At 46.1% G+C, this 1,071,674-nt stretch overlaps 1 protein-coding gene across 1 annotated transcript; it reads right to left on the bottom strand.

Moving 5' to 3' along the window:
• Positions 1-400,952: 400,952 nt before the first annotated feature.
• FCER1G (Fc epsilon receptor Ig) lies at positions 400,953-928,561 on the bottom strand. Its single transcript, XM_069607181.1, has 6 exons — positions 928,278-928,561; positions 683,765-683,856; positions 652,611-652,670; positions 539,128-539,205; positions 462,348-462,368; positions 400,953-405,834 (listed from the first exon to the last, which is right to left on the bottom strand). The coding sequence occupies exons 1-6, from the start codon at positions 928,330-928,332 to the stop codon at positions 405,772-405,774; spliced, it is 369 nt and encodes a 122-aa protein (XP_069463282.1). The 5' UTR covers positions 928,333-928,561; the 3' UTR covers positions 400,953-405,771.
• Positions 928,562-1,071,674: the final 143,113 nt, after the last annotated feature.

Raw genomic sequence — 1,071,674 nt, 5'->3', positions numbered from 1 at the left:
TTTGGCTTGGGCAGTGTTTGTTCGGTGAGACATTGACATGAGGTACGTTTTCCAGTTGCCTGACTGTATGGCTGCGGCCGTATGTTTTAAGACGGTGTCCTCCACTGTTTCTTGTACCACTTCCTGCAGTGTCAAGGCTCGTGCTCGGGCGCATGCTATCACGTGACAGACGTGTTCGTCCGTTTCTGTTGCGTGGCGCTGTTCTTTGTCGGTGGCTGGCCGCGGTTGGCGGGACAGGTAGTCCGCCGGATTATCCGAACCTGGGCAGTATTCTACTTCAATGTTGTAGGGTTGAAGCTGCAACATCCACTTCTCAATGCGGGCGGGCGGATGTGGGGCGGAGCCTCGGAATATCGGGACAAGGGGCTTGTGGTCGGTGAAAACTTTCGCCTGTTTTCCTAACAGGTAGACCTTAAAGTGGCGACATCCCCACGGAATGGCTAGGGCTTCCTTCTCGATGTGGGCATAATTTAGTTCAGGTTTGGTGAGGGCTCTGCTGGCAAACGCGATTGGAAATATCTCGTGCCATCTTTATCTGTTTGGGTCAGCACGGCTCCTAGGCCAACTGGGCTGGCGTCAACAAGAAGTTCGGTCTGTCGGTCTACGTTGAAAAACGCCATGGTGGTGGAGGCGGACAGGGAGTCTTTTATTTGTTGAAAAGCCTGTTGGTGAACCTCCGTCCACTCCCACTTTTGATCTTTCTTGGTTAGCTCCCTGAGTGGGCTGGCGATGCTTGCAAGATCAGGGATAAATCGGGCACAGTATGTGGCCATTCCCATAAAGCTTCTCACCTCTGAGGCTGATTGTGGTGGTTCGAATTCTTTTATGTCCTGTACCTTTGATGGGTCTGGGGACACTCCTGCCGCACTGAAGATGTATCCGAAGAAACAGAGTTCCTTTTTGTTGACTTCACATTTGTCTGCGTTGAGGGTCAGACCGGCCTCTTCGAGTCTCTTTAGGACTGCTGCTAAGCGTTGGTGGTGGTCGTCTTTGTTTGACGCATATACAAGGATGTCGTCACTGATGTTGGTTGCTCCCTCGAGGCCTGTGATGACTTTCCGGATCTCATGCTGGAATACTTCCGCCGCCGAAGATATCCCGAAGTTGAGTCTCTTGTATCGCATCAGGCCAAGATGGGACGAAAATGTTGTGATGTATCTGGACTCTTTTGATAGTTTTAGCTGATGATAGCCGGACCGGAGGTCGAGCTTGCTGAAGACCGTCGCCCCCGTGAGATCTACAATGAGCTCGTCGATGGTGGGAGTGACATGGCGCTCACGACCGATAGCTATGTTGGGGAGCCGCATGTCGATGCAAATCCTCACTGCACCTGGTTGTTTTGGTTTCTGGGCCACTACCATCGGCGAAACCCACGGGGTTGGTCCAGACGTCTTCTCAATGATCCCTGCGTTTTCAAGCTTGAGTAGTTCCTTTTCCACGGCTTCTCTCAGGTGGAATGGGATTCGCCTGTGCCGTACGGCTTTGGGTTCGATGGTGGGATCTATGTGCAGCTTGACCGTTCTCCCTTTTAGGCGTCCGATGCCTCGGAACAGCTTTTTATGTCGCCCTAGGAGGTCGTGTAGTTCATCGTGTTGCGCACTGAAGGCGAAGTGTATCAGCTCCAGCTTTTCGGCTGTTTTACAGCTTAGGAGGGTTTCGCACCCGGCGTCCACCACGTAGATTCGGGCTCGGCAGCTGGCGTTACTGTGAGCGAAATTGGATTTGAATGATCCTCGCACAGGTAGGGGTTTCTTTGATCCATAGGCGTATAGCCTGACTTTCCTCTTCAAGAGTTCTGGTCTGGGGTTGAGACTGTTGAATGCAGTCACGGGCATGACATTTACTGTGGCACCGGTGTCAATGATAACTTTCAGTGGGTCTCCATTGGAGAGGATGGTGCATGTTGGTCTCCTCTTCTGTCGTGATTTCCGTGGGTCCACTGCCGATATTAGGTGCACTCGGTGTATTCGCCTCTTCCCTTTCTTTCTCCTTTCTTTGTCTTGCCTTTCGGGGGATGAGTCGCTGTTAATTTCGTCGCTTTCGCTCGTGGTTTGGGATCTGTGTGATTCGTCGACTGCCCTAGCTTTCCCTCTCCGCGTTGGTTGGCGGGGCTCTTTGGGCGCGAATCTCCTGCGTGGTTCTTGTGGTGGCCGCGAGTCTGCGTCCCGTTCGTTCTTGTTCGGTGGATTTAGGCAGACTGCGGCGTAATGGTTCAGGCGGTTGCATTTTCTGCATGTTGACCCCCACGCTGGGCAGGAATCCCCTTTATGCCATGGGCCTCCGCACCACTTGCACGATTGGTCGCGCCTTTGCGGTGGTTGCATTCTTGTGTTTTGTTTCGGGCGGGTGCCCTGGTGTCGGGAGATGGCCGCTACATCTTCTGTTGGTCCAGGGTTGTCAAGCGGTAGCCTCTGAATGGCCGCTTCCATTACTGCTACTTGGTCCTCTGTTTGCTCGCGGAGTCTTGCCATCTCGAGGATGCGTGATAGCCTTACATTCTTCTCTGATAGTATCGCCCTCCTCAGCTTCTCGGACGAGATGCCGTTGATAATCTGGAGGCGGATGGCGAATTCCTCGTTTGGAAATTCGCAGCCTACAGCCATTTCGCGAAGGCGAGCGTGAAACTTGTCCACTGTCTCTTTTTCCCGTTGCCTCGCCATGCAGAAGTGAAACCTCTCGTAGTCGGGGTTGAGGTCTGGTTTGAACATGTTGGAGAGGGCAGCTTTGGCTGCAGCGTAGTTGGCATCAGTACCTCTGTTTGGTGTGGCGTTGAATAGGCGCAGGGCGGCAGATCCTATGTTGAGGAGGAGAAAAGCGCATCTTTTTGGGCGTAGTGATATCTCTGGCGTCGAGGTGCATCTCGAACTGTTGTAACCATATTTCCCATCTGATGGCTGCTCCATTGGTAAACGGGTCGAAAGGCGGCATGAACGTGGTTAGCGAGGGGTCAGTGCGTTCCTCGGTGAGGCTCCTTCTCGACGTGGACCTGGCGCTGGTCTCTGATGGGCTGGACGTCGGGTCGGACATGGTGTGTTGTGCGGCGTTACGGCGCTGTGTTGCAGCTTACCGTGTGTTGGCAGTTGGGCCTGGTGAGCGTGCAGCGTGTGGTCCCACGTGCGGCGTCCTGGCAGGGTAGGCCGTGGGTTATCCTGCGTTGATTGCCTTTTCCACTTATCGAGGGGTAGTGGTTTCTGTTGGATGCAGCTGCCAGGGCTGGGGGCTGCTGCCTGGGGTGTTACCAGAAATGCTGATTTTTTTTTTTTTTTTTTTTTTTTTTTTTTTTTTTCCTCTCTTGTTGGGGCCCTGGGGCACTGGGCCTACTCTCCGCCGCCACTGGAAGTTGAACGTGATGGTGGGCGGGGCCGGCGTTGAAGTCTTGCCGGCTCCGCGATCGTACAAACGCGGGTCCGTGGGTGCGATGGCCTCCGTTGTTGTCGGGGCTCGCAACCCACTCACCACCTTCGTCGCCAGTGTGATGATAGGCCTGCAGGCTCAGCAGGCGTGACTGACACGGAGCGGGGCTCTCGCTCCGTGGCCGTAAGGCTGTCGCGGGGCGCGGGAGCTGCGCAGCAATAAACACACGGGATCACAGATATCGATGCCTAAACCCGGACTGGCGTTAAGCCGCCAGTTCCGGTGATGCCTTTATTACTGCATCCGCCCGTAGTGTCACGTGACCCTGCTATTCCGGGACACGTGACACCACAGGTGGTGGCGTTTAACTAATCAAAGGGGGCTAAATAGGGGAATTAATTTTGACGAGTATGTTTGGGATGGGTGGTTTTAGAGGGGGTCGCCTGGGGCTATTGGTGCGTGGTCCGGGAGAGACACATGGACATCTTAGTGTGGGTCTGTAAGGGGGATGAGGCGTTGTGGTATTCGTCTAGAGGGCTGCAGTAGGTATCTTGGTAGGGTTTGAATGGTTCGAAATATGCACGCTGGTGTGGGTCTGGGGGGGTTTGGGCCACGCTGTGGGGGGGAGGGGTTGGGCCTTGCTGTTGTGGGTCGGGGGGTTGGGCCTTGCTGGGGGTTAAGGGGGGATTAGCATTATGGTACTGGTCTAGAGGGGGAATGGGGCATCTTGGTGGAGTCTGAATGGTTGGATCGGGGCATTCTGGTGAGGGTTGGGGAGGGATGGGGGCACACTGATGTGGGTCTGGGAGAGGGATGCGGCATGCACACAGGTGTGTGATGGATGGGGCTTGTGCACAGGTGTGGGTCTGGAGGGAGAGATGCTTCATCTAGGAGTGAGTCTTTAACCCTAATCATGCCACTTTTCTGTCAGTCTCCTGCTGCACCCTTACCACAGGCATCTCCCAACCCCCTATCCAGCCGTAGTACTTTTCAATAAGTGTCTCAATTTGACTGCGTACCAGTTTCATGTCTTTGGTCTGTTGTGTTTTTTGGCCTGTTCGGAAAAGAGATGGCGACACAGAAGCCAGGACGGCAGCCCCAAGGAGACGGCTACCTGGTGATACCGGACCAACTTCCCACAACACTGACTGGGGAAGCAGAATATTCTTGCCAGACGATGGAGGTGGAGGCTCCGGGGGATAGTATCAGGAATCCAACTGAAGCAGCAGCAGCCATGAACAAATAAGGATGTGGAATGGAACTAGTACCAACAGGAAGAAGGGAATGTTCCAGGACAAAGAAGGGGCAAGGGTGGCAGGAGATGAGGGAATAGGAGACCACGGGGTGGGAATAGATGAAAAAGGGAGACTGGTCAAGGCAAAGGACAAAGTATGGCTGGAATTCACAAAGGAGAAGTCGGAGCACTTCAAGCAGGGAGCTGGCTTAGTGCATTGATGTGCTCAGCAGAGGGATTGAGGGTTTAAATATCCCATCCTCCCTGAAAACTAGACCGGCATCCCCGTGGTTGGCCTGCACGGAAGCTGGACCACCGTGCATGTGCAGTGAAATGGTCATGGCAATGTCTTGCCAGGAGAGATCTGTCAGTGGGCAGCCAACTTCCTGGGCCTTGCTGAGTGCAGATGCCTGTGAGGTAAAGACGTTTGGGTGGGTGCTAAATTAAGGTCTGTGGAAGGTATGTGTGCATGCACGTCTGTGAGAGCTGGATTGAAAGTGGATACATGCGTGCTAGTATGCATTAGATCTGAGTGGAAATGTGAGACGGTACTGACCTTTAGCTGCCTCCCTACATCACATAGTAATCTCATACAGAGCTTCAGGACCCGGTGGCCACCTTGCAGCGCATTGACTCAACCACCATTCCTGGTAACTTGTCAGTCGAGTCACTACGTATTTGTGAATCAGGTCCTATGACTTTTATTGGATCAAATAACAAATATTTAGCATGGTGCATCCTTTCTATTAAGTTTTGATTTGATCTGTGTTTGTTCGCAAATGGCTCCATTGTCAATTAGTAAATGTGGCGTGGCAGCCCGCCACAAATAACCACTCCAACGCTGACTCAGTCCAATGGTCTTCTATCTGCCCCCCTCCAGCTAATGCAGAATAGGGATGCAAGACTTATCCTTGGCATTAAGCCCAAGGACCTTAACTCTCCAGACCTAAAATCTCTCCACTGGCTCCTGGTTACTGCCATAAGGCTGTCTGGGGCTGGAACAATGCTATCTGCCACTCGCTCTCTCCAAATGCTCTCCTTCCAGATTCCTATGGCATAAACTCTCTAAGTGTCACAATGTCTCCTCCCCCCAATGTTTCAATCCCTCTGGTCTCTCATTCAACCTTCAACCTTTTTCAGCTTCTGTTCTTATTCCTGTTATTTTGAGCTTATCTCAAATTTCCCCTCTGTCTACCTCTGCTATCATCTTTACCTGCCTTCACCTCACTCTACTTCTTTGCCTCTTGCTATTCTTCTGTTACAATCTCTGCTCCTACCACCACTTTTATTCTCCTACACCCCATTGCTCTTACTATTCTCCCTCCTCTATTATTTCTTATCCATTATTTACAGTAGCACTTTACTACCAGTCCTCCCTCTAGTCTTATTCTTCACAGCTGTTAAAGCTACTACTATCTCCACTCCCAAGTAATACTAATTCCCACATGCCCATATCTTTTACTCTAGAACTATTCCACACACGCTGTACTCTGTGGTGGGCCAGAAGGACGCAGGCATTTATTGACCTTTGCAGAAGGTTTTATTAAACTTTTAAGAATAATGCTAAGGTACTCGTCTGCCGTGGTGACTCTCGAAACTAAAAAATGGTCTGCTGGCCAAAACAGAATTCTCAGACCCTACCACTATTCTAACCAAAGGAAAGAAAGTCAGGAGAATGACTCCCTTCTTCTGACTGTCTCTTCTCAAAGACTTTCTTCTTCACAGCAAAGTTTGTTTAATAGAATATTTTTAGCTCGTCACCTTCTGTACCCAGTCATGTAACTCCTTCAGTAGAGTTTTTGATGTACTCTTTTTCCCTGGTCAGTGTTCAAATGATCTTATTCTCTTGCGTCCTTTGATCAAGGCCTCTATGCCTTTTGGACTCCTGTGACACTTACTTTCGTAAGTTGGATAGTTTATTGGTAATTAGCATTCTTCCTCTCCTGAAGTAGCACTCGTATATGCTCTAGTGGCCTTCACTTTGCATGCTTATGTTTCCCTTTCTGATTTGTTCCTCACTGCACTTGTCTTAGAGGATATTTTACCCTCTTCCCAGGTTATTTGTACACAATGCTTGTTTGTCTCTTAGAGGGTTATTCTGGATTCTCTTTCTCGCATTGATACAGTTCCATTTTATCACCTTTCTATTCCCAGTCCGTTTCACTAGGACAAGTTTTTCCTGATGTATAATGACTCCCCGGTGGCTTCCCTGTTCTCTCGTCCTCGGTTGCCTCTGGGTCGGTAGGGGAACGTCCTCGAGTCCAGCGCTCGCTCGGGTTCTTCTCCTTGTCTCCGGTTGCTCCCTCTTGAACACAGCTGGCTCTCAGTCTTCTCGCCGACATGGTTTAGCGGCGTGCCACTGGATACTTTGCTGTTTCTCCAACTCTGATGGTCACGCCGCCACAGGATTTGGCTGCCTGTCTCCTCTGTTCTCCCGTGCATGTCAAAACTGGGCCTCCATTTTTTTCATTTTCTCGTTTGGAATGCTTCTGAAAGCAGCAGGCTCTTTGGCACAGCCTCTCAGCTGTGACGCTGTCAGGGGGCTTCCCCTGTGTACTGTTTCGCCCCTCGTCGGCACGTTCCTCCCATCCAGTGTACTCGTCTCAGTTAAATGAAGTTTTCCCCTTAAAGAGGCAGATCCTCTTTCTTGCTCGTAGTGCCATATTATGGGTTTGTCTTTACCAAGTCTTTTGATTCCATAATGTTCTTTATACCCGACAGTACCATATATGCCATTAATGGGAATGGCCTAAGGAGCCCTCCACACTCCTTTCACTCTCGCCTTCCATGGTCTGACGTTCTCTTCCGCCTCCTTTTTCTCACTCCACTTACCCACAGTAAACCATTCACATACCACCGTAAATACCCCACCCTCTCCCATGACTGGTTACTTCCCCTGGCGAATCACCTACCTTGCTCCAGAGGGTGTGTTGGGGGAATTGCTTGGTAAGTACTGATGAGGGCTTAACGCTGCGTCCCCTTCCTCTGGGCAGCCTTGCATCATTTCAACCTGCACTATGTACTGGTCCTTGGGAACCCCTGTTCCCTCCCCCACCGCCCCAAATATCCCTGCTGGCATAGTGGGTCATCGTTGCCTGTATGGAGGCGTTCATTTATAATTAATGTAGATGCCCATGTGGGATACTGGAGATTTCCATGAGGCCCTTAAAAGGCATTTATTTGTAAATCCCTGTTGGTCTAGTGCGAGGGACATCGTGTCACGCAGGGCCTTCCTCTGTTTCTGGGATTCTTTGCGGTCTCCACACAGGTCTTCTCTGGCAGGGATGTAGTCACCGAGCTCACACTTGATGCTGCTGGGGTGGTCCTCAGCCTGGCAGTGCTCCTCTTAGGCAGTGGCGGGTGGTCCGGCTTCTCGTTGTGGTAGGGGGGCCATTATCTGTTTAGGTAAGCAGGGGCAGGGAGGGCCTGCCCACACCCAGACACCGTGAATGTTTTGAAGAATAGCCGTTATTGCGTTTAGTAGATGATGCACAATTTTTTTGTACCGGGCCAAAATCTCATTGTTTCAATTCATACCAGCAATTAATTGTTTCACACTTTGCTTTCCACATTGAAATAACAGATAAAAGGGTCTACTATTGGGTGATACATTTCTCTAATCTTTGAATGTTGCCTTTTTGTCCTCTGTAGTGTACTTCCTATCTTGACCAGACATCCTTGCAGTTAATGCTTAGAAACTAAACCCAACTATTGTGTGTACGCTCCACTGAGAATACTGTGCTGTTGCATACCACTACATTTTTTTTTCTCCACTTTCAAAGAGTCAGGGCTACTGTATTGGCTAAGTAATGCGTGTCCTCCATTCAAAGAATGCCCTGCTTCTCCTGATCACTAAACCCCTTTTCTCCCCTTTGAGGGAAAGGGGAGTACTGCAGTGGCCAAAGGATCAACACAATATGCAAAACTGGGTTTTCTGATGTACTTGTATGTTTATTTCTATCACCACAGAAAAGGACGGTGGACGCAACTAAAGAAACCTTGGTAAGAGTTTAGGAGTAAAATAAAAATAGTGATGTTTCATGTGGTTTCTCTATTATTGGCCCCAGTCTAGCTCGGATCCGGTCTGTCGCCCTGCGTGGGTTAAACAGTCACAGATCCCGTGATGGTTGAACTGTTTCTAGTCACTTCTTTTATTTACTTTTAGCCACTGAGATCTTTCTTTGGCAGGATGCCGCTGTGATCCTTATTGGCATAGTACCACCACCCAAGTGGCTTAGGTTGTCTTGACCAGGCTCTGGCATCAGACTCTTAAATGTAGATGTAAACTCTGAGGGTAGTATTTTGTTCAACACCTGACTGGGCTGAAGGGTGGTACCCAAATTGACCTTTTACAATTGACCTTTTTATTATTTTATATATGTGCTGGGTTGGTTTTGGATTATAAATAATATAAGGGGATTGTTTTCTTTTTTTGTTGGATTGGGTGGGGGGGGGGGTTGCAGGGCGTTACCCAGCCCCCCCTCCCCCCCCCCCGGCAAAAAATGGACCTTTTTAAATTGGGTCAATTGTGGAAAGATCAATTAGTATACACCCCCCCCCCGAAGTGCCTTAGTGTGGCTTTTGTCCGTCCGTTACTTAACACTGCTTTGAACGGATTGCATCCTTCCCTCGCTTTTCCTCTATTTTCCTCTTATGTTCTTTTCCCACCTGCTCTTTCTCTTTTACCACTCCATGTGTTCCACCCACCTGACCTGCTCCTCTTCTCCCTCCAGGAAGTTTCTTGCAGCCTCTCTTCACTTTCTTCCTTACACCCCCTCCATGTATTTTCTTGTCTTTTTCCCTACTCCATCCTTCCTCCTTTTTCTCACTCACACTCCCGTCCTCATTTAAGTGATGTTCTCCCTCGTCTACTTTCTCGCTCCCTCTGTTCTTTCACTCTTCTATCTCTCACCAGGTGTTCACCTTTCTCTTCTCCCTCTTCCCTCTGTTTACGTTTCCCTTCTAATTTCACCTCCCTTCATTTCTCCTCTGCATGTTCTCCCTCCTCTCCCTCATTCACCCTGCTCTGTCCCCCATCCCCCTTGCACTATTGCCAACCTACTCTTAACTCGCACACCGTTTTTTGTAACTACACTGTTCTACTCCTCCCTGGGTTGTAAATGGGACATAGACTGCCAAATTGGAAGCGCCAGAGTTGGCAAAGGGATTGGGACTACAATTCCTTCATTTCTGTTTGCAATTGGCGCGGAACCGCATTTCCAAGCACCAAGGGGTCCCTGGTGTATCACGTCCAGGGCAACCATCGCTAGCTACCATGGACCCATGACCTGGCCTCCTGTCACCATAGTTTCCTGTAAGGGGTCAAGAGACTCTGATAGTGGCATCTTAGGCATTGGTTATGAACTTATATTCAACAAAATAAGGTTGGGGGAATCCTAGCTAGCCCTAAACTATGAGGAGTTTCCCTGCCTCGACAAAACTAAGGAACGTCTGCGTCGAGATATTAAACAAATGTCCTGTCCAAACCCTAAAGTGACCAATACACTATAATGTGCACAATGGATTTCTGTGAGCTATATGCTTATAGCTTTTCCTCAGAATTACGAAAACAAAGATTTAAGGTGTAGAAAAGAAAGGAATGAAGTTCCAGCAGGAAAGGGGTCTCCCTTCCCCTGGATTTCTTCTGATAATTGAAAGGTCGATTTATCACAGTTAACGATTGTTTCACAGGGCATGAACCTTGCCTTGAGCCTTCTTTAAACACTATTTTCTTCAATGTTCAGATTCTCATCCTCTATATGTCATTGACTTTAAAAGGGCATGGTTCTCCCCTTTTCCCTTGTTGTTCTTATACCCCTGGTATTCTCTCCTGCTAGGGTATTTGCCACTTTCTCAACAATCCTCAAAGAAGGGGATTGATTCTTCCCCATAATTTTTCTCTATTTCACACTCCTTGTTTACTCTCTCGCCAGGATGTCCCACCACCATTCGACATAGTCAAGTTTGTTTCTCTTCCCACTCCCGGTTTACTCTCCTGCCATGGTATCACATAGCAAGTCTCTTTATTTCTTTCTTGAATGTGAGGCCCAGACTCGCGGCTTGCCTGGTTCACTAACATGCCAGGCCTTTTTCATTCTTTAATCACGTTTCTTATCGATGATTTGTCCAATACTGGGTCAATGACCCTTGCTTAGCACAGTCTTTCAATATTCACTTTTTCTTTCAAACATTGGCTCTCTGCCCCTTTTCATCGACCGCTTGTTATCGTTCACAAACCAGGCATAAATTAGTTTTCAAAAATTGATTAGCATAGTTTGCTCATTAAAATGTTCTTGATTAATGAACAACCCCATTTGATTAGCAATTTTGTACTAATATTTGAAATGCCACCAGACAATGCTTGTAACCTAGATATAAAATCTCAACAATGCAGCCGTTTTGTGTACTGCGGAAGTAAGACTTTAGTGAGATAATTAAGACTTTTAAAGAATTTGCAAGTTCCACGCAACCTGCACGGTGAGTAACTTGGTTTACTCACTCCGCCAAAGAGAAATGCTCCGTGGCAACGGATGACGCATTTAAATGCGCTTTCTGTGACATGGCGCATGTTACCACAAACCCACTGTCGTTTTTTGCACTGCTGCCATCCAGAGGCCAGCCATGCACACTTTTATTTGACATTTACTGAAAACAAGTAAAACTTAAATACGTTTCAAACGTCCCCTGCAAATGGTACTGGCCCTTCTTAAAATCTACACTACGCGAGTGGGTGAAAATACTTGCATTACTGGGCACAAATAGATGAGATAAAAATGCTCTAAAAACAGTTTGGCCAGCTTTTTACTGTAGGTGCTAATATATATTGCAATCATAATCATAGAGAAAAGCGAGGTCTGGAGGCTAACTACAGTATATGATAGTGCAGTAGATAGATTTACAGACTGGATGGAGCGATTGATCACTACTATGCGTACACATCTAGTTATCTTTGTCTATTCATTATGTAAGAGTAAGAAAGAGACTAAGCAGAGTGGATGGCCTAGCTGGCAGAGAACTGGGTAAACTAGGTGGAATATTGTAGTTTGCGGCCATCTCGCTTTCGGCGTAGCTGGTATAAGCAACAGGATGATGAGATAAATGTCAAGGAGTGGGATCAGCTCACGGGTTGAGCTCCAGTTCCATAGACGAATGCAACTGGCCAGTCACAGAACAATGTTTGCCATCAAAAGCATTTGACCGTGTGATCATGTACACTTTGAAGTGCCCCCCTCGTCAATATGATGCATCTTCCGCAACAAAATGAAATCCAGGCATAAATTAGTTTTCAAAAATTGATTAGCAGAATTTGCTAATACAAATATTTTTGATTAGCAATTGTGTACTCCTATTTTAAATGTCACCAGAAGTTAGTTTTACCCCAAGACATACAATTAGCAACAATACAGCATTTCTATGTACCTCTGAAGTAATATATTGGTGCAATGAGTGTCTGTAAAATGTAGGTTCACTGCATGAATGGACCACATAAAATGTAGATCTGATTAAAAAATAAACTCAGATTTTTCAGTTCAAGTTGCAGCTGGGTCATGCAGCAGTCAATGATGCATAGTGCAGTGTCCATCAAATTATCAACAAGACATCAATAAAGACGCAATTGTGCGTGTGTCATTTTTATTTTATTATCAAGTTTCATTTTGCTAGGTGTTTGGCATAAAACAGTTACAAGCAACTGCCCAAGATGAAGACAGCCACAAAAGGGGTTTGTGTCAAATTGGGGACATTAGTTATCTTGTTTTGCATATCCAAATGTCCAGATGCCAGTCGCTTAGTCTGCCCAAGTCAGTGAGGCCCTGATGCAGCACTTACCAGTTACAAGTCTAATCTGCGAGACAAATCGGCCCAGCAAGTTAACATGTAATCATCAATTTGTGGTCTGGTTTATTGCAAGTCAGCCAAAACTGAGATGATTTTAAAGATCAAAATAAAGGATCTAAAGAAGAATTGCTATCCCAGACACCTAAAAGCTAACAAAAAATCAGGGTGCCCAAGACGTCGGAAATCACTTCTCTAAACCTAGGCAGTAGGACTAACTCTTGAAAGTGGCTGTCAAGGCACTACACTTCAGTAGTGTTTGGAGGAGAAGGCGGTTTAAGTGTTATTGTTTAAAGAACAGCTGGGCCCACATTAGCCATCCCCGACAACTACAACATCATCAGAGCAGACAGAAAAAACGGAGTTGGTGGGGGAGTGGCGCTCATTGCCAAATCCAACCTCAACTTCAGAGAAATATCTAACGCCACATTCCCTTCAGCCGAACTCCTTTCTATCAAACTTACGCTATCCAACACCCAAACCATTCTTATATATACACACACACCTCCCAGAGCCCATTCAACCTTCGAAGAGGATATCTCTCTCCTGCTCACCACTAACACCAAATCAAAAATCATCATGGGGGACTTCAATCTGGCACTTAATGACCCAATTGACAGCCATGCCACCTCTCTCAATGATACCATCACTCACATAGGCCTAACCCTGATCAACTCCTCCTTCAAGAACTCAGTTGCTCCAAAAATTCTCAAAGAAGCCTGGGTCATGCACCTTCTAAAAAACCCAATCTAGACCCTAATGCCCCCACTAATTACAGACCCATCACGACAGTACCTTTCTTTCTCAAAATTCTAGATAGTGGCCTACCTCCAAATACAACAACACTTGGAAGACAACAACCTCCTAGGCCTGCAACAATCCGGCTTTAGACCCAGACATGGGACCGAAACAGCCCTCCTGGATCTAAAAATCCAAATGGACGAAGACGGGGGCAATCTGGATCTATCCGCTGCCTTTGACCTGGTTGACCACCAGTTCCTCACACAACACCTCTGCTCGGCTGCCACATTCTCCCAGAATGCCACAAAATGGATTCAGTCATTCTTGTCTGATAGGTCGACTAGGGTCTTCGCCCCCTCAGCTGCTGCTGACCCTGTCCCAATCCATTGTGTAGTCCCCCAAGGTTCTTGCATTTCTCCCACACTTTACAACATCTTCTCTAAGCTTCTCTTTGACCGTCTTGACGATCTGGGTGTCAGCTACACTCATTACGCAGACGACACCCAGGTCCTCATCACACTCACTGGGCGCTATGATGTAGACGTTGCTAAACTTAAAGGAGAGTTCCGGGAGTTTTTTTTTATTGTCCCTACGGTTCGGCCATGTGTTTTTAAGCATAACTCGGTAGATCGTAGAAAACTTTCCTATGGACCTTACCCGACTTTTCGTCCATTAACGCACTCCATTTCTGATAATCCTATCATTTCCCCCCATCGCCCTGGCTCACCTGCTTTTGCGGCACTAAATCAAATCCCCCGCCCCTGAGCCTGACATCAGCAGACGCGTACCGCCCATTTCCCAACGCCAAAGCACGTTTCGTGTCAACAATCGCTGCGCCTCAGCTAATGACGTGTCGCCATGGAAATGGCAGGACGCCTCTTTCCTCAATAAGTATAAACACACCGTTTCACAACACACAGCAGCAGATTTTCGATTCCATTACTCTCTCTGTGTTACTTTGAGTATTCTGTGACTCGTTTCTGTGCTCTGGTCAGCTACCTTCATTGATTGTAGCCCGTGTGAACAGATACCAGTACCACCGCTATAAATTATTTTACTTTCTTTACCACACAATGGCTACAATAATGCCGTATATGTACGAGCCCGAGTACACCGAGGAAGAACTACTGGAAAGGCAAGCACGCGAAAACGATGGGGATTCGGACGGCAGTTGGGAGGACCAGTCAACGGATGAAGAGCCTGGACCATGTCGCATGGACGGCGTCTCCACCTGGTGCACGTGCAATCGGTGCGAGCTAATGCCAACTGAGGAGGAGAACTGCTGCTGCCGTGAAAATTCTGGGTGCTTGGCCTACATTTCGGAAGGCGAGCCAAGTCCGCAATGCATCACCGAGCTGCCAGAGTTCAGGGAAGCCTGCCTCTCACGGACCGTGTTGAGGATGATGATGGTGCTTATGCACGAACTTTGCGGCACTGTTCGTCCGCGTAATCCGAGTAACGATACTCTGGTTGTGATGTCAGTGATGCCACTACTATTTCATGGTCGTCTCATCATTCGAATGCATGTAAATTGGTTCCATGTTGTGCATTTTCTAGATAGAATTTTTTTCAAAGCAGAATGACATTTTTTACCTGAATCGACAGTGATAAGAAAGTTGTCATTTTAATACAGTTTGCATCTTTCATTTTCACAGGTGGTACAGGCTGGTGGCCTATCGTTGCTTCACTTGGTGGCTTCACGGGAGGCTCGGACACCGCGTTCGGAGAGTAATACCTGCCTGTGCGGTACTTGCCATTAGACAACATTTCCCCAGCGACAGTGGACAATACCGCGGATTTTCCCTGGATGTGCTGCAACTGCAACTTTACAATGTGTAATGTTTATTATTTATGTTCAATTGAAATTAAGATCTAAAATAAAACCCAACATATATTTTAACAATGGTTGTTTTGATTTTTTAAATGAATCTAGTGTGTCTCCATTGAATAGTCTTCCTGTGCCTTGTCTTGTCACACCACATGTCTCCGGCCAGCATCCTCCCTCACGCTGGCCGCCCACCTTCAATCCACATAACCGTTGAACCCATATGCAGCAGACATACATATGTTATTTTGCGGGTTGGCATCAAGCCTCCCGGCCTTGCCTCCGACCCCAAAAATACTTACCACACCACTTTGTTCAAGCGTTGGCAATAAAAGGAAGGCCGTTGGATTTTATTGATACAAAACATGGTTATAGGTAAATAATCAATATGGTTGATCATAATAAATCATCCTTTTGGGCACCGGGTACAGAGATGACCCCCTCTGGCCCGTGCCGCCTTGCCACCACAGGCCAGCCTGCTGCTGACTAACTGCCTAGGCATCCAGGGTCTCCAGGGTGAACTGCACCCATATATTCTCCTGGGAGGGTGAGGTATTTATAAACTCACCCCCCTGCCTTCCATGTACTAGATCCTGCAGCCTGCCTCTTACATGCAGTTAGATGGCCTCTCCTTGGTGAGGCCCTGCGGCAAACGAGTCTTGTCTGCACGACCACCGCCCCAATCCACCCCCCGCCCTATCAAAGGCAGTTCGCACCGGGGTACTTGTGCTGGCAAGTGGAGCTGTCAGGGAGCGATAAAGGCCAAGAGGTGCCAAAGACCATGTACACTTCAAAGTGGTCTATAGAGCATGGGTTGTTGTTCCCATGTCTACCGCCAGACCCCGTGTCTCCTGCCAAGCATCCCCCCTCACGCTGGACGGCCCCCTGCAATCCACATAAGTGTGTCTCCATTCACGAGTCTTCCTGTGTCTTGTCTGCACGACCACCGCCCCAATCCACCCCCCGCCCTATCAAAGGCAGTTCGCACCGGGGTACTTGTGCTGGCAAGTGGAGCTGTCAGGGAGCGATAAAGGCCAAGAGGTGCCAAAGACCATGTACACTTCAAAGTGGTCTATAGAGCATGGGTTGTTGTTCCCATGTCTACCGCCAGACCCCGTGTCTCCTGCCAAGCATCCCCCCTCACGCTGGACGGCCCCCTGCAAACCGCATAATGCCATGACATATACACGTCATTCATTCACAAACACACCCCTGTTTCGAATTCTTTATAACCCACTTCATATTTCTAATGAGAACTTCTTTGCGCTTTGCTAGTCAACCCGTGAAGGTGCTGGTTATCTGCTCTTCGTCTCTGTGAACTTCCGTGACCACTTCGAGGAAACTCGTCAGTTTGCAACCTGTGAACTGCTCCCTGTTCTACGACAAGAAACTACTCTGATCCCTGCATCTAACTGTTTGCTCGTCAAGGTAAGGCCATGTACCATACTCATTTTGCGTCCAATTTCTTTTCGTTCAAGACAGTACATGCAAGGAACTAGTCACATGTTCTGAGTTTAGTCAAATTATTTTTCTATTTTTTTAAAGTTATTCAAATACTTATCCGCATGTGAATAACGTGTATAGTTCCAAGAACCAAAACATACCTTGCATTGAACCTTTTATGTGTCATTTAATTTTTTAACACATTGATATTCATAGAGAATTGTTGATCTTTACTTTTCAGAACTTTCCACAATGCCTGCTTGTTCCATTGGCGGTTGCCCTTCGAAGACCCATAATAAATCTGAAGGTACTATAATGCATGTTTTCCCTAAGACAATAGATCAGATAAGAGAATGGGTCCGATATTGCGGATATCCACCGTCTGAGCTTGAAAGTAGAGTCCTAGAAGTCTTTGCGGACAAGAGGGGTGATCGATACCGCATCTGCAGCAGGCACTTTAGCTCAGACATGTACTCCACATCATTGCTAATAAAGAAGAACACACCGCGAGCGAGGCGAAAATTGCTCTCAACCGCTATTCCCACTCTATTCGTCCACATCCCTCCACTGGTGAGTCAAGTTTACGTATTTATCTCTCGGCCTTGCAGTAGTGTGTAGCATTAGCTAACAATAATTTCCCCATTTATGTACCCACTCAATATGAAGGCGGAAGATTCTCCATCCGTGTCGTTATTGCAGTCATCAGCCACTTCAAGCGCCTATCGGGTAATCTTACTTGGCTATTCTGCCACTGACTTGTTTTAGGCATGTAAATCAATAGTTTTAATTTATCGTGTAATTATTTTACCTAATGGTACACCCTTGTACTCGTCCTCTAGTCTTTGTTTTCAGTTATAATTATTGTTATCCAAAATAATTCAAGTACTGTCTTTCAGGGAGATGCTGAGGAGTCCAACGTATTGACGACTACCGTTGATGTCACTCAGATGCTCGAGGTACGTTTCAGGACAGTTCCATCGATGGAGATCATCAGATCTTGCATTCTTGTAGCGTGATTGTTACACACAATGTTTCTTTCGTTTTTAGCCATTGATATGTCCTTCTGTCGTCGCCCTCCTATGTGTCTTCTTTTTTCAATATTGTGTTCATTACTAATGAAAGTCCTATGTTTCAGGGAGTCGATGGAGCATTAGTCCAAGAAGAAGGGGGAGCGTGCAGTTACGGGTCGGCGCAACAGCTTGCAGAAGTGTGCACCGCAGTTACATCGTCCCTTGATGTTCTTATGCATTTCGAGGTATGGATACTGACAGTTCAATCAAGCGAAATCATATGAGGTGATTACATCCGCTATACTTCCTTCTTTATTAACGCAAGTACTATGTTTCAGGGAGATGACGGAGCTTCTTCTACAAGAACATCACCCCTAGTAGTTGATGCAGATCTCTGGGTGGTGACACTTCCAACGATCGAGCAAATCGAATCATATTTACATATCCATTATTTATTTTAGACAACTGATCATTTGTGCAGGTCTATTTAGATGAGCCGTTCACGCCTGCACAAAGTTTCTGTTCTTTTTATCAAAATAGAAAACCATACTAATGCAATTACTGTGTTTCAGGGAGTCACTGAAGCATCATCTTCAATAATATCATCAATGGAAGTCTATGAGGAGCCCGAGGTATGGATCTTGACAGTTCCATCTAACTAGATCAACAATGCGTGAATAATTGTCATTTGAATGTTCTACACAAAGCGTTCATTCGTGTTTTGCTATTGAGATGTACGTGGGTATTGGTCCCCAAGTACATTTTGTGTTTTCGATATTATTATACATACTAATGAAAGTTCTATGTTTCAGGGAGTCGATGGAGCGTCAGTGCGTGATGGATGTGCTTATCAGGAAAACATAGTCGTTGCAGCGCAAGAGGAAGTGGAGACATGCACACACGAGTCGGAGCAACAGCGTCCTGATGTTGAAGTTCGAGGCAAGAAAGTTTCAAAGAAAAGAAAGCAAAAGAAGGTTAGTGTCCTGGTCACTATATTATGTTGTTTTTCACTGTTAATAGTTCAATACTGTAAGTTGTGTTTAAACTGAACATCCCTTTTCCAATCTGTCCTCTAGTTGCGAGTGGGTGTACGAACTAGATCTACACAGACAGTGAAGCGAACGAGAGATGTTGCTTGTCAAACCTTTTGGCAGGGACTTGAGACTGGAGATGCATCGTGCCAATGGGAAGAATATGAAGTGATTGACAACGGAGCTATACCACCACCAGCCATTGATAGTGAATGTCCTCCTGGTAGTTCGGATGCAGTCGGAGATCAATTCACAGAATCCACACCCGCAAAAACTAAGACCGCGAGAAAGTTGAAGAAATTGTTTTATTCACCCATCGCCGGAGAAGGAACAGATGTTGCAATGGAAGAGAATGAAGTGGACGACAATGAAACACCATCAATATCACTGAACATAGCGGAAGACGATATCAGAGATTCTACCTTTCATGCGAGTGACATGTCCTCAACGTTACAGGCCGAACCAGCTGGGATGCAGAGTGACAGTATAAGGAAAGAGGCCAAATTCATTGTATTCGATAGTTGTTTGATTGATCTTATTATTCGGATGAAATGTGGGCATTCGGTTGGTGGGGAAGTATGTGGGGAGCCATTGATTAATGTGACTCGTGCAATTCGAGGCACTAACCTTAAAATACATGCCACCTGTACAAAATATCATCCTTTCACATGGTCTGCACAACCTATGCTGGGACAACTGCCAGCAGGCAATCTACTTTGTGCAGCGGCTGCACTTTTTAGTGGTTCAAGTTTTAAAAAATTAGTCTTTCTTTCAGTTTGTGGGAATCCATTTCATTGCGAAAACTCAGTTCTACAAATACCAAACCGATTATCTATTTCCAGCCATTAGCGAAGCTTGGAGAATGGAAAAAATGTCTATTGATAGTACATTCGCGGGCAAACGGTTCAGGTTAGCCGGTGATGGACAGTGCGACAGCCCAGGATTTTCAGCCAAGTACTGCACCTACCACTTTCAGGACATGGAAAGTAAGAAAATTGTGAGTTCGGTGGTCGTGCAGGTGTCACAAAGTACATCCTCAGTGGCCATGGAGAAAGTTGGCTTTGTAGCATCATTGCAAGAACTACAATCGCGGGGAATGGTGATCGACCTGATAGCCACGGACAGACACGTTTCAATTGCCAAGACAATGAGAGAACAGTACAAAAATATAAATCACCAATTTGACGTTTGGCATCTTGCAAAATCAATCAATAAAAAATTGTCGGCTGCAGGTAAAAAAAAAGAATTGCAAGGTATTTCACAGTGGTCCAAGTCAATCAGCAACCATCTTTGGTGGAGCTCAAAAACATGTGGAGGGTCGTTGGAAATTCTACTGGAAAAATGGCGGTCAGTAATGCCACACTGTACAAACGTTCACCGATGGAACACGAACCAACATTTCCACAATTGTGAACATGGCCATTTGTCCACAGAGGAGGCACGGAAGAAGAAGTGGTTGATTCCTTCATCACCCACTCACAAAGCCATTGAAAAGATTGTATTTGATAAAACTATAACAAAAGCTTTGAGGGGACTCACGGAATTCTGCCACCACACAGGAGATTTGGAGGTGTTCCACAATATGTGCCTAAAGTACAGGCCAAAAGATTGCATTTTGGCATGGAGGGCATGATAAATCGGACTCTTTTAGCGGTCTTGGCACATAACCATAATGTTGGCCGTCAACAAAGTAGGACGACCGGAACTTTAGGGACGCTTCGCTACAATAAGGCCTTCACTAAAAGAAGTAAACAATGGGTGATCAAACCAGTGTTTGAGGATATGCAATATGAGTTTATTGAGAAACTTATTGTTGACGTCCTAGATAGGCACATAAATGGAGTTGTGAACGAACCTGTGCAGGGGACAACTGCATTGCCACCCAACATTGCCTCTGTTCCATGTCCACCTAAAGAAGAACTCATTGAAAAATACACATCACGGTTTAAATGATTGTAATTTGATTGTCTGTTCTCTCGAGTCTCCTCATGTCGCAGGCCCATTGAATATGTGTAGCTATGTATTGTGTAAATAAAAGTGATTGCTCAGTGTACATGCAATGTGTCTCTCCACCCTTGCCCCTCCCTTCACCGTGCAGTAGTGCGAACCACCCGGGTGTCACCTGTGACTTTGCTCTGGAGTCTCCTCATGTCGCAGGCCCATTGAATATGTGTAGCTATGTATTGTGTAAATAAAAGTGATTGCTCAGTGTACATGCAATGTGTCTCTCCACTTGCGCATTAAATTAAACCAAACAGTAATATAAATCATTTTTCAAAAAATATAGAATGTCTCCGTATTTATGGTTCTGTGGGGCTGCAAAGCACGCAGACAAAATGCAAAGATGGAGTGTAAATTTCAAGTAAATTTCAAGTCCTGTGAGACGGCCTTACACTGAATGTAGCTAACTAGGAATGTGTGCTCGTTCAAAGTGAAGGTCAGCTGCTTTGATTTTTTTCTAGGGTGCCAGAATGGCCCACGACTCAGTATAAGGTTCTATTGTTATTTGACCTTGACAGGCCGGGACCACGTAAGAAACGATAATGAATATAATTTCAGAAACGAAAGCCATTTCATGTTCGTTCATTAGAAGAAATAACGTCTGCATAGAAGGAGTGGTATTTCGGGGCTGCCCTACGCACAGACACAATGGAAAATGCAAATATAATGTAAGTAACTCTTTAGATGAGTTTATACCGCAATTTAATTACTATACAGTAGCTTTAAAGACGGGTTAAGTTGGACTTGTTCGTTCTATGTGGCATATTGTTTTGTACCGCGCACTATCTTGGGGAGAACCGTCTCCTTTTACGGAAGCACTTCAAAACCTTCCTCTTTCCTTCTGCTTTCTCTCTCCTTCTCCCCTGCTACAACTGGTCCACTGTCTGCGATCTCGGTCCTGGGCCCTTCCACTCTCCACCTGCACTCCCTGTCAACCCCTGCACTGGGGGACTGTCTCAGTATCCTACAGCCCCCCCTTGACGTTTAAAACCCAGTTGCACTGTCCTAGCTATGAAATAATTTACCGACCGAATGTATAAAATGAATAATTTTAATAAAGATCTGATGGTGAGACTAATTTCATTTTTTATGTTTTTCAAACAGGTACTTCACCCATTATTGTCTGTGTCACGAGTACCAGACACCGGCGGATGGCTTTTATAACCGCCAGTTGCTTCTCCGCGTGAACAACGTTACCACCCTGACCATTTTATGGGACGATCGCCAAGTACAAGTATGCCCTTACGCGGTACTAACGGCTAGATGCAACATACAGACCGTTGTGGTGGCCTAGTGCCTCGTTGTTGGAACAGCCATGCGATTATCAGTGCGACCGAAGAGCTTATTTTATCGTAAACCAACACCCTGTGTACTGCACACGAACATCGCTTGCCTCAAGACGAACTATTTTGGATCGAGAGCAAAGAAAAATGAAAATCGCTGAATATTCTCTAAACATTTGATGTCCAATAAATGTACTTTGCCAAATGTACAATCTTGCAGTTTGCTTTTAAACCACAGTTTCATATTCCGAATTGTGGCGCTGTATTGTGAGATGATCTAAGACCCTGTGTACAGCAAAGGAACATCGCGTGCCTCAAAACGAACTTTTTGGAACGTGAGCAAATAAAAATGAAAATCGCTGAATATTCTCTAAACATTTGATGTCAAATAAATGTACTTTACCAAATTTACAATCTTGCGGTTTGATTTAAAAGTACAGTTTCATATTGCGAATTGTGGCGCGCTGTGTTGTGAGCTGATCTGTGTTGGTTTCCGGGTTCTGTGTGGAGTCGCGTAGAAGACGCCTGGGCGCGTTTGCCTACGCAGCACAGTCACGTCACGGATAGAGGCGGGGAATATGAATGTTTTGATAAAGTCTGTTTCAGGGGCGGGGGATTTGATTTAGTGCCGCAAAAGCAGGTGAGCCAGGGCGATGGGGGGAAATGATAGGATTATCAGAAAATGGCGGCTGATTTCGAGTGCGTTAATGGACGAAAAGTCGGGTAAGGTCCATAGGAAAGTTTTCTACGATCTACCGAGTTATGCTTAAAAACACATGGCCGAACCGTAGGGACAATAAAAAAAAAGTCCCGGAACTCTCCTTTAATGAAATTTACTTAGAAATTCAAGGTTGGATGGCTACACATAGCCTCTGTCTTAACAATGACAAGACAGAACTGCTCATCGTAGGCTCGCAAGCACGCCTCAACAAATTGGACACCAGATACCAATTCATCATTGATGGCAACATCATCTCTAAAGAGGTCAAAACACTAGGTGTGTCCCTAAATTACACCCTATCACTGAAAAGACAAATGCCACCATCTCATCTACCACCTACACCAACAAACTTATTAATGCCTGTAGGCCATTCCTATCCTCCACAAGCTGTCTAACCTTATCCAGAGCATTAATTTTATCCACGTTAGACTATTGCAACACACTCTACCTTGGCACCACCTCCAAAAACCCGAACAGACTCCAGATCTTGCAAAATAATGCCCTTAGATGCGCTCTCAACCTCCCACGCAAAGCTCACATCTCCACGGCCAGTAAGGAAGCCCACTGGCTCCCTATCCGAGACAGAATCAAACTAAGATCCCTTGTAATGACAGACAAATGCCTGTCTCTGACTGTCCCTCGATACCTATCTGACAAATTCGCCAGACATATTTCATCCAGACCTACCAGAACACCATACCCGCACCAACTGCAGATTCCCAAATTCAACCTAAAAATGGCTGGAGGTTCTAGCTTCCCAGTTCTAGCCGCCCAATGTTGGAACACTCTCCCTCCGTCTATCAGAGCGGAAACCTCCTTCTGGCCCTTCAGAGCCATGGTGAAATCATGGCTCTCTGTCTAATTCACTTCTAACCTCCTGCTTGCTGATCTGATCTATGCAGATCCCCACAGCACATACTAGACTATAAATGATCCGGACCACCTTGTAACATGGTCCTATACTGCCTATTGCACGCGTATCACTTTTATTCTATGTACCTTTGAATTGTATGCACCTTTGTCGTGAAACGATATGTAACTATGTTGTCCACAAGTTGTTTGCTCCAAGCTACCTGAGGGTTCGGCCGCGCACTACAAATAATCAACTAAACTTGTAAAATGCAGCATTTCTTCTGTGCGAGATTGTGCATTCCTTCTTGCCAGCTAAGACTTACTACAAAAAAACGGGACCACTGCAGTTTCCAATGGGAATATAATCTTGAGAATGGGCACCAAATACCGAGACAGTTCTGGCAAAATCGGGACGTCTTGTCACACTAGGCCACCAACATAGCCTGCTTTCAGAAGGCATTTTAAATATTCTTTCAGTCTCATGATTAAAGCGCTCATCCTTACCTTGAATTGAAGCCGGGTCTGTGAGTGTTATTATGGCAGGGCCTGGGTGCTTAGAAAGCGGCAGTAAATAATATTTCTCCCCCGACCAGATGGCCGGGAGAAATATTATTTACTGCCGCTTTCTAAAGCACCCAGGCCTGCGGTAATAGCCTGCTTCCAGAGGGCATTTTAAATATTCTTTCAGTCTTGTGATTAAAGCGCTTGTGGCACCTTTTTAATCATGAGAGTAAAAGAACATGTAAAGGGCCTTCTGTAGCAGGCTGTTATTAATGCAGGTCATGGGTGCTTAGAAAGTGGCAGTAAATATTTCCAGCCACTTTCTAAGCACCCAGGTCTGCAGTAATAACACAGCCTGCTTGCAGAGGGTATTTTAAATATTCCTTCCTTCCTCGCAAATCACGAGAAGGAAAGAAATATTTGAAGGACGAAATGCCAACATGCCATATGGGGCTGGGTACTAGCAAATGGCCGGAACTCATATTTCTCCCACCCGAAGGGGCAGGAGAAATATTTCCTCCTAGCCGGCGGCCACTTGCTAACACCCAGCTGCGCAGACAAGGGGCTTGCAGAAGGCCTGCACACCTCCCACCCTCTCCTAAAGCACCCCAGCATGACTCCTTACCTGTTAGGAAAACCCCTAGAAGTCTTTGGAAACACTGGAAGATTCACCATCCTCGGTGCACCCAGTGGAATTCAAGATGGCGCCTGTTGGATCACGTTTCCACTACCTAACAGTGCAGGTCTAGTTCTCGCACTCAGTTTTCCGCGTGATCACTCCTACTTATACACTGAATCACTAACACACTCTGCGTTGCTACTCGTTCCCGTGTATGCATTGCTCCCTTGGTTCTGTGCTCTCCAGCAGTCCTTTCACTCACATTCCATTTCCCTTTCTTCAGTTCGGCTTCTGCCGCCCCTGGCCTTGCAGCTCTTTTCCCCGCTCGGCTTTTGCCGTGCTAGCTGCTCGCAGCACTTTCCTCCGCTCGGCTTTTGCCGTGCTAGCTGCTCGCAGCGCCTCTCCTCCGCTCGGCGTCTGCCAAACTCTGGCCGTTTGCTGCTTCTCTTTCCACACGGCTTGCCGTGTTAGCTGCTCCTAGCCCCTCTCGGTATCTTTTTCTCCGCTCCGGCGTCTGCCACTCCTGTGCTCACAGCTTCTGTTTTACATTCCTCTCTCTGCTCCTTTCCTCCTTCCGCCGTCGGCTTCTCACCCTCGGCTCCTCTCCTCCTGCTGTCACTTTGTTTCTTTCTCCTCTTCTTCGTCTAGAGTCTCGTCTCTCGAGTGTCAGTTCACTTCTCCCGGTATTGTTGGGTTCCTCCTCAGCAACTTACCTTGGATTACTCGTATTCCGTATCCAGTCTTCAATTGAACAGCAAGCTTACTATTCTACTTCTTCATTGAATCCTGTGGACTACCATTCTACACAATCGGAACCTGTCTGATTCTGGGTTTTCTTCCCCACAAGGGTTTCCCAGCGGGTGGCCCCCTGGGTGCACAGAGTACTACTCACGGTCTCTCTCCTCTACAAACATCCTGATAAAACCTGAAGATTCGTGAGTACCATTCCTGGCATAAGAAAAGGTGTGGTGTTGAAAGAGACTGTAAGATTACCTTGGATTGAAGCTGGGTCTGTGAGTGGAGCTGGGGTTCTCCTGCAGCAGGCTCGCAGTCTCTTCAAGTGACTTCAATGCCACACCCGGGCTGGGTGCACACATTGTTACAATGTATTTAGCCCAGCCCGGGAGATGATGGCTGCACACTCGGTGTACCGAGCGCAGAGCTTAAATAAAAAGGCACAGTAATCTGTGTGCCTTTTTAAGCTCTGCGCTCGGTGCCATAAATCATATCGCAGTTGCTGCGACATGTTCACTAAATTAAAAGGCAAACCAGCGGTATCGTATTGCGATGCAATGGCTTGAGTTGACACTGTGATTTAGGTACACTAACCTACACTTTACTGTAAAGCATGGACAGTTCAGTGTTTTACAGTAGCAATACTGTGATAATGCATTATGTAACAAATTATATCTTTTGGAATGGTATGACGTTAACAAAAACTGATCTTTGGCAGACAGGATACAGTTAGCTTATTTTAATATTCTCCCCCAACTACTTCTGGTTTGCAAATATTTGAAAAAGAAAACAAAATCTTTCCTAGCACTCCCATGCACGTTTTTGGCCCATACGATTGGAGGAGATGACTAATGCTGTGCTATTTCTCTCTCCATTAGCCCCTTTGAACTGGCAGTGAACAAAGCGAAGAGGATGGAGACAGCGAAGAAGACAAGGGAGTAATGCAGGGCAAGCTGTGCTTTCATTGAACAGAGTATCTCAGCTAGCTTTGTGACACACGTGCCGATTTTATTAGCCAACCTATGGAATTGCATAGCAAACTGCTATGCGATACGGCTTATTTTATGCTGTGCACAAATGTATCAATTTCTTCAAAGGCTTCACTTTATCTCTCTTGCTGTTTCTGTGACACAGCATACACTTTCAGGTGCCCCGATAACCTATCTGCTTTCCCTGAGCTTACTGGGCAGCTTTAGTGTTTCTTGCTTCTGTCCTCTTCGGTTTTATATCGTCAACCGGGTACAGCCATGGGAGCTATATTCGCACCATCATGCGCCAATTTCTACATCGGTCACTACGAGATAGAGCATGCATGGCAAAATCCTGCATTTACATCAGGCAACAATATAATATACTGGGGACGGTACATCGGTGATATACTGATCATCTGGAATGGCAGCCAACAAATACCTCAATGAAAATGAATACAATTTAATATTGACTCTACAGGAAAGTACTACAGCAATAGACTTTTTGGATCTTCACTTGTACATTGCAAACCATACCATTCACACAACACTTTTTGTAAAACCTACTGCTCTAAATATTCCCCATGATACAAGTAACCATCCGAACCATGTGATTTCAACTATCCCATATGGAGAATTCTTAAGAGTCAAGAGAAATTGTACCCCCAACTCTGAGTTTGAGAAACATGTGAAAAACTATCAAAAACATCTTACCAAATCTATCACAAAACCAAGCAACCTTCAAGAGAGGATCTATTAATAAACCGAAATTCAATGTATCAGCAGTACCAAATAGTCAGGTTCATAGCTACCTATAGTACAAATATGCAAACTATTAGAAACATTTTGTCAAATTTGAACATTTTACAATTGGATGCAGACCTAATGACTTAATTTGGACAGCACAACCTGTTTCCGTAAAAACCCAAAATTTGAAAGAAATGTTGAGCCAGTTACACTTCTCAGCTAAAAACCAAGATACAGGTCTTCCACAAATGTGGTCACATCAACCACTACAAGGAAATTGCAAGTGTGGCAACATCCAAGTATGTGTAACGCTCACCTGATTCCCACGGAGGCGCTGGTCTAGGCAGGAAGGAGTCTGTGACTCGAAAAGTGATGTGCAGGACTCGATTGGCTTCTGGGGCTGAGCCTCTTCGCACTGTGTGTCGAACTCGAAGGGTGAGATTTCTGCAGATGAAAGAATATATGGGGTTAAAGATCTGGGTAATTGAGTGTCCTTCTCTCTCTCGTCTAAGCTTCTCCGTAGAGCCCCCAGGCCAACGTGCTCACCTTAGATAGGTGAATGCTGGGCTCTCCATCTGCGTCTGGTGCAGGGTGCCGTTGCCAGTTCCTTCACTGGGTGAAACGTAGGCCTCTTAACATCAGAGGATCGCAACCGCCGTTAACAGCACGAGCGGTGAGTTTCCGGACACCTTTTAGTCCATATAGTCTGTAGGTGCGTGGACACGTAGTATTGAACAGGGCTCGGAATAATTCTTTGTTCTATTTGTTTTGCAGGGCTCTAGCGTTAGAAGATGGAATGAAGAGAGCCAAAGCTGGAGCCAGAGCCTTGGAAAGGAGCGCTTGGAAATGCGTGAGTAAATGCAAGCGCTTTAACTGTCTCTTTCCTTCACAGCTGTGAGTTCGTGCTGAAGAGGTGATGGAAAACGCCGGAGTAGTTGCAGGCGCTCTATTGTGGAGAGCGCGATGTGCGTAAGTAAATACCTGTCTAATGTCTCTTCTTTTGTCTTTCAGATGCTGGGTTGCAGTGTTGAAAACATCCGGAATTCGCGGATTGCCGGTAAGTAATAACTCTGCTTTTGTCTCCACAGGCGGAGGTGCAGCGTGAAGAAATGATCGCTGCCGATGGACCAGGTAAGGAATGCGTTGCATGTGAAGTCGTCGTGCTAACCTGTTGTTTCTTGTCTTTTACAGGCGCTGCTGAAGACTGGATACTGGAATGGTAAGTATTGTTCTTGCAGGTACAGGATCGGAAGAAGAAAAGCTGGAACAGACTCGGTGAGCGTTCTGCTGCAGATGCAGAATAACGCGAAGCACGCTTCATCAATCGGGTGTGGTTTAAATAGCCTAGGAGTGATGAGGCGTCTTCCTCCACGGCCCCGCCTAGGGAAGAAAAGAGTTCCTGTTCCAGAAGAGTTCCAGTGTTGTATCCAGGGCGTGGAGCTTGCCCCACCCAGGTAAGAAAATAGTTCCGGCTTACAGAGGATTCCTATGTAGCTGGTAAGTAAGCAGCATGGTCTGCTGCAGGTAAGTCCACCCAAGCATCTTCACACATATTATGAGCCCGGCGCTTCCAGTGCCGGGACCGATGGCTTTGATGAGCCTGGTGCCACCGGCGCCAGGACAAGGTCCAAAAGGTCCCAGTAGGGACCGGCTGGTGCCTAGGCTTAGGGGCCTGCTTCCAAGGACGTTGGGCTGGTCCTGGCTCCTTGGAAGCAGTGATCATGACAGTATGCCCGTTCTGGAAAGATCAACATTTAGATGACAAATGGCACAACCAGAACATTAAACACTTCATACATTTCAATACCAAATATGAAATACAGGATCCAATGTATTTGCAATAAAAAGTACATTGGCAGCACAATTCGGCTTTTAAAGATCAGAATAGGTGAACATTTGAGATCATTCAAAAATGAGGACCTTTGATCTCCCTTGCCTTTTCACTTTCAAGAACACCATAAAGTGGAAATAATGCACAACAAAAGATTCTTTGGACTAGAGAAAATGTACATGCCCCCCAGAGTAGGAAACCAAGAGATTCTTAGCAGAGAAGCATCGTGGATTTGCACGATGGATACTTGTCACACAGGTTTAAACGCAGATATGGAGATGCACCATGATTTCTTTTAGAAACATTAATATCGGTCCGTTTTCTAACTTAATAACAACGTTGTTGTTTGTTTCATTTTTTTCTTTAGTTCACCATGTTAAGCCTTTTACCTCTTCTCTTTCTAAGTCCTTTTTGGGTAGGCATGTTTCATAGATTTAGCCAAACTACGTCAAAAGAGTAAGTAAATCATAAAGCTTATTTCAGCTTAGGCAGTTTAATACACAAGATGCACAATACATGTTTTAGGTTTTAACGCCTAAAAGTGCTATTGGTTTAGAACGCACATGATATGTAACAAAGTGAGCTTTCGGATCACATTCTGAGGCAGAATAATACTAATTCATATCCCAATGTGTAATGCAGTACATGCAATCAAGTTTGTTTATAGGATAGATCTATTGAGTATCCCAATGCAAAATGGAGGATAAGCAATGATGCAGCCACGCACAACATAAATGGCTGCATCATCATGTCAATATTTAACACGCCCATTTTGAATTTTCCGCTGCACCAAACCGCAAGGAAACAAGTGTATTTTCGGGAAACCGCTCACTACGAATATAAGGTGAATTGCAAATCGCATGAGATTAACTCCAAAAACTTTTCCTTTTAGAATATTTCTAGCCTCTTTTACAATATAAAGCTCCCATTTGTCATAGAAAATCAAATTTAACAAATTTGTATATTACAGGAGGAAACTTGTATCTACTACAAAGCTAAGTGCTCAGAAAGAGAGGGATCAGTGCTTGATAAAATCTATCAAGATTGTAAGAATTTCACAGTGAGTAAAAAACAAGTTAACCCTGAAGCCACATGGATCTAAATTTACACACAGATTTTGGTATTTGTTTTGTTCTAGGACATTTTAACTCTGACCCAATTTTGAACCCTCCTGATGAACTGTCTGATTATAAAGCTGGAGAAGCATGTGTTGAGGGGATTTAACAAGAATCACTAGAGGAATTATTAATTAGCAGCATTGAGAAATTTTCATCTATGACTGCAATAAATTTGTTGATTTTGGCTCAACAAAAATGATCCTTCATTCTTTGTCTTCAAACAGTATATTGGGTACTGGACATCGTCAGCACCATTAGGATCTGACATTACTGTCGAACTTGAAAGCTAATACACAAACCTCTTAAGAATTTCAACAATTCATAATTATGAGTGTCACCACAGCTGTCTCAGGCTAAGTATATCAACCATCTTCGGTTTGCTGACTCTGCGTGCGTCCCATTAGCTGGTTAGCCCTCGCTTTGCCTTCCTCTGCTGTGCACGGCTCCCACTGCTTCCATCTCAAGAAGGGAGATTCATTCATTCTGGCTTCTCTGCACACCGTTCGGGGTAGCCTCAATGCAGCTTCTTAGGGTTTGCTAGTTGCGTTCTGACCAGAGTCAGACAAGTTACCAAACAACTCTGTCTCCGCCTCTCTCTCAATTGTCTGTTGGCTGTGGCAGTCTTAATCTTCCCGGCATTGCTGAGCAATTTCTATAGACTAGACTGCAGTACTAATGGGGTGGATGGAGCGGGCAAATACAGCGATTGACTGGGAATACCTGTATGTTCTTCATTTACATTACAATAAACTATAAAGGGGGCGCTATTGCGCACAGAGGAACATGCCAGCCTTTCTGTGAGCTTTGTGGAGATCTGGGATGTCTGGTGCAAAATCAGTGTGAATTCGACCCGATTTATCACCAAGTCAGGATAGCGTCATGAACTAGTGGTGCACACACTGGCAAAAAATCTAGTGCACTACTCCTCTAGAGCCGGAGGAACAAAACACAATATGTCTGTCCCTGGGTTGCACACTGCACTGACTCTGAGTGGGCCAGGCCACGAGAAGGAAGCGACGGCAGAGTTCCGGGACCTACAGTGGCCACGTACTGAGAAAGCAGATGCAAGCCCAGCAGGCACAACACTCACGTACACCTAGGTAAGCCCCCCCCCCCCCGGACCTACCCCCATGTATGCGTCTGGGGGAGGCAAGCTCCCTGTACTGAGGACGCGATCGGAACAGTGAGAACGAGCTGCCTACCCAGAATCTGCATTTTTCGCCCTTGCACACCACATGTAATATGGGGACCCCGCCCCCTGTGAGGACATTTAAAGACACAGACTGGTGCCGAACAAACAATCTGACACACCAGCACAGCGATCCAGAAGGTGCAAGGCACATGTCGTCCAACATATGCACACATCGGTAAGGAGGGGAAATACCTTGGCTGCTCCCTGGGCCTGGGCGACTGCAGCGTCCCGTTCCCCACCCGCCCAGGATGCTGGTTCGGACAGACTGGCACAAAAGATACTAGTCTTGGCCCATAGACTGGGTGGGGACCTCCCTGTGGAGCGCAAGGTCGTGGCGGTCAGGAAAGAAGCGGCCGCAAAAAAGCACGCTGTGCACAGTCCTGTGAAGCATCCCAGGCCACAATACACATGCTGGTGTTAGCTGCAACAGAGCCATAAATAAAGGAGAAACGGCACAAAAAAACGCCCTCTGAACTGTACGCCTACAACATGGGCCACTGGCACTGCACAGCGAATGCACACGCTGCAGTGCTGAGACACAGCTGAGAACTGGTGGCTGCCTGCGCTATATCAGCCTGAAGGGACAGTTAGTTACACTTCTGGGTCAGGACACATGCAATAAATCCCCCACACGCCCTATCTCGCGTGGAAGCAGGGCAGCGAACCTACTTGGACCAGCAACGGCATATACAACTCATCAGTGCCCCTTCTCCATTGCCTGCTAACAAACTGACAGGGGTAAAGAGCCAAAGACCCACAAAATCAAGATGGACATAACGGCTCTAAGACAGGGAAGATAAGTCAGCAAGCATGCGTCCTCGTAATACAGGAGAAACCCACTGGTACAATCTGTGTTAGAACACCGTCCGAGAGCTCACCACTGCCGAAACCGGCCTGTGAACAGTGGATCACCTGCGTGCTGCAGGGTAATGCCAAAGGGTGCGCCCTCAAAGAGGAGAGGCACACTAGACAAATTCACGACACCCAGACAAACCAGTCAACGGCAGAGACGCCAGCAAATGAGATGGCGGCGGCTGCACCTCCCACTGATCTAAAAGGCATCACTGTCATGCAGCAGGGATTCGCAGCAATGAATGACAGGCTTGATGGCATAAATATCAACATCACCACAATGCGGGCACAAATGGAAAAAGCAACATCACTAAAGCTGAAACGCCGATCAGTACAGTGGAAGACACTGTCATAGCACTCCAGAACACAGTGACTACCTAGGTACCATTAAACTGAAATGCGACTATTTAGAAGCGAGATCAAGAAGGAACAACATACACATTGGATGCCCAGAGGATGCATCGAAGGGCCCTATGGAGCAGGCAGTGTAGGAGTTCTTGAAGGATACACTCTGAGAGCCAGGGTGGTCACCAATGTTTGTGGTTGAGTGGGCGCATGATCGCTCGTGGCGAAACCTAAGCCAGGCGCATACCCTCGACCTATCATAGCTTGCTTAATGAACTACAGAGACAGAGACTTGGTACTAAAACTGGCCAGTGAGAAACGGGAGCTCCGACTGGAATCTGACATAATACAAATATTTAGTGATTATATGCTGGCAGTCCAGCAAGGGCGGCGAACGTTCCTAGGGGTGAAGAAACTGCTGATGGAACGCCAGATCCCTTACACCATGCTGTGCCTGGCAAGATTGCAGATGCAATTCAACAATAAGACCTATTTCTTTACTTTTCCGGAGGAAGCAGCCTCGTTTGTGAAAACCAACATCCCCCTGCCAAGAACCCGACTTACCGCAACAGCGCAGTGAAGGCAAGACACTAACATGATCCAGAGCCGTCCCACAGCTCTGAATAGACTGTACAGTGAGTGAATCTAGTGAACGCATTACTAGTGACTGAATAGCGACCTGCGACCAGGTCATTAAGCAAGTAGGGGGTTATGGAAGACAATATACTGTGATTTGGTAAAGTATCAATGTATGGACTCTCTAACTCGTAACACCCAGGATATTCAAAATGTGTTTTTGAAAATGCAGCATAATTCAAGTAAGGTGACAAACATGGACAGTTATGTTTGTGGGGTAAGTAGCTGGAACTCCCGGACACCACGGAACAGGAGTCCCCAATGCGTGTGCATAGCTTGGTTAACTTTGTTGGGGGGGTCGTAGGGTGGAGCGAATGGGGGGGGTATGCATAGTCAAAGGTTGGGGGAAGGGAGAAAGTTGGGGTGAAAATGTTAAAACATTGCACAGACACGATGGGACAGGTAACGACCATGGCGCGCATAGGTACACACTGAAGGAATCTGATAGCCGATGCAAGGAAGATAATGGCTGACGCCAAGAACCCCAGAATAAAATTGAGCTGGAATGTTAGGGGACTAGGCCTCCCTATAAAAGCACGTAAGATGTTGGTGTATGCGAACCGACAGGGTGCCCAGATACTATATCTACAGGAAACAGACTTCCAGGGTCATCGGGCATGCACATTTGCCCCGGGGTTGGGTGGTGGGGGGGGTGCTGTTCCTATACCACATACTCCACAGAAGCCAGAGGGGGTGGGGAGAATCATGTTCCTGATATATAAATTGCTTCCATTCCGTTTACATCCATTCCATTTACACATTACGTAACCGACATCGACGACCATGGCATGTATGTGCTGGTACATTGGAGGTGGGGCCATCAGAAGTGTTGCTGATGAATATATATGGAGCCAGTATTGATGACCCCGAATTCTACGAACTAGTTTTTCCAGAAATGCGCTAAATACCCCACACCGCAACTACTCTGCGGGGGAATTTAACACCATACTTAATACTGACCTAGACCGCACGTCCACTGTCACCAGATCCCTAACAAACACGGCCCACACAATCCACACACATTAACGACTTGGACCTGAGGGATGCCTGGCGCTCGCTGCACGGGGAGCAGGGGTCCTTTACCTTTTACTCCACGGTGCATGACATGCACTCCCGCATAGACCTATGGCTAGTCTCCAGCATTGTGCTGAGTGGGGTATCTGAAGCCCGGATTCTCCCCAGGACAGTCGGACCACTCCCCCATTACAATAACAATAAGCGCACCTGAAGGCAAGCCCAGCAGGGTGCAGTGGCGCTTTTAACCCACGGCGCTAAGGGATCTAGTTTTCAGAAACAATGCAACACAGCATATCTCAGATTTATTTTTAAACAAAGGATCAGTACCCGAGCAAGCAATTCTATGGCAAGCATTTCAAGTTTACATGCGGGGAATAGCATGTCTACTGAATTTGGAGTACTACAGGACATCAGGCGAGAACTGAGAAGGCAGGAGGAATCAATCCCTTGCTCGGTTGCAGGCAGAATACTCTATCAACCCAACCCCACAAATTATAGCAGATATTAAAGAACAACTAGACAACTTCCATGATGCGGCGGACAGAGAACTCTGCTACTTTGACAGACCAATGGCAGCTCGCAGATATGATGAGCAGGAAAGGCCGGGAAGGCTTCTGGTACGCACAGTAAGGGGAAGCACATCCATCCCATGTATCGGCAGGCAAGATGGGGTAGTGGTTGGGGAAGTGTTCTACAACTTCTACTGCAAACTATATTTGCCTTAGAATGAGGCAAATGGGGAGATCGACGACTGCCTAGCCACTATACCGACAACGCTATTATCTAGAGATACGAGTACCTCCATGGAAGCCCCAATCATACTGAGATGAAAGCAGCAATAAAGGATCTTCCTGGCAGGAAAGTGCCTGGGTCTGACAGCCTGGGAGCCAAATTCTATAAAAAATTTGCTGACATGCTAGCACGCCGCCTTATGTCGTTATGGACCGTGAGGCCCTAGGCACCGGTACCCTACCAGGGTCGCTGCGGGAGGTGGTCATAACACTACTACTGAAACCTGGAAAGCCCCCTGAGGATTGCGGGTTGTACCATCCGCTATCACTCATTGACACAGATGCGAACATCTTTGCCAGGATACTTGCCACCCGGCTCAACCCGGTGATGCCCTACATGGTCCCCGAGGACCAGGTGGGATTCGTGATGGGGAGGTCGACTGCATCCAACATCCGTAGATTCTATAATATCCTCATGGGCATCCCTAAAGATTATAAGTGGGTTGCCATATCACTAGACATGCACAAGGCCTCTGACACTTTATTGGCCCTTCCTGTTCAGAGTACTGCACAATTATAGGTTTGGCCTGAATTTCATCAAGTGGGTACGACTATTCTACACACACCTGTATGCCAGAGTCCTGGTGAAGGGGGCCCTGTCTGCGGTGCTGGAACTGGAGGGAGGGACAAGGCAGGGATGCCCACTCTCCTTGTTACTCTTTGCACTCCTAATCGAACCCCTAGCTGACTTGGAGGATGCGATACGCAAGGGTGGGTATCCCTATAGCTAGGAGTATTGACTTGATTATGCTGTGTTCAGACAATATTATGTTGTTCGTGAGGCACTCAGAAAAATATCTCTGCAAGTATTTAATGCAGTCCAAAAGTTTGGAAGACTATCAGGCCTCCGTCTAAACATAAATAAATCTGAGATATTTCCTTTGATAGAGGGCATGGTACTGCCAAGTGATCTATATGGGCTGCCCTGGGCTCTGCTGAGGTTGCGTTACCTGGGGGTGGAAATGGCGCGCACCGCTGGTTCGGTTGACGCTCTCAACTATGACACGTTAGCCATGGCGTTTATGCACCAAACTGGACCACTGGAACCACCTGCCAATTTCTCTCATGGGAAGGTTTGCGCCGGTCAAGATGATCATATTGCCAAAATTGTTATATATTTTTGCCACAGTACCACTCTGGCCTGGCAGACCCTTCTTTGAGAGAATGACCGGTGCTTGTTCTGCCTTTCTGTGGAAGCGGGATGTGCGGGGCAGCTGGCGCTGCCTCATGCAACCATATGACCGGGGCAGACTAGCGGCAGCAGGCTTTGAAGTGTACTACTTGTCGGCCGAGGCACACTATGCCATGAATTGGGTTTCAGATGCATCACACACCTCATATGTGGATCTAGAGAGACAGGAGAAATCGTGGGCCACATTACTCCGCGCACGGTATATCGTAACCATTTGAACCCTGTACTAGCCACACAGCAAGCATGACCGAGACTGACAAAGTGGCCCAGCGGTACAGTGATGTATACACCTCACATGCCACTCTAGGATGCACCAACCTGGCCCCATTGAAGGATTACAACCCTGTCCGCACACTGGCAGGAGGTGGGAATCACACAGATTGGAGACATATACCCCGAAGCTCAGAATAGATCCTGGGAGGATATTAAATCACAGATAGGTGACACCCCGCTCCAGAAACTGCAATATTTTAGACTTCGATCGGCAATAGCAGCTACATGGGACAGATGTCGACAAGAACCGGAGTAGCATCCATGTCTCAATTATATAGCCTCCTCAGGGGCAAGCAAGAAAACGGCCTCACCACTGTACAAATTGGCACTAGCAACAAGGAAAGCGCAGGTACTAGATGTCGGAGTGGCATGGGAAAAGGATTTTGGGGTGGTGGTTACTCGCACTGTCACAACTGCGTGCTCTCACATAACCGGTAACGATGAACACCAGATTCAGACTGATCCACTTTAAAATACTGAACAGAGTACATCACACCCCTGTCCGATTACAGAGAATGTATGCAACGGCCACAGGGGAATGTCCTAGGTGGGGAAGCTGATTAGATAACTATGTTGTGGTACTGCAGGCAGCTTACTGAATTTTGGAACAGGGTTTGTGTGGCACTTGAGGTAATGGTGGAGCAGCCAGTGGAATGGGAACAATCCATGTGTATGTTGGGGTATGAACTTAAAATGAACGCAGTGAAACGCAAACTCATACATACTACTTGCTAAGTGTACCATATTAATGAGGTGGAAGAGAACGGCACCCCCCGCGACAGAGGAATTGGTGAACGTCATGGTGTGGGCGAACGACCTGGAAGAGTATACACTGGTCTGCTCCCTCACGCCAACAGACCTAGAGACATTTGGGGAGGTTTCCGTAATTACTTGACCAATAAAAGGGACTTGGACAGTGGTGCAAGCGGGGGGAGAGAGTGTAAATGCTCACTGATGTACTTGTATACTGTTTGTATGTTTACACAGGTAGTAGTATTCAATGTGGTTTTAATGCTTTATGGTGTCACTATGCAACATAAATAAAGGTTAAAAAAAAAAAAAACATGTAGGTATGTGAAAGCAAGCGTCCCCAAACAGCACGATCCTCCCCGCAATGAGAGACAATGAAGGACTCTCCCAAAATGGGAATAAGGCCAAGACAGAGTGCGGGTGAGCGTAAATGGGAGTTTATCAATCAGAATTGGGCATGCAAAGAACTCTGCAAACTCCGAGAGCGCTCTGTCTGACAATCGCAAAGACAGGCGTATATATTTACAAAAAACGTCATCAAAACCTACATACTATAGGGGGCACAAGTTCATTGGGATTGGGTGGCAACGACTAACTATAGGTGCTGCTGCGGCGTGGTTGGTCTTGGCTGGAGGACGTCACTGGTCACCCTCGTGGGTTGGGCTGGGCCTGGCAGGTCGGCTTGAGTTCATCCGGGCGGTGTTGGTGTGCCAAGGCGGCTTGTGGCAGAGACGAATGCCTTTCCTGACTTACTTGCCCTCAGCCATGCACACCGCAGTCATTCAGTCATTTACAGTGTTATTCTCTTTAGTAAATCTTCCAATAGGTTATTTTATAGGTTAATGCAACACAGGAGGAATGCACCTTGTGAGGGGTCTGGAGGTAATACATCGAGGCCTGGTTACCCGTGTCCTGTTGACCGGGGCCATAGGTCGAGGGGCTAAGCTTCGGGGCCTGGGACGGGTGGTACAGGTCTTTCTGTCTTGTTAGAAGTTGTTATGGATGTTCCGCTGTGTGTTGTCAAAGTGTTGGGTGTCCTGATTGCACAGGGCCATAAGTCTAAGACGGTCCGGTGGGTTGTGGGGTTTACGAGGGGGCGCGTGAGTTTAGACAAGGGTTTACTGCTGTGCTGTAAATAATGCAGGTGGCTGGTCGCGGCCTTGAGTGCTGCAGTGGGGCTACAAATCTTTGAAGCGGCTCCAGTCCGGTCGGGGGAGGTGGGATAGCGCAGAGCGGGCCTCTGTTCTCATGTCTTGGCAGCCTTCGCAGGGTGGGAGGGGGGAAATGGCCTTGTACGCATTCACAAAGGTATCTCCCTCGTGTGTTGCTGAATGTAGGTAAAGACATCACAAACATTTGAACACTTTCTATAATACTTATTCAAAATCGCTTCAAAACATGCATTTAAACTTTGCTGGATGTGTCTCGATTATACCCGGTACGGGCACCATATTTGCACATTATATTCTAGCAGCTACAGTGTTTTAGTTGCATGCATATACATTCGCAGTAAATGAGGTAGTAGTTAGGTCGGTGGAGTACATAGAAAACGACCCGCCACTGTACGTGACGGTGGTGGCACATAAGGGGCTTAGACATACCCACATGATAAGTGCATTCTCGCGCATCCTTTACATGAGTTCATAGTATAAATGCATTTGCTTTCTCGTGTACTCTAGCAACATTAGCTTAGTTTATGGCACAAAACCATAGGAGGTAGGCTGCCCAGTGATACACGCAACAAACAGATCCCTGAAGCGTTCCTTTATTATTAGCGTCCACCTGTAATGGTGTGAGCCCGCCATTGCTTATATCATGGGAGCATGCTCTCTCATTTTAATACATTCTACAGGCGTTTGTAATATAAGAGATTTTGTGGAAGAAGCATACTTTGCAAGTGGTCTTGACATTACTATATACATATATATTAAGACAGTCTGCCATCAGATGACCATTTTACCGTTCTTCTCATTGTTCAGGCCTGCTGGCCGGGTCATGCTGATAGCGCTAGTACACTGCGGGAGGTGAACTGTTACAATGTTAGCGTATTGCGCTACCTCATGTCCGTCTTGCTCGTGGGAACGTGCTCGCAGCGGATCTGCCAGGGGTGCTGCGGCAACAGGGATGAGACTCTCCAAGGGTGGGGGCCGCGCTACAGTGCGCTGAGCTCGCACCATTTTTACCAGACAGAAAATGATTTCTGGGCCTAGCTAAATTTGTATGGGCAATTTGATACGTGTGGGCAATGTCTCCAGCGGGTGAGCCCTCCACCACCTGGGCCCGGGTGGCACGAGGGAACGCCCAATGAGCCATAGCCCTCACCTGGGGAGAAAACGCAGGCGAGAAGGGTCTCCTGGACCAGTCCTCCCCTACATTTCCCCCCTTTCGTTACTTAAGTAACGAATTCTTTAGCTCTTCTATCCTCCTACATTCTGCTTCGTCCATAACCGCCTCATCCCATGCAGGAGTTCCTTTGATAGGCATCCATGCTCTGCACACCCCCCTTAAGCTCTCACCTCTCCTGGCGTATTCATCTGGAGTACACGTGAGATATATACACCCACCATCTCCCTCCAAATCTACCCAAACTTCCTCGTACCATTCTAGTATGCGGGGCTCTTTGATGGTGGTGTGCCACAGCTTATCTACAATATCCTTGTCGTGATACATGGGCACCAATTGGTACCTGGGTGTGTTATCTATCCCTGTTTGTATTTGTGCTTCTTGCATTGTTTTTATTGTACCGTGTGAGTTGCCCATTGTCACCATCATCATTGCACCATTTGGTACTGCGCTAGAAGACCCACCTGGCACAGGCAGAAAATCAAAAGGAGGAACACCACAGCTGGCATCAAAAATTTCACAGTTGTTCCAAGCCATGAGGGGACCCAGGAGAAGATGTTATCGAACCATGTACTATCTTCTGCTCCGCCTTCCATCTTCATTTTTTCTCCTAGGTTGTGGACTGCTTCGATCACATGGGACAGGGAGCCGTTCTCTGCGTCTTCAGAAGGTACGAAAGTGCAGCAGGCACTTCCTATTTTTCGGCAAACACCGCCGTCCATCGCCGTCAACAGGTCCAGGACATACCTGTTTTGCATGGTCATCAGTCGCAGAGCTCTTAGTTCGACCTTTATTATGTTAAATCCTTCTTCAGTGTCGTTTGCCAGCTGAATCAATTCCCAACGGGTTATCTGGAGCCATTTTGCGTTTGCCCTTGCTTGGACACTTGATACGAGTGAGGCAAAAAATGTTTCTGCTGAGCTGAATAATCGATATTTGTCTGGGATCTGAGCCAATAGTTCTGATGATGCCTGTGAGATGTAATTTGATGCTCGTCTGTGACGGGTTAGCACCTCTCCCTTGTTTCCAGAAGACAGGACATACATTTGTGATTCTGCAGTTGGTTGGGCCACACTCTGTTGTGTGCGTTCCTGTGTCCTTTTGCTTCCACCAATGTGGCTTTCTGGTATCACCATTAGAGCTGAGTGCAGAGTGGCCATTGAGCAGCTGCCACTCCATGACGGGGGGAGGTGTAGGTATGCCTGGTTGCCACATACCCAGTACGTGTCCATGAGGGCCGCAGTCCCTTTTCTTAGATCTTGGATGGTGAGGGTTTTGTTGCACTTCTTGTTCGTCCCCATGGACGTTCTCCCCTCTCCTTCGAAACATAGTTCATAGTCTATTTCACTCTGCAGCTTGAAAGGCTTTTCGATGGGCGTAACCCAGGTTAGTTTTGAAATGTGTTCCTTCCATACGGGTGTGCACGTTTCTTCTATCCATTGCAACTTCACCGGCGCCACACCCCTCAGTGCTTCAGCTTTACACATTACTTCTTCGTCCTTCCACTTGTTGTCAGAAAAAAGTGTCCCTCCAATTACAAAAAATGGTTCCTTCAGACATACCACCCCTGCCGGTTTTGGGTAGCACGTTTTCTCGTTCTGTAGCATCTGAAAAGTCACTTCATGTGCCTGGAAGGTGTTCTTAATTCTGCATAACGTAAGATGAAGGAGACATTGGGCATCTATAACTGGCAACTCTTTGGGTAACAGTACTTTGGGTGTACCTGATGCGTGAGGAATAAGGGAGCAGACATAACAGCTCTCGTTTGTTGTTTGTTTAGCTGTGGCACTCATATCTGCATACCACTTATTTGTTTGGTGGGGGTGTCGTGGGTCTTCCATTTTATCTAGACCTAGCCCATAGTACTCATCATACTTCCTCCTCCCTGTTTCCCTCTTCCGTCTGTTATTCTTGTTCCTTTGGCGCTTCCCAACCTCCTGAACGAAGGGCAAGACAGACCCCCCTTTCTCGTTCCCACCCCCCTTCACCCAGTCATCATATAATGTTTCATGTGTTGCTTTCATTCTTTGATTGTCTATGGCCATGGGGGCAGGTTGGCTGGTGGGGGTATTATACAACCAGGATATGGCAGAGGGGTTTCGGTCGTTTAAGCTGTGAGCATTGTAATTAGACATCTCAGGTGGGGACAGTGTGTTATTTTGCCTTTCACCCTTTGGCCCTCCATCTTGTGAGATGACAACATTGGATGGCGTAGTATAGTAGCCCCACACATGTTTAGTTCCGTCCCATACCAAAAAATCACCTTCCCTTGTATTGGCATTGACACTTGCAGTTGTATTGGTCCCAGTAGTTGTGTTGTTCCCTCCCCCCTCGTTCATCTCGATAGAGATGAACGCTATGAACCAGTATGTAACCAGACCAAACCTCAATGAAAAAAACAATACAATGCACGCAGATAGTCCACATTCATACGAATATATGCATTTCTTAGTTAACCACTCTCTAATTCTAGTGAATCTATCCGTTGCAGGCTGCCCGTTAGATGCCATGGAAGCTCCTGTTTAAGATATAAAAGTGCATTGAGTGCATACATGTAAACATTTTGCTAGCACCATTAGTGCCAATATACATGTGACGGGGAATGGAGGTGGGGGGGATACGGGGAGGGGTATTCACAGACAAGGGTGTATACACACTTATAATTTTGCATTCCATTATATATATATATATATACACTCAACAAGATAAAAGTTAAAAACTGTTCCTTTTTTTTTTTTTTTATCCGTTGTGCATTTATTCAAGTTTGGTACCATCACATACACACAAGTTCATATTCAGTCATTCTGCTCAGTTGCAGCGTTTGCTGTTGTCTGTGCCTCCTCATCTACCTCCTCTTGTACGTTGCTATATGCCTTTCGTACATCGGTCAAGTGCACCCAGTACCTCAACCCTTTGACCTTTACTGCCGTGGGCGTGCAAAATATTACTTCGTATGGGCCATGGAATCGTGGTGCATTCCACCGACGCACAAAGCTTCTGACATAAATCCAGTCGCCTGGCATTAGCTGTAGCTGTTGCCCTGGCTCCGTGACAGCGCCTGTTAAATTTCCCTCTTCCCTAGTGAAGGGTGGGGACAGTTGCTTTGATATCACGCGCGCTGCCCTTGTCAATTTCTTTAAATAGTCTGTGAACTCTTCTCCCAATATCGCGGCGCTTCTGTGAGCGTCTGAGTGTTCGCGCAGTGGTGAATGTGCTGTGTTCATCCGTCTCCCAGTCACGATCTCGTGTGGGGACAAATGGTGGTCTTTGCTTGGCTGGTTTCTTAATTCAAATAGCGCAAGGGGTAGGCAGTAAATCCAATTCTTCTTTAATGAGAAGCATAGTTTTGATAACCTGCCCTTCAACAGTCCGTTCATCTTTTCCACTACGCCATTATTTTGAGGATGATAAATTGAACATAATTTATGTTTTATTCCCAATAATGTAGTCACTTCCTTGAAAAGCTCATTCACAAAATGAGTGCCATTGTCCGAGCGAATCACGTTGCAAATCCCCCAGCGCGGGAATACTTCCCTTACTAGGAACTTGGCGGCGCTCTTGGCATCGGGTCGTGCGCAGGGTCCTGCTTCCACCCACCTTGAAAATGGACACACAACCACAATCATCACCGTGCGCCATTACACCTTTCCCCCATGTCTGCGTAATCTATATGTAGTTCCTTGAATGGGCCAATGGGTTTAGGAATTGTTCCCCGGAGAGTACGTAATGTCATTCCTGAATTGTATATTTGGCATGTTGTACATTCCATTGCCAATCGAGACACATGCTCCTGGAGACAGGGCACGAACCATTCTTCCTGTATTTCTGCTGCGATGTGCTGTTTGGTGTTGTGTGCAGGGAAGTGTAGCTGTTGAAATGCAATCTCTAATAGCTGGATTGGCATTACCACTTTCCCCGAGTTATTTTGCCGCCACAGCAGGTCTGTTCCTGACTTGCTGCACCCTCGTTTTGTCCACATTAATTTTTCCTCTGCACTGGCTCCTTCTTGTAATTCTATTATTTGTGGTATGGGCATCATATTATATCCTTCTGGGGGCTCTTCGTTTCTCTTGTTTTTAAGCATGTACTCACCTGTGTCATTTTTCTGAAAATAGGAAGCCTCTTTGGCGGCAGCGTCCGCTGCCGCGTTCCCTAAAGACACAACATCTGTGTTGGATGTATGTGCTTGGCACTTTACTATTGCTACTGCAGTGGGGTTTTGCAGGGCCTCAATTAACTCTTTCAACAATTCTGCATGCTGTACAGGTGTTCCGTCTGCCCGCCTAAAGCCCCTACGCCCCCATCTTGCTAGGCCTCCATGTACTGTCGTTGTCATGTAAGCTGAGTCTGTGTATATTGTCACTGCACAACCCTTTGCTGCATGTAGTGCTTCTATGAGCGCAATCAGTTCTGCTGCCTGTGCGGAGTAATGTGATGGGAGGCGGTACTGTACCAATGTTTCATACTCACCGTCTTCTAACCTCACTACTGCCATGCCAACGTGTTTTTCTCCCGTGTCCACGTCAATTGATGCAGACCCATCCACAAAGTACACTTCCCCCTCGCTTAGAGCGTTCTCACAAACCACTGTGCCCTCCCCTCTTTCTCCTGTGTAGGTTGCACAATCGTGGTTCTGCATGTCCTCTAGTGTACACGCTTCTGTAATGAATGTGGCGGGGTTCACTGTCTTGCATCTCACTATATGGATGTTGGCGCTGGACAATATAATCTCGTAGGCTGTCGCCCGCTGTGTGGTCAGTGTGCTTTTTGATCTTTCTAATATTGCGAATAGTGAATGTTCCACAAACAATGTCACCGGGCAACCCATTACTATGGTGGCACTTTTCTCAATCGCGAACGCGGCTGCAGCGAGTGATTGCTCGCACGCGAAATGGCCCTGCATCACGGCATCTAAAGTACCACTATAGTAAGCCAATGGCTTGTGTCCTAGGGACGTTTTTTGTGTCAGGACTGCTGTCATCAGTGTTTCTTTGCAGTGTGAGAATAGGTAAAACTCGCGTCCATAATCGGGGTTTGCGAGTACTGGAGCGCTTGAAATCAAATCTTTTAATGTTCGGAAAGAGGCGCTCATCTCTTCCGTCCATTCCATCTTCCTGTTCTCCTGTTGGGCCACCTTTAATGCTTGTAATAGGGGCCTGGTGTATGCCGCATAATCTAATATCCATGCTCGGCAGTAATTGCACATTCCCAGGAATTTCTGCATGTCTTTTACAGTTGTGGGTTTACCTACCGATCTTATGGCTTCTACTCTGTCTGGTATTATTCTTTTCCCATCTTTTGAAATTAACTGTCCTAGGTACAGGACCTCTGTCAGACAGTACTGTAGCTTTCCCTTGTCCACTTTGTACCCCTTGTTGGCCAGCAAAGTCAGTAATGTTATGGAATCTGTTCTGCATTTCTCTTCGTTTTGTGCGCAAACTAGTAAATCGTCTACGTACTGAATAATGGTGCTGTCAACTGATAGGTTTCCTAGGTCTTCATGTAATACGCGATTGAAGATGCTCGGGCTCTCACAGTAACCCTGTGGTAATCTGCAATGTTCATATCTTTTACCCCCCAGTGTGAAGGCGGTAAGGTATCTACTCTCTTCAGCCAGGGGTATGGAGAAAAATGCGTTTTTCAAATCTACTACTGTGAAATGTGATGCCTCTTTCGGGATGCTGCATAGTATTGATGCCGGGTTAGGGACTAGAGGGAACTCCTTCTGAATTACATCATTGAGGGGGCGTAAGTCCTGTATCATCCTCCAAGACCCCCCTTTTGCTTTTTTGATTGGATAAATACAAGTGTTACATGGGGAGTTTGAAGGCACTATTATCCCTTGTGCTAGTAGGGCATTTATTGTCTCTTTTATCCCTTCTTCAGCTTCACGAGACAAAGGATACTGTTTAACTCGCGGTAAAATTGCTCCTGGCTTTAGTTTTATTACCACAGGTTGTACGCCGTGCAACAGTCCCACATCATGGGGGCCTGTTGTCCATAAGTTGTCTGGTACGAGCCTCATGTCGTCATCAAAAAATGACGGTGGTGCTCCTACCACTGTCATCAATTGGACGGGGGTCTCCCTTGCTTGTATTAAAATATCACAGGGCATCGCTATTTCCATTACTATCTCACCATCCCCTTCTGAGTCTGAGAAGAGATCCTCATCTGTTACCTCTCGTAGGGCGATGTTGGCGTTTGTGCACAGCACTGTGCGCCACTCGCACCCTTCCTCGTCTACTCCAATCACAGCGATCCTTTTTGCTGACACTTGTACAGCGTGCAAGTCTAATGATACCACGGATCCTGGTGCTGTGTTGGGACACACTATGGGGCGGAAGAGGAACTCTGCCGGAATCCTCCAGTCTATGCTTCTTAGCTCGGGAATTATGAGGGCCAGAGTCTTCAGCCCTTTGATAAACATTTCCTCATTTTGTGGCAGCCCTCGTATTTCCTGCGTGGTTGTGTAGGCTTGCACTACCAACATCGCACGCAAGGGGCATATCCCGGGTGTAGAACACACTATCCCTCTCTCAGTAAATGATATGGTCATGTTGAGTTTACTCAGGAGATCCCTCCCTAGCAAGTTAATTGGGGAATGTTCGTAATACAATAAGGGTGCCTTCACAGTCTTACCCCCCACTGTTACATCCAAAGCTTCTGTGTCAGGAACTTCAACTACAGCCCCAGAGAACCTCTGCGTCTCTAACTTCCTGTTAGATAACGGGAATCGGCCCTCTCTGATACATGATTTCTCCGCTCCCGAATCAACCATGAATATAAACTGCTTGTCTCCTATCTGCGCCCCTACCAATGGTTCCTCTGCTGCATTGTAGGTGGTGGATAGAACTGGACACGCAAGTGTTCTCTGTGGGCTGTCCTATGCGGGGTATCTCGTCACCCCTCCCTCACTAAAGACATTCCCTGAAACCACTGACATGCCGCTGTAAGGTGCTGGCGCGGGGGCCCCGTTTGCTGTTGTCGCGAAAGGGTTACCTGGCGTGTATTGCATACTGTCATTGTTTTGGGGGTGGTTCTGTGTCCTATACTGGTGTCCCTGTTGCTGGCCCGTGGTACCCTGGCCGGGGTTTCTTAGTTGCTGCTGTCCCATTGGGAGACCATATGGGCTCCCTGGGTGTGGATGACCATAAGTCTCCTCCTCCTGGAACCCATTGTGTTGTCTACTTCTGCACTCCCTGGAGTAATGTCCCCATCGTCCACAGTTCCAGCAACTCCCCTGGGGGCCCCTGGGACCCTGCCATCCGTTTCCTCCCATTCCCCTGTACCCCTGTCCGCCTCCTCTCCGGCCCCTGTACCCACCTCGTCCCCCTCGAGGGGTCCACTCTTGCCACTGCGGACTTCCACCTTGCTCCTGCTCAGTCCACTGCCGTTGTGCTGTTCCCGCCCAATTAGTTGCCACCCTTCCTTGGAGTGCTATTAGCCCCTCCTCCTCATCATCTCCCTCTCTACTGTGTGGGAGCGCGGCTACTGCTGCTGCAACCTTCACTAACTTTGACTGTACTAACTTCGCCTCGTCTGCCAATCTTTTCTGCGCCACCTCCTTCTCCCTCTCCTTGATTCGTTTACAATGGTGTACTATTATGCTCTGAATTTCTGGCCATCCCTTTGCTTCAATACCTGCTATCTTGTCAAGCGCCTTCTGCACTTCCTTTGGGAGCCCTCTCTTTATAATAAAATAAAATAAAGATGTCGATTGATACCAGGGCGTGCCCGTTTCTGCTCTCCACATCTCTTGGACCCGAAAAATGTAATCCATAGCCTCTTCCCCGTCATTCATTGTACACTGCATCACTGACTGTAAGTCCGGTGTATCTGGGAATGCGTCGCGTAAGGCATCCCACACCCTAGCACGCACTGTGTTAAAGGAGGCCCCATCATGGCGGTCACAGTCTAACGTTACTCCCGGGAAACCGGCCTTAACCCATACCCTTTCAGCCTGATCGCCCACTGCTGATACGAGTAGACTTTTTACATCTCCTATGGCTAGGGGTACCCCAGCAGTATGTTTCTCAAAGGCATATATCCACTTACTTGCCCCTCCTGACAACGGGGGCAATAGCTTTAATAAATTGGCTTTATCCATCTGCGCCCATGGGATATAATTAGGCCTCCCTCCTCCCCTGTGTATCAACGGGAGCTGTAGCCTTCCTTTTGTCGTTCCGTCCGGACCCGTTTTGGCTGCTGATGTTCCCAGTGATGCCATTTTTCCCACTCTGTTCCTTAGTCGCCCCGTCCACTCATCATCCAGGGTTCTCAGTGAACACGTACCTTCCTCCCCCTCGCTTCCCCCTCCCATCGCCATACTCAACCTGTCGCTTTCTTCTACTTCGTCCCTTATATCACACAGCAATTCCTCTCTAATTCCCCCAAGCCTTTCTTCGCTTACAACATCTCCCTCTCTAGGCCCTACTTCTATTATTCGCGTTGGTTCTTCCTCAATTCTGAACAGAATCTCGCCCTTTTCCACCCCTCCTCGGGCTTTCTATTTTCACCTGGCGCTCTGGACGTACGCCCTGATCTAGTTGCATCTAGTGCTGTTCGTTCGCATATGTCTTTTATCCTCGAGAGCTTATCCTTTGCTATCGTCAGTCTTGATTCTAAATCATCTGTGAGCTTCTCTATATCTACCCTTTGTGCGCCTGCCTGGGCTCGCTCCCTCGTGCTTTCATATGGCGGAGGTGCCGTGGGACGGTGGGGTGTAGTATCTTTCGGGGGAGGTATGTAAGTGGGGTCACTGTACCCCTCTGCGGGCACAGGCTTCTTTATTATCGGGTACAAACTTATTACCTCTACTGGTGGCGCAACACTTGACCCTTCTTTGACATCTCTTTGTATTAGTAGTGGATTGTCTGTGGTGGACGGGAGATCAGGATTTAATGCTGGTGTCTTAGGCGGTGGTATCTCTTCAAATAACCTCCAAAGATCTAATATTTCCCTCCTATTTTGCAGCTGCTTTCCTTTGTATTTTAGAAAAATGCATGTGGCCACCGTATCCAGAACACTTTTATCAAATGACCCTCCTTCGGGCCAAATCTGAGGTAACCCCTCCCCCTTTAGCTCGGTCACCCATTGGTCGTGATATTTTTTAATCCGCTCCAAGTATCCCGGGAGATTCTTACAAATATGTGATAAGGGTGTTTCAGCCCCCATCTCTGTGCCCTCCTAGTGCTGGTGTGTCTCAGTGTGTTTGCAACTACAATGTAAATGTAGTATCAATATTAATTGTATATTTTACTTCACATTCAATGTTGGGTCCCTTTGGGCTCTTCCCCTCCCTGACTGCACAATACTAAACTGGCCGTACACAATGTCTATTCTGTTCTCTTTGAGGGGCACATACAAGAGCAACCCATCCTTTATTTTGACAATGTCAACCTGGAAATCAAAAAGGTACTCACTCACTTCACTATATTGACGTTATCTGAAGAGGGAAAAAAGTTTTATCCGGCCACACTTATCATGACCATTTAACTATTATGCATTTATAACCGCTCACACATTCACAACATCAAAATCTCTTCTAGCACATACGAGGTGCACACACCTCTTGGCACCATTCACCATTCAAGCTGCCCTCCCTTTCCTCCCTAGCCGGCTGTCCCTGTTCGTCTTATTTGAATATCTAGATGCGCATATATATAGATATTAACCTGTTTTCCCCCTTCTAATAGGACTCTTTTTCTCTTACTGTCTCCCTAAGTTTGTGCTAATCACAGTTCTATGTTCTCCCCCCTACCCTTAAGAAAAGAAAGGAAAAATGTAATAGCGATCACTAATGTACTCTCAGTGTCCCCTTTTGCTGAACACTTTTATTTTATACTCCACTTCTTCATATATTCCCAGTACTAGTCAAGATAGCACTATGCGGCGCCGCCTTCCACCCCCTTTCGGAGCTAGGTTCCCGTCACTTTTATCTCTTATTCACCTCTTAATCCTAATGGCCATATGCAAAGAAAAAGCAAGGAAAATTTAAGATGATCCTTAGTAGATCTGCGTACCCCCTCTTCGTTTCCTGTCCTACACTTCACTCCCCGCTCCCTTTAAGATCGCTCGCACTCAGTACTCACGTGCCCGTCTTGAACCGATAGTCTCCGAAACTGGGTCCGTCCAGGCAGTGTCGCCGTCAGCTCAACAGTCAGCCCCGGCTCCGGCGAGCGGTACTCAAAGGGGATTTTTCAACCGGGATCCCGTACCCCCTCTCTATTGAGTGCGCACTTCTTAGTGTACTGGTCGCCGTTGGCGGGCAGCCTCCCGGAGCCGGCTCACCGTGCGTATCCCTTTTCGACCGGAGATTCTCGTGCCAGAAGGGGACGGTTATAAGGAGTTAGGAAGGAATAAAAATCACGCTATCGGGGTCACCACTGAAAGCAAGCGTCCCCAAACAGCACGATCCTCCCCGCAATGAGAGACAATGAAGGACTCTCCCAAAATGGGAATAAGGCCAAGACAGAGTGCGGGTGAGCGTAAATGGGAGTTTATCAATCAGAATTGGGCATGCAAAGAACTCTGCAAACTCCGAGAGCGCTCTGTCTGACAATCGCAAAGACAGGCGTATATATTTACAAAAAACGTCATCAAAACCTACATACTATAGGGGGCACAAGTTCATTGGGATTGGGTGGCGACGACTAACTATAGGTGCTGCTGCGGCGTGGTTGGTCTTGGCTGGAGGACGTCACTGGTCACCCTCGTGGGTTGGGCTGGGCCTGGCAGGTCGGCTTGAGTTCATCCGGGCGGTGTTGGTGTGCCAAGGCGGCTTGTGGCAGAGACGAATGCCTTTCCTGACTTACTTGCCCTCAGCCATGCACACCGCAGTCATTCAGTCATTTACAGTGTTATTCTCTTTAGTAAATCTTCCAATAGGTTATTTTATAGGTTAATGCAACACAGGAGGAATGCACCTTGTGAGGGGTCTGGAGGTAATACATCGAGGCCTGGTTACCCGTGTCCTGTTGACCGGGGCCATAGGTCGAGGGGCTAAGCTTCGGGGCCTGGGACGGGTGGTACAGGTCTTTCTGTCTTGTTAGAAGTTGTTATGGATGTTCCGCTGTGTGTTGTCAAAGTGTTGGGTGTCCTGATTGCACAGGGCCATAAGTCTAAGACGGTCCGGTGGGTTGTGGGGTTTACGAGGGGGCGCGTGAGTTTAGACAAGGGTTTACTGCTGTGCTGTAAATAATGCAGGTGGCTGGTCGCGGCCTTGAGTGCTGCAGTGGGGCTACAAATCTTTGAAGCGGCTCCAGTCCGGTCGGGGGAGGTGGGATAGCGCAGAGCGGGCCTCTGTTCTCATGTCTTGGCAGCCTTCGCAGGGTGGGAGGGGGGAAATGGCCTTGTACGCATTCACAAAGGTATCTCCCTCGTGTGTTGCTGAATGTAGGTAAAGACATCACAAACATTTGAACACTTTCTATAATACTTATTCAAAATCGCTTCAAAACATGCATTTAAACTTTGCTGGATGTGTCTCGATTATACCCGGTACGAGCACCATATTTGCACATTATATTCTAGCAGCTACAGTGTTTTAGTTGCATGCATATACATTCGCAGTAAATGAGGTAGTAGTTGGGTCGGTGGAGTACATAGAAAACGACCCACCACTGTACGTGACGGTGGTGGCACATAAGGGGCTTAGACATACCCACATGATAAGTGCATTCTCGCGCATCCTTTACATGAGTTCATAGTATAAATGCATTCGCTTTCTCGTGTACTCTAGCAACATTAGCTTAGTTTATGGCACAAAACCATAGGAGGTAGGCTGCCCAGTGATACACGCAACAAACAGATCCCTGAAGCGTTCCTTTATTATTAGCGTCCACCTGTAATGGTGTGAGCCCGCCATTGCTTATATCATGGGAGCATGCTCTCTCATTTTAATACATTCTACAGGCGTTTGTAATATAAGAGATTTTGTGGAAGAAGCATACTTTGCAAGTGGTCTTGACATTACTATATACATATATATTAAGACTGTCTGCCATCAGATGACCATTTTACCGTTCTTCTCATTGTTCAGGCCTGCTGGCCGGGTCATGCTGATAGCGCTAGTACACTGCGGGAGGTGAACTGTTACAATGTTAGCGTATTGCGCTACCTCATGTCCGTCTTGCTCGTGGGAACGTGCTCGCAGCGGATCTGCCAGGGGTGCTGCGGCAACAGGGATGAGACTCTCCAAGGGTGGGGGCCGCGCTACAGTGCGCTGAGCTCGCACCATTTTTACCAGACAGAAAATGATTTCTGGGCCTAGCTAAATTTGTATGGGCAATTTGATACGTGTGGGCAATGTCTCCAGCGGGTGAGCCCTCCACCACCTGGGCCCGGGTGGCACGAGGGAACGCCCAATGAGCCATAGCCCTCACCTGGGGAGAAAACGCAGGCGAGAAGGGTCTCCTGGACCAGTCCTCCCCTACATTTGTCGTAAGGGTACCTGGATGTCATTAGAAATGGCTGCAAGATTATTTCGGTCCAGTATTTTCTTATCTCTGTAGTTAGTCTTCTCTCCCCCTCCGCACCCCCAACAGGCCGCCACCCCTAGGGTCAGTCGGTTAGCCTCTGCCTTTCCCTTACAATGTAAGGGAAGCCCCTCAACAGAGAAACAGTGACGATGTTGCTAGATTCTTCACACTCCCTTGTGACATGTTTTGGCGAGGTACTTAGTCATATGACTTTTTTTTTTTTAAATGCTTCCTTTTTTTAAAAATGCTTCCTGTTTCTGTGGCTTTTAGTATCATAGTCATGTAATGGCTTTAAAATCTGACTTTGAGAACAGCAATTGATTAGCTTATGTTTTTGGTGCCTGAACCTATGTTTTTGTGATTGGAAGACAAAGATTAGAGGGTACCTGGAGCTCTTCCAAAGTCTGCCACAGTAACTTTCTTGGGACAGTGCCAAAAATCAGTCTGAACATCTTCCATCGCACAAACGTCTGCAGAATTAGATATCAGAAAGGATGTTCTATTGTAGAGGCCCCTTTGTGAAATCCTGCCTAGGATATTCAGAGTATATTAAGTCTGTCCATTCTTCAAGTCGATGCAACAGAATTTTACAATACATTTTAGCCTAAAAATCAATTGGAAAAATCTATTTAGTTTGAAGGGAGTTCCCGGTCACCCTTTTTGTATATCGGTATTGTAGTCGCGCCCCCTCCAACTATGCAGGGTTGGAGCCACATTTCCACATGGCTCTTTAAAAGGTCAGAGGGGATCAAATTGGGCCTGGGGGCTTTGCCAGAATGTTGTGAGCAGATTACCCTCTCAACTTCAGAAGTAGAGCAAACCAGGTGTGATGTTGGAAATGCATTGGAGGGACAGGGCCTCCATATACTTGTCGTTTATGCCTTATGTGTATGCTCTCTCGTTTTCCGTGCAGGAGTTCATGTGGGACTCCTGGGGATGCGGCTCTTCCTCTTTTTTGTTTAGTGAACAGACCCTTGGGATACCCTTATGGCACCTATCAACCCTGTACTCGTAGAGTATGTTTTGTGCACCTGTGTGTGGCCCCCAGAGCAGGGTATGGGTTGGTGTCAGCTCCATGCTGAACTGGCAAGTGCTCTGAGTATCCTCCATTTTGGGGCTACCCAGGCCCTGCCATTGGAATCAGTTGATTCCTGATGGGGAAACAAGATGACCCTGTGGCCTTTTGCTTTCTATTGCCTGTTACCTTGTATTCCCGAAGACCCGGGAAGCCATGGCTCTGACCCTTTCCCCCGACTGGCTTTTGGGTGGAAGTTCCATATATGGTAGTGTGGGGGAAGTCCATGCCATACTGGCTGGAGCCTTCCCAATGACTGTATGTTGTGGGTATGCCCGTGGGGTGGGACCTGGGTGAATAGAGTGTGTGATGAATACACATTTCATGTTATGGGTGTCTAGTATCTGGCGGTTGACACAATGACTGAGACCGCTCTGCCCGAAACTGGTATGAATGCAGTGTGGAGTGCTGAATGGCTGGGTGCTTGTCCGAATCCACATTCAGTCTTGCGAGTGTCTGGATGGAGAAGAATGGCCTGAATGCACTGTGAGTGTGATTGGCTGCCTGAATGCCCTTCTGAATGATTGGTTGAATGAGTGTGACCCAGCAGAGTGAATGGGAAATCAACAGTTTATCTGGGGGCCTATCACTGGAAATCGTTCAGAAGCTGATACTTGATGCTTAACCTTGAAGCCCACTGGAAGGAGGATTGCTGCTGCTGTCCTTCGCTAATCTGAAAGCTGTGTGACTGTCAAGGAACTGATCCAAGAGAGGACCTGGCTATGAGACCTCTTCCCGAGCTACAAGGGACCATCGTGCAGCAGATGATCTTTGCCAAAGCTCCTGGTGGTCTGGGTATTTCGTACACTAGATGCACGTGGCCTACGAACACATATCTGATAAATATTTGCTTTGCACTCACTATAATACCATATATGGAAACGAAGGCTTTGCTGTACTGACCTTTATTTCAACTGCAAATAACAGCTCCTATTTGTGTAATCCATGTGTAAACAGAAAACTGCCAATGTCATCACAAAGATGGGGAGGAAAGTGAGTAATGAGACATTGGCACGAAGGTTGCTGCGATAACAGGAAACCAGCTACTTAGAATAGCAAAACTGGGGAAAACCGGCTAGAACTGGTTTTAGTGTACGTGCCAAACGCAATGTACATAGGATACAATGAACCCAAAACTGTATATAAGGAAGGCTGTAAAAGAGGAAGCTGCTGCTCATTCTCTTGCTTGCTACTTGTGAACAAGACGAAATCAGCCCATTCGCGAATGATACGAATAAACTCTGTATGCTTATCTATGCTTCTGTTGTTTCCTAATACAGGGTCACTTTACCAGTTGGGTGAGAAAAGGTGCATCACCAATTTGGCGACCACGAAGGGACCCCAAGGGTGGTAGCCCATCACTGGGTGCGGCCTCCTAAAGAGGAACCGGAGGGGTAACGATTGCGGGGCCCCACTGAAGATTGAGAAGCACCATTGACTGCAAACCGACGCGTCATCCTTCCCCCGCCGGTTCCCCCAGACGAAGGACAGCAGGCTGCCGCCCTTCGGGTCTAACGAACTTCGGGTGAAGACCCTGCAGGTAAAGGAATAAATGCCGTGATGATGTATGATTGACGGTTGGTAAGTCCGTCGGGATAGTATCGATATACTGGTACGTAAGTTTAACGGATCTGTTATGAAGATCACAGGATGTAGAAGAGATGTAAATGTTCATGATTTATACTGATACGGAAAAGTAATTTAAGGACGTAACTGGATCCAGGTTTTGAACAAAATGGGTAACGGACCTTCCCGCAAAGGGGCTATAGGGAAAAAGCACTATGCCCCCCTTGAGGGAACACCTGCTTTTGATATGTTGATAAAACATGGTTTAAACTCTACGTTGTTTTTGAATGAATGGGCTGACTACACGAAAGATTCAATTGAGCACAAGTGGCCAACCAGTGGCTCCTTTGACTTGGATTTAATTGCAAAAGTGGAAATAGAGTTAGTCAAGAGGAAAGTGCGCCCCGCACAGTTTGAGGCCATCAGGTTTTGGAGGGTGGAGGCTATTAGAAGACGAAATGCCCATAGCAAACAGGAAAGGAAAAGACAGAAACGGACCACATTACAGAAGTTGCAGGAATTAGACGTTAAGGAGGCCAACGAAAAGTTTGAACAGATGGACAGACGTATGTTGATAAAAGAGAGTGGAGGTATGTACCCTGCCTTGCCTGCCCCGCGTTATGAGGAGATAGAACGGAGGGAAGCAGAATTGTTAACATCCGAATTGTTGTTTCCAGGGGCAACGGCCCCTGCACTTGAAATAAAGGCAGTGGAGAGAGATGATTACCCAATGAAATATGGGGACTCGACAAAGGGAATAGACCGAACTAGGTTATCCAGTATAGGCACAGAAAGATGTAACCAGTTGAAGGATATCATGTGGAAATTATATGCAGAAGAGTTGGGGGACGAAGGAAAGGAATTGTTGGGAAAACTTCGTCCGGTTGAATTTAAACAAGTGGGAGTATATCTGATCGATCAATATGATACCCAAAGAAAGCAAGAAGGGCAGACTAAACCAGAACTCTCCCCACAGTATTTAGAAGCAGGGAACAATATTGGAACTGCTCAAACTAATGCTCAGCTATGGGGATACATGACATGTATTATAAGCGAAATAAGGACAGGCATAAAAGAATGGGAGGCACAAGCAGCGCATTATAGAACGGTAGTGCTAGAAAGAGGAAAACAAATAGATGAAGCGGAAGGAAGGGGCCTTACCAAGTTCTGCTGACTTCCCACACCGCAGTAAAGGTAGACGGGAAACCACATTGGTACCACGCTAACCACGTCAAACGCGCCGAACCTCTCCTTCAGCCAATTCCACCACCGAAAACTGCGACTCCTTTGCTACATTCCAGCATTGAACCAAATCCCACGGAAGTACATCGATACACGTTAAGATCACGAGAAGTATATGTGCCAGGCAACGTGTAAGGACTACATTTTGAACTTTGACCATTAAGGAGATAGGGCAAAAGACTCCTTTGTTGGTTTTAGCAGAGTGTTGCCTTACTGAAGACAGCGGGCCGATAGCCTGAAGGGCCTCCGGCGTTCCCCTCCTGGGACAGGCACAACGAGACGTGGGACAGCGCGGTGATTGGGTCGCCAGTGAGACCCGTATATTTAGGGTACAAAGACACTGGAGCTTTAACTAGAAAGGTGCATTAGACGCTAGGACGCATAGTTGTTTGTATACAGTATTATCATGGAATCAGTAGAAGATAATGGTCACGTATATATCAATCTCCTACCCGCGAAGGGAACCAAAGGAAAATGTGGCTCTGCTAAATTGCGTGTTATAATATGCATCGTAATACTAATTATTTTAATTAGATTAGGTTTATTTTTCTGGTATATAGAACATGCAACTGATTATAAATTTAAAAATATGTTTCCACAAGGCGATCATGGAAATACTACAAAGGGGTATGTTAACAGCAAGGATCGCCATCCACATGATCATGTCGAAGAAGACGAATACATGAAAAATACATACATTAAGTTAATGGATGTCACCCAAAGGGCACTAAACATATCCAATTGTTGGATATGCACTCATATGCCTCGACACGGAGCAGAAGGGCTACCTGTGTATGCGGTACCTGTCCCTGAACAAGAAGGGTGTCTCATATTACATATGAGAATGTGGTTCGCAAAAAGATATATGCCTATAGGAAACCCTTGTTATGAAATTAACAGAACACAACTCGCATTAGGAATACATGGATTAAAGGGCATGATCAACACAAAGGGTGTGTCGTTGGCACCTACCATGGTTCAAATTGTTAAAGAGCCTCCTCCCCCTATCATGGTCACTAGGGAGTTACCTCGAAAAGGAGCTTGCTTCTCCAGGAACACACCAGAAAAGCCCAATACAAAGGGATGTACGTACATGTTAGATTTCAACAATTACACAAAAGGTCTCCTCCAAGTGGAGGGACATGCTTACATTTGTGATAAACGAGCATACTTGTGGTTAGCTGGAAACTTTTCTGGCAGTTGCTATGTCGCCCAGATTATTCCTGCAACTATGATACACAGTTCAGAATACCTTTATAATCAAGGAAATAATAGGAATAAAAGAGATACACAACCACAATTTCCCCAGTATAAATCCACTGACTTGGAGAATTTCATCGACGTCTTAAAGGGTCTTATTCCTCCTATAGGCTCCTTCTTTAACAGTCAGGAAATCAGGCAGCTTAGCAAAGCTGTAGAATATATGATTGAAGAAACAGCAGATATTTTAACAAATATTACATATGAAATTAAAGCAATCAGGTTAATGACCCTTCAGAACAGATATGTACTTGACATTTTGACTGCTGAAAGGGGCGGGGTCTGTTCTTTGGTGGGAAGCCAATGTTGTTTATTTATTCCCGATGAAAGCGAAGGTATCCTAAAAGGCATTTCTAAATTACATGGAATTGCACGCTCCATCCATTACGAAGAAGGAACTGGAGACAGTTGGTGGGTCAAATTACTGAAAGAAATTGGATGGCAGCTGCTTACCCCTATACTTAATTTAGGTGCTATAATACTAGGCATCTGTGTATGTATTCAGTGCTTTCCTGCTCTTATGTCTTGCATAATGTCTTGCTGCATTACCTGTTGTTCTAATATGTTTTCATCACCGAAACTACACAACCAACCTATCCGCACTACCTCAACTGTTATGTTTACTCGTGAAATTGATCGATTGAATACTATTCAACCCATTCATGTCCAACCGTAATGATATGTGTGCTCGGCCACGAGCAAGGGGTGGAATTGGTGGTCTGGGTATTTCGTACACTAGATGCACGTGGCCTACGAACACATATCTGATAAATATTTGCTTTGCACTCACTATAATACCATATATGGAAACGAAGGCTTTGCTGTACTGACCTTTATTTCAACTGCAAATAACAGCTCCTATTTGTGTAATCCATGTGTAAACGGAAAACTGCCAATGTCATCACAAAGATGGGGAGGAAAGTGAGTAATGAGACATTGGCACGAAGGTTGCTGCGATAACAGGAAACCAGCTACTTAGAATAGCAAAACTGGGGAAAACCGGCTAGAACTGGTTTTAGTGTACGTGCCAAACGCAATGTACATAGGATACAATGAACCCAAAACTGTATATAAGGAAGGCTGTAAAAGAGGAAGCTGCTGCTCATTCTCTTGCTTGCTACTTGTGAACAAGACGAAATCAGCCCATTCGCGAATGATACGAATAAACTCTGTATGCTTATCTATGCTTCTGTTGTTTCCTAATACAGGGTCACTTTACCAGTTGGGTGAGAAAAGGTGCATCACCACTCCCTTTAATGTTAGACCCATGAAAGGTTGCCGACTGGAGACGGGTACCACCGCAGAATCACGAAGCACCCGGACCTTGAAGTCCATCACTGTCGACAACTGGAGCCGCAGTGCTGCTTTGCCTAAGACATTTGATTCAAGGACTCCCTTGCGCATCACCATCAACCTCTTTTCTCCTGCCGGAGAAAGTCAAGGCTGCCGACGACCGAGAAGAATCCGCCAGTGGTTTCCCACCACCTGAAGACCAGAGACGCCGACGACCTGACATCCTTGCTGGGCCAAACTCTGCAACGAACACTCGTTGTCGAGATGCACAGCACGCCTCAACTTGCAGGACGTTTTCGACTGATCATCGACTAGCACCGCAAGAACCGAAGCTGCTGCAACAACTACAGTGTTCACCCTTTTTCTTCACTGACTCTCGACAACCCGTGGCTCCTTCCTTGAAGGGAGTGCACTCAAGAAGGGCCCGTTGAAGACTCAACAAAGAACTCTACGACACCAGGTACCTTGGGGGTCGTAGAACTTTCAGAAAAATATAGTGAGCATAATTGGACTGGGCTGGTCAAATGCACTTTATTTACAGGTTGCCTAGGTGGGGGGGGGGGTCTGCACACAGAACTGTCTAGTTGGTATGGACCCAGTATTCTGCCATTGCTTGATTTAACTTGCTTTCTTTCTGCGATCTATCGTTGATTCATCTTATAATCTGATTCGTATGCCATATGAACTGTTAGCAGTTGATGCATTTCAGAGGAATCGATAGTTAAGAGTGGTACCACGTAGATCTGTATATATTGCCATTATAGTATTGCCAGAGTACTAAGTGTGTTATTGTGATTGTGTATATAATGTGAACCTTATTTATATAAAGACTGTGTTTTCACTAACCTAGTGTGTGGACATTCCTTTGTGAGTGCTTAGGGACTACACTGTACTAAAGATCCAGCCTGCATCACCCCCTGAGAGCTTAAGCCTTGCTTGCTTGACCACAATACCAATATAGAGAATCTTGGCTGGGGTGCTCTGTCCCTCTCCTCTGCACATAGAGAGCAGGAGTACAGTTACCCCCCTCCGGTGCTTTACACCAAGCTATCGTTTGTGCCAGATAATTAAATACCTCTGCGTCTCTGGCTATGGTTCTTGAGGGCTTCCCGTTGAGACGTGGAGGTGAATTCCTCTGTATAATGCAAAGACTCAGACGTGGGAATATTGTTGGTTATACAATCACTCTCTGGTCTCACTCCGGACCATACAATATGGCAAACTTCTTTGCTGTTGTGTATTCGCTGCATCTGAAGGGGAGAGCTTAGTTAAACTTTGCTTTCTTACTAGCTATTAAAGTCTTGTTTTTTATATATATATATATATATATATATATATATATATATATATATATATATATATATATATATATATATATATATATATATACTAAAAATAACTTTAACGGGACGTTATGGTTCGCAGTAAAATCGAAAAAACCCCTGAAATTCGCCAGTTATGGTAAGCTAAGCAACCATAACTCGCACCACCACCGTGCACTGCTAAGACTAACACCCAGGACATCAAAGATGACATCACAAATGTCATTGATGACATCACATGTGCATTTAGTTTTCATAGACCGCCTCCAGAAGGGATTGTCATTATAATATTGGCAGAAAAGTGTATGCCAAATAGTTCAATAAGCAATGCATTGCTAGAAATAATAGCAGTGAACATGGGTGAATCTAGTGATGGTCTATAAACGGCAGAATCAGCACTCTACAGAAGTAAGAAAAAAAATGATAGTACCTCAGTTACAATGGCAAATTATTGTTGTGGTAATAAAAAATTAAAACTTGCTCCAGTGTAGTCAAAAATAAACGTACACAATATTTACCATCTCCATTGTCTTCGTTAAACCCAGACAGCAATGTACTTCCACCAAAGATTCTTTGAGAACTGATATTACATGAGTCTTACAAACGTTTTAAAAAAGTAACCTTATCAAATGGTGTTTTTTCCAAACTTTCACTCCCTGCATTCTTACATAATTTTCCCTCTGGCTCAAGGTCAGAAAACAATTGACCCTTATGGTTTCAGGGGCATGCGTGGGCCTACTGAGCTCGCAACCAAAAAAGCAAACCAAGTGACCTTCAGTCAGAATGAAAATACATTCTGATTTTGCAACGACATATCTGAATGCATGCATGAGAACTTGTACTCCCATACACTTGCAGACTCGCTATTTCCATGAAACAGTGCAGGTGGCTGCCTCAGATTTCAAACTGTAGGATGCCACTCTGTCTGCAATATTATTTCAAATACATTGTAACACAAACGCAGTAATCCTTCGCCTGTACTTAGTGGACACTATATTCAGCAGCAACTTCCAATTTGCCATATGAGTTTGCTGACAATAAACCCCAATTTTTGACTTCCTGCTGCCACATCCCATCCTCATTAATCCTCACCTTCTGAAACAGCATTTCATAAGGTTAACAAGTGCAATGGTGTGTTGTTTTATGTGTTACCAGCGATGTCCGCGTACACAAAGACTCGAATGAAAAATGGCGGGTGTAACAAAAGAATCGGACGCACTTCACGCCGTTCAACATCCAATCAGTGAAGGCGCCACATGTCCGCGGACATGACGCTACGGATTAGCCAATCTGTATCTTGTCCGCGGAACGAACAGGGAACTGTGTGTAGATATCACTAATTTTTTAAGACGCACTTTCTGGTTGTTTTAAAGAAAACTACTGCACGGATTGGCACCAAATTTACAAAAGCATGCTTTCGGGACCAAGCAGCTGCTACTGCCGCAAATGTGGTGAAAATCCGATAGGCGTGTGCAAAGATTTTTTTCCCCCATTCAGTCTATGGGGAAAAAAGACGTTTTGGGACCCCTCCTATAACCTCCGCCCCACTTAGACCAAACCTCACCAAACTTTGCAAAAAAAAATTCAGAGTGGCCCATATACCTTTTTTTTACAGTTTGGTGAGGATTCGTCCAGGGGAAGCGTAGTTATAAGCCACCCGAAAAGTGCTCTTTCTATGGAAACAGCAAGTTAACCATAACTACAAGGCCACGGTAGTGGCCGACCGTGGCCGTGTAATATATATTTTTTGGTCTCTTTTTGGGTTTCTTCATTCGGTTGGGTTCAGTGCTTGTAAGAGGGCCAATGTTGCTCGTCCGTTCTGCATTGTGTGTATTTAAATTGTACTCCTCCTTAGTTTGAAGCACATACCCCCTTAGGTGAATACACCTTTGTAAGTCACCTATCTTGTGTATATAAATATTTGTTTTGTCCCTGGTATGGTATGTGTCCCACTATTGCTACACCCTCCTACACTGGCTCACCACTTGTTCTCATCTTTATTCTGAAATGCAGGCACCCTTCGTGGGAATTCCTCTGCCATCTGTTAGCATGTTATTGTAAGTCTTTTCGGATCGAAGTTGACATCCCTGTTTTTCAAATAAATACAAATGTAAAGGGACATGGTTGGTGGTATTTTAAGTTTGGTGTTTTGCTTTTTCTGATCTGCGTTTGCTGGCATCCTCACACGTTTTTTCATTCCATAGGTGTAGTGGCCCACGCATTGACATTATACTTCTAAGATCATTCTTCACTTTATTTTGTTAGGTCTTGACTAAAGTGATTTGCCTAGGCTGGGATTTGCAGCCTGCAGCTCTTCTGTTTTTGATTCCAACTCCCATGCTCTGTCCCCTTTCCTTCACTCTCTTCGGACGTCCACGTAACGGGGGTGGGGCCAGAGCCTGTTTCTGTGCAGCCCATACTGAGAATTTTCTGTTAACACCAGCATGGCACGCCCTGACTATGCCTCTGCGCACAGCACCCTTCCATCAGTCCCTTTCTCTATATCGGACGAGATGGAAGCAACCCCTAAAACAGCACATACTTTTCTTTTTATTCCTGTGTCACTTGCCCAGTGGGTGCACGCGCTGTGGGTTGTCCATTGAGCTTTTCATCTACTGACCCGCTCATTTAGAATGGTCACATGCCTGCCACTCCTGTGATGTGTGTGGTGCACTCTCGGGACGCGCACTCATTCAGAGGCTTTCACGGTTGGAGGAGTTCCTTGTGTGGGGGACACTGGGGATTCACCCGCATTGGGAGGGTTTGTATATTGCCTATGGCCCTGGCACCACTATCGGTGTTTCTAGAACTGCTCATCCCCGAAGCCCTGCCTTAGACCACAGGTTTGGCTTGGGTCCTCACAAAAAGGCCAGGAGATCCCTCAATAGCCAGACATTCTTGCTGAGACAAAGAAAAAATGTTCACGTTTCCAATATTCACAGTACACAGACTAGCAGCACAAGGTCCCGTAATTCAGCCTAAATTCCACACCAAGGATGGTTACATAGGTGACGGATTCTGTGATCTACCAACTGCTATGCCAGGGGATCCATGTTTACTTAGAAAATTGGCTAATTTGTGCATCCACTACTTCTGTAGTGAAAACTGTCAATCTTGTCATCAAGCTGCTTTTTGCTCTGTGCCTGACCATAAACTTGGAAAGTCTACCTTCATGCCCACTCAGAGGTTCCGGTATACTGGCCACATTACGGGATTGCGTTTACAGGATGGTTTAACCTTTTGACGTAAGGGATATTGACACTACAGGTGTTGTGCAGAGTTTTTGAGCAGTTCACACTTTGCAGCAGTGAAATGTCAGCACTTCTTGGGCTTGATGGCCTGCTGCACATGACATTACAAAGAAAACCAAAGGCATGCTAAAATCAAGCCCGTCTTTGCCTGGATCACGTGTTATTTCGCCATGGGAAACCTCTGCCAATGTTGTTACTCTTATTTAGTCATATGTCCTGCTTTTGATACTTGCCCCATCTTCCACTAATTTTCCACTGGGTTTCTCTCCTGCTAGTGGGGATGTCTCTTTTTCACCCCCCGTCCCCCTTCTGATTCTTTGAAAGGTTTTCTTCTCAATGCCCGCTCACTCGTTGCACATACCAACCATTGCCACAATATACTACGTAACCATCTTCCTGATTTTGTGTGTCACTGAGATGTGGTTCAGTGAGTCTTCTGAACCTGCCATTGTCCAGCTCTTGCCCACCAATGTTGGCATTCTCCATGTGGACCCTAGTTCACCCAGCCCTGGTGATGGAGTAGCTGTTCTTTTTAATTCGCATTTTACTGGGACTTTATTGACTCTTATGAATAATATTCAAACGGAGGCACTGTTTGCCCACTTTTATTTCCTCATCCCTGTCCATTGTTTTTATCATCCTGTAGGGCTAGTCTCTACCTTGTGTGACTCGTGTCTAGAATTAGCGGCCGATTTACAACTTCAGCATGCCCACCTCTTGTTTGGGGGTGATTTTAATCTTAAAGTTTATGATCCTGCTGACATTAAGTCTGTCGGATGTATTTCTACCATGAATGAACTGGCATTTTCATAGCTGGGTAGTGGCACTACTCTGTCAATTGGGTAACACACTGGATCTTTTATTTGCTTCTAAATCTGAATTGTTTACTCTGCACTCCTATCCCCTGGTCAGACCACTCCAGTTTCCCATTCTCTTGGAAACGGGTCCCTCCTAAGCCTCCCCTTACCCCTTGCTGGAATTGGAGCCTTCTATCTTGTGATATCTCTACTCAGCTGGAAGCTTGTTTCTCTCGTTCTGATTTGAATACCATTGCTCTAGCACAGACTGTGACCGCTGACCTTCTTGCCCCTCACACACAGACCTGAAACTCTGGTTTAGGAGCCCTGGTTTACTGATTACCTTTGTGCACTTTGCCTCCAACGCAGACAAGTCGAACTCAAATTACACTGCTCCTGTCGTGTGGATTAACTAGCTTAAAGACCTTTTTAAAATTGGTCATTCTCTATGGTTCATCTCAGAATATTCACTTTTCCATCTCTGACTCTTTCCTTTTATTTCACTGAGAAGATAATCAAAATTCGAGAAAACAGCTGTTCCTCAGGACTCTGTTCTATGGCCTGTCTGGTGGTTTCCACTATCCCTACTTCAGGTAATTTCTGGTCTGTTTATTTTGGCTATGCATACATTGAAATCTGCATTCACCTTAGATCCTATGACTCTTCCCTATCTTGAAGGACTGTCGTCCCCCGATTGGTCCGCTGCCCACACATGCTGTTAATACTTTCTCACAGGTCGGATCCCAACTTCTCTCAAACACGCATTGGTTGTTCCACTTTTGAAAAAGCCTTTTTTAGACCCTCTTGTCCTGGCTAATTTTCATCCCCTTTTGCTTCTTCAATTTCTTATGAAGCTTCTTGAAAACGTAACATGTCTCTCCAGGATTCCTTTCTTGAATAATATTTCTTTTGCCACGCTTTGCAATCCGGTTTCCTTCCAGAATGCTGCACCAAGGGGTTGCTGGTCTTCGTTGACTATCTGGCTCGGCTGCACGGTTCAGGCAGCGTTGGTGCTTTGTTACTTGACTTATCTGCTGCCGCTTTGTTACTGGACTTATCTGCTGGCTTTGCGACCATCAACCATGCTGTCTCGCTCGACAGGGCCGGCCTTTCTATGCTGTTCTTTCTTGGTTTTCTTAGTTGCTCTATCATATACGTCCTTTTCCCCTCCCTCTTTTTCACTCTGTGCCCACTGCCTTAACATGTCGAGTACCTCGGGGTTTCTCCATCTTCCTGGTTTTGTTTAACATATGCATGCAACCACTTGCCAAGCTTACCTGCTCTCATGGCTTCCAATGTTACTCTTAACAGATGAGACGGATTCTGTTCTGTTTAGATCTCTTGTCGAGACAGCGACCAGATTCAGAACCTGCTTCGAAGCCATGGGCATGGATGTGTAATAACTGGCTCAAGTTGAATTAGGAAAAAACATTGGTCTTGGGCCCTTTTCCTTCTCCTGTTCCGCTAGTGAAGGATTTGTGGGTAAAGATGTCCACCTCTGTTAATATCAGATCAGTGCAGTATGCTAAAGGGGCCATCGTCAACTGAAAACCTGTAGTAAGGTTCTTCCTTTTCTACTTTCTCAGTGCCTCTCTGGTGTCCACTTTTTATGTGCTCCTTGGACTACTGCAATGCTGCATCTCTGGCACAACCTGTCTACCTCTTATGGCACCTTCAAGTCCTGCAGAACTCTGTAGCCAGAGTAGCCACTTCCATACCTAGTTGTGCTCACATTACTTTGGTTCTGCACCATCTTTATAGGCTACCCATGGCCAAGCACATTCAGTTCAAGGCCTTGTGTCTAGTTCATCATGCCTTTTTATGCAACTGGAGCAGAATATCTACGGGCCAAATTCTGTCTGTAAACTTGCTCATACCCAACTCGCACATTACGCTTTCCAATTCCTCCCGATTCTTTATTTTGTGCTTTTTCTGCATATTGCAACCTTTGTCCCATTCTATCGCACTCTCTCTGCAGCTCACTGCCTCTTTCTGGCCAACTGCTTCCTCTCAGATGTGTGGCCCACTGCTCTTGTGCACTGCTTCCTCCTCTGCCCCGTGTCTCTCCCTCTGCTTTTTGCCTATAACTTCACATATCAGGAGGGGCCGTAGCCTAAGCACAGGCGGTAGAGACACAACTGCCCAGTGCTCCCACTATGATCCTGTTGTAATGCTGCAAGCGGTGGTTGATGCAACTTGAAACCACAACTCCAACACATTTCTGTGTGTTGGAAGCCAGCCTGTGTCCAACCACACTGAATCCGACACAAATTGAAGCTGGCCAGAGGGCAAAACTTATACCGGTGCCACCTGCTGACATCCAAGATGGCGACCGCCTTGATGCTGGTGACCCGCTGTTTGTGTGTTGGGCCTGATTCATGCACGGTCTGGGGACTGCAGGATTGTTCGGATTGGGGCGCTGTAGTGGAACACATACCCGGAAAGGACACACTGGAACTGGGCACCCACAGACAGAGCTCATCTGAGGTGACTTTGTACTGGGCTGCCCCCCATTACGCTCACCGAACTGCGAGCCAAGCTAATGCCCACACAGAGACCCATCTACAACTGAAGACTCGAGGTATGCACACTGCCCTTGGGTACCCCTACTAACACGGATGACATAACCTCCGTCCCTGCCACATATATGGACAGATGGCCGAGCCTGTGGCATGCACGGCTCACTGACTTTACAGATAGATGATCAAAGCTGTTCCCAGATCTGTTAGTACGACCATACCCACATGGGGCATTTTTTAAGTGCTACCATTGCCCTGACTTCCATTACGATATATTTTATTTGTATTGCTCTCGTACACAAGTGTTTCAGAGCGTGGCAATGCAAGGGAGAGGAGCAAGGGAGAACAAAATGACAATCTTACTAGGCCCAGTGGCATTGAGAATGCAATGCATGGAAGGGGGGGGGGGGTAGAATTGGAAAGTGCAGAGCAAAGAAAAACCAGATAATAAAAAAATAAATATAAAAGGCAACAAACGGTGGTAGTACAGCCAGCAAGTGGCAAGTGCTGGGTTTAAGGCAGACCGAGGGAAGGCCAGGTGCACGGTGCTGAGAGAGCGATCAGCACGGGAGAGGAGGGGCGAAGGCAGAAGCACAGAGGAAGGTCATGAGGTGCTTCCAGAACCGGAGATGGTTCTCCTCAAGTATCAGAGTGGCAGGGAGGCTGTTCCAGAGGGAAGCCCCAGCCGAAGACCGATATCTACCACCATCTAATTTCTTTGAAAAATGACTGACCCTGAGAGGGTTGGAGTTAGAGGAGCAAGGAGCTCGAGAGGGGAGGTATTTACAGAGGGATAGCTGAAGGTATTTTGGACCCAGGCCCCAGAAAGCCTTGTGGACAATGCAGAGGGTTTTGAATTTGATCCTTGCATCCACTGGGAGCCAGTGGAGAGATTTCAGGGCTGGACAGATACGGTCCCATGGCTTGAGACAAAGGACAAGTCTTGCAGTCCTGTTCTGGATGAGTTGCAAAGGGCGGAGAGTAGAGGCAGGTAGATTTAGAAAGAGGCTGTTAGAATAGTCCAACCTAGAGAGAAGTGGGGCTCGGGAGACAGTGAGCTTCTGGGGGAAGGAGAGGAAAGGCAGAGTACCTCTGAGGAGGTACAATAGGAAGTTAGACTTTTTAGAGAGTCAGAGAAGGAAAGCGTGGAATCAAAGATGACCCCAAGGTTCTTCGCCTCGCAAGTGCGGTTAGGAGGAGGGCCAAGGGAGGCCGGCCAAGGGAGGCCGGCCAGAGGGTGTCTCTATCTTGCTGGCATTCAGGCAGAGATCGTTGGTGGCACACCAACCCTGAATGGCAGTTAAGCAGTCAGAGATGAGAGAAGGAGAGGGGGTGGCCGAGGGAAGCCTGAAAAGACTGTAGTCAGCATAGCACTGGAAATGGGAGCATAAAAGATAATGCAGTGGGCAAGAGTTGCCAGGTATTGGTTGAACCACCAGGGCGAGAGGTTAGACCCCTGGGGAACACCACAGATAGAAAGGGACATAGATGAAAGGAAAGACCCAAGTTGGACCTGGGAGGGTCGATCAGAGAGGAAAGAGGTCAGCCGTGCCAGAGACTGATCCCCGATACCCAGGTTGTCAAGGAGACGGTTGATCAGGAAGGATGGTATGGTTGACCGTGTTGAAGACAGAAAAGAGAGCAAGTAGGATGAGGACAGAGGGAATGTTGAGTCAAGAACTTGACGGATGTTCAGGAGAGCAGTTTCTGTGCTTCTGGCAGCTCTAAAGCCAGACTGACGGTCGTCGAGACAGCCAACAGAATCCGAATGGAGGTTAAGCTGAGAGATGGCCAGCTTTTCCAGGAGTTTGCCCAGAAAAGGAGTAATAGATCATCTGTTGGTTTTCTTGAGAAGAGGATGCACAAGAGAATGCTTAAGATGGGAGGGAAAGGCTCCTGAGGCAAAGGAGTGATTGCAGAAATCGGCAAGGGCCGGAGCGAGGGTATCCATGTGGTCCTTGATGGTTTTAGTGGAACAGGGATGAACTTGTTTTTACGAGGCTTTCATAGATCGGACTTGTCTAGTGACCTTGTCAGGGGTGGAAAGGATGAGAAAGAGGGTGGGTAGGCGAGGAGAGGGTTTCACAGGATGTCCTGAGTTTTTCTTAGATGAAGTGAGAGGCAAGGGCATTACAAAGAGCCTACAAGGCGATATGAGGGGTAGAGACTGCAGTAGGGTTGGCCAGCTCATTGCAGATTTTAAAGAGTTAGGCCGAGTTATTAGATGCCGCAGAGAAACAGGCTTGGATGTGGGCTCTCTTCTTGGTGTAGACCGAGTCGGTATTGCTTTTGAGCAGGTGGCAAGCCAGTTTGACAACAAAAAAAGAAGCCCTCCATTTCCTCTCGGCCGCCCTACACTTAAGTTTAAGTGTAGCTAGGTCAGAGTCATACCAAGAATTGCATTAAACCTTGGACTTCAAACGGATTCTCATGATGGGGGCAAGAGCATTAGAAATGGAAGAATAGAGCAGAGACAGGGCTGTGTCAGGATGCGAGTCAGCCAGCGGTGGCAGGGGCGGGCTAGGGGCGGGGGGAAGAGAAGGTGTCAGCGAAAGCCTCCAATGATGCATGCTCCATGGGCCAGATGTCCGAGAAGGTAGGTGGCAGTGTTGGGGTAGACCTGGCCTGTGGGGAATGGAGGTAGAGATGAGGAGGGGAGGGAGTGATCGCTGCAGGAGAGAGGGGTGGTCAGAGGGACGGAGAGGGGGAGGTCAGAGGAAATCATGAAGTGTGTGCCCTGCAGAGTTGGGCCAGAGGGGAGGTTAGAAAGGGAGAGGGAGTCGCAGAGGTCACGGAAGAGTACAGAGGATGAACAAGGAGAGTCTAGATGGATATGGAGGTCACCAAGGAGGAGTTGGTGCGTGGCTCCAGCTGCACCGGGAGAGTGCCCAAAACAGTGATCTAACCTAGACTGCCTGGACCAGGTGTGCGCCAATGGTGGGTCCCACCCGCAGGGGCAGAGGATAGCACGCCTGCAGCACGCGGCTTCCTTCTGATTTAGTAAGCCAGGCCTTCTCCGCTTGTGCCAAGGGTGCTCCAACTACAGGTCGCACACCGGAGGGTCGGGGAGAACAGCACATTTGCAGCGATTATCGAGCCAGGTGGCCCGACAACGCAACTGGGGGCCAAATTACTCTGACTGCCCTTCACTGATGTCTCCCACGAAACCCAAAGGGAAAGCGAACACCATGGAGTTGTTTGTTAGCCGAAACAAACGCAATGAAACACACTGGGAGGCAGGCACACCCCCGACCAACACTCCAGCCCCCCCAGGACAACCAGATACTGGCAGCCATTGCATCCCTGCGTACATCATTTGAAAATAGTATAGACAAAATAAAAGTGGACATGCAATTACTCTGACAGGATGTCGGGCAGCTGTCTGAATGGGTCTCGAAAGTGGAAACCACGTTAACTGCCACATTGGCCGCTACTAAGGACCTGGAGGTGAGAATCAAAGATATGAAGAGAACGAATGCTGCATTGTAGGTGCGAGCCGAGGAAGCAGACGGCCGATCACACAGGAATAACATACATGTGCTGGCGGTGCCAGAAGGGACTGAAGGCTTAGACCCAACCTCTTATGTGGAGACCCTTCTTCTACTGGAGGTGGGCCCTGGAAAATTGTCACAAGGCTTTACAATTGAGAGAGCCCACCGATCACTCAAAAAGAGACCACCCCCGGGCTCCCACCCCAGGCCTCTGATCACCAAGGTTCTCAATTTACACGACAGGGAGGTGATCCTGCGATTCTCCCGGGAGGGAGGAGAAATACTGTGTGACAACTCCGAAATCGCCATCTACCCAGACTACACGCCCAACGTACAGAGAGCCAGAAACACATTTGTACCTATAAAGGCGAGGCTCGGACAACTGGGCCTCAAATATATGCTTATCTATTCTGCTAGGCTGAAGATTCTCCACAATGGCAGATCACACTTGGGCAGCCCATAGGCTGCAAATATGTGGCTAGAACACAACAATATTGCCGACAAGAGACCCTGATCCATGACCATATGCTTGACTTGCAGGGTAGCACCACATCACCTACCACCTCGCTACAACTGGAACCCTAACCACCTGCACATCGGGTGGAGAACAAGCTGATCACAACATGGTAACCCTGGCTGCCATAAAGTCTATCTACTTTCTCCCTTAACCTGCTGACCTCCTTTGTGTGTTGCTATTGGACCACGCACCGTTACAAATGCCCTTTCGATTAGTGGGGGCAAGGATCAGTTGCCCACTGCTGGTCTTGGTTACCCGCCCACAAGTTGACACTAGACATGCCTGTAAAATACCAGCATGCCCCAACGACACTCGTTGGGCAATCTTATAAAGTTGTGCTGTTGGAGTTCTATTTTCGTTTAGTCCATACAATACCACTCACTGGGACACATGTTGAAATCGTTAGACAGATTATCCCGGGGCAACTCATCACCACTGGGGATACAGCCTCCTATACTAGGGTCCGATCCTACAGCGTACACATTGTGCTGTGGTTGGAACAGAACCCGGATAACCTCAAACCTGACTAGAGTTTGCTTGATCCTGTTGGACCTTTTCCTCACAGAACAACGCCATGACCACATCTAGAATATTGACCTGGAACGTTAGGGGCCTGGGCTCCCATATCTGTAGAAACTGGGTGAAATCCAATCTACAGCGCAAGAAGGTTTCCATTGCCCTACCAAGAAAGTCGCTGGCTAAGGAACAAGAGGCACTACTGAGCTGATGGGGCGGAATTGTCTACGAGCCACATACTGTTTGTATGGGGGGTTCTGACTTGGATTAGTGACTCGCTTCCCTTCCGGCTCATGGAAGTGGAAAGAGATGGAGAGGGGAAAGGGATACCTAAGTCATAGAGACATGTGTATCGTCAACTCCTACTTCCCAAATCACACAATTCCTCCCCATGTGCATGAACTGTGTACATTAATAGCGCCCAGGCAGGAGGGCTTTATTTTGTGGGAGAGGAGTGAATTAAATTGTATAAGAAATGTAATACTTGTTCTATTACCCCCCACCCCCAAAAACCCTGCTATCTAGCTCCCCCAGCAACCACTCCCCTAAATACGACCCTGGTGTATCTGTACCTGATCGACGTCTGGGGGAACATAACCCTGCAACTATGGATACTCCCTCCCCCCCCCACACACATACACTACACACTAGAATAGATTACCTTTTCACTGGGTCGGGACACTTTACTGAATTTCATAACACGGAATACCTAGGCCGCACAATATCGGACCTCTCGCCCCTCTTGGCGTGTCAGTCCAGAAAAAGTAGATACCCCTCAATAATGGAGGCAATCTATTTTGTTGGCCGAAGACCCACCGCCTCATGTGTTTGGTATTAGAAATACAGATCCATAAGCTTGACTAACGTGCGGCCATTTTGATGTGCTTGAAATCGCCATTTTGTTTTTAACTTTCGCCTCTTGCCTTCTGTTGAAACTGCTTTGCTGAAAGCTTATTCTGTTTCACTATTACATTATTGTTCATACATAGAGCAAGGCCACGAGATACTTGTTGAAACATAACGCTGGCGACCCAGGCAGCAATGCCCGGTCTCCTCCCTCACAAGTCCTTGGAAGTAAGCAACAAGGCATTTAATCATTACACAGGTGCCAGCTAGTCTCGCTCATGCGGTAGAAATGGTAGAAACAAACAATTAATGGATTGAATTATGTTCTTCTTTGCGGCCCCCCTTCCCCGAGCCCTGTAGAGCGAGTTGACCCCTAGTACACGAATAGAAACTAGAAGATGACGAGGGCTAGAATGTGTCTCTCCCCTGCACGCAGCTTGCTTGCAAGAACAGGAGCAATGTGTTCTCTAAAACAAAGAATTGTCTGCAGACTCGCGAAATTGCAAACTGTTGCTAAATAAATGTCTGAAGGTGTCATACTTGTCACAATTGTCAATCATCAAACCCAATTCAAAGGAAATAGATTAATGGGCGGTATTGAATATGTCACCACTGATTGTAAGATGCCCATTTTGTAAATATGTAACTATTGTACAATGCTTGCTCTCTTGCGTCCCTCGGGGTCTGGAGACGCACGTCGTGGGGCGTAAGACCCAGTTGGCCAACTGAGACTATTTGCTTTGCAATAAACCCTAGCTTTTGGGAATACAACCTCGTGTCTGGCGTATCAGTCTGTGTGTGGTGATTGTGCCTTGTTTCCATACGTGAGGGTCCCTAGGGGCCACATCAGGCAGAGTGGAGCTTTGCCACCCCCGACCCCAGGTCTCGACATGGCGCTTACTCACAGGCGTGTTGTCTGACAAACCTTTTAGGGAAGAACTCCTCTAAGGTCCCCATCTTATTTTCTCGACTGCAACATCGGAAGTGTAGGCAGCTGGGGTACTATCTGGGAAACGATGAAAGTGGTGGTGAGAGGGGAGGTAATTGAAAAGGTGGGGGGCATCTCTTAGAACCTATGGGAGGGTCTGGAAGCTGCTGAGAATGAGATTGAACTGTTCTAGATCCTAGGCCCACATAGTCCAGCGACTGAAGACACACTAGTGTAAATCCGCACTAGTTGTCACGAGGCATGGGGGAGGCTGGCTAAATCGACTGCCACAAAGACAGCCAGAGCCCATATCAAGGGCGATACGCCTGGTAGATTATTGGCGTGGCTCTGTAAAAGGGAACATCTTAGACCCCAGGCAACATTGGTATTAGACAAATACGGGATACCATGGCGGTCCCAAATGACAATTAACAATGTTTTAACTACTTTCTACATGCAACTATATAGCCATGACCACCCAGTCCCCCGGGAATATATAACAGAGACCCTCTCGCTCATCCGTCTCCCACGACTTACGGCCGACCAAGAGACACCCTAGATAGACCAATCAGTATGGGAGAAATGGGGGAGACACTTGCCTCACTGGCTACCTGCAGGACACGGGCGGTGACATTCCCCTGAGATTTACAAGGCATATAGCCCCACCCTAGCCCAGATACTCCTAAAGGTCTTTGAAGGCGCCTATAGTAAAGGCATACTACCGGCCAGTATGAGGGTTACCTTCTGTGTAACTTTAACATTACTTGACCTCCAACCATTCTCTCTAGTCCCTAGTAAGGTGGCTAGCCCTAGACAACGCTGGTGAGCCGCTTATCTCACAACCGTTCTGGCAGTCTGCCTCCGGGCACACATCTCATCCCTAATTCACTTGGACCAAACCGGCTTTGTGCCTGGCTGCAACACCACACTGAGTCTCAGCAGGCTACAACATATCATAGACCAGACAAATGCCCGTGAGGAAGCCAACATAGTGGTTTCCCTGGACGCTACTAAGGTGTTTGTGTGTATTGGGAATGGTTGCTGGCTTCACTACGGAACTTCGGCCTGGGTGCCAACTTCATCCTGTGGGTGGAGCTGTTATATACCTTGCCAACAGCAAGGGTGAAATTGGGCTGCCAAATCGGAGGTATGGAAAAAATGCTGTGGCACCCGTCAGAGCTGCCCACTCTCATTGATGTCGTATATTATGGCATTGGAACCGATGGCAGCTTTTCTGCGTCGGGAATATCTAGATAAGGGTATATATTGATGGGTCAAAACACCTGGTCTCACTTTATGCAGACGATGCACTCCTCTATCTGTGTGAACCAAAACACAACCGACCTATGATCCTGGAAAGGTTTGCAGACTTATCTGGAATCTTTCAATAGGCGGAAATCATTCATCTTCCCATTGTGTTGTCTCGGAGGGGTGAATGAAATTGCCCTTCCTGACCCGGGCCTTCCTTGGGAGACACTATCATTCAAATACCTGGGCGTTCAGATCACATACCCCAGAAGAGACACACAACCCTAACACGCTTAAGGTAGTTGAGTGTCATGAAATCCATGTCTTTCTGGGCACGGTTGCCACTCTCGATCACGGGTAGAATTGCCATTGTTAAAATGATTGTCCTCCCCAGAGTCCTTTTATAAACGTCCAATGCTATATCAAGGCAGCCTTGTTCCAACTTTTGGAAACATTAGTAAGAGACTTATGGCAGGCTGCCATAAACGTACTATTGCCGTGTTGTATCTGCCCTATAAGGCCGGAGGAGTACAACTGCCCAGACTAGAGTTGTATTGCTTGGCCTCCCTGAGTTTTGTGGCAAAATGGCTGACCGATGATCCTATCCTAGAATCAAGATGCTATGATAGTTAGTGGCACCTGCCAAGCTTAAAGAAATATTGTGGATTCCGGACGAATGCATGTACTCAACACCCCTCCTCATCAAATTAAGCAGACAGATTTGGGCCAGGACCTTAAAGGTGCTTGAGACCCCAAGCCCCTAATCTCCCAAAAGTTGCTGCCCCAAGCGCGACCAGGGAAGATTTGAGTGCCTCCTGACGCTGGGAAACCTTTGGCATATACACTTGGAGACCTATTTGACAATGGTACATTCAAAGAACTCCCAGTGCTTGCCCAACAGACCGGCCTACCCAATTTCTCTGGTACATGAAAGTGAAAGAGGTGATGAGACGCAGGTGGAGGGAGTGGCCTGAAGAACAAGAGGAGTCGGCCTTGATGTACATGTTGGAAGATAGCTTGAGACCGGTATCAAGATTGTACAGTCTTATGCTTCAGAATACCAGCACTAGAAATCCTGGCCTGAAAATGAAATGGAGGGGTGGGGGGGAGACCTAGGTAACGCCATTAGTGATGAACAGTGAAAAAGGGCGCTTGTTTTCCCCCAAGTATCCCGTAATGCCAGATTTAGGCGCTTACAGATTAACGTCCTCCAACGTACGCATATGACCCCTAGTAGAGTTGGTAGATTTAACATAACCACACAGCCCACTTGTCCCGGGTGCCATAGAGACGATGCAGACTTGATCCATATGTTTTGGAAGTGCACTAAAACCCCGTCCTTTTTGCATCGAACAGACTTGTAGATCAGCAGGGGTCACCTGAAGCGGCTGGTCCCCGACTGAATGCCTGCTGGGAATATACCCTAGGCATAGCACGTAACCAAACTCCTAGATCTAGCATGTATCCTTGCGAAAAGGATTGCCATGTCCTAGAAATCCCCAAAAGGTCCCCAATTCAAACTCTGGTTGCATGAATTTGCATCCTGGTGTGAGGCCGAGACAAGAGCATGGGCCACATCACTTCACACACATGACGACAACTCCAGGACGCCCTTTGAAGCCTCGAAATCCCCAGTCTATCGTATTTCACCCCTCAGATGACAAACCACCATGAAATATCTAGCCACGATTCTGAGCTTCTTACACGCTTGGAAAACCCACGCTGACTCCCTGTTTTTTTTAAACAACTTTATTTATTAATCGAAGGCATACGACATCAAAACAGCGAAACAAATACATTACCCCTTGTTGTCTTTATAGTCTGGTAGACTAATGCATGCCACCTGTTGTATACTCTTCGGGGTGACATTTGTCTATTAGCCTCAAGTGTTTTCCATTTTCTTCCCCTCCCCCCCTTTATACCCTCTTAAACCTGTAACATTTGAACACCAACTTTTGGGTTGTAGAGAACACACCGGGAGGTTTTCCTGGTGAGTAAATGAGTCTTGGGTATAACACAGTAAAGAGTAAAATAACGTGTGTTCCTGAGTAGGCGTGGCTTGAAGTAATGGGCTTCTCTGTCTTTCACTAGGTTGTGGAACGGTGACCATATTGTTAGGAACCTTGGTATTTTCCGGCATTGAGGGCGCATATCTTCTCCATAACCATTACATTCCAGATCTTAACCCACCACCATGCAGTCTGTGGGCCTGACTCGTCCTTCCAATTCTGTGCTAGGGACATTCTCGCCGCTGATGATAGATGGGTTATCAGAGTGGCTCTGGGCCCTGTCATTGCGTATATTCCCTCTATAGGCACTCCCAGCAGTATCGTTTCGGGGGGACATCGGCAACTCACACCCCTGTAATGTCTTTAATATGGCCCAATATTTCTTTCCAAAAGACATTTGCTTTGGGGCATGTCCACCACATGTGGTACAGCGTCGCCTTTCGCACCGCATTTCCTCCAACAGTTGGGTGAATAGGACCTGTTAATTTTGTGGATGCGGTGGGTGGGTCAGGTACCATCTAAGGCATCATTTATATGCCGATTCCTTGATTGTGGTGCATCTGGAGGTGCTGTGTGCTCGTGCCCAGATTTGGCTCCATTCTTGCTCTGTTAAGGGCACCTCTAAGTCTTTGTCCCAACGTTCTTGGTACGGGGGCACCTCCTCCGCCTGGGCCTTAGAGAGTAGTCTGTAAAGTCTAGTCACTCCTTTCGTTGTCTGCCCTTCCAGTAAGGTCAGTTCCAGGACTGTTGGTGTCCTTGTGCCCGCCTGTTTCACTGTTGGGTGAGTTATCCAATGTCTGACCTGTGTGTATCTGAATCGTTCATTTTAATCTAGGCCAAATTTCTGCTGGCATTCCGTGAAGCACACTGGGGTGCCGTTAATGTATAAATCGTGTAAGGTCAATTCTTCAGCTCCTGTCCACCCGTCCCAGAACCTCTTCTGGAGGCCCGGTGAGAAATCCGGGTTGTGCAGAGTTAAGACCTAGCCCTCGTCGGATTCCCTTCCTTTTCCGGGCAGTGTCCCAATTAAGCAGGGACCACCTCGTCGCTTCCAGGAGAAGGCCCCCTTTCTCTCTGTCCCTTGTTTTCAGGAATATTAGGGCTTTTAGAGGTGTTGCTGTGGCCGCTTGCTCCATTTGACACCAGCCTTTGATTTTCAGGGTTAGCCCACCGTAACATTGGGCTAGCTGAGCTGCCAATATGTAGCCTTTCACGTCCAGCACTCCTAGGCCTCCGAGCCGCGGTGGGCGCTACATTATGTGTTTCTGGACCCTAGGTTTCTTCCCCTGCCATATGAATTTGGATCTCGCGTTTTGCATTTCTTTGATTTCGGCCCGAGGAATGGTCATTGGCATGGCTCCCACCACGTAGAGAAGACGGGGGAGGATAGTCATTTTTACTGCCGTGATTCGGGCGAACCACGACAGTTCCTGGTTTTCCCACCTGAGCATATCGTCCTGCATCTATTTCCATAGGGGGGTATGTTCGTTTTGTGTAGTTTATGCGGATCGCTCGTTAGACGAATCCCCAGATACTCCAGTGAGTCTTTCATCCACGGCACCGGGAAGGCCTTCTTTAGGTGCTCAATCACCTCTCTGTTCTCCGTAATGTTAATTGCTTTGGATTTCGAGAGATTAATGGCGAATCCAGAAACCTCCCGAAATTCCTGCAGTTGTGACATTGCTCGGGGCATCGTTACTTCTGGATCTTTCATAAAAAGCATAATGTCATCGCCGTATAGCGCAATTTTGTGAGTTGTCTTACCAAATTTCAGGCCCCTGATTTCGGCATCCTATCTAACCCGTGTGGCAAATGGCTCCATTGCCATCGCAAATATCAACGGGGATAGTGGACACCCTTGTTGCGTGCCTCTGCGAATTTTGATGTATTTTGTGCTTTGTCCGTTGATCATGAAGCTAGTTGCCAGAATTTGGTAGTTAGCTACCATATTTATGAATTTCGGTCCACATCCGAAGGCCTCCATCACCATTTCCTGGTAGCTCCAATCCATAATGTCGCATGCTCGTTTTGCATCCAGGGCGGCCACCTCAATTGCTTGTTGCGTTCTTCTCCCTATATCTATTACACCTATTGCCCTTCTTACATTGTCCTGTGTGAGTCTGCCTGCGATGAAACCTGCCTGATCTTCGTGGATCATGTTCGGAAGGATCCTCATCAGTCTAGTTGCCAAGATTTTGGTGTATATTTTCGCATCGGTATTTAGCAATGCGAATGGCCGATAGCTGGAGCACTCACAGGGGTCTCTCCCTGGCTTTAATAGCAGTATGGTTGTGGATCGCCCCATGTCTGGCGTCATTCGACCCTCTTCCCTGATCGTGTTGTAGAGCTTGGTCAATGGGGCCAGAAGTTGCGAGCGAAATGTTTTGTAGAAGCCATTGCTGAAGCCATCCAGGCCAGGAGCTTTCCTCGTCGGAAGTGCTGTAATTGCATCTACATCGCACTGATCTCCTGTGTTGTGATCGGGCTTCCCAGGTCCCTCCTTTCTTTCTCCGTGATTCGTGGCCGGATAGTTGAGTGAATGTAGGAGTATTGTTTCGCCCTGTCAAGGTTCTCTCTACACAGGAGGTCTCCATGGAATTTCAATATTTCCATCTTTTTGGCTTCCGCTGTGTGGGGGGTGCCGTGCTTATCGTACAGTTGCGTAATGTAGTTTTGGGCCTTCCTTTTCCTCAATTTAGCGGCCAAGAATCTGTTTGCCTTGCCCCGATGTGTATAATAGGACTGTTCCGCATTTAATAGTGTCTGGGCCACGCGCTCTGCCATGTGTTTATCGAGCTGGGCTCGGATTTTCCTGAGTTCGCTCAGGGACTTCTTGTTTGCCGGGCCTTGTGTTGTACTTCAGCATTCTTCACCTCTCTCTCTAGTTGTTGTGTTATGAGGGACCTGTTCCTATAGTACGTTGCCGCCTGAGATATGAACTCCCCTCTAATCACTGCCTTCCCCGCATCCCAAATTCCCCCCCAGCTCACTTCCCCGTTGTCATTTTCTTTAAAGTAATTATTGATGGTGCTTTCTATATGGGCCGTAGCACTATATCCTTCAGGAGTAGTTCGTTTAGTTTCCAAGGTGGCTTTTGTTTCCGCGCTCCCTCTCCCCAGTCCACCCCCACCATGACAGGAGCATGATCCGAACACTATTCCACCCCTATTTCTACTGACGTTATTTGGGGGATTAGCGTAGCCGATACTAGGATCATATCAATCCTGGAATAACCCAAGTGAACTGCCGAATAGTGGTTGTACTCCCTGGTTTCCTCATGAAAGAATCGACACGTCTCAATGACCCCCCTAGTTCTCTAAAGACACGTCCCAGTACCTGCCTATTCTTTTGGTCCGCCGCTGTGTGGGGGGGGGGGGGGGTTATCTAGCGCCGGGTCCATGACACAGTTAAAGTCCCCGCCTATTATCAGCTGGCCTTCACACCAGCTGCCCAACTGGTTTAGTAAGTTCAAGAGGAATTCGACCTGCCGTACATTGGAGGCATAAACAGCTAGGATTGTATACAAACAGCCCTTTATTCTCCCCTTGACCCCAAGATATCTTCCCCCCACTATCCTTTCGGAGTTGTAGCTTTTTGAACTCTTAAGTCCCGTCCTATCAGGATAGCCACTCCGCTCTTCTTTTCCCCGCTGGAGGTGTAAAACTGCTGTGGGAAAACTCGGTGGGACATCCTCCTCATCTTTCGGGAGGAGGTGGGTCTCCTGCAGGATCCCAATAGACGCCCTCATAGCCCTCAACCTTTCCAGTATGGCTCTCCTCTTTGTCGGAGAGTTTAGCCCCTGTGCGGTCAGAGAAACTACATTAGATTCTGCCATCCTTCCTCTATGGGGGGGTCACCTCTCTCTGTGGCCCACTCTCAATTCACTTCAATCATGCCCGTCCCTGCTCTTTGCATTTTTATTCTATTCTATTTCATACTGCCGCTATTTGCACTGTTTTGTTTCTCTACTCCCCCCAACTGCCCCCCTATACCCCCCCCAATGTGGCCCTTGTGACTGGGATTTCCCATAATCCCCCCCCCTTCTGAAAAAACTGGGGCTTGGGGCCACTATATATAGGGCTTTACTCCCGAGCGGTCTCAGAGATCCCTGTCTCGGTTTGGATTCCAAGGTTCGGTATCTCCCCGCTCCGCCCTTGCAGGCCTGTAAATACGTGTGTTTTATTTTAGGTTGTTGCTGTAAGCGTCTTTGGCCGCAGACCCCGGGGCTTCCCGGGTTATTAACCTTAAGCTTCCTGACGTGGCGAGGTGTTAGTTGGGCCTCTAAGGTGCGGTTCTCTCCTAGGTCTGCTCCTGTGAGGTCTAGACCATTCCCATGCGTCTGCTGTTTGTTTTGAATCCGAACACCCTCCTCTCTGTTTTGGTTCTCTTCCACTCCCAGCAACTCGAGGCCTTCATCACAGGTGCTGATTTTCTGTCTACCCTCCCAACTGAATGTAAGGCGAAACGGGTGCGACACTCCATAGGGGATTTGTTTATCCCGCAGAATTCTCGTCACTGGGCGCATCAGGCGCTGCTTATGTAAGGTAGAGAGTGCCAGATCCTGGAACAGCCGCATCGAACTCCCATTGTCAGATCTGTGGTGGCTCTGGCTGATTTCAGGATAGTTTCTTTTATGGCGTAGGATGTTAGTGCCACCAGCACGTCTCTGGGGTGAGCTCCTGGTTCCATTCTGCTGGGCCCAACTCGGTGGATCCTATCAAACTCTATTGATTCCAGCTTAATGTCTAGTAGCAGGCTACCGAAAGCCTGCTGCAATGTGTCACTCCGATCTCCGTCTGGAACCGATTCTGGTAGGCCCTTAACTCGAATGTTGGATCGGCGTGATCTGTTTTCCAGATCCTCCACTTGTAGCTCGAGGTTGTTCGTAGCTACCGCTATCTGGTCCAGCAACTGGCCGGCTTGTTTAGCTTCTTCTGATAGGTTGGAGAGGCCATTCTCCGTTGTGTCCACTCTCTCTCCCAGCTCGTTGATCTCCTTACAGTAGTGAAGTTCTAAGGTCGACCCGTAATTGCCCTATTTGAGTCTGGAATGCACTTGACCAGATGGTTATCCTGGATTTGGGGGGGACCTTTTCGTCTTTGGGGGTGCACTTTTCGTCCTGGCGCCATGCTTTTAGGCTAATCACAGATATCTCTACTCTTTTGTGCCCTCCGCCAATGCGTTGCTGCTGCTGAGGCGGGTCTTGGCTGGCCGTGCGTCCCAGCTACTGGGATTGTGTATTATTTGGGGTTGCTGCATTATCCCCCGAGGGGGATTGTCCTTTAAGTCCCCTTTAACTTCCTGGAGTCCAGCCGGCCCCGAAGGAGCGTCCGCTAGGCCTCCGCCCCGCTCCTCCTCGCCCCCGTCGGGCCAGTTCCGGACCAGTGCCTGCTGTTGGGCCTCCCTCCCTGGTTGTGTGTTAAGGGACGCGAGCCTCCTACCTTGCTCTGACGGCTGCCACTGATGCCGATCCCATTTGCTCCGCTTGGGCCAAGGTTTATTAAGTCCTCTGTAGGCCCTCTGTTCCCTTTCTTGTATTGCGGCGGGGCTTGACGTGCCCCCAATGGGGTGCGTCTGCTGACAGTTTGTGTTCACCTTTCCCTGACCGGCCCCGAAGGGGTACGTCTGCTGTCAGATGGTGTTCACCCTTCCCCGTTTGGCAATGCGCTAAGTTTCTCCAGTATCTACTATGGCCCAGAAACCGCTTCTGGTAACCCGGCCACGTAGCCTGCGTTGCTCTATTTAATGGTGAAATAAGGTTGTGTAATGTAATGTCCCTTCGGTCCTTCCCCAGCTGCCGTTGTCACCTCGCCCCCGCCTTCGCTGCTGCTGCTGTTCCCTCTGCGTCTGATCCTGCCGCCCGGGCCGACTCCCTCCAAGGTCCGGGCAGCTCCCCGGGGCTCACCGCTTGTTTCCCGCCCCTTCTCCCACCTCCACACGGCCGCGCCTGGGCCGCTCTGACGGGGAGCTGCTTCTCTGCTCCCGATCCTCCCACCGATGCTGGCGGACGGCCTTCTTGTGCTTTCTTCTCCGTGGGCCGGAGGCGGGGGAGGGGCCGCGGATCACTCCCAGGCGGTACGGGCCGCGGATCACTCCCAGGCGGTACGGGCCGCGGATCACTCCCAGGCGGTACGGGCCGTGGCTCTCTCTCTCGGCGGGGCCTCCACCATCTCTCCCACGCATGACATTGCACCAGCCCCCCGGCAATAACCGCCACCAGAACACTCGGCAGGGGGGGCTATTCGTGCCCCAGATTGGGCTCGCTCTCACTTCTCCCGGGGGCTCCGACAGCGGGGCACTTCACTCGGCCATCCCCCTCCAGGCCTCTCTCCTCAAGGATCCCGCCCGACTCGGACCGTTGGGGCACCGCTGTCCGTCGGGGCACCTTCTCCTCTGCGCTGAGGGAGCCTGCCCCGGTCCGCAGTCAGACGTTATTAGTGCCTGTATCCCGTGCGCTTTCTGTGCCTTTTCTTTTTAGCTCTTGCTTTCTGCTTTATACACCTTTTGAATCCTGCAGGCGCGTAGCTCAGAGACGTGCGTCTTCACCTACGGGCGGCCATCTTGGAATCCGTTTTAACCCAACCAAATAAACGCACCCCACTCGTACTATGTACTACAGTGCCCAAAAGTAAAGCCTTTAATGTTCATGCACGCAGAATCTACTTTGTGCCCACTACAGGTATATGCATGGAAGTTTGTGTTTCACCCCCCCCTCGCCTTTTTATTTTGTTTCATCCTCCCGGTTTATGCATTTTATAATAACCTTCAAACTATAAAGTGAAAACTGTTGTACTTGTGAAGATATTTGCACCAATGTTGTTATATCGCACTTTCTGCTCAGACATTTAAAATGAGTCACTTCACATCTCGCCCATCACTCCCCTTTCCCTCTCATAGTGTGACATTTTTTTTTTTTTAAATGTAGATTTTGACCCAGTTCCTCAAACAATGGGGCATTTAAAAATAGAGCTGAGGATCTGCTATTTTTAAGATCACCCATTTTTGGAAATTAACAGGTGACCTTATTCTCAAAGGTGACCTGCGCATTTCCACGGGACTGAGCTGTAGCGCAAATTGTGCACTGGCCAGCACCTTGAATAGCAGCGTTTTCTCGACAACGTTCTGCAGGCTCCCAGTGCGTTTCACTGTGACAGGCCCTTAAGGGGCCTGCCACTGTAAAATGCAACCCAAAAAATAAATTAATTTCTATCCTGTTTTGAGGAACAGAAATGTGTTACAGCAGCAGTTCATAAAAAAAGAAATTAATGACAGGGTCAGGAAAGATGCTGTTATGCATTGGAACCCCCTACATTCCCCTCATGCACGTGGGGTTGCCTTCAATTTCTGCACGTTTAAAAGTGCATCTTGCTTGGAAATTTGGGATGCGCTTTTTAAATTGGCAGAAACACCCCCTGATTTGTGCAAGGAGGTGAAGAAGGCCATCTGAAAGGGCGCGCAATGTGTCCATTCAGGTGTGGATTGGGATGCTCTTTTTGTGGCGCAAGTGATGAGATGTGTTTGCGCATTTCATTTCTTGTGTCGGAACCTGTCCCCCTGAGTTTTCTTTTTTCTTTTTTTGGTTTTCTTTTTTTGGTTTTGTTTTTTAACTCTTTTTGCAAAAAAAGCATTTCGCGGTATCGCAAAATCGCTATAATCTGGAGGATCTGAACGGAGAACTATCTCTGGTACTAAAATGCATCTTTTGTAGCTCTTTCCATCCTCATTCCACTAGTTAGCACTAATATGCCTTTTGGTGTACGCTGCAGTTTACAAGTATCAGGAACCTAACCTAACACATGAAGGATGTACAATTAAACCTTCACAGGCTCATAGCGAATGGGTCATCAGGAATTGCAGGGTCGGAATCAACCAGACTTTTAATGCATTTTACCCTTCCCTGAGCAGGATCCTTGTGACAGACTCAAGTCTTTCAGGTTGGGGAACCTAATGGGCAATGGGAGGTTCATTTTATATCTTGGAGGAACAGGCACACCAGATAAATTGACTAGCACTCCAAGCAATATGACATTGAAGGTGTTTTGCACCGTCTGGAAGGTCACCACCACGTGTTGATCTACACTGACAACACAACAACCCAGTTTTATGTCGGCAGCAGGTCTGAAACTCTCTGCTTGTTCACACTCAGGTTGTGAGGCTGGTGCCTGCAACGTTTTCCCAATCGCGTCCCATGTGGCAAAAGAGGAGAATGCTTGGGTGGATGTTATGGGTTGAAAGTCTTACAACCCCCATGAATGGGACTATCATGTGAAAACATTACTGCCAATCTTCTGAACTTGGGGAATGCCAATTCTCAACCTCTTTGCAACTTGGAAGAAAAAAGTGTACTCTGTATGCATTTTGGAAGGGGAAGAACTCTCATGGCGATGCCTTTCTCCTCATTTGAGATGGCCAGCCTCTTTCCACCTGCCCCTCTAGTGCCCTGCACACATTGAAGCACACCAGCAACTGCCATCTAACCCAAAGTGATAGCCACAGCAGGCAGAAACACACGTGGTTGTGTTGGAAAACGCTGCGGTTTTTCTTTCCAAGTTTCTCAGGCTCCTCCAGCCCGGAAAACTTAGAAAAAAAAACGCAGCTAGTGCTTATTTTTAAAAAATAAATAAATAGCACTTACCGAGATTCAGCTGCAGCTTTCCTGCTCTGGTCTCCGGTCCCCGTCCTCCGCCTACAGCACTAATGAAGGGAAAGCCACCCAGCGGTAGCTTTTGTTTACTACAGCTGGCTGGCTTTTCCTTCATTAGTGCCGCAAAAGCCAGCACAGGAGGGCCTCCATTTTACAAAATGGATGCGCCCATGTGCTTGCTTTTGCGAATTTTGAGCTTGAATAGCTCAAAATTTTACATAGGAAGTTTTAAAACGGAGAATGCTAGTATTTTTTTTTTATGTTGCCTATCTATTTTTTAAATAAAATTTTTTACTAGACCATCCTTTTAAATATACTTCAGCATTAAATCCTTCATCAACCTGTTTAATTCCTTCCATTGGTTTGGTGCTCTCTTTACTTGAACACTGTCTCAACTTGGCCCCATTCGGATGAGGGAGAGGCTCCTCGAGTCTTTCTCAACTACTCAATACCACAGTCTTATGGAACTGACCCGGGTATTGCTTCACAAAATGGTTTACTCCTTTTGTCTCTGTTTCCAGTTCATAAGTTGCCCCGAGCCCCTCCCGAGCTGATCACTGTTCCGGTTACCTCCTTTCAGGGAATTCCTCACTGGTTTTGCTAGGGGTCATAGGTTTTAACTTCTACTTTCTTCCACTCTCCTTCGACCAGCTAAACTTTGTGGCCTACTCTCGCTTCCTCTGTCTGCTTAACTTTGTGGTACGCCACTCTCTTGTATTACTCTTCTTCGGCCCACTTGACATTGTGGCCTCTTATGAATGGTGGTCTGGGTGCAAGTTTTGGACCAAGCAGTCCACCCATTACAGGTCTCGCAACCACCATAGTGTCTCATACTTTCCATGCGTCTGTGTCGCCGGCTAGTTATAATGGTCAGGGCATCGTTCTTGGATCGCATGATTCACCCACTACCGGCGTGCCACCATTGTACTGACTTAAGACTTCAGGCTTGCTGGCTCTCCACTGATAGATGAGACGTTTCCCTTGCATCCCTTGGTTCAACTCCAGCACTTCAGACGGCTGTCTTGCTACAGCCTCAGAACGCTCTGCTTCAATTCCAAGGCTTTTTGGCAGTGTCCTCACTTGTTGGACTCTCCTCCCGGAGGAAGCTCTCTCTGGAGGTGTTTCTCCTAGTTCTTTACAGTTTGTCTTAACTAGCTGGGACTACCCTAGCGTAACGTCAGACCGATTGAGAGCAGCTGCTTTAATACTTCATGTTTGACTGTAGCGTTGTTGGTTTCTTCTTCGTCCCAGTCCTTATCACAGGGAGACTGACCACATTACAGTAATACAATGTGTCTGATTTTATCATGTATAAGGAAGAGTTGGGTGTTATTTCCCCTTGTAATGGAGTTAAATGCACTGTATCCCAAACGTATCCCCAGACAGGGAGTTCCTCCCTAAGAAGTCCTCCCACATGGTACCACCCCTAGCGGGACTATCTATTAGCGGCCTCACCTCCCTAAACTCCAAGAAAGAGTCTCCCCATGGGGAGAAGTGGCACCATCTGAAGGATTGTTACAGGACCTAGGTTACAGTCAACTGGGGCCCCCTCAATAGAACATGGGGAGCATTAGAAAGGATTCCAACAGGTCACAGTACGCAAGTACATGGAGGTGTTTTTGCCACTGGTGATAAGAGTGACACCAACCCACTGCAGGTAAGCCTGGGTGATGGCTCCATCACACAATTAATGGAAAGTGGTGTGTCTGTGATCTCGTATATAATCTATTTGGCAGCAATATGGGCATATTAGAACAGTTAACTGCGGACGCTGTCATTGGCAAATAATATAATTTCGAGACATGCTAACAGCCTACATAGATTACCTGCCAATGAGAATACTGCACAACCAGTGGGACCTCAATGTGGTTCTGTCGGCACTCATGTGAAAACTGAACCGTCAATTGTCGATGCTTGTTGTGAAAGGTGGTCTTTTTGATTGCTGTCACCCAGGCCTGCTGGATAAGTGAGCTTCAAATGCTCCATGCAGAACAACCTTCTATTATCTTCTGCAGGGAAAAGGTGTTTCTCAGAACGCACCCAAACTTATGACCAAAGGTACTTTCTGCCTTCCACATCATAAAGAAATGGCATTACCAATTTCTGCAAAATCTCTGCTGCAAAGCAACAAAGCTCAATACATGAAGAACCTTATGGGTACAGTCTCACTAATTGACTAGCTTTATTGGAATCGGCAATAAATGTTGCTAAACAATCTATTGATATACTAAGTAATTTTCCTCAATACTTCAGACACAGTGTGTAGCTTAAATAAGTGAATTGTTTGTGAACAAAAAGGAACACATAGCGTAATGCATATAATGGATGTAATGCTATCAAAATATATGCAGGTGCAAGATAATGTAGAAATGCCTACCACTCATTTTACCCTGTTATGACGGATTGAAAAAGTGGCAGGTGCCCTTCAGAAAAGTGCCACATGTTTAAAAAGGTGTTAAGGGCCATTCAAAAAAGTGAGTGCTAGCTAGCTAAAACCATATTAAATCTTGTAGTGTTCACTCTTGACTACATTCCCTTTCTATGCATCATAGAGACAATGGACTGTCTAAGTTTGATGAAGAGCACAGAGACTCGTCTTCCTCAGGACAGAATATAGATTGTTTTATGGAAAATATTAACTTATTGCCAATTACGCTCTCTATTAAGTGGTGTATGTTAGGCAAGATTGTATGTAGTAACACTGTGGGAGACTACAGCAGCCTTGTCCTCTTGGCAATTGGCAGCCCAACCTTTAGTATAGGTTTGTACTACACAATTTGCTAGAGTCACTGAGCAGCCAGTCTTATCTCAAGAAGGGTCAATGTGAGCTGTAGAGGTGCAATATAGAGATTCACAGTGACAGGTATTCAAATAGCACTTATACTCGAGGTTTCTTATTAAATAATTATTTATTGAACAGTTTTCAAATGAGCCTTCTTTAGAAAGGGCAATTAGCAACAATAAAATACACTTCATAAATACACTCCTTCAGTTTCAGTTAAGTAGATACTCCTTTGGGATGTGTCACACACACTTCCTACACGCAGGTGAGGTGACGTCAATAGCTAGGACACTGACATTCATATATCACTTTAACACTTAAATGCAATACTGGAGTTATGGAAAAGGTTAGGGAAGGAAACAATTGTTAACAAGTTTCTCAAACAGGTAAGCCCTTTAGAATCCCCCAATGAAATATAGGTTAACCCTTTCCTGGTTATAAAAGTAACGTATGTATGACTTTTGGAGGGACAGAGGTAAACACAAAGTCAGAGGGTAAGAAGAGTCTGCAGGGAGCCAGGACAGCCAATGTCTGCGCAAAGTCTAGGGGAGCTGAGGCACTTGTTTAAGATAGCACAAAAGTCTTGCACAGTGTTGAGGTTTGTTGTAAAACGAATCCCTGTCGGGCCTCAAGCTGGGAGACGTGTGAAGAGCAAAGATGCAAGCAACTCTGCAAAGGGCAGCCAATGGAAGTCTACAGCGTGAGCAAGCAAGCTACACACAAGAGGTAAGTACCCCTAGTGAAACGGGCCCCTAGGGGTCCCTCGCGTTATGGAAACAAGGCAAGTCACCACACACGATAGGTACGCCAGACACGAGGTTGTATTCTCAAAGCTAGGGTTTATTGCAAAGCAAATAGTCGCAGTTGGCCAACTCGGTCTCACGCCCCGCGACGTGTATCTCTAGACCTCGAGGGACGCAAGAGAGTGAATTACGCACATCAGTTACATATATACAAAATGCATATCATACAATCAGCTTTGACATGTTTAACACCCCCCTTTATTGGGTTTCTTTGAACTCGGTTTGATGATGGACAATTTCAACGAATATGACACCTTCAAATATCTATTCTAGCAACAGTATGCAACCTTGCAAGTGTGGAGACATCTTTTCTTTGTTGAACAGAACACAGTGCTTCTGTTCTTGTAAACGAGCTACATACGGGGGAAGAGTCACATTCCAGACCTTGCTATCTATGAGGTGCTATTTGTGTCCTGGGAGCAGACACGCTCTACAGGGCTCGGAAAAGGGGGGCCGTATGAAGAGCATAATTCAAGCCTTTAGCTGCTTTATTCTAACATATTCTACCATATAACGAGACTGGCTGGCAGCTGTGAAATGATTAAATGCCCTGTGGCTCTGCTTCAAGGCTACATTTGGGAGGGAGCCGGGCATTCCTCTCCGGAGCTGCCTACGTTGTGTTTCAACGAACTCTTACTAGCCTTGCGGGCTTGTCCTTTCACGTTCAGACAACAATGTTAACAGTCGAGCAGTGTAAGCAGAAATGTGCTGCGAAGCAATTTAAACAGAAAGCAGTCGTTAGAAAACAAAATGGTGATCCTTGTTACATCAAAATGGCCGTTCATTGGTCAAACTCGGAAACCTGTATTTCTATCGTTCGTTACATACATGAGACGGTTGGCCTTCGGCCACCAAAATGCGTTTGCCGTCCATCGTGAGAGGTGTCCATTTTCCCTAGACCGACACTAGTTACACAGTACCTTGAGTCTTTAGAAAAGGTTCCGGCTGGCTTCTTTTCCTGTTGTAGTCCTGCAGATCATGTTGTTCCTGATCCCAGTCGTGGGGACAAGAGGGAGGATGTCTGGGGACTCAGTTTGAAGGTCGACTGCAGCAAAGGGCACACTTCAGATCAGCAGCATTTCGCGGTTTCAGCTACTCTCAAATAGCACCACTGCGGTTCTTGAACACCTTATGGGCCCCCCTCACTTCTGGGGTTCAGCACTGTTGAGGTAGCTCAGGCTTGGGTAGTCCTGCTTCGAGGGAGTCTGGAGGATCTTCCTGGAGCTCGGGTCTGGCTTAAAAACGATTCACTAGATTCTGGTGTTCCTGTCCCCTGGCTCTCGGTTCCAGCAGCAGCGAAGTAGTACAGCCAGCAGGGAGAGGAGTTCAGTCAAGTTCATCTTGGGGTCAGTTGATCTCACCAACCCAAGGGAAGAAGTCATCCTTTCCGGGCCTCTCTAGTCTATTCGGAATTTGGAGCTTCAGCACTGCAGCAGGGCTTCACCGAGCAAACCAGTGGTCCATGAGGGTGCAGCAAGCTTCTCTTTCAGTTTCTTCTTCGGTTCCTTCATCCAGTGGTCAACTCTGCCTGCCTTGCAAAGACCTCTCCTTCTATGGAAGTTCTCCCATGCAGCCTAGCTGTCACTCACACAGCAGCCAGCCAATCACCTTGGGGTCCATTCCTGTAACCAAGGAGACTAATCGCAGGGAGTTTCGAGAGTCTCCTTCGTTTCCTGCCCTGCCAGACATGCTGGAGCCAGAGGCGGGCTTCACAAGTGAATCCTGCTAAAGACGAAACAAACAAAGGGGCCAAACCTGGTAAATCTCAAGAAGGACCTTTACAAAAAAGAAATGGCAAAAAAAGACTGGGCCTTTTTGACAAAATGGATACCCATGGGTGCAGTACTGCAGCTGAGGATTCAGCCTGTGGTAAAAAAAAAACGCACAATAGTAGGAAATTACACCACTGCCACCAACCATTAATTGTAGTTAGGATAACATAAAAATGTTGCATGAGAAGGTAGACAAAGAGGATACGTAGTAACCCCTCCAGCACTCCATGTAAGATGGTGTGCACTGGGTCTACAAGGAGAAAAAGGTAAGTACAGTCAATTTCACTTTGCTACTCTTGGAAACCGTAGTTTATACAATAGAAGGTATTTTAACCTTAAGTGGCATGCCAAAGAACTTCTCAGTGACACTGCACCGACAGTGCTGTGTGTCACAATGCAAAAAGGGGATGCCTATGGAGTTTGTCAGACTCCAAAACCAAAGAAAACAGAGTCCAAATTGGATAAAAACCCATTAGAGATTGGGTAAAAGGTCTCACCTTCTCCAGGATAAAAATGTAAAGTCCTAAAGTGCAGCAAAAGAGCTGGAGGTCTCGAAGGTAGAAGGGGCATTAACACAGACATGAGACTTCTCCCTAACAGTGTTTGGGACTGAACATGGCAACAGGCTCTGATCCCGGTCCGTGGAACATCCCAAGATTATGGAGGAAAGGGTCTTTGGAATAAGAGTGAAGGTGTTGCTACAGTGAAAAACCTTATACCTCACCATTCACTATGCTGGTTAGGTCTGATGGGATGTGTAGTCCTAAACATCTGAAGTGGTAAAAGATTAAGGTTTTGTTTCTGAGATCCTTTCCCTTTATTCACATTTTTAATTATAGACAGTGTGAGTTGCTTTTCATGTTATTTTAACTCTCTGTCCTATAAATCGATATTTTGAGTGAATTTTTAATTTGGAAATTTTCTTTCTGAGATCTTTAATGATAGTTTACCCATACTTATTCACGCTACAGCACCAGTAGTCAGAGCAGATCATTTATAGATCGATAATTGCCACAAACTTCAGGCACTGTGTATCAGCGTGCCCCTGCTGAAGGTGTGAAGTTGTGATATCTGTTGATCCCTTAAAGGAAATATTGTGACAAAAGATTGTGAACATTTTCAATAATAAAGTTTACTTTTTGCAGCTTTTTATGAGATGCGAACCGTTTTTTCCGCAACTCTTGGGCTTCTTTTTCTTCCAATACCCTGAGGTAAAGCAGGTGCACTCCATATGGCTCCGCCAATTCGATTTTTGGTTTTAAAAGGGCGATTGCAAAATGTACTGTGTAATGTATAGTATGTATCTAGTATACATAAGTACTTTGTGACTTGACAGTTTTTGTGACCGTGCATGCACACGACTGTTTGTTATACATTTTTAAAGTTGTGTAGATTCGAAGAATATTAATGAATATAACACCAGTTAACAGTATAATTATGGGTTTATATATTTTGGTGTCCCCCCCGCCTCCCCCTAACTGGTTGAAATCCCCTAGTCCCATCTTAATTTTAATTTGTTATACCACCAAAAGGTAGATGGTGGGTTGGAGTCAGGTAAGATTGGTTTGCGGAGGAGGGTGGGTGGTGGAGGGGCGCTCTACCCCACATTCTGACATTTCAAAAAAATAGGTACAAAACATTTGGGGAAAAATGCAACTAGCTCGGGTTCAATTAGAACACATAGATCAGCGGTGCACAACTGATTTTGACAGAGGGCCCAAAGTACCTTACATGAGGGCTATAGTGGGCCGAAAAGTAAATGTGGGTGGGGCGGTAGGCGGGGCATGGCAGGAGGCTTTTTCAACCCCCAATTTGTATAAACGCATAGAAAAAGAAGGTTTTTGAAGGGTAACGATTTTTATTTGCATTTCAAACTCACATTTTGTACTACACATTTTCCATTGTTATAATTTATTTCTATTTAGTTATTGTATATCGTCTGTTTAATTAAATTATATCAATTTTATTGACCCTTGATTGGACATTCCGTTATTTTGGACTGCTATAGTTTGCTGTTTGAGTTGCCCAAGAGGAGTATGGCCTTCGTTGATCAGGTTTCCTCAAAAAGCAAAGGATGTACATCTCCTAACTGTGCCTGTTTTAACTTTATTATTGGGTTCACTCTTGAGTGCAACACTATGCCCCATGGCTCCCACCCCCAACCAAACACTATACCCCATGGCCCCCTCACCTCAACCAAACACTATGCCTCATGGCCCCCTCACCCCCAACCAAACACTATGCCTCATAGCCCCCTCACCCACAACCAAACACTATGCCCCATGGCCCCTTCACCCCCAACCAAACACTATGCCCCATGGCCCAACATCTCTAATCAGGCACGAACTCGAACCCCCCCAACTCAGCACACACACTCTCTGAAGCATGCACCCATACAGACCCGAACCCCCCACACTCCCAACTCATCACACACTCTCAAGCATGCACCCATACAGACCCAAACCCACACCCCACAACTCGGCACACTCTCAAGCATGCACCCATACATACCCAAACCCCCCACCCCCCAACTCAGCACATAAACTCTGAAGCATGCACCCATACAGACTCAAACCCTCCCACCCCCCAGCTCAGCACATAAACTCTGAAGCATGCACCCATACAGACTCAAACCCTCCCACCCCCCAGCTCAGCACACAAACGCTCAAGCATGCACCCATACAGACTCAAACCCTCCCACCCCCCAGCTCGGCACACAAACTCTGAAGCATGCACCCATACAGACCCGAACCCTCCCCCACCCCCAACTCAGCACACACACACTCTCAAGCATGCACACATACAGACCCTGCATCTCAACATACTGCATATACACTCCAAAACAAACATTCATGCACACCCGACCATCCCACCCCTGCATCTCAACATACACAAAACATTCAAAAACAAACATTCATGCACACCCAACACCCCCCTCCCCCACACCCGCATCTCAGCATACACAACACAAACAAACATTCATGCACATCCGACACCGCCTCCACCCCGTCTCAACATACACAACACAAACATACAGTCGAACAGACCCGACACACAAACAGACCACTTACTGGACGTGCTGGAAGGCAGGCTAGCTGGAACGCTGGCGAAGTAAGTGGAGTGGTACTACGGCTGGTGTGGCAAGCAAGGCTGAAATGCCTTCCGGCATCAAGCCTTTCTGGCCACGCCAGGCGTAGTGCTGGCCCTCCATTGGTGCAGCACACACGCACTACGTGGCTGATAGGAGCGATGTGGTGAGTGTGTGCTGAGCCAATGACGGCCAGTGTTTTGTCTGGCCCGAAGACAACAAAGACTTTTCTAATGGAGGGCGACTGATGCTGCTTGTGGGCCGCCCTCAATTAGGAAAGTCTTTGTGCCTCGCGGGCTGGACAAAATAGCATGGCGGGCTACAACTGGCCCGCGGGCTGTGTGTTGTGCACCCATGACACAGATCCATAAATATGTCAATGGATAAGATGGCTTACACTTTGGTTCAATTAAATGGTTATAATCTTGAATATGATAAATATCTAAGAACCATGAACTGATAACGCAAGTAATATGATAAATGAAAATAGGTTCTACTTTAACAATATAAATACTTTCTTGAAATATAAATGACTGAAAATATGAAACCGTCAATTAAAAGAATTACCTATTGAGTACAACAATGAACTGAGCATTGTGACAATGTTTCTAGGTTGTCACATGGGACTGGAGCTACGAGACCCGGAGGGGAGGGCCGGGGAATGTTCCTTCATAGCCAGTATATAAGGTATTCCCAAGTCATCTACCCTATGCACTTTCTCCTTTGCCAGGTATTAGTCTGTAATTCAAGACCTGGTAGAGTTTTGAAAAATTAACAACTCTGCATTAGAAGGCTAAAAGGTCTGTGGGTATCGTCTTTGATCCAACTAAAAGTACATTTTGGCTGCGGTCTGCAGGCTGTAGTGTGAAAAGACATACGTGAGCTTGAGGGGTATGCAATGAAGTTGGCAGATGAGGGGGTTCAAGGTTGGCAGTTATTGTGGGTTCAGGCAGCTACCATGACAGCTCTGCTTGACTTCATGTTGGCAGCTGACAATTTATAACTGATACAAACCTCTATATCTGAAGGTGATGAGTTACTTAGAAGAGCCAATCCCTTTGTCATGTCCACACAAGGACTTTGGTACATGAATTCACACCCTTCCCAGTTTCAAATGGGGCAGGACTATAAAGGGAGACTTGGGTTGAAGGGCTAGTGGGGGATTTTCAAAACGTGTTGCAGTAAAGAGCGGAGTAAAAGATGAAGTGGAAGGAAAGTAAGACTTAGCGAGTTGGATGCTAGAAAGGTGATGGGAGAGGAAGGTGAAGGGTGGAAGGGGGGGAGCAGTGTGAAGAGGCGGAAAAAACTACAAGAGGAGAGATGGAAGGTGAGACACAAAAGAAAGGACAGGACAACAGTTTGAAAGGTTGAAGGCCAACGATGGGGGAACATTTTGAGAGGTATTGAGAAAGAAAAGGGAGGTTGAGGAAGGAAGAAGTGCAGAAGGTGGACCCTGAAAATTAGGTTAATACTGCGGAAGAAGGCATGTGTCAGTTAAGTATGCTAGCTGGTGCCTGGTTGTACATATAATAACCAGCCTATATGAGAAGTCAAAAGTAGAGAGTGGTAGTGGAAAGGCGAGGAGTGGTGCAGTAAACCAACTTGACCATGGTTTGACTCAACACCAATGTGAGTGGTGCCTCTCTTCCGTTTCTGGCTTGCCGATGCATCACATCAGTTTCTGGTCCCTGAAAGGGCCTATCTTTGTCTCCAAGCCCAGGAGTGCCAGCGCGTCTTAAAGCCCAAGACTGACAAATGGTCTTTCTGTCGAGGAGAGCAAACAAATATTCATGCCTAGTAGAGCCAATGCATCAATCCTAGGTGGGCCAACCCATGCTTATATAGAAGAGTGCCAAGAGGAGCCCAAAAAGGGTCCTGGAGCCCCAAGGTGGGAGTAACTGAACCATTTACACTGGGCAATACAACCTGAGTCGAGTGTTATTAGAATATGGAAAGTGGACACAGGAATAAAGTCCTCTTCTCACAAGTGTTATGAATGTCAGCAGAGGGAATATTATGGGTGTGGAATGAGTACACTAGAAGAGAATGCAAGACAAGTAGTGCAGTGTTTGGTGCGAGGGATGAGGACAGAGGGTCGTTACCGTGTAAAGATGAGTTAAAAGCAAATCAAGAAGTCACACATACTGGCAGTGTCCCATTTCACTTCCTTAAGAACTGGTGATGCGTTTCCGCAATGGCAAAGAGCCTGCACTTGCCATTGACTGTGCCCGCCAAGGAAGAGACGTTGCCGTGGCTGAGCAGGTACAGGGGTAGTTGTTGGGTCAAATGGTGGCTCATTGGGACTCGCCAGGCCCGTATTGGGCAGTATCTGCGCTGTGCATGAGCCTATGAGGACCAGGAAGCCCTCTAGCAGCATAGCCGTGCATGCACACGACAAAATGCGTGATCCAAGGCAGTTGTTACTTGGCAATTTTAGACACGATAAGGAGTGGACATGTCTGTTGCTTAGCTACATAACAAGCAGAAGGCCTTCACTGTGAGCACTGCGCTCTGTTGTGTGCCCCTCCCACATGCAGTGTTGCGACCAAAAGGGGGAGACACTCATAAAGAAGGGAGCATGCTGTAGCACAATTGGCTGTTACTCTGAGGATTTTTTTCATTGGACCTTAAAAGCGAGATTACTGACATTAGTCCCTGTGAACAAGACGACCAATATCAAGGGCACGTACATAGGGAAGCAACATAAACTAATTCAAATATTATGGCAAACACACAGGCACTGGGTTATTCCTAGGTTATTAAATGGAAAGAAAAATTCCTGAAGTGTGTTGGCAGTACATGGTCCTAATTATTCGAGCAAAAAAAGAGGCACTGTTAGGGCTGGACAAGAATTTCTTAAAACTACCTGACTGCACAAGATGGGCAACTGACTCAATTTGACATATGCATAGCCAATATGGACAAGCATTACGAGGGGAAGCGAAGGGGAATAACATTTTGGCTTATCACTTTGCCATCGGACAACAGAAATATTGTGAGACCATTGATGAGTTTGTTACAGCACTGAGAGGGATGGCTATGTTTTTTGAACATTGCCAGAAAGAATACATTTGTGACAAGTTGATGATCAACAGGAGAGCAAGGGGTCCCCTCGTCGAATGGGAACTAGCCTATTCACAAGGCAGCATCTATTTCCCATTAGAGAAACGGACCTCCAACCTGAAGAAACAGAAAGGTCCTGTCGCCTACTGGCAACTAGACGATTCACAATGAAGCATCTTTTTTTCCATTAGAGAAACTGACCCCTAATCCCAGAAGACGCAAAGGTCTTCTCGTCTAATGGGGAATAGCCTATTCACAATGAAGCATCTTTTTTCCTTTTTCCATTAGGGAAACTGACCCCAGAAGACGCAAAGGTCTTCTCGTCTAATGGGAACTAGCATATTCACAATGAAGCATCTATTTCCCATTGGAGGAACGGACCTTCAACCTGGACAAGCAGAAAGGTCCTCTCATCTAATGGGAACTGGTGTTATCAGTGAGAATAGTCTAAACCCCATTATTATGCACGACCCGACCACTAGGGAGCAAAATGGGCCCTTTCTCTTATGGGAAATTGTGTTCTCAGTGAGAATAATCTAAAACCCATTATTTTGCAGGACCTGACCAGTAGGGGAGTACAATGGGCCCTTTCTCTAATGGGACTAGCATTCTCAGTGAGAATCTCTAAAACCCATTATTATGCAGGACTGGACCACTAGGGGGCAAAAAGTACCAATTCTCTAATGGAAACTAGCCTACTCGCATTGAAGGAGCGATTTCCCATCTGAGAAATGGCCCTAGCAAGGTCAGTTTCTCAGATGGGCACTAGTATCAACGGAAGGAAGACTCCATGCTGTGCGCGGGCAGGTATTTGTATATTTATTAAGTGCTTATACATCTTTGAAGTGTTTCAAAGCGCCAGGTATATTTAGGTGGCAGTGGGTTTGTTTTTCCTTTGTTGATTTCAGTTGCAGCAACAGCGGGTCTTTGTGTGCGTTCTTGGATGGTAAGTAGTATCCCCATCTCTGGCTCCCCCTCAAAGTGCTTTATGGCCATTCCACGCAAGAGGGAATTTCAGGGGAGATGTTTTTTTGCAAATTCGGCAGTCAGCGAGCTGGATTTATTGCTTGTGTAAGTGTGCTTGCATGTTTTTCACCTCCAAATGGCAGTGGGTTTTTGCTGTATTCGCAGGCTTTCTATGTGCCATCTTTCTTCACCCGTATCTGCGTGACACAGCTTTCACTGTTGATACAGTAATGAACTCCGCCAGTTGGAAATTAAAGGTGAAGTTCGCTCAAAAAGTTATTGTCCTGATCGTTCAGGCATGTCATTTTAAGCATACTGTAATCAATATTTTAAAAAAATCCTATGCATTTTACCTTGGTTTTCCTCACTTTTACACATGCGAAAAGAACGGGTTGGGCGCGGCCATCTTGTGCTAATCTTATCCGCTGATGCATCATCCTAAATTCAAGTGCCCTCACGGGCATAAATTATGTCACCCACCCATGAATCTGACATCACTAGTCCAAGTGATATGCTCCACCTATTTTCATGATGTTTGTGGCCAGCGTAGCCAAACGTGCCCCCTGATAACCAACGCCATAACGTTACTTAACGCAAAACCAGGAAGATAAACACACATCCTCCCACAGAGCATCACTTTTCTTTCTTGTCCCAAATAGGAGAGCAAAACTTTATTTTAAGAAAACATTGATAGTCTGCAATGTAACAAGTGCTTTTATATATCAATGAACACTCAGAAGAGAATATTAAGTCCACGAAATGAACGATTGTTTTTTTGCCATACAAGTCATAGCTACATTGCATGCTTCGAATGTTGTTCATAACCTCCTCATGGTACGCTGATTGCGATCAACGATCAATCCCTGTACTCCAATTCTTGTGTGTCCTTATGTTACACTAGCAAAACTTTGTAATGACACCCTTGGTGTTGCGTTGGTGAGAAGATATGGATTCTTTGCACTTTCAAGCGCAACGCTTTTGCTTCAGCGCGTTGTTGCATCGTGAACGCTGATAGGTTCTCCTTATTGCTGGTACTGCCAAAGGACAGATTGGTCTCTGACGGTCGTCCCACATAACGCTTATACAATAAGCACCGTTTATGGTTATCCGCCAATGTTGATTGAAGAATCCATCCGACGGTAGCTGGAAACTATGGCATGCGCAGAATGGTGCAATATATCTGTGTAGATAACAGAATAAAATAATTTATTTTAGTAGCTGTTCTGTAATTGAATACAAGTAGTTACCATATAACTCAGAAACCGGATGAAACCTAATCATAAACACAAACCACACTGAATGAACACACACATGACAACATGGGGCAGTATTTCAGACCATGACGTTCATGAAAGGTTAGCAATGTGAAGTAGGTATAGCTCCCAATGGGATGGAGAACAAGATGCACCCGCTTAACATGATGGGCCCCACCAGAAAATAAGGACAGAGATAGTAACATTTTATGTTGAACCACAGGCAGATGACATTATAACAGAACTTGTAAGATTAGTGATCGAAAAGATAGCCAAGTGCCCACTGAAAAGGTTCACCCCCAACCCCCACTTTATGGTGCACAACGATGCAGCAGTGACAGCATACTAGGATATTCCACGGTACGAAGCAGATTTAGATATCCAAAGCCTGCATAGAGGGTGTGGGTCTTCGATGAATAATTGTCCCAATATGCTAACAACCCATAACAAGGCCAGTAAGCAATACGTCCCAAAAAAATCAAACCTCTGTTCACTCTTTAAACTATACACAAATAACAATAATTACTAGACCGATAAACAAAGTGTGAGTTACGCACTTAGTTTTTTATAGTGCGCAATATAAATTTCATTCAACATGACGTACTATCAATTCCTCGGACCAAATCGCACATTCGCATGTCGCCGAATTAGTTGTCATGCGTACAGCACACATGCCGTTTTTAATCGCACAAACAAAATGTATATATTGAGCTTACATAATTTCAGGAAGTTCCATTCACTCGGTGTCACGCTGAGTAACCGCTCTGAACAACGGATCGCAGAAATAGAAACAAAATTTTCATATTTCCACTTTCAATATAGTAACATTTATCGTTTTTTGTGGGTATTCGACACATTGTGTCCTGAAAACAGTTGCTGACTTTCTCTCAAGGCCAAATAACAATAGCAGCCTGTTTTTACCGATTTGAAGCCAGAAACGGGTAGGTAGGAACAATCAACACCGGTATGTATTGCTGCTACCTCTGGGATATATCATCTTTGTAAGAAAATTCAGCACTGTTTCATGGCAGAATGTGTGAGTCAGTGCGACTGTAATTCTTCTTCCCTTCCCCCTGGCACCAGCCTGCGAGCCTCCCAGGTGCGTTGCATAGTGATGTAGTAGTAGGCTTAGCATATTATCTTACTTTTCACAATGTAACTTCTGAAAGACCTGACCTTCACTCCATGGAGAGATGGCTGAGAAACAAACCAATTGTAGCCTGGCATCCCTATGGCGCAGGATCATGTATACTGTCTTACCAATGAACTGTGCTGGTTCAGACCCTATATGTGATGTCATTACTGACACTGTGGCTTCTCTCAAAAGGCAACAACATTCATTCTGAAGTCCGAATGTTCTCAAGTAGCAGATTCCTTGCTGATATTTTCTGTACAATTAAACCTTGTTATCCCTGCAAGCTATCTCTTGGCTTCTTTCCCTATAGGGTTGTATTCATTCTGGTGTGAGCGTAACAGGGGACTGCCATCAATTGCACAGCGCTTACTGTAATTCATGCATGTCCATTCATACTTCCTTAAGCACCCGAGGCAGCCCTCTCTACCATTATGCGAGACAGGTGACATTGCATGCCCATACTAAATATTTTACAGTCATGGTCAGACTAGGCCTTGTGCCATCGGCAGTGCTAGTGCATAGGGGATGGAAGGAGGAGCCTGTGGGTATACAAGTGCTGGAGGAGGGTGCTAAGATCTTACCTGATGGGCCTAAGTTTAGGAGGCCACCCTTGGTTTAGTGAAACGGGGGAACTTTCTAGACAAGCCAGACCCATCTAGGTAGCTTGGCAGGCGGTCAAGACTAAGTCTCCCGAAGGGTCATAGCGATCGGAAGCCCACAATGAGCACACACAGCAACAAACCACAAATTACTTTTAGACTAAGTGTATATGAAAGATATATCTATACATGTATTTTCGACTGGACCAATCGATACAAGTAACCTTTAGTTATGTGAAAGCAGCTACCACACACCATACCCTACTGTACAACATGTATACAATACGTTTCTTAATGTGACAAATTAGGAAAACACAGCCACAATCTGTGAAGAGAATGGTTGGTTAACACACTAGGAGGATTAGACAATTTCTTTTCGGGAGTCATTCCCTAACTTTCTAGTCCAGCCCTAAGAAGTGGGTAGCCTTGGGCTCAACAGTGCAGTAGTGTGTCAAAGTGCACGATTGTGCTGGTGAAGCAAAAAGTTGGTCTTTGGAAGGCTGTAGAAAGTCAGGAAGGGGCCTGAGGCGATGAAGAATTGGTTTCCACTATTTGAGTAGGATGTGCCCTTGGCGGCAGAACAGTTTTCAAAAGGTGAGCATAGCTGGGGAGCGCAGGCTAACCCAGCCAACATCGAATACCTTTATGGGATATTTGTGTGTAAATCGGTTGTACGAGTGGGAAACCATCAAGTGATGCAAGGGCTTGATCCACGTAGCCAACTGGAGCCATGCAATAGATTTTATGTCTGCAATTACATCCTTTTCACCCTTTTTCATTGCCCTTTCATCAAACTTATTGTCGATGGGACGCACATCCACTTCATCCCTATAAAAAACGTATACCTTATTGCGTCTGCTAAAGGGATGCTGTTAAGACCGTTTTTCTGAAGTACAAATAAGGGCTTAGTAAAACCATTCAACTGAGGCAGTCCAAGACTCCACTCTTAGTATAAGGCTGTACAACCTGAGTTCATGTTAGCGTTGACAGAGCAGCCAGGCTTATTTTAGGAGGGAGAGGGGGCTGTAGAATCAAAAGAAATGAAATTGTAATACAAACTGTCCAAAGAAACACAAGCACTATGTATTGTAAAAACAAATGGTATATTTAAATACGACTAGGCCTGGATAAACTTTGGGGGGAATGAGTACTATCACATTATATATGACCACGTTTATAAAAACACAACACTGTGCTTGAAGGTACTCTGACCAAAGCATATAAATGTATTTGGAACACCAAACAGGAGCTCTTGGGACGTCAAAACCAATAGTTACTTTTAGATTACTTTCAGTAATACCATGTTAGCGGACCCTATCAGTTGTGCTGTGACACTCAGCAAGAAATCAGTCATTTCAACTGGACAATATACTTTTCTGATCTAGTGAAATACAGATAGCAGGCACAGTATACACCTATAATTCTGATTCAGGATAAGTAATTCTAGGGGAGTTGGCCCTTGGGGTGTAATATTTAATTAGTTGCTTTTCAGTTCACAGACTAAGGGAAGCAATAACTAACTTATTTTAGGACAACACAGTTACACTCAAGGTAAGTAAAACCTATACACTTTTTACAGGAGCTGTACCCAACTTAAAGGCAGGTGTTTTTGCGTTGGTCTAAAACAGACCAGGGAAAGCAAAACCCAGTGTTACACTTTATGAATGACCCAAAAATATTCTAGGTAGGAAAAATATAGGGCAGACTTTTCTGGACAGGCTAACAGCAAGTCTGGGGAAGCAAAACCCAGTTGGGGGACGCTTATACAATTATCCTAGCAGGAATAATGAAGTTAAACCAACAGCATTACTTGTGTGGAAGCGGCACAACCAATTCACAGGTGAGTAAAATAACCTTATGCCTACTTTCCGGACTGGCAGAACATTTCTAAGGTAAGTAAAATAACCTTTTATGTATTTTGCAGAAAGGTTAGAACATAATTTTGTATAATAGGAAGACAGTTTGAATCCTGTAAGTCTAGGTAAGCCTTTCACATCAGCAAAAGTGTTCAACAAATTACTGCCACCAGTCATTAATGGTAAACTTGTCCTTGTAACATAAATGTTACTTTTATTTAAAATGAGAAAGGGGATACTCCGTATCTCCCCAGCACTCCACATAATGTGGGGGTCAGGGGGTAGGGGGCTGGTCTCCATAAAATGTAAAAGGGATCCGAAGATCCTTCCTACCATTGGGGAACTGTAGTTCTCTCTAGGTTAGCCACAGAAAGTTGAAAGTGGAGCCCCTAGGGCAACCCAGCAACAACCGGCACTTGTTCTTAAAGAGGATACATTTTAAAAGACACTATGAACAGCCCAAAAAATCGCATCCATAAGAGTAAAATATTCTGCGAGTATGGAAAAAGGATCCCACTCAGAGGTATATGAAAAAGCAATCCACCAGTAAAGCTAAAAGTTCTGGGGTTGACACAGGTCAGGAAGATTTATCATTACAATGAAAATCTTACCTAACAGGCCATCAGCGCAAGTGCCATGAATTGCATGGGGTTTGGGTCTAGCAGAGGGTTTGACAGACACCAAGCCTCAGTGTACCTTTACAGATGGGAAATACCCATGTGCATGTCAGTGTTTCCCCCACCTTAATGAGCAGTCCAGCATCGAAGTGCTAGGGCAATTCTCTTCTGCACAATAGTACCAATAGCAACCCAAGGCATGTGTCTTCTAGACAGAGGATAAGCAATATAAATGAAGGAAAGGTAAAATATATTAGCAAAAAGTAACAAACTCCTTAGTCATCTCCCGCCGACCTTTAACAAAGTAAAATCTCCAATTAAGTACTGCAAAAGTTTCCCGGACAAAAGAAAAAGAAATCTGCTCCTGAAAGCGAGACTAAACCTATTAGCAACCCAAGAAATACTTACGATCAGATCCGCTTCAAACATGAAAAACTGCTGTCTATGCAAAAATCCAGCAACGACAAACAATAAAGCACTTAATACTTAACTGTGAAAACAACAAACAAAACAGAACAACCTACCTACTACCACTGGCCGAAAATCCATGGATGTTTGAAGAAAATGAGCTATGGAATAGACTGATAGCAGGGGAATCCACTAGATGGTCAATGGCTATGGTAAATATAATTGAGGCAACCTTTAAACAGTTGGGAAACAGCTCCCCCTTTCCCATTGTGGAACCTAACGATGCACAGGCGACAGCGACAGCTGGGGAGCCGGGACGGACTTACCCCTCACGGGTCTTCAAATCTTGACGGCTCCCTCCATATGGGAGGCAAGAAGTTTCAGCAGAACGCAGAAGGAACGTCTGTAAGAAAGTGAAGAAGGCTGGAAACTTTTGATACATTTTTTTTTTCAGGTCCACCTGAACAAAATAAATCGAAATAAAAAAAATAAAAATATATACACTAGTGCATCATAAACCTGATTATCGGTGTAAACAAATACTTTGTAATACATTATCTAGCATTAGATTTTTTCTGTACAATCTCAAAACTTTGGGCAATATATCTAAAATGTTATTGTGAGCAGATTTTGAAAACCGCTATAACCTTTCAACAAGTTCTGGTTTTGGAGGACTAGGCTTGTTTGCAATGTTTTGTGGCATTGTATGTGTCCTAGGAACAAAATCAGGATCCATTCCCCGAGTATGCATGGCCAATACAGTCAATGACAGATCTTTCACAAATTCAAATTCCATTTCCTGGTATATTGGCTTGGCCAGCCATTGTTTGTCTGTAAAGGCCATGAGGTAACGAGGCATCCCGAATGCTCCTGCAGTTTTTGCTTGTTCCCTCCCAACGTTCTTTTTGTGCGCAATTACGGCTAGTCTTGTTCTGGCCTGCATACCGTCTATGCAAAAATGTAACCTTTTGGGCCTGTACTGTAGGCACATTTTATGGAACCCCTCGAAATCTCCAGTATGACAGAATTCTTGAGTCCCTTCAGGGCCCTTGAAAGCTTTTTATCGTACACAATCTTCTCAAGTGCTTTGTGTGGAGGGGAACATGGCACCAACCACTTGCTTTCCCGCTCCTTCGACTCCTTCGATAGCACATTCGTGGAAATGTTGGTTTTCTGTCCATGAGTGTATGTTGGAACATTGGTGCATCAATGAATGCCATTTTTCAAGTAGAATTTCTAAAGATCCATCACAGTTTTGGAGCTCCACAAAAGATGGTTGCTGATGGACTGATGCCACTTGAAAAGGTTTTCCAAACCCTTTTCTTTTTAACCAGCAGCTGTCATTTTTATGATTGATTTGGCAATGTGCCACACATCAAATTGATGCTGAATGTGTGGAAACTGCTCTTGCATGGCCTTGCCTATTGAAACGTGCCAGTCAGTGGCTATCGGATCTATTTGTATTCCCCTGGATTCCAGCTGGTTGATGGATTTAATGAAACATGTTTCTCCATGGCCACAGACGATGTACATTCAGACACCTGCACAATGACCAAATTCACATTTTTCTTTTTTTTTTACTTTCCATTTCTTGAAAGTGGTATGTGCAGTACTTGGTGTAAAATCCTGGACTGTCACACTGTCCGTCGCCAGCAAGCCTCACATGTTTGCCAGAGAATGTACTGTCCATTGGCATCTGTTTGTTTCCTGGCATGACTAATAGCGGGGAATAAGAATTCCCTCTGAAATTTGTAGTACTGTGTTTTAGCACGAAACTCAAGTGCCACAAATTGACAAACTGAACAGTAAAGCTGCTGAACAAAGTACATTTCCAGCAGGTACTTTGCGGAGCATCGGTTGAGCAGACCATGAGAATATGTTATGGAGGTGGACACAGCTGGCCTGTATTTTCAGGCTGGTGCCTTGTAATGCACGAGACATTCATCAATGGCTCCCCGCATATGTTCCCTCTTATTTTATGATAACATTTTAGCATGTGTACAATCTGTAGCAGGCAGCTGTTGAATACAATATATTTTTGCTCCTTTAATAGCCAATTGTCCTGCAGTACTGTGTTTTTCCACTCAACGGTGGTGGACAATTCCCTCAAACTAGTCAAGCTGAAGTAGAGATCTTGAGCAAATTAATTGCGTTGATGGTTCAGCCTCAGTTAGTTCAGGCTGTGATCTTTCCACATGAATTGGAGAAACAGGTAACATTGAATATATGTTGGTTGGACATTTTTTATAGAGGGTGTAGATTGTGTCACAGGGTCTGTGAGCAATTGGAATGCATCTTCATTGTTTTCAGTTTCATCTGGGCGAGTTTTCACAAAGTAGCATTGGTCCATAGTAACTTTGTACGGTCGCAGGTGAGATTCCATTCCTTTTTCTGGCTACTGGACATATGCATCACAAGTCTGAATATTGTCTGGACCACGCTGTGCTTCAAATATTTGCTCCATTGTGAAATCCGTTTGGCAAGCGACATCTTTGGTTTCAGTTGTTGTCGGTCTTCTCCTCTTCCTTCTGGGCCTCTAATAGATTTATAGAAATACATGCTCATTATAGAAATACATACTCAATGTATAGCACACATACAGACGATATGAATTTCCAACTAAAAACATAATGTGACTAAAACCTCTGCTTAAAAACGTCTACAAAACAAACTAGCTAGTTCTTTACCCTTGTTTTCTTAATTCGCTTAGAAACCGTGGCCTTCTCTTTGCCGTCCGCAACATCAAGCTGGAAAAAAGTGCCTTTTATATGGTTTAAATGAAGCAAATTTCATTTCCACTCAAACATATGTACATATTTACAAACAGAACCAACTTGACAGACTTAAAAATTTTACAACATTATCAAAATGTATTTCTTATGCAATGTGATGCCCAATTGTATTTCATATTAGGTTAGGTATACCTCTGGCCCATGTGCCTCTTCCAATTCCACATCTTGAGTGCATTCCTTGAATAGAATAATCCTTAAAGAAAAGTCAATCTCACTGAAAATGTAAATCTTTCATCACACAGAGCTCTTCTGCACAAAGTAGTTTAGAATGATAACATATACTATAGGGTCTGTTGTCGCAACACAAATTGAACATTCATATGAACTTACCCTCAAACATACATGATTTGGTCATAATCTATTTCAGATTTCACCTGATAACATTCCGAGATGACACATGGACTTTATCTGCGATCACCCTGTAAAACATAGTGATTATAAGTAGTTTGCTTTGTAATGTTTCCTTTGTGATCTATTCTGCATTAGAGAGGAAGTGTAACGTTCAAACCAAAATCAGAAAACTTAGATAGAGTGCAAGGTTACATGCATTTCAGTCTCAAAGTATATCCTTTGTTGGAATTACTTTCATTCTAGCTAGGCAACTGTAAGTACGCCTACCTCATACTCTGGACCTGTTGCAAAGGAGGAAGTGATTTTAGTCGAAGTTCCAGCATCCACCTATAACATAGTACTTGTTTTAATACGGAAGAAAAAGCTAAATGAAACTGAAAAGTGAGATGCAATTGTACATACAGAGAGACACCCATACATGCCACTTTGTGTAAATAACCAATACTATACATAATAATTTCCAATATTTTGAAATTCCAAGCATAACACATGCACGTAATTCATTTGCATATAAAGGACTAGTAAAATATAATTACTTGATAGGGGATTGAGGTTGATGTTGACTCCGGAAAAGTAGTTGATGCAGAATCTTGCACCTTCATTTTCAGTACGTCAGAAAATAGTACAATGGAAAAGGTAAATTAGTATTAGAAATGTGGCCATATCCAATGCTCTAAAATATCACTTTGTGCAAGTCGGTAGGGCTCACCCTTGGGATACTAGACGTGTCTTTGGTTTCGTTACTTCTGAGGGTCGGTGCTTCCATCAGTGTGCTCTGCGTAAAGGAGGACATGTCAACCAACACATTTTGAAAACATTATGTTACTTTTAAAGGGCACTATGGAAGTTTTTACTGAAGGTCACATTTTTCTGATTTATTAGTGGCTCCCGAAAGCGGGGATAGATGAAGTATACTAAAGTGAAACATTTTAAAATTCTGTAAACACTGAAAACGTTCATGAAGTTACCTTTTCAATACGCTACTTTAAATAAATTGTGAGATCATAGAGAATATTTATTTATACAGACCATCATCCTACATACCAACAAAAATAACAAATTCATCATCCACTACTCACCTGAGCCAGCATGTGCCGAAATTGAGTCAGAATTGCATTTGGAAGCAATTTAAGAAGAGTTCTGTGTCAACCCTTTTTTGTGTACTTTGTTCATACTTATTGTCGGTAAAGTGCAGGCTGCAGAGGCAGAATCGATTGCCCCTCACGTCTCGCAATACACACCCTGGGCTATACTTTCAATCTCGTCCACTGGAAAACAGCCATTTGTAATCCACCTTCTTATCAAATCTAATCTCCTTTGGGAATGTATGCAGGACTGTGCCCTGATTTTTTGTCCTGGCTCACAGAAGTGCAACTGATAATGATACATGAAGGTATTCTTGAAAAGTCTGTAAAATCTGTATAAAAAAAGATAATTATTTTTTTAAAAAAATGTTTTTTTTAATTGTTTTAATCAAATTTAGATTTTTACAATATTTTCCTGTTTCATTATGTCTCTTAATTGTCTCTCGGACATCAGTTCAAGTCAGCTGTGGTTTGTTTACTGTGTTGGACTCGGACTCTGTGGAGGATTCCTTGTCTTGTAATAGAACAGTCACGATGTATTCAAGCATTTTGGCTGTTATTATTTGCCAGCTGGTTTTCTCGCCACCAATGAGTCGACACCACCTTGTCGGTTCTTCCATCAATTGCTCCTTTATTGCTATATGCATGAAAAACTTCTGTCTCAAAGCACCCGTCGCGTGACAGGTCGTTAACAAGTGACAAATTGTTTCATGTGGCGGTGGCTCTGTGTCGTGGCAAAAACGGCAGTTTGCGGTTGGGGAAAGTCATCTTATGTGTAGGATTTCATATGTGCGAAAAAGATTCAGATGTGCTCTTAATCAGGTTCCAAGCCCATTTATTTGGGAAGATCTTTATGTAGTTTTGTAGTTCGTTTAATTTTCTTGTATTACCAGGAAGGTGTGCGCCAAGCCTTTGAGCTGAGGCTTGTTCCGTTGTCTTAGCCCAATCTGCTTCCTTAAGTTTTCGTAATATTCTACATGGATTGTGGATCAGTTCGTCTTCATCTGATGCAATAGAGTCCAGAAGACAGATGTTCTCTTTTTGCCAAGTTGATAGCATTTCGGATTTGCCTGAATCTATCTCACGCTTGATCAGGCTGTAGACCCCGTTGCCATCGTTCATTCTGCATTTTCTGTAGAGCATAAGTGTGTTGCAGGACACTGTGCATTGCATAGACTGCAGGCTCAGCTCGTGTCTTATCGCGACCCCAGAGGTCGAGGTCGGTAACTTGAGCACTGATTTCCAAAATGTGGCTTCGAGCTTGAGCCAGATGTTTTGTGGAATGGTTGGCATGGCTTCTGCTCCATATGTTGTTGCAGGCACAACCTTCATTTTGTAAAAATTGATTGTAGGCTTTAATGAAAATTTCCCAAATTTGCGGTCTGTTACCTTAGCTTGAGCTGCTAGCTTTTTGATCTTGTTAAACATGACAGTTTGCATAGTTATTTCCGCCTTGGTGCTGTCAAGCTGCACTCCTAGGTACTTGAAGTCTTGGACAATTTCAATTTTAGTGTCTTCGAGAGACCACTTATAATTGCTGATTTTCTTCCTTGTGTTCTGTAGAATCATTGCCTTAGTTTTTCCTTTGTTAATTTCTAAAAAAAATTTCCTTGCATATTCTTGTAGGCCGTTAAGCTGGCGTTGTAGGCCTACCGGGGTCGGATCAAATAATGTGAGATCGTCTGCGTATAGGAGCCGTTCTATCGAAGAATTTCCCATTTTCGACGGAAATGCCCGTGTGCTGCTTGTTTGGATCTGGAGATCGCCTATGTAGGCTAAGAATAAGGCTGATGCTAAAGGGCAGCCTTGTTTCACTCCACGGGAAGTTGGAATTTCGTCAGATAGCTCTCCCTCGCGACTCAGACGCACTCTCAATGAGGTGTTGTGATGCAAGGCTTGTATTGGGGCCAGTATGTTGTCCGGGCATTGCCATTCTCTTAGTTTTGTCCAGAGACGATGTTGTTCGATGCGATCGGACGCTTGTGTAAAGTCGATGAATACCACGAATAGTGACTGACCAGACTGTAGGGCTCTACTTATCAGTATGCTGAAAATTAGAATGTTACCTGCTGTTCCTGCATTTTTTTTGAAGCCGGATTGTAGATGGTCATTACACTTTGCTATTTAGTAATAGTGACCCGAAGACCTTACCGATGCAATCTAGTAAGGCTATCGGCCGAAAGTTTGCGGGATCTTTTGTCTCCTTTTTTGTATATAGGAATTATTGTTGCTGAAGTCCATGATTTTGGTACCGAGCTTGATTCTGCACAGCGTCGAAAGACTTTGCTGATGAAGATGACCCATTCTTCAGCATGTGCTTTTAATTCAAAGTTGGTGATTCCATCGGGTCCAGGCGCTCGTGAATTTTTAAGATTCCTGATGATCTCCCGAATGTCGTCTTGGTCTTCTAGGTTTATCCACTGTACTTCTTGATTTTGGTGTTGCACATTGTTTTTGGATGTGACTGATTTAAACACTTCGGCGAAGTGTGTTTCCCATGTGAGTTGTGAAATGTTGTTGGTTATATAGTTCTCCTCTGACTGTTCTGTTGATCTTAGTAGGGACCAAAAGTCTCTTGCGTTGTTTGTTGTTAGCGCTTTTGTTCTCTTCGGCATCTTGCTGATACAGTTTGCCTCGATGCACTCGTATCCAGGCTCTGTATTCTGATTTTAACGCTTTTTGGGCGTTCTTCACATGCTCAATTGGCGTAAGTCTAATTGCATTTTTCATAGCTCTTCTATGCTCACGTCGTCTTGTCACTAAATGACTGTTGTAAGTATGTTTTTTGATACCAGCTACGATTTTTGAACTTGTTTTCTTTTGTTGGTATGCTACTAACAGCGGTTGGTAATAGACTACGTTAGGCTCGTCTGGGTGTGCTGCGTCTTTATATCTTTGCGTAAGGTTTTTAATTGCGACTGAGCTCAGTTTGAGTCTGGTTCCTCTTGTGTTAGTTTCGATGTCCATATTTGTGCCCTTGTTTTTTGCACTGTTTATTGTCCAACTGGTTTCCAAGAGGTTATGGTCACTGGCTGCTGTTCGACGCACATTAAAAGACGTGATAGCACTTAGCAGTGATTTGGAGACATATATGTAGTCTATTGTCTCGCTTGTTTCAGCGCGTTCCCATGTCGGTATGCGATTTTGTTGTGGAAAGGCGAGATCGAGATTATGCAGGTCTCTTGAACGAGTCAGATCAAGCCAGGTTTTGCCTCGCTGTTCTGCGGCTGTTAGATGTTTTTTTTGTTTGTGAGCTCTTCTTGGTATTACATACGGCATTTAGATCACCGCATATCAGTAACAAGGACACTGACAGCTTGGAGATAGCTTCATCTATTACTTGTTCACACATGGTGATGAAGTTTTCATCATTAATTGCTGCTGGATTCCAGTATGCATTGATGACAATTATGGTGCTTTCTGGTTCTTCTGTGTTATTTTCTTGTTTCCATGTAACACTTACTGCCAGGAGGGACAGGTTTGCGGTTACGGTTGGGCCAATAGAGAGTCCACTTCCGGTGCGGCATGCGATCAAAAGCCCAGACATTGGTCTCCCTAAATGTCCCTTGGCTGCTGGGGCCATTTTTATCTCGAACCCCCCTAGGGTTGGTGCACTTGTTAGCCATGTCTCCTGGAGACATATGATGTCGTATTGCCCTAGGTTGACGTCTCCTGGGACAGTTAAGTGTGAATGCCCTCTGGCGTTCCACGAACAGAGTCTCACTTTGCGATGACGATTTTCAAGTTGAAGTGTTGCTGGTGGATTACGCTCTCTGTCGATGGATTGCTATTTATGTCGGTGCATGGTAAGCGCTTTAGGTAGCCAGGCCCAAACTCCTTGTTTATCGGCCTGTGTGGGCGTGACTTGAGATGTCATTGTTGTATGTGGTTTGTAAGAAGGTTCTTTTTGCTTTGTAGGATTTTACCTGTGCCTGGCGATCTCTATCTGAGATTTCGTCATTTGCGTGAGTTGATTTCCTTGAGGTTTCTGGGTTTTCTCTTACTTGTGTGCTCTTTCTTTGATCTTCTTTGCTGCGAGGTTGATTTGAAGGATTTCGCTTACTTTGTGATAAGTAATGTCTATTTTGACTTTGTTCACGATAGTTCTGGTTGACTCTATCGTACGTTTTTGTCTGTGCAATGTAACTGACGTTTTTCTTGTGTTTTCCATCCACTTTGTTCCTTGGTTTTTCTTCTTCTATGCTCGTATCTACGTAGAAGCCAAGATTGTGGATGTCAGATTTGCTTTTATGTATCTGCTTGTAACCGGTATAAGATCTTGTGTACAAGCGAGTTGCTGCTTTACTCCTTTCATGCCATGGTTCAACTATGAGTAAATCATCTGAATTTATGTCTTTGAGATTTGGTACCTGGTGCAGTATTGCCATGACTGTTCTTCTGTTCAGCGTGAGCTCATCTTTATTACTAGATCGTTGCACCATTTGCACAGTCCATTTTGATTTGAGGTATTCTTCATGGCGACTTGTAGTGGTATCTGTTCTTGATCTGTAGCTGACTATTTTCTTGTTCAAATCAGTTTTGTCTCTCGGCATTGTTTGAACATTGTAATCGTCTTTTCGTGTCGCCTGTTTGTTTTCATCGGCGAACCTTCTGTTTCAGAAGCGAAACGTGTTGCTTGTGAAACTTTCACTAGTCTTGCAGTCAAAGACTTGGTTCTTTTCTGATCAGTTGGTTTGTTTTTGTCATTTAGTGGAGATCTACGTGATACTTTCTGTACACTAGATTTATCACGGGAAGAGGCTTCCACTCTCTTGGGTTTTATTTGGCCGAAGACCGGAGCTAAACGGTTACGCCTTTCTTCCATAGTTTTGAAGTCTCGTTCCACGTGTGTCGTCATGTCTTTTCCTTTAGATGTTGATGGCATTTCACTGTCAGATGCTGATAAGGTCCTGTTATTCTTTGGATTGGGAGCGTACACTGTGTGTGGTTCGTCGTCTTCATCTGAGTAAACACTGATGTTCATTAGAATATCATCTTTTAGGAGTTCCCCTATAGATTTCGGTGATTCAGCTTTCGATTGAGTCGTGTTGTCGTGAGTAGAAAGACTGTGAGTGGTTTGCAGCACGATACTAGGATCAGCAGTACTGGCCAGGCAATTTTGTGCCTGCTTGATGTTTTGCTTTAATGGCTTGGCTGATTTCTCTTTTGGCAGGGGAATCTTGCCTGACGGAGTTTTCTTGCACCTTGCCTGTGCTTTGTCAAAGATTAGATAGGCCGTTTCTGTAGTTCCACTGATGGTGTTAGGTGCTTTTTTTTGTCTAGAACTAGGAACACCTCAGGTGTATTTCCGTTGTCCGTTATCGTGTTAGTTGATTCGCTTTCAGCACTTGATTTATCAGCATGTTGTTTTATACTGCTTTTTGTCTCAATGTTTTCCGTTGAGTCGATTATAGGTGCTGTTTGAGCACCTGCCTCTTTGGTTCCTGCAGTGTCGTTTCGTTTGTTGGCCTGGATGTCTTTTTTTTCTGTTTTTGCTGTTATTTTTTCTATTAACTGGATCGCCAATTTGTCTATTTTGTTTTCATAGCTGTTGTTCTCTTCTTTAGCTGCAATGAAGGCCTCCAGATAAGTGACTTTCGTCAAGATTATGGCGATCATTGCCTGTTGATCCTTTGTGGTCTCATTGAGCGTTTCATATAATTTGCAGAATGGATTTAAAGCTATTGAGATGGTCGACATGATGCTCAATAGGTCAGCTTTCTTTGATGGTGTTTCAGGCATCGGGGGGCCTGGTTTCGTGGCATTGACCTTGCCTGCTATGTGCAAATGTTCGCTGAATCTGCGCCTTGGCGTTTGGCACCCATTGCTAAGACTGAGTGGTTTGTTTGCAGCGCTGTGTCTGTCACATTCTATGACGGCTCTCCTCTTCTCAACGCTTTTGTCTTGTTCTTTTTCAGCTTCCTCATTCAGATTGTTGTGCAGTGTTTTATCGACAAAGGGGGTAGTGTTTACAGTCGTCTCTCCTTCACATGGTTGAGGTGGATGTGTCAAGCTGCTATGCGTGTCTTCATTGGCACTGGCTCCCTCGTTGTAATTCTTGTCATGTTGCTGCACGGGACTCACAGGCTGAGGAGGATTGATGTCTTTGTTTTCTGACGTTGGTCTAATCTTCTCTATGACTGGGTCCAAGTCGATGGTGTCTTCTGATTGATCCGGCCACCCTTGAAAGCGATTTTCCTTGCTGCAGTGTGTATCCGCAGGCCCTTTTCTCACCGTTGCTGCCTGAGACTGTTGTTGCGGCGAGCCCATGTGAGAAGCTTCGCTGAATTTGTTGACGTCTGTACAAAACGAGTGGGACCCTGGCTGATTTTCCCCCAAGGCCCTACTCGGTAACTCCGAGTGAGATTTAAGTGGCACTGTTATTTGCAATGGCTTCACAATTTTCCCATCATCGAGTTTCACGTTTTTGAGGCGTGGGAAGTTTTCTTTGACGGCATCCAACATTTCTGCGTCAGAAAGTTATTTGTAGTCTTTGTTTTTTTGTTGACAATTTTGCTTTAAAAAAGTCTGTCAGTATTTGCATTGTGGTTTGTTTTTTTGTCGTTCCAAGTCTGGGTGTACTATTGTCTTTATTTTTCATTTTTTTTATTTTACGCCATTGATTTCTTTCTGGCTAGAACCATTTCTTTTTTTGTTCGTTCTTGCACTTTCTAAGTGCCCACTATGCTCTCTGGCTCTCTTTTTGATGTTGGGCATCTGAGAGTCTTTCTTGCAAGATGTCTCGATGGTGATTGAGTCAGATGTTGCCGTATTGTTTGTTTCAGGCGGGTCTTCGGGCTGCGTATGAACCTGTGCGGCCGTGCTCTGCACGGAGGATGACTCCGCCTCTTTCCTCGCCGAGGCCGCTACTGCATTGGGAGCCGCCTCGTCTGACGCCATGTGTGAACTCGCGGGTGGCTGCTCTCCGCCTGCTCGGCCCCAGTAACGAGTCTCTCCCTCGGATTTGACGACTGGCTTGCCACATGCCGCTCGCAGCCCGGTACTGTGTCAGTGGCATCGCCACGCTCCGCCCTCCCTCCGGAAAGCAGCAGCGGGGTAGAACCCGGACCAACGGGCTGAGGCGGCTGAAGCCTTGCAATAGGCTCCCGACTCCGCAGCGACGCGTCCACTCTACCCGCATCCAGCTCCTCCTGGGATTCGAGGCCTCCGGGTGAGCTGTATGCATGTATGGAAGGGCGGAAATTGCTGTTTTGTTGTTCACCAAGCAGCAGTGATTTGTTCGTACTGCTCAACTGATTGTTATGACACTCGATTTTGGTGGTGACCTGGGGGGCGGGCTTGGGTTTGATGTGAATATGCTCTTTCCATACTGTGGTAGGCAGAGGGTTTTACCTCCCTCAGGTTTGGATCGAGAGCTTTGGAGACAGCACCCGTCCTCTTCCTCACACTCCTGAGTTTCCTGTGAAGTTCTCAATGACTTGGACGTCATTTTTTTTTGTGGCGAGGGTAAGCAGATGGTTTACTGCGGGACTGGACGCTGCAATGCCGCTGTTGTGACTCGAATCACCCACTTTCAAACATCCCCTCGCCCCTCAGCACTTACCATGGGCACTTATCGATGCTTGTCAGTCGATGGCTGAACCATATCGTGCACTCACGTCAGTTGTGCGAGGGGTAATCTCAATCTTCCGTCACCCGACGGACCACGACAGACCACTTTTCGCCCACTTCTCTGCGCGTGCTCCGCGCTACAATGAGTTCAAATGGTCTCTGTAGGACTCTCCAGACCAGAGTCTCCGCCTCCTCTCAGGAATAGAAGTGGTAAACAGACTGCCGCGACCACGACAGACCACTTTTCGCCCACTTCTCCGCCACCTTTTATTTTACTATGGCAGAGACCTCCAGAGGCCTTACTCCTTTGTTTCTGCTGTATCCCAAATAAAATGCCCACCTTAAAGATAATTATTACAAATCCTGTATGAATGTGAATAAAGGAATTACAACACAGCTATGTCTGTAAAGTTTGTTTTTAAATAAAGAAAACTTATGTAACCCAGTCCAGTGAACATGTTGATGACTTTCTTACAGAATTGATTGGTATACTGCAAATCGTAATGTGTTACTCGTCCATTGAATGAACTTTCAAGCATCAAAAGAAAACATGCTTGCAGACATGCACCACGAAACTTACCATTCAATTACAAAGCACAGTGATGCAATGTGCCATTTACCAAGATCAAAATACATCAAACATTCGATAATGGTGAAGTCTTTGAGATAAAAGAACCTGGGAATACTGGGTAAATTAGGTGGAAATCGATAGAAACTTTCAGAGCAGCGACCGATGAACATAGAGAAGCAAATTGGTGACCCACCCTTGTACAAACAAATGAGGCGTTTCAGCAAGCAGGGTAACAAGTAGCCGTGGAACCGGTAACTCGATGACTATATACCTTGTAGATCTCAGAGATGTTCTCCTAGTAAATGTCAGTGTTTATAAAGGCATAGAAAAGTGGGTGTGAATGTGTGACATGTTCGTTGACACCCACTCAGCCTCAATGCCAATGTTTCACATCTGACATACCCAGCCCCCTTGCACGGGCATAGGCCTTCTTGTACTGCATATAGGGCAATGGGGCCAGGGTTGAACCACAAACGCAAAATGCTTGTGTGGGTAATATTTTTTATGAAAGTGGCTAACATTTTTCGGCCATGTAGTGGACACTGTTGCTGAATAATTATTCTTTTAAATGAACAATTTGCATCACCTTTTCATGAAAATACTCACCTTTTGGGTAATTTTCAAACAGTGTCTGAAAAGGAATGAATAGCGACTTCGAACTGTGTGCCACGTTTTCAGTGGTGCCCGAGACAAACTTATGGTCCAATATGACCCTGTTCATAGGTGCCAACTGCCAGATACTAGGTAGGAGCATGGATGGGGTTGAGGTACTATTTAAAAACACAATCGCATCCTGGTGGGAGCAGTCTATTCTGACCAAGAGCGTTTTCATAAAACTGGAACACCCCTATCCGTAAATGGGATGGAATTATTCCATACAGGGATTTTATACATTCTAGCAACAATGGTGTGCGATTTGAGCTTTAGAAGAGCAAGGATCTTTTGGGTGAACCAGAGTGGCCATGGACCCACTCGGGTGTAGCGGAATTGGCCTGGAAGGAAGCTGCCAGCAAGCACAAGAGTGCTCACCAGACAAGATGTAGGTCCCTAACACACGGACCTGAAAGGCCACAATGGGGGCAGTTGGTGAGCCAAGGAGTGCCAGTTCCTGTTTCACGGTCCAAGTGCCCAAAAAGTTCAGAACCATGATAACGCTGCACACCTGTTAATTTGTGACATAAACAGAGTAATCTTGTTCAGTTTATTATGTTTAACAAAAGCCACATACTTTTATTGTCAACGCAAAAACAAAGTCTGCATAATTTTATATGACGCGTAATGTATATTTTAAATGCTACACAGTGGATAGCGATTCCTCAGCTTGTGTCACCTTGAGCATCCACACCCACCCAGCTGCCTTGCGAGCGCATGGTCTTAGGTGCGAACTGCCATTGATACTGGGGAGGGAGGGGGATGGATGGTCTTGAAGAGGGGAGTCTGGAGATACTGGCTCTGGGGTGGCCATGTGAACAATGGTCACTACGCGGATGATCCATTTTGAGGTGTACATGGTGTTTGGCACATTGACCGTACCCACCCACTGCTGGAGGGGGATGGATGGGGACGAGGCAAGCGCAAAAGGGCACCAACCATTCTTAACTGACCCTCAAAGATGATTGAGCGTGTTGTTGACTCACTGAAAAATTCAAAGAACTATTCGTATATGCTCATTTTGTATTTTATTTAGTTTGGTGATGTTGACGGCACAAACACGTGTGTGTGTGTATGTATGTATGTATGTATGTATGTATGTATGTATGTATGTAAGTAAATCCCCTGTACTGTCTGGAGTCACTGGGGAATTTGGCACAAATGTCTCAAATGACACAGGCAGGTATTAACTGTCAAACACAGAATCCAAACCTCCCATAAAGCCACCATGTAAATGAATGGTAGGCCACCAGCCTGTACCACCCGTGAAAGGGAAACATAAACATTTTAATTGAATGAACCAGATTAGTGTACCACCTTAGTTGAAAATGCATCCTAAAATCTATGGCGTAGTTGCCCTTAGAAAAGTAACTTTCTGGAAATATTTACTTGGGCTTCAAAGTATAAAAGTGAACACCCATTCAAGCAAAAACTGTTTGGGCCATAGAGAAATATTGGTTTTTAGTAGAAAGTGAAAGACACGTAAGCAATGAACACTGTAATTTGCAATACGCAAGAGAAATGAATTCCATTTACATCCTAAATTCATTCGTCAGTGATTGATCAAAGTTACGACAATGTAGGAGAACATGAAATGTTAGCCATCTCAGTGGTCAAAATTACATCACATCTAGAGTATACTTACTTGGATTGCGAGGGCGAAATGTTGCATGAAGTTCGTGCATAAGCACCATCATAATCCTCAACACGGACCTTGTGAGGCAGGCTGCCCTGAAGTCTTGCAGCTCGGTAACGCATATCGGTGGTGTCTTCTTTGGCTATGTATGCCAAGCATCCTGAGTTTTCTTGGCAGCAGCAGTTCTCCACCTCGGTTGACATGACCTTGCAACGATTGCAGGTACACCAGGTGGAAACGTATTCCATGCAACTAGGTTCAGACTCGTGCTCTGGTGATTCATCTTCCCTACTATCATGCGATTCCCCATAGTTTCCACTTCTTTCTTTCTCTTTCCATTAGTTCCTCTTCAGAATACTCAGGATTGTACTCATAGGGCTTTTTTGTTGCCATTATATGACAAATATTTAAATAAAACGAAAGTACCTCAGTTCTGCTAGTGTAAGTACCTGTTTGTGGGGCTTCGTACCAGGACAACAGAGCAGAAACGAGTCATAGACGATCGACACTAAATATAGTAACGATTGAAAAAGCAATGTCTGCTCAGTAAGGGGCTGTGTATACTTGTTGAGGAAAGAAGCATCCTGGCATTTCCATGGAGACACGTCTATATCTTGCGCACAGAGAATGATGACACGAGATGTGCATTGGCATTGTGAAAAGTGGCGTAAGCGTCTAGTGATGTCAGCTTCAGGGGCGAGTGATATGATTTAGTGCCGCAAGCGCACTTGAATTTAGGGCAATGCATCAACAGATAAGATTAGTACAAGATGGCTGTGCCCAACCTGTTCTTTTCGCATGTGTGAAAGTGAGGAAAACTAAGGTAAGATGCATAGGAAAACATTTTAAGATTGATTACAGTATGCTTAAAAATACATGCCCGAACGATCGGGACAATCACATTTTTTAGCAAACTTCCTCTTTAAGCCCCATGTCGATCCCATTTTTGTCACATGCTTGCTTCTTTTTCTGCACTGCTGCACAGGCTCATGCAAGCTTCCGAGCCCTCCTGCACTGGGGTGATATATATGCCACCACTGGAGCGGGTGACGAGTGCAGCGGCAGCCTATGGCACTGGATGAAGAGCAGTGATGATGGGGCGGGAGGGGGGTGCCACGGCTTAAACTTCCTTTGCCATGATTTCTGTAACATACTGCCTTTACGAGGTGACTGGTTCTAATTTGAACATTGCAGGGAGATGAGACTAACTTTACAGCTCTGTGCTGCCAGGCAGTGCATTGAGTTGTACCAGCCAGAGTCTGTACGACAAGATGTCTTTCTTTATTCTCTTAACCTCCCGGACAGCAAGAACCGAGATTTCCTTTTTTTTACGCACTTAACTGAGCATGTGCATGTCAAACCACTGGCACCCATGCACATGCTCAGTCAGTGTGATGTCATGAGGGCGTGGCCATGAAATCGGAAATAAAAGCAGCCTGGACGCAATCTTTCCTGTTTTAGGGTTGAACGTTCAGCCTGCATTGTTGCTTCCTGCTGCTGCTGCCAGTGTCTTCTTTCCTGGTAAGTGATGCCGCTTCTCAGCTCACCACACCACAGGTGGAGAGGGTGCTGAGAAGTGAGCGTTTCAGGCCTTTCCCAGTTCACCTGCTCCTCTCTCCTCCTGTGAACCTACAAAGGTGGCTGCGTGGGGTGAGTAGGCGAGCAGGGGGGGCAGATCACTGCAATGCGGTTTCCCCTGCGCACCTCTGTGCTCCCACCTTGAGGGGCACGGGGGAGAGGAGATGAGCGGAGACCAAAGCACAGATTCCGTTGTTGTATGATATCTGTCTCCTCCACAGCAGATTTCTGGGCTCCTGCAATCTGCCGTGGGGGAGCCAGATATCATACAAAACCGTTCCCCCTGCTTTGGCTGCCCCTCTGCGTCGTCACTGCTCTGGTCCATGGGCCGGGTCTTGCCGGGACTGAGATCCAGCATCCGATGTCTGGCCGGATCTAGGGACCCGGCCTGCTTCAGCCCTGGCCAGGCTAGCCCAAAGCTTTGCCAAGGCCAGCAGGGGGTTTGGTGCCCTAATCTTTGCTGTGCTCCTTTCCTCAGCCTTCACTTGTGCATTTCCTGTTCTTGTTTGCTCATTTCATTTGTTTTCTTCTGTCCTGAAAGGGACACCACTGGAATCAATGGGCTATGAACATCACTGGAATGGGGAGGCTGAGGAGGGGGGGGGTCACTTTTGAAAGCATGCATTCTACATGCTGAGCACATTGTTGTCCAAATGTGCATTTTACACGTTCATAGGAAAGTAATTGCCAAACTAAAGGCTTCTGAAACACATTCACTAGTTCACTTAGATATGGGTATACATTTTTTGTTTTGTTGTGGGACCAAAACACCAAATACTCTGTAATGTGTGTGCCCACTTGCTTTGTGTTTATCACAGGTTATATTTATAAAGATGTTATGTTTGTCAAACTAGTTAATTACAAATAAATGTTTCCGTTGTGCTGACAGCAGTTATTAGAAAATTAAACTGTGGGTTCATGCGTGCCAACTTTTGATTTTCGCTACATGGGCAGAGGCAGACATGCCCCCCACATCCTGCACATGTTGCTGTCTGCAAGCTGGGACTCTCTAAGCTTGATATTTACATTAAAGAAACTGAAACAGGTGCTTGTCTTTTAAAAAACACACAAAATGGCTTTGCAACATGTTGGGTACCAAGAGCTCTGCAACGTATTTCCTTTCCAGAGCACCTTATTAGCGAGCAGATGGAACTATTTGAAACCAGAATAGGTGAAAGTCTTGGGGGAAGTTTCCAAGAGACACTTCACTCACAAATAGGGACACCTACGGCAGGAACATCCATAGCAGGCCCACTATAAAGTCATGGTTTTGGGTACGGACAAGTTTCATAAATGTGCCTTTCAAAGGGATTGTGTCCTCCGACGTATTCCTCATCTTAGATATCTCCTTCCAGCTCTGCTGGCCTCGGAAAAATTTTTCTCTCTAGAGGGCGCTGCGCGTCGACGTCCTCCGAGTCGATGTCCCTCGACAGCCGCCGTATCGACGTCAACGTCATCCTGCCTATAAAGGCCGCGCGCAGCGTCCGTTGCTCAGTTCCGTTTTTCCGCGCTTACTCAGTGCCTCGGAATACCGTTGCTCAGTTCTTGTCAGATTAATCCTATTTACCTCCAGTCATTCGATCCGTACTCGATGGCTTCCTCGTCGGAACCGACAACTCCTCGATCCGGCTTCAAAAAATGCTGAGATTGTGGGAAAAAGATGTCGCTGACTGACCCTCACAGAGTTTGTCTGTGGTGTTTGGGAGCTGAACACCATTGTTCGGAATGCGAGGACTGTATGTCCATGACAGCTAAGGGCCTGAAGGAGCGTAGGGGGAAGCTGGAGAAAGGTAAGACTTTTAAAGCTTCTTCTTCGTCGACGAAGTCGAGACACTCGTCTCCTCGTCACCATTCGCGCTCCAGGTCTCGGAGTGGGTCTCATCACTCCTCGAGATCGAAGCACTCGAAGAGGAGACGTCGAAGATCCCCTTCTCCGTCTTCCTCTGTTTCGCCAAAAAGAATCCCTTGCCCCACGAAACATAGTTCCCGGGCTGAATGGGAGGAATTCCGCAAAAATATGATGAGCGTCTTCGAGAAAGCGGCCTCGACCCCCTCGAAGACTCCCGAGAGCGATGCTCTGGTCGAAAGACCCAAAGGTCAAAAACGCAGCGAGTCGCAGTACCCGGCGAAGGAAACCTCTCGAGCGCGTCTCGAACCCTCGAGTAGGACTATGACCTCCAAACCTTCCTCGAAGGTTCCGTCGACGCCGATGTCAATGTCTTCGACGCCGTTGTCGAAGGGACCTTCGACACACGGGTCTGTCGACTCGACGCCTGCGTCGACGCCAAGAAAAGTCACGGTTACGACACACCCAGTGACTATACCCAGGTCATCGACGTCGATGGCTTCGAGATTGTCGAGTAGAATTCCAATTCTGTCGAGGTCTTTGAGGCCTCCGCCTTTGTTTTCGACGCCACGCTCGAAGCCTTCGACGTCGACGACATCGACGTTTTCGAGGCCGATAATGACAAGTTCGGCACCCTCTGCCTTGGAAATGGGATTTACTCCCTTTATGAGTTCAGAACAATTGAGAACTATGTCCTCAATTTTGGAAGAGGGCGAATTGTCTGAAAAGGAAGACACATTTGAGTTGCAGGGACCTTTAACCCCAATTAGAGAGGAATTTTCCTCTGAAGAACGCAGGTTAAAGGATCTTCATGATTCCTTACATGAGGCAAGTGGGTTAGACACTTCCCCTGAGGTGGAGTTTGCTAGGCCAGACCCGGGGGAGCATGCTGAAACCCCCTATAGAGCCTTAATGGCCAGGATCACAGAGTTCATGGGGTGGTCTGCACCTTCACAATCTTTCCAACAAGATGACCTCACGGATATTCTTGACAAAGGCCCACAGGAGGATCCTGTGGTGCCTTTTCATAAGCTCTTCAGAGGAAGATCATGACAAACTGGGAAACCCCAGATGTCGTACCAGCAGTAAATAAAAAACTGTCTACAAAGTACAGGGTATCTTCTACAGACCCGGAGTTTTTGTCTAAACACCCATCCCCAGAAAGTCTGGTGGTACAGGCAGCATCCTCTACCGATGTCAAGACGGCTTATCCTACCGTCTTCACAGGACAGGGACGATAAAAAATATGATGCTATGGCAAAGAAAGTCTTTTCAGCATGTAGCATGGCGTTACAATCTGTTAATGCTACTTGCACCCTTGCTAGGTTCAGCCATACACTTTGGGAGTGTGCTTCTACAGCGGCTGACTGCATCCCGGAGGGAGAAGAAAGGGATGCGTTCCTGAATATTATACAGGACGGTAAAGACGCTATGTGCGAATCCCTCCAGATGGGCATTGATTTGGCTGACAGTATCAGCAGAGCAATGGCGGCAAGAACATCAACCAGGAGATTCGCTTGGTTGAGAAAGTCTGGTTTTGCCCCAGATGTGCAAGCCAGGCTCTTGAACATGCCATTCGATGGCTCTTCTTTGTTCGGGAAAAAGGCGGATGACAGTTTAGAGAAACTGCAAACTTCAAAAGCAGCAGCAAAATCCCTAGGAGCTGCAATCCGTCAGACTCCCTTTCGTCCCACAGGAACCTCTGCGAGGGGCAAGTCCTTTCGCTTCTACTCCGCATTCGGAAGAGGTAGAGGACGACCGGCTCAAAGGGGACAAAGAAGAACTACCCGAGGTGGACGGGGTAGATATTCAAAAGCCGTAGCAACAGCAGGTGCCTCTTTACCATCGGCATCTGCATCAGCCGCCCCAAAACCACTCTGAGGACTTCCCTCACAGGACACCTGTAGGAGGCAGGTTGACTCAACATCTGGCGGTATGGCAGGCTATCACGTCAGATGCTTGGGCATTGGAAACAGTTGCCCAAGGTTACTGCCTGCCTTTCCTACGTATACCTCAGAGTCATCCACCGGGGATCAGCTCTCAGAAAGCTCCAGATCCGCTCCTCTTGCAGGAAATTTTGGACCTGCTAGAGAAAGGTGCCATAGAACCGGTACCTGTAGCGGAGAGGAACAAGGGCTGGTACTCCCCTTACTTTCTCATTCCAAAGAAAGACGGAGGACTGAGACCCATCTTGGACTTGCGAGAATTGAACAAATTCCTCAGAAAAGACAAATTCAAGATGGTCACTCTTTCTCAGATCCTCCAGGCCCTTCAGTTCCAGGACTGGTTGGTATCTCTGGACCTTCAGGACGCTTATTTCCATGTGCCTATTCATCTCAAACACAGGAAATACCTGAGGTTCGCAATTGGCAACTCTCACTATCAGTTTCGAGTGCTGCCATTTGGGCTGACCTCCGCCCCGAGGGTCTTCACCAAGTTAATGTCGGTAGTGGCTGCAAGTCTAAGGAGGGAAGGGATTCACGTCTACCCCTACCTGGACGATTGGTTGATCAGGGCTGTTTCTGCGGAACAAGCTCAGATCCAGCTAAATCACGTGTGCCACTTCCTTTACAGACTGGGCTTCTCCCTCAATTTAAAGAAGTCACAAATGATACCATCGCAGAGACTCCAGTTCATAGGAGCGATCCTGGACACTTCCCTGGGAAAAGCCTCGCCACCAGAGGTGAGGGCTCAAGATATTCTACAGATGGTTACCAAGTTCCAACATGCCCAACGTCTCCCAGCCTTCGACTTTTTGAGGTTGCTAGGCCTCATGGCATCCTGCATTTTCCTAGTGCCAGAGGCTCGCCTGAGAATGAGATCCCTCCAGTGGGCACTGAGGACTCAGTGGTCACAATTCTCAGGGAGAATGACAGATCTTCTTCAGGTTCCCGGCAGGGTGGCTCGAGACCTTCAGTGGTGGGCATGTCAGGAGAACATTCTGAAAGGAGAACAGTTTTGGCAACCCTGGCCGGAGATAACAGTAGTCACGGATGCCTCACTCACGGGGTGGGAAGCCCACGCCAACGACTTGACCATCAGCAGTCGTTGGTCTCCATCGGAGTCCAGACTACATATCAACCTGTTAGAGCTGAGAGCCATCAGACTTGCGCTGAAGGCGTTCCTGCCAGCTGTACAAGGGAAGAACATCCTGATAATGACGGACAACACAGTGGCCATGCATTACCTCAACAAAAGAGGAGGCGTAGGATCACTACCCCTGTGCAGAGAGGCGATGCAGCTCTGGTTTTGTGCAATCCAAGAAGGAATCTCTCTATCGGCAGTTCACCTAGCCGGAGAGAAGAACTTGACAGCGGACGCTCTGAGCAGGCAGAACAGTCTCCCACGAGTGGGAGCTAGCTCAGGAAGTCCTTCAAGAGATCTTTGCCCTTTGGGGAACCCCTCAGGTAGATCTGTTCGCCACCAGCCTAAACAGGAAATGCGACCTGTTCTGCTCAAGGGAATTTCCCCCGAGAGGAGCTCTGGGAGACGCGTTCATAGTGGACTGGGAGTTTCCGCTTCTGTACGCGTTCCCACCGGTCCCTGTCATTCCTCAAATGATCAGGAGGTTGAGAAGATTCCGGCGAACCATGATCCCAATTGCCCCGGATTGGGCCAGGAGAACGTGGTACCCGGACCTTCTAGACTTGTCCATCTGCCCTCCAATTCGACTTCCACTCAGAGAGAACCTACTCTCACAGAAGGGAGGTCAGGTTTTCCATCCAGACATCAAAACCCTCAACCTTCACGCTTGGCTTCTGAAAGGCTGAGGTACAAGGATTGGGACCTCCCTGATGATGATATGGAGGTGTTGCTTTCGGCAAGGAGGCCAGCAACAAAGTCTTTATACCGCTGCCGTTGGAACAGATTTTACAGCTGGTGTAGAGAACAGAATATCGACCCTTTTTCATGTGGTACACCAATGGTTTTGTCCTTCCTACTATATTTGGCAAATTCAGGCCTTCAAGTTGGCACCATTAAGGGTTATCTCGCAGCGCTATCCATCTTTAAGCGTACTGCGGAAGAACCATCCTATTTCAAATTACCCTTGGTAATACAGTTTCTAAAGGGGTTAACCAATGTTTATCCCCCAAGACCATTCCAAGTTCCCCTATGGGATTTAAACTTAGTACTAACTTTCCTGATGGGCACACCTTTCGAACCTCTCCATTCTTGTTCGTTAAGATTCCTTACCCTTAAAACTGTTTTATTAATGGAACTTACTTCTGCTAGAAGGGTGAGCGAATTACAAGCTCTTTTTTGTAAACCCCCCTCACACAATATTTCACAAAGACAAAGTTGTCCTGCAAGTGAAGCCTAATTTCCTCCCAAAGGTGGTTTCTGAATTCCATATCACTCAGAAGATTACCCTACCATCTTTCTATCCTCCTCCTCACCCGGGGAAAGAGGAAGAGAGGTTACACAGGCTAGACCCTAGGAGGGCTTTAAGTTTTTACATCAGTAGACTAGCCAGGATAAGACAGGCAGACCAGCTGTTTGTAGGTTACGCAGGTCACAAGCTGGGGTTACCAATAACTAAGCAGACCATTTCCAGATGGATCATTCTAGCCATTCTGGAATGTTATAAACTGGCAGGGAAAGAGCCCCCTCAAAACCTTAGGGCTCATTCGACCAGAGGTATTGCAGCTTCATCGGCCCTCAAAAGAGGCGTGCCGGTTAAAGACATCTGTGCGGCCGCTACATGGTCGTCTGTCCATACCTTTACACATTTTTACAATTTGGATTCCTCCTCCAGTCAAGAGACTAGGTTTGGAAGGGCTGTACTGCAGTCTATTCATCAATAGAAGACAGCGTGAAGTCAGTACTCCCTCCTCCGATAATAGAATACTGCTATGGGAGCCTATCTAAAATGAGGAATACATCGGAGGACAGAATCCCTTCGAAGAACAAGTTACTTCTTACCTTGTAACGTTCTTTCGACGGGATGTTCCTCCGACGTATTCCTCATCGACCCTCCCATCCATCCCCGCAGTTCTACTTCCCTTGTTGTTGCAGCTTACGCTCCTTCTGGGTGATTAGTTTAGTCCAGAAAGTATTATTGTGGGCTACAAAACGGAACTGAGCAACGGACGCTGCGCGCGGCCTTTATAGGCAGGATGACGTCGACACGGCGGCTGTCGAGGGACATCGACTCGGAGGACGTCGATGCGCAGCGCCCTCTAGAGAGAAAAAATTTTCCGAGGCCAGCAGAGCTGGAAGGAGATATCTAAGATGAGGAATACGTCGGAGGAACATCCCGTCGAAAGAACGTTACAAGGTAAGAAGTAACTTGTTCTTCTGTGATTCTGACAATTCTCTGTATTTGAAAGGATGGGGAATTTGAGCTATAAGCAATTCCTAATTCTCTGTGTATTTGAAAGGATGGGGACCTTTAGCCATTGGCAATTCCTGGTGAAGTTAATTGTAAATAGCTAATAGAGGGTCTTGATGAAAGTAGACAAGAAATACATGAAGAATAGGCTTTCAAAGCAGTAGTGCTGTATGTTAACAGGTAAGCAATGTCATTTCTTTTGTCCTTCTATTTGATGTTTGAGGTAGAAGGGTACATCTGCCATCCCTACGTGGAGGCATTCCCTTTTTGCCACACATAGATGAGTGCTGCACAAGGCCCACCACTCTTTTGCAACATCTCTATATCCTCTAGAGTAACACTCTAAAGTATAGATGGCCTACATGATTTCTCTTATGTTATTGGGTATGCGTAGAGTGCCTTTTACCATTGGTATGTTCTCAAATCCCTATGGGTCGAACGCCTTCGGGGGACCTTGGTCCAGGTTTGAGTATGTGTGCAGCTAGACAGAGTTGTGGGTAGCTGCATGGGGAGGGAGGAACAGCGCCAAGGAGCGCAAGAATAAATAAAACTGAAGCCAAAGGGATGGATGGTATCGCAATTAAGGGGAGTCACTTACCCCAGTGTGCAGCTCAAGCAGAAAGTCTGTTGTATTGATAGACACATTTTGAAGTTTTAACTTGCCTTTTTCATACCCACAGCCAAGAAACAGTGTATTAAGACACAGAAAACATTTGAAGAAATAATTAAAACCTGTTGTGGTGATGCAGAGGGACTAATTCTGGCTTTAAAAAGAAAGGCAAAGGAGGAAAAGCAGCTACTGGTGATATCTGGCAATCGGGGAAGCACTGGAAAACGAAAGTGTTGCCTGAGCTACAAGAAAAGATGCAGTGGAAAAAACAAAAGAAAACCGAAAATGTATATTGTAAAAGCTGATGGGTGGAAACGGACTATTCCTAAACTTAGTAATGGCTGTCCACAGTTAGGGTCCCAAAAGCTGAATACCACTAAATCGGCGAACTTAGATAACAATTGAGTGATCTATCCTAGAAGGCAAAGATGGAAAGTGACGACTGAAAATTCCCTTGAGGTTTTCAGTACACTATCCATAAGTCTAACTAGACTCACCCTATAGTAAATACCACCTGTCCTACACATACGACATACATCCTGGGGAATCAAAACCCTTTTCCTAAATCTTTTGGACTCCTGGAGTTGTCTGCAATCATTCACAATTCCAAACCTGTCATAAAGTTGTCATGGAACCAACCTGTAGTAATGCCCACCCATCCTGAAGTTGTCATGGGGTCATCCTGGAGTAATACAAGATCACTGGAAGTAATAAGAACTCATCCTGTGTCATTTCTGTGATAACTCTAGAGTCCTCATTTAAATATTTCTCCCCATACACACACCTCAGGACGGTTACGGATTATCTCCCTGAACTAGCCATGGATGACTCTAGGATGGAGTCACTAGATGACTCCAGAAAGATCTTCCTTTTTGACTTGTGGGAAGGCACAGTTTTCTTTTTTAAAAGATGCAGAATCCAAAACGTCAAACCAAAATTAGAATGGCTCTCATTCCTTGTGAAAGAATATATTTTTACTAGTGTAGGTGGGGGAATTAAACTGCACCAGATGGCATTTGCAGTATTATAGAGAAAAACATAAGAATAGTAGCAAAATCAGTTAACTCTCAGAAATAAAGACATGCAACCTCACCAGAAGTCCTACGTAAACTGCTCAGATCTATGGCAACACTATGTTCTATTTTTTGCAGCTCTAAATCCTCCTCATACACTTCACTATTCCTTAACCCCTTAAGGGCCAGCCTATTAAGCAAGTCTATGCACTTGGCACTTAAGGGGTAAATAAGATGCAAATTCTATTTCAAAACCGTAGGCGAGCATTATTCTTACTCTTCTTTATTCCTACCCTTCAGATTTAAATCTTTATGCTTTCTTTTAGTAAAACATAGAAAACAATTTTATTGAATGAAAACATATCCAGACTTCATTTTCCCATGAACCGCAGTGTCTCTCGTAGTCCATATGTTGGTACGGAGTCCCCTGCTAAGGTCCCTTCCCCTTCTTTTTCACCTCTTCTCAGAGATAAGTAGCCTATTTGTGTGTGTCTAGCTAAAGAATGTTGTGGCATGTTTTACAGTTTACACAGGATGTTTGTGTGTGTGCGTATATACATGTGTGTGTATATATATATATATATATATATATATATATATATATATAATGACAGCGGATGCACTGTGTAATGTTTGCATGGCATATGTTTATTCTCTTCACAGCCACCACACTCTGTTTTATCGTGAGCTAGCAGTTTTAAGGAGCCGGGTCGGCGCGCCGCGAACAAGTAACATTAATCAAAGGCCGAGCCCGCAAATGTCATACTCGTGCCCGGGGCTGTGGCTCAGATGGGATTACGTTAAAATAGTATTTTCAAAAGCCCAGAGTCCTTGAATAGCTTGCACAGGCTTACGCGCATGACCCACGGTGCAGAGGCTGCCCCTATAATTTTCGCAAGCGAGCAACGGGAAGTGTGTTTTTAACGATTGCTTGCCAGAAAGGAGTATAATCCTCATAATACTTAGCAGCAGTGCAGGGACAACGCTGTCACAGTACTGGGCAGCAGCTTTAATCTGCACTATCAGGAGTGGAACTCTAGCATTGAACGTGCAAAATAAGTAATACATGGCTGTGCAGGCTCCATATCCTAAGCATATTGCGAGCCCAGCTAGACAGGCTCCTTAACATTCAGTCATAGAGCCTCAGAGCCACATACCTCATCAAGCCACACCCATCCCCTGCAGGAGGACGTGCCATTCAGCCTGTATCATCCAAGCACTCAATAGCATGGATTCAGAGGAGGGGGGAGTGTCGGAAGCCAAAGAGCATGTGCTCTCAGAAGAAGAAGTCAGATCTAACTCTTAGTTTTAAGGGTTTTAGGGGACTCCTTGAATGATGCAGGACACAAGCGGTACGCCCACTCCAGGAGAGACTAGACTCCATTTGGGATGGCCTTAAGAAAACATGCTCTAAAGAAATTGCTAGCACGTCCTCTGAACAGCCCTCTAGCAGGGCGACAAATGAGGGGAGAAAACAGACCCGTAAACGTAAAGCCTCCTACTCGCCAGGGTCATGATAAGGAAGGCTGTCGACGCTTTCCGAAAGCTGAAAGATGCATTTATTATTTTCTTTTTTTTACTGAAGTCGACCGTACTGAGCCTCTTACCCCCTTCACCAGTGGTGCAAAACTCAGGGGATGAGGACTCCTCATCAGAATCCAGAAATTCGGATTCGGATTCTAAAGCTTCCCATAGGTCCAGCTCTGGCAAAAGTGAGCGCAAAGAGAAGCACTTAGAGGAACACAACTAGGAAGTATTGGATCTGTTTGGCCCTGAATCAATAATACACCCTAGATCGAACAGCTGGCGCCCATCACCCAGAGTGACTGCCAACATGGCAAAAAGATTGTGCAAGCCTATTGAGAAGGAGCAGAGGCTGCAAATGTGCTCAGAATGTCCTGGGCCTAGTTGCCAGGTAAAGTGGTGGAGAGCCCAGAACTGGACCCAAAGATGACCATATTCATCTTGAAGGCAGCCAGAGATCTAAGAAAAGGGATGGATTGAGCCTGGAGAGGCTGCCAGGAGAAGGTCCTGGATTTGTCCAGACGCAAAGCTAAGATCATGAACTTAGCAGAGAGAGAACTAGAGACACCGGAATGCCAGTAGATCCGGAGGTCCTTGCCAACTGGGCTCAAAGAGCAGTGTGCCTCCTTGGAAATGCAAACTGTTCTCTATCCTCAGAGCGAAGTCGTCTTCGGCCAGGGTTGGATTGGCCCCTCTGCCTTTCAGCCTGTGACTGGGCCGAAATCGTCCCTGGGGATTGGGGCCCGGTTTCTGGCCATGCCTGGGCCAGTTTGGAAAAAAGAAATTGAAGAAAAATATTTTTTTTTCAAAAAGCCTTTCATCGTTTTTAGGTCAATAAATGAGTACCAACACAGGTTGGGTGATATTGTATGCATATTTGTTCCATAAAAGAGGGCTTAAGTGTAAGAGCTATACAATAACATATTATCATATGGCCTTGGACATCTGCTTGGATTCACAGTCATTTAGTGTAATTAGGAACAATGCTATTTGATGCCACTTCCTGTTTGTCAAGTGGTAAAAGGTCCTGTTTCATCGCTTCCCGGGATTTCACTTAGGGGTGGTATCGAATGGCATCACTTCTGGTGATGTCATCAGAGGTCAAGGGTCGTGAGGCAAGGAGTGGGCCACTTTTTTTGGGTGACCGGGTCTATTTCTTGTCCCTGTCCGACCCTGTCTTCTGCTAAAGGTAGATCCCAAACTGTGAAATCTGGCATCCTACGAAGCGGCAGAAGCCGCCCAAGGACTACGTTTTTGGCAAAGCCTTTGTTGAAGGAGATGGGGAGATTTGTGGGACTGTACACAGCTCTCAAGAAAGCCCAAGCATCTATCAAAAAGATTTTTCCCACAAGAGTTTTTGGTGGGACTGGGCACAATGGAGGTTGTTCATCCGGTCGCTTCCACTCAAAAAGAAGACCTAAAAACTCCAGAGCGCGTTACTGGAAATCCCGGCAACAAGGCGCCTTCTTCCCACCTAGACAACATCCTAATACTAGTAGAGAACAAGCAAGTTCGAATGGAGCAGGCCCAATGGATGTCCATGCTCCTTCTTTCTCTAGGTTTCCTGATAAACCAGGAGAAATCAGAGCTCTTCCCCAAGCAACGTCTGGAGTTTCTAGGGTTCATGGTAAACATCACGAGGGGGACACTAGAACTTCCAGGACCCAAGATCAGAGCGACACTGACAAAAGACAGAATAGCAGCCCGAACGCTAGAGAGAATTGTCGGGCTGCTTGCAGCTTCCATACAAGCCATCTTTCCGGAGCCCCTGCTCTACAGAGCTCTGCAAAGGCTAAAGATCCGACATCTACAAGGATGACATCTACCATGAGCTGGTACCTCTAGACCCGGAATGGAAGTCAGAGCTAGAATGGTGGCTCCAGAACATGGAAGCCTGGAATGGGCGTGCCATATTTGGAGACATCCCAGAGCCGATAATAGAATCAGACGCCAGCAGAGTGGGATGGTGAGCAAGGTGCGGCCACCTAGAAATAGGAGTAACATGGTCTCAGAAAGAGCTGGACCTTCACATCAATTGCCTGGGACTACTTGCAGGCTCGTTCGCAGTAAAAGCTTTCGCCAAGGACAAGGTGAAGTGTTGCATCCTACTCAGAATGGACAACATTTCCTCTGTCCAATATATCAATCACCTAGGGGGAACACAGTCGCAGATGCTAGTATAGCTAACAAAAGACTTCTGGCACTATTGCCTCAATCACAGAATCTCTGTGACATTGGAGTACCTCCCGATTGCCCAAAACATGATAGCAGATTGGAATTCTCGATATTGGCATGACTCCAATGACTGGAAGTTGCACAAGGAAGGTTTTACGCAGATAGCAGCCTTCTGCGGGCCACTGAACACAGACCTTTTTGCTTCCACATTGAACAATCAATTACTGAAAAATTTCAGCCAGAGGTTAGACCCATAAGATGGATGTTTTTCTGCAGATGTGGTCGGGTGCGGTGTACTACACCCCCTCCCCCTTCATAATGCTAGCAAGAGTACTAGCAAAGATCAGGAGGGAGAAAGTGTAAGTGGTAGTGATGCCCGAACTGGAAATCGCAAGTATGGTTTCCAGTTCTGATGGAACAGTCTACGGATTTCCCACAAGTCCTCCTCAGAGAGGATCTCCTAGAGGATCCATTGGAGAACTACCATCCTCAGACGAAGACTGACCAACTACCGCTCACCGGGTACAGACAATCGGGCACATATGAAGTTTGCCAGGCATTTCGTGCACAGCTGTACAATTCATCAAGCAATCCTGGGCACCCTCTACACTCAAAAGCTAGGAGACGACTTGGAGGAGGTGGAGCCTTTGGTGCGACGAGTGCAACATTCATCTCGTTTTTGCCCCTTTAGATCAAGTGTTCAATTTTCTAGCTTCCTTTAACCAAAGAAGGGAAAGCTTTCCAGACTATAGGGGTTTAGAGATCAGCCATCTCAGCGGGAAATGATCCTCTCAGTGAAGCGCCTATAGGAGAACACCCTGCAGTGGTGAGACTGTTGTGTGTAGTGAAGCTAGAACACCTCACTTTCTGAAATATGCCCAGTTATGGGATGTGTCAGTAGTGTTACAGCTGCTCCTAGACTGGCCATGCAATAAGGACTTATCTGACAAGCATTTATCAGGGAAACTAGCTATGCTGCTGTATCTAGTGTCATGTAAGAGAGACAGACATGAAAGCACGAGAGTCCGCAAATCCTTCAATCCAGACGGGGGGACCTTCTCCATAGCAAAGAGGACCAAAAGTCACACTTCAGCTATCACATACCCCTACTTCCGAGACCGACCCAAGCTATGTATAGCAGAGTGTATCAAAGAATTAGGAGCTAAGGACAGCAGACAGACATCCAGCAGGCGTATCACAGCTACTCCTCATGCACAGGAAGCCATTTGGAGCAGCAGCGACCATAGCACGCTTGGTACGAGAGATAATGGCTCTAGCAGGCATAGATGTATCTAAGTTTGGGGCGCACTCAGTAAAGGGAGCCATGGCTTACAAAGCATTCAAAGTCGGTGCGCATTTTCAAGACATATTAAAAGTGGCAGACTGGTCCAAAGATGCCATATTTAGGCCCTTTTACTTTAAGCCTATAGCAAGAGCTGCAGGAGAGATAGTTCATAGCTTTGAACAAGCATAATGCTTGCCTGTCATCTTGACATAGAATAATGATTACCCCTGCCTTGGTGGAGAGAGTATTAATTCTCTTAAAGACACAGAGGCGAGCATTATCCCGCTCAGCGACACAAGAAGAATGCCTATACTGTTAGAGACATGTATTACATTACTGTGATCATATTGCATCACGTAGCCCTCCCTAACATATATCTTCTCTGACAGGAGATGACAGAAGAAGACCTGAAAATAACAGACGGAGTGGGAGCAGTCTATAGTCCAAGTTGCCAATGTTGGCCGGGAGAGGACTTCATGCACGAGTGGACCGAACTAAGGGACAATTGGACATCAGGTCAAGTTTCCGTTAGGAATTGTTGAAGTTAACGCAATGTCAGTTCGAAGGCATCAAAAGAAGTGGAACAGACCTAAGCAGGAAGTGCCTCATGGGACTCTGTACCAAAATATGGGCTACCGTAGACACCAGGATTCATTGGAAATTAAGTCTGGATATGTTTTCGGTTTAAGTATGTTTTTCTAAAAGAAAGTATAAGGTTTAAATCTCCTGAAAGGTATAAGTATGCATAATGCTCGCCACCGTGTCTTTAGTAGAATTAAGACTGCCTGCGCCAAGGCTGGGGTAATCTTTATTAGTTCCATGTATCTTTATCTTTACTACAGGCATATTGTTCCAATTCTTGTGTGTAGGGAGAAAGACCCATGCTCTGCTATATTCACTGGTTACACCTTTGGCTTTCACAGTAACACATGCTCTAAAGTAAACCTAAGTAACTAAAATGAAAAATTGAGTGGGGGATACATCCCCCAAACGGGAAGGTCCAAAATATAGGGGCAGACCTTTTATGCTGTTTCTGTATATGAATAGCCTGTTAGAGACACTGTCAACAGTGAGGGCGTATGAAGTCCTTGTTCCTATGAAAGGTCTACCCGGAGCCACTACTAAGGCTTCAGCATGGTCTACTTCAGCATTCGGGTGCGGCCTGTGACAGGACTTACACCCTCAGTGTTTCCTTCTATGTCTTGCATTTCCCCTGCCTTTGGGATTCAGTGTTGGATGTATGACACCCTAGTGTCGAGGCAAATCCTTGTCCAGTGCAGAGGCAGCACGAACTCCTACCTCCCCTTGGGTGTCTCGGTGCCTGGAAATGTATGCACACAGGCCTCCGTGACCCCCATGGGGAAAGAGGGTGGGGTTTCATGGATTGGATAGGTAGAGGGTTGTAGGTAAACCAGAAAAAGGGTTTAGGGATAGGTTATAGCTGGGTAAGGGGGATGTAGGGAAAGCATGCTGCTTAGCTCTTGTCTTGTGAGCCTGTTCCAGCTGACGTGCTGGTGCGCTGTGCTGCTGAGTTTTGTTAGCTCCTTCTTCACTCATATATTCACACTCATTCATACACCCCTAACTGGAGGTCTTACCACTCAGTTTTGTCTCATCACTGAGTTTCCCCCCAAGGTGCACCTTGACTTACTTTCATTCACCACACAAGATGCTTGCTTCAGTCCCTTGACACTGATTCAGGAACTTTAGCACCTTAACTCTGCGCCCCAATGTGAGGCACCTTGCTGAGCACCTAATAGTAGTGCAACCTACTCCCGAACATGAGGAAAAACATGATGCATGAATGCCATATACACACTGCTGGTCTACCAGCTTTAACATTGCTTGCTGTGATTCACAGTGACCTTTTGCACATTGGTTAATTGTTAAATAACTTATTTTACATGACTTTCACGTGTTCTGTGGCTTGTCCCTGTGATTTGCGGTCTCCTGAAGACCTGTGAGCCACGTCTATGGACTCGCAAATAAGGAACAGTTAGTGTGCGCTCCGTATCACTGAGCGTTAGGATTTTTCTGATGATCAGTAATCGCATTCATCCCAAGCAGTGTCCTAGAGCACTCGGCATGCAGTTAATGCTTCCGGTATTGACTCTGTATTAGCCGGGGCTGCCCCGTGCCCGTACCAACAATGGCATCCAGTCAGTATTTCAAGCAGTTAAAAGCATGCTCCCTTTCACTGGGTTAATGTGCTCGCTCCGTGCCACTTATCTTTAAGGGCCGCGGGGCCTGAAGGATCTGCTTCAGGCGAGGGCGTGGCCCTGTAATGTGCTTCGCCAGCCAGGTGCTTCTCCTGATGCACGGAGGAAAAGTCTAGCACGAACAAGCGTTCATTGGTCGCGCATGCGCGCAAGTCAGGGCGTTGGTCTGGGCGTTGCCCAGCCGGTTTACAGGCTCTGTGTGCCTGATTTCCAATGTGTGAGGGGCGCCAAGGCTACTGGGACTTGTAGTTCTTTGTCCCCAGCCGCTGGAACTTGTAGTTTTTTCCCTCCATTTGCCTAGCTTTAGGTTTCTTGTTTTTATTGCTAGCCTGCAACACCTGGTACTCCTACAGGAAGAACAAAGGTGGCACCTGCTAAGTATCTGGCCCCCCAAAGTGCTTGCTACTTGATGTCTCTTGTGTCTCTTGTTTTGCTTTAGGACAGTACATCCCTTCCCTGCAGAAGGGCCTGGTTTATTTGGGAAATTGCGATGAAACAAGCGTAAGAGCCGAGGAGCATGTATGTTGGTGGCAGGTTCCCAAGAACGGTCTTCGGGGCCGAAACCCACCCCGTCAATAAAATAATACAGTTGGCCCTCTCTTACATGTGAATTTAAAATGGCTTGTACCTTGTATTCTGGATATCTTATTGAACACAGTACATCACTGCCTAAAACCACCATTGGGCTACCCACAAAGTAGCCTGAAACCACTTGGAAATAGCAATGCTGATTGAAAAAGAAACACAGCTGTTTGAAAATCTGTTTTCTTGATTGTCAAAAATTGCTAGAATCATGGCTCACAAATCACCTAAAAAATCCAACTTTTTTATTAGGTGTTCAACATCATTCTTCAGCAAGAATCTACATGAATATAAGGTCCATAGAAGTGTATGTATATCTGAACAAAGTATATATTGAGGATTGCTTGCTGGAAGAAATTTGTCAAGAATGGGTGTAATACCGTTGCTCACTGTTAGGAAAGATTTCGTAATTGTAGGTAATTTTCCTTCCATGTGGCAACCCCTAAACTTTTTGCTGTTGTTTTTCACCTTGTTCTCGACTTTGCCAGAGAAGTGCAGCCTTCTGCCGCACTCCTCTGGGCTTTCGCTCCTTTCTTACGGGGAAACTGACATGCCCTTAAGACAGTCAGTACCGGGAAACGCTGTTTTCCGTAGTTTCTTTTATCATGTTGCGGCTTTCGTGCAACATGACACAAGAGGGCACTGTAAGCTAAGTTACTGCTCTCTTGGGTCTCTAGCCTTCTACAGGCCCTAGATACTCGTTTAGGATTGTAACTGATCGGTGCAAGTGGTTCACAGACGGGAATGGTGGCAGCGATCGTTTCTTGTGTTTTGAGCTCCTTTTGGCGTTCTAAGCGCGTTTCTCGCGCTTAACTCAAAATGGTGGCCTGGCTCCCAAAATGGCCAGACCACGAGGCTCCTTTGTCCTGTCCGCTGACCGTCTTGCGCCCTTCACCTTCCCCAGGTCGAGCCGAGCCGGGGCCTTCCTTATTTGGGCATGTACTTTCCCGCGAAACACGGATGCTTTCGCGGGCTTCTACATGCCTGGTGTGTGCCTCCAGGATGTGGGCTGGGATGTCTGGTCCCAATACACATCCTGGGTGCCAGAGAGTCTGGGGTGATGTGAATGCCTGGGACCACCGTGGTCCGTGATAGGTCCACGTATGGTGTGAGTGTTGATGAGCGGATCTCCCATTGGGTCCCCTCCGTTTTGGCGCGAAGGGAACCATGGATAAGAGGGGGCTGGAAACACCACTACGATGTCGATCTCCTGAGTTCTCACGAATGAAGGAATACAGGAGCCAAGTATCCTGCAACCAAGAGGCTGAATCGAGGAATCGCTGGTGACCCGCTGAAGGACTGCTCCTCTGCACTGCTGTCGCCTTGTGAAACCCTTTTTACCTTTGATCGAAACAGAAGGCCTGTACTGGTACTTCGACCCTTGGAATAGCGGGAACAGCTATTCTCGGCATCTTCACCATCTCCTGCTCGTAAGCCTTCGGAAGCGTCTCTGGGCCATCCAGCAGACTGACCAGCTTACACCGGAGTCTTGCTCTGTAACCGCCGCCAGGTTGTGTAGTATTTCGAGTCCTTGTCACTCTCACACGATTCATACACTTGGCGTTCCCAGGTCTGAAGTGAGTAGTGTACATTTGGCTCAGATACACACGGCCGCTCGGTTGCCCTGCTGTGGTAACAAACTGTGCGGGTTCCTTCGTTTGGGACGTCTTTTACTCAACTCTGCTGCTGCAGACTCAACACGACGACGAGACGTCCCCTGCTCTTCTGAACCTGCCAGCGACTGAAACTGACGCGGAGAAGCCTGGGTCTGCTTGCATCGGGGACCGGTGAGTAGCATAGCTAGGAACTGGTCGCCCTCCTGCAGGAGCCCATAGCTTTTCCCCGCTGTGTCAAAACAGCACCCTTTTCCGTACTCGCACTCTGCTTCTGCCCACAGTGGAGGCTGCGCTTGAGTCGCGGAACTTGTTCTTCATTTGTGCACTAAACTGAACTGCCTGATTTCCCTTGAAGAGACTCCCCTTTTGCCCGTTGGCACCAGCGTGTGCAGGTACTTTTGAGCACAAGGCTCCACTCTTCGTAGGGCTCTGACTTCCTTTTAGTTAGGTGCCTCTGCTGGCGGACTGGGTCTAAGCATTATTTCGCACTGCCTGTTTTCCTTCCCTTTTAGGTGAACTACACATTTCGTGCATCTAACGCTTGAGACTGGTTGTATTTGTATATATATTGTATTGGTATGGTATGTGTTGGTTTACTAGAGTTGTATTGTGATTTCTCGCTACGGTCATTGTTTTAAAGGCCTTGGAATAAATGTGTATATATTTTTAATATAACACCTGTTTGGAGTAGTTTGTAAGTGTCCTTGCTTTGTGTGCTCATTGCGGGCTTTCAGTCACCCTCACCCCTCTTGAGACCTAGTCTTGACCGCCGCGATTGCTACCTTGATTGGTCTGGCTCGTCCAGAGGTTACCCTGTTCCAAGTAATTAGGTTGGCCTTCTGAACTTCTGCGCCACCAGGACAGAGTTCAGAAATCCGTCTTAACACTCCCCTCCACCAGAAAGCCGGCGTTTTAAAACCATTTGTGTAAAGTTGAACAATTGAACCCAAACTATGCCAAAAGAAGAGAATTCCATCAAAATGCCATATAGAGTGCTACACAGTGATTTCATGCTGAAAAAGACTTCATTTAAAGATATGTTGCCTATTTTAAGTTTATAAATGTTATTTTTTTTCACAAGGAACTATGTTACAATTGATCAGAAAGTAACCTGATGCAGTTAAAACTCCAAGACTTGCTTCCCCTGAGAACCCTGCACACCTTTTCCCTGGACAAAGGAAGCATCCCCTGCCCTTGGCCAAGAGATTGACAGGCTGGTGTGAACAGGAACTAGCAGAGGCACCATGGCCTGTTGCTCTCAGTTAAGACAATGGATTCTTTGGGATGAATAGGAATATGCTAAATTTGGGTGTAACTGTCAACAAAGTGTTGGCAGGAAACAAGACATGTGACCCTCTGCGTCAGCCCAGCTCTAGGAGGCGGACCAGACTGAGATGTGAATTGAATTGAAAGCAAATGTATGTTTTATAAAAATGCTTATAACAAATTGTACCAAGCTGACAAAAATGGGAAACTTTGAGGTTCTTAAAATGAAAAGTTCCCTCACGATTTAAGACTAAGCTGGACGCCGTGTGATGTTCTGAGACCAAACCCCGGAAATATTCACATTATAGCTACTGTATTTATGCCAAGAACCGGAAAAATTATAGAAATGTACCCAGGTGGGAGGTGAATGTATGTCTAAAATTTGGTGCAGAAATAATATTGGGAAACCCACCAAAAGCGCAAAAAGTGGTCATTTCTGAACCAAAGCTCTTAGGAAGATAAGAGCTGGACAGAAATGTACCTTAGGCAATCTGTCATGCAATTTAGGTAGCATTAACACGTCATGTATATTGTAAATATGTGTTTTATGGAAAATAAGATATGCTGTACAGACACAAAGAGGAGTGTTTTCACCTAAGCCATAAACATGACACCGGGTGACACGCTGATCCTTTCTCCAGTCAGGGGACAGGAAATCCTTTGACCAATCCAATCCTTAGAGGGCTGGGCATAGAGAATCAGCCTCCCACCCACTTTGGAAATACATAAATAAGGACTGCTGGGACATATAGGACACACACACCTTTCCACTACTCACCGATTTCTTGGCGAAGCACCCTGCAGGAAGACTCCAGACTCCAGATAGATCCAGAGACCAGACTCTAGAACCAAACTCTAGAACTTTGAAGCAGAGAAGCCTAACTCACAAGCTGAACCCTTCTCGGCAGGCCTGCAGAATATAGCAACCTGATTTAACCCCTAAACTCCCCAGGGGCTCTCATATTCAACAGCCAGGCTGTGTCGCTTTGCTATTCTAGCCAAGAACCCTGTGCTAGAACCAAGGTCCAGACCCAGAAAGCAGAGCTGTATCCAGAACCCGTCAGATCCAGTGCAAGAGGCCGTGCAGACCGCAATGCAGTGCTGAGAGTAGAACCCAAAGTGCCTGAGACCTGTCCGGTGGCGAGTGAAGCCAAACCCTTGACCAGATCTTTGACGAGGCCCACTCCATTCTCAAGTCTAGGAGTGAGTATTTAGTCTAGAACTGTGCACAGTCATCTCTTAGTTTAAAGTAATCTTATTCCATCCATTTCCACTTACCCAGAACTGCATTATAGAATCCTGTGTCCATCCTGAATCCTGCACATAATTCTTGATAATTGTAGCAAAAATCATCTTTGGGCTGATATTTTCTGAAGAAGGACAAGTGTTTTGATGGACAGAGATCAGAACGGTGGCGCCGCTGTTCTGGTGGCTACCCTTGAGTGTCTTGCTTCTTTATAGCCCCTTAGTCTAAGTCCATATTGTTTCCGAATCTTTAAAGCGCATCTGTCATTTCTTATTATCATTATAGTTTTTCCATAATTGCGTTTCACGCACGCGGAAAAATTGCCGCGAATTGCCTTTTAGCTCCATTTCAACACATGTCAGAATAGCTGTTTCTTGTTTGCAACTGCTGAATTTCGTTTTGAATCTGATAATCATTCATGAATCATTGCTAGTGTTGATCTGTACCAATCCAAAGTTATTCTCGCTGGTGCTGAATATCCTTTAGTGAATTAAAATAATTTTAGCATATTTTCCCTTTCATGACAATCACATTCAAAAGTGTTTTTTGCCTGTTTTAAAATCAGACCTGTTCTCTCTAAGCTTGCTGCGGGAACTGGGATTGAACTGCATTATTGATTGTATTTCTGAAACCTGTGTGCCCTCATTTCCATCTCTTCATACCGCATAGTGGGGGAGTGAGTAGTCACAGGGGAAAAAGTGATCATATTATCTTTTGATTTAAATCATATCAAGTTTATTTCTGTGTTGCATTCTTTCCCATCCTTGCATTTCCTTGAACCATAAAAGTATTCTTTGCTACCTTATTCTCCTATTCCTACTCCTTACTGATTAAAGAGATTGTTGAGATTGTAATATTACCCATTCCTGATCATTATCATATTCATAAGTGTGCTATTCAGAGATTATTTTATTCATAAAAGTGTGATATATATTGTTCAATTCTTCAAATAAACCTTTTAATTTGCAAAACAAACCTACTTCTTGGCTCAGTGAGGTCGGGGAGATTCAAAGAGGGGCGTTATATAAGGGTTTGTCATCCAGATTTAAAGAACTTTGACATAAAAATATATAAATAAGGCATCCATTGGGCATCCCAGACTAGGCATTGACTTAGTTGGAGTGCTGGATTGAAGTCATTTACAGATTGGGGGCTTGGTAGCCGGGACTGCTGGTTTAGATCTACCACTTGTGCAGCTTAATACAGTGTGCTAGGATACATAAATCCTGTTGGGCTACCACGCTGTGTTACGCTGTAAAAGCACCCCTCAAAAGGGACCGCTCTCAGGAAACGGTCTGTTTTGCAAAATAAAATAATAAACTTCTGTAAATCAGGAAGGAAATCAATTTCCAGAATGCCGACATTGGTAGATATCAAGATAGCTAGAGAGCACCTTTTACATAAGCTATTTGTGTGAAGTGAGGCGACTGAGCAGGACCAGAATGCGTGATTGCAGGCGATCACGCAACAGGTCAGTGCAACTGGGTTAGAGATCTGGAGAGATCAGGGTCCCTTACATGTGGCCCTGAGTGAACTATATATGGCCCCTAAGGCCAAGGATGAGCACAGCAAGATTGCCAGTGTAGCAGCATATTTGTATGTATCTATGGGAGCCATACAAGACAAATGTGCTGAAGGCCAAGATCTGGCAAGTAGGCAACTGATGGCATTAGAGAATGCCAAATCTGATCTGGACTCTTCTGAGCACAGGCTGCAGAGGAGCCAGGAGTCAGAAAAGAAAGTAGGCAGTATCCAATTAAAATAAGAGGACATGGGTATCCTGCAACAGGAAAGGGCAGACCAGGATACCAGAATTCTGGCCTTGCAGAAGGAGTACCAAGAAGGTTTGGACTCCCTACTGCAGAGCCAGAAAAAGCTGGAGCAACGACTGGATTTCAATAGGGTATGCGCAGAGCAGGTAGTCACCCTGCAAAGCCACCTGGATAGAGAGAAGGCAGAGTGCAACAAATTATTTCTGAAAGACCTGGACACCCAGGCAGAATTTGAGGAAGAGCGCCAGAAAGCTGGTGCCATTCAAAGGTAAAGGGACGACCTGGCGCACAGAGGCAGGCTCTTACTCAGGGAAGGGATACCTTAGGCCAGGAAGTCTGCCACTTAAAAGGGAAGCTGGAAGAAAATCACCTGTCCCTCCAGGGACTGGGTGACCTCCAAAAAGAGCATCAAAACTTGTTAGAGCACACCAGAAGGGTGGAAGATGCTCTGGCAAGAAAGGAGCAGGCCAGTAGGGACGGTACTCAGGACGTAACCCTCCTGCAGCAAAGACTGGCCCAGTACTCCAGGACCAACCAGGAAGCACAGAGGGAAAATAAGGCTCTCTGTCAGCACAATGATAGCCTCCAGCGACAGGTAGCCATGCAAGAAAGACTGATAGAGTCTAGTAAGGCTTTGATTGAGGAACTGAAAGCTCAGGCTCTTGCATGGCAACAGGGAGCAGGGGCTGATAGAGATGATGTTCGCTGGGAAAGGGAAACACCTGAGCATAACCTCAGGAGCACTGGTACCAGAGGCCTCCATCTCTCCCAGTCCCTGGACTCTGCCACCCCCATGTCCCCTGGCGCACATGAGCCCTGGGCCACGGGAATGGCAGATTACTATCCAGTCAGAAGTATGGGGCTCATAGGCCAGTACCTCCCAGGAATGGATGGGCGGGCATCCAGGTATGGCAACCAAGTACAGTGCAATTTAGTGGGGAACCCCAGGAGAGTAGGCCCACTAAGGGCATCTGGAAAACCTCTGCCCAGTTAGGTCAGTGGGGGGGGGGTACCCATCAAATCCTGGGAGCAAGGAGGAATCAGAAGACTCCTCTGAGCGTCCCAGGACATTCCCAGGCTCGCAGAATCCGGGAAAACCTGGAAGATCAAACGGGCACCTCTGGGAGCAGTGCCTCTGAGTCAGAGGATGAATGGACCAGGTTTTCCCGAACCAAGAAGGCCAATAAGGCAAAAAGGGCCTTGCTTAAGGACCCCTTAAAACAGATTAAGGCAATAAGGAGTGTCGTTATGCCTTATCACAAAAACGCCAAGTATTCTGTGTGGGAACGCTTAGAGCTCTTTGAGCAAATGATGGAGACTTTCCATTTGAAAGACAGCAGTAGCTGCATTCAGTAAATCAAATGGACATTCTCCCCAGAATACTCCAGTTTCTTTGCGGGGCTGGAGGACCAAAATCATTCAAGATGGTCCACATATAGGACAGCCATCTTAAAGCACTTTTCTGTTCATAGAAATCCCCAAGAGGCTCTCAAGGCAGCCTACAATTTACAATGTGGGGAGGATCAGGCCCCACAAGAATTTGTTCAGGAGTTGAAGCGTGCCTTTGCGCAGACTACCAGAAGGGTGCGCACGGACAGTAAAGAATTTGTTAATACGTTTTTCCATGCCTTACCCAAATACATCATGACCCAGCTAGTGAGAGATTTTCATGAGAAAAGGTCACTAGACTGGGTCATTGAACAGGCCACCCGAATCTATGAGGTGCAGAAGCCCATAGAAAATAAAAAATAATGCTCAGAAAATCCCCAAACCGACCAGCACCCCTGCTGCTGCCAAGGTGGCAGAGGTAAAGGTTGCCCCCATTTTAGATTTGGAGATGGGGGGGCCTAAAAACTTGCCTGCACAGAATAATTCCAAACCCAGAAGGCCCTCGGGCCAGTCACAGACAGGGAGTCAAGGAGGTAGTCCCACAAATGGGGTCCCTCAATCCCCTGACTATGTAAGACCCCGCTACAAGGGAAACCAACCCATCCTGGGTTATGTGTGGACTCCTCCAGCCCAAGGGGGGGATCCAACCAAGCACCTAACCCAGGGAACTTCCCTCCTAACTTCCCCCAGGAGGGCAGAAATTCATCAAATCCTGGGCAGAACTTTTTCCCCAGGCATCCACCAAATTTCCAACCCCAAAATCATCCATCCTTCTTTCCCCACTTCCCTGAGCCCAGACCACCTAATCCAGGAGAGGAGAGGGGAGGCCAAGGGTGGAGGGGTACCCAAATCTTCCCAACCTGGGGTACTACCAGAGAAGGGATAGCTACCCTTCTGGGATCAGCCCAGGGGAGAAAACAGAACCCCGTATCAGCCTGACCGGGTTTCACAACTTGAGCGCCAGGTCCAAAATATGGCACACTATCTGGGTCGCATGCTGAGGGCTCAGCAGAACCCTCAGATGAGCATGCCGGCACAGAATGCCCCAAACTCTGGACCTGGTGCTCCAGAACAATGACGGGGCAGCACCCCGATAACTCACTAGTTCCCAGGGAGCAGGCACAAGGGGAAGGGGGTGTAAAGCCTTGGAGGAAGCGTCTTTCCCCACATTTAAACAGTCCCTGGAAACCCAGGAACTGGAAACAAAATCTCCTGCCCCTGAAAGTCTGCCACCCAAGGAGGGTAGGAGAAAGAAAGGACCCAAACAGACCCATTTTGAGGAGGAGGTACAGATCTTCCAATTGGAAGGATAGATGTCCTCGGAGGATCCTGGGAAAAGGATCTTCTCCTTCAGAGATGGGGGAACTCCTCCCAAAGAAAAATGGGTCCCAAGGGATTCACATCCAGACTGGGTAGACGTGGGGTGTAAGTGAATCCAATCAAGCAATCCCACTAAGTCAGTGCCTTGTCTGAGATGCCCAAGGGAAGCCCAAATTTATATATTTTTATGGCAAGTTATAATCTGGATGATGAACCCTTGTATAACACCCCTCTCTTAGAATCCCCCTGACCCCATTGAGCCAAGAAGTAGATTTGTTTTGCAAATTTAAAAGGTTTATTTGAAAAATTAAACAATATATATGTATATATCACACTTCTATAAATAAATTGATAATGGCTAGCATGCTTGTGAATATGAGCAGTAATCAGCAATAGGTAATCCTACAGTAGCACAGTTCTTGGTTACTTATGAATAGGAAAAGAAAAATAAGGTGGTAGAGAATGCCTTTATGGCTTCAAGGACAATGCAATGATGAATGAAATGCAGTACAGAAAATAACTGGGTATGGCTTCAACAAAAGACAATGTAATCACTTTTCTTTGACAATTCACTCCCCCCCTTTATGCAATATAAGGAGATGGAAAGAAGAGCACACAGTTCTCAGGAATGCAATCAAATACAATACGAAATTCAGTCCCCCCCTAGCAAGCTTAGAGAAAAACAGGTATGATTTTAAAACACAGGCCCAAAATGCTTTGAATGTGGTGGCAATGAAGTGAAATGATGCTAAAATTGATTTTAATTCCCTGTAGAGGTTCAGGGTGAGTGATAGCTAGGTGGTATTAGTTCAGGCTCACTTTAGCAATGCTCTTTGAGTAATTAGCAGGTTAAAAACGAATTTCAAGGATGAAAGCAAAGGCAAATATTTTCACACGTGGCTGGAATGATTGCAAATGTAAAATCGCGGCAAATTAGTCGCGCGCGTCGAGCGTAATTACAGAGGCACTATAAGGAGTAGGAAGTCGGTTCTAGGTTCGTTGTAAAGCTTAGATTCTAAGCTTTAAAATGACAGTTAAATTTCGTTCCTAGAGATACAGAAGATTTTGTGAAGGTAGTTTTTCGGATTTGAAATTTAAATGGCAGATGACAGTTTTCAGCTTTAAAAAGGACAGAATGACGCACACGATTCCTATGAGGTAGTTCTCAATAGGTTAAAATAGTTTTAATTAGATTATTTTACACTAAGAGATTGGTTTTGGCACAGTGCTAGCTGGGTACTCACACTAGATTTTGGACAGGAATGGGCCTTGTCACGGATCTGGTCAACAGGTTGAACGGGAGTTCTGGCGGTTCTGCTCACAGCGTCTGGTCTCTGGTTCTCTCTGGTTCCGGATACAGCACTGCTTTCTGGATACTGCTTAAGGTTCTTGCAAATGTTCTTGGCAAACAATTCAAACAGCTCGCCCGGCTGTTGAATAGTTTGGTTGGTTTTGAGGCCTGCTGAAGAGGATTCAGCTTGTGGATTCAGGCCTCTGTGCTACAAATTCTGGAGTTAATTTCTGGTCTCTCGAGATTGATGGATTTGAAGTCTGGATCGCTGGATGTGAAGTCTGAAGTCTTCCGGCAAAGCGTCCCGCAAGAAAGTGGAAAGTGAATGTCTCTACCTGGGTTTCAATGTTCCTTTTATGTGTTTTGAAAATTGGTGTGTGCCTGGGCCTAGCTAAGCCTGTCCCTCTCACTTATCATTGGCCAAGCTTTCCTCTCTCCCTTGATTGGGGGGAAGAAATGGAGTGTCGGAGTGATGGTGTAGGTTTTATGGTGAGAGGAACCTCCCCTTGTCAAATTGCACACATCTATTTCTGACCCAAATACATATTTCCTAGATACACAATTTGTTGAAATTACATGTACATATTACAGATTCCTTATGGTCCATGCTTGTCGTACTCTGATCTTCCTGGGGGCTTGCATTAAAAAATGACAACTTAATTTCGTTTTTAATTGGTTTACCAATGTTAAATCTGTATCAAAAATTACACCAATGTACACCCTCCTTCTACACACATTCCAGCTATTTACTAGGTTTCTAGCATAAACCAGGTGTCTTTAATATCAATAAATAGCGGGGTTTGGTCCTAGAACACCGTAGAAATTGGAGTTTGGACTCAAATCGTGAGGGCATTTTTCATACTAAGAATCTCAAAGTTGTACATTCCTGTCATTTGGTTACAATAAGTTATCAATGTTTCTATAAAATATGTATTTGCTGCAATAGGAATCCACACTCAAGTCTGGCCCGCCCCTTGAAGCTGGGTGGGTCAGGGATCACATGTCTCTGCTCACAGGCAGCTCTCTGTTTACAGTCCACACTCAAAATTAATATACCCCATTCAACCACAATGGGCTATTGTCTCTCTCCTCCAGGCTGAAGGGGAAACTCCCTCCCTCTAACTCAGAAGGGCCATGTGATATCCTGCCTCCTGGGGTGGGCCTCTGGGGTGTTAAGGTTTCCCAGCCTCTTGGCCTCTGGGAACAGCAGGTGTCTAAGATTTTTAATTAACCAACAGGCTTTGAAGTCCCTGCCCCTCTTGCAACTCCTAAATACAGTTTCCCTGTCAGAGTTTAGACCGCTAGCGCCGGTTTGTGGACAAAGCTGGTACTGCACCCATTTTTGGGATCTGTCTTGAATTACTGCATTTCAATAGTGGTCTTTTGCTTGATAGTATAGGACCATTGCTTAACATTGTTTTGATGGCATCCTTACAGTAGAGTGGTGATGTGGAACCCCCCACAAGAAGGTTGTATCTTTAGAGTGGTCTTGTGCCCATGATTTTAGCAACTTTTTGACATTACAAAAAAACGGATTTTGAACAGAACCACCTTTCTTTGCACTGGTGGGTGGCAGATTAGGTGACCATTTTGGTGTGCGCAAACTGCACAGTTCTCCTGGATTCTGGGATGAATGTGGGCAGCGACGGCTCATCCCCACATCCACCCAGTCTATTGATTTAGTTTGTTCTGGGATAGAATAATGGGCGGCGACAGCTCATCCCCACATCTACCCAGTCTATTGATTCAACATGGGTCAAAACCCTTGACAAGCCCCCCCCCAACCCACTGCACTTTGATTTCTAGTCGAGGGGGAGTCGGGTGCAAAGGATGTTTTGATCCACGCGCTGGTATGTCCGCATCATCTTCTTCCAATTCCGTAGGTGGCACAGTTCAGCATCTTTTCCTCCATCTGGTTTGATCGATCGGTTCTCCTCGCCTGTCCTGATGGGAATATTGGGCGGTACCCCGGGCCCCTCGGGTCTCTGCTCCCGGTCCCCGGTCGTCCTCCTTGGTCAGTCTCCATGGTTTCCTGTCTCCTAGGATGATAAAGCAAAAGCGGCAATACCTATTCATAGACATTTTTCCACCACTATTGATCTAGTTGGGCGGCATGTACATTTTATAACTCAAGAGACATAGCATTCTTATTTTGAAAAACAAGATATAATATAACACTTTTTTTTTTCAAATCATAATATTTTAGAGACTATATGTGGGATATTTTAGGATGGGAACTGAATTAATCTGGAGCGGTCCCCTCTGGTATTGCAGAGGACTCCTCCAGTTGTTGCAGAGTGTGCCTGGGATGGCAACACTTTAGCTGATTAATATGGACCCACTTGTCTTCCCCTTCCGCCAGACTACCTTTGGGGATGCGGATCTTATAGGCTACAGGGGAGATTTTGTCTATAATTTCAAACGGTCCCTTCCACGTAGGCAAACATTTTCGCTGTTTGGCCTGGTTTCTTTGGAAATTGTATAGATAGACCCGGTCCCCCACCTCGTATACTTTCCTGGTGGTTTTCAGGTCGTAGTGGGTCTTCATGCTATCAGCTGATCTTTCTAGATTCCGCTGAGCATAGGCAAAAGCATGTTGGAGGTGTTTCCTTAAATTCTCCACATACTCATGAGTTGTGGAGGCATTTATCAACGTTTGCTCTTGGGTTCTGTAGAGCAAATGCTGGGGAAGCACCATCTTGCATCCAGTCATCAACTCAAATGGTGACATTTTAGTTGCAGATGAAGGGGTAGATCTGATGGCCATTAGGACCAGAGGTAGTCGGATATCCCAACTTGGCCCAGAATCTGCCACAAACTTTTAATATGCTCACAATGGTTCGGTTGTATCTCTCCACTGCTCCAGAAGAAGCTGGCCTGTAAGCAACGTGTAGCTTCCTTTTAACCCCTAATATCTCCCACATCTTTGTCATTACTTCACTGGTAAAGTGGCTACCTCTGTCTGACTCAATCCTTTGAGGTAGACCAAAACGGGAAAAGATGTGGTTAATCATCAGGGCAGCTGCTGTTTCTGCCTTGCAGTTTGGGGCCGGGAGACATGCTGTCAAGATTGGAGGCCTTTTCCCGTCCCTCCTCACCTCAATCTTTTGTGGCAGATTCCTTCGGATTCAACTCCGTCTTCTTACGGTCCTTCCTCCTTACAGGAGTCTTGTTCCTTGATGTCTTGGCTTTCTTTTCGTGCAAATAGGGTCTAGCCCCTCCGGAGGCCACCGCGGCAGTGATAGAACCCTGTCCGCAGGGAACCCCAGGGGGCCAGACCTAAATCAGGGAAAAAGCACGAAGGCAGAAAAAACCCTGTTTCCAGATGGGTTCTAATAAGGAGTGGAGAATTCCGTTCACAAGTAATTGAAGTCTGGCTGCTGCTGATAGCTGAAGTAGTTGACCTCCAACTCCGGTGGAGAGAGCCAGTTAAGCCCTGCGGTGACAGTAGGGCGAAGCACACAGAGAAAAGATACAGGAACTCAAATAAACCAATAAATAAATCTTAAAGGAAGACAGAACAGATAGAAATGCCCGTAAATAACAGTGCTAAATAAGGAAATGTGTGTAGGTAACCATAAGCAGAAAGTGGAAATATGCCTGCAGAGTGCAGTAAGTCTGCAAATGAAAAATTAGAGTGTAGAGAAGACGAAAGGCAGAAAACGCCGAATCAAATAAACTGAAATGATTCGGCGGAGGTGTAGTACAGAAGCACAAGCGAGGCGGAGCTATAGAACAGATGAGGAGAGAGACGCTCGCAGAAGTAGCAAGAACCAAGAGACAGGTAACAAGGGAAGAAATTATGTAAAGCACAAAAGGTAGGCACAAGGAAGGCAAAAGGTAGCTGCAAGGATGGTCGGCAAGGAGGAAATATCCAACAACGAAGTTCCACACGAACCGGAGCGATGTGTACAGATACAACGCATCGGTTTGGGGGAGGAGTCAGAATTTAAAGGTACGGCCACCATCTTGAATGAGGACTAGAGCGCTCGCAAGTCAATGTTTCCAGCGCTTCCAAACCTTCCATACTCCGTTCCTGACAGTATACCCCCGTCTTCTCGGGGGACCCCCTGGTTTGCCCGGATGAAGGCGATGGAACTTCTGCACAAGGCTTTTGGCATGTATATGGCTCACAGGTTCCCATGTCCTCTCTTCCACTGGATAACCCTTCCAATGAACCAAATAGTGCAACCATCCCTTGTGGTATCTGGAATCGACAAGACGAGACACCTCATATTCTTCTGGCGTAGAGCTCACCTGAGCACGCGTCTTGAACACAGGTCTCTTAAAAGGGTCATCCTTATGTTCCTTGAGAAGGGAGACATGGAAGATGGGATGTACCCTTCTGAGGTATTCAGGTAGCTTGATCTTATATGCAACAGGGTTGATCTGTTGCAGAATGGGAAATGGCCCAAGGAAACGAGAGGAGAACTTCCCCTTATAAACCCATCTGGGTAGAAATCTGGTGGACAACCAGACAAGCTGCCCTATCTTCCAGCTCGGGTTGGCAGTACGTCCTTTGTCTGCCCATTTCTTGTGTGTAAGTTGACTCGCTTGGTGTGCTTCCTTAGCGAGTCTGTGTACCTCCTGTAGGTCCTGTAGCACCCCATCCAACGCCGGAATCTTGGTAGAAGGAGGATTAAGCCAGGGTAAATGTTGAGGATGATATCCGTTAGTACAATAGAAAGGACTCATCTGGATCGAGGTATGGAGAGAGTTATTGTAGGCGAATTCTGCCTGTGGGAGGAAACGATACCATTCTTCTTGTTGCGGACTGCAAAAACACCTGAGGTACTGTTCTAGGCTGGCATTTAATCTTTCCGTTTGGCCATTGCTCTGTGGGTGGTATCCAGAAGAGAGTGCCTTGTGAATCCCTAGAACTTGGCAGAGAGAAGCCCAGAACTTGGAGGTGAATTGGGGTCCTCTGTCCGACACTATGGTCCTGGGCAAACCATGTAGACGGACTATATCCTGAAGGAAGGTTGCGGCCATTTCGGAGGCTGAAGGAACCTGTTTAAAGGCCGAAAAATGGGCGAGTTTGCTAAATGAGTCAACTGTCACCATAATCGTAGTCATGCCATATGACGGAGGGAGGTCTACAATAAAATCAGTAGAGATGTGTTCCCAAGGATTGTCCGGTAAGGGTTTTTGCTGAAGTAGCCCCAGAGGTCTTCCCGTTCGGTGTTTGTTAGATGCACAGACCGAACAAGTGGAAACGTACAGGCTTACGTCTCTTCTTAAGGTCGGCCACCAGAAACCCCTCCGTATCAGATCCAACGTCTTCCTGATTCCGGGATGTCCAGATAAAGGAGTGTCATGACACCAGGAAAGAATCTGATCTTGTAGCTTCTTAGTGGGAACATAGAGAGCTCCTTCATGATAATACAATCCGTCCTTATCTGGAATGACAGTTGACGGAAGCTCGGTACCCATCTGATACTGTGGAATGAGGTCTTGAAGAAATGAAACAGTTGAAGCCAATACCTTGAGATTAGGGAGAACCAATTCGTGTCCCGTGTAGGAGCCAGAGGTATCCCCAAGGCTTCTTGACAAGGCATCAGCCTTCATGTTCTCGGTACCAGGTAAGTATGTAATTACAAAATCATATTGTAAAAAGAAATATGCCCATCTGGCATGCCTGGCATTGGAACATTCCAACTGTTGTAAAACCCGAAGGTTACGATGGTCTGTTCTAATAGTAAACGGATGAGTAGCTCCCTGTAAAAGATGTCTCCACTCTTGACAGGCCAGTTTGATAGCCAATAGCTCCTTTTCAATCACAGAGTAGTTGCGTTCACTACAGGTAAGTGTCTTGGAGTAATAAGCTATCGGATGTTCATAGTCGTCATCTGACCTTTGAAGCAGAACTGCTCCCACCGCCCCTGTAGAAGCGTCTGTTTCCAGAATGTAAGGTCGATGCTGATCTGGTTGGACCAGAATGGGGGCTGTGGAAAAACATTCTTTTAAAAAACAGAAGGCTTTTTGGGGCCCTTCATTGAATACAAACTTGACTCCTTTCTTCAATAGAGAGGTCAGTGGAAGTACCTTGTTAGAAAAGTTGGGAATGAACCTTCGATAAAAATTGGCCAATCCTAGGAAGCTTTGGAGTTCTTTGATATTGCCAGGATTTCTCCATTCTCTGATAGCCTTTACCTTACTGGGGTCCATCTCGATACCTTCTTTGGATAAGATATATCCTAGATAGGACACGGACGTAGTTTCAAATGAGCATTTCTCCGGCTTTACCAGTAGTTGATGGAATTGCAGACGCTGTAAGACTAGTCTGACCAGTGACCTGTGCTCTGATAGAGTCTTGGAAAAAATGAGGATATCGTCCAGGTACACTACCACCGATACAAACAGCATATCTGTGAATATCTTGTCCATATACCTTTGGAAAATAGCCGGTGAATTCACAAGACCAAATGGCATCACTCGGTATTCGAAGAGTCCAAAAGGGGTACGGAACGCGGTCTTCCACTCGTCCCCTTTCTTGATCCTCAAAAGGTGGTAAGCCCCTCTTAAGTCAAGCTTGGTAAAGAACACTGCCCCATGTACGGCCTCCAAGATGTCCCGGATCAAAGGCATAGGATACCTATCTCGAATGGTAACCTGGTTGAGCCCCCTGTAGTCTATACAAGGGCGTAGCTCTGCTGAGTCCTTCTTAGGAATGAAGAACAAGGAAGCCCCGCAGGAGGATCTGGACTCTTGGATGAGTCCGTTTTGAAGATTTGCGTCGAGATATTCTCTCAGAGCCTTCCTCTCTGGTAGAGACAACGGGTACATCCTCCCAAAGGGCACCACCGCCTCAGGTATTAAGTCTATACCACAATCCTCTGTTCTATGAGGCGGGAGTTGACGGGGAACTGCATCCAGGAACACCTCTGAGAATTCTTGATAATGGATGGGCACTGATGCCACTGTGATTGGAACTGGAGTACTGTTTCGGTCATATGCTAAAGTGTTGGACGTTGAGGACAAGCTCATGCAGTGTGATTTACAAAATGTAGAATTGAAGACTACCTTGTTAGCCATCCAATCAATTAGAGGGTTGTGCCTCCTTAACCAAGGAATGCCAATGACCAATGGAAAATGAGCTGCCCTGATCTGATCGAATACCAGGAACTCCTCGTGATGGCCTAACCTCATTCTCAACGGAGTGGTCTCCTTGGTAATAGGTCCCGAAGATAAGGGTCTTCCGTCCACCCCTTCCACCGGAATGGGAGCGGCTTTAGATCTTGTTGGAACAAAATGTTCTGCTGCCCACTTGGAGTCGATAAAATTCCCTGCTGCTCCACAGTCAAGCATGGCGAGTACCTCTGTGGGACCTGCATCAGACAGCCATAAGTCAACTCGAAACACCATTAGACTGTTGTCATCCGGAGTGGTTACTGCTCTTGTGTAGTTGCAAGGGTGCTTGTTACTCCCCCCGAAACCTCCCTTGCTGTAGATCGGGGGTTGAAGTTTCCCTGTCGTCGAGGTGGCACCTCAGGACAGTCTCTCAAAAAGTGCTTCGAGGAGCCACAATACATACATAGTCCAGCCTCTCTTCTTCTTCTCTTTTCTTCTTGAGTTAGAGGTCCCCGGGCCGCCCCTATCTGCATAGGTTCTTCAGGAGGATGGGTAGCTCTGGTGGGAGGGACAGGAGAGGGGAGGCCAGTTGGTTGCGGAACGCCTCGGGTTCGTCTCTCTTGTAGACGAAACTCAATTTGAAGAGATAAAGTAACCAGATCTTGAAAGGATGCAGGTCTCGCCACTCGGGCCAGCTCATCCTTGATTTCAGACGTGGCGTCTGTAGATGGTTTGCTGAGCGGAATCAGGCCAATCTGCCTTAGCTGCCAACCTCTGGAAACGAGTCAGATAGGTTTGTGCGTCAGTGTTTCCCTGGCTGACATCTAGGATAGCTTCTAGAGAGGAATAGAAGACTTCTGGTCGGTCGAAACGTTCTTTAAACACCTCTGTAAAATGATCATAGTCTCCCAAAATCGGGTCGTTTCCGGTGACAAACGGTGTAGCCCAGGAAAGCGCATTACCCATTAGGTTTGCAATTATAAACCCGACCTTAGATCTAGCAGTCTCATAAGCATGAGGTCGAAAGGCAAAATACACCTTACATGCGTTAATAAAGTCCTTCAGTCCTCCCGGGTGACCATCATATTTGCCAAAGGAGAGTGGCATTGTAGGCAGCTCTCCCCTGTCATCACGATGCAACACAACCTGTTGTCGGAGGGCTATGTTCTCTGTTCTCAAAGCCTGGACCTCCATGGTAAGGTTCTGCATCGCTGCTACCAATTCTTGATATTGTTCTAACGATGCCATGGTAGATATTGGGCGTTGTATGCTGTCAAGATTGGAGGCCTTATCCCGTCCCCCCTCACCTGAATCTTTTGTGGCAGATTCCTTCGGATTCAACTCCGTCTTCTTACGGTCCTTCCTCCTTACAGGATTCTTGTTCCTTGATGTCTTGGCTTTCTTTTCATGCAAATAGGGTCTAGCCCCTCCAGAGGCCACCGCGGCAGAGATAGAACCCTGTCCGCAGGGAACCCCAGGGGGCCAGACCTAAATCAGGGAAAAAGCACGAAGGCAGAAAAAACCCTGTTTCCAGATGGGTTCTAATAAGGAGTGGAGAATTCCGTTCACAAGTAATTGAAGTCTGGCTGCTGCTGATAGCTGAAGTAGTTGACCTCCAACTCCGGTGGAGAGAGCCAGTTAAGCCCTGCGGTTACAGTAGGGCGAAGCACACAGAGAAAAGATACAGGAACTCAAATACACCAATAAATAAATCTTAAAGGAAGACAGAACAGAGAGAAATGCCCGTAAATAACAGTGCTAAATAAGGAAATGTGTGTAGGTAACCATAAGCAGAAAGTGGAAATATGCCTGCAGAGTGCAGTAAGTCTGCAAATGAAAAATTAGAGTGTAGAGAAGACGAAAGGCAGAAAACGCCGAATCAAATAAACTGAAATGATTCGGCGGAGGTGTAGTACAGAAGCACAAGCGAGGCGGAGCTATAGAACAGATGAGGAGAGAGACGCTCGCAGAAGTAGCAAGAACCAAGAGACAGGTAACAAGGGAAGAAATTATGTAAAGCACAAAAGGTAGGCACAAGGAAGGCAAAAGGTAGCTGCAAGGATGGTCGGCAAGGAGGAAATATCCAACAACGAAGTTCCACACGAACCGGAGCGATGTGTACAGATACAACGCATCGGTTTGGGGGAGGAGTCAGAATTTAAAGGTACGGCCACCATCTTGAATGAGGACTAGAGCGCTCGCAAGTCAATGTTTCCAGCGCTTCCAAACCTTCCATACTCCGTTCCTGACACATTCCACCCACTTGGTAAACAAGCATGTGACGGTCAACATGTACTTGTTTCCTCTAGACGAGCGAATTACAGGGCCTACGAAGTCGATTTGCAAATCTGACCATGGCAGTGTCATCCCCCTCTTTTGGAGAGGTGCACAGTGCGTGAGGGATGATGGCTGAAATTGTGCACACACAAGACACCCCTTCAAGTATTGGTCGAGGTCCTGCCCCATGTGTGGCCAATATGCAACCTCTCAAGATTTCCAGTGTTGTGTGAAACCCCCTATGACCGGCGGTGGCCGCATCATGGGCGTGAATTAACATCAGGCTTCGGAATGAGGTAGGAACCACCCACTGATCATGGCCAGTTTGGGATTTCCTTACCAACAAACCGTCTTGGATTCAGAACCTTTTTGGACATTTCAATAACACTCTTAGGTCCTCCTTCCCAATGTAATCGGTATCCGACAGCGGAAAGTTCTCAGGGTCCTAAATGTGTTGGTAAAACTTACCAATTATTGGATCCCCCTTCTGAGCTGTAATCAAATCAGCATCAGGGGTCTCCTTACTCCATTGTGCAGTTGAAAGATCATTGTGAGCATTTGTCTGGGACCTAGTGATAGCAGTGACCTGGATTTCCCCCAACAGGGACTCTATTTCTATTAGATCCCCTTGGATGGCCCCGGTTTTGGCCAGCTGATCAGCTAAGTAATTTCCAGTTTTGTCTGGTCCCTCTACTTTGGAATGACCCTTGATCTTTTTCCAGTAGATGGTCATCCCATTCGATGTGACCAGATCATCAATATTTTGGATTAACTTCCCATGTTTCAGGGGTTTGTTATTAGCACATAACATGCCTCTGGTTTTCCAATTAACCAGGTGCTCCACGAACCCCTTCCGTACATAATCCGAATCTGTGATTATGACCAGTTCGTGGAGTTGATGTTGGACAGCAGTGAGGATGGCCTGATGCACAGCCATCAACTCTGCCACCTGACTACTTCGGGGACCAATTTTGTATCCAGCGGAGGGTTCTGGAAACTCCTTCACCTATGCATTCCCTACGCCGGCCACCAGTTCTTTCTCCCCGTTGTTGTCAACATAGTACGAGCATCCATCCACATAGACAGTGGGCATTCCCTCACACTTGTCTTCTTCAAAGACTTTGTGTGGGGAATTAAGGTATGCTTCCATGTTGTCCTTGATTTTTAGACTTTCGTCCTCGAGACAGTTTTCTCTGGCACAATCATGCAAGTCAGCCAGACCTTGCGCGAGGGGACTCTTCTTGTTTTGGCCATATCTGACCTCCACAGGAAAGCCTTGCATTGACAGAATCCAGGAAGTAATTCGGGAATCACTCACATTTCCGGCCCGGATTCTGTCACTTTGGAGATATTGCAGAGGCTGGTGTGGAGTCTCCACTATGATGTGTTCCCCCCTGGATAAACGGGCGGTAATTCTTCAATGCCCACACCGTTGCCAGGAGTGCCTTCTCACAATCGTTGAATTTTTCCTCCACAGACGATAAAGTTTTGCTCGCATAGGAGATTACTTTATTAACCTTGTCATGCTTTTGGTATAATACTGCCGTCAAGCACGTATTAGAGAACCCTGTCTCCAGGAAGAACTCCTTGTTTCTGACAGGGTAAGCTAGGCGAGGCGCTTGTGAGAGGCTTCTCTTGAGTTGTCTTACTGCCTCGGATTGTTCTGGACCCCATTCCCACTTGACCCCCCCTTCAGGAGAGGAATCAGGGGTCTAGTGATCTCTGCGTAGCCCTCAATGAACTTTCTGCTGTAATTAGTCAGTCCAAGGAGGCTCCTTAGTTCCCGCAGAGTTGTGGGATCCTTCAGTTTCTGGAGTGCTTCCACTTTCTTTTCTTGGGGACAGAGACCCTGAAGAGTAATCTCATGCCCCAAGAAATTAACATGGGTTCTACACCACTGTGCTTTCTGAAAGGAATGTTTTGCTCCGGCAGCCCTCAACTGTGTCAGAACATAACAGATCTCCGCTATGTGTACCTCCAAGGATGAACTTTTGATGAGGACATCATCTACATAAGCCAGGTTACCCCTCGCACCCAGGTCGGGCATGGACTTATGTAGGAAAATGTTGAATTCATTGCCGGAGTTGAGGTATCCAAAGGGAGTCCGGGTCCATGTGTACTGCTGGCCCCCAAAGGTAAAAGCCAGTTTGTATTGGTCCTCCCTACTGACAGGCACGGTCCAGTATCCATTGGTCAAGTCTATTGCAGTGAATACCTGTGACCCCTGGATCTGGGCCAGCCCTTGGTCAATGTAGGGCAGAGGCCATCGGGAAGTATGGACCCGTTTGTTGAGCTCCCTAAGGTCGGCGCAGAGTCTCCACTGGCCGTTTTGGCTTCAATATTCCCAGCACCGGATTATTGAAGGTGCTGTGTACTGGATGGATTATTCCCCGGGACTCAAGGTTCTTAATTATTTCAGTAAGGGACTCCATGGATGCGAGAGGCAAACGATATTGCTTCACAAACACTGGAGTCATTCCAGGGTCCGTGGGAATTGTTGTGGTGTGGATGTCGGTGCGACCACAGTCATATGAGTCAACCGCAAAGAGATCTTGGAAATCCAAGAAAACTTGTTTCAACTTTTGCTTCTGTTCTAGAGTCACACAAGCATCAGCTAGGTTGACTCTCTCTTCCACCATCTGCCTGAAGCCTGGAAAGACTTCTGGTTTGGCTATCTCAGCGGCCTCCTCCAGCTGGGTGGAGAAGTCCCTGGTCAGAGTGTTGATTTGGACTGGAGGCTTCAGGTGGGAAAGGCAGCCCTCAAGGACCTGGAAAATCACCTCATCCCTTCTGAAGTCACAAGTCACATCTTCCTTGCCATAAGGGCAAGAAGTGTACACCAGGAAGTTCCCCCCCATGTCGGGTAAAGATCCTGTATGGTGTTGTATTGTCATCACTGTCACTGTCAAAACAGTCCTTGGGGATTGGTCCTAACAGTTAATTTCCTAAATCAATGGAGAAATGTCGGTCATCAACCGCCATTCCAATAATGGTGCCTGCGGATAGAGTAAAAGTCGCTGTTATCCACCTCTATTGGAATGGTGTCATGTTCTATGTTGACTAGTGGTGTTGGGTTTACCCCTAACCCTTGCTGTTGGAGAGAAGCATTTAGATGAATATAAGCATCAGGGTTTTTCAATTTTTGTCCTCTTTTAACTTTCACTTCCAGGGAGAATTGTCGGGTCCTTTCTGGGATGGTGACTTCCTCTTTAAGCTGAATTTCAACTGCATAAGGTAGCAATGAGCTGACCTAAATGCTTTTTCTTGATCATCAAAGCCCATGGGATTATCCGCTAATCGGGACTAAGCTTTGAAGTTTATTAGGTCCAAACTAATGGCGAAGCGATTGAGAAAGTCACTGCCTAAGTAAAAGGCAGCAGTGACGTCTCGCACGACCCAACAATTATGGACTATGCTCTTGTTGCCAATGGAGATTTTGAGCATACACCTGCTTGGCAGGAGATGTTTGGAATTGGGTGTTTCCAGATCCATTTCCCATTTGTCTATCAGTTGGAATGTGGGAATGGCTGGATCTTTTGGGAGTTGGCGGAACATGGCTTTGCTGATGAAGCTCTTACCGTTGTTCACACACACTCGAGCGAGAACAGAGTCCTTCCCATCATTTAACTGAACAGGGATGAACAACTGCTCTCCAATTTGCTGAATATCAGCCAGGCTCTGAGCTGATTTCACATCTTTCTGGACTATAGGAGTGGGAGTGTCTGATTGTGGATTGGTACAGAATTTCAGAGTATTTCCTTCCAGTGTGGAATACCACCTTAAACTGGAAGGAAGGTTGATTTTCAGAAATAGAGAGGACCCCCCATCACCAGTCTGTTGTCCTACTGCTATTACTGTCACGTCTGGAATGTGGTTGTTCTGGAAGTGAAATTCTACTTGGTCAGATTTTTGTTCAACCATGTGGCAGGTGCTGTTTAAACTAACATGGTTGACACTCTGTTTTAATTTTATTGGTCGGCTAGTCTGGGTCCAGAGGACCTTGTTTACGCAATCTATTAGGGGTGACAACCTTCTCAAGAGGTCATTCCCTAGTAAACAAAGGGTGCCCTCTGGAGTCACTACTATGACCGGGTGTTTCACCACGTGTCGCCCAATTTTGATGTCCAAATCTGCAGTCTCCTCGACAGGAATTTCCTTCCCGTCAAAGTTCTGCAGTTGTCCAGGAAGAGAGGTGAGAGGAATACGGTAATTCTCCCCCTTCCTGAATTTAGTTCATCAAAGGCCCTTTTGGACAGAAGGGTAGCTTGGGATCCAGTGTCCACCAGTGCCAAAATTGTACCCTGCCCCTGTACTTGTACCGGGGCATAGTATCTTCCCTCCTTCTCCTCAAGGGGGCACAGATAATGCACATTTTTGGACAACTGGTGGGCTAATTTTCTAGTTTTGGACATTGCTAGCGCAGAGATTTGGGCAGAATTCTGTGAAGAGCCTGGGGAATCTGAAAGAAAAAGTTGGCAACTGGAAATGGTTTCGGGTTCTGGGCCGCCCCCCCTTTTTGGAGGCAGTCATCAGGATGGGTTTGACCCATGGGATTTTGGTATTGTTGGTTCTGGGATAGAATGATGGGCGGCGACAGCTCATCCCTACATCTACCCAGTCTGTTGATTCGGTTTTAGGTTCCCCTGGTTCCGGTTCTGGGCCACCCCTGCCTTTTTGGAGGCAGTCACCAGGATGGGTTTGAACCAGGGTTTTTTGGTTTTGTTGGTTCTGGGATAGGATGATGGGCGGCGACAGCTCAATCCCCACATCTACCCAGTCTGGGTTGAAATCCCTTGGGACCCATTTTTCCTTGGCAGGAGTTCTCCCATCTCTGAAGGAGAAGATCCTTTCCCCAGGATCTTCTGAGGATCCCTCTCCCTCAAATTGGAAGACCTGTACCTCCTCCACAAAGTGGGTCTGTTTGGGTCCTTTGTTTCTCCTACCCCCCTCTGCTCCTTGGGAGGCAGGCTTTCAGGGGCAGGAGATTTTGTTTCTGGTTCCTGGTTTTCCAGGGGCGGTTTACAAGTTGGGAAGGAAGCTTCTTCCAAGGCTTTACACCCCCCTTCCCCTTGTGCCTCCTCCCTGGGAACCAGTGGGTTATTGGGTTGCTGCCCCCGTCATTGTTCTGGAGCACCAGGCCCAGCGTTTGGGGCATTCTGCGGTGGCATGCTCATCTGAGGGTTCTGTTGAGCCCTCAGTATGTGACCCAGATCTCGTGCCATATTTTGGACCTGGCGCTCAAGTTGTGAAACCCGCTCAGGCTGATACGGGGCTCTATTTTCTCCCCTGGGCTGATCCTGGGAAGGGTAGCTATCCCTTCTCTGGTAATACCCCGGATTGGGAAGATTTGGATAACCCTCCACCCTTGGCCTCCCCTCTCCCGGATTAGGTTGTCTGGGCTCAGGGAATTGGGGAAAGAAGGATGGATGGTTTTGGGGTTGGAAATTGGGTGGATACCTGGGGAAAAAGTTCTGCCCAGGATTTGGTGAATTTCTGCCCTCCTGGGGGAAGTTAGGAGGCAAGTTCCCCGGTTTAGGCGCTTGGCTGGATTCCCCCCCTTGGGCTGGAGGAGTCCACACATAACCCAGGATTGGTCGGTTTCCCTTGTAGCGGGGACTTACATAGTCAGGGGAGCGGGGGACCCCATTTGTGGGACTACCTCCTCGACTCCCTGTCTGTGACTGGCCCGAGGGCCTTCTGGGCTGTCAATTATTTGGTGCAGGCAGGTTTTTAGGCCCCCCCATCTCCAAATCTAAAACGGGGCAACCTTTACCTCTGCCACCTTGGCAGCAGCAGGGGGGCTGTTGGTTTTGGGTTTTTTCTGCGCATTACTTTTATTTTCTATGGGCTTCTGCACCTCATAGATCCGGGTGGCTCAATGACCCAGTCTAAAGATCTTTTCTCGTGAAAATCTCTCACGAGCTGGGTCATTATGTACTTGGGAAGAGCATGGAAAAATGTGTTGATGAATTCTCTGCTGTCCGTGCGCACCCTTCTGGTGGTCTGCGCAAAGGGACGCTTCAATTCTTGCACGAATTCTTGTGGGGCCTGATCCTCCCCACATTGCAAATTGTAGGCTGCCTTGCGAGCCTCTTGGGGATTTTTATGTACAGAAAAATGTTTCAACATGGCCGCCCTATATGTGGACCATCTTGAATGGTTTTGGTCCTCCAGCCCCGCAAAGAAACTGGAGTATTCAGGGGAGAATGTCCATTTGACGTACTGGATGCAGCTACTGCTGTCCTTCAAATGGAAAGTCTCCATCATTTGCTCATAGAGCTCCAAGTGTTCCCAAACAGAATACTTGGCGTTCTTATGATAAGGCGTGATGACACTCCTGATTGCCTTAATCTGTTTTAAGGGGTCCTTAAGCAAGGCCCTTTTCACCTTATTGGCCTTTTTGGTTTGGGTAACCTTGGTCCATTCATCCTCTGATTCAGAAGCACTGCTCCCAGAGTTGCCCGTCTGATCTTCCAGGTTTTCCCGGATTCTGCGAGCCTGGGAATAGCTGGCAGAATGTGGGGACCTGGTCTCTTGTGTCCTGTGACGCTCAGAGGAGTCTTCAGATCCCTCCTTGCTACCAGGATTTGATGGGTACCCCCCCCACTGACCTAACTGGGCAGAGGTTTTCAGGATGCCCTTAGTGGGCCTACTCTTCTGGGGTTCCCCACTAAATTGCACTGTACTTAGGTGCCCATACTCGGATGCCCGCCCATCCATTCCTGGGTGGTACTGGCCTATGAGCCCCATCCTTTTGGCTGGATAGTAATCTGCCATCCCTGTGGCCCTGTGCTCATGTGCGCCAGGGGACATGGGGGTGGCAGAGTCCAGGGACTGGTAGGGATGAAGGCCTCTGGTACTAGGGCTCCTGAGGTTATGCTCAGGCGTTTCCCTTTCCCAGCGAACCTCATCTCTATCAGCCCCTGCTCCCTGTTGCAATGCAAGAGCCCGCGCTTTCAGTTCCTCAGTTAAGGCCTTACTAGACTCTATCAGTCTCTCCTGCATGGCTACCTGTTGCTGGAGCCTATCATTGTGCTGGCAGAGAGCCTCATTCTCTCTCTGTGCCTCCTGATTGGTCCTGGAGTACTGGGCCAGTCTTTGCTGCAGGAGGGTTACCTCCTGAGTCCCATCCCTACTGGCCTGCTCCTTTCTTGCCAGAGCCTCCTCCACCCTCCTGGTGTGATCTAGCAAGCACTGATGCTCTTTTTGGAGGTCATCCAGCCCCTGGAGGACCAAGTGATTTTCTTCAATTTTTCTTTTTAAATGGCAGTCTTCCTGGCCTAAGGTATCCCTTTCCTGACCAAGAGCCTGCATTTGTGACGCCAGGTCGTCCCTCTGCCTTTGAAAGGCAACAGCTTTCTGGCGTTCTTCATCAAACTCTGCCTGGGTATCCAGGTCTTTCAAAATCAATGTATTGCTTTCCTCTTTCTCTCTGTCTAGTTGGATTTGCAGGGTGGCTACCTGCTCTGTGCATGCCCTGTTGAAATTGATCCGTTGCTCCAGCTTTTTCTGGCTCTGCAGTAAGGAGTCCAAACTGTCTTGGTGCTCCTTCTGCAAAGCCAGAATTCTGGTATCCTGGTCTGTCTTTTCCTGTTGCAGTATATCCATGACCTCTTTTATTTTTATGATATACTGCCTACTATCATTTTCTGACTCCTGGCTCCTCTGCTCAGAAGAGACCAAGTCAGATTGGGCCTTCTCTAATGCCAACAGTTGCCTACTTGCCAGATCTTGGCCTTCAGCATATTTGTCCTGCATGGCTCCCATATATAGATACAAATATGCCGCTATCCTAACCATCTTGTCGTGTTCATCTTTAGCTTTAGGAACCATGTATAATTCGCTCAGGGCCACATGTAAGGGACCCTAATCTCTCCAGATATCTAACCCAGTTGCCGTGACCTGTTGTGATTGCCTGCAACCACGCATCCTGGCCCTGCTCAGTCCATTCACCTGTCACAAATAGCTTATGTAAGAAGTGCTCTCTGGCTATTCTGATGTCTACCAGTGTCATCATTCTGGAATTTAAGTTCCTTCCTGACTTACAGAAGTTTGTATTTTATTTTGCAAAACAGACCGTTTCCTTAGAGCGTTCCTTTGAGGAGTGCTTTCACAGTGTAAAACAGCGTGGTGATCTAACCGAATATGTGTATCCGGTCAGTTGGCACAAGTTGGCACACTGTATTAAGCTGCACAAATGGTAAATCTAATCCAGAATCCCGGACGAGCCCCCACTCTGTAAGTGACTCCAATCAAGCAATCCCACTAAGTCAGTGCCTTGTCTGGGATGCCCAAGGGAAGCCCTTATTTATATATTTTTATGGCAAGTTATAATCTGGATGATGAACCCTTGTATAACACCCCTCTCTTAGAATGCCCCTGACCCAAGAAGTAGATTTGTTATGCAAATTTAAAAGGTTCATTTGAAAAATTCAACAATATATGTATATATATATCACACTTCTATAAATAAATTGATAATGTATAGCATACTTGTGAATATGAGCAGTAATCAGCAATAGGTAATCCTACAGTAGCACAGTTCTTGGTTACTTATGAATAGGAAAAGAAAAATAAGGTGGTAGAGAATGCCTTTATGGCTTCAAGGACAATGCAATGATGAATGAAATGCAGTACAGAAAATAACTGGATATGGCTTCAACAAAAGACAATGTAATCACTTTTCCTTGACAATTCACTCCCCCCCCCCTTTATGCAATATAAGGAGATGGAAAGAAGAGCACACAGTTCTCAGGAATGCAATCAAATACAATACGAAATTCAGTCCCCCCCTAGCAAGCCTAGAGAAAAACAGGTATGATTTTAAAACACAGGCCCAAAATGCTTTGAATGTGGTGGCAATGAAGTGAAATGATGCTAAAATTGATTTTAATTCCCTGTAGAGGTTCAGGGTGAGTGATAGCTAGTTGGTATTAGTTCGGGCTCACTTTAGCAATGCTCTATGAGTAATTAGCAGGTTAAAAAACGAATTTCAAGGATGAAAGCAAAGGCAAATATTTTCACACGTGGCTGGAATGATTGCAAATGTCAAATCGCGGCAAATTAGTCGCGCGCGTCGAGCGTAATTACGGAGGCACTATCAGGAGTAGGAAGTCGGTTCTAGGTTCGTTGGAAAGCTTAGATTCTAAGCTAAATTTCATTCCTAGAGATACGGACGATTTTGTGAAGGTAGTTTTTCGGATTTGAAATTTAAAAGTTCAAAATGGCAGATGACAGTTTTCAGCTTTAAAAAGGACAGAATGACACACGATTCCTATGAGGTAGTTCTAAATAGGTAAAACATAGTTTTAATTAGATTATTCTACACTAAGAGATTGGTTTTGGCACAGTGCTTGCTGGGTACTCACACTAGATTTTGGACAGGAATGGGCCTTGTCACGGATCTGGTCAACAGGTTGAACGGGACTTCTGGCGGTTCTGCTCATAGCGTCTGGTCTCTGGTTCTCTCTGGCTCCGGATACAGCACTGCTTTCTAGATACTGCTACAGGTTCTTGCAAAAGTTCTTGGCAAAGAATTCAAACAGCTTGCCCGGCTGTAGAATAGTTTGGTTGGTTTTGAGGCCTGCTGAAGAGGATTCAGCTTGTGGATTCAGGCCTCTGTGCTACAAATTCTGGAGTTAATTTCTGGTCTCTGGAGATTGATGGATTTGAAGTCTGGATCTCTGGATGTGAAGTCTGAAGTCTCCCGGCAAAGCGTCCCGCAATAAAGTGGAAAGTAAATGTCTCTACCTGGGTTTCAATGTTCCTTTTATGTGTTTTGAAAATGGGTGTGTGCCTGGGCCTAGCTAAGCCTGCCCCCTCACCTATCACTGGCCAAGCTTTCCTCTCTCCCTTGATTGGGGTGAAGAAATGGAGTGTCAGAGTGATGCTGTAGGTTTTATGGTCAGAGGAACCTCCCCTTTTCAAATTGCACACAAATCTATTTCTGACCCAAATACATATTTCCTAGATACACAATTTGTTGAAATTACATGTACATATTACAGATTCCTTATGGTCCATGCTTGTCCGACTATGATCTTCCTGTGGGCTTGCATTACAAAATGATAACTTAATTTAGTTTTTAATTGGTTTACCAATGTTAAATCTGTATCAAATATTACACCAATGTACACCCTCCTTCTACACACATTCCAGCTATTTACTAGGTTTTTAGCATAAACCCGGTGTCTGTAATATCAATAAATAGCGGGGTTTGGTCCTAGAACACCGTAGAAATTGGAGTTTGGACTCAAATCATGAGGGCATTTTTCATACTAAGAATCTCAAAATTGTACATTCCTGTCATTTGGTTACAATAAGTTATCAATGTTTCTATAAAATATATATTTGCTGCAATAGGAATCCACACTCAAGTCTGGCCCGCCCCTTTAAGCTGGGTGAGTCAGGGATCACATGTCTCTACTCACAGGCAGCTCTCTGTTTACTCTGTTTGGCTGGATTCCCCCCCTTGGGCTGGAGGAGTCCACACATAACCCAGGATTGGTCGGTTTCCCTTGTAGCGGGGACTTACATAGTCAGGGGAGCGGGGGACCCCGTTTGTGGGACTACCTCCTCGACTCCCTGTCTGTGACTGGCCCGAGGGCCTTCTGGGCTGTCAATTATTTGGTGCAGGCAGGTTTTTAGGCCCCCCCATCTCCAAATCTAAAACGGGGCAACCTTTACCTCTGCCACCTTGGCAGCAGCAGGGGGGCTGTTGGTTTTGGGTTTTTTCTGCGCATTACTTTTATTTTCTATGGGCTTCTGCACCTCATAGATCCGGGTGGCTCAATGACCCAGTCTAAAGATCTTTTCTCGTGAAAATCTCTCACGAGCTGGGTCATTATGTACTTGGGAAGAGCATGGAAAAATGTGTTGATGAATTCTCTGCTGTCCGTGCACACCCTTCTGGTGGTCTGCGCAAAGGGACGCTTCAATTCTTGCACGAATTCTTGTGGGGCCTGATCCTCCCCACATTGCAAATTGTAGGCTGCCTTGCGAGCCTCTTGGGGATTTTTATGTACAGAAAAATGTTTCAACATGGCCGCCCTATATGTGGACCATCTTGAATGGTTTTGGTCCTCCAGCCCCGCAAAGAAACTGGAGTATTCAGGGGAGAATGTCCATTTGACGTACTGGATGCAGCTACTGCTGTCCTTCAAATGGAAAGTCTCCATCATTTGCTCATAGAGCTCCAAGTGTTCCCAAACAGAATACTTGGCGTTCTTATGATAAGGCGTGATGACACTCCTGATTGCCTTAATCTGTTTTAAGGGGTCCTTAAGCAAGGCCCTTTTCACCTTATTGGCCTTTTTGGTTTGGGTAACCTTGGTCCATTCATCCTCTGATTCAGAAGCACTGCTCCCAGAGTTGCCCGTCTGATCTTCCAGGTTTTCCCGGATTCTGCGAGCCTGGGAATAGCTGGCAGAATGTGGGGACCTGGTCTCTTGTGTCCTGTGACGCTCAGAGGAGTCTTCAGATCCCTCCTTGCTACCAGGATTTGATGGGTACCCCCCCCACTGACCTAACTGGGCAGAGGTTTTCAGGATGCCCTTAGTGGGCCTACTCTTCTGGGGTTCCCCACTAAATTGCACTGTACTTAGGTGCCCATACTCGGATGCCCGCCCATCCATTCCTGGGTGGTACTGGCCTATGAGCCCCATCCTTTTGGCTGGATAGTAATCTGCCATCCCTGTGGCCCTGTGCTCATGTGCGCCAGGGGACATGGGGGTGGCAGAGTCCAGGGACTGGTAGGGATGAAGGCCTCTGGTACTAGGGCTCCTGAGGTTATGCTCAGGCGTTTCCCTTTCCCAGCGAACCTCATCTCTATCAGCCCCTGCTCCCTGTTGCAATGCAAGAGCCCGCGCTTTCAGTTCCTCAGTTAAGGCCTTACTAGACTCTATCAGTCTCTCCTGCATGGCTACCTGTTGCTGGAGCCTATCATTGTGCTGGCAGAGAGCCTCATTCTCTCTCTGTGCCTCCTGATTGGTCCTGGAGTACTGGGCCAGTCTTTGCTGCAGGAGGGTTACCTCCTGAGTCCCATCCCTACTGGCCTGCTCCTTTCTTGCCAGAGCCTCCTCCACCCTCCTGGTGTGATCTAGCAAGCACTGATGCTCTTTTTGGAGGTCATCCAGCCCCTGGAGGACCAAGTGATTTTCTTCAATTTTTCTTTTTAAATGGCAGTCTTCCTGGCCTAAGGTATCCCTTTCCTGACCAAGAGCCTGCATTTGTGACGCCAGGTCGTCCCTCTGCCTTTGAAAGGCAACAGCTTTCTGGCGTTCTTCATCAAACTCTGCCTGGGTATCCAGGTCTTTCAAAATCAATGTATTGCTTTCCTCTTTCTCTCTGTCTAGTTGGATTTGCAGGGTGGCTACCTGCTCTGTGCATGCCCTGTTGAAATTGATCCGTTGCTCCAGCTTTTTCTGGCTCTGCAGTAAGGAGTCCAAACTGTCTTGGTGCTCCTTCTGCAAAGCCAGAATTCTGGTATCCTGGTCTGTCTTTTCCTGTTGCAGTATATCCATGACCTCTTTTATTTTTATGATATACTGCCTACTATCATTTTCTGACTCCTGGCTCCTCTGCTCAGAAGAGACCAAGTCAGATTGGGCCTTCTCTAATGCCAACAGTTGCCTACTTGCCAGATCTTGGCCTTCAGCATATTTGTCCTGCATGGCTCCCATATATAGATACAAATATGCCGCTATCCTAACCATCTTGTCGTGTTCATCTTTAGCTTTAGGAACCATGTATAATTCGCTCAGGGCCACATGTAAGGGACCCTAATCTCTCCAGATATCTAACCCAGTTGCCGTGACCTGTTGTGATTGCCTGCAACCACGCATCCTGGCCCTGCTCAGTCCATTCACCTGTCACAAATAGCTTATGTAAGAAGTGCTCTCTGGCTATTCTGATGTCTACCAGTGTCATCATTCTGGAATTTAAGTTCCTTCCTGACTTACAGAAGTTTGTATTTTATTTTGCAAAACAGACCGTTTCCTTAGAGCGTTCCTTTGAGGAGTGCTTTCACAGTGTAAAACAGCGTGGTGATCTAACCGAATATGTGTATCCGGTCAGTTGGCACAAGTTGGCACACTGTATTAAGCTGCACAAATGGTAAATCTAATCCAGAATCCCGGACGAGCCCCCACTCTGTAAGTGACTCCAATCAAGCAATCCCACTAAGTCAGTGCCTTGTCTGGGATGCCCAAGGGAAGCCCTTATTTATATATTTTTATGGCAAGTTATAATCTGGATGATGAACCCTTGTATAACACCCCTCTCTTAGAATGCCCCTGACCCAAGAAGTAGATTTGTTATGCAAATTTAAAAGGTTTATTTGAAAAATTCAACAATATATGTATATATATATCACACTTCTATAAATAAATTGATAATGTATAGCATACTTGTGAATATGAGCAGTAATCAGCAATAGGTAATCCTACAGTAGCACAGTTCTTGGTTACTTATGAATAGGAAAAGAAAAATAAGGTGGTAGAGAATGCCTTTATGGCTTCAAGGACAATGCAATGATGAATGAAATGCAGTACAGAAAATAACTGGATATGGCTTCAACAAAAGACAATGTAATCACTTTTCCTTGACAATTCACTCCCCCCCCCCTTTATGCAATATAAGGAGATGGAAAGAAGAGCACACAGTTCTCAGGAATGCAATCAAATACAATACGAAATTCAGTCCCCCCCTAGCAAGCCTAGAGAAAAACAGGTATGATTTTAAAACACAGGCCCAAAATGCTTTGAATGTGGTGGCAATGAAGTGAAATGATGCTAAAATTGATTTTAATTCCCTGTAGAGGTTCAGGGTGAGTGATAGCTAGTTGGTATTAGTTCAGGCTCACTTTAGCAATGCTCTATGAGTAATTAGCAGGTTAAAAAACGAATTTCAAGGATGAAAGCAAAGGCAAATATTTTCACACGTGGCTGGAATGATTGCAAATGTCAAATCGCGGCAAATTAGTCGCGCACGTCGAGCGTAATTACGGAGGCACTATAAGGAGTAGGAAGTCGGTTCTAGGTTCGTTGGAAAGCTTAGATTCTAAGCTAAATTTCATTCCTAGAGATACGGACGATTTTGTGAAGGTAGTTTTTCGGATTTGAAATTTAAAAGTTCAAAATGGCAGATGACAGTTTTCAGCTTTAAAAAGGACAGAATGACACACGATTCCTATGAGGTAGTTCTAAATAGGTAAAACATAGTTTTAATTAGATTATTTTACACTAAGAGATTGGTTTTGGCACAGTGCTTGCTGGGTACTCACACTAGATTTTGGACAGGAATGGGCCTTGTCACGGATCTGGTCAACAGGTTGAACGGGACTTCTGGCGGTTCTGCTCATAGCGTCTGGTCTCTGGTTCTCTCTGGCTCCGGATACAGCACTGCTTTCTAGATACTGCTACAGGTTCTTGCAAAAGTTCTTGGCAAAGAATTCAAACAGCTTGCCCGGCTGTAGAATAGTTTGGTTGGTTTTGAGGCCTGCTGAAGAGGATTCAGCTTGTGGATTCAGGCCTCTGTGCTACAAATTCTGGAGTTAATTTCTGGTCTCTGGAGATTGATGGATTTGAAGTCTGGATCTCTGGATGTGAAGTCTGAAGTCTCCCGGCAAAGCGTCCCGCAAGAAAGTGGAAAGTAAATGCCTCTACCTGGGTTTCAATGTTCCTTTTATGTGTTTTGAAAATGGGTGTGTGCCTGGGCCTAGCTAAGCCTGCCCCCTCACCTATCACTGGCCAAGCTTTCCTCTCTCCCTTGATTGGGGTGAAGAAATGGAGTGTCAGAGTGATGCTGTAGGTTTTATGGTCAGAGGAACCTCCCCTTTTCAAATTGCACACAAATCTATTTCTGACCCAAATACATATTTCCTAGATACACAATTTGTTGAAATTACATGTACATATTACAGATTCCTTATGGTCCATGCTTGTCCGACTATGATCTTCCTGTGGGCTTGCATTACAAAATGATAACTTAATTTAGTTTTTAATTGGTTTACCAATGTTAAATCTGTATCAAATATTACACCAATGTACACCCTCCTTCTACACACATTCCAGCTATTTACTAGGTTTTTAGCATAAACCCGGTGTCTGTAATATCAATAAATAGCGGGGTTTGGTCCTAGAACACCGTAGAAATTGGAGTTTGGACTCAAATCATGAGGGCATTTTTCATACTAAGAATCTCAAAATTGTACATTCCTGTCATTTGGTTACAATAAGTTATCAATGTTTCTATAAAATATATATTTGCTGCAATAGGAATCCACACTCAAGTCTGGCCCGCCCCTTGAAGCTGGGTGAGTCAGGGATCACATGTCTCTACTCACAGGCAGCTCTCTGTTTACAGTCCACACTCAAAATTAACATACCCCATTCAACCACAAGGGGCTATTGTCTCTCTCCTCCAGGCTGAAGGGGAAACCCCCTCCCTCTCACTCAGAAGGGCCATGTGATATCCTGCCTCCTGGGCTGGGCCTCTGGGGTGTTAAGGTTTCCCAGCCTCTTGGCCTCTGGGAACAGCAGGTGTCTAAGATTTTTAATTAACCAACAGGCTTTGAAGTCCCTGCCCCTCTTGCAACTCCTAAATACAGTTTCCCTCTCAGAGTTTAGACCGCTAGCGCCGGTTTGTGGACAAAACTGGTACTGTACCCATTTTTGGGATCTGTCTTGAATTACTGCATTTCAATAGAGTGGTCTTTTGCTTGATAGTATAGGACCATTGCTTAACATTGTTTTGATGGCATCCTTGCAGTAGAGTGGTGATGTGGAACCCCCCACAAGAAGGTTGTATCTTTAGAGTGGTCTTGTGCCCATGATTTTAGCAACTTTTTGACATAAAAAAACGGATTTTGAACAGAACCACCTTTCTTTGCACTGGTGGGTGGCAGATTAGGTGACCATTTTGGTGTGCGCAAACTGCGCAGTTCTCCTGGATTCTGGCGTGAATGTGGGCGGCGACAGCTCATCCCCACATCCACCCAGTCTATTGATTTAGTTTGTTCTGGGATAGAATAATGGGCGGCGACAGTTCATCCCCACATCTACCCAGTCTATTGATTCAACATGGGTCAAAACCCTTGACAGGGGTCTGAGCTAGCGCCACCCATTATCCCATCCCAGAACCAACAACATCAAAATCCCCTGGTCCAAACCCATCCTGGTGACTGCCTCCAAAAGGGGGGGGTGGCCCAGAACCGGAACCAGGGGAACTCAAAACTTCTATCTCCAGCTGGCAACATTTTCTTTCAGATTCCCAAGACTCCCCACAGAATTCTGCCCAAATCACTTCTCTCTCCATGGCCAAAACTAAAAAAATAGCCTACCAGTTGTCCAAAAATGTGCATTATCTGTGCCCCCTTGCGGAGAAGGAGGGAAGATACTATGCCCCGGTTCAAGTACAGGGGCAGGATACAATTTTGGCACTGGTGGACACTGGATCCAAAGCTACCCTTCTGTCCAAAAAGGCTTTTGATGAACTAAATTCAGGAAGGGGGGAGAATTACCAAATTCCTCTCACCTCTCTTCCTGGACAACTTCAGAACTTTGACGGGAAGGAAATTCCTGTCGAGGGGACTGCGGATTTGGACATTAAAATTGGGTGACACAAGGTGAAACTCCCGGTCATTGTAGTGACTCCAGATGGCACCCCTTGTTTACTAGGGAATGACCTCCTGAGAAGGTTGTCACCCCTAATAGACTATGTAAACAAGGTCCTCTGGACCCAGACTAGCCGACCAATAAAGTTAAAACAGATTGTCAACCATGTTAGTTTAAACGGCACATGCCACATGGTTGAACAAAAATCTGACAGGTAGAATTTCACTTCCAGAACAACCAAATTCCAGATGTGACAGTAATAGCAGTGAGGATATTTCCCAGCTTGCGTCTGCCACCGGAGCAGCAGGTAAGCCGTTTCTCAGTTGCACCATGAGATGTAACACCATGGCCAAATTTGGCCAGTATTTAATACTATCCTAAATTAATTAAATCACCCCTTTTTGAAGATCCTCACTGCCTCTCTTAAACCCACAGAATCAACGGACAGCACCACCAATGGTGCCTTTCCTGACGAAGGCCAGCATATAGACCGGCTTCAATCAAGCCATGTTTTGGCTGAAACACACCTGTGTCGATCCCCGTGACACAACTGTATCTTCCCCCTTGTGTATGTTGTGTAAATATCTGTTGTGTACACCTTGTGTGAACTAACCCTGGGGCCATTTTCAAGCCTCAGGTATACTTTCCCTGCTTGATAGTTCTTTCTCTATCACATCTATACAGGGAATGTACTTCAGTGTGGAGTTTTAACCTCAATACATCAGAGGTTGACACTTAACCCGTGTTACCACCGTTCACAATCACTTTTGTCCGTTTGATGCCAAAAAACTTTCGTGCTTATCGAAAGACCTGTAAAATAAATTGTTGAATGAACTAAAAAAGGACTGTGTCAATGTAAAATAAACATACATGCACGGCACAACTGGCTTACTTGTAGGATCTTCTTCATCCTGATTATTCCTTTTTTTCTACATATACCCACCTGGGTAATTCAGGACTCCGCCAGGCGCCCTATATTTTCTACCATATTTAGCACAACCCACGGTTGTAGGGCTATCTCACAAATAGGAGCAGACAATAGAACCTAGTCTTTTCTCCTACTACCCACCGACATGGACAAAGTAAATATTGTGTCCTACACGGACGAATATTTTCAGAAACTGATGGGTACGATGTCCACTTTAGGATCAGAAGGTGGACCTATCGCGCAAGGCGCAAATAAAGACGAACTGGACACCATTCTCCAAAAAAGGAAGAAACTGATACGCACAGAGATGCACGGAACCTTCATGCTGGAATACCTTAAGGCCGGCATTATTCCCGAAGGATTACAAGTGAAAAATATTCCCCGGGTGTTCACCGACAACCCCAAGTTCAAAACTAACTTCAGCGGCGTCGGCAATAAATGCAGCCGTGACTGGATCATTCTTATTATAGACACGGCACAGGAGGAATGTAAAAAACAGGGAGAAGATCTAACGACTCTGGAGAAAAAATTCGCCGAAGACAAAACCATCAATGACGCCAAGAAGAAATTGGAGAAAATGGAGGAAGAAGTAGTGAAATTTAACCAACTAACGGTGGAACGCAAGGTGCAGAAGCTCAGGAAAGACCTCACTAACTACGCTGAGGAAAAAACATATCCCTACCTCAAAGAGACGTTCTACAGTGACTTACAACAGCAACAAAAAACTCATTACGATAGACGCAACCGCATGGTGCAATTTTCTGGGAGCTCAGGTTCCTCAAGCGGAAGCACATCTAGTCCACCTGGAGGGAGCAAGAGCACCGGACCACCACCCCAACATCCTTTTTTTCAGAGAGGGGGCCAACGGGGCCGACCGAGGAGACGACCACAACAAATGGGCCAATACATGAGAACGCGCCAGTGGTACTCGAACCAGCCTTAGCCACCATCCCTATCTTCAATCTTTCTTGTAGAACCCTAGTCAAAGCAGAACAAACTCTACTGGAGAGAGGTCTATCTTTTGTCCCAGCCACCAAGGCGGACCCTTTTAACACAGAAGTTGAACTCAGGAAATTCTTCCGCACTCTAAGACTAAAATACTTTTTTGAGGTGTACCTACCTGAGAAACAAAACTCCGAAACCATCGCCACCGGAGGACCAGAGAGACCAGTAGATAACATGACAGGCTTCAAACCCAAATCAACCTTCACTCCGCCTCCGCACACCATCCCGAGCGAATTCGACACGTTCGAAAAAATCGTGATGAAGACCATCACCAGCGGCCTCATGACAAAAAACTTCTATCAAGACAACCTCAACAGAGACGAGAGAAAGTCTCTAATGGACCTCAACCAAGACACTACCATCACCATAAAACCAGCCGACAAGGGTGGAGGTATTGTGATCATGAACACCGGAGATTACAACAAAGAGTGCCAACGTCTACTCAGTGACACGACCGCATATAAGAAATTGAACACAGACCCGACATTTCGCCTAAAAGAGGAAATCGGCAACCTAACGAAACACGCCGAAGACGAAGGATGGATTTGTCAGGCTGAACGGGCGTTCTTAAACAAAACGCACCCCAGGATCCCAGCATTCTATATACTACCCAAAATCCATAAGCATGCAACAAAACCCCCAGGAAGACCTATTGTCTCTGCTTGTGACTCTCTTCTAGAACCCCTTTCGTTGTACACAGATTTTTTTATGAAACCTTTTATCGGAAAAATGGCTTCCTACATAAAAGACAGCACTGAGACCATTAAGATCCTGGACGCCATACATCTCACCACTGATTCCATCCTTGTCACCATGGACGTAGAGGCACTATACACCTCCATCCCACAACTGGAAGGACTACAAGCACTGGCGACCTGCCTTGAAAGAAGAACCGACACCACCACCATACCCACCAACTTCCTTATAGAATGTATCCGAATAGCCATGGGAGAAAACATTTTTTCTATTCGGCCAACAAATGTACCAACAGATCAAAGGCGTTAGTATGGGGGCCACCTTTGCACCAGACGTCGCAAACCTCTACATGGCCCAGTATGAGGAAGATAACATTTATAACAACAACCCTCACAGATCACACATCAAAATTTGGCGCCGCTACATTGACGATGTGCTCTTGATCTGGGAAGGCAATCGAGAATCACTACTGGCTTTTCATCAATGGCTAAACACACAGAATACCCACATAAAGTTCACCATCGAGTGGGATTACCAAGCAATCAACTTTCTCGATCTACATATTTATCGATCTGGAGGTTGAAAACAGAACTTTTCAGAAAGCCCACCGACAGAAACACCTTGCTACATTTCACGAGTTACCACCCAGAAGGGTTAAAGTACAACCTCCCATACGGCCAGTTTCTTCGCATCCGTCGAAATTGCACCGACAGAGAGAAATTCTTCCATCATGCAAAACAACTTCAAATACGCCTAGGACAGAGAGGCTATCCGAAAAAATCCATCAGGACTGCCAAGAAGAGAGCAGAGAACACCGACCGCTCGATTTGCTTGACAGCAAAAGAAAAAAATCCCACCAACAGGACTGTCTGTGTAACTACCTTCAACCCGGTCAGCAATCTCATAAAGAGCACCATCAACAGAAACTGGCATTTGATTAAGAACGAGGGCAGCCTAGCGAAGAAACCACTGTTCGCTTTCAAGAAAAACAGGAACCTGAGGGATACCCTTGTACACACATTTTTGGAACCCACAAAAACGACTGCAACTCTATGGAGTATCCCTCCAGTTACTGGTCACTTCAGTTGTGGACACTGTGTCGCCTGTAAATACACCACCAACAGTAAGACCTTCACACACAAGGACTTCACATGGAAGATGAACAACCACACCAACTGCGAGAGCAGATGTGTTTTCTACGCCATCAAATGTCCCTGCGACATGGTCTACATTGGCAAAACAATAAGGCCCGTAAAACAAAGGATTAATGAACACAGGTCCTGCATAAAGAATTCAGTCCAAGACAAACCACTCGTTGAACACTACACCAAAAAGGGCCATACTCATGAACAATTTTCATGGACCGTGCTGCAACAGCTCCAACCACAACGTCGTGGGGGGGGATATCAATTTGATTCTGACAAAACTGGAACAGAAATGGGTTCACAAATTGGACACCGTACGTCACGGTTTAAATATAACCGTTGAATGGAAACATTTCTAAAAACAAAAACCCCCTCACCCTCTTTTATCATTTCGGGACACCAGGGGCAACCTATATAGATATCTCAGCTTGCATACATTAACAACTGTATTACTGTCACCAATTGTTTTAATCTCTGGCAATCAGAACCTATATAACACCGAGTGTACACATGTATTCACATGGACTGTGGTTGTTTCACCAATTGTTTTGACATCTGGCAATCAGTACTTATGCATCTCCCGTTAACACCAAGTGTACACATGTATTAATTACCACCACGGGTGACATGTGATATGACATGCATATATGTCCAATGCTAATTAACCTTTTATTTTATGGACCCGTACAATGAATGGATGCGTATGCACTCAACAGCATGTATAGTGGACCTCTCTACCTGTATTATGCCAGCACTCACAATAGGCAGTTTGGACAGATCATGCACCGGTATATACAACGCACTTCCCGCTGGTAATAATTAATAAACAATAGGTGTCTCTATGGAGCCATTATGAAATGCTACCAGACTCAGAGCCAACCGGTTTGCCCGTTTCCACACACCCTTTTCCACACTTTGCATTCAGTGCATCCCATTCAGCATTGCTTTAGCCTGCAAGCACCGTTTCTGGGACCACACCTCCCATGATGCTCCACCATTCGAGCAGTTCAATTTTGCTCCACCTTCTTGACAACACGCGATTGGTTCAAACTCCTTCCTGTACCGATTGGGTACTTCCAATGCGCGTTTTTGATTGGCTGCCGCCTAGCTTGTAAAATGTATATTTACAACGCACTTCCCGCTGGTAATAATTAATAAACAATAGGGAGCTATTATGAAATGCTACCAGACTCAGAGCCAACCGGTTTCCCTTTTCTACACACCCTTTTCCACATTTTGCATTCAGTGCATCCCATTCAGCATTGCTTTAGCCTGCAAGCACCGTTTCTGGGACCACACCTCCCATGATGCTCCACCATTCGAGTAGTTCAATTATGCTCCACCTTCTTGACAACACGCGATTGGTTCAAACTCCTTCCTGTACCCATTGGGTACTTCCAATGCGCGTTTTTGATTGGCTGCCGCCTAGCCTGTAAAATGTATATTTACACAGCAGCCAGCATTCTCCTCACAGTTTCATTTCGAGCTGAGGACCCCGTATACAGAGGTACGCCAGACATACTGCGGTAAGCTAGCCAGGGAACAGCACCTTAGCTTTTTAATTGTTGACCAGAGCGCGCCCCTTTTTTACTTGGCTTCCCAGTCTGCACTTACTATACCCTGCTGCCGGGCTCCACTCTTAACTAAAAGTAGGCATTTCAGGTGTCCACACCGCCACATACAGGCACCTAATTACCCGAATTTTCGCACCTCCCACGTGCCTTTTCTCACTCCCCAGATCCCAACACGATCTCACTGCATTGAATATAGTGCTCCCTACTACACCTCAGCGCCACTTCATGCGCGCACCTTCAGCCACTCTAAGTCCTCCACACCCCTCGTGCCGTTTTTCCCAACTCGGTCTCACTGCATCGATTTCAGTCTTTTCACCGGTCATTTTCCTGCCTAGACCTCAGCGCTACTCGATGCGCGCTCTCGCACTCCCGATAGCCACACAGGATTTCGACATGCGGCTAGTTCCACCCCCATGGACCACCGCTGCACCGGAACGACTCTACCCCCGTGGGAGCCACCCTGCTCACCGAGATGTACTCATCACAGACCACCTGAACCACTGGTCAGACGTCTACACCTCATAGGCACGTACTCGCCCACCACCATGCTCTTCGAGGGCAGTCTACCCCGAGTAGGATTCTCTCACCATCATCAAATCCACTCCTCTGAATCCTTATCCAGGATCATGCATTCTGATCCTATATTCTCTTTCTCTCAGATCTGGGACCCACTGTGGCCCTTCACAGTCAGCGGGAACCCAAGAGATGTCGGCCTGAAGCACTCTCAGGCATATTCCTAAGTGCAATCACGCACACACTATCCTTCAACCACGTGAGGATATTTCCCAGCTTGCCACTGCCACCGGAGCAGCAGGTAAGCCGTTTCTCAGTTGCACCATGAGATGTAACACCATGGCCAAATTTGGCCAGTATTTAATACTATCCTAAATTAATTAAATCACCCCTTTTTGAAGATCCTCACTGCCTCTCTTAAACCCACAGAATCAACGGACAGCACCACCAATGGTGCCTTTCCTGACGAAGGCCAGCATATAGACCGGCTTCAATCAAGCCATGTTTTGGCCGAAACACACCTGTGTCGATCCCCGTGACACACCTGTATCCTCCCCCTTGTGTATGTTGTGTAAATATCTGTTGTGTACACCTTGTGTGAACTAACCCTGGGGCCACTTTCAAGCCTCAGGTATACTTTCCCTGCTTGATAGTTCTTTCTCTATCACATCTATACAGGGAATGTACTTCAGTGTGGAGTTTTAACCTCAATACATCAGAGGTTGACACTTATCCCGTGTTACCACCGTTCACAATCACTTTTGTCCGTTTGATGCCAAAAAACTTTCGTGCTTATCGAAAGACCTGTAAAATAAATTGTTGAATGAACTAAAAAAGGACTGTGTCAATGTAAAATAAACATACATGCACGGCACAACTGGCTTACTTGTAGGATCTTCTTCATCCTGATTATTCCTTTTTTTGTACATATACCCACCTGGGTAAATCAGGACTCCGCCAGGCGCCCTATATTTTCTACCACAGTAATAGCAGTAGGACAACAGACTGGTGATGGAGGGTCCTCTTTATTTTTGAAAATCAACCTTCCTTCCAGTTTCAGGTGGTATTCCACACTGGAAGGAAACACTCTGAAATTCTTTACCAATCCACAATCAGAGATTCCCACTCCAATAGTCCAGAAAGATGTGAAATCAGCTCAGAGCCTGGCTGATATTCAGCAAATTGGAGAGCAGTTGTTCATCCCTGTTCAGTTAAATGAAGGGAAGGACTCTGTTCTCGCCCGACTGTGTGTGACCAATGGTAACAGCTTCATCAGCAAAGCCATGTTCCGCCAACTCCCAAAATATCCAGCTATTCCCACATTTAGACTCATAGACAAATGGGAAATGGATCTGGAAGCACCCAATTCCAAACATCTCCTGCCAAGCAGGTGTATGCTCAAAATCTCCATAGGCAACAAGAGCATAGTCCATAATTGTTGGGTTGTGCGAGACGTCACTGCCGCCTTTTACATAGGCAGTGACATTCTCAATCACTTTGCCATTAGTTTGGACCTAATAAACTTCAAAGCTTGGTCCCGATTAGTGGATAATCCCATGGGCTTTGGTGATCGAGAGAAGGCATTAAGGTCAGCTCAATTGCTACCTTATGCAGTTGAAATTCAGATCGGAGAGGAAGTCACCATCCCAGAAAGGACCTGACAATTCTCCCTGGAAGTGAAAATTAAACGAGGACAGAAATTGAAAAACCCTGATGCCTATGTTCATCTAAATGCTTCTCTCCAACAGCAAGGGTTAGGGGTAAACCCAACACCACTAGTCAATGTAGAACATGACACCATTCCAATAGAGGTGGATAACAGTGAGTTAAATAGTATCACTCTAGCCGCAGGCACCATTATTGGAATGGCGGTTGATGACCAACATTTTTCCATTGATCTAGGTAATTAACTGTTAGGACCAATCCCCAAGGACTGTTTTGACAGTGACAGTGATGACAACACAACACCAGACAGGATCTTTACCCAGCATGGGGGGAACTTCCTGGTGTACACTTCCTGCCCTTATGGCAAGGAAGATGTGACTTGTGACTTCAGAAGGGATGAGGTGATTTTCCAGGTCCATGAGGGCTGCCTTTCCCACCTGAAGCCACCTGTCCAAATCAGCACTCTGACCAGGGACTTCTCCACCCAGCTGGAGGAGGCCGCTGAGATAGCAAACCCAGAAGTCTTTCTAGGCTTCAGGCCGATGGTTGAAGAGAGAGTCAACCTAGCTGATGCCTGTGTGACTCTGGAGCGGAAGCAAAAGTTGAAACAAGTTTTCTGGGATTTTCAAGATCTCTTTGCGGTTGACTCATATGACTGTGGTCGCACTGACATTCACACAACAACAATTCCCACGGACCCTGGTATGACTCCAGTGTTTGTGAAGCAATATCGCTTGCCTCTCGCATCAATGGAGTCCCTTACTGAAATAATTAAGAACCTTGAGTCCCATGGGATAATCCGTCCAGTCCACAGCATCTTCAATAATCCGGTGCTGGGGATATTGAAGCCAACCGGCCAGTGGAGTCTCTGCGCCGACCTTAGGGAGCTCAATAAACGGGTCCATACTTCCCGATGGCTTCTTCCCTACATTGACCAAGGGCTGGCCCAGATCCAGGGATCACAGGTATTCACTGCAAAAACCTGACCAATGGATACTGGACTGTTCCTGTCAGTAGGGAGGACCAATACAAGCTGGCTTTTACCTTTGGGGGCCAGCAGTACATGTGGATACAGACTCCCTTCGGATACCTCAACTCCGGCAATGAATTCAACATTTTCCTATATAAGGCCATGCCGACCTGGGTGAAAGGGGTAACCTGGCTTATGTAGATGATGTCCTCATAAAAAGCTCAACTATGGAGGAACACATAGCAGAGATCCGTTATGTTCTGACACAGTTGAGGACCGCCGGAGCAAAACTTTCCTTTCAGAAAGCACAGTAGTGTAGAATTCGTGTTCATTTCTTGGGGCATGAGATTACCCCTCAGGGTCTCTGTCCCCAGGAAAAGAAAGTGGAAGCACTCCAGAAATTGAAGGACCCCACAACTCTGCGGGAACTAAGGAGCCTCCTTGGACTGACTAATTACAGTAGAAAGTTCATTGAGGGCTACGCAGAGATCACCAGACCCCTGATTCATCTTTTGAAGGGGGGGTCAAGTGGGAATGGGGTCCAGAACAATCCGTGGCAGTGAGACAACTCAAAAGAAGCCTCTCACAAGCGCCTTGCCTAGCTTACCCTGTCAGAAACAAGGAGTTCTTCTTGGCGACAGGGTTCTCTAATGCATGCTTGACTGCAGTATTATACCAAAAACATGACAAGGTCAATAAAGTAATCTCCTATGTGAATAAACCTTTATCCTCTGTGGAGGAAAAATTCAACGATTTTGAGAAGGCACTCCTGGCAACGGTGTGGGCATTGAAGAATTACCGCCCGTTTATCCCAGGGGGAACACATCATAGTGGAGACTCCACACCAGCCTCTGCAATATCTCCAAAGTGACAGAATCCATTCCCTCCAGGTTGCTAAGGACGAGATAGCTCGTCCTTTTAGGCATTTTGTTTTGTGTGATACCTGCAGGGATCACACAAAAATGTAAACCAATCCATGGGCTATGTGAGGGGGAGGTGTGCGTAATGCATGCTGACATGAAACAAAGTATTTTCACGGCGGCAGCTATTTTCGGCTGCCTCAGTGAAGACAGAAGGTAAGCGCCTTTCTCCCTCTCCCTCGATCTCCGGCTGTTTTTAAAGCCGGAGATCGAGGGAGGTGTTGTTGGAAAGGGGAGATTCACCTTTTGTGAAAGCATTGCTGGTTGCGGATCGGGCGCAGAGCAATGCCACTAGACCACCAGGATCTGTTTGTGATGCAGGGGGAGGAGGGCTGCTTTCTAGGTCAGCGCCAACCCCCCCCCCCCCGAGACCCCAAAGGAGTTGATGTCCCCGGCCTTGGACATCTGTTTACCGTTTGGGTGTACCGTCGCCAAGCACAGCGGCAGCTCCAAAGAGCCTTTGCAGGGGCCACTTCCCTCCCTCAAGGGAAATTCTGTATTGCAGCCCCGCCCGCGCTCCAGTATGGTTGGGGCTGAAGTCCCTGGCCTTGGGCGGCTGTCTCCCATGTGGTTTCACCGTCCCAAAGGCCTGCAACGGTTTCAGGGAACTCTGGCTGGGTCAATGACCTTTCCCAGAGGTAGAAGGTTTTACGCAGGCCAGCCAGAGCTCTAGGGTGTTAGGGGGTGATATTCCTGGCCTTGGGCGGTTGACTACCATTTGGGTTGAATGTCTCCATGCCCAGCATTAGTTCCAGGGAGGGCCGGGACATTGCCCGTCCTTTCCCGGAGGGAGAAGCTGTAACGCAGGCCAGCCAGAGCTCCAGCAAAGTCGGCGGTAATGTCCCTGGCCTTGGGCACCCGTCTCCCATGTGGGTTTTTGGCAGAGCTTGTGGGTAATAAAATCTGGGCCGATTTGCACAAGTCAGACCTCTGTGGATTCCCACGGGTGTCCTCTTTTCATAAATGCATGGGGTTTCCTGCTTTCCTTGGTGGCTTGGACACCCTAGGCCCAAATCTGTAGGTTGTCTCCCCAAACCCTATGGGGGTTACCAGTGGTTTAGCCTTTTCACTTTGGGCCCAGGTAGGTACACCCACACATGGGAGGTACCGTTTTCATCGGGACATGTGTGGGGACGCGGGAATGTAGGCCATGTGTTGTTGATGGCGTGTTTTGGTGAATGGCCACAGCGAAATGTCTGACAATTGTGTTTATTTCCAGCAAATTTCAGAGACATTTCCCTCTGGCCACCCACCGAAACACGTTGTCAACAACAAATGTCATACCTTCCTGCATTCCCACAGGTGTCCCGACGAAAACAGTACCTCACATGTGTGGGTGCACCTACCTGGGCGCAAAGGGAAAAGGCTAACCCACTGGTAACCCCAAGCCTTTTGGCACAGCACATTTTGTCCATGTGGGCAACCTACAGATTTAGGCCTAGGGTGTCTAAGCCAGTAAGGAAAACAGGGAACCCCATGCATTTCCCAAAAGAGGACACCCGTGGGAATCCACAGAGGTATGACTTGCGCAACTCGGCCCAGATTTTATTACCCACAAGCCCCGGCAAAGTCCAAATTTGGGGAAAATAAACATAATTTCTGCACATTTCACTCTGGTCACCCACCGAAACATGCCGCCAACAACTCATAGCCTACCGTCCCGCGTTCCCACAGGTGTACTGATGAAAACGGTACCTCATGTGTGGGTGTACCAACCTTAGCGCAAAGGGAAAAGCTGTAAACACGGGTAACCCCAAGTCTTTTGGCACAGCAGAATTTCAGGAATTGGGTTCATGTGCACACCATATAGATTTGGGCCTAAGGTGTCCAAGCCACCAAGGAAAACTGGGAACCCCGTGCATTTCTGAAAAGCGGACACCCGTGGGAGTCCACAGAGGTCTGACTTGCACGAAGCGGGCCAGAATGTATTACCCAGAACCCCCGACAAAGTGAAAATTGGGTTTTTTCCCACCAAATATCAAACTTGTCAGGGATTGGGTAATACATTCTGGGGCAATTCCCTCTGTGGATTCCCACGGGTGTCCTCTTTTCAGAAATGCATGGGGTTCCCAGTTTTCCTTGGTGGCTTGAACACCCTATGGCCAAATATTTGTGGTGTGCGCTTTAGCAAAATTCCTGAAATTCTGCTGTGCCAAAAGACTTGGGGTTACACACGTTTTCGGCTTTTCCCTTTGTGCACAGGTAGTTGCACCCACACATCTGAGGTACCGTTTTCATCGGGACAACTGTGGGAACGCGGGAAGGTAGGCCATATGTTGTTGGCAGCGTGTTTCGGTGGGTGAGCCGAGTCAAATGTGTGAAAATTGTGGGTTTTTTTGCCCCATTTTGGACTTTGCCGGGTGTTCTGAGTAATACATTCTGGGCCGATTAGCTCAAGTCAGACCTCTGTGGATTCCCGCAGGTATCCTCTTTTCAGAAATGCATGGGGTTCCCAGTTTTCCTTGGTGGCTTGGACACCCTGGGCCCAAATCTGTATGGTGTGCGCTTGAGCAAAATTCCTGAAATTCTGCTGTGCCAAAAGAATTGGGATTTTCGGCTTTCCCCTTTGCGCCCAGGTAGTTGCACCCACACATTTGAGGTACCGTTTTTGTTGTGACACCTGTGGGAACGCGGAAAGGTATGACATTTGTTGTGTTTGTGTGGTTTTCATAAGGTTTCGACCCATTTGCTGCTGCTCTTTGTCACACAACCCTTTCATTTCCCAAATGTGACCTACAGTTAGTCGCTGCTTTAGGCCCTATACACTTTTGTAACCTGCACAAGTCACCTACCCTTCAAAAGGTCTGCCTGTGCCCTTTCATGTATGCTTGCCCTTCCTCACAGCATTTGTTTTCCTTATTTACACATGCTAAGTACGTCTGATCAGGCCGTAAGCATAACACTCCTGTGTACCATGGCTCTGTTTCTTGTCTTGTGGTATTGCTTGTTTTGTGAAACATTACAAAAATGTGTGATTTCCTAACTGCAAGAGTCAGCGGAATGTATCAGAGCAATGTTTTTCTCAAAAATTCATAGAAGCCATTGCCGTACTAGGCCAACCATGTCCACTACATATCTTTTTTTCTGTCATTTTCCTGCTTTTTCCGCAAACTATGGAATTATTCCCTATATAGTTGTTGCCTGACCTGCGCAAATCACCCCTTCCTAAACCTGTAATTTTGTCTACTTTTCAGAAATGTATGCCTTTCCGTCCTCCCATTCAGCTTTCCTACCCTTTTCGTCCATTCTGTTCTCGCATGTCCTATTGGAAAAGAAGGCCAAAATCACCAACCTCTCACAAAACGGTTGATAACCATATCAAAAAATGTTTTCGTTTCCACTCAACCTGTTCTTGAAAGCCAGGAAAATGGGCAATTCAGCACAGCAAACCATTTGTTCCTAGCTCTTACAAGGAAAAAAAATACAGGCTTCTTTGTACATCATTTTATTGACATTTTTTGAAAAAACCCAAAATTGCCGTTACGACCTCCTACATGTGGGGAAAAAAAGGGGCCAAATTTGACCGAGATATCTCATGTGACAAAAAAGTTACAAGGATTTGAATGGCAACATACCAAAGTCACCAAAAAAGGCTTTGGCACTGGGAGGGGGGGGGCATGGCAGTTAAGGGGTTAAATTACTTCTTTCAAATGACATTGTAACATAAAGAAAACCAGCACTTAGCTTGCGCTGTTTTCGCGTGTTCTGTGGGTTGTCCCTGTGATCTGCGGTCTCCCGAAGACCTGCAAGCCGTGTCTATGGACTCGCAAATAAGAAACCGTTAGTGTGTGCTCCGTATCACTGAGCGTTATGTTTTTTCTGATGATCACATTCATCCCAAGCAGTGTCCTAGAGCACTCAGCATGCGGTTAATGCTTCCGGTATTGCCTCTGTATTAGCCGGGTGACCCCCCCCCCCATGTGCCCATCCCAACAACGGCATGTAGTCAGTATTTCAAGCAGTTAAAAGCATGCTCCCTTTCACTGCGTTAATGCGGTCGCTCCGTGCCACTTATCCTTAAGGCCCGTGGGCCCTGAAGGGTCTGCTGAGGGCATGGCCCCGCAATGTGCTTTGCCAACCAGGAGCTTCTCCTGATGCGTCCGCTGGGAGAAAAAGTGGAGCGCGAACAAGCGTTCGGTGCTCGCGCATGCATGCAAGTCAGGGTGTTTGTCTGGGCGTTGTAACAGCAGGTTTACAGGCTCTGTGTGACTTATTTCCAATGCATGAGGAGTGCAGAGGCTGCTGGGACTTGCAATTCTTTGTCCCCAGCCTCTGGGACTTGTCGTTTTTTCCCTCCAGTTGCCTGGCATTAGGTTTTTTGCTAGCAGATGCTAGCCTGCAACACCTGGTGAACTTACAGGAAGGACAAAGGTGGCTCTTGTTTTGTTTTACGACACCTAGACTATTCCGGTCTAAATGATGCCAAAGCCCTTCCCACTTGGATGTCAGTCTCTCTCCTCTCTGTGTCCTTTCCGTTTATGGACTCGTGGCCTTACACTACGTCTCCTAGTTCAAGACAGCACCGCCATTTTGAATCTCCACCTATGTTGGTGCTGGAAGGTGTTGAGGGTCGGTCAGCACCCCCATGCGTGCCCGTGAGCCCCTCAACCCACAGTCTTCACTCGGCACACGTCTGTGCAGTTCGGGCTCCCCGGTCGCTCTGCGGCGGCCGGGAACACCCCGTTTATTTAAGCCGCACGCGGCGATGTGCAACGTCACGCTGCCGCGTGCGCAGGCCCTCACGGGGCAACGCCACACTCCACCTTTTTCGGGAGGAACAACAATAACACACACTTCTAAATATTGCACTGCACACAAAACAACAACTGACAACTCAGAGCCCATGCCCCTTTAATAGCAGCCACCCGGGTCCCCTCACTCCGGAATGCACACAATCGGTCCTAGCACATAGTCCCCGAGGTAGGCAGGTTTCCCTCGCCCAGCCCTCTGGGGGTACCTCCCACCTACCTCCACCGTAGGGCTTCCCATCGTTTCAGTCCCTCGATCTGGCGACACCGGGATTACACCCCGGGGTGTGCCTTCATCCGGGAGGTCCACCTCATCCGGGTCCGGCGGGAGCTCAGCTCGAGAGTCACCCAGCTTCTTAAAGAAACTCACATTCCGAGTGACGGCCGATTTCCCATCCGAGGCCGTCACCATAGACCCTTTTACGGCTACCACGTCCAGTGGCTCCGGTTCGTACTGGAGCGAGAGCTTGCCGTGAGGATGTCGATTCCGGATCAGTACCTCGTCACCCGGCTCTAGCCGCTGCGGGCGGAGACCCCGCCGCAGATTCTCCTGATTTGTCCGTGTCTGTCGCTCAGCCTCCACCCGTTGATCATCGATCACGCCTGGCTCCTTTTCTTGTACCTCCGGCAGGAGGCCTCGGGGGCATCGTCGGAATATGACTTCAGCTGGGGCAACCCCAGTCGAGGCGTGTGGAGTGGTGCGGTATACCCTCAGGAATTGATATAGTGCCCGCTGGAGGGGCTGGCCCTGCCCTTGGGCTATCCGGAATGTTTTATTCAGTGTCCTCATCAGCCGTTCCGCGTCCCCGTTCGCACCTGGCCACAGCGGGGAGACCTTCCTGTGTATCACTCCGCAGCTCTCCAGGAACTCAGAGAACCGTGCACTCTGGAAGGGGGACCCATTGTCCGAGCATAGAGTCGCTGGAAAACCATGGGTGGCAAAGATCTTCTCCACTGCTCCCACCAGGTGCTCAAATGCCACTGACTCAACGAACTGTACTTCGGGGTACCGGGAGTACTCGTCCACTATGGCCAGGAAGTGGGTGCCCACTGCTGTGGATCCAAAATCCGCATGTACGATCTCCCACGGCCGGGTCCCTCGTGGCATCACCTCGATCTCAGGTTCACGCTGCACCGGGGAGGCCGCCTGGCACCACACGCAGGCCGCCACGAAGTCGTCCACCTTCCGCTCTAGCTCGGGGAACCACACCTTCAGCCTCAGCCTCGCCTTCGTCTTGGCGGCTCCTTGGTGTCCCTGGTGTGCCAGATTGATTACTTCATTGACTTTGGAACCCGGCACCACCAGGCGATCGCCCCGCAGCAGAAGGCCTGACTCCGAGAAGGACAGCTCGTCCTTCACTTTCCAGAGTTGCTCTAGGGTCACTTTGGCCTCTTGAGTGCGCCCCGCCAGCAACTCCAGCACGGACTTCCAGGATCCCGACCGCATCGAGCTCCTCAATATTCGGAAGCACTCGTCGTCGGTCGCAGCCGCCTCAAGTTCTGGCAGCGGCATCGCGTTGGGAGTGGCACCCTCTACCACCATCCTGATGTGGTCATCGGCTTCTTCGGCGCAGGTGTCTTGCAATTGACCTCCACTCCCTCCCGGGTGTCGGGACAGGTAGTCAGCCGCGTTGTTGGCACCCGGCCGGTTATCAGGGTGACGCTATATTCCAAAAGGGCAAGCATCCACCTCTCGATTCTGGCCGGCAGCTTCGATGATGATCCAGCCATGATCGGGAGCAGCGGCTTATGGTCAGTCACCACCGTTACAGGTCTTCCCAGCACGTACAGATGAAAATGCCTACAGCCCCAGAGGACAGCCAGGGCTTCGCGTTCTATCTGGGAATACCTCTGTTCTGTTTCGGAGAGGGCTTTGCTGGCGTAGGCCACTGGTCTGATCCTTCCATCTCGGCCCATCTGAGTGAGCACAGCTCCCAGACCGAATGGGCTTGCGTCCACAACAATTTCCGACTCAAGAGCCGGGTCGAAGAAAGCCATGGTGTCCTCTGCCGTCAGGGCACCCTTGATGTCCTCAAATGCCGACTGCTCCAACGGACCCCACTGCCAAGCTGTTTCCTTCTTTGTCAGGGCCCTGAGTGGCTCCGACCTCGAGGCCAGGTTCTGGATGAAGCGGCCGCAGTATGTCACCATACCCAGGAAGCTTTGCACGTCCGATGCCGATTCAGGCGGTTGTGCCGTCTTGATGTCACGGACTTTTCTCGGGTCCGGTGACACACCGCCCTCCTTGAACACGAACCCAAAAAACTCAATGGTCGGGCGCAGGAACTCGCATTTGTCCTTGTGGAGGGTGAGTCCCAGCGACTGTAGCCTCTCGAGGGTCTTGGCAAGGCGTTTTAGATGTTCCAGCTCAGTCTTAGCAAAGACCAGGATATCGTCACTAATATTGAGGACACCCTCCAGATCTGCGAGGGCGCCTCGAATTATGTTCTGAAACACTTCGGCTGCTGATGATCCTCCGAAGCTCAGCCGCTTGTACCGATAGAGTCCCCGGTGAGTGGTGAAGGTCATGATATAGCGGGACTCCGGGTGGAGGACAACTTGATGGTATCCTGCTCGTATGTCCAATTTGGAGAAGAACCTTGCCCCCTGAACTTCTGCAATTATGTCATCGATGGTCGGGGTCAGGTGCCGTTCCCTCCTGATGGCCTTGTTGGGCAGCCTCATGTCCACACAGATCCGGACAGAATCTGGCTGTTTCGGTTTCCTCGCAACCACGATGGGGGACACCCAGGGTGTTGGGCCCTCCACCTTCTCGATTATGTCCAGGTTCACCAGGTTGTCTAATTCCTTGTCAACCTGGTCCCTCAGGTGGAAAGGGATCCTCCTGTGCTTCAGAGCCACCGGCTGCACTGACTCATCAATATGGAGCCTCACCGGGTCGCCATTCATCCTTCCAATGCCCTTAAAGATGGAAGCATACAGGTCGTTTATGTCTTCTAAGTAAACTGAGTATGCGAAACTCACGATGCCAAGAGCCTCCGCCGCCGCACAACTCAACATGGTGTTGCTGCTCACTGGAGTCAACTAGAAACGGGCCTTGATCATGGACCCGTCATGCTCTACCTTTGCAACGAATGCACCGTCCAGCGGTAAGGGCTCCCGCCCACCAAATGCAAAGATGCGGGCCCTCAGCGTCGCCAGACTCGGTGGTGGTTTAAGCGCGGCATAGTGTCCTCTCGCCATTACGTTGACTGATGCCCCAGTGTCGACCAGCACCGGGACAGGCGAGCAGTTCACTTCCACGACGCATCTCGGTTGTCTCCTGCTCTTCCCTTTTAGGACTTCCATGCTGGAGACGAAGAAGATGTTTTCCTCGTCCTCCTCCCCAGCGTCCTCCGCCGGAGCATCCTCTTCCGCTTGCTCCACTTGAGCCACATTGGGCGGCCGATTCTGGGGAGGAGTCCAAGGCCGGGGTTGTCCTCTCGGAGTCAGTACCGGTAGGGCCGCCCGACATACCCTCGAGAAATGGTCGGGTAACCGGCCACAGATCTTCCCCATTGCCATGCATTCAGATGAGTGGGGGAGGTCATAGCCGCACTTTTGGCATGACTCCACGGGTCTTCCCGCTCTGTCTCTGGCTGTTCCACCGGGCCTTCGCACCCCTCTACCGCCCTGCCAGACGGCGCACACCTCTTCAGGCCGCGCGGCGCGGGATCCGGCTTCCATTTTGTTGGCTCGGGCCTCGGCTACCTCATGACACCGCCCCAGCTCAAGAATGCGGGGTAGAGTGAGTCCGGGCTCTCTCAGGACCTGTCGCCTCAACTTGCCAGATGAGCAAGCCTGGATTAGCATGGTCCGCATCATGTCCTCAGCATCCCCCCACGCACACCCTTGGGAGAGGCGGCGCAGGCGACCATAAAAGGTGTCCAGAGTTTCATCATCCTTTTGCCTGGCCGACAGCATGACAAATCTCTCATAGTCCACGTTGGCAAGTGGAAGGAAGTGTGCGAGGAGAGCGGCTTTGGCTTGGTCGTAGGAGTTGTCCACCGGAGTCAACGATTCAAATATCTCCTGGACAGAGGCTCCCGCTGAGTATAACATAGTGGCTGTCATACTGTCATTGTCCGTCACTTGGGCGGCCCTGAAATACATGTCCAGGCGTCCGATCCATCTTCTCCACCGGGGGCCCAGGCTGGACGGGGGACCCGTGGTGTCAAATTCTGGAATGGGCTGCAGGGCTGCCTGCGCCCTGGCTTGGGCCATGGCCAGAGGAGTTGGTTGAGCGCCCTGCAAAACCCCAGGTCCTGGCTGATTCGGGGGAGCGGTGGCACCTACCGCGGGTCTCGGCAGTCCAGATGTCGCAGGTAGTGGTGGCTGCTGGGGATTCTGCCGAAATAGATCCGCCAAGCCTTCGTCCTGTGAATCCTCTGAGGTCGTGGCCGACGCACCCTCCAGGGCGCCGATGTCACTCATAGGACCGAGCGCACAGGCACCCTCCTTCCAGTTCTGAGGGCCGCAACTCAGTCCCCTCCCCACACTAAGAAAAGTCAGCAGACCGTGCCACGTGGACCCACCAGATCCTTTACTGCCACCACCCTCGTGATGATGAAGGGGTTGAAGAAAAATGCGACAGACAAAAACCGCCGCAGACCTCCTTGATAAGGATGTTCCAAAAATTAAGCTCGAAAAGTTGGAGTGGGCTGAGAAGGCCCAGCCACCTCAGCCCTTCTCCCAGCTATCACACGACGTCAGAGATCCACAACTGGTCAAAACGTCAAAACCCAGGCATGGGCCTGCAGGTTAAGCTGCCCGCAGTCAGCATGTCCAAAAATTGGGCTCGGATCACCTTCCGACTCCAAACCGGAGCTCTTGGAAGTTCTGCAACCCCGTGTGCAAAATGGCCGCCAGCCGCGTGTATGGTCCGCGGCCACGGCGTGAGACGAAACATCTGCGGATGTTCCGACGTATGAAGAAAAATTCCGGGATGGCTCTCACCGCCGGGCCCGGGCATCCAGTACCACTCGTCGCCACTGTTGAGGGTCGGTCAGCACCCCCATGCATGCCCGTGAGCCCCTCAACCCACAGACTTCACTCGGCACACGTCTGTGCAGTTCGGGCTCCCCAGTCGCTCTGCGGCGGCCGGGAACGCCCCGTTTATTTAAGCCGCACGCGGCGACGTGCAACGTCACGCCGCCGCGTGCGCAGGCCCTCACGGGGCAACGCCACAGAAGGAAGGGTGCAGGGGAAGCAGTAACATCTGGCACACACTAAGGCACTAGGGCGGGTGCAGAAAATACGTTTGGAGCTCAGTGTAGAGTTTTCGCAGTGCAAGGTTCACTGGGTTGCCATCTTTGTACAGGAAAAGACAGGTAGAAAATAGAAAACAAAAGATGGCTGCAACTCTGTTAGGTGAACTGGTGTTTAAGTGTGAATAAGTTTAATTAGCAAGGCTTCTATAGGCAAACACGCCCCTTCACTTTCTATTAAGAACACATGCAAAAGGGTGGTTTCCTGGCCACGATAGTATGAAATAAGGTTTGCAGAGCCTTTTCTGGCTGTAGCTGGTGGTGTTTTGTATGAGAAAATGTAATGAATAATTTGAAATATTTAGTGATTTCAATCACGTATTATTGTAAATACTGATTTTCCACACTAACGTTATAGAAAGTCAAGGTTCTATTAAAGACACAGAAGCAAAGGATTATGCTTTCTTCCTTTAATTCAAACTCAAGCAGCATTATAACCATTACAATATATGAAAAAATGATACAATAAAAAAATACATTTCCCAAGAAATAGACTTTTTTGTAGTCAATTTTTTGATTTGTTAACTTGAAACTTGTGACGTCCTTAATAACCAAACCTTTTCGAAGGGAATGTGTCCTCCGACCTATTCCTTATCTTGATAGGTCATCTCCAGCTTGCTGGCCTCAGAATTTTTTTTTTAGTAGAGGTCGCTGCGCGTCGATGTCCCTCGAGCCGATGTCCCTCGACAGCCTCCGTATCAGCGCCGACATCATCATGCGTATAAATAGACTCGCGCAGCATCCGTTGCTCAGTTCTGTTTTTCCACGCTTCGTGGGCCTCGGAATCGCGTTGCTCAATTCGTTAGTCAGAGAATATATTCTTCATTATTCCTCGAGAATACCAACTCTTACTCGATGGCTTCCTCATCCGAACCGACAACTCCACGGTCTGGCTTCAAAAAATGTCGAGACTGTGGAAAGAAAATGTCGTTGACAGATCCTCACAGGATCTGTTTGTGGTGCCTGGGATCGGAGCACCAATGTTCGGAGTGCAAGGACTGCATGTCCATGACGGCGAAAGCCTTGAAGGAGCGTAAGGGGAAGCTTGAGAGAGGTAAGACAGTTAAAACTCCTTCAAAAGTTTCCTCGGCAGAGTCGAGACATTCGTCTCCTCGCCGACACAGGAAACATTCTCGGTCTAGGTCTCGAAGCAGTTCCCACCACTCTTCGAGATCCAAGCATTCAAGTAAGAGATGTCAGATGTCGAATATCCCCTTACTCTTCTTCTTCTGTTTCTCCGGAAAGAGTCACCTGCCCCACAAAACATAGCTCTCAAGCTGAGTGGGAGGAATTCCGTAAAAGAATGCTTAGCGTCTTCGAGAAAGCAGCCTCGACCCCTTCGAAGACAGCTGAGGGTGATACCCTGGGTGAAAGACCCAAAAAATCTAAACGCCGCGAGTTGTTGCACCCGGCGAAAGAAACTACTCGAGAGTGTCACGAACCCTCGAGCAAAGGCACTGTTCCATCGACGCCATCGTCAAAGGTCCCTTCGACGCATAAATCTGCGTCATCAACGCCATTATCGAAGGACTCATCGACGCATAGGTTGATCGAATCGACGCCGTCTTCGGCGACGCCAAAAAAGAGCAAACCACAGCCGTCACTTCCTCACAGCCAGTGGTCATACCCAGAGCCTCTAACATGACTTCGAGGTCATCGACAACCTCGAGTAGGATCCCGATCCTCTCGAGTTCTTCGAGGCGACTTCCAATCTTCTTGACGCCTTTTTCTGTGTTTTCGAAGCCTTTAAAGTCCGTGTCGACATTTTCCCAACCAATTATGACAAATTTAGCCCCTTCTGCTCTGGAAATGGAATTTAAGCCATTTCCAAGGTCTAATCATTTCAGACCTTTGTCTTCAATTCATGAGGAAGGGGAGGATTCGGATCAAGAAAGACCCTTTGTGTTGCCGAGATCTACAACACCAGAACCAGAGGAATTTACCTCTGAGGAAAATAGGTTGAAGGACCTTCGAGAATCCTTACATGAGGCAAGTGGGTTAGATACTTCCCCAGAATTATAATTTACCAAACCAGACCCAGGGGAACATGCTGAGACCCCTTGCAGAATTTTAATGGCAAGAATTATAGAATTCATGGGTTGGTCTACACCTTCACCTGCATTCCAACAGGATGACCTTACAGACATTCTAGTTAAAGGCCCACAGGATGATCCTGTGGTTCCATTTCACGCTGCATTACAAAGAAAAATATTGGTTAACTGGGAAACTCCTGAGGTTATCCCGGCGGTTAACAAAAAGTTATCAGCCAAATATAGGGTATCTACTACTGACCCTGAATTTTTGTCTAAACATCCAACTCCAGAGAGTCTGGTTGTTCAAGCAGCAACTGTATCAGACAGTAGATCGGCATACCCTACTGTTCCACAGCCAGGGTTGACAAAAGATACTACTCTATGGCTAAGAAAGTCTTTTCTGCATGTAGCATGGCGTTGAAATCTATTAACGCTACTTGTATGCTCGCAAGGTTCAGCCATACACTTTGGGAGTGTGCTTAATCAGCGGCTGACTGCCTCCCAGAGGGAGAAGAAAGAGAAGCGTTTATAAACATCATTAAGGATGGTAAAGACGCAATGTGCGAATCCCTTCAAACTGGCATTGATTCTGCTGACAGCATCAGTAGGGCCATGGCGGCACGTACTACAACCCGCAGATTTGCGTGGTTGCGAAAGTCTGGGTTTGCCCCAGATGTACAAGCCAGACTTTTAAATATGCCCTTTGACGGCTCTTCTTTGTTTGGTAAGAAGGCGGATGACAGCCTAGAAAAGTTAGACATCCAAAGCAGCAGCAAAATCCCTGGGTGCTGCAATCCGTCAAACGCCATATCGCCCCTCAGGAACCTCTTGGAGAGGTAAGTCCTTTCGCTTTTATTCCGCATTCGGAAAAAGCAGAGGACAGTCGGTTCAAAGAGGTCAAAAAAGATTCACCCTAGGTGGACGGGGTAAAAATACAAAAGCTGCAGCAGCAGGTACCTCTTTACCCTCGGCACCTGCATCAGCTGCCTCTAAATCACTCTGAGGACTCTCTTCACAAGACACCAGTAGGGGGCAGGCTAACTCAACATCTGACGGAATGGCAGGCTAGTACGTCAGATGCTTGGGCATTGGAGATAGTTGCCCAAGGTTACTGCCTGCCTTTTCTACGCATTCCTCAGAGTCATCCACAGGGGAACAGCTCTCGGAAAGGTTCCAGATCCGCTCCTCTTGCAGGAAATTGTAGACCTGCTGGAGAAAGGTGCCATAGAACCTGTACCTATAGCGGAGAGGAACAAGGGCTGGTACTCCCCCCTACTTCCTAATACTGAAGAAGGACGGAGGACTGAGACCTATCTTGGACTTACGAGAATTGAACAAGTTCCTCAGGAAGGACAAGTTCAAGATGGTAACTCTTTCTCAGATCCTTCAGGCCCTCCAGCTCCAGGACTGGCTGGTATCTCTGGACCTTCAGGATGCTTATTTCCATGTGCCAATCCATCTCAAACACAGGAAATACCTGAGGTTCGCAATTGGCGGCTCTCATTATCAATTTCGAGTTCTGCCATTTGGGCTGACCTCTGCCCGAGGGTCTTCACCAAGCTAATGTCGGTAGTGGCTGCAAGTCTAAGGAGGGAAGGGATTCACGTCTACCCCTACCTGGACGATTGGCTGATCAGAGCTGTATCTCCGGAACAAGCTCAGATCCAGCTAGATTATGTCTGTCACTTCCTTCACAAATTGGGCTTCTCCCTCAATTTAAAGAAGTCACAGATGATACCATCACAGAGACTCCAGTTCATTTGAGCGGTCCTGGACACTTCCCTGGGAAAAGCCTCGCCACCAGAGGTTGAGGGCTCAAGATATTCTGCAGATGGTCACCAAGTTTCAAAATGCCTAACGTCTCCCAAGCTTCGACTTTTTGAGGTTGCTAGGCCTCATGGCATCCTGCATCTTCCTTGTGGCAGAGGCTCGCCTGAGAATGAGATCTCTTCAGTGGGCACTAAGAACTCAGTGGTCGCAATTCTCATTGAGAATGACAGGCCTCTTTCAGGTTCCGGACAAGGTGGCTCGAGACCTTCAGTGGTGGGCCTGCCAGGAGAACATCTTGAAAGGAGAACTGTTTTGGCAACCATGGCCGGAGATAACAGTAGTCACAGATGCCTCACTCATGGGGTGGGGAGCCCATACCAACGACTTGACCATCAATGAATTGATACAATGAATTGACTTGAGCATGTTTTGATGCATGTGTTGCTCACAAATTTGACACTGTCGGGATGCAAATAATGGTTACATGTCTTTATATCGAAAACCGCATATTGAAAGTATGTTTTACCGAAAAATATATACCGAAAACACATTTATCTAATTCTCATTAACAAAATGAAAACGGTTTATATACTGAAACATGTTTAACAAAAAAACTATATCGATAATGCATTGAGAACAGTAAACTGCCCATTAGATAAATTAACATGATTATGAAAATCAATTTTGCTTAGTAAAACGTACTTTCCAAACATTTTGTGTGACATGATGAGCCAGACTGTGGAATATATAATATCCAAGAAAGGAAAAAAACGAGTTTTAAAAGGATTCACACTAAACAAAGAGAGGCAAAACAACAATATTTACTGCAAATGTGCTGAATACCACATCAAGAAATGCAAGCGAAGAGCAGTAACTCATGAGGAGAATACAGTGCATGAAGTTACACACAACCACCTACCGAACAGCACAAAAGTGCTAATTAAAAAGAAAGTTACGGAAATGAAGGTTCTTGTGGAGTGAAATGAAGATGAGCCAAGTGGGTGGATGTATGCGAAGATCTGCCATTTCATTTGGCGGGACAAATGCCAAATGTAAAACTTTTACAACGACAATTGTGTAAACACAAGCAAATCAACACATTTTCCAATTGCACCTGAACGCTTTCAAGATATAAAAATACCACCGGAAATGTTGACAGCCAAAAGTGAAAACTTTTTACTGTTGGGTACAGAAAATAAAGATCAAAGAATGCTAATATTCGGAACATCAAAAAATATAGAGTATTTGAAAACAGCAAAGCAATGGCATGTTGACGCAACATTTAAAGTGTGCCCAAAAACCCTTTGCCCAGTTTTCTACAGTACACAGAATTTTAGAAGACACATTAGTACCTTTATCTTTGCGCTTATGGCATCAAAATCTGAGGAACAATGTAAGCAAATCTGTCGATGTATATGTGATAGAATTGCCCCCAATGCACCAGCAGAGTCTAATACTGATAAGCTAGTGTTGTCGTACACTCTTCAAAATTCAACTGCATGTATGCATTGGTCAATTTAGTTGCACCTTAAATTCAAGCATATAAATGGGACAAACCTTAGCATTAGAACCCACGGATGCGTCGTCGCACCAAGCACAATGATCGTTCACAAAATGTCAGACACGGATAAATTGAAAAGGGCCATTTAATTTATAATGCATGAATAACTTTGAGCCAATGACAGGGCCACTCATAATCATGCAAGATTGACTTGATTAGAGAGATATTAAAATGTAATTGTCAACACATTGGGCTTCATTGCGACTTTGGCGGTAGCCAGGGCGCTATTGGCGCCATGTCTGCCTCCAAAATCGGGTCCGGGGTCCCTGAATTGGGAATTACCGGGCCATTTCGAGTTTGGAGGGCCCGGTAAATCCTCCTTCAGGGAACCCGGGCCCGGTCCTTCCCTATTCCCATTTGAGCCCCCATAGGGCTCAATGGGGAATGGGTGCGGGAGCAAACAATGGGCCGATTACGACCGGCCTGTTGTTAGCTCCCTGGTCCCCTCGCGGGACCCGCTCTGGACGTCTGGATTAACCAGACGTCCAGAGCGGGTCCCGCGAGGGGACCTCGTAATAGTGCGTAGTGGGTTTAACGGTGCCAGCACCATTACTGGCGCCGTTAAACCCATTTACGCACATCTTGTAATGAGGCCCATTGTCCGTATGAAATAATGTAAAGTGCCCAAAAACGGCGGAAATTGGCGCACAGCACAATCATGATGGACTAAATAGAAATGAAATTAACTCCAATCCCATAGTTACACATTGCTTACGTTGAAATGTTTGTTGTCACAAAAAGATGTGAGTGGCATAGGTTGGGCTACGGAGGGATTGTCCAAGTATCTGGATGAGGCACTTCAACCATTTGTACTAAAAATGAGGTCACATATTAAAGACAGCACTCAAGTTCTGCAGTTTCTGAAATCATTGAAGTGGGAGGAAGATTATATTCTGGCAAACCCTAGATGTTATCGCTTTATACACTTGCATAGATCATGATTTGGCAATTTGAACTATTGATTACACCTTCTGCAATTCAACAGCATCTTATTTGAAGCACACAGAGATGTTAAAAAACTTTTTAGAATTCACTCTAATGAACAATGTATGTCTCTTCAACAACAAGTATTACGTGCAAGTTAAAGGAGTTACCATGGGCGCTAAATTCACACCGACTCTGGCAAACTTATTTATGACACAATATGAAGACATGCATATCTATAATCAGAGGACTTATAATAATATTCTCATTGCATGGAAAAGATTCATCGACGACATCCTTATAGTATGGAAAGGGACACAGGAATCTTTCAACAATTTTGTGACACATGCAAACAATAATACCTTTGGCATTCAATTGTCTGGAAACTAAAGCCCAACTCATATAGATTTTTTGGAATTGAGTATTTTTATTGCAGATGGTGTACTCCAAACTAAAACAATTCGTAAACCCACTGAGGTGAATTCTGCTCTATATGCACAAAGTAGTCATCGTAGTACAATTAATAACATACCGAATGGAGAGTTCTATAGAGCCAGAAGAAACTGTAGTCTAAATGAGGACTTTTTGAAGGAATGCAGCTTTTTGAAATCCAGATTCAGGAAAAGAGGTTATCCAGAATCCATATGTGATAAGGCTTTAAATAAGTATGCCAACATTGAGCAACACGATTTGCTTGAAGATAATTACAATGTGCCGAACCACTCACAACATGTTGCTATTGTGACTCAGTATTGTCAGGAACCTTAGTGATTCGTCTACTCTTCCGTCACGTTTTCCCAGGCGTATGTCTAAAAATGCTTCTAAAGTGTTCAAACAATCCCAAGTATTGCCTTTTGCTATTCGGGGAAAGCGTTATGCTCCAAGATGCGGCGCTCATCTCCAAGGATTCACTGCATTAAAGAAACGTGCGCCGTTTGCAGCCCGATGGTGGTTGCCGTGGAAACTAGGGTATAAACAATTAGGCGTACGTCATCACGCGCACGTTCTGTCATGTGACTTCATGACTATTTAAACTCCTCATTTACATTGAATCAGTGCTTCTGATTTTGGCTGAAGTACGCTACATTTTGTGAGATTAACTACGTTTTGTCTATTTGTTTCCTGATCTTTGGTTTTGTCCTTGGACTTCGTTTCTGAATTGCCAGTACCTGCTCTACGTGACTCCTAGCCTTGTTGCCCTGTTTCATTGGAGCCTTTTTCTTACTTTGACCTGCTGTTTCCCTGTTCACCCACGTTGCCGACCCGGATTGCTCAACAGACTTCTGCTTCCTTTCAATTTTGGATTGTCACTGCTTTCCACGTTGCCGACCCAGACTGCTCAACAGACTTCTGTCTCCTTTCGATTTTGGATTGTTATTGCTTCCACGTTATTGACCCGGATTGTTCAACGGATTGCTTTCGCCTTCCGACTCTAAATTTGACCTGCTCATCATTGCCGAACCGGATTGCCACTGAATTGCAGTTAGAATTGGATTCTTACCTGTGATCACTCCCTGGTAGTCCAGAAACTCTTCACTCCCTTTCATTCTGGTATGGACTAGAGACTTCCTGGTACCTGGAGGGTCTTTTGGGAGCGTCCGTGTTCCGTCAGGTACTTCAAGGAACTTCCTGGCCTCTAGGCATTCAGTTTTCTGCGGGAATAGTCCTGTCACATGGTGTTGCTCCCGGATTTACCTAAATAGTGATCCTACATCCATTCTGCACGTCAGAAGCTGATTCCCAACAGGAACACAGTAAGGGCCCCATCCAATCCCTTTCCTGGTCTTTCTCCTTTGACCTATTATACCAATTCTTATTTTTGCATGTTTCTTCTTGTTACTCTCCAGATTTTGCACACCTCATTACTACCCGGTTGATTCCATCCCATCCGACCAGCCAGGGTTGTGTTAGTCTTTACTAGTGACAGCCCAGTTAAGGTTAGTTCCGTTTGGATACACTGGGCCTCATCACACGGTAGGCAGTGAACCATGGCGCACTTAGCGCCATGGTTCATGCCGGTAAAATACTGGCACCGCCTTGGTGGAAAGGGGAATTACCGCCCCATTCCAAGGTTGGAGGGGCGGTAATTCCCCCTTCCACCATTGCCCTTCCCCATTCCCATTTTTGCCCCATAGGGCATAATGGGAATGGGGAAGGCGTTAATTACGGCACCGCAAATTGCGGTACCGTAATTAGCTCCCTGGGTCCCTTTGTGGGTTGGTATTTAATGCCTGCAAAAAGCAGGCGTTAAAATCCCCAACCCGCAAAGGGACCTCGTAGTAAGGCGGTAAGGATTTACCGGTACCGGTAAATCCTTACCGCCTACCGTGTAATGAGGTCCACTGTTACTTGTTTATTAAAGAAAAAGGCTGTTGTTAATGTGCCTTTTCCTTTCCGGCTCTAGGTCTGCTGTTCGTGTTTGGGTCAATTTTTCCAAATAATTGATCCCTTTGTATGGTGTCTTGAATCCATACACAGGGTTACATTGTTGGGTAGAATTCTTCGTCTACACGCCGTGGGCAAGTCACCAGGCTACCCTGACATAATCAGAAGCCTTACCCATCGACCCAAACGAACCTTTGGCCCAAATCTTGCAAATGGTTACTAAGTTACGTGCAGATATGACTGCTGCCCATGCCTCTACCCAGCAGCATTACAAGCTGGTATGCAACCAACTGGACCCCCGGTCCCTGAATTGGCACAACCTTCGGGTTCTGGCTTAGCCCCTCCTAGGCAGGATTCTGGACCTGTGTACATGACGGCTCAGTTTCCTCTGGCCCAGCCTGAAAGGTTCAGTGGGGATCCTAGGACATACCGTACCTTTCTGAACCAATGTCGATTTCATTTTCTCTGTAGACCGTCCTCCTTTCCCGATTCTGTGACCAAGGCTGCCTTCCTGTTGTCACATTTAGGGGGTACAGCAGCATCACGGGCAAACCCATTGTTGGAACAGGGTAGTCCATTACTCTTCCACTGTGACGCCCTTATCGAAGCTATGGGTAGAGTATTTGATACTCGGTATAAAACTCAAGCAACGGATCTTGAACTCTTAGGGTTACATCAAGGTGACTCTTCCTTGTTAGCATATCTGGCTAAATTTAATCAACTCTTAGCTGAGACAGGTTGGCCTGAAGATAAGAAGGCTTCAATGTTTTATAAGGGATTATCTGAATCCTTAAAAGACACTTTGGCAACCGTACCCATAGTGCCTACCACGTTCTCTGAACTTTGGATATGGTACTTCAAATTGCTGCCAGGAGGGCAGAGAGGAAAGGAGAAAAGAGACCCTTAGTACCTTTGGCCATGACTACCCCGGCTCCAGTTCCTGTAGGTCCTGAACCCATGCAGATGGGTGCAGTGCGGGTCCCTTGACCTCAAAGGAAAGGGAGGCAAGGAAAAATAATAACCTATGTTTCTACTGCTGTTCCTCAGAACATTTACTGAAGGCCTGTAATAAGAAGCCAAAGCGGCAGGGAAATGCCTAAGCTTGACAGTAGAAGGGGTCGAACTGTCGAGCTCAGCACCTCTTGACTCCCTGGTCTCAAACCTTTTGATATTTCCGTTTGTTGCTCTTGTCCACCTACTCATGAATGGTTCATAGATGCAGTCTTGATTCCGGAGCTACTGGCAACTATATTGATGATGCTTTCACACGGAAACTAGGCATCCCGGTGGTAACTAAGTCACATCTGGAATTGGTTAATGCCGTGGATGGCACTACCTTACTTTCTGGTTTAGTTACGGAATAAACTGTTGACTTGACCATGATGACTAGTAGTGGTCATACAGAATCCCTCAGCTTTGATCTCATTGCCGCCCCACAATATCGGTTGATCCTGGGGTTATCATGGCTGAAACATCACAACTCGATAATTGATTGGAGATCCGGTGAAGTGGATTTTGTTTCCTTTCATTCTGAAGCCATGTGTTTTTCTTCTAACACAAACCCAAGCTCACCTTGTGGGCCACTGTTAAAGGTCTCCTCTTCCATAGGGGCCATCACAACCGTTACCTTGTCAAAGGAATACATTACCTATGCTGATGTGTTCGATGCTAAGGGTGCTGAAACTCTTCCTCCACACCGACCGTACGACTGCCCTATTGATTTATTACCTGGAGCCAGGATACCGGCAGGTCTTATATACTCTCTCACACAAAAGGAGAATCTCATTCTCAAAGAATATATTGACAAATCTTTGCAATCTGGTTTCATCCGTCCCTCTGTTTCTCCAGCAGCTTCCCCGTTGTTTTTTGTGCCCAAGAAGGAAGGGGATTTACAGCCTTGCATCGACTATCATGCATTGAATGCCGTTACTATCTGTACCCAATACCCTATTCCCTTGATCTCGGTACTTCTTGATCAGCTCGGGTCATCAACGACATTTCCTAAATTAGATTTAATCTGGGAAGGATCAGAAGCTTCCTTCTGCGAATTTACCAACAGACTTAATCTGAATCCCTTTGAAATTGAATTTACTGGTGAACAGAACTGTAATCTAATCAATTTCTTGGACCTCACCATACATATAAAGAATGATCATTTAGAAACCTGGACATTTCGTAAACCGACAGAAGTTAATTCAATATTGCATGCACAGAGCTGTCACCAACGTTCTACAATTCACAATATTCAGATATTCCGATATCCGAGCAAGGAGAAATTGTCAAGATGATTCTAAATTCCAACAAGAGTGCCAATTTCTGAGGCATAGATTTAAGAAAAGAGGATATCCAAATAAATGTGTACAGAAAGTGTTTGAAAAAACGAGAACTCTTCGGCAAACTGACACGCTAATTGCTAAGAACACATCAAAGGCCAAGCACATGAAGCTCACGTTTATTACACAGTTCAATAAAGATCACCAACTGATCAGGAAGACCTTACAGAAATATTGACATTTACTGCATTTAGATGAACACCTAAAGGAATTTTTAGATGAGAGACCAACGATCATCTTCAAGAAGGTTGTCATGACGCGCGATCCATGGAAGCTATGGAGCCAATGGAAGGGCTGATTCCATGCCTCCACCAGCAGTCTAGTCTCCCACGCACTGCACGTTACCGTCATGACGCATATAAATAGGCGTCACTCGCGGTAGTCGATGCGTTGCAACCTTGCTTTCCTCGCCAGGTTCGTACGCTAGTGCTCCTCTCTGTCTCCTCTTGTGTATTCCGCTTGCTCCCTCTGGTCAGTCCTCAGTGATTGCCCGCTCAGCTCCTAGCCCTTGTTCTCTCAGGGGGCTTCTTCACCTCCTGTTTTCCTCCCGCTTTTGTAGCCCTTGGACCTTCTTCCGCTCAATTGCCTTCCTCTTCCGTGTTGTGCATACCTCTTAGTGGTATGCTCTTTCCCACCTCAGTCTTCTGCAGTCCTCTTCCTCATTCCTCGGGAATCCATTCAAACAGCGCTCAGATACGCACGCTAACCAGACTCCCGCAGTGTCTTCTGGGAATCGAAGTCCTCATCTACTTCGACGGAAAGCCTTCAGCCTTGACATCCGTAGTGCTAACTACATCCAAGCACACCAGGGTTTTTCAGCCACGCTTTTCCCTGGTATTGGGGGCGGACTCCCGGAGGGCCCCTCTGCCTTGCTGTCTGCCAGCAGGCAGGGTGGCTTCCAGTGGAGCTCGTTCCAAAATCAACAGGAAAGGACTGGACCTCTGGAGAGAAAGGAGAGCCATAAACACAGACAGTTCCTCAGAAGAACTCAGTACAGGTGAGGAGGAGGGAACCAAGGAGGGTATTTGTCAAGCAACCAATACTTCATCGCATGACAGTTTGCAACGCCAAAGGATGGCTAGCTTAGAGCAGTACCAAGAACTGGTTAATGCCATACAGGGGATAACTGCTGAGCTCCAAACCATGAAGGTAGAAAATACCGCCCTTAAGGCTGACAATGCCGCTCTGAGACAACAAATGATTCTGAGAGAAGAAGTTCGGGGAGATCTCCCGCCTATGCCCTTACCTTGTGGAAAGTATGAAGGGAACCCCAAGAAAATTAAGGAATTCCTTGACACCTGTAGGGTATACTTCACTTTTCGCCCAAAGATGTATGAACTCGACAAGACCAAGGTTGGCTTCCTCGTTTCGAACCTTGGGGGTAACGCTCTAGCATGGGCCACCCCGTTGGTTACAGAAACTGATCCTGTGTTGAATGATTACAATGCATTTGTACTACGATTCAGAGAACGCTTTGAAAGGACCGAGACTTTGTACACGTCTTATGAAAACATAGTAGACCTCAAACAGGGTCTTTTTGATGTACAAACCTATGCCTCGAACTTCCAGAGGATAGCTTGGGAGACAGGATGGCCTGGCTCAGCTAAGCAGACTCTCTTTCGGAGAGGGCTACATGAAGATTTGAAGGACGAACTCTCTCGAGTAGCAAGACCCTCCTCCTTCCAAGAACTGGTCGCTCTGGCCCTCCAGATGGAATTTCGAATTTCCGAGAGACGAGCAGAAAGAAGGAAGACCAGACCCAATCCGCCTTCTACACCATCCTCCTACTCGCCAGCCGCTCCAGACAGATCTCTTCCCCAGACCGAAGAGCCCATGCAAATAGGTGCAGCGAGGGGTCCCCTTACCGCAGCAGAAAGAAAGAGACGAAAAGACCGGAGCTTGTGCATGTATTGCGGTTCTGAGAAGCACCTTCTAAGAGACTGTCCGGAAGTACCTCCCCGAAGATCGGGAAACGAAAGACCCCGACCCTGAGCAGGGAGACGGAAGGGGCTTCTATTGCTGATCCCTGTTTTACAAGTCCACCTACACCATGTACCCACTCAAACCAACTTATGGTCCTAAAGATCGTCCTGGAATGGACCTCAACCCAAGCTGTTGAGTGTCTAGCAATGCTTGACTGTGGTGCAGCTGGGAACTTTATGGACGACCAATGGGCCAGTAGATACGCCATTCCTAGGAGAGAAAAACCTCAACCCATACCTGTAGAAGGAGTGGATGGTACCCCCTTGTCTTCCGGTCTTATCCGACAAGAAACCACAGAAGTCATGGTTAAGATGAAGACTCACCATGAAACAGTGATATTTGATCTGATAAAGGCTGCCCACTTTCCAGTGATTCTCGGGATACCCTGGTTAAGAAAGCACAATCCGGGAATTGACTGGGTAACTAACATTATAGAGTTCAGATCAGACCTTTGTATGCAGTCCTGTTTGAAGGAGGAAGGACAACATTCACATCAGGGTGACACAGTGCCAGCGAGGAGTATTAACTCCATACCTGTTACCTATCAAGAATTCACTGACATCTTTGCAGACACTCTTCCCAGACCTCTTCCTCCACATCGAGCCGAGGATTGTAAGATCGATCTCATACCTAATGCTGTGGTTCCATTTGGGAGAATGTATCCCTTATCCCTTCCAGAGAAGGAAGCATTAAGAGACTACCTAGCCAGCAATTTACAGAACGGCTTGATACAAGAATCAACTTCCTCGGCTGGAGCTTCTCTGTTCTTTATACCAAAAAGGGGAACCAAGGAACTCAGACCTTGTATTGACTTCAGGGGCCTAAATAGCCAAACCATACGAGATCGATACCCGATGCCTCTGATAAAGGAGATCATGGAAGCAGTACAAGGGGCAAAATGGTTTACAAAACTAGACCTCAGAGGGGCCTATCATCTCCTACGAATCAAACAAGGGGACGAATGGAAGACCGCCTTTCGTACTCCATTAGGTCATTTTGAGTACAAAGTAATGCCCTTTGGGTTAGTTAACGCGCCAGCCCAGTTCCAAAGATTTATGGACAAAGTCTTCAGTGATCTTCTGTTTAAATCCGCTGTAGTTTACTTGGATGACATCTTGGTTTACTCTCACACTTTAGAACAACACCGCCTACATGTAAGAGAAGTGCTCAAGAGACTCCGAGACCACCACCTATTAGTCAAGCCAGAGAAATGTTTTTTTGAGGTTTCTACAGTTTCGTATCTGGGCTTTATTCTGTCAGAAAACCGCATTGAGATGGACCCTAACAAGACTACATCTATTAGCAATTGGCCTGTTCCCAGCTCAGTCATGGACATCCAGAGGTTTTTGGGGCTGACAAATTTCTATCGGAAATTTATCACAGGCTTCTCCAACACAGTCCTACCTATCACAGCTTTACTAAAGAAAGGGGTGAAGTTCCATTGGACGCCAGAAGCAGATTCCGCCTTTCATCAGCTTAAACAAGCATTCACCTCTGCACCTATCCTCAGGCAGCCTGATCAGTCTCAACCCTTTATCGTAGAAGCTGACGCCTCACAAGGGGCTATTGGAGCAGCTCTACTACAAAGGAAAGAGGATCAACTCGAACATCCCATTGCCTATTATTCCAGAACACTTACCTCCAGTGAAAGAAACTATTCTGTGATTGAAAAAGAACTATTAGCAATTAAACAGGCGTGTGAGGAGTGGCGCCATTTGTTGCAAGGAGCGAAATACCCGTTTCAAGTACGCACAGACCACAGGAACCTAAGTATTCTCCAGCAGATGGAATGCAGGAACTCTCGTCATGCTCGTTGGGCTTATTATTTCTCCCAATTTGATTTCATACTCATATACCTACCGGGCAAAGACAATTACCTAGCCGATGCACTCTCCAGCAGCCACCAAGAAGAATCAGGGAATCCCCCCGAACAGGAATGGCTGCTCAATGGGAAGAGATTTATAGGAACAGTAAACAAATATTTACAACAGGTTCTGGAAGCCCAAAAAACCACCTCTCTTCCAAGAGACCCTTCTCTAACCTACAAAGGAGAATACCTGTTTAAAGATGACTTGCTTTACCTACCCACCCAAGATCTCCAGAACCGAGCCCTTTCATGGTGCCATGATCTGCCTATGGCTGGTCACAAGGGCCGTGCTGCTACACTGGAACTAGTGAAGAGGAATTTCTGGTGGCCGAAGATGAATAAGGACGTTGTGGAGTACATCTCTTCCTGTCCCATATGCGCTCAAAGCAAACACAGTTCGGCTAAACCATTGGGGCTTCTACAACAAGATGAACCACCTGCCGGACCTTGGCAACATATATCTATGGATTTTATCGTGGAGTTACCCAAATCGGGAGGAAGTTCTGCTATCATGGTCGTCGTCGACTCCTTCAGTAAGCTGGCTCATTTCATTCCTCTTAGGGGCACTCCTTCTGCCACTACCACAGCAAACGTGTTCTTAAAGGAAGTAGTCCGTCTCCATGGTCTACCTTCCTCAATTGTGTCTGATAGAGGAACACAGTTCACCTCCAAGTTTTGGACAACCTTGTGTAAACAATTGCAGATTCAGAGAGCGTTGTCTTCTGGCTTTCACCCAGAAACAAACGGACAGACCGAACGCCTCAACGCTACACTTGAACAATTTCTGAGATGTTACTGCAACCAGACTCAGGATAACTGGTATCATCTCTTATCGGTTGCAGAATTTTTGTATAACAACACCAAGCATACAGCAATTGGAATGAGTACTTTCAAATGTACATATGGGTACGAACCCAAACAAATCCCATTTTCTACGGTTCAACCCACTAATGTCCCTACCATAGACCTGCTACTGGACACTCTGAAACAGACTCATAAGTCTGCTCAAGAAACCCTGTTAGCCAGTCGCCAGACTTACAAGAGATGGGCTGACAAAAACAGAAGACCTAATCCTGATTGGAAGGAAGGAAGCAAGGTATGGTTGTCCACTAAATACCTTCCCCGGAGAGTCCACCCAGGTAAATTCGCTCCGAGATATATCGGACCGTTTTCCATAAAGCAACGGATCAATCCTGTGGCCTTTCGGCTAAACCTCCCGCACTCTCTTCGAAGAATACATCCAGTATTCCATACCTCGCTTCTTAAAGATTACAAACCTGATCCTTTTTTGAGAACCTCAAGAAGAAAGATACCCTGTGTGGAGGATGACGCCCAAGAGTATGAGGTTTCACGCATCTTGGACTCTCGTTACAAACACGGAGTCCTACAATACCTCATACTGTGGAAAGGGTACCCTTGGACGGAAAGATCTTGGGAACCATCCAAAAATCTACATGCCACCAGACTCCTACGCATATTCCACAGACACCATCCAGGCAAGCCTGGAGGAAGGTCTTGGCGAAGGGGTTATACTGTCATGACGCGCGATCCATGGAAGCTATGGAGCCAATGGAAGGGCTGATTCCGTGCCTCCACCAGCAGTCTAGTCTCCCACGCACTGCACGTTACCGTCATGACGCATATAAATAGGCGTCACTCGCGGTAGTCGATGCGTTGCAACCTTGCTTTCCTCGCCAGGTTCGTACGCTAGTGCTCCTCTCTGTCTCCTCTTGTGTATTCCGCTTGCTCCCTCTGGTCAGTCCTCAGTGATTGCCCGCTCAGCTCCTAGCCCTTGTTCTCTCAGGGGGCTTCTTCCCCTCCTGTTTTCCTCCCGCTTTTGTAGCCCTTGGACCTTCTTCCGCTCAATTGCCTTCCTCTTCCGTGTTGTGCATACCTCTTAGTGGTATGCTCTTTCCCACCTCAGTCTTCTGCAGTCCTCTTCCTCATTCCTCGGGAATCCATTCAAACAGCGCTCAGATACGCACGCTAACCAGACTCCCGCAGTGTCTTCTGGGAATCGAAGTCCTCTCATCTACTTCGACGGAAAGCCTTCAGCCTTGACATCCGTAGTGCTAACTACATCCAAGCACACCAGGATTTTTCAGCCACGCTTTTCCCTGGTATTGGGGGCGGACTCCCGGAGGGCCCCTCTGCCTTGCTGTCTGCCAGCAGGCAGGGTGGCTTCCAGTGGAGCTCGTTCCAAAATCAACAGGAAAGGACTGGACCTCAGGAGAGAAAGGAGAGCCATAAACACAGACAGTTCCTCAGAAGAACTCAGTACAGGTGAGGAGGAGGGAACCAAGGAGGGTATTTGTCAAGCAACCAATACTTCATCGCATGACAAAGGTTAATACGCTGAAAACCATTATTTGTCCATCATTATTACCAGATGTACAGAAGGAAAATACACATACCTGGCTTACTGAGAATGTACCTTGTTTTCGCAAATGTGGTTATTGTACCATGTGTCCGTAGGCAGGGGACAAAACTAAAGAACTCATGGGTCCGACTACCCCTGTCGGTTCACTGGCAGAAAAACCATCAATTTGATGATAAATCATCAATCAAATTTGTAGGGCTGCAACAGGTTCAAATGAATAAACGAGGTGGGGATAGAGTATTAGCGCTTCGCCAGGCAGAGGCGAGACTCATTTGTTACTTTAATACAACTATGTTGGGTTTGAATTTTGATACAGAAATGGCATCATTCTTATAAGATATTTATGAGCAAGTATGTGTACCTTAATGTTTGACCTGACTGGTATATTTTAGAATGCTAATAATATGCATGTGTACATATATTATTGTTATTGAAAGGTATCAAGATCTTTAATCAGAGTGGAGATTGTGGGACTACCCATGTGTGTTTTCTCATGTGCAATGTGACTAGTAGAAAATATTACACTAATTGCAAGTTGAAATATTTTGTTGAAAATTTGTATCCATCATGATACAGTGAATAATTTATCAGTTTAATATAATACACGCTTACATCTGATTCCAACTGTGTGGGAGGTTACCTTGGTAACGACCAGAACAGGTTTTTAACCTTTTTTGGCAGTTATTATTGTGTCACCGAATTTACAGTATGCGGCTTACATGATTTACCACTTCCTTCAAGCCTAGATACTTTTCTCATGATCATTTATCACATAATATTGGAGTAGGAATGTACAACCTTGAATACCCTGGTGCAAATTTCGTTGCTACTTGCAACTGCTGAGTTTTGTTGCCTAGCAACGGTATGCCGCGGGCGGACCGATTCACGCGTCACCTTGGGAACTAGTTAACAAATAGTCCCAAAATGGCGCCCGCCCGCGTTACTCTTACTCGTCTAGCCAACGCGAATGATTTGGTAAGTGTGTTACGCTTGTCTTTTTTCGGCTTTCTAGCATTGTGCTGCATCATGTTAGCGGCGCATTAGATTTGCTTCGGCACGGTAGCGTTTCACCAGATGAAGTCTTAATACTACGAAGTTCGTGTGAGTCACTGGCAAATGATGTAAATATAGTTGAATCGTAGTTAAGTTTTCGGTGTCATTAATCTAGTATGTTTGTTATGTTAGGATTTCACGACATGTGGTCTATACAATAGAGAGGTTATGTTGTCAGCTGATATGTGATCGCATAATTATATAAACAAGATAATAACGTAAGGATTTGCTGAGCACGTTTCAACGGGGCATGCATAATTACATTATTTGATGACAATTGAGGGATGTTCAATCTTTTACCGTATACACCGGCACTTAACATTTAAACTATTTTTCTGTACATGGTTTTGGGAAATAATTATGACTAAGGGTTATCCTAACTTAATTATTACTATAACAGCTCCTTAATCTATGGGATTAAACCCAGGAACATTTTCTGATGAATAGCATAACTCCCAAAGAGGGTAAGCCTGAGATTGTTTTGAATTAATGATACTAATAGGACTTATCTTTTTTGTCTTGTGTTTTTCGTGTGTGTGTTCTCTCTCCCCTTCCCCTCTCCTTGAATCGTGGTTTGTATTGTATATAATTTACATTTATTGTTTCATTCATGTATTTATGTTTGGGACACACCCAATATTTGGTTTCTCACTGATTCCTTTGTATCCTCCCCATTGCCAATCCTTTTTCTCTGTCTGTGTCATGATGCCCGCTCCCGGGGAGCCGGTTCAAGCCCTGCGTCCCCGAAAGCGGACATCCAGTCCCCAAGGAAGAACCCAGCAACCCCATATAGGGGCCCTTTGGACAGTGTCCTGGCGCCTATGGCGCCAGGCTCATAAAAGACATCAGTCCTGGCGCCATAGGCGCCAGGCTCATTATGGATGTGCTTGGGTGCACTTACCTGATGCAGACCATGCTGCAGGATCCCGGCCTCCTTGAGGCCTGAAAGGAACTACTTTACCTGTGGGACTAATTTACCATCCGGGCGTGGTCGGGGAAGGATACATACCTGATTGGAGGAAGGATACATACCTGGAACTTCTTCCAAGGCTATTTAAACCCCACCCGAACAGCCACACGTGCTTCATGTTGTTCTGCATCTAGCAGCTGGACGCTCACCATGTCTGCTCCTCCATCCTGACTTCTGCCACGCCTGCCAGCATCCTGGATCACCTGCAAAGGAAGAGAAGAAGAGAACAGAAGAAGGAAAAGTCCTTACCTGCTAAAATCCGCATCCCGGAGACATCTCGCCGACAATCCTGAAAAGGAAGACTTTTATTTAAAAGCTCATCGCGTCGATCGCTGCAGCGCCGCATTCCACTCACCTTTACTGGGCGCCTCCATGTTCAGCAGCGATCATCCGGATTCGCAGTCACGCCCCAGCGCCTAGGGAGAAAAAGACCAGAACAAAAGGTGAGAGAGAGAAGGGAATAAGGAAAGCTAAATCTCCATGTTAAGACTTACCTGTTGATTCATTCCCTCTTCATTTCGAGTCCGCGCCGCATCCTGGCATTTCCAGACCCCGGCCCCTAAGGGGAAAAAGAGACATCAGCGTTAATGAGCGAATGAAAAGACATTACCAAAAAATGCTCATTAAAGATTTACCTGATTTCTACAAGGATTTCACCTCTCATCTCGGGTCGGTGCCTGTTCCCCGGCATTCCGTACCCCGGCCCCTATGGGGAAAAAGACACTAGCATTAGTACATTAATGCATGGACCCAAGGGGAACCTCTTATCCAAAAACTTACCTGGAAGCCAAGCAAGTTTGGTTCTCACCAATCCGAAAATCCAGTGAAGTAACTGGATACCAACGCACCCCTGCATCAGAAGCAGGATGGAGAGCTCATCCTTCCAGACCCTAAGGTGAGACGCTACGAGGAATCACAGAAGGGTTTTGAGGAGGGTGAGAAGGGAAAGTGGGAGGCTGATTGCATTACCCTGCAGACAGTTAATCCCCTATTTTCGCCTACAGACGGATACTTCTGAGAGCCAGACAAGCCAGATTTGGGGGCCCGGTCCAGTCCGTCTTCCGAACCCTGCGCATCACCTTAGAAGAGGTCACAGCAGCGCGAACCAGACCAGCGCCTCCGTGGGAGTCAGGTGAGCGTTACAGAACGCGAAGCCTTCCTACAAATTCCCACCCAGGCGCTATGGAAAGTTCTGAGACTGATCAGTTGGCCCAATTACTGGGGGAATTACGGGCCGAAGTACATGCCGCTCGTCAAGAGACTAATGCCCTCAGGAGGGAATTAATAATATCAAAGGAAAGAACTGATGACCTGGCCAGACAGCTTTTGCAAGGTCAAGCTGGGCAAACTCCTCTACCCGGTTCCGGAGGGAACCCCGCTCCTGTGGTTTCTATTAACCCTGTGCAGATTAATCTACCTGGAAACATGCCGCTGGCCCCACCCGAACGCTTTGCTGCACTTCCTATGCAGACCTGGGGCCTTCCCTAAAGATCAGACCAAGGTAGCCATTGTATTGTCATATCTCAGCGGCTGCGCTGCCTATTGGTCAGTTCCACTGGTTACTCAAGATGACCCGATTCTCCGTGATTTTCAAAGGTTTCAAGCAAGCATGGAAAGGTTATTTGCTCGGCACTCTCAGGGGCAGGCTCTGGATGACGAACTTCTATCCCTGCGACAGGGCAATCAGGACCTCCTATCCTATATTGCAACCTTTAATAGACTAATTGTGGAAACGGGATGGCCAGAGGATAAAAGAGTCACGTTGTTTTATCGAGGCCTACGCGGAGAACTTAAAGATGTCTTGGCCCAAGTTGTAAATCCGCTCCAAGAATGCACAGAGTATATAGACTTAGTGGTCCAATTGGATCTCCCTCTCACTGTGCTTAGAGAGGCATCAGCTTCACCTCACTGATGATCCCCAACAAGGGTGAAACACGTGTATGGGGTTGCTGGTGGTACTCTCGTTCAGATTGGAATTGCCATTGTATTTCGGTGCTGGACTGCCTCTGGGCAGGACAAAGACTGATATGCAAATGGATATTACCCATCTGTGAAAGGCACAGTGAGTAAAAGCAGTGGCTGCGAACTCTCAAGTGGTTAATAACCACTGAACAGGTTATCATGTCTGTTCTTGCAAGAGAGGGGCGCCCGCTACCTTTGTAAAACAATTGGATCACAGACTTCAAAACAGAAAAGCAGATCGGTCCAGGTTTGAGACCCGGGTGTTGGTCAAGACCCATGCTAATCCCAAGGGAGTTGATGTCTCTGAGCCTATGCAAATTGGAGGGGTTAAAGGACCCTTAACTCAAAAGGAACGTGAAAGGAGGCGGCAGTTAAAATTATGTCTTTATTGTGGGAATTCTGGACACTTTCTACGAGATTGCCCTGCAAAAACACCCCGAAAGGCGGTAGGAGCCGCTGATAAAAACCATGAAGACTCTGTTTCAGGAAACGACTCCGCCCGACAAGTGTAGGGGTCCGCTTGCCGAGCTTGAAAACTAACTCTCAGACCTCGCATTTCATTGTGCCAATGGTTCTCGTAGATCCAGAACAGCCTAAGCGGTTGCATGCAATAAAGGCATACATCGATAGTGGGGCTATTGGAAAATATGTGGATCGTGAATTGGTCTCTAGGATTAACCTCCCTCTCCGTCCTAAAACCAGCAAAGATGTCATCACCACAGTCGATGGAACTGAAATTGCCTCTGGACCGGTAACACATTCCACTACTGAGGTGACTCTTATTGGTCCCGACGGCCATCGGGAAGGTGTTGTGTTTGATGTAATCAAGGCTCCACAGTTTCAGGTTATTCTTAGTATCCCTTGGTTAGAGACACATAATCCTCGAATTGATTGGCGAGCTAAGAGAATAACCTTCCCGGATTGTACACAAACCTGCTACCCAGAAAACCTGAAGATTAATCTAGCATCTGTAACCTCTGCCTCCATGCAACTACCTCCGGAATACCAAGATTTTCAGGACGTCTTTCAAAAGGAACAGGCCAACACGTTACCTCCTCACAGATCGTACGATTGCCAAATCGATCTGGTGCCCGGTGCACAACCCCCTTGTAGCAGGATTTATGCCCTTACCGAACCTGAGAATCTGCATTTGAGACAATATTTGGATCAATACCTAGCTAATGGTTTTATTCGCCCGTCAAAGTCCCCGGAATCCTCGGCTTTGTTCTTCGTGCCCAAAAAAGAAGGCGACCTTAGAACTTGTTTTGATTACCGCGCATTGAACCAGATAACGGTTAAAAACCGTTATCCTCTGCCTCTGATCCCTGAACTACTTGACCAGGTGAAGGACGCTTGCATATACACCAAGTTAGATCTCCGGGGGGCTTATCATCTGGTACGAGTTAAAGAAGGCGACGAATGGAAAACTGCCTTCCGTACTAAATACGGATTATTCGAGTACCAGGTGATGCCTTTCGGATTGTGTAACGCACCAGCTGCCTTCCAATACTTCATGAATGATGTCCTTCGGGAACTCATCGATGTTTGTGTTGTCGTATATATCGATGACATTCTGGTGTACTCCTCTTCGGAATCTGATCACAGAAAACACGTCAGGGCAGTACTTGAAAAACTGCGCCAACACAAACTATTTGCTAAATTGGAGAAATGTGTTTTCCATACCACAGAAGTCGAGTTTCTAGGTTTCATCCTGACACCCAAAGGAGTCCGAATGGACTCAAGAAAAGTGGATGCCATCCTCAAATGGCCATCACCTAGCTCTGTAAAAGGGGTTCAAAGCATGCTTGGCTTTGCCAATTTCTATCGCAGGTTTATCCCGGAATTTTCACGCGTGGTACAATCCATTACTGCACTCTTGAGGAAAAATAAACGTTTTGAATGGTTGGAAGAAGCCGAGCAGGCCTTTCAGGATTTAAAAGCTAAGTTTACCTCCGCACCTATATTGAAACACCCGTGTCCAGATCTCCCTTATGTCGTCGAGACTGACGCATCCAGCCTAGCCATGGGAGCTGTCCTGTCCCAAAGAGATCCCGAAACCAACCAACTGCATCCCGTAGCATTTTGGTCCAGAAAATTCTCGGCACCCGAGGTTAATTATGCAATCACGGACAAAGAACTGTTAGCCATTAAGTCCGCTTTTAAAGCCTGGTGGCATTATCTGCTTGGCGCTCGACATACCATCACAGTGATCACTGATCACCGGAATTTACAGTATTTGAAAACCTCCAAGGCTCAGTCATCACGGCAGCTCCGATGGGCTTTGTTTTTCGCTGAATTTGATTTCGTGATTACCTATCGACCTGGCTGCAAGAATGGAAAAGCAGACGCTTTATCCCGAATTGGAATGGGAGAATCTGATACAAACTCAGAACCAGTACCAATAATTCCCGAACAGAGGATTCTAGGCATGACTTCGTTACAGACGCTTGAAGACATTCAAGCCAGAGTGAAACAACTCCTGGACCCTACAACCTTACAGGATTGGATACAAAAGGGATCAGACTTTACCATAGATAATGGTTTACCTTATTTCCAAGGACGCTTATTCCTGCCACATAAGGAATTACACGAAGTAGTTATTTCCGGTTATCATGATGCATTAAAAGAGGGTCACCCCGGTATTGCCAAAACAGAGGAAAAGGTGAAACGACAATTTTGGTGGCCCTCTTGGCGAAAAGATGTTAAATCTTTTGTGATGTCCTGTGGTGTTTGCACCCAAAATAAAAGTCAAAAGAAAAGACCAGCCGGTCTCCTTCAACCTCTAGACATACCGCCAGCACCCTGGCACACCCTATCAATGGATTTTATTACGGACCTGCCTCCTTGTTCAGGGTACAATACTATTCTGGTAATTGTGGATTTGTTTTCCAAAATGGCCCACTTTATTCCTTTGAAAGGTTTACCTTCAGCTTCTGTCCTAGCCAAAGAATTTCTCGAAAATATTGTTCGGCTACATGGATTCCCATCTATACTAATCTCTGACCGGGGAAGCCAATTCATTTCCCACTTCTGGCGCAAATGTTGTCAAATGGCGCAGATCGACGTAAGATTATCGACCAGTCACCACCCTCAGACCGATGGTCAGACTGAGAGGACAAATCAGACCCTTGAGCAATACTTACGGTGCATGTTACAGCAATCTGAAAGCAACTGGAAAGACATTCTTTGGATAGCCGAATACGCATATAATAATTCAGTACACTCTGGAACTGGCCACAGTCCTTTTTATACTTTGTTTGGGCATCACCCTCGAACCTCAAACCTTGACTCTCCTCAGAACCTCGGAATGCCTGCAGTAGAACATCTGCATTCTACAATTACCCAAGCCTTCAAAGAGGCAACTACGCATTTACAACCAGCCAAGAGAAAATACAAGGAGAATGCTGATCTACATCGGAGTGAAGCACCTCCGTATCAGATTGGGGATCACGTGTGGTTAGCTACCAGACATTTACCACTCAAAGGGCCTCGAACTTTTAACCCAAAATATCTAGGACCTTATTCTATTACGGCAATAATTAACCCAGTGGCTGTTAAACTTGATTTACCAGCTAGTATGCGAATTCACCCTGTTTTTCATGTGTCACTTCTGAAACCAGTGGTACCGGGAACCCGACTACTCAAACCTCCAGAACCTATTCTAATAGATGGGGAGCCAGAATTCGAAGTGAAGAACATTTTAGACTAAAAAATGTTTAGGTCAAAACTGTTCTACCTAATTGATTGGAAGGGGTACGGACCTCAGGAGAGGTCGTGGGAACCCAGCGACCATGTGCATGCACCTCGATTAGTCAGGAAATTCCACCGACTCTTCCCAGACAAACCAAAACCCCCGGAGGGAACAACCTTGGGAGGGGCCTTGGGGGGGGGGGGGGTACAGTGCTGTCATGATGCCCGCTCCCGGGGAGCCGGTTCAAGCCCTGCATCCCCGAAAGCGGACATCCAGTCCCCAAGGAAGGACCCAGCAACCCCATATAGGGGCCCTTTGGACAGTGTCCTGGCGCCTATGGCGCCAGGCTCATAAAATACATCAGTCCTGGCGCCATAAGCGCCAGGCTCATTATGGATGTGCTTGGGTGCACTTACCTGATGCAGACCATGCTGCAGGATCCCGGCCTCCTTGAGGCCTGAAAGGAACTACTTTACCTGTGGGACTAATTTACCATCCGGGCGTGGTCGGGGAAGGATACATACCTGATTGGAGGAAGGATACATACCTGGAACTTCTTCCAAGGCTATTTAAACCCCACCCGAACAGCCACACGTGCTTCGCGTTGTTCTGCATCTAGCAGCTGGACGCTCACCGTGTCTGCTCCTGCATCCTGACTTCTGCCACGCCTGCCAGCATCCTGGATCACCTGCAAAGGAAGAGAAGAAGAGAACAGAAGAAGGAAAAGTCCTTACCTGCTAAATCCGCATCCCGGAGACATCTCGCCGACAATCCTGAAAAGGAAGACTTTAATTAAAAGCTCATCGCGTCGATCGCTGCAGCGCCGCATTCCACTCACCTTTACTGGGTGCCTCCATGTTCAGCAGCGATCATCCGGATTCGCAGTCACGTCCGAGCGCCTAGGGAGAAAAAGACCAGAACAAAAGGTGAGAGAGAGAAGGGAATAAGGAAAGCTAAATCTCCATGTTAAGACTTACCTGTTGATTCATTCCCTCTTCATTTCGGGTCCGTGCCACATCCTGGCATTTCCGGACCCCGGCCCCTAAGGGGAAAAAGAGACATCAGCGTTAATGAGCGAATGAAAAGACATTACCAAAAAACGCTCATTAAAGACTTACCTGATTTCTACAAGGATTTCACCTCTCATCTCGGGTCGGTGCCTGTTCCCCGGCATTCTGTACCCCGGCCCCTATGGGGAAAAAGACACTAGCATTAGTACATTAATGCATGGACACAAGGGGAACCTCTTATCAAAAAACTTACCTGGAAGCCAAGCAAGTTTGGTTCTCACCAATCCGGAAATCCAGTGAAGTAACTGGATACCAACGCGCCCCTGCATCAGAAGCAGGATGGAGAGCTCGTCCTTCCAGACCCTAAGGTGAGACGCTACGAGGAATCACAGAAGGGTTTCGAGGAGGGTGAGAGGGGAAAGTGGGAGGCTGATTGCATTACCCCGCAGACAGTTAATCCCCTATTTTCGCCTACAGAAGGATACTTCTGCGAGCCAGACAAGCCAGATTTGGGGGCCCGGTCCAGTCCGTCTTCCGAACCCTGCGCATCACCTTAGAAGAGGTCACAGCAGCGCGAACCAGACCAGCGCCTCCGTGGGAGTCAGGTGAGCGTTAGTCTGGTGCACATTACAAATGGGTTTTTGAATTTATGAACATACAACTTTTATAATGGTTTTTGTTACTGACATCATGTGATTTGCACTCATGTATTGGTTGGCATGTCACTGGATACTCATTTCATTTCCATTATTATGCGTTATATGAATTTTTGTATATATATACGTAATGTTTGTTATACATTTTTTATGATTTTGTAAGGAATGAATTTATCCCTGTTTTGAGGAAGGCCGTCTAGGCCGAAACACGTGTCACTAAGGGCCAATAGTTTAAGAAATAATTAAAAAAACCTTTTGCACCTGATTTGGCGCTCCGTCCTGGATTTTTTCTCATTCTGTTTGATAGATTTACAAGGAGTTTAAAATCTGGTGAGGATTAGAGAGGGGGATGAGTGGAAGACGGCATTCAAGACTAAATATGGTCTCTGAGTACTGCGTGATGCCATTCACCCTATGTAATGCTCCTGCAAATTTTCAACACTTTGTTAATGATGTTTTCAGGGACATTATGGATAGGTTTCTCATCATTTATTTAGATGATGGGCCTCATTACACAGATAGCGGTAGGGATTTACCGGTACCGGTAAAATACCGGTACCAGTAAATCCCTACCGCCTTACTACGAGGTCCCTTTGCGGGTTGGGGGATTTAACGCCTGCTTTTTGCAGGCGTTAAAATCCAACCCGCTAAGGGACCTCGGAGCTAATTACGGCACCGCAAAATTGCGGTGCCGTAATTAGCGCCTTCCCCATTCGCATAGAGCCCTATGCGGCAGAAATGGGAATGGGGAAGGGCAATGGTGGAAGGGGGATTTACTGCCCCTCCAACATTGGAATGGGGCGGTAAATCCCCTTTCCGCCAAGGCGGTGCCGGTATTTTACCGGCATGAGCCATGGCGCTAATAGCGCCATGGCTCACCACCTACTGTGTAATGAGGCCCAATATCTTGATTTATTCAGATTCTTGCGAACACCAAGTACAACATATGCATCTAGTATTGCAACGTCTACGGGAACATGCCTTATATGCAAAGATGGAGAAATGTATTTTTCATGTTACTTCTGTGGAGTTTCTTGGTTATGAGATCACTGACCAAGGAATACATATGAGCTCTACAAAAGTCTGTGCGGTATGGATTGGCCAGCTCCTAAGGACCTAAAATCTTTGCAATCATTCCTTGGTTTCGCAAATCTTTATAGACGCTTTGTGAGGTCATTTTCTGAAATCACGGTGCCCCTTACAGCCCTCACTAGTAGCAAGAAGGAATTTGTCTGGGATTCCACTGCTAACAAGGCTTTCGAGACATTAAAACTTGCCTTTACCTCGGCTCCAGTATTACAACACCCAGATCCATCCCAGCCGTTTGTGGTCGAGGCTGATGCATCAGATGTGGCTTTGGGGGCTTTCTTGTCACAGCATTGCCAGGACTCGCAAGAACTTCACCCTGTGGCTTATCACTCCAGAAAGCTCAATCTCCATGAGTGTAACTGCACCATTACTGAAAGGGAGTTGTTAGCCGTTAGGGATGCCTTTGTTGTCTGGCAACATCATTTACTTGGCACCTCGAGTCCAGTCCAGGTATTTACTGACCATCGCAACTTAGTGGCTTTACAGTCCGTGAAATGTACAACGGCTAGTCTTGCACGCTGGCATGAGTTCTTCTCGGCATTCAATCTCATGATTACTTATCGCCCTGGGTCTAGACACACTAAGGCGGATGCATTGTCTCGCATTCCTGGGGATGAAATTCAGCGGGCTAGTCAGGATTAGCTTTTGCTCCCACATCAAGTTATATGCGGCTGTACTATGAACACATCTTTGAGATCTCTTGAGCTTACTTGGGTTGAACAAAACCCACAGGTCATCAAGAAGGATGACATCACTATAATTAATTCTCTGACTTATGTTCAAGATAGGGTTTTCTTGCCTACTATGGCAACTCGTAAATTGGCCTTACAGTGGTGTCATGACTCCAAATTCTCGGCACATCCAGGTTCTCGAAAGACCCTAGAATTATTACGCAGATGGTGCTGGTGGCCAAAAATGTCTGGTGATGTAAATTGTTACATATCTTCCTGCGCAGTATGTGCCCAGGGTAATGTTTTGCATACTAAACCCATGGCATTGCTACATCCATTACCTGTCCACAAGGTACCATGGACCATGATATCTATGGATTTCATTGTTGAATTGCCTTCAATCCGTGGTTATGATACCATTTGGGTCTTAGTAGATTATTTAACGAAGTCTGCTTTGTTTGTGCCATGTCGGGGTTTACCTTCAGCCGCCGTGCTGGCCGACTTATTCATCACCCAGGTTTTCAGGAGATTTGGTCTGCCGAGTATCATTATCATGGATCATGGTTCACAATTCACGTCTCGTTTTTGGAGGGCTGCAACATCTACTTTGGGTGTTGAAGACAGATATTCAAGTGCCTATCATCTGCAGACTGACGGACAGACAGAGCGGGTGAACGCTACTCTGGAGCAGTTTCTGAGATGTTTTTTGTTGCATCATCAGGGGTCTTGGTTATCGCTCTTGCCTATGGCTGAGTTTGCCTATAATAACTCATTACATACAGCCACAGGTGCTACACCGTTTTTTGCTTTATATGGACATCATCCGCGCACCCTGCCATTGCCACTGGTAACTTCCTCGAGTAACCCTGCAGCTCAATCCTGTGTCAAATCCTTGGCCAAACTGCAGGCTGATGTCAGGCAACATCTGCTGAATGCCCAGCGCTGCCCTAAAGGTTTTGCTGACCTACATCGGTTAAAATTGCCCTCATACGACAAGGGTATGAAGGTCTGGTTGTCCACCAAACATCTTCATTTACCGGGTAGGAAGGCATTGTTGCCACGTTTTACGGGTCCTTTTGTGATCACGGAAGTGATCAACCCAGTGGCATTTTGCCTGAAACTCCCTGATTCTTGGAAAACACATTCTGTCTTTCATGTTTCACTTCTCAAGCCTTCAGGGAGATACCAGGTTTATAGCCCGTAACCATCCTCTTCCCGTGTTGGGCTCGGATGAATATGAAGTGCAACAGATCCTCGATACCAAAGTGTTGCATGAGGTTGATTCTGGTGGACTGGAAAGGCTACGGGCCGGAGGATCGGACCTGGGAATCTCTTTCTCATATTCATGCCCCTGCTTTGTTGTGCGATTTCTGGTCCTTGTGCCGGGGGAGGTGTTCTTTGAGGTGGGGTACTGTCAGGAACCTTAGTGACTCATCTACTCTTCCGTCACGTTTTCCCTGGAGTATGTCTAAAAATGCTTCTAAAGTGTTCAAACAATCCCAAGTATTGCCTTTTGCTATTCGGGGAAAGCGTTATGCTCCAAGATGCGGCGCTCATCTCCAAGGATTCACTGCATTAAAGAAACGTGTGCCGTTTGCAGCCCAATGGCGGTTGCCGTGAAAACTAGCGTATAAACAATGAGGCGTACGTCATCACGCACATGTTCTGTCATGTGACTTCATGACTATTTAAACTCCTCATTGACATTGAATCAGTGCTTCTGATTTTGGCTGAAGTACGCTGCGTTTTGTGAGATTAGCTACTTTTTGTCTATTTGTTTCCTGATCTTTGGTTTTGTCCTTGGACTTCGTTTCTGAATTGCGAGTACCTGCTCTGCGTGACTCCTACCCTTTTTGCCCTGTTTGCTATGAGCCTTTTTCTTACTTTGATCTGCTGTCTCCCTGTTCACCCATGTTGCCGACCCAGACTGCTCAACGGACTTCTGTTTCCTTTCGATTTTGAATTGTCACTGCCTTCCACGTTGCCGACTCGGACTGCTCAACAGACTTCTGTCTCCTTTCGATTTTGGATTGTTATTGCTTCCACGTTATCGACCCGGATTGTTCAACAGATTGCTTTCGCCTTCCGACTCTAAATCCTGCTCATCATTGCCGAACCGGATTGCCACCGAACTGCAGTTTGAATTGGATCCTTACCTGTGATCATTCCCTGGTAGTCCGGAAACTCGTGACTCCCTTTCATTCTGGTACGGACCAGAGACTTCCTGGTACCTGGAGGGTGTTTTGGGACCGTCAGCGTTCCGTCGGGTTCTTCAAGGAACTTCCTGGCCTCTAGGCGTTCCATTTTCTGCGGGAATAGTCCTATCACATGGTGTTGCTTCCGCAATTACCTAAATAGTGATCCTACATCCATTCTGCACGTCAGAAGCTGATTCCCAACAGGAACACGGTAAGGGCCCCATCCAATCCCTTTCCTGGTCTTTCTCCTTTGACCTATTATACCAATTCTTATTTTTGCTTGTTTCTTCTTGTTACTCTCCAGATTTTGCACATCTCATTACTACCCGGTTGATTCCATCCCATTCGACCAGCCAGGGTTGTGTTAGTCTTTACTAGTGACAAGCCCAATTAAGGTTAGTTCCGTTTGGATACACTGTTACTTGTTTATTAAAGAAAAAGGCTGTTGTTAATATGCCTTTTCCTTTCTGGCTCTAGGTCTGCTGTTCGTGTTTTTGGGTCTATTCTTCCAAATAATAGATCCCTTTGTATGGTGTCTTGAATCCATAAACAGGGTTACATTGTTGGGTAGAATTCCTCGTCTACACACCATGGGCAAGTCACCAGGCTACCCTGACAAGTATTCACAGGATACATCGTTTTTGTATCATGTAGCCTTGAAACATTGGCATCTCCTTAAACTTGACAAAGATCTGTTACCGTACATTGCAGACAAGCCGAAATTCACATTTACTAAAGCATTTACCATCAAACAGCAAATCAGTCCATCATTTCTCAAATGTACCGAACCAAGTGCAACCTGTTGGCTCAACAGTCCGAGAGGTGTTTTCAAATGTGGTAATTGCAATTTTTGCAGGTTTTCATATGATAATTGTCAAGCATTTACAGATATGCATGGTGTAAGTGTCAAAATATTGGCTTTCATCAATTGCAGAATTGTCCATGCCATAATTTGTGTGTGTGGGAAACTGAATGTGGGTAGCACAATCGGGGAATTGAGAGTAAGAATTAGGGAGCACTTGGTGAGCCTCAAGCATCCCGATCCCAAAACGCCTCTTGCCACACATTGGCAAGAGGAACACCAGTTAGCCAATAAGGATGATTTAAGATTCATTGGACTCATGAGAATTAAAGGGGGTAAGAGAGGGGGGGGACACTAGTCTTAAATTAAGACAGGCAGAATCCAAACTTATCTGTTTTCTGAGAAGTACTATCAAGGGTCTCAATAGTGACCATGAAATGAATGTGTTTCTGTGAATCAAACATCCGTTGATACTGTTGATTCCCATATATGTTGCCATTATGATGCTATTGAATCAAAGTTTGTCATGCCATGGAAATGTGTTTAATGAAGACTGCTTCATTCCGGATCCCTTGTTTAAGATCCACCAACAGGATGCCATTATGGCTATCTATAGTAATATTAATACATGTTTAGGCTGCACCATAAAATCAATATGGTTCAATGATTGCTTCTATAATGAGTGTAGCAAGGTATCATCATTAATTGAGGAATTCCCCTTTTTTCTAACTATAATAGCTATTTGACTTATAGATCGTTTCATCCATTGGGAATCTATGTATATTTACCTACATTTTCATATTTAACCTTCATTTTGCCTTCATCACGCACTGTATACTTTTTTCAACTATTTGTCAATCACTAAGAGGAACTCACGTTGGTTAATTATTAGGGCAACTTGACTCTTAAACCGTTTCATCCATCAGGAATATATTTACTCTCATCCATATTTTGGTTTCTTCATGAATTGTATACTTCTTCTTAGGTTTTTGCTGATTACAATGACAATATTGAAACCGGTCATCTCAACGTCCAATCGCCATCTAAATTGTGTATGCATTGCAGTTTACTTAACGAACGAAGGGACATCATGCTAATGACATCCATCTGCTCATTATTATTGTTTACCCATGACGTCACGCGTTGAGGCACGCGCAACGTCATCACGTTGCACGTCATTGGACGTGATGGAGCGGTTTCTCGCTGTTCCATATCTTCGGCGTTCTATTAGCGGTCGCATTCTACTACGATATGGAGGGGATTTAAACCCGGGACTCTGCACGCCAAAACAACCACATTGGTAAGGGATTTGAATATCATTATATTCCAGTAGTTTCTAACACATTTTTCTACGGATCATGATATTGTTAATCTCAGGTAAAGGGGAATCAGTTAATCATGTACAATTCCAATTCACATCTTTTTGTGACAACAAACATTTCAACATTAGCATTGTGTAACTATGGGATTGGAGTTAATTTAATTTCTATTTAGTCCATCATGATTGTGATGTGCGCCCTATGAAGTAATTTAAAGTGCCCAAAAATTCCCGCTGTTTTTGGGCACTTTAAATTACTTCATACGGACAATGTGCTGACAATAAAATTTTAATATCTCTCTAATCAAGTCAATCTTGCATGATTATGAGTGGCCCTGTCAATGGCTCAAAATTATTCATGCATTATAAGTTACATGGTACCTGTGATCTAGGACCTTAAATGGCCCTTTTCAAGTTATCCGTGTCTGACATCTTGAGAACGATCATTGTGCTTGGTGTGATGACGCATCCGTGGATTCTAATGCTAAGGATTGTCCCATTTATATGCTTGAATTTCAGTAGCAAATAAATTGACCAATGCATACATGCAGTTGAATTTTGAAGAGTGTACGACAACACCAGCTTATCAGTATTAGACTCTGCTTTTGTCAAATATACTGCATCTTTATCTTTTAAAGGTAGGACCTACTTTCTTTAGTATATATCAATCTCATGTACCATACAATTACAAATTTTATATTCTTATGACAATTTTGCAAATATTGCAGTTAAAAGAGTATCACAGCAGGAATCACCCGTGTGAGCAACGTATTATTCTATTATACATCTTTTCTACTACACCTATTAAGGTATGACTTTTAGTATATAATAATATAATTCTCGGAATAGGGTAAGCCCATACAATAGGTGTTTACGTAACCGATGATACTATATTTTTTATCACTTGGCACAGTCCATACATGTTTCTCAACTTAATCACACCAGTGACCATCGCACCAAGCACTTTGTCTTTGTATTTATCATACAACTCTTGAACTGCACTACAAGATTCATTAACCACAGATGGTTTTATGGGTTCCACATCTCGATGCCATGGCTTTCTATTCACCAGGTGTGTCTCTAATTGTTTTGACATACCAGTGGGATGTTTACAATTTACAATTTTCTTTTGGATCACCTTATTGAATCAACCATCCGCTTCCATCCTGAAATGTGGTATGTTTGATATTTCTTTTAACATTTACTTCCATTTGCTTTTGTTTATGTACAACACTCATTTGTTACAATGCCATTATATAATCTTGGCACTATAGAAAAAACATTTATGTATTTTGTTGTACTGTTAAATTTGTATGTACCATACACAGCCTTGAAAACGACCATATAAAGGTCGAAACACGTGTCGGCTGTACCATTTAATTGACGTGTGGAATAAACCACTGTACTGCACAACAGAACTTTGTTATTCTACATATTTCCTAATATTCTTGGATTATTCATCTGAGCGCAAATTGCCTGACCGATTGTTAATTCCTATATGCACAAACGCATCATAATCTTGCTCCAGGACCTCTAACCCTATTGACTTTGGACCTCTGACAGCCTTCCCACCAACAGCGGAAATAAACTATACTAATGGTAATATTGGCCGTATACAAATGACAAGTATAATACCATCAGCCCATCCTCTCCTTCAGTGACTAGGAAATTACCTATAGAAACCAATAATCTGGTAGGGGTTAGGGATTTTCTAAAGGAAGCCAGGGTAAAAAACCACAGACAAGATATAGGAACAGTGGCAAGAGCAGTCCTGGACCCCTCCCCCCACATTTGACTTTTGCCTCTTCTGCCAATGTCCACCCAGAAAAGTGATGGGTAGAATGTTTTGAATAAATCTGAAACAGTGGCACTGCTCAGGACAACCTTCTACACCACCATTTCTTAGCCGTCTGCACCATTAAAAAAGGGGGTCCAGCCACCAATGGGAGCAACCCAGCCCGAACTGCTAGACCAGGTCCCCTCTGCAGGGAAGCACAAGCAACCTCAGACATGATTCAGCCTTATTTGGCCTCATCAGCGAGGTGCAGCTTGGTTACCTATGGACCTCCATCTGGGCATACCCTCTCTCACACAGGGAGACAAACTACATCTTCCAATGTTTCAATCTGTTTTATATCAATTGGCAAGTCTCAGGGTGGCCATACCGTTTGTTTGATTGTGGGTCAGTCACAGCAACCCAGAGAAGTCATACAATAACATTAAACTGGGATTTGTAAACATAACTTTAATCAGAACCATGTCTATTCTGCTGAGTGCTTTGTCCAGTACTGCAAGTTCCTGCTGCAATTCCACAGCATATGCAAAAGTGCAACTGTTTTCTGGTTGCAACCCCTAAAATGGGTGCTATCCAAAAGCTAAATAAAGTTTCACTGTATTCTATAACATGGGGGCTACCTTTCCTCAGTGTTCTTACCTTCCTTTGCGATAAGATCATATTTTCAAATTCAATTCTCTCTGCAATCTTCCATCCGAATGGAATTTTCATTAGAGAAACAGCTACAAAATCATCCTGTAATAACGACCACCACACAGAAAACAAGGGTAAGTGAGCCGCAGTTTATTTTTCACTGCCATATTTATACATAAAAGCAGCAGAAGGAAGGTACATGTTTACACAAGACATGCAACGTTCCTTTCCACCAGAGTCCATCGCATGATGACCTAGTCAAAGGACATAATCTGAAGGGTGTATACAAGTCACCCGGACTGTAATGTCTAGCTTTACGATGAACTGTGCTGTTTCAGAGAAAATGTACGAGTCATCCTGATTTATGCCATTTTTATGTAACGGAAAGATGTCCTGCCTCAGGCTAAACTATGCTTAAGGGAGATACCTCTGCTATATCATATGCTGGCAGCTAAACTCTTCAGTGGCCCTGGGTCTTGTTCAGCCTGGTGTCACAACACACTTCTGAAAGTGCAAGCGTTGTTCAGGTTTAAGTGAGCTGCTATATAAGATGGCAGAATGTAGGAAGACAAAAATGTCCACCTAACAGTCCCCCGTTTTAGAGTATACTACTCTAAACCCGCATGCTACAATATTAGTATGCCTAAGGTACTCTTCTTGAGTTCGTTTGTGATCAGTTTCTCCCGTGCCTGTTTCAGAGAATGTGTTTAAAGCTGTTGTAGTAATGAAGTTCATACCACTGGTGCATCATGCAGTGATCTAGCCAATGTTCCTAATGTGTGCTACATGATTGTGTATATCTTGTTGGTTATCAGTTACGAATACACAGCAATTGTCTTTTATTAAGGCCCACCTCCTTGTGCTGCTAGCATCCTGTCTAGTGCCATCTTATTTTGCAGGACCATTGTCCTTATTTACCCTGGTTCCTTAGCAAGGGCATTTAGCATGTAACTGGTTTCATCGGCCACTAGCTCAAGCACTGTCTGGAGTCTCAAAAGGGCAGTTCCTGTCCATGTAACAGTATATGTACAACCTCCCAGTCCCCCAAGGATGCACCCTATTGTTCCCTCATAACCTCCCCTGCTGTCAATGGGTGGTTGTCTGCAATCAGCTGTCATCTTAGGTGTCATCTTAAGTGCTACTCATGTGTAGGGAGCACGTGTTTCTGAATTATCCCTGTTGGGAGATCTTTGGGGAGGGGGAGGACTTTGTACACTTTGGTACAGCACAGCCAAAACATTCCTTGTGCAAGAAGAAGGCTGGTATTGCTGAGGGTACATGGATTGGAATACAAAGTTGTGCTGCCTATAACACAGCAGTGTTGCCACACCAACCTAGTCAGGGGAACATTGCCCTTAGTGCCAATAAAAGGGATTTCTTTAATGACTCTTGAGGCCTGCGCATTCCTGTACCAGTGTTGGCTTTTTAATCGCGTAATATAGGATCAGTAGTATTTGTCCACTTATCCCTAAGCCTATATTCCCTCTCCTTCCCTGTCAACAGAGCGGTGCCATCTGCAAGCAATTCAACTGTGAAATTACATTCCATGGTGATCCCCATCCTTCTCCCCTCCCTTCTCTTATTTTCACCCATAGAGGGAAGCATTGTAAGGGATGTACTAGAAGCGTTTGTGATAGTTTGTTTTCGTCCTTACAGATAATCATGTTTGTGAGCCTTGGTCGTAAATCTGATTCGTTACATAATAGAAACCGCAAGAAGGGAATACTTGTCTTTTGAATGGTGTGGCAGATGACTACATACCCAACAGTCACTGACATTCAGTTCCGAGGCAATTTCCCTCTAATGAAGGTGATAACTTAGTGCCATCCAAATGAACAAAGAGGAGGCAGTTAACCCCTACCGATGTAACCCAAGTAACACCTATGCTCCCGTGTGGAACCTCTCGCTCCCACTACAGGTTCACTGCCCAGACGATGACACAGATCCTTACTTCACTCGGGTTTACCAGGGGAGCATGCAGGTAACCTAGAAGTGCAGTTGTGGCAGGGCTTGCAACATCAGTGAAAGAGTATTTATTCCTCGTATAGTAATGCCGGAAGGATGGCCAATAATGGATTGGATCGTATGCCTCGACTGTGGGTAAGGTATTTTGGCGTAAACCAAGTGTTGTCCCCCTGAAAGACTTACCCATCCAGCCGGGCCGGCTGTGCAATTTGGTATCATGCAGTTGTGTTGGACAAGGACCTTGCTGATATGGCAATGATGGTAGATTTCACCTCAATAGTGTTTAAAATTGTCTGGCAGAGGAAATTCCCATGTAGTGTATCCAGTTATTGCTGTGAACTTTTGCCTGTGTGTGTTGCGAGTTTTGCCATGTCTTCTGAAGGTGTTTGTGTGCCTACAGCTCTCCTCTCTGTCTCTGCCCGCAGCCCCCTTCCTTCAATTAGGCAGAAATTCCCAGAAAGGGAAATCCCTAGCTACTGCTAGAATCTGTAATGTTCTGGTGCATGCACTAAGGCATTTGTCACAATCCCAATAACAATTATGTACTGACCATCTCTCTAATACATGCATATGTTGGTAAGTTATGGATAATACATCATGTGGGAATGACCCAATATAGTTTGCATCTATAATGTCTGTGAGGAAAGTTCACAACAACCTCATCACTTACATTGATATCTACTTCTCCCTGTTGGTGTGCGCAGGTACAGGTGGTTCTTTCACACCAATGTGCTGCTAACAGTTCCCTTATATGATTTTTCTACATTGTCCCAATAGGTCTCCTGGGGGGCTGCTTGTCTTCACTGTCCATTTACTTTTCTGTTCCTAAGGTTATAATGAAAAGGTCTTGATACGTTTTTATTCCTCCAGCGCTGTGGGACTGTTGGTAAGGGTGTGACTGGTGGTGATGCGAGCTCTGGGACCTCCTTCTGCTTCTTCACATGTGTTTGTTTGTTTGTTTTGTTTGTTTGTTTATTTATTTGTAGGGCACACCAAACCCGTAGGTAACTGGGCGCAACATGGTACAAGAAAACTTAAAACTTGGATAACAGACAGACATATTTACATGGCAAGGAGAGGCAATATAAAGAAATAAAACAGCAAGATACATACGTAAAAGATAAAACAGATACGTACATGGACGTTGTGTCCAGAATGGATCATATGTCATTAGAGCACAGCCAGCTCAAGGTGTTGCGCCTGAAGCTGAGGTAGGATTGGCCAGCTCTGAGTGCTGGCGTAAGTGCGTTCCAGGACTGGGCAGCTTTCACTGGAAAGCTACTTCCTCCAGCTTTCTTTAACTTAAATCTGGGTATCTCCAGACAGCCGGCGTTGGCAATTCTGGCGGGACGGGTGGATGTTCTCCTGACCATTCTCTCCATAAGGTATGGGGGTGCTGTGTTATTCAGGCATTTGTTGGTCAAGGAGACTGTTTTAAGTAGGATTCGATTGTTGGTCTTTAGCCAGTGATGTTCCCTTCTAATTTTGGAAATATGTTCTCTGTTAGGGATGTCCAGTGCTGTTCTGAGGGCATTATTTTGTAGGATTTGGATTTTGTCCAGGATATATTCGTTGGCCCCCAGGTATAGGGTGTTGCAGTTATCTAGTTTTGACAATATTAGAGCATTAGCAAGGATAATGCAACTAGCTTTGGATAAAAAGGGTCTGCAGGCTCTGATGAGTTTGCAAGTGTAGGCAGTAGATGATACCATAGAATTTACCTGTTTACTTAGGGTTAGGGTGGAGTTGAGGTAAAAACCTAGCATTTTTACTTCCTTAGAGACCTTAATGATGATTCCATCTATGTTAAAGGCAGAGTAGTTGGAATCCAATTTTTTTAAGCTAGTTGCCGACCCTAGGATCAAAATTTCTGTTTTGTCGTTATTCAGGCAGAGGCCATGGGATACCATCCATGCCTGAATGAGGAGGTATATTTTATTTACCAAGTCTGTATCTTTTCCAAAATTGCCTGAAAGAGGGATAAGGATCTGGGTGTCATCTGCGTAATTCGTGTAGGTGACACCCAGTCTGTCCAATTTGCCAAATAGGGGCTTGGTAAATATGTTATACATGGTTGGCAACACACAAGAGTCTTAAGGAACGCCACATGTTGTCTGGATAGGGTCGGCCACTGATGAAGGGGAGAAAACTTGCATTGTTCTATTGTCAAGGAAGGACTGAACCCATGCTATTGCGTCCATCGAGAAGTGAGCTGCCGTGGCTAGGTGTTTACACAGGACTTCATGGTCCACCAAGTCAAAGGCTGCCGACAAGTCTAGGACGATTAGCATGGCTGTTTTCCCTTGGTCCCTAAATTCGTCAATTTGTGTTTTTAAGTCGATTAGTGCTGTTTCCGTGCCATGTTGTGGAGTGAAAACGGATTGGCGAGAACCTAGAAGGTGGTTAGTTTCTAGGTAATTCTGAATTTCCAGATACGCTACTCTGTCAATGATTTTGAGAAGGAAAGGCCCTGTTTAGCAATATAGTTTGCATCTATAATGTCTGTGAGGAAAGTTCACAAAAACCTCATCACTTACATCGATATCTACTTCTACCTGTTCGTGTGCGCAGGTACAGGTGGTTCTTTCGCACCAATGTGCTGCTAACAGTACCCTAATATGATTTTTCTACATTGTCCCAATAAGTCTGCTGGGGAGGCTGCTTGTCTTCACTGTCCATTTACTTTTCTGTTCCTAAGGTTATAATGAAAAGTTCTTCAATGGGAGAGAGCTCAAAGGTACCATAAAAAGTTGTCCCGAAATGCGAGACTCCAACAGATCCAGTTGTATGTCACCCATAGGGCTTATCTGAACCCTGGGAAAATAGCCAGGTTTGGAGGCTTGGCCACACAGAAATGTCCAAGGTGCGGCCAGGTGGATGCGGGGTTGCTACACATGTTCTGGGCCTGTCCCGATGCGCACAGATTCTGGGACGAAATAAAGACTAAGATGGCCGGTGGGGGAGTTGTGCTGGATGTGGGGTCGGCTTGGGCATGCATGCTCGGGATTTTTCGCAGGCCACGCAATCTAAAGCACATAAGCAAGATGAAGGACCTGGATTACATCCTGGCCAAGCGTAGGATTGCAATGGGCTGGAAGGCGGCCCACAGACCCAGGGTGGAGACATGGTGGGCGGACCTCCTGAGATGGGCGGAAGCAGAATCAGTAGTATGGTTTGAAGCCGTTACCAGGGGGGGGTGAGGAGGAAGTGGGCCCCCTGATAGCCTGGCGACAATTAGTGACCTCTATGGTAAACCCCCACCAGGTTAACCATGAAATAGAAGACTCAGATGAGTCTACAAGCACTGTGATTCCCGAAAACGCTCCCGTAGATGACACGGATGAGCCGGCTCAAGTTTATGGGGTGGGTGGGGAGAGGATGGAGAATAACACTGTATAATGTGACGGTTTGATATTGATTATGTACGTCCCGAAAAGCTGTATTGTTTGTTGGTTTTGTTTGTTTAAAATAATAAAAATAAATTAAAAAAAAATAAAAAATAAAAAATAATTAAAAGTTCTTGATACGTCTTTATTCCTCCAGCGCTGTGGGACTGTTCATAAGGGTGTGACTGGTGGTGATGCGAGCGCGGGGACCTCCTTCTGCTTCTTCACATGTGTTGCATGGATCCACGCCGGTAAGCCATCACACTTCACAGGAGGACTGCATATGGTCCTTTCCATCGTAGTTCCAGTGCAGATTCCTGGGTGTGGGCTCTCAGGAACATCATATCCCCAAGCTGGATACTGTGCAGCTGCTGGCTCTTTTGCTCCTGCAAGGTTGCTGGGACTTGCGAATGGGGAGACTGGAAGGAATGAAAAAGCTCCTGCTACTGCAAGTAAATGCATATGGCATTCAGTAACAATTTCATGAGGGTAGTGGTTCTGTTAATGGAGCCCCGCATGTACATTAACGCAATGGGCAGAGATTGGAACCAATTTTGCTCTGTGTCCGTGCAGATCTTTGCAAATTTGCACTTAATGATCTGCATTACATCTTTCCACACGGGCACTCGCTTGTGGCCGGTAGGGGGTGTGCAACTTGTGTTCAATTGATGAGGCTTGCAAATTAGAGACACTGAATATTATCTATAGAGACCAGGACACCCCATCTCGGTATGAAATCTTGCAACAAGCGCTTAGCTACTGTCTTGAGCATCATCTCTTCTGCAGGGATACGATTCGACCCTGTAAAAGGATGAGGCAGACAGCCGCTGTATTAAAGGAACTTAAATAGCCTTTATTCAGGATCAACAAAAAAAAAAAAATGATGACTCAGCGTTCTGAAATAGCCTTCTTCCTCCTTCTGTGATATGGATGAACAGTGATAAGGTGACGCCTAGTCTTCGTATGCCCAGAGCGTCTCAGGTGCAGTTCTCTCTCTCTCCTCCGGGGTTCTACAAGAGATTCGGAAAGACGCACACAGTCCTTCGTTAGTTTCACCCTTATATGGGCTGGAGTTGTTTTGACCAATCAGAGTTGCTTTGTGCTGGTTTTCTATAAATATTCCCATAAGCCCCGCCCCCTTTCTCTTTGAACCAGGTATGCCATTCAGCCTCTCCCGCCAAAGCCGGTAACTCGCGGGGTACCTCTGCCTCCACGCAAGCCAATGCAACTAAACCTTCCGGAGCGTTGTTTCCAAACAAGGAAGGTGAGTGACACGTTTGAAATGGGGACCGGGAAATGTTCAGTGCCCTGACAGCGTTTGTTGTTCTTTTCTGTTTGTGAAGGAAGGAAGCCGCGTGGTATACAACTGACTGGGACACGGGAGCGTGGAAAGTACTGAATTTGCGGTTTCATGCGACGCTTCTCCGTCAGTCGCGTTTGTATTCAGGTCGGGGAAGGAACACATGTGAACCAGGGGAGCGGGAACTGCCAGGTCATTGCCGTTTGTCTCTCCCAATAGTTCGGCTCCATGCAACGCTCTATCAACCGCGGTTGTGTTCAGCCCAGGAAGGGAGCGTTGATTTTCCCCCTCTCGGTGGCTTTCAGGCTGTCTCCCTTCATTACTGCGGTGCTCCAAAGGCATTTGTTCCCCTTGTCTTTTCCTCATTCCTCCCCGTTCACAGACCCAACCGCTGAATATGTCAACCAGCACAAAGAGGTAGGTACCTTAGTTAACAGATGGTGACATGTGGGTAAAATCAGTTTGCAAGGCCCGAAATGGAACCGCTTTGGGTGGAGCCATCCCTAAAGGGACCTTTTGGCCTCCACGCCCCAGATTGACCTGGTAGCATTTAGAACACTGATGAACAATCTCACGTACTACAATTGGGACACCTGGAGCCCACCATGCCGATTACACCTGTGACACCATGGCGTGTTTAGTCACATGTGCTAATACATGTGCACTTCTAGCTAACTGATTACGTGCCTTTTGAGGCATTACATCTTCCTTTCCTGCCTCCAAATCCCATCCGTATCCTTCACTGCTCCCTTCTTTTTCCATCTGGCCTTTTTGTTTTTTGTGGCCAGTGTTTGCAACTTGCTGAAACTGTCTACACGTACACTTCAGGGTGTCCAGTCAAAAGGTCCAATACATTGTTTTGAACTGCAATAGTTTCGAATCAAAAGGACCGAAAATAAAATATTAGAATGCCAGTTTTTAAATGTATTTTTTTTTTTGCCTTCGTATAGGAAAAAATACTTGTTTTTCCCCAAAAAACAGGGGTTTTGTGGGGGATCCCCCCCCCAAAAAAGTGCATTGAATTGTTTTTTTAGATCCTTTTGATTCGAAAGTATTGCATTCGATCCTTTTGTATTCAAACCTTTCACTATAAACCACACTTAGAGTTTCATTCACATATATTCCAGCCATGGTTTCAGGGGTGCATAGAGTGTTAGGTGTTGGTGGGATAATCCCCAGGGCCACTCCCTGTGCTGCATTGTCAGCTGCTTGTTCCCTCTGGACACCACACTCTACCCCATTGTATGTGCAGAGCATTTGACAATTGCAATGCTTTTGGGTAATAAAATAGCATGAAGGAGGGCCACGATATGTGGGCCATTAAGAATGGGTATTCCTGCTGCGGCGAGAAACTCCTCCTCTTTCCGCATTTGACCAAAATCATGGCCTAAGCCTCAAGCATATCTACTGTCTGTATAGATGGTTGAAGAGTCAGCGGATGCAAGATGACATGCAGATGATACGCAATGAGATCAGTTACCGCGCTGAAGTGGGAGCATGTGTCATTCGGGTCAACAAAACAATTCATGTAAACATTCAACAGCAGCCTATGCAGATATAGTGCTCCCAAACAGTGGAGGTGCAGGGATGATCCATCCATGAAAATGGTGCACCCTCCCTCTAAGGAACCCTCTCATATTCCAGGCCTGACAATAGTACATTGGGAAACCACAGTAACCCAATCATGTAAATCTCCTCAGCCAGCACAGGTGCTGGCAACAGTGAGGTGACATTAAGAGTGCCCACACTCTCTAATGTGATGGAAGGATTGTTGAGTGTTTCCTCATAGTGCTGCTTTAAGTGTTGAGTCTTTCATTCCAATAACATTGCTGTCAATATCCTATGATCCTCAAAAATGATCTTAATTCAGCTTTTGTGTGTGGTGGGGGCATGGTCAGTATTACATTTACTCTGGAGGATCTAATGCCAGTGACCAGGTGTCAAGATGTGGCCTAAGTATTTTGCTTCAGATTGACACATCTGCATTTTGGATAGAGCCAGTTTATGGCTTGACTTCGCCAGGTTACTGAACAAATAATGAACATCTTTTTGTACTGCCACTTGATCAGGTGAGCAAAGTAGTAGATTGTCAATGTACTGAATGAGCGCGTAGTCTTCCGGCAAAGAAAGAGATGCCGTCTCGATCTGTCCAGCATGCTTGGAGTGTGTAGAAGGTATGTGTGGATGTCTGTTACTCATACTTAATAGGGAAGAGAATGGCAAAAATCTCCCCAGAGACAAAAGAGGTAACTATTAAAATACTCCTCCTGTTTAGCCCAGGCATTCCCTTCATACAGTGTGTTGTCTAAATAAAGAGATAGCAGGGTTACAAAATAAAAAGGCATGCACGCTGGCAGCAGGGCAGCCAGCAGATATGAGACTAGGCCGGCTGGAGTACACCCTTCCTGCTTCCCCCAAAAGCAACATGGCTTGTTCTGTGTTATCTGAGACACAGGCACCACTGTCAAGTTTCATTCTCCCTGCAATCTTCCGTTTGAAGGGAATTTTCTTCTTTAGAGATATGTCTACAGACTTATTCTGTCATAACCAATACCACCACACACAGATAACAAGGGTAGGTAAGCTCCATTTTATTTCACTGCCATATTCATACAAAAAGCAGCAGCAGAAGGAAGGTCCTTTCCACCAGCGCCCATCACATGATGACCTATTCAAAGGAGATAAGCTGAAGGGCTTACCACCAGTCACCCTGGCTGTCATTTTCTATCTAAGAAACAGCCTGACTTAAGCTGAACTGTGCTGTTTCAGAGAAAACCTATAAGTAACTCTGACTTAAGAAATGTTTTATATAACAGGAAGATTGTATTGTATTGTATTTTATTTATATAGCGCACTGAGCCCTGAGGCAACTGGGCACATTTCTTGGGTACATATGAGGATAAATTATTTACAGTTACAGGCATATTCAATCAGTAGATTATAAAATTATGCACATAGATTATAAAGTTTACACACATGGTGTTTGCATGGTTTCTATGTGATACAGGATATTTACATAGTAGGATCAGAAGTAATTTACATAGTAGGATTAGATGTAGGAGAGAGTAATCAGTGGAGAATGGGCAAAGTCCAAGGAGCAGCCAGACCTAGTTTTCATTCACGGTGAGCCAGGTTATAGCATTGTTCCTGGATTTACGGAATTAAGGTTCTAGTCTGATGTTGGGTGGTAGGGAATTCCAGGTTTTAGCTGCGAGGACTGGGAAGCTTTTCCCTCCTGCTATTAGCAATTTGAACCTAGGAATGATAAGGTAGTTGGATAGCGAGGATCTAGTTTGTCTAGCTGAGCTGTAGAGGTTGAATTTAACGCAGAGGTATTTAGGTGCTTGGTTGTGTATACATTTGTATGTGATGGAAAGAGTCTTGAGCTTGATTCTTTGGTTGATTGAGAGCCAGCGAACGCTGCACATCATTTCTTAGATGTGCACTTTCCTGGGGAAGTTAGTTGCTGCTGTGAGTGCATTGTTTTGATAAGTCTGAAGTTTGCGTAGATTATGCTGACTGGTGCCTAGGTATAATGCATTGCAGTAATCTAGTCTGGTTAGTACAAGAGCCCTGGCCAGGATGATACAGTTGGCAGGTGTTAGGAAGGGTCTACAAGCGTTAATGAGCTTGCATGTGTGGGCCGTAGTGGATGCTGTGGCATTGATTTGTCTTCCCAGTTTAAGAGTGGAGTCGATGTACATACCTAGCGTTTTGACATCTTTAGAGACTTTGATGTTATTGCCATCAATGCTGAAGGTGTTAAATTTGTCTTCAAGTTTGTTGATTCTAGCTTGGGTGCCTACCAGGAGAAGCTCAGTCGTGTAGTCGTTAAGGCAGAAACTGTGTTGTGCCATTCATGCTTGAATGATGAGATAAATATCATTGAGTCATTCAGAGTCTATGTCATGGTTTGCATGTGAAGTGAATGAGGATTTGTGTGTCGTCAGCGTAATTAGTGTAAGAAATGCCTAGGTGGTCAAGTTTGTCGAATAGGGGTTTTGTGAATATATTGTAAAGTGTAGGGGAGACACAAGATCCTTGTGGTACTCCGCAGGTGACAGTCGATGGGGATGCAGAAGTTCTGTTGTTTAGAAATGATTGTATCCAGGCAATGGCGTTGTTAGAGAAATGTGCTGCTGAGGACAGATGGCTACAGAGGGTTTTGTGGTCGACGAGGTCAAATGCCACTGAAAGATCTAGTAGGAGCAGGAATGCGAGGCTGCCTGAATCTTTAATGTATTCAATTTGGGTTACTAGGTCTATCAGGGCGGTTTCAGTACTATGTCTTGGTCAGAATCCGGATTGTCTTAGCCCTAGCAAATTGTTATTTTCCAAGTGGTGCTGGATCTGCAAGTAGGCTGCTCTGTCGATGATTTTCAGGAGGAACGGTACTGTAGTGATTGGTCTATAATTCGAATGGTTATTGAGAAGTGGCATGACCCATGCGTCTTTAAGGTTAGCGGGAATTGTGTTGGTCTTTGAAAGTAGCATTGTTTAGAGAGGAGATAAATGGGGCAATCTCCTTTGCTGTCTCTTTTATGATGGGTGCAGGGCAGCTATCGCCCATGCATCTGGAAGGTTTTAGGCTTAGGATAATGTCTTCAACTTCTTTGTCACTAAGTGGGGTGAATTTGAGTAATTTAAAATGGTCAGGAGGTGGAATGAGTTCAGTAGGTGCAGGAGGGGTTATAGGTAGGTTAGCCTTTTTGGACTAAATTTTTCTTTGTAGGAGCTCAATTGTGTCTGATAACGCTTTTTTGATGTTCTGACACCAGATAGAGTCCTTGGTGCAGGTTGGAGGGGAAGTTGGAGACTCTAGCTCTCCAAGTATAGTAAATCATTCCTTTGTGTTGGATTTGGTGTTGATGATACGGTCATTATATGAATCGGATTTGGCTAGGAAGATGGCAGATTTGTATGTGGCTGAAGCTGCTTGGAAGTTTTCCTTCTTAAAATCTGATGGGAGAGTTCGCCAACTCGATTCGCTGCTCTTTTAGTTTTTCTCAGTGATCTCAAATGTGGGGTAAACCAAGTATTTAAGTGGGCATGTGGTTTGGTTTTTCAAAGCTTTTGCGGTGCTATTTTGTCAATAGCATTAAGGATGGTGGTATTGTATAGGTAAACCAGCTCTGTGGGGTCCTGATTGTTGGTTGTGTTCACCTGTAGGAGTGGCTGCAGAAGTGGAAGTAGCTTAAGGGCTGTTATATTCTTCGTATTTCTAGTTAATCTGGGTGGGGCTATTGTTTTCTCTTGACTGGGGGTACTACTCGGAAGGGAGAAGTGGATGGCATGATGGTCGGTCCAGGCGAGTGAGTGGTTAGCAGTGATGGTGGTGTTACAATTGCAGTCGGCTATCCAATCTAATTGTCCCCCTTTAGAATGCGTAGGTTGTGAAAGTCATTCAGTGAGGCCTAGTCGGCGATGCTGTTGCTAATTGTTAGTGCATTTATATCGTTGGTATCGTGTAGGCGAAGGTTAAAGCCTCCGAGGAGGAGAGTTTGTGAGCTTGGTTTAACATTGTTGGTTAGTAGTAGTGTGATGTCATCTTCAAAGGTGGGCCCAGGGGTCTGTAGATCAGATGGGTTGTGATGGTTGCGACGGTGATTGTGGCAGTTTAAATGTTAGGTGTTCTGTGGAAGGGAGTGTTTGGCTAGGAACTTGTTTGAGGCCCAAGGAGGTTTTGGCGATAATGTCAACGCCGCCACCTTTAGAGGAGGTTCTGTCTTGTCTGATAATCGTGTACTGGTCTGGGATAGCTAGTAATAAGAGGGGGCCAGAGGCTGTGTGGAGCCTAGTCTCCGTGAAAGCTAGGAAGTCTAGGTCGTTGGAAGATATGAGGTCATTGATGTCGAGTGCGTGGGCTCTTAATAACCTGTCATTAATGAGCCCTCCTTTCAAGGTCGCTGTTTTGTTGGTTAGTGGTGGTGTAACGCTCACCTGATTCTCGCAGAGGCGCCGGTCTTGACTGGGCGACTACCGTATTTTCAAAGGTGATGAGTAGCACCCGGTTGGCTCTTTGGGCTGGACCTCTGTGCACTGTATGCCTGACTTCAAGAGTAAGATGTCTGCAGATAGAAAATATGGGATTAATGAACTGGGGTTATTGGGGTGTCCCTATCTCTTTCCTTTTCTGCTCTCCAGTAGACCCCCAAAGGTTAACGCTCTCACCTTAGGTAAGTGAATGCCGAGCTCTCCATCTGCCTCGGGGCAGGGTGCTGTAACCAGTTTCTTCACTCGATAGGTATCGCAGGCCTCTTGACTTCAGAGGACTGCTGTCCGTCGTTTACTGCACGAACGGTAAGTTTTCAAGTAATTCTATTGTCTTTAAAGTCTTTAGTAATGATGTCTCTTGTTTTGCAGCGTTCCGGCGATGGCGGATGACGGGCTGAAGTGAGTTGAAGATGGAGGCCGTGTGATGAATAGAAGCGCCTGGAAGCACGTAAGTAAGCGCTTGTTGCCTGCTTCACGATGCGCTCTAAAGGTCTTTTATTTTGCAGGTACGAGTTCGGAGCGGCTGCAGGGTGCCGGAATACCCACTGGGTTAGATGTGGAAAGGAGTAATGGCACGTGAGTATTAAAGTTCCCCAATGTCTTTAAACGCACCTTGTTTTGTCTTTCAGATGCAGGATGCAGCGCCGAAGGCCTCCGGAGCGTGCGAAGAGTTGGTAAGCTTTTGTCTTTCAGATGCCGGAATGCAGTGTGAAGACCTCCGGAGCGCACGAAGAGTAGGTAAGCCTTTGTCTTTCAGATGCCGGAATGCAGTGTGAAGACCTCCGGAGCGCACGAAGAGTAGGTAAGCCTTTGTCTTTCAGATGCCGGAATGCTAACCTGTTCTTTCTTGTCTTTATAGGTGTTGCTGAAGACTGGATTCAGGATGGTAAGCCTTTTTCCTTAGGCCCAGGATCCGATGCAGAAGACACGATGAGCGTTCTGCTGCAGAGGATGCAGAATAACGCAAAGCAAGATTCATCCACCGGGTGTGGTTTAAATAGCTTCCAGTAGTGCTTAGGTGTCTCCTTCCACAGCCACGCCTAGGTAAGAAAAGAGTTCCTGCTTTCCAGAAGAGTTCCAGTGTTCTGAATCTAGGGAGTGGCTCCTGCCCCACCCAACAGGAAAAGTAGTTCCAAACAGAAGAGGATCAGAGGCTCAACTGGCAGGCAAGTAAGCAGCATGGTCTGCTGCAGGTAAGCCCACCCAAGCATTATGAGCCCGGCGCTTCCAGCGCTGGGACTGGGCATATCTATGAGCCTGGTGCCACTGGCGCCAGGACTGGGTCCAAAAGGTCCCAATTGGGACTGGTTGGCCCTCGGAACCTGGGTTATGGATCTGCTTCCAAGGGAGTTGGGAACACCCTAACCTTTTGGAAGCAGAGATCATGACAGTACCCCCCCTCAAGGCCCCTCCCAAACCGGGCTTCTCCGGGGGTTTTGGCTTGTCAGGAAATGTTCGGTGAAATCTTTTGATTAGGCGAGGAGCGTGGACATATTCAGCAGGTTCCCAGGATCTCTCTTGGGGGCCGTAGCCTTTCCAGTCAATTAGGTAAAATAGTTTAGATTTGGAGATCTTGGAGTCCAGAATGCTTTTGACTTCAAACTCGAGTTCTCCATCAACTAGGATGGGTTTTGGAGATTTAGTTAGTCGGGTTTGAGGTTGCACGGGTTTTACTAGAGAGACGTGGAAGACCGGATGTATCTTCATGTGCGGGGGCAAGTCCAACTTGACCGCTACTGGGTTTACTATGGTAGTGATGGAATAGGGACCAAGGTATCTTGGGTTGAATGTGCGTGGCCCTTTTAGAGGTAGATATTTGGTGGATAACCAGACTTGGTCCCCTACTTGATATAGAGGGGCTTCCTTCCGATGTTGATCTGCTCCTTTCTTGTATTGTTCTTTAGCCCTTTGAAGGTGAGAAACAGCTTCCTTAAAGGCTTGGGTGATTGTAGAATGCAGGTAGTCTACTGCTGGTGTTTCAAGATCTTGGAGGGGATCCAACTCCGAGGTTCGAGGGTGACTGCCGTACAAAAGAAAAAACGGTGTTTTCCCAGTTCCCGAATGGACAGAGTTATTGTAGGCATATTCGGCTATCCAAAGGATGTCTTTCCAAGTTTTTTCAGTTTGTTGCAGCATGCAGCGTAAATACTGTTCCAGAGTTTGATTGGTCCTCTCGGTTTGTCCGTCGGTCTGAGGGTGGTGACTGGTCGATAGTCTCACATCAATTTGAGCCGACCGACAGCAACTTCGCCAAAAATGAGAAATAAATTGACTACCTCGATCCGAAATTAGAACCGAAGGAAAACCGTGTAGCCGGACGATGTTTTCGAGAAATCCTCGGGCCAGAGTTGCTGCTGTTGGCAAGCCTTTGAGAGGAATGAAATGCGCCATCTTGGAGAATAAGTCCACGATTACTAGAATCGTATTGTATCCGGAGCATGGAGGTAGATCGGTGATGAAGTCCATAGAAAGCGTATGCCAAGGGCGAGGTGGGATGTCAATAGGGCGTAAGAGGCCTGCTGGTCTTTCCTTTTGACTCTTGTTTTGGGCGCATACTCCACAGGACATTATAAAGTCTCTGATATCTTTTTTCCAAGACGGCCACCAGAAGTAGCGCTTGATCTTTTCTGAGGTCTTGGCCATACCGGGATGACCTTCCATTAAAGAATCGTGATAACAGGAGATTACTTTTTTCTGTAAATCTGTGCTGGGTAGGTATAATCGTTCTTGGAAATACAATAAGTTGTCCTTTACTGCAAAGTCCTTTCCCTGCAGATGCCAATTCTGTATGTCTGCTGGAGTTACAAGTTGCCTGGCTTTATCCTTAACTTCCTCTATGGATTCTGTGGCGATTACACCCAGAATTCTTTGTTCGGGAATGATTGGTACAGGTTTAGGGTTGATCAAGTGTTCTTCCACTCCCATCCGAGAAAGGGCATCAGCTTTACCGTTCTTTGTACCAGGTCGATAGGTAATTATGAAGTCAAACTCGGCAAAGAATAATGCCCAACGGAGTTGTCTAGAGGATTGGGCTTTTGCGGTTTTCAAATATTGCAGGTTTCGGTGATCAGTAATAACAGTAACGGTGTGTCGGGCCCCCAGCAGATAATGCCGCCAAGCCTTAAAGGCAGACTTGATAGCCAGAAGTTCCTTGTCGGTAATCGTGTAATTGATTTCAGGAGGCGAGAATTTGCGGGACCAAAATGCCACGGGATGCAACTGATTGGTTACTGGGTCCTTTTGTGATAGAACCGCCCCCATGGCAAGGCTTGAAGCATCAGTTTCCACGATGTAGGGGAGTTCGGGGCGAGGGTGTTTTAAGATTGGTGCAGAGATAAATTTAGTCTTCAAATCCTGGAAAGCTCGTTCCGCCTCGGCAGTCCATTCAAAACGTTTATTTTTCTTTAACAAGGCAGTGATGGGCTGGACTATTCGAGAGAATTCGGGGATAAACCTGCGGTAAAAGTTAGCGAAGCCTAACATGCTTTGCACACCTTTTACGGAGGGTGGTGATGGCCATTTGAGAACTGCATCGACCTTCTTTGAATCCATACGTACTCCGCCAGGTGATAATATGAATCCCAAGAATTCAACTTCAGTCACGTTGAAAACACATTTTTCCAACTTAGCGAAAAGTTTGTGTTGACGCAATCTTTCGAGGACCATTTTCACGTGTTTCCGATGTTCAGATTCCGATGAAGAATAAACGAGGATGTCGTCAATGTAAACAACAACACACACATCTATGAGCTCTCTGAGGACATCGTTCATAAAATATTGAAAGGCGGCCGGGGCATTGCAAAGTCCGAAGGGCATTACCTGATATTCAAATAGCCCATACTTGGTGCGGAAGGCCGTCTTCCATTCATCGCCCTCTTTTACTCGTACCAAGTGGTAAGCTCCTCTAAGATCCAGCTTTGTATATATGCATGCTTTTCTGACTTGGTCCAGGAGTTCAGGGATCAAAGGTAACGGATATCTATTCTTAACGGTGATCTGGTTCAGGGAGCGATAATCGATACAAGTTCTATGGTCTCCTTCCTTTTTTGGAACGAAGAACAAAGCTGAAGAAGCAGGGGACTTGGAAGGACGAATAAACCCATTCGCCAGGTATTGATCCAGGTATTGTCGGAGGTGAAGGTTCTCAGGCTCGGTGAGGGCATAAATTCTACTACAAGGAGGAGTAAATCCAGGTATCAGGTCTATCTGGCAGTCATAAGACCTATGAGGAGGTAGAGTGTTAGCCTGATCCTTCCGGAAAACATCTTGGTATTCGGGAGGTAACTGGGGAGTCTCTGAAGAAATTGCTGCCAGTGCAACACCAGGTGGAGGGTGACAAGTAGAGACGCATTCTGGAAACTGGACCGTTCTTGCTCGCCAATCGATCAGAGGATTGTGTTTCTCTAACCAAGGTATTCCTAGAATAATCTGAAACTGAGGGGCCTTGATCACATCGAACACAATCTTCTCATGGTGTCCATCTTGACTTACTAGCGTCACCTCTTGAGTGGTATGCGTTACTGGCCCGGAGGCTATCTCCGTACCATCCACTGTAGTAATGACGTCCTTTACAGCCTTGGGACAAAGAGTTAGATTCATCCTCAAAACCATTTCATGATCCACATAATTGCCGATGGCACCGCTGTCGACGTAAGCTTCAATTGCATGTAATCGATCCGGATTATCAGGGCTATTGAGGACCATAGGTATCACGAAATGCGAGGTCACGGAACTGGTTTTCACGCTCGGCAAGAGAACCTCTATTCTTGTCGGGCGAGGTCGTTTCCCTGCTCAGAGTTTGTAACTTTGGTAACTGCAGCTCCTACTGCCTTCTTGGCAGGTTTCACCGGACAGTCTCGAAGAAAGTGCCCTGAGTTTCCGCAATATAGGCATAATTGCAACTGTTTTCTCCTTTCCCGCTCCTTTTGTGTTAGAGGACCTTTCAGACCCCCTATTTGCATGGGTTCCCCGGAGTCTACTCCTTTGGAAGGAGTTGGCGGTTTGGAAAATACTCGAGCATCAAACCTGGAACGGTCGGCCTTCCTGTTCTGCAGTCTATGATCTATTTGAACGACCAAGTCTATATAATCCGAACAGTCTTGTGGGGGATTCACTACTTGGGCTAAAACGTCTTTGAGCTCTCCACGTAGACCTCTATAAAACAGCGTAATCCTTTTGTCCTCAGGCCATTGAGTTTCCACTATTAGTCTATTGAAAGATGCAATATAAGCCAAAAGGTCTTGATTACCCTGTCGCAACGAAAGAAGCTCATTGTCCAAGGCCTGCCCCTGTGAATGTCTTGCAAACAGTTTTTCCATACTAAGCTGAAAGGCTTGAAAATCATGGAGAACCGGATCATCTTGATTAACTAGAGGGATCGACCAGTCTGCCGCATTGCCACTAAGGTACGAAAGTACAAAAGCTACTTTAGCTTGATCAGTTGGAAAGGCTGCTGGCCGGCATAAGAAGTGCAACCGGCACTGATTGATAAATACTGCAAACCTCTTTGGGTCACCAGAAAATCGTTTGGGCGGAGCCAGAGGTACATTCCCAGGTAGGTTGATCTGCACTGGATTCATAGAGGATGTTGAAGGAAGATTTGCCCCTGATGCGGGTAACGGGGTTTGTCCGGCTTGTGACTGTAGCAATTGTCTAGCAAGACCGTCTGTTCTCTCCTTGGAAACAATTAGTTCCCTTCTTAGAGCATTCGTTTCCTGACGAGCTGCATGCACTTCTGCCCTTAGTTCCCCTAGTAACCGGGCTAGGTGGTCAGTATCCGAGGTTTCCATAGCGCCTGGGCGAGAGTTTTGCGGTAGGCTTTGCGTTCTGTAACGCTCACCTGATTCTCGCAGAGGCGCCGGTCTTGACTGGGCGACTACCGTATTTTCAAAGGTGATGTGTAGCACCCGGTTGGCTCTTTGGGCTGGACCTCTGTGCACTGTATGCCTGACTTCAAGAGTAAGATGTCTGCAGATAGAAAATATGGGATTAATGAACTGGGGTTATTGGGGTGTCCCTATCTCTTTCCTTTTTTGCTCTCCAGTAGACCCCCAAAGGTTAACGCTCTCACCTTAGGTAAGTGAATGCCGAGCTCTCCATCTGCCTCGGGGCAGGGTGCTGTAACCAGTTTCTTCACTGGATAGGTAGCGCAGGCCTCTTGACTTCAGAGGACTGCTGTCCGTCGTTTACTGCACGAACGGTAAGTTTTCGAGTAATTCTATTGTCTTTAAAGTCTTTAGTAATGATGTCTCTTGTTTTGCAGGGTTCCGGCGATGGCGGATGACGGGCTGAAGTGAGTTGAAGATGGAGGCCGTGTGATGAATAGAAGCGCCTGGAAGCACGTAAGTAAGCGCTTGTTGCCTGCTTCACGATGCGCTCTAACTGTCTTTTATTTTGCAGGTACGATTTCGGAGCGGCTGCAGGGTGCCGGAATACCCACTGGGTTAGATGTGGAAAGGAGTAATGGCACGTGAGTATTAAAGTTCCCCAATGTCTTTAAACGCACCTTGTTTTGTCTTTCAGATGCAGGATGCAGCGCCGAAGGTCTCCGGAGCGTGCGAAGAGTTTGTAAGCTTTTGTCTTTCAGATGCCGGAATGCAGTGTGAAGACCTCCGGAGCGCACGAAGAGTAGGTAAGCCTTTGTCTTTCAGATGCCGGAATGCAGTGTGAAGACCTCCGGAGCGCACGAAGAGTAGGTAAGCCTTTGTCTTTCAGATGCCGGAATGCTAACCTGTTCTTTCTTGTCTTTATAGGTGTTGCTGAAGACTGGATTCAGGATGGTAAGCCTTTTTCCTTAGGCCCAGGATCCGATGCAGAAGACACGATGAGCGTTCTGCTGCAGAGGATGCAGAATAACGCAAAGCAAGATTCAGCCACCGGGTGTGGTTTAAATAGCTTCCAGTAGTGCTTAGGTGTCTCCTTCCACAGCCACGCCTAGGTAAGAAAAGAGTTCCTGCTTTCCAGAAGAGTTCCAGTGTTCTGAATCTAGGGAGTGGCTCCTGCCCCACCCAACAGGAAAAGTAGTTCCAAACAGAAGAGGATCAGAGGCTCAACTGGCAGGCAAGTAAGCAGCATGGTCTGCTGCAGGTAAGTCCACCCAAGCATTATGAGCCCGGCGCTTCCAGCGCTGGGACTGGGCATATCTATGAGCCTGGTGCCACTGGCGCCAGGACTGGGTCCAAAAGGTCCCAATTGGGACTGGTTGGCCCTCGGAACCTGGGTTATGGATCTGCTTCCAAGGGAGTTGGGAAAACCCTAACCTTTTGGAAGCAGAGATCATGACAGGTGGTTGGTGGCTAGTGTTTTTAGGTGGAATACTGGGTGATGTGTGTAGGTTGCTTGAGATGTGCGCTATTTTCTGGTCTGCGTTGTAGGGCTGTATCTCGACGTGGTTGGGAGGAGCCTTAAGATGTCTTTTAGGGAATCTGTGACCTAGTCTTGTATTCCTAATTGTGGTGGAACAAGGTATGTAAGGTGTAGGTTTCCGGGCAAAGAGGTTAATCCATTGTTCTGGTGTTTTAGTGTTGGTGGAGGGTATTGGAAGTAGGTTTTACACTGGTTTGCTCGAGGATTGGTAGGAAGGTGGTAGGTTTGATGTTGGCTGAACAAGGTAGTGTGGTGGCCATAGACAGGGTTTGGTAGCAAACTGTCTTCCTAGATGGGCAAATTATTTTGGTTTGATTCCTTAGTGGGCTGTTGTGGGTTTGTTAATCCATACCATTTAGTGTATATTTACAAGTGCTTAGGTAGGATGATAGAATGAACGTTAGTAGGATTGTCAGGCCTGGTAGTGTCCTGGCTAATTTAGTAGGCAGTGGGGCCATGGGTATGTTGTCGATGACATCTGAGGCAACGTAAAGGTGATGCTGTATTGGGCAGTGGCTGTGATCAATGTGAAAGTTTAGTGTCAAGGTGGTTTGCTGCAAGTGTGTGCTGTATTTATTTATTTAATTTGGATTTGTAGAGCGCACTACAGCCCACAGGCATCGAGGTGCTATGAGAAGACGTAAGAAAGCTTGATCAAGGGTTACATACATGCGGCCCAAGAGAGTATTGTATGTAATAGTAGTTGAGGTAGCGCTTACATAGGTATGTCAACTGGTGACTGAGTGGGCTTGAGGACTATTAAGGCAATAGGGAAGTGATTGTTTCCAATGTTCTAGTAGTTCTTGCACAGTTAATACAGGTTTAAGGCATACATTCTGGAAACTGGCAAGTTGCTAAGCACTTACTAAAAATGCGAGTGTGGGCATATCGGCAGTCAAAGTATGTCAGAGGTGGTATTTGGCTATGCACAAAAGCGTTATTGAGCGTGGCTAGTTGGTCAAGGTATGGTTATACATAAACATAGCTACCGTTTAGACGGTATTGGCTATGCATAGAACGTTATCATGACATGGCTAGTTAGTTAGTACATGGTCATTAATAAACAGCAATACTGTACTGATGTAAAGGGTGCCGAACTCGGCTGCCTTGAATCGGTATGCCGTGGTACGTTATGCGATCACTAGGCAGTGGTGAAGACTATGCAAAGATAGCAGGCTTAATTGGAGATTTGGCGAGTAGGTGTCTAACAAAGGCAAAGAGTCTTTGTGCTTATTGCACTATTCGATACCTGTTCAAGCTTGTTGCCGGTTACGGTATTGATTGTGTCCTCAGGCTGCTTGTGGTTTGCGAATGTTTGAGATGTTTTGCCTTAGGCTAAACACTGCTTAGGGGAGACACCCCTGCTTTATCATTTCCCACATCCAAGCCCGCATCCCCGCGGCATCTAACAACTCAGCCGAACTTCAAATCTGCAAGGGGCTGGCCAATCCTGCTGCAGTCTCTACCTCTCCTGTCCCTTCCCAGGCCCTCTGCGCGGCCTTGGCTTCTCATTCATTTCTAAACTTCAGGACATCCTGTCCTCTCTCTTTTACTCTCCCAGTCCTGCCTCTACTCCCAGCTCTTCCTCTGGTCCTTCTTTGGCCACTTCTCCTCCCTCCTTCTCTGCTTTTCCCTGTTCTCCTCAGACAAGGTTTCTAGACAAGTCCGATCTATGAAAGTCTCGTCAAAACAGGTTCACCCCTGTGCCTCCAAAACCATCAAAGATGACATTGACACCCTGGCTCCTGCTCTGGCTGATTTCTGCAACCACTCCTTCACCACTGGAGTCTTCCCCTCCCCCTGAAGCACTCCCTTGTGCACCCTCTTCTTAAGAAACCCTCTGCCGACCCTTCATGCCCTGCTAACTATCACTCAATCTCCATCACTCCCTTCCTAGGCAAACTCCTGGAAAGGCTGGCAATCTCCCAGCTTAATCTTCACTCTGAATCTGTTGGTTGTCTCCATGACCATCAGTCAGGCTTCAGAGATGCCAGAAGCATGGAAACTGCTCTCCTGAACATCTGTGATGACCTACTCTCCACCATTGACTCCAACACTCTCTGTGTCCTCATCTTACTTGATCTCTCTTCTGCCTTTGACACGGTCAACCATGCCATCCTGCTCAACCGTCTCCGTGATAACCTGGGTATCACCGATCAGGCCTTGGCTTGGCTGACCTCCTTCCTCTCTGATCGACCCTCGCAGGTCCAACTTGGGTCCTTCCTCTTCTCTATCGCTACTTGTGGTGTTCTCCAGGGGTGTAACCTCTCTCGCTCGCTGTTCAACCAATACCTGGCCCTTCTTGCCCATTGCATTGCCGCACTCTGCCCCAATTTTCAGTGCTATGCGGATGACACTCAACTCATTTTCAGGCTCCCTTCTGCCACCTCTTCTCCTTCTCTCATCTCTGACTGCCTTTCCGCCATCCAGGAGTGGTGTGCCGTCAATGATCGCTGCCTTAATGCCAGTAAGACCAAGATTCTCCTCATTGGCACACCTGCCCCCTCCTTTCCTGTCACTCTCTGGCCGGCCTCTCTTGGCCCTCTTCCTGCTCCCACCTGTAAGGCTAAAAACCTCAGGGTCATCTTCGACTCCACCCTTTCCTTCTCTCCTCATATCTCTGACGTCTATAAGAAGTCACACTACCAGCTGCACCTTCTCAGAGGTTTTCTTCCTTTCCTTTCCTTCTCCTAGAAGCTCACTGTCTCCAGAGCTCTGGTTCTACCCAGGTTGGACTACTGCAACAGCCTCTTTCTAAATCTGCCTGCCTCTACTCTCCGCCCTCTGCAACTCATCCAAAACAGGACTGCAACACTTGTCCTTGGCCTCAAGCCCAGGGATTGCATCTTTCCAGGACTGAAATCTCTGCACTGCATCTCAGTGGCGGCGAGGATTAAGTTCAAAACCCTCTGCATTGTCCACAAGGCCTTCCGGGGCCTGGGGCCTCAATACCTTCCACTCTCTCTTTCTAAATATCTTCATTCTCAAGCTCTTCGCTCATCCGCCTCCAACTCCCTCAGGGTTAGTCGCTTCTCTAAGCAGCAAGTTGGTGGTAGATCCCTTTTTTCTACTGGGTCCTCCCTCTGGAACAGCTGCCCTGCCTCACTAAAACTTGAGAAGAACCATCTCTGGTTCCGGAAGCACCTCAAGACCTTCCTCTTTTTTTTATTCTGCTTTCTCTCTTCCTCCTCCCTTCTGATCTCCTGGCTGAGACTGAACTGGTTACCTGGCTACCCACTGATTGCTTGCCCAGGTCCCCTCCCCTCCAGTTGCACACCTGCACTGCCCCCCTGGCAACCCTTAAACTCTGGGACTGTTCTGTATCCGTACAGTCCCTATCAGCACCTGATGTCTGCACTTACCCCTGCACTTGCCACCAGCTGGCCACACTTTTATCTATTATTGTCATATTTTTTACTGTTATCCTATGTACTGCACTGCCCCTCCCCTTTCCCCCTGCACTTTTCCCTTTTCCCCCTCCCCTGCACTTGCGCGATCTCCATGTCACCTGGCCTAGTAGGATCGTTATCTCTGTCTTCCCTGTTTCCCCTCCCTTGCCTCGTTGTGCCTTGAAACACTTTTGTATAGGCGCGTTATAAATGCCATATCATATCATATGCTGCTAGCTAAACTCCTCAGTGAAACGGGGTCTTGTTCAGCCTGTGGTCACAAACCCGCTTCTAAAAACAACTTTTCAAAGTGCCTGCATTGTTCAGGTTTATGTGAGCGATATTAGATGGCAAAATTGTCAACCTAATAATATAAGACATTTAGGTTCCCCATACCGATCTCTATGGCTACCCAATTCGCTACTTTCTCCAAGCTATTTCTCAGCAAAAAATGTGCAACTTCAAATCGAACACTTGGTGGTATTTCTAGAACTCTGAGAACCCAAAGGTGCTGTTATGCACATCTTTCATCAGTATGTGTCTCGGAATTCTCTGCTCCGTCCCATCACCCCGAAGAAAGGACCTAGGTTCCTGATCCATTTTTTCAATTCTTCCTCAGAGATTGGTGCCAATACATTGGCCCTCATTAGGACTCCGGCGGAAAACCATGGTGCTATTAGCACCATGGTCGATGCCGGAGTCCGCCATGGCGGAATGGGGAATCACCACCCCATTCCAAGGTTGGCGGGGCGGTAATTCCCCATGCCACCATGCCCCTTCCCCATTCCCATTTTTGCCCCATAGGTCATAATGGGAATAGGGAAGGCGGTAAGTACGGTACCACAAATTACGGTACCGTACTTACCTCGAGAGTCCCTTTGCGGGCCCCTACTTTAACGGCTAGTCTAGACCAGCCGTTAAGGTCGGGTCCCGCAAAGGGATCACGTAGTAAGGCGTTAAGGGTTTAATGGCGCCGCAGCCTTTTACGGCGTCGTTAACCCCTTAACACCTGGGTCCTAATGAGGCCCCTTGTGTAGAAAAAATTGTATTTTGGGTAAGACACTAATTTCTATTACATTGACCCTCCCCCACATGCTAAGCCCCAGTCTCTCCCACCTTCTACAATGCAATCTGAAGCTATTTAGTGATTCTTCAATATTTCTCTGAACCACCTTTTTCAGTCAGTCAAATCTATTTCAGATTTAACAAAATCCAAAAAGCAATACCATGCAAGTCCCAGGTCATACAGTAACATATCATGTAATTGATATTACAGCGTAAACCATTTTAAGCATTGGAATCACATATATATTGAAATCAATTATACAATAAAACACAAGTAATGTAACATGGAAAAATAAACTCCTATAAGGACTGATGTCCTCCATTTCCATGCAATTTGTAAATAACAAGCAAGTTCAAAATCACTCTTGTCATCTGTTAGGGGCAGTAACAACATAAAAGCAGGTTTCCATTGTCTTTTTACAGAATCTCTGAAGAGGCCTGAGACAGTGTCTCTGTTTATCTTTGTACAGGAGGCGTAACAAAACAAAACGTGCCAGAGTTTAATTTGCACCACTAGAACCGTGTATATCGTCTGTGTGCCAGGCACCAGTCCATTTACCAGTTTTAGCCTTTACCGGAAAGGACATTTAACCTAGCCTTAGTCAAAAGTGATCATGATAGGGATTTATGACCATGGTAAGGTACCTTGCTGCTTCCGTAACTGGGAGGGAGAGGCAGATAATGACTGAAAGGCGGTTTCAGAGAACTCCTATCCTCCCTGTGATAGTGTGGGGCGATGGCAGGCCCCACCTGCAGGCACACACGCAGCGCTCACGCTAAGAGACACACCGGAGACGTGTTGCTGCTCTGGTCTCCGGCGCAAACTGCCGGCCGGGACCCTCTTTATTGAAAACGCGCATGCGCGAGCCTCGTTATGAGCCGCGCATGCTTTGAACCGCGTATTACTACTCAACATCCCTCCTTTTTCCCCAAACAACGAACAATGATCAACAGTATAACTCAACAACATATTCTTCAACCATAAATGTTCCAACACGGCCTAGATGCCTAGGCAGGGTCCATAATAAAGTCTTGGAACCTCTGTGGCGGCTTGCACCCTGCCCGGCTCGGGTACCTGCGTGCCTCGGCCAGAGGCATCTCTTGTGTCCCTTGAGTCTCGGCCAGTCCATCAGGTCTCGGTGGCGGTTCATCGCTCGGGTCAGGTGCCGGAGGGTCGACTTCATCTGTTTCGGCAGACCCCACCCGCTTGAAAAACGAGACATTCCTGGTGACAGTCCCACGTGCGTTGGCCGCTGTCGAGCCCTTCACATGTGTCACCCCCAGGGGCTGGGTTTCGTAGGTTAACGATAACTTTCCTTCTGCTCTTCTGTTTCTCACCAATACGGTATCCCCCACCGCAATCGGCCTCTCCGAGAGCTTCCTCCTGATCGTCTCCTTTTCATTCCTCACTGCCCTCTCCGTTCGCACGTGATCCTTTTCAATCTCCCCCGGCTGGCGGCCTTCCATTTCGGGCAGGAGCCCTCTCGGTACACGCTTAAAGAGCGCTTTGGCAGGGGCGACCCGGTTGACTGGTGGGGGGTCGAGCGGTACTCTCGAAGGAAGTCCACTAAATTGCGTCAGAGGTCTGCGCCTCCATCTGCTGATATACGGAACACTTTGTTTAGCGTTCGCATGAAGCGCTCTACCTCCCCATTTGCCCTCGGTCAGAGCGGTGTGTGTCCTCCGAACGCGTATATCCGTGCTGTGGACTCTGCTAGGCCTGGTGGACCAGGGAGTGCGTTGTAGTGTTCCGTCGCCAGCACACAGACGGACGCCCCAGTGTCTATCAAGACCGGTGTGGGTGTTTCCCCAATGTTAAATGTGCCCTTGGGTTGTCGTCTCCTGCCTGGGCCTTCGGCCATGCTCGAGATGAAGAAGATTTCTGCCTCCTCCTCGGCGATGTTCAGGTCCTGTACGTCTTGTTCAATGGATGATACACCCCTCACTCTCCGAGTGCCGCCTCTGGCAACCCTTTCGGGCCCTCTTGACGCAGCGACAGGTGCTGATGTCCTGCACACCCTAGCATAATGTTCCGGGGTGTTACACCGGCCACAGGTCCTCGATTTGGCTGGACAGTCACCCACATGTGGCAAGTCGTACCCGCAATATTGGCACGAGGGAGCGTTGCTCTGCCCCCCCGGGTTATCACCTCCTCTTGGCGTCCACCTTGACTTTCCTGGGTTGGTGCGGCCAATTGCAAAAGCCTCGCCTTCGTTCCTCCCAAGCGTGGCTGCATCCATTTTCGCACCCCTCGCGTCAGCCAGCTCATAGGCCCTTCCTGTGTCCAGAATCTGTTGTAGGGTCAAACCAGGTTCCCTCAATACCTGCCTCCTCAGTTTACCAGAGCTGCAGCCCTGCAACAACTGGTTCTGAACCATCTCCTCTTCATTTCCCCATCTACAGGAGCTTGCTAGAACTCTGAGTCGTGCACAGAATTGATCCAGTGACTCTTCCTCTCGCTGTCTTTCCTCCGCACTCATGACGAATCTATCAAAGTTCTACATTCGCCATTGGCAGAAAATTATCTCGGAGCGCCAGCTTCACTGCAGCATACGTCGCAACCGGAATGTTCAGAGAGTCATATATCTTGTGCACCTCGGCCCCTGCCGAGTACACCATGATCGCAATTCGTTCTTCGTCCTCCTTGATCCCCAAGGCTGTGAAGAACATCTCCAACCTCTTCACCCACAGGAGCCATTTAGGCCCCAACTTAGAAGGTGGGCCCGTGGTATCAAATTCGGGCATGGGGGCCAGTGTACTGTTCACCCTGCGAGGGATGGGGGCAGGAGCACCATCCTGTTCATCTTCCTCTCCCATTTCCTTGCGTGGTACTTACAGGAGTACGTTGAACTGCTTTGAAGACAGGGCCCCGGAACACCCTTGGCGCAATATCTTCTCCGGTGCCACTCTTTTCTTCTTTTTCCTGTTGTCTTGACAGAATGCCACAACCTTGCGGCTGCACAGGCTGTGGAGGGTCCAAAAATTCACTATACTCGGTGTAAATTGCAGGTGGCGCACGAGCACCCTCACGGGCCGCAACCACTGCGATCTGCGCTCGATCCAAAATGGCCGCCGGCCACACGTGTGAGCCTGTGCCGACACGGAGCAGCGTTCTCCGCTCTGGACGCTACCGGAGCGGAGGACTGCTCCCGCGCCGTCCTCGTCGCCAGTGTGATAGTGTGGGGCGATGGTAGGCCCCACCTGCAGGCACACACGCACACACACACAGCGCTCGCGCTAAGAGACACGCCGGAGACGTGTTGCTGCTCTGGTCTCCGGCGCGAACTGCCGGCCGGGACCGTCTTTATTGAAAACGCACATGCGCGAGCCTCGTTATGGGCCGCGCATGGGATGAACCGCGTATTACTACGCAACACTCCCTATTACTTCCCCATTAGGTCATAAACTTCAAGTTTAAGGCCTCTCTTGACACTCTAGAAATATTACGGGGATTCTCAACCTTTGTCTAATCTCTTAGAAGATGCATTTATACATATTAATTAAATTCTATTTTTGGCCAGCTTCATACCCACATTCTGGAAGTGCTCCTCAAAGCGGGTATGTGTGAGGTGAAACGCCTCCTACGTACTCCAAGCAAATTTAAGAATTCACAGAATTTTACTATTGTATCTGTCAATGCTGCTGGTGAGTCTTCAGGGGTTTCAACAAAATAACCATGCCATCTGCATAGAGCAACATTTCTGCCCTCTTCCTATGACAACTCCCCTTATTGTATTCTCCCAATGTACCCATATTTCCCAGTGGTTCAAACGAAGGTACTTCGATCCTTGTCATTGCAGCCTGCAGACACTCTGCTCACGCCTGTTAAATTGGTTAGTACTTCTAAGACTATCAAATGACTACTTGAAGAAGTTAAAAACTAATTTCTCCAGCTCTGTCAGAGCTTGGAAAATTAGGCGGTAAGGCAGGTTGAGACAGGAGAATGATTCCATTCAAAGATCTCTATCTTTATTTGACAACTCTTCACCACAAAGAACGCCACAAGTAGAGGACACCACAAAAGAGGGGCCTCGCCTCAAGATAAGAGAATCCTTTCATTCTCCACATAACTCGCTACCGTCTGGCCAAAATCTCGTCCAGGTTTTGCATTCTGACCTTGATGCCACTGGGCAGCACTCTATCATTGCACTTAATAAAGTGCTTCAATCACTGGTCAGATCATATGATGTAATTAGCAGGAAAATGAAAGTTCATTCTTGCATTTTATTTGACATTCTAAAGAGTGTTGATGCTGGCTTTCCAGGAAAGCCAAAAACTATATTGCAAGCACAGATCTCTAATTTGATAAATGAAGTATGTCCCACTTATCTCTTTGAACAATTCTCCTGCATCAGACCACTCTGATGTTAATTTCCACAATTGGGTCAGTGGAAATCAGAGAGATAATCATATGGAATCGAATACCACACAGGGCCTATTGGTAGATTCTCCCATTTTAGTCCAGTCCAAAAGCACTTAGAATAATCCACAAACCAAGAAGCAAAACAAGAAATCTACCCTGTTATGTGCCCGCAAAAGGAGACATTTCAGGAAACTCATTCGATCTCTAAATCTCTCTGATGGTTCTCCCGGGCGAGACAAATGTAGACCTTCAAGGTCCTCTAAAGGTAATGCTCAACCAAAATTTGAAAAAAGCAGTACGTTTTGAGCGAAAAAGGGGAAAACAAAATTTGAGGATGGAGGTTGTACTGCACAACCATCTATACCAGTGGTCTTCAAACCTTTTTGGCCGGGGCCCCCCTGAGCAAAATATGGGCAGGCCGGGACCACCCAGAAATGGCAAATGGACAGTATGTATTTCGCACCGTCACCTGCTCCCATCACAGTCCCTGGGCTCCCTCATCCCACTCCTACCCAGTCCCTGGTCTCTCCCCACCCCATCACACACCCTGGGCTCTCCGCACTCTGCTCCCACCTCTATTCCATGGTTCCCGGCCATTGTGCTCCCACCATAGTTCCTGGGTTCCCCCCATCCCGTTCCCAACACAGTCTGAGGGCCAGTGGTGGCTGGTGATTTATTTAAGTGGAGGGGCATAACTATTTCCCCCAAAAATGCCATAGCGACCGAGCATAGTGAGGGAGCCCGAACCAATAAAGGGGAGCTTGGGGGGGGGGGGGGTTCCCCCGTGAATTCTTTTTAAATAATCGGTTAAAATGTTGCTTTGTAGAGCATACTTTTAACAAAAAAATGGGTAAATAGCCAAACAGTTTGCAATTGGTGCTGGGGGGCACGGCCCCAACTGGGCCTAACACAATCAACATGAGTGTATGCAAGGCGCTGCACATTCATACAGCAATCACTATCATTCACATGAGCATCCATCACCATACACTCACTCATAACATAAGCATACACGCATCCATACACATGTTTAAATAAAAATAATTAACATAAACGTACCTTCTACATTGGCCTGCGTGTGGGTGCTGAAATGCCCTGCTCCAAGATGCTCTGTCCGTATGTGCGAGGAGGCGCAGGAGCTCCCTTTCGGACATACAGACATGCAGTGTCCCAGCCAACATTTCCAATGAGCTATGTAGTGCTGGCAAAACAAAACGCCCCAGACTTCCATGGCTCAGTGAGCATGTGCGGCTGGGCAACTGAACTGAACAGTCAAAGTCCCTTTGACCGTTCAGCCAGCCCAGGAGCACTCCCTCAGCTGAAAAAATTCAGCTAAGGGAGTGCTCACTGTTTTCACTGGGCTGGCTCCGTAGCTCCTCCGTAATGGGTGAGGGGCCACTGGGTGGGCGCACCCTCGCCATCATGGATGAGCCACCAGGCTCGGACTGGCCTATAGGGCAATGCCTGTACCAAAAATGTAAAATGCTAGTGTGGGCCAGTTTGATGAGTTATTTCACTATGCAGTTAGTAATTTTCACCATTGTTGCTGAATATATCACAATGTACTTACATTTTAACACAAAGCACCCCCTTGGGTACTATTGAAACAGTGGGCCTCATTACAACCCTGGCGGTAGCTGTGCCGGAAAAACCGGCACGGCTGCCGCCGGAGTTGCATATGGGTCCGGCACCCGCGAATGGGCAATTACTGGGTCATGCCGAGTTAGGTGGACCTGGTAATTGCCCTTTCACGGATGCCGGTACTGGTAGATCCCCATTCGAGCCCCATATGGCTCAATGGGGAGCTCGGATGCACCAGCACCGTTAACAACGGTGTCGGTGCATCCGACGAGCTGTGCTGGCGGGTGCCACAGCCTGCCAGGTCAGACCTGGCAGGCTGTCAGGTACCCAAGAGCACAACTCGTACTATGGCTGTACGGTAGCAACGGTGCCGGTAGCTTACTGGTACCGTTGTTACCGTACCGCCATAGTTGTAATGAGGCCCAGTCTGTGACTAAAGGAATGAATATCCATTTACAACTGTGGCCCACTTTTCCATTGTTGCCTGAGACAGTTTCATGCTTCAGCCTGACCATATGAGCCACCCCAGCCCATTTCTTCCAATCTAAAAAAAAAAAAAAAAAATCTTGGGGGGCAGTCCCCCAAAGTTTGAATACCTCAGAACTATACAGATCCATCCTTACTTATCACATCAAAGGTGCACTTAAAGACTAAATGTAAAGCACCGGAGGGGGGTATCTGTACTCCTGCTCTCTACATGGCAGAGGAGAGGCAGAGAGCTCCCCAGCCAAGGTTCTCTATATTGGTATCGTGGTCGAGCAACCAAGGCTTAGCTCTCAGGAGGTGATGCAGGCTGGTTCTTAAGTATAGTGTAGTCCCCAAGCACCCACAAAGGAATGTCCACACACTATGTTAGTGAAAACACAGTCTTTATATAAATAAGGTTCACGTTATATTCACAATCACAATAACACACTTTGTACTCTGGCAATACTATAATGGCAAATATATAAAGGTCTACGTGGTACCACTCTTAACTGGTTCAAAATGGCATACAAGTCAGATAATAAGATGAATCAGCGATAGACACAGAAAGAAAGCAAGTTAAATCAAGCAATGGCAGAACAGTCCCCCGTCTACCTTGAGACAGTTCTGTGTGAGGGACCCAGGCAACTTGTAAATAAAGCGTATTGACAAGCCCAGTCCAATTATGCTTAATATAGTCTCGATTTCCTTTTAAAGGTTCTATGACCCCAAAGTACCTGGTTTTGTAGAGTTCTTCAGTGAGTCGTCGATGGGCCCTTCTTGAGTGCACTCCCTTTAAGACAGGAGCCACGGGTTGTCGAGAGTCGGTGAAGAAAAAGGGTGAACACTGTTGTTGCGGCAGAAGCTTTGGTTCTTGCGGTGCTGGTCGATGATTGGTCGAAAACTTCCTGCAAGCGGAGGCGTGTGGTGCACCTCGATGACGAGCATTCGTTGCCGCAGAGAGTTAATGAAGAATTTGGCCCAGCAAGGGCGTTGAGTCGTCAGCGTCTCTGTGGTATTCGGGTGGTGGGAAACCCACCGGCGGATTCTCCTTGGTCGTCAGCGGCTTTGACTTTCTCCGGCAGGACGAAAGCGGTCGACGGTGATGAGCAAGGGAGTCCTTGGATCAAATGTCTTCGGCAAAGGAGCACTGCGGCTATGGTCAGCGACAGTGGTCGTCGACGATGATGTACTTCAATGTCTGGGCGCTTTGCTTCGTGATTCCGTGGCATGTCCCCATCTCCGGTCGGCAGCCTTTCGAGGGCCTGACATCCAGGGATCTTTGGAAAAGATCCGCTGGTGCATGATGGTCCCTCATAGCTGAGAATGAGGTCTCCATGCCAGGTCCCTCTCTTGGATTAGTTCCTTGACAGTCACGCAGCTTTCAGATTAGCGAAGGACAGCAGCAGCAATTCTTCTTCTTCTTCCAGCAGGCTTCAAGGTTAAGCATCAAGTATCAACTTCAGCTTCTGAATGATTTGCATTAGTGAGAGGCCCCCAGATATAATGTTGATCTCCCATTCAATATGCTGGGTCATTCAGGCAGGCAGGCAGCCAATCAGGCTCACAGTGCATTCGGGCCATTCTTCTCCATCCAGACACTCAGAACACGGAATGTGGATTCGGACAAGCACTCTGCCATTCAGCACTCCACACTGCATTCATGCGAGTTTCGGGCAGGGCTGTCTCAGTCATTGTGTCAACCACCAGATACTAGACACCCATAACATAAAATGCGTATTCGTCCCACACTGCATTCACCCAGGTCCCACCTCACGGGCGTACCCACAACATAGACATTGGGAAGGTTCCAGCCAGTCTGGCCTGAACTTCCCCACAATACCATATATGGAACTTCTACCCAACAGCCAGTCAGGGGAAAGGGACAGAGTCAGGGCTTCCCGGGACTTCGGGAAAATAAGGTAACAGGCGATAGAAAGCAAGAGACCACAGGGGCCATCTGGTTTCCTATCAGGAATCAACTGATTCCAATGGCAGGGCCTGGGTATCCCCAAAAGTGAGGATGCTCGGAGCACCTGTCAAATTCAGCCTAGAGCTGCCACCAGCCCATATCCTGCTCTGTGGACCACACACAGGTGCCCAAAAACATACACTAGAAGTACAGAGTCGTACTCCCACCCATGGGTGCCATAATGGTATCCCAAGTGTCTGTTCACCAAACCAAAAAGAGGAAGAGCCGCACCACCAGGAGTCCCACATGAACTCCTGCACAGAAAACAAGATGGAACATACATGATTAAGCAATAAAGGACAATGATATGGAGGCCCTGTCCCTCCAATGCATTTCCAGCATCACACTAACACACCTAACTCGGGCAGAATTTGGCAGTGTTGCAGAAGAGTAGGACCCCTCAATAAGTGTCAACTCCGGCACATCTTTGTTAGGCCAGGAGGTGGTGGCTAGATCTACTATTCTTGTCCATTCCAGCTTGCCAGTAATTAGCTGTATAAAATGGGCCAATCTAAATGAGCAAGAGTCATTTTTAGTGAGCCATTCCTTCAGTGATTTCTCCTTCCGCAAACCTTTGGAGCACTATTCTTCTAAGAAGAAGCATCTTCCAGCCTTCCGCTTATACCAGATTGGGTTTGAATGCATATTCAGAGATTCAGAAGAACTTGTGCTCCATAGAGTAACTTTATTCTCTCTTTTGCTTTAATTCAAACTTTCCATCTACTTAATTCAATAGATTTTCATCATGTGGAATTTAAAGAAGATCATTGTGCAGATATCGTTGTGGTTCATGTTAAATTTAAATGAATATACAACTTGATACTAAATTGAATGGAAGCATTTTTTGGCTTAGGTCGGATTTCCTTATGCTAATCGGCCTGTTGTAGCGATTTAGCAGACCTCAAAGTATCACCTGAGAAGTCAACTAATTTCAAAATTACTAAGACTTCTGTAGGGTTAAATAGATCAAATCAAGTGCATTGTAGCTATGGAAAGGATCCAGGAAAGTTCTTCCAAGTCATAATGTTACAAAGGGTAATGATGTTGATGATTGGTCATGGTTGTCTGCTTTATTAACAAGTAAGAACAAAAGTGCAGTGCCAAAAATCAATCTTGAGCCCTGTCTAGATTCATTTTGTGGAATACAAGAAGCCATGGCAGATTTTTAAACCTTTATATTGATTTGCCGGACTTGTGAACATTTCAATTTTTCTTTTTACAAAAAGTTTGGTTCTTAGAAGCATCAATGTTAGATGGCTATATAATCTTTTGGAAACATAAAAGGAAAGGGCACATTTAATAGTGAGATGGAGTGATCATTGAGCTTGCTCCCTATTTGGGTTAGCGGTAATATGAGCCAGATACATTGTTCCTGACAGTGTTTCTTAATCAATGCAGTTTCTTAATTAATCAGTGCACATGGTATCATTGTCAATTACTGGAAGTAAACCAAGTAAAATTCAGCAGACAAACCATCAAGATGGAGAGTCTCCCCAAATTCATGTCCCCCTATTGTTTCCACTAACCCCCTTATCTCTAAGAAATACTCCAGCTTCTCTGATGCCACATCATCCAATGTAACGAGGTTTACATTCGTAAGAAGGCATCCAGATTCCCCATTGTATTCTTTACATTCTCACAATAGAGGTTCCTGTAAAAGTCAAAGAAGCAGTAATTAATATGTTTTTTAAGTCACAGGGCTTCCACGATTAGCAATCACCAATACAATAATTTCTTGTCCACAACATTCCTGAGTGTCCATACTAGAAGTTTGCCTGCTTTATCCCCCTGCGCCCAGAAGGATTGCCTACCACACAATACCTCTTTCTACTTTCCTCTTAAGCAATAGGCTTAACATTTGCTTACACTACCAGAGAGCATGCTTAAGTTACTCTGTGCAGAATGAACCAAAGTGCTACCTTGCATCCTTGACTCTTGCTTCTAGGAGAACTTCCTTTCTTTCCTTATTCCCAAAGGATGTTATACCATGAAGAGTCCACCCAGGTTGCCTTGAACACATCCCACACTACTCACTGGATGCTGTCCCTATATTGTTCCAGAAATAAATCCTCTAAATCTTTCCCTATGAAAGCTTTAGTCTTTGGAATTTGGAACAAGGAGGTCTTGAGCGCTCATCTAAAACGAGCCCTCACTTTTCTCTTTCAACAATACAACTAGAGTGACAGGGGCATGATCCAGATCACCATTTCCTCTAAAATATTAACATCCTATTAATTGCCTGGGAGAAGGGTTGGAAAAGGTCATATACGTTAATTGTTAACTCCTTTTCTTTTAAATAGTACCATTCACCATGTACTGACCATGCCAGTAAAAGCAAGGGGAATAAATATCCCTGTTAGAAATTGGTATGATAACAATTGTTGCTTAGCTAAATCAGCACTACTGTCTGCATTGAAGCACATGTTCCCCTCTCAAACCTGAATTACAGCTGCACGGTCGCAGTACAAGCTTGCAATATCATTAGCTAAAATCTCTGCTAAAAACGAAGCATCAGCCCAATTTCACCAGGCCTTCACAGCCAAAGGTTCTCAACCGTTCTGGCAATGAGTGAATTTCACCAGGCCTGCACAGCCAAAGGTTCTGATCCGTTCTGGCAATGAGTGGCCTCTGGATTATCATCCGACTCCTCCACAGTCACTGTAGAGGATAATCTGCATACCTCAACTTGGTTTAATCACTTTTCAATTCTATAGATTTTACAGTGCATCTTGTGGTGCTGGAAATGCCCTGGAGGGACAGTGCTTCCTCATCCCACCAGCTCCTTAGACTTTGTTTTCTGCTTTATTTCTGCACAGGAGTCGAGTTTGAATCTTGGCAGTGCAGCTCTTAATTTCTGTTCTTGGTGAACAATGACCCATGGGATACTCTTATGGCACCCGTGGGTAGTGTGAGACAGGCATGGTATCAAGAACACAGAAAAGAGATTTCAAGTTTCAACATGGCTATTTGTTTTATTTATTGTGCATTTGTAAGGCGCTTATACATCAAGTAAATTTGGGCAACAGGGAGGGGACATAAGAATGAAGAAACAATACAGCAATGAAAGATAGGGGCGGACCTACTAGGCCTTGTGAGTATTCAGAAGTGCAAGTGCAGAGAGAAGAGGAGGGATGAGGGGGTGGGGCAAGTGCTAGGAGTATCAAGGGCTAGGGAGTGAGCAGCTGTAAGTGCCTAGATGGAGTGGTCAGCCGCCAATAAATAAGTGCAAAGCCGGTGGTAACATAGCCCAGTGGGTATATTTTGTGGTATAGTTGTGAGCCCTAAATACAGAATTGCCTTATATTTTTTATACCGGAATCATGAACGTTAAGCCAAGACTGGACCTGGTGTGCCCTAAGTCTCAATTTCATCATCGTGCGGTACTTTACAAAACCACGCTATGCCCTTTTGGGGGTACCTCACGGTAATACTTACCAGGACACCTGAAAATCATTATTCATGTAACCAGCCCTGTATGGTGTGAACCACTCCATAGTGACCTATTTTACCTTGCATTTTACCACGTGTGGTAAAATGAAAAATACAACCTGCAGTAGGATGCAATCACCACCTGCCTCGTATGTCTGTGTGTTATCACAAGAAACCAGAATATATAATAAGTAGTCTGAGGCTGATTTACCTCTCGCTTTTAGTTTTTTTTAATAAAGGATTGGGATTATGCAAAGTATAAAAAACAAGACATGCAATGCACAATGTTCTCACATGACATTTTGTATGATTCAAAAAATGGAATATCCACAAATACAACCCATTTTCAGTTGCTTTCCCCGCAATAAATGAGCTTTAACCACACATTTTCATGTTGCAGTTCAAAGCACGGTTATTTAACAACCTTGGAAAATAGCATTCGCTTTTTGCAGCTTAACAAAAGCTCCTGCTGTATTTGACCCTTTTCACATAGAATGAGTAACGCAAGAAAAACACTGCATTTATAGCTGTGAGCATACATTTCCTCACCCAGAGCCCTTGCATAACATCCACATTTGTTAATTTTATGACAACATTCTACAAACTACACGCTCCTCAATTAACTGGAACTCTCTCAAGAATGCACTTGGTTCTGTGTGCCCCGGAAATGCAAAACGGTATTCCCACCCAGCTGCCTGGACAGGAGGAACTCTTTACTGATTTATTTCCCTCTCGTCCAAGAAGGATTTTAGCCCAGTCTTCTGCGCTAGCCTGTCTACCTGCGGGTGCAGCACACTTCTCCCCAGGGACGGCGAGTGCTCAAGGTGCCGTGCACCAGCCAGAGAGAGCCTTCTGAGAGACAGCTCTTTCTAAAGCCTCTGTCTGAGACCTCCTATGAATGCATGTTTGCCTATGTTTTATGTAAGAAAATACCACCCTAAAAGTGATGTCATGTATCCATCAAAACCACCTCCCTTTAACAATCAGCGAACCCTCTCGAAAGTTCTGGTGACACGTGTCTATCCTGCACCGTTAGAATACAGCAACGGAAGCAAAGTGTTACATTTCTCCTGCGTTGCATTCCTGTTCTGAATGAACAATGGGCCTATTTTGAGCCACATTTTCTCACCCCAAAATGAATCTATTTCTTCACGTTTATTTTCTTGCTCTTCCAGTTAACCTTGCACAGCTTGCATTTAGCTTACCAAATTGCACCAAAAAGCCATTGACAGTGCTTCATTGAATATTAGTAATGGGTGGGGCATGTTAGTGGGTTTAAGGTATCAGTATTATTAATACATGTACGTTTATTTTCCATTGCACTCAGTCCATAATTGTAGTGTGGTGCAAAAGTATATCAGCTGTTCTATAATTTCAAATTCAAAACCTTCCTTTTTGCTGGTATGTGTTCAATGCATTCACAATACTGACATATACTATATTCGACCCAGAGCCTCACACCTTTATAGGCAAATGGGATACATTTTCATCTTTGTTGAAATGCTGACTGGACAAAAATTCAAAGCCTCCTTTCTTCCTACAGTCCACCCATCACAGGTCACGCAACCAGTTGCCCTTAGGATTGAAATCTTTTTGCCCAAGCTTATATTTCTCATGTACTTACTTTCTTTCACTTTATCTTCTTAGCTTCTACCTTTTTACTTCCACTGCCTTTTACGGGGTTCCCAGATTTAGGATTTCCCTTCTGCTTACACTTCACTGCTCCCCCTTTCTGGTTCATACTGTTTTCATATTTATTCAATGTTTCAATTTGGTTACAATCATTGGATACCTTTTCATTCATTTCCCATTGTGCAAAGGCTTTCGAAAGCATGCACTTCTCCGGCACTTGCCCTCTCTGATACAAAGTTTCTTAGCCTTTCCACTTTCGGTAACACACGCTTGTCCAGTTACACTGTAGCCTGCACTTGCATACTGTGTTTCCCACTTGGGAAACTCACTGGTTGCGTTGTCTGGATTTGTATTTCTTCCTTCTCACCGCATCCAACAGATGATGTCAGGGTTTCAATCGCTGCCTCTCGGACACTCCTCGGCTGGCTCTTCTGCCCTGGGGAATGAGCATTGTACAGCCAACTGAAAGGGGCTCATACACTACAAAGCACTCCCTTCCCAATCTCACTGGCTCCTTGGCGGCATGGCTCCCGCGCAACACTTCCGCAAAGTCCCCGGCTCGGCACTTCAACAGTGTTTCTGTATCTCGCTCTCTTCCGGCTCACTATGGTCTGCTCTGGCCTCCTGGTTGTTCTCTCTGCTGACCTCCCTCCAGCTCTCTCTCCCTGCTCAATCGTGTGGATGAGGAAGGATAGCTCAGGGGCAACACATTTGTCTTCGGAGCAAGCCAACGCTGCGAAACACAGGTTAAAATCCTCATCAGGAACTTAGAAACCCCTCTCTGGTATTAAGCATATCATAAAAGAACAATTATTATAATTGTGCTCCACCTTTTATGCAGCTGTGTTTTAGTAACAGGTTTCAGGTGTGAGTTCTGGATTTGTCTTGACTGGCTCTAATTAAGCCAATCAGTGGGATATGCCTGACCTGCCAATCTGTAGTCAGTCTGGCCCCTCTTCTTTGTCCCAGTGCTATAGTGAAGCTTTCTAAGTGTAGTCAGCACTACTTTGTGTCTTTTTCTTCACAGTACTTTGTGGGATTTTAGAGGAATCAATAGGGCATGATTGAAAATACCTCATGAAGGCTGATGGTGGGTAAGGTAGATCTGTGTTGGAAAAGGGGGGGATACCATGTCTTGCCTTCTGATCTGAAACCCAAGGACCCTTCTCTCAGGTTATCCTCCCTCGCTGGTCCGCCCCCCAGGGTCAGGATCCAAAAGCGATGGCTCGTCCCTGGCCACCTGAACAGAAGATCCCTGGGGAATAGTAGTGAGAGTGCCTTCAGGCACACTCTTGTACCCCTAGTGTGTGTTTTTGTGCACATGTGTATTGCCCAGAGAGCAGGGTATGGGCTGGTCTGGTGGCAGCTACATGCTGACTTAGCAGTAGGTCTGGGTGTCCTCCATTTTTGGGACACCCAGGCCCTGTCATATGAATCAATGGATTTGTAGACAAAAGCAAGATGGCCACTGTTGGCCTCTTGGTTTCCTTTGACTTTCCCCCTTGTTTTTCAAAGTCCCGAGAAACCCTGTCTCTGCCCCCTTCCCCTGACTGGATGTTGGGAGAAAGGTTCATATGTGGAACTGGGGCTGCGCCTGCTAGACTAGCCGGAGCCTTCCCAGGGATTGCTGTTTTGTGTAGACCCCAGGGGTGGGACCTGACTGAATGTTGAGAGGAGTGAAATCACCTTGTGTTGTGGGTGTCTGGGTTTGGTTGTGTGCCACAATGCCCGTGGTCCTGCCTGAACCCGCCCCAATCCACATCCTTTGTTATGGGTGTCTGGTTGTGGGTGAATGACCTGAATGCCTGTGAGAATGATTGGTAGCTGTAAGAATGCACTTTGTGTGACTGGCTGACTGAGCCTGGCTCAGCTTGATTGAATGGTGAACATTTGTATATAGCTAGGGACCTCTCATTTACCTCCTGAAAGTTGAAATCGAAGTAGAAGCTGAAGTCTAAAGAAGCTTGTATCCTGAATCTGGCTGGAGAAAGAAGCCTGCTACTCTTCATCAAATCCAAAAGCTGCTTTGATGATTTGAGGACTGAACAAGACAGGACCTGGATAGGCGACCTCTTCCCGTACCTACAAGGGGCCATCGTGCAACTGCTGCTCTTCATCTGAAGCTAGTCCTGTGTGCCTGCAATACTGAAGTGCTTTCATAGAGGCGCTGGCCATTTGATACGTAGCACATTGTGCTACGTTCCATGCATCAGATTCTTTAAGAACCGAGGATCGGACCATTGCTGCAAAGCCTGCTAGGCTAAGTGTGCAGTGTTGTGCTACTCAGGACTGCAGAAGATGCTGGCCGTTTGATACGTAGCACATTGCTCTGCGTTCCACGCATCAGATCCTTTAAGAACTGAGGATCAGACCCTCCGCAGCAAAGCCTGCACAGACTAAGGGTGCAGTGTTGTGCAATGCAGGGGTTTGGCGATGAAGGGGCTGCAGCCCACAGTGCGAGTACGCTTCGCAGCTGTCAACCATCAGCGACCGTACAGTAAGAAATGTGCCGGCAGGAGAGCAGCCATTACTTCTCTACTAAACTGCACTGCCCTCGTGCGTACTTCCACTTAAACGCTTGTGTCAACGTACACTGTCACAGCGCACTCATTAGGCTTCCTTTCTCATGGTTGTCTCATTTTGTGTTCCATGCTGTTTCTTTTGCGTTTCTCCCTCTGTGTGTGTTGTTCCTGTGCCGTTACTTTCACTCTGCTTCAGTTGTGCCCTCTAGGACTTTTTCCCTCTCTAGGTTCCTCCCCCTGTGTTTACTGCTGGTTTATTGTTGGTTGTTCTTTTCATTCCGCTTGTGTTGTGCTCCCTAGGTCTTTTTCCCTCTCTAGGGTCCACCTCTGTGTTTACTGTTGGTTAGTGTTGATGCCCACTAGGTCTTCTCCCCTTTCTAGGTGCCTGCTCTTCTGTGCGTCCACTTGGACTACTGTTGGTTGTTCACTTGCCCTGTTCCCTAATCCCGCTGCTCCCAGTTGTCTGCCTCCTCTGCGCTTTCCCCTGTGTGTTTGTTCCCACTGTTGAGTCTACGTGCTTGTGCTTCTGTTGCATTCCTTACTGTGCCTCCCTTTGTGCGCCACCCCCACCCTGCTATGTCCCCACCTGGTGTCTCCTGTGTCGTGTAGTTCTGTGCTGTGCTTCCTCTCCTCTCTTGTACCTACACCCCTCTATGGTGCTCTCGGTCTCACCCATCTTCTTTAACTGCTTTTCTATAACCTAACCTATCCTATCCTTCTCACAAAGTCTGGAAGGAAGAAGTTCAAGAAGGACATCATGGTCTCCAATCCAGGCCTTCCCATTGCCGACACCTACATCAGTGCCTCCTCCAAACACTCTCACCAGCATCCTCTTTGTTGTTTCCTCTCCAGACCTATTCACCCTACATATGGTTGCTGTTCTCTCTCCTTTATCTTCATCTCCCATTAATGGTGGCACAAAATGGGAGGTCATCTTAGCCTCCTTCCTGTCCTCCAAAACCTTCATTAATGTCTAGCTAGATGGGGCTGTCATGGTCCAGGGCAGAAATCCCAACCTCCTCCTCCTGGATAGATGCCTCCCACCTCCTTCTCCACTTCCTCCCTTCTCCTGCTACTCGATCTACCATCTCTCTGGCCCCTCAGCCACCTTCTACCTCAACCTCTCTGGCTCCTCTGACACTCCCTTCCACCTCTGCTGCCTCCTCTGTGGCTCTCCCCTCTGCCTCCTCTCTGGGCCCTTTGCCACCTAGCACTACCTCTACCACCTCTCCAGCTCCTCAGCCACTCTCCTCCTCCGCTGCCTCCTCTCTGGCACCCTCCTCTTTGTCCTCTCTGTGCCATTGGACCCCCCCTTCTACCTCTGCCCTCTCTTGGGCCCCACTGCCTCTTCCACTGGGCGTACTTCTCTCCTGTAACCACCCCGGAAGTCTTTCAAAAGTGGCAACCTGGACCACATAGCTACTCTCAACGCTCGTTTTGCTGTCAAACACTCCTCTGACATCTGCCTTCTCCTCGAAGACCTTGATCTGGATGTTCTCGCTCTCACTGAGACTTGTTCACAGCCAGCACTGTCACAAGTTTTGACACTCCTCCCTGAGGGCGACCAGATCGTCTCCGAACCTAGGACCAATCGGGCCTGAGTTGAAGTGGCCCTGATCTTTCCTGAGTGCGTCCATGCCTCTATCATTCCTACCCAGGCTTACTCCTCCTTTAAATATCTGGTCTGCAGGCTCTCTATCTCTCCTGGCCTCTCTCTGACTCTGGCCACCATCTACAGGCCACCTGGTTCGGTCACCCTCTTCCCTCTGAATTGGCTGATGATCTCCCCTCTCTCCTTGCCTCTACCTCAAAGTAGTAGTGTCTGTCCCCCTGGCAAAACCTACCCCAGCACTGCCATCTTCTTTCGTGGTCATTTGACCTATGAGGTGCGTGTCAGTTTCTGCTTTTGCCTCTACTTTCTCTCCTCCTCCTAGCCCTGCGGTTGACTCCCACTCTGACACAGCCCTCTCCAACCTTCATCTCTCAATCGCCAATGCTCTTGATATCCTTCCACCTGTCATGAGGAATCCGTCTTAAGCCTGCCTCTAAGTGCAATTCTTGGTATGACTCTGACATGGTTGCTCTGAAATGCAAGTGCAGAGCGGCCGGGCGGAAGTGGAGGGCTTTGGGCACATCCTCTGACAAACTGGCCTGCCGCCTGCTCCAAAGGCAATACAGACTCTCTGTCCTCTCCAAGAAGTGGGTCGACATTGAAGTCCGCATCTTTGTTGCCTCTAACAGCATGGCAGAAGTTTTATAAATCTGCAAGAAGCTGGCGAATCTCACTGCAGTTTCTACCTCTCCTGTTCCTTCCCAGGCCCTCTGTACGGCCCTGGCTTCTTAATCCACCACTAAAACTCAGAACATCCTGTCCACGCTATCCTCCTCTGCTCATCTCTCTCTTTCTACCTCTCTCAGGCCTCCTCCGACCATCCTTCCCTCTCTTCTCTTTCTCTCTCTTTCTCTCTCTCTCTCTCTTTCTCTCTCTCTCTCTCTCTCTCTGTCTCTCTCTCTCTCTCTCTCTCTCTGTCTCTCTCTCTGTCTCTCTCTCTCTCTCCTATAACTCTGGATGATGTTTCTAGACAAGTCCTGTTTATGAAAGTTTCATCCAAAGCTCCCCTGCTCCTCCAGAACAATTAAGGACATCATTGTTTCCCTCCCTCCAGCCATGGCCAATTTCTGCAATCATTCCTTTGCCTCTGGATTTTTCCCCTCTCATCTCAAGAACTCCCTTGTGCACCCCTCTCTGAGTTGTCCTTATCCTCCTTGACCTCTCCTCTGCCTTTCACACAGTCAGTCACACTACCTTGATCAACCATCTCAGTGTGAACCTTGGCATCATTGGTCAGGCTCTGGCGTGGCTGACCTTCCTCTTCGACCGACCCTCCCTGGTCCATCTAGGGTCCTTTCTCTTCACCACCTCTCTTCCACATGTCGTGTTCCCCAGGGCTTTATGCTCTCACATGGCTCTTCAATGTATATCTGACCCGCTTGATCTCTACTTTCTCCTCTAACTTTCAGTGTTATGCGGATGATGCACGGCTCTTTCAGGCTGCCCTCAGCCTCCTAGCTCATTCCCGACTGCCTATCCACTTTTCAGGGATGGTGCACCTCTAACAACCTCTGCCTTAATGCCAGTAAGACAGAGATTCTTCTCATTGGGACCCCTTGTCCTGCTTTTCCTTGTTCCCTCTGCACGCCCTCCTTGGGCCCCCTCCCCTCACCCTCCTGTGCGGCAAACAACCTTGGCGGCATCTTCAAATTCCCTCTGTTCTTCTCCCCACACATCACAGACCTTGCCAAGAAGGTCCACTTCCAGCTGTACCTTCTCAGAGGTATCCTACCTTTTCTCAGCTTTCCCAGAAGCTCTCTGTCTCCAGAGCTCTGGTTCTCTCCAGGCTGGACTACTGCAACCGCCTTTTTCAACCTTCCTAACTCTACTCATTGCCGCCTTCAACTAATCCAGAACAGGACTGCAAGACTTATCTTTGGCCTCAAGCCCAGTGACTGCATCTCTCCAGCTCTGAAATATCTCCACTTGCTCCCGATGGCCAACAGGATCAAGTTTCAAGCCCTCTGCATCATCCACAAGGCTTTCTGGGGCTGTGGTCCTCTATATCCAAAACTCTTCCCAAATACCTTCCTTCTAGAGCCCTACGCTCAGCTACGTCAAATCCTATCATATCATGGGTCAAGAAAGAGTAGTGCCTGGACATCTTAAGACCAAGAAGTCCATCTGTGTCGTCCAGGGTCCGGAGGAGTGTTTTTGACTGTTGTGTATTGCTCAAAAGAGGGGGTACACCAGCATAGTTCTGCTCGAAGGCCGGAGCCCCCAAAGTTCCAAGTAATGCAAGAGATATTCAAGTGGCACTGCAGCCATGACATATGTCCACTTTTCCACGCTGGAGAAGATCCGAGTTGCTGCCAGCAGGGGAGTGCCAACCGGTGGGTTTCCAGCCACCAAACACCAAAGAAGGAATCCCAAAGGTCCAGACTTGGTGAGGGTCTGCAGTGTTATCCAGTGCTCAAGTGCAAGCCACCAGAATTCGTCCTCTGTGCTGCGGCTGCAGCACTGAAGAACCAAAAGGTGGCCAACTGTAATTTTATCTTCGTGGTACATCCATAACCAGCGTAGCAACCCGACAACAGAGATCCCTGAGACAGACCTGCATTGCAGCCTTTCCAACACGGCTGGGCTTCCTTCTCCTGCTCGGCACCAACGTCCCAGCGACTCCTTCTTCCAAAGGGGGTCCATCCTCGAGGGGCAACGTCGAGTAAAGCAGAGAAACTCTGCCACTTCGCCTTCCAAGGCACCCAAGGTACTTTGACGAGGAAGAGCATCTTCCATGCTCTGGATTCATCCAGGGGTCCCAGATTCATCTTGGATCATGTTCTCCTGTGGCTTCCCAGGTGCTTTGGAGGTAGTGGGATCTGTATAAACGGAAGCAGACTATTTATGAACATATTTGCACTGGGCTGTAATATTCAACTTAAAGTACACCTTCACTTTTCCTAACAGGTTGCCCAGGTGGGGGTATCCTCACACAGTATTAATGTTCGACACTAAAGAAAGCATTCTGCTTATGTTCTAACTATTGCCTGCCTTTCCACAGTAATGAGTATGAGGTTTAACCTTGCCTAATAATTTAAATGCATTTTAATAACTGTCGCAGTTGGTGCATTATAACTGAATTTAAAGGTAACAGTGTTACCACATAGAAGTGTCTATATTAAGTTAACTGATTAGATTTCATTTTTTTAAACTGTATTAATGGGTTCACATCACATCCAAAACCCAAAAACAAATACAACCATAGGAGAGGGCAAGTCATAATCTCGCAACCAGCGAAATTCCAGGTGATGATTGGGCATCCGCAGGACGCTCCCCTCCCTCCAGTAGCAAGCCAATAATAGCAACCACAGGGCTGACCCACAAGATAGAGAACACATTCCCCACATCTAAAACACATTGCCCTCACAATGAAAAAGTCCAAATAGTCAATATGGTCCCCGATCATTATTTAGCTGCAGCTCCACAGGACCCCCCGGACCTCTTGCCTCACCCACATCAACTTCATTAGCAGATTCTCTTTCACTTAAAAACACTCACACCGGGTCCCACGCATCTCTCGGCCTAGCCTGCCCAGGCAAACATTTGACAATAATCCTGTTCCACATAACACCACCATACCAGATCCCGCAGCCATTTCCCCACCGTTGGCACCACAGGGCTAGACCATGGCAACAACATACAGCGTTTAGCTAAGATCATACAAATAGACAGTAGTTTCCTCTCGCCCTTAGAGATTCCTAGAAGCCACCCAAATAAGCAACTCAGAATATCAACAAGTACTTCATGACTAATCATACGCCCCGCCAGGTCAGCTACTTGCCGCCAGAAAAGATCAAACGGGGGCACTCCCAGAGGCAATCTATGAAAATAGCATTATGTCCTTTGCTTCTGGGGCATTTGGCATCGTTAGTGTCATCGCATTTCTTCTGAACCATCGGGGACATACACGCATGAAGGAGAACCTTATATTGTATAAGCTTAAACCTAGCGCATATGGCTACTCTCTTGGTATATGAGCACATATATTGCAACCTCCCATCCTCCAAATCGCTCCCAATGTCACCCTCCCACTGCAACCTACACGCTGGCAGCCCCCTCACCCCCTGGCTCAGAATCAGTAGCATACAATAAATAGTGGATGCCAACCTATTAGCATTGGCTGTGCTGACAAGGTACTTTAGAACTGGAGACACCTGAGAACTCTGGGGACCAGGCCCGAAAAGCCTTGCGATCCTGAAATACTGGACCGCCAACCCAAAGTTCCCACCTTACGTAGCCTCAGCCTGCTCCCAGGAAGCAAAGGTCCCATCCACATAGAAGTTAAACATATTCCGGATCCCCAGTCCTGACCAATCTCTCTTAAAACACCATCACACTGAGTATCCCAAACTGCCAGCTCCGGGGTGCATGGATGTGGTCCCTTCATCCGGCAAACAATCCACAGAAAGAACTCTTCATATCATCAGAGATAAAAAAAAAACTCTTCCTGCAAGAACTCCATCCAGCCACAAGCACTTTCTGACATCATCAACCACCTGGGATCAAAAATAGATACAATCCAGGAGACCATCAATATAGCCCGTGAAAATACAACTACAACTGCCGGACCACAGACAGATGGCGAAATGCAGAATTCAGCAAAACTCACCTGCCTAGAACCACAATCGCAAAATAAATCTTCGCCACACTGATCAAGGACACCAACGCTGCAAGATCCCCAAGGGGCCCCTGCCACCCTGACATCTTCAAAGGAATCCTCAACCACAGAACCCCGATGACACACTTCTGGAACCTAATGAATGTATCACTCAAAAGAGGAATAGTACTGTCTGCCTTCCAATCTGCATTCATTAAACTACTGATAAAAAAAGGAATCCGAAAGCACAGAAGACCCGAGCAGCTACAGTCCGATATCCAACTTGCCCTACCCAGCAACGATCCTGGAGAACCATGTGTGTAAGATCCTATTTAAATACGTCAAAACAAACAGAATACTCAACCGGTCGGAAGTTGGCTTCAGACCAATGAGGGGAACCGAATCAGCACTCCTATCGATATGGGACGACCTGAAAATAAATGCAGACGACGCCCAATCGGCCCTCATACTACTGGACATATCAGCAGCATTTGACACAATCAGCCATGCAACACTAATAAAAAGATTGATGGAATGTGACATACAGGAATCCGCACTAAAGTGGCTTACCTCATTCCTAACAAACTGAAAGAACCTACCTACCACCGTTCACCTCAAACACCAAACATATACCCTGCAGAGTCCCACAGGGATCCGGCCCCTCTCCTCTTCTTTTCAACATCTACATGTGCCCACTGATGAAAATCATTCGAACCCACGGAATTACTGCCTACATTTACACAGATGACACACAACTGATTGTGAGAACTAACAGAACCCAGGAACAAAAGGACAGCCTCTACAACGAAGAACCTTAAACTGAACCTGGCAAAAAAAGAAATAATGCTCTCACTGCCAGGATTTGATAGAGGGAACCCACAACTGAACTGGTCGGCCGGCATTGGGAATGCAACGGGAGACTACTGATGTAGTAAATAACCTAGGAATACTAATGGCAACGGACTATCCCTGGAACCGCAAGTCAACACATTCAGCTAAAAAATGCTTCTTCCTCCTAAGACTACTCAGGATTACTCCCCTACCTCTCCTTCCCTCACAATCATATCTCTGATACTCAAAAGAATTTACTACGCAAACAGCCTCTACCTAGGAATGCCGGAAAGACTAACCAAGAAACTACAGAGTGTGCAAAATGCAGGAGCCAGGATCCTAGTAAGACTAAACAGAAGAGCCCACATCATTCCAGCACTCAAAAGCCTCCACTGGTTACCAGTAAAAAAAAACACATCAAATTCAAAACACTCTGCATCGGCCACAAAGCCTTGCACAGACAAGGAGCTGAATTCCTCCAAGACAAGATTAGCCGGTACCGCCAAAGAAGGGACCTTATATCCAGCAACGACCTACAAATAGAGCCAAAACATTATGAAAACAGTAAATTTGTCGAAACAGTGGTCTCGTGTCTAATTGCCAATCTCTGGAACACCATGCCCAAAGAAATTAGAACCACAGAAGACCACAAATGACTTAAAACTAGGCTATCCAACGGACAATGACAACCGCAAGGGGACACTGCAGCAATAACATCACAAACAACTATAGAGGAGGTGAGATGGGCTGACAAACCACACCCAAGAACCTGGCTAGATACCATCAAGCGGCAACCCGCGTCATACCAGAGCTCCAACAAACCTACAGACTTACTAACCCACTCCCCCTTCCTGCTCCTCCAACATAACCACTGCCACTACCCCAGACCTTGGGCTAGCCACACTACACATAAACAAACCAAGAATCAATTCTATGTTCACACCCATCGTCTGAGATGCTGGAAGCACACCTAGAGTGAACCACTCCAAAAAACCATCAACAACGCAAGTACACACCAAGACACCAGATAGTCTTACATCTACGGCCACCCCCGACTCTGGATCCCTTATGGACACTATAACCAGTGCGCATAACCACAACAACACACTAACACCAACGCACACTATCACACACGAGGGACTGAATCTTACCCAAATGGTTACAATGCACTGGACCTCATCCTCTCATCATTACCCTCCCTACCTCCTCTCTTGAAGATCCACACAAGTGCCTGGAGACTGCCCCTGGGTGGTAGCGGTGCACATTATAAATCAACATAACTTTCTCAAGTACAACTGCTGTCATGCGTGGACAGTACACGAAATCGGGTGAAAGGGATACTTATCAGAGATCTTCATAGATACCAGAGTGCCCTGCAAAGAATAGGGATAAGCCTCTATCCGCACTTGCAGGAAAGGTTGTTAACCCGGCATCCAATACGAAGCAAATGAGACCTGAGCCGCCAAAAAATAAAGCTCCATGTCGGGCACGTTCAGACCACCCTGCTCCCACGTACCAGGAAGCATCTCCCATCGAATGCTGGCTGGTTTAGGGCTCCAAACAATCTTAATCAGCAGCAATCACAATTTCTTAAACTGAGAACCAGGCCAAACTGGAATGTTAATGAACAAATATAACAATTTAGGGAGGATCACCATCTGGATGGTAGCTACCCTGCCCATCAGGGAAATAGGACGCGTGACACACTGTTCTATCTTCCCTTGCAATACTTCCATGTAGGGCCAATGATTTTCTTCAGTAGCTGTGGTCCATTTCTGCTAACCACCACCCCAAATACCTTGTAATTGACTGCTCCCAGGAAAATTCATCTGTACCTGGTGGCCGCCAAGTAGGCTCATTCAAATGAAATAAGATAGATTTGGACCAATTCACTTTCAACCTGGATATTTCACCAAACTCCTCAATCTCCTCTGAGATCGATTGCATATTCCTTTGAGGGTCTTTTATATATGAAAATGATGTCATGCGCATAAAGAGAAATTAGCTCCCTGATCCCCCCAACGCCAACCCGCTGCCTATGCAATGATCTCAATCGAACCGTGAGAGGCTCCATAGCTATTGCAAACAAGACAGGGGACATTGAACACCCCTGTTGCATCCCACTTCTTAAGTCAAAGGATGCAGAGTGCATACCAAAGAGTCCAATCCATACGGTTACTGACAAATACAAGAACCTGACCTAAATAATAGGGCGACAACCTGACTTTTCGCAGGACAACAAATAAATAATCCCACGCGACAGTCGAACACCTTTTCCATATCAAGAAGTGCTCCAACAGCTTGCACGGATGGATCGACCTGGGCCAACACAGCAAACATCCTTTGCAAATTAATTGCCTTGCAACGGCCCAGGATAAACCCAGATTGATCCAAGTGCACCATTGAGGAGAGGAAAGGAGGCAGCCTATCCACCAGAATTTTGGAAATATTTTTGTGTCTAGATTGATCAGCGATATCTGCCTAAAAGAGGCACATTCAAACAGGTTCTTACCTTTTAAAATTAAGGATATCACGCCCTTGCGCAGGGTTGGATGCAATACCCCTGCCCGTAATGCTTTCTGCCATACTTGAATAAGGTAGTCCACCACCAGAAAACCAAATTCCTTATAGAACTCTGATGTAATACCATCTGAACCCAGGGCCTTACCAGTTGGTAACAATTTAATCGCCTTCAGGACCTCGTCAACCACAAGGGCCACCCTCCCTCCCACCAAAAGCTCCATAGTGGACTCTTCAAGACCCGCCAACCGAGCATCCCCAACAAAACACTGTAAAATGGCAGGATCAGCCAGCCACAGGCCGAAAACAGCCTGTCATAGACCCCCCTGAATTACTCAAGGATGGCCTCTGGCTCAGACACAAATGTTCCATCCTTCCACCTAAGTACCGGAACATCAGTTTGGCCCCTTCTCACCGCTCACTAGTCTAGCCAATTGCCTCCCGGGACAACCCTCCCCACCATACCTCTACTCCAAGTGCCGAGCTACAAGAAATCACACTTCCCTATCTGCCTCATCCCTGAAATGGTCAAGCATTTCCCTCATTGCAGACAAGTCCTTGCTAGATGACCCATCCGGTCCCCTGGACTGTAGCACTGTCAATTCTCTAGGCTTGTCAACCTCCTCCAGATAGCTTTAAGTAACCCATTTTCTAGGGAGACGCAGCACGCCCGCAGGTCCACCTTAAAAACTTCCCAGAGAGTCCTAACTGAGGCCATCGACCCCCTCATTGGCAGCGAAAAAGGAGGTGATAACCTTATGAACCTCACTCCGGTACACAGCATCCCGCAGGGCCTGACTCTTGAAGCACCTGTGCGGTCTACTAACCACCAGATCTGACATCCTAAAACACCACTGAATCAGGGAGTGATCCAAAAGCCTTCCCTGCAGCATTATACAACTGCTAGCATTATGAACCCAATCCTGTCCAACCATAATGTAGTCGAAACACAACCTCATGTCGTCGTTGGAGGAATAAAAGGAGAATTCCCTATTTCTAGGGTGTAAGGTCCTCCACAGTTCGAGTAAGCCAAAATCCTCCATCCCCTCAGATATTGCCCTTGCAGCCAGTGACAGCACCCCCCTACCTCAGGAGCCGATCTATCCAACTCGGGGTGCAGTATCGTATTGTAATCCCCAGCCACAACCAGCTGAGTATGCAGAAAATCTGGTATTTAATCCAGAGGGGGTCGTAAAACCTAGGGTCATCAATATTATGGTCTCGGGAGGATAGCTCAGGGGCAAGACGACACGGTGCACCACAGGTTCGATCCCCTGGTCTGCGCTTAGAAACTTCTGGGTATTAAGCGTGTTATAAATAACCTATCATATCATATCATATCATATGGCCATACACATTAACAAATGTGACCAATCATCGCGCTAGTGTCCCTGAAACAATTACATGCCTCCCAGCCGGATAACATTCAGAGTATATCGTCCGAAAGCCCAATGACGTATGAAAAATTGTTAGAATCCCCTGAGAATGCGTAGAGTAGGAAGAATAAAATCGTGTCACCCCAGGATTGAGCAAATACCTCATTCATCTTCCCCACTTAATGGGTTTCTTGAAGCACAAGGATCTTAGCCCCATTTTGCTCCCCATAAACCACAGTCCTGCGCATCTTAGCATGGTTATTAAGACCACGCACACTCCAGCTAACGAGGGTACACAACGGAGACTTCAGCAATCTACTTGCCATTCTTGCAATACCCATGACAAATAACATATCATGACTAGAAATCAAAATCCAGCATGCCCAACAGAGCACAGAGCAATGTGAACCCTTTTGAACGAACAACCCCACCCTAAACCCCCCACCATCTCTCATTTCCCCATGTCACAGTCTACCCCGAACACCCCCAGCCTGCCCTTCACCAACTTGCAGTGAACCCCCCAGTCCCGCCAGCCCCAAACCCCTTTGAACTAACAACTTGGGCACCCGCCCAGTGATGTCGGACTCAACGACTTTGTCAGCCCATCCTACAAGAACAACCCTCCTGAGGAGGAGGCTGTAAAATATACAGGATCTGAAGCAACTAACCCACACCGTTACATTGAATTTTAAATAACTAACACACTGGTGGCCAATTTTAACCAGGGACCCAGAGCCCAGTGCACACAGGGCACCCTCAATACTGTTTGTCATGAATAATTAAGTAGCACCAAAACACATAAAGTGGGCAGAGCGACACTCCCCGCTGACCTCCACCCCCACATCAACCCTTAGGAGTGGATTCCAAAAATACAAATACATCAGCCGGATGTGAAAAGAAATGTCTTGTTATGATGAATGACTCTCAGCTTGGAAGGATACAACATGGCATACTCCAATCCGTGCTCCCTAAGCAAACTTTTAGCAGCAAAAAAGGACAGTATGGCCCTTTGAACCATTGGTGTAAAGTCCAGATAGATGAAACTCTGGTCCCTTTATACTGTAAATCCCCCATGTTGCATGTTTTACGCAAAATAGTGTCTTTGTCCGGATAATTAGGAAGCCGTGCAATCACCGGCTGCGGGTTTTGCCCATGCCAGGCTTCTGTACTGACACACAATGGGCTCTCTCAATCAGGAACTGGGAGGAAAGCTGGGGTTCACCAGGATCTCTTGAATGAAAGTTTCCATGTGCTGCGTCGGAATGGATTCCGGGATACTGACCACCCTAATGTTGTTACGGCGGGACCTCGCCTCCAAATCTTCGTTCTTCTCACCGATATCCTTTACCTCCCTCTTTAAAGTGCGGATTGCTTGGCTCACCTCACTTCTAGTGTCCTCCAGCACTACCACTCTGCCTTCCGGAGTCTGCCACTCTCCTAAATGCACTCCTGCACCCGATCCATTTTATATGTCATACCGTCCAACTTGGTATTGATTGAGGCGAAACTGCTCTGCTTCTCCGCCAGCACCATGCTTAGCTCCACAGGTGCACCTGGGGCACGCGCCGATACCACTGCTTCCTCTAGCAACACAAGGCCAGATGTTGCCATGGTACCCTTACACAATGCCAGTCCTTCCTTCTGGGTAAACTGCAGGTGGCCCTGCTTTTTATTCCCTTAAGCCATCCAACCTCCGCACCAGGCATGGGCACTCAGCACCTTGAATTGTTGAAAGAGAGAGAGCTCAGTCACCGCCCACTATCAGAAGACTAGCCAGCTCACTCCAGCAAGACTCAGTGACATGCAGCCAGCCCAAAGCAGCAGTCCAGCAGCTGTAATCCTGTGCCCGGTCTCAGCCATTAAAAGCTCTCCCAAGGAGTCCACACCACTCAGACACAACCCTCAGCACTTAACTCCACATCCAGGGATGCACTGGGGGGTTCTGGCTCTGAAGTACTGAGGCAGCACTGCAGACCTGCTCTAGCTTCCAGATAGGACCAAAAGCGCCAAGTATGCAGTTCACATATGGCACTCCAGTGGCAACATAAAACAGAGCTTGTCCACTCTTATAGCTCTCAGCCAGGGCCGCAGTCCCACTCCCCCACCCCGCCAGGCACCACACCATAGCTTTGCTTCCTGCTCACCCCAGGGATCCCCGCTTATCGCTGCCAAGCCGAGACCTGCACACAGGGCTGCTCCTGAAGCTCTGCCCTGGCAGCAACCACAACAGAGCTGTCAGTGGTGTAGCGCACTCTGCCTCACCTTCACCGCTCGTTGGGGTCCCGCAGTGGCCTGATTGATGTTGCTGCCTCCACATGGCGCACCCAGCACCCGACGTGATAGGGCGTCGTCCAGCAATCCGCAGTGGGGCACCCAAGCAGGCTCAAACAATTGATCGAGAATGCTCTGGGTCCCGCTGCCCGGAATACCACAGTCAGTACACCGGCTAACCAGGGATTAGGTTTATGCGTCCTCCTCACAGCGCTCGCCATTGGAGCTCAGCAGGCAGTGGGCATCTTGGTCACGAGCTCGCAAGGTCCCCCCCAGCTGATTAGATTTCTAGTACAAAGTGAGTCTTATTTATTTGTATATATCTACCTGACCTTTTATCCTTTAACCCCTTAAGTGCCAAGGGCGAGGTGTCTCGTCCTTGGGATTACCTTCCTGTTGCCAAGGACGAGATACCTCATCCTTGGCACTTAAGGGGTTAATCAAAGGACTGTTATTACATTGCATAGTGTGTGGACATTCCATTGTGGGGAGCTTGGGGATTCACTATACCTAAGAACTAGCCTGCATCACCTCCCTTGGGTCTCAGCCATGATTGCTCGTCCATAGCTACAATTAGAGAACCTTGGCTGGGGTGCTCTGTGCCTCTACCCCAAACACATAGTGGGCAGAAGTACAGATGCCCCCCTCCAGTCTTGTATTTACACTGGTGGTAAAGTGTTGTGATCACTGGTTTTAGGACTGTGTTAAACCTTGCTACCTACAAACAAATCTACACTTTTCTAGAGTTTAAAAGGTTAGTGGTATATACCAAAGACATCACTACAAACAATAGAACCTATTGCAAATGGTAAATTGACAAGAATGAGTTTAGATAATCTACAGAGTGCTTGTAAAGCGAGAGAATTCAACAATGAGGATGAGTCTAGGGCTGAGCTTATAGTTGCTCTTGTGGACTACCAGACCAACTGTGATATTCCTGGGGAGGGGGCGATTCCAATGGGGACCTTTCCCCTAGGGATATTACTGAATCTACCAGTGGGACTGCCACCTCTCCTGCCATTTCAACTCCAAAACCCAGCACTATTCTTCAGGGTAATATCCTGAGACTTGAACTATTGAAGTTGGAGCTACAAAGAGAGAAGTTAGCCTTTCAGTACTAGAATTTGGAAACAGAAGCTGAGTTGAAAAAGGAGAAATTGTCACAAGTAATACTCAAAGACGGAGAAAGACTGAAAACTAAATAATCCAGCTGGTAAATGCTAAGGTAGAGACTAAAGCAGAGACTAAAGCTAGACCCGTTGGGGTGTCCGGTCTTCTGCTACCAAATTAATGAAAGATTTGGTTGGTGTGTATGGGGAGGGGTCTGATATTCTCCAATGGATAGAATCATTTGAAATAGCTTGTGAGATTGGGCTAAGTGTTTGTTGAGTAGAGTATCTCAGACTGGCTATAATTGTATTCTGAAGCTGAGTGTGGAAGAGAGAGGCCAGTATGAGTGTATGAAAGCTGATTTGATTGGCAAGTTTGGCAAGACACCTACCCAGTACCTTAAGAGGTCCAGGAACTATATGAAGAGAGAGTGTGTGTCTTGGGTTGACTGGGTGAGGCCTGCCCATATGAACATCATGGGGTGAATTGATGGATACAAGGTTAAAACTGTTGTTGAATTGTTGCACCTTGTTTTTTAAATCATTTTCTGAAGATTGTTTGTCAGAGCTGTGTCAGTACATTCCTGACCAAAACATTTTAGACCTCTAAATTTGTCAAGCTGGCTGACTAGGAGGTCTCCCACAGGGTGTCCCCTAATGATCTCATTTGGAAGGACGGGGAATAGGAAAATGGGACGTCTCAGAAACCTAAGGCATCCAAAAAGCATCAGTCGAATAAACACAAACCTCCTAAGGTCCAAGCATCAAATCGGGATAAGTCCTATGGGGGTGGGAGTAAGAGTGGTGCTCCTCCTGCTGTAAAGCAGATTCCCAGTGGTCCTAGTCCTGTAACTCGCACCCCTGGTACTTGGTGGGAGTGTGGGGCCCAGGACCACAGGAAGTCTGACCCCAAGTATAAAGGTAAGGCACTAGGTGTCCGGGCTGTCAGCCTGGCCTACCCTTGCTCTATACCAGAGGTGGAGGCCACTGTCCTCACCTCCTCTCCAGTAATCCCCTTTGGTGCTCCTGCCGAGATCGCCTTAGTTTCCCTTGAGGCCTGGGATCAGTAGCCTGAAGTGCTTAATACTATCCCACTGAATATCCAGAGATTTTTCAGAATTGCCCTTATAAATGGCCCGCTGCCCACTGGTTTGAGAGACAGCTGTGAACAGGACCCTGATTAGGCCAGAGAACTATATAGGTGCTCCTGTGAGAACCACTTGGTTAGTTAGTGGGCCACCCAGACTTGCCCATGTAGCCTTAGTCACCATCCAGGTGGATAACGATGCAGCCAAAATGACAGTGATTGTACATGATCATGTGCCTGCCCAGGTGCTGCTGGGAAATGACCTAGCTGAGCTGGAGTTGGTTTCCAATGGGCCACCCCTGACTGCTGCTGCAGTCACTAGGTCTCAGGCCATACATGGCATGACTGATGGTCAGTTACCCAAGCCAAAGGGGAAACCCAAAATCAAAAAGGAAGAGTAAGAAGGCCACCTCTGTAAAGGGGGCCCCCTTTCTACGTACTGCATCTGCAGTGCCTACTGTGGACTAAGCTCCTAAGCGACTGGGACCAGTGGTGACCCGAGACTCAACTCCTGAAGGAGAAGAGCCGGAGGCCCTTCCTCGGGGAGAGGTACACATCCCAGAGTTACACCCTGACCGTCAGTGCTTTTTTGCTGAAGAGGGTCTAAGAACAACGACCCAGGCACAAGGTGAAGGGCCTAGGTCCTTCAAGATTTACTGGGAGGGTCATATCCTTTATAGTGAGCCAGTACCTGGTACAGTTAAAAGGTTGGTTGTACCTAAGGTCTACAGGCCCTTCCTTCGCAAGTTGGCACATGAGGTGTCCTTGGCTGGTCATCTTGGCACTAAGAAGACCAGGCAAAGGCTTTCAGCCCACTTTTATTAGCTCAGAATGGGGGTAGAAGTAGAAGTCTTCTGCAAGACTTGCCCCACTTGCCAATTGTCTGGTAAGACTGGTATTGACATTGCCCCACTACAGCCTTTGTCAGCGGTGGGCACACCCTTTTAGAGGGTAGGCATTGGCATTGTTGGTCCCTTAGACCCTCCCACATCAGGTGGACACAGGTTCATCCTGGTTCTGGTAGATCATGCCACCAGGTATCCTGAGGTTATACCCCTTTGGACCATCACTGCACAAGGCTCTCCTGGCCATCTTCACCAGAGTTCTATTTATTTATTGCATTTGTTACACGGCCAAGCCCAGGGTTATCACAGCATAGGTTGCTTAAGACATCACTTGTTACAAACTTAGGATACTAGATACATACATGCAATGTCAGTTACAACATGTTAAGGCCATTGACGGTGTTAGTTAGGGCCTTAGTCAAATTTGTCAAAGAGCTAGGTTTTGATCATTGACTTAAAACGCTGGTGGGATTGCTCCTTTCTAATGAGTGCCGGGAGTGTGTTGTAAATCTTTGGTGTGGCTACTGGGAAGCTAGAGCTACCCGCCCTTGTGTTCTTGTAGCGGAATGTTCAGGTGCGTGCTGGGTCATGATCTTAGGGATCGGGTTGAGACCTTTTGGGTTATGCTGTTGTTCAAAAAATAGGAAGAGGTGTCATTAAGGATACATTTGTGTGCAGTGATCAAGGTCTTGAAAAGGATTCTAGTTTTGACTGGGAGCTAGTGGACTTCTCTTCTAATATGAGATATGTGATCATTCCATTTTAATCAAAAGGTGGCACGTAGGGCTTTATTTTGGAGTAGATGCAGTTTGGCAAGATTTGTTGTTGTGGTACCCAGTAACAAGATGTTGCAATAATCTAGTTTTAAGAGTATGAGGGCTCGAGCTAGTGTAAGGCAGTTCTGCGGTGTGAGGAATGGTCTGCTGAGTGAGAAGTTTTGTAGTGTAGGCGGTGGAGGATTACCAGGCATTGATGTGTTTGGTCATGGCAAGATTAGCATCTAGGTAGACGCCTAGTGTTTTTACTTGTTTCAGGACTGGGATGGAAGTAGCTATCATCTAGAGATTTTAGGCAGGTGGGGGAGCCTATGATGAGAATCTGTTTTCTCATCGCTCAGACATAGGCTATTGGTGGCCACCCAATTTTGGATGATTGCGTAAATCTTATTGATAGTGGTGGTGTCTCATTTATGGTTCCCAGTAATAGGAATCAGTATCTGGGTGTCATCTGCAAAATTTGTGTAGATGACTCCCATGGCATCAAGTGCTGCAAATAGAAGTTTAGTGTTTGTATTGTAAAATGTAGGTGAGCGGCAGGCGCCTTGAGGAACACCTAGTGGTACTGTGAAGGGGTCAGCAGCCTCATCTCCGATAAAGACTCTAGAGGTGCGTTCCGACAGGAATTACTTGATCCATAGGGTAGCTTCTGGGGACAAAATTAGAGGTTTCGGACTGTGCAAGGCATAGTTTGTTGTGATCTACCAGGTCGAATGCCGCTGATAGGTCGAGTAGGATACCAATGTTACCTGAGTCTCAGATGCTGTCCGTTTGTAATTTTTAAATCCAGTAATGCTGTTTCGGTGCTATGCTTGGGGCGGTGGTGGTTACTTTCCAAGTAGTGTTGGATTTGTGTGTAGGCTACTCGGTCGATTATCTTCAGTAGGAATGGGACAGTTGTGATGGGACGATAGGTGGTGGGGGTAGTAGGGTCAAGGGAGGGTTTCTTGAGTAGTGGGGTAACCCAAGCTGATTTGATGCTGGACGGGACTGAGTTGGAGGTGAATGAGGTATTAATGAAGTTCGTAATAACGGGCACTAATGCTGGTGCACAGAGTTTGTCTAACCAGGCGGGGAAGCTATCGCCTTTGCAATTGGATGGTTTAAGGGTGGTTATAGTGGCCAAGACCTGTTCTTGGGATACCTTGCTGAATTTGAATTGGGAAGCAGTGGTAACAGGGCTAGTGCTAGGTAGGTATGAGGGCATACTCTGCTGGCTAGTACTTTTCTCAGTCTTTATTTTCTCTTGTAAGGTGGCGATTTTAAATGCCAGAGCGTTTTGAATATTAGTACACCAAGCTTTGTCTGTGTGGGCAAGCGATACTGTGGGGAAGGGTGATTCTAGTTCCCTCAGTATGGAGAATAGTTCTTTAGTGCTTGACAATGCATTAAGCATACGGGTATTGAGAGAGTTTGCTTTGTGTCTACCACAGGCGATTTGTAGTTTTCTTTTGTTGCTAAGACCAACGCATTGGTTGTATTGGTGGAGGGTTCTATTTGTAAAGGTGGTCTAATGCTTTTTTGTTGTGGAGTAGAAGTAGGAGTTCTTCATCCAACCAGAAGTTTGCTCACTTTGGTTTGTATGGAATTTTGGAAGTGAGTGGGGCTACTATGTCAAGTGTGGCTTTCAGACAAGTATGGTTGGGGGTAGATATACTGGCAGGGTTGGTATCCACGTGGGAGTGAGTCTTTAGCGCACTTGCTAGTAAAGGGATGATGTTTTCTGCAGCAAGTTTTTGGGTGTTTCTGATGGAGATAGGGCTGTGACTGGTGGATGTTGGGGCGTGCTCCTTAGTGGCGAGGAGGTCAAACAGTATAAGGAATTGGTCAATCCAGGTAACTTCCGAGATGGATTCTAGGTTTATAGTTACGTTGGACGTAAGGATCCAATCCAGGATTCTTCCTTTATTGTGTGTGGGAGAATTGACAATTTGAGTAAAGTGCATGTCGTGGAGGGCCGAGGTGAGAGCCAAGGCTTTACGGTCTAATATTTAGTCAAATCCCAGGTTGATATCTCCTATGATAATTAATTTGGTAAGTGGTTTCAAAAGCGGGGTGATGAGCAAAGGGATGTCAAGGTTGGGATTGTTAGTGTTTTAGGTTGTCTATAAATGAGGAGGAAGTTGAAGGTAGTTTTAGGGTCAGTGGTAAGCCTTCAAGAGCAGGAGTTCATATGCTGGGATCGGGTCTGAGGCATGATCTAAATTGCATGGTAGTTTTGGCAAGAACTACTACACCTCCTGTGGTATCCTGGTGGTCTGTCCTGAAGCTAGTGAATTCAGGAGGAATCGCTAGTGCGAGGGATGGGCCTGACGCTGGGTGTAACCATGATTCCGTGATAGCGAAGAGGTCATGTTGTTTATCAAGTAGTAGGTCATGGATGTCTGGCATGAGCTCCTATAGAGCGAGTGTTGATCAGGGCACATTTAAGTCTATTGTTAAGGGCTGCTGTGTGAGGCAGGGTGTCTGTGACAGGTGAGGTAGGTGCAGCTGGAGTATGCTCCTTGTGTGGCATGGGGGGTTCACAGTGAGCTATAATGGCAGGAATACTCACTCAAGTGGTGTTAATATTATGTCGAAGGGGGCCCGTTAAGTGGGTGTGGTAGTGGTTCTGGCAAGCACGTGATGAGTCTAGCTTGTCTGGCTAACCCTAGTGCAGGTATGGTAGTAGGCTGAAGGTCTAGTGGTGTTCTGGAGCTGAGCGGAGCAAAGCGAGCTGTACCTTTGCAAGGAGCTACAGTGAGCCCCAACTGAACTTTTGTAGCAGGGGATGATATGTGAGGGTGTTGGGAGCAGATAACTGGATTGAGAGTCTGTTTAGGACGTGAAGGTTTTTTAGGAGTGGTTTTGGAATTGTGCTCAGTAGGTATTTTAGTGAATTTGGATGAAGGTTGCCGGAGCTGTGCAAGGGTAGGTGGTTTTATGGTTTGGGTGGGCATTGGAAGGACAGGAATAATGCTTGTGGCTTGTGTGTCAGAATCGTGACTAGTGGGGAGTTTGGTGGCTGTTAAGAGGCTGGGATTGAAGACTGCTGTATGAACCTCAGATGGTGGTGTGTACAGCAGAGCAAATGGGGATACTTTAGGGCTCAAGGGTGTCGGGTTAAGACTAAGGAGGTGGCGAGGGCAATAAATGTGAGCAGGACCACTTCCGACCTGTACATGGGCACCCGCAGTACAGTGTAGCACGCTCGGATTGCCATGGTGAGTGTTGTCCCTGCGGGCAGTGGATTCCGCTGGCACACATGTGCTGGATATAGGCCAAACTTGGTACTGGGAGCAGGAAGCCCCAGCACCTGGTTTGGCGGTAGAAGTGGTGGTGGCTACCTTAGGTTCTGGGTTGGCAGAAGTTTCCAATGGGGAGGTGCCTCCTCCCAGTTGGCTTGGGTGAATTGAGGCACACAAGTGCATGAGATGTAGATTGTTAGCATGAGTCATCCAGTGGAAGGCAGTGAAAATGTGAAAATTTAACAACGTTAAGGCACATTACAGAGCCGTGTACTAACACATCAGCAATGGCTGGTAGGTTAGTGTGCATTAGGCAACATACGCATACATCCATTGCAAAATCATTGGCAGCGAGATACTAATTACTGGCCTAGATACGGGGGATAAAAAGCTCAGGTACAATAGGCATTGTGTACAAATACATCAAGTAGCAGGTTCTGTCAAACAAAGTTCAGGGTAGGTCCGACTCCCTTATCAACGTGCAGACACTGCTGGTACCAGTTAGTGGCCATGGTGCTGCAAAGGTGATAACTTGTAGGTGTAGAGATGTCAGAGGGATAGTAATGGATGCTCCTTGGCCAGGCAGCTGTAGCGGTAGGGCAAGGTGTGGGCCGAGGATACTGTTGCCCCCAGAACACTTGGCTTAGTTCACGACAAACTCTACATAACCCAGGAGAGCTCAGAGTGGGTTGGACGGATAAGACAAGTATGAGATGTGGATCAGGACAGGCAAAGTGCTGGATAGGAGGGGAAAGGGTCATACCACGTGTGTTCCAGTGGCTGGCACTGGCAGTCTCTCCGGTCACGGACAGGCACAGACAGGGCCTTGAAGAACGGATCTTAGAGAGTAGGGTCGGCTTCCGCCTGCCAGTGAAATTGATTGGCAGTGTAAGAAGTCCTAATGGCCAATCAACATGGGCAGATTACGTCATAGTCGGCTATTTTGAATGGCGAATAGTCAGTTGTTAATGCGGCAAGAAACAAGTCACCATTTTAGAATGTGCATTTACACAGGAGATCAATTCTATCGTGCAGTTGCATCTGGATAGGGAGGCCAGCAGGGAATACACAATGCTATGCAGCGTGGTATTCCAGATAAGCAGATGTTCTGGTAGAGCAATAAAAATTGTGCAGCATGCTCCGGTACAGCCCCCTTGCCTTACCTTGTGCGCCAGAGTGAAGAGGCACACTGCTCCTGCAGCGGCGAGAAGAGGGACAGGCACAAGAGGAGTTGGTTTCCCTAGAGAGATGGTCTCAGACAGAGGAACCAAGTTTATGTCTCGATATACACAGGCAATGTGGAAGGAGTGTGATGTAACTTACATGTTCTCTCATCCTACCACTCCAAGACCAATGGTCTGGTTGAGAGATTTAACAAAACTCTCAAAGGCATGCTGGGTGCTTTGGAAGATTCCCTGTGGAGGAAATGGGACCTCCTACTACCATGCCTGCTGTTCGACTACAGTGTCAGGAGGGTGTTGGTTTTAGCCCCTTCAAGCTCCTCTTTGGACATCCAGTGTGGGGGCCCCTTGCCGTAGTTAGGGAAGACTTGGAAGCCAAACCCACAAGTCCTGCCAAGCACTTGGGGGTCTATGTGTTAGGCCTCAGAGGAGGATGGCACAGATGATGGGCCAGGCATCAGCAAACCTCAAGGCCAGCCAAGAGCTAAATAAGTACTGCCATGACCTTAAAGCCTCACAGGTGCACTGGACTCATGGGCAGGAGATCCTTGTGATAGAGCCAACCAAACCTAGGGCTTTTTCAGGCAAGTGGACTGGACCCTTCAGGATAATCTCTAAGATGGGCAACGTTAACTATCCGGTAGACATGGGTACCCCCATGTTAATAGGCTCAGACCCTATCACCAAAAAGAGGAAGTCCCATGTCTCTTGCTAGCTTCAGGACAAGAGGAGTATGAGTGAGCCCCTTCATGACTTGCTGCATAGCAATCCTCAGGATGGCTCCATGGATGGAGTGCATCTCTCTCCAGCGACATCAGAGCAGTAAAGGGCCTGCCGAGCTTTGCTCCAGCAGTATGCCCCTCTGTTTTTGTTGACACTGTTCCTCACCCCATGATGCAGACATGAAATTGCCACTGGTGACAATGTACCTGTCAATAGCCGATTCTACAGGATGCCAAATGCTGTAAAGAACCACATCCAGGCAGAGGTCGCCAAGATGTTGAATTTGGGTATCATGGAACCCTCAACCAGTCCATGGTCCAGCCCTGTGGTCCTTGTTCCCAAGGCAAGTTCCTAGGCAGGTACCAATGATCGGAGGTTCTGTGTGCACTACAGAGGAGTCAAGGCAGTCACCAAGACTGATGATTACCCATTGCCCAGGGCTGATGAGCTCTGGACACCATATGTGCTGCCAAGTTTGTAAGCACCTTTGACCCCACAGACTATTGGCAAAAAGCTCTAACTGGCCAGGCCAAGGAGAACATGGCTTTCTTTCTCAAACCCTGAGGGGCACTACCAGTTTAGAGTCATACCTTTTGGGTAGAAGAAGGCCCCTGCCACCTTCCAAAGGGTAGTCAATCATGCCCTCAGTGGACTAGAGGCCCTCTGTGTGACCTATCTAGATGACTTTGTTGTCTACAGTTACACTTGGGAAGAGCATTTGACTCATTTGGATAAGGAGTTGCAGAACATGAAAAGGGCCTATCTCACTATCAAGGCCGCCAAGTGCCAGATAGCTCAGGGGAAGGTTGCTTACCTTTGTCATGAGGTAGGAGGGGATCAAATCCAACCTCTCCAGCAAGGTACAAGTTGCACAGGACTGGGAAACTCCTACCACTCAAACCCAGGTGAGATCTTTCTCCGGCCTCACTCGGTACTATAGAACCTTAATGGCAGACTATCGCACCATAGATGCCACTCTGACAGCTCTCGCATCACCCAAGCGGCATAGGAAGGTTCATTTGACTGAAGACTGTCAGGGGGCATTTGATGGCTTGGAGGAAAGTCTGTGCAGGGTACCTGTGATGTGTGCTCCTGACTACGGCAGACTCTCTATTGTACAAACTGATGCCAATGGCATGTGAAATGGAGCTGTGTGTGTTCTTGGACACGTGTGTTGCCCACAGAGCAGGGTATGGGCTGGTGCCAGCTAAATGCTGACTTAACAGTGGCTCCGGGTGTCCTCTTTTTTTGGGACATGCCCCTGCCATAGGAATTAATGGATTCCTAGACAAAGGGAAGAAGGCCAATGGTGGCCTTTGGTTTCCTTTGCCTTTTCCCATTGTTTCTCAAAGGCCTGAGAAACCCTGTCTTTGTCCCCTTGCCCTGACTGCATGTTGGGAGGAAGGCCCATATATGAAACTGGGGCTGCCCCTGCTATACTGACCAGAGCCTTTTCAGGGATTGGTATTGTGGGTACACCTCAGGGGTGGAACCTGCCTAAAAGGAGAGAGGAGTGCAATCACATTCTGTTTTGTGGGTGTCTGGTTTTGATTGTGTCACAATGCCTATGGTCTTGCCTGAGCCCACCCTAACTAAAACTCAGTGAATGCAGTGAATTCCCTCTGAAAGGCTGAGAGGTGCCTCCCATCCACATCCTGTGTTATGGGTGCCTGGTTTTGGGTGAATGGTCTGAATGCCTGTGAGCATCATAGGTAGCTGCAAGAATGCAGTTTGTGTGATTGGCTGGCTGAACCTGGCTCAGCCTTAGTGAATGGTGAACATTTGTGTATAACTAAGGACCCCTTACCTCCTTGTCAGAAGTTGAAAGTTGAAACGGAAGCAGAAGCTGAAGTCTCAAGAAGCCAGTAACCTAAATCTGGCTGGAGTAAGAAGTCTGCGAATGCAACTCTTCATCAAATCCAAAAGCTGCTTTGCTGATTTTAGGACTGAACCAGAGAGGACCTGGATAGGCAATGTGAACAACTCATGGTGACACAGGTAAGACAGACACTAGTGATCACAGTTCATGGGTGTTTATTGAACAATTACAATGATGTCTCGGTTCGAAAAAACACCTTTTCTAAACCTATATTTAAGATGGGGAAAGGTGTTGACCATCAAATGAAAAAATAAGGCAGTCCTGGTGGCGACATCTCAAAATAAATGGGCCTATACTAAAAATAAAACTGTTACCAAACCTTACAACCATTACAGAAAAGTGTGTGGGACAGTTCTCAAGAAAAGAAAGAAGTGTGCTCAAATAATAAGTCAGGATGAAGTGGTTTGGGTCTCACTTTCCCACATTTTAGCACAGGGTAGGAGTCCAAACTGGCTTAGAGGTTTTGACAAACAAGATATGTGAGGCAAGCCTCACATGGAACTGCCAGTACCCTAACCCTATGCGTCTTTCAGTGTCAACAGCCTGTTTGGAAAGGTAGCTAAGTGGGTCAATAACCCTGCTGCAGAGATCATTGTGTAACCTGTTCAAATCCTGTTGATAGGTGAGTAAATGCATCTGCATCAGAGGTATCTATTTAAGATGCAGGGAATGTCCAATTGTAACAGACCTGACCTGGCTTTCGATTTATCAAAAGGACTACTAAATGTTCTGTGATTCAGAACACATACATTTCATTGGGGATGCTTTACTAGTAATGGCTCAGAACACACACATCTCATCAGAGCTGCTATATCTGCATTGGCTCAGAACCCACACCTCATCAGGGTTGCTATACATGCATTGGGTCAGAGAACACACCTCTTATCTGCGCTGCTATACAATAATTCCCAGCCTAATCGCCAAAAAAAGGTTTCCACACATCTAAAAGTGGCACCCAATAGTAAAGCTGCACTAGATTTGTAAATAGAAAAGGCATTTTTAGCATTTTGGATATATATTGGTGCTATGTCAAAAGACAAACAGAAAAACAGGAGAGGAACAGCAATTCTGAGTCCAAGCAATACAGGAGAACAAAGCTGGGGTGGGGTGAGAATCAGAAAACATACTAGACAATCCAATACAAGAATATGAGCAACAGAAAGAGAGCCCAATGAGCTTAATCAGAGGGCAACAAAGAACGTGAGAAGGGAAACAAAGGTAAATAATAGGACACACAATAGCAGTGAGGGAAAGAAGCAGTGCAAAAGAGACATTTAGAGACAGTAAAATAAGAAAACACAGATCAACAGCAGGTGGGGAAAGCTGAAAATAGAAAATCAAGACTAGAGAAAGGCAGGCCAATAACAAAAGAGGCAGTGCAAGAAAGATAACCAAAAGGAGTAGCAACCGTAACAGAGAGAATGAAAAAAAACGATATAGCTAGAGTAATGACATGAGAGAGGAAGAGGAGTTATATCAACCAATACAGCAATAATAGAATGCAGAGATGGGAAAGACAGAGTGACAGAGCAACAGACTGCAAAACGTGGCATAGCAGCACTTAAGGGTGAGAGGCATCAGAAAGTGAGAGACTGGGGACTGGGGAAAACCAAGAAGAAAAGGGAAGAAGAGACAGAGCAAAAACATGGAGTGGCTGTTGTGCAGGTAGTAAATTAACCAGGTACCAACAGCAACCCCAGACACATGTTTAGGTCTTGTTGGACCTCATCAGTAGGGTGGAGCTGTGCCTCTCTAAGTATAGTGAGCAAGGGGTCCACGTCTGGATTCCCCTAGTAACTTAGGGTGAGACCCAGAGTTACTTAAATTAAGCTCCACCCTACTGATGAGGTCCAACCAGGCCGAAACACGTGTCTGGGGTTGGTGTTGGTACTCTTGTTTAGAGAAGAATTGCCTAGCATTGCGGTGCTGAACTGCCCCAAGGCAGGACAAATACTGATATGTTTGTGATATTTCTTCTCTCTGAAAGATAGTGAGCTAAAGACTCTGGGTAAGTCTATCGTAACCAGGACTAATGTCTGGCAGAGGGACTCCTAGGACCTCCCTTGTTAATTTGCATATTTAAGTAAGTTTGGGTCTCACCCTAAATTACTAGGGCAGGGTAGGACAAAGACTGATATGTTTTGGATATTTCTCCTCTGTGAAAGATAGTGATCTAAAGAATCTGGGTAAGGCTCTTGTAACCAGGACTAATGTCTGGCAGAGAGACTCCCAGGACCCCCCCTTGTTAATTTGTTGTGCAGGTAGTGCCAGGTTTCAACAGTATGCCATAGGGACAGAGAAATGATGCTGGTAAAGTGAGGGACCTAATTTATGATGCAACTAGCTGGCATCTGTAGTAGTTCATAACAGAGTTTTGGTGTCCAAGTATAATGAAGACGAAGCTGAGTAAGAACGCACCTACAAGTTCTTTGTCACTAATGTTTTCTAAGACAGTTTTAATTTTACACGCAAATTGGATGGTTGTCAGACACTTTTTACTCTCTTGCGAATGAGGAATCTCATTTTTACTCTCTTGAAATTGGATTTACTCTGTAATGCTTAAAATTGGGGTAAAATACTCTCACGCCAAAATCTGGAGCACTGAGTGCGAGCCCCATTTACAAGATCTGGCTGGGCCAACTAACTTAGTGGAATGTAGGGTAGGCTTGCATTTCATAAAGCAATGCAAGACATGGAATGTTGGTCAGCATGGAACCTGGTGTTTCCTCAGGGATATGGGCGCTACAGTGGGACTGCAGGATGGGATATGATGGTAGAAAGATGCCTATACTTTGACCCTCCCAATTACTTCTGGCCTATACCCTGTAACCATAATAAATGACCCACCTATTGTACTTTCCAGCTCCTGCATCTTCACTGTGTCCTGCCTCTCATTCATGGACCCTAAACACTACAAATGTTGGTGACGAGGATGGGATTGAAGCGAGCCCAGGGATGCCAAAGTGAAGAAAAGTGAAGCAAGAGTAAAGGAAATTTAAGTGAGATGCCTGTGAATGGCTTTTGCAGCAATGCGATCCATGAGAGATGTGGAGCGGAGGCTTGGAGTACTGTATTCTAAACGTGTCTGTGATATATGAAGGTCCAGGAGATGCTGCATCCTGGAGTTATTAATGGCTGGACAGTGTGTTGCCCATGCAGCAGAGCAGAAGAATGTGTGCACAGGCAGAAATGTGTACAGTGACCACCACTGTCAGCTGCCGTTCAGAGCGATGTTGCAATGAGGAGCAATCCAGCATTGTGTGACATGCAAACGATGGATGGGTCGCCTCAAGGTACAAAAAAAAATATAATGGAGCAGACAAGTTTGAGGGCCATTGTTAGGTTCACTGGAAGCCGTGGGGCAGAGTGCGCCCACAGAGTCCTTGCATTCCAGCCATGCTGTTGAGCTGGAATGCATACATAAAGGCCCGGTGCCATGTTGAGGGAGAAATTGTCAAAGGAAAGGCTGTATACACGTGCACCAATGTGATGACGCACACGGAAGGGATTGACTTTGCTCTGAACCGGGAATGTGAAACACTTACATACCATGCCGGCCATGTCCCTGTTACGCTCACCTGGTATCCACAGGGACGCCACCCAGCCGGGTTACTCGCTGGTATGCTCCTTAGCTTTGCCCTGATGTGGTCTGCGGGGAAGGTTCTGCCTGAAAATACAGGAGGACTGTGTTCAAGACTGACCGACTGTGGTAAGTATCCCCCCTCCACCCCCGTATTATTTCAGTCCCTCTGGCACCATCTCCTCACCTTGTGGTAGAATTAGGCATGCTCTCCTTCCTGCCTTCTTTACAGGGGCACGTTGTCTTTCTTGGGTGAGTGCGGTCCAGTTACTTCACTGACACTGGCCCGTTTGATATAATTCAGGTAGGTCTTATTGCTGTTCTTTAGTTTTGTTGCTATCCTGCATTCCTTTCTTTGTTTAAAAATTTCTCTTTTTTCTCCCTTAGGTATGCTGAGCTAAAGCGTGGCGAACTGGCTAGCTTGAGCCCCGCTGGTAAATGAGCGCATTAAGAGTGCTATGATGCGGTAAGTAAGCGCTATGCGCAGCGCTGCAAAGTCTTGCCTTTGCTAACCTTTGTTTTCCTTCCTTGTAGGTCGCGGTGTTCTTCAGCGCAAGTGGAATGTCCGGAGTGGTGCCAGCCGAGAGGCGACCAGCCAGGTAAGCCTTTTGAGCAGTTCGTAATTTGTAAATGTCTCTACTGCTTTTTTAATGTTGCCTCTATTTTCCTCTTTCCGCTCGTTCTGTCCGGGAGGCGTGCAGATTCGAGGAAGCTGTACTCAGTAGCTGCGAGTGTTTAAAGATGAAGACTGCAGGTAAGATGCTGCTGCTAGTGATGTTCCTTTTGTCTCCTTGCAGGTTCTGCTTCTCTCAGGTTCGAGGGAATAGCTGGACACGGTGAGCGTCACGTTGCAAGCTGCAAAGTAACGCGAAACGTGTTGTCTTGCTTGGGTGTGGTTTAAATAGCCCCAACAAAATAGTCCAGATAAAGTAGTCCCTAGGCTACCACACCCAAAACACTAGACCGCATAGCTTGGTTCTTAGGTACCAAGCTATGTGGATGCCTCCATGTTGGCTGACAATACAATAAAGTAGTTCCCAAGCACATTGTCTTTCATGGTGGAGGAGCTTGGCGCCATAGGCGCCAAGACTGGCCCCATGAGGGCTTTTGAAGAGGATGCCAGGCACTAGAGCCCCGAGTCCTGACTCCACCTGGCCAATGGGTTTGCCAGAGGGGGTTTTGGGCGAGGGTCGTGACAGTCCCGCTATGGATAGAAAGTGTATTTGTCGGAGGAGCCACCAGAGGGCATCGAGATGATATGATGCTTCTTGGCCAGTCTACTCCTCGCGGGCTGTATATGGGAAATGAGCCCCCCCTGGCCCTCCAGGAGTGAACACCCGACCCCCCCAGGAGCACCCTGAAACTGTGGAGCAACAGAGGGGAAAAAACCCCAGAGTGTCTATGTGCCTCACAGTCCGAGATCCGGGCCTGCATTGAAGGGGCGCAGTTCCCGCGCTCCAGTGCCCCTACTCAACCTCCAGAACAAACAGCCAGGCCCGCGTCATTGGTGAGGCCTGAGGGCCGGGAGCAGTGATCTACCCCCAGGAAGCCCCAGTCTCACCCACCCCCCCCCCCCACCGGCCAGACGAGCCCCTGGGGGAATGCACACAGGTGACAGGGGACCGCAACGGAGAAAGTTGAAGCATCTGCTCACTGGGTGAGATCCTCGCTGCTCCACCTCACCCCCCCAGGGTCCCTGAACCCAACCACAACAGAAAGAGACCTCCGAGCCGGAGTAGGCGATGGGCCGCCACCCCCAGTCCTGCGGACAGCTACGACCCCCAGCTGGACATCGCTCACCTTGAGGTACGGTGGGAGGGTGGAGGCCCATGTGTTGGGGCACACTTTGCCCAAGCAACAGACGGGCTGTCTCACGGCCTGCAGACTCCAAAAGTGAAGTCTCTGCTTTGAGGAAACTGGGGTACCCATAGAGACCATGGGCCTATACGATCTCCAAACTTTCACTGGGGGAGCTGTTTGGGCACATCCCCAGCAAATAGTGGATGGGTCCCCTTGTTGCATCCAACCCCTGCACCGGATACACACCCCTGCCCCCTGGGAAGCTAGCATAGCCCCTCAACCATGATGGATCAACAGCCACCAGCTCACCCTCCCAACAGAGACCCGGAGCTTCCACCGAATTTCAGCCCAGCTGGCTAACTCAATTTCCCCGAGCCACGCTCAGGGCCACGCATCTCCTTTTAGCGGACTCAGCACCTCACCAGCCGGTCCATCAAGGTGTACATGGTGGGAGATTGGGCCTGGTCACTATCTCGCTGCGCTGGAGCCTGAGGCTTAGCATCTTCAACAGGAAACAACGCCCCTCACCGAACAAGTCTGTTTCTACCCACTGCTAATATTCATCCCAGGCCGGAACTACACTGTGTCCTTGGGTGAGAAAATGATTGCAAAGGGATCCCGAACCAGTCCAGGGACACTGGTATGCGGGGAGCGAAGGACTTTACTCGCTCCTCACAGGTGCTGGGAACTGGGGGAACAGGCTTGAATCCATCCGGATCCGACACATTTGCTAACCCCAGCACTGCACAGACTCGCACAACCACCATAGAGCCGCTCTGGCTCCGATGCCTATTCTGCCCCACCTTTCCCCTTGTGCGTCCTTGAGGCATGCCCACAATGGTTTTGAACTGATTTGGTTGGAAGAGGTGTCGACTGGGCACCCCTCTGGGTCTATAAAGTGCATGCCTCCGTCTGCGACCACGCCGGCGGTCTGACTCAGGAAGCTATCCTCCCTGCCAGAAGATTACGTTTGTGGATATCAGCCAGCAACATCTTAGACACCTGAGTAAAGCTCTCCCTGGGTGCCCGAGGAGGGCGGGACCCCTCTGTGCTCGATCCTATCCCGCTTTCCAGAGGGAGGGGAGCCCCCCCCAGTAGCACCTATCCTCTGCACTGAGCCATCTCTGTAATTACTAATTCGCCACAGATCCTCAGAGGATCAACAGCGGCTGTGCCTCTACAGCCCCAACACCGGAGTCTAGATAGTTGGCAGACCCGCATCGCCCTGGGCGGTCTGGAACCTGACTCTTGATTTTTTGAGCAAGTTGGGGGCGCCTCTCTCTGGCCCAAATAGAAAGGGAGTTATCCGGACAAACCTCCGGCCACCTATCAATCGATCTACCTATAGGTGCCACGAAAACTCTTGTCAAAACGAATCTCCTGGGTTGCTGGCTACACTCTGGGATCCCTATGGTTGGTGGAACCCCCTGTTGATGTTCCCAGCACTCTACCCTGGTCCCCTGTGAGGGTTTCCCCAGGCCCCCACGGGTTGGGAGCCCCAACTTCTCTGGAAAGGCCATCTCTTAGGGTACTGGCTGATGGACTGGGCCCAATCACTACAAATGTTTCGCCATTCCCCAACCTCTCCATTGGATGTAGTCGACATGCTGGCCACCGTGCAACCAGAAGTAATGGACACCCAGGTGATGAATAAGGGCATGACAGCCCTTCTGGAGGAAATTTGTGTCTTTAGGGCAGACATCAGCAAATGACCAGAATACCTTGATAAAAAGGTGGACTCTGTGGACGATCGTGCCCGAGCCCTTGAAGCAAATCAGACTTCAGTCGACCTCCTGGAGACCCAAATAGAAATGCACCTATCAGAACTGGAAAGGGGGGGAAGAGAAATGTACTTGGAGAACAGGGAACGCCGTAACAACATGAGGTTCTTGGGGATCCCGGAACGGGAAGGTGAAACACAGGCGGACATTGTAAGGATCGTCAACGGGGTGATTAGCAAATTGTTCGACAAAAGCAACACAAGCGTGCCAACCATTGACAGGGCACATAAAGCGGGAGCCTCAACCAGCTTCCCCAGGTCGATTCTTGTGCGATTTCACTATTACTCGGAAAAGAGTAAGATCCTGAAGCTGGCACTGAAGAAGGGGCCGATCAACTGGGAAGATGTGAAGTTCACGATCAGGGGTGTTGCTAGGTCTGGAAAAGATCAGGGGTTAAGCTAATGTTGTGGCTGCTGGGGCTTGGGGCTAGCTAGCATTTTGGTTGTAGCACCTGAGCTTCTATCCGGGGTTCCAACCAAAAGACCCAGGGCTATAGCCCCCTAACCCCCCCTGCTAGCAACGCCTCTGCAATCTACCAGGATCTCTCGGCTCTCACCCTGGCACGAAGACGACTATGTCGCCCACTGATGAAATGACTCAGCCCAATGGTGTTAGGTACAGATGGGGACACCCATTCTCCCTCGCCTACTCCGAATACGATGGCTACAAATACTCCCTGATTACGGAGGATGACATATAAAGGGTGACCCGGGAATTCTTAGGTGAACCCACCCTAGGGAGTAGCCAAGATAACAGAGGAAAAGAAGTGGCCGAAACACAAAGAAACCAACGGATTCTCTTAAAGACGCTGTGTCTGGGGCAATAGAAAATTTAGGAGGGCGGCACCAGCCTCCCCCAAGCCTGTGAGTGATTGATCACAACCCCTTCATGCTCCTCATCAGAACAACGAGCAGGGAGGTTTGGCTCCTTTCATCTGCCTCAGGAAGGTCGGGCAGACCCTGGTCTCTTGACCCGGGACGGACCGGATGGCAGAGAGCTACATCTCATCCGGTGTTTGCTCCTGGGGGTGGGGGAGTGCTGAATTATGCTTTGAGGGAAGAGGATCAGAGAATTGGTGTTTTATTTTGCTCATTGACCCGAAGGAGGTAGGCGCTGGTTGCCTGGTCAGACGGCATCTCCTATGTCGCAGGCAGTCTAGGCGCTCGAGGGTGGGTAAGATGGGGGGGGGGTGTGGTTTGGGTTGGTGTTGGGCGATTTGTTTTCATTGTTTTGGGGTTTCTATTTGTTGATGCACTTCACTCATTGACGATGGGTTTGCTAAATGATCGGAGACTGAATTCCCCTCATAAGAGATCCTTGGTGGTGAAAGAATTTAATAGGCTGAAACTTGACTTTTTATTTCTCCAAGAAACTCACTGGGCAAGGGGTAGGGAAATGTCACTCAGGGCCAAGTCCATACAGGAAGTTTTGCATGCATCATATCCGGCTAAGAAAAGGGGAGTAGCAATAGTTGTGTCTCCTAAAGCACACTTTGTACCAAGGTCCCAACGTAAAGACCCAGAAGGTCACTTCATAATGGTCAAAGGGGAAATCAGGGGTAGCAAGGTGACACTGGTATTGATCTATGCCCCGAACGAGGCCCAGGACTGCTTCTGGGTGGAGGGGAAACCTAAGATCATGGCATTCACAGAGGGGGTCCTACTGGTGGGCAGGGATTTTAAATGGTCCTCCGACCGGAGTGTGACAGGAAGTCCGAGCGCCCCTATACACACACGCAAATGCAGAGGAGGATGGCTTCTCTTTTCAGAATACTAACGATGAACTGGGGCTTTCAGACTCTCACTCAACACGTCGGGGATGGGACCCTTTATTTACATTCTTCTCTAGCTCCCACTCCACATTTTCTAGACTCGATCACATTCTAGTTGACAACTCACTGTGTGAGAGAATAACCGACTTTAGTGTCGAGCATGTCCCGTGGTTTGGCCAAGACCTAGTTAGGGTCCAAATGGGGTTGCCCCCTGAGAGCTCAAGGTGGTCGTGCAATGACCTCTTGTTGAAGGACAAAGAACTGTCCCAGTCCCTGCTTGCAGCCATAAAAGAATACTTTGCAATCAACGACAACGGTCAAGTGGGGGAGGCGGGAGTCTGGGAGGCCTTCAAAGCCACAATCAGGGGTGTTCTTATTGGTATGGGGGCCAGAAGAAAGCAGGAGAGGGGGAGGGAAGAGAGAATCCTTAGAGATAAAATAGAGACTATGCAACCAGGGCACAAACTCTGGTCCCAGATGTTCCCTGGTAAATGGGCAGAGCTCCAACAGCTTAAGGTGAAACTAGTGGCCCTTTTGGTTGGGCAAACCGAGAGAAAGTTGTCCTTTCTAAAGCAAAGGTATATGTAAAAGGGGGAGAAGTCCGATAGGATCCTAGCTGGGAGGCTGCGTGAACTCAGAAACAGTAGAAGGGTCGATTTGTTGCAACTACCTCGGGGGGATAAATGTCTAGACGACATAGGGATAGTGGAACAATTCTGCTTGTATTATGAACGCCTCTATAAATCGGAGTATGCAGGGGACAGGTCCGAGGTTGACAACTTCTTGGAATCTCTTCCAATCCCTTGCCTTCCCCATGAGAGAGCGGCCCCCTTGGAAAGGCCCATCACACCCCAAGAGGTAGTGGACACCATCGGCACCATGAAAGGGGGCACCACCTCAGGCGACAATGGCTTCACTGTTCTCTTTTATAAGTTGTTTCGCTCCACTCTTGCCCCGTTCTTGTCGAAGTTGTTCAACACGGCCCTCGACTCGGGTGCTGTTCCCCAGTCCATGTTATCGACCCGCATCATGGTGATCCCAAAAGAGGGGAAGGACCCAACGAACTGTCAATCCTACCATCCCATTTCCTTATTATACACAGACCGAAGATCTTAGCTAAATTACTTGCTAATAGGCTGACCCAACATCTCCCTACTTGGTCCATGGGGACCAAGTTGGATTCATTCCGGGTAGACAGGGGTCCGATAACATCGGAAAGACCTTGGACCTGATGCATGAATCCTCCAGTAAGAGCATAGAATCCCATCTCCTTTCACTGGACTCTAAAAAGGCCTTCGACCGGGTCGAATGGCCATACATGGGCAAGGTCTTGAAAAAATTGGGTCTGGGTGAAAGATTCTGTAGGTGGATTGTTCGCTGTACAATGGGCCCTACGCTAGTGTGGCGGTTAACGGTACGGTTTCTGCTCCGTTCCCCCTCTCCAGAGGGACTCGTATGTGTTGCCCTATATCTCCCCTCGTATATGCTCTCGCAGTGGAGCCTCTAGCCATAGCTATAAGACAGCACCAGGGGATTACAGGGGTTCAGTGTGGAGATCTTGATTTTAAACTCTCTCTTTTTGTGGATGATATCCTTGCCTATCTAACCAATCTAGAGGGCTCTCTCCGAACCTCCTGGACCTAATACACTCCTTTGGGGTCTTTTCAGGATTGATAATAAACCCATTGAAATCGTGTTTAATGCCAATGGGTAGGGGCGATAGGATCATCGAGGGGAGGGAAACAGTAAGGGGTATCAGAATTGAATGCAAATCCACTCCATACCTGGGAGTCCTCCTCCCGAGAGCCTTGGAAACCCTCTTTGAATTGAACTCCCCCCCCATCCTCTCCATGGTAAAAGCAGACCTTCTACGATGGGCTCCCTTAACCCTTTCATGGTTCGGGCATATGGTAACTATTAAAATGAACATTCTTCTCTGACTTCTCTATCTCTTTACCTCCCTCCCGATTACTATACCAGAGGCATACTTCAAGTCCCTACACTCCATGGTCCAACAATTTACTTGAAAGGGTAAGAAATCAAGGGTCAAACACGTGACCTTGACTCTGCCGAGTTCTTTCGGGGGGTTCGGTTTCCCGGATTTCCGCTAATACCACAAAGCGGCCCAACTCACGGTAATGATGGAACATATGAGGGATGAGATGCAAACCTATTGGACCTACATAGAAGATACACACACTCACGCCAGGAAATTTAGAGACCTCTTATTGGCCCAGAATAAAGACCTCCCTGAGTCTGTTAGAAACCACCCAACTCTGTTGGTCCTATGGGCTGTATGGAAACGTGACAAAGTGAACACAACCCTTTCCTCCTGGCCCTCCCCCTTGTCATCCCTGTGGGGTGCCCCCCTGGACTTGGGTAAGAAGGGCCTGCGAGATACGCAAGCATGGTCGGAAATGGGCTTAGAACAGAATGCCTTTATTGATTATGACAAATTAGCAGAAGCCATGGGGGAAAACCCGATGTCTATCTTTGAATACCTCAGAGTTAAATGGATCCTGACCAGCCCCCAGCGGGGCGAAACCCTTGACTGCCTCCCTTTATGCCTCTTGTGATGGTAATTGTAGAATCTTCCTCGAGGAGGGGATCTCTGTCTAGGATTTATAAGGTCCTGATCACAGTGCAACTGGAAGGTAGACAGGTATTAAAGCATTTTTGGGACGATAAGCTGGGGATGGTGTTGGATGAAGTGACTTGGGCTAAGCTCTTTGGGGCCCTTTTCTCGGGATCCCTGTATACTTCGGCCATGGAATACAACTTTAAAATCCTCTATGCATGGCACATCTCCCCGGATAGGTTGCCTAAAATGTTTACTGGGACATCCCTGTTCTTTCCTAGGGAGTGCGGCCAGTGGGGAACGTGGTATCACTTGTGGTGGGAATGCCCTTCTGTCCAGATCTATTGGTCTGAGCTCTTGAGTTGGATCAAAGATATTGTGGGCATCTCACTGGTCTTACACCCCCTTGAACTTCTTTTTGGTATCCGCTCTCCAGACTCGGACGCGAGTAACTTCCCTAAGGTGGTCCAGGCCATGTTGAGAGCTGGGAGGCTAGCCTTGGCTCAGAAATTGACAAATAACTTGGCACCATCCAAATCAGAGTGGCTCACTAAATTGTGGGTGATCTTTACTTACGAGAAGTTATCATTATTGACCCATGACACAATTAAATCCTTTTTATTAGACCAGACAGTGGTACTCCTGCATGTGGACTGTGGTGCATTGAGACTATGATGATTCCCGCACTATAATGCCCCAGCCTTCTACTGGTTCATACAACAATCTCCACCATTCACTTTCTCTGTTCTGATTGAACCCCCCTTGACATCCTACGAACAAAATATGATCCCAGATATGTGTTTCTGTAAGTCCCAAACGCTCGGTTGTTTACATGCAGGGGGCAGCATAAGGAAGGGGGGGGGGGGCAGAGTTACCTCTAATGTTGTCATTTATGATTTTTTGATTGATCCATCTTATGAAAAATGTTCAATAAGAACTATGTTGAAAAAAAGAAAGTGGGCCTCATTACGAGTCTGGCGGTAACCTGCCGGTTTTTCTGGCTCGGTTACCGCCAGACTCGTATTACCATTCTGCCTCCGTGATTCCCGGAATTACCGGGGCATTACAACCCCAGTGACCCGGGAATTCCGGAGGCGGAATTTGGTAAATCCCCATTCCCATTGAGTCCAATAGGACTCAATGGGAATGGGGACCATGGAAACACCAGCACCATCTCGTGATGGTGCCAGTGTTTCCATGTCTGCCTGCAGGCGGGCGGTGTTAAACCCGCCAGGTCAGACCTGGCGGGAATGACACCTCCACCTGCCGGACTCGAGATCACCCGGTATGGAAACAACGGTGGCGGCGGGTTTACCGCCACCGTTATTTCCATACTTGGTGACTAATAATGAAGCCCAGTGTATTTGTCTCATGCAAGTTTCTTTCAACTCGCATTCAAACCGATGCATGGATTACGATGCGGACACAGTTTTAGGTGGATTACGGAGGATCATATTATAATGCAGTGAACACTGTGGGCGGCTATGTGGGAAGCTGTTCATGAAGGAGTTCAGCCCTCAGAGGTACTGCTTCTTCTTTTCTGAACATGACGTTCCTTTTAATGGCTGATTTGCATGGACAGCCTTTTGAAGTGAGGATGTTGCCTTCACATGGTGCGGAGCAGCGTTGCCTGTTTCGCAGATTTGGCAAGGTACAGTATCTATTAAATGGTTCTGCAATTTCTAAGATAGAAGCTAATGTGTATCTGCAGAACATCGCTGATGTGTGATGCAGAATTATACGGCATACGTTCCTGGAAGTGAATTGGTTACTCTATTTTCTGTTTGAAGCAATGTTACAGTAGGCAGTGTGTCCACACATTAGAAGACTCAGGCAGGTCTATTGTATCTGGGGTATTTTGTTTTAGAGTTTATTATTCTGTTTTAGGTTCACCCTCTTCTTGAGGTTTTTTCTGGGGGGTTCTGTGTTTTTTAAAACTGCTTTATAGATGAGAAAAACATTTTTATTCCATTTCTCTATCCACAGGATTTAAAAAAAAATTATTTTGTGTTTTTAACCAACAAAAGATCCCTTGAAGGTTTTGCTTTTTTGGGTAGACCTATGTACTGTGTTTTTGTTTCTCAGAACGCAGTGTTGGATAATGCCATAGGGCCTCATTACACGGAAGGCGGTAATGGTTAACGGCCACCGTTAATGGTAACTGTGACCGTTAACCATTACCGCCTTACTACGAGGTCCCTTAGCGGGTTGGTGCTTTAACGCCTGCTTTTCGCAGGCATTAAAAACCAACCCGCTAAGGGGCCTTGGTGCTAATTACGGCACCGCAAAATTGCGGTGCCGTAATTAGCTCCTTCCCCATTCCCATTATGCCCTATGGGGCAAAAATGGGAATGGGGAAGGGCAATGGTGGAAGGGGGAATTACTGCCCCGCCAACCTTGGAATAGGGCGGTAATTCCCCTTTCCATCAAGGTGGTGCCGGTAATTTACCGGCATGGTCCAGGGTGCTAATAGCACCCTGGATTACTGCCTTCCGTATAATGAGGCCCATAGTATTTTATTCAGCCCTCCTGTATACTATGAACCAGTCTTCCTGGTTTGCTTTAAGGGACTAAGTTCAGAGTGGAGTTGTCCTCATGTTGTCTTCTTCAGGAGGATCATTATCCAAACTTCCACCGAGTTTCGAAAATAGTCACTCGTCTGGTAAGTTTGGAAAAGGAAGGGGGGAGGTGCCCAGCTAGCCATGCAGTAGGACGTGTCCCATGGAGCTGCTCCTATGGATCCGAGATCGATTCGCTGACACACACGCTCAAAATGACTCACGGCGTCTATGAATAGAAGCAGGGACGTCGGAATGTGTGCTCTACACTAACTGAACATTGCAAATGAATCGGAGGCTTAATTGACATAAAAAGAAGTATTATTCGGATGCGGCCGCACCGCAAGACTGGGGCACAAGATGGCGGCAAACAAAGGACTCTAGCCTAATGACCCGAGCGGTGGACTGTGAAGACTGGAGTCAAGGATCGTGGAATGTGAGGCCGGCTGTGGGAAGAAACATGCTCGCATTGCAGAGCCTGTTGCTGCAGTGGTGATGAAAGTGCATGGCACTGTGGACACCGCGTTCGCGGTGCGGAGGGGGCTGAGAGCAGCGGCGGCGGGCATCGGAAGGAAAACGAAGTGTTCCAGGCGGCTACAATTGTAGCAGTGAGAGAGCCGTCCAGGGCTACGTGAGGCTTAGGCGAACCCAGCGCAGATTGCGGGAAGCGCCTCTGCAGTGTACGAACAGTGGCCGGCGAAGGGGATACTTTGTTTCAAGCACAAGGGACTTGTTTTGTGTTGGAGCCAATGTGGTCTCACTGCTCCCAGCTGATAGACATTGCCGGGCTGGAGCAGATGTAGCGAAAACATTGTTGCACCCCTAAACGCAAGTTTTGGGAGGTGATACCGTTGCCCACATGAACAAAGGGCAGAGAATAGGTGCTGAAGGCGAGCTGGGCATAAATAAAAGATGTTGATGAATCGCACGGAATAAATAATAACAAACGCCCTTGGTGTGCATTGGAACTTAAAGCGTTAACTTGCATGCAGCCCTATTGCAATGATAGTTCGGTGCTGTGTCCCTATGGGAAGCTGAGACACTTTAGCACCTGGAGTGCACCGGACGCCTGCCCTTCACTGTAAGGTGGCCTGGGTACCATATCACCACAAAGGGCAGGGAGAGCACCCATAACCTGCATGAGGAGACGGGTAGTGCACCCAAGCACTGCCAGGTAAAGCGGATATAAGGGTGCGCTGCCATTACTGTAGCAAGAGCAGTCCATGTGCTGGCACCTCCTGGATATTTGCCGGATGCTATGATAGGTAGAGGACAGGTGGCAGGCATTGAAGCGCACAGACAGCATTGAACATATCTACTGGCACGCGGAAGGAGGAGCACCCAGTGATCCAAGAAACAAGCAAAGGGGGGCCGAATACAGCAGCCAGAGGAGATACGTGGGAGGACGCGACCCACTCAAGGGTTTTGGAGAAGTAGCCAAGCCTGCATGACACAGGGGGGACCGCAATAGGAAAAAGCAGTGGCGTGAAAAACATGAGGAGCCCAAGAGATGGGTGGTCATGCTGGTAGTACAAAATAGTCTCCAGGAAGCAGTAAGTTAATTAGAAACGTGGGAGGACACAGCCCACCCGAAGATACAGCGTCACAAATAACCTCAGATACATAACGGAGATTGCAAGATGGCGGGCGAGGAACCGTTAGCAAAAGCAAAAACAAACAATCCATGATGGAAGCATTTGCCAAGATGCAGCAGTCTCCTGCGGTGACAACGCACAGCGGCGCGACAGCACCGGCGGAGAGCACCTCAGCGGCTGAGAACCACCAGATACTAGCGGCTATAACAGAGCTGAGAGACTCGTGGGGGATAGCGATGGCGTACCTGCGAACTTCCTTGGAGGCTAAAATAGACGCAGTAGGCATAGAGGTCACCCTACTGCGACAAGATGTTAGAATACTGGCAGAGAGAACGAGCTGCCTGGAAAGTGTGGTGAAAACCAACACAGACACTAGCACTAGCAACACAAAATAGGTGCATATACCGAAGCAACAGGTGGCCAACCTGGAGAACCGAGCCGAGGAGGCGGAAGGAAGGGCACAAAGGAACAATATCCACGTAGTCGGACTGCTGGAGGGGGAGGAAGGCTAAGACCCTACAGACTATATGGAGCACTAGATCTTGCAAGAAATTGGAGCTGACAAACTCTCGCAGGGATTCACGGTGGAGCGAGCACATAGAGCCCTTATGAGGAAACCGAAGCCTGGGGCTCCTCCTCATGCGATAATTGCCAAGATACTGAACTATAAAGATTGCGAGAAGATCTTGGAGTATTTTCGCAAAGGGGGAACAATCGAAAGGGCCTCGAGTACCATCACGGCGTATCCTGACTGCACAATGTTGGTCCAGAGGCAACAGTACAGCTATGTGGCAATCAAGAGGATTGCAAGGCCGGAATCAAGTATATGCTCTTTTACCCTGCAAACTGAAAGTGTTTTTGACACCCCAGAGGAAGCAGCGGCATTGCTGGATCTACAGGGTTGCCCGGAACGAGATGCGGAGAAGGCCCATGAGGAACATGATAAGTGATTGGGATATTATATGCATATTGAAATGATGTAGAGCGGGTACCCCAGTAGAGACTATAATAGTGATAAGATAAAGGGGTGCGATCGAGTAATGCTGACATTTGGCAGGATGTCTGTGATTTTGTTGAACTTAAAGGACTGGAATATAGAAGACGGAATATATAAGTGAATTAAGCAGCAATGTGTGGTTGAATTAAAGCGAAACAGGAGCGGCAGGACAATGGCACCCTACCCCCTGGTAGTAGTAGTAGTAGTCGCAGGATAGCCATTAGGGCGACTTCACCCTGCTGAGCTTCGAGTAAAGGCTATCGCCAGAAAGAGCTAGATGCGGGGGTGCCTGAGATCCAGGGATGGAGCTGGGCAACAGTTGGGGGGGTGATGTTGGGGATGGGAAGGGAGGTGGGAGGGGGGGACTGGGGATTTTGGTGTGTTTTTGGTTAAGGGAAGTACGAGACTATACAGACTGAGATGGAAGTGGGATCTGGACTGCACCGATGGGAGGGGAGGGGGAACTCTAATGGGCCATGGGGGACCTTAAAATAATTACGTGGAATGTCAGCGGACTTAATAGTTATCTAAAGAGGAACAAGGTTATGTTGTACCTGCGCAGACAAAAGATAGACATTGCACTGCTGCAGGAGACTCACCTGACGCGGGAAAAGATGGAGATGGTTGTGAAGAAATAGAAAGAGGTTGCGGGGGGCTCGACATATTCTGCTTATGCTAGAGGAGTGCTCATCTGGGTGGCGCTGCATGTCACGTTTCAACTGTTGCAGGAAAAGGCGGAAACGGATGGGAGGATGGTCATACTGAGGGGGTTGGTGGAGAATAGGGAGATTACCATTGTAAATACATACGCCCCCAATCAGAATACGGCAGCATATTTCAGAACTCTGTGTACTAACCTTAGCATGTGTATGGGGAGTGCGGTGATCTAGGGTGGGGATTTTAACTGTGTATTAAACCCCAGGGTGGATAGATCAGATGGAAAGATTGATAGACCTGCCCCAGCGGCTAAAGCGTTGCAGACACTACTAGATGACTTTGGTCTGGCAGATGTGTGGAGAACGATACACCACCAAGAAAGGCAGTACTCACACTATTCCGCCCCGCAGCAGTTGCATACGAGGCTGGACTATGTCTTTGCTACGTCAGAGGTAATAACAGAGATTACTCAGGCAGAATATAAAGCGAGGGTCCTCTCGGACCACTCGCCCCTGGTTCTCGGATGGCAATATTGCCCCCCGAGAGCAAAGATTCCGACATGGTGCCTCCGGGCATAGGCACTTAAGGATCCCTGCTTCAGAGAAGATATAAGGGAAGAGATTATAAACTACTTTGAGATGAACACGGGTAGCGTGGACTCGGCGAGCACATTATGGGAAGCCTTCAAGGTGGTGATGCGAAGTGTAGCCATAGCAAAATCTAAAGACCTGCTAGGTGGGATCTTGGCTGACCTGCAAGAAACAAAAAGGGAACTGGAAAAGGCACTGAAGGGAGGTGGGGAAATGAAGAGAGATATGGAGTTGATACTTAAACTGCAGCAGAAATGTACAGAGCAATGGGGAAGACTGTGCAACCTCAACTATAAAAAATATATATAGAGACAGCATGCGGAAGGGGATAAGACAGAAAGCTTTTGGCATGGTTATACAAGAGTGAAACCCCCAGACCCACGATCAGAACGATAACGAGAGAAGATGGTAGTGTAGCTGACACTTAGGAGGGAGTTAATCATGAGTTCGCAGATTATTATAAGTTACTATATGGGGATGAGGAGGGAAGTAGTGATGGGGAGATAACCGAAACACTGGAGGACATAAGACTGCCCACAATAAGTGCAGAGGAAAGAGAGGAGCTGGATGCACCTATTACTTTGGAGGAGTTAGAAGAAGTGGTGAGGCAGCTGCCTAGTAGTAAGACTCTGGGGGCGGACAGATTCCCAAGTGAATTTTATAAAGTATATAGGGAGGAAGTGCCCCCCCCCAAGGTTAGAAATGTTAAATGAAGCGTTTGAGGTGGGACGGCTGCCAGAGTCACTTAGAGAAGCGATCATAATACCGCTTCCCAAACCCAATAAGCCTGGGCATAGCTGTGGCTCCTACAGACCTTTGTCGATGTTGAACCAGGACAGCAAGATATTGACGGCTGTCTTGGCAAACAGACTGCGGAGAGTTATTGGCAAACTAATACACCCCGACCAGACGGGCTATGTCCCGAATAGAAATATAACTCATAATCATAGACGACTCCAACGGGTTGTTGAATGGAGGAGTAAGAACGAGGGCGAAATTGCAATTGTGTCCTTGGACGCAGTAAAAGCTTTTGATTCGGTCAAGTGGCCATGGCTGCTGGCGGCCCTGGCGGGCTATGGAATGGGGCCTGGATACATAAGGTGGGCAAAGATGCTATATAGTGAACCGCTGGCCAGGATCAGAATGGGATCAGTGATATCCGAGAGATGGCAACTGAGTAGAGGCACCAGACAGGGGTGCCCATGGCCCCCAATGCTCTATACACTAGCCCTGGAGCCCCTAGCAATATACCTTAGACAACAATACGATACTATAGGTATCGAGGTTGGGGGGGAACGAAACTTGATCTCCTTATATGCGGATGACTTGCTGCTGTACTTGAGGCACCCGGAGGAAAATCTCCAGTACATCCGGGAAGTGATGGAGAGATACGCTGGGCTGTCTGGTACAGCGGTGAATCCTCAAAAATCTAGTATTTTCCCATTAGGCAGTTATAAGGGAATCCCTGTGGGACAGTAACCGGTGTTACATATACCATGGGCGGTTAGTACTTTCCGGTATCTCGGGATAGACATGTACCACACGGTGGAAGAAGAGCACAGGCACAATACCGAGGTAGCCATTGAGAAAATCAAGAAGTGTATGAAATTCTGGGTGAAGTTGCCCATAGCAATGATGGGACGAGGAGCAATGCTTAAGATGGTGGTCCTACCTAGGCTCCTGCATTATTTTGGGAATATTCCATACCTGATATCCAAGAAGTTTTTCACTAAACTGAACAGTATGTGTAGGGATTTCCTGTGGCATGGTACCCGGAATAGGGTGGCACTATGGGAGCTGCAGAACATGTATGACCAAGGAGGGATAAAACTGCCTAATTATGAGGTCTATTACGTAGCAAGTCAACTGCAATACATTGCCAAATGGCTGTCAGATGAAGTGATCCCCGAATCCAGGTTGTTTGGACATGATTGTGCCCAATTTTATTTAAGAGAGATGATCTGGCTGCCCAAGACAGAAATGGAAGAGCGCCCTAAGATGATGATGCTTGGGTGGAAGATGTGGCGCCGGGCATGCCGGATGATGGAGAACCCATTCCCATGCTCCCCACAGGTACCACTAGTTGCACTGGCAGGGGGAGACAAGCAGCTGAGGATGATAATCAGAAACCACTGAGAACCGGTGGGATTAGTAACGATGGGAGATGTCTGGCGAGAGGGGATAATAACCCTCTCCCCCCACTGCACAATTACTGTGCACACTGTATACCGCCCACCAGGCCCACCAGGAGACTTTCAAGCTTCTCTCATCCACCTCCTCTCTGACAACCTCAAAAAACAGTCTAAAGCCATTCTCCTTGGGGATGTCAACCTAGGGCTCCGGGATAGTAAGGACGCAGCAGCAAAATTCCTTGACTCTGCCCTCAACGCTCTAGGTTACAAGAACAGCATACTTAGCCCAACTCACACCCAGGGCAGAACGCCGCTTGACTGGATAGCACAGCACAACTGTCCACTCATCATCACAGGAAACACTCCGACCCCATGGTCTGACCACCACATCATCACCTTTAGCATCCTCACCACTAGCTCCCCAGCTACCACTTCTCCCCAACCACTCCCTCCCTGCCTCTCTAGAAGCTCCCGCCAACTCACTAAGGAGAGACTACTGCCCTTCCTCCAAGGCCCAGCCTTCAGACCTCCTTTCTCTTCAGACCCTGAAACTCTCGCATCAACCTATGATACTGCCATCAAAGCAGCTATCAACGCCATTGCCCCACTCAAACCTCGCAAATCCAAACCCACTACCCATTCCAACTCTTGGTTCACACCTGACCTCCTCTCACTCCGCAACGAGAAAAAAGCTGCACTCACACAGTGGCAAACGTCCCACCCCGAAAAAGATAAGATGATCTTTAAAGCCCTCTCCACCAAATACAAAAAGGAAAACACCCAAGCCAAGGCCAAATCCTTTGAATCCAGAATCTCGGAAGCCCAATCTAGCACTAAAGAAATCTTCGCCATTTTCAGAGAGCTCGAGACACCCACTCCCGCCCCCCAGAATTTCACCAAAGACAAAGACTGGTGTGACGAAATACAAAAGGCCATGCAAACCAAACTAAGCCTCCTCAAAAACAAAATATTAGCCACTAAACAAGCCCTACCGAACAAGCACATCCCAGTCCCACCGCCTGCCCCTGATCCCCCCCTACCCTTCTCCTTCAAACCCATTCAGGAAAAAGACATCATCAACATAATGAGGAACATCAAACCCTCTAACTGCAAAGGTGATGCATGCCCAGCCTCCATTATCAAAGACTGCACCGAAACGCTAGCTCCCTTCCTAACAGCCTTTGTAAATGCCTCCTTTACCACAGGGAAAGCCCCTGCCTCCCTCAAGGAAGCTTGGGTCCGCCCTCTTCTAAAAAAGCCAACGCTCGATCCCACCTCCCCCAACAACTACAGACCCATCACCACTGTCCCTTTCCTCCTCAAAATACTGGACAAAGCAGCCTACCTGCAGGTCCAACACTTCATTGAAGAGAACAAACTCCTTGGACTCCGCCAATCCGGCTTCCGCCCCAGAAACGGAACCGAAACAGCCCTACTTGACCTAAAAAACCAGATGGACAATGCGAGAGACTTGGGTAAACCAGCACTTCTCCTACTCCTTGACCTCTCAGCGGCCTTCGACCTTGTGGATCATGGCATCCTATGCCACCACCTCTGCACCACTGCCAAATTCTCCCCAGAAGCCACAGCGTGGATCACCTCCTTCTTACAAGACAGAACCATGCAAGTATTCTCTGACCTAGCCGCCGCATCACCAACCATTATACTCTGTGGGGTGCCCCAAGGTTCCTGCCTCTCCCCCACGCTATACAACATCTTTACACGCCCCCTCTTCCTCATCCTCGACGCCATGGGCATCTCCTACACCAATTACGCCGACGACACACAGATCCTCCTCACTCTCACAGGTGACTACAAAAGTGACTCCCTGACCCTCAACAACCTCTACAACACCATCCAAGCCTGGATGGCAGACAACGGACTATGCCTCAACTCTGACAAGACGGAACTCCTCCTGGTAGGTTCTACCGACACCCTACAAAATCTAGATGCCCAATTCAGCCACTTCACCATTGATTCCATCAAAATTCCAGTTTCCGACTCTGTCAAAACTCTGGGAGTTTATCTGGATTCCAGCCTATCCATGGACAGACAAATCAATGCAATAGCCTTTGCAGCTGCATATCATGCCAAACTTATCAATGCGGTCAGACCTTTTCTCTCCAAAGAGAACTGCACCAACATAGCCAAAGCCATCACCGGCTCTAGGCTACACTATTGTAACGTACTCTTTCTAGGAACCTCCAATAAAAACTTAGAGAGATTACAAGTAATACAGAACAATGCGCTCTGGGCAGCCCAAGGCATTGCCAAAAGAGAACACATCTCTGAGGCCAGAAAACTAGCCCACTGGCTCCCAATAAAAGAAAGGATCTTATTCAAAGCCCTGACACTGACCCACAAATGCATCCACCTCACTGCTCCTGCATACCTCTCACAAAGGATACACCCCGTTTCCACTACCAGGCCAACTAGATCACCGTACACCAACATGCTCTCGGTGCCACTAGTAAAAAAAGTAAAAGCGGGCGGATCCAGCTTCCTTTATCTCGCGCCCTCTCACTGGAATGCCTTACCACCCACTATCCGTGGCGAGGCCTCCCTCACCCCCTTCCGCAAAACGCTGAAGACTACCCTCTTCACATAAGGCCAGACACGCCAGCACAAATACTTTTCATGTATACTGTATTATATGACCAAAAGCAATATCTGTAACAACAGTATGTTTTCCTGTAACATTCACAATGTGTTAACAACCGCTATCATGCCTGTACCATGTAACTAAGTTATTGCAAGTAACAGCGCCTCAATGCCCCTGGGCTGCTTGTGCGCTATATAAATGTAAATAAATAAATAAATAGATTTTGAAGTGCTGGGTGAGGAATCGGGGTTACACACAGGCCAGTATATCACATATCACAGAATGGTGCAACGAATTAGGAGTACATGGCCTGAAACGGTACTGGAAGAAGAACCAGATGCTACTATAGAGATAATATATGATATAACGGAGGGGGGCATGAGATCTCTAGACAGTATGAGATGATGATGTCTAAGGTCGGGAAGGAATTAACACAATTAAGACTAGACTGGGAAGCGGAAGTAGGAGCCCCGATAGAGGATGGGATGTGGAACGTGCCCTGGGGTACCACAAGAAGGTATGAAGGAATGCGAGACTAAAACAGATACAACTATATATTACGCACAGGGCATATATGACATCCCAGAGGATATCTAGGTTTGAAAATGCTGGAGGACAAGCATGTCCCAAATGCGTTGAAGATAACGTTGGAATGGTACACATGCTTTGGTCATGCCCAGTAATTGAGCGTTTCTGGGGTGAAGTGGCACAGAAAGTAGTGGAAAAGGGGGTCACGATTATCATAGAAACAGCCTGGGCCTGCTTGCTGGGGGGGTTCCCCAGATCGCAGAAACTTAAGCATGTTCTAAATTGAAAGATCTAGCATATGTGCTCGCAAAAAGAAGGATTGTCATGGGATGGAAGCCATGTCACAAGCCACGGGTGGAGGTGTGGTGGAAAGAGTTGCAGAAATGGGCAGAGGCAGAAACCATGGTATGGCAAGAGGCGAGCAATGTAGGGGGAGAGGAGGAGGCTGGAACCTTGATGGCATGGAAATCATTGATAGCGGAATTATTTGGAACAATACAAGATCTGACAAAATCCACGGAAAGTGAGACCCCACCATGCGAGGCAGAAACAGAGTGAGTGGAATAAATAGGCTCGTAAGGAGGGGTCGGATAAGGGGAGCAGTGACCGAAAGTATGCAATGAACAATTGAGCTGTTGATATATGCACTGCGTGTTTGGTTTGTATTGTTTTTTGTTTGAATAAACCAATAAAAAAAATGTTTTAAAAAATGTTTGGAAAAGGAAAAAGCCTAGGAGGCAGTGTGCCAGTTTTATTCAATACAGTGCAAGGATTATTCGATATTGCTTAAATGTTGCTCAGCGTTGTTAATGACAAAAGCATTTACTGATTTATTGCATTTTTATAACCTTGTACGTTTGTGGGAGTATGGGTGGTCTCTGTGTATTGATGTAAGCTTATTTAAAGTAATTTGAAAGTGATGGCTGATACCATTTTATTTCAGATGGATATTGATTGTCAATTGCTAGTGTGAGATACATTTCGTAATTGAGAAGCACATGGATGTATATGTATATATATATATTTAAATGCGGAAACGTCCATTTAATAGGTGTGGCACTCAAAACAAATGCTATTTTACAGAAATGAGGCACAGTGTACTGGTCTGGTGTTATGTCAATTCTATGCATTTGAAATGTAAGTGAAATATAACTGAAATGGGGCAGAGTGACGTTGTGCAATATATTGAATTATAATAGGCGCTGTGAAGTTGTATTAAGAGTGGGTTATGTCCATCTCAATGCAGGCTGTAGCTAGTCATTGCTTGCCTTTTCTGTCAGTGGTGCCTGATCACCACCACTGGCAGGAAAGTGTAGTAGAGTGCACAGCACCACACACACATATTAATGCACCGGACTTTAAATCAAATTGTTTCACCACATTGTTTATTTATTGATGTGGTTATGAAAATTACATGTCCATTGATGATGATATACTAGGTTGGTGTGACCCGTTTGAGAATGGGTATCACATGTGTGCTACCACATTTGCTGGTCATGCAATGACTTCAAAATAATATGTATTCATACTTGACTCATTAGTGATGAGTATGTTAGTATCTTCTGATGGGAGGAATAAATGTGTATAGTGAAAGGCCATGGGACAAATTAATAAGTATGTGAGAACGCTATAGTTTTGTGCACGGAAAAAGAACCAAACAACTTACCGGTAATTTGCATGCAAATGCTTTATTTTAGTTTGTGTGCGTTTCTGTAATTAACCTGTGTGTGTGTTCTTTCATGCTCTGTTTCTTCAACACGTCATCTGTTTCTATGTGCTCTTTGTTGCGTTTGTCGCTTTTCTATCCTTTCTCATCTTTTCTGTGTGCTCTTTGGGAAAGGCATGTGGTGGTGTGTTTGGTTTGGCAGTTTCTATTTCCATCTGGTTGGTAACAGGATCCTATGTGGGCGTTCAGTTTGGTGTGTTTGGTTTGGCTGTATGAGGTTCTGAATGTTTCAGTTTTTGAGTATGGCATGTGATATTGTGTGTGATGCAAGTGTGTCTCGCAAATATGCTCGGGTGTGATAGACCTGAGACACTGTGTGGCAGGCGGAGTACGAGGAGAATATGCTGTGATGGTTCTGAATGTGATATGGATTGTGCTCAAAGGTGGCAGCTTTGAGATCTGGGAGTGGCAGTCCTGGATAAATGGCGGCGTGTTTATGTTTGGCTTGGAATGTTAGTTACGTGATTGTGGTATACGCCCTGAAGGTTGCGAGATTGGTTTGCTATGAGGTGGTTGTTGTTGGGTGTGCGTGTTGAAGGATTCTGACCGGTATGATGTAAGTTTGTGTTTTGACCCTTTTTTTTTATAAGGAAGGGGGATGTGTAGTGTAGGCTTGGTTTACATAAAGCAATGCAAGCCATGGAATGTTGGTCAGCCTGGAACCTGGTGTTCCCTCAGGGTTCCGGGCGCTACAGTTGGGACTTCAGGATTGGATAGGATGCTGGATAGATGCCTATACTTTGACTCTCCCCAATTCTTCTGGTCTATACCCTGTAACCATAATAAAGTACTCACCTTTTGCAATTTCCGGCTCCTGCGTCTTCACTGCGTCCTGCCTGTCATTCATGCACCCTAAACACTACATGCAAGGAGCCATTTCACAAGAATGTTTTGGGACTGTGAAAATGGAGTTGCCGAAGGTGTACAGAGAATTTGCTGAGGTGTTTGACATTGGAAAGACTGAGACATTACCCCCATATAGGGTATATGATTGTTTTATTGACCTCAAACCACAGGCAAAACTACCTTGTAGCCAAATGTATGCCTTGTCTGAGCAAGAAAATCAACATTTGCGGTAGTATCTGGATGACATGTTGGCATGTGGGTTCATCCGGCACTCCAAATCTCCTAATTCTTCTCCTTTGTTTTTTTTGTACCGAAGAAGGAAGGAACATTGCGCCCATGTATTGATTACAGAGCATTAAATAATGTTACTATTAAGAATCGGTTTCTACTTCCACTAATCTCAGCCCTACTGGATCAGGTAAAAAAGTAGTAATCTAATTAAATTGGATTTAAGGGGAGCCTACCATTTAATCTGACTTAAGGAAGGGGATTAGTGGAAGACGGTGTTCTGAAACAAGTTCGGGTTATTTGAATATCTGGTGATGCCATTCGACCTAGGCAGTGCACCAGCCGCCTTCCAACACTTCATGCAGGAGGTCCTGAGAGAATATTTAGACCAGTTTGTCATAGTATACATTCTTATATACTCAGAGATGGAAGAAAAACAAATACAGCATGTTATGGTAGTCTTGATGCATGTCCAAGATAGAAAAATGCCCGGCCAGTGCAAGGGCGGCTGTTAGCTGTCGTGGCTGTTTGCTGCAAGGGGCTGAAGCAACTTGTCTATTCTTACATTGTACTGCGGCCCAAGGCCTCGTCAGCTGACTATCACCACGCTCCTGTATCAAAAGCCGCTGCAAGAACCTTAGTTGCAGCATATCCTTTTGTGCCCTGCGAAGGAGCTTCAGGGATGTGAGCCTGGATAGTGTGGATCATTCAGAAAGAACACTGGAAAATATCAGAGAACATTGGAAAAGCAGCGAGCATGCTCCTCAAGCTACGGTAGGATTTCCATAGCTGACTTGTTACTTGCACCATGTGTAACTTCAAAAGCCTAATACATTTTAAAACAGTGTAAACACCTGAGCTAATACCCAGTGGCTACGGTTTGACATTTAAGGCTGGTGCTCTGGGGATAATTTCGTGGAGCAGATTGATAGGGGACTGGCTGCAGGAGTGAGGAGGGGGAGACGGGCTAAGGCGCCCTTTTAGCCATTAGGCTTGCCTCACTCTGCTCCGCTCTTCAAGCTGGCGCTGTGCCGATTCTGTCAACTGACATTTCTACAAAGTATTCCTGTGTTAACATCTTTGTGAGACTACCACCATTTTGCTCTGGAAACACTATTGTTTTAGTTGTTCGAATTGTGTTGAGTTGTTTTAAAAATGTCGAAGAGGAAGGCTTCCTCTGAAATATCCCCAGGAGGCTCCAGGAGACTTTTTAAAATATTTAAACCACTACAGGACGTGAATGTATTCATTACTGAAATAGAGGACCTGTTGTACGATATTGAGGGTGGGCCTGTTCTTAGGAAGGTTGAATCAAACTGTGTGATTGGAGAGCAAGATAATGGCATTCTAGAGATTGTCCCCGATTGCCCTACCTCAGTGAGCAAATCATCAGTAGTAGGAGTGTGCACCAGGAAGGTGCCACCACTACAGGGAGAATCTATTGACGGGTTTGTTGTAGAAAAGAGAGCCAGGCAGCAGGAGGGCACATATAGATTAACGGCAGGGAAGCCATACATTAAAGGAAGAACAGACCCCCTGTGTAATCGAGCTAGCATCCACACCCTCATATGTCCTGGTAGTCACTGATGAAATAGATCTAGCCCTCCCACTTGCAGAAGCACCCATCAAGGAGAAAAGATAAAAGAGGGGCACAGGGGAGGGAGCAATGAGTCCAAAGAGGAGCTGTGGAAGTATGTCCATCGATAGCCCCTTCCAATAGATTCTCCCCTTTGGCAGACCAGGATACAGTAGTAAGAAACTGCCCTATTAAGAGAGCAGGGTGCCAGTGTGAAGAAGGAGCAGCCTAAGGAAACATCATTGCCATTGCAGGAGAGGCCAGATGGCCCTATGCAGGGACATGGCAGGGCGCCAGTTGGGCAAGGCCATTATTAGATGTCATACAAACTCAAGTTAACAAGGGGCATCGGATGGCTGGCGATAATCTTCGCCATTCAAAACCTATACAAAAAACAAGTGTTTCAAAGCACTCAAGCAGGGAGGGAACAAGGGGAGAAAACTACAGTCATTCAGATGCCTTGAATTTCTGAACGATACATGTCTGCACAGGCAGAGTACATATAATACAATTAAAGGAGAGTTCCGGGACTTTTTTTTTATTGTCCCTACGGTTCGGCCATGTGTTTTTAAGCATAACTCGGTAGATCGTAGAAAACTTTCCTATGGACCTTACCCGACTTTTCGTCCATTAACGCACTCGAAATCAGCCGCCATTTTCTGATAATCCTATCATTTCCCCCCATCGCCCTGGCTCACCTGCTTTTGCGGCACTAAATCAAATCCCCCGCCCCTGAAACAGACTTTATCAAAACATTCATATTCCCCGCCTCTATCCGTGACGTGACTGTGCTGCGTAGGCAAACGCGCCCAGGCGTCTTCTACGCGACTCCACACAGAACCCGGAAACCAACACAGATCAGCTCACAACACAGCGCGCCACAATTCGCAATATGAAACTGTACTTTTAAATCAAACCGCAAGATTGTAAATTTGGTAAAGTACATTTATTTGACATCAAATGTTTAGAGAATATTCAGCGATTTTCATTTTTATTTGCTCACGTTCCAAAAAGTTCGTTTTGAGGCACGCGATGTTCCTTTGCTGTACACAGGGTCTTAGATCATCTCACAATACAGCGCCACAATTCGGAATATGAAACTGTGGTTTAAAAGCAAACTGCAAGATTGTACATTTGGCAAAGTACATTTATTGGACATCAAATGTTTAGAGAATATTCAGCGATTTTCATTTTTCTTTGCTCTCGATCCAAAATAGTTCGTCTTGAGGCAAGCGATGTTCGTGTGCAGTACACAGGGTGTTGGTTTACGATAAAATAAGCTCTTCGGTCGCACTGATAATCGCATGGCTGTTCCAACAACGAGGCACTAGGCCACCACAACGGTCTGTATGTTGCATCTAGCCGTTAGTACCGCGTAAGGGCATACTTGTACTTGGCGATCGTCCCATAAAATGGTCAGGGTGGTAACGTTGTTCACGCGGAGAAGCAACTGGCGGTTATAAAAGCCATCCGCCGGTGTCTGGTACTCGTGACACAGACAATAATGGGTGAAGTACCTGTTTGAAAAACATAAAAAATGAAATTAGTCTCACCATCAGATCTTTATTAAAATTATTCATTTTATACATTCGGTCGGTAAATTATTTCATAGCTAGGACAGTGCAACTGGGTTTTAAACGTCAAGGGGGGGCTGTAGGATACTGAGACAGTCCCCCAGTGCAGGGGTTGACAGGGAGTGCAGGTGGAGAGTGGAAGGGCCCAGGACCGAAATCGCAGACAGTGGACCAGTTGTAGCAGGGGAGAAGGAGAGAGAAAGCAGAAGCAAAGAGGAAGGTTTTGAAGTGCTTCCGTAAAAGGAGACGGTTCTCCCCAAGATAGTGCGCGGTACAAAACAATATGCCACATAGAACGAACAAGTCCAACTTAACCCGTCTTTAAAGCTACTGTATAGTAATTAAATTGCGGTATAAACTCATCTAAAGAGTTACTTACATTATATTTGCATTTTCCATTGTGTCTGTGCGTAGGGCAGCCCCGAAATACCACTCCTTCTATGCAGACGTTATTTCTTCTAATGAACGAACATGAAATGGCTTTCGTTTCTGAAATTATATTCATTATCGTTTCTTACGTGGTCCCGGCCTGTCAAGGTCAAATAACAATAGAACCTTATACTGAGTCGTGGGCCATTCTGGCACCCTAGAAAAAAATCAAAGCAGCTGACCTTCACTTTGAACGAGCACACATTCCTAGTTAGCTACATTCAGTGTAAGGCCGTCTCACAGGACTTGAAATTTACTTGAAATTTACACTCCATCTTTGCATTTTGTCTGCGTGCTTTGCAGCCCCACAGAACCATAAATACGGAGACATTCTATATTTTTTGAAAAATGATTTATATTACTGTTTGGTTTAATTTAATGCGCAAGTGGAGAGACACATTGCATGTACACTGAGCAATCACTTTTATTTACACAATACATAGCTACACATATTCAATGGGCCTGCGACATGAGGAGACTCCAGAGCAAAGTCACAGGTGACACCCGGGTGGTTCGCACTACTGCACGGTGAAGGGAGGGGCAAGGGTGGAGAGACACATTGCATGTACACTGAGCAATCACTTTTATTTGCACAATACATAGCTACACATATTCAATGGGCCTGCGACATGAGGAGACTCGAGAGAACAGACAATCAAATTACAATCATTTAAACCGTGATGTGTATTTTTCAATGAGTTCTTCTTTAGGTGGACATGGAACAGAGGCAATGTTGGGTGGCAATGCAGTTGTCCCCTGCACAGGTTCGTTCACAACTCCATTTATGTGCCTATCTAGGACGTCAACAATAAGTTTCTCAATAAACTCATATTGCATATCCTCAAACACTGGTTTGATCACCCATTGTTTACTTCTTTTAGTGAAGGCCTTATTGTAGCGAAGCGTCCCTAAAGTTCCGGTCGTCCTACTTTGTTGACGGCCAACATTATGGTTATGTGCCAAGACCGCTAAAAGAGTCCGATTTATCATGCCCTCCATGCCAAAATGCAATCGTTTTGGCCTGTACTTTAGGCACATATTGTGGAACACCTCCAAATCTCCTGTGTGGCAGAATTCCGTGAGTCCCCTCAAAGCTTTTGTTATAGTTTTATCAAATACAATCTTTTCAATGGATTTGTGAGTGGGTGATGAAGGAATCAACCACTTCTTCTTCCGTGCCTCCTCTGTGGACAAATGGCCATGTTCACAATTGTGGAAATGTTGGTTCGTGTTCCATCGGTGAACGTTTGTACAGTGTGGCATTACTGACCGCCATTTTTCCAGTAGAATTTCCAACGACCCTCCACATGTTTTTGAGCTCCACCAAAGATGGTTGCTGATTGACTTGGACCACTGTGAAATACCTTGCAATTCTTTTTTTTTACCTGCAGCCGACAATTTTTTATTGATTGATTTTGCAAGATGCCAAACGTCAAATTGGTGATTTATATTTTTGTACTGTTCTCTCATTGTCTTGGCAATTGAAACGTGTCTGTCCGTGGCTATCAGGTCGATCACCATTCCCCGCGATTGTAGTTCTTGCAATGATGCTACAAAGCCAACTTTCTCCATGGCCACTGAGGATGTACTTTGTGACACCTGCACGACCACCGAACTCACAATTTTCTTACTTTCCATGTCCTGAAAGTGGTAGGTGCAGTACTTGGCTGAAAATCCTGGGCTGTCGCACTGTCCATCACCGGCTAGCCTGAACCGTTTGCCCGCGAATGTACTATCAATAGACATTTTTTCCATTCTCCAAGCTTCGCTAATGGCTGGAAATAGATAATCGGTTTGGTATTTGTAGAACTGAGTTTTCGCAATGAAATGGATTCCCACAAACTGAAAGAAAGACTCTAATTTTTTAAAACTTGAACCACTAAAAAGTGCAGCCGCTGCACAAAGTAGATTGCCTGCTGGCAGTTGTCCCAGCATAGGTTGTGCAGACCATGTGAAAGGATGATATTTTGTACAGGTGGCATGTATTTTAAGGTTAGTGCCTCGAATTGCACGAGTCACATTAATCAATGGCTCCCCACATACTTCCCCACCAACCGAATGCCCACATTTCATCCGAATAATAAGATCAATCAAACAACTATCGAATACAATGAATTTGGCCTCTTTCCTTATACTGTCACTCTGCATCCCAGCTGGTTCGGCCTGTAACGTTGAGGACATGTCACTCGCATGAAAGGTAGAATCTCTGATATCGTCTTCCGCTATGTTCAGTGATATTGATGGTGTTTCATTGTCGTCCACTTCATTCTCTTCCATTGCAACATCTGTTCCTTCTCCGGCGATGGGTGAATAAAACAATTTCTTCAACTTTCTCGCGGTCTTAGTTTTTGCGGGTGTGGATTCTGTGAATTGATCTCCGACTGCATCCGAACTACCAGGAGGACATTCACTATCAATGGCTGGTGGTGGTATAGCTCCGTTGTCAATCACTTCATATTCTTCCCATTGGCACGATGCATCTCCAGTCTCAAGTCCCTGCCAAAAGGTTTGACAAGCAACATCTCTCGTTCGCTTCACTGTCTGTGTAGATCTAGTTCGTACACCCACTCGCAACTAGAGGACAGATTGGAAAAGGGATGTTCAGTTTAAACACAACTTACAGTATTGAACTATTAACAGTGAAAAACAACATAATATAGTGACCAGGACACTAACCTTCTTTTGCTTTCTTTTCTTTGAAACTTTCTTGCCTCGAACTTCAACATCAGGACGCTGTTGCTCCGACTCGTGTGTGCATGTCTCCACTTCCTCTTGCGCTGCAACGACTATGTTTTCCTGATAAGCACATCCATCACGCACTGACGCTCCATCGACTCCCTGAAACATAGAACTTTCATTAGTATGTATAATAATATCGAAAACACAAAATGTACTTGGGGACCAATACCCACGTACATCTCAATAGCAAAACACGAATGAACGCTTTGTGTAGAACATTCAAACGACAATTATTCACGCATTGTTGATCTAGTTAGATGGAACTGTCAAGATCCATACCTCGGGCTCCTCATAGACTTCCATTGATGATATTATTGAAGATGATGCTTCAGTGACTCCCTGAAACACAGTAATTGCATTAGTATGGTTTTCTATTTTGATAAAAAGAACAGAAACTTTGTGCAGGCGTGAACGGCTCATCTAAATAGACCTGCACAAATGATCAGTTGTCTAAAATAAATAATGGATATGTAAATATGATTCGATTTGCTCGATCGTTGGAAGTGTCACCACCCAGAGATCTGCATCAACTACTAGGGGTGATGTTCTTGTAGAAGAAGCTCCGTCATCTCCCTGAAACATAGTACTTGCGTTAATAAAGAAGGAAGTATAGCGGATGTAATCACCTCATATGATTTCGCTTGATTGAACTGTCGGTATCCATACCTCGAAATGCATAAGAACATCAAGGGACGATGTAACTGCGGTGCACACTTCTGCAAGCTGTTGCGCCGACCCGTAACTGCACGCTCCCCCTTCTTCTTGGACTAATGCTCCATCGACTCCCTGAAACATAGGACTTTCATTAGTAATGAACACAATATTGAAAAAAGAAGACACATAGGAGGGCGACGACAGAAGGACATATCAATGGCTAAAAACGAAAGAAACATTGTGTGTAACAATCACGCTACAAGAATGCAAGATCTGATGATCTCCATCGATGGAACTGTCCTGAAACGTACCTCGAGCATCTGAGTGACATCAACGGTAGTCGTCAATACGTTGGACTCCTCAGCATCTCCCTGAAAGACAGTACTTGAATTATTTTGGATAACAATAATTATAACTGAAAACAAAGACTAGAGGACGAGTACAAGGGTGTACCATTAGGTAAAATAATTACACGATAAATTAAAACTATTGATTTACATGCCTAAAACAAGTCAGTGGCAGAATAGCCAAGTAAGATTACCCGATAGGCGCTTGAAGTGGCTGATGACTGCAATAACGACACGGATGGAGAATCTTCCGCCTTCATATTGAGTGGATACATAAATGGGGAAATTATTGTTAGCTAATGCTACACACTACCGCAAGGCCGAGAGATAAATACGTAAACTTGACTCACCAGTGGAGGGATGTGGACGAATAGAGTGGGAATAGCGGTTGAGAGCAATTTTCGCCTCGCTCGCGGTGTGTTCTTCTTTATTAGCAATGATGTGGAGTACATGTCTGAGCTAAAGTGCCTGCTGCAGATGCGGTATCGATCACCCCTCTTGTCCGCAAAGACTTCTAGGACTCTACTTTCAAGCTCAGACGGTGGATATCCGCAATATCGGACCCATTCTCTTATCTGATCTATTGTCTTAGGGAAAACATGCATTATAGTACCTTCAGATTTATTATGGGTCTTCGAAGGGCAACCGCCAATGGAACAAGCAGGCATTGTGGAAAGTTCTGAAAAGTAAAGATCAACAATTCTCTATAAATATCAATGTGTTAAAAAATTAAATGACACATAAAAGGTTCAATGCAAGGTATGTTTTGGTTCTTGGAACTATACACGTTATTCACATGCGGATAAGTATTTGAATAACTTTAAAAAAATAGAAAAATAATTTGACTAAACTCAGAACATGTGACTAGTTCCTTGCATGTACTGTCTTGAACGAAAAGAAATTGGACGCAAAATGAGTATGGTACATGGCCTTACCTTGACGAGCAAACAGTTAGATGCAGGGATCAGAGTAGTTTCTTGTCGTAGAACAGGGAGCAGTTCACAGGTTGCAAACTGACGAGTTTCCTCGAAGTGGTCACGGAAGTTCACAGAGACGAAGAGCAGATAACCAGCACCTTCACGGGTTGACTAGCAAAGCGCAAAGAAGTTCTCATTAGAAATATGAAGTGGGTTATAAAGAATTCGAAACAGGGGTGTGTTTGTGAATGAATGACGTGTATATGTCGTGGCATTATGCGGTTTGCAGGGGGCCGTCCAGCGTGAGGGGGGATGCTTGGCAGGAGACACGGGGTCTGGCGGTAGACATGGGAACAACAACCCATGCTCTATAGACCACTTTGAAGTGTACATGGTCTTTGGCACCTCTTGGCCTTTATCGCCCCCTGACAGCTCCACTTGCCAGCACAAGTACCCCGGTGCGAACTGCCTTTGATAGGGCGGGGGGTGGATTGGGGCGGTGGTCGTGCAGACAAGACACAGGAAGACTCGTGAATGGAGACACACTTATGTGGATTGCAGGGGGCCGTCCAGCGTGAGGGGGGATGCTTGGCAGGAGACACGGGGTCTGGCGGTAGACATGGGAACAACAACCCATGCTCTATAGACCACTTTGAAGTGTACATGGTCTTTGGCACCTCTTGGCCTTTATCGCTCCCTGACAGCTCCACTTGCCAGCACAAGTACCCCGGTGCGAACTGCCTTTGATAGGGCGGGGGGTGGATTGGGGCGGTGGTCGTGCAGACAAGACACAGGAAGACTCGTGAATGGAGACACACTTATGTGGATTGCAGGGGGCCGTCCAGCGTGAGGGGGGATGCTTGGCAGGAGACACGGGGTCTGGCGGTAGACATGGGAACAACAACCCATGCTCTATAGACCACTTTGAAGTGTACATGGTCTTTGGCACCTCTTGGCCTTTATCGCTCCCTGACAGCTCCACTTGCCAGCACAAGTACCCCGGTGCGAACTGCCTTTGATAGGGCGGGGGGTGGATTGGGGCGGTGGTCGTGCAGACAAGACTCGTTTGCCGCAGGGCCTCACCAAGGAGAGGCCATCTAACTGCATGTAAGAGGCAGGCTGCAGGATCTAGTACATGGAAGGCAGGGGGGTGAGTTTATAAATACCTCACCCTCCCAGGAGAATATATGGGTGCAGTTCACCCTGGAGACCCTGGATGCCTAGGCAGTTAGTCAGCAGCAGGCTGGCCTGTGGTGGCAAGGCGGCACGGGCCAGAGGGGGTCATCTCTGTACCCGGTGCCCAAAAGGATGATTTATTATGATCAACCATATTGATTATTTACCTATAACCATGTTTTGTATCAATAAAATCCAACGGCCTTCCTTTTATTGCCAACGCTTGAACAAAGTGGTGTGGTAAGTATTTTTGGGGTCGGAGGCAAGGCCGGGAGGCTTGATGCCAACCCGCAAAATAACATATGTATGTCTGCTGCATATGGGTTCAACGGTTATGTGGATTGAAGGTGGGCGGCCAGCGTGAGGGAGGATGCTGGCCGGAGACATGTGGTGTGACAAGACAAGGCACAGGAAGACTATTCAATGGAGACACACTAGATTCATTTAAAAAATCAAAACAACCATTGTTAAAATATATGTTGGGTTTTATTTTAGATCTTAATTTCAATTGAACATAAATAATAAACATTACACATTGTAAAGTTGCGGTTGCAGCACATCCAGGGAAAATCCGCGGTATTGTCCACTGTCGCTGGGGAAATGTTGTCTAATGGCAAGTACCGCACAGGCAGGTATTACTCTCCGAACGCGGTGTCCGAGCCTCCCGTGAAGCCACCAAGTGAAGCAACGATAGGCCACCAGCCTGTACCACCTGTGAAAATGAAAGATGCAAACTGTATTAAAATGACAACTTTCTTATCACTGTCGATTCAGGTAAAAAATGTCATTCTGCTTTGAAAAAAATTCTATCTAGAAAATGCACAACATGGAACCAATTTACATGCATTCGAATGATGAGACGACCATGAAATAGTAGTGGCATCACTGACATCACAACCAGAGTATACTTACTCGTTACTCGGATTACGCGGACGAACAGTGCCGCAAAGTTCGTGCATAAGCACCATCATCATCCTCAACACGGTCCGTGAGAGGCAGGCTTCCCTGAACTCTGGCAGCTCGGTGATGCATTGCGGACTTGGCTCGCCTTCCGAAATGTAGGCCAAGCACCCGGAATTTTCACGGCAGCAGCAGTTCTCCTCCTCAGTTGGCATTAGCTCGCACCGATTGCACGTGCACCAGGTGGAGACGCCGTCCATGCGACATGGTCCAGGCTCTTCATCCGTTGACTGGTCCTCCCAACTGCCGTCCGAATCCCCATCGTTTTCGCGTGCTTGCCTTTCCAGTAGTTCTTCCTCGGTGTACTCGGGCTCGTACATATACGGCATTATTGTAGCCATTGTGTGGTAAAGAAAGTAAAATAATTTATAGCGGTGGTACTGGTATCTGTTCACACGGGCTACAATCAATGAAGGTAGCTGACCAGAGCACAGAAACGAGTCACAGAATACTCAAAGTAACACAGAGAGAGTAATGGAATCGAAAATCTGCTGCTGTGTGTTGTGAAACGGTGTGTTTATACTTATTGAGGAAAGAGGCGTCCTGCCATTTCCATGGCGACACGTCATTAGCTGAGGCGCAGCGATTGTTGACACGAAACGTGCTTTGGCGTTGGGAAATGGGCGGTACGCGTCTGCTGATGTCAGGCTCAGGGGCGGGGGATTTGATTTAGTGCCGCAAAAGCAGGTGAGCCAGGGCGATGGGGGGAAATGATAGGATTATCAGAAAATGGCGGCTGATTTCGAGTGCGTTAATGGACGAAAAGTCGGGTAAGGTCCATAGGAAAGTTTTCTACGATCTACCGAGTTATGCTTAAAAACACATGGCCGAACCGTAGGGACAATAAAAAAAAAGTCCCGGAACTCTCCTTTAACAGTGTAGATAACAGCAAATAGGTCTGACAACGATTCTGAAGTTTTTCCAAGTGCATTGACGTGGACCATCCAAGGATGGGAAACAGATAGACGATCTTCTAGGCATGGCACATTCAGATTGTGCAAGTGCACAGACAGGTACAAGAGCAGGGGGTGAGTTGGTGGGGGGGACCAAGTGCGCCCAGTCAGTCAGAAGCTGGGGTAAGTGCTGAGAGATGCCACTCTCATGGGTCATTGACCGAGTGCAGAATGCGGATGCAAGTGCAAGGCAGGAGGCAAGTGCAGGAGACTGGCGAGTATGCCTGGGACCAATGTGACTCTGAGGTACACCAGGAAGCCAGTCAGCAAGCTGAAGAAGAAGGGAAGAGAGAGGGAGAGAGGATAGAGCAGAGAGAATGGTTAGCAGTGTAGAGGGAGAGAGAAGGAGGAGGCGGAGGAGGAGAAGAGGAATGTTTTAAGGAGTTTCCGGAACTTAAGGAGATCAGGCACAAGACGGAGTGCAGCAGCAAGGCTATCCCAGAGGGAGGCCCCTGCAGAGGACAAAGATCTCCCTCCAAATCTCTGTTTGGAGAACCAGCTCACTCGCAGAAGGTTGGAGGTAGATGAGAGGAGGGCTCGGGAAGAACACTATTTAGGTAGACATTGTTGCAGATAGGTAGGTCCCAGGCCCCAGAAAGCCTTGTGGACAATGCAGAGTACTGTGTACAAGGACAATGTACTTGATTCTTGCACCAACGAGGAGCCAGTGGAGGCAATCCAGCGCCGGAGAGATGCAGTCTCTGGGCTTGAGGCCAAGGTAAGTCTTGTGGTTCTGTTCTGGATGAGTTGCAGAGGGCTCAGAGCAGAGGCAGGGAGGTTGAGAAAGAGGCTATTGCAGTAGTCCAGCCTTGAGAGAACCAGGGCTCTGGAGACAGTGAGCTGCTGGGGGAAAGTGAGAAAAGGAAGAGTACCTCTGGGGAGGTGCAGCTGGTAGTTAGACTTTTTAGAGATGTCTGAGATGTGAGAGGAGAAGGGAGAGAGTGGAGTCGAAGATGACCTCAAGGTTTTTTGCCTTGCAGGTGGGTGCGGGTGCAGTGCCAAGAGAGGCTGGCCAGAATTAGAGTGGGAAAGCGGGAGCGGAGTCTCAATGCGAACAATCTCAGTCTTACTGGCGTTAAGGCAGAGGTAGTTTGCAGCATACTATGACTGAATTGCGGACAGTCAGATATGAGCGAGGTAGGAGGTGGCTCAGGGTAGCCTGAAGGATAGTTGCATGTCAACCGCATAACACTAGACGTTAGAGATGAAAGTGGCAATCATACATGCCAGGGCAGCCATGTAGACATTGAAGAACTAGGGGATAGGTCAGAACCCTGGGGAATGCCACAGGTTAAAAGAGTGGTAGTAGAGAAAAAGGACCCAAGTTCGACCTGGGATGGGTGGGTGGAAAGGAAGGAGGTTGATCACACCAGAGCCTGACGTGTGATTCCCAGGGGGTCACAGAGACGTGCGATCAGGATGTTGTGGTTTATTGTGTCAAAGGCAGAGGAGAGGTTAAGAAGAATGAGGACAGAGGGAGTGTTTGTGTAAAGATTTGAGAGCAGGTCTTCACGGGTGTTCAGAAGAGCAGTTTCCGTGCCTCTTGATGCTCTAAAGCCAGACTAATGATTGTGGAAGCAACCAGCAGATCCAGAGTGGAGGGTGAGCTGAGAGATGGCCAGCTTCTCCAGGAGTTTGCCCAGGTAAAGGATGATATTGATAGGGCAGTAGTTTGCCAGAATGGAGGGGTCAGCAGACGGTTTCTTGAGCAGAGGGTGCACAAGGGAGTTCTTAAGAGAAGTTGGGAACACTCCAGTGGCATAAGAGAAATTGCAGAGATCAGCCAAGGCTGGAGCGAAAGAGTCCATGTTGTCCTTAATGGTTTTGGAGGTGCAGGGGTCCACCTGTTTGGATGAAGCCTTCATTGACCAGACTTTTCTGGTGACCTCATTAGGTGTGAAGGGAGTGAGAGAAAAGAGAAGTGGTGGAGGGCCCAAGGGAGGCTCCAGGGGTGTTGGTGTATGATGTGGGGTGGAGGAAAGAGAGGAAAGGATGTCATGGGTTTTTGCAGTGAGGTGTGCGCACAGGGCTGAGCAAAGGTCCTGGGTAGGTGTAACAGAAGAGGAGGCTGCTGCAGGATTGGCAGTTCCTTACAGACTTTGAAAAGTTTGGTTGTGTTGCTTGATGCCGCGGAGATGCAGGCTTGAATAAAGACTCATTTCTTGGTGTGGATGCAGAGTCGATATTGCCTTTGAAGGAGGCGGCAGGCCAGTTTGGTATAGAGTCCGCCCGACGAATTCCATTTCCGGTCAGCTGCCCTACACTTGCGTTTGAGGGCAGCCAGATCTGAGTAACACCAAGAATTGCACTTTTTGAAAGGCTTCAGTGGACCCTCATGACAGGGGCAAGAGTATCAAGGGTGTTAGAGATAGAGAGATTGAAGTTAGCAAGGGCTGTGTAAGAGTGGGAGTCAGCCGCAGGAGTAGGAGGCGGAGAGTAGGTGGAGACAAAAGCAGATGCTGTCACTCATGGGTCTGGTGACTTTGAAACAGCTAACAAAGACTCAATAAATTAAATATAGAGCAATCTTGCAATTTAAGCCAAAAATACATTCCTCCTGCCTCATGCACGACCACTCAAGCAGGCCTCATTTAGATGACCCAAAACACTTTATTTTAAAGTAATCTGTGCCTAAATTAGTGGAAGAGAGCTTCGAAAACCACAAAACGCTAGTTAATCAAGTCATTCACTGGGTGCGCTCTAAGAGAGGTCGCACCTCAGTGATTCGCAAGGACATTGTGCATTTCAAAAGAATTAGCCAATTTAGAGAAGGAATGTACTGCATCCAGGTTTTTCTGAGAGAAGAATGGATTGCACTGGGGTTACTTGAGATTGAAACCCGAACATATCCACCAGAGGGTTGCAATACCTCTATTAAAGCTACAATCCCTGGGGTAGTATCTAGAAACACGTATGGTAGGCCTTAGCTCTGGTAGAGATACATCATGGAGCGCACAGGTCTTGTCTTGGGTCCCCTCGGGGCCCGCTTGCTAGGAACCTGGGGGGCGGTACATCGGATAGGGCTCCAAACCTAGAAGAGTTTGATTGACTGACGCATGAGCCTGTTTTGCCAAAGACTCCACGCCTGCATTCATTAATAATACTGTCGTGGAATATAGCAGGCCTTGGCCAACATCTTAAGGATACTGAGTGTGTCACATCTTTGCAGCCCTACAACATAGTTCTCTTCCAAGAGACATGGGCAGTAGAGGAAGTGGTGATCCAGGGATATGAGATTTTTTTAAATTAAGCCAGAAAAGATCCCAAGAGGGAGGCCATCCGTGTGCTTGGATCTAGCGACAGTGAGGCATGTGTGTATCCTGGCTGGGGATGGTGAAAGCGGCAGCAACGTGCTACACGCGCCGTCAGTGAGAGCATTCCTGCTGGGCTTCGGGTCCCAGTAGGAGCGTATCAAAGACCAGGAACGACTCGGGAGGCAGGGAGTTGCCAAGGACACGCAACCATGCTGAGAATTCCCTGCTAGTTATCATCTGCTTGGGGTGCCCTTGGCACCCCGACCCAAGATAAGTACTCTCAATGACTTTTATGTTGATTATGAAAACATGTATTATTTCCTGAGAAAGTAACCACCTGTGAAGCAACAGGAAATGGGGGGCATTTATGTGTGTGCAAGCACATTAAAGAAAACATGTGCATGCATCTGGAAAGCATGAAGTTGAGGCTCAGGTGGAAGTCAGGCTTGGCAAGGATTCCTCATTTCAGGAAATGTTTTAAGTTTGGAACAAGTCTATTGTGTTTGTTTGGCTCACGCTGCTTACTGTAGGTGGCTGGTCTCCACCATTCATGCTCTCGTTTCAATGTGCAAATGTATGTCTGTCCTGTCTTGTGGCATGAGTGTGTGAACATATTAGGTAGCAGAACCTACACAGGCAAGTTAGGTAAAAGGCTGGCACAGATGAGTAAGGAGAATTAAGACCAAAGATGGTCCAGGACGTATATGTATGTTGTATGTGCTTTTTCCACATTCCTCTCTTCCTATCCAATTACGTACCCTAACCCTCTTTCAGGCTTTCCTAACCTCCCAATACCCATCCACAACTCCTCCAAAACCCTCTCCCCCATTGGCTGCAGTGTGGTGTCCTGTTAGTATCCCATCAGGCACCTGTGCCAACCACGGTGGGAGGGTCGTACTCCATTCGTCTTCCGTGGTTAGGGAGGAGTTGTCTGACCTCCCTCGAGCTTGACAATAGCCTGTGGTAGAGTTGATACATTGGAGAAATAAAATGAACGAGTAGAGTGAATAAGACATGGTTATATTGAAAGCAACAACACCACAAAAATATATTGTACAGTAAGTGACCTTTCAGTCCTTTACTTCCAGCCCAGAGCCCGACAAACATTGTTAAATTCCACCTATGCTGGCTTTGATGCTGTGATCACACAACAGGTTTTTCTTTAGCTGCCAGTCCTCCTATTATCTTGAACATATGTTATGTTAAGTTAATTTATACCATGCACCACTGCCATTTTCATGGTCTCCAGGTGCCCAAGTGGCTCTGTAAGGAAAATTGGGATGGTGGTTAGTGAGGGAGCGAGGGGGTAAATAGATATTGTGTCCATCTGTTGATGCGTGTGGAACCAGGAGGAGCTGGCATCTGTTTGTGTGTGTAAGGTTTCTGGGTGCTTTTTGTACACTGGGCTTGTTGTGGCCAGGAGTGTGGTGCCCTGTCTTTGAGTTGTTTGTTGTCTGAGTTTATTTGGTTTGTAGCTTGGTTAGAGAGTGATGTGTGGTTTGAATGTTTTAGTGGGTTGATTCACTAGCCCACTGGGCGTGTGTTGGTTGTGTGGGACAGAGAAGAGATTAGTGGGTGATCTCTGGGTATTTGTACCTATGTTATTATTTTTCATTCTGTATTTGTTCCTTCTTTCTTGATTGGATGGTCCACTCATGAGGGTGATTGTTGTTTAGTTGGTCTGTTTATCTTGGCGAGTTGAATAGCAAAGGTTTTAGTAATTTCCTGATGGTTAGGTCATCTTCATGCCTAAAGTGAATGACAGAAAGAGAGAATAGCCAGGTTTTTAGTCTTTCCCTGAATGTTAGGTGGTCACATGCCTAAAGTGGAGGACAGAAAGAGGGAATGGAGCGCATTTGAACCTGCAACCGGAGTGGACTTGACTGCCGGAGTTTGGTCCAGAGTGGACCGGGGCTTGGTGAGTACTTGGAACCCTTACTGGTGGCCCCTAGCGTATCCATCCATTTTTATGCAAGATTGTCCCCTGAGGGCCACTCTCCTTTCCTCAGATAGCCTGAGCTATCAAACTACTCCCAACTCCCGGAACCTGTTCTGCCCTCTTGGGGAGACCCTCCATGAATAGTGGGAAGTTATTCTGCATCACCTCACCCACCTTCCTGAGCTGCTACAGACCCTAGAAGAGACCCTGTTTTCGCCCATCTGCACTACCGCGTGCGCCATCATTGCAAGTATATTGGAGTAATAGGCTCTACTCTTCTTAGGGCCTGGACTGCCTTTCAGTTAGGATTGTGATTACTACAGAACTGCTTAGAGATGATTTGCACTGCCCGTTTCCTTCCCTTGGCCTTGTATATACGTATTCTAGTAGGATTGTGTTGGTTTAAAAGTATTAATGTTGATTATTACTGTGTGTTGAACTTCAAAGGCCTTGAATAAATGTACTTATATTTGTAATATAGGTACACCTGTCTGGGAGTGATTTGTAAGTGTCCTTTACTCTGTGTGTTCATTGAGGTCTTTCAGTCATCCTCACCCCTCCTGAGACCTAGTCTTGACCGCTGCTAATGCTACCCTGATTGGTCTGGCTTGTCCAGAAGGTTACCCTGTTCCAAGAAACTAGGCTGGCCTTCTGAACCTCTGCCCAACAGGTCAGAGTTCAGAAATCTATCTTAACAACTCGGCACAGTGTCTATACCTTTATTATCGACTTTAATGTCAGCCTTAGTGACTGGTACCATGTTTTTGTCCTCCCAGGGGTCCAGGATATTGGGGCCATTAAATGAGCCAAGAAACCGATGAATCTCACTCATCAGGGTATAGGCCTCCCCCAAAAGTCTTGCAGGGATTTATTTTGAGTTCAGTTTTGGCGGCACACAATAGAAGAGAAGGGGGGGGGGTGGTGCTGGTGGAATTTTCCTTTTTACAGTCATCAATTTTCTTTTGCATACAGGTAAAGGTGCAGGTGTTACAAATTCCGCAAGAGATTACATGGTGGGCATGCATGCAGGCAAGCTGTCTGGGGAATAGATAGATGCTTTTTGGAATTTTAGCAGTTGGCGGAACAAGTTCAAAATAAAGGCATATCTGCAGTATTTAATGTTATGAAGACGTGCTGGGTCCCCCATGCCTTAGTTCACACCTTCTCACCTATGCACTCATGGTGGTCCCTGGCAGGTTCCTTCAGCTGTATGGCTATGTAGCTATGTAGCTCCTCAGATTCTTCAGTCAGCCGTCTCTGGATTGGTGCTTCTTTCCCCCTGTGGTTGAGTGGTCGCGGCTGTGTGCTTTTCACCCTGTGGGTGCTGAACACCATGGGGAGCAGAACACCTGTGCCCTTAACCCCTGGCCAGCTTCACCCTGGCAGGCCCAGTTCGCAGGGATATATGCGGGGGCGTGGCCAAATGAGGTGGCGGCAGTTCCTGTATGGGAGGCCCCCTGGGCCAAAAAGCAATGCGGGACACCTGTGCCCTTAACCCACAGTAGGCTTGAAACATGGCAAACAATGTAGAGAGAACTGGTTTCCCTCACTTAACTTTTCCTCATCAGCCATCATATTACATTGTTCTGTGCAATTTTTGATAAACAAAATATGATTATTCTAATTCTCTATTTTCTTAATTAAAAAAACTGCCAGGCTCATACAAAAAGACATTAGTGGAGATGCTCTCATGACTGCTTTTCCTTCAAAGAATCTTGTTGCATCCACATGCCAACCACACTGAAGAGGGAGTCACGAGACCACCCCTCTGCGCCGCCAAGTTCTTGTCAGGATGAAGAGCTAGAAACGCTTGCTGCCATTCATATGTTGGACGAATCCTGAGCGCACCAATGATTGACAAGTACACTGCAAGATATCCTCTCAGCCAGCCATACAGACTGAAGACAATGCAAGTCTTCCTGTGTGTGGGAGAAGAGCCAGTGATCGTGGATAGAGACACCTATATGGATAGCCTCGACTGACATCATCACTGACACCACGAGATAACAGCATTAGACATGAAGCACATGTGCTGTCCCAACGGCACCACATAAACACACATGCGTATAGATGAAGAACATGAGCGCACAGTTCTATAGCTAGAGGACAGATACACATACATACTGTCGGTGCTTTTATTATTTTGTCATTAGCCAAATGCAGTAATGCAGAACCGCAAAGCACAAAAGATCCTGAGCAAACTTGCTGATGCTTACAGCCAATAGTTGTGTGGACATACAGGAATATATATGGAATGGAACCTGATCGAACCACGTATAGCTAACCCGTAGGGAACGTTGTATAACATGGACAATGTAGAAAATGCATTATAAGGATTAAGAAAATAACAGCAGGCCCCAAGTCACTGAGCAAGATACGAGCAGAGCAGAGCTGACTGAGGGCTGCACAGAAAGCCAGACGCGTGAGACAGGCCCACAGCCAAGGTCAGAGATGGGAAGACACATTCCAATCCCCAGACGACAAAGGGACCAGCTGCAGAGAAACAGAATAAATCCTCATAATTGTGAGCTTCAGAGCTCAAATTTGTGGTCTCTAAACACGTGATGCCTCCAAGCAAGACAATGGACCCATGTTGAGGAAGAGGAGCCATTCTCAGCAAACAAGACGCAGATCGCAACACGTGTTGCTACCGTAAGGAGAATAGTCTCATAGGCAAAGGTGGTGTGCACAAGTTACAATACAGACACATAATTGTTCACATCACCTTGAAGAGGTGCACACCGAGCTGAGAACTCGATCGAGTCCCAGGCCTGAGAGCATCAGTTCGAACCAATCACAGTTTAGTATTCCCGGGGTGGATGGCAAAGGGCATGAAAGCCCACTACTCTGCAATAATGTAATAGTTTGTTCTTGGGGATGGAACAGGCCAGCCACCTGACATGCAAGGACCAGTAAAATAACACCTATAGGATCCACTATAGGTGGTAGGAACTCTCAGTGGCCAATCACCAATGGTGATAGGTTTTTAGGGTAAGGGCCCGAGTGATGATGTAACAATGCTAAAAAACCTGCCTGCGCGCCGTGGAACCTTGAACTGTACCTGAATTCTTCTGCATTCGTGTACTGAACCCTGTTGGTTTTATTTGCAATAAACCCGCAGTTTGTACTTGCTGTCTCACTGAGTCCTCTGTTTATTCTGGTGAGGGTGTTAGGCCCTCCGAGTCTGCGTCCCGCCACACCGCTCTGGCATACCTGGGAGACCTACCTAACAACACGCATGCAAGTGAAGCCTGTAAAAGTGTAGATGCACATTGACACACCCCCACGTATCACAATTCCCCTGCTTCCGGTAAAATCTTCTGACTAGTGCCACACCATGGCGAGAGTGGAGAGGCGCAGTTGCTTTCTCTTTAGGCATATAGGTGATGCAGAAAAATAAATCAAGCATAGGCCACAGATTGAGACAATGGGCCTCATTACAGGTTTGGTATTATCCCGCTGGTAAATCTGGCAGGAGACCACCAAACGGTAATACCGTTACCTCCACTTGGCCTGCCGGAATTACCAGCAGATTACAAGTGGTGGTAAGTGCTGGAATTCCCCATTTCATGCAGTCCCGTAGGACTCCATGGGGGGCGGAGAGGGAAATTGCCAGTATTACCAGTACCTGTATTACCAGTGATGTTAATACTGACATTTTTTGGCGGTGGGGTGCCGGAACTACCGGCAGCTCCAAGCTGCAGGTAAATCCAGCTACCTCACCACCAAACTGGAGTGTGACGGTGGTGCAGTAACATGTTGGTATGCAGTTAATACCGGCACATTATTACCGCACAGGCACACTCATAATGAAGCCAAATGGGTCTTGCATTACTGTAAAGGTGGCATAGTGTGTGGCCAAAAGAGGACAGGTACTTTACATGTCTCGCATTGTGCGTGTACATGAAAAACAGATTTCGTCGATTTTTTTCTGCAGCCCAGCCTAACCCTAGGGAATTCTGACGTTCTGGCATAAGGGATTGGTGTCCATTCCTGAGGTTACAGAGTTGGGTTAGGAGGGGGAAAAATTGAAACACCTTTGAAAAGCAGATGCAATATCCGTGTTTGAATAATTAAAAACACACTTGCATTAGGAATCTCTTTCATCACATTGTTCATAGGGGGAAGGCTGTCAGCCTGTCTGCATTTTTAAGCTTTTGTGTGATGTTGCAAATGGCTCCTTGTGCAGTTATGGTAAGCATGATATATTAATTTTATTGTTAAGGTCTATACATGATGAATTAGTTACATCTGTGTGCTTCTTACCTAGTTTTTAGTGACGCTTGGTCATTTTAGGATATTCTGGACCTGAGGCATGGCTTTTAATTCTCATGAAGGGCTACCCATTTTTTCCTTTGCAAATGCAAGTGTAATTCTATAATCCACCCATTATGGATTCAGCAATCTTCAGAAATGCCCAGTTTCAATCCACATTGGAAATCCTGATTACTCATCATTTCCTTCTTAGGGTCAACAAAGAATGAATGTGAAGAACAGCACGTTAATTCTCTTTACTCGTAGTATTATATAATGTAGCAAGTGTATGGTCCACATTGACACAGGCCAAATGTAACAGCCTCATCATGTTTTCATTTTACAAATCTATTCTGACATCCTTTGAGCGACACCTCACAAAACTGCACAATGACAAATAACTTCATGAGACCGTAATTGTGAAACCGCTGAACAGTTACATTTTCCATCTTTTTTGCAAACTGAAAAGCTTGACACTGCCTGTTTTACAAAAAGAATATCCATGACATTTGAATGGCTCATCAAAGTAATTAGACTATACCAATAAAGAACAGTGAGATAATTCTCTATTAAGATATTAAGAATCTCTAAGGGCCAGGTTTGATTGTTATTGCCTCAGGTGTTTGTACTTCCCAGCACACCAGGCCAGCAGAGTCAATATAATGGGCCTCATTCCGAGTAGGGCGGTAAGGGATACCGGCACCGTTAAGGAGACCGGTGCCGGTAATCCCTTACCGCCCTACTACGAGGTCCCTTAGAGGGTCCCTCCTTTAACGCCTGGTCTGACCAGGCGTTATGGACGGGACCCGCTAAGGGACTTCAAAGCTAATAACGGTACCGAAATTGCGGTAACGTTATTAGCTAGTTCCCCATTCCCATTGAGCCCTATTGGGGCTCAAATGGGAATGGGGAAATGATTTTTCAATGGGGACTTACCGGTCCCGCAAAGGTCGGACTACACCGGTAAGTCCCCATTGAACCAGGTCGGAGTCGGTACCGGTATGGGAGGTAGTCATGGGGCAAATAGCGCCATGAATACCACCATACTCGGAATGAGGCCCAATGTGTATGTGCTTATTAATTAAATCCTATCTCCACTTGCTTTCATATGTATTCATGAATATTTTCTTTTCTTTTTTATGAATACATGTATTTGCTTTTCCTGACATAATATAATTTACACAAACCGAGAATATTGGGTCACAGTGTGTTCTTATTTTAACTTCCGATGCAAGCACTAAACCCAATGAGATGCATTTCAGATAAAATGGAAAGCTAGGATTCAATTGCTTAAGCAGAACTTGCAAGCAAATCTATGCCCTTCTTCACCCATTCATTTTCTCAAAAATATATCATATATTAATTTCAAAATAAAGACTCCACTATCTGTTGATGATATCATTAATTCCTTGAAATGTATTCATCCAGTTAAATCTTTACACTGAAATGAGCAGTGCTTTTATTTGGAAAACAATTATTCTAGGGCAAACATACATGTTATTCATATTTAACATTTTACTTGCACTTTAACCTGTTGTTCTTAATGGGTGCAATTGTTCTGTGGGATTTTCAATGGATAAAGGAGCAAATGTGAGAAGTTATGGAGTTAGGATCTCAGGTTTCGGGTTTTGGCTGACAAAGTCTGGGATGTCCTCACTTAAATTCTATGTCAAGACTCGGAGGCGAAGGATTATGCTCAGTTCTACTCTTTACTTCTGTCACGTATCGTCTCAGCCTTCCCCAACTCCTCCTCACCTTTCTTCTCCGGTACTTCTTCCGTCCTTACTACAGCCTTCTTCTTCTTCTCCCTTTCTCCTTCGGTGGGTTTCTTCTCCTTTTTCTTTTGTCGAAGGTAAGGACGCGCTCCCTCGGTAGCCTCCGTGATCTGGCTGATAACAGACCAAGGGAATACCCGAGGAGCACGCCCTAAAGAATGGGGAAAAAGCCTCCTGGCAAAAAACCCCGATCAGTATTCAGGTGTCCGTGGAATACTGATGTCCGGCAATTACATGGAGATCTTGATTCCGGTAGTCGCAGAGCTCCGGACACGTAGTGTAAATGTCCACACCTTGCTCAACTGTAGTATCGGCTGAGTTGTGATAGGAGGGAGGTCTCGGCCCGTCGGAACACCGAAGAGGCGTTACGAACGGAAGAAAGGAGGAAGGAAAGGAAGGGGTAAGGAAAAGGACAGGAAAGTATGGTCAGTCGAAAACGCTAACAGCGAAGATACAAACGCTGAAGCGCTGGCCGAATGAAAAAGTCAGGAAAAATACTTACATGGAAAACGCGGGGTAGAGTGCGTTGTGCAAGAAAGGATAGAAGAAAAAGTCCCTAATCACCTTACCTGAAAACCTGAAATAACCTCCTGTGTAGGGAAAGGAAAGGTAGGTAAAGTAAAGACTTTGAACGCAAGGCACTGTTGAAAAAGCTAGACGCTGAGAGCGACTTGCTGGGCACGTAACGGAAACGATACAACGCGCAGAGCGTTGCTACGGGCCGCTAGTTATAGAAGATGTCGGCCATGTTGGAATAAACTAGACCGATAGAATGGAACAGGCCGCCATTTTAGTAGTATCTCCAACGACTAGCGATTCTCCAGGGCTGGTGCATGACAGTATGCCCCCTTCGATACCTGCCTCCTCCAGGTTTTCCTGGGTACAGCCTATGGAATCGCTGTACAAGTCTGGGAGCGTGCATATGGGATCTTGGTTCCCAAGATCTTTCGGCCATGGGAAATCCCTTCCAATGGACTAAATATTGAAGGGTTCCTTTCCTGTAGCGGGAATCTACAATTCTGGCCACCTCATATTCCTCAGGTTCTTCGGGCGGAGTGATCACCGTCCTTCTCAAAGGTCTCTTGTACAGATCTCTTTGATAAGTCTTGAGTAAAGAGGAGTGAAAGACCGGATGTACCCTCCGCAGAGAGTGAGGTAATCCTAGCTTGAAGGCTACAGGATTGATCTGGGCCAGGATTGGGTAGGGCCCTATGTATCGTGCTGTGAATTTTCCCTTATGCGTCCAGCGAGGTAGATATCGTGTAGATAACCAAACCAAATCTCCTGTTTTCCAAAGTGGAACCGGATTACGTTTGGCGTCCGCATAGGTCTTATACCTCTTGCGGCTTTCCTCTAAGGTTTGTAGGGCTTCCTTATGTGTACGCTTGAGATCCATCAGCATCTTCTCCAAGGCGGGAGTTGTGGTCTGGCTGCTGAAAGATAAGGTTCCTAGATGATGCGGGTCATAACCATAGGTGCACCTGAAAGGACTCATCTTAATTGCCGTATGAAAGGTGTTATTGTAAGCGAACTCTGCCATTGGTAACAGAGCAGCCCAGTTGTCTTGTTCCCTATTACAATAACAGCGAAGGTATTGTTCTAAACCAGCGTTCAGTCTTTCGGTCTGTCCATTGGACTGGGGATGATATCCCGAGGATAACGCTTTCTGTATAGCCAACTGGTTACATAGCGAGTTCCAAAATTTAGAAGTAAATTGCGTTCCTCTGTCCGAAATTATGGACCGTGGTAAACCGTGTAACCTTACTATCTCGCGAAGGAAGACTGTAGCGGTCTCTGAGGCTGAAGGAATTCCTGCGAGAGCTACGAAATGAGCTAACTTGGTGAAAGAATCAATCGTCACTAGAATCACCTTCTTTTCCTGGGAAACTGGAAGTTCTACTATGAAGTCCAATGAGAGGTCCTCCCAGGGGCGTGTGGGAGCCTTGGCTTGATGTAGGAGTCCGAGTGGTCTGTGACGAGGGGTCTTATTGATGGCACAGATGGGACAAGTCGACACATAAGAGGTGATGTCTCTTCGCATCGACGGCCACCAGAAACTCCGGGACACCAACTCGAATGTTGCCTTCTCCCCCTTATGTCCAGCCAAGGGTAGATCGTGGCAGAAGCTGATGGCCTGTCTGCGAAGATCAGTGGTGGGTAAGAACAATGCTGAATGATGAAACCACAATCCTTCGCGTTCCTGCAATTTGTATGACTGTTTCTCTTCCTGATCATAATCCTTGAGGTCACCTTGAACTTTCTCAAGGAATAGGTTAGCAATGGTATGAAAGTGGTTCTCAAGCAGAATCTTCTCCTTTTTAACCTCCGATAGATCTTCCTCTAACCAACTTCGGGATAACGCGTCTGCCACACTGTTCTGGGATCCTGGTATGTAGGTGATCAGGAAATCAAAGCTTGAAAAATAATAGGCCCAACGGGCATGCCTGGAATTCCTGCATTCCATTTGTTGGAGAACCTTGAGATTCCTATGATCAGTACGAATCACAAATTGGTGAGAGGCTCCCTGGAGCAAATGTCTCCATTCCTGACAGGCTGCCCGCATTGCTAATAATTCTCTCTCCAGAACTGAGTAGTTTCTTTCGCTTCCAGTTAGGGTGCGAGAGTAATAGGCGACAGGGTGTTCTTCTCCATTGCTTCCTTCTTGTAACAAGACTGCCCCTAAAGCACCTCCAGAGGCATCGGTCTCCAAAATAAATGGTTTATTCTGCTCGGGCTGAACTAAAACCGGGGCAGTGATGAATCGTCTCTTTAGTGTCTTGAATGCTGCTTGAGCCACCAAACCCCACTGGAATACTATACCCTTTTTGAGAAGTGCTGTAATGGGTAATACCAGATCAGAGAAGTTGGGTATAAACCGGCGGTAAAAGTTTGCCAGACCTAGGAAACGTTGAATCTCCTTGACAGACGAGGGCTCTGGCCATCTGTCTATGGCCAACACCTTCTTGGGGTCCATGCGGATACCCTTCTCCGATAATATGAATCCCAGGTAAGGTACTTCTGTGGTCTCAAAGAGGCACTTCTCTGGCTTGGCGAAAAGTTGGTTTTCCAATAACCTACGAAGTACTTCGCACACATGTAGCCGGTGTTGCTCCAAGGACGGAGAGAAAATAAGAATGTCATCCAGATATACGACTACCGATATGTATAACATATCGGCAAAGATCTTATCTACAAATCTCTGAAATACCGCTGGGGCGTTTACCAGTCCGAATGGCATAACACAGTACTCAAACAACCCCAGCGGCGTCCTGAAAGCGGTCTTCCACTCGTCTCCTTTCTTTATTCTTAGCAGATGATATGCACCACGGAGATCTAGCTTGGTGAATACTTTTGAATCTCTGACCGCTTCCAGTATGTCTCTGATAAGAGGCATTGGGTACCTGTCTCGGATGGTAATGCTGTTCAAGCCCCTGTAATCGATACAGGGGCGTAATTCTTTGGAGTCCTTCTTTGATATGAAGAACAATGATGCCCCTCCTGAGGACTTTGATGATCGGATAAGTCCATTCATTAAGTTGGAGTTGAGGTACTCCTTCAATGCTTCCTTTTCAGATAAGGATAGTGGATACATTCGACCGAAGGGTAAGGAGGTCTCTTCCTTTAGATCTATGTTGCAGTCCTCGTGGCGGTGAGGTGGGAGGAGTCTGGGATTAATGTCTTCAAACACTCTAGCGAAAGCCAGATACTGTCTAGGTATAGCGGATATTGAGAGATTGCACTGAGTTGTAGGGAGACTGGAATGTATCTCCTTCTGGGATTCCATAGCATTCATGCAGTGTTCCCGGCAGTATTCGGAGTCGAAGCTTAACTTGTTATTAGTCCAGTCAATCTTGGGGTTGTGTCTTCTTAACCATGAAACACCTAATATCAACGGAAAATGAGCTGCTCTGATGACATCAAATGTGAGGGTTTCGACATGATGATCCATCCTTACTGTTATAGGTTCCGTCTCCATGGTAATGAGTCCAGATAAAAGTGGACGGCCATCTACTCCCTCGACCGGTATCGGTCTGTCCTTCCTCCTCAGTGGAATCTGATTTTCCTGAGCCCATGTTACGTCTATAAAGTTTCCTGCTGCTCCGCAGTCAAGCATTGCCAAGACCGATAGGTTCTGTTTCAGACTGTAGAAAATGGACAGCTGGAAAACCATCAGACGATTGTCCTCTATTCCTTCATTAATGGGTCTTGTGAGGTTGCAAGGGTTTGTACTGTGGTCCCCATGGCTTCCCTTGCAAAAACCCGGGGTCTGGCGTTTCCCTGTCTCTTAGAGGGGGTATCTGGACAATCCTTAAGCATGTGAGTGGATGAACCACAGTACATGCAAAGGTTGAGCTCCTGCCTTCTTCTCCTTTCAGCCTTGGTTAGCGGTCCCCTGGTTGCCCCTATTTGCATAGGTTCTTCTGATATAGGTCTTTCCCTCCTTCGTGAAGGCGGGCTGTAACGTGGCACTGATCTTCTTCCTCTACTCTTCTCTGCCCGTCTTTCCTGTAGACGGTAGTCGATTTGTAGTACTAGCGTAACCAGCTCTTGAAAGGTGTTGGGACGTACTGCTCTAGCCAGTTCGTCCTTCAGTTCCTCATTTAGCCCTCTCCGGAAAATAGTTTGTTGTGCCGTATCCGGCCATCCAGCTGATACCGCCAGTGTTTGGAATTGTGCAACATAACCCTGTAAATCTTGGTTTCCTTGTCTGACATCCAGATAAGCATCATATTTGGAATACTGTACTTCGGAACGCTCAAACCGGTTCTTGAAACCTTGTATAAACTGGGCATAATCGTTAATCAAAGGGTCTTGGTTGGTTACCAAAGGGGTAGCCCATGCTAGGGCGCTTCCTGTCAAGTTGGCTATGAGGAACCCAACTCTGGCCCTTCCAGACTCGAATGCCCGAAGTCGGAAGGAAAAATAGACTGTACAAGCATCGAGGAATTCTTTGATATACCTAGGGTTTCCATCGTATTTACCAAATGTAAATGGCATCGGAGGTAAATCATCTCTACCAGCTTCCCTAGTGTCTGCTTGTTGTCGTAAAAGAAGGTTCTCCGCGTGCAGTGATTGCATATCGACTCTGAGGTTCTGAATGGCATTACACATATCTTGAATTTGTTCTGGTGACGCCATTGTGTCTTCTAGGCGTTGTATACTGTCACGTATCGTCTCAGCCTTCCCCAACTCCTCCTCACCTTTCTTCTCCGGTACTTCTTCCGTCCTTACTACAGCCTTCTTCTTCTTCTCCCTTTCTCCTTCGGTGGGTTTCTTCTCCTTTTTCTTTTGTCGAAGGTAAGGACGCGCTCCCTCGGTAGCCTCCGTGATCTGGCTGATAACAGACCAAGGGAATACCCGAGGAGCACGCCCTAAAGAATGGGGAAAAAGCCTCCTGGCAAAAAACCCCGATCAGTATTCAGGTGTCCGTGGAATACTGATGTCCGGCAATTACATGGAGATCTTGATTCCGGTAGTCGCAGAGCTCCGGACACGTAGTGTAAATGTCCACACCTTGCTCAACTGTAGTATCGGCTGAGTTGTGATAGGAGGGAGGTCTCGGCCCGTCGGAACACCGAAGAGGCGTTACGAACGGAAGAAAGGAGGAAGGAAAGGAAGGGGTAAGGAAAAGGACAGGAAAGTATGGTCAGTCGAAAACGCTAACAGCGAAGATACAAACGCTGAAGCGCTGGCTGAATGAAAAAGTCAGGAAAAATACTTACATGGAAAACGCGGGGTAGAGTGCGTTGTGCAAGAAAGGATAGAAGAAAAAGTCCCTAATCACCTTACCTGAAAACCTGAAATAACCTCCTGTGTAGGGAAAGGAAAGGTAGGTAAAGTAAAGACTTTGAACGCAAGGCACTGTTGAAAAAGCTAGACGCTGAGAGCGACTTGCTGGGCACGTAACGGAAACGATACAACGCGCAGAGCGTTGCTACGGGCCGCTAGTTATAGAAGATGTCGGCCATGTTGGAATAAACTAGACCGATAGAATGGAACAGGCCGCCATTTTAGTAGTATCTCCAACGACTAGCGATTCTCCAGGGCTGGTGCATGACAACTTCTAGAGCAGCCAACAATAAAACTTGATGAACAACAAACTGATAATGAACTACATAAACCATGATAACATGAGTGAATTTGTAGTTTGTGTTTCATAGGTTTATTTCTTCACGTGATCCCTCTAGTCCAATCACGTTCCACAGTCCACAATGAACACTGACATCTTCCCTAATTCCTCCTCTTTCTTTGCTGCTCGAGCAGCTGAGGTAAGTGACATTTACAGTTCTTTATTGATGCGTGATTGTAACTATTGTATGATATTAGTGACTGAAAATTATTAGGAAGCGCAGTGCGATGTCGGGCGCGCAGCGCATATACGGTTTGGCAGAGTTTATCTGCATTGTAGAACGCGACGGGGCGAAAGCTCTGATGTTCGGAACCTGTGTAGGAGGCAGTGCTGCATGAAGGTTTGCGCCGGGCGCGACAGGACTTCAGAGGTTCCGGCGCCATTGCCAACTTCCGTGAGCATAGGGTAAAGAGGAAATAATACGCACTGAGGAACGCGGAGGGACATTTTATAAATTGAACGAGTGTAGAGCTCGTGTAGCAATTATACGTTCACGGATCACAGAGGAATGAATTTCACAGCACGCAACCTAGTGGCTTCAAGAGCACACTGCAGCATCAAATGCAACAAGGTGCAAGAGAGAGACAGACGGGCAAAGTCCTAAGAAAAACTGTAAAACAGTAAACAAATAATGACCCCAAAGGAAGAGGTGAGGCTATATATATATATATATATATATATATATATATATATATATATATATATATATATATATATATATATATATATATATATTATATAATATTCTGACGGGCACAGTCCCAAGCAATACAGTTAAAGCTGATATTAGACCTGCCTAGCTACAAAGAAGAAGGGTATCGACGTCGGGCATGTATAAGGACACGGCACACGGCATGGCCTCTAAAATTAGTAGATACTCAGATGAAGACTCGGAAAGCCCACACAAGAGTGGCATGAGAATGAGTTGGGCAGTGCAAAAAGTACTGAGTGCCAGCAGGGGCACCATGAGAGAAGAAAGGGGCATTATGGAAGACCTGGTGGCTTTCTCTTAGGGCATGGCAGAACTGAGGAAAGCGTGCAGGGACAAAGGGGGAAGAAAAAAGAAAAACCATAGGGTTCGTAGCGCCCATTCCCCCCCCCCCTCCCTGGGTTTGCCACGGAAGAACAAAGGTGGAAAATGAAAGGCAAGATCAAGATCCAGATATGACAATGATAGTTCAGAGGGTCACTCTGAGAACGACAGCATGAGCAGCAAAGAGACGGACGAGCACAGCTCGCCAGAATTACAATCCTCCTCCTTGAGTGAAGGTGAAGAGCGAGAGCCCAGGGACAAGAGAGGCAAACCTGCGAATGAGGAGACTTGGGGTGATGAGTTGGACCCAGATGCCTTGGTACATCCCTGGTCATCGAAATGGGACTCCCCAGAAAACATTACGGCTTACTTGAAAAAGCGACTAAGAGCCCCGTTGAGTAAAGAGGCCTCGGGCAAGATTAGGGCGGAATGCCCCAGGCTGAGAGTGCCAGACGGGTTGGCAGAGACACCCAAAATTGACGAGAGGATGTTGACTTTTATGGGAAAGGTATGGCAGGGATGTCAAGAAAAGCATAGACAGTTCATGGAGGTCGTGACAGGACAAATCACTGGACCTGGCCGGCCCGATCACGAGAATATGGCAGCTGGAAGAGGAGGCTAAGCAAAAGAAGGAGGCTATCGATCCAGAGATACTATCCGGCTGGGCCCAGAGGGCAATATGTCTTCTGGGAAATGCAAATAGCTTGATGCCCACAGAGGAGAAGATCTATTTTAATGAAAATAGACTCAAAGCTGGGAGAAATGGCACCATCAGAAACGGCGACAGTGACCAAATGCAAATTATTCGGGGAGACATTCATAAAAGACATTGCAAAGTTTGCCAGCACTTATGCCTCTATGGACAAGGCACAGGCCTCCCTCAAGAAGATTTTTGGGAGAACGTTTTTCGATATGGTTTATCAGAGGCAAGGGCCACTCGGCCAGCCGGTACCCATATCACAGGTCCTCTGGTTATAGAACACACTGGAGAGAGCAGGAAGACTGACGGGCCAACACTTTCTTCCCTTCCAGGGGAAGAGGTAGAGGCAGAGGCTGGAGTGGCAGCAGCAGACAGCAGCAGCAAAATGGTGCAGGTGAGAAGAAAGGGTATGCTAGCAGAAGCGTTGGAAGTGAGGATACCTCCGGTGGGAGGGAGAGTAGTGCTGCTCAAGCAAAGCTGGTTAGAAATATCCTCAGATGCATGGGTTCTGCAAACTGCTCAGGGTTTTTGCTTGGAATTCTGGCAAGAACCAATACAAGAATTCCCGCCCAACCAGATAAGGTTCAACAGAGAAGACAAAGTACTTCTGGACAGAGGGATAGAGCAGCTGAAAACAAAAAAGGCGATCAGTCCGGCCAGAGGAAATCAAAAGGGATTTGTAAGCAACTTGTTCCTAGTGCAAGGTCAGGCCAGTGATCAACCTCAGAGCACTGAATTCATTCTTGGTATACAGACACTTCAAGATGGAACAAGATGGAAGGCATCCACCTACTGAGGGACATTCTACAGAAAGGAGACTGGCTAGTGAGGATAGATGTTAGGGATGCTTACCTGACGATACCGATCCATCTGAGTCAGAGGAGGCTATTGCAGTTCCTCTGGAAGGGTCAGAAATGGGAATTTACAAGCTTACCCTTTGGACTAGCTTCAGCCCCTTGGTGCTTCACCAAGCTGATGAAGCAGGTGGTGGGACACCTCGGGGAACAAGGAATCAGATTAATTATATACCTGGACGATATATGCATAATATGCCAGGACAGGGAAATGACAGTGGAACAGGTCAAGATAGCGACAAAATTGTTGCAGCGGCTTGGATTTCTGATCAACTAGGAGAAATCGGAATTAGCTCCGGCCCAGTCAACGGAATTCTTGGGGTTCATTCTGTAAACAGTGCAGAGCACCTCCGTCTACCCCTAGACAAGGTGAACTCTATCAAAGGAGAGATAAAGAACATGATGACAAGGGAAATGATTTCCCTGAGAAAGATAGCCAGACTGGTACGCCGACTGTCATCCTCAATTCAAGCCATTTTGCCAGGCACTTTACATTACAGGGCGTTGCAACGGTTGACGATAGAGCATATCAGGAAGGGATTATCCTACGAACAGAGGGTACCAATTTCTCAGGAAGGCGAGAACAGAGCTAGAGTGGTGGTATCACCACATGGAGTCTTGGAATGGTAGGGCGATATTTGGCCCCTCCCCGGATCTGTTGATAGAGTTGGACGCCAGCCGCTGGTGCTGGGGAGCCAAGTGCAGCGACCAGTCATCCGGGGGGAGATGGTCAAACGAGGAAGTAGCCCTCCTGCTAAACTCAAGTAAATTGGGGTAGTAGAACATTTTAGCAGCAAACAAGACTATCTTAAACATATATGGACTGGGCTTGTTGATAGACTTTATTTACAAGTTGCTCACACAGAACTGTGTCTTGGGTAGGGACAAAGTATTCTGCCATTTCTTTAACTCAACTTGTCTTCCTTCCTATGTCTATGGTTGATTCACATTGGGGTTGTAGTACCACCTCTCCTGCTGCCTCTATTACAAAACCCAGCAGTGTTTCCTCAGGGAATTTCTTGGAACTTGAATTATTGAGGATGAAATTGGCCTTTAATTATAAAAAAGCTGGAAACTGAAGCTGAACTTAAGGAGGAGTTGGCACAGCAAGTGATACTCAGAAATAGGGATCTTGAACTCAAAGACAGGGATCTTGAACTTAAAAACAAGGACACTGAATGTCAGAGAATCCAGCTAGAGAAAACAAGAGTGGAGTCTTCAGCCAAACCAGTTGAGAGTGTCAGGTCCCCTGCCACCAAGTTTATGAAAGATTTGGTTGGTGTGTATGTGGAGGGTTCTGATATCCTCCAATGGATTTAAGTGTTTGAAATGACCTGTGGAATCCATGATGTTGATAAAAGAGATTGGGCTAAGTGTTTATTAAGTAGAGTGCCTCAGACTGGTTATGACTGTATTCTGAAACTGAGCGTGGAAGAAAGGGCCGAGTATGAGTGCATGAAAGCTGCTTTGATTGCCAAGTTTGCTAAGACACCTACCCAATACCTTAAAAGGTTCAGGAAATACAAGAAATGAGAGAATGTGTTGTGGGTTGACTGGGTGAGTGCTGCACATATGAACATGATGGGGTGGATTGGATACAAGGTGAACACTTTTGTTGAATTGTCCTACCTTTTTGTTTTTGAGCATTTTTCTGCAGCCTGTTCACCCGAGCTGCGTCAGTATGTTGTTGACTAGAACATTTTGGATCCCTGCCAGCTGGCCAGGCTGGCTGACGAGTGGGTCTGCCACCGGGTGTCCCCTAAGGAACCCAGTGGGAAGGACAAGGAATAAGAAAAGGGGGCCTCTCAGAAGACTGAGGAGTCCCAAAAGCAATCACAGTCAAGTAAATCTAAACCTTCCTCTCCTAAGACCCAATAATCTAGTGGGCATAAGTTTTATGGGGTGGTAGTAAGAGTAGTGGTCCTCCTGCTGCAAAGCTGGCTCCCAGTGGCGCCAGTACCATACCCTGCATTGCCGTCACTTGTTGAGACTGTTGGGCTCTGGACCACAAGAAGTGTGACCCCAAGTGTAAATGTAAGGCACTTGGAGGCCAGGCTGTCAGCCTGACCTACCCTTACTTCATGCCTGAGGTGGAGGCCACTGTCCTCCCCTCCTGTACAGGAATCACATTTGGTGCTCCTGCAGAGATTTCCCTAGTGTCCCTTGGGGCCTGGGACCAGTACGCAGAAGTACTGGCTACTATCCCACAAAACACCTGTAGATTTTTGAGAAGTGTCCTCCTGAATGATCAGCCTTCTACTGGTTTGAGAGACACTGGGGCAAGTATGACAATGGTGGACAGGACCGTGCTCATGCCAGAGGACTATGTGGGTGCTCCTCTGAGAACTACCAGGTTAGCTGGTGGGCCTCCCAAATGATCTACTGTAGCCCTAGTCTCATCACGATTGCGAACAAGACAGCAAAGCTTCCGTTCCTGGTTCAGGACAACATACCTGCTACCATTTTGTTGGGTAATGATCTATTGGAGTTGGGGTTGATCTCTGATGGTCTACCCCTGACTGCTGCCGCAGTCACTAGATCACAAGACGCAACAGGTCTGATTTCGAGTCAGGTCCCCAAGCCGAAGGGGAAATTCAAGGCAAGACGGAAGAGCAAGAGGGCCACCTCTGTGATGGGGGCTCCTTCTCTTCCTGCTGCATCAGCAGCACCCACTGGGATTCAGGCTCCGGACGGGTTGGGTCCAGTGGTAACCCGAGACTCAACTCCGGAGGGAGAAGAGCCAGAAGACCTTCCTGTGGGAGAGGTGCTCAACCCGTAGGATCACCTTTACCTTCAATGCCTGCTAGCTCAAGAGGGGCCCTCTAGGGGTGACTTCTGTAAGGTCAGAGAGAGTGCCACTCTCTCGAGGGTCTAAGAAAAAAGGCACAAGGTCAGGTGCCTAGGTCTTTCAAAATGTATTGGGAGGGTGAGTTCCTTTGTAGTGAGCCCACTATGCCTGAACCTGGTGCCCTCAAGAGGTTGGTGGTACCCCTGGTCTACAGGCCCTTCCTGTTGCAGTTGGCACATTATGTGCCCTTAACTGGTCATCTTGGGACTAAGAAGACTAAGCAGAGTCTCTCTGCACATTTCTACTGGCCCCAGATGCCAGACCTGTCCCACTTGTCAGTTGTCTGGCAAGACTGGAGGCAGTGTCATTGCCCCACGACAGCCTTTGCCAGTGGTTGGCACTCTGTTTGAGAGGGTTGGCATCGACATTGTCAGTCCCCTTGACCCTCCCACTTTTATTTAAAAAAGTGTATTGTATTTGGTTTACAACAAACCTTTACAAAACAGTATATTTACATACGTTTTTAAAAAGAGTAATACATATAAAATCCTAACACCAAAATGTATATGTCAGAATAGAACAATGAAACCATTTGAACTAAAAAACAGATAAATAAAATTGATGTATCAAAATATAATATTAAATTAGATACAAATTAAAACAAGCAAGTAAAACAATACAATCTCACAATAGATGTCTCCAATAATCACATTTGACAGTCTGAGATCATTACAAAATGCACAACTAATTAACATATGTGATATATTGCATTTTTTGTGAGAAGATTGTCATTTATAAAAATCCAGAATCACTGTAAGTTTGAGAATCAAAGTTTGGCTATTGCCCCACATACACCTCCTCCAAGTAGATTCTCTTGAAAGCTCTGATCCTGATACAAGATATGTGTCAAATGTCCCAATCCTAATGACCTCAAAACACTTGCAGTACATAACAAGATGTTTAAGTGTTTCTTTCTCTAAAAATCTAGTACAAAACCGGCATAAGGCTGTGGAGCCATTGATAGTTTTTTGTCCCAGGATTGGAGCTTTTCGTTAGTAGGGAATACATTAGTAGCGCATATACGTTTTACTTACTTTATTACATGGAAATTTAAGAATATAGATTGCTCTCTATCACCCCATTTTCGGGAAATTTGCGATATTCTCTAAAAGACTTATAACCACATACTTTATCTGTCAGAATACACCATTGGTATTTTTGAAATGTATGTTTACAAGCAGGAAATCTTGCTCAAAGATCTTCTTTTGATACCAAAATAGCCTCAAGAATTAAGTTGACTTTTTGTGTAATTTTTATGATAGAAGGAGATTTAGCCTCCATGTACATAAGGTCCAAATTCTCATACATAGAGTTTCTCGGCAGCTGTATAATTTTGGCATGGTTATTCATTACGCGCCAGTTCCATTTAGCAGAGAGAGGAAGAAGTCCAAACTCATAGCATATAATGACATTTGGAATTGAGGAAGGCAATCCCAATACCAATTTCCATAGCCTACCTTGCAACATATCTAGGTAAGTATCCATATCACATAGGCAGATAACAAGCCCATAAAGTATAATAGGTTCGACTTTTAACAAATAGAACTGTACAAGGGGTAGCAGCGAGAACTTACAATAGCTGTGAAAAATAATTTTCATTTGGGAGGTAAGAGGTTTGATTTTATTATTTAAGATGGTCTTCCACATTTCTGCAGAATAATTATCTGTTAACGCATAACCCAAGCATCGTATTGGAAGTGCCTAGATGATTGGTGTTTCTTCCAATTTCCAGACAAACCTTGAGGTTTTACGCTTCCAATCTGAAAAAACTGATATAAAACATATAGACGGATTAGCTTGAAGATTATGCTGTTGTTCGAAACATGTAAACAGCGTTAACTTGTTTTGGAGCCCAAATGGCGTCCTGTCCAAAAACAACAAGTCATCTAAAAAGCCAATCCAGTTTAAAAGAAGAGGACCCAATTTTGCAGGGTACATGGCAAGATCTTTCCATGAATAGTCAAGGTCTGATATATAAAGATTGAAAAATACCGCTGCCAGATTGCAGCCTTGTTTAACTCCAATATATGTGGAGATGGGATCCGTAATCGCCCCTTCCCGATTTATTATAATCCTGTAGGATGTGTTACTGTGTAATAGGGCGATAATAGAAACAAGATGTGATGGAAAACCCAATTTGAGCATTTTCAATTAGTACTTCTCTTATGACTGTATCAAAAGCAGCGGTTAAATCTAAGGCTTCCATATAAATTGGACCGGTTTTCGAATGTTTTGTTTGATACTGCAATGGCTGTATTGATATTGCAATGGCTGCATTGAGAGGGCACCCCATGGATTTGCGAAATCCCACCTGATTTCGGTGCAAGATATTGTTTTGGGTAATAAACAATTGCACTGAATCTAGTAGAAGTATAGAAAAATGTTTAGAGGATGAGTCCATTAGTGCTATGAGTCTAAAATTTCAAGGGTCACTTGCAGCGCCTTTTTTATAAACAGAAATTATTTTAGCAGAACACCATGATGAAGGCAGCACCCCTGATTGATAGATGCCATAAAATTTCATGTTTAATATCTCGGCCTAAAAGACAGGATATGATTTCAACAGGCAAGGGGGGATACCATCGGGACCCCCAGTTTTGGAGTTTTTGGTCCTATTTATCACATCTTCAATATCCTCCTGAGACCAGGGCGAGTGTCCAGCGATAAATGATTTATTGTTTACCCAGTTAGTTGAACAAAAGCTCGGGGGTAAGTGATATTTCTGGGAACTATAGGTTGACCATACTTCTGCAGATATCGAGGGCTCTGTATAAATTGACGCATCAGTGGTGAGTGTACGTAATGTAGCCCATATCTGCCTATTATCATGTTTTAATATTTTAAACATTTGTTGATTATCCACAGTATGCAAAGTATACTTTAAGTACTTTATTTTATTTGTGAAGTTATGTCTAATGCGCTTGAGTTGTTTAAGAAATTCTGTCTGAGAGATATTAGATCTATGTAACTGGGCCTCATTACGACCCTGGCGTTGGACCATGGTGCTATTAGCACCATGGTCCATGCCGGATTCCGCCATGGTGGATGGCGTAATTACCGCCCCATTACAAGGTTGGTGGGGCGGTAATTCCCCATTCACCATGGCCCCTTCCCCATTCCCATTTTTGGGCCATAGGGCACAATGGGAATGGGGAAAGCGCTAATTACGGCACCGTAAATTACGGTGCCGTAATTAGCACCAAGGTCCCTTAGTGGGTTGGACTTTAATGCCTGCAAAAAGCAGGCGTTAAAGTGTGAATCGGGCGTTAAGGGTTTAACGGCGCCGCAGCCTTTTACGGCGCCGTTAACCCCTTAACGCCAGGGTTGTAATGAGGCCCACTGTCTTACATGTCGGTTTTTATCTTTTTTTAAATCAGCAATAGTCACATTGTACTGATGTTGATGCTTAACAAATGGCAAATAATGCCTAGTTTCAGAAGCTATGCTGACAACATGATAGTGAATTCGCTCGTGATTCAGCTGCTCAAGCTCTGCCAGGTTACAATATTGAGTGGGTGCACTGAGCTTGATAGCTGGATCAGCTTGAATTTGCTCAAGTAATAACCCACAGAGTTTAGGATTCCATCTGACTGAGAGCATATCCTGATCTGGTTCTAATACTGCAAAGCCTGCTCTGCTAGAATATTGAGTAAGGGAAATAGGCAGCCTATTTCCTCTCTGATTGACCTTCCCAGGTCCAACTTGGGTCCTTCTTATCATCTATCTTCCCCTCTACCTGTGGTGTTCCCCAGGGGTCTAACCTTTCGCCCTGGCTTTTCAACCAATACCTGGCAACTCTCGGCCACTGCATTGCCATTTTCTGCTCAAATTTCCATTGCTACGCCGACGACACTCAACTCAATTTCAGACTGCCCTCGGCCACCTCCTCTCCCTCTCTCATCTCTGATTGTCTAAATGCCATTCAAGATTGGTGTGCCGCCAATGATCTTTGTCTGAAGGCCAGCAAGATGGAGATCCTTCTCATCGGCACTCCTTCACCATCCTTTCCCCTCACTCTCTGGCCAGCCTCCCTTGGCCCTCCTCCTACACCCACCTGCAAGGCTAAGAACCTTGGGGTCATCTTTGACTCCACACTTTCCTTCTCCGCCCACATCTCTGAGGTCTCTAAAAAGTCAAACTTCCTACCTTACCTCCTCAGAGGTACTCTTCCTTTCCTCTCCTTCCCCCAGAAGTTCATGGTCTCACAAGCTCTGGTTCTCTCTAGGTTGGACTATTTTAACAGCCTCTTTCTAAATCTACCTGCCTCTACTCTCCGCCCTCTGCAACTAATCCAGAACAGGACTGCAAGACTTGTCCTTGGCCTCAAGCCCTGGGATCGTATCTCTCCAGCTCTGAAATCTGGATGCAAGGATTACATTAAAAACCCTCTGCATTGTCCACAAGCCTTTCTGGGGCCTGGGTCCAAAGTACCACAGCTATCCTGCCGCAAATACCTCCACTCTCGAGCTCTTCGCTCCTCTACCTCTAACAACCCTCAGCATCAGTTGTTTTTCAAATAAATGAGCTGGGGGTAGATCTCTGTCTTTGGCTGGGGCCTCCTTCTGGAACAGCCTCCCTGCCACTCTAAAACTTGAGGAGAACCATCTCTGGTTCCAGAAGCACCTCAAGACCTTCCTCTTTGCTTCTGCCTTCTCTCCCCCTCTCCCCTGCTGATCTGTTCTCTCTTGGCACTGTGCACCTGGCCACCCTCTGTCCTCCTGGCCTAGGTACCTGATCACCCTGCCACCCTCCAGCCCTGCCTCTGGGCCACCCCTTGCACTGGGGTCTGTATCTGTACCCATACAGTCCCTACCTTATTCCTCCTGCACTTATTCAGACCTACCATTTCTGCTGCCTTAAACCCAGCACTAGCCAATTCCTGGCGGCACTACCATTGTTTGTTGCCTTTATTATTTATTTATTTATTGTTATTTATCTGTTTCTCCCTTGCTCGGCACTTTCCACCTCTCCCCCCTTCCATGCACTTTTCCCCTCCCCTCTCCCAAGCACATGCGTGTTCTCAATGTCACTGGGCCTAGTAAGATCGTTATTTTTTGTTCTCCCCTGTTCCTCTCCCTTGCATTGTCGCGCTCTGAAACACTTGTGTACAAGCGCGATAGAAATAGAATATCAAAATCAATAGCCCCAACTGAATTATCATATGGTCGCCACATACAGGATTTAATATAAGGATTTGTTCTGACAAAACATATAAAGCGGAAGATACAAAAAAATTATCAATAAGAGATCGATAGTTGGCTCGTGCCCAAGTGTAATTATATTTTGTAGTATCATGCTGGACCATTTGGCGATCCCATTCTAAGATGAAATCTACCCAACTCTGGCCATTTAGTAATGATAGCGACAAATAATTACCACAAAAGCTGCCATTGTCGATAGGAGGGGAAGCACATGTAGAATTAAAGTCGTCCCCTATCGCAATTCCAATACGTGGATTGAGGCTGAGTGCTTGTTCTAAAATGGAATTTAGATGATCTGCTATATTATCAAACTGTTTGAGCATTTTATTCCAGGAAATACATACAACTAAAGTGGACTCTGTAATCCTTGTCAGAATTTAGCTGTACAGCCAAAATTGCATCATCATTGTATATGACACCGGAAGAAATTTTATAGGCATTGTTGATTAATATCGCCAAGCCTCTATAAGGTCTACCCATAAAGCCTTTTATTGCCACTTGAGTATAGGAAGTGTATCCTTCAACATAAATAGGGGAGGTATGCATTTTCTTCTGCAATAACATAAGCGCCGGTTTCCTTTCATAATACGCACATACATTCCAACAGCAAATTACCAATGTTTCATGGCTACCATTGCAGGGGCAGCTCTTTCATTCTTGATGGTTTATTCATAATTGACTCTAGCCAAGGGATGTCTTTAAGGGCAGATGCAAGCGCCGTAAATCCGGCACTCCACTGATTGAGGCCCCCATCGCTGTCTCTAAAGTTTGCATGGGAGTTTCTAAGAAGATAATCGCCTCTTCTAACGAATTAAACACATGGGGAGTCAAACCTAAGTATGAAAAATCATCACGTTGGTCCCATATTAGTTTCAAAATAATATGGGAATAAAAATTGCATATCATTCTGTTATGATTATTTGAATTGAGCTTTATTCAGTCGATGTCATCTGATCTGAGTGTTCTGAGCGAGGGTATTCTCTGAAATGTTTTCAGCATATCAGATCAATTAAGGCAGATTTTACCTTCTGAAGCCGTATTGATCTCCCACCCCATTATAGTTGGTATATCGGGTGAATACAGTGAAGTTAAATAGTCAGATTTATTTGCAGGTGTTGCATCTTCACCCAAGTTCACAAAATCTTTTTGAGGGATGGAATTCTTTATCACACCCTCCTCTTTTTTTGCATCCTTTTGAATTGGAGTGGGGGTTGGGATAGTCATCCTCTGCTCCATCAACAGGGGTATTATGGGTTGATTGTTAGGGGTAGCCTTCTGAGCGGCTTCTGTAGGCTTCTTTCCTAGCCCAGTTCCCTTATCAGAGCCCAAGATTACATTTGTAGTTCTTTTGAGCCCAATTGTTGGAAAAAATGAAGATAAATCGGGTTGTTTAAAGTTGATTACCAGGGAGAGGGGCAGAGCTGCTGTCACAACTTTTACCAGAGCTTTGGTAGCAATGCTGTGCACATTACTGGCAGCTGGTGGGATGGGATCTTCCTGTGTTTTATTTTTTTGTGCAGGCATTGTCAGTTTCGAAATTCAATAATACTTTCGACTCCTCATTTAATTGATGAAGATCAATAGCGTTGTGATTTGGCATGTTAAATGCGTGAGCGGGCTCAAAGGCATGGTCCACATTTTTTTTAAATTAGTTTTTTCAGTTTTTCTTCCGCATTTGCTCGCACTTTTTGGGAATGGATTCCTTTTCTGAGCACCCCTAGCGATTATTTTTTTGTTTGTTTACATGTGGTGCCTCAACCTGCGGTACATCAATATAGGAGTCATTGAGATCATCCTGTATTTGATTTTGCGGCAGTTGGTGATCTTCAAGAGCAATTAGATCTGTAAGGGCAGATGGACTATCAGGGCTCTCATTTTGTAATGCCGACCCACAGCTCTCAATAACATCTTCTGCAGTTTAGATATCCAAAATCTGTTTTTTAATCAATGTAAGTTCTTCAATTTCATTACCAAGTTTGGCTATCTGGGCGTTGTTAATAGCAATATGTTTAAATATAGCGTCCTTCGCGCTAGCTCCAAATAAGCTTTGCGTGAGACTAATAGAGGCAGGAACCTCGACATTTAATTTGCAAACCTACTCCAGGGGATAAGGCCATTCAGATGTTTGTGTGGCTATCGACACACCACTGACAACATTTTGCGGGTTGGCAGCGAGTACGGCTATTGCGTCGCATGTAAATAAGAGCCCCTCAATTTTACTTAACTTGCCAATGATCTCAGTCAGAGTTCCTCATGACCCTAATCTCCCAGTGCGTTTCCTCGTGGCCCCTATCAAGCAAGTTAAGTATACGGGTCATAACTGGGAAATTTGTGTCAATGGGGGAGTCTTCATGAGCGGGAGAAATAGCTATGGACTCTGAGCCCGAACCGCCTATTTCTACCTTAGGTAATTGATGTTCTATTTCCATTTCCATGAGCTTAATTTGTTCAAATGATTTAGAGGTCAATAGGTCAATTACAGGTGTGCTCGCCCTTTGAGGGAAACTATCTCCTAGAGAAATCTGCTCAGGTTGTGATGTATTAATTGCTTCTACTTGGATAGATAGTTGAGCTTCCCCTACTTGGGGCTGTACTGGATTGGATGGTTAAATAGAAAGACATTTTCTATACCAGATCTACGTTGAGTAACGGGTTTAGATGGACCCAAAGATAACCTCATATGTCTTTCTAACTCAGCCTGGATTGCTTGAGCAAGCATGGAAAAATCGGCAATATGGCTGCCTCAATAACGGGTTTCGCTCCATTATTGACTGCCGAATCTGCAAGGTCGGCAGAGTCCATGCTTTTGTAATGCACATCATTTACCTCATGTAATGTGAAAGTGGTTGGATTATTAGGTAGACTACAAGGGCTAGGCCCATTCATATATGGGGCATGGATACATAGCACCTGTTGAGCATTTGCAGACACAAGCGATGATGGAGGATCCAGAGGATTTAATTTTGCTTTGTGCAAACCCCCTTCCTCCATTACATCATCGTCAGAAAAAATAAGTGAGCCGAGTCTTCCAATTCCACTTTAGAACTAACAGTAGTTGTGAGGTTAGATGGTGCAAAATCCCTGTTAAATTTACGACCACCTCTTAAACCGTCAGCCATGTTTAGCCAATATTAAGCTATAACACCAAGCGTGTGTATCTAAACGGCAGAGATACAATAGTACCTCGACCTAATCGTTTCCCGGATGGGCCACTTTATGTCACTGCTCCGTCAATCATTCAGGTAATTTGTTGCTAAATACCATACCCTAAACAATTCTCAAAAGCAAAGCAGCAATCAAAACAACGTCAATAAAGTAAACAGGGTAGAAGGATTTGCTAACACTACCGGTCTTTAAAAGGGAATGCACATTTTTTGATTTTCTTTATTTATAAATGTATGGACATAGTGCAATATATTCAATATTTGCCAGTCCTATCAATTCAATACCCCACCATACCTTGATTAGTAGTTATGCGCCTAGCCACCAACAACCCACACCCTAACAGCACAACAGCAGGCTCACTTAGAACTCACTTTGAATGCGCGCGCAAAATGCGCGTGCACCTGATGTTTTGAAGGGATTCTGGGAGGTCGGGGGCGTCGCACAACATGCAAGGATTCTGGAAGGGAAAAGCACAACGTGAGTAATGCGCACTGCGTTCACAGTGATGATAGTCTCTTAGCCCAGCCCAACCGCAAGCCGCTCCCCACCCAGCCCAATCCACCAGCTCCACGCACAGTTCAAAGAGCTTGCTCAATGATATTTACTTTGGATGTTGCAGTCTTGTTGCTAAGAGCGTTTCGCCTCCGTATAGCAGAGTATGCTTCCTCTTGTCCTTACAATGGGGGTCATTCCGAGATTGGAGGTAGCCATGGTGCTATTAGCTATTAGCACCATGGCTGCCTCCAATACCGGGTCCGGGTCCGGTCTGGCTGAATGGGGACTTTCCGGGTCATTTCGACCCTGGAGGACCCGGTAAGTCCCCATTCAGTAAACCATTCCCCATTCCCATTTGAGCCCACATAGGGCTCAATGGGAATGGGGAAGGCGCTAAGTACGGGCCAGCAAATAGCGGGCCCGTGATTAGCACCCTGGTCCCTTAACGGGACAAGCTAAGGACATGTGGTCTGACCACACGTCCTTTGAGGGACCCACTAAGGGACCCGGAATTGGGCGGTAAGGGTTTTCTGGCACCGGCATCATTACCGGTGACCATTAACCCTTACCGGCCAAGTCAGAATGAGGCCCAATTTCTTCAGAAAACGCAGGGTAAAGATGCAAAGTGTTCAGCCACAATCCAACAGTGAATCCCAGCACAACAGCAGGCTCACTTAGAACTTACTTCAAATGGGCGCACGAAATGCATGTGCACCCAATGTTTTGAAGGGATTCTGGGAGGTTGGGGGGCGGAGCCACAACACGCAAGGACTTTTGGATGTTGCAGTCTTGTTGGTAAGAGCGTTTTGCCTCTGTATAGTAGAGCATGCTTCCTTTTGTCCTTACAATGTCCTTAGAAAATTCAGGGTAAAGTTGCAAAGTGTTCAGCCACAATCTGACAGTGATTCCCAGCACAACAGCAGGCTCACTTAGGACTCACTTCGAATTCACTTCGACCCTCCCGCTTCAGGTGGACATTGGTTCATCCTTGTCGGTCATGCCCTCAGGTACTCTGAGACTATAGCCCTTCGGACCATTACAGCCAAGGTGGTTGCCAGGGCTCTTCTGTGCATTTTTACCAGAGTTGGATTCTCTAAAGAGGTGGTTTCTGATAGAGGATACAATTTCATGTCTAGTTACATGCAAGCGATGTGGAAGGAATGCGGAGTACCATACATTCTCAATGGTCTGGTTGAGAGATTTAATAAAATTCTCAAGTGCATGCTGGGTGCTTTGGAAGAGCCCCTAAGGAGGAAATGGGATCCCCCATGCTGGTTTTTCGCCTATAGATAAGTGCCTCAAGAGGGTGTTGGTTTCATCCCCTTTGAGCTTCTCTTTCGACATCCCGTGAGGTGCCCCCTTGCCTTGATCAGAGAAGGTTTTGGAAGCCAACCCTCCAGGTCCTGCCAAGCAAGCTGGGGACTATGTGTTAGGCCTCAGATGGAGCATGACACAGATGATGGGCCAGGTGACAGCGAACCTTAAGCCAAGCCAGGGATTGAACAAATACTGGCATGACCTTAAAGGATCACAAGTGGATTGGACTCCAGGACAGGAGATCCTTGTGATGGAGGCTACCAAGCATCGAGCTTTGGCAGATAAGTGGACTGGACCCTTCAGGAAAATATCCAAGATGGGCGAGGTCAATTATCTGGTTGACATGGGTGTCCCTGGGGTAGCCCCTCAGGTATTCCACGTCAATGTCAACAGGCTCAAGCCTTTCCGTAGGCAAGAAGAAGTCTCATGTCTTCTGCTAGCTTCCGAGCAAGAGGAGGATGAGAGTGAGCCCCTTCCTGATTTGCTGCATATCAACCCTCAGGATGGCTCAGTGGAGGGAGTGCATCTCTCTCCAGATCTGACACCATAGCAGCAGAGGGCCTGCAGGGCTTTGCTCCAGCAATATGCCCCTCTGTTCTCACGGTCACCAGGCCTTACCCTGTGGTGCAGGCACGAAATTGACACGGGTATCAGTGTACCTGTCAAAAGCAGGTGCTATCGAATGTCAGATACAGGGAAGAACCACATCCAGGCTGAGGTTGCCAAGATGTTGGATCTGGGTGTAATGGAACCCTCAACCAGTTCAGTGGTCCTTGTCGCCAAGGCAAGTTCCCAGGCAGGTACCAAGAATTGACAGTTCTTTGTAGATTTTAATAGAATCATGACTTTCTAATGTGTTGAACATCTGTATTTGACTGCCCTTGCTTCTGGCCCAGGAGGGCTCTGTACCTAGAGAGACTGCTTGCGCACGCCCCCTCTCGCATTCAAAACCCCAAGCCCTGACCCGCAAGGTGAAGCATTTCAGTTCTTCTGATCACTGGCAAAGAGACCTCTTGTACAATAAATTCATCTTCTTAACTTGTGATTTCCAGTCTCATGGAGTGGATGTAGTACCTAAGCAGAATAATATGCAAATCGTTTGGTACAATACATTTTTTTTTATTACCAAGTAGAGTACAAAGGCAGTCCTGAGGTGATTCAACTGGAATTTCATTGTGTGATCATCTACATGTGAGCAGGTGAACGCATCATCTTGTGATTTTTGGAACATATTACTTCTCTGGCATCTTATTGTAAAATTAGTATATTTCTACACAATGTGTTTTTTATGTTATGTTAAGTTACATATGAAAAATAAATCGACATTATGCCTCATAGAATGCAATTGTCATTTGCAACTTGTGTTCTGTTCCCTAGCCAGAGGTAAAGAGCAGCTTAAACTGTTTCAAAGTCACACATTCCGTAGCGAAGTAATTCCATGAAAACGTCTGCGTTGTGATGGGGACGATTCTCACTGTCCTAGAATTACTATTGTAATATGGAGATATTTCTGTAAACTGGAGCCTGACATTCTCTCATCTTTAAAATCAACGCAGCATTATTTCTAGCACTACACACCATGAGCAGTTTTCATTTTTCAGCATCTGCGTCAACATAGGTCTGTGTTTAGTTCCTATATCCCCACATGGGTCCATGCTCCATTGAGGGCAATGTTCTTTTTACAATTCCCATAAGCACATTTCTGAAAAGTAACACTCTCAGAACTAGGCTCCAGTCCCTCTGATTGGAACGGTGCAGTACAAGTAACTGGATGCTTCGAGTTTCGATTTTGCATGTGCAATATACGTCATCATTACAACCTTTATGTGCTTGCGGATTATGATAGGAAGCATTTTAATGAACAGTGATATTGCATTCATTTCAAAATTGGTAATTTGTGAATTTCGCAAAAGTGCATTATTCTTGTCACTTTAAACTCAGCATTAGTTTTTGCAAAAATACACGTTTCGCATATATTGTATATGCCATTTCGTTAACATTTTGGTTCTGATGATATCACACTCAAATGAATGTAAGTGAAGTGGATTATGCTCCAGGTTTGTACTGATCTTTCAAGCTTTTGCTTTGGTAGCAGATTTTGCATCTACCCATCGATTATGTCTATGGGAAGTTCACCTATTGTGCTAAATCCTGGTGCGAGCTGGCGACTTTTAAATTCATGGGGAATTAATATTCAGCACAGTGTACTATTGCTGCAACAACTGAAATAAAATCAGGTGATGTTCAACTTGGTTTTCAGCGCTGTGACAGAAATCTGTCCCAAGCCTTGCTGACAGACAGTGGGGTGGTTCAAAGGGGCGGGCTACCACAAGCTAGTGGATGCTGTAACTGTAGGAGGTATACATGGGATTCTCAGGCCTCCAACAGCAGGTCCTACAGGGGGCAGTCTCAGGAGCACTCCCACACCCACAACAACAATGGCAACCAGGGCAAAGGGGTCAGTTACAAACATCTTAAACGTACCTCTAGTCATAATACTGATACTCCAAGAGAGTCAGTCCAAAACGTAGCCAGACCCAAACACCCAGGACAGGCAAGAATGGCTTTCCCTTTATGGAAACGGAGTTCCAGCATTCTGAATTCACTGAAGAGTATTTAAATACACTTCTTTTCTCAGCACAGCTGCCAAAGTAGACATTCACGAGAATGAGTTAGACTAGTGGAGTATGTGGAAGTCCTGCAGATACAAGTTTGTGCTTGACATATAAAAAATGAAATTATCCGATGTGAGAAACCAAGGGTTGTCCCACCTGCTAGTCCCCAGGGGGATCTCTCTCAGGTGGCCAGGGTACGGCCATTGCCTTTGGATCCAGACCCTGGGGGTGGACCAGGTCGGGAGGATCACCTGGGTGAGGGGTTTTCAGGGAGTGGGGGTGAGACAGCCTTTGGTGAAACATGCTATTCCCCCCCTTTCTCATACACTTATCCCATCCTATTTCATAGGATTCCCTGATGTCCCAACCCCCCCCCCCCACCTTGCAACAAAAACACTGGGCTGGGGAAGAGGGCGATTAAGAGTAACAATGCTAACTCTTATACATTGCATTGGACATGTCCTGCTAATTGGGTCAGGCAAAGTCAGGCACTTGACTCGAAGTGCATACATCTGATACCAATTAGCTCTCTTCACACGATAAAAGGCGGAACATAGAGACACACTCTGAGCAAGGTGGAACACGAGTAAAAGCAGATCTTTCAGGGAGAAGGCAAACCTACTGGAGCAGTGCAACAGGCCGAGGGACGAGAGCCACAAGTAGAGAACACCACAAGTTTGATGGAAAATTGAAGGCTGCATGCGTGTGGCTGAGACGTGAAGAAGGGCAGACCTGCGAATGAACTTTGAAGTAACAATAGCTGGAAAGTCAGTGATGCTGATTAACAGTGGTCCGGCAAAAGGAAGTAGCGCATTCAAAAGTCCCCAGTAAAAGGTAAAAAAGGGTGTATCGATAAAGTGAATGAACCGTAAAAGCAAGGTGATCAAAGTTAATCGAGAGAGAAAGGGAACGTGAAAACTGAATGTTGAACATTGTTACAGAAAGCACTGGGATAAATAACAAAGGAGTGTGAGTTTAAAGCTGGAAAGTCGAAGTGGTCCTGCGGAGGTCTGTCGCAAAAGCCACACGCATTCGAAAGTCTTCGATGTCAGGAAACGGTCCGAGCCCGACTAAGGGAGACCGGAAGTATAACAAGTTAGTGGAAGGGAACCTCTCAAGGATATGAATTAAGCTTGGGGAAGGGAACCCCTGCAAGTGTTGTGAGCTTTTTGCTGTGAAAGGTCTGAGCCCGACAAAGGAGGACCAACGTGAACCTTTGCTGTAAGAGGTCTGAGCACAACAGAGGGGGACCGCTGTGAACTTTTTGTTAAACTGCATTTGTGGAAATTGGAAAGCAAGACGTTAATGTGGAAGGCCAGACGGGCCTCGATCTATGTTTTGAACTGCCTTGTGTTAAGAGCCTGAGCCAGAGTGTGTCGTCTTGTCTACAGGTACCATCTTATCCCATACTGTCCAATTTGGGGAGGAGAGCTAACTCAGCCACATTTATTATTTTGAACACTGACTTTCCTTTACATACATATATTCCTTTTTCACACTTTTTCTACTAGATATAGGGCAGGCATTAGGATTTTGTTAGTATAGGCCATTTTGATTTGACAGACGCAACTAGGACTGTTTTGTTTATGATTTGATGGTCGAGGCTACTCCCATCCTAGCTATAGGGCAAAGTAGGAGTTTCTAAAACCCCACTGAAACTTTAATAAAGGTTTTACAAATTGTACCTTTTGTGTCAGTGCTGTACTTGTGATACCATGCCTCCATTACATATGGTGTCAGTGATGGGATATGACTCAATTGAGACAAATTGGGGACCCTAAAATTCCAGAAACTTAGTCACAGAGCCTCAGACCCCTCTTCGCCACAAAAGAATCCATAGGCTTTGATATTTGTTGCAGCAGAGAAGCCACTTTCCCTCCCGGGAAAAGAGGTATGATTCCCACAGACTTTGTCCTAATACCCCCTGTGGGTTGTTATGTAAGGTTGGCCCCAAAATCTGGCTTGGCCTGGAAGTTTGGTCTAGATGTCCTAGCAGGCATTATAGAGCCAGAAATTCAGGGAGACATAAAGGTTCTCCTACAGAACCATGGTGAAACAACATTTGAATTACGGCCTTGGGCCAAAATTGCACAGGGAATTCGCGAGTAGTCTCTATTTCCCTCTTATGAGGGAGAAAGTGAACCAGAGGAAATTGAAAGAGGTAGCTTAGGCTTTGGACAGGCAGATGAGACACGTATCACTGAGGCAAAAGGTAAGAGGAACCTACCATCCTTTCGATCTAGCTTTCGGCCAGCAAAATGATCCAATACTTGCCGAGGCCTTCTTATAAGTGATCCCTGTGGGAGAAGGACAAGAGAAGGGCAGCCCCTTTTTCTTTTGTAACAGGGATTACTATGTAGAAGGGAAACCTCCAGGGAAGTCCTAAATAAAAATTAATTAGTAATACCCAAACCCCATTGCAAAATCGGGCACACTCTCATTTAACAGGGGGCCACCTGGAACAATCTAAAACCCAAGCTCACATCAGTGGCAAATTCTATTGGCCGGGTATCCATGCCGACATGAAGAACTTAATTCAGACATGTGAGATATGCCAAAATACCAGCTCACACATTCCCTAACCTGCCCCTCTAAACCCATTACCGATAATAGAAGTCCCCTTCTCCCGAATAGGGATGGATATCATTGTGCCGTTGGAAACATCTAGACTGGGTAATAAATATGACCTAGTAATCGTTGATTACGCTACCCAGTACCCAGAAGCCTTCCCCATGTGGAACAACACAACCCAGCAAATTTTAAAACACCTTCTGCCATTCTTTTCTAGGGTTGGTTTCCCTAAGGAAATAATAACGGATCAGGGATCTGAATTTCATGAGTAAGATTATGGGTGAAGTCAAGGAATTACCACACATTACCACCTTAAGAACCTCAGTTTGCTACCCCCAAATGGACGGATTGGTATAAAGATTCAACAAAACCCTCAAAATGATTTTGAAAAAATTGGTAGAAGATTGGAAGGACTGGGCTCGTATGAGCCCTATTTGCAGTGAGAAAGACCCCTGAGGCATCCACCAGATTCTCCCCTTTTGAGTTACTCTATGGTAGAGATCCAAGAGATGTCTTAGACATGCTACGGGAGACCTGGGAAGAAAGAGAAGAGGCACCTATTCCCCTCTCACAGACAGCTACCCAATTGCGGGAGCACATGAAACTCACCCGGAGTCTAGTTCACACTTTCATGGAGAAAGCTCAATGTCATGCGATACCCCACCTGGCACATAATTGATTGTTGGTGTGCCCACTGCCATTGATTTTCCCATCACGTTCTGCTGCAGCGCCGCTCGGGCGGTCTAGTCTTTCTCAAGATGGCCACCGCCGGGAGGTACTTCCTTCCAGTCCTCCTGGCGGTCGGCACGTTTCAACCCATGAGTTACGTTTTGCTTTGGGTCCACATGCATAGTTCTTTCCCTTGGCTCCGCTGAGCCCAGTTACTTATCTCACCTAGCTGCGTTGTTACGGCTCTGTCTCTCTCTCTCCCGCTGCTGTGCTCTCTTTTCCCGTGCTTCTGCGGGGCTCTCCCTCTCTTTTCTCCCCGACGCCTGGCACACTGCCAGTCCCTCTCCTCTCTCTGACTCTTCCGCCTCTCCTTCTGTTCCCCCCTGGTTTTCTCCCGTTGGCTGGCTCTCTCAATGGGGTTCGCACACTCGAGCTGGTTCGACTTACTTCCGACTGGCCTCCCAGTCTACTGCTCCTCACTCCACTACCGGATCAGTAGTCCATTCTCATCCGCTGATATTCACGTTGTGAAAGACGCTCTCTGGAACCACTGGTACTCGCCTATTGGATCTAATGTGGAACATTTCCCCTGGGATTTCCAGTGACTTTCTGTTGCCTTCCCCCTGCCTTCTCCATAAACAACTCCTCACTACAGTCTCAAGGCCTTTTTTGTGCCTTATCAGACTTTTTCCCCAACCTGGTTATCTCAGGAGTGGGGTCACAGGCCTGCTTGTCTTTCAAGCAACCATGGTGGTGTCTTCCAGAGGTAGGTCATACCTCCATAAAAAAAAGACTACAGAAGGAAGAAGACACCAGCAATCAGCTCCAGCAGCTTAGGTGAGTGCTCAGAGCCAGACAGTGAGTTTAACATTCAAGCCCAACAAAAATCCACCTATGACAAGAAGGTAAATTTAAGATCATTTTCAGGGGACAGAATATATATATATATATATATATATATATATATATATATATATTTTTTTATTATTAATATATTCTAGTCAAACTCTTAATTCCCATTTGCTACATAAATAAGTATATCAACGTAACATATACAGTAAAAGAAGAAAACTCTTAACAGCATAAAAAAAAATTAAAAAATTGGCTAAGCACTGCTTCCAACCTATCCTCAGGGAAATTCTTTATACAGATCTAACAATTTCAACGTTTTGATAGGTTCCAAAGATAAAGGTGTCTCATTCCATGAGTCTGTGCCAGAAAGCCACTGTCTGCAGTCACCCCAAGGCATTTACAAAGCGATCAAAGGCAGAATTAATTATATTTCTCGTACCATGACATTTAATTAAAACATGAAACAACGAGGAGCTAATTTCATTCAAACAGAGAGGGCACCATTCCTTGATAGGGCTTATGCTAGATCTACAAGCCAAGAATTCTCCCGTGTGGTGAACATTAAACCGAAACCTTAAGAAAACCCACCTACCTTGTCTATATGGAAATGTAATCAGGTGCTTCGGCAGGGCCCCACTTGATTTATCCAACCAAGAAAAACTGCAGTGCAGTTTTGATGATCGCATTTCATCAATGGTCCTGATCCAGTCTTTTTTGTTTAAAATCCTTTTAGTTTGAATCGGCTCTTGGACCAGGTCCTCCACTTTTCTTGGGATGTCTGCCAAGATATATTTCTACTTTTCGAGTCAGCACTCTCAAGAAAAGTTTGGTTTGTCTCTCCTCTTCTATTAGAATGTCCACATAGAGGGACTCGGCCGTTGGAATTTTTATCATCCTATACAGCTGCAAAAGTCTCCCCTCCATGCTAGCCCTGAGAGAGTAGAGACCTAACTCGTACTGAAGGGCTGCTATGGGAAGAGAAGAAGGAAGTCCCAGAATTTTTTTCCTGATCCTGCCCTCTAGACGGTCCCAATCCACCTCCCAAGCCTGGGATTCCACATCCATGCCATATACCAGGGTTGGGATTAATTTACCCTTATAAAACTTCAGCAATGGGATTATCGATAATCTGCAGAGACTACTCTTTATTTTTTTCATCTGGGTGGCCAACTGATCGATCTTAATTATAAGGGTGTCCTCTACCCATTTCTAATTAGGGAAAACTGTTAATCTAAAATCCAAATAAGTGGATTCCTCCACTGGATCAATGTTCTGGGACTCCAATGTCCATCTCATCCCTACCCCCTTTTATATTCTTGTCCCAAACCTTAACGGTTTGGGACAAGAATAATCCCTTAAACCCGAACCTGATGCTTTTAAAATTAGTTTAGCTACTATGTCTAAAGACACGCATTTTGCCCAGGGCGCCTCTAACCCTGCATTTGGCACTTCATTGGTATTTCTACCAAAAAGCGATCTATAATGTTTTGTCCACAGGTCTTCCGACACACAATTACTCAGGACACTTTTGGAGCTCTATTTCTATTCACTAAGGACCAGAAATTACGATGCACTTTTAGAGATCAGTGTTTCCAGCATCAATTCACTTTCTCTTTGCAATTTCAGGGCTCTATTTGCCTTATTCCAAATTCCAATTTTGTTATACAGCGAGCCTTCCTTTCCTTCTAGAAGGTGGTCATATCAAGGTTATTTTTCTCAAGGCTCTCACATTCTTTCTTAGATCTTTTTTACAGAGCCAAGTTGCTTCATCAAAGAGTTATTCATGGCTAGGCTTTGCTTTTGCTTCTTCTGTGAGAGGTTTATCTACGTCACACAAGAGGGAAGGGAAACGTTCAGGGAGACAGATCTCTGCTAGCTGTTCATTGGGGGTACAAACCGCTAGTGCTTTTGTTAATGAAACTTCTAAAACCCCTTGTTTTCCAACTCAGCACATTCAAATCATGATTTACTTAAGCAATGCATGACTGTCATTCAGTTATTGAAAGACTTCAGTCAGGATACTTGGTAGCAGGGACCACACCATGCTTTTAGGATCTCATGCTTCGATAATTCCCTTAGTCCAGAACTTCCCACATCTGAAACCAGCATTTTTCTTGTCATCCCCCACCCCCAACCTTTCCCAGATTTAAAGCAGTTCTTTCCATTGGTTTTACCGTAGACAGTCTACATCCGTTTTCCCTAAATGTCCCTTCTACTGACAGCAAAGTATTCACGCCCAGACGTGATTGCAAGCTAATTTCCACTTCATCCGTTAGCTCATCACGGGAGAAATGAATATAGTCTATGTCATGCGTGGAGAAAAGGCACAGTTCCGGAACATCCTTCAACAGTTTCAAAATGAATTGTCTATTAAGAGTGACTCTCTCTCCTATCGATGTCTGTTCCAGCCAAAGGTGTGGGCGTGCAAAGAAAGATTCAGAGAATTCACCACTAGCCCTCGAAGTTTCACTCAACTTCACTACTTATAGCTCCTCTCCGAGAGACGAAGTGGCCAATAGCTGATTTTGTTCTGATAGGGATGTCTTAGGAGAGGGCTGGAGTACTACAGGGCTTTGTTGATTTTGCATGGGAGCCTCCTCTGGAGCTGTGGCTGACAGTCTGTCCCTCTACATCTTTCCTTGTTACTGGTTTATTTTTCCCTCTAAGAAAGATCAGTGCTATTTTTGTCGCTGGATGGTTCACCACCATTATGCCATTCTGCAGTTGCAGATCTGAAGTTTAATTCAGCTGGTTCCAATCAACCTGTGTTCCTGCATTCATGCAGGGCTTTACCTTCTGATACACAGGTAGTGAACACTTGTCCTGCTGTACTTTCTCATTTGCTCCCCGCCGTCCTTTCTTTCCTTTCTCCTTACTCGTATTGACAATGCACTTTCTCTTCACCCTTACCAGGCTTTGTATTAATGTATCTGAATGCATAGATGTTGCACCAGCAGACCTCTCCTCTTAATTGCCTTAGTCCTGTGACTGTACCTTCTGTCTCTTTGAGTCCCTTTCTCCAGAGGCTGAGCCTCCTCATCCAGCCCTCGGTGTTCCACAATATTGGGATCATCATATAGGTCTAGGAATCTCATGTATTGTTTTGACCCTCTCATGTGTTTCCCCTTGTTATTGGATTTGGACCTATTCTTTCTCTTCCCAGCATTTCTTTCCCCCCTCCCCATCTGCTCAGCGTGAAGCAATGTGGCCCTGGATGCAGCTAGTTCTCCTCCCTCGGATTTGGCCTGTGCCAGCACAAAATCTGACCACTTGTTGGAGGTTCACTGTTAAATGGGGTGATTCCACTGTCAATCTCACCCCACCTACTTTCGAGCCTGGATCCATCCCATGCACTTTCTCTCTATCCATTGAATTATTTTCATCCCAGGGGTTCATCTTTGTCTGAAACGTACTCCTCCCTCATTCCAGTCTTAGTTTTATCCGAAATCAGTTGATCCAGAATCACACCATGTTGAGTTTCCATCATGTTTGTTAGATGTTCCCAGTGGTCGAAGTGAGCGGGAGCGGTCAGGAGCAGCGCTCCTCTACTTTTTTAAATTAAGTTTTACTGTTCCTATACTTTTAATTTAAAAAGAAACCGTTCTGGAATGGTTTTGTTTTAAAACAAAAGCGCAGGAAGAAGTTGAAACTTGCACTTTCAGTGCACTGCACAGGACGTTCCCTTAAACAGCAGGTGCTTGTGTTTGGGGGTTTATATTGTGTGTGGAGTGGGCCTGGTGATGGGGTTTGTGGGGAGTGGGTGCAGGCCACCAGGGAACATAGTTCCACTACTTCTTTTCGTACACCTCGACCACTGTGTTCCACTTTACCGCTCAGAGCTTCTAATAAGTTTGAGAAGTTAGACTGAGTAGCTACAATCTTATTTGACTGTTTGCCTGACATAACCTCCAGAGAATTTATCATGGCTCTTCAATTCGCTTGCCTGTAAAACGTTTGTGGAAGCTATGTCTTTTATATTCTTATACAGGCTAACAAAGGAACTTAGGACAAGCTTCAATGCTGAGATGGATGGAGCTGTTAGTTTCACTCAATCGTCCATTTCTTTTAGGGTTTCATGTAGTCCTTCATGTTCTGGGTTCCCCGGTATGTCGGCCAAATCAACTGAGTTAAAGGATAGATGTTCAGTCAGAAAGGAGGCTGGATCTCCTAGCAAGTCCAAACCACCACCCTCTGAAGATTTAATTTCTCTGATGTCAAATCACTGGTGGGGTTTGGAACTTGTGAGAGTCCAGATCCCTCTCCACACTAGGCAGAGCTTCTAAGAAGCTTTGATCTGACACTCCCATCACAGGGTCCGGGATATCTTTGTTCTCATATTTCTTTATTGGCACTGATTTTGTGCCCAACCGTAGAAAGAAATGTTTCATGTTTTCCTGAGATATTAGAGCTATGATATTGAGGCCCCAGGGCTTGTGCTGATTGAGAATGTACCAGTGCCTTGATTTGAATGTTGCCTTTTTCCCTTAGGTCCATGGACACCAAAAGGTTCTCCCCTTGCAGCCCTCGCTCACTCAGAGGTGACATCAGTGTTTTCTGCCACTCCAAGCACACTCTAACCAGTCCCCTTGTGACCTCATTCTTCCACTAGGATTATTATGTCCAAGCGGGTCAGGTCTGCCCTCCGGTCAAGAATACTTCCCCACATTTAGAGCCATCTCACAGTCCCTATAGGCAGTTACTGGGGCAGTAAAAGGTACAGAAGCGGCCAACTGAGGAGCTCCCAAACCTGCAATCTGAATTTCCCAGGCGGCCTCAGGGGGACCTTCCTCTGCAGCATATGCGTCTCATACTGACGGAGGCGCTTTAGGCTGAGGTTCTAAGACAGCAGCCACAAAATCTGACCTAATTTCCTTATCGGACTGTGTCTCCTGTATATTGTTCAGTTTTTGCATATCGCCAGGTAGACCACCTGCTCTTAGTACTCAATTGGACATAGACCAGCACTCAGGACTGGTTTATAGTGATTGCATCGAATGCCAAAGCATTGAATGCCTTAGCAGCTAAAGAAAAGCAATGAAAAAAAGCATCAAATGCATTTTTTTAATGGGGCTGGGGGTCCCCCAACCCCTGCTTCCCCTGTTTTTTAACCCCTTAAAACCCATTATAATTAAAATAAAACCTTTACGTTTGAAAAAAATGCATTGAATGCTTTTTTTCGATGCATTTTTTTAGATGCTTTGGCATTCCATGCTTTGTATTCAATGCAATGACTGCATACCCTCAGGACTAGCCTCTCTGGGCCAGTCAATCACTCTGTGCACGCTGTACACAGTTTATGCTGGTAATTATTGAGGCCCCCCAAAATGTTGGTGTTTCCCGTTAAATCTCATTTGATAGCACGGGAGGAACCAAGGGCTCAATGGTATTACACCCAGAGTCACCATTGGGCAGGCAGAACCCCTCTTCCTATCATATCTGGCTCGCCCTGTATCATACACAGTACTCACGGGGGTCCCTCCACAAAGCCAAGTCAGTGCGAGGCAGAGCGTGGGGTGATAGAAATAGCAAACTAAATAGAAGCCGACTGGCGTTCACTGTGGCCCGACAGCAGGACTGGTCCTGCGACTGTTTTTTCTCAGGCGCAGCTGTTCCTGAACCAGAATAAAAGGAATATATCTCTGGCTCGCTATTCCATTTTAGTGCATGAAAACCACCTGAAAACCTTGTTTACCCAGCTCTCAGAGGGGTGGGGGAGGAAGTTCCAGCGAGATGTAGCAACCCTGCACCAGACTGTGCCCACGCAGGAAAATGAAAAACACCTGCTCTCCTGCTGCTCTCTTGCTCTCCTGCTGCTGCTCTCCTCTGGAAAAAAAGGAAAGAACCTTGCAACGTAATGCTCCGCATGACTCGTACCGTGTCAAGCCGCACTTCGTGACTTTCACTCTCCAAAACCACAGAATGAGGCCGCTTCTGACAGAGGACAGAAAATATTAGTCCTCTTACATACCTCTGAAAATAAACTTGACTCAAAGTGGCATGGGCCCTATGAAGTGCTAGAGCAAACGGGAACCTGGACCTATAAAATAGCCCAACCTAATAGAAGGCAAAAGACCCACCTCTACCACGTAAATATCCTAAAAGAGTGGAAAGAATCCTTCCGCTACTACCTCCTCTATATTGTCCTGTTTGGTACCCAAGGAGATAGACAACTCTGAACGTGTTCCCCAAGAACTATCTAAACAGAAACAAGAAGATTGGAACAACCGTATTATGGCATTTCCCGATGTATCCTGTGAGAAACCAGGGAGAGAACATGATACTTATGATTATATCAGAACTCCAAAGGGAAAAGTGGTCCATTTGAAATGGTATAGACTCTGAAAAGCCTAAAAGCAGATAGTAATTGATGAAGTTAAAAAAATGCTGGCGGCGTACATTATCGAGCCCTCTTCGGGTTCATGGTCCTCCCCTATTGTGTTGGTGACTAAACCCGATCATGCTTGGAAATTTTGCATAGACTTCAGTCAGGTCAACGCCATCTCCACCTTTGATGCCTATCCTATGCCACGCATTGAGGAGTTGATAGATAAACTCGGAATTGCCACATTCCTGTCAACACTAGATTTAACCAAGGGATATTGGCTGGTTCCTGTATATGGACCTGATAAGGAAAAGACAGCTTTCTCGACCCCAATGGGGCTATTCTAATTCAATGTCCTCCCTTTTGGACTGCATGGGGCCTCAGCCACTTTCCAATGACTTATGGACAGGATATTACGGCCGTACTCTGATTTTTGTGGGGCCTATATTGACGACATAGTCTTTTATAGGAAAACTTGGGAAGACCATCTTTTTCATCTCTCTACTATTATGAGAACACTCAGAGAGGCCAGTTTACCCTCCAATCCATCAAAATGTAAGCTGGCTCAATCGGCCATGAAATACTTAGGCTTCTTTGTAGGGAATGGCAGTGTCCAGCCCCAAAAAGAAAAAGATGAAGCCTTCCTAGATGCCCCCACACCCAAGACCAAGAGAGACCTCAGGGTATTCCTCAGATTAATTGATTATTATCGTAGCTGTATCCCAAATTATTCAGATAGAACAGCCAGACTTACAGACAAACTAAGAAACAAGGAGCCCCAGCAAATGTGTTGGTCTGATGAGGACGATGCATGTTATAATAACCTGAAACAAACCTTGTGCCAAAATCCAATACTAAAAGTGGTTGACTTCTCAAAGAAATTTGTATTACATACTGATGCCTGCCTCACAGGATTAGGAGTGAAGGCAAACCTACTGGAGCATAGCAACAGACCAAGGGACCGAGGGACAAGAGCCAAGGGTAGAGAACCCCAGGAGTTTGATGCAAAATTGAAGGCTGCATGGATGTGGAAGAGACGCGAAGAAGTGCAGACCAGCAAATGAACTTTGAAGTAACAATAGCTGGAAAATCAACGATACTGAGTAACGGAATGGTCCGGCAAATGGAAGTAGCCCACTCGCAAAGTCTCTATGAAAGGTAAAAAGTGTGTATAAATAAAGTGAATGGCCTGTAAAAGCAAGGTGATTGAAGTTAACCCTGAGAGAAGGGGAACATGAAAAGCTGTACGTTGAACTTTGGTACATAATACAGTGAACTGCCTAAACCAGAAAGCACTGAGGTAAATAAAGTAGAGTGAGTTGAAAGCTGGAAAGTCAAAGTGGTCCTGAAGAGGTCTGTCGCAAAAGCCATGCACATTCAAAAGTCTTTGACGCCAGGAAATAGTCTGACCCCGACTGAGGGGGATCAGAAGTATAATAAGTTTGGGGAAGGGAACCGCTCAAGGATATGAGTTAAGCTTGGGCAAGGGAACCCCTGCAAATGTTGTGAACATTTTGCTGTGAAAGGTCTGAACCTGACAGAAGGGGACCGACGTGAACTTTTGTTGTAAGAGGTCTGAGCCTGACAGAGGGGGACCGCTGTGAACCTTTTGTTAAACTACATTTGTGGAAATTGTAAAGTAAGGCTTTAATTAGAAGTCCAAATGGGCTCTCAATCTGTTTTGAACTGCCTTGTGTTAAGAGCCTGAGCCAGAGTGTGTCGTCTTGTCTACAGGGACCACCTTACCGCATAATGTCCAACGTGGGGAGGAGAGCTGACTCAGCCACACGTATTTTTTTGAACACTGACTTTCCTTTACATACATATATTCCTTTCCCACGCTTTCTTAACTAGATATAGGGCAGGCATTAAGTTTTTGTTAGTTTAGGTCATTTGATTTGACGGACACAACTCGGACTGTTTTGTTTATGATTTGATGGTCAAGACTACTCCCATCCTAGCTATAGGGCAAAGTAGGAGTTTCTCCAACCACATTGAAACTTTAATAAAGGTTTTACAAATTGTATGTTTTGTGTCAGTGTCATACTTGTGACACCATGCCTCCCTTACACTGAGCACGGGACAAAGAAATACTTTTCTCAGGCTGCAACTAGTGTTGCAGAGATTACAAAGTTGAAAGAAAAAGAGTCGGCACCACTTGTTTATTAATGTAGTAAAATATAACTTTTTCGTAGATTTTCAATGGGATATGTGGTCCTGTAGCCAAGAGACCTAACATGCACCATGAGGCATCGAAATACTAGTAGGATAATCGATCCAAGGTAGGAAAGCCTTGAAAGTTGGAAGGACCCTGTGTGTGTATTAATACATTACATTTCTGTTAATTATACACATTTAAAAAAAGGGTTCATTGCAATAATTCATGGTCTTTTCTTTTATGAATTTCTCTTGACTACAATGTAAAATTCAAAGAAAGGTGTTTATTTCAAAGACACAAGCAGTTCACTGTTGCCCAATGCATTTTGCTGACTTTTGATTTATTTACTGGGGAAACAGAGAGGCAGACAGTGTCTAGGGCCTCAAAGACGATGGAGGGTGGTCTCACACATGTCCAGGGCAGTTTTACAATTCAATATGGCAGCAGGCTTTGATATAAGCTCAGACCAACCACCATTCAGGCCACATGATCACAGGCACATGGCCTAATCGCAGGACAGACCAACCTATACTACACAGGTGCAATCTGTGCCCCTAAGCACGACCCAAGAGGAGAAACCAGCCTATAAAAGCCAGCTTGCTCTGTCAGAGGGTGTGGGGTGTTCAAGAAGGAGCTGGTGGAAGGTGTTTGGAGGAATTTGGCAACAGAGTGATCTTTTGACAGGAACGCTGGGAGGAGATTAAGGAAGTTGGAAGTTATATTGGTGGTCAAGGGTTACCATCTGAAGAGTCATATTGAGGAGGTTAAAAGGATTCATTTAGGAGGAGGTTTACCACCAAGGGGAGTATTATTGAGGAGGCTAGAGGGCGACAGTTACATGGAGAGGATGGCTGGAGGAGTTTGGAGAGAGAGAGAAGAATTACCATCTTGGGAGCAGTATGAAGAAGAATATGAGGAAGAGATATAGTTATAAGACCTGAGGAGGATGGAGTTCAATGGGTGCTCGTACTATCCATCGAGACCAGGGAGGTTTCAGCAGCCCAAAATGGGCCAGTGCAAACTTCGGAGTTACGGTAAAGTAGACGATGATGCAACCTCACAGAGGTTGTGGTCGGAAACTGAAAGCTTATTGGAACATTTGGCTCAATATATAGACAAAGCAATTCAACCATTGATACAGACTAGTGGTACATATGTAAAGGATACCAGACATGTTGAGATTACAGAACATTAATATTAACTGGGTGGAAGATATTCTATTCACTATGGACATTTTCAGTCTATATACCAATATATCACATGAAGATGGATTTGAAGCAATGGAATGGCTATGGCTATGCAATGATCAATGTCAAGCTAATAGGATTTTCATACTGAGTTTATTGAAGATTGTTTTGTTAAAAAACTTTTTTTGTTATGAGGATCAATTCTATGTGCAAACATCAGAAACATCAATAGGTCAGCAGTGGCACCGGTATATGCAAACACTTTCATGCTATGTTTAGAAATTATGAATATTTTGTAGATTGAACAATGGAATAGTCATTTGAAAGAATACTTGAGATACATAGATTACATTTTTGGAATATGAAGGGAACAACACAATTCCTGGATTTCTTTTTGCTTTCGAGTATTCGATTTACATTCTGTTACAGAAAAGAAAGAATTCAGTTTCTGGATGTTGAGGTTTACAATTGGGAAAACAAATTGGAGACAAACATGTATTCTAAAATGACAGACAGAAATAGTTTACTGTTGGCAAATAGCTTTCACCCGAGAAGAACAATTGCAAGTATTCCGTGTAGTCAATTGTTACGCTACAGAGCATTATTTCCAAAGAAGAGGAATACAGACAGAAAAGTGAGATATTGAAGAAGACATTTTGGCATGAAATTACACCAATGAACAACTTGAGATCCCAATACAGGCGGTACATCAGATTAATAGAGATATATTATTGAATTTGAAGAAAAAAAAAGGAACCAGTTTTGAGTTATGCAACAATTTATTAATTGTAAAGTAATACAATTAAACAAATCATCAAGAAGAAGTGGTAGGGTTTAAAGTCAGATGTCTGGGTAAGCCTCTTGTAACCAGGACTAATGCCTGGCAGAGGGACTCCCAGGACCCCCCTAGTTAATTCAATATTTAAGTAACTTTGGGTCTCACCCTAAGTTACTAGGGGAATCCAGACGTGGACCCCTTGCTCACTATTTTTAGAGAGGCACAGCTCCACCCTACTGATGAGGTCCAACCAGACCGAAACATGTGTCTGGGGGTTGCTGTTGGTACTCTAGTTCAGAGGAGACTTGCCTAGCATTTCTGTGCTGGACTGCCCTAGGGCAGGACAAAGACTGATATGTTTGGGATATTTCTTCTCTGTGAAAGATAGTGAGCTAAAAACTCTGGGTAAGGCTCTCGTAACCAGGACTAATGTCTGGCAGAGGGACTCCCAGGACCCCCCTAGTTAATTTGAATATTTAAGTAACTTTGGGTCTCACCCTAAGTTACTAGGGGAATCCAGACGTGGACCCCTTACTCACTATTCTTAGAGAGGCACAGCTCCACCCTACTGATGAGGTCCAACCAGACCGAAACACGTCCCTGGGGTTACTGTTGGTGCTCTTGTTCACAGGAGAATTGCCTAGCATTTTGGTGCTGGACTGCCTCAGGGCAGGACAAAGACTGATATGTTTAGGATATTTCTTTTCAGTGAAAGATGGTGAGCTAAAGACTCTGGGTAAGTCTCTTGTAACCAGGACTAATGTCTGGCAGAGGGACTCCAGGGACCCCCTAGCTAATTTGAATATTTAAGTAACTTTGGGTCTCACCCTAAGTTACTAGGGGAATCCAGACGTGGACCCCTTACTCACTATTCTTAGAGAAGCACAGCTCCACCCTACTGATGAGGTCCAACCAGACCGAAACACGTCCCTGGGGTTGCTGTTGGTGCTCTTGTTCAGAGGAGAATTGCCTAGCATTTCGGTGCTGGACTGCCCCAGGGCAGGACAAAGACTGATATGTTTGGGATATTTCTCCTCTATGAAAGATAGTGAGCTAAAAACTCTGGGTAAGGCTCTTGTAACCAGGACTCATATCTGGCAGAGAGTCTCCCAGGACCCCCTTGTTGTTGTCACATGCCTAATGTCATATTACTCAAAGCGTTGAGATATTTTAACATCTACATAATCGTGGCAAACACTAAAGTGATATATGACGCATCACATGTTGTGAGGCATTGATACCCCATTTTATTTCTATATGAATGCAGGAATAGTAGAGTGTAGGTTCATGTCATTGGACTGGGGAATCACTTGGAGGAAGGACAGACTTGTCTATGAGGTAAGGATATAAGGGAGGGGGGACAATGTTAAAAACAACAAGAACGTTCCTACCTAGGTCTTGAAACATTTGGAAAGTGCAAGTGCCATAACAGGAAAGCGGCGAAGGGAAGGAAGAGGGGAGGTGAAGGTGGGGGGGAACAGGGCAGGAGACAAACAGTAACAATCCTATTAGGTTGTGAGACAATTCGGACCATGCAAGCGCATTAACAGAAAAGAGGCAGTGTAGGAGGGGAAAAATAGGATGGGATGAGAAGGGAAGGGAAGGGAAGGGAAGAAGACAAACAAAACATTTCTAGTCGGTTGCGAGATGATTCGGAGCGTGCAAGTACAATAACAGAAAAATAGGGGTGGAGTGGGGGAAAGTAGGATGGGATGAGCAGGGAAGAAGACAAACAAAACATTCCTAGTTGGTTGTGAGGCTATTTGGACCATGCAAGTGCATTAACAGAAAAAAGAGGGGGTAAGAGAGGAAGGGTAGAGTGGGATGAGAAGGGGAGAAGACAAACAGAAATGTTCTTACTACTCCATGCAACAATTCGGAGCATGCAAGTGCAGTAAAAGAAATGAGGGGAGAGGAGGAGGAGAAGTGCAGGATGGGTAAGGCGGGAGTGAAGCAAGTACGAACCTTTGGGGTTTACCTGGATGCAAATCTCTCGATAAGCAAACACATCAGCAGCCTCTCATCATCCACCGCAAATACTGCCAAACTAATTACCCTTAACCGACAATTCCTCTCCCCCACCAACTGCATTACCCTGGCCAGAGCCCTGATTCTTTCAAGACTCGACTATTGCAATGTATTGCTACTAGGTACATCCATCACCAATCTAAAAAAACTCCAATTGATACAAAATAAAGCCCTACAGGCTGCACTAGGAATTAAAAAATCTGACCATATCTCCAAGACCAGAAGAGATCACCACTGGCTGCCTATCGCAGCCAGAGTTATATTCAAAACCCTATGTATCACCTTTAAATGTCACCAGGAAAAAGCACCCACCTACCTAAATAAGGTACTAGCAAAAAGAGAATCCACCAAATCTCTAAGATCCAACAACCTCCTACTTCTTACCATGCCTCGGTACAAAAACTCAAGAGCGGGGGACAGCAGCTTCCAATACCTAGCACCCAAACATTGGAATTCCCTCCCACTCAGCATTAAAAAAGAGGAATCCTTTATGTGCTTGAAAAAGGCTCTCAAAACTTGGTTATTTAACAAATACGAATAATGCCTACCACCATTGTAATTGTATATATGCTGCACCGTTTATTTCTTTACTCGTCTTATGTATATATTGTTATGATTGTTGACTGTGACTTTGCTACAATTTTTCACAAGCTGTCTGTAACCCCAGCGTGATACCCAAGGGTTTGGGCGTGTAACAAATGTAATAAATAAATAAAATAAATAAATAAAGTGCAAGTAACAGGTTCATTTGCACTATTGAGGAGAGGGTGCACAAGGAGAGGAGAGGAGGGAAGGAGAACAGTGGAAGGAGTGATCACAGAGTCTGCCAAGGGTGGAGCAATGGAGGCATAGTTGCCCTTGAAGTTCAGGAGGTGGAGGGAAGCACCTGTTGGATGAGAGTCTCACATAGCAGGGCCATCCATTGATCTTGCCGGTTGATGTCGGAGAGAAGAGGGGAGAAGGAGGGAAGGGGAGACATGGGCCAAGGGAGGCCTGACAGCAGATGAGGGAGAAGCACGAGAAGCTTCAACACAATAGCAATGTAATGTGTCCAGACTAAAGGGAAAGCCTAGGTTTCAGACATAAAGCAGAAAAAGTAAAACACCTAGATAAACATTTCATGGAAAGGGGGAATGGCCTAACTTGCAACATACAGCAGAAAAAGCAAAACACCTAGATGCAAATTATCTATAAGGGCCTGACTTGACTGCCCGTGAAGACAACATACAATTGGGGGTGACGTACAGCAGAGTAAAGCATTGGTAAAAGGAAAAATAAGAGAGGTTGGGCAGTTTAAAAGGGAGCAGTAATGGCTGTTCTCCCTGCACGCACCATCCTTACCCAGTCATTTGCTGCTGGTTGATGGCTGCGCTGCATGCTCCACTGCCAAACACAGTCTGGAGCTGCAACTGATGGAGCTGCTCTTTGCCTCGGGGCTCTTTGCCAGAGGGCTGCATGGGTAGTGGTGCTGCCCTGGGCACTGTCCTAATCAGGAGAACAGCAGCCAATGGAGGGAGAGGAAAGGGAAAAGGGGAGGGCAGTCTAGCACAAACACAGGCAGTAGCAGAAGGGGGAGAAATCGCAAGGAGCGCGAAAGACAAACATGGAGAAAACTAATGAAAAGGACAACAGAGCACTAATAAGGTGTCAGGGGGGTCACAGGCAGACAAGGGGTAATGGGGTAACCCTCACCTGCACAATGCATCAAAATAGAGTGCAGGTGGGGCTGCGGGCAGGTCACACTTGCCATGGCAGAACTGCAGCCGGGGGAGGGAGGAAGGCAAAGGAGAGGGCAGCAGAGGCCAAACACAGGCGGAGCAGGAGGGGGAGAAAGCGCAAGGAGCGTGAAGACAAACATGGAGAAAACAAACAAAGAAGGACAAGATTACACTACGAAGAAGTCAGGGGCCACATGGGGACAAGGGAGGGGGCAGCAGAGCACAAACACAGGCGGGAGCAGAAAGGAGAGAAGGCGCAAGGAGCGCGAAAGACAAACATGGAGAAAACAAATGTAAAAAGGACAAGAGAGCACTAAGAAAGGGTGGGGGACAAAGGGGAAAGGGGTCACACTCACCTGTACACCGTATCGGTGCACACCAATGCACATTTTTGTTTTCTCATCCTAAAGCATGAGGGTCGCTTAGCTCCCCCCTCTTCCTACCCAATAAAGCAGGGTGCCAGAATACTGAATGGTTTGGAGCGCCATTCTGTGAAGGTAGGCCCACTTGGGCGTTGGTTTGCATTGCGGCGTGCCACCTCATTGTTAATTGACTAAAGCAGCAGTAGTCCTCCATTATCAATTGTGCTGCATTTATTCTTGCTTTTTTGCTGCAACACACGTGCGGGCAGCACCAACTCCGTTGCTTTTAAAAAACGTAATTATGGCCGCCCTATTCCTCGGCACCGGAGTGTCTCAGATGGTTGCCTTCGAAACTGAGTTGCGCTGCTCTTGATTGGCTCACCCTTGTGCTAGTTGGCCTACTGGGAGCTGGCAGGCGAGAGAGCCAGTCCCCAGCACAAAGGCCCACACTAGGCCTTGGTGCTCCTCCCACGCAATCAAGCAGCATGCCGGAAATACTGGACAGCTTGGAGTGCCATTCTGTGAATGGAGGCCCACATGTGCGTGGGTTTGCATTGCGGCGTGCCGCCTCATTGTTAATTGACTAAAGCAGCAGCAGTCCTCCAATATAAATCGAGCTGCATTTATTCCTGCTTTTTTCCTCCAACACACATGCACGCAGCACCAACTCTGTTGCTTTTATAACCTTACTTATGGCTGCCCTCTTCCTCAGTACTAGAGTGCCTCAGCGGGTTGCCTTGGAAACTGATTCACGTTGCTCCCAATTGGCTCACCCTTGTGCTAATTGGCCTAACAGGAGCTGGCAGGCGAGAGAGCTGGCCCTCAGCACCAAGGCCCACACAAGGTCCCCTGTCTGAGCCTGTCTGGAGCTGGAAGGAGCACCTCTCCCTGCAACTACTTTTTTGACATCACTCCTAAAGGATTTTTACGGGCTTGGTCCCCTGCACGCTCTGACCACGAACATTGTATTCTTGATTCCAATTGCCCTGCTAAGCAACTATGGAGCGCATTGCTCCACCCACCTTCCTTGACACTATAATTGCTCAAACTGCTGCCTGCTCCTTTCCCTACCTGCCTATCAGTAACCTCTAATCCCAGCACCAACAGTTTTATCCTTCATGATGTGCCTCGTAAATGATTGCTCCTCTACTGCTCTCTAAACTCCCTGCTCCAAAAGAAAAAGAAAATCAATAATGTACCTCTTTCTATTCTTTCTGCTTCCAACTGTGCACCCATCATTTTTGTGCTGCTTTTCAATGCTTTCTGCTCAATTCAAATTTAGGTGCGTTTACAAACTTGTTAATGATCTGTAAATTTGGGCATTTTCTGCTTACCCTCTGATTTCTATCTGCTTTGCTGCCTGGTGTGATTCTATTGTTGCATAGTGCCTCTGGCCCTCACCCCTGTTATCCTCTGACACCCGCCCCGCTTGTCCCTGCCCCCATGGTGCTCTCCATTTCTCCTTTCTTTTCTAACTGCGTCTCCATCTCCTGTCCTTCCTCTCTCACAAAGTCTGCAAGGAAGAAACTAAAATGCACTCCTGAGATCCAATCCTGGTCTGCCCATAGCAGACACCTACATCATTGTTTCCTCCAGACAGACTATTACTGACATTCTTTTCGCTGTCCCCTGGTCTAACCTATTGACCCCACATATGGTCTCTGTCCTCTCCCCTTTCTCCTCTGCACCCATTACCGGCAGCACCAGATGGAAAGTGCTGTTGGATCACTTTGCATTTTCCAAATGCACCATTAATGTTTATCATAATGGCACTGTCATTGCCCAGGCCTCTCAGCCCAACCTCCTCCTTCTTGACAGGTGCATTCCTTCTCTCCAACTTCCAACCCCTCCTCCCCTCTAGTGGTGGCACCCCACCCCTGCACCCTTCCCTCTGGACCAACCCACTCTTCCGGGCACACCATGGATACTCTCATCTCAACAGACATCCCTCTCTATAGCCCTCTCACTACCCCTCTCTCCTGGTCTGTCCACTCGCTCCTCTCTTCCCTCCTTGACCTCCCCGGTCCCCAGACTCCTCCCGGCACACTGCCAGTATCCTTCTCTAGCATTCGATCGATGAATCGTGTGTCAGTTGCTGCTTTTGCTTCCTCCTTCTTCCCTCCTCCTCCCCCTTCTTTGGACTCCTTCTGAATCTGTTCTAACTAAACTGCATCTCTCTATCTCTAACACCCTGGACATCCTTGCCCCTGTCATGAAAATCCTCATGAAGCCTGCCTTCAAATGCAACTCTTGGTATGACTCCGACTTAGCCGCCTTGAAACGAAAGTGTAAAGCGGCAGAGCAAAAATGGTAGACATCTAGCTCATCACCCGACAAACTGGCCTGCCGCCTACTCAAAAGGCAATGACGTCTTTCCATCTGGTCCAAGAAGAGGGTTCATACCCAAGCCTGCATCTCTGGAGCCACCAATAACATGGCTGAACTCTTTAAAATCTGCAAGGAACTTGCCAATCCTATTGCAGTCTCCTCTTCTCCTCCTCCCTCCCAGGCCCTATGCTCTGCACTGGCTGACCACTTTTTTCCTCCAAAACTATTGACACCACGTCCTCAGTCATCTGCTGCCACCTCACCCCCACCTTCTCTCGACTCATTTGGCTCCTCTCTACCCCCATACTCTCGCTCTCTCATTGCACTAGATGAGATCCCTAGAGTTGTCCGCTCTATGAAAGTCTCCTCTAAACAGGTGTTCCCTGCTGATCCAGAACCATCAAAGATAACATTGCCACCCTCGCCCCCTGCCTTGGCTGGCCTCTGCGACAACTGTTTTGCCACAGGCTCCTTCCTTCCGCCCCTTAAGCGCTCTCTTGTGAACTCTCTACTAAAAAAAAAGTCTGCTGACCCTTCTTTCCCCGGCTAACTATCGCCCTATCTCTATCACCCCTTTTTTGGGCAAACTCATGAAGAAGCTGGTCATCCCCCAACTGACCCTCCACACTGAAATGGCTGGCTGCCTCCATGACCACCAGTCCAGTTTCAGTGCAGCCAGAGGCACGAAAACAGCTCTCCTGAACACCTGTGAAGACCTACTCTCTAGATTGGACTCTAACATTCCCTCTGTTCTGATCCTCCTTGATCTTTCTTCTGCTTTTGACAAATTCAAGCACTCCATCCTCATAAGCGGTCTCCATGATACCCATGGCATCACGGACAGGGCACTGGCGTGGCTGACCTCCTTCCTCTCTAACAGACCCTCCCTCGTGTAAATGGGCCCTTTTATCTCCTTCACCTCACTCTCTGCACATGGCATCCCTCAGGCCTCTTGTCATGATCACTGCTTCCACTGCTTCCAAGGAGCCAGGACCAGCCCAACGTCCTTGGAAGCAGGCCCCTAACCCTAATCCTAAGCACCAGCCGGTCCCCACTGGGACCTTTTGGACCTTGTCCTGGCGCCGGTGGCACCAGGCTCATCAAAACCATTGGTCCCGGCACTGGAAGCGCCGGGCTCATAATAGGTGTGAAGATGCTTGGGTGGACTTACCTGCAGCAGACCATGCTGCTTACTTACCAGCCACTTAGAAGCCATCTGAGAACAGGAACTACTTTCTTACCTGGGTGGGGCAGCTCCACTCCCTGGATACAGCACTGGAACTCTTCTGGAAACTGGAACTCTTTTCTTACCTAGGCGGGGCTGTGGAAGAAGACGCCTCATCACTCCAAGGCTATTTAAACCACACCCGATAGATGAAGCGTGCTTCGCGTTATTCTGCATTTGCAGCAGAACGCTCACCGAGTCTGCTCCAGCCTTTCTTCTTCCGATCCTGGACCTGCAAGAATCCTACTTACCATTTCAGTATCCAGACATCATCAGCCCCTGCAAAGAACAGAAACAACAGGTTAGCAAGGCGAACTTTACACGCAGTGCTTTCTTACCTGATCCATCGGCAGCGGCCGTTTCTTCACACCACATCTCCACCTGCAAGAACAAAAGCATTGCCATACTTACCGGCACGCTGTGAATTCCGGATTTCTTCGTTCTGCATCGCCGCCTGTGAAGACAAAGTATCGTTAACAACTTACTGGCATTCCGCGGACTCCGGCCCTACAACCCAACATCTGAAAGGCAAAAGAAAAGACATTGAGCAGGTATTTACTTACGTCCATCACGCTCGTCGCAATAAAACGCCTGCGAATACTCCGGCGTCTCTTTAACACAAACTAAGCTGCAAGGAAAGAGACAGTTAGAGAGCGCTTGCCATACTTACGAACTTCCAGGTGCTTCACTTCATCTTTCATCTCAAGAGCTCTGCAATACATAAGGGAAAGGCATTATACAGAGTCTGCATAAACGTGCCACGCATGTAAAGACTATAAAGCCAAAAGGTGTCCAGAAACTCACCGCTCGTGCAGATAACGACGGTAACCATCCTCTGAATTCAAGAGGCCTGTGTTTCACCAGTGAAGGAACTGGCAACGGCACCCTGCACCAGACGCAGATGGAGAGCCCAGCATTCACCTATATAAGGTGAGCACGTTGACCTGGGGGCTCTACGAAAAAGCTGGGAAAAGAGAGAGAGAGAGAGAGGGACATTCAACAACCCAGACCATTAACCCCCATATTCTTTCACCTGCAGAAACCTCAGTCTTCGAGTCCGACACACAGTGCGAAGCGGTTCGACCCCAGAAGCCAATCGAGTCCTGCACATCACTTTTCGAGTCACAGACAGCTTCCTGCCAAGACCCGCGCCTCCGTGGGAATCAGGTGAGCGTTACAGAACGCGAAGCCCACCACAAAACTCCTACCCAGGCGCAATGGAAACCTCAGACACTGATCAACTAGCCCAGTTGCTCGGGGAATTAAGAGCAGAAGTACATGCAGCTCGTCAGGAAACAAACTCTCTAAGAAGAGAACTGATACTTTCCAAGGAGCGAACAGAGGACCTTGCTAGGCAGTTGTTACAAACGCAGGCAGGACAGACACCTTTGCCTGTTCCAGGAGGAAGTTATCCTTCTGCATCATCTTCAAATCCAGTGCAAATCAATCTGCCCGGTAATGTTCCCTTGGCTCCGCCCGACCGCTTTTCTGGTGATCCAAAGAAATTCGCAGTGTTCATCAATCAGTGCCGCCTACACTTCTTATGTCGACCAGCTGCATTCCCAACAGACCAGACCAAGGTGGCTTTCGTGCTTTCTTATCTCAGTGGCAGCGCTGCAGATTGGTCGATCCCTTTAGTCACCCAGGATGATCCGGTTTTACATGACTTTCAGGCCTTCCAGTCCAGCATGGAGAAACTGTTCACAAGACATGCACAAGGGCAGGCCTTGGACAATGAGCTTCTCTCATTACGACAGGGTAATCAAGACCTCTTGACTTATATAGCCTCCTTCAATAGACTCATAGTGGAAACACAATGGCCCGAGGACAAGAGAATAACGCTTTTCTATAGAGGCCTGCGTGGAGAGCTCAAAGATGTGTTAGCGCAAGTTGTGAATCCTCCACAAGAATGTTCTGACTATATTGACTTAGTTGTCCAATTGGACCATAGACTACAGAACAGGAAGGCAGATCGTTCCAGATTTGATACCCGAGTGTTTTCTAAACCACAGACCTCGAATAAGGGAGCTGACACTGTGGAACCCATGCAAATAGGGGGCATGAAAGGACCTTTAACCCAGAAAGAGCGGGAAAGAAGAAGGCAGCTGCAATTATGCCTCTATTGCGGAAACTCAGGACACTTTCTTCGGGACTGTCCAGTGAAACCAGCTAAGAAGACTGTAGGAGCCGCGGATACCTGTACCACAAATTCTGAGCAGGGAAACGACCGCGCCCGCCAAGAGTAGAGGTCCTCTTGCCGAGCGTTAAGATCTGTCCCGTGACCTCGCACTTCGTGATACCCATGGTCCTCATTAGTCCTGAACGTCCGGATCGTTTGCATGCAATTGAAGCTTACATTGACAGCGGAGCAATCGGTAACTATGTGGACCGTGAAATGGTATCAAGGATGAATCTACCCCGTGTCCCTAAGGCAGTGAAAGACGTCATCACTACTGTGGATGGCACGGAGATAGCCTCCGGACCAGTAACGCATGCCACCCAAGAAGTGACGCTAGTGAGTCAAGATGGACACCGGGAGAGAATCGTGTTCGATGTAATCAAGGCCCCTCAGTTCCAGATCATTCTGGGAATCCCTTGGTTAGAGAAGCACAATCCTCAGATCGATTGGCGAGCAAAGACGGTTCAGTTTCCAGAGTGTTTTACCACTTGTTACCCTCGGCCTGATGTTTCACTGGCGGCAATCTCTTCTGAGGAGGTGCCCAAATTACCTCCCGAATACCAGGAATTCCAAGACGTCTTCCGGAAGGATCAAGCCAACACCCTGCCTCCTCATAGGTCTTACGACTGTCAAATAGATCTGATACCTGGAACAACTCCTCCTTGCAGCAGGATTTATGCCCTCACCGAGCCAGAGAACCTTCACCTCAGACAATACCTAGACCAATACCTAGCTAACGGGTTTATCCGTCCTTCAAAATCTCCAGCTTCATCGTCTTTGTTCTTCGTTCCGTAAAAGGAAGGAGACCTTAGGACTTGCATAGATTACCGCGCCCTGAATCAGATCACCGTTAAAAACAGATACCCGTTACCTTTGATCCCCGAACTCCTGGATCAAGTCAAAGATGCATGTATATACACAAAGTTGGATCTCAGAGGAGCCTACCACTTGGTACGGATAAAAGAGGGCGATGAATGGAAAACGGCCTTCCGCACCAAGTACGGGCTATTCGAACATCAAGTGATGCCCTTTGGACTGTGTAATGCTCCTGCTGCTTTCCAGTATTTTATGAACGATGTCCTTAGAGAACTCATAGACGTGTGTGTTGTTGTCTACATTGATGACATCCTCGTCTATTCATCATCTGAAGAGGAACATCAGAGACACGTTAAAAAGGTTCTCGAGAGATTGCGTCAACATAATCTTTTTGCTAAGCTTGAGAAATGCGTTTTCAACGTAACGGAAGTCGAGTTCCTGGGATTCATATTGTCACCTAACGGAGTCCATATGGATTCAAAGAAAGTTCATGCAATCATCAAGTGGCCATCACCAACCTCTGTAAAAGGAGTTCAAAGCATGTTAGGGTTCGCTAACTTTTAGCGCAGATTCATTCCTGAATTTTCTCGGATAGTCCAGCCCATCACCGCTCTGTTGAAAAAGAACAAACGTTTTGAGTGGTCTTCTGAAGCAGAACAAGCTTTTCAGGACTTAAAAGCTAAATTCATTTCTGCACCTGTTTTAAAACATCCTCGCCCAGAACTCCCCTACATCGTGGAAACGGATGCTTCTAGTCTTGCTATGGGGGCAGTTTTATCACAAAGAGATCCGGTCACGCACCAACTACATCCTGTTGCCTTTTGGTCCCGCAAGTTTTCGCCTCCCGAGATCAACTATTCAATTACAGACAAGGAACTTTTGGCCATCAGATCGGCCTTTAAAGCCTGGCGGCATTATCTTCTAGGAGCCAGACACACAGTCACCGTAATGACTGATCACCGCAACTTACAATATCTAAAGACAGCCAAAGCTCAGTCTTCCAGACAGCTTCGCTGGGCTCTGTTTCTAGCAGAATTTGACTTTATAATTACTTATCGACCAGGCAGTAAGAACGGAAAAGCAGATGCTCTCTCCCGGATGGGAGTAGATGAACATTTGACCAATCCAGAACCAATACCCATAATCCCAGAACAAAGAATTTTGGGTTTGGTCAGCGCTAAATCTTTTGAAGACATCAAGACCATGGTTAAATCACTCCTAACTCCGGGCGATTTGCAAGATTGGCAATTAAAGGGGAAAGAATTCTCAGTGGATCAAGACCTACCATATTTCCGAGGACGATTGCATTTACCCTGTGAGAAAATACAAAAACAAGTAATCTCCTGTTATCACGACTCTCTAATGGAGGGTCACCCTGGCATTACCAAAACCATGGAAAAGATTAAAAGACATTTCTGGTGGCCGTCATGGAAAAAGGATATTAGAGACTTTGTAATCTCCTGTGGTGTGTGTGCCCAGAATAAAAGTCAGAAGGAGAAACCAGCCGGCCTATTACAGCCACTAGACATCCCTCCCTATCCATGGCATACCCTGTCCATGGATTTCATAACGGACTTACCTCCATGCTCGGGGTATACTACCATTTTAGTAGTCGTGGATCTATTCTCCAAGATGGCTCACTTCATTCCCCTGAAGGGTCTACCATCAGCCTCAGTATTGGCCCGAGAATTCTTAGAAAATATCGTTCGGCTACACGGTTTTCCCTCGGTTTTAGTCTCCGATAGGGGAAGTCAATTCATCTCTCACTTCTGGCGCAGTTGCTGTCGTCTAGCCCAAATTGATGTAAGACTTTCAACTAGTCACCATCCCCAAACTGACGGAAAAACCGAAAGGACAAATCAAACTCTAGAGCAATATCTACGTTGCATGCTCCAACAAACTGAAAACCCCTGGAAGGATATTCTTTGGATCGCTGAATACGCTTACAATAATTTGTTTCATTCTGGAACAGGGAAGACTCCCTTCTTCCTACTATACGGGCACCATCCTAGAACCTCTAACCTGGATCCTCCCCAAGAATTCGAAGCACCTGCTGTGGATCACTTGCACTCGGAGATCACCCGTGCTTTTAAGGAAGCCTCGGCCCATCTGCAAAGAGCTAAAGCTCAATTCAAAAGAGGAGCAGATCGACACCGTAAAGAGGCTCCTCACTACGCTGTAGGAGGTCAGGTCTGGCTATCCACTAAGCACCTGCCTCTAAAGGGACCCCGCACCTTCATCCCGAGATACCTTGGACCCTATCTCATATCTGCCATAATTAATCCGGTGGCTGTCAAATTGGAGTTACCTACGCATATGAAAATACACCCAGTATTCCATGTCTCCTTATTAAAACCAGTACAACCAGAAACCCGATTGACTGAATTCCCAGAACCGGTTTTAGTAGATGGAGAACTTGAATTCGAAGTTAAGAACATCCTAGACTCCAAGATCTCCAAATCTAAGTTATATTATCTGGTTGATTGGAAAGGTTACGGCCCCCAGGAAAGGTCTTGGGAACCTTCAGAATATGTCCACGCACCTCGTCTGGTCAAGAAATTCCATCTGAATCACCCCGACAAGCCAAAACCCCCGGAGAAGACACGCTTAGGAGGGGCCTTGAGGGGGGGTACTGTCATGCTCACTGCTTTCACTGCTTCCAAGGAGCCAGGACCAGCCCAACGTCCTTGGAAGCAGGCCCCTAACCCTAATCCTAAGCACCAGCCGGTCCCCACTGGGACCTTTTGGACCTTGTCCTGGCGCCGGTGGCACCAGGCTCATCAAAACCATTGGTCCCGGCACTGGAAGCGCCGGGCTCATAATAGGTGTGAAGATGCTTGGGTGGACTTACCTGCAGCAGACCATGCTGCTTACTTACCAGCCACTTAGAAGCCATCTGAGAACAGGAACTACTTTCTTACCTGGGTGGGGCAGCTCCACTCCCTGGATACAGCACTGGAACTCTTCTGGAAACTGGAACTCTTTTCTTACCTAGGCGGGGCCGTGGAAGAAGACGCCTCATCACTCCAAGGCTATTTAAACCACACCCGATAGATGAAGCGTGCTTCGCGTTATTCTGCATCTGCAGCAGAACGCTCACCGAGTCTGCTCCGGCCTTTCTTCTTCCGATCCTGGACCTGCAAGAATCCTACTTACCATTTCAGTATCCAGACATTATCAGCACCTGCAAAGAACAGAAACAACAGGTTAGCAAGGCGAACTTTACACGCAGTGCTTTCTTACCTGATCCATCGGCGGCGGCCGTTTCTTCACGCCGCATCGCCACCTGCAAGAACTAAAGCATTGCCATACTTACCGGCACGCTGTGAATTCCGGATTTCTTCGTTCTGCATCGCCGCCTGTGAAGACAAAGTATCGTTAACAACTTACTGGCATTCTGCGGACTCCGGCCCTACAACCCAACATCTGAAAGGCAAAAGAAAAGACATTGAGCAGGTATTTACTTACGTCCATCACGCTCGTCGCAATAAAACGCCTGCGAATACTCCGGCGTCTCTTTAACACGAACTAAGCTGCAAGGAAAGAGACAGTTAGAGCGCTTGCCATACTTACGAACTTCCAGGCGCTTCACTTCATCTTTCATCTCAAGAGCCCTGCAATACATAAGGGAAAGGCATTATACAGAGTCTGCATAAACGTGCCACGCATGTAAAGACTATAAAGACAAAAGGTGTCCAGAAACTCACCGCTCGTGCAGATAACGACGGTAACCATCCTCTGAATTCAAGAGGCCTGTGTTTCACCAGTGAAGGAACTGGCAACGGCACCCTGCACCAGACGCAGATGGAGAGCCCAGCATTCACCTATATAAGGTGAGCACGCTGACCTGGGGGCTCTACGAAAAAGCTGGGAAAAGAGAGAGAGAGAGGGACATTCAACAACCCAGACCATTAACCCCCATATTCTTTCACCTGCAGAAACCTCACTCTTCGAGTCTGACACACAGTGCGAAGAGGTTCGACCCCAGAAGCCAATCGAGTCCTGCACATCACTTTTCGAGTCACAGACAGCTTCCTGCCAAGACCCGCGCCTCCGTGGGAATCAGGTGAGCGTTACACCTCTATCGACATGGCTCTTCAACAACTACCTGGCTCCTGATCTCCATTTTCACCCCTCATTTCCTGTGTTACACAGACAACACACAGCTCTCTTTCAGGCTGTCTTCCCCTACCTCCACCATCTCCTCTTCCTCCATCATACCCGACTGCCTGACTGCTGTTCAGACACGGTACTCTGCCAATGATCTCTGCCTTAATCCCAGTAAGACAGAGATCCTTCTCATCGGGACGCCTGCTTGTTGTTTCCCCCCACTCTCTGGCCAGACTCGTTGGGCCCCACCTCACCCACTTGTGAGGCAAAAAACCTTGGGATCATCTTTGACTCCTCTCTCGCTTTCTCTCCACACATCACAGACCTTGCCAAGAAGTCCAACTTTCAGCTCCATCTCCTCAGGGGCATTCTACCTTTGTTCAACTTCCTCCAGTAGCTTAATGTCTGTAGAGCCCTGGTTCTCTCTAAGCTTGACTACTGCAATAGCCTCTTTCTCAACCTGCCTCTTTCCTCCCTTCGCCCCCTCACACTAATCCAGAATAGGACTGCAAGACTTATCCTTGGCCGCATGCCCAGGGACCGCATCTCTCAAGCCCTAAACTCTCTCCACTGGCTCCCGGTGACTGCAAGGATCAAATTCAAGACCCTTTGCATCATCCACAAGGCTGCTGGGGCCTGGGACCTCTACATCCAGCTTTCTCTCCAAAATACTTCCCGGCCAGAGTCCTTTGGTCTTCTGGCTTCAAATCTCTGCAGGTCAATCGTTTCTCCAAGCAGAAAGTCGAGGGTAGATCCCTTTCCTCGGCTGGCACCTCCCTCTGGAACAGCCTCCACCCCCCCAGACTTGCACCGGATCTTCTTAAGTTCCGGAAACTTCTCAAGACCTTCCTTTTCTACTTTTCCTTCCCCTTCAATCTCCCATGCAAAACTCTCCATCTGCCACTGCGACTGGGACTTGGTCCCTTCAGAGTCATAGAGGGGCCAGACCACCCCCTGGAAGCCCCCCTAGTATCCTTTGCCAGCCCTTGCCCTCTGGTTCCCTTTCCCGGACTATCCCAACTTAGTCCTCCCTGTCCAATGCACTCATCCTTCCCTCCCCCCTCTTTCCACTGGCACTTGCCGCCTTGGCCTGACCAGCCCTTGCCCTCCCCACCTGTGGGGGTACCCCACTCCCGCATTCTCCCTCTACTCCCCATCCTCCATGCACTTATCACCTTGTCATTCACTTGCATGGCACGATTGTCACAAGGCCCATATAACCGTTCTTTGTTGTATTTTTATGATTTCCCATGTCCCCCTCACCCTCCATCTTGTCTTGTGGCGTCTGGAAACACCTGTGTATAGGCGCCATGCAAATGTCCAAGAAATAAATAGATGGAGTGCAGGTGGGGCTGCGGGCAGGACACATTCGCTGTGGTGAGGACAGCAGCCAAAGAAGGGAGGTGGGAGGGCAAAGGGGAGTGCAGCAGAACACAAACACAAGCGGGAGCACTAGGAGGAGAAATCACAAAGAGAGCCAAAGACAAAGATGGAGAAAACAAGCAAAGAAGGACAAGATCACACTACGAAGGGGTTGGGGGCTTCAGGGGGACAAAGTGGAGGGCATCAAAGCACAAATACAGGCGGGAGCAGAAGGGGGAGAAAGTGCAAGGGGCGCGAAAGACAAAAATGGAGAAAACAAATGTAAAAGGACAAGAGAACACTACGAAGGGGTCAGGGGCCAGAAGCTGAAGTCTCTATAACGTTTTCAGACCAGTGGTAATCAAAGGGAGTATTGATAAAGAGCATAGTGGAAGAAGTGAAATACATTTGGCGGCTGATGAATAAGGTAAGACCCCATCTACTAGTAATGGCAACTGAGTTGATTTACTTTTCAAAAATAATAACAAATATCATTTGCAGAACTGGTGTTATAACTGATGAAAGTGATACCAAATGGTCAGGAATATATAAGTTCAGTATAATTAATAGCTTAAGTGAACTAGTAATGATTGAGACAGTAGTTTATGATGGAGACAGAAAATAATTCCTTTTTATTTAAATTGTTTGACAGGAAGAGAGGACAGGCACTTCTGAAGATGGGTCATGGACCCTGAAACACGTAGAGAAGATTAGCTATGGAAAGAGAATTTTATAAGTAAGTCTTAGAATCTGTCGACTTTAAAAAATACCTTTACAAGAATTAGGCATTTTATGTATTTAAATTATTAGATTGATGTTGAGCATTTTATGTATCTAAATTGTTAGATTGATGTTGAAAAGGTGGATTTTACACAGAAGAAATAAGGGTACATAAGAAATTTGAAGTTGATAAATTCATGCTCACAATGAAGGTATCATTAGGGCAGTTGTTGAAAATAAAATTGATAACCATGAAAACGCAATTTTTAATAAGATAAGAGAAAGATTGAAAGACACATTAATAATAGTTGGAAAGTTTAGTGCCCGTTAGGAGTGCAATTGGGATTCACTTTTTCTTTGAAGGGGAGTAGGTTAAGATAGTAGTTTTAAGTATCAATTGGGCTTTTTTGATACTTCCTGTTAAGTGTTTCGCCAAGGCGCGCATGCGCAAGCCTCGTTCTGGGCCGCGCATGCGCCCATGTAATAAATCCAGTCTTTGCGGCAGTTGCCGCCGGGACCCTGGAACGTACAGATGTGTGTATCATTGTATCCACGAATGTATGCATGTGTGTGCTAGTATGGGACGGCCCGAGGCACGGGCTGGCCCATCACATTGGCGACGAGGACGGATTGTGGAGAGGAAGGCATTTTGACACGCGCGAGCGTGTTCAGAGCAGTTTTCTTCTCCAACACATTACGGACCCGGCGAGAGTGATGGCGGCCATTTGCATTTTCACGCGTGAGGCAGTAGCGACCTGAGAGGGTGCTCGTGCGCTGCCCATGTGCTGAAGAAGACAACAAGCTTCAATTTTTGGAACTCCTCTGGTTCTCCAGTCCGGAGGACCACAGAATTGACTGGCCAAGAAGTTTTTCCATGGCAGAGTGCTGGAGAGCCTTTTCAAGCCAGAAGACAGAGCCAGTGACAGGTACCAAGGCAGATGCACTACTGGACGTTGCAGCACACGCTACAAGGTATGTGTGTGCTTGTGTGAAGTCAGGTTTGCGGCCTCCAGGATAGAGGGAGGTGCCTGTGCGACCTGTGAAAATGACAGACAGTGACGGAGAGGCAACCGCGCCCGCAAGAGTGCCACGTCGGCAACAGGGCTCGCTGCAGCCAATGCAAGAATTTGACACCTCAGGCCCACCTTCAAAATTGGGCCCGAAATGACTCCTGTGGATCAAGAAATTGGAAATGTTTTTCACAGCAGCAGGAGAGACCGACGATGAGGCAAAGAGGGCCACGCTGCTCTATTCTGCGGGCACTGACGTTCTTCGCATATGTGAATCCCTGAACCTGCAGGTTGTGACATACGCAACTGTCAAGACGACGCTCCATAATCATTTTATTCCGTTATCCAACGTGGACTATGATAGATTCCTCATGTGCGGGGAGAAGCAGCACAAGGATGAATCTCTCGGCCAGTTCTGCGCACGTCTGAGGCAGATGGCAAGTACCTGCAGGTGGGACAATACAGAAGATATGATTCGCAATCAAGTGATCCAAGGTTGCAGTTCCAGCAAGCTACGTAGACAGATTCTGCGCGAGCCAGGTATGTCCCTAACACAGATACTAGACAGCGGCAGGGTGTTCGAGCTTGCCGAGGCGAGAGGTGCGAAGATGGATGCCGCAGTGCGCCTGGGCAAATTTGAAGAAGCGTTTGCGGTGGGGAGGCAGGCCACGTCAAAGTCACGTTGGAGCCAGAAGAGACAGGAGGCGGCACCTGCTCAGGGGACTTCGACTATATGCCAATACTGTGGGTATGATCTGCCCCACTCTGAGGACTGTCTGGCCAAGGCCAGAGTCTGCGGGAGGTGCAACACTCCCGGTCACTATGCCAGGATGTGTCGTGCAGCTGCTACGGTAACCACGCACCGGGGGCCGGCGAGGGCAAGCAGTGGTGGCTTCAGGAGACAGCGGAGCATCGCAACGCTGGAGCAGGACACTCAAAGGCTCAACATCGTGGAGGAAGAGGAGGAGGAGGAGGAAGAAATCTTCTTCATTTCCAATTTGGCGACCGGGACAAAGAAAAGACGACAACCGACATGCGTTGTGGACATTCAGGGTGCCCCCACGAAGGTACTGATTGACACAGGGGCCTCCGTGTGTGTACTTGCCACCGAGCACTATAAATCCATCCCTGGCCCGGCTCCGCTAGACGTATCGAAAGCCAAGATATTCACTTTTGGGGGTGACATACCGTTGCCCTTTGAAGGGGTGTTTGTGGCGCCCGTAACTTTGGGGGACCAGAACTATCAAAGTAAGATTCTTTGTCACCGACGTCAGCCCGCACTTACTGCTAAGCTGTGCTGCGTCGGAGGCGCTGGACATTGTGCACTTTGCCCTTGAAGTGTACCAGGTGGATGTGGATCAACTCCTAGACAAATTCTCCAGCATCTTTCAGGGAGTGGGCAAACTGAAGGCTCTCCTGGTGCGCCTACACATCGACAACACCATTCGGCCCATGGCACTAAAACATTGCCGCATCCCCTTTCTCCTCCGGGAGCAGATGGAGAAGGAACTACAACTACTCGTCGAGATGGACATCATTGAGAGGGTTGAAGGGCCGATGCCTTGCGTCTCGCCTATCGTGGTGGCGCTGAAACCTAAACAGCCAGGTGCCGTCCGCATCTGCGTGGCCATGCGTCTCCCGAATGCTGCTATCAAAAGGGAAAGGCACATAACACCTATGCTGAAGGGGGCCAAGGTGTTCTCCAAGTTGGATCTGAGGTCGGGGTAACACCAGCTAGAGCTCCACTCAGATTCGAGATACATTACGACCTTTACAACTCATGAGGGCCTCTATCAGTTTAAACGCCTCAGTTTTGGTATCTCTTCCGCGGTGGAAGTCTTCCAAAATGCCATTAGGGGAGCGCTAGCTGGTCTCAAAGGGGTACTCAATATGAGTGATGACATTCTGGTTTTTGCTGAGTCCCAGGCCGAGCATATGAAGAGATTGGAGTCAACCTTGCACAGGTTGAGAGAACTGGGCCTCACCCTACATCGAGGGAAGTGTGAGTTCTTCAAGGACCGCATTGGGTTCTTTGGGTTCATCTTCGATGCCAACGGTGTATCGCTAGATCCCGAGAAAATCAAAGACATCCGAGAGGCAGCGGCGCCCCAGTCCCCCACGGAGGTGCGCTGTTTTTTGGGGATGGTTAATTACTGCGGATGCTTCATCAAAGGCCTGGCGCCCCTGTCCGAACGTCTCCGTGCTTTGACCAAAAATGACGCCACATGGGTATGGGACAAGAGAAAACAGGAAGCTTTCCTGGAGATCAAGAGGGCTCTCTCCGATCGCAACACAATGGCGTATTTTGACCCCACCGCCGAATCGGAAATCGCTGTAGATGCCAGCCCAGTGGGACTGGGCGCCGTTATGCAATCAGACGCAAGAGGAGATATGCGCCCCATTGCCTACGTGAGCAAGGCTCTCACGAATACCGAAAGACGCTACTCGCAGATCAAGAGGGAGGCGTTGGCAATCCTGTGGAACTGCCGGCATTTTAGCCCGTACATCCTTGGAAAACCGGTAACAGTTGTGACTGACCACAAGCCACTCCTGCCCATCCTAGCAGGCGTATCGTCAAAGCCTCCACCGCGGATCGAGCGCTGGATGCTTGCGCTCATAGAGTATGGCGTCAAGCTAGTGTACAGGCCTGGGACTAACAATCCGGCGGATTACCTGTCCCGCCACCCGAACTATGAGAGAGGTCAGGGGCCCAGTGAGCTTGTGGAGTGCCAGGAGTTTGTTCACAACATTGTGGAGAGCGTGATGCCAGTGGCACTGTCGAGGGAAACAGTGGCCGAAGAATCATTAACAGAGGAAGTGTTCAAAATCATACAGACCGCGATCCCGAGTGGAGATTGGAAAGAAGTGCTCCAGAACAACACCAGGAGAGATGTCAGGACTCAGAGAGACCTCCAAGCCCTCTGGAGAGTAAAGGATGAGCTTTCAATCTCAGACGATGGCTGCTGCTGTGTGGGCGACAGATTGTCATTCTCTCTGAGGGCCCGCGTACTGGATCTGGCCCACACAGGTCATCAGGGGGTCACGAAGACGAAGGTGCGGCTGAGACCCAAAGTGTGGTTCCCGAATCTAGAAAGTCTCGTGGAGATGCACGTGAGGAGGTGCCTGCCATGCCAAGCAGTTAGCCCCCTAGAGAGAGCTCCACCTATCAGCTCCATGGAAAGAAGTGAGAGACCGTGGGGCACTGCCCGTGCTGACTTTGGGTCTACCGGGAGGGGCATGTACTTTTTGGCCGTAGTCGACCAGTGGTCGAGATATCCGGAAGTGGAGGTAGTGGAGTCAACAGCAAGCGACCACACCATTATGGCCCTTGACAAGATGTTCGCGACTCATGGCTTCCCAGAGATACTGTGCTCGGACAATGGGTCACCGTTCACGGGGAGCCTGTTTGCGCAGTACTTGAGGGAGAAAGGGATCCAGCACCGAAAGGTGTCACCACTCTGGCCTCGTGCAAATGGGGAAGCCGAAAGACTAATGAGGACTCTTAACAAGGTATTCAGAATATCGGCCAATGGAGGTGATGACTTGAAGAAGAAACTGGTTGAGTTCCTTCCTGAATACCGCACCACACCAGTCGACTGGAGTTGCCCAGGCCGAAGCATTGTTTGGGCGCTGCCCGATAGGCCTAATACCGGAGGTGGAGGGCCGTGAGCCCGGGGTCATTGACAATGACAAGGTCCGAGAGGAGAGAGCCGCACGCAACGAGAGAGAGAGCGCAAGGAGAGGTCTGCAAGAAAAGGAGGTTGCCGTAGGAGATTCAGTGCTTGTGCAGACCCGAAGGCAAACTGTCGCTCCCCTATGAGCCCCCACCGTAGACAGTTACGCACGTCAAGGGAACAATGGTAACAGTGGCCAGCGAAAGGGGGACCGTCACACGCAACAGATCTTTCTTCAAGAAAGTGGACGTCCAACGCCAGGAGGAAGAGCCGGAAGGCGTTAACCCACCAGAGGCAACGGCCGAGAACCCAGTGGTGGACATGCCCATGGACTTGCCGCCACGGTCAGATACACCGATGCCGACCCCACGGAGTAGCAGCCGGTATCTTGTGCGACATGGTCGCAAACTGCCTGTTCACCTCAAGGACTATGTCCTGGACTCAGGAGACTGAGCTGATGCCCGAGTCAGATCAGCGGCCCACCTTGGGTCTGTTTACAGTTGTTATGTTCAGGTTCTGTACAAGTTGTTTTTCTGTTTAAAGAAAAGGAGGGATGCTACGTCTTTCGCCAAGGTGCGCATGCGCGATCCTGGTTCCGGGCCACGCATGCGCCCGTGTAATTAAGACGGTCCGTGCGGCAGTTGCCGCCGGGACCCTGGAATGTACAGACGTGTATCGCCCATCATACTTCCCATACGCACCTGAAGGTTTCTAAAAAATGTGTTATAATCTATTCGCCCGTGAAGTGCACCCCCAACCAGTTCTTGTTGTTCCATTAGGCAACCTCAACAGAGTGCCATGGTGCTTACATCAGAGGTATCCATAAGGGAATGCTGCAGGGGTATGGACCATATAACAGGTAGGGTAAGAGGGGGCAGAGCTCCTGGCTTCCCCTTAGCCCATCCCAAAAACCATCGGAAAGTGGACAGGTGCTGGAAAAAGATTGATCTTTGGAAGAGAACTATGACTTTGCTACGCCCCTGCCATGTTGGTTTCACAGGGCCCTCACTACTGCCGTGGCATAAGTGAAGTCAGGAACCCTAAAAACCCACAACCTCAAGGCAAAAATCACGGAGATCTCCTGACATTGGACTGAGGACAGAGTGAGCCGAGGTCAAGAACTTTTCAACAGACTTTCTTTTGCTTTGCTCACAAATCCAATATTTTGGGGGTTCGCCTTTTATTTTGGTTTCTTTGAAACTATTGTGCGAGACCTTACTTTGCCAAGCCTTTTTGAGCTTCATCAAATCAGGATTAGACTGTTGTATCTGTCCGCAAATGATCCTGTGAACCCATGAGAGACTATTTATTGACTGCAGAATTTAAGGACACTTTTAGTTAACTCGTTTTTATCGCTATCGGCAGCAGTTCTTTTGTGATCCCCACTTACCGAAATCACCTTTTTCTTTGTGTACATCTGGGATAATTCAACCAAAATTGTCTCGTCTTGTATCCACACTCTGTAGACTCTGTGACACAGCATACATGCGCACCTGTGTCGGGGAAGCTGTGCCCTATTGCTACAACGACCAGCAGATTATATTGGCAAAGAACATGGACTGTATTCACATATCACTCGGAGGCAAACGATCCAAGACAGCAAAGAGGAATGTTGACCAGTGCAGCAGTACTGCTTTACATGCCTTCGCTGGCATATGTCTAATGGTTTGCTGTTCCCTTCTAGCAGTTTCCATCCTGCGCCTTTTGCTAGCTTCAGAATCACCATCAAAATAATGTCATTTTTAAGAATAAGCCCGCACTTGCGATTGTTGTCAAGAATATTTTATTTGGAAAAGAGCGTTTAAAAAATGGCATACACTTCCAGTTAGCATGTTTGCGTTAAATCTGGATTAGCACAGACACATAGTACACGCATATGGATAAGTAACTACAGTTTACTTATAAGTGTCCTGATACATCTATGATAACAGTCCTTAAGCTTGCAGTCCGAAAGACACGTTTTGCACCCTGCAAAGCATTCGGTTAAATGCCTGTCTTTATTTTCAGCCTTTAAAATGACAGCATTAAAAAGTTGACTAAACTGGAGGATCATATAAAGCAGTCTGCTCCTCAAAGTACAACATTCACCGATTTCTGCCGTTAAATGTTTAGATTTAACATACTTTACATTTTTATAATCCTGTACATGCAGATAACAATATATCTATTACAGCATAAATAGGTGAGGCTCACACATCAGTTCTTTACCAAATACATTTGATAGTTGGAAGTTGTTGTATTCATCAAATACCCCCAGCATTTCTATGACCAACTTTTCACACCATCTATAGTTAGGCCGTTCGTCCATTGAAGAGGGGGACCAGACATATGAAAATCACTATTGTTAGTGCCACCCATGGGAGCCATTCAACTCGATCTGCTAGGCCATGCCGCCTCTGCATGGAAGCGCAAAGAACCCAGACACGGTTCGGCTTTGGGGTGGGACCAAGCCCGATTTATACATGGTCTTTACCCTTCTGTGTTGGCATAGAAGACTGAAAAACAATGGTCTGGAGGATTTCTGGTGCAATGCCAGTGGTTATGATTAATTCAAAACATTCCAGCCATCACCTTCAGTTTTGCCCCATATCAATTCCACAATGCAATTGGCTGATGGCATGCAAAATAACACGCTAAGCCATTTGAAACCATTATTCACCTCATCAATGCTTTATGATATGATGTGGCATTTATAACACGCCTGTACACAAGTGTTTCTAGGCGTGACAAGACATGGATGGGGAAACAAAGGGAGGACAAAAATGATCTTACTAGACCTTGTGTCATTCAGATCGAGCAAGTGCAGGGAAGAGGGAAGGTGAGAAGTGCCAGGGAAGGGGGATGTGCACTTAACTCACAAGTGCAGCCAGCGGGTGGCTCATAAGTGCAGAGAGAAGGGACTGTAGGGTTGCAGATACAGACCCTTAAGTGCTGGGGAGCCCGTAGGCAGTGCGAGGGCAACTGGACATGCAGGAGCCTGCGCCCGAGTTCAGAGGGTGACCAATACACAGAGCAGTCAGGTGCATCAGCAGGGAAAGGAAGAGAAAGCGGAAGCGAAAAGGAAGGTCTTGAGTCGCTTCCAGAACCAGAGGTGGTTCTACTCAAGCTTGAGAGAGGCAGGGAGGCTGTTCCAGAGGGTGGCACCAGCAGAGGAGAGAGATCTCCTCGGCTGGGGTATGCTGTAGTATCTTGGTTGCCAAATGTCATTGAATAAGTCCTATAAAAGGGACACTAGAATTACTTTAAAATGGGAATGTGGTTGTGGGTCATACAGAAGATTGAATTGTATTGACCTTCCTTTCTCAGTTTACCCCTGTATCATGTCCTTTCCAGAAAGATCTTAGAAAGACAACTGATTGGTATCTAGAGCTAAGACATCTCTGATAGATGACAAAAGGGAGAGTAAACACGTCTACATTCAGTGACTTTGGTACACCCAAAACCTTCTTTGATAAAGATGTAATTAGAATCAATTCAGGTCAGAGTTGTGTGGCCATGAGTCAATTTGCTATTATATATAGTTCCTTGAAGAGTATGCCCACCCAGTCTGAGCTGCCTTGGAATCATTCATTTTCAGAATTTGGCAGATTTTTCATTGTTCTCTTCTCTGGACAAATAACCCTGTGATTTGATCAAAATGTATTGCATCTCTTCGAAAATTGAATTGTCTTGGATACCTTGAAACAGGAGAATCAAAACATGTAACTTTCTCAATTAAATATTGATCGTAAACAGATGCAATTCATTTTATTCTACTGAATTTACTAGGAGGAGCTTGACAAAAAACAACTTCCACTTTTCCAGAAAACCGAGGAGAAAAGAAAATTCCCACGGTCTTAAAGTGGAAGGGTAAAAACGTCACATACGTCTTTTTGCCACAATTTGAATGCTTGAAGGAAATGAAATTAGCAAACACATAAGAAGCAAGGAGCCAGTATAAATGAGTAGCCTGAATAGAAAGGATAGAAAAGAGAAGGCAAAGGGGAATATTATGGATGGATGGTAATGGTTTAATATTGAAGCACTTTGGAAAGCAGGGAAATAGATCTTATGCGGGTAAAATAACCTAAAAGAGACCCAAAAGCAAGAAAGAGAATTGTACAGTCACCTTACAATAAGTTTTCTTGTTGCATGGAACACATCCGGGGATTATGTGTCATATGTACTGTATGCCGTGTTTTTAACTAGGACACTTTCCTCGTTTGCTCATTGCTTTTCTCTCCCGTGGGAATTTTTGTCTTTTTAATTTTTTTAAAGTGTGTTTGGGGGTAGGAGATTGGGGCGTGGCTGGCAGGGTGGTCAGGAGGGGTGGGTTAGATGGAGCTTGGGGGGCATCCCCCCCATTAAAAAAAATGATGAAAACGACCATGGGGAAAAATTGAAAAGTAATGTGCAAAAGAGGAAAATGACTTAGTTAAAAACATATCCAATATATATGTGCTAGGAAAGGTCTCTTTTCAGGCAGTGCCTATTCCTTGCTAAATGGTTTTGTAAGAAGGGAGTACAAATGATCTTCGACCTCCTGATTCTTACTATTCCTAAACTGTTCAGAGAAGGTGGACGCAATGTTCACAGTGAATAGAGTGACAAAGAGCATGTCCTACTTTAAACATGATTCTGCACTTGACTGGCTCATGGAAAACCTTATTGTTTTAGCCATTCTTTGGGCTGTCATACTCCATCCAAGCTGCAGGTTCGTTTCCAGGCTGCCTCATGGATATAGAATGGATTCGTTTGGTAAATCCCCTTAAGACAATCTGTGCATCAAGTATTATTCATTGAGAAAAATGGTAGAGTTGCTAAAACAAAGGGGTCAGAGTATACGTTCCAATCTGTATGACTGATTAGGGATTCTATTTCTATTGTCTAGATAAAATATACTGAGAATACTCTTTCACACATTTAAACATATGCATGCAAAACCGTTCTCGCAATAAACTAAGACATGCATATGTCGGAAAGTTTTCATATGTGCGGAAGACCAATGGGGACAAATGTAATGACCTCTACTCATTATTTAGAATATATTTCAAAGGACAATATGTGGTACGTGCATGACAATTTGGCAGATATCTTTGATTGATGCCTCAATCCATAATTAGAGAAAAAATAAAAATGTGTCACATGGGATAAATCTACATTTATTGACTAACAAATACGTTTAGATTCATCCCATGTGAAATATTTTGATTTGTGTTGTGTAAGTATCCTAATGTCACATGAGTATTTGGGCTTTCAAATGGTTTGTGATCAATCCATGATCATGGCAGCTTTCTTTTCTGGTGCTCATGTGATTCGGCATGTTGAGCTGGCTTACTGCAGGCACATCACTGGCTACGAGACAGCTCCTTCTGTGCTGGGCATTAAGCATTGACAATGAGTAGGCAAGAGGGTGAGTCAGCAAGTGTCTGTCTCGTTGGGAAGACTTGTGTGGCACATCCTTGAGAACTGAATGTGCAATAGCCCATTCTAGTCTAAGCTCAATTAACCAATTTTTCTATTGCAGTTTTTCTATTACAGGCTGATAAGGAAAGTGTTTCACAGGGTGAGAATTGCTAAACACATGCCAGCTGCTGCAATGATCCAGATCTGTTTGTTTTGTTGTCAGAAATACAGCCACTAGGCCACATCTCAGCGAGTGAATACATGCACAGAGAACCATAGGTCTTCAACAATGCAGACTAAACCATCTCTTTGTGGGTTACATTTGTCAATTTACTCAATTCTGATTTCCCTTTGTACTCTTACGTGGTTGGGAAGAACGTGGAATAGCTCAGAAATATGTAAATTGGTCAATGAAATGAACCCCTGCGCTACAGAAAGTTATGGGACGTCTATCGAGTAGAGATTAAGGAAATAGCAAGATAAGGGCAAGATAGGAGCGGTGCTCTTTACCGTGACTTTTAAAGCTGGCCCAGGCGCACAGAATCTTTAAACACCAGTAATGTGAGTAATACCATTGGTCATTGGTTGGAATAAGCCTTATTTGTCACAGAATACACTGCTGAAATATAATACTGTAGCATTCATAACCGACTGACAGAATTATTAAGTTCACCCAAACGGCCTGGTTTTAAATTCCACACTCTATGGTGTATATGATTTACTGTTCATCTCAGTGTTGCGCTGTACCCAGATCGGAGCCTCAGCCAATTTAAATGCCAAAGAGTCAATTGTTTGTGGAGTCTGACCCTCACATCTACCTGATGCTACCTTTTAGATATTCCGTTTAGACATAGGAAGATGACAGCATGATCACCTGCTCTACATTATTATATTGTGTAAATGGCGCCAACAGTATACTTGTATGCATATTATTATTATTATTATTATTATTATTATAAACAACAGTGTATCTAAACGATCTTCAAATTCCCATGGCCCCCTCCAATAAACAAGAACTAGATGTATATGCTCCTAATTGACATTCACTGGTTTGATAACCTCTTGACTCAGTATTGAAATGCTGCCACCAAAATCAATTGATCAGAAAACAAACATTGCCCCTGCCCCTCCCACCCCCCCAAAAAACCCTGATAATATGAAGAATGAGCAACTTCTAAGGAGGCACCACGAATCATCGCTTTAGTTGGGTTTCTCGTGCATCTGGAGCGTTTCGTAGGTTTCCTGGCTCTGAGCTTGGAGACCCTAATGGAAAAAGACAAAGGAAATCAGTTTCCAAGGATTTAATTCACTATTCACTTTTCCCCAGGACAAGAAGGTGCCTGGCATAACCACTTGAGGCCAAGAAGAAGAACCAGCCTATCAATAGTATTTGGAAGTAAATTCCCAACAGGGTTGCTTGTCTGTGAGACGCAGGAATAGGAAGATGCCCAGGAGTTAGCAATGTTTCCAGGATAATCGTTCCTGTGAAGACAAATCTGAAACATGTGTTGGTGTATTCAGGTAAATTCTCTGAGTATTGGTTGCTATTGATTTATAAGATGCTGTTAATCAATTATTCACCACAGAGCATTGCTTTTATGCGAAGAATATCAACAGAGCAGAAGAAGACTGGAAACCACAGCGCTTGTACACACTGACATCATGTATACAAAGTCAAAACACAACCAAATAATAAATGGTGACAAACTCGCGGCGGGTGAATGTTTCTGGATGTGTAGTGTCTGCCGAGGTCTCCAGCATTTGAAAATAAAGAGCAGTTGATACAATCACACTGCACATGTGCCCCAAAATGCTTTAATGCGAATAGAAGAAATAAATTGTGGATCAGCCGACACGTGTTTCGAGCTCAGCTCTTCTTCTAAGGCTATTTTGTTGCACATGATACAATTTTAATAATTAGTGTGAAACCAAAAAGTAATTGATGTAACCAAAATCAACATTAAAAGAGACCAGACATAAATCAAAAAATGACACAGGAGTACACTATCAATCCCAAATGGTACATTCATTCAGACCCAAATACGCCCCACAAGAAACAATATTATATACACACAGGTGTAACGCAAAAGAATACATTTCCCCACATCCGTGAGGTACCCCAGAGAAAAACAAAGAGAGAAACATATATACAAATAACGACATGCTAAGTGCAGTGTGTCACATCATAACACTCTCTACTAATCTTAATAATCTATACTTTAAATAGCCCAAACTAAAATTAATTAAAGTGCCCCTACATGTACCCTGTGATTCCTTGTGCACTCTTTTTTTACTGAGTTGAGGCCTGCCTGTATTCACATCCAGACCCTGTCCTTGTGGACGGTTAGGAGGAGTACTAAGTATCTTGTATTCTGGACTGTAAGCGTAGGAGAGGTATGCTACATTTCCTTGTTGATTGGAACGGATTTGGTCCTGAGGATAGGACCTGGGAGCCTGTTTCTCATATCCATGCTCCCAATCTCCTCCGTGCCTTATTTTGCCTCCAGGGGGTTGCCCCTGTCTTTGGGGGTGGATGCTGTCACACTTTGGCTACAGCGCCACAAGGCTCGTGCCAAACAGCGGATCTCCCCACATTCTATTCGCCTGTCCCCACCTACATGGCGTTTGTGTTTAGCTTCCAACACACGTAGAAAGCGTCACATGACAGGTCACATGACTCCCTCAGTGACACAAATTCGGGGTCCCCGCCCCAGACACAAACCATGAATCTGGTACACACATTGCCAACGCTGCTTCTTGTTGTAGCGTTACTAAACCTTTATTGCCTTTTGTTCTGAAGTGTTACCGTTCTGACGGATCTTCCTCTACCAGACTCGCTTTCCTGTTCCGACGTGGACTAGTGTTATTGCTTCCTTTGGCCACTCCCCTCAACTGTGTTGTCTCGATTCCACCGCGGACCACTGTCCTTGGATTATTCATGTTTTACAACATTCCGTTTCCTCTACCGTCTTGAAGCAGAAGCATACTGCATTTAGGTTCAGCGCTGTTGCCTGTGAACAAACGGCCATTGACACCTTCCAGCATACGGTAAACTCTGGGAACTGGGAACACGTGTTATACTATTGCTGTTTCCTTATACCAGGGATACATGTGCATCACAACCTCATAGTACTTTTACTCAGCCAACCTCAAGAGCCCAACCACTCCTCATTTTGTTACTTACTCTTCTCTGGACAATTAGGACTTCACAGCCACTGCTCCTACAAGTGCACATTTTGAACGCCTTGTTGATTAAGTGCACCAACTTGGACCTAGCGCGACCCTCGTGCAGTTCGTGTTAGATAACCTATACTAATCTACCTGTTTGTTATTTTATCCACGCTGTTGTTTCCAGTCCTTTGTCCCAAATTCAGACCTCTGGAAAACCTTGCTGTGGTGAGCTGCAGTTCTCCTTAATTAGTATATCTCTATATTTAGACAGAAGTAAGAGGGTAATCAGTCTGTTCTGTCTTCTTTAGGTCTGGGATCTGGGTTCCGATTCCTTCACTTTAAGGTACACTGGGCATATCCTAGAACCCTTGTTTTGTTTAAATTTGTTTTGGCCATCTGTGCTTCTTTCTTTACAGCTGGGTGTAAGCGGTGCACGTATTCCCCGCTCTTTTGCGTGAATCACTCCTCTGACTGTTACCTCTTACCAGCAGAGGGGTGTATCATAAGAAAGAGCTCCCTTGAGTTGAGGAGGGCTGGATTCAGGAAGAAACCAGGTTGGAGTTCTGAGTGTTTCCTGTCCTACTGCCCTTGCCTGATCGACCCGAGGCTCTTCTTCCTGAGACCCTGCCGGGAAGGCGGTGAATAACAGCTTATGACTGGTGTGGGTGAGGTTGCTGCATTGCAGAGTCCATGCCTTAGAGGAGGGGTAATGTCATTGAAGTTGGTGTTGCCTGGTGATGGTGGGGATGGCCTGTGGGGACAGATGGAGAAAACACATGTTAGCGCGTATTTATCTGTTGTCTGAGCAGGGGTTCGCGCCCTTTGTCCTCCCGGTCGAAACAGGAATTGACCCTTTTCCTTGTCTGCCCTTCACTTCAGACACCTGGGCGAGAAGTGCTCATAATCTAAGAGTTAACAGCAGAAAGAAAGAGGTAGGGCTAAGAAGATAGATGTGGCTTAGGCCACATGATGTCAGCATAGGCCAGTGTGTGTAAGGCCCTATTGCTCACTGTCAGAAAGTCTGCACTCAATTTCACCAGAACATCATACAATCTAATCTGTTGATGTACAATGCGAGCAAAACAGAGGCCAGTACACAACCCTGACGCACTCCCAAATTTACTTAAAAAAAGGGAGTGTACTTACACCAATCCCCAAAACAGGCACATGCTCTGTTGCCCGAATGTATACGTCTAAGTATATCTTTGATCTCCATAGGGCAGTACATATAGCTTTGCTGAGTTGACTTTGTCTAAGGCAGTATTCAGGTCCATGAAGGCCCAAAAGACTGCCTGCCCTCTCACAGAAATTGACTTAGCCAGTAACATATATACATTCAATGCCTGGGCTGCTCTACCTACTCCAGGCCTGAAACCCAACTGGATGTCCGCCCAAATGTTGTTTGATGAAATACACTGCTCCAGATGACCCAGCAGAACTCACCCAAAGATTTTAAAGGATGTTTACAATAAGGATATCGGTCAATAGGACAGTGGACAGGCACAATTACCCTTTTTTAAAAATGGGAAAGATAATCACCAGTTTTCAGGAGGGGGGGCAGATTCCTGGTTGCCAAAATAGCACCAAAACTCTTGGTAAACAATATTGTCCAGAGCTCATCGCAGGCTTGGCAGCATCAGGGCCAGGAGCATGGTTTTAGGATTGAATACAAACAACTGTCAAAACCTACTTCCAGGAAAAGGAAAGGGGAATACATGGAGCAGAGATTTCCTCAGACCCCGATGGACCACAATGATGAAAAATGCTCAACCCAGGCCATAGCCTTACACAACCACTGACTACCACGCCAATCTGTACTGTTAACATGTTGGTATGTCAGCAGTAAATTGTCACTCCTCTGTTGAAGCTTTTTGTATCATATAACTGGTCCGCAACAGCAAGCTGGTGCCTCAGGGTTTAGGCGCTATACAAATGTAAAAATGAATAAATAAAATCAATACATTTTTTGGGCCTGTGCTACAAAATCCCAGGCGGCCCTAGCATTGCTTGTTCTAACCGCCCTCAATAGAGAATCCAAGGCTTCTACTTCAAGTTCCCTCTTCCTCAGTTTCAGTGCTGTTCGATACTTCGCTCTGGCCTTTATGACTGCACCTTTGCACCTTTCTGGGTAATGCAAGATAGATAGAAGAGCTTGTTTTGCGACTCTGCAACCCCTATTTAACCAACCTTTCTGTTTCTGACCCTTGCCAGTGGGTTCTGTGATGTATCTGAGGATGTCGTTCCTACTCCCGTAGGGGAAGACCTCTCCAATGGCACCAGGGCGATGTGTCCAAAGTACAATAGTTCCTCTGGGGCACCAAGGGAGTATCACATGGAGAGGATCCTTCTTATGCGATTGGGGACAACCATGCTCAGAGAACTTGGTCTTCTCCCGCGTCAGTACACCTAAAACCTTTGTCAATGTAAAATCTTCCTTCCTCTTCTGTTGATAGGGACAATGTCTACTATTGTCAAGTTAGCCAACCTAATATACTTGGCATGTTGAAAACGGCAGGGAATGCAGAGTACAATGCATACAGCTCTATTTCAAGAACTGGGAAACCTAATATACCTGGCAAGGTTAAAACATTAGAGAACGCAAAGTAGACTGTATATCGCTCTACTTCAAATATTGGAAAACCTAATGAACTTGGCAAGATTCAAACATCAGAGAAGGGAAAGTTGGAGGTGTGGGCAGTGACCATGTCGTAAGGTTGTGCCTACCTTGAGCTCTCGCTTGATCCTTCATATGATCCTTCAAAAGTGGTGACTGAGATTCTGTGCATGGTGGACATGGTGGCGGATACGCTACAGCAGCGGTTCGCCGGTATAGTTTGCTGCTTGGTTACCTTGGAGCCCTGTATTTGAAGCTGTGACGGGGCAGCCTGCCCGATCCTGGTGGAGCCAAGAGGGCGGGTGCGAGGGAGCTGCACACACCACCTGCGTGCGGATGAATAACTGTGTGGTTGGGGAGAGCAGACCATGCTATAACGGACTTTACCTCTGGGGTCCCGGAGACTGTGCCTTTCTGTGGCTGTGACCTGGGGGACAGTCCTGCCTGGACTGTGGGTCGCATACGGAGTGGCCTGTGATTTTTCACCCACATAGGGTCGGGACTATCGCTGGCCACCACCCGTTAAAGAAAGCCGAGGGAGTTGGCAGAGACCATGCCGGCAGCGTGGCCTGCCGTAATCTTGCAGGCTGACGATCGACCGGGAAACCTTGGCACACTGTGGCTGGCCTATTGCAGTGTCCAGGAGCTGCCGCACCAGAGAGATATGTTCTGCCTCGCCGGAACACACAATGTGTTTCGGGGACATTTGTCTGTGCGGGGGACACAGGGGATTGCTGATTGGAGCGTGGCCCGCCTTCTGGTCTAGTACAATGCTGCCAATGGCCATCACTAACATTGGGCCATATTATTTTAAGCCAATGAGGGTGGAAGCAGTGTGCTGAAGGTCCCCCGCACTGTGACTCTCACATTGCTTCAGAGACTGAGCAGTGACTGTGGAACTGGTGGGCCCTGTTGTGTGTTACTGGTGGATGGTGATCTCGCAGGCCTCAGCCGTTGGCCAAACCTAGCACAGTTGCCTCACTGTGTTAACTAGCCCCCCACATGCTGCGGCAGTGGAGCAGATCCTGGGTGGTGTTGGGGGCAGGTCCTGGGGCAGCTGGCTAAGTTGGTCCCCCTACTGCAGGAATGCCTGCGATTGTGCGATTGACGGCCCGCTGATCCTGGTGGACTAGTGACCTGAGGTGGGGCCCACTGAATGCTCCCTGAAATGCCAGCAATTAACAAGAGGGGGGGAATAAAGGCATCACCATACACTCCTTTGCTATACAGGGGAAACAGTGGGACCCCGGGCTGCTATGTGAAGCGCTGGGAGCAGCGGATTGAGAGGTCCAGGAGGCGACCCACGAGGATAAGATCCTTACTGCTATTGCTTCCTCCCGGACTTCACCGGAGGGGAAACTGGAGGCGCTAAAGATTGACCTGAACCTGCTGAGGCATGACATCAGCTCTTTGGCCTGAAAGGGTGACTGCTATGGAGTCTCTGCTCAATGACACTGCAGCTGCCACCTCCACGCTGGAGTCCTGAGTACACGACTTGCAGGCCTAGAATGCAGATGATGCAGAGGGACGCTCAAGGAAGAATAATATTCACATCTTGGGCCTGCCGGAAGGTGAGGAGGGAACAGATCCGACCACCTATATCGAGACTCTGATCCTGCAGGAGGTAGGCCCTGGCAAGCTTTCCCAAGGCTTTACTGTTAAAAGGGTGCACCGTATCCTACAGAGGAGGCCAGCGACGGAAGCCAACCCGAGACCCATTATTGCTAGGGTCCTTAATTTCAGGGACGGGGGGGTGATATTGCAACGCTCCAGAAGACCACTAAGTCTGTCACTGTTGTGTCTCAAAAGCCTACTTCTGTCCCTAACACTTTTAAACCAACTGTGCAGGGATGATCTCTTCCGGACAACTATGAGATAAGATATTTGAGGGGCAAGGAATAGGGAGGAAGCCCCGGCAAGAGCCAGAGACCTATGCAGGCCGCATCCACTGACCCATCTGTCACAAGACTTTACAACAGAGTGAGTCATGCAGTACATGACCCGGGAAGACCCACATCTAGTTTACACTGTTAAGAAGGGTTTCGGTCATCCTAAACCCTCCAAGGTCAGACAGAATTGAGCTACATGAACTGAAACACTTGTTTCCAGGGAGTCCTAAGAGTCAGCAACAGAAGCAAACATATTTTGGATAAGGGAAGGATCCTTGAGGGAAGGGATTGAATACCATGGCAAACGAACCATCCTGGCCTTTGTTTGGCTCTGAGAAGATTCAAATTTCGTTTGAGTTGTCATTCTTGTTAAAAAGCCTCAATGAAAGATAGTGAACTACACCATATGGTCTTGCTATCCTTTTTGGTCATAGGCAAAGACCTGTGACCCCCATATTCTCTCACATCATGAAGAGCTATTAAATTCCCCCTTGCTAAATAGGCCTAGTTTGGGTCAATCCCTTTCAGTCCATTCTATAAATACCTCAGAATCTAGTCCTGGGATGAAAGTTGGTTTCCAAAAAAGAGCAGCAAATGGGGAAAGATATGTTGTCAGATCACCTAACTTTACAAAGCTCCTTTCATTTCACTGGGGTTAATTCAGTAACTGAATCAATACTCAGCGATTTACGTGATCTTTCTTGGTCGGCCAAAGCTTGTCCATGGGAACCTGATACCAGTTGCTCCATAGAGGCACATACTTTCTCAGACTCTTTCTGCATCCATTTCCCAATCTCGCTAAATTGAGTGGCTCATAAGTAGTTAAGCAGGTTAGGGAAACCCAAACAACCATCACATTTAGATTTCTTTTTGGCTTTTTCCTGTTAAAAATAAAGTTCTATTCCAAGATGGCTGCCGGCAGCGACTGACGTGCCGACGGCTGCTCCGTGATCCCGGGCCTGGCCTGGACTGTTGGAGGTTCCACCACCCCCCCACAGCGATCGGGCTCTGGGGCTGCAGCCTCAGTTGGTGGTGCGGCAGAGGAGCGGTGCAGCGTGCTCCAACCCCCCCGTGAGGGCGGCACGCAATTGCAGGCATGGGGACGCAGTCCACCGCTGCGTAGGTATAGCCGGGTCCTCCACGGTGTTGGTGGTGGGTGCTTGTGGTAGCCCGGGCGGGCGGCTGCTAAGGAGTCGGGCCCCCCCACTCAGCGCGGACCCAGGAAGCACACGCCTGGGGTCGCTGCTCATCCAGCGGTGGTGGCCCCTGAGGAGATTGAAGGAGTGTGAATCTGGGCTCACGGGGAGTGGGCCCACCAGTTCGGAATGCGCGCAGAAGGAGGCGGGGGTGCATCTTGCCTCCATCCAACCCGGAGTGGGTCCCACCGGAGCTCTGGAGCGCAGGGACCAGGGGAGGTGGAGGTGGTAGCCAGCCCGACCACGGGAGCGAAGTGGGGCTCCGGGCGGAGACAGAGAGAGAAGGACCTACAGTGGTAGGCTCACCCGAGGGAGCTGTGTGGAGATTGGCGGCGATTAGGGCAGTGGCACTGTCCTTTTAGAGAGCTCTCCCCTCCAGCAGAAGCATCCTCCGGGAGGGTGCCCCGTCAGAGGGGCCACTGTGACTGTTGCCTGGATCTGTCCCCTGTATGGGGCTGGAACAAGCCATTAACTTGTGCTGCAGGAGGGTGGGCACCTGAGAACGGCGCCCTCGGGCTGGGACTTGCCCTAGGGGTCCGCCCGTGGGATGCTGGAGCCCTGGACTTTTTCCTGCAGCGGCGGCGCATCCACTAGTGGCAGCCCACCTGAAGAACCGACTGCGTAAGAAGGGCTGGTTCCTTGAGTGATCCCACCGCCGCCAAGTAGTACAGCCCGGCCAACTGGCTCGGATAAAAAGGACTTCCCCTCCCGTGGAGGGAGCCCCGGGGCGAGGTGGGGGTCCTCCGGCACTTCAGGCTGTGACAAGTGTTTTGAATCATTGTCCTAAATAGAGGAAGGGCCGCTCCTGGGCCTCACGCAGATGTCTACCAGGTCCAGGCAGAAGTCTGGAAAGGCCAGTCTCTCCTCTAGAGTGCCCCAGGGAACGCTTCCATCACTCTGGACCACAATGGAGAACAAAGATACCAACAAATCGGACAGTGGCCACTCTAAGGAGAGTAGGAGAGTGGAGGCGGAGGTGGACGTGGCACGGATGACAAGACAAGACCTCAGGGGGGAAATGCAAGCCCTGAGAGAGTCTCTGGCTCAAACCTTATAGGACCAGTTTCAGCTTATGAGATCTGACCTCAATGTGGCGCTGGGTGAAATCCGGCATGAAGTGGCTCAACTCGGGGAAAGGACTGATCTGCTGGAAAGGGGCCTCCAGGAGACGGTGAGGGACTCCACGGCTAATAGTGAGGCCACAGATCGACTGGACAATGCGACGAGGAACATGGAGGCGATGCTCGAGGACTTGGAAAATAGATCCCAGAGGATCAATATTCGGATAAAGGCGCTGCCTGAGTCGGTGACGGACCGACTCCTAAAGGAGGAATACCAGCGCGTATTTGTGGAACTCTTGGGCGAAGGGGACCCGAATTCGATAACGTTGGACAGGGCCCACAGAGTTGGCCGATCCCAGGTCGGTCCCAACGCCAAACCCAGGGAAGTGGTGGTCGCCTTCGCCAGATATGCTCAGAAGGAAGCAGTGTTGCGAGCGGCCAGACAAAGCGAGCCCGTTCTCTACAAAGGACAGGAGATATTGTTGTTCCAAAATCTGGCCGCGAGCACTCTTGTGAAAAGAAGGGTTATGGGTCTGTTCCTGAAGGAGCTGTCAAAAAAGGGGATAAAATATAGGTGGACCTTCCCTTTTGGCTTAATTTTTGAATGGGAGGGGATTCAGAAGCGGGCGACCACGGTCCAGGAGGCGGCCAACATTATCGGATTGGAAGTGGAGATTGAGGGAGGGGGCGCGTTGGGGCCACGGTACCCCATGGGGGCCTGAGGGAGGGGAGTAGACCCTGGGAGTGGGCAACTGTGGGGGAGCGAGGCAGAAGGAGGGCGCTGCGGGGCCCTGTGGGGGGGTTCACTTGCTCAGAGACCCTTGGGGGAGAGGGGTCAAAATCTGGACAGGGGTGGCTGACCTCTGATGTGTCTCCATTGAATTTGTTTTTAGGGGGTGGTGGACTCTTGGGCTGCGTGTTGAGCTGGGGGGAGGAGTTTAAAACATGTTGGAACAAGCAAAGATGGGGCAGTTTGGGGGGCAAGGAGGTGGGTGAGGGAACTTGGGGGGATGGAGGGGGTTTAGCTCAAAGTTGGGGGTTCCGGGCAGGGGGGGCAGTGAGGGGGGACGGGAGGGGGCAGGGGCCTTTACGCTTAACGGGGAAGGTTGGGGATTTTGGGGGAATAGGGGGGGTCGGTAGGATAATGAAAGGATGGCTCGCGGGAGCAGGGTATCTCACTAACTCAGTTTCAAGTGGCTAACTCATAACGTGAGAGGATTAAATTCTCCCCTCAAGCAGGCGAAACTAGAACATTTCACCCAAACGCATGCTCCGGATGTCCTGGCCCTGCAGGAGACCCATTTGCTGTGGGCGGATCAGGGCCGCTTGCGTCAGGTCCCTCAAAGAAAGAGTGGGTGGCAGCGCTGGCATTCAGGAGCGGTATGGACTTTAGAATTTAGGATATTCTGAGGGATACAAATGGGAGATTCATCATGGTAAGGGGGAACATATGGGTGCTACTTACACGATTGCCTCGGTTTATGGCCCAAACGCGGGACAGGACAACTTTGTGAGGGAGACTTTGAGCGCGCTGGAAGAGTTTGCAAGAGGGCAAGTCATTTTAATGGGGGACCTCAACCTGGCCTGGGACAGGCGGCTAGATCGGACGCAGCATGCAGGCGGAGGGGTGGGGGCGGTGGCCTCCCCACAATTGAAGGAGCGATTCAAGGGGGCAGGCTTGAGGGACGGGTGGCGGGTATTGAGGGGGGAGCAATAAGGTTTTACGTATCTTTCGGATGTGCACCAAACCCAATCTCGAATTGATTACATCTCGGTGTCGGCTAGCTTAGTGGGAGGAGTAGAGTGGGTTGAGACTGGCCCCATGGGAATCGCCAACCACAGGGTGGTGCAGATGAAAATGTGGCTGGGTAGGCGTAGGCTAGAGGTTTGGATCTGGCACTTTCCCGGGTATCTCCTGAGGGACAAGGTGATTATGGAGGAGATAGGTAATAACATTAAAGCCTTCTTCGAAAGAAATAATGACACGGACACGAGTCTCAGCATAAGGTGGGATGCGTTCAAAGCCACTCTGAGAGGGGAACTCATTGCACTAAAGGCAGAGAGGAATAAACAATTGTGGTTGTTGGAGACCCAGCTGGAAGGGGAGGTGGAGGCTGCGAGGGTTAGGCTCAAAGGGGACCCCTCAAGGAAAGCCTATAGGGAGTCCAGGTTGGCAGAGGGACAGCTGAGAATCCTGAGGACCAAGAAGGCAGAGGGTGCTATGTTAAAGGTCAGATAGAAGTTTTACGCTAAGGCCAACAAGGCGGACTCGCTTTTTGCGCGCCTGCTGAGGGGTAGCAGGGAATGAAATACGATCGCAGCTTTGAAGGATGGAAGGGGGGAGAGGCTCACCAGAACTGAGGAAATCAGGGAGTGGCTAGCTAGGTTTTATGAAGCCCTGTACACATCTCAGGGCCCAGCAACTCGGCTTCAGAAAAACTTCTTGGGTACCCTGCCCCTTCCGCATATTTCTGGGGAAGTGGGGGAAGATCTGGGACAGGCCAACACAGAGGATGAGGTGCGGGCTGTCATTACGTCGCTCACCAGCAATAAAGCTCCGGGCCCCAATGGATTCCCGGTCTCCTTCTACAAAACCTATTCCACCATACTGGTCCCACACCTTACTCAACTTTACAACTCATTCGACTCCTCGGGTAGTATTAGTCCCTCTATGGAGGAGGCCAAAATTACACTCTTACACAAGATGGGCAAGGACCCGGAGGAGTGTACCTCCTATAGGCCAATTGCTCTCATAAATTCGGACACAAAAATGTACACCAAAATTTTGGCAAAGCGATTGGAGGTACATCTTCCTGAGCTGATCCACCAGGACCAGACTGGGTTCGTACAGGGATGACAAACGGCCGATAACTTTAAGCGAGTTGCCCACTTAGTCGAGAAGACGCAGAAGACCCCCACTCCGACGATTCTTTTAGCCTTGCATGCCGAGAAGGCGTTTGACCGGGTGGAGTGGTCCTTTCTCTTTCTGGTCATGGAACGAATGGGTATAGGCAAAAATTTCATCAACATGGTACAGGCGAATTACAGAGCACCCACCTCGCGGTTACTTGTAAATGGCGGCGATGTCCCGACCCTTCAAGATTGGACGCGGTACGAAGCAGGGGTGCCCTCTTTCCCCACTCCTGTGGGGATTCAGCATAAGGTGGCGGCTTTCCCCAACGACATGCTCCTCACTTTGACAAGCCCAAGGGAGTCCATAGAGGTGTGTATGGCACTATTGTCCAATTTCCGGCTTGCGGGTGAACTTGCAAAAGTCCGAAATAATGAATCTGTTGCTGAAGAGCAACGAGATAAGGTCCTTGAGGGCTTCCTCCCCTTTTAAGTGGAGTCCAGGTGGGATACATTATCTGGGGGTCAGGGTTACCCCTCAGCTGTCGGGTTGGTACTGGGCGAATTACATCCCCACACTTGCGTCAATTAAAAAAGATCTCAGGAAGTGGAGCTCTCTAAAGATATCATGGTTGGGAAAAGGCACAGTGCTCAAGATGGTGGTTCTCCCACGGTTGCTCCCACGGTTGCTCTACCTTTTCCAAGTGGTTCCGTTGCCCTCCCAACACCCTTCTTCAAGGAACTGGACAAGGCAGTGAAGGAATTTATCTGGGAGGGTAGGACGCCGCGCTTAGCGAAACGGCTATTGATAGCATCCAAGGGGGCGGGAGGCTGGACTTTCGGCGCTACTATGAGGCAGCGCAGCTCAGGGTAATCCGGGAGTGGTTCTCAGTGCAATACGACAAACAGTGGGCCAAGATGGATAGAGCGGTAGCCCGACATCATCTGGGAGAGGTACTATGGCTCCCACGTAGGTTGAGATCGGCTGACTTGTATCTGAGTAACATAACTAAGGGGATGGTTGATATTTAGGACAGTGGAGAAACTACCTTTCCATCACCGTTCACCCCAAATTCAACAGTGGAGATTTCACCCCTGGGTTGGAAAAGGGGGCTTTCCGGAAGTGGGAGAGCGGGGGGGTGCAGGGTCATTTGAGACCTTTTTCGAGGACAGGAGGTGAAATCCTTTGAAGACTATAAACGGGAGTTCGGGGTAGGCCAGGGGGAGCAGCTCAGATACTTCCAGATCAGGCACTGGGTGTTGCCCAAGGAGGTCCGGAGGGCGGGAACGTGTGGCCTGACACAGTTTGAATGATTCCTGCTGATGCATGAGGGGTGCAGGGGGCTGATTTCAGACATATATAAGCTTCTGGGAGTGCTGGCCCTACCACGAAGTGGCCCTATATGTCTAGGTGGGAGGGGCTTTTTAGGGTGGGAATGGAACGGAAGGATTGGGAGAGGCTCTGGAAACTGATCCCAAAAGTGGCTAAGGCTGCCCAGCTACAGGAGGACTGGTACAAGTATCTATTGGGCTGGCTTTATACCCCGGCTCGCCTTCGGGCAATTTTTCCAGCAACATCCGGGGCATGTTGGAGAGTTTGTGGAGGGGAGGGCATGGAAGCTCATATTTGGTGGGATTGCCCTAGTGTTAGACCTTTTTGGAGGGGTATTTCCTGTGCGCTGGATCTGGCAATTGCAGAAGGCACAAGTCAAGACCCTCGCGAGATCCAGGAAGGGAGGTGGTGTGAGCTGGGGGGGGTTAAGGGGGGTGGACATCGCAAGGCAAAGGTAGTCTTCATTTTGGCAGCAATGGCTCTCCTTGCCCAAAGGTGGAAGAGCCCCATGATCCCAGCGGAACAGGACTGGTTGAGGAAATTGTGGGATATTGTTTCGTTGGAGTGGGCTACGTTCGCGGTTAAGGACAATTTGAGTTGTTTTGCGTCGAAATGGGGAGAAACTTTGGACTACTTAAAGGGAGAGTTCCGGGAGCAGAGGCGACCCCACAGACTGAGACTCTTGGACCTGCATGCCTAAACGCCGGAAGGGAATGAAACGGGGGGGCAGGGGGTCTTGGGTGCTAGGGCTCCACAGGGGGGGCAGGGAGAGGGAGGTGGGGTAAGTTGTTGGGGGTTGTTCTTTCTTACCATTGTTAAAACAATAAAGAGAAGTTTAAAAAAATAAAATAAAATAAAGTTCTCAAATTTATTCTGGTGTGTGTTTTGTAACCAGTATGGCAGGGCCTGGAAATAAACAAATAGAAAAGGAGGCCAAGCAACATTTTCATTTTAATAATTCATTTTCTACCCATCCATGACACTGCAAGTCTTTCTGGCCTAGTCAAGCACTGCCATACGGCAGTGAAGAGTCCATGATAATTTCTTTCTGTATCGCCGGCCCCCATCCTAAGGCCCACTCCTAAGGGCCCTGTCTGAGCCTGTCCAGGCCTGGCTGGGGTTGCAGCCCCCATATCTCACTACTGGGAAAGAAATGAGCCTTGCTGTTGGCCCCTGCATACCTGTGCACCTGGACTATGGTGGAAACGTACCGGTATGTTGACTTTTTTTGTGCACCGCTGCAGTCGCTGTGATTTTGGGGCTGCACAAAATACTGACTGCCACTACTTCGCCCAAGCAGAGCAGGGGTTGCAGGGGTGTCCCCCGCTCTTCTTGAGTGCAGTAACGGGAGTCAGGGGTTGTGGGGGTGTCTCCCGCTTATAATTGCGGTAAGCGGGGGACAAGAAAGTGAAGAAAAAAAAGAAAAGCAGCCTGCCACGTCAGCTCTGACCCACGTTAGTGGGAGGAACTGACGCTGCAGGGATAGAGGAGTGTAGGCGGCATACAGAAGTGTGCCGCCATAGAGGTAAGTGGGGTGTTGGTGGTGTTGGGAAGGAGAAAGCGGGTCGGGGATGCGGGCGAAGTAATCTATTTGATCACTGAGGTGCGCTGTAATTGGCATAGACATTTTCGTCGGCGCAGTTACGTGCAGCGCAGTGATCACATAGATTCACTATGGTAGCTCCCCTTCCAACTTCACGTGAATGCTGACTGTCTGCTCTGTTACCGGGCACGTCTCTCCTCTGGCTCTCTGCAACATCTAACTTTGATCACTGCGTCACTCCAACTGGCACTCACCCCTACGCTACATGCTCAAAACTGTTTTGTCGCCCCCTCCTGACTACTCTTTTCCATTGCCTCCACGTTTGCACTGCTATGCTGCAATACTTGTTATAAAAAAAAGAAATCGATTTTAGGTTGTGTCACACCCTGCATTGTTTGTGTGAATTTAGCTAAAATCTAATTTAGGTTGTGCTCACACCCTGCATTGTTGTATGCCTGTAGCTTACAGTCGATTTTAGGTTGTGCCCACATCCTGCATTGTTTTCGTGACTGTAGCTTAAAATCTAATTTAGGTTGAGCTCGCACCCTGCATTGTTGTATGCCTGTAGCTACAATCAATTTTAGGTTGTGACCACACCCTGCATTGTTTGTCTGGCAAGACAATGTGGAGCAACACAGGATCGATCCCCGGGTGCACGCTTAAAAACCTCTGGGTATTAAGCGTCTTATAAATAACCTATCATATCACATCATAATTTAGGTTGGGCTCTCACTCCGCATTGTTATGCCTGTAGCTAAAATCGAATTTAGGTTGTATCCACACCCTGCATTGTTGTATGCCTGTAGCTAAAATCGAATTAAGGTTGTGCTAACACGCTGCATTGTTTGTATTCCTGTAGCTTCAAATCAAATTTAGGTTGTGCTTACACCCTGCATTGTTGTATGCCTGTAGCTAAAAATAGAATTTAGGCTGTGCTCACATTCTGCCTTTCTTGTGACTGCGCTGACTGGTCACCCCCTTTGCCCTCTGTTCTGTCTGTTTCTGCTCCCTTACCCTTTTCAGCTCCAATTGTTTTCTTTCCCAGTCCTGTTTGTATTTCCTTTGTGCGCCTCCTGCCTACTTCCCCCCACGTACCTCAGCTGCTCTGCCTGCTTAAGTGTGCCAAACTCCTTACCCTTCTCTATGGCGCTTTCTGTCTTTCCTATCTTCTCTAACTGCGTATCAATCTCCTATCCTTCACCTCTCACTAAGTCTGGCAGGAAGAAACTCAACAAGGACACACTGGGTTCCAACCCTGGCCTGCCTATCGCTGGCACCTACGTTAGTGCTTCCGCTAGAGAGACTCTCACCGACATCCTCTTTGTCGTTCCTTCACCCGACCTATGGACACTTTATATGATTGCTCTTCTCTCTCCCTACTCTTTCTCACACATTAATGGTGGCACCCACTGGGAGGTCCTTCTTGACTTCTTCTCCACCTCCAGGGTCATCATAAATGTCTATCGGAATGGTACCATCCTGGTACAAGGGCCTCAATCCAACCTCCTACTTTTTGATAAGCTCCTTCCTCGCCTTATCAACTTTCAATCTTCATCATCATGGGCTCCCTTGCTATATGCTTCCACAGCCTCCCTGGCTCCCTCGCCTCCTCCTGACCACATGGCCTCTCTCACTGCGGCTCCCTTGCCGCCTTCAGCCCACCTGGCTCCCTTGTCTGCACTATCCTCACTGACATCCTTCTAACCTTCTTGTCCTCTGCCTCCTCCTACCTCTATCTCTCAGGCACTCTCAAAGCTTACGGGGGGATTTCTGTCCCATGTACCCCCCTGGAAGTCTCTCAAAAATGACAACCTGCTCCATGTTTCCACGCTTAACTCTCGCTCTGCCGTCAAACACTCCTCTGACATCTGCCACCTCCTTGAACTCCTGGATCTTGATGTTCTTGCTCTCACTGAGACATGGTTTAAGGACAGCTCTGTCATGAGTTTTGACACACTCCTCCCCGAAGGCTACAAGATCCTCTCAGGCCAACAGGCCAGGAGGTGGAGTGGCCCTCTTCTTTCCTAAGTGGATCCCTGTTTCCGTAATTCACACTCAGGCCTACTCTTCCTTTGAATGCTTCATCTGCAGGATCTCCCTCTCTCCTGTCTCCGCTCTTACTCTAGCCACCTTCTATCGACCGTCGGGCCAGTCTACCCTTTTCCTCTCGGAATGGGCGGACCTCTCCTCTGTTCTCCTTTCCTCCTCTCCGCAACTCCTCCTGTTGGGGGATCTTAACTTCCATCTTGACTCTCCCGACTCTTCAGGACCTTTCTGCAACCTATGCGACTCTCTCTTTATTCTATCTTCGGGTCCGACGCACACCGCAGGCCACACCTTGGATGCTCTCATCTCCACAGACATCCCTCTCACTCTATTCCGTCCTACTACCTCAATCTCCTGGACTGATCACTCTCTTCTCTCTTCACGCTTGAAGCTCTCTTCTCCTTTAGCACTGGCACACTCTGTACCGCTGACCACCTTCAACGTCTTCCGACCCATGAAAAGAGGGTCAGTGGCTGCCTTTGCCTCCAACTACTATCCTCCTTCTACTCCTGCGGCTGACCCCGACCCTGACACAGCCCTCTCTAACTTTCACCTTTCCATCTCCAACACTCTTGACATTCTTGCCCCTGTCATGAGGGTCAGCCTGCCAAAAAGAGCAACTCTTAATACGATTCCGATCTGGATGCCCTTAAATGCAAGTGCAGAGCAGCAGAACGGAAATGGGGATCTTCAGGTGCACCCTATGACAAGCTGGCCTGCCGCCTTCTTCAAAGGCAATATAGACTCTGCATGCATCCGGTCCAAGAAGAGAGTGCATATTCAAGCCTGCATCTAACAACAAACCCGAACTCTTCAAAGTCTGCAAGGAACTGGCCAATCCTACTGCAGCTTCATCCTCTACTGCACCCACCCAGGCCCTTTGCTTGGCCCTGGCTGCACACTTCACTGCCAAAACACAGGACATCCTGTCCTCTCTTGCCTCCGCACCCACTTATGCACCAACATCTCTTGGGCCCCCCTTGGCCACCCGACCCCTGCCCCTCTTCTCTCCTCCCTCTCCCCTGTCACACCTGAGGAGATCTATAGACAAGGGTTTCGTCCAAAATGACTGCATAAAAAATACTGAATGCGTGATTTGGCAAAATGTTGGCAGTTTGAAAAAATCCGACGGCTGAAAAGTTTGACCAAATCACGCATTCGGTGCTGGGGGCTGCGGGGGTGTCCCCCGCTCCCTTGTTCACTATATTGTGAGTGGGGGTTGAGGGGATGCCCCCTACAGCCACCCCCCCAAAAGGTGTCCCCTGCACCCTTGCTCACTATATTGTGAGCAGGGGTTGTGGGGGACACCCCGGAAGTGAAAGGGAACAGGCATTGCAGGGACACAGTGATACCGAATGTAAGGTAAGTAGGGTGTGCGGGTAGGGCTGTGTTTGGGGTTTGGGTAGGGGTGGGGGTAGGGTGTGGGTACTGGTTTTGGGCAAGTCAATAATGTTCAGGGGAGAAAAGACTAAAGATTATTTTTTAAAAAGAATCTTCGGTCTTTTCTCCCTCGAACATTTCTGATTAGGTCTTTTAACGCCAAACCTAGACAAGTCCGGCCCATGAAAGACTCTTCCAAACAGGTGGTCCCCTGCACTTCCAAAACCATTAAGGACAACATTGATACTCTCGCTACAGCCTTGGCAGACCTCTGTAACCTCTCCTTCGCCACTGGAGTTTCCCCCAGTTCTCTCAAGCACTCTCGTGCACCCTCTGCTCAAAAAAACGTCTGCCGACCCTTCTATTCTGGCAAACTACCGCCCGATCTCTATCACTCCTTTTCTGTGAAAACTCCTGGAGAAGTTGTCTATTTCTCAGCTTACCCTCCACACTGAATCTGTTGCTTGTCTCCATGACCATTAGTCTGGCTTTAGAGCATCTGGAGGCACGGAAACTGCTCTTCTGAACACCTGTGAAGACCTGCTCTCAAATATTGACTCTAACTCTCCTCTGTCCTCATTCTTCTTGACCTCTCTTCTGCTTTTGATACGGTAAACCAGAACATCCTGATCTCCCGTCTCTGTGATACCCTGGGCATCACAGATCAGGCCCTGGTGTTGCTTGCCTCCTTACTCTCTGACCATCCTTCCCTGGTGGAACTTGGGTCCTTTCTCTCTGCTATCACTCCCTCCACTTGTGGTGTCCCCAGGGATCTAAACTATCCCCTTGGTTCTCCAATGTCCACATGGCCCCTCTGGGCCGCAGGAGCTCTGCCTTCACCTCTAACTTTTAGTGTTATGTGGATGACACACAGCTAATTGTCAGGCTACCCTCGGCCTTCTCCTTTTCCTCGCTCATTCCTGACTGTCCGCAATTCAGTCTTGGTGTGCTGCAAATGATCTCTGGCTTAATACCAGCAAGACAGAGATTGTCCTCATTGGGACCCCTGCTCCCGCTTTCCCACCTTCACTCTGGCCGGCCTCCCTTGGCCCTGCGCCCTCATCCACTAGTAAGGCAAAAAATCTGGGGGTCATCTTCGACTCCATTCTTTCCTCCTCTCACATCTCAGACATATCTAAAAGGTGCCACTACCAGCTGCACCTCCTCAGAGGTATTCTACCTTTTCTCACTTTCCCTCAGAGGCTTACCGTCACCAGAGCCCTGGTTCTCTCCAGACAGGACTACTGCAACAGTCTCTTTCTCACTCTTCCTACTTCTACTCTCCAACCTCTACAAATCATCCAGAACAGAACCGCAAGATTTATCCTTGGCGTCAAGCCCAGGAACTGCATCTCTCCGGCGCTGACATCCCTCCACTGGCTCCCCGTGGCATCAAGGAAAAGTTCAAGACCCTCTGCATAGTCCACAAGGCTTTCTGGGGTCAGAGCTTGCACTATCTACAACTCTCTCCCTAATTACTCTACTTCTAGAGCCCTCCGCTCATCCTCTTCAAACTCTCTGCGGGTGAGGTGTTTTTCCAAACAGAGATTTGGGAGTAGATGTTTAACCTCTGCAGGTGCTTCCCACTGGAACTCTCCTTGAGCCTGATCTCATTAAGTTCCCAAAACTCCTCAAGACCTTCTTCTTCTCTTCCCCTTTCTCTCTCGCTCTCCCTTGCTAACCTCCCCTCTTTTTTCACCTATTTCCCCCCTCCTTCTCTTCCCAAAACACTGCTCCGTTTTGCTGACTGGTCGCCTGGTGCACCTCCAGACCCTCACGGGTCCCAGGCTCCCCCGCTAGTCCTTGCACTTGCCTCCGGGCCTCTTCACTCTGTTCAGCACTACTGCACTTTTGGAATTCGTTCCATGAGAAGGGTAATCTTTCTGTACTCAACCCAGAGCCCTGCTGGACTGACGCACTTGTTCCCCTCACCCTCACTTTCACTTCCTGTCTGCGCACTTATATTGCCAGAATGCACTAGGCCCAGTTGCCAGGCCTACTACGGTAGTATTTTGTTTATGTATGTTCTTCTCCTTCTCCTCCCTCCCTTATCACCTCACTCTTTGTCATGCACTTGCACTATCGGAAACGTTGTTGGCCTAATACGGTAGTTTATTGATTGTATGTTCTTCTCCCTCTCCTCCCCCCTTTCTCGCCTTCCTTCTTGTCATGCACTTGCACAAGTAGTAATGCCATCAGGCCTAGTATGCTAGTCATTTTTTGTTGATCATTCGGAAACTTCGAGGGCAAAGAATGACTCTGTATTCTCTTGTTCCCTTCACGCTTTGAAGTGCTTTGAAGCACTTCACTTATGTATAAGCGCTTTACAAATAAACAATTACAATTACAATCTCCTCAATTCTCCACACCAAGTATGTTTTCAGATACTCTGAAGAGGTCTTGGCCCAGCCAGGGGAAGGGCAGGGAAGCTTTGAGAAAAAACACTTCAATGTTTGGAATGTAGGTGAGCATTATGTTTCACTTTCTTTACTTTACTTTTGAGCAGCATAAAAACAAAGATATTCAACATAACAATACCCAAAACATTATTACTAATAAATCTATGTTATCTTTTTTAATTTTTTAATTGCCATTTTGAGAATACAAACATCACCTTTAGCGCCTCACCCTGCTTGCTCCCCCTCCCTGAAGTTTGGGGTGGTCCACAGACCAACTAAAGTCACTCAATCCCTGGGATAGTACGTTCTTAAGGGCAGTATGGTTCCCTGAAATTTTCTTTTAGGAAGGCTAGTACCAAGTCCCATTCGCTCGAGAATCTTGACAGTCTTCCCTGTATAGAGTATGTGACCCATTCCAGAACCACAAAGTTCCAGACTTTCAATAGCCAATCATGTTCATGAGGGCTATCTTTGGTTTTCCACTTCTGCAATGATCAGGAGCGCCGCCAGGCTTCGGATAACATACTCCTTTCGTCTGTGTTTTTCGGCCACTCTTGGTCATTTTGCTCCCCCATGCACAGCAGGCTTTCTTTGGGTCCTCTGGTGCTGTGGATTCCCAGCATCATTTGAATATTTCTATTTATTGTCTTCCGAAATCCCCCCAAATTCAGGCAGCTCCACCAGATAAGCAGCCAGTCCCCTGAGCTCACACATTCCCTCTAGCAGCCCTGAGAGACCCGGGGGTGCATCCGATGTAAGTGCTCCGGTGTATAGTGCCATTGAGTTTAGTTTAGTTTAGTTTAGTTCGTTTATTTATAGAGCGCGACCGAACCCTCGGGTAGCTGGGCGCATAATCGTATGGTCAACATAGTTACATATCGTTGCGCACAGCAAGAAAAGTACTAATACAAGAAGATACATTCAATGGTACAGACAGAAGGTGAAGTAAAAAATAAGCAAAAAATACAATAGATAATAGCGACCCGGGTTACATAGTGGTCCATTTCAGGTATGGTTAAGACCTAGCGTGCGTGAGTAGGTGTTAGGCAGAGAGCCAGGATTTCACCATGGCTCTGAATGGCCAAAATGAAGCTTCCGATCTAATTGCAAGGGGGAGGGTGTTCTAACATTGAGCTGCAAGAACCGGGAAGCTGTTTGTGTTGTGTGAGTCATGCGTTTATACCACAACTCTCTGATTTGTAAGGGCTTGTGCTAGTTTTGGGATTTCTCTCCACAGATGCTCCCAGTCTGCATCAGGAAGAGGCCCACCCAGAGTTTCCTCCCATTTGTACTTGTTGTTCAGACTGGTGTACCTTTCTGCATCTACCAATAACTTATAAATGGTATAGATGAGATGTTGTTTCCTGAGCTAGTTCTCAAGTGCTGTCCGCAGTCTACTTACTGCCTCTCGGTTAATCGGGTTTAGGAGCCAATGTCGGAGTTGGTAGTATTGCACCCTGTCACCTTCTGTCAATCGCAGTTCACTCTTGCATTGGGTAAAGGGTTTAATTCCTCCCCCTGGAAAATGTCTCTTAGTTTTGTTCATGATGCCGTTTTCCAGCGCAGAAGGGTGCCCTTTTCTAGCCACGGAGTAAACTGGGGGTTTCTCAAGAGTGGCGGAAAGGTGGTGATCTGTTGCTGCCTGACCACTCTATCCCATTTGTCCTCTAACAGTTTTCTGATCTCGTATTTGTGCATATTGGGATATTGGTCTACCCTGTGGAGCGAAACAACCTCCGTAGCGGGGCCCCTACTACTGTCCTATCCATCTGTACCCACGTCATCTCCAGGCCCTCTGTGCAACAATCTCAAAGCATTCAGAGTTGGGTGGCCCAATAGTATCTTTGAAAATTCAGCAGCCCTAGGCCACCTTTGTGGGTCGGGCACGACAGTGCCTTCATTGCTATGCAGGTGGCTTTGTTATTCCAAATGAAAATAATGATTATTTTGTTCAGCGCCCGCAAGAAAGTCGGGGGGATAGGAATTGGTAGGGCCTGAAAGTGGCACAGGATCTTTGGAAGAACCACAATTTTGATCACATTTATCCACCCTTACCACAAAACTGAAAGGGGACCCCATTTGTGTAGCTGCTGTTTAAGTTGCGTTAGAACAGGTTGAAAGTTTGCCCTGTAAAGCCCCTCAAGTGTCTGCATTATTGGGACCCACAGTAGTTTAATACACCCCTGCACCCATCTGAATCGTGTCCCGCCCATAGCCCTCCGTAGGTCCTCCCCTGCCAGTGACAGGTTCAGGATTTCGGACTTTGACACACTGACCTTTAGACCTGCCACTTCCCCAAAGTCTTCTATGTCCTGGACCACCCCCTTTAGTGAAACTTCTGAATGTGACAGCGGCAGGAGCATATCGTCGGCATATGCCATTACTGTGTGCTCTTCATTGCCGAATGGGATTCCCCGGATTGTCTGGCTTGTCCGTAGCTTAATTAGAAAGGGTTCCAGATGTAGTGAATATAATAAAGTTGACAGGGGGCATGCTTGCTTAGTGCCCCTCTGGAGTGGGATAGATAGGCTGGTATATTTGACCATTGATTAGGAGCTGGGCTACTGGGTTGTGATTGCCTGGATTTTTTTCAGAAAGGCCGGTCCGAACCTCATCGCCTCCATGGTTTTAAAAAGGAATGACCATTCCACTCTATCAAAGGCTTTTTCCGCGTCCAGCGAGAGAAGAATGGCGCAGGCTCCCTTCCCGCAAAACCTTTTCACTTAGTTGGCATGCTCCCAGAATATTGTTGTGTGTCTGCCTTTGCCAAATAAATCCAGCTTGGTCTGGGTATATTGTTTTTGGTAAAAGGGCTTCTAATCTATGTGCCAATATCTTCGTATATATCTTTGCTTTTACGTTTATAAGGGCCATAGGCTGGTACGATCCATATTGTGTCAGATCTTTGGCTGTTTTGAGGAATAGTATTATCTTTGCTTTCTCCATCGTCTGGGTTGTTTGGCCGCTCATGCTGAAGTAGGTGAATAGGTTTACTAATTTGTGCACAAGGATTTGCTGGAATTTCTTATAGAATGCAGCTGGGTACCCATCTGGACCTGGGGACTTATTTAGTGGGAGGTTTCTAATCACGTGTCACCTCTTCTAATGTAATGTCTGCTTCTAGTGTTTCTCTGTGTTCAGGGGAGATCCTGAGAAGCATGAGTGAATGAAAGTAAGCTATTTGTTTGGCGTGGTCAGGGCGGTCTGATTTATAAAGCACAGAATAGAAGTCTACGAATTGCTCTGTGATTTCTTCGGTGCTGGTTATTTTAACCCCCTGTGGGCCTACTATCCCATGTATTGTTTGTGCAGCTTCTCTTTAAGTAGTCTGGCCAGAAGTCTGTCCGCCTTATTGGCCTTGACATAACATATTTTTTTAAATATAAGAGGTCCCTCGCTGCTTTTTTAGTCTGGAGCAGATCCAATTTTCTCCTGACATTCCTGTATGCCTTCCGTAGCTTTATGCTAGAGTCCGATACCATCTTCTGCATTATGCCCTGTAGTTCCTGCTCAAGCTCCATTTCCAGAGCTCTCAGCTGTTTTTTCCACTGGGCTTTTAGGACTGTTGCTTCTCCTCTGAATGTCGCCTTGAAGGCGTCCCACGCGATTTACTTGGAGACATTCGGGATCAAATGGTTTTCCCAGTAAGCCCTAATTTTGGTTCTGAGCTCCTCCTGCAAAATTGGGTCCATTGGGATTTCTCTGGGAAATATCCAATTCCAAATTTCCCTCTTACCCTGCTGGAGATTTAACGTCATTCTGAGAGGGGCATGATCCGAAATCGCTATTGTGTGGAAGTCTAATTGTGTTATCGTGCCCATTAAAGGGGCTGATGCCCAAAGGTAATCTGTTTGAGAAAAGGATCGGTGTACGTGTGAGTAAAAGGTAAACCCTGCCTCATCCCCTCGGAGGGATGTCCACACATCTTTTAGGTCCAGGTTTTCCATTATAATCTTGAGGGAGTGCGACGGCACTGTGTGTCCGAATCTATTTTTATTGCTTCTCTCTTTATGGGGGTCCCATGCCAAGTTAAAGTCCTCCATTACTATCGTCTCTCCCCTGCAGAACGTTTCCAGATCATTCTCATCGCCTTGAGCATACGTCCTCATTTAGGTGGCATGGTCCATTTGGCCTTTTCCTGGTCGTTCTGTGGGTGCATGCCCTGCAGTTGGTTGCATCTGCGGTTCTTCCTTGTTTGCAACCATTCCCACGGTTTGGGTATGTTGGGGGGCCCAGGCCCCTCTCTTGCATTTGGTAGCATGTCCTCTTCTTCAATGTTCAAAAGGTGAATCCCCTCCTCCCTAGTAGTGATTCTGTGATGTCTTCTCTTCCGTTGGAAGAGTAAGCCAAATGGAAAAGTACATTTATGTTTGACCCATTTAGCTTGTAGCGCTTTTACCACTGGACTCATATCTCTGCGCTTCTGGTTGTTTGGGCCAAGTCCTGGTATAATTGAATGCCTGCACCATTATACGTGATTGGCTTTGCCAGGAGAGCAGCCCCTAGGATAGACTCCTTTTGGGGGTATCTTGACAGAGCCACCACTATGCCCCTGGGTCGCATGCCTGGTTCTTGCCTTTTGGGACCAGTTCTGTGGATCTTGCCGATGGGAATCTCCACGAGCCTTCTTCTCCCAGGATCTCTGTGAATTCTTGTAAGACCATTTCCTTCAGGTACACGTCCTCCACTGCCTCAGGTAGGTTCTGAATGCAGATGTTCGATGTGCGAGACCTGTTTTCTAAATCCTCGCACTGTAGCTTGCTATTACAGGAAACCCTTGCTAGGTCTTCTAGATCCTCATCAGTCTTGCGGTTGTCATTGACTATTTCTTGTAGGGCACGCTTTGTCGTGTTCGCACATTCCTCCAAAACTGAGATGTCCTTTTTCATGTCCGACAGCGACTGCTTCACCTCCCCCACAAATGCCGCAAATTATGCCTGAAAGGATGATGTTAGTTTATCCTGGAATACTTGAAAACATGCCTCAATGTCTGCCTTGGATGTGGCCCCTGATGAGGGGACGATGCTCATTTCTCTGTTTGAATGGGCTGGAGGTGCCTGCTGGGTGGTGTGGTGGTCCTGGAGTTCGTGTTCTCTCGTCCAACAGCGCTGGATCGGGCAGTCCTGGGCCGCTGCAGATTGTGATCTTTTGCTGGAGGTGCCCTTGGCCTTATTGCTCGGCACTGGGCTTGTTCCCACATGCCCTCTGTTGATTCGCCTCCCTGGGGCTAACTTTCCAGTGGTGGCTTGTCCAAGTTTCCTCCACTTGTGTTAGGGCCTCCTCTGCCAGCCCACTGCCTTCCTGCCCGGAGATATGACCTCAGGGTTTCCTCCCGCTGCGCCTAGTGTTTCCTCGCCTCCGGCTAAGGGGCCTAGATTGCGTGGCACTGGCCCCCACTTTTATACCTCTCTACGCCAGATCCTCTGCCTTGCAGCAAAGACCTATGTGGTGAGGGTCCTGGGGTGTAGCACCTTCCCCTCATGTCTTCTAATATTATAAACAAGCCCTTACTTGCTTTGCTGGTAGGGGCTCCGGGCTCTTCCCTTGCTCTCTTCTGGCCGGTTTCAAAGCTCCTGCGCAGCTCTGGCGGCAGGTACACTTCTCTGATATGGCCCCTGTGGAGGGCCTGATGCCGGGGATCCTCCGCTTGTGTTTTGGCCCTGCGGTGGTCAAAGCGTGGACCCTCGCTTCAGTGCCAGCCTCTTAAATCCTTGCTGTGTTCCAGGGCCTGTCCGCACCCCCGTGGGTTGATGCACTCTGCTCCGGCATCAAAGGGTTCACCCCTCGTCGGTTCCGGCTCCCCGCTGGTTGCAGTTGCACCTCAGGTTTCCTCGCTGCCTTTGGGGGATACTTCCCCGCCTGAGAGGAGCCTAACCTCTGCCCCGGATCGGCGGAGCCGGCGGCACAGTACGTGCCAGTGTGCTCTGCTCCAGCAACCGAGGGATTCACCCCTCGTCGGATTCGGCTGCCCGCAGGTTGCGGTTCTGCAGGATTCCGCCCTGCCTTTGAGGGATGATTCCCAGCCAGAAAGCTACCGCTCTTCTGCCCTAGAACAGCCCAGCTAGTGGCTCTGTTCTTGCCTGCTTCACTCCCCATACTGACTCTTCTCTCTGAAGGCGAGCGCCGTCATTGAGTGTCTCTGCTCGTTCAAGGTTATGAATTAGCTGTCTCGGGAGTATAACAAAGCGTCAGTGATCGGGCGGTGTGTCCTGCCTAACATTACAGGTCCCCACGGGGACGGAGCACTACACACTCACGTATTGACTGCATGGCCGCCATCTTGGAAATGTTATCTTGAGTAGTTTTTTACCTTTGTTTTCTTTCTCTGAATCTGCTGCAGGCCCATCCCCTAGCTGCTCCAATACTAATCCCAGTCTGCCACCATGTATAGCTCACATCGTGTACAGAATCAAACCTCTTTTTTGCTGCTCAGCAAAGAAAGCATGGCAGGGATCGACTCTGCGTGTAGAGGATTTGTTTTTACATGACAGTGCAAGCTGTATGAACGGAGTTGAGCTACAACTGCGACAGTGATGTTACATCTGTTGATCATTTCTGACCAGTGGAAGGGTATGGTCACAACAGTGGCAAGCAGATGAAAAGTACTGCAGGTTTCACTCACCCGCGAGCTATAATCTGGTGAAGGATTTTTCATCTGCAGGGTGAGGGTGCAATCGCACCCCAGCATTAGAGGGCCTTGGTACAGAAAGCAGTGGGTAGAAGGCCATCTGGTGCCTGAGCAGTCAGCAGCATGCACAAGCACTGGAGTGTGAGTCTGGACACCAAGCAGTGAAGTTACATTTAGAAAACAGTCATTCAGATACAGTGGATACACACCGACTAGACCCCGTCTTACGGAGCAGCACAGCGTGAAGGTAAGCAATGTCTCTCAGATCACAGACAAGGAAAAGTGGACTCTCGCTCAGCAGACTGAGAGAGTTCACAGTAGTACCTTGTCCAGGCAGATAGAACACTGTTCCCCGCCCAGTCAGATGAAGAGGGGACCTAAAAGAGAGTGTGTAAACACAAAAATGAGAATGGCTAAAAGCCATTGCTGGTCCCAGGAGATGGAGGTGTATTATGAGGAGGGGGTACTTCCCCATGAGGAATATCTAGGGCACTCACTGAAAGGCATTACATCTATACAAGCCAGCAACAAAGCCAATGCGATCACAGGGCCTAGCACACCTGGGCTGATGGTTCATCAGCCAGTAGCGGGGATTAACAGTGCGAACCATGTGAGGAATCCCTCCCCACTCTGTCCTGATCAAGCTACACATGAGAAGGACTCCCTTCCTAGGAGTCCTTAAACCGGCATTTACCTAGGGGGAGAACAATATGAGGGCCATTAGCCCTGCATAGAGCTGTCACAAACATGTTACCTCACAGGAAATGGGTAGACAAGGTAACAGGTCTCCTTTTTCACTGAGACATTACACCTGAGAGCGCAGCCCATGGAATTGATTACAGAATCACTACGCTAGAGGCTCAGATGGAAAGGCAGGAGGACAAACACGCCAAGCTATAAAGGAAGAAGAAAGAGAAAGGGCTATACTGTTACCTATATAAGCATATATGAAACATTTACCTCTGTTATTCCAATTCCCCTTCCTATCTGTTGCATTCTGCTCAGACGCTCTTACACCTAAATGATAAAACCAACCTCCGACTGACATATCAATAGTCCATATGTCAGAAACGCTACCTGTTGCTTGTAGCCTTAGGACGCAAAAAGTCAAGGGGTGCAGGGACCTGAACCCGGGCGGCACGAGGACGCAAACTAATGGGAAAAAGAGTCCAAAATCCAACAGATCCACCCATCAGCTGGAGAAACAAAGATAAGTTCCAGACGATGTATTATTATGGGGTAATCGGGTAGAAATCCAAGAAGCAAAATGTGGTCAAATACCAGTTCTTTCCATCCAACAAGACAACAAAACAGCCAAGTATAGTTCCAGAGACAGTCTAAAAGCACGGAAGGAAATACCAAAAAAATAAACAAATAAACAGATTCAAGTAATAGTCCAACACAGCTGGGGGAAAAGCATCTGAGGAGCACTGTGCCCAACATTGCTGTTGTATTTATTGCATGGGTAAGCGGGGCGGAACCAGTGTGGTTGTGTTCTGGTCACGTAGACGTAATTACATCATACACGCGATATGCGAGCGTGTGGGCCTCCATGAAGTTGTAGAGGAGCAGCTGAATGCCACTATAGGAAGTCCTGCCCCCCTACGGCCTATATGTTGGAGGCCTGAACCTGCACCTTGTTTGACACCAGTAGTTGTGACCATACCACGACGAGTGTTTGAGAAAAGGTATCCATTAAGAAAACCATACCAGATGTATGGCCGAAGGGATGATAGTCTCTTGGAAGAGGTTCCCGAAGGAATATGAAAACAAGAGACAGAAAAGCTGGTGATGTCACGAAATGTGAGGGTAACACACTAAGAAAATAAGAAGAAGATGTATGGACTTTATAGAACCTGATGACGAAATAAGGAATTGAGTGAACGTTCCTATGTAAAGAGAAGATTGCATAGATATATTTGACGCATTGAAGACAATGCAAACAGTTCAATTAATGGCTATACATAGTAAATAGACTGCAGGCGAATCCTCCATTACATATAAAGAAACTGGACATCAGTGTCACAATTTTAGTAAACTCAAACCCACAGAGAAAGAAGGATCGCGAGCTGTGTGTGTCGCAGCTACGAATTAGCTGAAGATTGCAGACTTGAAGTGAGAAGGGCTGTCTGGCCTGATGTCAAGACTAAAGGCAACCAAGAACTGGCTATCTATCCTCAAAGAACAGTGAACGTGAGAAGCTGAATTATCCCTCGTCCAGGTGTAAGGAAGGAACATCATGAGTGCCAAGTTTATTAATTCCAGAAAATTAAATGCTGTAAAACAGACCAAATTGTGATCTTCTGTCACATAAGCCAAGGATGCAAATAGGAGTTGGGCATGCCAGCCAGAACTGTGATAAACGTGTACCCATACTCCCTTTTATTCCCAAGAGAAGAGAAACTACTGCAGGGCCAAGTTCCAAGACAGTCTGCATGGCAGAAGGCATGGGCGATGAGAGATGTGGGGCTAATTGGTTGGGAAGCAAGTTATGTCCACCTCCCGGCAACTGGGTATGAGCTTACATGCTGCTAGTGAGCTGAATGTTCCAGACAAGGCTCAAGCGTGGCAACCAATTGTAGATGGCCATATAACGAAGGGCCTTATAGTTGGAGAACCAATAGTATTCTGTGTTCTTAATAAGTGTTGAAGATGACTTGCAATAGAGGCAGGCTTAAGTTGTCCACCTGATAGTAGATGTCCTATCACAACTTGCCCCAGCATAAAAAGTATACTTACATGTTCCATTGAACCAACCATAACTCCGAAGGTTTTTCTTATTTGCCACATAGTATGACATCACGTATGACGAAATGTTAGTACTTAAGTTTCATTTTTATGAGATGCATTGAGAACACGATCAGAAGCCCTTTGATGTCCAATGAAACACCCTATTTTAGACAATTGATATTAAAACAGTCAAATGAGACTTTGCCAACTTCCTGAGTTGGTCTGATTATTTCATGTAAGAGTTATTCTGCATCCCATCCATTGTATGACGTGTTACTGTTTAAGGACCATAAGTTCACTTGGTAGCACTGTCGGATGGTTTCAAAGACCCATTGACCTGTTAAACTCTAGAGTTTCAGGCGATCGAACATCCTCCACCATTTAGCCAGAAGATCGCAGTGTTTCCTGTGGAGAGTGGCCGAATAGAAAACCTGCAAGAAAATCGAGACGGTGGGCAGGGTTTCTGTTTGACGAAATCCCCACCTGGTTTCCACAGGTGCATTGCCGATGGAAAGGCAAAAGTGGTCGGTTGGAGGAGGAGATGATACCAAAGGCCTTTAGCCAAACGATCGAATGGTGAGTAGATTGAGGGAAATGGCAAATTAAGGGACGGGGTTGTGGTAATTTTCAAAGTAATGAGAGTAGCGGCAAATATTGTGGGAGGTGTTAAGAGTAACGCCTAACGAGTCCTGACTCAAGGAGTACAGAAGAGGTTGTCTTACACTCGAGTCGGAGCCCCTAGGATACGTATGGACAGGTCCATATAAGAAGACAAGCTAAACTCTGTGATCAGAGTATTCTTTGGGGGATAAGGAGAATAAAGGGGATCACCATGATTTAAATGTTAAAAGTCAACTAGTTTGTTTCTGTATTTGTGTAAAGGAAAGGTGTCAAGGAGTGCCACAAATTGTAAAAGTATTGAGATAAAAGTTAAGAAGTTATACCATCTCTCTAGGGAAGTTGTTGGTAGCAATCTAAAGGTAAACAGAGAATATTCATCATCATAATCATCAATAAAGTTTATTTGGATAAGAAAATCCATAAACCACTTTTAAAAACAACAATACACAAAACGTACAGCAATACTCAGAACAGTTAAAAACAAAAACCATATATAAGCACAATTTATACATCATATATGTTAAAAAAAACTTAGATAAAAAATGCATGTACTATTTCATCTGTCAAACAATTTCTTCTGCCGATACCATGCTTTTCTCAGGAATTCTAGACAACCCCAGGCCACTTGGGTAGGTTCAGCACACAACAGAAATATCAGGGCAGGTCTAGCTTGAGTAAAGCCTAGATTTCTGAGCAAAGGTACAATGGTCCTCTATCTAATGTCTTGATAGACAGGGCAAAACAAAATAAAATGTAGACGATCTTCTTCTGGCCAGTTACACACAGGGCAGACTGTGGACTGTTCTGTGCTCATCTAGTTTTTAGTTCTCGTCCTAAGCCATAAAGAATTAAAACGTGTCCTAGTCCGTGCCCAGCGATCTGTGAGCTTGTTGCTGTGAAGAAGATACGGCTGAATGCCTTCTAAACCTGAAATTAGCATGTGTTTTCTATTTGCCTCGACTTGGAGTCCAGATTTTTCTCTATTAGACAAAATGATAGAATAAAACAACTGCTTATATTTGTTCACAATAACAGGTGTTAAAAGGGCACATGGGCATTGCAAACTCTGAGCATTCAACTGAGATGTACACTTACAAATATAAGTCAGCCATGGTATTTTATGCCTTGGCAAATGGAAGCCAAACCATGGGCTGAGATACAGTTGACAATAGTGCATCACTGTCGGCTATTGCAGGAGAAAAATAAGAAGAAAGATGAGGCAAGGAAAACTGAGGAACATCGTATCCTCCACCATATAGCACACAAACTAGGGAAGGGTTTGTCCAAGATCAGACAGTGTATCAGGCAAAAGTGCTGTGAATGCAACAGGCACAGCATGCACAGCAAGTGCAAATGAATCCACCACAAGGGCAGTCACAACATGCCCCCATGCAGACACAGCAATATGCAAACACGAGACAATTATTGACACCTATGTAGGAGGTGCTACTGCAGTAGGAGGGAATCCCTTCACGGGTACAGGGGTGTGTATATACCCACAATAGGACAGTTCACAGGTTGACTTGATGTGTTCAGTACTATCTGTGACACCAGACCTCAAGAGGAACCATGGGTCGATGTGACAATAGGAGGCAAATCTTTTTCTTTTCTAGTAGACACTGGAGCTACTCATTTGTGTATACGAGAGGGAAAATATCCGTATGACGGGAATTGCCATGAATGCTCAAGGGTTCTCCGGAGCTTCAAGTCGAGTTCCTTTTACTGATGAATTACCAGTCTCTATAGTAGAGTGTGAAATGTCTGTTCCGTTGTTGTATTCATGACAGACACCAGTTAACCTTCTGGGAAGAGATTTGATTACAAAACGTAACATAATGATTTAATTTACTGACAAAGGGATAGTGTGTTCCACTCCTGGAATACACTATTTAAACATGGGCAAATTTACATTGGCATTCATAGTGCAAATGGCTCTGCGAGGCGTTCCAATCAAGCCAGAGGTTTTCCTTCATGGGATGAGCATTCTATTAACATGGCTACCTGGCTTAGTGGGAAAGACGGTGAGAATACCTGATGAATTCTTGTTTAGACCACAGATACCTATGGACGAAGAGGGGGGCAGACTATCCCTCTAGAATTAGAAGTAGCCATCATACGAGGGGAAATGGCAATGCTTGAAGGAATGTATGATGAGGGCAGACCATGGAGGACAGTGATAGCTCTCAAAGAAGGTTATAGGTTGACTGATATTACAGACGATGACATGTTTTGGGTTGATCTCACAGACAATGTAGTGTTTCACATAAGCATCACTTACTGGATAAGGATAGAGAAAAGGGAAGTCCCACAGAGAATAGCAATAATGCGGCAGCATCCAGCATTTTTTGATGAAACTTGGAGAAGGTGCCAAGCGTCCTATGGACTACAGGCCTTATGACGTAGGTCTGTTAGAGGGGATAGGGAAAATCAAAATAAATCTGAAACCAGGAGGAATTTTACCTCGAGCAAGACAGTACCACATGTCTCGAGAGGCTGACGAGGGTCTATTCAAGACCATGTCAGCACTAATGGAACAAGGCATTCTGGTACCAGCAAAATCATTGTGTAATACCGTGGTATACCCTATGAAAAAAATCAAAGGGAGGGTTGTGGAGATTCATACAGGACATGAGACTGATTAACCAGATTGTAGATGCAGAGTTTCCTTTAGTTCCTAACCCGGCAATGATACTATGCAGTATCCCATTAGAAGCACAATAGGTCACTGTGATTGTTTTGAAAAATGCTTTTTTCTCAATCCTGTTGCACAAAGACTCACAAGACTTGACTTCATTTACGTTTCGCCAGACTTGTCTGAAACATAGAAAGCTCCCCTAAGGTTACTTTGAGTCTTCATCGATCTATAACAAAGTCCTACAGATGGATTTAGGCAACATTGATTTGAAAAGTGCAGTGATACAATACGTAGATGACATTTTAATTTGTAGCACTAGAGAAGATGAGTACAGACAAGATTTGATTCAGTTAACTATCCTATCAGACAATGGATACAAAGTAGACAAAGAAAAGCTACAGTATTGTCAAGAAGAGGTGTTATACATAGGGCAGTTGATTTCACATGAGGGGAAAAAAGGTGACACCTGAAAGAGCTGAGGCGATTATGAAACCTACTGCAAAACCGCATACAGTAAAACAGATGTAACTGTTTTTGGAATATGTAATTATGTTGTAGCCTGGGTGTTCAATAACAGTTAATACACAAAACCCCTTTTGCAGGCTTTGAAAAAGGCACAAGTGGACAAAGTTACAATAGATGGGACTGAGGAGAGCGAGGAGGGATTTGAAGAGTTGAAAAAAGCAATTTGTACAGCTCCTATTTTAGGAATTCCCAATTATGCTGAGGAGTTGTCCTTATTCTCACACACGCATGAGACAGTCATGGCTGCAGTGCTCATACAGAGGACCACATTGGGGTACATGCCACTAGCGTATTACAGTGGGATTTTAGACCCGGTTATGAAAGGACACTTTCCTTATGAACAGTCATTGGCAGCCGCCGCGTTCGCAATTGACAAGTCTACAAGCATTGTAGTGGGCTGCTCTATGGCACTTTTTGTGGAACATGCTATGTTTGCCATTCTAGAGAAACCTAAAAGTACATTGACATCTTAGAGAGCTTCTGTCTATGAAGTAATGATTTCGAACCCAACAATCAAAATTGTCAGATGTAAAATGGTAAATCCTCGCACATTTCTAGCTGAGCCAGTCGCAGAGAATGTCCATGTGCATGACTTTGCAAACTATACTGAATTCTATGATATACCACGCGTAAAGTTGATTGCATTGTCAGGATGGGAAATTCTCTATTGATGGTTCTTCAAAAATGTATCAAACTAGTGGAGAAAGGCATCCTGGTGCAGCTGTAGTGAGACAAAGAGCAAACAGCGAATTTGAAATGGTAGCACTTTTCAGCGCAAGCAGCAGAATTGATAGCGCTTATTGTCGCGCTTCAAAAACATGAAGGGCAGGAAGTGATGGTGTACAGTGACTCCGCCTACGTGATGTCAACTGTACATGCAGGGCTAGTGCGCTGGAAAAGGAGGGGCTACCTTCATGCAGATGGCACTCCAGTGCAGCATGCATCCTTATTGGACAGGCTTATTAAGGCACTACAACTCCCAGTAGCCATAGCGGTCGTTAAATGCACTGCTCATACTAAGAGAACAGACTTTATTTCTTGCGAAAACGAAGTCGCAGATGAACAGGCCAAGACATTCTCCAGATATTTCAGGTTTTGATACACCTAATGTTAAAGAAAAGGTAGTCACAGTTATGGTGATGCAAGAAGTGTTTAATAAATCACCCATGACCCAATTAATGGAAATTCAAGGAAGTGCACTGCAGGAAGAACAGGAATTATGGAAATGAAGGGGGGTGTTCTTTATCCCCCACAGAAGCATTATGGTGAAAAGACAGCACAGGAAAGCCATTGATGCTAGTAGCATTGTTAAAGATTGTGCTTGAACAGCTGCATTATCCTGCGCATGTAACTAGGGAAAGTCTTGCTGCAACAATTGCATAAGATTGGTTTATTCAAAATGTTTTAGAATACGTGGCATTTTATGTAGTAAACTGCATCATATGTCAAAAGTTTACTGCTGGGCATACACTGCAAATGATTAGAGGAGTTATTCCTTGACTGAATGGTCCTTTTCAACATTTACATATTGATTATGTTGATATGCTGCAGGTGTGTAGTGGATACAGGTATTTGATAGTGGTGGTGTGTCCCTTCTCTAGGTGGATCGAGGCAGGTCAGTGTACACACCCTGATGCCACTTGAGCTGCAAAGATTCTAGTGCATGGAGTCTTTCCAAGATGTGGTGTGTGTGAAGTTATGAGATCTGATAATTGGCCACATTTTGTCAATGAAATATTTGAACAGATTGGGCTTTTGTTGAGCTTTAAGCATAGGTTTTCTTCTGCTTATCACCTGCAGGTGAACGATATATGTGAGAGACTCAATGGCCTCCTTAAAGAAAGGATTGCCAAACTGAAATTGACATTGAAAAAGGGATGGCTATATTGCCTGCCCTTAGCTTTATATGCCCTAAGGAATCAGCCTGGTTCAGGACACCACCTCACTCCCCATGAACTAGTGCCTGGGAGGTGAATGAGAACGCCTCTTACACCTCCATCGAGGAGTAGAATTGATGCCCAGAGTATAGCAAAAATGTTTGGAAATGAGTTACGTGATTATTTAACATGTATGACCGCTAGTATCTATCTCATTTCAGATCAACTCAAGCACCAGGGGGGTTGGTCTCAGAACACAGATGAAAACAATTCCACAATCAAATCTTTTGAACTATTATCAGCACCCCAACTATTTGCTGGCCATACTGTGTTAATCAGAAACTTCACTAGGAAGTGGCACGAGCTGCGCTTCAATGGACCATTCATTGTTGAGAATGTCTCTCCATCAGCAGTCCAACGCAGACGAGCTTGGATTCATCTAAATGACACAGAGCGATAAACTGGTGAGGCTGAACCACCCCTAACTGAGTCAGAAGCAAGACAAGAAGAAGAATTTCAGTGTGTGCAGATTTGATCAGTGACAAAGAAGGACGATAAATCAACTGGCTGATAAATGCAGATTGCATTTGGACTCTGACTCCCCTTGAACACTCCTTATAGATATTATAGCAGGGGTGCAAACCCGTGCCAAGAGTCACAGACATCTTTTGAAAAATTAACTTTAGAAAAGCATTGATGTACCACGAACCACGAATATGCATCATCTGGATTTCGAGTTTGATAATTGAAAGCGAGAGCAATACCCCGATTCATTTCTCACTGAGTATCTATTTGACTAGCTCTATGGTCGAAACAGATGGGGATGCACATTGTCTTGTACATGTTGTTTTTGTGTTTATTCTTCAAGCTTATCCTGCTCTCGCCAGAAGAAACGTTGATATTCACACTTTTTGACAGGATCCTAAAAATGGGCCAGTGATCAGAAGGTTGCTAATTTTAATTATTGAACAAATATTGTTATTGTAGAAGCAAAAGAGTTCATTTTTCGTTAAATGATCACAGTAGAAATTAGGAATAACGAGGTGAACATGATTTTGGAGAATGAGCAAGCCCAAGAAATTCCAGAATGGCACAAGTGGTGGGGAATAATTGTTGGTTCGTAATATACATAGGTACGATTATGCTTTGTATCTTTCTATTTCTCCTGATTCCCCTTTTCTATTTCATTAATCCAAACAAGGTAGATATCCCTTTGATCCTCCCCACTCCAGGAACTATTGTTGATTTGCCTATTACCGATGAGCCAAAACCTTTTGTGTTGTCTACCCAGAGTAAAGCTGCTTTAGAGTTATTTCCATGGGCTGCAAACATTTTTCAGGGGAGACACAAAAGAAGCGTGGAGGATGATAATGCGGGGATAGATACATACTTGGATAAAGCAGCACATCTGGGTAATAAAATGTGGTATCTTTTAAAAAAAATGTTTTATTGTGTATACAGTTTTAAGAAAACAAAACTTTAACACATACATAAATACGATAACAACTTTAACACATATATAAGTAATTCCAAATAGAAAAAAAAAGAAAAATATCATTAATCATTACACCAATAGCTAAGCATACAATATTAATATCAGTTCATTCATATGCATCTACATATATATTCAGATAGTAAAAACAAAAGACAGGGAGATAGTTTGGTATCTGCCTCAAACTTATGTAGTTTCTCATCAGCATGTCTCCAGACCTGTGTTAGAGCAATAATTTTACTATGGCTCTGGCCAGCCAAGGATCTTAGCCAGAACAATTCACAGGTTATTTCCTCCAGATCCTCCACAAATTTTGAGTAATAACATACATAGGCCCTCATTACGACCCTGGCATTAACCAATGGCGCTATTAGCGCCATGGTTAACGCTGGTAATTTACCGGATCCGCCATGGTGACATGGGGAATTACCACCCCATTCCAAGGTTGGTGGGCGGTAATTCACCATTTACCATTGGGCCTTCCCCATTCCCATTTTTGGCCCATAGGGCTCAATGGGAATGGGGAAGGCGGTAATTACGGTACCACAAAATGCGGTACCGTAATCACCTTCAAAGTCCCTTTGCGGGTCCTTACCTTAACGGCTGGTACAGACCAGCCGTTAAGGTCGGGACCCGCAAAGGGACCTCGTAATCAGGCATTAAGGGATTACCGGTACCGGTACCCTTACCGGTACCGGTAAGCCCTTATCGCCAGGGTCGTAACAGACAGAAGTCATTCCTGAGCAGCCTGTCTAGCCGATTCCACTTTCTGACTATCCAACAATTTCAACAGGTTCTCTCATGAATTGGGGTTTTTGCCCATGCCCCACTGATTTCAAATACATCAAGCCGATTTAGCCTAATATTCCTAAATATCCGGCATGGTTTCCTAGACGGACAGAGTCTAAGATAACCTTGGGTTTCTTGACAATTACAAGGCATCCTGGAGAAGGTAGACAGAGATTTCATACTTGCAATCTTCTCATGATTTTTCACCCAATCAAATTTCTCGGCTGAGTTTTTCAGGGATTTAAGCAGGGCACCTTCCCATATTACCATCTGGGGGTCCAGCATACCTTGTCAAAGAAATTAACATTTATCTGTTTGAATTTATTCAAGTTCACATTTACCTCATTTGACAGGGGCATTCGCAATATTGACAAAAAACAGTCAGGAGGTGAGAACATGATATTTAGGTAAAGCTTTACTCTTTTGAGGTCAATTAGGGTACAAAGGGAGGTTAGTCCCATTTCTAACTGAATGGCCTCCACAGGTGTATAATTGCTTAAACCTAGGAGTCTACGCCAGACAAGGCCTTCAATCTTATCTGCCCAGGAGGTCCAATCTCTAAATGATGCCTCCAGACCATAGAGAAAGGAGGTTGCCAATTTCTGTTTATAAATGGTACGAATGCCTAGCAAGCTATACCCAGCTGTTCTTATAGAAAAAGATGAAATCACCCCCATTGTAGAGAGAACTTTAGCTCTTTTATTTTGCTGTAATTTTTCATTAGCCCCTTTGTTATTGGACACCACTCCATGGCCAAGATATTTATAGGAGTTTACCCTTTTAATTGAGCCTATACTGCAGGCGACAGAGATTTTATTACTTCTCTTGCGCCGAATGGCCATGAATTGTGTCTTCTCTATGTTAATTTTCAAGCCATTCTTTTCAGCATATGAGCACACAGCTCTCGCACTATTGCAGATTCCAATATAAGTGTTTTCAAAAATAACAACATCATCTGCATAGCAGATCCAGCCCAACTTATTTACGCCGATCTTGGGAAAGGCATTCAGTTTTTCAACATAAATATCACCAACATTGTCTGTAAATGAATTGAAAAACATGGGGCCAGGGCACAGCCCTGTCTTACCCCCATCCTGACAGGTATCGGATTGGAGATTAGGCTCATGTTATTTAGCCTTACTCTGGTGGTGTTTTGCTCGTACATGAGCCTACAAATATAAAGCAGCTGTGTAGGCATGCCCATGCGCTCGCATTTTTCCCACAGCAAGTTTCTGTTAACAATGTCGAATGTTGAGGAAAAGTTGACATTCAGAATATACAGAGGCAATCCATTTGGGTTATTGGCTTGTTCAAACAGAGTGTTAACAAGAAGAATGTTATCCACTCTGGAATAACCTTTACGAAACCCTGTTTGGGCTTTGTTAAGGATATCATTGCTTAGTACCCACAGGTTTATTTCCCCCAGGACAGCATACAGAAAATCTTACTTGGCACGTCCAGTAGTGCTAGTAAGCAATAATTACCTGTGAGATTCCTATTACCACTTTTAAATATAGGAATTGTTATCGAAGTTTTCCAAGTATTAGGTATAATGCCAGTTGTTCAGATTTTGTGGTAGATAATAAGCAAGATATCAGCCGAAATATCAATGTTTTGCTTAATAATGGTATTGCATATTCCATCTGGGCCAGGGGCCCTAGATGGCTTTAGATGTTTTATAATTTCAATAACATCATCTCTTCGTATTGTGAAATTTGTTATTGTTTTTTTTCCAGTGTAACAAATTCACCTCCCAGACATTACTATCTATGCAGCAGATAAGTTCATGGTTTGCATTGCCAGACACAGTCCTAAAATTTGCACAGAGTCTTTTTGTATCTCCTTTTAAGATATTTTTTACCATAGCTTGCCAGTTCACATTATCACTGGAAGTTCTATATCTAAATAGCCAGTTCCTATAACTATCTTTTATTTTTATTTTTTCCAGATCAAAAGTGGCACAAGAAGAATAAGTATACTCAATGGTTTTTATGGCTTTTCTCATTTTTTTCTTTTTCAAAACTAATGATTTTATCACAGGGGGAAGTGTGGTGATTTTTCCTAGTAAGAGGAGGTAATTTTGCACCCATAGGCATCATATTATGCATGCTTCGTGAGATAGATTTAACGATTTCATCTGCTGTCTTATTTATCATATTTATGGTAGATAATCTATTTCCCCATAGTCTAGCTACACTCAGATTCCGGTCAGCCCAACCAGCCTATTTCCACCTCCCAGCACATTCACCTCACCAATATTATCTATTGGTATCTGTACAGTAGGCTTTTGCTCCAAACTGAACATCAAGTTAGAGTAGTCACTAAAAAGGGGTGAATTTTACAGAGGACTGGGACAGAAGATCAGAAAGACCCACGGTGAGATAGATATAATCTGTGGTCGAAAAGTATTGACCATTTGACCATGTAGGCTCCTACTTTGATGACTTATTCCCAAAATAATTGATCATATGTAGGTCAACTTCAGCAAGAAAGGACCTCCACCTTTCAGATTTATCATTCGGGAAAAAAAACAATTGCATCACAATTTTCAGCAGAATGATACTCATACAAATTGGAGGAGTTGAAATCGCCACCCAAAAACAACATTCTGTTCACCCTCAGTCACAAACAAATCGCTCAGACATTGGAAAATGTAGAGTAAGGATATCAAGTGTGCAATCATCCCCTGGTGGATCATAAATATTAATCACTAGGATTCTTGGCACCTCATCTATATTGATCTCAACAATCAGTGAGTTTGTATTAGTATCAGCATCCATATATTCAGAAGACTTTATAGTGTTTCGGACCAAGGTAACCAGACCACTGTATGGTCTCCCCCTAGCACCCTTATTTGCCTTCCTATATTATGCTGTAAAACCATCAAAGATAGGATATGAGAAAAGCCAAGTCTCTGGTAGGAAGATAATATCATTTCCCCTTACCAAGTCATAAGAACCAGTGACATTAAACACATGGCTGTGCCCCGAGTGTTCCAAGAAGCTATGGTAAGGTTGGCTCCATTTTGATTTTTTACAAGTGGTAAGAAAGAACACAGCCATTCCCAATGTGACTTTGTAATGTCATCTGTACCCATTGGGGTTTTCTGATTACAATTGTCATGTTTCCCCCCCATTTGACTCTTGGAATTGTAACTGCTTAATAGAACCCTTAACAAGATCTATTTCATAGCCATACTTCTTAAGTATTCATCGGCACTTGAAAAAGTTGGGAGAGAGAACATCTAAGGAGGGTTGCTACATGTGTTCCCTCAAAGTTTATGCTTTATAAACCTCCAGAATACTCATAGCCACAGAAGTATCAGTTCAAAAAGCCCATTGCCTGACGCATCATGCACTTTGCGTGACAAGAGGACAGTTCCAAGGAAGAACAACATCCATAGTGTGGATGAATAAAGTGACATCTCAAAGATAAGACAATTATGTGCAAGATTTAAAGACAATAGAGAAGCCAGAGACAAGGTATTGAATAATAAAATATGAGCAGCCTGGAATGTATGGAACTGGAATCATGGTCGAAGAAAATAAGATGCTAAATTGCCAAGGCAAGAATGAAGAAGAGATACAGAGATGCTGGGGAAAGAGGACAACTACACATTAAAGGAAAAGTACTGACTCACGAAGGATGTGTCAACGGACTAGTTGTGTGCAAAGCAGTGGCATTGACTGGACAGTGGGAAGCAGTTGTGGAGAATGCAGATAAGGAATGCAAGGACCAATGGCCGAAGATTACAAAATTGCTGACATAGGTTGATGATCAAGGAGGACCATTGCAGATACTACCCCTCAAGGATGCATTCTTATGTTTCAGAAATAATGGTAGAAAGATGGTTGGAGAGAATCGTCAGTGTGGCCAAATTTTTGATGTACCAGGTATGTAGGAAGGGACAGCAGTCTTAATGGATCATTATTGGGCTTGTGGGACGAAAGCCTATATGACGTTGCCCAAGGATTGGAGAGGAACATGCTCCTTAGTGCTTGTTCATGTTCCAGCTTGAGTGATTCCTCAAAGTGACCAGATGCCCATTTGAGAAGGAGAAGATCGCTCAAATTTCTCAATCGAACAAGCAGGGAGAATTATTTCTCAGCAAAATAAATAGAAGCCTTTGATGCCATCCCATATGAGCACAGGTTGTTCAGCAAAACTGCTTCAGTATTTATGGTTATCTTTATGCCTGGGATCCAGACAATGGCTAATGCAAATGGTTACACATCACTCGCTGGAAGCTTCTGCAGACAATCAATACCACCATAAAGAGATTCAATGCTGTCAAGGAATCATTGAGGGCCATACGACTAATGACCCTTCAGAACAGATATGTCCTTTATATGATCACAGTGATGGAAGGAGGAGTTTGCACCAAAATCAGGCCATCATGTTGCACATTCATACCTTCTCACAATGACGAGAATGGGACCTTGACACAAGATGGTAAACGAGACAGAGGATGTTGCAGACATCATTCGGTTTGCTTCTATCTTCTCATGGATCCCACAGTGGATGTCGAACATCTTCAAGCTTTTTGGAGAAATCTTGGTAATGGTGATGTTTGGAGTCTGTGTCATCAGGATAAATCGCATAGTGCAAAAAGACAGCCAACAAAGCCGTGGGAATGAGAATCATGATTGATGTTGAATCAGGATCTGGACCCAAGCAATTAACTGATGAGGAAATCAGGGAATACATAAAGTCCAGCATTGTAGCACCTGAGGGAACAAAGTTCCTGTATGCGAAGAACCAGAAGAAGTATGTGGGACGTTGGGTGCTATTGTAACCCAAATGGACGGTGCAGTTACATTACCTGGAGTGTTGACGAAGATGTTAAATCAGCCGGGTCCTTGAAAAGAGTGATGAAGATTTAAACTCCGAAGAAGCACTTCTTCAAGAAAAAGTATCAAGATGTGGATAATAATGGAGGTGTGGTCGATGGATCACTCAGAGGGGGAGTGTAGAGGAGCAGCCAAATGCCTCTATAGGAAGTCCCACCCCCTACTGTTATATGTTGGAGGCCTGAACCTGTACCTTGTTTGACACCAGTAGTTGTGACCATACCTCGACAAGCATTTGAGAAAAGGTATCCATTAAGAAAACCATACCAGATGTATGGCTGAAGGGATGATAGTCTCTGGGAAGAGGTTCCCGAGGGAATATGAAAACAAGAGACAAAAAAGCTGGTGATGCCATGAAAAGTGAGGGTAACGCACTAAGACGATAAGAAGAAGAAGATGTATGGACTTTATAGAACCTGATGATGAAATAAGGAATCGAGTGAACGTTCCTATGTAAAGAGAAGATTGCATACCTATATGTGACGCATTGAAGACATTGCAAAGAGTTCAATTAATGGCTATACATAGTAAATAGACTGCATATAAAGAAACTGGACATCAGTGTCACAATTTTAGTAAACTCAAACCCACAGAGAAAGAAGGATCGCGAGCTGTGTGTGTCGCAGCTACGAATTAGCTGAAGATTGCGGACTTGAAGAGAAAAGGGCTGTCTGGCCTGGTGTCAAGACTAAAGGCAACCAAGAACTGGCTATCTATCCTCAAAGAACGGTGAACGCGAGAAGCTGAATTATCCCTCGTCGAGGTGCAAGGAAGGAACATCATGAGTGCCAAGTTTAGTAATTCAAGCCAATTAAATGCTCTAAAACAGGCCGAATTGTGGTATTCTGTCTCATGAGCCAAGGATGGAAATAGGAATTAGGCATGCCGACCAGAACTGTGATAAGTGTGTACCCATACTCCCTTTTATTCCCAAGAGAAGAGAAACTATTGCAAGGTCAAGTTCAAAGACAGTCTGCAGGGCAGAAGGCATGGGTGATGAGAGATGTGGGGTTAATTGGTTGGGAAAGTCATGTCTACCTCCCGGCGCCTGGTTATGAGCTTACGTGCTGCTTGTGAGTTGAATGTTCCAGACAAGGCCCGCGCATGCCAACCAATTGTAAAGGGCCATATAACAAAGTGCTTTATAGTTTAAGAACCAATAGTATTCTGTGTACTTAATAAGCGTTGAGTATGAGGCAGGCTTAAGTTGTCTTCTTGATAGTAGATGTCCAGTCACAACCTGCCAAATTATAGAAAGTATACTTAGATGTTCCCTTGAACCAACCATAACCCCCGTAGGTTTTTCTTATTTGCCACATAGTATGACATCACTTATGATGACGTTTTAGTACTTACGTCTAATTTTATATGAGATGCATTGAGTAAACACGATCGGAAGTCTGTTGATGTCTGTTGTAACTCCCTGTTTTAGACAACTGATATTAAAACAGTCGAATGAGACTTTGCCATCTTCCTGAGTCGGTCTGATTATTTAATGTAAGAGTTATTCTGCATCCCATCCATTGTATGACGTGTCACTTTTCAATGACCATATGTTCAAAGTGTGGTTCCTCAAGAGCCTCACTCCGCGAGTCGCCAGGGGATGTGCCAGCCCGTTGTGGAGCTCCGTGTAGGTTTGCGGAGCGGGGTGGTGCAGTCGGTACCTGACAAAAGCTTTGTTCGCGGTCTGGTGGAGGTTGTCTCCTTGTAGGATGATGAATGTTTTTCTTCATCCAAAGGAGACAGAAGGGCCAGAAAGCAGCACAGTGGTACAGGCGGTGTGTAAAATGTGTTGAGGGTAGCAGATGACAATACTCAGGATTTGTTTGATCCGGATAGTATTAAGCAGCTTTGGTCGACTGAATGGACACCCGGTCCTAGGTTAGCAGTCTGTATGGTGGATTACCTTCGAAAGCTTTTGAAAAAGAGGTGAGACAGAAATTGAGGTAGGAATGCCTAAGAACAGAACAAGAGAAGAAAACATCAGAAATTCCAGAATTGGACCCCTCTCATGGTGACATTTGTTTCAAAGTCATAATAAGGTTCAAGAAAAGGCATATACAGGTCATGGCACCTAAGTGAAGACAAACTGCTAAAAATAGCAGGTACTTTAGAAAAACATCTTAAACCTAGCAGAGTGGACAAAGGACACTTGGGGTGGGGCGTAGGAAACCATGATACTAGGAGACTGGGCACACAGAGCCTTGTGTTTCTTGGAAAATGCCAACTGTGCGCTCTCATTCGATCATAGGACGACCGTGCTGTTGAAAATCAACTTCAAGCTGGGTGAGTTTTGCAAGAGGGAAAGTGGATGTTTCGCATTGCATCCCACCTTGTAGTAGATATACATCACTAGTGGGGTTAACAACCCAAACGTTTTTTAATTGTGCATTGTACTTTTGCATATTTATAAGATCCCTTAGGATGTAGTTCTTGATTCTACAATGTTAACAGTGTCTTAACACTTCACTCACCTTCACCATGGGAGTGACTGGTGCATGGTCGGAAAAAGTATTCAATCTTGCACCAGCCTCCATAGCCACTGTAAGTTCTGCAGGAGTATTAATTAATTAATTGATTGATTGATTGTTTATTTATTATGCGCTTATACACACGTGTTTCAAAGTGCAACCATGCATGGGAGGGGACGACATAGGGAAGACAAGACAAACGATCTTACTAGGCATGGTACATTCAGATTATGCAGATGAACAGAAAAGGAAGTGTGTGGGGGGAGGGGGAATAGGGACAAGTGCGTCCAGTCCAGTCCGAGCATGGGTTAAGCGCAGAGAGTTACCACCGAAGTGCAGTAATGCTGTGGCAAGTGCAGGAGACTGGCGAGGAAGCTTGGGACCTGTGAGGCTCTGAAGGTACACAGGGCAGCCAGTCAGCGAAGTTGAAGCAGAAGTAGAGAAGAGAGAGCTAGAGAGCAGGAAGAGGTGGTTAGCAGGGGAGGGGGAGAGAGAAGGAGGAGGCAAAGAGGACAGTCTTGAGGAGTTTCCAGAATTTAAGGAGATCCGGCTCAAAATGGAGAGAGGCAGGGAGGCTGTTCCAGGGGGAGGCCCTGCAAAGGATAACGATCTCCCCCCAAGTCTCTGCTTGGAGAAACAGCTCACCCGCAAAAAGTTGGAGGAAGACGAGCAGATGGTTCGGGAAGGCGAGTGTTTAGACAAAGAGCGTTGCACATAGAGTGGGCCCTGGCCCCAGAAAGCCTTGTGGACAGTGCAAAGGGTCTTGAACTTAATCCTTGCAACCACGGGGAGCCCGTGAAGGGATTTCAGCGCTGGAGATATGCGGTCTCTGGGTTTGAGGCCAAGGATAAGTCTTGTGGTTCTGTTCTGAATGAGTTGAAGAGGATGGAAAGTAAAAGAGGGCAGGTTGAGAAAGAAGCTGTTGCAGTAGTCCAGCCTAGAGAAGAACAGGGCCCTGTAGATGGTGAGCCTCTCGGGGAAGGTGAGAAAAGGTAGAATACCTCTGAGAAGGTCCAGCTGGTAGTGGGACTTTTTAGAGATATCTGTGATGTGAGTGAGAAGGAGAGAGTGGAGTCGAAGATGACTCCCAGGTTTTTTGCCTCATTGGTAGGTGGAGGCGCAGGGCCAAGGGAGGCCGACCAGAGAGAAAGAGGGAAGGTGTGTGCTGGGGTCCTGATGAAGACAATCTCTGTCTTACTGGCATTGAGGCAGAGGTCATTTGCAGCACACCAGGACTGAAGTGCAGACAGACAGTCAGGTATGAGTGAGGAAGAGGAAGAGGCCGTGGGTAGCCTGAAGGAGTGCTGTGTGTCATTCGCGTAATACTGAAAGTTGGAGATGAAGCTGGCTATCATACGGGGAAGGGGGCCATGAAAACCCAGGGAGATAGGACACTGCAAGTGGAGAGAGTGATAGGGGAGAGGGAAGACCCCACTTCCACCTGGGATGGGCGGTCGGAGTGAAAGAAGGTTAGCCACGCCAGGGCCTGATCAGTGATGCCCAGGGAATCACAGAGACATGGGATCAGGATGTTGTGGTTCACCTTATCGAAGGCAGAGGAGAGGTCGAGTAGAATGAGGACAGAGGGAGAGTTAGATTTGAGAGCAGATCTTCACAGGTGTTAAGAAGAGCAGTTTCCTTGAATCTGGATGCTCTAAAGCCAGACTGGTGGTCATGGAAGCACCTCTTTATTTTTGCCTGGTGGTCATGGAAGCAGCCAGCAGATTCAGTGTGGTGGGTAAGCTGGGAAATAGCCAACGTCGCTAGGAGTTTGCCCAGGCGAGGAGTGATAGAGATTGGGCGATAGTTGGCCAGAATGGAAGGGTCTGCAGAAGGTATTTTGAGGAGAGGGTGCACAAGGGAGTGATTAGGAGCAGTGGGGACAACCTGCACGACTTATAACCTATAATATCATATCATAAGAAGAGGTTGCAGAGGTGGGCCCAGGCTGGGGCGAGAGAGTCAATGTTGTCCTTGATGGTTTGGTGGGGGAGAGGGGTCCACCTGCTTGGAAGAGGCTTTCATAGAACGCACTTGTCTAGTGACCTCCTCAGGTGTGACAGTGGTGAGAGAAGAGAGAAGAAGGTGAGGAGTGGTGGTGGCAAAGGGTGGTACAAGATATGTTGGTGCAGGAGGTGGTTAGGAAGAGAGAGAGGATGAGATGTCCTGTGTTTTTGAGGTGAAGTGTGCAGCCAGGGGCGAGCAAAAAATGATCATATCTTTTCTTAAGTCCGATTTATGTATATCTGAATAAAAAGAATAATCAGTCCTTTATGGATTAGCAGTCCTCCACCCATCAGCCAGCCCTGCATAATCTAGCCTTAATCTTGGATGCTTCTACTGTCACAATGTATGTCACTCTAAAAGATCGGTCTTTGGTTGGGTACATCAAACGTTTAAATTCCTGGCTAAAACTACACGCTGCAGTTTGCAATTAGCCTAATTATGTGCACCAAGAAGTTGGTTTTATCTTGAATGGGCAATCTAACTTCAAGAGACCGGAGGTACTTCATTTACCGACCACTTATAAACAGCCCTCCAACGAACTGGTACTTAAACAATACAATATGTTTATAAGGTCAACTTGCTTCCCACTGCCGTTTTTTGGTTATTATTCTCTTTTTACATATGATTCACCATCATTATATTGTCATATACAACACCAATTTGTATCAAAAATAGTAATTTATTATTTTTTAGAATACATTGTTATTAAAACACTTTTTTAAATTTACTTTTTTATAATTGCAGGGGTTCTCCATGCACAATTTCTTTACAAACATACATTAATCTAAATGATTTTGAAATTCACAATGCACATCTAATAACATGTAGTAATACACTTTTAACTATTTTATCGACATACAAATTTCATAGGGATCTGTTATTTGCTCCCCTCTCTCATAGAGCAGTGCAACACAGTCCATAAAGCATTTGACTCTGTATTAACATCACCCATGCTTACTTTCATACCGCATTGAAACCATACCTGACATGTTTCATTCCTAATACACTTTCATACAGCTCACAAGGAAATTCTTCAGGGGTAAAAACTTTTTTATACCACATTTCATTTCGATGTACAATTTTCTTTGTCTTCCTATCAAATTTTCTTTCTAGGGATCCACTGTCAATGAGGTTCCATTTATCAATCCATGAGGTCTCACCATCAAACGGACAGCTTAATTTTATTCACTTTGACTTCTCAATCTTGTAAGTATTAGATTTTTGGAGAAATGGCTCTGTTTGCTTAACCTAGATGGTCGGCTAACGGATGCTATCTTAGAACACCCTCCGTTCTTATCACCTGATCTTATTGTAGAACTGGGTCCTAAACACAGGGTCTACTAGCAGCTTCTGCGATGTTGTCATTTGCTGGTAGGTTGGAACACCGTTCTCCAATCCTCCCTTTTTGCCCCAGGTACCACATCAACTGTTCTCTCCTTTATCTTGAATGGGGACATATATTTAAGCATTTGTAAGGGGGAGGCCAGTAACAATACCCTTGACAAATCTGAACCGTATTTCTCTGTCTGGGAAAATCTTACTTAAAGAGAAAGGGAAACCTTTGGTGCTCTCCCCCTCGGCATGGGCCTTTTCAGTTCCTTCCTGGAACCAGAACGCAGTAACGATTGGTCCTAGGTTTCAGGTAGGGGCCTTCACAGAACTAGGGTCAGAAACCAAGCCAATCCCAATAAAATTGCCCTGCACATTATATCCTACATTTGTTTGGAAGTCAGCATAACAGGGAGGTGTTGGGGCATCTCTGCTTGGGGATACCGTGTGCCCCTAAGAGAGGGTCACCCCCAGAGAGATTCCACTTGCCCTGTTGCTAGGGAGTGATTTGCATAGTAGGCTCAACCTCCTAGTCCCAAATGGGGTGGCTGCCCCCTGGGGGAAGGGACAAATTTCCTGGATTCATCAAACAAGCCAAATACATGTTCAAGTATGTGCAATTGATATCATTCAGGCAAGCTGACAGGGGTAGCAGAAGTAATATCACATGCAATTTTGCCCTCAATGACTTTACAGAAAGTTATATCACAGCCATTTGAGCCCGATAATTATTATTTTTTTTTAATACTTTATTTAACCAAACGGTTTTTAAAAGTTTTACATTAAGTTTGTTTCTTTATGAAATGTTTTGGCTACGTTCCTTTTTCTACCGTTGACAAAATTGCGTCCAGAATTTTTGTTGTTGCTGTTATCCAGGTGGTACGTCCGCCACCAATCAACCTCGACCACCATGTCTCAACGTCAAAGGTGTGTGCCGCTGCCAAGATCGTTTTCAGATGCGGATCTCTTATCGCTTCCACTCCTGGGCAGCTTAGCAGCAACTGTTTGGTTGTTTCTGCCTCATCTCGATCTATGCAAAATCTGCACTTATTTGTGCTGGCCAAGCCTCTTATCTTTAAGATTTTGTTTGTATGAAGCAAGTTAAGGCGAGCTCTTATAAAGATGTTTCTCAACTTGCGATTCGGATATTTTTTCACGTATGGTTGAAGTTCGTGGAATTTGTGAGTCGTCTGAGGCAAATGTGAGGTTAGCTTATATGTTGCCGCCTGGTCCAAAGTGAGTATCCAGTCAAGTTCGTTTAAATTCTTTTGAATATTCGTTGGGTTATCCATTAGATCTTTTTTGGAGCATTGGATAACAGTCAATTATTTTTCTTGCTCTCTGTACCATTTGGTCAGCACAGCCAAACTGCCATCTTCTGCTACTTTGTTTATAGCTCCCAGGAGCTCAGGGCGATCTTCCAGCAATAATTTCCTAAACAGCATCATACTGTTTCTTTCCACTATCGAGCCAAGTGAGAGTTGGCTCATTTCCCGTCTGATCAAGACTAATGGAGTTGAACATGGTAAATTCAAAACTTCTCTCCAGAATTGGCTTTCAAGCTTAGTTCAGATGTTACGTGGAAGCCCAGGCATAGCTTCAGCTCCATAGACCAGTGTAGGCACCACCTTCGCCCTATAGAAGTCGACCATTGGTATAAGGGAAAAGCGACCATATTTCCTATCGACCGCTTTATCAGGTTCTTTGTTTTTTGAAGCAGATGTTTTTGCGTATTAATCTCCTTTGGCGAATTGTCCACCACTATGCCCAGATATTTAAATTCCTTTACAGTCTCAATATGTTCGCCTTCTAGTGTCCATGTAAAGGAGTCACTTTTGTTTCTTTCTTTTCCAAGGAGCATGATTTTAGTCTTGGGTTTGTTTATCTCTAGTCCATTTGCGTTTATGTACTCGGCGAAGTTGTTTAGCTGTCTCTGGAGTCCTATTGCTGTTTGGTCTGCAATAATAATGTCGTCCGCGTACATAAGTCTCGAGATTTTCATTTGTCCAATTTGCGGTAGAAATGATCTGATCTTTGCTTCTGTTTCTTTGTACTCTCCTATGAAACTAAGGAAAAGAGCCGGGGCCAGCGGGCAACCTTGCTTGACCCCCTGGTTGGTCTGAATCTCCTCCGAGAGTGTACCTTGATTGTCAAGTCTAACTTGTATCCTTGTGGCCGTGTGTAGCGCTATAATAGGATGTAATATTGAAGCTGGGCACTTCCAAGACCTTAGATTTTCCCACAGACTCTCTCTATTTACTTGGTTGAACGCTTGTCTTAGGTCGATGAAGGCCATGTAGATACGTGTTCCTCCTGCAAGGCTTTTGTTTTTTAAGATATTAACCGTTAGAATGTTTGTAGTTGTTCCGACATTCTTTTTGAAGCCAAATTGCAACGGGTCTTCACATGGCGCCTCCGTTGCCCACCTTTGGAACTCTCGTAGAAGCAGTGAACCGTATACATTCCCAATCAGGTTTAGAAGGGCGATTGGTCAAAAATTTTTAGGATCGTCTCTCGACCCTCTCTTATATATTGGGACGATCATTGCGGTTTTCCACGATTCTGGAAGGACTTTTGCTGCTGACAATCTACGAAAGACAACAGAGATAAATTTGGCCCATGCCTCAGGATGTTCTTTTAGGTGTCTGTTGGTCAGACCATCAGGCCCTGGGGCCCTGGAATTTTTCAGTTTTTTTAGGGTGTAAGTAATGTCTTCAGGATCGTGAAGCTCCACCCAGGGTTCAGTACATTGCAAGTTTGAAGATTCAATGCCCACCTTTGGATCGAGAAAAAGGTTTTCGAAGTGCATTTTCCACTTTGCTTCTGCGATACCATTAATTAAAGCATCTGAGTTGGTCCGTTCAGTTGCATTTATCAGAGCCCAGAATACTTTCGGGTTTTTGGTGGAAATACTTTGCAACATGTCTTCTGAGTCTTTTTGGTACATGTTAAGGCGGTGCTCTCTCAACCATGACTTATATGCTTTTAGCTTATTTACCCACAGTTGTTTGTTATGGGTGGAGCTGATTTTCACGAATCTTCTCTTTGCCTTTCTGAGTTGTCTTCTTTTTTTGACCAAGGTTTGGTCGTAGGTATGAATTGACTTGTTAGTCGTTGATCTATTGTTCAGTCTTGGTTTCTTGAAGATGTTTAAGAGAGAGCTGTAGTCTGGAAGGAGGGGAACGTGCTCTGAAGACTCTAAATTGGAGTAGTTATTTGTCAAGGTGATGACGTTGTTTAGACTCAGAGCAAGTCGATTTCCCTTCGGGTTTACTTCAAGCCTTGTAGTAAGAGGAGTTTGGCTGTTTGGATGGTTGGCCACGAGAGACGTAAGAGGTTGTGGTTGCTCGCCTGAGTTTTTATGACCCCAAAGGATGAAATGATATGCAGTAAGGCTGAGGAAACGTAGATGTAGTCTATTGTTGCCTCAGAGCCCCGTCCTTCCCAAGTTGGAGGCCGATCTGGATCTTGGAAAGTGGACTCACATTGACCAGATCTTTAAGTTTCATCAATGACGATCATGCTTCACCTCTGGCTTCGGCTTTGGTTTTAGTCGTTTTTTTTGTGCAAATCGCATTCAGGTCTCTGCACACGAATAGATGAGTTTCGGAATGTTCGATATATGCTTTATCGATTTCTTGTTCGACCATATCCAGAAAGTCGTTGTTAGATACGGCTTTGGGGTTCCAGTACAAGTTAATGACTATTGCTGTTGTTGACACTGTTTTCTTTTGTGTCGCGTTCCATTTAACTTGTACTGAGATCATCAGGAGGGATAATGTTAAGATCTTGATCATTTTCATTCCTTGTCCCGCTCTAACTGCGGTTATCAAACCCGAGGATGGTCGTCCTTTTGGTCCCTTTTTTGATGAGGCGAAGGCTATTTCAAAGCCATCTAGAATAGGCTTGGTGGTGAGCCATGTCTCTTGCAAGCACAAGATGTCGAAGGAGGCAAAGTTCACGTCACCCTGTATGGTCAGGTGCATAAACCCCCGCGTGTTCCACGAACAGAGATTGGCTGACTTTGTATTAGGGCCTCCTAACTCAGCATTGCCGTCAATCTTCTTGGTGATGATGGATTGCTATTTTTTGTGGTGTCCTACAGCTTTCGGGAACCATGCCCACAAGTTTTGTAGAGGGTTAGATTTGTCTTTAGCTTCGATTTCTGTATCCGCCAAGTTCATCATCTGTGTGCATGTTCTGCTAATCGGCAGCAGTGGACCTAATGGTTTTCTGTCGTATTTCGTCACTTCAACCTCTTCTCGTTCTTTAGTTCTTGTTGACGATGGGGCCCAAGTGTCTCGTATTTCGGAGCGTTCTTGGTAATTTCTTTGCATGGACAAGTTCCTCCTCCTGTCCTTTTCTCTTGATACTGGAGTTTTCTTTTTGTAGTGTATTGGAGAATTTTCTTGCCTCTGATCCACACGAGGTCTATGGTCCCTTTGTGAGTCGTTCTCGTTTCTCCACAGGCCTTTTTTGGGGCTAGCGGTTGCTGGATCAGTCCATTTTACCTCTCCTTCATCTTCAAGTTCACTTATGTTGTATCCCATTTTTAGGAGGTGTTTCAAGGAGTCGCGCAGGCTTTGTTTCACTAGTGTGGAAGAGATGAATAAGTAGGCAATTGCTCGGCGTCCTTCATGTAGCGGCTCCACTATTTGCAAGTCACTCGATCTTACTGATCTTAATTTCGGTATGCTATGTAGCAGTTCCATCACAGTTCTTCGGTTCAGGATCACGTACTCATGGCAATTTCCAATTTGTTCAACTTTAAAGGCTGGTACACCATAGCGTCGCTTTTTGAGTGGCACCCCTCGGCCTCCGTCTTCTCTTTCATTCCTTTTTTTATTTCGATGCAGTACGCTGCCTTCTCTTCTTGGTTGGTATTTGAATCTATCGTGCTTCTGAAGATCTTTCTCCGGGGAGGTACGGGATTGTTTTTCCTCCCACCGGTGTGAAGAGACAGTCTCCTTTATAGGGTGAGGTTTTTGCGTGTCTTGATTAGGGATCTAACTCCCCTTTTCAACCTGCTTGGTGTCACCCCAGTTTGCAGAGTGCGAAATCTTCTTGCATCGGTCCTCCAAAGAAAGAAATTGCCAGTTGTCTCCTTCTTCATGCAGGCCTTGATATAATTTTTGCTCCAATTTGTTTTCGCCTTTATTCCTTTTTTTAGTTGGACTCTCAATCAGTTCAAGGGAGGGTTGTTCGCTGGGTTGATTTAAATTTTCTAGGACCTCTTCCATCAGGAGATCTGCTGTTGATTTTGATGTACTTAGATCTTCTCTGGAGTCCAGTTGTTTCATGTGGGTTGGTGTGCGGACGGCCTCAGTATTTGTTCGTGTTAAGCCATTTGGAATTATGTTTGGGCCAGGTCCCCTGCCCTGGGTCTTCTTTCTATCTTTGAAGCTCTTTTCTTGGACCGGTAAACAGAATACCAGTTGTTTTTTCGTGGGTGGTAAGTGGTAGGTCTGGTAACTTACAGTCTGTAAAGATAGGAAAGTCTTTGTTATTAGCCGTTTCAGTGATCTTCGTTGGCCCGTTTTTTGAGTTTATCAATGTTTTTATGGTTTTTTTTCTCTGGAGCGGTGGCTTGCGCTTTTTTTAGTCCAACGCCTCTACCAACGTCATCTTTCCTTACTGGGTTGGATCTCGGAACTGGACTTACGACCTTTGAACTTTTATTTGGCGGCTGAACTGACGAAATTTGTTCAATTTCTGGAAGATCCGCTTTCTCAGTTGGGTTCCGGGGGACTTGAGGTTTTTTTATTTCATTGTATCCGATTTGTGTCCCTTTTTCTGTTGTTGCTGGTATTGAAGGATTTCTCTTTCCCTCTATCACTGTCTGCACTGCTTGCGCTGTAAGATCCTTTGTCCTTTCGCTTTCTACCGCAGTGACATACCCTTCCAAGTATGCGAATTTTGCGTGCATTGTTGCCAGTAGAGAGCTGTTGTCCTTTAATGAGTCGTTTATAGCCTCATAAAGTTTGGTGAAAGGGGCCATGGTGACCGCCACCGCTGCCATGAGTGTCACCATGTCCAGTTTTTTTTCCGGCGATTTCTCAGGTTGGGATTCTTGTCCCATGGTTTTTCCTTTATCCCTGCTTGGCGTCGTTATCACAAATGAGTCTAGCTCGTTTGCCGTTTGGTTTGCTTTCTCCGGTGATGGGAACCAGTCCTCTGGTTCCCTCCTCGGCGTCGTTAAAACCGATGAGTTTGTCTGTTTTGCCAGTTGATTTACATCCTCAGATGGTGGGAACCAGTCCTCTAGTTCCGCACTTTCACTCTGGTTTTTAGGGGACTCTTTGTCATTTTGATTACTGTTTTGGGTTTTGTCTGAACCAAGTTTTGGAGTTTCCGGGCTTGGATTCTCAATCTCCATCTCTAGTGTTTTGGGTAGATTTTCCCCCCCTCAACTTTTCGTCTATGGGCGCAGTGGTGGGGGCTTTTCCATCTAGCTCCTCCATGTCCTTTGTAGATGGACATTTATGGTTTCCTAGATTGGGGTCATTAAAGTCTGTGGCCAAAGTTGGTGTCTCAAGTTGTGGTTCCTCTGAGATGTACACCACTTCCAACATCTCGGTGTCGCTTATTTCACAGATGTTATCAAATTTCCTTTTTCATTGGTTCACAAAAAAATCTGCCACACTTTGAGGCGAAAACATAGTAGTTACTTGTTGACTTTTGTTGTTTATGGTTGTTAAAGTTCGCCTTATTGTCCTTTTTTGTCTTTTTTTCTTAGCCACGTTCGAATCAGGGCCATTTAGCTCCGGCGTCTTTTCTGGGTGTGTTAGTAATGGTTTTGCCACCGTGTTTATTTTTTGTCGGTTTTTGCGTAGTTTTCACTTTTTTGTTACACGGGCCTTCGTCGAGTTGTATTTCTGATGATTTATTTAACTGGCCCACCTTCGGTTTGCTTGTAATTCCAAGTGGCTCGACGACTTTTAGGTTAGTTAATTTTTCTTGATTTGGTGTGTTAGCCGCGCTAGAAAGCCGCAGGTGAATTTCCGCTATCGTCGTCACCGGGTTTCCTCCCACTTGACTCGTCAGACTGGGAGATTCCTGTGAGACATCGGCCACTGTCTTTTCCAATGTTTTCCTTGTCACAGCGGCCACTAAAGGTCCCTCCAGATCTTCCGCTGACTGCAAGTCAGCGCCGCTTTCGCTCTCCACCTCCAGGGCCCCCCGGCCATGGAGCCCCTCCTCGGGGGGAACAGTCTCCGATGTCCCCACCTGAGCAGCCGCCCGCTCCACAGGACTGGCCCCGCCCGCCGCCGTCGAGCTCGATGCCGACCGCCCTCCGAACGGCAGCGAAGCAAGCACGGCTGACAGGACGTGTCCCGGCCTGGGCGAAACGCCTCCCGGAGTCCTCTGGAGAGCCAACGAGCTTCCAGGTAAGATTGTAGTTGTTTGATCCAAATTTGGAAGTGCGTGCAAGGCGTCCACTCCCTCCGCTACCTCCAGGTTTAGACCAGAGTCTGTGGTTGGGAATCCTGGTGCTAGAAGTGGTGTTTTTGCGGAGGCCTCCTTCTTTGTCCACGTTGTTTTTGGGCAGGAGCCTCCATTTGACCCCGGCGTCGATGCAATGAGTTCTTGGCTTTGGGAAGGCCTCTGTGGTGAGGCTGTAGTGTTCAATGTAGTCTGCTTTAAATGCAACAAGCATTTATCCGTATTTTGTGGTTGGGATTTCCCCACTTCAGCTCGTGTCCTGGGGCGTGAGCTCCTTTGATGGGAGTCTTTTTCACCTGTAGCCATGGTTTGTCGGGGAGACAGAGTAGCGTCCACAGCGTCCATTGCCACCATTGACTGCCTGTGACTGCTACTCTGCCGCTACTCTGTGGCCGCTCCGCGGTGTCAGGGAGCTTTTGAATGTTCGCCAGGTGCAAAAACAGTAGACACAGTGGAAAGACTGAAAAAGGAGTAGTCTGCAGCCACTGCCTGTGACTGCTACTTTGCCGCTACTCCGCGGCCGCTCCGCGGTTTCAGGGAGCTTTTGAATGTTCGCCAGGTGCAAAAACAGTAGACACAGTGGAAAGACTGAAAAAGGAGTAGTCTGCAGCCACTGCCTGTGACTGCTACTCTGCTACTCTGCCGCTAAAGTCCGATAATTGGGCACTGTACGTTTTGTAAACCTTCTTTATTGAGAACTCAACTCTGAAGCAAGTTTATAAGCAATAACTGACACAAAGCACAGACAATTAGCAACTAAAACGAGCAAACAGTAAGGCCAAACTTATTTCTTAAAATATCATAAGCGATATTGGTTAAAAAACAAAACTTGCCAATCAGTGCCTGGAGGGGCACGATTCAACACACGCATAGCAATTGCCACCCCAGCGTACTTACTGTGTAGATGCCTTCTTCTTTCTGTGAATCAAAATAAAAAATAAAATCGTTTTAATGAATCTTACATTCAACAGCTCTTAAAGAAAGCATGGAACATCAAAGCAACTGTCACAATTATGTAATATTATCAATATCTACCTGTTTCTGGAATATTGTTAGCAAATTATGCTAAGCTATGTGTTGAAAATCATTTCCATAAACCACTGGTAAAATCCAGCACTGACCTAATTTGAGTAGTAATCAATGGTGCATTTTGCTGGACTGCAACAGGAAAAGCCATCTCAGTCTAACCCCTGTGTATAGGCACTTTTAATGTACATATCAGTAATTTTCATTACCTTTCTTGCTCTAAAACAATATTCCTTTGAACTCACATTACCTTTGTGACAGGTCCGCCGTCGTGGCCCTGTCATGGGGAGAGGGAGGGAGGGAAGGAGCATGGGTGTCTGGGTGCCTGAATGCAGGCAGGCCACCTCACAAACCCTACTGCACAGATGGCGCTGCAGCAGGTGAAAATGCAGCAGCTGACGGACAGCACCCATCAACACATAAATCGCACCAACAGCACACAAGGACTCGCATCGATCCTATATTCACAACCAAGCTCAGTGCACGGTGAAAACCGAACTGAAGCTGCCAACAGGACACCACCACCTCACTTTCCTAAGCCCTCTTCACACCACTAATCCTACCCCACTTCTTTGTTTGCAGATCCACCTGAGCGCCTGGAGACCAATTCCGTTGGTGAGGTGCGCTATATAAATACCTTCAAAATTAACATGAGGCACAGCTGTTCATATAAATACCCAAGGGGTACCAGATGTGGCACAACATTGGCCACCTCAGGCCTGAGGATGCAGAGAAGGGATGCAGCGAACCAAGGTGTGCAGGAGCACCCACACCACCAGACGTCAAAGAAGCACGGCTCAAGCTGACAGTGTCAGCTGAAGCCCGCACCAGGACAAGCCTCCACTAAACCACCAAGGAAATACTTTTTTTTTAAACAAAAGCCTCTACGAAGGCCTTTACACACTACAACACCAGGGATGTCATTATTATTTTAAAAGTCCCCTGCAGGTCTTGAGCAATACCAAGACCCTGGACCCCAGCAGCATCCAGGCTGGAAGGGGCAGAGCTTACCACTCCTTTTAAGCCCTCCCAAGGCCTTCCCCTGCCACACTCCTGGAGTCAGGTAAGTGTTTGGACAGGGTGATTATCCAATCAGGGGAGGGGGTAGGGTATTTAAGGAGGTGTGTATGAGTGTGCAAGTGTGGGTTAGTTGGGTGAGGACAGGAGGTGGTAGAGGACGTTGGAGAGACCAGAGGAAGCGAGAGCGATTGGAGTGACAGAAGCTAATATTAAGGAGTGGGTCTGTGGAGTGTTTTAGTGTGAGAGTAGAGAGTGTGAGTAGTAGCGGTAGAGAAGGAGTAGGAATAGTAGAGGGGTGGTGATAGGAGTGGCGTAAAGGGAAAAGGGTGAGCAGGGCACCATATCCCTGGGCTCTATGATAGCGAAAACGGTGAGCAGGGCACCATATCCCTGGGTTCCGTGATAGCGAAGGAGGATGAGCAGGGCACCATATCCCTGAGGTTCGTGAAGTAGCAGTGGTAGTTGGGAGTAAGGCAGTAAGTAGCGGGAGTAGCGGGAGTAGCAAACAAGAGATTTAGGTAGTAGAGTCGTAGTGGGCAGTAGAGGGTAGAGAGAAGTAAACTTACAGTAGTGGTAGTGGGAGGTGAAAGGAGTAAGGACATAGTAGGAGCCACTTAGTAGGGACAGAGAGTGAGAAAAGCAACAGTGAGTGGGAGAATACGAGTAGCTATTATCGTAGAGTGAAACAGATATTATATCGAGAAGAATAGTAAGAAGCTGGGAAGTAGAGTGTGATGAAAGAGGGAAGTGAAGACAACAGTGGTAGAGAGTAGTTGGAGGTACGAGCGTTAGCAAGACCAGGAGTAGGTAAGGAAGATCAAAGGGTGGAGGTGGAAAGGCCACATGAGAGATTGGAGAGACAGTGACGTGGTGGGAGGAGAACAGCTTGCAAGACCAGTATAGTCAAGGATCCGGTACAAGAGGGTGTGAAAGTAGTGAGCGTGATGCTGGGCAAAACAAGGCACCATTCATTACTCCCGAAGACTACTAAGCAGGGATAGGAGAGGGAAAGTTAGAAGATCCCTAGGGAGTCAGGTAGCCAACGATTTGGGGAGCACATGAAAATCCCAGGAATTGAAAAACAGATAGGGTTTACTAACACCCCCAATAGGGACGTCTGGGTTCAGGAGGCGGGGACAAGGCCAGGGTAGACCAGAGTTAGAGGGCTGGCCCTAGCCACAAATATCCCAAGCCCCGCCAGGCCCAGATATCTTTGTCAACAGAGATACGGCTACCTTATCGGTAAATAATTTTAATAAAGGCCCTTGGACTTGCTATTGGAGTCAGCATGGTTCTTTGTGGTGGGCAACCCTGGGGCACCTTGCATAAAACATTAGTGCTTGGCATGGCACCTGAGTGTTCTCTCCGATGTAAAGACAAGCTTGTTCCAAGGACTGTGGCAATCCATTAATCCACCAGTACCTTCATCTAACTACTATTGCAATAGTAATGCAATGATATGATATGATATTTTATTTATATCGAACCCATTACACAAGTGTTACACGGCGCGACGAGGCAAGGGAGGAGTACACGGGAGGATAAAAACAATGATCTTACTATGCCCAGTGACATTGAGAATGTGCAAGTGCAGGGGAGATGGAAGAGGGAAGTGCAAGGGGCAGGGGAGAAGTGGAAAGTGCTGAACACATGATCAAAAACAACAACAGAAAGTGTGGCCAGCAGCTGGCAAGTGCAAGAATAAAGCGCAGACAACGGGTGTCTAATAAGTGCAGGTTGGGGACTTTAGGGTTGCAGATACAGACCCAAGTGCAAGGGTTGCCAGGAGGAAGTGCGGGTATGCAGCTGGGTGGGCAGGGATCTAGGCCCGAAATCAGAGGATAGCCAGGTGCCCAGAGCAGAAACAGACAAGAGATCAGCAGGGGAGAGTAAGAGAGAAGGCAGAAGCAAAGGAGAAGGTCTTGAGGTGCTTCTGGAACCAAAGATGGTTCTCCTCAAGTTTCAGAGAGGTAGGGAGGCTCGTTGCTTGGAGAAGCGACTGACCCGGCGGGAGAGGTGGAGGAGCGAAGAGCTCGAGTAGGAAGGTATTTCCGAGGGGAGAGTTGAAGGTATTGCGGACCCAGGCCCCAGAAGGCCTTGTGGACAATGCAAAGGGACAATAATGTCCAAGTTTCAATATTAATTCAAAATTAACCTCCAACTAAAACATAATTTGGTAGGACCTGCATCTCAACAATGCTGCATTGCTTACATTAAGGGGAACATTGATTCACATGAGTGCATTTTCCTTCCCTATTTCACATTTCAACAGAATAATGTGGCCTGTGGGCCAAATAAGGCCTGGCTAGATAGGGCTATATGCTTGTCCCCTAAGGGAAACCTAGACGCAAACACCATGGTGTGTAAATAAAATACTTTATTTAGTGTAAGTGTATTTTTTGTGTCTGTGTTTTAGTGTACTGGAGCAGCCAGCGCACCATGGGGCTAGATGGAATGTTAGAAAAAGAACAAACTAAAGGAATGAACTCCCCAGCCTAACAATGGGCTGGTTAGGCAAGAAATGATTTGGTAGGTATTTCAAAAGAAGAACCTTTGGCGAATGGCTAGACAAAAGAAATGTGGGAGAGAAAAAGAAAAAGAAGGGAAGAAGCAGAGAGAAGAAAAGCTGTTTGGCAGGCTGCGGCCTCAAGCAGCCGGCCTGAACCTATAGACAATTGTTGGTTGGGCCTCGTGAGGTGTGCAACCTGGCATTGCTACTGTTGACCCAGGCTGCTTACCTGGAGCATCCCGGGCACACAAAGGGCCCTGGAGGCTGTTTGCCCATGTGTGTGGTCCTGCCCGGGGTTACGATCAAAGAGCCGACCAGTCTGGGAAATGTTTGGGGGCAGCCTGAGCCCGGAGACCCGGCTGTGCCCATTTTCGGCCAACCCTGTGGCTGGCGAGGCAGGTCCTGCAGAAAATCCTCCTGGGCTTCATATGCTAGTCAGCCCGGGGTGGTAAAGCCTGCTCCGCAAGAGGGCGGAGTGGTGAAGCAAAGTTTGGTCTGCCAACGTCGGGTGAAGAAACGTCCTGGCTACTACATTGGAGAAGCCCTGGTGAAGCTAAGCAGCCCGCCCCCTGTGTCCCTTAGATGCAGAGAAGACAATGCAGCAGTGTCTCCAAGACAACGGGGATGCCATCTAAACTAAAATGGCACTGTGGGTGAGGCAGTGTTCTCAGGCAACTCCAGCCCCCGGGGTATGGGGCCACCTAGAAGCAAAGTATAGGCCGCAGGTTGCAGGGGTGATCTCAGGCACCCCTCCCCAGAGGAAAAAAGGTTGCTGAAAAGAACAGTGTGTGCCGCAGGTCACAACGGTAACCATGGGCGGCCCCTAGGGCTGCTTCCATGGCATGAAACTTTGTCATAGAAGCAGCAATGGCTGTCCTCAACCCAGGCATGGGGGCCACCTATGGACAGAGCTGGAGCACAGGGCATGGGTTGTGAGTTCCGTTGACCACACATGGAGTTCAGAGCCACCCTGAAGAATAAAAAACGGTGAAAATGAGGACCCAATTCCATCATGGGCAGAACCTCATCCATCCCACAGGACAACCCCAATAATGTACTGAGAAGGGATGGCTAACTGCAACATCCACCCCTATGTTATATAATGTATCATATGTGCTTTACATAAATGTTTGTTGATGCATATGTATAGGGTAGGTTAGGGTTTGAGTAGGGGAGTTATAGTTGTTTTATATGTACGGCCTGTTTATAATTATAAGAATGTTTAGTGTATAGTTGTAGTTAATTAGGTGGGATAATTAGTGGGAATGCTACATAGGTGTATATTTATGGTGTTAAGGGTAAGGTACAGAGGGTGCTTGTACGCTGGCGTCAGGTAAGTAAAGAAAGTGGCAGCCTGCCTGAGGTCCCTTAGGGGCTGAGACCATGCACATAGGACATCCTCTGGCCTTGCGCTCCTATGGGTGGTGCCAGGTGTAGGGCAGGGGTTTATTCCATCAGTCTCCCCCTATGGGCTTCCCTGTGACCTCTCTAAGTAAGGGTGTAGTGACAGGAAGATCCATTTAGTAAGAGCTCATGCCAGGGGAAGGGGATTTGGAATTAGAAAAGTAGAAATGCTGGAAAGGAAAGGTGTATGTGTTTTGATAAATAAAGAGGAGTCTGAAGTAAACACCAACTCTGGACATGAAGTGGTGTGGAAGTCTTTATTGATTTCCGAGCTACAGGGCTGCAGTCTCTGTCTCTCGGAAAATGATCAGAATTCCCTAAATGATAGTCTTCCATGACCACCAAACACTTCTGTTGCTTGGAGAACCTCTTCCTCTCCCTCTGTTTCTCTATCTGCTCCTGTATCCCCAATCATTGAGTTTGTACTATGTCATCTCTCCTTTCGCTGCAATTTTACTTCCTGGTTTGTCACTTACACTAGATTTAATTTGCTCGAGTCCATGTTTGGGATTATCTAATCCCAACTTGTTTTCCTTTACCAGTTCCTTGATGCATGAAGCTGTATGTTCCAAATCTTTCGCTATTTCTAGGGCTCTGTCAAGCATGAAATCCTTTTCCTTCCAGAGTTCCTCCCTCACCTTATCATCCGCACACTTGATAACCAATTGGTCCCTTAGTCGTTCCTCATGGCAGCGTGGTCTAAACTGACACTTTACAGCCAATCATCATAGGACCATGACACAGGTATCACTATATATTATCCCCACCACAAATATTGCTGTATATATGGTCGTCTGGAACGGCCATAGGCGATATTTTTGGGGGGTTTTTGGGAGTGGGGGTGGGAGTGCGGGGATATTAACACATGGAACGTGACACATTCTTCAATATTTTCCCCTTTGTGTTGATCCCTCATGGCAAACATATATCTTGTAAGCTCTAAACAGAGCACGCCCAGAAGCACCCGCGTACTCGCCGCGCCCTGGCTACTAACATTGTGCTGTTGCCTGTCTTCCCAAGATCCACCAGGAGACTGCGGCACCGACGAGGCCCTCTAGTGGCGAGAGGACGAGGCAGGAGCTTGTCCTCCATGCCAATTCCCCAGAGCGTGCTCAGTGGAGAACGCGCGCCAGAGCGGAAGTGCCCGCCTGAAGTGCCTGCCTGTTACGCCTGGGAGACTCTCTTTGTGGCGAATCGAGGACGTTGCTGATTTCGCCCATCCACGGATCGTGATTGGCCGGCAAGAGAACCCACCCCCGGTGCACGCAGCCAACGCTTTAAAACATCCGGCGCACGCGCCCGAGCGGAAGTGCCCGCCTGAAGTGCCTGCCTGTTACGCCTGGGAGACTCTCTTTGTTGCGAATCGAGGACGCTGCTGATTTCGCCCATCCACGGATCGTGATTGGCCGGCAATAGGTGGGCTGCTGGTATCAGTGGGATCTCCACTGGCTGTCTATAGACTTTCATGGACTTTCATGGACTTTTATGAGTCTTGGTACTGATTGTAGTGTCTTTCTTGTAGAACCCGCCCCCGGTGCACGCAGCCAACGCTTTAAAACATCCAGCACGCGCGCCCGAGCGGAAGTGCCCGCCTGAAGGGCCCGCCTGAAGTGCCTGCCTGTTACGCCTGTTGGGCTGACGGGCGACGATAGGTGGCATTCTGCCTGTTCTTTAGAAACGCCAACAATAAGCTAAGTATATTGTTGGGGACGGCGAGGGGACTCTCGTAGGGTAAATCAAACTGGGGATTTGAATTGCTTGAAACTACTTGAGAGGTCGGAGACGGGAAGCCTTTCCTTTACGCTAATGTCGAGGAGACGTAACAGTTTTGAGTATGTGTATAATCTGCCCCCAGCGAATGGCCGGGAACTAAGACCAGCGAACGCATTAGGGGTAAGAATGTATGACGATATCTTATCGGCACCACTGGTTTTCACACCGGTAAGAAATATGTTGCGAATGGCAATGAACATGCCGTTGCCACCATCACCCCCAGAACCCAGTGATTCTACGTTACTGGAGGGGGCGGCGATGGCTCATTCGTCTATGCTGTCAATGAGAGGAAAAGTGTCTAGTAAACAGGAGGTTGCATCGAGCTCCTCTTTATTTGATAATATTCCTGAGGAAAACATAAGCAATGCCCCAATATCCTCCTTTCTAGACACACCACTTGATTTTTTTCCAGTGGATAATGACTTGCAGAACTTGTCACAACCCATACACGAGATCTCCCACTCACATGCTTTGGTTACCATGGAATTAGATCGGGACCAGAATACAAGGATAGCTGACACTTTAATTCAAATTCTACAGGAACTAAAAATTCACTCGAGAGGCTTTACTGAGCTGAGGATACTAACTGAGCGCCAAATAGTGCAAGCTAAGTTAAGCTCAGATATAATGGAATCCCTCCCTATAAAATTGACAACGCGCCTGCTTGCCTTGGGGGTGATAACGGCAAATCCCTCTGAAAAGGCCCCTGAGCCTAACATGGAGGAAGTGAATGGTAGGGGGTTGACACCTCCCCCCCCCGATAATAGCTCCGAATTCCTCGGAGAGTCTGCCTTTACAAAAACTGAATGGCAGTGGGGAGAGCACAAAGGGAAAAACAGAACATAAAAAGAAAAATACTATTAAATCTAAGAAAAATAACAAAAAAGGTTCTATCTCGTACGCTAACAGCCAAAATCAAAAATTTGCAAAACATACATGGAGGAACTTCATTAGGAAGGAGGTGGACCAGGTATTGATTGCAAATTTGGAAGGGAGCGATTCCCTTAGTATCCAGAGCAAAGAGTATTCTGCCCCCGCTAACTCCCTAACGGAAGAAATGTCTCACAAACGGAGTATGAGTAATAAGGGAGAGCCGCATATTGGTAAGATTCTTGGTAGCCCACTAGGGGAGGGGCGGGGGAAGGCAGGAGTAAGAGCACCTCAAATCATGCCCCAGAAGGAAATGTACGGTCTTTTCAACAAACACAAAGACATCTCAGAAATGTCTAACCCTACTGGAGGGGTGGAGGATCAGGTAGCAATAGTAGGGAATACTATAGAGAGAGGCCGAGCACTTAAGGATGGGGTGGATCCGAGGCTGAGGGACCAGCCTCTAGTACAAGAGGCAAATATGGCAGGTGGAGTGGCTGGGATAAAGGAAATGGAGGCTATACCTAAATCATCCATTGGGGCCCTGCAAAAGCGGATAGGGGATAAAGAAGATACGACAACAGTGGAGGCCAACGGGAAGCCAGTATTAAAGACACACCTCAGACTGATAGGGGAATTATTCCCTCTACGCTACAGGAGGATTTGACAGTCATGATCAGCAGGGCGGTGGAAGGGGCGCTGATGACTAGATTCAACTCTGACTCGAACCCGGGCGAGGGGGGCTTAGTTGAAGATAGGCCTATGTTATACCCAAGACGGGAAAAGGAGAAGCTAGATCTGGAAATATTGGAATCATCAGGGAGAAATACGCCAATACATCCCCTTCAGATGGAATTAGGGGGGAGATGGTAGTGCCCCAGTATGTGCATAATGCACCTCCCCCTCCAAGTCAAGCACAGACAGTCCCATTGAGGGTACAGGCTGCAGGATATTCTCCGGATGCTCAGGAATCGGCAACAAACCCTTTCGTAGGGTGCGGAAGGGACAATTCAAGAGCACCTAAACACTATATGGAGACGGAACTGAGGGATGTAGTATGGAGGAAACCATGTTTTATGGACTCCCCAAGTGTACTTCTGTACCCTCTATTCGACTGTGGTAATCAACCTCCACTAAATAGGAACAGAATCTTAACCCTCATTAACGATATTCCATCCTTGGCGGAATTGTCGTGCATGGATATTAAGAGAGTGGATTTTATCCACCCATATTGTTATGATCATGTAAGGGTTGTTGTCATGATCTCTGCTTCCAAAAGGTCAGGGTTTTCCCAACTCCCTTGGAAGCAGATCCATAACCCAGGTTCCGAGTGCCAACCAGTCCCAATTGGGACCTTTTGGACCCAGTCCTGGCGCCAGTGGCACCAGGCTCATAAATATGCCCAGTCCCAGCGCTGGAAGCGCCGGGCTCATAATGCTTGGGTGGACTTACCTGCAGCAGACCATGCTGCTTACTTGCCTGCCAGTTGAGCCTCTGATCCCCTTCTGTTTGGAACTACTTTTCCTGTTGGGTGGGGCTGGAGCCACTCCCTAGATTCAGAACACTGGAACTCTTCTGGAAAGCAGGAACTCTTTTCTTACCTAGGCGTGGCTGTGGAAGGAGGGACCTAAGCACTACAGGAGGCTATTTAAACCACACCCGGTGGATGAATCTTGCTTTGCGTTATTCTGCACCCTCTGCAGCAGAACGCTCATCGTGTCTTCTGCATCCGGTCCTGGGCCTAAGGAAAAAGGCTTACCATCCTGAATCCAGTCTTCAGCAACACCTATAAAGACAAGAAAGAACAGGTTACCATTCCGGCATCTGAAAGGCAAAGGCTTACCTACTCTTCGTGCGCTCCGGAGGTCTTCACACTGCATTCTGGCATCTGAAAGACAAAAGCTTACCAACTCTTCGCACGCTCCGGAAGCCGTCGGCGCTGCATCCCGCATCTGAAAGACAAAACAAGGTGCGTTTAAAGACATTGGGGAACTTTAATACTCACGTGCCATTACTCCTTTCCACATCTAACCCAGTGGGTATTCCGGCACCCTGCAGCCGCTCCGAACTTGTATCTGCAAAATAAAAAGACAGTTAGAGCGCATCGTGAAGCCGGCAACAAGCGCTTACTTACGTGCTTCCAGGCGCTTCTATTCATCACACGGGCTCCATCTTCAACTCACTTCAGCCCGTCATCCGCCATCGCCGGAACCCTGCAAAACAAGAGACATCATTATTAAAGACTTTAAAGACATTTGAATTACTCGAAACTTACCGTTCGTGCAGTAAACGACGGACAGCAGTCCTCTGAAGTCAAGAGGCCTGCGCTACCTATCCAGTGAAGAAACTGGTTACAGCACCCTGCCCCGAGGCAGATGGAGAGCTCGGCATTCACTTACCTAAGGTGAGAGCGTTAACCTTTGGGGGTCTACAGGAGAGGAGAAGAGGAAAGAGATAGGGACACCCCAATAACCCCAGTTCATTAACCCCATATTTTCTATCTGCAGACATCTTACTCTTCACGTCAGGCATACAGTGCACAGAGGTCCAGCCCAAAGAGCCAACCGGGTGCTACACATCACCTTTGAAGATACGGTAGTCGCCCAGTCAAGACCGGCGCCTCTGCGAGAATCAGGTGAGCGTTACAGAACGCAAAGCCTACCGCAAAACTCTCGCCCAGGCGCTATGGAAACCTCGGATACTGACCACCTAGCCCGGTTACTTGGGGAACTAAGGGCAGAAGTGCATGCAGCTCGTCAGGAAACGAATGCTCTAAGAAGGGAACTAATTATTTCCAAGGAGAGAACAGATGATCTTGCTAGACAATTGCTACAGTCACAAGCCGGACAGACCCCGTTACCCGCATCAGGGGCAAATCTTCCTTCAACATCCTCTATGAATCCAGTGCAGATCAACCTACCTGGGAATGTACCTCTGGCTCCGCCCGAACGATTTTCTGGTGACCCAAAGAGGTTTGCAGTATTTATCAATCAGTGCCGGTTGCACTTCTTATGCCGGCCAGCAGCCTTTCCAACTGATCAAGCTAAAGTAGCTTTTGTACTTTCGTACCTTAGTGGCAATGCGGCAGATTGGTCGATCCCTCTAGTTAATCAAGATGATCCGGTTCTCCATGATTTTCAAGCCTTTCAGCTTAGTATGGAAAAACTGTTCGCAAGACATGCACAGGGGCAGGCTTTGGACAATGAGCTTCTTTCGTTGCGACAGGGTAATCAAGACCTTTTGGCTTATATTGCATCTTTCAATAGACTAATAGTGGAAACTCAATGGCCTGAGGACAAAAGGATTACGCTGTTTTATAGAGGTCTACGTGGAGAGCTCAAAGACGTTTTAGCCCAAGTAGTGAATCCCCCACAAGACTGTTCGGATTATATAGACTTGGTCGTTCAAATAGATCACAGACTGCAGAACAGGAAGGCCGATCGTTCCAAGTTTGATGCTCGAGTATTTTCCAAACCGCCAACTCCTTCCAAAGGAGTAGACTCCGGGGAACCCATGCAAATAGGGGGTCTGAAAGGTCCTCTAACACAAAGGGAGCGGGAAAGGAGAAAACAGTTGCAATTATGCCTATATTGCGTAAACTCAGGGCACTTTCTTCGAGACTGTCCGGTGAAACCTGCCAAGAAGGCAGTAGGAGCTGCAGTTACCAAAGTTACAAACTCTGAGCATGGAAACGACCTCGCCCGACAAGAATAGAGGTCCTCTTGCCGAGCGTGAAAACCAGTTCTGTGACCTCGCATTTCGTGATACCTATGGTCGTCATTAGCCCTGATAATCCGGATCGATTACATGCAATTGAAGCTTACGTCGACAGCGGTGCCATCGGCAATTATGTGGATCATGAAATGGTTTTGAGGATGAATCTAACTCTTTGTCCCAAGGCTGTAAAGGACGTCATTACTACGGTGGATGGTACGGAGATAGCCTCCGGGCCAGTAACGCATACCACTCAAGAGGTGACGCTAGTAAGTCAAGATGGACACCATGAGAAGATCGTGTTCGATGTGATCAAGGCCCCTCAGTTTCAGATTATTCTAGGAATACCTTGGTTAGAGAAACACAATCCTCTGATCGATTGGCGAGCAAGAACGGTCCAGTTTCCAGAATGTGTCTCTACTTGTCACCCTCCACCTGGTGTTGCACTGGCAGCAATTTCTTCAGAGACTCCCCAGTTACCTCCCGAATACCTAGAATACCAAGATGTTTTTCGGAAGGAGCAGGCTAACTCTCTACCTCCTCATAGGTCTTATGACTGCCAGATAGACCTGATACCTGGATCTACTCCTCCTTGTAGTAGAATTTATGCCCTCACCGAGCCTGAGAACCTTCACCTTCGACAATACCTGGATCAATACCTGGCAAATGGGTTTATTCGCCCTTCCAAGTCTCCTGCTTCTTCAGCTTTGTTCTTCGTTCCAAAAAAGGAAGGAGACCTTAGAACTTGTATCGATTATCGCTCCCTGAACCAGATCACCGTTAAGAATAGATATCCGTTACCTTTGATCCCTGAACTCCTGGACCAAGTCAGAAAAGCATGCATATATACAAAGCTGGATCTTAGAGGAGCTTACCACTTGGTACGAGTAAAAGAGGGCGATGAATGGAAGACGGCCTTCCGCACCAAGTATGGGCTATTTGAATATCAGGTCATGCCCTTCGGACTTTGCAATGCCCCGGCCGCCTTTCAATATTTTATGAACGATGTCCTCAGAGAGCTCATAGATGTGTGTGTTGTTGTTTACATTGACGACATTCTCGTTGATTCTTCAATGGAATCTGAACACCAGAAACACGTGAAAATGGTCCTCGAAAGATTGCGTCAACACAAACTTTTCGCTAAGTTGGAAAAATGTGTTTTCAACGTGACTGAAGTTGAATTCTTGGGATTCATATTATCACCTGGCGGAGTGCGTATGGATTCAAAGAAGGTCGATGCAGTTCTCAAATGGCCATCACCATCCTCCGTAAAAGGTGTGCAAAGCATGTTAGGCTTCGCTAACTTTTACCGCAGGTTTATCCCCGAATTCTCTCGAATAGTCCAGCCCATCACTGCCTTGTTAAAGAAAAACAAACGTTTTGAATGGTCTACCGAGGCGGAACAAGCTTTCCAGGATTTGAAGACTAAATTTATCTCTGCACCAATCTTAAAACACCCTCGCCCCGAACTCCCCTACATCGTGGAAACTGATGCTTCAAGCCTTGCCATGGGGGCAGTTCTATCACAAAAGGACCCGGTAACCAATCAGTTGCATCCCGTGGCATTTTGGTCCCGCAAATTCTCGCCTCCTGAAATCAATTACACGATTACTGACAAGGAACTTCTGGCTATCAAGTCTGCCTTTAAGGCTTGGCGGCATTATCTGCTGGGGGCCCGACACACCGTTACTGTGATTACGGATCACCGAAACCTGCAATATTTGAAAACCGCGAAAGCCCAATCCTCTAGACAACTCCGTTGGGCACTATTCTTTGCCGAGTTTGACTTCATAATTACCTATCGACCTGGTACAAAGAACGGTAAAGCTGATGCCCTTTCTCGGATGGGAGTGGAAGAACACTTGATCAACCCTAAACCTGTACCAATCATTCCCGAACAAAGAATTCTGGGTGTAATCGCCACAGAATCCATAGAGGAAGTTAAGGATAAAGCCAGGCAACTTGTAACTCCAGCAGACATACAGAATTGGCATCTGCAGGGAAAGGACTTTGCAGTAAAGGACAACTTATTGTATTTCCAAGAACGATTATACCTACCCAGCACAGATTTACAGAAAAAAGTAATCTCTTGTTATCACGACTCTTTAATGGAAGGTCATCCCGGTATGGCCAAGACCTCAGAAAAGATCAAGCGCTACTTCTGGTGGCCATCTTGGAAAAAAGATATCAGAGACTTTATAATGTCCTGTGGAGTATGCGCCCAAAACAAGAGTCAAAGGGAAAGACCAGCAGGCCTCTTACGCCCTATTGACATCCCACCTCGCCCTTGGCATACGCTTTCTATGGACTTCATCACCGATCTACCTCCATGCTCCGGATACAATACGATTCTAGTAATCGTGGACTTATTCTCCAAGATGGCGCATTTCATTCCGCTCAAAGGCTTGCCAACAGCAGCAACTCTGGCCCGCGAATTTCTCGAAAACATCGTCCGACTGCACGGTTTTCCTTCGGTTCTAATTTCGGATCGAGGTAGTCAATTTATTTCTCATTTTTGGCGAAGTTGCTGTCGGTCGGCTCAAATTGATGTGAGACTATCGACCAGTCACCACCCTCAGACCGACGGACAAACCGAGAGGACCAATCAAACTCTGGAACAGTATTTATGCTGCATGCTGCAACAAACTGAAAAAACTTGGAAAGATATCCTTTGGATAGCCGAATATGCCTACAATAACTCTGTCCATTCGGGAACTGGGAAAACCCCGTTTTTTCTTTTGTACGGCAGTCACCCTCGAACCTCGGAGTTGGATCCCCTCCAAGATCTTGAAACACCAGCAGTAGACTACCTGCATTCTACAATCACCCAAGCCTTTAAGGAAGCTGTTTCTCACCTTCAAAGGGCTAAAGAACAGTACAAGAAAGGAGCAGATCAACATCGGAAGGAAGCCCCTCATTATCAAGTAGGGGATCAAGTCTGGTTATCCACCAAATATCTATCTCTAAAAGGGCCACGCACATTCAACCCAAGATACCTTGGTCCCTATTCCATCACTACCATAGTAAACCCAGTAGCGGTCAAGTTGGACTTGCCCCCGCACATGAAGATACATCCGGTCTTCCACGTCTCTCTATTAAAACCCGTGCAACCTCAAACCCGACTAACCAAATCTCCAAAACCTATACTAGTTGATGGAGAACTCGAGTTTGAAGTCAAAAGCATTCTGGACTCCAAGATCTCCAAATCTAAACTATTCTACCTAATTGACTGGAAAGGCTACGGCCCCCAAGAGAGATCCTGGGAACCTGCTGAATATGTCCACGCTCCTCGCCTAATCAAAAGATTTCACCGAACATTTCCTGACATGCCAAAACCCCCGGAGAAGCCCTGTTTGGGAGGGGCCTTGAGGGGGGGTACTGTCATGATCTCTGCTTCCAAAAGGTCAGGGTTTTCCCAACTCCCTTGGAAGCAGATCCATAACCCAGGTTCCGAGTGCCAACCAGTCCCAATTGGGACCTTTTGGACCCAGTCCTGGCGCCAGTGGCACCAGGCTCATAAATATGCCCAGTCCCAGCGCTGGAAGCGCCGGGCTCATAATGCTTGGGTGGACTTACCTGCAGCAGACCATGCTGCTTACTTGCCTGCCAGTTGAGCCTCTGATCCCCTTCTGTTTGGAACTACTTTTCCTGTTGGGTGGGGCTGGAGCCACTCCCTAGATTCAGAACACTGGAACTCTTCTGGAAAGCAGGAACTCTTTTCTTACCTAGGCGTGGCTGTGGAAGGAGACACCTAAGCACTACAGGAGGCTATTTAAACCACACCCGGTGGATGAATCTTGCTTTGCGTTATTCTGCACCCTCTGCAGCAGAACGCTCATCGTGTCTTCTGCATCCGGTCCTGGGCCTAAGGAAAAAGGCTTACCATCCTGAATCCAGTCTTCAGCAACACCTATAAAGACAAGAAAGAACAGGTTACCATTCCGGCATCTGAAAGGCAAAGGCTTACCTACTCTTCGTGCGCTCCGGAGGTCTTCACACTGCATTCTGGCATCTGAAAGACAAAACAAGGTGCGTTTAAAGACATTGGGGAACTTTAATACTCACGTGCCATTACTCCTTTCCACATCTAACCCAGTGGGTATTCCGGCACCCTGCAGCCGCTCCGAACTTGTATCTGCAAAATAAAAAGACAGTTAGAGCGCATCGTGAAGCCGGCAACAAGCGCTTACTTACGTGCTTCCAGGCGCTTCTATTCATCACACGGGCTCCATCTTCAACTCACTTCAGCCCGTCATCCGCCATCGCCGGAACCCTGCAAAACAAGAGACATCATTATTAAAGACTTTAAAGACATTTGAATTACTCGAAACTTACCGTTCGTGCAGTAAACGACGGACAGCAGTCCTCTGAAGTCAAGAGGCCTGCGCTACCTATCCAGTGAAGAAACTGGTTACAGCACCCTGCCCCGAGGCAGATGGAGAGCTCGGCATTCACTTACCTAAGGTGAGAGCGTTAACCTTTGGGGGTCTACAGGAGAGGAGAAGAGGAAAGAGATAGGGACACCCCAATAACCCCAGTTCATTAACCCCATATTTTCTATCTGCAGACATCTTACTCTTCACGTCAGGCATACAGTGCACAGAGGTCCAGCCCAAAGAGCCAACCGGGTGCTACACATCACCTTTGAAGATACGGTAGTCGCCCAGTCAAGACCGGCGCCTCTGCGAGAATCAGGTGAGCGTTACAGTTGTGTTCCACTCTCAGTTGGTTTTCCATAAATTACTAGCTGAATTAGACCAATTTAACAAAAGGGGGTATGATGTTCTGATCTTCAGTGATGGACTGAAGGTCCCTCCTGATAGTGAAATAAAAGAGATGTCGAGACCTCTATATCCCGGAGGATCTTTTCAGAAAAGGGGTCCAGAGAGTGTACCGGAACAGGAAACAAGTTGGAGATGGCTGGCACTGAGTCTACGAGACTCGATCTCCAAACTTCAGTCACTTAAACAACAATATTAGGGACCGAAAACATCCTCTCACTGATTTGTTGGAACTCCCGAGGGCATTCCTATCTTTCCTCGGCCATTGAATTGGGCTGTAAATTAAAATCTAAACACATAATCTGCATCCAGGAGTCCTGGATGACGTCTATGGAACAATTTGACGGTTTTGAATGTGTATATCTTCTTGCCACAAAAGGCTTAGTGGGTCGCCCCTCTGGTGGTATTATCACCGCAATCAAGCTTAATTGTGGGATGGTGGTAAAAGAACTGTATAGAGAGCCCCCTTTTGCTTTGGGTACCTTAATAGAAATCCAAAACAACCCATTGGTGCCATACATTTTAGTATGGAATGTCTACTGGACTCCTGGATTTGATTGGTATGCTCTGTTGTTGAAAATTGAGATAACTGTGGAGAATTGTGTGGTATGCTACCCTGGGGTCAAAATCATGTTAATGGGTGATTTAAATACAAATATGAAATCCCTGACGTCTGACCCTAAGGGAACTCTCACGTTGCCCTCCAATGTTTCAATAGATCGCCAGATTAGAGGTGTGTCGAACTTTTGTGGATCAGATAAGAAATTTGATCATAAGTTGTGGAATTGGTTTTTTAAATCATGGGGTCTGAGATCTGTGCATCAACAACAAAGGTGTGATGTAGACTATATAACCTGGTTTGCGGGGAATAAGGTCTCAGCAATTGATTACATTTATATTTCTGAAGCGTTATTTAATTCAATAGTGCACTTTGAAATTTGTAGAACGATAATGAGTGATCATGGTATGCTTGAGCTTGACTTGTATGTTGTGAGAGGAGTGGGAGATCAAGTCAGGATGCCGCGTAATCTGGAGCCTAATTCTAGAGGGAAGAGAATTATTTGGCATGAGGGAAATGTTGAAGCATGTAACAGGCTGTTTAGAAATGTTTTTTCCAGGTCATCATTTGAAGATAACTGTGAGAGCTTCTCGCATGTAAATGTAGGACAGTATCTAAAACATTTAATAGAGGAATCTGTGAAAAGACCTCGGAATACAAATGTAACCAAGTCACACGCCCATAAATATGACACAACGGTGAGGCAAGCTTGAACTATACTCCGTAGATTATTAAGGAAATTAACATTTTTGCAAATCCCAGCCGCCTCCAAAGAAGAAGGGGGAGATATTTGAAACAACAATATAAAAATTGGTTGCGGGGATATAAGTATAAACTATATCAGGAAGGTAATGAAGAGATGCTGTTGGCTTTAACACACAATTCACCCCGCCAATTTTGGAGACTGATTAATAGATCGCTGTTACTGAACCAGGATTGTACTCTTAATCCCATAAACAAACAGATCTGGGCAAACCACATAACTAATTTGTATGCAAAAAGAGATCAGGGTACGGGTCTGGCAAAATCCTTAAACAGTCTTCAATGGAAATGTAGTTTCACATATAGGGAGATAAGGAGGAGAATCACTCTATCTAGCCCTTCCAGGGCGGCGGGCCCAAATGGTATATCCAATCAATTGTTGAAAGGGGATCCGGACATGTGGGCCAAGGCATTGGAAATCTTGTTTAGGGATGTCGAACGATCTAAATCCATTCCCCAAACATGGAACATGCCTTTTATAGTGCCCATATACAAGAAGGGGGACAGACTACTTCCAGCGAATTATAGACCCATCGCACTTTTAGACGCAGATTCGAAAATCTTCGCTAGCCTTGTACTGCAGCAAATTGAAGCTTGGATCTCTGGAAACAATATTCTATGCTTGAATCAATTCGGCTTCAGGAAAAAGTGTGGTACAGTGGCTGGGGCCTTCTTATAAATTTACTAGAAGAGATGGGTTGGAAAAAGGGTTCCTTACCAGTTTACTTGGCAAGTATGGACCTCTCATTAGTGTTTGATTGCGTGAATCTTGGACATCTATGGACAACACTCCAGAGCTTGGGTATGCCATTAGAGATTCTAGCAATCCTAATTCATCTCCATGAAGGATCCTGTGTCCGGATCAGACTAAATAATGATGGCCTCCTGTCTGCGCCAATAAAAACATTTAACGGCTTAAGACAGGGATGCATTTTTGCTCCCACTCTATATAATTTGTACACCACATATATAGGCCCATGTTTGGAAAAAGCTGCATTAGTACAACCTGCAGTCGAAGGGAAAAAAATGAGTTGGTCCTCGTATGCGGATGATTATTTACTATTTGACAGGACCCAGGTGGGCTTACAACGTTTGCTAACTGCCTTTCGTACTTGTATGACGGAAAATGGTCTAGCGGTGAATGCTCTGAAATCAAGCGTTGTATGCTTCACTCAACATAGAAAATATTGTAAAAAAACCTGGTTTTTAGACAAACAGAAGCTGGAAATTAAACACAGTATAATTTATCTGGGCTTGTTCGTAAATGACACACCTGAGAGAGTACTTACCTTTAACCATTATATGATGAAAGCTAAAGTCTATTCCCTCCAAATGCGAATAGTAGATCAAAAGTTTGGGGCCTTTTCATCCTTACCATTACTGAAATACTACAAACTTAAAACTATTCCGAAAATCACTTATGGCATTGAATTCTCTTTCATTCAGGGTAAAATGAACACAAATAAACTGGAGTCGTTTCTGCTACGGAAAATGGTATGGTGCATCCCAAATTGTGTGCCCCTACCAGCTATAAGATACACATTTGGATTACAGTCTTTAAAAAGCATTATTGAATGGAAATGTCTGATGTTATTTCGAAATATCGTAAGCAACAATGGAGACACCCTATATAATGCTATGTCCACTTTATTGATCAAAGGCATAACAAAATCTGTTTTTATGGAAAAACTGGTAGAAATATGTAAAAATCTACTGGAGAAAGTAGGGGCTACAGTGAGCTCTCTTCTCCTCAATCCAAAAAAAGTTAAATTACTGCTAAGAAATGGTGATTGGGACACCACTGTGGAGAAACTTAGTCAATATAAATTGTATGGTCATATGGTATCATTTTATAAGGGTGCGGGCGCTCCTGAACCGTATCTCCACTCATTCCCTCAGCAGGCATGGAGAAACTTCTTCATGAGATTCCGCTTTAATGTGCTTTCAACAGGAGAAATCATGCTAATTAGCACCAAGGGGGCGGAGGCGGTAGCAGCTTGCAGATTTTGCAGAATAGTTGATATTAATGAGTCACTAAGACATCTTTTAATTGATTGTCCCGCGTTGCTACAGGAAAGGCAACGATATTTTAATCGTTTTGTGTTTGACACCTCAAAAGTTGACCTCGAATTTCTTTGGAAACGCATGCTGTTTGATAGCAAAATTCCTCTACAATTGGCGGTTGTTCGTTTCCTTAACTTGGTATGCAATTTGGCATAAGGTTGAGTCAAATACAAAAGTGTTTTACAGCATAAGGAATTTTTTTTCTCCACTTTTTATGCAAATGTGATGAAATCTTATGAACTGTTATTTCGTCCAAATTTGGAATGCAAATGGGTACAAGATTGAACTAAATGCAGACTAGTTTTAAGTACTTGATAAATGTAATAAGGGATTGGTATGGTTAATTCTTTCCCGTTTTTATCCTTCTTTTCTCTTTTTTCTTCTTAGTCATTTCTTCCTTTTTGCGATTATGAATATGAACGTGAATGTGAATGTAAAGGTGATAATGTAATGAATTGTTATCTTGTGAAGTGATTCTTTTATTTGCTTGTGTATTGATTTGTAAAGGTTTCTTTGAAACCATACACAAATAAAATAAATAAAAAATAAATAATATCTTGTAAGTATTATGTTTTCTTTTACCTCATAATGTTTATCTACTTTTAACATACTTTGGTCAAATGAACTTAAATGTAATCCCTCTTCAGTCGTTGGATCAGGAAGTCTTTTCAGTACTTCCTGTCCACCATGCCCCAAACAGTGGTTTAATAAGGCATCTCTTTTTCTGAAGAGTAATTAGGACCATCTACTGCCAGAACAAACTTTAGGAAGTACTCCTTCCAATCCTTCCATCTGATAATAGGTTCAACCCATGCTTGAGGGAGAGACAATGCTGGGCCAGGAATATTTGCCATTGTCTAATTCACTTGTTTGGGAGGGACTCTTGTTGTTTGTCACCTAAGATGTCCCACTCCGATGAATGTTTCGAGGAACAGTGTTTTTGGCACAGGGTTTCCACTTACAGTTCATAGGGGAGAGTCAAAGAAACCAGGGTCTGTCCTGGAATTATACTTTTTTACACCCTCAGTCACTTGAGGACCCTGTGCTGCGCAGGTCCACCGCTGTCCTTCCCAGCTGCAGCCCTCAGACAGTCGTCCTTGTCACCAAAATGAAGTAAACATTTAAATCACAACATTCTTTGAGCTCTTGGCCATTCTGAAGCTATATGTGACATCAACCGGTGATGTAGCATTCTACACTAATATATCACAGGTAATTAAATCCAGATAAACCCCAAATACAGGGTTACCTTTCTCTAATATCTGGGACCAACATTGTATGCTTATATAAGGAAGACAAGGGAAACAAAATGCTCAATTGTTGAAAAGGGACTATTACCTCTCTAGTGCAAATGCTAAGTCCTGAAAAGAATTTACCAAATAGCACAACTAAAATGAATAATACAATTTTTTGTACAAATTAATTTCAATGCACAAGCATAATACAAATATTAAAACCTGATAGTAGTTTAACATTGCTGGCCAGCAATGGCTGTTCATTTTTGCAATACCCCTGAAAATAATAGATTTGAGGGACGTGTTTGGTACGCAGTTTTCAATTGGGAACCCAGGAAGACAGAAATGAGATGCAATTTTAAACTACTATCAGGTTTTAATATTTGTATTGTGCTTGAATATTGAAATGAATTTGTAATAAAAATGGTATTATTCATTTTAGTTTTTGGGATATTTGGTCAATTTATTTCAGGACTTAGCATTTCAACTTGATTTAGGATTCTACACATGGGTAAGCAACTATGTACAAGAATGACTCTTTAAATATATACACTATACTACACTATACTACACATTGGGATCTCTTAAAAAAATCCACCTTGGTGTCTGTGTCTAGTGAATGTGTAAGGTAAGGTAGCCAATTTCCTGTTTAACATCAATTTTATTTTGCAGGTGCAGTGCCCCTCCCTATCCAGCTGGCCTTGGGGTTGGAGGTGGTGGAAAACTCAATTCCTGGCCCTGGTTGTGGCCAGAACACAGGGGCTATATTGCACTATGTTAGACTCTGCTCTAGTGAACAGACGTTTAGGAGGCCACCCTTGTTAGTGAAACAGGGGACACTTCTGGACGATAGCCAGACCAATTTACGGTAGCTTGGAGAGCAGTCAAGGCTAAGTCTCAGGAGTAGTGGGGTTGATCAGGCGACTTTGATTAGTACACACAGTGAAACACCAAGGATTACCATTAGACAGAAGTACATTAACATATACAATTTATTAGGCCCAAGGATAAACACAGATGAATAATGCAAAGCAATGTAAAAATACCACACAAGCAAAACACAATGGGGCTCATTACGACCCAGGCGCTAATGGGTTAACGGTGCCGTAAAAGGCTGCGGCGCCGTTAACCTATTAGCGCCTAATTACGAGGTCCCTTTGCGGGACTCGACCTTAACGACTGGTGTAGACCAGCCGTTAAAGTAGGGACCCGCAAAGGGACCTTGGTGCTAATTACGGTGCCGCAATTTGCGGCACCGTACTTAGCGCCTTCCCCATTCCCATTGAGCCCTATGGGACACAAATGGGAATGGGGAAGGGCCATGGAGGAAGGGGGAATTACTGCCCTGCCAACCTTGTAATGGGGTGGTAATTCCCCCTTTCTCCATGGCGGAGTCGGTAACTTACCGGCATGGACCATGGTCTTCCGCCAGGGTGGTAATGAGGCCCAATGGGCCTTTAAGGCCCATTACGACCCAGGCGGAGGACCATGGTGCTATTAGCACCATGGTCCATGCCGGTGTCCGCCATGGCAGAATGGGGAATTACCACCCCATTCCGAGGTTGGCAGGGTGGTAATTCCCCATGCCGCCATGGCCCTTCCCCATTCCCATCTTTGCCCCATAGGGCTCAATGGAAATGGGGAAGGCGCTAAGTACCGTGCCGCAAATTGCGGCACCGTACTTAGCACCAAGGTCCCTTTGCGGGTCCCTACTTTAACGGCTGGTCTACACCAGCTATTAAGGTCGGGTCCCGCAAAGGCATCGCATAATTAGGCGCTAATAGGTTAACGGCGCCGCAGCCTTTTACGGCACCGTTAACCCATTAGCGCCTGGGTCGTAATGAGGCCCCATGTAAAATGCATAGGGCCTCATTACGACCCTGGCGGAAGACCATGGTGCTATTAGCACCATGGTCCATGCCGGTAAGTTACCGACTCCGCCATGGAGAAAGGGGGAATTATCATCCTATTACAAGGTTGGTGGGGCGGTAATTCACCCTTCCTCCATGGCCCTTCCCCATTCCCATTTTTGCCCCATAGGGCTCAATGGGAATGGGGAAGGCGCTAAGTACGGTGCCGCAAATTGCAGCACTGTAATTAGCACCAAGGTCCCTTTGCGGGTCCCTACTTTAATGGCTGGTCTACACCAGCCGTTAAGGTCGGGTCCCGCAAAGGGTCCTCGTAATTAGGCGCTAATAGGTTAACAGCGCCGCAGCCTTTTACGGCGCTGTTAACCCATTAGCGCCTGGGTCGTAATGAGGCCCATACTGTCACTGGAGTTAATGCGATAAAGTTAGAAACTCCAACAATACCTGTAAGGTAAAAGGGCAGAACATCTTTACACCATAGACAATCTTCAAAAATGAAATCCCTAACTTTATAAGTCAAACCCTACGATGAATGGAGCCTTATGTGTTCGATGCATGTGTAAAATGCATGGTTGTATGTAAAAGTCACAAAGTACCTTTCTAAGGAGCTGGCACAGTTAGGGACATAATTATGAAGGGTGGAAACAGGTTCCAAGAGTTAGGGGGGGCATCTGCTGCGATGAACACATTTCCGAGGGCTTTAGGAAGCAGAGACAACTGCATGCCCAAATTACGGAATTCCTGGGTCCTGGAGACCGGTGGGTAGGGGGGGAGTGCAAAAAACAAGATGGCAAAAGGAACAGACAAAAGACCTTGTGGCATGGCCATGACGGACACTATCCACAGTCATGAGCCAAACACGGTAAGCATGGTATGGCTGTGTAAAAAGTAGTAAAAATATAAGATAAAGTTTCTGATTCTGTTCCTAGGCACACTGTCCAGTCATCAACAAATCATTAAGGGAGGACTAGGGCTAGAAGACACAACAACCCCATTGCGCAGCACAGTAATATACTTTGTGTAATGATAAAATGTTACCAAACGTGGCAACAAAGAAAAAAAACTAAGAGAAACAAAGTTTCTCAATACTGACAGCCTAAAGGACGTGTCAGTTTCCCTGTAACAATGAGCGAAAGCCCATGGGAGTGCAGCTGAAGGCTGTGTTTCGCTTGCAAAGGTTAGGTCAGGATACTGTAACAAAAACAAAAAGATTTGGGGGTTCACAATTATAGAGCGAAAGTTGCCTTTAGAAAAATGTTCCCTAATACTCACCCCCTCCCAGACTAAAGACAGGGGGAACTAGTCTGCCCCTCAAAGAGTCTCATGCTCAGGTTGGTTAAACATTCTAGACAACCCATCAGCATTGCTATGTTGGACAGCTGGCCTGTGCTCAATAGTGAAGTCGAAGCCCTGGAGGCTAATGGACCACCTGAGCAACTTAGGATTCTCACCCGTCATGTTCATCAGCCACTTTAAGGGCCTATGGTCAGTATGCACAGTGAAGTGGGTCTTGTTAGGAAAGATTTCATTTATGTGCAATTTTCCCTCCATTTATGGACCTCACCCCAAACTTTTTGCTTTTGTTTGGCTATCCTATCCTGACTTTTACCAGTGGAGCCCAGACTTCAGTTGTACTCCCCTGGGCTTTTGCTCACTTGTTACAGGGAAAATGAAACGTCCTTCAGATTGTCAGTACTGGGAATCTATGTTTCCCTTAGTCTTTGACTATGTTGCCATTTCTTGGTAACTTTTTGACAGTGCACAATGTACCTTCCAGTACTGTGCGCTGGAGTAAATTTTTGTTTTATGGCTCTAGATACCCCCAAAGGACTTTTTGGTGATTGTACGTGTGTGCCTGGGACGGATTGGTGGCAGCAGTTACTTTTTATAGTGTTTTACTTCTTTTTACGGAATCAAACCGCATTTACCGTGTTTGGTTCAAGACTGTGGCCAGGTCTGAAAATGGCCAAGCCACAAAGTATTTTGTTCTGTCCCATGGCCAATTTGTCCCTTCCCTTCACCCAAGTCGAGCAGGTTTTCCACATTTGGGCATTCAGCTTCCCGTGAATATTGATCTCTTTTGCAGGCTTCTGCCTGTTACGTGTGTGCCCAGGAAGCAGGCTGGGACTGTCTGGTCCCAATCCACACTACTGGTGCCAGGATGTCTGGAGTGCCTGAGTGTCTATGACCACCGTGGACCGTGATTGGTCCATGACTGGGATGCCTGCAAGAGAGCAGATCTCCGATTGGAAGTCCTTGATTTTGGTGTGAAGCTAATCTTGGATAAGAGAATGGGCTTTTCATCCATTCCAGGTCGATCACCTGAGTTCTCACTGAACTACAGAAGGAGCCGAGTCTCCTGCACGAACAAACAGACACGTGAAACTACCGGAGACGCTTTGGAAGGTTGGGGCACCCTGCGCCCTCAGCTGTCCTGTTGGACCCCTGCTTTCTTCTTCAATCAAGAAGGCCTGCCAAGGTGCTTTGCCCCTTTGGAGTAGTGGGAACAACTATTCTCTGCGCTCCCTGCTTACCCTCCAAACTAGCCCCTTTGGAAGTGTTCCTGGGCCATCCAGTGAACTGTCCAGGGTATCCTGCAGACTTGCCGCCGTATCAAGTGCAAACCCGAGACTTGGGACATTGCTTGCTTATGGTTCGGTGCATTTTCCCACCAGATTTCGCAGGCCTAGCTCTCTGGGTCCCTAATTAGAAGAGTGCATAATGCTGCCTGCATCTGTGATTCCTGCATCACTACCTGGTGGTGGCGGTCACTGTAGACCCCTTGCTGTTCTGTTGTCCTGTGCCCTGAAGCTTTCTGCATCAAAATTTTCTTCATATCTCCTTCGTCATGGACAATCGTTCTCCCCCGCAGCCGCTGAGAGACAGATCGCTGCGAAACCGCCGGACTCGAACCTACTAGCGACTTCAACTAAACTAGCAGAGTTTGGTCCGGACTGTGCTGAGGGTCGGTGAGTACTTGCATCACTTACCGGTGGCCCCCTGCCACAACTGATCACTTTTAGGCATGAGTATCCCTTAAAGGTATTCAAACTTGGCTGGGTTAGCCTGCGCTCCCTTGCTATTCTCACCTTTTGAACACTGCTTTGCCGCCAAGGGCAGGGCCTATACAAATAGTGGGAACCAATTCTTTATCACCTCACGCCTCTTCTTGACTTGCTATAGCCCTTCCTAGAAGACCCACTTTCTGCTTCACCTACGCGATTGTGCGTTTTTATACACAACTGTACTGTTGAGCACAATCCTCCCCTTCTTCTTAGTGCTGAACTCAAAAGTTAGTGAACCACTCTGAAGAATTGCCTAATTTCATTAATGTGTTAATTCAACCCTCTATTTACAGGTTATGGCTGCATTTTACCACTGTTGGGCATTAGGAAACGTAATGTATATATATTGTATAGTATATGGATTTTGTGAGATAACTGTTTTCGCATTGCTAAAGTTACTTGTGTCTATTGGTCCGGCTGACAATAAATGTATAGATATTTTTCATATACACTTGTCTAAGAGTAATTTGTGGTTTGTTGCCTTGTGTGCTCATTGTGGGCTTCCGATCACTCGCACCCCTGCTGATACTTAGGGCCTCATTACAACTCTGGCTGTGAAAACAAGGAAATAATATGAGGCAGGGTAACCAAAAAGGAAACACACCAAACACAGGTTATAAAGGAACATACAAAGCACTTTATTTTATACTGAATCCAGTTACAAAAGAACAGAACAAAATTCAGATAGCTAACGACCCTACAACACAGCGAACTCCGGCGTGGTTCGGTGTGCTCAGTGAGTGCAAATATTCATTGAAACAGTCAGGCTTTTATACATTTCTCCAGCCTGTTGTCCAGCCTTTCTGCAGGTTAACCATTCCATAAATAAGTTACTGCTCTAGGGTCCCTTGCCAGGTCAAATCTAGTTCATCTTAGGTTTATACATTGACAAGAAGAAATGGTAATAATGTATGCTCTAGGCCTAACATTACAATGCGGGACTTAATTTATACAATATAGTTAAGCAGGTGTTCTCATTCAATTATAGATCAGTTTCGGTGATACAGGTAATCCATTGCAGACAGGTCAGCAGAAGGACAAGGTCTCAGCTCATGACCCTAACAAGTGGCCTGCAGGCAAGTTATATATTAGCTGTACAGAGGTCATGACAATCGAGTTCTGTTCTGAATAACATAGGCTACCATTTTAGCTCACATGGTGACTTTATAGAGCAAGAAAACCTAAAATGGCGGCTTGACCCAAAATGACAGTTTACATGGTTTCTAAGGTCAGGACCTTGCAATAAGAGTTTATTCACATGTAGTTTATAAGCAGCTTGTTAGCAGCTTGGCGTAGGCCAATATACATATATTCATAGCAATAGGAGGCACAATATAATTTCTAGTTTGACAAACCCTCCTTTTGGCCTATACCAAGTGCTAAACTACTTCAGATCTCCCTGCAAATAACTCCATGTGTCATCGTCCATACACCCTGAATAGCTGTCAGAAATATCTATCGCCATTAGATCTTTTACTAAGATCTCTTTCAGTACATACTCCTTAGAGGTTTTATCCAGGGCATACACTTTATGTCCTATTGTACCTATCGTCTGAGCGCAACATCCCCCTAGCATTGAACATATACTTGGTAGACATTGGATACAACAACAAAGAAATAGCAGAATTCCCAAAATAATCAGCAAGACTGAAAGCACTTTCCAACCCCAAGACCGCAAGAAGTCCCAGAACCAAACGCTAAGATCCCAATTTCCCTCGGGAACATGCACTTCTGAACTAAGAATGTGCAGATTCTGTATTGCCTTAAAAATAGTTGGGGAGGAATCCGGTACGAAAACACAGCAAGCGGACCCCACTAGTTTACATACTCCACCACGTTCAGCCAGAATGACATCTAATGCCATCCGGTTCTGAAGCGCTACCAATCTGATCGCTTTCTGCTCTAAAGTCATATTATAGAGTATATCTGTGGTCCGGTTGATCGTTCTCTCCAGTACCCTTGCTAATCCCCTAATGTTCTCAGAGTTTGTTATTTGTCCCCAAAAGGGCACAACTGATTTTGCCATATCTCCCAATACTTGCCCAGGGGAATCTCCATTCTTGTCCCGCCGTGGGCGAGCCTTAGAAACCTCCAATGTACTAGCTACAAATACCCCGGTAACAGGATTCCTAAATAACAGGTTCCCTGCCAATCCTTGGGCAACCAGGGAAATGCTAAACTACCACAAACAAAATAAACAGGCCCCCCTACATACAGAGGCCTGTTTTCTCCAGTCAAATTTACAATGTTCATACAACCGTCAAAATCTCCCATTGGCCGAGTGCCATTTCTTTGTACACAAAAGGGGACCGAGTCAGGGCTATGATTTATAGAGTAAGAAGGAGGCACAGCGTCCTTATTGCCTATCGGAGCCATTTTAAAGGAAATTAAAGTTTGAAAAGGAAGAGACAGTTTATCAGACGGCCTAATAGAAGCGACATTAGGTTTACTTCTATTTGCAAAAAGCGAGCATCCCAGGGGAGTTAATTCACGTTTCTCAAAATCATTCAGATTAGTTCCATCAAAGTTCCCTGAGATGCTATCATTCCAACGGCCAAAGAATAGTGCTCTAAGAGAGGCATAGCAAGCAGTCGTTAAAGGTAAAGGGTGAATATACCATCCCAGTCCCTTGTTCCCATGTTGCGGTAAATGAGTGCAAATCCAACAATTACTCTTATTAAAAATGGCATGCGTTGCATTCATTACTATCATTAGAGTGTTATTATGATACTTTTGTCTATGTTGGGAGTCTCTAGGGGACAGAGTGTGAAGGTGTACAGAGGGAGTCAAAGCAGTCGGTACAATCTCGGTCGGTAGTTAAGGTTTTAGAGGATAGATTTCTTCAAAGTACCAAAGTCCTACAGCAGTAATTGCAAAAATAACAATTATCGTTATCAAAACACAGCAGTACGTTTTTGGGGCCCAGGCACATTGTTCATTGTCCAAGTTGGTCACCCCCTTATTCACAAGTCCAGTGCGGGGAGCAGCAGTGGAGGTGGCAGGCATTGTAGTTCCTCAATCGACGACCCCAATGTTCGTTGCTGGCGACGCTACGGTCGCGCGATTTCTTAGTCCTTCCCAACCCTAGCCAGCGGAATCCCTTTTTTTCCCTTTTGTTCACCAGAAACTTTCTTATACAAAGGAAAACTTTCGATCACTTCTCTTTCTCAAATGCACAGAAAAACCTGTGCCGTAGTTCTATTTTCTTCGTCGAAGGTTGTACCTGGTGGTACCCAAGATTGTTTGGTCCGAAAATAAGGTGTTGTCACTTCCTGAGTGAAGCGACGTATCGGAGGCGAGGGAAGTCGCAGAGCTTGAAACAGTATTTTCCAGAAGTGATTTTTCAAAAGAGTGCAGAGACGAAATGGACTGTTCCCCAAGCTCCACGGGCTCAGAGAAATTCTCCGACGCACTCACAGCGCTGTTTGCTACTCCAAGATCAGGGACTGTAGCATCAGCAAGGGGTTCTGCTTCTTCTGTAACGTGTGGCGTCGGGTGAGGAAGCTTCTTGACATGCGTCGCGTGGATCCAGTGTTTCTTTCCAGCCACCCGCACTGCTGTCCGAGTGACCAACAGCACCTGGTAGGGTCCCTTCCAACGAGGAGCGAGACAGGAAGACCTTTCGTAGGCCTTCAATAGGATCCAACTTCCAGGCTGTATATCGTGTCCTGGGCCCGTGAACCGTACAGGTAAAGCTGAAAACAACTGGTGATAAATGAAATACAGGTTTTTAGTTAACTGGTTACAGTAGTCGGAGAGAAGTACATTTTCTACATCGCGCAATGCGCAGCTTTTAGGCAAACCCCAAATATTAGCAGGTCTCCCCATTACCACCTCAAAGGGAGAGAGCCCAGTCTTAGTTTGAGGGGTTGTCCACATTGAAAGTAACACGATCGGTAAGGCGTCCGGCCATTTTAGTTTGGTGCCGGCACACGTCTTAGCGAGCTTGTTTTTTATGATACCATTGTGTCTTTCCACTAATCCGGCGCACTGAGCATGTCTGGCCGAATGGAATCATTTGTCAATTTGCAATGCCGTACATATCTGTAGAATTACAGCAGCGATAAAATGCGGACCATTATCCGACCAGATAACTCTCGGCAAACCGAACCGTGGGAAGAATTCCTTTAACATGGTCTTTGCAGTGGTCATGGCTGTAGCGTCTTTAACAGGGAAAGCCTCGACCCACTTACTAAAGGCGCAAATGACCACAAGGACATATTTTAGATTGTTACATCGCTCCATTTCAATAAAGTCAAAGTGAATCACTTCAAACGGGACAGAAGGAGGCCCAAAGCTACCTCTTGGAGTTGCTGTCCCTTTTCCCACATTGTGTTGTAGGCAAATCATGCAATTTTGGACATAATGCTGGGCAATTTTTGAAATCTTATCATTTACCCAGACTTTCTCTAACATTCTCGTGATCTGTTGAGCGCACACATGTGTGGGACCGTGTGCCATGGTAACCATCATTACTATATAGGCATTAGGAAGCAACCATTTCCCTTCAACCATGTCCACCCAACACCCATCATCATCGAGTTTCTCCAAGCCCTCAGCCCACCTCTTGGATTCTTCTAATGTGGCATCGGCTTGGATATCCCGTACAGACCCAACACCCTCATCCATTGCATAGGCATCTACAGTCTCCCTTGAAACATACATCTCCGTGAAGAAATCAGAGGCAGTTTGTCTAACAATTTGATCAGCGAAAGCATTCCCTTTCCCTACATCATCTATAATCTTGCGATGTGCTGCGCACTTAATGATTGCTAACTGACTAGGGAGCGCAAGCGCTGAAAGCAATTGTACTATCAGGGAGCCATGTTGGATCTTGGTGCCATGCGAAGTTAAAAACCCTCTCTCTGACCAAAGTCTCCCAAAGTTGTGAGCCACCCCAAAGGCATACTGGCTATCAGTATAGATGTTTACTGTTAGCCCTTCGGAAAGCTCATAAGCTCGAGTCAATGCTATAATCTCTGCGGCCTGCGCAGAGTTATGCGTAATTCTCTTGGTCTCCACAACCCTACTCAATGTAGTGACTGCATAAGCAGCTGTGGATGTACCATCCAGTAGTTTGAAGCAGGAGCCATCACAAAACAGTTCCCCTTGTGGGCTATCCAAAGGAGTGTCCCTCAAATCAACTCTGCCTTTTGTATCTTGTTCAGTAGTATACAGGCAGTCATGTGACTCTTCGTCACCGCAAACAGTATTTTGCGGGAAAGGTAGGAGTTCAGCTGGATTAAGAATGCAGCACCTCCTAATTTGAATGTGGGGAGCAAACAAGATTAATTCATATCTTGTCAGTCGTGTGCAAGTGAGGTGTTGCATTTGGGTTTTGTTCAATAGAATATCTACAGAGTGAGGCACCATCAGGGTTAAATCATGGCCTAGGACCATTCCCTCACTCTGTTTTACAGACGCAGCAGCAGCAGCGACAGCGCGCAAACATCTTGGCAAAGCGCATGCAACAGGATCAAGGGCGGAAGAGTAGTAACCGCATGGCCTATTCTTCCCTCCATGTTCCTGCGTTAATACAGCCAAAGCACATCCATCACATTCATGCACAAACAACACAAAGGCCTTCTCATAGTTCGGTGTGCCCAAAACTGGCGCTGAACATAATGCAGTCTTGAGCAACTCGAATGAATGTTGATGCTCCGTATTCCATGGCAATGGCGAAGAAATACCCTTCTTCGTCAAGGCCAACATCGGTTTTATCACTAGTGAGAAGTTTGGGATCCATAACCTGCAGTAAGAAGCCATACCTATCAAGGCTCTAACTTCCTTTTGTGTATTTGGGACAGACATGCCAGAAATGTGTTTTATTCTTTCAGGTGTCAATCTTCTTCCCTCCTTTGACAGGAGATAGCCTAAATAGGCAATCTCCTGGCAACAATATTGAAACTTTTTAAGGGAAGCTTTGTGACCATGCTTAGCTAGATGGATGAGCAACAACACAGTGCCCTCTTTACAAGAGCTCTCAGAGTCAGCGGCTAAAAGCAAATCATCAACATATTGAAGCAACGTACAAGTAGGGGGCAATCCAAGGGTATCAAGCTGCTCTTTCAAAACCCTACTATAAATACTAGGACTCTCAGTATAACCTTGAGGTGCACGAGTAAATGTGAATGAGCGTCCCCCTAAGGTGAACGCAAACAAGTATCTACTATCCTCATGTATAGGAATACTGAAGAAAGCATTCTTTAGGTCCACAACACTGAAGTGAGTAGCCGTAGCTGGAATCATGGTTAATATTGTCGTCACATCAGGCACAATTGGAAATTGCGGAGCGACGGCTTTATTAATGGCACGTAAATCAATTATAAAACGAAATGGAATTGCATTACCACCTTTTTTGTACACGGGTAAAATCGGACTATTGCACAAACTTCCTGCAATCTCCTCAATCACCCCACGATGCACAAAATCAGAAACAATGCTCTTCAAAGCTCGCTCACCTTCAACTGAGATCTTATACTGTGGAATACGGGGCAGCTTAATTCCATGTTTCAAAACTATTTTAACAGGCTCAATCTGCAAAACACCGACATCATTGTCATCAACTGCCCACAACCACTCTGGTACATTACTGAATTCTGGCGGCAAAGGTCTAGTCAAGAATTGCGAAACAGAACATTTCTGTGGTGAAATCGTCAAACACACTCCATCAGAGAACAATGAATTACTGCATTTAATTCCTTCAACAGATTCAACCCCAGCAAATTCTCTCCACAATTCGAAGTCAAGAGAAATGGACAGTGGTCCGTAAAGGGACCCAAAGAAATAGGTACCGGTGAAGAAACCGGACAAACAACTGGTGTGCCAGAAAACCCTACACAAACATTGGTTTGCCCTGACAGTGGAATGTTTGGAACCCGAGAATGATCAATGGAGCACTTCTGTGCTCCAGTGTCTATCAAAAATTGATGTTTCCTATTTCCCACTACCATTTCAACGTAAGGACCTTTCTGATTAACGGGAATAGGTGTAGGTTCCAAACCCTGCTTTGGGCAATCCTAACGAAACAAAATATCATCAAAAGGAAGCTCTTCAGATAGATATGCAGCAGAAGGATGATCAAATATGTTTCTAGTATCCACACTCAAAGTCTGATTATCCTGTGAAAAAGGTTGTTGGGGATCCTGCGAAAACTGGCCTCTACCAGGGCCCCCTACACCCGGGCGACCTCTGGATCGTCTACCCATATTTCCAAATGTGTTATTCGACCTCTGTCGAAGGACGGGGCATTGTGCACGCCAATGACCCTCCTGGCGACAATAGGCACACTGGTTAATATTCACAGGACCCAAGGGCACATTCCCTTGTGGAACATACTGACCTCTAATCTGCGAACTACCCCCTCTGGGGCCTCTAACAATTTGCTGTAACAATACTTTAGTCTTCAAATCACCTTTTCTCTTCTCGACTCTATCTTTTTCATTATTGACACAGTTCTCGTAGTACTGAGCCATGTGCAGTACTTCTGATTGGGATTTTGCCTGCCAAGCGCTCTCAGAAGACATCATTTGTGACTGGATGTCAGGCAGCAATCCACGTACAAATTTGTCCACAAATAATCTTTTCCCAGACTCTGTGCCTAAGTCTTGTCCACTGAAATCCGAGAATACCTGTTTGAACCGATTAAAGAACTCGGTAGCACCCTCAGATTTTCCTTGGACACAGGCCGTAAGCTTGTCCCAAATAATTCTCTTTTCGGGGATTATAGTTTTCAGTTTTGCAATGATTCTGTCAGGCAAAGTTAGTATCACCTGAGGTGGTCTCTCACCAGCTGGCCTTTCCCCATCAAGCCTAACTACGTTAGCCCATGTATCTCCCAACCCTGGTACATCGTCTATAGTTCTAACTTGTTTCCACAAATTCACAGGCAGGAGTACAGGGAATAACAAATCAATGTCGCCTAGGGTAAACACTGAGGACTGCAAAACGGACTCTATCTCTTTATAGAACCCTGTCAGATTTTTCCTAATGTCAGGAATAGTTTGTCTAATAGTAAACGGGACGTGAACAAACTGCGATACATAATGTGCAGGAATGTCCACAGCAGGTGTACCTGCTGCAGCATTAGCAGGAATCTCAACCTTTGGGACAAATGTCGGAGGAACCTCTCTCATAGGCAACTGAGATGTAGGCAACTCCGAACGCTTACTAAGCAACAGAGCTAAGTCGAGCGCTAAAGCAGTTGAAGAAGTGTCAAGTGAAAAAGCTCTCTTATAAATGCTCAATAACTCTGTGGGACAACTAACCTTTCTCTTTAAACATTCATCCTGCATGTACTCTACCATTACCTGTATCACTTTCCTCTGCATTTCTAGCGTATATTGACTGTATGTGTCATATACCTCAACTGGAGTTATCAATATGTCTGAAATCCATCTAATCGCATCTTTTGTACAAATTCGCGCCTCCTCAGATGTCGATTTCCGACACGGAAGAAATTGTTTCTGTACATACATACTTTCTTCTTCGTCATCCTCATTCCGTAACCTTTCCAACTCCTTTCTATACTCAAATATCCTCTCAACATGCTCATGTACTTTCTCCACAGGGTCTCTTGAAAACGCTAAAGTATTCAGGTCCCTCCTCCCTTGTGGGAGGTCTGCATTATTTAATTTACCCCACATTACACATAAATGAATCCCTAAACCTTCAATGAAAACATTTTTCTCAGGAAAATTATCCATATTAGAAAGTGTGGCAAGAACATTAGCTCGATCATCTCTCTCCATACAATGCTTAGCCCATGCAAACAAATCCTGTTTCTTTTCTGTAGGAACAGTATTACGAGTAACAATCCTCGACTCCGCACCCTGATCAACTACAAGCGGTACAGAACTACTTGGGAGTGAGGGTGCAGGCAAATCCAATGGAGGTACTATTACTGGTGCAATGGGAAGAGGCAGAGGAGCAGGTGGAGGAACAACAACCGGAGGAATAGGAACAACAGGTTGAGCAGGAAGAGCAGGAATAACAGCAGGAAGAGGTACAGCAGGAGGAAGAGGAACATACAGAGGTGGCGCAGAGGCACCAGGCCTTCGTTCATTTAACAATTTGTCAATAAACTCATCAGAAACATGAAGATCTTTAGAAGGATAGATTTTCTGAATACCGAGTGAGAAAGCCCTGTCCATATTCCAAACCACTCAGACTGTTTGTCCTGATCATATAACAACGCCTTTTCAGCATTTGTTTTATGACGGCGCACATGTTTTTCCCTACTTATAAGCTGCTGCAACGCTTCTCTTTTCCAATTTTGCAAAACATCAAATGCTGCAGGTCTGGCCTTCTTTTTTAACAAGACTGACTCTAAATATTCAATACGAGGGATCTCAAAACTACCATTGACTGGCCACTGAAGTTCGGAGGCATGTCCGGTTTGTCTGTGCCAAATTTTATTAAATACTACACTTCCAATGCCATGCTTACAGTACATAGTACATGCCGGTGACCCCTCCTGTGGTGCCGGACGGCTAAATTCCAAAGATTGTCTATCGCTGCGGAATAATGCCCTAAAGCAGTTAGACAATTTCCCAGGCATTTCTCAAATACTCGGTGTTACCTGGTCAATAATTGTGTCTGCAGATACAATGCGCCAAATTCAAATTGTCAGGGTTGAATTAAGAGTCGGGTAACGACTCACCTGACCAAACCTTAGGAGGACCGATCGGTTTACAAAGGACTTACCTAACGAATTTTACCTTGTGTATGGTGATTTCGGCAAATCTGCCCGCCTCAAAAAATTGACCCTGGTCAAGATGCCGTCTCAGACCACACGGCTATCGTCCAGGGAACGGATCGTGCAGCGCTGTTGAGGTGCCGCGTCTCGTTCAGTCGGGCCCGTTATGTCACACCGTCCAATCCCGGTCTGATAGCGTGCGTCAACCTTCAATAATCCGGCATCAATCTTGAGGGTCCCTATTCCGGGCGCCAACTGTGAAAACAAGGAAATAATATGAGGCAGGGTAACCAAAAAGGAAACACACCAAACACAGGTTACAAAGGAACATACAAAGCACTTTATTTTATACTGAATCCAGTTACAAAAGAACAGAACAAAATTCAGATAGCTATCGACCCTACAACACAGCGAACTCCGGCGTGGTTCGGTGTGCTCAGTGAGTGCAAATATTCAACAGTCAGGCTTTTATACATTTCTCCAGCCTGTTGTCCAGCCTTTCTGCAGGTTAACCATTCCATTAATAAGTTACTGCTCTAGGGTCCCTTGCCAGGTCAAATCTAGTTCATCTTAGGTTTATACATTAACAAGAAGAAATGGTAATAATGTATGCTCTAGGCCTAACATTACAATGCAGGACTTAATTTATACAATATAGTTAAGCAGGTGTTCTCATTCAATTATAGATCAGTTTCGGTGATACTGGTAATCCATTGCACACAGGTCAGCAGAAGGACAAGGTCTCAGCTCATGACCCTAACAAGTGGCCTGCAGGCAAGTTATACATTAGCTGTACAGAGGTCATGACAATCGAGTTCTGTTCTGAATAACATAGGCTACCATTTTAGCTCACATGGTGACTTTATAGAGCAAGAAAACCTAAAATGGCGGCTTGACCCAAAATGACAGTTTACATGGTTTCTAAGGTCAGGACCTTGCAATGCGAGTTTATTCACATGTAGTTTATAAGCAGCTTGTTAGCAGCTTGGCGCAGGCCAATATACATATATTCATAGTAATAGGAGGACATGGTGGTAACCCTGCCAGTGCAACAGGCGGGTTGCTGCGGACTTGCAAGATTTACCGGCGCGTGGCTTGCCTGTAACAACAGGGATTACAACCGCAGCTTTCTGGGAAGTTAGGCGCCAGTAAATTGTAAATCCCCATTCCCATTTGAGTCCCATAGAGTCGCATAGGACTCTATGGGAATGGAGATTAACAAATGTTCCGGCGCCTGACTTCCCGGCCGCCGGACTTGTAATAACCCAGTGGCACCGGGAAGTCAGGCGCCAGTAAATTATTACGGATCCGGGTGTAGGGTTACCATTGGACCAGTTATGAGGCCCAATGTCAGTTCTCTATGGTCTTAGCTGCTGTTGTGGGATCTTGTACGTACGACAAACAGCAAGAAAAGTTAAAGATCGATGTAATGAACACAAGAGCAATATAAGAACAAGAAATGTGCATTCTCCAGTTGCGAGACACTTCACAGAAAAAAGACGCTCAGTAGCACGTCTATATGGGATAAATCAATAGCCTATAATTCTACTGATTTTCATAATACTCATGTTTTGGAAACAGATCAGTATGACTACAATGGGCCAATATGAAAAATCAATAGACTTTAAGCATGCACACCTTGGCCATCCACTTGGAATAATCTCTGTATCCTTTGAGACATCTATTAATCGATATCTGATATACTCCTCACTGTTTCTGAACCCATACCTTATTTAGACTCCCCTTACCCGTAACTCTTCCATTTACGTAGTTTGTTTTACAGATTTACATACAACGTTCGTAGATCACTAAAAGATTTCATTATATATTTCGATAACAGGTAGTCCTGCCTTATACCGCAGTATTCAATCTAATCGGAATGAAGTCATGTGCTTGCACCTGTTTCAGCACACACTAGTTACCAGCACACGCACATCGTCATTTGTTTACATATGATATCAGCACACGGCACGTCACTATGATGCCATATTAATAGCGGCCATCTTGTAGGGCTTGTTCCTACAGGATCGCGGAGACACGGCCACGGCAACAGGAAGAATTGCAGGTAGATCATGATGCCCTCCATGATTTCAACCAATGCCCCACATGGTACCCTGTTACCTAGTGATATATTCCAATTTCTCTATTTAGAATTGATCTCACTGTTGCTTAAAGGGACTCCGGGCACCTCCCGCCACCCACCTATTGCCCCAGCACACAGCGGGATACACATTCCTAAGGTAAGCTCATGGAACGAAATGTTATATATACTACCAATTGGGCAGGTACACCAGCCTAACCCAAGTTCCAAATCTCATTTCCTTATCTATACAGGACTGGGCCCACCGCCACATCTTACCCTCCATCCTATGTGAGGTTCCCCTCACTACGATAATTTCCGCAATACTTGAGAATAAAGGTATGTTTTTATACTATATACCTCAAATGACTATCTAGTTCATCCATGTTTAAGAGATTACCCGTGATTTGATTGAACACTATCTTTCGTAGGGTGAACGCAGAACCAGGTTCGGCAGATGGTCACTAGCAGCCCACAGATTTCACTAGAGGAAGATAAGAGGTCCGTAGACATTCCAACAGAGATGCATACTAAATAACATTAACAAGGCCGAAAAGAGACTCCTGTAACCACCCTTCTATACTACAGATTCTGAGCTGCTTACCTAAAAAGCACCTAGGATATCGTCCAGAAATAGCCAATGCTGATTTACACCAGGTGAATGATCAATGGTGAACTAAGATAGACATAGCATGTGATTAACATAGCATATATGTTCGACAAAATATTCTTAATTTTAATGGACTATATTCTCCATTCTCTATCTGAAATTGTAGATCACTGTGAAGGTTGATGAAGGAATAACAGTGGGAATTTATGCTCCTGAAGAAGGGACGGTTGTCCCGAAACATGTAGAGCAAAACATTTTTTTCAAAAGTACATGTATTGTATTAACCAATGAATTGTTTTTGTTGATATAATTTGTGCATATCTGTATAAACCCGATTATTATGATTATCTTCAATAACAATATTTTGTATAAAATGATATGATTGAACTTATCTTTACACTTGTTGAGATAAATATCTTCTAATTACTATTTGCTATACAAACACATCTGGTGTGCAGGGGACGCGAGTGTTCCACAGTCTGTGGACAACGGTTTCTTCTTCATTGTAATTTCACAGCCTAGTGCCAGGGATATACCTTCTCCCCTGCACCCTCTTACGTCCAAAAGACTACATTAAATTCACCATTAATTATACTGGAGTGCACCTATATAAAAATTCTGGATATTAAGAAGCACATCATGGACTGGTTGCCTGCATTTGTGTATGCATGTGAGGTACAAGAGGTAGTGGATGCTGATAAGATTGCATGGTTGCTCAGTGGACTACCCCATCCTGCGTGCAGTGCTATTATGGATATGTCAAAGGCTGACAAAAAAGGCTTTGCAAAATTGAAGCAAACTCTGGTCTTAAAGTTTGGGAAGGCTCTTGCCCAATACTTGATATGATATGTTAGGTTATTTATAACGTTCTTAATACCCAGAGATTTCTAAGTGCGGACCCGGGGATTGAACCTGTGGTGCTCTGTGTCGCCTTGCTTCCAAGCCGAGCACATTGCCCCTGAACTATCCCCCCTAGACAAAGATTTAGAGAATATAAAAAGAAGGTAATACTTGGGTTTCTTATGTTGCTGATTCTTTTAAAAACCTTGACTGGTTGGGTGGAAAGATACAAGGTCACCACCTTTGAGGGTATGTTTTATTTATTCATGCTTGAACATATTTTTGCTTCTTGTTCCCGTGAGCTTAAGCAGCAATTGGCTGACTCTAAGGAGATAGATCCTAAGAAGTTAGCCATTGCAGCAGATGTATTGGTGTCACCCAGAGCGTCCCATGAGGGCACGCCTGCTTCTAGTAAGCAGGAGGAGGGGAAAAAGCACAAAGATAAGGAGGGTGGGGGAATCTGAAAAATCTTCCTCTCAGAAGGGCCACAAAAGGTTTAAAAAGGGTAAGTAACCTGAGTCAGAGTAGATGGAGTAACCCTCCCAAGCATTGCTCAGGTTAAAGCAAGCCTCCCTGTGTACACAGACTCAGTGGATCCTGTGTGGCTTCTGAGGCAAGTGACCATGTGAAGGGGAACCCCAGATATAAGGTCAAACCCTTGGGGGTCCACTCTGTGAGTCTGGCCTTCCCTCCTATGAGGGGGAAGACATTATCACAGGGGCATCCTTCTCCTCAGTTTCCTTGCTGAGTGGGATAGAATCTGTGTAGTCTTAGTTCCTGGGAGCCAAGAGTTTCAGAAGCTTATGCTAGGATACTCTGACAACACCAAGCACTACTTAAAGACAGTGGTCCTTATTACGGATCCGGTGGTAACCCTGCCGGTGCTACCAGCGGGTTGCTGCCGGACACGTAATGATTTAACGGCTCCTGACTTCCCAGTGCCACCAGCTCATTACGAGTCCGGCGGCCCGGAAGTCAGGCGCCAGCGAATTGTAAGTCCCCATTCCCATATACTCCTATAGGACTCTATGGGAGTGGGGACACGGAAGCACTGGGACCGTTGCTAACAGTGACGGTGCTTCCGTGAGCAGTCTGCCTACTATGGCCTCTGTACCCAGCAGAGTAAGACCTGTTGGGCACAGCGGCCACAACAGGCAGACTCTGAGTTTACCGATCCGGAAACAAGTGTGCCGGTGAGCTCCGCAGCCGAAGCACAACGAAACTGCTGGACCCAAACCTACTAGCGACCTCGACTAAACTGGCAAAGTTTGGTCCGGACTGTGCCGAGGGTCGGTGAGTACTTGCATCCCCTCCTGGTGGGCCCCTGTGTGAGAAACCTGAAGGTGTCTCCCTAGCTAGTCCCCAGGGGATCTGTCATCCAGGTGGCCAGGACACGGCCATCACTATTGGATCCCGTTCCTATGGGTGCACTGGTGAGGGAGGATCACCTGGATGTGGGCTCCTTGGGAGAGGGACACTGATGGTTGAGACGCAGTATCCCCCTTCATTCAACAACTTTTCTCCATCCTACCACATAGGACATTCAAAATCACTACCACCCCCAACCCCATTTTCCAATACGAACACTTTCACACGACACACCAGAGAACGGATTAACAGCGGAGCCGTTTACCTGACATATCCCAATATAAGGGTCAGGCAATGTCAGACAATTGATCCGAATCATCCACACACCTGACAGCCCTTTCCCTTCCCCAAAGGGATTAAAGCTGGAGCAAGAGAGCACAGTACGAGCAAGGCAGACCACACAATGAGACAGCTCTCCAGACCATGCAGTTCAGGAGGAGGAGAAAGGCGGCAAACAATGAGAGGCTGACGAGAGAGGCACAGCCTGCCCTTTTTGACAGAACCCTGCAAAACCTCTGCAGACGGAATCGTATGACCGAGGACAATAGTCCAAGTGTGTTGCAGCAGATGTCAACCTTACGCACAGTGTATCAGCGCTGATAAGCCAGATTGAGGGAGACTCCTGCTACCGTGGTACCGGCCTTGACTCCAGATACAAAGAAAGCCAAGCGGTTCATCACAGCCGTTGAGTCGAAGGGAGAAACGATAAGAACCGGGCTGTGGTGAATGAAGGTTGCAAAGTAACAAAGTGAGAAAAGTTCAAAGAACTGTAAAATTGTAAAGGGGAGACCAGCTGCAGAGGGGGGCTAGCACCACGTAAAACTACATACACCAGAAGGCCGTAGGAGAACCGCCAAAATAGGTCAAAGTGGTCAGAGAGGAGATCAAGCAAAATCCCTGTACAGTCAAAAGCCTTTGACCTAAGAACTATAAAGAAAGCCCAGGAAGTGAATCCCACCACCTTGGATTAAAGAATGGTTTGCGCCCGAAAGAGGGGGACCCAGGGCTGAGTCTAAAGCCCCAGGAAACAGTGGGCCTCATTACAAGTATGCCGGTCCGGTAACAATGGTGCTGGTAAGCTACCGGCACCATTGTTACCGGACTGGCATACTCTGAGTTCAGCTTGCAGACCTTGATGGATGCACCGGTACCATTCATGAATGGTGCAGGTGCATCCATCCTCCCCTTCCCATTGAGTCCAATGGGACTCGAATGGGAGTCGAATGGGAATGGGGAGTAATATTTTCTGGCGCCCGGCAATGGGAAATCACCAAGAACCGTTGTGGCTGTAATGCCCCGGTAAGTCCCCATTGCCAGGCGCCAGAAAAAAAATTACTCCAGCGGCAGCCATGCCATTTTTACCGGCACGGCTACCGCCGGACTCCTAATGAGGCCCAGTGTGTTGACAAAGGTTAACCCGGCCGAGGGATGTCCACTGCAACTGTTTAAAAAGACCTTAAGAATTATTGGTAAGAGGATAATCCATAGTGAACCCGGAGGAGGGAGGCTGAAAGTAAAGCAGGGTCAGCCCCTGGAAGAGGGGGACCTAGGGGTGCAGAATCTGCTCCCAAAGCAGAAGGAAATGAACTTTCATTGTGTTGAAAGAACTTTTGTTTTATTATTGAATACGTCAGGCCCTCAAAGGCAAGAGACTTTCAAGAGGAACAAGACTTGACCATCCATGGTCCTGAGCACTGCCATTGGACTGTTGACTCGTGCTGGGAAAGCTTGAGTGTGTGCTGCGCTCCAAGCTCCGATCTTACCCTCTGCTCAAAACGTGGGGAAGGGAGACCCAGGCTACCGCATCCTGACATATTATTTGTGAACACTTCTTTCTTTCCTTGACAACATCCCACACCCCTTTCTGTATTAGTTGTGAGGTTTGGCAATAGGTTTCTTAGTATAGGCTATTTTTGTTTGACACAACGCCATTAGTACTGACTTATTTTTCATTTGATGGTCGACGGTTGCTCCCATCTTAGATTTAGGTTTCGTTTAGGCGTTTTTCCACCCTACATTTATTGTACAATAAAGACCCTTGGACTGTGATCTGTGACTTGTGTCTGTTTTTACTGTTGCCACCATGAGTTCCTTATGTATGGTATCAGAAGTGGGATGTGATTCAATTGAAACAAATTGGGGGACCCTACAATTTCAAAACTTTAGTCAGAGAGCCTCTAGCACTTCCATCACCACCAAGGAATCAATAGGGTTTGATATCTGTAGCAGTAAGGAAGATATTATCCCCCCTGGGACAAGAGGAATGATTCCTACAGACTTGGTTTTGATACCCCCTCCGGGGTGTTACATATGATTAGCCCCAAAATCTGGCTTAGAATGGAATTTTGGGATAAATGTCTTAACAGGCTTTATTGACCCCGACTTCCGGGAAGACGTGAAAGGTCTCTTACAGAATCATGGCAAAGTCCCTTTTGAGGCACGCCGGCGAGACCGAATTGTGCAGGGAATTCTGGAAAGGGCTCTATTCCCTCAATTCAAAGAAAGTGAACCAGATAAAACAGAAAGAGGTAACATATGCTTTGGGGAAGCTGATAAATCTTTTAACATCGAAGACAAGAAATGAGAAGAAACCACCATCTGTCCCGACCTACCTTTTGCCTAGCAAAATGATCCAGCCCTAACTGAAGCTTTCTCACAGGCAATTCCAGAAGAGGAAGGCATAGAGAAGGGAAGTCCCTTTTTCTTCTTAAAACTTGGATTACTTTACAGAAGAGAAACCTCCCCAGAAGATTTTATAAAAACACAACTGGTAGTATCTAAAAGCCACCGAAAGATCGTACTAGAGATCACAAATTCCCATCTCACATGACAGCATTTGGGACTTATAAAAACCTAGGCGCATATTAGTAGAAAGTTTTACTGGCCAGATATTCACGCTAATATAAAAAACGTTCATATAAACCTGCAAAATATGCCAAACGACTAGCCCCCACATCCCCATACCTGCCCCTCTCAATCAGTTACCGATCATAGAAGTCCCCTTTTCTAGAATTGGTATGGACATGATAGGACCTCTAGAAACATCTAAATTTGGCAACAAGTATGTCCTGATGATAGTGGTATATGCAACCCTATATCCAGAGGAATTCCCAATGTGAAACAATCCACTCAGCAGATCCTAAAACATCTTCTACCATATTTCTCTAGGGTCGGTTTTCCCAAAGAAATACTAACTGACCAAATTACGAATTTTAAGAGTATGCTTATGGCCGAAGTCAAAGAGCTACTCACATTACCACCTTGCGAACTTCTTTGTACCATCCTCAAACCGATGTCCTAGTAGAAAGATTCAATAAGACCTTGAAACTCATTCTACGGAAGTTGGTAGACAAAGACGGGAAAGAGTGCGATTAAATGATTCCATGGGCATTATTTGCAGTGAGAACATCCACCCTCCCCCAAGCTTCCAAGGTTTCTCTCCCTTTGTGCGACCCTATGGAAGAGAGCCAAGGGATGTCCTGGACATGCTGCGGGAAACCTGAGAAGAACGAGAGGAGGCTCCCATTCCAATTTCACAAACCGCCACTAGAATGTGGGAACACATGAAATTGGTTTGGGACTTAGTTTGTACTCATATGGGAAAGGCCCAGAGCCAACAAAAGTCCAATAATGATACAAAAGTAAATTTAAGATCTTTTTCTATGGACACAAAGTACTAGTCCTTTTACCCACCTCAGAGAACAAACCTGTTTCCAAATGGCACAGACCATACGAGGAAATAGAACGACTAGGAATGTGCACATATAAAATATCCCAACCAGACTGAAAACAGAAAGTTCACTTATATAACATTAACCTCTTAAAAGAGTGGAAGGAGAACCCGTCAGTCACCCATGCCAAAGTACTAACCTGCCTGTTTCCCGAAGATATAGATAACTTTGACTTCATTCCTTCCGAGTTATCTATCCAACAACAAGAAGATCTAAAAGATGAAGTGGTCTCATTCCCCGATGTTTTCTCAGAAAAAACAGGAATAGTAAAAGGTACATACCATTATATTCAAACCCCTAAAGGCAAAGTAGTTCATTTAAAACCCTATCATCTACCAGAGGCACGTAAACAGATAGTGATCGAGGAAGTCAACAAAATGTTGAAGGCCAATATCATTGAGCGCTCCTCAAGTCCATGGTCCTCTCCTATCGTGCTAGTCACTAAACCTGACTGTTCCTGGAGATTCTGCATAGACGTCCCTCAAGTCGATGCCATATCAGACTTCGATACCTATCCCATGCCATGCAACAATGACCTAATTGATAAACTCGGAGCAGCCACCTTTCTATCCACCTTAGATTTAACAAAGGGGTACTGGCAAGTCCCCGTATATGGGCCAGATAAGGAACAAACTGTGTTTTCAACACTCTTAGGATTATTCCAGTTTAAGGTCCTCCCTTTCCACCTACACAGTGCACCAGCTACGTTCCAACACCTTTTGGATAACATCTTACAATCCTATTCGGATTTCTGTGGAGCTTACATCGATGATATTGTCATTTATATTAAAACCTGGGAAGGCCATCTCTTCCATCTTTATACCTTTATGAATCTCCTCAGAAATACTGTCTTAACTGCTAATCCAGCTAAATGCAGATTGGCACAATCAGCCGTTAAATATCTTGTTTTTTTTGTAGGGAATGGGAATGTACAACCTCAACATGAAAAGGTAAAAGCTGTCTTGAATACTCCAACTCCCAAGACCAAATGACATCTTAGGGTTTTGCTTGGTCTGATCGGATATTACTGTAGCTTTATCCCTAACTTTTCAGACAAAACGGCCCGGCTAACAGATAAACGTAAAAATGCCAAACCTCACAAACTTCATTGGAACGATGATGACGAGATATGCTATAACATCTTAAAGCAGACATTATGCCAAAATCCAATCTTAAAGGTAGTCGATTTCTTGAAAGAGTTTGTGCTTCAGACAGACGCTTGTTTTACAGAGTTAGGAGCCATCCTGCCCAAATTTGCAATGGACTAGAACATCCCATACTATACACCAGTTGCAAGTTGTTCCCACGTGAAATAAACTACTCTGCAGTGGAACTAGAGGACCTAGCCATCAAGAGGGCCATTATCCATCTTAGATACTACCAATTGGGATGAACTTTTACACTGGTTACAGACCACTCACCCTTAGTTTGGATTAGCCAACATAAAGAGTCCAACCCTCGGGTCATGCGATGGTTTCTAGACCTACAAACCTATTGTTTCACAGTGGAAAACCAGAAGAAAAAAGACCAGGGAAACGTGGATTTTCTTTCCTGGTTCCCCTGTGAAGCAAATGTGACTACATCGCATGGAGGAAGGGCATGTGGGAAACCTAAAGGTGTCTCCCTAGCTAGTCCCTGGGGATCTGTCATCCAGGTGGCCAGGACACGGCCATCACTATTGGATCCAGTTCCCGGGGGTGGGCCAGTGAGGGAGGATCACCTGCAGGGGGGGGGTCCTCGGGGAGTGGGACACTGACGGGTGAGATGCGGTATCTCCCTTCTTTCAACAAGTTTTCCCCATCCTATCACGTAGGACATTCAAAACCACTGCCCCTGCACCTTTTCCAATACAAACACTTTAGCATGATACACCAGACAACGGACTAACACCTGAGCTGTTTACCTGACATGCCCAATGTAAGGGTCAGGCAAAGTCAGGCAATTGATCAGAATCACACAAACACACCTGACTGCCCTTTCCCTTTCCTACATTGATAAACGTTGGAGCAAGAGAGCACAGTACGAGCAAGGCAGACCACACAATGAGACAGCTATCCAGACCCAGCAGTTCAAGAGGAGGAGAAATGTAGAAAACAATGAGAGGCTGACGAGGAGAGACACAGGCTTGCCCTTTTTGAGAGAAACCTGTGAAACCTCCACAGACAGAATCTTAAGACTGAGGACAATAGCCCAAGTGTGTTGCAGCAGATGTCAATGGTACACACAGAGTATCGGCGCTGATAAGCCGGAGTGAGGGAGACTCCTGCTACTTTGGTGCTGACCTTGACTCCAGATACAAGGAAAGCCATCGGGTTCATCACAGCTGGTGCGTCGAAGGGAGAAACAATAAGAACTGTGCTGTGGTGAATGAAAGTTGCAAAGTAGCAAAGTGAGAAAAGTTCAAAGTACTGTAAAATTGTAAAGGAGCAACCAGCTGCAGAGGGGGACCGGCACCACGTGGGTGCTACTCCGAGAGACTCTGGTCGATCCCTATCTGAGTAAAACAACAGATAGCAGAAGGCCGTAGGAGAACCGCCAAGATAGGTCAAAGTGGTCATACAGGAGGTCAAGCAAAATCCCTGTACAGTCGAAACCCTTTGACCTAAGAACTATAAAGAAAGCACGGGAAGTGAATCCCACAACCTGAGATTAAAGAAGAGTCTGCGCCCGGAAGAGGGGGACCCAGGGCTAAGTCTAAAGTCCCAGGAAACAGTGTGTTGACAAAGTAAACCCGGCCGAGGGATGTCCACTGCAACGGTTTAAAAAGACATTAAGAATTACAAGTGAGAGGATAAGCCATAGTGAACCCGGAAGAGGGAGGCTGAAAGTAAAGAGGGGTCAGAGCCCGGAAGAGGGGGACCCACGGGTGCATAATCTGCACCCAAAGCAAAAGGAAATGAACTTTCATTGTGTTGAATGAACTTTTGTTTTGTTACTGAATACGTCAGGCCTTCGAAGGCAAGACACTTTCAAAAGGAACGAGACTTGACATCGACGGTCCTGAGAGTTGCCATTGGACTGTTGACTCGTGCTGGGAAAGCTTGAGTGTGTGCTGTTCTCCAATCTCCCATCTTACCCATTGCTCAAAACGTGGAGAAGGGAGACCCAAGCTACTGCACCCTGACATATTATTTGTGAACACTTCTTTCTTTCCTTAACAACATCCCACACCCCTTTTTGTATTAGTTGTGAGGTTTGGCAATAGGTTTCCTAGTATGGGCCCTTTTTGTTTGACACAACTCCACTAGGACTGCCTTATTCTTCATTTGGTGGTCGACGCTTGCTCCCATCTTAGATTTAGGTTTAGTTTAGATGTTTTTCCACCCTACATATATTGGTCAATAAACACCCTTGAACTGTGATCACTTGTGCATGTCTTTACTGTTGCCACCATGGGTTCCTTACACCTGGCACAAATGATCACTTTTACGCACAAGTATCCCTTAAAGGTATTAGAGTTTAGCTGGGTTAGCCTGCGCTCCCTAGCTATTCTCGCCTTTTTAAAAACTGCTTTGCCGCCAAGGGCAGGGCCTACTCGAATAGTGGGAACCAATTCTTCATTGCCTCAAGCCCCTTTCTGACTTGCTACAGCCCTCCCAAGAAAACCCGCTTTCTGCTTCACCTGTGGGATCGACCGTTTTTTCGCACCACTGTACTGTTGAGCACAAGGTTCCCCTCTTCATACGGCTGAACTAGAAAGTTAGTGAAAAACTCTGAAGAATTGCCTAATGTCATTAATGTGTTAACTCAACCCTCGTTTTGCAGGTTGTGGCTGCTTTTTACCACTGTTGGGCATTAGGAAACGTAATGTATATATATCGTATAGTATTGTGATTTTGTGTGATAACTGTTTTCGCATTGCTAAAGTTACTTGTGTCTATTGGTCTGGCTGACAATAAATGTATAGATATTTTTCATATACGCTTGTCTAAGAGTAATTTGTGGTTTGTTGCTGTGTGTGCGCTCATTGTGGGCTTCCGATCACTCTCACCCCTCCTGAGACTTAGACTTCACTGCCTGCCATGCTATATAGATTGGTCTGGCTTATCAAGAAGGTTCCCCTGTTTCACTAAACTGAGGGTGGGCTCCTAAAGTTATGGCCACCAGAACAGAGTTTAGAAATCCATCTTAACAGGTCCCATAGAGGCAGGGCCTTAGCTTCCTAAGGGCCCACACAATGGAAAAACATAAATTTTCCTCTGTGGACCACCTGGGCTCTCTGTCTTTAAGCTGGTGACTGATTAATCCAATAGGGTGTTGCCTGCCTTTCTGATCTAGCTGTGATACAACTGAATCTATCCCAGTGTCAGAGGCATCTGTTTTCACAATAAAGGTTTTCTTATAATCAGGCACCCTGAGAACAGTGCCTGGCACAGGGAGTCTTTTAAGCCTTGGAAGGCCTTCTTTGGAGTAGTGAGGGCAGTAAGGTGGGAGCTATGGTTCCATAGTCTGTCATTACGTTCTTGTAAATACCCAGTGAGGCCCAGGAAAGCTCTTACTTGGGTATGGGTTATCGGGGTAGACCAGTCTTCTACTGCTTGTACCTTACTGGGAAGAGGCTGCATTCTACCTCCACCAACCTCATGCCCACTGCGCCCTGACCAATTTGATCCTTTCTTTCCTTTATGGTCAATTTGATCCAATTTATTTCCTCACTGGTCAATTTGATCCAATTTGATCCTTCTGAAGGGCCTGCAACACTATTCCTAGGTGTCTCACATGTTCTTCCCAAGTGGGTCTGAAAACTGCTATATCATCCAGATATTCAATACAGAATTCATCCAAACCATCCAGAACATGACTGACCAGCCTTTGGAAAGCAGCAAGTGCATTGTTTAATCCAAATGGCATTACCATGAACTGGCAAAGCCCTTCCAGGGTTGAGAATGCAGTCTTCTTCTAGGCATCCTCTGCAAGGGAAATTTGCCGATACCCTGCAGTGAGATCAAAGGTGTTGAGATACTTGGAAGCACCCGGTTTGTCTACCAATTGGTCTGTTCTTGCTATGGGTGAACATTTGTCTTGGTGACAGCATTCAGGCACCTATAATCAACACAGAACCTCAACTCAGAGGTACCCTGCCTTTGGTACCAGAACCTCAGGACTGGACCATGGACTACTGGAGGGTTCGATCACTCCTAGATCCAACATATTGTTGACCTCAGACTTGATGTGAGACCTAACTTTATATGACATCCTATAGCTCCTAGATTTGGTAGACACACTATCTACCGTGTTAATTTCATGTTTGCACCAAGGTCCCAAACCTGGAGTAAGTGAGAACAAGGTGGAGAATTGGCTCAGCTAAGTTCACACCTCGCCTTGCTGCTGGGGAGACAGTTGAGGAACCAATTTGACACCCTCAATGGGCCTTCTGAAGGACTGCCTTGAAATTGATCAAGGAGGTATTCAGATTCCTCTTCCTCTCTGTCAGATGCCAAGAGCAGAGTAGCCATTTCAATCCTAGGGATGAATGCCTTTAATCTATTCACATGGAACACTTTAGGGGCTTGACCTGGCCTCCCAAGATCCACTTAATAGTTCACCTCGCCAAGTTGCTCCACAACTTTTTAAGGGCCTGGCCATTTATCCTGTAGAGCCCTAGTCCTGATGGTATTCATGATCAGGACTTCCTGACCTGGGGGAAAATGTACAAGTGAAGCTTTCTGGTCATACCAATGTTTGGCCAATGCCTGTCCAGCCTTCAACTTGTCAGTGGCCTGAGCCATCAGTAAGGCCATACTCTTTCTCAAACCTAGCACAAAATCCACCACATTAGTAGTGGCAGGAGGATTGGGGAGCTCCCATCCTTTCTTGAGTATAGCTAGTGGTCCCCTGCCACGGCGACCAAAGAGAAGCTCAAAGGGACTGCAGCAAACTCTGCAGTTCAGGATAGTCATGGGGTTTGAGAATTTCAGGCAGCCCCTCTTCCTCAGCAGGTTCAGGCGCTTGGCCTACTGCCTCCACCTCAGTGGTAGCTGTGACTGGGGGAATATTCTCTTTTCCTCTTTTTGGTTTCTTTATGCTCTTAGCTTTGGGTTTCCCCTTTGACTTTGGCTCTTCCTTGTACTTAGCCAGGGAAGCCATGGTCTTAGACCTAGTGCAGGGTCGTTCTGCTATATTTTACAAAAGACCTGAGATCATTCCCAAAAGAACCCTCCCAGGGAATGCCTCTGAACACTCACAGGTAGCCTCCTTACTCCACCATTCACATCTGGAGTTACAGGCATAACTGGGAACTTGAGAGGGGGCCATCAGCCAATTTGGTGGGCATCAGATGGGCCCTGGCTAGCTCCCCTGGGTATACCGGTGCGGAATCCACCACCATTCTGCTGGCACCAGTGTCCCTAATGGCAGAAGTTTCTACACCATTTACCATGACACTATCTTTGAAGTAGTGCTTGAAATTGTCAGGGGTGGGGGCATATGCCTCGGCTACTCTAGGTTCACAGGATCCCAGGGAAACTAAGACTACTTCTGATCCTATCCTACAGGGTAAGGAGTCAGAAGAGAAAGATTCCCCTGTGAGTATTTCTTCCTCACCATGAGAGAATGCCAGAATCACAGAGTGGACCCTGTTAAGATGGATCTCTGAACTCTGAAGGCCAGCCTAGTCTTGTGGAACAGGGTAACCTTCTGGACAAGCCAGACCAATCAAGGTAGCATTGGCGGCAATCAAGACTAGGTCTCAGGAGGGGTGAGAGTGATTGAAAGCCCACAATGAGCACGCACAGCAAACGTCACTACAAATTACTCTCAGTCAGGTGTATATATCAAAAATACATATACGTGTTTTAAAGGCCTTTTAAATCAAACACAGAGCAAATATCAGCAGCGATAACTAAACCAACATAACGCTACTATGAAACATATATACGGTTACCAATGGCCTGAAGGAATAGTACACAGTAAAGGTCCACAATCTGTGAAGAAAGGGAGGAAACAGTGTAAATAACGTTTAGGCAGTCCTTCACTTATCAAACCCTAACTGAGAGGCAGTCCAGTCCCTACGATGAGTGGAGCCTTGTGCTCAAAAGTACTTTCGGTCCAGGTGCACGCGATCATGGAAAACGGGGTCTCTTGCAGGGGCTGTAGCAGCTCAGGAAGGCAGGTGAGGCACTGAAGAATAAGTTCCCATTATTCGAGGAGGGTCTCCCCAAGAGGTCAGAACAGGATCCAAGAGCTGGGAATAGCTTGGTAGCAAGAGTGGCTCTCAGGAGACACGTGTGTGTAAAAATGGATGGATGCACTAGGGGCCACTGGTAAGGGTTGCAAGTACTCACCGACCCTCGGCGCACTCCGGACCAAACTTTGGCAGTCGAGTCCACTTCAGTTGGAATCCTGCAGTTGCGCGGTTCTGCCGCTTTCAGGTGCTGCGCTCCAGGTTTGATTCCATGGCAGGACAGTGGCGTTTTCTCCCCTCCTGATGAAGGGATTAGGCCACTTCTGCACCCTCGAAGTTTGTCACCACACCTGGGCAACACAGCAACCGCGTATGCTCGGGTTCAGGCGTACTCTCCTAATTCCAGACCTATGAATGCTAGGTGTAGAAATCACATCGGGAGAGTGCCTTATACCCAGAGTTTACAGTGCCCAAAGGCTCAAGTGTCAACTCAAGACGGTGACAGTTCCAGGGCAAAGGTCCCGTGCAAGCTGGTCCGTTCACTGAGCGGTCCAGGAACACTTCCAAAAAGGCTTGCATTCAGGTTACATTGGAGGTGCCTGGAATAGTTAGTCCCACTATTCCAGTTATTCAAAGTGTGTTTGCAGACCTTCTAAGTTCGATCAGAAACAGGGGGTCCAATCAGACGACAGCGAGCTCAGGGTGCCAAACCTTCCAGCGAGTCACCAGCAGTTCCTCTGCTCTGCTTCTTGGTTTCAGGATATTTGGCTCCTATCCTAAGTTCGAAAACAAATCAAGAGATCGACCTGGTATTGGTGTAAGGGGCCTCCTCTTATCCAGAATCTCCTTCGTGCCAAAACGAAGAGGACCCAATGAGAGATCTGCTCACATACAGCCATTCCAGATGTGGACCAATCACGGACCACAGTGGTCTCAGTCATTCCCAGCACACCAGACATCCTGGCACCCAGGATGTGCATTGGTACTAGGCAGTCCAGCACACATCCTGGGGGCACACACACAAGGCATGCAGAAGCCCACAAAAGCTTCGGTTTGTGCAGGGATCTGCATGACCAAATAAGGGTTTTCCCGGGTCTGCTCAACCTGGGGAAGGCAAAGGGACATGATGGACAAAGGAAAATCAAAGGACCTTGTGGAATGGCCATTTTGGAGCCAAGCCACTTCCTGGCTAAACGTGGTAAATGCGGATTGGACCCCAAGAAAGGGTTACAAATATATGAAAAATACCAGCTGCCACCAGCTCTGTCCAAGGCACATCTGTACTTCTACCAAAAAATTCTTTGAGGGTGTCTAGGGTCTTAAAAATGAAAGGAAGACCCCAGCGCTCTATAATGTAAGGTACTTTGCGCACTGTTAACATGTTGCTAAAAACTAGGTACAAAGTGAAAGACGAAGAGAAACATAGTCTCCCAGTACTGACTGTCTTTAAGGGCATGTCGGTTTCCCCATAACAAAGTGAGCAAAAACCCAGCGGTGTATAGCATAAGGCTGGGCTCCATTGGCAAAAGTCAGGCTAGGATGGTCAGACAACAGCAAAAAGTTGGGGGGTTCACAACTGGAAGGGACAATTACACATAAATTGAATTCTTTCCTAACACTTGCTCCTCCCAGACCAAGGACAGGGGTAACTAATCCACCCCTGGATGAGGTTCTTGTTCAGGTCGATGAAACATTCTGGACAACCATGTTGTTCCCTTTTGCCCTCCCCTCCCACCTCGCACACAGGTGTTGCCTGTTTTGCTTGATTCTTCTACCCTGCCCCCTCATCCTCCTCCAGTCTACTTCTGCAGGAGTCTGTCCTGATACATTCTGGTTTCACCATCACTGTCTTGTGGCCAATGCTGGATTTTACTTTCATGGACTTCATTGATTCACTGTGTGTCACCCTTTCTCATGGTAGCCCTGAATCATGCTGTTCCCATATTCATCTTGTATCCAGTCTTGCAAGATGATGTGTTACTACTGACTTCTGCAATTGTATTCACACTCCCCTCTTGCTTCTCCACTCTTTTTGACTGCTTACACTCTGTTCTCTCCTCCTCTCCCTTTCTCCCTTTTCCTATCTTCTCTCCTCCTCTCCTTACTTTCTTCTATGCACTTACTCTATCAGAATTGTGCCTGGACCTAGTATGATAGCAACCACATTTGTCTCCTCCCACCTCCAGCACTATCTGAAATGTCATCAGGCCTAGTATGATAGTCGATTGTTTTGTTCCTCCCCTCCTTTTCTGCACCACTTTCCCTCACCTTTTGTTTTTCCCGGCTCTACCAGAACTGTCGTCAGGCCTAATATGGTAGTCGCCTGTCTGTTTCCATTTCCTTCCCACTCTTCCCCTCCCTTCCTTATCTATGTTTTAGATCTTGCACTATCTGAAATGTCGTCATGCCCAGTACAATAGTTAATTTCACATCCTTACTGTTCATGGCCCGTAAGAATGTCATTGGGCCTCATTCCGAGACTGGCAGTAGACGTGCCGGAAAAAACGGCAGGCTGCTGCTGGACCCGGAGTGAATTACCGCTTCTGGACTTGCCGGATTTACCGCTGGTGGTCCGGTAATTCCAGAGGCGGAATAACGTTACTCCACATTCCCATGTAGTCCGATAGGACTCGATGGGGATGGGGTCCATGGAAACACTGCCACCGTAATTAACGGTGCCAGTGTTTCCATTTCCGTCTACAGGCGGGTGGCGTTACTCTCGCCAGGTCAGACCTGGTGGGAGTAACACCACCCGCCTTCAGAACTCTTAGTTTGCCGGTCCGGAAACAACAGTGGCGGCGGGTTTACCGCCATCGTTGTTTCTGGACCGGCAGGGTCATAATGAGGACCATTGTATTTTCCCTTGTTCCCTCCCTTCCCTTGAAGCGCTTTGAAACACATTGTGCATAGGCGCTATATAAATAAACGATCATATAATATCATAACCCATCAGCATTGCTATGTTAAACACCTGGCCTATGCTCAATAGTGAAGTCAAACCCTTGCAGGCTTATGGACCACCTGAGCAACTTTGAATTCTCTCCCTTCATGCTCATGAGCCACTTTAAGTTTGCAGTGTGAATTGGGTCCAATAGAGGTAGGGCCTCAGCTTCCTTACGGCCCACACAACAGAGAAACATTCCTTCTCTACTGTGGACCACCTGAGCTGTCCTTAAGCTAGTGACTTATGAATCCAAGGGGTGTTCCTTACCTTTCTCATCTACTTGTCATAGTACAGCTCCTATCCCAGTGTCAGAGACATTCATCTGCACAATAAAAGGTCTTTGGGAATCAATGGCCTTGTGAACAGAGTCCTGGCACAAGGAGTATTTTAAGCCATTGAAGGCCTTCTCACAATCCTCAGACCAGAATACCTTCTTGGGTTTCTTAGGAGTTGTGAGAGCAGTCAGAGGAGCAGCTATGGTGTCATAGTCTGCCATACATATTCTATAGTACCATGTGAGATGTAAAAAGGCTCTCACCTGAGTTTGTGTAGTGGGGGTAGGCCATTTGCGTACTGCTTGCACTTTACTGGTTAGAGGCTGTATCCTCCCTCCACCTACTTCATGCCCAAGGTAGACCACTGAACCTTGACCAATCTGGCACTTGCTGGCCTTTACAGTCAAGTGGGCCTTCTGAAGAGCCCGCAACACAATTCTAAGGAGTTTCACATGATCTTCCCAGGTGGCACTGAAAACTGCTTTATCATCCAGCTATGCAAGGCAGAATTCATCCAACCCATTAAGGACATGATTCATAAGCCTCTGAAAAGTGGCAGGAGCATTCTTTAACCCAAAATGCACTACCCTGAACTGGTAAAGGCCCTCTGAAGTTGAGAATGCTGTCTTCTCCTTGGCATGTTCTGCTATTTGCCAATACCCTGCAGTAAGGTCAAATGTGTTGAGGTACTTGGAGGCACCCACAGTATCCACCAGCTCATCAGTTCTAGGCAAGGGGTGTGCATCTGTCTTAGTGACAGCATTCAGAGCCCTGTTATCCACACAGAACCTCAGCTCAGAGGAACCTGATTTTGGAACCAAAACCGCAGGGCTGGACCACAGACTACTGGAGGGTTCAATCACCCCACGATCTGTTGACCTCTGTCTTGATGTAAGGTCAAACCTTATCCGACATCCTGTATCCCCTACCTTTGGTGGGTACGCTATCTCCTGTTTCAATGTCATGTTTGCACCAAGGTGTCAAACCGAGAGCTAGTGAAAACAAGGGGGAGAATTGCCTCAGCAAACTTCTCACCTCATCTTGTTGAACAGAAGTCAGGTGAGTGGCCACATGGACACCCTCAATGGAGCTGTCTGAAGGACTGCCCTGGAACAGATTAGGAAGAGGTTCTGGCTCTTCCTCCTCTACACCTGAAGCCAACAGCAGTGCAGCTATGTCTACTTTTGGGATGAAAGCCTTCCGCCTATTTACATGGAACACCTTTGGAGCCTCTCCAGCCCTTCCAAGGTCCACTAAATAGTTAACCTCACCAGGTGACTCCACCACTATATAAGGGCATGACCATTTGTCCTGTCAGGCTATAAGCCTTACAGGGTTCATGATCAGGACTTTCTGACCTCGTGTAAAGTTGATTAGGGAAGCCTTCAGGTCATACCAATGTTTCACCAGAGCTTGCCCAGCCTTCAACTTCTCACTAGCCAGACCCATCAGAAGAACCATCCTCTTCCTTAGACCTAGCACATAGTCTACTACATTGGTACAGACAGGGGGAATAGGCATCTCCCACCCCTCCTTGACTACAGCTAAGGGGCCCCTTACAGGGTGACCAAAAAGAAGCTCAAAGGGGCTGAAGCCAACCCCCTCTTGAGGTACCTCTCTGTAGGTAAACAAGCGTGGTAAAAGGAGATTCCATTTTCTCCTCATGCTTTTGAGAGTTCTATTGAACATCTCAACCAATCCATTGGTTTGTGGGTGTTATGCTGAGGAAAACTTGGAAGTAACCCCATAATCCTTCCACATGGCTTGCATATACTTGGACAGGACATGAACTGGCTGCCCCTATCAGACACAGCTGCTTTAGGGAAGCCAACCCTAGTAAATATGCAAGTAAAGCTTTTGCAACTGACTTGGCAGTTACTGTTTTTAATAGGATGGCCTCGGGATACCTGGTGGCATGGTCGACCAGAACTAGGATAAACCTATTGCCTGAGGATGTTTGTGGGGCAATGGGACCAACAATGTCGATCCCTACCCTTTCGAATGGTATTCCCACAACTGGGAGTGGTACCAATGGAGCTTGGATTGTTGAGCCACTCTTACCAGATAACTGGCAGGAGGCACAACTCCTGCAGTGACTTTCTACTTGCACCCCCATCTTGGGCCAGTAGAAGTGCATGGCTAACCTTTGCTTGGTTCTCTTGATGCCAAGGTGACCAGTAATGGGGACTTCATGCGCTAGCTGCAAGAGGAAGGGTCTTACATGAAGGGAAACCACCAACCTATGGTCTCCTTCTGTAGACTCTGTGGGCTCACTTTAGAGGAGCCCACCTTCCCAATAAATCCTGTACTTCCCAGGAGGTTCACGCTCAAGCTGGGAGCAGGCCTGTCTCCTTAGGCCTTCCAAAGATGGGCACCCACGTTGGCCCTTACTAAACCCAACCCCATCAGGACCACGTTCAACCAATAAACTTTGGAGTTCAGGATGGTCATGTGGATTAAGAATTTCAGGAAACACCTCTTCCTCATCAGGTTCAGGTATTTGGCCAACTACGGGCATGTTGGCTACTGCACCATGTATTCCTCCTTGTCCTCCGTTTAGGTTACATTTTTCTCAGGATTTTATCTGTGACGGAGCTCTACAGTCAGGCAGCCATTTCCACTGCTGTTCAACAGCGCCCCCTTCCCCAGGCTCTCTGTTGTGGTGGAGGGCGCTGCAGGCAGCGGTCAGTGCCGTGCCACTTTTAGGCTCCCCCAGGCAGAAGTACCTCTTGGTTGCTCACTGTTCGGGCTCTGCCTCCAAGTAAAAGCAAGTGAAGGAAGCGACACGGGCTGCCCAACGCTCAGGCTCCCACAGGCGGGAGTATTTCAGGGTGTGGCCCAAGAGTGGCAGCGGGACGTCGCACCATTTCCAGGCTGGTATGGCAGTGCCCATAAGTGGGGGAAAGGGCTGCAGGCAGTGGCGCCGGCCGCACCATATTCAGGTTCCCCCAGGCAGGAGTGATTCACTGTGACTCCTAGTTAGTTTTCCCCCTCGATGCAGGAGCAAGTGAAGGCAGCGTGATGCCACGTAACGTGCATGCTCCCCCATGTGGGAGTTGTCAGAGGCAGTGGTCCGGGCCGTGCCTTCAGTCTGAGCTGCAGAGAACAGGCTGAGCTGCAGAGAACAGGCTCCCTCAGACGAGAGCATGGATGGTATTTGTCTTTGCGGCCTACAGTCGTGGCCATGCTGTGCAGCATCTCTCTTCCCCAGGCAGTTCACCATTCACTTAATGCGGCGGAGACCGTGTCCGTTCTCCACCAGACGGGATCTACTCAGATCAATGCAGCAACAGTGGAGGCTGCACTGTCTCTCTCTCCCCCAGGTGGGAGGTACTAACATTAATGCAGCATTGAGTCCGGCCTGCGCCGTCACTGGGCTCCCCCATGTGGGAGCTTCACTTGGCAGTGGCTCATGGGCCGCGCACTCTATCAAGCTTCCCCATGTAGGAGTTTCATCACACAAAGGTTGCAGTGTCGGTGGAGGCCGGCCACACCACACTCCCTCTCTCCCAGTTGGGAGTTCACGAGGGCAGTGTGTCTGTGCCGCGCCATAATTGCCAGGCTCCCCCATGCAGGAGCTTACTTCACATCTTTGTTTGTTTCATGCCACAGCAACCCACGTGACGACTAGGCTCCCCCATGTGGGAGCAGAACATGGTTGGCCTGGAAGGGCTAGCGTAGTGGTGGGTGGGGCACAATATCACTTTACAGTGCCGTGCTCCAACTCCCCCATGTGAGAGCGAGCTCTGCGAGTGATGCAGCAGGAGCAGGCTGTGTCCCTGATGTGGAATCGGCGGGGGGCTGTATCCCATCCTCGTTGCCAGTTGTGATGGGGTCAGCCAGTCTGACCACCCCCCCCCCCAAACCGTGATGAGGGTGCCTGAGAGGCAGGGCGTCCTGTCAAGGCCATTGCAAACATTGCACCGGACACACAAACACACTCTCAGAAAGGGAGTTGGGCTGCAACTGGTGAGCAGGAAACCGCTTGCCCCTTTTATTAGGTTAAACACATGACCATCTTCACGTGACTCAGCCCACACCCTATCAGTGTCATGCTGTAGTCACAACACCATTTATCAGGATATATTCAGGATAAAGGGGCTTAACACAAAGCTCTTATGGCTTACATCCTCGTTCTCTAGCCGCTGGCCACACCCCCATTGTCCTTTTATTCTTGACATGGAGCCTGTCAAGCTGCACCGATAGCCAGTTCCGCTTACTTGATGTACTGATCACGGTTACATCCACAGTGAGATCTTGGACGGCAGATGGCAGCTATAAGGATCATACTTGCCAACATTCTGTGACCAAAAAGATGTAGGATTTTTCAAGTTTCGCCAATAATACTTAGCATAACAATGACATCACAGGAAATCACAAAACATACATTGTTTGCACCTGGAGAATTCTGAAAAGCACAACCCATGAAACAGGACAACTTGGAAAGATGCTCAAATGTTTAAAATGTATAATTGTGAATGGTAAGTTAACACCAAATTCAATTACCTAACTTCACATAAAATAATCACACAGAGCTGGTAGGAAACCATTGCAACTGCTCTGCAGCAGCAGCCCCAACAGTACATATTTGTTCCTGCAGTATGATAACCCTCCTCAGTCCGATATGCAGATGCTGTGTGATGATGGTGGTACGCTCTGCCACTTGCCTTCAGAGGTGGTTCACCTAAGGTCTGTGCAGACTAGAGTGCAGGGCAGAGTCATGTAGCTGTTAGGTAGGTGGATTGATCTGAGCCCATCACTCAAATGTATTGCTTATCCGCCCACCGCACAGACAGATTAATTACCTTAGAGTCATTTAAATTACCTGCCACTGTAAAAAGCAGTAGGATCTGTCACCCAAATCTGTAGGCGGTAGGACTGCTTAAAAAGCATTAGCCTACTGCCTAAATCAGTAGGGTTGCAAAGAGCAAGCACCATGGAGGTGGTATGTGGGTGTGCGTCTATTCTGTCTCCCTGTACCACGGAATGGCACCCCAGGAATTAACGTGGGCTGAGACAGTGCAAGCACTGCTACGAGGGGCCAGAGAGTTCCAGAGAGTTCCAGCAGTGGCAAATCACAGGCGGAGAACAGAAGACAAGGAGAGGAGGTAGCAAGAGCTGAAGGCAGAACTAGAAGGACAAGGTCCATAAAGGAACCAAAAGACAAGCTGGGAAGCTGACAAAAGGGAAAGACCAAAACTGGAGACAAGGGAAAGGAAGCGAACTACAGAGAAAAAGGAGCTCCCAGAAAAGGAGACAGATAAAATGCGTCGTGCTTCACTCTGTGCCATCACTGCTAATAAATGGAAGGAACGCGGTGAGGCCATTGCACTCATTCCCTAGCAAGGGATAGACCCTGCATAGTGCACCCGTGTCAGCCCTGAACCGGAGGCCTTTGGCACATGCGCAAGATGATGCCAATAGAGGCCACGAAGACACCTCCAGGAGATGTCGGGACAATTGAGCACCACACCCACTGCAGCCAGTCCAGTGCAAGCACCTATGTAAGAAATGGGGGCACACCCGTCTCACGGGATGGTGGGCATCAGGAAGGCGTGTGACAGATCCCAATCTGATCATTCTTAAGCAAAGCTGATTATTCTAGTCTCAAGAGAATCTAATACCGTACTGGTTCCTCCTAGATGAGAGGTGTCAGGTAGGAAATGTTTACCCTGTAGTCAACCATATCACCCAAACACCAGTGGCGGTAAGGATTCTCTATGAGGTGGTCAATGGTCAAAGAAATTGAAACCTCCATTGAAACAGTGTGATTATGCCACTGTTCGCTGTAGCAGATGGCCTATTAGCAAATGGCCTATTAGCAAACGGCATTCATACAATTGTCAGTCCCACGTAGCCTTGAAGGCAGACAACTTCCATAGCCATACCGTCATCTTGGAAAGTCTCCCCATTTCCTACTCACTGTACAATAGCAGATTCGGATGGTGTCGTGAGCAGTCTTGCATGATCCGGGCAGCTGCCGGATCTCGCGAGATGCCAGTGTGGATGCACAGAGGATACAGAGGCGTGCGCGTGAAACAGGAGAGGGTGATCAGAGCACCAGTAGAGAAAGAGAAGCAGGGCTCCCCGGCAATACTCCTAATTTAGAGACTTAACCAGCCAAGCTTCAGCAGGCAAAACTTTGAAAAGACAGTTACCTGCTCTGGTTACAGCAGTGAATTAACTACTGTGTAAGATCCAGGGTCCCTCACCACATATACCACTGCTACCCCTTTGAGGAATTATTTTCAATAAAACCCTACATCCAGAAACAGTGTCCAGTCATATGCACCCCTTTTCAAAAGGCTCCAATAAAAGAATGGCATTTTGGTTATCAGCTGTCACAGGGCCTCATCACGAGTTGGGGGGTATTTATTTATTTATTTTTGACATTTGTTATACGCCCAGACCCGGCGGTATCACAACGTAGGTTACAGCAAACTTGAATATCCGGTTACAGGACAGGAACAATGTTACAGCACAATGCTATCCAGGAGTGGTGTGCCGCCAATGACCTCTGCCTTAATGCCAGTAAGACTGAGATTCTACTCATCGGCACACCCACTCCCTCCTTTCCTGCAGCACTCTGGCCGGCCTCTCTTGGCCCTCTTCCTGCTCCCACCTGCAAGGCTAAAAACCTCGGGGTCATCTTTGATTCCACACTCTCCTTCTCTCCTCACATCTCTGACATCTCTAAGAAGTCACACTACCAGTTGCACCTTCTCAGAGGTATTCTTCCTTTCCTCTCCTTCCCCCAGAAGCTCACTGTCCCCAGAGCCCTAGTTCTCTCTAGGCCGGACTGTTGTAACAGCCTCTATCTAAATCTGCCTGCCTCTACTCTCCGCCCTCTGCAACTTATCCAGAACAGGACTGCGAGACTTGTCCTTGGCCTCAAGCCCAGGGATTGTATCTCTCCAGGACTGAAATCTCTGCACTGGCTCCCAGTGGCTGCGAGGATTAAGTTCAAAACCCTCTGCATTGTCCACAAGGCCTTCTGGGGCCTGGGGCCGAAATACCTTCAACTCTCTCTTCCCAAATATCTTCCTTCTCGAGCTCTTCGCTCATCCGCCTCCAACTCCCTCAGGGACAGTCGCTTCTCCAAGCAACGAGTTGGTGGTAGATCTCTCTCTTCAGCATAGGACTCCCTCTGGAACAGCCTTCCTACCTCCCTTAAACTTGAGGAGAACCATCTCCGGTTCTGGAAGCACCTCAAAACCTTCCTCTTTGCCTCTGCTTTCTCTCTATCTCCCCTGCTGAATTCCTGGCTGAAACTGCACTGGTTAACTGGCCACCCTTTCTGATCTCGGGCCCAGGCCCCGCCAGTTGCACACCTGCACTGCCTCCCTGGCAACCCCTGGGACTGTTTTCCGTATCCCTACAGTCCCCCTACCGGCACTTGAGTCTGCACTATCTCGCACTTGCCACGATCTGGCCGTTTTATTATCCTATTTATTCTACTATCCCGTGTACTGCACTTTCCCCTCTCCCCTCCCCCACACACTTTTCCCTCTCCCTTCTTCCGATGCACTTGCGCGATTTGAATGACACCTGGCATAGTCAGATCATTGTCTGTCCTCCCTTGTTCCCCCTCCCTTGCCTTGTCGCGCCTTGAAACCCTTGCCTATAGGCGCGTTATAAATGCCATATCATATCATATCATATCATATCATATCATAGCACAGCTTTATTTGAAACCGTTTTGGGTGTTCGTCAGTGCTGTGTTGTGGCCCTGGTAATGTTTGCTCTCTATGTAAATGGTGTCTACCAAGCCTTGGTCAAATCCTACACTGACTATATCACGGTGGGTGGTGTCCCCCTCCCAGTCCTAGGCTATGCCGATGACATGGTTCTAATCGCTCACACCCCTAGAGCCCTACAAAGTCTGGTGGATGTTTACACCCAATTTATGGTTTCACATGGGCTTTCTGTTCATTCAAAAAAATCTGCAGTCATGGCATATAAGAGCTCGGGAGTTAGACACCTTAAAATGCGCAAGATATGGAGTGGAGGTAAACCCATTCCGAGGGTCACTAGTTTTGACTATCTGGGAATTGGCTTCATGGAGAATTGGCAAGGGTTGGGCCATGTTGAGTGTCTGAGGATGAGGCAGGCGCTTGGGGTCTGTCACGCTTTCAACATAACTGCGTGGGGCACCCAATTAAACCTATTTTAGAAGTATACAGGGCTCAAACAAAAACTGCTACTAACTATGGGGCTGCACTGTGGGGCATGGAAAGGATCCAAAAAATTGAAAATGTGGAGAATGCCTTCCTTAAAAAACTTCTTGGATTGCCGCAGTCTGCCTCAAACTATGGGACACATTTGGAACTAGGATGCCCCCATATTGCTGATGAGTGGTTATTGGCTCTGGTCTCGCATTGGTTGGCATTATGGGCAAATCAGAAAGCAATTCTCTCACATAAGATTTTAAGAGCCGTCCTAAGCAGCTCAGCAGTAAAGAAAATCCCATGGCTCAGGTATATTCAGAAATGCATCAGACAGTTAAATGGCACCAATCTAGTTTGCCCACCAAACATTTTGACCCCATGTATGGTCAGGGCACAAAAGCAACTGTTCAAAACCATTTTGGTGGCAAATAGGGAGTCTGCTGCCTTACGCATTGGTGAAAACAGAAGGCATATTGTGTATGCAACAACAGATGCTATTTAGCCATATCTACTCCATAGTGATAATCCTGTAGACCGCTGGGCTTTGACTCGAGCACGGTTTGATTGCTTATGGTTAGGGGCACGAACTAAAAGCTGGACAGATAGTGTGCAACCTACAGCTTGCCCCTTTTGTCAGTGGCCGGCGGAGGATCTCCTACACTTTGTATTATTCTGCCCACATTATATAGACTTAAGACGGAGAACACTTTGCCACTACTCAGATCGGCCGGCATGTTTCAGGCTAAGCCTGCCTTATGTTATTTGCTGTCGGCAGCTACGATTCCAGTGGTCTGTGGTATGGTGGATTATTTGAGACGGGCGTGGTATCGGAGATCCAAAACCGTGGCACAGAATTTGATTGAGCTCTGAAATTTTAATCGTAATGAATTGTTTGGCTGCTCTTTGTGAATATTATCTGATTTACACACATGCACATTTTAAATCTGTATGTATTGTTTGTAAATTTATACTCTAGATATTTTTTTAATACGTTGAATTGACTTTTATAATGTATGCATTTTTATTCTGTTAACGGTTTATGGATAATTTGTTTCCGAATAAACTTTTATGATGATGACATATCATATCATATCAAGACAGAATAATAGAATATATACAGGATTATGGTTTTATACATTTTTTGGACTCAGGGATAGATACTGGTGAGATCTTATGGTGGGCACGTAACGAGAAGTGGGGTTGCAGTGATGGCTACTTGGTTTAGAATTTATTGAAAGGCCAGGTTTTGATCGATTTCTGGAACCGCTGCTGGGATGGCTCATTTCTCATGAGGTTGGGGAGGGAGTTCCAGATTTTGGGTGCCGCTACTGTAAAGCTGCCGGACGGGTGGGCAGTAACGTAAATAAAGTTGGGTGGTATCCCATTCGGGATACCGCCCAACTCGTGATGAGGCCCCTAATCTAATTATAAACATACAATTTTCACATTAGTAAGGCAAGATTACACCCTTATAACTTGCCCTATGTATGATTGCTTTTAGTGTCAGAAAAGAAGGCAATAGCTCAATACACCTGAAAAGTATTCCCCAACCTCCATCCATATCCTTCTTCGAAATGTTGAGTCGAGGCATATTGGCAGATAGTTGGAAAGCTTTTTTTTTGGTCTTATCCAGCAAACTGTTTCCAGATAGTGACATTAATTTCAGTGCTGCGACACCAGCGCTATTTGCATGTGCTACAATTTATTTAAAGAAGTCCAATTCCTAAAAAGCCAGCAAGATGGCATAACATGTCCAATATTACAGGTATGTATTTCATCGATTTTCCGCCATCATTCTTCACATGCTTATTACATCAATAAATCGGTCTCACTGTCCCTTATAGAAGTGCATTAAAAAAACAATTGTCTATAAAATGTGAAAGCCTCAGAAGAGAACGAGTTTTATTTGTAATTATCTGGAAAGAATTTCAAAGAACATCTAACTCTATCAAAGGTGCTGCTGACTACTTCTTCAATGTATACCCAATTGAAGGAGCGGACGATGTCAATAGGTCCTGGTGATGTAAGCGTCTTCTTATCCATGCAAACTCCAAAAGTCCCTGTACTCCTGTCCTAGAATAGGGGGCTAGGGCCTTGGTGGCTCCGAGCAATCCTGTATAACACGTTACAATCAAATTAACTGTGTCATGAAAACATGAGTTATCAGGCAATAACACTATGCAGCGCAGCCAGCAGGAGGATGGCACTAGCTGCGCAAGTCACATTGAGCCTGTTCATTGGATTAGGAAGGACCCAGGAATGGGGGCCGTAGGTTGAAAAGGGTAGACATCAGGAGAGAAACACACAGGGGGAGGCAACAGACAGCAAGCACTGCACCACCACATGTATAACCTTGCTTCCATAAAGCTAACATGCACATGCTCTTCTCCCCAGCTCCTGACTGCTATTGTGAGTATATATATATATATATATATACACTTTTTTATTTCACAGTTGGTTATGTTGTGATACTACTTTTTCAACATAGAAGAAACACCTTGCTTCCTCTATTACCTTTAAAATCCACAAAATACATAAGGAATAAAAGTAAATCTCAAATACCAATTCATAATAACATAAACATTCTCAATTAATCATTAATCTTAAATAGGTTAAATTCATCTGTACAGTTCTACTTCAAAGGTTAGGCAACATACATCACAGCATTCAAAACATATCATAACGTCTTGACATGTTCATCCTACACATAACGATTCATGTTATTACAATGGGGCTTTATAAAATGCATCGTTCTTACACTTCTCCCTACCATGCTCCAAAGTTTCTGAAGCTCCAATTCATACAATTACTTAATATTTGCCGAATCTGCTAGAATTCATTTGTGCATATATTAAATTCATCTGCACTGTTACTTCGTTATTCAAGCCAATAGGCATCATAGCATTTCAACATACTGTCTCGACATGTCTATCATGACCAACATTTCTACAGCTCCAATTTGCGCAAATACCTTGTGGTTGCCAGGTTTATTGAAATGTGTTGTGCATTGAAAACTAGTTTCCACATAGAATGCTTTGTTAAAACACAATACTCAGATAATAATCCATGGAAATACTTATCTCAAATCTTGTAAGCGTGGACACTCAACAATCAGATGTTTTAGTGTCTCAATACTTTCAGATATTTTACAAAATCGATATGATTGATCATATGGAGATTTTATTCTTGTGGCTATCAAAGACCTAGTTGCCCACAAGTTAAACCTTGTTCTCAAAATATCCGCTCTATATGCTGCATCAGGGAACATTGACAAATACAAGGGTATTGTATGCAATTTATTTAGTATGAATATTCCAGTTTTAAAGATGGAGTACTGTTGACATTCAATCTATGTATTCATCCAATCATTCTCCCACCACTTCTGTTTTGCTTTCGTTGGATTTGTTAATATAATTTCTACATCTATATCTGCCCTCTTCATAAACTCCTGGCTCGATGCTCCCCATAACGCCAAAGGTTTGGTTTATTTTGTGCTGAACTCTATGGCCGAGAGCAAAGAGTCAGGGAATCGATCTTTTCCTTTAAATTTTGCATATAAAACCATTGCATTCCATTCAACTATTGCCTTCATGGAAAGTAAACCCAATTCAAATCTCATGATCAGAATAGGTATAGATTTAGGGATGGGTAGAAATGCTTTGCAGAATAAACCCTCAAGGGCTTTTTAGTCAGGTTGTTTCTCCGCTATCCTTGTTTGTCCCCCATAGGTTATCAGTGGGATGACTTTGCCCTTATAGAACTTCACAACCGGTACATATGAGAATTTCCTGTATCTGGCTAGAATGACTCTCGCCTGTGAGATAAGTCAGTTATGTATGATGTTTCATTTTTGGTGTCACTGACTACAATTCCAGAGTATCTATACTCATGAGTGATATCAATTTGCTTCCCTCTTGTCATCCACTTATATGTTTGCCGCGGGTTATTTTTGGTACATTGCCACTTCATTATATTGGACTTAGTGACATTGATAGTCAATTTGTTGATTTCCACATATTTATTTAGATTTGTCAATTGCTGAAGGCCAATAGGAGTGCGGTCAACGATGACAAGGTCATCCGCATAAAATAAATATGAGATTGTGCACGTGCTCAGACATAAGACATGCACCAGTTGATTTAAAAAAGACTTTGATTTTTAATTTGTTCATCATATTAGCCCTCGTTGATGACACGTGTTTCGGCTTTAAAGCGCCTTTCTCAAATCAGTGCTTGGGCTTTCTTATTTTATATACAAGTACACAAATAGTAAGTGCAATATACAAGTATCAGTTTATACCATGTGTAAAAATCATATATAAAAAGACACAACAGTGTTACATCACATCGTTGGTTCAAGAAGACAGAGCTCCTCATCGTCGGCTCCCCCAACACCCTAACTAATCTCAATCCTAGCTACAATAACATCACGATCGATGGTCACACCATCCCCGTTCCCAAAAGCGTGAAAACCCTTGGCTTCTATCTGATGCCAACACCCACCTCTCCAAACACACCAATATGACCGCCTCAGCCGCTGCTTACACCGGCAAGCTCATTAGGGCCAGTAGACCATTCCTATCACCCAACAGCTGCCTCACCCTCGCCAGAGCCATCCTACAATCCAAATTGGATTACTGCAACAGCCTGTACATAGGCGCTAACCAATCCATACTCAACAAGCTGCAGGTACTACAAAATAACGCTCTGCGCGCAGCCCTCAACATTCCTAGACGAGAGCAGATCTCTGCTACTAGGAAAGCCTGCAAATGGCTCTCCATACGCCAAAAAATTGATTTAAAAACCATCTGCCTCACGTACAAGTCCCTCAATCACCTAGCACCACCATACCTAGCTAACAAATTCACCATGAAACCTGCTACCAGATCCACCAGATCCTCCAACACTCTATGTTTGACAGTGCCCAGATTCCACCTAATAAGAGCTGGAGGGGCAAGCTTGCCCCCCAACTCTGGAACACCCTACCACTCAACATCAAAACTATCAAGTCCTTCCAGATCTTCAGGAAGCAGGTCATCAGCTGGCTCCTAAACAAAGAGTAGCCCCGCTAACACCAGACCTCTCACCCCTGCGCAGTAACTGGCTCATGTACTGTATGTATATTGTAACTGTATATTGATAAATGTATATATATGTATGTATTATAAGTATGCACGAAGTATGCAACACAAAGATACTTCTCAACGCTGTAACCGTATTCTTAAGCGCCCTTCTACCCCTGGGTTTGGAGCGCTATACAAATAAAATAAACAAACAAACAAACAAGAAAAATCATATACATCAGGAGTTACACAGAGAATGAGGGTTGGTGTAGGGGAGGATTTGTAGGGGTTGTTATAATGAAAAGGAGAAAAAAGAAAATAGACAAAATATAATAAGTCACCTGCCATTCATATGCTTGAATTGCATTTAAGATACTTTTTTGTATTTTAATTAAACTGTTACCTTGGAATTGCAGTCTTGAGTAGATTTCATTTGGACATTTGAGTATTAGAGGGGTAATCCCTGTTAATAAATTAAATATGACAGGGTTTCAACTCCATTTCTCTATATGTTGGACAAATTTACCCTGAGCATTTCATTCATATTGTTGCCTCGATATGTTTCTGAAAATTGGCATTTTATGCGCTTCCGCGCTTGCTAATACTTGTACATGTCAAGAGCTAGCCGTTCCAGAATTCATAGGGTACAAAGCCCGTGTTGTCGTTATTTACATATATTTGCATTTAGCGTTCGTGTACGTTCAATTTCATAAACACGGCACATTTACGCATTGGCGTCATGCTAATAAAGTGTTGATAATATTGGAGTGCTGCCTCCACTCTAGCGCACCGTTTAACTATCCGTCTCCTAGACAATCGGTTAGCGTGTACAAACATTGATCGTCTCTTACCTAGTGTTCTCTCAGTAACTAGTCTCTCGCGTCGGCTGAGTTTCAGGTGCGAGTAGCGTCCTCTATGTGTAACTCTACTAAGCGTTCCCAATAGCAACGTTACCATGCAAGTCCCTATTTTGTTTCTCATCTCCTTTTCGTGGTTGAGCGCTATCTTTTGGTATAACAGAGCGCGCATTCAGCTTGATTGTACCTGAACTAACCCAATTAAATCCCAATTCCTGTTGATTTTTAAAACTATTTTTTCAATTTTCTAATTAGATCATACTTAGGCAGTATGCAGTAAATTGTAGATAACATGTTTACCACATCCCTACTTTTAAAGAGATGCGTATGCTTCTTTTCCTAACATAAGATTTACTTGATTCATTATGAAGGACTTGCTATGTGAGGGGCATTGACTGGCACGATTATTGGCTACTGCTTTGGTTCCATACTCAACTCTGGATGCTTTAACAGGCATTTCATTGTGTTTAAAAATTTCGGGTGAGCTCTTTGTGTGGCGTAGGGCTAACATATTATCAAGTTCAATTACAATGTTCGGTTCCATTGAAATTGGATCATTTGATTCCCATTTTCAGGAATCAATAAGGTTTTCTCTTTTTTGTTCAAGTGTGTAATGCCCCTTCTTTTTTGTAACCTTAGGCCCCTCCATTGTTTTGCACAGGGCACCCGCTCCACCTGTCTTCTTATCCATGTTTACCTCATTGCCATCGGGTAACGTGGAGACGGAGTATGTCGAGAATTCCATACATGTTTCAAATACTAGAAATTCAGTGCTTAAACTATCTCCATGTTTTGAGAAGTATTTTCCACCACTAACCAAGCTTCTTCCGGATTAGTTAATTGTTTTTTTATTACTTTTGTTTTCTTTATGGGTCATTGGAGTAGTTAATGCATTTATAAAAGTTTTCGTATGAGTTTTCAGAATTCTAGCAAGTGATTCTTGTTTTTTTGGTTTTGTTAGTATTGTTTTGGCTCTGCAGCCTTTTTGGCAAGTTTACTGACTTGCTTTGTTTCGCCCTACCCTTTTTCCTCCTGTGTGTGATTTTAAAAACCTCAAATACTTGGTGTTGTGTAGCCACATCTATTTCTGGCAGCTGCTTAGCAGGCTGTAATGGGTCAACACGTATGATTGAATCATTTTCTGCATTTCCTACATTTGGTATAGTACCCAAAACTGTAGGATCCAAATCCACACATTCTGTAATTGGCTTGTCTCCCACACCATTAAGGTCCAATGACACAATAGGTGAACACACTCCTTGCTCATCCTGTTGCGTTAGATCACAAGATAATATATCAGGGTCTAGAATACACAAATTTGGAGGACATGTAGATTGGGGTGGCTTTACTGTCGGTGCCATTTATTTTGCCAATTTTTTATCGATCTTTCATGACTTGACTAGGCTACTGAACAAGTTTAATATATCTTCAATTTTCAACAAATTAAGTTGTTGATTATCAACCTTAGTTAATATTGCTTCATGTAGCATAATAAGTGTATATACACTATTATTTAATGCTATCCTAATTGGCTCTTGCGTTGTAATTTACGGATGGGGAAACCCAAAAGATCGACGAGGAGTGGGTTTTACAAATGAGGGACTATTAGCAACTTACGAGTTTGCAATGGTATTTGGAGATTCAGGGTAAAGTATAGGGGATTGAGATACATTTAGATCTTTTGTTGTAACTGCTTTGCCAATTTGGGTCTTCGGTATTGGAGTTACGACAGCATAAGATGTTGTAGCTAGAGGTTTCTGCAACTTGTTAGCAATACCAACTGTCGGCATCGCTATGGTTGTCGCAACATCTTCAGGTTCCTTTATGGCAAATTCTGCATTATAGTCCATTCGTTGGTTATGCGGAGCGTTAACTGCTGTTACACCGATATTTAAAGTTAACATTTCCAGTCGCTTAGTTGGAGCTTTTACAGCTTGGGAGTAAAGTAAAGGTATCTCCCGGCTGTCTACCTTATTAACTTCAGCACAGAGGCGTTGCTAGGGAGGGGGGCTGAGGGGGCTATAGCCCCGGATCTTTTGGTTGAAGCCGCGGATAGATGCTCAGGAGTTACAACCAAAAGGCTAGCTATCCCCGAGTCCCGACAGTGCCAACATTATCGTAGCCCTGGATCTTTTCCAGACCTAGCAACACCCATGCTTGAGCAGCTTGGTACTTGAGCAGCTTGGCAATGATGTATTACCGCATGCTTCATCTTGGATACTGTGATTACTTTGGGAGCCATACTTCCGTCTAGTTCTACAGTTAATGGGAGCTGAGCTAAGAGGTCAGCATCAAGTATAGAGATGGCACCCACATTTGTGGTTTCCAGAATTTCCTCTGTATTCTATTGGATTACAGATGCCGCCATCAAGTTAGCACTAGATGCACAAGATAAAGGAGGATACTAAGATCATATATCATGGCCGACAGATTTAGAGCGGCTCATCTTTTGAGAACATATCAACAATCCACGACTTCTGTTGGTCTGGTGTAGCGTGGGAGAAGTCACATTCTCTGTAGCTGGTTCAATGTTTTTATTGAGATCAATAGGAGGTATATCTGTTTTCAATGTATATAATGCCATTCACTAGGTATCAGCAAATACAGCGGGCTTACCAATAAGAGATAATACAAGCAGTGCAGGCGTTTACCGCCCTCAGTGGAATCCACGGAGTGAGTGAACCATCAGAGGCTGCTCTGCTGCTCAGCGGAGCAGCACTCCATGAAAGCACTCACACAAGGGCATGACTAAGCTGCACTAAAGAAAAATAAGAGTTATATTAGTTAAAACGTCCATATATTTTAACAGCAGTAATGTTCTCTTGGTTAGATTTCACACACCAAGACCTTCAGTCCATGGATTTTAAAATAAATCCAAACGTTTAAGAGATTGATTGCAGCGAAGTCGCTCTCAGCAGAAAGGACCAAATAAGCAGTGCAGGCGGCAAGTAGACAGCGTAAGCACTCCACGAAAGCACTCACACTGTGAGTATATAAAACCCTATTCACCCTATTTTGCTCCTTCCCCTAATACATCTATTTTTGGTGTTGGTGCTTTTTGGTGGCATAAGCCACCAAAATATCACCAACACCATTGCTACAGTAACAAAAGGGGTTACAAGAAGCAGTCTTTGTGGTTGGCATGACAACTGGAAATGCTTTGCTGTACAATTCCCAATGCACTAAGTGCTCATTCTTGTTGTACTACGCAATGTAATCCAATAGTGGCTTGTTTAACGTCTTTACTCCGAATCAGGAGTACTGTCACATGTCACATGACTTTCCACCCTTTCTCACTCATATTTCCTCTTGCTCATCATCGACACTCTCTATCAATGACTTCCTCCGTTGCTCTATTCTCCTTCTTATTCCATTGCACTCCTGCACCCCTTATCACATCCTTCTTTAAAACGTTGCACTCTCCTCATTGGACCCTGGTGCCTATAAATGGAAAATGCAAAGAACAACAGTAAATGCCAAAACGATTGGCATTGCCAATGCTAGTTTACCTTGGTGCTCTTACTCGCGGGATGCTCCTGAACCCCCTTTGGCATCCACATCATCCCCAAACACCAACACCTCCCCCTGCACTCCCTCTTCAGCCACCATCTTACCTGATGGGCCCAGAGTTTATCGCTCTGGCTTCCACCTTCCCTCAATGTCTGTGACCACTATAGGAACAGAAAAGGGATTTTCTATCCGCAAAGTAACCATAATCATTGAAGCAAGTGAGATCATGCTGTCTGGTTTTGCTGCAATTAGTAGTTCCTCCATCCAACATCAGTAACCAGTTGTCACCCAAGGCTCCCCAGCATTGGGGCCTTGTCTGCCAGCAACCCTAGCATTAAGCCTCAAAGAACCTAAACCAGGGATGAGATATATCCAATTCCTGAAAGAACAGACAAAGGGGCATGTTTTACACAAAATATAATATTTTAACAACCTATGGCAAGTTACATAAAAATCACAAATCATAACACAGAGCGATGGAAATACTTCAAAAAATCGGATTCACAGGCCCCACAGAGGGTCAACCAAGGTAGCCTTCTGGGAAAGATCCACAGAATGCTATGGGTAGCGAGTCTGTGACATGAAAAAGCAGTACAAAGGGACAATTTCCTGCTCCCAGAAGTGAAATGTAAACAGAGTGCAAGCCCTAGCCTGTCCAAGTGTACATCGCCACCCAAAGGTTCATCACCCCATCTACAGGGTACTCCCCCCATGCCCCACAGGGACGATCGTGACACGAGATACCCTGGCGAAAATCGTGTCTTTCTTCCGTACATGGCTTCAATTAGCAAGATAGCGCCTGGTTCTATGAACACAGGGAATAGATCCAAAGTGCCCAGACCAGGAAATACTGACCAAAGGCAGAGAGAAGTCAACCTGGCCAAGAGATGTATCATATGTAGGGTGAAGAGCTGGTGGAGAGGACTAGCTTGTTAGCGTATGCTTTCCATTGCCTACACCCAGTGACATTTGGCACTGTAGTCTATCTTCACTAGTCTCCCCAAGCAAGCAGTGCAGCCACCTCTCTTCTTTATCCACCCACCAAGACCGCAATAGGGCAGCACAGCCACCCATGCCCGCCCTTTCCTGAGTTATTCTACAGGATTTCAGAGTACACTTGCATGTAAAAGGGACAATGTGGAGGTAGTAATGTCCACCACCTTGGTCATTAATGGGTTGGACTGAGCAGAAACAAATAGACCGTTCTCACAGCCTTTCACCCTGCAGTGATAGATAAAATGATAATGACTAGATTAGTTAGATAGTTAGAATATTCTGTGATTTGAAACTAAAACCTTGGTACCTGCTTTGGGTAAAAGGCACAGTATTAGCGTATATCTAGTTTGCCAACTTGTGGCATTTGTTAGGCAAGCACTTCTCAGAGATCTTAGAAAAATGCATCAGCTGAAACTGTCTTACCTCCCAAATCTACATCATTGGCAGATACTGTCTGATGCCTTACGGGCAACGTTCCAGTTTCAAGCATACAATGCCTCTCCCAGAATCTTTACTAAGTACTAAAAGGGCAGCATGAACATAATTCATTTTGTACTTGTGGTGTTACTTCTTATTAGATTCATGCGCCATGAAAAGAAAAAAGAGGTCCACACAGTTGTTCATGTGAAGACCACTTCAATGGTTATTGAGTGGTACTTTATATTTCTGTACAGTTGCCCTTTATGATAACAACTGTACAGAAATATAAAGTACCACTCAATAACCATTGAAGTGGTCTTCACATGAACAACTGTGTGGACCTCTTTTTTCTTTTCATGGTGCATAAATCTAATAAGAAGTAACACCACAAGTGCAACATTCTTTGTAAAGCGGAGTGGTGGAACTATTAGTCTCTGCTTGGTTACCATATTCATGCGACAAAACTTGATTTCAATTTGATACAATTCATCAGGGCGCTGAGGTCTACTTATTAGTATCCACATTGAATGGTTCCACAGAGACTTCTCATGAACATAGTTAAGGCATTGACAGGCCGGAAAGTGTTAACATCCTGTGTAACAGACAGCTTGCTGGGAGCGGAAGATGTATGTGTTAACAGTGTATGATGTAAACATAGGAACAGTTTCCAAGTGAATGGACAATGACAAACAATTTCATGTAGGGCATGCATATTACAAAGCTAACTGTGGGGCTAATCCACACACATTTTCCTATGCTCGCCGCATAACAAACACATAGTCACATACTCTCTGGATGGACACAGCCTACAGCACAGTCCTCCTGTCATGATCAGCTGGAATGTGACAGCCACGAGTACATCAAAGCATCTCGAGAAAGGGGAAGGCAAAACCTTCCTCCTGCCATGGCTAGCCTCATTAACTGACAAAGGTGCCATGGATCCGCCCTCTCCTTTGTCCGCCCCGCTGGTGGCAGCGCATACTGATGAGAGTTAATTGAAGCAGGCCTGCGAGAGGCCTGGTTGCAGAGCTGACAAAGGGCATAGGAAACCAAACACCTTTTTGATATGCACCTCTGTCAACCTTAAGTCAGCTCCCTCCCATTGTTATCAAGGGCAGTGAACTGTCATGTCTGGGACATCTGTTTACAGTAGGCAACCCCAACAGTGGGACCCCCTTTCAGAGGGTAGAAGTATGTGATTTGATGGAGGCAGAACATCTGTTCTCACCACAACTTCAAGGGAGACCTGCGCTGTGATCAGGAACCACAGAGAGCTCAATTAACCAGAGTGACCCTTTGATTCACAACAGACAAGAAGATGGGTGGGACTTAGTAGTACATGTTTTCACCCCTTTACCTTTCCTTTTGCAAAGCACTCTGGTTATGACCTCACGCATAACAGAAGATTGTTGGTGGGGACCCAGGATTGGTTCATTGAGGTAGGATTGGCCGCCACCAATCACTGGGGCCCATTTGGCTTTAAAAGAGGAACCACTCTCTTAGCAGATCATCTGACGACTTCGAAAGGAGTAAGAAGAAGGACTCATTTGGATCCTGGCTGAAGGCACAGTCTGCCTTACAGCTTCTGCCAGTGAAGGAAGGCCAGGATTTCCAAGAGGGAAGCAAGATCCCTCCCCTAAACGTCTCCCAGGGAACAGAGGGAGATACCGAACTCAGAGGACCCGTCCAGCAGCTCCAGAACCGGTAACCAGCCAGCACACAGCGTGCCCTGCTGGGTTCTGCCAGCAAGCTTCCTCGGTGGGAAGTGCTAGAGAATCTCTGAACATAGGACAAGGCGTTGCCTGCAAACACTCTCCTCAGCTTTGGGCCATCTGGACGACACAAGCCCTGCAAAGAAGCTAGGAGGAGTGCCATGACAAGCATCAACCAGTGTGCATCTTTTAAGGACATTTTCGAGGCAGTCAAGCCCTCGAACCGCGACCGCCTGCACCACTGACTGTTGTCACGCTGCAGTCACTAAAGCCGTCTGTGATGCCTCGACCAGCATTCCAGATCCGCCAACCAGCACAGAGACAACGATTCTTGGCCCAAGCCGCCCTGTAGGCCAGCCTGCAGCCGTCCGTCCAGCCTCGCTTGCTGAACTGACTGCCGCCTGATACCCGCAGCTGTCTCCCGTCTTGAACTCTGTCGCAGAAGCTGCAAAGCACCCTGAAACCGACTTGACGCTGTCGAGCACAAACAACTTCCACAAGCACAAGGTACATTGTGGTTCTGTACCCCGGATCCTTCCCTGAAGGCCCCTTGTGACATTTTATGACCCATTGCTCCCTTTGTGCTGCAACCAACATTCTTGAAGTATTGAGATCAATTACTTTACCAACTACCCTCCTGTCAGTATGCAGAGTGCATCCCTTTTCCTTATTGAAACTGTCTGTCCTCTGAATTCCTTTACAGGTGGGTTGTATTTTGTAGTGTGCTAGAACTGTATGGTGAATAATAATAAAGTAGATAGGTTTATACAACCTTGACTGAACAGTCCCTTTTATCATTGGGTAATAATTGTATTTTTGCTGTGTTGCAACTAACCAACGATCCACGACCTTGCGGAGATAAGCCTGCTGTTCCACCCACGTTACCAAAATTGGACAAGCAGGTTTATAATTGACTTGTGTTTCCAATGTGTTCGGATCCCTTCTGGTGTACTAGAGATTGATGGTTTAGAAACCGATATTTATTCCTAGACCACAGGTGCCCCAGAAGTTGATTTGTCACACTAACCGTGTTGGCCAATCAGAATATTGCTTTCATTATACAATTAGTGGAAAGCTATTTTTTGAAGTATCACAATATGCTAATTAATATTTTAAATTATGCCAAATCAGTGCATAATGTAAATTAAATGAACAATTGCCTCCACTAAGAGTACTGCCCATGCCCAGGTTTGCCTGTGCTTCATGCCATGTTATGATCCTGCTGCTGCTCAAACTTAGAACCATTTGGCTGGTGTTCCCCTTTAATTTGCCAGTGTCTCAGCAAAGGATCTGCCTGAACATTGCAAAAAAGGAATCCAATGAAAAATGCTATACATTACTTATGGACGTCTCTCTGACATGACACTGCAGCCTGCTACATCTCTTCCTGGGAGCTCAAGTGGAAGCCACATCCGTAATCATTGTTATCTGCCACACGAGAAAGCAGGTGCTTTCCAAATCCATGGAATGATTCATTCAAACCCAAGCTACTGTTATCAGCACCAGGCATTCAGCAGCAATCTGAATGTGTACCTTACTCAGAGATGCCTGGAGATGAAGCAGTTAGAGTCATTGACAACCGTTTAATAGTCTAGTACGAACAAACAATGTCACTGTTGAATGTGGACACATACCTGTCCAGGTTCCTGCTTTGAGGGCACGCCCATCTTTGGAATTTCACTGTAAACTTGCTTGTCGACTTGTTTCAGCGGCTGCAGAGATACAATAGCCATTGTGACCAATGAGAAAGACAAACGTGTAGTAAAATATTGTATCCTAGCCAGCAGCTCTTGGAGCAGCCGGGCAGGAGTGTACACATAGAAAGATATACTGAGAAAGTGTCTTTATCAAGAAGCTTTCCAAGCCTCATAATGAAGTGTGCATAGACATTGTCAATATTTGGGTAACATCTCACAGGTTGAATGCTGGTCGGTTCTGTTGGGTTCAAACAATATTGCAATTCAAATAGCAGCTGTTAATTTTCTTATCAGTCTCAAATTAGACAATTAAGTAAAGCTAGAATCCAATTAAATGTTGCACTTGACACTTTTTCTAACCTTTTAAGTAGTAAATAATGTAAATAAGAAGTTGTTCATTTTAAGATGTATATGATGAATGTTAAAATTATGTTAAATGCTGTATCTTTCAATTATTTTTTCTTTTCTTCTGTTTGAAAGGTTGATTAAATTCAACCAAATCAAAAAAAAAAAAAAAAAAAAAAAAATAATGAAGTGTGCATAGTAATCCTGGAGAAAGTAATCAGTATTGAAAAATCTTGAGGATCTCGAGGACCACTTGTGCACTAGGACCCCAACCGGCCCATAAAGCTGGGGGTTGCCCAATAGCACTTTAAGATGAGTAGCAGCACCCGTGAGATGGATGGGGATGCAGATTAATACTCTAGCATCAAATCAATAATGACAACTCAATGGTTTGGCAAAGGGAGTCCGTTTAATGACAAGTACAAAAACGGGGAGTTCATAAACATCAGCTATTGCTTGATCTTCCTTCTCGCTTAGACAACACCAACGAGCTTCATAAAAAACACATAATTTATACTAAAACTCGTCATCACTGATGCGTAACGCTTAAAATGTTGCATGCAATTCTATTGGTTCTAGGAAGGTATAGGTTCTATATCTGTATATGGTAACGGAGGGAGGGGATTAGATAAACAGTGTCAGGTGGGGCATCTAAGCCCTTCCTTCAAAATGGCTACATTAGAGATCACTAAAAGTATGACGTCTCATTGGTTCTACTAACTATAGGACCCTAGATTACTTGGTCCACTATGATTGGGTTGGCACCAACCCCACTCATACTTTTCCACTAGCTTAGCAGCGTGCAGAATAGCCGGCCAGGTGCAGGGTGCTCGCCTGCTCCCCCAGCCTTCCTCCAATTATTGCTACAATCAATCAACACTTTAGGGGTCATGTGTCAATTATTTCTTGGTGGTTGGGCTCGAGACTGCATCTCTGTCTGGAAAAGTTCAGATACCTGTGCATGGCACAAGGCCACGTGTAGGTGTGAAAGTTCCATCTCTTCTCGCTTGGCTGGTCAAGTGATTCAGATACCGTGAAATCGTCTCATTCTCCATGTAATTCGTGTATTTGATTTTAGTTTTGCTCACCACCTGCCTTCTGCAGCTTATCTTGACCTTTCAGAATAGGATATTCTGTTCTTTGCTTCATTAATTGTATCTACTGTTAGTCTATTTCAGCTGATACGACCTTGGCTTTTTGGCACGATTTGCATGCGTCTGGGGTTCTCTCTGTCTTTAGTTTTCGAGTTACGTGCTGAGGGGCTCCTTTCCTGAGACCCTTAGTAACCTTTGGTAGATTCTGCTCTTGTGCATAGTGGAAGTATACTTTTATAAAATGCTCCTTTTGAGGTAGATACGTATAGGTGGCGCTTGCCGCAATCTATCTTACTACTAAGCATAGCAAGCCAAATGATTTTCTCAGCGTTCTTGCGTTTCCAAGCATATGTACATGTGTAAACTGGCTGATGTCTTCATGACGCACATGGCATAAGCTGTTTACATTTGAGATCACTCGTTTCACATTAAACTCCGGATGCCACTTATCCATGTGTTTCGTCTCTTTTCGTCATTTGCAGGTTGTCATATCTTCTGTATGTGCGTCAGTCCGGGTTCGTGTGACATCACCATTCATCTTCCTTTAGTATATTTTTAGCTTCTTCAGGGACTGTGCTCTGACATTCTTCATTTTGTTTCATTAGTCGATATGGCTTTCTCAATGGCTACCTTACTGTCCAGGTTTTCTTAGGTGTAGGTACTTCAATAGGTGCTGTTCTCTTGATAGGTACTTGACAGAGCCCCACTGCGGCTCTCTGCTGGTTTATTTGCTCATCATACATCACATATTTCGGTGTGAACGTTCCTGGTACTTCAAAATGGACGGTTGGAGTGCGGGTCGTGCTTGGTACCTCCTCTACACTCCCCCCTCTGGGCGATACATCAACCACTTTCACTTTTTCTTTTGTATCCATCTTTCCTGCATCCTCTATGTTCACTTTCACTGCATCTTCTGGGTCTTGTTTTAATTCATCTTCTGGGTCTACACATGAAGGTCTGGAGAAATGTCTCTTTGGGGTCCATATTTTTATTATTCCCTTCAAATTTCCTGCTGTTCTTACGTGTTTGTCCTTGTTCCATGTCATTAGTTGACATTGTCCATTTGGGCTGCAATATATCCATCTTCCCCCATAGTTTCTGTGTTTCTTTGTTAACCGAAACTTGATTCCATCTGGCGCATGAATGCTGGCTTTCACAAAGTTTCCTATTTCTACGTCAGTCAGGTCTTTGGGCTTCCATCCTGGTTCGACATCAATCATGATCTTCATCTTTATGGCCTTTTTTCGCAGTTTTCTACCACTGAGAGATTATTATCTTGATAACACAGAATCCGAGCAGTATCATCACTAGCAGGGCTCCTAGGAATTTGAATGCATCTGCCATCCATTGCAGAACCCATGAGAATAGTGCTCCAAACCAACTGTCGTCGTCCACTTTGCCAGTTACATCAATCATTTGATTCTGTAGTTTTGTCAGCATACCTATGGCCTCTGTTAGAGTTTCATTTTCTTTATCGTGAGACGGTATAAATGTGCAACATGATTCTCCAATTTTTGCACAAACGCCTCCATCCATAGCTGTGATGATGTCAAGGACATATCTGTTCTGGAGAGTCATTAGTCGGAGTGCCCTTAACTCTTCTTTAATTGCGTTGAATCCTTTTATGGTCGTGTTGATGGTTTGCAGTAACTCCCATCTGGTTATCTGCAACCATTTAGTATTTGCTCCAACCTGAATTCTTGGCATGAAAATTGTTATGAACACGGAAGAAGACTGACTGAACAGTCTATGTTCATATGGGATAGCATCAAAAGCTTCTATGGATTTGGCAGAAAAGTAATTCTCTCGCTTCATTCGGCTCATCAGTTCCACAGATCTCCTTTTCCTCAGGTGAGCATCTGCTTTCAGGAAACTGTCAATATTCAGATCACTTTTTGGAATCACCAATGCTGGAACATGGACATTTACTATTGTACATATACCTCCCCAGTTTCTCGGCATTCTGATATATGATTTGGATCCACATGCCCAATAATGATCCATGATCACTGCGGTACCATGTACCATTCGTGGGGCGTCAAAAACTCATCCACAGTTTTGATTCTCCCCCATTTTCCTTGTGCCATTATTCCTGAAGCAGACTTTTGGGCTTTCCAATGGCACTATCTGCAAGGGTCCTCCCCTGTCTTCGACCCATGTCAATAGCTTGGCAAGCTTTGGCCATAATGGCTTGCATCCATTTTGCACTATGTTGATGGTGGGCTCGTAGTGACCGAAGGCCATCCATGCTCTGCAGATCACTACTCCTTTCTCCCATCTGTCTGGTGAAAGCACTGTTCCCCAAATCTGCATTTGGCCTCTGTTCTTCCAGCTTCAAGCTTCTTCTGGAGTTTTTCCTTGGACGTTTAGTTTCTGGTTCGCTTCTCTTCTGATTTCTGCTCCTTTAACTCCAGGCTTTTCGTATCTGATCACAATGTGCTTTGTCTTTCCATTGTTCCTTGTCTTTATGTCCTGCACATAATTGTACAATAAGTAAGAGAAATAAACTTGTTTGAGATAATATAGACCATACAAGAGAAAAGGATGACACTGGCTGTAAGTAATACTTGTGCGTTCATTGGGGCTAAATAAGGCAGCATCCTAATTGTTACATGATAAAGACGCTTCCCTAATAGAGAGACATGTGGAAGCTGTGTACCTGTAGTTGTCCACCAAATAGGAACATAGTGGCAATGGTGGTTGGTGACATCTTCAAGATACCACATTACTTTAGTTATACTTTTCATCTACGACCTATATTAGATATAACACCATATGGGTTTTTCTTATTTACATGGCCTTTTTGTGGCTATGTTTTTCCTTACGGCTCCCACGTGAGCGGTAAGGTCATGACGGCACGCGTCGCGACGGGATGACATCGTCGCGCCTACAACGCGATGACGTCATCGCGCACGCACACACAGCCATATATAAAAGAGAGGGGTCTCCCCGCAGTCGCTGTTGGCGAGCAAGGAAATCTATGATTCGTAGAGGTGGCCAAACTTGAGGTAAGCTACAGAAATAAGACTCTGTGCCTGAGTGAGACTAGTGAGCAATGTAGCCCCAATACTAAAATGGAATACATCTTTGATGTTTTTAGATCCACACCGGGACAGATATGTGCTTTGTCAATAAAAGCTTTGCAGAAATCGTAGAAGATCAGCTACAGAATACATACTAAATAAGCAGCCTAATAGTAAGTGAAGGAATTTTTATTACATCTGACGACATCTTTCATGAGTCGAATTTGTGATATAGAGTGGTTTTTTGAATCACACACTTATTGTAGTTTTTTTGGTTTTTCTTATCTCCTTCTTCCAGCTACCTTCTGGTCTATTCCTGAACCAATTCTTTTCCCGCCTTAAGGGTACAGTGGAAACATTGAAGGAAAATTAATTTTTTACCTCTATCCAACGCAGGTAAGAAGACCGTGTTGGTGGTGATAAAAGAATTACCTGGATCCAATATATAGTCTCACATTCTAAAACAGTATCCTTTGCATCTACCCAATTTTTGCAGAATAGAAGACATTGGGAGAGATATTCCCAAAGAAAAAGGAAATCTTGTCCTCCTTCAATTACCATTTAGTGGTAATTTCGCAGTCTGTGGAACTTTGTCACCACAGTTTGGAAGGTATGTAAGAGATAAGCATACTTATCCCCCTAGGTGGATCGGGGGTGTCACTATCTGAGTCTATTTATATGACTTGAATGATAGTAGATATGTGCTAATGAATACAAAGAAAACCCTAATAGGTTGTCTTTAACCCACAGGGTTCTCAAGTCATCGAACATACCTGGCAAAGAAAAAAAGTGATAGGAAAAAAGAATCTATCACCAGCATAGAACACAAGTAACAAAATACCCCTGATGAATGTCCTACATCTATATGTGTGTTTAGGGACAGAAACTTGTGCAAGTTGGGTCTAGGCAATAATCATATTATCAAGGCGATAGAAAATAATTACAACTCCAATGTGAAGTTTCACATGGGGTTGATTGAGTGTTCAAAAGATTTAACCCACAGCATGTGTATATTCTTGTGTCTTGTTTTTGTATAATAATCTGGTTTTACATGTTTTTTTCATGGAGTTTTATGTAATGTGATCATTTTATGAGTATTATTATCTATGTGTTTAATAAAAAGATGTTTTAAGGTTTATAAGAGAACTTTGGGATAACAGACATATCCTTTGTCATAGGAACTCGTCGGGTCTCAGACACATATCAGTATACCTTCTTTTGTGATGTAAATATAGCTTAACTGTGTGGTAAGAAGCGTATGATCCCCCCTTACACGGTTTAGGCCGTTTGATAAGAGTGTATTTAGAGACCTTTTTGGTCTCGGAGGCGTTTAGCCAAACATACCACCTTGTGTCTCTTCTATTTCTTTTGGGTACTACAATAGGATACGCCCGCGACAGTCGAGGGCACTATAGGGTGATGGCCTCCCAATCCGAAAAATGTTTTGCATATAACGATGAATATGTGCGCAAACTGATGGAATCATTACCAATAATGGGCCTCGATAAAGATCTAGACATTCTAAACAAAGATGATCAATGGGATGAACTTGCCCAGTTAAGGAAAAGGTTAATCAGAACTGAACTTCATGCCATTATTATGTTAGAATATGTTAAAAATCAGGCACTACCACAAGGACTGATTGTGAAAAATGAACCAAGATTATTCTTGGATAATAATGACTTCAAACTCAAATGGAGTTATATCTCCAATAAATGCGGCCGAGATTGGCTCATTTTGATAATAGAAACGGCACAGGAGACTGCAAAGAAAATTGAAATTGATTTGAAGTCATTAGAAGAAGAAATTAAAAAGAAATTTGAGGTAGAAGCGTTCAAGAGTAGCTTAGAAAAACATTTGAAAGAAATGCAAGATTTCAAGACAGAGACAATCACAGAGAGAGTAAAACGTATGAAAAAGGATGTACAGACCTTCACACATGAGAAGGCTTTCGCATATACTGATAAAGACTACAAATTTGGAGATCCTAAACCAGGACAACATCCCAATCAAAAACAAAACCGTAGAGTCCGTTTTAGGAATACCTCCTATAGTTCAAGTGGGGGCTCGGAGGAGAACGAGGAATACAACAGAAGGAGTGGTACTAATGGTGAAGAAGACAATAGATCCAATCGAGCACGTGGCATAAGAGGGAATAACCGTGGAAAAAATGGACAAAGACAGCCTTTTTTAGAAAGAGGCGATGCTCAAAGACAGTGGGCTCCGAACCGAATGCAGACTCGGAGCCACAGGGGTTGGTAGTCAACCTTTCCTCTATATCTCTTACAGATAAAGAAACATCAGTTCTTAACAAGGGTTTAAATTTTGTGATATCAAAATATCATAATCCTTTTGAATTTAGAATTGAGTTTCAACAATTTATGAGAAAAATCCACCTCAAAGAGTTTTTCATGGAGAATTCCTTTGGTGATAATTGCAACCATAGTGGCCTTAGAAACCCCTCAACATTTTGTGCTCCTACCTCCTCGCACTCCCCGGAGTCCATTGTTTTTGAAAAAAAAGTGATGGAAGAGATCAAAATTTTGGAATCCAAAGGGGTCCCAAAACACTCAAATTTGAGTAAAAATGAACAACTCATTCTGAAATCCCTGGGCACTAACCAAAACATTATCATCCGTCAAGCGGATAAGGGAGGAGCCATAGTAGTGTTAAATAGAACTGATTATGTAGCAGAATGTCTTAAACTCCTCTCAGATACCAACCACTATCGAAAAATTGATGGGGATCCTAGCGAAGATTTATCAGTTATCATCAAAGACAAAGTCACTAAAGCTATAGATATGAAATTTATTAGCAAACAAGAAGGGGATTTCCTTATGAGGAACAATGGCAGAGTACCTGTTTTCTATACTTTGCCTAAGATTCACAAAAGTTTGGAAAATCCCCCGGGAAGACCCATTGTCTCGGGTATTAATTCCCTGTTAGAACCCCTATCCAAATATGTTGATTTGTATCTTAGACCATTTATACCCATTATGAGGAGCTACGTAAAAGACACTACTGATGCCATTAACAGGATTGAGGGAAATGTATTTGATCCCGAGAATAATCTATTAATATGTTTGGATATACAAGCTCTATATACTAACATACCACAACGTGCCACTCTAGAAGTAGTTGAGGAAACACTTCTTCAAAGGGAGGACGTTAACCCTGTTCCCAACTCATTCATCAAATGGTGTACCGAGATGGCACTTACTAACAATTTTTTCCAGTTCATGGGCCAATTTTACATGCAAGTGGAAGGCACGGCCATGGGAGCCGCTATGGCTCCCAATTTAGCAAACCTCTATGTCAACATGTTCGAGGAGACTGTCATCTATCGTAGCTCAAACCCATACCAAGATAACATTCTGTGTTGGTTAAGATACATAGACGACATTTTCATCATTTGGAAGGGCAGTAAGGATGCAGCCAATCAATTTCTTATCTGGTTGAATGAACAAAATAGATATCTGAAATTCACTATGCATATGAGTAATATTCTAGTTAATTTTTTAGATATATCTATATATCATCATCAAGGCCTTCTGCTTATTAAACCCTACACCAAAGATACAGACAACAATGCTCTCCTCCATTTCAATAGTCACCATGCCCAACATGTCAAGACTAACTTACCGTTCGGGCAATTTTTGCGTATCAAAAAAAAACAGCAGTACCAATGAATCCTATGAAGACGGGGCTAACAAATTAATCGAGAAATTAACCAAACGTGGTTATCCTAAACGTCTAGTGAAGGATGCAGCTAAAAGGGCATTTAATAACAACAGAGAGGCCCTTTTAGATCAACAACTTCACAGAAATCGAGATAAGAAGGAAACTCCACTAGTATTCGTGAACACCTTTAGTAACCTATCATACAAGATCAAGGGCATTATAAACAAGAACTGGAAGAAAGTGATGCCTAAAGAAAGTGTAAAACCCCTCATAGCGTTCAAAAAAAGCACCACAATACGCAACCTAGTGATGAGAAATGATATAGGCAGCACTAAAGTAAGGGAATCCCAACAGACAAGATTGTGGGATCTCCCGCCAGTAACAGGACACCATCCGTGTGGTAATTGTACTATGTGCGCACAGACCAGAAAAACAACAACAGTAGATTTAGGTCTTGAAAGGGAATGGAAGATTACTGAACATACCAATTGTAATACAGAAAATGTGATATATGTTATCAGATGCCCATGCCGACTGATCTACATTGGTCAAACAATGAGAAAATGTAAAACGAGAATGATCGAGCACAAAAGCTGCATCAAAAACAAGGTGGACCAAGCTCCATTAGTTAAACACTTTGTGGAAAATAACCACAAACATAGTGATTTCAATTGGACCATCTTAAAGCACATAAGAGGCAAAACACAAGAACAAGTAAACAAAAAATTACTAAGCCTTGAACAGAAACTTATTTTTTTGACTCAGAGCCATATTCGTGGACTTAACGACAATATTGAATGGTACAATGCCTAGATGGGATGCAGTTCTTGTGTTGCTCAATCTACCCGTTAATGACACCCCATACAATAAGTAAGAGAAATAAACTTGTTTGAGATAATATAGACAATACAAGAGAAAAGGATGACACTGGCTGTAAGTAATACTTGTGCGTTCATTGGGGCTAAATAAGGCAGCATCCTAATTGTTACATGAAAAAGACGCTTCCCTAATAGAGAGACATGTGGAAGCTGTGTACCTGTAGTTGTCCACCAAATAGGAACATAGTGGCAATGGTGGTTGGTGACATCTTCAAGATACCACATTACTTTAGTTATACTTTTCATCTATGACCTATATTTGATATAACACCATATGGGTTTTTCTTATTTACATGGCCTTTTTGTGGCTATGTTTTTCCTTCGGCTCCCACGTGAGCGGTAAGGTCATGACGGCACGCGTCGCGACGTGATGACGTCGTCGCGCCTACAACGCGATGACGTCGTCGCGCACGCACACACAGCCATATATAAAAGAGAGGGGTCTCCCCGCAGTCGCTGTTGGCGAGCAAGGAAATCTATGATTCGTAGAGGTGGCCAAACTTGAGGTAAGCTACAGAAATAAGACTCTGTGCCTGAGTGAGACTAGTGAGCGATGTAGCCCCAATACTAAAATGGAATACATCTTTGATGTTTTTAGATCCACACCGGGACATATATGTGCTTTGTCAATAAAAGCTTTGCAGAAATCGTAGAAGATCAGCTACAGAATACATACTAAATAAGCAGCCTAATAGTAAGTGAAGGAATTTTTATTACATCTGACGACATCTTTCATGAGTAGAATTTGTGATATAGAGTGGTTTTTTGAATCACACACTTATTGTAGTTTTTTTGGTTTTTCTTATCTCCTTCTTCCAGCTACCTTCTGGTCTATTCCTGAACCAATTCTTTTCCCGCCTTAAGGGTACAGTGGAAACATTGAAGGAAAATAATTTTTTACCTCTATCCAACGCAGGTAAGAAGACCGTGTTGATGGTGATAAAAGAATTACCTGGATCCAATATATAGTCTCACATTCTAAAACAGTATCCTTTGCATCTACCCAATTTTTGCAGAATAGAAGACATTGGGAGAGATATTCCCAAAGAAAAAGGAAATCTTGTCCTCCTTCAATTACCATTTAGTGGTAATTTCGCCATCTGTGGAACTTTGTCACCACAGTTTGGAAGGTATGTAAGAGATAAGCATACTTATCCCCCTCGGTGGATCGGGGGTGTCACTATCTGAGTCTATTTATATGACTTGAATGATAGTAGATATGTGCTAATGAATACAAAGAAAACCCTAATAGGTTGTCTTTAACCCACAGGGTTCTCAAGTCATCGAACATACCTGGCAAAGAAAAAAAGTGATAGGAAAAAAGAATCTATCACCAGCATAGAACACAAGTAACAAAATACCCCTGATGAATGTCCTACATCTATATGTGTGTTTAGGGACAGAAACTTGTGCAAGTTGGGTCTAGGCAATAATCATATTATCAAGGCGATAGAAAATAATTACAACTCCAATGTGAAGTTTCACATGGGGTTGATCGAGTGTTCAAAAGATTTAACCCACAGCATGTGTATATTCTTGTGTCTTGTTTTTGTATAATAATCTGGTTTTACATGTTTTTTTCATGGAGTTTTATGTAATGTGATCATTTTATGAGTATTATTATCTATGTGTTTAATAAAAAGATGTTTTAAGGTTTATAAGAGAACTTAGGGATAACAGACATATCCTTTGTCATAGGAACTCGTCGGGTCTCAGACAGATATCAGTATACCTTCTTTTGTGATGTAAATACTGCACATAATTGTCTTCATTTGGATCAGTTGCTTCGGTTGCCCATTTCAGTGAGGCATCACTTCCCATGAACTGGCCTCTGGTCTTGCACATCGCTACGTGTGATAGACAGTGTGCTGTCTGGACATCAATTTCCACAGCTACGAAGATCTTTGACTTTCCCATGCTGTAAGCTAGGAGTGCACAAACAAAGCATTCCTCCTCTGAATTCCGTCTTCCAACTTCTTTCATATGCTGGTAACAAATGTTATTTCCCAAGTGTGCTGTGCTGTCCAAGTAGTCGTTTAGTTCACTGTCATCTCCTTGTATGCTTCTCTTGATTCTCATGGTTTTCATGTAGTTTGCTATAACTACATCCTTGAACACATCCGAATGGCTTCTTCTTGCTGGAGGATTCTCAGGTACCTCAGTCCATGGTGCAGGCATCTTCATCTGTGCCAGTCGAGTAGAGGAAAGTCTGGCAATTCTTTCTTTTTCCTCTTGCCTTTTCCTGGCTCTAGCTATAGATGGCCATATTGATTCTGCTATCATCTGTGCTCGTGAGATTTTGGCTGGGCTTGCACTTGCCTCTTTCAGTGCTGATCAGGGGTGCTTATCAATGCTGTCTCTGTTGGTTTCTTCTCCAACTCCTTTTGTCTCTTTAGCAGTTCCGCTTTCTTCATTTGGCTTTTCATTTTGCTTGTAGGATAGATTCTCATCGTTGGTTGTCCAACCTTCTCCCCTTCTTTGGCCTGTGGTTCTGCGGTCATTGACACTAGACCTGGTATTTGTGCACTCATCATTTGCATGCATGTGGTTGTCAGTAACCTTCTTCATTCTTACTATGCCGACCCTGTCTCCGGCTTTTCAACTTGCTTGTCACTGCATGTGTGTCATTGCTAATCACATCCATTTCAAGTTCACTCACGCCTTTTTCCGAACTTCTAGGAACTGGGATCACTATAAAGGGTCTGGGTGCTTTTTTGGGTGTCATGCGTACATCATTAGGTGGGTGCACTGGAATCGGAACACTTTGTGCACCAATAAAAAATGCAGTTCGAATCGTTAGTGACAGTAAAACAATGATGAATACAATGCATAAATATATTATGCCCCTGTAGGTTAGGAGACAGAACTTAGTTCTGGAGCAATGAGCACGTCTCTCCTCCTGAGGGATGACGATGCTGCTGTTTTGATTTTCCAACTCTATCATTTAAGGAAAAAAGACTTACTTTAATATATATATATATTTCTGAGGCTTGTGGAATCTGCTTAGATCACATGCTGTGCATAGGCCGAAATCTAGTGGAAGCTGCGGAGTATTACAGTTTGTTTTTCGAAACTCGCAAATGGGAGTCACAGGGCGTGCCAGTAATACTATCCCTAGTGTGACGCCCCTGTACCCATGATCCCTCACGCGTCGAGGACGCTCAGATTTCTTTTTTCCGACATAATGGTCTGAAGCATTTCGCAGAGTTCCTGGCACTAAGCCATAATTTTGCGAAATATTGCTAATTTTACCCCTTATCCACCCCAATGTCGAGATACCAAATTTCTACACTCGACGCCGGATCGGAGAGGATTTCGACCGTCGACTGCACAACGACTTTGGGCCTCGAGGCTTCTGTCTCGGCCCGGGCCTGGGCCGCTGGCCAAGGCCCTGCAAGTAGGGAGAGTGGGGGGTGGTCATACTCTACACTCTTGTAATATATAGACACACTTATATAGTCCTACATTTACCAGCCCGCTGCCACAAGGTGCGTATGGAGGGTACGCCTTTTCAATTGTGCCCCAAGTGCAATCGCAAATACCCTTGGGTCGACAGGCACGCCACGTGCAACCTCTGCTTGCCGAGGGACCACCCCGAGGCAAATTGCAGAGCCTGTAGTAGGTTTAAGCCTAAAACACTTAAGGACCATTCAATCAAGCGTTGGGCCCACCACGCCAGGCGTCAAGAGGCCATGGCAGCAGAGGGCGCCTTCAGCGATGGCAGCGACGCCGTACTTTTGGACGGCGATGGCTTTATGGCGTCGAAAGACAGCCGAGCGCAAGTCCTCGACCTCGGAAGGTCGACCGGCAGGCCGGCTATGGGGAACACCCTCGGCGACACGAGCGCTTCCCATGACAACTTCACAAAACAAACAAAGTCCAACCAAGACTCGACGCGCACGTCGAGTTCTCGGAAAGAGGCACGTAGAGAATGGTCCGAATCGGCGTCCTCTGGGTGCTCTCGATCTAGATCGCCACACGACGCCAGACAAGCATCCACTATTGCCAAGATTGCCTCGCTCCCTAAGGTCACGGAAGCTCGATCGTCGGGAGACGAAGCCGACTTCCACCCTCAGGCCGCACTCCAAGAGTCGGCGCCCGCAGACCGAATTACTACAGATCCCGAACCCCTACCTCCACATTTGAAGGATAGGGTCAAGACCCCCGAACCTCGACGCCAGGCGTCGAAAAGCTCAGAGGGCCCTAAAACACACAGGAAACACTCCTCCAGTCACGGGGAGGGAGGGAAACAGCAAAGGAAGCAGTCTCTACCCACTTCCAAGCCTGTAGAACACTCCACTCCTCAAAAACAGAAAGACAAGTCCACGTCTTCTAATAACACCAAAACCCCTGCACAGGCTACCAAGACTAGTCAGGATAAATTTGGAAAACTCCCAGAAAGGGTCATTCCCAGTTCCAGAGAGTGGACCAGTGTTGACATAGATAGGGTAATGTCAAGAATCTCATCTTTGGCAGATTTTTATGCAAAAAACCCAGAACACTTTCTTGCTTATACTCCCGACGGGTCAGCACCCTTTGGCTCTAAGGATCCTATACCTCCAAGTGCAAGGTCCCACTTTGAGACACCAACAGGGTCTTCAGACCCCTTCTACGTCCAGCCCTACTCTCATTTCCAGGGAGAGACATCCTTTGTTGAGGATCCAGATTTGGACATGGTGGAGGAGCAAACTGGGACAGGCTACTATGGGGATGATGAGGATCAAGATGAGGAGAAGGAAGACCCCTACAGGGTAGACTCCCCAGTAGAAAGAGAGGCCCCCATTACCGACTCCCCTTGTCGACAACCAGCCACTCCTGAATGAAGTGCTGTCTCAAGCAGCAGAACATTTCCACATCGACACCCAGGGTGCCCAGGAGGAAAGAGACTTCACAGAAGAGTTATTGGGGGAGAGGAGGCCTGTTGCTCAGGCCATCCCTATCCTAAAATCTATTCAAAGAAGAATAGACCCGTCACTCCTCAATCCTAACCTCACCAGAGCAGTGAACCCTAGGATTGAAAAACTTTTCAAGGTGGCCCAATCAGACCCACTATATATAAGAGGGCACCTGAAGCCGGACTCTCTGGTTGTTACTAACACTCGTAAGAGGGCTGGAACACCCTTATCATCGTCCGAGGCTCCTCCCGACAAGGAGAGCAAAAGACTGTATGGGTTAGGCAGGAAAGTGGCCTCCACTTCCGCCTACCAGGCAAGGATTGCCAACTCCACCACCCTGTTGGCCAGCTACAACTGCCATCAGTGGGAAGAGGTTGCGGCACTCATAGACTCCGCACCAGAACCCTTAAAGAGCCAATTGGCATGAGTTTCAGCGGAGGGAAGAGCCGTGTCCGGTTGCATTTTAAAGGCAACCTTTGATGCCGTGGATAACGGAGGCAGATTAATAGCAGAAGGAACTGTTATTAAGAGACACGCTTGGCTACGCCAGTCTGGTTTCAAGGCTGAAACACAAGCGTCACTATTGGACAAACCGGTGGAGCCGGATCTGTTGTTTGGTAAGGCGGTCGAGGACGCACTAAAGAATGCTAAGGACGAGTATGAAACACTCAAATCCCTAGGCCAGCTAACCACTAAACCCCCTAATCAGAGAGGGAATGGCAATTTTCGTCGCCCACGCGGCCAAAATTCCCAAAGAGGTTCTAACTATTCCCAGGGGCAGGGTACACAGTGGAACAATAATAACCAGCAGTCTACCCAGGGTTACGGCAGGGGGAATAAGAGAGGACGTGGTAGAGGTAGAGGCAGCCCCAATAAAGGAGGCGGCACGCCTCCACCGAAACAGTGACGCTCGTTCAGGATCCCTTCTCACGCAACCCCAGTAGGGGGACGCATTTCCAACTTCACCCAAGCTTGGGAAGGGATCACATCAGACAGATGGGTGCTGTCAACAGTATCCAAGGGGTACTGTATAGAACTACTAGAGCGTCCACGAGACCATCCTCCACGACAAAAAATACATTCTTTGGAACACCAGAAGATCCTCCTAGAAGAGATCGTCAATCTGCTAGCAAAAGACGTGATAGAACTCGTTCCGGGACACCAGGTAAACAAGGGTATTTATTCAACTTACTTCCTTGTGCCAAAAAAAGATTTGACAATGCGCCCAAGTATGTCAAGCCCCAAAAGTTTCGCATGACAACTCTCCAAGAGGTAATCCCCCTCCTAAAAAAGGGGGATTACATGGCAACATTGGACATGAAAGATGCCTATTTTCATATTTCCATGTTCCCAGCGCACAGAAAATACTTGCGCTTCAAGGTGGACAGTCGGCACTACCAGTTCAAGGTACTGCCTTTCGGGATAGCTTCGGCCCCAAGGGTATTCACCAAGGTACTGGCGGTGGCGGCAGCACACCTACGCAGGGAGGCAATCCCGGTGTACCCTTACCTGGACGACTGGCTCATCACGGGGGAAACCCCAGTAATTTGCAGAACAAACATTCAAAGGACTATCGACTCCTCTTCGAATTGGGCTTCTCAATAAACGAAAAAAAGTCAAGTCTAGTGCCAAGCACATCCAAACAATTCTTAGGAGCTATCCTAGACACTCAAGAGGGGTTGACCTTTGCTTCAGAGGAAAGAATTCGGAATATACTGCTGCAAATTCCGCAATACCAGTCCGGTCGCCAGATAACGGTACGCAAAGCAATGCGTTTGCTGGGCATGATGGCGTCATGTATTTACCTGGTCCCCCACGCGCATGCGTCCCATGCAGGAATGGTTGGCGAAACAGTGGTCTCAGGCAAGTGGTCAGTGGGACGATCTAGTGGTCGTTTCGCCAACACTGGTACAAAGCCTTAACTGGTGGACAAGAGAGAATCTGTCCACGGGGAAACCCTTTTATGATCCCGAGATACAGGCGGTAGTCACAACCGATGCATGCCTGACGGGGTGGGGAGCTCACCATCTCCATCACACAGCTCAGAGTCTCTGGTCTCACGCAGTGGCCAAGAATCACATCAACCTTCTAGAGCTTCTGGCAGTATTCAGAGCGCTTCAAGCTTTTGAACCCTACCTTTTAAACCTGTCAGTGCAAATCTGGACAGACAGCACTACAGCCATGTTCTACCTGAACAAACAAGGAGGGACTCGCTCGCCAAATCTGTCCAAGCTTGACCAGAAGATCTGGATATGGGCACTCAGATGGAACATCTTCCTGTCATCACAACATGTTCCAGGGGATCTCAATTCCCTAGCGGATGCTCTGAGCAGAGACCCCCTCCCAGAGGAACACGAGTGGTGTCTACACAGAGAAGTCGTAGAAGACATCTTCTCTCAGTGGGGTTTCCCCACTATAGACCTATTCGCCACAAGCGAAAACAGACAATGCCCAGGATTCGCATCCAGGTTCCCCCAACCAGACTCCCAGGGGAACGCCCTGTGGATGAACTGGTCAGGGATGTTTGCGTACTCACCAACTCCACCAACTCCTCTAATCAGGAAGGTGGTCAACAAGATGAACAGAGGATCAATGACGCTCGTCCTGGTTGCTCCCATGTGGGCGAGACAACCATGGTTCCCACACCTATGCAGACTGGCGGTGTGCGAACCCATCAGACTTCCGAGCTGGTACAACCTATTGTCCCAGCACCAAGGTCAAAGAGTGCACCCTCAACCCAACTCAATGAACCTGGCAGCATGGCTCCTGAGGTCATAGAGTTTGGACATCTCAAATTACCACAGAGGTGTATGGACATCCTAAAAGAGGCTAGGAAGCCCAACACTAGGCATTGCTACTTTGACAAATGGAAGAGATTCGTAATCTGGTGCCAGAGTAAGCAAATCAACCCAGTTGATTGCACTCCTTCCACTATTGTTACTTACATGCTCCACCTGCTGGATGCGGGGCTGGTTTTTAACTCACTGAAGGTACACCTGGCAGCCCTGTCAGCATACACCACTTCCCATAACAAGGTGTCGTGGTGGAAAGTACCAGTAGTTAAGGCCTTCATGGAAGGAGTAAAGAGACTTCACCCTCCTATTTCTAACCCACCACCAGGATGGGACCTGAACGTGGTGCTATCTAAACTCATGGGCCCCCCATTCGAGCCCATGCATAAAACGAGTCTCAAACACCTGACCTATAAGACTGCCTTCTTAGTAGCCATTACATCCATAAGAAGGGTCAGTGAAATTCAGGCTCTGTCAGTGCAGGATCCTTTCTTTACTATTCATAAGGATAAGCTGGTTTTACGGACACACCCTAGGTTCTCACCTAAGTTTATTTCCAAATTCCATGTAAACCAGTCTATCGAGCTTCCGGCTTTCTTCCAAAACCCACAAAGCTCAGCTGAGGTTAAACTACACACCCTAGATGTGCGTAGGGCGGTCCTTTACTACGTAAACAAGACCAGACCGCTTAGGAAAACAGATCAACTGTTTGTCTCCGTAGCCACAGGCAAGGAGGGAGATCGCGTCTCTAAGGGTGCCATCTCCAGGTGGATTGTCAACTGTATCCAGTTGTGTTACTCTCTTTCTGACAAAACTTTGCCTTTTACGCCCAGAGCCCACTCGACAAGAGGCATTGGGGCCACTCTGGCTTTCATTGCAAATGTTCCCCTTGACACCATTTGCAAAGCAGCTACTTGGAGCTCTATTCACACTTTTACTCAGCACTACTGCATTGACACCCATTCCAAGACAGATACTCAACTGGGACAAGCGGCTCTAAGACATTTATTTGCTCATGACCCTTCTCAAATCCCACCTCCTTCTAACACTGCTCGCTAATCTATGCACAGCATGTGATCTAAGCAGATTCCACAAGCCTCAGAAGGGATACATTACTCACCGTAATCGTATTTCTGATGCTTGTATCTGCTTAGATCCTCCCCTCTGAGAGAAAGTGCATGGATGCTTGTAGTCTTATCTTATCTATCTTCTATCTGCTTGGATCATCTGTACTCACGCTACTCCTCATGCTACCTCATGTCAGAAAAAATACAATCTGAGGGTCCTAGACGCGTGAGGGATCATGGCTACAGGGGACGTCACACTAGGGATGGTATTACTGGCAAGCCCTGTGTCGACGCCCATTTTCGAGTTTCAAAAAACAAACAGTAATACTCCGCAGCTTCCACTAGATGTCGGCCTATGCACAGCATGTGAATCTAAGCAGATACAAGCATCAGAAATACGATTACGGTGAGTAATGTATCCCATTCTAGGCAACAATAACTCTGGATTCTGCTGTCTCTGCTTGTCGGTTGCAGGTACTGAAACAATTGTCGTTCTCGGCTTGGACAATGGAGTGTCTATTGTCTCTGGATACAGTTTTCTTTTCTGTATTCGAGAAAATTTCAATTAAGGCAAAAAGTTCAGCAAGTCTTTTTACTGTGCGTGTTCAAAATACACGAGCTCCCAGTCAGTGCCTCTTATCTGCTTCACTCCAGACGACATGTCGTGTCCTTGTCAGTATAAACAAGAGTGAAGTCTCTGGCAGTACCTTCTCGATCTGTCCCTCAGCGGAAAGTTTTAAAATCTTCTCAGATAATTCTGCTGATGGTTAGAAAGTTCAACCTGCATCACAATACCAAGCAAGAGCATGCTCAACTGTGTAGAATTAGCTGGGTCTCTGATGAAAGTGAGGACGTCGACACCTGCGGGCCTCCCTACAAGTTCTGGAAAGTCCTCAATTAGGTGAAAAAACACATTGTTCGCCAGTCTGCTATCTTCTGGTGACAGGGACATTTGCCCTGCCCTTGCTGAAGTTTGCAACTGTTCAGCCCTCACTCACTGTGAGCAGCTTCTGCACTCTCGATGTGTGTGGAGAGCAACTTGGATTATAATTCCGTTCAGGATTATACTCAAGCGTTCTATGTTTGCTGGATCTCGAAGAAATGTCAAGACGTCAGTGTGTCTCCCGACAAGATCTGGACAGTCTTCAATTAAGTGAAAGAATAGCACGCTGACAAGCCTATTTGCTTCTTCTTCTGCTTGGGACATTTGTTTTTTCCTCTCTGTATTCTGGAAGTAGGAGGAACTGCTCGGCGATCACGGTGAGCAGCCTCCTTATTGTTTTTTCATTTTCAGAGTCTTGAATAAATTCAGTGATGCTAGTGAGCCATCCCACTGGTGACGGGTATGACCTCAAGACTATATCAAAATAGTTCAAAACGTCTTTCGTGATGTAGCTGCTGTGGGACACCATAAGTAAGTCCAAACAATGCTCCTGTATGGAATGAGTCTGGATACTGTATTTTCTTCCAATTCGTGTGTCCTCGGTCAAAATTTGGCATATCCTTTTCTTATCAAGGCTTCAGTGTGCCTCAGTCCAAAGTTCAAAGTCAATAACCTATGTTGTGGCTTATGCATGCAGTTCTCTTCTTCACTCTGCAACTAGAATGCACAGAGTGTCTGTTTTTATGTCCTTATCCACTTTTCTTTCATAATGGAAATGTCCAAATTTAAGCCACAACCTTGCACAAACATTTTTTGTCTTTGCTTTTGCTGGTCATGCATCCTTCTTCGTTGTCATGGATCTCGTCTGCACGTGCTGCGGTTCTTCCCCGTTGTCTGTAGTCTCTTCGCATTGGGGTGCGGGCAGGAGGCCTTCTCTGATGTATGGCTTGATGTCACCCAGGAAGATCCAAGCTTTTCTTCCTTGTAGCTTGACTGCAGATGGAGTGATTTCTTCCACTGTAAGGGGTCTGTTGAACCTTGGCTTGTCCCACTTCTCTCTCGTGTGATTTTTCACCAGGACCGTGTCTCCAGGGAAGATTGATGGTACACATAAACTCTGAACTGAGTTAGCAGTAGTATCTCCTTCTGTGTTCTATGCTGCCCTGCACCCTTTTTGCCGTCGCTGCAGCTGTCCTCAAATTACAGTAAGACAAGATGTATTGCAATTCAAGTAATTTTGCATTTCAGACCCTAAGATTTCTCTCGTTGGCTGGGCATCACCTTTAGCTCTATCTCAGGGTGTCAGTGGCCTATGAATCCTTCTGCCTGTTGCTATTTCGTGCGGCATAAGGCGATGGTCAGAACCCTTGGTTTCTGAGTGCATACAGTGCCAATGGAAGGCAATGTAGCCATCCCGTCTTTAGAGTAAGCTTCAGCTTGGCTATCCTTTCCTTTAACAAGCCGTTGAGCTTCTCACATATTCCATTACCTTGCGGGTGATACTCCAACGAGAACTTGTGCTTTATACCAAGCAACAAGCTAATCTGTTCAAAGACTTTGTTAACAAAGTGAGCCCCATTATCTGATCTCATGACCTCACATACTCCCCACCTGGGAAATACCTCTCTCAGCAGAAATTTGGCCGCACAGGTAGAGTCTGGGTGTGTACATGGACCTGCTTCTATCCATCTAGAGAATGGACACACCACAACAATTAGATACCTGTACCCGTTACATTCTTGAATCATATTGACATAATCGACATGCAAATGCTGAAAAGGTCCATTGGGCCTTGGGATGACTCCTCTAATTACTCTTAGTGTATGCCCAGCTGTGAACTGTTGGCAGATTATACAGTTCACCATAATAAATGCAACATGCTCTGCTAAGTTCGGTATAAACCAGTCTTCAGCGATGGTTGCTGCTAGATTCTCTTTTGTCATGTGTGCTGGATAATGCAATTGTTCTAATGCTAATTTTAGCAGGGCTATAGGCATTACTGGTTTACCAGTGCTGTCTTGTCGCCACAAGTTTTTGGAGGGGTTTAAAGAACATCCTCACCGCTTCCAGAGGTTCTTCTCCTCCTGTGGTGCTTCCCCTTGGAACTCCATTAACTGGGTTTGCCCCATGTTACTGTAACCCTCAGGTTCACTTCGTGCAACAAGCATTTTTTCATTTACATTACTTAGTTCCACATCCATTATGGTTTCACCCTTGGATGCCATACGCATGACCTCTCTGTCTGCTGCTTGATTTCCTTGTGAGATAAAACCTGTCCCCTTCGTGTGGGCGGCGCATTTCACGACCGCTATGCCCACTGGGAGCTGTAGTGCCTTAATGAGCCTATTCAATGGGGCTGCGTGCTGCACTGGTGTGCCGTCTGCTCGGAGGTAGCCCCTCCTTTTCCAGCGCGCTAAGCCTGCGTGCACTGTAGACGTCACATAGGCGGAGTCACTTTACACCGTCACTTCCTGGTCTTCGTGATTCTCAATGGCGAGTATCAATGCCTATAATTCTGAAGCTTGTGCTGAATAGTGAGATGGTAATCATGCACGAATGCGTACTAGAAATTCTCCATTTGTCATGTGCTTCAACACATCATAATTTGCACAGTCATGTATTGGCTCTCCTTCAGTGTCTGGCTCTGCTATGAACATAGCTGAGTTTACTATCTTACATCGAACTATCTTAATCGATGGATTCGATATGATCACTTCATAAGCAGAAGCTCTCTGAGATGTCAATGTGCCCTTTGGTTTTTCTAGAATGGCAAATAGTGCATGCTCGACGTACAATGTCATGGAGCATCCCATCACAATGGTTGTAGCTTTCTCTATGGCCAACGCTACGGCACCTAAACTTTGTTCGCAAGGGAAGTGACCTCTCATCACCGGGTCCAAATTTCCACTGTAGTATCCCAGGGGCTTGTACCCCAATGTGGTTCTCTGTGTGAGTACTGCCGTTATAACGCTGCCATTCGTGTGTGAAAACAGGTAGAATTCCTCTGTATAATTGGGAATCCCTAAAACTGGTGCGGCGCAAATGGCTCTCTTGAGTTCTGTGAACCCTTCTTCCATTGTCTCAGACTATTCAATTTTTTCTTTCGTCACCTGTGCCTTCTTTAGGGCCTGTAACAAGGGCTTGGTATATGAACTGTAGTCAAAGACCCATGCCCTGACATAATTGCAAAGACCTAGAAAGCTCTGCATCTGTTTTATCGTGTGTGGCTTGACCCTTTTCCCCTCATGTGAGATCAGCTGGCCTATGTACAATACTTCTTGCGAACAATATTGTAACTTCTATTTGTCAACTTTATACCCTTTCTCAGCCAATATAGCCAATAGCTGAATAGAATCGTGTCTGCATCTTTCCTCTGTCGTGCTGCAAATTACATTGCTTAAGTCCATCTGTTGGACTCTGTTGAAAATTGAAGGAGACTCACAGTACCCCTGGGATAACTTCGTGCTTTTCAGACGCATCTGTCTGAATGTAAATGACGTCAAATCTTGTTAGTCTTGGTGCAATGGGATTGAGAAAAATGCATTTTTGAAGTCAATCACTGTGAAATATCTGGCCTCAACAGGTATATTACATAGGATTGTGGCTGGGTTAGGGACTAGAGGGAACGCGGCCTCCACAATATCATTTATCAGGCGTAAATCTTGAATTAGTCTCCAAGACCCTCCCTTTGATTTTTTGATAGGATACACTGCGGTATTGCTTGACGACTCAGACGTCACTAAGATGCCCTGTTCCTTCATGCAGAAATTGTCTTGAAAATTCCTTCATCTGCTTCCCTAGACATGTGATACTGTCGTGCTTTCGGTAAAATTGCTCCTGGCTTCAATTTAATCTTTACTTCTCTGACTCCTTTCAGCAAGCCTACGTCATCAAAATATTCAGGACGGTTCTGTGCCAGCATCATTCTCTGGGGCACTTCTCTTTTGATCATCCTCATCCAAAAGATGAGATTTACCTTAACTGTTGTTTCTTCCCCATTTGTTTGTTCATCAGTGACGTCAGTCAATCTGTATCTTTCCTCCTGTCGGCCTTCATCTTCGCAACCATCGATCAGTGCCATTTTCCCCTCACACTATGGCTGTGTGTATCGTCAAGGGAAATACTTGTCCCTTTCCTTCATGCATAGGTATTCTTGGCCTAAATAGAAATTCATCTATGGTTCTCATGGTTTTGCCTGCAAGGCCTGGTAGCCCTGCCATTAACACACGCATTCCATACGTGAATATTTCTGGCTCCAATGGGCTAGCCCTCATAGCTGTTTGTCCCGCGTATGCCCTAATCATCTCGCATACTTTCAAATAATGCATTCCTGGAGTTGAACATACAATGCCTTCTCCGTGAACGAGATTGTCATGTTTAACCTTGCCATTAAGTCTCGTCCCAAGATATTTACTGGGGTTTGTCTTGAATATAACAGTGGCACATTCACATCACCTTTTCCTACAGAGACTGGAAGTTCATTTGGAAAAGGAACACGACTTGTTGCTCCGGTGAAGCCCAGAGTATTTACAGCATCGCCGGGCAAGGAAAACTTGCCTTCACGTATACACGAGCGTGTCGCACCTGTGTCTACTAGGAAGAAAAATTCTTTATCCCCTATAACGACATCCACCCTTGGTTCCTGTTGAGGGTTAGGTGTCACTGATAGGATAGAACACATCAGGTTTCCCAGTGAGCTGTCCTAGTCCATATATAACTTTATCCCATGCTGCGTGAATGGACTTCCTCCATCACCAGTGTTAGCTCTTATCCCAGAGTTGAATGCCTGTCCTGCACTTGTTGTCTGTGACAGTTACATCGGCGACTGTTGAGACTGTCCTTGTGGAAAATGTATCAAGTTCTGAGGTTGCAAGCTTTGCTGTGCTCCTGGCGCTTGCTGTTGCACCGTGTGATTCTGTGCAACTTCATTTCCTCCTGGTTGTAAAAACACAGGTGGATTCACCAGATCTGCTCTTGTTGCTTGGTCGTTTTGTACCATGCCTTGATGTCTTCATGTGCGTGCTAGATGCCCTGTCTTCCCACACGTCCAACATATTGGCGGTGGTCTGTTTATTTGCCCATTTGACATATCCTGATTGCCATTTTGCATTTTTTGAAAACCTCCCTGATTATTTTGAAAGCCTCCCTGATTACTCTGCCATTCTCTTCCTCGAAAGCCTCTCCCTCTGGGATAGAACCCATTACTGCCCTGATTACCCTCCTGTTGATTATTGACCTGCTGTATGTTCAATCCGTCTTTGCTAGTTATCATTGCCCCTTCTATGGCATACTTTGACATTTTTTTCTGCACTAGTTTTGCTTCATCACCTTTTTGCACAGCCTCTTTTTTGCGATTCTTTTCTTGCAGTAGCCTGCAATAGTGACCTATGGTCAACTCTCGGACCACGGTTTGGCCTCAATTCCTACCAATTTCTTGAGCTGCTTCTGTAACTGATCTGGCAGCCCTTGGCATAATACATGGTAAAACACGGTATAGATTTCCCCCAAGATTCACGAGTTTCGAGCACCCATGCGTCTTGGAAATTCTGAATGTAAAGCAAAGGATCCTCTGACTCCTTCATTTTTCGTGTCATTATGGCTCCCATGTCAGATGTATCCGGGTAAAGCAATCGTAATGCTTTCCATACCACAGTTCTGCACTTGTTAAATGGAGCTCCATTGTGTGCAGTATTAACTGTAGTTATGCCAGGGTAACCTGCACGTGTCCACACATCGTCAGCTCGATCACCATGTATGGCAATTAAAAGACCCTTAATATCTGGAATAGCCAATGTGTGTCCCTCCCGTCATTTTTTTCTAGCTCATATATCCATTTTCCGGCTCCCAATGTTTGTTTGTTTGTTTGTTTGTTTATTTATTTGTAATGCGCGCCAGACCCTAAGGTAACCGGGCGCAGCAGAACAAGAATATGCGAAACTTACAGTGTTACAAAAATCTGGGCACTACAATGTTACAAATTTACAATAGTACATAGATATCCACTTTACATATTTACAATGATACAGTTGTAACGCTCACCTGACTCCCACGGAGGCGCTGGCCTGGTTCGCGCTGCTGTGACCTCTTCTAAGGTGATGCGCAGGGTTCGGAAGACGGACTGGACCGGGCCCCCAAATCTGGCTTGTCTGGCTCGCAGAAGTATCCTTCTGTATTCGAAAATAGGGGATTAACTGTCTGCGGGGTAATGCAATCGGCCTCCCACTTTTCCCCTCTCACCCTCCTCGAAACCCTTCTGTGATTCCTCGTAGCGTCTCACCTTAGGGTCTGGAAGGACGAGCTCTCCATCCTGCTTCTGATGCAGGGGTGCGTTGGTATCCTTTACTTCACTGGATTTTCAGATTGGTGAGAACCAAACTTGCTTGGCTTCCAGGTAAGTTTTTGATAAGAGGTTCCCCTTGTGTCCATGCATTAATGTACTAATGCTAGTGTCTTTTTCCCCATAGGGGCCGGGGTACGGAATGCCGGGGAACAGGCACCGACCCGAGATGAGAGGTGAAATCCTTGTAGAAATCAGGTAAGTCTTTAATGAGCGTTTTTTTTGGTAATGTCTTTTCATTAACGCTGATGTCTCTTTTTCCCCTTAGGGGCCGGGGTCCGGAAATGCCAGGATGCGGCGCGGACCCGAAATGGAGAGGGAATGAATCAGCAGGTAAGTCTTAACATGGAGATTTAGCTTTCCTTATTCCCTTCTCTCTCTCACCTTTTGTTCTTTTTCTCCCTAGGCGCTGGGGCGTGACTGCGAATCCGGATGATCGCTGCTGAACATGGAGGCGCCCTGTAAAGGTGAGTGGAATGCGGCGCTGCAGCGATCGACGCGATGAGCTTTTAAATAAAAGTCTTCCTTTTCAGGATTGTCGGCGAGATGTCTCCGGGATGCGGTTTTAGCAGGTAAGGACTTTTCCTTCTGTTCTCTTCTTCTCTTCCTTTGCAGGTGATTCAGGATGCTGGCAGGCGTTGCAGAAGTCAGGATGCAGGAGCAGACACGGTGAGCGTCCAGCTGCTAGATGCAGAACAACGCGAAGCACGTGTGGCTGTTCGGGTGGGGTTTAAATAGCCTTGGAAGAAGTTCCAGGTATGTATCCTTCCTCCAATCAGGTCTGTATCCTTCCCCGACCACGCCCGGATGGTAAATTAGTCCCACAGGTAAAGTAGTTCCTTTCAGGCCTCAAGGAGGCCGGGATCCTGCAGCATGGTCTGCATCAGGTAAGTGCACCCAAGCACTCCCATAATGAGCCTGGCGCCTATGGCGCCAGGACTGATGTCTTTTATGAGCCTGGCATCATAGGTGCCAGGACACTGTCCAAAGGGCCCCTATATGGGGTTGCTGGGTCCTTCCTTGGGGACTGGATGTCCGCTTTCGGGGACGCAGGGCTTGAACCGGCTCCCCGGGAGCTGGCATCATGACAACAGTATAGTCAAAAGGTTAATAGCAATTAATATAGAGGATGCAGAGGTTGTATAGAAATAACCGCATATATACAGTTAGTCTAAGGTACGGAAGGATCTAAAGGTGACTACAAGTTTTTAGTGTTGATGTGTTTGATCAAGTTCTTTCTAAATTGTGAAAATGGTTAGTCTGCTCTCAGGTTATGTGGTGAGGCATTCCACAGTTTGGCAGCTGTTACAGGGAAACTGATGCCGCCAATTTTGTGAAGTTTGAATCTTGGTACTGCCAGACGGTTGGAGTTCACAGTTCTTGTTGGTCTGCTTGATATATTTCTTTTTATTTTCTCCGTCAAATAGCTAGGAGCCGCGTTGTTGAGAGCTTTGTGTGTCAGGGAGATCATGTTTAGATGGATTTTGTCAACAGTAGAAAGCCATTTATGTTGGCGTCTGATAGTGGAGATATGCTCCCTTTTATATATGCCAAGTGCAGCTCTGAGGGCATTGTTTTGTAGGATTTGGAGCCTTTGGGTGATAGCTTTATTGGCACCACAGTAGAGGGCATTGCAGTAGTCGAGTCAGGAGAGTATTAAGGCTCTCGCTAGGATCATACAGCTATAATTGGATAGGAAGGGTTTACCTGCTCTTATTAGTTTTCAGGTATAGGCCGTGGTTGATGCTAAGGAATTGACCTGTTTGGTGAATTACATAGTAAAATCAAGGTAAAAACCAAGCATTTTACTTCCCTCGAGACCTTAATAACATTACCATCTATACTGAACTCGAATAGTCAAGGCCTAGTTTGTTGATATTGGCCCGTGTGCCTAGAATGATCAGCTCTGTCTTATCATCATTCAGGCATAGGCCATGAGATGCCATCCATGCCTGAATGATGAGATACACTCTATTCACCAACTTCCCTGTCCTTATCATGATCCCCAGAAAGCGGGAGGAGAATCTGTGTATCATCTGCATAGTTAGTGTAGGTGATACCTAGATGGTCCAAATCATCGAAGAGGGGTTTGGTGAATATATTGTATAGGGTTGAGGAGACACAAGAACCCTGGGGGACTCCGCATGTGATCAGTATGGGGTCTGCTGCAGCCGAGGGGGAGAAGACTCACATAGTTCTCTTGCTCAGAAAGGATTCTATCCATCTGATGGCCTGGGTGGAGAAATTAGCAGCAGAGTCCAAATGTCTACAGAGGACCTTGTGGTCCACAAGGTCAAATGCAGCTGAGAGATCAAGTAAGAGTAGGAGTGCTGTCTTTCGTTGATCTCTCAGTTCATCTATTTGGGTCTTTAAGTCGATAAGGGCTGTTTCAGTTCCATGTAATGGACGGAAGCCAGATTGTCTGGCTCCCAGAAGCTTATGTAGTTCAAGGTGTTTTTGAATTTGTATGTAGGCCATTTTGTCCAGTAGAAATGGTACTGTGGTAATAGGACGGTAATTGGTGGGAATAAGAGGGTCTAGTGTTTGCTTTTTGAGAAGTGGGAGCACCCAAGATTGTTTTAAGTTGGCAGGGATATTACCTGTAGAGAACATTGGAAGCTTATTTTTCAGGTTTTCTCGATCCATGTGTGGCCATGGAATATACTGTGGCCTCGTTCCTCCTTTCTCGAGCAACAGGAATTGCGACGCATAGCCCTCCGTCACTTCTCTCATAATTTTTCTGTCTATCGCAGGAGTAATATTCCCGCATCGCTGTCTACCTGGCAATGTCTTTAGTCGGCTCACATAGGGTGGTGGAGACACCCCCTTCTGACCGCAAAATACTCCTTTGTGTTGGCCTGACTGCGTGGCTGATTCTGACGCCTTGGGTACCGCCTCACTAGAATCTGACCATCTTACCCCTTTTCCTCCAGAGAAGTGTTTTTCGCGTCTTCTCTATTCTTCCTTTTCTTCATATTCCTCTCTTTCTGCATCTGATATTGTCTGTGCCCAATTTGTGCAACTCGTCTCATATTCCTCGTTCCTATTTAGTGTCAACCTATCTAGGGACAGCTCTCTCATTCTACTACTCCGAGAGGCATCCTCAGTGTCGTTCAACTGAGTTTTCTCAAGACGCTCGTCCTCTCCTTTCCCTTGGGGTACTTATTCTAGGCCCATTTCCTCATATATTCTATTGATCGTTTCTCCGATGCTTCGGGTGTCGAAGTCATCCTCGATATTTGCCCTAGACGTGCCTGGCACTGAATCGTACTCAGGAAAGAATTCTTCTATGAACCAATAGAATTGCATGCATGTCTTCCCAATCTACTACTGGATCGGGTTTTTTAACCTATCTTTCCAGATATTCAAGATTGCGTGCCCTCTGTCTTCGCTTACGTTCTATGTCGTCATTGAACTCTCTGCGCTTCCTCACTTCTTCCCTGACCCTATCTTCTTCCCGTTTCTTTGCATCACTACGTTCATTTGTCCTTTGTATTTTCTCATCCCTTCATCTTTTTATTCTCTTTTCCCTTATCTTTTGTTCTTCTTCTATTCTCCGTTGTACCTGCTTGTTCTGATCATTAGCTGCTCTCTGCTTATGATTGTTTTTTCCTTTCTGGCTCGCGATACAACTGCTCTGGTCTCTGCCTATCTTTTTTCCTGATCCTTTCGTCTCTCAATCCTTTTTCCTTTTCCTTCTCATTTCTTTGTAAATCATCTAGCTCCCCCGTTTGTCTCACGTCCTCAAAGCCTTTACCATTGAGTTTCAATAGAATCTGACCTCCCATCCATTTGTTCTGTGTGAATGCTATCTCATCAGTTCTATCCTCATCTCCTTTCAATTTTTTGCCCTCTCTATTCATATCTAGAGATGTACTTGCTTTCGCTTGATCTCCTCTTTCTTTCTCACGTCTCTCCTAGTCCCTCTGGACCTTGGAGGTGATCTCTCTATCTCTGTCTTTGGGTTTTCATCACTATTTTGCATAGGTGACTCATATGCCGGGTTGCTATCTCCTTAGTGGGTATAATCCTTCACCTTTACTGACTTCACTTTTTGTTTCAGACAAGGCAGGTGGCGCGGAAGGCGTCTCACCCCCCTCTGTGCATACGTTAAGTATCCAATCTAAGGGTGGCTCCTCTTCCTTATCCTCTTGGTACATCTTCCAAAGTTCTAAACTCGTTAGGCGTTTGTCTAACTTTTTGCCAATGTACGTGGCGTGCAAATATGTCATCATGTGTTTGCAGGACCGTTTTAGACAGCGATCCACCCTGGGGCCATGGCATAAACATTTTGTTGCTGTTCTCTTAACCCATTCTGCACTGTACTTTTTCAGCTTATGTGCATGTTTTGGCAACTGCTTGCACAAGTGTATCAACGGTGTAATATCTTCCATACATAAAATTATTTCTCTTCTCCTCACACAACACTTTGTTCTCCTCACACAACACTTTGTTACGTTTTACGTTACCTAAACAAAATCAGCAATATGAGCGAGCACCAATCGTCGCAAGCTCCAATCCCGTTTTGTCCACAAGAATTTTTTTTTTCAAACAACAATCATCGATTCATATTATACAGTGTCTTAGCGAAACAATCGCGTAATTTTTGTGCTAGTTCCTTCAGCAATTTCCTTTTTTCTATGATGTCAAAGATAGAGAAGAAAGAAAAGGAGATGAAAGAAAACATAAGACAGAGGTGACAGACTAGACGGACTCCAGCCGGCTACACAGATCTCCTCCCCTACAATTTACCCAGACATGACTGTAAGCCCATCCCCTTTCAAAAGCGTTTTTAACCGCTTCGTATTCATGAACATGTGAATCCATGCAAGACCCATGCTGTAGAAGGTACAAGTTACTTATCTGTAACTTATTCTCCAGCATGGGTCTTGCATAGATTCACATGCGCATCCTTCCCTCCTTAACCTCTCTGGCTCTTCTTGGTTCATACTGCCACTTTACGTGCACTACCAAATTTGAAGATTGCCACCAGGGATGGTGCTTAGTAGTAGGAGAACGAGTGTAATTGGCGGGGGTCAGTTTGTTTGTTTATTTTTGTATGGCGCACCAAACCCGAAGGTAACTGGGCGCATTTATTCAGGACTTTGAATTCAGGCTTCTTCTAACCGCTATATTAAAGCGTAGGTATTTGGGCGTATCCTCTCTCTGCTCAGGTATCCTCCTGGTATCCTCCTCTATGTTCGGGTATCCTCCCGGTATCCTCTATATATTACTCGGTCACCCCGAGTCATTATTTCCTTCCCTTATATATATTTACATTCTACTCTATCTCTAACTTTATTTTTGTCCTGCCTCCCACCGTTACCTTCCCTTTCTTGTTCTATGGCATGCAATTTTTTGCCAAAGCGTTCAGTCTTTTTCCCTCACCGTTCGCAGGTTTTCCTCTCTGGATCCTCGGGATCACTGCCTTCTTCACTGCCTCTCCTGCTGTTCACTTGATCGGCTGCTCGTAGAAGTGGGAAGGGGTTTGTGGGTGAAACACAGGTTCCTTCAGACCTTGAGCTGCAGGGTTTTTACTTAACTAACCACTATCTACGGGAGCTTCTCGGTCTACTTAGCCGGGTGGCAAAAAGACGTGTGATATTGCTGAGGACCTAGAGTTACTTTATGTCGACAGTCAATGGGTGTCTTATCTAATCGATAATCGATAAACCATCCTCTGCTACCAAGTGTGCACTAGGACCCCAACCGGCCCATAAAGCTGGGGGTTGCCTAATAGCACTTTAAGATAAGTAGCAGCACCCGTGAGATGGATGGGGATGCATATTAATACTCTAGCATCAAACCAATAATGACAACTCAATGGTTTGGCAAAGGGAGTCCGTTTAATGACAAGTACACAAAACGGGGAGTTCATAAACATCAGCTATTGCTTCATCTTCCTTCTCGCTTCAACAACTCCGACGAACTTCATAAAAAACACATCATTTATGCTAAAAACTCGTCATCACTGATGCGTAACGCTTAAAATGTTGCATGCAATTCTATTGGTTCTAGGAAAGTAACTTTAATATATGTGCTATATCTGTGTATGGTAACGGAGTGAGAGGATTGGATAAACAGTGTCAGGTGGGGCATCTAAGCCCTTCCATCAAAATGGATACTGTAGACGTCACTAAAAGTACGACGTCTCATTCGTTCTACTAACTATAGGACCCTAGATTACTTGGTCCACTATGATTGGGTTGGCACCAACCCCACTCACACTTTTCCACCAGCTTAGCAGCCTGCTCCCCCAGCCTTCCTCCAATTATTGCCTTCTGCAGATTATCTTGACCTTTCAGAATAGGATATTCTGTTCTTTGCTTCATTAATTGTATCTACTGTTAGTCTATTTCAGCCGATACGACCTTGGCTTTTTGGCACGATTTGCATGTGTCTGGGTTTCTCCCTGTCTTTAGTTTTCGAGTTATGTGCTGAGGGGCTCCTTTCCTGAGACCTTTAGTAACCTTTGGTAGATTCTGCTCTTGTGCATAGTGGAAGTATACTTATTTAAAAGGCTCCTTATGAGGTAGAGATGTATAGGTGGCGCTTGCCGCAATCTATCTTACTACTGAGCATAGCAAGCCGCATGATTTTCTCCGCTTTCTTGTGGTTCCAACCATATGTACACGTGTAAACTGGCTGCGTGTCTTCATCACATACATGGCATAAGCTTTTTGCATTTGCCATCACTCGTTTCACTTTAAACTCAGGATGCCACTTATCCATGGTGTTTCTTCTCTTTTCGTCATTCGCAGGTCATCATATCTTCTATATGTGCGTCAGTCCGGGTTTGTGTGACGTCACCATTTGTCTTCCTTTAGTATCTTTTAAGCTTCTTCAGGGACTGTGCTCTGACATTCTTCATTTTGTTTCATTTGTCGATATGGCTTTCTCAATGGGTACCTTACTGTCCAGGTTTTCTTAGGTGTAGGTACTTCAATAGGTGCTGTTCTCTTGATAGTTACTGGACAGAGCCCCACCGCGGCTCTCTGCTGGTTTATTTGCTCATCATACGTCACATATTTCGGTGTGAACGTTCCTGGTACTTCAAAATGGACGGTTGGAGTGTGGGTCGTGCTTGGGACCTCCTCTACACTCTTAAGAGATTTTGGACTTCAAATGGCATCTCGTTATGTGCCCGATATATGGATTTGTCACTTTGTCAGTTAAGTGCACTCACACCATTGACTTGGAAAGGTGGATTTCACTTCTGGTGGGACATTCATTCTGTGCCATGGAGTGTCCTCGTGCTTTAGCATAGGAAATGTAGCGCCCAATGTTTTTGAGGGATTTGTTTGTTGTGATGCATTTAAGGTGGTGAGCAAGTGTTGTATAGTGATTAGAGAAATACTCTGATGTTTCTTAACGGAATCAGAATTATGAGTGTATCGCACATGTAGATCGCTTTTGTTATTGAAAGTCTTGCAACATTACAAAAGGGTTTTAAAAGCCATCTTTTTGCATATCCGTGCTTCTTGTAGGAAAAGTGTCAGGTATTTGCCTTGTTAGAGTTTTTTTCGTCGGCTTCTGAAGTAAGAGCTTGTCAACATAACTGTGGCCTGTTGTATGTATGTGTACATGGCTTTTCGATAAGAATCACTTACAGCGCTACATACAGTAGCCAAGACAATTACACAGGCGGTTGCCTTAGAATATAAATCTTTTAATAATGGACCATGGGCCTCATTACACGGAAGGCGGTAAGGGTTAACGGTCACCGGTAATGCTACCGGTGACCGTTAACCCTTACCGCCTTATTACGAGGTCCCTTTGCGGGTTGGTACTTTAACGCCTGCTTTTAGCAGGTGTTAAAAAACGAACCCGCAAAGGGACCTTGGTGCTAATTACGGTACCACAATTTGCGCCTTCCCCATTCCCATTAGGCCCTATGGGGGCAAAAATGGGAATGGGGAAGGGCCTTGGTGAATGGGGAATTACTGCCCCCGCTCACCTTGGAGTAGGGCGGTAATGCCACTATCCACCAAGGCGGACACGGTAAAATACCGGCGGCAACCATGGCGCTAATAGCGCCATGGTTACCGCCTACCGTGTAATGAGGCCCCATGTGTCAGTTGGGGATAGGTGAATGGGGGAACATAAACAGAGGTTAAGGATATACAAGCAAAGAAACAGCAAAGAAACAAAGGGGTGTTCACAGAGTCATTGCTGGCGTTCATTCTACGGCTTCCAAGGTACTCTCATCACAAATGCAGAAAATACGGAATTGTTAAATTGGAGATCTGTGGTAGAAATGTGAAAGTGATGCAAGGGGTCTCTTTACAATACATTTTCTAAATTCCTCACAACCTGTGGTGTAGGGGCAAAAATAGATTAACATCTTGAAACAGAGTTATTCTGCTCAAAGTTGAAACGCAAATCGGGGCCCAAGTGTCAACAAGTGCAGTGATGAAGAGCAAACGGGAAACAGGAAGTGAGGCAGTGCACATACTCATTTACTGAGCAAGTAAAAAAGCATAGAGGAGCAGTGAAGAGAGAAAGAGTAGAGACAGAGCAGTGGAAAAAATACAGGATTCTGATACTGTGCACAATAGCGACTTCAGTGGGAATGGAGACGGAGCCCATAATCATTTAATGAGGAGGGCAGGGGTCAGAGGAGCATACATAGAGCACAGAACATCAGGGAGGACAAATACAAAAGGCGGGGCAGTGATAAGGTGCAGAAAGATAGAAGATAATGTGTATAGAGATTTCGATACAAAGATCTGAGGGGGGAATATATAAATTTCAAACTAAAAAACGAGCCAGACTACTACTCTTAGGGCGATTTTTCTTAGGCTCTACTTCTAGGGTCCCGATATATTAATCTTCTTGGCTTCCTCTGAGTTATCTCGAGTCTCCAAGTGGTAGCATTGCTGAGCAGTTAGGGCAAGCTTTAGAAGAAGGATGGTGAAAAGATACAGTTAACACTTTCAAAACACCAATAAGGCCATGTCTACACAATATGTCTACCAAATGTATTCTTTAATGAGGGCTATGGAAAGGAATATCTACAATTTCACGGATTATTAAAGTAATATTTATAGAAACAGTAAAATATTCACAAAATGCGACCACACAGGCTCACACAATATTAAAAGGTCCAGAAAATGTTCTTTAGAATTAAGGAATTAAGGAAACCTCTTGTTGGCACAGCGCTTCCCAATAGAAATCAGTAATGTAGCCTACAGACAGATAGTGTAAGTCACACACAGAGCCCTGTGGAATGGAGGAGCCCAAAGAAAGCACATGCACACGAGTGAACCTGGTTCAAGTGATCCATTCACCAAAGACAACTCATCACTAGGTAGGACTGTGTATTGCAAAGAGGAGTTCTGACATCATTGGGCAGAAAAAACAACTAAAAGAATGATTGTGCGGGCATCTGCCCTGAAGCCCCCTAAGCCTGATCTATGGAACACAGGCAGTAAGGTGACCCTGGGGACCCCCATGGAGAGATCTGCTGAAGATAAGATGTTGAAACATAACGACCTTCAAGCTTGTCGAAATTATAACTTGGTGCAGCAGCCGGTGACAACGTGGTTGTCTGCCAGGTGGGAAGGGTCAGCAGCAGTGACCCCACAACCAGAAGAGCAGAACCAAGATCCCATTAAAGGCACCAGGGTACTGTCATGGATAGCTACAATAACTCCCATCCCCCGAAAGATGATTTGAGGGTTTTTATTTTCCAATTGGTAAAGATTCTGTTTTAAAATCTGGTCAGGGTGCGGGCAGGGTACACCAATGGGCTTACCTCTCTCAACCTCCAGTGGGCTCCCTCCCCCTAACACAAGTTCCCCTAAACCCCAGGTTTTCCAAATAGCGGTTGTTAACACTTATTACTATCGAAAGCTACCTGTAGGTGAGGGCATAAAGACAAGCCTTATCTATCGGACTCCCTCTGGGATTTCCTAGGGGGCCGTAACATAGCATGTGCCCAGGTTTCTCAACAGGAAATTATGTTTCTAATGTGCCAATGCCAGACACTACTGTTCACCCACTCCCTCAGTCGCTCACTTTCTCTCCTCTCCCTGATCTTACTACTCCACACTCTATCTCCCCTTCCGCTGTTCTGTATTACTGCCTCTGGTCATCTTCCCGACCTCTCTGTTTTCTATCCCTCCGATTTGTACACACTGTCAACTCTTTCCTCACCATTGTCTATACTCCCTCCTCACCCCTTTCCTCTTTACTTTTCTCTCCTTTCCCCTTTCCACTTTCCACTCTCCTCTCCTCTCCCCTCTCTTGTGTGCTCTCTTCTACCCTCTCCACTCTTCTCTACTCTTCTCTCTACTCTCCTCTCCCATTCTATTCTCACACACATGTTTTGCAGTCTCTGTCACTCCTATTGCTCCCAGTCAATGAACCTACTACTCTATAACTATCCCCTCTCAACCGGCCTGCCAAACACTCGCTCAGACATAGCCTCACCCTCACAATCAGGAACCACTCTCTCCCTACCAATACCTCACCAGCATAACCTACCCAATTCTCCTCTTCATTGTCCTTCTTCCCTCTGGTCTCTCGGTCTGCCACCACTCCACCTGACTTCACCCGAACACCCTTCACTAATTTTGACTCTTGCATGGTTTTAATACAACTCGCTTACTTTTCCTCCACCTTCCATTGTTTTCTCTACTAATGTGATTCTTCGGGCCAATCTGGCTTCTCATCCCCGAAGGTTTTAGAAAACCCATCTAGCCCTGCCTCCTTTCCCCATGTAGCATTTGAATAAACCTCTCGTGTGCATGGCTCGGTTGTTTGGCTGTTTTCTTGGAGGTACAGTGACTCCCTTTTTGCTGTTTGGATGTTCCGTTCCGTTCTTGAGTGACTTGCGTAGCCAGCTGTTGCATTGTGCAGGGTGTAGTGACTTTCCATTGCGACATGGCCTTTTGGCACTGGCAGTCTTGCAATGAAGCAAAAGGAAGTCTGCTCAGAATAGGGTTTGCAGGCATTGAATGATTGACGGTGGTTCCGGTTCCACTTTCAACAAGCATAGCATATGAAGGGGGCAGACACCAGGTCCCTCTCAACTTCCTCATCCCACCGCTGGGGCAGTGCTGGCTCAAGTGAAAACCCTGGTAGGCCTCTTGTCTCAGATCGAGCAGGGTCCCTGTTTCCCATTGACGTGGCCATGGCCTTGATCCCATCACAGTACTGCTTAAATGGTCCAGTCATCAAACTAAGTGTCAAGCAGCAATGTCAGCTGTGCCAGGCTTCTGTAAAGATGTTGTGGTCTGACATCGGGGACAGGTGAGAAAGATCTTCCAGGGGTGCTGATTGGACTGGTCCTGCCAATCAATGTGAAGAAGCACTGCACCGGGTTCCTTCTAGTCACAAAAGTAGCAGAGCTTTGCTGGTGGGTTTTCAAGGATTCCATAGATGCATTTTCAGAGTTTTAGGTGATTTCTTCATCCTGGAGTATCAGTATAAAATCCCAGCATTTCACCAGATACGTGTTCAGAATCTCAGTTTATATTCCTAAACCAGAGGTAAATTCTAACCCTAAGATCCAGACACACACTCCACATTCATGCACTATTCAGAGAAACGAATCACTGCTGTTGGCCAAATACAAACGTTTGCATGCATCGAGTGGGTATCGCAGAGGATGTTGATTGCAGAGGAACACAGACATCCTAACTCTAGGTACATGCGGGCGGCACACCTACACAAGGCCTTTGTGAGCTCCTGGCTGGGGAACATGTCAGGAATTGCACTATATCGTTGTTCCTGGTCACCACACACAGAAACAGAAACAAACACACAAAGGGCCAACAAGTGCAGGTGTTTGGATTCAAACAAACTCTTGCTGCCAATTTATGGTTCTACCATGGAGCAAGAAAGGTTTCCTGTGTGGTAAAATGCCCACACATAGTTCGGCCAAGTCATAAGCAAACAACGACACTAACTAGGATCACAGTGGTATTCCCCACCTTAGAAGTTTCACGGATCCCTAAGGGGCATAAACTACAAAGAGGTAAGCCTAGGAGTTATGAATGGCAAACTCAAGCCCTTTGCTTGCATTGTTTTGACAACTGTTGTGCCTTCCTCATCCGAATATGTATGTCTAGACTGAGCCCCTGTACACAGTAAGCAAAGGCTTTCTAACATCACCTTACTGATGCACATCGAAGGCTGTTTGTTGTCCTGTGCAGTGAGAGGACATGATCCTTCATGTAGGGTTGGGCTGACTTGCTCATGATGGATCATTTTTTGTACAAGCTGTAAATCACAATAAGTCTCTGTAGTATTGACCTTATATTTTAGGACCTATTCCGTGAGCATTATATTTTAGGACCTATTCCGTGAGCATTATTCATCGGTCTTCTTTTCTCAGTGAGTGAAAGTGTGCATGTGAAAATTGTGTACCATGCAGAAAGAAATTGTGTAGCTTAAATTCCCTTGGCCCTATGGTAACATGCAGGGAAACAGAGTGATCCTTTGACCACGACCATTTCCCGCATTGTACACATGAACTGAGTGGTTCATGGATTGTTTTTTTGGAAGTAATCCTGTTTTGGATTTTTTTTCTCCAGATCCTGGTTTCAAATGGCCAAGAGCCGATGCTCTTGAGATTGGCTATTGGGATATTTAGGTTCAGCTTTTTCCTGAGGATGCCGGTCTGCGGGCAAGGGTAGAGTACAGCATCATTAAGCTGCTTTGGCATTTGCACATTACTGTAAGGCCAAAAGGCCAATCAACACCACAGAAAACAGGTTGATGATTTGGGAAAACAATGAGGACACAGGCCCATCTGATATTTTTAGTTGGGAATAGAGTTGAGGTGGAGTCTGAATTTGAAACTTGCACTACGTCACCTCTCAACCCTCTATATGACTATCGTGCCATGGAGGTGGCTAGCACACTATATGGCAGACAGCTTCGGTTGTGCTTTAATCTGGGACATGTGGAAGTAGACAACGTATTTATGAATTCCCTTTCATCCCTTCCTGAGGATACATCCAACTTGGTGCAAATCATCTGGGGAGGATAGCTCATGCCAATCGGCATGGAGCCGCACAGGTTCGATCCCCGGGTCTGCGCTTAGAAACCTCTGAGTATTAAGTGCGTTATAAATAACCTATCATATCATATCAAAGAGAGGCTTTAGCAGTCAAAAGTGATAGCTTTCTGGCAAAGACCAAAACATTCAGCTTGTGACCCAGGATCTCGTTCAAGGATGGTCCCTCAGATTTTAGGGACTATCTGGTTGAGATTAGGTGTCTGTTAGGGGCTGGCTTGCAACCCTGGCTGAACTCAGGGATTCGTCAGTTAAACTCTGATGGCGCAATCTCTCGGATTTCCCATATTGTATACAGGAGGAAAGCCAAAGGGACTTCTTGGGAGCTTTTTTTGGAGATAACCCAAAGTGATACGAGAGCTTGGGCACGCTGCAATTCCATAGAAACCTTTTATTATTACTTCAAATTTGGTGAATGGCCTAAGGCCTGCCTACCTTAACTTGATGGTAAGGCCAGACTTTACGGCATTATAATTAAAGCTGAGTTTGGGGGTACTGCTCCAATGGAGGAGAGGACAGACAGTACAGATGGCATGTAGCTTTGATTCAAATACTTTGGAAAACAATGATCGCATTTCTAAACCTGTGAGCAGTTTTGAGATCTTTAGATAAGGGTGTATCAAGCCTCTATTCAGTGTTGAGGGGATAAGAAGCGTGAGGTTTGCTCTGCTTTAGGCCATCCATACCAACTCCAACTTGGCTTCCTTTGCCATTACAAACTATGTCTGGAAAGCCTAAAAGGTTAGGAGCTAGCTTGCTGTCCCAGCCAGTCTTTGGAAATCCTTGCTGATTGGTGCTTTTTACCTTCTTCCCCCCAGCTTCACATCATTTGTATGATGCTGTGCCGTAATTATGTTCATAATGGGTTATCATTTTCAGTTTATTTTATATATTTATAGCCTTACGGCTTTGTGTATACAAACAAGGACAATTACATACACTTTATCCAAATATAACAATATAAAATTCAGATTTCATAGAAGACAGTATTTAAGCACCCATTTTCCATTTACAATATAATTAACACCGGATTACTAAAATGTTATACTAGACAGTTTAAAATGTCGACAATTCGCAGATAAAATGACACCATAAAATAGATGAGATTACAATCATCACCTTTCATAAAATTATTCCATAAACTAGGAGAGTTTCTAAGATCTATCATATTGTCATAGGATTTAAAAGAAATGTGCATGTAGCTTAGAAAGACTATCAAAACACATCAGCAAATGATATAATGACTTGATCACCTCACAGCCACACAGGCGACACAACCTCATTTCACGACAGAGTCCTAGCTGTGCTCCCTTGGTATCAAGAGCCTCGCTATTATTACATTTCATCAACAGGTATGATCTAAATATCAAAGGGCTAGGATGGGCCATAATATATTTTGGGAGTGATTCCCTACTCAATCTATATTGACATTAGTGCCCACTGTGTGCTTTAGTAGCCAACTCTACAACGTGGCATTCATAAATGTAGACTGCTAATTTCTTCTTAAACCAACCTTTGAACTGGACGTGGTAACTGGACTTTGTGGTCTGAACAAACCCAACCACCCATTTTTCATACATGATTTTGATAATTCTTAACGTGCCCATCAATGAGCACCTATCAGTTCTTATAAAGACCTGCACATGTATTACAACAACAGTCTTATTATCTAACCTGGGCTAGTTTTCATAGGCCATTACTGATCTACTTGTGTATTCTGAATAAATACATTTCATATCAAATTCTAGATATACGTATTCAACTGATATGTTGCTAGGTAAGCACATAGGATTTCAGAGTATCATAGCCTCAAACCTTTTAAGGCGAGATAGATATTTATGCTCCAAGATTATGGTTTGTACTAGATCTTTGTCTAAACCCAATCTGGTTGGCTGGAAGAATGGGTTATTTGAAGACTTTTAAGGATATGTTTTAGGGTAATGTCATAAAGCCCTACATGCGAATCAATGCAGATGCTCTATACTAAAATTTATATTAGGGCTGTGCTGCTATCATTATCTCATATGCTCCACATAAGCGAGTTTCTGTGCAAATATATTATGAATAATGAGGATATATTGTGATGTGCCTATCCAATTATATTAACGTCTTGATACATATTCAATCTATTTATTAAAGATATAAAAATTGCCAAACATTTTCCAATGAACAAGGAAATCAAATCAAATTGAATTTTATTTCCAGATGTGATTGCCTACCTAGCCTGTGGGGATTTATAGATCCCACATTTACAATTAACTACACAGTGTCCAATGATATAATTACATCCTCTTATAATGACAAACAAGTTTTCTGCGCTATGGCAAGGAAAACAGTGAAAAGGAAAAACATTGAAATCTAGGATATGAAAGAAAAAAGCAGGAGATGTGGAAGAAGTTGCCTTTGCAGGACATAACAGTCAGAAGAAAATCAGGTTTCATGCCTGGAGCAAGAATGTCTGAGGAAAAAAATGGACGAAAAGGTAGCAGTGTTAACTATCAGACCACCTCCTAAAACAGATATACAGTCTGAAAATCATTTAGGTGGAAGCAACATTAATGTCCAAAAAAGAAAAAGAAGCAATGACAAAGCCCAAAAGGAAAAGTTCATCATTATTAAAAGATACTATTTGATGAAACTAAGGAGCATCTGAACAATCCAAAACATTTGATCCTTCAGAATTACAAAAATTTAGGAATCTGAAGTCCCCACATCCTGCTGCCTCTTTCGAATTCCCATAATGGCTTAAGTGTTCTGATTCTCATAAAGTTCTACACTTGCAATTTGCTATCTACCATAACTTGCAGAGATGAAGATCTTTAAACATCCTCCCTTCTCTGACGGAGAAAGCAGTTTATAGACACAAGTGAATCAACCTTGTGTCTTTCAGACTTCCAGAGTAGTAAGACGTCATTTGGTGTGCAGAATCACCCATTTCTGAAGACCCTTGGAGCTGGACTAGAGAATTCTGCACTACATACTTTGTATAATATTTGAACTACTGGAGAAAATCGTTGTCTGGTCTCTCGAAACATCAGCAAAAAGATGACCTGAAGAGCAAAGGTGCTGGAACCTAAAAATGAAAGTGAGAAGCCAATCACTGTGAGGTAGTTCAATGGGTTTGTTCACATGCAGCAGAGATCTGTGCACCATGAGGGTTTCAGATTTGAATCTGACAAGTCCATTCAGTTTTTCATTCTTTAAATGTTGATAACATGAATCCCATTGAATCCTATAATAACAAAATGTGTCATCCGCCCTTCCTTTTAGTGCTAACAATGTCCATGCGCGGTATGATAAGAGGCAATCCCATTAATTCTTAAAGTGGAAGAGGGCAGAGGTACAAGAGTCAATATGGTCAGTAACCCTTTCTATTGGAAGATCCAGGAAACTGCAGGACTGTACCAGTGCTGTCTTAAAAAGTCTTATTGGTGTGCAATCGCAGTTAGATGCTTATGCCATCACACGGAAAATCAACTGTCAAACAAGAGTCCTCTAGCCGAAATTCCAAGGCAATATCAATCTGAAATCACTACATGAAACAACCTTTTTTTTATACAAATGAAGAAGCTATAGCTAATGACACAGCGGTACCATCTTAGTTTGGCACCTAATTAAATCACTACTTGGCAGCTCAGAAAATAAAGGGCTGAACATATGTATATGTGTCGCCACCCTATAGTTAAGGTGAGTCGGACTTCCATAGGAAACCTGAAAAAATTAATTGCTAATAGCTTTTGACTCGTGCAACAGATTTGGTCAACATTCTGAAGACAACTAGGTACGTCCACCCCCCCCCCCCCAGACTCCAAATAAAAAAGTTATTAAGAAAACAAACAAAACAAATAACAAATTGTGGCCTAGTCCCCATTCATTTTCCTATAGACAAAAACGGTGAATTTTTGCTCCACCGCACATCCCAAACCGCTGGACGGATTTGGCTCAGGTGCAAAATAAATTGGGCACGAAGCGTTCACTTGAGTCCTTTCTGTGGTTTGCGGTTATTCCATCCAGTAGTTTTAATAATATTTGATGGAGATCTATATCTTGCCTAGCTATATCTTGTGTAAAATTCCAAGAAACCAAGTGTTTATAAATGAAACAGCCGCCTTCTTTTTTTCTCTCGAGGCGTCAGATATATTCATACAGTGACAAAAACTTTACTAAAGAGATGTTATGGTTAAGTTGCTCAGAAAATAAAATTGTGTTTTACAGTTTGCGCTGCAACCATAAAGTACCTTTTTAACTGAATTCCAAAGAATTTCAGCAGTTATGGTAAGCTATGCAACTGTAACTCACACTCTGCCATGCACTGCTCAGACAAGCACACAACATCACAGACAACCTCACAAATGGCAACATTGATGACATCACATATGCTAGTACCTTTTTTATTAGTTGACAGTAGGCAGTCTAAGGAGAGGGCTTGACCTGGAGGTACTGCATTGAAAACATGACAACATTCTCTGAAAGTGCTATATATGTAAGCCTTAACCTTGCAAAATGTGCTTAGGTTAGTTTCCTTAGGGTTTGGCCTGAGCTCTTGATGCACATACATGGAACAATAAGCAGTCCCCAACGGAACAATAAGCAGTACCCAACCAGAGAATACAATTTCTGTACTTTATAAGTATGATGTGATGAATCCGAGGTGGTTATCCCAAAGACTCTAGAGTGGGATCTTTCTCATGTGGCATGGGAAAGGCAGATGCTTCCTGATCCTGACCCTGGGTGTGGTGTTCTACTGGAGGATCACATGGCAGGGGACCCAGGTCAAGAGAACTGGTAGAACCCTCTAAACCACTTCCCTAGTCACCCTACTGTCTTAATGGCCTTTTGCAAAGTCGAAATATGTGAAGAAAAAAAGAATAACAACATTGGGGACTTCAAGTCCCATAATGCCATAGGTACTTTGGATGAGGAAGAGGTGCGCAGAGGCACAGACTGCAGTATGCAGTTTAGTGTTCCTGACAACCTACGCCTGAGCGGGAATTTAGACTATGTAAAATCTCCCTCAGATGCAGGTAATTAGGAGTAGCAGTGGTAGTAGAAGAAGTTATCAGCGGCCGTGTCTGCAGCAGGGACAGAGAGACGAGGAAGCCGGGACCACTGCTATGTCTGTAGCGGTTGAAGGTGCTGAAAGAGTTGTGAGAAGTAAGAGCCTGAATTGCAGAGATCACATATCAGGAAGCGCTGCTGAGGCAGGTTACCCTGTGTGATAGAAGCGTTCTCTACGCTGTGTGCCTGACTCTGGTGGCTGACGAGCACCAGGGAACGAGAGGAGCAACGAGGGCTCCTGTTTGGGAAGGTGCAAGCCATGGGAGTTGTAGGAAGCTCCAAATCAGGCGAGCAGAGAACTGGCAGCGACAGCGGGAAATACAGACACGCAGGGAGATGCCAGTGAGTTAGCGTCTGCTACGTGACCCTGGGGCGCTCTGTAGTGAACCGTTAACCGCTTATAGACTATTTAAATAGCAAACTAATGAAAGAAAATATTCTTGGCCCAAAGCGCATGTAAGGAGGAACGAGAAGAGAAAGTTTATAACTATCACTACCCAAGTAAAGACAGAGCGAGATATAAGAAAGACTGTGACGCCCAATGCCCAAGGAAAGAGGGGGCAGTAGTGCAACCAAAGTATAACTACCATTGTCAAAGTAAAGCAGGTGCAATAATAAACCAACACTATATGAGCATTGCCAAAGTAAGGAGGAGGCAATAGATGAGACAAATAACAACCAGCATTGCCTAAGCCAAAGAACAGTTATTGGAAGAAAAAGGGAAAACCGGTTTCTTGAAGAGAGAGACCTGAATAAAGACATTGCCAACAATTACCTAGTGTGATCGTGAAAACCCAAAGACTGCAGGAAAGTGGGTCACCTTGCGGACTTGCATGTGGCTAATCAATCAGTGCAACTGTGGGAATCAGAACAGGAGCCGGTATTGATGCTAAACAATACTTTATTCAAGGAAACTGCAAAAGTTCAAGAACAGAGGAACCACAGACTTTAAGGCAGTTACTCCACTGTGGATTAAAGTCTGGGCTAAGTATTCCTTTGGAGGCCTCACTCGAGCCCGGATAGGCCCACCAGTCGCTTCCACTCTCCTCTCCTTCTCCCTGCAATGAGCAACAAAAGGATCATCAGTCCAAGTCATTTTATCCTCTGTGACAGGCTTGTATGTGTGCCAATCAGGTATTTGTTCTCCCACCCTCCATTGGATTGGTTGATAACCTGGGAGTCCTGCCCCTAAAAAGAGAGCTGCCATCCCCCTTCCTGTTCCCCTTGATCTGTTTTTTGTGCCAGGACCTCCCACCAAGCCCCCAGGCTCCATGTGGCCGCTGCGTTCCATATCGGTAGCACGGAGTCTGTGCCTCAGGTAGGCCCCACCCCCTTATTACAGCGTGCCGGTGGGGGGGGTTTTCGCCTGAGTTGCCGTGCTGTTGTTCCATAGCTTGTTGGCCGTGCAGGTGAGGAGAGCCGCCTGTGGCTCATGGCGGTGTTTCCCCTGGTCCCATCCCCCCCTCCGACGTCGTGCCTGTGTGTTGCCGCACTCGGGCTGCACTGCTGCAGAGTCGGCGGCCCTGACTGATCTGAGAGCAGCCCGCCCCTTGACAGCGCAGCCGGCTCAGCAGGCAGTATCATGCAAACTGCCGTTGGTGCCCCATGGTAGGCCATCGTTTCCCCAGCAGCTCCCATGACCACAGCACTTCCCATTCCCCTCATTCCCTGAGACCCCGGATCTTTAGTGTCCCCACCCTCACAGGATATCTCAAGAGAATGCGGAAGCAATTGCGCGAGCAATAATAGGCTCCAAAATAGATTACTGCTGCAGCCTCCTGGCAGGGGCCAGGAAAACAACTATTAATAGACTTCAAGTGGCCCAAAATGGAGCATTGAGAGTGGTAATAGGGCTCTCGTCTCGCTCCGATGTAATGGAAGCACGTCAGACTTTTTACTGACTTCCATTGGAGGTCCGTATTTCATTCAGGTTACTGGTTATGACCTTTAAGTGTCGTATGGGCATCATGTCGTCCTACCTACAAAAGCATATAATGGAAAAACCTAGCTACAGTAATCTGAGATCAAGTCACCAAAATCTTCTATTTCTGCCCAGATGTAAAACAAAGAAAGTCCAGGTAGGAGATTTTTTTGGCATTGCTCCTACATTATTGGCAGTATCTGTGAGAAGCTCCTTGGCTTGAGCATGTTTAAAAAAGAGCTGAGGACCTGGTTGTTCTGCTAATTGCATGTTCCTTCCCTACTTTCCTACGTGGGGTGTCTCTATCGCCTGCCTCCCTATTTCAGACTTGGAATGTTTTGTGTATTATTTGTCTTGTCCGCGCCCTCATACCTATGGGTTCATGGATGCGCATTATAAAATAAAGTAAAGTAAAGGAACAAACAGCATGAATGGAATTTGTATTCTTATGAAAGAAGTTGTGAATTGTACTGTTAGTGAAGGTCAAGGACTTTAATGATGTTTGAAGTGAACCAGACCGCAAAGTACTTGTAGTACTATTAGGAGATTTATTCTGGCAGAAGAGTACACCAGAAAAGGGATTGTTAGTGGTAGTCCTGGCAGGTTAGTGAACCAGGATGAAGACATTGATGCACTGGATTGTGGTGAAAAGCTGTGGCAGAAAGAAAGTGGCAAGGCCACTAACGTGTTTAAAGGAATAGTGCGCTCAAAATTGTTACTGTCCCGATCTTTCGGGCAAGTCGTTATAAGCATTCAGTGACCGATCGTATAAATGTTTCCAATGCATTTTACCTCACTTTTACACATGCAAAAACAATGTGTTGGGCGTGGCCAATTTGTGCTAATCCTATCCGTGGATCGATCGCCCTAAGTTCAAGTGCGCTTGCAGCAATAAATCAAAACACCCGTCCCTGAAGCTGACATCACTAGACGCGGTCGGCCCATTCCACAACAGCAATGCACATCTCGTTTCAACGTTCTCTGTCCGCAAGGTATTGATGTGGCTCGATGGAAATGGCAGGACGCCGCTTTCCTCAAGAAGTATAAACAGAACATTTCTGATCAGGCAGCACTGTTTCTTAGTCAACAGTTTCACTATATTTAGTTTAGATCCCCCATTGCTCGTTTCGGCTTGGTTGAGCTATCTTCCTAGTACGAAGCCCCTGCAAACCATTACTTACAGTAGCAGAACTGATTTCACTCGTTACTTGCATTTTGGTTAAATATTTGTTGGTGCCATCAACATCAACCAATTAAGTAAAATACAACTGAGTAAATAAGGATATTTTTTGAGTTTTTCAGTGAGTCAAGAACGCAAACAATTGTCTATGAGTGTCATGCTAGAATGGTTGTTGCCTGGGTGGACTGTGAACGATTGGCGGCACAGGAAATAATTTGCAAAGTGGTCCCATATTAATCATTTTGATCCAGCTCCACCCTTTTCATATGATATAATGTGAAAATAAAATACAAAATAGGCACAGAGTGCAGAGGCACACAGGGAAATCTCCACAGTACCCAGTAGCCCAGTCCAGCCCTGGTTGGTGCACTTTTGCGCTCACCTTGTCCCCATCCACCCGCCTTCCAGTATCAATGGCATTTCGCACCTATTACCATGCACTTCCAAGGGGGTGGGGTGGGTGTGACCGCTTAAGTTGTCAAACACCATGTAGACTTCAAAGGCATCTGGCGTACGTTCACCGTTGTCCACATGGCCTCCACATACCCTGTGTCTCCAGACTCCCCTCTTCAAAGCCCAGGCCCTGCAGTCAACAAATGTTTGTGTCCCTTCAGCATTGTTCCAGCCTTTTCACGCTCGCCTCATGTCCATCCATCCACCCACCCTTCCAGTATCAATGGCATTTCGCACCTATGACTGTGTGCTCCCAAAGGGGTGGGGTGGGTGTGACCGTTCAAGTTGTCAAACATTGATGACAACCAGGTTTGCATTTGTGTTACAAGCCTGGCCCTATATGTTGTATGAGTAGGCCTATGCCTGTGCACTTGAAAGGCATCACGGTGGGTTCATATGGCAGATGGGAACCATTGGGATGGAGGCAGATTGTGTGTCTATGAACCTGTCATCCATTCACATACACACCCACTTGTATAAGCCTTTTTAAACACCTTGAGATTTACCTTGAGAACATCTGGGAGATCTACTAGGTATATCGTTATCGAGCTACCTGTTCACCGGATACTTGTTCCTCTGCTTGCTGAATCTGGCCATCTGTTCGCCAAAGTAAGGGTAAGTCAACTAATTACTTCCCTATGTTCATCGAACTTTACTATGAACGTTTATGCCGATTTCCACCAAATGTAACCACGATTTTAATGTTCATGTAGCTAAAAGGCTTATGTATTAGCGATTAGTTCAGGTATTTTCTTCTCGATAACTACCACAATTGTATAATAAAGCTGTCGCAGAGTTCACTGGGCTAGGTCACACAGCTTTTCTGTCTTTATTCTAATAAAACTTTAAAGACTAATCTCTGGTGCAAATTGCTTTATTCACATTCATCCTGTATTATTTGTGCTAATAGTTCATATTTCTTTATACAGATCTCACACACTTTTCAAGAATGCCATCATTTGTGGTTGTCGGTTGCACTTCTACAAGCCACGTCAAAGATCTCGGTAATATCCTGCATGCAAAGGATATTGATTTGATAAGAAGATGGCTTAGAAATTGCGGTTGTAAAGTGGATGAGATTGAAATTAAGGTCAAGGAAATCTTGGCCGACGTGAGGGCCAATCGATTCTGCGTCTGCAGCCTGCACTTCACCCAGGATATGTACGTCCAGTCAAGGTACACAAAAAAACATCAACTGCGAGTTCTTCCTAAATTGCTTCCAAATGCCATCCAAAGTCAATTTCTGCATGTGGCTGGTGAGGTGAGTAGTGAAAGTTGAGTTTGTTATGTCTGTGGGTATGTATAACGATGGTCTGCATTAATAAGTATTATCTTCCATTTGTTTATCTACATCACTGTTCTATAACTCAATTTTCCATAGTCACCGGATTTAACACAAGTGTCAAATATTTCATCTTAGTCTACTTCATCTTTCCCCACTTTCTGGAGCCTCTAACCAGTAAATGTGATCCTTGATGACAACTTCCACAGTGCCCCTTAGAAATTATGTTCGGGAAATGTGTTGGTTGACATATCCTTCTTCACTTAGAGCACATTGATGGAAGAACAGACCCTCGCAAGTGACGAAACCACTACACGCCTTCTCCCCCAACGGTGAGCCCTACAGACCTGCACAAAGTGAAATTTTATCGCGTCACATAAGTTCACTTTTTAAATACTAATTTTCCTTTTCCATTGTACTATTTTTAGACATTGGGCTGAAAATGAAGGACCAAGATTCTGCATCAATTTTTAAATGAAAATGAAGGAGCAAGATTCTGCATCAATTTCTTTTCCGGAGTCAACATCAACCTCATACACATACCAAGTAATGATATTATACTACTCTTTGTATGTGATTGAACTACTTGCATGTGGTATGCTTTCAATCTAATCATATCAAATGTATTATGTGCACTACTGGCTATTTGTACAAAGTGGCAGGTATGGGTTTGTGTACGTGTGTACTATTGTCTGCATTTCAGTTCAGTATGTACCTTCTTCTACATTGCATTTTTTTTGTTTCATTTCGCTTTTTAATCCGTGTGAAAACAAGTGTTGTATATAGGTTGATGGTGAAACTTCGACTACTATCTCATCCTCCTTTGGAACAAGTCCACAAATTGAGGTATTTCTATTCACATTTCAATTTCACGAATCACAGTACATCCAAAATTGGATATACTTTGACTCATAAATGTATGTGACCCTGCACTGTTTAAAACGTTCCTGATTTTGGAAGTCACGTTGCACTTCCCCCCAATGCAGAACAGTTACCAAGGATACATTACAAAACAAAATACTTTGCAGGGCAAGATTGTAATCACTATGTTTTACAGGGTGACCTCAAATCAAGTCCATTTTTTAACTCGGATGGATATCAGATGAAATATGAACTGAATGTTATGACCAAGTCACGTACACTAGATTAGAGGTTTTGTCTATATTAACATTCTATTTGTGTTGCAAGAGCAACCCTAACAGTATATGGTTTAAAGTCTATGTAAAATACTTAGCTTGGAGGTGCTCTGTTGAATGTAACATTTTAATTGTGCACTTTGGCTGACATTTTTGTATATTACTCTATTCAAGGAATGTCCTGCAGATGTGGACTTAGAAGAGGCGCATGCAACCGAGGTATACATTTATGAAGTGAAATTGGGCATCACATTGCTTTCGGAATACATTTTCATAATGTCGCTATCTTTTCCAGTCCGTCCAGTTGTTTTCGATTTGCAGACATTTACTTATGTTTGTTTGCTTTGAAATAAAATTTGCTGTATTTAAACCATATAAAAATGTTTTTTAGCATCTTCATGTCGCCGTCTGCCAAGAGAAGGCCACTGTTTCAAAGACAATCAAGAAAACAAGGGTAAAGAAGGTACTAGTTTGTCTTGCACAAGCTTTTGAGCAGATGTTTTAGTCTTTCTAGGTTTTTAGTTGCAACATCGTATGTTCTGTATGTGTGCAATACATTCAGCATATTTTATTTATTCTTTTAGAAGCCCAGAAGTAAGAGGAGTATAAAGTCACAGACAATGCTTGAAACCAAAGATGTCCCTTGGCAAACAGATTTCACATTGAAGCAACTAATATCTCAGGCGCAGTGTGGCACAGTCAACAAGCAGACTAGTGATGCATTTGTCCAGTGGCCGGAAAATGAATGGAATATCACATGCAGCCCTTACAAAGTCAGCCTGGACCATTGCTGCTTTGTGCCAGGTTGAACACATGAAAATGAAGAAAGTGATGATGCATTGCAACTGCTTATCGACCCCTTCACAAAATCTACACCCGCTAAAAAAAGTTCTACCAAAAAAACATTAAAAGTTAGCTGTTTCTCCAATTCATGTTGAATTATCACATCATTAACTGACAGAGGTTGAAGCTTCAACGAAATTGACCGATGATCTTGCACAAGATCTTGACTTCAGTTTTCAAAGTCTTGGGGATTTGTCCACCACCGTCGACTCACAAAAATCAGTACTGCAGGATGATTAGCTACTAAAGGAGCAAAAATACATTGTGTTTGATAGCTGCCTGATCGAGATTGTACACATGCTCAAATGTGAACATACAATCGGGGCCAAGATATGCGAGGAGCCATTGGTGAATGCGTCTCGCATATTACAAGGCACCAACCTGAAAATCTAAGCAACCTGTGTCCACCTCCATAATACATTTACATGGTCCACTTTGTTCAGCAGCTTTACTGTTCAGTGAATCGACTTTCAGCAAGATTTCCAATTTTTGCCAGTTTGTGGGTTTTGTGTTCCTTATTAAAACTCAATACTACAAATACCAAAGGGAATTCTTATTCCCTGCTATTAGTCATACTTGGGATGTTGAACAGATGTCAATGGACAGTACATTCTCTGGAAAACATTTCTGGCTAGCTGGCGACGGACCGTGTGATAGTTCAGGATTTTCTGCAAAGTACTGCACTTACCACTTTCAAGACATGAAAGTAAAAAAATGGTGAGTTCTGTCTTGGTGCAGGTGTCTGAATGTTCATTGTCTGTTGCCATGGAGAAACATGGCTTCATCAAATCCATTGAGTTTCTGCAATCCAGGGGAATGGAAATAGAAGTCATAGCCACGACAGGCACATTTCGATAGCGAAGGCCATGCAAGAGTATTTTCCACACATTAGGCATCAATTTGATGTATGGCACGTTGCTAATTCAATCAATAAAAAAATTTGAGCTGCTGGGAAAAGGAAGGGTTTGGAAAACATTATAAAATGGTGTCAGTCCATCAGCAACCATCTTTGGTGGAGCTCCAAAACTTATGATGGATCTGTGGCGTTCATTGATGCACCATTGTACCAACGTACACACATGGACAGAAAACCAAAATTTACATGACTGTGCACATGAACCGTTGTCGAGGGAGGAGGAATGGAAGAAGAAGTGGTTGGTGCCATGGTCATCTCCACACAAAGCACTTGAAAAGATTGTGTCCGATACAACGATTTTGAGAGACCTGAAGGGAGTCACCCATTTCTGTCACACTGCAGATTTGGAGGTGTTCCATAATATGTGCCTAAAGTACAGGCCCAAAAGGTTGAACTTCAACCTAGATGGGATGGAGGCTAGATCGAGACTAGCTGTACTTGCCCATAACAATAACGCAGGTAGGGTTCAAGCGAGAACTTCAGGAAAAGTGGGGGTGCCTCGTTACTAAAAGGCTGTTACAAAATGAAGCAAACAATGGGTGGCCAAGCCAATATGCAAGGAAATGGATTTTGAATTTGTCAAAGATCTGACATTAACTATGTTGGCCATGCATAGTCATGGACTGGAAGCTGATTATGTTCGCAAGAGCCATACAATGCCACAAAACATTGCAAACGAACCTTGTCCTCCAAAATCCAAATTTATCGTAATCCGTAGTTCTAGATTCAAATGATTTGTAGCTCTCTGTAAAATGCGTTCACATCCACATATGGAGGTGTTATAAATGCCAAATCATAAATGGCAAAAAATAAAAATTCAATTAAAAAAAAACTGTAGTTGAATATTATACCCCTTGGTCAAACTCCCTTATATTAAATGTGCTATCCCACATCAGAGTTATCAGTTTATACTGTGCCTGGTTTCTGAGTTTCACTAGATCATACAAATATATTGTCCAGTTCATTCTAGTATGTGATTTCTTACAGAAAAAGAAAATCACGAAAGTTCTTTCAGTACATAGTGAATGTTGGTGCCTTTGGAAAGGACTAGGCAGAACCAGTGCTCTCGCCACAGTGAGCACCTGGATGAATGTGAGATCATTGGAAGCACACCGCTCCGGGATAGCAGACAGACAGTCAGAGACATTCAATGTTGGCTTTGTTATCCTGTGAAACCCAGGTATGCTCAGCCTTCTGAAAACCGATATGACGCCTAAGGGCACACCCTACTTGAATAGTGGGAACCAATTCGTCAAAGCCTCATGCCCCTTCCTGAATTGACACAGACATCCCAAGAAGAACCATTTTTTCATTCAGCGGCACAATCATGCTCTTTCACCAGCCATTTTTAAAACGTGTTGACACACTGCTCAGGGATGTGCTATGTCACCTGTCTTGCATGGTTACAGAGAGGGCTGAGCCAGGTGCCTTTTCGAAGGCCATAGCGCCAATAATGAGATCACACATAGTGTCTGAACATGTATCGTTCATTGGTAAAACAGTGTACATAACAGTATTACATAGGGGGCGGAAGGCTACAATTGTTTTTTTGATCATCCGGCTATTGATTGCAGCGTGTGTAAGCTAGGATCATCTCTCCATGTAGCTAATGCTAAGGTCTATCTAACTCTCACAAGTTACATTGCGAAAGACACGATAATATGTTGGAGCCGGCTACTCCATCAACAGGTTATCCGTTTGGTTAAATGAAACAGTTCTGGAGAAGGGTAAGGTTAGCTTTATTTGGAATTTCTTTGAGGGCTGATAAACACTTGTGCACTGCATCAACACACACAATTCGTAAATGTTGACACGTTAACGTGGAGTAACATATCTTTACATGGATGTTTCAAGCTGTCCTTCCTGTTCTGAAACACTGTACCGCCTCAATGCCTTTTTTTTCCAGCATTCTTTTTTGCCAAAATTGAAAGCTAAACGTCTCTGCCTTTGAATAGGAAAAGTGCCTTATTGTAATTTGGCCTTGAATGCTAGGCAGCAATTGCTCGAAAGTCATAAATTGTGGGGAATATTAAAAAAAAGATACATTTATCTATATTGAGAGTGGACATGTTCCCACAAGTTAGTGTGAAAACGTGCGATACATCGTACAGAAACTGACCATGGAATTTCCAGAAATTATGTAAATTCAAGTTTACATAACATTTTTATTGGGATTAAAAACGAGTAGGGTGCTGTGCTGTATGCATAATAAATAATTGACGGTGGGGTAAACATTGTCCGTGTGCACTGTGATCGTTTTTCGAACAGTAATGTTGCAAGCTTCATTATTATGACACCTCTGCAGGGTTCAAGATGAATGGTTGCTATGTTTGTTCTTCGTTGTCTCCATGTGGTTCTCCATCCTGTTGGGAGCTAAATCTACTTCACAGTGCTCAAATTGTATGCAACTCGTGGTCCAAAGTAGTACACCTTGTTTCCATTTGTGTGTTAAATATTGGTTGTGTTGTGCTTATGATTAGGTTTCAAACAGTTATGAATTATACGGTAACGTGTTATATTAAAATAAAGAACGACTACTGAAATGTATTTTTATTGTGTTTTGTTCGCAGATACTTTGTACCATACTGCCCATGCCATAGCTTCCAGTTGCCAGCAGGTGGCTTCTTCAATTAACACTGGAGGATTCCCATAAACTTTGTTTTTTCGATCAGCGTTATGTGGGACGATTGATAGGGACCTGTATGTCCATTGGCGTTTCCGGCAATAAGGAGGAACATGTAAGCATTCATGATGCAAGAACGCAGAGAAGCAAGAGCGTTGGGCTTTGAAAGTGCGAAAAATAAATGTCTTCTCCTACACGGAGCACAAAGGGGGGTCATTGAATGGTTTTGCTTTTGTGCCATATGGCGAGACAAAGACACACAAGGACAAAGAACATTGAGCATTCATCGTAATCTGCGTAGCTCGAAAGTCATGCGATGTTCGTCAGCTAAAACTTACCTACAAAATTAAAAAATTGTTTGTTTCCTAAAGTTTATAATTTCTTGTGAACATTCTTTGAAAAATAAAAGCACTTGCAACATTGCAGACTGTTGTTGATGTATTGTTCAAATATTGTATACACAAATGCTATTTAGGGCAAGACAGAGAAGGTACGCTATGTGTGAGGATGTCTGTGATTATCTTGTGTTTATCTTCCTGTTTCTGCGGGCCTGGGTGATGACGTGGCACATTGGGCTACACTGGCCACAAACGAAATGAAAATAGGTGGAGCAGATCGTTGGGACAAGTGATGTCAGCTTCAGTGGCGGGTATTTTGATTTATTGCTGCGAGCGCACTTGAATTTAGGGCGATCGATCCACGGATAAGATTAGCACAAGATGGCCATGCCCAACACATTGTTTTCGCATATGTAAAACTGAGGAAAACTAAGGTAAGATGCATCAGAAACATTTATACTATTGATCACTGTATGCTTATAATGACTTGCCCGAACGATCGGGACAATAACATGTTTGAGCGCACTATTCCTTTAATGAATTGTGGTAAAAACGATCCTGACAAAAACATTGTTGTGTATTAAGAAGTGTGTAGTAGTTATCTTTCTCAAGAGAAGAGAAGGAATATTGAAATATTCACTGGAAGAGTGAAGACAAAAGACTTTTAGTTTGACAAACGAAAGCCTGTGGGAACTTTATGCTGAGGAGTGTTTAACTTTGTTTAATTATAAGACAATTACGATGCCAAGTGAAACGCTCTGGAATTGAAGGCTATAGTGAGGAACATTTGCGTATTACTTTTTGTAGTAGAGCCTGATTATTTGAGTGTACTTTATCCATTAGCACTTTCAGGTTGTAAGTTCTACCTGTATCCTGGGGAAGGGGATACAGCCCTGGTGATAAGAATATTTGGTTCAAATTATTATTTTGTTGAATCTGAACAGCCATCTAAATACCCATAATGTTTTTGTTGTATGTATAGGTGTGAAGGACAAATACTTTTTGATGTTAGAGTGTTCTCCTTTAGCCTTAGTTTCATAGATAAGGAAACCCCCGTTAGGGTAGAGAACGCTTGTAAAAAAACCTTTAACAAAATGTCTGCCTCGCATTTCTGACACCTCACAATGATGACTGACTCTAATCTTAGTTTTATGCTCTGGCCATAGTTTTTGTTTTCCCTTTTCCAGTTGTTACTTGTCTGTCCATCGGACTTGCATGCATCAATGCTCTACGGTATCCATACACATGTCTAGTAATTCTTGTATACTTAGCCCCTTTCTCCAGGTTTAACATTACTTAAGGTTCTAAAAGGCTTGAATGTATAATTTTGCTGGCCAAGTCTACCATATTAAGAATACTTTACTTCTTGGTCCATGCTGTAGCCGGCCATTGGCTGTGTCCATGTATTTTAAGGTTCCTGTATTATCAAAAGAACCTCAGTAGACAGTTCGTATATGGATAAGTGCATTTTATGATACATGAGCTAGTTTACGAGAGGCGAACCTGTCACCCTTCAGATGTTGGTTGTTATACCCTAAACACAGCCCTTTGTAAGGACTTTCGATCAGTATTGCTACAGATTTGTTATGTCACATGAGATGCGATCAGTGATGCCATTGATGATGCCATTTGTGATGTTGTGTATTTCTCTGTGCAGTGCATTGCAGAGACGCAAGTTATGGTTGCCTAGCTCACCATAACTGCCCAATTTCTTGGATTTTTCGAATTTTCACTGCAACAATGACGTCCCTTTAATAAAGGATTTTCAACTAACTTTCAAAGTGTTTTTAGAGCAACTTAACCATGACGTCCTTTTAACAACATTTTTAATTGAATTTGAAAGGTTTTTATTAGTGCAACTTAACCATGATGACACTTTTAGCAACTTTATTTCACTGAATGTCAATGGTTTTTATACCTGATGATGTTTCTTGATGTTCCCGCACTGTATGTAAGGCATTAAAGATTTCTCTTTCAGCATGTGTGAAAAAACTGTAACATTCCTTTAACAAACATCGGATATTGATGTGTCACTTTGAGCAGTGCACGCTGAGGATGCAATTTATGGCTTAATTGACGGGGCATGAGGTTTGGCCGTACCACAGGCTCCACCAAGTCACTCACAATAGCCATGGGGCCTGGCGTATGACCTGGCTCAGTGTCCACTATACCCCCTTAATGGGACTGTGGCCATTGTTCATAGCTTGAATTCATGGGTAATTGCTACAATCCCTGGTTCATTGGTTTCAGCCTTGTTGTAGGCCCTTCCAAGCAACCCACAGTACACTATGTGCAAGGCAACTTAACCATAACGTCCTTATAACGTCTGTTCTATGGATTTCAATGTTTTCTTTTATAACTGAAGAAGTTTCATGCTGTTCTGTTTGTCAGTTGTTAACAACTCCTCTTGTACAGAAATTACATAGTTTAGTGCTCCTAATGAGAATAGATGTATGGCATCAGCAAGTTTGAAATGCTATTGTTACTATTCATTTGCTGCATTCAAATAGACATTGAAGGGTTAAAATGTGCTTTTTTTGTATGTTCTGATTATTTTGTTTTATCACTTGCAATTATTACAATTGCTACACTTCACAGTTTAAATAATGTCAATATAGGCAAAAGAGTTCTCGCTGTATATTTGATGAGAAATTGGAACACTTTATCAGAATTTAAAGAGGATAATGCTTTGAAAGTTAACTGCGTGACAAGGCCAAGTCCTTGGCCTTGTCAGAAATGGTTAGGCACCCTTCTCCAGGGAAAGTGGTAGGTGCAGGGAAGAATACAGAAGCAGCCCTAGCCCAGAGAGTAACCTCAGCCATTGAGACCACATTCCTGTTAAACCCATGTGTGCCAGTATGTGTCTTTGCGGTGCCTTGCCTCACCATTACCTCTAAGCAGAAATGCTCACCAGTGTTTGCCTTAATCTGCAGAAACCACCAACACAAGAACAATGAAGTATGCCCAATGAAGAAACCAACTTCAGCACTCTATACTTCAGCTGGCCAAGAGTGAACGGAGGAGAGAAGCCAAAACCCAGCATTGACCCATGTGATGAATCCTGTGGAGTCAACACTAAACCCCAGCCTAAAGTCTCTTCCCATGTGGCCAGAGGAAGGCAGCCGCTACCTGATCCTGACCCTTGGAATGGTATCTAGAGGGAGTATCACACTGGAGATGGCTGTCAGGGGAAAGTGGTAACTCCTTTAGGAGAGACGCAGTATTCATCCTCTTCTGGGGATGAGATGTCCTTAATGCTCAAATATCTAATAGCATGTTGTCACTATAAGACTCCCTTTCCCAGAATTATCCAAAGTGCCAAGTATGAAGCCCCTTTTTATACACATGAAAATGGTACACAGGGGGATCAAAAAGTTAAGATCTCAACTTCCAGTAGTTATGATTCTACCTTATGTCTAGATCTAAGAAAAGGGGGAAAATATCAACTCCTTTCAAAATTTCCCTGAAGTATAAATCCTCTCAATCACCCAATTGTATTGGCTTAAATAATGAAAGAACAAACAAGAACATTATGGACTCCAAGTCCCATAATGCCCTAAGTACTGAGATGAGGATGAAGGCTCCAGAGTTGGTAAACTGTTGTGAGCGGCCAGCCGTTCGGATAGCACAGTGAGTAGACCACTCTCTTTGACATCCGTGCAGAGCCTGCTGGTGCAGGTTCGAATTGCAGCATGGCCAATCCCAGCCTTTTATCCTTCCGAGGTCGATAAATGGGCACCACACACCGTGGGTAATAATAAGCAGCACTCAGATGACTTAGGGTCCGTAGAGCTATATAAATGCAAAACTATGACTTGTTTTAATGACCAACACCTGAGCGGGACCTTTAAATATTTGAAGGTCTTTCAGTGCATGCAAGGAAGAAGCAGCAGGGCAAAGCAGAAGCTGAGGTTACCGTTGTGGCGGCAGTGGGACACTTTGTGGAAGATGGAGGCAGAGGTCGGGACTCCTTGGCCATGCAGAGGATGTGCAGCAGTAAACTACATTGAAGCAAGTTACACCGTGAGGGAGAGAACCTGTCTACATGCCGTGAACCGCTCTGGTATTGGAGGTACATTAGAGTGTACACAGAACTGCAGAAACTCAATTGCAGGTCAGCACAGGTGGTGGCTAAATGATAGGAGCTGTCAAAAGCAGAAGAGGTCCCAAAGAGCAAAGCAGCACTACAGGTGAGTCAGAAGGAGACACCAAGGCATGCCAGTGAGTTGGCCTGAAGCAGGTGACCCTGGGGTGCGCCGAAGGAGACTGCTTAGTAATGATACCTATTTTGAAAACCGAACAATTGAATTAAGTCAAACTGGGCACAACTCACCCAAAGAGGGTTTCTGAATAGGGGAACATTGTAACCCGCATTGCCAAAGCCAAAGAAAAGTGATGAAAAGGCAAACTGGGCGCAACTCTCCTATTAAGGGATTCCAAATAGGGGAACATTGTAACCCGCATTGCCAAAGTCAGAAGAAAGTTATAATAAAGCCAAGTGGACAACTCCTTAAGGAGGGATTTCAAATAGAGGGACATTGTAATCCACATTGCTAAAGCCTAAAAAAAGAGAAATGCAGGAAAACCGTGTGAAACTCTCCTAAGAAAGGATGTCGAAGGGGAGAGAATTATAACCTGCATTGTCAGCAGGCAATAGGCTGCACAGCTAGAAATCAAAGGTTGCAGCAGCAAAGTCCTTGTAAAAGGGAGCTGCACTCTCATCCTCAAGCTGCGCCCTTTCCCCAGGGTTAAAATCTCTACTCACTGGACTTACCGTTGTATTCAAAGGGGTCCAATGTACTCACTGTGCCTGCAGTTGGAACTCCACTACTCGTGCAAAAAGGATTTTCCTCTCCACTGTTGCTGTCCGTTCCCAAACAGGCGAGGTCTGCCAGGGCTGTGTCAGCGTGCACCGGCCATGCCAGCCGACTGCCTCACACTCTCTACAGGCCTCCAGAGCCACCTGGGACCTGCCACACTGTCCTGTGATGCCTCGGTTGATGACGGCTCCAGTGAGGTCCACTGCCATGCTGCCCACCCGGCCAAGGCAGGCTGCTGTCCTGCGCCGCACAATGCTCCAATGCTGGCCTCAGCTGTGATCATGATGCACATGCTGTGCTCGTGCAACTCTCCAAGGGGCAAACGGCCCACTCGCTCAGTCCCTCAGTGCCGGTCCCCAGATCACCAGCAGTTGATGTGCGGCAGTGAGGGCGGGCACCCCCTCTCTCAGCTCCGCCAACCCTTCTGTGGCACCATGCGCACCTTTGTCGTCCAGAGCCAGAGCTTGCCTCCACATTCCAAGGGGTGATGACTGCCATATTGGAATCGCAGCACCGCTCCTTGCCAGTGGGAATATGTAGTGATTCACAGGTTTCCACTGGCTCTGCCAGCACACCCTGCATAAGTTCCATTTTGAAATATAGCTTCAGAACTAAGCTTGCTCGCATCTCAGGGCAAATCTACTAAGGATCACATGGGAGCACCCGAAAGCTGCTGCTCACAGCATGGCTTCTGGCCATGCCTCCATGTAAGAGATCTTTAATTGGCTAATACATGTTATCAATGTAGAATCTGTTTGCATTAAAAAAAGCTAATATGAATCTGTGTCACAAAAATAGTTTAGGCAGTTTCATAAAAGGCATCTAAAACAGATAATCTTAGGTTTTCATACAGGGTGCCATGTATTAAGTGCAACTAATAAAATAAGTTGTTTTAAATGCACTAGCTGATATTACATCTTTCCGAAAAAGATTTTTATTTCAAATTTAAAGAGAGTGTTGTATTAGAATAGTTTATAATTTGGAGAAGATCAATTTTGCAATGTTCATTTATTGGAACTTTTTAGTTATCTACTATCTCTCCTGTATTATCTCACTATACTTGATCATTTTTCAAAATGGTTTATTAAAATATACCTGCAGAATGTCTCCTTAGATTTGATGGCTGTAGATTCTGGAGGAGAAAAGCTGTAGAAGTTTGGAAAAGCAGCTTTTGTGAAAGCATGCTTATTGACAGCAATCCTAGAGGTGAAAAATACATCTGAACTATTGATCTGAAGTGAAATGTTGGATTGAGGGTTTGTGGTTCTGGTTGGTAAGGACATCTGCAGATGCTTGGATGCAGCCAATCAAAGTGAATTTGACATATATGGGTAGAAAGAGGGATCCTGTGGGACACCCGCCAGATAGCCGCAGACACATCAGTTGTCTCTGGGCACTCTGCCATGTCTTTGCACACCCTGCACTGAAAGAGGACTGACCAAGATCGCAGACATGTGTCTTAATCAATGGACACTAGAAGGACCAATCAGGTGCTTTGTTTGTGGAGGGGGAGTTGATCTTGAAAGTTTTTAAAAAGCGCTTCATTATATTATGTGCAGTGCTAAAAAGAACAGTATATGGATGACTGGAGATGTGTTGGGTCAATGTTTGCACATATATGTAAAGTATCTTGGTACTTCAAATGGGCTTGGTTATTATATTGTAACACGTAATTCCAAATCATTGTACAAACTATGTACCGCAGAATCATGAATGCATGGGGAATTACAATCACCCACAGATAATTAAAATTAATTGTGAAAGTAATAGTTTAGGATATTTTAAGGAATATCTTTGCAATTTGCCATGAAAGATACATTTGGAGCTTTAAAGGCTCTTTTTCAACAAACCACATTCATCTTTTCCAGAATTAGTCAAAGACAAGTGTGGAAAAGATCAAAAGAAGGTTGTCCACAAATTTAAAAAGCCACGCGAAATATGAATTAAGCTAATCATGATTTAATAATAATAATTTAGCATTTATATAGCGCTACAAACCCTCAGGTATCTGAGCGCTGCTTATTATTACCCACGATGTGTGGTGCTCATTTACCGACCTCGGAAGGATGAAAGGCTGAGTTTGGCCCTGCTGGAATTCGGACCTGCGTCAGCAGGCTCTACACAGATGTCAAAGCGAGCACTCTACTCGCTGTGCTATCGGACCTACTGAGTCTGCATTTCCTCATGACTATAATATGATTGATTGATTGATATTTTATTTCTATCGCACTCGTATACAAGTGTTTCAGAGCGCGACAAGGCAAGGGAGGGGAACAGGGGAGAACAAAACAGCGATCTAAATAGGCCCAGTGACATTGAGAACGCGCAAGTGCATGGGAGAGGGGGGAGGGGAAAATTGCATGGAAGGGGGAGAGGTGGAAAGTGCGAAGCAGAGGAGAAACAGATAAATAACAATAAATAAATAATAAAGGCAACAAACAGTGGTAATGCAGCCAGCAATTTGCAAGTGCTAGGTTTGAGGCAGCAGACAGGGTAGGTCTGATAAGTGCAGGAAGAAAAAGGGGGGGCTGTATGGGTACAGATACAGACCCCAGTGCAAGGGGTGGCCTGGAGGCAGTGCGGGAGGGTGGCAGGATGAGCAGGTACCTGGGCCCAAAAGACAGAGGGTGGCCAGGTGCACGGTGCCAAGAGAGAACAGATCAGCAGGGGAATGGGGGAGCGAAGGCAGAAGAAAAGAGGAAGGTCTTGAGGTGCTTCTGGAACTGGAGATGGTTCTCCTCAAGTTTTAGAGTGGCAGGGAGCCTGTTCCAGAGGGAGGCCCCAGTCGAAGACAGAGATCTAACCCCAGCTTGTTTCTTAGAAAAACAACTGACCCTGAGTGAGTTGGAGGTAGAGGAGCGAAGAGCTCGAGAGGGGAGGTATTTGCGGAGGGATAGCTGAAGGTATTTTGGACCCAGGCCCCAGAAAGCCTTGTGGACAATGCAGAGGGTTTTGAATGTAATCCTTGCATCCACTGGGAGCCAGTGGAGAGATTTCAGAGTTGGAGAGATACGATCCCAGGGCTAGAGGCCAAGGACAAGTCTCGCAGTCCTGTTCTGGATTAGTTGCAGAGGGCGGAGAGCAGAGGCAGGTAGATTTAGAAAAAGGCTGTTACAATAGTCCAAGCTAGAGAGAACCAGAGCTTGAGATACCATGAGCTTCTGGGGGAAGGAGAGTAAAGGCAGAGTACCTCTGAGGAGGTGCAGTCGGAAATTTGACTTTTTAGAGACCTCAGAGATGTGGGCGGACAAGGAAAGGGTGGAGTCAAAGATGACCCTGAGGTTCTTAGCCTCGCAGGTGGGGGTGGGAGGAGGGCCAAGGGAGGCCGGCCAGAGAGTGAGGGGAAAGGATGGTAAAGGTGTGCCGATGAGGAGGATCTCTGTCTTGCTGGCATTCAGACAAAGATCATTGGCGGCACACCAATCATGAATGGCAGTTAGGCAATCAGAGATGAGAGAGGGAGAGGAGGTGGCAGAGGGCAGCTTGAAAATGAGTTGAGTGTCGTCAGCGTAGCACTGGAAATTTGAGCAGGAAATGGCAATGCAGTGGGCGAGAGTCGCCAGGTATTGGTTGAAAAGCCAGGGCGAGAGGTTAGACCCCTGGGGAACACCACAGGTAGAGAGGAAGATAGATGAAAGGAAGGACCCAAGTTGGACCTGGGAGGGTCGATCTGAGAGGAAAGAGGTCAGCCAGGCCAGAGCCTGATCAGTGATACCCAGGTTTTCACGGAGACGGTTGAGCAGGATGGTATGGTTGACCATGTAGAAGGCAGAAGAGAGATCGAGGAGGATGAGGACAGATGGAATGTTAGAGTCAAGGTGTGGATATTCCAATATGGAATCTGCAGAGTTCAAATCTGCACATGTCCTTACTTCTGGTGGATCGTAGGCCTCCAGGAGTGCTACGTTTCTGAGGAGCTTTGGGACTTGGGTGCCTTCAGGGTAACAGCCTTGTAGCTGATGCAGGAGGATTTGAAGATATTACGAGCTTGCGGCTGGAGTCAGTACAGTTCGATGGCGGTCTGGGTGATGCAATTGAATTTGAGGAGTCCTTAAATGAGTCGTGGTGCAGCATGGAGGACAAACCTCAGGATTTCCAGGATAGTCACTGGAAGGCTTTCCAAAAGATCATTGACACCATCCAGGTGGGAGAGGACAAAGGCTTGGAGAGCAGATCTGAATTGGTTTATGGAGTCAAGGCCTTGATTTTCCACTGGGAAGAATATTGGTACCAAAGCGTTTCTGTCGTCTTTGCTATGTGCTGTTTGAAGGAGAGGTGTCTATTGATGTTGAATCCAAGGGACTTTGCACATGTGGCGAGCTGGGTTATGAAGCACTCTGGGTTCATAGCAGAGAGCCAGGTGTGGATGTCAGAGGGATCAGTGTTGTTGGTCAGTAATAGAAATTTGAACCAGCCGAGTTTGATCTCTCTGATCCCCATGCAGTGATGTAGATTGTCATTGAGAGTCTGGTGTTCTACTGGGTTGAATGCTTCTAAGAGGTGCAAGGAGAGCCTGGAGGCAAGAATGGCCAGCATCAAGGATTTGAAGGGCATGGCCAAGCAACTTGATGGTAGCCGTTTTTCTGCTGCATCTGGTCTGAACCCAGATTGGCAGGAATGAAGTAGGCTGTTGGCTTCGATGTGTTGTAGTAGTTGCCTGGCAACTGCTTTCTCAAGGAGCTTACATAGGAATGTAAGTTTTTATAAAACACACATTTATTTGTACCTTTGTAAATAAAACTGATTTTGAATAAATATCTTTGTTGTGCTGCTGTGCTGGGGGTATGCAGTACATTATTTTGTATAATGTCATGAAGTGGTTTTTAAAAAGTGTTTTGAAACAAGTAAATGTTATGTATTTATTGTTCTATTTTTTAAACAAGCTTTCTGTATTAAGTAAACCTCAATGCTTGATCATAAATAATGTCTGATTTCATTTTTGGTTTATTAAAAAAGGAACACTTACTGAACTTTAGAGAGAAAGTATGCTGCTGGAAACAAATATTGCACCACAATACCCGAGTTGTTGAAGTGAATTATTTCAAAATGGCCTCCTATTTACCTCAGTATATGATACAATATCTATACTGTGGCGAGATAGTGGACACTGGACAAGGCTGCATGCCAGGTGTAGTGGCTATTGTGAGTAGGTTTGCTGGACCTGGGGTATGGTTGAACCTCGTGTCCTAGCCAATTCTGCCATAACTTGCATTTCCAGCATGTGCTGCTCAAAGTTACACACATCAATGTGCGCTGTAAAAAATATTTTAGGAAACGTTATAGTTCTTTCATATATGTTAGAAGAGGATTTATACCTAACATATAGTCCTGGAACAGCATTAAACTTAATCAGTTATAAAAACCATTGAAATTCAAGGAAATACTTGGTTAAAGCGACTCTATGGTTTCCTTGGTGGGGCCTGCAACATAGCTGAAGCCCATGACCCAGTGATTGCGGCCATTGGCCATGACTGTAAGCCATAAACAGTGGACCACAGTCCCAGTATGGCGATATAGTGGACACTGGGCCGGATCAATTAGATGTGCTGTAAAAAAATATGTTTGTTAAAGGTACTTTAGAGTTCTTTCTTCTCAACTTACAGAACATTCTAGAATATCTCGAAACATCTTCAGTTATAAAAAGCATTAAAATGTAATGACAACGCTTTGTTTAAAGAGAAGTTATAGTTAAGTTACTATAATAAAATCCTGTGAAAATCACTGAAAAAACGTTGTTGCAGCACAAAATCTAAACACAAAAGAAATGCGCCAGCTATGGTAAGATATGCTACCGTAACTCGTGCCCCTGCCATACACTGCTCATCCAACTCTGTCTCTAAATATATATCTGCTTAACTAATTTAATGGGTAATCACTTCCTTACAATGGTTAACATGTATTACACTTTTGTAAATGGCTTTTCATGGGGAGGAATGTGCGTCCTTAAACCCCTCTTACTTGAAAGATATGGAATGCAGTCACAATTTGGGCATCTTATTTTAAGGTATTTAAACCTTCTTAGAAAAATTGTGGGCCGTCACATACAAGTGGAATTGAATCTTTACCCGAATTCAGACAATTATGGTGTTATGTTCATTATTTATGTGTGAAGTGTTATTGCTTATTTTGGTGAAAGGGAAAAGAACTCTAAATGATGAAGGGATGTAGAGTTGGGCGGAAGTGGAGCCAATTACAGACAATCAAAGGGCCAAGAGATTGCAAAGAGCCACATATAACACTAAAGCGACACTAAAGCAGTCAGTACAGATAGAAAGATGCAATAATGCTGCAGGAACTCAAATGCAAATGTAGGATATGGAAGAAAAGAAGCATGCGCTGTGGAAAAAGTCGCCTTTGCCGGACATAATAATAATTAGAAGAAATTCAGGTTTCAGATCTGGAGCCAGAACTTCTGAGAAAGTAAAAGAGGAAAGGTTAGCTGTGTTGTCCATCAGACCAGCTCCTGAAACAGATGCACGGTCATCATGTGATCTTCAAAGGAACATCCTTTCGATAGAAGCAACAATAACATCCAAAAGTAACTGTTTTTTATTATTAAAGAATGCTATTTCATGAATCTAAAAAAAATGTGTCCCGTTGGTATTACAAGGAAGGAATCGGAAATCCCCTCATCCTATTGTCTCTTTCGAATTTGGTGTGAGGAACCTCCCATTTCTCTGAACACTTGGAGCTTTACTAGAGAACTCTGTTCTAACACTTTGTATCAAATCACGACTAATGGAGAAAGCCTTTGCCCTGTCTCTGAAAACAACAGCAAAGAGATGGCCTGAAAAGCAAAGGTGCTGGGTACTAAGAAGCAAAGTGATAAGCAAATGAGTGTGAGATAGTTCACTGGGTTTGTACACATGCTGCAGAGATCTGTGTCTGAGAGGTGCAGGTTTGAATCTGGTAAATCCATTCAGTTGCTCATCCTTTAAACGTGGATAACATATATCCCACTGAATTCTGTAACAATAACACGCGTTATTTCTATATCATCAGCCCTTCCTTCCAGTGCTTACAATATGCATGTGCTATATTAATAAACCTTATTACTGGTACCACCTAGCAGGGGAGTTGCTAAGGGGGGGCTAAGGGGGCTATAGCCCCTGATCTTTTGGTTGTAGCCCCGATAGAATCTCAGGAGCTACAGCCAAAAGACTGGCTAGCCCCCAGTCCCAACAGTTCAGACATCAGCTTAGCCCTGGGTCTTTTCCAGACCTAGCAACTCCCCTGCCACCTAGAATTATATGTGGTGCCATTGCATGGAAAATCCACTTTAAAACAGGGGTCCTCTAGCAGAAATTCCAAGACAATATTAATCTGAAATCAATCACACATTCCAAAGTGGTTCCACTCATTCCAGTTACATGACACTACCATTCTTTACAAAGAAAGAAGCCACATCTAATGGGGCAGTGGTATCATCTGAGTCTGACAAAGTGCTGGAAAAACTTTACTAAAGGTGCAGGTAAATTGAGCAGATGTAATGCAACAAAAGCCTTGAAATTCTGTGGATGTGGGAAATCACGACCAGCTTAACTCGGCACGTTCCTGTTGAAGTCCCCCATAGTTCTATGTCCCCCATAATGCAATTTTGTATGTCATTGTGAATCCCTTCTCTTATAATATGTATGTGCTCATGGGCTTTCCAACAGGAACACACTGATTTAAGCTGGTCATGATTTCCCACATCTGCTGAATTTCAAGGGTTTTGTTTTGAGTTAAATCTGCTCAAATTAACTGCACTTTAATTAAAGTTTCTAAACTGAATTTCAAGGGTTTTCTTGTATCATAGTTTTCTTAAGTGTCACTAGCCATGGCCGTCGGCTGTGTCCACTGTATATGTTCTTCCAATATGTTCCTTTTACACCCCTTTCGGTCGTGGCCACTATGCATGTCTTTTGGGCCCACTAGACTGTGCCTTCAGCTCTAGCTAGTGAGCACGGTCTTTGGCTGTGCCCATTGTATTATATATATATATATATATATATATATATTTTTTTTTTTTTTTTTTTTAAAACAGTAATGGGCCACATGGGCAGTGGACACGGCTGACATTTTCCCCCAAATACCTTTCTTTTGGACCCACTAAGAGGCCACATTCTTTGGATGTGGCCACTATACACGTGTTTTTGACCCTCTGTATATTTTAAAACATTACCGGGCCACTAGCCATGGCGTTTGCCCATGGCCAGTGGCCACAGCCTTCACCTGTGTACACTGTACATGTTCCCCCAATATGCTTCTTTTGGACCACTAGGTGGCCACAGCTGACTAGTCATGGCCTTCGGCCCTGGCCAGTCAGCACAGCCTTCGGCCGTGCCCACTGTATATTTTAAAAAACCTTCCGGGCCACTTTCCCTGGCCTTGGCCATGGGGAGTGGCCACTGCCTTTGGCCGTGTCCCCTTTCCATCCCATCCTCAGTGTAGATGTGAAAAAGATTGGCCCTCATTATGACCCGGCGCTAAGTGTTTAACGGCGCCGTAAAAGGCTGCAGCGCCGTTAAACACTTAGCGCCTTACTACGACCAGCCGTTAAAGTAGGGACCCGCAAAGGGACCTTGGTGCTAAGTATGGTACCGCAATTTGCGGTACCGTACTTAGCACCTTCCCCAGTCCCATTGAGCCCTATGGGGCAAAAATGGGAATGGGGAAGGGCCAATGTTCAATGGGGAATTACCGCCCCGCCAACCTTGGAATGGGGTGGTAATTCACCATTGAACATTGGCGGACTCGTTACGATACCGGCACCAACCATGGTGCTAATAGCGCCATGGTTTAGCGCCAGTATCGTAATGAGGGCCATTGTTTTCTATTAATCCAATATTTTTAACTCTATTAACATTCTTTTTCTTATAACAGTGGTTATCCTTGAAGTGTACTACAAATACCCATGGTTATCTGTAGGCACCCGCTGCCCATGAATAACCGTGGTTTGCTACAAAATCGCTCACAGAAAAATGTTCCTGCCCTCGCAGGCACTCATCAAGTGCTCACCTCCCTTTGGCATGCTTCCCCCAACACCCTCAACTCCTCTTTCCCTCCTTAGCCCACTCCCATACCCCCCAACACTCGTGGTTTTGTGTGATGCCACTGAATAACCACGGCTACGAGAACAAGTTTGCGATCTGAACTTGTTCACCATTCGCCCCCCACCTCCAAACTCCCCAATTTCACATTGTGCCCTCTTTCACCCTCCCCCAGCTCTGGCCTGATGCATTGCATCCTTTCCCCCTCCAAATAGCATTTTTTCCACTTTTTGTTTTCGGCAAGCTGTGGCTATTGCTGAAATTAACTGCAGTCATCTCTCGCATCGACCCCAAAAAATGGCGAATTTTCATTTCTGAAAAGCCTCTCTGTGTAACGCTCACCTGATTCCCACGGAGGCGCAGGTCTGGCTTCGAGTGCTGATGCTTCTTCAATGGTGAAGCGCAGGACTCTGAAGATGGACAGGAAGGGCCCTCTACTCTGGCTTCTCCGGCTCGCAGGAATATTCCCCTGTGCGTGAAAAGGGAGTATTACCTACTGACTGAGTTATGCTCAAGCCTCCCACTCTCTTCCAACCCTCCACGATACCCTTCCACGATTCCCCGTGAAGTCTCACCTTAGGGTCTGAAAGGACGAACTCTCCATCCTGCTTCTGACGCAGGGGCGCGTTGAACCCAGTTACTTCACTGGATTGAGGTTGGATGGGAGTTCAGGTAAGCTTGATTTTACTGGTAAGGCACTTTAAAAGTTCTGTTGCAAGTTCAAAAGTTCAAGCTTTAAATAATAATGTTCATTGTCTTTTTTCAGGTGATGAATGAAGATTCCTTTGGAGACTTCTTGCAACAAAGCGCTGATGTTGATGTCTTTTCCCCATAGGGGCCGGGGTTCGGAATGCCGGAGATATGGCGCCGACCCGAAGTGAAACGTGCAGTTGCAGTAAAGATCTGGTAAGTCCTAGATGAGCGCTCAGGCAATGTTTTTGCATTCGCTCATCTAATGTCTTTGTCTTTTTTCCCCATAGGGGCCGGGGTCCTGCTTGGAAGGAGCAAGACCCGAAATGAAGTGGGAATGACCCAACAGGTAAGTCTTAGAAGGAAACTGAGCTTTTCCTATTCCCTTCCTTCTCTCACCTCTTATTCTTGTCTTTTTCTCTAGGCTCTGGGAAGTGGCTGTGTATCCAGATGATCGCTGCTGAAGATGGAGGAACCCAGGAAAGGTGAGTGAAATGCAGCGCTGCAGCGATCGTAACGAAATGCTTTTAAAAATGATTTTCTTCCCTTTCAGGATCGTCGGTGATGTCTCCGTGGTGCAGATTAGCTGGTAGGTCTCTTGTCTCCCTTTGCAGGTGACCCAGGATGCTGACAGGCGTGGCTGAAGTCCAGATGCAGGAGCTGACACGGTGAGCGTCCAGCTGCGAGGAGCAGAAGAACGCGAAGCGTGAGTTGCTGATCGGGTGTGGTTTAAATAGCTTTGGAAGAAGTTCCAAGTGTGTATCCTTCCTCCGATCAGGTATGTATCCTTCCCCGACACACCCGGGTGGAAAGTAGTCCCACAGGTAAAGTAGTTCCTATTCAGGCCTCAAGAGGGCCTGGATGTGGCAGCATGGTCTGCATCAGGTAAGTGCACATTAAAACACTTGAACACATGTCTAGCTTTATGATCCTGGCGCCTAAGCGCCAGGACAGAGGTCCAACATGAGCCTGGCGCCTAAGGCGCCAGGACTGGGTCCAAAGGGCCCCAGCTTGGGCCTGCTGGCACTCCCCTGGGGGAAATGATGCCTGCCTCTGGGGTTGCTGGGTCGGACCTGGCTCCTTGGAGGTAGGCATCATGACAGTACCCCCCCTCAAGGCCCCTCCCAAGGTTCTTCCCTCCGGGGGTTTGGGCTTGTTCGGAAATCTCCAGTGAAACCTCTGTACTAATCGAGGTGCGTGGAATGGTTACTAGGCTCCCACGATCTCTCCTGAGGTCCATATCCCTTCCAGTCAACAAGATAGAAGAGTTTCGACTTTACCACCTGGGAGTCTAAAATGTCTTTAACTTCAAATTCTAATTCCCCTTCAATTTGAACTGGATCTGGAGGCTTGGACAATCGGGTTCCTGGTTGTACTGGCTTCAAAAGTGATGCATGAAAAACTGGATGAATACGCATGCTGGACGGTAGATCCAGTTTAAAGGCCACTGGGTTGATTATAGCTTTGATGGGATAAGGTCCTATGAATCTGGGATTGAAGGTTCGCGGGCCCTTGAGGGGTAAATGTTTAGTTGCTAGCCATACCTGGTCTCCTACTTGGTAAGGAGGAGTTTTACTTCGGTGCAAATCAGCGTTTTCTTTATACTTTTTCTTGGCTTGCTGTAAATGAGTTGCAGCTTCTTTGAAGGCTCGGGTTATTGTGGAATGCAGATGATTTACTGCGGGCATTTCCAGGGTCAGAGGTGGATCTAGATCAGAGGTCCGAGGATGGTGACCATACAAAGTATAAAAGGGGGTTTGTCCGGTTCCAGAATGCACTGAATTGTTGTATGCATATTCTGCGATCCAAAGGATGTCTTTCCAATTTAACTCGGATTGATGTAACATGCACCGGAGATATTGCTCGAGAGTCTGATTGGTTCTCTCGGTTTGTCCGTCGGTCTGGGGGTGGTGGCTGGTGGATAACCGCACATCTATTTGTGCTAGTTGGCAACACTTCTTCCAAAAATGTGAGATAAATTGACTTCCACGATCCGAGACTAAAATGGAAGGGAAACCATGTATGCGAACTATATTCTCCAGGAATTCCTTGGCCAAGGTGGAAGCTGAAGTCAAACCCTTTAAAGGGATAAAGTGGGCCATTTTGGAGAATAGGTCCACAATTACAAGGATTGTGTTGTAACCAGCACAAGGAGGCAGATCTGTTATAAAGTCCATTGACAGGGTGTGCCATGGTGCCGGTGGAATATCCAAGGGTTAAAGTAGGCCGGCTGGCCTTTTCTTTTGAGCCTTGTTTTGGGCACAAATTCCACAAGACAGTACAAAAGACGTTATGTCTTTTCTCCAAGAAGGCCACCAGAAGTGGCGTTTGATTTTTTCCTCCGTTTTAGCGATACCAGGGTGTCCTTCCATTAAAGATTCATGATGATGGGCAATAACAAGTTCTTGCAATTCTTTACTTGGCAGAAACAACCGCTCCTGGAAGTAGGGTAAGTCATCCTTAACGGTGTAATGAGGACCCTTTTGACTCCATTCCAGTAAGGTTGAAGAGTCTAGAAGTTGTTTTACTTGCGTTTGGATATCCTCAATAGATTGCAATGAAGTTAAGCCTAAGATTCTTTGCTCAGGTATGATGGGCACAGGTTCTAAGCTCGAATTAGGTTCTTCCATGCCAATCCGGGATAAGGCGTCTGCTTTTCCATTCTTGCAGCCAGGGCGATAGGTAATTACAAAATCAAATTCCGCAAAGAATAGAGCCCATCGGAGTTGTCGTGAAGATTGAGCTTTGGCCGTCTTTAAATACTGTAAGTTTCTGTGGTCCGTAATTACGGTGATGGTGTGTCTTGCCCCGAGAAGGTAGTGACGCCAAGCCTTGAAAGCAGATTTGATGGCCAGTAACTCTTTATCGGTAATTGCGTAGTTGATTTCAGGAGGAGAACATTTTCTGGACCAAAAGGCCACTGGGTGTAGTTGGTTAGTTTTTGGGTCTCTTTGCGACAGGACAGCTCCCATGGCCGAACTGGAAGCATCGGTTTCCACTATGTACGGGAGATCTGGATGCGGGTGCTTCAATACAGGTGCAGAGGTGAATTTGGTTTTCAGGTCCTGGAAGGCTTGTTCGGCCTCAAGAGTCCATTCGAAGCGTTTGTTTTTCTTTAGGAGAGCGGTGATGGGTTGGACTGTTCGGGAAAATTCTGGGATGAATCTTCGATAGAAATTGGCAAAGCCGAGCATGCTCTGAACTCCCTTCACCGAGCTTGGAGATGGCCATTTGAGGATGGCGTCCACCTTTCGCGAGTCCATTCGGACTCCTTGAGGTGTCAGGATGAATCCGAGAAACTCAACTTCTGTGGTATGAAAAACGCATTTTTCGAGTTTTGCAAATAGTCTGTGCTGGCGCAGTTTCTCAAGAACTGCCCTAACATGTTTTCTGTGATCAGATTCTGAAGAAGAGTACACCAGGATGTCGTCAATGTAAACAATGACGCAGACATCGATAAGTTCCCGAAGAACATCATTCATAAAGTACTGAAAGGCGGCAGGTGCATTGCACAAACCGAAGGGCATCACCTGATATTCAAAGAGCCCAAATTTGGTGCGGAATGCAGTCTTCCATTCGTCGCCTTCTTTTATGCGCACCAGGTGATAAGCTCCTCGGAGATCTAACTTGGTGTACACACAAGCGTCTTTCACCTGGTCGATAAGCTCAGGGATCAAGGGCAGAGGATAACGATTCTTAATCGTTATTTGATTTAGGGCGAGATAGTCTATACACGTTCTAAGGTCGCCTTCTTTTTTTGGCACGAAGAACAGAGCTGAAGAGACAGGAGACTTGGACGGGCGAATAAAACCATTGGCTAGGTACTGATCTAAATACTGACGCAAATGCAGGTTCTCAGGTTCCGTAAGAGCATAAATCCTACTACAAGGTAGTTGAGCATTGGGTACCAGATCGATCTGGCAATCATAAGACCGATGGAGAGGTAACGTGTTAGCCTGTTCTTTCTGAAAAACGTCTTGGAATTCTTGGTATTCTGACGGTAGCTGTACAGGGGTGGAAGTTGCTGAGGCTAGACCCATAGCTGGATTTCTTGGATAACAAGTTGGTTCACAATCAGGAAAACTTATCTTCTTTGCTCGCCAGTCAATTCTGGGATTATGTGTTTCTAACCAAGGAATTCCAAGAATTACTTGAAATTGTGGGGCCTTGATCACATCAAACACGATTGCTTCCCGATGTCCATCCTGACCCACCAGTGTCACTTCAACAGTGGATGCGTTACAGGCCCTGAGGCTATTTCGGTTCCATCTACTGTAGTAATGACATCTTGGGTTACTTTCGGGCGGAGAGGAAGCTTAATCCTGGAAGCCAATTCACAGTTATGTAATTTCCAATAGCTCCACTGTCGATGTATGCTTTTATAGCATGCAACTGCTGAGGCTGTTTTGGGTCCACGAGCACCATTGGCATGACGAAATGCGAGGTCAAAGAGTTAATTTTCAAGCTCGGCAAGCGGACCCCTACGCTTGCCGGGCTAGGTCGTTTCCCGAATCAGGTGTCACTAATTCGTTATCAGTAGCTCCAACCACCTTCTTAAGTGGTTTAAGTGGACAATTTCGAAGAAAGTGACCGGAAGTCCCGCAATACAGACAAAGTTGCATTTGCCGCCTTCTCTCTGCGTTAATGGTCCTTTAAAACCACCGATTTGCATAGGTTCAGATACGTCGGTACTCTTGGAAGTAGCGTGGGTTTTGATCGGTGCTCGGTTTTCATACTTGAACCGATCTGCTTTTCTATTTTGAAGTCTGTGATAAAGTTGAACCACCAAGTCAATGAAGTCTGCGCAGACCTGGGGTGGGTTTACTATCTGAGCTAGAACATCCTTAAGCTATCCGCGCAGGCCTCGATGAAACAATGTGATCCTTTTGCTTTCTGGCCATCCAGTTTCCATAACCAGTCTGTTAAAGGTGGCTATGTAGGACAGAAGATCCTGATTACCTTGTCGTAAGGATAGCAGTTCGTTATCAAGGGCCTGTCCTTGAGAGTGTCGAGCGAACAATCTTTCCATGCTGGCCTGGAAGCCCTGAAAATTCTGGAGAATGGGATCATCCTGATTAACCAACGGAATAGACCAATCGGCAGCACTGCCACTGAGGTAAGATAGTATAAAGGCTACCTTGGTCTGGTCGTTAGGGAAGACTCCGGGTCTGCATAGAAAGTGTAAACGACATTGGTTCATAAAGACGGCATATTTCTTGGGATCCCCCGCAAAACGTTCAGGCGGGGCCAAAGGCATGTGTCCAGGTAGATTAATTTGTACCGGGTACTCAAACCCATTGATGTGGAAATGTCTCCGGAATTAGGTAAAGGAGTGTGCCCTGCCTGGGCCTGTAATAACCTTTTGCCTAGGTCATCAGTTCTTTCCTTAGATAAGATCAGTTCTCTTTTGAGAGCGTTAGTCTCCTGGCGGGCTGAGTGCACCTCTGCCCGTAATTCCCCCAAAAGCTGGGCCAGCTGGTCAGTCTCAGAAGTCTCCATAGCGCCCGGGTGGGAAATTGTGGGTAGGCTTCGCGTTCTGTGACGCTCACCTGATTCCCACGGAGGCGCAGGTCTGGCTTCGAGTGCTGATGCTTCTTCAATGGTGAAGCGCAGGACTCTGAAGATGGACAGGAAGGGCCCTCTACTCTGGCTTCTCCGGCTCGCAGGAATATTCCCCTGTGCGTGAAAAGGGAGTATTACCTACTGACTGAGTTATGCTCAAGCCTCCCACTCTCTTCCAACCCTCCACGATACCCTTCCACGATTCCCCGTGAAGTCTCACCTTAGGGTCTGAAAGGACGAGCTCTCCATCCTGCTTCTGACGCAGGGGCGCGTTGAACCCAGTTACTTCACTGGATTGAGGTTGGATGGGAGTTCAGGTAAGCTTGATTATACTGGTAAGGCGCTTTAAAAGTTCTGTTGCAAGTTCAAAAGTTCAAGCTTTAAATAATAATGTTCATTGTCTTTTTTCAGGTGATGAATGAAGATTCCTTTGGAGACTTCTTGCAACAAAGCGCTGATGTTGATGTCTTTTCCCCATAGGGGCCGGGGTTCGGAATGCCGGAGATATGGCGCCGACCCGAAGTGAAACGTGCAGTTGCAGTAAAGATCTGGTAAGTCCTAGATGAGCGCTCAGGCAATGTTTTTGCATTCGCTCATCTAATGTCTTCGTCTTTTTTCCCCATAGGGGCCGGGGTCCTGCTTGGAAGGAGCAAGACCCGAAATGAAATGGGAATGACCCAACAGGTAAGTCTTAGAAGGAAACTGAGCTTTTCCTATTCCCTTCCTTCTCTCACCTCTTATTCTTGTCTTTTTCTCTAGGCTCTGGGAAGTGGCTGAGTATCCGGATGATCGCTGCTGAAGATGGAGGAACCCAGGAAAGGTGAGTGAAATGCAGCGCTGCAGCGATCGTAACGAAATGCTTTTAAAAATGATTTTCTTCCCTTTCAGGATCGTCGGTGATGTCTCCGTGGTGCAGATTAGCTGGTAGGTCTCTTGTCTCCCTTTGCAGGTGACCCAGGATGCTGACAGGCGTGGCTGAAGTCCAGATGCAGGAGCTGACACGGTGAGCGTCCAGCTGCGAGGAGCAGAACAACGCGAAGCGTGAGTTGCTGATCGGATGTGGTTTAAATAGCTTTGGAAGAAGTTCCAAGTGTGTATCCTTCCTCCGATCAGGTATGTATCCTTCCCCGACCAAACCCGGGTGGAAAGTAGTCCCACAGGTAAAGTAGTTCCTATTCAGGCCTCAAGAGGGCCTGGATGTGGCAGCATGGTCTGCATCAGGTAAGTGCACATTAAAACACTTGAACACATGTCTAGCTTTATGAGCCTGGCGCCTAAGGCGCCAGGACAGAGGTCCAACATGAGCCTGGCGCCTAAGGCGCCAGGACTGGGTCCAAAGGGCCCCAGCTTGGGCCTGCTGGCACTCCCCTGGGGGAAATGATGCCTGCCTCTGGGGTTGCTGGGTCGGACCTGGCTCCTTGGAGGTAGGCATCATGACACTCTGCTGCAATGCACCATGGGAGATATAGCTATAATTTTGGGAGAAGGGGGTCCCCCCTTCTCTGTCAAATATTTTCAAAAATGACTGGATGCCATAACCCCAGACCCCTTGCGGAAATCGAGTCAATGCTTCGTGCCCAAGTTCTTTCGTACCTGGTTCAATTCCGTCCAGCGGTATTGGCTGTGTGCATGAGCAAAAATGTGACTTTTCTCTATGGGAAAATGAATGGGGACTAGGCCGAAACACTGTTTTTTAACTTTCTTAATTACTTTCATTTTTTAATGTATTTTTCCCAAAATGTCCAGTCTGGAGGTATGGGGGTGGGTGGTGAGGCCCGTGACTACAATTCTGGGGCCAAAAAATGCCCCCACTTTGCAAAAAGGACCAGCACATTGTCCTGCGTCAAGTGAGATACCTTCAAAGCCATCAGTAGGGATCACATTTGCGACCACCAGATCTCGACCGTGGGAGGTCTGATCGACTTCCAACAAGATATAGTGGCTTTAGCTATCAGGAGCATGGTACGGTACAAAGGAAGCGTAGATTTGAATCGGGCAATGATATTCCCCCCACCCCCTAAAATACACCTAGGAGGCATACAACAGGGTCCATCGGAAGAGTTTCTCTAGTTATGTCGTCAGTGTAGGCAGAACCCCTATCCAATAATGTGTGAGTTTAGGGCAGTTTCACCAAATGTGCGAATGGGTTCCTGTTCCTCCTCACCCTCGCCAACATAGACCCCATGCCTAGTCTTGTTTCACCTGTTTCATTATATCTGTGGTTAAGTAGTTCCTCTATAAATATTTAAAGCCCCTGTGTGCATATTGCACACTCTGGTTGGACCTCCGCAGGCCCCTCCAGCTGTCCGCAGGGATTTCAACCCACAATTCTTTGTGCCAGGCATGAACATACAATGACATTTTATCGTGCATCTTAGTGCCTAAACATTCAAACCGTCCCTGAGGGAGAATTTGATCCTCTCAAACTCTGTGAGACCTTTGGTGGCTGCCTTCCTATTGTGTGGTTGCATTACCCAGTGCTTTAGGTGCCAGTATTGAAACCCACTCCTTTTCCCTTACCCCAAAAGTTACTTTGCATGATTGAAAGGACCGTATTTGTCCTTTTTCAAATAGTTGCGACAGAAACTCACACTCGCCTCTTCTGCATCTAGAGAAGGTCATGCCGTCATATGTTGGTTGAAAATCTGTCTTGAAATGCATATAGGTGATTGGGGAGGGAAACATTGAGAGGCACAGCCTGGAAACCTTCCCGTCCCATACCTGCATGGTTGTCCTAATGGTTGGCAGCTCATACAAACTCATGGACCTCAGGAGCCATGGCATGTATCTGAGAGGTTTAAAAACAAGGGGGGTTCTTGGAGGTTCTCTACTTCCGGCCTATATCCCGGGTTAGAGTCTCAACCAGAGTCTTTAGCTCACCATCCTTTCACAGAAGAGAAATGTCCACTTCATATCAGTCTTTGTCCTGCCCAAGGGCAGTCCAGCATCGAAATGCCTGGCAATTCTCTTCTGAAGAAGAGTACCAACAGCAACCCCAGACAAGTGTTTCGGCCTGGTTGGGCATCGTCAGTGAGGTGGAGCTGTGCCTCTCTAAGAACAGTGAGCAAGGGCTCCACGTCTGGATTACCCTCGTAATTTAGGGCGGAAACCCAAAGCTACTTAATATGCAAAAACAAAGTGGGTTCTGGGAGTTTCTCTACTACCGGCCTATATCCCGTGTTAGGGTCTCAACCAGAGTCTTTAGCTCACCATCCTTTCACAGAAGAGAAATGTCCACTACATATCAGTTTTTGTCCTGCTCAAGGGCAGTCCAGCAACGAAATGCCTGCCAATTCTCTTCTGAACAAGTGTATCAACAGCAACCCCAGGCATTGTTTTGGCCTGGTTGGGCCTCATCTCTGAGGTGGAGCTGTGCCTCTCTCAGAACAGTGAGCAAGGGTTCCATGTCTTGATTACCCTTGAACTTAGGGTGGAAACCCAAAGCTACTTAATATGCTACTTAATATGGGAGTTTCTCTACTACCGGCCTATATCCCGGGTTAGAGTCTCAACCAGAGTATTTAGCTCACCATCCTTTCACAGGAGAGAAAAGTCCACTACATATCAGTTTTTGTCCTGCCCAAGGGCAGTCCAGCACCAAAATGCCTGACAACTCTCTTCTGATCAAGAGTACCAACAGCAACCCCTGACACTTGTTTCGGCCTGGTTGGACCTCGTCAGTGAGATGGAGTTGTGCCACTCTGAGAACAGTGAGCAAGGGTTCCACGTCTGGGTTACCCTCGTAACTTAGGGTGGAAACCCAAAGCTACTTAATATGCAAAAACAAGGGGGTTCTGGGAGTTTCCCTGCTACCGCCCTATATCCTGGGTTAGAGTCTCAACCAGAGTCTTTAGCTCACCATCCTTTCACAGAAGAGAAATGTCCACTACATACGTCCAGTGTAGCCCAGGTGTTCTACCCCCTGGCCTGGCAGCTGGGTAGCATGCCACCGTGCCAGAGGGATGGAAACTAAATACCCATCCCCTTCCTCTGCCCCGCCACCCAGCATAGCGCACCCAGTGTGGCACAATGGAGCTGTTAGGACAACCTGCAAGAAAAGTAGTTAACGTGGCTGGAACTACGTTTCTGAGTGGCGTGGTGCTAATACCCATTATGGCTGTGGGGAGTTAAGCATTTAACGCAGAGCTCTGCAATGAGACTCGTGGCACCAATGTAGATATTTGAAACCCCTCTGTGGGCACCTCTATTCTCGACTCAAACAAATGCAAAACATATTGAGGTGCTGCAGAAGAAGGATTAACTCCACCCTCTCGTGTACCTACATACTTGTTCACGTAGGTTCACACGCAGATTGGCTGATGATACTTCACATGAGGATGGACAGCCACACAACTCAGTTGAGTAATCAGTAGGTGGCCTGGTTAGTGAAGCCCCATAGAAGATAGCAATTACATTTATAGTTCTACTAATTACATGTCCAATGGCACTGCATCTTCCCTACTCATAGACGTCAGTATATGAGCTGTTATTGGCTGTGCCACACTGAGTCGATTTGCCTCTCACCACCACATTGCAGAGGGACACCTAGATGAACATTGAGCAAAACAACACTTGGCCGTCTTGAAACACTCTGGGCCTCCATGGCTGCCTCCAAACCGGGCTTCTTTACCGGGTTCCTGCAATGAGGAATAACCGGGTCATTCCAACATAGGAGGACCCCGTAATTCCTCCTTGCAGGAACCCATCCCCATTCCCATTTGAGCCCCAATAGGGCTCAATGGGAATGGGGAGGGAGGTAATAACGGGCAGATTACATCTGGCCAGTTATTACCTCCCTCTTCCCCTCGCAGGACCCGGAAAGGACGCCTGGTTTTACCAGGCGTCCCATCCGGGTCCCGCGATGGGACGCTTGTAATCAGCCCTGACGGAATGAAGGGGGCTGGTCCCGACCGGCCCCCTTCATTCCGTCAGCGCAAGCCTCGTAATGAGGCCCTCTGTCTAGCTAACAGCTAACCACATCCTACACCCTCACCCAGATGTGTACCCTCATTACAACACCGGCGCTAAACCATGGCGCTATTAGCACCATGGTTGGTGCCAGTGTTGTAACGGGTCCGCCATGGTTCAATGGGGAATTACCACCCCATTCCAAGGTTGGCGGGGCGGTAATTCCCTATTGAACCATGGTCCTTCCCCATTCCCATTTTCGCCCCATAGGGCTCTATGGGAATGGGGAAGGCGCTAAGTACGGTACCACAAACTGCGGTACCATATTTAGCACCAAGGTCCCTTTGCGGGTCCCTACTTTAACGGCTGCTCTAGACCAGCCGTTAAGGTCGGGTCCCGCAAAGGGACCTCTTAGTAAGGCGCTAAGTGTTTAACGGCGCCGCAGCCTTTTACGGCGCCGTTAAACACTTAGCGCCAGGGTCGTAATGAGGCCCAATGACAAAAGAGGGTACATTCAACTGACCCAAATGAGGATACCACCATCTGATCACAGATACAGCACCTGTCACTGCCTTGCTTTACACAAACTTGCATATATAATGGGCCTCATTATGAGGTGGGCGGTAAGGGATTACCGGCACCGGTAAGGGTACCGGTGCCGGTAATCCCTTACCGCCCTACTACGAGTTCCCTTTGCGGGTCCTCCCTTAACGCCTGGTTTTTCCAGGTATTAAGGACAGGACCCGAAAAGGGACTCTGAAGCTAATAACGGTACCGCAATTTGCGGTACCGTTATTAGCGTCTTCCTCATTCCCATTGACCCCTATGGGGGCTCAAATGGGAATGGGGAATGGCCCTGGTGAATGGAGAATTACCGGTCCCACCAACCTTGGAATGGACCAATAATTGCTCCATTCACCAGCGCGGAGTCGGAACGAGTTTGGAGCAGCCATGGTGCTAATAGCGCCATGGCTACTTCCAACCTCATAATGAGGCCCACTGTATCCTATGTACCTGCATCAGGACACCACCTTCCCTAGGTGGGGACACTTCACCGTGGGTAACATCAGCTCAATAACCCAGCATTGCCCTGTGCACCCACGCCCACTAGAGTGCCCTCCAGCCTGGGGGTGGTGCGTGTACTAGCCCCTCGCCTAAATGTAGACGTTCCATTCTATTAATGCTCTTGAATATGTTACCCTAAAGAGCCCGCACTAACCGGATGATGGGAAACTGTATCATAATTGCCAACATGACCCATTCCAATCTGTAGGTGCTTATCCAGGGATTTGTTAAGACCCTTCTTGCTGAAAAACAACATCAGGGACTGTAAAGGGGCACTGTATTTTATTTGAAACTGTACGGACCAGGACTTTATTTTTACTTGGCTAACTATGGGAGCTAGGCTTTGATAAGATGGGCAAGGAAAGTCTCATTTTAGTTCCCTGGTTTGGGGTTTCAGGTTTGAAGGGTGGTCTTAACTATTTTAAAATGTTATCTCTATGTACTATGGATTTTTACAATTTTATGCTTTTGCATAATATTTATTTATGGTGTATTTACCTGTGTTTGTTAAAGTAGAAATCCGTTTTAATAACATGTATTCATTAATTCATTCAGCCTTTTGCTCTCAAAGGTAGAGTCAACCGCAAAGTCCAAGGCCAACCGAGGTTTTAGGGATAGTTAGGATAGTTTTGATTCATGGGGTGCCCTGGGGGACAGCAGGTCCTGTGTTCAATCAACCATGGGTTTGTCTTCCATGGAAAAAAGTCGGGGAGACAGATGGGCTTCTCTGATTGGCTTTACTGGTCCTGAGGATGTGCAATCCTCAATTTCAAGTATATGGTATAATTCCCAATGTTGAAGTTCCCAAGTACTGCCTGTCAAGCCATCTCCAGATCCCTTGTCCTCCAGCTAGCCAAGAGAAAACGTTTTTTGGGGGACAGGACCCTTGGCGTGCTGCAGCCTTTTTTTAATGCTGTTTCTCTAACACTTAAAAAAGAAGAAAGTCATTCATGCTTCGGAAAATGACTAATCTATGGGCCTCATTCCGAGTTTGGCAATAATTTGGCAGTAAATCGGCAGAATTACTGCCGAAATTGGTTACCGCTACTTTCCCCCCCTGGGTTTACCTCAGGATTGCAAGTGGTGATAGGGAGGTGTCATTTGCATGGGGATTTTTGGTGGATTTACAGCCAGAAGAATTACCACATGGTAAATCTGATGAATTTTGGCAGCAAAGTGGCAGATTCTTTTTTCCTGCACCGCCGAACTTGTAATGAGATTCCCATGCCCTTCAAAGAACTCTTTGACCTGTAGAGTTCGACTGCCTGATCCCTTCGGTGCCTTTGTGCCTCTGCAGTGGATCTACCAGGATTCTTACTGGTAGCTGCTGGTATTTCTTTTGTTGTGTGCATCCGAGATTGGTTAACAGTCTGCTGAGCCTTGCGCCACTGCTCTCCTGGTAACTTTTCTGTTGTACTTTGGCTCTATCTGTTCCTAGACTTGTGCACTTACCTTCTGTGGATGCCTGGCTTGCATTCACCTTCTTCCTGGATCCCTTCGCTTTCACGTGTGCCTCACTGCAAGTTGGGCACCTGCTTGTAACCTTGCATGCGTTCCTGATTGCAACTACGGGCCCCGCTTGTACCACACTCTCTCCCTCTAGCTCCCCCTTTAGCCCTTATCTGATACAAATATGCTAAGACTGTGATGATCAGTTCTTCTCCCTTCAGCTTGTCATGCCACAAAGTGACTGCGCTTCACAGGGGGCGCTTCATTAATCAACTGTAAATACATGAATACAAGCCCAATGTTCGAGACAGGGCCTTGCTTCGAGACCATTTGGATACCTTTTGAAAGGTGAGGTATAAAGGTGGGAACCACACAGTTTGGTATGTTTTTCAATTTAATTTTTTAAATAGTTTTTTCCCCCTTTTTTACAACAAAATAGAACAGTGCCCAGAACCCCACCCATCTGCTAGATGTACTCCCCTTAGATCCATTCCGTGCCTATCCCATATTGCACTCAAAATATGTACATAATCTGTATACTGTGTGGACACCATTGCTTCATATAGTCCTTCTGGAGATAGGTCTGCACACCATCCCAGTCCTGATTCAAGGTGGCTTGCTCTCCCTGAAATACATACAAGGACCATTCCATCGATAAAAAGTTCCATATCTTTCGAAGCCAATCCTGATATCTAGATATTGGTGCTTTTTTCCACCTTTGTCTCACCACTTGCCACGCTGCTATGAGCAGGATCATAAAACTGCATTCATGCCTTTTTGTATATGTCTTAGCTTTTGGGTCCAAAGGCCACATAACCACACCTCCATTTCTATGGAACTCAGATCCTGAAACATTCCCTCCAAATGCGCCTTAACCTTAACCCAGAGCGGTTGCAAAATGGGACAGTCTCACCAAGTCTCCAATCCCCCTTGACCTTGCAACCTCTCCAGCAGAGAATCGATGTGGTCGGATACATAGGGACTCATTACACGGAAGGCGGTAAGGGTTAACCGTCACCGGTAAGGGTACCGGTGACCGTTAACCCTTACCGCCTTACTACTAGGTCCCTTTGCGGGACCTGACCTTACCGGCTGGTGTAGACCAGCCGTTAAAGTTGGGACCCGCAAAGGGACCTTGGTGCTAATTACGGTACCGCAATTTGTGGTACCGTGATTAGCTCCTTCCCCATTCCCATTATGCCCTATGGGGCAAAAATGGGAATGGGGAAGGGCCATGGAGGAAGGGGGAATTACCACCCCGCCAACCTTGGAATGGGGTGGTAATTCCCCTTTCCTCCATGGTGGTACCGGTATGGTACCGGCGGCAACCATGGTGCTAATAGCACCATGGTTTACCACCTACCGTGTAATGAGGCCTATAGTGTTAAGCCGCTTGGGAGCGTAATGCCATTGGTACATCACCTTATACCACACTTCCCTTGTTTGGATGGAGCAGGTTCGTTTTGGTATGATTCCCCAAAGGTATACCCATTGTTCTCTTGACGTGACCCTACCTAGTGTGGTGGACCACCTTTTTATAAATTTCCATTGTATCTGGGTTGTATTGTTCTTTAAAAATCTGTAAAGTATCGAATCTAGTTTTCTTGAACCCGTATGGGTCGTAATATATGTTTCAAAGCACATCAGATGTCGCAGAGGCGCAGTTTTAATGCCCGAGCTGGATAGCCAATGTTTCAGTTGGATGTATCGCAATCTATCCTCCTCTGTTATGCCGATATTGAGTTTACAATCCTTAAATGTTCTAATTGTTGGATCTTGGAACATGTCTCTTAATTTCTCGCAGCACGCTTCCTTCCACTTAGTGAAGCTCCTCATTCAATACCTGGAGGGAATTTGGGGTTATGAAACATCAGGAGGAATGAAGACAGGCTCGGGGAAAGGGCCCACTTGTTCACTGTCGAGTCCCACACTTCTGTCACTTGTTTTTCGTTGGGGGTTTCTGCCCCACCATCTATGCCTTCCCCTTACTTTTGGACAATGGGAGCATTTATGTGTGCTCGGGCGATGTGTTTCCTGATATACACTATATCCGAGGAGAATAGGATATACTGTATTTCACTATGCTCCCTTTTTCACTGTTCCACAATGTTCCTGTGTGCGCTAATGGGTAGAGATTTGGGGATAGATAGGCCCTCCTGGCACGTCACCTTCCAGTGCCGGTGCTCCAAGTGAAGGGGATTGTAATTTGTTCTATGTCTTCCTCCGCTAATCATAACTGCGTTCCCCTTACTTTCGTTCATTGCTACTTGTTCACCGCTTCGTGGGGTGCCACCTCAGTCTCCTTTAGAAAACCTCCAAATATTATAGCTGCTCCACCACCTCGCACCCAGATTATTCTGGTGTCTTCCCTGGTTGGATGGGGCATCCAGATACAGGGAGCGTGGCAGGCCAGCAGCATTCACCGCCTCCTCCTTTTCCTTATGTTTGGTGGCCCACAGGGAACGTGAAGGGGCGCAGGGTTTAAACTTCCCTCACCTTTGCTTCCCAAATACAAGACCATCAGCACCTCCAACACCCCGGCGTTGCCGCTCCGGCACGTTCAATTCCTACACCCCGGCCGCCATTTTACTTTGGGTGCACTGCCAGAATCTGGCCCGCCATGCCTCCTGTCCCCATCGGTGCCCCGGTCCCGTAGGGGATGTCCTGCGTGATACGAGCACCTTGTGCTCCCTTGGCTCTTGTCTCCTCACGTTGGATTGCCCGTTCCAGTGGCACTGTGACCTGTCTATGTGCGTGGATCACTCCCAGGTTTCTCTCGACTGTCTGCACCAGCCCCTGCCATCACAATCTCCTCCTCCAGGTCTCGATGCTCACGGTGTGTACCACTGATATTCGGGTGCCCCCACTGCCATTCTGATCACGTATAGCTTCTCAATTATTCTTATTAAGTGGCGCAGTGGGGACGAGGCTTTTCACGCACATCCGTCTCTGCCAGCCACCATCTTGGAATGTTGTCTGTCAATTTTTGATAGGTGTCCAGGTTGAGGTGACAGGTCAGCAGCAGCAATTCCAGTGGTGAAGCTTTCTGTTTCAGTGGATGCTATGCTCCAGTGGGAGAAGCTGCATATGTTACCAGTGATGGCAGTTCAGGGAGAAGCATCACTCCTCGAAGTCCAAATCCTTAATATGAATTTCTCTGTTGTTAATTGATAGTTTGCTCTTTGGAAATCACAGGTTCCAGATGCCGCCAGTTGATGTGGCGCTTAGTGTCTGTTGCTGTCAAATCTTCATTTTGGGTCCATGCAGGTACATTGCATCAAGACTTCCTGGAGTACTTCAAGGGTTATAAAAATAATAGGGCGGACCCTCTTTTTTGTAAGGGGGCTTGACTCAGGAGGGTAAGAGGTATAGAGAGAGGGGGTGAGTCAAAAGCTACCCTAACCAAGGCGTGACATAGGGTCACCAGGTTTGCAGTAGAGCTAGATAAATACGAACTCAAAACAAGACAAAAAACAAAAACCCAAGGATGCGAAGAATAGCAAAGAAGAGGTTTTGTTTAATTTACACTAACAAAGAACAGACAAAATTTAACACAATGCGCCTCGGTGCTGAAAGAATGTATTACTAGACACATAATAATCGGCAATTCTGTGGATTAGTAGGCATAGTGACCAACAGTGTCAATTTTGTGTATTGTTTTCAATTACAATACATTTAACATAGTTTAACATTGTCTTTTGCATGTATTGTTTGTAATGGCAATACATTTAACATTGTCTAGCATCGTCGACACACAATTTTGTGTTTCTGATTTAGTATTTATTTGCTGTAAGCAGTGGCTGTATAAGGTAGGACAGCGCTGCTGAGATGGTACCGAACGTTAACACAGGCGCATTGTGTTAAATTGTCTCTGTTCTTTGTTAGTGTAAATTAAACAAAACCTCTTCTTTGCTATTCTTCGCATCCTTGGATTTTTGTTTTTTGTCTTGTTTTGAGTTCGTATTTATCTAGCTCTACTGCAAACCTGGTGACCCTATGTCACGCCTTGGTTAGGGTAGCTTTTGACTCACCCCCTCTCTCTGTACTTCAAGGGTTTACGACTTGGCTTACTCCATCTGACCAGTGGAAGAGAGACTATGCCTGGTTTCCTTTGGTCACTTCAGGTCCTATAGAACCACTACTGAGGCAGAGCGTTGGCGACAGGTGGGGCCTTGGAAGCTGCTGATCCAAACCAGTCATCCATCCTCATGATGCATCTCAGGGTCAGGGCTGTACTCCCTGTTTCAGTGTTTATCGCCAGATGTTACAAGGTAAGTGAACAGATTCTCTGCTTTTATGGGAATTTGAGCTACCCCTCAATCACATGCCTGGGATCACATATTTGCGAGATGTTGGAGGACACTCAGTCAGTGGCCGCTGATTATTTATCACAGTGTGGTATGGTGATGAAGGCCTTGTTTTGCGAAATTGAAATAATTTGAAGGACACCAAAACGATTTGCTTTGAATTAGCCTTTAACATGTTTGGCAGCGGCTGTGAAATCATTTGTACCACCCATCCCCGATGAAGAATTCTATAGAGTTCCTTGCTCAAGGTCCGCTTCTCTTGATCGAAAGGCTATCAGATTCGATGAAAGCATTTTATCACTACTCATTCAGGGAAGTTAGAAAATCTGTCAAACTTGTATCCAATAATAGGGAGGCCAAGAAACAGTTATTTGTGGAGGTAAGAGCGACCTTGTTTTGAAAGTGTGATCTAGAGCCATCTCCTTGAAAAAGCAGTGCGGCATAACTCTGGGAAGTAGGGCTTTTTAGACTTGCAGAGGGCTTTCCAGAGGTTATGAGTCACCATAACAAATGGCACGGCCGAGACACAGGTCTATAAAGCAATTAGAACCCCGTGGCAAAAAATTATGATATCAATCGCAACGTTTTCATATAAAATATATAATTGTTTAATGCTATTTTGTTTCTTTTCAATACATTTAGAAAAGAGCATGGAAAAAAATATCCTTTGACAAAAATACAATTCACCCTCTGTAATTTTCACTTGGTCCACTAGAGGGGGGTATATCATAGTTACTCCACACTGATTTTCAAAGAGAAAAAGGAAACTGGTTGCAAACGGCAGGCTGTCCTGGTTCATGCAGCTGCAGCTCAGCCAAAAGGATTGGCTTATTTACACCAGTGTTCTAATTTGTGTTATTTATGTTTTTCAAAGCCTACTAGTGCAATTCCAAGTGGATTTACATTATAAGAAGACGGTTGAAAACCACCTCAAGCAATATTATGTACATTTGACAGCTCCTCATCAACAGACGACAGCATATTTGCCTATGATTTCATATCTAACTTGCCGGATATCTGGAATGAGTTTGCACGCATGTATATATTACAGTTGCAAGGCTAGCTGTCCTTAAAATATGTCTTTCAGGAACTGATCAAGATATTACCCAGTCAAGTTATGTATTGGATGTAAAGGGAGTAAGAAGAAAGGGGAGTAATCGATCATTTTAAAAGGTTTATTACATTTGCCAAAATTGTGAAAACAGCTCTGCTGAGAACGATCATCGTCCCCAAAAACACGGAAAGGGGTGCTTTTCTAAAGTGTAAATACAGAGGTCTTCCTCCTTGAAAACCTAATAAAGGGGTTGTTGTTTGTTTGCATACTGCAGGCTGGCACCAGCCAGGGCTTTGAAGAATGATGATTGGAGAAGCCATAGCTGGGCTTCACAGGCCCCAGGTCATTCCCCAAGTCTGTTTCTTGGATGTCTTATCTTTTATTATTAGACTGGGGCAGGCACAGGTGTGAAATGGGGAGTGCTAATGGCCCTTTCCCGGACAGGTCACAGCTCACTGGGAAGTGGTCATTAGCCCCCCAAAGCCCCTCATTCTCTGTATACTCCACAGTAAACGCCTGCAGCAAATAAGCCTGAACAGTGAAATGCATGCACACTTGTACATTTGCTTGTGTGATATGAAGACAGGTAGGGCAATCCCCAGAGATGTCTAGATGTCTTCTGCAGGTTCGAAAATGTCAAGCATTAGGCTGTTGTAATTTTTTACGGACTTCTTGATTTAGGGAATAAGGGGTGTTTCAAATAAATGTTGAAAACAAGTACAGGGGGTGTTTTATAAAAACGGGGACCAGCATGGTTAAAACTTTAAACTGAGAGTGCCACCACCAGGGAACAAAGCCAAAGACTGGGGTTGCTTTTACTACTCTTGTTCAAAAGAGAATGGCCTAACACTTCTCTGCTGCACTGTCGTCATGGACGGGAAAAGACTCATATGCAAACTGGATAGTTCTCCAATGGTAATGCCAGTGCTTTCAGTGGGATCTGAAATCGACGTGTAGCTCTGCAAAGGGTGTCTGGCCAAAGTGTGTGGGCATGGCCTAAATAAGGTGCGGGTGATTTAGGCAAGGGCTGTCTGACCCAAATAATATATCATGATGCTGTGCAAAAAATACTTTGGGTCCCTCAGCATTGTCTAAGGTGGTCTTGCATTTGTAAATAAAGCTCCCTCTGGTTCCGTTTTTAAATAACTTGCTATCTGTAAAAAAAAAATAATCAGTGTTGCGCTTAGCATATAATCCATTCAATCAGTGAGTAAATCACCTTCATTCTGAAAATAAAAGACTGAGTCCCGGGGCCTCATTACAACTCAGGCGTTAAGGGTTAACGCCGTCGTTAACCCTTAACGCCTGATTCCGATTTTAACGGCTGCTTTTAGCAGCCGTTAAAATCCATGGCGCTAACCCACCATGATGCTAATTACGCCACCGTAATTTACGGTGGCGTAATTAGCGCCTTCCCCACTCCCATTATGCCCTATGGGGCAAAAATGGGAATGGGGAAGGGAAAATGGGAAATGGGGATTTACCGCCCCACTCACCTTGGAATGGGGTGGTAAATCCGCCATCCACCATGGTGCAAACGTAGTTTACACCATGGTGGTAAAGTTGGCGTAATTACCGCCTGGGTCGTAATGACCCCCCCGGTGTGCTAAATAGATTTATCGCCTTCAATGTGAAAAGAAATGAGTGAGTCCCGGTGTGCTGAATAGATTTATCACCTTCATTCTGAAAATAATTGTCTAAGTCCCATTGGCTGAATAGATTTTCTAGAATGCTGGTTTAGGGTTTCAGCTCGCCTGATGGCTGCCTGTCCCATGATAATCTGCAGCTATTAACTCCATGCCTCTATTAATTTAGGATCTTGCCACAGTATGAAGCAGCAGGGAATGGCAGATAGTATGCACATATTTCATAGAAAGGCACGAGCTTGTTAAAGTAAAGGCTGTCAATGTAAATGTGCTTTCGCTGGCCACAAATGTGTTCATGTCTCACTGACAGGTTTCACCCTGCTCTCAGTGCGTGGTGTGGGGCAGGGAACATGCTTGACAGGTTTAACCCTGCTCTCAGTGCTTGGTGTGGGGCTGGGAACGTGCTTGACAGGTTTCACCCTGCTCTCAGTGCTTGGTGTGGGGCAGGGAACGTGCTTGACAGGTTTCACCCTGCTCTCAGTGCTTGGTGTGGGGCAGGGAACATGCTTGACAGGTTTCACCCTGCTCTCAGTGCTTGTTGTGGGGCAGGGAACATGCTTGACAGGTTTCACCCTGCTCTCAGTGCTTGGTGTGGGGCAGGGAACATGCTTGACAGGTTTCACCCTGCACTCAGTGCTTGGTGTGGGGCAGGGAACATGCTTGACAGGTTTCACCCTGCTCACAGCGCTTGTTGTGGGGCTGGGAACATGCTTGACAGGTTTCACCCTGCTCTCAGTGCTTGGTGTGGGGCAGGGAACATGCTTGACAGGTTTCACCCTGCTGTTAGTGTTTTTTGGGGGGCTGGGAACATGCTTGACAGGTTTCACCCTGCTCTCTGTGCTTGGTGTGGGACAGAAACATGCTTGACAGGTTTCACCCTGCTCTCAGTGCTTGTTGTGAGCCTGGGAACATGCTTGGCAGGTTTAACCCTACTCGCATTGTTTGTTGTGGGGCTGGGAAGATGCTTGACAGGTTTCACCCTGCTATCAGTGCTTGGTGTGGGCAGGGAACGTGCTTGACATGTTTCACCCTGCTCTCAGTGTTTGTTGTGGGGCAGGGAACATGCTTGACAGGTTTCACCCTGCTCTCAGTGCTTGGTGTGGGGCAGGGAACATGTTTGACAGGTTTCACCCTGCTCTCAGTGCTTGGTGTGGGGCAGGGAATATGCTTGACAGGTTTCACCCTGCTCTCAGTGAGTGGTGTGGAGCAGGGAACATGCTTGACAGGTTTCACCCTGTTCTCAGCGCTTGGTGTGGGGCAGGGAATATGCTTGACAGGTTTCACCCTGCTCTCAGTGAGTGGTGTGGGGCAGGGAACATGCTTGACAGGTTTCACCCTATTCACAGTGTTTTTTGTGGGGCTGGGAACATGCTTGACAGGTTTAACCCTGCTCTCAGTGCTTGGTGTGGGGCTGGGAACATGCTTGACAGGTTTCACCCTGCTCTCAGTGCTTGGTGTGGGGCAGGGAACGTTCTTGACATGTTTCACCCTGCTCTCAGTGTTTGTTGTGGGGCAGGGAACATGCTTGACAGGTTTCACCCTGCTCTCAGTGCTTGGTGTGGGGCAGGGTACATGTTTGACAGGTTTCACCCTGCTCTCAGTGCTTGTTGTGGGGCAGGGAACATGCTTGACAGGTTTCACCCTGCTCTCAGTGCTTGGTGTGGGGCAGGGAACATATTTGACAGGGTTCACCCTGCTCTCAGTGCTTGGTGTGGGGCAGGGAACTTGGTTGACAGGTTTCACCCTGCACTCAATGCTTGGTGTGGGGCAGGGAACATGCTTGACAGGTTTCACCCTGCTCACAAAGCTTGTTGTGGGGCTGGGAACATGCTTGACAGGTTTCACCCTGCTCACAGCGCTTGTTGTGGGGCTGGGAACATGCTTGACAGGTTTCACCCTGCTCTCAGTGCTTGGTGTGGGGCAGGGAACATGCTTGACAGGTTTCACCCTGCTGTCAGTGTTTTTTGTGGGGCTGGGAACATGCTTGACAGGTTTCACCCTGCTCTCAGTGCTTGGTGTGGGACAGGAACATGCTTGACAGGCTTCACCCTGCTCTCAGTGCTTGTTGTGGGGCTGGGAACATGCTTGACAGGTTTAACCCTACTCGCATTGTTTGTTGTGGGGCTGGGAACATGCTTGACAGGTTTCACCCTGCTCTCAGTGCTTGGTGTGGGCAGGGAACGTGCTTGACATGTTTCACCCTGCTCTCAGTGTTTGTTGTGGGGCAGGGAACATGCTTGCCAGGTTTCACCCTGCTCTCAGTGCTTGGTGTGGGGCAGGGAACATGTTTGACAGGTTTCACCCTGCTCTCAGTGCTTGGTGTGGGGCAGGGAATATGCTTGACAGGTTTCACCCTGCTCTCAGTGAGTGGTGTGGGGCAGGGAACATGCTTGACAGGTTTCACCCTGCTCTCAGTGCTTGGTGTGGGGCAGGGAATATGCTTGACAGGTTTCACCCTGCTCTCAGTGAGTGGTGTGGGGCAGGGAACATGCTTGACAGGTTTCACCCTATTCTCAGTGTTTTTCGTGGGGCTGGGAACATGCTTGACAGGTTTAACCCTGCTCTCAGTGCTTGGTGTGGGGCTGGGAACATGCTTGACAGGTTTCACCCTGCTCTCAGTGCTTGGTGTGGGGCAGGGAACGTGCTTGACATGTTTCACCCGGCTCTCAGTGTTTGTTGTGGGGCAGGGAACATGCTTGACATGTTTCACCCTGCTCTCAGTGCTTGGTGTGGGGCAGGGAACATGTTTGACAGGTTTCACCCTGCTCTCAGTGCTTGTTGTGGGGCAGGGAACATGCTTGACAGATTTCACCCTGCTCTCAGTGCTTGGTGTGGGGCAGGGAACATGTTTGACAGGTTTCACCCTGCTCTCAGTGCTTGGTGTGGGGCAGGGAACATGCTTGACAGGTTTCACCCTGCACTCAGTGCTTGGTGTGGGGCAGGGAACATGCTTGACAGGTTTCACCCTGCTCACAAAGCTTGTTGTGGGGCTGGGAATATGCTTGACAGGTTTCACCCTGCTCTAAGTGCTTGGTGTGGGGCAGGGAACATGCTTGACAGGTTTCACCCTGCTGTCAGTGTTTTTTGTGGGGCTGGGAACATGCTTGACAGGTTTCACCCTGCTCTCAGTGCTTGGTGTGGGACAGGGAACATGCTTGACAGGTTTCACCCTGCTCTCAGTGCTTGTTGTGGGGCTGGGAACATGCTTGACAGGTTTAACCCTACTCGCATTGTTTGTTGTGGGGCTGGGAACATGCTTGACAGGTTTCACCCTGCTCTCAGTGCTTGGTGTGGGCAGGGAACGTGCTTGACATGTTTCACCCTGCTCTCAGTGTTTGTTGTGGGGCAGGGAACATGCTTGACAGGTTTCACCCTGCTCTCAGTGCTTGGTGTGGGGCAGGGAACATGTTGGACAGGTTTCACCCTGCTCTCAGTGCTTGTTGTGGGGCAGGGAACATGCTTGACAGGTTTCACCATGCTCTCAGTGCTTGGTGTGGGGCAGGGAACATGTTTGACAGGTTTCACCCTGCTCTCAGTGCTTGGTGTGGGGCAGGGAACATGCTTGACAGGTTTCACCCTGCTCTCAGTGTTTGGTGTGGGGCAGGGAACATGCTTGACAGGTTTCACCCTGCTCACAGCGCTTGTTGTGGGGCTGGGAACATGCTTGACAGATTTCACCCTGCTCTCAGTGCTTGGTGTGGGGCAGGGAACATGCTTGACAGGTTTCACCCTGCTGTCAGTGTTTTTTGTGGGGCTGGGAACATGCTTGACAGGTTTCACCCTGCTCTCAGTGCTTGGTGTGGGGCTTGGAACATGCTTGACAGGTTTCACCCTGCTCTCAGTGATTTTTGTGGGCTTGGGAACATGCTTGACAGGTTTCACCCTGCTCTCAGTACTTGGTATGGGGCTGGGAACATGCTTGACAGGTTTCACCCTGCTCTTAGTGCTTGTGTGAGGCTGGGAACGTGCTTGACAGGTTTAACCCTACTCTCATTGTTTGTTGTGAGGCTGGAAACATGCTTGACAGGTTTCACCGTGCTCTCTGTGCTTGATGTGGGGCAGGGAACATGCTTGACAGGTTTCACCCTGCTCTCGGTTTTTGTTGTGGGGCAGGGAACATGCTTGACAGGTTTTACCCTGCTCTCAGTGCTTGGCGTGGGGCAGGGAACATGTTTGACAGGTTTCACCCTGCTCTCAGTGCTTGGTGTGGGGCAGGGAACGTGCTTGGTAGGTTTCACCCTGCTCTCAGTGCTTGTTGTGGGGCTGGGGACATGCTTGACAGGTTTAACCCTGCTCTCATTGTTTGTTGTGGGTTTGGGAACGTGCTTGACAGGTTTCAGCCTGCTCTCAGTGCTTGGTGTGGGGCTGGGAACATGCTTGACAGGTTTCACCCTGCTCTCAGTGCTTGGTGTGGGGCAGGGAACGTGCTTGACATGTTTCACCCGGCTCTCAGTGTTTGTTGTGGGGCAGGGAACATGCTTGACATGTTTCACCCTGCTCTCAGTGCTTGGTGTGGGGCAGGGAACATGTTTGACAGGTTTCACCCTGCTCTCAGTGCTTGTTGTGGGGCAGGGAACATGCTTGACAGATTTCACCCTGCTCTCAGTGCTTGGTGTGGGGCAGGGAACATGTTTGACAGGTTTCACCCTGCTCTCAGTGCTTGGTGTGGGGCAGGGAACATGCTTGACAGGTTTCACCCTGCACTCAGTGCTTGGTGTGGGGCAGGGAACATGCTTGACAGGTTTCACCCTGCTCACAAAGCTTGTTGTGGGGCTGGGAACATGCTTGACAGGTTTCACCCTGCTCTCAGTGCTTGGTGTGGGGCAGGGAACATGCTTGACAGGTTTCACCCTGCTGTCAGTGTTTTTTGTGGGGCTGGGAACATGCTTGACAGGTTTCACCCTGCTCTCAGTGCTTGGTGTGGGACAGGGAACATGCTTGACAGGTTTCACCCTGCTCTCAGTGCTTGTTGTGGGGCTGGGAACATGCTTGACAGGTTTAACCCTACTCGCATTGTTTGTTGTGGGGCTGGGAACATGCTTGACAGGTTTCACCCTGCTCTCAGTGCTTGGTGTGGGCAGGGAACGTGCTTGACATGTTTCACCCTGCTCTCAGTGTTTGTTGTGGGGCAGGGAACATGCTTGACAGGTTTCACCCTGCTCTCAGTGCTTGGTGTGGGGCAGGGAACATGTTGGACAGGTTTCACCCTGCTCTCAGTGCTTGTTGTGGGGCAGGGAACATGCTTGACAGGTTTCACCATGCTCTCAGTGCTTGGTGTGGGGCAGGGAACATGTTTGACAGGTTTCACCCTGCTCTCAGTGCTTGGTGTGGGGCAGGGAACATGCTTGACAGGTTTCACCCTGCTCTCAGTGTTTGGTGTGGGGCAGGGAACATGCTTGACAGGTTTCACCCTGCTCACAGCGCTTGTTGTGGGGCTGGGAACATGCTTGACAGATTTCACCCTGCTCTCAGTGCTTGGTGTGGGGCAGGGAACATGCTTGACAGGTTTCACCCTGCTGTCAGTGTTTTTTGTGGGGCTGGGAACATGCTTGACAGGTTTCACCCTGCTCTCAGTGCTTGGTGTGGGGCTTGGAACATGCTTGACAGGTTTCACCCTGCTCTCAGTGATTTTTGTGGGCTTGGGAACATGCTTGACAGGTTTCACCCTGCTCTCAGTACTTGGTATGGGGCTGGGAACATGCTTGACAGGTTTCACCCTGCTCTTAGTGCTTGTGTGAGGCTGGGAACGTGCTTGACAGGTTTAACCCTACTCTCATTGTTTGTTGTGAGGCTGGAAACATGCTTGACAGGTTTCACCGTGCTCTCTGTGCTTGATGTGGGGCAGGGAACATGCTTGACAGGTTTCACCCTGCTCTCGGTGTTTGTTGTGGGGCAGGGAACATGCTTGACAGGTTTTACCCTGCTCTCAGTGCTTGGCGTGGGGCAGGGAACATGTTTGACAGGTTTCACCCTGCTCTCAGTGCTTGGTGTGGGGCAGGGAACGTGCTTGGTAGGTTTCACCCTGCTCTCAGTGCTTGTTGTGGGGCTGGGGACGTGCTTGACAGGTTTAACCCTGCTCTCATTGTTTGTTGTGGGTTTGGGAACGTGCTTGACAGGTTTCAGCCTGCTCTCAGTGCTTGGTGTGGAGCAGGGAAGGTGCTTGACAAGTTTCACCCTGCTCTCCGTGTTGTTTGTGGGGCTGGGAACATGCTTGACAGGTTTCACCCTGCTCTCGGTGCTTGGTGTGGGGCTGGGAACATGCTTGACAGGTTTCACCCTGCTCTCAGTGTTTTTGTGGGGCTGGGAACATGCTTGACAGGTTTCACCCTGCTCTCAGTACTTGGTGTGGGACTTGGAACATGCTTGACAGGTTTCGGCCCCTGCTCTCAGTGCTTGTTGTGAGGCTGGGAACATGCTTGACAGGTTTAACCCTACTCTCATTGTTTGTTGTGGGGCTGGGGACATGCTTGACAGGTTTCACCCTGCTCTCAGTGCTTGGTGTAGGGCAGAGAACATGCTTGACCGGTTTCACCCTGCTCTCAGTGCTTGGTGTGGGGCAGGGAACATGCTTGACAGTTTTCACCCTGCTCTCAGTGTTTTTTGTGGGGCTGGGAACATGCTTGACAGGTTTCACCCTGCTCTCAGTGCTTGGTGTGGGACAGGGAACATGCTTGACAGGTTTCACCCTGCTCTCAGTGCTTGTTGTGGGGCTGGGAACATGCTTGACAGGTTTAACCCTACTCGCATTGTTTGTTGTGGGGCTGGGAACATGCTTGACAGGTTTCACCCTGCTCTCAGTGCTTGGTGTGGGCAGGGAACGTGCTTGACATGTTTCACCCTGCTCTCAGTGTTTGTTGTGGGGCAGGGAACATGCTTGACAGGTTTCACCCTGCTCTCAGTGCTTGGTGTGGGGCAGGGAACATGTTGGACAGGTTTCACCCTGCTCTCAGTGCTTGTTGTGGGGCAGGGAACATGCTTGACAGGTTTCACCATGCTCTCAGTGCTTGGTGTGGGGCAGGGAACATGTTTGACAGGTTTCACCCTGCTCTCAGTGCTTGGTGTGGGGCAGGGAACATGCTTGACAGGTTTCACCCTGCTCTCAGTGTTTGGTGTGGGGCAGGGAACATGCTTGACAGGTTTCACCCTGCTCACAGCGCTTGTTGTGGGGCTGGGAACATGCTTGACAGATTTCACCCTGCTCTCAGTGCTTGGTGTGGGGCAGGGAACATGCTTTACAGGTTTCACCCTGCTGTCAGTGTTTTTTGTGGGGCTGGGAACATGCTTGACAGGTTTCACCCTGCTCTCAGTGCTTGGTGTGGGGCTTGGAACATGCTTGACAGGTTTCACCCTGCTCTCAGTGATTTTTGTGGGCTTGGGAACATGCTTGACAGGTTTCACCCTGCTCTCAGTACTTGGTATGGGGCTGGGAACATGCTTGACAGGTTTCACCCTGCTCTTAGTGCTTGTGTGAGGCTGGGAACGTGCTTGACAGGTTTAACCCTACTCTCATTGTTTGTTGTGAGGCTGGAAACATGCTTGACAGGTTTCACCGTGCTCTCTGTGCTTGATGTGGGGCAGGGAACATGCTTGACAGGTTTCACCCTGCTCTCGGTGTTTGTTGTGGGGCAGGGAACATGCTTGACAGGTTTTACCCTGCTCTCAGTGCTTGGCGTGGGGCAGGGAACATGTTTGACAGGTTTCACCCTGCTCTCAGTGCTTGGTGTGGGGCAGGGAACGTGCTTGGTAGGTTTCACCCTGCTCTCAGTGCTTGTTGTGGGGCTGGGGACGTGCTTGACAGGTTTAACCCTGCTCTCATTGTTTGTTGTGGGTTTGGGAACGTGCTTGACAGGTTTCAGCCTGCTCTCAGTGCTTGGTGTGGAGCAGGGAAGGTGCTTGACAAGTTTCACCCTGCTCTCCGTGTTGTTTGTGGGGCTGGGAACATGCTTGACAGGTTTCACCCTGCTCTCGGTGCTTGGTGTGGGGCTGGGAACATGCTTGACAGGTTTCACCCTGCTCTCAGTGTTTTTGTGGGGCTGGGAACATGCTTGACAGGTTTCACCCTGCTCTCAGTACTTGGTGTGGGACTTGGAACATGCTTGACAGGTTTCGGCCCCTGCTCTCAGTGCTTGTTGTGGGGCTGGGAACATGCTTGACAGGTTTAACCCTACTCTCATTGTTTGTTGTGGGGCTGGGGACATGCTTGACAGGTTTCACCCTGCTCTCAGTGCTTGGTGTAGGGCAGAGAACATGCTTGACCGGTTTCACCCTGCTCTCAGTGCTTGGTGTGGGGCAGGGAACATGCTTGACAGTTTTCACCCTGCTCTCAGTGTTTTTTGTGGGGCTGGGAACATGCTTGACAGGTGTCACCCTGCTCTCAGTGCTTGGTGTGGGGCAGGGGACATGCTTGACAGGTTTCACCCTGCTCTCAGTGTTTTTTGTGGGGCTGGGAACATGTTTGACAGGTTTCACCCTGCTCTCAGTACTTGGTGTGGGGCTGGGAACATGCTTAACAGGTTTCACCCTGCTCTGAGTGCTTGTTGTGGGGCTGGGAACATGCTTGACAGGTTTACCCTGGTCTCAGTGCTTGGTGTGGGGCAGGGAACATGCTTGACAGGTTTCACCCTACTCTCAGTGCTTGGTGTGGGACAGGGAACATGCTTGACAGGTTTCACCCTGCTCTCAGTGCTTGTTGTGGGGCTGGGAACATGCTTGACAGGTTTAACCCTACTCACATTGTTTTTTTTTTGTGGGGCTGGGAACATGCTTGACAGGTTTCACCCTGCTCTCAGTGTTTGTTGTGGGGCAAGGAACATGCTTGACAGGTTTCACCCTGCTCTCAGTGCTTGGTGTGGGGCAGGGAACATGCTTGACAGGTTTAACCCTGCTCTCAGTGCTTGGTGTGGGGCAGGGAACATGCTTGACAGGTTTCACCCTGCTCTCAGTATTTTTTGTGGGGCTGGGAACATGCTTGACAGGTTTCACCCTGCTCTCTGTGCTTGGTGTGGGGCTGGGAACATGCTAGACAGGTTTGACCCTGCTCTCAGTGTTTTTTGTGGGGCTGGGAACATGCTTGACAGGTTTCACCCTGCTCTCAGTACTTGGTGTGGGGCTGGGAACATGCTTGACAGGTTTCACCTTGCTCTCAGTGCTTGTTGTGGGGCTGGGAACATGCTTGACAGGTTTAACCCTACTCTCATTGTTTGTTGTGGGGCTGGGAACATGCTTGACAGGTTTCACCCTGCTCTCAGTGCTTGGTGTGGGGCAGGGAACATGCTTGACAGGTTTCACCCTGCTCTCAGTGTTTTTTGTGGGGCTTGGAAGATGCTTGACAGGTTTCACCCTGCTCTCAGTGTTTGTTGTGAGGCAAGGAACATGCTTGACAGGTTTCACCGTGCTCTCAGTGCTTGGTGTGGGGCAGGGAACATGCTTGACAGGTTTCACCCTGCTCTCAGTGCTTGGTGTGGGGCAGGGAACGTTCTTGACAGGCTTCACCCTGCTCTCAGTGCTTGGTGTAGGGCTGGGAACATGCTTGACAGGTTTCACCCTGCTCTCAGTGCTTGGTGTAGGGCAGGGAACATGCTTGACAGGTTTCACCCTGCTCTCAGTGCTTGGTGTGGGGCAGGGAACATGCTTGACAGGTTTCACCCTGCTCTCAGTGTTTTTTGTGGGGCTGGGAAGATGCTTGACAGGTTTCACCCTGCTCTCAGTGTTTGTTGTGGGGCAAGGAACATGCTTGACAGGTTTCACCGTGCTCTCAGTGCTTGGTGTGGGGCAGGGAACATGCTTGACAGGTTTCACCCTGCTCTCAGTGCTTGGTGTGGGGCAGGGAACGTTCTTGACAGGCTTCACCCTGCTCACAGTGCTTGGTGTAGGGCAGGGAACATGCTTGACAGGTTTCACCCTGCTCTCAGTGCTTGGTGTGGGACAGGGAACATGCTTGACAGGTTTCACCCTGCTCTGAGTGTTTTTTGTGGGGCTGGGAACATGCTTGACAGGTTTCACCCTGCTCTCGGTGTTTGTTGTCGGGAAAGGAACATGCTTGACAGGTTTCACCGTGCTCTCAGTGCTTGGTGTGGGGCAGGGAACATGCTTGACAGATTTAACCCTACTCACATTGTTTTTTGTGGGGCTGGGAACATGCTTGACAGGTTTCACCCTGCTCTCAGTGTTTGTTGTGGAGCAAGGAACATGCTTGACAGGTTTCACCCTGCTCTCAGTGCTTGGTGTGGGGCAGGGAACATGCTTGACAGGTTTAACCCTGCTCTCAGTGCTTGGTGTGGGGCAGGGAACATGCTTGACAGGTTTAACCCTGCTCTCAGTGCTTGGTGTGGGGCAGGGAACATGTTTGACAGGTTTCACCCTGCTCTCAGTGCTTGTTGTGGGGCAGGGAACATGCTTGACAGGTTTCACCCTGCTCTCAGTGCTTGGTGTGGGGCAGGGAACATATTTGACAGGGTTCACCCTGCTCTCAGTGCTTGGTGTGGGGCAGGGAACTTGGTTGACAGGTTTCACCCTGCACTCAATGCTTGGTGTGGGGCAGGGAACATGCTTGACAGGTTTCACCCTGCTCACAAAGCTTGTTGTGGGGCTGGGAACATGCTTGTCAGGTTTCACCCTGCTCACAGCGCTTGTTGTGGGGCTGGGAACATGCTTGACAGGTTTCACCCTGCTCTCAGTGCTTGGTGTGGGGCAGGGAACATGCTTGACAGGTTTCACCCTGCTGTCAGTGTTTTTTGTGGGGCTGGGAACATGCTTGACAGGTTTCACCCTGCTCTCAGTGCTTGGTGTGGGACAGGAACATGCTTGACAGGTTTCACCCTGCTCTCAGTGCTTGTTGTGGGGCTGGGAACATGCTTGACAGGTTTAACCCTACTCGCATTGTTTGTTGTGGGGCTGGGAACATGCTTGACAGGTTTCACCCTGCTCTCAGTGCTTGGTGTGGGCAGGGAACGTGCTTGACATGTTTCACCCTGCTCTCAGTGTTTGTTGTGGGGCAGGGAAATGCTTGACAGGTTTCACCCTGCTCTCAGTGCTTGGTGTGGGGCAGGGAACATGTTTGACAGGTTTCACCCTGCTCTCAGTGCTTGGTGTGGGGCAGGGAATATGCTTGACAGGTTTCACCCTGCTCTCAGTGAGTGGTGTGGGGCAGGGAACATGCTTGACAGGTTTCACCCTGCTCTCAGTGCTTGGTGTGGGGCAGGGAATATGCTTGACAGGTTTCACCCTGCTCTCAGTGAGTGGTGTGGGGCAGGGAACATGCTTGACAGGTTTCACCCTATTCTCAGTGTTTTTCGTGGGGCTGGGAACATGCTTGACAGGTTTAACCCTGCTCTCAGTGCTTGGTGTGGGGCTGGGAACATGCTTGACAGGTTTCACCCTGCTCTCAGTGCTTGGTGTGGGGCTGGGAACATGCTTGACAGGTTTCACCCTGCTCACAGCGCTTGTTGTGGGGCTGGGAACATGCTTGACAGGTTTCACCCTGCTCTCAGTGCTTGGTGTGGGGCAGGGAACATGCTTGACAGGTTTCACCCTGCTGTCAGTGTTTTTTGTGGGGCTGGGAACATGCTTGACAGGTTTCACCCTGCTCTCAGTGCTTGGTGTGGGACAGGAACATGCTTGACAGGTTTCACCCTGCTCTCAGTGCTTGTTGTGGGGCTGGGAACATGCTTGACAGGTTTAACCCTACTCGCATTGTTTGTTGTGGGGCTGGGAACATGCTTGACAGGTTTCACCCTGCTCTCAGTGCTTGGTGTGGGCAGGGAACGTGCTTGACATGTTTCACCCTGCTCTCAGTGTTTGTTGTGGGGCAGGGAAATGCTTGACAGGTTTCACCCTGCTCTCAGTGCTTGGTGTGGGGCAGGGAACATGTTTGACAGGTTTCATCCTGCTCTCAGTGCTTGGTGTGGGGCAGGGAATATGCTTGACAGGTTTCACCCTGCTCTCAGTGAGTGGTGTGGGGCAGGGAACATGCTTGACAGGTTTCACCCTGCTCTCAGTGCTTGGTGTGGGGCAGGGAATATGCTTGACAGGTTTCACCCTGCTCTCAGTGAGTGGTGTGGGGCAGGGAACATGCTTGACAGGTTTCACCCTATTCTCAGTGTTTTTCGTGGGGCTGGGAACATGCTTGACAGGTTTAACCCTGCTCTCAGTGCTTGGTGTGGGGCTGGGAACATGCTTGACAGGTTTCACCCTGCTCTCAGTGCTTGGTGTGGGGCTGGGAACATGCTTGACAGGTTTCACCCTGCTCACAGCGCTTGTTGTGGGGCTGGGAACATGCTTGACAGGTTTCACCCTGCTCTCAGTGCTTGGTGTGGGGCAGGGAACATGCTTGACAGGTTTCACCCTGCTGTCAGTGTTTTTTGTGGGGCTGGGAACATGCTTGACAGGTTTCACCCTGCTCTCAGTGCTTGGTGTGGGACAGGAACATGCTTGACAGGTTTCACCCTGCTCTCAGTGCTTGTTGTGGGGCTGGGAACATGCTTGACAGGTTTAACCCTACTCGCATTGTTTGTTGTGGGGCTGGGAACATGCTTGACAGGTTTCACCCTGCTCTCAGTGCTTGGTGTGGGCAGGGAACGTGCTTGACATGTTTCACCCTGCTCTCAGTGTTTGTTGTGGGGCAGGGAAATGCTTGACAGGTTTCACCCTGCTCTCAGTGCTTGGTGTGGGGCAGGGAACATGTTTGACAGGTTTCACCCTGCTCTCAGTGCTTGGTGTGGGGCAGGGAATATGCTTGACAGGTTTCACCCTGCTCTCAGTGAGTGGTGTGGGGCAGGGAACATGCTTGACAGGTTTCACCCTGCTCTCAGTGCTTGGTGTGGGGCAGGGAATATGCTTGACAGGTTTCACCCTGCTCTCAGTGAGTGGTGTGGGGCAGGGAACATGCTTGACAGGTTTCACCCTATTCTCAGTGTTTTTCGTGGGGCTGGGAACATGCTTGACAGGTTTAACCCTGCTCTCAGTGCTTGGTGTGGGGCTGGGAACATGCTTGACAGGTTTCACCCTGCTCTCAGTGCTTGGTGTGGGGCAGGGAACGTGCTTGACATGTTTCACCCTGCTCTCAGTGTTTGTTGTGGGGCAGGGAACATGCTTGACATGTTTCACCCTGCTCTCAGTGCTTGGTGTGGGGCAGGGAACATGTTTGACAGGTTTCACCCTGCTCTCAGTGCTTGTTGTGGGGCAGGGAACATGCTTGACAGATTTCACCCTGCTCGCATTGTTTGTTGTGGGGCTGGGAACATGCTTGACAGGTTTCACCCTGCTCTCAGTGCTTGGTGTGGGCAGGGAACGTGCTTGACATGTTTCACCCTGCTCTCAGTGTTTGTTGTGGGGCAGGGAAATGCTTGACAGGTTTCACCCTGCTCTCAGTGCTTGGTGTGGGGCAGGGAACATGTTTGACAGGTTTCACCCTGCTCTCAGTGCTTGGTGTGGGGCAGGGAATATGCTTGACAGGTTTCACCCTGCTCTCAGTGAGTGGTGTGGGGCAGGGAACATGCTTGACAGGTTTCACCCTGCTCTCAGTGCTTGGTGTGGGGCAGGGAATATGCTTGACAGGTTTCACCCTGCTCTCAGTGAGTGGTGTGGGGCAGGGAACATGCTTGACAGGTTTCACCCTATTCTCAGTGTTTTTCGTGGGGCTGGGAACATGCTTGACAGGTTTAACCCTGCTCTCAGTGCTTGGTGTGGGGCTGGGAACATGCTTGACAGGTTTCACCCTGCTCTCAGTGCTTGGTGTGGGGCAGGGAACGTGCTTGACATGTTTCACCCTGCTCTCAGTGTTTGTTGTGGGGCAGGGAACATGCTTGACATGTTTCACCCTGCTCTCAGTGCTTGGTGTGGGGCAGGGAACATGTTTGACAGGTTTCACCCTGCTCTCAGTGCTTGTTGTGGGGCAGGGAACATGCTTGACAGATTTCACCCTGCTCTCAGTGCTTGGTGTGGGGCAGGGAACATGTTTGACAGGTTTCACCCTGCTCTCAGTGCTTGGTGTGGGGCAGGGAACATGCTTGACAGGTTTCACCCTGCACTCAGTGCTTGGTGTGGGGCAGGGAACATGCTTGACAGGTTTCACCCTGCTCACAAAGCTTGTTGTGGGGCTGGGAACATGCTTGACAGGTTTCACCCTGCTCTCAGTGCTTGGTGTGGGGCAGGGAACATGCTTGACAGGTTTCACCCTGCTGTCAGTGTTTTTTGTGGGGCTGGGAACATGCTTGACAGGTTTCACCCTGCTCTCAGTGCTTGGTGTGGGACAGGGAACATGCTTGACAGGTTTCACCCTGCTCTCAGTGCTTGTTGTGGGGCTGGGAACATGCTTGACAGGTTTAACCCTACTCGCATTGTTTGTTGTGGGGCTGGGAACATGCTTGACAGGTTTCACCCTGCTCTCAGTGCTTGGTGTGGGCAGGGAACGTGCTTGACATGTTTCACCCTGCTCTCAGTGTTTGTTGTGGGGCAGGGAACATGCTTGACAGGTTTCACCCTGCTCTCAGTGCTTGGTGTGGGTCAGGGAACATGTTGGACAGGTTTCACCCTGCTCTCAGTGCTTGTTGTGGGGCAGGGAACATGCTTGACAGGTTTCACTATGCTCTCAGTGCTTGGTGTGGGGCAGGGAACATGTTTGACAGGTTTCACCCTGCTCTCAGTGCTTGGTGTGGGGCAGGGAACATGCTTGACAGGTTTCACCCTGCTCTCAGTGTTTGGTGTGGGGCAGGGAACATGCTTGACAGGTTTCACCCTGCTCACAGCGCTTGTTGTGGGGCTGGGAACATGCTTGACAGATTTCACCCTGCTCTCAGTGCTTGGTGTGGGGCAGGGAACATGCTTGACAGGTTTCACCCTGCTGTCAGTGTTTTTTGTGGGGCTGGGAACATGCTTGACAGGTTTCACCCTGCTCTCAGTGCTTGGTGTGGGGCTTGGAACATGCTTGACAGGTTTCACCCTGCTCTCAGTGATTTTTGTGGGCTTGGGAACATGCTTGACAGGTTTCACCCTGCTCTCAGTACTTGGTATGGGGCTGGGAACATGCTTGACAGGTTTCACCCTGCTCTTAGTGCTTGTGTGAGGCTGGGAACGTGTTTGACAGGTTTAACCCTACTCTCATTGTTTGTTGTGAGGCTGGAAACATGCTTGACAGGTTTCACCGTGCTCTCGGTGCTTGATGTGGGGCAGGGAACATGCTTGACAGGTTTCACCCTGCTCTCGGTGTTTGTTGTGGGGCAGGGAACATGCTTGACAGGTTTTACCCTGCTCTCAGTGCTTGGTGTGGGGCAGGGAACATGTTTGACAGGTTTCACCCTGCTCTCAGTGCTTGGTGTGGGGCAGGGAACGTGCTTGGTAGGTTTCACCCTGCTCTCAGTGCTTGTTGTGGGGCTGGGGACGTGCTTGACAGGTTTAACCCTGCTCTCATTGTTTGTTGTGGGTTTGGGAACGTGCTTGACAGGTTTCAGCCTGCTCTCAGTGCTTGGTGTGGAGCAGGGAAGGTGCTTGACAAGTTTCACCCTGCTCTCCGTGTTGTTTGTGGGGCTGGGAACATGCTTGACAGGTTTCACCCTGCTCTCGGTGCTTGGTGTGGGGCTGGGAACATGCTTGACAGGTTTCACCCTGCTCTCAGTGTTTTTGTGGGGCTGGGAACATGCTTGACAGGTTTCACCCTGCTCTCAGTACTTGGTGTGGGACTTGGAACATGCTTGACAGGTTTCGGCCCCTGCTCTCAGTGCTTGTTGTGGGGCTGGGAACATGCTTGACAGGTTTAACCCTACTCTCATTGTTTGTTGTGGGGCTGGGGACATGCTTGACAGGTTTCACCCTGCTCTCAGTGCTTGGTGTAGGGCAGGGAACATGCTTGACCGGTTTCACCCTGCTCTCAGTGCTTGGTGTGGGGCAGGGAACATGCTTGACAGTTTTCACCCTGCTCTCAGTGTTTTTTGTGGGGCTGGGAACATGCTTGACAGGTGTCACCCTGCTCTCAGTGCTTGGTGTGGGGCAGGGAACATGCTTGACAGGTTTCACCCTGCTCTCAGTGTTTTTTGTGGGGCTGGGAACATGCTTGACAGGTTTCACCCTGCTCTCAGTACTTGGTGTGGGGCTGGGAACATGCTTGACAGGTTTCACCCTGCTCTGAGTGCTTGTTGTGGGGCTGGGAACATGCTTGACAGGTTTACCCTGGTCTCAGTGCTTGGTGTGGGGCAGGGAACATGCTTGACAGGTTTCACCCTACTCTCAGTGCTTGGTGTGGGACAGGGAACATGCTTGACAGGTTTCACCCTGCTCTCAGTGCTTGTTGTGGGGCTGGGAACATGCTTGACAGGTTTAACCCTACTCACATTGTTTTTTGTGGGGCTGGGAACATGCTTGACAGGTTTCACCCTGCTCTCAGTGTTTGTTGTGGGGCAAGGAACATGCTTGACAGGTTTCACCCTGCTCTCAGTGCTTGGTGTGGGGCAGGGAACATGCTTGACAGGTTTAACCTTGCTCTCAGTGCTTGGTGTGGGGCAGGGAACATGCTTGACAGGTTTCACCCTGCTCTCAGTATTTTTTGTGGGGCTGGGAACATGCTTGACAGGTTTCACCCTGCTCTCTGTGCTTGGTGTGGGGCTGGGAACATGCTTGACAGGTTTGACCCTGCTCTCAGTGTTTTTTGTGGGGCTGGGAACATGCTTGACAGGTTTCACCCTGCTCTCAGTACTTGGTGTGGGGCTGGGAACATGCTTGACAGGTTTCACCCTGCTCTCAGTGCTTGTTGTGGGGCTGGGAACATGCTTGACAGGTTTAACCCTACTCTCATTGTTTGTTGTGGGGCTGGGAACATGCTTGACAGGTTTCACCCTGCTCTCAGTGCTTGGTGTGGGGCAGGGAACATGCTTGACAGGTTTCACCCTGCTCTCAGTGTTTTTTGTGGGGCTTGGAAGATGCTTGACAGGTTTCACCCTGCTCTCAGTGTTTGTTGTGGGGCAAGGAACATGCTTGACAGGTTTCACCGTGCTCTCAGTGCTTGGTGTGGGGCAGGGAACATGCTTGACAGGTTTCACTCTGCTCTCAGTGCTTGGTGTAGGGCAGGGAACATGCTTGACAGGTTTCACCCTGTTCTCAGTGCTTGGTGTGGGGCAGGGAACATGCTTGACAGGTTTCACCCTGCTCTCAGTGTTTTTTGTGGGGCTGGGAAGATGCTTGACAGGTTTCACCCTGCTCTCAGTGTTTGTTGTGAGGCAAGGAACATGCTTGACAGGTTTCACCGTGCTCTCAGTGCTTGGTGTGGGGCAGGGAACATGCTTGACAGGTTTCACCCTGCTCTCAGTGCTTGGTGTGGGGGAGGGAACGTTCTTGACAGGCTTCACCCTGCTCTCAGTGCTTGGTGTAGGGCTGGGAACATGCTTGACAGGTTTCACCCTGCTCTCAGTGCTTGGTGTAGGGCAGGGAACATGCTTGACAGGTTTCACCCTGCTCTCAGTGCTTGGTGTAGGGCAGGGAACATGCTTGACAGGTTTCACCCTGTTCTCAGTGCTTGGTGTGGGGCAGGGAACATGCTTGACAGGTTTCACCCTGCTCTCAGTGTTTTTTGTGGGGCTGGGAAGATGCTTGACAGGTTTCACCCTGCTCTCAGTGTTTGTTGTGAGGCAAGGAACATGCTTGACAGGTTTCACCGTGCTCTCAGTGCTTGGTGTGGGGCAGGGAACATGCTTGACAGGTTTCACCCTGCTCTCAGTGCTTGGTGTGGGGCAGGGAACGTTCTTGACAGGCTTCACCCTGCTCTCAGTGCTTGGTGTAGGGCTGGGAACATGCTTGACAGGTTTCACCCTGCTCTCAGTGCTTGGTGTAGGGCAGGGAACATGCTTGACAGGTTTCACCCTGCTCTCAGTGCTTGGTGTGGGGCAGGGAACATGCTTGACAGGTTTCACCCTGCTCTCAGTGTTTTTTGTGGGGCTGGGAAGATGCTTGACAGGTTTCACCCTGCTCTCAGTGTTTGTTGTGGGGCAAGGAACATGCTTGACAGGTTTCACCGTGCTCTCAGTGCTTGGTGTGGGGCAGGGAACATGCTTGACAGGTTTCACCCTGCTCTCAGTGCTTGGTGTGGGGCAGGGAACGTTCTTGACAGGCTTCACCCTGCTCTCAGTGCTTGGTGTAGGGCTGGGAACATGCTTGACAGGTTTCACCCTGCTCTCAGTGCTTGGTGTAGGGCAGGGAACATGCTTGACAGGTTTCACCCTGCTCTCAGTGCTTGGTGTAGGGCAGGGAACATGCTTGACAGGTTTCACCCTGTTCTCAGTGCTTGGTGTGGGGCAGGGAACATGCTTGACAGGTTTCACCCTGCTCTCAGTGTTTTTGTGGGGCTGGGAAGATGCTTGACAGGTTTCACCCTGCTCTCAGTGTTTGTTGTGAGGCAAGGAACATGCTTGACAGGTTTCACCGTGCTCTCAGTGCTTGGTGTGGGGCAGGGAACATGCTTGACAGGTTTCACCCTGCTCTCAGTGCTTGGTGTGGGGCAGGGAACGTTCTTGACAGGCTTCACCCTGCTCTCAGTGCTTGGTGTAGGGCTGGGAACATGCTTGACAGGTTTCACCCTGCTCTCAGTGCTTGGTGTAGGGCAGGGAACATGCTTGACAGGTTTCACCCTGCTCTCAGTGCTTGGTGTGGGGCAGGGAACATGCTTGACAGGTTTCACCCTGCTCTCAGTGTTTTTTGTGGGGCTGGGAAGATGCTTGACAGGTTTCACCCTGCTCTCAGTGTTTGTTGTGGGGCAAGGAACATGCTGGACAGGTTTCACCGTGCTCTCAGTGCTTGGTGTGGGGCAGGGAACATGCTTGACAGGTTTCACCCTGCTCTCAGTGCTTGGTGTGGGGCAGGGAACGTTCTTGACAGGCTTCACCCTGCTCACAGTGCTTGGTGTAGGGCAGGGAACATGCTTGACAGGTTTCACCCTGCTCTCAGTGCTTGGTGTGGGACAGGGAACATGCTTGACAGGTTTCACCCTGCTCTGAGTGTTTTTTGTGGGGCTGGGAACATGCTTGACAGGTTTCACCCTGCTCTCAGTGTTTGTTGTCGGGCAAGGAACATGCTTGACAGGTTTCACCGTGCTCTCAGTGCTTGGTGTGGGGCAGGGAACATGCTTGACAGGTTTAACCCTACTCACATTGTTTTTTGTGGGGCTGGGAACATGCTTGACAGGTTTCACCCTGCTCTCAGTGTTTGTTGTGGAGCAAGGAACATGCTTGACAGGTTTCACCCTGCTCTCAGTGCTTGGTGTGGGGCAGGGAACATGCTTGACAGGTTTAACCCTGCTCTCAGTGCTTGGTGTGGGGCAGGGAACATGCTCGACAGGTTTCACCCTGCTCTCAGTATTTTTTGTGGGGCTGGGAACATACTTGACAGGCTTCACCCTGCTCTCAGTACTTGGTGTGGGGCTGGGAACATGCTTGACAGGTTTCACCCTGCTCTCAGTGCTTGTTGTGGGGCTGGGAACATGCTTGACAGGTTTAACCCTACTCTCATTGTTTGTTGTGGGGCTGGGAACATGCTTGACAGGTTTCACCCTGCTCTCAGTGCTTGGTGTGGGGCAGGGAACATGCTTGACAGGTTTCACCCTGCTCTCAGTGTTTTTTGTGGGGCTTGGAAGATGCTTGACAGGTTTCACCCTGCTCTCAGTGTTTGTTGTGGGGCAAGGAACATGCTTGACAGGTTTCACCGTGCTCTCAGTGCTTGGTGTGGGGCAGGGAACATGCTTGACAGGTTTCACCCTGCTCTCGGTGCTTGGTGCAGGGCAGGGAACATGCTTGGCAGGTTTCACCCTGCTCTCAGTGCTTGGTGTGGGGCAGGGAACATGCTTGACAGGTTTCACCCTGCTCTCAGTGTTTTTTGTGGGGCTGGGAAGATGCTTGACAAGTTTCACCCTGCTCTCAGTGTTTGTTGTGGGGCAAGGAACATGCTTGACAGGTTTCACCGTGCTCTCAGTGCTTGGTGTGGGGCAGGGAACATGCTTGACAGGTTTCACCCTGCTCTCAGTGCTTGGTGTGGGGCAGGGAACGTTCTTGACAGGTTTCACCCTGCTCTCAGTGCTTGGTGCAGGGCAGGGAACATGCTTGACAGGTTTCACCCTGCTCTCAGTGTTTTTTGTGGGGCTGGGAACATGCTTGACAGGTTTCACCCTGCTCTCAGTGTTTGTTGTCGGGCAAGGAACATGCTTGAAAGGTTTCACCGTGCTCTCAGTGCTTGGTGTGGGGCAGGGAACATGCTTGACAGGTTTCACCCTGCTCTCATTGCTTGGTGTGGGGCAGGGAACGTTCTTGACAGGCTTCACCCTGCTCTCAGTGCTTGGTGTAGGGCAGGGAACATGCTTGTGGAATAATGAAGTTCAGGAAGGGGCTCATGTTATGTACCCACTACGATAGGCACACGGAAGGCACCCATTGCAGTTTCTTATTAGGGAGCATCGCCATTCTAATGTATGGACCACACAGCTGCCTTAAAGGGGGAGCGGGGATTTTGAAATGGGCCACCACTGAGGCCCCACACATCTTCGGCCGTCCCTGTGGCCCTGCATTCACCCATCAGAAAGGGGAGGGGGACAAATAGAACACGTGTAAGCTACCTGCTGCTTTGCATGAACTCAGACAGCCTTTTGGGAACATTAGAGCCAAGACACATTTTTATATAGGACATATCTGTAACAGTGATTCAAGCATGCAACCATTCTGATGACATAATGCACACTGTCGTGCCTACGCAGTTCCTTCATGATAATACCTGAAGAGTAAAATGACTGCAGACCCTGAGGCGGATCTACTCGCTTGGACAGTTCTGCCCTAATTGACATTCAAGCCATCCATGATAAATGGGGTGGTTTTCTGGCTCCATGACCATTCAATTAATGGCTTCTGTATGGGGGGCAATGGCTAGTCCTACAGTTTAGCATGGAAGGGCAGGCTCACCCTGCCCTTCCATGCTAAACTGTCTCTCTTCTTAATTAGGTGCTTGCAGAGGACATGGAGCACTTCAGTGTTCATGCCTTTGCAAACCTCTGCTTCTCTAGGGTTGAGAGTTGAAGGGTCAGGCTTACTGCCATGGAATGCTCGACCATTTGGTGGAGGGGCTTGACCCTTATCTTGTAGAGGGTGGTTTCAAGCTTGATACCCATTGAATCCGTGTACCCCTGTTTGACGGGGTAATATCTAAAGGGTCTGAGGAGAGCCTTGGCTGGGAGCCCAGCCAATTACTAGCATCGTTCAGGGGTAAGATCGCCCTCAATGGGATCAGAGGAAATGCAGACTCTGTGATCATTCCGTCTTTCAGCTCTGTGCTCCGGAGAGGAGAGATCAGGGAACTCTCAGGGCAAGGAGATTCCACCCATTCCATGATAGAAACCCCAGTAATGGTAAAGGGGGGTCCCCCAGAGCTCCCTCAGTCCTCACTTAGCTGACAGTAATGGTTAGAAATCGTCCATGCCAAAAGAAGACCCTTAAGGACCCCAGTTAGAACAGTTGCCTCCTAGGTCCTAGTAGAAAGGGTCCAGGAATTGGCACGGGAGACTACGATGACGCTATGGGAGGAAGCCCTGCACCCCCAGTTCTAGAGAAGATTGCAAGTGCCTGAGGAGTAAACCGGAGATTCAGGGTGTGCCTCGGTGTGAGCTCAGTGCATGCCAGAGGTGCCAGCGCAGGAGGTTTGCCCTCGGTGCAAGAACTCTGACCATGACAGTTCATCTTTACAAGAAAATACTGAGAGTGGGTCGAGCCAGTTCCCAGTGACATTACCTGGGAGAGTGCTGGCTTGAGGGAGCCAGTACCCCGTGAACTGGCAGACGCTGCACTGATTCCGGATGCATCTCTAATAATTCTGCCTGACTTTAAGAAGGCAGGCCTTGGCAGGACACAAACTAAACCAGTATACAATTCCCCTAACTTGTAGTTAAGGAGGAGGAGTGTCTATCCACAAGGGAAGGAGGTGGCAACACTGTGCTGGGGCTAATCAGAGCCAAGTAACACTCGCAGGGAACCTGGGAGCCAATCAGAGCCCTTGTTGTTCGAAATGCCCTCTTTACCAACAGTATAAAAGCAAAAGGGTATCATATTTGGGGAATGGATGCAGTTACATCAGAAAATATTGGAGACAATACATGTTAAAAAATGTTATGGTCTACAACTCCCATCCCCCTATCCAAAATAGACAATGGAGGGGAGCTCATGTAAGTGATAGTCCAAAACACCTGGAGAGCCACAGATTGCAGACCCCAGCTGAGCACTGCCAGCAGGTGTGACTCGATGGAATATTTTAAACCAGTCCGCAGTGCGCGAGGCTGCCTTTTAAAGATTACAGCTACTGTGAAAGCAAACGAAGGCGCACCAGGACACCTGTAAATAAATCCGACAATCACCAGGGAAACGACGGAAATCGAATAGGTTAACGATCACCTGAAACATACAATTGTTGGGGAGGGCTATACACTGAAAGGAAGAATTACAGTTTTGTTTCGGTACACATTATTTGCCTCAGTCCATTTTAATATTTCGTAACTCATACATTTTTTTATATTCTGTAAAAGCAGAAGTCGGGCTGTTTAGTTGGTGCAATGAACGCGGCCGCATTCTGGGTGGGGCTGTGAAGTGAATTCCGGCCTGCTTGCATTCCTTTTCCCGCCACGTGGGCTCCACATAAGGTGTGGCATTTCTGCTGTAGTAGGCCTTGCGTCCACTCTTCTCCAGTCACTTCCCACGTAACTCCCAGCCAGTATAGCATTTCCCCAAAGATTACAGCAAATGTGTGTGTTGCAATTATGATTGACATATGTCGCGTTTGTCTTTTGGGAATGACTAAGCACGCCTGACTGCGCGTGCAGCCCACGGGGGAAAGCTGGCGAGCCAGTCAGGATCGCATTCCACATGTTTATCAAAGGTGAGCAGCTGCCAGTTTGAAATGATGGCCAGACCTCAGACGACCCTTAACCGGGACACCCAACAAGAACAGATACATTACATGTCGCTGGTCTCCTGCATTGCATTTTAAACACTCTCAAAGCGGAGTGTAGCGGAGTGCAAATGAGACGCGTAAAGTGCGGCGGAAGCCTCTTTGCACTTCTGTATTTGCCCTGCGCGTTGCAGAAAGTCGGCGGTTTCCACAAGAAGTCATTGGTTTTATGCCCTCATGCCAATCTCGTGTGTCTTTCCCCTTTGATGATCACTATCTCCCTGGCTGCTTCCTCCCGCTCCTGCAGCACCCATGAAACTCTGCACATGCACCTGCTGAGCAGAACCACGCACCTCTGCCTACAGGGCTCGCCCAGAGATCAGCCCCACTCCTCATACGGCCTCGCAAAACTCTTCTTACCCTCACGATTGCTCTTGGCTTTACCAAATCCCCTCACCGCACACATCTTATATCTTCTCCCCACTCACACCCTTGCAAACTATCTGTCCATTCATGCAATGCTCCCCCTAAAAAAAAAACTCTCTACATCCTTCACGTCTCGCCCCAATTAACACTGGAACATGTGACATCCCTTTATCACTCTCCCATCCCCTCCATCCTTATTTCCACCGAACATCACTCCCACCCTCTCCTGAATAGTCCACTTCTTTCCAACCTTTCCTACTAAACTCATGCTCATCCTTGGCTCTGCCAACTCTCCCTGCGCTCCAAATGACAAAAGAGCTTGCAATTGCCCCTTCTCTCACCTCTCTCTCTGCCTCTCTCTGTCTCTCTCTGTCTCACAAGGTATTTTCCCAGCCTTCAACTAAAAAGCCACAGTTATACCGATACTAAGCACAGCTCTTCTGACATTAACAATAACTCAATCTGCAGACCTATCTCTCTTCTACCCCATCACTCCTAAGCCTCAGGAGAGTTGTCTTCAACCGAATAGTCAACTACCACGAGGTACTCACATTGTTTGGCCCCCTCCAATTTGAACTTTGGCCCATAAGATCTACTTCCCTGAGAATGCTCTCACCCATGGCCCCAGCATTTTAGCTGATGCTCACCACTCTCGCTTCTTCTCCATCCTCATTTTACTTGTTATCTCTGCACCCTTCCATACTGTGATCATTCCTCCCTCCTTCAAATTATTTTCTTCCTTGGCTTCAAAGAAACTGTACTAGATTGGATGTCCGCCTTTCTCCCACCTGCTACTTGTACATCTTAGCTAACACAACCGCCCCTCCCCTGCCTTTGGGGTCTCCCATGTTTGGTCCTGGAACCTCTCCTCCAAAATACTGGGTTGATATTATTTCATGATTTTTCCTCTTGTCATTTATCTGGTCTACTTCTTCCATAGTATCGTGTCGTCTTGTAGGTGGACCCTAATTAGGGACTGCCTCTACCCCATGTAAGGTTCTGATCGAAATGACAACTTTGCTGCAAATATAAATTAAAATGTACAATTAGAATAATGTAACACTAGCCCCTCACAATTTGGCTATCGAATGTTACAGAATGATTAATTCATCTAAACAAATCATGGATTTGTTGGGCTCAGAAGTACTGGATTCCCATTTTTTTCAGCCTTGCTCGCGTTATTATATTATTGAAAGGGGTGCTTATTCTGTAGAAATATCACTATGAAACCTGACTCTGTTCTCTGTGAATGAAGCCCCAATTGGCGTCTTGTATTAGTAATAGTATTGGCATTATTATTAGAGTATTTATTGAGTGCGGACTGAGCTTTGGGACACAACTGAGAAGAGCTTTACAATCATAGTGGAAAGAATACGATTAGGGAGCATAGAAACAAGGGAGAGGGGATCTAACGTAGGGGTGGGGGGTGTGCAATGGTCATACATGGATCTACCAGTAACCAGGGGAGAAAACAGCGGGGATCAGATCAACCAGTCTCAGGTAAGGCAGGGAGTGGAAAGTAAATGGACCTAGGTATTAGGGAGGAGCCATTCCTTGTAGAGGAGAGTCTTGAGTTCCTCCCTGAACTGTAAAGCTGGCTTCATACAGTACTCTTGAAACTTTCTGCATCTTTAAAACAATTTCGACATCCTTTTTCAACAGTGTCAGGTCTATATTTACCAATCTCTAGTTTTAATGTTGACCTTAAAAAACAAACCAGGAGATTACTATTGATTTTGTCTGAAAAGCAAGTGGAGAGGAGACAAATTCCTGTAACTTTGTTCAATGGCGTTTACCTCATAAAGGGCTTGCTGATTGTCGCCTTTAAGCTGCTGTTTCTGTTGTCGCATCCTCATCTGAAATTGAGAAATGAAAGAGTCGTCAAGGCCTGTGCATTTGAGGAAATGGAACTGTGCACTGTTTGTGCAAAATGCAGATACCCTAAATAGAGATACACGTTATGGTTTCATAAACAAACAAGTATTGGCAAAGCTAATAGTTTGGGTTGCTGTAGGCGAAAACCTTTTCCGCGGCCATGCACAAACACACAGTACGGCACATAAGGGTTATGTTGAGCGGAAAGTAGGGAGAGAATGGATAGTGGTAGATGAAAATGTGAATGAAAAGACATTTGCCTTAGTAATGTGTCATTATCCCCCTGTTTGGCATCTGTTTGACATTGCGATTTGCTCAAAGATGAACATTCTGTGTGCTTTAGCTGGAATTGGTTGGCACTGCAAGCAATTTAATGGAAAGAGTCCCAGATGTCGGAGGTTTGGTGACTAGTGTTTGTTTTGCTCTGAATTTCTTGCTTGGGAATTGCGATAGTTTTTTGTTAAGTACTTTAAGAATTGTTATTGCTTGCAATGATATACACTTTATTACTATTCTGTGGCCAACGTTTATTGGTTCATCTCAGACCACACTTCGCACACCACAGCCAAAACCTACTACCTTTTCTAGTGCTTGTGTTTATTTGTACCATGGAATTCATAATCGGTTCTCTAGCGTAACACACAAAAAACTCAGTAGCTCAAATGCCAGGTCATCAACATTACACAATAAGATTGCATTGACACTGTGAAGCACATATTCATGACGCTTATGTCCACAATGTATGCGAGAATGGCTTTGTAAGAAACTTGCGATGGAGCCTGTGCCCAAATATATGACAGTAGTGCAATGGTAAAGCACTTACCTGTTGGTGCCTACAGTGTATGCCAGCACTAACACTGGAAAGGACATGCTCATGATGTCTCAGTTCAAATATATATCAGCTTGGCCCTGCAAAATGCTCTCTACATTCTTCCTGTGCACAAATATATGCCAGTATTGTAATTGTGAAACACTTTCTTGATGGTGCCTGCAGTATAGGCCAGCACTGCTGCTGTAAAGGCAAGGCATACATTTGTTTTAAAAAATTGATTAACAGAGTTTGCTAATTGAAATGTTCTTGATTAGCAAACAAACCTATTTGATTAGCAATGTTGTACTAATATTTTTAATGTCACCAGACGTTATTTGTACCCAAGACATAAAATAAGCAATAATACTGCAGTTTAGTAGGACATTAGTGAGATGAGTCAGGCCTAGCAAATGTTTGGAAATTCCTCTAGACCTGTAGGTCAAGTAACTTAGTTTACCTACTCGACCTAAGAGAAATGCACTTGACGCTTGTCAACATATGATAAATGTAAATGTACTTCCTGTAAAATAGTGCATGTCCCCGCAAACACACTTTGCCACACTGCGGCCACCCAGAGGACAGCCATGCACAGTGAAACTTGTATTTTACATTTACTGCAAAGTAAATTTTATATGTTTCAAAAATCCCCTTCAAATGGTACTCGCCCTTCATAAAATTATTCAAGATTGCGAGTAGGCGAAAACACTTTGCTAGCACTGGATGAGTGTCTGTAAAATGTAAAAGGTCAGCTGCATTAATGGACACGCATATGATGAAAAGGCTCTGAAAACAGTTTGCCCAGCTCTCTCCCGCAGGTGCTAATATATAATGCAATCATAATCCGAGCAAATCTATCTAAAGGTATGGTATAGCACTTGATCTGTAGATGTACAGTTAGGATTGAACTATTGATCACTACTTTGCGCAAACATCTTGTTAGCTTTGTGTATTGTTTGTTTTATTATTTATAATGCGCGCCAGACCCAGGGGTATCAGGGCGTTGCAGTTACAAGACAGTGCAAAGCTTAGTTACAGTGAGTCGAAGTGTGAAACATTAATTACAGAGCAGGATAAACTGCTATTTACGGGGCGTGGCTTGGCGCCATGGTGAACAGTCGGGTCTGGTGAGAGCTCCCGGCCGCGACCGTGTGTTTACCGATTATGCCCCAGTAAACAAAGGTTTTTACGCAAGATATCAGCTCATTGCAGAGCCGTAAGGCTGGGGCTGCCCATGCCTCGTCCTCGCCGCACTGAACCTGAGGGGGACCGAGTTTGAGCAGCAATTTCCCCGGCGCAAGAGGAGCAACCCAAGATGGCGGTCGGCAGTACGGATAACCCGCCCGCCCCTCCAGCGTCCAAGCTGTGCGGGAACACTGGAAGTCAACGCAGCGCCGATCCCGATTGGATTCCCTGAGGCGGCAGGCTCCAGAGCCCTTCTGCATCCCTGACTCGGGACGCTCCTGGTGCAGCATCCGATCTCGAAGGGAATGGGCCCCTCTCCTAGATGGAGGCCTGGGAATCCCCCTGTCATGGGACGGCTGCGCTGAAGCACCGAGACTGAAAGCCAGCAGCGGCAGTGCGAGTGCGCTTCCCCTCGAGCTCAAGCCCTCCTTACTGCAACCTGTGGGAGCACCAGCAACGGCCACCGTGTCCGCATCCCAGGCAACAGCAGTGCCCGCCCCGAAACTAGCGGGCACTGCCTCTTGACAAGGCCCGCCGATTCCGCCGGCTACCTGCAGCGGCCCGGCAAGGGAGGGGTAAAATTTAAATTAAAAAGAAAACCTGCCCCGGACTCATAGACCTTCCCTCCCTCCGCTGCCTGTGGGAAAGCAGCGGGACCGTCAGAAGGCGCACAGCAATCTCCACAGTTCCCCCGACAGAACCCATAGACCCACCCCCTCCCCGCTCGGGCGCGAGGGGGCCAGTGGCAGCGGCGAGGCGGGCCCCGCCACGAGGGAGTGCGGCGTGGGGCTCTCCCCTCCCCCTTCCCCGGCCTCACCAGTTTTCAAACCCCTGCAGCTACGGAGGCGTTGAGTAGCATACCGGCTGGGGCTGGGGGTGTGAGGCCCCGCTCCACAACAACCCACCACCAGCGACACCTGAAAGGCCGGGAGGAAGGTAGGGCGGCACCTGCCGCAGCTTATAAGTGCTCCCTGCGCCTGTAGCTCGCCTTCCCCGTTACGGTTCCCTGGCGTGTGGCGAGGTGACCACCCAGACAAGGACTCCTCCGGGTGGACAATTCAGATACCAACGGGAGGGGTGAGCCCGGATCCCTCCTTCAGCACTGAGCCCCGGCACCTCGGGGGTGGTTCCCCTAGAGGCAATGCTCGGCCTCTGGGAGAGGGGACCCTCCCGCGGGTGGCCTGTGGCCCTTTTGTCCCCCACCTCTACCAATGCCACCACAGTCACCACCGGAACCCCAAGACACTGGGAGAACACAGCAGGCGGCTACTCGGCCCACGCCATTGCAAAGACTCCCCACAGATCCGCCCAGTCAGGGAAACGTGGGCAGTAAGAGGTCCCCAGGCGTGGCACAACAACCCATTCTGGGTGGGGGGTGGACAAGCTCCCGCTCAAGCCTCTAGCATAATGTCCCGTCACCCGAAATCTGCCAAACAAACCGACATTGCGACCCTGTTATCTAAAAACATGGGAGAAAAAAATAAGAAAGGGGAGCGCAGCGACACCTCAGGCCCCTCCTCCCCCGGATTCCAACACTGAATTGCCAACCCAAGCAGTGACCAAAGCTGACCTCCAAGAGCTCCTCTCGGCCATAACCAAGGAGTACCAAAAAGGGACAGAAGAGCTAAAGGGCAAAATCTCCTCCCTGGACAAGAGGGAGGGGGAAGTCGAAACCAGAACAGATGAAATTGAAAGCACCCTGTGCGAGCAGAATTTCGAGATTGGGGAAGGGGCCGACAGACTCTGTGCGCTGGAGGCCAGGTGTGAAGCCCTCGAGAACAAACAAGAAGAAGCTGAAAACAGGTCCAGGCGCAACAATATCCGCCTGAGAGGAATTCCCTGTTCCGTCTCTGACGAGGAACTCACCTCCTATGTTAACGACCTGTTTCGCTTCATTCTAACGCTCCCGGACGGAGCCCCCCTGGAACTGGAAAGGGTCCACAGGGTTAGAGCCAGACAAAATGCAAAGGTTACGCCGGATGTTCTAGCAAGAATTCACTTCTACAAAGTCAAGTATGAAATTATGCAAGAAGCTAGAAGTTCGGCCCATATTAGCTTCCGGGACGCCAAAATTTCCCTGTATCAGGATCTGGCGGCATCCACCCTCGCCAAAAGAATAGCCCTCACACCGTTCACCGAATGGTTGCTTGAGAGGAAAACAACCTACCGTTGGGGCTTCCCCACTTCTCTAATCTTCAATTGGGAGGGCAAGTCCTGGACTATCTCTTCCCCCAGGCACACCGAGCGATTCATGAACCCCGGGAGTGGGGAGGGGCCACTCCCCGAAGGCGAGGGGGCCCCGCAGAGATCCCTTGGGGACCCCACCAAAGCCTGGACCAAGATGCCGGGGCGCCGCAGGCCCCGAGGCCCTCCGGGCAGGCCAAAATAAGATAACAACTGTTGAAGGACTGGCCCGCCCCCTTGGGTCCTCCGTAGTGGGGGGGACCTGCGCCCCTGGCTCCTTCCTGGCCTGATAGCTCACCGTCCATGTGGGGGCACCATGGAGTCTCAAATGGTTCCTGTCAAATGGACTCTCTAACCTCAACCTGAATGTTTACTGGCCAACAGAAGAGGCAATGTTTGCCTCCAAGAAGAGTTAGCGCACTGGTCCGGCCGGATGCCCCGTTGGTCGAAGGCAGGTCCGGAAACCTTGTTGTTGTTTGGGGGTGGTTGGAGGGGGGATGAAAAGGAGCGGAGAACCTCACAATTAGGGGAGAACAGATTAACTCTGCACTGGGAGACAAGGAACAAGAAATCTTCAAGGCCGATCCAACCTACTTAGATCTTAAAGGATGGGTTCAATAGACAAAACCCTTACTATTACGACCTGGAATGTGCAGTGGCTTAACGCACCAAGAAAGCGGAAGTCAGTGGAGCACAAACTGTACCAATTAGCCGTGGACATTGTCTTCATGCAGGTAACACACCTGATCGCGGAAGACGAAAAGCGTCTACGTTTTCGGCCCTACCCGAAATGCTACTTCGCTTCTGATACACAGAAAAAGAGAGGAGTCGCTATATTGCTAGGTCAAGACCTCCCACTAATGCAGATCACTACCAAAAAAGATCCAGAGGGCAGATTCCTACTCCTGAGGGGCCTTCTTGTCGAACTACCGATCACTCTGGTGGCCATTTACGCACCAAACAATGAGCAAGACCAATTCCTCCATAATCTCCTCCCGACCATCACGGCCTTCTCGGTAGGCCACTTGCTAATCGGCGGAGACTTCAACACCCCCCCAAATCCGATGGTGGATAAGTCGCTCCCCGCCTCGAGGGAAGACTTTGGCAAATCCCTGGCCCTGGCTGAATTCCTGCGGGAAACCGAGACGATCGACATTTGGAGACTACGCAACCAGGGAGAAAGGGACTATACCTTCTTCTCACATGTACACAGAGGCTACTCGCGTATCGACCTCTTGTTAACCGCCAACAATTGGGCCCCCTGCGTGAACAACATCCACATCGGACCTATAGCAATCTCGGATCATGCACCAGTCACGATGACACTGCTTCTCCATGGAGCTCCGGAACCCAGCCAGAGGCAATGGAAGCTGCAAGATTATATCCTTACTGACTTAGTAGCCAGCTCTGACATCACAGAGGCGATTCAGAATTACTTCACGGAGAACACAACCCCAGACTCCTCAATGGCAACAATATGGGACGCCATGAAACCAGTGATCCGGGGGGTGGCGATGGACTCAACAGCTAAACTTAAGCGCCAAAACCTGCTGAAGCAACAAAAGCTTGAGGAAAGACTCACAGAACTAGAAAATAAGCTCGAACACTGCTACACGAAAACGGCGCACCGTGAACTGAAAAGAGCTAAAAGAGAGTTGGAGATCCACCTAGCAGACCGGGCCGCCAAAGCACTAATCAGTACTACTACCTTAACAGCAACAAAGCGAACCGCCTCCTAGCACACAAACTGAAAAAGCTCCAAACCAGGAACCACATCCAAGTCCTGGCGGGCAAAAGTGGGTCCCTGCACCATCTGGACTCCGAAAAAACTGAGATAATGGTACAGCACCACAAGGAAATCATGTCAGGACCCCCAACGTTAAACCCAGCTATCACCCAATTTTTGGCCCCGATCCCAAAAATAAAGTCAAACCGTCACTATCCGACTTGGAGGCTCCCATCTCAGCGGAGGAAGTCAGCGAAACAATCCTAAAAAACTCAACGCCCGGGCCAGACGGGTTCTCCTCAAAATTTTACAAAAAGTTTGCTCACCTGCTAGCACCACAACTGGCAAACCTGTTCAATTCATTCCTCTCCACTGGCTCCAAGACCGCATCCATGAATGAGTTGATAACAGTACTGATCCCAAAACCAGGGAAAGACCGAACGCAATGCGCATCATACAGGCCCATTACACTCTTAAACATTGATGCAAAAATATTTGCCAAAATCCTGGCAAATCGGCTAGCCCCCTCCCTCCCGGAGATCATCCACCCAGACCAAGCAGGTTTCATTCCGGGACGGGCACCCAAGACAACATCTGCAGAACTATCATCATTGATTCAGCGAACAGGTTGGGCTCAAGGCTTGCAGTCCTCTCCTTAGATGCACCTAAGGCTTTTGATATGCTCGATTGGGGCTATGTGGAGGAAACCCTTAAGCTTTTTGGCTTTGGCCCAAATTTCGTAAAATGGATCCTGGCCATCTACCAAAGCCCCTCTACAAAACTATGCCTCAACGGGGCCAAATCCAGTAAGATAAACATAACCAGAGGCACGAGGCAAGGCTGCCCACTCTCCCCACTTATTTTTGCCCTATCAATGGAGCCATTTGCGGACAGGATCCGCCGAAATCCATCAATTCATGGCCTCACATTCAAAAAAGAATCCTACAAAATCGCCCTATACGCGGACGATGTGCTCCTTCCACTCACCCGGCCAGCAGAATCTATAAGAGCACTATGGCAAACGCTTGAAGAATTCCGTGCAGCCTCAGGCTTCACAATAAATATCTCCAAATCAGCAGCACTGGCCATCAATATCCCAAGAAAGTCCCAAGCCAAACTCGAAGCAGAGTTCCGGATCCCCTGGGCAAAAAATGACATCAGCTATCTGGGAGTTCAGATACCCAACAAAACTGATAAACTGTATAAGACTAACTTCCCGGCACTCTTCAGGGACCTGAAAAACAACATCAACCGATTGAAAAAACAAGAAATCTCCTGGTTCGGCCGGATTACGGCGATAAAAATGTACCTAACCCCACGGCTGCTGTACTACGCTCAAGCACTCCCGGTGTCGATTCAGGAGAAAGCCCTAAGAAAGCTGCAAAGAGAGATCTTGAACCTGGTCTGGGAAGGAAAGAAGTCCCGCATCCCGAAACGCATCATACTCTGAAGCACCTCCCTGGGTGGCCTTCGTGTCCTAGATGTTGCAAGGTATTGTCTCGCAGCCCAGCTAGCCCCAGCCTTCGCCTGGAAGCTTAGTGCCAACCGTCCCCGGCGGTTACAATTGGAGGAAGATTGGAGCAAGAACCCACTTGAATCTCTGCCCCACTCCAAAGTGCCCAAAAGAACCCAGGACCCGGGTCCCCTACCTGCAACAAGAAACACGGTCTCCAGCTGGAAAATGGCGGCCCGCCGGTGGAATTGCAGAGGCACAATGGGTCCCCTCACGCCAATCTGGGACAACCCCGACTTTTCCCCCGGAGTCTCACCAAACCAGTTCAGGGAGTGGAGGGCCGGGGGTTTGGAAACCATATCAGATTTCTTCGAAAACGGCCTCCCCTTAAACTTCGAGGAGTGTAAAGCGAAATTCAAGATCCCGGAAACTGAAAGGTTTCGCTGTACGCAATTGAGACACTGGCTGTTAAACCCACAGATCACAAAACAGGTCAGTAGAGAGCTAACAGCGTTAGAACTTACCCTCTCAGCAAACCCTCAGAGAGGGAAAAACTCTGGACTGTACAAGATCCTGGACAGAACAGAAAGAACCATATATGCGGAAATGGGAAGAAGACATCGGAAGACAGATTGACCCAGAGGAATGGCACCACATCTGGTCCCGTGCCCAGAAAAGCTCAAAATGCGTAATGAACCAAGAAAGTGCGTTTAAAGTTTGCTATAGATGGTATATGACGCTGGTAATCCTAAACAAATGTAACTCAGCGATCTCTGCTCAATGCTGGAGGGGGTGCGAGGACCGAGGAACCCTGTTCCACCTCTCCTGGTCTTGCCCGAAAGCCTCCCTATTGTGGAAGAATATCTTGGAACAAATTAAAGGAATCACTGGACTCACCATCCCCTGGGACCCAGATATCACGCTGCTGGGGGCGACGGGAGACGGACAATTCCCCTAACAGCTCTGCTCCCATCTCCTAACAGCCGCCAAAATTACCATCCCCAGACTCTGGAAAAACTCGGAGGGTCCGTCCACGCAGATGTGGTGATCCAAATGCTGGGACATTGTTGCAGCCGAAAATGTTACAGCCATCAGACTAGGCAATAAACCCAAATTCGATCGCATATGGGCCCCCTTTTTTGACTATGTGCAACAATTCCCCGGAGTGGCGAGGCAGCCCCATCCCTACGCTGGTTGGAAACTCAAAACTGAAAAGAACGAAGCAGGAACCAAGTCGGAAAAGTGACGGGGCTTCTTTTTACTCCTGCGCCGTTAGGAACTACCAGGTCAAGCTCCCCAACCTCGAAGGGCCTGTGTCGAGGTCTACATCCTAAAACCAGTCAAAGAGATGCACTGAACCCTTGAAATATTCCCTTGTTGAAAACAGTCTTCTACCTCTGATGTGTGCACAGCTCCTTGTCCCCCCATCCCTCTTCCGCCCTCTTCAGTTATGATTTAAAAGTTTTATTTTTGAAGTGAACGCATGTCTCGCTAAGTTTTAGCCATACAAAGAGGCGTTATCTTCCATTAAATGTTTTAACAAGTTTGCAAAGTATGTAACTCTCAAAGAATCTGTATGACTTGTTTTACCAAAACAATAAAAACAATGTTGGGAAAAAAACTTCTCTTTTACAGAAGTTACAGTCATTATGTACAATGTTATTGTTATCCCCATAGGTAACATATATTAAGTCATGAAGTAAAATACATTTCTTACAGTGGCAGAATTTGCAGATATTTACTATATAGCGAATGTTATATACAATGAACACCAGGTGAGAGGAAAGAAAGACTAGGTAGAGTAGATGGCATCTTAGGTGGAGAACTGGACACACTAGGTGGAATATTGTAGTTTGCGGGCATCTCACTTTTAGGGTAGCTGGTTGTTAGGCAAGAATTGATGTAGTAACCCTGTGGGAGACTGCGCCACCCTTGTCCTCTTGGTATTAGGTAACCCACCTATTGGTATAGGTCTGTTCTACACAAGTTAGTAGTGTGACTGAGCAGCCAGCTGTAGAGCTGTAGCATTGAAATTCACCAATACATGTATCCAAATAACACTTACACTCAAGGTTTTCTAGTAAAATAATTATTTAATAGTCAGTTTTAAACAAGCATCCTTTAGAAAGGGCAATGTGCAACAATAAAAAAACACACTTCAAAATATTTTCTCAGAATTAAGGCAAAGCAAGTAGATACTCTTTAGAGATGCTTCATACACACTTCCTACATCCTGAGGTGACGCCACTAACTAGGACAGTACTGGCATTTATATCTCACTTTTGCACTTTGTAAATTTTGAGGTTGGTAGAAAGTAAAAGGTAAAGGAAGGAAACAAGGTTAAACAAATTCTCTGAGCATGTGAGCACTTTAAATCTTCAAATGAAGTCTAGATAAAAAGCTTTCCCAGCAATTTTAGTTAAAAAGCAATGTATCACTTATTAGGGACAGTAAGAATCAGTCAATGGAATAGAAGAGTCAGCAAGGAGCCAGGACAGCCATAGTCAATTGGAGCAAAGTCCATGGAGCTGAGGCACTTCTTAGATAGTAAAAGTCTTGCACAAAGTTAGAGAGTTTGTTGAAGAAAAATCACTGTTGGGCCACAAGCTGTTACACTAGTGAAAGTTAGAGCTACAATCAACTCTAGAAAAGCAGCTACTGCAAGTCTCAACTGAGAAAAGTAAGCTACAGACGATGAGGTAAGTACCCCAAAGTCAGAACAGTAATGTTGGTCAGAAGAAGAGGATCCAGCTGGCTTCTGTCTTGTTGCAGTGATGCAGATCCTGTGTTCCTGGGCCTCAGTCGAAGAGGGAGGACGTCTGGAGGACTCCTGCACAGCAATTCAAAGGTCGGCGGCAGCTAAGGGCGTTCTTCGGATCAATGGCACTTCGTGGTTTCAGCGCTCGGAGAACAGCACCACCGCAGATCTTGGACACTTGTTGGGCTTCCTTCATTCCTTGAGTCCACCACTCCGGTGAGGTGACTCGAGCTTGGGTCGTACTGCTTCAGGTGGGTCCTCAGGAGACTCCTGGAGCTTTTGGATGGCTTACAGATGTTGCATTTGGCTATGGATTTCTCGACCCGTGGCACTCAGTTCCAGCAGCAGCAAAGAAGTGCAGCCATTTGTGGAAGGTCTTCCAGCAAAGTTAATCTCAGGGTTAGTTCGTCCCACTAACCCAAGGGAAGAAGTTGTCCTCTCTGGATCTTCTCTTGTCAATCAGAAAAAGAGTTTCAGCACAGCCGCAGGGCTTCACCAGGCAATTCAAAGGTCCAGGAGGATGCTGCAAGGTTCGTTCACGGTTTCTTCATTGGGGTCTTCTTCCCAGTGGGCGACTCTGTCTTCAGTCCAAGAAGCCTTGCCTAAGCAGGTTTGTCTCATTCATGCACAGCCTAGCTGTCACTTCCACAGCAGGGTGGCTGTACTGCAAGGACAGCCAGCCAGCCAATCAGGACTGGGTGCATTCAGGTAACCAAGGAGACAAAGGACAAGGGAGTTTCGTGCACCTCCCTCACTTCCTGTCCTTCCAGACACACTGGAGCCAGAGGCGGGATTCAGTACTGAAGCCCACCAAAGACAAAATTAACTCAAGAAAGACCTCACAAACAAGAAATGGTGAAAAAAGAAGACTGGGGCCATTTTGACACAATGGTCACCAGTGGGTGCTATATTGCAGAGGAAGATTCTGCCGTGGTTGAAAAGATTAATGGTAGGAAAATTAAACCACTGCCACCACCAGCCATTTAAAGTATTGAGGGTAAAATAAGAAATGTTACATGAGTAAGTAGGAAAAGGGGCTACTAAGTAACCCCCAGCACTCCACATAAGATGGGGTGTGCTGGACCTACAAAGAGAAAAGGTAAGTAAAGTCAATTTCACTTTACTATTCTTGGGAACTGTAGTTTGAGAAATCTCAAGGATTTCTCTGTGACACTGCACTGAAGGTGCTGTGTGTCACCATACAAAAAGTAGATGCCTATGGAGTTTGTCAGACTCCAAAAACAAAGAAAACATAATACAAATCAGATCAAAATACACGAGAGAGTGAGAAAATGGGTACTCTCTCTCCAGGGTTAAAATTAAAAAGTCCTAAAGTCCAGCAATAGAGTTGGGAGTCTCTAAGGTTGAAGGGTATTAGCAAAGAAATTAAAATTCTCCCTGACACTGGTATAAAGCAGCAGGGTGAGAGGAGAGAATGTTAAGGAGTTTGGGATCAGGTCATGGGTTGAACACCAGTTGCACAGGTGTATGCAACCAGCAGGTCAAAGAACCAGGTTTGCCATCAAAAATAATTGGCTGTGTGATCATGTACATTTTCAAAAGCGTTTGCTCTGCAATATGATGCAGCTTGTCCAACAAAATGATATATAGTTAACACTATGAAATTTAGATACACTAAACAAAACTTTACTGTAAAGCATGGAAACAATAGTGATTGGCTTTAAAAGACATAAAGTTAACACATACTCATTTTTGCCAGACAGGACATAGTTAGCTTAATAACAGCATCATCCTGATTACTTTTGGTTTCCAATTATTTGAAAAATAAACATAAAGGCTTGACTAGCACTCCCACACAGGAGTTTGGCACTTAAGAGTGGAAGAGATGATTACTGCTGCACTTGCTCTCTATTAGCCCCTTTGAACTTGTAGTGTACAGCGCAAATACGGCATAGTGAGTCCTGAGGGCAAGATGAACGCAGAGCGAGCTGTGCTTTCATTGAACAGGATAACAGGTTAACTTAAATAGCTAGCTTTGCTACACATGTGTCAATTTAATTAGCCCACCTACAGAATTGCCTAACAAATTGCTATGCGACATGCTCTATTTATGCTTTGAAAGGATATGCTCACAATGCCTCGATTCACTATACATTCAACCTTACCCTGAAAAATACTTTTTAAGGCCAATTCACAAATATACCAATATTGCCACTGCAAACATTGTTCATAATGGTGCCGACTATATATGCTAGCATGGAGTCTGTCAAGGACATGTTCATGATGCTTTGGCTCACAATATATGGATGCATGGTCCTCTAAAGAAGTTTTTAATGCTCCAGTGCCCAAATATCCCATTATTGCCATGGCAAAACAGCACTTTCATGAGTGGACCCACAATATATTCCAGAGGTTGCCTGCAAAGAACATGTTTTTCATGGCCCTCTGAAACCCTTTTTAGTGCTGCCTGTCCCCAAATATAACAGTGTTGCCTTTGCAAAACACTGTCAGCATGTGCAAAGTCGATAATATGTGCCAACAAGCCACTGATTCGGCGGTGATGCTCTCGCCATGGCTCCCAGCCTCTCCCCCCACCACACACAATTGTGAGGCCTGATCCACGCTATAAATAAACTGCCCTGCAATGGTCCCTACTTTGCAAATTTGATGTACACTTTCTCTACAAGGCTGTTCCATGTACACATGGCTAGATGCAGATCTACTTTCTACCTTATGGATCTCTTGCAAGTCTATGGGCCTCATTACGAGTCAGGCGTTAAGGGTTAACGGCGCCGTAAACTGCGCCGACCCTTAACGCCTGATCACAAGGACCCTTAGCGCCATGGTGATTTTAACGCCTGCTTTTTGCAGGCGTTAAAATCCATGGCGCTAAGGGACCATGGTGCTAATTACGCCACCGTAATTTACGGTGGCGTAATTAGCGCCTTCCCCACTCCCATTATGCCCTATAGGGCAAAAATGGGAATGGGGAAGGGTAAAATGGGAAATGGGGATTTACCGCCCCACTCACCTTGGAATGGGGCGGTAAATCCGCCATCCACCATGGTGTAAACTTAGTTTACACCATGGTGGTAAGGGTACGACCCAGGCGGTAACTTACCGCCTGGGTCGTAATGAGGCCCTATGCAAGTGAAGTTCGACCTTGAGAGATGCGATGTTTTCAGATGCCTTTTCTTGTCCTCTTTCCAAGCTTTTATCAAATTTTCTTTTTCTAGCCTGGCTCTTTTGAAGACTTTTCTTGATTGGCTGTTTGTGGCTTAATTCCTTATTGAAGATAACTCAATGGGCCTCATTACACGGTAGGCGGTGGACCAAGGTGCTATTAGCCGCCTTGGTGGAAAGGGGAATTACCGCCCTATTCCAAGGTTGGCGGGGCGGTAATTCCCCCTTCCACCATTGCCCTTCCCCATTCCCATTTTTGCCCCATAGGGCATAATGGGAATGGGGAAGGTGCTAATTTCGGTACCGCAAATTTGCGGTGCCGTAATTAGCACCAACGTCCCTTAGCGGGTTTCTTTTTAATGCCTGCTAAAAGCAGGCGTTAAAGTACCAACCCGCTAAGGGACCTCGTAGTAAGGCAGTAAGGGTTATCGGTCACCGGTACCATTACCGGTGACCGTTAACCCTTACCGCCTACCGTGTAATGAGGCCCAATGTCTGCTAGTGAAGCCTCCACAGTACTAGAGCCAATGTAAGCACCTCTCAAGTGCATTATGCTACCACGCACCATCTAACTACATCTAGTACCACCCTTCGTCGGTTCTAGATATTGCCATCACACTCTGCTATAATCTGAGCTGTATTCTCCTGTGTCCTACAGTCTTGCTTACACGTAACCTATCAGATTTGAGAAACACGCATTCCCACTTCGACAACCGTATCCCCCCATTCATCCAAATTGTGTTTCCTCTCTGTTTTTGATTATTATATTGTCTAATTTCTCTTTCCTATCACCTCCTCCCCAAACCTCCCCTTCCTTTGCAGACTAAGGTCTGACAACACCCTGGCAGCATCACAATATGTCACATTTTGGACAGGATCAGTATAAATATTAGATAACATAACATAACATTGAAGCTGAACGGGGAGGAGACCCTCTCTCCAGCTTTCTCTCCATTTGGCGAAGTCCCCATACAATACAGTTGTTATTTATTTATTTTTTATTTATATTTATAAAGTGCACAACGGCCCTGGGGCATCGTGGCGCTGTTACAGAATTCTAACTTGGTTGGAGAAAACACATTACATAGTATTGGTGGCACAAAACAGTGTAAGGCAAAAGATAGTGGTTCCGTTACAGTGGAACGGGCAGAAGCAGAGACAATAGTGGCATGTTACAGTTATGTTACAGAGGCAGTACAGTAATGATAATGATAATGATAACAATGTGTTATTTATATAGCTTCTTAATCCAAAGCGCTTTACAGAGCACATATTTACATACAATATCACCCGAAGAGTTTGGTTTTCAGAGCTTTCTGGAATACTGAGTATGAAGTTTCGTTCTGAGGGCTGACGGGAGAGCATTCCAGGTTTTTGGTGCTAGGTGTTGGCAGCTCGCACCCTCTGCTTTGGCTCATTTGAAAGATGGCACGTAGATCTGGTTGGTGAGGTGAGACCTCGTGGGTCTGGAGGTGACGGGGGTGATCCTGTCAGGTAGTCGGCATTATGTGAGAGGCATTTGTGTGTGATTGCAAGGGTCTTGAATAAGATGCGCTCTCTATCCGGCAGCCAATGTGCCTCTCTCCTAGCCTGAGAAATGTGCTCCCTTTTAGAGATGCTCAGAGCTGCCCGCAGGGCATTGTTCTGTGTGACTTGTAGCTTTTTAATATTTTTGGCACAGGTACCTAAGAAGAGGGCATTGCAGTAGTCGAGTTTGGTGCCTACTGTGGGCCTGGAGATGCTAAGGCAGTTCTTGGTAGATAGGAATGGTTTGACAGCGTTGATGATTTTGGTGTTGAGTGCAGCCGAGGAGGCAATGGCACTGACCTGGCGTGACATGGATAACGAGGAATCAAAGAATTCTCTTAGCGTTTTGACTGAAGGTGATACTGCGACAGGTGTGCTGTCAATATTGAAGGTAGCGTATAGAGGAGAGAGTTTGCTGAGGGTCTCTTTGGTGCCTACCAGGAGGATATCAGTTTTGCCTCCATTAAGACACAAGCCGTTTGCTGACATCCATGTCTGTATGGCTGCATAGATGTTAGCTAGGGCTTCTGAGGCTTGTTCATAGGATCCTGTGAGTGGGAGAAGAACTTGCGTATCATCAGCATTGTTGGTGTAGGCTATGCCGCGATGATCCAAGTCACTGAATAGGGGGAGGGTGAACATGTTATATACACTGTGGGTGCTGTGCATGAGCCCTGCAGGACTCCACAGTGAATGGTGGTGGGATCAGCGTATGTAGAGTCCGAGAAGACCCGCATAAGTCTTCCTTTGAGGAAGGACTCAATCCAGGCTGTGACTTTGGGCGAGAAGTGGTCAGCATTTTTAAGTTGTTTGCAGAGGATGTCGTGGTTGACGAGATCAAAGGCAGCCGATAAGTCTAACAAAAGGAGAAGTGCCGGTTTCCCTTTGTCCATAATGTCACTAAGTAGTATTTTGAGATCCAGTAGGGCCTATTCCGTCCGATGGCCTGGTCTGAATCCTGACTGTCTTTTGCCTAGGATGCAGTTTACTTCTAGGAATTGCTGAATTTGGGTATATGCAACCTTGTCCAGGATTTTGAGCAGGAATCGGGCCGTAGTGATTGGTCTGTAGTTATTGGCTATCTCGTGGTCCAGCAAGGGTTTTACCAAAATTGGGCAGACCCAAGCTTCTTTTAGACTATCAGGAACTGAGTTGGATTTGAAGAAGGCATTGATGAAGGTTTTGAGAAAAGGCGCAATGGTGTCTGCACATTCTTTGACTAGCTTGGCTGGACATGCATCACCTTTGCAATTAGAACGTTTAATATTCCTCATGAAGTCCAATATTTCAGATTCGGTTACTTCTCTACGAGAAGGGTTTTATGTCTTTGGTTTCTTTGCTAGCAATGTGGGATTTATTCTGAATGTGTTTAGAGAGGTTGTTGTGATGGGCATGGATCTTTTGTTGCAGGAGATCAATTTTGTTAATAAGGGCTGTTTGAACATTAGTGCACCAGGCTTCATCTTTAAATACTTCTTGAGTGTTGGTGACTGGTGTGGACAGTTCTTTGAAGATGGAGAAGAGTTCTCTGGATTCAGAGGTGGCGTTGGTCATCCTATCATTATATGAGGAGGATTTAGCTTTAACTATAGCTTGCTTGTATTGCTTTGCTAGGGTTTTATATGCGATAAGCATGTCTTCCTGTTGGGATCTTTGCCATTTGTTCAAGGCTTTCCACTTTAAGGTACATAGTTCTTTCAGTTCTAAGGAGAACCATGAGTTTGAGTGTTTTATTTTCTTTGATTTTGTGCTCTCAATGGGGTCCACTGCGGTTTTGAGCAGCGTGTTGTATATGCTAGCCAGTACTGCAGTGTCTAATGAGGCAGGATGTGTGAGGGCTGGAGTGTCTAAGAAGGGGAGAATCCTTTCTTTTGTGAGGTTGCGTGCACTTCTAGCTAAGGCTGGTGGCACTGCACTGGAATTATTAGAGTGGGAGGTGGTGAGGATGAGGAAGTGTATGAGGTGGTGGTCTGTCCATGGGGTATGGGTGTTGGAAATGATGTCGACATTGCAATTATGGTCCACTACCAAGCCAGGGTGCGTCCTTTACAGTGAGTGGGGGCGCAGATTTTTTGGAGGAAGCCGAGTTCCTGCAGTGCCTTGGTTAGGGCTTTGGCTAGTCTGTCTTTCTGGTCATTGAGGCTGAGGTGGAAATCCCCCAGGAGAATAGATTTGGAGGAGGATTTCAAATTTTCACCGAGATTGTGGATACGGTTGTCGTTGAAGTCCGCTAGGGGCCCTGGAGGGCGATATGCTATGTGAATACTAAAGGTGGTGTTGGGAGAGGTGGCAATTTTGACTGTGAGGAAGTCTACATTCTCCCCAATGGTAGAGGTATTTGTCTGGCTGCTAGGCTCTCTTTTACTATAAGGGCTACTGCCCCACCCCTGGTAGTAGGTCTGTCTTGCCGAAGGATAGTGTAGCCTGGAGGGAGGGCTAGTGATAAGGCCGGGCCTGAGGCTTCGTGGAGCCAAGTCTCCGTAATAGCTAAAGCATCTAGGTCAAGATTGGAGATGATGTCAAAGATCTCAGTGGCGGGAGCTGGGAGGGATCTAGCGTTGATCAGGGCACATTGTAACGGTGCTATGTTGAGTTTGCTAGGGCCTTTGTTGGACTGTGTGGTGGTGTGTTTAACTTTGGTATCCTTGGGTGGCGCAGGAGTAGAGTCAATGAGAGGGTTGAGTGAGTGAGTTTCCTGAGTCTTAACGTGAGTAGTTGTTGTTGGCTTAGGGATGGTAGCTGTAGGTACATGTGCAAGGCGTTAGCGTTGACCTAGGAGTGTATTTCTAGTGCCCACAGATCTTGGGCGATGGCGTGGTGGTGGAGTGGATTTGGAGCGGTGGTTGTGTTGGGTGGTCATGTTGCCTGATGGGTTGTGGATGGGCAACTGGGGTTTGTGGAAAGTGGCCGAAGGGTATGTGGGTTTGGAGAAGAAGGAAGGTAGGAAGGAGATAGGCGGGATGTTGGTGTGAGGTGGGAGTGCTGGAGGTAACATGATGTGTTCGGGGGTAGATGTCTGGTGAGGTTGACATGCACCGTGAGTTTATGGGTAATGGAGCCAGTTTTAATGCTCGTAGGACAGGCAATAGGGACAATGCAGTCAGACGAGGTGCAATACGGTATATGCAGGCAATGGGGTAAGCAGGCAAGGCACAATACAGTAAAAAAGCACAGTGATGGCGCACAGTAGAACACAGTAGTACGGCCCGGTCAGTACAGGTAATGGGGGTACAGCACAATAAAATGCAGGCGATAGGGCAGCCAGGTTAGGCAAGGCTAATTACAGCACAGTCGAAAGCACAGTAGTGCAGCACAATAGTATTCAGTAGTACGGTACAATAAATGCAGGCAATGGGAGTACAGCACAATAGATGCCGGCACCGGAGCAATCAAGTGGCTCCAATATTTAACTTTAGCCGCTAGATTAGGATATAAGCATGGGGTCACATAACAGTATTTAACGGCTGATTTCTTACCGCGTTAGGTGTACGGTCACCATTCTGCAGAGGTCAGTTCCACGATAAATTCAGCCGAATTGCACACATCGCTCCTCCACCTTTTTCTCCTCACACATTCCTGAGCCTCTAATTTATCCTCCACCCTCTTCCCAACTATCTATCCGACCCTATCATACTCCTCCTTTGCCTCTATGACAGGCAAAGTTATTAGACCCCATACGCTATGACAGGAGGCGCTAAACAAATGCAAGATACCATAACACACACACAAAAGCAAACACTCATGCAAACCTTCTTCTACACATACATTGCAGACCTATTGGACTGACTACCGTTGGGTCACCTAGGGGAGTCACCAGTAGTACCCCAAAGAAATCCTTTTGCGGAACGTAGCTGGTTTGAATCGAATGACTAGTGACCCGGCATGGTGCAACTTTATCAGAGAGCATCAGCTCATTCTTTTCCAGGAAACATGGGCGTTAGAGCCAGTTGCCTTTAAGGGTTATGTGACTTCCACAATCCTGGCATCTAAAAGTCCTGAGGTTGACCAATGAGTGGGCTCCAGATTTAGCACAATGTCAGGCTTGCCTGGGAAGTGGTATCTATCGAAACTGGTTCCCCTGATCTCCTGATCTACAACTGTTAGCCGTAACTGCGGAAGGGGGGGGGATTTTTCCTCTTTAACTTATTTAATAGGCCGAATGTGAAGTCTGGCCTAGAGACCCTATTGAAGTTACAAGATCTGTGCAACCTTGACACTCCTCTGAACTTGGAAAGCCAGTTCATACTGGTAGCAGGGGATTTCCACCTCCAGATGGAACCCCTGGTGCGATCAAAAGATCTTTGGGAAGACGAGGACCTCACATGGTCGATCCCACCATTATCATTTGGCCCCATCTAAAAGAGTTCAAAAAGTCGCGGTTGCGTCAGCATGCATAATGGCTAGCTTCAACCTTAGAGTATGCAATGGCAGATTGCCAAGTGAACAACCAGCAGCTGTGACATTTAGTGGTCCAAAGGGAACCCAGAACCTGTCCATTATTGAAGGGATGGAGGGCGACCACAAACCCCTGTCCCTTTCTTGTTGTATCGGTGGTACTTGTGGGCAGGGCCAGGTCAACATCTAGTGGCCGAGGGGCATGCCAGAAAATCAGTAAAATGACCAGACTGTATCGAGAGGGGCCTAAAGTCTGAGTCCAACGCAGCAATAGTTTTCAACTTGGGTGAAATTTGCAATCCCAGTGCCCCAGCATCAATCATAATCACAGAGTTTGAGACCTTGGGCAAAAACCTGCTTCCCTTTGCGTCCTCAATAAATACAAAGACCAAACATAGGGCTGTAGAAAAAAACCTGGTACAATGCCGAGTGCTACAGATCGAAAAAAGAGCTGGCACAGTATGCCAGATCTATGAACCCTGTGGATAAAGGGGCCCTGCAACAACTGAGGGTAAACCACAAAGCCCTCTTGCGCACATCAAAAAATGCATATGCAATAGCCTTTTGGACTGCCCTTCGGGACGCGATGGAAGAAGGGGATATGGTGCGGTTCTGGAAACTGTTCTCACCCTGCAAACTGGGTTGCGAACAGTCCACACAATGCTGTATTTCAGGAACGACCTAGAGAAAGCACTTTTATAACCTCTACTCAAGTCTGGGAAGGCAGGATGCACAGCAGGGTGTAGAGGAGCCAGCCACAAATCCACTAGAGGAAGTTTTGGTTGTAACACACAAGGAGGTGGAAGAGGCCTAGGGTTCCCAAAAAAGTGGGAAAGTAGCAGGGCCCCATCTTATTCCGCTCGACTTCTACTGTGATGAAATGGCTATCTGGGTGCCAATTCTATGCAGAGTATTCAACGCTGCCATTGGTGCTAAAGAAGTACCGCAAACTTGGCGGAAGGGCAATAATAGTACTGATACACAAAAAAGAGCCTGAAGACCAGTCTGAAAATTACTGGCTGATCTCGCTACTCGATTGTGCCGGAAAAATGTTTGCCGAAATATTGCTGAGGTAACTTAAAAATGGGTAGATGACACAGGCCCCATTCGCAACGCCCAAGCTGGGTTTGAAACTGGTTAGGGCACAGTGGACCATTATTTCCTACTGTTTCTGTTCATTCAAAAATATACAAAATTGCAAAATATGAAGCTATATGCTATCTTTTTGGACCTTAAAACAGCGTTCGATTCTGTGCCAAGAACACTTTTGTGGCAAACGTTGAAAAAACGTAAACATCCAAAGGAGCTGCTTGACGCTATTGAATTATTACACGTTCAAAATCAGGCTAGTGTGCGTTATGGTCTGTAGGGGACCTGAACAGTGAATTTGAGGTGTCGAAAGAGGTCCCACGTATTTTCCTATTATACATTCAGGAATTCGTGGATGCACTAGAGGCGAGTGCCTTGGATACCCCTAGAATTGGGTCAAAGAAATGGCCCGCCTTATTTTATGCGGACTATGCAGTCATTCTTGCTACTAGCCCAGCCGGGCTGAAAGTGGCTCTCAATACCATCTTGACAAAATGTATGGAGCATGGCCTCGGGCTCAACAGTTGTAAAACTAAAGTTATGGTCTTTAAACTCCCCTTCTCTAAGTCATGCCAGGTACAGCTTGAAATCAAGGGCCTTTCACTGGATCAAGTTGGGTATTTCGATTACCTGGGGATCAGGTTTAAGGAGGTGGGGGCGGGTGGTGGTCAGACCAATTGACCAAATCCAAGGTTAACTTAAGTAAATATAGCGGGGCAATCCGGTCCTTTTTCTCGAGCCATGGCAGTGGGGCAATTACACCAGTCCTGGCTCTATTTGACAAACAAGCATTGCCTGCGTCTCTCTACGGTGCAGAGATCTGGGGCTTCACCAATAAAAAAATATTATCCCCTGTCGAGAACTTTTTCTAAAGAAATTGCTGCTCTTGCTTAAAAATGCACCAACTGCGCTGATTCACTTAGAACTCCAAATATTGCTCATTGCCGATCTGAATGCCCTCAGGCCAGTCCTGGACTGGATGAGGCTTTGGTCTTCCGTGAGCCTGCCCCCCTACAAAGATGCTTTGAAAGACTTCCTGCAACTGGAAGGAGCCAACAATCTCGGCTGGGTCATACATGTGAAAAAGATACTGGGCCTCATTACGAGTCCGGCGGTAACCACAGCGGTAAAACCGCCTGGTTACTGCCGGACTCGTATTACCATTCCGCCTCCGTGACTCCCGGAATTACCAGGGCATTACAGTCCCGGGAGTCACGGAGGCAGAATGGTGTTAATCCCCATTCCCATTGAGTCCCGTGATGGTGCTGGTGTTTCCACGTCCGCCAGGTCAGACCTGGCGGGAAGATCACCTCCCGCCTGCAGGACTCGGGATCGGGTGGTCCGGAATTAACAGTGGCGGCGGGTTTACCGCGACTGTTAATTCCGGACAGCCCGACCCGTAATGAGGCCCACTGTGTGGGTTAGGTGCTAGTCACTTCTAGGAAAATCCCAGTGAGTGTCGCCCTTTACTCAAAGAGGAGCTCAAGCTACACGCAACACGTTTATGAATCTAGAGATTCAAATGCATGCTAAAAAAAAACTGCCCTGTATTCCTCCTACCCAACTCAATGGAAAACAGTAAACCATTCCTGGATGGTATTTATCCCCCCCTACGAGCGCTACTTATATGTTCGCTTGAGACTGGGTATATTGTACACTGCCTGGTATATGCGAGGTTGGTCACCTCACAATACTGGTGTTTGCCTACTTTGTAAAAAAGCTAAAGAAACTTAGATTCATTTTACATTGCTATCATTCTTAATGGGGCTCAGGCGCAGATACTTATTACCAATTGTACTTGAAATGGGGCTAAGAACCACGAGGGAATCAATGCAATTCCTCACTAATACACTAGAGTATAATGTGGTATTTGCCTCTGCAAAGTATGTTCACCATGCCTGGCTTTTAAGAAGCAGGTTGTCAGGCATTGATTGAAACCACTCTTTACACCAAGGTTGCGATTTGTGCTCTCCTCCCATAGTCCATTTAGACCTCTATATTGCAGTTTTGTGGTTGTGAGCCCTCCTCTCCTCTAAAGGTTGAAATCCAATGCCATAGTTGTTAAGTTTAACTTGTTTTTTCTCTTCTTTTTACTAAGTGTGTGGTTTTATTCTCACGTGGTTTTACTGTTTGTGATTTGTTATATACATTAACTGTTACTGAGATGGTGCTGTTATGTGCTAAAGGATCAATCTGAATAAAGCTTTTTGACAACAACATACATTGCACCACATTGCACCACATTAAAAACATGCACACGCACACATCCACACTTTTAAATATAAAAACACAAACTTAACTCAACAGTGATCATGCATGTCTTCTGTTTCATCACTCGTCTGGTATTGCTGGGGCGTCAGGCCGCCTGAAGGCGGCACAGTTGGAGCACATCTGGATGCTGAAGTAGTGACAATTGTTGGCAAGCAACCTCAATAGCGCTGGCACTCAGGCAGTGCTTAGTTCACCTACATTAGTGCCTTTTTTAATAATATATTTTTCTTACCACCATTGATATTCACAGTAACTTGGTGAGAGGCAAGGCACTGCTTTCAAAATGTGCATGTTAGTTGCCAGCACAGAGGTAACCATAGTGAAGTGGCTGATGTTACTGAAATGGCTGATCACATACAGCTCCAAAAGCACACTCTTCGTTGATCAACTCTGCAGTCATGAGTTTCCATGGCAACCAAGTCTAAAGGCGTCAGAGAGGGTGAGAGGTTACTAGCGTTCCTCATCTATCTACTTCAATAAGGTGAACATACTATAAGAAGTGAATACCTGTAGTTGTTACATCACTTTAATGTTAGGCACAGAAACCTATTTGGTTATATTTGCGAATGCACAAATGGCGCTTTGCCTGACAATATAATGAAAAGCTGTTTAGTGCATGCACCTTCCTGGTGTCATGCCTTGCCTTGTGTATGACTGGATCTCCCAAAGAGCACTGTGAAGCTGAAGCCTGTCATTGTAGGATTGCCTGTGCACCGACTGGTATTATAATGCATTGGGCCTCATTACGGGTTTGACGGTAGCCGTGCCTGTAACAAAGAACAAAGGCATGGCTGCCGCCGGATCCGGGATTTTACCGGCACCCGTGAATGGGCAATTACCGGGTCATGCCGAAGTCGGCGTACCCGGTAATTGCCCATTCGCGGGCGCCGGCAATAAGTGACTCCTCATCCCCATTCGGCAGCCCCGGCTCCAGCAGAGGGGCCAGGGGGGCCAGGCCCCCCAGAGCCAGCCCCTGCCCCCCCCTAGAAAAAGGAGGCCATGCCAGTTGTGTTATACACCACTAGTACCCAAGGTAGTGGGGGGTGGATTTCACTCTAAACATTCATCAGCAACCTCAGAGACATCCTTCTGAGAGGCTGAACTGCAGGAGGTCTGCCTGGCCAGAATGTGTTTCTTGGTCTGGGCAGTAATTTATGCCCCACAGCCATGAAAGTACAAATGACCAGGGAGATGGAGGGCCATTCACACCTAAGTGAGGTAGCACACATATTCAAGCAGGATGCCTACAACTATTTCCTCAAACCTAAAATCACAATTTTGGTTTCTGTACTTTAATGTATGTTTATTTTTGTGCGAATATAGTGTTTTTTCACATCATGCTTAATAAAATGGTTAACTATATCAAACTATATAAATGACAGGTAACGTTGCTTGAACACAGATTTCTGCAGAAGGTGCGTCAACTGACTGGAGGCCCTTACAAATTACATTCAAAGTATATATTCTGCTGCATTAACTACTTGAGTATAAGTGAAAAGATAAGGCTGGTAGTAACAAAAAATGTATTCTGGACGGGGGAGTGTAGTAAAATCAAATAGTGATAGATGCAAGTCTTTGAATTAAACATTACCACTACCGTTGCTCCTCGCAACATTCCATGCCATAATTCTGTCGTATGTCTGTGCCATTAGAGTAGAGGACAAGCCATTAGCAAATGACTTTTGGTGCTGTCACCGAAAGGTGCAGTTCAATCTCAATTGCTAGGCTGTGTTCCATCTGCACTGGAACACAAGTAACCACATACATTTTTAGGCCCTGTGGTCTAGCAGTTTGGGACGGGCTTCTGATAAGCAAACAATTATATGGAAGGCTGGCCAGAGCAATGACGGTGGTTCTAATTGATTCAGAGACTTTTTACCTATTGGGAACAACCAGAACACATGCAGTGGAACACAGATAGGATGGCGTTAAAATGTGAGGAGAAACACACATCCTATGGGTGTGCCAGGTAATTTACCCACCTAATGAGTAGCCATGGCTATGATAATGCCTCACCAACAAAACCTAACCTTTCTATAATTCTTTGAGCAAACTCTAACACAAAGTAACACCAAACGTGTTGCTGTATAGGGCCTGCCAGTGTTATATCTAAGCATTCTGTTGAGTGTTTAATTACTTAATTGCCTCTGTAAATGAGCTCCTGGTGTAGTAACATTTTTATAAGCAATACATTTGTCAATGCCTCTGTGACTTGCACTGAAGTCCTGTCTTAAACAAGCAATCACATTCCATCAGTTTTGGCTTGCATATAAGTATTAGCAGACATTTGCCAGGCAATGTCATCATATGCCCAGTTACTGGCACCATTTTCCAGCTGTTCCCATCTTATGGCAATGTGGTACCCTTATGTGGTACCCGTATAGCAGTGCCTGGCAAATGCCTATGAATGCCTAATCAAAAGCCCAAACTGTTGGCTTTGCCAATGCATGTTGGCTTCAGTGTGTCTCCCTAAGTGAATGCGTATATGCCCAGATCTGTGTGTCTTGCTTGCTACGCCTAGGGAATCAAGCTGCACCTCACCGAGATGGTCCAACAAGGCCCTACCTGAAAATGATAAGGCTAGGTTGGCAAGTATTGACCAGTTTCAGATCTTCTCATGCATACTTACTAGTGGCTCTCCGACCTACATAGAATGTATCTTTGTTTAGAAGCCTAGTCTACTCTGCCAGAATGTTTCATGATTCAAACTTATAGGTACTGACTTGATAACCTCATTCTGTTTGAGTAACTTTACAGAGTTTACATGCAAACAGAATATGTCATGCGTGTTGTGGGATTTGTTTGGAAAGTATGATGTAAATCCTGGGTGCTGGGTATTTAGGCAGTGCTGAAATGAAAAATGGACACCCGTAAATTAACAAAAAAGAAGAGCGTTTTCTATAATGTTGTGGCAAAGTATAAAAGGTGTACATCTTTTATAACTAAAAAGCAGTATTTCAATATTTTCTAAAGAGTGCAATCAGAGGTGGATTTAACATTTGGACAAAGGACAAATGCCAATACACTCCCCCCCTGCTCTACCCTCTTCCCTCAAATGCAAACGGCAGGGCTGAACAGTCCCTACCACTTCGCAACTGTAACGTTCTCTCGATTGGATGTTCCTCCCACGTATTCCTCATCTTAGATAGACTCCCAAAGCAGTTTTGTATTGGAGGTGGGAGTACAGAAATTTTAGTCATGTACAGAATGAAGTACTGATTTAGCGAATAGACTTCCTTGAGAAGAAGTTGCATCTAGAGCATAATGTTTTATAAAAGTGTGCATGGATGACCATGTGGCTGCTGCACAAATTTCTTGCACAGGGACACCCCTTTGAAGTGCCGTTGAAGTTGCCATGCCCCTGGTTGAATGAGCCCTCAGCCCATTTGGAGGATCTTTCCCAGCAAATCTATAACATTCATTTATAGCCAAAATTATCCATCTAGATAATGTTTGCTTAGTTACAGCTAGTCCCAATTTACGGCCAGTGTATCCCACAAAAAGCTGGTCACACTGACGTAGTTTTGCCAATCTTGAGATATAGAAGCTAAGAGCTCTTCTAGGATCTAATCTATGTAGCCGCTCCTCTTCCTTACTTGTGTGTCGAGGAGGGTAGAAAGGAGGCAGTGTTATTTTTTGTGACAGGTGAAAATCTGAGACAATTTTTGTCAAGAAAGAGGGTTTTACTCTAAGGACTACTTTATCTTTATAAAAGATGGTGTGAGGAGGACCACTAGAAAGTACCCGCAACTCACTTACCCTGCGGGCTGATGTCACTGCCACAAGAAGTATTGCTTTTAGAGTAAGGAGCCTTAATGGACAAGAATGTAAAGGCTCAAATGGAATGCATGTGAGGAACTTTAGTACCAAGTTTAAATCCCACACAGGAACTTGAAAGGGTATTGGGGGAAACACATTATTTAGACCTTTTAAGAATTGAGTTATTAAAGGTAGCTTAAAGTAAGATTCTTCTTCTGATGAGCGCTTAAAAATGGATATCACTGCTAAGTATACTTTTACAGTGCCAACCTGGAGCCTCAGATTAGCCAAGTGTAATAGAAAAGACAATATTGTAGGAATATTACATTGAAACAGGTCCACATTCTTATCTCTGCACCAGTTACAGAAATTGTTCCAACGACACCGGTACAGAGATTTAGTGGCTGGCTTTCTGAAAGCAAGATCTCTATGACGTCATCCGGAAGGTCCCAATCCTTGTATCTCAACCTCTCAGAAGCCATGTGTGAAGGTTGAGTGTGTTGACCTCTAGATGGAGAACAGGACCTTCCTCTTGCGAGAGAAGATCCTCTCTTTTTGGAAGACGTATTGGAGGGCAGACGGACATGTCCAGAAGGTCCGGGTACCATGTTCTCCTGGCCCAATCCGGGGCAACTAGGATCATGGTTTTCCTGAACTTTATCAACCTCCTGATTACCTGAGGGATCAGAGGGACTGGAGGAAACGCATACAGAAGTGGAAACTTCCATTCCACCATTTGTATTGCCCAGAACCAGAGCTGCATTGATTCTCTGCACAGTGGCAGTGACCCTACTCCTCCTCTCTTGTTGAGATAGTACATGGCCACCGGGTTGTCTGTCATTATCAGGACATTCTTTCCCCGCACAGATGGCAAGAAGGCCTTCAGCGCTAGTCTGATTGCCCTCAGCTCCAATTGGTTGATGTGTGGTTTGGACTCCGATGGAGACCAATGACCGCTGATTGTCAATTTGTTGGAGTGTGCTTCCCACCCCGTGAGTGAGGCATCCATTACTACTGTTATCTCCGGCCATGGTTGCCAAAAAGATTATCCCCTGAGGATATGTTCCCTGCAAGCCCACCATTGGAGATCCTGTGCTACTCTGGTTGGAACTTGCAATAGATCTGACATTTCCCCTGAAAATTGGGACCATTGAGTCCTGAGGGCCCATTTACGGGATCTCATCCTCAAACTGGCACCAGAAAAATGCAGGATGCTATGAGACCAAGCAACCTGAGAAAATCAAAGGCCGGTAGATACTGGGCATTCTAGAATTTTATTACCATCTGCAGAATGTGGTGAGTTCTCTCTTCAGGAGGCGAGGCTTTGCCCAAACAAGTATCCAGGACTGTTGCGATAAACTGGAGTTTCTGTGATGGTATCATGTTTGACTTTTTTAAATTCAGAAAAAACCCTAGTTTGTGAAGGAAGTGGCAAGTCTTTGACAGATGTTCCTGGGCTTGTTCTGGAGAACGTGTCCTGATCATCCAATCGTCCAGATAGGGGTAGATGTGAATACCCCCTCTCCTGAGACTCGCTGCCACCACCGCCATCAACTTGGTAAAAACTCTCTGGGCAGTGGCAACCCAAATGGCAGAACTCGAAACTGATAGTGAGAATTGCCAATCGTGAACCTCAGGTACTTTCTGTGCTTGAGATGGATTGGCACATGAAAGTAAGCATCCTGAAGGTCCAATGATACCAACCAATCCGAGCTGGAGAGCATGAAGGATCTGGGAAAGTGTGACCATCTTGAACTTGTCCTTGCTGAGGAACTTGTTCAAACTTCTCAAGTCCAAGATGGGTCTCAGTCCTCTGTCCTTCTTTAGTATGAGGAAATATGGGGAATACCGACCCTTGTTCCTCTCTGCTACAGGTACATGTTCTATTGCACCTTTCTGTAGCAGGATTAAAACTTCCTGCAACAGGAGCGGATCTGGATATTTGAAAAAGTTGTATCCTGATGGGTGATCTTGAGGTTTCTTTTGAAAAGGAAGGCAGTAACCTTGGGATACTGTTTCCAGTGCCCTAGCATCTGAAGTAATGCCCCGCTATTCTTCCAGATGCTGTGAGATCCTGCCTCCCATTGGGGTCTTTTGGGTCAAAACCTCAGAGTGGTTTTGTGGCAGCTGCAGCAGCGGCTGAAGGGACAGATGCCGTTGCTGGGGCAGATCTAGCACCTTTTCCTCGCCCCCGAGGACATTTCCTTTTACCTCTCTGACTGGCCTGTCCTCTCCCTTTCCCAAATGAGGAATAAAATCAAAAGGGACGACCCCTCCAGGAAGATGAGCCTGTGTGGGGGGGTTGTTGAGGTTGTCGTATAGCGGCATTGAGTGATTTTGCCACCACTTTGGAGGTCTGCAGCTTCTCCAAATTTTCATCTGCCTTGCTGCCAAACAACCTCGAGCCGTCAAATGGCATATTAAGAAGCCTGGATTGCACATCCGGTGCAAAACCTGACTTTCTTAGCCACACAAATTTACGTAGCACCGTGCTAGACGCCATGGACCTACTGATACTATCAGCTGTGTCCGAACCTGATTGAAGGCATTCTTCCGACGCCTCTTTTCCATCCCTTACTATAGATTAGAACCCATCACATTCCTCACCTTCCTGGATCTGTTCAGCTGCCGCTGACATGCAGTCCTACAGGATATATGTAAATCTTGCAAGAGTGCAAGTTACATTTATGGATTTTAAAGCCATGCTCCCTGACGTAAAAATCTTTCTGGTCCATACATCAACCTTTTAATCATCCCTATCAGGGGGAATTGTAGGGTATCCAGCGTTCCTAGTAGAGGTAGCTGCTTGAACTACCAGACTTTCTGGAGATGGGTGCTTACTTAAATATTCTAGATGTGAAGGACAGGGTCTATATTTTGACACATATTTCTTATTTACTGCCGGAATAGTTTCAGGGTTTTCCCATGCAGTATTAACCTTCCTTTGTAAGGCTACATGAAAAGGAAGTATGGGGTCTTGCTGAGGTCCTCCTGAAAGGATGTCAGTCATGTCATCATCTTGATAGACAGGTGAATTTCTACCCCATCCCATGAGTTCAGTTACCCTGTTCATCAATTTTCTATAACGTGCATCAGCATGTTCTGCTGGGTCAGGTTTTCAAATTCATATTCTGGAGAAGTATCCAGACCACTTACTGATTGCAAGCACTCATATAGATCTTGCATCTTAGATTGAGGGTCAACTAACTCCTCAGGGACTTGTCTTTTACCAAATTTAACGTCAGAAGGTGAAACCTCTTCTTCTTCTGCTGATGACTCTCCTTCATATATAGATGACATGGTCCTAAAAAAATCATGTCTACTTTCTGGGTAAAACACTTTTCAGGTGGTATAGGTTTTAACATTGGTGTCTATTTTACCATTGCAATGGGCGTAGACGTCGACAAAAGCGTCAATGGCGTCGATGTTGTAGCCACTGCCTTCGATATTGTCAAATTAATTTTCGATGCCTTCGAAGGCATCGTCGATGCCGTCGAAGGAGTTGTCGAGACCACCGACACCGTCGAAGGAGCCTTTGATACCGTCGATTGTGCACTTGACGTAACCTTTTTAGGTTGGGTCATCGACACCTTGTGCTCGACCGCCTTCAATAGAGGCTTCGAGGACGTTCTAGACGAGGACTTTGATGATGTATGAGAGTCTGATGCCATTTTCTTGAGTTCTACCTCGGATTTATGCACTGGTAGGTCTTTTCTATGAGGTGTCTGGGAAGACTCCCTGGATGACACACTCAACAATTTTTTTTCTGATTTTCTCATCTTATTCTCTTCCCCTGTCACTTTTTTTGTGAGCAGGGGCATGGTCTTCATTAGCCATTTTTGAGAGGTTCTGGGGCGTGTTCTCAAAATTCTTTAACATAGATGCTCTGAAACCTTCCCACTTTCTAGGGGAGTCATGTCTGGACGGACATATTATGACTTCCTCAGACGACGTCGAGGAAGAGGAAGAGGGAGACCGGTGTCATCTTTTCTTTGCTTTTTTAGAGGACGAAGAAGAGGACTTCCTGGATCTACTCCTCGAGCTAGATTTTTTATTATGTTTTACTGAAGACTCAGCCGAGTATTTTCTCCCCCTAGAAGAAAACTTTGAGGATTCCTCCCCCACCGCCAGTTTACCTCTTCGTTCATTTAAGGCCTTATGGGTCATTGACTGACAAGAACCGCAGTCATCTATACGGTGGTCGGAACCGAGGCACCAGAGGCAATTCCGATGGGGATGAGTTAGCGACATCTTTCTCCAACATTTCTGGCATTTCTTAAATACAGTCTTTGGTGTGGAAGGATTAGATGAAGACGACATTATCGTTCGAACTGAAGCGCCGTTTATATCGACCCAAAGCGAAGCTAACGGAAAAATGGAACTGAGGCAAGAGGCACTTAATAAATAAAAAAATAAACTATCCCAATGAACTGGGGGAAATGAAAGAGGATGGCAGTGTACGTGGTGAAGTGTAAAGCATAATTCTAGAATGCTGTCACAGTCCAATTTAATTGCTATTCAGGATGCTCACTTATCATCTCTACATCTATGCAGTATGTGCTAGTTCAACAGTGGTGAACAAATCTTCAAGGGTGTGTAAAAAGGTGCAAAGAAGAGGCTGCTTACCATTAAAGTAAGTTCGCTTAGTTCAACTTGTATGTTAAAATGGAGCTCCTGATTAGAAAAACGAGTATACTTATGCTAGAGTGATTCACAAGGTAGAGTGATTTCTTGGTCGCAAAGAATGAATACAAGAGATGCAGTGTGAGTCCTCACCTTCAGGCGGCAGTACAGCACAGTCAGGATAATCCCGTAGCAAAAGAGCACAGCATCAAGGATGTAGCAGATCTCGGGCTCCTTCAGGGCATCTGGAAAACACGACCATACATTTTGCGTTTAGTGATGTGCCACGATTTCTATACATTTTAAATTATATTAGTAACATGTTTTACTTTGGCTCTATCTAGGGTACACTACACTTCTAATTCATAGTGTTATTCCCTGTATATAAAAGGGGGCTTTAGGGCGGGCACCGCTACTTCATTCAAGTTCCTTCAATAATTTAGGAGATTCATTTGTAAAGTAAGTGGCGACCCTCAGAGACCCAACAAACACTCTGTTGGTGCATGAAATGAAAGATAAATATTGTCCTATGAAAATAATTTCATCAGACCTGAGGTCGCCTACAAATGTAGTAAACACTACTGTTAATGTTTGTTCAATCAATTCCAACTTATACTGCTGATGTATCCAGATGGAGCAAACAAATTCTTTGTCAAATCTTTAAGTGGTCAAAACAGTCTTTTAATGGTAGATCATTATTTTTGAAGCAGCAGAGTCTATGTAGTGCCAATGCATTTTGGACCTTCACAATGGTCCTTCTTCAGGGCGTACTCTACAAATTCAAGCAATATACTTATTTAGTCGTCATTAACACATTGAATCAATCAGGCAACAACATTATCAAATTGACATGTCAATACAATGGTGGTCTTTTAGAATATCCAATGTAGCATACAAAAGAGTTAAAGGAAATAGAGTTCATAAGGTACCTGCAAATCACGGCGCCTATTATATGGGTACGTTTATGTACATGTCCTTTCACACGTGCAATTTCTCTGGGCTGTCGATCCTTTATCCCTTTTGCACTAGTCACCTCCATTATCCTCAATACTGTGTGTATTTAATTGTCCTCACCAAACATTAAGTTCTGTAAAACACATGATGTTGATACGGAAAACAAGCTACAGAATAATCCTCTGACCTTTAGTGTTCTTAGCATATATCGCATTATATTTTAGTTACATTGAAAAGGATATAATTAGTTGTCCTACCGTTCTCAGTATTCTGGTGACTACTTCAATGTGTGTGTGTGTCTTCCATTTCTGAGTGCAAAGGGATTAAGTAGCTGTTAGAAGTTGAAGACCCAGGGAAGCTAGGACATAGACAGGATGTATGTTTTCATTTCAGGATGTGACAGGTGGAGTGCTGAAATAATGATCGTAATCAACATGAGCAGAAGAAGATTCTGTTTAATGACTCCAGCTACAAAAGTGCACCCGGAGGGTTGGTGAGGGAGGGAGGGTTTAATAGGCTGAGTGTTGACCGAATGGGAGCCATTATATCAATAGCCTGGACACAAAGCGCTTGTTTTTCTTTTCTTTGCGTTTATACTGTTGTAATGACATTGTTCAGTGTAATGTAACTTTATTTTGTTATTTGTTTTCGTGCAAGGCTGGAACAGCTCAAGCTTGAACTTATTAAAATACAATTGTGAAAAAATTATTTAAAGCGACAAACATGATTTTACACTCTAAATCAGGATTTGTATACCTCTGGTGGCATTTCATTCTCATATATATTTTACAGTTACATTAATAGGCCAATTTTAATTACTAAGCATTTGTAAAGTTCTCAATACAGTTTTGTCCTAGTTAGCCAGTTCATTCTGTGGCTCACCCTTCCTCTGGGCGAGACAACACTTCTGGATGCTATGTTCTATTTCAAAGGTAGATCTAAAATTAGACAGGAAAGAGGAAGAGTGTTGTCTTAGAACATATATTGATTTTCACAAGGATGCTATGAAATGCTAAACAGTGATAGCTTAGCTAAGTTCACATACCCTCATTTAAAAGAAGTCCTGAAGATGGAACAGACTTCTGCTGCTTCAATCCTTCATTTTATTTGTTTTTTCAAAAGTCAAACAGGCTCACAGGGTAGTGTTGTAGGTGTGGTTAGAAGGACTCTGGGAGGCAGAGCGGCAGCTCCATGAGCATGGTGCGCGCTGTGCAAGAGGCACTCCAATACTGCTGCTGGAGCCGGAGTTGAGTGGCAACTGGTGAGCGGTAAGCTGCTCGCCGCTTTTATTAGCAATTCACACGTGAGCCAGCACACACCCTTGTGGTGACGTGCTGTAGTCACAACATCCCATGCCAGGGGTATAAGGTAAAACATGACCATATGCAATATTCAATATATTTCGGATCATGTATATGGAAACCAGTGCATGGACAAACACATGCACGGGGTCCACTTTAAGCATGAACAAATCTGCAGCACATCAGTCTGACACATACATCGTTGTGCACGGACACAAGGGAGAATTCACACATAAGACCGGAGTAGACCCATTCGTAGCATCGGGGCACATACACTGTTACAAGTAGAAAAATACATTAATTGGTACTCAGTCCATTTTATTAAACCATTATCACGATGTGAAGGTCGCCCACCTCCGCGTGCAGGCATAGCCGCACCTCAGTGCACCGGGGGCCACATCTGCTGCGTGGGGCGTCGAAGAGGCAGCAGTGATGGGGTCAAAGTGTTCCTTCTGTGTGGGCTGACAGTGACGATACATGCCTTCGTTCCCAGACTCCATTTTAAGCACGGGACACGTGCAGGACGAAAGTTTCACAAGCACTCCTTAGTTCATGGCTCCCCCAGACAGGAGTGATTTTCAAAGTGGTTGGAGGCTGCAGGCAACGGCTCTGCTCCACTTCACTTCAGGCTTCCCCATCCATGCAGGTGGGGCAGGTGGCAGCACCCAACCAACACCATGCTGAGACTCCCCCTCCCTAGGGGCCCTCTTCCCCAGACTCCTTCCCTCACCGCACAAGCACTCTCCGACTGAGAGTTGCAGCAGGGAATGCCAGCAGCTGATTGCCAGCCTGCAGGCTTTATCGCTCTGCCGGCACTGCAACCGCTGTGGGCGCACTTGAGGATACTTTTCTCACTCCCCCAAGATGGACCTCTGAGGCAGGCTTCGGGGTCCCGCTCCTGTCCACTTTTTTGTTTTTGTTGTTATGCCCGACCCCCGTTCTCACTCACCAGGTGTCTGGGCTATGTAGGCGGTAGGCAGGCAGGGAGCTCACTGGCTAGCGAGCAATGCTGTTTTTCGGCAGCCCGGGAAGCTGATGGCGGTGGACTGATCCACGCTGTGTCTGGGCTCCACCATTCAGGAGCGGTCAAGGAGTGCATGCTAACGAGGCCAGTGTAGCATGCCACGTCGGGGAGGACAACAATGGTGAGGGCTCTAACTCTGGGTCGCGGGACTCCAGGAGCCAGCTCTGGGTAGGCCAGCGGTGCAGCAGGGACAGGCTTTGTCCCCGGGGCTCCACAATGCAGGGAGAAGTTGGTTCTGTGACCAGGATCGGTGCAGGCCGCCTTCCAGCCTCATTGACAGTTGTTGTTGTAGGGCCCGGGTGTGCCAGTGCAGAGTTGCTGAACGGAAGTGGCAGACCTCAGGCTCATCCTCTGATATACTGGCCTGTTGCCTACTCCAAAAGCAATATCGTCTCTCTATATGCTCCAAAAAGAGGGCTCATGTCCAAGCCTGCATCTCTGGGGCAACAAACAACATGGCTCAACTCTGCAAGGAACTAGCCAATCCATCCGCAGTCTCCACCTCGCCTCTCCATTCTCAGCCCTCTGTACTGCACTGGCCACGCATTTCACCTCCAAAACTTCAGGACATTCTGACCTCTCTCTCTCCTTTCCCTTCCTCCACTCCTCCTCCTACCTCCCTTGGCCTCTCTTCCACTTCCACCTACTTTCCCCTCCTTCTCACCCATCACCCTGGCTGAGGTGTCTATAGTAGTCAGCTCTATGAAGGTCTCATCCAAACAGGTATCGCCCTGCTCCTCCAGAACCATTAAGGACAACATTTCCTCCCTTGCTCCGGCTCTTGCTGACATCTGCAACCACTCCTTAGCCTCTGGCTCTTTACCTTCCTCTCTCAAGCACTCCCTTGTGCAACCCCTCCTAAAAAAGCCTTCACCCGGCCCCTCATGTCCGGCCAACTATCACCCTATCTCTACCAAACCCTTCCTTGGGAAACTCCTGGAGAAGTTGGTCTTCCCCCAACTGACCCAACACACCGAACTCATTGGCTGTCTACATGACCATCAATCTGGATTCGAAGCATCCAGAGGCAAAGAAACTGCTCTCCTGAACACCCGTGAAGAGCTGCTTGCAAATCTTGACTCTAACTCTCCTGCTGTTCTCATTCTCCTTGACCTCTCCTCTGCCATTGACACGGTCAATCACTCTATTCTCATAAAGCGTCTCTGTGATACCCTTGCTATCTCAGACCTCCTTGCTCACTGATTGCCCCTCCCAGGTGCTCCTGGGATCCTTCACCCCCACCATCACTCTCTCTACATGTGGTGTTCCCCAGGACTAAATCCTCTCGCCTTGGCTTTTCAACATCTACCTTGCATCTCTTGCACACCTGATCTCTGCCTTCTCTCCTCATTTCCATTGCTACGCAGATGACACACAACTCTTCTTCAAGCTCCCCTCTTCCTCCTCTTCTTCCACCTCAATCATCCCTGACTGCCTGTCTGCTATTCAGTCTTAATGGCAGTAAGACCGAGATTCGTCCTCTCGGGACACCTGTTCCTCGTTTTATTTCTGCACTCTTGCCACCCTCTATGGGCTCACCTCCCTCTCCTTCCACTGAAGCCAGAAACCTTGGGGTCATCTTCGACTCCTGTCTCTCCTTTACTGCTCAGATCTTGGACCTTGCGAAGAAGGTCCACTTTCAACTTTACCTCCTTAGAGGCATTCTCCCTTTCCAATGTCGCTAGAGCTCTGGTCCTGTCCAGGCTGTATTACTGTAACAGCCTCTTCCTCAACTTGCCTCTTTCCTCCCTCTGCCCTCTTCAGCTAATCCAGAACAGGGCTGCAAGACTTATCCTTGGCCTCACGCCCAGAGACTTTATCTCTCCAGGCCTAAAATCTGGCTCCCGGTTGCTGCAAGGATCAAATTCAAGACCCTTTGCACCATCCACAAGGCTGTCTGGGGCCTGGGACCACACTACCTGCAGCTTTCTCTTACTAAATACTCTCCTTCCAGATCTCTTCGATCTTCTCAGTTCAACTCTCTGCTGGTCAAACGCTTCTCCAAGCAGAGTGCTGGGAGCAGAGCCCTCTCCTCAGCAGGCTCCCTCCTAAGGAACAGTATTCTATCTCTCTTCATCTGGAACCGGACCACCTCAAGTTCTGCAAACAACTCAAGACCTTTCTGTTCTCCTCCTCATTCCCTCTCCCACTCCCATGTTAACCATCCACCCTGCCACTGAGATTGGCGGCCTGATCCCTTAAGAGTCCAATAGGATCCTGGCCCCCTGCCCAATTGCCACCAGCGCCCCCCCTGCACTGCCCTCTGGGGCCCACACCCAGCTGTCGGGTGGTTTGCCTTCGTCCGGCACTTACCTGTTAGGCGTTAGACCTTCCCCTTCGCCTGGAACGTCTCCACCCATGCACTTACCATTTGCCTTCCAACAGGCACCTCTTGCACTTCCTCCCAGCGTGGGGGACCTTGATAGCACTTACTGCCATCCAACCCGCCTTTTTTCTTTCTCTTTATTGCACTTGCACGCTTTGAATGTCGCAAGGTTTAGTGGGATCGTTATTTGTTACTTTTTATTCATTATCAATTTTCAATGTTTTATTTGCACCCTTGTTCCCTCCCCTTTTGCCTTGTGGTACTTTGATACACTGTGTTGTTGTATAGCAGCTTATAAATAACCAATAGAATAAATAAATAAAATAAATAAATATGAATACTGGTTTTAATAGGTCAATGATAGCACATTCAATGTAATCCTCTGTGCTTTGGAACTCCATGTAAAGCCTCACCAATAGTGCTTGAACAGTTTTGTTGACAAATGTTGGACCTGAGTGAAATGATCCTTGTTGATATCATACGGGTAATCATACCTATCTACATATTAAAGCATGGACAACAGATCATATAGATCACATTTCTTGTGTTGCATATAGTAAAATGTTTTAATTGCCAAATAACTATATTGTGAGTAAATATCATTACCTTCTTAGTAAAAGGACACGCAACATAGTTCCCACTATTTTGAAGATTGAACAGCTCAAAAACATGTTAGTAGCACAGACCTGATTATTTTTGTAGTGAACCGCTTTGTCTAATATTGGAACCGGTTTTCAAGGCAAAAATGTGAGCTTTGGGGAAGCAACCCTCTGACTTCACTAGGGTCCAATAGCATTTCACCAATTGTTTAATTTATGGATTAGGTTTGAAAAATGTGATGATGCACACTATTGTATTCCCAGGTGTAACGTTCACCTTGGGAGCCAATAGAGTTTCCCTATGTTTGTACTTTGCTCTCTTACCCACATAGTTATGTAATTTATATGTGTAGCCATACGTTTGACGTCTGTCAATAAAATGGTTAGCATGAATACTATAGTCTTCTTTATACGTGCAATTATGTCTTATTCTTACAAATTGGCTGCATTGAAAGTTATACAGTAATGTTTTCGGATGCTGGCTAGAAAATAATACCATCGAGTTGCGATTGGTCCTTATGGTAAAGAGAAGTGTACAATCTTCTAGAATAAGAGGGTCTAACCACAAGAGCCAGCCGACATCTGTTAATTCTTCTGTCCCAGTGGAGAAAAGCGCGGATTGCCTTACCCATTGGCAAGAGAAGAGGTGCTCTTTTGAAACTCAAATCATCGTTCCCCTAGATCTCTGTGCTGTTCCTGTGCCTCGGAACTCAGAAGTCTCCCGCAAGCAGAGCCATCCGCAAGAACCAGCTAGGGACCAAAAAGACAATGCAACGAGACACCAGGTATCAGCCAAGTCTAACATCGTTGAAGCGACCAAGTGTAACTACTTCAGTGCCGGCACTACCATAACAAGAACAATCTTAAAAACGGCGCCCAAAATGAAGCCAGCTGTGGACTCATCAGACAAGATCGCACCTACACAAAGTATATGGTCTTGGCTAGCAAAAGCCTTAGCGTTGCAGAAAAAAAGATAGCAACGCTTGGACCATGAGCTGAACCACCAAACCAGCTTCATGGATAAAGTGCACAAGACCTTCATCAGGCTGGGCTCATGGAACACTAGGGGCCATTCTCACCTGACAGTGCAAGGCGACATAATGTTATGTGACTATGACATCTTGTGTCTGCAGGAGACCTGGTTAACACAAGCCCCTATTTTAGAGGGCTATGAAATCTCCCTATCGCCAGCGAAAAAGAGGCCGCTCGGGCGACCTTCCTCGGGCATGTTGACAGCATTTCGACACGGAAGTGACTTCTCATTCGAAGCGACGCTCATCAGCAACCAATCTCTAATAATGGTAAAAGCTAGATGGGCACACTTAGATGTCAACGGAGAAATAGAAAACACATCATCATTCATCATCTCGAACACATACTGGAATCCAGCTGTCATCAATGATTGCCTATTTCTAGAATCGATTGAAGATGCTATCGACGAGGCACTTGCTGTCCACCTGACACCTTACTTTTTGATATGTGCCGACATTAATGCAACATGCCAGGTTCAACCTAACTCGCAAAACCCCCACTTGACAGACAGGCCAGCAGCCCTCAGAGGAGTCGCATGGACTAAACTGATGAACTCATGTGAGCTCCACAACCTAGACACAGCGTTCCCTGATACCAACCGACTGCCTACGTGGAAATGTGACACCTCAAGAACCACAATAGACTACATCTTTGTGTCAACACCGTTACTACAAGTCATGACATCTTTTGATGTAATACATATGCAAGCAAGTGATCACAACCTTCTTACAACGGCCTGGCCCGCAAAATCAACCCCTTTCGTCAACTCTCATTCTCAGTTGGGCATGAACAACCAACGTTCAAGACTAAAACTGTCTGCGTCAGCAATAAGAGATTTGATGTCCAAATATCAAGTTCAGGCACATACAGAAGCGGAAAAACAGATTCACTACCTACCTCTGCTCATGATCTACAAACAACCATCATATAAAAATCGCGCCCAGGGTGCAAAAAAACACATGTACGCTAAAACCCTGGTTATGAAAAGAAAAGAGATGAGAAAACTAAAACGGCAGGCAAAATCTTTGGGGACACCTTTGGCAGTTTTGGCAGCTGCAGAAGCATCCTGCTCATACAAAGTCTGGCTTAAAAGCCATTGCTTGGCCTTATACCAACAGGATGCGGAAAGCATATTAAGGGCGATAAGTGGCCATAACAGTCGTGAGTTTTGGTCACTATTGAAACCATCTTCTCCAGCTGCAGAGCCCTCTATTATCGCCAACATTGGAAAATTGACATGGATAAACTTCTCCAAGTCTTTATTCCAAAAGACATCTACCCCGCTCCCGGAGAACTCTTGTCCGGAACCATCAAAGTGGGTATGCCTAGATAATACAGAGGAAATAACCACCCTGATCAAGAAACTGAAGAATTCCAGAGCGCCAGGTACGGATGGAATCACCAGCGTAGAGTTGAATGCCTTTCCGCTAGAATGAGCAAACCTTTTGAGTAAAATCTTTCGCAGATGTGCGAAATTGAAATCGATCCCACCATCATGGAAATCTGCCACAGTTGTCCCAATTTATAAAAAAGGGAATAAGAGCGATCCGACAAGCTACCGACCGATCGCCGTGCTTGATTCTACCGGGAAGGTTTTCAGCTCTTTGTTGCTCTGTGACTTTAAAGAATGGGACAAAAACGCACCATGCAATGACTACGTGCAAACTGGTTTCAAGGAAGACCTGGGAACAGCGGCTAACATCTTGATGATAAGTGCCTTGAAGAGCAGGGTTTTGGAGGGGGGCCCTAGGCTCTTCATCACCTTTATTGATCTAACCCAGGCCTTTGACCGCGTAGACAGACCTCTTCTCTGGGAAAAACTAGAGGCTTGGAACTGTCTGCAACCACTCTTGGAACCAATCAAAGCCCTCCACACCGGCACTAGTATGAGAGTGCGACTAAACCAGCAAGGGCTCCTCTCATCTGAGATACCCACACTAAGAGGAGTAAAGATATGGCCGTTTGGATCACCATAGGTGATATTTTTTGGGGGACTATTATGTGGGAGCAGTGGTTGCGGGGGTGTCCCCCGCACATAAAATAAATGATGCGGGGGTTGCAGGGGCGTCCCCCGCAGGGTCCATGTGTGAATTTCGCTGCAAAAATATGGCAATATTTTTGCATCACGGTATTTGTGCGGCGGAATTTACACATGGAACCCTGTTGTGGGATTGCAAATGCGAGATTTGAAAGCATAGCCAGGCAGATGTAATCAGTTGACAAATTACGCTTATGGCATGGTAAGCCCAGATAGAATAGTTGCCAATGTTATGAACACAGCGCCCATTTCTTTAACAGGCTCAAAATTGCTGGTAACGCATTTGTGCATTAAGTGAAGGACATATGCAAAGCAGGGGATGTGCCAATTCTAAGGCATCAAGAACATTTCATCCATTGTCCGCTGCATCAAATCCCATATACAAACTATGAGGCCTTAGCCACTATGCTTTCACCTCTTCAACATTCTCTGAGATGTCAACTACCCTCTGGCTACTGCCCTGAAGCTCTTGAATGCAGAATGTTTCCAGGTGTCATATTGCTTACACTTGCTGCTTCCGTGAACTACTCCAGCACACCTCTTGGCTAATAGAGGAAGTAAATGCCACACTCTCTGCTGTGACGGCCATATAGTTGATGCCCTGACCACTGGGCGATATGTCCAGGGTGAAGTGAACCTTTTGCCTCATCTTCTGCTGTAGTACCCAGCCTACTGCAGCCATAACCTTTCTGTACAATTCCGGTACCGCTTTGTGAGTTAAAAAAACCCCTCAGTTTAGAACTTACATCATCGATTGAGTTTCCCCATGAAGTGCAGAAACTCAGGGATTTCCACAAATGAGCAGGGCACGAGATCCACTGCCAAATTTATAGCAGGTTAGCATTGGACCGGCATTGTCTGTCGCAAGACTTGTGATATTTTCGGCCATGCTCAAATGCTTCCATAACACTGCCCTGACGGAGTGAGGAGAATAGTGCTATTCACTGCCGGAGTACCGGGGGTAGAGCGTGGTGTCCCTCTCACAAGTGTACAGACTGGGGGAGGTAAACTGCATGTCCGATGGTATAAGGATGGATCTACATCAGATCTTTTGACTTCTTCTCATGTCTGTGTGTGCTTGTGTGCTGGTACAACATACATGATTGCACAGGTGTGGTACCCATGTTTGTTACTGGCTTTCCCAGGCATACCGTTTTCTGGCAGAGTGTGTAAGTGGACAGAAGTAGTTGCTGCTCATGCTCTCTAATGTACTGCCACACCCCTGACTTACATAGTGGGCTAGCACGCAGGCTATGTTCATGTGGGCGTGAAGGTGTTCGCAGCAGTAGTGCTGGTAGTGTTCTGGATGCAACGTAAAGATTTGATGTGCTTTCTGATCTGTGACAGGAAGCCTGTTTCTCAAAGGGTCTCCTCATATGTGGACGGGAGGCTCTATTAATATTACTGCATCTGCATTTGTGGTTTCATTCTTCTCTACCTCCTCGTTATAGCTGCCTTCCAATCCCAATGTTTGCTCCCAACTGGACTCTGACAGATCATCATTTCTATCTTGATCATCATCCATCTTGTCATTATCATTACTATCTGATCTATCAGTGGATGGGGCGGCAGAGAGAGACCTAAATCTCCTTTTGTTAAAGTACTCTGTCTTTTGTTCCTCTTTGATCTTTGGGAGATAAAATCGGCACACCTCCCCCTTCTGCTCCAGAGATATTGGCCGAAATTGTATGTGCAAACTCCTATGTCAGTCTTGGTAAATGTTCATCACTGTAGTGCAAAACCCCTTGCATTTTCTTGTACTGGTGCATTCACACCAGAGTGACTTGTGACAGAGGTGTGGAACATAATTTTGATGATAGCTCTAAATGACTGCATTCAATGTTGGCATTCCCAGTGCACAGTTTGAGTGATGTGTCAGTATTGAAAAGACCTAAAGCAGCATATCTCCCCCGTCTCTGGCTCATTTAGGTGCTAACATGTTGCTCCACATGTGTACAAATGTCTATCACCCACTTAATCGAATCTCTGCTACTCCCACTCAGCAACATCAGTAAAGTGTGCCTCTCCCACAAGATGTCCTCAGAGATTTCTGGCTCCTCATCCTTCCAGATGTAACCTAGTGGTGCATGCCTCATCCCCAAACTTCAAGCGACGAACACTGACTGGTATGTATCTAACCTCCCTAAATTGTTGCTGCTTCCACCCAAGAAAATCAGTCGAGCAAGCCTCACCCCTTAGCCGCCCTCAGGGATTCTCAGCTTCTCCTGTTCTTCATCCCAGGCAACACTGAATGGCATGTGTCTTGTCCAATCACTTAAAGAGATGGACAGTGACAGGTGTGTCACCCGCCTCCCAAAATCTAGGCTTTTGGCACGTGCAAAATGGGTGTGATTGGAGGCACATCCCTTTCCTCCCCATTTAGATTGAAGGACCTCTTATTTCCGCGAATCGACTACAAATTACCCCTTTTAAATTTTCAGTAAAGCAGGCACAATTTGCACACAAAATATTTTGCACATGAGGTTAAAGAAATTGGCAGGAAGATAAGTGCGACAGGTTGTTACCAAAGGGAACTGTTCTAGTAACTGAGGGACAGTGCAGTCCCTGAGGTAAGGACAGTGTGCCAGTTGTCGAGAAAGGTGTGAAAAGACAAATGGATGCACCCTTATTATTTGGGGCTTTGCACAGAGTTCAGACTGCCTGATAAGGCAAATACATAAAAATTATACCTTTTCTCTTGTTTTTTTTTAGATTCTTTTTCATGTTATTTATCAAAAAGAAAGCAGGCGCTGACTCATGTTTCAAGGCACCTGGTATGTATTTTGTATAGCATAAGTGTATAACTCTTGTGTATAGGCACGCTACAAATAGAATATTTTATCATATTGTGGAAAAAGGATGTTGCACGTAAATCAATGCAGCATCTCCTTTCTGTGTGCTTGTTGAGTGAAGGGGGATTGGCGGGGCCAGCGGACTGGAGGTGAGAATTTGAGGCAGAGGGAAAAGGGTTGGGGAGGGGGCAAACAAACTAGGCAGTGGAGGATGGGTGATGGAAGTGGTAAGGTTTCCAGGCGAGTGTCCCAAATTAGAAAAGTGGTGAGCTACAGGGCCACGGGCAAGGGGCAAAGGTTCAAGAGGTGTCCATCAGATAAATGGCAAAGGGCGAGGATGTGGGTGGGAGGACAATATCACAAGGATCCATTTTGTTACTCCATTGCGCAAGAGTGATGGCCCAATGGGAGTTGAAAAATTGATTCTATTAAGGAAAACCATGCAGGACCTAGCAAGGAAAGGACATGTCACCATCGCCCCCATTACAGCAGGTATTGTGGCATCGCACGTGATCACTTCACCAGACAGATCTTATCCACTGTCCTTGCCGGCCACACCACCTGCTGGCACAGGAATGACCTGCCAACTGAGAAGCCTCTAGAAAAACAAAAGAGCTGATGGCTGGAAGGTTTAGAATCAATCTTAACCACTGGCATTGCTCTGGGCAACCGTCTTGACCATCATTCTTCACCTGCCAAGCCATCACAAAAGAGGAAAGATCCTATGCAAATCGGGCTTAGTCCCACCCCCAAAGGGGCAGCCCAGCCCGAACTGTTTGGTCACGTTCCTTCTGCGCGAGATCACAAGCATCCCCAGACATGTATCGGCCTCATTGGTCATCATCGGTGAGGAGTAGCTTGGGTCTCTAGGGCCAGCGCGCACAGGACCCATGTGTTACATGTTACATTTCTGATTCTGCACTCTCTTTTGGTTTCTTTGAGATTCATTGGATACAAAGGGACTGGCCTAAAGACTTCTCTGAGAACTGGCCTAACATCTGGACATCCGTGCCAAGTGATGTCTCCGAGCACAGCAGCTGAGCTTTGGAATGCCGTAGGCCTCAGAGATGGGCACCAGAACAGCCCTCCCTCCTGAGAAGGATGCAGTGAAGCTGCTGGCTCAAGTTACAAGGCTGCTAAGAGGCTGCCATGCAAAGACAATCTGCTGTTACAAAATGTGCTTTCTTTCTCCCTGTTCAGGAAATGTTTTCATACGTACAGTAAATGAGAAGAGAATAATATGTAGCTTCTGCATTGTACATAAGTATGAGCCAGGCCTGGTAGGAGCCAAGCCGAATAGAGCCCTCTCAAGCACTGGTGTGTGTGTTAACGTTACAGTGCTTTTTGATCACACTGCTGTGTATTATTTGTGTCCGAGTCTCTGGAATGCATGAGATGGTGTGAGGGAGCTAAATGAGCACTGGTATCGTGGGGAGCAGGACGAGCCTGTGACACCATGTCTGGGCATACCCGTTACACTTGGGATGACAATAGCAAATCAAAAGAGGTGATAGCTGGAAGGTTTAGAATACATTTTAACCTCTTCTCCGAAACGCTTTGCCCCAGACATCTGATCCTCCCCTTCTCTCCATCGCTTTCATTTCAGTTTAAAAACACACCTTCTGGCCTATCTCTTTCCTCTCTAAATCCTTTACCCCTCTATCATTCCGTATTATTGTATTCGTATGATTATGTCATTATTTGTAAATACGTGCAGCGCTTAGGTGAAAGTGCTTTATAAAGCGTAATAAAATAGAAAGCACTTGATTCCCATCATCTGACACTTTATTAAGACTCCTAACAATGTTTAACAATCAATGTTTGACTATTAAAGCTACTATACATTGTGAAGCACGAATGCTGGGTGTCTCATCAAACAATTTACACACCACAGAACTTGCCTTTTCCTACATGTAACATTACTAAGTTAACGTTCGCCAAAATAATTGTAACCAACAACACAATATCTCAGTTTGGAGGAACATGTGCGTTCTGCATTAAAATGCCATAAAGCTATAAATAATCATACATTATCACAGTATGAAGATAAAAATGACACTATTATTGATTAAAGTATTTTAATTAGTGAGTGACTAATTATCTAACTATATAATTTCGAAAAATACATCTCTATTGTACACATGTATGCCTACTGGTGCCTACTGGTGCTGGTTTACACGCTTCTTTTTGACAGATGTTGGTAGCAAAGAGACCGAGAAGGTGAATACAGTGAGTTAGGGGAAACGTGATAAAGAGGGGGAAAGGCCAGGGTAGGTAAGGGATAGGTGACGTGAGGAGGGGCACACAACCCGTGGGTGCTGTTTGGTTATTTACCCACCCATTGACTGCCCATGCCTATTTCTACCCCCTACCTGCCCCTCTCCACCCAAAGAGCATCCCACTGAGTTTTTTCGTGTTAGCTCTGTGCTTTCTGACACAGGGACGCCGTTTAGGGGTCACCAGAGGTCGCAACTACGACCTCCGATGTCTCCCTTGCGACCTCTAAAAATAAAATGAAAAAAAGATTTTTATTTTATTTTATTTGTTATTTTTTTGTAACGCAAGCTCCTGGGCTGTGGCCAGCACCATTTGGCTCTTTACTTCGGGAGTGGCTGGCTTTCTTGTTCAGGCCCCTTAAAAAAAGAAGAAAAATAAGAACAGGGGGCGCGACAGGTGTAACACATTGAGCAGTGACCCTAAATGAGAAAGAATAGGAATACCAAATAATGCGTCTTTCTGGAATTCTATGCAATAATTGCTAGACTCATTAAAGGTTTATTTCAGGTACACTTCAGGAGGTGAGTCACTGATTTAGTCTGTTCCTAAACGCCTCAACTCAGCCTTTCATCCTTTTGAGGTCGATAAATGAGTACCAACAGAGTTTGGGTGATATTGGTGCATATTTTTCCATATTTTTAGTAGTGTACAATGCTATGTGATGCCACTTCCTGTTTTGTAAACGAGTGAACGGTCGTGTTCCTTCGCTTGCCACGATATCACTTCAGGGTGGGGTCAAATGACATCACTCCTGTGATGTCATTAGTGGGTCAAGGGTCATGTGCTGTCACTTCCGCTACCCCTGGCATTTTAGTGAAATTACGTCCCTGTTCTGACAGCCTTCTGAAAGGCAATGGCTGAATTGCTGCTGGTGTAATCCAATTGTCTTAACCAAGTATGCCTTGAGCTCAGCCACTAGATATATGATTCATAGATGTTGCCTGTGACCATCGACTTCCTTTTCCTTGCAGGATCTGCATGTTTTCGGCTTTGCGTGATTCTTTCTTTCATGGCCATTATCTGATGAATCTGCATTAGCCAGAGCTGCTTTAAGTCAATCACCAGCCGTGCATGACAATAAAAGCAAGACATGTTATCCCAAATGCTACTCTTCATCAGTGAAACTAGGCCACAGAACACAGGCTTTCAGTGTGGGCATTCGTCCCATTCCTGTTGGGTTGGTACTCGAGTTCTAAATGCTTCTGCAGAATTTTGAAACACATTTCAGCAGAGTCATGTTTCGCAGAGCTATAAAGCGGCAGAAATTCACGCCATCGCCCAAAAAAGAAGTGGTAAGGGAATTACTGCCACTTTTTTACCACACCGCCAATCTCGGAATGAGCCCCCGTGTTTGTATGAATGATGGGATTGTAGTAACATACGGGGGACTGGGGGCCTCTCCCAGAAAGATGCAAAATCACCTTTCATTCTTGGGATCTCTGCAACATAGGAAAATACAGGTGTCTGCCAGTTCCTCTCCACAGCAACAGATGGGAATAGAGTAGGCTGTCCTTCAGCTTTGGCCCAGCTGCCATGGGAGGATGGCTTCTACAGTCAGTTGTCACTGCCTTCTTCTGGAGACTGTCATAAAAAAATAAACATTTGACATGTGTTCTGGACACCTAATTCCAGTCCCGACAATCACTAGTAGAATCCTTCAGCTCTCCGCCATGCCCTCGTCAAGAGACTCTTGTTTGAGATGGTCTTGTCCTTATTTCAACATTATTTTCAGGAAAAAAATAGATCTTGACAGTTTTCCCACGGCATGCCCAAGAAGGTCACCCTTTCTTGTTATTTTACTTTGCACTCTGGGACTTGTAGTGTGAATTTAAAATTGGAAAATCAAAAGTACAAATGTCACTATCTAAAGAAAAACCAGGACAAGATGACCAACTCCCACATGCATGCAGACGCTTGATAGCTCTGCAAAACAGGACTCTAAAAATTCAAAATTCAGCAGAAGCATTTAAGACTCGCGTACCAACCCACCAAGAATAGGAACAATGCGTGCAATGAAGTCCTGCAGGAAGCCAGGCTGGGAAAGGCCAGTTTGCTGTTTAAGGAAGCCGTCGACTACAGCTGATGCAAAGGGCTCTTGAATGGTCATCCTGGCCACCCACCCCACCTCGCCTAGCCTACATTCCAACGCGCCCCATTCTGATGGAACCTCTGAACCCAGGTCGAGCACGCGTAAGCGCACTGCGAAACTCTCTGGAAAATGGCTCTGGAGACGCCGGAAGCAGCATGCCAGTGTAGGTCAGTGCATACTAACGGCAACGCTTGCTAGCAGCATCAGCCTTCTAATGAGTGCAAGTGCAAGGATTGCGACACGATAAAAAACGTAACGTGAACTCTGTGAAACATAAGGCATAAGGACCAGTGTCACCCCATATACATATATATATATATATATATATATATTTTCAAACGAAAAATTGTGCCCCAGAACAGGGCAAAACCAGCGGGCTGCACTCCCGAGAGCAGCTGAGTAAAGGAAGTCCAATCTCAGCAAAATGAAAGGCTTGACAGGAGGATCAGGCAGCACAAAATCTTCTTTATTGATCCAAAGTGCATAAGAAAGGGAAAACCTGAAGTAACAGAACGACGCGTTTCGCGGTGCTCTGACCGCTTGTTCACATAGGTAGGGGAAACACAGACAAGGGACTCCTTAAAAACGTTATACAAACTCTATGGCAGCAGTACATAGAACGTCTCTTGTGCACAAGTCAATACAATGAATTGGACACTAGGCGGCCATGTTGTAGCATATCAAAGGCAACGCATTCTTTTCTGTACAATGAAATAAGGTACACACCATGCTCATTTGAACATTAAGTAACGGCTTAAATTGAAAATGCTGCCGCCAGTGCCACGAAAGTCATGAAAGTGGGAACCGCAGAAGAGACGACGTATAACGTGAGAAAGAATAGCTATGGGAGGAAACTGTATGGTAAAATCACTGCTTAATGAAATAAAGTGCTCCCACTGTGGGTGCAATGTACGGGGGCAAGACGGACCACAACATGCCTCTAAACAGTATAAACTATCAAATATAAAATAAAAAAAGAGGCGTAGTCAGAAAATGCCCGCCATCCAGAAGAATGTAAAATCCGCGCTAAAAGTCTGCACGCACACCGTTATATAGCCATCTCTTCAAATCAGTCCCACAGTCTAAGTTTCATACATGACATTAACTGTGTGACGTGTACGCATGCCCGATGTTAATCTATAGTCTCAAAGTACTGACACACATCATTGTCACCGTGCATATACAAGGGTAAAAAGTGGGACAAATCAAGCAAATGTTGCAGCATATGAGCAATATAAAGTGCATAGTGCATTAGCAGCCAAAAAAGTGCAAAGTGGATAGCAGCAAAGAAAGGGAAAAGAAGGGGAAGGGGAAATAGTAAAAGGGATGAAAGTTGAAGTCTCTACAGCAGTAATAATGTGCACAGTGCTCTACGTCCATGGATGCACTGATGTATACCTTAATGTACTGGTAATATAAAACATAAAACCATACACATACTTAACAGAGATAAATCAAAAAATCATGGATATTTAAAATGACATAGTATCTCAAATGTTTAAAAATAACCCTGCTCCCTATAAAAGAATACATGGCACAAAAACTGTGCATACATGGACAGCTGGAGAATAGTCAACCAAAACATCCTCAATAAAGTGCAAAGTGCTTTGACCATAAAATACCCAATGTTAAAGGCAAACTAACTTCCTTATAAACCTTCTACTGCAAAAAGGTTGTACACATGAGCATGATCGTCCCAGTTAGAATCTTTAGTCATAATAGATCAAATGAAAAATGTATCATACCAAAGTAACCCTTGCAATGTAAATGTCTACATCACAAGTGATATAAAATAACCTTCTGTAAAAGAGAGATAAAAGGCGAGACAAAATAAGGGGCACAGTAAAAACGGATAAGGAATCCAACAAACATACTGTGTAAAAATATCAATCACAGTGATCAATATTAAAAGCTCCCCCTACTACTAATCATGTTAAAAACAAAATTGTGCAAGTTAGGCTACATAATATCATGAAAAAACAACCTGAAGGATATGTTAAACCATAAGGGAAAAAATCAGAAGAAAATACTGTTAGACATTGGTAGATATTTGAAGGGTCATACAGAAACATACAAGATACCTAAAATACAAAAGTAATTAATCAAAGATAAAAAACAGCAATATATTATTAGGTTCCTAAAAACGTATATAATTCTTCATCAAGATTATGACCCCCAGGTTTCTTGGTCTCGAGGTCCAAAATGGACTTGGTCTCCAATTGCCTCAACAATAGCTCCCGATTACTGCCTCTGGTTGACTTAGGCACAGTACGAATACCAAAGAAGGAGAAACCCTCCAATTTGCTGTCATGATGGGACTGGAAGTGCAGTGCAATGGGATAGTTAGAATCAATGTTTCTAATGGCGCGAATGTGTTGAAGTATTCTCAACTTCAATTTGCCTTTGGTACTACCCACATACCACATGTTGCATGGACAGTTCAGAACATAAACCACATGATCCGTGTCACAAGTGGTTCTGGAAATTATCTTAATATTGCTACCCAAAATATGGTGTGTGTAGCAAGTCTTGTTAACAGCATACGTGCATGCCTTATTTATTTATTTATTTACATTTATAAAGCGCTCACACAGCCCGCAGGCATCGAGGCGCTGTTACAGGAATTGTTTGTTTTTCTTAGTTGCGTAATTGTGTTTTTTTGTCTTAGTTACGTATTTATAACGCGCTTAAACACCCGGAGGTTTCTAAGCGCGGACCCGGGGATCGAACCTGTTGCTGCTTCGTGTCGTCTTGCTTCCAAGACGCGCACGCTGCCGCTGAGCTATCCTCCCGGGACGAGAGCATTTGGAGCATTTCTGGAAGCCACAAGGTTTGGTGTTTAACCAACCTTTGGTCAATGCATTGTCGATAGGCCTCATAAAGCTGGGAACTAGTGCATCCTTAAACGAGGTAGACAGTCCAAAAGTGATATTAATGCGATCACCCAAAATGGTATTTAAATGTTCATCAGATTTAAGAATATGCCAATGTCGCTGCATGACTTGTCGAATGTTATGCGCTTTAGCTCCATATGTCAAAATTAGCCGTGTTTCACTGATATTACTGGTAATATGTTCTGAAGTGTCCGCTAACAGTAGCTGAGAGCGATCCATATTTCTGGCTTTAAAAAAAGCTCTCTCCAAAACTGGCTTTGGGTAACCCCGTTGTTTAAATTTGTTAGCCATGAGGGCGCATTCGCAATCGAAGGATTCAATCTTAGAACAATTTCTTCGTATGCGAATGAACTCCCCATAAGGGATACTCCATTTAAGGGCGGTGGGGTGGTTGCTCTTGGCATGGAGTGGGATGTAAGAGCTAGTGGGCTTTCTGCATAGACTGGTAGTCAATTCTCCTTGAGCCACAGTAACATGAATATCCAAGTATGTGATAGCAGTCTTGCTGTGGCTCTCAGTGAATTGTAGATTCAGGTCATTGATGTTAAGAGTAGTGACAAAATACAACCAATCTGCACTAGCACCTTCCCAAATGATTGAACAAGTCATCAATATATCTTAGCCAAAGGGCAAATGTAGAACCCATGGCATTCCCCTGTAACTGCATGTAGAACTGCTTGTCAAAATAAAAACAATTGTTTGTTAGACAAAGCGAAATTATCTCAAGAATCATCTGAGAGTGTTGGAGATAATTCAAGGATCGTGTATGCAAGAAGTGTTCACAAGTAAGGCCATCAATGTGTCTTATTGACATGTAGAGAGAAACCACATCAAGAGTTGTTAGTAAAAAAGTGGATTCCCATGGTATGCCATCTATGCAGCTAAGAAAGTCTTTGGTGTCCCTTTAAAAAGGAAGGCAAGGTGGTAACAAATGACTCCAAGGTTTCATCTATAAATCATGAGATGTTTTCTAGCAAAGCCCCGCATAGTGTGACATATATATATATATATATATATATATATATATTTTTTTTTTTTTAATGTATTTGTGTTTTATTGTTTAAATATAAACCTTTAACACAGTAAAAGCAAAAGGAAGGACACACAATATGACTTCATAGAATACACAATAAAATATCAACTTGAGTTGAACAGAATTTTCGACTTAATAGAGAACTGAATGCACAATAATAATCTGGCGCTTAACAAAAGTAAAACGAACTAATGATAGTGGGCAGCTCCGCCGCTATTAAAAAGTTGGACAGAAGCTTGTGTTCCTTTAGGTTAGGAGCCGTCCTTATTGCACCAGTTCTTAAGCTAAAGAGTTTGGGCGTAACTCCTGACCAGTCTTTATCCATGGGTCCCCATGTCTCTGGCATTGTCACTGCCTCAGCGTAATATATTAAATTGCTTCACCATTTTAAGCCACTTATTACCCAGGCTATCGCAGAGACAATTGCCAGAGCCATCATTGGAGCGAAGATGGATTACTGTGAAAGTTTACTGACGGGCATCAGTTCACATGACATGCACAGACTACAGACCATGCAGAATAGGGTGGTGAGAGCAGTTCTGGGTCTCTCAAGAAGAGACCATTTAACGGGCACCAAGCGGTCTCTTCACTGGTTGCTAGTGGCCAGAATCTGCTATTTCTCCCCAAAAGCAGAACTTCCAAAGCCGAGAAGGGCGCCTTCCATTTGGTGGCCCCCAAACTCTGGAACCAACTCCCCAACTAACGGAGATTCCAGAGTTTGTTGTCTGCTTTTAAGAAAGAGCCAAAAACCTACCTGTTTGCTTAACCCCTTCTTTCCTGCCCTGTCCCCTACTGGTGCCTCTTCTCACATTTACCATGTGACAACTGTTATGTGTAAAGTGTCTGTCTAATTGTCTGCGCCTTTATGCCTGAGGGTCCACAGTGCGCTATATAAATGCTATACAAATGCCATAATATGGCAATAAGCCACGAGACGGTGGGCCAATACCACCACAGCTAATGCCCCAGGGGCATTACCGTGGGCGCGATTGGCCTGCCGTCGAGGGGCTTATAGCCATTAGTACCCCGGCCGGTTAGACCAGGATACTAAGAGCATTTTTTTCTGTTCCGTAACGCTGCTGCATTTCTGAACAGAAAAAAAAAGTCAAATAAAATGGCCGCCAGGAAAGGGAAAACGTAGTCCATTTTCCCATTCCATGGTGGCCATCAGGAGCGGACGCGCTGGGAACAGAAGTGTTCCCAGCATGTTCGCTCCCGACAAAATAAGAAAAAAGAAGGTAAGTGGGGTTGGGAGGGTGTTGAGGGGATAGTTTGGAGGGGGGTGGAGGAAAAAAAACTTACCTGATTCCCCGGCAGGGATTGCCCCGTTTTGAGCCTCTTCATTTGGTTAAGGCTGCCACACCCCCCCGCCGGAAACAAATGTAGGCACGTAGGTGCGTCCACTGGATTACACTGTGGTATGCCTCGGAAACAAGCCAATCACAGTACGTGTATCCCGTGGACACACCCACGTTGGGTACTAATCTAATGTTAGTTACATGTATACTTTTGATAAAACTTATAAAGATTTCAGCATTCACAATTGGTACAGTACAATTACAATTCCTTCATACTATTTTCTTAAACATTTCCTGCCATATATAAAATATCGTAAAATTCATGACTACATTTTCTCTGTATTCAAGTAGGCCCAAAATTGATCAGTGTGGATAAAGTTCAAATCATGCACTATTTTCTCATACCCCTTTTCATACAAAACTAAAAGGGTATTACAATCCGTAATTAAATGTCTAGGAGTCTCTAGATCCCTTTTACATAATCTACAAAATTGGTCCTTGGTGGGGATATCACACCAGGCACCTGTTTTTGACAAGGTGGGAAGTTGGTTCACTCTAAGGCACATTATAAAACCTCTCACTTTAGCATTCTTTATGTAATTACAAGAGGTATCCTAAGGGAACGATTGCATGGTGTACTGCATATAACTAGATTTAGCTGATAATTTACTAATTCAATCATTTAAATCCAAAATTGCTGCTTTCTGTTTAATTTGTTTAAATATGGAAGCCAGAGTATCTGTTGAAGTACAAGAGCAACCTATATCATTATGAAACACAGTCATTTCATAAAACCATCATTTTAATACATGTTGGGGTCCATTAAAACCTTCTTTTTCATAAAATATGATTAAATAGATTAACATTTATTTCGATTAATTAGCATTTTTAAATAAAAAACACAAGTGGATATCATTTTACGTGTGGAAAGAGAAATAAGGTCTAGTTCATTACAGATAGCTTCCACCTCAACCATGCAGTTTCTTTAGGAGTAGATACCTCAAGGCCATACCAAATGCACAGCATCATATACGTTTTGTACAGTTGTAACAAACCCTCTCCCATCACCCATATTCTGAGTAAATGATCTAACTGCCTTAAATGTAATGTTAGTTTTAATTCATTATGGCCTTGGAGAACATTTCTCCATCCATGGTATTTGTTATAAGCACATGAACAAAGGTGTAACTGGTTACCTCTTCTAGTGAAGTATTTTGAATTGTCCAGTTGCATTTCTTGATGCTTCTTCTGTTTGCTTTAATAGACATTACTTTTGTTTTAGTCAAGTTTATAGTTAAACCATGGTTAGACGAATATTGTTACAGAGCCAAATGACTGTGGTGGAGACCTATTGCAGTTCAGTCAAGGATAGTAATATCGTCGGCATATGATAGCCAAGCAATCAGGTGTTGTGCTATTCTTGGGGGACAATTTTTACAGTTCTTCAGTGCTCCCTCTATATCGGCTGTATATGTATTGAACAAGGCCACAGCCAATGTGCAGCCTTGCTTTAGGCCAAAATATACCTGAAACTGGTCGCTAAGAGTACCTTCCTGAGTAAGTCTGATTTGGACCTGATTGTCCATATAAAGAAGCATTCACAAAATATAAAATATGTAGATGCGCCCATTCAACTAACTTTAATAGATCTTGTTTTATAAGTTGTAGGTCTTTGTGTAAATGATTGCATAGTCAGAAAAGCGCTTTGAGTATGATTAGAAATGCAAGTTCTCATCGTGGGTCAACAATAGATTATGTGTCAGAAGAAGCTTGATTGATGTCTTGGTGAAGAGGCATACACGTTCATTGCAATCTGAGTTAATTCTGATGCTTTAGCTAAATTAGCAGCTGGAATAAAAAAAAATTGTATTATTGAAGTTGTCACAATATGTTATACAGCACAAGCAAGGGATCTCTTTCTCCTGCAATGAATGTGGCACACAATAAATACAGGTGTTCATTTACTTGGAAGGAGTACCCTGCTGACTTACCTCGACTGCAGCACCTTTTGCCCTCCCAGCACTGCGAGCAGAGCTCTTGCTGGACATTGTTTGGCTTCCTGGAGGAGGCGGACTTCGTCGCGGTCACGTGACGAATCACGTGACTCACAGCCCGCATTTAGTGCCGGCCCAACCGCCCGAGCGGTGTGTTCATTTACTTGGAAGGAGTACCCTGCTGACTTACCTCGACTGCAGCACCTTTTGCCCTCCCAGCGCTGCGAGCAGAGCTCTTGCTGGACATTGTTAGGCTTCCTGGAGGAGGCGGACTTCGTCGCGGTCACGTGACGAATCACGTGACTCACAGCCCGCATTTAGTGCCGGCCCAACCGCCCGAGCGGTGTGTTCATTTACATGGAAGGAGTACCCTGCTGACTTACCTTGACTGCAGCACCTTTTGCCCTCCCAGCACTGCGAGCAGAGCTCTTGCTGGACATTGTTTGGCTTCCTGGAGGAGGCGGATTCGTCGCGGTCACGTGACGAATCACGTGACTCACAGCCCGCATTTAGTGCCGGCCCAACCACCCTTGCGGCGTTAAGCCCTGGAGGAAGTAAGGGCTGGAGCCGCTGTTATGCTGTTTGGCTGTGATCTGGATTGAAGCCCTCAGCTGCTAACTTCACTTACACGTATTCGATTAGTTCTCAAGGTTTGGGGTGGAGAGTCGGACTCTGGCAGCTCCACAAGCTGTCGGGCGTTCCCTTCCCTGAAAACTGAACAACTGCCTTGGACTATTCGGATGAATGACCCCGTTGCTTAAAAAAAAAAAATTATAAAAAAAAAAAGTTTATTAACAAATCCACCCTTTCTAGCTGAAATATTAATCCAAGTGCTTTTCTGGGTGGCGTATTAAATGCGCCGACGCTTTTACTATCTTAGATCAAACAAGCTGGCGGCTGCTCCATCTTCTTCCCCACCTCTTGCTTTTTAGAAAAGGAAAGTAATGGGCAGTACACCGCGTCCACAAGCGGCTTCAGCTTCCCGAGTTCCTAAAATTGCAAGATCTAAAGTAACAGTAGCGTCCCGCGATATACAGGAGATGCTTGCCACTATGGGCAAAGACAAAAGGGCATGTAGCAGTGATTTGCCCGGTAATTGTGCTACGCCTGATATTCCATCTTCTATAATGCAGCCTAAACCCAAGCGCTCTATTTCAGATATAACTATGTTGAAGGATAGCGAAATTTCAATACAACCGGCTCCTTTGCCGGATTCCTATACTGATCTGAGAAAACCACCATATGACCAAGATACACAGGCTACAAAAGAAGTGAGCACACAGTTGCCGCAGAGTGATCATTTTATGCCCACTAGCAAGCCTTTAGTTACACCTGGGTCAAATGGTTTATTAACTCCTGCTGCTTCGTGTATTCCTTCTATGTGTGGTACACCTTTTAATCCTACGGTTATAGTATTGGCCGATGAGTTTATAAAGGATCAAGACGAACTTGATCACTGTTCTAATTCATCCTTTATTGATAATAATGTGGCGCCTGAGGCAAACTACGAATTACCAGAAATCTCCCACATATACTCTGATGACGAGAAACATATGTCCGTATCCTCATATATAGCGCCTACTCCCAGACGGTCTCATATCATACCGAAACCCATCCTTTCTCCTTCCATGCCCTTGCCTTCTTTGCCCCCTCCATCTACTGCATGTTTGTCTTCCACAATACTAATTTAAACCACCTTGCATGCTATGAATCTGGCTATATCATCGTTGTTTAAATTATGTGAGACCTTGGATGAAAAACTTAAAATCCAGGATAAACAACTTACTAAATTAATTAGATGGCAATCACAGCTACGTTTACAACAGTTGAAATCATTAAATGACATTGCTCCAATTTCTCCTAAAAAATCAAAGTTATCTCCTGCTAAATTATTACAGCAGAAAGCAACCAATGATTCTCCATTTAATCAATTGGAGAAACCAAAATTGACCATGGAAAATACGGCTAGATCTGTCCAACTTACCCTTCCCACATTTCCACATATTATTCCAGAACTTCATTCCCCTGTTGAGAAGTGTGCTCCTGTATGTCCATTAACTAATACTGTGTTGCCTTCACCATCAGTGAATGTATTCCAACCTTCTAAAGAACTATTCACAATTTATTTTTTCGGGTGTTATCCCAGCTAAACAGACTCATACAAGCCCCTTAGGAAAGAAAACAAAATATCGACCAACGCAGCATATTCCCTCCTCGATCGCCAAATCATTCTTGAAAGGGCTAAAACCACATGCCAAAAATAAAATGACCAAAGCTGCTAAAGCAGTACGGGATAAATATGCAAAAATCACTGCCGAGAAAAGCCTAAAAGGGCTTGCAAATGTACAACCTTCAGCTGAACACTCGCCCCTAAATAACATTGTGGCCTTGATTGACAATGAATCTGCTATAATTGATAATCACCCGACATTAATCACTGCTCCAAGAGTGAAGGATCTATTGGATACTGAATTGTGTTTAAAACGTTCAGAGCTGCGCAAAGAAATAGACCTTTATTTAGATGCTAAAAGCCTTAAACTTCCCCCAGTTGAATCTAATATTATTGATGGATCTAAAACTAAAGATAATGCTCTTTCTCAAATTGGAGCCAATAAGCCATCTCAACTTAGATTACCCTCTACAATAAAATCGGTACCACAGTTGCCTTCTCTTCCTTCCTTGGCAGTTGCGAATAAAATGGATCAATGTAATTTATCCTCCATGCCTCCAACCTTAGATTGTATCATAGCTTCAGCCATTGAACAATACATGTTAAAATATCACCAGACTTCTGATAATAGCGCTGTTACATGTGATGAAGGCGGGCAGAAATTACCTATTGCTACTTCGAATCTAAACCAAACTGTATTTGCTGTTTCTAATTTAAAGCAAATTCCATTTGCCCTTACTGAACAGGTAAGCTCCCATGCGATACCCACTTCGAATTGGGAAAGTACTCAAAATAGACAGAAAAAACCTGATGTAAAAAAAAAATCTCCATTCATTGATTATCAAATGTAGGCCTTTGCCGTATCATTCATATGATTTGAATCGTGCTAGTCTTTTAGCTATTTTTGGTGATATATATATGCATTGGAGGATATTAATTCTGGTGATATTGAACAAGTTGAATTCTTAAATAATAACGTCCTGTCTTTGGTGCGAATCTGGCTCCGCTCAAGAGTGGTTTTAAATACTCTTTGGGCCGCTCGCGCAGCCTTGTGGGATCTGGGTTTTGAGCTTGCTATTGACCATCAAAGAAGCTCTGCTATCTCGGTCCCATATAAAGATGCACAAGTAACATTGGGCGCCTCTACTAAAGCGGATTCGAGTGGTTCACAATGTAAACAGCAGTGTAAATGTCGGTGTTCTACCTCTCAAGCTTAGCGTTTCCCCTAGTAAGCATCTTTCATTACTAAGCTGGAATACTAGAGGCTTCAAACATCTCTTCTCTGATGCTGCCATTAAACTAAGAGAGTACAATTTTATATTATTACAGGAAACATGGCTAACTATCTGCCCGTCGTGGGATGGTTATTATCCCATCCTAAATCCTGCTATTTCTGGTATTAAAGGTCGACCAATGTATGGCTTGTTAATGATGCTGAAAACAACTCCATCCATGAGTGTTATCTCACATGAAATCTTGACCCTGTATATCCAGTTAGCTCAACTATCTATTGACGATTGTCAGTATTCTCTGATTAATACATATTGGAATCCAGTTGCTTTCTCCACTGATTCCTACTTGCGCTCTCTTGAGCGCTTATGGGAAAAAATATATCAATATAAGAAACAAATGCATATAATTTTAGCAGGAGATTTAAATCTCCATTGTTTAAATAATAGTAAAGTATTATCTGACGATCGAGTACGAAGCTGGAATGCGTTTATACAATCGAAAGATATGTTCATGGTAAATGGATCATTTTCTGAGGACTCTCCTCCCCATCCAACATGGAAAAGGGGTAGTTCTGTGGCTACTATTGACTTCATTTATGTTAGCCGTTCCTTGTTCTATCTCCTAAAAGGGTTCCAGGTTTTGCCATCTTCGGTTAGTGATCATAATATGTTACATCTCCACTGGCCACTGATCTCTACTGAGCAAGGAATTGCTCCACTTGTGACTCCTATAACAATGGAAGGTACTATTGATGTAAACCCTGGTCGAAACCGCTTACGATGGACCAGTACCAAACTATTGCATTTTACAGATTGTCTTAAAATATCAAGTAAAACCTCGCTAAACTATTGGAATTCTGATATTGATTACACAAAACTAATGTATCAATTTGCCGGCTCTACTAAGATAACAAGATCTTCGGTTGCAGCACATTCCTATAATCAAGATATGCAGAAAGCGAAAGCTTTATTTCGAAAAAATAAGAAAGCGATTCAATCTCTACCAGTTGATCAGCGCTGGGCTGCTCTTAAAGCAATTAAAACTAAACATAGGAATTGGAGAAGAACTTATCGTTCACTATTATATCAGAAAGATGGTGAGGCAATGTTGGTTAAAATGTTGACAAAAAATTCTGCAGGATGTTGGTCATTAATAACAGACACATATAACACCACTCAATGTCAAATGCAGACTAATGATGTTGCTTCCTCCATATGGATCTCCCATTTTGCTGGTCTTTATGCTCTTCTCCCTTCTATTAATTGCGTATCTCCTGTAAAACTTGAGGGATCCTTCTCAATAGATTTTACAATGGACGATATTCTTTATCTTATCCACAAAGCAAGTAGATCCCGTGCTCCAGGCCCCGATGGGCTTTCTAATGCCATGCTAAAAGAATTTCCGGATTTATGGGCTCCCATCCTGTTTGAAATCTTCTCTCAAGTTGTAATTACCCAAAAGATCCCTAAATCGTGGTGTACTTCATTGATCGTACCCATTTATAAAAAAGGCGATAGACAAAATCCCGCAAATTATAGGCCAATTGCCCTTTTAGATGTTCCAGGGAAAATCTTTGCTTCACTAATTCTAAGAGATCTCCAACAATGGATCAACTCATCGAACATGAGAGATAGGTTTCAGACAGGATTTGTAGCTGGTAAGGGAACGGCTATAAATATCGTCTCCTTGACTGCAATCAAGGCACTCTGCTGTCAGCAAAGGCAATCGTTATTCATTGCCTTTGTAGACTTCAAGGAAGCATTCGATTCTATAGACCGCAATCTAATGCTGCATAAATTGCTGCTATTGGGCTGCCCTTATTCATTGGTCAAGTTAATTTCTATCTTTCATGAAAATACATCAGTTCATATTCGTCTTACTCGCGATGGGATACTAACCCCTCCCATTTTAACATATCGAGGACTGAAACAGGGATGCATCTTGGCAGCTACACTATTCAACCTATTCATCCTTGATATGGGTGAAAAATTTCAGAATGTTAACTCTGATGCTCCCAAACTAGACCAAGAACAGATACCATGGATCCTTTATGCAGACGATCTTGTTCTATTGTCAAAAACTCCGGCAGGTTTGCAACGTTTGATTAATGGGTTATCGGAGTATACTGTAGAAAATGCTATGACTATAAATTTAACGAAAACTCAAATTATGATGTGCCAAAATCGTAAAAAGTGTTTCAAAAAGAACTTGAATCGAAACTGCAAATCTTAATCTCCCAATCTAGGGTTATTTTATATAAGTTTGGAAAGTTTACGTGCAACCATATAATATTTTATTCCATGAAAGTAAAACCCATTATCTCGTATGGCTCGGAAGCTGTATCGATGCTGCCCCGTTTAGTGTGGGATCGATTAGAGGGTAAATACTGGCGCTCAATTCTTAATTTGCCTACCTGTGTCCCCATTGCAATGATTCGTTTTGAATTAGGGCTGCTATCGTTATACAGTACTATTGCATGGAAATTGATAGCTTTGATGAGAAAATGCATCCTGTCATTACAATGTGTAGATATATCCTGTATCTTGGGTAAATATTTACTATATTCAGATCATCAATACCCAAAATGCTGGTTAAATACAGTTATAAATATCCTTTCTGACGCGGACATCTCTTTAGATACTTTAATTCATAATCCAACGCAAGCTAAAATTAAACTATATCGGCAAGATTGGATATATACCTTGGAAAAATGTTCCCATTCTAAAGACTGGAACACTGCCCAGTTTGGTCACAAAAAATTTAGAGTTGTAGAATCCTACATTTTAAAATATCCATCTCCAAAATTTAGAGATGACTATATTCGTTTTCGTCTAAATTTGTGGCATACAAAGGATATTTTATTTAGGCGAAAACTAATTGATGCCAGTGAGAACATCTGTCGATTCTGTAAGGATCCTGAAACCGCAGAAACGTTGAAACATGTCATCGTCTATTGTCCTGCATTATATGCTATACGTTGTAAATACTATCTCCATTGCTTTAGAGCGCAAATTGTAACTGACATGGAAGAATTATGGCTATTGATTTTTGGTACAAAGAGAATGTCAATTAGATTAGCTACAACAGGCTTTTTAAATGAATTATACCCAAAGTAATTGTGAATGCTTTCATGAGGGAACGGTGATGGAAGGGAAGGAAAGAAAGAAAAAAAAGAGAGAAAAAAGGAAGAAAAAGAATGCTGCTGCTATTAAGGTTTTTTATACATTGGGTGTCAGGTGTAAAATATTGAAACGTGTTATATATTGATGAATTGAATTGTAATATGTTTATGATATGTTTTTATTCATTTTGTAATTGTTGAAAGGTTGTTCCATACAGCCAAACAACAATAAATTAAAAAAATTAAAAAATCTAGATTTGTTGTTTAAGGAGGCCTCCAACTTGTCTCGCACCCAACTTCCACAAGCACCCTGTGAAACAGTAGAATGATGTTTCCTAATTCTAACTCAGAATTGTGGCTCTGTAGCACTTTCTCCTCTGCTTGCCTTATATCTCTCTGTGCAGAGGCTACACTCTCCTGGTACCTTTCTTCCATGATCATCATGTGGAAGTACATATATGCTGTGAGCCGGATCATTTTAGTTTGCTCATCTCTAGTGGTCTGCGTCATGAATAAATCTGTCAGGGCTTGATGTAACAGGCCACTGTCCTGCTACATCCATATTTATAGAGGTCACCTGTTGCATCATTCTAGATTGCCAGGCTTCATGTTCCTGTTCTGCCCATTCCCCTTTATGAACAATTTGGATAGAAGGTGCTTCCTAGCCATGTTAATTTCTACAATGCTCATTATAAAATGTGTTCTGTACCTGATGGGTTATCTATGCAAGGGCAAAATCTCAACCCTGCTCCTGCCTAGTTTATACTTACAATATTTTATTTAGACACATAGCCCTGACACCCAGGGTACAAGTTTGGCTGGCGCCTTCACAGTGTAACCCAGTTTACAATTAACTAAATGTAACAATACCTTCCATGGGCTAGTCTGCTTGCTACATTGTGATGGTTGAAAACACTTCCTTAATCCCCAACGACGAGCCCCCAAGTTTGTCATGATATATTATACAGCATAAACAAGTCAGGGATCTCTTTCCCCTGCAATGAATGTGGCGCACAATAAAACCGCTTGTTATTTTTACAATCTATATTTGTTGTTTAAGGAGGCCTCCAACCCATCTCGCACCCAACCTCCACAAGCACCTTTGTCACAGTAGACTAGGAACCAGGCCAGTGTGTTATCAATTAATATTTTATTAATTTATTATTTAATGGGAAAATTGAATAAACAGTTACAACGGCCACCAAGGTGTGGCAGCACAAATTCCAGAGTCCTTTTTAGTCAAGCGGCACACTGAGACAACTCAAACATGTATAGCACAAGGATTTACTTTTTACTTCTCTCACCAATACCATCAAAACAGTTACAAACACCATGAAAATGAATGCTACCCACAGGAAAGTGCATGCGCACACAAAGGATTCTTGACCCGCTGCAACCCTTACCCCCATCCCCCCCCTTGACCTTCACTAGGCTTGTCAACTTTGAATGGAAGGCAGTGGCAAGGAATGGGAACGTAAGGTTAAAATCAGATTTTGAGTAGGGCTTTCAGAAACCATATGGGGAGCCAGCAATGGAAGGGACAATTTGTTTTTCTGCACCAGGAAAAATGTGTTTTAACTAGTTAGGACATCTGCTATGGGACTGCACAGAAGGTGTTTTGTGCTGATTATTCTTAGAAGACAAATAGAGGTTTAGAAACATACTAGCCAGCACACAATAGGAACATCGATTTTAGAATATGCAACACATGGGCAAATGGGAATGGTTGGAAATGTGTTATCACAATACAGTAGGGGAAGAGGAACAGACTAGGAAAAACGTTTTTTAAAAGGTTAAGCTCACTTTCAACGGAAAAGAAAATACAAATGAAATTCATTTTGACTAAGACTGCAAATGACAGCCAAGCTCTAGGCAATAGGGAATTCACAATAGGGAAATTGGTTTTTAGCTAAAATGACAAAGGCATATAACAGGTAGGCTCTGGGCAAAGGGATAGCTCACAATAGGAACATCGGTTTGGGTTTAAAAATGACAGATGCAAATAAATATTCGTTTTGTAGGACACCATTTAAATACACAGACACATTCGTTGTTTAGCTCACAATGAACAGAATTCTATGGGGGAATACTTTATATCTATAAAAGCTCACAATGCACTGGGAAGAGATAGTTGGTTTTGAACTCCAACTATCCCAATCCCGTAAATAAATGTAGAAATTAATTGATTTATTGAAAAACATATACCAAGGATCTACCCAAGCAACTGGAGATTCTCCAATGGGCAATGACTGCAAAGCACAGGCAAACAAAGGATTTTTCAATGGGAAAATTACTACAACTATCCCAATCCCGTAAATAAATGTAGAAATTAATTGATTTATTGAAAAACATATACCAAGGATCTACCGAAGCAACTGGAGATTCTCCAATGGGCAATGACTGCAAAGCACAGGCAAACAGAGGATTTTTCAATGGGAAAATTACTACAATGCACAGACAAGTAAACGATTTTTCAATAGGAAAATGACTGAATCGCACAAACAAATAAGATAGGGGATTTTTCAATGGGGATATCTCTATGGCAATGCTGAAGAGGATAGGGCTCATTTGATCTATAGCTGGGGATGTCTTTACTTACAGGAAAGGGACTGTCTTACTTCTCGCAGAATGGATTAGGCATTGTTCCGAGGTTCCCTCCCATCTGTGGGCCGATAGGTCCATAGAAGGTGGGAGTATTTTGAGAAACCAGGGGAGGAAACCCAATCCATCATCTGACTTGGGCAGGGGGCTGGGTCTGGTTCTTGCACATGGAAAGCTCACTGTATGACAAATGCCCTTTCACATCATATTTGGACACATATGACAGCATCTTTGAATACTACATTTTTTGGTGAATCGCATAAACTTTGTCAGGTGTCTGTGCGACCTACTGGTGTGAAGCTACAGTATTTTCTCATTGACTCCCGAACTATATCAATGAAAAATAAGGTGCTCGGTGGCCGGAATATGGATCACATTTTTCATCTTTTCTCAAAATGTTATGGTTCTCACAATTATACAGAGAGCCACATCAAGTTTTTCGTCATAACATTTGGTATGTTGGTGTCACCAAAATCGTTTTTGGCTCACCAGAAGTGGCTTGCTGACAGCCTTTCAGAAATCTGAACATGAATAGTGTGCAATCAATATTGCTGAAGTAATCCTATAAACAGCATAGCTGCCATTTTGTGCAATGGTAGTGAAACCACTCCTTAGCTCTGGCCCCTACCCTTGGGATGGATCTGTTACTGGCTGTGACATCAAAAGGGGTTCCTGTTTTTAGATCAGCCCAAGGCTTCAAGGCCTAATGGCCAGTTTTGTTACGGCCTAAGTGGTTTGAGTCATGAAAGCTGGGGAGCAGGTCATATCCTTATCTCGTCCCCTGCACAAAAATGATCTCCACCAGCTTTTGGTTTGTATTTTTAACAGAATGGCCTCATGTTTGAAGGGATAAGCAGACTTCCATTCCCATGACAAGGGCTTTGAACTCTAATTTCACATTTGAGGATCCACAGCAGAGAAACAAAAACAGAAACCAAGATTTTTGGAGCCTGCTTCTACTGAAAGCATTTTACTTTTAACTAACCCTTGAAAATGCACATAATCTGAACATGGAAACCCTTGCAAAAGTAATTTCCTGCAACAGTGATTATAGAAGGGCAACATAACTATGTATATTTAGAGACTTTAGCTGTACATCTGAATACTTAAAGTTAATTCTGATGCAATCCACACTTTTTTGAATCATGGTTTACTCTGTGATGGGCTCCTGATGAACAGAACTCCAGTTCATCTCTTACACTCATGCACACATTTTGAGGAGCATATCTTTAACTGAAAGGGAAAAACGGATTTTACATGCAATTATTTCTGTGACAGTAACAGGCTCCATTCTGTTGCTCAGGCTTGCACACAATCTTGGCATTTTTACTTAACATCTGGACACTGCCGTTTCTGACAATATGACTTCAGCTCTCCAAGACGTTTTGCAAATGTTGTCTCATGTCTTTCCCATATGTAAGGCAATTAACATTTCTAATTATCTCCATGTTTTGATGCTTAATTTTCACTCCTTTTCACTTTGAAATTGCAGGGCCTTATTTCCATGTTAGTTCAAAGCAGGCCTTTCATTTTGGGGAGCCCTCATATTGACTCTGCCCTTTAATTATGGCATTCAGGGCTATTTCACTCCACAAAGTGTCTTGATCTCCAATAGATGTAATATTTAATACGACAATCGATTCTGTTTGCAATCGTAAACAAAGATTTAAAAGAGAATTGTTGTCAATTGGATTTTCTAATGACAAATTAGGAACAGAGATGGCTTTATTACTGTTTTCTTCAGGCATGTTCGTTGCAGCCCTCGTTGATGGTTTGAAGAAATTTGTAATCTTGCCTCTTTCATTCTGCTTATCGCAATCGCCTCTAGTTGTTTATTCAGTTTCTTGCAATTCCTCTTTTTCAAGTTGTGACTCGCAGTTAAAATGAGGATGCCAGCAGTGCGTTCCTAAGTACACAATGGGCCTCATTACGACCCAGGCGGAGGACCATGGTGCTATTAGCACCTTGGTCCATGCCGGTGTCTGCCATGGCGGAATGGGGAATTACCACCCCATTCCGAGGTTGGTGGGGCGGTAATTCCCCATGCCGCCATAGCCCTTCCCCATTCCCATTTTTGTCCCATAGGGCTCAATGGGAATGGGGAAGGTGCGAATAACGGTACCGCAAATTGCGTTACCGTTATTAGCACCAAAGTCCCTTTGCGGGTCCCTACTTTAACGGCTGGAAAAACCAGCCATTAAGGTCGGGTCCCGCAAAGGGACCTCGTAATTAGACGCTAAGGCCCTCATTACAAGTTATGCCGGTAGCCATGCCACAATTTGCGGCATGGCTGCTGCCAAAACCGCATCCGTGTCCGTTTCCTCGGAATGAGGACTTACCGGACCATTCTGAGTTCGGATGGCCCGGTAATTGCTCACTCGAGGACACGGCTCATCCCAATTCCCATTTCAGCCCCCATAGGGCTGAATGGGAATGGGAGAGGGAGTAAACAACGGCCATTACGAGATGGCCCGTTGTTTGCTCTCTCTTCCCCTCACGGGACCCGGTATGCACGCCTGGTTTTCCCAGGCGTGCTTAACGTGTCCCGCGAGGGGACCTCGTAATGTGGCAGAACGGGTTGAACGGCGCTGCAGCCTTTTACGACGCCGTTTAACCCGTTCCGCCAGGGTCGTAATTAGGCCCTAAGTGTTTGACGGCGCCGCAGCCTTTTATGGCGCTGTTAAACACTTAGCACCTGGGTCGTAATGAGGCCCAATGAATAGTTGCAACTAATAGTTGGCATTTCAGTGAATTGTATTAAAATTACAATAGTTGCATTAGCGCAGTCATTAACTTTGTGTAACGAGGTATCAGCTGTGTTTATTCAAAGCGATGGTAACATTAAGGAGACCGAAGGGCCCTAAGGAGTAGCGAGGAACCACTTTCCTAACAATGTTTAGCTGAGGGGGCAGATTCACCCTACCCCTCCTGAGCAAATTTAAATAAGGGGGGGCATGTGGGCGTTACACTGCAGGTTAAAGGCACAGCAGGTAGTGGAGAAAGAAGAGGATGCCTTAAAGTCTCATGGGATAATCTAGCGGATTTCAATTGCCAACTGGGATATGCGGTTTTGGCAGCAATTGACAGCAATTGGGTCAAAAGAAGTCTTGGGAGGGTAGCTGAGGGGCAACACACTTGTCTTGCAAGCAAGACGACTCGGAGCAACACAGGTTCGCACGTTATAAATAACCAATTACAATTACAATTACCACAACCCTGTTTAGGGCACCACTGAGCTTCCAGGAGCCGGGACACACCACCATAAAAGAGAAAAAAAAAGGAAGAAAGAGCATACTCGGCTGAATCTTCCCTGCTGCTTGAAAAATGTGTACAGGCCGCCTGAGACCACATCCACACAAAACATCTAAACTCACATTTAAACACTAAAAACTCAAAAGCGCCTTACAAATGCACAATACATAAATAAATAAATCTAGAAGTGTGGTGGCCTGTATAAATGGTCATACGCGCGTACACTTTGCTGCGCAATATAAGGAAAGACACAGAGGTTCTGCAACATGTCTTCCTTTATTAAACAGTCAGCCTACACTGCTGATACCCAGCCCACCCACGTCACTTCCCACCCATCCTCCCGCCTCCCCTTGACACAGAACAATAGTGTCAACGTGACAAGCCCCCCCAATTTAAACTGTCACCCACATGGGTGATAAACCATACAGGAACATTGTTCGCTAGGCTGTCTCCTCAATGAGGCGGCAAGGCTTATTCCTGGCTCCCTGGGGTCGAGAGCTGAACCGTTCATTAGAACCACTGGCACCAAAGTACTCAATGCAGTTCTCCCGGTCCGATGCTGCAGAGTCCTCTTAGTCCCCTTGATAAGGATCATCGGAAATATAGTCAATGGGTATCTGCCACTTAACCGTTGGGATCCAGGCAGGGGGATTTTCTTGAAATGAGAGGAATTACGGGTGGTTGTGCTATGGTCCCCTTGTGCGGTGATCATGGAGCCCTTCTTTTCCATGATGATCAGGGGTTCCTCATGAAAGGCTGCTGTGTGCTTGTGCATTTGAGGTTGTTTTACAGCAACAACATCCCCTACCTCTAGGTGAGGGGCCTGCGCCTTCCAGCGCCCATTCCCATAGTCGTTCATGCGGTCTTTCGTGGCTAGATCCTGTTCTCTCATCTCTGTGTCCCCGGTCTGTCGGTCTTCAGGAAGAGTGGCCTGGGTTAGTCTCGTCCGGATGTCTCTAATGAACATTACCTCCGCAGAGGTTTTCCCAGTGGAGATGTGGGGTGTGCCACGGTAGTCCCTCAGTAGTTGATGCAGTACTTGTTCATATAGCTGTGCTGTGAGCTGTGCTACCTGAAGTGCTCGCTGTAAATTGGCCATGAACCGTTCAATCATGCCATTGGCCTGGCGTCACAAAGAGGTGATCTTATGATGGTGAAACGCCATGTATTGGCAGAACTTTGCAAAGCTGTGTCCATTGAATGGGGGCTCATTGTCCGTCTTCATTGTCCGAGGGACACCGTAGGGCATGAAGATGCGGTCCAGCACTGGTATGACGTGGTGAGCTGCAGTTGAGGATATCATTTGAGCTTCAAGATATCTGGAATGGCCATCCATGACAGCCAATACTTATTTCCCCCCTTTAATGGGGCCAAAGAAGTCAGCCGCCACGGCTTCCCATATGCCTCCTGGCAGTTCTGACATTCTCAGTGGTTCTGGATGCCTGTTTGGCGTAAGGAGGCAACACGTGGGGCACAGTTTCAGGAGCTCTTCCTCCATGGTGTCTAGCTTTGGAAACCACATGTTTTGGCGCAGCATGCACTTTGTGGAAACCAAGCCTCGGTGACCCTCATGAACAAGCTCAATCACCATTCATTTTAGAGACATCGGAATCACCACCTTGTGACTCTTCAATAAGAGATTGTCATCTGAGAGCGCCAGTTCTTGTTTCACCTGTAGCAACCGATCCACTTCCAACCGTACTTCTTCCGCTGCTGCACAACCTTGTTCCTTGGCTCTCCCACATTGGCCCAACATGAGCCCTTCACATATGTTTTGACATGCCTGGTCCAACTCCACTCCATGGGCCAGCTCAATCCCTTCTGGTATGGCTTGTTGGATTAAGTACCAGAGGTACCGGTCCGCCACTGATGGTTCAGGGGTGCACCATGTCCTTGGGTGTCTGGATAAGAAGTCAGCAGGATTTTCTTCCTTCCCTGGTCTGTGTACTTGCGGATGCGATGATGTGGGTCTGCGACAGGTCTTTAGGGTTTATCTGTGCCAGGATGCTGCCCAACCCCACGGGACTTGCGTCAACCGTCAATTCTGTTGTCCTTTCTGGATTGTAGTAGGACATGTTCTCGGCTCTGGCAACTCTTTCTCGAATTTTCTCAAAAGCGCTTTGGCACTTCTCTGACCAGTCGAATACTGCATTTTGTATGGTCAGCTCTCTCAGGGGTTCGCTGACTGTAGCAAAGTCTTTAATGTACCTTATGCAGTAGCTTGCGAGGCCTAGAAATGACCTGAGTTCCGAGATGTTACTTGGGGGCAATGTTTCATTCAACGCAGCAACCTTGTCAGGATCAGGTGTCATGCCATTTTCTGAGAATACAAGCCAAAGAAGTGTTGTGTTCCTTTTCTGAACGCGCACTTCTCTTGGTTGAGTGTGAGGTTTGCGGCTTCCAACTCCTTACATACTTTGGCCAGTGTCTATTACATAGTGGACTTCGGCTTGAAATATGTCTGCTGCTGAGGAGACCCCAAAGCTTAACCTTTTATGCCTGTTATCCCGGTAGAATGTAACATCCCATGTACTGGGGGTAAGTTGATTACACCTGAGAATGTCAGCGCACCAGGAACTCCTGCCCCACTAAAACAGGTGTTAACTGAGGGTCCACCTGCTGCAGCATCTGTTCTGTTGCACAACAGGTTCACACGGCTGGCTTCGCCTGTGAAAGAACCGGATGGGGATGGGGCAGAGAGCAGAAATATTGTGAGGAGTGTTGGTCGCCAGGCCATTGCGGTGGAAGAGGGAGCGGGGTGTTTTTGAAAAAGTCTGTGATGCTATGGCCCCGTTCTGTAATGGTTTGGGGAGATAACGCAGTAGAGGCTAGAAGGCCTATAGGAGCCAGGTTTGTAGAGAAGGTAATGGAGGGCATCCACCAAGCAACCAAGTTTTTGGTACCCCTGGTTCTGTCATCTATTGCAGGGGTTGCGCTCACCTCGACGCAAACTCAACCAGGTCAAGGCAGAAAATAGGCTCCTATTCAAGGAATTACATGACCTGAAAATGATGGCAGTGGAGCTGAGGTTGGGCAACAGAGTCCCACCTGCAAACCGTAACTAAAATGGCACAACAAGCAAGAGACACTCTCCTGGGAATAATTCAGCACAAATAGTGAATAGTATTCTAACTGGCCCTAACAGAGCCATGATCGATCTAGCATGGGAACCACACACCTGGGAGGTGCCAGGTAATAAATATGGGGCGAGTAACCTTAATTTACGAACACAATCACAGCTACAGCCCCAAATCCAGTCCTGCAATTTTTATTTTTTCTTGCTCAATGTACCAAGAGCATCTCAGGATTATAAGGAAATGGAAGAGGGCTTGATTAACAAGGTTTGCCACTGGCTAAGAACAAAGAGAGGCTACTTTTCAATAATTAGGAGTGATAATATAAATTGCACATGATCAGCTAACACTCCCTTCAGAGACCACATCAAAGTGAAATTAAAGTTCCAATTGTTGGTGGAGGGACTTCTGTCAATGGAACAGAGAAATCACCTGTCAAACACTCTAGAAATAATGATCGGCATGACTCCCCCGCCGCCTGGGCCCATCCTGATACCGACATATTTCTTTTTTGCCACCCAGCGGTCCCCTGGCTAGGGAGAGTGGTAATACCAATCCTGATCTCCACCAAAATCGACTTATTGGCGCAGCTGAAAGGGACCTGGGCCTAATGGGTCCCCAGATATACACTTTGCCAAATTGTGATCACCCCCCAAATTTGGCGATAGGGACACACAGAGGGGTTTTCAGGATTATGCGCTGGATCGATTCTAGGCACCGTAACTTGGAGGCAGTTCCAAATATGATCAGGTTAGATTCATCAGTACTGGGGGTCGTAGACTAACAGAGGGCCGATCTGGTCAAAAGAGGGGATGATCATACTAACCCTGTGGGTGCCCTTTCCCTGGATGTATCATCCCCAAAGTCAGTGAGTACCCCCAATGGGGCTATACGTATCTTATCATGGAATATCGCTGGTGTTCAGAAATATATGGAAGACGAAGGCTGGATACAATTCATGCAAAGCCACTCAATCATTGCACTCCAAGAAACATGGGCATTGGATGCTCCTAACCTCCAGTGCTATGCAACTTTGTTCCATCCCAGTGAATCAGTGCAAGTGTAGGAGGGCCAATTCTTTAGGTAAACCCTGATTGTTTCTCTGAAATTCAAGCACTTCCCGACAGGCTCGAAATATCTTTTGGAACTTCAACTGAGGTGCGCCGATGGATTTAATGTTTTGCTCATTCATTTGTATAACCACCAGGTATGTTGTGCAGGTGACTCTTTTGGAAGAAAGAGTCAGGTCTTGGACTGAAACAAAAGGGATTGATGAAGATCATTGTAATGGGAGATTTCAATCTCCACTTTGAACCCCTTGAGATTAGGAATGGGTTGACCGATGAAGGGGATGTGCTCTGGGGTGATCTTGCTGCTGAACGGCCTAAGTGGAAATATAAACACAGCAAAGTAGTAGCCAGCGTTTTATTGTCGCTGGGCCTCAGGGCATGCAATGGCAGATTTAATAGTGATCGCCCTGCTAGAACAACCTTTGGCATCCATAATAAGTCTAGCTTGATTGACTACATCCTCTTGAACATAGACATTTTGAACTTGGTGTGGGATTTCAGGGTGGCAATCAGACCAGAAAGCAATCATGATCTGATTGTGGTAACTGTGATGGGCTCACTTTTAGGCATGGAGCTAGTCAGGGGTGTTGCTAGGTCTGGAAAAGATCTGGGGCCACGCTAATGTCTAGGCTGTCGGGACTGGGGGCTAGCTATAGCCTTTTGGTTGTAGCTCCTGAGCTTCAATCCGGGGCTACAACCAAGCGATCTGGGGCCATGGCCTCCTCAGCCCCCCCCCAGCAACGCCCCTGGAGCTGGTTAGTAACATGAGGAATATGACAATGATCGAGTTAAGGGGTGAAGCAAGACACACTGTGAAGTGGAAAGCATCTGACCCAGGGAACAAGTTACCAGGCATTTATTCAGGCATTCTTCCGTTCCTGGAGGTATTCTTCATGTCTAATCAGGAGGCTAGTAAAGAAATGCTAGTTCAGCTTGAGGCCCTATTCACCATGCTAGGAAGCCTTGGTTTGCTGCCAAATCGACAGCAATACGAAATACCCCTTGGTATGATGGAGATTGCCGTCATGCCAAATCAATCTTAATTGATCACACTAAGGGCAACTGGGGGATGGTATTGTAATTTGTTAAAAACCAAGAAAACAGAATGTTCAGAGCATCTATGGGATGCCCTCCTCATGGCTTCCAACTCCAATGATTCAAAACACTTCTGGAAGTGCATTGGGGTGGGGAAATTTAGAGAGCAAACTCTGGTCCAGGATAGCATCCCAGAAGCAGTGTGGATCGCCCACTTTGAAAACTTGTACAAGGAATTTAGGATTGCTTTTAGCAAATGTGGGAAGGGCTATTTGAGGTCCATACAATAGGGCTGAACAACTTCCAACCCTGGGTGAGCTCACTCTCACTCCCCTCAACGGGTTTCAATTCATTCTCATTAGTAATTTGTATTTCTTCATTGAGTAATCCACCATTTCTGTTATAATATTTCCAATATTTCAATTGTTTATTTATTCCTAACCAATCAGTGTTTCAAAATTATTGCCAATGCATTTCGGACATCCGTCCATCATCAGGGCTATCAACACTATTTGTTATCAATCAATGATATTTACAACACCATGACCCATTCCCAATGATTCACCCAAACGTGAAATCGTAAAGTAAATGCATGCACATACCCGGTTAAAGTTGTGTTCCATCATGGCGTTCACATCAATATAACAAGTCAAAAAAATATACAAAAACATCCATTATAGATCATTGTTAAACCTCATTTCACAGTATAATATCATGATATACTTAACGCTTTTCTACCTGTTTGGCTTTTCGTCCCCAGAGTATATATTCACCTCTGTTGTTGCCGGTATCCTTATCTAGCGCGTATCCTCTGAAACAGATATTTATATATATGTATAACTACTTCCTTGTCTGTGGTCCCCCTCCTTCAGTATTCCCACTTAACCTCCTCTTCCGTTGTGCTTACCTTTACTCTCCTGCTCTCCGTACGCGACAGCTATTCAAAAAGAGCTGCCGCCCCTCGTACTAACATTTATCAACACTACTCATTCCCGCGCATGCGCGCCGCTGCATGCAATGCCGTAATGTGTTTCACTAATCTCCTCCGCGCATGCGCGAATGTGTCTTTTCAACACTTCAAAAATATTATACATATATCTGCTCGTATATCTGTCTGTTATTTCACTGAGTTCACTGTTAGGCAGCGATTAGCTGCCTTACGTCCCACAGGGAAATTAACCCCTGCGGGATATACTGTGAACTCCAACATTAGACACATTATTACAATTGGCTCCATTATTAAGTAGTGTTAAACTACCTTAAGTTCCACAGGACATAAATTCCAGCATTTTTATCAGTCATGATTTTTCTTTGCATTTAACAAATCTTTCTTATGTAGCACACATATTTTTCATCATAGAAAACACATAAAATTCAACTCCTCATTAATGCCCCCTGGTCTCAGGGAGTCAAGCCGGTCGATCCAAAACGATTCTCGTTGATTCAATTTTCTTCCCAAATCCTCATGTGCGTTGTTCTGTCTAATGTCCTCCAAGACTTGAATCCTCATCTGGCTGATGTTATGCTTCATTGTGTTCCAATGTCTGGCTACTGCCGAATTCGGATTGTTATTCCGAATACACGATCTATGTTCGTTCCATCGCAACTTGCCAGGTCTCTTAGATTGTCCAACATAGTAGATGCCACACGGGCATTTAATACTGTATACTATGTTCGAGGTGTCACATGTCGCATATCCCTTAAGTTTTATTTTTTCACCTGTACGAGGGTGATCAACTGTATCCCCTTTTGTTATAAAATTACAATTACTGCAATGCAAGCAGGGATAAGTTCCTTTTCTCAATGTGTCCAATGCTCTCTTTTCAGGTCTTGTTTTAACCAATCTATCTCTCAAGTTTGCACTCCTCTTGTACGCAAAAGTTGGTAATTCCCTGAACAAATGTTCAACTCGCATGTCATTGGTCAGTGTACTCCAGTTCTTCTTAATTACACTCTTTACCTTGTTGCTTTGTACTGAGTAACATGACACATATACAATATTTGGTTCCTTCTTCTCTCTCCTTGTGCCACTTACTGTAGGTTCCATCACTCGTTTTTTAGCAGATTCTATCTCCGCTGGTTTAGAAACAAAGCAGTGCCCACCCCATTTCCTAATTGTATAAGGGCTATTTGAGGAGCACATCCCATGGAGATGAAATTCACCTCTCGTTCAGTTCACCCTGAATGGAGTGATGGACAAACTAAAGTTGGAAACAGCTGGAAAAGCTCCAGGGTCCGATACAGTCCCAATAGATACATTCAGCAACGAGACAGATATTTGGGGTCCATATTTTCTGAAACTATTTAATATGGCACAAGCAGAAGATGTGGTGCCACCCTCCTTGATCAGGCCATCCGTGTTCTTTTATTCAAGAAGGGCGGATAGGCCATCTTCTGCTAACTATAGACCCATCTCCCTTCTTGATGCGGGTGGCAAGGTGTTTGTCAGGGCGGTTCTGGTGCACTTAGAGGGATGGACCACAGATGTAGGGGTCCTAAGCCATCTGCAGGTTGGGTTTCGGCAACGTCTAAGCACTATGGACCAATGGTTCAGGTTGGATTTAAACAGTGAGAAATACGTCACACTAAGGAGTATGAAAGTATATGCCACCTTTGTCGACCTAAGAACAGCTATACAACAGCGTTCCCTGAGCCAAACTTTGGTTGGCATTAACAGAGCTGGGGGTGCCGACATCCATCCTGAGAGCAGTCCAGTTACTGCATACCAGCAATGGTGCTGCAATTAGGCATTCCCTGGATGGGCAAACAATGCGCTGGGTAAATGTCGAAATTGGTGTGTGGCAGGGTTGTGTTTTGATCCCCACCTTATTCTGTTGATTCAGAAATTGGTGATTGATAAATTGTCATCTGGGCCAACGGACGCCCGTACTTTGGCAGAGGAGAAAACTTCAATTCTCTTGGTTGCTGATGATGCAGTTCTGCTGTCACTAACCCCAATGTGCCCTAGATACCAATTAAATACATTTGAGGAGTTTTGTGAGGCAAACGGTCTGGTCATAAACACTCAAAAAACGAAATCATTGGTGTTTAGTAGAAACAGATCAACGAAAATCCCTAGACTTGAAATTACTCTGAAAGATGGGCCCATTGACCAGGTTTATTGGTATGATTATTAAGGGGTTAGGCCAAAGGCAAACTCCACCTGGTGTGATCGGATCGATCATGCCACCCTTAATTTGACACTGTGGAGCAATTTCCATATTTAAGCAGGAACACAGGGCGGGGCTCGCAAGTGTTACTATGACGGCTTATAAGGGCCAAGGTAGGCAGGCTGCATTATACGTAGCTGAACTCTGGGGTATGAGTAACATCGGCAAGCTGCAGGTTGCAAAGCAGAAATTTCTCAAATCTACCCTAGGTCTACCTGTAAATGTATTTAAAAACCCAATCTTCATGGATACCAATACACAAAGTATTGAGTATTTTTGCCGTGCAAAACCTGTGTATCTTTGTGCCCAACCTTGGTAAATACAGAGAGGCGATCAGGAACCTATTATCCCAGGCTGGTGGTTTGAATATTGCATGGTTCGTGGCTATCAAGAATGAATTAGCCTCTCTGCGGTGGGAACATTTTTGGCACAATCCAGACACCATTCCCATCAATTTTAAATATTTTAAAGTGAAACTGAAAGCTGCGTATGTCATAAGGTGGGAAAGGGAAATACTGGAAAAAATGTCCCAATTGGATAGTCGAATAGCTATTCACTTTGAAGAGATCTCATGGCGTTGAGCAGTACTTGGATGCGATGCAGCCCAAACTCATGAGAGCACTGTATTTGAAACTTTGAATGGGTGCTCGCCCACTTGCAGGCTTAAGAAACAAATGGAATCCGAGCTGTTCCTCTGATTGTCTGCATTGTTTGAATTCCGCTGAAAGTGTGGTACATTTTATTTTTTATTGCCCAAGATATTTGGACATCAGAAGAAAGTATCTGAGACCACCAATCAACATTGTATTAGACGAGTTGGTCACACCTTCCAGCTATGCGGGGGAGGGAGGGCGTGGGGGGGAGACCGACTGGCCACCCACTGCATTGGACATTATGTGCTGCATGCATGGAGCAGAAGGTTAAGGTCTGCAGCTTTTTAATCAATTCCAACTTGTCCCAGGGTAGCAATCACTGATATGTGTAAATGAGTCTTAAGTTAAAAGAGCTGTTTTAAGGTTTTATCTTGAGCATAATGTAATGTATTCTGAAATCCTATGTATCATAGTTTTTTATTTGATTTTAAATTATGTAATTCGTTTTTTTAGAGTTTTTGATGCCTAAATGACAGGGGATCAGGGTCACGTACCCTTTTTCAGGAACTAATATGATGTCTCTTATTCAATTGCACTTGTTAAATTAACTGAATTCTGTCAACTGTATTTTATGCTGATTGTTTTATTTGATTCTTTTCTTTTTAAATATATTGGCCTGTTTTATGTTTTTTCATAATATAGTTGCATGCGTTTCTGGGACTTGTAGTTTTTTCTTTCTTATTTGAAATGTAGGAAAACTTTAAGCCCTACAATTCCAAGAAACAACAGGTCTGGATGGCCTTCTTGTGCTTGTCTTTAGTGTGTTACCCTTTCACAAAGGAGCTGCCCTTCATGATTTCTTTAAACATTTTCATGTACACACCTATGCCCGGAGCCAATCGGGTTTCATTAGCTTTAGAAATGTGCTGCTGTCTCGGTGCTGATCAGTGCTGACAACAGTTATTCAGCTGAAGTCGGTGGACGCACGCGTATAGTTTCCATCCCCAATCACGGAACACTATCTGGAGAAATGAAATGAGTGATTTCTATTGATAACTTCTAGCACAATCTACATTTGACCGGGCCTTGAAACCCCTTTTAAACATCCCCTTTAAACATCCCCTTTAAACATCCCCTTGTAGCATGTTGCTGAACAAGCCGCACGAAGACCACTGGATCTGAGGGCGCACGGGGCTCTTTTTTTTGGCCGGTCGCGCACCAGGCCGTGGCCGAGTAATAGACTGAGGAGTGAGGGTTCAAGGTTTTCATTCACCTGCTATTATAAGAGATGACACCTTTTAGATATGGTGCTTTTTATAATAAATGTCATGATGATATAGCCATGGTGAAAAGGCACTTTAATCTTATGCGTTTGGGTGATGTAAAGATCAGACAATAAATACTCCTCGATTTTTGCCATTAGTCAAGAATTGTCAAATTACATTGTTTAATCGTGTGTTAAGAGAACTGAGCGATTGATTGTACCTTGAATTTTTATATAAGTATATAGGACTAGTTATACATGTGTATTATTCCCCAAACTCTCTGTTCGTATCAGTACATAACAGCATGCCTTTTTGTAGAATATATTAAAGTGATGTTTACACAGTGTTCTATGGCAGCTGAATTGCTGTTTACAAAGGTAATTGTAACTTTTTCGTTTTTTTTAAAATAGTTTTTTCAATTAATTTACCGATGTTTTAGTAAAGAATGGGCGGGTTTGATTGTGGGCTCTCGTGTGGAATTGTATTTATCTCATGTATGAGTAAAAACATGCTTCTTAAAGAGTAACAGGTGTATGTGATCCGTTGAGTTATTAAATCTGTTGACCTTTAAATGATGGAAGGATGAGTCAGCTCTGTCAATTTTCAAACTTTACGTGCAAATTGGAGGCAGTCTCACCAGTAGGTACTTAACTCACTGAACTATCTGATCAATTATTTATGGGGTGAAGATAATTGTAGGAGTGACTTTCATTGTTTTAACACATTTTTTTTAAATTGATAGAGCGAGATAGGGCGAGCAAGCAAGTAAGTTTGTGTGTTTGTATGTATATATATTTGCCCTGGTACTTAAACAGTTAAAGTGTCATGGGTCCGATAATCAGTCGGGCCAACCCACCCATTATTGGGTAATAATAGTGACACTGATTATTACATCACTTAAAAACAGGAGGAATTTGCCACACAGTGCTATATGATGATATGATCTGATAGGTTATTTATAGCGCGCTTAATACCCAGAGGTTTCTAAGCAAGGACCTGGGCATCGAACCGTGTCGTCTTGCTTCCAAGGCGAGCACGTTGCCCATAAGCTATCCTCCCGAGACCGAGATATAAATCACAATATCATTGTAATTATTATAAATGTGTTCACAGATTTAATATTCTCTGTTGGCATTTCAGCAACAAAGTGTTATGGAACAATGGGAATAACCTTAACTTCCTCCAAAATCTTTTGTTTTGTTCTATAATATAATTTCTTTTAATGTAGGCCCTATAACCACAATTGTTGAGGTTTCATTGCATTGTGAATACTAGTAGATACTATTGCCAACAAAATGGCATTCAATTTATCATCTTTGAAAGAATTAAAGTCGTAATCAGCCTTGTTGGGATTACCACCGCTGAGATGCAAGGTCAATGCAGATCACAGTAGCAAGCATGCAACGTATTAATCAATCTTGATTAATGAAGAGATTTTGTTAAGGTCAGATTTAGCATTTACATTTCTGGGCTCTTGGAAGTTATCTAAGAAGAGGTTTGTATCCTCGGGTTGGTGCCATACACATTGGGCATCATTACGAACATGTCAGTATCCTGGCGGTAAAGCTTCCAGAATACTGGCAAATACAATTACTGTTTCCGGCAATCAGTCCAGGAGCATTACCGCCAGATTACGAGTGCCGGAGTGACAGTGTAAATCCCCTCCCATCATTACAGGCGCCGGCCTAACAATTTTTTGCCGGTAAGGTGCCTGCCTTACCTCCAGCTTTTAGCTGGAAGTAATTTAGGTGCCCGACCAACAAACCTGTTTTCGGCTCGTCTAATAAAGTGCTGGTATACATTAATGCCGGCACTTTAATACCGGATCGGCCGACTTATACATTAGGCCCATTGATAGGCGTTAAGACTGATTTTGATTTGTTCAGTGAGTAGCCAAGAATTGCAGCATAGTTCTTGATAGCTTGTAGAAGTGCTTTACCTGAGGATTCAACTTCAGTTATAAAAATAATTTTGTCATCTGTGTAGGCAGTGACTTTGTAGGAGAGTACCTTCCCATATCTATATATTGTTAAATGGTAGATTTGTGGGGGGAGGGGGCACTAGGGGAATTTACCTGGACTGATGGTAAATTGCAGTCTTCAATAGATTATTATTTTGTGTCTTTAACACTTTTTGATAGAGTAAAATATTTTATAATTGTGGCAAATGAGGCAAGTGACTATTCATTTTTTATTCTGACATTCGACAGCAATTTGAGAATTAAATTACAGAATGCACATTTGGATGAATTCAGAACAAATGATCAGTGTAATCATAGTATGTGCACGCCTTCATGCATACAAACCGTCAGCTATGTTGTTTGCCAAATTAATTGAGTCCTCTGAAAGTATGGTCCGGTTTACACCTGATACATTTTCAGAAACATTGAAGAAGTAGCTTGGTTTAATGTGAATAATAAAAGCCCACATAAATTAGTAATGAAAGAACGCTCAAGAACGCTCATATGATGTTCAAATAAGGATCTTCATATAGATCTGAGATATTTGAAAGAGCAAATAGAGCTAACTTGGATGCAGTTCCCAAAGGAAGATCTTCATTTAAACAACAAAACAAAATGTGGCATATATCATATGGCACATTGGCCTTGGCTCTGCTTGGCAGCATATGCTCTCAGTTCTGAGTCTTAAAAGATACTAACATATTTTGGTCAATACCTACTCAAGTGATCTCTTTGCAGGATTCTAAGCAGCTAATTCCAATTAATGAACAGGTTTGTATACAAACATTCACAACCATGTACTCTCGAGTGATAATGGTAATGTATTAGAATGTTCTGAGTTGATTAAACTTTCAAAGTGTAGTGGGGGGGTTCTTTCTCCAAGACAGATATTTTTGATAGTGGGCCACATCAGAGGTTTGGGGGTATCCCGGCAGTAAATCCACTGGGATACCGCCAATGCAAATAGCGTATCCGCAACTCGGTCCAGAGCTATTAACGTCAGATCCTGAGTTGTGGTAAGGCTGTTACACCCCATTTTGTTAAGAGTCCCTAGGGTTCTATGGGGCAGTATGGGCACTATTACCACTGGCACTAATAGCACCGTGGTAATAGCACCACAAATGGGCAGAAAGTGGCAAGATTTACCTCCAGCTCAAAGCTGGAGGTAAATCTGCTACTTACCGCCCAAACTCAAGATTGGGCGGAGCAGTAATAGAGTTACTGCTGCATATTTACTGCTCTGCACAACCCCTGATGAGGCCCAGTATCAGTAGGCATGAAGACAATTTGGGCTTTTGGTGCAAATGGATTTGCCAATGTGGTTTTAAGGGAAGGTACTTTTATGTGGGCAGAGATTCGTATATCAGGATCACCAATGAATTGTCTGTTCCTAAATCTTGGACTAGATCTCTTGCAATTTGGATTTTTTTAAAGGAGTGAGAGACAACCCAAAGAATTATCATCCTGTGGCTTTGCTTGATGAAAGTATTAAGGATGGTGTGTCTTTGCTATTGCAGGAGCTAACTAGATGGGCACATGGTAGAAAGATATTGCCATTTATGCGAGCTTGGTTTCGTAAAAAAATCAGTACAGTTAATAATGGTTTTGTCTTAAATGTATTTAAGCATCAGGTGTTAAAGAGGTTGGATCCTCCGCTATATGTTAGGTTATTAGATCTCATTGCAAGATTTGTTAGAATGTGCAGATAACAAAAATGTAAATGTGGGACTACATGAATGTGTATTGAAGCTCATAATGCTGTTACACATGAATACCTATGTTTCAATTTGATTGAATATGGATGGTGTTTTTTCACAGGATATTTTAACATAGGGGCTCATTACGACCTTGGAGGTAACCATGCTGCAATTTGCCGCATGGTTACCCCCTTACCGGGTCCGGGTTCCTTAAATGAGGAATTACCGGGCCATTCCAACGTTGGAGGACCTGGTAAATCCTCATTCGAGGAACCCAGACCGGTACATCCCCATTCAAGCCCCCATAGGGCTCAAGGGCAATGGGGAGGGAGCTAACAACGGGCCTGTTGTTAGCTCCCTGGTCTGCTAGCGGGACCCGCTAAGGGCACCTGGTTTTACCAGGCGCCCTTTGTGGGTCCCGCAAGCAGACTCGTAAAGGGGCGGTAAGGGGTTGACGGCTCCGGCACCATTACCGGCGCCGTTAACCCCTTAGCACCTCACTCGGAATTACCCCATAGAGTTTTTAAGCAGGGCTGTATTTTATCCCCCTGCCTATTTAAAGTATAAGTTACAGAACTGCCTATAATGCTTTCAGACATGAATAGCTTTGCTCTGTTATTTGGGGGACATAAGATCCCATGGGCCTCATTCCGACTCTGGCAGTAGCCGTGCCCTTATTAAGGGCACGGCTGCCGCTGGTAATGATTTTTTTCCGGAGCCCCGAAAAGTGCAATAACCGGGTCATGCCGATCTTGGCGGACCCGGTAATTGCCCTTTCTGGGCCCTGGAAAAATTATTCCCCATTCCCATTGAGCCCTATAGGGCTCAATGGGAATGGGGAGGATGCTAACAACAGGCCCGTTAATGACGGGCCCGTTGTTACCATCCTGGTCTGCTAGCGGGTCCCACTAAGGACGCCTGGTCTGGCCAGGCGTCCTGAGCGGGACCCGCAGCAGACCTCGTAATGAGGCGGCCCGGAATGAATGGTGCTGGTCCCTTAACGGCACCGTTCATTCCGCGGCCGCCAGGGTCCTAATCAGGCCTGTTGTATCATGTGCTGCCTGGACTCCAACTGTCTCTAAATGTGATAGGGCCATATATGAGGCATCACTATCTCAAAATAAAAATGAGTAAGTCTAAGATTATGCAATGTGGTTCTCAAAAATAGAGGCAACAACAGTTTGTGTTTTACTGTGATTATGAACAAATAGAGGAAGTAAATGACATTATTTATTTATTTGCGGTTTCAAATGACCAATTCTTTGAGCAGAAAATAATTAAGCGATTAGGAAATAAGCTTAATGCCACTATGGCTAAACTAGGTTAAAACTCAAATTTGGTGGTATTACCTATGGGCCATTACTAAAATTATACAAACAACATTTCACTTCTACGGTGTTCTATGATTCTGATTCCTCATGTGTTTTCAAATTAGAATGGCTGACAAACCTGGAAGGAAAAATGTGGAAATCTTGGTTAGGACGTCCAAGGTGTGGAAGCGTTAAAGAGCATTCAATTAGAATTGGGTCTTTTATTTCTAGAAAATCTGGCCTTGTTTGCATTTACTAGAAAATTGAGATTGCTGAAAAGGGGTCTCTTTATTATGTTCTCAAATATGTAGAGAAATCAGGGAAATGTCGTGCACTAGCAACCTACATTGAAACATGAAGCCTCTTTTTAAATACACTAAAAAGTCAGTTGCTTTGTTGGTAGGGATAAAAAAAGAAAGTCTTTGGAATTGTGAATATTTGGGATCTCGAACTTGCATAGTGAAATACAGTCATATCCATCCCTCTTTTGGAGTACCCCGACAATATGTATTGACATTTCTTAACAAGCATATCATTAGGACCTACACGAACTTCAGGTTTAATTTACTTGACATCAGTGAGATTGTTGGCGCTAGGAATTTTGCCATCTCTACGTACATTTAGGTTATTTTGTGACAGTAACAAGATTGAGATATTAAGGCATCACTGTACTGACTGCAGCACGACTCTAGAAAGAAGAATCTTCTATGTCCAACGTTTTGTTAGTAATGCCAGTAGCATATGCTTGTCTCAAAGATTAAGCCATGCACGTGTAAGTACACACGGCCGGTACAGTGAAACTGCGAATGGCTCATTAAATCAGTTTGGGCTAGATTGATGCAAGATATGAACATATTGTTAATAGTAGAATTGACATTGTATTTTAATTAACGTGTACACATTCTTGTGCAATTTTAAATGTTTCATATGTGTGTATAGAAAACTGCAAAATATTGTATAATTGGGTTTTAATATGTTGTAAAGTTTGAAATAAGCCATGAAACGGTATTAAGAAACAATATAAATACATGAATTTGATTTTAGAAAATACCAAAACCAAGTCTAATGCAAACGTTCCCCATGCATATATTCCAATTGCCCTGATTGCAAATGTGCCTCTCTTCATAGAATCGGGATCACCCTTTAGCAAGCCAAGTGTCTCCAGAGGCCTCGATAGCATTTACCACTTTGGAGCGAATCGGGATCACCCTTTAGCAAGCCAAGTGTCTCCAGAGGCCTCGATAGCATTTACCACCTTGGAGCGAATCGGGATCACCCTTTAGCAAGCCAAGTGTCTCCAGAGGCCTCGATAGCATTTACCACCTTGGAGCGAATCGGGATCGCCCTTTAGCAAGCCAAGTGTCTCCAGAGGCCTCGATAGCATTTACCACCTTGGAGCGAATCGGGATCGCCCTTTAGCAAGCCAAGTGTCTCCAGAGGCCTCGATAGCATTTACCACCTTGGAGCGAATCGGGATCACCCTTTAGCAAGCCAAGTGTCTCCAGAGGCCTCGATAGCATTTACCACCTTGGAGCGAATCGGGATCACCCTTTAACAAGCCAAATGTCTCCAGAGGCTTCGATAGCATTTACCACCTTGGAGCGAATCGGGATCACCCTTTAGCAAGCCAAGTGTCTCCAGAGGCTTCGATAGCATTTACCACCTTGGAGCGAATCGGGATCACCCACATTAACATTTGATTTCACCCTTAATGGAGAGTAAAAAGGTAGACAGATATAACTTGTGGGTAATGTGACAAAGTCCCATGGTAGTGGCTTGATAATGGGCGTGGGGTGATCATTGAGGTCAAATACCAAGACACACTCTGAGATGCAGGCTCCAGAGGAGGTACACAGATGATGCACCAGTTTCCCCAGTCCATCACAAACTTCAATGGAAAGCTTGAAGTCAGGTAACCTCAGGTACACCAGGGTTCAGGAAACCATACAATATTGACAACTGAGGGGAGAGCTGAGGGAAATGACAAAGGCCCAGCTACCCAGGTGACAATAATCCCTTTGCATCCTGGGAAAAGTAAAGGAGAACCTAAGACTCCCCTATCCAAGGAAGAGAAGGTGATGCCAAACTTCAAAACCCTAAGACCTCTTTCAGATACAGAAAACATATGCTAATTCCATTGAAGATGCTGAGGGGTAATAGGGAAGTCCCTCTTGCCCAGGTGAAGAGTGAAGAGAAATGTTTGCAAAGACGGCTCATACCTCCTAAAGGTTCCAATAGAACGTGTTAATTCTATGCTACAACCCAAACGAAAGGACATTATCAAAGGCACAAATCCTTGGAGTCAACACAATGGTTTGCCCTTTGTATTTGCCTGCTGTGCCTCTAGGACTGGTCCCTGTGAACAGCATAAAACAAATCTCAAATCGTGGCTCACCCACAAACAATTTGGGCCTCATTACAAGTTTGGTGGTAATTTCTCAGTAGTTCTGTGGAATTACCACTAAATTCGATTATTGTTACTGTCACCCGATCCTGCAAATTGACAGTGGGATTACAAGCGGAGTAATGATGGTGTAATTCTCCATTTTCCAAATCCATAGAACTCCATGGGGAATGTAGTGAATTTATTGCAAGCGGTTATTTCACAGTGAAATATCTGCTGTATTTTTCCCTTGAAATTGAGGATGTATCTCCAGCATCTAGCCAGGGGTACATCTAAGCCAAGCCTAGAATTCAACAGCACGAGGAATTTGCAGTAATTCTGTTACTGTAAAAAAATGTGGCAATAACAGAATCACTGCCACTTGCAATGAGGTCTGATATTTGCTCACCACACATGCCAATGCAACTAGTGCAAGGTTTCCTCACTTTACCAGAGAACAGCTTTGAGTGAGAGGGTAGGCATGTGGCAAAGACTAAGGTGATGTATTGCCAGAGTCAGTATAGCAACCCCCTCCGCAAATTCAGACCAAAGGATTGCAAGATGGCAGCATTTCTTCCAGGTTGATACCTCGGCCACAGACACACGTTGCTGCACGTGAAGGAAAATGAAGCAGCTGGGGATTTTCATAGTCCTACAGTGAGTCATCCAACCAGAAAGCTTGCCTGAAGTGAAACCCCAGTGGAATAAAATCAGAGAGTTACCATGTCAGTGCGCAAACCCACTGACCTATAAAAAAGGGATAGAGTCTCTGGAAGAGTGCTGGAGAAAGGACTTCAATGTCGACATAAGAAGAGAGCATGTGGCAGCACGACAATGAGGGTAGAGAGAAGACAGAGCATGTGGCAGTGTGACAATGAGGGCATAGAGATAGAGAAGATGGAAGCGAGGAAGTAATGTGGAGCAAGAGAGGTGGAGAGGAGGTGGAGGAGAATCAGACAAGAAAGGAGCAGAATGGGAGCAGATATGAGACAGAGGAGGAGACAATAAATAAGTGCAAGGGGATAAGAGAGAGGGAAGGACGTCGGTGTGAGGAGCTACCAGAAGAGGGCGATGGTGGCAAGAAACAAGAAAAGCAGGATAGTCAGAGAACCAAAGGTATTTCAAAGGAGAACCCGAGGACAAGGTAAGAGAAGAGAAGGTTGGGAAGCGGAAAGGACGAGAGTGTGTTGTCATTGAGGAAGAAAGGCGGGAGATAAAAAAGAAGGGAAAGAAGGCGAAGAAAAGTACTGAGGATTGGAAGACATTTAAGGAGGAGGAGCGTGAGCTAAGGTGCGACCTGCTGTCAAGGTTCTTGAGCCTATGTACTGTAAGAGAATATGGGCCTCATTACAAGGCTGGCGTTTAGAACCCGCCGGTAGGCGGCGGGCTACCGCCATCCCCGTAACACCGTTTCTGCCGTCTGACATCCCTGTGGCCCTGGGATTTCATGGTAGGCGGTGGAATGTTTTGTTAAAGGACTTCACGGTAATGGGGTCACTGAAGCACTGGCACCGTTGCTAACGGTGCTGGTGGTTCAGTGAAAATACTGCCACTAGGGGCCTGAACTCCCATCAGGTCAGGCCTGCTGGGAGATCCGTGCCCCTACTGGCAATCTGGCAGTTTGGCGGTCCGGAAAGGGTGCCGTTATGTTGCTACAGGCATGCTTATTTCCGATAATGATGCCCAATGTCATGGTCTGTGATCTGAAATATCAGGGCTGAGCCTGTTAATGATAAAGCCCATCGCAATCTGTGACAAGAAGTAGCAAAAGCGTCTGTTTTTAGTAAGCTAAAGGCTATTTGTACCTGAGGGAGAATCTTTGTCAATATCGTTCTTCCAATGTGCTTTCCCTGTTTTTCAAGATTATTACTAACTAAATGTCTGCTGAACAGGGAGGGCTAAATGCATCAATGAGTATTAACGTAGGAATATATCTGTGGTTAGCACTAGTTTGACACCTGTCAGTTTATTTGAGGGTGGAATACCCGTTATTTGTTTTTTTGCTTTGCACACTCATTTTCACCAGTATGTTTCGATTATTTAGGGCTTCAGCTGATCTGAGCTTGTTTATTTTTATTTATTTTATTTGTATAGCACGTAACAGAGCCCGGAGGCATGATAGCACTTGACAAAACTAAACAAATAACACAAAAGAGAAGTCGAATCAGATAGAAGCAGTGCAAGAATAGCACAGGTTTAAGAGAACAGGACCGTTTTCCGCCCTCGCTTGAAGGTAGGTAGCGTGGTACCTGCTCTCAAATCCAGTAGTAGCGCATTCCAAATATTTGCAGCTGCACGAGGAAAGGGTCGCTTAGCCACACTAACAAGTCGGGTGCGAGGAGTTCCCAGCAGACAGGCCTTATTTGACCTTAGGATTCTACGACCTGGAAGCCAGGACATCCATTTGGAGAGATACTTCGGCTCCGGGCCAGACAAGCATCGGTGTGTAATGAAATATACAGGAAAGATGATACTGCTGCAGACAGGGAGCCAGTGTAAGGCTTTCCTGGCCGCAGTCACATGGTCTGATCTTCGTAAAACCCTCCACAACACGCACAGCATTGTTTTGTATCACCTGAAGGCGAGGAAGGACTCCTTTGGCAATGCCTAGCAAAAGACTCGACCAATAGTCCCGTTTGGCCCCTATAATAGCACGTGCAATAGTAGCGCAGCTGGAGGCGTTAGGAAAGGGACAGAGCTGTGTGAGCAATTCTAGATGGTACACAGTGCTAGAAAAAAGTCTGTTAACTTGGGCCTTCATGGCAAGTTCTTGATTTCACAAATGTTTTCTGCCAACACAGACTGGAGTAAACCTTTTCCTAGATTCAGACTTTGATTAAGACTTCTGGCAGAGTGGGTGCTAGTTTCACGACACCATTGCTGAGTCTTTGGAGGCTGCTCCTACACACAGGCTAGGAGGGAACGGTTCTGAAATTAACTGACTTGAAGAACTCAGCTGGACGTGTTATGTGGTGAATTTGGCCAGTGAATCCATAGCTAAAACCTCTGCCTGCTCCAAAAGGACTCCGGCTCGGGGCTCTGAGCTATTTCTGCCACGTGAGTGGGTTCAATGTGTTCAACCCTTAGAGCATTAAAGGGAAATGGAGGAAAGTTGTCTGGTGGGGAGGGGTGGTGGGTGTGCTGCTAGCATCTCGAGTGAACAGCAGACATCTCAGCCGGGATGTGGGCGAGTCAGACCGCTTGTTGCAGGACAGGAAGAGGCTACTCTGTGTGAAGAAAAGGAAGGAAGAGGCTGCTGTTTTAAGATAAAATAGCTGCACTGGAAAGAAAACGCTATGCCATTCTTTACATATATGGCTGTTCACTACATGATGTACATTCTCATTGGGCAAGCTAAAGCCACATCCCCTGCAGTACTTCATGATATTGTGTGTGTTTGTAATGTAGAACTTCATGCCGGATTCCTCCCACTTCCAGGCGCTTCAATCATGGCTAATTTTATGACTCAATTTAAAGGTATTCAATGTATCGACCTTCGTCAGAGACAAGTGGTACAACGTGAGCCGTCCTCTTTTGCACACGCTGAATGTGTGATTTACACAAAGTGGTCAACACAAAGACCACTTTCATGGTTTGTTATGTCTCTGTGAAAATCATGCACATATACAAGGACTGTAATGCCTTTGGATGTTAACAACTGAGAGCTGGTATTCAGCTTTGAAAGCTTTGGCATTTTTCATAGTCACACCACTGCTATGCGGATGAAGGCTTCAGGTAAGAGTATTGATATTTTTTAGAACTGCAATTTCCAACAAACTGGCACAACATGTGGGAAAAGTCCCCATTACAGTACGTTATGCCAATAGTACAAGTCAGTAGCAGAGGCAGCCTTTGGCGCCAGGGACCATCAGTCGCCTGGCTTTTACTCTCCTGCCCTAGTTTAGAAGAGATGATTTGTCAAAAAAGGTTCTTGAGACTACCCATATTATAAATGTCTCGGAAGCCCGAGGCAAAGGGCGAGACAGTCTCCTGCAGTCAGCCCTTGCAGCTGGAGCTGAGAGGTCCTGTGCTGACTCTGACTCAACCCCCCTCTACACCCGCTGGCATTCATGGGAAAGCGAGCCCTCAGCGAAGCCCGAGGCAGAGGGCGAGGCAGTCTCCTGCAGTCAGCTGTGGGTCGGTTGGGATACCCACTGGATAGGGTGACCAGATTTCCAAAACGAAAAACCGGGACGACCAACAACATAAAAAAGGGACTACCCCATTGCAGCCCACCAATTACCACCCCTGCCCCAACACGCCCCCACAACCACCACCCAATCATATTTCCAGCACTTCTCCTTTCTATAAACTGTATACAATCTCATGTGTGCAGTTTTGTCTGTGAATCTTGGCATGTAAATTCAAAACAGGCGTTTGCTCTAATTGATATAACATGGCTTGCTGTACACCAATTTACAAGCCACTCTCTGTGGTACAGTCAGTAAGTGCTGTGACTTGTATCTGAAAGGTTGGGGCTTTGAGCAAGTGCTCCAACTTCAAAATTCTGAAGGTGTTATGAAAAGAAACTTCAATTTTCTAAACTGAAAAAACTCAACCCTGCAAACCCGGGATCCCAGGACGGAGGGTGATTTCCCTGGACTGTCCGGGGAAAAACCGGGACGTCTGGTCACCCTACCACTGTGGAGCTTGTGAGTATTGGCTGTAATCTGTGATAATTTGTGTATGCCATTCCTGGAGGTGCCAAAGTAAAGTGTTTGGCCAGCTTAAACCTGACAAAGTAAATTGGAAGGCAATCAAGCCACATGAAGGCTTTGTACATCGGAGTTCATTTGCATTTTGAAGCAAAACCCTGTTAATGCATGAACGCCCAAGGGATCACTGGAAACTAGTTTGCCCCTTCTTATGCTTGGTTTATTATTTATCGATTTTTTGGCTTGTTTGCACCACGTTATTGTATCTTGGAGCGCGACCCCGTCCCCAACCCCTTATACACTCCTAAATGTGTTGGAATTTTGAGCGAGGGGAAAAAGCTGCGGGGGTCAGGGGAGTGGGGTCTTGCCATCCAGAGCCTTTGCACACCGGAATTGCTCTGACAGGGCGCTCTACAGGAGAAACAGCAAGAGTGATCAGTTATCAGAGTCCAGGTGAGAGCCATGTGCTAACTGTGGTTTCATTAGCTCTCTGTGGCTTCTAGCGGGAAAGGCCCTTAGTTCGTGGAGTCTAATCTCAACTTTAATTTGCATCTAACCTAAAACTCTATGGCAGTCATGCTATTCCATGAGGCTCATGAAATCACTGACATGCCAGCGAACCATGAACCAACGTCTGCTCCCATATCAAAAAGTAAAATTCTACTAGTAAAGAGGAAAATCCCCGTGGCGGACCTATTATCAAGCACGTGCCCTATTGAGCCCAATTCAGCTATCCCCCTAAAACCCTCGGTAAGCGTTCATTCCCTTAACAGAAAAATCGATCGTTTTTTGGCCTCATCTGGTGCTCCCATTAGTTTTGACGCGTGTGGGGGCGGGAGGGGGGTGACGGCTGCTCAAGATATTATTGGCTTTAACAATCTTGAAAATACTGACATTAACGGATGCTGATGTCCAGCCATTGAATTCCCGGTAAAGGGGGAACAGTGTTGCTGTCTAAGGGTATGGTTGCTCCACAAGGGGGAGATATTGATCCGCATGGCGGGTCTTGGGAGTGCTCCTTGGCCTGCCTGGACAGCCATGCTGGGGACGTTGCTGCATCCTGTGAGCATGGAGGATGCTCCGTTCCTGTGAGCATGGAGGATGCTCCGTTCCGGTGCTATTTGTGGAGGACATAGTGCCCATGAAGGGAGTGCCCCCGCACTACTTGCACGTGCTGGGGAACAGTGGGATGTGCAGCCCCTTGCTGAGACGGCTGCCCTAAAGGAGTGCCAGGTGATGGCACTGAGGGGACTGCTGCTGCTCCCCCTGTACAGTGGTTGTGACCACAGAGACAGCTGCAGTGTGGAGGCATAACTATGTCTTTTGAGGAGATTCCCTCCACTGTGGTGATGTCATCAACCAGGATGTTTCAGCAATGAGCAGGTGAATCCCTAGCCCTGCAACTGCTTCCGGCATTTGAGTTGACAGGCACCAGTAACATGAGCCCCAGGTGGGTGCGGTGGATAAGGAATTTCACTGTGTACATTGATGCCCTGGGTCACATAGAAGACCATGGGGAAAGGAACCTCCTGACACTGGCATTGAGCGCTTCTGTGAAGGACATACAATATGAACTGCCTGAGGAGTCCTTTGCCTCATTTTCGGGCACTGAAAGATATGTTAAAGGGGTATTTTGCCCCTTTGGCGGATCAGAAGAAAGACATTGGGCCTCATTACAAGTATGGCGGTAAGGCAAAAACGGCACCGGTATCACTACCGGCACCATTGCTACCGTACCGCCATACTACGAGTTCTGCTCGCGTGTGCCCTTGCAGCCACCAGGTCTGACCTGGTGGCCGTACCGGCATCCGCGAGCAGAACATGATGGTAGCACAGGTACCGTTATTAACGGTACCGGTGCTACCACCCTCCCATTCCCATTGAGCCCTATGGGGCTCAAATGGTAATGGGGATGTACCGGGCCCGGCACCCGCGAAAGGGCAGTTACCTGGTCTGGTTGGGCCGGAATAGCCCGGAAATTGCCCATTCGCGGGTGCTGGACCCCGATGCGAGTTTGGAGGTAGCCATGCCGATTTTACCGGCAAGGCTACCTCCAACCTCGTAATGAGGCCTATTGACTCTTGGAGGACATTTGAAGACAGGATTTATTAAGGAGCTAGCGGTACCAGGCAGCATTGACCGGCTCTGTAGCTGACCTGCGTGTGGAGGACTGCTATAACCTTGTGTATGCTTTATTGTGTCATAACTTCCTATTTTTGAAAAACTGCAAAATCAGCAATCTTCCGAAATTGCCTATACTGATAGCAGAGGGCCGGACCCGGCTCCACCCCTGTGCAGGATGTATGGGTGGGGTTGGTTAAATTTCCCCATCGCAGTACACCTCATACTGGTAGGCTGACATTGGGCCTCATTACGAGTATGGTGGTAAGGCAACAACGGCGCCGGTATCGCTACCAGCACCAATGATACCGCACCACCATATTATGTGTTCTGCTTGCGGGTGCCCTTGCAGCCACCATGTTTTACTGAGTGGCCATTCTGCACCCTCAAGCAGAACTTGATGGTAACAATGGTATCGTTAATAACGGTACTGTTGCTACCACCCTCCCCTATGGGGCTCAAATGGGAATGGGGAATAATTTTTAACGGCGCCCAGAAAAGGGCAATTACCGTGTCCAGCAAGGCCGTAATGACCCAGTAATTGCCCTTTTCTGGGCGCAAAATAAAAATCAATACCGGCGGCAGCCGTGCCTTTACAACAGGCACGGCTACCGTCAGCCTTGTAATGAGGCCCATTGTGTCCTAACTTTCAATTTTTGGAAAAACCACAAAATCAGCAATCTTCCGAAATTGCCTATTCTGATAGCACAGGGTGTGTGGGTCTGTGCAGGGTGAATGGGTGGGGATGGTCAGATGTCACTATCGCCAATGCACTCTGGACTGGTATGCCGACCTGGGATCAAAATTTCAGCCTGCCAACTGTTGTGTGGCTGAAGCCAACAATCGCAAAATCGTCAATCTACCGGTATCGCCTACACTGATAGCACAGGGCCGGACCCCGCCCTGTGCAGGACGGATGGATGGGGTTGGTGAAATGTCACTATCGCCAGTATGCCCCAGACTGGTATGCCGACCTTGGGCCAAAGTTTCAGCACACCAACTGTTATAGGGCTGGAGCCAACCCTGAACATGCAAACACACTTTCACAAATATATTTAAAGAATGAGTGTAATGGCTAACTTTCCCTATCTCTATGGGGTGTTCCCAACCTATTAAAGGAGAGTTCCGGGACTTTTTTTTTATTGTCCCTACGGGTCGGCCATGTGTTTGTAAGCATAAATCGGTAGATCGTAGGAAACTTTCCTATGGACCTTACCCGACTTTTCGCCCATTATCGCACTCGAAATCAGCCTCCATTTTGTGATAATCCTATCATTCCGCCGCATCGACCTGGCTCACCTGCCTTTGCGGCACTAAATCAAATCCCCCGCCCCTGAGCCTGACATCAGCAGACGCGTACTGCCCATTTCAAGCACGTCTCGTGTCAACAATCGCTGCGCCTCAGCTATTGACGTGTTGCCATGGAAATGGCAGGACGCCTCTTTCCCCAATAAGTATAAACAGACCGTTTCACAACATACAGCAGCAGATTTTCGATTCCATTACTCTCTCTGTGTTACTTTGAGTATTCTGTGACTCGTTTCAGTGCTCTGGTCAGCTACCTTCGCCGCTTGTAGCCCGTGTGAACACCTGTACCATCTCTGTAAATTATTTTACTATCTTTACCGCACAATGGCCACAATAATGCCGTATATGTACGAGCCCGAGTACACCGAGGAAGAACTACTGGAAAGTCAAGCACGCGAAAACGATGGGGATTCGGACGGCAGTTGGGAGGACCAGTCAACGGATGAAGAGCCTGGACCATGTCGCATGGACGGCGTCTCCACCTGGTGCACGTGCAATCGGTGCGAGCTAATGCCAACTGAGGAGGAGAACTGCTGCTGCCGTGAAAATTCCGGGTGCTTGGCCTACATTTCGGAAAGCGAGCAAAGTCTGCAGGAAGGCGAGCAAAGTCCGCAATGCATCACCGAGCTGCCAGAGTTCAGGGAAGCCTGCCTCTCACGGACCGTGTTGAGGATGATGATGGTGCTTATGCACGAACTTCGCGGCACTGTTCGTCCGCGTAATCCGAGTAACGAGTAAGTATACTCTGTTTGTGATGTCAGTGATGCCACCACTATTTCATGGTCGTCTCCCACATATAAAATTACATTTACATATCATTCGAACGCATGTAAATTTGTTCCATATAGTGCATTTTCTAGATATAATTTTTTTCTAAGAAAAATGACATGTGTTACCTGAATCGACATTGATAAGAAAGTTTGGTCAGTTTAATACAGTTTGCATCTTTTTTTTTCACAGGTGGTACAGGCTGGTGGCCTATCGTTGCTTCACTTGGTGGCTTCACGGGAGGCTCGGACACCGCGTTCGGAGAGTAATACCTGCCTGTGCGGTACTTGCCATTAGACAACATTTCCCCAGTGACAGTGGACAATACCGCGGATTTTCCCTCGATGTGCTGCAACCTCAACTTTACAATGTGTAATGTTTATTATTTATGTTTAATTAAAATCTAAAATAAAGCCCAACATATATTTTAACAATGGTTGTTTTGATTTTTTAAATGAATCTAGTGTATATTCTCCTGGGAGGGTGAGGTATTTATAAACTCACCCCCCTGCATTCCATGTAGTAGATCCTGCAGCCATCCTCTTACATTCAGTTAGATGGCCTCTCCTTGGTGAGGCCCTGCGGCAAACGGGTCTTGTCTGCACGACCACCGCCCCGATCCACCCCCCGCCCTATCAAAGGCAGTTCGCACCGGGGTACTTGTGCTGGCAAGTGGAGCTGTCAGGGAGCGATAAAGGCCAAGAGGTGCCAAAGACCATGTACACTTCAAAGTGGTCTATAGAGCATGGGTTGTTGTTCCCATGTCTACCTCCAGACCCCGTGTCTCCTGCCAAGCATCCCCCCTCACGCTGGACGGCCCCCTGCAATCCACATAAGTGTGTCTCCATTCACGAGTCTTCCTGTGTCTTGTCTGCACGACCACCGCCCCGATCCACCCCCCCGCCCTATCAAAGGCAGTTCGCACCGGGGTACTTGTGCTGGCAAGTGGAGCTGTCAGGGAGCGATAAAGGCCAAGAGGTGCCAAAGACCATGTACACTTCAAAGTGGTCTATAGAGCATGGGTTGTTGTTCCCATGTCTACCTCCAGACCCCGTGTCTCCTGCCAAGCATCCCCCCTCACGCTGGACGGCCCCCTGCAGACCGCATAATGCCACGACATATACACGTCATTCATTCACAAACACACCCCTGTTTCGAATTCTTTATAACCCACTTCATATTTCTAATGAGAACTTCTTTGCGCTTTGCTAGTCAACCCGTGAAGGTGCTGGTTATCTGCTCTTCGTCTCTGTGAACTTCCGTGACCACTTTGAGCAAACTCGTCAGTTTGCAACCTGTGAACTGCTCCCTGTTCTACGACAAGAAACTACTCTGATCCCTGCATCTAACTGTTTGTTCGTCAAGGTAAGTCCATGTACCATAATCATTTTGCGTCCAATTTTTTAATTTATATCTATTTGCTAGTAGTCATCAAATTGCATCCATGTTTTCTTTTCGTTCACGACAGTACATGCAAGGAACTAGTCACATGTTCTGAGTTTAGTCAAATTACTTTTTCTATTTTTTGAAAGTTATTGAAATACTTATCCGCATGTGAATAACATGTATAGTTCCAAGAACCAAAACGGACCTTGCATTGAACCTTTTATGTGTCATTTAATGTTTTAACACATTGGTATTCATAGAGAATTGTTGATCTTTACTTTTCAGAACTTTCCATAATGCCTGCCTGTTCCATTGGCGGTTGCCCTTCGAAGACCCATAACAAATCTGAAGGTACTATAATGCATGTTTTCCCTAAGACAATAGATCAGATAAGAGAATGGGTCCGATATTGCGGATATCCAGCCTCTGAGATAGAAAGTAGAGTCCTAGAAGTCTTTGCGGACAAGAGGGGTGATCGATACCGCATCTGCAGCAGGCACTTTAGCCCAGACATGTACTCCACATCATTGCTAATAAGGACGAAAACACCGCGAGCGAGGCGAAAATTGCTCTCAACCGCTATTCCCACTCTATTCGTCCACATCCCTCCACTGGTGAGTCAAGTTTACGTATTTATCTCTCGGCATTGCGGTAGTGTGTAGCATTAGCTAACAATAATTTCCCCATTTATGTATCCACTCAATATGAAGGCTGAAGATTCTCCATCCGTGTCGTTATTGCAGTCATCAGCCACTTCAAGCGCCTATCGGGTAATCTTACTTAGCTATTCTGACACTGACTTGTTTTAGGCATGTAAATCAATAGTTTTAATTGATCGTGTAATTATTTTACCTAATGGTACACCACAGTACTCGTCCTCTAGTCTTTGTTTTCAGTTATAATTATTGTTATCCAAAATAATGCAAGTACTGTCTTTCAGGGAGATGCTGAGGAGTCCAACGCATTGACGACAACCGTAGATGTCACTCAGATGCTCGAGGTACGTTTCAGGACAGTTCCATCGATGGAGATCATCAGATCTTGCATTCTTGTAGCGTGATTGTTACACACAATGTTTCTTTCGTTTTTAGCCATTGATATGTCCTTCTGTCGTCGCCCTCGTATGTGTCTTCTTTTTTCAATATTGTGTTCATTACTAATGAAAGTCCTATGTTTCAGGGAGTCGATGGAGCATTAGTCCAAGAAGAAGGGGGAGCGTGCAGTTACGGGTCGGCGCAACAGCTTGCAGAAGTGTGCACCGCAGTTACAGCGTCCCTTGATGTTCTTATGCATTTCGAGGTATGGATACTGACAGATCGATCAAGCGAGATCAAAAGACGTGATTACATCCGCTATACTTCCTTCTTTATTAACGCAAGTACTATGTTTCAGGGAGCTGACGGAGCTTCTTCAACAAGAACATCACCCCTAGTAGTTGATGCAGATCTCTGGGTGGTGACACTTCCAACGATGGAGCAAATCGAATCATATTTAGATATCCATTATTTATTTTAGACAACTGATCAAAGATTGTGCAGGTCTATTTAGATGAGCTGTTGACGCCTGCACAAAGTTTATGTTCTTTTTAACAAAATAGAAAACCATACTAATGCAATTACTGTGTTTCAGGGAGTTGCTGAAGCGTCATCTTCAATAATATCATCAATGGAAGTCTATGCGGAGCCCGAGGTATGGATCTTGACAGTTCAATCTAACTAGATCAACAATGCGTGAACTATTGTCGTTTGAATGTTCTACACAATGCGTTCATTCGTGTTTTGCTATTGAGATGTACGTATGGGTATTGGTCCCCAAGTACATTTTGTGTTTTCAATATTATTATACATACTAATGAAAGTTCTATGTTTCAGCGAGTCGATGGAGCCTCAGTGAGTGATGGATGTGCTTATCATGAAAGTATAGTCGTTGCAGCGCGAGAGGAAGTGGAGACATGCACACACGAGTCGGAGCAACAGCGTCCAGATGTTGAAGTTCGAGGAAAGAAAGTTTCAAAGAAAAGAAAGCAAAAGAAGGTTAGTGTCCTGTTCACTATATTATGTTGTCTTTCACTGTCAATAGTTCAATACTGTAAGTTGTGTTTAAACTGAACATCCCTTTTCTAATCTGTCCTCTAGTTGCGAGTGGGTGTAAGAACTAGATCTACACAGACAGTGAAGCGAACGAGAGATGTTGCTTGTCAAACCTTTTGGCAGGGACTTGAGACTGGAGATGCATCGTGCCAATGGGAAGAATATGAAGTGATTGACAACGGAGCTATACCACCACCAGCCATTGATAGTGAATGTCCTCCTGGTAGTTTGGATGCAGTCGTAGATCAATTCACAGAATCCACACCCGCAAAAAATAAGAGCACGCGAAAGTTGAAGACATTGTTTTTTTCTCCCATCTCCGGACAAGGAACAGATGTTGCAATGGAAGAGAATGAAGTGGACGACAATGAAACACCATCAATATCACTCAGCATAGCGGAAGACGATATCAGAGATTGTACCTTTCATGCGAGTGACATGTCCTCAACGTTACAGGCCGAACCAGCTGGGATGCAGAGTGACAGTATAAGGAAAGAGGCCAAATTCATTGTATTCGATAGCTGTTTGATGGATATTATTATGATGATGAAATGTGGGCATTGGGTTGGTGGGGAAGTATGTGGGGAGCCATTGATTAATGTGACTCGTGCAATTCGAGGCACTAACCTTAAAATACATGCCACCTGTACACAATATCATCCGTTCGCATGGTCTGCACAACCCATGCTGGGGCAACTGCCAGCAGGCAATCTACTTTGTGCAGCGGCCGCACTTTTTAGTGGTTCAAGTTTTAAAAAGTTACAGTATTTCTTTCAGTTTGTGGGAATCCATTTCATTGCGAAAAGTCAGTTCTACAAATACCAAACCGATTATCTATTTCCAGCCATCAGCGAAGCTTGGAGAATGGAAAAAATGTCAATGGAAAGTACATTCGCGGGCAAACGCTTCAGGCTAGCCGGTGATGGACAATGCGACAGTCCAGGATTTTCAGCCAAGTACTGCACCTACCACTTTCAGGACATGGAAAGTAAGAAAATTGTGAGTTTGGTGGTCGTGCAGGTGTCACAAAGTACATCCTCAGTGGCCATGGAGAAAGTTGGCTTTGTAGCATCATTGCAAGAACTACAATCGCGGGGAATGGTGATCGACCTGATAGCCACGGACAGACACGTTTCAATTGCCAAGACAATGAGAGAAGAGTACAAAAATATAAATCACCAATTTGACGTATGGCATCTTGCAAAAACAATCAATAAAAAATTGTCGGCTGCAGGAAAAAAAAAAGATATGCAAGGTATTTCACAGTGGTCCAAGTCAATCAGCAACCATCTTTGGTGGAGCTCAAAAACATGTGAAGGGTCGTTGGAAATTCTACTGGAAAAATGGCGGTCAGTAATGTTGCACTGTAGCAACGTACATCGATGGTCGACAAATGAGCATTTCCACAAATGTGAACATGGCCATTTGTCCACAGAGGAGGCACGGAAGAAGAAGTGGTTGATTCCTTCATCACCCACTCACAAGGCCATTGAAAAGATTGTATTTGATAAAACTATAACAAGAGATTTGAGGGGACTCACGGAATTCTGCCACACAGGAGATTTGGAGGTGTTCCACAATATGTGCCTAAAGTACAGGCCCAAAAGATTGCATTTTGGCATGGAAGGCATGAAAAATCGGACTCTTCTAGCGGTCTTGGCACATAACCATAATGTTGGCCGTCAACAAAGTAGGACGACCGGAACTTTAGGGACGCTTCGCTACAATAAGGCCTTCACTAAAAGAAGTAAACAATGGGTGATCAAACCAGTGTTTGAGGATATGCAATATGAGTTTATTGAGAGACTTATCGTAGATGTCCTCGATAGGCACATACATGGAGTGGTGAACGAACCTATGCAGGGGACAACTGCATTGCCACCCAACATTGCCTCTGTTCCATGTCCACCTAAAGCAGAGCTCATTGAGAAATACACATCACGGTTTAAATGATTGTAATTCGATTGTCTGTTCTCTCGAGTCTCCTCATGTTGCAGGCCCATTGCAATTAAACCAAACAGTAATATAAATCATTTTTACAAAAATTATAGAATGTTTCCGTATTACAAACACATGGCCGACCCATAGGGACAATAAAAAAAAAGGCACGCAGACAAGATGCCCTTACACTAACTGGAGCTAACTAGAAATGTGTGCTCGCTCAAAGTGAAGGTCAGCTGCTTTGATGTTTTGCTCGGGTGGCGGAAAGGCCCACGACCCAATATAAGGTTCTATTGTGATTTGACCTTGACAGGCCGGGACCATCCTGAAAGACTAAGAAAAGATAATGAATAAAATTTCAGAAACGAAACGATGAGCCACGTTCATTAGAAGAAGTAACGTCGGCAAAGAAGGAGTGGTGTTTCGGGTCTGCCCTACACAGAGACACAATGGAAAATGCAAATATAATGTAAGTAACTTTTGATGAGTTTATACCGCAATTTCATTACTATACAGTGGCTTTAAAGACGGGTTCAGTTGTACTTGTTCGTTCTATGTGGCATAGTGTTTTCTACCGCGCACTATCTGGAGGAGAACCATCTTCTTTTACTGAAGCACCTCAAAACCTTCCTCTTTGCTTCTGCTTTCTCTCTCCCTCTCCCCTGCTACAACTGGTCCACTGTCTGCGACCTCGGTCCTGGGCCCTTCCACTCTCCACCTGCACTGCCTCCCTGTCAACCCCTGCACTGGGGGACTGTCTCAGTATCCTACAGCCCCCCCTTCCCAGCACTTGTTCTGCACTTACCTTGCACTTGCCACCAGCTGGCCCTATTTATTTATTATTTTATGCTACTTACCTTGTACTCCACTCCCCCCCCTCCATGCCTCGCCACGCCTTTAAACACTTGTGTACACCCAGTAGCGCTGTCCTCGCTATGAAATGAATAATTTTAATAAGGATCTGATGGTGAGACTAATTTCATTTTTTATGTTTTTAGGTACATCATTCACTACTGTCTGTGTCACGAGTACCAGACACCGGCGGACGGCTTCTACAGCCGCCAGTTGCTTCTCCGCGTGAACAACGTTACCACCCTGACCATTTTATGGGACGATCGCCAAGTACAAGTATGCCCTTACGCGGTACTAACGGTTAGATGCAACATACCTACCGTTGTGGTGGCCTAGTGCCTCGTTGTTGGAACAGCCATGCGATTATCAGTGCGACAGAAGAGCTTATTTTTATCGTAAACCAACACCCTGTGTACTGCACACGAACATCGCTTCCCTCAAGACGAACTAATTTGGATCGAGAGCAAAGAAAAATGCAAATCGCTGAATATTCTCTAAACATTTGATGTCCAATAAACGTACTTTGCCAAATGTACAATCTTGCCGTTTGCTTTTAAACCACGGTTTCACATTCCGAATTGTGGTGCTGTATTGTGAGATGCTCTAAGACCCTGTGTACAGCAAAGGACCATCGCGTTCCTCAATACGAACTTTTTGGAACATGAGCAAATAAAAATGCAAATCGCTTAATATTCTCTAAACATTTGATGTCCAATAAACGTACTTTGCCAAATGTACAATCTTGCCGTTTGCTTTTAAACCACGGTTTCACATTCCGAATTGTGGTGCTGTATTGTGAGATGCTCTAAGACCCTGTGTACAGCAAAGGACCATCGCGTTCCTCAATACGAACTTTTTGGAACATGAGCAAATAAAAATGCAAATCGCTGAATATTCTCTAAACATTTGATGTCAAATAAATGTACTTTACCACATTTACAATCTTGCGGTTTGATTTCAAAGTACAGTTTCATATTCCGAATTGTGGTGCGCTGTATTGTGAGCTGATCTGTGTTGATTTCCGGGGTCTGTGTGGAGTCGCGTAGAAGACGCCTGGGCGCGTTTGCCTACGCAGCTCAGTCACGTCACGGATAGAGGCGGGGAATATGAATGTTTTGATAAAGTCTGTTTCAGGGGCGGGGGATTTGATTTAGTGCCGCAAAGGCAGGTGAGCCAGGTCGATGCGGCGGAATGATAGGATTATCACAAAATGGAGGCTGATTTCGAGTGCGATAATGGGCGAAAAGTCGGGTAAGGTCCATAGGAAAGTTTCCTACGATCTACCGATTTATGCTTACAAACACATGGCCGACCCGTAGGGACAATAAAAAAAAAGTCCCGGAACTCTCCTTTAAACTAAGGTGCTTGTCAGTCGTCTGTGAATATCCAAAAGAAAAGAGTGTCCACAGTCCAAACTAACCCTAGCTGACCCTAACACTATTCTAACAACTAACGACAGGCGAATGGCTCCCTTCTCCGGGCGCTTGCCTCTTGCAAGTTTCTTCTTGTTGACTTTCCTTAATATGAGATTCTTCAGTAGTCTCTTGTGACTTCTTTAATCAGTTCATATAGCTCCTTTAAGACTTTAGGAGGTGTCTGTTCCTTCTCAGAGGTAGGTTTCTTGAACCTTAAACAACTACTTTGCACTTTATTGATGGAAGATGCAACCTTCTATTTCCTCTCTTCCTTTTGCTCATTTAAGGTTGCTTTCCCTTTTTCAAAGGGTAGTTATACCAAGTCTTTGCAATTCTCTCTCTTTAATCTTCTTCTTTGATCATCAATTCATACCCTTCTTTGTCTTTGTATTCACAGTCTCTTGATAAATATTCCACTTTGCCCTTCCCCTCAGGTGTCACTCTCTCACTCTTTTTGCATTCGTGTTTCTCTAATTAAACAATCCACTTTCTCCCCATGTGTTTGTTTGTTAAACATAATGGGCCTCACTCCGACTGTGGCGGCCACGGCATGAATGGTGCCGGTAAGGGACCGGCACCGTTCATACAGGGCCACCACATTACGAGTTCTGCAGCAGGTCCCGCTCAGTACGCCTGGTCAGACCAGACGTGCAGAGCGGCACCCGCTAGCAGAACAGGATGCTAACAACGGACCCCTCGGGTCCGTTGTTAGCATCCTCCCCATTCCCATTGAGCCCTATGGGGCTCAAATGGGAATGGGGACGTACCAGGTCCGGGTCCCGCGAATGGGAAATACCGGGCCCGCCGCAAAGGTCGGAATTGCCTGTTAATTCCCATTTTGCGGGACCCGAGTTTGGGGGTAGCCATGCCGCTAAAAACAGCATGGCTACCTACAAACTTGTAATGATGCCCAATGTCTCTTTCAATGTCTATGGACTTCAAGTTTCTATTATCATCCTTATTCCATTTTCTCACTCTCTTGTGAATGTGACTAGGGCGAGTAGGATCAGTCCCATAACAATTCACCATAGGCCTTCCGGGTCTCCTGTTCTGCCCGTTAACTTGGCTCATCTCGGATAATGATTCCAGGGCATTTTTTTATTCTGGTATTGTTGCTACCCTGTTTTCTCGCTTCCCTCTGGCGGCCCGAGCTCCATATTATCTCTCGATACAACTTGATAGCTTTGCGGTTAACTGGATAGTAGGCTAGTGGTCTCAGCATAGTTCTAGGGATCGCCAGTCCACCACGGGATCTCTGTGGCCATGCCACCACCCACAAGCTCTCTCTTCTGTGTTCTTGAAGGACTCTCTGCATCCTGTCCTCTGCTGTCAATTTCCCAGCAGTTTCCGATCTTGCAGGCTCCCGCGTGTGTGGAGTCTCCACCCCTCTCAGGTGTTGCATCGCCAGTGGAGGTTCCCTGTCTAATGTACGCCTCTATGTGCCTCCGCTTGTTGCAGAATCTCTCTCCACTTCAGCTTCTTCGTTCCAGTTAAATTGACATTTTTACTTAATGAGACACAAAAAAATTCTCGTTTACAGAAATAGATGGCAGTCTTTTCTTCATCCCAGTCTCTATACGGGATGTTCTTTAAGTTGTCTGATATTCCCAAATAGGTCATTTCGGGATATGCTTTTGGAATTCCTCAGGTGAACGGGAGTCCTTGTCCCCACAGGGGGAGTCCCTCCCGGTGAGGTCCCGCTTACCTCTACTTCTAGGGATGATATCGCTGAACGGGCTCACCTGTGTAACCTCACATGCGGGGGCTCCCTCTTGGGGAGAAATAATTAATTCCCTCAATTCATCCCCCACACAAATGTGGTCTATGAGAGGCACGTCTCAAGCGAGGCAAATCTATGGATGCGTTTCAGATACGACTGAGACCCCAACTGAAGCATTTCCATCATTACTCTAATGATGAATTTTGAGATCTCACATCACCCTTGGTGTGAATCCTCTGCATTCAGGAAAAAATGGCTGCAAAAGCCCCACTCTCTAGAAGAAAGTCTGTCAATGGTGAGGAGGTATCCAGTCAAAATATCTAAAACATAACTGAGTGATACATTTCAGAGTGGACCAAAACACTGAAAAACACAGCGACCAATAAATAAATAAATAAATAAATAAATAAATACATACATACATAAATACATAAATACATAAATAAAGGGTGGTGGGGTAAAAGGGTTAAAATGGGTTGGGTTGGCGTTTTAAGGGTTTAAGAAATGGGGGTTTTGGAGGGGGCTTGGGAGGCCCCCACCCAAATAAAAGACATTTTTAAAAATCAATGTTTTCGTTTTTTTGTCTCTCTGTAATTGTGGTCGGTAGTAGACCTAGCCATAGAAGTGGAGATGGAGTCGAGGGACGAACTCAAAATCACACCCCACTCTGCAGTGCAATCATCGGTGCATCGAGTGACATCCACAGTGCCAGTCGTGCTTTCGATGTTGATATGAGTTTCCGCATGAGGGTGCGTGTCCTGTGATGGGGCCAGAATGCACGGCATGTAGATGGGAGAACCATTTTGGTGCATTGTGCAAGGCTGCAAAATATCAATCAAGAATGACAATTCCTGCCCATCCACCGATGAGAAACAAAAGTGACAGACCAAAGCAAGCATACTCTGAACTGGAACTTCGGAGTGCAGGCACCAATCAAGGACTAGGCAAAAAGTCTGGTACACTGATGACAGATCCAACTCGAGGAGTGAGTCTAATTCTAATTCTTCACAAGATGACCATCAAAAGAGGGGATATGTTTACGCACTGTGAAGCAAGTCAGCCATGGAAAACAGCCTGTGCATCAACAATTTTCAAGCTGAATTTCTGATAGACACAGGAGCAACCGGGAATGTCATCAATGAAGAGATATACAGGCTACGCCCCACACCTCAAGCCATCACAAGTGGACATATATCCATATGCTTCACGTGTGCCATTAACATGCAAGTGTTCCTTTTCAGCCACATGCAGATACTAAACACATTCAGCCAACATACAGATCCATGTGCTGGAGGCTGCTGCTGACATTGGCTGCTCATTGCGCTTCAAGGAGGTGCTAGACATGTGTCTGGTACACATTATCTACGAACTGATGGAACACAAGTATATGACATGGACAGACAACACAGAGCACACATTTCCCTCATTGTTCAAATGGCTGGGAAAATTGAGAAATAGCCAGCTGACGAATTGGTGAAGCCGGTAGCCCAACACTACAGAGGCATCCCAATCAATATCCAACTTCAGGTAAAGGGAGAACTACATAAATTGTTGGAACAAGACAATATTGAACCAGCCACAGTGCCAATGTCTTGTATGCCTCGAATAGTCAGGGTGCCAAAGAAGGACACAGCAAAATCAACCAGCTTATGTGTTGAAATGCGGTGCCCGAACTAAGCCATCCAGAGGGAGAGACATCAGGCACCCCAAATAACGGACATTATTCATCTGCTAAATTGCACGACAACCTTCTCCAAGCTTGATCTCAACAAGGGCTACTATCAGTTGGAGCTGGTGCCTGAGTCTAGTCATATAACTTTGTGACGCATCTGGGCCTGTTCCGTTAATAACGACTCAGCTTTGCAGTGTCATCGGCAGAGGTCTTCAAAGAGGAGGCAGGGATGCAATTTGGGGATCACCACGGGTCGCAACTTGCAACCCCTGTGTTCTCCGTTATTGGCCCCTAAAAAACTAAAACAATTTTCTTTTTAAAACTTTGCTTTTTTATTTTAAATGGAAGCTCCTGGGGTGTGGCCAGTGCCATGTGGCTCTTTGTTTCTGGCTTTCTTTTTCAGGCCTGTTAAAAAAACAGGAGTTTCCACAAATGTAACACTTTGAGCAGTGACCCTAAATAAGAAAGAATAGGAATTACAATTAATTTGTCTTTCTGGAATTCTATATAATAATCTATAGACTCATTAAAGTTTTTATTCAGGCACACGTCAGGGGGTGAGTCACTGATTTAGTCTGTTCTAAAACACCTCAAATTCACAATGCAGATAAAAACGGCCAAAAAGCATTTGGAATAGAATAAGCATCCATTTCGGACTATGCATTTTGCTTTTCGCAAGTTGCAGTTGTAGCATGTTTTGTTCTACCGGTGTCTCTATTATGATCATCACAAGACATTCTATCTTGGTGTGCTCGGTCTCTTGACAAAATCCTTGTGCCTAAAGGCTTGTGTAGAGTGTAGAAATGTTTGACCATAGAACATAAAGTGGCTTTTGAAATCAATGAAATCATTGTGCCGCAATTAATGCTTTGTTGAAATGTGTCTATATTTCCTATCTCCATGACATGCTGTTCAGGATTTTTGTTTGCATGTATCAGGTAACGAGTGCCCAAGAGTATGGGATGCTGTGTGAGTGCGCTGCTTTCCCTGCGCTACTCTAAATTCTTTAATACACAGTTATGAACCCTCACAATAGTATGCATTTTGCCAACCTCTGAAGCCTGTAAAGTAGATCCACGCAGGCTTGACATGTGGCCAACTTTGCACCAGACCAGCAGATGCACTGGCCTTCTGTTAAATCTCAGTTACCAGTTTAATGGTATCCACTACAGAGGGCAATTTGCTTTCTATCTCTGAGAACATTCAGACATGCAATTGCTCATTTTACTACAGCCAGTAAGATAGCTATAGCCAGTAAGATAGCTCCGTGGGTTGAGTGCTGACTGCAGGGATGTGTTTGTGATCTGCGGGTTGCAAGTTCGAATTCCGGCAGGCCAACTCAGTCTTTCACCCTTCTGAGGTTGATAAATGAGCACCAACATAGTTTGGTTGCCACTGTATGTATATGTGTTCTATATAAAGCACTTAAGCGTAAGTACTGTATAATAAGACCTCATTATCATTTGGCCTTGGACGCCTACTTGCATTCACAGTCATATGGTAATATGGGCCTATACACACTGATATTAAACATACATATGGTGATTCATTCTTGTATGAAATGTATATCACATTTCAGTATTATCGTAATCATTTTTCGTAGTGTTCTTAGGAACAATACTATATGACGCCACTTCCTGTTTTGTCAAGAAGTGAAAAGTAGTGTTCCACTGCTTCCTGTGATGTCACTTCAGGGTTGGGTCAAATGACATCACTTCCTGTGTTGCCATCAGAGGTCAAGGGTCGTTTGATATCCCTTCCGCTACCCCTGGCATTTTGGTGAAATGGTGACCATGAGAGGAGGTACACAAAATCATCAGGCACATCCCCAACTGTATCAATTACAGTGATAACATTCTTGTGTTTAGCACTTCACAGGAGCGTCCCAATGAGACACTACACAGGGTGTGTATTGCTTTTGAAGTGGCACACCTCACGCCCAATAAAGAGAAGTGTGAATTTGGGATAAAGATGCTGACGTTTCTCAGCCACATCTTCTTGGAGCAGGGCCCAGAGGAGGTGGTGGCGTTAAATGAGCCTCCGTGCCCCCAAAGTGTATCTGACCTACAGTTCTTCCTGGGTCTTGCAAGCTATTGCACCTGTTATCTGCGGGACTTTGAGATGATCCGCACCCCTATGAGGTATTTTATGAAGGAGCGGGTTACATTTATCTGGACTCCTGAGTGCCAAGAGACATTCAAGACCCTCCATTGAAATATCGTTGTGACAGAGGCCCTGGCTACTTTAACTCAAACTGCTGCATGGAGCTCACAGTGGGAGCAGACCCTTTGGATTGGGGGCCATTTTGGGGCCGTTTGACCCGGATGTGCCCCGGCACAAGTTCATAGTCTTGTATGCTAGCAAGAGTCTCTCAGACACTTGGCAGGCTTATTCGCACGCAGAGAAGATGGTCTGGCTGCGGTATGGGTGTGTGGGCATTTCCACCGGTTTCTATATGGCAAACTGTTCACAATGTATACAGACCATTAGGCATTATTGACCATCTATGGGAGCCTAAAAGCCTGCATGACATGGTGGCAATGGACTTCTTTTGGCCTGCACGTGGTGGGACCTATGTTCTAGTGGCGGTAGACAAATATTCACGGTTCCTGGAAGTACAATTAGTAGGTGCAACGGCTGCTTCTAACATCATTTCAGCACTGGACAGGATCTTAATGTCCTATGGTGCCCCCAGACTTGCGAAGACAGATAACGGTCCCCCATTCACTGGACAGGACTTCAGGAACTTCATGTAGTACATGGGATGCCATCACTGCTGAGTATCGCTGCTGTGGCCTCAGGCCAATGGTATGGATAAGAGGTTTATGGCCAATGCAAAGAGGCCATTGTGAATCTCACACCTAACCAATTGTCCTTTAGAGCAGGAGGTCTACCAGTTGTTGAGGGACTACCATAGTACACTGCACTGTTCCACAGGGAAGTGTCCATCAGAGGTGATGTTTGGACCCTGGTCAGGACAAGGTTGCCACAGGCACAAGAGAGGGAATGTCACTATCCAGATGATTCCGACATGCGCTGGAGGGATGCACGTGTGAAGAATGAGATGAAGCGGTGCGGACCGCAGGAGGAAGGCAGAGGAGTCAGGTTTCAGCATAGGTGATCAGATGGCAGTGCGGTCGACACAAAAGTCCTGAACCTCTGAAATTCAGTGAAATGGTTCAATGGGGATGGCGAGGTGTCAAGAAGGGAGAGAGGTCAAAAGGAATTCATCCCATTTTAGTGCAATGGTGGGAACCTCAGAGTGAAGGCGGTCAGGAGTTCGAGGTCTCGTACAAGGTGACTGTGAACTGTCAGATAGGGAGTGGAACACAACTAAGATATGCCTGGTGCCAGAAGAGAGATCATGTCCAATACGGGTGCGATGCAAGCCAATGAGAATCATTGACAAATGGACTAACAGAGTTAGAGTTTAAAAAGGGGGAAGATGTAATGTGTGTTAGATGTGTTGTCCACAAAATTAGGAAAGAGATGGGCCATAAGGGAGGGGAAATAAGGGAAGTGGCGTGGGAAGCAGGGAGGTGTGGAAGGGCAGTACGAGGGAGACTGTAAAGCATAAAGGAGTTGGAAATTGATCCTTCGTGTGTGGCGTGTTAATTAATTAAAACTGTCTGCTGGCCCTACTGAAAAGCTACAATCAAGAAAACTATTCCCCTTTAAAAAGATGGAAAGGTCATTGAACATAGTGTCCTTTGATATTACCAACTCCAAATGTGGTACTAAAATCACCAACATCCAGATTCAACATCCACCAGTACAATGGTGAGACAAAACTCCAACTAAAGGTCAGCAGTGTCAATGACAGCTAGCGCCTGAAACACTACTGCTTGCTCATTTGGGGCCAGATGTCAAGCGCCTTCATGAAACCTTTCTACGTGAAGTCTGACTTCAAACTCCTCAGGAACTCCATCAAAAGTGCATTAGTCCAAAACGGGTGAAACCAAATAAAAATGGACGGATTCACACCCCAACTCACCTTTTATGATAAACATCTCATTTTCACTAACGGTTACCTCTAAAACCCAAGTGTCAAAGGAAACACAACCAGTATGTTACATTTGAGGCGAGAAATAAGCCATAGGATATTGGCAAAGGAAACATGCCCAAGATCACACACTGAAAATATTAAAACCATATGTACACTAACACCCTGGTTGTCCAAGATACGTAGGAAATTAATGAAATTTTATGAGGGGTGTTAGTTAAGCACTGAGAAGCTCCTTGCCATTACAATGAAGCACAACAAGCTCAACAAGATATTCACCAACAATTGCGGTTACACAACGTAATCCATTACAGTTCTAAGCAAGTAACACATGGGAATAGTGCAGAACAGGACTGGAGGGAAAACATTCAATATTATAGGAGCAGGCAAGCAAATACAACTGCACACCACACCCAAGAAACGCCAGGGATCAACAGAAGCAAGAGCAGCTAAAAAAAAGAATTCTATCATTTGACCTGCAACATTCATATAATGAAAACAACAAGAAAAATGGGACTACAACTGGAAAAAGGAATACTCTCAAAGCAAACTTGGAAATAAGGGGTTATTGACAGATCAGTGCTAGGTCAGAAAACTAGGAAAACTGTACTGGATCAGGATACAAGGGAACCCACAATGTGCTAGTTAAGGAACAAATGGTCCTAAACAGTGTAAGCCCAAGAAAGACTGCATTCAGTAATTCGGGAAAGTATCTGAACCAGAACTGGGTGATAGGAAATAGGGGTTCAATGACAAAAGAAGCATTGCACCACAATGCAATGCCTTTGCTTTTGTGAGGTGGTCTTGTACTGTTATTTGCTTCTGGACCTTGTTCAATATTGCTGTAGTGATCTTAACGTTCAGGGTTATTTTCCATTGAAGGGTGTTGCTAATACACAACCCGTACATAGGTCAATAGCAATACTAGTCTACTCTGTACATCCACATCAGTCAACACGAACCCCCACTTGACTATCATTTCCTCACAGCACAGCAAAATTATAGATCTGAATCTGAACAACAACTTTCCATGTCAATATACACTATTCCTCAAGCGTACTTTTCCAGGCAATTTCAGATCAGTTCCACCATTTGTGTATGATTTTACTCCACGTAATAGTAGCATTGTCCCTTTACAATATGCATTTTCAGAGGCGTAGACAGGGTGTGGCATGGGGGTCAGGTGGCAGGGCCTACACTCATTTGCCTAGGGTCCAGACCTGTTCCCAACAGCTGATGGTGCATATTTGCTTGTTTCTTGTGCTGTTGTCTACTGTGGATCATAGTGTTATCCTAATCTAGAAGGTGTCTGGGATAGCCCAAAGAGGTAGGTAGTCTTAAGAACAAGTGATCGGGTGTGGGGGAGTGGGGGTGTCAGCTGCCATTCGCAGGGATCAGTGTGATGAAAGATCAGAGATGTCACCCTTATGTTTTTACAAGAGCTTTGCATACATTTCTTTTTAGTTCTTGCTGTCTTCTGCTTTGACTCTACATGGTGTGTCTATGAATTAATGTATTTTTTTTACAATTTGATATTCTTTCGAAAATAGTGTGTGTACACATTTTACCTCTTATCATTACTCAACCCTTGATTACGATATTATTAGTGATTCAGTTTTCTATGTTTGTATTTTTGTGGGTACTTACAGAATATTTTTGCATTTTCTGTCGCCACTTTATGTCAGGTATGTTAATTGTTCGATGCATGTTCCATTGTACAATATATTGTCATATGATAATTAACTTTGTATAGTGACTATAATTTATGTACGTGGATCACTTTCACTATGTATTTGTATTTTAGTGTAACACTTTGCCCTGACACAGGGCTGTGCATATCTGAAATGTATTGGCTACTATGTCTGTCTTCCAAGCTCAAAAGAAGATGCAGTAACATTAAGTGATTATGTTTAATTACGTTTAAGGACCATGTGCTGTATAGGTTATGTATCATTTAATTAAAAGGCAGTAGTCATCACTAGTAGGGTTTAGCCAGTACTGCAGGTCCACCCTTCAGTTTGGCTTACTAACTGAATTACTGCCACCATACCGCTATTTTGCCGCGCACGCCGTACTCAAAATTAGGCTCAATGTGAGCTGTTACAGAACATTCTTTGTGAGCTCTTTTTCGGCATTTTGTTACCAAACAAGGGTTTTACTGATTTTTTTTATTATTTCTTATTATTATTTATAGTGCATTAGCCATTATTATTTGACTTTTTACACATATTCTATAAAATACAAAATATTAAAAATCATATATTCGCATAAAATTCCACAAGACAGAAGGGGCAAAAAGAAGGAACAAAAAGAAAATCAGGAATGGGAAGAATAATACAATTACACCTATCGGCCAAGTTTCCTTTCTCAATGACCATCTAGTTTTAGATCTCGTAACAATCTTACAATTTCTGCAGTTAAAAAAATGTCATGCCCCGAAGAAGCTCTGGACCAAAATTCCTCTGTGTCTAACCAATTAATATCATGGACAAATCTTTTCAGCCTCATGACTCTCAACTCCCTTGTGCCTGTACATTTAGATATCAGATGTTTCAGTGTTTGGGTTTCATTGATGTCACAATTCAAACATCTATCATGTAATGAGGTTATATCTCTGGTTGATTGAATTTCCCTAGTCGGGAGTAAATTGAGCCTGAATCTTAAAAATAGGTCCCTAGAGCTTGAATCTGGGTACTTTCTCAGATATGTGGGCAGAATTGTTCTTTTTTTCCCCAAAATAGAGAATGATTGTGACAATGTTGTCATCTTCATCCTATCTCCTGTATTCATCCAATCCCACATTTTCAGCCGCTCTTTCACTTTCATTGGATTTTGGACCAACATGTCCAATGTACAATCTACATTATCCAACAGTTCCAAACATTTTAGCTACAATTTTCCCAAGAACCTGTTAGTATTGCATTGGAGTAGAGCAGACAATTCCTCATACAGGGAACCCTTGACGGGAACCAAAAGGGACCTATACAAGGAGATCCATTTCCACTCAAGCCAGGATCTCAAAGACAAGAGACCCAACTCATATCTCAGAGCTACAATGGGTACACAATTTGGAAGGGACAATTATTTTTTCCAGAGTTTTGATTCCATCGCGTCCCAGTTAACCTCCATTGCAAGGGGATTTGTATCCATACTGAAAAGATTTGTTGGGACCACCTTTCCTAAATAGAATTTTACCATAGGCAATATAGAAAATTTACAGTATTTCATTTTTATCCTCTTCATCTGAGCCCCCAATTTAATCGTTTTTAATGAAGAGTTTCTGCTAGATGGATTTTTGTTGGATACGATTTAATTATTGATCCCAGGTAAGTGAGCTCAGACACAATTTATATATTTCGATGGTCCATTTCCCATGAAAAATTCCTCACTATTTTTTGGGGATCTTTGAAAATAAGAATCCTCGATTTGTCTGGATTAATCTTCAAATCGTTTTTTTGGGCGTACTTTTCCAAAGCAGTAAGCAGTCTCTGCAGGCCCACCTGGGAATGATCCAGTACCACCATGTCATCGGCATAAGCCCGCCAGTTGATTTTAGTTAAGCCGAGGCATGGTGACACTAGACCAGTGTCCTTTAAGTCTATTCCCAGATCGGCCATGAAGAGGATGAACAGAAGCGGAGCCATCAGGCAACCCTGCCAGACCCCTCTGCTTACCCCTATTGGATCTGTTAGAAATCCTGCTTTAGAGAGTCTAACTCTCATCCTGGTGTTTTGGTGTAATTCAATCAGGATTGAGAGTAGGTTTGAAGGCACTCCCCATGTATACATTTTTTTCCATAGAAGACCCCTATTAACCATATCAAATGCTTGTGTGAGATCAATCCAGGCCCCAAAAAGGGGGCGACCATTTTTCTTTTCCAGATCTCCCGACAAGCAGCTCAAGACCAGGCCATTAAGGGACATAGATAGTCCCTTTCTGAATCCCATTTGTTGTTTCGGCATTATATTCTTTAATCTCGCCTAGTCTTCCAACTCTCTTAAGATCAGGCCAACATTGATTTTACTGTCAGCATCCAATAATGAGATTGGTCTGTAATTCACTGCCAGGAGTCTATCTCCTTTTTTGAAGATCAGTATGGTATTGGAGTTTTTCCATGATTCTGGGAGGCATTTAAATTTGATTATTTGATCAAACAATAACTTAAGTATATGGGCCCATATGGCTGGATTTGTTTTTAGGGTCCAATTACTCAAGCCATTCGGGCCCGCGGCTCTGGAGTTAGAAGAGCGTTTAATTAGTAACTCAATGTCCGCCTCAGTATACGTGAGGGACCATTGAGAACTTTCCCAGTCCTCCACCACCGAAGAACCCACTGAACCATAAACCTGGGAGAAATGGTCTACCCAGGTCTTTTCTTGGATAAGGACATCTTGATTGTCCATTTGCAGTTCTTGTTTGCTTCCCAAAATTGCCCAGAAATTTCTTGAATTACTCTGGCATAAAGACTTTAACATACGTTCCCCATCCTGTTGATACAAAGATGACTTAATCGATCTCCTCCAATTTCTTTTTCGATTATTAATAGGGGCAAGTGCTGTTTTAAATGATTCTCTATCCAGATTAGCTCTTCTTAACTCGGCTTTTTGCATTCTTATCTTCCTCTTCTGTTGCATAATCTGTTGGTTATAAGAATGCCTATGGGACAATTTACATTGTTGGGTATTCTGTTTTTGAGGATCCAAATCCAACAATAACAGATGGAAATTGGATGGATAGCAGGATTCATATATTTGATCTTCAGGAGCACTAGCCACCCAATTTTGTAATTTCATAGTCAAACTTTCCCCTCCCCTATGGAATTCTTTAATGCAGTTACCCGCCGTATTCACCGAGAGTTTACAAGTGTATGAGGAAACAGTTGAGGCCAGATTGACATTAATTACTAATTTAAGAATTGCATGGTCATCCACATTCCTTTCTTCTATAGATGATATCCTACAATTTTTCAAAATGTCCCCAGAGACAAAAAAATAGTCAATCGTGGAAGATACTACTCCCCTATGCCATGTTGGATTATTCAGGATACCACCCCTGATATTTCCATTCAACATCCACATATCCCATCCCTTCATAAAGTTTGTCCATTTTAGACCGTTTTGTGTTTGCTGACGTAGGGTCCCTGTTACTTGATTGTTGGTCGTCAAACATTGGGAGTTTAAGTCTCCTGCTATTAACACTTCATCCGAGAACAGAGGGAAAGTAAATTCACCAACAAATCTGACAATTTTGCTAGAAAACCTAAGAGACCCCCCCCCCGAGAATTCCAATACAAATTAACCAAAATCCAACTATGTCCCATGTTAGGGGCTTTAAACTCCAATCTCACTATCAGGAAGCCTTGAACCTCATTCGATAATAGTCTGGAATCATACAGTGGACTATTTTTACACACGGTCAATAGACCCCCTGAGGGTCTTCCTCCTTCCGACCCCACTGCCAATTGCTGGAACATGGTGGATTCATCTATTCCAATTAAGGATATTAACAATGTTTCCTGTAGTAGGATCAAGTCAAAAGTTCCAAAGATACAGGATTTTCTTGGCTCTAAGCAAAAGGAGTTATAGCCTCTTGAATTCCATGACAGTATGTTAAAATGATTTTTTACTAGAGGTTCTGCTGTTGTATACCCACCCTAAGGAGTACTTGTGTGACTATTTCTGGCACCATCTCCGAGGTGGCCGTTGAAGCAGGGCCCACACTATGAGCCTTGGTTTGGGGCAAATTATGAAGCTGATTTCCTGAGACCTGAGAATGTATATTTGTTTGCAATGGGCATGTTGTGGATATCTTAAAGCCCCTTTCTCCCCAGGCTTTAGTTTCCCCCAGAACCAGATCTAGACCCATATTTGATTTCAGTAAAAGTTCCACAATATTTGTATCTGGAAAAAAGGGGAATTTTATCACATCAATATCCTCTGAGGAAAAGTATTTTAAGCCCGGGATTGATTTCATTTCTTGTAGGATCTTCGAGTGGCTCACTGGTTCTCTGACTTGCTGCCTTGCTGACAATCTTGACACATAAACACTTAAATCTTTATTCCGCTTTAAGTTCTTTGGACCTTTATTGCCAGCATCTATCTTAACCTCCGTATGTGACTTTGTCGGAGTATTTTTATTTGAGTCAAAACCCTCACCTAACAGTGCTTAGGTTTTAACTGAGTCTTTCATACATCCTGATTGTGGGTTTTTTGCAGGCAATGTCTGAGAGCCTCTCCCTACTCCTGGCACTGACGGCCCGCTTTAACCAGCCATAGATAGGCCCCTATCCCGAGTCCAACATCTTGAAGTTGCTTATTTTTCAAAAAGATTGGTGCAATCTTAATTGTAGGGTTCACCACCTTTGCTTTTTTCCTTGGAATAAGAAAAATTGGAGCAATTCTTTTTGGAGGTTCGATTATATCTGTTTGAATGCCCACAGTTATTTTCTCTGAATCATCCTCGCGCATCTCCTTTGATTTTTTCTTTTGTTTTTCTTTGGTCTGTTTTTTCTGTTTTTTTCCCTTTCTACTCCCTCGTAGAGACTCGTTTTTCATCTCTTATTGCCTGTACTGCCTTAGCCTTGAGGCTCTTCACAAAGCGATTTGTTTCGGTCGTCAGATGTTTCCCCTTTGCTTTACATTTCCCTTTTGCCTCCCCTTGTACTTTTGCCGCCTCATCCAAAGCCTTTTTTTGCTCTTTCTTTCTTGCTTTCCCAGACAATTTCTTTTTTTTTCCCTTTTTCCCCGATCTTCAGCATTGACCGATATATTCACTGGAGGCTCCAATATAATACCTTTAGATGTTACATCTAAATCTATGGCCTGTGTCATACGCAAATATTCCTCCATCACTGATGCTGACAAGGGAGAATCATCTAACGATAGCTCTGGTATTATCGTGGGTTGCTCTGGACTGGGCGTCTTCTCAGTTACCTTCTGGGGAGGTTTAGAGTTTTCCACCAGTTTGTCTATATCCATTTTTAACATACCACACTGGATCGATAGTTGGTCAAATTTCAGTGATTGATCTTTTGACATTTCCTGAAATTCTCTTCGAAGCTATCCCATTCCTTCATTGACAGCTGTTTTCATTGCTGTATCATAATATCATTTACTTCAATTCCTTTGACATTTCTAATAGTATGCCCGTATGTTGTTGAACCTCTAGCTTGATTGTTTCAAAGACCTTCACTAAAGTGCGCAACACAAAGTTTAGTGCGGTAATAGTTGGGGGGATTAAAGTTGAATTTGTCTCCCCCAGCCCTTGTGGTTGGTTATTTGCATCACATTCAACCAACCTCCTCGGGGAAGAGTATGAGGCCTCATTGTCCAAGTCACAATGTGGTTCTTCCGGTATTTTATTTAAGTCGTATGATACATTCCCCGGTATTGTACTTCCAACTCCAACAGTTCTTCATTGCCTAAAACAGACCCAGTTATCTGTTCCTGTGTGCTTACATTGCCTCGATCTTGCAAAGATGGTCCTGTTGGGCACTTAGTTGTTATCTTAGAAAAATGAGAGGATATTGCATTTTTCATGGTTGTTGTCCTCAGGGTATAGTCTAGATTAGCAGTGAGAGAGTCCTGCATTATCTGATTCACCGGCGTCGAGATACCCTGTTCCTGACCTTGGGGGGATCCGAGGTACACAGATGAATTTAGAAAACCCGAGGATGAGGGTAGTTGGTTGTCCAAAAGGAAAACGCTGTGGGGGATGACGAAAGACCCCTCCACCTGCCTTATAGCGTTTTAAGAAAGATCTACCTTGTGTACCTCGTACCCCTTCATCGTGGTCCTTACCAGCGGTCCCCTTTGTAGTTTTTTTAGTAACATTATCCTCAGGGTTATCTGAACTCCGTAAGTTATACATTTCCAACTGCCTCTCACTTCTTCGTATGGCATGCCTAATCCCCCTCTCTTAGGTCAAAGGCTCTAGGCCCGCAGTCCCCAAGGTATTAAACTGGGGGGAGGAGTCACAATACACTAAGGCCAGCCCTCGGGTCAAAGGTCGACACCCACAGTCCCCGAAAAGTAATTTAAAAGTACTAAGTAGCAGATTATGGCAACTTTATGTTCCTATGTATCCCCTCGCAGAGCTTTGTGTGGGCCGGCCCCTAGTCCAACTCTATTCAGAGCACCACCCACACCGTACCTTATAACTTCTCCAAGAGTACGGTGCTGTTGTTGCGCCCAATCTCGTCTGATCCGTACCTTCTCCCCCCGTCCACGTCCCACGCACAGCAAACAGCCAGAACAAAATCTGCACCCTTTACTCCGCGGGCTTCACGCCACAAGGACGGATTGGCGATTAAATCCTCTTCCTCTTCCTGGTCGAGGATAGGTGGGCGGAGCTTGAGTTCACAGTTTTTTCTTTCTTAAAAGGAGCCCTAAAAGTTGGATTTCGAATTGAATTCAAGTGTTAGTTAGCAGAGGGGACAAATACCAACACAATCCACTTCAGGACTGTCCCAAACAACAACAAAAAAAGAAAAAAGAAAAATCGAGTGATGCACTGCAATGTCCGCAGTAAGAGACCGTCACCGTCACAGTGTCCACCCAGCACAGCCAAACAGCCAGAACAAAATCTGCACCCTTTACTCCGCGGGCTTCACCGTTACTGAAGTAGTTTGGTGAGAAAAGTGGGCAATGGATTGTCTGCATTGCTAGCTTTAGAATGTTCACAATCCGCAGTTATTTTGTACGTAGTTCACTGTTATATGGCAGAAGAAAAACATTTACCTATGGATATATAGAATTCATATAGCACAAACCGATTGAATGGCGCAAAAGGGACAGAACGTGGAGAGGGAGCCTGGGTTGAGCCTGGGGAGAGCCAGCCAATTTAGAGAATTCACACCCACTTCAGCTCTATGAGTTTATAAAATGAGTAACATTTACAATAGTTATGAAGGTAGCATATAACATCATGAACTTCGCCCTATGTCGGAAGCACACACAAGAAAACACTCCAATTAAATAACTACATCTAGATGAGTTTTGGGATCCTCTGTCCTAGGCCCCCATCTATACAATTACGCCACGCCCTGCGATGAAATTCTGGCTACACCACGATTTTTATATAGTCTGTGTTCTTGCTTCCACTTACACGTAAAAATAAAACAAAGAAAGGGAAGTGGAGGAGAGAGGATTTTCATGCAAGCATATGCTTCCACCAGCTTCCCCTTTCTGACTCCTTTTACAGAGTATGCTGCAAAGTACTGTTTCACATGGATTTATGTACAAACGTCGTCCTAAAGTTTACCAGTTTTTAATGGTACAATGATTGGGAAAATATGCCTAAATGAAGGCACCTAGGCATCCATCAAGCATTATATAAAGTTTTCTATATGTAGATCTCTGCCTACATATATACACATTACAGGGGCAGCAACAAAGACCCTGGCACTCAATTTCGTATGAGCCGTAACATCAATGGAAAACGTAAAAGCCTTCCATAAGGCTTTTATGCCTTGCATTGACGCCACAGCTCATTTCCGTCCATTTGTATGGCGTAGAAAAGGGGTGGAACGAAACTTGTGTTTCTGCCGCCTCCCTTCCTCTCCGCTATACAAATGATCCAGCATTTGCGCTAGTATGCATTTTCATGCCGACACAAATGCCGAGGGCGCCTCTGGAGTCCGCCGTCTTTAGGGATCCATTGTAAACACTGACTGCCATACCTAGTACATGGCCAAAGCTCATATCCCAGGCAAAGTGACAACTGCAATGTCTAGTGGAAAATGTAGGTGGGTTTAGAGCTATACAAGGGGGAACATGGGAGATTCTCCAGAGCCCATCCTTATCTGTTCAGTTGGTCTTTCTCATTAAATAGAACTGGGGGTGGTACCAACCTGCACCCACAACCACAAGACCAAGAGGTGGGAGGAGAAGAAGCCTTTGCTCCCCACACCTTTAGTTCCTCACCCTGGGCAATCTTTTGTCACATTGATCCTTGAGAATGGCAACTTATCACCCGCCACCTGTTTTCCCCCCACCGCCGACCGCTTAGTCTTGAGGATACTTTCCTATGTGGGCTATCCTAACCTTCTGGAGCCGGCCAACTCTAGCATCCCATATAGGGAACAGCTTCCCCAATTCTATATAGCCTGGAGAGCTAGAGCAGCCCAGAGCACGACCAAAGGCCTGCCACACCACACCCAGGTACTGAAGCATTTCAGAGAATTACCCACTCGTTCCACAGCAGGAATGAAAGGCACCTGCGTGATTCGTGTCTGCCCCAGCTTTCAGGATTTTGTAATCAAATAACGTGACTGTTTTCTGTTGCTCAGTAAATTAATGACTTTAAAAAATGACGGTTATGGAACAAAACCTTTAGTAAATAAGGTTTTTCCTTTGTGCTTCTTTCACATATATATCATTTAAGGTATACTGCCCACCATTTTGGATGGCAAACATAATTGTTTGACCCTGAGGCATTAGGACGGTTAAGAAATATTCTGGAATTTTGAAACATGTCCCCCGTGTGCCCTCTGGAACATCAGATGGCCTTAAAATGTGCAACTGTTAGGTAATGTGATGTATGGAAAATTCTATTTGTCTACCATGTTTTTAAATGAATGCTCTGGTTATAAACATAGAATTCTCAAGGTATGATTTATAATGCGTATTGTAGGATTTATATTGTGTTTTTGAAAAAACTATTCTTGTTCTGCATATTGTGGGATGTATTTACCCATGCATCCGACCCCTACCTCAAAACTGTGCAGTACTGACATGAAAACATCATGATGGCCAGAGCTTCACAGAAAAGCAACAGGGAAATGCATGAAGAATAGGCTGCCACTCATTTTTGCCGATGTTATGGGCACAGAAGGAAACTGCCTAAAACCACCATTGGACTACCCACACAGTAGTCTGAAACCATTAGGAATGGCAATGCTGATTGCCAAAAGCAAACCCATAACTGTTGGGAATTCATTTCTTAAATCCCAAAAATGGGTGCAGTACCAGTACTCACCACTATCCAAAAGCCGGCAGTTTAAAACCACCCTGTGTTTCTCTGAAGGCAGGCTCAAACTGTCTATTTTAAACATTGCAACACATCTAAAAACTCACTGGACACCAGCAGACATTTGGTAGAATGGAGTGTTGTGTGCCTACAAAATCTGGGAAATGAAGAGCCCAGAACAATGCTTATAACAAGACTGGCTGAGCTGTGGATTGCAGCAGTTTAAGTTGCACTGGATTTAAAGACACTAAAATCGAAAATGTTTAGATTAAATGAGTGACCTATGTTTGGTGTCACATGCCTTTGTAACTGTTGAAATGTCATAGTTTTAAACTTAGAATCAGCATTCTAGCTGCATATGTAAAAATGTTTAGTTTTATTTGAATGCAGGAACTGGGGAACAAAAAATGACATTTTATCTGAAACCTGGCTTAAGGAACTGAATTCTGCCTGGCAACTACCCCCATCAGGAGTGAAACTTGAGTCACAGCTGTGTTCCCAGGCCTAGCTGCCCTTTTGCTGCTCACACTAAGGATATGCCATCTATCTGATAATTGAATTACCTGTGCTCTACAGGAGCTCTGAACAAAGCCTGTCTTGACTCAGGCAAAGGTTTTATTGGCAGGAGTCGTAAATGGTCGTAAAAAGTGGCTTCCTCCTGAGGAAAGGGGAGGGGCACTGCCTGTGAGAGCAAGCTGGCTTGGCAGAACTGGAAAAACCAGTATTTCTACCTTGTGCTGAGAGGAAACCACACCCCTTTGGAGCCAGAACATAACTTTAAAAAGATGGATCATTCATAGAGCGGACATGTGAAAATTTTATAAATGATACCATAATTCTTGTGATTTTTCTGCCCACAGTTTAAGAGGTTTTTAGAACCGGTGGTATGTTCAGGGGGGTTTTAGCGGAAAAGTGGATATTACTCTAAATGTATGCATGTTAAAAATCTGAAACTTCATCAGTTAATGTCCATACTCCCTGCGCACATGTATGTAAAGTTGGGTCAATGTCAGAAATTGAAAAATCAGTTAAAAAGTCAATTATGTGCCATTTCTGAATGCAAGCTCTTAGAAACAGCAGATTTGGACATAGACATGGCTAAATTCAGCCACACCATGTATATGTAATTTCAAGCAACTGTATAACTGTGAAATATGTCTTTTATTATCAAATATAGAATGTGTGCAATCTGACAGAGGAGTGTCCTATCTGCAAGCCATAAAATGACATCCCTCTGACTCACAGTTCATTCCCCAATCAAGTGGGGAATGGAAATTTGACCAATGACAAGTGAGAGGGGCGAGTTTAGTTATGACCAAACACACACACCCACTTGCAGAACATATAAATGGACCACTGAAACTTAGGTAGAGACTTCAAATCCATCTGCCGCTGGAAGCTCTGCCGGAAAAATCCATACTTTACCTCCATCAAACCTCCAGAGAGCCAAACTAGAGACTTCAATCTATCCAGAACTAGAGACCCAGACCAGAGAACCAGAGAGAGCTGACCCAGATCACTGTGAAGAGAGAGACCAGAGCCCAGTCTAAAACCCTGACCAGATCCGTGATGTGGCCCATTTCACTCAAGAATATAGTGTGAGTACATAGCAAAACTGTGCAGAACCAATCTCTTAGTTAAAATAATATAATTCAATCCTATTTTAATCTAAGTAGAACTGTCTCCTAACTGTCACCTGTCATTTGTAAAGCTGTCACTTGTCATTTCCTAGTTGCAAGCTGCACTTGTCTTTTTGAACTTTAAAATTTCAAATCTGAAAAACGACCTTCACAAAATCGCTCATATCTCCGCAACCGTTTGTGCTAGAGACTTGCAATAACTTTCATCTGAAAGGTTAGAATCGTGGCTTTCCTACGAACCTAGAACCGCATTCCTACCCCCTATAGTTTTACCGCAATCGCGGAACTCGCATTCGAGAATTTTACCGCGATTTGCAAATTTCTTCACATGTAAAAACTGCTGCTGCTTGCCTTCCATTTGCCAGAAATTCGTTTAACCTGCTAACTATCCCTGCATCATTGCTAGGGTGAGCCTGGACTAATATTAACTAGATACCACTCACCCTGAACCTCTGAAAGGGAATTAAAAGCATTTCCAGCATATTTCTCATCCATTGCTAGCACATATCAAAGCATTTGGGCCTGTGTTTTCAAAACTCCTATCTGTTTTCTGTAAACGTGCTTGGGGGGATTGAACTGAATTACATTGATTGCATTTCTGAGAACTGTGTGCTTTCCTCCCATTTCCTTGCATTGCATAAAGAGGGGGGGAGTGAATAGCCAGAGAAAAGTGATTACATTGTTTGGTTGAAATCATATTGAGTATTTTCTGTACTGCATTCATTGAATATTGCATCCACCTGAGCTTACATAAAGCATTCTGTACCACCTTCTTCTTTTGTTCCTATTCACCTGTGTGCTACCTTATCCATTTCATGTCAACTCCTTATTGATTATAGAGAAGCGTGTTAGTGCCAGATTCTCTGTTGTTCATCTTTATCATATCAGATTAAGTGTGCTATTCAATTATTAATTTATTATAAAGCGTGATATATATATATTGTTTAAATTATCAATTAAACCTTTAAACTTGCAAAACAGAACTACTTCTTGGCTCAGTGGGGTCAGGGGGATTCCGAGAGAGGGGTGTTATATAGGGGTAGTCATCCAGAACGCATGAACTGGACATAAAGATATATCAATAAGGGTTTTCTTTCAGTATTATAGACTAGGCGTTGACTTAGCTGTAGTGTTGAATTGAATCCTCTTACAAATTGGGGGCTCGAGCCGAGACGTTGGGTTAGATTTACCATTTGTGCAGCTTAATACAGTGTGCTAACTGACGGGATACATACATCCGGTCGGATCACCACGCTGCATTACGCTGTGAAGCATTCCTCAAAAGGGACACTCCAAGAAAAGTTCTGTTCTGCAAAAATAAAATACAAACTTCTGTAAGTCAGGACAGAGACCAATCTCTAGAATGACGACCTTAGTAGACATGAAAATAGCCAGAGAGCACCTCTTACATAAACTATTTGTGAGAGGTGAATGGACTGAACAGGGCCAGGATGCCTGGTTGCAGGCCATCACGCGACAGGTCACTGAAACAGGGTCAGACCTATGGAGAGATCAGGGTCCATTACATGTGGCCCTGAGTGAACTATATATGGCTCCTAAAGCCAAAGATGAACACAATAAGATTGCCAGGGTAGCGGCATATTTATATTTACATATGGGAGCCATGCAGGACAAATGTGCTGAAGGCCAAGATCTGGCGAGTAGGCAACTGCTGGCATTACAGAAGGCCCAATCTGAGCTGGACTCTTCTGAGCAGAGGCTGCTCAGGAGCCAGGAGTCAGAAAATGATAGTAGGCAATATATCATTAAAATAAAAGAGGATATGGGCATCCTGCAACAGGAAAAGGCTGACCAGGATACTAGATTTCTGGCCCTGCAGAAGGAGCACCAAGACAGTTTGGACTCCTTACTGCAGAGCCAGAAAAAGCTGGAGCAACAATTAGACTTTAACAGGGCATGCACGGAGCAGGTAGCCACCCTGAAAAGTCATCTAGATAGAGTGAAGGTAGAGAGCAACAAGCTGATTTTGAAAGACCTGGATACCCAGGCAGAGTTTGATGAAGAACACCAGAAAGCTGGTGCCCTTCAAAGGCAGAGGGACGACCTGGCGGCACAAATGCAGGCTCTTAGTCAGGAAAGAGACGCCTTAGGCCAGGAAGTCTGCCATTTAAAAAGAAAAATGGAAGAAAATCACCTGGCCCACCAGGGACTGGGTGATCTCCAAAAAGAACACCAGAACTTGTTAGAGCACACCAGGAGGGTGGAGGATGCTCTAGCAAGAAAGGAGCAGGCCAATAGGGACACAGCTCAGGAGGTAACCCTCCTGCAGCAAAGACTGGCCCAGTTCTCCAGGACCAACCAGGAAGCACAGAGGGAAAACGAGGCCCTCTGTGAACACAATGATAGGCTCCAACAACAGGTAGCGATGCAGGAGAGACTGATAGAGTCCAGTAAGGCCTTAACTGAGGAACTGAAGGCACAAATGCAGGCTCTTGCATTGCAACAGGGAGCAGGGGCGGATAGAGATGAGGTTCGCTGGGAAAGGGAAACTCCGGAGCATAACCTCAGGAGCCCTAGTACCAGAGGCCCTCATACCTCTCAGTCCCTGGACTCTGCCACCCCCATGTTCCCTGGCGCACATGAGCACAGGGCCACAGGGATGGCAGATTACTATCCAGCTAAGAGTATGGGGCTCATAGGCCAGTACCACCCAGGAATGGAGGGGTGGGCATCCGGGTATGGGCACCCAAGTACAGTACAGTTCAATGGGGAACCCCAGGAAAGTAGGCCCATTAAGGGCATCCTGAAAACCTCTGCCCAGTTAGGTCAGTGGAGGGGGTACCCATCAAATCCTGGCAGCAAGGAGGAATCTGAAGACTCCTCTGAACTGCGCAGGACACAGGAGACCAGGTCCCCACATTCTGCCAGCCATTCCCAGGCTCGCAGAATCCGGGAAAACCTGGAAGAGCAGACAGGAACCTCTGGGAGCAGTGCCTCTGAGTCCGAGGACGATTGGACCAGGGTTACCCGGACCAAAAGGGCCAATAAGACAAAAAGGGCCTTGCTTAAGGACCCTTTAAAGCAGATTAAGGCGATCAGGAGCGTCATCACGCCTTACCATAAGAACGCTAAGTATTCTGTTTGGGAGCACTTAGAGTTGTTTGAACAAATGATGGAGACTTTCCATTTGAAGGACAGCCAAAGCTGTATTCAATATGTAAAGTGGACCTTCTCCCCGGAATACTCCAGTTTCTTTGCGGGGCTGGAGGACCAAAATCATTTAAGATGGTCCACCTATAAGGCGGCCATCTTGAAACATTTTTCTGTTCACAGAAATCCTCAAGAGGCTCGCAAGGCAGCCTACAATTTGCAATGTGGGGAGGATCAGGCCCCACAAGAATTTGTGCAGGAGTTAAAGCGTGCTTTTGCACAGACCACAAGAAGGGTGCGCACGGATAGCAGGGAATTTATTAATACGTTTTTCCATGCCTTGCCCAAATATATCATGACCCAGCTCGTGAGGGATTTTCACGAGAAAAGATCTTTAGACTGGGTCATTGAACAGGCTACCCGGATCTATGAGGTGCAGAAACCGGTAGATAGCAAAAGTAATGCCCAGAAAAACCCCAAAGCCAACAGCACCCCTGCTGCTGCCAAGGTGGCAGAGGTAAAGGTCACCCCCGTTTTGGATTTGGAGATGGGGGGGCCTAAAAACCTACCTGCACCTAATAATGCTAGGCCCAGAAGGTCCTCGGGCCAGTCACAGACAGGGAGCCAGGGAGGCAGCCCCACAAATGGGGTCCCTCGCTCTCCTGATTATGTAAGTCCCCGTTACAAGGGAAATCGACCCATCCTGGGTTATGTGTGGACTCCTCCAGCCCAAGGGGGGGGATCCAGCCAAGCACCTAACCCAGGGAACTTCCCTCCAAACTTCCCACAGGAGGGCAGAAATTTACCAAACCCTGGGCAGAACTTTTTCCCCAGATATCCACCCGACTTTCAGCCCCAAAACCATCCATCCTTCTTTCCCCAATTCCCTGAGCCCAGACCACTGAATCCGGGAGAGGGGAGGCCAAGGGTGGAGGGGTACCCAAATCTTCCCAACCCGGGGTATTACCAGAGGAGGGACAGCTACCCTTCCCGGGATCAGCCCAGGGGAGAAAACATGGCCCCGTATCAGCCTGAGCGGGTTTCCCAGTTAGAGCGCCAGGTTCAAAACATGGCGCGGGATCTGGGTCACATACTGAGGGCTCAGCAGAACCCTCAGATCGGCATGCCGGCGCAGAACGCACCCAACTCTGGACCTGGTGCTCCAGAACAATGACGGGGGCAGCACCCCGATAACTCACCGGTTCCCAGGGAGGAGGCACAAAGGGAAGGGGGGTGTAAAGCCTTGGAGGAAGCTTCCTTCCTAACTTGTAAACAGCCCCTGGAAACCCAGGAACCGGAAACAAAATCTCTTGCCCCTGAAAGTCTGCCTCCTAAGGAGCAGAGGGGGGGTAGGAGAAACAAAAGACCCAAACAGACTCAGTTTGAGGAGGAGGTACAGATCTTCCAATTTGAGGGAGAGGGATCCTCAGAGGATCCTGGGAAAAGGATCTTCTCCTTCAGAGAGGGGGGAACTCCTCCCAAAGAAAAATGGGTCCCTAGGGATGCAAATCCAGACTGGGGAGATGTGGAGACTGAGCTACCGCCGCCCACCATCTCATCCCAGAACCAACAGCAAGAAAACCCCCTGGTTCAAACCCATCCTGGGGACTGCCTCCAAAAAGGGGGGGGCGGCCCAGAACCGGAGCCAGGGGAACCCACAATGGCTCTGATCTCCAGTTGCCAACTTTTTCTTTCAGATTCCCAAGGCTCTCCACAGAATTCTGCCCAAATCTCTTCGCTAGCGATGTCCAAAACCAGAAAATTAGCCTACCAGTTGTCCAAAAATGTACATTATCTGTGCCCCCTTGAGGAGAAGGAGGGAAGATATTATGCCCCGGTACAAGTACAGGGACAGGGTACAATTTTGGCACTGGTGGACACTGGATCTCAAGCTACCCTTCTGTCCAGACGGGCCTTTGATGAACTGAATGCAGGAAGGGGAGAGAATTACCAAATTCCTCTCACCTCTCTTCCTGGACAACTCCAGAACTTTGACGGGAAGGAAATTCCCGTCGAGGGGACGGCAGACTTGGACATTAAAATTGGGCGACATAAGTTGAAACACCCGGTCATAGTTGTGACCCCAGAGGGCACCCCTTGTTTACTAGGGAATGACCTCCTGAGAAGGTTGTCACCCCTAATAGATTGTGTAAACAAGGTCCTCTGGACCCAGACTAGCCGACCAATAAAATTAAAACAGAGTGTCAACCATGTTAGTTTAAACGGCACCTGCCACATTGTTGAACAAAAATCTGACCAAGTAGAATTTCACTTCCAGAATAACCAAATTCCAGACGTGACAGTAATAGCAGTAGGACAACAGACTGGTGATGGGGGGTCCTCTCTATTTCTGAAAATCAACCTTCCTTCCAGTCTAAAGTGGTATTCCACGCTGGAAGGAAACACTTTGAAATTCTATACCAATCCACAATCTGAAACTCCCACTCCTATAGTCCAGAAAGATGTGAAATCAGCTCAAAGCCTGGCTGATATTCAGCAAATTGGAGAGCAGTTGTTCATCCCTGTTCAGTTAAATGATGGGAAGGACTCTGTTCTCGCTCGAGTGTGTGTGAACAACGGTAAGAGCTTCATCAGCGAAGCCATGTTTCGCCAACTCCCAAAAGATCCAGCCATTCCCACCTTCAAACTGATAGACAAATGGGAAATGGACCTGGAAGCACCCAATTCAAAACATCTCCTGCCAAGCAGGTGTATGCTCAAAATCTCCATTGGCAACAAGAGCATAGTCCATAATTGTTGGGTCATGCGAGACGTCACTGCCGCCTTTTACTTAGGCAGTGACATTCTCAATCGCTTTGCCATTAGTTTGGACCTAATAAACTTCAAAGCTTGGTCCCGATTAGCGGATAATCCCATGGGCTTTGATGATCCAGAAAAAGCATTTAGGTCAGCTCAATTGCTACCTTATGCAGTTGAAATTCAGGTTAAAGAGGAAGTCACCATCCCAGAAAGGACCCGACAATTCTCCCTGGAAGTGAAAGTTAAAAGGGGACAAGAGTTGAAATACCCTGATGCTTACATACATCTAAATGCTTCTCTCCAACAGCAAGGGTTGGGGGTAAACCCAACACCATTAGTCAACATAGAACATGACACCATTCCAATAGAGGTGGATAACAGCGACTTAAAGAGTATTACTCTAGCCGCAGGCACCATTATTGGAATGGCGGTTGATGACCGACATTTCTCCATTGATCTTAGAAATGAACTGTTAGGACCAATCCCCAAGGACTGTTTTGACAGTGACAGTGATGACAACGCAACACCAGACAGGATTTTTACCCGGCATGGGGGGAACTTCCTGGTGTACACTTCCTGCCCGTATGGTAAGGAAGATGTGACGTGTGACTTCAGGAGGGATGAGGTGATTTTCCAGGTTCATGAAGGCTGCCTTTCCCACCTGAAGCCTCCGGTCCAAATCAGCACTCTGACCAGGGACTTCTCCACCCAGCTGGAGGAGGCCGCTGAAATAGCCAAACCAGAAGTCTTTCCAGGCTTCAGGCAGATGGTGGAAGAGAGAGTCAACCTAGCTGATGCCTGTGTGACTCTGGAACAAAAGCAAAAGTTGAAACAAGTTTTCTTGGATTTCCAAGATCTCTTTGCGGTAGACTCATATGACTGTGGTCGCACTAACATCCACACAACCACAATCCCCACGGACCCTGGCATGACTCCTGTGTTTGTGAAGCAATATCGCTTGCCTCTCGCATCAATGGAGTCCCTTACTGAAATAATTAAGAACCTTGAGTCCCGGGGAATAATCCGTCCTGTCCACAGCACCTTCAATAATCCGGTGCTGGGAATATTGAAGCCAAACGGCCAGTGGAGACTCTGCGCCGACCTCAGGGAGCTCAACAAACGGGTCCATACTTCCCGATGGCCTCTGCCCTACATTGACCAAGGGCTGGCCCAGATCCAGGGGTCACAGGTATTCACTGCAATAGACCTGACCAATGGATACTGGACTGTGCCTGTCAGTAGGGAGGACCAATACAAGCTGGCTTTTACCTTTGGGGGCCAGCAGTACACATGGACCCGGACTCCCTTCGGATACCTCAACTCCGGTAATGAATTCAATATTTTCCTACATAAGGCCATGCCCGACCTGGGTGCGAGGGGTAACCTGGCTTATGTAGATGATGTCCTCATCAAAAGTTCATCTGTGGAGGAACATATAGCGGAGATCCGTTATGTTCTGACACAGTTGAGGGCCGCCGGAGCAAAACTTTCCTTTCAGAAAGCACAGTGGTGTAGAACCCGTGTTAATTTCTTGGGGCATGAGATTACTCCTCAGGGTCTCTGTCCCCAGGAAAAGAAAGTGGAAGCACTTCAGAAACTGAAAGACCCCACAACTCTGCGGGAACTAAGGAGCCTCCTTGGACTGACTAATTACAGCAGAAAGTTCATTGAGGGCTACGCAGAGATCACCAGACCCCTGATTCATCTCCTGAAGGGGGGGGTCAAGTGGGAATGGGGTCCAGAACAATCCGAGGCAGTAAAACAACTCAAAAGAAGCCACTCACAAGCGCCTTGCCTAGCTTACCCTGTCAGAAACAAGGAGTTCTTCCTGGAGACGGGGTTCTCTAATACGTGCTTGACGGCAGTATTATACCAAAAGCATGACAAGGTCAATAAAGTAATCTCCTATGCGAGCAAAACTTTATCCTCTGTGGAGGAAAAATTCAACGATTGTGAGAAGGCACTCCTGGCAACGGTGTGGGCATTGAAGAATTACCGCCCGTTTATCCAAGGGGAACACATCATAGTGGAGACTCCACACCAGCCTCTGCAATATCTCCAAAGTGACAGAATCCGGGCCGGAAATGTGAGTAATTCCCGAATTACTTCCTGGATTCTGTCAATGCAAGGCTTTCCTGTGGAGGTCAGATATGGCCAAAACAAGAAGAGTCCACTCGCGCAAGGTCTGGCTGACTTGCATGATTGTGCCAGAGAAAACTGTCTCGAGGACGAAAGTCTAAAAATCAAGGACAACATGGAGGCATACCTTAATTCCCCACACAAAGTCTTTGAAGAAGACAAGTGTGAGGGAATGCCCACTGTCTATGTGGATGGATGCTCTTACCATGTTGACAACGACGGGGAGAAAGAACTGGTGGCTGGCGTAGGGAATGCATGGGTGAATGAGTCCCCAGAACCCTCCGCTGGATACAAAATTGGTCCCCGAAGTAGTCAGGTGGCAGAATTGATGGCTGTGCATCATGCCATCCTCACTGCTGTCCAGCATCAACTCCACGAACTGGTCATAATCACAGATTCGGATTATGTACGGAACGGGTTCGTGGAGCACCTGGTTAATTGGAAAACCAGAGGCATGTTATGTGCTAACAACAAACCCTTGAAACATGGGAAGTTGATCCAAAACATTGAGGATCTGGTCACCTCGAATGAGATGACCATCTATTGGAAAAAGATCAAGGGTCATTCTAAAGTAGAGGGACCAGACAAAACTGGAAATGACTTAGCTGATCAGCTGGCCAAAACCGGGGCCATCCAAGGGGATCTAATTGAGATTGAGTCCCTGTTGGGGGAAATCCAGGTCGCTGCTATCACTAGGTCCCAGACAAATGCTCACAACGACCTCTCAATTGCACAATGGAGTAAGGAGACCCCTGATGCTGATTTGATTACTGCTCAGAAGGGGGATCCAATAATTGGTAAATTTTACCAGCACCTTGAGGACCCTGAGAACTTTCCCCTGACGGATACCGATTACATTGGGAAAGAGGACCTAAGAGTGTTGATGAAATGTCCAAAAATGTTCCGGATCCAAGACGGTTTGCTGGTAAGGAAATCCAAAGCTGGCCACGATCAGTGGGTGGTTCCTACCTCATTCCGAAGCCTGATGTTAAGTCACGCCCATGATGCGGCCACCGCCGGTCATAGGGGGTTTCACACAACACTGGAAATCTTAAGAGAGGTTGCATACTGGCCACACATGGGCCAGGACCTCAACCAATATTTGAAGGGTTGTCTTGTGTGTGCACAATTTCAGCCGACATCCCTCACACACCGGGCACCTTTACAAAAGCGGGGGATGACACTGCCATGGTCAGATTTACAAATCGACTTTGTAGGCCCTGTGATTCGCTCGGCTAGGGGGAATAAGTACATGTTGACTGTGACATGCTTGTTTACCAAGTGGGTGGAATGTCTCCCAGCCCCAAATTGCAAGGCGGAAACTGCAGCTGCCTTGATTATCAACCACATCTTTTCCCGTTTTGGTCTACCTCAAAGGATTGAGTCAGACAGAGGTAGCCACTTCACCAGTGAAGTAATGACAAAGATGTGGGAGATATTGGGGGTCAAGAGAAAGCTGCATATTGCTTATAGACCAGCTTCTTCTGGGGCAGTAGAGAGATATAACCGGACAATTGTGAGCATATTAAAGAAGTTTGTGGCAGATTCTGGGCCAAGTTGGGATATCCGATTACCTCTGGTCCTAATGGCTATCAGATCTACCCCTTCATCTGCAACCAAAATGTCACCATTTGAGTTGATGACTGGGCGCAAGATGGTGCTTCCTCAGCATTTGCTCTACAGGACCCAAGAGCAGACACTGATAAATGCCTCCACTACTCATGAGTATGTGGAGAATTTAAGGAAACACCTCCAACATGCTTTTGTTTATGCTCAGCGGAATCTAGAAAGATCAGCTGATAGCATGAAGACCCATTATGACCTGAAAACTTCCAGGAAGGAATATCAGGTGGGGGACCGGGTCTATCTATACAACTTCCAAAGGAACCAGGCCAAGCAGCGCAAATTTTTGCCTACATGGAAGGGACCCTTTGAGATCATCGACAAGATCTCCCCTGTGGCCTACAAAATCCACATCCCCAAAGGTCCTTTGGCAGCGGGGGAAGACAAGTGGGTCCACATAAACCAGTTGAAGTGTTGCCATCCCAGGCACACTCTGCAACAACTGGAGGAATCCTCTGGAATCCTAGCGGGTACTGTCTCAGATTAATTCAGTTCCAACCATAAAACATACCACATCTAGTCTCTAAAATATTGTGATTTGCATGAAACTGTCTCTTAGTTATACTGTTTTTTTTTTTTCCAAAATAAGAATGTAATGTTTGTTATGATGAAATGCATATGCTGCCCCACTATCTCAACAGTGGTGGAAAAATGTCTATGAATAGGTATTGCCGCTCTTCCTTTGTCGTCCTAGGAGAAAGAAAACCTGGAGACGGGCCAAGGAGGACGATCCGGAGACCGGGAGCAGAGACGCGATGGGCCCCGGGGTACCGCCCAATATTCCCATCAGGACCGGCGAGGAGAACCGATCGACCCGTACCGGATGGAGGAAGAGATGCTGAACTGGCCATCCACCGGAAGAAGATGAGAACTACATCCCAGATCTTGCGGTTCCCACCAGTGAAGGATCAGATGGCCACCGCAAGAAGGGGGGCTTGTGGGATGTATTTACCCATGCATCCGACCCCTACCTCAAAACTGTGCAGTACTGACATGAAAACATCATGATGGCCAGAGCTTCACAGAAAAGCAACAGGGAAATGCATGAAGAATAGGCTGCCACTCATTTTTGCCGATGTTATGGGCACAGAAGGAAACTGCCTAAAACCACCATTGGACTACCCACACAGTAGTCTGAAACCATTAGGAATGGCAATGCTGATTGCCAAAAGCAAACCCATAACTGTTGGGAATTCATTTCTTAAATCCCAAAAATGGGTGCAGTACCAGTACTCACCACTATCCAAAAGCCGGCAGTTTAAAACCACCCTGTGTTTCTCTGAAGGCAGGCTCAAACTGTCTATTTTAAACATTGCAACACATCTAAAAACTCACTGGACACCAGCAGACATTTGGTAGAATGGAGTGTTGTGTGCCTACAAAATCTGGGAAATGAAGAGCCCAGAACAATGCTTATAACAAGACTGGCTGAGCTGTGGATTGCAGCAGTTTAAGTTGCACTGGATTTAAAGACACTAAAATCGAAAATGTTTAGATTAAATGAGTGACCTATGTTTGGTGTCACATGCCTTTGTAACTGTTGAAATGTCATAGTTTTAAACTTAGAATCAGCATTCTAGCTGCATATGTAAAAATGTTTAGTTTTATTTGAATGCAGGAACTGGGGAACAAAAAATGACATTTTATCTGAAACCTGGTTTAAGGAACTGAATTCTGCCTGGCAACTACCCCCATCAGGAGTGAAACTTGAGTCACAGCTGTGTTCCCAGGCCTAGCTGCCCTTTTGCTGCTCACACTAAGGATATGCCATCTATCTGATAATTGAATTACCTGTGCTCTACAGGAGCTCTGAACAAAGCCTGTCTTGACTCAGGCAAAGGTTTTATTGGCAGGAGTCGTAAATGGTCGTAAAAAGTGGCTTCCTCCTGAGGAAAGGGGAGGGGCACTGCCTGTGAGAGCAAGCTGGCTTGGCAGAACTGGAAAAACCAGTATTTCTACCTTGTGCTGAGAGGAAACCACACCCCTTTGGAGCCAGAACATAACTTTAAAAAGATGGATCATTCATAGAGCGGACATGTGAAAATCTTATAAATGATACCATAATTCTTGTGATTTTTCTGCCCACAGTTTAAGAGGTTTTTAGAACCGGTGGTATGTTCAGGGGGGTTTTAGCGGAAAAGTGGATATTACTCTAAATGTATGCATGTTAAAAATCTGAAACTTCATCAGTTAATGTCCATACTCCCTGCGCACATGTATGTAAAGTTGGGTCAATGTCAGAAATTGAAAAATCAGTTAAAAAGTCAATTATGTGCCATTTCTGAATGCAAGCTCTTAGAAACAGCAGATTTGGACAGAGACATGGCTAAATTCAGCCACACCATGTATATGTAATTTCAAGCAACTGTGTAACTGTGAAATATGTCTTTTATTATCAAATATAGAATGTGTGCAATCTGACAGAGGAGTGTCCTATCTGCAAGCCATAAAATGACATCCCTCTGACTCACAGTTCATTCCCCAATCAAGTGGGGAATGGAAATTTGACCAATGACAAGTGAGAGGGGCGAGTTTAGTTATGACCAAACACACACACCCACTTGCAGAACATATAAATGGACCACTGAAACTTAGGTAGAGACTTCAAATCCATCTGCCGCTGGAAGCTCTGCCGGAAAAATCCATACTTTACCTCCATCAAACCTCCAGAGAGCCAAACTAGAGACTTCAATCTATCCAGAACTAGAGACCCAGACCAGAGAACCAGAGAGAGCTGACCCAGATCACTGTGAAGAGAGAGACCAGAGCCCAGTCTAAAACCCTGACCAGATCCGTGATGTGGCCCATTTCACTCAAGAATATAGTGTGAGTACATAGCAAAACTGTGCAGAACCAATCTCTTAGTTAAAATAATATAATTCAATCCTATTTTAATCTAAGTAGAACTGTCTCCTAACTGTCACCTGTCATTTGTAAAGCTGTCACTTGTCATTTCCTAGTTGCAAGCTGCACTTGTCTTTTTGAACTTTAAAATTTCAAATCTGAAAAACGACCTTCACAAAATCGCTCATATCTCCGCAACCGTTTGTGCTAGAGACTTGCAATAACTTTCATCTGAAAGGTTTCCTATGAACCTAGAATCGCATTCCTACCCCCTATAGTTTTACCGCAATCGCGGAACACGCATTCGAGAATTTTACCGCGATTTGCAAATTTCTTCACATGTAAAAACTGCTGCTGCTTGCCTTCCATTTGCCAGAAATTCGTTTAACCTGCTAACTATCCCTGCATCATTGCTAGGGTGAGCCTGGACTAATATTAACTAGATACCACTCACCCTGAACCTCTGAAAGGGAATTAAAAGCATTTCCAGCATATTTCTCATCAATTGCTAGCACATATCAAAGCATTTGGGCCTGTGTTTTCAAAACTCCTATCTGTTTTCTGTAAACGTGCTTGGGGGGATTGAACTGAATTACATTGATTGCATTTCTGAGAACTGTGTGCTTTCCTCCCATTTCCTTGCATTGCATAAAGAGGGGGGGAGTGAATAGCCAGAGAAAAGTGATTACATTGTTTGGTTGAAATCATATTGAGTATTTTCTGTACTGCATTCATTGAATATTGCATCCACCTGAGCTTACATAAAGCATTCTGTACCACCTTCTTCTTTTGTTCCTATTCACCTGTGTGCTACCTTATCCATTTCATGTCAACTCCTTATTGATTATAGAGAAGCGTGTTAGTGCCAGATTCTCTGTTGTTCATCTTTATCATATCAGATTAAGTGTGCTATTCAATTATTAATTTATTATAAAGCGTGATATATATATATTGTTTAAATTATCAATTAAACCTTTAAACTTGCAAAACAGAACTACTTCTTGGCTCAGTGGGGTCAGGGGGATTCCGAGAGAGGGGTGTTATATAGGGGTAGTCATCCAGAACGCATGAACTGGACATAAAGATATATCAATAAGGGTTTTCATTCAGTATTATAGACTAGGCGTTGACTTAGCTGTAGTGTTGAATTGAATCCTCTTACAATATGGACTGACTTTTCAGGCTTATTCAGATTAACCTTCATTGTTGATATGAACTATCACTTCAAAATGGCAGCACAACCCTTTAAACTTGTGGTCGCTGCTGAAGAACAGCTCATCAATACAAATAGCCTTCCAAGGATAGAGAATCCGAGGCAATCACTGATGAAATTTCGAGGAACATCTGAGGAAAATAGATCTAAGATAAGAAGTAACCTATCAGGGGAGTGGATTCAAAATAGAAGGGAGAATGACCCATTATGAGTGGAATTTGAGGGGAATTGGAGAATCAGCGTGTGAAACCACCCTATAAAAAAACAGAGTACAAGGCAGAGAGAAACACAAAGTGGCTGCCTCCCTGGAAGGGAGATGGAACTGAAGAGTCTGCTGGCGGTTATACCCCATGCGTTGGCTGAGACCAGACCTAGCGAAAGAGATAGAAGAAAGAGAACCAAGAGCATGTTGTGGAGTTATATCCCAGATACTGACTGAGACCAGGCTGATAGGAAGAGTGAGAGAACCCTAAGCCTGCTTTTGGCTATACGTCATGTCGCATTAAGGTTTTTTTTTTTTTTACTGAGACAGTCACCATGATAGTGATGTAACAATGTTGACGCTTGTCCAGACAGTGGACTGTTGTGCTGGTGTTACATGACAGTCCACCCACAAGGTTATGACAAGCTTACTACTTTGATAGCACAATATTAAAACTTTAACAGAGACTAGACTTAGAGGAAGAGAAAGAAACAAAAGCCTATTTATTTCATTTGTTACACGCCCAGACCCTGGGGTATCACGGCGTGGTTACAGACATCTTGGTGATTGGTAATACATATAATTGAGGCAAAGAAACATTGTTTACATTTGAGAAAAGGAGCATGCAGGAAATGTATACAATCAGAAGAACTTAACAACGCTAAAATACAGTTTAGGTGTAGGTTACACTAGTATGAGTTAGGGATGAGCTAGTATTGGTTGAACAACAACGTTTTTAGTTGCTTTTTGAAGCCAGGGAAGGACGTCTCTTTTTTGATGTTTAGTGGGAGGGAGTTCCAGTGTTTAGGGGCTAAGAAATGAAAACTGCTGCCTCCTGCTCTGTTGTAGTTGTAGCAAGGTGACACTAAGTATGGACTGTTATTAGATCTCAGTGTTCTGAAGTTATCTTTTTTCTGTAGGACATTGTTGAGATAGATTGGGGCTTTTTTGGCGATACATTTATGCGTGATGCAGAGGCTTTTAAAGATAATTCTAGCTTTGACGGGCAACCAGTGGGCATCCTTCCTGATCTTGGAGATGGTTTATAGTCAAAATCTCGAAAACAAAATCTCGAAAAAAAAAATATTGAATTTTTTTTTCAATGCGTTTTTTTTTTTAAATGGGGGGGTTCCCCCCCAACCCCCCTTTTTTTCTTTTTTTTTTATTTTACCCCTTTTTTTTACTTACCTGACCCCAAAAACATATATAAATAAATAAATAAAAAATTCGATATTTTTTTTTTCGAGATTTTTGTTTCGTGCTTTTTGTCATTCGAGATTTTGTTTTCGAGATTTTGACTGACCACCCTTGGAGATGTGGTTGTGTTTTTTTATCCCTAGTGCTGCTCTTAGGGCTTTGTTCTGCATAGGTTTCAGTTTACTGAGGTTGGTATTGGAAATCCCTAGTAATAGTACGTTGCATTAGTCCAACCTGGATAATACCAAAGCTCTAGCCAAGGTGAGGCAGTTTGTTGGGTTAGGAATTGTCGACTTAATGCTATAAGTTTCGATGTGTAACCCGCAGACGATCGAGCGTACTGATATGTTTCGTCATTGTGAGATTGGCAACTAGGTATAGACCTAAAGTTTTAACTTGCTTGAGAACAGGGATCAAGGTACCGTCGATGTTGATAGAGGAGTAGTCTGAGTGAAGGGCTGCTATTTAAGTAGGTGATCCCACGATGAGAACTTCTGTCTTCTCATTGTTGAGACAGAGGCTATTTAGCTCCATCCAATTTTGGATGATGGAGTATATTTTGTTAATGGTTAAGGTGTCTTGGTTGTAGCTCCCTGAGATGGGTATGAGGATTCGGGTGTCATCTGCAAAATTGGTGTAGATGACACCCATAGCGTCTAAGGCAGAGAAGAGGAGCTTATTGTTGGCGTTGTAAAGTGTTGGTGATAGGCATAATCCATGGGGAACTCCTATGGGTGCTCCTATGGGGTCGGCAGCCTCTCTGGAGGTACGTTCGCCAAGAAATGATTTAACCCACATGGTGGCATCATTGGAGAAGTTGAAGTCATTGGCTAGCGAAGTTCACAATTTCTAATGATCCACAATGTCAAATGCTGCGGATAGGTCTAACAGCAAAAGGATGCAGAGTTTCCCTGAGTCTCTGATGGTGTCCATATGTATTTTGAGATCTAGGAGGGCCGTTTCCTTGCTGTGATTAGGCCTAAAGCCTGATTGTCTAGTTCCTAGAAGTTTATTCTGTTCAAGGTGTCATTGAATTTGTGTGTAGGCTATTTTATCTATGATTTTCAATAAGAAAGAGCCGTTGTTATTGGTCGATAGTTTGTGGGCACTGTGGGGTCGAGTGTAGTTTTTTTTTTTATCAATGGGCTAACCCAGGCCTCTTTAATACTTGCTGGGACTGAGTTCGTGTTAAAAGAGGAGTTGACAAAATTGATGATAGTAGAGGTGAGGGAGGAGGCACAATCTTTGACTAGTTTCGCTGGGACACTATCTCCTTTGCAATTGGAGGATTTTAATTTGGATATAGTGTCAAGCACCATTTCTTGGGTGACCTGCGCAAAGTGGAATAGCGCGTTGGGATTTTCAGTGGGAGATGCGAGGGGGGTTGGTGATAGAAGCTTTTTTATCTGCTAGTGACTGTCTTTTAGTAGAAATTTTGTTTTTTACCAAGGAGATTTTAGCAGAGAACGCGCCTTGAATGGTGGTGCACCATTCCTTACTGGAATTAACAGGGGTTGTGATGGGGATGGGGTTGGGATTTTCTAATTCTCTAAGAATTACGAAGAGCTCTTTGGTATCTCAAGAGGCATTACTGATACGTGTGTTGTATGCGTTAGCTTTGTGGAAGATGATGGCTGTTTTATAGATTTGTTGTCGTCCTTAGCAGCTTTAGCAGTGTCAGGGGTGGGATGTTTGATGTGGGCATGGTCAAAGGAATGTTTAGATTTTCTCAGAGATACTAGTTCTTCGTGAAACCAAAAATGGTTCTTTTTATCAGTTTGACGCGTTTGATTACAATGGGTGCTACTTCGTCAATGGTGAGTGTGAGGCATTTATGGTAGTAGTCGGCAATGATAATTGGGTCATTGCTAGTGACTAAGTTGGTTTCAAGAAATTTGTTGAGGATAGGGGTACATTTATCTACCATAAGCTTGCGGGGGTTTCTGATTTCTACAGTATCTGCCGTTTTGGTTTTGGGAGGAAGGAGTTCATCAATCAACAGGGTGAACTTAATACAGAAGTGGTCCGTCCAGCTGAGGGGGGTGATCGAATCTATGTTTAGATTGGTGTTGAGTGACAATATCCAGTCCAGGATTCTGCCCTTCGTTGAATCCTAGATTCAGATCTCCAAGGATGATGCATTTGTATTGGGTTTGATGAGAGGTGTAAGCAGTAGTGGGATGTCTGTTTCAGGGAGACTATTAGCACTGGGGGCTCTATAAATCACTGCAATACTGATCGTGGTTTTCTTATTCATGGTAAATTTGACTAGTAGGATTTCATAACCTGGGATGTCTTCAAAAGGGCTAGATCTAAGTTGTAGATGGCTCCTTCCTATGATGGCTACTCCGCCTCCCGTGCTGTGCGTTCTATCATCTCTGAAAATGCTGTAGTCGGCAGAATGGCCAGGGCTAGAAGGGGTCCTGAGGCTTGGTGGAGCCAGGATTCTGTGATCATAAGTAGATCGAGATTTTGTTCAGTAATTAAGTCAAGAATTTCAAGGGCATGAGCTCCTAGCGATCGGGCATTTTATGAGGGTGCTTTTGAAGCTAGAAGGTGGCTTAGGTGTGGCTGTAGAAGCAGTCTTAGGTGTTAGAGGTTGAGGGGCCTTGGAGATTCTGTTAGAGGTCAGGGCCGTAAGTGGTGTGTATTTATTTTTTTCCCCCAAAAGTCAGTTGGATTGGGTGTTTTGTGGGTGGGGATATGGAGCACATTGAGTAGTTTAGTACGTGATCTGAGGCGCAGTGTTCTGTCTATTCCAGTAATAGGATGGGATTTAGTGTGTGTTGGAGTCTCAGCGATTAGTTGCCGATCAACTGTGTGATTCATGGATGCAGACTCTCTAGTGGGGGTCCTGGTGGTTGGAGTAAGGTTGTGTGAGTAGTCAGGGTTGGTTGGAAATGGTGGCGTGGGTGGAAGGAATGACGTCAGGCAAGGTATGGGTGGTGTCTGGGGTATGCTAGTCGTGAAATACCATTTCTAAATACCAGTAGGTGACTGCCTTTGCAGGGAGTGCTGTCTGGGATAATACAGTATGGGAACATGGTAATAAGTCACCAGCCTAACATCGTTGGGTTAAGTGTGGGATGTTGAAGCAAGATGTTAATATTAGGTCAGAGTGGCTAGGTGTACGAGGCGCAGAAGGGTCTCAGTAGCACCTTTAAATAGGCAAATTAACAAGGGGGGTCCTGGGAGTCCCTCTGCCAGACATTAGTCCTGGTTGTGAGAGACTTACCCAGAGTCTTTAGCTCACTATCTTTCACAGAGAAGAAATATCCCAAAAATATCAGTCTTTGTCCTGCCCTGGGGCAGTCCAGCGCCAAAATGCTAGACAATTCTCCTCTGAACAAGAGTACCAACAGCATCCCCAGACACGTGTTTCGGTCTGGTTGGACCTCATCAGTAGGGATGAACTCTGCCTCTCTAAGAATAGTGAGCAAGGGGTCCATGTCTGGATTCCCCTAGTAATTTAGGGTGAAACCCAAGGATCCCCCTTGTTATTTGCATATTTCAAGTAACTTTAAGTCTCACCCTAAAGACCCTATAGAATCCAGACGTGGACCCCTTGCTCACTATTCCTAGAGAGGCACAGTTCCACCCTACTGATGAGGTTCTACCAGACCGAAACACGTGTCTGGGGTTGCTGTTGGTACTCTTGTTCAGAGGAGAATTGCCTAGCATTTCAGTGCTGGACTGCCCCAGGGCAGCACAAAGACTGATATGTGTAGGATATTTCTCCTCTGTGAAGGATAGTGAGCTAAAGACTCTGGGTAAGGCTCTTGCAACCAGGACTCATGTCTTGCAGAGAGTCTCCCAGAACGCCCCTTGTTATTTGCATATTTCAAGTAACTTTAGGTCTCACCCTAACTTACTAGGGGAATCCAGACATGGACCCCTTGCTCACTATTCTTAGAGAGGCACAGCTACACTCTACTGATGAGGTTCAACCAGACCAAACACGTGTCTGGGGTTGCTGTTGGTACCCTTGTTCAGAGGATAATTGCCTAGCATTTCGGTGCTGGACTGCCTCAGGGCAGGACAAAGACTGATATGTGTAGGGTATTTCTCCTCTGTGAAGGATAGTGAGCTAAAGACTCTGGGTAAGGCTCTTTTAACCAGGACTCATGTCTGACAGAGAGTCTCCCAGGACCCCACTTGTTATTTGCATATCTCAGTAGCACCTGCAATCACAAGAGGCTAAATGTGAAATGCTAACAGACAGTCAAGAATGGCAAGGTGTGCGAGGCGCAGAAGGCCCTCAGTAGCAGAGGCAATCACAATAGGCTAAATGCGAAATGCTAACAGTCTAAAATGGCAAGGTATGCAAGGCGCAGAAGGATCTCAGTAGCACATACAATCACAGTAGGCTAAATGCGAAATGCTAACAGACAGGCAAGAATGGCAAGGTGTGCGAGGCGCAGAAGGCTCTCAGTAGCACATGCAATCACAGTAGGCTAAATGCGAAATGCTAACAGTCTAAAATGGCAAGGTATGCAAGGCGCAGAAGGATCTCAGTAGCACATACAATCACAGTAGGCTAAATGCGAAATGCTAACAGACAGGCAAGAATGGCAAGGTGTGCGAGGCGCAGAAGGCTCTCAGTAGCACATGCAATCACAGTAGGCTAAATGCGAAATGCTAACAGACAGTCACGAACGGCAAAGTGTGCGAGGCGCAGAAGGCTCACAGTAGCACATGCAATCATAATAGGCTAAGTGCAAAATACTAACAGATGGTCAAGATAGCTGGGTGTGTACATACACACAGAGTTTACGGTACCAGTGGGAGGCACAATATGCTGAATACAATAACTGCCCTTCAATATCGTGAAGTGGCAAACTATGTTTAGAGCAGTAGGCTTCCAATAGTGCAGCTAGTGGAGCGGCTGACCTTAATATTTCTTGAGTGGCTATGTGAGGTATGCACTGCATATACGGAGCCGAGCCTGTAATGCTCACACAATAGGCAGAGTTTTTCATGCATGTTTGAGTGCCAAAGATATGCTTCAAATGTCTGTTGTAGTATTCTCAGGTCAGGCTGTGGGCCCAACGTTGTACCTGCTGCGGACAAAGTCACAGTGAGTCTGAGTACTTATGGGGAAGTGGAGGCCGCTCGTCCGTCCGCATTCTGTCATGGACAGGAGCAGACAGGCCCTTCGGTTTACGCCTGTGAGTGAAGCCGGGGGGGCGGGTGTAGGGTGCGGCGGCCAATCGGAGGCCGGGGCAGCTGCTAATCGATGCGGGAGTGGCTCAGAGGTTGCCAGGAAGTGCGGCCATTGACCGCGTTGGATTCAATGGCGGCCGATTGCCGGATGATTTGCCTGGTCAGTGATGTGGGCTCCGAAATGGCAAACGAGTACATTTATGGTGATAGTAGGTGCAATAGAATAATTGTGGTGGCGCTATCAGAAAAAAGATTTTATGGCCCCCACCTTGCAGTCTAGCAATGTGGATGCGGCGGAAGCCTCATCTCTCGTCCAGGTTGCTGGTAAGGGGGAGAGAAGGCTCCTGCCCTCTCCTCCCAGTGCGGCTTCCCGAATGAGGCTGGCTACTAGCCAAGACCAGTAATAGAGAAAGAGAGAATTCTGGAAGCCAACTAAGAGTTATATCTCAAATACAAACCAAGACCAGATGCAAGAGATGAGAAAGAGTGAAAAGGCAGGTAAGAACGGTATCTCTTATACTGGAAGTAGCCAGTCATCACAAAGTGGAAACTGGAGACTCTGGCCAGAAGAGTGACTTATGTCTGAAACCAAAAAAACACAGCCTGAAAAAGATATATCATGTGGACGACAGGGTTTAATGACCAGACCCACTCATCAAGCAGAAAGGCTAACATGTATATTTGGGGAAGCTGTACAGTAGTTGAGCAAAATAATAACATGTGGAGGCATAGAAGTTCAACCGAATGTCAGGAGGAGACTGTGGACTGTTCAACTCCTTAAGAAGGTTCAGGGCTACAAAAAGTTCAGGTTGACTTCCTAAGAACCTTGTGAGGTCTTCAGATTCCCTTTGTGCAGTGGTAAAACAATGGGCCTCATTACACGGTAGGCACCGCCTTGGTGGAAAGGGGAATTACCACCCTATTCCAAGGTTGGCGGGTGGTAATTCCCCTTTCCCCCATTGCCCTTCCCCATTCCCATTTTTGCCCCATAGGGCTCTATGGGAATGGGGAAGGCGCTAATTACGGTGCCGCAAATTGCGGTACCGTAATTAGCACCCTTGTCCCTTTGCGGGTTCGTATTTAACGCCTGCAAAAAGCAGGCGTTAAAGTCTCCAACCCGCAAAGGGATCTCGTAGTAAGGCGGTAAGGTTTAACGGTCACCGGTACCATTAACGGTGACCGTTAACCCTTACCGCCGTCCGGGTAATGAGGCCCAATGTCTCTAGCTGGCAAGGTCTTCCAAATCAAACCATACATAAGTATTTAAGCTCCCACAGCACTAGGTTATAGGGATGTCTCCCCTTCCTGGCCTTACTTCTGCTGTCCATTTTTTTATGGTATGTTGTTCTACTTTTGGGTTGCCAAGGGGTTGTTCCATCTGGTTGCTCATGACAGTGAAGCCAGGCTCAAATGTAAGGGATAAGAGATTGTTGGGTTGAGGTCGGGGCAACTCCCAAAGTCCAGGTGTGGACCAAGGGAGTGAGGCAGTAAGAGGGCAGCAAACCTTTCTGCAAGCTAGTCTTGCTGTGATGATGCCAACCAGTATCCCTAGTGCAATGGCCTCTCTCCTACTTGCCTCTTTCTCTTGTAGCCCCTCTGACTATCAATCCTCCTCCTTGCTCCTCTGTTTGATCCTCTTTATCTTCTCTCTCAAACACACACCTCTTAGTCCAGTCCTCTAGAGTACACTAGTGAATCAAACATTCCACAAACATTGTATCCCTTCTTTCTATGGCTTCCTATTTGTGTTGCCACCCCTCATCAGTGCCCTCCCACTCTCACGTGTCACCTTCTTCCCTACTATGAAAATCCTCTCCTTCACCTCACTGGGTGCTGCTCTCATTGTCCTCACCCTGATCAACCGTTTGGGCACTGCTCTCAATGCCCTTACCTTCTCTACCCCTTTGGGCAATGCTTTCACTGCCCTTTACTTTGTTTCCTGGACAGACACGACCCTTCAGATTAGCTTTGCTATTTAGCACTTCACCCATCTGGGCACCTTCTTTGGCCATCTGTGTACCGCCCTCTATAGCATTATCACACTCAAGGAAGTCACATTCTTTGCTCCAAAATGTGGAGTTAGACTCCCCACATCTACCCCCCATAGTATATACCCAACCCTAACCCACCATGTACCTTGTTACAATACAAGAAGGGTAAAATAAAAGTTGACCATTTTACTTTCGATCAAAAAGGTGAGTACCGACCACCAGCCTCCTCTACAATTGGGTTTCCCTCCTTCACTGCCCTTCTCAGACCTTTCGTCGCCTGCCAGAATACCTCTCTCAGGATCCTGGACTCCTGTACCAGCCCATCTCTGGGCTTCTGCTTCAGCCCATCTGCTGAGCTCCAGGACTCCTGCTTCAACCTTTCTGCTGAACCCTAATTTATCAGTAAGAATCAGTCTTCTTGCGTCTCTTCTCCATTGTTCTGGGGTTTGCGCAGCTCCCTGCCGCTTCTCTTACCCAGCCCCAAATTGGCTCTGTACTCTTCACTCTGGGCACCAGCTCACAGTTCGTTCTTCTCTCTCCAAAGGCCCACACAGTTTGTGAGGCTGTGGGCCTCATTAAACGGATTGCGGTAAGGGTACCAGTAAATCCTTACCGCCTTACTACGAGGTCCCTTTGCGGGTTGGGGAATTTAACGCCTGCTTTTTGCAGGTGTTAAAAACCAACCCGCAAAGGGACCAGGGAGCTAATAACGGTACCGCAATTTGCTGTGCCGTAATTAGCACCTTCCCCATTCCCATTGAGCTCTATGGGGCAAAAATAGGAATGGGGAAGGGCAATGGGGGAAGGGGGAATTACCGCCCCACCAACCTTGGAATAGGGCGGTAATTCCCCTTTTTACCAAGGCGGTGCTGTTATTTTACCGGCATGGACCAAGGTGCTAATAGCACCTTGGTCCACCGCCATCCGTGTAATGAGACCCAATAGTTCTCTATTCCTACCTTTCTGCCTCTTTCGGTGAAAGGGGGATTCAGGTGGGGCAGGAGTTTGGATCCATCATCTGAGATGGTAAATTGCTCAGATATAGGATTTATAATTGGCTTGTCCCTCCCCTGGGTGGCCCTTCCTCTGCTTGCCACAACCTGCTCCTGCCTTTCTTTCTCGCTCTAAGGGAATGCAGGTGTATTACTACAAGCAGCGGCTCTACGGATTGGCTGGTTTACAGTTCTGATGTTGGACTTGTGGCTATTTAGTAAGGTGTGTTGGGCGAACGCCCCATCTTTACCTATTGGGATAGAGAGCTATTAGGGATTTAGTTGGTCTGGCTGCTCCCCAAGATCCTCCAATGAGCAACAGAATAAGATGATTGAAAATGTTTCGAGTTGAGGGAGGCCATAGGGACAGAAAAATCATCTGACCTCTCCAGATATAGAGCCTCATCACGAGTTGGGCGTTAGGCCTGAAACCCAGTGGTAATGGTATTAGCACCGCCAATACCGCTCTGCCGGATCAGGACCCTGCGCTATTAGCACCAGACCCAAAAGGTACAGGCATTATTACAGCCGGCACTATTACAGCCAGCGCTAATAGCGCTGACAACACACTGTGCTATTACAGCTGGATCACAACTCCATGTACGGCAGTACTAGTGCCGAAGACCGATGCTAATACAGCTGAAAAACTCCTCTAGCCTACACCCAGTGCTATGCCCCCTACCCAGGTTCAACACACAACTCCTTGGTCCTACACAACAGCACACTGCCATGATACATCGGGAGGCACAGAGGACAACGGAACTGGATAGTGGGTGAGTACAAATGCAGCCACATATGCACAGTGAAGCACAAGAACAGAAAGGGGGCGGGTAAGCACAACTAAAGTTAGCTCTGCATACCAAGACGATGCACTGGCAGCACCCGGGCAGCACCTGCACCTACAAAGGCGGGCATTCAAGGGTGCATGCACACGTCATGCAGACCTGGCCACACACATGCTGATGGATACACACTGCTGCCATCATAATGACACATCGAACCACATGGACCACAATGCATCTTGAATGTTGCACAGCACAGATCCACGCAGCAACACCCAAAAGCATGTCCACCCGTGCCACAGATGTCTGCCCATGTGCAATCACCTGGGACATTTTAGTTATGTTATGTTAGATAGATTTCTTAAGCACACGGCCACCCGAAAGTATCTTGGCGCCAGAGAGTAGAGCAGTGTTCAGACCGAGTGCCAACAGTGTAATGAATGATACCTAGAAGTGCACAGTTTTAAGCACTTTTCTAAAAGCCAGGTAATTCGATAATTTCCTGATTGAGAGTGGCTGCCCATTCCATAGGTTGGGAGCAACTATGGAGAAGGCACGACCGCCTACCCTTGTGCGACAGAACCCGGGTACAATAAGAAGATCAGCAGAGGAGGATCACAGCAGGCGCTCAGGGTGATAAAGAGTGTATTTAGATTGGAGAAATTCAGCGCCTTGAGAATGAAAGGCCTGGTGAACTATGCACAGGGCTTGAATCTGATACGCTGGCCCACAGGCAGCCAGTGCAAAGATTGTAGCACCGGAGATATATGAGATCCATAAGGGGTGCAAGTTGCTATCCTGGCTGCTAAATTTTGTAGACGCTGCAACCGCTGCATGAGACCATTAGGTTGGGCCAAATACAGCGAATTGCAGTAGTCTAGGCAGGATAGAACCAAAGCCGCAACTACCAGAGGGCGGAGAAGCTCTGGGATCAGAGGGAGCACCTTGTTCAGGACCTTCAGTTGGTAATGGCCTACTTGACAGACTGCTGCAACTTCATCCGCCATACACAGAGAGGCTGAGAGAATAACCCAGAGGTTTTTCACTTTATCAACTGGAGTGAGGAGGGGGCAGAGAGTAGAGGGCCAGAAAGAGGACACCCAAAGTGAAGGATCAGGGGGACAACGAACCACCAGGACCTCTGTCTGGTGTCCGTTCAATTTGAGCAGGTTGTAGTCCATCCACTCACCAAAGGCAGTCAAGCAGCTCTGGAGGCAGGACGACACCTCAGCCCGATCTCAATCTAAGCGGATCAGGATTTGTGTGCCGTCGGCGTAAGAGTAGCAGTTGAGACTGTGGGAGCGGATGAGACACACCAAGGCCCAAAAATAGATGTTAAATAAGATCGGAGAATGAGACGCGCCCTATGGGACACCACAGGTGAGGTGACAGGGAGTAGAAAGGAAAGGTGGCATAGAGAGAGTTTGCGTACAATCCGCCAGAAATGAGGTGAACCAGGCTAGCACCTGACCAGATATTCCTATCTGGGCAAGATGAGACAACAGGATGGGGTGTTCGACAGTGTCAAATGCCGTTGATAGATCTAATAGAATCAGTGCCCCCACCCCACCTGAGTCCACCAGCCTGGACATGTCATCCTGGACGGAAACTAGCACACTCTCAGTGCCTCTACCAGGTCTGAAGCCGGCCTGTGCAGAGTTAATAGCATTAGAGGTTTCAAGAAAGGACAAAAGTAAGAGTGCAACAAAGGTTTCAATGTAATTTAGACAACAGGGGAAGCAAAGAGATAGGGCGGAAATTTGGATAAGACAGTCGGATCAAGTGATGTCTTCTTAAGAAGCGGGACAACCCTGGCGGATTTCAACTCGGTTGGACGACCCCATATTGACATGAGTCATTTACAGCAGTTGTTAGTGCTTCTAAGAGTACCGGTGCAATTTCGTTCATAATCTCTACTGGAATAGCATTGGACAGAGAAGGGATTTAATCCTTTGGATGGCTGCTAGTACTCCTGCTTCTGTAAACGGTTGAAAGGTAGACCATTTAACAGTATTTTCTAATTGTGTGGCATTAGAGATAGCCTTCATATTGCCAGAAGGTGTTGCTACCGATTTTGCAATATTAGTCCGAATATCATTGATTTTAGTAACAAAGAAATGGGATAGACCGTCAAATAATTCTTGTGTTGGTTTAACCGTCGATGTAAGGGAGTCCGGAGATTACAGTGATTGAACGATGGAAAACAATGTTTTTGGTTGACACAGAGCTGTTTCAATCTTGCGATAAAAGTGGAGTGCTTTGGCGGCTTTAATATCCGCCAGATAAGTAGAGAGATCATAATTTATATGCTTCTCTAAGAGGGGGATCGTAAGATTTACGCGACTTGCATTCGGTCTGTCTAAACTTCAATCTAGCTGCTCTAGGTTGGTCAGAAAACCATGGCTGAGAGGGCAGTCTACGAAGTTGTACCAATATCGGAGGGGCAAATTTATCTGCTGTATCCTGCAGCACTTGAGACAAAAATCAAAGAGACATAGGTAATACAGAATTGCACATGCCACTGAACAGCCACCACAATAACACTGGGTGCATGTATAGGACAGGAATGTGTGGCATGATATACAAAGGATGAACACCCATCACACATACATATTGCATGGGCAGGATGCACAAAATAATTCCCATGGCTAACAATGCCCAGATAAATTGAGACTGCAGACCCATGCATGAGACAAATGACTGATGACTATATTTCACTCCATGCCAGTGACTCTGGATATCCGCAGCTGGCGTGGCTGATGACCCCTGTGTATGACCCATTTACACCACATGAGACCGCTTACAACCATACCCACAGTTGGACCCGCGTATGCATAGAGTGCATCTTTGGACTCCTAAAGGCACGATTACGGTGGCTAGATCGCACTGTTGGAGCTATCATGTGTGCCCCTGACAAAGTAGGGAATACATTATTGCTGTGTTCAATGCTCCACAACATTTGCTTGAGGAGGAATGTACCCCAACCCCCAGGACCCCTGACGCTGGCAGGCCACACCAAGAGGAAGATGTAGAGGACGACCATGTGGCAGGAGCCAGAGCAGATGCTCACAGGGATGATATGAGGGAAGGGAGACTGGCCCAACAGGTACTCGTAGACAATTACTTTTAGAACAGTGACCACACTCAGTACACAACCAGAACAGCGTGAATAAAGGGCACAAGTACACAATCATGAATGTCCTCGCGTGATTTCAGTTAAACAGATTTTAATGTAACTTGTCCTAACACCATCCCCTCTCCCCCAACCCTCCGCTAACACCCCAGCACACAATCCCCCCGGACCCACCCTCCACCAACACCCAATCGCACTATCGCCCCTTCCACCACCCCCCACCAACACCTCAGCACATTATCCCCCCTGCCCCCACCGTCCACCAACATTCCAGCACACTATCCCCACTCCCTCCCCCCACCCTCCACCAACGCCCCAGCACCCCTCCATCGTGTCCATGGCAAGGCCACTCAGGCCAACAAGAATCATGGCTTTCACAAAGGCCTTGCCCTTTTCTCCCAACTCTCAGCATCAGGAGAACGTGAGTGCAGCTGGTACAGGGACCTCTGCCTAGGGGTGGACTGAACAGAATCATCTGTGAGGGTGGTTGAAGTTGCAGCTGCTGGCATTGGAGGGCATTGCTCTCCCTGATCTCTTCTGCAAGAGCAGATACCCCCTTGCACAACTCGCGCACCTTTTGAGCAAACCCAGTCAGTGAAGCCGTGCATACCGTGATGACCATCCTGGTCCTCGCATTGTCGCGGGCCATCCTCCTCGTGGCCCCATGAATGGCGTCACGGATAGCCTCAATATGGTCAGTGTGTGCAGTGGGAATTCTCTCCATTTGCCTATGCCTTGCCTCCATAACATTTAGCCGCTCCAGGACCATGCCCAAACTGGATGTAGGCTGGGATGGGGAGGTGGTGCATTGCCTTGTGGGGTGCCAACAGGGGAACCATAGGAGCTGGTGTCAGGTGTCATGTTGGAGTGTGTGTGTATGTGCTGGCTGCCTGGTGGGCCCTGTGGGCTACGGCTGTGCTCCAGGGCACAAACTGGGATATCAGGTGTGGATGGTGGTGTACGCCGCAGACTGCGGCTTGGTATTGGGGGCACTGCTGCCTGGTGGCTGTCACTGCTGCTGTTCTCCCCTTGTTCCTATGGAGATACGGTTTGTGAGGGGTGTCCTCCCTGGCAGTGTGGACTGCAACAGGTGTGTCCTCAGTGGCAACAGGTGTGCTCCTGGCGGGCTGGGTTGGTGTTGTAGGCGTGCCTCTGCTGCGGCAGAGGGTGGGGGGGGTGCGTCTTGTACCTAGGGATGCATATCATCCACTTTGCAAAGTTCTTGTTGTGGTGGAGTGGGATGGTTCACATGCAGATGGCCCCACTGCGTCCTCGTCTCCTGATGCCTCTGGTGATGCTTGTGTGCCTGTAGGGGACATGGGGGATGGCGTTACAACAAAACCTCTCACGTGTTTTGGCATACACAGTGGTAAATACATGTTGAATGGTGTGGCCCCGGGCTGTTCAACTGATGCGCAGGCCTGATATGGTTGCATTTGGTAGTGGATTGGCAATGATGGGGACATGTGCTGGAAGCGGGGGGGGGGCACATTGGGGGATTATATTTGGATGTGGTGGCATGGCAGGTGTACATTGCTGGCCTAGCTGTTGGTTGACTTGCATGCATCTGATCCCCATGACCAACTTCACAGTTGCACATGATGATTGGGGGCGGGCTAGTACTTGTCACTGCCAGGTCCCGATGGGCCAGTGCTCTGCCTCTGCCATGACTGTGTGGTGCATGGCGCTTGGATGTGAACGATGGCTGCCCTCCCCACTGCTCTAGATTACAGGGGTGGCCACCAGACGCAGTGTCCGGCTCATGGGCTATTCCACTGGGGGATGCAGTGCTAGGCTGTTATAGTTACATGCAATTTGGGGGAAGGTTGACTCACCTTCTCCCTCCTGGCTGCCAGCACTTGCCTCGGCTCCTCCAACACCCTCAACCCCCTCCATATCAATGACCGTGCTGCATAAGGTCAAATCCAGATGGTGGGCCTCCCCCTGTGGCCAGGCTGTCATGTCTGTGCTCGGACAGGAGTCCCTGGACCTGCACACGCAGGTCATTCAACCTTTTATAGCAGTGTTCCTTGTCCCAGGGGATGCAAATGACTGCAAACACCTTCTGGCTCACCGCCTGCCAGATTTGCGTGCGATGCTGGGATGATGTTATTCGCTGTCTGGCGAAAAAGAGCTCTGCATAGGTGGCCAAAACCTCATCCACCAAAACCAGCAGGCTCTGCATCTGTAAATTTGGGCTTATCAGGCGATCTTGGGGTGCCTTGCTCCTTACCGTCTCGTGAGACATTTCAGATACTCTTGGAGTGTGGATGGCTGCCAGGTGATAGATTCTAATTTTCAAAATGGGTGCTGCAATGCTTCCCATTCCATCAGTGATGCATTTCCCGCTGGCGCTATTAGCACACACTAATAGCGCCGGGAGAAAGCAGGCTATTGGCGCTGGGTTTTTGGGCGGTAGCACACTTTCCAATGCTGTTTCTGCCAGGAGCAATTAGTGTTAACTCTGAGGCTGTGTGCCTGCATACTTGTGATGCCATGCTATTTGCACCACGTGTCCGAGCGGTAAGGCTATTTCCCCTTAGTGGAAATAGCGCCCGATTACTGCCCAATTCGTGATGAGGCCCATAGAAATAATGTGAGATAAATGGAGCACAACTTTGATTGAATATTTGATAAGTTCAACAAGATCACGCTCAATTGAAGTCATGTGAAACTAAAGCAATGTCTAAGTTAGAACCCCATGTAATTAAAATTCAATTTACCTTTTGCTATTTTTCAGCATAAATCATAACAGGCTACTCTGCCAGATTATTTTACACTCAATTTAGGGAAAGATGATCTCATATTGCCGGCTATGATGAACACAATTGTCCTTTTTGCTTTTGTGCTTATATAGGTTTGTTCACTGCAAGTCAAGTCCAAAAAGCAGAACCGTGAGTTTATCAATTTTCAATAACATTAGAAATCTCTGTCAGGTGATGAACACAACGCCAAATACTCCAGAGGTACCTTAAATTTATGAATTCATTTTTGTATTTCACTTTAGATTTTATGTTTCTCTAAGTGTAGGTAGTTAGACTCCCAGTCCCACTTTTCTAGTTTATCAACACATGACTTTTGAAGTCATTCAACTTGCCTCCACCTTTTGGCCCGCTTTCTGCAGCTTTCCAGTCTGGTGAATCTCTGTGTAGCATGCAAAAGTCCATTTTTGTTAGTGTCCTGCATACTGAGTAATTCCTCTGCTTGTCGGAGGGATAGATTGCAATTGCTCGGTCATTCCACCTCAAATAAAAGCAGTAAGGATGGTCGCATCTATAAGGGATATTCTCTTTTCTTATGCTATGAAGTCTTTGCCTGGTGATAATGCCCTGCTGGAACGCATTCCAGAGACCACCATGGCACTCACTGAAATGTGTCCTACATGCTGCAGCACGACTCATGAAGGATTCCCCAAATTCGACCACAGTCCCGACCCTCAATGAACTGTACTGGCTCCTGCTGCAAGCAAATCCTGCAGCATCATGTACAAGGCTGTCAGCCTCAAATCTCCAAGCTATCTTGCTGAGAATCTCAGCCTACGTTCCACCAGAAGTAAGGACATGTGCAGACTTGAACACTGCCGGTGCAGAAAGGAAAGAACCTGAAGAGAATGCCTTTTGTCTGAGCCTCCATAATAAAGACCCTCCCCCACATCAACATCAAACTGTCTCCTCCCTAACACCTAGGCCCTGAGAACCCTGTACCCATGCCTTAGCAGAGACTGGCCACTTTGTTAGCTCCCCATTCCCTCGTATCACTGCTTCCCTGTGTACATCTACCATGGCTTGTAAAGTGCTCTGGTGTTTCACAAAGCTAGGTCTGCTTTCAATAAATACCCAAATAATAATAATACAATGATACTTTAAGATTTTTGTCTTATCCACAGAGTGCCATTTGAAAGATCTTGCAAGGATGGATTTGGAATGGATTTCTTCCCAGGCAGACTGTTTGTGTATAATTTCTCCTTTAATCATGAAAACTACACTCTAGTTAGGTTATTTGGATGAATGTCTAGCCAAAACCCAAACGTGTATCTTTGTGTCTTATATCCATTTGGTTTCAGAATGAGTTTGATTTACCACTATATCTTGCGCCATGTACTTAAAAATAGCCTTATGGTGTATAGTTTATAGGGTGTATGATTGCCCAGGTGGGCTGTCTCAGCCCTTCATCCTTCTGATGTTGATACATTGAGTGTCATTGAATATGATAATACTATGTACAATTGCAGCACCTTGAAGTGGGAGAACGCCAGCATGAAGAGCATTATACAAATCTGATTGTATTGTTATTATTTCATATTTTTCAAAATAATATTTTTACTCCTTCATTGAAAGGGCTTTTCCTGTAAAACGTTCACAGCAGAATCGATAGGTTCCTATAGAAATCCGAGATAGTTTGTCTCATTCCATGGGTATCTTCTATCAAGATTGATTAACTCTCCTAATATAGCAGTAAATTCAAGACATGTTGATTTTCTTTTTCATCTACTGCCCCTAAACTCTACTAGTTTTCCTTAGAGCAATTGGAAACTCTTGAAATATTCTATGGTAGCAATGAAATGTACCCAGCTCAGGAAGTTAATTTTGAATAATTAAATGAAAATGCTCATTACAACATCACCTCTATTTGGATATAAGAGAGTTAACGTGTCGGAGATTACTTAGTACATACAGACATCATAAATCCATCCCATCCACTGTTCAAACTTCACTTGTGGATGAAACCATTGGCACTTTTTCATGTTTGACATGTTCTAACTAAAACAGTATCCTTAAAGGATATGATTTCATCTACAATATACAGGGGGTGCATGGGGCCCTCTTTTTTGATCTGGGGGGCCTATGTCATGACGGTAGAGGACAATGTTTATAACACAAGGACTTAGGCTACCCCATCTGTCTGGCACTTGCCGGTAGGGTTTTGCAGCACAAATTAACTGATCATTACATTTGATCTGTACTTAAATTAGAGATCACCAAAATTGCATTTACATATATGACAATTTAAAGGCCTGCTCAGGCCGTTGTACATGTGTAACCATTTTCAACCCCATGTCTTATGGGTATGTGTAAAAATGTTATCATATTAGGCATTCAAATAATAACAATCTGCAATCAAGTATTTTGCACAGTGGAAGTTAGTACAGGTAGTGACTTAGAATGTGGTTCTTATAACCAAAACATCTGTCTAGTCGACACGTGTGGTGTTTCTGGCAAGAACTGGTTGGTTGTGTGTTCTAGTGCCGTCTTCAGGAACGTTAAAGTGGACTGAATGGTGTCACTTGTGTATCCCGTGGGTGGAACGTCTAAAAAGTAGACAAATAAAATCATAACAATGGTGTCTCCCTACAGGTTTTGTGATTACCTGTGGTGTGTGCTGTAAAATATCCTACCTGAGCCAGTGATTTTAGTGTCAATGATCGGTTAATTTGTGCTGCAAAACACTACCAGCAAGTGCCAGACATGTGGGGTAGCCTACGTCCTTGTGTTATAAACAAAGGATATGATTTCAGACATCCCAGATCTGGCTAACACAATGAAGTCCGGGACTATGCAACCAATGTATATACACAAGTGATGTACAGGATTCAATTTCCCCATGGCTAACATATGTGGGAGAAACCACATGAGTAGTCAGAGATCGCATGAACATACATTCAGCATTAGGCTAATAGAATAAATGTATCAGTGGGAAGACAATTTAATTCTGTTGGTCACACAATACATCAACTCTGGTTCTGAATTTTAGAACATATTCCATAAAATCCATGAGGAGGGAATAATTTGCAGTTTTTGAAATTATGGGAAGTTTTTGGGGACTTGGTAATTGGATACAATATATCCCTTCGGTCTGAACAAGACTAGGCCAAGGCATGTTTTTCTTTAAATAATATTTGCTGTAGTCTTTTTTTTTAGATGCTGTTCATGTTTATTGTTTTCTGGACTACACTTCCCAGAAACCTCACCTCTCTAAGCTTTTGTCAATATCTGTTACTAACTCAGGTGTTAAAATAGAAAGGATCTAAATCTTTTCAGACCATTGGGTGAAATGATTGAGACTAAGGAGATGTTCTACTTTTCAGTGATCTATGACCGTAACACAATTGCAAGCATATAATTTTTCATGTGAACTGATTTATGTGAAATGGATGTATTGCAACAGAGGTATGTTTTGTTTTTTTCATTTTTAGATGGGAATATTAGGCTCTGGTTTTGATGTGTTTTATCTCACGTGCATGTGTTGAAGCCTTTGGACAAAAGAACTTCAGTTTCTGAAATGTGTTCTGGACATTTAAAGTGTAACTCTATTTGAAATTGATACATGTGTTGGTATGTTGATGAAATACCATTTTAACCTTTTATTGAAAAGTAGACCAATATTAATATATGTCTCATTTGTTGCACGTTGTGGGTGGTGGCCCAGCATACACAGTCCCCCATTCTGTGTGTAGCTACCTTGGCAGTGTTAGTTAGTTATTCATCCAAGCCATAGTCCTGATGAAGTCCAAATTCATGCAAAGCAATTGTAAGAAGAAAATGGTTTTCACACTCAGAATCATGCTGAGCAGTTGAACAGCCTATGGAAAAAGTATTTGGAAGCCACACTTTATTATGAACTCTTAACAGTCTTGCTGCAACTGTATCTGAGATCGATACAGAAACATGTTTGATCATCACACACCCTGCCCGGCATACTGAAATTTGCTCTTTTGTGCAAACGTGTTGTAATAGTATCTGCCCTTAATGTGTTTAGTGGCATTTTTGGTTTTGAGTTTACGTAGGGGAGGGGGCTAGCTAGGAAGCAAGATGTTGTTGTGAGGGAACGTTGCAGCTTTTAATATCTCGGTTATCACGTACTATAGGGGTGGTACTATTCTTTGGTGGCCCAAAGGTATTCACTGAACAGCAGGGTCTTACATTATTTTCTGAACTGCAGGAGCATTGGAGCGGTCCTGATCGAGACCGGAAGCTGTTGCAGTGGAATGGGACAAAGCATGAGAAGGCCTGTTCCCTGGTTTTCTCTTTGTGTGACAGATTAGTTTCAAGCCTTGCAGTGGTCTGGCTCCGAGATGAGATTGTACCATCTGTGCCATCTGGCTGGTGTTCGGTCAGCAGTTGCCTTATATGTGATGCAGGCAGTTTTAAAGAGTATCCTGGCTGGGAAGCTAGTGTGATGAGGAAAATGTGGTCAAATGTATCACTTCCCATTGTGAGGTCTGCCGCGGCAAGTGGAATGGTCTTCAGGTGGGACAGATGGGTGGCCAGGATGCGGGTGAGGATTAATGCAACCTAGCATTGCTGTATTCATTGGGCATAACCGTATCATACATTGCTACGCTAACTGGCCATACGTGATCCTGCCACCGTTTTTTGCAAACTGCACATGAAGAAATCCGGCACTGCTTTGCTAACTGGGCCTAGAGGGACCTACAATTATGCTAACGGTGCATATCTGTGACACTGATGTGAGTACCTGGGCATGGGGTGGAAGCAGTGCAAGTAGTTGGTGTTTTTGATGGACACAAACTGACAAGAGTGTGAGTACCGAGGATTTTAAAAACCTACTTTGAAATGGTGTGAGTTCCGAAGGTTTTGGTGGCATTACCTGTTAGCTGATAGCAAAAACGGACACACGCTGGAACCTCCCGGGGAATATGATGAGACTAGCTGTCGAATGTTGTATACAAGGCCAATGCCTGCGCAGAACTATTGACTTTGTTAATGCTTGTTCATTGTCTGCGGCAATCTGTAAAAAAAGTACCTTAATCGTCTTTTATTGTCGAATACATTTGTATTGTCTTACATTTGATAAAGCTTTTATATTCCTGTTATAGATTGCCTTATCCTTCGCTCCACAGCATAATAATGTCGATGTAGGTTTTCAGTATTCTGTTGCTGGCTTTTTTTGATTTTGCATCATTAACCCTATTTGTTTGTAGTTTTTTATTGGAGAAATGTGTTTATCTCCCTTTACAGCAAAACATGTTTAATTAGTGTGACCAGACACATTTTATTACTAGGAACATGACCAGCTGTCCCTGGGGTGTCAAGTTTCCACTGTGTGTGACAAAGTTCCTTTTTTGTTAGTACGTTGTGTATTTCTTATTAATAATACAACATCTAGTTGGTAATATGTGAACTGCAAATGCTGATGGCCGCTTTTTGATGACGTTTCAGACCTCACTTAGTGGAATGTCGTTTCTAATTCCCTGGGATAACTGCAACGGCAGGTTCCATCTACGTGCCCCGTTTCCCAGATGCTGGTGGATACAAACCGGTATCTAGCGTATCCCGTCGGTGCAGTTATCAGAAGCGTGCCTACCCCTGGTATCAAGCTAAGGGCGCTGTATCTGTGGGCTCTGATGAGTTGTAGCTATGATGTCAGAGGATTGTGTAGATCAGTTGGTTACTGGATGATTCGTCCACCGGCCTCTGTCCCAGGAGCTGGGAGGGCCTTCCTACTGGAAGAGAAACACTGTACACAGTCAGCTCATGTGAATGCACTGGTTTTGTTTCTAGGCACTTGATAACTAACTGGGTTAATCAACACGTAGTAATGAATTAGTAATGCTATATTTGCTATTCATTCTACAAGTGGAGGGTGGTTGTAAAAGTGGTGTGACAAACGTGTTCTTCTCATTAATAAGAGATAGACCTCGGGTGAACAAACTTTTGCCGTGCGTATGGCTAACATGAGATTGGCTTGAGATGGGAAAGTCCGGGGATGAAGAAAAGAAGACTAAAAGGAAAATACAATTCTCTTTGTATTGAACACATTATAAGGTGTTATGGCAAGATTACGCGACATTAGGAGGTTAATATAATTGACATTTGTTTGATAGGATAAACACAGATAATACTAATTATGTATATCGTTTTCCAAGCACTAGACCCCTGAAGAAGTTCCCTTAATAAGACTGCTATATGTGGGAATAAAACATGTTGGGTTGGTGTGACAGTAGATGTATTATTGATCAGGACCATGAATTGGTATCTGGCAATTATGGAATAGAAGGATAGTACATTCATAATCTTGCTGTCCACCAATTATATGTATTTTTGTGTATGCTGTGGAAATCCTTTTTGGATTGTTTATGGGAATGAATGAATTGATTGGACATGTTTTTGAGAATGATATGACTTTGACTTTTTAACAGTGATGAACTTGTATAATGAATGTGTTATGTGATATAGTAATGCCACCTGAACACTGTAAAATAAATCAACATGTGTTATGATATGTTTGCACGAGCACTTTAGAAATTAATAGTAGTGGCCCCATAGAAGGTGCTGTATTGTGGGAGTAGCACTTGAATGTTTTGTCAAAATGTGTATAGGAAATACAGGTAGATGAATTAATATCGAATAAAATACATATTTATTGCATGACAACCCATTGTGTGGAGTATAGTGAATGGGTTTTGTTGTCATAAAGTTATGGTTGGTAGGGGCGGCCATTAATTTGTGTTTCCCTTCAGTCACTCAATGAGGTTTTTACCCTAAGTCTAGGGACTCACCAGGGAACCCAAAATGACATTGCACTCGGGACCCTGGGGGGGTCTCGCAGCACACCACATATGGTGGGGTGCGCCCATAAGAAAGCATGCGCTACAGACTCTGGGGAGATGTCTCCACTCCACTGGATCCTTTTAGGAAGGGGTCCTCTGGTCCTAAAACTAAAGATCATGTAGGAGTTGGGCGAGAAGTAATGGTCTCACTCACCTCTGGAGTCAGCGAAAAGAATCCCAGAGCGTCCGGCAGTAGTACTGGGAGGCGAATCCAGCAGTAGTACTGGGAGGCGAATCCAGCAATAGTACTGGGAAGCGAATCCAGCAGTAGCACTGGGAGGCGAATACAGCAATAGTACTGGGAAGCGAATCCAGCAGTAGTACTGGGAGGCGAATACAGCAATAGTACTGGGAAGCGAATCCAGCAGTAGTACTGGAAGGCGAATCCAGCAGTAGTACTGGGAGGAGAATCCCGCAGTAGTACTGGGAGGCGAATACAGCAATAGTACTGGGAAGCGAATCCAGCAGTAGTACTGGAAGGCGAATCCAGCAGTAGTACTGGAAGGCGAATCCAGCAGTAGTACTGGGAGGCGAATCCAACAGTAGTACTGGGAGGCGAATCCAGCAGTAGTACTGGAAGGCGAATCCAGCAGTTGAACTGGGAGGCGAATCCAGCAGTATAACTGAGAGGCGAATCCAGCAGTAGCACTGGGAGGCGAATCCAGCAGTAGCACTGGGAGGCGAATCCAGCAGTAGCACTGGGAGGCGAATCCAGCAATAGCACTCGGAGGCGAATCCAGCAGCAGCACTGGGAGGCGAATCCAGAAGTAGCACTTGGAGGCGAATCCAGCAGTAGTACTGGGAGGCGAATCCAGCAGTAGTACTGGGAGGCGAATCCAGCAGTTGAACTGGGAGGCGAATCCAGCAGTATAACTGAGAGGCGAAGCCAGCAGTAGCACTGGGAGGCGAAGCCAGCAGTAGAACTGGGAGGCGAATCCAGCAGTAGAACTGGGAGGCGAATCCAGCAGTAGTACTGGGAAGCGAATCCAGCAGTAGCACTGGGAGGCGAATCCAGCAGTAGCACTGGGAGGCGAATCCAGCAGTTGAACTGGGAGGCGAATCCAGCAGTAGAACTGGCAGGCAATCCAGCAGTAGCTCTGGGAGGCGAATCCAGCATTAGCACTGGGAGGCGAATCCAGCAATAGCACTGGGAGGCGAATCCAGCAGTAGCACTGGGAGGCGAATCCAGCAGTAGCACTGGGAGGCGAATCCAGCAGTAGTACTGGGAGGCGAATCCAGCAGTAGCACTGGGAGGCGAATCCAGCAGCAGCACTGGGAGGCAAATCCAGCAGTAGCACTGGGAGGCGAATCCAGCAGCAGAACTGGGAGGCGAATCCAGCAGTAGTACTGGGAGGCTCAGGACAGGGAGGCTAAGATTTGAAAAATGACAATCTCCCTAAAAGTTGTTTGTAAAGGGTACGCTTTATTTATGACAAGTAGATGTATTCTGGCACCTGCTTCGTCTTCGTCTTGCTACTTCTCCCAACTGCTGGAAATGGAAAGAGTTGGGATGTTGCCAGCCAGGGAGCGTGGGGGAAGATCTCGCACTGGAAGGACGGACGGTGCAAGGTGGAAAAAGAATGTTCTGGGACACAGGCACTGAGTGGAGAGAAGCAGGATCCATGTCAAGAACGACAGCAAACCTCTGGCACAAGCTTCACCCCTAGAAACCAGCACTCCTACCCCATAGCACTTAAGGAGTATGGGAACAATGGCTTTTTTGGGCAAAAGTAGAGGAATGTCAGAGCATGTAGTTCTCGACCACTTTGATCACTAGAATTACAAGTGCATACATGATGCCGTCCGTCTAATCCAAATGAAAGGAATGCCAAAACGTTTGTGATGAACAGTACACATGTATAGTGTAGGCACATACACCTCTCTGGTATAGGCATATGTGCCGCAGAGCGTTCACCAAAATATCACTTGCCATGTGGTGTGTTTCGGAAGGGAACTTAATTACAAAAAAATTGAAAAGTCAAAGGTATCACAAGAAAATACTCATGAATTCAACATGCCATATGGCATGACAAAAATGCACATCATACATTTAAACATGTAAACTCTGAGATGCTTACCTTGCATAAGCATTGGTAGTAATGGTTGGGCACCCCCCACTTTTATCCCTTCTATGTGCCCCTTTACTTTAACCTTCAGCAGTTTAGAACATAGCGATGGCACACCGCCCTGCCAGACAATGCCGAGGGCCCCTTTAATCACTCGCCTAGAGGCATTTATTTACCGTCACCTTTACTGAAGGGATTACCTTTAATTGGGCTTGTGGGGTATTGCAGAAATAGGTAGTTGAACCAGTGGGGTCATCTTGTGTTCACACAATGACAGGTGCTAGTTGGCAAGAAGAAGGCTTTTACACACGTATTCTGCCCAGGAGTGTGAACATGGGGCGGAGGTTAGGCACATGGCGTACCGGGAGGGTGCATAATTGTTCATTATGTTTGTGAAGGCACAGTGTGTCAGAGGATCTTAGGTTAATAATTCGTTGGCACCCGACCAGTGGGAGCCAGGCAATCCGCAAGCTTGGATCGATAGCTTATTTTATTGTCAGAAGCCTGGCTGCCTGGCGGCTACTTTGGCAGGTTCTCCCAGCTCCCCGGTAACCGGTTGCACGGACTAGAAACACAGGCTATTGACATTCATTAAAATCCAGTTCCCTGCCACTTCCTTTTCTTAGCACTGAAATCCCAGCTGCAACTCTACCCACAAAAAATGGCCGCCGTGTAAAAAGAAAGAGGGGTTATTGTAGAGTTCCCTTTGCCCTTCTCATGGCAGTCATCCTTTTTTATAGGTTACTACTAATGATATGATGTGATATGATAGTTTATTTAAATAATGTAGATATTAATGTGGGTAGTAGACTATGCTTGCTGCACTGTAATGGCCCTCTCAAACTGATGGCTGTTACTTACCAGCCAGCACCATCTGCTATGAGGCCATTATCATTTCACAGGATTCTTTTCATCTGTTTCATGTGGCTGCTGGTGAGGTTTTGCAATGGGGGCCTAAATATTTCCCAGGTGAGGTAACAATGGTACTACCAGATTTGTGATGGCATTGCCTATGATTGCAGTATTTACACTATGTAAAATGTCAATCCTCCTCCACACCGAAACACACACATTCCGGACACTTGAACCCATCACCCACCCAGCGCGACGTGCATACACACCCCTACTCACACTATCGCACGCGGCTCACAGTTACACAGGCACACATCCACACACGCGCACATTTCTGTTTAAACGTACAATGGTCGCCTCAGCTCTGCTTCTATTCCTCGAGCCACATGGCAGCAGAAATCCGGACGCGTGGACCGAAGACCATTCACGCTACTTTTCTGAGTCCCGCTTACGGCGCAGTCCATCGAAAGACTGAAGAGTAGTGTCAACATTACAGGCCCTCAGAGCTTTCGATGGGCAGCGCCTCCTTGCTACCATCTGTTGGCTGCAGAGACAGAAGCATTGCAGGTTTCACCTTGGGACAGCACCCCGTGATGTCCCTGCAGACGGCTGCAATCCTTCTGAATGGCAGAGTTGTGCATTACAGAAGGAATGATGAACAGTTAATAATGGGGGCGGGCTGCGACCCACCAGCCATCATGCACCAGCTGGCACTGAATGATGCACTACTCATCCAATTGTAAATTGCGTTGTCACCACATTTTTTACAGAAAGGGTAATGAAAATGCCCCACTTTAATCCATCATTTGAAACCATTCTTGGGGCATGGAACCCCCACAAAACCTCACTTAGTTTGTGCTCCTTTGCTGCATTGGTTCAGAATCATTACTAGGAAATATTTAGGTCACCCATTGCAAAACATCATTAGCTTCCACTGGTGTGCAAGACCTTTAATTTGACCTTTTCCCAACAGGGTGGCCCACGCTAAAGTCTATTGTCTGGACCTGATGAGCGTTAAGCGTAAATTGTTGAGCAACCATTGACGCTTCTCTATCTCTAACTGCTTGAAGCCCCAAACCCCAGACAGAGGAGCATGAATGGACTCCTGCATCCTCAGAAGGATACAGTCCGTTATCCAGGATGCAACTCTGTCACCTGCACCCTGCAGTCAGATCACGTGCATCAACCTCCTTAGATACCTTACCAAAAAGAATCAATGCCCTATTTGGGGGGTTTACCTCTTAAGGCTGGGTGAAAGACACGTGGTTTGGTGTATGGGAAATGCAATTATGGACTGGAAGGCTAAGTGCCATTGCACGGTTACCAGACATTTGGTCCAAAAAAAAGGTCGACAGGACAAATGGTCGACACCATTTGGTCGAAAACCAAATGGTCGAATGTTTTTTTTTCTGTATTTTTTTTTTTTTGGGGGGGGGGTCCCTCCCAACCTCCTTATTTTCTAAAAAAAACTTTTTTTTTCCCTAAACAAAAACCTAAAATATATATATATAAATAAAAAAAAATCGACCATTTGGCTTTTGACCAAATGGTGTCGACCATTTGTCCTGTCGACCTTTTTTTTTCGACCAAATGTCTGGACACCCCATTGCACATGATGCTTCCTAGCCAGCGTGTCCCTCGCATGCACACGCTGGCTTCAGTGAGATCACAGTGTGTCCCTCGCATGCACACGCTGGCTTCTTATATCACTACCAGTGAGATCACACTGTGTCCCTCGCATGCACACGCTGGCTTCTTATATCACTACCAGTGAGATCACAGTGTGTCCCTCGCATGCACACGCTGGCTTCAGTGAGATCACAGTGTGTCCCTCGCATGCACACGCTGGCTTCTTATATCACTACCAGTGAGATCACAGTGTGTCCCTCGCATGCACACGCTGGCTTCAGTGAGATCACAGTGTGTCCCTCGCATGCACACGCTGGCTTCTTATATCACTACCAGTGAGATCACCCGCTCTAAGGTTGTGCATACAGGCTTAATATGTCTTATCCCTTTATAAGTTAACATGTTGCCCCCACTTGTATATTGAGAACAAGAGGACGTTGGGCCTGATTCACAGAACCTTTTGCTATGGGATTGTGAAATGTATAAAACACTTCTGTGAATCAGGCCCTTTGCCTTCAAAGCAAAACCTTAAGGAATACAGTCCTTGGGCAGTTGAAACATGATGTTGAGCACCAGGGTGTAGACTAGCAAGTCGTAAAATAGCTCTCTTCTCACTAGATGCACAGAAAAGCTCATGTTCTGAAGAACCAAAGATGGACGTGGGACTGTGGTCTGTCACTTCCGGTATAGCATTTACAGTGGCCACAATGCGAACACGATCTCCAAAATCTAGTTTCTGTTTGCAGACCGGGTCAGTGACAGGAATAAACACTATCAAGAGAATGAGTGCCAGAAATCAACTTTCTTTATTCTGATATACAAAACCTTAAATACATAATACATGTAGACTAAAGACGAAAGGAAAAAGACAAGACATAATCCATCCTACAAATCATCCGATATCATCAACAAAGATTCTGCCTCATTAAAACAATGGACATGGCTACACGGACCTCATGGTGCTCGCTCTCCCCAGTGTATCACACACCCGGCGATGGCACTTAAACTATTCTGTGGTATGCCACCTCATCCATGAAAACGAGGAAAGCAGGAAAATTGTGATGTTTTATTTCTGCAAAATATGTTTTATTGAAATCTCAACATGCAAGCAAGATTTATTACCAACAGAAAGTTCAATTGGAACAGTGCAAGTCGAAATTTCTTTTAACATTGTAACAAAACCCCAGGTAGAAAGAAGAAAAAAAATACACAAATGAGCCTGCGTAGTTCTCCTCCGTGGCATTCCGTGTCATTTTTCCCTTTTTCTTTTATATAGCGCTACGAACCCTCAGGCACCTGAGCGCTGCTTATTTCCCACAGTGTGTGGTGCGCTCATTTATAGACCTCAGAAGGATGGAAGGCTGAGTTTGGCCCTGCCAGGATTCAAGCCTGCAGGCTCTGCACAGATGTCAAAGCGCGCTGTACTCGCTGTGCTATCTGACCGGCGAAGGTCGTCCCGAAAAAAGACTGATTTATTTAGGTCGATTATGTGCAGCCCTCAAAAAGCCGAAAAAGACATGGCTAAGGATTTTATTTTATTTTTTTAAATACGGGGGTTCATCCCCGAGCTCCCCTTTCCTCCTTGTTACCCCACTCCCTCATGCCCCCTCCACATACACACACACACACTTTAATTTCCCACATACCCTTCCCCTTCTCTAACATTCGTTTTTTCTCACACATACACACACAGACACTCCCCCGGCTCCTCCGCTTGGTCTCGCTGTGCCTGTCCGCCCCTGCGCGCACTTGTGTGCCTCATAGGGGCTGACAGTTCGATTTAGAAAGACCGTTCTGTGCGTTCAGAGAGCGGTCTTTCAAAATCCATTTTTTCTTAAATTGAAGTTTTTCTTAAACAGTATTTTCACTTATTACCCCTCCACGACCAGCAAAGTATAACGCATATGAGAAAACATAACATCATGGACAGTTGAGGGTTTCTCCAAAACCCCTCATTCCAAAGACAGAGCTTTCAACAACAGCGGCCTAAAGTACATGTCTTCCTTCTCACAAACAAAATCTACAAAGGGGGCCCAGGTGCGGGCAAATTAACTCCCAAACCATGGGCCTCATTAGGAGGCTGACGGAATGGGTTTAACGGCACTGGTAAAGGTGCCGGAGCCATTAAACCCATTCCGCCCTATTACTGGTCAGACTAGACGTCCATTGCGGGTCCCGCGAGGGGACCAGGGAGATAACATCGGGCCCGTTATTAACGGGCCCGTTGTTAGCTCCCTCCCCATTCCCATTGAGCCCTATGGTAAATTGAATGAGGAATTACCGGGTCCTCCAAGGTTGGAATGGCCCAGTAATTCCTCATTCAAGGAACTCGGACCCGACTTTGGAGACAGCCATGCCCTTACTAAGGGCATGGCTGCCTCCAAAGTCGTAATGAGGCCCCTTGACTAACCAATTTGCTAAACACGGCCCTTCAGGCGTCTTACAAAATCTGGCACAATTTATCCTTGCTGGCATGAGGAGGTGAGTTATCATTTCTGCTTTAGTTCCGGTCACAGGATAAACCTCTCTGGGACTCCCCCAAGATAAAGGTAAGGGGGCAACTCAGAAGGAGTCAGCCCATATGAGTGAATCCCTTCCCAGTATGTCTGCATGATCGGGCAAAACCACCACATTTGAGCTAAAGTACCTTCTTGACCACAGCCCTGCCAGCATTGACCTGAATATTCAGGATGAATCGTATGTAGCCTCAGAGGGGTCATGTACCAACAAAAGCACAATTTCAAAGCAGCATCCTTTACTTGAGTACAACAAGAGCTTTTATGTGCTCTGGAACGAATGTGCTGCCATGACTCCTCTGAGATGTCCTGTCCCTACCCAGCTCCTCTACCCATTATGTCATATATGGGAGTTTCTCCTCAGGGGAGCATGCTCCAACAAGCCCGTTCCAAGCCCGGCGGGGTCGGAGCACCCACTAGCTTCACCCCGCTATTAGTGATTCAATGGCATGTTTGGGAGTAGGGAAAGCGCTCTATTTCTTGTAGATTGAATTTCTCTTTACACTCAGCAAATGAGAGGGGCACCCCATCCCTGTACAGATCTCTCATTCTCAAGGTGCATAGCGATTCTGAGTTCTTAAGGGCCCTCCTATTCCATCCTGGTGTAAAATCAGGGTTTTGTAAAACCAGGGAAAAGGGTCCCAACCTGGCTCTAATTCTCTGTTGACTGCAGGCTTTATCCCAGCGTGACAAGGTGATCTCTGTGTTGACCAGAAGGTCCGGAGCAAGATACCTGGCCCTTTTTGGGAGGAACGGAAAGTACAAAAGCTGGAAAGATGAACAGCCTCGTTCTATCAATATCCATTTCGGGGTATTCAATTCAGAGGCCCAAGCTAGCACAGGGAATCAGCTGGGAAGAATGGAAATACCTAAGAAGAACCCTATGGGAAACCCAGGGGTGGGGGGGAGGCTTGGGTATCCAGGTTAAGGTCCCAATTTACTTCTGAAGATCTATAAGATCTCGCTCTGGAACCCGGAGCTGGAGTGACTAGAAAATATAGAGCAATTTGGGGAGATAAGTCATTTTATTCACATTGATACGACAGCCATGGGATCTCTTGCAAATCCCATCGCTTCCACAGATCTTTTGCCTCTTTCCATAATGGAGGGATATTGGCTGTCATCAGGGATTCATAGCAGGGACGTGATGCGAATGTCCAGGTAAGAAATGTCCCTATATGCCCCGGAAAAGGGGAATCGAGCTCTCAGAGTGTCTATGATTTCAGGTGCTTCGGTGATGTTTAATATTCGATTGATTTCAAATGATTTGTGTGGAAACCTGAAACTGAGCCGAACTCCTTCAACAGGGCCACAAGGTTTTGCAGAGATACCAGGGGGTCCGAGAGGAAGCATAAGACATCATCAGTATATAGTGCAACATTGTGGTTTATGAACATGAACCCGTTGATCTAAGGGTGCATGCAAATCCTTTGAGCTAGAGGCTCCATGGCTAGAGCAAACACCAGGGGGGGCACGGTGCATCCTTACTTACAAGGTGCCCTTTTCAAGGCTAATCAGGGATGACCAATTACCATTTAGCTTTACCTTCGTGGAGGGGATTTGGAAATTAGCCATTATGTGCTTAGAGTAATTTGGGCCAAACCCATATGTTGAGAGTATTACCTCCAGGTATCCCCAGGACATACTGTCAAAGGCGCGATGCACATCTAATGATACGATTGAAAGTCTGTCCTGGGCACCGGGGGCCAGGGCTATGAGATCAACCACCCTCCTAATGTTCTCTTATGCCCCCGTATTTTTGATTAACCCTGTCTGATCATTACTAATTAGGAGTGGGAGCATGTCGCTCAGCCTAGTGGCGAGCACCTTGCTAAATAACTTAGCATCTGTGTTCAGCTGCACAATGGGGCGAAAGGCAGCTCAATTCTCAGGATCCTTTCCTGGCTTCAACAGAAAGAAAGTAAATGAATCTGCCATCAAGTCCTTCACCTTGCCCGTATCGAGGAAGAGATTGAACAGCTTGGTGAGGTGGGGAATTAGGGCGGGGGCAAACGCTTTGTAGAACTTGTTTGAGAACCACTCAGGGCCTGGAGACTTTCCTACTGGGAGCACTTGGATTGCGTGCACCACCTCCAGTTCTGTTATTTGGGTCTCTAGTGCCTCCCGGACGTCCTCTAGGATGGTGGGAAGGGCCACCCGGGCAACGAAGTGACAAGTGCATGTCTGGTCATCCTGATGTCTTGCTGAGACCACGCAAAAGTACTATTCTATGACCCCAAATTTCCCTGCTTCAGTGTTTATCTGTCGCCCTTCCTTATCTCTCAGGGCTCCGATATGATTGAAGCCAGTTTGAGCAGTTTGGCAGCTAAACATTTGTCGGCTTTGTTGCCCTTAGAATAGTAGAAATGCTTCCTAAGGAGGATAGAATGGGCAGCCTTTTCTGCAAAAGGAGCTTCTAGAGCCTATCACTCTAACCAGAGGTCTCACAATGATCAATGAGAGGCACGTTGTGCGTGTTCCCTTTCTTTATCTTTAACCTCCCCCTCTAGTAGCGAGTGAGGGGCCAGACAAACCCTCCTAAGAGCTGCTGTCTGCTGAATGATGGTTCCCCTTACTACCACTTTCCCAGAATCCCAGACCACCCAGAAGCCCAGTTCCCCCGTATCATTTTCTTGAAAATAGTTGGCCAGGGATTCCTCTATTTGAGTCTTCATTGCTATGTCCCGAAGGACATAACCGTTAATGCCCCAGAGAGGCATGGGGGAAGGGGGTTGTAGCATCAGGGTCTAACTGAGGCATGATCTGAACGAGCTGTAAGGAGAATCATGATCCCTGTCACTTTTGGGATAAGGGTACTGGCCACCAGAATCATATCTAACCAAAACAGGCCTTTGTGAACTGCTGAATAATAAGTGCATCCCTGCTCTGCAGTTAGAAAAAAGTGGCAAGTTTCCCTGAGCGAGTGTTCACGCAGGAAAGTTGTTATAGCCTGAAAGTTCTTTGTGTCCCTAGAAGTGGCCAGGAGTGTCTTATCGACAGTAGGATCGACTACGCAATTAAAGGTCCCTTCTACTACTATCTCCCCATCACCAAAACCCGTCAGGATCTCAGGGAAAATAGCCAAAAAGGTGTCTTGCTTATCATTCGAAGTATGGATTGCTGCCAGTGCAACCCGCCACCCATTGAGGAGAGCAGAAAGCAGAAGTACCTACCTTCCCAAACCCTCAGCACATCCAGCACCTTGATCAGAGCACGCTTGCAAAGCAATATGGCGACTCCACGCTTCTTATGGCCGCTACTTAGCAAAATAGGTCAAGGGGTAAAACTTTGAACGAAGACGCGACTCGTCTCCTGGCAGGAGATGAGTTTCTTGGAGAAAGGCCATGGAGGCATCAAGCGAGGACAATCTATGCAGTTTAGCCCTCCTCTTAATATGAGAGTTGAATCCCTGAACCTTCAGGGAAGCAAAGGAGAGGTCAGGGGATGCCATTAAAGATCCAGTAAAGCGTGCTGCATCACCACTTATCGTAAGCTGCAAGGTGAGTCTAGAAACCATAACAAATGTATACTCACTCAATAGTGAAAATATCCCAAAGTAAAAATAAAACCCTCACCAACACAAGGGAAAACAATGAACACCAAAATTTGAAAACCTGTGCAAGAACATGTTCCTGCGGCACAAAAGATTAAGGACAAATTCCACATGACTGCCCCCAAAAAGAGTAACACTGTAGGATCCCTAACTTTGGTCTGGTGCATGAGGCACCTGCAATGTTACAACTACTTTAACCAGCAAACACCAGCACTCTTCGGTAACACAGAATCGACAGGAAAAGAGAGAAGTATTTTCAAGGGCAGTTGGCCAGATCGTTCACAGTGGGTCGGTCCCTGCTGCGTCCATTCTCTTCTGGACCAAGTTCTTCAGACCCGCCTTCTTCCCCTTCAGCCTCTTGCTTGCTATGGTCACTGAGGTCTCGGGACGAACAATCGGGTACCCTGTTACTTCGACTGGCTGCTCCTCCATGGAAGAATCCATCAGCTCTGCTGCCTCTTCCTCTGAACCAAATGAGTAATGCTTATTCTGGTACTCAAATAGGAGCTTGCATGGGAACCCCCATATATAATCACTTTGTGTGACTGGGGACAGGCTGTTACTACATTGAGCTTTACCTGTTCACCAAGGTGCAAGATGAAAGGTCTTGAAAAAGTTATATAGATGCTTCTCGAAAGACAATAGCTTCCTGCTTTCTCGCCGCAGCCATAATAACCTCTTTCTGTTGGAAAAAATGCACTCTAGTGAGCACATCAGGCAGGAAGTCTTGGCATTGCCTGAAAGATGATTATACCCAGTGCGTTCAGTCCAGGGAGATTTCAGTCATCGGGGAGGCCCAAGAGGAACGGAAAAAGTACCAAACATAGGTGCCCAGTTCTTGGTCTTGAATCAGCCGAGGAATGCCCCGAATCTGAAAGTTGTTCCTCTGAGATCTATTCTCCAGGTCCTCCTGTTTGATCCACACCAGCTCAATCGGCTTGTCAAGGCCAACCACCTAGTTCAGGAGTTGTGCTTGGTCATGCGCCTGCTCGCAAATTGTGATCTCAATATCATTCACTCTAGATTCCAGAGCAAACATGTGATGGATTTGGATATTTTGTCACTAGAGGCAGAGCAAATTATAGAGGTCCTGCTTTGTTATCATTGCGTCATCTGGAGTTACTTCTGGCAGAGGGGGATGAACATCAACCTCACCGCTTGGGCAGCTTAAGGCCTACCTTCCTGAAATGTGAGCAGTGCTTTAAAATCCCGAGACTTCGCTTTAGGTGGAGGCTTAGACATTCTGGGCCACTTTAGCCTGCGTCTGGTGCTCAGAACCTTAAGTCCTGGCTGCAAGCACCCAACCCAGCAGGGAGGCTGTCACAGCTGAGAGGTGATCAACAGATTGGGGAGCGGCTAGTAGCTATACACAACACAATTGTTGAATGCTGGAGCACCAAACCAACAGATTCACCCTAGTGCAGGGCTGTAAGGAGTGGGATGAGGGCACCATGCGCTGTGGGCCCAGCTCGAACCTTTAGGTCACAGAAGGCTGCTCAGTCAAGCAGGCGGAAGAGACTCCAACGCTGGCAGTGGGATCAGGGTTATTCGCCCCCTTGGGCAACACCGCCTCCAAAGTCCCACCTGTCTGCTTGACTCTTAAACTCGAACTGGAGCAGACAAACAAAGCAGCAGAGACCAGGGAGGGCTGGTTAGTTGTTTCTGGGGTGCTTGTCATGCTGCCGCTGCAGTAGTCCCCCTTCTGCCACTCACCGTGATCTTGAAGCTTGAAACACAGAGGGGGGAGCCCATCATACTCAGGTCTCTGTTCTCGTTCCCGTAACATGCAGTATGAGGCCGGCGTCCCCAGCAGCTGTAGGGATCCTTCACCAACGAACGAGCCGAGGAGCTTCACTCTGTTTGGTTGGCCGCGTCTGCGAGGGCCCGGAGTGCACGCAGCCCTGCCCACATGGAGTGTCTCTGTTCTCTTCACTTTAGGCGGCTAAGTGCAGCTTCAGAGGCCGTGGGCAGGGGTCCAGTTGTAAGAGCAGGTTAGCAGTGGTGGTTCGGAAACAGCCGTCAATGAAGGAGCCTCGATACCGCCACACTCAGTGATGGGCTGACCAAGTCAGCGGGGCAGCACTCGCCAGCAGCCGGACTCGGAGTCAAGCTTTGGAGTACAAGGTAACCCTGAGAGGCGGCACCACCATTTTGGCAGTACAAGCGGTCGCACCGTTGGACCCCAAAATATGCTCCCGCTTTGGTTTGGAATGATGGCTGATGGATGATGGATTTCTTGGCTCCTGAGTGGCTGAAAATCATGGGGGATCAATCATCTTGGGGAAGAACGGCTGATCAGCTCTGCATAGGGACTTACACAGGAGCAGTGATGCGGAGCCTTTAGCAGGCACGTTTTCATCACACGCTGCCTGACCATGTCCCCAAAATGGTGCTGCTTTGACATGTAAATCACAGAGGTCTGCCTCCTGGAAATCCTAATAAAGGGTTGTTATTTGTTTGTATACTGCAGGCTAGCAGTAAGTAAGGGCTTTAGCATAATATAGTGGTAACGGCATAACAGGGCGTTATAGCCCCAATGGTCATTCCCTAGGGCTGTTTCTTCCAAGTGTCATCTTTTATTAGTGGGCTGGGGCAGAGACAAGTGTGAAATAGAGAGTGCTAATCAATGCCCGCCTTCTCTGTCAAGTCATAGCTGATTGGAAAGGTTCCATTAACATCCCAAAGTGACTCACTCTGCGTTTACCCCACAGTAAATACCTCCACCACAGAAACCTGTTGTTTTTTAACTTACCAATACTGTGATGTGTCTAATTTGTTGACATGAAAACAGTTTGTTAATAATGCATGCTTCTTTGCATGTTTTATTCACAAGATGCTGAAATGAAACAATGACATCCGTGTTGTGAAGGCAATAGGGCAGTATACAGAGATGTCTGATTGTCTTGTGCTAGGTAAGACATGTTCAAGCATAAGGGTAGTGTCATTGTTTGACTGTCTTCTTGATTTTGGGAATGCGGGATCTTTAAAATGGATTTTCTTTTTTTATTACGAGTATATAATCACTGAAGTGATTTTTACAAGAAGATGATGAAGGTAACGTAAAATTTCAAAAGTAAAAGCGAAGGTTAAAGCAAAAATAGTAGTAGAAACAAGTAAAAATAGAAGATGAAACTGAAGAACTGGTTAACAATGAAAGCCAAAGTGGAAACACAGATGGTAAAAGTGAGGACGAAGGTAAACAGAACAGGACAGAAGAGGATCACTCCCCACAATCTGTATGTGTTAACCCATTCTGGGGAGGCTGTAGTGGTGCTTGTAGAAAGATCTGGTCCAAAGCTTTTGTGGCTGCTATGGTCCACGAAGGTCTCAAGCCTCCTATTAAGCGTTCCCACCAAAGATCTTCTTCCCTCAGGTAGGCATTCTTTAGATGGTGCAATATATATGGGGATCTAAATTTGTCTGTACCAGGACACAATAACAAAAGATGACGTAATGTTTCTGGTTGGTCGGAGTCGTTACAAAAGCGGCAGGTGTTAGATGGTCAAAGACCTCTTGAATGTAAAATTTTGTTTGTAGGTAATAAATTTAACCTTGCACGAAGAAGTGTGTTCCGAGTTTTTCTGCTTGGGTGTTTTATCAGAAAAGGTTGGATTACGTTCAGTTTTCTACATGTTGGAGGTAAGTGGGTGGCACGTTTGTACTCAGATGCCTTGTCCAATGTATTTATCCAATCCATTTCTTCAATTCGTGCTTTAGTTTTTGTTGGATTACCCATCAGTTCTTCCATCGAGCTGCCGCAATTTTCAAGTTGATGTAGGCACATAAGCTCCCATTTGGAGAGTAACGTTGAGTTGTGTAGGTTCATCTCAGCCTGAACCATCAAAAAAATTGTCGCGGCAGTAGGATCTTTGATCTTCCTGTACAGCATGACTGACGCCCTTTTGACTATTGAGTCTAGAGAGGAGAGAGAGAGTTTGCGTCTTATCAAGGCGATCGGAGTCAATGATGGTAAGTTCAAAACTGAGCACCAAAAAAGACTCTCCAATCTAGCCCATAGGGACTGGGGTAAAGATGGCATTGCATCGGCTCCATAAGTGATAGCTGGAATAACTTTGCCCTGGTAGAATTTAAGTAGGGGCATCAGTGAGAAGCGACCATATTTTTTGTCGAGTAGTTTCGCTTGAGAAACTAGTATTTTCATTTTTTCCACAAGGTGGTGTTGCATCACTGTATCTTTCGCTGTGGAGTCTATGATGACTCCCAGGTATTTAAATTCTGTCACTTGTTCAATTTTGTTTCCTGTCAGGAACCACGAGTTCTTCTTTTTCCTTTGGAGATTTTTTCCCAACACCATGATCTTTGTTTTCTGTTTGTTTATCTCTAAGTCATTATTTACTGTGTAAGTGTTCAATGCCGCCAGCTGGCGTTGTAAGCCAATTGGGGTCTGATCCAATTGTATAAGATCATCCGCGTACAGAAGTCTTGAGATCTTCTCTTCGTCTAATTCTGGAGGAAATGCTCGTAAACCAATTATGGTTTCTTTGTAGTCTCCGAAGTATGAGAGGAAGAGAGCTGGTGCTAAAGGGCAGCTCTGTTTAACTCCGCTGTCAGTACTTATAGCTGATGAAAGCAGGCCTCTAGTGTTCAATCGTACCTGTACCGAAGTGGAAGCATGGAGAGCCTTGATGGGATTTAGAATTTCCTGTGGACAGTTCCATTTGGTAAGTTTCTCCCAGAGTTTCCTGCGATTGACAAGGTCAAAGGCCTGGGAAAGGTTTATAAATGCCAGATAAAGGTTCCTGTTGGATTCGCAAGCTTTGGCTTTCAAAAGGCTGAGGATAAAAATATTTATGCTGGTGCCTACACCCTTTTTAAACCCAGATTGAAAGTTATCGTTACAGGGTGCACTTTTTGCCCATTGGTTGAAATGATCCAGCAAAAGGGAGCCGTAAATCTTCCCTATAACGTCGAGCAGAGCCACTGGGCGAAAGTTCCTGGGATCGTCTTTCCTACCTTTTTTAAATATAGGGATAATAATCGCTGAGGTCCAGGTAGGCGGGATTGTACAAAAGGTTGTACATTTGTAGAATATTAAGCTCAGCAAATGTGACCATTCTTCTGGTGCAACTTTCACGTTCTCATTTGACAGACCATCCGGGCCTGGGGCCCTTGATTTCTTCAGTTTTGATATTTTTTCCAAGATTTCAGTTCTGTCTGAAAGATCAACCCATGGTGCTCTTGTCTGGGGTGTTAAAGGGAGCTCGACCATGTCTGGAGAGCAAAAGAGTTTCGAGTAGAACTCAATCCAAGATGCTTCGGAAATGCTGTTCAGCATCATTGAGGCTGTCTCTTTAGCTCGTGGGTTGACCAAACTCCAAAACTCTCTAGAGTTGGATTTTTGGATTTGTTCCAACATATTTTCGGAGTCTTGTTGGTATAATATTAAACGGTGCTCCCGTAGCCAGTTTTTATAGGCTCTCGAAGCCTCTTTTGCATACGCCCTATTAGAGGGCGTGTTGTTTCTCAGGGCCGTCCTTTTTGCTTTACGAAGGAGGTTTCGCTGGGCCACCACAAGGGTATCAAAATTGTGAGCGTGAATTTGTTTTGAATTTATCCCCTTCAAGCTCTTTGTCGTGGTTCTGTGAGGTTCCAAAAGTGGTCTGTAGTCAACCTTCTCTGCTTCCTGCGCACTTCCATATGCAGAAGTAAATGCTCGAATGTTTGCCTTTGTAACTCTAACCCGGTTGCCTTTTCCTTCCGGTTCAATTCTACCTGAGTAATGGGCTAATGCTGGTTTTGTAAACGCCCATTTAACAACCAGGAGATTGTGGTCACTTTGATTAGTCTGGCGGATGCTGAAATCTGTCAGCCTTGCTAGCAAAAATTCAGAGGCAAAGATATAGTCTATAGTTGAATGGGCCATGCCTCGTTTCCATGATGGTAGAGCAGTGGAATCTGGGAGAGCAAATGCAGTGTTAAACAGTTGCCTGGCCAACATCAACTTGTGCCAAGCTAGACCTTGTCTGAAAGGAATGATCTGTGCGGGACTTGAGACGATCGAACTGGGGGTTGGACATTTGATATTTAAGTCTCCGCATACTATGACGTCACAAATCCCAAACTCTAGATATACTGAGTCCAGTGTAGAAGTCACTGTGTCGAATAGTGCAGTCTGTTGCATCGTTTTATGATTCCAATAGATGGACATCACTGCAAAAAAGTGCGTGTATACTGGTCCTCAGCGGGCTCTCTTCGCAGGCAGGAAATTAGTACCGCGATGACGTAAGGGGACTTCAATATGATTTTTGTTATTTCTAGTCCCACTCCCATCCGGACTGCAACAATTAGGCCTGAGGAAGGCCTTCCTTTGTTTCCTGCTAATGCTTCTACAAAGGCGAGTTCAAAGCCATCCAGTGAGGGTTTAGATTGTAGCCAAACTTCCTGAAGACAAAGGATGTCATATTCTCCTTGGTTGATGTCACCGGGAGTTGTTAAGTGTAGAAACCCTCTTGTGTTCTAGGTCGCAAGAGAGAGTGAAAGTTGTGCTTGGACAGTTTTTGAAACGACTGGTGGCTATTTATGAAAATGAGTAGTCAAAGCTTTGGGTAACCACGCCCATGTGGTGGAGTTAAAGTTCGATCTTGCCTGTGTTGCCCTTTGATTTTCCTCTAGTGGAGTAGTCGCCTTTGTCGTTATTAAGTTGCTGGGGTGGATATCTTGCCCATTAGGTGACGATTGGGCCTGATCCGTCTGGATGGTTGGTAGCAGTTTACTTGACAAATCGACCCTTGAGCTAAGGTGCCGACGTTCTTCATTTGTTGGTCTGTGATCAGTGACGCAGACTTTTGGGTTATCATGACCTACTTTAGGAGGTGTGAGTCGAGTTAGCTCAAACCCTTGTTTGTATAGTGACTCCGCTGCAGCTGCCAGCAAAGTGGACACATTTTCTGATGATGTGTATAACAAACAGTAGGCCTTATTTCCCTCGTGGGGAAGGTTCCACCGTGGTAAGGTCTTCTGATTTTAGATTTCTTAAGGAGGAGATGCTATGTAGCAGTCTCAGCACTGTGCGTCTGTTTAACACTAGATATTTTGTGTTACCAGACCGTTGCCGTATTTTGATCGATGGATGCGACTTGTGGCTGTTTGCCTCTTGGTACAACTTCTTCTTCTGATGGGAACTGTAATCCCCACTCTCCTGGTGTTTATGGTCGTGGGGTCTTTTCTTCTGATAAGAATGCTTAGATTCCTTAAATTTGTCTGCTGTGTCCTCTTTTGTTTGGAAGTGGACTCTCGATCTGTATTCCATGTGGGGTCGACGAGAAGGTGTGGCTGAGTCCAGGTTTTGTTCCATTCTCTTTTCAGTGGGGTTACTGGCAGGATCCCCATATTTGGTTCTTAAAGTTTTGAATCGATCATCTAGTGAAATGAAGCCTGAAAGATCCCTAGTTACTGTCTGATGGCTGGGAGACAGCTTAGGCAGATGGGAAGTCACATTATTCTGTTGGTTATCAGTGGACTCATCGAGGTATTGACTTAAGTCCATTAATTCCTTATGTAGGGGAGAGGCTACTAATACATTTACTGGCTGAAGCAACGTTTCGGTGGGATTGCCAGTGTCTAAAATGGTTGCTGGTGCTGGTATCGTCGCAGCCTGCAGTTGGATCTTCTTTGGTGGAGGTTCCTTCTGACGAGGATCAGGTTGCTGAGTCACGTGGGTTGGCTTAAACAGAGGTGCCGTTTTTAGACATGGCTGGGCGGTGAGAGTCTGTTGTTTAGTTCTCAACCCTGAGTTCTTCCCAAAAGACGGGCCTAAGCCCAGTGATTTTTGGCCTAGTCCTTGAGTAGGTTTCAATCTTGACTGGTCTTTAAGTGGGGGAGTATCGTCCAGACACATCACTTCATTTTCTCCCGACTTGGTGCAACTCAGATTCGGACCAACTGTTAATAACCAGTTAAGGCCTTGTGAAGTACTTGCACCCGATTTGGGCCTCGTCCCACAATCCGAATTGGAAGGCTCGCGCCACAAGATGTCACATGACGGAGTTTGAGAACTTGCGTCCTTCCTTGGCCTGTCTTTGTTGTTGTTTCTTACGCCTAGTAAAGGTTCTGTAGGCTCCGCTTGGTAGGAAGTGCCAGGTAGGTCGTTTTTTCTTCTCTCCAGAGCATTAATGTAGCCCTCTAGGTAGATGAGCTTTGAGTTCATCATCACAGAAATAGACGTGTGATCTTTCAAGGAATCATTAATTCCCTCATATAGCTTGCAAAATGGGGCTAATGCGATTGTTACAGCCGACATGATGTACATAAAGTCTGCTTTTTTTGCCGGAGTCTCTTTTGGGATAGTGTAGGAAGACTCCTTTGGGGTAGTACAGGAAGACTCACTTGCTCTTCTGTTAAATGAAGAGCTCACCGGAGTAGGGGGAGGCCATAGCCGCGTTACTTCCTTTGGTTTGTGTTGAGGGGTCGATAACCTCGGCATTTGGCCCCCCCGGGGGTCTATCACGGTCTCTTTACTTCCATTTCCCTCGTGTGCTTCAATATCCAAAGGGACGGTCAGGGTAGAAGGCTTAGTCACCAAGTTCCTTCTCTCAAAGATCTCTTCCAATGGCCCTGGAATGGGGGTTTTCTGGGACATTCGATCTGTCTGGGGAATAGAGTTTATTCTTCCCTGTAAAGGTTGGATTTGCACGTCATGGTCCGTAGACAACAGGGCTTCAGTAAGGGGCTCTGGGATTTCACTGACAAGCACCTGATGAGGTAATGAGGATGGTACTATTGGTGATTCCTCTGAGCAAAGTTCTTGGGGTTCCGGGATGACTGATTGAACCAGTTGCCCGGGGATGGAAGTGTCTTTTGGCTGCTCTTTTTGATGTAATGGAGATGCAAGGGACCCACTGCTAGGGATGTTCTTCTGTGAGCCGGGTGAGGCTATAAGCAAGGGTTCAAGAAGCGCTTCTAGCAAGTCCGCATCTGAGATTTCCCCAAGCCCTGCGTGGTGCAGTTTCTTTTTGGCTTGTCTTTGGAAAAGCGTTTTCAACGAGTTTTCCAGACGGAGACTCGCCGATGAAGCTGTCGAGTTGATAGATTTCGAAGGCTTTTTTACTGTTGTTGTCTTGGAAGTCGTAGGGAGATCGAACATTTTTTTTGATAACAGCCTAAACGGAATTCCATGTGGTTGTTTAATTGGGACCCCTTGTTTACTGCCTTCTCTCAGATCCCTGGGTTTGGCAGTAACTGGTTCGTTGGTATCAGAATGTAAGGGGGCCGCAGAAAAAGGTGGTAATGAGGGCGAGATTACAATTGTTTCGACAGGATGGCCCACAGTCTTGAGCTTCTCCTCTAGTGACTGTGGGCTGTTTCTTTCATGGTGATCTATTTCGTCACAAACAGGACGTGTTGAGGTCGAGTTCTTGTGAATTTGAGCCTTTACAGTTTTTACCGAAGGAATCGCTGTCACAATGTCTTTGGCCGCTTGGTGGCGCTGTGGCGTCGCTATGCCAAGAGCAGATGGGGATAAAGACCTCTCTATCCCATAGACTCTGGTTTCGTCGCCAGGACCCCGAGGTTCCAGGGATGCAGCGGGGCCTGCGCAGCCCGCTCGCGGCTCTCCCCGGCCCTCGACCCGGGTGGCCCCCCCTCCTTCGAGGGACGGCTCCTCCGTGTCATCAGGCAGGCGCTCGCGGCTCTCCCCGGCCCTCGACCCGGATGGCCCCCCCTCCTTCGAGGGACGGCTCCTCCGTGTCATCAGGCAGGCGCTCGCGGCTCTCCCCGGCCCTCGACCCGGGTGGCCCCCCCTCCTTCGAGGGACGGCTCCTCCGTGTCGTCAGGCAGGTTTATTCGCTCGCGGCTCTCCCCGGCCAAAATGGATTTTGAAAACAAGGAAAGGAGCAGACACGAATAGGTACCACTTTAGACTAAGTGTGCCACCAACGGGATCATACCCTGCTCTTGTTCCTATCTACCGGTCATCCTTCTGCCTCAATGATCTTAGTGCCCCGTCTCACCCAGGCTACGCCACTCCTGTCTGGCCCTTCGGTGAGTGCTGGTGGCCCATCTTCTCTCCCGCCTGTCTGCCCGATTCTGGGTGATCCCACTTTCCTCTTACTGTCCACTTCTTCCACTTCACATCCACCTGCCCTCTCTGGGGTCCAGGCCACAAACACCTGTTGGCACTTGCAGCTTCACTTAGCAACATTGTGCCACCCCCCGATCTGATGTTGTGAGAATCAGTTCTCAAGGGGATCTGGTTTACAGGCCAGAGGGTGTTTAAAGAAATCTAGACATGAATGGGTGATAATGGGTGACAGCACGAGCAGTTCCAGGTCCCCTGTCAGGTTCAGCGCTCAGGACTGATGCTAAAGCCAGCCCACTCTCTAGCCACCAAAACCAGAAGAATCTAATGCTTACTTCACATTGCCTACAAGGCCACTGTTTTTAGAGTGAGGGGCTGTGTAATTTGCCACTGCTGCGTGAGGGCTGGGATCTTTACCGCTTTTCCCCCTCTCTAGTCTATCTTCAGCATTATCCCATGTTCGCTGTTTTGGTATTTGGTTCCGCCATTTCCCTTATCCCCAAGATTTATAGAGTGAAAAAAAATCTTTACGTTTGTTTTTGTTTGACTGAAATAGCTTACTACACATTCCCTTTCATGCCAGCAGAAGACAGGCCCACAGTTGGGAGGCTGTGGTGGCTTCAGTGGCGTTTTTTATTGACTACTAGTGCAACTCCCTGTATGCTGGCCTGTTTACTTCTGCTATTGGGACGGTCCATGAAGCCTGAAGGGTTCTTTCTGATTGGTCTACAGGCTTTGCAAAAGAAATCACATCTCCACTGGGTTTATGTCACTTCACTGGCTTGACGAAAAGAAAACAATCCAGTGTAAAAATACTCTGCTTGATCCATAAATGTTTCTGTGGTACTATGCGTGTGAGTATTTCGCCATAAAATTCAGAAATACACGCAAATCAAAACTATAAGATCCTCTGACACAGAGTTTCTCTCCGCACACCACTGAAGCCATAATCATCAAATACCATTTTTAAAATCGCTGGCCCGCTACTCAATCCTAATTCTTCCCCTCTGGTGCTGCCCCGCCCCTCCTCCCTGTATCATGTGCAGAACCTCTGTTCCCCTGCATCCTTGCTTGGAGCCTCCGAGGTGCGTTTGTGAGGTTCATCGCTCCATTGCTTCCCAGTTAGGTCATAAATCCCATACATACGCTGACACATAGATAGCGCATGCTGTTCCCGCCGCGGAGGCTGTCACATTGCAGTGCCGGGACCTGCACACTGCAATACAACCCGGGCTGAATCGCCATAGATTTCCAGTGCTTCTGGGCAATGCTGCATAGGCATCCCACAAGCGAGGCAGGGTAACTGCTGGTACCATCGGCAGCTGGGAGAGGGGCAGCCCCAACCTTCTCTGTGCCTGCTCCTCTCCTCCCCCCAGCTACGGAGACAGGCAGTCTTGGCAGCACAAAGCCACAGAAGGGTGAGGTGCGAACAGTCATCTCACCCTTCCTCCAAACAGCAAGGTGCTAAGCACCATAAGGAAAACAACCATCAGGCAGGGCCCAGGTTCAAAAGATCTGCCCCCACCAGGGGGCCAGACAGTCGGCTATCCGGCCAGGGGCTGCGACAACAGCAGCCCCACCACATACACAACAAAGACCCAGGGCCTCCCTGGGTCCTATAAATATGAGCAGCATGCTCAGAGTAAACACAATCTGTTTGTGGACCCTGAACGGGAACCCAAGCAAACAGGAGGTTCACTGTTTACTCAGTGTCATCCAAATCTTCTTGCTTCTTTAGCAAATCTTGAAGTTCGCTGTACATCGCAGCGTCTTTTTTTCCTTCCTGAACATTGTACTGTTCAAAGCAATTGCATTGCAGCCTTAACGAAGGAAGAAGAGGCAACCGAACAGCCAGCGCGGACGGCGTCAATTTGAACATCTCAGCATAAAGGAAAAGCGAGCGGCGAGCGTGTCCAAAACAAAACAAACAAAGACTCGTGCTGCGGAATCATCCTAAAAAATGATCAAGGATGAGCATCCCCAGACACCGTGAACCCAGGGGAGGAACTAAACAAACAACAAGAAAAATTGGGGTCACGGGAACCGTACCACTAGAAAGATCTAGCAGGGTAAATTGCTCTCAATCTAGGAGCTCAATGAGGGGATAGGCCAGGTCAAGGACAGTATAAAATCAATCAATCTTTATCATTCACATGTCAAATTACATAGACATAGCGCTGAGTCCGTGGTAAAACAGCATAAAAATAGTCAATCAATGTTAAATGTCTACAGTAAAAGTGCATAGTTATCTACTGATCATCCTGCAATGCGGGATAGACATAAAGTGCACAGTGCGATTGCAATTTAGAGACATAATGCACAGAGAAAAAATCCAATTTTCAAAATTAATGTAAAACAATTCCAACAATTTACAGGTAATTCACCGCGCTGGGGTTACGAGGGAGGAAAAATAGACACTTGTGTCTGGGAAGAGATACAATTTGTTACAGTGGACCGGAGCCCACGCGTTATAAGGCAGGCGGGGCAAGATAACACAAGCCAGTTTTAACCTCATGCAGAGTCACAGCCAGCCTGGTAGCACGGTGAGCCGGGAGCTAATTTTTCTTGACATCCACGCAGAGCTTGCGAACGCAATTTCAAGCTCGGCGGACCCAAATACTGCAGATTAAAAATATTTTCTGTAATTTTGCACGGGCGCCCTCACAGCGAAACCAATTATTTAAATACCAGTAAAACAAGTCTGGGGCTGCCCATTTATTAAAATAAACACCGCACAAAGTGGACACTAGGAGACAATTTTTGTTTGAACCCTACATAGACTTAACAAAAGGAGATATATCTCTTTTAGCAAAAAGCTAGCAGAAAACACAGACCGCAACAAGAGGGCACCAGCCAGCAGTTATCCATCATGGGCAACAAATTGAACAGGCTCAAAGAGCTCGCCGATAGCAACAGCTTTAACTCCTTTTTTCCTTTTCCTATAACAAGCATAAAAGATCCTGGGGCCCAAACGGAAAGCACGGGCACCCTCAACACCGGTGCAAAAGCCCAAATCACCACAATTGTTAGCAGCCATTGAGGATGGGCATGGGTTATAGAAAACATGTACGGCCTACCCAGGGAAGGAATTACAAGCCCACCCAGCCAAGATGAGGTTTCTGTGCCATCAAAAAGGAGAAAAGTATCTGAAGGCGCCAAAAAAGGTAACAAAAAATTGTCAAAACTATGCGAGAATGTAGCGGAATTACAGCAACTAATGGTAGAAGTAAGGGGGAAACAGACACTGCCCACAAGGGAACCCGGTGCCTCAAACCCTACCATCGCAGTAGAACCTACAATAACGGTTGTCAACCCACCCGTAACACTACCTACAGCAATCCCGCCACAACAAGTACAGCAGTTGCCAGTAGCACCCACAGCTATAAATACAACAGCCTCCACAACTCCAGCAACAGACTCAGCAGGTGTTCTAAAAGCATGGGCAACCCCCAGCGCAGACAAAACGGGCGTGACAGGGACACCCGGCAGCAATACAACTGACATTGTAACAATATGTAATGAACAGTTAGACCAAAAAATGAAATCTTTCCAAACAGAGATATTAAATAGATACAAAAGATGCCTGGCATGGAACATTGATACTACAAACAAAGAAGCCATATGGGCCAAGGAATTTATAGAAATCTTTTCTTAATAGAAGCCCAACGCAAAGGGAAAGACGCTTTCAGAGACCCCAAAAAGATAGAAGAAAAAGCTATTGCCAGACACGCCCAGGTCAAACAAAACTGGGACAACTGGTTACAAGCCTTTGCCATCTTAGCAACAATATATGAAGAAAAATTCCCCATGGATGGTAGGAAGATCTGGGCATACGTTGATAAAATAAGGGAAGTAAAAGTAACCCAGAGGGGGAAGACATGGCTAGCATATGACATCAGATTTAGGAGGAGCATGTCAGAAAGGCCGGCCATGGAGTGGGATGAAGTCCAGAACGATTTATAAACCCTCAACGCCATTCTTCTTCCAAAAATAGCAAACATTTGCAAGGAAACAAATCCAATGACAATGATAAATCCAAAAAAGGGGAGCAGCCCCTTCGGAAGAACCAGCCTTGGGCGGCTAAAAATAATGCCCACAGACAGAACAAACAGCAGGCTGCCAAATCCAACATCCCATGCAGAAATTTTGGGAAAAACCAATGTACATGGGGCAAAGAATTCTGGTACAAACACGCCTGCACAAACTGCAACGGCGACCATGCAGCAAGCAACTGCACCAGACTACCAGCCAAGGAAGAATAATACCCCAATTTTAGAACCAGGACAAACACCCATCAACCCGGGCAATTTTAGGGACGCTCTAAACAACTACCCAGACAAGGAAACCTGCAGGATACTATGGCAAGGTTTCACCAAAGGTTTTTCCATCCCATTTAAGGGCTCTGGGTCACACACCATCCCGATGAACCTGAAGTCACCCAGGGATAACCCCCAGATAGTAGAAACCAAAATCAAGAAAGAACTGCAACTAGGCAGGATAGCAGGTCCCTGGGACGGCATGCCTTTAAAGAACTATTTAATATCTCCACTAGGCCTGGTCCCCAAAAAAGAACCCGGGAAAATGAGGCTAATCCATCATCGCTCCTACCCCAAAGGCCAGTCTTTAAATGACGGCATCCCACACACAGAATCCGCCGTATCTTACACACATTTCCAAGAGGCGGTAAGGCTCATACAAGAGTGCAGCAGAAACGCCTTGATGGCCAAGCTGGACATCGAATCTGCTTTCAGACTTTTGCCAGTCCACCCAGATTCACAGCAGTGGCTAGGTTTCACTTTTAACAACAAATTCTATGTAGATAGATGCCTCTCCATGGGGTGCGCAGTATCCTGTGCACTATTTGAGCAATTCAGTTCCTTTTTCCAATGGGCTTTCCTAAAGCAGAGACCAGGGACAAAAATAGTGTATTACCTAGATGATTTCATGGTCATGGGACAACCAAACTCCGGGGAATGCGGCAGGGCTTTAGCAAAACCTGAGCACATGGCCGCACAGTGGGGAATTCCGCTAGCGAAGGAAAAAAACACCAAACCAGACACAAACATAATTTTCCTGGGCATCGAAATAGACACAGCAAAGGGGCTCTGCAGAATCCCCAAAATAAAAATAGCAGAACTCCTGTTTAAAATACAAAACCTGATAACGAAAGAAAAGGGGACGGTAAAGGAAATACAATCGTAAGGATGCATCCAGAATAATACCTCAAGGGAGGATATTTTCCAGAAGCCTAGAGTTCAAAATCAAATCACTCACCAAACCACACTTGCATATCTGGCTAGGCAGAGAGGTGAAACAAGACCTAGAAACATGGGGAAAACATGGGGAAAATTCCTCAGAGATTTCAACGGGTCTTTACTTTGGCGAACGCCTTTAAATACCTGGTCAAACAGGGTCCTATACACCGACGCAGCCGGGAGCAAGGGGTTTGGAGCCATACTATACTCCGAATGGGTGGCAGAACACTGGCCCAATTCATGGCAAGCTGCAGGATGGACAAAAAACATCACCCTACTAGAAATATTTCCCATCTAGCTAACATTACACATCTGGGGCAGGCGACTAGCGAATACAGAACTTTTGATCTGGTGCGATAACATGGCTGTAGTGGGCTCCATAAACAGAAGGTCTACTCTACGAAATGCCCTTTAGTACTGAAAGTATTACGAGCCATTACAACAGTCACACTACAAGAAAACGTTGTCGTCAAAACGAAGCACATTTCAGGGGCAGATAATAACACTGCTGATGCCTTATCTCGCTTCCAGTGGACAAGATTCCGAGAGCTAGTGCCGCACGCCCAAGAACAGATGACGCCAATACCAGCAGAATGCTGGGCAATAATGGGAAGACAAGAATAATGGCATCAACACCAGCGCCAGAGAGCACAGGCCGGGATGCCCAACGAGAACCAGGCACCTCTAAAACAGGTGCCAACAACACATTGGCATCAACGCCAGCACCAGAGAGTGCAGGCCGGGATGACCAATACAAAACAGGCACCTCTAAAACGGGTGCCAACAACACATTGGCATCAACGCCAGCGCCAGAGAGCCCAGGCCGGGATGCCCAACAAGAATCAGGCACATCACCAATGGGTGCCAACAACCTCACAGGCTTCCTAACGGAGATGGCAGAGAGGGCAGTGGCAAGCACTACTGCAACACAGTACAGTAAGTGTTTGCAAACAGTATTTAAGGCCACAGGTGTAAACCACATAGAATTAATAACGATTAAAGATATAGAAGTATTTTTAAAATGGGCTTGGGAACAAGGTTTCAAAAGGGATTGGGCTAAAAGACACCTGGTGGAAATTTCATATTTTACAAAAATACGGGGCGATTCAGCCCCCTCCCAGAACGCCCTCATCTCTTATGCAATGAAGGGATGGGGCAGAATAGAGGATGCCCAAGCGGACACCCGCTGACCCCTTGATTTCAGCAAACTGGTGCAGATAGCAAGCCATTTAGAAGCCATATGTTGGCACCCACATGAGATAATGTTATTTAAAGCAGCCTTTTTCCTAGCCTACTTTGGGGCTTTCCAGGTAGGAGAACTCATCGCTTCCAGCACCAAGGCCACAAACGGCCTGGGTGTCATGGAAGTCAGGGTGAGACAGGAGAGTGTTAACATAGAAATGCAACGGTCGAAAACGGGTGCAAAAAGAACCATCAACATTTGTTGCATTGATGAAGCAACAAACTGTCCGGTTTGCATCACCAACCTCTATTGCGCACAACGACCCAAAGTAGGGGGGAGTTTTTTAAACCACAAGGATGCATCGGCTCTAAGCCGCTACCAATTTAAAGGAGTGCTGATAAAAGCAATCAGCAAAGCAGGGTGGGATCCCAAACAGTTCGGCACCCATTCCTTCAGGGTGGGTGCCGCCACTGCAGCATGGCAGGGAGGCCTAGCACCGCAACAACTAAAAAACATAGGGGGATGGAAGTCAGACTGTTATAAAAGATATATCAGACCACAACTGATATAGCCTTCCTCCCTCAAATTTTCTTTTCTTTTCCCTCCCTCCCACCACCACAGAAACAACAGGCTAATCGAGGACCACATTCCGATCAGCATGGATAGTTGGCCACTCATTTATTTTCAGGACAGGCAAATGGGCAGAACAGACTAAAGAAGGGCCACCTTTCAGAAACACCATTACTTCATGGTAGGGATACCGAGGCCTACGGTGGGCCGACGTCCACGAAACACTAGCTGAATTGGTGGCATACAGGGACCCCCCAGAATTCCTGATCATTCATCTAGGGGGCAACAACCTAGTCAACACGGCTAGACGTATCCTATGCGAAGAAATCTGCTCCTCCCTAGCAGGCATTTCGCACAACTGGAGGGGTACTGAAATATACTTCTCAGCCATCCTACCAAGAAAGAAATGGCCAGGGGCCAACTGCTACAAATCTATAGACATATCCAGAAGAAAATTGAACAGGGGGATAGAGAGATTCTGTATGACAAGAGGACTGGGTTTCATAAAACACCCAGCCATTACACTAGGCAACCCAGATCTCTTTCTCCACGACGGCACCCATTTGTCTAACCAGGGCATGGAACATTTATTTTGGGAAATCAATGCAACACTTGCTCACAGGGGCTGTCTCTAGGGCATACTCTTGGGGGAACACGGTCAGCCGCACAACCTGCCCATGTGTGGCGGCACGGGTCAGAGGGGGTAACCTCAGGACCCGGTGCCCAAAAGTATGATACCATCATGATATGTGATATTGTGTATTTGCCATAACTCATATCTGTAGAATAAAATCCTACAGCCTTTTATTGCCAGCACTTGACACAAGTTGTGAGCCTATCATTATGGGAGAGGGTTTGGGGTTCGGCCAATACTAATGCATGCATATGGGTTCAGCAGTTATGGGCAATGCTGCATGGGCATCCCACAAGCGAGGCAGGTTAACTGCTGTTACCATCGGCAGCTGGGAGAGGGGCAGCCCCAACCTTCTCTGTGCCTGCTCCTCTCCTCTCCCCAGCTACGGAGACACGCAGTCTCGGCAGCACAAAGCCACAGAAGGGTAAGGTGCGAACAGTCATCTCACCCTTCCTCCAGACAGCAAGGTGCTAAGCACCATAAGGAAAACAACCGTCAGGCAGGGCCCAGGTTCAAAAGATCTGCCCCCACCAGGGGGTTAGACAGTCGGCTATCCGGCCGGGGGATGCGACAACAGCAGCCCCCACCACATACACAACAAAGACCCAGGGCCTCCCTGGGTCCTATAAATGAGAGCAGCATGCTCAGAGTAAACACAATCTGTTTGTGGACCCTGAACGGGAACCCAAGCAAACAGGAGGTTCACTGTTTACTGAGTGTCTTCCAAATCTTCTTGCTTCTTTACCACAGAACCCGCCCACCCTACAAAAAGGGGAGAAGAACAAAAAGAAGCACAAGGCACTGTACGGTGCCCACAACAAGTCGTGGGACACAAGAAGGCGGCACGGGTCAGAGGGGGTAACCTCAGGACCCGGTGCCCAAAAGTATGATACCATCATGATATGTGATATTGTGTATTTGCCATAACTCATATCTGTAGAATAAAATCCTACGGCCTTTTATTGCCAACACTTGACACAAGTTGTGAGCCTATCATTACGGGAGAGGGTTTGGGGTTCGGCCATTACTAATGCATGCATATGGGTTCAGCAGTTATTAAAAAAGCAGGCTTTCTGACACGGTTCTCCTCAGCAGTGATGATCCGCACCAATAGGTGATTACCTTTTCATCATCATCCTACTTTTATTTCAGCATCGCCATCAAAAATGTAACACAACAGTCAGAACAAATACATGAATGCATCCATTTTCTTCAATGGTGTGCTATCTAAATCACCCCAATCGCACAAATGTGAAAAGACCCTTAAAGTTATGTAAAGCTCGAATTATTCTAATCGGCCCTTAGTACCAGTCCGCGTTGCTTGGCGTGCTAGATTGTGCATTTCCCTGCGTCCGTGGCTTCCTGGCTTTCACCCCCACATTGACACGTCACAGGACAGATGAAGAAGAAGATCAGAACAAACGAAGCCACAAAACGAGATGTGTTTCTCCTGTATCAGCAGAAACTCACGATGAGCATCTTTCTCGCTCATACTTTTCAAGATGCAGATACAAAGATAATGAAAAAAAAGGCAGCCTACTTGGCTCTGGGTGTTGGCCAAGTGACATTTTAAATCATAATGTACCCTAATGCCACTGCTCCCAAAAGCAATAACCTTCTTCGGTTTGCTGATGTATATTTAAATGCAGCCTTCAAACACATTCACGGTGGGTGCTTACTTCGGGCGAAGGTAATATTGCTCTTTTTTTAGGCCTTTTTTGGCTTGATATTTTCTACACTTTTCCTGAAAAATTGTTCTTATCTTAGAGTAGAGGCATTGTTCACAGTTATAAAAAGTACAAGCAAGGCTGCATGCCGCAGAGGAATGGCCCTCAAATAATGTATGTTCTCTGGGGTGATATCAATGTCCATGAGAATGTTAGCCTTGATTATTTGCTGCCCTTTAGTGAGATGGACCTGTGACGAAATGACTTCTGCCCCTCAGGAGCGCAAGGATACCTCCTTCGCCTTTTGTGGTAACGTGGGCCCAGGGCAGGCTATACTCTTAAGACCAACAGTGCAAAATACAACGTTCTATCAAAATAAATATACTTCAATTAAACAAGGGTGAAAGGCAATCAATAAGCACAATGTTTCTAAAGGCATATTTTCCGTTGAGAGAAAATGGAATACGGGTGACCTAACCAGTCTCTAGGGCCCGAAGACTGGCTAGGGGGAGGTTAGCGGTCAATTATACCTTCTCGCTGTTCTTGCCAGTTTGACAGAGTCGAGCCAGACTTTTTGGCACTGTTTGGATGGTTCAAATTGCGTTTTGGATGCAGCGAGTCATGGTGATCCTGACGAGGAGCAGGTGTGGCGTCGGGTACGAAGTGAAGTGTGCAGTGGTTCAAATTCTTCAATGGCAACAAGCTTCTGGTTTGAACTGAGGCAACAACATGCTCAGCTGGCACAGTGTGGCCCCAAACTGGTTTGGAGAGGTTGAATTGGTCTGAATGCATGTAAGCACACTAAAAAGGCAGGAGACCAGCTGCTTGGCTTCATCAGTTGCTATGAGTCGCAATCCAAGGGCAGAGGGACGAGATAGGTCCCTGTTCTCTTTCTCCAAAACACAGGAGTGGCTGGAAGACAGCTGCAGGGGTTCTTGATCGCCTGGGTATCGGTGTAAGTGTAACTGGCAGAGCGGCAGTTATTGCTCCAGCAGTAGGTCACCCCGAATATGCCCTGGGGATGTTTAGGGAGCAGTATTTGCCTCTGCCTTGGATCAACTGCCATCACCTTACAACTGGAGGACTTTGGAAAGGACTGCTCTCCCAGCAGGGTCCACCAAATTCTTCTTGAAGGGTTGAAGTCCAGAGAGGAATCAAAGAAGGAGTGGGTGGATGGTGACCCTCCTTCGAGTTGCCCAACAGTAACGATGTGCCTACATCCACAGTCTCGCGTCACCAGCGTTCCCGATGCATCCTGTCAGCTGATGGGTTCTCGTTATAAAGACATCCCGCTCACGTTGGGTAGCACGTTTCAACCACTACAAAGCCAGTAAGTGCTCACATACTATAAGGAGATTCTGCTCATGTTTTCAGACTTCATTATTAATGTGAAATATAATAAATGAGCACTTTTGTAGGCTGAAATAAAATAAACCTATGCACCATATGTATTAAACAGCACCATTCACCACCTCTGCTCATCTTAATACACAAATGCGGAGCACATTTATATGACTGGCTTAAAATTTTTGGTGCTCATTCCCTGTGTTTCTTAAGTGGATATACGAATTACTCTCCATCTTCTAGAAAATTCAACTTTAATGTGACATCAATAATCAAATAAGTGTCTTTGCTTGGTGAATCCTGGTACTTCTTTCCATTTACCGGAATTTGAACTCTCAGAACTTTTTTGGGGAAACTGCGCTGCTCTCTTGTATTTGTAAATCTAGTTACAATAGCCCTTTCAAACCAACCGCAGCACGCGTAATTAAAGGTCAGTACCTATTCGAACACATCTATTCCGGTTTTTGTTATTCCCAATCAGCTCAACATATCACAATGGCTGATCACGATAAAACTTTGACATCAATTGACAGCACTCCAGTCAATCCTTGTATGGAGAGAATTCTGGAAGAACCTGGCAATATACAAACCTCTATTTACTCGCTGGATTCCTGCACATCCTACATTCACAATGAGATCAAACAATCTAAAAATTAAATCAAGACCTTCTCTGGTAGACTTGAAGAAACCGAGGAAAGAATAAGCACTGTGGCAAATTGAGTGGAAGGTCTGGAAAACATGCAAAGAAGGTTGATGCAACTGGAAAACAAAGTCATTGAGTTAGAAGATAGAAATCGAAGAGACAATTTATGATTTTACGGAATCACCGAAAAAGTTGAAGGAGACGACCCCATCAGTTTCGTTATTAATTGTATCCCCTCAACTCTGGAAATCACCTTTTCAGCTCCACTAGAGTTGCAACGTGCCCACAGAATCAGACCTCGATATTCAAACAATAACTGTTTACCAAGAACCTTCATTGCTTGCTTCCTTAGACATCAGCAAGCTCGTCAAGTTCTACTGCCTGCCAGGAAAAGTCCTCCCATTCAATTACAGAGTAACAGAGTTTTTATTTCCTCAGACTTTTCCAGAATCACCCAAGCCAAAGGAAAAGATTCCTAGAGATGAGACCTATCTTACAATCACTTAACATTAGATATGGGTTATTAGACCCAGCTAAAATGATCATCACCATCCCAGATGGCCCCACTAAAGAATTCACAGACCCAAACGACCTTCATAATTTTCTTCAAGCCTTGCAAATGACACTGATCGATATTACTTCTTCTAAGACGTCAGCCAAGTCCCTCACCATGGATCCTCCTCCTCCATTGACAACTTTTAGAATACCTAAAAACCAACATATCAAATACACACCTAAATGCAGCAGATCAACCTCCTTTATTCCATTAGCTGCTGCAACCACTTTAACTCATCTCAGAGACAAATCAAGATCTCCTATTAAATCACCAGATCCTTTTTTTGCTACTTTAAAATCTTGAAAGCAGTAAATATGGTCCCTTGCCTCATTGTCATTTTCACTAAATCACAATCTACTACCTATCTGGTTCGGTAGCCATATTACCTCTTATTATCGTTAACTATAACATATGTTCCAGTTATTCTGCAACTTTAGTTATTACCTTCTCCTCTTGTTCTTGGCCCCTCCAGTTCGGCGCTTCGCCCATATTTGGACTTTGGATCCCCCTATGATACTCTTATGTGCTTTCTCTTTAGTCAATTACTTATTTGCTTTTAAATCTATACTTATTCGTATACATCCTTACTCCTTCAACATGTTTTCTCTTATATGTTCTTTCCACTTTTGTCATCTCCCCCTTCTTATATGTTACTCCTTATACCTTAAAAATAAGTGTTGCTGGTACTTTTTATATCACACATGCTCTAGAATATGATATGTTTTATGCACTGCAGCATTTGAAAGTTCTGTCTCATTATACTTTATATATTACTTTAGCCAAGATCATACTTATATATGTATGTCTATTAAGGTCATTACATGGGATGTTAAAGGTTTGGGACACCCTATTAAGCGTTGTAAGGTTTTATCCCAACTTGTTAAGCAAAGACCAGATATCATTTGCATCCAAGAAACCCATTTGAGTTCAGATAAGGAAAACATTAAGATTAGAACCCCTTCGATTAGTTACTCATTTTAATTTAAATGCACTAGATAAGAAAGGCGAGAATCTATTTTAATAAATAAACATTTGAACTTCTCACTAGTCGATGAAGATAAATCCCTGAAGGAAGATGGATTATCATTGATGCACATATCAATAATTTACCGGTTACTATTGTCAACATTTACTGTCCCAATGCTCCCAATCCCCCTTTCTGGTCTAATTTCATTACTAAATTATCACAAAAAACCCAGATAAACGAATTGTTTGTGGTGATATGAACCAAATCCTAGACTTTGCCCTTGATCGAAAGTCCTCTTCTAACTGTATTATCTCCAAATCTTGTAATAGTTTTTTTAAATCTATTGCAAATCTAAACCTTGTTGATTCCTGGCGTTTCTGTCTCCCTTATACGAAAGACTTCACGTTCTACCCCCCCACCAATCCTATTCCAAGTTAGATTAAATCCTTGTTAATTCCTCACTAACTTCCTCCATCTTACATTGGCCCCATTACCATTTCTGATCATGCTCCCGTCTCTACCACACTCAATTGGATAACCTTTAATAAACGCTCTCCCAGAAGGAAATTTAATTCATTTATACTGAAAGATAAAGCATTAATTGAAAAAACAAATTCTTTCATAAAAATAGTATTCCAAAACAATCGTCCAGAGCATACTTCCTTTACTAATAACTGGGACGCCTTTAAAGCTAGTCTTTGTGGCTTTATAATACAATTTGTTGCAATCAAAAAGTGACAATCTGAACTTACCCATAATAATCTCCTAGCATCAATTAAACAACTTGAATAATCATACTACTCTAACCTGGATCCCACCACTATGAAAGCTCTGATGGCTAAACACATTGATTTTAACAAATTGTGTACTCACAGAGCTGCTAACTCACTGCTGAAATCTAAAACTAAACTTCACTGTGGATCCAACAAAGCGGGTAAAATGCTAGCGTCATATTTGAAAAAGAAAAAGAGAAAAAAATCCCTCTTCACCCACATCACTTCTCAAGATGGCAACAGATTAACCAAACTAAAAGACATTAGTAATGTATTTCTTGAATTCTACTCCAACTTATATACCTCTGACCCTTTTATCAACAATTCAGATATCCATTCTTTATTTGATATAAACAAAAAAATTAACCCAAACACTCCGATTGACCTATCTTCCCTCGATTCAATTATCTCCCTTTCTGAAATTAAACAAGCCATTCTTGATCTCAAACCTAATAAAGCCCCAGGCCCTGATGCTTTTACCACAGACTTCTACAAATCTTTCATTGATTCTATTGCACCAAAACTTTAGAATTATAATCCTATTTAATTGATATTGGTCAAAGCCCTGGTACATTTGGAGAGGCTCTTTTAATCATGCTTCCTAAACCAGACAAAGACACCTCTTCAGTTAAAAACTACAGACCCATCTCTCTCATTAATTCTGACTCAAAAATGTTCACTAAGATCTTGGCCAAACGTCTAGAATCATACCTTCCTAACTCATACACCCTGATCAATCCAGTTTCATCAAAAATCGCTACACTTTTTCTAATTCTAGACTTCTTTGCAATATACTTTCTCATTCACAAAAATCTCAAAAACCTCTAGCCCTACTTACCGTAGATGCTGAGAAAGCATTTGACTGTGTCTCCTGGCCTTTTATGTTTCAGTCCCTATCCTGGCATGGCCTTCCTCCTAATTTCATAAATCTTATCAAAATTCTTTACTCTTCTCCCTCCACTGTATCCTTATTAATAACTCCCTATCCCCCCATTTTCGAATCAATAGAGGTACTCGTCAAGGTTTCCCTCTAACCCCCCACACCCCTTTTATTCAATCTAGCTTTGGAACCTCTTCTTCAAAATATCAGAACAAATACCAACATCAAAGGCATCTGCATAAATCATATTGAAACTAAACTATGTGCACATGCAGATGACATTTTACTCTATTGATCTAATCCTGCCCCATCTATTCAACACTTAATAGACACTTCAAACAATTATTCCTGAATATCTGGATACAAATTGAGTGTTGATGAGTCTGAAATTATGCATTTTACTAATTCTTGTAATCTTTCTAATACACCATTATCTGTATTGTCTTGGCAATCATCTCATATTACAGCACCTCAATGCCCACGGGCTGTGTGAGCACTTTAAAAACGCAAATAAATAAATAATATCACTTATCTAGGACTCCTAATTACCAAAGATATATACAGTACTATTAATATGAACACTAATCTTTTAATTGAAAACATTTCAGAAATGACTTCAAAGTGGTCCCCTCTTTTCATTTCCTTGTGGGGTTGCCTTCATACGATTAAAATGATGATCAGCTCCATTATTCTTTATTCTTTATCCATAATTCCCACCGCTCTCCACGCCTCTTTCTTTAAAAAACTTGATTCTCTTCTTCTCAAATTCCTATGGAACCAGAAAGTACCACGTATTGTCATTAATAGACTAAGACTACCCAAAGCCTCGGGTGGAGGTAAATTCCCTAATTTTCAAATATATCACAAAGCCTTTGTCTTAAAACAATTAACGATTTTCCAATTCTCTGAATCTCATCTCAAAGGCGTGCCCCCGTGGGTTAATATTGAAGCCAGTCTTATTGCTCCACTTTCCCTTTCCCACTTTTTAATGACTTCTTCTTGGCCTAACATTACTTCCTTCCCATCACTACACCTCTTTAAAATAATCTGGAATAAACTTCCTTCTAATTTCTTAACTAGAACTAATCCTGATAATCTTTTTCTCTGGTTCAACCAACAAAATCCCACCAAATCTAACCTCACCACCAATTTTAGATGGTATTCAGCTGGCATCAAATTTGTCAAACAACTATATGATAATTTTGAATTAATTCCCTTTCCACAGTTATGTCTACAATACAAAATCCCTCTCGTAGATCATTCATTCCACACTTCCCTCATTAAAACTATTACTAAACTCAGATCCACTTCCTCTCAAAAATCTCCCTCCCCGTTTTTTAACCTCTTCATGAACAATCCCTCAATAAATGCCTCCACATTTTATGCTTTTCTGAATGATTCTCTCACCTCTAACCCACTCAACACTAACACTGTCATACAATGGGAAATTGTCTGGGATCTACAACCTACCCCAGACCAATGGACTAAAATATGGAAGATGTGTAATTCAATTTCTATTGCCTCCAATGTTACTCAAACCCGCATTTTCATTTTTCATTGTGCATATCTCACACCATTGCGTATTGCCAAAGCTATAGATAACGTAGCTAATAACTGCTGGTCTTGTGCTGACCCTAACGCAGACTTTATTCATTTAATTTTCAAATGTAAACATGTATATGCTTTCTAGTCTTGGATTTGGTCTCAATTGCAAAAGATCTTTCATATATCAGAACCCCTAACACTTGCTAACCTAATGATTTGATCTATTGTTAATCCAGCTATTTGTTGCATCAATTCCCCCTCTTTGTTTAATTTGTTCATAAGTATTACATTTCAGAATATTTCTCATAATTGGAAAAATAAAACCAACCTATCATATAATATTTGGTGGAACTCTCATTGCTCTATACATTGGATAGAAAAATGCCACGCCTCTTCTTTTGATGTTATACAGAAGTTCAACAAAAAATTTAACATTTTTGTTCAGTACCTTAACTGTCATGATTAAAACTTATCAGCTTATTCGTAATCTATCATTACCCCTCACCTTTCCTCTTGTTTCCCGTCATGTCCTTGTGTCTTTGTCCTCCCCTGTTTTCGTCTCACTCATTATGCACATTTTGAATAAGATTTTTTTATCCTGACTTGAATAACATGCTCTTAATCAATTGTTTGATTTGGTTATGTTAGTCTTCAGACTATTTATTGTTCAAAGAATGTTATACTGGTTTATATAGATCATTTTGTGTCACTTCAAACTAATACAAATGTACAAAACAAAATAAAAAAGGAGTGGGTGCCCCCTTTTTATAGGCAAAGGTTCACAGGTGATTGGACAAAAGCAGGCCCGTTTTAAGGGTTTGCTTTTAAGGGCCTGGAGGACATACTCCTGTCCTTCAGACAAGTGGTCTTTATTTATTTATTTTTGCATTTATAAATCGCTGTAGACCCTGGAGGCATCAAGGCGCTGGTTACATTGGTCATAGATCAAAGGTTACATAGGTCAAGCAGCATGTGACATCCTTCAAAGTTTTGCCTTCCAACATCATACCAAAAGTGGTTTGTGCTAAAGGAAGTGAAAGGGATATGAAGGAAAGAGAGGTAGAGAGAGAAACAAGATGGTGGAAGCCTCCTCCAAATATCCTGAGCTCCCTCTGCCTACACAAGCCCTGTCCCCTTCTAAGAACCATAACCTCAAAGGCCCTTTTGTATGCAATACTCTGATGTGAGGCTAGTCCTTTTCTATAGAATGTGCCCTCTGATGCTGGTTTCCCAGGGCAACCCCTGATAAGAGTCTGTCTCCCTGTTTAGAGGTGTTACCCAACCTCACAAAGGATCAAAGGAGTGGCACAGCCTCAGTTTCTTGTTCTGCCAGTGACAGGGCCAAGCTGTCTGATCAGAACACACACAATCCCTCCAAGGCTCGCTGGGGCTCACAGAGTTGACAAATCATGTGACAAATCAGATTTGGCTTCTCATAGCCAGGTGAATTATTATCCTGCATGCCTTAACTCAAGTATGTCTTAATGTTGAAAGATTAAACTGCCCCCAGAATAGTAATAACTCATAAGTATGTGGTCTTGGAACAGAGGTGCACACTTTAAATGCTGCCTGTGTGCTGAAGTGACTTTGCTGTCACAGCAGCTGACAAAAGGACACCTATGACCTTTGAACCTGCTATGTGTCATTGGCGAGTAGGCACTGTAGATAAGGTGATTGATGCAATGCAGCACGTCACTATGCTTTTGGCATGGAGCATATGAAACTGGGATCTGGCTAGCAGATCAACTTTTCTGAGATGGAATTACCCGCATAATTTTATTGAATAATAAAAATCAAAAAGGACAGGACTTCTACAGCATTGCCAGATGGAAGTTCCTCCCAGCCTCGAACTTTGGAGTTTCAAACACTACCAATATTTAAAGCTGCATCACTCCCAATCCTTTGACCAATTCACAAAGGACAATCCTTATAGATAGAGGCTGACTGGTTGAGGGCTGGAAGTTTCAGCCTATCAGCAGAAAAAGTAAGAGGGGACAGGCACCCTACTGTCATAACAATCTCAGCCATCAAAAAAGGTGGTACTCCAAGTGGGTGACAGTTCATTTTTTCACTGATTTTCCACTGACACTGTTTTGAATTGTCCTTTGTCAATCTCGCTGTTTGATTTCTGTAACCTCTCTTTAGATGTTTTTTGTAGGAATTCAACTTGAATTTTGAAATGCACATGATGTATAGCGAATCCCGCAGGCCTGTAACCACCATTTAGAGACCATGGGCCTAATTCATGGAACTTTTAGCATAGTGCAAAGTGGCTTTGCACTGCTAGCAAACACCCTGATTTACAGAGCTGTGCAAGGTGTATTTTTACAGTTTAAAGTCACTTTGCACTGCAAAAATTCACTTTCCACCGCTATCTCGGTGCTTGGTTCCTCAGGCTTTTCAAGGGGTTGGAGCTGATTAGGACTAGGTGAGGGGGGATAGCTCAGAGGCAAGTGTTGTGTTTGTCTTGAAAGCAAGACATTGCATCACAACACAGGTTTGAATCCTGATCCAGTGCTTAGAAATGAATCTCTGGTATTAAACGCATTATAAAAGAACAATTATATAATTATATATATATTATTTGCAGCTCAAATTTCGCCCCTATGCGCCTTGTCTTTTTGGCTCAAATGACAGATTTCTTATCCAGGTCCCAAGATTCCAATATGCTCCTTTTGGTGGGCAGGCTTTTTCAGCTGCTGCTGTAAACCTTTGCAACGCTCTTGCTCTGGCGTTGCGGTCTACTATAGACCATTTGTCATTTTGTTGCTCCTTGAAGACCCTGCTTTTTGAAAATGTGCTCTTTTCTGTTTCTGGTTTTGGTTTCCTGGAGTTCTTTTATCGCCAAGGTGACCCTGGGAGAATGTTGCGGTGTACATCATGTACAGAATGGATAACATAACATTGACTATGGCTTTGTCACGCAAGGATAACACAGAGCACGAATTATAGCTATCTCAAGTTGGGCAATGTCAAGTTTTAAAAGCTCAACCAAGCTCAACTTTGAGTATTAGTGCTCATTACTTTGCGCTCTGGTGTTGTAGTCCTACAGCTATAGTTGGGTAATGAAATTAGGAATACTGTTTTAGACTACAGACTCATTTGAGATAAAAAGCCTGGACTTTCAGAATATTTAAAGTCTTACAGGCCGCAACGTGGAGCTTTGTGTCTGCATATCTTTGAAAAATGTATGTATAGGCAGAACATTCAACATTCCAATAGTCTGAGGAATAGAAATGGTGACTGACAGGAGGTCGAACCTGAGATCATTTGCTTTTATTAAGTATATAGAGAGATGATTCTGATCTCCAGGCACACTTACAATTCTCCCCTTGACTTGTGGCAGGTCATCCTATTCATGTGATGTCACTTAGGTCTGTATCAAAAGTTGCATCTTGAGACTGACCCTGCCAAACAAGAAAATGTAGAGGTTGGCACCAGTGCACCAATTAATAACATAGCTCATGAATGAGAACTCTGCAGACTAGAAATTGATAGGCTGTACACTCTGGCGATTAGAGGAAAAAATATATAGGCAAGCACAAATAAAATAGGGAAAACGCAAAAGGCAATGGGTCTCATTACAACCTTTGCGGAATGGGTTAACGGGTGCCGCTAATGGAGGCGGATCCGTTAAACCCATTCCGCAAGATTACGAGGTTCCCTCGTGGGAGCCGCTAAAGACACCTGGTAAAACCAAGCGTCCTTATCGGGTCCCGCAAGGGGACTAGGGAGCTAACAACAGGCCGGTGGTAATCGGCCCGTTATTAACTCCCTGCACCCATTCCCATTGAGCCGTATGAGGACTCAAATGGGAAAGGGCATGGCTACCGTCAAAGTCGTAATGAGGCCCAATGTGTTACTTTTAAAAATGTCTTTTGAGTAAGGTGGGAAAGTGGGACCTATCCAGTCTCTGGTGTCCAAGTTAAAGGGAAAGGGGTCAATGCACCTAGCCTGCCTTGGAATGAGAGCACATTGTCGAAACCTACACTACCTTAGTCTCTTTAAGGAGGCTCAGTGATGCACAGCGGGCTTCTCTGCGCTTCTCCTTGCATCATAAATAGTAGGTTTTTGCAGTCATTTTGCTCTGGCGGGTACTCGGCAGACAAGGCAGGCAGTTTAATCGGGGCTATTTTTCTTTTGTTACCTCAGTTGGGTTTGCAGTCTCTAGACAGGATACAATCGTGATTACAGAAAAGGGTTTTAATCATCAGCATCATAAAGTGCTAGGGACTAATGCCTTGGACTGGAAAAGGCTGTGAGTGCCAGTATAAGTTTGCTGGAAGATATAGCCCCCTCTTCTGTTCTCGCCAGCTAGGGAAGCATGTCAAAGCTACATGGAGGATGGCTGTGCCACAAACAAAGGCAGTGAGCTTCCTGGGTCGCGGTGATCAGCGGCCAGCATGCCTCAATCCTACAGCAGGTCCCTATGAGCGAGCACCCTTCTGCAATGATTATCTTCACCCAATGCTATCGAGTGTCATTCAGTAAGATTTCAAGTTAGATTTAAAATGATTCTTCCAAAAGATTCACATGATAATGCACAGAATAAATGGTTCTCACCCCTTATATTGTGGAATCCTGAACCGGGATTAGTCACTTTGTGAAACTTCTGCCTGGGGCCAAACCTTATCACTCAAACAAATATGCCCTCATTTACTATGTAATACCCAGATCCTCTAGTCCACATGAAGTCAGGGGAGGTTTGGAAAGGAAGTGACGCAAAGTATATTTCCAGGATGGTGAGACCGGTCCTCTCTGGCAGTGTAGCCTTCGGACTACTCTGTACTTCACATGACCCTTGTCTACTACAGAGCGAAGAGTGTCACTGGTAATGACTCCCTCTAAGCTAATTTCCCCTTTGACTTGTGGGCTCTCCTTGAAGAGACAGATCTCAGATCCACCCAAAGGCAGCCTCCCCCATCCTGGGACAGGTGTCAGGATCCTCATCAGAGGTGCAAGGGATTTCTTCGGAGCAGTGGCACCATTTACTGTCGGTAAAGTTGCAAAGGAAATAAGCTTGCAACATATGTTGCTTTCATCTTCTCAACCAGAGTAGAGCGCTACATTGAGAAAACAAAATATAGGCTAGCGTGAAATGTAGTTTTGGCAAATAACTTACAGTTTACATCTACCACTATAACCATTTTTTTTATCGGTTATACATTTATCTTAACTTAAGCTCAGTCGCCATTTTATAAGAGGCTGTAGCCCTGCCACCAGGTACATGAATGCGGTACAGTTAACGTAAAGTGTAACATGAAAATGATTGCCATTTTCATTTTCAAAAATGCCAGTGCAATTTTGGTCATAATTAGGTTTTTGTGCATACTACATACAATTCCTTTACAGGGAAGCTTTCTGATGTTGTCGGAAATGTGGCTTCTAAGACTATTCTACAAGGTATGGCATACAAAAATGGGAAGTCACTTCCAATGTAATAAAAATGTGTACACTGGCGTCCTTAAAAAAAAAATCCAATTCTGTTGTGGCACAGTAAGGGGCTTTGCAATTATCTGAAGTAATGTGCATTATATGCATTGTATTTATTGTATGTAAACAGGAGTTTCACCCAGAAACATTTACAGGTGTCGTAAAAAATAGCAGATCGGGGACAACACAGACATTAGTACATTAGTCTGGGAAGACTGGCTATATCCCAGTTCCAACGCACTGTTCAGGTTGTTCAGGAAGGGGGAGTAATATGAGAGTAGGTAGTGGTGATCCTTCTTGATTGAGGGGGTACAACTTTAGTGAACATTCAAAGGAGTATTTTTCACGTGGGGTGGAAGAGAGTTCCATTGATGCTGGGCCTAAAGGGAGAAGGAACGGGGTGATCGGGGGCAGAGAGATTGGGGAAGATACTAGAGCAGATGGGGTTCGGAGAAGAGTAATGGGAGATGCGGTTATCTTTCTGGGGGATCAATAATACACTTTCCCTTCATACTAGCTTTGGTGGTAATAGTATCGGGGTGGCCTGACAATGATACATTATATGTTAAGTACCATGTGGTCCAACAGCTGCTGGCATGTAAGTGCTGCAGAGCAGACAGTATACACATGGCATCTTATATATGGATGCTAGCGGTGGGCTTGTCACCTCTACAGGCCGACAGGCTCATTTGGATAAAAGCCCTTGCACCCGTTTTTAAGGCATCCTTTATGAAAGTATATCTGTTCAGCAGACCCTGGCTTTCATGCAGAACCCATTTACCTGAGCTCCTGAAATTTAAAAAAGAAATGGGCGGTCCCCCTTGCATATGGAAATCCATCACAGTCTGTATAAAATATTCTGTATCCATCACAGTCTGTATAAAATATTCTGTAGTGCACACGATGGATTGGATCATCCTTCAGCTGGATCATGACCCTGTCGCTTGCGAGTCACTGCTAGTGCTTCAATAAGGCCATTCTATGCACCTGAAAAGGGTGACACCGGCAAAGGGGCTTTAAAGTGCCTTTTTAGCTAAAAACAAATATAAAATATGCCACCCCTCACTAAGAGTGGGGTGGTACCAAAATGTAAATTTGTTGCAGGTGGCCTAACTCCTTAGATCAGCTATGCTTCTCTCCAAACAGAAACCTGAAATAAAGTCTATATACTACAATGTTTGGCAGGGAAGGGGTCTTGATGGGGCATTGGTATTGACCGGCTAAGGAACCCGTCTGTGCACCTGCTTTTGCCATGGAAGGGAGAGTCATTTAGGGGTTGAAGGCACAAGCAGCTTTCATTTGACACCCCTAACTCCTGACAGAGGGGCTTGAGCCAACAGATCGTTACTCATTCCATCAACCTCAGAAGGATGAAATGCTGTGTCACCTCATCCAGGATAAAAGGGTGTGACTTGCAGTTTGCATTCAGATCCCTGCATCTGGTGCTTTAACCAACTCAAGCACCTTACACATAAATATGGAAATATTGTGTGTGCTTAGGTGTAAAGCTTACAGGTTGATAAATGTGATATGTAATTATGAAGTGGAAACTAAGTGTCCTTACAAAACATGCTTCCTAGCCAATGCATGGCCCACAGACGCATAATGGCCAGTTATGTCACTTTCCATGATATCACTACCTGTGACATCACCAAGTTCAAAGATTCTGCTCAAAGTCTTAGGGCCTCATTACGACCCTGGCGCTAATGGGTTAACAGCGCCGTAAAAGGCTGCGGTGCCGTTAACCCATTAGCGCCTGATTACGAGATCCCTTTGCGGGAACCGAACTTAACGGCTGGTCTACACCAGCCGTTAAAGTAGGGACCCCCAAAGGGACCTTGGTGCTAAGTATGGTACCGCAATTTGCGGTACCGTACTTAGCGCCTTCCCCATTCCCACAGAGCCCTATGGGGCGAAAATGGGGAAGGGCCATGGTTCAATGGGGAATTACCGCCCCGCCAACCTTGGAATGGGGTGGTAATTCCCCATTGAACCATGGCGGACCCATGGTTTAGCGCCGGTGTTGTAATGAGGGCCTTAATCTCTTACACCCTTGAAAATATAAAGGTACCACCTATTTTCTCATATATCAGTTTTCTCTTTAACGGCTTTACCTACCAGGAACACGTATAATAAACAAAGGTAAATGGCCTCCAATGGCAACATATTAAGAATACAAACCTGTTAGTTTAATCATTTCATTTAGTATGTGGTCGTAAAAAAGAGCCCTCCTTCCTCATGATGGACTTGCAAGGTCATATTCTTAAGTAAAGCCGTTTGAAGTGAAAGCACCGTCTGTCACTTTTGGTGTAATCTTGACAGTGGTGAGAGTTGAAACATGATTGGAAACTATAGATTGTGCATTTTGTTAGGGTATGCCGAATACAGTAAGATTAGTTCAGTCCTCATCCAAGAGAATACATATCAAATATCAAAGTTCAACTCCTTTTTTTTTAAAATGTATTGTATTATTTTCATACAAAACCTTAAAGACATAGAAGAGACACAAATAAAATATATTTCTCAAAAATTTTAAATGAAAGCTACAGAAGGCATGACACACTCCATTCTACAATTGGTGATTAAACATCATAAAAAAAGATCCCATCTCATGGAAACAACGTGTCACGGGTGGATAGCTCACCGACAATGAGCTTGCCTTTGAAGCAAGACAACCTAGAGCAGCACAGGTTCGATTCCCGTGTCCCCGCTTAGAAAACTCTGGGTATTAAACGTGTTATAAATAACCAATTACAATAACAGATTAAACAAAAAATGACTGGGCTGTTTAATCCGTAATATTTCTCCTTTGAAATCATTTATTTTTGTTTAATATACATGTTCTGGTAGTAAAGGAGATGGGGCGTTGAAGAAAACATAATATAACGAATAAGAAAAGTTATAAATACTGTACTAGAATACAGATTGAGGTGAGCTGGAAAAAAACAGTGCTTGCAGAGGATTTCAAATATTACAGCCACAACCTGAAAGCTTTGTGTCTGCATATTTTTAGAAAATGTGTATATAGGCATCAATCCCAGTGCCTTGATTGATTGATTGATTGATTGATTTATTGAGCTCCTTACACCAAGGCGCTGTACAATGGAACAACAAATACAGAGAAATAACAAAAATTAACATTGTGAGCAGGAATACAACTTGAATCATTCTACAAAACAGTGCAAGGAGCAATTAACTGAGAGGGGGGAAGAGGAGTGGGGATAGGAGTGTTGAGGGGGCAGGAGAAGGATAGAATAAGCGTAGAAGAAAGGGAGAAAGAATGTAATGGGAGAGGGGAGAGAGGAATTAAAAGAGGGGAGAAACAGGGGGAAATGGAGAGGGTAAGGGGAGGCTTCAAGGTGGGGAATGGAGAAGGAGGGATTTAAGGGAAGTGCGAAATGAGGTGAAGGTAGAGGAAGAGCGGATTGGGAGGGGGAGAGAGTTCCAGTGCAGAGGAGCAAGAAGGTGGAAGGAGCGGAACCGGGAGGAAGCACAGGGGGAAGGAGGCACAGTGAGAAGGAAGCGGTCAGCGGAACGAAGGGAGCGAGAGGGGGAGTAGAAGGAGAGAAGGCAGGAGAGATAGGGAGGAGCAAGACCATGGAGGGATTTGAAAACAAGGCAGAGAAAGTGGAATTTTAGTTGTAGGTGGAAAGGTAGCCAGCCAAGGTGAGAGAGCGAAGAGGAGATGGAGTCGCGGGAGGTAAGGAGACAAAGGGTACGAATGGCAGAGTGGTATATGGATTTAAGAGGGGCAAGCTGAGAAGAGGGAAGTCCGAAGAATAGAGAGGAGCAGTAGAAGAGGCGGGAAAAAATGAGTGAGGAAATTAGTAGTTTGGTAGCATGGAATGTAAGAGAGGGGCGGATTTTGCGAATATTGTAGAGGTGGTATCGGCAGGTGCGGGAAGTGAGTGAAATGTGATGAGAGAAGGAGAGAGAGGAGTCAAATAGAATGCCTAGATTGCGAGCATGGGAGGAGATAGGGAGATCGGAAGGAGGAAAGTGGATAAAAGGGGGAGGGGAGGGAGGGGGAAGAGTATTAGAGGGGAAGAAAAGGACTTCGGTTTTATCAGTGTTGAGGGAAAGAAAGCGGGAGGACATCCAGTTCTTGATGGCTGTGAGACAAGAGGAGAGTTTAAGATGGAGGTCAGGTGTGAAGGAGGAGAAAGAGAGAAAGAGCTGAGTATCATCAGCATAGAAATGATGGGAGATGCCAAAGGAGGAGATAACAGGGGCAATGAGGGAGGTGTAGAGAGAGGAGAGGAAAGGACCAAGTACAGAGCCTTGAGGATCACCGTAATTTAGAGGGAAGGAAGGAGAGGTCTGGCCTCCCCATGAAACAGCAAAGGCATGGGCAGAAAGATAATAGGATAGCCATTTTAGAACAGGGCCTTTGAATCCAAAGGAGGAGAGAGTGAGGAGCAGGAGTGGGTGATCGACAGTGTCAAAAGCGGCAGACAGATCAAGGAGAATAAGAATAGAGGATTGTTTATCCTGACGAGCGGAGAGGAGTGAGTTGAGAATAGAGGTGAGAGCAGTTTCAGTGGAATGTTTGGGACGGAAGCCAGATTGGAAAGGGGGAAGGAGAGAGGAAGTAGAGACAAAGGAAAAGAGTTGAGAGTAGGCAAGGCGTTCAAGGAGTTTAGAAAGGAAAGGCAGAAGAGAGATAGGTCTGTAGTTAGCAGTTATCAGTGGATCAGCAGAGGGTTTCTTAAGAATAGGAATAATCGTTGCGTGTTTGAAGGCAGAGGGAAAGGTAGATGAGGAGAGGCAGGAGTTGAAGAAAGTGGTAAGGTAAGGGATAATGAGAGGATAGATCTCAGGGATGAGAGCGGAGGGGAGAGGGCCAGAGGGGACGGATGTGGGGTGGGCTTTGGAAAGAAGAGAGGAGACATCAGAAGGGGTAACAGCAGAGAAGACAGACATGATGAAGGAGGGAGGAGAGGGGGGAGGAGGAAGGAGGGAGTTAGCGAGGGGGTTAATTTTTTGCCTGAGTGTGATGATTTTGGAGGAAAAGTAGTTGGCAAAGTCAGAGGGAGAAAGTGTGGAATTGGATGAGGGATCAGGAGTGGGAGGAGATAGAAGGCGGGAAAGAGTTTGAAAAATCCAACGAGGATGGGAAGCTTGAGACTGAAGAAGGTTAGAGTAGTAGGAGGATTTGGCCATTGCAAGACAAGAATTGTAAAGTGCGTAGTAGGAGAAGTAAGAGGATTGATTTGAAAGCGAGGGAGTTTTGAGCCAGAGTGTCTCTAATCGCCTGAGAAGGCGCCGCATAGAGCTGAGATGGGAAGTAAGCCAGGGTTGAGAAGGTTTCTGAGTAGGACGGAAGAGACAAAGGGGGTAGAGATGGTCAAGGGTAGCGGTGATAGAGGATGAGAGGGAAGAGAGAGCGTCGTCGGGAGAGAGTAGTGCAAAGTTTTGGAGAGATGGAAGAGAAGAGGAGCAAGTGTCGGAGAAGAGGGTAGTGTCAAAATCGCGCAGGTCACGACATGAGTAGATCGGAGGGGAGGGATTAGACTTAGTGGGGGGAGAGAAAGAAGAAAGGGAGAACGAAAGTAAGGCATGGTCAGAGAGATAAACAGGAAGAGAGGAGACAGGGGGAGGGATAGGAGGAGTTAAAGATGAGGTCAAGAGTGGAACCAGACGAGTGCGTCGGAGATGAAGGAAGGGGGGAGAGGAGGTAGGAATCAAGGATGGAGATGAGAGGAGAAGATTGGGGGGAGAGGGAAGATGAATATTAAAGTCACCAAGAACAGTTAGAGGAGAGGGGGATGGAGAAATAAGTGATAGTTGGTGATCTAGGTCATCAAAGAAGGAGGAGAGAGGACCAGGGGGACGATAGATAATCAGGAAGGAAATAGGGTGGGGAGAGGAGAATGACTTATATAGGAATTTAAAGGAAGGGAAAGAGGGGAGAGTTGGGGAAGAAGAGGAGGAGATGTATTTGGAGTGGTACAGGAGACCAACGCCACCACCACGGCCAGAGGGACGGGGAGTATGGAGGAAAGAGGAAGAGGAGGTCGTAAAGGAAGCAGGCACAGAGGTGTTATAAGGAGAATCCAGGTTTCAGTGAGGCAGAGGAAATGAAGGTTGAGACGGAAGAATAGATCAAGGGTAGCCGCGGTTTTGTTACAGATGGATCTGGCGTTCTAGAGAGCAATGTTCATGAGGGCAGCATGGTTGGCAGTGGGGGGGTAGAGAAGGTAAGGATGGTGAGAAGGGAAAGGGGAGGGGCTAGGGAAGTGTGGGAGAGGATAGTGAAGTGGACTAGGCATAAGGAGGAAAGAGGAGAGTAGAAGGGAGAGGAGGAGGGGGAATGGAGGGGGGAGGGGGGAGAAAGCAAGGTGGAAGGGAGATATGGCGGATCGCATAGGGTCAGTGGGAGCAGGTGTAGGGGATTCAAGTTGGGGAGTCCAAATTGGGGATGGCATCCAAGGTGGACTAGAGAAAGTGGTGAGAGACAGGTGGGAGGAGTCAAAAGAGACTGGGGGTTTAGGTACTCGAGTCTGTGGTTGGAGGAGTCCAGATGCTTTAGGCCGGAAAATGAGGGGGTAGATCTGAATTGTAGTAAGGAGGTCACGGGCTCAAAGTTGAGGGATGATCGGCGGAGGAGTCCAGATGCTTGAGGCAGGAAAATGAGGTGGTAGTTCTGAATTGTAGTAAGGAGGTCACGGTCTCAAAGCTGAGGGAAGATCGGCAGGAAACACTAGGGTCAGAGGGAGTAGGCACTCCGGTCGTGGCTGGAGGAGAAGAGGCGCCTGAGGTAAGAAAAGAGAAGCTGATGCGGGCCGATGCGCCTGTGTGTGAGCAAACGGGTTACAGGTGGTTACAGATCGAGTGCAGAGGGACGATCAGCAGGAGCTCAGGAGGTCAAAGGAGTAGGTACTCCAGGTGATGGCTGTCTCCAGGTGATGTCTTAGTCCACAGTCGCCATTTCCCTTCCTTTAGACGACTGGGATGTGTGGGAGCCACACGGTAAAGAACCAGAGAGTGTGGGCTTTTGTCAAGTCAAAATAGATGTTGTTGAAGCCCAGGTGCACGTCCAGTTCTCCTGTAGAAGGTCATCCCATTCCCGTGATGTCACTTCTGTCTTGGTCAAAGGTTATATTATCTTCAATAGATTTCCAAAACCGCAACAGCGCTCGGCTGAATACCGTGTCTTCCCCTTATGAAGTCATGCTAGAAGGCACCAACTTCATTAACATTAACAGGATGTGGTCTCAGGGAAATATTTAAACCAACACATAATCAGATACTTTTGTGATTTAACCTGAGTCATTTTTTTATACAATCTGCAAAATCTAATGGCACATGGAAGGTACTTGAAACAGCCCAGAATCATATTAGCAAGTAGCTGATGGAAACGACATTTCATGAAATGGTGACATGCCTGGCAGCATGGGAGACTGGCGAGATTAATCCACATGTAGCTCTCCAAGCGACACACCTGAAGGTCATTCTTTAGAGAGACAGTTGGGGCGGGTGATTATAGAATCCAAGATTATCTTGCTTTAAAAGAATCTCTTTTACAGATGTACAGAATTTAAACTACAAATGATGAGTGCCGAGAACTCAACCTTCAACTTTTTCATTCACGGTTGAATTTACTGCATCTATCTATTAGCCCTGGCAATTGTGGATGAGAATTCAGGAATAGTAGAAAAAAAGGCATTCTTGGCGTTCCCCAGTAACCCGTTTTCTAGCCATAAATGTCAAGCAATGAAGTTTAACCAACCTGGTCCGATAACCAGCCCCAGTTTATGAGTAGGACAGGGGGATCGCCTCGTGGCAAGCCCAATTCTCTCCACATATGTGTCCTTTTAATTTATCCAAACACGGTGGGCCTCATTATAACTTTCGCGGTACGCGTTAACGGGCTCCGCTAATGGAGGCGGACCCGTTAAACCCGTCCCGTGAAATTACGAGATCCCCTCGCGGGACCCGGTAAGGACGCCTGGTAAAACCAGGCGTCCTTACCGGGTCCCGTGAGGAGAAGAGGGTGCTAACAAGGGGCCGGTCGTAATCGGCCCGTTGTTAGCTTCCTCTCCCATTCCCATTGAGCCCTATGGGGGCTCAGATGGGAATGGGGAAGGTCCGGGCCTGGGTTCCCAGAGGAAGGAATTACCGGGCCCTCCGTACTCGGAATGGCCCGGTAATTCCCCATTCTGGGAACCCGGTAAAGGAACTTGGTTTGGCGGCAGCGATGTAGCTAATAGCTCCATGGCTGCAGCCAAACTGGTAATGAGGCCCGGTGTGTCCATGTCAGCCCAAAGTCCTGTCTCAGATAGAAGCACAGGAGCCACCTCAGCCCAGTGTGCTAACACGACCCCTCGTATTCAGTGTGTACACCACTCAATACTGGCATTACAGAGCAACTGTTAACTCTCCATTCTTCACCTACTGATTTCTGGTTTGTTTTACAATCTATAGTTGTTCTTAGATATTTACATTCCATGGCAACTTCAATGGATGTCAGGGGGGGTAAAAAATTACAAAACACAGATATTTATGAAATGGGGTTTTAATATCATTATACTAAATGTGCATTTAATGTAAATAAAAGAGAAATCAAAAGTGGAAAGAAATGGGAGGTTAGGGAGGGGCTGCTGAGCAATCCGTTAGCTGCCTTGCTATCCTGCCTGTTCCGTTGTGCAGAGCGTGTCACTTAATGCACGCACGCTCATTTTGAGAGTGCTGGTGTGAAAAGGACCCTGAACCTGGCATTCCCTTATGCATCTGTTTGGAAGAAATCATGTCCAGACCTTGTTCTCTGGCCTCACTGCTGCTGACCCCATCCTCCTCCCACTTGCAGGGTGCTTGAGAACGTGGCCTCTGTGCCTTGGGCGCATACATACCATCAGCATTTCCGAAGAACGTAGAAAGGGTCCCGTTCCACACCTGTATGATAATGGCATCTTTGTCTCATTTCAAGTTCCACACTTCCACATCAACTATAATATCACAGAATTGCAGGTGAATTGTCAGCTGAGTTCCTCTCATTGTCCACTCCACCTGTTGATAGTTCTGTTGTGAAACACGTTGTTACTGCTAACGCCACCTCATCTGCTGCCACCTCTATATGTACATTGGTGATGAATTGGATCAATGGTGGTACCCAAGCTTCCACGTGCTGATGGGAGGTGGCACGTGATATTATGATCAAGTATGAGGCATGATGAAAACTCTGTATGCATAGGAAACGAATACCAATGAACTCGAAGCATTGCATCCTGTAATGTATGTGTATTCATCAATCACACTGCTCACCAGTTAAAATGCATACATTTGACCCTTTCGTGTCGGAGAAAAGTCCAAAGGATGCCCCACATGTGTACATTTGCACTGGACGTGCCCAGATGTCTATGTTTTTTAGCTTAATGCACTATTACAATTATCAAGCTTGACAGGTCAATATCTACAAACCGAACTATACACCTGTTTATTGGGTCTACGTTTCCCTGTAGGTAAATACAATGGTAGATGTGCTAATATGATGCTACTTCTTGCCTGTAAATTGGTGGCAATGCATTGGATAAAGGTGCAGCCCACCCCACCTACCTTGGTTGGCTGGCTGCACCAGCTGATTTGGGCTAATAGCTGTGAAGATGCCTAGACAGAGATGTTGCATTCACCCTCACGCCTCAAAGACATCTGGCCTCGTCTGACCCAGTATCCCAGTGCATCTTATCATGGCTAGTGATATCCTGTGTGCTCAGCTCATTGTTTTTTTAATCACATACTGATTGTATTTACCCTTTTTCGCCGCAATTATACACTGCCCCAATTCAACGTGTGGTTTGCAACCATGCAACCTTGCCAACATGCATCAATCTCATGGTTGAATTGTCTTGCTGTGTAAAACATGTTAAATGCTTAATAGAAAAACATTTTTAAAAAGTGAAAAAGACTCATCGTTCATAAAATCATTTGGTTTTGCGTTATCAAATGTAAATAACCTCATACATATGACATAGTGGTGAAGTTGAAATGCACTAGCTTAGGTTATTTTCTTGAACACATCAATTGTGAAAGACCCCTTAACTTGATTGGTCTTCTGGCCCATACTCACAGTTAATCACCAATAAAATGCCCCAAATCACATATATTTAATTGTTCATGTACTTCAGGTGTCAGCAATCATATTTTACTTGCTCCTTAGTGCCCAAGGAGTGATTGTCATGGACGTCTTGGTGAAACAGAGTAGCACTGCACATGTTGCCAACGTGTTTGGAGCCTAGTTCCTTGATTCTGAACCCTGGTGGTTAATGGTACTGATAAATAAACACAAGGAAGGTAATGGAGTGTGTGTCAATAGTCTTTCATCAGCAAGACCTGGAGTTGGTCCTAAACATATTTTAGACCCATACCTCGACACAGACTTGTATATATAATATACTGAGTTTTACTACAAAATTTCACACACAATCATAATACCATAACACACTATAAATAATCGGTAAAACCACAATCTGATACAAACATAGAATGTATACAAAAGTATACAATGTACATCCACAGTATAACAATACACTGGATTTTACTAGCGTGGATTTATTAATCACACTCTCTCACGATGTACTAAAAGCTCAATTCGTACAAGATTCTGTCCTGTCAAGGCTAAATTCTGTAGGGCAGTCATCAGGCGCAAAAATATTTCACGTGTGTGTATCGTGTATTAGCAGGTGATATATTTCACCATCTACCACCTGATCTTCCTCATGATCCCTAATAGGATGAAGGCACACTTTTATTATCAGTGCAATATTCGAGGTTAGTCACTAAAAAAGAACAATTGTTCTAATTGAAAGTTTGGGCATTTCAGATACTTCCCTTCTCTGCTGGGTGTAATTGTGGCCCTATAACTGAAATGGGAAGAAAGTAGAAGTGGAAGGCATTGGAGAAGAGGAAGAATAGTGAAAGCTAAGGAGAGGCAGAGGAGAACATGAGCGTGGTAGATGGACGACTAAATAAAGCAGGGGGTCTGTAAGGCAACAACCCTACACATGTAGGATACTAACCTAGGACAGATGAGGGATAGTCTTAGGAAGTCCCTGAGGGAGTATAGTTAGGTAAGGTTTAATATAAGGCATGATTTAGACAGTTAGCAGCAATGTAATTTGGGGTTGCCAGAGCTCGCAGCTGCGAACCCTAATTAAAATATATATATATATATATATATATATATATATATATATATATATATATATATATATATATATATATATATATATATATATATTCTTTTTTTTAAATGGAAGCTCCTGGACTGTGGCCAGCGCCATGTGGCCATTTGTTTCTGGAGTGTCTGGCTTTCTTGTACCGGCCTCTTAAAAAATCAGGGTGTTCCACAAGCGTAACACTATGAGCAGCAACCCCAATAAGAAAGTATAAGAATAACAAATAATTTGTCTTTCTGGAATTCTATACAATAACTGCTAGACTCATTAAAGGTTTATTTCAGGCACACTTCAGGGAGTGAGTCGCCGATTTAGTCTGTTCTTAAAAACCTCAAATTCACAATTCAGACAAACACCTCCAAAAAGCATTTAGAGTAGAAAAAGTATCCATTTCTGACTATGTATTTTGCAAGTTGCAGTTATAGCATGTTTTTTCTGCCATTGTCTCTGCTATGATCATCACAAGAAATTCCATCTCGGTGTCCTCGGTCAGTTGACAAAATCCTTGTGCCTAATAGCATTTACCTGTGCTACTCTAAATTCTTTAATAAACGGTTATGAACCCTCCCAATGGTATGTATTTTGCCAACCTCTGAAGCCTGAAAAGTAGATCCATGCAGGCTTAACATGTGGCCACCTTTGCACCAGACAATAAACTTAAGAGAGACTAGAGGTAATATTTCCTATGACCGATAGTGAACAGCCCTCTATAAACAGAACTCTTAAACAATATACAATGTTCACTCGGTCCCTTGCTTCCCCAAGTCCATATTTGGTTGAACCTTACTGTATGAGGTTAATAGCCATTAAATTCTCATACTACACCACATTGTATCAAAAAATAGTATTTTATTTTTCATATTTCAACAGTAAAAAACTTTTTTTCTTTTATCTTTTCTTCTTCACAGTTCCAATTTTTTAATCTTTTTTAAAAATGAGTATTTCTTATAATATGCAAATCACAATATTTGCACCGTTACCATGCAATATCGTTGTGTACATTTAATCTCATGTGACAGTTGACCATTTAATAATTAGCAAAAATTCATCTCTTAACCTGGATCTACAAGTTGCTCACCCCTATCGTCGAGACAAGCAACCCAGTCCGTAACAACCTTTCACTTATTCTTCCTAAAAATCATGCTTACTTTCATACCACATCCATGGTATGGTGAGTTTGTACGGCTGCTAAGTCGTGAGACACACTAAGTTGTGCTAATACATCTGTTGTGTGGGACCACCTCTGCCCGAGTTGCAATAGGGGCTACAAGACATAGGCTAAAACATGGCCGCTGAGAAGTGTAAAAGTTATGATGATGAATACGTCATCGAATTACTGAGTAATTCAACACTGTTTGGAGGAGAATTGGGAGATACATCTAACCTGACCAGCTGGGACGAATTGACCCAGATGAAAAAGAGGCTGATTAGATCTGAATTACATGGGAGTATAATGCTAGAGTATTTAAGGAACAGCATATTACCGATGGGACTTGTAGTAAGAAACGAGCCAAGGATTTTTCTGGAAAATAAAGAGTTTCTACTACAGTGGAGCTACATTGGCAATAAATGTGGTAGAGACTGGGTAATATTAATAATTGATACTGCTAAACAAACTACAGAGAAGATAGCGATAGACCTAAACAAATTGGAAGAGGAGATTAAAAAAATTGTGCCTATAGAACAATATAAAAAAGAGTAGATGATCTACTGAGTGAGATGAAGGCATTTAAAGAAGATTTGACAAAAGACCGAATCAGGCGTCTTAAAAAGGATATGCAGCAGTTTACCCATGAGAAAGCTTTTCCTTATGTACAGGATGACTACTTCATAAAAGAACAGGAAGAACAAACACAGAAACAGGGCAATTCCAAAAGACGAGTTAGGTTCAGAGGAACCTCCTACAGCTCCAGTGAAGACAGTACGGGGGATGGCAATAACACAGGAAGAAGGGGACGTGCCCAAAACCAAAACTTAGGCAGAAGGGGCCCTAGGAGACGAGGTGGTACAAGACGGAACAGTAATAGAGGACACCCGGTTGGACAACATTTTTTAGAACAGGACCAACAGGAATGGGACCCAGACCAACGAGTAATGACCCGCAGCATGAAGACACTGTGGTAAATTTATCAAATTACAAACTGACCCCAGAAGAGACCAAGGCCCTTCATAAAGGCCTAGGGTTTGTCACTACTAACATACACAATCATTTCCAATTCCGAGAAGAATTCTCTGAGTTTATGAGAAAAGTCCATCTGAAACAATTTTTCTCAGACAAAAGTGATAACAGCGAATCAGATAGTGGCCTACATAGGAAATCTGAATACTGTCCTCCATCGCAAACACATACGGCTGAAGCACGAGTTTTTGAAAGTAGGGTGATCCAAGAAGTCACCGCTTTGGCAGATCAAACTAAGACAGAGAAAACATTTCAAAACCTCACCCAGGCAGAAAAAACCACCCTGAACACATTACTTTTCAACGACCAGATAGTAATCAGAAAAGGAGATAAGGGTGGAGCCACGGTTATCCTGAACAGACAGGACTATATAGACGAGTGTATGAATCAACTGGGCGACAGCAACAACTATCAGAAATTGGCTGAAAACCCTATGCTCAAATTGGAAAAACTAATCCATCAAAAGGCAACAAAAGCGGAAGAAAGAAGATGGATAACGAAAAAAGAAGCTTTGTTTCTAGTTGTCGATAAACCAAAGACTCCACAATTCTACATACTCCCCAAGATACATAAATCTCTGACTAGATCACCAGGGAGACCGATTGTGTCGGGATGTGATTCAATTTTGGTGCCACTCTCTAAATTTGCAGATCACTTTATGCAACCAATGGTGAGGAAGATGGCCTCGTTTGTAAAAGATACAACATAGGTTAATAAACTAGATGGAAGGTAGACCTTTTGACAGCAAATCTGAGATGTTGATCAGCCTAGACGTAATAGCTCTGTATACAAATATACCACAGAGAGCATCGCCTGAAGTATTGGAAGTAAGATTATTAACAGAAACGATGAACACCAACACTCCAGTGTCTTTCATTATGTGGTGTGCCGAGATGGCACTTATGGAAAGCTATTTTCATTTAATGGTTCATTCTTCAAACAAATACAGGGCACGGCCATGGGAGCCACCCTAGCCCCAAGTATTGCGAACCTGTATATGGAAGCCTTTGAGAAACACTGCATCTATAACGAGACTAATCCATACAAGAAGAATATATTGGTATGGAGGAGGTATATAGATGACGTGTTGATCATCTGGAGGGGTGATGAAGACGAGGCAACCAGTTTCTTCGATTGGATTAACCATCAAAACCAACATTTAAGATTCACGGAAAGCACAAGCAAGGTAGAGATTAACTATCTGGACATTACCATCAAGGTGGATCCAGCAAGGGGAGAACTCTTTGTGAAACCATATAAAAAATCCACGGATCGCAATACTTTGTTGCACTATACAAGTTTCCATCCGAGGCACACGCGTGACAACCTGCCCTTTGGTCAATTCATTCGACTAAAAAAGAACAGCACTAATAGTGCAGATTATAGAGAAGGAGCACAAAAATTGATGTTGAACCTACACGAAAGAGGCTACCCAGCTAAATTGACAAAAAAAGCAATGAAGAGGGCAGATAATAAAACAGAGAAGCCATTCTCGAGCAAAACCCAAGAGAGAAAAATAAAGATAACTTAGTGTTTGTTAACACGTTTAGTAATCTATCTAATAGAATTAAAAAAATAATCCACCGTAATTGGGGGATTCTTGAGAAAGGCGAAGTACCTCTGCAGAGACCGCTGATTGCATTCCGACGAAGTAGATCTATAAAAGATCAGGTTATGCGGAATGATATTACTAAACAGATCAAACCACAAATGACACTAACAGAGACCTGGGGGATGCGAGCCCCAGAAGGGCATTACCCATGTGGATCGTGTACCTGCTGCCAACAGACAAAAAAAACCATGGAAATCGATCTAGGTCTAAAGAACCCTTGGAAGCAGAAAGTTCTGACTAATTGCAACTCGGTGTTTGTTGTATATGTCATCTGGTGCCCCTGTAATAAGATATATATAGGGAAGACGGAAAGAAAAATTAAAATCCGTATCACAGAGCATAAAAGCTGCATAAGAAATAGAGTCCATTCGGCTCCCCTTGTGGGACATTTCATTGAAATGATACACAAAGTAGAGGAACTAAGATGGTCTGTGGTTTAGACCGACGAACGATTTGAACCTTGACAGGAGAAAGTTAGCACAGAAAGAAAAAGAATTAATTTTTCTCACAAAAAGTACAGAATTGGGACTGAACGAGAAGAGTGAATAAATAAAATCAACTCTGGCCTTTGCTGTTTTATGTACAACCTCTCTAGGATGACTGTGAAGAAAAAACGACCAAGAGTAAGGTCCAACAGGAAGTAGGAAACAGTCAATGTGGTATAGCCAGTTTTGTAAGGAAACCCTAAAATCCACTCCCATGGGTCCCCCATCCATATTCAAATGACTCAATCAGGAATACCAGTAGTGGTTGTTTGTCGTGCACATACCCCCGTGAATATCATACGATCACGACTACAATGTGGGGAAATGCTGTGGCGCGGTGTTGGTGACCCGCCAGTCAAATAACAAATGACATTAACCATCGAGTTGAAACGATGTTAAGCGAACGTTAAGAAAAAATGAGCGGCGCAGGATGTTTGGACATTAAAAACTAAACCAACGATGCTCACGTAGCGGGAAATATGTGTCAGCCAATGCCGATGGAGTTTTGGCTGCCGACTTCAATAGAAACCATGAGGTTTTCCCGTGCGGTGGGATGATGTAGCGACCACATTTGGCTGGGCTAAGTGGGGGCCGAAGGCAAGATAGGTTATGACATAGTCTTTAAAGAGAAAGAGACCATTAAGGTGCTGTCTCCCGATCACGTGACTAATTGGTCATGTGGGGGGCGAAATCCAATAAAAAGCGAGAGAACGTAATGAGAACAGGTAGAAACGGACACCAGGCGGAGATAGGAGTGTGACTTGAGAGAGAGGACAGCCACATGTGAGCAGCGACTGTAACCCCGTACAAGGCAGCAAAGGCAAGCTCGTTAAAGGTAAGAGCATAAAGCCTTTTGGCGATATCCCCACTCTAATTTTAAATGAACAGCGGTACGAAGAAGAATCACGACCGAGTACCTGATGTGCCTCTCTCCATTCTAGAAAACTAGAGTCGTCCCATCCCACGTGAGAAAATTTAGAAGATTTATCTAAATGAGGAGCGGCACGGGATAAAGTCAACTATTAAATAGAACAGGAATCCACAAAGTAATCACGCTAGGTCAGTATACAGATATGCAGGGTCGTTTTGAGCATGATGAACTGACAAATAGAATAAACATCACGCCAAGCTACACAAATTGGTTTACCTGTGTTTTTGTCTTAAATAGGCATGCCTCCCAGTGATCGCAGATAGTGGTATCCAGTTGAGAGCCAAGCACACCCCAACATCAGACAGACTTTAACTAGGAAGAGGATTGTAAATCGAGGGGGACCCCCCGAAGAAGACACATAAGAAGAAGTCAGCCTGTAGAAGGTAAAGCAAATTCATAGACCGACTTGGACAACTTAACTGTACCGCATGTTTGGGTTAATTGATTATAAAGTTGTGAAATACTCAGTGTCGTAGTTAAAGATTAGACCTGAAGTGATAACAGCATGGGTGTGGTCTTGAAGGACCTAGTTGCAGATAGGGGTGGAGGTGTGAAGATATAACAGATGTAAAGAAGGTGATGGTCTAAGGAATGACACCCTTCCGCTGATGATTGACACATAGCAGGTTGTGCATAATATAAATGTCGACCGGATATTATCTCGAATATTAAATTTCGATTATCCCACACTTGCTTCCCACAGTGTATTCGTTTTTGAAGGTTGGACCCTAAAGAAAAGTGCGATGGGATCTCATTGAAAGCTGACCCCGCAAGAAATTAAGTCTACAAGAAGACTGATACGATTGTGCATTTAATTGAATGTTGTGTAAATTTTACCCCTGAAGAATTTCCTTGTCAATAGTGTGTAAGTGTGTAAGGAATGAAACATGTCGGGTATGGTATGGATGTGGTATGAAAGTAAGCATGATTTTTAGGAAGAATAAGTGAAAGGTTGTTACGGACTGGGTTGCTTGTCTCGACGATAGGGGTGAGCAACTTGTAGATCCAGGTTAAGAGATGAATTTTTGCTAATTATTAAATGGTCAACTGTCACATGAGATTAAATGTACACAACGATATTGCATGGTAACGGTGCAAATATTGTGATTTGCATACTATCAGAAATACTCCTTTTTAAAAAAGATTAAAAAATTGGAACTGTGAAGAAGAAAAGATAAAAGAAAAAAAGTTTTTTACTGTTGAAATATGAAAAATAAAATACTATTTTTTGATACAATGTGGTGTAGTATGAGAATTTAATGGCTATTAACCTCATACAGTAAGGTTCAACCAAATATGGACTTGGGGAAGCAAGGGACCGAGTGAACATTGTATATTGTTTAAGACACCTTTGCACCAGACCTTCAGATGAACTGGCCTGCTGTCAAATCTCAGCTACCAGTTTAATGGTATCCACTACACAATGTAAGTTGCTTTCTTACTTTGCGAACATTCAGACATGTAATTGCTCATTTTACTATAGCCTAATCTTAATAGGTATAACCGGCAAGATAACTCAGTGGGTTGAGCACTCGCTGCTGAGATGTGTGTGTGATCTGCAGGTTTGAATCCCGTCTATGCCAACTCAGCCTTTCATCCTTCTGAGGTCGATAAATGAGTACCAACACAGGTTGGGTGATATTGTATGTATATTTGTTCTACATAAAGCACTGAAATGCTATATCATAGCACATTATTATCATTTGGCCTTGGTCGTATGCTTGCATTCATAGTAATTTGCTAATACGGTCCTTTACACACCGATATTAATGATACATATGGTGATCTTTTCTTGTATGAAATGCATATCACATTACAGCAGAGGTATTCAAACTGTGGGGTGCCCCCCACGGGTGTGGGTGTGGGGAGACGGTTGTGGCCTCATTCCCAAGGGTGGCGCGAGACCCCAGACTGAAATGTAAAAAAAAGAGAAAATATTTTTAATGGAGGCAAGAAATGCAGGGCAGGGAGAGCTTTGGCCAGGGGCACCTCATCCATAATGGGCGAGGGGGTGTCGACCCAATGGCCCCCTCCCCCATTATGGAGGTGTAGAGGAGCCAGCCCAGTGAAACACTGAGCGCTCCCTCAGCTGCTTTTTCCATCTGAGGAAGCGCTCCTGGGCTGGCTGAACTGTCAAAGGGAAATACTGTTTCCCTTTAAAAGTTCAGTTCCCCAGCCACACATGCTTAATGAGCCATGCAAGGCTAGGGGTGTTTTGCTTCACTAGTCTTGCATAGCTCATTGGAAATGCTGGTATGGGAACTGGATGAATGTATGTACGAGGGGGAGCTTCTGCACCACCTCACACTTACAGACAGAGCAGGCTGGAGCAAGGCGTTTCAGCAGCCACACGCAGACTCCTGCACGCATGTGCAGGAACCAGGAAGCTCTTGCTTCCCGATTCCTGTTCATGATGGAGGAGCTGGAGCGCTGGGGAGGAAACTTCAGGACGGGGCAGAAGGTAAGTTTATGTTCATTTATTTAGATATGTTTATGTGTGTTATGAGTGAGTGTATGATGATGGGTGCTCGGGTGAATGATAGAGTGCTTGCTGTGTGAATGTGTGTGTGTGTGTGTGTGTGTTTCTGTTTGTCCGTTGAGCTGATTTTGGCGAGTGAGGTGGGGAAGGAGGGTTGTACAACAAAGGCATTTTAAAAATGTCTTTGTTGCACAATCCCCTTACCCACCTGCCAAAATCATCTCTTCTTCTGAGGCGCTGGGGGGCCCAGGGGACAGGGATGGTATTTTGGACATCTATTATAGATCCAGCACCAATTGCAAACTGTTTGGCCTTTCACCCAAGTGTGCTCTAAAATTGAACATTTTAACCCATTATTTTACAAAATATCCCGGGCGATATCTCCCCAAACCACCCTTGATTGGTTAAGGCTCCCGCGCAATGCTCAGTTGCTATGGCATATATAGGAGAAATATTGATGCCCCTCTAATTAAAAAAATCACCATCTGCCACTGGCCCTAGGATTGCACTGTGAACGGGGTGGGGGAGTCCAGGACTGTGGTGGGAGCAGGATAGGGTGGAGCCATGGGATAGTAGTGGGAGCAATGTGGGGCGAGCCCAGGGTTTGTGGTGGGGTGGGGAGAGCCCAGGGACTGGGTAGGAGTGGGCTGAGGGAGTCCATAGAGTGGGATGGGAGCAGGTGGGGGAGCCCAGTGACTATACTGGGAATAGGGTGCAGTGACAGTGCACAATAATTCATAGCCCTTTGGACTTAGTGTCCATTTGGCACTTTTGCGGGGTGCCTGGCCTGCCCACATTTTGCTTAAGGGGGCCCAGGCCAAAATAGTTTGAAGACCACTGCATTACAGTGATATTGTAACCAAATTTTTCGTAGTGTGCTTAGGAACAATGCTATGTGATGCCACTTCCTGTTTTGTCAAGGGGTGAAAGGTCGTATTCCATCACTTCCTGTGATGTCACTTCAGGGTGGGGGGTCAAAGGACATCACTTCCTGTGATGTCATCAGAGGTTAAGGGTCGTTTGATGTCACTTCCACTACCCGTGGCATTTTGGTGAAATGACGTCCCTGACAATAAGGTAAATATTATGTATCTACTAACTTGGTGTCAGGGACACCTGGGTTAGGGAGGAGGTGTGTTTTCAGACACGAGAGAGAGGGGGGGCCATAGCGTCCATTACAATATCAATAAAAACACGTTGAACTGTCTCTGAGGCTTGGAGGAATTCTTGCGCCATCTGTGCCAATGTTCTCTGTGTGAGGACCAGTTCCTCTGCTGTTATCTGTAGGTCTGCCTTGGCTTTCTGTTTTGGAAATGTTCTGTGTGTCAATGACACCTGTATGTCCATTTCCTTCTCGATGACTGTTCTTCAAGCACAAGGGAATCTTAACCTGCTTCCGCCTTCTTCCCGCTCTGGTCAATTTCTGTGTCTCAGGAGAGATGTAATAGTCCACCTGTGATGTACTTGTTCAATGAGTGGCTATGAGAACAAGTTGTCCGTCTGCTGCCCATGCAGTGAATGTTGTGTGAGAATGAGGGAAATGTGTACTTTAACTGTCTGTGCTGTACGTGTCTTATATGCGAAGAAATCTTGCTTTCCTGCTGCCTGTGTTGTCCATTCTCTCTTTCCGTGCAGCAAACACTGGTGGTACGTATGCATCGCTGTCCTATGTGGCGAAGTGATGATTACACTGCTGTTTCATGTTCTTCCCATGCCAGGATGATATGGGAACTGGAAGGACCGTTTTCCAGAACAACGTAGAAACTAGGATTGCACTGATGAAGCTTGTCTGAAAATAAGTGATGAACTGGGGCAATTTAAACGTGGGTTGGCTATAATGAAATTGGCATGCCATTATTTGGGCTCCGTAAATGACTTAAGTTTTGCATAATTAGCTTCTCTCGGTGTATATTATATTCAGGCATGTTTAAAATGATTTGATGAACTAGCATCGGAACAATGATGTGCATTAAATGACCATTCTCATGGCACACCATTTAAAACGGAGTCAAGTCTGCTGGCTTACATTTTACATTGCCATTGTTCCCACTGTGGTAGTGGCACACTGGATCAGCCGCAGCATCAGTGACATGGCACAAGATACTCATTGGTCTACCTTACACCCATTATGCATTTTTTTCTGATTGGATTTTGCCAAAATGCTTCTGTGTACTGTAGTGACCTGGCGTCTGAGGTTTTGGAATATTTAAAGTGTTTTTCTTCACAAGGCATGTGATTCATAGGGCATTTTATCCAATTACTTCCACAAACTGAGCTGTACATTGCACAGGGGTGTCAATTTATGTGAATGCCAGTGTTCATGGGAATGACATCGCATGCCTGATGGCATCACGGTAAGTCCCATTATATAACCTTTGACGAGATGATGCCACAGGAAGTAAAGGCACATGACCAGTGGCCATGAAAACAGGAAGTGACATCACAGATGTTAAAAAGTCGTTAGTGTAAGATTAATGAAAACAAACGGTTACTAAAGCAGAGAAACGTATACTTCACTAAACAACCACGCATTAAGTAAAAGAGTTGTCATGATATGGCTTTGGTGCAGTCATGATAGACCAAAGGCACCCATAACAGGACAGGGGCCCCGCCTTCCTTTGCTAGTCCACCGTCATATGGACTGTCACTGCAGTCACACATGCTACATACAGGCTCAGATGCACAGGCGATGCCATATTATGCCAGATATAGACGTATTTCTCACAGTCAACCTCATGTTATTATAGCTATAGTTCCACGTGCCTGGTGTGTTCATAGTATTTAAGGTGCAGCCCCACATTCTTAGGTGCTGCTGTCGTTACTTGCAGCTTCAATTGGCCAAGTACTGACATATTATGCCAGGTACAGTCACCAGGTTGCTTTCAAAAGTCTGATGGCTCTTATTATGAATTAATATCAGAGAGAGCGAGTATACCAGCAAACCTAAACAAATACTATTAATGTCATCTCTATTCATACCGGTGCACACCAGTAAACTTAATGGACCATACACCAAGGTTTTGCCGAATATAACTTTGCATAACACGGATTCACGGACGCCACCTGTCAAAGTTTATGAACGCTAGGCCGTGAGAAGAGCGTTTGCATGAAAGACGCGTCAGCTCAAGGGCCGAAGAATAAGGCACCCCTTATGTGAATTGCAAAATACGTCAAACCTTAACAGCTCTACATGAATCTGTTTACTTTATGTTTGAAAATATAAATCTACAAACCGGAAGTAACGACGTGGATAGTTAGCGAAGCCCCATATTCTGAATTACTTCGGTCCTTTGCGTCAGTCGCAAAATCTGTTCATATTTTTTCTGTATAGCACTTGCTAACATGATTTTTGCTTAATACGGCATATCATAGGAATGTATTAATGTTATTCCTGACCTGCGTACATAATCTCATTTCTATGTGGTGACACCAACCCTCTATGTGCATTTGTGGTCAGCTTCAGACTGCCCACTACTTCGCTGAAATATCCTGTTCCCACCATGCAGGCAAAGTGGTGTTTCGTATTTTGTGTCCCCAGCCCCCTGCCACAGGATGTGGCGGCCGATGCTCTCTGTCTGTGCAGTGCGAGTGAGCGAGTGTTGGTCACCTTCACACTCGCCACCACAGCATTCGTATGGCTCCATAAACACTCTATACTTGCTATCTTCGCTGACTGACACAGGCAATATATGTGCTATGGCCGTTTACATGCATTGATACAAAAAACATAGAAAGAACGTCATACTCCACCCAAGAAAATATGTTCACTTTTAAACAACGATCTATTGACTTACTAATGTCAAATGTAAGGGTACTTACCTAACCAGGGGCGCAACAAAACATTTTGTGGGGATGGGGCGGGGGTGGGGAGAGCTAAGTGGTGATGTGAGGGGCCTCTTCAGAAAATAGGCGGGGAAAACTTGGAGCCTCTGCCCCCACTGTTCTACCGGCGTGCTCCCCCGCACTCCCATGGTCTGGTGTCGAGACCAACTATCAAATAGTATATTTTTCTGAACAAACAGTAAAACCTTTATGCGGCCAGTTTCGGGGAAAGGCTTCCCTCACCTCTCTGCCTAACAAAATACAATCGCACACATCCAGAGGTGCATCTAGGCTAAAATGTAGGCGGGGCTAACCCTACAACGGTTGGGAGAGGCGCTAACTCCAGAGACGGTGGATGAGTGGCAAACTTACTTGTGTAGGGGCATCTTACTTCATTACTCATTGTAATGAGACTATTCTAATTCAGCTTCAACATTACAATCAGTTAACTCTCTCCTTTAAGTGTGAAAATACCCACTTCTTGCAGATCCTGAAGGTCCTACAACGTATGAAAATGGCAGATGGTGTGCAATGAAAGACTCAGTATCATAGCATAACAGGACATTGCACTGTGTGGGGCAGTACTCTGCACGGCCCAAGCAACTTAAGTGGCTAGGAGTAACAGGGGAGAAAACGTAATGTTAGTTCTACCACAGTTAGTCTGCTATCCTAGAATCTCTGCTGCACTGCCTCGCTGGTGAGACTATGGGCCTCATTACAAGCATGCCGGTCCGAAAACAACAGTGCCGGTAAGCTTACCGCCCGGCACATCTGACCTGGCGGGCAGACCGGCACCCGCCCTCAGAGTTTCACAGAAGCACCGGCACCGTTATTACCAGTGCCGGTATTTCCGAGGCCCCCAGGACTCTATGGGAATGGAGAACAACATTTTACCGGCGCCTGCTTTCCCGGCCACTGGGAATGTAAACCCCAAGTGTTACCGGCAAGTCAGGCGCCAGTAAATATTTACGGGTCTTGCAGCAACCGGCCGGTATCACCGGCACGGTCACTGCCGTACCCATAGTGAGGCCCTATGTCTGCATGTCAAATCAAGTGATACGAGACTCGGGGAGGGTCAGTGCAGCAATAATGCAATTGTATGTGACAGTATTGGAGCCACTAGCAGAGGAGCACCAGGGTACACCAATTTGTCCCTACACTTATTTAAATTGTCCTATTGTAGGGGTGTAAACGTAACCACTAATAAGCACTCCCATTTTTGCAGTTGAAGTCAGGGTGAGATGACATTATTTGCAGCAGCATCACACACTTACGCTAAACAGCGAAGCAGGGGTTTTAACCCACTCTGTAATTTGGGCACAGCCACCTTCTTCCACGCTTTGCTTGGAACAAATATTTAAGTTTTGGGGGTCAAGACCTACAATAATACTGTCCTATAGAGTTTACTTGCAAAATACACAAATTGAATAGTATAGCATCATGACAACATGTAAATCCTTATGGCAGCATGTTGGGCCAAAATAATATCAGTGTACCTTTATTTTCCACATACTGGGCCTCATCACGACCTCGGCGGTAGCGGTGGCGCTATTAGCGCGGGAGCTATTAGCGCGACCGCCATAGCCCCCGGCGCTAATAGCGCGGGATCACGAGTTGGGCGGACTTGGAAGTCCCCATTCCCCATTGAGCCCATTCGGGAATGCCCCATTCCCCATTGGGCTCAATGCGGAAATTTCACGCTCATACCGCCGGCGGATTTCCCGCCGGCGGTATTAGCGCGAATTCTCGGCGGATTTCACACCAGCTCAGAGCTGGTTTGAAATCCGCCGAAGCCCTGATTCGGCGGCGGACCCTTAAATCCGGCGGTAATAGCGCTACCGCCGGATTCAAGGGTTACCGCCGAGGTTGTGATGAGGCCCACTGAATGGAAAACTATAAGATGCAAAAGGCAAAATATCTATTTACCCACTTCATTTTCAGTGCTTTAAGACACACAATAAAATAAAGTATCTCTGCCTTTGATGCAATCAGTTGCCCGCCAGCCCTGCAGCAGGAGGCCGCATGTCACTGGATAATGTAAACAAAAAAAGTGATGGGTGGAAGGTTTAGAATTAATCTGAACCACTGACAGTGCTTTGGGCAACCTTCCACAGCACTGTTTTTTAGCCTGTCTACCCTATTGCAAAAGCAGTCCAGCCATATGCAAATCAGTCTGGTACTGCCACCAATGGGAGCAACCAAGCCAAAACTGCTAGGCCAGGTCCCCTCTGCACAGAAACACAAGCAACGCCAGACAGGTTTCGCCCTTGTTACAACCAAAAAAGTGATGGATGGAAAGTTTAGAATTATTCTGAACCACTGGCACTGCTCTGGGTAACCTTCCACACCACCGTTTTTTAGACCGTCTGCACCATTGCAAAAGGGGTCCAGCCATATAAAAATCAGTCAGGTACTGCCAATGTACCTTCTTCTTGACTCTTTAAAAAATAAATATTTTGGGGAGAGAATCTCTCAATTCCCCTCAGAGGAAACGGGCTCACACCAATTCAGAGAATATGTCCCCCCACTCGAGAAATCCATCATCTGCCACTTGTGCATTCTCTCCCCTCATACGCAGTTTCTGGACGCCTATCATCCTCTCTCACCACACTTCTCCAAACAAATAAAGAAATGTCGGTTATCCTGACAACGTCACCTCTAATCTACCCCCACAGAGTTGCGGTTTGTTACATTAGCTCCTATTCAGTAAGTCCCACGCGCAGCGCTCTGCAGTATGCTGTCAGGTCTAATGCAGAGCAAAGCCTTGCTCTTGGACATGTCTGTTACTATAACAAACGTGCTACCATGCTAGGTGCAGGCCAAAGACAAAGAGCAGGGCAATGACCTCTTCTTCTCTTAGGCGTCAGAGGGCAGGCATAGAAAATGCCTATTTGCTGCCATGACTTCAAACCAGTGAGTTAATTTTTAGTTTGGGCTATTAGGTGTCACCTGCAACACCTATAAGCTGAAACTATTCCATTCGATTACTGATAGGGAGAAATGGCATACGAGTAGGGACACACAGCTTGTAGGTATGGTTTGGGTATTTGCCAACCCATTGATTGCCCGTGACCATGCTAATCCCTATGGCCATTCCCACCCAGTTCCTGCGCTTCTCTGCCCAAAGCACAATTAAGACTGGAGGGGGTACCTGTACTCATGCTCTCTATATGGCAGAATAGAGGCACAGAGCACCCCAGCCAAGATTCTCTATTGGGTAGCGAAGGTCGAGCAATCAAGGCTTAAGCTCTCAGGAGGTGATGCAGGCTAACAGCCAACAGCCTCTCAGGGGGAAGGGACAGAGTCAGGGCTTCCCGGGACTTCGGGAAAATAAGGTAACAGGCGATAGAAAGCAAGAGGCCACAGGGGCCTTCTTGTTTCCTATCAGGAATCAACTGATTCCATTGGCAGGGCCTGGGTATCCCCAAAATGGAGGATACTCGGAGCACAAGTCAAATACAGCAGGAAGCTGCAACCAGCCAATAGCCTGCTCTGGGGCCACACACAGGTGCCCAAAAACATACACTAGGAGTACAGGGATATACTCATACCCATGGGTGCCGTTAAGGTATCCCAATGGTCTGTACACCAAACCAAAAAGAGAAAGAGCCGCACCACCAGGAGTTCTACATGAACTCCTGCACACAAATCAAGACAGAACACACATGATAAAGCAATAAAGGACAAAGATATGGAGGCCCTGTCCCTCCAATGCATTTCCAGCATCGCAGTCGCCCCCCCCCCCAGACTGAGTTTAGGGCATAATTGTGACTTTTCCCTGATCTATGCTCTATGGTGAAGTCTAGCCCTTGCAGGCTAATGGACCACCTGAGCAGTTTTGGGATTTCACCCTTCATCTGCATAAGCCACTTCAGGGGCTCATTGTCCGTTTGGTCCTGGAAGGTAGGCCCCGTGAGGTAGGGCCTAAAATGCCTAAGGCTCCAAACTATATTGAAACATTCCTTTTCAACAGTAACCCACCTAAGTTCTCTACCCTTGAGTTGTCTACTGATGAATATGACCGGATGTTCCCTCCCTTTGTCATCTAACTGGGACAAGACCGCTCCAATTCCAGTGTTGCAGTCATCCGTCTGGACAATAAAGGGTTTGCTGTAATCAGGAGCATGCAACACAGGTGCCATACACAGACTTTCCTTCAAGCCAACAAAGGCCTTTGACAGTCTTTGTTCCAATTAACCTTCCTCAGTTGTTTGGGCAAAGTCAGAGCTGTCAGAGGGGCAGCTATGGTTCCATAGTCCGCCAAGATGTTGTGATCATTTCCTGTGAGGCCCAAAAAGGCTCTTACCTTGGTTTGAGTAGTGGGAGTCTACCAGTCATGTACATCCTGTACTTTACTGGGGAGAGGTTGGATTTGACCCCCTCCTACCTCATGACCAAGATACGTGACTTTCCCCTGAGCTATCTGGCACTTGGTGGCCTTGATAGTGAGGTTTCAAGGCCTGCAACACCTTATCCAGGAGTCAAATGTTCTTCCCAGGTGGAACTGTAGACAGCAATGTCGTCTAGGTAGGCCAAACAAAAGGCCTCCAGCCCACTGAGCGCATGATTGACCAGTCTCTGGAAGGTGGAAGGTGCATTTTTCAACCCAAAAGGCACGACTCTAAACTGGTAGAGCCCCTCAGGTGTTGAGAATTAAGTATTTCCTTGGCATGGTCCATAAGAGCTATTTGCCAATAGCCTGAGGTAAGGTCAAAGGTCCTCAGAAATTTGCCAGCACCTATGGTGTCCATGAGCTCATCAACCCAGGCCAATGGGTGGACATCAGTTTTGGTGACAGCATTGACTCCTCTGTAGTCCACACAGAACCTCCAATCGTTGCAACCTGCCTGAGAACATGCCTTGGGGACAAGGACCACTGGACTGGAACAGGGACAGGTTGAGGGTTCAATTACACCCAGATCCAACATCTTTGCAACCTCAGGCTGGATGCGGTTCTTAACAGTGTCTGACATCCTGTAGCATCTGCTTTTGACAGGCACGCTGTCACCAGCGTCAATTTCGTGCCTGCATCATGGGGTGAGGTCTGGTGTCAGTGAGAACAGTGGAGCATACTGCTGGAGCAAAGCCCTGCAGGCCCTCTGCTGCTCTGGTGTCTGGTCTGGAGAGAGATGCACTCCATCCGCTGAGCCATCCTGAGGGTCGCTATGCAGCAAATCAGGAAGGGGCTCGCACTCATCCTCTTCTTGCTCTGAAGCCAGCAAGAGACATGAGACTTCTGCTCGCCTATGTAAAGGCTTGAGCCTGTTGACATGGAATACTTGAGGGGCTACCCCAGGGACTTCCATGTCAACCAGATAATTGACTTTGCCTATCTTGCAGATTATCCTGAAGGGGCCAGTCCACTTATCTGCCAAAGCTTAAGGCCTGGTAGGCTCCATTACAAGGCTCTCCTGTCCTGGAGTCCAATCTACTTGTGATGCTTTAAGGTTATGCCAGTATTTGTTCAATTCCTGGCTGGCCTTAAGATTTGCTGTTGCATGGCCCATCATCTTGGTCATCCTCCGTCTGAGTCCTAAAACATAGTCCCCCACTTGCTTGTCAGGACCTGGAGGGGTGGCTTCCAAACCTTCTCTGATCAAGGCAAGTGGCAGGATGTCCAAAGAGTAACCCAAAGGGGCTGAAACCAACACCCTCTTTAGGTACCTCTCTGTAAGCAAATAGCAGGCATGGCAGCAGGAAATCACATTTCCTCCTTAGGGGCTCTTCCAAAGCCCTCACCATGCCCTTGAGAGTTTTGTTAAATCTCTCAACCAGACCATTGGTCTGTGGGTGGTAAGAGGTGGAGAACTTGTAGGCTACCCTGCACTCTCCACATTGTTTTCATGTAACTCGACATGAAGTTGGATCCTCTGCCAGAATCAACCTCCTTAGGGAATCCAACCCTGGTAAAAATGCCCAGGAGAGCCCGGGCAACTACCTTGGTAGTAACAGTCCAAAGGGGTATAACCTCAGGGTACCTGGTGGAATGATCTACCAAGACCAGGATGAACAGATGTCCACCTGAAGTGGGAGGATCAGGGGGAACGACAATGTCAATGCCCACCCTCTCAAACTGTGTGCCAACCACTGGCAACAGCTGCAGTGGGGCAATGACACGGCCTCCAGTTTTGCCAGACAACGGACAAGTTGGGCAGGTCCTACAGTGGGACTCCACTTCTACTCCCATCCGGGGCCAGTAGAAATGGGCAGAGAGCCTGTGCTTTGTCTTCTTGGTCCCAAGATCACCAGCCAAGGGCAACTCGTGAGCCAACTGCAGTAGGAAGGGCCTGTAAAACTGGGGTTCCACCAACCTCTTGAGAGCACCAGGTTCAGGCTTAGTGGGCTCACTACAATGGAGCTCACTCTCCCACAAAATACAGAATGTCCTAGGCACTCCCCCCCTGTGCCTGGGACAAGTCCCCTTACTGAAGTCTGCCCAGGAGGCCAACAAGCATTGAAGGTTGGGGTGGTCCTCCAGGTTGAGCACCTCCCTGCAGGGGGGTCTTCTGCCTAATCTCCCTCAGGAGTTGAGTTTGGGTTCACCACTGGACCCAGCCCGTCCGGAGCATGAATCCCAGTGGGTGCTGCTGAAGCAGCAGGAAGAGAAGGAGCCCCCTTCACAGAGGAGGTCTTCTTACTCTTCTCTCTTCTTGCCTTGGGTTTCCCCATCAGCTTGGGTACCGGACTCACAGCCAGACCCGGTGTGACCTGTGATCGGGTGACCACCGCAGCAGCCATGGTTAAACCATCCGGGATCATCCCCATTTCCACCAAATCATTGCCTAACAAAATGTTAGCAGGCACGTTGTCCTGAACAGGACAGGACAGGATATGATATGATATGGCATTTATAATGCGCCTTTACACAAGTGTTTCACAAGTGCTTCGCTGTCTTGTCTTCAATCGTAATGTTGACTAAGGCTACAATTTGGGAGGCCCACCAGCTAACCTGGTGGTTCCCAGACGAGCACTTACATAGTCCTCCAGCTTGAGCAGGGTCCTGTCCACCATTGTCATGCTTGCCCCAATGACTCTCAAACCAGTAAAAGGCTGGCCATTCGGGAGGACACTTCTCAAAAACATATGGTGTTCTGTGGGATTGTCGCCAATATTCTGCGTACTGGTCCCAGGCCCCAAGGGAGCACCAATGTGATTCCTGTAGAGGAGGGGAGGACAGTGGCCTTCACCCCAGGCATGCAGTAAGAGTAGGTCAGGCTGACAGCCTGGACTCCAAGTGCCTTACCTTACACTTGGGGTCACCCTTCTTGTGGTCCAGAGCCCCACAGTCCCAACAAGTATCAGGAATGCGGGGCACGGTACTGGAACCACTGGGAAACTGCTTTGCAGCAGAGGACAACCACTCTTACCCACATAGGACTTATCCCCACTAGATTTCTGGGTTTTAGGAGAGGAAGTTGTTGGTTTACTCTACTGTGAATGCTTCTGAGACTCCTCAGCCTTCTTAGAGGTCCCATTTTCTTTGTCCTTGTCCTTCCCACTGGGCTCCTCAGGGGACACTCAGTGGGAGACCCACTTGTCAGCCAGCCTGGCCAGTTTAAGGGATCTAAAATATTCTGGTCAGCAACATACTGACACAGCTCTGGTGAACAGGCTTCAGAAAAATGTTCAAAAAACAAAAGGTGGGACAATTCAACAAACGTTTTCACTTTGTAACCATCAATCCACCCCATCATGTTCATATGTGCAGCACTCATCCAGTCAATCCAAGACACAGTCTCACTTTTCTTAAATTCCCAGAGCCTTTTAAGGTACTGGGTAGGTGTCTTGCCAAACTTGGCAATCAAAGCAGACTTCATGCACTCATACTGACCCCTTTCTTCCACACTCATTTTCAGAATACAGTCATATCCAGTCTGAGGCATTCTGCTTAACAAACACTTAGCCCAATCTCTTTTATCAACATCATGGATTCCACAAGCCATCTCAAATGCTTCAATCCATTGGAGGATATCAGAACCCTCCACATACACACCAACCAAATCTTTCATAAACTTAGTGGCAAGGGACCTGTCACTCAACTGGTTTTGCTGAAGTCTCCACTCTAGCTCTCTCCAGCAGAATTTTCTGGTGCTCAGTGTCCCTATCCTTGAGTATCACTTGTTGCGCCAACTCCTCTTTCTTCGATTCAGCTTCTGTTGCCAACTTTTTATATTGAAAGGCTAACTGTTCCTGTTGTAGCTCCAATTTTAAAAGTTCAATCTTCAGGGCTTCCCCCTGAAGAGCAGTGATGGGGTTCAGAACAGAGACAGCAGGAATGGTGGCATTCCCAGAATCAGATTCAATAACAGCCCCATGGGCAGGGTCCTCATTGGTTGCATCCCCCCCCCCTTCAAGAGCTTCACAATCAGTCTTGTAGTCTACCAGGGCAGCTATGAGCTCAGCCCTAGACTTATCCTAAAAGTCTAACTCTCTGGCTTCACAAGCACTCTGGAGAGCCTCTACGCTCATCCTACTCAGTTTACCATTTGCAATAGATGCCATTGCTTGTAATGTAGTTATCTAGTCCACAACTAAACCTCAGTTTAACAAAGTGTAGATATTTTGTAAGTGGCAAGTTTACACACTGATTCTTAAAACCATTAGCATCCCACTGCTGCCACCAGTGTAAAGACTGGAGGGGGTATCTGTATTCCTGCTCTCTATATGGCAGAGTAGAGGCACAGAGCACCCCAGCCAAAATTCTCTTTTGGGTAGCAAAGGTCGAGCAATCAAGGCTTAAGCTCTCAAGAGGTGATGCAGGCTGGTTCTTAAGTACAGTGTAGTCCCCAAACACCCACAAAGGAATGTCCACACACTATGTTAGTGAAAACACAGTTCTTTGTATAAATAGGCTCAAGTTATGTACACAATCTCAATAACACACTTTGTGCTCAAGATAATCTAAAATGCTAAATATATACAGTTTCTAGGTGGTACCACAATTACTTCTTAGATTCCATTAAAATCCATCACCTGTACTCAGTTCAACTGTCATACAAATCAGTTAATAAAGTGAACCAACAATAGACATAGGAGGAAAGCAGGTTGGTTAAAACAATAGGCAGAATACTGGCCCCTACCACTAGACACAGTTCTGTGTGAGGATCCTCCCACCTGGGCAACCGATAAATAAAGACATAATACAAGCCCAGTCCATATATTGTTTATTTCAGTCTTATTTGCCTCTAAAAAGGTTCTACCACCCCCAATGTACCTGGAATTGCAGAGTTCGACGTTGGGTCATTGACGGATCCTTCTTGAGCGGCTCCCTTTAAGGCAGAAGCCACGGATCGTCGAGATCCCACGAGGAAATGGTGAACAAAGGCGTTGAGGTGGCAGCTTCGGTCCTGGCGGTGCTCATCGATGATCAGTCGGAGACGTCCTGCAAAGATGAGGCATGCAGTCAGTGTACCTCGACGACGATAGTTTGTTGCCGCGAAGAGACTATGAAGAACTTTGGCCCAGCAAGGGCGCAGAGTTTTCGGCGTCCCTGCAGTCTTCGGGTGGTGGGAAACCCACCGGCGGATGCTCCTTGGCACGTCGGCAGCCTTGACTTTCTCCGGCGGGACAAAGCGGTCGGTGGTGCGGGCGAGAACGTCCTTGAATTCCAAATGTCAATGGAGCATTGCGGCTCAGGTCGTCAACGGCTCTGCGTCAAGCGGTTCCCGCTTTTGGGCAATACGGCTTCGACGGGCCTCCAGCGGTTATAGCAAACCTGTGAACCCTGGTCGACGACGGTGGATGGCTGTCCGGTGCTTCTCTTTGTTCTGCTCAGTGGTCCTCGTCTCTGGTTGACAGTTTTTCGAAGGCTGACTACCAGGGCACTTCAGCGAAGGTTAGTGGTGCACGATGGTCCCTCATAGATGGGGAAGAGGTCTCCTAGCCAGGTCCTCTCTTAGATCAGTACCTTGAAGGCACAGCAGCTTTTAGATTGGAGGAGGACAGCAGCAGCAGCTCTTCTTCTTCTAGTGGGCTTCAAGGTTAAGCTCCAGCCAGTCTGGCCTGGACTTCCCCACAATACCATATAGGTAACTTCCACCCAACAGCCAGTCAGGGGAAAGGGACAGTCAGGGCTTCCCAGGACTTTGGGAAAATAAGGTAACACGCATTATAAAGCAAGAGGCCATAGGGGCCATCTTGTTTCCTATCAGGAACCAACTGATTCCAATGGCAGGGCCTCGGTATCCCCAAAATGGAGGATACTCGAAGTACCTGTAAAATTCAGTATGGAGCTGCCACCAGCCCATACCCAGCTCTGGGGCCACACACAGGTGCCCAAAAACATACACTTGGAGTATACGGTTGTACTCCTAACCATGGGTGCCATAAGGGTATCCCAAGGGTCTGTACACCAAACCAAAAAGAGGAAGAGCCGCACCGCCAGGAGTCTCACGTGAGCTCCTGCGCGGAATGCAAAACAGAACACACATGATTAAGCAATAAAGGACAAGGATATGGAGGCCCTGTCCCACCAATGCATTTCCAGCATCACAAGCACCTCCTCATGGGAACTGTTTGAGCTTGCTTTATTCAAGACTTACCATCAAACTTTGCACTCAAGTGCCTCCCAGTGTTTTTTCAAAGCAGTCTTCTGAGAGTTAATCTAGTTGTAAAACCGTTACTAGTTTAATTAAATGTGCTAACCTGGTCTGCCCTCAGACACTCGATTTATAAGCAATCTGCGTGTCCTTCAGCAAACTCCTGTTAAAACAAGCATTGGCAAAGCCAACAGTTTTGGATTGTGTTTAAGTATTATGCATTTGCCAGGCACTGCTATCAGATGCCCATGCACTCACACCATGTTGTGCCTGCTACCATTAATGCCCAGTTAATACCACTAGGGCAGTGCCTGGCAGGTGCTTTTCCCATGCCTACACAAAAGCCCAAACTGTTGTCATTGCCAAGGCTTGTTTACTGGTGTGATGTCGCTGCATTGGAATACAGCTTTGGAACTTTGCATTGCTAATCATTAACTTAATTGGAAGACATATACACAATTATATAATACAGTGAAACAAACCTTGTTAGGAGGGAGATTCCAGCTAGCCTCCTTCAGTTAATGATCCAACTTTACTCAAATAACTCTGCTAAAGTACATTGGGGACTGGGGGAGGACCTTACAGACCCAATCCCAGTAGCCAGAGGGGTCCAACAGGGCTGTGTCCTTACCCCCATATTTTTCTTGATATATATTGATGAGGTGGTCCACTATGTAAAAATGAATTGTCTTGATGCCCCGATTTGGGGCGGGAGACCTGACCAATTCTTCTCTTTGCGAGTGATGCCGTATTGTTACCAACGTCCGTGAAGGGCCTTAAAACCACGCTGGAGGCTTTTGTGACGAAATGTAGAGAACTGAGTCTTGAGATTAATATGGCCAAGATTAAAACCTTGGTGTTTGGAGCTAGATTCAATAAATCGACACCAGCGAGGCAGACCATAAACTGTACATTACTTGAACAGGAACATAATTACGACTACTTGGGTGTTGGACTTAATGATACTGGTGAATTGTCCCCTCAGCTCCTAAAATCCAGCCTGTCCTTGGGAAAATATGGGGCGGGGGGGTTGTCTTGAGGTTCTTTCATTTGCATGGTCAGGGTGCCATTTACCCCGCAATCAAGATGTTCTCAGCTCAGGCAAAATCAGCAGCCACTTATGGGGCAGAATTATGGGGCGATTTAAAATGTAACAATGTGGGTCTAACTGAGAAAGCGTGTTTTCCAATTCAAACATTATTATTATTACTAAGCACGGTGACAGCATACTCCAATTGCCAATGAATTACATCTTGGCATCCTCATGGAGACTGTGCTGTGTGTCAAATTCAAATCATATCAAAACAATATACTGATTGAAGAGTTACAGCTCAGTGTATTATGTGCTAAGAGTTGTGATTTCTTACTATTCAGCAGTTCCTGATCTTTCTAGATTAAAGAAAATGAAATCATCTCCTGAGGTTTAAGATGAACATTAGGATTGTCATGTGCGCCGGCATATGCAATCAGTGTGGCACAATCCGCCATGAATTGCGGCATTCGCCCCTGCTTTTCCCCATCTATTTTGCTCATGGCAGCAACATACCATATCCACGCCCACCGCTCCTTAATATCCAGCTCAGTTGGACTTTTACAATGCTTTGCTATTACCAATCTGGCTGCCATCAATAGCTTGGTGATCAGGCGGGACTTTATGCCTTCATATTTGTATTGACCTTGAGAATCCTCATTGCCCAATAACATCACCAGAGGGTTAAATTCAATTCCACAGATTTCCTTGATTTGTGCAGATACCTTCTCCTAAAACCCCTACACTTGGGGGCAGCTCCACCACATGTGAATAAACGAGCCCAGGGAGGTCCTGCTATGCCAACACTGGGGAGGGGGTTGAGGGAGGGGCTGCAGATTCATTTTATGTAAACGTTCGGGGGTCAGGTACCATCTGCACAGTATTTTGAGACCATTTTCCTTGAGCTGGGCCGCCTGAGAAGCCTTACCCACCCTCGTCCAGATGTTATACCATGCAAGGTCATCAATGGGCTGCCCACATCGTCCTCTCACTTTGCCATGTAGCCGTGCAGGGCCTTAAACCTTCTGGAGATCTTCAAAGAGATCTTCAAAGGTGGGCATACTCCTCATCCCCTGAGTTGGTACATTGGCTCGTGATGTCCAATTCCTCAGCTGGATATACCCATATTTGTCCTCGTTCACAATTTGGAAGTTTATTTACACTGGTCGAACGTGAGGGGGGAATTATCTCAGAATAGTTGTCCCAATCTATGAAGCCCACATTCCGACCACCGCAGAAGTGATCCCCTGCCCAGGCCGGGGGAACGCTCTATTGCCCCAAATCCTTGTCATGGGGGAAGGAAACATGGTGATAGCGTACCATCGCACAGCTTTATCCCAATATACCAATGTAGTGGTTGTTATTGGGAGTCCCTGTCCGCTCAATCTTCTAATTTTGGGGCAAGCCAACACCAATGGTATATAGGGTATCCTAGCGTTTCTTGCTCAATTGTGACCCAGTGTTTAGGATTATTCTCAGCCACTTGACTCTGTAGAACAGGGGCAATTTGGGCCGCAAAAACATAACTTTCAATGTCCAGTACTGCCAGTCCTCCTGCTATTCTCGCTGGCATGAGTGTGTGTTTAGCAACCCTGGTAGATTTCTTGGCGAAGATGAATTTAAGAATCTGTGCCTGCAGTTCTTTCACTGTCGTTTTGGGAATCCAAATTGGGAGAGCCTGAAACATGCACAATAATCTCGGTAAAAGGATGATTTCCCTGCTGTTATTCTACCCAGCCACGAGATCTCGGAGGTTCCCCACATTGCTAGGTCTTGTCTGGCTTTCGCTAGCTGTGATGGGATGTTAGCTGCATATAGGTCAGTGGGCTTTGCCGTTAGCTGAACCCCTAAATCTTTCATCAAGAGCGATGCCCAGGTGAACTGAAAACTAGCTTTTAAACGTTCCACTGTTTCTCGTGTTTCTGTGACGTTCAAAATCGTGGACTTGGAGTAGTTAAACTTAGAGCCGGATACCCCCGGAAGCATGTTTAAAGAAACTATTAGGCCTCCCCAAAAGTTGCCCCTCTGCTCCTATTTATTTTGAGTAGAGATTTAGGCCAATTCAAAAAGAGGTCCAGTATCAGCTAGTGTTTTTCTGGTTAAGATTGTGGTTGAACCCACATCCTGGAATCAGAGGGTGGGAAGTCCCTACCCTGGTTTCAGCTTGTAAAAAAACTTCTAGCCCGTATAGGCATGGTTGACCTATGGCTCTGTCCACAGAGAATAATTTGGAACAACGTTGGCAGGGCCAAAGTGATCCTGCAAAGGCTGCTAGAGATTGACCTGGCTAGGGATTACTTAGAAGTGAGTGCTGGTGGGCTTTACTTGCACTCCACCTGGGTTTGAAGATTATCTTGATTTTATTGTCCCACCACTGGCACGAAATCTTTATTTATGGTTCAGACAAATGAACGTGGCCTATCGTACATCAAAATGGTCCCCTAGTGAGAATGATCTTTGTCTTTTGAGGAACAGACTAAAAAGAACTAGATTCCGAGTGCCTAACAGACAGTGCACAATTGACTGCCTTCTGAGTCTTTGCTGGTTTTAAGCATAACTCAAGGTAAGAGGTTATAATACATCAACCTAGCACTATGATCCCACCATAGGTGGTACTGATTCCCACTCCATAGTAATCTAGCACGGAAAATTCATTGCACCAAGGGCAAAATATATGGTCATTTATCCACCATTGATATAAATATACATGTCGCATAATCATACTCACTTGGTGAATGTGATAAGATTGAGGTTTAACTGGGCATTTTTATCAATAGAATGTATTACCCACCAATTCAGCAAAAGTGTCTAACTGATTATTTTTTACATAACAAATGTGATTTTGTTGTTATCCTTTGTTCACTATTAAGTCTATCCAAAACGCTAATATATTGTATATAATTTTCCTTTTTGTAGAAATTGTTTGATGAATATGCTGCCCCTGATGAAGAGTTTTTACGACTCGAAACGCGTTGGGTAATTGAAAACACAAATAAACAGCAAAATGTGTTGTTTATAATCACTAATTGTCTATTGAATTTGTTTTTCCTAAATCTGCTGCATTTGAAAATATAAAGAAATTCATAAACAAGCAAAATAATCTTCGGATTAATATCTCCATTAGGCAATTTGGCCTGTTAGACAGTGTGCAGGGGACGCGGCTATCCTTATCGGATTGCTCTCTCTTTTCCTCATATGTTTCCAGCCTAGATACCAAGGCTGTGTATTTTCTCCCCTGCACCTTGAACTCTGTAATCATTTTGTCTAAAAAATCTTCACTTTACAATTTAAACTGTTATTAACTTGGTGTGCAAGTGTATTTACCAGTTTGTGTTCGAGCATGTATGCTTCTCATGATGAACTTATGAATTTTATGGAATTGTATTTTATGATCGCCTCTGATATGTAAAACATGCACCGTGCAAAACTGGGAATAGCTGGAGGGTTAGGCCTGCCAAATTATGTACCAAGCTAATAATTATTATGTGTTTTTGTTGATTTTATGTATCATCATGAAATATGTTTACCTTCCTGTATTTTAATGCATCTTGGTGTAATTAATTGGTATTTTTGTATCATGTTCTTTGTGATTTTATGGCATTGCTGCCGAAATAAATCTGAAATTGATTGATTGAAAGAATGTTTCACCACCAGATCTTTAACAATAGATACAGGGGAAGGGAAAGGACCCAGGCAAGGTGTTCAGAAATCAGGACTCCAACAAGAGGAGGAAGACGGTGGGCCCACCAGCAACACCTCGGTCTTCTCACCGTTCCACTTGAGCCAGTTGGTACACATCCATTCCGCAACAGCCTCCAGACAAGCACAGACCTGGCCACTGACACAGGAACAGAAAGGTCAAGGTGAAGCAGTATTTGAGTGTCATCATCATATTACTAGTAAAGTAAGCCGTGGGAGAAGATAAGCTTGGTCAGAGGTTGAACATAGGCATTGAATAAGACCGGGGAGATGGCGGACCCTTGAGAACTCCACAAGTGAGTGTCACCACCTGGGAATGAAATGGAGGTAGAGAAAGGGTATGGTGATGATCCGAAAGAAAATAGGAAAACCAAGCCAGGACAGTACCGGAGAGGCCGGCCCCCCACCAGGCGATCCAGAAGGACAACATGATCAATGGGGTCAAAGGCGGCGGAAAGATCAAGCAGCAGCAGGGCCCTGATGCCGCCTTTGTCATGTGTCTGCAGCAGATCATCCATCATGAATACCAGCACACTCTCAGTACCCCGTCCAGGGCAGAAACCAGGCTGTGATGCGTGAAAAAGGGAAGATTCTCAAGAAAGGTGCCGAGTAAAGGACAGATCAGTGATTCCAAAAGCTTCATAAGGAAAGGCAGAATAGAGACCGGCTGGAAATTAGCTGTGACCAGAGGATATGGAGAAGGCATTTACAGCAAAGGAATGACAGTTGCGTGTTTAAGAGGTACTGGGATTAACCCGGGCAGATTAACAAGTGTTACCCGATGCAAACAGCCACAGGTTACACTAATCCCTAGTATGTACCCCATGTAGCTCCATGACAGACAGCCCCCGCTAACTATGGAAATGGCCCACAGCCCGCAGCAGCAAATGCAAACCAAGACCAATAAGTAATGGAAATTGAGAACAGGACACATAGAGACAGCGCTTTCAAGGACAAAGGCAGAGCGCCAAGAGGTGTGGCTGAATGGAGAGCGGGCAATATTTTGTTTAGAGTTGACAGTACCACGATTATGGAGGTACATGCTGAGATGAAAGATAATGGCTGCAGCGATTCTCTCATAATGTAGGGCTCTTGAAGAGCATAGGGGCAGCACGTACCAAGTTGAAGCAGGGAGCAGTGTTGGCTAGCCTACGTCAGTATCCATTGTCGATAAAAGCAGATGAGGGAATACATGATAAAATTGTGGCATTATGGCAACAGGACATTATAGTACCTTCAGAGTCCCCATGCAACACGGCCATATAGACTGTCATAAAAAGCAAAAGGATCAAGTTAGAGGATGATACAGGACTCACAACCATTTAATAATATTGTAGAAGCCGAGTTCCCAGTGGTACCGAATCACGCCACAATCCTTTGTAATATACCAACCGAGGTCACACATTTCACTGTTAATGATTTGAAAAGAGCATTCTTTTCTATTAAACTGCTCCCCGATTCTCGAAATCTGACCATATTTACCTATCACGGGCAAAGGTCGCAACACACCAGACTTTCTCATGGGTACTGTGAGTCCTGTAAGGAACTCATAGTGGCAACAGTAAAGACAGACACACGTGATCAGAGTTCAAAGGTGTTTATAAAACTGTAACTGCAGGGTTGAAAAACGCCTAACCTAAACCTAGATGGGAGCAAAATAAAAGGGCCTATACTAAGAAAAACCTATTGCCAATTCCTTACAACGAATTACAAAAAAAGTGTGGGATAAGGGTTTAATAAAGCAAGAAGTGTTCACAACTAATAAGTGAAGATTTGATTGCCAGGTGTCTCCCTTCCCCATGTTTTCAGCACGGGACAAGGGGGGACCTTGCAGCACAGGACACGCTCAAGCTTTCTCAGCATGAGCCGACAGTTCCTTTCCAGCTATCAGGCTCTTTGATGATTAAGGGGGGCATTACGACCGGGGCGGTAGCCATTGAGCTATTAGCTCCATGGCTACCTCCCATACTGTGCACGTGTCTGGTGTAGTTCAATGTGGACTTACCGGTGTAGTGCGACCCTGGCGGGACTGGTAAGTCCCCATTGAACATGCCATTCCCCATTCCCATTTGAGCCCCCATAGGGCTCAATTGGAATGGGGAGGGTGCTAATAACGGACTCGCGACTTGCAAGCCCGTTATTAGCATCCTGGTCCCTTAGCGGGACCCGTAAGGGACGTGTGGTCAGACCACACGATCCTTACGGTCACCGCCAAGGGACCTTGGTATAGGGCGGTAAGGGATTACCAGCACCGGTCTACTTACTGGTGCCCGGTATCCCTTACCGCCAAGGTCATAATGACCCCCTAAGTCTCTTTTCAATAAAACCTCTCTTGCCTTTGAGGGCCTGATGTATTCAACCACAAACAAACAAACAAAAAGTTCCTTTGTCAGTGGACTTTGGGTGAGGACTTTTCATCCCTGGATCTCCCTCGGTGTGTGATTCTGGTATATTGCCTGAGTTTTGCCTAACCCTGGTATTGGGACACGTCAGGTAAATGGCTCTGGTGTTAGTCCATTGTCTTTCATGTTGTGTGAAAGTGTTCGTGTGAGAAAAGGGGGGGGGGGCAGTGTTTTGGAATATCCTACATGGTAGGATGGGGAAAAGGCGTTGAAAGAAGGGGGATACTGCGTCTCGCCTATCGGTCTCCCACTCCCCCAGCACCCCCCATCCAGGTGATCTTCTCTCACTGGTCCACCCCCAGGAACTGGATCCAATAGCGATGGCCATGTCCTGGCCACCTGGATGACAGATCCCTGAGGACCAGCCAGGGAGGCACCTTCAGGTTTCTCACAGTCCCCACGCATTTTTAACAGAGTACTCCACATGGATTTGAGTAACATACACATACAGAGCACTGTCATTCAGTATGTAGATGACCTCCTAGTGTGCAGCACAACAGAAGACCTATGTAGAGCAGATTCAATTACACTGCTATCACTGCTTGCGGATAAGGATAGAAAGTAGGTAAGGAAAAAATGCAATACTGTCAGAAGGAGGTAGTATATTTGGGACAGATAATATAATCTGCAGGCAAAAGAGTAACCCCAGAAAGAGCAGCTGCAGTACAGAACACACCACCGTCAGCAACGGTTAAGGAAATGCAACCGTTTTTGGCTTTGTATAAATATTGTAGAGCATGGATTTTTTTTACTATTCTAGTTACACAACGCCTCTACTACAGAGACTCAAAGAAGCAAACAAAAGCAAAGGGACACTCAACATGGACAGGAGAAATGATGACATATTTCCAGAAACTTAAGAATGCCATACACAATGCACCAGTGCTGGCAACTACTGATACACAAAAGAATTGCATTTGTTCTCAAATTCTAATGGGCTAGTGATGACTGCAGTGTTAGCTCAGCAAAGCACCATGGAAAACAAACCCCTAGCATATTACAGTGGTATTTCAGATTCAGTGATGCAGGGTCAATCCCCTTTTAAAAAGGCACTGGCCTCTGCAGCCTTTGCCATTGAATAATCTTCAACAATCAATATGGGTTGCTCAGTGACATTATGTGTAGAGCATGCAGTGTTTCGCAATTCTTGAGCGATCCAAATCCACTCTGAGTACACAAAGGACCTCTGCATATGACATGCTTTTGTCAAGCCTCTCCATTCACATTGTGAGGTGTTGCATAGTGAACCCTGCCACATTTATGCAATACCTGTCCAGCCAGATGAGGATGTGCACAATTGTGTTAAATACAAAAGGTCCTGAAGAGGATTTAATACAGGCAAGGGAGGATGCACTTCAAGAAGGGGAGGCCCTGTTCATTGATGGGTCATCAATGATTGGTCAGGAGACTGGCCAGAGACACACAGGTGCAGCAGTGGTGCGCTTGGTAGATGGGGAATATGAGGTTGCCAACACACTATTGGCCCAGGCAGAAGAACTGACTGCATTGATTGAAGCATTAGAAGCATCCTAAGGATGCTTAGTGACCATATATTCAGATTTTGCGTACATGACCATCACCGTACATTCAGGGTCATCCAGATGTAAAAGGAGGGGATTTGGAAGGTCAGATGGCAGGTCTGTGCAGCATGCAGCCTTGTAGGAGAGATAACTTTATGTTTTGTTCCACCCAACATTAGTAGCAGTGGTTAACTACGCCACCCACACCCAAAATACAGACCCCATTTCATTTGGTAATGGTTCAGCAGATAAGGCCACCAATGACGCAGCATATTTAAGGGACCCAGATGTCACTACATACCCTGAGTTGCAAATCAACAGTTTCAAGTAATTGAGCTACAAGGTCAGGGGCCCCAGGAGGAGAAAGAGCGATGTGTTAAAAGGGGTGCTCACAGTCCCTGACTTATCTGATATGGAGACAAAACATTATAGGTAAAGTAGTAATGCCACAGGAGTAGCTTATGGTTGCTTTTGAGCAACTACATTAACCAGCACATGTTTCGAAAAAGCATATTTCAGCTGATATCCTGGAGGACCAGTTTGTCAAAAACCTAAATGAATGTGTTAATCAGTTAGCAGACTGTACAATGTGTCATCTTTACAGCACTGGACTAACTGTCAGGACGTTGCACTGCTCGTTGCCCCGTCCTACTGGACCTTTCCGGGAACTCCATGCTGATTGTCTCCCTTTGCCCTTATTTAGCTTGAGAACGCAGCTAAGCAAAGATTACCATTTATCCCTACACAGGTTAGTGATAGGGAGAAGAATGCACACACCTCTCACACCTACAAACACAGCATCGGATGCTCACAGGGCAGCAGGAGATTGGGGTATTTTCAGGGGTATTTGAGGGAGTTAATAAAAAGTATAAAGCTTTTGTTTTGCTAGATTGCCACTAGAAGAGAAGATACAGCTGAAGCATTGCTAGCGGATCCACTGAATTTACCAGCGCCTCAAATCCCAGTGACGAGGTCTTCATCCAGAACTTTTTCCACTGCTCGATTGACCAACAGTTCCAGAGACCCTTTACTGTCATCTTTGCAACACGGTTTGAAGTTTGGGTGAAGGAGTTATGGTACTGGGTCCACTTATTTGATATTCGGAAAGCACCCAGCACTGCTCCACCGTCTCACAACAATGAACAAATTACTGAGTGATATTAAAATATACTTTGCAGCACCTTTCCTTATGATACTACAATTGCTCAATCCTTATGCTATAATGAAGATTTGGGATGTTTCTGCATGTTTGTCTGTTTTTCCTATCTCTCTGCAGGTTCAGCACTACAAGCGTTAAATGACATATATCTTATGCTATATCAGTTTTGTTTTTGGAGTATGTATAGTGTTTCTGTGGGGTTATTTTATATGGTTTGGGTATATAAAAGGGAGTATCAGAGTGATAATGATACAGATGTATCTTTGGGGATGACACGAACTGGCAGGGAAACCGAGGCAGAGAAATAGGTAATGAAAGTAAAGGGGTAATACTGGACACTGTAGTGGATGTGCATGTGGTGGGTTCAATCACAGGCGCAAAGTGAGGAGGGAGAGATCAAATGAGAGCTACTATGTATGCTATTTGATACTTCATGCAAAGGGCACACCCAAGATGTTTATACACCAAGAAATTCCACCTCTTACAGCCCAATTTTTTGTTACACCTGGTCCTGTGCAGGGTGTAAAATCTTTTCTGAGGGCACATGGTCCAAGCAGTATTAATGGAGAGAGATGATGAAGAATGTGCAAAGACGAAAGAACAAGTCAAGTCTAAAATAAGACCATTGCTGTAAATGGAAGGAGCGCTATTTTATAATGATAGAGGGGTGGTAGGAGTAGTGAGCTGTTCAGCAGGGGGCCTACTGGGGTTCTCGGAAGATGTAGTGGCACGTGTCAATCAGAACTGTGGCAGAACATGGGGAAATTATGTGCCAGAATTTACATGGATCAAGTTAAGTGAAACCCCGGCAAAAGTACAGAGGCCACCAGAGTATTCATTCTGTTATCAAGGAAAGTGTACTATACCTGTAGGAACGAACCTTCGATGTAATAAAACACTCTACACCCCTGATTTGACCGTAGCACAGCAGCATTAATGAACCTCTCGTCATCATGGATGGGCGTACTGTAGCATGGTACATCTGCTGCTATACTGGTGTGGAATCTACAGGGATTCTAGAAGGAGAATGTGAAGGTGGAGAGGTGACACTGAGAAGACGGTTGGAGAGACTGAAGCATCTCCCTTCAGAGACTCCTTTTATATCCCCTTTTAATACATATTTATAATACTTAAACATATTAGTAAATCCCAAGTTATATATATACAACTTCTGTTTCATTATTAATGCTACATGTGGCGACGAGGAAGTTGAGAAGGGCAATCACCGATTGAATTGGAGAAATCAAAATTTGCAGGTGAGCTTGCCAAGAACCCTGTTTTTGTGCATGATCTATGATTAAAAAAACGAGCTTATAGCAAAAACGAGCAATCGTATTTATTTGCATGCTTGAGTAGCAACCTACGGTGTCTGTTTATCATGCGCGTGAGCACCTCGAGCCACTCTTTGAACATAAACACACTCCCGAGCTGGTCGCGAGCTTGCAGTGTGTAGGAGAGCTGATCCTTTAGAGGAAAGTGCCCACAACGCCGTGACGTGCGCTGTGTATGTGCGGCCATTTTGTGTCGGGTTGCCGTAGCAACAGCATAACAAGACTATTGCGGTTACAGCAGCCGCTGTAACGGTGTCTGGAAGGCATCAAAGTAATCTCCAGTTGGGATACGGTACATGTGCCTCTGATGAACGACTGCAGAGTGCAGCAGTGCATGTGATCGCACGTGTGAAAAAAAAAAGAGCAGAATGAGGATCGAGTGATCTGCTCCTGCTCTTACTCGTCTCTGTACTGGCATATATATATAGAAAAAAAGAAACAAAGATAAAATAAAGCTGGTGATAACTGAGCAGTTATAGGGTGATATTCCTAGAAGGAGATAGTGTACAGATAACACACTAAACCACATAAGGAAGTGTTTGTGTTTTAGAAGAAAGAAACGTTCCATGGTCTATACAAGTGTACCTGCAGCAATCATAGACAACAGAGGAGAGGGTGACCTACCCATTGCCAGAAACATGACGATGCACACTGTTCCACCGCCAGCCATGTTCTTGCTTGAGGCTGGTGAACCAACTTGCCATGGAAAAGATGCTTAAAATCATTTGAGCATTATGCTTCTGTAATTTGTGGGACAAACTACAGTGTGGAAAGAAAGGAGTCACTGCTACTTCATTGTTTGGGAGCAGCAGGACAAGAAAAGTATGAGGACTTGCCAAATCTACCTGATGAAGGGGATATGAACGAATATGAAAAATGTATTGCTAAGTTGAATAAACATTATGAAAAGAAACTGAGTACAATTTTGGAAAGATATAAGTTTGGTAAGAGGTCACAAGAAAGTGGAGAGAGCATGGAACAATTTATAACTGCCTTGATAAAATTAGCAAAGAATTGCAAATTTGGGCCACAACTAGATGAAAGGCTCAGAGATCAATTCATGTTGGAGTGTAATAGCGCTAAGGTTATAGAAAGACTATGGGCTGAAGATGATCCTGATTTGGATGTAGTACTGCGCATAGCCAAAGAGGTTGAACATATGGAGAATTGTGTCAAGACGCTAGAGAATAGGGTGAAGAGTACTACTCAAAAGCCAGAAAATCATATCAATGCAATTCAAATGACAAAAGTTGATAATGGGAACAATCAAAATGCTGTGGTGAAACGGAAAGAGGAACCCAAGATGCAAAGCACTTACAGATACAGTAATGATGTAAAAAGTAGAGGATGTGCACGTGGATACGGAGGATACATCAGAGGACGGTTCATGAGTAATAGACGGCCTCTAATGAGTCAGAGAGGCAGGGGAAGGATTAGGACATGCTTTAGGTGCGACAGTACCATGCACTGGGCTAACAGTCCTGAGTGTCCAGCCATCCACATTATATGCAAAAACTGCAATGGAAAGGGCCATATGGCCAAATGTTGTAGGGTTGATAAAGGAAACATGAATTGGATTGGAGGTGCAGAAGAGTATGAAGAGAAAGAATGTGTCTTTGCTGTCAGCGATACTGCGAATGGCACGGAACTGGAGAGTTCCAAGACCATCATTGTGATAAATGATGCTCCAGTAAGAATGATCACTGATTCAGGAGCGAAATATACGTTGCTGCCCGAAAAGATATGGAGAAAAATTGGTCCGAGATGGCTTCATGAATCAGACATTAATCCGAGTGCTTATGGTGGTGTGAAAATAGATATTATTGGATGGTTCGAGGCGAAGTTAGCCTTCAAGGATAGAATTGCCAAGGGAAAGTCTATGTATCAAGAAAAGGAGTAACACCTCTACTTAGCTGGACACATCAGGCATGGCTGAAGGTCAGATTGGATGCCAGTGCTGAGGAGTCAATCTATGTGATTGAATCCAATGAGATGTCTACAGAGGCAGTGAAGAAGGAGGTGTTCAGGGATGAAATAGGCTGTGCGAAAGGGATTACGCACAGGGTACAGCTCAGAGAGAATTTGTAAACCAGTCGCACAGAAGCTGAGGAATGTGCCCTTAGCCAGGAGAGATGAGGTCAAAAGCGAATTAAAGAAACTGGAAGAGCAGGGCATAATTGAAAGGATTGATGCTTCAGAATGGGTATCACCGTTGGTAGTGGTGAGGAAGAGCTCTGGAAAGGTGAGAGTGTGTATCGACCTCAGAGAACTGAACAAGTGCATCATCCCTGAGAGACATCCGCTTCGCAACATTCAAGAGTTGCTATCAACAATGGGGTCAGCAAAAGTGTTTTCCACCCTAGAGCTTACTTCTGCATATTACCAAATTCGGCTGCACAAGGACTCAAGGCATCTGACAGCGTTTATAACCCCAGAGGGTTTGCATCAATGTAGGAGAATGCCATTTGGTCTTATATCAGCAGCTTCAGTGTTTCAGAAGACCAAGCATCACATTTTTGATGGTGATGAGAGCATTATTTTTTTTCAAGATGATATTCTTGTATTTGCTAAAGATCAAGCGGAGCACGATAGAATTCTGGATGGAGCATTGACAAAATTGCATAAGATGGGCATGACATTGAGCAGAGAGAAGTCAAAGATTCATAGGAAGCAAATTGAATATCTAGGCCATGTTATATCAGAGCAGGGGATTATGCCCAAGCCGGACCTGATGTCTGCAATCAATAATATGGCTACACCTGGCAACAAAGAACAACTGAGGACATTCTTGGGGATGGCTGAGTATTATTCTAAATATGTTAGAAAGTTTGCTGATCACACAGCTGTATTGAGGGATCTCACCAGGATGCATGTCAAATATGAATGGAATGAAGATTGTGAGAAGGAATTCAATTACATAAAGAATGCCCTGACAACTTCGCCGGCACTGAAGAACTTTGTAAGAGGACAGCGTACGGTGATCACAACGGATGCCAGTAATGTGGGCCTAGGTGCAGTGTTGGCGCAACTACATGATGGAGAGGAAAAGGTAATTGCGTTTGCTTCACAGCTGCTAAAGGGAGCAGAAAAGTCATATGCAACAATCGAAAAGGAGGCCTTAGCCATTGTATGGGCAGTGAACACATTCAGAAGTTTTGTCTGGGGGACACAATTTGAGATAAGCATGGATCACAAACCACCTGTGGAACTATTCATGAACAAAGGACTGGACAAGGTGTCGGCAAGGATACAGAGATGGGTGCATAGGATGCAAGAGTTCAATGTAGTGGTTAAGTATATTCCAGGAGTAAGGAATTATGCTGCAGACTGTTTATCCAGGCTTACGAATGTTCAAGAGGAAAGTGGAAGTGGAGATTAAGAGAATCAACACGAAATTATATGTTTGTTGCAGGACATAGCTATTGCTAAGGAAGAATGGATGGAAGGCATGAATAAAGACGTAAAATTAAAGTTTATGATGGAAAATATCAACAATAAACATGTTCCTTCAATAAGATCAAGGAGGCAGATGTGCAAGATTTATGGAATGTCAGGGATGAGTTGAGCGTACAAGATGGATATTTACTTAGAGGAGACAGATTAATTCCACCTGAAGATGTCAGGAAGAAAATAATTGATCTGGGACATGAAGGCCACCAAGGCATTTCCAAAACCAAGTCCAGGATAAGGAATACATACTGGTAGCCGGGGTGTGATGCAGAAAATTGAGAAGATCATAAGAAACTGTATCCTTTGTAATAAGTCTGATAAGAGTTGTGTGGGTAATGAGTATCCAATGGTTATGACTGATGTGCCGAGTAGATGGATGAAAGTAGGGATTGATATAATGGGTCCGATATGGAGTGAAGGAAGTCAAAATTTTGTGTGGTAATGATTGATATTTTAACAAAGTGGGCAGAAGTAAAAATGATGTAGAATATCACAACTAAAAATATTATTAATTTCATGCAAGAGGTATGTGGTCGAGAAGGATATCCTGGAGTTATCCTATCAGATAATGGTCCCCAATTTGTCTCGAGAGAGATGGAAGATTACCTGAAAGAAAAATCGATCAATCATATGACTAGTGTGGTGTTTCACGCACAGACTAATGGTGTAGTAGAAAGACACAACAGGATTCTCAAAGATGCCATTAGATGGGCATGGGCCAATGGAATGAGTTGGAAAGAAGCAGTCAGGAATGTCATTATAGCACATAGGTTCACTCCGCACAGTTCTACAGGTATATCAACATTCGAATTGAGCAGAGGTAGAAATGCAACTACCAAATTATGTCCTGGATGGATGGGTGAAGTGATAAATGTGGGAGTAGTAACTAGTAATGCTGTAGGTATGATTAGACAGAGTCAAAATAGGAATAAAGCATGGCATGACAGGAAAAGATTTAGGTGTAATGAGACACTGGAAGTAGGTTGTTTTGTGAAGGTGAAGCTTCTGGAAACTTTGAGAGTGAAAGACATCAAGTGGTCTGATCCTATCCAAGTTATTGAAGTGTTTAAGCATGCGGTAAGAACAAGTGATGGAAGAGAATGGAATAATGGTAGAATCATGGAACTGAATAATAAAGCTAGTGGTGACAGTATGGACAGAATTGATGTTGGTGAAAGTAGAGAGAACCAGAAAGTTGTTTCCTTACCAGTAAATTCCATATATGTACCAACTATGATGAAAACATCGGTATCAAGGTTTGGGAGAAAGTATCAAAGACAGAAGTACTTTGCAGACTATGGAGAGTAAAGACTTGTCTAGAAAGGAAAGGTATGTGTAGCATGGTACATCTGCTGCTACACTGGTGTGGAATCTACAGGGATTCTAGAAGGAGAATGTGAAGGAGGAGAGGTGACACTGAGAAGACGGTTGGAGAGACTGAAGCATCTCCTTCAGAGACTCCTTTTATATCCCCTTTTAATACATATTTATAATACTTAAACATATTAATAAATCCCAAGTTATATATATACAACTTCTGTTTCATTATTAATGCTACACGTATGGTCACTGACCACCTTGCACTCAGCAGTCTTGGTAGTTCCTGACATCCATTTGACTGTTTTAAATGTGCCGTCCCCTGAACTAACTAAGCCCCCATCTACCAAGCGTGCCCATCACTCACCAATGCTTCGTCGCCAGAAAAGGTCAAACTATTTGTTTGAAGACTCATCTGAAAAATTGAAGGTGATCCCAGACCAGTTTAAACTGTTTACTAAAACTGAAACCTTTTTTACCTCCCTCCTGGTGCCAGGTATCCAGACTGCAGCAAACGCCAAATGGCTGCAGATCAACAGGTGGGCGATGCTTCAGTTGGCGAACCAAATGGAGCACGGTCTTAGTTCAATAAAGACTGAATTATGGGCAATCAGGCTTATGACCCTTCAGAACAGATACGTTCTGGATTTGCTTTCGCTTTGGAGGAGTTGGGGTGCAAGAAAATTGATCTGTCTTGCTGTACGTACACTCCCCCAAATGATGTGGACAATGGGCCTTTGAGCCATTCAAAAAGGTCCCTTCACAATTTGAGGATCGCCATGGAAAAAGAAGCTGGAGTAAATGCTGGTGACTGGTTTGATTCAATGTTTTTCATGGGCCCGTTGTGATTAGAAATAGCCATAAAATTATTGGTTTCCATCGCGGCTTTTCTGCTCGTGTCTTTTTGTTTGTGTCAAATAATCCTGGGATGCTGTACAAAGACCCTGCTAAAGAGCGCAACGATGAGGGTATCAATAACAACGGGTAGAGTTCCTCCTCTCACAAAACATAAGTACACTCAGACTGATAGATGGGATCGGATGGGGTTGTGAAAACAAGGATAGTGCACCCCACCAGACCCAGAGAATTACTGAGAGAATTGGGAACGGAATGTTTGTTGTAAGGATGGTAGGTCGGGATGCACCCTTTAAAGGACAAAATTCATGAGAACAGGACATGGGGTGCCCGGCAAAGATTTAGAGCACTACTGCCTCACCCCAGGGGCGGTCATATCTCATGAATTACAAGTAGACGCACAATCAAAGCCAATAAATCCCTGAAATTCAGACTCAAGAGTGTTACCTTGATCATGTCACTACTGGGCACCTGGGGTTTGAAGAAGCTAAGGGGAGAGCCATAACTGGAATGTTCAGTGATTTGGGATAAGGAGGAGCGGAGGTGATGCAAATAAATGCAGTACAAGGTTGGGGTGCAGCTTGCGTGCACCATGGTGTCTGGCATAATAGGAAGGTCTATTGTCTTATCAAAGCAGAACTGGCCGCAGCAGTTTTCTTTGAATGCATCAGGATCATAGGGGAGTACATCATGTGATGGTCACAATTTATTAATGTGTCAATAAATTGACGAGGCAATCCCGTACCTGTATTTAATAGTGACGATGTAGGTGGCCACGTGTTTAGGAGAAGGGGTTTAGATAAGGTGAGGCCAATCATTCTAGGGGCTTTAGGGGGTATTAGCATGTTCTATAGGTGGTAGCCAACGAGGGAGGTGGGATAACATTGTAACCTATGAAAGGAGATTTTGCGGTTTTTACACTATATAACCTGTAACCTCTTAGGGTGTGACGAGCACTGTGTCAGTTCGGTTCTACGGGACCATCTGAGACCTTTTTGCATGTAATAAACCTTGTTTTCCCTTGCAAAGAGGTGCTGTAATTTTTGGTCTTTGGATTATTTTTACTGTTCAGTTTTTGGGCTACTATTCTCTTTACAACCCCTAACCCATATATTAGGTGTAATGGAGTTGTTCTGGAAAGAGGTAGATCCATTCACCTACTTAGGTGTTATGTTTAGTAGTGGTACGAAGTGGGGTGCATAGTTAAAGAAAGGTGAATTCACCCTGGCCAGACAAGCAGGAGTTATAAGCTCCTTTGCAAACAAAATATGGTGGGAAAGCTTTGTGATGCACTATGAGCATATATATTTATTACATGGCCACGTTAGTGGCCATGTAGTTATGGTTAAGTTGGTGTTTCCATAAGAAGAGCACTTTTTGGGCGGCTTATAACTTCGCTCCCCCTGGACGAATCCACACCAAACTTTGCAAAAAAGTATATGGCCCACTCTGAATTTTTTTGCAAAGTTTGGTGAGGATTCGTCCGGGGGGGAAAGGTTATAGGGGGGTCCCAAATTTTCTTGTTTTCCCATAGACTGAATGGGAAAAAATGTTTGCTCGCGCCTACAGCCCAAACCGCTGGATGGATTTTCCAGCGGCTTGGTCCCGAAAGCATGCTTTTGCAAATTTGGTGAAAATCCGTCCAGTAGTTTTTTTTTTTAAATGACCAAAAAGTAGGTAAAAAAAATTAGTGATATCTGTGTTCGGTCCGCGGACACACTTCTCTGTTCGCTCCACAGACAGTGTCCTGATTGGCCGAGTGGCTAACGTCATGTCCGCGGACATATGGCGTGTTCACTGATTGGACGGTGTTAAGCGTGAAGCGTGTCAGATTAACGGTAGCACCCGCCATCTTGGATTTGCAGACGTCCGCAGACAGCGCGGTGAAAGTTTGTTCAAAATGTGTATTTAGTAGAGTGTGTTGGTGTGTAGAAGTGTTTGGGGAGGATGTGAGGGTATGAGATAGGTTAAATGTTGTGCTTTTTTATGTGATAGACATTCTTTTTGTGTTCGATTTGTCTGCGGACATCACAGGTGTTCTGAAATGTTCAAAATAAACTGAATGGGAGGTGTTCTGAGGACTCAATATGTGTCCGTTTTGTTCGCAAGCAAGCTGAAACTGTTCTAAGAACACTTGCGGTGTCCTGAAATGTTCGCAAATAAACAAAATGGGGGTGTTCTGAGGACGCTGTCCGTATTGTTCTGTGGCAAGTTGAATGTGTTCTAAGAACACTCGGGGTGTCCTGAAATGTTCGCAAATAAACAAAATGGGGGTGTTCTGATGACGCTGTCCGTATTGTTCGTTGTCAAGTTGAAAGTGTTCTAAGAACTCTCGCGTTGTCCTGAAATGTTCGTAGGGGGTGTCCTGAAGACGCTGTCCGTATTGTTCGATGGCAAGTTGAAAGTGTTTTAAGAACTGTCTCGTGTCCTGAAATGTTCGTAAATAAACAAAAAGCGGGTGTGTTCTAAGAACACACACGTTGTCCTGAAGTGTTCTAAGAACTCTCGCGGTGTCCTCAAATGTTCGTAGGGGGTTTACTGAAGATGCTGTCCGTATTGTTCGATGGCAAGTTGAAAGTGTTCTAAGAACTGTCTTGGTGTCCTGAAATGTTCGGAAATAAAGAAAATGGGGGTGCGTTCTAAGAACTCAAGCGTTGTCCTGAAATGTTCGTAGGGCGTGTCCTGAAGACGCTGTCCGTATTGTTCGATGGCAAGTTGAAAGTGTTCTAAGAACACTGGTAATGTCCGCGGACATTAAAAGTTTACTCTATGGGTGTGATATGCTGCGGTGGTTGTGGTCAGGGCATAGAGTGTTGGAAGCATGGCATTTGGCCATGCGCCCAACACTCTATGCCCTGGCCACAACCACCGCAGCATATCACATTTATAGTTGCTTATAACTTTGGGTCAAAAACAAATTTATAAGGAACAAAGTTATAAGATACTATGGGTGTGATATGCTGCAATGGTTGTGGCCAGGGCATAGAGTGTATAATATACTTACTGTTTGGTTTAGTAACTGGAGTACATGTATTTCTTGTTAATTTCTGTGATGAAAGAAAATAGCATGTTAGTATTAGTATTTTGCAATGACTTTTTACATTGTATAATCAACATTTTTTTTTGGCCCCTCATATTTAGTAGATTAGAAACCAGAGTACTGTGCAATTTGCTCAGTTTCTGTGTCCGTTGCTAAAATCATTGGGTCTGTGGGAGAGAAAAAAATCCATGTTGGGTTAAAAAAAAAAACCTTTTTCTGTTATGCTACAATTTATTTGTTTGTTTGTTTTCAGTGTTCATTTGTTGTTTCTGGTTAATTCTTTATACATTGGGTTGTTGCATTTTTTTGGAGCAGTAACATATTATTTATTTGTTTGGATATTATGAAATTTTGGAGCAGTTAGATACCAGTAGGCGTATTCTAACTGTCTATTTTTTTTATATATTTTAGTGGTATTGATTTATCTGTTTGGATATTGTTAAATTTTGGGACAGTTAGATACCAATTGGAGTATTCTAACTGTCTATTTTTTTTATATATTTTACTGGTATTGATTTATCTGTTTGGATATTGTATAATTTTTGGGACAGTTAGATACAAATTGGCATATTCTATCTATTTCTTGCTCTAATTTAGTGGTATTCATTTATGTGATTAATTGTTGTAGAATCTTTGGGCAGTTAGATAGCTTTTGGAATATTCTAACAGTTTATATTTTTTACTACAAGTTTACTTGAGGTTTAAGTACAGTTTATTTATCAAATTTTGGTTTTAAGAACATTAAATAAGCGTTTGTAAGATTTGCTGGTAATCTCTGCTTTAGAGTACTGGTACTATCATTACATTCAAACCATCCACATTTCTTTTTTATATATGCAGTGTAGTGCCCTGAATTGGTTGTGGCTCCTGCATGGTAGATCATACCTATTGTTGTGAAGGTTTTCGTACCAAGTGATATTTGACCATGTGTGAATCCAGTCAGCTTGCAGTTGTTTTTGGTACCATCTGCATTGTAATGTAGAAGCATTAGTATGATGTACTTACTATGTGTTTGTGTTACTAACGTGGAGCGATTATCTGAATTGCAGGTAGAGCATAATCTACCATGGTGTGCATTTTGTACAAGTTGCTGAAATGGAATGGATTCACAATTAGGTATTGATATATATATACGAAGCGTTCATTGGGGATTTCTTCTTGTGTCACATTGTTGCAGAGAGTGCATGTATGTTTCCACATGTATGAAATCTGGAAGATTTCATTTATAGGTATGTTTTTGTTTTCCAGTACTTGTAGTAAGTACATTAGAAATTCCTGTGGATCTTCCTGTGATTTTATAGTGAATTTCGCCATTCCAGCACAGTAGTCCAATTGTTGTCTTATTCCATAAACACTATACTTGTTGTCAGGATTGTTTGCTGCATTTCTGTGAAGTACTAATATTTGCATACACAATGGGTCTGTACTGTGTAAGTAAATGTTGTCAACAATTGGTGGTAATTGAAATAGAATATTCATTGCTACATTTGCGTAGCAACTTACACCAACTATATTTGAGAGTATAAATGGACCAGGTAGTTCTGTATCTGACTGCTTTTTTGGAGTTTGTCTTCCTTCTTTGAAGAGGTACCTGGTTTACTTTCCCTTATTAATTCTCTTTTGCTTGTGGTACTTGATGAAGTATTACTTTCTTTTACTCTCTTTGGAGGATTTGCAGTGGCATCCTGTTGCTTTTCTGTTTGATTTATTTTTCTTTTATAACGTTTTACTTTTTGTGGAACAGAATATGTGTTTAGATGGGGAGTGTATAGTGAGCGAAGTCTATTGTATTCTAAAATGCAAGGAATATCAGCGTTTATTTTACTTGCATCAAAGTTGATTAGAAATAGACCGTCAAGTGTACGTAAGCGTGATAGTGCTACGTAGCTCATGCCTTCTGTTACCAATATCTATCATTGCTTTGTCTAGGTTAAGACCTTGTGATTTATGAATCGTGACTGCGTATGCAAGAGTTAGAGAAAATTGTTCTCTGCGTACATACATGTCTTTGAAGAGAAGGAATCGAGCTGTTGAGCGTCCTATCCTTTTAACTTCTGAAAGTTTGTCAAAGAGTATATTGACAAACTGAATTTTGTTGTCACGTGGGTATGTTTGAAAGCCAACAACTGTACCCATTGCTCCATTAACTAGTCCTTGGTGCACGTCAAGGTTACGTTTAAGCATTACTCTGCAATTTAAGGATAATATTAATATCTTTTCTAAGCCTGCTGTGTTTGAGATTGATTTTTCTAAACTATTTAGTCTTTTTGTGGCTTGGTCACATATAGGTAGTGTCATACCATGTACATCTAGTTTGTCTGTGGCGCTAATTTCCATTATTGGTTGCATTTCTTTACTTAACATTATTTCATTGAATGAATTTGAAACAGCTTGCAAGAGTTGGCATTAAGGCCATACAATTGACATTTTTGTGGGCTAATTGTTCCATAACATCTGTAGCACATGCATTATCGCCATAAAGTGCATTAATTTGCCGGGTTTTCAATATTGTTTCTGCTTCTTTAGAGAGTATACCAACTCTGATACTTTTTAAGATGTTGGCATAAGTGAGATCAGCAGATTGCCGCATGTTTTCTGTTAATTCTCTGTATTGGAAATGTTGCCAAAGGTTGACATTTCCAATGCTGCCAACAGTTTTACGGCAGAGTTTGTCTCCTAATGTTTTAAAAATAGGCTCACCTTTTACTGGTGTCAATTGAAGAAGATCTCCGAAAACAATAATGTGTTTTCCTGCAAAGAGCTCTTCATAGTAGGTTTTCAGTACTTCTTGTAATCTGAGGTGAATCAAAGCCAACATTAGGTTGGAGACCATGCTCACTTCATCTATTAGTTGCATTTTCATTTGTTACAATACTCTGCGTAGTTCCATTGCAGCTTCTGCAGAAAGTTTGTAATAGTCTAATTTGTTCTGGTGTTCTACTGGCAATAGTAGTAATCGGTGTAAAGTGACACCAACTATGTTGTAGGCAGCTAAACCTGTGGGGGCAGTGACAACAGCTGACAGTTTGTTGTTTGTCAATTGTTGAAGGAATTTACTGATGATTTTGATTAGGAATGTTTTGCCTGAACCAGCTTCACCACTGACGTACAGTAGTATAGGTTTATAATTATGGCAGGGACATTCTTTATTTTCATGTTGTACACCATGTGCAATTTGTTTTGTTACTTATTCAAAAATTCTACGTTGTTCGTTGTTTAGATTTGATTGTAGAATAGTTAAGTCTTCTTTATCTTCTTACTGACATTACGACCCTGGCGTTGGACCATGGTGCTAATAGCACCATGGTCCATGCCGGTAATTTACCGACTCCGCCATGGCGGAATGCGGGAATTACCGCCCCATTCCGAGGTTGGCGGGGCGGTAATTCCCCATGCCGCCATGGCACTTCCCCATTCCCATTTTTGCCCCATAGGGCGCAATGGGAATGGGGAAGGCGCTAAGTACGGTGCGGTACTTAGCACCAAGGTCCCTTTGCGGGTTGGATTTTAACACCTGCAAAAAGCATGCGTTAAAATCGCCAACCCGCAAAGGGACCTCGTAATCAGGCGTTAAGGGGTTAACGGCGCCACTACCTTTTGCGGCACCGTTAACCCCTTAACGCCAGGGTTATAATGAGGGCCATGGTGTTTTCTACTTCTATCATAGCTAATTCTACCTCATGTATTATAAGTGGTTCTCCAAGTGGTTCTTGGCTTCGTGTTACAGAAGGTTGACTACTGTCAGGAGTGTCTTTATCTAGTTGGGCCTGGAGTTCTTCTTCATGTTGCTGTTCATTGTGCAACATTGTTTTGTATTGTGTAAAGTTTACATCAGTTATAGTGCTTTCATTTGCTTTGAAAGCCTCTTCATATGAGTCATAGTTTTCACGTATTTCTTCTTCTTTTCTCCATGGTTTATTGAGTTGTAGCAGGGTCATGTAATATACTTCTTTATGTTGAGGAGTCTTCAATGACAATTTGGTATGATTAATTAAATTTGGTTTAGTGAGTTTAACTAAGCTGCCTTCACAGTTTGTCACTCTGTATTTACCTGTTTTTTCATCAGGTTTTATATTATTTGTGTATGTGTAGTTTTGGGCTATGTGGTTTCCACATGGTTTCCAAAGTATTACTTCTGTTTGGGTAGTATGTGTCCAATAAATTGTTTTTTTAAAATGTCTTGGCTGTTGGGATCATGTTTGGCTATTGTTTCTATATCTTCGTATGTTTTTAGAACTCTTTTTCTAGATTTAGCTGGACCAAGACTTAGCCATACTATATTTTCAGATTTACCATACAATGCAGTACCAGTTAAACGATCAGCTGCTTCATATGATCCACATTCTCTATGGGAGAGCATTTTTATGCCCAAGCTGTATAATTTTATCTGATGACAGGTCATTCCAGAGGTCTTGGAGCTCTGTCTTTTCTGCTTTGGTTAAGTATGCTGTGACATATCGTGCAACTGCAGTAGAATTGTCTGCAATGTACTGCATATCTATTTTTGCATTCCATAAGTGGGCAATGATTGCATTATAATCATTGATATATTTTTCTTCTTCTTTTCTTTTTATGCAATATGTATTTTTAGGTGACTTACCTTTAACACTATGTCTAACTGAAGAGATGAGGTTGTTCACTTGACCTGTATTTGTAACTGGTCTAGGGAAACCAAATCGGCATTTGCTGTAGTATTTCCCTTTGTTTTTGTATTTGCGACGACAATATTTGCCACATTTATGTCTTTGAAATTGTAAAATTTGTGCATGAAGATCACTATTTGTGGATTCTGATGGAATTTCACAAGTGACATATTTTTCAATAAACTGTAAAACAGTAGCATCACTGTCTTGACCAAATTTAGGAGCATCTTTAATCCATAAAAGCATGTGGATATGTGGTGCTCCTCTGGCTTGGTATTCTTTTCTCCAAAAGAAGTGTTGCACTTCTCCAAGGGGAGGAACAGTTTTATTACAAATATAATGTAGCCTAGCAATGAAGCGATGGTGAAAATATCTTGAAACATTAACAGGATATAAAAGAACAAAGTCCTCCTGGTGTTGGTATATCTATGTTTGTTTTTTTTTTATTTGATATGCGTAGGAAATCATGTAAATCTTGCAATGCATATTCTGCACAACTTAATGTAACAAACCAAGTGGTTGGGCCAAGGTTTCTGATCATACAACGTACATCTCCATGATGTTGAAACCAGTACTCTTTAGTACCACGCATATTTGCTAATAGATTTGTAATATTTGATTGTAAAACCTGATCCTTTTGTTGCACTTTTTGTAATAATTGTGTAACTGTCATATTTTGAAAGTGTGATCCTGATTTTAATATGTGTGCAACTCTGTAACATAAAGTTGCTAGTTCACTTTCAAAGATTAGGTGGAATATGTATTCCACATTTTGTCTAAATCTGGGATCTTCAGAATACATCCGTAATGAGCGGTATTCTGAAGCTGATATTTGAATAGTTCTATCATCATACCTTCCTCCTTTGCCAGTAGGAAAGAGTAGAGGAAAAGCACGTGCTTCTATACTTTTTTCCCATATGCTGATTGGTGATCCTTTTGTTTGACGCATTTGGTATGTTTCCAGTGCATCTTCTATGGTGTCATTAGAGTGCAAAGTATGAATTGTATAATGGTATAAAATATTTGATATTGTAGCAGGATCTAGTAGCTCAAATTGACCAGCTTCTTGTGTTTCTTGAATTATTTCAGTTGTATCTTTCAAGTTTTCTTCAATATTAATTTCTTTGTAATATTCATTATTCTCTTTAAGATATTGGAAGGCTTGTCTAACTTTATGTAAATCTACCAGCTGTTGCCATATTTTTTTGTCTTTTGTAGGTACTCCATTTACTAAGATAACTAAAGATTGCTGCATTGGACGTTGCACTCCTAGAGTATGCACATTTTCTTTTAGATCTAATGGTAAATAAACTACTTTTCCACAAATGCCTTTTACCAATTCAGAGGGAGGTAATTTTGCTGTTTTTGGTTGAAGGTGAATTATTGTTTGAAATGGGTGTACTGTTTGAATTATGATGCTCTCATATAAATTAAGGTGTTGTAGGGGTTTTGGTAGTGGGTATAATTCCAAATTATTTGTGATAGCACGTGAAGGAGTTTGGTTGTTGTCAAGTTTTGTAGCGCAGTAACTGCAAAGTATTAAGGGGTCACTTATTTCGTATTTGTTTTCAGCTACAAGGTAGAGAGCTAATTCAAACCATTTAGAATCTTCATTGTCTTCTATTGTGTATGATAGGTCTACAGTTTTTGTGTTACTTTTATAAAAAGTTCTGCAGCAACATACACATACATGGTTTGGTACTTCAGCTGATGTACTTTTAAATTTTAGTATTTCTTTTTTGTATGTGTTTAGCAAAAGGTTGCCATGTGTAGAATTGCTGCTAATTTGGTTTAAAGCTATTTCATTCTGTGAATGGCTTTCACTTCCAAAATATGTTTTCTGGATATAGTCAATTTCTTGAAGTAGGTCTTTCACTGTTCCATGTAGAAGAATGTTATTTAAATTTGCTAGTGCTAAAGCAGGACTTTTAGCATAGTACAGTTTATAGACTAGATTTCCTATAGTTGAATGATGTGTTGATATTCTTTTGATATCATGGAAGATGGTTTTACAAGTAGGTCCTGTAATGCAGGCCAATGAATGTCCTTGCAGTCTTGTGTATTTGCGCAGTGGACAGGTATCCATATTTTGCAGTAGTTTAATTTTGATTTTGTCTTTGATTTTTACATATTGATTGAGGAATTGCCGTAAAGACTTGAAAAATTGTTTGGGAATATTACATATTGACGTGCATGGCCATGTGTACACTGGACGCTCTGATTCAGTTGAATGGAGGGGTAATTCTAAGTTTTCAGGCATATTTTTGGAAGGAGTACTTCTTGTTCCATTATGGTATTATTAACTTTTTCATAACCTCGACCACTGCTATGTATGGTAATTGTATTTGTTTGCTTTTGTTTGTATGCTTCTTCATTAAAGTATGGTTCTGTGCTCATAGTGTGACTCCATTCACCTCCGCAGATACTTAAGAAGTTTTTTCTGTTGATATTTAGTTTATTGAGAAGTCTTTTTTGTAATTTAGTTATTAGTTTTGTTAGTGGTTTCATTTTGTTAAACACTAAAATAAATAACTTTCTTTTGAGAAGAATTGCACTATCTATCAACGCTTCTAAAATTAATTTCCTACGATAGGTTTTAAGCATTGAACATGATTTCTCTCCTGTGTTTATAAGATTTTGAAGGACTTTGTGACGGAACATTTTGGCTAAAATACTTTTCTTGGTATGCTTACTTTGCACTATATTAAAATTTAAAGAAGCCGTTTTATCTGTAGTGATAGCTGATTTTCTGTTAATTGTTTTTTGGTTTGTTTTACATTTTGATAGAGGAGGCAAAGTTTTTGTACTTGAAACTTCTTGTGTTTCACTAAATGACTGTATTAGCTGTTTTGTTTCAACTTTTTTTTACCAATTTTGCTAGAGATGGATGCTTATGTTGGACACTTTTATTTTCATTTGCTCTACTTCTGCGTTGCTTTCTACAGACTTGACTTTTGGTAGGCATTCTTTAGGGTCTGTTGAAAAAAATAAAGAAGGTATGGGTTGGGGTGTTCTGCAATATATCTGTGCTGTGTGCATGAGTGTTTGAGTAAGATGATGTATGTAATGGTGTCTGATTGTGCATTGGGAACTACAACTAGTAGGGATGTGTATTCTTCAATTAATATGTTACTAAACTCACGTTCAGATGACAGAAAAAACTAAGCTAGTGGTGTGGAGAAGTACAAATAGTAAATCTAATGTATACAATTAAAACAGTTGTTTGTTCTATAATATGAAAATTCTAGCGGTTGAGTTGGGTAATTTGTGTTCAAAAAGTAGGAATTTGTGTGCCATTCTGGCTGTAAATCGCTGTTTAAGACATGGGGATTTTTCGACAGAATGGTGCACAATCTCTATTTTTAGGCACAGAAATAGCATGTATTAACATTACAGTATGTTTGAGTAATAATACAAATATTATGGTGATATTCTACTTACTTTTTTTCTAAAATGAACAGTTTAAGTCTTAGTTCTTCTTTGTTCTTCAAATTCGGCTGCTTCTTTTCAGGAGAATGGCGCTTCACGCAATTGTAAAAGAAACAAATTAGTAATTTTGTTTGTATATAGCATTGTTTTTAATTTAGATATTGATTTTTTTAATTGAAATCCTCAGCACCTTCCTTAAAACCATTAAAACTATCTTATTCACATAAGATACATCACACCAGTTCAATACATATGATATGTTCTTAATGAACAAATTGTATTGCAACAAGTAACTGTAACAAACAAAATATCTTTAGTATGTCTTGTGAAATTCATAATGTACCACTGAATACCACTATTTCTGTAACTAAGCTGTTCTAGGTAATAGTCCCTTAATGTCATGCTTAAATTAAAGTAATCATATAAATAAATAAATAAATGTAATTGTACAAGTATTTTTTGAGATTTGTACATAGAGTGTGCATGCATGCAATTTTGTTTGAATATATGTAGTCTATAAATTTCATTTAAAAAATGTTAGTTTAACATGATTTGATAGTGTGTGTATAAAGAAAGTAAATAGTATAAAGGTTTATAAGTGATAGTTGATTTTATGAAATTGGAAAAAAGACAGTAGATTCATTTTACAGATTACACAAGCTAAAAGTCAGCTTGAAAATGTGTTCATGTACTGTACAGAAAATATGCATACCTGTAGTTTGTGTTCATGCATATGGATATGCATGGAGCTGCAAGTAGAAATCTTGGAGACTGGTACAGTATTTCTTGTAGATGGTGCTTGCCAATCATATGACACTTGTACTCAGAGAGATTCACAGTACATTTGCAGTGCTGATCTATGATGATGCAGTTAGATGTAGAGGTCTTGAATGTGATTAGTGCATGGTCATGTGATTTCTTAGCTACATCCAATGAGGGAATGGCACAGAGAGTGAAGTGGAAATGGTAGAAGGGCTGTTCATGTTACGATATGTCCGCGGACATGGCGGTAGTTCGCGGACATCGGGAGTTACATCTGGGGATTTTTGGGTTCAGAAGTCATGCAAATGAGAATGAGCACTGAAAGGGATTGGTCAGGAAAGTTTAGTGGGTGTGTTGTGCCAGGAGAGAGTTTCTCAGATACTCGTTTAGCAGAGAGAACAACAGATAGCTATGGCTGTGTGTTTCAGAAAACAGATTGTTTGGATTTTGGGAGATTCGTGGATACATTGGTTGAAGGTGCATGCAGAAAGCTGTGGAGTAGCTGTAGATCTTGGATTTTCACATGTGGAAGTACACTGGCATGGAGTATGTGGAATGAAGTGGTTGGACTTGCTACCTCTCTGGGCTACTTTGGAAACAGAGCAACATCCAGACAAAATTGTAATTCATTGTGGAGGGAACAGTTTAGGGCATGTGTCTGGAATTTCTTTGCAATTTGCTATGAAAGAAGGACTTGGGAAAGTCATGGACATGTTTCCTAATTCTCAAGTAATATTTTCACGGATTGCGCAGAGACAAATGTGGCTTCGTTCTTCTTCATTTGGTCCACAAATGGAAAAAGCAAGGCGCAATGTTAATAAGGCTGTTTGTGCATTTCTAAGAGATTTTGGCATGTCCTCTTTTCACAATGAAAATATTATGTTTCGTAGTACATACATTTTTCGCAGAGATGGAGTCCATCTTACTTATGCTGGCAATCAGATTTTTCTGGGAAATGTACAAAATGCATTGCGACCTTTTTTAGAAATACAGCATCCATTTTGAAGTAGGTGTTAAGTATTTATAACTTTTGACATACAAACACCTCCCAAAGGCTCTTTTCAGAGCCACCACTTCCTCCCATAGAAAAATGCAATGGTTACAATAGGGTAGCACCCCAGTTTTTTTAATGTTCGCAAACTGTCCACGGACTTTTAAGAAATACAAAGGGCCCTGCTTTATTTATCTTCACTTCTATTTTTTAACTGTGAAAGGCAGCTCTGAAAAGAGACTTATTTTTTTTTATTTTTGTAATTTTGTATTTTTTTTGTGTTTTAGACATGACACACTAGGGGAGGAGGGGAAAGGAGGGTAAAAGGGGGGACACCAACCACAGGGATAAGAAAGGGCGAGCTGAGAGAGGAAGATGTAGAGTGGGTTTTATTTGGGTAGTGAGCAGGTCTTCTCGTGCTTTGAGACGATAGTCTCAAAAGCACTCCAAAGTCGCTCCCCCCTGCAGAGTACTGTGTCACAGTACATACATACAGCTGTGACCCTCGAAAGGTAAGGGTCATCAGAATTCTGTATGGCCTGTGAGGCAGCTTGAGGAAGACGCTGTCCCACAGAGGTGGTCCTTGTGGTGACAGGATCAGAAACGGAGGATGAAGTAGAGGAAATCAACCTACTATGTTCTTCCCAATGTACAACCCCAGAGTGAAATGACCTCAGGTGGCGCTTCATGGTCGTGGCCTCAAAGCTGTACGAACCGTGCTTCCCGTGACTGAGTATCATTTTGCATTCATTGCAGATAACACAGTTCGCACGAGCCTTAGGACCATTCCCATAAATGGAAAATAACCGCCACACCCAAGACTCACGTCTAGTGCGGGTAGTAGGGATTTCCTCTACCTCATTCTCATCATCCTCTTCTTCCTCCTCTGCATCCTCACTCCTGTTCCCCTCTTCAGGCCCTTGGGAAGGTGGTGGTGGTGGAGGGGGTGGGGGTGGTGCTGAAGCAGGTGCAGCATCAGGTGGCAGTTCTGCAGCCAGGGATGCCATCTCGATGGTGTAATCAGCAAGTTGCTGGAGAAATAGCTGTTCTCTGAAGAGTAGCCAGAAACACAATGAGAATAAGCTCTAGGGCGTGGTCTTTTATAGGGGTGCTTGTACGCGGTTCGCGGACATGCGTGCTGTCCGCGGACAGATCAAACACAAAAAAGGGTTAAAAAAGTTTCAAAAGATATGTAGAAACTCAGGATTACTATGTGGGACTTGTGCCATGATGAGTTTTTATGGAAAAATATTGTGGATTACTTGAAAATGTACTTTTAAATTGTTCGGGGACACGAACAGTGTCCGCATTCAGAACACGCGATCAGCAGGGGCGCGGTCACATGATCCCTTCGTGAACATGTCCGCGAAGGAAGCTCCTGTCCGCAGGACACCAAATACACGGACATTGGTTTGCGCATGCGCGTTGATGTTCTACGGACAGTGTTCGGGTCCTGAATTAATTAAAAGTGCGTCACACATCAAACAAACATTTCTGGACAACGCGTGTGTTCTAGAACAGTTTAAACTTGCTAGTGAACACTACGGACAGATATAGTGTTCTTTAGGACACTTCCATTTTCGTTTGATTACGAACTTTTCAGGACATCAATTGTGTTCTTAGAACAGTTTAACTTGCTAGCGAACATTACGGACATGTATAGTGTTCTTTAGGACACCTCCATTTTCGTTTAATTACGAACATTTCAGGACACCAATTGGGTTCTTAGAACAGTTTCAACTTGCTAGCGAACAGTACGGACAGGTATAGTGTTCTTTAGGACACCTCCATTTTCGTTTATTTACGAACATTTCAGAACTCCCGGGCTGTCCGCGGACATCTACATTGTTTTTTAAAAAATAAAAAATGGGAACTAATTACAACACAATATAACAATTTTACTTTATTTCACATATATTAATAATTTATGACAGAGAAGGTGAGGCAGAAACAGACAAAAACAGGACAATTAGGGGTTTCAACATGATTGGTATCAGGTGAAGAAGGGATGGAAGTCTCATCAAAACGTAATGGATTATGGAGAGGGTTTGGGGATAATTGACTGGGATATGGTGAGGGGGACAAGTACATGTGGGACAATGGTATGAGGTTTTTGTTTTAAAATGATCCTCAACAAAAGTTTTCAAATTATTAAAATTGCTCAATAATAAATAAATTTTTTCTTTTAAGCTGTCAAGCGTGTTTTCCATAACAGTTTCTTCAGACATATTTTCTATTTTGGTATGCTCTGTACAAAAAGAAATATATATGTTAAATATATATAAAATAATAACAATTAAATGGTTTATATTGTAAAGTGTGTACCATTAGCTTCACTATTTTCTGACATTTCGTCATGTGGGAAGTGCTCCTCTAGCCATTCCAGAGTACTAGACATTTCTGTGAGAAAAAAAAAATATATAATATTTTTTTTTTTAATCTAATACAGAAAGTTTATAAAGATATGAGTAAAATGATGTACACTTACTATTTCAGGTAAGATATGTTCTGAGTACTCTGTAGGTCTGGTCTTGGTCTTAGTTGTGGAGTGTCTGTGAGGTAATTATGTTGGAAGCCAATTTATCTTCTCTTGGTATATTCCATTTTAGAACATATTGTATTTAAATGAATGGTTAGTGCGGTACATATATGGGTTACATTTCTTATGTATTACTACATATAATATGTATGTATACTACTTTGTGAATTTGTGTAAATGTTATCATGTTGTAATATAACAATTAAACAAAACCCCCCCCGACTTTTTAGGTAGTGGTACTGTTGTCTGAATATGTCCGTAGACATCAAAAAAGTTTGCGGACATCACATTCAGTAGAAGTGGTTCAGTATGTTCCATATTGCATGTACATAAAGTCAAAGTTACTATTGTTAAGCTTTGCTACTAATAACCTATGAAATTCAGTGAAAAACCTTGTTAAAGGGACGTTATGGTTAAGTTGTGCTACTAAAAACCTATGAAATTCAGTGAAAAAACTTTGTTAAAGGGACGTTATGGTTCCAAGTAAAACCGAAAAACCCTTGAAATTCGCCAGTTATGGTAAGCTTAGCAACCATAACTCGCGCCACCACCGTGCACTGCTAAGACTAACACCCAGGACATCAAAGATGACATCACAAATGTCATTGATGACATCACTGATGACATCACATGTGCATTTATCTTTCATGAAAAGTCTGTACAAGGGTTTCTTATTGTAATGTTAATAAAAAAAAGTGTCAAGGATCATTGGAATAAATATCAAGTGCTAATTCGTCCATCCAGTATACTAAGGTGCTCATGTAGAAACATAGGCATTGTGTGCAGCATACATGATGGAGGTGCAATATTCATAAACTTGCCATGTTGAATAGTGAAATGATAACTGTTTTCTTATTAGACTTTTGCATACTGTGAAACATGTGATAAGTAGATAATAAAACCCACTTACTACATAATTGCATTATTATAGACAAAACACAAACACAACACCACATACAAATATGAGTATATACAAGGAAATTGAAGTAAGAAAAAAAACAGCAGTAGTAGCACAAAGTGTTCATAACCTAACATGCATGCAGAGAAATGATTGCTCTGTTTCAAACCTGCTACTTACCCAATGTATATATAAATACATAACATGATGTGCCTGGACTCTAAGGAAATTAGTGTGAATACAAGATATAAAAATAGGAACATATACAGGGAAATTACAGTAATAAAAAACAACAGAACTATCAGAAAGTGCTGACAACTCTACTGATTATTTTAATGCACAGAAAGGATTGCTGTCTTTCAAGTTTGTGCCTTCCCCTATGTATATGTTTCATATGATATGACTGGACCCTAAGGGAATTATTGTAAGAACATACTTGAAGGATAAGTCTACAAATATACTACCTTTTCCACTTTTAATTCCTGACTGTTACTGAAGAAAACCTTGTGGCCTAGATATGTCAGTAAAGGAAAAAAGGGGGAGCCAGACATGTGATGTCATCAGTGATGTCATCAATGACATTTGTGATGTCATCTTTGATGTCCTGGGTGTTAGTCTTAGCAGTGCATGGTGGTGGCGCGAGTTATGGTTGCTTAGCTTACCATAACTGGCGAATTTCAAGGGTTTTTCGGTTTTACTTGGAACCATAACGTCCCTTTAACAAAGTTTTTTCACTGAATTTCATAGGTTTTTAGTAGCACAACTTAACCATAACATCCCTTTAACAAAGTTTTTTTCACTGAATATATATATAGCTCAAGCTGCCTTAGCTTGCCTGTATTTTCTGACATTCAACTGATAACGAAATTGACAAATAAACGATTACTCGGCCTGCCCATAGCGTGCCCTTTCTATTCCTATTTTCCTAGAACTGGGGTATATGGGAATAGAAAATCAAATTAGGCTGAAATCCCTTCTTTGCTGGATGTGGTTATGGTGAGTACCAGAATAAATAATATTTAAGGAGGCAGCTAATGGCATTTTGAGCTCCCCAAAAGTTATGTCACTTCCTTGGTCTAAAAGGCTAAAGAGTATGCTACCCTGCTCCATGAAAATTATTAATAAATTACCTGGGAATTAAACTAGAAGGTTATCTGGAGGAACCGGTCCTGTTTTTTAACTGAATATTATACACCAAATGTCTGCTGTGAAAACTGCTGTTAGCCTCTTTTACTTTCAAAAAGTCCAGAAATAATGTTCAGCCAGATTCAGGAGGGAACAAAGTAAAGTGTTAAATATTATTTACTTTCTTGTCCCTTTAATAACTCGCCTGGGAAAATATAGTTTTTACAACAATTTATAAACTTGGATATCTGGCCAAGCAGGGATGCAATTTATTCGACCCAGTCATCAGCTAATTTGCACATTACCCACTATACAATGAATATTTTTAGTATTATCATGAATTATGAGAGCACAACTGTTGAGGTCTTAAAATTAACAAGTAACTGTGGTTGATAATTAGCTTTTATCCTTTTATGAATCATCAGAAAAAGAACTTGCGTAAAAGGGTCTGAAAACCTGCTCTAATCGTACTAAAGAAAGGGGTAACTGACTGTTCTGAAATTGGCAATTTAATTATCTGCTTGGGCAAATGTTGTAAATAACTAATAGTCAATTATAAGAAATGCTCTCGGTATTATGGTATTTATTTTTGTAGCATTCCCGATTATATTTATACACTTTTTTTTGTTGCTATGTAGAAAAATACGTTGTGACTATTCTTTTTCCACATTTATTTACATGGAAATAACATCAGCTGGTAATGAGAAGCTGATAGAGCCATGTTCACACACAACCAGTGAGGGTCTGCATATCTGCAGCCCTTTAAACAAATGTAAAGGAATTCCATGTCTTTTTCAACCTCTGTTATTTTACCTTGCACAGGCGTGGACCTCCAATGAATCGGTGTCAATTTAAAGACCCAACCAAGAGACATGAATTTCCATTTTTACAAATAAATATTGAAAGGAAAAGAGTGATTTCCGTCTGTATTCATGTTTACAAATCAGTAAACGTGGAAAACAGGGATCCTAAATTATGATGTACGAGGAGGGATTTTTATTTTTGCAATTATTGAATGTTGGAATTTACTAGAGTCAAATCTACTTATTGAATGAATGTTTTATGGTATTAATATTTAGCAATTTTAGTACGTTTCTTGTCTCTTTATTTCTGTATTTTAGCTAAAGAGTCTGTTCTTGTTTGTTTTTGTATCTTTGATCGTTTTCATACCAAAAATTAAGATGAACTGAATTGACAGCACTAGTTGGTAATGGCTCTAAGAGCAAACACATGTACCACATGAATCAATACATTGGGCCCAACTTATATTTAAAATGTGAAGAGTCGAATCTTAGATTACACATTGACAAAACAGAGTTAAGCCGGTAAGATAGCTCAGCGAGTTCAGTGCTCCCTGCTGCGATCTGTTCGTGATCTGCAGGTCGCAGATTTGAATCCGGGCAAGGCCAACTCATCCTTTCATCCATCCGAGGTCCATAAATGAGTACCAATTTCGGTTGGGTGATATTGTATGCAAATATGTGCTCTATAAAGCGCTTTGTATTAAGGCGCTATATAAATAAACACATGATTATCAAAGATTTGGTTTTCAGACCACATCAAAAGCTTTTCATCAGTGTGGAGAGGGTAAGATTAGAACAGGTTCCGTTCTTTGACTACCTAGGAATTAGATTCCACGAGATAGACTTTGGACTGTCCACCTAGACAAGGCTTGTACAACCCTGGGGAAATACCAGGCACCCACCATGCAAGACATGGTGGGGTGGGAGGGAGCAACAGCCCCAGCTTTAGAACTGTATTGTAAACAAGCCATACGCATGCTGAATTGCTGGGATACGTAAATCCGAAAACTCGGGATGGAGTAGAAAATAAACATTCAAAACAACTCCTACAGATCTCTCCAGTGTCTGCAAATGCATTGCTGCACCTGGAGACGGATGTGACTGAGGATCAGGCTGCTTTAAACCCAGGACTCTATTGGATGAGGGTGTGGAGCACTGAAGGACTTGAGAAATGTCGGGATGCTATGATACATGTCCTGACCTTAGAAGGGGGTAATTGCATCCCCTGGCCTACCCATGTGAGAAAGGTATCATACAGCTTAAATGTATCTTCACTTTGGGAGGATCCACACACCATTGCTAGGAGTGACAAACTTCGGTTGAAAGAAAAAGCGATCACCCTAACCAGGAGAAAATGAGTGGAAACGGCAGGTATATTGAAAATTAAAATTAGGTCCGAATTATTTAGCATGCAAGCCAGAATTTGACCAAGAAAACTATGTGGAATCTTTAAATCTTCCGTATGTGCATGCTTTATTTGTCCGTTTTAGGATGGGGACACTAAAAACTGCTGCATTCACCGAATCCTGGGAAAGTGGAGGGGTGGCCCTGGCCCCTGTGTACAGCAGGAGAGGAAACTATAGCACAGTATTTATTCTTTGGTGATCCATTGAAATCGGTGAGAGCACAGCTTTTTAAACCATTATTAGAAAGTGAGGGCATACGCACAGCAGCGGATGCCTCAAAATGTTGCAAAAGTACCAACAGTCCTACCTCTGTGACAAGGAAAGCGTGCCATGTCCTCGTGCTTGGCTATGTAGACGGAAGCTTTACCCAGTAACTGGAAACAACGTTTGAAAGTCATTTTTAGATGGGAAATCATTCGATCCTTTGTGGGGCTGTGAGTCCCCTCTCCCCACTTTTAGTTCTATTATTCTTAACCCATTTTAATGTGTATACAATTATTTCTCAACTAATCTCTGAATAGAGCTACATTGTTATGATTAGGTTTCAATAGATATTGAAATAAATGTTGTTTGGAAAAATCGATGCCTGTTACAGAATTGCAGTTCTAATGCACTTTAAATGTCCCTGTTTGTAAGCTTTGTTGGCAACATAGGTGTCTTTAATTACATGTTATTTAAAAAAATGTTTATTGGTTGCACTTAAACAATTAAGTTAATTAACCATTTACATTCAAATACAATCCATGTCCATTTCAACTCCTCACAAAACAGTCTGATGAATTGCATCACTAAACATCACAATTTCCAATCACACCCATGAAGAAAAAAGAAACATTCTCAGCAGCAAAATTTCGATTATTCATTTCTCAACCTTAACACCAGTTCTAATGTTCTTCTAAAGATCTTAACAAGCGGATAAAAGCTCACAATATCAAATCAATTAATTGTTTCAAATTGCTTGACAACACTTGTGTATAGGCGCGTTTCAAATGCCATATCATATCATATCATGACTTCTATCATCTGTAAAACCGCTAGACATAAGCTTACTCGGTCCCCCATCAAGACCCATTGCCACCACTGCAGATCTAAGTTGGCAGCCCGATTCATACCGTTATCTTGTAAATATTTTGTTCGCAGCTGCTTAAGGGCTACACAAGCAGTCACAAGATGGCATAGGGTTTCAGTTTTACCTGTTGAACCACAATATCTGAAGTGTGATTGGGCTCGTTTTATTTGTTTCCTAGCTAATTTCACTTCTGCAGTGGCCATTAGATTTAAGCGCACTCTCATCAGCATGTCCCTGCAATGATATGAGGGAAATTGTATTCAGTACTGTGGAGGTTTGTTTAAACCGTTCTGTTCTAATTCTAGACAAGGTTTTATCAAGTCTAAGTTCCTTTTCCTAATGCTTTCGATCCAGTCACTCTCTTGAAGTCTGGTTTTGATCTTCATGGGATTTGTGATTAACTCCTTCCTCTCTACCATGTATTCACATAGGATTGTTGCTAGCCTCTCCGACCAGGCTCCAAGTGCGCTCTTGGTGAGTTTACCTCTTGCGGCAAAGATTTCAAATGGAGTACCTCTTTCTGCCATCTAGCATTTTCTGTAAAGCGAGATAGACTTCCAAAGGGCAAGTGACTCCAGGGATTGAAGCCTAAGCGCATGTCTAATGTTTGCAATTGGCAGAGGTAGGTAGCCTGATAGTTTTGTGCCAGAATTGGCCTTCTGGTATATTCCCACACCTTCCATGAGAGACTGAGCATTACCTCTAAGCCATAGATCAAAATAGGCACTACCTTTTGGCGTAAGAAGGCCAACAAGGGACAAAGGGAAAATTTGCAATACAAGCGCAGAATTTTCAATCCTTGTGTCACCAGCTGCGTGGTTTTGGCACAAAGTGAAAGGAAGTTGGCATTGTCGCCCGTGTTTTTGTTAATGGCGACAGCCAAATACACAAGGGTCTGTACCACTTCTAGTTTTTCACTTCGAGACCACCACACCTGTTTTATCCTGATCTTTTGTGCAGACATCATACTCAGGACTTTTGATTTATTGATGTTGATTTTCATGTCATTAAGGGCTAGATAATCTATTAAACTTTTGATTCACCTCTGTAGGCCAACTTGCGTAAAGTCCATGAGTATGATGTTGTCAGCATAAATGATCCAGGGAATTTGCACACCATTGAGCTTTGGTGGAAAAGCTCTCACTTCCTTCTGCGATTCACCCAAATCAGAGATGTACAGGCTGAACAAAAACAAAGCCCAGGTACATCCTTGCTTCAATCCCCAGTGAGTCAGGATTTTCTCAGACAAAACCCCTGTGGAATTGAGTCTAATCTGTACTGATGTATCTGAATACAAGGTCCGAATAGCTGCCAATAGATCCATAGGGCATTGCCAGTTTCTCAATTTCGCCCACAACTTGGATCTATTTACGTAATTGAACGCTTGTTCCAGATCCATCAATGCCATGTGGATACAAGTGCGAGATTTGAGCGCTTCTTGTTTAAACATACCAAGAATTAAAAGGTTCAAACAGGTTCCCACCCCTCTTACAAACCCTGTTTTCTGGGGGTCTAATCTTCCTCTCTTTGAGGCCCATCTTGTCCGATCGCAAAAATCTTTCCCAGAGAATCAAGAAGGGCAATCGGCCGATAGTTCATGGGATCAGCTTGATCGCCCCTCTTGTATATGGGGAAAATGATCGCCTCTCGCCAGGTAGCTGGAACATGTTTCGTTCTCAAGAAATGGTTAAAAGCCAAGGTTACCAGCTGGCTCTATACCTCCGGATTTTGTTTGAGTAACTGGTTTGAGATGCCGTTGGGGCCTGCGGCTCTAGATGCATTAAGCCCTCTTATTCTCACTTCCAGATCTTCCCTTTCCACATTAATATCGCACTGTTGCAAATTCCTCCTGTCATCTTTAAATAGTCGATCACCAGGATCTGCAAAGAATTTGGAATAAAGTGCAAACCAGCTGGCCTCACTTACCTGACTCATCATGTTATCTATTCTAAAGGAACCTCCGTTGTTTAATAGTTCCCATAGATCTCTGGTGTTTTTCCTGCAAACTACTCTCAACATGTGTTCTGCATTCGACTGCATTCATTGGCTTCTAGTTGCTATGAGCCAATTTCTGTATTTTTGCCTCCGGCATCAACACAACTCCGATGTATCAGCAGTTTGGACCGCCTTGATTTGTCTTGTCAGCATGAAGTTGTTTTTGCACCTCTCTGATGCTCAGGAGGATGCTCATACACGTTGTTATTTTTGATCGGATGCTTGAATTGTTTTAACATCCAATTATATTCAACATTGGAATGATTCATTTCAACTGACTTCTCATACTTCCCACAAAGTGACAGTAAGTCTTTCTTACATACCCTTAGCCTGTTTCTGGCCCCGGTCACTTCCAACGGGTTTATTATTTGTCTTAGTTTTAGCCTTTCTGGTTTGTCTACCGCAATAGCTACCAAGTCATGATCACTTTCAAATTGTGGGACGATTTCCAATTGAGCCACTTTCTTTCTAAGAGTGCCTGGAATAAATGTTGTTTGGAAAAATCGATGCCTGTTACAGAATTGCAGTTGATGTATTGCACTTTAACTTTCCCTGTTTACAAGTTGTATTGGCAACAGAGGTGTCTTTAATTACATGTTATGTTTTTACTGTATTGTTTAAGAAATGTTTTATTATGAATTTGCAACGCTTTTACGGCTTGTCCTGAAAATAAAGTTATTTGATTTATTGGTATTAATATTAATATTTTTGGATTATAGTACTTTTCTTGTCTATTTGTATATTTTAGCAAACGCGTCTATGCTTGTGTGTATTTGTATCTTAGATCGTTTTCATACCAAAAATAAAGATGAACTGAATTGCCACCACTAGTTGGTAATGGCTCTAAGACCAAACACAGATACCACATAAATCAATACAGTGGGCCTGATATGCAAAAACATTTTAAAATAGTACAATTCCATTGAAAAACACGTTGTAAATCAGGCCCATTTTCTTAACTCCTCTCCCGTGCTCGTCTACTCTGTGTAGTTCTACTACCACTCCAAATTCTACCTGCCTGCCACTTAATATGCTGGCGTTTTACAATTCCAATGTAACAGTAATTTCTTCCTCGAAAGACTCACTGTGAAAACTAATATCGATGCTTTCTAACTGTCTGCACTATTCGGATAGTCTATAAAATTGAACAACATATTTAAATGGGAGCTCAAAGCAGAAAACAGGGAAATTCTACATAACGTCGGTGTCAAGAGTTCGTCGATGCTTCTCCTCGGCAGAGCCTTGCTGTATTTAGACAGAAGCTTGCTCTGCCGAGAATGACCACAATGACCTACATAAACAATTCAAAAAGAAGGAAATGACACCAAGAACAGGGGGGTTTCTTGTCTGAGATACCGGGAACAACTGCACCTTGTCATAATGGCACATGGAGCCCCAAAGGCAGAATCCCATCATTTTCACTCCCTTTAAACAGACACAACCCCCTATCCTAAAATGGTGTTAAAATGCTCCCAATTACAAACATCTAAACAGGCTCCTAGGCGCCTGTCCCCTATCTGCACACACCCAGCTCCACGGACATGTCCCAGAAGAGCAGTGCCAAAGGAACCAACTCTAATAGTATTACTGCCTGATCTGACATTCGTTTGTATGAACTACTAGGTGCAAATAAGTATGGATTACAAACGTTTTCTTTTCTACAGTTAAAATAAAAATTCACAAAAATACCCTCTTTGAAAAAGGGAATTACTTTTTGTTTTACTCTAAAACATTATTTTTTTTAAAAAAAGGTTACAATCCTCCCACCTCAACATTACCTCTTGAGCCCTAGCAGCATGAGTTTTCTTTCTCCCAGAGATTAAATCATAAAGGAATTCGAAATCTGTATATCCGCTGCTCAGACATTTTTCAGCTGCTTTTCGATTTGAGAATTATGAACATCATGCATTATGAAAGCATATATTGTTAGTGGAGCCTTATGGCATAGTGCAACATTTCTTTTATTATTTTATTTCAACTTTGGGTTATTTACGAGCACGAATCCAGCTTTAGCAAGTAGCTGAGCGGAAGAGGTTACTGCACACATCAGATAGTCACAGTCTGCATTCAGTGTGCGAGACCCCCAAAAATGATGGGGTGGATTCTCATGGTCAAAGGCTGAGACAGAAGCTTGACCGAAATGATGGACGGCCTTAAAATGTTATCTTGGTAGTTTGTACAATGCTCAGTAATGTAGAGTGATGGCGAGACCAAAATATATATATATGGCGGTTCTGGAAATGGTTCTTGTACTTTGGGAGTTTGCCGCGAAACGCGTAGACGCTCTGCACTGTCATTGTAGTGCCATACTTTTATGGATTTTAAATCAAATTTTTGATTGCTGTGTTTGTTTGAAGAAACACTAATAAAGGAACGTTTTTGTTTCATGGAGCTTTTGTATTCAGATTAAACTTTGTAATCGCTTTGGAGAGAGCCACTCGCCCTGCCTGATTCACATCAGAGTAAAGAAAGGACACATATATATATATATATATATATATATATATATACACACAGATATACATAGGCTGGGGGTCTCTAGAAAGTTCTCGAATTGTAGAATGCAGCGTGTTACTTATGCACGAATATTGTAATAACTGCTTGGTCCAACTGAGTAGACTAGACTAGACAGGTGTGCGGGAGGTCGATGCATGTGTGTGCCTATGAACTAGCTAGAATGGTTGAAAACCTGATGTGCACGCAATGTTTCATACAATTGTTCCCCAACTTCTGTTTTTAAACAGCTTTTGCTGATTACTGTTGACTCATGATACTATCAACCGTAGTTGTGGAGCTTTAACGGACATCCTCCGAAAGCTACCAAAAAAAAGAGTCAATAAAAGCAAAGTCGTGCGGGAAGGCGTGAGAAGAGTTCCAGTGACCTTGGGAAAAGTCGCGGGCATGGCATTTTTGCTCGAATGTGTACCTTAAGAGGATGTGCGTTTTAAGGCACCCTCGCTTCCCTATTGCTTGCACTGGCTGGCGCGCTAATAATGAACACACAGAATTCATGATGTGTTTAACTCCAAGTAGTACCTGCTTTTCCAACGGCGGCCAGCAGAACCACCACGATATACAGCCACACGTGCATCTTCTTGCAGCTCTCCAAAGGAATCGAGGACACACCAGGGGATGTGAGCTGACTGGCTGATGTACGGGAACTTCTCTTTGAAATGAAAACGTGTATTCGGTTAGATAAATGTGATCGCTCCGTGGGGGGTCTCAGGAATGGTATTGCTCTTCTTCTGGTGAGGTTTAGAAGACTGTTACTTAAGCTGCAATGTCCGCTGTCAGCCAACAGGAAGTAGCCTCATCGCCTCCACCCTCTTATCTAGGCTTTTCCCTTTACTGACGAAATGCAGTTCGAACAAAAACTTCCCCAAAGCGTCTGTGTCACTCCAAAGACATCTGGCAGTCAGACTTCCCGAGCACGTTCTCTTTGCTGACCCCTTTTGCAAGTCAGATCCCTTTCAGTCTAAATTCGATGCCCACTCTCCCGATTCCTTCTGCAGTATGTCCACCATCACTCCCCTTTCACCAACCTTTCAGTCCGTTCTATATTCTATTTTTATCCCTCGATATAACTTTCGTTTGCTTGACTCACTTTCTGCACTTCATCAAGTCTATTTCACTCCTTCACATTACAGAATAATAAAACTAGAAAGTGGGGATGGGGAAGAACGTTAGCTAGCTCAGTGCAATATTGCTTTTCACTAGTGAACTGGGAGAGTCGCCCCAGCCCTTTAAGACAAGGTAGCAATATTACGAGATGAATGGGGATACAGAAGTTACTCAAACATCAATAATCGAAACAACTCAGGTAGTGGGCAAAAAGGTTGACTATTTTAATATCAATTATCTAAAACAGGGAGTACAGCGGACATCTATGGACGTCTCATAGCATGGTCTCTCAATTTGCTTCAGAAGAAACATGTTACGTATAGTAAAAACTTGTCATTAATGACGTTAACATTCGTATTTACTAACCTCATCCTACGTGGAAAACTACAAAAACCTAGTGGCAATTGTGATACGCTTGGAGAGAACATCCAAGTATACGTTCCATACTTGTCTAAGAAAGTGATGGGCTCCTTAACATCCGATGGGGCAACTAAGCCCTCCCCTCAAACAGGTCACTATGAACATCACTAACTGCATGACGTCCCATTGGTTACAGAAACTAAGGGCCCTTAATTACGTGGCCCCCTACAATTGGTTGGCACTCTTACATCCGTCAGTACTTTCCCACCTATGTTTAGCAGCACGCAGGCTAGACTTCCAGGTGCTGGCCAGCTGGTCATAACTATTGCTTCCCACCAATTAGCATATCATCTATCATCACCTCAGTGGTCTGCTGTCAATTAAGGCTTTGAACTTGTCCTTGGAAATGTTCTTTGCTCTGGAGAATTCAGTGAAGTGAAGGGATGCTCTGCCTCGATGCGTAGGTATGGTTCATCATGTTTGTCCAACTTCATCCTTCCACATGACTGAAGACCACAAATTTGATCTCTAGTGTATTTAAAATAAAAAAATTGAATAAACCTCTGACATCTTCCTTATGTTTGTCCAAGTCTTCTGAAATGGAGTTTTGTTCTTTCACACGATTTGTAACTACTTTCTGCTTATCCCAGTATAATACGACTTTGGTGCTCATCCAGTCTCGCCTTTCTGAGACCTGCTTCTGTAATTCAATTGCTTTACTAACTGCGACACACTGGAAAGGCTGCCTTTTCCTGGTCTAGCACTGCTATAACACGTAGTGGAAACATCCATTCTTTACTCACTCCTATATATGTATACGTTGGCGCATGCTGCAATCTATTCACTACTTAGCTAACCTCATGAATGCTTAATCTGCTTGAGTTTCTTTGCATATGTACATGTGTAAAATGACTTGATATCTTCATTGTTTCTGCAGCATAAGTTTCTTCATCTTGAGCCCAAGATGTCACTTATCTTTGATACATTCTTGATGCCTTATAGAATATCTGCATGCTCTAGTCTCTGCATCTCTTCTATGTACGTCAGGCTTGCTTTGTGTGACGTCACCATTCTTCTAATTCGTTTATTGGTCCTGGTTCTTCTTGGATTTCATTCAAATGGCCATCATACTGTCATGTATGCAGGTATGGCTTTCTCAATGGGAACTTTACTTCCAGGAGTCTCCACGGTATTGGTATTTTTACTGGTACTGCACGTGTCTCACACTCTGGTTCCCAACATGTAGGCAATATGGGTGAGATGTTGAGGTGGGGGTACTTGGTTCCTACTCTACACTCCCCCTCTGGGCGATTCATCAACCACTCTCCCATCATCCTTCACGTCTAGACATCCTTGTCTGAATAAATGCTTCTTTGGTATCCATATCTTTATGACTCCTTTCAGGCATCCAGCTGATTTCACATGCTCATCTTTGTTCCAAGTCATGAGCATGCACTGTCCACTTGGACTGCAATAGATCAATTTTCCCATATACTTCTTATGGTTCTTTGGATACGAGAACTTTGTTCCCTCAGGTGCATGGATACTGGCTTTCACAAAGTCTCTGATTTCTTCATCTGTCAGATCTCTGGCCTTCCAGCCTGATTCAACATCAATCATGATTTTCATCCCTATGGCTTTCTTTGCAGTCTTTTTGCATTTTGAGATTATTATCCTAATCACACAGAATCCAAGCAACATCATCACAATCAGGGCTCCAAGGAACTTGGATATAATCATCTTCACCTGGATCTGTTCATTCAGTTGCCCATTTGAGATAGGCATCTCGGCCCATGAACTGGCCACTCGTATGGCAGAGTGCTATGTGTGATAGACAATGTGCTGTCTGAACGTCTATATCAATAGCTATGAAGAATTTAGTCCTCCCCATGCTATAAGGCAGGAGTGCACATACAAAGCATTCCTCCTTTCCAATTCTTTCATATGCTGATACCATATGTTATTGCCCAAGTGTGCTGTACTGTACTGTCCAGTGAATCATTTAGCTCATGATCATCTTCCCTAGCACTTCTCTTAGGTCTCATTCTTTTCTTCTGAGCAACTATAATTATCTCATGAAGTAGGTCAGCATAATTCCTTCTAACTGGACCAATCATAGAAACATTTGTCAGTGGACCTGGTGTTTTTACCTGTACTACCTTTGTTGGAGAAAGGTCCAAAAGCCTCTTCCTATCCTGAAGCCTTTTTCTAGCAGCAGAGAATGATGGCCATAGAGAGTCCACTATAACCTCTGTACGTGACCTTCCAAAAGGTAACCCAGATTTGTCTATTTCAGGACTAGGTGCCTATAAAGGTACCTCCAAAGTAGGGACATTCATATAAGGTCTCGGCTGCCTTGTAGTTGCCAGACCTGTAACCTCCTTCTGCATAGGAAGATACACAGGAACCCTTTCGCTGTTTGGATTCATATAGTAAACAGTGCGCACTGTAAGTATGCATGTGTAAATACCGTACATGTGGACCCATTTCTTACAACAATAACTTCTTGTACATTGTGGAGGCCTCTGAGTGTTAGTCATTACGTTGTTGCTATTGGCGCTGCCCATTCTTAATCTTATTTTAAGCAAGGAAAAACCAATTTTTAATCAGGCAACATCATGCAGTACTCTGGAAGCTGCTGAGTTTGCTTCATACGTTTCTCGATCAGCTAGTTGCTGTTGGACGATTAAACAGAGTTCCCAGTGAAGACAAAGGACTCCTCCTTTCACCAGATGAAATGCGGCTGCTCCCCCAGCAAGAAATAAAGTACCTCAACCAGTAGACTTCTCCCTCGTAAGTCTCATTCAGTTCTAAGTGTTCTCTCAGAATACAGGTTGACTTGCTCAATGATACCTCGTAATAATTCATGAAGTGCCACGTTATTCCTCAGGTCTCTTAAAATTATGCAAACATCAGTTTTTCTTCCACCAAGATGCGGGCATTTCTCAATCAGGTAGTATAATACCATGCTGACCTGTCTATGCGCATTATCAGCCGATAGGGGTATTTGTGTTTTCCCCACTGTACTCAGGAAGCTGAGGAACTTGCTCTATTATCGCTGCAAGCAATCTCCTTATGATGTGACCAGACTTGGGATCTTGCAGGAAATGACGAATGTCAAAAGTTCTCCTCACCAGCGCGGGCAAGAACGAAGAATGAAGGCAAAAACAGCAAGGATGATCCGATGAACGTTGTCATTGGGCACCACCAAGGGCACTTCCAAAAAGAAACTCATTGAGAAAGGAATCTGGGAACTACTCCCTCTTCCAGTCATTAAAAAGGAACTCCAAATCTGGCATCCTTTCCTTCTTGATCAAGACTTAAACGTGTCTCAGTCCAATGTCTGTCACAGGTTTCCCCCCTTCTCACATGTTGCTGTGTTTTACTGGAGCTCCTTGAAGGAGTTTTCTTGCGTACAGTCCGGGTATTGTACAGCCCCGTGTGGGCTTCTTTTTGGTTCCAGCGTGTGATCGGCGCTTCGACTCCTGGAATGTTCAGTATGTCCGGGAAATCCATGAAATGATGATGTGTACTCGAGACAGGTACATGGGGTCCAGGATACAGGAGGTAAGGAAAGGAAGGGACTGAAGGAGGAAGAACAAAGGGTCCAGGAACCGGGAACAGGTAGTCAGCGAGAACAAACTTCGGCAACGCACGTCTAGCCACTGCAAGCGGTAGCTTTGAGACGCGCGGGCCCACAGGGGCGTGGCTTCTTTATAGAGTGTGCTGCGTCCGACGCGGAAGCTGGTAAACAACGTTCCGTGTCTGTCGGCCATGATGGTAGTACTGCTGAGTGCAGGCCTCGATGTGTCAAGGACCAGAAAGTCCAAAAGGGACGCATCCGACGGTTCATGACAATGTCAACAAACTCCTGTGGCACAAGAACAAATAGCTTCTCTTGGCTCCTTTTTAGTAGCTGAAAAGCCACAGTCCAATGTACTCCTTATTTATCTACTGCAGCTTCTGCGTCCTTCTTCCTCATCATGGATCTAGTCTGCATGTGTTGAGGTTCTTCCCTGATGCTTGCTTCTGATAGGGGTTGGGGCCCAGGGGGTTCTCCAGCATAGATTTGTATGTCTCCAAGAAATATCCATGCATGTCTGCCTTGCACTTTCACTGCCGACGGTGTCACATCTTCTACAATGAAAGGTCCATTAAAACGCCCATTAAAACGTGGCTCGTGCCATCAGGATCTGATCACTGGCAAAAGTTTGGGAAGACGTAGACCTTCAACTCCAGTTGTTGTAACATCTTCTTCAGTGTTCTGTGCCCCACAACCCTTCCGCTTGCGCTGATCTGAAATGACAGAGATACTTGTAGTCATACATGTTAAGTAGTCACGAAATTCCTTTCCTAACAATTCTGCTGTCGTCTGGGCATCACTTCTAATTCTAGATGGAGGTGTGAAGGGTGTCCTCATCCACCTCCGTGTCACTATTTCATAGTGGGTAATATGTTGGTTGGAACCTCACTGATTTCCCAATGCATACAATGCCAGTAGTAGGCAATGCAACCATCCTTCCTTCAGATAAGCTTAAATTTGGCTATTCTTTCTTTAAGCAGGCCATTGAGTCTCTCACAGATCTCGTTCATTTGCAGGTGATAAGCCGATGGAAACTTGTACTTTATACTAAGCAACAAGCTTATCTGTTCAAAGACTTCATTAAGAAAATGAGGGCCATTATTTGATCTCAATACTTCACATATTCCCCAATCTAGGAAACACTTCTCATACTAGAAATTTCGCTGCACAGTTGGACTCAGGATGTGTACACGGACCAACTTCAATCCACCTTGAAAAGGAACATACCACTAAAATCATATATCTGTATCCATTACAGACTTGCAGCATGTTGACATAGTCGATATGTAAATGCTGAAAATGACCATTAGGTCTCAGAATAACTCCTCTAACTGTGTGCAGTGTGTGCCCAGCGGTAAACTTTTGACATATGATGCACTTTACTACATAAAATGCAATGTGTTAAACTAAATTTGGCATGAACCAGTCCTCCACTATTGTTGCGGTGAGGCTTTCTCTAGTGACATGCGCAGGGTAGTGAAGCTGTTCTAATGCCTTCCTTAATAAGGCTACAGGCATCACCAGTTTACCAGTGCTTTCCTGTCACCACAATGCTTTCAGAAGGGCTTAAAGAACATCCCCTCCATGTCCACAGATCTTTCTCAACCTAAGGCGCTTCCCCTTGAATTTCTACCTACTGTGTCTTAGACAGATCGTTATAACAATTAGACATACTCATCATCACCACTATGCTTTCATTTGCATCAGGCATGTCAAACTTCATTATGTTCTCTGAACATGCAGCATGTTTCACTTCCTTGTCTGCTGCTTGATTTCCACGTGATGTCAAATCTGCCCTTTTGGTGTGAGCTGCGCACTTAACGACTGCGATGGCTACTGTGAGTTGTAGTGGTTTAATAAGTCTGTCCAATAAGGCGGCATGTTGCACTGTAGTGCTCACCACTCGTAGGTAGCCCCTTCTTTTCCAACGTGCTAGCCCTGCGTGCACTGTCAACATCACATAGCAGAGTCACTGTACACGGTTACTTCCTGGTCTGCATGATTCTCGAGCGCGACAACTTCATATACTCCATTAGCCGTGTGCTTCACCACAGCGGCACCTGTATATCTTTGTCCATCATTTTGATTGATTCTAGAAGAACCATCAATAAAAAGAATCTCCCCAGCTGCCAATGCATTTTCCTTCAACCGAGGGAGTTCATTATAGAATTCCTCATAATTCAAGCAATCATGTGCATGCTCTTCCTCTGCCAGTGGTTCTGCTACAAACATGTCAGGGTTCACTATTCTGCATCGAACTATCTTACTCGCTTGATTCGATATGACCACCTTTGAGAAGTCAAAGTGCCTTTAGGTTTTTCCAAAAAGGCAAACAGTGCATGTTCAACAAATAACGTCATGCAACATCCCATTACTATGCTTGCAGCCTTCTCAATGGCGAAAAACGGCAGCTGCCAAAGATTGTTTGCAAGGAAAGTGACCCCTCATTACTGGGTTTAAAATCCCACTGTAATATGAAAGGGGTTTGTACCCCAACATGGTTCTCTGCATGAGTACTGCTGTCATAACAGTGCCATTTGTGTGCGAAATCAAAAAGAATTCCCCAGCATAATTGGGAATCCCTAACACTGGAGCTATGCAAATAGCTTTTTTCAATTCGTCAAACCCTACTTCAATTTCTTCAGTCCAGACAATTGTTTACTGAGTTGCCTGTGCCTTTTTCAAAGCTTGCAACAAGGGCCTTATGTATGAACTATAGTCAAAGACCCATGCTCCCACATAATTACACAGTCCCAAAAATCTTTGCATTTGCTTTATCGTGTGTGGCTTTGCTGTTTCCAAAATAGCCTCAGCTCTCTCAGGAGTAACCTTTTTTCCTTCACGCGAAATTAACTGACCTATGTATAACACTTCTCGAAAATGTTGCAATTTCGTTTTCTCTACTTCATATCCTTTCTCTGCAAGTATAATCATCAATTGAACTGAATCACATCTGCACTCTTCCTCTGATGTGCTACAGAACCAATATGTCATCTACATACTGCAACACAACACTTTCCAAATCAATATTGCTTAAGTCCATCTGCAGGACTCTATTAAAAATCTATGGAGACTCACAGTACCCCTGGGACAGGTGAGTACTTTTCAGTCAAGTGTGACGAAAAGTAAATGACGTCAGATCTTGTGAATATTTATGCAATGGGATTGAGAAGAATGCATTTTTCAAGTCAATCACAGTGAAATATCATGCTTCAACAGGAATACTACATGAAATTGTCACAGGGTTAGGAACTAGAGGGAACTCTGCCTCTACAATTTGGGTAATCGGGTGAAGATCTTGAATTAAACGCCACAACCCCCTTTACTTTTTTTAAAAATAGGATACACTGACGTATTACACAGTGACTTTGATGTCACTAAGATACCCTGTTCCATCATGGCGAACATTGTCTTGAAAATACCCTTGTCTGCCTCTCGAGACATGGGATACTGCCGTGCTCGAGGTAACATTGCTCCTGGTTTCAATTTAATCTTTACTTCCCCAGGCCCCTTTAATAGGCCTACGTCATAGGGGCCTGTTGTCCATAATGCAACTGGCACTTTTGCCATGTCTTCATCCAAAAACTCAGGCCGCTTCTGAGCGAACATCAATTTCTGAGGAACCCCACGTTTAATTGCTCGTACCCAATATGTAATACTCATTTTAAATATCACTTTATCATCTGACGGATGGTCCCCAAACATATCCTCATCAGTGACATCAGTCAATCAATAACCTTCCCCAATGGCAATCACTGTGCATCATCGTCTGCCTTCATAATCAGTTCTGTCAAGCAGAGCCATTTCCCCTCACACTATGGCTGCTTGTAATTCTAAAGGAGAGACTCATCCTTCCTCTTCATCCATAAGTATCCTTGGCCTAAATAAAAACTCATCAGGTATTCTCATAGTTCTTCCCACTAAGCCTGGTAGCCATGTCAACAGAATGCTGACCCCACAGTATAAAAACCTCTGGTTCTAATGGTATACCTCGTATGGTCACTTGTCCAGCAAATGGCATAATAAACTTACATTTAAATAATGCATTCCTGGTCTTGAACACACTATGCCTTCATTAGTGAATGAAACTTTGAATGAAACATCATGTTCAACTTTGTCATTAAATCTCAACCTAACATATTGATAGGTGTATGTCTTGAATATAATAATGGCACATACATGTCACACTCCCCTATAGAGACTGGCAATTTTTCAGTAAAAGGAACTCTACTTGTAGTTCCTGTGAAACCTTGAGTATTCATAGTATTTCCAGAAATTGCAAATGTTCTCTCTCCCATATATATGAGTGTGTTGCACCTGTGTCTACTAAAAAAGAAAACGATTTGCCTCCTATATTGACATCAACCCTTGGTTCCTCTTGAGGATTAGGCGTCACAGATAGTATCGAACACATCAAGTCTCCCAGTGAGCTGTCCTATTGTGGATACATTCTCATCCCTGTACCTGTGAAAGGATTCCCTCCATCAACAGTGACACCCTCTATTCTAGGAGTCAATTGTCCTGTGCTTGTGCCCTGCTGTATCTGCATGGGTGAATGCTGTGACTGCCCTTGTGGCAGTTTCATTATCTGCTGTGTTTATAAATCTTGCTGTGCTCTCAGCGCTCGTGTTTGCTGCACTGTCTGATTCTGTTCAAGCCCATCTCAAGTCTGTTGAGTGTATGCAGGCGCGTATATACCCCCCTTGTTGAGAATTGCCCATTTTGCACGAACCCTTGGCTTCTACACATGCGTGCAAGGTGCCTGGACATACCACATGTCCAACATACAGGAGGTCTCCTAATTGGCCCTTTCTGCATGCCTAGAATATCAATCTGCGTGTTTTGAAACCCACCTTAGTTATTCTGAAAATGTCCCTGTTTATTCTGGAAGCCGCTACCTCTGAAGTTTCCCCTACCTCATGCTACGAATCCACTATTACCTTGATCATACTGCCTTTGGTTATTCACCTGTGGCATGCCTGCTGCTTGCTGTGACCCTGTCCCTTCTCCGCTAGTCAACATTGCCCCTTCAATTGCGTACTTTGATAATTTTTTATGCACCAATTTCACTTCTTCGCCTTTTCCTAATATCGTCTTTATTTCGATTCTTTTCTTGCAACAGTCTGTAATAATGTGCAATGGTGTTTGCTCTTACCATCGGGTTTGAGCAAAATCTGGCCACCCATCCATTCATTCTGTATGAGCGCTACCTCATCAGCTTGATCTTACTCTCATTTCCATCTCTTTATTTCTCATTCTATATCTAAGGCTCTACTTGGTCGATCACTTCTCTCCTTGTCATTTCTCTCCTTGTCCCTTTAGGGATAACATCTCTTTCAGGAATTTTCTCTGCACCCTCATTGCTGCTTTGCACAGGCAACTCATATGCCGGATTGCTGTACCCTATTGCTGCCTTAAATTCTCTGAATGGGTACAATCCCGCTATCGTCGTTTACTTCAGGCACGGCGGGGAGAGCAGAATGCTCCTCACCCCCCTCTTTCCATATATTAAGTATCCAGTCTTCAGGAGGTGGTTCTTCTCTTTCCTCCTGGTACATTTTCAGGAGCTCTAAGCTAACCTCTTGTCTAACTTTTCCCCTGTGTATGCATCATGCAAATATGTCGTCATATACTGCAAAACTGCCTTCGATAGTGATCCCCCCTTGTGGCCACGGCATGAACATCTTATCTGCCGTGACTTTAACCCATTCCGCACTATACTGTTTAAGCTTGGGTGCGTGTTTCGTCAACTGATGTAGCAGAGATGTATAAGTGGAGTAATATCCACCATTTTGACTCGTCACACTTGACTGTCAATACTCACCTTTACTCTTTACACTTTTAAAAAATTACGTTTCAAGAAAATACAATATGAGCGTGCACCAATCATCGCAGCTCCGAACCCTCTATGTCACGTTTTACTCCAATCTACTTATTTCACTTAAACACCATCAATTTCAATCTCAACAAATAAATAATTCTCAAATATCATGTTTTCCTTGTCACGTTTGTTAACTCCTCTATTATTTCTGGATCACATATATAGCTATACAATCACAAAACAAACAGAAAAACAGACGTACTCAACCAGCCACATATATCTTAGTCTACGATCCTCGAGACTTTTCCCCATGCCCCTAATAAATATCTATGTCATCCACAAATGGGACTCTAGATGTGGTTCCTTTTGTTACGTCTTTACGACGTAGGACACTGGGCTTACTCTATCATGGTTCCTTTCATCACAATTTCTCAGTTGCTTGGCTCCTCTCATCAAGTCAATTACTGAATAACTCGATGCTCATCGTCTCAAGTTGCTTTATCCCAACCTCCCACCGTTACTCATTTTCCCCTTATCACTTTTTCCACTCACTGCCCATTCACGATTTCCCCACCTCACTCAGTTTTTACTCACCATTCGCTTTATTGACTTCCGACCCTCGGGATCAACGCCTCTATCAGTCGCTTCAACCTTTCGTCCGTTCATCTTCCTGTAGAAGTCGAAAGGGGAATTTTGCCTGAAAACAAGGGCCCCATCCCACCTGTGCTTGCAAGGCTTTGTTGTTTTCTTTTAAACTGGTTCTGCCATCTACATGGAGCTTCATGTCCTTCCAGTTAAATGGCAGAGGACGTTCGATATTTCCAGGAACCCAAAGCTTACTTATCTCGATGGATTTTTAACCATCACCTCTGCTACCACATGAACTGGCGGATTCGCCCCAGGCCTTTAAGATAATGTAGCAATACTACGAGATGAATGGGTATGCAGAAGTTTCTCAAACATCAATAATCGAAATGGCTGAGGTAGTTGGCAAAAAGGTTGACTGTTTTAATATCAATTATCTAAAACAGGGAGTACAACGGACATCTATGAACATCTCATAGCATGGTCTCTCAATTTTCGTCAGAAAAACCATCTTATAGTAAAAACTTGTCATCGATGACGTTAACCTACGTATTTACTAATGTCATCCTACGTGGCAAACTAAAAAAACCTAGTGGCAATTGTGACAGGCTTAGAGAGAACATCTAAGTATATGTTGCATATTAGTCTAAGAAAGTGATAGGCTCCTCAACATCAGCTGGGGCAACTAAGCCCTCCCCTCAAACAAGTCACTATGAATGTCACTAAATACACAACGTCCCATTGGTTACACAAGTTATAGGGCCCTTAATTACGTGGCCCCCTACAATTGGTTGGCACTCTTACATCGTCAGGACTTTTCCACCTACGTTTAGCAGCACGCAGGCTAGACTTCCAGGTGCTGTTGAGCTGGTCATAACCATTGCTTCCCACCAATTAGCATATCATCTATCATCACCTCAGTGGTCTGCTGTCAATTAAGGCTTTGAACTTGTCGTTGGAAATGTTCTTTGCTCTGGAGAATTCAGGGGATTGAAGGCACACTCTGCCTCCATGCGTAGGTGTGGTTTGCCATGGTTGTCCAACTTCATCCTTCCACGTGACTGAAGACCACAAATATGAGCTCTAGTGTATTTAAAATACTATTTTTAATAGACCTCTGACGTCTTCCTTATTTTTGTCCATGCCTTCTAAACATGAGTTTCATTCTTTCACACTATTTGTAACTACTTTCAGCTCATCCCAGTATGATACGACCTTGGCTTCTTGGTGCTCATTCATACTCGCCTTTCTGAGATCTGCTTCTGTAATTCAATTGCTTTACTAACTGCGACACACTGGAAAGGCCGCCTTTTCCTGGTCTAGCACTGCTATAACATGTAGTGGAAACATCTATTCTTTACTCACTCCTATATATGTATACGTTGGCGTATGCTGCAATCTATTCACTACTTAGCTAGCCTCATGAATACTTCATCTGCTTGCATTTCTTTGCATATGTACACATGTAAAATAACTTGATATCTTCATCGTTTCTGTAGCATAATTTTCTTCATCTTGAGCCCAAGATGTAACTTATCTTTGATACATTCTTGATGCCTTATAGAATATCTGCATTCTCTAGTCTCTGCAACTCTTCAATGTACATCAGGCTTGCTTCGTGTGACATCACCATTCTTCTCTTTCATTCATTGGTCCTGCTTCTGGGATTTCATTCAAATGGCCATCATACTGTTGTGTATTCAGGTATGGCTTTCACAATGGGAACCTTACTTCCAGGAGTCTCTGCAGTATTTTCACTGGTACTGCATGTTTCTCACACTCTGGTACCCAACATGTAGGCAATATGGGCGAGAGGGATGCAGTGGGGGTACTTGGCTCCTTCTCTAGACTCCCCCCTCTGGGCGATTAATCGACCACTCTCCCATCATCCTTCGCATCTAGACATCATTGTCTGAAGAAATGCTTCTTTGGTATCCATATCTTTATTACTCCTTTCAGGCATCCAGCTGATTTCACATGCTCATCTTTGTTCCAAGTCATGGGCATGCACTGTCCACTTGGACTGCAATAGATCCATTTTCCCACATACTTCTTATGGTTCTTTGGATACAAGAACTTCGTTCCCTCAGGTGCATGGATACTGGCTTTCACAAAGTCTCTGATTTCTTCATCTGTCAGATCTTTGGCCTTCAAGCCTGACTCAACATCGATTGTGATTTTCATCCCTATGGCTTTCTTTGCAGTCTTTTTGCATTATGAGATTATTATCCTAATCACACAGAATCCAAGCAACACCATCACAATCAGGGCTGCAAGGACTTGTTCCCCAAGATGGCTCATTTTATTGCCCGTAAAGGACTTCCCTCATCATCAGTTTTGGCAAAAGTGTTTCTGGAACCAATTGTACGTCTTCATGGATTTCCGTCAGCAGTGATCTCTGATAGAGGGAGTCAATTTGTCTCTCAATTCTGGAAAAAATGTTGTGAGTTGGCTAAGGTTGAAGTATGCTTATCTACCAGTAACCATACACAAACTGATGGTCAAACTGAGAGAACAAATAAAACCATAGAGCAATACCATGAATGTCTTCTCCACCAAACAGGTTATTCATGGGTGGATATCCTCTGGATTGCAGAGTATGCTTACAATAACTCTGAGCACACCTCCACAGGTTATACCCCTTTTTACATTCTTAATGGTTCACATCCTCGGACCTCTACCTTCGATCCAAAAGATTCTTTAGAGATGCCTGCAGTACAAAATCCTCATGAGAACATTACTCAAGTACAGAAGGAGGTCTTGAGGCATTAACTATGGCAACAGAAAGTCAAAAGAAATTCATGGATAAACTTCAAAGAAAACCTCCAGATTATAAGGGTAGACACGGTGTGGTTAGCTTCTAAATACGTTGCACTTAAGGGCCCACATAAATTCCAGCCTAGGTTTCTGGTCCCATTTTCTGTGTAAGCTATCATCAATCCTGTAGCAATAAAGCTAAACCTACCATCTCACATGCAAATTCATCCTGTATTTCATATTTCCTTATTCCAAAATTGTCAAAAGAAAATTGTTCTACTTAGTGGATTGGAAAGGGTTTGGTCCACAAGACAGAACTTAGAACCTAGTTCAAATATTCATGCTCCCAAATTGCTTTAGAAGTTTCATCAGAATTACCCAACCAAGCCAAGGCCGAAGGGTCCGTCCTTGGGAGGGGCTTTGAGGGTGGGGGGAGGCAACTGTCATGATCCCAGTCAGAAAACCTTGTCTTCCCTCAGACACTCAGGCTTTGCAAAACACATTACATCAATCAGCAGGTAAAAGGTGGGCATTAGCCTGGCACATATGGAATTTACACATTCACAGCATCCAATCCAATATACTTCCATGGGTTTCAGTGGTCATTCTATATTCCTAAAATGGCCGCCCGGAGGATCCATTGACAAGCAGCAGCACAGTACTATTCATTTGCCATTGGGGGCTACTTAAGCCCAGCCTCTGCTGGAACGCACCCTTCACGTCTGCTCCGCTGACACTGGTGTAACGCTACTGGAGTTTTCCCTCACAGAACCTAAAGAAACCAAAGATAAGAGAAATATCAGTTCTTGCAACAATTACAGAGCATCACAGACCACAGATAAGACTTACCCAAAAGACGTTTTCCTCCGCCGATTTCATTATCGTTTAACATTTGTCCATTTGCAGCATCTCCTCAGTTAGAAGTTTTACTCACAGCCGCAGGATCTTCAGTCAGAAGTTTTACTCACAACTGCAGTATCTTCAGTCAGAAGTTTTCACTCACTTCTGAAGGTCTTCCCTCAGTGTTCCAACATTCTGCAGAACACACAAAAGGTATTTAAATGATCAAAACAACTTTACAGACTAAGAAATTAGCATGAGAGATCTCTCCAACGTAGGAATCATTTAAAACTCTTAAGGACTATAGTGTCTTCATCTGCTTACCTACCTAAAGATCCTTCAAACAATTATTGAGTTCTTCAGTTTTCCAAGTTTAGCAATTGTTTCATCATCTCAATGCGCCCCTGTTGAAAGCAGGATGGAGAGCTCCACAATTACAAAACACAGATGAGAAGGGAATTTAGCACTAGAGTTAGAAGGGAGGCGGTAATTTGTAGGGGTTGATACACACCTCCTCCAGTAGTTATCACAGTTAATCATTTTTACAGCATATCTATTGTTGTTATCTATCTGTCCTAACAGAAAAAGAATCCTAAAGACTTGCAGGTATCAGGTCTACAGGCTGAAGGGGTATTACGATCCCGATGAATCCAGGTAAGAGTTACAGCCATCCCCCTGTCACTCGTCATCATGTTCGGCAATAGTTCAGCATTTTTATGATAGTAGGGATTAATGGTGTTCAGGACTTCCACCACCAGGGGGTCTGAAACGGGGCTTCTGGGGGTTGTGCTGTTGAGACGTGTGGTCTCTTCAGGGGACATGTACAAGGTTTGTTTATTCTTCTCATTTTTGGGTTGTCTAAAGTTTGTTAAGTATTTTTGGAGAATAGATGAATAGAGGGTAACCGTGTCGTAGTCTGATAAATCATGATTCTGCAGGACCTCTTGCATTTCAGAATCGAACCACCGAGCGGCTGATATTCAAATATCAGGTTCTGGGTGCTCAGCCCATCCATCTGCCGTTTGTCAACCAGATGCATCTTCTGACTGTACTCCATTAACCGCCCCCTAGAATCCTGGTGATCAGAGGCAATGCAAAACCTAGTAGCAAGCCAATGAAACCACCGGATTGCTTTAAACGTTTTGTTTTAGCTTTTAGGCCCTTTTGTTACCCAACTTCTTGAGGATGCACGTTTTCTTTTTTAAGGCTCCTAACTGGCTGCTGGATAGTGGAACGTTCCCCTTCATGGTGTTGAAGGCAATCTCGGCTATAGCTGATACTAAATCATCAGAAGTTGAGCACAGAATGGCCTTGCGTTGCTGGGGCAGCACTGTTACTAGCATTTTAAGGAGAGCATAGTTCCTACGTATACGTGCCGTCATGATGGCCTGTCGCGGGTACTGATGAGGGAAGGCTTTCTCATCATCAGAGTTTTCTAGAGGCCTTTTATATGTAAACAGCTGGTAAATCAGGATGGAAAAGACCGGTGCGCAATTGGTAGTCCTCTAAGGTGTTCGTTTTTAAATCCAACAATAAGTAACCATAAGGTTTCTGGGTAGCGTCTTCAAAGGCCTCCATGAATAACTGGCTGTTACCCAGATACATCTGTCGCACTAGAACAGAGAGTCGTCGTTTATCTCTAGGGTTCTTAAACAGAATGATGTAGCTGGCGTTTAGTGTTATTGAATGGTTGCTGTTGCCCTTGTAGAATACATTCTGAACAATATAGCAGATACTACAGTTACGACGGCGTGAATACCACATCAATGCTTTTTCCAGTTTAGAGCTATGCCCACCCTCCACCATATAGTTTAGTTTTAGTTTAGTTTAGTTTATTATTTGTAGGGCGCGCCAAGCCCTGGAGCATCAGGGCGCACAAGACAAGAATATGCTCAACTTTGCTACAGGTACATCTACATAATCATAGTACATTCTGCAATAAATAAAATATATACAGGTACATGTGCATGGTCATAATGCAGTATACAATAAGCAAGAATGAGCAGGGCTGGAGCTAGGTCCAGACAAGAGGTGATAAGGGTACAGGAATATTTAACAACGTGGAGGTGATATACAGTGGAATAAGTACAGTAATATACAATGGTGTAAAATACAAAATGTGGTATCAGAGCTGGGGCATGCAGGTGGATCGCTAGTAGGGACAGTCAGGTCAAGCAGGTCGGATTAGTTAGATGCCATTAGCTCTCAGCCACTTGGTCAAGTTCTGCCTGAATTTCGCAAAGGGCTGGGGTTCTCTTATGTCATGTGGTAGGGAGTTCCAAAGCTGTGCTGCTTTGACTGCGAAGCTATGTCCTCCAATAGTGGCACGTTTAAAGCGAGGGACATAGAGGCAATTTGCATTGACCATTCTTGTTGGTCTAGGTGAGGTTCTTAATATGATCATCTACAATGATCATATTAACAAGGTTTGGCGGTAGGAAGCGGTCGTCATTCAGATAATCTGGTAAGCCTGCCACAAACTTCAGCTCATTATACAAAGGTTGCCAGCAAGAGTAAAACCAAATAATATTATCAGGCATGGCCGACATTACTGTGGGGGCCTTTTCTAGGAGTTGTTTAGTAAAATAGCTTTTACCACAGCAGGAAGGACCCACTAACACACATGAAAAAGAAGAGTGTTGAAATCGTGTGTCCATCTGATGTGATGCTTCCTTTTGAATAGCAATGGGGTTATGTCTTGTAGTCATTTGTGAGCACACGTTTATCAGATACTACCCTCAAAGTTTTCTGCAACGTCTGGGTACCAATTTCCCAGTGCTTTTTCTCATGCACTATGGATGGTTGCTGCACCACAATAGTCTTGGTAGTGTTTTTTAAAGTGTACTCCTGCACTAACATTTTCAGACTGTCAAAATTGATTTTTAGGCTGTTGCTGACGTTCAAAGTGAGGACTTTTACTTTCATGCAGACCGCCACCGTGGATGTCTGATGCAAATAGGTTTGGGGCCCTGCAGAAACAAATTCTATAATGCGGTCACCCAGAGCTAATTCGCTTCTTAAATTACCCAGACAATCACCCAGTGGGGGGTTCTCCTGCCAGGGGGCACTAACAAAAATGACCGAATCGGTGTTGTGGTACAAACACCACTCTTGGTGAGCATCCATTACTGTATACAGTTCGAAATAGGCATGAGCGGTTGTGAAACATGCAATAAATATGTTTTTATTGTTGGAACACGTTGGGTACTTCTCAGTGTACTTCCAGCAGAGGCACGCTGTTTTCACGTCTATAAACTGCAAGCTTGAAATGTCATGACCAGCATCAAAAAGATATGCTGCCAGCTCACCAGGGTTGGTTATAATGGCTTTCCTGGATACCTTGCAGTATACAGTTTTTCAGAAAGTAGATATTCCACGCTAGCTTGCGTTTAGTGATAACTACAGGTTTTTATTCATCAAATTAGTAGTGGTGTGGGCTCATGGTCCCCGTTATAGTCAGCCAACACGTATTTCCACCTTGTGGGTCTTTATCAAGGCTGATGCAAGTTTAAAATGACACACATATATCCCCAGTTGTTTGTTTTGTGGGGTGACATGTGTGACATAATATATGTGTGCCGGTGCGTGGTGTGGTAACATATTATTGTTATTGAGTCAAGTGAAAATTCACATAACAGTTTCCATAGAACATATTACATTTTGATACATATGATTATGTAAAGACAATTCAGTGGTCAGTAAATTGGGGAAGAAGAGGGAGAGAGTGGAAGAAGAGGGAGAGGCTGGGTTAATTAGGTACAGTCGGGACAAAGCATTTTAATTTGGATGGTGAGGAGTCCTCTTACCTAGTGGTGGTGTTTTCTTGCCCCATGTGGGGTCCTGTGTTATTATTCACAGTCAGTCCTGTGCGTGACAGCTGGGCTCCTCACAGGCCCTGTAAGTAAATGTGCATTTTAGTCTAACTTGGGGGAGGGCTCCTTAAGGTAAAGAAACTGGTTACTGGTATACTCTGTAGCCCGAATTGTGACCCGGGTATGATTGGTTTCATATACAGCACTGCTGAAGCACAATTTAAATTGGGTGTCTCAGTGGTGGGGTGTCATGCCCTGGAGTGACCTGTGTGGTGTGCTGGGTGACATGTCCTTGTGACCGGTGGCCTCTGCGCCGTCTTGGTATCATGTGGTTGTCCTGGTAGGACTGGGCCCAGTGATGGAGGTGATAGTTCTGTGTGTGAAAGGGGAGCCCATGGGGCGCCACTCCTGTGAAGGGCTGCTACATGTTTTAGTCAATGTGCCATCCCTGCCACATATGATTGGCATGATGCAGTTCCTGTTGGTGGGGGCTAAGCCAGGTCAATTGGGGTGAAGTGGTCCATATGCCCAGTGGTCCTAGCAAGGGGAGCCGTGCTATGTCCTGCGGTGTGTCCCACATCTTGCTGGTGTGGTGGGCCGATTCCTGTGAGTGGAGGGTCATTGTGCTGTGGATTTAGGCCATCCTGCGTCTATACTGGGAGCAGAGAGCCCGTATCTCTTTATGGTTGGTTTTGCATGCAGTGTGTTCTGCGTTCAAGTAGGTGCTGGGTATGTGAGCCTGTATCCCTTAATGGGGGGCTTGTGCGTTCGGTATGTTCCACGTCCTATTGTGGGCTCAAGATGTGAGCCGTGAGGGTTGGTGGCATTGGGCAGGGGGCCTGCTGAATGCGGAGTGCTGCGTGTCGTCGGGGGTAGCAACGCTTACCTGGTATTGAGTATAGTGTGGCGTTGATATGTCCTCGGTCCGTTGGCCATGTCTGCCTCGGTTCAATTCACTATTACATTGGTTGTGGTTCACTGGTGCACATGTGTAGGTGGGAGATACTCCCACTCTGCGCATGGGCAGTGTTGCAAGGTAGTATGTTCTTGTCTGTGTCTGTTATTGCAGTATGGGAGATGTGGTTCCTCGGATGAGTTCGAGGAATTGGGGAGTGCATCACATATGATATATTACTGTTGTGTCTGGGTTTACCGACGGCTACATACAAAGGCTTTGGAGGTTCACAAAGTTCTGGGTATGTCCCCGGATATCATGGTTGGTTTTAACGAATTGCATTTATTTGAAGACTACTGCGGAGTACCTATCAAAATTCTGTATAATGAGGACAGGCTTTGGAAATACATCCCAGCAGGTGACACTGTTAACAGTGTCTTATTAATAAGCACATTGCATATATTTTACACCACAATCTGCACTATTATGGGATCTTACATCTTCAGGGCTTCCTAAGAGCTCGAAATGTATGCCCTCATTGCTGTCACATATACAGCAATAAGGTGGCTCACAGGTGGCACTTTCACTGCAACATGTGTCAGAGACGGTATACACAAATCTGCAGTTATAAATACAAAACTCCATCAGGTCATGGTCCGTGTTGCATGCAGGAACCTGTAGTCGTGTTCTCCAATAGCAGCATGCAATTTAAAAATGCAAAATGTTTGTTTTAATGACAGAATTATGAGAAATTCTGAGATTATAAATATAAAAAATTGTGACCTCTCTGATTTACTGGGAGCCAGACATGAAATACGAGGAACATGTGCTGAATGCTAATTTGTTGTTTCTCCACCCACAGGTAACTACCTCAAACGTGCTTGTGTCATGGTGCCAATAGACCATCTAACAGAACCTGCAATAACCACTGTACAGACTCCCTTCCAAATGGGCAATCTGGATTTGGAAATACCTGAAAGAGCATTATGCCCCAACGTGTTTCCAGTTATAAGGAGCACTGCACAAACACAACAGCTGTTAAACACGGATACAGCTCTGAGAAACATAAGATGAAAACGACACAGCATCACATCAGTTTTACAGATAAAAAGAATATATAGAGGTTGTCTTCAATCAGTTTTGTGGCTTATAGGCATTTTAAATACCACCTAAAAATGACAATGAATGTTCTGTGGTTAAAGCCATGTTGGCCAGACGATTCGAAAACCTAACCGATTAGAAGACTTTGGCATGAATATTCATACAGCGTTTTTAAAATGCTCATACCTTTTACAGATAAGTGTGGATTCAAAAGCTGTAATGTATGCTAAATGTGATTACCGGACATCTTTCAGTGCTGTATTGCTACAATTAAACATTAATAAAAAACCCATTAAGTAATATTATAACATTGAATGTTTTCAATATTGTTTCAAAATTGATGAAAATTGTGTTTGCGTTGATGTTAGGCAAAAGCTGTGTTGATAAGCTGTTATGGCCCACTCAAGGATAATGTGTACACAGGTTAATCGAACAGGGGGGCTTTATTGCCAACTTGCAAGTTAATTAGTACAGGCTCTTACTGTCTTTATGAAGGTAACAGAACAACTGAACAGGAGGGTGCTTGATGTGAAGGTGGGCCAGTTGGAGTTGTAGTTGTTAGGCTCACCTGGTCTCTTTGGGACGGTGGGGCATGGTTGCAGCCTTTCCAGGAAGTAGAACCCCCCTGTTTGCTTTCTCCCCCTGCAAATAAGCTGTGGGCTGCTGCGATGAATTGGACCACTGCTCCTGCGTAGATATGAGAGGACGTAAGTTTGCTGGCCTGTGAGTGAATTCCATCTCAAACCCTTCTTCCAATAGCGTGGTTTCCGTGAGCATGGATCGACCGCTTAAGGCTCACCTGTAGATTATTAATTGTGAGCTCTCCGTCCTGCTACTTCTGGCAGGAGCGCTTTCAGGATGAGGACAGAGTTCCTTCACTGGTCCTTCGTACGTGGTGTCCAGTCCAGCTGTGACTATTCCACGTCTTTCTGTTAAGTGTCTTTCAGTTTTCTCTTTGTCTTGAGGTATTTGTATTGTCTTTCTCACAGCCTGTTGTCAGCTCTGCCATAATGTATATCTTTCTCCCAAATAGGTGTGATTGCAGCCCAGCAGAGCTACTGAACACAAGGTGACTCCAGACGAGTAGCGGAGGACCCCGCGGCGGTCTGGCAGCAGGTAAGTGAGCTTTTAAGGTTAAGCGTGAAGAATTTTGCAAGCGCACCCAGAGCTGAAGTCCTGCGTGCCGGAGGATGAAGAAGATGTCGTGCTGCGGTACCCAGAGTTGAAGTCCTGCATTCCGGAAGATGAAGAATGGATGCCAGGCTCAGCGGTGAAGAATGCAGGTGAATGCTGACTCCAGGAGGTAAGCGTATGGGCAGGAGACTGGATTCCCAAAGGCAAGTGCTGCTTTATCCCAGGTGGCGGTGAGCGTTACGCTGCATGCAAATGTAGATTAATGTGAACCGTGCACCTTCGGGTTGGGTTAGTTTTTATAGCTGAGCTCTTAAGGCCACGCCTGCTATTTCTGTTCTGTTTGCCACGCCCTGCCACTCCTTGAAGTTGCACATGCAGCTCAAGATGGAAAGCCACACCCGGACTGACTGCACACACGTGGAAAGTTCCTGAAAAGCACTCCAGCCCATAATAAAGAGTCTTGCTTATGTTTCTCCATGAGCCTGGTGCCAAGACTAAGTCCAACTAGGCCCCCTGTGTATAAACGTCCCAAAGGGACGTACGTGAACCATGGTACCCCTTGCTCCCACAACCTGTTGGTGCAGCTCCTGTTGTGATCCTGGGCAAGTGGCCATGACAGCACTCCCCGTCAAGGCCCCTCTCAAGGGTGGTCTTCCTCCTGGTGTGGTGGGGTTGTTGCGATGGAACTGCCTAACCAATCAGGTAGCATGGACATGTTTGCTGGGTTCCCATATTCGGTCTTGAGGTCGATATCCTTTCCAGTCTATGAGGTAGTATAATTTGGATCGGACCACCTTAGAGTCTAGCATATTGTTAGTCCGTAAAACAAAATTACCTTTGACCTAGCCCCTTATGGGCGACCACTTGCTAATTGCTAGTCTCCAAATCTACCTCGGGGGGTGTGGATCACTATGCCCCCCCCCTGCTCTTTTGTCTCAGGGAGATTGTGCACTGTGTTACTCATAAGTTACTATACTATGGACACACAAACATAACCTAACACTTAAGAAATGACACCAGAAGTAAGATAACAATGGACATGAATAAAAGACACAAGTCAGTTTCAATTATAACAATAGAATACATTTATTCATGCACAGCCAGGCATGATGCAAACACTACTCTAATGCAAATCTCGAATTGGCACCTTTATGCTCTTGGTGCAAATCTAATAGCATCTGATAGCAACTTATCCAGTCCTGCTCGATCTATCATGTCTAATGCAGCCTAATGCAAGCATCAGCATTCAGCATTCCTCTCCAATCCACACCACACTTCTGTCATGATCTCTGCTTCCAAAGGGTCAGGACTTACCCAACTCCCTTGGAAGCAGACCCATAACCCCGGTTCCGGGTGCAGGCCAGTCCCAATTGGGACCTTTTGGACCCTGTCCTGGCGCCAGTGGCACCAGGCTCATAAATATGCCCAGTCCCAGCGCTGGAAGCACCGGGCTCGTAATGCTTGGGTGGACTTACCTGCAGCAGACCATGCTGCTTACTTACCTGCCAGTTGAGCCCCTGATCCTCTTCTGTTTGGGACTACTTTTCCTGTTGGGTGGGGCAGGAGCCACTCCCTAGGTTCAGAACACTGGAACTCTTCTGGAAAGCACGAACTCTTTTCTTACCTAGGCGAGGCCGTGGAAGGAGACACCTAAGCACTACAGGAGGCTATTTAAACCACACCCGATGGATGAATCTTGCTTTGCGTTATTCTGCATTCTCTGCAGCAGAACGCTCACCGTGTCTTCTGATCCTGTGCCTAAGGGAACAAAGGCTTACCATCCTGGAATCCAGTCTTCAGCAGCACCTATAAAGACAAAGAAATAACAGGTTAGCACTACGGTCTTCAGTGGCAGCGCATCTCTTACCTGGTCCAGCGGCTGTCACCAACGCCTCGCGCTGCATACCTGCATCTGAAAGAAAAAGGCTTACCGACTCTTCGCACGCTCCGGAGGTCTTCGCGCTGCATTCCGGCATCTGAAAGACAAAAGCTTACCGGCTCTTCGCACGCTCCGGAGGCCTTCAACGCTGCATCCCGCATCTGAAAGGCAAAAGAGGGTGCGTTTAGAGACATTGGGCAACTTTACTACTCACGCCGAAATCAGCGGGTATCCCAGCACCCTTCAGCTTCTCTGAAGCTCCGAACTTGTACCTGCAAGGTAAAAGAGACAGTTAGTGCGCATCGTGAAGCAGGCAACAAGCGCTCACTTACGTGCTTCCAAGCGCTTCTATTCCTCACGCGGGTTCGATCCTCAACTCTCTTCAGCCCGCCATCCGCTATCGCCGGAACCCTGCAAAACAAGAGGTATCATTACAAAAGAACTTTACATAAGTCAAAAGCCATACTCACGTGCTCCTCGGCACCGCTCCACAGCAGCTACGCCTTACGCACTTAAAGACTTTTAAGACATTTGAAGTACCCAGAACTTACCGTTCGTGCAGTAAACGACGGACAGCAGTCCTCTGAGGTCAAGAGGCCTGCACCCTTATCCAGTGAAGAAACTGGTTACGGCACCCTGCCCCCGAGGCAGATGGAGAGCTCGGCGTTCACCTAACTAAGGTGAGATCGTTAACCTTTGGGGTCCTACAGGAGAAGAGAAAGGGAAGAGGAGAGAGGCACCCAATAACCCCAGTTCATTAATCCCATATTTTCTATCTGCAGACGTCTTACTCTCCGAGTCAGACACACAGTGCACAGAGGTCCAGCCCGAGGAACCAACCGTGTGTTACACATCACCTTTGAAGACACAGCATTCACCCAGTCAAGACCGGCACCTCTGCGGGAATCAGGTGAGCGTTACAACTTCACACTCTCTCTCTAAGACAATCCCTGTCTGATTGCCCCATCTATCATGTCAGCCAAAGCTCTGTGTGAGTGTCTGTCCTAATTCCACATGCACGTGTCTTATTCAGATCAATTAGGCCTCATATCAGCACTACTCCCCTCTTGCCATGTGCAAGCTTCCCAATCACGTCTCTCTCCTCTCCAGCTAACTCTGCAACCAGCCAGTCATTCAGGGCCTCTCCTTGGCCTCTCAGTGGTCTGGTCTTCCTGCCAACTCTCTGCCAGATCGATCTCATCAGCTCTCATCAGAATGCTTCCCCAAGCTACCGAACTCCCGAAGCCATCCGATTCTGCTGCACCCAAAACACTTCACGAAGCCTCCATCAATGCCACACCAAACACCTCCCTTCAATCTCAGAGTCAGAGCTCCATCTACATCTAAAATCTAAGTCAGCTCCATCTACATACAAAATCTCAGAGTCAGAGAGCAGTATACACTCCTACTGCTCAGTTATAGTGTCAAATGATGTACATATATCTCTATGGTTCCATTAAGCATTCACTCATCTATCTGTCTGCATTTCTAAATCCGAGCAGTGTCTGAAAGTCTGATGCAGGTCTTGTACTGTGTGTTCTGTCATCCTGACATTTGTACATTATATCTTGTACATGCTATCTGTGTTACATGTTATCATACCATCCATTTCCAATATTCCTCTATTCCCTCCACTGTTAGCTTCTAAAATCCCTCTATCCGTCTCTCTTTGCAAAGCACCTCGCTCTCTGCTGCCCCCACCTTTTCTGTCTGCGAACACAACCCAGGCAGGCCTGATAAGCCAGCTCTTCTCTGCTTCTCCACTCGGACAGGAGTCACGTCATCTGTGTCTCAACAACCAAACTGTTAACGCATTCCTTGTTCCAGTGTACCATAACATTTCTCTGCAGAACCAAGTGGCGCTTCTGTTCTGTCTCATTCAGGATGGCTTCAAAATGCCATAGGCCTCATGCATTCTATCATTTACTCTCTCTCTCGCAATGGCAAGTGCCATACTCAAAGCTCAATGCATACTCTAAGTGCACACTCATGCATGTCTCTAAAATGCATACATATCTCTACATATCTCTAGTAAGGTACTTCAAATATAACATGCCTCATTCTATAGCAAATGCAAATGGCTACATAATATGTGGATAATGGATAACTAAATGGGTAATACATCTCTAATGATAACAAACTAGGTTTCTCCATAATATCTGGTTTTAAGATGAAGAATGGATGCCAGGCTCAGCGGTGAAGAATGCAGGTGAATGCTGACTCCAGCAGGTAAGCATATGGGCAGGATACTGGATTCCCAAAGGTAAGTGCTGCTTTATCCCAGGCGGCGGTGAGCGTTACGCTGCATGCAAATGCAGATTAACGCGAAGCATGTGCCTTGGGGTTGGGTTGGCTTTTATAGCTGAACTCTTAAGGTGACGCCCGCTAGTTCTGTTCTGCTTGCCACGCCCTGTGTCAAGATACACAATAATAGGAGGAGAGGTCGACACTCTCCCCCGAACCACAGAAGCCGAATGAAGTCGACCCTCCCACCATGGTTGGCACAGGTACCTGATATATATATGGACAGGACACCACGTGGCAGCCAGTGGGGGGAAGAGGGTTAGGGAGAGGTTGTGGACAGGGTGAGGAGTTTTAGGTACACGGATAGAGGGTAGAGGAAAACCTAGTTTGGATAGGACTGGGGGAAGTACAGGGAAAAATCCTACACTTAGTAATACTTGTAACACCAAAACCTGCAATACTTTGATTACTTGATATCATATGTGGTAGTACTGCCTGTTACCTGATAACCTGTACCTTGAGAACACCTTAATACGTGTGTCTTACACACTGTGTGTCATTGACATGAAACAAAACAAGCATGGTTAGCAGATGAAACATACAATGGGAATACTCCCACGATGAAGACATGACACATGGCCCCCTGGGCTGGTATATGCAACACTTATAGTTACTAACAAGCACATAAATGTATAGAACATAAAGATTTGTCAAGTGCTTCCTTGCAGCATAACAGAAAGATATGCACAGTCTCTCAGTATGTAGTTGTCTCCATAAATACCCCGTAGTAACCCCTGCTGGGTTGGAACAATGTGGGACAATGAAATTCTAAAGGCACATCTGCGTACTGCCCATAGTTTTGACAAACAAGTTTTGCGTATTGCAAAGCATACATCCAACAAACACTGGGTACCTCTGTTAGCATGCTCATAATCACATGTGCATTTCGTCAAAAGAAAAGATTAGCCCTTTCCGCACTTATCTTGTGTCCGGGAAGCTCCTGAGCCTTCCCGGAATTTGAATGCTGTTGCCCGTAGCAGCTGTCGGGATCACTCCTTTCCCCGCTGCAAAGTGCTCACGCTCGCCGCCTCCGCGTTCATACCAATTCCATAGCGGGCGGTTCCTGACTTCTCCGATGCAGCTTCGACCGACGCAGCTTCGACCTCCAAACAAAATAAGCCAGACCTGCCGTGCGCCGTGAGCCGCTCATAAACCGTTAGCAATCAAGATCAGCTGGCCCCACGCGCACGGCAGTAAACTATCCAGCCTCTCAAGTACTGCTGGGAATTGTAGTTTTGCTGGACTTTTCAGTGTTTTAGCCCTCTGAGCCCAGTATACACACGCTTGCCCTTATTCCTGACATTACCTCCTCTCCGAGGGCCCTTCCCAGGACCTGGCTTACCCGGATGTTGTCGATGAAATTGTCTAACCAAATCTGGAGCATGTACTGATTCCGCCAGCTCCCAAGAACAGTCCTCCGGCCCATAACCTTTCCAGTTAATCAGGTACCATAACCGTTGATTCCTTTTTTTGGCATCCAGAATACTTTTCACTTCCTACTCCATCTGACCTTCTTTCATGATGGCTGGTGGTCTCTTAGCAGTCATCCCGGGAGCTGCGGGTTTAAGTAAAGAGACATGGAATACCGGATGGATAGGTACATTTTTTGGCAAACGCAATTTCATAGCAGTGGCTGACACACATTTAATTATCACGTAGGGCCCAATAAAACGAGGCAGAAATTTCCGCGAGCCTATCAGGGCTAGATTTCGTGTGGATAACCACACCTTATCTCCCACTGCATACTTAGGACCTGCTTGTCTATGTCTGTCAGCTTGACTTTTATATTGTCTTTTTGCTTGTTCTAGATTTGCCCGTGCCTTTTGCCTGATCTCCAGAAGCAACTGCTTTCGCTCTTGTAACGCTGGGATTTGTCCCACTTCTGGCAAATGCTCGGGTATCATATTTTGCACTTGTCCATATAAACATTCATTTGGTGCCATCCCCAGGGAAGTGTGATAGGTATTATTGTATGTGAATTCTGCCAACCATAAAGCTTGTACCCAAGAATCTCTGCCATCTTCCAAGTACCCTCTTAAATATTGCTCTAGGGTCTGATTCACGCACTCTGTCTGCCCATCAGTTTGAGGATGATAGCTAGTAGAGAGCGCACAGTTGATTCCCAGCATCTGACAAAAGGCACGCCAAAACCTGGAGGTGAATTGTGAACCTCTGTCCGAAATTATACACTTTGGTAGCCCATGCAATCTGACCACATGTTGCAAGAATATCTCTGCCAACCTCCCAGCTCCTGGTATTCCTATACATGGAACAAAATGAGCCTGGTTAGACATGAAATCCACTACTACCCAAATGGTATCATAACCATTATCAGAAGGTAAATCCGTAATGAAATCCATCGAAATGGAAGTCCATAGCTGACCTGGGGTTGGTAAGGGTTGTAACAACCCTCTCTTCTTCCCATGCTCTGCCTTGTTACGTGCACAATTCTCACATAACCTTAAGTACTTCTCAGAGTCTTGTTTTACAGAGGGCCACCAGAAATATTTCCCTAGCATCTCTTGCATCTTTCTTAAACCTGCATGCCCTGCCAATGGAGAATTATGGCACCAGTATAATGCTTGCTTCTGTAATTCCTTGGTGGGCAAATACAGTCTACCCTGATGATAGGGCAAACCTTCCCGTATGGTACGTGCGGGATGAGTTTTACTCCATTCCTGCAGTTGTCTAACTGGTAATGCCTTCTTGACCTGTTCAATGACTTTCTGTGTAATAGCCCCGACAATTCTATCAGGTGAAATAACAGTTTTAATTTCCCCTACTGAATTATCCACATTTTGTTGTCTCGATAAAGCATCCGCTTTTCCATTCTTACTACCTGGTCTGAATGTAACCACAAAGTCAAATTCATTAAAATATTGAGACCAACGTAGCTGCCTAGGGCTTAGTGATTGTGCCGTTGTGAAGTATTGCAAATTTTTATGGTCTGTTACTACCACCACCTGATGTCTTGCACCCATCAAATAATGTCTCCATTCCACAAATGCTAATCGAATGGCCAGTAATTCTTTATCCGTAATAGAATAGTTTTGTTCACACCCCGACAATTTCTTAGAGAAAAAGGCCACAGGATGCAAAATTCCCTCTTCATCCTTCTGTGATAAAATAGCTCCTACTGCCACATTACTAGCATCTGTCTCCACCTGAAAGGCTCTCTCTAGTTTAGGATGTCTTAACACAGGAGCGGTAGTGAATGCTGTTTTTAGTTGTTGAAATGCTCGCTCTGCCTCCACACTCCATGTAAATCTCACTGCCTTTTTTAGTAGTTGGGTAATTGGACTAACGATCTTGGAGAAATTGCCAATGAAACGTCTGTAGAAGTTAGCAAACCCCAAGAAAGATTGTATGTCTTTTATACATTGTGGCGAAGGCCAATTCAACACTGCTTGCACCTTCCTTGGGTCCATCACAATCCCGGTGTTTGTCAATATAAACCCCAGAAATTCCACCTGGCTTACATGAAATTCGCATTTCTCTGATTTCACACATAATTGATATTCTTGTAACCTTTTCAACACTGCTGTTACATGTTTTACATGTTGTTCTGGGGAATCTGAGTAAATCAAAATATCATCAATGTACACAATTACAAAAAGATCAATAAACTCATGCAATACTTCTTGCATAAAAAACTGAAAAGCGGCAGGAGCATTACATAAACCAAACGGCATGACAAGATACTCAAATAATCCAAACTTTGTTCTGAATGCCGTTTTCCACTCATCACCCTCTTTTACCCGTATAAAATGATAGGCTCCCCTTAGATCCAATTTGGTATAAATCTTTGCATTCTTTACTTGGTCCAATATAACGAATCAAAGGTAAGAGGAATCGATTCTTGATGGTCACCTTGTTTAATGCACGATAGTCTATGCAAGTGCGTAACGTCCCTTCTTTTTTAGGGACAAAAAATAATGGAGAAGAAACTGGAGAAGTAGAGTGCCTAATAAATCCTTTAGACAACATTTCATCAAGAAACTCTCGTAAGTGTTCATTTTCCTTCTCCGTAAGGGCATATATTCTACTACAAGGTAATTTCGCCCCTTCTTCTAGTTCAATAACACAATCATAGGTCCTATGAGGAGGCAACTGCTCCGCCACTCTTTTGTCAAACACTTTTGCAAATCCCATGTACTGTGAGGGAAATTCTCTTTTCCACTGCTCCCACCACTTGGGACCCTACTACCTTCTCAATTAACAATGCTGTGGGGCCTGTTTCGAGTAGAATGTGTTCTTGACACCGTTGTTCATCAAACCTTACTGTCCGTAGTACCCAATCAATGTGGGGGTTATGTAATTTTAACCATGGCATCCCCAGAATCAACCCAAATTGCGGGGCTGCTATAAGGTCAAAGGTAATTATCTCTTGATGACCTCCTTCACAAATCATTTCCAATTTCTCAGTCTGTTGTCGTATGGGACCTGATGTTAATGTTGAACCATCTACTGACTGGACTCCTTCTACCTGCTGCTTGTCAACTACAGGTAACCCTAACTGAGTAGCCAGTGAGATGTCTACAAAATTACCTGTGGCCCCTGAGTCCACCATAGCCCTAACCTCCTGTTTCGTCAAAGCAAAACATAATGTAACAAGAATGTAGAAATGGGAAGTTGTACCACCCGCCGTGTTTGCAATCCACCTGGGGAATCTTACTTCTAATGGGCCTGACACCTGTGTTCCCCTCAAGGCCGGCCCAATTCTTTTACCGCCTCCTTCGAACTCTTTTCACCACTCTTCTGAGGGGTATTGGGACATGTCCGTATAAAATGCCCTGCTTGCCCACAATACAAACACAACTTATGGGACCTACGTTGTTCCTTTTCTGCCGCCGATAATGGCCCTCTGACAGTTCCAATCTGCATTGGTTCTACTTCACTTGCCCTTCCTCCCCTACTTCTGTCTAGTCGTACAAAAGGTGTTACTTCAGGTCTCTTTTTATCACCTTTCCTTTCGTTCATGCGATGATCCAACCTCAGCGCTAAATCTATCATAGCAGTACATGTGCGCGGTTGAGGCTCCACTTGTGCAATGGCATCTTTTAGTTCCTCCCGTAATCCTTGATAAAATAATACTGTTTGTTTGGCTGCTGGCCACTCCGTCTCTATGACTAGCCTGTTAAACTGAGTGACATACGTTACTAGATCCCGCACTCCTTATTTTAATCCCCACAATTCCTTATCCTGAGCTAGAGACACCTCTCTGCGATCAAATAGCCGGCCAAATTCCGTCAAAAACACATCCCAGTTATATAATAGAGGATCATCTTTTTGTACCAAGGGCATCGCCCATGCTGCAGCATCCCCGGTCAAATAAGAAATGACAAAAGCCGTTCTAGCCTGGATAGTCTCGAAGGCTGTAGGTTTACACAGGAAATGTAGTCTACATGAACGTTCGGGGGCTGCCAAAGGGACACTACTGGGTGGGTGGACAATTACCGTGGAATTCTGACTGGAAGAGGCAACTCCCATTGCACTTGCTCCCTCCAATGGAGTTCTCTGAGCAACTAAACTTTGAACTTGAGTCTTCAAATTATCAGCTTCTTGTCTTGTCTGAGCTAATTCCACCTGCATATCTTGGAGGGCCTTTAGCACATCCGCCAAAGGCGGAGGAGTCGCTTCCATTTGGCTTGGGTGGTTTGAGTATCCCAATATGGGGGTGGCTTATTATGTCAAGATACACAATAATAGGAGGAGAGGTCGACACTCTCCCCCGAACCACAGAAGCCGAATGAAGTCAACCCTCCCACCGTGGTTGGCACAGGTACCCGATATATATATGGACAGGACACCACGTGGCAGCCAGTGGGGGGAAGAGGGTTAGGGAGAGGTTGTGGACAGGGTGAGGAGTTTTAGGTACACCGGATAGAGGGTAGAGGAAAACCTAGTTTGGCTAGGACTGGGGGAAGTACAGGGAAAAATCCTACACTTAGTAATACTTGTAACACCAAAACCTGCAATACTTTGATTACTTGATATCATATGTGGTAGTACTGCCTGTTACCTGATAACCTGTACCTTGAGAACACCTTAATACGTGTGTCTCACACACTGTGTATCATTGACATGAAACAAAACAAGCATGGTTAGCAGATGAAACATACAATGGGAATACTCCCACGATGAAGACATGACACATGGCCCCCTGGGCTGGTATATGCAACACTTATAGTTACTAACAAGCACATAAACGTATAGAACATAAAGATTTGTCAAGTGCTTCCTTGCAGCATAACAGAAAGATATGCACAGTCTCTCAGTATGTAGTTGTCTCCATAAATACCCCGTAGTAACCCCTGCTGGGTTGGAACAATGTGGGACAATGAAATTCTAAAGGCACATCTGCGTACTGCCCATAGTTTTGACAAACAAGTTTTGCGTATTGCAAAGCATACATCCAACAAACACTGGGTACTTCTGTTAGCATGCTCGTAATCACATGTGCATTTCGTCAAAAGAAAAGATTAGCCCTTTCCGCACTTATCTTGTGTCCGGGAAGCTGCTGAGCCTTCCCGGACGTTGAATGCTGTTGCCCGTAGCAGCCGTCGGGATCACTCCTTTCCCCGCTGCAAAGTGCTCACGCTCGCCGCCTCCGCGTTCATACCAATTCCATAGCGGGCGGTTCCTGACTTCTCCGATGCAGCTTCGACCGACGCAGCTTTGACCTCCAAACAAAATAAGCCACACCTGCCGTGCGCCGTGAGCCGCTCATAAACCGTTAGCAATCAAGATCAGCTGGCCCCACGCACGCACGGCAGTAAACTATCCAGCCTCTCAAGTACTGCTGGGAATTGTAGTTTTGCTGGACTTTTCAGTGTTTTAGCCCTCTGAGCCCAGTATACACACGCTTGCCCTTATTCCTGACACCCTGCCACTCCTTGAAGTTGCATGTGCACCTTATAGATGGAGAGTTGCACATGCAGCTCAAGATGGAAAGCCAACCCGGACTGACTGCACACACGTGGAAAGTTCCTGAAAAGCACTCCAGCCCATAATAAAGAGTCTTGCTTATGTTTCTCCATGAGCCTGGCGCCAAAGGATCCAGGACTGAGTCCAACTGGGCCCCCTGTGTATAAACGTCCCAAAGGGACGTACGTGAACCATGGTACCCCTTTCTCCCACAACCTGATGGTGCAGCTCCTGTGATCCTGGGCAAGTGGCCATGACAGCACTCCCCCTCAAGGCCCCTCTCAAGGGTGGTCCTCCTGCTGGTTTGGTGGGGTTGTCGCAATGGAACTGCCTAACCAATCGGGGAGCATGGACATGTTCGCTGGGTTCTCAGGTTCGGTTTTGAGGTCCATATCCAGAATGCTGAAACAAATGGAGTTCCACGATCCGATATTAATACCAATGGGAACCCATGCAGTCACACAATCTGTTCCAGAAACACTGTTGGGCGAGCAGAAGTGGTGGGGACTCCTTTCAAAGGAATGAAGTGGCCCATTTTGGAGAACAAATCCACAGTAACCAAGATGGTGTTGTAACCATTGCAGGAAGGGAAATATGTAATAAAATCCATGGACAGAGTGTGCCAAGGCACTGGCGGTACCATCAATGGACATAGTAGACCAGCAGGATTTAGCTTTTGGGATTTGTGTTGAGCGAAGACACCACAGGTCGCAATGAAGTGGGTAATGTCCTTCCTCCAAGTGGACCACCAATAGTGTACGTTTACTTTAGCCTGCTTTTTTGCTATTCCTGGATGTCCTTCCACCAAGGAATCATGATAGTTGGCGATGTTTTGTTTTTGCAGTTTCTTATCTGGAATGTACAGTCGCCCTTGCAAGTAGGGTAGATCATCTTTAATGGTGTATCAGTCTCCTTTTGAAGCCATTCCTGTTGGGCAGACTCACTCATCTGGCATTGCAAGTCGGAATGTAGATCGTCCAGACAGGTAGCCGCGACAATCATATTTTTGATCCGCTCTTCAGGAATGATAGCCGCACGGTCCAGTGTAGTGAAAGCTTCCTTTTCCTTTTCCTCGCTCATGCAGGAGAGGGCGTCCACTTTCCTGTTATGAACTCCTGGTCTATAGGTAATTATAAAGTCATATTCCGCAAAGAAGATGGCCCAACGAAGTTGGCGCAAAGATTGCGCCTTAGCGGACTTTAAGTATTGTAGGTTGCGGTGATCCGTGATGACAGTGACGTATGTCTGGCTCCGAGAAGATAATGTCTCCATACTTTAAACGCTGCCTGGATTGCTAGCAATTCTTTGTCAGTGATTTGCATAGTTCAATTCAGGAGCAGAAAACCTATGGGACCAGAATGCCATGGGGTATTACGGTCCGGTTTCATGGTTCTGTTGTGACAATACAGCCCCCATTGCTATGTTGGAGGCCTCAGTTTCAACCACATACGGTAAGTCTGGTTGCGGGTGTCGTAGAACTGGTGCTCTGGTAAATGCTTGTTTCAGTTTCTGAAAGGTTTACTCGCCATCTGGGCACCAGCAGAATTGTTTGTTTTTTCGCAGCAGAGAGGTAATAGGATGGACGATCTGAGAGAAGCTGGGTATGAACAGACGATAGAAGTTGGCGAATCCGAGCACACTTTGTACTCCTTTTGTAGACGTCGGTGAGGGCCTTTGAAGGATAGCGTCCACTTTGCGTGTATCCATGTGAACGCCTCGTGGTGTGAGAATAAAGGCAAGAAAATTGACCTGTTACAAGGAAAAAAAACACTTCTCCAACTTGGCAAACAGTCGATGTTGCCGAAGATTTTCTAGAACTGCCCGGACATGACCAATATGCTCTTCTTTGGAAGTTGAATACATGAGAATGACATCAATATAGACAAGTGCGCAAACGTCCATTAATTCGCGGAGCATGTCAGTCATAAAAAACTGGAAAACCATGGGGGCATTACATACCCCAAAGGGCATCACATACCCCAAAGGGCATCACCTGGTATTCATGGAGGCCATATTTAGTACGGAATGCCGTCTTCCATTCGTCTCCTTCTTTGACCCTTACAGGGTGTTAGGCCCCTTGTAGGTCCGGTTTGGTGTAAATCTGAGTGTTTTTTATCTGATCCAAGAGTTCTGGGATAAGTGGTAACGGGTATCTATTCTTCACCGTGATCTGGTTTAGTGCTCTATAATCAATGCAAGTTCTTAAGTCGCCCTCCTTTTTAGGCACGAAAAAGAGCAAAGAGCACTTAGGAGGAAGGGGATTTGGATGGACGAATTAAGCCATTGGCTAGGTACTGGTCTAGGTAAGATTTTAGGTGTTGGTTTTCCTGCTCAGTTAGAGCATAAATACAACTGCAGGGTATCTGGGCTCGGGTACGAGATCAATTTGGCAGTCGGAAGACCTGTGCGGAGGAAGGACGTTGCTTGTTACTTTTGAAAGACATCCTGGTAATCTAGGTATTCAAGTAGCAAGCAGGCAGTGAGATCCAGTACGATTCCTTTCTTAGTCTTCGGGTTGGTGGGCCTTTGAGTGTAATAGGTGTCAAAACAGTCTTGGGGAAAGGTCAGAACTCATTTTTGCCAGTCAATCTTAGGGTTGTGGGTCTCCAGCCAAGACATTCCTAATATCATCTGGAACTGAGGAGCACCAATGAGATCGAAGGTAATGTCCTCTTGGTGGCCGTCCTGACACAACAGCTTGTCTTTTTTGGTATAATGTGTTACTGGGCCAGATGAAAGTTGAGATCCATTTACCGCTGTGACATTTTCCGATTTCTGCTTTTGTCGGAGAGGAAGGCCTATTCGGATAGCCAGATCTTGGTCAATGTAGTTTCCCACAGCTCTGCTGTCAATGTATGCTTCCAAAGCATGTATTTTTGACGGTTGTTTGTGGTCTACCAAGAGCACCGGGATGACTATATGTAAGGTCTGCACAGGTTCCTTTTTACCGCTTGACAAGTGGACCCCTACGCTTTCCGGGCGTTGGAGTTTTCCGAGTCTTCTTCTCCTTCTTCGAATTTGTTAATTGCTCTGACTATTTTCCTGGGTGGCTTCACTGGGCATTCTCGAAGAAAATGTCCTGCTTTTCCACATTACAAGCAGAGTTGTCGTATCCTTTTTTCTCATTCTGCCTTTGTGAGTGGACTCCGTAGTCCCCCAATTTGCATGGGTTCGGTCTGTTCGTGTGACTTGGGTGAATTATCACGAGGCCGCACATAGACCGGTCGCCCTTCAACCCTTGTTCGATCCATTTTTTGATCCTGCAGCCTGTGATCGAGCTGTACAGTTAGGTTAATGTATTCAGCACAGCCCTCTGGGGGATTTACCACTTGAGCTAAAACGTCCTCGAGTTCTCCACGCAATCCACGGTAAAAGAGCGTAGTCCTTTTCCCTTCTGGCCAATTTGTTTGAGCTATAAGACGATTGAAAGATGCGATGTAGGTTAACAAATCCTGATTTCCCTGTCTGAGTGACAGTAATTCATTGTCCAGGGCCTGTCCTTGAGTGTGTCGTGCAAACAATTTCTCCATTTCGTGCTGAAACCCCTATGGTCTCGAAGCAAAGGATCATCTTGATTTACCTAAGGTATTGACCAGTCCGCTGCACTGCCTCCCAAATACAAGAGTATGAACGCACTCTGGCTTGGTTATTGGGAAAAGCCCCATGTCTGCACTAAAAATGTAAGCAACATTGATTCATAAATATGGCGTACTTGTTAGGGTAGCCTGTGAAACATTCAGGTGGGGCCATAGGAACTGCTCCTGGAAGAACCACCTGAACTGGTGGTGACTGGTGCAGTGTGGGAGTTGGCCCTGGCAATGGGACCTGACCAGCTTGTGCCTGGAGTAAATGTCTTTCCAAACCATCAGTACGCTCTCGGTTCACAATAAGGTCCCTTCTTAAGGCATTGGTTTCCTGCCAATAAGTATGAACTTCAGCCCGTAATTCACCCAAAAGTTGGGCCAATTGGTCAGTTTCTGAGGTATCCATAACGCCCAGGCAGAGATTCGTAGAGGCTTTGCGTTCCGTTACACTCACCTAATCTCTGCGGGGATGTTGGGGCACGGTTGAAGCCTCCCAGGAAGTAGAACCACCCTGTCTGCTGTCTCCAACTGCAAGTAGGCTGTAGGCCGCTGTGATGAATTGGAACACTGCTCATGCGTAGATATGAGAGGACATAAGTTTGCTGGCCTGTGAGTGAATTCCCTCTCAAACCCTTCTTCCCATAGCGTGGTTTCCGTGAGCATACATAGACCTCTTAAGGCTCACCTGTAGATTATTAATGGTGAGCTCTCCGTCCTGCTACTTCTGGCAAGGGCGCATTAAGGATGAGGACCGAGTTCCTTCACTGGTCCTTCATACGTGGTGTCTAGTCCAGCTGCGACTATTCCACACCTTTCTGGTAAGTGTCTTTCAGTTTTCTCTTTGTCTTGAAGTATTTGTATTGTCTTTCTCACAGCCTTTTGTCAGCTCTGTAATAATGTCTAGCTTTCTCCCAAATAGGTGTGATTGAGGCCCAGCAGAGCTACAAAGCACAAGGTGGCTCCAGATGAGGAGCAGAGGATCCTACGGCGGTCCGGCAGCAGGTAAGTGAGCTTTTAAGGAGAAGCACGAAGAATTTTGCAAGCGTGACCTCAAACTGAAAGTCTGTAATGTCTAACCTTGTCTTTTGTCCTTTTACAGGGTCCGCCTTCGTGGATTAAGAAGATTTCGTGCTGCAGTGCCCAGAGCTGAAGTGCTGCGTGCCGGAGGATGAAGAATGGACGCCAGGCTCAGTGGTGAAGAATGCAGGTGAATGCTGACTCCAGGAGGTAAGCGTATGGGCAGGAGACTGGATTTCCAAAGGTAAGTGCTGCTTTATCCCAGGCGGCAGTGAGCGTTACGTTGCATGCGAATGCAGATTAACGCGAAGTGTGCGCCTTGGGGTTGGGTTGGGTTTTATAGCTGAGCTCTTAAGACCACACCCGCTAGTTCTGTTCTGCTTGCCACGCTCTGTCACTCCTTGAAGTTGCACGTGCAGCTCAAGATGGAAAGCCATACCCGGACTGACTGCACACACGTGGAAAATTCCTGAAAAGCACTCCTGCCCATAATAAAGAGTCTTGCTTATGTTTCTCCATGAGCCTGGTGCCAAAGGCGCCAGGACTAAGTCCAACCGGGCCCCCTGTGCATAAACGTTCCAAAGGGACATACGTGAACCTTGGTACCCCTTGCTCCCACAACGTGATGCTGGGCAAGTGGCCATGACAGTAGTCAGAAGGAGTTTCGGGGCTGCGAGTCTTCTTGCAAGAGATCGGGTGCACTTCTCGCAAGTGCATCGAATCTAAATAACACATTTTATTGAGCAAAGAGTTAGTCCATCACATAGTCTGCAAATGTCTAGGTCATCCCCGTTATTCTTTGCAGGCAAGTCCTTTCTACCTCTCCATTACTTGGCAAGGTTTCCATCAGTGTGTGCGTTCTACCAGGCCATTTGCTTGAGGATAGCCTTTATCTGGTGAATATTATTTTCCTTCAGAAATGTATCCATCTCCGTTGAGATAAGTATGACCACATTGTCTATGACCAGTCCTCTTGGTAGCCCTTCTCTTTGAGGAAGTGGATCACAGTGGGTGTTGTGCTGTCTGGGATAAACTCTACTTCCACCTACTTCAAGAGGTAGTCTACCAACACGATACCACGGTTGTGTTCAGGATTCATTAAATCAAATGGACCAATAAAGTCCAACCCTAGTTATTGCCACATCCCTTTTGGAATTTCCGTTGCCTGTAATGGGGCTTGCCTGACCGCAAGTCTCTTATTGCTGTTAAGGCATTTGAGACACCTCATTGCTCTTATGTCCGAGTCCATGCCATGCCACCAGAACAATTCTCTCATACGTCTCCTCATCATGTTGCTCCCGGGATGTCCTGCATGTGCCCTGCACAGGATGGCTCTCCTCAGTGTCACTGATGGGATTGCTTGATCTCCTCTCATTAGCATCCCTTTGTGTTCATAAATCTCATCAGCTTCCTTCCGATATGGACGCAGGGTTTCAGAGATCGCTTTCTCATTCGGCCATCCTTCCCGGATCCATTCAATTACCTGTTTTGTCATGGTATCTTTAGCAGCCTCTTCCTTCCAATGATTCTCACTCACCTCCAGGAATTCTTTACTCCCGAGATTGCCTAGGGATGTGTCTATGCATTAGTCTTTGAAGAAGCTGGCTACTGTGTCTCTTCGTTCATGCAACCTGGACATGCAGCCCATTTGGGCATTTTTCCACTGTAATATGCTGTATCTCATCAGTATATTCTTGCAACTTTGCTGCGATGCGGGCCAGGCGGGGAGTGGATGTTCGAGTACCTCCTGGACACAGCAAGTGAACCATGGGCTTGTGATCCGTTACCAATTGAAATTTCGTTCCCACACATACGTCCTAAAGTAGTCTACTGTCCAGGCACATGGCAGCATTTCTTTCTCTGTGGTGGGGTAATTCCTTTCCGCTTGTGACAGTGCTTTTCAGACAAACGCTACAATGCGCTCTTCATCACCCTTCTTCTGGGTTAGCTGTGACACTGCTGACCATAATGACTGTGGGACATCTTTCTGAAGAAGCCTCATCTCTAACCTCATCACTCTGGACCAACTTCACTGCTTTCTTGCCTCTCCACATGCAAACCAAAGCACAATGTCCAAACCTTCTGCATTTGGAGCACTCCCTATTCCTTGCAGGACAATCTCTGCTATTTGCCAAATGGGTGGTGCTGGTGCAGCTATGGCACTTGAGTGGCTCACATCTTCCTGTGGTATCTTCCTTGGCTTCGCTTTGCTATCAATCTTGCCTTCCTTTGTAGTGTACCACCTGTACTTCGGGTACTGAGACACTACCAACCCACTCTTTCCACCTGCAGGCGGTCTCCTCCACTGCTCTTGCAATATGGATGGCTTTGTCTAGTTGAAGCTCCTTTTCAAGGTTGAATTTGTCCTGGACCTTGCGATTGTTGGTGTGTGTTGCAAGGAGAAATGGAAGAGCATTAAAGGGTTAAAGGAACAGTGACATAGCAAGAGGAAAGGGAGGCGCTTCAGGGAGGAAGAGGTGTTAGTTAAAATAAAGTGTTTTTAAGAATAGACATGGAGAAGGTGAATACTTCCACCACTTTGTGATCAAAAAAAGGTTTACCCTAGTGACAGTCCACAAGGCCCTTCTCTCATTGTTTGGCACTGCAAGGATGAAGATACCACCCAGGATATAGAGGTGAGGCATTCGCCTCCAGGAATACGATTACGCCATCATGCACAGCCAGGAAGAGACAGCAACCCTGCAGATTACATTTCAAGACATCCAACGGCTGAAGATCGGACATTGAGGAAGGTGACATGGAATACATGTGCTACGTCACAGAGCAGGCCCTACTACATGCTCTCACCACTGAGGACCCGGCCAGAGCGACACAAGCAGACCCGACCAGAAGATGAGCCAGAGAACTCACTGTCTCAAATAAATGGAGAGACTACAAACGGCTGTTGCGTCATCATGAAGGAGTGAACAGGCTGGAGATGGAACGCATAGCAAAGAGAAGCACAGAACTGGCGGTATCCGAACAGGGGATCCTATTGAGAGGTTGCCACATTGTCATCCCATCATCCCTCCAGAGAGGGCTGGTACAGTTGGCATATGAGGGGCATCAGAGTATAGAGGCAACCAAGAATTGTCTCAGTCAGCATGGTTCCTATTCATGGATGCGATGATGGAGGACATAGTGAGGAGTTTCCTACCATGTCAGTGTGCAATGAAGAGTGACCCGCCACTCCCCATGCAACCTACGCATATTCTCGAGAAGGTGTGGCAAGGTGTTGCGATGGACTTCTATGGGCCACTCGAGACAGGGGACTACCTCTCGATAATGGTAAATGAGTTTTCCAGATTCCCCATCGTCACACGCTTTGTCCACTTCGTTCACACAGATTGTCAGTGTCATAAACAAGGTGTTCAGCGAGTGGGCCATCCCCGCCACAGTCAAGACAGACGATGGGCCACCATTCAGTGGCTATGACCTCTACACATTCACAAAGCACATTGGGTTCACACACCAGAGGACAATACCGCTATGGCCACAAGCCAACAGAATAGCAGAGCAGTTTATGTCATCGATAAAGAGAACCATCCAGAAGCTAACTATTGAGGGCATAAAAATCCAGCAGGCCCTTTGTCGCATGCTACGCCACTACAGGAATACATGGCATTCAGTGACTGGAGTACCACTCAGAGACCTGATGAGAGCATACCAGTCCAAGACACACTTACCCCAAGGGGGCCTCTGGCCCCCAGAAGCAGCCAGAAGACCAGGAACTGCTGGAGGACGAAGTGAGGGACAAAGATGCAATGGTAAAGGAAGCAGCAAAGGAAAGAACAGACCGGAACCGGAAAGAGAGTGTCAAGGAATTTGAAGAAGGGGAAGAGGCATTTGTGAAGCAGCAGATGCAGAAGAATATGGATGCGAGATACGACAGCATACCCCTCGAGTGAATGACGTGAAAGGGACCATGGTGATGGCAGCCAAGACCCAGAGGGCCGTTACAAGGAATGCGTCTTTCTTTAAGCACTTCAAGCCGGAAGAAGACCCTGGACCAGAGTTGAGGACAACAGAAGAGGGAAGAGGAGAGAGTGAGGAAGAGGTCCCGATAACAGCAGGAAGGATTAAAGGGATTGACCCAGGAGGTCGACCCAAATGAACTATCAAAAGGCCCTGCAGACTCATCTCCTTACGTCTGTGTCACGCCTCCTCAATATGTGAGGGGGAGGTGCTGCGAGGAGGAATAGAAGAGCATCAAAGAGTTAAATGAACAGTGATGTAGTGAGAGGAAAGGTGACGTTAGTTAAAATAAAGTGTATGTTGAGAGAAGACGAGTTCTGTCATCCTTATTGAGATAATTAAATTTAACAGTGTGCACGATGAGCATGTCGCAAATCCTGCATACGCTGTGCCGCCAAACGCACACATCACTGCCAATTCTCTTAGCTTGACCACCATCGTCTTCATCAACCGGTTCTGCTGGCTCTTGTTTTCTGCTATAGAACTTGATTCTATGTAGGACTATGTTCTCTTTGGAGGAAAACTTCTTCGGTATCCTCCTCACTGCTTTATACGAGTCATCATCATCCCCTTCCACAGCATCAGGATTCAATTCTGCAAAAGTCCTCTGGCCTTCAAACCCTAGTGCATTGAGCAGCATGGCCTTCTTTCATATCACAGGGTAATCAGCTCCGCCAATCGCCTCCAAATACGTCATGAACAGGGGCTCCCACTGAAGCCATGGAATCACTGGCCTACCCGAGGCCTGTAAGAATGGTGGTTGTGGCGTGGTGGGCTATTCATGAATCCTTGTCACCAGAGGTGTTGCTAGGAGGGGCTGAGGGGGCTATAGCCCCGGATCTTTTGGTTGTAGCCCCAGATAGAAGGTCAGCGGCTCCAGCCAAAAGACTAGCTAGCCCCGAGTCCCAACAGACCCGACATTAGCGCAGCCCCGGATCTTTTCCAGACCAAGCAACACCCCTACTTGTCACCAATTATGTTGTGGCCCACTTAAGAATAATGCGGACCCAGGTTAATTGAACAGGGGAGGGCTTTATTGCCAACTTGCAAGTTAATTAGTACAGGCTCTTACTGGCTTTATGCAGGTAAGAGAACTGAACAGGAGGGCGCTTGATGTGGAGGTGGGCCAGTTGCTGGCTTTTGTTGGGCTGTAGTCAGGAGGAGCGTTGGGAGGGCAGTGGCATCCTTAAATGCTCTCACGCTCAGAATGCCTCTTCACTAGCAGTCGCCGCCTCGCGTTGGGTCGCCTCTTCTCGTGAGTGCATGGACTCTGCATAACCATTGCTGGAGGGAGTGAATTCCACATTTGCGTAGCGACGTGTGATTGCCTATACTGGTCTTGATTACATTTTGTTCTCCTACGGCTGCACATATAATGGGCAGGGGCATGTGGTCCCGTTAATGACGGCAGCGCATTCAACCTTTACGATATCACCCCTGATATAAGGTTATCACACGATGGCCTGGGCGGGTGCAGGTGCAGGCATAGGCGTGAACATGTGTAAGTGAAGGTCTACAAAAAAAAAGGTTTAATACATTGCAGTGCGTAGCGGGTGTTATATGCATTGGTATGGAAAACACATTTTAGTTCACCATTGCTTTAAGGCAAAGCAGAACCCACCTCTGGTGCTCTAGTCGTTTAATGTTTTGATTTAATAGGTGGAGGCCCACATAAAGCTGGGCTACTACTGTAAGGCATTCTAAATTGAAAAGTCCTCAGACGACACTTGTGTGGTACACTTTTTATTCTTGAAGATTTACAAGATGTCACGTTAACAGATGCCAGCATAGAAAAAAACGCTTTGGCAAAGCCAACAGTTTTGGCTTGTAAGTATTAAGCATTTGCCAGCCGATGTCATTGTGTGCCCAGGTACTATCACCATTGGCAGATGCTACCATGAACGATCAGTTATTACCACTACGGCAGAGCCTGACAAATGCCTTTCACATGCCTACATAAATGCCAAAACTGTTGGCATTGCCAATTCTTCTTGTTCTTTCTTCCGGTCAGCACTAAGATCTTCTGATGTTTACACTCACACCATTTTCTTTGGAGAGGTGCTATATTCCTCCAGGTCCTCTGAAAAGGCTAAGTGCTTTGAAGTAGTTTCCTCAAACTGAGATGTGTCTTTTTTACAGAAGCTTATTTGGGCAGGACGACATGCCTGTTGCTGCCCCCTCTAACGTCCCCCCACCCACCCCGCCCGCCGAAACCAGCATGACTGGTCACCCTAAAGAATGGCTTCTTAAAAGGATTGTGTAGGGATTTGGTATTATCCTGCATCCTAATGGAACCTTTGGTCAGTGTATTGATTGACAATGGAGTGTTAAGGGTTAGAATGTTTATGTGTGACTGGGGTTCTATGTGGTCAGTTGGGAGATGTAAGCCTACCTGGGAGGATGCAGGTGTATGTTGCCCTGAACCCAGATGTACCTGACATTACATGACTATCATAATGTACTGGAACTAAATAAATAAGTTACTGAACTTCACCTGAGGTCATGGTCATCTGTGAGGAACAAGGAGTTCTACATTGGCGACGAGGATGCTGGCTGTGCTGGGGGGACAGCATTGAAGATGGCACATACACCTCCCCCCAACCCAAGAAGAAGACCTCCCAGGTAGGGCGAGCGCGTAAAACTGTAGGCGCAGAAGGGCCCAGCGCATGGAGCTCAGGGGCAGAAAGTAAGGGGCTGCGCCAGAGCCAGGGGCCAGCTGGCCTGTCACTAGAAGGACAGGTCAGGGAAAGAGGAAAGCAAGAGACTGAGGAGAGGCTGAGGGCCCAGAGACTGATTGCTTAAGGGGTCTGGGACCACTAGCTGCAGCATGGAGGGCTTGGTGCCCATGGCAGTAGCAATTTGAAGAGGCCTGGGGTCTAGTTACGCCTGGAAATTATGAGGAAGCCATGCTGGGCAGCTGAGGGATATAGCCAAAGCAGTAGCAACAGGAGAGGCTTGGAGCCTAAGCTGCGCCTGGAAATTAAGCAATGAGGAGGCATGCTGTGCAACTGAGGACTATAAGCCCAAGGCAGTAGCAACAGGAGAGGCTTGGAGCCTAAGCTGCGCCGGGAAAAGAAACAATGAGGAGTGATTTTGTACAGCTTGAGGCCTGGAGTTGGGGCAGCAGCAATAGAAGAGGTTGGGAACCTAAGCTGCGCCTATATGTTAAATAGAAGATTGGTGGCGAAGGTGAAAAGCGCCTGGAGCAGAGGAGGGTCCAGGGGGGCCATTCCAGTGTTTGAGGGGGCTTGGAGCCCATACCTGCACCTAACAGACTTGTAGCCCGTGGCTGCACCTTAGGGGCTTAGAGCCCATGTGCAGAGATGAAAGACTATTGCCCAAGACAACATGTGTAGTGCCTGGAGGGGCAAGGGCCCATTTGCAGCAGCGCTAAGGAGGTGCATGTAGGAGCTATCACTTATATGAGGTGATGAGGATCTTTGAGGGCATGTTGTCAGTAGATCCTGAGGGGCTTGGAGCCTACTTAAGAACTGAGAGATCCGGTAGGAGGCAAAGGGAGTACAATTTTTATAGCAGGCGGCTGGCAGCAATGAAAAGCAGCATTATGAACATACCAGGAAAGGAACGCTTCGGGAGGTGATATTTACAAAAGGAAGTGTGGCAGATGGATTGGTAAATCCATTTCTGTTGCGGGCGGCTGCATTTCCGCCCGTTGGAATTTTTTTTCAAAAAGCTTAAGTTGTGAATGATCTTAATTGCCAGAATGAATAACAGAGGTACTTTTAAGTTAAGAGATGATGCTTTCACGAGCATAAGTAAAGGAAGCAATTTGGTCTTGCCTTTATTGAATTGGTTAAGTAGTTATAATTAGTTATTGATTCAGAATCTGTTGTCATGTGAGGCCTGAATGGCATTTGGACAGCATGAGAGCGTGAACCTGTATGTTGTCAGGTGTAGTTTCTTGTGGGATAGGTTGTCCTGTAATAGGGGTACTTCATGGAAGTTGTTGAAGCTTAAGAGCAGAGAACAAAGTTTATAGTTTTTAGATTGAATTTAGGTCTCAAGGGTGTTTGTAATTAGTCAACCAAGGGATTAAGTGATCCAAATGTGAGGTTTTATTAAGTAGGTTAAAATTGCATATTAGTAGAAAGAGATTGAGATATGCGTAGTAATAGTGTTTTCTGAAATGCTATTTGGTATTTATGTTGTAGGTACATTGGTATGAGAGGTATCTTGCAAGTGTTAGTAAGCATGTTTGATAGGTGTGCACGGGGGGTGTGTAAAAGTCGTGGCCTCTGTTACCTCTGTCAACAAATACTTGGTAATGTTATGATGCAAAGGCAAAAAATTGTGGTAAGGTCATGTTTAACTAACACGCTTTTCCTTCCACAGATGGACATTTAATGAAATATAGGTTGCATTGACAACATTGCTAGAGTTTGGTATGTGGAATCTGAAGTATAGTTATGTGCACTAATGTTTTATTTCCACAGGTGGGACTTTTGTAATGCAGATGTAATAAGACCTTATTTAATGCTAAAGTTTAGAGTGCTAAGTGTCAAACAAAGTTTTTTGTTTGGTTGTTTGGTTTAGAAACCATTCAGAGTTTCATGATGATACAGCAAAGACTATAGTAGAGTCATTGATGTTGGTATGATGCTGGTGTGAATGAAGTGTGGGTTTCCCCAGTAGGAGCTGTATTGTATTTAGGAATACTTTCAACATGGGCAATTTAGGGGTAATGGTGTCACAAGAAGTGAAGTATTTACCTGGGTATCTGGGATACTCAGTCTAGTTGGAGGTGGTGTGTATTTAGGTACATACCGGTTTGCATTGTTGGGTGTGAGGGAGATGTGTGTGTGTTCTTTTGTGGGACGATGAAGTCAAGTTTAGGAAGAGAGGTATGGGTGCCTCTATTTGTAAAAGTTTTAGTAAGGATGTTTGAGCAGTTTGGTGCCTTTTCCTCACTTGGTAGAAAGAGGAAGGGGCATTGATTGTAATTGTGTCCCACGGCTGTGTGGACTGTTTTGAAATATGTAATGAGACTAGCAGAATGTTAGGAGTGATGAGGCAAGTACATTGAACGTGGGGTTGTTTGTGTGCATGTTGTTATTAGCCATTATGGTTAAGTTATCTACTTGTGTTTTTATGTCCCTAAGGAAGGGAGATATGTAGGGATTTGGTATTATCCTGCATCCTAATGGAACCTTTGGTCAGTGTATTGATTGACAATGGAGTGTTAAGGGTTAGAATGTTTATGTGTGACTGGGGTTCTATGTGGTCAGTTGGGAGATGTAAGCCTACCTGGGAGGATGCAGGTGTATGTTGCCCTGAACCCAGATGTACCTGACATTACATGACTATCATAATGTACTGGAACTAAATAAAGAAGTTACTGAACTTCACCTGAGGTCATGGTCATCTGTGAGGAACAAGGAGTTCTACAGATTGCATTTCAGTCTTTCCACCTGTCCAAGGACATCAGTTCCTACGGACACATACATTATTTCATGTGTGAAGCACACACATTACTCGCATTGATGACCAGTAAACAGAGTAAATATATAAGCTTTTCGACAGATATGCAAAGCTTATTTTAGTTCAACCTTTTCAGATTTAAAACAGGGACATTCTAGTAACATCATGTGAAAGCTGTAAAAGTGATTTTAGTGAAGAGGCCAAGTGACTTTCTTCACACAGCATAAAATATGTACAACAATATAAAAATACCGAAACAGTGTTCCCTGCTGGGGACTCTCCTGCTTCTAAGCGCTTTAATTGTTAGCATTCTATGTTCTGTCTTCATAAAGATAACATGCAGATTCTGTCCTGCTGGTATTTGAACTTGAGACTGCAAGTTAAACATACATAACAGCATCACGTGCTTATCTCAGTGAACAATCTTACGTGTGAGAGAATGCGTGTGCACCCAGTTATGCGGTTAGGGCATACTTCATATACGACTCGGTTCTTTTTTTTTTTTTTTTTATTATTTGTTTTAGCTGGTAAACCAACTTTTCAAATATTTACACTCATTATCATTTTTGTAATTACATTTCCATACTTACAACGCTAAAAGAAAGTCAATCATTCTTTGTATCTCATTACATATCATTACAGGGCAGCATAAAACAGTAAAATATGTGATATTACGACTACAAATAGCCTTTTACTTCACATGGGTACAAGCAATCTTCGTATCAGGAAATATTTGATTAAGAAATTGCACAATTGCAAGCTGTATTGTTAATCGTGGATTAGAAAATAGAAGATTCCATAACTGTCTGTGACTAGTACCACTCTGGACCGACACTTTGTTTCCAAAGCATTTTGCTCTTATGTTATATAGGGCGGGGCATTCAGTTATAAGATGTTGCAAAGTTTCACACTGTCCTTTGTCATTACAATGCCGACAGAAATTTTGATCTTTTGATATTACTCTCCTTCTATATAGAATCTCGTTAGTTTCATACTGATTTAGTCTGAATCTTAGATATTTCTGACGGCATGAAGGTGATGGATATTTTAGTAGGTATTCTGATATTACCCCATACCTTTTGACACCAAATGCTTCGGGGTTAAAATCCTTAAGTTTTGAGCAGATTGTCATATTGAATATCCAGTCTGCTTGATGAATTTTATTTTTGGCACGATCAGGGTTTGTCAATAGAAGCTCGATCGTTACTGAAGCATCAGAAATCGCATTTAGCGTATGATTTCTCCATTTCACCGACATACCAGTTTTGGAGGTTAATAAATTTTGGGCCAATACATGTAGTAGGCTGCGTTTCCCCATACCATCCAACATTTTTCGGAGAAGAGCGCATTGTTTCCATATTACATGGGTATATAGGGAGATCAGACCCAATTCATGTCGCAGTATGGCCAAAGGTGTTCCTGGCGAGCGTGTTAAAACTTTTTTCCAATATCTAGCTTCTATGCTATCCCAAAATTTGCGATTTTGTGGGACCAGGGCCTCAACACCATATAGCAGAATTGGAATTGCTTTGGCCTTATAAAATTGCACAATGTGCTTCACTGTGAATTTCCCATATCTTCTGAGAATGATTTTCGATTGTGAGATCAAGGAGTTTAACTTCAGCCTAGTTTCAGTTGTCGTGGTACTTAGGGTTTTTTTATGTTCAATATAAACTCCAAGATATTTATATTTGACGACTTTGGTTAATGCACAGTTTTGAAGAGACCACTCAAGGTGATATTTTTTTGTGAAGTTGTTCTTGCATACTAATATTTGGGATTTAGCTGTGTTGATCACAAGGTTGTTTGATGTTGCATATGTGCCTAGTTGATTTAACATGTTTTGTAGGCCTATAGGTGTGCAGGATAATAATACCAGATCATCTGCGTATAGAAGATAGGGAACCCTTTGAGAGCCTATACGAGGCGCATCTGTTGCGCAGTTCATTAGAACAGGGCCTATATCCAGAATATAAAAGTTAAATAGAAAAGAGGCAAGAGCACAACCCTGCTTCACTCCTCTGTGGGTCTGAATGGCAGGTGATAGTCTTCCTCCCATGTTTAATTTAACTCGCATAGAAGTGGAGGTGTGTAGTAATGCCACTAGGTTTGTGAGAGAAATTGGACACCGATGTTGTCTGAGTTTGGTTATTAACATATTTCTGTCAATGTAGTCAAAGGCAGATTTGAAATCAATGAACCCCAGATATAAGGGGAGTCCACCATCTGCTTGCTCCGATTGAATCATCGAGAGTGCTAAAATGTTCGGTATTGTACCCATGCCTTTGACAAAGCCTGACTGAAGTAAGTCTCTTAGACTGTTTTGATCTACCCACTCATTAAGCTCTTTTAGTATTATTCTACAGAATATTTTCGCCGGAGCGTCCAATAAGGAGATTGGGCGATAACTCGTTGGTAACTGGCGGTCGCCTTTTTTATAGATCGGAACTGTGACGGCTTCCGTCCAAGTTTTGGGTAATTTCTGATACTTATTTATTGTGGCGAATATCTTGTAGAGAATTGAGCTCCAGACTTCAGGATGTTTTTTCATTATGGCATTAGAAATCCCATCGGGGCCTGCTGCGCGTGAATTGCTTGAGGTCATAATTAGATGTTTAATTTCCTTCTTATCAATGTTCAACCAAAACCTCATCACATTTTGTTCAATTGGGGTCGAGATCGTGTTTATAGGTAAGGCGTATAGAGATTGGAAATGATCTACCCACTGATGTGCCTCGACTACTGTGGATTGCAGATCTAACTGTTGGGCATTAGTGGTTTGATTTAATATTGCCCACATTTTTGAGATGTTTTTATCAGCCAGAGTCGACAACATAATGGCTCCATCTTTTTGATAAAGATTTGCTCGATGTCCTTTGACCCAGTTGTTGTAACTCAAACGTGCTTTTTTAGTTAGATCTAGTTTAATGTCGAGAGGAAGCCTTGCTAGACTTCTTACCTCGGCACGATAAGCTCTTTTCCTTGTGAGTATAGAATTGTCAAAAACGTGGATATGGCTCACTTTTTTGGTGTGACCCGCCTTCTGTTGGCTGAATAATTGCATTGTGTTGCTATATGTCAATCCTATATCTGAGGATTGCCAATTTGTGGAGTTAGTTGAATCGTATAAAATTTGATTGAAGTGCCATAAGGCGTTCTCTGACCATCATAGTCGATTCTTACCACCATTTACCACAATGCAAGCGCCACCTATTGGCTCAGGGTTACTAACCTTAATTTTGGCCCTGGTCTGCCAACTAGCACACAACATATTATGGTCACTTAATGTAGACGGGGACACACTAAAGGAGCACATTGCTGACCATAAGGCACAATTTACATATATATAATCAATTGTAGATGTAGAGTTTCCTCTCTTCCAAGTTGGTGCGGGAGGCATGTCAGTATTAAATGCACCATTCAGCATTTGCAGATTTCTATGAGTCACCATTGTGTTCCATTGTAGCAGTTTCTCACTCTTATGTGTCCCATTTGTTGCCAAGCAGTTCATATTCAGATCCCCTGCTAAAATGAAATACAGAATCTTATCATCCGCAGATACAATGTCAAATATCAAATTCAGGTCCCTGAAGAAGCACTCCGTAGTAATAGCTACTGGATTCCAATATATGTTCAAGATTGCGTAGATGTCGTCGTTAATCACCGCCCTTATGAGGAGCATATGAGTATTCGGCATAGCCCATATCTGTGACATTGTTCCTGGTTCATCTTTTACCGCCACCAGCAGGCCCGCAGTGGGTCTGCCTATAATGGGCTTCCTAGCTGGATTCAGGTGTGTTTGATATCCAGACCAAAGTATGGGACTTATTAACCAGGTTTCTTGCAGCAAAATTATGTCGAATTTGCTTAGGCCACTCTCATTGTTATTCAGCAAATGTTTGAATCCCCACGAGTTCCAGCTTACCAATGTAAGGGGGGATAACTTTGTCGGATTAGATAGCTAATTTGAGTTGCTGATACAATTACATACACACCTATTCCTGTCATTTGACGCTTGAATTAGATCCTGGCCACTTACAACGTCAGATTTTACCCTAGGCATGAGTTCTGTAATATTTGACGCAATCGGTTCAGATGTGTCCTCCATTTCTGTATCCAGCTGGAAACCTAGGTCGAATAATGAGTTCTTCGCCTGCCATACTAGATTACGGATTGCTCTGGATTGAAACCACACTCGAACTGCATTTAGGTTCTGATTTGAGATAAATTCCACCAAGGTTAAATCAGCTGAGTTTATGTCTTCAAGCAGCGGTATGTCTGAGAAAATTGCTAGTATCGCTCTTCTATTCAGGTCATATTGCGTGCATGGTGCTGGTCTGCATTTCACAATCATAGAACACGGTGTCACTCGTGGAGTGACTTTTCCCATTCCCAACATCTCCTGTGTTTTGACGGTTTTTGTAGGGATCACATTGATCGTTTTCTCTTTTGTGTTCACAACCAAGTCCCCCAGTGCATTTTTGATCATCGTTAATACCTCTTTTGAAAAGTCTGTAGGTAAGCCCAATGATGGTTGGGAAGTTAGGTCAGAATCGAGTGTAGGAATGGGGATCCTTGAAATGTTTGCATTTAGATTTGTGGCGCTGGTCATTGATATTGCTGCTCCTTGGATCATTGGGACAGCCCCTCCAATTTCGATTCCCTTCTGTGCTTGGTTCCCAATTTCCACGATTTTGTCAACATCATTGTGTAAATTGTGGTGGTTGGTTAATGAAGTTAAATTTGTGAGTGGAGGAATGGAGAGACCTTGCATGTAAGCATCTACTGCTTTCCTGATTTCAGATCTATGGACCTTTGCATCCTCTCCACTATTCCATCTTTCTTCCATGTTGTCATTTGTATTTCTCGTTCTCACTGTCTGCTCTGCCTCCAAATGCTGTGGGCTCTGTGACTTCCTATGTGAGATTACTTTTACCAGAGCGTCCAATGGTGAGTATGGATGGGCTCTGGCTGGCGAGCTCGCATCTGAACTAATATTTGGTTCACAGTCACTCAGTATAGTGGAGGTCTGTCGGGCGCTATTTTTCTTTTTCTTCAAGAAGATTGGCGCAATCTTCACGCTAGACTTTTTCGCCACCACATTTTCACCAGTATTCAGTAATACATTTGCTCTCAACTTTTGTTTGCCTTTCAAAAATATGGGGGCCAAAGGAATTGACTTCTTTGGTTTAGATGGTGCATGAGCTATAGCAGGTTTGTCCGATAGATTTTCTGTTTGAGATCCCTTCGTGAGCATATTGCGTTCAGCCATGTCTTTGGTATTGTTCAATAGTCCTTTGTCATGAGCAGATTGAGGAGGATTTATGTAGTTATATTTGCTCTGTGAATCCCCCCCCCCTGATGAGCAGATGGAGGGTGTTAGATCGCCAGGCTTCTTTTCCTTCTCTGTGGGTGCCAAATGATTGTTTCCAATTCTCTTGACAAAAAGGTTAGTGACCGATTTGTTTTGTTTTGCCTTACTCTGGTTCTTTGTCTTTTTTTGTGAGTTGTCTCTTTTCCGTTGTGCGGATTTTTCTTTGTTTCTTTTGGTCCTTCTCGCTACCCTCTTCTTCAATTTCTTTCTATCTTGATGTGAACTTGCAGGTTCAACTACTTCAGTTGCAACCTCTTGAGAGTTCAGTTGACTGGCAATATTGGTTCTTAAGGGTTTTTCCATTGAGGTTACTTGAAAAAGGTCCTCATTCATATTTGCCAGTCTCATAAATTCTTCCAATGTGGACGCTGAAAGAGATGATTCGCCATCATTTGTGGGGTATATCTCCATATACACTGCTCCCACGTGTCCCTGTGAGTTTCGATTATGCATTTGAAGTTGGTTTAGTAGTTCCTGTGATAAGGATCTATCGGCTTCTTTGGATTTATGAATATCTGCAATGGACCTGTGTATTGCAGAGATATCCAGACCTTGTTTGGTGACTTCCAGTTGTATCAGTTGTAATTTTGGTAATACACATGTATTAACGGCGTTGCAACAGCCTGCTATGGAACCATCCAAAGTGGCTATCTCTTTCGTTAATTCCATCATGGACCCAGATTGAATTTGAACTTCGGATTTCAGGAGTTCAAAAACAGAGACCAAAGAATTCAGCACGTAGCTGAGAGCAGTTAATGTGTTGATATTCGACTCTGTTTTCTCAGCTGCAATTTCTTCCTGTGTTGCATTTAGGCTGAATGCAGCAGGTGTTTCAGCCAGTTGGAGAACCTGCGCTGGGCTTTCAAGTATTTGGGTGTCTTCCGTGCTTGAGAGATTTAGAGTGCTCAGTCTTGGAGCATTCATGTCCAGCGCAGAATGGCAATTGTCATAAACATCCTGCTGACAGGCATTCTCTGAGGGGATTGATAATATATCATTTGGTTCATGAGTGGTTTCTTTAGGCACTATTCCAGTGGTCCCAAAATGGTCTTTTATTTTTTTATGAATTTTGTTTGTTGTTATCGTATATTCAAGCCCTTTTTTCCACTTGTCAGTTAGGGAAGGTTCAGAATTCAAGGACTCTACACATCTGGTAGGCGTAGAGGCAAGGGGGAAGCATGGATTTGCATGCACAAGCGCTTGAATTCGTGTTTGCGATTCCCCAACCTCTGTCATTTTATCCGTACTATTTTCATCATTGGGGCATTTAGCTCCACTTTCCAGTTGAGAATTCCTCAATACCAAATCCTCCCTTTCTAGGGGTCCCATCTCATTCTGTGATGGAGTGCTCCTTAATTTCATGAGACGGTTTTACAAAAAGAGAGCAGAAATGAGAGTAGGTATCAGGAATTATAAAGGTCAGCCAGTAGGGGGAAATGTAGGGCACAGAGCAGCGGCGTCTTTTGCGTGTATTAGAACAGAGCCCACGCGTGGACGCAGAGCACAGTGAGTCTGTGAGATCGCACTTCTGGGGCTGCAATGTTTAGAGGCGCCGCTTTACTCAACCCCCGCTTTGTCAATAAAGGCTCAAGCTCAAGCCGCAAAGGAGCCGATCGGCTCAGTTGTTAGAGGGCCGAGCAGACGCCGAATGGCGCTCCTCCCACTGCCTGCACGGAGAGTGATCACAATACTACAGCCGGCGGCTCAAAGGCTTCAAAGCCCGCAGTCGCCGCTCAGCCCCTCTCCTGCGACCCGCGCTGGGATAGAAAGGAGGTTGTACTCGAGCGGGAATGTATCCCGTAATCGTTGTGCAAGATGTCTCTAACTCCTCATACACGCCGGCTCTTTCAGAAGTTTTAGACGTGTAAAGGGATCACCGACACGTTTCAATTACTCAAGCAATTACCTGGTAATTTGGGTGAGTGGATAGTCCAACGAAGTTCCCCGCCTTGCCTCTGCCTCCGCCGACTGCACAGACTGCAGTGACTGCTTCCACTTACACACCACTTCGCTCCGCTTCGCGGTCCTGGGAGTTTTTAACTCCTGCACAGCCAGTAGTGGTGAACATAGAGGTAGGACTCAAATCAAGTTGCTGCACAGATTTCCACACGAAAAAAGCTGGAGACTGCAGTGACTGCTTCCACTTACACACCACTTCGCTCCGCTTCGCGGTCCTGGGAGTTTTTAACTCCTGCACAGCCAGTAGTGGTGAACATAGAGGTAGGACTCAAATCAAGTTGCTGCACAGATTTCCACACGAAAAAAGCTGGAGACTGCAGTGACTGCTTCCACTTACACACCACTACGACTCGGTTCATACATCTGATGTGCCATTAGGTTTTTGGTACTCTATTGTCCCACGACTGTGCTGTGATTCTGGCCTAAATGCACACGTGACTTATAATAGGTCTAGAGTGCAATGGCTGGACAGATGCTTTAACCTTACATCACCACACTAAGTAGTTGCGAGATGACAAGACTGGAGGCGAGCATTATGCTTCAACTTATTTATTTTACTACTCCTCAGCAGTTTCAACAAACTAATAAAACCAATAACAAATATTGAAAAAAAGTCTGACTTTTCTTCCTTTGAAACTACAATCCCCATAGTCTCTGTAATCCATCTCACTCTCAGCTCAGACCACTTCCTGTCCCTGAGCTCCTCTTCTTTTACTGCTCCTCAAGCAGATAAGTACTATTCATGTTCATCTCCCTATGTAATGTGGCTATTAGTAGTGTAGCATTGTTAAGGGGTAGAACAGAGTATAGTTTGTGTGCCAGATGTGCGCAGCGCATCAAGAAGTAGTGCAGGAGCATTTAATGCTTAAGATTGGAGCCTAACATCGGATCGCGTAGAGCATGCCGCGCGTAGCTCGAAGCAGCTAGCGTATACCATGAGCGGTTTACTTTAGATTCGGTTATAATTAATTAGCTTGTCGCCGCGAGGGCGATTGCTCCCCGTGACACGACCACCCCGTGCCAAATGACCGGCATGCCAGGGGTGGCGGGTCGGCACCAGGAGTGATTACTGCGGCTGAGGAGCCGAGGTCAGAGAGTCCCCAGCCCCTCCTTCGGGAGGCGGGTGACGTGGAGCGGCAGACATCGCCCCCTCTTTCGCGGATGTGGTGCGGGCCGTGTTTGAGTACGCGGAAGTCCCCTGACCCCATCCCTTGGAAGGGAGGAGTCATACTGCACAGCTCGCTTCCGCGTCGCATGTTTTTGCAGGGATGCAGAGCAGAGCACACGTTGGAAGCCGGGCCTGGCGGTGAATATTAATAAAGCTACAGTCGTAGCAACCGTGAGCAGAGCGGCTCGTTGTAACGGAGCAGAACGCTCCAGTTGAAGCCCCGCCCAAACCTGGCACGAACAGCCAGTAGCGCACGGTAAGTGCAGAATCTTCAGTGAAGCATCAGAAGGCATACAGTCTGCGCAGTACTCGGTGTCCCCTCCCAGCCTGGGGCCCAATAAGCGAATTTCCCATACCAGGCACACATAAGAAGGCATCAAAGCCGGTGCAGCCACTACAGAAACAAAAAAAATATTTAAAAGGGGAAAGAATATATTCACCCTGAGATCATACACTGGTGCACTTTAGGGTCACCAGAAGCATCTATAGTGAAAGGGTGTGCGGAGACATCTTCACAGGGATACCAGGCACACAGCAGCCTCGCAAGATGTCAGAATTTGAGTGGAGTGAAGAGGAGCAGTCATTGGATTTAGCTGCCAGCTTCAAAGAGGTGCTGGGATGTTCACTTATAGATGAAGTGGCGCAAGGGGTTAGACCCCTGCAGGACAGACTAGAGTCCTTGGAGGCGATATTACATCAGCCATTAGACAGCACCAGGTGGACAGAACGCACGCCCGCAGAACCCTCAGAAGCAGGGTCAATGGGGAGTACTAAGGCCCGAAAGAGAAAAGCCCCTCTCGACCCCCAGGGACCTTCGGATGGGGCAAAAGAAAAGGCCCCGGAGGTCGTCAACGCCTTCACAACGCTCCGCGAAGCGTATTTGCGGCGTCACACAGTGCCAGACCTCACGACCCCCACTCCAGGGGAGGAAGATGATGGAGAAGGGAACCTGGGCTCGGAAGAGGAGCTGGAAGAAGGAGATCCTCCCTCTCAGGATGAGGATGAATCAAGAGAGGAGGAGGAAGTGTAAACCCAGCCGAGGGAAGAGAATCCGCAAAGAGAAACACCTCGAAGAGGTGGAGGAGGATATGTTCGATCCGGTCAGCATCCGTAATCCAAGGTCAACTGATTGGCAGCCTTCGCCAAGAGTAGCGCAGTATATGACCAAGAGACTAAGGAAAGCGCTAGATAAAGAAGTCCGTCAGCGCCTTCGAGCAGAATGCCCTAGACCGGATCTTCCGGGGAAGGTGGCCGAAATGCCAGAATTAGACCCTAAAATGCTGACATTCGTGTAAAAGACGGGCAAGGACCCCCGCAAAGGTATCGGTAGATCCTGGAGAAGCTGTCAAGAGAAAGTACTTGACCTAGTGGGTCCGCTCGCTATAATCATGGACCTGGCAGAAAGGGCCAGAGATACGGGGGAAGAGGTAGACCCCGACGCCCTAGTAGGCTGGGCGCAGAGAGCAGTGTGCCTCCTAGGTAATGCTAACTGCGCCATCGCCTCGGAACACCGAAGAGGACTGCTATTGAAGATCAACACAAAGCTCAGTGATCTCGCCTCGTACGAGGCCGGAGAAGCGGCACAAGGGCTCCTATTCGGGGATACTTTCGGCAAAGAAATGGGCTGCTTCATTGGCACAGACACGTCACTGGAAAAGGCACAAGCCGCAATCCGCAAGATCTTCCTTAACCAGGTTTTTGGCGGGACCAGTCGCCACAAGGGTAGTTCGACTGGTCGTAACCAAGGTGGAAGAAGACCCCCGAATCCCAGCGCTCAATACTGGGAAGGCAGACAGCAAGACTCCTTCTTCCCGACCAGAGGACGCTTCCGTAGAGGGTGCAGAGGAAGAGGAGCCGGCTATGGACAGGGGTTCAAGCAGATGGGCTTCAAGAGGCGCATTAACCTCCAGTAGGGGGGAGAACTGGTATGTTCTGGAGCAATTGGCGCAAGCTTTCCAGAGATGCCTGGGTGCTGCAGACGGTTCTGGGTATGCATCTGGAATTCGTGAGCTCACCCATACAAGAGCGCAGGCCACACCACCAGTGCTTAGAGCGCGCAGAGCAGAAGCTACTAGACCAGGAGCTATACCTCCTAGCAATGAAAAAGGCCATAGAGAGGTGTCCGAGAGACCCTGAATTCATAAGCAATATGTTTCTGGTGCACCGAAAGGAGAAGGTGCAACCAGTTATAATTCTGAAGGAACTGAACAGTTGGGTAGTTTACTGCCACTTCAAGATGGAGGGAATCCACCAGCTGCGAGACTCACTCAGAGAGAAAGACTGGCTGACGAGGTTAGATCTGAAGGATGCCTACTTAACGATCCCAGTAGCAGAAGAGTTCAGGATATTCCTAGCTTTTTGCTGGAAAAGACAGCTCTGGCGATTCAAGAGCATGTCCTTCGGGCTTGCTTCAGCTCCCTGGGCCTTTACCAAGCTGATGAAGCCAGTAGCTGCAGCTATAAGAGAAAAAGGGATAAGATTGATCATCCATTTAGACAATCTCCTGCTATTGGCCGAGGACCGAGAGGCTCTCATATCCCAGATCAGATGGGTCCAAGAGCTATTGACATCTCTAGGGTTCCTGGTAGAATGTAGAGAAGTCAGACATTGAACCGGCCGAGAGGCTGGACTTTCTGGGCTTCATCCTAGATACCAGGAAAGCGACTCTCGAACTGCCGGCGCGAAAAATCTGCGACATCAAGAGAGATCTGTGAGGGTGTCTACAGAGACAAGTGGTGTCTCTCAGAACTCTGTCAAGAATAGTGGGGCTACTAGCAGCTTCCATCCAAGCCATATTCCCCGGCCCCTTACATTATCGGGTGTTAAAAAGGCTAAAGATAAGACATTTGCAGCAGGGCTTGAAGTATCATCAATCTGTGCCGTTGGATCAGGAATCCAAAACAGAGCTGGAATGGTGGTTGCAGAATATGTAAGCCTGGAATGGGCGTGCCATTTTCGGGGACCATCCAGATCTGATTATAGAATCCTACGCCAGACGACTGGGCTAGGGAGCAAGGTGCAGAGATCTGCAGACAGGAGGGAAATGGAGCGAAGAGGAACTCCGCCTCCACATAAATTGCCTAGAGCTGCTAGCAGGGTCTTTTGCGATCAGAGCCTTCACGAAGGGGAAAATTAGATTGTGCATCTTATTAAAGATGGACAACATATCAGCAGTGCAATATATAAACCATCTAGACAGCACCAAATCCAGAATGCTAGCCGAACTAGCAAAAGATTTCTGGCATTTTTGCCTGCAATCGGAGACAGTCATGGCGGATCTCCCCGGGACACTGAACATGATAGCGGACTGGAACTCTCGCTACCTCACGGACTCCAGCGATTGGAGACTGGATCCAGCAGTGTTTCAGATGATGAACAAGAGATGGGGCCCGCTACACATGGACCTCGTTGCATCCCGGTTGAACGCTCAAACAGAAGTATACTTCAGCTGGAGGCTGGACCCGGGAGCTCGAGGGACAGATGCGTTCCTGCAAGAATGGAACAGAGGCCCACACTACGCTTTTCCCTCATTCATGATGCTGAGCAGAGTTCTAGCGAAGTGTCGGAGGGTGAAGGCGGAGCTGCTGTTAGTAGCGCCGCTATGGAAGTCCCAAGTGTGGTTTCCAACTCTGATGGAGCTGACAGTGGATCACCCGAGAATACTCCCAGAAGGAGAGCACCTGCTCACGGACCCAGCTGGGTCATGTCATATCCTCTGAGAGTGAGAGGGACACTCCTGCTCATCGCGTGCAGGATATCAGGAGACGTTGGGCGCTGTCAGGCATTTCGGATCAGGCTGCTCAGCTCATCGCAGAATCCTGGGCTCCGTCCACGGGAAGGAGCTACGACGCGGCTCGGGCCAAGTGGACTAGCTGGTGCAAAGGGAGAGGTGTTCATCCCATTTCAGCCCCTGTAGTGATGAGCCTACATTTTTTAGCGCACCTTTTACAAGACGGAAGAGCGTTCCGCACCATAGGCGTGCACAGATCCACGATTTCCGTGGGACACCTGCCTACTGAAGGGGTACCAGCTGGTTAACACCCAGCAGTAGTTAGGCTCATTCGAGGGGCTGGATTTAAGGTGCCCCCAGACCCTCTATACAAAACAGTCTGGGACGTGCTGGTCATCCTGAAGCTATTGGAGAGCTGGCCAGGGAACAAATATCTATCCCTGAAGCAGTTATCAGGGAAATTAGCGATGCTTTTATGCCTAGTGTCTTGTAAGCATGTGTCAGACGTGAGGGCACTAGAGGTAGATAGGAGGTCCTTTGGGCCAGAGGGAGTAACGTTCACAATAGTGAAGAGGACCAAGACAGGTACTTCATCAGTGCACTATCCATATTTTCCAGATTGACCTAAATAGTGCGTTGCAAGCTGCGTCAGAGAATATGAAAGTAGGACGGCGGAACAGAGAGCCGCGAATACCACGCAATTGCTTATAGCGCGTAGAAGGCCTTTTCAGGGCATATCCACAGCTACTATTGGCAGATGGGTGAAAGAGATCACGCAGGCAGCTGGGATAGACATAGGAAAGTACTGGGTGCATTCAGTGCGAGGAGTCATGGCATCTACGGCATTTAAGACAGGAGTATCCCTTAGAGATATTATGCTAACAGCAGACTGGTCGAATGATCGAACGTTTAAAGAGTTTTATTTCAAGCCGACCGAGAGTTTAGCGGTCGCAGTGTTGGGAAGCTTTGAACAAGCATAATGCTCGCCTCCAGTCTTGTCATAGAATAAAGATTACCCCTGCTTATTGCGCAGGGAGTATTAATTCTATTAAAGACTAGGAGGCGAGCATTAAATTCCCACCCAAGCTATGTATTGCGCAGAAATTGGTTTTGCATGTGATAAGACTGTTATGAAATTTAGCAATACATGGGCGCCACCCTAATTGTTCTGCTTTCTATTGTCATTAGGGGAAGAGCAGAAAAACAATTGATGTAGGAGATTGGCAGACGCAGTCGCCTGGAGTCGAGGAAGTTCGACATTCGGTTTGAAGTGATTCAAGTCTTCGCCAGTTGCAGGACTTTGTGTGGAGTTAAAGAGTGACATTTCAGAGCGAGTAAAAGAGAGGAGGAGCTCAGGGACAGGAAGTGGTCATAGCTGAGCTGAGAGTGAGATGGACTACACAGACTATGGGGATTGTAGTTTCAAAGGAAGAAAAGTCTGTTGAGACATTTTTTTCTGCTGAGTAGTAGTAAAATAAAGAAGTTGAAGCATAATGCTCAACTCCTAGTCTTTAATAGAATTAATACTCCCCCTGCGCAGTTAGCAGGGGTAATCTTTATTGCCAGTGTAATGGGGACCTTTTTCTACGGACTTGAAAGCAGCATAAAATGCTTGCAGACGTCTCCACTTCGCCCGGTCTCTGGAGAGGTGCTCAGCAATCAACTCATTTGAATCTTGTTTCCACAGTATAAAGAGACAGAAGGGGCTGAAGCTTGTACATCCAGTCATTGGAAAGAAAAATACTGTTCGCTATGGTGTACAGAAGCATGTATGTTCACAGCATGTACTGTCAATGGTGAAGGTCTTCAAACACTAAACTTCAGCCATTGTTGTAAGCTTCCATTAAAATGCGCACAATGGAGATCCCATGGGTAAAGTCGATTTTTGTGGGAATCTCAACTTTGCCAGTTTCGGAATTAGACTAATAAAGCCATCAAAGTGGCCCACATAAATTTGGCATGGCCCTGTATGCAATACAAACCTGCGGGAGGCTCTGCAAGATTCACAGCTCTCCGCCCTGAGATGAAGATGACAACGACGTTGTCCTAGGACACAAAACCTAGGGCTATTGATTCACTTTCTGGGATCTCGGCTCTGAAATCCATGTCGTGCGACTGCCATACGGGCGCACGCACCCTTCCATTAAACACATTTCCTCACACATATGGCAATAAAACGGGTGCTATTATCACAGTTTGCTTAAGTCGGTGTGCTTTGCAATTAAAGCGATAAAATGTTTATGCAGGAATATATCTGTGCTAATGAGGTATGAAACTCTCCGCTCATCAGGTTTTTAAATCAAAGTTCATGACTGGAATTTACTGCGCCTGAATCAGGGCTACTCAAAGGAAACCCGCGAGAAGGAAAAAACGGTCTTTCCCAGATGTTTTGTGATTGCTTTCTACAGGGACGTCACGCCCATGACCACAGCAAAATAAGGTGGTGCCAGAGCATCATAATCGCCCACCAGTGTCTGGGAGCACACAATTGCTTGCAACCGTTGTTTCTCTGCTGGTGTTTTTATCAGTTGATGCGGCATAACTCTGTATTTGCGTTTCTGCCGGGGAGGTTTGACTAAGTAATGTGCTTGTTTGCATTAATATGTGCAGCTGTGCAGTTGCTGAAGCCTGCAAGGTTATTATAACATTAGTACCACCACCTTCTGAAACCATTTGGAGTTCAGAAGACACCCAGGCTAGTAGATAAAAAATAACATCCTTACCCAACGTAGATGCTGAAAAAATGGCTGCCCTCAGTAAACAAAAACAGACTGGCGAACCACTCACATCACTCACTGCACCACCAATCGGGTGCTCCTTACCTCAAAAACACTTGGCCAATCCCCCACAAGTCACAAGATTTTCAGAACCATTTTAAACCAAAACATAACTATTACACTACCTTGTTTATTTTGAATACACAAATACTGTGAAATTTACTGTAAAGCTGCAGTAAATATATTTTAAAGCATCAATCAAGTCAAAAAAACCTTTAAATATTAACAGATGGCAGCTGCCATTTTGGAAGTGAAAATGGCTGACAAATTCACCACACAATACAAATTCTGCCAAAGTACAAACAGAGATGTGGCTGGAGGAGACTAGGGAGGAAAATCCTATAGATTTCACTTAGCAATGGGCGTTAAATGGGTGGGACACATAGCCAAACTACATAAGTCCATCCTCATATGTCATCTGCAATCAAAATAATTACACGCCTACATTCAAAGCACCTATATTTCAAGCTCTTATGTTAAAGCTCTTATTTTCATGACAATAGTTTCGGCTTCAAAGGTAGCACTTTCAGTGCACCTAATAGCCAAAACTAATGAGGTTGAAAGTGGCAAAACAGGATGCTGGAGAGAAAAGACGACATTTTGCATTTTTAAGTTTAGGAGGACTAAATATATATATATCATTTTAAATGATTATTTTATAACACGCTTAATACTGGAAACCAGTTTCTATGAGCGAGCCTAGGATTCAAACCTGTGTTGCTATACGTTGTCTTGCTTCCAAGACCAACGTGTTGCCCTTGAGCTATCCTCCTGGCCCTAGCATGTCCATATGTCTATAGCATATCCATATATTTGATGTATGGTGGTGACAACCTGAAGGCACCTTATGGCCTTCATGACAGCACTGAAGGCCAGTGATGTAACCGAAACTGGGCTCTAGGGGATGATCCATGGCAGATTATGCAGTTCCAAAAGATGACCCTGTCGTTCCTTCTCATTGAATCTTCAAAAGGGGAAATTCGATCTATAACTGCAATGAAGCAGGTTCTGGAATCAGCAGGTAAGGCTATACATAAGTTCCTTTATTGAGATTCTTACATGTAACCTCAATTAGGACAGGAACAACGCAGAGCTGGAGCGGAGCCCACTGGCTCCAATTACCCAGGCTAGATGGCTCCAACTGCCTGGGCTGGAACACAAAATCATACAACATTCCATTCACCCACATAACATTCTTACTATGACATCACTCACTATCATCAATCAGTCCAAGCCAGGAGGAAGACACGACATATCACACCTCACTTCCTTAAACATATACAACCCAAGGAAAAACACAATAACACCTCGCTAATTCAGAGGGCGGCTTAAGAATTTGGGCTGCTAGTACAAAAAGGGAATCTCTTTGCTTTGGAAGATGAACAAAAAAACAAGACACCTGCCTTAGCAATGCCAACCCATCTGTAACAAGATAAGAAATACACGACACCGGAAAATGCTCAAACTGAGTGGTCCAACCATTCCAGATTCAGCAGTTGTCGGAAAAGGAGAGAAGAAAGTGAAGACACCAAGTGGCAAGGACTTCAGTGAAACTGGATAAAGGCCCCACGAGCAACGTCCAAGTTCATGAATGTGTGGAGCCACGACCAAGTCGCTGCCTGGCAGATCTCTTTCAATGGCACACACCTTGGCTGCACAGAAGAGGTTGTTGCACACCTAGTGGAATGTGTGCTGATGCCTGGCAGCAGTTCCTTCCCTGCCCGCTCATAGCACTGAGATGCAGAGGACAATCCAACAGCAAATTGTCTGTTAAGACACCACCAGACCCTTCCTTGACTGAGAGAAGCCAATTAATAGCTGATCAACACACCTGAAATCAGCTGTCTTGGCCAGTACAACACTGATACATCGCCAGGCTTTTTTTCCCACAGAGTTTTTTGCAGAATATTTTCAGCCGACAAAACCATCAAAATTTATGGCGGAGAGTGGGTAAGGGGAAATAAGTGATAGGGGTTGTGGGGAATAGGTATTAGATGCAAACTACTATTGTGTAGGAGCACACCCTGGTGTGTATCATCCGTTAGATTCACTTTGGAAAAAAGTAGTAGGGTGCAGGGGAGAAAAACATCCCTGACACTAGGTTGTGGTACAAATTAAAAAGACAGCAGATGTCCACACACGTGTGGAACACTCCTGTCCCCTGCACACCTATTTGTATTGTAATCCAATAACATTTTTGATTCCTTTTTTGTTTTCAGTAATATGTAATTCTGGTAGTCTCTGCAAATGATTTTCCTTTTCAAGTTTTTTCAAAGAACAAACAAGGTATATTTTTTAAGAAAAATGTATATTGGAAGAAGAGGTCAGATCCAGACATTTGTGGAAAATGACATATCACTGGGGCTGGGAAAGTGAGGCAACTGGTGAATATCAAGTCATGACAGATATTAATATGAATTTGCAAATAATTAGAAAAACTGGGTTGCAATCAAGTCATTGATAGATGCGCTTTGTATTTATTTTATAGATAGAAGTTATAAAAAAGTAATAGAGCCAGAAATTGATTTGAAGAATAGCACCTGATGTAGGGAAGGGACTTCCCGAAACGCATTGAGCACAACACAGAATCTATAGATTGTTGATTTTGGTTTAGATAGTTGGGATTGGTGAAATAACATTGCATATCACATTGTATTGCTAAATATATACCTTGTTTGTTGTTTTTTTTAATTTGGGAGAATCATTTACAGAGGCTATCAGAATTACATACGAACTAAAACTACAAAATGAATAAAAAAGATAATTCGATTACAATACAAATAGATGTGCAGAGGACGTGAGTGTTCTACAAGTGTGTGGACACCTGCTGTCTTTTTAGATAACAGGGAAGGGGTTGTTGGGATACCCAACAAACTAAAACATAAAAAAAATATTAGATTTTTTTTAGCCAAAAATATTTGCCCAAAAACTTCCTCTTGGGGTCAAGCCTGGGCAGCCTTTTCTCTTTATTGGAAGGGTGAGGTGGTGGATAGAAGAGTGGTAACTCAAAGCTCTGCCATATATGAAAATCGGACACCACCTTAGGCAGACATTTAGGGACGACTAAGTCAGACGCCTGTAAATAACTGCAATAAAATGGCCATTTGTTGGAAAGAGCCTGTAGTTCACTTGCACGCCTTTCCTACCTGATGTCCACTAGCAAGGCAGTCTTAAGAGTAAGCTGCTTAGACTACCAAACCCTCTGGAGTGGGATGAGCTGATAAGAAGGGAAGGTCCCCCACGACTGGCTTATATTTCTTGGGGTCAGCTTGGTGCCAACAGGTGGCGTGGAACATGGCCGTTGCCACAGTGTCGCAATGGGATGTGCTATAGCCACATTAAATGGGAAAGCCCATTCCGACTGGGGTCCCTTGATCAGAAGGTCAGTGAGGTGTAAGATTGGAGTGGCTTGGCCTGGGGACAAAACAACCATCTACATGGTTTTCCTGTAGTTGACACTGGGGTGTCTTATACAGGGATTGCTTAAAGCAGGTTGAGGTCAGGTGCGGTATCTAGCCCACTTGCGTCATGCAGCCCTTCAGCCAAGGCTAACAGGTCAGCCTGATCTGAATAGAAATCGGTGATAGGATTGTGAAGGTTATAGAGTGCCACACTTAGACGGAATTATGTAGGTCAGCAAGTGCTACACTTAGACAGAACTGTGAATGCTTGCATGTTAAATGTCATATAACCCACTAACTCAAACTCCCTGCATACTCATCTAAAAAAAAAACTTGTACAACCATCTGTCGCACAACAAGCCGCACACACTTTATCACACTGCAACAACACATAAGCCTCACCAACAGCACACACGGACTGACACCGATACAATACTCGCACCAAAGCTCAGCACCCGGTGTCTACAGAGTTGAAGCTGCCAACAGTACACCACTCCTCTCATTACGCTACTCCCTCTTCACCTTACTAACTCATACCACCTTCTCATTTACAGATCCGCCAGTGCGTTTGGGGACCAATTCCGTTGGTGACGGTGTGCTATGTAAGTACCACCTTTAACATAACATCCCCCAAACTCCCCCCTCTGCCACCCATCGGCTCCATTCCAAAGTGAACCAGGTCAACCTCCTCATCAAAGATCGACCTCATGGACTGGAAGAAGTCAGAATGTTTCCAGTGTGAATGTCGCCAAAGGAACTGCCTGAAGGGGCCTCGCAGTGCAGAGACTTCAGGGTCCTCTGTGCTGTGGTCAGCTTTGTAAGTGTCAATCTCAAGGGCGTGTGACTTGACAAGGCTATCTTGGCACAACTGGGCCTGGATCACTGCGCCATAAAGGCCAGACCCGTACACATTGCAGCCTTCACGAATAGCTGGAGCATTTGGGTGTTGAATGCCTCCAACTTCTCTATCGGGGACCCGTTCACGGGAAAGACTTGCCCCATTCCTCGAATTGGAGTCCTGTCTGCATCAACACCTTTTTTCATTTTTTTGGGAGGATGAAGACGACTAATCATGTGACTCACTCCATTGGTGGGAGAGCTTCTTTGCTTTTTTGTGGCGTTTGTCTTTCTCGGGCATGGGGCCTTCGATGTCAGGGGCCGACACTTTTGTGGTCCATCGTGCCAGAGACTTCGAAGGAGGCCACCCAAGGTTAATTTAACAGATCGTTTCCCGATCGCTTTTCATGTGCTGGAAAGAGCCACACTGTTAGACATCATGGCCCATCACGTGGGAACCCACATGCAAATACTGTGCGGGTCTGCAATGTACATCTTCAAGCCACAGACCGAGCAGCATTTAAAACCCAAGGGTTTAGGGCTCGCCATATCCGCGTCAAAGAGAAAAAACATAGGCTGAGTAGTGTGGGTTCACCTTGCTGCTCTTACCAGATCCCTACCTAATAATAAATTACAGACAACTTTGTGTGTATGGAAAATTTGTAGGCCGTAGGCATTTTATTTTCTTACAGAAAATCCATTATAACCAAACATTACATATACATATGGTTTTGGGCACATTGTGTCTAGTTCCGAAGCCGCTCAAGGCTCCTTCTGACTCTTTGTTATCCCTGAGACTTCGTTCCTGGGCACATGCCGCCTACGACGTTTCTTGGACCGTGTACCGAAAGAGTACTCAGCGTTCTTACTTCCACTTTTGCACCATCTTTTTTGTACCGTGTACCGAAGGAGTACTCGCCGTCCTGGCTCCTGCCTGCACACCCCCACCTCTTCTGTTTCTTTTGTAGGGTGGGTTGGGTGGCAACGTTTTTCCTTTCCCTTCTCCAGGTACCAAAAGCCTACCCGAGAGAGGTGAGCTCTTACCTGGTTTGTGCCGCCTCTCCTTTTCCAGGCTTACTTATACCCCCCCGGCCTTTGTTCCTTCTTGGGGGCGGCCGGGTTACCCCCTGACCTCCTGTTATATTTCGCACCTACCCAGGTGCTGCTTCCTGCCCTTCCTGGGCCTTTGTTTCTTGTGGCGCCATTCGGACGCCCCTCCCTACGCTTTCACGCCGTTTTCCCCCCACCCCGCGCCTAAACTCCCAGATCCTCTATAGTTCCGCATTTCATGCGGCCCGGGGCCTGGGTCATAGGCTGAGTAGTGTGGGTTCACCTTGCTGCTCTTACCAGATCCCTACCTAATAATAAATTACAGACAAATTTGTGTGTATGGAAAATTTGTAGGCCGTAGGCATTTTATTTTCTTACAGAAAATCCATTATAACCAAACATTACATATACATATGCTTTTGGGCACATTGTGTCCAGTTCCGAAGCCGCTCAAGGCTCCTTCTGAGTCTTTGTTATCCCTGAGCCTTCGTTCCTGGGCACATGCCGCCACACCTGAGTGGGTGTCCTTTACACCCACTCAGGTCCCCCCCAAAAGCCCCCTACCTACAGCCTCTTGCCTGAAGTGCCCTAAAAATGTTGTCGGAAAAAACCCCCATCCCAACCTTTGATAGGTGCACTCCATCTTGGTGGAACATGTCCGGGTTGCTCCGGTGTAAACCATGTCTTATGAAATGTAGACCTGTACTCTTGCAGTACTTCTCTACTGATTTATTTAACTTCTTCCTCGCTATCTCAATCGCATGCCTCTTTTGTGCCCCATGACAGATCCTTCTAGGTATTATTTCTGACATAAAAATCTCTGTTTTCCACCAGCTGCGAGCCAAGCTATGCAGTGACTCACAGATCTCTCTTTGCAATTTGCCCCTGTTTGTGCTCACCATATCGTTCCCCCCTAAATGTATAACCAGGTACTCGGGGGGGGTTCCCTGAAACCTATTAAGTCCGATAGCCTGTCGTGGATGTCCACCCAGTGCATCCCCGGGAGGCCCCACCATGACGTAATTGTGTTCCTGAAATGTAATCCTTGATTCACCTCTTCCAGCCACCTGCCTGCCCGGGTCACAAAAGAGTGCCCCACTATCCAGGCCGATTTGTAGGGTCCGACCTCTGTGGAAACGGGGGAGATAAATATCATATCAGTTCCTCCCTTATGTATCTCTTAAAACATTGCGATTTCCATCCCCCAATTCGTTTCACCCCCTTCGTCCCCAGGCCCCCTGCCCACGCAGAGGTTGCTGCCCCTATCCTGAAAGAGCGTGTCCCAAACTCGGCTGGATCCCATCCCGCCTTTGCCACTGCCTGCTTCAATACCGCCTGAAACTGATACCTGCTGAGCTCGCGGCCGTCCCTATGTATCAATAACTGCCAGTCAATTTCTGGTCGCAGCTCTAAGAATTCCCTGGTGATGCATCTGGGACAGTGGTCCTTCTCTCTGATGCAATTGAGATCTATTGCTCTCCCCCTCCCTGTTTGGTCTGTCTTAGATTTCCTTAGCATTATTGACATCCCCTTGCCATCCATACTGATATCTTTCCTTGCCAGGCCGTCTCCTGCCATCGTATTCCTTGCCACCAGTTCCCCTATTCTGAAAGCCCCGTAGTACGCTAGCGCAAATGCTGCCCTGAACAGCGCAGTTTCGTATGTGCTACTGCATGTATTTGGTAGCACTTTCAGTAAAATTATCAACTTCCCAAAATTGACCGGCCTTCTGCTATCTGGCTTCTTCCCCTCTAGGTTCGCCCATCCCCTCATCGCATATTTTATCTTATCGCTGTCAATCGGGTCCGGTACGCCCGCCACTTTTGCGGTATATGCCACCGCCGCTAGATGCGCTGCTGCCCAGCTTTTCTTTTTACCTTTGGCAAATGCCCCTTCCAGGAATTCACAGATTTTTTCCGTTGATATTTCTTCCACCACTTTTACACCTGTTTCCAACAACACATGTTTTACACTCTTTGCGTACTGCTTACCCGTCTTGTATGTCAGGGCATTCCTGGTCAGCTTGTCGATGACCCTTTCTTTTTTCCACTCTTTTTCCACCACTTTTGAGTCGACCTTGAGGCCAACCGTGCTTTCTTTTCTAGTGCCTTCAACGGGACCCATGCCTTTTGTGGCGTGGGCGTCTTTTCTTTGTCGGCGTCCGGTCTCTGCTCCCTGAATCTCTCCCACTGAAAACGAGAGATTGCATCAGCCACCACATTTTTCTCCCCTGCGATATGCCTCGCCTTTATGCATGTATTTAATTTCAGGCTTTCCAGTGTGATTGCCCTCATCAACTCCAACACTACACTGCATGATGCACTTCCCTTGTTTAACACATGCACTACTGCCATGTTGTCCGACCATACCGCCAACTCCTTATTGCCTAGCTCCTTCCCCCATGCGCATAACGCGACCCATATCGGGAAGAGCTCTAGTAGCGTTATGTTCTTTGTCCATTCCGCCACCTGCCATGATTCAGGCCACTCATCTGCACACCATTTCCTCCCCAGTATTGCTCCAAAACCAAAACCACCGGCTGCGTCAGTGAATAACACTCTTCTACCTTCCTCGTTCACTGGCGAGCGCCATATCACTGTACCCCTGAAGTTCGCCAAAAATTCAGCCCAGACTTCTAAGTCTCTCTTGATTCCTCCTCCTAGCCTGACCCTGTGGTGCCCTTTGGTAGCACCTCTTGTCTTCAGCTCGATCCTTCTCTGGAACACTTTTCCCTGCGGTATGACTCTTCCTGCAAAATTCAGTTTCCCTGCCAGTGCTTGTAATTCCTTCACGGTTGCCTTGTTTCTTCCTCGTAGCTCCTGTATTGTTTTGAGTAGCTCTGTCACTTTGTCCTCTGGGATCCGACACCTCCCCTTGTTCGAGTCGATCTCTATACCTAGAAACTGGATCACCTGTGTTGGTCCCGTCATTTTCTTGTCTGCCAGAGGAATACCCCACTCACTTGTTATTTCTACGAATTTGTCCAGTGTTGCCTTGCACATGTCTGCCCCTTTGGGGCCGACAAATAAAAAATCATCTAAGTAATGCACCATCATGGACTCCCTCATCTCCTGTACCACTGCCCATTGTAAAAATCAACTCACCCTCTCGAAATATGCGCACGAGATGGCACAACCCATTGGGAGGCACTTGTCGATGAAGTATTCCCCCTCCCAATGCATACATAGCCATTTTTGTGATCCGCTGTTGACTGGCAACAGATGAAATGCCGATTTAATGTCTGCTTTCGCCATCCATGCCCCTTCCCCCACTTTTCTGACCAATTCCACTGAGTCTTCGATATCTGAATATGTTACTGTTGCTTCGCTCTGAGCGATGCCGTCGTGCACCAAGGCCCCCGGGGGGTAGGATAGGTGGTGTATCATCCTGTATTCCCCTTCCTTCGGCACCAGCCCTAGCGGAGAGCACAAGAATTCTTCAAAGGGTAGGGCCATCAATGGGCCCTCCACCCTCCCTAGTTCCACTTCCTTCCTGATCAACTTGGTCACTATTTCTCTGTTTTCAATTGCTGATTTCAGATTCCTGGGAATGTCTTGCGCTCCTTGGCCGGTGAACGGGATGTTGAAACCCTCCCTAAAGCCTCGCCTAATCTGCTCTGCCGCTTCTTGATCGGGGTAATCTCGGAGCCACTTTTCCATTCTCTCGATCTTTACCGGCGTGGCCCCTTTCCTGGTCCAGTTCTTATTTCTGTGTCTCGTCTTTTCTGCCGCTCGGAGCTGCGGCCCTTGTGCACTTGGAACTGCTGTGGTCTCCTTTGCATCTCTCGCATTTGTGGCTGAATTTGCACTTCCAACCCCAGCTGCATGATACGCCTTTTTCAAAGCTCCTGCATTGCCCTGGTTCTGTTCGAGCCGTACCCGGGCTCCCACCGCCCCCACCTTGTGTTGTTGGGGGCATGCTGCTCTGCCATCCTCTCTCTGTCCCGAAATTTCCGCTCTGAAAACTCTGTTCCCTGTATCTGTCGTAACTGGAGTCATATCTTCTGTTACTGGATCTGTAATCTGTCTTGTAATCGCTCTGCCAGTACTGCCTTCTCTGCTGTCCCCCTGTATTCCGCTCCTTGGAATCCCATTTTTCTTTCAGCACATTACAGATGTAGAGGTTGAAATTTTCCTCGTCCCAGCCCATGTCCGGGAAGCAGTCCATATACTTTCTGAACTCATGGTCGTACTCTAGCCATGCGTCCCCACCAAACGCTGCGTGGACCTTCAGCACCCTCTGTTGATAAGCAACTAATGCTACCCCATCCTCCGGGAATTTCTGTAATATGATTGTCGACATTATGGTAAAGGCCGACATTCAATTATCGAACTACTGGCCCCTTTTTGAGTAAACTCTTTTCGTCTTCCTTCATGTCTTCGACTGCTACATTCATCCCTCTTTTTTGACAATATAATAATGTAAATATATCGATCAACTCTTTTCTCCAAATTTTTTCTTTTACTTTGTCATTTATGTACCAGGCCATCGCCTTCATTGACCTGCCCTGTGCGTCTTTCCCCATGGTTGGCCTGCCATACTTCGTCATGAGTGGTGCCTCGTTCTCTACCGTTGTCGCCGTTGTTGCTGCCCCTGCCCCTATGTTTGGGCCTACCGCCGCGCTTTGCAGCATCGCTACAATTGGCGCTCCTTGGGGCACTGGGACTACTGGTGTCCCTTGCGGTGTTGCGACCGGAACTTCCTTGGGCTCAACTGGTGCCCCCTGTGGGGTAGGGACCGGGGCCTCTTTGGGTTCTATCCCTGACCCCTACCCCACTCCGCTTTTCCTTGCTCACCACTCCTTTCCACTTTACCCAAGCTTTTAGATGATCCCTCTCTTCATCCTCACCGCTGGTTTCCTCTGACGAATTTCCCAACCATTCTTCCCTGCTTTTCTTCCCCCGTCTGCTCTTCTTGTCGTTGGTTCTGTGGGACTTACCCGAAACCGTGACACAATTTTTTAACATCTTTACTATTTTATTCCCCACATTATTATTCACAGTACCTTTCTTTTTATCTTTCCTCTTTTTCTTGCCCATCGTCTCCGTCTCCTCCTCTGTTCTTCCTGTCTCTGCTCTCCCCCTCTTCTGTCCTTGTGGCACTTCTTCCTCGCCTTCGCTGCTGCTGTGCTCGATGAACAGTAGGGGTGATGCTGCCTTCGCCCTTTCTTCTTTCTGCATTACTTCCAGCACCCATTGGGCTCCATACTCCTTCTCTGCTTTTCTTGCCCATTCTGAGAATTCTCGGGCCCTCTTCGCTCTCCCATCCGCCATCTTTCTCGTCTGAATTCTGCCGGTCCCGCTTCCGTTTGGCAACTGCAACAACTCGCCCTCTCGCTCGCTCCGGTGTCGTCTTGGTTGCCGCGTTAGTCTCAAGCGACGAACGCTGTATAAAATGCGTGAACCCGCAAGAGCTCTGCTTATTGAATGGTCGAAAGCACGTGAGCCCGCAAGAGCCAACGTTTTTCCTTTCCTTTCTCCAGGTACCAAGAGCCTATCCGAGAGAGGTAAGCTCTTAACTGGTTTGTGCCGCCTCTCCTTTTCCAGGCTTACTTATACCCCCCCCCGGCCTTTGTTCATTCCTGGGGGCGGCCGGGTTACCCCCTCACCTCCTGTTATATTTCGCACCTACCCAGGTGCTGCTTCCTGCCCTTCCTGGGCCTTTGTTTCTTGTGGCACCATTTGGACGCCCCTCCCTACGCTTTCGCGCCGTTTTCCCCCCACCCCGCGCCTAAACTCCCAGACCCTCTATCGTTCCGCATTTCATGCGGCCCGGGGCCTGGGTCATTTGTCACTGAAAACAATCACATTCTGAACAGCGTGCTGAGCATGTGGAAAAAAGGGACTGTGGTGAAGGGATATATGAACTACCGACGTCACATCTACAGGGACCTGGTCAGACATGGCGTCAATGGGTTCAGCCGCACTACACCCGCCTGTGGAATAAGTTTCAGAGAAGCTGACGCTGGAGGGGCTATATCAGATAAGATGACGAATATGGGGGAGAATGCAATCTATTGAAAAACAGTTTTTGATAAGTCTAAGAAGGATTTCAGCGTAGTTGACAAAGAAAGTTCAGATATAGCTACCTGAGTCACTGGATCAAGCATAAAGAAAACAAAGAGGGAGGCTTTTGTTCACTGAATAATCTAGAAAAACGTTTCCTACAGCAGAAGGAGTTATAGGAAAGGTCTAACTGGGAAGATATATTCCATATTAGTCGAAGCAAAGGACAGGGACAAGTGGTCGCAAAAAGATACGGACAAGTGGTCACACAACATAAAATAGGAAGAATCACCACACTGTAAAATCTTAGGCAACTGCTGGGTAGTGGTCAGGTGGGAAGGGGAGCAGTACAAGGAGTAAGGGAAGGAATTTTATTATCAGTTCAATTATTGTTGTACTTGAGCAATGTGTTAATGACTATGTAAATTAAAATGATGTATTAAAAAAAATCCATCTGGAATTAATAAAACAGACCCTCCATCAATTCCAGGGAGGCATCAGTTGTTACTGTGGCCCGATATGCTGTTTGGTGAAAGAAAGCACCTTTTGTGAGGTGTTGTCGATGGCCCTACCAATGCAGAGTTCAGAAAAACGCTGTGTTGTGCTTGATTTTGTTGTTCCTGGAGCCTGCTACCTGTTTCCACCAGGCGTCTAGGAACCCCTAAATAGGTCTCATTTGCAACCTGCAGTGCGGTAACAGAACAATGCAGGAAGACATAATCCCCAGTAGCGACTTGATGGAGCAAACGGTTGTCAGCTGGAGAGAGGACTGCTGCTGGACCTTGTGGAGAATGGCTTGGACTCTTCCCACGTAGGGAGTGCAGTGTGTCCAGGCGTGAGCCAAGGTACAGAGCGTTCTGAGATGGCGATGTGCATAACTTTGGGAAGTTGATGGAGAATCTCGGACATCGGATAGTGTCTATGGTATGCTCCACGGCTAGCGGCTGTGAGGGGGGCAAGTATTAGCCAGTCGTCTAGGTAGGGGTTGACGTAAATGCCTCTGCATAGGAAATGGGCAGCCAACGGAGCTAGGCATTTTGTGAAGACTCTTGGAGCTGATTTTAGGCCAAAGGGCAGAGCTTTGAACTGGTAATGGTTGCCCCACACCATGAAACAAAGGAAGCGTCTGTAATTGCGATGTATGGGGACCTGGAAATAGGCATCCTTCAAGTCCAAAGAGGAGAGGAAGTCTCCCTGTTCCAGCTGGTCTAGAATGTGTTGTAAAGGGAACCTTTGCGATTTTAGGATCTTGAGTTGCCAGAAGTCGAAGATGGGTGTCCACCCACTGGACTTCTTTCTCACTAGGAAGTATCTGGAGTATACTGCAGAGCCGTGCAATGGCACAGCTTCTATAGTCCCCTTTTTTAATAGGGACAGAACTTCTTGTAAAAGGACAGGCAGATGTTATTCCTTTTTCTTTATTGGTGGAAAGGAAGGGCGTTTGCCCAGAAATTCATGGGTGTAACACGGTTGAACAATTTTGAGCACCCACTTGTCAGTGGAGATGTCGTGCCACTGATCGACAAACTGCGACAACCAGCCTGCCACTCAGGTGCTGAAGTGGCGGCCTGGACCCACACACTGCTCAGGCTTGTGTTTAGGAGTTTGCATTCAGGAAGAGCATTCGTGTCATTGTTGTGTACCTCTGTATGCTTGCAACTTCCCCAGGTACGCTCCTGCAAGGTGGCAAGAGACTGTTGGTAATACAACAGCCGATAATCCCTGGAGGTCCTGGAGAATATTCCCCTTTCCAGATAGAAAGGGGCTGCCTCTGCTGCTGCAGGGTGCCTAAGGAGCGGGCAGTGTCGGTCTTGATTAGCTGAATAGTCTCGTCAACCAGGCATGTCCACAACTTTAGACATCACCTCTGGGCAGAAGTTGGACACCTTCAATCACCCTTGTCGCCTCAGCCCGGCTGCATTCCCCATTTGGTGAAAACCAGTGTCCGTTGTGTCTATGGCGACAGTGATGGTGTGATCAGATGTTGCCTCCCCTTCGTTTTTTGTAGGAGCTAAGGGTGGATTTTTCATGCCCAGTAACCATCCTTCCAGATGTCAAGTATAGGGATCGCCACTACAGATTATTCTGGAGGCTTTGTGCCTTTGAAACAAGAAACCCGATTTCCTCTGTTCCTCCGGAACTAGGTCGAAGAGCTTCACTGGAGGTGTTAATAGTGCGTGAAACGAACCTATTTCATCTGGTGGAGAATCACAGGAAGGCATATCAGGGGTTTCTCCATCCGCTGGCACAATGTTCTCACATTCCACCCAGACTCCCCTGAATCAGCCACCTCTGAGTTACGCGACCTCTGCAATTCCCATTCTCACAAAATTCTTCCCTCCGGTCCAACCCACTCAGACGGACACACTTTGGATGCTCTCATCTCCGGCGACCTCCCTATTGCTAACCTGACCACCATCCTCCCCGACCGACCCCTCCCTCCCCACCTCCCACTTAGAGCACCCTTGGCCCACTGTCTGAGCCTCCCTCTGCACTGCCAGCCTCCATTGTCATTCGACTGATGAAGCAAGTGACAGCCGCCGCCTTTGCTTCTACGTTCATCCCCCTCCCTACCTTGCCTCTGACTCCCCCCCTCAGTCTGTCCTTGCTAACCTTCACCTCTCCATCTCCAGCACCCTTGACATTCTTGCCCCTGTCCTGAGGATCCGCCTGAAGCCTGCCCCCAAGTGCACAGCTGGTATGACTGCGCTCTACCATCCATGAAAACTGAAGAGTTGCTGAACGGAAGTGGCAGACTTCAGGTTCATCTTCTGACAAACTGACCGGTCACCTGCTCCAAAGGCAATATTGTTTCTCTATCCGCTCCAAGAGGAGGGCCCATATCGAAGCCTGTATTTCTGGAACCACTGACAAAACAGCTGTACTTTTGCAAATCTGTAAGGAACTCACCAATCCATCCCCAGACTCCACCTCTGCCTTCACTCCCAGCACCTTTGCACCACTGGGGTCTCCCATTTCTCATAATATTATTTTTAATTAATGATTGTTGTTCGAATGTAATTTCTTACGTCATGTGAAAAGCTTATAATAAGCTGTAACACATTAGTAATAAATAAATACATTTCTCATAATAAACTCAGGACACCCTGTCCTCATTCTCTGCTGCCCTCACCCCAAATCCTGCCACAGCTCACCAGCATCCTTTGGCTCCCCTTCCTCCACCCCCGCACTTTCCTACCTCTTGCCCATAACACCCGATGAGGTCACTAAAGTTGTCTGCTCTATAAAGGTCTCACCCAAACAGGTGCACCCCTGCTCTTCTAGGAGAATTAAGGACATCATCTCCTTTCTTATTTCGGTAACCACTCCTTCGTCACTGGCTCCTTCCCTTTTGCACCCTCTCCTAAAAAAGCCATCTGCTGACCCCTCCTGCCTGGCTAACTTTCACCCTTCTCTTGGAGAAGTTGGCCCTCCCCCAACTGAACCTTTATACTGAACTTGTTGGTTCCCTCCATGATCATCAATCTGGATTCCAGGCATCCACAGGTACGAAACTGCTCTCCTGAACACCTGTAAAGACATGCTCACAAATCTTGATTATAACTCTCCTGTTCTCAGTCTCCTTGATATCTCCTCTGCCTTTGACACTGTCAACCATTCTATCCTCAAAAAAGTCTCTGCGATTCCCTTGTTATGCTGATGACAGAGCTTTCCTTCAGACTTCCCTCTACTACCTCGTCCTCTTCCTCTTTTATCCCAGATTGTCTGAATGCCATCCAGGCAGGGTGTGCAGCCAACAATCTCTGTCTTAATGCCAGTCAGATGGAGATCCGTCTCATTGGGACACCTGCACCCTGTTTCCCTCTGACCACCCTCTTTGGGCCCCCTTCCCTCACCAACCTATGAGGCCAAAAACTTATGGGTCATCTTCGACTCTTCACCCCTTACATCTTGGACCTTGCAAAGAAGGCCCACTTCCAGCTTCTCCTCCTTAGAGGCATCCTTCCTTTCCTCACTTTTCCCCAGAAGCTCAATGCCTCCAAAGCTCTGGTCCTCTGTAGGCTGGGCTACTGCAACACCCTCTTCCTCAATCTCCCCCTTTCCGCTCTACGCCCCTCCAGCTAATCCAGAATAGGGCTGCAAGACTTCTCCTTGGCCTCAAGTCCAGGGACCACATCTATTTAGCCCTGGAATCTCTCCACTTTCTCCCGGTGGCTGCAAGGATCAAATTCAAGACCCTCTGCATCCTCCACAAGGCCTTCTAGGGACTGGGACCGCACTATCTCCAACTTTCCCTCCCTAAATATTTCCCTGCTAGAGCCCTCCGCTCCTCCAACTCTCTGCTTGTCAAATGATTCTCCAAGCAAAGAGTGGGGGGCAGGTCTCTTCTGCTGGTGCCTCTCTTTGGAACAGCCTTCCTGTTCCTCTCAGGCGTGAGCCGGGATTCCTTAAGTTACAGAAACTTTTCAAAGCTCTGCTTTCTCTGCCTCTTTCCCTTCCTTACCAACCATCCCACTGCCGCAGAGACTGTCGGCCTGGTCCTTCAAGAATCTCACAGGTTACCAGGCCGTCTACCCAGTCGACACCAGCATCCCCACTACCCTTGTGGGCCCCCAGCCTGACAGCTATGCATCCCTCCCATGGGATTCTTTCGCCCTAGCACTTAGCCAGTGGACTCCATCCTAGCCCCCACCCACCAGCACTTGCCCTCCCAGCACTTGTCCTTACCTTGCTCCGTCCTCATCCCTCCACACCTCCTCTCTCCCCTCCCCATCTCCTGCACTTCTCACTGCACTTGCACGTTTAAATGCTACAAGGCCTAGTAGCACCACGACTGTATATTGTCTGGAGGACATTGCTGCAGGGTACCCAGCGAACATGCAGTTTCCGTGTCTGTCTTGATAACTTGCAGAGACTCATTGACGGTCTTGCCAAATAGGTTCTCTCCATCAAATGGCATGGACAACATTTTGGATTGAACGTTTGGTCAGAAGTTGGTGGCTTTTAGCCATCCTTGCCAATGAAGAAACACTCCGTTGCCCATCTGACGGAAGCCGGTGTCCACGATGTCCACCACCACTGATGGCGTGGTCCGAGGCCACTTCCCCCTCCTGGAACAGTACCAGAGTTGCAACCTTCTTGTCTTCAGGTAAGAAGTCTAAAATAGGGCCCAGTTTATACCATAGTTCCCAATCATAGCGGGACAAAATGGCCAGAGCATTTGCAGCCTTAATGGTGCAGGCAGCAATATAAATTACCCTTTTTCCCATAGCGTCAAGCTTCTACCCCTCCTGGTCCGGAGGCACCATGGACAAGGACTGCTTCGCAGAGCATTTCCTGGCCGCGGCTGAGCACACAGATTGAGGTGAAGGCTGGGACTTCAGGCAGTTGGGGGCCGAGTCCAGAACTCTATTTCTTCTCGAGCCTGTCCTGCTTGGTTGGAGCAGTGATCAGATTCTTTAGGACCAGGCCCTCCCTCCCAGGTATAGTCCATAAATGGGACGGACATGATGGTCTTCTGTCTGGACTCATGATGTTGGTAAAGGAAACCTTCCTTTTTTGCCTCCTCTGGTACCAGTAGGAAAGGTTAAGGCCCTGGACATGAGCCGATCCCATCTGGCAGAGAGGCCCTGTGCAGTTCATCTGCACCCACTGGTTCCTCGTTGGCTGGTACGAAGTCATTGGCTTCGTCTGTGTCCATCGCCATAGCCACCGTATCTGTGCCCAAGTGTGTGGCAGGCTCCCCAGTCGGCGTCAAGTCCTAAGGGGGAGGCGGTGGTGTTGGTGTTACACTCACCTGGTATCCACGGGGAAGCCACTCAGCCCTGGTTGGATGGCTTGCACCTTGAGCCCTCTCCCCGGGTAATTTCTCAGATGGAAGTGAGGCCTGAAATACAGGAGAACTGGATTCAAGACTTGGCTGTCTCTTGTAGGGTGCCTTCCCACCTCCCTTGGATTCAAACCCTTCCCCTGGGCCTTCTCCTCACCTTAATTCTTTATGAGGTGCTTTCTCCGTCCTGCTCCTCGTGGCAAGGGCGCGTTGATGAGGGGCGTGCAGCGACCAAGTTACTTCACTGGTGCGAGCCCTGCTGGAGTCCAGGCCTGCTGCGACTCCATTTTGACAAGGTAGGTTTGCTGCTTTACCGTCTTGGTATTCAGTTCTTTATTTAAATAATAATGTCTTTCTTCTTCCGTTTTGGTATGGAAAGATATTTCAGCATTGTCGTGCAGATTGGTGATGAGCATGAGCCGGTAAGTGAATGCACGGTGCGTGGTGCTGTTTTGTCCTTTTATTTTGCTAACCTGCGCCTTTTCCCTTTCTTCGCAGGCGGCTGTGTACTTCGCCAAGCGCTGTGATGTCCAGAAACAATGCTGACCAAAAGACAACTAACCAGGTAAGAATCTTGTGGCTTTCTTCGTTGGGGAGGAAACCTGAGTAAGCGCTCACTAATGCTGTCTTTATCGCTCTTCTTTCCAGGTTGTAATCCAGAAGGCATGCAGCGCCGGGACAGTGGAGTTCACTGACTCGAGTATCTTCAGGTAAGCGAAATCGGCTGCCGGCGAGGAGTTGAAGACAGGATGCTGATCACAGGTAAGGTTGAGTTAACGATGTTCTCTTTCTCTTCAGGTTCTTGGAGTCAGGTGAAGCGGCATCAAGGAAAACTGGAGACCCAACTGGACACGGTGAGCGTTATGCTGCAAACAGCAGAATAACGCAGAGCGTGTTCTGCTGTTTGGGTGTGGTTTAAATATTCTCAGATAAAGTAGTCCAGGTAAAGTAGTCCCAGGCCAAGCCACACCCCTAAACACTATACCACATAGCTGCGTTCTTTGTTCCTGTGCTATGTGAGTGCCTTCATGTTAGATGAAGTCTCCAAATAAAGTAGTCCCATGTAAAAAGTCCCTAATGTTGGTCTCCGTAATGATTATGAGCCTGGCGCCAAAGGGACCAGGAGTGACTCCAAGAGAGTCTTGGATGAGGTTCTAAGGGCCTTGAGCCCACAATAGAGGCCCGGAACCTGGCCCTAGCTGGGAAGCTGACTTGCCAGTGAGGGTCAGGGGCAAGGGTCATGACAGCTGGTTGACACCTTGGACCAGCAGGGTCCTTTGACTTGTGCCGGGGAGGGCTCCTAGGAAGCAGTCTTGGGGGAATCCTAGACTGAGCAGGGGCCGGTGTGGGCAGCAGTCTCTGTTGAATTTCTGATACAAGCGTGCGCAGCGTGGTTGGAATGTCCTAAGACATGTCCTTGGGCTGAGGCATGGAAGGTATGAGAGGTGGAGGCTCCTGACTGGTGCGCCTCTTCTGAGGAGGTGGAGGAACAGGCTCACCTCGTGGTGACACCCCCTTTGTGGTTTGAATAATAGTCTGCGGCACATTGTTGTCACCCTCATCAGAGCTCGTATAAATCTGTACCCTGTCTCACTGGGACAGCCCATGGCTCTGTACACTTCTTAGAGTCTGTAGGAGTTTTATCAGTTTCCCTCTCTTGGGACTTCTGGGAAGGAGCGGCTGCTGTCCCCACTCCAGGGGCCTTCGCTGGAGCCACAGCAGTTGCTTCATGACATGGCTGTAAGGTAACCCGCAGGGCGGCAGTTACTGTGACTGTGGACACCACCTTTGTGGCCAGCTCCCCTTTTGACTAAGTAGTAGTGGTGGTGGTCGTCGACAGGGTGGTAACAGGAGCCTTTATCAACGGGGTTGTGATCGTTCATGACAAAGCTGCTCTGGCCGGTTGATCTGCCGATGCCAATGGCAACACCGAGGAGGGGGGCTGGGGAGGCGGTGACAGCGACGGCCACCTTTGGATGTCTCCATTGCCTTGGCTGCTGATGGTAAGCAGAGTTTTGAAGGAGTCAAGGACTTTCTCAGAGAGAGCGCTCATCACTGGTAGGTTCACCGTAGAAGCGGTTGGTGACGGTAACCTTGTTCTTCCCAAGCTGGGACCGGCAGCAGCAGCGAACCCAGTGGGATCAACAACCGGCAACCTTACCTTCATTTGGACCCCTAAGGGCAGTGCATCCTCAAAGGATCTCAACCTCTTTTCTCAGGGAGTTCGTTCATGGGACCAGCCCGTCCTGGGGGGAAGCATGACCAGGCCTTACCCGATTTGAGCCACGCTGCCAGCCTGCTGCAGCGATCCTTCCTTGTCTTTTTTGAAAATCCATGACAGACCTTGCTTCCCTCCTCATCATGGTCCGGATGCTACAGACATTTCTGGTGTCCACCTTCGACGTACACATCCCTTGATACATATTTCGCGCAGAGTTTGAAGAGGCATCTATCCCCTCCTCGGTTATGGTGGAAAGGCATGAAGTAGACCCAAGCCGGGGCCTTCTCGAAACTCGAAAAAAGATCTGCAATGTAATGTGATCTTCGGCGACAGTAGGTCCTCCTTGCCGGTAGTCAACCTCCACTCGAACGATAAGACAATAAATCGGTGAAAATAATTGGTCCAAAAAACATGAAAAATAGCTCAGAGAGCACTAAGAGGACTCCCAACACTGAAGAGTGCAGTAAAAATCTGAAGATGGCCACTAGGGGGTGAGTTTAGGGAGAGGACTGCCATTGGATGGGGCAGTATGACCCAGAGGACTGATTGGTTTAGAGAAGAAATACAGTTGTAAAGCTAAAGTGATACTGGTTTTCTTTTACAGAAGGTTCCCAGCCCGACAACTGGGAATATTCATGAGCATGTGAATCCATGCTGGAGAAAGAATATAATTCCGATTTAAACAACTCAAGCCAGATTATATCAACTTTCACCTTGCCAAATCCATACCATCTAAAAAGATTTTCCAAGGGCAGGTCAGAGAATTTAGACTTGTTTTTACTAGGTTTACTGCACTGAATAAAATGAAACGCATGAAGAACTGATTTAAAATGTTACGCAACAAACAGTACAAAACACAGTCCGAATCATGGTTTGCCATAATAGTTCTAATAGTAACGTTCTTTCCTCCAACGTATTCCACATCTTTAAGATGTAATGTCCACATCTGTGTACTTAGGAAATGTTTCAGCAGAGGGCATCCTACGTCCATGGCGTCGGGTCGATGTCCCTCGAAGGCCTCCATCGAGGGCGACATCACTGGATGTTATAAATAGGACGCACGGTGCCCGTAGCCTCAGTTTATGTTTTTTCCTCCATAACGTGTGACATGCTCATACACAATGCCAGCTTGACTGCACATAGCCTTCAGGGAAAGTAAGCTGCAATAGCATAGGAAATTCTCCAGAGGGGCAGGCTGGGAGGGCGATGTGGAATACGTTGGAGGAACATCCAGTCGAAAGAATATTACCAGTTGGTAAGTAACTTGTTCTTCGAATGGATTGTGTCCTCCAACATATTCCACATCTTTGACAGACTCGAAAAGCAGTACCAAAAATGGAAGAGGGAAAAGAATTCAGAATACCCAATCAGATGGCAGAATAAAGAACTGCCTTACCAAAGGCAATATCTTGACCATGGAGTGTATCCAGGGAGTAATGTTTCACAAAAGTGCGGATAGAAGCCCATGTCGCTGTGGCACAAATATTCCTAAAAGGAACTCCCCTCTGCAGGGCTGTGGAAGTAGCCACACCCGTAGTAGAATGAGCCTGCAACCCTTCAGGAGAGTCCATGCCCGCCAATCCATAACATTCAGTAATGGTGAGGATAATTCACCTGGACAAGGTCTGTTTGGTAACAGCCTGGCCCAATCGGTGTCGAGCATACCCCACAAAGAGTTTGTCCACTCTGACCCTGGACATCCTAGAAATATAAAAGCTCAGAGCTCTCCTAGGGTCCAACCCAAGGAGTCGCTCCACTTCCTTACCAGGATGAGGAGGAGAATAGAAAGAAGGAAGTACCACTTTCTGGCTTAAATGAAACTCAGACACTACCTTAGGTAGAAAGGAAGGACGTACCCTCAGTACAACCCTATCCTTGTGGAACACAGTAAAGGGCGGTTTAGATGAAAGTGCCAGCAATTCACTCACTCTGCGAGCAGATGTAACCGCAACCAAGAACACTGTCTTGAAAGACAACCGTCTCAAAGGACAAGAGTGCAAAGGTTCAAATGGAGCACCCATCAGGAATTTCAAGTCCAAATTAAGATCCCAAACCGGTACCTGAAACGGGGATGGCGGGAACACATTAGGGGGCCCTTTTAGAAATTGGAAATCAAAGGAATCTTAAAATAAGAACATTCTTCAGAGGAGCGCTTGAAGATAGACAATGCCACCAGGTAACCTTTAATGGTACCTACTTGAAGGCCCCTGGGGGCCAAAGAAAGCAAGAAAGACAGAACCATGGGAATGGAACACTGAAAAGGATCAACATCTTGTCCTCTGCACCAGTCGGAAAACGTGCGCCAATGGAACAGGGATTTGGTTGCCGGCCGCCTGGCCGAAAGCAACACCTCCATCACATCGCCCGGGAGATCCAAATACTTATATCTCAACCTTTCAGATACCAAGCGTGAAGGTTGAGAGTCTTGACCTCTGGATGTAGAACCCCGACCCGAGCTCCCCACCCTTTGAGGGAAGCGTCCGTCACTAATGTCACCTCCGGCCACAGTTGCCAAAACAGCTCCCCCTTCATCAGGTTCCCCTCGTTGGCCCACCACAGAAGATCCTGTGAGACCGAGAGTGGAATATGAATGGGATCCGACCTCTTGCCTGAGAATTGTGACCACTGCATCTTGAGTAGACATTGCAGGGATCTCATCCTCAGCCTGGCCTCTGGCACCAGAAAAATTCAGGATGCCTTGAGGCCCAGCAACCTTAAGAATTTGAAAGCTGGGAAACTCTGGGCATGTTGAAATGTGTCCACCATCTGCACAATGTAACGAGACCTCCCTTTGGGAGGCAAGCACTTCCCCAGGGACTTGTCCAACACAGCCCTGGTGTACTGGAGCTGTTGGGAAGGTGTTAGATACGACTTCTTGAAATTGAGGGAGACGCCCAAGCTTGTGGATGGAGCAGCAGGTGAGACTGAGATAATCCATCGCTTGTTCGGGAGAATGCTCACGGATCAGCCAGTCTTCCAGGTAGGGGTAGACGTGAATCCACCCCCCCCCCCCACCCCTGAGATACACAGCCACCACCACCACCACCATTCGCTTGGTGAAGACCCTCGAGCAGAGGTCAATCCGAATGGCAGAACCCGAAACTGAAAGTGTGAGCTGCCAGCTGCAAACCTCAGGTACTTTGTGCTTTGGATGAATCGGCACATGAAAGTAAGATTCCTGTAGGTCCAGAGACACCAACCAATGCTGAAGTCGAAGGGCCTGGAGGACCTGAGAAAAAGTGACCATCTTGAACTTGTCCTTCCTGAGAGGTTTGTTCAACCAACGGAAGTCCAAGATGGGTCTCATTCCCCAGTCTTTCTTTGGAATCAAAAATTATGGGGCATACCATCCCTTGTTCCTCTCCGCTACAGGCACCAGTCCTAGAGCACCTTTCTCCAGCAGGGTCAAGATTTCCTGCACAAGGAGCGGATACAGAAGCTTCAAAGACAGTCCCGGTGGATTGTCGTGAGGACACTTTAGGAAGGGAAGGCAGTAGCCGTTGGCTATGTTATCCAGAACCCACGCATCTGAAGTAATAGCTTGCCATACTTCGAGAAGCTGAGACAGTCTGCCCCCAACCGGAGAACAATGGAACATGGCCTCATGGTTGTTTTGGAACGGCTTTGGCAGCGCCTGAAGGCAAAGAGGCGGCTGCCTGAGCGGCTTTGGCACACCTATTTCCCCGACCACCACAGGTACCTCTACGCTGACTCCTTTGACTGGGCGCTCCTATCGTCCTTCCAAAAGAGGAGTAGTAACGAAAGAAACCTCTCCTCCACTGCTGTCCCCTAGGACAAAAAGTCAAGAGGTTGGCGCACAGCTGCGCTCAAAGATTTAGCCGCAGCTTTTGAGGTCTGCAACATTTCAAGGCTCTCGTCAGCCTTGCTGCCAAACAAATGCGTGCCATGAAAGGGCATGTTCAAAAGACAGGTTTGCACATCCAGAGCAAAACCCAACTTCCGCAACCACGCAAATCTCCGTATAACGGTGCTCGTAGCCATGGACCGGCTAACACTGTCGGCTAACACTGTTGGCCGTGTCCAATCCCGACTGAAGGGATTCACACATGGCATCCTTGCCATCTTGCACGAGAGCAAGGAACCCATCCCTTTCTTCCCCTACAGGAATATGCTCAGCTGCTAGAGAAACAATTCCACAGAGTGTGTGAAAATCTTGCTAAGGCACAAGTGGAGTTAGCCGACTTCAGCGCCATACTCCATGCAGAAAACACCTTGCGTGCCCAACCATCGAAGCGTTTGTCGTCACTATCAGCAGAGATGGGAGGGTACGCCGCCTGCCTCGAGGTGGCCTTAGCCGCCTGAACCACCAAACTCTCGGGCGTGGGGTAAGAGGAAAGGGCGCCGTGGTCTCTACTAGAAGGGCAGTATATTTTAGTTAACTTGTTAACCGCCGGAAGACATTCCGGTGTCTTCCAAAGAGCCGTCACCCTTTTCTGCAACATCAAATGAAAAGGTTACACCGGGTCAGAGGATGGACCTTGATCCAAAATATCAGTTAAGTCATCCTGAACAAAAGCTTCTGGAGGACTAGACCAACCAAGATACTCAGTGACCCTAGCCATCAGTCTCCTAAAGGATGACTCCACATGAGCCCCAGGCTCAGGTCTGCCAAACTCCAGCTCAGGAGAAGTGTCCAAGCCACTGGCATCATGAAGAGATTGACATAACTCTTCCAACTGAATGTCCCCGGAAAAGACAGGAGCTACATCGGGTTCCACAGGGTCAAATTCCAAATCTGACCTCTCCTCATAGATATCATTCAGAGGGAGAAAACACTCCTGCCTCGGGACAGAAGAGGGTCTGGCATCCTTAACAGGCCTTGCAGACTTGGAATTAGCCTTATTTGGAGGATCCACAGTACCAGGTACCTCCATCGGCAAATTCTGGCAAAAAGGCCCCAAAGGCGTCGAGGGCGCTGACGGATTCGGCGTCGAAGACGGCGCCGAGGGCTGGTGTGAAGGCAAAGCTTCGACATCTGTATCTGACAGAACGGCACCGACAGAGTTGACGCCGACCTCGAGCCCTTACCAGATTTCTGCAGTCTCGCCAGGGACGAAGACCGAGACCTGGAAGCCGCAGGTCTCTGGCGATCAACCTGAAGCTTGTCGGAATGGGACCTCGAAGGTTCCCAATGAGTATCACGCTAAGGATCCGAGCCCAAAGGCGCACAAGCCACGGACCGAGACCGTTCCCTGCCGTCTTCTTCCGAAGGCACAGACAGAACTGTGCCCTGGGATTGAAAACTTGCCAGCATCTGCTCCCTGAAGGCTGCCCTTTCCTCTGGAGTCAAGGACTTAGTAGGACAAGCCACTTTACTTGCAACGCCATCCTCTGAGGACAGGGAAGGCGACCAGTGACAGCGCTTCTGGGAATGCCGAGCACGACGTATGGCGGGAACCACTCTGGGGCCAAGATCCCCAGGACTCCTTCCGACGAGGAGAATTACCCCTTGAGTTGTCGGTGGACATCCCCTTAGCAGCTTTACGGGACTTACTGGGTTTGGAACCTCTACCTACCTTTAACCTCCCCTTACGCTCCCACAAGGCCTTAGCAGTCAGCGACTGGCATTTGGAACAGTCCTCGGTGTCATGACTCTTGCCCAGACACCACAAATGTCGATTATGGACCCACATCGCATCTTAGACTTGCAGTCCCGGCAAGTCTTAAAGCCAGACTGCCATATTCACGAGGAATACACGTGGCATGCAGAGTCTCCGAAGCAAACACGTTTACGGAAAAAATTGAACTGAGGCTACGGGCGCCGTGCATCCTATTTATAACATCCGGTGATTTCGCCCTCGACAGAGGCTTTCGAGGGACAAAAGGGACATCAACCCGATGCCATCGACGCCCTCTGCTGATAAATTACACATCAAAGATGTGGAATACGTTGGAAGACACAATCCATTCGAACTAATGTTTTTAGACCATAAGCATTGGGATAACATTTATTTGCTCGATTCTTTAATACCCATGCAGAAAAAGAGGTGCGAAATGCTTCAGCGCAATTGTTACCACAGGTGTAGATGTTCAGAAACCTGGCCCATGGGGATATTTGTGCTTACCTGACATACTGGACTGTACTGTGTGAGGAAGGTTCATAAGGCCCAACAGTCTGATGGACAATTCAAGTGTCACACCACTTGCCAGAGATGGCAGTGATTCACCCATAAATGCAAGTTTTCTATTTGAAAACACCACACTATTTCAATGACTAGTGACAAATGCACCCTGTGTTTCCTGTTCTAGGAGTAGGTCATCAGGAGTGTGGTAGCCAGCACAGATACAGTTTATGGCGTCACACTGCTTTAATAAGTTTGCCCCCACAGTGTTTCGTTGAGCAATTAGGACATGCATGAGTCTTCTTCCATCACAGGAGTACCTATTTGTATTTTAATATTACTTTGTTTTATAGTACGCTAAATTGCTAAAGAAACTGCGTCAAAGACCGGAGTGGCAGGAACAGACACATAGGAGAATGGCAAGATATATTGAGGGGGCGTTCAGCCATCTAACAGCATAACAATATGAAAACAAAAGAACACGTTACTTTCTTACCTGGTAACGTTCTTTCGATGGGATGTTCCGACGACGTATTCCACATCTATGACAGGTAATCACCACAGCTGTGCTGCTTTGGAAAATGTTCCGGCATCTGCGTCCTGCATCGATGATGTCGATATGCTGTCGAGGGCCTCCGTCGAGCCGACGTCACCGGATGTTGTAAGTAGGACGCACGACACCCGTAGCCTCAGTTGTAGTTTTTTCCCCAGAACGTGTGGCACCAATCTACTGCCAGAATGACTACAGAAAGCCTTGCGGAAACGTAAGCTGCAATCGCATAAGAAATTCTGCAGAGGGGCAGGCTGGGAGGGTACGTTGTAGAATATGTCGTCGGAACATCCCATCTAAAGAACATTACCAGGTAAGAAAGTAACTTGTTCGAGGGGAATTGTTCCTCCAAAGTATTCCACATCTATGACAGACTCCCAAAGCAGTCGCAACGTATGGAGGTGGGAAAAGAATTTAGAAATTTAGAATGCCCAATCAAATTGCAGAATAGAGGACCGCCTTACCAAAGGCTAAGCCTTGCCCATGGAAAGAGTCCAGGGAGTAATGTTTTACAAAAGTATGGACAGAGGCCCATGTGGCTGCTTCACAAATGTTAAGAATGGGAACACCCCTCCTCAGAGCAGTGGAGGCATCCACACCCCTAGTAGAATGGGCCCTCAAGCCTACCGGAGGGTCCTTACCCGTCACACAGTAGCCTTTTGAGACGGTCAAGATAATCCATCTGGACAAGGTCTGCTTAGTAACAGCTTGACCCAAACGCCTTCCAGCGTATCCTACAAAGAGCTGATCGTCCACTCTGACCTGGGACATGCGTGAGAGGTAAAAGCTTAACGCTCTCCTAGGATCCAACCTATGGAGCCTCCCCTCTTCCTTACCAGGATGCGGAGGAAGATAGAACGCAGGAAGAATGACCTTCTGGCTTAAATGAAATTCCGACACAACCTTCGGAAGAAACGAAGGACGAACCCTAAGGACAACCATGTCCTTATGGAACACCGTGAAGGGTGGCTTGGTGGATAGTGCCTGCAACTCACTCACTCTGCAAGCAGAAGTAACCACAACTAAAAATACAGTTTTAAAGGTCAACAGTCTCAAAGGACAAGAATGCAAAGGCTCAAACGAAGCTCCCATTAGGAATTTTAGAACCAGGTTCATAACCCAACTGGGCACCTGGAAAGGGGACGGTGGGAACACATTAGTGAGCCCTTTCAAAAACTGAGAAATCAAAGGAATCTTAAAATAAGAACACTCCTCAGACGAGCGCTTAAATATGGACTGCGCCACCAGGTAACCTTTAACGGTAACCACTTGCAGGCCCTTGTGGGCTAATGAAAGCAAAAAAAGACAGAACCACAGGAATGGCACATGAAAAAGGATCCACATTTTTAACCTTCGCAGCACTTGCAGAATGACGGGGACTGGAGGAAACACGTACAGCAGTGGGAAGGACCACTCCACTACGAACGCGTCCCCCAAGGCTCCTCTTGGAGGAAATTCCCGAGAGCAGAATCTTTTACACTTCCGGTTGACATTGGTGGCGAAGAGATCCACTTGCGGGGTCCCCCAAAGGGCAACGATCTCTAGGAGAATCTCCTGAGCCAGCTTCCACTCATGAGAGACCGTGCTCTGCCTGCTCAGAGCGTCCGCCGCCACGTTTTCGTCTCCGGCCAGATGAACTGCCAAGATCAAAATTTCCTGCTGGACAGAACCAGTGCTGCATCGCCTCTCTGCACAGAGGGAAGAGACCCACCCCCCCTTTTGTTGAGGTAGTGCATGGCAACTGTATTGTCCGTCAGAATCAGGACATTCTTTCCCCGCACAGCCGGCAGAAAAGCCTTCAGGACAAGCCTGACGACCCTCAGCTCCAACAGATTGATATGGAGTCCGACGGAGATGAACGACCGCTGACTGTCAACTCGTTGAGCTCCCCATTCCGTGAGGGATGCGTCCATCACGATCGTCACATCCGGCCATAGTAGCCAATATGGAGCCGCTTTCATCAGATTGCCTTTGACGGCCCACCACAGAAGATCCTGGGCGACCGTGGGCGGCACCTGTACTGGATCCGACAACCTGCCAGAGGCCTGCAACCACTGCATCTTGAGAGCCCACTGCAAAGATCTCATCTGTAGCCTGGCCTCTGGCGCCAGAAGAATGCAGGATGCCATGAGGCCGAGCAACCTCAAGAACCCAAACGCCGGGAGACTCTGGGCACGTTGAAACTTGTCCACCATCTGCAGAATGTGATGAGCCCTCACCTGGGGAGGCAAACACTAACCCAGAGATGTGTCGAGTACTGCTCCGATGTACTGGAGCCACTGGGTAGGTGTCAAGTGGGACTTCAAGTTGAGGGAGAAGCCCAGCTTGTGAAGGGAGTGGCAGGTAACTGACAGATGATCCAGGACTTGCTTGGAAGAGCGTGCCCTGATCAACCAATCGTCCAGGTAGGGGTAGACGTGAATCCCCCTTTCCTGAGATACATTGCCACCACCACCAGGAGCTTGGTGAAGACCCTCGGGGTGGAGGTCAATCCGAACGGCAGTACCCGAAACTGAAAATGTGTGTCGCCAACCGCGAAGGAACAAGTTACTTACCTGTAACTGTTGTTCTCTAGCATGGGTCTGGCATGGATTCACATACTCATGAATATTCCCCGTCGTCAGGCTGGGAATCCTCGGTAAAGAAAAATCAGTATCAGTTTCGTTTCTGATCTGTCTTTCGTAGTAGTAACCAATCGCTGATCTCTGCGTCATACTGACCACAGCCAATGACTGCCATCTCCCTAAGCCCCGCCTCTGGCAGCCATCTTCAGATTTGGTAGCACGTGAAGTGGCAGTATGACCAAGAGAAGAGCCGCAGAGGGGTAGGCGGGAGGGTTCGCATGTGAATCCATGCCAGACCCATGCTGGAGAACAACAGTTCCAGGTAAGTAACGTGTTCCTTCTCCAGCATGGGGTCTGGCATGGATTCACATGCTCATGAATAAAAGAATACATAGCAGTACACACATGCACAACCACGGGAGGTGGCAACAGGTTCAACATTAAGCAATACAACACTCAACATTAAGCATCTCTTACCTTCTCACCAGGCTCACCTTAGGCGAACAGGTTGCGCAGCACTGCTTGGCCGACCCTGGACTCCTCCCTGGAATCCCGGTCGACGCAGTAGAATTTCGTGAAGGTGTGCGTCGACCTCCACGTAGCAGCCCTGCAGATGTCCAGCAGGGGGACACCAGATAGGAACGCCGTGGTAGCTGCGATCACTCTGGTGGAATGGGCTCTCGGACGGCCGGGCAGTTTGCCAACCGATGACAGTACATGATACAGCCGGAGAGCCATCTGGAAATGGAAGCCTTTGAGAGAGCCTTCCCCTGATTGACAGGTCCAAAGTTCACAAAAAGTTGTGACGTCTTCCGAAAACTCTTCGTGCGGTCCACGTAGAACTTCAGCACTCTAGCCACATCCAGCGAGTGCAAAGTCCTTTCAGCCGGCGATGAAGGCGATGGGAAGAAAACAGGCAACACCAAGGGTTCGTTGAGGTGGAAGTCCGACGGCACCTTGGGCATGAAGGAGGGGTGCTTCCTGAGCACTACCCTCGTGTCGTGAAAAGTCAAGTACGGGGGCTTGCAGGAAAGGGCCTGTATCCCTCCCACCCGTCGTGCGAAGGTGATGGCCACAAGAAACGCTGTTTTCCACGACAAGAACTTCAACGGAGTTGAGTGCAGAGGCTCGAACGGAGGTCCCATGAGCTTGGTCAGCACCACGTTGAGCTCCCACACCGGGGCCAGAGCCTTCACCGGCGGGAACGATCTGAACAGTCCCTTCATGAATTCTTTCACCAGACGATGAGACCACAAAGACGTCCGTCCCCGTGGTTCTGGTGTATCGGGAGATCGCAGCAAGATGAATCTTGATGGAAGCGTGCGCCAGTCCAGCCTTGGCCAGCGTCAGTAGGTACGGCAGTACTTGAGGAGCCGTAATCCATAGAGGGTTAATCTTCCGTGCGGGGCACCAGACAGAGAACCTCTTCCATTTGTGTCCGTAGCATTTAAGAGTTGAGGACGCCCTGGCTTTGCAAGAACCTCTCTGCAGTCGGCCGGTATGTCGTAACCTCCAAACTCTAACGCTGCAGGAGCGAGGCCTGCAAGTTCAGCGACTTCGGGTCGTGATGGAGGATGGCACCTCCTTCCCTGGAGAGAAGATCCGCGTCCACTGGCAGCTTGATTGCCGGGGACGCTGACAAGTCCAGAAGGTCCGGGAACCATATCTGCCTCAGCCACGCAGGTGCGACGAGGATCATCCTGCACCGTGACCTCTTGAGCTGGTTGATGAGCCGGATCAGCAACGGCAATGGGGGGAAACGCGTATAGAAACAGGCCCTCCCAAGGGAACGAGAAAGCATTGCCCATGCACCTCGGCTGGGGAAACCTGCTGGCGAACCTCCGGCACTTGGAGTTCGTCGCCGTCGCGAACAGATCGATCTGGGGTGTGCCCCACCGTCGGAAGAGGTGGTCCACTAGATCCTGTCGTAGTTCCCACTCGTGGCACGAGCGCAGCTCTCTGCTGAGCGAGTCAGCGATGTTGTTTTTTATTCCTGCCAGATGAAACGGCACCAGAAACATCCCTTGGGCGACGGCCCAATGCCACAGATCCTGCGCCTCCTTGGACAGGGCTGGGGACCTGGTGCCGCCCTGCTTCCTGATGTAGAACATGGTGGTGGTGTTGTCGGTGAAGATCCTCACCACCTTGCCCTTGAGGGATGGAAGAAAGGACCTGAGGGCCCAAAACACTGCATGGAGCTCCAGGACGTTGATATGGAGGGACTTCTCCGTCGGAAGCCAAAGGCCTCTCGCGTGCAGATTTTCGGTGTGCGCTCCCCACCCTTCCAGGGAGGCATCCATGCTCACTGTCTTCTGGTGGCCTGGGGTCTGGAAGTCCATGCCCGCCGTCAGATGCGCGCGGGTGTCCCACCACCGGATCGCTCGTCGGAAGCTCTCGTCGAGTGTGATCCTGTCCTCGAAGCTGCCCGTTGTCTGGATCCAGCGAGCGTCCAGGAACTCCTGTAACGGGCGCATCCGAAGCCTGCACAGGCGGATGAGATAAATGCAAGAAGACATCATTCCGAGGAGGGATTTGATGGACCTCACCCTGGCCGCATCTGCAACCAGCATCCGCAGCACCTTGCCCAAGATGGCTCTCGTCCTTTCCTCCGACGGAGAGGCCAGAAGCGCCACTGTGTTGCGTTTCGCTCCCAGAAACAGTGCGTCTTGCGCGGGCACCAGATGGGACTTGGCGTAGTTTATGGAGAATCCCAGGTCCGTGAGTAGTTGGACGGTCCTCGCCGTGTGCTGCGCGGTGAGCTCCCTCGTCTTTGCTCGGATGAGCCAGTCGTCCAGGTAGGGGTAGACATGGATCCCCTCCAGGCGCAGCCGCGCCGCCACCGGTGCGAGGCACTTGGTGAACACCCTGGGTACCGACCTCAATCCGAAGGGAAGGGCTCTGAACTGGTAGTGACGCCCATGGACCACGAACCTGAGAAACTTTCGGTGTCCCTTTAGGATGGGGATATGGAAGTAAGCATCCTCCAAATCCAACAACGACAGGAAATCGCCCTCCTCCAGCTGACCCAGGACGTGCTGGAGGGTGACCATCCGGAACTTCTGTGCCTTGATGAATTTGTTCAGTCGTCGTAGGTCCAGGATGGGACGCCATCCTCCTGTCTTCTTCACAAGGAAGTATCTTGAGTAAACTCCGGAGCCCCGAAGCCTCTTTGGGACGAGCTCGATGGCGCCTTTCTTGAGCATTGCCTTTACCTCCAAGAGAAGCTGAGGGACGTGATGTTCCTTCCTGGCCACGGGGGGGAGGCGCGGGCACTTCTTTAGAAACTCGAGCGCGTGACCCTGGGCCAGGTCGTCCAGCACCCAACGGTCGGTGGAGATGGACTCCCACACGCTTACGAAGTTCACCAGCCAGGATGCTTCGGTGGGGGCCTGACCCCACGGCCGGTTCAGTCCCGCTTCGACGAGGCTTTGCCGCCTTGTCCTCCCTGGCGACGACGGCGGGGTCCGCCCGACTTGCCTCGTCCCCTGTAGACTTCCTGTGACGACGAACGGGCCGCTTGACGGTAGGTGGAATATCTGCCGCCAGAACCTTTGGAGGCACCCTGCTTGCCTCCGGCGCTCCGAACGGGCGGCCGTCGCTGGAGAACACCAAGAGCCCGGGCCGTCTCCGTGTCCGTCTTGATGGCTTGTAGGGAATCGTCCACTGTTTTCCCAAACAGGTTGCTCCAGTCGAACGGCATGTCCAAAACTCTGGTCTGCACGTCCTGCCGGAAGTCCGTTGCCTTGAGCCATTCACGCTGTCTAAGGCACATGCCGTTGCCCAACTGGCGAAACCCAGTGTCAGCGATGTCCGTCGCTATCGTAATGGCGTGGTCCGACGCCACTTCTCCTTCCTGCAAGATCTCTAGGGCCTCCGCCCTCTTGTCGTCCGGTAGGAAGTCCAGCAGGGGGGTGATCTTGAACTCCCTGTCGTAGCGGGCTACGATAGCCAAGGCGTTGGCAGCCTTAATCGTCGTCGCTGCCGATGAGATGACTCTGCGTCCCATCGTGTCCAATTTCTTTCCCTCGCCGTCCGGGGGGGAGGTTGACGTAGAGGCCGAAGCCCCCCCTGCTTTCTTCCTGGCCGCCGCGGAGACGACCGAGTCCGGGGTCGGCTGTGCCCGAAGGCACAAGGGGGCAGCGTCCGGGACCCGGTACTACTTCTCGTACCGATCCCTTCTCGCAGGCATTGTGGATGGGTTCTTGAGGAGGGCAAGACCCTCATCCCAGATATCGTCCAGTAGAGGTACAGCGAGGACCGTCTTCCTCTTGGTCTCGCGCCGTTGATAAAGGAAACCTTCCTTCTTCTCTTCCGGGCAGAGCTGGAAAAGCTCGGATGCCCTGGCGATCATGGCATGAAACGATCCAATCTCGTCGGGCGGGGAAGCCCGAGGAGGAGGTGACGACGGAAGATCCTTGTAAACCTTGTCGTCTGTACCCGTCGCGGCCGTGTCCGTCCCCGTATCATCCCCACGGGTCGTGGACGGGGAGGAGAGCTGAGCAGGGCGCGATGGTTGAATTGGAGGTGCAGGATGAATCCTCCTTCTCTTAGGAGGAGGGCTCCCAGAAGGGCCTGGCTCCGGGTCCCCCGTCGGGAGCGGTTCCTCCGTTGGTGGTAACGGCAATCTCGTCCTTATCTCCGAACATAAGGACTGTATAGCCAACAAAATGGCCGCCGAGTTGTCTTGCGGCACTGGTTGAGGGGATTCCGACGGGCGGTCAGGAGCCTCGTCAGCACCCTCGACGTTCTCGTCGTCTCCTACGTCGGGGTCCCTCCCGATGGGCTGGTCTTCTTCCATGCCAATTCCGTGGCTTAAGACTTCGATCAGCTCCTCTTCAGAGTTGAGGCCGAATACACAACGACCTTCTGCCCCCCCCTTTTTCTTCTCCGTCGGAGGTTTCACGGGGGTCCTGTCGATGGGCTTGAAAGAGGACTCCCTCCGTGGTGGCAGGGAGACTCTGGGCCCCGAGGTTGCCTCCACTGGTGTAGCCTCCACAGGCTGAGCCAGGGCCGCCGCGACTGTCTCGATAGAGGCCTTGGCAGGGTGGATCAAGGCTTTCACCACCTTAGGTGCGCTCACCGCCTTCTCCTTGGGGGGAGGGTCACCGCCTCGCTCCCCCTCCGATGGGGCCTTCGAGCTAGACGGGGGCCTCTCCAGAAGCTTCGCCGGGTGCTCGGACTTCCTCTTACCCGAGCCAGAGCGTTGGCTCGTGGTTGATGGTGCCGGGGAGGTTGCGCCCTGCCTGGCAACCGAAGAGCCCGACTGTTCGGCGCTCCCGGTGCCAGCGGACTCGTGGTGCTTGGCCTTCTGTTGGGCCCCCGTTGCCGGGGCGCCCTCAAAGGTCTTAGAAGACCGCTCGGACTTCTTTTTCTCGCCTGACGGGCTCTTCCCTTCCAGCCAGTTGGCTTGACGCAGATGGCGGTCCTTCATGGTCCGCTCCGACATGTTGCCGCAAAACGCACAGTCCTTCTCCACGTGCATCTTGTCCTCATGCAGGCAGTAGAGGCAAAGGGAGTGTTTGTCCTCCTTAAAGACATTCTGAAGCTGGCATCCAGGGCAGACCCTGAACAGCTTTCCGGGCGTCGAGCTTCCCTTTTCCTGGGCCATGTCCGAGATGGGCCTGAGAAACTTCTGGAGTCCTCCAAAAGCGTGGCTCGACGAAATCTTCACCCTTGAGGGGCGTAGAAGAATCCGACACGGGTCCCCGTTGATCGGATAAAGAAACGGTGGAGCTTGAGGCTCTTTTGACTGAAAAAAGAGAATTTTCCTATGAAAAAGCGCGAAAACGCACTAAAGCTCGAGAGCAATAGCACGAGGATCCCAACACTTGAACGTGCGGTAAAAATCTAAAGATGGCTGCCAGAGGCGGGGCTTAGGGAGATGGCAGTCATTGGTTGTGGTCAGTATGACACAGATATCAGTGATTGGTTACTACTACGAAAGACAGATCAGAAACAAAACTGATACTGATTTTTCTTTACCGAGGATTCCTAGCCTGACGACGGGGAATATTCATGAGCATGTGAATCCATGCCGGACCCCATGCTGGAGAACCTCAGGTACTTCTTGTGTTTGGGATGAATCGGCACATGCAAGCAAGCGTCCTTGATGTCGAGAGACACCAACCAGTCCAGAAGTTGAAGGGCCTGGAGGACTTGAAAGAGTAACCATCTTGAACTTGTCCTTCCTGAGGAGCTTGTTCAAACCACACAAGTCCATGATGGGTCTCAATCCCCTGTCTTTTTTCGGGATCAAAAAATATGGGGAATACCATCCCTTGTTCCTCTCCACTACAGGAACCAATTCGATGGCGCCTTTCTCCAGCAGGGATTCGATTTCCCGCGCAAGGAGCGGATCCGAGCTCTTCAAAGAGAGATTCCCTGGTGGATTGTCATGAGGCCTCTGCCAGAAAGGAAGACAGTAGCCATGGGCTATGATCTCCAGAACCCACACAAATGAAGTAATGGCCACGCAATTCTACAAGATGCTGCGCCAGCCTTCCCACAAAGGGCGAACCATGGACATGGCCTCATAACTGAGCTGAAGCGGCTGCGGCAGTGCCTGAGGGCAAAGCGGCAACTGCCCGAGCGGCTTTGGCACCTCGAGTATCTTGTTTTCCACCTCTGGTACTCCTACGTTGGCCCCTTTGACTGGCAGCTCCCCTCAATCTACCAAAAGAAGAATAGTAACGAAAGGAACCTCCCCTCCATTGCTGTCTCCTAGGACGAAAAGGCAGAGGTTGGCGGACTGCAGCGCTCAAAGACTTTGCTGCAGCTTTGGAGGTCTGCAACCTCTCAAAGCTCTCGTCAGCCTTGCTGCCAAAAAGATGTACACCATCAAAGGGCATGTTGAGAAGCCGGGCTTGTACGTCAGGAGCAAACCCCGACTTCCGCAACCACGAAAATCTGCGCATCATGGTGCTCGCCGCCATGGACCGGCTGACACAGTCTGCCATGTCCAGACCCGAATGAACGGATTCACACATGGCATCCTTGCCATCCTGAACGAGGGCAAGAAAACCATCCCGTTCCTCCCCTTTGGGAATATGTTCAGCCGCCAAAGAGACGCAATTCCAAAGAGTGTGTGTGAAACATGCTAAGGCACACACGGAGTTGGCTGCCTGTAAAGCCATACCCCCTGAAGAAAACACTTTCTTCACCCAGCCATCAAAACGTTTATCGTCCCTATCAGGAGGAATGGTAGGGTACGACGCCTGCTTTGCCGGGGCCGTAGCTGCCTGCACCACCAAACTCTCCGGAGTGGGGTGCGTCATCAAGTAGCAGGGGTCGCTACTGGCTGGAAAATTTTTCGGCAACGACTTGCTCACTGCCTGGAGTCTGTAAAGCCATATGAAATGGCAGCATCGGGTCAGTGGGTGGACCTTGGTCAAGGATATCCGTCAGGTCATCCTGCAGAAAATCCACTGGTGGCACAGACCACCCCATGTACTCCCGTCACCCTCGACCTGAGACGCCTGTATGAAGACTCGGCGTGCGTGCCAGGCTCAGGCCTACCGAACTCAACCTCCGGAGAGGTGCCCAGACCACTGGCATCGTGCAAAGACTGACACAGGTCTTCCAACTGGCTATGAACAGACAAGAGTTCGTCAGGAACCTCATCAGGAACCAAACCTCCTTCAGGCCCTTCATCCACCTCAGAGATGTAATCCAGAGGCTGGACTAAATCCCTGGATGAAGGCACAGAAAAAGGTTCAAATACAGGCCTCACTAACTTCTTCAGTGCCTTCCTCAGAGTTTCACTGATGCACCAGGTACCTCCGGTAAAGCCTCCACAAAAGGCGTCGAGGGCTTCCACGGAATTGGCGTCGACGTCGAGTGTGGCGCCGATGGCTTGAGGGCGGTGCCCCGAGCGTGTCCTTCGACGGCCTTGGCGCCGATGGCGTCGACATCGTCTTAGAAGACCTCACAGGCTCCGACGGTCTCGAGGGCGTCGAGGACTGGGACCTGGAGTGGGCATGGCTAGAGCGATCTACCTTGTCCGGTCGGGACCTCGATGGCTCCCGATGAACGCGCCGACCGCCTGAGCCCGAAGGCGTGCGAGCGGTGGCCCTAGCATGTTCCTTGCCAGCTTCTCTCGAAGGCACGGACGGAATGGAGCACTGCGATTCGAAAACGCCATCATTTCCTTACGAAATGCATCCCATTCCGCAGGAGAGGAATGCTTGGTAGGACAAGCTACCCGCCATCTGGCGGAGTCCTCGGACGAGGACTGGGAAGGCGACCTGTGACGGCACTTCCGCGAGTGCCTACAAGAGGCAGAGGAATGGCAGGAACCACTCCAGGACCGAGACCCTCTGGACTTACGCAGAGAGTCGCCCCTCGAATCGTCGGTCGAAAGCCCAGCAGATTTCGACTTTCCGGGTTTGGAAACCCTAGCTACAGATAGCTTCTTCTTCCGCTCCCGCAAGGCCTTCGACGTCAAAGACTGGCAATCGTCATAGTCATCCGTCATAGTCATCCGTGGCGTGGTCCTCGCCGAGGCACCAGAGGCAGACGTCAGGCGGGTCCGTAAGCGACATCTTGGAACCGCAGTCCTGACACTTCGTGAATCCCGACCACAGGGTAGAAGACAAAGACATGACATCTTCACAAATAACCAAGTTCAAAGAACTGATAGAAATCAGAAGAACCGAGGCGCGCTGAGATCTCCGAAGCGAACACGTTTGCGGAAAAAACAGAACTGAGGCTATGGGCGTCGATCGTCCTACTTATAACATCCGGTGTGGTCGGCTCGACGGAGGCCCTCGAGGACAGCGTATCGACGTCATCTACGCAGGAGATGGAAATTATTCCGAAGCAACATAGCTGTGGTGATTACCTGTCATAGATGTGGAATACATCGCAGGAACAAATCCCCTCGAATTACATATTCTGGGAGTGCCTCTACCAAGGTAGAATGAGAAGCACTCGGGAGCAGAGCAGAGGCCTGCATGGGAGACGCTCAAGTGCTTCTATTGGCTGTTTTTCCAAGGTGTGGATGAGTAAAAATTGCCGTCTATGAAGCTTGAGGTTGTTCACCATGTACGACACTGAGCTGTAGGAGAGAGATTCTTATATATACATATACATATATATATATATATATATATATGATTATGGGTAGATGCCCAGGCATCAGGAAGGGGAGTATCTAGAGTGGGGCCAGTTTCAGCAATTCTCCTGCAAACAGTTATTCTTTTCCAGAACCCGGGGGTGGCTATGAGATATTTCTTGGCTGCGCCGAGGTTTCTAGTGGGGGATATGTAAGGTTTGAATAGATTCCCCTATGTAGATTGATTGGGGTCATGCCCAGCAATGCTTTGTGAAGGTTGCATAAGATTCTGAAAGAGATCTACTATTTGAGGGGAATCGGTTTAAAAAGTAACATCTATTTCTGGTTTCCTCCCATCGAAAAAAAATACAAAATAAATCACTGGATCCATTATTGGGATTGCAATGTCACCGGAGCTTTATTTTGCAAGAGCAACTTTACCCAGTTCTAGGCGGTCCTTAACCAGATTCCCTGAGACAGGACACACAATGTGCACTCACCACTAGCCATTTGAAAGCGATAATGTAATCGTGCACATCTAAAAATGATGTGTTGTGTGCATGTGGAGCACTGCCATTAATGCTAAGGCAAGTGAATAATGCCTGACTAGTATTGCAACTTGAAATGTACAGCCCTGCCCAAGTGATTCCTTTCCTACACCCCAGCCACCTCAAGTCTAAATATTCTGGAGCACCGCAGAAGCACTTTAGTTGGACGATAAAGCACCTTTCTACCAGGGAATGAACCCAATAGCAAAAACTACCAGCAATACGTGAAGCATTGTACTGAGAAGAAAATACTGTTTACATTATTTTCAGGGACTAGCCAGGCTCCCAAGCAACGCAGGTTTAATTTACATTATAGGTTTAGCTCCCCATTTATGGTCTTGGCAGAAAGGTGATCATGCAACCAGTTGAGAGATAATTTGACTTACCCCGTGAAAGCTGAATGAAGCAAAATGGCTATTGTCAACCGTTTTAGACCACAGCCTGCCTCGACATTGAAGAAATACAAGTAACTATGGCGGCGTTGCAGCCAATGATCTGTATCTTAGGTGGTGATGGAGCCTGCTGTGGATGTATAACTGAGGTGATGAGGCATGATGAAGCTTTGACTCACGAAGCATGTGTGGTTTCGGGTTATTCCGTCCAATAGTTTTTTAAATATTAAATATTAGGGCGCCCCCTAATCCAAAATAGATAGCTGTATCTTGGGTAAATTGCTAATAAACTGGCAGTTTATAAATGAAAGTAGCTATTGCAGAGGGTATCAGAAAATGAAATTAAGAAAAAAAGGCGTTTGCAGGTCAAATAACATGTAAATACCATGAGGCTAGAAGTGGAGGGTGGTAAGAGAACAAGTGAAATGTGGGAGTTGGAGGGTGTCTAGGGACTGATTTTGCAACATTAAGCTTTTCTGTAACCTCGGCTATCAGACAAAATAGCCTCAAATAACTGACATCTCAAAGCAAACCGTGTCATGGAAATTAAAAGTTACTCACCTTAGTGACTAACGTACTCCTAGTTCATAGTCCCCCTTTCCTCCATACTGCAGGGGCGTCCCTTGCTAGGGACGGGAGACAGGACCTTTTTCACCAGAAAAAAGCCTTCCCTTTAAATTTAGAGGCACGCAGGGGCGTGCATGCTCCTCTGACCCCGCCCACCGGCACCACACCTCAGTCCCCATTGACATGTCGACAATATAAACATTTTAATGACACTAGTATTGTTAGAGGGGGGGGGGAGATGGTGGGACGTATGGAGGAAAGGGGACTATGGACTAGGAGTACGTTAGTCACTACGGTGAGTAATAACTACTCCTAGGTCCCCATCCCCTTTCCTCCATACTGATGGTTGATTACCACTGAATGTAGCCCCAGGGTGGAGAGGTGAGCCACCTTAAGAAAATAAGTTCCTTAGAACCACCTGTCCAAAAGCTGCATCTGATTTAGAGCCGGCGTCCAAACAGTAGTGCTTGCAGAAAGCAGAAGGGGTGGCCCAGGTGGCCGCCCTGCTGATGACCTGCACGGGGCCTGTCTCTGGATTGCAACGGCTGTGGCCTTGGCTCTGACAGCGTGCGCATGCATGTTAGCACATGTGCTGCCCCTCCTAGGCCTCCTTGATGTCCGAAATCATCCACCTTGCTATAGAGGCCTTGGATTCCTGATACTCAGGCCTTGACCCCTCCACCCCCGAAGGTGACAAATGGAGCGTCTGACTTGCGGAAGCTCTTGGTCCTGTCCAGATAGAATTTCAGAGCACGTCTGACATCAGACAGTGCAAGACCCTTTGAGCATCGTCCTTAGGATCAACAAAAAATGTAGTTAACACCATCTCCTCAATTAGATGAAAAGAAGCAACGACTTTATGTAGGAACGCGGGTGCGTTCTCAGGACCATCTTATCCCTGTGAAAAGTAGTATAGGTTTCCGAAGCCACCAGTGCCTGGATCTCGCTGACTCTACGAGCAGAGGTGAGACTCACCAACAGAGCTGTTTAAATGGTGACAAGTCTGAGGCCTGCAGACGCCATTGGTTAGAAAGGCTTGTGTGCCAATGTGCTCAATTCTAAGTAATTTAACCACCGCGTTGGAGGAGAAGACAACCTCCTCCAAATTCCTGTAGGCACCCTATGGCTGCTAAGTAGGTGCGGCATGTGTCAATATGCACCACTGAGTGAGCGAGGTGTGCTGAGAAGGAGAGCACATCGTTCAATGTGCAAGTAAGGGGGTAGATCTCCTTAGAGTCTGCCCAGTGACAGAACCTAGTCCATTTACTCTTGTACTGGCTCCTAGTAGCCTTGCTCTTAGCGCCCTGAATGTTGCCTAGGTTAGCCTGTGACAGGCTCAGATGCTTCAATGTGACCAGCTCAGGAACCACGCTGCAAGGGCCAATTTCTGTGGAGCGGGATGGATAACCCGGCCCCCCTACTGCGAGAGACTGTGAGCTGGGCCCAGCGGCAGGTGAACGGGTGGCCTGTCCAAGAGGTTGAGGAGCTCCGAGAACTATGGTGTCGCCGACCACCACAGAGCCATCAGAATGATGCGCAGGTGACTTGATTCTCTTATCTTGCAGATCACCCTGTGGACCGGGGGTGTGGGAGGGAATGCATTCGCTGTCATGTCATTCCATTGTATCTGGAATGCATCGCCCAGGGAGCCGGAGCCGGGGCCCTGCCCTGGCCAGGACAATTGCCATTCTTAATTGTCCGCTCCCAGTCTGCTGAGCCTGTCCGCTTCCAGGTTAGACTCCCTCTGGAGGTGGATGGCAGTCGGGTAGATGATGTTCTCCAGGGCCCATTCCCACATGTTGACCACTAGGCTGCACAGTGGAGGGGATCTGGTGCCACACTGCTTGTTGACATAGTACATGGTAGTGGAGTTGTCCGTCTGGATGAGGACGATCTTGCCCCCAATGAGCGGTAGGAAAGCTTTGAAAGCTAGCCAGATAGCTTTCAGCTCCAGCCAGTAGATATGAGACTCCTACTCCTGAAGGGACCAGACTTCATGGACAATGGTTGTCTTGCGTTTGGGCTTCCCAGCCGTCCATGGAGGAACCTGTGGTGATGGTGACCTGCGGGGCCGCCTGCCGGAAGGGCTTGCCCGTCTGCAGGTGCAGTCACTGGACCACCATGTGAGGTCCGGGTGGAGAGAAGGAGGGATGCTGACAAGCTGTGCTTGGAAGCCCCAGTCCCGATTCCATGAGGCTGCGAAGTTCAGCTGCAATCTCCTCATCTTGAGTCTCATGTAGGGTACGGCCAGCAGGACTACTGCCATGATACCTAATAAATGCTGGTACAACCAGGCCGAGGTCACCTCTCAACTGTGGAAGTGCATCACGGCCCGCTTGATGGCCATGATCTTGTCCTCCGAGGGGAATACTCACTCGGAGATTGTGTCCCATATGAGGCCCAGAAAGGTCAGGCTCTGTGTAGGCTGCAGCTGGGACTTCTTGAGGTTGATCGAAAATCCCAGCTCGTGGAGTGTGATCATAAGAGCAGAGGAAGTGTGATGAACCACCTCTGGAGACCTTGCCCATAAAAGCCAGTCGTCCCGTTATGGGTAGACGTGGTGGCCCTGGGGCCAGAGGAGGGCTGCCACTGCATTCATGAGTCTGGTAAATACCCTGGGGGCTGAGTTGAGGCTGAAGTGTAGAACCATGCATTGGAAATGGCATGATCCTGAACCGCAGAAAGGAGTGATGAGGCTGCCAAATTGGGACGTGTAGATAAGCGCCCTTCAGATCGGTATTACCCAAATTGACCTTTTACAATTAACCTTATTATAGTGGTCCTTACTGAACTTCTGCACAATTGAACTTTATATTATTTTATTTATTTTATATATGTATTGGGTTGGTTTTGGATTATAAATAATATAAGGGGATTGGGTGGGGGATTGCGGGGGTTTTTGGATTGGGTGGGTGGTTGCGGGGGGGTTCCCCCCGCATATATGTCCTAATTGACCTTCTAAATTAGGTCAATTCTCCCGAGGTCAATTGTGAAAAGGTCAATTAGTATACAACCTTCAGATCCCGGGTGCACATTCAGTCTCCGCTGCACAGTGTCTCCGCAAGGAGTGCTGGCATAACCATCTTGAATTTTTGAAGAGTAAGGGAGAGGTTGAGGGCGGAGAGGTCCAACACAACTCTCAGGCCAGCCTGGTTCTTTTGTATGGCAGAAATCCTGGAGTAGAACCCCAAGCCTCGCTGGGAGTTCTTCCACTGCCTGGCTCTCAACGAGTGACCTAATTTCCACCAACAGAGTTGCTGTCCCAATCTGTGGGAATGGAGAGGAGGAGAGGGAGGAATCGGTAGGCGGTACCCCATGGATACTACAGATAGGATCCAGGGGTCCGCTAACTTCTGACACCAAAACTGTGCGTGAAGGGCCAGCCTGCCCCCCACCGGCCATAAAGAGGCGCGTCATGCCTACTTTACCTCTGAGGCAGTTGCTGAGGAGGGGGAATGAAATAAACCCTTGTGTTCCCTCTTTTGTTGTTTGTGCCGGTGTGACTGAGAACGGTCATGCTGCCTAGACCTCCGTTCTCGGAAGCCCCGGAATCAACCGAACGCCCACCCCTTATCGGAGCATTGATGCTACTGGGTGTACACCCTGGGCGTGGACTTTGTAAGGATAGATGAAGACTTTGCAGTTTGTGAATGATTTATTTTTTCTAGCTCCTCAACGGTGGAGTGAAAGAGGTCACCAACCTTGAATGGAAGGTACAATATGCGTCCCTGGGCGTCTGGGTTAAATTTTGTAGCTTGAAGCCAGGCAGTCCTCATGCCCATGGTGATGCATATGGACCGGCCAGAGGCGTCAATGTGGGCCACAGTGGACTCCATGATGTCTTGCGCCACCAATTTAGCCTCTGCCTTGAAACGTGCCTCACTCTGCACCAGTGGTTCTGGAAGGAAGTCTGCCATTTCAAGCCAAAGCTTCAGGTTAACGGCTGCCAGCATGGCATTCGCATTGGATTGACGGAGGTGCAGTGAGGGGTAGGAATAAAGCTTCTTCCCATACACCTCCAAGATCATCTCCTCCTTGCCTAGCAGCGCCGAGGACTGAGGCTTTGAGTAGAGTGATGATACAGCAATCACCAAAAAGTGCAGTAGAGGGTGTGTCGACAGCAAGAGTAGATCCCCCCTCCATTTGCTGATACTTGGTGGTGAGGCGCTGATTGACAGGCTGGGCTGAGTGGGGCTTAGGCCACCGTTTGTTTGCCAAGGTGACAATGTCTTTCTGCATCCAGATCCCCTTTCTAGCCACAGGGCGCAAAGGGAGTACCTTGGCAAGGACCCCCCCCGCCTCCGCTTGTTCGACCTCTGGTTGAGGAAGCCCCAAGTACTCTGCCAAACCTGGGTGTCATTCATGGAAGGCCTTGGCTGACAACAGCTTGTCGGGGTCTTCTTCCTCGTCAGTGTCCACCAGGGTGTCCGGCTGGTCCGGAGAGGGTGGAGGAGTGCTGGGCAGAGGTGACCGGAGGCTGCAGCAGAGGCTCGTGTGGAACCGCAGGAAGGCAGAGTAGTTGGCATGGGCAGCAGGAGCTGCACCGGGGCCTGCAGCGCTGGAGCCATAGGAGGAATGACTATAGGCGCAGGAGGGAGCATATGTCCCTGATCACATCCCGAAGGATGGCCCCCATCCGAGGAGATCTCTTGAGAGTGAGTAACTTTTCAAAGAACCTGTCCTCACAGGTGGGTGGGGTGGCAGGTAATGTTGACTGGGTAGCGGGCTGCTGCAGGGGCCGGTGCAGCCTCTTCTAGCCGGTTGCGGGGTAAATCTACCTGTGATGCTGATGGATAAGCTGTAGGCCAAATACCTGGCTGTCACCAGTCCAACCTTGTAACTCGTTCTCCCACCTGCTCCATTCCTAGGAGCGGTATCGACGGGAGTAGAAACGGGAGTAGAAACGGTGGAGCTTGAGGCTCGATTAACCGAAAAAATGTGAAAATTCACCTGAAAAAGCGCGAAACACGCAGTAAAAGCTCGAGAGCTAAGCACGAGGACTCCCAACACTTGAACGTGCGGTAAAAATCTGAAGATGGCTGCCAGAGGCGGGGCTTAGGTAGAGGGCAGTCATTGGCTGTGGTCAGTATGACGCAGAGATCAGGGATTGGTTACTACTAGGAAAGACAGATCAGAAACAAAACTGATACTGATTTTTTCTTTACCGAGGATTCCCAGCCTGACGACGGGGAATATTCATGAGCATGTGAATCCATGGCAGACCCCATGCTGGAGAACTGCATCTATAGAAAAAACATTTTAAAAAAAAGATTTACAGCTACAGTGATGTTGGGGGTGAAAAATCACAATAGACACCCAGACTCCCATCCATGCTGTAACCGGGACTGACCCTGCTTAGCATCAAAGTGATTCAGCGGCAGGCCTCCTCAGACCACATTGCCTAATAAATTAGCAGAAGTTACAAGACCACTTAGATCAAAAATCCTGAGAGGGAGGGATGTCATTTCACCAAAATGCCAGGGGTAGCAGAAGCGACATCACATGACCCTTGATCTCTGAAGACATCACAGGAAATTGTCACTTGATTACACCCACAAGTGACATCACGGGAAGTGACGGTAAACAACCTTTCACCCCTTGACAAAACAGGAACTGGTGTCAAATAGCATTGCTCCTCAGTACACTAAGAGAAATATGGTTCCGATACCACCAATAAGATATACATTTCATAGAAGAATGTACCATATGTAGCATTAATATCATTGTGTATATGCATGTATTACCAAATTACCATGAATGTAAGCAGACGTCCAACACAACAACCTGGACTACACCACTCTGGCTAAACTATAAATAGACAGTATCTCGAAGAGCCCTAAACCCCAAAGCGCAGACATCCAGTGCCTGTCAAATGTCTGGCCAGAGACTGGAAACAGCAACTGACCAACGCAAGTCCAACCAGAAAAACGAAATTCTGGAGGGTTGCCCAGAGCTGTGCTAGCCATCACCTTTCTGTTTTGCTTATTTTGTAAGTAATCCACAGTTTTTGTTTTAAGATGGGAGATAGAGGGAAGGATGTGTTGCAGGTCACAGTAACTGCAGGATTATTTATTTTAAAATGTAAATAGCAGCTGCAGTTCCACGATATCACCCTTAGAAAAGCCTACAATGCGGCTGAAACATCAGCGACTGATCCAACAAATGTGGAAACTTATTTGTGGAAAGGTTACACTAAGTCGGGGTTAGGAACTGTTTTAAAGTGGGTAGTGGGGAAATTGGAGGGTGACAAGTCCTAGTTTAACTGTGTAGGAGTTGAGAGAGGGGCTGTAGCAGATAACCTATTGATAAACAATCCTTCTTATGGGCTAATGATATTGATGGAAGCAAGGGCACAAGTATGAACATTCCAGGTTTGTACATTAGCAGTCATGCGTGGTTAAGCATCACCTTCCCCAGAAGTAGAGAATACACTTTACAGCAAAATAAAGATAATTGAAGAATACTGTGTGTAGTTTAAACTCTCTTCACTTCTCTACATTAGAGCACAGTGTAATAACGTAGAACAGGTAAGTGGATGTTTGTTTATTCTTCAAACCTGTACACCGTAACCCACCATCACCTCCCAGCTCCTTCCTTTCAAAACCCAACCGCCGCCCCGAGCGTGGAACTCATAAACATTCCACGTGCCTGGAACCTTTGACAACAGCTCGCGGAGGCGCGAGCAACTACTACACATCTCCCCCTGTAAACCTCAACGAATGGAAATACATCAAATACGGACATCAATGAGGAAATGGAATAAGGAAGAAATAAGGAAATATGCATGAAAAGACATATATAGAAGAATGCTAATTATCTACAGTTCAAGATTAATCATCTGCAAATTCTAAAACAAAATCCTTGTACTTTGCCTGAATCTTCTTCATTCGGTTCGGGCGAGTATTCACCCTATTGGAGGCTTCCGCTAAAACAGAGTCCTCGCATAGTCCCTTTCCGTGTGGAACCAAAACGGAATTATCTGATACAAGGACTGAAGACTCCTCTGCAACCCTCGTTTCCACCCCAGTCGGGCCAACAGCACAATTATCAGAATCACACTCAGAATATTCACCCACCCCTTTCGCACAGGATGCTCCATCTGATGGCGCAACACCATCACCTCCCGAGACAGGCACTTCCATACTTCCATGTCCCGCCCGAGTAGTCTCGCCAGGAACCGCCACAGCACAACTGGAACCCTTATCGCTCCGTAGGGGAACCACACCTTCAGACACACACTCGAGACCATCCCCAACTGTAGCACCACTTCCTTCACAACATTGATACTTAGTATTTGCCAGCTTTCCTTTAACAAGGACCACCCGCCTCAAACTCCATCTGGTACCATCTTGCAGTTTAACATATCCATGACCTACTTTGGTCACTACACACGGTTTCATAAATTTGGACAAACCCTTGGCTACAAATCTTGGATTTTTCACCACCACAAGATCACCAACTTGCACACGCAGGGGTTTCCTTTTGGTAAACTGAGATTCCCAAAAACGGGATTGTTTAATGCGCACCTTGTCAAGAACTTCCTGCATATCGATGCAACTTCGCACACCACCACCAAGAGCAGCCACCCGGAGTTTAGAGCCTGGTTTTCTACCTCTCATCAACTCAAATGAAGACACACCGGTAAAGGATGAAGGGGTAACCCTATAAGCCTTTAGGGCCTCAGTCACAACACTGCACCACGGCAAACCATTTGCGAGGGCCAACTGAACCGCCCCTTTCACGAACCGGTTCATCCGCTCAACTAATCCATTGGCCTCTGGATTGTACAAAGCCACCCTATGGTGACGAATTCCTAGTTTGGAGAAGAATTCTTGCATGGCGACTGACACAAATTGGGGACCATTATCGGTTACTACTCCAGCAGGAACCCCCTCCCTGTCAAACACCGCCGACAAGAAGTCAATCACCTTCTCAGTGGTGATCGAGGACAAAGCCGTGGCCTCCACCCACCTAGACGTGTAGTCAACCAACAATACAAAATATCTGAAACCTCAAACCAAAGTGTCCATGGGACCCATAATGTCTATGGCCACCTTTGACCACATGTCTTTCGGCACATCCACAGGCTGTACGGGTTGGGGCGACGTTGTCCTACTCTTATCACTGACTGAACAAGCCACACAATCCTTAACCACTTTCTCAACCTCCTCATCCATCTTGGGCCAACAATACCCCTCTCTAAGCCTTCTTTTCGTCATAGATCTACCGATGTGCCCTTCATGAGCCAACTCCACCAACTTGGCCTTAAGAGAATCAGGTGGTATCAACCTGGTACCCCGGGCAATGCCCCACGGACCCACAGACAGCTCAGACCATACTTGTCCGAACGATTTATCCAATTCATCCATGCCAGCACCGGTAGCGAGAGCAGCCTTGATGTTGTTCAACACGGGATCCATTGCACACTCTCTACCCCATTCCTGTTCATTGACGGCCGGAAACACCTTGGCCACCAACACATATTCATCACTCGTCACAGCCTGTGTTGAATCTTCCCCAGTTACATCATTGCGGGGAAAACGAGAGAGACCATCCGCAACCATATTTTTATTGCCAGGTAAATACTCCACCTTAAAATTATACTCACTCATGTCTGCCATCCAGCGCATCACCCTAGAGGATGCCTGGAACAAACCCTTAGTTGTTAACACATGCACTAGGGGTTTATGATCGGTGCGTATAGTGTATTCTACTCCCCATAAGAATGTTCTAAAATGCTTGGATGCCCAGACAGCAGCCAAGGCCTCCCTCTCTATGACAGCATATCTACGTTCTGTTTCACTAAGAACCCTAGACGCAAAAGCAATGGGGTGGTACGATCCATCAAAACACTGTTCAAGAACAGCACCCACCCCATACTCACTAGCATCCACTGTCAAAACTGTTTTCCTAGATGGGGAAAAGGAAGCTAACGATGGAGCCGGGTCCACCTGAGCCTTCAAGCCTTAAAATTCTAGTTGGCACGACTCTGACCACTCAAAACGTACACCCTTTTTGAGCAACGCTCTCATGGCCACTGTCTTGTCGGAGTACGTGGGAATAAACCTGCTATAATATTCAGCCAATCCCAAAAACGACCGTAATTGGTCCTTAGTGGTGGGTGGAGATACTTCACATAACGTCTTCACCAATTCAGCCTTAGGATGTATCCCCTTGGCATCCAGTGTGTGTCCTAAATAAGCCACACTCTCCACCCCAATCTTACACTTACTCAATTTGACCATCAAACCACTCTTCTCCAAAATGCCCAAAACTCGTAGAATCCTCTCATTGTGTTCCTCACGCGACCTGCCCCACACCAAGATATCGTCCTGGAAATACTCCACACCATCTACTCCACAAAACAACTTTTGCATCACCCGCTGGAAAACAGCGGAGGCAGAGGCCAAACCAAACGGCATACGCTGGAAACGAAAAGCTCCAAATGGCGTAATGAACGAAGTTAGAGGGCGTGATTCGACGTGTAGATCCACCTGGTGATAGGCAGAGGACAAATCTAAGGTGGAGAAACAAGATGCCCCTCCTACAAGTGAAAGCATTTCGTGTATATTCGGTAAGGAATGCCTGTCTATCCAGATGCTTGAATTTAAATCTCTTAGATCAACACACATCCTCATCCCACCATCGGATTTACGTGCCAATACAACCGGGGCTAACTACTCTGAAGATTCTACCTCCTCAATTACACCAGCTTCCATCAGCTTTTTAAGTTCTGTCTGGAGACTTTCACGTGCCATGATGGGTACACGCCTAACTCTGTGCACAACGGGAACAGCACTCCTCTTGAGCACGATCTTGTGTGAGAAACCCTGCAACTTGCCCAGGACAGGGGAGAAAACTGACGGGAACCTCTCTTGGAGAGTATCAGCTGTCAACACACTCCCTTGACTCAAACCACTTTCTCTTCCCTTGCTCACACACAAAACAGGTACAGCTTTGCCAGGGCGAACCTCCATCTCCAGGGCAGCCTGCTCATCCCACCCAATTACTGGATCACCCTTACAAGCTACATACAGTTTTCCTCTGGTTTTCCGACCATGAAATTCAATTTTAACCCACTCGTATCCCAATACTTTAATCGGAACACGCCCGTAAGCACAAGGATTAATATCAGACGGATTCAAACTAGACACCTCCTTATGGAACTTAGATTTGTACATCTCAGGAGAAATCATAGTGTAAGGAGAACCCGTGTCAACCAACACACTGAGGGAAACTCCATTCACATTAAGGGTAGCCCACGCACTCTTTTTTGACGGTCCCACACTCAACAGTGCACCTTCTTTTGGAAGCACATCCGCCATAACCGAGGGACTAACATATCCTACAACCGTTACATTATTATCGTCCTCTTCAGGGTCCACCATCCGCACAACTTCCTTCTGTGGAATAGCCTTACACATGCGGGCAAAATGTCCCCTTCCCTTGCATTTTCTGCACACAACAGCAGAAGCAGGGCACTCCCTCGCTCCAGCAACATGACCCCTCCAACCACATTTCTTGCAGAAATCTCTGCTATTCGGCATCACTCTTTGATCCTTGTCCCTGGCCCGATTTTCTTCATTCTCCCGTGGCTGAACCATGTGTACAATGTCCGCCTTTTCCGTCACTTCCTTGACACACTTCCTTGACTCCTCCAGGGCACGAGCTATTTCTATCACTTTCTCTAACGGAGGATCCTTCTCTGTCCATAATCTCTCCCTAACTTTTGAGTCACTAGTCCTCATCATGATCTGGTCACAAATGTATTCCTCCGCCATGCCCGTGAACTTACACGTAGAAATGAGGGTGCGCAGTGCCGTCACATACGAATCAATGTTCTCGCCAGGACCTTGTGCCCTTGAAAAGAAATGATACCTCTCTAGCACAATGTTAGCTCTCTTGCCAAAGCGTGTCTCTAGCTTTTTAAGGGCAGTCTCAAATGCCAAAATCACTGCTTGCCCCCCTTCTTCATCTCCTTCGCCTGAAGACAACGCCAAAACATCCTGGCCCGGAAGATGCCTGAACACCCTCAAACCCTCCGTACCAAGGCAATTGAGCAGAGTCGCTTCCTTGTCATCATCAGACATTCTGGAACCACCTGACGCTCTCAGGTATACCTTGAAAGTGTCCACCCAAAGCTCCCATGCAATGGGGGGCTCCCCCGGATTGGGGAGAAATGCTGGGGGAGGGCGAGCATTGCTGTGCTGCATGGTCAATGGAACCGACATAGCCTCTGACAGAAGTCAATACAAAGGAACAGGCGAAAAATGTCCGCGCACTTCCCTGAATAATAAGGTGCTATCACTTACACCTTGTCCTAACAGCAGGCTAGATGATGAATTTCTCCACAAAAACCCCTTACTGGCAGCAGATACGTGGAATGGTTTGCACCATATGGTTACACCGGCAGGCTCTTATCACTTCCCTCCTCTTAGAACAAATGTGGCCAACAGAAACGTGCAGTTCTTTCAAACGCCCACACTCAAGGAGTTAACTCTCCTCTCCTTGCAGTTAATGTATTGCAGACACACCCACCAATGAATAGGAAACCTTCGGCTCGCTTGCTCCTGTAGTGGGCGGAGCCGAACTGCGTGACACCCGTAGTCCATTAACGCCTTCCCGGCTATGAAGAGCGCAGAGCTGTGCCCCCTCCCAGGGTCCGCCTCTCACCTGCTCTGCTCTTCAGTCCCCTTTTCAACTGAAAGGCGCCAGCCGCACCCTCCCTCAAGCCGCGCTCGACCTCCTCCGGGAGCGCGGCTCGGCAGGATCTTCTGCGTACGAGCAGCGGCCGCTAAGACGAGGCACGGCTGCACTCTCCGCCGTGTGCCGCGCTCGACCTCCTCCGGGAGCGCGGCTCGGCCGGTCCTGAAAGCGAAGGTAGCGCTGGCCCAGCTGATACCAATCACGCCGGGGGCCGCGCTCGACCACGTCCGGGAGCGCAGCCCTGACAACCAGCTGAGGCACCTGATGATGTTTACGGCTTGGCAAGGCGCGTGGGTCAGGTTTGAAGATCCTCGTCGCCAGTGTAATAACGTAGAACAACAGGTAAGTGGATGTTTGTTTATTCTTCAAACCTGTACACCGTAACCCACCATCACCTCCCAGCTCCTTCCTTTCAAAACCCAACCGCCGCCCCGAGCGTGGAACTCAAACATTCCACGCGCCTGGAACCTTTGACAACAGCTCGCGGAGGCGCGAGCAACTACTACACACAGCAAATACAGCACAGCAAATACCACTACACTAGGACTAAAACGCTACAATTTCACCAGATAAGCACCAGCACCAAAGAGAGGTGGCAACACACAGCAGTAAAACTGAGCCCCAGGACGTACATCACACACCACTATCATTGAGCCACAGCAAAGCCATGTCTGCCATTTGGCCCTATGCCACCAGGGTATCTCTCAGCCAGTCCTTGCTTTCTAGTCACTAGGACTTTCGACTCCATTTGCTTTTCCCAGTGCAGAACAGACAGCGGAAAAATATAGCCCTACCAACACAAAACTAGCGTCAGCAGCAGAACTGAGCAGTGCCATTATCAAGCCCTAGCCACGTGCCGCACTACAGGCGAGACACAACTGCACTGCCTCTGATCCCCGAAGTCCACTGCACAGATGGAGCTGAGTACCACACAGTCCGCTACCATCAACCTTGATTAAGCACACCCAGGAGGCATGGCGCCCCCTGAAAACCATTAGTAGGGGTTCCCTGACCCATCCTTTAGGCATTATGCTGATTTTTGGGTAACACATTAAACAAGCACTTACCTTTGTAAATCCGGGCACAGGAGCCACAAGGAGAGGGCTGCGGCATTACACGCACCTCCAGTATGTAGTTGGGGGGGGGGGGGAGGGGAGCCGGCAGCAAGGCGTTTACCTGTTGGGTGGAAGGGCAGGGGAAGGAGAAATGAGAACCAGAGAGGCTATACGAAATGCAATGAGACTCGCCTGCCAGCAGTGACATTTACTGGGAAAGTGACGCATTGCACACTACAGTGCTCCTCCATACCCACACTTCCTTGCTTCCCACACAGGTAGAGGAATGGCGAGCCGCGGGAGAGAAACGTTCCCAAGGCACTTCTGTGACATGCCTTCCCGGTGTAGAAGTTTCGGGGGCCATTACGCCCCAGCCCCTTTACTCCACCACGCCAGGGACGTCAGATCTACGAACTCTTGGTTGCTAAGCAACCAGAGCAGTGAGAGCAGAGCACCCCAACCGAGAGACAGTGGTGCAGCGATGGAGCTTTGTGCTTTTTTATTTTAATCATTTGATTCCAACATTGAAAACTATTTTAAAAAAATTGCAAGCTCCATCTTGGGTCACATTATGCCAGGGGTAGCAAGGGAGCCGCTAGGGGGTCGCCGCAGTGACCCCTTGAACCTCCCAAATGACGTCCATGCTGAGGGGGCCGTCCACTTCCTTCCTTTGATGCTAAGCAGGGTCTGTCCAGGTTACTGCACAGATGTGAGACAGTCTAGAGTCCCGGATGCAGTATGTTTTCTTAATTTTAAATATCACTTAACACACTAAGAAAACATATGGCAACCGCATTAATGTTTTAAACCGTGCCACTGCCAGTCCTTTTCATATATATTATGCCCCATTTCTGTGACATGCCCTCCTTGTGTAGCGGTTTTGGTGGGCCATTACACCCCGGCCACCCTTCACACCACCGCTCCATGCCAGGGACGTTGGACCTACGAGCTCATGGTTGCTAAGCAACCAGAGCAGTGAGAGGAGAGCACCCGACCAGAGCGACAGTGGCACCGCAATGGAGCTTTCCACCTTTTTTAAATAAAATCTGTTTTCAATGTTGAAAACAGCAAACTAAAATAAATTGTAACATCCATTTGGGGTCGCAAAGTTATGCCAGAGGTAGAAAGGGAGCCTTGACCCCTTGCAACCAACAAATTACATCCATGCTGAGGGGGCCGGCTCCTTCCTTCCATTGATGCTAAGCAGGGTCCCTCCCAGTTATTGCACAGATGCAAGACAGTCCAGAGTCCCGAATGCTGTGTGTTTTCTTAGTTTTAAATATCTCAAACTAAGAAAACACGCATCTGCATTCATGTTTTTTTTTAACTTTGTTTATTTTAAATCAAGGCAGGATGACAATTACAAACATTATAAGCAGTGATTATTTAGGCATGTTGATCCCCAGTCCTTTATCCCCCCTGAGTTTCCCCCCTCCCTTCTCCCTTTGGTCCCTCTGTCCCTTAGGCATTGTAGGCGGAATCTTCCCTCCTGGGCTGTCCAGATTGCGCCTCAGCGTCTATGTATCTTTCTCAGGGATCTCTTGATTTTTCAAGATCCAGCAGGCCCTGGTAGGTTTATAGATCAGGGCGGGAAAGCGCTGGTCGAATTCCAGCACTGGGGCCCAGATATTCTGGAAACGATGGAGTTCCCGCTTGTGCTGCCGTCACCTTCTCCGCTACCAGAATGTCCCAAAGTTTGGTCCACTATTGGGCTATGTGAGGGCCTTCCAGGGTTTTCCAGGCTCTGGCCACCACCGTTTTCCCTGCCAGTAGGCAGTGGGTTGGTAGTTTCGCTCTGGCCCTGGAGCGCGGGTAGGTCCCGGGAATTGGAGTTCCCAGCAAAACTGGTTCTGGTTCCAGGGGAATCGTTGTTCCGGTAATTTGTGTGATGGACCCCAGGCATGATTTCCAGAATTGTTGGATCTTTGGGCAAGCCCACCACATGTGGAAGAAGGAGCCTGGGTGGCCGCATCCTCTCCAGCAAGAATGACCCACCGGGGGGTTCATATGGTGAAGTCTGAGGGGCGGGTAGTACCACCGCAGCGTGATCTTGTACGCACATTCCCTATTGGTAATGCAGGTGGACGAGGTGTGTGTTCTGGTCCATATGTCCACCCAGGTTTGATCCTCTATCGGGTGACCCAGGTCCGCCTCCCATTGGGCCATGCAGCGGGTTTTCAGTGGTCAGGAAGTCACTTAGGAAGCGCCTGTATAGGGTGGATACTCTGCCGCGGGTTGGAAGGTCTCCCAGAGTGAGTTCTAGGGCAGTAGGAGGGCGTGTCGCTGCTTGCAGAGTTTGGGGATGTGAGCATTGGGGGCGTAATTGAATGTAGGTGAATCTATCCCTTTCCTGGAGTTGGAATTTCTCCTTGCATTGGGCGAATGTGAGAGGTCTCCCCCCCATATACAGCTGGTCTATGGTCTCCAGCCCGCCTTTAATCCAGTTATGAAAATTGTGAGGATTCGTTCCCGGTGCGAACGTTGGATTATGGAAGACCGGGGAGCGTGGGCTCAGTCCTCTTGGCACTCCCTTTCGTTTTAGCGCCCAGTCCCAGGAGCTAAGGGTGTGTTTGGTCGATAGCAGGAGATCTCCCCATTGGGTTCTGAGGGGGGGGCGGGATGTGTGGTAGGAATCGTAAGGGTAGGGGCACTCGTGATTGTTACAGCTCTACCCATCTAGGGCGGTTTGTCGTATTTTGCCACGCCTGGACCTGAGCCAATTGGGCTGCCACTCTGTAGGCCTGCAAGTCTGGGACCCCCAATCCTCCCAGTTTGGAACTCCCCAGCATAGTTCTGAGAGGGATTCTCGCTTTCTTACCTTTCCAGATAAAGTTCAGCATTTTTCTCTGGATCCCTCGAAGAGTTGGTGTGGGAATCGCTACTGGTAGGGAGGCACAGGCGTATAGGAATCTCGGAAGGAGGTTCGTCTTGCATGCAGTGGTGCGCCCGAGCAGTGAGATCTCTTGGGTCCCCCAGCGCTTCAAGTCGCCTTCCAGTTCTTTAAAGAGTCGGGGGAAATTGGCTTTGTATGTGTCTCTTGGGTCAGCCGGGATGTGGACCCCTAGATAGGGGATGGCTCTCTTTTCCCATGTTAACGGGCACATCTTAGTCAGTGGTTCTCGTTCTGTTGGGGTGAGGCCGATACCCAGGGGCGGATGATTTATCAAAGTTTATGGTGAGGCCTGAGACCTCGCCATAGCTGGCGATTTCTCGTATCGCGTGTTTCAGAGATGAGTGGGCCTCCGAGATCGTGAGCAGAATGTCGTCCGCGTATAGGGTGATTTTGTGATGCGTGGGGCCACTTTGTATGCCCTTGATTTGGTCATTACGACTGATCTTTTGTGCAAAGGGCTCCATGGTGAGTGTAAAAAGCAAGGGTGACAGTGGACAGCCTTGCCGGGTTCTGCATGATAAGGGGATTGGAGCCGAGCTGTGTCCGTTGATTCTCAGGCTAGTTTTAGGGCTATTATAGTTGGCTAGAACCATCGTTTGGAAAGTTGACCCAAAGCCCAAGGCCCCTAGGGTGTGTCTCATGAATGTCCAATCCACCCTATCAAATGCCTTAGCTGCGTCGAGAGCCACTAAGACTAGTTTTTGGGAGTTCCGGGAGGCAAGATCCACCAGGTTCAGGGTTCTCCGGATGTTGTCACCTGCTGTCCGGTGTAGAATGAAACCTGCCTGGTCGGGGTGAATGATCTTCGGCAAGATGCGATTTAAGCAGGTTGCTAACATTTTTGAGGATATGTTCGCATTGATGTTTAAAAGTGCGATCGGTCTGTAGGACGTTATGCTTCTTGGATCTTTTCCAGGTTTGGGCAGGAGGATGGTGGTTGATTCCTGCATCGATGGGGTCACCGCTCCCATTTCCCTGAAGGAGTTGAATAGGGTAACCAGGTGGGGGGTCAGTTGTGCTCTGAATAGTTTGTAAAACCTGGTTGAAAAGCCGTCTGAGCCGGGGGCCCGTGTTTTAAGTGATTTGATGGCTTCCTCAACTTCCTCCCCTGTAATGAGCTCCTCCAGTTCGTCTCTCGCTGCGTCGGAGAGACGGGGCACTGCTGCCGGTATTCCTTCTGTTGTGGTAGGTTTCGTGGGGTTGCCTTCATGATTTGGGTCAGATAATCTATTGCGAGGCATTGCTTTTCGGGCTCTGAGTATAGTGTGACCCCGTTGGGGTCAGGCAGACCAGTGATCGCGTTGACGCGTCTCTGCTTGGCTAGCTTGGCCACCAGGAACTTGTTCGCCTTGTTACCCTTTGCGTAGTATGACTGTTTGGCCTTCGCCATTAGTTGGGCGGTTTGTTCCGCATAGAGGGCTTCCAGTTTTTTCCTTGCCGTACGAATGATCCGTTGGGTTTTGGGGGACCAGCCTTTCTCCTTGTGGAGTGCCTCGGCCTCCCTTAGTTCGTTCTCTAGAGCCGTCCGGGTCTGACGCCTGTCTCGGTGGTAGGCCGCACCTTGGGCTATCAGGAAGCTCCTGATTACTGCCTTCATGGCGTCCCAGTTGTTCGCTAACGAGGTGTCCGAGGCTGGATTTTCGTTAAAGAAATTTCTTATTCCTGTTGCGATCTTGTCTCTGGTGGCCATATCGTTAAGGATCGGGTCGTACAACATCCATTTACATGGGTTATTAAGGTTAGGGTTCTGAACACGGAGTTCCAAGAGCACTGGGGCGTGGTCGGATATCGCTCTTGTGCCGATGGAGACTTCTTTGACTGAGAGGAAAGTTTGCGGGGAGATCAGGAACAGGTCGATCCTTGAAAAGGTGCGATGGACGAAAGAGTAAAAAGAGAAATCTTTTTCGTCAGGGTGGAACACCCGCCATGAGTCTATTATCTCCAGGGTCCTGAAGAGTCAGAGGAGGCTAAGTGCTTGGGTGAAGTCGCTTGGAGTCGGGGGATGTGACCGGTCTTTGGTGGGGTCGGGAACCCCATTGAAGTCCCCACCGACTATTGTTTGGCCCTCCACAAAGCTAGCGAGAGATGTGCCCAAGGAGTCAGAAGTGTGATTGTCCGGTGTTAGGGGCGTACACTGAGACGAGAGTATATAGATCTCCCATTAGGAGGCATTTGACCGCTGTAAATCGGCCTTCTGGGCAGATTTTCGTTTCCAGAATCTGTGGGTTCAAGTCTTTCCTGAAGAGGATCGCCGTACCTCCTTTTTTGTTTGTGCCAGAGGCGAAGAATTGGAGCGGGAATAATCGGGAACGAAGCCGGGTCACATCTGCCAGCAGCAAGTGAGTCTCTTAGAGCATGGCTATCGCTGCGTCATCGTCCCGGAGTTTCAGTAGAATTGCCTTTCGCTTGTTAGGGGAGTTCAGGCCATTAACATTCAGGGAGAGGACCCGAAGCGTCTGGAGGTCTGCTGAAGACTCACTCTCCTTTCCTTGGCTTAGGGGAGGGTCGTGGGGCGGTGATTCAATTGCCATGTCTGTTAGGGAATCTCTTGATATCATCCTGCACTTGAGGTTTTAACGCGGAACCCCAACGGGGGGCCGCAACTTTAACTGGAGGGTAGACCGACATTGTAAGTACGGGCATATCCTCGGCCAACAGGGCCAACTGTCCCATCACGTATTGTGTACTGTGCGTTTCCAAGGAACAAAGGTTGGAAAGTATCCTTGGAGTGGGTATGAACCATGGGTATGGCCCGCCGCCACCGCCTTCAAGGTTCCTTAGTTCGAGACAAAGATGGCGGGTCCTACTTTAGGTAAGGGCACCTGTGTCCAGGCTAAATTGCTGACAGAACCTGGGACTGTGGAAGCGTCCTTGTTCATCTCTTTCTGTTGCTCCGCTGGGTTGACGACCATGACGTGCGTTTGGGCTGTGGGGAGGGAGGCGGTCCAGAGTCCTCGGTCCTCTCGGGTTTGGCGTGGAAGGATCTCGGGGCGAGGCTGGATGTAAGATTTTCTCTGCGTCTTCCAGGTGGCTGATTCGGCGTAGGTGCCTTTATATGTAAACTGGAGAGCTGTCGGAAACAGCCACCTGTAACGGATCTGTTGCTCCTGAAGGAACACTGCCAGAGGCCGGAGTGCTCTTCTTTTCTGGAGAGTAAGTGGTGAGAGGTACTGGTATATTTGAAGTGGGGTGCTCTGTAAAGTGATCTCTTCTCCTTGGCGACTGATCGCTGATATTGCCTCTTTGGTTGTGAAGAAGTGGACCCTGGTAATAACATCTGGGGAGGGGGTCCGAGTCTGTCCCACGGCGCGGGCGGAGTCTGTGGGTCTGGTCCAGCAGGAGCTGAGATTTGTCCAGATCCGGGAGTAGGGCCTCGAAGAAGCTTCCCACATAATCCGCTAACTTGTTGTCGGGGATAGAGGATGGGACGCCCCGAATGCGGAGGTTGTTGCGGCGTGCCCTATTTTCAAGGACTTCATGTTTGAACTCCAGGGTCTCGTATTTGTGGTGCAGGGAATCGATGGATCTTTGCACTTCCCCCAGCATGGTAGTGTGATCCTGAGAATGGTCCTCGATTTCTCCGAGCCTCTGTTCGATTTCTGTGACCCCTTGGTCCGTCTGATCAACTTTAGCGGCGAGTTCCGAGAGGCAGGCACGAAACTCCGATTTAATATCCGCCATGAAGGCTATCAGGTCCCCTTTGGTAGCGAGGGCGCCCCTGTCCTCTTGTGGCTTCTGTGGGGTCAGTTTAGGAGGATCTTGTTTCTTGGGTTTCTCCGGTGCAGTAGACATGGCGGAGATATCTGTGCCCTTGCTCACCTTTGTTTGCCTCGACATGCTGCTCGTATTGGGCGGTCTTGATTGAAAGAGTTGCAGGGCGGTGGGAGGCTGCACTCGGGGTGTGTATCGGTCTCGACCCTCTCTCTGGTCCAGATCTGGGCGAGTGGGCAGGGGCGCCCCAGGAAGCGTTGGTGTGGGGGGGGGGTCTCCGTCGGGAATGGTGCAGGATGGCCGACTGTTGTGTGAGGGGTATGTCGCTGCGATGAGGCCCACGGGCTCGAGGCCTCTCTGGATGAAAGCAGTTTTTCCGCTGCTTCCCCGCCCCTCCTCAAGTCTCAATCGGTGGTCCCTCACTGGTGGAGGTCCCAGGTCCCTCTGTGAACCTCCCGTGTGCGGTTCTGTAGTGATGTCGGCTGTCGCTGAGCAGAGGTCCCGACTCGTTCCGCATAGCGGGGGGGAGGGGTGGAAGCCCGCTCTCCCGGTCCCTCGGAGTATGCGTCGGGTACTCAGGCTCCAGCCATCGAGATGCACACAGGTGCGTTCCGGGCAGCCTTGGTATGAATCGGATGGTTCTGTGCTAGAGTCCGCTCCCCCTCTCCAACTCCCCGGCACTCTAAGGCCCCGTTACCACCAGGTGCGGAGTGTGCTGCTGGGTTCCGGCTTGGCGGCCATCTTGGTTTCTTCGGTTGGAAATGGGGGAGGAGTTCGGCCGCTGAATTCTGGTAGAACGCCTCCTCGGCCGAAGGCTATGTTTGGCCAGGTTGTGCCATGTCGGTTCCGGTCGCCTTAGATGGCATTGGCGACACAGAAACCTGCTTAGAACCGCCGGGAATTGACGGCGGCGGCGGGCATCCCACGGGCGGCTTCAGAGGAGCGATCACATAGATGGCGCTCCAAGCCACGCCCCCCCTGCATTCAGTTCTTTATATATATATATATATATATAAGGACCCAAAATGGTAAAAGGATCTATGTCCTCCATGCTCCCAGAGAGCTCCAAGTGCCAGTTTTTTTCATCTTTTTCTGAATTGCATTATGGTATTTGTAGTGTACTAGTCAAGATGGGAAGGGGGGGGGACTAATGCCACAATTGTACATTTATTTTGCCTAAATGAGTTCTGTAAGGTTTTATATATTTGAGTGATACTATGGTGTGTGTACTTTAAGTTATCTTTATAAAGCAGAGCATTATTGAAAGCCAGACATGGGTGTGAGGAGCAGAAATGATGAGGTTGCAACTAAGTCATGAGTATTTGCCCAGGATGTACCAAGAGAGGTTGCAATCCAGACACTGGTGCAGTTATTTTCCCCCGATTGTGGCTGCTTTTCAGGGCACACAAAGGACACATGTGGGTGGACAGCACAACTTTTTCCTCAGAGGGTGGACGCAAATCTTTTTTTTTGTTTGAGGTTGGCAAGCTTGCTCAAGTATTTGGCTACCAGGATTTTACCCAGGTTGTCATGCTCCTAGTACATACGCTTACCCACAAGACCACAAGCACTTGCCTCGTATTGGGATTTAGTTTTCCTGGGAATATTTCACTACAGATGGCTGCAGTTAAAAGGTGAGTACCTTTTATACATTGCCAGCATACATATTGCACTTTCTTTAAAGGGGAAGGTCAATTGAACTACATTTGTATATTTCCCTTAACAATACAGGATTTCTTTTTTTTTTATTTTCACTATGATATGATAGTTTATTTATATAGCGCCTATACATAATGTGTTTAAAAGTGCTTCAAGGAAAGGGACGGAACAAGGGAAAAAACAACATTCATACAGGCCATGAACAGTAAGGATGTGAAATTAACTATCGTACTCGCCTGACGACATTTCAGATAGTGCAAGAGCTAAGACATAGATAAGGAAGGGAGGGAGGGGGAGAGTGAGAAGGAAATGGAAACAGACAGGCGACTACCATACTAGGCCTGACAACATGTCTGGTAGAGCCGTAGAAAAACAAAAGGTGAGGAACAAAACAAGCGACTATCGTACTAGGCCTGACAAAGTTTGATAGTGCTGGAGGAAAGGGGGGGGGGACAGTAAGGGGATGGGGGAGGGACAGACGAGGTTGCTATCAGACAATTCTGATAGAGTAAGTGCATAGAAGAAAGTAAGGGGAGGAGATAGGAAACGGGAGAGGGGATGGGAGGAGAGAACAGAGAGTAAGCCGTCAAAAAGAGTGGAGAAGCAAGAGGGGAGAGCGAATACAATTGCAGAAGTTAGTAGTAACACAAAGTTGCAAGCCAGAATACAAGATGAAGATGGAAACAGCATGATTCAGGGCCACCATGAGTACAAGATTCAAGAAAGTCCAGCATGAGAGTTGAGAAAGGGTGATGCACCGTGAATCAATGAAGTCCATAAAAGTAAAATCCAGCATTGGCCACAAGACGGTGAAACCAGAATGTATCAGGACAGACTCCTGTGTGTCGGGAAGCACAAGGAAACACCATGGGGGACCGGAGAGGGTGGGGATGGCATGTGGGGACAGAGGGTGTAAACACATATTGGTGCATGCTTACCTGCCGTCCTAGCAGGGGGTCAGACCCTGGATCCTCCTGGTCCAAACAGGAATTGCCCTTTTCTTCGACTGCCCTTCACTTTGGACACCCGGGCGAGAGACACCCTTGATCTAAGAGTTAAGAGCAGGAAGGAAGAGGCAGGGCTAAGAAGGTGGGTGGTGCTTAGGCCAGGTGACCTAGATCCACTTGCACCTGCTCCCTAGCTGCAAAGGAAAAGAGGCTGGAGGACTCCTTAAGTAGGGAAAAGAGTGGCAAGGAGAAAGGCACCAGGTGGGCAGGGCTTGCTAAGTGGTGAAAAAGAGCAGTAACCAGGAAGGCACCAGGTGGGCGGGGCTTAGGCCACGTGACCTAGATCCACTTATACCTGCTCCCCAGCTGCAAAGGAAAGGAGGCTGGAGGACTCCTTAAGTAGGGAAAGGAGCAAGAGTACTTGGTCATATGTTATTCTTGCAGTCTGTCATGTTTTCCCCCTTTTCCTTACTGTTTAAATGAGATTAGTTGCGGTTGTGCGATGGAGACCATGCTTAGTGGTCTGGCTAGTGTTCTAAAATATACAGTGGGCAGGGCCAGTGGTCTGGTAGTATTTTAAAATGGACAGTGAGTACTGTCCAAGGCCGTGCCCACTAGCCATGGCTAGTGGGCTGGTAGTGTTCTAAAATGTACAGTGGCCATGGCCTTAACCCTTGAAATTCAAGAAAAAAACTTTAGTTGCAGGGATGTTAAGGTGATAACCCCTGAAATTCAGCTAAAGCCACCCTTATTTTGCGCTCCCTGTTGTGCAGCCTATGACCACAATGACATCACTGGTGAAATCACTCATTACATCTATGACATCACTATTGGAATCTCGGATTACATTACAACACTAACCGGCCACTGTATATTTTAACACATTTAAGGGGCCACTAGACATGGCCTTCAGCCATGGTCATTTGCCACGGCCGAAGGAGCCACTAGCAATGGCCAGTGGCCACAGCTTTCGCCAGTCCCAACTGTGTATTTTACAACATAACCAGACATTAGCCATTGCCTTCATCCATGGCCAGTGAGCACAGACTAATATTTCACAAAACTAACCAGCCACTAGCCATGGCCTTTGGCCAGGGCTCACACCCTTCGGTCAACCCCCCTGTAAATTATAACACATTAAGAGGAGGTGCCGACTGTATATTTTACAACACTAACCAACCACTAGCCATGCACAGTTTCTGCAGTCTTGGGCATAGCCTAAGTTGTTAGTAATCAAAGCTTGTTTTAGCCAAGTCATAAATGATAAAATGTCTGATGCTATGTTCTATATGATGTAACCATTTTGGCACCAGTTCAGTAATGTCAGATTATGTAATTAGTGATGTCACCAGGGATTGTGGTCATAGGCTACACAACAGGGGGAGCGAAGTTGAGGTGGATATATCTAGCAAACATTAATCACCATAATAGTATTTCTGATGCTTGTATCTGCTTAGATTCACATGCCATGCATAGGCTGGCATCTTGTGGTAGAGGCAGAGTATTACATGATTTCTTTTTGAAACTCAAAAAAGAAGGTAAGTGGGCGTGTCAGTAATACTATCCCTAGTGTGACTTCTACTGTACCCATGGTCCTTTACACATCAAGTTGCCTCAGATTGTTTCTGAAATGAGATTGTATGAAGTGTAGCACAAGTACAGATGTAATAAAGCAAAAGAAATGGCAACAGAGCAAAAAACGTCTGTGCACCTTCGACTCCAGGAGGGGAAGGAGGGCAGGCGCATGTGAATCTAGGCAGATAAAAGCAGCAGAAATACAATCACGGCGAGTAATGTATAACTTCTGAGGCTTGTGGATCTGCTTGGTTCACATGCTATGCATAGATTAGCGAGAAGTATCTGGGGAAGGAGACAACCATTTAGATGCTTTGAAAATGGTCTCCCATGGCACATTTTTAAAAAGCGAAAGCAGCTGCTTTCCCTCGCACTAGACATGCGTAGATGCCATTTGGAGCTTGCAGGCCGCCTACTCTACAAGCTTCCAAGATACACGAAACAACCCAATGCGAGATGGAAGCCTTGGTGGCAGGGGTTCCTTTTGGATTGCTAAAGGTAACAGAGTTGAGAAGAGCCTCTGAAGTCACTTGATCTTTGTAGGTAAAACTTCAGTGCCCTCCTAACGTCCAAGTTATGGAGGAATCTTTCTGGATCTCAAGCTGGGTTTGGAAAGTAGACTGACAAGGAAATTGATGGGTTGAATTGGTACTCTGAAACAATCTTTGGAAATAAGTAAGAAGGAGTGCGGAGCAGAACCATGTCCTTATGAAAAAACAAGAAAGGATGGTCAGTAGAGAGGGCTTGCAGCTCACTTAATCTGGCCGATGTAACCGCTATCAAGAAGGCTACTTTCCAGGTGAGGAACTAAAGTTTTACAGTGGCTATCGGCTCAAAGGGTTTGTGACAGAGCGTTGAGGACCACATTGAGATTCCATTTAGGATGAGGTGGCTTGAACGGAGCAAAAAGATGAAGCCCAGCGAAATGTCTCTTTATCACCAGATTTGTTAGAGTGAAAGAGCAATTATCCATGCTAAGGGAGGCCCCAATGGCAGATAAGTTCTGCATGACAAAATGGGGATGCCCGTGGTTGCTAGATGTGCAATGAACGGCAGGACACAGTCAATAGAAGCCTGACAAGTGTTAAGCTGTTTGGCAAGTCACCAGTGACAGAATCGAAGCCATTTGCTTTTGTACTGGGCTCTTCTTGAAGGTTTGCAATTTATACAAAGATTGTCTTCTGAAAGATTAAAGTGTGCTAAGGATTTGAACCCATGAACCATGCAGCTAAGCTGGATTGTGCGAGGGATGCAACACTTGATTGTTCTGGTGGAGAGGATTGGGACTCTACAGCATCCTGACTGTCACGTATGGACAGGTGCTGAAGTTCTGAGAACCAGAACCTGGCAGGCCACCAAGGAGCTATGAGCAGTAGAGTGCAATTGCTGGGACTCCTGAGTTTCCAGAGTGATGAATCAACGGTAGAGGAGGGAAGGCATATGCTAGCATGTTGTCCCACGGAATCTCAAGCGCACCCACCAAGGAAGACGCACAGAGTCCATCCCTGGAAGGCATAACACAGAGGCTTCTTGTTGGCTGACGCCACAAACAAGTCAACTGTCGGAGTGCCCCACTGCATGAAAAGGCGGATAAGAACATGCTTGTTAATCTCCACTCGTGGTTCTCTATAGACTGACGGCTGAGAGAATCCACTGCAATATTGTTACGCCCCAGAATGTGAACTGCCTGCAGCCAAATATTGTTCTGCGCTGCCCATTCCCAAATCTGGATGGCTAGATAGACAAGTAGGGGAGCTCTGGTGCCCCCGTTTGTTCACATAGAACATAGCCACTGAATTGTCTGTGCGTACTCTCATTACCTTGCTGACAATGGAAGGCTGAAAAGCTTTTAATGCCAGAAACACTGCCAAGAGCTTGAGGTAATTGATACGAGACATCCTGTCCTGAGGTGTTCATAAATCAGAAACCTCTAGATTTAACGTAGCCCAACAGCTCAGAAGGGGGGAGTCCATCGTCATTGTGACTTGCAGTGAAGGCTCCTGAAAAGGGGCTCCGACTGAGAGGTTGACAGAAGAGGACCACCATTGGAGATCCGCCAGCATAGATGATGGGATTGCTATCATTTGGGAGTCTGGGTCTGAAGCTGGAGACCAGTTGCTCTGTAGCACTAGCTGCGTGCACCTAATCTTTGGCCTTTACAAAGTAAGAGCCAGAACACACGAGGCCATGAGGCCCAGAAGTCTGTGAAACCACCAGGCTGACCTGTGGGAGGTATAAGGTAATATCTCCACCAAAAATATCGCCGTATATATGGTCGTCGGGAACGGCCATAGGCGATATTTTTAGTGGGGTTAATATTAGGGTTTTTTGGGAGCGGGGGTGTCCCACGCTCCTTTTAAAATAATACAGGAGTTGCGGGGGTGTCCCCCGCAGGTTCCATGCCTTGATATTGCTGCAAAAATATGGCGATATTTTTGTGGGGATATTATCACATGGAACCCTGTGGGATGAGCTGAGAAACAGTCGGCAAGTGACTGACGAGTCCGCAATCCTGTCCTCGGTTAGAAAGATCTTGGCTTTGATGGTATCCCAGCGAACACCTAAGAAAATCAGAAACCATCAGATGACTTTCGCCAGTTTACCTACAGCCCAAGGGACTGAAGATGGTTTGCTGCAGTCTGCGGACAGTGAAGCTGAAGCAGCCAGTCGTCCAAATATGGATAGACATCGATTCCCTGGAGCCTGAGGAACGCTGCAATGACCACCATTATTTTCATAAAACCCTCTGGGGTGCTGAACTGAAACCAAAGGGGAGAACTCAATATTGGAAATGTTGCATCCCTAACGGGAAGCAAAGGAAATTGCAGAGTTGAGGCCATATCAGGATATGCATTTAAGCATCCTGAGATCTTCCACGCTGAGCCAATCGCCCTTCCGAAGAGAGGACCCGATTTGGTTGGCCGTGATCATCTTGAATTTCTCTTGGGGAAAGGAGAGGTTTAAATTGGACAGGATTAGGATAGTGTGCAGGCCAGCCAGATTGGGTATGGGCACTGAACAGAGGGGAATAAAATCCCTCCCCTTGTTCCGATGGAGGGACACACTCTGCCGCCCTGAGGTCCGGAGCTTTTGGCCCTGAGAGAAGGAGACCCCGTTTGATGTAAAGGGGGGCGAGAAGGTTGGGTATATGGAAGGGATTGCCAAAAGCCTGCCTGGGTGACAGACAAAACCCACCGGGTCGCCTGTTATGGTCCTCCAGACCTCCAAACGAGACAAAATCCTTCCTCCCACTGGAGACTCATGGGGCCAATGAAACTTGTGGGACCAATGAAAAACCATCTTGTAGATTTATAGGAGGCAAGGGCACCAGTAGCCAAAGAGGAGGCTGAGGACCGGGAGAAAAACCGTTCGCCTTGTCTCATTTTGCCCCGAGGCCCACTGGAGAAACTATCTGCCTGGCGCGTTAGTCGGTGCCAAAGCCCTCTGAAACCCAAAAAGGATCTTAATCGGGATTCCGATTTCTGAGTATGGGCCATTTTAGACAGAGCATGTTTTGCTAAAAAAGACAAAGACTTGTCTGTTAGCGTACTAACTTTTGTTTTGTTCAGTTTCTCATCAGTGTAGGAATGTAAAAGCTCTTTTCCCTCAAAGGGAAGCTCAAGCACCTTTTCTTGGACCTGTCTTGAAATCTTGGTAGCATGTAGCCACGTCTGGTGGGAAGCATTAACTCCGATCATAAGGTCTCGGACTGAAGTATCCACCTAATGGGCTGGAGCCTCGAGCAGATGCTGAACTAACACCCTGGCATCCGACAGGCCTTCCTTGAAGTCCTCCAGCTTGTTATGAGGAATAGAGTCTTGGAATTCTGAAAATCCCTCCCATAACTTGAGGTTGGCTGCCGCAAGTATGACCTTTGTGTTTGCCTGACGTAGCTGAAGCCCTGCATTGGCAAAAACATCCCCCCCCCGCCTCCAGATACTATTGTGGATCTGGTCTTTAGACAATACCTGTGAAGAGGGGGAGGAAGGCGGCTTAGATTGAAGAGAGCTGTCTTTTTTTGGGCGGGTCGTAGGATGGTCTTTGTAGAAGCTCTATACAGTATCCACCCGCCACGGTGGATAACACCCACTTGTCTGAGGTGACCTCCTACGATGCGTAGGTGAAGTGCGAGATGCAACCTCCTTCTGGAGTGGCATGGGAGGGGACCTGGAGCAGGTCATCATTGTTTTGGAGGAGTGGAGCCCCGGGCAGAGGAGGCTCAACCTCTGCTCCTTATCTTTTGTAGCCTCTTTGAAACTAGGAGGCGGAGGACTGTCCCTGCAAGGTGCCCCATGATGTGGATTGGGTACCTTGCCCATAACTGGAGGAGCGTTGTGGGCCCTGCCCACAGAACCGTCTTGTGTTGAGACACCTCAGCACAAACGGCTTGCTGGACAGCTGCCTAAGACTTCAAGGTGTCATACTCTTCTTTGGCGCTCTTAAGGGCATCCTCAACCGCCGTACCAACAGGGAATTTGGTTCAATATGCATGTTGAGTAATGTGGCCTGCGTTTCAAGTTTAAAACCCGACTACCTGAGCCAGGCATAGCACTTACTCAGTGTGCCTTACGCTATGATCCGGCCTGCGTTGTCTAAGGCATCCAGGTTGTTCTTTATTATGCAGTTGGCCATCTGCGTGCCTTTGGATACAGTGTCAATCTGTTGTTGCAGTCGTCCCACTTATGGCAAATGTAGTTTGCCAATAGGGGTGTATTGTTGGCTATAGTAGTCTGATAGGCAGAGGAGGAAGCTACTTTTCTGCCAAAAGTGTACATCTTTTTACTCTCTTTATCTGGCGGAGCTTCCGCAGAGGCTAGATATGCGCCTGCCCTCTTCCTTGTTGTGGTGACAACCAGGGAATTCGGTTTCAACTGACCCCTGATGTATAAAGGATCTGTAGAAGCCGGCCTGAACGCTTGATGCAAGGGGTTGACCGCTCAAGTAAGGTTTGGAGTTAGCAGAGAGGACTGAATCTCTGAATAGATTGCAGGAGGGGAATGGATTGCGTTGCGGACCTCTGGTCTCCAAGAATGTTCTCCGCAAAGTCTTTGTCACCTTGGACCTCCTGGGTGTTCATGTTAAAATGTTCTGCAGCCTTGAGGAGCAGCTCATTGTATTGGAGCGGAGGACTGTCAACTGGGGAGTCAGCCACTGGCTGATCTTGATGGTCGGGTGACTGGATGAAGTAGACATCATCGTTGTAATATTGGTGTTGGTCACCCTGGTCCTGGCTATACTGGTCCCCTTGCACTCCTTGGGAGCAAGGATCACGTGAACCTGAGGGGTCTATAAAATCTAGGTCCTGAGAGGGGAGCTGAAAGGCAGTCTGGGTCGAGGTGCTGGGCTGAGAAGTGTCCAGGCGTACCTTCTTGGCTGATGGCTCATGCCTAGCTATTCCTGTGTGTGAAAGATCCTGAAGGTTTTATAGTTCTGCAGGGAGCCGGTCCATGAAATCCAGAAAGGACATCTTCCTCATAACCCTATCAAAACTCCCTTGTGTTCACTCTGATGACGTTGGAAATATTGAGGGTGTAGGGTGTTATGTAAGGGTTAGGCTCCTTGCAGTGCATGGTCCCTGAAAGTGTTTAAGGGTGCAGGGGTGTCCATAGACTTAGAATGGCCACTATCTTGGGAAGTAGAGGGCTTTGATGGTAGAGGTGTCAAAGTTTTTGTGGATTTCGACATCTTTGATTTTAAAAGAGGGTCCGGGACGAGTTCTCTCATTTTGGACAAAGTGCAAGGGGGGCCACGAAGCACCTTTCGGTGTGTGAAAGGAGTTCTGTTTTATGCACGGTGTCAGAAACTGACTTGTTCATCTGTTTCGGAGGTCTGTCGTGCGTCAAGCGCAATGGCCAAGAGAACAGGCATGTTTGAGGACCTTTCCTTTGACACTGCGTGGCTCTCAACGGTCGACATCGCGGTCTGCCGCAGGGTGTGCGCTTGGTGTGGCTTGAACAGTGCTTGAGCCGCCGGGTGTAGTCTCCGTAACAGGACTGCTGGCCTGCATAATGGAGTCTGGGGCTAGCACGTGGGAGTCTGTCGAATCCCGATCGCCCCAAGGCATCACGTAGGACACCAACGCTGCCATCACTGGAAGCTCCCTCCACGCCAATTGAGGCCACGGGCTGCATGGCGTGGGCGGCTCAGCGTTTTGTTCTATGGGCCTTCAATGTCTTTGGTCGAAAGAGCTTGCAGGATTTGCAGTTCTTTTCAGGGTGATCTCGTGGAAGACAGCGGTCACAAACCCTGTGTGTGGCTTTCCAGGGGTACTTCCTATTGCAGGGCAGACAGATCTTAAAAGGTGTATTTTCCATGATAGGCGGAAAAGTCAGCACAGCGAAGAGCAGGAAATGAGGCGAAGAGATTAGGCATTCTCTAAAAAGAGAAGAAAGTATGGCCTCCCCCCCACTTTGCTGCCTGTGATGGGCCGAGGCCCGGTGAGACCTGTGCAGGCCGCAGTCAGTGCGCAGCAAGACTATTAGACTGGTTGTCGTCGACAATGGCTCCGTCCATCGAAATCTGCTGCAGAACTTGTGGTGGGCTATGAGCGGTTAGAGAAAGATTTGTAACAAAGTCTACAATAAACTTTTTATAATCCAAAGAGTTAGCCTGAAGAACTCGGCAAACTAGCGTCCGACTACGATGGTGGAAAAAAACAATCCGAGGGACCTTGGCGCATGAAGGACCCAGGGTACAGTGGATGTCACACTATGGATAGCATTACTGACACGTCCCCAGTCGACGTCCCTTTGAGTTTCGAAAACAAATCATGAAATACTCTGCGAATACTACTAGATGTCGGCCTATGCATAGCATGTGTTCTAAGCATATCCACATGCCTCAGAAATATGATATGCATTACTCACTGAAAAGCATTTCTGATGATTGTATCTGCTTAGAATCACATGCTGTGCATATAGTCTGACGTCTAGTGGTAATCGCAGAGTATTGCATCTTTTCTTTCGAAGATCGAAAGGGGACATTGCCATGAGCGTGACTAACACTATCCCTAATGTGACGTGTAGTAATTTAATCAAAATACCTCACGCGATGAAGTCCCTCCGATTGTGTTTTTTCTGCCGTGATGGAGCCTTATAGTCAGTGTGAGTACACAAGAGAGAAGGTGTAAGCGGTGCCTTCTACTCTATGAGGAAGGGTGGGCGCATGTGTATCTAAGAAGATACAATCATCAGAAATGGTATTACGGTGAGCAATGCATGCCATCTGATGTTTGTTAATCTGCTTAGAAACACATGCTGTGCATAGACTAGCGGGCAGTACCCAGAGATGGTGGTGGGATGTGAGAAGGAACAGAAGCAAAGTGATGTCTTACCAGTGCTTGTCCCACCTGAGAATCAGACCTAGAGTGTGTATCTAGGCTGTAGTGTTGTGTCAAGGTGTGTACAGAACTCCAGGTTGCTGCTTTACAAATGGACTCAAGAGGAACATTTGCAATTAATGCTATGGTAGCCGCTGTGCCCAGAGTAGAGTGTGCTCTAGGCGTGAAGGGCATGTCTATCTTAGCAAGAGAGAAACACAGTGTGATGCAGTTCACAATCCACTTTGATATCGCTGATACAGAGACAGGGTTCCCTTCTCTACCAATTGAAATAAATAATTGGTTTGTCTTCCTTAGTGGCTTAGTCTTGTCCGGATAATAGATAACCACTCGCCTCACATCTAGTGTATGGAGGCTTCTTTCTGCCACGTTAGTGGGGTTTTGCAAAAAGGTGGGTAGTTCTACGGACTGGTTTACATGGAACTTTGAAATAAATGTAGGCGTAAATCTTGGGTGAGTGCGCAGGACCACCTTATCTTTATGAATCGTGACGAAAGGGTCTTGAACTAAAAGGGCCTGCAGTTCGCCATATCTCCTTATTGAGGTGATCGCCACTGGAAAGGTGGTCTTGTAGGTGAGTGCTTTCAGGCTAGCTTTGTGCATAGGTTCAAAGGGAGGCCACATTATCCTGGTAAGTACAACATTCAGGTCCCATACCGCCAAAATCGTCATAGAGGCCACGGCGCCAACCTTTGGCCTACATCACGTAGGCCACCCACTGCTTTGTCCACCGGTCCTTTAACGTCTTGGGACGAAAGAGTTTGCAGGACTTAGAGGAATGCTTGTCGTGGTCACGAAGTAAGCACCTATTGCATTTGCGATGGGCGTCTTGCCATGGGAATTTTCCCTTGCACGACGGACAACATTGAAATGGTGTCCTCTCCATAGCAGAGGTAGAAGGCAGCAGCCAGACCAAAGGTGGAAAGAGCGGGGAAAAGGAAATGCATTCTCAAAAGGAATCCATCCAGGACTCCACTCTCCCTACTGTAAGGGCCTGGCCGGAGGGCCGAGGCCACGCGGTTTACAGACGTCGATCAATGCACCAGTCGCCGAACAGCAGTGGATGTCTTCGGCATAGGAGTTCACAAAGTAGTTGTTGAGAAGAAGTAGCAAGACTAGACTACCATTGGTCGTGGGATAAAGAAGTAGTCATGAGCAATATAAACTCCAACGAGCTAGTTGGGCAGAAAAAACAATCTAGGGGACCTCTACACATTAGGGATAGTGCTACAGTCACGCCCATGTCGACATCCCCTTTCGATCTTTGAAAGAAAAGATGCAATACTCTGTGATTAGCACTAGATGTCGAACTATATGCACAGCATGTGATTCTAAGCAGATTAACAAGCACCAGAAATATATCTCTGCAGAACCAAGGTGTAAAAGCTACCAGGCAGGTAGGCAGGGCAATGAGAAATCCATGGGAGGGACGTCCATCAGAAAAGAACATTACAGCTAACCAATGTGTTCTTCTAATGTACTCCTTCCTCAAGGGTTACTCATCTTTGATAGAATCCCAGCATGTAGACCTGCCTGGAGGAGGGATGATGTAAGGACAGCACCTAAACCAGATAACTCTGAAGGACAGTGCAGCCAAAATGAATGTCCTGACCAGACATAGAATCCAAGCAGTACGGTTTAGCTTGCAAGAAGCAAACATAGCCGCTTTGCAAATATCCAGAACAGGGACTTGCGTAGCAGAGGTGGCAGCCAAACCTCTGGGGAGAGAGCCCTGAGACCCTCGGGGACCTCTTTGCAGGTTATATCATAGCATTCTGCGATGTAAAGAATGATTCACCTGCACAGGGTCTGTTTGGTCAGAGCCCTCCAGCACAAGAAACAACATAACCCTCAAATCTTCGTTCTCTTTCCTGGGCCCTATCGTCTGAGAGATATAGTAGCGGAGGGTCTGCACCAGGCTCGGCAGATGGAAAGACTCCTTTGGCTTGTAAGGAAGAGGAAACAAAAAAAGGCAGATGGCTCTTTTGCGAGTGATGGAAATCTAAGACCACCTTCGGAAAGAAGGTTGGCCAAACTTTCAATGTCACAGTCTCCTTGGAATAAACTAAGTATTGAGGTTCAACAGATAAAGCTAGGAGCTCACATCCTTGTTTAGCAGAAGTGATGGCAAGAAGGAAAATCACCTTAAGAGGGAGCAGTCTTAAAGCACAAGAATGAAGGGGCTCAAACGGAGCCTGTTAGAAAAATCCCATGCCGGAACAACAAACTGGCAAGGGGGAAACATTACAAAGGCCCTGCAGGTATTGCATGACCGTGGGAATTGTGAAAGAAGGAGCCCTGCTCTGGGGTCCCCTTGAAAACCGATATGTTCACAGAGATACCCCTTCAAAGAGCTAATCTGCAAGGGTATCTAGGCCAAAGACAGCAGAAAATCTAAAACAGAGGATCTGAAGCAAGAAAAAGGGTCGTCCTGCCTGCATCAAGCAGATAACGTACACCACTTGCAAGCAAAAACTGATTTGGTGGCAGGTCTTCTAGTAGAGAAGCATGTCCAGAACATCCTCTGACAAATCCCATTCCTTATACCTCCATCTTTCCGCAGCCAGGCATGAAGGTTCAGGCTGCTGTAACTCTGGGTACCACATCCTCTGGGTGGTCCCGAGCAAGCCTAGCCTCCCGAGTATGACGGGGATCAGCAGGAACGCATAGAACAGGTAGAAGTCCAACTCGACTGTCAAAGCAACCCCCAAAGCTCCTGTTGAGGGAATTCCCTGGAGCAGAACCACTTGCTCTTCTGGTTCATATGGAAGCAGAGAGATTCACAATAGGATAAAATCTTCCCCCATAACCTCTTGTCAGAGCTCCCCCTCATGGGAATCCGAAGACTGTTTGAAACGGCATCAACCAACAAGTTCTCCCTGCTGGCCAGGTGAGTTGCCATCAGACATGCACTGTTCTCCAGAGCTGAGAACCACAACTTTATTGCTTCTCTGAACAGAGGTAAGGAGCTCACACCGCTTGTTGAGGTCATGCATGCCCATTGCGCTGTCGGTCAGGACAACACAGTCTTGCCTACCACAGAGAGAAGGAAAGAGACTAGGGTCAGCCTGATCGCTCTCAACTCCAATAAATAGATGTGCTCCCGGCACTCGACTGGGGACCAATAGAAGCTCACTGTCAGTTTTTGGAGGTGAGCACCCCAGCCTTTAAAGTGCGTGTCCGTGACCAGAGTCAAAGGGGGCCAAGTTTGTCGAACCACCACTCTCAGAAAGTTGTCTTTCTGGGACCACCACTCCAGGTCTTCGGACACCTTCCCCGAGATCTGAACGAGATATGACGTCCATCACCAAAACAGACCATTAAACTCAGAACCAAACCACTGGAACAACGCTCATGGGCTTCTGGGCACATCTGAGATGTTCGTCCCTCTGTCCTAGGGGGAATCTATGTGATCACTGCACCACCCGTAATTCCGCCGACAAAAATGTCGACTACAATTATGGCACAGTGATCGTATAGATCCCTTCTGCTCACCTGCCCCGGCCTGCAATCCCAAAAACCTCCCCCCCAAAACTCCTCCAATTACCTCTACTGCAGCGCACTACTGTGTGCACTGCCGACATCCTTGTACCCCTGCAGCGTCAGCTCCTCCCACTTGTGCTGTGGTGCCAATGCTGCAGTTTAAAATAAAATGTTTTAAAAAAATGTTACCCCCGGCTTACCGTAATGGCAAGTGGGGGATACCACTGCAGACCCTGACCCCCGTTACTGCGCCCAAGGAGAGCAGGGGACACACCTCTGCTCTGCTTGGGTGCAGTAATATGGGGCGGGGTCGGGATTTTAATACCACATTCAGGTGCAGTTTTAGTAATGTGGCCACAATTGTGGCGACATTATGGTACGATTCCTCCCAGGGCAGGAAGGCCCATGCCAGTGTTCAAGAACACTCAAAATGAATCAGAAGGACTTGGTTGACGAAAGTTGAAACGTACAAAATTTCAGGGCAAAGCCAAAACTGTGCAAATATGCCAACGCCTAGTATGGGGAGCGGGCTCGGACGAGCAAGTTGCCCAGATAGGGAAAAACATGAATGTGCTCCCTTCTGAGGTGATCGCCACAACTGCTGGCATCTTAGCGAATCCCTCGGGTGTTGAAGGAAGGATGAACAGCAGGACCTTTAACAGGTAACAATTGTTCCCCACTTTTAATCTCTGGTACTTCCTGTGGGCCACAGGAAAGTAAGCATCCTGGATATCCAGGGAGACCAGTCAAATGTCCAGGTCCAAGGCCTGAAGAATCTGGGCCAGATTAAACATCTTGTATTTGTCCTTCGCAAATACAAGTTAATAAGCTGCAGATGCAAGATGGGTCTTAGACCCAGTCCTACTTCAGCACCAAAAAAAATTGAATACTAAAACCTGCCTCATACAGAGTCCAGCACCTTTTTCCAGGAGCTAATGGACCTCCTCCAGCAGGAGGGGTTCTGGAGGTAAGGGCTTGTTGCCCGGAGGGTGGTCTGGAGGATAAAGAGCAAAAGGCACGCAGTATCCCTGGTGAATGACTTGAGGCGCAGGCATCGGAAGTGGAAATCATCCAATCCTTGCCTATCTGGGAAATCATTCCTCTAACAGGGGTTTGGTTGTGGAAGTCCTTTACAGAGGCTTTACACCAATGGCTGCAGAGGGCACAGTGATGGTGGCGGTAGCACCTCTGGGCACATCCATGGTCATACCTTAGTTGGGGTGCCGCTACCCTTGTCTGCTTGAGGGGGCCCAACCTCTCCCTCTCTATCCTTTCTGACAGGAAGATAGGGGACCGTTCATCTGTGCCGCGGTCTGCACCCAGTGACCTCGAACGGGAGTTTCTGACCCCTCTCCCTTGAGTAGAGGGGTGAACACCTTCGCCTCACATTCTCAAAGCATCTTTGGGGGCATCAATTGCCAACAATCATTCCTGTATGTTGGGGCCTTCACTGATGTGGTGTGTCCCCGAAACGGACATCTGTCACCCACAGTCGACACGGCCTTGAATCCCAAGGGCTTCGCGCCAGATTCGGCATTTCATCGAAGAAGGGCAAGATTCGAAAAGGAACAAGTTACTTACCTGTAACTGTTGTTCTCCAGCATGGGTCTGGCATGGATTCACATGCTCATGAATATTCCCCGTCGTCAGGCTGGGAATCCTCAGTAAAGAAAAAATCAGTATCAGTTTCGTTTCTGATCTTTGCGTCATACTGACCACAGCCAATGACTGCCCTCTACCTAAGCTCCGCCTCTGGCAGCCATCTTCAGATTTGGTAGCACGTGAAGTGGCAGTATGACCAAGTGAAGAGCCGCAGAGGGGTAGGCGGGAGGGTTCGCATATGAATCCATGCCAGACCCATGCTGGAGAACAACAGTTACAGGTAAGTAACTTGTTCCTTCTCCAGCATGGGGTCTGGCATGGATTCACATGCACATGAATATAAGATTAAATAGCAGTAAACACATGCACAACCACGGGGGGTGGAAAAAGGCTCAACATTAAGCAATACAACCACTCAACATTAAGCATCTCTTACCTCCTCACCAGGCTCACCTTAAGCAAACAGGTTGCGCAGCACTGCTTGGCCGACCCTGAACTCCTCCCTGGAATCCCGATCGATGCAGTAGAATCTCGTGAAGGTGTGCTTCGACCTCCACGTAGCAGCCCTGCAGATGTCCAGCAGGGGCACACCAGATAAGAACGCCGTAGTAGCAGCGATCGCTCTGGTCGAATGGGCTCTCGGACGGCCTGGCAGCGGTCGGTTAGCCAACCGGTGACAGTGCATGATGCAGCCGGAGAGCCATCTGGAAATAGAAGACTTCGAGAAAGCCTTCCCTCGATTCACAGGTCCAAAGTTCACCAACAGCTGTGATGTCCTCTGGAAACTCTTTGTGCGGTCCACGTAGAACTTCAGCGCTCTAGCTACATCCAGCGAGTGCAAAGTCCTCTCGGCCGGCGACGAAGGAGACGGGAAGAAAACAGGTAACACCAAGGGCTCGTTAAGATGGAAGTCTGACGGCACCTTGGGCATAAAGGATGGGTGCGTCCTAAGCACCACCCTCGAGGCATGGAAAGTCAAGTACGGTGCTTTGCAGGATAGGGCCTGGATCTCTCCCACTCGTCGTGCGGAGGTAATGGCCACCAGGAACGCAGTCTTCCACGACACTAACTTCATAGGTGCGGAGTGCATCGGCTCGAATGGGGGCCCCATGAGCCTGGTCAGCACCACGTTAAGTTCCCACGCCGGGGCCTTCACCGGCGGGAACGTCCGGAACAGTCCTTTCATAAACTTTTACCAGTCGATGGGACCACAGGGACGTCCGTCCTGTGGTTCTGGTTTATCTGGAGATCGCCGCCAGATGAATCTTAATGGAGGCATGGGCTAGACCAGCCTTTGCCAGCGATAGTAGGTACGGCAGCACTTGAGGGGCCGTAATCCGTAGGGGGTTGATCTTCTGTGCTCGGCACCAGATAGAGAACCGCTTCCACTTATGACCGTAGCATTTGAGAGTCGAGGACGCCCTGGCCTTTGCAAGAACCTCTCTGCAATCGGCCGGTATATCGTAGCCTCCAAACTCTAGCGCTGCAGGAGCCAAGCCTGCAGGTTCAGCGACGCCGGGTCGTGGTGGAAGATGGCGCCTCCTATGGAGAGAAGGTCCGCGTCCGCCGACAGCTTGATGGGAGGGGACGTTGACAAGTCCAGAAGGTCCGGGAACCAGATCTGCCTCGGCCACGCGGTGCGACGAGGAGCATCCTGCACCGGGACCTCTTGAGCTGGCTGATGAGTCGAAGCAGCAACGGCAACGGAGGGAACGCATACAGGTATAGGCCGTCCCAGGGGAACGAGAACGGATCGCCCATGCTTCTCGGCTGGGGAAACCTGCTGGCGAACCTCTTGCACTTCGAGTTCGTCGCTGTTGCGAACAGGTCGATTTGGGGTTTGCCCCATCGTCGGAAGAGTTGATCCACCTGATCCTGGCGCAGTTCCCACTCGTGACACGCGCGCAGCTCCCTGCTGAGCGAGTCGGCGATGGTGTTGCTTTCTCCTGCCAGGAGAAAGGGAACCAGGAATATCCCCTGGGCGACCGCCCAGTGCCACAGATCCTGTGCCACCTTGGATAGGGCTGGGGATCTGGTGCCTCCCTGCTTCCGTATGTAAAACATTGTCGTGGTGTTGTCCGTGAAGATCCACACCACCTTGCCCTTGAGCGACGGGAGGAACGATTTGAGAGCCTAGAACACGGCTCGGAGTTCCAGGACGTTGATGTGCAGGAGCCTCTCCTCCGGGAGCCAGAGGCCTCTTGCGTAGAGATCTCCGGTGTGGGCGCCCCAACCTTCCAGGGAGGCGTCCGTTGTCACCGTCTCCTGGTACGCCGGCGTCTGAAAGTCATTGCCCACCGTGAGGTGCGCTCGAATGCCCCACCACTGAATCGCCCGCCGGAACACCTCGTTGAGGGGGACCCTGTCTTCGAAGGTGCCCGTCGTCTGTATCCAATGGGCGTCGAGAAATTCTTGAAGAGGGCGCATCCGTAGTCTGCAGAGACGCATCAGGTAGATGTAAGAGGACATCATCCCCAGGAGGGACTTGATGGACCTCACCCTGGCCACGTCCGTGGCTAGCAGGTGCTGCACTTTGCCTAGAACGGTCTTCGTCCGTCCTTCCGACGGGGCCGCCAGGCGCCTCACTATCGATTTTGCTTCGCTCCCAGAAACAGGGCCACCTGCGACGGCACCAGGTGGGACTTCGGGTAGTTTATGGCGAAACCCAGGTTTGTGAGTAGCTGGACGGTCCTCGCAGTGTGTTCGACAGCGAGTTCCCTTGTCCTTGAGCGGATGAGCCAGTCGTCCAGGTAGGGGTAGACGTGAATCCCCCGTAGGCGCAGCCGCGCCGCCACTGGTGCTAGGCACTTGGTAAAGACCCTGGGGGCCGACTTCAATCCGAACGGCAGTGCTCTGAATTGGTAGTGGCGTCCCTGGACGACGAACCTGAGGAACTTTCGGTGACTTTTGAGGATGGGAACGTGGAAGTATGCATCCTCCAGGTCCAACGACGATAGAAAGTCGCCTTCCTCCAGCTGTCCCAGTACGTGCTGGAGGGTGACCATCCTTAACTTTTGTGATCTGATGTATTTGTTCAAACGACGAAGGTCCAGGATGGGGCGCCAGCCGCCCGTCTTCTTCCTGACGAGGAAGTACCTTCAGTGCACCCCGGAGCCTCTTCGGGACAAGCTCGATGGCACCTTTCCTGAGCATCGCCCGTGCTTCCAACAGCAGTTGCGGGACGTGATTTTCCTTCCTGGCCACAGGTGGAACATGAGGGCACTTCTTCAGGAATTCGATAGAATGTCCTCATGCCAGGGTATCCAGCACCCAATGGTCGGTGGAGATGGACTTCGACACGCCGACGAAATTTGTCAGCCGGCCTCCCACTGGGGTGCTTCGGTGGGGGCCCCGAGACCACGGCCGGTTCAGTCCTGCTTGGAGGTGGTGGCCTTGCCGCCCTGGCCACCTTGCTGGCGAGGCGCTCCCTGCTTGCCGCGACTCCTGTAGGCCTCCTGGGACGAGGAGCGTGCCGCCTGGCGGTAGGACGACGAGCCGCCGCTGGATCCCTTGGAGGCACCCTGTCTGCCTCCGGAGCTCCGAAAGGGCCGTCGTTGCTGAAGGGCTCCTAGGGCGCGGGCCGTCTCCGTTTTTATGGCTTGGAGGGACTCGCCCACCGCCTTCCCAAACAAGTTGCTGCCGTCTAACGGCATGTCCAACACCTTGGTCTGGACGTCCTGACGGAAGTCGGTCGCCCGGAGCCAACCCCGTCGTCGTAGGCAAACACCGTTGCCCAGCTGGCGGAACCCGGTATCGTCAATATCGGTTGCCACCGTTATGGCGTGGTCCGACGCCACCTCGCCCTCTTGCAGTATTTCCAGGGCCTCGGACCTCTTGTCGTCCGGCAGGAAGTCCAATATGGGGGCCAGCTTAAACCAGAGCTCCCTGTCGTAACGGGCCACGATCGCCAGGGCATTGGCCGCTTTGATCGTCGTCGCCGCAGACGAAATGACCCGCCGCCCCATGGCGTCCAACTTCTTTCCCTCGCCGTCCGGTGGGGAATTCTACGTCGAGGCTCCTGACCCCGCCGCTTTCTTCTTCGCTGCCGCCGAGACGACCGAGTCTGGCGTTGGCTGGGCCCTGAGGCACAGGGGAGAGGTTTCGGGGACCCGGTACTACTTCTCGTACCGGTCCCGTTTGGTTGGTGCCATGGAGTGGTTTTTGAGAACCGACAGGCCCTCCTCCCAGATGTCATCGATTAGGGGCACCGCGATGACCGTCTTCCTCTTGGCCTCCCGGCACTGATAGAGGAAACCTTCCTTTTTCTGCTCCTCCGGGCAGAGCTGGAACAATTCGGACGCCCTGGCAATCATGGCGTGGAATGAGCCAATCTCGTCGGGCGGCGAGGCCCATGCGACGGGAGACCCATTCCGTCGTCGTCGCCCTCAGAACCCGTCGTCGAGCCCAACGCACCGTCATCTCCCGACTCTTGGGAGGATGAGGAGGGAACTCTAGGCCGTACGGGGGCGAGCGGAGGAGAGGGTTGGGTCCTCCTTCGTTTGTTCTGAGGACTTCCCGACGGGCCAGGTTGCGGGTCCTCCGGCCTGGGCCGTGGCAACGTCGTCCTTATCTCAGAGCATAAGGACTGGATGGCAGACAAAATGGCCGCCGAGCCATCCTGAGGCCTAGGATCCAGCTGCGCCGGAAGGGAAGGCCGCTCTTCCTTCACCATCGTCGTCGTCTTCCTCGGTTATCTCCCGAGGATCTTCCTGACGGGTGTTCGAACCTTCTCGAATTGGACTTCGAGGTTGCTTACGGCCTCGGTCGGTTCCTCCTCCGAGGCTGACTCCGAGCTCGAGGAGGGCACCGTGCCCCCCCTCGCTTCTTCCACGACGATGGGCTGAAAAGAGGATTCCCTCCTTGGCGGCAGGGAAACTCTAGTCCCGGAGGCAGTCTCCGCTGGCGGTGTCTGTGCCGGCTTGGCAAGAGTCGCCGCGATAGCCTCGATAGAGGCATTCGCCTGCTGGGTAGGGGCCTTCACCACCTTAGGTGCGTCCCGGGCCTTCTCCTTCGGGGGAGGGCGACGCCTCGCTCCCCCTCTTCCGAGATCGGAAGGGGCTTCTCCCGAAGCTTACCCGGGGTCTCAGACTTTCTCTTCCCCGAACCGGAGCGCTGGTTCGTGGTTGACGGTGCCGGGGAAGGTGCGCCCAGCCTGGCGACCGAAGAGCCCGACCTTTCGGCGCTCCCGGAGCCAGCGGACTTGCGGCGCTTGGCCTGGTGTTGGGCCCCCGTCGCCGGGGTGCCCGCACAGGACTTAGAAGCCCGCTCGGACCCTTTCTTCTTCTTCACACCCGTCAAGCCCTTCTCCAACCAGCATGCGAGACGGGATCGACGGTCCCTCATGGTCCACTCTGACAAGTTCTTGCAGAACTGGCAGTCCTTCTCTACATGAGTCTTGTCCCCATGAAGACAGTAGAGGCATCGCGAATGTTCGTCTTCCTTAAACACATTCTGCAGCCCGCATCCTGGGCAGCTGCGAAACAGCTTGGGTCCGGGCGACAAACTCGCATCCTGGGCCATCTCGAAGTAGGCCGCGAATCTTCTGGAATCCTCCAAGAAGTTGATTCGACAAAATCTTCACCCTTGAGGGACGTAGGAAAATCCTGCAACGGGTAGCCGTTAATGGGAGTAGAAACGGTGAAGCTTGAGGCTCGATTAACCGAAAAAATGTGAAAATTCACCTGAAAAAGCGCGAAACACGCAGTAAAAGCTCGAGAGCTAAGCACGAGGACTCCCAACACTTGAACGTGCGGTAAAAATCTGAAGATGGCTGCCAGAGGCGGGGCTTAGGTAGAGGGCAGTCATTGGCTGTGGTCAGTATGACGCAGAGATCAGTGATTGGTTACTACTAGGAAAGACAGATCAGAAATGAAACTGATACTGATTTTTTCTTTACCGAGGATTGCCAGCCTGACAACGGGGAATATTCATGAACATGTGAATCCATGCCAGACCCCATGCTGGAGAACAGCAGTGTTCCTTAAGCAAGCAGAATGCACAGAAAAAAGATACCAAGATCACAAGGGCGCAGCACCGCTATATATATATACTGGCCCTGACGTCCCGTTCGGTGCAGGATACATAGAGGCATTGGGCATAGCAGACGAAGAGCCACCCTGCACTTCTGGCAGCAGAAGAGTTTCTGAAGAGGAGCTGCACTGGGAGATCGATATCAAAGATGAGGACTACATGGGAGGAAGACGTCCATTTGAAAATAAAAATGACAGATCGTCACAGTGACTATATTAAGAGGAATCTCATCCCACAGTCTTCATTTTCTATTGGCGGAAAGAGATACTCAAACCCAGTAAGACCTTATGCAGTTCTTTCCATGTGGTAGTCTAGGATTGAAAACTCACTCCCATGCTATAAACCTGCCCCAAGGGATGCTGGACATGTATTGTGACTAAAACCTGGCACCAAGTATAATCTGGGACAGAAGTGTTATCTGGCATGATTTACTCCTAGAAAATGCATTCCAGCAACGTGCAAAACTTCCTTCCCAAAAAGAATTTGACAGTGCCGCTCTCACACCATTTTTGTGGGTAGGGTGGTGGGAGACTAAGGTGAGCAAGGGGCCGAACTCCACCATGAAGGGAGAAAAAAGGGCTTAAACGAACAAAAAACACACAATCTTAAAAACTGAAAAAGAGAGAAATCCACAAACCTTTATTTGAAATCCTGTCCCAGCAGATGTAGGCCACTGGGACAGGAATCCTTGTGACCACATATGCTACAAGCATATGCTGGTATATCGATG

This window comes from Ambystoma mexicanum, chromosome 1p (genome assembly GCF_040938575.1).
Source record: "Ambystoma mexicanum isolate Mex_15411 chromosome 1p, UKY_AmexF1_1, whole genome shotgun sequence".
In the NCBI taxonomy this organism is placed as follows: Eukaryota; Metazoa; Chordata; class Amphibia; order Caudata; family Ambystomatidae; genus Ambystoma; species Ambystoma mexicanum.
Note: the sequence above shows the minus strand (reverse complement) of the source record. Positions and strands in the feature narration are given on the sequence as shown.

Bases quoted from the DNA above. Each gene is read 5' to 3' on its own strand.
- FCER1G (XM_069607181.1), bottom strand. From the start codon at position 928,332: ATGCACGTGTGGCTGTATATCGTGGTGGTTCTGCTGGCCGCCGTTGGA. The intron at 683,857-928,277 runs GTACTACTTGGA...CGTGTTTTCCAG, and splicing joins GGCCGCCGTTGGAAAAGCAG to ATGCCCTGAAGGAGCCCGAG. The intron at 405,835-462,347 runs GTAAGTACGCTG...TTTTTCCATTAG, and splicing joins AAGAAGAAGGCATCTACACA to GGTCTCCAAGCTCAGAGCCA.